The 1,039,299-nt window shown below is 43.2% G+C and overlaps 1 protein-coding gene, 1 long non-coding RNA gene and 1 pseudogene across 9 annotated transcripts; 1 reads left to right on the top strand and 2 right to left on the bottom strand.

Annotated features, from left to right (window-relative positions):
• Positions 1–34,558: 34,558 nt before the first annotated feature.
• Positions 34,559–34,722, bottom strand: LOC130344552 (U2 spliceosomal RNA; annotated as a pseudogene).
• A 30,557-nt stretch (positions 34,723–65,279) lies between these two features.
• DCC (DCC netrin 1 receptor) lies at positions 65,280–598,897 on the top strand. Of its 8 annotated transcripts, none has more exons than XM_056545057.1 (29): positions 65,280–65,756; positions 103,445–103,765; positions 195,993–196,277; positions 207,874–208,024; positions 218,998–219,134; positions 303,730–303,884; positions 308,756–308,876; positions 365,007–365,163; positions 385,043–385,197; positions 408,274–408,422; positions 414,264–414,402; positions 419,126–419,175; positions 451,693–451,834; positions 463,991–464,101; positions 470,610–470,804; positions 496,733–496,828; positions 502,348–502,586; positions 502,935–503,073; positions 504,901–505,008; positions 509,145–509,339; positions 521,150–521,182; positions 525,947–526,006; positions 540,638–540,797; positions 547,122–547,348; positions 551,208–551,324; positions 561,223–561,378; positions 568,585–568,794; positions 592,923–593,065; positions 593,495–598,897. In XM_056545057.1, the coding sequence occupies exons 1-29, from the start codon at positions 65,726–65,728 to the stop codon at positions 593,582–593,584; spliced, it is 4,272 nt and encodes a 1,423-aa protein (XP_056401032.1). In that variant the 5' UTR covers positions 65,280–65,725; the 3' UTR covers positions 593,585–598,897. The 8 variants fall into 8 exon arrangements, with proteins under 8 accessions (XP_056401032.1, XP_056401040.1, XP_056401063.1 ...); XM_056545065.1 differs by lacking the exon at positions 65,280–65,756 and adding an exon at positions 66,105–66,218; XM_056545088.1 differs by lacking the exon at positions 65,280–65,756 and adding an exon at positions 76,406–76,430.
• Positions 598,898–824,905: 226,008 nt separating this feature from the next.
• Positions 824,906–848,921, bottom strand: LOC130294895 (uncharacterized). The gene is made up of 3 exons (XR_008848646.1): positions 848,761–848,921; positions 826,085–826,155; positions 824,906–825,411 (listed from the first exon to the last, which is right to left on the bottom strand). It is a non-coding gene; the product is annotated as an uncharacterized LOC130294895 (long non-coding RNA).
• Between the last annotated feature and the right edge of the window lie 190,378 nt (positions 848,922–1,039,299).

Raw genomic sequence — 1,039,299 nt, 5'->3', positions numbered from 1 at the left:
GTTTCCTTCATTGTTGGAAAAAAACAAAACAAGCAAACAAACAAAAAAACTACAAAGTGAATAAACCAAAGCAATAATATTTCTCCTTGTAGAGAGACCCTTAAAAGTGAAGGATACGGAAGAAGGATAAGGCTTTCAAAGGGGTACTCCACTGCCCCAGCGTTCGGAACATTTTGTTCCGAACGTTGGGTGCGGGCTGCGGGGGTCGTTACGACCCCCGCAGCCCGCACCCAGCGTTCGGAACAAGATGTTCTGAACGCTGGGGCAGTGGAGCACCCCTTTAAAGGGGTATTCCAGAAAAAAAACTTCATTTTATATATCAACTGGCTCCAGAAAGTTAAACAGATTTGTATATAACTTCTATTAAATTTTGTTAATCCTTCCAATAATTATGAGCTGCTGAAGTTGAGTTGTTCTTTTCTGTCCGGCAACAGTGCTCTCTGCTGACATCTCTGTCTGTCTCGGGAACTGCACAGAAGAGAAGAGGTTTGCTATGGGGATTTGCTTCTACTCTGGACAGTTCCCGAGACACGTGTCATCAGAGAGAACTTAGACAGAAAAGAACAACCTTAACCTCAGCAGCTCATAAGTACTGAAAGGACTACGATTTTTTAATAGAAGTAATTTACAAATCTGTTTAACTTTCTGGAGCCAGTTGATATATAAAAAAAAGTTTTTTTTCCTGGATATACCCCCTTTCAGCTCCTGAGTTTTCTTAGGATACGTTCACACTTAGTAATGTGAACAGAATCTCCGCTCGCAGAATTCAGCGAGCGGAGATTCCATCAGGTGGCGCAAAGAATGACCATGTTATTTCTTTGCGCAGATCAATTTCAGCAGCAGAATTGTCCGCCGCTGAAATTCCGCAGTGTGAACAGGTCCCCGGAAGACTCATTCACACTAATGGTAATGTTCACAGCATGAATTTCCGACGCATAATTTCTGCTCAAATTACCCAGTGGGAAATTACTCTTAGGCTATGTTCACACTGTGGAATTTCTGGGTGGAATTTCTGCTGGAGATCAAGCTGACGGCACTAGGACCGCGTGGACTACATTGCCGTTCCCATAGATGGCAATGCATTTCTGAGAAGATCTCCCAAAAGATCCACCCAGAATGCATTGAAGTCTAGGGGGGCAGCAATGCAGTCTGCTCGGTCCTAGCGCCGCTGGCTCAATCTCCAGCAGAAATTCTGCCCAGAAATTCTGCAGTGTGAACCTAGCCTTAAAGGAAAACTGTCAGCCTGTTCACCCGCACTAAACCCAATACACTAGGTTATAGTGCGGGTGAACAGGAGTCCAACGAGGGGTCACTTACTTAAATATGTCCAGTAGGTCCTGAGATATGTCCCCCCAGAAGATCCTCTGCTATATTCAGTGAATTTTTAGAGGCGGGGCCCAACCGGCTCAATTTACATATTCATTGTCTGTGACTCCATGTCCTAGTGATGTGGAGTCGCTGGTTACGTGAGCGCTTAGTCGTAAAGAACAGAGCGCTCACGTGACCAGCGACTCCACATCACTACGACGTGGAGTCATAGACAATGAATATGTAAATTGAGCCGGTGGGGCCCCGCCTCTAGAGCAAAATTCACTGAATATCGCAGAGGATCTTCTGGGGTACATATCTCAGGACCTACTAGGTGTATTTTAGTAAGTGACCCCTCGTCGGACTCCTGTTTACCTACACTATAAATCTGTGTATTGGGTTTAGTGCGGGTGAACAGGCTGACAGTTTTCCTTTAAAGGGGTACTCCACTGCCCCAGCGTTCGGAACATTTTGCTCCAAACGCTTGGAGCGGGTGGTGGGGGTCGGCCACGCCCCCTCAATGCAAGTCTATGGGAGATGGCATGGGGGCCACCATGCTCCCTCTCATAGACTTGCATTGAGGGGGTGTGGTGTGATGTCACGAGGGGCGTGGCCGTGATGTCACGACCCCCACCACCCACACCCAGCGTTCTAAACGAACGCTGGGTGCTGCACAGAGATCATAGGGGTCCCAGCTGCCAGACCCCCCCGATCAGACATCTTATCCCCTATCCTTTGGATAGGGAATAATTGGTCTTGGGGCGGAGTACCCCTTTAAAGGAGTCAGACATTGACTTAAATGAAAAGCCATCTCCAAAATGTGATGTCAGGAAACTGGTTTGCGTCTTCCCAGAATTCCCAGTGCATTATAAATGCATTATAAGTCTTCACAAGCCTTTATGGTGCTCATTTCACAGAGAAACATTATGCCATTATGAGGCATACTGTATTAGCAGAGTTATCATAGGCCCCGACCTCTTGCAATGTGGGGGTGTCGACTGGAGGACTGTCAGGCTGCCACTTGTCAGATAACCGTCAAAAGGCCACAATCACTATTCATTGCAGCATTTAGGGGGTTAAATGACTGGCATCAGTGAAATCAACAGTCATGAACAGTGGATGTCAATCGGCACCAGCCGTGTATGAAGCACGTTCAGCCCCTGACCCCGCTCCATAGTTCCTCACCGACAACGTATATACACAGTGGGTAGTTTGGAGGGGGTTATAGGGGTTTATCTTCAAATGTCTGATTATGGGGGGGTCTGATTTCTGGGGCCCCCAAGATCTTGACAACAGGCCTTCCGAATAGGACTCCAAATGGACTGGCAGCATTTAGACTTGACCGCCAACTTATCCATGGTAAAGAAAGTCAGGCTCAACCACTAAGGCTCCATTCAGAGTCAAGTTCTCAAGATCATGTGGGCTCCCAGTGGTTGGACCCCCGCAATCAGACACTCATGGGGTTTAGATAAATTGGGTTCAAATCTGAAGGCAACATCTGCAAGGAGTATGGATGTTCTCCCACCTGCGTATGGCCCATTTGTGACCTTTGTTAGGAACTGGGACTAATGTATGGTGACCATCTCTGTGCTGCAGACTACTGTGGTGTATGGATGGATAAAATATATATACTGTGATATGAACACTTCACCTTACATCCTTGGGAGCTCATCTTCAATCACTTTTATTATATCTTATCTGATTCTAAGACAGTCTGACAGTGATGTGTAAAAGGAGAACTGATGACCCCCACATACAACATTAATTTCAACGGAGGTCAATAAATATTCCGCCATCTCTAGTGTCAGTGAGCGGAGGGAACATTGATAATTCTTATGGGGGTGAATCAGGTGTGAAATTAAGTGCAGCCAGGACAGTGCAGGTATCTAAAAAAGGGGAAAGAGCATTTAACACTATGACTATAAATCAGTCACCGTAAAGACAACAGAACTTTGTGAAGACTGCAAAGTGCAGAATACGTAGGTTATATATCAATGTGTATAAAGCTGCAAGAAGAATTAAAGGGGTTATCCAGGAAAAAAACTTTTTTTTTTATATACATCAACTGGCTCCAGAAAGTTAAACAGATTTGTAAATTACTTCTATTAAAAAATCTTAATCCTTTCAGTACTTATGAGCTGCTGAAGTTGAGTTGTTCTTTTCTGTCTAAGTAATCTCTGATGACACGTGTCTCGGGAACCGCCCAGTTTAGAAGCAAATCCCCATAGCAAACCTCTTCTACTCTGTGCAGTTCCCGAGACAAGCAGAGATGTCTTCAGAGAGCACTGTTGCCAGACAGAAAACAACTCAACTTCAGCAGCTCATAAGTACTGAAAGGATTAAAAATTTTTAATAGAAGTAATTTACAAATCTGTTTATCTTTCTGGAGCCAGTTCATATAAAAAAATAAATAAATAAAAAAAAATGTTTTTTTCCTGAATACCCCTTTAAGTGAACCCTTTGGAATTCCCTATTTCACTGAACTTATTAAAAAATTATTTTAAAAAATGTGGCCTGATTGTTCTCTAAGTCACAATAAAAGACAAACACAGTGTAACTAAACTAATAACACACAGATAGTTGTCATTGATCGCGTGTTTTATTGACCATATTGAGTAAACATCCACAGTGCAGGGAGGAAATGTCAGGGAACATTTGAATTTAATAATATGTAATATTGTAGATCCTCCTTTAGCAGGATTAATCTTTACCAAATATTTCCTGTAGCTTCAATTCTTCAACATTTCTGGGGCATCTTGTATGCAGGCCTCTCTTTAGTTAAAAGGGTACTCCGCCCCTAGACCTCTTATCCCCTGGGGACTCCCGCGATCTCCCTGCTGCACTCGTTTAGGGCGTCGGTTGCAGCGCCGGATACTTTTGACGTCAAGGCCACGACCCCTCAATGCAAGTCTATGGGAGGGGGCGTCACGCCCCCTCCCATAGACTTGCATTGAGGTGGCGTGGCCGTGACGGCACCAGCGGGGTGTGACTGTGACGTCAAGAGCCTCCGCCCCGCATCGCCAGTCATTCGGCACAGAGCGAAGTTCGCGCCGTGCACCGGATGTCTGGGGTGCCGCAGCCAAGATCGCGGGGGTCCCCAGTGGATAGGGGATAAGATGTCTAGGGGCGGAGTACCCCTTTAAGGCAACAGCATCTCAATAGCGTTAAGGCCGGAACTCAAATGTTATTTTTTAGCAAGTCTTTAGTTTGATTTAGTTGTGTGCTTTGGGTCATTGTCTTACCCAATATCTCTGAAGGTCATGAATGGCTGCCCTTACATTCTCCTATAAAATGCCTTTTTACACGTGTGAACTCTTTGTTCCCTAAATGATAAAAATAGTCCAGACACTGAGGCAGTAAAGGCCCCCCAAACCATGCTGCCCCCTCCATGCATTACAGAGGGGAAGATGTTTTGGTGATGTGTGTAGGGGGATTTTTCTATCTTACGTACTGTTGTACATTTGTTTCAAAACGTTCCACTTTTCCTTATCTGGGGTCATAGCCCTTTTTACCCACGAGCACTGTGGAACATCCAGGTGGTCTTGGGGAAACTTAAGAGAGACTGTAATGTCTTGAGCAGGGGGACCTTGTGGGCACTTCAGGATGTTAGTCCTCGGCGTAATGTGTTAGCAATTGTTTTCTTAGTGACTATGGTCCCAGCCAGGGGTTAAGTCCTGGGAAAAATGGTGTAGGAACTCACCCAAGATTTCCAGCTAATCCTGCTAATGGAAACAGTGTTCCAGCACTAATAAAAAGTGCAGAAACTCCGTTCCCATGCGTTCCTGCAGGATTTGAGCCCTGGTCCCAGCTGCGTTGAGATCAGTGACAAGATTCCCCCCACGTGTAGTTAAAGTAAATTCCACGAGGTGAGATCTTGTATGAAGCCCCCGATTGAGGGAAATATCGCACCAGTTGTGAACTTTTGGGTTTTGGGTTTTGTAGCCCATTCCAGCCTTGTGTTGGTCTACAGTCTTCTCCCTAACATCCCTGGTGGGGAGTTTGGAATCTGATTGATTCAATGGACAGGTGCCTTTTATACAGTCCAATAGCAAAAAAAAATAAAAATAAAATAAGGTTTATGTATTGCCCACCTCCCCTGTGCATGTGAATACAGTCCTTAGTAGTGTTGGGCACGAATATTCGCAATGCGAATATTTATCGCGAATATTGCATATGCAAATTTTATGGCGCATAGTCAAAAAAAAGGCAGCCAATATTGAGAATATGCAAATTTTGCAAATATATGACAAATGTTCGTCCATATATTCGCAAAATATCGCAAATTCGAATATGGCCTATGCCGCTCAACACTAGTCCTTAGCGGGCAGAATCCAAGAGCAGAAAGGGGAATTCACAGCATTGGCAGGTAAAAAATCACCTTTATTCCATCTTCTTATGAAATCATGATACAAAAACAAAGGGGGAGATTTATCAAAATCTGTCCAGAGGAAAAGTTGCTGAGTTGCCCGTAGCAACCAATCAGGCTGCTTCTTTAATTTTTCACAGGCCTTTTCAAAAATGAAAGAAGCGATCTGATTGGTTGCTATGGGAAACTCAGCAGCTTTTCCTCTAGACAGTGATTCACAGTTAGTCCACTAAGGGATATGTGACAGTACCAGAGAAAAAATAGAAGTCACAGGGGGGTACACACTTAAAATATAACTTTTAATCAGACACTTTCTAAAAGCATAGGCCCCACAACAAAATTAAGCCAGTGTGGTAATTGGACACCAGATCTGTGATATGCAATACACACCGTGTATGGATGAGGTATGTATTGTATAGGGGGATAGGGTCTGGAAGAGCAGGGTACACAATTAGTTGGTCACCCTAGAAATCCCTGTCGGGGAGATGTGGTGAGGTCTACCCCTGCTCCCACAGGGACCGTCGGAGCACTCGCCCTAGAAAGGGCGACCCCTGCCCCGATCTACCCCTTGGACTACACCCTAGAAATCCCTATTAGTAAATAACAGCCCTTGTTCTGGTGTACCCGACGCGTTTCAACCACATCGGTGGGTTCATCAGGGGTTAACCAGGCAAGATACAGTACAAGGATAAATATTATCAATAATTAAACTAATTACAAAAATAGAAAGATGTAAATAATAGGGACAAAGCGGAACCGTGAGCGCATATATAGCTGGAGCACCTATGCGGTTTATGCAGTAATGGTGCTAACAATTTTGCTTCTATTAACCTGGTGACAATGTTGCCCTCAGGTGGCTACTCACGGTTACCAACGCTGCCGCAGTGGCGGTATCCCTAGGTGCACTGCCACAGTGGTGGGCAGTGCCTTCAGCCAATCGGTGTCCTGGCTTGCCTGCCGCGGACACCCATGCTGTATTTATGTGTGTCTGAAGCGAAAATCGCGCGCGCACACTAGCCGCCGCGCGTCACTTCCGGTCATGACGTCTAACTTCCGGTGACGCGTCTCTGGGCGCTGAGCGTCGCTCGTTGCTAGGCAGCGCTCAGGATGAAAGCGCAGCGCTGTCAGCAACAGTAGAAACAAGGTATTAAACCGGGAATAGCGGACAATTGGACCTTATATACAAGGTGGAGTGACAGATAACTCATATTGCGAATAGAATCGTGAATGAGTAACTGAGTTAGAGGACCTCAGTACCTCCATATGTATGTGCAGAGTGTCAATGGGACAACCGCATCATTAGGAGGGGAAAGGATGGTTGATGCACATGATGATGTGGGGGGGGTTTGAAAAGAGCAGATAATTAGGAATGAGATATAATAAATCAGTACAAGTGGAGACATATTGGAGATGTGTAACTGAGGTATAGACCTCATATATTATTCCAAAAAGCAGGCATAACTCAAGGCCTCATTTAATCCACCAGGAGACTGTGTCTGTAGGGAGAAAATCCACCGGGTTTCCTTTTGGAGGATCAACCTATCCCAGTCTCCTCCTCTGGTGGGAGGTCTAACAAGTTCTATCCCCACAAATCTCAGGTTTTGGGCGTCCCCGCCATGTTGGCCATTGATGTGCCGAGCCAGTGGCTTGTCGGCCAAATTAATGATGTCTCTCAAGTGCTCGCCAACTCTTCTCCTAAACTCCCTGATTGTCTTGCCAACATATTCCATACCACAAGTACAGGTGGCTTTGTAAACAATCCCCTTACTCCGGCAGTTGATAAAGTCACGTATGGAATAAATCTGCCCAGTATTGGTGCTGGAGAATGTTTTAGTCACTTCAATGTGTTTGCAAGCAATGCATCCGCTACAGCGGAAGCACCCTTTGATCTGCCTATTCAACCAAGTGCCTTGTGCCTGAGGTGGCACATAGTGGCTATTCACAAGCCTGTCTCTCAGACTACGGCCCTTTCTGAAAGAAATCTGAGGATGAATTCCCAAAACGTCCTTCAGGTCAGGGTCCATCCTCAAAATCTCCCAGTGTTTGCTGAGAATGCATCTAACATCTTGTGCTCCCCCATCATAGGTAGCCACCAATCTAATGAGATTGTCTGAGTTCAAATCCCGGGGTTTGGGTACAAGCAGACTAGCTCTGTCTACCTTCCTTGTTTCTTGGTATGCTTTTCGTAGAACCCAATCCGGGTAACCTCTGGCCTGAAAGCGCTGCCTCAAATCAGCAGCTTGGCTCATGAACTCAGATTGGGATGAACAGTTCCTCTTCATCCTCAAATATTGCCCCTTAGGGATGCCTCGTTTTAATGGTACCGGGTGAAAACTACGCCATTCCAACAGAGAGTTGGTCGCAGTAGCCTTACGGTATACAGTAGTCTGTAAAGTACCCCTGGCGTCCTTCTTAATGAGGACATCAAGAAAGGGTAACTCGTTGTGTGCCAGTTCAAAGGTGAATTTGAGGCCCACTGCGTTGTTGTTAAGGGCATCTACAAAGAGTGTAAAGTCATCACGGGTACCATTCCATATGACGAAGATGTCGTCGATATACCGTGCCCATAGCCCAACCTGCTCCGTAAATTGCACCAGTTGTTCACCAAAAACTAGCACCTCCTCCCACCAGCCCAGATAGAGGTTCGCATAAGTGGGGGCACAGGGGCTCCCCATTGCGGTCCCTCTGAGCTGGTGTCCTCATTAAGAAGGACGCCAGGGGTACTTTACAGACTACTGTATACCGTAAGGCTACTGCGACCAACTCTCTGTTGGAATGGCGTAGTTTTCACCCGGTACCATTAAAACGAGGCATCCCTAAGGGGCAATATTTGAGGATGAAGAGGAACTGTTCATCCCAATCTGAGTTCATGAGCCAAGCTGCTGATTTGAGGCAGCGCTTTCAGGCCAGAGGTTACCCGGATTGGGTTCTACGAAAAGCATACCAAGAAACAAGGAAGGTAGACAGAGCTAGTCTGCTTGTACCCAAACCCCGGGATTTGAACTCAGACAATCTCATTAGATTGGTGGCTACCTATGATGGGGGAGCACAAGATGTTAGATGCATTCTCAGCAAACACTGGGAGATTTTGAGGATGGACCCTGACCTGAAGGACGTTTTGGGAATTCATCCTCAGATTTCTTTCAGAAAGGGCCGTAGTCTGAGAGACAGGCTTGTGAATAGCCACTATGTGCCACCTCAGGCACAAGGCATTTGGTTGAATAGGCAGATCAAAGGGTGCTTCCGCTATAGCGGATGCATTGCTTGCAAACACATTGAAGTGACTAAAACATTCTCCAGCACCAATACTGGGCAGATTTATTCCATACGTGACTTTATCAACTGCCGGAGTAAGGGGATTGTTTACAAAGCCACCTGTACTTGTGGTATGGAATATGTTGGCAAGACAATCAGGGAGTTTAGGAGAAGAGTTGGCGAGCACTTGAGAGACATCATTAATTTGGCCGACAAGCCACTAGCTCGGCACATCAATGGCCAACATGGCGGGGACGCCCAAAACCTGAGATTTGTGGGGATAGAACTTGTTAGACCTCCCACCAGAGGAGGAGACTGGGATAGGTTGATCCTCCAAAAGGAAACCCGGTGGATTTTCTCCCTACAGACACAGTCTCCTGGTGGATTAAATGAGGCCTTGAGTTATGCCTGCTTTTTGGAATAATATATGAGGTCTATACCTCAGTTACACATCTCCAATATGTCTCCACTTGTACTGATTTATTATATCTCATTCCTAATTATCTGCTCTTTTCAAACCCCCCCCACATCATCATATGCATCAACCATCCTTTCCCCTCCTAATGATGCGGTTGTCCCATTGACACTCTGCACATACATATGGAGGTACTGAGGTCCTCTAACTCAGTTACTCATTCACGATTCTATTCGCAATATGAGTTATCTGTCACTCCACCTTGTATATAAGGTCCAATTGTCCGCTATTCCCGGTTTAATACCTTGTTTCTACTGTTGCTGACAGCGCTGCGCTTTCATCCTGAGCGCTGCCTAGCAACGAGCGACGCTCAGCGCCCAGAGACGCGTCACCGGAAGTTAGACGTCATGACCGGAAGTGACGCGCGGCGGCTAGTGTGCGCGTGCAATTTTCGCTTCAGACACACATAAATACAGCATGGGTGTCCGCGGCAGGCAAGCCAGGACACCGATTGGCTGAAGGCACTGCCCACCACTGTGGCAGTGCACCTAGGGATACCGCCACTGCGGCAGCGTTGGTAACCGTGAGTAGCCACCTGAGGGCAACATTGTCACCAGGTTAATAGAAGCAAAATTGTTAGCACCATTACTGCATAAACCGCATAGGTGCTCCAGCTATATATGCGCTCACGGTTCCGCTTTGTCCCTATTATTTACATCTTTCTATTTTTGTAATTAGTTTAATTATTGATAATATTTATCCTTGTACTGTATCTTGCCTGGTTAACCCCTGATGAACCCACCGATGTGGTTGAAACGCGTCGGGTACACCAGAACAAGGGCTGTTATTTACTAATAGGGATTTCTAGGGTGTAGTCCAAGGGGTAGATCGGGGCAGGGGTCGCCCTTTCTAGGGCGAGTGCTCCGACGGTCCCTGTGGGAGCAGGGGTAGACCTCACCACATCTCACAGGGATTTCTAGGGTGACCAACTAATTGTGTACCCTGCTCTTCCAGACCCTATCCCCCTATACAATACACACCTCATCCATACACGGTGTGTATTGCATATCACAGATCTGGTGTCCAATTACCACACTGGCTTAATTTTCTTGTGGGGCCTATGCTTTTAGAAAGTGTCTGATTAAAAGTTATATTTTAAGTGTGTACCCCCCTGTGACTTCTCTTTTCCTCTAGACAGGTTTTGATAAATCTCTCCCATAGTGCGGTGCAGCAAACATAGGGCAAGACCATGGTGAGTTGTTCCCCCTACTGATCTGACATGGTGCTGCCATTAATTAAGTCTATGTAAAGCCAGGTAACAGTTCCCTAGGTATCTATGACTAAGGCCCCAGGTAGGGCAGAAACATGTCAGATCAGTAGGAGGAACAACTTACCTTGGTCTTGTCCTATGATTGCTGCACCGCACTTTGTTTTTGTATCATGATTTTATAAGAAGATGGGATGAAGGTGATTTTTTACCTGCCAGTGCTGTGAATTCCCCTTTCTGTCTTTTATACGGGTAACAAACTAAAATTGGGAGCACTCTCTGTACATGGTTATGGCCTTGTAGCCCATATCAGCCTTGAGTAGGTCTACAATCTTGTCCCTGATATCCTTGGACAGCTCTTTGATTTGGGCCTGGGTGGAGAATTTTGAATCTGATTGCTTATTTCTGTGGACAGTCGTCTTTTATATAGATAACAAGCTGAGATGAGGAGCACTCCCATTAAAGGGGTACTCCGCCCCTGGACATCCTATCCCCTATCTAAAGGATAGGGGATAGGATGTCTGATCGCAGGGGATCCCTACCATAGAATTGCATTGAGGGGGCATGGCCGTGATATCTCGAGCAGGGTACGACAGTTATCCAGAACGGAGCAAACTTTGGATGCACCGGATGCCTAGGGTGCCGCAGCCAAGATCGCGGGGGTCCCCAGCAGTGGGCCCCCTCGCAATCAGACATCTTATCCCCTATCCTTTGCATAGGGGATAAGATGTCTAGGGGCGGAGTACCCATTTAAGAGAGTGCTCCTAATCTCAACTTGTTATCTGTAATAAAGACACCTGTCAGCCAGAAATCTTGCTGATTGATCAAAAACGTATTTCACTCAGTAAAATGCAAATCAATTCATGTGAAATGTGTTTTTCTGGATTTTTTTGTTGTTGTTATTCTGTCCCTCACTGGTCAAATAAACCTCATTTTTTATCCTTCACTGCATGGTTCCTCCTGTGTTTCTGTATTGGTACATAAGCAGTAGGCCGGGTCATGAACACCAGTATGGCAACCGCAGAGGATCAGAACTTGGCGGCGTCCACGGCGTCTTTTTCTTTAAATTCCGGAGCAAAGTTCTTATTCATGCATTTATAGCTGGTCCTGGATCTGATCATGAAATGTGAGATGTCATCAGCAGCATGTTCCCTGTTTTATTACCGGGCTCCGTCTTCTAATTCTTCTCTATAAATGAATCATTTTCTCATTCCGGCCTTTTTATGCCAGTCAATATCAGCCCTGGAGCGGCCATTGATTCATTTAAGAATGTGCTTTGTAAGAGAGAGAGACAAGGATTAGTTGTCTGCATGTGGAGCCCGAGCTTGCATGGAACCGTCACACAGATACGGATGTAGCAGAACTGAGTTTGTCATGGTATAGGCGCATAGAGTAGTATGTAACGGATGGCTACTGTTAGGTATGACCAAATATGTGTATCACGGTATTTTTGTAACTTATGGCGGTTCCACGGTATATAACGGTATTTCTTTCACCCCCCCCCCCCCCAAATCATGTGACCCGCCAGCGCTGTTCTGCTCCCCCCCCCAAATAATTATCAGCCCAGAGGGGTACTACTCACATGTCACCCGCAAGCACTGCCCTCCTCCTGTTTGTTGGGGGCCGCCGGCGCTGGAACTCACTGTACGCCAGTGGTCTCCAACCTGCGGACCTCCAGATGTTGCAAAACGCTGGAGGTCCGCAGGTTTGAGACCACTGCTGTACGCTGTATCCCTATGCCCGGGCTGCAAAAGATAAAGAAAATTAACTGTAACTTTCCTACGTCGGCCACACGCTGGGGACGGGAACGTCGGACAGCCGTCAGCCTATCACCGGCCGCAGCCATGTCCCGCCCCCGGCCAGTGATAGGTTAAACCCACTGTCATGTAAGAAGCCGGCCAGAGCTCCTTACATGACAGTGGGCTCAGCCTATCACTGGCCTGGGGCGGTGTGTGGCCGACGTCCCCAGCGTGTGGCCGACGTAGGTAAGTTAAAGTTTATTTTCTTTATCTTTTGCAGCCCGGGCATAGGGATACAGCGTACAGCAGTGGTCTCAAACCTGCGCACCTCCAGCTGTTGCAAAACTACAACTCCCAGCATGCCCAGGCATGATGGGAGTTGTAGTTTTGCATGATCTGGAGGTCCGCAGGTTGGAGACCACTGACTTACAGTGAGTTCCAGCGCCGGCGGCCCGCAACAAAGAGCAGGAGGGCAGTGCTTGCGGGTGACACATATGAGTAGTACCCCGCTGGGCTGATCCTTAATTGGGGGAGGAGCAGAACAGCGGGTCACATGATATGGTCACATGATATGGGCGGAGCAGAACAGCGCTGGCGGGTCACATAGGATTAGTTCCCCGATGTGGGGACAGCGCTGCGCTGGGCTGATAATTCATTCCCAAGGGGGAGGGGCCCAACCCGTATTGCGGTATGGGGGAAAATTCATATCGTGCAGCCCAAAAATTCCGGTATTCGGTATGAACTGGTATACCGCCCAGCCCTAGGTACTGTACATACAAATGTGGAAAAACAGAGTTTATCAATTATAGTAGCACAAAGTTTTCCATTGTCACATGTGTATATTGTATACATAGAGATGTAGCAGGACTAAGTGTGTCAGGTATAGCAGAGTAGAGTTGGTCATATTCAACTGGTGTGGATGAACTGATGGTGTCCTATGCAATACTGCTGTTTTACGTCACAACAGGGTAACAGCAGTTTCTTACCTGTCCTTTTACATAGGGGTACAAGTAAAATACATGCAAAACAAGAGACAATGGTAGGAATCTATCAAAGAATTTACCAGCTTTTCTGGGTTGAAAACGTGGGTGAATTTGTCGCAGGATTTGCCTCAGTGTTAACTTTCCGTCTTTTCCTGTTTACACAAGAAATCAAATTGAATTGTTATACACAGATTTGTAGTAACTTTAAAGGGGTACTCCACTGGAAAACATTTTATTTTTTTTTTTAAATCAACTGATGCCAAAAAGTTACGCAGATTTGTAAATTATTTCAATTTAAAAATCTTAATCCTTCCAGTACTTTTCAGCTGCTGTATTCTCCACAAGAAGTTCTTTTCTTTTTGAATTTACTTTCTGCCTGTCCACAGTGCTCTCTGCTGACACCTCAGTCCATTTTAGGAACTGTCCAGAGTAGGAGCAAATCCCCATAGCAAACCTCTCCTGCTCTGGACAGTTCCTGACATGGACAGAGGTGTCAGCAGAGAGCACTGTGATCAGACAGAAAAGAAATTCAAAAAGAAAAGAATTTCCTGTGGAGAATATAGCAGCTGAAAAGTACTGGAAGGATTAAGATTTTTAAATAGAAATTATTTACAAATCTGTATAATTTTCTGGCACCAGTTGATTTAAAAACATTTTTTTTCCAGTGGAGTAACCCTTTAATGCAAGTGGGCATGAATTCATCATTAGCGTCTTGTCAGTTGTGCTCCGTCCTGTTCAGGGTCCATTCGCCGCAAAAAAACAGAGCTAAACAAACCCTGAATGGTTCTAAACTCAGTGTTGATGTGAACTTAGCCTTAGGCCGCGTTCACACAACAGAAATTCTGGTGCTGGTGGGAGGTGATTGACTTGTGGCGGGAAGGGGTGTGCCCCTACTGTGTGGTGGTGGGAGGTGACTGGTGTGTGGTGGGAGGGGGCGTATCCCTTCCTTGTGATGGTGGTGGGTGGTGATTGGTGTGTCTGCTCATGCAGCCTTGTCCACGAGTCATGGACAAGCCTGATGCTGCTGCAGGACTGGTTAGTGTCCCAGTAGGTATTGGGGACCTGTAGTAGTGGAATTTTCAGAAGCCGTTTGCAAAATTTTAAAGAGTAGCTCCCACCATCCTTTTATTTATTTATTTATTTATTTTTGTCCCTGCCTATTGCCCATCTATCCCTAACCCCTTTTTTGCCTTAAATATTTTTTTTTATAATCTTAGAAATGCCTTTTTGTCTGCCTGGTAGTGTGCTCACTTACCAGGCAGACTTTCCCAGCAGGCACAACATCACTGATGCCTGCTGGGGGGGGGGGGGGTGACTTCCGCCCTTAGTTCACCTATACAGGGTGCCTCCAGTTGTTTCACCACTACAACTCCCAGCTTGCCCTGGCATCTATTGGCTGTCAGGGCATGCTGGGAGTTGTACTGGTGAAACAACTGGAGGCACCCTGTGTTGAAGACAATATCTTTGTTACGGCCGCCCAACCCGCTCCCCTGAACCACGCAACCCTGAACCCCACAACCCGCTCACCGAACCCCGCAACCCATTTCCCCCCCACCCGAAAAAAAGACATATCCAAATTCAGGAGTGGAGGGCAGGACTTAGTCAGCAGCAGCACGTATATGCAGGGAGGCGGGACCGGCGTGCAAGCCAATGCGCGCATCCTCTGTTCTCAGCACTCGCTCACGCCTGTCTGATTGACAGGCAAGGAGCGAGCGCAGCCTGAATAAATTAGGACCGATTGCCCGGCCGTCATCGGTCCGAATTCAGGCGTGATGTCACGCCAGGCTGCAGCCAGCCACTAGGAGGGAGACCCCTAGTGGCCGGTTTTCACATGTAAAGTAAACTTTTTTAATTGAAAAAAAAAATTATGAAACTATATTGGAGATATGTTGTAGTACATAAGTACTACAACATATAAAAAAAAACTAAAAAGTTGGTGACAGTGCCCATTTAAACAACCATATTACAAAAGGTCTTTCATTTTTACCAGTAACAACATGTAAAACGTTTTGGGATCTGACAGTGCCCATTTAATATCTAGAATTTTATTGGTCCACAAACCAACCTTGTGTAATCTGATCCCTCAGTGACAAACCCTTGCATCAGTCCTATATGTTTACTAGGTTAGCTGGAAATATGAACCCCGGTTAGGACTGCAGGATCAGTCTGCTACCTGTCACCATAGAGACACATAGTTGTGCATAGGAGCTGTGTACATCAAACGGTTGCAAATAATGTGCACATTAACAATTTTTTTTATTTTTTGCAATAATAAAATAGCTGAAAAGCGGTCGTAGCCTTTTATAGATTTAGTATTTTTTTGTTTTTTTTCTATACACTTTTATTTTATGCAGATTGCAGGGCTGTTTCCTGGGAGCTCACCAGACACCCTGTAATAGCGTAGTTGCCAAATCTTGTTTGGATTCCGTCTTATCGGTATTTATCCAAAGTGTAATTGTTGTGGACGTAAGTGATGACATTTGTGTCGTGGCCTAAACGGAAATCCGAAATTGTAATTTAGGATTTGTAATTGTGTTTGTCCTCAATTGTAATTGACAGTAGAATGCGTGTGGTATGTGCGGCTGACGCCTCGGCCCTGCCAGATTTAAAAGCCCCTGATGCCACTTAGATGTTTATTTAATAGGCTTATCCTCTTCCCCGGCCAGGGATTTGGCTCGGTGACCACTCCGGCATGTACAGTACTCTGCCTAATCTGGTGCCAGCAGGACAAGTGGCAACGCTGCTGGAATGTTTATATAGTAGATGAATTTCTTTTTATTTATTTATTTTTATTTTATACATATTTTTTATTCTTGTTCAAAGTGAAATATGCTAACCATTTTCTGTGTAGAAAAACAATCATTTTTATTTCCTAAAATTTAAACAAACATTTAAAAATAAATAAATAAATAAAAAATGAAGAAAAAAGGAAGATTCTGTATCATAGTCAGGGGCTTGGCAATTACTAGACCAGTGTGTTCCAAAATAGTGCGTCTCCAGCTGTTGCAAAACTACAACTCCCAGCATGCCCGGACAGCCTTCGGCTGTCCGGGCATGCTGGGAGTTGTAGTTTTGCAACAGCTGGAGATGCACTATTTGGAACACACTGGTCTAGTAAATCGGTAGGCTCAAAAATAGCTGCCACTGTAGCGTGCCTTCTTAAAGGGGCTGTCCTATCAGGGAACAACTCTTTCAAATATGGAGCCCCCTGAGACCATATATTTCTTACTACAGATCCAGATCCTGCCATCCCCCAAAAATCTGATTTGTTACACATTTCCCGAGCTTTAAGTGATGTGTTTATCTCACAGAGCATTGTCTAGACTGGATACAATTGTCTCCATTTCTCAGCTGAGAGCAGGACTAGTTATGTGCAATGTATCAGTCTGGAATCCAGGATGTTTAGCTCACAGAGCATTGTCTAGACTGGATACAATTGTCTCCACTTCTCAGCTGAGAGCAGGACTAGCTATGTACAATGTATCAGTCTGGAGTCCAGGATGTTTAGCTCACAGAGCATTGTCTAGACTGGATACAATTGTATCCACTTCTCAGCTGAGAGCAGGACTAGCTATGTACAATGTATCAGTCTGGAGTCCAGGCTATTTAGCTCACAGAGCATTGTCTAGACTGGATACAATTGTCTCCACTTCTCAGCTGAGAGCAGGACTAGTTAAGTACAATGTATCAGTCTGGAGTCCAAGCTGTTTAGCTCACAGAGCATTGTCTAGACTGGATACAATAGTCTCCACTTCTCTGCTTAGAACAGGACTAGCTATGTACAATGTATCAGTCTGGAATCCAGGCTGTTTAGCTCACAGAGCATTGTCTAGGCTGGATACAATTGTCTCCACTTCTAAGATGAGAGCAGGACTAGTTATGTGCAATGTATCAGTCTGGAGTTCAGGATGTTTAGCTCACAGAGCATTGTCTAGACTGGATACAACTGTCTCCACTTCTCAGCTGAGAGCAGGACTAGCTATGTACAATGTATCAGTCTGGAGTCCAGGCTGTTTAGCTCACAGAGCATTGTCTAGACTGGATACAATTGTCTCCACTTCTCAGCTGAGAGCAGGACTAACTATGTACAATGTATCAGTCTGTGGTCCAGGCTGTTTAGCTCACAGAGCATTGTCTAGACTGGATACAACTGTCTCCACTTCTCAGCTGAGAGCAGGACTAGCTATGTACAATGTATCAGTCTGGAGTCCAGGCTGTTTAGCTCACAGAGCATTGTCTAGACTGGATACAATTGTCTCCACTTCTCAGCTGAGAGCAGGACTAACTATGTACAATGTATCAGTCTGTGGTCCAGGCTGTTTAGCTCACAGAGCATTGTCTAGACTGGATACAATTGTCTCCACTTCTCAGCTGAGAGCAGGACTAGCTATGTACAATGTATCAGTCTGGAGTCCAGGCTGTTTAGCTCACAGAGCATTGTCTAGACTGGATATAATTGTCTCCACTTCTCAGCTGAGAGCAGGACTAGCTATGTACAATGTATCAGTCTGGAGTCCAGACTGTTTAGCTCATAGAGCATTGTCTAGACTGGATATAATTGTCTCCACTTCTCAGCTGAGAGCAGGACTAGCTATGTACAATGTATCAGTCTGGGGTCCAGGATGTTTAGCTCACAGAGCATTGTCTAGACAGGATACAATTGTCTCCACTTCTCAGCTGAGAGCAGGACTAGCTATGTACAATGTATCAGTCTGGAGTCCAGGCTGTTTAGCTCACAGAGCATTGTCTAGACTGGATATAATTGTCTCCACTTCTCAGCTGAGAGCAGGACTAGCTATGTACAATGTATCAGTCTGGAGTCCAGACTGTTTAGCTCATAGAGCATTGTCTAGACTGGATATAATTGTCTCCACTTCTCAGCTGAGAGCAGGACTAGCTATGTACAATGTATCAGTCTGGGGTCCAGGATGTTTAGCTCACAGAGCATTGTCTAGACAGGATACAATTGTCTACACTTCTCAGCTGAGAGCAGGACTAGCTATGTACAATGTATCAGTCTGGAGTCCAGGCTGATTAGCTCACAGAGCATTGTCTAGACTGGATACAATTATCTCTACTACTCATATGAGATCATAATTAGCTATATACAGGTTTGCCGACACCTTATATAAAAAAAAAGAGTGTTTTTTATACACTGACAACACTTGTATTGCTTGAAACCCATGAGGAATTGTTACAACCAGTACTGTATATTAGAAAGCTGTAGAACTTGTTGTGTTTATACAGAGATCAAGTCTTATTTACATTAAACTATAAAAACCCCTTTTTAATAAATACGTTAAAATCATGCATGTACTTTGTGCCTGGTGCAATACCAGCAGGAACCTATGATAAAAAGGGGGCACTATTTCTGGAAAACAAGACAGACCCTTTAATTCAATTTGGAGAACGCACAGTCAGTCTTAGACCTTTCATTGTTGGGTTTCCATATATTGCCCCTGTAGCTGAGGTCTAGCAATCCGCTCTGGTTATTTTTCAATTAAAGAAGCCCAGAGTCATACAAATGGCAACATTTCTCATTTCGGACTCATTTTGACTACAAGTCTAATAAAGAATTTATTTTCCAGTGATGGCCTCATAAGTCAGTCTCTGCATTTTTCCATTTTGATATCTCGAAGCCTTTTCCATTTCTGTCTCAGAAACGCACCCGGCGTTGGGTTAAGGAAGATCTGATTATATTCTTGTCACGTGAGGAGAGGAGCCAAATGCAATTTCAGCTGCTCAAGTCAATTTGCTGCAAGGTTCCAAAAAAAGAGGCTACAAAATTGCCAGCAAATAAGGCTCCCCTTCACTTTTAACAACTTTGCTCTGCCAAACCTGTCACCACAAGCGCTGACCCTTCACTCGCTGCGCGGTTTATTGTTATCTCCAGCTGATACAATTGGCCGGGAGTCAAAAAGAGTTTATATTGGTTTATGAAGAATACTGTATCCGAAAATGTGTCACCCGCATGTGACACGCCATTAGTATTGTGTCATTCTCTCATCAGTAAGGCACCGTGGTGGTAGGGGTGTAGCTGAGTGGCGTATCCTTGTTTTGTTCCCATTAAATTAGACATTAAGGTGGAGCAACAAAAATTCAATGATCAAATGGGAATTGAATATAATAAAAATAATAAGAACTATAAAGAAGATGGTAATAAAATAATGATACAAATAATAAAATAAAAATACTATTATTATTGTTGCTGTTATTATTAATTATTAATAATATTGTTAATAATATATTATTAGTAGCATTTATAATGTGATTATAATAAAAGTTTTGTTAATCTATTATAGTTGCATTCATAAGAATAATTTTGATTGCTTTATTGATTGATTTAAAAAAAAAGAAAAAAAAAAAAGGAAAAAAAAAGGCCGTTATGTTTCTTCGGTTGTGGGACTTCTTGTACTTTGATTATAAAGCGCCCCTATAGGTTTGGTGTGTACCCCAATGTCTTATTCTCTCTACACTCCCCCCTCCCCTAGTATTTCTCCATCGCATGATGTAAGGATGTGTATGGAGGCAGCACAACCAAAGCAATGTGCAGTAAGGGGGTGCAGGCTGGTGGCAAACAATCCCAGTCGCAGACTGTGTAGATAGATAGATTTCCTGGATCTATCTATCCTCATATCTATCCATCTATCTATCTATCTCATATCTATCTATCTATCTATCTATCTCATATCTACCTATCTATCTATCTCATATCTATCTATAAATCTCAAATCTATCTCATATCTATCTATCATATATATATATATATATATATATATATATATATATATATATATATATATCCTATCTATCTATCTATCTATCTATCTCATATCTATCTATATCATATCTATCTCTCTCATATCTATCTATCTCATATCTATCTATCTCATATCTATCTATCTATTTATCTATCTACACAAATTGTAGTTGGCAGCACTACCCAAGGTTAAGAGATGAAAGGAGGGTGTCGGCAGAGCAGACTCGGTCACAGTCTACCCAGACAATGCATACACAGAGAACCCGCAGCACTCCAGGGATAGTTTAAAGGTGATTTATTATCCCATGTAACAAAAAGTGATACAATGTTTCACCGGTCATGAGAAAGCTGATGCATGAGAAAGCCGGTGAGAGACCGGTGAAACGTTATATCACTTTTTATTGCATAGGATAATAAATCACCTTTAAACTATCCCTGGAGTGCTGCGGATTCTCTGTGTATGCATTGTCTATCTATCTATCTCCTACGGTATTTATCTATCTATCTATCTATCTCATATCTATCTATCTATCTCCTATCTATTTATTTATCTATCTATCTCATATCTATCTATCTATCTATCTATCTATCTATCTATCTCATATCTATCTCATATCTATCTATCTCATACCTATCTATCTATCTCATATCTATCTATCTCATATCTATCTATCTATCTATCTATCTCATATCTATCTATCACATCTATCTATCTATCTCATATCTATCTATCTATCTCATATCTATCTATCACATCTATCTATCTCATATCTATCTATCTCATATCTATCTATCTATCTATCTATCTCATATCTATCTATTACATCTATCTATCTATCTCATATCTATCTATCTATCTCATATCTATCTATCTATCACATCTATCTATCTCATATCTATCTATCTCATATCTATCTATCTCATATCTATCTATCACATCTATCTATCTCATATCTATCTATCTCATATCTATCTATCTATCTATCTATCTATCTCATATTTATTTATCTATCTCATATCTATCTATCTATCTATCTATCTATCTATCTATCTATCACATCTATCTATCTATCTCATATCTATCTATCTATCTCATATCTATCTATCTATCTATCTCATATCTATCTCACATCTATCTATCTCTATTGTGACAGTGCTTTATTGACCCATGTCAGAAGGTGCAACGTTTTGGCGGTATCACTCCGCCGATATCATGTTTTTTTGTAACATCTCAGCTCAATTAGGAAACCTACAAACAATGAGTTCTGGCTTCGACAATAGTATTATTTTTATTATTGTTGTTGTTGTATTTTAATTTATTTTTCGCCACAAAGAAATAGTTTTATTGAAATGACCAACTCCATACAACATTTCATTTTATTCTCCTGAGGTTTGATTTGTAATTATTAATATTCGTAAATTAGGTAGAAAATGTTATTAAAAAACTGAGTATAAATGTTTTTATCATTTTGAAGAGCAAAAGCCGCTCAGCAAGTAAACCTGTAGTCTGTGTTGTTTACCCTGAGGATTGTTGGTTTGTCAACTTGTAATTGAATTGTTAATGTTTTCCTCCCTTTGTCGCAGTTGTGATGTTTTTTTTTCCTCATTATCAGTTTCGCTTTGTTTTCTCCTCATTATTGCCTTTAATTTATGAGCACGGCCTTTTTTGTTTGCTGTACTGATTAATATTATTGTTCTGTGTCATTCGGAGGATTCACAGGGAGACTGGGATGTTTTCATTTTGTTTTGCTACCTAGCAGGGGTGCTAAACGTCCTGAATTCAGTGGAGATAGAAATGAACATAAGCACTACAGTACTGTATGTCCACAAAATACAGAACACATCCGAACAGTTTCTAAATGTATATAGGGCTTTCACTTATTTTTATTATTTATTTCTCTTTTATGTTTCCTGTATTGGTTGACATGTAAAAGTTATGGAATCACAAGAATAGTGCAGTTTCTGCCACATGTTGGTGTGAACAATTTTAAAGGGTTACTGTGGTGGAAAACAATTGTTTTCTAATCCACTGGTTCCAAAAAGTCAAACAGAGTTGTAAATTACTTCTATTTAAAAATCTTAATCCTTCCAGTACTTTTCAGCTGCTGTATGCTCCAGAGGAAGATGTGTAGTTATTTCCAATCTGACCACAGTGCTCTCTGCTGCCACCTCTGTCCATGTTAGGAACTGTCCAGACCAGGAGCAAATCCCCATAGCAAACCTATACTGCTCTGGACAGTTCCTGACACAGATAGAGGTGTCAGCAGAGAGCACTGGGGTCAGACTGGAAAGAACTATACAACTTCCTCTGTAGTATACAGCAGCTGATAAGCTCTGGAAAGATTAAGATTTTAAAATTTGTAACTTTCTGGCAACAGTTGATTAGAAAAAATTGTTTTCCACCGGAGTACCCCTTTAAGTAGTGTCATGTGACGAATGTGGGATAAAATGTGAAACTTTTTGCCACCAAATGAGGAACATGCATACGCCCCTTTCACACTACAGGTATCATCCTGCTTTTTTACTGTCATTATTTTACAATAACGGAAGAAAAAAAACAAAACGGAAGCAATAACTGGTAATAACGGATGATAACAGATGACCATCATCCATTATTTTTAATGTTTTTTTTCTTAAAAAACCTGATGTTGTTCCTCCGTTATCCTCTGTTATTACCAGTTACATCCAAGGTTTTTTTGATCAGCTTTTAACCCTTTTTTCGTAAAGCTCTACTGAGCATGCTCAGTACAAAAAATGTATGTTAAAAAACCTGACAATAACTGATAACGGATTTTTTTTTGAACATAGGGTTCCCATAGACTTCGATGTTAAATTTTAACGACCTGTTTTTCACCGTTTTTTTTTTTTTGCCAGACCAAAAATTTGTGCATGCACCGTCTTTTGTGCCGGCAAAAATAACCGACACACCTGATGCAAGAGGATGTTCAAAAAATCCCATTGACATGAATACTGAAACAGCGCTCCGTAGTGTGATACCGTTGTTGCACAAAAATAGCTCAGGTGGATGTCACGCTTACCAAAATTGGTTACACTCCACCAAGTGCAACAATGGATCAAGGCGTAGAAATCAAGGAAATGAGGTGTCCGCAGCCACTCCTAAGGTGCAGGTCTTGTAAGGTGCAGATACAACAGGGGTAGAACTCCAAGGTGTAGACGGTATAAAGGGCGCTGGACAACCAGGTAACTAGACCAAACGTTTATTCACCCATAATGCAACTGTGGTGTCCCGGTACCGTATTACATACCGTACCTAGTGTAGAGGTCCCCAAAGTCAGAGTAACTACGCTCAGGTAGGGTCCCTCAGGTGGGACAACCCCTAGTTGCCTCCTCTTAAGTCTAATTATCTAATGTTAATATATGTATATATTTAATAACAGTATATATCTAGGATAATGTATAGTACTTACCTTGTTTAGCGTCGCAGGACCTTCAGTCATGTAACCATGTTAATCTTCTCTATGGTATGTTGGAGGACCTTAGGAGGTCCTTGGGTCACGTGTTACCCAAAAGTCTTTGTAATGGTGATTGACATCAGTAATGGACCAATTAGCACTAGTCAAGCCCCTGCCCATATAAGGGAGCTGTAGCCAATTATCGCTCCCTTGGATTGCTGCTCTCGTGGATGCCGGACTAGCAGGACGGATCTGCGCAACTTGCAAAAACACGCTAGGCCTTAAAACCTACTGGCCTCAGCAGAACTAAAACTGTGAGTTCTAAACTACCCCCGCTAAAGCTAGTGACTACTGGACCGCAACTAATCCCCTAAATCCAGTGGAACAGCGCATAATACTTAAAGACTCTAACTTGCTAAAGTCCCAACGTTTGTCAAACTCCAAAGAAAGCAGTTGTATGCATAAGAGACTGTTCCGTTATTGAAGCTTGCAGAAAACCTTCAGTAAAAGTTATAGTTGTTTCAGAAAACTCTCCGGTTGTGGACATTCTATTATTATCTACCTCCCTATCGCTCTTGGGAAGGGTGGCGGTAGGACAAGCATTACTGAGGAGCCCTCACCCTCGTGTCACGAATAGTAAGGGTTAACAAGCACCCTTTAATAACCGCACAGCTGCACTCCCAATACCCCACATTCCCCAGGCAATCACACAACGCATTTCACAGCACAGCTGCTTCATCAGCTGCTTCATGCCTGATGAAGCAGATGTGCTGTGAAACGTGTTGCATTATGGGTGAGTAAACGTTTGGTTTAGTTACATGGTTGTCCAGCGCCCTTTATACCGTCTACACCTTGGAGTTCTACCCCTGTTGTATTGACATGAATGGGATTTTTTGACGGTTGTTTTCAGGACTTTTTGCTGGGAGTAATAACAAAGGTTTTTTTTTTTTTTTTACAGGATGATACCTGTAGTGTGAAAGGGGCCATAGTTTCTAAAGAGGTGAAATACGGAGTTGCATTCTGTCTGTCTTTATAGTCCACCATAGGCTATCAGAGAATAATTATGCATTGTGCCTACTTTTTTAGATGATGTGGCATGGGTTTGCAGCCATACAGATTGCAATTGCATCACAGAAAATATTTCTTTATGCCACCTGCATTTTCTATAAATCCTTTAGCTTTGCAGAGAGAGTGTGTGGCGTTTTATCACTGCACCTGGTCTTCTAATTAGGCTGCTGTTGCTGCATATCAGCCAGATGAATTCATTAGACTTATAAGTGGGTTGAGATTAGTTCACATTATGTGCAATTTTAAGACATTTTTTAAAATATCGCCATGAGTTGAGAACGATTTGACCTATCATCTCAGTTAAAGTGTTTTCTAATGATTTTAACTCTTTAAGCTGTCATTGGTGGAGGTCAAACCCCTGGGACCCCCAGTAATCCCTAGAATGGAGATCAATTGTCCCCTGAGTCAGTGAAGCTGCAGCGCACAGGCTCAACCGCTTCTCCATCACTGTCTATGACACTTCTGGACATAGTTGAGTTCAGCACTCTGCAATAGACAATGAATGGAGTGGTGGCTAAGTCGGCATGCTGCAGCCCTCTTTGTGATAGCTTAAGGATGGCATGTGAATGTAGACTTATGGGTGATGTGACTAACGAGAGTCCATGACGCCAGGAGTGTTAACCCATCACACTCCAAGGATGAAGCGGTTGCCGGTGCGCATGTCCAGAGTGTCCTATCCTTCTGGGCCTGCGCGAGACTTGCAGGAGATCAGGGTGGGATTCTGTCACGCCTGGGCTGTTAATCACAGGTGTGATTAGGATGGGAAAGGTGTCATTACAACCTTGAACGCGGTGACTACTTAGACCGCCGTACCACCCAGAGGACTACTTATAAGAAATTAGCATTCGTGGGACGATTTATAAAGTTATTTTATGAAGATTATGGGCATTACTAATGGCACTAGAAGAATGACAAGCACACTTATTGAATGCTAAAGGAAGCATTGTTTATGGTTACAGGGGGTAAATTTTGATGATTGGTTCCCTTTAACTCTTTACACGAGAAAATTACAGGTGCATTAAACAATAGAAACCACATCAGGATAAATTATACAACACATGACATTTAGGCCTGGAGCTGTGGGCCAGAGCAGACACAATAAAGTAACATTCACCTGGCAGGACAGCTAGACAAGTATGTTCCGCATCAGAACACTACGCATTTACTTGGTGAAAAATGGACAAATGTTTTTGCAATTGATTAGGGTCTCCTCACCCCTGCAATGCCCTCATAGGGCAGTGACATGCCAAGTTCAGCTCATCTACATCTTTACCTTTTAGAACAAGGCTTATTTTTCCACTTAAGAGTCATATTCATTATCTACTGCAATGTTTCCCAACCCGGGTGCCGATGGCTTTCCGGGCATGCTGAGAGTTGTAGTTCTACAACAGCCAGAGGCACCCTGGTTGGGAAACACTGATCTACCATGTCATTACTGTGATTCTCAGTATGAATATGAGTGATCATAGCTGCACATTAAAGGCGATAATATTCTTTGCTTATGCAATCCTTACACAGAACATTGCTATGCTAATGGGCTAAATCCTGTTACACCCCATGGTATATGGGATTTTGGCCGGATCCATCCAATAATATGAGTTAATACAATCTTCATTTTTTTACAGACGTGAATCTAGCTTCTAGGTGGTTATGAGAACATAGCCTCCATGTGAGGAACGGGTTGAAATTAGGACAATGACCATCAGTTGACCTAGGTTGGTGACATCATTGAGTGGAATACATTTACTCATTTTTTAAATCAACTGTTGCCTGAAAGTTAAACAGATGTGTTAATTACTTCTATTAAAAAATATTGATCCTTCCAGTACTTATTCCCTGCTGAATACTACAGAGGAAATTATTATTTTTTGGAACACAGAGCTCTCTGCTGACATCACAAGCACAGTGCTCTCTGCTGACATCTCTGTCCATTTTAGGAACTGTCCAGAGCAGCTTATGTTTGCTCTGGGGATTTTCTCCTACTCTGGAAAGTTCTTAAAATGGACAGAGATGTCAGCAGAGAGCACTGTGCTTGGGATGTCAGCAGAGAGCTCTGTGTTTCAAAAAGAAAATAATTTCCTCTGTAGTATTCAGCAGCTAATAAGTACTGGAAGGATTAAGATTTTTTAACAGAAGTAATTTACAAATCTGTTTAACTTTCTGGCACCAGTTGATTTAAAAAAAAAAAAAACATTTTCCACCCGAGTACCTCTTTAACCATTGAGGCCTGGTTAGACATAATAGTCAAACTGTTCCTCCTTCATCCTCACCACATTGCAGTGACTCAATGGTTCTGGGTTTCAGATCCTTTCTTCCACACTGTCCCAAACAGACTGATGCCTTTGGATGACATCAGACCACACAGGCTCTCCGAACCAGAACTTTTCTAACAGACACTGAGGATTCAGTCATTACCTTTTCTTGCTCTGTAAGTTTGTTCTATATCTTATCTTGGTAACATTAATGAGAAGAATACATCTGTGTTCCTTGCCCCAACGATGAGCACCCAGCTGGTGGATATGGCCGAGACTGGGATCTTTGAATGGCATCACACCATTTGGGCTCTCCGAACTAGAACTTCTCTGACAGACGCTGAGGATTCAGTCATTACCTTTTCTTGCTCTGTAAGTTTGGTCCTCATCTTGTTTGAATTTACAGTATGGTCCATTCGCTTCTATGTACTCTGCTATGCAAAAGACAAAGCTTATAACCTAAGCATTAGTGGAACGAGTTGAAATTAGGCCAATGACCTTCAGTTGACCTAGGTTGGTATCTTAAGTGGAATACATTTGTGTTACTCTTCATTCCTCGCTCCACCGTTGAGCCCAGGCTAGAGATTATGGCCAGGTTGTATCTCCATCATCCACATTGCAGTGACAGGTGGTTCCGCAATTTATACTTTTCTTCCACACTATCCTTCCTGTTAAGTAGCCAAAAAGACTGACACCTTTGGATGACTTTTCAAACCAGAACTTCTCTGACAGAGGCAGTCATTACCTTTTCTTGCTCTGTATGTTTGTTTCTTATCTTATCTTGGTAACACCAATGAGTAGCAAACATTTGTATTACTCACCATTTCTCACTCCCCCGTCAAGCCCTGGCTAGAGATCATGGATAGGCTGTTTCTCCATCATCCCCACAACATTGCATTGCCTCTATGATTCCAGGTTTCAGACCCTTCTTCCACACTGTCCTCCCTGTCAAGTAGCCAAAAAGACTGGCGCCTTTGGATGGTGTCAGACCACATGGGCTCTCCGAACCAGAACTTCTCTGACAAAGGACAGTCATTACCTTTTCTTGCTCTGTAAGTTTGTTCCTTATCTTATCTTGGTAACATCAATGAGTAGAATTCATTTGTGTTACTCACCAATGCTCGCTCCACCGTTGAGCCCTGTCTTGAGATTATGACCAGGCTGTTTTTCTGTCATTCCCACAACATTGCAGACTCGATAGTTCCAGACCCTTCTTTCACACTGTCCTCCCTGTTGGGTTCTCTAAAAGATTGGCCCTTTTGGATGACTCTTCAAACCAGAACTTCTCTGACGGTGGCAGTCATTACCTTTTCTTGCTCTGTAAGTCGGCTGTTTATCTTATCTTGGTAACATCAATGATAAAGTACATTTGTGTTACTCATCATTCCTCGCTCCACCGTCAAGCCCCCGGCTGGTGACTATGGTGAATCTGTTTCTCCTTCAACCCCATGACATGTTCTTTATCTTGTTTGAATTATAGTTTGACCACATCTAAGATCTCCATCTAGTCTCTTATTTTTGCTACTCCCCTATTTGGATATCGGCCATGGCTTGTTTATGACTCTGTCTCTGGCTCTTCCTTTTCTGACCCATCCTGGTTATTGATCATGGCTAATCCCGACCCTGTTATTCAATTTCTGCACCTCTGACACCCATCTGAGTGCACAACCAGTCGCCAATTGCACATCTCCATTTGGAGGTTAAAGGGTAAATACCTCAGACTGGGCACCCTCGTCAATCCATCATCAATCGGATTGCGTCTTCAAGGGACCACCTATTACTTAGGACATTAACAGTTTGATTTAATTTGCTGAGAGGACAGAGACAAGTCAACAGTATTGAATGTTTAATGGATCTTTTAAGGCTGCCGTTCCCGGTCCTATAAATAATATATGGGCGCTAATGTAAACACACAGTGCAGGGCGAGGCTTGACAGCAACGGGGATTTGCGCGGCGTTCATTAGTGTTTTGTAGCAGTTGAACACTCGTAGCTGTTGATCACTGACACCTTGTTGCAGTCATTAGCCGGCATCTTGCCGCCGTATTAATAGACTCATTAAAAACATACATCCTCTTTAAAGGAAGTAGCACGGACCCCAGAGTCATGCCGCGCCTTATGCCGATCCCCCGGCTAATTATTTTGTAGCAATGGCAAGAGATGTTTGTTTCTTAACTAATTTAAGTCAAGTGCTTAACCCATGTTTATGTTAATGGATCGCACATCAGTGCAAGTTCTCTAATAGGCTCCGTGTTGTATTATTCACTTATATGTCTTAGAATCAAGGTTAAAAACATTTCTTTTAATCTAAATATTTTTGAGCCTTTAACATTTCCTTCTTTTTTTTTTCTTTTTTACTTATTAAAATCAATAGATAATAGATGTAAAGCATCCGATGTAGTCGCGATACTGTGTCTGTAGGAAGTAGGACAAGTTCTTTGGGTGACTTTAGAAGTTTCAAGCTTCCATTAACAGAATGTCCCGGTGTGTCCCCGGCTATTGCTAAAGTACAGTTCCCAGCATGCTCGGACAGCCTTTGGCTGTCCGAGCATGCTTGGAGTTGTAGTTTAGCAATAGCCGGGGACACACCGGGACATTCTGATAATGGAAGCTTGAAGCTTCTGTGTTCGTGGTCATAGACATGAATGAAGAGAGCGTGACGACGTCATCCCGCATGCAGTGATGGACATTATTGTAACTCTATGGAACTAGTTAGATTGTGCGACAAGCCGCACAGCCTCGCAATTCTTCCTGTATATCTTCAGATTGTGGAGGGTCTCAGCCATGAGACATATCAAAATAAAAATGTAAATGACCCTAACACTATAAAGTGCATCTGCCCATAAGCTGCCCACACATTGCTCTCAGGCTTTAATGCTGTGACCACACCCCATTCTTCCTAAATGTCGAAATATGTATATGCGTATATGACAAGGAGATAGTAACGTAGCTGTAGGGGATTGATTAGAGGTGATGACATCACTAAGGGGTGGAGGGGCTAGAGCTCAGAGATAAGATCTAGCCAAGCCTCTTGAGACTCGCAGATGATGATGTATTATCTTGGTAGAGAGGGAGGAGCCAGAGAGCTGCTAAGACAACACCATACGAACAATGAAAGGACTACACAACTTCCTATCAAGGGTAACTCAAGCTGAAACCAGTAGGATTTGACAGTACATTTCTTAGATTTGATAATGTCATTTAAAAACAAACATTGCCTATTTCCTGCACTTGTGCCTTAGAATCGGATTTCTTCATGAATGTCAGATATATCAGATATATCTATCACACCAGCCTGAAATATCTCTCAGAGGCTCTGCTTGAAGCGCTGCTGGTATGTAGTTTTATTTCGACACATGACTGAAATTTTTCAGTAATTGAAAGTAATTTCAGAAGAATTTTAGCATCTTCTACTATGGTGCATAGCATGAGGGAAGCTTTTTGGAAGCAGCAAACCTGGACAATCTCAAAGATCTCAAATCTATTAGCTACTATTGTGTTCTTCACAGAAATATCTATATATTTTGTTCCTGCATTTTTTTTTAAAGGGGTTATCCAGGAAAAACTTTATATATATATATATATATATATATATATATATATATATATATATATATATATCAACTGGCTCCAGAAAGTTAAACAGATTTGTAAATTTACTCCTCTTAATCTATTAAATCTTAATCCTTTCAGTAGTTATGAGCTTCTGAAGTTGAGTTGTTCTTTTCTGTATAAGTGCTCTCTGATGACACCTGTCTCGGAACTGTCCAGAGTAGAAGCAAATCCCCATAGCAAACCTATTCTGCTCTGTGCAGTTCCCGAGAAAGACAGAGATGTCAGCAGAGAGCACTGTTGTCAGACAGAAAAGAACAACTCAACTTCAGCAGGTGATAATTATGAGAAGGATTAAGATTTTTTACTGGAAGTCATTTACAAATCTGTTTAACTTTCTGGAGCTAGTTGATCTTTTTTTTTTCCTGGAATACCCCTTTAAGTTTACTAAAAATGTTATATTTTGTGTATAAAAAATATTCTACAATATGTGGTGTAAAATACTGTGGGTCAGATTTACTATTACAGGACTAAACCCCCAAAAAGCTTACCTGACTTGCACCATGTGTTTTAAGTGTTTAGACTTTATGGGTCTTGTTCGAGGAGGGGACATGACCTATGAGAAAAGGGGCATGGCTTGCTTCTGCACCCCAAACTGTGCCAAAATTTGGGGACTAAAGTAACTAATAGGTGGTTTAAAAAAAGACCAAACAGTCCATGTTCACGACAGAAATTCCGTAGCAGCAGAGTTCTATTTTTTTTTTTTATAGGAATCTGCTGCACTACGCACAAGACGGAATTTCCGCAGTAGATTCTACTCTCTGCCAAAAGAATGGTCATGTTCATTCTTTGGGCGGATTTTGCTCAGAAATGCATTGCCGTTCATAAAGATAGAGCAGTCCTTTAATATGCCAGCAAATATATCTTAGTGGCGAGCCATGCCAGCTCAGCACAACGGCCTGATGTGGTACATTATAAGAACAATCTGTATCACAGAAAGCACAATGCCAAAAATGTCTTGCACCCTCACCAAAATTTTAGTTTCAATCTTCACCTGTTTGCAGATGAAAATTTTTATTGAAAAATTTAATAAAAATGTTAAATATAGCTCGTCCATGACACAACGCCTTCTTCGCATCCATGACACCACATGCACTTTGTACTATGCTGATTCCTACTTGGTGCAAAGTGACAAAAAGTCCAAAACTTTGGAGCAATGCAAGTGTTTCTGCAAAAATTTGCCAACTTTTTGCCATTTACACTAGGCGATGATAAATTCCCTTCTTTCAAGTTACCTTTCAGGTACCATTATGTGGTTATTTGTAACCACAACATCCCGTTGTGCTTTCAGGGGCTTTTCTGTATTTGTATATTTAGTGTTTTTTTATGTTGTGTAAATATATTTTCAGTACAGTGCTGGAACAGATGAGTGATGAAGCTATCACAGTGGGGTGTCCCTTCCCTCGGTAAAAGACAAATTAGTCAACTTCACTTTGTGTGTTCTGTAGATAATTGTTTTGCAGATCAGAAATGTTATACAAGTTGAAAAAAGGAAAACGTAATAAGAATAGCAATAAACTAAATAAATTGTGACAACTAGAATGGAGGACATGGCTCCCACAATGGAAGGATTGACGTGACTTTCTCGGGTCCATGCCTATTGATAGAATATAAATAACTATAATGGCTTTGGTAAAACTAGGGACAAAGCTGTTTGGCTTTTTACTTTGTACTCAGTACTTTATTTCTCTAATGTACAATCCAGATGTAATTTTAAGTGAAAGTATATCTGTAGCAGGCAATTCAGTGGCCTCGGCCAGAAAAATTTCAATAGAAGCCGATAGCCTGTATGGACCGTGTACACGATGACACACCACAGGATTTCAGAAGTTCTTTGACATTATTTATAATGTCCTTATTTGTAGCAGCAGAAATTTTGTTAACACTGCTTATTTTCATACTTTTAGCAGAGCCGATTATGTGTTTTGATCAATTGATTTGTAGCGGTCTACTGTGCTCAAGGTAAACCCACTGTGTTAACTCCAGAAGCTACCCAAGGATACAAGAAGAAATAAGTCAAAGACAAAAAAATATTTACTCAAACTATTGATTTGGTATGTTACCAGCAAAGTTGGTATAGGGACAAAGGACATTTTCTGACCTGACCTTAAACCCCTTAAGGACCGTTTTTGCATTTTCGTTTTTTGCTCCTTGCCTTTAAAAAATCATAACTCTTTTAATTTTGCACCTAAAAATCCATATTATGGCTTATTTTTGCGCCACCAATTCTACTTTGTAATGACATCAGTCATTGTGCCCAAAAATCTACGGTGAAACGGAAAAAAAATCATTGTGAGACAAAATTGAAAAAAAAAAACGCCATTTTGTAAATTTTGGGGGCTTCCGTTTCTACGTAGTAAATTTTTCGGTAAAATGACACCTGATATTTATTCTGTAGGTCCATACGGTTAAAATGATACCCTACTTGTATAGGTTTGATTTTGTCGCACATCTGGAAAAAATCATAACTTCATGCAGGAAAATTTATATGTTTAAAATTGTCATTTCTGACCCCTATAACTTTTAAATTTTTCCGTGTATGGGGCGGTATGAGGGCTCATTTTTTGCGCCGTGATCTGAAGTTTTTAACGGTACCATTTTTGCATTGATAGGACTTATTGATCTTTTTGATCTTATTGATCTTATTGATTTTTTCATGATATAAAAAGTGACCAAAAATTCACTACATTGGAGTTTGGAATTTTTTTGCGCGCACGCCATTGACCGTGCGGTTTAATTAACGATATATTTTTATAATTCGGACATTTACGCAGGCGGCGATACCATATATGTTTATTTTTATTTTTATTTACACTGTGTTTTTTTTTTTATGGGAAAAGGGGGGTGATTCCACTTTTTTTTTTGCAGTGTTATAGGTCCGATAGGGACCTATAACACTGCACACACTGATCTTCATCATTGATCACTGGTTTCTCATAGGAAACCGGTGATCGATGATTCTGCCGCTTGACTGCTCATGCCTGGATCTCAGGCACTGAGCAGTCATTCGGCGATCGGACAGCAAGGAGGCAGGTAGGGACCCTCCTGCTGTCCTGTAAGCTGTTCGGGATGCCGCGATTTCGCCGCGGCTATCCCGAACAGCCCACTGAGCTAACCGGCATGGTTTCAGTTTCACTTTAGACGCAGCGTTCAACTTTGAACGCCACGTCTAATGGGTTAATAGCGCGCGGCACAGCGATCAATGCCACGCGCTATTAGCCACGGGTCCCGGCCATTGTTAGAGGCCGTGCCCAACCCGCGACGTGGCCCCGCGTTATAGATCGGGAGTGGACACATGACGTTCCAGTACGTCATGTGTCCTTAAGGGGTTAAGCTAGAACTTGATGATATCTTGGCCTAACCAATATATATAAGACCATGCCAATATATATATATATATATATATATATATATATATATATTTTATTTTTTATTTTTTTCATTTTTTTTTAAGAGCTGAGGAACATGCTCTCTATCACCCAAAGTGCAAGAAAAAGTGCAAATGTGTCACACAAAAAAAAAAAATGTGTACAGAGGATGCGGTCTATCGCTAAGCCCTTCTCCAACAAGAGAGAGGCCCCCCAAAAAACCTACCCTTCACATTCGGGCCAGAAGGTACCTGCAAGGATCCAGGTTCGATGCCTCTTTTCCCCTAAACTACTAAGGGGCCACAAATGCCCCTGGCTTCAACCTAGGCATTAACCAAGGTATCAGCCAAAGAGATGTATACTGCTGGCATCTCGGCCAAAGTCCAGATGCCCAGAGGTTGCAGGGATGTGAGGAACCTGATGGCCACACACACACCTCCCCTAGACCACCAGGAGGGACACCCAGAAGGTGTACTGCACCCTGGCAAATCCTGTGTACAAAAACAAACATGTAAAAGGGGCACAGTGAAAAACAAAAAAAGGAAATAAATAAGTGGATGAGTGCAAATATACTGCACAGAACTATAAAAATGTCCCTGATCCTAGCCAGAAGGCTTGGATACCAAGGGTGAGTGCCAAAGGTGAAGAGTATGGTGCAGTGCGTTCACTCAGTGGGCTTTAACACCCAGTGAGTTTCGGCACCTCAGGGTCACCACTCCCCGAGGCACAAAAGTACCTCAGCTCTAAACTTCCCAGCCTCATGGCAAGACCCGGAGGAAACAGGGCAGCCGTTGAGCTGGTTACGTGGCACCAGCCCCGGAACACCTGCTCCTCCATGTAGCTATCCATTCCTACCAGTGGACTACCTGATAAGAACAGATACTACACTTGTTCTTAGCCAAAAGACAGAGTAGCGATTTATCTTTCATCTGTTGTCTGATGTTACATGGGTTTTGAGAAACAAAGGGTTGGCATCTCACCACTGATGCCCACCTCACAATTTGAGAAGTACCAACCTAGATTATTGAGAACCAGATTAAAGGGGTATTCTGGAATTTTGGGTTCTTTAAATGTAAATCAGGGGCATCAAAGTAAGTCTAGTTACTAATAAACTTCACTTACCTGATCTAATTTATTTGTCTTTCTTTTCCCCAGAAGTTTATTTTTTGCGGCCTACAAAAAGAATGTTGTCTTGGACCTTTCCCAGATTGCTGTGTTGCCCGAGACAATACATCACACGTCAGGTGCTAAAAGAGGGCTTGGCTGCTTTGTTTGTGGTATGTGAAGCTAGCCCACAGCTTGTGTGTTAGGTTGTGCTGTGCTGTAATGGGTGGGGTGACTGATGTGTGATAGGGAAATAAGTCCCACCTGGGGATTGTAGTCTGAGGGAGGCAACAGAAACAGGAAGTAGCCAGTTCCTAAAAACAAGCCATCAGCGTGATGAGGGACACAGGACACGGTCATTTACTACCAACACAAGCACAGATCCTTGGTAAGCATATCCATTACTGTATGATGCTTCATCACTAAAGTCACCTTATGTTGGATAACCCCCTTTAAAGTCTACAATTCAGAAATTCTAAAATCCAGACATTCAGACCTACAAATAAGAAATTCTACAATACAGACCTTGTAGTTTTCTTAGTGCCTGTTTCATACACTGCTTTCTTCATAGTAGCACCCCATGGCGAGGCCATATAAGGTTACTGGTGTTTTTATACACCCTCCACACCCAGGGACACCAACAGAGCACACAAATTGTACTACAGTCAGTAAACCAGGGCAATGTGTAGCCCTCCCTTTTACCTTACAGTTGCCACCTAGTTGTCATCAAAAGGGATCTACACATTGACCCTTCTCCTGAATACATACAGATATTATTTTATAGATGAAATAAAACACACATGTTCTTCCATCATGGTGATTCTGAGATCCAACAATAGTGTTTTGACCTACCAAAGATAGCCAGCTTACTATTAAGAAGATTGGAGGAGTTTTGAGCTCTAGAAGTTTGCTACAACCAAGAATGGAGGACTTCCTTAGACCAGAGGTTTTAAACCAGGAGTACGCGTACCCCTAGGGGTACGCCAAGGATTATGCGGGGGTACAGCAATTCACTGACAAATACCGGCCATGTATTGGCCAGTATTTGTTTGCGCAGAGTGGGGATTGGATGCCGCAGTCGTCGCAGCAGCTTACTATATTGTACAATGGCCACTTTATGTGAGCTGCAGTGGCTGCTGGGCCTGATGTGGGACATCCCTGACATTCCACGGAGGTGCCGACACAGCACAGAAGGACATCACCCGTCAGTGCTGCCCCCCGACTCCGGATAAACACAGGCCTGGTAAGCATGTTAAACTAAGTGTAACACGCAGTATGGGAGGGTGTATCTCATATATTGGCCCAGGGCAATCGGAGGGGGGGGGGGGGGGGGGACAATGGCACAAGAGAATTAAGATGGAGTGGTGGGGGATGGATAATGGCAAAAGGGGATTAAGTATCATGATAGTATCGCATTAGAAAGATAAGCACATGCCATTATGAAATTAGGTACTTTTATGACTTATTTTGTCCGCGGGTCCCCCTCGTGCATAAGGGGTACCCGCAGACATACTTTCACCCTTTGGTGGTAAAGTCTTCTGGGTAACTTTGCTGTTGAGGCCATTTCACTACAAATAATATAGAAAATTCACTGGAATTACAGTCGTATGGCTTCTATTAGGCAATAATATAAGGGAATTAACTTTTTCCAAGTCTCTGCGGCGGTGAAGGTTGCTCTGTGAATTTGAACTGTCTGCAATTCGGGAATGTTCCCCCGGTATTAATAGCTCGCTCTACGTTGCAGCTCCGACATTAAAATGCATTGCTTAGCAACAAATATTGTATTTTGTTGATGTTTTTGACACAAGATAATAAATCATTCTTCACAACCTTTTCTTCTTTGTACGTTTGTGGGGAACTGAAGGTGTTTGCCAAAAAAAGAAATGTAAGTGCTGCCATAAGTTCTTTTGGAGACGTTCTGTGAAAAGTAGACAAACTATTAAAACTAATGTCGGGGAAGGAGGACAATGTCCTGGAACAGAAGGGCCTTTTCTAGTATCAGAGAAAATCAAAGAAATTGTGTCAAGTAGAAATTATCCAATTGTACTGTTGTCATGTAACATGAGAATTAGAAAATAAATATAAAAAGAGCCTGAGATGGGGAAAAAAAAGACTTTACCTACGAACGGAAACACTTAGGGCCTATTCACACGGCAGAATGTCCGACTTCCATAGAAGTCTATTGGGCTTTCACTTGAGGAGGAATTCCCCAAGTGGACATTCTGCCGTGTGAATAGGCCCTTAGGGGTTGTGTGTGAATTTGCAATTCTACAATCGCAATGAAAAAAGTAAGGTAAGTTCTAAGTCCATTTGGCTCTGCTTTTTTTCACTGAATGTACCAATATGGCTTAAAGCACAACTAACACCCCTGGATCCCAATGGATCCCATTGACTTAAATGGGGTCCATCGGGGAACAAGTATTTCACCGGAGTTGAGCGAAAAAAAGGACATGTATTTTTTTCCTCTGCTCAATTCCCGTCCTTCCGATGGAGCTCCCTTTACTGCAGCACAATGAACATGTCACCACAGACAGCCCAGCATCCCCCACTCAGCTGGGGAGCGCTGGACAGGATTTGTCAATCTGACATTAGGTGCAGTACTCCTCAGGGGGTGACGATGAGCAATGAACGTAACGCTCCTCCCACAGTAATATGTAAGCTATATCTTTGTTTCATCTTGAGGCATGATAGGATTGATCAGAGCAAAGGGGTAGCTTAAAGCTCCTGTAAGACCATATTCGCTTATGCGAATGGAAGGTTTGCCATCTTGTGTGGTTGCGCTGGATCCAAAAAAAGGTTTTTAAATGAAGCACAACTACTGTATGTTACTGGTTGGTCCATAGGTCTGGCACTGTGCTCCATTTTGTTTGTCTATGGGACACTGGATGAGATGTTGAGTGCAATGTGTCCAGTTTGTTGCCTCTGGTATGATTTTGATGGGCCAAAGGGAACTTTGGGCTTCTGCAGGCATCAAGGTCCAGATGAAGCCACAACTATTGCACTAGTATGCTTATACCCCTAGATGGGAGATATTGAGCAATGCATTTTTAGTAGTCACAATAGACCACTGTAATATAATGAATGATATTTCACACCTAGGGAAGAGAACCTCTATTGACATTTAAGATTATTTGAAAACACATCAACCTTCATATTGTGATAGGATGAAGTTCATTCTGTCAATCCAAGAAGCAAATATAAATGTTTAATTAGTCGCGGTTGATCTCAGGAATAACGGGGGCCAGAAGACAGTAGTACGCTTACATTTTGACTGTCAGAAGGGCAAATGGCACATAGAATTTTCTGGTACTTTTAGGCAAAATGAGAATTTTGCTGGAAATAATTGTGATACATTTAGAGAGGTTGCACAGGATTAGAAAAAGCTTAGCTTAAAGGGGTATTCCGGCTTTATACATCTTATCCCCTATCCAAAGGATAGGGGATAAGATGTACGTTCGCAGGAGTCCCGCCACTGGGGACCCCCACGATCTTGGTGCAGCCCCCAGAATTCTGTGCCAGACACTGCCTCTGAGACGGGGACATGATGTCACGGCCACGCTCCCTAGTGATGTCACGCCACACCCCCTCCATTCATGTATATGGGAGGGGGCGTGATGACGTTACGCCCCCTCCCATAGACATGAATGGAGGGGCGTCACGTCTCCGTCTGGCACAGAATGTCCCAGTAGCGAGACAAGATGTATAAGATAGGAGATAAGATGTGTAAAGCTGGAAGCCTTTGACATCAATGGAACAAGCTATATTTTAAATTACAACCTCGATTCTGTATTGTAATGGGCAGTAGGGGTGGACCCACTGTGCTACCAGACTGGTTTGTCTTTGGGCCAAGCCGGGGAGCAAAGTCTGAGTACATCTAATCCCTGATCCTGTATTCTGGACTTCTGCTGCTAGTGGGTACCATGTTACTCTACAAACGTAGTCTAGGTGTAGGTAGTGGCTGGCCCACTGAACCAGAAGCTACCAGTGTGTGTCACTAGTGGGTCAGGCAGGTAGGAGTGGTCAGCAATCCGAGTCCTACACAGGAGAGTCAGATAGATTCCCAGGGATGAGGCAGAGATGTAGTCAAATACAGGCAGGTGGTCAAGACAGGTGGCACAGGATCAGAATAACAATCCCTGTCAATAACACGAGAATCAGTACGGTTCAGGAGAGGTCAGACAGAATCGGAAAACAGGAAACGAGCATGGATCAGAAACCAACAACGCTGAACCAGAGAGTGTTGGGTGGATATCTCTTAAATTAAAGATGGCCAGCTAGGATAGTGTGTGCACTGGGGAGAGGTTCCCCTATAGGCAGAAGTAGAAAGTGTATGGGGAATATAGCAGCTGCGCGGGGTATGTAGCAGAGGCAGGAGGAGGGAGAGTGCCTGAGTGGACCAGATGCCAGGAACAGAGCGGGGGCCATAACAGGAGAGCAGAGATTGTATAAGAGTATAGGACAAGAACCTTGTATGCACATGAGAGTTTTCGTTATTTTGCCAACCCTCTAGTGAGAAGGTGCACGCCATGGAGGAGCCAATTTGTGTATTCAAGGACAGAGTGGAAAAGGAAAGAAAATGTTGTAAGACCACAATTTGGCTTTTGTCTCATAAGGACATTGGGATGTCATAGAGGGTCTTTCCTAAAATTACCCTCTGGAGGACCTGTCCTATCCAAACATTACACAGCCAGTTCTTTGAATACTCACCAGCTTCTCTGCTTGGTGACCGTGTCAGGTCTTAAGGGACTTGAAGGTATTGAAGGACCCTAACAAAGTGATGTCCAAACCAACCCCATTCCTTCCCACATTGGACTAGACTGCGGTCCTCTACTGCTGGTCAAGTCTACTTGTTAACCATAATCCAATGTGGTACCAAACAATGGCTTAGCTGTCCGCTATGTTATCTCTTTGTAATATGTTGTTATTTAATTTCTTGAAATGTATATTTTGGCTTAGTCTCATCTACAATAACACAGTTATGCAGCCAACTAATCATAAAATGTTGGGTGTCTTGTATCATAAAACTAATTTAAAGGAGATTTATGGATCTGTCCAAGGCGCAGATGAAATGAGGTCACGTCGCTTGTTGAATGCGTAAAATAATAACAGGGACTTACATGAACTGGAGCCATATGTAACTTTACCAGGTATCTGATGTTCAAAATCTGATCCCATGACTAAATCCAGGAGCTGAGGTCACATTATCAGATTGAGTTCATGGAACAAAATGACTAAGTTGGCTTCTCATTTCACAATCAACTCCAAGAGTCTTTCAATGAAACCCATAGGTCACCGCGGGGCAGCGCAAAAGAAAAAAATAAAATAGCTGCCTCTATTTAGTTCTCTACAATCTTCCTGGGTAGATAAATGGAAGACTTAAGACCCCAGAGCTGTTGCAGGCTTTGCCATATCAAGTGAGCAGAACAGATGTAATAAAATCTCATCTCTGTCTGTAGAGCTTAACTTCCATAGGTCACTGCTGATCATTCCTCGGAGATTCCCGGCTGCTATATAACTTTAATGCCTCTGGTGACTTTGATGAGAAGAAAATGCATCACCCTCTAGGAAAGACAGCAGTGTATAAAGAAGCGGCATGACTTTGATGCAGAAATAAAAGAGTATATTCTTCACCGAATGTACCTGGTGCGTCAAAAGGCATATTTAAGATGCTGGAACTCTACACAGACATACATGTCCCATATGTCTATGGAGAAGAATCAATTATCTATGCATCAGATGGAGCTTCCCAGAAATCAAGACAGTGTTGGGCCATAAAGGTCAGATTTGTCCTCAACATGACATTGAGAAAAGGAGAAGCAAGATTTTGTCATATCGTTAGGATAAGTGTTCTAGTGGGATTGGTGGGTCCCAATGTTCAGACCACCCTGTGATCTTCAAACTGGGGCCATGTGTTGTAGATGGCTCCATTTATTCATAGTGCCAAAGATATCTGAGTACAGAACTTGGGCATAGCTGGCAGGGGCTTCCTCCTTACTATAATCCATGGCTGGAATTTTAAGAAATCTTAATAGACTTGATCTATATTTAAAGAAAAACCAACCTGCTTTATTGTGAACTGTGTAAATTTCAGCAACTTTTCGCAAGGGTTCTCATGCTCTATCGCATGTTCTATCACAGTGTTTCCCAACCATTGTGCCTCCAGCTGTTGCAAAACTACAACTCCCACTATGGTATCTACTAAAGCCCCCACAATAACTATGGATTCCTCATCAGGGTGTCCACCAAAGCCCCCACAATGACTACTGATTCCTCACAATGGTATCCACTAAAGTCCCCACAATCAGGGCCGGATTATGAGCATCATGGGCCTGGTGCTGTGAAGTTTTCTTGGCCTTTTTATGAAATGTATCACTCCTATTCTTATATAGTGATCCAGACACTGATGGTGGTACGGTATAACTCCTATCCTTATATAGTAGCTCCCCACATTAGGTGCAGTATAGTTGCCCCACATTAGGTGCAGTATAGTTCCCCCACATTAGGTGCAGTATAGTTCCCCCACATTAGGTGCAGAATAGCTCCCCACATTAGGTGCAGTATTTCCCCACATTTGGTGCAGTATAATTCCCCCCCCATTAGGTGCAGCATAGTCCCCCACATTAGGTGCAGTATAGCTCCCCACATTAGGTGCAGCATAGTCCCCCACATTAGGTGCAGTATAGTTCCACATTATGTTCAGAATAGCTCCCCACATTAGGTGCAGTATAGTTCCACATTATGTTCAGTATAGCTCCCCACATTAGGTGCAGTATAGTTCCCCACATTAGGTGCAGTATAGCTCCCCACATTAGGTGCAGTATAGTTCTACACATTAGGTGCAGTATAGTTCCCCACATTAGGTGCAGTATAGCTCCCCACATTAGGTGCAGTATAGTTCCACACATTAGGGGCAGTATAGTTCCACCACATTATGTTCAGTATAGCTCCCCACATTAGGTGCAGTATAGCTCCCCACATTAGGTGAAGTATAGCTCCCCACATTAGGTGCAGTACAGTTCCCCCACAGAGATACTGCCTTCAGCCGTATACAGTGTATGGCTGGAGGCTTTATGCCTGTTTACTGCCCCACTTCAGTGTTCCAACCACCACTCCTCCGGACCGGAGGAGTGGTGGTCGGAACACTGAAGATGACGTACAACATACAGGTAACTTACCATGCGCATGTGCCCTCCTCCTCACTGCTCCGCTCTGCTGTTGCCATGAGCACACGCACGGGACGTCAACACGGGGCCGCAGAGAGGTAACCGCCGGGGCATCCTTGTGTCCCGAAAAGATCTTTCGGGACACAAGGATGTCCAGAATATGATGGGGGACCCCTGCGATGGTCAGGGCCAGAGCGAGGCCCCAACCAGAGCGAGGGTTGGTAGAGCCACCTCTGGCTCTGACTGCCGGCCGCCGCAGCCCGCGAGAGTGCAGATTTGCGAGAGTAGAGAGGATTTAAACTCTGTTTTCTTGCGGCCTTGCAGTGCGGGCAACGCTGCTCCTCGGTGGCCTTTTTGGCAGCCGGCTGGGCCTATTTTACTGTAGGGGCCTGGAGCTGCAGCTCCATCAGCCCCTACGTTAATCCGGCCCTGCCCACAATAACTACTGATTCCCCATTAAGGTGTCCACTAAAGTCCCCACAATGACTACTGATTCTTCATTAAGGTGTCCACTAAAGTCCCCAACATAACTACTGATTCCTCATGATGGTGTCCACTAAAGCCCCCACAATAATTACTGATTCCTCATGATGGCATTGGTGTCCACTAAAGTCCAACAAATAAATACTGATTCCCCACAATAGTATCCACTAAAGCCTCCAGCCTGATTCCTCATGGTGTCCTCAATAACTACTGATTCCTTACGATAGTGTCCACTAAAGGCCCCACAATAACTACTGATTCCTTACGATAGTGTCCACTAAAGCCCCAACAATAACTACTGATTCCTTACGATAGTGTCCACTAAAGCCCCAACAATAACTACTGATTCCTAAAGCCCCCACAATAACTACTGATTCTTTACGATAGTGTCCACTTAAGCCCCCACAATAACTACTGATTCTTTACGATAGTGTCCACTAAAGCCCCCACAATAACTACTGATTCTTTACGATAGTGTCCACTAAAGCCCCCACAATAACTACTGATTCTTCATGAAGTTGCTTATATCCAGAATATCCACTTACACATGTTCTATCATACAACGATGATTCTGTCTACCGGATCACTGCTATGTTTCTATGAAATAAATGCTTTAAAAGAAAAAGAAAATTGTCCCCAGAGCCCTGAGACCGTGGAGCAGAAATCCCTCTGACACTGTTTCATTTCTGTAATGGTTGATAAATGACAGTAACTCTCACTAAAGCTCCGGAGCAAATTTCAGGATGACATGGAGCCATTGGGGACAATAGATGACAGTTTCAGGATCCTCAAGTACTCCCAAATTAGATTTTATTTTATAAAGAGGCCAAAATGTCTCCAATAAGGAAGCGGCCAATTGTCCTCAACTGGTTCTTTTTTCCATCTAACAGGGTTGTTGATCCATAAGGCTTATTCAGATAGACTGTGTTATACTGTGTGTGTGGAGACATCATAGAGTGATGATGGGATCTCCGTGTGTCTATTGATCTTCGGGTAAGTGCCTTTTGCTTGCGGATTGAAGCCAAGCCTCCTGACCTTTAACCTTTCTGCAGAAAGGAGAGGAAAGTCATTAATATTCATCCTGAGATGTAGCCTTTTTCTTGACAGGGTCCCATGTTGCTAGGTCAGGATAATGAAGCGCTAGTGGCTTCTGGACTAAGCTGTTTCATCTGTTTCCAAGCATTGTTAACCCCAACGCCGCAATGCATCAATATTGCCACTTAATTGAAGGAAAGCAGATTATTGAACAATAAAAAATATATACATACATACAATATATGGCGGTAAAATAACTACGAAAGTAAATCAGTTCAAATGTATTTATTTATTTTTTATTATTATTATTATTATTATTAATTATATTTTTTACATTTATTTTACTTTCTTTTTATTATTATTTTAGTTTTATATTTATTATAAAGTGTGACCACTTTGTACTTTGTAGACACTTAAGTGACCACAAAATGTACGGCTAAACAAAAAAAAAAATACATATATATTTGTGGAGCGGAATAAGAAAAAAAAAAAAAACATGCAATTTTGCTACTTTTTTGGGGGCTTTGCATCTACGCAGTGCACTAGACCGGTCTTCCTACCTAAGCCTTGTGAGAAAGTAAAAGCAACAAAGATATATTAAAAAAAACACAATATTGAGGGATTACAGTTCGCCCTGCACTTTGTACTGTGATCCACCCAGCTTTCCCAGTATTTTTAAGAGAATACGTGTCTGGTAAAGCAGCCATATTGGAGCTGTTTGCGAAAGCTTATTGGCACTCATACTATGTGCCACCCAGCTTTCCCCTAAAGCCCTAGCAGTCATAGGCTGCTCATCCTCCCAGCACTTCTTACTTAAGCAGTGCTGCCATTCCCTCCCCCTGCCCCCACACTGCTGTCCTCTCTCCCCCTCTCACTCTTCTCTTAGCCTACAATAAACCTTGTTACCCCCGCCCACCTCATCCCCTTTCACTGCCTCTGCACTTACTATTCTCTGAGCCTGCAGGACAGTTAAATGATACTTTAACATGACACTAATTCGGCCACAGGATGTTTTAAACTCCTGGTCAATCTCTGCAGCCTGGGAGTAACACGATCCGAAGATGTGATGAATGTCCCATAGACTTGCCTGGGACTTTTGGTATATCTCATGACTGCTTTACTCTCAAGCTGCCTAGATTGCCCAGGAGTTTTAAACATCCTGTCACCAGATCATTTAACTATCTAAGCTCTGTTGTTTTACTGTCGTGCTGCTGGGATTGTTGGTATTGGGACATTTCAAAACTCAACTTTTTATTTATTTATTAATTTTATTAATTAACATGTGTACAAAGTTTAATTAAATATGTACAGTCATTTAGAAGCTATGCTAAAACATATACACACACATATGTACACTGAGTCTTATATATATATATATATATATATATATATATATATATTTTTTTTTTTTTTTTAAGTTAATTATATGTTCTTGAATAGATTGTTTTATTTGATCAGTTCACCCTCTCTATTGGGTTTTGCAGTAAGTGCAGTGTCTTCTGTCTGGACTGTGTAAATATTACGGATCATTAAGATGATTCTACCACAGTCCGCATGAATTGGAGCTGAGCCGTTCAGGGTAATATTGTCATGTCTGGGGAATAAACCATTTCAGGGTCATACAAATAAATAAAACTTTATATACAATAGGATTACTTCTCTATGCACATTAACCTTCCTGTCGAAAAGGATGCAGGCGCCCCGGAGCAAGAAAAAAAAAAAAAGAGAGAAAGAATGAATCTGGCTTCACTGATGATACAGTTGTCTATAGGATTTATTTCACTAGTGTGAATGAGAAGTTAGAGCTGAGACTGGGCGGGGAAACATTGTCTATAGAAAGGGATTGTGACAGTGACACCTAAAGGAAGATGACGGTACTGCACTCTAATCACCTCAATCACAATGATCCGTAGAAGTATTCATTTTTAACTCTGGATGTACAGATTATCATCCTATTTGAATTTGTTGTACAGAATTTATTTATTTAAGACAAAAATCAAAAAAATAAAAATATAAAAACATTTAGAAGTTTTAAATATTTAGATGTTTTTTGCATAATGACAGTAATATAATAAATAATAATAATAATAGATATTAGATAAATTAAAAGACAGAATAGATAGATAGATAAAAAAAAGGCTACACTGTATAGACTGTACCATCTGTCACTCAGTAAAGCTACCGTTGTCCATAACTTGGCGTCGGAGTCATTATTGCCCCCGTACTTAGCCCGGGATCCAGCAGTATACCTCGGGTGGTATTGAGGATAAACTATGCCCTGCCGTCACGAATAAAACGGGTTAATGCCATCTGCCCCTAGGGTAATTCCACCTGCCCTGCATCTCACACCCTCTACCACAGATAGATGTGAGGTAGATATATAGGGACACAGATAGAAATATAGATAGATGAGACTTAGATAGCTATATAGATGTAACATAGATAGATATGAGATAGATAGATAGATAGATAGATAGAAAGATACATAGATAGATAGATAGATAGATAGATAGATAGATAGATAGATAGATATGAGACAGATAGATATGAGATAGATAGATATGAGATAGATAGACATATAGATAGATATAAGATAAATGGATAGATAGATAGGAGATAGGAGATAGATACATATGAGATAGATAGATAAGAGATTAAGAGATAGATAGATAGATAGATAGATATGATATATATATATATATATATATATATATATATATATATATATATATATATATGAGATAGATCAATATGATATAGAAAGATAGATAGATATGAGATAGATAGATAGATATGAGATACATAGATAGATAGATAGATAGATATGAGATAGATAGATGTGAGATAGAAAGATAGATGAGATACACAAATAGATAGATAGATAGATAGATAGATATGAGATAGATAGATATGAGATAGATAGATAGATATGAGATAGATAGATAGAAAGATACATAGATAGATAGATATAGATAAGAGATAGATAGATATGAGATAGATAGATAGATAGATAGATAGATATGAGATAGATATGAGATAGATAGATAGATAGATAGAAAGATACATAGACAGATAGATAGATAGATATGAGATAGATAGATATGAGATAGATAGACATATAGATAGATATTAGATAAATGGATAGATAGATAGATAGATAGATTGATAGATAGATAGGAGATAGATAGATATGAGATAGATAGATATATATATATATATATATATATATATATATATATGAGATCGATATGATATAGAAAGATAGATAGATATGAGATAGATAGATAGATAGATATGAGATGGATAGATAGATAGATAGATATGAGATAGATAGATATGAGATAGAGAGATATGCGATAGATAGATAGATAGATAGATAGATATGAGATAGATAGATATGAGATAGATAGATATGAGATAGATAGATATGAGATAGATATAAGATAGATAGATATGAGATAGATAGATATGAGATAGATAGATATGAGATAGATAGATAGATAGATATGAGATAGATATGAGATAGATAGATATGAGATAGATAGATAGATATGAGATAGATAGATAGATAGATGGATAGATAGATAGATAGATAGATAGATATGAGATAGATAGATAGATAGATAGATATGAGATATACAAATAGATAGATATCAGATAGACAGATAGATATGATATATTTTACTTCTATTGTATACCGCCTGCTCATACATTTCCTCGGTGTCTGGGTAGGATCAGGCTCCATGCTGTTCCTCAGCTGTCCCCGCTCCATGACAGGTTCCCCGCTCTCTCTTTTCGCAGTCAGGCTGGGACTGTCAGGGCGGCTCAGTGACAGGAGAGAACATTTCCATGAGGCAGTGAGGAGTGTCAGCAGTCACAGCACCCACCGTCATCTGCCTGACAGCCCAGTCCATCTCCTCCTGTCAGCCATTGTACGGCCCACCATTAATATATGGAGAAATCCTTAAAGGGTAATTGGCCGACAGACACCAAAGCCGCCAACTGTTAGGGCAGCACCATGGAGGAGAACAGATTGTGGCCTTTATTGGGTGGGAATTAGGCGGAACATTTGGTTTTCGGAGTAATTTAGACATGGGCGTCAATTGGAAGCCGTTTGAGACAATGACAAAATGAGCAATGGACTATAGACAGTCCCAAGTTTCTAATGGTGATCCATAGAGAGCCCTATCTCTTTTTTTCTTTTTGTTAGGGCTACACAAGTGTTTCCCAACCAGAGTGCCCCCAGCTGTTGCAAAATTACAACTCTCAGCATGCTCGGACAGCCGGCCAACTGGCTCCAGAAAGTTAAACAAATTTCTAAATTACTTCTATTAAAAAAAATCTTAATCCTTCCAATATTTATCAGCTGCTGAAGTTGAGTTGTTCTTTTCTGTCTAAGTGCTCTCTGAATACACGTGTCTCGGGAGCTGTCCAGAGTAGAAGCAAATTCCCAAAGCAAACCTCTTCTACTCTGTGCAGTTCCTATGGGAATTTGCTTCTACTCTGGACAGCTCCCGAGACACAGAGAGCACTTAGACAGAAAAGAACAACTGAACTTCAGCAGCTCATAAGTACTGAAATTATTAAGATTTTTTAATAGAAGTAATTTACAAATCTGTTTAACTTTCTGGAGCCAGTTGATATATATATATATATATATATATATATATATATATATATATATTGACAACCGTATGCCAACCGTAGTATCATTTTGTGTAAGTTTGGCTTCATTTACGGTTGTATCCGGGTTTTTTTCCGCACACCAAACGTAGAAAACCGTATGCAACCGTACATCCGTTTTCAAACGGTATACGGTTTAAAACCGTACAGAGGTATGTACAGTTGTACATGGTTGTGTACGGTTGGGTCCGGTTTGGATACATACTGTTTTTGGAAAGAAACGTGATACGGAAACCGTGTTGAAAAAACGAGATGTGAATGCAGCCTTGGCCCATGCTGTATGGATCCATTACACCGCCATGTGCATGAGTCCTTACAGAGAGGAGTATGTGTAGATGTGTCGTCTATGGTGTTACTCAGCACTGCAGGTTATCCAACATCATTATCCTAACTCTAAGAGTTTACAAGAGCTGAACATACAAATTCAGCTCTGCTACAGCTGTATGTAAAATCCAATAGTTCTGCTTAGTGCTTTCAGGAGGTGCCGAATTCTCCCCCTACAAGCTTTGTTCTCCATAATATTTCTCATGGGTTGCCTACGACTAAGTAAGCCGGTGTTGTCGAGATCCATATGCATGAGTCCTTATGGAGAGGAGTATGTGAGCAGTGAGTCCTTACAGAGAGGAGTATGTGAGCAGTGAGTCCTTACAGAGAGGAGTATGTGAGCAGTGAGTACTTACAGAGAGGAGTATGTGATTAGTGAGTCCTTACAGAGAGGAGTATGTCCAGATGTGTTAGCAATGCAGGTTGTCCAACCTTATATTAACATATAAAAACCCAATAGTTGTGTATAGTACAGAGCTAATGGCACCCCATCTGCTGTCACATGGCGCAGTACTCTACAAGCATTGTAGGTTGACCAACATGGTTATCTTAACTCAAAAGGGTTTACAAGAACTCAAAGGACATATTCAGCTCCGCTACATCTGTATATAAAACCCAATAGTTATGTATGGTACAGAGCAAACGGCGCCCTATCTGCTGTCACATGGTGCTGTATTTTCCTCTACAAGCTTTGTTCTTCATCAGAATTCTTATGACTTACATATAACTAAGTAAGCCCATGTTGTCAGGACCAACAATACCACCATATGCATGAGTCCTTACAGAGAGGAGTATGTCCAGATGTGGTGTGTTGTGTTATTTAGCATTACAGGTTATCCAGTAGCATTATCTTAACTTAGAATAATTGAATGAACAAATTCTGCTCTGCTACATCTGTATATAAAAACCTAATAGTTATGTAGGGTACAGAGCTAACGGTACCCCATCTGTTGTCACACGGTGCCCCCATGAAGGGCCCATTCTCCTTTATAAGCTTTGTTCTCTATAATATTTCTCATGGGTTTCATACCACTAGTGAACCCATGTTTTAAGGATCCATATTACGTCCTTACAGAGAGGAGTATATCTAACTGTGTTGGCTAGAGATGAGCGAACTTACAGTAAATTCGATTCGTCACAAACTTCTCGGCTTGGCAGTTGATGACTTATCCTGCATAAATTAGTTCAGCTTTCAGGTGCTCCCGTGGGCTGGAAAAGGTGGATACAGTCCTAGGAGACTCTTTCCCAGGACTGTATCCATCTTTTCCAGCCCTCCGGAGCACCTGAAAGCTGAACTAATTTATGCAGGATAAGGCATCAACTGCCGAGCCGAGAAGTTCGTGACGAATCGAATTTACTGTAAGTTCGCTCATCTCTAGTGTTGGCCATAGTATTACTTTGCATTGCAGTCTTGTTTGTCCAGATGTTTTGTGTTGTGTTATTTAGCATTACAGGTTATCCAGTGGCATTATATTAACTTAGAAGAATTGAATGAACAAATTCTTCTCTGCTACATCTGTATATAAAACCCAATAGTTTTGTATGGTACAGAGCTAACAGTGCCCCATCTGCTGCCACTCGGTGCCTCCATAAGGAGCACATTCTCCTCTACAAGCTTTGACCTCCATAATATTTCTCATGGGTTGCATACAACTAAGCCCATGTCATGAAGATCCATATTACAGAGAGGAGTATGTAGAGATATATTAGCATTACAGGTTCTCCAACCTCATCATTTTACAGACATTGAATGTACAAATTCAACTCTGCAACATCTGTATATAAAGCCCAATAGTTCTGTACGGTACAGAGCTAACAGCGCCCCATGGTGGTGCCATATCCTCCTCTACAAGCTTTGTTCTTCATCATGTCTCTCAAAGATTGTGTATAACTTTGTAAGCCCATGTTGTCTGGATCCATAACACCGCCATATACACGAGTCCTTACAGAGAGGAGTATGTGCAGATGTGTTAGCATTACAAGCTCTCCAACCTCATCATCTTTAGTATTGAGCACGAATAGTCCTAATGCTAATTTTTATCGCAAATATCGTCACTTTGCGATTTTGCAAATATTTAGAATATACAGTGATCCCTCAACTTACAATGGCCTCAACATGCAATAGTTTCAACATACAATGGTCTTTTCTGGACCATTGTAAGTTGAAACCAGACTCAACATACAATGTACAGACAGTCCAGATCTGTGAAACGTGTCAATGACTGGAAGAACCGACCAATCAGAATGGACATTCACTGGTAAAACCCCTGTATTACTGAAGTGCATGCACTGACTGATATCTGGTAGCGCCCCCTACAGTACAGGGAGGTATTACATGTTCTGTACTCTTTACCTGTATTACTGAAGTGTATGCACTGACTGATATCTGGTAGGGCCCCCTACAGTACAGGGAGGTATTACATGTTCTGTACTACTCTTTATCTGTACCAGGGTTAGCTGCTCCTTTGGACACCAGGTGAGGACGTCTCCATATTACTTTTTAGGACATTGTGTGTACTGTATAGGACCCTGAAGAAGCTCCTGTCCTCTACATAGACCAGTATTTCCCAAGCAGGGAGCCTCCAGCTGTTGCAAAACTACAACTCCCAGTCTGCCCTGACAGCCTTTGGCTGTCCGGGCATGCTGGGGGTTGTAGTTTTTCAACAGCTGGAGGCTCCCTGCTTGGGAAACACTGACATAGACAGTGATTACAGCTCCCAGCAGATCTTTATTACTTTTATATATAAGGATTTGCTTTATCTATATTAGTTATCTACTTATTTTTCTTTCATTTTCACTTTTTCCTATTTTTGGATGACATTTTGGTGCCTTTAGAACCAATTACCAGGTTTCCATAGAGTTCTGGTCTCAACATACAATGGTTTCAACATACAATGGTCGTCCTGGAACCAATTAATATTGTAACTTGAGGGACCACTGTAGTGCTATATATCCGTAATGACGAATATTGTTTTTTTCTTTCTTTTTTCACATGAAAATTTTTACGCAAATTTTCCGAAGTTTTGCATAGAAAAAATATGAATTTCAGGGACATAAGACGAATAATCGTCAATATATATTTGCCAAATATTGGGAATTCGAAATATGGCCGCTGCTGCTCATCACTAGTCAAGATGTAAGATGCTGCATCTGTGTACAAAACCCGTAGACCCGTACGGTGCTATACGTCAAGCTCCGGATGAGGTAGCCGGCCCTATAGAAGGTTGACGAGAAAGTAGGCGTTCCGGAGGGCAGCCCTTGGTTTAATCCTTTCTTCTGTCTCCTGCGAGTGAGCGGAGTCTGCTGGGGCCCATTATGTGGCTGCTGCTGGAGGTAGAAGGGTGGAGGAGTTTAGGGACTCAGGCAGTAGACCAGGGGGGAGAAGATGTCAGATCTTCGTTCCTTGTGGTCTTCTGAATTACTGGGGTGAGAGATGATGCAAGACTGAACAATTGTGGAGGAACTTCATGAACTCCCTGGAGGAGGAGGAGGAGGCGCTGACCAGCACTGGAGCCTCCTGCAGATGATCTGATTCACAATCAATGGGGACAAGTGTGGTAGAAGCTGCTGTACATCACAGGTTGGATATGGACCAGATTCTGATGGCTTGACGCTGGATGAAATTTTCCCTAAATTGACCCTCTACATGGGATTATACCTCCTAGCGCCGACCCTTCACATGGGATTACACCTTTTTGCACTTCTCCTTTACATGGGATTATAATTTCTCGCCTTGGATTATCCTTCGTCTTTGCATTTTTTTTTTGGAGTGTGGACATGGAGCTACAGGTCCTGTATGGAGTTTTATTCTGGGTCCTGCTGCCTCCTTCTCTCTTAGCAGGTAATGCTCACTAGGTGTCAGGTAAAAGGGCGCTGACCTTTAAGGCTGTAGCTGTACAATCTGTTTGTTAAAGGATGTTCCTGATGTAGCAGAGCCGAGATTGTTGTTGAGGCAGAGATGAGCTTTCTGGTTCAGTCTATTGCGATATCCTTAGGTGGTGTCAATAGTGCGGTGGTCTCCAAATTTGGCACCTCCAGCAGTTGTGAACTACAACTCCCAGCATGCCCGGACAGCCAATGGCTGTTTGGGCATGCTGGGAGTTGTAGTTCGCAACAACCAATGGCTGTCGGGGCATGCTGGAAGTTGTAGTTCGCCACAGCCAACGGCTGTCCGGGCATGCTGGGAGTTGTAGTTCGCAACAACCAATGGCTGTCCGGGAGCCAATGGCTGATTGGGCATGCTGGGAGCTGTAGTTCGCAACAGCGAATGGCATGCTGTGAGTTGTAGTTTGCAACAGTCAACTGCTGTTCGGGCATGCTGGGAGTTGTAGGTTGCAACAGCCAACAGCTGTCCGGCATGCTGGGAGCTGTAGTTCGCAACAGCCAATGGCTGTCGGGGCATGCTGGAAGTTGCAGTTCGCCACAGCCAATGGCTGTCCGGGCATGCTGGGAGTTGTAGGTTGAAACAGCCAACAGCTATCTGGGCATGCTGGAAGTTGTAGTTTGCAACAGTCAACTACTGTTCGGGCATGCTGGGAGTTGTAGGTTGCAACAGCCAACGGCTGTCCGGGAGCCAACGTAGTCCGGGCATGCTGGGAATTGTAGGTTGAAACAGCCAACAGCTATCTGGGCATGCTGGAAGTTGTAGTTTGCAACAGTCAACTACTGTTCGGGCATGCTGGGAGTTGTAGGTTGAAACAGCCAACAGCTGTCCGGGCATGCTGGAAGTTGTAGTTTGCAACAGCCAATGACTGTCCGGGAGCCAACATAGTCCGGGCATGCTGGGAGTTGTAGTTCGTAACAGTCACAGACAGTCTAGGAGCCAATGGTTGTCAGGGCATACTGGGTAGTAGTTCACAACAGCCAACAACTGTCCGGGAACCAACGGCTGTCGGAGCATGCTGGGAGTGGTAGTTTTGCAACAGCTGGAGGTCTACATTTAGGAGGCCACTGCTATAGCGTTATCTTGGGGGTCATCCCTTTATGGTTTTACATAGGTCAACCTACTGCATTAGCCTAATTGGGTCCTCAATAAGTTACTTGCAGATTTACATAGGACTGCTGGTGATTAGTTTTATTCTGGGTCCTGCTGCCTCCTCTCTTAGCAGGTAATGCTCACTAGGTGTCAGGTCGGAGGGCGCTGACCTTTAAGGCTGTAGCTGTACAACCTGTTTGTTAAAGGATGTTCCTGATGTAGCAGAGCCGAGATTGTTGTTGTGGCAGTGATGAACTTTCTGTTGCAAACCATTGAGATATCATTAGGTGTTGTTAATAGTGCGGTGGCTACAAATTGGGCACCTCCAGCTGTTGCGAATTACAACATTAAAAAATTATAATTTTTTAAAATAATAATAATAGCAATAATAAAAATGTATAATAACAATTATTATTATTATTATTATTATTATTATTAATATTATAATATTATTATTATTATTATTATTATTAATAATATTATTATTATTTTATTATTATTTTATTATTATTATATAGTATCGTTTGGCCGTTTTATATCACATTCAACCTAAAGCGTGAATATGGATAAGGTTTGAAGCTAATTTTTGGTCATAGTTAAAAGGTTGGTTACAGAGACCATATCCAAATTTTGGTGACACCCAACTTTCCTTTCATTGAGGTACTGTAGTTGCTTTAAAGCAGCGTTTTCTAACCAGGGTGCCTCCAGCTGTTGCAAAACTACAACTCCCAGCATTCCCGGACAGCCATTGGCTGTCCGGGAATGCTGGGAGTTGTAGTTTTGCAACAGCTGGAGGTCTACAATTTGGAGGCCACTGCTATAGCGTTATCCCTTTATGGTTTTACCTACTGCATTAGCCTAACGGTGTCCTCAATTACAAATTTACATAGGACTGCTGGTGAATGAACTTATCAATGTATCATATCTGTTTCATGTATTGTTTCCTCCCTGTGGTCAGGAGACATTGTTGCTTTTGTTGTTACTGTAGGAATAGGTGACTTATTAGTTATGGGGGCATTTGTTACATGGTAGATCCATTGTTGGGAGTCTGTTCAGTAGGAGCTGTGAGCGGCAGACAACCCCCATTCCCATCCCCCACATATAGATATGTATATAGGAACCGGTAGTGTGGGGATCCAGCTGTGTCACCTGCTCCCTGGGGCCCCCTGGATGTAGCTTGGTTGTTCTTCTGTATTCTCCTATATACTCTCTATTACCCATAATACTGTGCTCACTTACCTGTGGCCACATGGACTTATCTATCTATTGACGGATTCAAAAGCCCCCCCCCCCCCCTCTCAATTCTCTGACTTTAGGGGGTAACATGATGTTCTGGGGTTCAGCACATCCAGATATTGGATTGTTACATTATTACAGTATTGGAGTCTTCAAATGATACTTATCTAGGTTATTCTAGGTCATCTCCCATCTATCCATGACTGCTAACCTGCAATGACGTCATCCAGCAGTATAAAGATGGATATGAAATAGATAGGAATAGATGGATAGATATGAGATAGATATGAGATAGATGGATAGATATGAGATAGATAGATAGATAGATAGATAGATAGATATGAGATAGATAGATAGATATGAGATAGATAGATATGAGATAGATAGATAGATAGATAGATATGAGATAGATAGGAATAGATGGATAGATAGATGTGAGGTAGATAGATATGAGATAGATAGATAGATAGATATGAGAGATAGATATGAGAGAGATAGATATGAGAGAGATAGATGTGAGATAGATAGATATGAGATAGATAGATAGATATGAGAAAGATAGATATGAGATAGATAGATAGATATGAGAAAGATAGATATGAGAGATAGATAGATAGATAGATATGAGAGAGATAGATATGATAGATAGATAGATACGAAAAAAATGCAGCAGCACTCCGTTGTAGATTAAAAAAAGTGGAGTTAGGCTTTAGTCATCAGGTGCAGTACACGACATTTCGACCGTCTCTCACGGTCTTTGTCAAAGACCGTGAGAGACGGTCGAAACGTCGTGTACTGCACCTCATGAATAAAGCCTAACTCCACTTTTTTTAATCTACAACGGAGTGCTGCTGCATTTTTTTCGTATATTTGGGGACCCTGCCTGGGTTGGACCAGCTTGCACCCGCAACTCATATGGGAGTGCGGTTCTCCTACAAGACTAGATAGATAGATAGATAGATAGATAGGAGATATATAGATAGATAGATAGATAGATAGATAGATAGATAGGAGATAGATAGATAGATTGATAGATAGATAGGAAATAGATAGATAGATAGATAGATAGATAGATATGAGAGAGGTAGATATGAGATAGATATGAGATAGATAGATAGATAGATATGAGATAGATATGAGATAGATAGATATTAGATAGATAGATATGAGATAGATAGATATGAGATAGATAGATATGAGATAGATAGATAGATATGAGATAGATAGATAGATATGAGATAGATAGATATGAGATAGATATGAGATAGATAGATATTAGATAGATAGATATGAGATAGATAGATATGAGATAGATAGATATGAGATAGATAGATAGATATGAGATAGATAGATAGATATGAGATAGATAGATATGAGATAGATAGAGATAGATATGAGAGAGATAGATATGAGATAGATAGATAGATATGAGAAAGATAGATAGGCTTTATTCATCAGCTGCAGTACACAACGTTTCGACCGTCTCTCACGGTCTTTGACAAAGACCGTGACAGACGGTCGAAATGTTGTGTACTGCACCTGATGAATAAAGCCTAACTCCACTATTTTTCATCTACAACGGAGTGCTGCTGCATTTTTTGGCTTAAATTTGGGGACCCTGCCCGGGTTGGACCAGCTTGCACCCGCAATTTATATGGGAGTGTGGTTCCCTTACAGGACTGTAGATAGATAGATAGATATGAGATAGATAGATACGAGATAGCTAGATAGATAGATAGATAGATAGATAGATAGATAGATAGATATGAGATAGATGTGAGATAGATAGATGTGAGATAGATAGATACATAGATAGATATAAGATAGACAGATAGATAGATATGAGATAGATATGATAGATATGAGAGAGATAGATAGATAGATAGATATGAGATAGATAGATAGATATGAGAGAGATAGATAGATAGATAGATAGATCTGAGATTGGTTGCTAACAGATATGAGGTAAATCTTCTATAGATTTGAGAAGACGGATGTGGAGTCTCAGTCTATCTGTATATATGTATACTGTACATGTTTCTCCCACCAGCTTTACATTCACTTACTGAGGATTTACCGACCACATCTGCTGGGAGTCTCTTCCAGGCACCGACTACCGACTACCGAGTGCTAATAATATTTTATTGCTTCTGATCTCCCCCCCCCCCCCCCCCCCCCAACTATCCTCAGGTTCTGTCCCATGATCCTTGTCTTCATGTCTGGAGATGATGCTGTAGATGTAGCAGAGCTGGGCCTTAATCTATACAGAGATAACTGGGTTTTCACCTACAATAAGACACAGCAGAATATTGTAAAGTCTATTGTGTCAGACCGATGATAATTCTTCTATAGCCATTCATGTAGCCATATGCGTCCAGTTCTTGCAGTGTTTCCCCATCAGGGTGCCTCCAGCTTTTGCAAAACTACAACTATCAGCATGCCCGGACAGCCGAAGGCTGTCCGGGCATGCTGGTAGTTGTAGTTTTGCAACACCTGGAGGCACCCTGGTTGGGAAACACTGCATTATTGAATGGTATAACGCCTCCTTTACTGTGCGTTCACACGGCCGTCTGTCCCCGTTTTTTTTTTTTATTATCCCTGTTTCGGTTCCGTTCTTGCAGGCTGTAAACGGACTCAAAACGTTTTTTTTTTTTAAATCCCATTTTTTTTTTTACAATCCGTTTGCACCCGTCTGCGCTAATTTCTGTTTTTGTTTTTTTACGGCACATGCAGTATTTTTTCTTCCGTCCAAAAAACGGAAGAAAAAAACAGATACAGTAAATTTAACATTGAAGTCTATGGAAAACGGATGAGCCTTTAATGTCATCTGTTTGCATCCGTTTTTTAAATCCGTTTTTTTGATCCGTTTTTACTTTTGAGCATGCTGGGAACAAAAAAAAATATATAATTTTTTTTTTATTTATTAACTGAACAAAATGGATACAAACGGATACAAACGGATAACATCCTTTTGCATCCGTTATTGTCCGTCTTTTTTTTTTTAAAGTCCGTTTTTTTATCTTTGACGTTAGAAGAACGGGACGGGTCTAGACCGCAGTGTGAACGCAGCCTAAGCCGTCTTCTCTATACAGGCGGGAAGTCATCTGCGTCTGTACACGGATCCGTTCAGGGTCAAGTCCTCCAAAGACAAGTTTAGAATTTTTCGCTCTTTCCCATGCGCGGTCCCAGCGACAGACGCTGTGTGTGCCTCCGCATAAAGCCATGTCTAATGACTGTTTATCTCCTTGCACTTCTTCCTAATTTGTAAATATTTGGGAATGTTTCCTGCACCAGGCAGAGCTGTTTGTCTGGGGGGCCAGGTGGTGTAGTGCGCCGCGCGCCAATTACCATATCCCAAATTAATCTGTAACGTGCGTAGGCCATACAGAAGGGATTCAGGATCCTGTTACTTACTTACTATGTGCGTGAGCAGCCAGACATTGTAATAATATTAACATTTCTAATAGACACCACATCAGTCTATCTGCCCAAAAAATGGGACCCATTCCCAATCCTATTTATTTGTATAAAAATGAGTTTAAAGGGGTACTCCACTGGAAAACCTTTTTTTTTTTTTTTTAAATCAACTGGTGCCAGAAAGTTAAACAGATTTGTAAATGACTTCTATTTAAAAATCGTACTTCCTCTGTAGTATACAGCAGCTGATAAGTACTGGAAGAGTTAAGATTATTAAATAGAAGTCATTTACAAATCTGTTAAACTTTCTGACACCAGTTGATAAAAAAAAAAAAAATATTCTAGTACTTATCAGCTGCTGCATACTACAGAGGAGGTTCTTTTCTTTTTGAATTTCCTTTCTGTCTGATCCCAGTGCTCTCTGCTGACACCTCTGTCCATGTCAGGAACTGTCCAATGCAGGAGCAAATCCCCATAGCAAACCTATCCTGCTCTGGACAGTTCCTGACAGGGACAGGGGTGTCAGCAGAGAGCACTGTGGTCAGACAGAAAGGACATTTAAAAAGAAAAGAACTTCCTCTGTAGTATAAAGCAGCTGATAAGTACTGGAGGGATTAAGATTTTTAAATAGTAAATCAATGGCTGACATCTTAAAAGGGTACTCCACTGGAAAAAAAAAAATTAATCAACTGGTGCTAGAAAGTTAAACAGATTTGTAAATGACTTCTATTTAATAATCTTAATCCTTCCAGTACTTCCAGGAAATGCTGTATTCTTTACAGGAAGTTATTTTCTTTTTGAATTTCCTTTGTCTTACCACAGTGCTCTCTGCTGACTCCTCTGTCCAATTTTAGTGACTGGACAGAGTACAAGCAAATCCCCATAGCAAACCTCTCCTGCTCTGGACAGTTCCTAAAATGGACAGAGGTGTCAGCAGAGAGCACTGTGGTCAGACAAGAAAGATATTCAAAAAGAAAAGAACTTCCTTTGAGGTATACAGCAGCTGATAAGTACTGGAAGAGTTAAGATTTTTAAATAGAAGTCATTTACAAATCTGTTAAGCTTTCTGGCACCAGTTGATAAAAAAATTAAAATAAATAAATAAAATGTTTTCCAGCAAAGTACCCCTTTAATGTTGGTCATGTGGACGTAAGCAGGAAGTATTTCTGAGGAAGCAGGAAGTATTTCTGAATGTAGGTGACCGGGTGACTAAAGATAGCTCTCCATAGTCTTTAAAGGGGGTACTCCACTGGAAAACTTTTTTTCTTATATAAACTGGTGCCAGAAAGTTAAACATATTTGTAAATGACTTCTATTTAAAAATCTTAACTCTTCCAGTACTTATCAGCTGCTGAATACTACAGAGGAAGTTCTTTTCTATTTGAATGTCCTTTCTGTCTGACCACAGTGCTCTCTGCTGACACCTTTGTCCATTTTAGGAACTGTCCAGAGCAGGAGAGGTTTGCTATGGGGATTTGCTTGTACTCTGGACAGTTACTAAAATGGACAGAGGAGTCAGCAGAGAGCACTGTGGCCAGACAGAAAGGAAATTCAAAAAGAAAAGAACTTCCTGTGAAGAATACAGCATTTCCTGGAAGTCCTGGAAGGATTAAGATTTTTAAATAGACGTCATTTACAAATCTGTTTAACTTTCTAGCACCAGTTGATTTAATTTTTTTTCTTCCAGTGGAGTACCCCTTTAAGATGTCTGCCATTGATTTACTACCCATTGTAATGGCTTATAGTAAGACTAATTAATAGGTAAACTGCTGCTCGGATGAGTATTATAGTGTGCAGGCCAGAAGTGTAGCTTGTAGCTTATGGCCCCCGATGCAAAATCTGCAACAGGGCCCCATATGCCAATTATAATACTGGTCTCTTATGGGGAAGATGTGCTATGGGCCCCCCTTAGGCACCAGGGCCCCGGTACGACTGCTACCACTGCTACCTCTATAGCTAAGCCCCTGGTGCAGGCTAAGAGAAAAGAAATGGAATTGTTTATAGGGCAATTTTCTGGCTGCTGAAAGAAAAAATATATTTTTTAGGAAATTAAAGGGGTATCCCAGATAAAACTTTAAAAAATATATATATTTTTTAATCATTCGGAGCCAGAAAGTTATACAGATTTGTAAAAAAAAAAAAAAAAAATCCTAATCCTTCCAGTACTTATCAGTTGCTGTATGCTCCACAGGAAGTTGTGTTGTTCTTTCCAGTCTGACCACAGTGCTCTCTGCTGACACCTCTGTCCGTGTGAGGAACTGTCCAAAGCAGGAGAGGTTTTCTATGGGGATTCTGCTCAAAAATTCTGCCGTGTGAACATAGTCTAAGGAGACATCATGCAGAAGGTAATCAGACGTCCTCAATAGAGTTCCCATTTGTTACAACACCTGAAACAAGACAATTATCATCTCTACCAAATGCCAGAAAACATATCTGCAGGATAGGGGATACATTTTAGATCATTGGGGGTTCAACCACCGGGACCCCCTGTGATCTCCTGTATGGGGCCCTGGCTCTACCCGGGTGCGGTGCGTCACAGACTCTGCACAAAGCGGGGGCCGCCACACCCCCTCCATATAGCTCTATGGGAGGACAGAAGATAGCCGAACGGCTCTCCCATACAGATATATGTAAGAGGCGTGGCGGCCCCCTCTTGGGGCGGGGGGTCATGACGCGCGGCTCCTGGGGAGAGCCGGGACCCCATACAGGAGAGCGCAGGGTGCCCCACCAGTCAGACGCCCCATGATCCAAAACTTATCCCCTATCCTGCAGATAGGGGATATGTTTTCCGACTTGAGACTATTTCTTTAAAGGAATTTTTTTTCGTTTAGCAAATTTTTGTTTCAATGTTCAGTGATTTCTGCTGCCACCTCTGTCCATGTCAGGAACCGTCCAGAGTAGGAGTAAATCCCTATAGCAAACCCATCCTGCTCTGACAGTTCCTGACATGGACAGAGGTGGCAGTGGAGAGCAGTGTGGTGAGACTGAAAAGAACTACACAACTTCCTCTGGAGCATACAGCAGCTGATAAGTACTGGAAGGATTAAGATTTTAAGTAATTTACAAATCTGTTTAACTTTCTGGCACCAATTGATTTGAAAAAAATTGTTTACCAGTGGAGTACCCCTTTAACAAAATAAAAAAAAATATTTGAAAAAAACCCACTCTGGACACTTTGGCGGTATCTGAACGTGCTGGTTGTGGCCTTGAAGTCAGCGCAGCTACACTATGTTTCCTCTTCGCCATTGTTCAGACTGACACGCTGCCAGATTCTGACAGATTGCGCTACATTCTTGTTTTCGCTACAATAATATTTCTTTTGTATTTTTTGAATAGCGATACTGAATACATGATATGAAGATTGTAAAAAATATTTTCAATAATAATGATAGGCTATGGCTCTAGGGCAGTGTTTCCTAACCAGATGGCCTCCAGCTGTGGCAAAACGACAACTCCCAGCATGCCCGGACTACGTCGGGTGCCGTATGGATGTAGCGGAGCTGATTTTGTTATGGGCTAATCTGTAATAATCTAGTACATTTGCATTACAGTCCAGCACTGGATTTGTTCCAGAAACAGCGCCCCCTCTGCCCACAGGTTGTGTCTAGTTTTGCAGCCTACCTCCGTTGAAGTGAATAGGGGCAGAGCGGAAACACCGCACACAATCCTAAGCGTCTGTCCATACTGAGAAAAATGGCGAGGAAAATCCTCTCTTTGCTCCATGGTAAAATGAAGCGGAAATCAAGCGGAATTGGCGCCGTTTTGGCAAGGAAAGTCAAAGTATTGGTGACTTCATGGTATTTTACCTGAAAATGTTGGTGGAAGAACAGTGATTTTTATTTTTCCGGTGGAATTCAGATCAATTTTCCACCTGAAAATGACTTGATGTAAACAGTGTTACGGATAAATAAGGTGAATCTGATTGGATCTGCACAAGATTTAACGCGGAATCCGTGTCAAATTGCAGATTCCGCCTGAATTTCCTTAGGCTGGGGAATTTCTGCTATCCCACTCTAGTTCTGCGTAGAAATGTAAACTGCAAAGTTTTCGCAGTTTTAAGACACTGGAGCCGAATTTGAGCGGAATTTGAGTCAAATTTCTGGGCTTTATTAACTTCAATGGAGCTCTAAACGGAATTCTGTAAAATTGGGAATTGTCTTAAAATTTCACGGAACTTCCCCTTCGTTTTGTCCGCTGTGTGAATAGGACAGTGGGATCCATAGTGTGTGATCAAATTTGCGGAATTTTAGATAATTTAGATAATTTTTCAGCGGCATTCCGTGCCATGTGAACATGGCCTAAGGCAGACAGTGGGCGCCGCTTTCTGCAGACACCGGAATACAAATTTCCGCGACAGATGTTTCCGGCGTGAACATTTTGCTTCATGCCCAGCGCAGCAAAATCCCATTGAGATCAACAGAACTCTGGAAATTCCTGCGTGTGAACCTAGCCTCACTGCGAACTAGCCCTATGGCTCCACAAAATTTATGTCCTGTTTTTATAACCCAAAAACTGATGATTTGCAAACCGTCTAACAGCATTTTCTATAGCGAAAAAGAAATAAAGCTTCAAAATAAATAAATAAATAAATTTAATAAATAAATAAATAACATTTAATACATTTATTAAATAAATAACTGTATGAATAAATACATTAATATATAAATTTATTAAATAAATGTAATTAATTAAATACATAAATAAAATAAATAAAAGACTATTTTAAGGCTATGACTGGACAAGTAAAAAAAAAGAAACTTTGCTGAATTGTGTTTTCTATAAACCTATTGAATGCCGGCACAGCAGAGATGTGTTTGTTATTGTTTTTAATTTGTTTTGTTTGTTTTGTTTTTTATGTGTCACTTTGTTTCTTCTTCATCTGTTTCCTATTGATTTATGTATAAGTTTTTTTATGCCTTTTTTTTTTTGGCTGCTGCCGGTTCCTGGCCCCGGTAGATGCTCTCTCATCTGTTCCCGCCTGAGGCGGTGGAGTTTGCTGTAGTCATTGTTCAGGCGGAGGACATGGATTTAAACTTGTGAAGGAAGCATGTTATTATGGCCGGCAGCCTGTGTGTCCCCCCTATAGACAGGCCTATGTTTTTAGCTGGCTCCATACTAATTTACAGCTTAACTCCTTGCACCACCTCTCTTAACCCATCTGCTGCAGGAAAGAGATTATAGTTGTTGCAGCACCTGAGTCGGGGCGCTCAGCTGAGCCCCCGCCATTGTTCTCCGGGATAATACGCTTCTTGGGTGCTGCGCTTTTCATTCAGGGCGACAGAATGGAGCCCCTCATTGTCTCATGTCCTGCTTGTGCCTTGGGTTATGAGCCCTGCTCCGGTGTCACATGCCCTTTGTCTCATTCACACTAGATTATTGCTGTTTATTTCCATTGAGCCAATGTTAATGTCCCATTCCGCAGGCCAGATGGATATCAAAGGACTCTGGGGGGGGGGGACAGGATCTCCATACGGGTTTGCTTAGGCGAGGAGGACTGCGCTGATTTTTTTTTACATTTATTTTTGCTTAAAAATGAAGAAATAAAGAAAAGAACTTCCTCTACAATATACAGCAGCTGATAAGTACTGGAAGGATTAAGATTTTCAAATAGAAGTAATTTACAAATCTGTGCAGCAGAGTCGAATTTGTCGATGATAGAAATATGTTTGATAGGTGTTGCATTTAAAGGGGTACTCCGGTGGAATTATTATTATTATTATTATTATTATTATTATTATATTTTTTATTTTTTATTTTTTTTAAATCAACTGGTGCCAGAAAAGTTAAACAGATTTGTAAATTACTTCTATTTAAAAATCTTGCTCCCAGTACTTATCAGCTGCTGTATACTACAGAGTAAGTTCTTATCTTTTTGAATTTCCTTTCTGTCTGACCACAGTGCTCTCTGCTGACACCTCTGTTCATGTCAGGAACTGTCCAGAGCAGGAGCAAATCCCCATAGCAAACCTCTTCTGGTCTGGACAGTTCCTGACACAGACAGAGGTGTCAGCAGAGAGCACTGTGGTCGGACAGAAAATAAATTCAAAAAGAAAAGAACTTCCTCTGTATTATACAGCAGCTAATAACTACTGGAAGTATTAAGATTTTTAAATAGAAGTCCTTTACAAATCTGTTTAACTTTCTGGCACCAGTTGATTTAAAAAAAAAAATAATAGATTTTTTTTACCGGCGTACCCCTTTAAACGCAACACCTATCAAACATATTTCTATCACCGACAAATTCAACTCTGCTGCACCGATTTGTAAATTACTTCTATTTGAAAATCTTAATCCTTCCAGTACTTATCAGCTGCTGTATACTGTAGAGGAAGTTCTTTTCTTTAATTCTTAATTTTTAAGCAAAAATAAATAAATAAATCAAAATCAGCGCAGTCCTCCTCCCATGAGCAAACCCGTATGGAGATCTTGCCCCTTTAATAGGTGTAGCGAAACTTTATGGGGGCAGGAGAGCTGAGTTTGTCAGATTGCTATCGCCTCTTTATGGTGTACACGGTCATACGGTGTATAAATAGCTGTGACGTGTCTTGTCATACGATAGAACTCAATTTAATAGCCTAAACACTTCAATATAGAAAATAAACCCGCTATACACCGCTACACCTATACCAGTGTTTCCCAACCAAGGTGCTTCCAGCTATTGCAAAACTAAAACTCCCAGCATGCTGGGAGTGGTAATTTTGCAACAGCTGGAGGCACTCTGGTCGGGAAACACTGCCCTATACAGTGCAAAAGGCAAATGCAGTTTGTCAGATATCATATCGTGTATGGGTGTATGGTCATACAGGGCATAAATAGCCATAAAGTGCCTTGTCATATTGTGGTGCCTTGGGGGGGGGGGGGGTGTATGGCAGTTGGTGTGTTGCTGTGAGGTATAACACGGTTATAATTAACTCTTGTCAGTCGTGACGCCAGGGTGAGGGTTAATACTGTGATGCTTGGCCTATCGCCATCCTTCCCAAAAGCGATAGGGAGATGTAGAATAAATGCAATGTCCACAACCAGAGCTTTGCTGAAAACTTTCGGAAACTTTACTGAAAATTTTCTGTAACATGGGATAACAGGAACAAAGTCTATGTACAGCTTAGCTAAGATTGACGTATGGTTGGGACTTTTGTAAGTTCTTTAGCTTAGTAAGATTTAGTATGTGCAGATCCGCTGGATTTAGGATTATGTTTAGGTCCAGGGTCCTTGCTAGAAGTAGCAGGGAAGTTTGTGAGAACTCGCTGTTTGATTCGAGCCGAGGCCGTCAGGCTTTGGCCCAGTATTTGTCGTTGAAAGTTACGCAGATCTTGACTCTCCAACAATCCGGAACCCAAGAGAGCGACTATTGGCCGTAGCTCCCTTATATGGGCAGGGGCTGGCCGTTTTAGGATTGGTCCAGACATCTGTCAATCAGCTTTACAAGGTATTGTAGCGGTATCACATGACCCAGAACCTCCAAAGGTCCTTTTATCTACCATAGAGACTAAACCACAGTCACATGACCCGCAGGCCCTGCGACGCTATGCAAGGTAAACTAAGTATACACTTTATATGTAGTATTTACATTTAATTTAGCAATATATTAACTATTTGAGGGGTGACTAGGGGATGAATAAAGAAGCGGAACCCCACAGTTATTAGGAACTCTGACTTTGGGGACACTGTCACCGCCATACATTGAAAAAGACAAATAAAAAAAGACAAATAAAGACAAATAAAGACAAATAAAAAAGACAAATAAAGCTGAGTTTGTCAAATGTTATATTGCGTATGGTCATAATGGGGGGGATTTATTATAACCTGTCCAGAGGAAAAGTTGCTGAGTTGCCCATAGTAGCTTAGATAAAGCTGTTATCCAATGTTACCACCATAAAGTGTCTTGTCATATGGTTTAGGATTCAGTGGGAAGGACTCCGCAGCATCTGTACAGCACAGATATCCAGGGATCTGCATTAACTAGATGACAGCACATCTGCAGGAGATTATCCCCAGTATGACAGCATTTACACAATTGTCAGGGCGTCTATAGATAGAAAGTCACATAATAATATTATCCTCCAGGATTATTTATAACGTATAAGGCTGGAGAGTAATACAGGGTGATGGGGGACGGGAAGCCTCAAGATCCTTTATATCTCATGGATGTTTAGTGAGAGGCCCCCTGGTGGCCATAGAAGGGAATAATGCCTGTCTATCTATCTATCTATCTATCTATCTATCTCATATCTATCTATCTATCTATCTCATATCTATCTATCTATCTATTTATCTATCTATCTCATATCTATCTATCTATCTATCTATCTATCTATCTCATATCTATCTATCTATCTCATATCTATCTATCTATCTATCTATCTATCTATCTCATATCTATCTATCTATCTCATATCTATCTATCTCTCTATCTATATCTATCTCATATCTATCTATCTCATATCTATTTATCTCATATCTATCAATCATCTCATATCTATCTATCTATCTATCTATCTATCTATCTATCTATCTATCTATTTAGAGAAAAGAAAAGCGGGCAGCACAACCGGGTTGACTGTGGTGCTAGCTGGTTGACTCGGTCCCAAAAGTATATGTAGAAAAAAAGCAGCACTCCAGGATATAAGTGAATAATGTGTGGCTTTATTCACCAAAACATCAGAGATTGCGACGTTTCAGCCTTCTCACAAGGCCTTTGTCAAGCCTGACAAAGGTCTTGTGAGAAGGCTGAAACGTCGCAATCTCTGATGTTTTGGTGAATAAAGCCACACATTATTCACTTATATCCTGGAGTGCTGCTTTTTTTCTACATATCTATCTATTTATCTATCTCTCTCATATCTATCTATCTATCTATCTATCTCATATCTATCTCATATCTATCTATCTATCTATCTATCTATCTTATATCTATCTATATAATATCTATCTATCTATCAATCTATCTATCTATCTATCTCATATCTATCTATCTATCTATCTATCTATCTATCTATCTATCTCATATCTATCTATTTATCTATCTATCTATCTCATATCTATCTATCTATCTATCTATCTCATATCTATCTATCTCATATCTATCTATCTATCTATCTATCTTATATCTATCTATCTTATATCTATCTATCTATCTATCTATCTCATATCTATCTATCTATCTATCTCATATCTATCTATTTATCTATCTCTCTCATATCTATCTATCTATCTATCTCATATCTATCTATCTCATATCTATCTATCTATCTATCTTATATCTATCTATATAATATCTATCTATCTATCTATCAATCTATCTATCTACCTATCTCATATCTATCTATCTATCTATCTATCTATCTATCTATCTATCTATCTCATATCTATCTATTTATCTATCTCTCTCATATCTATCTATCTATCTATCTATCTCATATCTATCTATCTCATATCTATCTATCTATCTATCTATCTCATATCTATCTATCTCATATCTATCTATCTCATATCTATCTATCTCATATGTATCTATCTATCTCATATCTATCACATATCTATCTATCTATCTCATATGTATCTCTCTATCTCATATCTATCTATCTTATATCTATCTCATATCTATCTATCTATTTATCTCATATATATCTATCTCATATCTATCTATCTATCTATCTAAAATGGGGTGCTCGCATAATTGGAGCCTGGGTCCACCGATTCCTAAATCCAAATAGGGGAAATAGAATGCAGCACACCACTGTTGCAGTCAAAACAAATAGATTTATTCCATAGCGTGCAGAGTCCTCTGCACGCTATGGAATAAATCTATTTGTTTTGACTGCAACAGTGGTGTGCTGCATTCTATTTCGCCTATCTATCTATCTATCTATCTATCTATCTATCTATCTATCTATCTATCTATCTATCTCATGTCTATCTATCTATCTATCTATCTATCTATCTATCTATCTATCTCATATCTATCTCACATCTATTATCCATCTATCTGTCTATCTAAAATGTAAAGATTCTGACCACCTGCGTCAACCACTAGGTGGAGCTCTCTGCACCTATGTTTACGTAGCTCCAGATATGCCAAAGGCTGTCCAGACATGCTGGAAGTTGTAGTTGTACACAGCTTGGAAACACTGCTCTATGGTATGGATCCCCTAATCCTAGACTATTGTCTGACCCTCTTTGCTGCTGTTGATGGATCTTTCCAGTAATACCCAGAACGCCCCCCGTCCCCGTCCCCATGTATACACGGCCCCTTTTTCCCTTCCCATTGGCTTTTCATTCAATTCATCGTCAGGAATAAAGTTTTCAATAAGAAGCAAAGCACCACAATACGCAGGATGATCGTTTAACGTGTGCCGCACTCCGCCATGTCTATCGTGTCCTTATATAATGCTCAGTGGCGTCGGGTTTGTCCCTTAGTGGATTTAATAAAACACATTACGGCAAGAAAATGAAAGACAATCATCGCCCGGTCCGACCGCCACACAATGCACCGCGCTAATGAAAATCCTTTTTACTAAATCCCGAAAAAAATTAAAATGAATTTGCATTTCATCCCTGTCTGGTTTCTAGTCAGTAAACAATTACATCACATCTAATAGGATTACTCTCCCTAATGCAGGCTTTTTTTTATTATAATTTTTTATTAATTAATTTATTTTTATTTCAACACCTTTAGCTAGTGAATTGTAATGTAGGTCAGTGATCTGCAAAGTGTTGCAAATCTACAACTCCCAGCATGTCCTGGCACCTTCAGGCATGCTGGGAGTTGTAGTTTTGCCCCAGGCATAGTGCCAGAAGTGGAAACTATTTATATAGATAGAGTCCAATAAGAAATGTCTATCTGACTACAACCACCAGTAAGGAGAACCATTTATGAAACTGCCAGGGCATGCTGGGAGTTGTAGTGATTTTATCTAATCGCAACCACTAGTAGAGAGAACTTACTGTCTATAAATTCATACAGCTGTCAGAGCATGCTGGGAGTTGTAGTAAATCTATCTGACTGCGACTACTAGTAGGGGTATTTCCTGTATATGCATTTATATAGCTGTCAGGGCATGTTGGGAGTTGTAGTGAATCTATCTGACTGCGACTATTAGTAGGGGTATTTCCTATATATGCATTTATATAGCTGTCAGGGCATGCTGGGAGTTGTAGTGAATCTATCTGACTGCGACTATTAGTAGGGGTATTTCCTATATATGCATTTATATAGCTGTCAGGGCATGCTGGGAGTTGTAGTGAATCTATCTAACTGCGACTACTAGTAGGGGTATTTCCTGTATATGCATTTTTATAGCTGTCAGGGTATGCTGGGAGTTGTAGTGAATCTATCTAACTAAAACCACTAGTAGGGGGGTGATCTGTAAATTATTTATACGGATGTCAGAGCATGCTGGGAGTTGTAGTTATACTATCTGACTGTAACAGGGCATATTGGGAGTTGTGTAAATCTATATAACTGCAACCACTAGTAGGGGGGGACTTACTGTATATAATGTATACAGCTGGGAGGGTATGCTGGGTGTTGTAGTGAATCTATCTGACTGCAACCACTAGTAGGGGAACTTACTGTACAGACGTGTATCACCTATCTTGTGGATAGGGGATAAGTTTAATTACCTGGAATACTCCTTTAAAACAGAATGGCACCACACCTGTCCATTGGATGTCTTTGGTATTATTTAGAGCTGAGCTGCAATGCCACGACTAACCTGTAGACACTTGTGGTGCTGTTTTTGGAAGAAAGCAGACATGTTTTTTTTTTCCCCAAACCTGTACGACTCCTTTATATATAATGGGCAAAAACGTATCCCCTCTCGGACCCCAGCGATCTCCTGTACAGGGCCCCGACTCTCCAAGGAGCGTCACGTCACGACTTTGGCACGAAGCGGCGGCCGACACGGTCCCTCCTTATACCTCTACGGGGGAGCCGTTCTGCTGTCTTCAGTTCTACCATAGAGATATATGGAGGGGGCATGTTGGCCATCACTTCGCGGTAAAGTCGTGATGTGCCGCTCTTAGGGAGAGCCGGGGCCCCATACAAGAAATCACAAAATCACAGCGGGGTCCCAGCGGTGGGACCCGCGCAAGGTAAAACTAAAAAAAAAACAACGCCACTCTTGTCCTCAGGTTGTGTGTGGTATTGCAGCTCAGTTCCATTAAAGTGAATACAGCTAGGTTGCAATACCACACACAACCTGATGACAGGAGAGGCGCTGTTTCCGAAAGAAACCAGCTCTGTTTTTCTATTCCTGGATAAACCCCTAATGGTGATGATAAGAAGAGGATCCAGATAATTTTCTGGTCTTTGTGTCGACGCCTCATTGTGCCTTTAAATGTCAGATCCCCGTACTTAATGATTAGATTACAATAAATTGCGCGTTGTTCCCCTGAGAAGTAATAGAAGACTAGTCTGGCGGGAATATTAGATATGTAAAGCGGAGCAGCCCGCTGGTTATACCATTATTTTGTATGATTAATGGATGGAAGTCATGATATCGTGTTTAGTGCAATAACTTCTGTTTGTGGCCGTGGCGGATTATGCGCTTTTCTGCTTAATAGCGCTTAAAAGTGCTATTTTTTTTTTTTCGTTTTATGCGATAAAATTAGGCAACCTGTGGGCCCCTAGCTGTTGCAAAACAGAACACCCATCATAACCCTAGACAGTCAAGGCATGCTGGGACTTGTAGTTTTGCACCAGCTGGTGAGCCACAGGTAGGGAAACACTTCTAAGGTCATTGTTTCTTAACCAGTGTGCCTCCAGCTGTCGCAAAACTACAACTCTAAGCATGCCCGGACAGCCGAAGGCTGTCCGGGCATGCTGGGAGTTGTAGTTTTGCAACAGCTGGAGGCACACTGGCTAGGAAACACCATGTTGGAGATTTCAAATCCCCACCCCGTTTCAAGGCGCAGTTTTAACAACGCTGTCTCCAAAAATAGTGTGTGTTAGCATAGGCGTTTTTTTTTCCCCTTCGTTTTTTCATGTGATTCTGTTATCATGTGACACAGGGATTTCTATTGAAGAATTGGGAGAGGGGGGGGGGGGGAAGAGATCAATATTAACCCTTTATTGACAACAGGTTTTACGTTAATGACACAGCGAATTTTCATTGTTGCGTTTTTTTTTTTCTTTTTCGATTTTAAAAATCCATAACTCCTTTAGTTAACTCTACAGTGGGGCCAAAAATAATGTAAAAAAAAAAAAATATATATATATATATATATATATATATATATATATATATTTCTGGGGTGAAGTTGAAATCAAAGATCAAACATCACAATACTCCGGCCCCAAAGTCGTGACCCGGCAGACTCTGAGGCAGCAGCGCTGCATGCAGCTCCCAGAGGTGGGGGCTGCATGCAAGATAGCTGGGTCCCCAGCAATGGGAACCCGTGATCAGACATCTAATCCCCTATCCTTTGGATAGGGCATAAGATGTCTTAGGGCTGGAGTACCCCTTTAATCTAATTTTTAATAATCTGGACATTTCCGCATACGGCGATACCACGTGTTAATGTTTACTTTTGTTTACATAATTTTATCTGAAAAATGGGAAATGGGGGGGGGGGGGGGGAGTGATTCCCATTCATCCCATTTTTTTATTATTATTATTTTTTCACTGTTTTTGGTTCCCATAGGTAACTATGACATGTAGTCTTTTTATTGCCTAATCTGTCCAATGCTATGTCATAAAATAGCATTGACCAGTGTTATCGCTTTATTTATACAGGCTGCTGTGGCGGCTTGTATACTTGGAGCGACATTCTGACAACACGGAGGGGTATAAGTGACCTTGCGCTGTCATTCCAGCTGATCGGGACCCCGTGATTTTTAGGCAGTGGTCCCCCCCCCCACCCCCAAACCCATCAGCACCACAAATTTTACATTTTAGATCTCAGGATCAAGTTTGATTGCGGGATCTAAAGGGTTAATGCCAGGCAATGGAATGATTGCCGCTGCCTGGCCATAGGCCATAGGCCAAGTCATTTCTCACCATCTCTGAAGCTCCTGCGCTTACTTCAAAGATGCTAACTTGAAATTACCTAAATGTACGTCATTTTACGTTACCATATTCCCCGCCCACGATGTATCTATATGTCACAGGAGGTGAATGGGTTAATACACATTGCATTATTTTTTTTAATTTTTTTTTTTTGGGGGGATGCCAAAACCTCATGAAAAAAGCCACAGCCACTCAGCCTAAAAATGCCACAAAAGGGTGTCATAACTTAACATACATATATACAAATATATATATATATATATATATATATATATATATATATATATATATATATAAATAATAATTATTATTTATTAATAATAATAATAATAATCTTAAGAAAAAAAAATGCCATGTGGGTATGACAATTCCTATTTCTCCATTGACTACCGTCTAACAACTGTCTGCAGTATATTTGGCCCCTTAAAAATTCATTTTGGACTTTTTAAATACAAAAACACGCAATTTAATCGCAGCCTAATGGTGGTCCTACAGGTCCCTCATTTCAGTCAATGTAGTACCAAAGCTTCCCTATTAGTGGATCCTGTCTATTAGCTCAATATACTCTAATAGACCATATAACAAGGAGCAGCGGACAGCAGCGATCCCCTCTAATGTGATGCGCCATTTTCTACAATAAGGCGTAATTACAGTAAATAAGAGGCGTTGAGCTCCTATCGCATCCGTCGCATGCTTTTCCCATAATTCCGTTTCATTACTTTGTATGAAGGTAATTCTACAATCACATGTAATCTGGGGCAGGATTTTGCAGGATTGCATTTCTTGACTTTGGAACCAATTTTCCCTGTTTTGACAACAAATTTGGCGCCAAGACTCATTGTGGTACCGGTAATTTAGTGGCTTATTCCAGGTTTTTTTTCTGCATACTTCCCAGAGATTTTGTTGCTATTTACTGTTATTGTGCAAATTGCGGTACAATGACGCCCATTCTGCTGCTTGGTCCCCAAAATCACGACAAAATCGATGTCATGCTTTGCTGCATGCTGCAAAACTACAATTCTCAGCATGCCCGGACAGCCGAAGGCTGTCCGGGCATGCTGGGAGTTGTAGTTTTGCAACAGCTGGAGGCACCCTGATTAAGAAACACCGAGTTGGACATCGCAGATTCCCCCTGTCTCAAGGCGCAGCTTTAGCGACGCTATCTCCAAAAATGGTATATATTAGTATAGACGTTTTTTTTTTTTTTTTTTTTTTTTTAACCCTTTGTTTTTTTTTCATGTTATTTATTTTTTTTTTTTTAAATAACAGAGGGTTTGTTACAACTGCATCCATTCTGCACAATCATCTATGTGCTGACTAGGTAAGGAGCACAAAATAGCAGCTGTCTTCCTTTAGTATTTTTGGTGCTGCAGTTTTCCAAAATCGGGGTAAAAATTTCACATTTCTACTGTCATTTGCACAACTGCGGTAAAATAGCACAATATTTGCAATGATGTTGGGGAAAATCACAGCAAAAAACACAATGTGTGAACACGGCCTCAGAAGAGGTGTATAACTACTATATATTATGATACTATAGAGGTGGCAGCAATATAAAGATAGAGCTGGAGGGGTATAACTACTATATATCCTGATAGCATAAGGATAGCAGCAGCAGTATACTGATAGAGCTGAAGGGGAGGTGTATAACTACTATATATCCTTATCCCGTAGAGCAATGTTTTTCATCCAGTGTGCCTCCAGCCATTGCAAAACTACAACTCCCAGCATGCCCGGACTGCCTTTGGCTGTCCGGGCATGCTGGGAGTTGCACTTTTGCAACAGCTGGGGGCACACCAGTTGGGAAACACTGCCATAGAGAATGCAGCAGCAGTATACAGATAGATCTGGGAGGGAAGGTGCATAACTACTATATATCCTGATCTCATAAATATAGCAGCAGTATATAGATAGAGCTGGAGGGAAGTTGTATAACTACTATATATCCTGATCTCATACAGATAGTAGCAGCAGTATACATATAGAGCTGGTAGGGGAGGGGTATAACTAATATATATCCTAATTCCATAGAAATTGCATCAGTATACGGATAGAGCTGGAGGGGAGTTGTATAATTAATATACAGTATATTGAATTCCATAGAAATAGTAGCAGTATACAGATAGAGCTTGGAGGGGAGGGGTCTGGAGGCTCGGAGGAAGGATCTGATAGGTGATGATGTCATCACGTAGTTCACAGAAAGTCAATGGTCCCAGGACTGACCACTTCCTGTGACACCATAAACACTGTCATTTTCTGTGGGTTAGACTGGTGGTCACATGACAAAGTTACAGTAATAAAATACATAGATGCAGCTGTGTTGGAATAAAAGAAATTGTGCTTTATGACTAGAGACTAGTGATGGTTAGTGTACATGATATGGGAAAAACGAAACAGAGTGCTTCTTTAAAGGGGTACTCCGGTGGAAAACTTTTTTTTTTTTTTTTAAATCAACTGGGGCCAGAAAGTTAAACAGATTTGTAAATTACTTCTACTAAAAAATCTTAATCCTTCCAGTACTCATTAGCTAATGAATACTACAAAGGAAATTCTTTTCTTTTTGGAACACAGAGCTCTCTGCTGACATCATGACCACAGAGCTCTCTGCTGAGGTCTCTGTCCATTTTAGGAACTGTCCAGAGTAGGAGAAAATCCCCATAGAAAACATATGCTGCTCTAGACAGTTACTAAAATGGACAGAGATGTCAGCAGAGAGCACTGTGTTTGTGATTCAGTAGAGTGCTCTGTGTTCCAAAAAGAAAAGAATTTCCTTTGTAGTATTCAACAGCTAATAAGTACTAGAAGGATTAAGATTTTTTTTAATAAAAGTGATTTACAAATCTGTTTAACTTTCTGGCACCAGTTGATTAAAAAAATAAAGTTTTCCACCGGAGTACCCCTTTAAATGAATAGCTGTATTCCTGGAGGTCTCACAACATCGATCCGTACCATTTCATAGCATTGAGTCAGCTCCAGCGTCTGTATGAGAGTCCTAGACATCACATCGCATTATTGATGTGCTCTGATTCTATGCTTTCTATTTTTACATTTTGTCTGTGTCCTATATACTGTACACAACATTGAGTCATTGTCTTACGTTAGAATTAGCCTCAATAGTCAGAAGTGAGATGGTAGGGCAGCGGACTGCCAGCCGCCTGTATATTGTCTGAAATAGAACACTCTACATAAAGTGGATAAGATGTTAGATTGCGGGGGTCCCGATCTCCGCTGTGGCACCCCTGTCATTCGGTGTACGGAGCAAACTCCGCTCCGTGCCAGATGCCAACCGTCACGATGGCGTGACGTCACGAATGTGGAAGCTGCAAGCTTCTGTGTTCCCGACACCGCCACAGCCAGCCAGGAGATCGCGGGGGTCCTGCTGCTGGGTATCCAACTTCTTATCCCCTATGCTTTGGATAGGGGATAAGATGTTTTCAGCGGAGTACCCCTTTAAAGGAAATCTGTCACCAGTATCACCTGCACTAACCAACGGTAATTACCTTGTCCCGTTCCGTGACGGGGATCTCTGGTAATCTTCTCTAAGTTTCAGCTCTGGGCCCAGCTTGGGGCACAGGCGGAGCTTAGTGACGTCACGGCTGCTGTTCTCTAGCAGCAGGACCCAGCAGAGAGCAGCAGCGGTAACGTCCCTAAGCTCTACCCATGCCTCAAGCCCCTGCTGCTCTCTGCTTGGTCCCGCAGCAGCGGTGATGTCACTAAGCTCCACCCATGCCTCAAGCCCCTGCTGCTCTCTGCTGGGTCCCACAGCAACGGTAATGTCACTAAGCTCCGCCCATGCCTCAAGCCCCTGCTGCTCTCTGCTGGGTCCCGCAGCAGCGGTAATGTCACTAAGCTCCGCCAATGCCTCAAGCCCCTGCTGCTCTCTGCTGGGTCCCCCAACAGCGGTGATATCACTAAGCTCCGCCCATACCTCAAGCCCTTGATGCTCTCTGCTGGGTCCCACAGCAGCGGTGATATCACTAAGCTCCGCCCGTGCCTCAAGCCCTTGATGCTCTCTGCTGGGTCCCGCAGCAGCGGTAATGTCCCTAAGCTCTACCCATGCCTCAAGCACCTGCTGCTCTCTGTTGGGTCCCGCAGCAGCGGTGATGTCACTAAGCTCAGCCCCTGCTCCAAGCCGAGCCCGGAGCTGAAGCTTAACGGAGAAGATTACCGGAGATCCCCGCCACGGAATGGGACAAGGTAATTACCGTTGTCATCAGTGTCACCTGCGCTATCTGTCGGTACCGATAGGTTAGTGCAGGTTACACTGGTGACAGATTTCCTATAAGAGCCCAATCAAACTACAGATTTTCAGAGTGGAATTCCGCTTGGAAAATACGGTACAGCAGCTTTCCTTTGCTCTCAATGGGATTCTGCTGCACCATTCACACTGCGGAATTTTAGTGACAAACTTACCGCCAAGGAAATTCCAGATCCCAGACTTTTGGCAGAAATGCATTGCTGTCTATTTAGCCTGCACAATTCTTAACGGTCCTAGTGCCGGTTTATTTTGCTGACTCCCGTTTTAGACGGAACCTCTACCCTTTGGCCTTTTAAGCCTCACAGCTATTCAGCACCAAGGGTATTTGCCATGGTAGCCCACCCAACAATGCCCCTGAGAAGGTTTATTCCAGGGTCTCTGGTGGTCAAGATAGTGAAGAACTGCCATAAGGAGTGCAAGAGCAACATAAGTTTGTAATGAGAGTGCCCATTTCAGTAGTGCCCTGCTCTATCATTACAATAAGAACTTAGGACGACTGTTTTGAAGCAGGTCAATAGCTTATAATCATGCATCTTATAGAGGACAGTGCAGACTATTGTACCTCAGTCTTCAGCAGACAACGCATCTAAGTTAAAGTCATGGATACATTTTGTCCTGCCAAAGCACCCCTATGCATCATGAAAGTAATAATATGTTGGTGATATGTAGAGGGCAGTACCAATACATACCACTCTGCTGTACAATAGGTGGCATGGAGCGACCTCCAGCACGAGCTATACTCATTGTTCGTGCTGCCTGGTGCTGGAAACTGCCCAAATCTATTCAAGTGCTCCCTAGAGAGCACAAAAACTACATCAACCACCACCATAGGAAGTTGTTTTTACTAGAGTCCTCCTATAAAGGAGTAGTCCAGTCCTAAAAAACATATCCCCTATCCTAAGGATAGGGGATAAGTTTCAGATAGCGGGGGGTCCGGCCGCAGGGACCCCCTGCAATCTCTCTTACGGGGCCCCGGCAGCCCGCGCGAAGGAGGCATGTTGACCACCGCACAAAGCGGCGGCTGACACGTCCCCTCAATACAACTCTATGGCAGAACCAGAGCGCTGCCTTCCGCAATCCCCGACTCTGCCACAGCGCTGTATTGAGGGGGCGGGTCGGCCGCTGCTTCGTGCGGTAGTCGACACACGCTATCGGGCTGGAGAGCCGGGGCCCCATACAAGAGATACGCTTTCTGACACTTATCCCCTTATCCTACAACTCCTTTAACTATTCACTGGCGGATTGGAGTTTGTCCAAGGTTGTCTGATAAGTCCTGAAGAGGCCCTTGACTTTACTGGATTACTTAAGTAACAAGTACTCCTAGTTGCTATTGTTTACCAGCAGATAAAAAAAAGCAATTTTAAAGAATTTTTATATTGTGTTTTTTATATCTTTAAAGGGAATTTTTTGTTTTTAAATCACCTGGTGCCAAAAAGTTAAACAGATTTGTGAATTACTTTTCAAAAAGAAAACAACTTCCTGTGGAGCATACAGCAGCTGATAAGTACTGGAAGGGTTACGATTTTTAAATAGAAGTAATTTACTAATCTGTTTAACTTTCTGGCACCAGTTGATTTAAAAATATATATATATATTGTTTTTCACCGGAGTAACCATTTAAGTTTTTATAGTAAGATAAACTCAAAGCTTGAAGAATAAGTAAGATAGTAATAGCTCTAGAGAAATCCTTGAATCTTTTATACTGATCACCTGTGTGTCCAGCGCCAGGCAAGAGGAATTCCATCTGAACTAAAGATGATCTCCATCAATAATGTTTCTCTGTATATTATTCCTCATACGTCTGGAACACAGGTCACCTAGTGAACAGTACAAATGGGTTTTAAAGGGGTAATCCGCCTCTAGACATCTCATCCCCTATCCAAAGGGGCATTCATTTAGAGTGTGGGGTGCAGCACTGGGGGCTTGTGACATTATGGCTGCACCCCGCTTGTGACATCACAGCCACGCCCCTTCAATTCAAGTCTATGGGAAGGGGGGGGGGGCACCCCCTCCCATAGATTTGCTTTGAGGGGGCATGGGTGTGACGTCACAAGCGGGGTGTGACCGTGATGTCACAAGCCTCCTCCCCGCATTGCCAGTCATCCGGCACGGAGCGAAGTTCGCTCCATGCACCCGATGTCTGGGGTGCTGCAGCCGAGATCTCAGGGTAAGCCGAGATCTCAGGATAAGAGAGCATTGTGGTCAGACTGAAAAGAACTACACAACTTCCTCTGGAGCATAAAGCAGCTGATAACTACTTGAAGGATTAAGATTTTTTAATAGAAGTACAAATCTGTTAAAATTTTTGGCACAGTTGATTTGAAACAAATTGTTTTCCACCGGAGAACACCTTTAAGGATGGGGGGGAGAGCAAACATGGAGGGCAGCTCACAAAGGTTATAGAGAGGAGAGCAGATACAAGGAGGGTAAAACCATAAAGGCTCTATACAAGAACAGAAACTAAGCATGGATTTTAATAAATACCGAATTGTTTTACACCATATTAAGTAGAAATTAAAGGGGTTCTCCACCATAAGGTGATTTTAGTACATACCTGGCAGACAGTAATGGACATGCTTAGGAAGGATCTGCTCTTGTCTTGGGGTTAAATGTTGTGAGATAACTATAACACTGTGGCTAGCTTTTTGTTAACTGGTATTTCCTGTTTGACTTTTCTTTTTTTGCCTATGAATCCCATAATTCCATTTTCCTCCCTCCCACACATCAGCCACCCCACCCATTGAAACATAAATGAGCTGCATCCATTCAAAAGACCTGTGGTTTTCAATCAGGGTGCCTACAGCTGTTGCATTAGTTGCAGATTGATCTCTCTAATCCCATTGAAGCAGACAGACTCCCTGTCATCAGCTGACTAGTGAGTCAGGTCTCGGCCGCATTGCAACCTGGGAAAAATCTGAGACAACAGTCATTTTGAATGCTGTTAAAAATAAATATTGGGGTGAAAAATTACATAAGAATTGTGAGAAAACCATCACACACAGGTAAAGACACTTTATTATGAACTACACTAACTTTACAGCCCCTGTAGCATAGTCAAATAAAAAAAAAAATCCTGGAATACCCCTTTAAGAATAAAAATTTGTTTTTTAAATGTGCCTACAGCCTTAAAGCATTTGCCACATATTCCTCAAGCTCGACCTGCGCTGTTGTTATTGCAATTTTTTGGGGCTTTTCTATGTGATAACATTGAGATTCCTCGACCTCACCCTGATGGCCCTTATTCATAGAACGAGGCTCGGAGATGAGTCCATAAATGTCATTTCATCAACAATCAAGGTAAATTTTTTAAATGAGATTTCCTGCTGAGAACGAATTATATGGAGCGCCATAGAAGTGAAGCCATTAATTGACTGTCAGGAAAATTCTCCTCTAAAATGCTCTTCTGTCTAATTGGCTTTCAATTTACTCCCTATTTTATGCGTCTGAAAACTGAGGGTGCTTCTGACTATCTTTTTTTTTCTAATTAAGTCTCATAATTGGAAGAAATAGGCCATTTGGGAGCTAATGTTTCTTTAGTGGTTAACAACAAATGACTAACTGGTGAGTGGTCGAAAAAAACTAAAGAAAAAAAAATTCTACAAAAATTTTACAAAAACTTTTCAAAAAAGTACAAATGGTACAAATGATCCATGTTGCTTCTTTAACTACCAATCCGATTTTTTTACGATTAGTGCACCAATATGTTCTGCCTAGGAAAAGGCGTGAATGGTTGGTATATGAAAGATATGAAAAGGAGCTTAAAGGGGAACTCCACCAATAGATATCTAATCCCCTATCCAAAGGTGATAAGATGTCTGATCACAGGGGGCCTGGTCACTGGGAACCAAACAAAACGCTATCTGCGGGACGGCACTGCAGCATTCTGAACATGGAAGCTTGTAGCTTCCGTGTTTGTGACATCACACCATTCTAGACATAAATTGAGAGGGCATGACGGCTGTGGTCGCCCATCATCCGAGTTCGCTCTGTGCACCTGAAGACTAGGGTGGCACGCTGGAGATCGCGTGATGTCCCAGTGGCTGATCCCTATGAACAGACATCTTAAACCCTATACTTTGGATAGAGAATAAGATGTATAGGAGCAGAGTACCCCTTTAAATGACCAATTGTTTAAAGAGTATGCTTAAAATGTAATATAAAAAACGGCCCCTAGGTGGCTTTGATCTTTTCCCTGCCACAATTAATACAGTGAGTTTGGTCTCCTCCCGGTCTGGCAGGAGTCCGAACTCAGGAAGTGCTTCTCTGTACTGAGCTTGATTGTCAGCGGCACAGAAAGTGAAAGCTCCACACATTCTCACAGAAAGCTGCACAGACTGACAGCTGAAGGAGAGCCTCACTGAAATCTGCACAGACTGAAAGATGCACAAAGCTTGAGGTCTTCTATTCATCACAGTGCTGCAACAATGTGAGGGCAGAAGTTGTCCCCCAGCAGGCTTCAGTGATGTCATGCCTGCTGGGAAACGCCCACTTTCTCCTGTTGGGAAATTGCACTATGTGAGCAAGAAGTAAGGTATGATACACAGCTTTTTAAAGCTCTAAGATTGTTTTTTAAGGGCAGGAGAGGTGTTAGGATTAATTAGGGAACATAGCCTGAGGTAGTTGAGAATAGTTTATTGGTGACAGATACTTTTGAAGTTTTTGTGTTAAACTTATTTTTTGGAGAATTTTTGGTGACTTTTTTTTTTTTTTGTAGTTTTTCCAGTTTACTATCTATATTGTAAAATCCTGAAATCTTGCAATTTTCATGTTCACCACTAGGCCTAAAACTAAGCTGCAACTTTGTGTTCTGTTTGTGATTATAAAGTGATGGAAAGTGATCTGTACAGCATTACAGCAAAAAGTGACACCAGTAAATAGAGAACACAATTGTGGAAAACAACTGTGGAATGACCTTTTCAAAGGTCACTGAGCATGCCCAGACTCCTTTTCTATTCATGTATCTGGGACCTCTTCTGTCTATTGTTGCCTTTGTGCCTTGCTGTAAAGTATAACTCTAAATGTTGTTAAAAACAGCTCAGGCAACATGGCTGCCCCTATAGTAATGTACAAAATCTAAATATATTAAAAAAAGAACATGTTTCAGTATCTGGCTCTTATCAGTAAATATAAATCTAGGCAATACATTCCCTTTAAGATGTTATTAGTTCCCAATAGGAATAATTCAGTCTTGGCAATAATTTATTAAGACTCAAATCCATCGTAATGCAGAATAAAACTTAATTGAAACAAACAGCTCGACATCCAGCCTAGGGCAGAATTTGGATTTGGAGGAATTGTATTGAAGTCATTGTTCATGTTTTCAAAATGGGGATTTTTGCAGAATACATATAAAGTCATATATCATATGAAGAAGACCCAAGTGCTTGTAGATTACATATGGTGACCCAGTGCAAGATATGCCAATCACACAGTGGCCATCATGGTCACACCCCCTTGGTGACATCACGCCAAGCCCCCTCCATTCATGTCTATGGGAGGATGACACGCCCCCTCACATAGACATGAATGGAGGGGGCGTGGCATGACATCACGAGGGGTGTGGCAGTGACATCACGATCAGGGCCTCCGGCTCCAAGCATTCTGAACAAAATGTTCAGAACACTGGTGCCCCGGAGTACCGCTTTAATAAGAATAATATATGCATACTTTTTAAGTATGTAAAGCACAGCAGGTCCACCCCCCACAATTAGACTGCTGAACCAAAATACATGTACGCACATGGGATTAACACATATTACTTTGTCCCAGTGGGGGGGAAAAAAAAGATAATTTAGGTTCTTACTGATCCAAAATGATCTTGAGGTGGGTGTAGATTTAGGTGTGAACATGCTATCCCCTAAAGGAAAAAGGTCCCAAACCCAATGACAGTCTAGGATTTCAATTATTCCTGTTGTAAGGAAAAGGAGTTACTGAAAAGACGAAGGATGTTGGGGGGGGGGGGGGGGTCTTGAGGACTTGGTTGGGGACCACAGCCATAAGGGATCCATTGATGTTAAAGAAGCTATTCTCCCCTAGAAGCAATGCTTTGGGGGAGTGTTACCTCTGCACATATGGAAGCTGGTGGGTGGTTCTATGAACTGAGTGATAGCTACCTCTGTATGCATGCTCATAAGTAAGTTACAAGCTATCCAGTTTCACTCCCAAACTGTATATCAGTCTGCTCAGCTCCTCCTGCTCTATAATATGATATATATATATATATATATATATATATATATATATATATATATATCAATCTGCTTAGCTCCACCTACTCTATGACATGATATGTGTCAATCTGTTCAGCTCCACCTGCTCTATAACATGATATGTATCAATCTGCTCTGCTCTTCCTGCTCTATAACATGATTCATTATCTGATCGTCTCCTCCTGCTCTAAAACATGATATATGTCAATCTGCTCAGCTCCTCCTGCTCTTTAACATGGTATATATCAATTTATTCACCTCCTCCTACTCTATATCATGATATATATCAATCTGCTCTGCTCCTCCTGCTCTATAACATAATATATATCAATTTGTTCAACTCCTCCCGCTCTATAACATGCTATATATCAATCTGCTCAGCTCCTCCTGCTCTATAATGTGATCTATATCAATCTGCTCAGCTATTCCTGCTCCAAAACATGATATATATCACTCTGCTCAGCTCCTCTTGCTCTATAACATGATACATATCAATCTGCTCAGCTCCTCCTGCTCTATACCATGATACATATCAATCTGCTCAGCTCCTCCTGCTCTATAACATGATATATATCAATCTGCTAAGCTCCTCCTGCTCTATTATATATATATATATATATATATATATATATATACACACACATATATATACATATATATATATATATATACATATATATATATATATATATATATATATATATATATATATATATGCTCCTTCTTCTCTGTTATGTGATATATATTATCTGCTCAACTCCTTCTGCTCTATAACATGATGCTGGCAGGTTGGTCGGCAGTTTTAATTTGACAGGTTCCGCTAAATATCAGTTGTTGAGCTTTTTTTTCCCTGACAAAAGTTCAAGTTCAGCAGTACTTAAAACAATCGTTGCAGAAATATTAACACCCCTGACTCATTTCACTGACCCCTGACTCCATCAATAAATCTCGGAAATTTTCCACTTTGTTTCCATGACATATTTAAGCTATGACACCTAATGATACTTTGTCCTCTGAGATGTTAATGTGACACATAATGCCAATCACTATATAATCACTGAAGAAGAACCCGGCACAGTCATCTATCTTACATTGACCCAAGTAACTGAAACCTGTCATTATTAATCTTTGATGTAGTTAAAAAGAAATGTTTTTTTTTTGTTGTTGTTTTTTGTTTTGTTTAGTATTTGTCTTTATATTAACCAAACTTTATTTATTGCAAAAAAAAAAAAAAAACATAAAAACATATTTGAATAAATGTGTTTTTTTTTTTTTTTTATTACAAAAATGTACAAGTTGTTTCTAGCTCTATAAGTCCTTATTTTATCAGACAGGATGTCATTAGTATTTTATCATGTTCTAGGGTAGACAAGTAAGGTATTGCAGGGCATATTTATTGTACTTTGGCATTCTTTACTACGCCATGAAGCTGGATTTGTTGCACGGTTATGTTTGTTTTTGTGTTTGCAGACTTTTGTATCAAATTTATCTGCAATTTCCATGCTGCTGAGTTGCTAAATGTGCTTTATTGAAGTGTTCTTCAAATCTTACCCTTAAAGTACAAGTTATTCAATTTATTCTTGCTTTGAATTTAATCAATAGAATGTGTTATAGTTCAAAAACTGTAATTGAACCTAAAGGAGTTTGTCTCTTAAAAAAAAAAAGAAAAATCATGTTTGTGCCTCTTTATCCTTTATCCTCCTGATGATGCTGGAATATGGCAAAATATGTGGAGGGGGTGGGGGGTCATTTTTATTGTTTTACTATCAGTACAAGCCTGTGTATTTGTAACTGCAGCCTCCAATAACTATAAATAAATATATATATATATATATATATATATATATATATATATATATATAACAGACACTTGGTCTCAAATGGCAGGAGGTGCTCAACCCCAAATGCAGTTGTGCATTTATACTGGGGGAGCAGATCCTGCCCTTGTAGTCCGTTGCTAGGGGCGATCCCCAGCATAAAAATGCATACAATGGGGGATGCCTGCAGCGGACTACAAGTGCCACAATAGGATCCTACACCAGATAGACGGTGTGGATGTGTAACAATTAGAATAATACAGGAATTTAGGTGGACTACTGTGGTAGATGTAAACAATTACATCAGCTAACCCTCAACACTGATGTAAAAAATTTAGACATTAGGACATAACGGAGCCCGCACACCAGCGCCAAGGTTTCCCAAGTGGCATGGGACCTAACACTAAACCTACCTGTGCGTGATAAGCAGAACCAGGGGCCAGTGGGCAATTACAGCAGCATGAGGCCTGACTTACAGCCTGCTCCCAGGTTACCTCCAGTCTGGCTGGGCACACATACATTGGGAGGAGGGAGGCAGAATATAAGACCCACCTACGTTGGCTGATATAGTTGCTGGCCTCACAGGTGAACCTCAATGCTGCCTAGAAAGTGTTCAAGGTGCATTAAATTTGATACTTGGAGGTGTGTAAATTCTATATTTAATGTGCCTTGAACACTTTCTAGGCAGCATTAAGGTTCACCTGTGAGGCCAGCAACTATATCAGCCAACTTAGGTGGGGCTTATATTCTGCCTCCCTCCTCCCATTGTATGTGTGCCCAGCCACACTGGAGGTAACTGGAAAAAGGCTGTAAGTCAGGCCTCATGCTGCTGTAATTGCCCACTGGCCCCTGGTTTTGCTTATCACGCACAGGTAGGTTTAGTGCTAGGTCCCATGCCCCTTGGGAAACCTTGGCGCTGGTGTGCGGGCTCCGGTATGTCCTTCATACAAGGATATACTGGGTAATGTCTCAATTTTAACATCAGTGTTGAGGGTTAGCCGATGTCATTGTTTACATCTACCACAGTAGTGCACCCATATTCCTGTATTATTGTGTATATATATATATATATATATATATATATATATATATATATATCTAGACAAGTTATATTAGGGTATTATCCTGTTAAAGACAGCTATTATACCTTTTCATACACCTCTTTTAAACTTCTTCTATCTCAATATCACAATATTTCCTCAACTACAAATTAAGCTTATTATAATAAAAGTTATGTTTCAAGGATGGGTGTAGTATTGTCAGGTAGGGCAAAAAATTGTGTATTTTTTAATATTTTAATATTATTGCCACCTAGTAAGTGGGGAGACCCTGTTACAAATCTTGTTTTTGGGGTGCAAAAGATTCAAGTTAGGCCTCTAGTTGCAGTTACTTATTTTTTGAGTAGCCCAATAAGAAAGAGCTGGTGTCCGCCCTCCACTTTGTTACCTTCCTTCCTCTTCTTGTTTGGTAAATCTGTTTAGAGTTTTAAACTCTCTTGTAGTAAATTCACTCAGCCACTAATGACTTAAGGGATTTTCGGCATTTATTATTTTTTTTCAATTCACCAAGCTTCTGCGGGGAAATTTACTGTTTCTATACACATAAATAAAATGTTAATAAGGTGCAGATCTACAGTAGTAACCGGCTGCTAATCTTTCCTCTTTGTTATGCCTCGAAGGACATATTTAACAGCTACAGCCGGCTGCCTACAACAAGTCTTTTTCTCTTCCATAGTGCAGAGATATATTATTCAGACAGCTCTGACCATTACATCGCCTGCAGGAATGATGGTGAAGCCTGAAACCGACCACATTAAAATACTGTGAGGCCAGCAGTTTTTTATTTGACGCCTGGCTTATTAAATCACATACAAGTTCGTTACTTGTTATTTTCCAACATTTAAATTTATGGACAAGTTGTGATTCAGTTTTATGCTCGGTTTTCAATAAATGATTGCATACTGGGGAGCCGCGCGCCTAAATACTGCATGATCCATCGCAGGGTGAAAGTCTGCGCTGATCATAGATTTGGCATCACTAGTTCATCTGGTTTGAATTTTTTATTTTTATATTTACGGGAAGAGACGGTAACTCTTCAGATTCTTATTGGAAGAAATTTAGTGTCTCGTTGTTCTTGCCTTAGGTGTTGTTCAAAGAATTAATTATTTACTTAAAGGGGTACTCTACTGCTTGACATCTAATCCCCTATACAAAGGATATGGGATAAGATGTCTGATCGCAAGGGTCCTGCTGCTGGGGCCCCACGATCTCCCACAGCACCCGGTGTCTTAAACAAAGGCCGGGTTCCTGCAGCAGTCATGACGTCACAGCGACACACCCTTATGATGCCACGCCCCCTCCATTCATGTCTATGGGAGGGGGTGTGTTTGCCAACACACCCTCTACCAGAAACATGAATGGAGGGGGGCGTGGTGTGACATCACGAGGGTTGTGGCTGTGACGTCACGATCATGGCCTCCGGGTCCGAGCGTTCTGAACAAAATGTTCAGAATGCTGGAGCACCGGAGTACCCCTTTAAAAGAGCTCAGGATGGGACAAAAAGCATGTACTCACCTGTCGGCAACCCCCTGATGCTGCAGATTTAACAATGCCAGGGCGCTTCCTGCTCTCCCCTCTAACACATAGAAAATGGGGTGCTCCATTCATTCTCGGGAAAATGATGTTCTCAATGTGGGTCCTACCTTCTATGGGGAGGCTTTTTGGTCAAACTTCAACTTGTAGTGACCTTACTCACAGTTGTGGAACCAAGCAGTTGTTCCAGCGCGACTTGGGTGAGATGCCACCGACCGGGGCAGTCCAGATTCTACTCACTTCTATTCTACCACGACCGCTGTCTATCCCATCCATGCCCCTATGTTTCTTCTAAGAATTGCAAGTGTGCAGAAGGGATTCCCACAACTATTGACAGAGGCAGTTAAAAGCTTGCATCACTTCAGCAATGTTCCCATTGCCGTTGTGCTCTGTCCTGCTCTGGGTCCGTTTGGCTCGCTCTTTTTTTTTCACTGAACGTCCTCAAAACGGGTTGGGTCACAACTGACTCCACCAGGTCACAACCAGGTCCCCACAGATCCCATTGATTTGAATGGGGTCTGTCGGAAATCTGTTAGTTTACCGGAGAAAAGAAATAAGCTAAACTCCCATCCTTATGACAGAATTGCCGATGGAGCTCTATAAAGCGGAGCCAAGTGGCAATGTTAAAGGAGTACTCTGCCCCTAGACATCTTATCCCCCATTGGCTGCGTCACCCGAGACATCCAGTGAGCGGAGCAAACTTTGCTCCGTGCCGAATGACTGGTGATGTGGGGGCGGAGGCTCGTGACGTCACATCAAGCCCTGCTCATGATGCCACGGTCATGCCCCCTCAATGCAAGTCTATTGGAGGGGGCAAGACGGCCGTCACGAACGCTGGGTGCAGCAGGGAGATTGGACATCTTATCCCCTATCCAAAGGATGTCTAAGGGTGGAGTACCTCTGTAAAGAGGCCTTATCCTCAGCTGTACACTGAAATCAGCTTTATTAGAAACGACCATAGAATTGGCTGAATGCAGTTTGCAGATAGTCAGGGGCTTGTCTTATATAAGTTACTCTTGTCATGCTACTTATCAGATTGGTAGTTCACATACATGTTTGGCACTGTTTGGCTTTTGGAGATCTGGGCACATTGCTATATACTTACAAATAGAGAGTATGCAGTTGTAAAGTTCAACTCTGCGCTGACATTTACTGACACAAAGCTCAAGTGTTGGGGTATTGCAGTTCTTAGTTGCAGTTGTTTTTTTTTTTCACGCCAATGTAAAAATAATTGTATTTGTTGCCTAATGCAAAAACCTGAACGCAGGAGTGAGCCTACCTGACATTATATAAACTATTCCTCTTTTCCTGTATCCCATCTGGAGGAAGGCAACCATGGTGACAACCATAGTGAGCTCCACAAAACAGCTCATGTAGTCTTCAGAAGTACAATGTTTTTAAACAAAGAGCAAATCAAGCAGTTTAAAGGGGCACTCCGCTGGAAAAAAAAATATTTCAAATCAACTGGTGTCAGAAATTTAAACAGATTTGAAAATGAATGTTACGGCTGTGGTAAATGGGAGCCACGGACCTGTGAGGATGATGGCATGGGCCGTACCAGGGAGCGGAGTCTAAGGTGCCGCTGGTTTTCACCAGAGCCTGCTGCAAAGCGGGATGGACTTGCTGAGGCAGGTGGCACCCAGGTCGCTACCCCTGGCACGACTCGTCCCCTCAGGCAGTCGAGGTATAACGTGGCACAGGAAGGTAAAGGCACAGACGTAGTCAGGACTGGCAGGAGGCCAGGGCTAGCGGCAATGAAGAAAGGTCAGGTCACGTAGCAAAGAGGTCAGAAGGCAGGCGGCACAGGAGCAAGGTCAGAATACGTAGCAAGGGATCAGATACATGGCAAGGCAAGACACAGGTAAACGCTTTCTCTTAGGCAAACTAGGCACAAAGATCCGGCAAGGGTTAGGGAAAGTGCGGGTTATATAGGGTTAAACTATACAAGCAGCAATTAATGGTGCGCTGGCCCTTCAAATTTTACAGAGGACACAGAGAGCAGAGGGGAGAGGAGGTGAGAGTGATGCGAGGGATGAGAGGGATGCGGCACAGCGATCAGCGAGTCTGACTGCAGCGCTAGCTGTAACAATGACTTCTATAAAAAAAATCTTAATCCTTCCATTACTTATCAACTGCTGTATACTATAGAGCAGGTTGAGATGTTCTTTTCAAGCTGACCTCAGTGCTCTCTGCTGACACCTCTGCCCATGTCAGGAACTGTTCAGAGCAGAAAAGGTTTTCTATGCGGATTTGTTCCTGCTCTGGACAGTTCCTGATACGGACAGAGAACACTGTGGTCAGACTGGAAAGAACAACTCAACTTCCTGTGGAGCATACATCAGCTTATAAGTACTGGAAGGATTAAGATTTTTTTTTATAGAAGTAATTTACAAATCTGTTTAACTTTCTGGCACCAGTTGATTTGAAAAAAATTGTTTTCCCAGGAGTACTGCTTTAAGCATGGGCCCTCTTTCCTCTGTAGCTCTTGAACAAGTCATATTGATGTATGTCTCTGTGCGCTTGCAGAACCGCAGACATAATGCATAAACTTGACACGTGGCAAAACATCTGGTGACTGGCAGCAGCAGCAGAATTATCGCCATATGCCTATTAATGAGATAATGATCGTTGTTTTAATTAACCTTGTGATTGTTGTGTACAGTAAATTGACGTCTTCATAAAAAGCGGTTTCTGATCATTATTTTTGTTGCGGAAGAGAATAGGTTACTCCATCCTTTTCCAATTGTCTCTTGGTGGCAGATATAAGGTCACATGATTACGAGACAGCAACCTTGGTAGAAAGTTGCTTAAATCTAACTTTTAGAGGGGAAAAGTAATTGTAAGAGGTCTACCTGTATGGTGCTGTGGGTCATCTAGACAGCTGAGGTGTAAGGAGGAACCACTCCGAGGAGCAGAGTTTAAAGGAGGATTCCAGGAATATTTTTATTTGACTATGCTACAGGGGCTGTAAAGTTAGTGTTGTTCATAATATAGTGTCTGTACCTGTGTTTCATGATGGTCTTGCAATTCTTTGTTTCGGTGATTTTCACCCCAATGTTTATTTTTAACAGCATACAAAATGACTGTTGTCTCGGGTTTTCACAGGTCGCAGTGTGACTGAGACATTTCCTCACTAGTCAGGTGATGACAGGGAGCATGTCCTGCTTCACTAGGTGGAGCGACTGCTGGGTTGGAGAGAGATCATTCTGCAACTAACTTTTATTTTTGAAACAGCTGTCGACACCCTGATTAGAAAACACTGGTCTATTGCATGGAATGCAACTCATTTGTGTTTCAATAGGTGGGGTGGCTGATGTGTGGGAGGGAGGAAAGTGAGCTCACACTTACAAACAAGCAACTATGTTATTTGTAGTTTGAGAGAACAAACTCCAACAGGAAATACTCAGTTCATAAAAAGATAGCCACAGTGTTATGGTAATCTCCCAACACAGGCATTTATGGTGGATAACCCGTTTAAGAAGTCCCTGGTCTTCACCTTAACACCCACTAAGGGTGTGGCCTTCCACAGCAGGGAACTCCCAGGTCACTACGTTAGCATGGTCACCGATGGCAGCTGCTGACATGGATATAGCAGGGTACTGAAGGATGAGGCAGAGACGTGGTTGTATAGACTGTAGGTTTATGGTTGGCTCATGTTCACAGGTGAAGACATAAGGGTGGTGAAATAGCAATCCAGATCATACACAGGACAAACAGATCCAAATTACAGTAAGTAATACTTTATTGCTCAGGCACTGAAGTATTAGATGAATCCCTTAAAAAATGTTTACCAAAGCAAGAATCAATGAAGGAATGCAGGGAGATTCATACACTGGTCATTTAAAGGGGTACTCCGGTGGAAAACATATTTTTTTTTAAATCAACTGGTACCAAAAAGTTGAACAGATTTGTCAATTACTACTTTTTAAATTTTAATCCTTCCAGTACTTATCAGCTGCTGTATACTACAGAGGAAATTGTATAGTTATTTTCTGCCTGAGCACAGTGCTCTCTGCTGACACCTTTGTCCATGTCAGGAACTGTCCAGAGCAGAAGAGGTTTGCTATGGAGATTTTTTTCCTGCTCTGGACAGTTCCTGACACGGACAAAGGTGGCAGCAAAGAGCAATGTGCTCAGGCAGAAAAGAACTATACAACTTCCTCCATAGTATACAGCAGCTGATAATTACTGAAAGGATTAAGATATTTAAATAGAAGTAATTTTAAATTTCTGTTTAACTTTTTTCCACCAGTTGATTTAAAAAATATTGTTTTCCACCGGAGTACCCCTTTAAATCTAAAGAAGCCAGCCCATGTATTCTCTGATCTACTGGCAGATTGGTGGCAATGAATAAACAAGAATATACAGTAACTACTAGTGTTGAGCGGCATAGGCCATATTCGAATTCGCGAATATTCGCGAATATATGGACGAATATTCGTCATATATTCGCGAATATTCGCATATTCGTAATATTCTCATTTTATTTTCGCAAATGCGAAATATTCGCGTATACGAAAATTTACATATGTGAAAATTCGCATATGTGAAAATTAGCATATGCAAATGTTCGCATATGCGAAAAGTCGCGCACCAGTCTCACACAGTAGTATTACAGCCTTCTTTACACCACACAAGCTGGAAGCAGAGAGGGATGATCACTGTGATGTGTACTGTGAAAAAAAAAACAAAAAAAAAAAAAACGAATATTCGTAATTACGAATATATAGAGCTATATTCGCGAAATTCGCGAATTCGCGAATATGCGATATTCGCGAATAATATTCGAATTGCGAATATTCGCGAGCAACACTAGTAACTACTATAATACTGCCGAATATGTACAAGAATACAACTACCATAATACTTCTCTCTATGTACAAGAATATAACTACTATATTATTGTCTCTATTGTCTCCTATGTACAAAAATACAACTATTTTAATACTGTCCATGTGCAAGAATATAACTACTTTAATACGGCCCTTTATACACAAGAATATAAGTCCTAAATACTGCCTCCTATGTACAAGAATATAACTACTTTAATGGGGTTGTGCACTGCCCTGCAGTTCGGAGCTCCGCTCACAGCGTCCGGAAGTTCATTATATTATATTATATATAATTATATATATATTATATTATATATAGTTATATTCTTGTATTTAGGAGCAGTATAATGGTAGTTATATTCTTGTATATAGGAGGCAGTATTATAGTAGTTATATTCTTATATTTAGGAGCAGTATAATGGTAGTTATGTTCTTGTACATAGGGTCAGTATTATAGCAGTTATATTCTTGTATATAGGAGCAGTATTATAGCAGTTATATTCTTGTACATAGGAGCAGTATTATAGTAGTTATATTCTTGTATATAGGAACAGTATTGTAGTAGTTATATTCTTAGGGGGCAGTATTAAAGGACTTATATTCTTGTACATAGGAGGCAGTATTAAAGGACTTATATTCTTGTACATATGAGACAGTATTATAGTAGTTATATTCTTGTACATAGGAGGCAGTATTATAGTAGTTATATTCTTGTATATAGAAGGCAGTATTATAGTAGTTATATTTTTGTACATATGAGGCAGTATTATAGTAGTTATATTCTTGTACATAGGAGGCAGTATTTAGGACTTATATTCTTGTGTATAAAGGGCCGTATTAAAGGGGTTGTGCGCTGCCCTGAAGTTCGGAGCTCCGCTCACAGCGTCTGGAAGTTCATTACTCAGAACGCTGTGTGCGGGCTTCCATGTTCGCAGCCACCGGGCGTGACGTCACGCCCGGCCCCTTCGTGATGTCTCGCCCGCCCCCTTGTGACGTAAAGCCCACCCCCTCTACCAAAGTCTATGGGAAGGGGGCGTTACAGCGGTTGCGCCCCCTTCCCATAGACTTTTGTTGAGGGAGCGGGCGAGACATTACGAGGGGGCCGGGCGTGACATCACGCCCGGCGGCTGCGAACACGGCGCTCGGAGTAATGAACTTCCGGACGCTGTGAGTGGAGCTCCAAACTGCAGGGCAGCGCACAACCCCTTTAATACGGCCCTTTATACACAAGAATATAAGTCCTAAATACTGCCTCCTATGTACAAGAATATAACTACTATAATACTGCCTCCTATGTACAAGAATATAACTACTATAATACTGCCTCATATGTACAAGAATATAACTACTATAATACTGCCTTCTATATACAAGAATATAACTACTATAATACTACCTCCTATATACAAGAATATAACTACTATATTACTGCCTCCTATACACAAGAATATAAGTCCTTTAATACTGCCCCCTAAGAATATAACTACTACAATACTGTTCCTATATACAAGACCATAACTACTATAATACTGCTCCTATGTACAAGAATGTAACTGCTATAATACTGCTCCTATGTACAAGAATATAACCACTATAATACTGCTCCTATGTACAAGAACATAACTACCATTATACTGCTCCTAAATACAAGAATATAACTACTATAATACTGCCTCCTATATACAAGAATATAACTACCATTATACTGCTCCTAAATACAAGAATATAACTACTATAAATCCAAAAAGCAAGTAAAGAAAGAAGTACCGCACTCACCCACTGTCAAAAGCCGGGAACGGGAGAGGTTTATTTCAGATCATAAGATCGGAATAACAGGTGCAGGACGTGGAGGAGGGGAAAAAAGCCACACACGACTAGTTTCACGCCGGACGGTGCTTTCTCTGGCTGACTTGGCAGCCAAGTCAGCCAGAGAAAGCGCCGTCCGGCGTGAAACTAGTCGTGTGTGGCTTTTTTCCCCTCCTCCACGTCCTGCACCTGTTATTCCGATCTTATGATCTGAAATAAACCTCTCCCGTTCCCGGCTTTTGACAGTGGGTGAGTGCGGTACTTCTTTCTTTACTTGCTTTTTGGATTCATATGAATACTATACCGTTACCTGCACCTCCAGGTCTAGCCTGGATTATCAGTCCACCTGCACAGCCTCGCTTTGTATGCTAAGAACTTTACCTGTTACTAAGGGAGACCACACAATAGTGCCACTCATCTTGTTGGACTGTTTGATATAACTACTATAATACTGCTCCTATATACAAGAATATAACTACTATAATACTGCTCCTGTGTACCAGAATATAACTACTATAATACTGCCTCCTATATACAAGACTGTAACTACTATAATACTGCCTCCTATGTACAAGAATATAACTACTATAATACTGCTCCTGTGTACAAGAATATAAATACTATAATACTGCTCTCTATATACAAGAATACAACTACTATAATACTGCTTTTGATATACAAGAATATAACTACTATAATACTGCTCCTATGTACAGGAATATAATTACTATATACTGCTCCTATATACAAGAATGTAACAACTATAATACTGCTCCTATATACAAGAATAGAACTACTATAATACTGCCTCCTATGTACAAGAATATAACTACTATAATACTGCTCCTATGTACAATAATATAACTACTATAATACTGCCTCCTATGTACAAGAATATAACTACTATAATACTGCCTCCTATGTACAAGAATATAACTACTATAATACTGTCTCCTATGTACAGTGTCACGATGCCGGCTGGCAGGTAGTGGACCCTCTGTGCCAGAGAGGGATTGGCGTGGACCGTGCTAGTGGACCGGTTCTAAGCCACTACTGGTTTTCACCAGAGCCCGCCGCAAAGCGGGATGGTCTTGCTGCGGCGGTAGTGACCAGGTCGTATCCACTAGCAACGGCTCACCTCTCTGGCTGCTGAAGATAGGCGCGGTACAAGGGAGTAGGCAGAAGCAAGGTCGGACGTAGCAGAAGGTCGGGGCAGGCAGCAAGGATCGTAGTCAGGGGCAACGGCAGAAGGTCTGGAAACACTGGCAAGGGACACACAAGGAACGCTTTCACTGGCACTAAGGCAACAAGATCCGGCAAGGGAGTGCAAGGGAAGTGAGGTAATAAAGGGAAGTGCACAGGTGATAACCCTAATTGGAACCACTGCGCCAATCAGCGGCGCAGTGGCCCTTTAAATCGCAGAGACCCGGCGCGCGCGCGCCCTAGGGAGCGGGGCCGCGCGCGCCGGGACAGAACAGACGGGGAGCGAGTCAGGTAGGGGAGCCGGGGTGCGCATCGCGAGCGGGCGCTACCCGCATCGCGAATCGCATCCCGGCTGACAGCAGAATCGCAGCGCCCCGGGTCAGAGGACGTGACCGGAGCGCTGCAGCGGAGGGGGAGAAGCGAGCGCTCCGGGGAGGAGCGGGAACCCGGAGCGCTCGGCGTAACAGTACCCCCCCCCTTGGGTCTCCCCCTCTTCTTGGAGCCTGAGAACCTGAGGAGCAGACTTTTGTCAAGGATGTTGTCCTCAGGTTCCCAGGATCTCTCTTCAGGACCACAACCCTCCCAGTCTACTAAAAAAAAATTTTTTCCTCTGACCTTTTTGGCAGCCAAAATCTCCTTGACCGAGAAGACGTCCGAGGAGCCGGAAACAGGAGTGGGAGGAACAGATTTGGGAGAAAAACGGTTGAGGATGAGTGGTTTGAGAAGAGAGACGTGAAAGGCATTAGGGATACGAAGAGAAGGAGGAAGAAGAAGTTTATAAGAGACAGGATTAATTTGAGACAAAATTTTGAAAGGACCAAGATAGCGTGGTCCCAACTTGTAGCTAGGGACACGGAAGCGGACATATTTAGCGGAGAGCCATACCTTGTCTCCAGGGGAAAAAACGGGGGGAGCTCTTCTTTTCTTATCCGCGAATCTCTTCATGCGTGAAGAAGCCTGTAAGAGAGAATTTTGGGTCTCTCTCCATATAATGGAAAGGTCACGAGAAATTTCATCCACAGCGGGCAGACCAGAGGGCAAGGGGGTAGGGAGGGGGGGAAGAGGGTGACGGCCGTACACCACGAAAAATGGGGATTTGGAGGAAGATTCAGAGACCCTGAAGTTATACGAGAATTCGGCCCATGGAAGGAGATCTGCCCAGTCATCCTGGCGGGAGGAAACAAAATGTCGCAAATAATCACCCAGGATCTGGTTAATTCTTTCTACTTGTCCATTGGACTGGGGATGATATGCAGAGGAAAAATTTAATTTAATCTTGAGTTGTTTACAGAGAGCTCTCCAGAATTTAGACACGAATTGGACCCCTCTATCCGAGACAATCTGCGTAGGCAACCCGTGAAGACGAAAAATGTGTACAAAAAATTGTTTAGCCAACTGAGGCGCAGAAGGAAGACCAGGAAGAGGGATGAAATGTGCCATTTTGGAGAATCGATCAACGACCACCCAAATAACGGTGTTGCCACGGGAAGGGGGTAAATCAGTAATAAAATCCATACCAATCAGAGACCAAGGCTGTTCGGGGACAGGCAGAGGATGAAGAAAACCAGCGGGCTTCTGGCGAGGAGTCTTATCCCGGGCACAGATAGTGCAGGCTCGCACAAAGTCCCCAACATCCGTCTCCAGAGTCGGCCACCAATAGAAGCGGGAGATGAGTTGCACAGATTTCTTGATGCCCGCATGACCTGCGAGATGGGAGGAGTGACCCCATTTGAGGATTCCGAGGCGTTGGCGTGGAGAAACAAAGGTCTTTCCTGGAGGAGTCTGCCTGATGGAGGCAGGAGAAGTGGAGATCAGGCAGTCAGGTGGAATGATGTGTTGCGGAGGGAGATCAACTTCTGAGGCATCCGAGGAACGAGAGAGAGCATCGGCCCTAATGTTCTTATCGGCAGGACGAAAGTGAATCTCAAAATTAAATCGGGCAAAGAACAGAGACCACCGGGCCTGGCGAGGATTCAGCCGTTGGGCCGACTGGAGGTAGGAGAGGTTCTTGTGGTCGGTGTAGATAATAACAGGAAATCTTGATCCCTCCAGCAGATGCCTCCATTCCTCAAGTGCTAATTTAATGGCTAGAAGCTCTCGATCCCCGATGGAGTAGTTCCTCTCCGCTGGAGAGAAGGTCCTAGAGAAAAAACCACAAGTGACAGCATGCCCGGAAGAATTTTTTTGTAGAAGAACAGCTCCAGCTCCTACTGAGGAGGCATCAACCTCCAATAGGAAGGGTTTGGAAGGGTCAGGTCTGGAGAGCACGGGAGCCGAAGAAAAGGCAGACTTGAGTCGCTTAAAGGAGTCCTCTGCTTGAGGAGACCAAGACTTGGGATCAGCATTTTTCTTGGTTAAAGCCACGATAGGAGCCACAATGGTAGAAAAATGTGGAATAAATTGCCTGTAATAATTGGCGAACCCCAAAAAGCGTTGGATAGCACGGAGTCCGGAGGGGCGTGGCCAATTTAAGACGGCAGAGAGTTTGTCTGGATCCATCTGTAGTCCCTGGCCAGAGACCAAATATCCTAGAAAAGGAAGAGATTGGCATTCAAACAGACATTTCTCAATCTTGGCATAGAGTTGGTTGTCACGAAGTCTCTGAAGAACCATACGGACATGCTGGCGGTGTTCTTCTAGATTGGCAGAAAAAATTAGGATATCGTCCAGATATACCACAACACAAGAGTATAACAGATCACGAAAAATTTCATTGACAAAGTCTTGGAAGACGGCAGGGGCATTGCACAGTCCAAAGGGCATGACCAGATACGCAAAGTGTCCATCTCTGGTGTTAAATGCCGTTTTCCACTCGTCCCCCTCTCTGATGCGGATGAGGTTATAGGCGCCTCTTAAGTCCAATTTAGTGAAGATGTGGGCACCTTGGAGGCGATCAAAGAGTTCAGAGATGAGGGGTAAGGGGTAGCGGTTCTTAACCGTGATTTTATTAAGACCGCGGTAGTCAATGCAAGGACGTAGGGAGCCATCTTTTTTGGACACAAAGAAAAATCCGGCTCCGGCAGGAGAGGAGGATTTACGGATAAAGCCCTTTTTTAGATTCTCCTGGACGTATTCGGACATGGCAAGAGTCTCTGGGGCAGAGAGAGGATAAATTCTGCCCCGGGGTGGAGTAGTACCCGGGAGGAGGTCGATAGGGCAATCATAAGGCCTGTGAGGAGGTAGAGTCTCAGCTTGTTTTTTGCAGAAAACATCCGCGAAGTCCATATAGGCCTTAGGGAGACCGGTTACTGGAGGAACCACAGAGTTACGGCAAGGGTTACTGGGAACCGGTTTTAGACAGTTCTTGGAACAAGAGGACCCCCAACTCTTGATCTCCCCAGTGGACCAATCCAGGGTTGGGGAATGAAGTTGAAGCCAGGGAAGTCCAAGGAGAATCTCCGAGGTGCAATTGGGGAGGACCAAAAGTTCAATCCTCTCATGATGAGATCCGATACTCATAAGAAGGGGCTCCGTGCGGAAACGTATGGCACAGTCCAATCTTTCATTATTTACACAATTGATGTAGAGGGGTCTGGCGAGACTGGTCACTGGGATGTTGAACCTGTTGACGAGAGAGGCCAAAATAAAATTTCCTGCAGATCCAGAGTCCAAGAAGGCCACTGTAGAGAAGGAGAAGGCAGAGGCAGACATCCGCACAGGCACAGTAAGACGTGGAGAAGCAGAGTAGACATCAAGGACTGTCTCACCTTTGTGCGGAGTCAGCGTACGTCTTTCCAGGCGGGGAGGACGGATAGGACAATCCCTCAGGAAGTGTTCGGTACTGGCACAGTACAGGCAGAGGTTCTCCATACGGCGTCGTGTCCTCTCTTGAGGTGTCAGGCGAGACCGGTCGACCTGCATAGCCTCCACGGCGGGAGACACAGGAACAGATTGCAGGGTACCAGAGGAGAGAGGAGCCGAGGAGACGAAACGCCTCGTGCGAACAGAGTCCATATCTTGACGGAGTTCCTGACGCCTTTCAGAAAAACGCATGTCAATGCGAGTGGCTAGGTGAATAAGTTCATGTAGGTTAGCAGGAATTTCTCGTGCGGCCAGAACATCTTTAATGTTGCTGGATAGGCCTTTTTTGAAGGTCGCGCAGAGGGCCTCATTATTCCAGGACAATTCTGAAGCAAGTGTACGGAATTGTACGGCATACTCGCCAACGGAAGAATTACCCTGGACCAGGTTCAACAGGGCAGTCTCAGCAGAAGAGGCTCGGGCAGGTTCCTCAAAGACACTTCGGATTTCCGAGAAGAAGGAGTGTACAGAGGCAGTGACGGGGTCATTGCGGTCCCAGAGCGGTGTGGCCCATGACAGGGCTTTTCCGGACAGAAGACTGACTACGAAAGCCACCTTAGACCTTTCAGTGGGAAACAGGTCCGACATCATCTCCAGATGCAGGGAACATTGGGAAAGGAAGCCACGGCAAAACTTAGAGTCCCCATCAAATTTATCCGGCAAGGATAAGCGTATCCCAGGAGCGGCCACTCGCTGCGGAGGAGGTGCAGGAGCTGGCGGAGGAGATGACTGCTGAAGCTGTGGTAGCAACTGTTGTAGCATAACGGTCAGTTGAGACAGCTGTTGGCCTTGTTGCGCAATCTGTTGTGACTGCTGGGCGACCACCGTGGTGAGGTCAGCGACGACTGGCAGAGGAACTTCAGCGGGATCCATGGCCGGATCTACTGTCACGATGCCGGCTGGCAGGTAGTGGACCCTCTGTGCCAGAGAGGGATTGGCGTGGACCGTGCTAGTGGACCGGTTCTAAGCCACTACTGGTTTTCACCAGAGCCCGCCGCAAAGCGGGATGGTCTTGCTGCGGCGGTAGTGACCAGGTCGTATCCACTAGCAACGGCTCACCTCTCTGGCTGCTGAAGATAGGCGCGGTACAAGGGAGTAGGCAGAAGCAAGGTCGGACGTAGCAGAAGGTCGGGGCAGGCAGCAAGGATCGTAGTCAGGGGCAACGGCAGAAGGTCTGGAAACACTGGCAAGGGACACACAAGGAACGCTTTCACTGGCACTAAGGCAACAAGATCCGGCAAGGGAGTGCAAGGGAAGTGAGGTAATAAAGGGAAGTGCACAGGTGATAACCCTAATTGGAACCACTGCGCCAATCAGCGGCGCAGTGGCCCTTTAAATCGCAGAGACCCGGCGCGCGCGCGCCCTAGGGAGCGGGGCCGCGCGCGCCGGGACAGAACAGACGGGGAGCGAGTCAGGTAGGGGAGCCGGGGTGCGCATCGCGAGCGGGCGCTACCCGCATCGCGAATCGCATCCCGGCTGACAGCAGAATCGCAGCGCCCCGGGTCAGAGGACGTGACCGGAGCGCTGCAGCGGAGGGGGAGAAGCGAGCGCTCCGGGGAGGAGCGGGAACCCGGAGCGCTCGGCGTAACATACAGGAATATAACTACTATAATACTGCCCCCCTATGTACAAGAATATAAATCCTATAATACTGCCCCCTAAGAATTTAACTACTGCAATACTGTACAATACAATTCAATAGGGAGATGTGCGGTATATACTGAAGCCAATCGGGACATTATTAGGCATTGTCTGGCGTGTTACAGAAAGTTCTCTATTCACGATACACAACGCGCCTCCTTTTGCCGTACAATCTGCCGTGTTGTGCCTGTGTCCCTACATGATAATTGATATTTACGTATTTTGTCTGTTTTCTAATTTGAGGCTTTCTACGCCTTGATAACAGGTTTACATCGCAAATGCCGAATGGCGGTGGACGTGTTTGTATCTATTAAGATCCCCCCCAATACGTTACAGGCAGTCGGGGTTCCTTTTTTTTTTTTTTGCCTTCCCACTGTGAATGATTAAGATTGATTGAAGTGCTCTCATTGTCCCCTGTTTAATTATTGTGCCATTATGCTAATACATGCAAATGTCTGAAAAAGTGTTTTTCTTAGGAGTGCCGGGAACAGAAAAAGATGAAAGTGTTAGTCTGAAAGTACAAATGAGTTTACTTCGTCGCTAAATAGCCTCCTAAAGGAGCAGGTGTCCTGTGTACGTGAAACAAACGGCCCTATTGTCGGACATAAAGTGTTCCGTTGTCATGTGCGTGGCACTTACAGGCGCTGGGAGAGGCAATTACATGTGTTTATGTACTCCTAATGGCTTCAATATGTAAAGGAGGAAGCGTCAATGTCATTAGATCAGAACCGCTATCCTATTAGTGACTATACATACGGCGTGTATAGCTAAGAAAGACTCTCCAAACTGTGGCTGGAGCAGTGTTTCCCAACCAGGGTGCCTCCAGCTGTTGCAAAACTACAACTCCCAGCATGCCCAGACAGCCTTTGGCTGTCTGGGAATGCTGGGAGTTGTGGTTTTGCAACAGCTGGAGGCACATGGATTAGGAAACATTGTATTGGAGTCCGCGGTTATAAATCAGTTGTGCCCATCTTTATGACCAATCTTCGATACATAGGTAATTTAAAAAAAAAAAAAAAGTTAAAATGTGTCTCCATGGTAACAGACTGCAAATAAACTTTGTGTTGTCAGGTTCCGCAGTGCTACTTTCTTCTATATGCCCCCTACTTACCTATTGCTAACCTATCTTTGGATTTTAAGCTTCTAGGCTTCTCTGAAGATCTATGTGTCTCTATGGTAACAGACTACAAATAATCCGCTTTGCGGTCAGGTCCAGCAGCCATAGTTTATTTTCCTCCATCTGTACGTATTATTACTAATAGAACAACTTATATATACTTTTTTATGTATACAACACACAGGCATTATTTATGTGTCTCCATGGTAACAGGCTGCAAACAAACCCTGGGTCTTGCAGTATTACTTCATGCCATCTGCCCCCTAACATATCTTTGGGTTTTATGCTTCTAGGCTTTTATGCTTCTATGAAGATCAATGGGTCTCCATGGTAACAGACTACAAACAACCCGCTTTGTGTTCAGGTCCAGCAGCCATAGTTTATTTCCATTCATGTATCTCTCTACTCCCTTATCTGCCCCATACTTATTGGTAACATATATTTAGTTTTTCTGTTTTTTTTTTTTTTTTTTCTGTATACAGCCTTCATAAAGATCCACGTGTATCCATGGTAACAGACTACAAGGAAACTCTTTGTGGTCATACCCATGTTTCCTATGGTCTACAGATTAGCAAAAGTGAGAGGGAAAAACTGTCAACAGGGTTTGGATTGGCTGATAGAAGGAAGTAACAGGACTGCTGGACCTGACAACAAAGAGTTTGTTTGTAGTCTGTTACCGTGGAGACACATAGATCTTAATAGAAGCTGTATACAGAAACCTAAAAATATGCTAACAATAACTAAGTAGGGGGCAGATGGAAGGATGTAACATTTTAAGACCAGACAACACTGCGAAGGTTTGCGTTCTATAATCATGAAATAGGGGGAGATTTATCAAAACCTGTGGACAGGCAAAGTTGCCCAGTTGCCCATAGCAACCAATCAGCTCACTTCTTTCATTTTTCACGGGCCTTGTTAAGAATGAAAGAAGTGATCTGATTGGTTGCTATGGGCAACTGGGCAACTTTGCCGGTCCACAGGTTTTAATATATCTCCCCCATAGTTCTGCAAAGGAGCTGTGTACACAGAAAGGAAATTAGGATTGAAGAACATCTTATCCCTATCCAAAGGATAGGGGATAAGATGTCTAATCGCGAGGGGACCCATGCAGCACCCCAGTCATCTGGTGCAAAGAACGAGCTCCGCACCATGCCCAATGACTGGCAACTACAGATGCCAAGCCCCCCCCCCCCCTATTCGTGTCTATGAGAGTAGACGTGATGGCTATGTACTTACCGTCACGCCCCCTCCCATAGACATGAAGGAAGGGGGCATGGTGTGATCTCACGAGCACGGAAGCTCCAAGCCAGCCCAGAGATCGTGGGGGTCCCCAGCAGCGGGACCCCGTGATCAGAAATCCTATCCTATCCTTTGGATAGGGGATAAGATGTTTTCCAGCGGAGTACCCCTTTAAAGGTTATAAAGATTGTAGAAATCCTATTGGTTATGGACTGCACAGTGTTGACAGTGAACTCTACTTCAGATTGACCATTCTCAGTTTGTAGACTGATATTTTTTAGAGGGAATTGGTGAAGGGACTCTGGGAATACAAATAAAACTTTGATGGGTCTCAATAGGCTTAAAGGGGTACTTCGCTGCTCAGCGTTTGGAACAAACTGTTCCGAATGCTGAAGCCGACACCGGGAGCTTGTGACGTCATAGCCCCGCCCCCGCATTACATCACACCCCACCCCTTCATTGGAAGTCTATGGGAGGGGGCGTGACGGACGTCACGCCCCCTCCCATAAACTTGCATTGAGGAGGTGGGGCATGATGTCATGGGGGCGGGGCTATGACATCACGAGCTCCAGGCGCCAGTTCCAGCGTTCGGAAGTGGAGTACCCCTTTAAGTATGGATCTCCCTTGAGCTGTCATGTGAATAAGCAATTTTGTAAGGGTTATGCATTTAAAAAAAAATTGTTTTGTTTTGTTTCAGGCTCACAAGTAAAGAGTTTTACATCACTGTGGTTCATCTCTGAGCCCATAGATGTAGTCACCATGAGAGGGAGTTACGTGGTCTTAAACTGCTCTGCTGGCTCAGATCGAGGGTCACCAATCATCAAGTGGAAAAAAGATGGAGTTTACCTAAATTTAGCAATAGATGACAGAAGACAACAACAGTCCAATGGATCCTTGATAATACAGACTGTGGTACACTCGCGGCATCACCGGCCCGATGAAGGCTCTTATCAGTGCGAAGCATCATTAGATGGCGTTGGTGCCATTATTAGTCGGACAGCTAAAGTACTGGTTGCCGGTAAGTCTCCTTCTGTGTATCTCCTTGATTTATGTATCAATATCAATAGCTTTAGTGTGTACTTAAAATCTGGCAGACTGTAAACTACAGTATGTCAGCAGGATGGATTTGTCAGAATACATTCGCTAAAGAAGCATTCTTAAAATTTCCTCTTACAGTGCTTTAGTTTCCTCATATAAGAATAGAAGGCTGAACTATATCTGCTAGTTTTCATTGTCTTTATTTGCTTGAAATATGGCTTCATAATAGGAAATTTGTCCACCTGCGTGCAAATAAGACACAATAACTGGCCAAGACACTACCACTACTACCACCACTACTACCACTACTACTACTACTACTACAACTACCACTACTACTACTACTACTACTACTACTACTACTACTGTTAAGGATGAGTTAATGTGCGGCCTTAATCTGTGAGTGACTACCGCTATTTTTGCCGAGTGTCGAAGTAAGAAAATTCACACCAGGCCAGGTTGGTATGAGTTCCCTCCTCGGTATCTCAGGGAGTTCTGCTTTATTACGGGAAGTAAATTTGGTTTTTACATTCGGAAGAAGGGAGGGTTAGTTATGACATCACAATTAGCATGTTACATTTTGATTGGTTGTTAAACTTTTGTGTCCGTATATATAAGCATATCTAGTGTCCATTAATTTCTTGGCAGAAGTTCTCTGTTCGTCAGATATTTTGTCTTTCTACTGCTGCATGGCGTCATGACAAGGTCTCAATCCGAAGTCACAAGCAGATAGCATTCTGATGTATATGGGTTAAAGGGGAGGGAACATATATATTTTTCCAGCAGCAATGTCATTTTAGTATTAGTATATTGATCAGTCATTAGAAACATAAGGGTCATCCCTATTACTGCTACTACTACTACAACAACTACCACTACTTCTACCACTACTACTACTACTACTACTACTACTACTCCTAGCCCTACACAGCCACACATCTCCTGCCTTGTCCATCATATTCCATACTGTACTTCTACTACTACTCCTACTACTCCTACTACTACTACTACTACTACTACTACTACTCCTACAACTACTAGCTCTACAATGCAACACATCTCCTGCCTTCTCCATAATGTTTCATACTGTAGGGCTGCTGTTTTATGCACACGATAAATATAAAGGAACCTGAAACCTCTAAGCACCAGACATGACTTTTGAGGGCACCCCCATATCAGACCTAGTTTTTTCATCTGGCATTAAATCTAATGATTGATTCTTACTTATTGAACCTAGAACACATTTCAGAAAATTCACTAGTTCCTTGTGGAAATCAGGTTGGGTTACCAGGTTGCTCTTCTATCATGTATCTATGACCTCAAATTTCCCGTAATGTTCAGACCTCCTGTGGTACTTCTGAGCCGAACATAGATCATCATAAAGTTGCAGCTGTATATAGCAGAATACATTGAGAAATCCACCTGTCTATTTATAGTGGAGCAGGAGCTTCAATGAGCGTCCCCAGTGTAACCACTTGTAAGAAAAAAATCCAGGTTGGCGCCTTGTGATTTAGTCTGCGTTGTAATTGAATCAGATATTATTACGGTGTAGTACTACAAAAACATTTCATTCCTGCAAATTTTCAATAATAAAAAGCACAAAGAATATAAAGTGATTTCAATACTTAATTACCCTGATGTACAACAATGCGGGGAACGTCTCCATATAGATCTGCGGGGACTGACACAAGCACAGCTGTGTTTCAGTAATTCCAAGCAAATATCTCTTCAGTAAGTAAGTCACATTCTCCTGAGTCTTCTCCTCAATCTGCGCCTCAAACTCAAGAAAATAGATAATTCTGAGAAGAACAGTCTGACGGCTCATACGAGAATTGGAACCATGTACGCCTGGAAAGGTTTAGAAGGAGAAGGAAAACTTAATTATTGTATATGGAGACAATTACTAGTGTTGCTCGCGAATATTCGCAATTCGAATATTATTCGTGAATATCGCATATTCGCGAATTCGCGAATTTCGCGAATATAGCGCTATATATTCGTAATTACGAATATTCGTAATTTTTTTTTTTTTTTCCCAGTACACATCACAGTGATCACCCCTCTCTGCTTCCAGCTTGTGTGGTGTAAAGAAGGCTCTAATACTGTGTGAGACTGGCGTGCGAATTTTCGCATATGCGAACATTTACATATGCTAATTTTCACATATGCGTATTTTTGTCTATGTTAATTTTTCGCATATGCTAATTTTCGCATACGCGAATTTTTCGCAGTTGCGAAAATAAAGCGAGCATATTACGCATATGCGAATATGCGTTAAATATGTGGTTAAATACATTGTTGTGCAAATCAGTATGATGAAACCATGACCAGGCTTTATTTCCTTGGATTCCTCAAATTGGAGGATATATGTTATCTTTAGGTGCTCATGAAAATAGAAGATTAGGAAAACAATGGGTTACATTGAAGATGTGTAGTCATAGATGATAACTTTTTATTTAAAAATCTGCTAGATAACATATGTTATCTAACATGTTTCTGGTAAATATACTGAATAAAGGGAATAAGACAGGGAGATTACACCCATGAGGAGCTCAGAATAGGATGCTCCACCTATGAAGAAAAGAGGGCAGGGAGGTCCCATCCTTGAGGAGAGCAGAGTAGGAAACGCCATCCATGAAGAGAACAAGGCAAAGAGGTTCCATCAATGAAGTGGTCAGGTTAGGGAGGCTCCACCCATGAAGTAAAGTAGGGAAGCTCCACCCATGAAGAGCTCAGAATAGGAAAGCTCCACCTATGAAGAAAAGAGGGTAGGGAGGTCCCATCCTTGAGGAGAGCAGAGTAGGAAACGCCATCCATGAAGAGAACAATAGCAAGAGGAGACTTCTGGAAATGGTGGGATTCAACGGCACTGACCAGGAGCAGACCTGGGTCTGCTCCTGGTCAGCGCCTTTGAATCCCACCATTTAAAGAAGTCTCATCTTGCTTTGTCTTTCTTGGATGGGAAGGCTGCAGACTGGACCTACTTCTCACTCACTCTGACCACTGTTGTGTGGGAGTTTACACAACCGCACTTGGTAAGGGCATTTTCCATTACACTTGTGGACCCTAAACCTGCGGTATTACACTATGGAGCGCTCTTTCTTTTCTTTCTAGCTCATGAAGAGAACAAGGCAAAGAGGTTCCATCAATGAAGTGGTCAGGTTAGGGTGGCTCCACCCATGAAGTAAAGTAGGGAGGTTCCATCCATGAAACTAGAAAAAAGAGGTAGCTCAGAGTTTTCGCAAACACTGACAGCAATCAGAGGTCTTTAAAATTATAAAAACTGGGGTCTATGTGTTTTTTGCCATGCAGGACAGAATAGTTTTATGACTCTTGTGTCAATTTCCCTCCCCCTTCTTTATTACCCATGTTGTTCCATAAGGGAGGGAAGTCCTGCACCAGTCCTTGCTACCTTATATGATAAGATAGTATCTATGACCTTGATAGAATGGCTTAAAGTTTTATATTTGGAAACATATTTTACAATCCCAGTTTTAGCTTTACTTCCTCGCAGAATTTTAAAATCTGTTCAAAATAAATTGTCTTCTTCATTTTCCTTTTTTTTCCCCATGGCATAACTTCAGCATGATATACGCCTCAGAAAGCTGACAGTACGAGAACGCCATGACATATCTGATAGTTAAACATCTCAATCCAAACTGGCGATGCCTCCCACTGAACTAATTAAACCCCTTTAAGTGTTTAGCTTTGGAAATTGCGAATGCTTTCGCGTGAAGGCGGAACGTTCATCTCTCTTATAAATCTGACAGTGGTTGTAGAATCGCGGGATAACGTCTTAAGTTGGCGCTTCATAAATAAGACTTAAATGGTGTGAAACAAGTAATGTGCATGTCCCCTTCAAATGGAAAGAAATAATTGTCGCCTTTTGATGCGCTTATTTCATAATAGGGAAATTATCACAGTCCTTAGTCAATGTGTGTACTGTACCTGCTGCCATGTTTTATTCTTCTATTAACTTCAAGTCAAATGACATTTCACAGTCAGAGAGATAGAGAAAGAAGAAAGGGAAGGAAGAGAAGATGCATATAGATATTAAATAGATAGATATATGATAGATAGATAGATAGATAGATAGATAGATATGAGATAGATAGACAGATAGATATGAGATAGATAGATAGATATAGCATAGATAGATAAATAGATAGATATGTTGTGAGGGTGTGATGAGGGCAGATGTTATTACCGTAGGGGCAGATGGCATTAACCCCTTGTATTTGTGACACCAGGGCAAGGTTAACCTCTGCACCACCCAAGGTATGGCCGCTGGATCCTGGGCTAGGCGCGGGCAAATATTGACTCTGATGCCAAGTTACGGAACAATGACAGACAGATTAAATAGTCTTTACAGCTCAGTTAGGCCCAATGAGATGACCAGGGACTTAGGAGACTTGCGGCTCTCTGGGACTTGTAGTGGACTTGGATAGAATGCTGAAGACCCACGCTGAATTTAGACAGATTTGACTGACTTGACTAGGACTGACTAGACTTCACCCCTTGTGTAGCTTACCAGGCTATGACGTCCACCTGTGGGGCACTTGGCGATGGAAGTGTGGCTGCATAACTAGGCCTTGGGACACCAGACACACTCATATCTTGACTGTTCTCAGCATGAACTCAAGAAGACTGGAACTCAAGCGAGCAAGCTAACTCCTTTCTAGGTTTATAAGCAAGCAATTTGGAGGGGTCCTATAGGTCGCCACACAAGTCACGTAGTCACTGAAACCTTCCCTGTTTACATGACTTGGTAACAACATTTAAAGGCATATAAACATTATAAAGACGTACTCATACATAACATAACGCACTTATTAACCATTTGAGACATATACAATAAGGGTGGACTCAGGGGACACTGAGATAGAGTCCATCACACAGGACAGAAAGGGTGCAAGAGTGCAACTCCATTACTGGGCCACCGTTGATACCGTGATACCGTTGAAACGTTGCACTGAACATGGGCTAATAAAGCTCTAAGAATTTCACAGAAATACTGCCTGGGTGTGCTGCTGCCTTTGTTCGTATTGTATATATGGACGTGGTCTGTGACTGGGACCCCGCATTTTTTGCCTGCACCCCTAAACCTTGAAGTAACGATTGGAGGTTGTGCTGCCTGCCCTTGGTTATAGATAGATAGATAGATATGAGATAGATAGATATGAGATAGATATATAGATAGATATGAGATACGTAGATAGATATGAGATAGATAGATAGATAGATAGATATGAGATAGATACTATATAGATATGAGATAGATAGATATGAAATAGATAGATAGATATGTGATAGATATGAGATACATATGAGATAGATAGATAGATAGATAGATAGATATGAGATAGATAGATATGAGATAGATAGATAGATAGATAGATATGAGATAGACAGATAGACCAATAGATAGATATTATAATAATAATAATAATAATTTTATTAATATAGCGCCTACAGATTCCGCAGCGCTTACAATTATGGGGTACAAACAAAGACAAGTATTATTGATTATTGACGTTTTTTTTCACCATACCTTTGTGTGCTGCTATTTTCTGGATTTCTAGATAGATAGATAGATAGATATACAGCAAAGTAAAGCGTCTCGCAGCACTCCAAAGTAGTAGGATGCAACGTTTCGACCGTCACCACGGTAATTTTCAAGCATGCTGACAGGCGAAACGTTGTATCCTACCATGAGAAAATAAACCTTGTTTGTATAAGATAGATAGATATTATATATTTCCACGGGAATAATAGAGGAACAACACAACACAGAGTTCTAAGAGAAAATATGAGTCCTGTGCATAGACCTGACCGGTCCTCTGTAAAGATCTAAGGTGCATTGTTACCTTTTATACACATTCAGTAATGGGACTGTCCTAGGCTCCCGGCTGCCCATTTCCACAGACCCCCATATACCTATTAGACTCTCACTATTTTGGTACATAGAGAAGTAATTTAGTCCATTTACCATCAGCCGGCTATTTACGCAGAATAATGATCTCACTTTCTCGCGCCGCCTGATTTTAGAAGCAATTTAGGCTGCACTGCTTATTCGACCTTTTCTATTAGAAATCCGTAGCAGTGACTGAGGTTATATTTAATAGGATGGTCAAGTTGTTTACAACACAAACTTGCTGACCTTTCAAAGCAACTCGGGGAATATAAAAAAAGATTTATCAGTAAAAAGTGCAGCATCAAGTTTGGCAAAAAAATTTCTTCAAAGAGCTGGTGTCGAACTTTGTGCTTTTTTGAGACTTTAATTAAAGGGCCACTCATGCCCATAACTCCACCGCTACCATAAGAAAGTGCACTCGGCCCTCGTAGAGCACAACCTGCACATCTCATTAGGCGGTACTTTTTCTTTTCTTTAACTTACGGCGGTAAAAAAAAATGGAAGATAATGACCTCTCGCTGACTCCATACTTGAGCTCATGTTTATGGAAGGCCCTTAGCTTTGCAGCCTTGGTCTTTACATTCACTGGCCGGTTCTCTCGCGAATAGTTTTATCTCCACTCTGACCTACAAACACTGACATTTTAAGGTTGGAATCTATACACTGAACAAAGTTGATATTTCTTTGTATTTGTGTGCAAAAGAAATATCCAGTTATTTAAAGGTTTTCTAGATGTGTCCCATGGAGGCATTCATTTTTGCTCTATCTTACATGAAACAGGTGGTTTCAGAAAAGGGAGTAGGGCTGAGGCCACTTTGCTGCTCTCTCAATAGTGGGGCTCATCTCAGAACACACATTTGGTAGTGTTATGGTGCTTATGTGACATCTTAGGCTTCTATCACACTGCCGTTAGCACATGGCAGTGTGATGGCCGTCGGGATAGCCCGCGGGAATAGAGGGAGAAAAATTACTGCTTGCACCGTTTTTTTTCTCACGCTATTTCCATCAAGAAACAATGGCCCCTGACAACCCTCATATTAGTAAATGGGAGCCATCAAGTCACACAAAAAAATAAAAGGGAGACTTGACGGAGAGCAACTGCAGTGTGAAAGGGGCCTTAGAGCTTATATGATGTGTCTCCCTAAAGAGCCCCCTTTGTCAATGAGCAGCACTGAGATTCCAATCTATTCAACCTTGAACAGCACCAAAGGGCGACCTAGAGAACCCTCAAAATCTCCAACATCTCTGCCCAACACGATCATGTAGTTTACAGATCACATTTGCTTCAAACTGTGGTTATTATTGATCAGAGCCCCTAATTCAGATCTACTATTGTTCTTTTTGTTTAATGGCCATGCCCATGAGCAGCACTTTGGATCTTAAATGGTTTGTTTTTCTCCATAAAGGGCATTTAGAAGTTATCTTCAGGATTCTTAAGTATATGATTATTAGGGGCCCCCATTGGAATCCCCAAAGAGTCCCTTATTCTTTCTCATCATAAACCATGGTCAGAAGAAGTCCCCCACTCATTCAAAATGTGTTGGACAGGCAGTCATTGCCGAGCTCAGTTCCATTTCAATTCATCAGCATGGTTCTTTGGTCAGAAGGAACATTGGGATTTGGGATCCCCCCTTCAATTCACTGACAGGTACACCAGGTATACCAGGTATGCCTTGAGACCCCAGGGATCATACATTTATCACTTATCCTGTGATTAGATGAAGATACCTTCAAAATATCCTTTAATGAAAAACAAACTCTTTAAAGAATGAACTCTTTTATTGGGTCAACAAGACTTTGGGGCTAATCTTTCTCATCTCCGTAACCCTTTAGGGTTACAGAGATGATAAAGATTAGCCCCAAAGTCTTGTTGACCCAATAGACCCAGTGGACACCCAGAAATAATTGTCATCATAACTTATACAGATAGGCCCTCCTATTTCAGATCTACTAGGGCTCCCTATGTTTAATGGTCATGCCCATGAGCAGCATTCTAGAGCTTAAAGGGGTGCTTCTTTTAAATCAACTGGTATCAGAAAGGTAAATAGATTTGTAAATTACTTCTATTAAAAATCTTAACCCTTCCAGTTCTTATCAGCTGTTGTATACTACAGAGGAAGTTCTTTTCTTTTTGCATTTCCTTTCTGTCTGACCACAGTGCTCTCGGCTGACACCTCTGTCCATGTCAGGAGCTGTCCAGAGCAGGATAGGTTTGCTATAGGGATTTGCTCCTACTCTGGACAGTTCCTAAAATGGACAGAGGTGTCAGCAGGGAGCACTGTGGTCAGACATAAAGGAAATTCAAAAATTAAAGAACTTCCTCTGTAGCATACAGCAGCTGATAGGCACTGGAAGGATTAAGATTTTTAAATAGAAGTAATTTACAAATCTGTTTAACTTTCTGGCACCAGTTCATTTAATCCCTTAATGACGCAGGACGTATATTTACGTCCTGCGCCGGCTCCCGCGATATGAAGCGGGATCGCGCCGCGATCCCGCATCATATCGCGTGGGTCCCGGCGCTAATCAACGGCCGGGACCCGCGGCTAATACCACACATCGCCGATCGCGGCGATGTGCGGTATTAACCCTTTAGAAGCGGCGGTCAAAGCTGACCGCCGCTTCTAAAGTGAAACTGAAAGTATCCCGGCTGCTCAGTCGGGCTGTTCGGGACCGCCGCGGTGAAATCGCGGCGTCCCGAACAGCTGATCGGACACCGGGAGGGCTCTTACCTGCCTCCTCGGTGTCCGATCGACGAATGACTGCTCCGTGCCTGAGATCCAGGCAGGAGCAGTCAAGCGCCGATAATGCTGATCACAGGCGTGTTAATACACGCCAGTGATCAGCATAGGAGATCAGTGTGTGCAGTGTTATAGGTCCCTATGGGACCTATAACACTGCAAAAAAAAAGTAAAAAAAAAGTGTTAATAAAGGTCATTTAACCCCTTCCCTAATAAAAGTTTGAATCACCCCCCTTTTCCCATAAAAAAAATAAAACAGTGTAAAAAAAAATAAAAATAAACATATGTGGTATTGCCGCGTGCGTAAATGTCCGAACTATAAAAATATATCATAAATTAAGCCGTACGGTCAATGGCGTACGCGCAAAAAAATTCCAAAGTCCAAAAAAGCGTATTTTGGTAACTTTTTATAACATTAAAAAATGAATAAAAAGTGATCAAAAAGTCAGATCAAAACAAAAATCATACCAATAAAAACTTCAGATCACGGCGCAAAAAATGAGTCCTCATACCGCCCCGTACAAGGAAAAATAAAAAAGTTATAGGGGTCAGAAGATGACATTTTTAAACGTATAAATTTTCCTGCATGTAGTTATGATTTTTTCCAGAAGTGCGACAAAATCAAACCTATATAAGTAGGGTATCATTTTAACCGTATGGACCTACAGAATAATTATAAGGTGTAATTTTTACCAAAATATGCACTGCGTAGAAACGGAAGCCCCCAAAAGTTACAAAATGGCGTTTTTTTTTTATTTTGTCGCACAATGATTTTTTTTTCCGTTTCGCCGTGCATTTTTGGGTAAAATGACTAATGTCACTGCAAAGTAGAATTGGCGACGCAAAAAATAAGCCATAATATGGATTTTTAGGTGGAAAATTGAAAGGGTTATGATTTTTAAAAGGTTAGGAGGAAAAAACGAAAGTGCAAAAACGGAAAAACCCTGAGTCCTTAAGGGGTTAAAAAAAAAAAAAATTCCACTCTTTAAAGGTTTCTTTTTCTTCCATAAAGGACATCTTTAGGGCAAGTGTATGGTCACTAGGGGCCTCTTATTGGGACCCCCAAAGAGTTCCTCTATCTTCCCGATCATATTAACATTGTCAGGAGGAATATCTCCTCATACAGCATCTTCAAACTCCCCAACATAGTTCTCTGGTGACCCCTAAGTCTTCTTGACCCTTCCAAGAGAAAGATAGGCACCAGGAAGAAGACCACACAGAAGGATGGGGAAGCCATACTGGTGGTATTGGTGTTGTGGTGAGGGGTAAGTCTAGGCGGCAGTTATACCTGGGACCTGAAGTCTTTGTGCCCTGAGGGTCCCTCTTTCCCATATGAGGCTACCAGTAGTGTAATAGAAATGTCATTCTTGGGGTTCCTTTTACATATTTTAAATTGGGGAAAAGGAGCTTCCTTTGTTCTCTCCTGATAATATGTTTCGGTCTCCAGCCTTTCGCATGGACCCTGAATTTTTCTTGGCCTTGTAGTGTCTACCAAGACTATATAAAGACAACATAACACTATTGTAGTAGTAGAAACAACTTATGAAAATTTCATTTACAATTTTTTTTTTTTTACAATTCTGAATGTATCTATTTTTTGCAACAACAGCAACTTTATTGAACTTTTATGGCTTAGACACGACTTCAGTCTGATACTGCCATTAAGCAAATAGGGGAAAAAAATACATTTTTGCTTTGATGCCCATAAACCATAAAACCCTCTAACAGCTCAATCATCTTGGGGATTAACATTATCATATCTTTTCATATACACAAGAGGAAATAAATCTTGGACCTGACAGTATACACACATTTTGCATCTGTTTAGCAAATCTGATTATTGCTGACAATGACAAGTTTCTCTAAATGTCGATGAATATTCTAGAGAAAAAAAAAAGAGACATAATCTGGAACCTCGGATGCCGATATTCAAATAACATAACTCATAGAAGTCCTGGACTGTGATCTCCATAACTTACATTTTTACGCTGTTTTTTTTTTTTTTTTTCTACAACAGAAACTCATTTAAAAGCTTTAAAAATAAAACATGAGACTTATTTTTTTCCCATGACAGATAGGTACACATGACTAGAACTTATTATACTGTCTTTCCTTGTCATTGACACTAGGCTGTGCTTTTGGGTCGCACATCTCATTGACTTCTGGGTTCGTGCCTTTAGCCACTGTTCCATTGTGCCTGTTTCCTGTACTCCAGTGTGCCAGACATTGCAAATGGAGATTATTTTAAGAGTAACACCCCAGGGATTCCCTTTGGGAAAGTCCACAACGCAACCCCTTGCATTGGTTAAGGGGAAAGAAGACACAACCCCTTTGACTTTGCTCCCTTGCGTAGCCAACGTCATCTCCATTAGTTACCTAGTGCCTCTATGTATCCACTTGACCACTTATACACATTAGTGTGTCGATGGTAGACACCACGTGTGTCCCAGGACCATCTGGTCCCACAGCAGCCGATGTCGCTGGTCAGTGCTAAGAAATGTATCCTCTATCCGCAGGATGAGAGATGAATGCATGATCACGGGGGTCCCAAGGATTGGACCCCCTACGATCAGACATTTATCCGCTATCTTATCAATGGACATCTTCTTTAAGTGGCCATTTTGAACTGGCCACCACTTTAAATCAGTGAGCAGCGAGAGCTGCTGGGACTGACAAGTGACGCCCGTGCAGATGGACGTTGCTCCTCAAAATGTCAAGCCTGAACCTGGGCCTGCCGGTGCCAGATTGGAGCCAGGTGAGAATTCAATAGCAAAGTAGCACAGGATGGGAAAGTGGAAACATGTGGGATCAAGGGGGAGAATGAAATGACAAAGGGGGGGGGGGCAAGAGGGGGAATGAAGGGGCACCGAGGGGGAATGAATTGGCACAGCTAAGGGTCAGGGGGAGAATGAAATAATAAGGGGGGGGGACAAGAGGGGGAATGAAGGGGCACCGAGGGGGAATGAATTGGCACAGCTAAGGGTCAGGGGGAGGAATGAAGTGACACAGTGGGTGATCAAGGGTGGGTAATGAAATGACACAGGGGGTGATGAAGGACATGATAAAATTGCACAGGGGGTGACCAAGGGGGTTGGGGTATGAAATGGGCCAGAGGTGATGAAGTAACACAGGGGGAGATAGAGGGGGGTGATCAAATGGCACAGGGGGTAGTAGCTACATTTGTAATACTGATACATGATACCGGTATCATGTCATGCATCACACGACACGTGACATTATATGTGCAATTGGCGGTAGAGCATGGGGTGTGCCACCAAACTATGTCTAGAATTCTATGCCATAATGCCACATTTAATTGTATATGTTAAACATCTCAATAACACATGTACAGCCCACTAGGGAATCCTTAAAGGGGTACTCCGCCCCCAGACATCTTCTCCCTTATCCAAAGGATAGGGTATAAGATGTCTGATCACAGGGGGTCTATGGAACGCCAGTTGGGGGCTTCCGTATTTGTGAAGTCACCACAGCCGCCACCCCCCTCTACCCATGTCTATGGGAGGAAGGGTGACAATTGTGGACCAGAAGGTCGCTCATCATTCGGCATAGAACGGAGTTTGCTCCATGCATCGGATGACTGGGGTGCAACTCCGGAGATCGCACGGTGTCCCAGTGGCCGGACCCCCCCGATCAGACATCTTATCCCTTATCCTTTGGATAGGGGATAAGATTTCTACGGGCGGAGTCCCCCTTTAAAGGGGTACTTCACTGGAAAACATTTTTTTTTAAATCAACTGTTAAAAAGATTTGTAAATTACTTCTGTTTAAAAATCTTAATCCTTCTATTTAAAAATCTTAATCCTTCCAGTACTTATCAGTTACTGTATACTACAGAGGAAGTTCTTTCCTTTTTGAATTTCCTTTCTGTCTGACCACAGTGCTCTCTGCTGACACATCTGTCCATTTTAGGAACTGTCCAGAGCAGGAACAAATCCCCATAGCAAATCTATCCTGCTCTGGACAGTTCCTAAAATGGACAGAAGTGTCAGCAGAGAGCACTGTGGTCAGACAGAAAGGAAATTCAAAAAGAAAAGAACTTCATGTGGAGCAAACAGCAGCTGATAAGTAGTGGAAGGATTGCAATTTTTTTTAAATAGAAGTCATTTACAAATCTGTTTAACTTTCTGGCACCAGTTGATTTAAAAAAAAAAAAAAAGTTTTCCAGGGGAGTACCCCTTTAAGGCATTTATGCTTTCCTAGAGCTCCCAACGACTTGTTTTGTTCCTTTAGCGAGAATTACGTAAATACGTACCTATGTTTATAACTATGTATCTGAGTCTGTAGACCATTTTCTGGGGTGTGATGGTGAATGCCTGACCCCCCAGTCTAAGGATAAATTCAAAATAATAGTATAAGGAATAGTAAAGCACACCCCCCCCCCACCCCCCCCACCCCCCCAAAGAGACATAGGACTGTCTGACCACCGGAATCGATAATAAACTTCCCGGTGAAATACACAGACTGCGCTAGATGGAGATCAAATTATGAATTTTGATCAATTTTGCCCCCGCAGGAAATGATGAAGCATATCTTACTTGTCTTTCTGCAGAACACTCTGACCTTCAGACTGCGGAGTTACTGTCTCTGCTGACATCCGCCAGCACTGGAGGTCAGACACATGGATCAATTTTAATTGTGGTATATGATCTATGAGAGTCACATGGATGACAATGTATAGCCAGACTCATCTTCCTCTCCAGCCGCTACACCGACGCCTCCACCCTGTGCCAGTCACTACACTGGTTACCAATTCAGTCCAGAATACAGTACAAAATCCTCAGTCTCACACACAAAGCTCTCCACAATGCTGCACCTCCCTACATCTCCTCTCTAATCTCCGTCTACCATCCTACACGTTCTCTCCGATCTGCTAATGACCTCACACTAACATCTTCTATAATCCGAACTTCTCACTCCCGTCTCCAAGACTTCACTCGTGCTGCCCCGGTTCTCTGGAATGCTATCCCTCAATCCCTCAGACTCAACAACAACATCCATAGTTTCAAATGTGGCCAAAAAACACACATCTCTTCAGACAGGCCTACAACAGTCTCTAATTGGCCTCAACATATCCCCAATATATCCCCAATATATCCCCAACATATCCCCAACATATCCCCAACATATCCCCAACATATCCCCAATATATCCCCAATATATCCCCAACATATCCCCAACATATCCCCAATATATCCCCAACATATCCCCAACATATCCTCAACATATCCCCAACATATCCCCAACATATCCCCAACATATCCCCAACATATCCTTAACATATCCTTAACATATCCTCAATATATCCCCAACATATCCTCAACTTATCCCCAACATATCCTCAACTTATCAACAACATATCCTCAATATATCCCCAACATATCCCCAACATATCCCCAACATATCCCCAACATATCCCCAACATATCCCCAACATATCCTCAATATATCCCCAACATATCCCCAACATATCCTCAACATATCCCCAACATATCCTCAATATATCCCCAACATATCCTCAATATATCCCCAACATATCCCCAACATATCCCCAACATATCCCCAACATATCCCCAACAAATCCCCAACATATCCCCAACATATCCCCAACATATCCCCAACATATCCCCAACATATCCCCAATATATCCCCAACATATCCCCAACATATCCTCAACATATCCCCAACATATCCCCAACATATCCCCAACATATCCCCAACATATCCTTAACATATCCTCAATATATCCCCAACATATCCTCAACTTATCCCCAACATATCCTCAACTTATCCCCAACATATCCTCAATATATCCCCAACATATCCCCAACATATCCCCAACATATCCCCAACATATCCCCAACATATTCTCAATATATCCCCAACATATCCCCAACATATCCTCAACATATCCCCAACATATCCTCAATATATCCCCAACATATCCCCAACATATCCTCAATATATCCCCAACATATCCTCAATATATCCCCACACCTCTTGTTTAAATAGTTATTGAGTAATATTATGTCTAATACTTGTCTTTGTTTGTACCCCATAACTGTAAGCGCTGCGGAATCTGTAGGCGCTATATACATAAATAAATAAATAAATATAGCAGACAGTACGCGTGGCTCAGACATGACACTGCAGCTCCAGACCGCAGACGTGATAGCGCAATTTTTTTTTACATGGAATATCTGAATTACAAATAAAGGACCTGACCTGCTCTTCCGACTGGTCCATGCCGGTGTTTCCCAACCAGGGTGCCTCCAGCCACTGCAAAACTACAACTCCCACCATGCCCGGACAGCCTTCGGCTGTTCGGGCATGGTGGGAGTTGTAGTTTTGCAACAGCTGGAGGCACACTGGTTGGGAAACACTGTTCCATGCTCTAAAAGAAAGAAAGAAAGCATTATAGGGGAGATTTATCAAAACCTGTGCAGAGGAAAAGTTAACCAGTTACCCATAGCAACCAATCAGATCGCTACTTTCATTTTCTAAAGGCATTATTTAAAAGGAAAGAAGCGATCTGATTGGTTGCTATGGGCAACTGGTAAACTTTTCTCTCCATGAGTGTTAATGAATCTCCTTATGTCTCTTAACAGGCCAGGAGGAAAAAAACGAAAATGCTAAAATAAAAAATGGGCTGTGTCCTTAAGGGGTTAAATGATACCCATCAAACAGAAGAAGGAATGGGGATAAACATTTATATATTAGCCCTGTGGAACATCCTTTAAGGCAGTGTTTTTTTAACCAGTGTACCTCCAGCTATTTCAAAACTACAACTCCCAGCATGCCGAGGCAGCCTTTGGCTGTCCGGGCATGCTGGGAGTTGTAGTTTTGCAACAGCTGGAGCCACACTGGTTGGGAAACATTGTTCCATGCTCTAAAATCTTTATTTTTAATTACATTAAATCCACCTTTGAAACAACTTTGCAAACAGTCTCCATTTAAAGGGGTACTCTGGTGGAAAACATATATATATTTTTTTTAAGTCAGCTGGTGCCAGAAAGTTAAGCAGATTTGTAAATGACTTCTATTAAAAAAATTTAATCTTTCCAGTACCTTTTAGCGGCTATATGCTACAGCAGAAATTCTTTCCTTTTTGAATGTCTTTTTTGTCTTGTCCACAGTGCTCTCTGCTGACACCTCTGTCCATGTCAGGAACTGTCCAGAGCAGCATAGGTTTGCTTTGGGGATTTTCTCCTGCTCTGGACAGTTCCTGATATGGGCATCAGGTGTCAGCAGAGAGCACTGTGGACAAGACAAAAAAGAAATTTAAAAAGAAAATAATTTCCTCTGTAGCATACAGCTGCTAAAAAGTAATGGAAGGGTAAAGATTTTTTTAATAGAAGTCATTTACAAATCTGTTTAACTTTCTGGCACCAGGTGATTAAAAAAAATAATGTTTTCCACCGGAGTACCCCTTTAAAACTTCCTTCTGCTTTGTGTAAACAGTCCCTGTGCAGATCTATGCGTTTCCATGGTATCAGACAACGAAAAATCTTTTGTAGTCTGATCCTTCAAGCATTACTTTTTTTCTTTTTTTTATATGCATTTGGTAGATAATAAGAAGTTCAGGGCAGGAGGAAGAAAGCAGGACTGCCAGATCAGAATTCACAGGGTTTGTTTGTTTGTTTGTCTGTTACCATGGAGACCCATAGAGAAAATAAATGGATAAAAAAAAATAATAATAATAATATGTATATATATATATATATATATATATATATATATATATATATATATATTATATATATATATCATAGTGTGTATATATGATATGATATATATATATATATATATATATATATATATATATATATATATATATATCAGAGTGGTAACCTTCTAAGGGTATGTTCACACATACGCAGATTTGATGCGCAGGATTTTCTGCTGCAGATTTCAATGTAAACTAAATGACTGAGCACAGATTCTAATCGGCACTTACAAATCCTGCGCATCAAATCTGCGCAGGAGCCTGTATGTGTGAACGCACCCTAAATGAGGCAAAGAGGTGGAACTTTTGGTCAAGTTTGGGACACTTCAGTATGTACACATAGCTTATTCTGGGGACCGGAACTGTCATCTATACACAGCACTTCAATAAACATCTCTTGCATATAGGAACTGAGCTATTAGGGGAATATTGGTTATAAAGTGAGTCAAGTGTTTTCAGTTACAACCAGCAGAATAGTGAGTACAGCTCCGGAGCATAATACAGGATATAACTCAGGATCAGTACAGGATAAGTAATGTAATGTATGTACACATGACCCCACCAGCAGAATAGTGAGTACAGCTCTGGAATATAATACAGGATACAACTCAGGATCAGTACAGGATAAGTAATGTAATGTATGTACACAGTGACCCCACCAGCAGAATAGTGAGTACAGCTCTGGAGTATAATACAGGATATAACTCAGGATCAGTACAGGATAAGTAATGTAATGTATGTACACAGAGACATCACCAGTAGAATAGTGAGTACAGCTCCGGAGCATAATACAGGATATAACTCAGGATCAGTACAGGATAAGTAATGTAATGTATGTATACAGAGACATCACCAGCAGAATAGTGAGTACAGCTCTGGAGTATAATACAGGATATAACTCAGGATCAGTACAGGATAAGTAATGTAATGTATATACACAGTGACCCCACCAGCAGAATAGTGAGTACAGCTCTGGAGTATAATACAGGATATAACTCAGGATCAGTACAGGATAAGTAATGTAATATATGTACACAGTGACCTCACCAGCAGAATAGTGAGTACAGCTCTGGAGTATAATACAGGATATAACTCACATTCAGTACAGAATAAGTAATATAATATAAGTCAACAGTATCTTTTTGAATTATGTCTTAATTAAATGTAGGAGGAGGATTAGGTGGCCATGGTACAATCAGAGGTTCATGGTGGTAGGTAACGATTTTAATCAGATAAATGTAGAGCCTTATACTGTATGATATATGACATATAAGGAGGCAGATACGGTATATTATAAATCATGTGGCACAATATATATCATAAACCATCTCCCTTTCCCCTTCACAAATCTTTTGATCTTTGTCCCTTCCATAAATATAGATAATGCATAGAACCCAGATCTGACTCTTCTCCGCCAGCTGCAGGGTACAGGTGCTCGGCTCGTAAACTAATGAGAGCGACGAGAACTTTCTGAAGTATATCTCCTAAAATTACACGATTTATGGAGGATCCGTGCGCTGCAATTTAATCTTGATTTCCTCATTTCAGAACAAATTGATTCTTTATATTTACTTCTTAGCTGGAGCTTGTAACTTCTACTTAGGGAAAAGAAGATCAAGTCAAGAAAATGTTAACTCAGTGGGGACAAGATGATTATACCTTGTTTTGTATACAGTAAGTAACTCAGCTCTGCTACATCAGATACATCCGACTCTTCTGGGCCTTTTTATCGCAGTTTTATAAAGATGCACACGATAATTCCTGCCTGAATTCCGCTTGCAGTTGCCTTATTTGATTTGAAAAAGGCTGCAGGCGAAGGGGGCGCTCTCTGGGGAACACGCTCCCAAATGCCTTAGAATGACAAAGCAGCATCCCATTGTGTCGGGCCCCTTATACCAAGAAGGAATTGATGAATCTGACACCAGCTCTTCTGCCTTCAAAGGGACAATGTTAATGTGAAGAGGTGACAAAATGGGCCTGTGAAGACTGACAATTGTCCTGCACAGTCAATTGTTAACCTCTTCATGGCCAGGGGATTTCTATTCCTTAAAGGGGTACTCTGGTGAAAACCTTTTTCTTTTAAATCAACTGGTGCCAGAAAGTTAAACATATTTGTAAATTACTTCTATTAAAAAATCTTAATCCTTCCAGTACTTATTAGCTGCTGAATGCTACAGAGGACATTCCTTTCTTTTTGGAACACTGATGACATCACGAGCACAGTGCTCTCTGCTGACATCTCTGTCCATTTTAGCAACCGTGCATAGCAGATGAATGCTAAGGGCAGCATGGTGGCTTAGTGGTAAGCACTGCTGCCTTGCAGTGCTGGGGACTTGGGTTCAAATCCCACTAAGGACAACAATGAATAAAGACTTATTATTATTATAATAATGTCAGCAGAGAGCACTGTGCTCGTGATTTCATCAGAAAACATTCCAAAAAGAAAATAATTTCCTCTGTAGTATTCAGCAGCGAATAAGTACAGGAAGGATTAAGATTTTTTAATAGAAGTAATTTACAAATCTGTTTAACTTTCTGGAGCCAGTGGATTTAAAAGAAAAAAGGTTTTCACCGGAGTACCCCTTTAAATGTGTCTAATGTAGCAGGGCTGAGCTCATTTAAAACTAATATCATTAAGTATTGCTTTACTGAGAGAGTAGTGGATGCATGGAATAGCCTTCCTGTAGAAGTGGTAGCTGCAAATACAGTGAAAGAGTTTAAGCATGCATGGGATAGGCATCAGGCTATCTTTCATTTAAGATAGGGATAGGTATAAGGCTATAATTCATATAAGATAGGGATAGGCATAAGGCTATCCTTCATATAAGATAGGGATAGGCATAAGGCTATCCTTCATATAAGATAGGGATAGGCATAAGGCTATCCTACATATAAGATAGGGATAGGCATAAGGCAATACTTCATATAAGATAGGGATAGGCATAAGGCTATCCTTCATATAAGATAGGGATAGGCATAAGGCTATCCTTCATATAAGATAGGGATAGGCATAAGGCTATCCTTCATATAAGATAGGGATAGGCATAAGGCTATCCTTCATATAAGATAGGGATAGGCATAAGGCTATCCTTCATATAAGATAGGGATAGGCATAAGGCTATCCTTCATATAAGATAAGTAAGCATAAGGCTATCCTTCATATAAGATAGAGATAGGCATAAGGCTATCCTTCATATAAGATAAGGATAGACATAAGGTTATCCTTCATATAAGATAGGGATAGGAATAAGATTATCCTTCATATAAGATAGGGATAGGCATTAGACTATCTTTCATATAAGATAGGGATAGGCATAAGGCTATCCTTCATATAACATAGGTTAGGCATATGGCCATCTTTCATATAAGCTAGGGATAGACATAAGGCCATCCTTCATATAAGATAAGAGAAAGGCATAAGGCTATCTTTCATATAAGATAGGGTCAGGGACTATTCATAGTATTCAGGATATCAGGCAGACTAGATGGGCCAAATGGTTCTTATCTGCTGGCATATTCTAGGTTTCTATGTTTAAAGAGAGGCGCCAGGTTTTTCTTTTTACTCATAAAATATATCATGCATATTTACCATCCCTGGTCCTATAGTGACATCTGTTTTATTCCAGCACAGCTGAATATACGTTCATAGGGATTCTACCAGCAGAATATTGATCATTACAGGATAAGTAATGTAATTGTTAGGTTACGTGCTCCGGCCGCACACACTGGCAGTGAGTGCATGGTCCCGTTACCTGCTGCTGCCGTCGGGGCTGGGACTCGCATCGCGGGACGCGCCCGCATGCGAGCCCTAGTCCGTCACTCACCTGGTGCTTCTCCTGCCCCAGCCTCTGCCTCACTGCTCCGGCACACGTGTCCCCGTCCCCTAGGGCGCGCGCGCGCCGGAGCTTTAAGATTTAAAGGGCCAGTGCGCTCATTAGTGTGATTCACCTGTGGCTCATTTATATATTCCTCCACCCTCCTCACTCCCTTGCCGGATCTTTGTTGCCTTGAGCCTGAGTGGAAGCATTCCTGTTTTCTGCCTTGCTGTGTATCTGATCCTTCTCTTTGTGACTCGACCTTGCTTCTCTGCCGCCTGCCTATTGACCTACTGCTACATCCTGACTACACAACCGGGCCACCTGCCCTGACCTTCTGCTGTCCAAAATACGAGCTGCCATATCCCTCCTGTGCCTCATATCTCCTCAGACGCATGTGTGGTCGAGCCGTGCCAGGGGTAGCGACCTGGATGCTGCCTGCCGCAGCAAATCCATCCCGCTTTGCGGCGGGTTCTGGTGAAAACCAGCGGCATTTTAGGGGTTCCTGTCTTCTGAAATGTGAGTGTTACAGTAATGTATGTACACAGTGACTCCACCAGCAGAATAGTTAGTACAGCTCTAGGGTATAATACAGGATATAACTCAGGATCAGTACAGGATAAGTAATATAATGTATGTACACAGGGACCCCACCAGCTGAATAGTGAGTACAGCTCTGGAGTATAATACAGGCTATAACTAAGGATCAGGACAGGATAAGTAATATAATGTATGAACACAGTGACCTCACCAGCAGAATAGTGAGTACAGCTCTGGAATATAATACAAGATATAACTCAGGATCAGTACAGGATAAGTAATGTAATGTATGTACACAGTGACCTCACCAGCAGAATAGTGAGTACAGCTCTGGAGTATAATATAGGATATAACACAGGATCAGTATAGGAAAAGTAATGTAATGTATGTACACAGTGACCTCACCAGCAGAATAGTGAGTGCAGCTCTGGAGTATAATTCAGGATATTACTCAGAATCAGTACAGAATAAGTAATGTAATGTATGTACACAGTGACCTCACCAGCAGAATAGTGAGTACAGCTCTGGAGTATAATATAGGATATAACTCAGGATCAGTACAGAATAAGTAATGTAATGTATGTACACAGTGACCTCACCAGCAGAATAGTGAGTACAGCTCTGGAGTATAATATAGGATATAACTCAGGATCAGTACAGGATAAGTGTCACGATGCCGGCTGGCAGGAGGTGGATCCTCTGTGCCAGAGAGGGATTGGCGTGGACCGTGCTAGTGGATCGGTTCTAAGTCACTACTGGTTTTCACCAGAGCCCGCCGCAAAGCGGGATGGTCTTGCTGCGGCGGTAGTGACCAGGTCGTATCCACTAGCAACGGCTCAACCTCTCTGACTGCTGAAGATAGGCGCGGTACAAGGGAGTAGACAGAAGCAAGGTCGGACGTAGCAGAAGGTCGGGGGCAGGCGGCAAGGTTCGTAGTCAGGGTGGATAGCAGAAGTTCTGGTACACAGCCTTTGGACACACAAAACGCTTTCACTGGCACAAGGCAACAAGATCCGGCAAGGGAGTGCAAGGGAGGAGATCAGATATAGCCAGGGAGCAGGTGGAAGCCAATTAAGCTAATTGGGCCAGGCACCAATCATTGGTGCACTGGCCCTTTAAGTCTCAGGGAGCTGGCGCGCGCGCGCCCTAGAGAGCGGAGCCGCGCGCGCCAACACATGACAGCAGGGGACGGGAACGGGTAAGTGACCTGGGATGCGATTCGCGAGCGGGCGCGTCCCGCTGTGCGAATCGCATTCCCGACGGCCATGACAGTGCAGCGCTCCCGGTCAGCGGGACCGACCGGGGCGCTGCGGAGAGAGAGACGCCGTACGCGCTCCGGGGAGGAGCGGGGACCCGGAGCGCTAGGCGTAACAGTACCCCCCCCCCTTAGGTCTCCCCTTCTCTTTGTCCGGTAACTGCCTCCCCTGGGATGAGGACACCGGGAAAGGATGGAGGGATTCCTCAACGGCAGGCAGTACAGCAGGAGTGGGAATGGGGAGGGAGGGCAGAGGGCGAGGCCTGGCACGGGGCAGTGTGACACCAGGACGAGGGCCATGAGGAGGCACCGAGGCTTGCCTGACTGGACTGGGAGGGGGGGAGAGGCACTTCTTAAGGCAGGCAGAGTCCATAACGACCTTAGGGAGACCGGATACAGGAGGAACCACAGGATCACGGCAGGGAGTACTGGGAACCGGTTTAAGGCAGTCCTTGAAGCAAGAGGTACCCCAGCTCTTGATCTCCCCTGTGGACCAATCCAGGGTTGGGGAATGGTGTTGAAGCCAGGGTAGTCCAAGGAGAATTTCGGAAGTGCAATTGGAGAGGACCAAAAACTCAATTTTTTCGTGATGAGTTCCGATGCACATTAGGAGGGGCTCCGTGCGGTAACGCACGGTGCAATCCAACCTGGCTCCGTTGACCGCGGAAATGTGGAGTGGCTTGACAAGACGGGTCACCGGGATGCGGAATTTATTCACCAAGGACTCCCGAATAAAATTCCCAGAGGCACCAGAGTCCAGGCAGGCCACGGCTGAGAGGGAAGAGCTGGCTGAAGGAGAAATCCGTACAGGCACCGTGAGACGTGGAGAAGCCGACTTAGCATCAAGAGACGCCACACCCACGAGAGCTGGGTGCGAGCGTGCGTTTCCCAGACGTGGAGGACGGATAGGGCAATCCACCAAAAAATGTTCGGTACTGGCACAGTACAGACAAAGATTCTCTTCCTTACGGCGATTCCTCTCTTCCAGGGTCAGGCGAGACCGATCCACTTGCATGGCCTCCTCGGCGGGAGGCCTAGGCGCAGATTGCAATGGAGACTGTGGGAGAGGTGTCCAGAGATCTAAGTCTTTTTCCTGGCGGAGCTCTTGATGCCTCTCAGAAAAACGCATGTCAATGCGAGTGGCTAGATGAATGAGTTCATGCAGGTTAGCAGGAGTTTCTCGTGCGGCCAGAACATCTTTAATGTTGCTGGATAGGCCTTTTTTAAAGGTCGCGCAGAGAGCCTCATTATTCCAGGATAGTTCAGAAGCAAGAGTACGGAATTGTATGGCGTACTCGCCAACGGAAGAATTACCCTGGACCAGGTTCAGCAGGGCAGTCTCAGCAGAAGAGGCTCGGGCAGGTTCCTCAAAGACACTTCGAATTTCCGAGAAGAAGGAGTGTACAGAGGCAGTGACGGGGTCATTGCGGTCCCAGAGCGGTGTGGCCCATGACAGGGCTTTTTCAGACAGAAGACTGACCACGAAAGCCACCTTAGACCTTTCAGTAGGAAACTGGTCCGACATCATCTCCAAGTGCAGGGAACATTGCGAAAGAAAGCCACGGCAAAACTTAGAGTTCCCATCAAATTTGTCCGGCAGGGACAAGCGGAGGCTGGGAGTTGCCACTCGCTGCGGAAGAGGTGCAGGAGATGGCGGAGGAGAAGGTTGTTGCTGCTGTAGCTGAGACTGAAATTGCTGTAGCTGAGACTGAAGCTGCTGTAGCTGCGACTGAAGTTGCTGAGTCATGGTGGTCAAGTACGACAGCTGGTGCTCTTGTTGGGCGATCTGTCGAGCTTGCTGGGCGACCAGCGTAGTGAGGTCAGAGGCAACTGGCAGGGGAACCTCAGCGGGATCCATGGCCGGATCTACTGTCACGATGCCGGCTGGCAGGAGGTGGATCCTCTGTGCCAGAGAGGGATTGGCGTGGACCGTGCTAGTGGATCGGTTCTAAGTCACTACTGGTTTTCACCAGAGCCCGCCGCAAAGCGGGATGGTCTTGCTGCGGCGGTAGTGACCAGGTCGTATCCACTAGCAACGGCTCAACCTCTCTGACTGCTGAAGATAGGCGCGGTACAAGGGAGTAGACAGAAGCAAGGTCGGACGTAGCAGAAGGTCGGGGGCAGGCGGCAAGGTTCGTAGTCAGGGTGGATAGCAGAAGTTCTGGTACACAGCCTTTGGACACACAAAACTCTTTCACTGGCACAAGGCAACAAGATCCGGCAAGGGAGTGCAAGGGAGGAGATCAGATATAGCCAGGGAGCAGGTGGAAGCCAATTAAGCTAATTGGGCCAGGCACCAATCATTGGTGCACTGGCCCTTTAAGTCTCAGGGAGCTGGCGCGCGCGCGCCCTAGAGAGCGGAGCCGCGCGCGCCAGCACATGACAGCAGGGGACGGGAATGGGTAAGTGACCTGGGATGCGATTCGCGAGCGGGCGCGTCCCGCTGTGCGAATCGCATCCCCGACGGCCATGACAGTGCAGCGCTCCCGGTCAGCGGGACCGACCGGGGCGCTGCGGAGAGAGAGACGCCGTACGCGCTCCGGGGAGGAGCGGGGACCCGGAGCGCTAGGCGTAACAATAAGTAATGTAATGTATGTACACAGTGACCTCACCAGCAGAATAGTGAGTACAGCTCTGGAGTATAATACAGGATATAACTCAGGATCAGTAGAGGATAAGTAATGTAATGTGTATACACAGTGACCTCACCAGCAGAATAGTGAGTACAGCACTGGAGTATAATGCAGGATATAACACAGGATCAGTACAGGAAAAGTAATGTAATATATGTACACAGTGACCTCACCAGCAGAATAGTGAGTGCAGCTCTGGAGAATAATAATGGATATAATTCAGGATCAGTACAGGATAAGTAATGTAATGTATGTACACAGTGACCCCACCAGCAGAATAGTCAGTACACCTCTGGAGAATAATAATGGATATAACTCAGGATCAGTACAGGATAAGTAATGTACTGTATGTACACAGTAACCCCACCAGCAGAATAGTCAGTACAGCTCTGGAGTATAATACAGGATATAACTCAGGATCAGTACAGGATAAGTAATGTATGTACACAGTGACCTCACCAGCAGAATAGTGAGTACAGCTCTGGAGAATAATAATGGATATAATTCAGGATCAGTACAGAATAAGTAATGTAATGTATGTACACAGTGACCTCACCAGCAGAATAGTGAGTACAGCTCTGGAGAATAATAATGGATATAATTCAGGATCAGTACAGAATAAGTAATGTAATGTATGTACACAGTGACCTCACCAGCAGAATAGTTAGTACACCTCTGGAGAATAATAATGGATATAACTCATGATCAGTACAGGATAAGTAATGTACTGTATGTACACAGAGACCTCACCAGCAGAATAGTTAGTACACCTCTGGAGAATAATAATGGATATAACTCAGAAGCTCAGGAGACATGACAGTAATAGGATGTGATTGGTAAGGACTCAGGGTGATAACACAAAGAAAATGTCCTGGTCACTGGAGGCTGTACAGTGGAGGAAATGGCTGGGATTTTTTTTGTCTGCTGAACTCTCATTTCCAACATCCCCCCTATCTATACAGACAAGGAACAAAGATATACAACATTCCACATGTATCTTTGGCAGTAAAAATAATGGAACACATGAGACAATTTAGCTTTGAATGGAGTTTCCCTTTAAGTCTACAGCTCTATAAGTACAAATATGACTGTTGTGAACAATAAGGCTTGAGAAGAGGATCAGCAGAGGAATGGCACTGCTTATAGGTTATCATTCTTCTCATAAGAAACGAGAAACCAGCATGATCTGCCAGATATTTCCAACCGGTCACAAAGCAAGGCCGGCGCCATAAATGACACATAGGGACGACTGACGGATAAGCCTTAACTCTAGGGAAGAAATCAAATAGAGAAATCCAGGTCTCAATTGAACAGACAGCCTAATCCGTAAGCCTATGATTTCCTGTTATCTCTCAGGCTTTTAGGGCAGCAGAAAAATGGCTCCAAATCTATTTAGACATTTAAAATGCCACAGAGGAAGAATGTGAAATGTTAACACAAGCAGCAGAAGAAAGAGCCGGAAATAATGTATTTTTACCCGAGGCTACGTAATGGCTGGGAAATATTTCTATTTTGTTTCCAAACAACTGACTTTTCATTAAAATCAGTCATACAGCGTTAGTTCCACCGTTGGTACTACCTGCTGCCTCTGGAGACCTCTGCCAAAAGGCATGGATATCCTGGCAAACCACTGGAAACTTCACTAAATCTATCTATCTCATATCTATCTATCTATCTCATTTCTATCTATCTATTTCATATCTATCTATCTCATATCTATCTCTCTATCTCATATCTCTATCTATCTATCTATCTATCTATCTATCTATCTATATCTACCTCATATCTATCTACCTATCTATCCCATATCTATCTATCTCTCTATCTCATATCTATCTATCTCTCTATCTCATATCTATCTTTCTATATCTATCTCATATCTATCTAACTATCTATCTCATATCTATCTATCTCTCTCTCTATCTATCTCATATCTATCTATCTATCTATCTATCTATCTATATCTATCTCATATCTATCTATCTATCTCATATCTATCTAACTATCTATCTCATATCTATGCCATATCTATCTATCTATCTATCTATCTATCTATATATATATATCTCATATCTATCTTTATATCTCATATCTGTCTATCTATCTATCTATCTATCTATCTATCTATCTCTATATCTTGTATCTATCTATCTATAAGACAAAATAGGATAAGTTGGCCAGCACATACTGATACCAAACTATTGCATGGACCTGGCATACAGGTGCACGCTGCTAGGCTAAATAAACACAAGCAGGAGAATACAGCAGCACACTGTTAGCACAAAGATACAGATAAAACATGAAATGCTATTTTGCTCCAATGAAAAATTGAGGTGCTTCACTCACCATTTGGCCAAATAGTTTAGACCATTCCATCACAATAAGGTGACCTCATTGGGACGGACCCTACACTATGACTGTGCTTCTGTGCAGTCAGTTACCAGGCTTGTAAGGTCTGAAACATCCAGCACCTTATAAGATGGGTGGGGTACAGGAACCAACATGGAGGTAGCCACTCTCCCCTCCATTTTGGTTCCTGCACCCCAACCCTCATATAAGGTGCTGGATGTCTCAGACCTTACAAGCCTGGTAACTGATTGCACAGAGGCACATTCACAGTGTAGGGTCCGTCCCAATGAGGTCCTCATTGATGGAATGGTCTAAACTATTTGGCCAAATGGTGAGCAAAGCACCTCAATTTTTCATTGGAGCAATATAGCATTTCATGTTTTATCTGTATCTTTGTGCTAGCAGTGTGCTGGTGTATTCCCCTGCTTGTATCTATCTGTCTGTCTATCTATCTATCTATCTATCTCCATCTCATATCTATCTATCTATCTATCTCATATATACCTATCTCATATATATCTATCTATCTCATATCTATCTATCTCATATATATCTATCTCATATCTATCTATCTATCTATCTATCTCATATCTATCTATCTTTCTATCTATCTATCTATCTATCATCTCATATCTATCTCATATCTATCTATCTATCTGATAGCTATCTATCTGATATCTATCTATCTATCTATCTATCTATATATCTCATATATTTCTATCTGATATCTATCTATCTGATATCTATCTATTTCATATCTATCTATCTATCTATCTATATATCTATCATCTCATATCTATCTCTCTGTATATCTCATTACTTATTTTCTAAATATTCTATAGCTTTGTATAATCTTTCCTCCCTCTTTGTACGTTTTTATGATAATTTGCCATCTCCCCAGAATTCCCCAGAATTCATTCTCCCCTTGGGCTGTCTATTTGCATAGGGTTATCTATTTTATCATCTTTCCCAGCAGTCCTGTGTAAAACTACAGACAATTCCTTGTGCGGTCACAATGAGTTTTGCCAAAGGATGGAGTCGTCTCTGCTCCATCTGTAGGATACTGATCCCCCTTCAGGAAGACCCCGGCGTCCCTTTCTGGTCTCCTAGACCCACGCCGTTCTTAAAAAGCATCTCTACCCAGTGAGAATATCCTTTCTGCAGACATTCAAGTACGCTCAGAGTTAATTTTCCTAGATTACATCGCTTTGCCGTTGCCATGGTCACTAATGCCACGCTATTAGCTGCGGAACCTTCTCTCACCCGGGATGCTGTTTTGCATGAGCGTATTCATAGGCATTGCTTACCATAGAAGTATTCTGGTACATGCAGGGCCCGATTGTAGACTTAGTGGGGCCCGGAGCATTTAGGGGGAGATTTATCAAAACTTGTGTAGAGGAAGAGTGGTGCAGTTGCCCATAGCAACCAATAAGATCATTTTTATTTTATTTTCGCAGGCCTCTTTAAAAATGAAAGAAGCAATCTGATTGGTTGTTATGGGCAACTGCACCACTCTTCTTCTACACAGGTTTTGATAGTTCTCCCCTAAGTGTGGCCCCCAAATGTGCCGCGCTCGTAGTGAACCGGAGTGATGGGAGTTGTAGTTATGGAACAGTTAGAGGTCAACAGTTTGGAGACCTAGGCTATAGGTCGCATAACTACAACTCCTAGCATGCCCGGATAGCCAAAGGCTAAAATGACAGGTGACATTACAAAGTACGATCAGTCACGCAAAAATAACCCCCTATATGGGTCTGTGGAAAGAAAGCATTATGGGGGAGATTTATCAAAACCTGTGCAGAGGAAAAGTTGACCAGTTACTCATAGCAACCAATCAGATCGCTTCTTTCATTTTCTAGAGGGCTTATTTAAAATGAAAGAAGCGATCTGATTGGTTGCTATGGGCAACTGGTAAACTTTTCTCTCCATGAGTGTTAATGAATCTCCTTATGTCTCTTAACAGGCCAGGAGGAAAAAACGAAAATGCTAAAATAAAAAATGGGCTGTGTCCTCATGGGGTTAAAAGATACCCATCAAACAGAAGTAGGAATGGGGATAAACATTTATATAGTAGCCCTGTGGGGCATCCTTTAACCCCTTAAGGACGCAGGGTTTTTCCATTTTTGCACTTTCGTTTTTTCCTCCTTACCTTTTAAAAATCATAACTCTTTAAATTTTCCACCTAAAAATCCATATTATGGCTTATTTTTTGCGTCACCAATTCTACTTTTCAGTGACATTAGTCATTTTACCCAAAAATTCATGGCAAAATGGAAAAAAATATCATTGTGCGACAAAATCAAAGAAAAAACGCCATTTTGTAAATTTTGGGGGCTTCCGTCTCTACGCAGTGCATATTTTGGTAAAAATTACACCTTATCATTATTCTGTAGGTCCATACGATTAAAATCATACCCTACTTATATAGGTTTGATTTTGTCGTACTTCTGGAAAAAATCATAACTACATGCAGGAAAATGTATACGTTTAAAAATGTCATCTTCTGACCCCTATAACTTTTTTATTTTTCCACGTACAGGGCGGGATGAGGACTCATTTTTTGCTTCCCCCACCATGATCACTGTAGGGATGGTATTGGGCAGGTGATGGGCAGTGCCTGGTTTCCTCCAGACATGATGCTGCCCCCACCATGATCACTGTAGGGATGGTATTGGGTAGGTGATGGGCAGTGCCTGGTTTCCCCCAGACATAATGCTGCCCCCACCATGATCACTGTAGGGATGGTATTGGGCAGGTGATGGGCAGTGCCTGGTTTCCTCCAGACATAATGCTACCCCCACCATGATCACTGTAGGGATGGTATTGGGCAGGTGATGGGTAGTGCCTGGTTTCCTCCAGACATGATGCTGCCCCCACCATGATCACTGTAGGGATGGTATTGGGCAGGTGATGGGCAGTGCCTGGTTTCCCCCAGACATAATGCTGCCCCCACCATGATCACTGTAGGGATGGTATTGGGCAGGTGATGGGCAGTGCCTGGTTTCCCCCAGACATAATGCTGCCCCCACCATACTTCACTGTAGGGATGGTATTGGGTAGGTGATGGGCAGTGCCTGGTTTCCTCCAGACATGATGCTGCCCCCACCATACTTCACTGTAGGGATGGTATTGGGCAGGTGATGGGCAGTGCCTGGTTTCCTCCAGACATGATGCTGCCCCCACCATGATCACTGTAGGGATGGTATTGGGCAGGTGATGGGCAGTGCCTGGTTTCCCCCAGACATAATGCTGCCCCCACCATGATCACTGTAGGGATGGTATTGGGCAGGTGATGGGCAGTGCCTGGTTTCCTCCAGACATAATGCTACCCCCACCATGATCACTGTAGGGATGGTATTGGGCAGGTGATGGGTAGTGCCTGGTTTCCTCCAGACATGATGCTGCCCCCACCATGATCACTGTAGGGATGGTATTGGGCAGGTGATGGGCAGTGCCTGGTTTCCCCCAGACATAATGCTGCCCCCACCATGATCACTGTAGGGATGGTATTGGGCAGGTGATGGGCAGTGCCTGGTTTCCCCCAGACATAATGCTGCCCCCACCATACTTCACTGTAGGGATGGTATTGGGTAGGTGATGGGCAGTGCCTGGTTTCCTCCAGACATGATGCTGCCCCCACCATACTTCACTGTAGGGATGGTATTGGGCAGGTGATGGGCAGTGCCTGGTTTCCTCCAGACATGATGCTGCCCCCCCCATGATCACTGTAGGGATGGTATTGGGCAGGTGATGGGCAGTGCCTGGTTTCCTCCAGACATGATGCTGCCCCCACCATGATCACTGTAGGGATGGTATTGGGCAGGTGATGGGCAGTGCCTGGTTTCCTCTAGACATGATGCTGCCCCCACCATGATCACTGTAGGGGGGGGTATTGGGCAGGTGATGGGCAGTGCCTGGTTTCCTCCAGACATGATGCTGCCCCCACCATGATCACTGTAGGGATGGTATTGGGCAGGGGATGGGCAGTGCCTGGTTTCCTCTAGACATCATACTTAGAATTATGAACAGAAAGTTCAATCCTAGTTTCCTCAGACCACATAATCTTGTTTCTCACAGTCTGAGAGTCCTTTATAGGCTTTATTTGTAAACTCTAGGCTTTTTATGTGTCTTACTGCGGAGGCTTCTTTCTGCCATAAAGCCCAAGTAGGTGGAGGCTGCAGTGATGTCGATTGACCTCATGGAAGTTTTTCCCATCTGCACACAGGATCTTTGGAGCTCAGCCAGAGTGATCATTGAGTTCTTGGCAATCTCTCTTACCAAGGCCCTCCAATTACTTAGTTTGGTGTGGTAGTCAGCTTTAGAAAGAGTCCTGGTTGTTCTAAACTTCTTCCATTTAAGAATGTTGGAGGCCATTGTGCTTTCCGGAACCTTCTTGGATTTTTGTTATCTTCTCCAGATCTGTGCCTTCACACAATTCTGCCTCTGAGCTGTACAGGCAGTTCTTTTCTCCTCATGGCTTGGATTTTGCTCTAATATACAATGTCAGCTGTGAGACCTTACACTGTGTTTTTCCAAATCCTGTTCAATCAGCTGAATTTACCCCAGGTGATTCCAGTCAAGGTGCAGAAATATCTCAGAGATGATGCAGCGAAATGGTAGACTATACATTGCAAGTGTCATGGCAAAGGGTCTGACTACTTATGTCCATACAAGATTTTTGTTTTTCCATTTTAAAGGAGGAAACTTTTTTTTTTTTTTTTTTTTAATCAACTGGTGCCAGAAAGTTAAACAGATTTGTAAATTACTTCTATTAAAAAATCTTAAGCCTTCCAGTACTTATTAGCTGCTGAATACTACAGAGGAAATTATTTTCTTTTTTGAACACAGAGCTCTCTGCTGACATCTCTGTCTATTTTAAGAACTGTCCAGAGTAGGAAAAAATCCCCATAGCAAACATATGCTGCTCTGGTCAGTTCCTGAAATGGACAGAGATGTCAGCAGAGAGCTCTGTGTTCCAAAAAGGAAAAAAAAATCCTCTGTAGTATTCAGCAACTAATAAGTACTGGACAGATTAATATTTTTTAATAGAAGTCATTTACAAATCTGTTTAACTTTCTGGCACTAGCTGATTTAAAAAAAAAAAAAAGTTTTACACAAACATTTCTAAAATTCTATTTCCACTTTCTCATTTTGGTGTATTGGATGCTGAATGATGGGGAAATCTGTTTTTGTTTTTTTAATGTAGCACAAGACCGCAACATAACCATATGTGAAAAAGTGAAAAGGTCTAAAGACTTTCAAAATTCTATCCATCATCTATCTATTTATCTATCTTTCTATCTATCTATCTCATATCTATCTATCTATTTATCTATCTCATATCTATCTATTTATCTATCTCATATCTATCTATCTATCTCATATCTATCTATCTATCTATCTATCTATCTATGTATTTATCTATCTATCTATCTATCTATCTATCTATCTTTCTCATATCTATCTATCTATCTGTTCCATATCTATCTATCTATCTATCTATCTATCTATCTGTCTGTCTGTCTGTCTGTCTGTCTGTCTGTCTGTTTATTTATTTATCTATCTATCTATCTATCTGTCTATTTATCTATCTATCTAGCTATCAATCTATCTATCTGTTCCATATCTATCTATCTATCTATCTACAATCCAAATAGAAGCAGCACATCTAGTAATATCAGAACAAGATATTGGGGTGCCCGCATATCTGAAACCTCAGTCCACCGGTCCCACAATCAAGATAAGCAAATAGATGCAGCACAGCACGTAGTAGAAATCAAAGTGGTAGATTTATTCCATAATGTGCAACAGACTACGTTTCACCAGTCTGACACTAGCTTTTTCAAGTGAAAAACCAGTGTGACTGGTGAAATGTAGTCTGTTTCACATCTATATATATATAAAACTCAACGTGTGTGTATGTATGTATGTATGTGTGTGTATGCATGTGTGTATGTATGTGTGTATGTGTGTATGTGTGTATGTGTGTATGTGTGTGTGTGTGTGTGTGTGTATGTATGTGTGTATGTATGTATGTGTGTGTGTGTGTATGTATGTATGATTGTGTGTATGTATGTGTGTATGTGTGTATGTGTGTGTGTGTGTATGTATGTGTGTGTATGTGTGTATGTGTGTGTATGTATGTGTGTATGTATGTGTGTGTGTATGTATGTGTGTATGTGTGTATGTATGTGTGTATGTGTGTGTGTATGTATGTGTGTGTGTTTATGTGTATGTATGTATGTATGTGTGTGTGTGTGTGTGTGTGTATGTATGTGTGTGTATGTGTGTATGTGTGTGTGTGTATGTATGTGTGTATGTTCCACAAAAACTTCCAAACGGCTAAAGATATTAACATGAAACTTGGCACACATGTTACTTATATGTCAACAGTAAACATAGGATAGGTAATTTAACCCTTACTCACCCCCATTTTCCAGGGGTGGGGTTTATGTTTAAAGTCCCATCCAAGTCAATGGAAAATATATGTTACTACATAACTTCCAAACGGCTGGAGATATTTCGATAATACTTGGTCACATGTTACTTATATGTCAACTTAAAATATAGGATAGTTAATTTAACCCTTTAATACCTCCATTTGTGAGTGTTGGGGTTTTTGTTTAAAGTCCCATGCAAATCAAATGTATGTTCCCACATAGCTTCCGTACGGCTGGAGATATTTCAATACCTGGTACACATATTATGGGTCAGGATAAGAGGACAGGATAGGAGGTCGGGATAGGAGGACGGGATAGGAGGACGGGATAGGAGGACGGTATAGGAGGTCAGGACAGGAGGTCAGGACAGGAGGTCGAGATAGGAGGTCGGGATAGGAGGTCGGGATAGGAGGACGGTATAGGAGGTCAGGACAGGAGGTCGAGATAGGAGGTCGGGATAGGAGGTCGGGATATGGGGTTGGGATATGACAACAATATATGAGGACGGTATATGAAGTCAAAAGCTTCCTCCTTTGTTTATTTTCCTCCCCAAAAAGGATTAGGAAGGTAGTCAGTTAGTTATGGAATAAATTCTACTACGTGGTGTGCTGCCTCTATTTGCTATCTATCTATCGATCGATCTATCTATCTATCTCATATCTATCTATCTATCTATCTATCTATCTATCGATCGATCTATCTATCCTTTTCAGTAAGAAGAATGTTAGTCTTTTATATAGTATCTGTTTAGTGCTGAAGAGATTATAATTTGGGGACCTAGATTTCTTATTTTATTGGAACATATGGTCCAGCGGGTGAGATGTGACCCCCGGGGGGATCTCTTAGTCGGTTGTCTCTGTATCTTCCATTGCCTCTTCTCATTTCCATCATAAGCTCCCAGTATATTACACATTCCTTATTTCCACCCCTTGAAGATGATCCAAGCACGTGAAGGCCGAAATGAGAAAGTGAATTATTTATGAAGCACAAAATAATGATTATTTCTTTGTTTACTATTGACCTTTATGGTCTATAAGAACTCAATAAGTTTTAAGTGATTTATACACGATTATATAGGGATTTACATGTCTTGTACAGAAATCTATCATTATCTGCCTCTTAAATAATTGGCCTGGAGAAGTGGTCCCGGGCCTGCAGTATGAAGACCACTGTGTAATACTCTCATGAGTCCTTTTCCCCGGATTAGAAGGACCCCAAAAAAGTATTTTTGGCCAGCACTACTAAGGGGAGTAGGATACATATCTATTGGCATTGCTCCCCTTGAATTCAACATCAAAGTCACCACAGGAGAAATGTGGTATTCATTGGGAAGGGACCACTGTCCTCTATTAAAAGGCTTATTTGCGTTCTTGAATTCCTTTTTTAGTTAAAAGGCTGCCAAAATGTTTTTGATCACTGGTTGTCCTGAAACTAAGACCCTCAGCGATGGCCTGTACTCAGTGAGAAATCTAAACAAGTGAGTACTTTCCCTGCAGCACCCCTCCAGGGCAAAAGGAGTATTACATAGTGTCCATTCAAATCAACGGACGGTCAGTATTAAACATAGATGTGTCAGTCGTCCATAGCAAAAGATACTATTTGTAACCATTCTTTACTGCTGCTCTTCCAGACCTCTCAACCACTCCCATTCTCACACTATTAAAAGGAGATTCTTTTTTTTTTTACATTATAAAAGCCCCTTGAAAAAAAAAAAAAAAAAAAAACAACTAGATGAACCTGTATTGTTTAATGGATATTACCCAATTATTAGTGACAATTTGAGAGTAAATTTATCAGCAAGTGTTTCATTTCCCTACAGCACACCCACAGGGGAAATGGAGTATTACACTGTACCAAAGTAAAATCCTTGGGTCGTCTTTCTGATGCATGGACATGCTAGATCCTCCAGGAAGAGAGAAAAAGAGACACTTTTTGTAGCCGCTCTTTTCTCAAACTATTTGATGAATTCCTAGAACAAGCAACCTATTATATTAACTATAACTTGTTAAAATCCTCAAATTGTCAGTGGCACAGGAACCTTTCATGAGATCATTACCCATTGCCAATAACACATGGCGCAATCTTTTTCCCCTGCCATTTTCGTATAATTATCCCCGTCCTCAGTTATATATCATCATCATTTCCTCTGCAATGATTTTAGTAGATGGAGAAACTTTTGTTGAGGTGTTGAGATATTGGAGTCACTGGACCAATAAATGGACTTTCTATGGGAACAGACTTAGAACATTACTCTGATACATGTGTCTCAATGTAGACATGTCGTGTTACTTCTCTTCGGTGAAGACGCTGGAGAAGGTATTTTAAGATTCCACTTTATATCAGCTAATGGTATTCATTTTTTAATACTCATGATAAATCAGTTTTACTTAATACCAGTCACACCGTCCTCTTTCCTTCTGATGAATCTGCAATATTCTAAATCTCATTAAGAGGTAATTGGATTCTTCTTGTAGTCGGATTGAGAAAACAAACACATTACCGAGTGAGATGAATTAAAAACAAAAAAAAACTTCACTCTTCAATTATAATCTCCATTTCCGTCTTCCCTCAGTCCATACTATGGCTGTTTTTATTTAAAGGGGTATTCCGGTTTTATACATCTTATCCCTTATCCAAAGGATAGGGGACAAGATATATGATCGCAGAGGTATCCAGTACACTAGATAAAACTTTAATATCATTTTTGATATTTGAGCTACCAATAAAGGACACTTTAATGTAGCAAATTAAAGGAACCACCAAAACTTTGTGGTTCAGGAATATGCTAATTTACAATTACACATGTAGGAGTTGCCCTCAAGAATCTACTTGTGGGGTTCCCCAAATCCCTACTTATTGATACTTTATGAGACTGCTGTAATGTGGCTGCATGTTAAAGTCTATACTACCTATGTAACACAGTGTTACTTACACCCACACTCTTGAGTTATTTTGAATTAAAAGGAGTTGTCTAGTTTAGAACTCACTGCCAGGGTCCTCATTTCATGGGCAGATTTGGTGAGCAGCTACAAAGAGTACCGCTCAGGTCCTAGAGGACTTGTCTTTTCTTAAAGGGGTACTCCGCCCCTGGACATCGTATCCCCTATCCAAAGGAGAGGGGATAAGATGTCTGATTGCGGGGGCCTGCTGCTGGGGACCCCCTCGATCTTGGCTGCGGCACCCCAGACATGCGGTGCACAGAGCAAACTTCGCTCCATGCTGGATGACTTGCGGGGAGGAGGCTCATGACGTGATGGTCACACCCCCTCAATGCAAATCTAGCTTTGCTTCTTCAGAAAGACATGAGTCAAGATCGGGTGTTAATTCCTTAGGATACAATATACCTCCATTAAGTTGATTCTCCACTATCCTCCCTCATTATTGTTCCTTCACATAGAATTATTGAGATTTTCATATCTTGCATGGAAATCCACCAGATCTAAAAGACCTTTTTTATGGTGATAAATTTTGGAATTTTCCATTCTAAATGTGTAATTTAGATGTTTGGTGGCTATATTCCCGTATGAATTCACAGTCAATTGAAAGAATCAATTCTATCTAACACGTCAATATGATAATACAAAAACGATGGGTCAAGTCTTGTTTTCCTGTAGAAGGCTTAATCTCTGTACAGAAGTAAATAAGAGTAGAACGGGGTTTTTCATATTAAGAAAATTATTCAGAAGATTTCATTTCTTGACATCTCATTAGACTTGTCATCTTTGGCTCTTAATGGAAAAATCCCTGTGGAGCCTTCACGTAGAGCAGTGGAAGGTTTTGCTCTTCAAGCCATTTTAAAATGTTGAAAATAACATGCTGTCCATTGTACATGTAGACGAGTGCCGTAAACTGTAATTCGAAGCTGTGCTGATGGTTTAGAAAACCAAAAGTTGGAAGCCCACTGAATGTATTTTTATATACAATTTGAGAGAAAATATGCATTTTCCTTCTCCGGTTGTGGTCATAAATTCCCAATAGACTTTTGTAGACCTCGGTAATTACTATTATCCAACAAAAGGTTCAAAAAGTAGAAAAAAAAAATTACATTTTTCTTCCAATTTGAAATTTGTGGGTATTTGTTATTATTGTTAGTGCAAAGAATTCCATGCCGAGTAGATGATTTAAGATTCTTTGAAGGATTTTAGTTGTATACAAATCAGCACATACTGACCCGGCTGTCTTTGAAAAAATATTCATACACAACAGTTAACTTGGCAGGAGAAAGTAATAAGTGCAAAATTTGTCAAAAGGCAAAACCATTAGAGGAAATAATTCTAGTCCGCAACTAAATGGGGACAAAATTGGCCCAACATGGGAAGGCAAAACCTTCTACTCCCAGCCTTGAATGTTGGGTTAGGTTTTTCTTTAGTCTTTTTGCCAAAAATAACTTCATTTATTACATTCACACAGGAGGGGTATCCCAAATTCCATCAAAATGCTGTAAATCAGAAAACATGGAGAGTTAAACAGAATGGCCCTCATTTACTATGATTAAAGCGACTAGTTTTTGTCAGGTTATTCCTAGTTATTTTGGCGCATAGTGCCTGCGACACGTCACTTCCAGTGTGCAAAATTATATTCAGAGAAGCCAAAAAGGGGCATGGTCTGTCACAAAGGGGATGTGGTCAGCCGGGAAAATGGGAGTGGTTTCACAACCCGACCTACTTATTATTCAATTCAAAGAAAATTCTGTAAAAAAATGGCAGAGTTTGTTAAGCTAAGTTTGCTCCGTGCGTGATGACTCACGATACAGGGGCTGGAGTATCTTGACATCATGCCCCACCACCTCAATGCAAGTCTATGGGAGGGGGCGTGTCTAGGGCAGAGTACCCCTTTAAAGGGGTTATCCAACATAAAATGACTTTAGTAATTACCTGCCAGACAGTAATAGACAGGCATAGCAAGAATTTGTTCTTGTGTTGGTGGTAAATGGCCATGTCCTGAGTTCCCAATAAAGATACTGACTTATTTGTGTGAGCTGGCTTTTTCTGTTTCTGTGACCTCCCTCCAACTACAGTCCCCAGGATACCTTGTTTCTAGGTGGAAGGTGACTTATCTCTCTCCCACACATCAACTACCCGACCCATTGCAGCATAGCTAGGCTCCCTTCCATCCGGACAGTGCTTGAAACTACAATTCCCTGCAGCCCTGTGTAGAATGATCTCCCTCCCACACACTCCACCTATTGAAGCACTGCCATGCTCCCTTTCAACACCTGACTTGTAATGTAATGCCACAGGTTGCACTGCAAGCTAGGAAAACCTGAGACAATTCTCATTTTGTATTCTGCTAAAAAATAAACTCTGGGGAAAAGATCACATAAAAATTGCGAGACCACCATAAAACACAGGTACAGACACCTTATTATGAACTACACTAACTTTACAGCCCCTGTAGCACAGTCTGCCTTGAATGTTGCACTTGGTTGCACAATTCAGGTGTTAATGGAAGGGATGTTTACTCTTCCGCCATAGGACTTACGTAACCTATGTAACATTTATGATACGAGAAAGCTCCTGCCTCCATAAGCGGCCAGTGTCATGGCGAATCAACGCTTTTCGGTTATACACGTTAAAAAAACAGAGCGCATTGTCAAATCACATTATTATCCCGTGACCCTGCTTATAAAAAAAGAGTATAAACATTCTAATAAAACCTTACAATAGCGTTTCCGACATTGCACACAAAACCTGGAGGTTTTGTTTTCCAATCATAGATGTTTGACAAAGGGGGACATGGCGCTGACGCCGGCTGTGTTATGCTCTTTCGGCACAGGCTGTTATGCAATGATTTGACATTTCCGCTGCTATTCATTGAAAACAGACAAGGTGCAGGACTCTTATTATTATTATTGCAATTTTTTTTAATCCCATTATAATCATTAATGGAGACTATAAATGTAGGATGTAAATGTCTTTTATACCCCCCCTCCCCCCTGCTTTTTTTAACTGTCAGTTTAATGCAATGATTTAAGGACCTTAAAATGAACAGGGACAACATAATTTACATATATATATATATATATATATATATATATATATATATTTTTTTTTTATAAATAAATAACTATAATTAACAGTTTTTTTTTAAAGTTTTTTTAATCTTATATCGTAATATCTTTCTTATATCGTAATTCAGAGGCAGGTGAATATCTAGTCAAAGACTAATTCCACCTAGAGGTGACCATGGTACCATGAAAATACTGTCCAAGCTACTGTCATCATATTATAGGGAGTGGTATCCAAACTGAGGCCCTAAACCTAGAATGAGCAGAGATCTGAATCAATGAAATACACGTTATGCTTAATCTTTTCCCACAATGGTTTATATTAATCTGCTCAGCTGATCCTATTCTTCATGTGTTTCCCAACCAGTACGCCTCCAGCTGTAGCAAAACTACGACTCCCAGCATGCTCGGACAGCCCAAGGCTGTTGTTTTAAAATGAAAACATAATTGTTCTTATTCACTGAGAGCAAACTAATATTTGGGTAATGATGAGGGAGTGAAACATGTTTGAATCGTGTGGTAGTCATTGCAAGCTTTGAACAAAAAAACACTTTAAAGAGGTACTCCGTGCAAAACAAATGTTTTCAAATCAACATGTGCCAGAAAGTTAAACAGATTTGTAGATTACTATGATTTAAAAAATCTTAATCCTTCCAGTACTTATCAGCTGCTGTATGCTCCAGAGGAAGTTGTGTAGTTCTTTTCTGTCTGACCACAATGTTCTCTGCTGACACCTCTGTCCGTGTCAGGAACTGTCCAAAGCAGGAGAGGTTTTCTATGGGGATTTGTTCCTGCTCTGGACAGTTCCTGACACGGACAGAGGTTTCAGCAGAGAGCACTGTGCTTAGACTGGAAAGAACTACACAACTTCCTGTGGCGCATACAGCAGCTGATAAGTACGGGAAGGATTAAGAATTTTTAATTGAAGTAATTTACTAATCTGTATAACTTTCTGGCACCTGTTGATTTGAAAACATTAGTTTTTTTTCACCAGAGTACCCCTTTATGAGTCCAGAACCTCTTATAGGGCTATAATGGCAGACATATTGTTTAATATATGACTTATTAGAAAAACAGCTGGACAGTAATGATCAACTTAAAGATTTTTTTCCATTGATTTTCTTCTTTACATTAGCTTGCGGGATGTGTGTGATATTATAGATGGTGTATTCTGATCTCTATAGCAGATGACTCTTTCATCAACTACACCCCAGGAGTCTTGTCTGAAGCTAATTGGATGCAATGGACGGGACGGGATGGTATCTATGGCTCAGATGCATATGACTGTACCTAATTCACAGGATGTATGCTTATTACAGGATTAGGCATGCACTTTAGGATATCATTTCTTTAATGAAAGTAGAGAAAGCAATTTTCTTATGTGTCTAAATGAGATTGAGCGCAGCCAATCAGCCATTGGAGCTGCTCACCTAACCTTCAATTCTGCATATGGAAAATCTTGGAAAGTCACCTAAATGTAAACAGGGATTGTTATCATAGGACACCGGGTGTGATGTGTGGTGTGTGGGCAATCATTGAATATATAGTACTTTGTTCTATTTGCAACTAAACTGCCCAACTGGGCAAAAAGGGTAAAGAGACATGGGGAAATACAGCCAGTCACCTTCCCGTAATAACAACAGAAAAAGTAAATAACAATCAAGAAAAAACTAAGTGGCACCGATACCTTCAGCCCACAGCTACTTGAGATGGACACGAAAACTCCAGGTAGGGTAACCAGTCGTTTCCAGTAGCGGTGGTGCTAGGACAATGTAGAAAAACCAAAGGGACGAACAGGCGTCCTGCACTCACCGCATAGAACCAGGTTAATCAGCTCCCATCTCGGGCTGCTCCTCCGGCAGGGACTTCAGAACAGAGTGGGGCGCTCAGAGGTGACTGCTGGTGGTTTCACGCATATGAATGCACTTCATCTGGCCTCGAGGCCGGATGAAGCGCATTCATATGCGTGAAACAGCCGGCAGTCGCCTCTGAGCGCACCACGCTGTTCAGAAGTCCCTGCCGGAGGAGCAGCCCGAGATGTGAGTTGATTAACCAGGTTCTATGCGGTGAGTGCAGGACGCCTGTTCGTCCCTTTGGTCTTTCTAACAACAGAAAAAGTTCTTAGATTGCTGTGTACTACAGTTAGATACAGACCTCTTTGGTAAATCTATATTACCGTAATTTTGATCTGCTGGGGTCTCAGTGATGAGACCCCTATCAACCTGTAGAAGGAGACGAGCACTACACTTCCTGTCTTGTAGTGATTTTTGACCAGGTTTACTAGACTCTCCATTATAAAGGAGACTATGGGTCTACGGGGCCATCATCTAGTGATGCTCAACATAGATCGCTTTGAGTTGGGGAGTATAGTGTGTAACACTGTTGTACTGATCATTGGGGCCTCCGCACTGAGACCCCAACTTATCAAAACTTTTGACTTGACTCTGTGACATGTCAAAAATGTTTTTTTTGATAGGGACACTTTAGTCTATATTTAAGGGGTACTCCGCTGAAAACATCTTATCCCCTATCCAAAGGATAGGGGATAATATGTTAGATCGTGGGGGTCCCGCTGTTTGGGACCTCTGCCATCTCTGGGCCGGCAGCAGCGGCATCCGGAACACGGAAGCTTATAGCTTCCACGTTCGTGGTGTCACGTCACGCCCCCTCTATTCATGTCTATGGAAGGGGGCGTGACGGCTAGTACATAGTTGTCACTCCTCCTCCAATAGACGTGAATGGAGGGGGCATGGCGGCTGGCATGGCCAGTCAATGGGCAGGGAGCGGAGTTCGCTTCGTGGACCGAATGACAGGGGTGCGCAGCGGAGATCACGGGAGTCCTGCCGTTGAATAGGGAATAAGATGTTTTCAGAAGAGTACCCCTTTAAGACAGACAAATAAATCTATGGATGCCATGAGCAGGTTTACATTTTTTGGGGTTTTTTTGCGCCTTTTTCTAAAATAATGGCAGAACCATTATTTGCCATCCACACTAAGTCCCAGTCACTGTGCTTGCCACATGTGGTAAAAAGAGTAAACAAAAAATCATAAAGACAGACAACTTTTTCCATGACAAATAATTGGTGCAAATGAGAAAATGAATTTCCACCCAAACATTGAGTGTGCCACTGGAAGGGAGTCAGGGACCTTGGGAATATGTGGCTTATATCACCTTTCCTAAACTTGTTATGTTCTGACTTCAATATATGGAAAGGAATGACAACCTGAAGCCCCAATACACAGTAACAAAATCATCATCAAAAATACCCAACAAGATATGGGCCAAAGGGTTCTCCTGACTTTCGTAGGCTCCTTGGACCTCTGCGTGCCCTTTAGTTAGCCCCTAGTTATGATACATACTGTATAAATACGATGAAAGGGGTACTCCGATGCTCCAGGAGGCCATGATTGTGATGCCATGGCCATGCCCCCTCGTGGCGTCATGCCATGCCCCCTGCATTCATGTCTATGGGAGGGGGCGTGAATGCAGGGGGCATGTGATGACATCACGAGGGTGTGTGGCCATGACGTCAAGACCACCACCGCACTTACCTGGCATTTCTTTAGAACGACGGCTGCTGCAGGGGCCCCGCGACATCTTATCCCCTATCATTTGGATAGGGGATAACATGTCTAGCAGCGGAGGACCTCTTTAAGGAGGAATTCCCAACTTGCAATGTTATCTTCTATCTACAGGGTAGGGGATAACAAGCTGACCGGTAGGGGTATGACCACTGGGACCCCCACAGTCACCAGAATGGAGCGATGTTTAGAAGAATCATATAGGAAGAATGGATTACTAGCCACTAATTCTTTTAGGAAGCAATTGTATTCCAGGCCGTTCTTTTGCTGCTCTTGCTTCCTTCTTGTGTTCCTTTTTTTCCCTAATTTATTGCTATCTCTTTTTCCTCCGTTTATTTTTGTGTTCGATTCTCGTTCGGTTGTATGCTCAGATGTAATGGCCCATAGATTAGCTTTTTGTGCATTCATTGCTTAATGATTATTTCACCGATTTAGTTTTTTTGGTTCACCTGTGATTTGCAGAACTATCTCCATTAATTACTGAGCCCAGAAGAAACGGTTGATTAGTAATCGAGGTGGAATGACTGCGCTTTAATCAGACGCCTCCTTGCAGGCAAATGCCTGACATATATGTTATATTTACATTGGCGATGATTGGCTCCGGAGAGACGGAGATAACAGAAAATCACTGCCAGTCACTGAGTGAATGACACTGTCACAGGGAGCATCTATGTAATGGAAATGAGGAATATTGCGGTGCTTGGAAGGTAATTCGTCTCCGTGTTGCTTTTAAATCAATCTTTAATTATCTTCAATCTTTCTGCGACCTAGACACAGAAATCTTCATGCCGAAGCCTCCGCTATTCTAATTACCGATATTTTACATATCGTATTAACCCTTTTTCCATAATTACACATTCACTATCATGAAAGTTGTTTGTGCAGAGCATGTGTGCACTAGGAATTTAATGCATTCTGAATTTACCCTAAATAATAATAATTATTTTTTAATGTACTGTAATATTTGGATTGTTAGGGAATTTTTTTCAAGCTAGTGGCCGCCATTTTGATGGCCTTCCCTCCTTGGTTGAACTTGATGGATATGTGTCTTTTGTCAACTGCACTAACTATTAAGGATCAGAAGACAGGATAGGGTTAGGTTGGGGTCCCTAGACCTAGCTCTACTTATTTAGGGTTAAGATTAGAGTTACACTTTCTTGCTGTTAGCAAGAGGTTGGATACAATTAGATACAGTCCTAGGACACCTCAGAGTGTCACAGGGGCAAAAGTTCAATCAGAGCAATATCTATTTGTCTGAATTAAAATACTACGGCCAATTTGATGGCATTGGACCTAAAACTTATTCCTGGAAATGTACTCAACTCTTGTGGGAACTTTGGATGGGGGGTTAGAGGGGCTGGAATAATTTAATTATTCTCAGGAAGATTATGAACTAAATAGAAAGGATGATACTTGCCACCCAGAAGATAAAAGGACGTACAGATACAAAATCTCAATGAATTTACATAATGGGAGGGATACAATTTCTACAGGTGCTGCTGCTACTAATACTACTACTAGCCCAACCCAGCCGCACATCTCTTTCCTTGTCCATCATGTACCATACTGTACTACTAATACTACTACACAGCCGCACATCTCTTTCCTTGTCCATCATGTACCATACTGTACTACAGATACTACTACACAGCCGCACATCTCTTTCCTTGTCCATCATGTACCATACTGTACTACTAATACTACTACACAGCCGCACATCTCTTTCCTTGTCCATCATGTACCATACTGTACTACAAATACTACTACCCAGCTGCACATCTCTTTCCTTGTCCATCATGTACCATACTGTACTACAGATACTACTACACAGCCGCACATCTCTTTCCTTGTCCATCATGTACCATACTGTACTACTAATACTACTACACAGCCGCACATCTCTTTCCTTGTCCATCATGTACCATACTGTACTACAAATACTACTACACAGCCGCACATCTCTTTCCTTGTCCATCATGTATCATACTGTACTACCAATACTACTACACAGCTGCACTTCTCTTTCCTTGTCCATCTTGTATCATACTGTACTACAAATACTACTACACAGCCGCACATCTCTTTCCTTGTCCATCATGTACCATACTGTACTACAAATACTACTACACAGCCGCACATCTCTTTCCTTGTCCATCATGTACCATACTGTACTACTAATACTACTGCACAGCCGCACATCTCTTTCCTTTTCCATCATGTACCATACTGTACTACAAATACTACTACACAGCCGCACATCTCTTTATTTTGTCCATCATGTACCATACTGTACTACAAATACTACTACACAGCCGCACATCTCTTTCCTTGTCCATCATGTACCATACTGTACTACAAATACTACTAAACAGCCGCACATCTCTTTCCTTGTCCATCATGTACCATACTGTACTACTAATACTACTACACAGCCGCACATCTCTTTCCTTGTCCATCATGTACCATACTGTACTACTAATACTACTACACAGCCGCACATCTCTTTCCTTGTCCATCATGTACCATACTGTACTACAAATACTACTACACAGCCGCACATCTCTTTCCTTGTCCATCATGTACCATACTGTACTACAAATACTACTACACAGCCGCACATCTCTTTCCTTGTCCATCATGTACCATACTGTACTACAAATACTACTACACAGCCGCACATCTCTTTCCTTGTCCATCATGTACCATACTGTACTACAAATACTAATACACAGCCGCACATCTCTTTCCTTGTCCATCACGTACCATACTGTACTAAAAATTCTACTACACAGCCGCACATCTCTTTCCTTGTCCATCATGTACCATACTGTACTACAAATACTACTACCCAGCTGCACATCTCTTTCCTTGTCCATCATGTACCATACTGTACTACAAATACTACTACACAGCCGCACATCTCTTTCCTTGTCCATCATGTACCATACTGTACTACAAATACTATTACACAGCCGCACATCTCTTTCCTTGTCCATCACGTACCATACTGTACTACAAATACTACTACACAGCCGCACATCTCTTTATTTTGTCCATCATGTACCATACTGTACTACAAATACTACTACACAGCCGCACATCTCTTTCCTTGTCCATCATGTACCATACTGTACTACAAATACTACTACACAGCCGCACATCTCTTTCCTTGTCCATCATGTACCATACTGTACTACTAATACTACTACACAGCCGCACATCTCTTTCCTTGTCCATCATGTACCATACTGTACTACAAATACTACTACACAGCCGCACATCTCTTTCCTTGTCCATCATGTACCATACTGTACTACAAATACTACTACACAGCCGCACATCTCTTTCCTTGTCCATCATGTACCATACTGTACTACAAATACTACTACACAGCCGCACATCTCTTTCCTTGTCCATCATGTACCATACTGTACTACAGATACTACTACAGAGCCGCACATCTCTTTCCTTGTCCATCATGTACCATACTGTACTACAAATACTACTATACAGCCGCACATCTCTTTCCTTGTCCACCATGTACCATAATGTACTACCAATACTACTACACAGCCGCACATCTCTTTCCTTGTCCATCATGTACCATACTGTACTACCAATACTACTACACAGCCGCACATCTCTTTCCTTGTCCATCATGTACCATACTGTACTACCAATACTACTATACAGCCGCACATCTCCTTCCTTGTCCATCACGTACCATACTGTACTACAAATTCTACTACACAGCCGCACATCTCTTTCCTTGTCCATCATGTACCATACTGTACTACAAATACTACTACCCAGCTGCACATCTCTTTCCTTGTCCATCATGTACCATACTGTACTACAAATACTACTACACAGCCGCACATCTCTTTCCTTGTCCATCATGTACCATACTGTACTACTAATACTACTACCCAGCTGCACATCTCTTTCCTTGTCCATCACGTACCATACTGTACTACCAATACTACTACACAGACGCACATCTCTTTCCTTGTCCATCATGTACCATACTGTACTACATATACTACTACCCAGCTGCACATCTCTTTCCTTGTCCATCATGCACCATACTGTACTACAAATACTACTACACAGCCGCACATCTTTCCTTGTACATCATGTACCATACTGTACTACAAATACTACTACCCAGCTGCACATCTCTTTCCTTGTCCATCATGTACCATACTGTATTACAAATACTACTACACAGCCGCACATCTCTTTCCTTGTCCATCATGTACCATACTGTACTACAAATACTACACACAGCCGCACATCTCTTTCCTTGTCCATCAAGTACCATACTGTACTACCAATACTACTACACAGCCGCACATCTCTTTCCTTGTCCATCATGTACCATACTGTACTACCAATACTACTACACAGCCGCAAATCTCTTTCCTTGTCCATCATGTACCATACTGTACTACCAATACTACTACACAGCCACACATCTCTTTCCTTGTCCATTATGTACCATACTGTACTACAAATACTACTACACAGCTGTACTTCTCCTGCCTTGTACATCATGTACCATACTGTACTACAAATAATATTACACAGCCGCACATCTCTTTCTTTGTCCATCATGCACCATACTGTACTACCAATACTACTACACAGCCGCACATCTCTTTCCTTGTCCATCATGTACCATACTGTACTACCAATACTACTACACAGCCGCACATCTCTTTCCTTGTCCATCATGTATCATACTGTACTACTAATACTACTACACAGCCGCACATCTCTTTCCTTGTCCATCATGTACCATACTGTACTACAAATACTACTACCCAGCTGCACATCTCTTTCCTTGTCCATCATGTACCATACTGTACTACAAATACTACTACACAGCCGCACATCTCTTTCCTTGTCCATCATGTACCATACTGTACTTCCAATACTAGTACACAGCCGCACATCTCTTTCCTTGTCCATCATGTACCATACTGTACTACCAATACTACTACACAGCCGCAAATCTCTTTCCTTGTCCATCATGTACCATACTGTACTACCAATACTACTACACAGTCGCACATCTCTTTCCTTGTCCATCATGTACCATACTGTACTACAAATACTACTACACAGCTGTACTTCTCCTGCCTTGTACATCATGTACCATACTGTACTACAAATAATATTACACAGCCGCACATCTCTTTCTTTGTCCATCATGCACCATACTGTACTATCAATACTACTACACAGCCGCACATCTCTTTCCTTGTCCATCATGTACCATACTGTACTACCAATACTACTACACAGCCGCACATCTCTTTCCTTGTCCATCATGTATCATACTGTACTACTAATACTACTACACAGCCGCACATCTCTTTCCTTGTCCATCATGTACCATACTGTACTACAAATACTACTACACAGCCGCACATCTCTTTCCTTGTCCATCATGTACCATACTGTACTACAAATACTACTACACAGCCGCACATCTCTTTCCTTGTCCATCATGTACCATACTGTACTACCAATACTACTACACAGCCGCACTTCTCTTTCCTTGTCCATCATGTACCATACTGTACTACAAATACTACTACACAGCCGCACTTCTCTTTCCTTGTCCATCATGTATCATACTGTACTACTAATACTACTACCCAGCTGCACATCTCTTTCCTTGTCCATCATGTACCATACTGTACTACAAATACTACTACACAGCCGCACATCTCTTTCCTTGTCCATCATGTACCATACTGTACTACCAATACTACTACACAGCCGCACATCTCTTTCCTTGTCCATCATGTACCATACTGTACTACAAATACTACTACACAGCTGCACTTCTCTTTCCTTGTCCATCATGTACCATACTGTACTACAAATACTACTACTCAGCCGCACATCTCTTTCCTTGTCCACCATGTACCATACTGTACTACAAATACTACTACACAGCTGCACTTCTCTTTCCTTGTCCATCATGTACCATACTGTACTACCAATACTACTACACAGCCGCTCATCTCTTTCCTTTTCCATCATGTACCATACTGTACTACAAATACTACTACACAGGCGCACATCTCTTTATTTTGTCCATCATGTACCATACTGTACTATCAATACTACTACACAGCCTCACATCTCTTTCCTTGTCCATCATGTACCATACTGTACTACAAATACTACTACCCAGCTGCACATCTCTTTCCTTGTCCATCATGTACCATACAGTACTACTAATACTACTACACAGCCGCACATCTCTTTCCTTGTCCATCATGTACCATACTGTATTACAAATACTACTACACAGCCGCACATCTCTTTCCTTGTCCATCAGGTACCATACTGTACTACAAATACTACTACACAGTCGCACATCTCTTTCCTTGTCCATCACGTACCATACTGTACTACAAATACTACTACACAGCCGCACATCTCTTTCCTTGTCCATCATGTATCATACTGTACTACTAATACTACTACACAGCCGCACATCTCTTTCCTTGTCCATCATGTACCATACTGTACTTCCAATACTAGTACACAGCCGCACATCTCTTTCCTTGTCCATCATGTACCATACTGTACTACCAATACTACTACACAGCCGCAAATCTCTTTCCTTGTCCATCATGTACCATACTGTACTACCAATACTACTACACAGTCGCACATCTCTTTCCTTGTCCATCATGTACCATACTGTACTACAAATACTACTACACAGCTGTACTTCTCCTGCCTTGTACATCATGTACCATACTGTACTACCAATACTACTACACAGCCGCTCATCTCTTTCCTTTTCCATCATGTACCATACTGTACTACAAATAATATTACACAGCCGCACATCTGTTTCTTTGTCCATCATGCACCATACTGTACTATCAATACTACTACACAGCCGCACATCTCTTTCCTTGTCCATCATGTACCATACTGTACTACCAATACTACTACACAGCCGCACATCTCTTTCCTTGTCCATCATGTATCATACTGTACTACTAATACTACTACACAGCCGCACATCTCTTTCCTTGTCCATCATGTACCATACTGTACTACCAATACTACTACACAGCCGCACATCTCTTTCCTTGTCCATCATGTACCATACTGTACTACTAATACTACTACACAGCCGCACATCTCTTTCCTTTTCCACCATGTACCATACTGTACTACAAATACTACTACACAGCTGCACTTCTCTTTCCTTGTCCATCATGTACCATACTGTACTACCAATACTACTACACAGCCGCACATCTCTTTCCTTGTCCATCATGTACCATACTGTACTACCAATACTACTACACAGCCGCACATCTCTTTCCTTGTCCATCATGTACCATACTGTATTACAAATACTACTACACAGCCGCACATCTCTTTCCTTGTCCATCATGTACCATACTGTACTACCAATACTACTACACAGCCGCTCATCTCTTTCCTTTTCCATCATGTACCATACTGTACTACAAATACTACTACACAGCCGCACATCTCTTTATTTTGTCCATCATGTACCATACTGTACTACCAATACTACTACACAGCCGCACATCTCTTTCCTTGTCCATCATGTACCATACTGTATTACAAATACTACTACACAGCCGCACATCTCTTTCCTTGTCCATCATGTACCATACTGTACTACCAATACTACTACACAGCCGCTCATCTCTTTCCTTTTCCATCATGTACCATACTGTACTACAAATACTACTACACAGCCGCACATCTCTTTATTTTGTCCATCATGTACCATACTGTACTATCAATACTACTACACAGCCGCACATCTCTTTCCTTGTCCATCATGTACCATACTGTACTACAAATACTACTACCCAGCTGCACATCTCTTTCCTTGTCCATCATGTACCATACTGTACTACTAATACTACTACACAGCCGCACATCTCTTTCCTTGTCCATCATGTACCATACTGTATTACAAATACTACTACACAGCCGCACATCTCTTTCCTTGTCCATCAGGTACCATACTGTACTACAAATACTACTACACAGTCGCACATCTCTTTCCTTGTCCATCACGTACCATACTGTACTACAAATACTACAACACAGCCGCACATCTCTTTCCTTGTCCATCATGTATCATACTGTACTACTAATACTACTACACAGCCGCACATCTCTTTCCTTGTCCATCATGTACCATACTGTACTTCCAATACTAGTACACAGCCGCACATCTCTTTCCTTGTCCATCATGTACCATACTGTACTACCAATACTACTACACAGCCGCAAATCTCTTTCCTTGTCCATCATGTACCATACTGTACTACCAATACTACTACACAGTCGCACATCTCTTTCCTTGTCCATCATGTACCATACTGTACTACCAATACTACTACACAGCCGCTCATCTCTTTCCTTTTCCATCATGTACCATACTGTACTACAAATAATATTACACAGCCGCACATCTCTTTCTTTGTCCATCATGCACCATACTGTACTATCAATACTACTACACAGCCGCACATCTCTTTCCTTGTCCATCATGTACCATACTGTACTACCAATACTACTACACAGCCGCACATCTCTTTCCTTGTCCATCATGTATCATACTGTACTACTAATACTACTACACAGCCGCACATCTCTTTCCTTGTCCATCATGTACCATACTGTACTACCAATACTACTACACAGCCGCACATCTCTTTCCTTGTCCATCATGTACCATACTGTACTACTAATACTACTACACAGCCGCACATCTCTTTCCTTGTCCATCATGTACCATACTGTACTACAAATACTACTACACAGCCGCACATCTCTTTCCTTGTCCATCATGTACCATACTGTACTACCAATACTACTACACAGCCGCACTTCTCTTTCCTTGTCCATCATGTACCATACTGTACTACAAATACTACTACACAGCCGCACTTCTCTTTCCTTGTCCATCATGTATCATACTGTACTACTAATACTACTACCCAGCTGCACATCTCTTTCCTTGTCCATCATGTACCATACTGTACTACAAATACTACTACACAGCCGCACATCTCTTTCCTTGTCCATCATGTACCATACTGTACTACCAATACTACTACACAGCCGCACATCTCTTTCCTTGTCCATCATGTACCATACTGTACTACAAATACTACTACACAGCTGCACTTCTCTTTCCTTGTCCATCATGTACCATACTGTACTACCAATACTACTACACAGCCGCACATCTCTTTCCTTGTCCATCATGTACCATACTGTACTACAAATACTACTACTCAGCCGCACATCTCTTTCCTTGTCCACCATGTACCATACTGTACTTCAAATACTACTACACAGCTGCACTTCTCTTTCCTTGTCCATCATGTACCATACTGTACTACCAATACTACTACACAACCGCACATCTCTTTCCTTGTCCATCATGTACCATACTGTACTACCAATACTACTACACAGCCGCACATCTCTTTCCTTGTCCATCATGTACCATACTGTATTACAAATACTACTACACAGCCGCACATCTCTTTCCTTGTCCATCATGTACCATACTGTACTACCAATACTACTACACAGCCGCTCATCTCTTTCCTTTTCCATCATGTACCATACTGTACTACAAATACTACTACACAGCCGCACATCTCTTTATTTTGTCCATCATGTACCATACTGTACTATCAATACTACTACACAGCCGCACATCTCTTTCCTTGTCCATCATGTACCATACTGTACTACAAATACTACTACCCAGCTGCACATCTCTTTCCTTGTCCATCATGTACCATACTGTACTACTAATACTACTACACAGCCGCACATCTCTTTCCTTGTCCATCATGTACCATACTGTATTACAAATACTACTACACAGCCGCACATCTCTTTCCTTGTCCATCAGGTACCATACTGTACTACAAATACTACTACACAGTCGCACATCTCTTTCCTTGTCCATCACGTACCATACTGTACTACAAATACTACTACACAGCCGCACATCTCTTTCCTTGTCCATCATGTATCATACTGTACTACTAATACTACTACACAGCCGCACATCTCTTTCCTTGTCCATCATGTACCATACTCTACTACAAATACTACTACACAGCCGCACTTCTCTTTCCTTGTCCATCATGTATCATACTGTACTACTAATACTACTACCCAGCTGCACATCTCTTTCCTTGTCCATCATGTACCATACTGTACTACAAATAATATTACACAGCCGCACATCTCTTTCTTTGTCCATCATGCACCATACTGTACTATCAATACTACTACACAGCCGCACATATCTTTCCTTGTCCATCATGTACCATACTGTACTACAAATACTACTACCCAGCTGCACATCTCTTTCCTTGTCCATCATGTACCATACTGTACTACAAATACTACTACACAGCCGCACATCTCTTTCCTTGTCCATCATGTACCATACTGTACTAATAATACTACTACACAGCCGCACATCTCTTTCCTTGTCCATCATGTACCATACTGTACTACAAATACTACTACACAGCCGCACATCTCTTTCCTTGTCCATCATGTACCATACTGTACTCCCAATACTACTACACAGCTGCACTTCTCTTTCCTTGTCCATCATGTACCATACTGTACTACAAATACTACTACACAGCCGCACTTCTCTTTCCTTGTCCATCATGTATCATACTGTACTACTAATACTACTACCCAGCTGCACATCTCTTCCCTTGTCCATCATGTACCATACTGTACTACAAATACTACTACACAGCCGCACATCTCTTTCCTTGTCCATCATGTACCATACTGTACTACAAATACTACTACACAGCCGCACATCTCTTTCCTTGTCCATCATGTACCATACTGTACTACCAATACTACTACACAGCTGCACTTCTCTTTCCTTGTCCATCATGTACCATACTGTACTACAAATACTACTACACAGCCGCACTTCTCTTTCCTTGTCCATCATGTATCATACTGTACTACTAATACTACTACCCTGCTGCACATCTCTTCCCTTGTCCATCATGTACCATACTGTACTACAAATACTACTACACAGCCGCACATCTCTTTCCTTGTCCATCATGTACCATACTGTACTACCAATACTACTACACAGCCGCACATCTCTTTCCTTGTCCATCATGTACCATACTGTACTACAAATACTACTACACAGCTGCACTTCTCTTTCCTTGTCCATCATGTACCATACTGTACTACAAATACTACTACTCAGCCGCACATCTCTTTCCTTGTCCACCATGTACCATACTGTACTACAAATACTACTACACAGCTGCACTTCTCTTTCCTTGTCCATCATGTACCATACTGTACTACCAATACTACTACACAGCCGCACATCTCTTTCCTTGTCCATCATGTACCATACTGTACTACCAATACTACTACACAGCCGCACATCTCTTTCCTTGTCCATCATGTACCATACTGTATTACAAATACTACTACACAGCCGCACATCTCTTTCCTTGTCCTTCATGTACCATACTGTACTACCAATACTACTACATAGCCGCACATCTCTTTCCTTGTCCATCATGTACCATACTGTACTACTAATACTACTACACAGCCGCACATCTCTTTCCTTGTCCATCATGTATCATACTGTACTACTAATACTACTACACAGCCGCACATCTCTTTCCTTGTCCATCATGTACCATACTGTACTACTAATACTACTACACAGCCGCACATCTCTTTCCTTGTCCATCATGTACCATACTGTACTACAAATACTACTACACAGCCGCACATCTCTTTCCTTGTCCATCATGTACCATACTGTACTACCAATACTACTACACAGCTGCACTTCTCTTTCCTTGTTCATCATGTACCATACTGTACTACAAATACTACTACACAGCCGCACTTCTCTTTCCTTGTCCATCATGTATCATACTGTACTACAAATACTACTACACAGCTGCACTTCTCTTTCCTTGTCCATCATGTACCATACTGTACTACCAATACTGCTACACAGCCGCACATCTCTTTCCTTGTCCATCATGTACCATACTGTACTACCAATACTACTATACAGCCGCACATCTCTTTCCTTGTCCACCATGTACCATAATGTACTACCAATACTACTACACAGCCGCACATCTCTTTCCTTGTCCATCATGTATCATACTGTACTACTAATACTACTACACAGCCGCTCATCTCTTTCCTTGTCCACCATGTACCATACTGTACTACAAATACTACTACACAGCTGCACTTCTCTTTCCTTGTCCATCATGTACCATACTGTACTACCAATACTACTACACAGCCGCACATCTCTTTCCTTGTCCATCATGTACCATACTGTACTACCAATACTACTACACAGCCGCACATCTCTTTCCTTGTCCATCATGTACCATACTGTACTACAAATACTACTAGACAGCCGCACATCTCTTTCCTTGTCCATCATGTACCATACTGTACTACCAATACTACTACACAGCTGCACTTCTCCTGCCTTGTACATCATTGACTCACTGATTGGCAAATAATCATTCTTAACCTCTAAAGGCTTTGATCATGCAGGATTTTTTAGTCCATGCCTAAACACAGATACATTTGGAAAATGACCAAAACAGGTTCAGGTCGTTGGTTTTAAATGGGGTCTGTGCCGAGGAAGGAAGCCTCTGCAGACAATTTTGAGCTTCTGTCGAACTATCCATGCCACGGAGGCATTAATCATGACCTAACTCCTTGTAACAAATAGTGTCAGGTGGCATCCACTATGTGGCAGTCCCTTAGATATTGAATGGAGTGGTATAATCAACATTGGATCAATTTAAATGCATACATAGTCGCCCATTTTTGGGATCGGTGGTAGTCACCGATCTGACACTCCTAGCTTTTCCTGTGGATAGATGATAAACCTTGTTGATGGGAAACTCTGTTTAGGGTGAATTGGCATGTACAGTATGTGCACATATTTGATGCTACAGATTTCAACAAAAACTAAATGACTGAACACAGCACCAAATCTGCAGCATTAACCCCTTAGGGACTCAGCCTTTTTTCACCTTAAAGGGGTATTCCAGGAAAATACTGGCTCACAAAGTTAAACAGATTTGTAAATTACTTCAATTAAAAAAATCTTAATCCTTTCAGTACATATGAGCTTCTGAAGTTAAGATTGTTCTTTTCTGTCTAAGTGCTCTCTGATGACACCTGTCTCGGGAAACACCCAGTTTAGAAGAGGTTTGCTATGGGGATTTGCTTCTAAACTGGGCGTTTCCCAAGACAGGTGTCATCAGAGAGGACTTAGACAGAAAAGAACAACCTTAACTTTAGAAGCTCATAAGTACTGAAAGGATTAAGATTTTTTAATAGAAGTAATTTACAAATCTGTTTAACTTTTTGGAGCCAGTTGATATATATAAAAAAGTTTTTTCCTGGAATACCCCTTTAAGGACTCAGCAAATTTCCATTTTTGCATTTTCGCTTTTTCCTCCTTCCCTTCCAAAAATCATAACGTCATCAATTTTTCACCTACAGACCCACATAAGGGCTTGTTTTTTGTGTCACCAATTGTACTTTGCAATGACATCACTTATTTTACAATATAACCTGTGGCAAAATAAATAAATAAATATTTGTGGGAGGAAATTTAAAAACAATGCCGTTTTGATGCGCCATCATCTGTAGTTTTTATGGGTAACATTTTTGTATTGATGGGACTTTTATTTTTATGGTATATGAAGTGACCAAAAGTGCACAATTTTGGACTTTGGTATTTTTTTATGTCGATCGAGCGGTTTAGCTAACCTAATATTTTAACATGGACATTTACGCACGTGGCGGTACCACATATGATGAGTTTTATTCTTTATTACATTATGTTATTTAAAAATTGGGAAAAGGGGGGTGATTAAAACTTTTTATAGGAAAGGGGATAATGAACTGTTATAATTTTTTTTTTTTTTTTTACCCTTTTTTTTCTTTAGCGCCCACAGGGGGCTAAAACATCCAATCTTCTGATTGCATACACTGATCAGTGCTATGCCATTGCAAAGCACTGATCTGTGTAACCGGCAATCTGTTGCTTTAGCATACTGCGCAGGCATGGAGCGGTAGATAGATGGTCGGACAACGGAGAGGCAGAGGAGGACCCTCTCGTTGTCTGGTAAGCTGATCAGGACATCACGATTTTGTTGCGATAGTCCCGATCAGCTCCGCTGAGCTGCCGGGATTCTTTTACTTTAATTTTAAACACCACAATCAACTTTGATCGCAGTGTCTAAAGGGTTAATGGCGGGCATCGGCTGTTAGCCGTGGGTCCTGGCTGCCCGTAGCAACTGGGACCCACCGAGTTTAACCCATTCTCTGCTGGTGAGAACGGTTTAAACCCGTTATACCGGACTAGGGCGTACAGGCATGCCCTGAGCCCTTAAAGGGGTACTTCGCCGCTAGCATCTTATCCCCTATCCAAAGGATGTCAGATCGACGGGGTACCGCTGCTGGGGACCCCCGGGATCTCCGCTGCGGCACCCCGCTATCATTACTGCCCAGAGCACACTCGCTCTGTGTGTAATGACGGGCAATACAGGGGCCGGAGCATCGTTACGTCACGGCTGCCGTGATGGCCGACACTCCCCCTCCCATAGACTTGTATTGAGGGGGCGGGCTGTGACATCCCCTTTGGAAGTAACTTTATTTATAAAACATTGACAACTCCTTGACTTGAGGAGAAGAAAAGACTTCGAATTTCTTAATCCTTTCTCATCTGGAAATATATTGAAGATGATTTTCTTTAAATGTTAATGTTCTTACTACCCTAATAATAAACAGCTTTTTTTTGTGCTTTTTCTTTCAGGTTGACATAATTGAAAATAAACATTAAAATTCAATTTGCTAAGTCGTCTAATTAAAAGCTTCATTGTGACTTATTGCTCTAATCCTCGCTTCTCTTAATGAACCCTTTTGCAGCGGTTAAAGTAGATGCTTGGGAACATCTCATTCTGCTGAAAATTTTATTTATCTAGTTTTTTTTTTTTATTTGACAGACAATTTAAATCAAAGAGAATTCGCCTATAAGACATGACATTGCAGTTCACCCTTTTGGGCGTACAAAATGGAAGTTTTAAAGATTCTGATCTTTCCGGTTTCCTACTTGCTTATTCCCCCAGATAAAGCGAGAAAATTGAGACTGGTATTATCTAGTGGCAGACTTATCCGACAGCAAAAGTGCATTACATGTATGGCTGGAAATGTAAAATCCTTGGTAAAAGAGAAAAATGCACACTGGAAAAAGTCCAGTCCAGATCAAAGCCATACGTTCCGCTCTCTATTATAAGGACATATGTTACACTGGATGGAGGTAGAGTGATAACAGAGTCTATTCTCTAGGAGCTAGTTTATATGTCTCTGTTTTATAAATTGTTGATCCTTCTGTTTAAAAGAATACATTGGTATAGTTAATTTATTCATGTTGTGCCGACAGATATTCCTCCACCCCCCATGTGTATCCTTGTATGACAGCCGTTTTTTTTTCCAGGATCAGACATTAAAAATCAAATTTATCTTCAAACATCTTATATTTCGAGGGAGAACCAAGAGGCCTCTATACATATAATATAGTTGGCACATGGCTGATTGAGGGGTTTGGCTGATTTTTCTCTCTCATGTGTATGAAGGCCTTAAAGGAGAACTCCGGAATAGGAAAATGATCGTCCATACTGCCGGCAGCTGCTCTCAGGGCCGAAACGTCACACTGCCACTCAGCCTATCGCCGGCCAAGTCGGGACTTCGCTGCGGCCGGTGATTGGCTGAGTGCAGTATGACTCGCCGACCACCGGACCGCAGCGGAGGCCTGAGTCGGTTACCGGAGGCACCGGGGGAGCGAAGGAAGGTATGTACCTCTTTATTTTTTTTTACTAAATTCTAAATATTTTATGTATTCAGGTATTCATGGACTAACCAAAGTATATGGGGCCACTCAAATCGCCTCTGACAGATGATGTCGGGGGGGAGAGGGGTTGGCTATGTTGGATTTCAACTCCCTGGCCCTCTAATTCTTAGAAATATAAACCTGGCAATGTGCTGCCACTCCATTTATTGTCTATGGAGCTCGGATACCTCCCGCAGATCTCTTAGAGAATTAATGTAGTGCCGGTGCTTATGCGCGATTTGCTGATTCGTTCATTCAGGGCTTTATGCTGAAGATGGAGGGGGGGGGGCAGCAGTCAGACCCCTCATGATCTGACGCTTATCACTTATTCCTTGTGGATGAGTAATGCTAACTTGGAATACCCCTTTAACTAAATACTTTTCAGTTATGATAAATCGCAATATTTACTTTTGTCAAAATGGAGGCTCTTTAAGGGGCATCACCCTCAATTTATGTGTCTTCTGATTGTGAACCGCCATGACCAGCCTCATCTCCATCGGTCTACCTTTTAAATCTTGAGTAGTTTCAAGAATACTTGATTTCATTATGCAGCAATGGAAAATTCTATACAGTAGATAGATCAAGATATGAGCATTTCTTAGGTTTACCAATACTCTTTATACCAACATGTGTCCAATCTGCCTATGCCTACTACAGACTCATTTACTTTATACTGCCTTGCCTTCATCTGCTTGCAGTTTCCCAAATAACTTCCCAAATTCCATTCACTCCTCTGTCCGCCCACAAAAAATCTTCTCTCCTCCACCTGCCCCCTCTCCAACTGTCTAGCTGGTAGTATTCTATGCATCTGCCTGCTAGACAGTTAAATCATATTTTACCATTACATTGGTCTGGTGGCAATATTTTTAAAACTTTCAGGCAATGTCTACAGCCCAAGAGTTATATGTACAAATACGGGCACCATCTGACACCATGAATACTCACTGGGTGCAAACAGTTGCTACAACATCATACAGTAAACTAAGGGGAAAGAAAAGCTAGCAACTATAATGATGCACTCCGAGAATAAGCATATGTATGCAAGCAAATATCTTTATTTATTACATTAAAAAACTGACAAAAAGGAGAGCATACAAACAATTAAAATCATTTAAAAACCACAATGATCTGGTGGAGAAGTGTATTCCCTTAACGCCCACCCCACACTAGGGAAAGAATTGACCCCTTAAAGAGAATGTTTGCAGTCCCAACAACAAAAACACAAAGCAGATTATTAATAATAGGTATGTAATCACACAAGGGCTAAACAGTTGCAAATCAACACAGACCTGTAACTAATGATGTCCACAATAGCAAAAGATGATCCTATCTATTGACATCTTGTATGCAGTGTCTGGGGGCACTGGGATCATCTTTTGCTATTGTGAACATCATTAGTTACAGGTCTGTGTTGATTTGCCACTGTTTAGCCCTTGCGTGATTACATACCTATTATTAATAATCTGCTTTGTGTTTTTGTGGTTGGGACGGCATCCATTCTCTTTAACCCCTTAAGGACCCAGCCCAAATATACCTTAAGGACCCGGACATTTTTTGAACATCTGACCACTGTCACTTTAAGCATTATTAACTCTGGGCTGCTTTTGCCTTTCATTCTGATTACGAGAATGTTTTTTCATGACATATTCTAGTTTATGTTAGTGGTAAAATTTTGTCGATACTTGCATCATTTCTTGGTGAAAAATTCCAAAATTTGATGAAAAAATTGAAAATTTTGCATTTTTTTAACTTTGAAGCTCTCTGCTTATAAGGAAAATGGATATTCCAAATAAATGTTATATTGATTCACATATACAATATGTCTACTTTATGATTGCATCATAAAGTTGACATGTTTTTACTTTTGGAAGACACCAGAGGGCTTCAAAGTATAGCAGCAATTTTCCAATTTTTCACAAAATTTTCAAAATCGGAATTTTTCAGGGACCACTTCAGTTTTGAAGTGGATTTGAAGGGCCTTCTTATCAAAAATACCCCATAAATGACCCCATTATAAAACTGCACCACTCAAAGTATTCAAAATGACATTCAGAAAGCTTGTTAACCCTTTAGGTGTTTCATAGGAATAGCAGCAAAGTGAATGAGAAAATTCAAAATCTTCATTTTTTTACACTTACATGTTATTGTAGACCAAGTTTTTAAATTTTTACAAGGGGTAATAGATGAAAAATCTATTTCTAAATCTATTTCTAAATCTATCTATTTGTAACCCAATTTCTCTCGAGTAAGGAAATACCTCATATGTGCATGTCAAGTGTTCGGCGGGTGCACTAGAGGGCTCAGAAGGGAAGGATCGACAATGGGATTTTGGAGAGGGAATTTTGCTGAAATGGTTTTTGGGGGGCATGTCACATTTAGGAAGCCCCTATGGTGCCAGAACAGCAGAAAACCCCCACATGGCATACCATTTTGGAAACTACACCCCTCAAGGCATGTAGCAAGGGGTCCAGTGAGCCTTAACACCCCACAGGTGTTTGACGACTTTTCGTTAAAGTCGGATGTGTAAATGAAAAAAAAAATTTCACTAAAGTGCAGTTTTTCCCCCAAATTTATCATTTTTACAAAGGGTAATGGGAGGAAATGCCCCCCAAAATTTGTAACCCCATCTCTTCTGAGTATATAAATACCCCATGTTATGACGTAAAATGCTCTACGAGAAAACTACAATGCTCAGAAGAGAAGGAGTCACATTTAGCTTTTGGAAAGCAAATTTAGCTGAAATGGTGTTTGGGGGGCATGTCGCATTTAGGAAGCACCTAGGGTGCCAGAACAGCAAAAAAAAAAAACACATGGCATACTATTTTGGAAACTACACCCCTTAAGGAACGTAACAAGTGGTACGGTGAGCCTTAACACCTCACAGATATTTCACGACTTTTTGTGAAAGTTGGATGTGTAAATGAAAAAAAATGCTGTGTTTTCCCCAAATTTTACAAATTTTACAAGGGGTAATAGGAGAAAATGACCACCAAAATTTGTAACCCCATTTCTTCTGAGTATGGAAATACCCCATTTGTGGACGTCAAGGGCTCTGCTGTCGCACTACAATGCTCAGAAGAGAAGGAGTGCCATTGTGCTTTATGAAAGAGAATTTGTTTGGAATGGAAGTCGGGGGCCATGTGCATTTACAAAGCCCCCCGTGGTGCCAGAACAGTCGACCCCCCCCCCCACATGTGACCCCATTTTGGAAACTACACCCCTCACAGAATTTAATAAGGGGTGCAGTGAGTATTTACACCCCACTGGTGTTTGACAGATCTTTGGAACAGTGGGCTGTGCAAATGAAAAATGTAATTTTAAATTTTCACCGATCACTGTTCCAAAAATCTGTCAAACACCTGTGGGGCGTAAATGCTCACTGTACCCCTTATTACATTACGTGAGGGGTGTATTTTCCAAAATGGAGTCACATGTGGGGGGGTCCATTGTTCTGGCACTGTGGTACTCTCTCACTCCAGGACCACTTCCTCCGCAACAACTTGTCCTATGCAGAAAGACAAGCTATAAAAGAGCTGGAAAATGACCATAGGCTCATTATAAAACCTTCGGATAAAGGAGGCAATATAGTGGTCCTGGAGAGGGAGCAATATAAGAAAATGTGCTATAGGATTCTTAATGACAGGGAGTCCTATGAGATACTTACACAGGATCCTACAGCAAGATACAAAGAGATACTGGCTGGCATACTCCTGGAGGCAAGAAATAACAAACTTATCAGTGACAAGGAGTATGAATTTTTATATCCCACTGCTCCCATTACCCCCACGTTTTATGCCCTTCCAAAAATTCACAAGGGCATGTTCCCCTTAAAAGGACGCCCAATAGTCTTGGGCATTGGAAGTATATCACAAAACGTGGGGGTATATGTTGATAAGGTTCTGAGACATTTTGTCACCTCCCTCCCCTCCTTTACAAGAGATACGATGGATCTCTTGTCTAAGTTGGATGGAATAGAGGTAGACACCAATACACTCTTAGGAGGGATTGATGTAGAAGCACTTTATTCATCAATCCCGCACCAGAAAGGCCTTATAGCAGTTAACTACTATCTTTCCACACGTCCCACCTATATGTTAAACCACAATAGGTTCATACTTATCCTGATGGAATTCATCCTCAGCCACAATTACTTTCTCTTCGACGGACGCTATTACCACCAACTAAAAGGGACTGCCATGGGCAGTCCCTGTGCGCCTACATACGCAAACTTGTATTTGGGCTGGTGGGAGGCCACAATAGCGTTCGTCGAGGAGAGGGAGTGGCTGAGTGATCTGGTACCTCTGTGGGTTAGATATATCGATGACGTCCTTGTCCTATGGACGGGATCGGAGATTCAATTCAAGGAGTTCATGGAATCCATCAACAGGAATGATATTGGGCTGACCTTCACATACACGGTAGACAACCGTACATTAGACTTTCTGGATGTAACTATCACTAAAAATGGAGAAGGAGGCCTTTACACCAATGTGTATAGAAAGGCCACATCCACGAACAGCCTCCTGAGGTGGGAGAGTTGCCACCCGGGCCCCCTGAAAAGGGGGATTCCAAAGGGGCAATATCTCCGCCTCAGGAGGAACTGTTCACAGGAGACGGACTTTGAGGCGCAGGCACGGGACTTGAGGGGGAGATTTCGCGATAGGGGATACCCCGACCATGTATTAACCTTGGCATATAAAACGGCAAAGGATACCCCTAGAGAACAGTTACTTATCCCCAAGCAACACACGGAAGAATCCAGGATATGCAGAATTATTGGCACATTCGACAATATGTCAGGCCCAATTAGAGAAATTATTCAGCGCCATTGGAGTGTTCTGCTTATGGATGAAGATCTACGTACCTTAATAGGAGAATATCCACAAATTACGTACCGTAAGGGCAAAAGTATAGCCGACATGGTGACTCACAGCCATCTTTCACCTATTCCACCTACCCCCACATGGCTCAACCGGACCACACTAACTGGCTCACATGCGTGTGGTCACTGTCGAGCCTGTACACACATGAGTAAAACTCTTCAGATATCACTACCAAGGCTCAACAGAATGTATAGAATTAAAACCTTTATCAACTGCAGTACCAAAGCAGTTATCTACATAGCCGAGTGCTCATGTGGTCTGAAATACGTGGGAAAGACTATTCGTGAGCTCCGTAGACGAGTCCTCGAACATGTTGGCGATGTGAGGAACAAGAGAGACACAGCTATTTCCAGACATATCCATGAAGTCCATGGGGGCGACATTAAACATCTGCGCTTCTATGGCATTGAGAATATGCGTCCATCTATACGCGGTGGAGATTTAGACCAACTATTATTACAACGCGAAACGCGTTGGATTTATACGCTTGACACCGTTACACCACACGGCATGAATGAAATGCTGTGTTTCACTAGTTTCATTGAGACACAGTGACGGGGAATAGGCAAGGGGATATTTTGGAGAGGTAGCTAGTGGGGGTTGTAGTCAACCCATGATGCAGTATATCCCCCCTTTTTTTATTTCAGGGATTACTAGGGTTTGATAGACTAGGTTCCTGTGCGGGACCGCCCTTTTTAGGGCGGCCACCCCGCCTAGGTTTAGGGAATAGTATAGACTGCATCTAGGCTTCACACTAGGTCCCCTAGGCCCCTGCTATACCCCCCCTTCCTCTATATCTTTTAGGAGGTGACCCTTCTCTTTTCCCATTTGTCACTGTGTCTTGATGACTCCTCTCGCCTGATCTCCCCATACGTGTCTCAATGCCTGTGCCCATCCGTCATAAAATACATAGTCCCTATATCATATGGATAATTATATAAGCCCCTCCAATTTTCTTCACACATGTCCCAAATAGTTTCTGATTTACTCTTCACTTTTGACCAACAGTAACACGTTGACAAGTAAGGCTACATTGTTGCAGTATTAGCTAGTCTAAAAACCTTTGGTTCTACTCATTTCTGTAAACCATGTCCTTTTGTCCGGGCACAGTGGAGTTAATCGGGTTGCCTAGTCACCGCTCTCTAACACAGAGCGGCTACGCATTTCCGGATCGGCGGCGTAAACCGGAAGCTGCGTCATCCGGGCCCCGCCTCCCTTCCACCCGGCGATCGGATATTACACAGAACGCCGCGGCGTCTCTCCATGTGCACTGTAGAAGCCGACAGGACTGTACGGCTCCCCGCAACCAAGCGGGTATGCACATGGAGACTATCGTTAGACGCCTAACTGTAAGTAACACGGCTGTTTTTTCTTTCAGGTTAATAATGATTATGCGACGTGACCTGACAGCAGCTTGTGTTTATATGTGCTTTTTTTCCAGGGATTGACCATATCCAAGGCGCTCCAGGGTCTGCCATTTGTCTATTTATGACTCTGGATTTTAAGTAATATCAAGAGGCGGTACTGTATCACTGCCTGCTTGTGATGAGTGTTTTGTTCCCTGCTATATGTAGACGTGGCTTAGGACTGTACCACTTATAAGCAGGGCTCATCTGGTATATTAAATAACACCCTACCTGTCCCTGAGGAGGTCATGGATGGTGACCGAAACGCGTCGGACATTAAGGGAAATAACTGATGATGCTAAAATTACAATACTAAACACTCGTGGTCATTTAACAGTGTGTAATTATTGCGTCTTTATGGTGGGGAGATATTATCAGATCTACCCCACACTGTACATTCACATATAATTATATATATTTTTTAAGATTACTTGATTAAAAGTTAAGTCTTAGTCACTCCTCTCCCCCCCCCCCTTTTTTGATTGCATAATTGACTGGGAGTATTGTCATTATTCGGTTGGGAGATACCCAAAATTCTCTATACTATTACTATGGGGGCTTTGTAAACACACGTGGCCTTCAATTCCGGACACATTTTCTCTTCAAAATCCCAATGGCGCTCCTTCTCTTCTGAGCATTGTAGTGCACCAGCAGAGCACTTTACATCCACATATGGGGTATGTTCTTACTCAGAAGAAATGGGGTTACAAATTTTGGGGGACTTTTTTCCTATTTTCCCTTGTGAAAATGAAAAATTTAGGGTAACACCAGCATTTTAGCAAAATGTTTTTTTTTTTTCTCATTTTCCCATCCAACTATTTTGTCAAACACCTGTGGGGTGTTAAGGCGCACTATTCCCCTTGTTACGTTCCGTGAGGGGTGTAGTTTCCAAAATGGGGTCACATGTGGGTATTTATTTTTTTGTGTTTATGGCAGAAGCGCTGTAAAATCAGCCACCCCTGTGCAAATCACCAATTTAGGCCTCAAATGTACATAGTGCACTCTCACTCCTGAACCTTGTTGTGCGCCCGCAGAACATTTTACGCCCACATATGGGGTATTTCCGTACTCAGGAGAAATTGCGTTACAAGGTTTGTGGGTCTTTTTTTGCTTTTACCGCTTGTGAAATTAAAACGTATAGGGCAACACCAGCATGTTAGTTTTAAAAATAAAATAAAAATTACACTAACAGGCTGGTGTAGAGCCCAACTTTTCCTTTTCATAAGGGGTAAAAGGAAAAAAAGCCCCCCAAATTTGTAGTGCAATTTCTCCCGAGTACGGATATACCCCATATGTGACCCTAAACTGTTTCCTTGAAATACGACAGGGCTCTGAAGTGATAGAGCGCCATGCGCATTTGAGGACTTCATAGGGATTGCATAGGGGTGGACATAGGGGTATTCTACGCCAGTGATTCCCAAACAGGGTGCCTCCAGCTGTTGCTAAACTCCCAGCATGCCAGTCAGTGGATGTCCAGAAATGCTGGGAGTTGGTGATTTACAACAGCTGGAGGCTCCGTTTTGGAAACACTGCCGTACGATAAGTTTTTCATTTTTATTGGGGGGGGGGGACAGTGTAAGGGGGTGTATATGTAGTGTTTTACCCTTTATTATGTGTTAGTGTAGTGTAGTGTTTTTACGTTCACACTGGCGGGCGTTTACAGTGAGTTTGTGCTGCGGCGACAAATTTGCCGCAGCCCAAACTTGAAGCAGAAAACTAACTGTAAACCTGCCTGTGTGAATGTACCCTGTACATTCACATGGGGGGACAAACCTCCAGCTGTTTCAAAACTACAACTCCCAGCATGTACTGACAGACCGTGCATGCTGGGAGTTGTACTTTTGCAACAGCTGGAGGCACACTGGTTGGAAAACCTTCAGTTACCTAACTCAGTATTTTCCAACCAGTGTGCCTCCAGCTTTTGCAAAACTACAACTCCCAGCATGTACTGATCGCCGAAGGGCATGCTGGGAGATGTAGTTATGCAACAACTGGAGGTACACAACTACAACTCCCAGCATGCCGAGACAGGTGTTTGCTGTTTCGGCATGCTGGGATTTGCAGTTTTGCAACATCTGGAGAGCTATAGTTTAGAGACCACTGCACAGTGATCTCCAAACTGTGGACCTCCAAAAGTTACAAAACTACAAATCCCAGCATGCTCAGACAGCAAACTGCTATGTGGGCATGCTGGGAGTTGTAGTTTTGCAACATCTGGAGGGCTACAGTTTAGAGACCACTCTATAGTGGTCTCAGACTGTAGCCCTCCAGATGTTGCTAAGCAACTCACCGGCTTCCGTAGGATCCACGGAGCTGCGTCGCCGTCCTCTTCTTCCGTCGATCATCGCCCGCTGCTGCCGTCGGTCGTCACCCGCTGCCGTCGCCGATGGGTGAGTGAACTTCGGCGCCGGTCCTGTGTCGTTTCCCCGTTCTGCCACCTCACTCCTATCGCTTCAGGGGGATCGTGGGTGTCTTGGACACCCGCGATCCCCCTTCTATTCCGGGTCATCGGGTCACCATAGACCCCAATCGGCGCAAATCGCAAGTGTGAATTCACTTGCGATTTGCACCAATCACCGACATGGGGGGGTCTGTTGACCCCCCAGGGCATTTGCGCGGGGTGCCTGCTGATCGATATCAGCAGGCACCCCGGTCCGGTCCCCGCCCGGCGCGCGGCGGGGACAGAAATTCCCACGGGCGTATGGATACGTCCTGGGTTCTTAAGTACCAGAAAGCCAGGGCGTATCCATACGCCCTAGTTCCTTAAGGGGTTAAGGGTTTTTTGTGGATATGCAACAAATTTGCCATTTGGTGCACGTTGTTAGTAATTTTGGCTCAAATATTGAAATTGCCTTTTACACAGAACTTACTGCCACAGAGGACAGTGTATTTTACCCTGTAGAGCAGCCAATTCGGAATCCCTCCTGCAGTATATCAGCAAGCGACATGAGTTATTTTCTTTTGTGGGGTTTATAGCCACCATGTGAAATGGATTTTATTTTTAACTTGATAGTTTTTTTTTCGGTTACTTTAGCGCTTACCTTTCCTGAACCTTTGTGGCCATGTCCAATGCTGGCTCAATGGAGGGTGAAGGTCCCTCAGAAACAACTATGTAGCAGGATAGTATTGTGCAGCCCCAGAGGTGCCGTTGCTTTCACAAAAATATGTTTTAATGTATTTTGACGCCTTTACATTTTCTGACATTGCTATGTGTGTTTTCCATGTACAAAATTTCTTGTCAGTGAATTGCGCCAAAAAAATCCCTTAAGGCGCAAAATTGCGCCAAAGATCGATTGGCGCAAATGATGAATTTCCTACCAAAGTAAAAATCACACACAGGACCATGTGATTTGGAGAAAGTTTAAAAAATGACAGTGGAGAGAATGCGCCAAACTTTGGTGCAAAAAGACACTGTGCCAAAGAATTGCGCCAAAGTTACGAAAAAAAACAAAACCCACATAAATCCTTTGATAAATACCCCGTCATGTATACGAAGTTAAATAGTTAAATGGAAATATCTCCAGCCATTTGGAAGTTATGCTGGAACATATATATATATATATATATATATATATATATATATATATGTATACACACACACATACCTTAAGTTTTATAAATATAAATATTTAGCTTAGTCATGGCAGACAGAAGCAAGACTTATCACCAGCAGTCCAACTGTGTTTATCATTTTATGGTTCTCTGTTTCCACCCAAGTGAATTCACTTATTTTTTCATTGTATGCCATAAGTCCCCTTTCCGAAAAAAAAGGATCATAAGATATCGGGAAGAGTCACGCAGCTAAATATTTAAAGATATTAAGATTATTGGAGCTGTACACAGTGTGAATCCTCCTAGCTCAACATTTCTTTGATATACAGGATAATTAAGTTCTATCATATCTTGCATAAGAGCCTGTGAAGATGAAACATTGAATGATTACTGAGCATTAGTTTCACATGCTTAAAGGGGTACTCCGGCCCTAATACATCTTATCCCCTATCCAAAGGACAGGGGATAAGATGTCTAGTCACAGGGGTCCCGCCACTGGGGCCCCCCGCAATCTGTCATTGCGCACCCACCTTTGTGAGCTCTCCACAGCGCTGGAGGCTCCAAATGTGTAACGTGATGACCACAAGGCCGGAGTATCGTGACTTCATGACTCCGCCCCGTGTGACGTCACAGTGGGGTGTGATGTCACACGGGGGCGGAGTCATGACGTCACGATACATGACGTCAAAGGTGGGTGTGCAATGACAGATTGCTGGGGTCCCCAGCGACGTGAACCCCCTCAATCAGAGATCTTATCCCCTATCCTTTGGATAAAGGATAAGATGTATTAGGGCTGGAGTACCCCTTTAATTACAGGCAATTTTTTTATTGCTATGCAGGCTAAAAATTTGCCTCACACTATGCCATAAAGGTCCATAGACTAATGTAGAACCTTCAAAGAACCATACTGAATAATTGATGCAACCTTACCATAATGATTCCTTAGAGATAAGTCTTCTAAATACTTTCAGCATTTATAGATTATCCAAAAGTATACAATGCTAAAATATTTGGAATAATTATCATTAAACTCTTCTAGGATTAAAATTGTGCAAACTTTTTGCACAACAAATGTGAGGGAGTTTGCACAACATTGGGAGTTTGCTGATTTCCTGATCCCATATTCTGTCCCCATATTCCATTCTCATATCCTGCCCTTATATCCCGACTTCATATCATATCCCAACCTTTTATCCCATCCTTATATCCCATCCTCACATCTCTTCCACTTATCTCGACCTCATATCCTGTCCTCATATCCTGACTTTTTTATCTTGTCCCCATATCCTGCCCTCATATCTCATCCTCATACCCTGACCCTATATCCTGTCCTCATATATCATCCTCAAATGCCCTCCTCCTATTCCATCCTCAAGTGAGGCTGAATTGAGATGAAGATATTATAAGCTGAAAATAGAAGGGATGTGACTTTATTGGAGTGGGCATGATTTGTCAGCCAGACTGATGCAAAAAAGGGTAGAAAGTAAAAGGGGTGCGGCTTAAAGGGTGGACGTGGCTTATTGGTATTGGGCATGGCATGTGGGGAGGGTGTGGCTTGCAAGCTGGACTGACGCAATCACCAGGAGATGCAGAGCGGAGCTTCTAGAGTAAGGTCCCAGAAGCCCCATATACTTGCATGGGACTTGAAACAAAAAACCCATCCTTCGTGTAAGGCGGCATGTTAGGGTTTATTTAGCTATCTTATATTTTATTTAACAAATAAGTAATATGCAATACAGCAATATGGGTGCACTACTGTGGTAGATGTAACAATGACATTGGCTATCCCTCAACACTGATGTTAAAATTGAGACATTCCCCAGTGTATCCTTATATGAAGGACATACCAGAGCCCGCACACCAATGCCAAGGTTTCTCAGATGGCACGGGACCTAACGCTAATCCTACCTTTGCGTGATAAGCAAAACAGGGGCCAGTGGGCAATTACAGCAGCATACGGTTGACTCACAGCCTCCTCCCACGTACCCTCCAGCGTGACTGAGCACACATGCAATGGGAGGAGGGAGGCAAGCTGCAAGCCCCATCTGAGTTGGCTAATATAGGTGCATGGCCTTACAGGTGCTACCATAATGCTGCCTTGAAGATATTCAAGGCGCATTAACTATGGAGTTTACACACCTCCAAGTATAAAATTTAAACAAACAGCAAAAAACGTGGTCTCAAATGGCTGGAGGTGCTCAACCCCAAATGCGGTTGTGCATATATACTGGGGGAGCAGATCCTGCCCTTGTAGTCCGTTGCTAGGGGCGATCCCCAGCATAAAAATGCATACAATGGAGGACGCCCCCATTCCATAGACTTTTATTGAGGGGGCGGGTGTGACGTCACGAGGGGCAGTTGTGAACACGGAAGCCCTCACACAGCGTTCAGAACAATAAACTTCCAGACGCTGGGGAGCGGAGCTCCGGAAGCAGGGCAGCGGAGTACCCCTTTAATTTGCTATGTAGAACACTGTCTATCTATACTGCTCAGACTTTTACTTCAAGAACACAATAAATTCTGAAGACTATGATGATTTAGATTGTTTACCAACTACTCAATTTCTTTTTTAGGGTGATCCCCATCTGAAACACATAGCTACATGTACTCATCACAGACAACCCCCTTATTTTAGAAAAACCGCCCCCATGGGAGAGGTTCTTTACTTTGCTGTTGCCACTTCTGGTAGAAATGTATTATTACCTGAAGGCCATAAAATTGCTTATGGCTAATAATAATGACTTATAAAATTGTACATACTCTGTGTTTTTTCATACCTGTGGTACTATTAACTAGTGTTGAGCGGCATAGGCTATATTCGAATTCGCGAATATTCGCGAATATATGGACGAATATTCGTCATATATTCGCGAATATTCGCATATTCGTTATATTCTCGTTTATCTTCACATATGCGAAAATTCGCGTATGCGAAAATTTACATATGCGAATATTAGCATATACAAAATTTTACATGCGCGAAAATTCGCATATGTGAAAATTCGCATATGCTAATTTTCGTATATGCGAATTTTCGCGCGCCAGTCTCACACAGTTGTATTAGAGCCTTCTTTACACCACACAAGCTGGAAGCAGAGAGGGGTGATCACTGTGATGTGTACTGTGAAGAAAAAAAAAAAAAAAAAACGAATTTTCGTAATTACGAATATATAGCGCTATATTCGCGAAATTCGCGAATTCGCGAATATGCGATATTCGCGAATAATATTCGAATTGCGAATATTCGCGAGCAACACTACTATTAACCAGGGATGTATGCTCTTCCAGTGAGGGCTTATAAAATTGTATATACCCTGTGTTTTTTTATTACATATTTTAAATAACCAGGTGTGTACGCTCTTTCACTGATATATTTTCTTTATGTGATTTGCTTAATAGGGATCAGTGTGTAGTTCTCCTATTATGGGAGGACTCCTGTAGGATCACTTACATTTCTTTAAGGCAGACTTATTGAACCCTGACAGAAATTTTTTTTTTTTTTTTTTTTGCTTTTTGGTGATTTTTGCACAGGTAGATTCATTATGTTTAGTTAGTGGATTTAATTAAGAATTGACTTAAAGAGAAGCTCCCACCATCCTTTTTTTATTTTTTTTTTCTGTCCCTGCCTATTGCCCATCTATCCCTAACTCCCTCCCTGCCTTTTATTTATTTTATTTTTTTACTATCTTAGAAATGCCTTTTTTATCTACCTGCTCACTTACCAGGCAGACTTCCCCATGCAGGCGCAACCTCACTGATGCCTGCAGGGTGCCGACTTCCGCCCTTAGCTCATCTACACAGTGTACCTCCAGCTTTTTGACCACTACAGCTCCCAGCTTGTCCTGACATCTATTGGCTGTCAGGGCATACTGGGAGCTGTAGTGGTGAAACAACTGGAGGCACCCTGTGTTGAAAACATTATCTTTGTTACGGCCATGGCCGTGGCCGCTGCGCAACCCTCTACCGCCCCTCCGCCCGCCCGAAAAAGACATACCCGATTGCAGGACATACCCAAGTGCAGGACAGCCCCCTCTGCCCGCAGAAAAAGACATGCAGCACAGTCCTGAGGCGGCAGCAGCGCAGCACTGAGATTATGCCGGGAGGCGGGGCCGGCGTGCAAGGCCAGGCAGCCAATGCATACATCCTCGGTGTTCAAAGCGCTCGCTCCCAATGCGCGCATCTTCGGTATTCAAAGCGCTCGCTCTTGCCTGTCTGATTGACAGGCAGGGAGCGAGCGCAGGCTGACTGAATTCGGACCAATGCCCGGCCAGGATCGGTCCGAATTCAGCTGTGATGTCAAAAACAAAATAAAATGTTTTAATGACCAAAAAAATTATTGAAGTATGTTAGAAATATGTTGTAGTACATAAGTAAGTTAATGTTGTAGTACAAAAAAGTTAATGACAGTGCCCATTTAAGTTTTTCAGAACCTTGCCTTAAGGGATGTCTTTTTTCTATACTTTAATCTGGAGGGTGACACTATCTAGGTATACATGGTACCCAACAACATACACATACATTTTAATACATGGAGTTCATTCAAATGAATGGTTGTCCATGTCATACATAGAAGACTCATGTCCATCAGAGGAAGAGCCAGTGCTTGGAAGAGACTTTTCCTTCTGCGTCACATAGGGAAGTTCTGAGCAGAACATTGGACTAATAGTGCCCACACTCAGGGGTTGTACAGCTCCTTCACTTAATTACCATGAAAACCCAAGGAGGTCTTCATGACCCATTGTTCATATCTGTTCATTTGACAGTCATGACCAGTCGACAATGTGGTAAATGCTTTTGAACTGTTCTTTCCATTGTGTCCAGCATTTTCTCTATAAGCAATTAATATAATGATACTTAAAAGTCTCGGAGATGTGACTATTGCATTAGCTTTCTGGAACTAAAATCGAATTTCTCAGTCCTGCATTTCCTACTTTGCATCTCATTGCCCTTTAGGGCAACCGGCAGCAAAACTGATTAGCTTTTGTTTCCACCGGTTATCTTAATCTCAGTACATTAAGAAGAGAAGTGCTTTATTTCTCTTTGTTAGGATGATAAATATGCCGATTCTGGTTTAAATCCTTATTTGCAATTTTTTTTTTTTTTTTTAAGTAGTCAGGCATTTTATTGATTTACTGTATTCCATTAATGTGAATAAACAATGATCTGCCAGCTGGAAAGGTTTAGTAGTGAAGTTCTTCAAAATATTCGAAAAACAAATGTATTAATATTGAATTTAATTACTAACATTTTATCATGATATTGCTACCACTTTTTTTATTTTTTTTATTCACTGTAGTAGAAGAATAATGTGAAGCTCCCTTACCCCCATGTAAACTCTGCAACACATCTTCTTACTTATCATTTGTTATTTATACTAGTTAGTTTATTTGTGGCAGATGGACCTTTGAGTCTCTCATGACCAACGAGTAATTGCTACCTCTGCCCCCTCTATTAATATACCCCTGTGACCAAAATAGCCATGCACTTACTGTACATTACTCCACATGCATGCGCATCAATCCCTCAATAATATCAACGTTAAACTTCCATGACAAAAACACTATTTTGGCAGGTACAATGTGACAGGAGACATAATTTCTTTCTTTTTTTCTGTATGCTGTCTCTTTCTGCACCAGATGATGTCTTTCTTTCTGCATCTGTCAATCATATTCCATCACTTCTTGTCTTAGAGACCAAAGAATGTGGTCTCAACTAACTGTTGTCATCACTAATCCAAACAGAGACCTGGGAGAAAACAAGGCAGGAGGCTCTGTCCAAGAAGAGAACAGCACAATGAAGTTCCACACAGAGAATAGTGCAGAGGAGCTCTACTTAGACTAAAACAGTGCAGAAAGGCTCCATTTATAAAGGGAACAGTGGATGAAGGCTCCACCCATGAGAATAGCGCAGGGAGGCTCCACCTATGATAATAGTGTAGGGAAGCTGTACCCATGAGGAGAATAGTGCTGTGAGGTTCCAACCATGATGAGAACAGTGCAGTGAGGCTCCACCCATGATGAGAACAATGCAGTGAGACTCCACCCATGAGGAGAACAGTGCAGGGAAAATCCACTCATAAAGGAACATGGCAAAAAGGCACAATCAATGCAGTTGAAAGTGGCTAAGGACAGGCACGTAGAGCTTGTTTAATTGGTTAAGTGTGTTTTTTTCCCCCTCTTTTAATGGAAAAGTTAGGTTTTAAGTTATATACCCTACAGTATATTTTTCAGATAGTGATCCCCTGCCATCGACAATTGTGGTCAAACTGAACCCATTGCATTAGTAAAATTCCAATTTAACCCAAATGCACCTACATCTCATAACATTTAGCAAAGTAATTCTTAGATGTCCATCTCAATGATTACTACTGATCCTTGGAAAAAATATGTATATAAAAAAAATAATTAAATAACTCTTTTCTACCTAGTACATATAAAAGTAAAAAAAATTTGAGGAAAAAAGGGGTAAAGGTAAATTTTAGAGCTTTGCCCCCCCCCCCCCCATCACTGCTCTAGAGTACAGTAAAGGAAAACCCAAGGAATGAACCAAACTGCCCTAAAATTAAATAAAATAAAAAATCCTTTGTGATCCTAATTAGAGATGGGGTTGGTTCCTAATGTATTAAAATTTAATATGTGCCCCTGTCACACTTAGCCCATCAAAACTAAGTTTGTTTTTGTTCGAGTATTCAATGTTAATATTTCTTATGGCAATATATTAAACTCCCTCACATCGAGTGGCTCCATGCTGGCAGGGTTTACAATATCATTACTTACACTTCAAATACATGGAGATGAGGTGGCCCTTGTAGGTCAAGAATTCCCTACTACACAGTTTCTTCTGCTTCACAAATTTTTACTACTAAGGTTCTACTTAATTCGGATAATGCAAAAGGAGTCAAGCTTGAAAGCTTCAGCGAGCCGAGATGATGGCTGACCTGACGTTCACATCTACAAAAGATGACTTCTACTATTGGAATACTTTTTCTGTCTGCAGAAATAGTACATCAACCCCCAAGGGGGGAAAAAAACAAGATTATATCAACAGTCATTTAAATTGAACAATGTGCAGAAACAAAGATAGCGGAAGGTAGGTAATAGGGTGGGAATATATTAAAAGAGATTGAAATTGAAGTAGATGAGAAAAATATATATTATGCAATGACCGAAAAAAAGAGAAATAAAAAATATTAAATTAGAAGATGAGAGTTGGGATAAAGCCCAAACAAAATTGACAAAAAAAAAAGAGAAAAAAACAAAAGGAAAAATAAAGAGCGTGATTTTGATGGAATAGGCTTTTAAAAAAAATGGCATGTAGTTTAAAAAGTTTTTAAAAGTTTGTATATAAATTTGTATATAAATTAAATAGTATATTTATAATATTTATAATATAAATATAATATGCAAAAATATAATACATGTACTGCATATAACTGTTCAAAGTAACTTGAATTCTTCCCATTTATTTATTAACTTTATTAAAGGGGTACTCCGGTGGAATTTTTTTTTTTTTTAAATCAACTGGTGCCAGAAAGTTAGACATATTTGTAAATTACTATTTAAAAATCTTAATCCTTCCAGTACTTATCAGCTGCTGTATAATACAGAGAAAGTTATTTTCTTTTTTACTTTATTTTCTGTCTGTCCACAGTGCTCTCTGCTGACACCTCTGTCCATGTCAGGAACTGTCTGGAGCAGGAACAATTCCCCTTAGCAAATCTCTCCTGCTCTGGACAGTTCCTGACTTGGACAAAGGTGTAAGCAGAGAGCCCTGTGGAAAGACAGAAAAGAAATTCAAAAAGAAAAGAACTTCCTCTGTATTATACAGCAGCTAATAAGTACTGGAAGGAGTAAGATTTTTAAATATAAGTAATTTACAAATCTGTTTAACTTTCTGGCACCAGTTGATTTAAAAAATAAATGTTTTCCACCAGAGTATCCCTTTAATTTTTATTTTATGTTACGTAATTAAAAGCTGTGCTGAATGCATTGAGAAATCTTTAGTTAAAAATCCACATTGATTGAAAGTCTATAAAGGTGCTTTTAATGCTTTTGAGGTATCAGATTCTTCTTCTTAAAAAATAAAATACAAAAAGTTTTAAAATTATTCTTCACTATAAGGGATTTAACAATACTAGGAATTCATAATTTGTTTTACTTTATTATACAGCAATTTGGACTAGTTTGTTAACTGTTATTTTCTATGATGTTTATTAGTTGTTTATTTTTTTTGTAAAGATTTAAAATAGTCACATTACTGATTATAGTCCTGGTTTAAATGTATGTCTTACAAATGTAGTCCAGGTAATGTTCACAGTAAAACTATATTATGAACCCTTTATGGCAATTACTTAGCAGTGACCAATGACAATTCATCCAAAGGTCAAACTGGATTATTTCTGCCAAAATGCAGAGCTATTTCTTTAATTCTAGACCTGATTTCGGCTTCTTTGTATGTCCTGATGACCTTAAACCAATATAATGAAGCAAGAAAAAAAAACATAAATTACTATACACATTTTGTGCTTTAGTAAAGATTCGGAAATTGTTAAAATATGCCCCTTGTGCATTAGATAAAAAAAAAAGTTCTCAATTTGTTCCATAAATCGACTTTTTCCTTTTCTATGAACCTCTTGACCCAAGTGCAGCTTTTTAGGCTTTTATTTCAATTTTGAATAAGAGCAGAATGAAAATCTTTATATACCTAAATCTAGTAGATGCATTTTTGGGAATGAAATAGATTATATTTTCTTTGGTTTAGTTCTTGGCTCGAGATAAATGGTGCAAGTTCACTATTTTATGATATTATGACCAGCTTATAATGGTTCTGCTATATGTGTCTGTATGTGGTCACCCATTGATTGTGATGTGAATTGCTGCCTGTAGAGGGTTTGGCTAGGTAGGGGTGAACAGTAAACACGTTTAGATTTTTGTTTAATTTTTATTCAACTGTTGCAGTACTGTTTAGCCTGTTGATAGCGTGAAGGTAAGGTAAAGCTGGCTAAACATTCCAGAGAGAGTCCAGCGGCCTCAATACACATTAGATGTGCGACTGTTCCCACCAAAATCAGGGAAGTTATTCTAGCACTTATATTTTATCTGCTATCTGTAAAATCCCAGATTATACACTATAATATATCTCTTTTCATTTGGGCACTTATCAGTTACGGTCAAAATTTTACAAGAATTTCTGCTTCTGTAAACATTTTCCACGATCAATTGCTAGGCAATAGATAGATTTCGCAATAGATTTGACCAAAAATGAATCTTAGGAGATTTAGCTTATTCTAAGGACCCACCCGCCATCTTTACAGAACATATACATACAACATGCACTGTAATGTTTGTTGATATCAATGTATACACAAACACACAGGAAATACCAACAATAAGATGTAATAAATTATTTGCCTTTTCCTTAACCTGTTAAGGACCCAGGGCGTACCTGTATGCCCTGAGTCCGCTCCCGATCTATAACGTGGGGCCACGGCGTCATAGCGGGTCGGGCCCCGCCTCTAACTACGGCCGGGACCTGTGGCTAATAGCGCGCGGCATTGATCGCGGTGCCGCGTGCTATTAACCCTTTAGACGCAGCGTTCAAAGTTGAACTCCGCGTCTAAAATTAAAGTGAAACCATGCCGGTTAGCTCAGGGAGCTGTTCGGGATGCCGCGTCTTCGCCGCGGCTATCCCAAACAGCTTACAGGAATGCCGGAGGGTCCCTACCTGCCTCCTAGCTGTCCGATCGCCGAATGACTCCTCAGTGCCTGAGATCCAGGCATGAGCAGTCAAGCGGCAGAATCATCGATCACTTGTTTCCTATGAGAAACCAGTGATCAATGTAAAAGATCAGTGTGTGCAGTGTTATAGGTCCCTATGGGAGCTATAACACTGCAAAAAAAAAAGTGAATAAAGATCATTTAACCCTTCCCCTAATAAAAGTTTGAATCACCCCCCCTTTTCCCATAAAAAAAAAAAACAGTGTAAATAAAAATAAAGATATACATATGTGGTATCGCCGCGTGCGGAAATGTCCGAATTATAAAAATATATTGTTAATTAAACTGCACAGTCAATGGTGTACGCGCAGAAAAATTCCAAAGTCCAAAATAGTGCATTTTTGGTCACTTTTTTTTTCTCATGATCAATAAGTCCCATCAATGCAAAAATGGTACCGCTAAAAACTTCAGATCACGGCGCAAAAAATTAGCCTTCATACTGCCCTATATGCGAAAAAATAAAAAAAAGTTATAGAGGTCAGAAGAGGACATTTTTAAACGTATACATTTTTCTGCATGTAGTTTAAATTTTTTTCCAGAAGTACGACAAAATCAAACCTACATAAGTAGGGTATCATTTTAACCGTATGGACCTACAGAATAAAGAGAAGGTGTCATTTTTACCGAAAAATTTACTGTGTAGAAACGGAAGCCCCCAAAAGTTACAAAATGGCGTTTTTTTTTCAATTTTGTCTCGCATTGATTTTTTTTTCCCGTTTTGCCGTAGATTTTTGACTGATGTCATTACAAATTAGAATTGCTGGCGCAAAAAATATCCCATCATATGGATTTTTAGGTGAAAAATTTAAAGAGTTATGATTTTTTAAAGGTAAGGAGGAAAAAAACAAAAATGCAAAAACGGAAAAAACCCCGGTCCTTAAGGGGTTAAGACTCTAGTGGGAAGTGATTGGAACTCAAGTCACCTTTACATGTGGTCATCTACTGCTAAAACTTTAAGACCCAGTGGAAGATTGCCGATACTTTGACAATATTCCATTGGGTTATATTGAACATATCTATGAACACATATGAAATATCAACAATAAGATCTAATAGTTATTTGTGATCATCCTTTAAGACCCATGTGGGAAGCGATTGGCACTCAAGTCACCTCCACATGGAGTCATCTACTGCTGGAACTTTAAGACTCAATGGATGAGTGCCACTGTTTTGGTGGGCCAGTCCAACCCTGTGAACAATCCCATTACAGTAAATAGGATTATGCTTTCTTGATCTGTATTTTGGCACAAAAGAAAATAATGTTTTATTGACCAACCATGCACTTTAGCATTTTAATGTTCTAGGAAATATTCACATGGATCATATAACAGGAACTGAAGGGTTCTGTCTTAATAATGACTCACCTCGCTTCACATCAGGCAAAACGTCTGAAGGCAGCTCTTCCCTTAGGATTGTTAGTGTGACTAAAAGCACTGAATATTTAATAGCTGTACATGTAAGAACCCCTAGGTCTGTCTTTTTAATGATAAGCATTTATATTAAGTGAACTTTAATTACTTAATAATTATACCTTCCGTTGGGGGAGACGGAAGTCCCGATTGGCTGTCATCTACGCCCCAGGTCAAATCAGACGTATGTGTGTTCACCATTTTCAGATTAGAATTGATTTCAAGGTATGGAATAATACATGGAGGCATTGGCTGGAAAACAAGTATCCCTCTGGGGGGCAAACAAATGAAAGTCAATTTAAAAAAAAAAAAATATTTCTGGAGAAATCTGGGTTATTACAAGGCCGTAAAATAAGGGCATTTGCTCCAGAGCAAAATCTGGAAATAGTTGACACGGATTAGACAGTTTTGTTCGTAACAATTTACAGAACTGAACCCGGAGATGGTGTGATAATAACAGAAGACAGGACTGACTGCCTAATTGTCTTCATGTGTTTCTCAGTTATTATCTAGCCAAAAGGAGGTGTTGGTATTAACAATGTAAGGAATGCAGTGTTACTCTGTCATCTCTGCGAACACCAGAACTTTAATGATCTATTGCGCCCAGTGCCAGGCGGCTGGCTAACAGGAGCTTTATTTCAAAGGAAAGATGGTTGGCACCTACTATGGTATAGGCACAACTAACTAAGTCATGATCCTGATTCTCTGTCAGAGTCAGGTCTCAGGACAGGAGCATGGGTCCAGTATGGTAATGTTAGATGGGGGGGGGGGGGGGTCTAATTATCCAACCATTATCTGTCATATTCATTTTATAGATTGTAAAAATGGACAATGTTGAAAAATTATTGCTGTAAAATAAGGAAATACCAATGATTAACCAAAGAGTTGTGACATTTTTTTTACATTGTGTGGCACTACATGGTGATCAAAGTGTACAGCATGTCCCTCTAATGTGCTGAGTGTTGGAGGACAGACATACTTAGTCACGCTCCTTACCGCTTACTCTCTTGACTATAGTTGCACCTGGCGCAATGAATGTTGTGTACATATTAAGTAAGAAGCAATGCATACAGTACTGTATGCATCACCACTCACAAAGTGTAGTATTCACCTAGCCTGATGTTAAACGAGTGGTGAGGCATACAGTGATGTATGCATTTCCACTTAATATGGCAATTTCTCCAGGATCAATACAATAGCATCCAGTCTAGAGAATGTAATGTACAGTACTGTATGCATCACTACTGTACAGAAGCACGTAGTCTGCCCTTCCACAGGAGTCCCTGCTTCTGTATGTACTGTACATTTAGCTAGGCCAGTAATGTAGTATGCCACAGAAATAAAATAAAGCCGGAATCATACTGCTTCTTCTGTACATGGCAGTATAGCTGAGGAAGCTCCTTATGCTGGGGAAGGAAGAAGAGGCTATATGATCAGCTGCCGAACCGGGAATGGGACTGATTCTGTCTAGAACGTACCTTCAGAAGCAAGGATTAGATGCAGAACCAAGGGGGAAATGTGGCAGAAAAATAGGATGACAAAGGTATACTTGATAAGAACACACCCCCGGGAGAAGGACATAGTTCCGAAACGGTCCTAGGGGTGGACGCCTCCAAGTTGCTGGTAGTCATTACATGGGTATTTCATGTAGTGCCATTGCTATGCATGATACTGCATCTGTACTGTTGTTTACATATTTGTAACTATGACCATGTAATCTGTAGGATACATTGACGCTTCATGCATACCATATTTGATGTATTTATATGGTACTCTTTGGGATCACCATTTACCGGGGTACTACTTACCACTTACAGTGGGGCAAAAAAGGAATTAGTCAGCCACCAATTGTGCAAGTTGTCTCACTTAAAAAGATGAGAGAGGCCTGTAATTTTCATCATAGATATACCGTATTTTTCACCGTATAAGACGCACTTTTTCTTCCCCAGAACTTGGGGGCAAAATTCGGTGCGTCTTATACGGCGAATACACCCCTATCGCGGCGGTCCCTGCGGCCATCAACGGCCGGGACCCGCGGCTAATACAGGACATCACCGATCAAAGCTGACCGCGGCGTCTGAAGGGAAAGTGACACTAACCCGGCTGTTCAGTCGGGCTGTTCTGCACCATCGCAATTTCACCGCGGTGGTCCCGAACAGCCCGACTGAATAGCCGGGTTAGTGCTTACAGGACACCGGGAGGGACCTTACCTGCCTCCTAGGTGTCTTCTCCATTCAGGGATCCCCTGTATGGCCGGCGCTCTCCTCACGTCGTCATCACGTCGTTGCGTACGTGTGTCGGCGTGCGTAACGACGTGATGGCGGCGACGGAGAGCGAGGATACCCGGCTTGCAGCAGAGACGTTCCGGAGCGACGGGGACACGGCGACAGCGATGGAGCGACATCCAGGGCAGTGGTGACGGGTCCTGAGCGGCGGGGACACGTGAGTATTACCTCCTATGCAGTGGTCTTCACCCTGCGGACCTCCAGATGTTGCAAAACTACAACTCCCAGCATGCGGGCATGCTGGGAGTTGTAGTTTTGCAACATCTGGAGGTCCGCAGGGTGAAGACCACTATTGGGTTCAAAATCTAAATTTTTTTAGATTTTGCACCTATAAATTGGGTGTGTCTTATACGCCGGTGCGTCCTATAGGGCGAAAAATACGGTACCTCAACTATGAGAGACATAATGAGAAAAAAATCCATAAAATCACATTGTCTGATTCTTAAAGAATTTATTTGCAAATTATGGTAGAAAATTTGTATTTGGTCACCTACAAACAAGCAAGATTTCTGGCTCTCACAGACCTGTAACTTCTTCTTTAAGAGTCTCCTCTGTCCTCCACTTGTTACCTGTATTAATAGCTCCTGTTTGAACTTGTTATCAGTATAAAAGAAACCTGTCCACAACCCCGTGGTGTCAAAATTATCAGAGGAACGGTGAGCAAAAATCCCAGAACCACACGGTGAAACCTAGTGAATGACCTGCAGAGAACACACTATGCCATAAGGGACTCAAATCATGCAGTGCCAGAAGTGTCCCCCTGCTTAAGCCAGTAGATGCCTGAAGTTTGCTAGAGTGCAATTGGATGATCCAGAAGAGTATTGGAAGAATTTCATATGGTCAGATGAAACCAAAGAAGTCGCCAGGCAAGAAAAAGCAAGAGCACATCGGGGCGCACACCAACAATTATACAATACATATTTTTATTAGGTCATATGAAAAAGACAAAGAAGGTGTAGATACACCTTCTTTGTCTTTTTCATATGACCTTATAAAAATATGTATTGTATAATTGTTGGTGTGCGCCCCTACGTGCTCTTGCTTTTTCTTGCCTGGCAATTGTTTGGTTTAGGATGCATTGGTAGCACCCAGGTTGTGATTTACTGAGGTTGAGCCCACATCTCTTTTTAAATAGATGAAACCAAAGGAGAACTTTTTGTTAAAAACTCAACTTGTCATGTTTGGAGGAGAAAGAATGCTGAGTTGCATCCAAAGAACACCATACCTACTGTGATGCATGGGGGTGGAAACATCAGGCTTTGGGGCTGTTTTTCTGCTAAGGGACCAGGACGACTGATCTGTGTAAAGAAAAGAATGAATAGGGCCAGGTATCATAAGATTTTGAGTGAAAAACTCCTTCCATCAGCAAGGGCATTGAAGAGGAGTGGCTGGATCTTTCAGCATGACAATAATCCCAAACAAACTGCCCAGGCAATGAAGGAGTAGCTTCGTAAGAAGCATTTCAAGGTCCTGGAGTGACCTAGCCAGTCTCCAGATCTGAACCCCATAGAAAACCTTTGGAGGGAGTTGAAAGTCTGTGTTGCCCAGGTACAGCCCCAAAACATCACTGCTCTAGAGGAGATCTGCATGGAAGAATAGGCCAAAATACCAGCAACAGTGTATGAAAAACCTTGTGAAGACTTACAGAAAACATTTGACCTTGCCAACAGAGGGTATATAACAAACTATTGAGATGAACTTATTGACCAAATACTTATTTTCCAACATAATTTGCTGATACATGTGAGATAATGTGATTTTACGGATTTTTTTTTCTCATTATGTCTCTCATAGTTGAGATATACCTATAATGAAAATTACAGGCCTCTCTCATCTTTTCAAGTGGGAGAACTTGCACAATTGGTGGATGACTAAATACTTTTTTTGCCATACTGTATGCAGCTTCTGGGGGCGTCCATTTTTAGTTGTCCTCTTCTCTGTTTTTAATGTTTTTAATCATTGTTGTCAGTTGCCATGTAACAATAAGGGCTTTGTATTTTCTTAATTTCTTGTCTGCCTCAGTATTTTTATTGTAGGTAATATTTATAATTACACAGAAAATAACTTTTATATGGAATTGAGAGATAATGTATGGTGCAATGACTCTCCAGGTTTCTCTCCAGAAACTTCTGGTAGCTTGCAGGTGACATTTCCGATGCAAAGTGTTAGAATCAATAAACAGAAACATAGCCCTTTTGATCAAAATTAGGCTTCTGTAGCGCTAGTCTTTGTCATAACCTATAAAAATCATGATGGCTTATGGCCGATCGGTATTTTTTATGAATTAGTTTGATGAGCAATGGCATGATCAACGTACCAGAATGAGCTAACCGATCATGGGCCAATATTTTAAACAGCTGTAGGAAATAAATGGTATTTACAGAAAACATTAGTTAGGCTTGTCTGGAAAGTTCTACTCTTTATGGATAATTGTTCATTGTATATCTCCTAAATAAAGTTTGATCGTTTAATCCCCCAGTGGGCCCAAGTCCAGCAGAAAACCTCTCCTTTAGGATGGGACTTTGGAGCCAACACATTGCCACTATGGATTAATAAATACTGTTATACTTTAGTGACAATGTTGCCAGTGTGTACAATGCAAATTATGGTGGACATGTTCTGTATAGGTGATATATTTTCTAATTTCCAGCCCCTCAAAGCATAACTCCAGCGGTCTCTCCCCACTGGCATACTGTCACCCCTGGTAATTTCTGCTACCTGATTCATGCCCCATTTTCTCTCCAAGACTGCCACCATGCTGCATCTCCTTCTGCTGTACTTCCTTGTTTTGCCCCAAGGGTGCATGTATATGCTCTACCTACGAAATAGCACGCTGAGACTTCTAATCTGCCCCTCACCTATCCCTGCTGAGCACTACCTAGCAATGGTTGCTCTACCTGCTCATCTGTGCCTAAGCAGTATTGTGGGGTTTCCCCTAGCATAGCTGATCTGCTATCCTGCATTTGACCCATGTCTGACCTCTCAATGGTTTCTTTCTGACCCTCCTGTACTATATTGACCACTGGACCACTGACCCTGAAGGTATGCCCCAACCCCTTTAAGAAACCGAAGGATTAATCGGCCCTGAGAGCTTTTGTTTATCTTTTTTGCTGGGACAAGCCTCTGTACTTCTGGGTGTGTTTCAGTTGCAGCCTATCAGAGTCAGGTGTATCAGGTGTAAGGAGGCCTTTGCCATTAATTCCCTGCTTGTGATAGTTTTAGAAACTGACCTAGCATTCTCTGTACTATATTGTTTGTTCTGGTTCTGTGACTCTTGGCTCGGCTTCTGACTATTCTTTGAGACTCTGTTACTGTACTTTGTTATCTCCTGGCTTAGACTCAGCTCTCTGTATACGAATTTGTGTGTGTGCGTTTTAAGTTTATTTTCTGTTCATTTTGTGTGCCTCCAGCTGTTTACCGACTTGTTGTCAGTTTTTTGTAGTTTATAGGTTTGACATCTGACTCCTATCACTTATATAGGAAGGGACCGGCAATCTGGTTGTGGACCCCCTGCCTAGGGCAGGTACGCAAGTAGGCAGGGACAGAAGGAGTGGGCGAGCTCAGGGCAGCACTCTATCCCTGCCCAACGTGACAACCATTACCCTTCTGTGTGCTTTTTACCGCCTACCCTCTCTTGCCACCTACCCATGATCTACACTTGGACACCAACTTACCTTTCCTGATGTCTTGGTGCCCGCAACAGATTCTTCTGTTTCACTTGGCCAGCCACTGCCCACACCAGAACCACTTTTGGGAAGCGACCTGGTCCCCCTAGCAGCTAAGTCCATCCTTCACATCCAGCAGTAGGAAAAAGCATGAAAACCTAGTGCATACTTAACACTCTCTCCAAAGGAAACAGCAACAATCGCCAGGTCCAGTATAGTAGCAAACTGATATTTATTGCATCAATAACAGCAACGTTTCGGCTAAAAGTGAGCCTTTCTCAAGCATACTTAAGTTTTAAAATTAAACCAATTTAGTAGGGCAGCAGGTTCACTGATGAAATCACTGATTTCTGATGACAAAGAGAGAAATTACAGGAGCACACTCCAGCGCTAAGATACTAAATTTATAATGTGCTATAGAGAAAAGATAGAGGTTCTTAGCTTACCTTTTGGCCCAAAAAAGTGTGTACCATTCCACCACGATAAGGACAGACCCTACACTATGGATTTTACCTGGCAAGCACTAAGCCAGCAATTTTTTCGGCATGAAGGATCTAAATATACTGTGCTTTAAACCACCTAGGTGGAAAAAGGGGGAGTGCAAAACTAACATGGAGGTAGTCAACCCTCCCACGTAAAATATGCGGTCGGATGGTACACACATTTTGGCCAAAAAGTAAGCTAAGAACCTTTATCTTTTCTCTTTAGTCCTATCACAGTTTAAAATGTTTCACATTATACATATTGTAGCTGAGCGCTAGCAGATTTGTATTTCATCCACATCAGCGTGCATCTGTTTACTTAAAGTTGGGTTTGGATATGTCAGCCAATCTTAGTTTTTTTTGTATTTTTTCTCTGATGACAAGTGGCTGCCCTAAACCCTGATCCACAGGGTTTTCTTTGTGGAGAAAGGGGGGGGGGGAAAGAATACCTTAGGAGAACCTGACCCTTTTCGCGCTACATAAAAATGTATTACTGAAAGATGAAGAACCGTCAATAACAATCAATGCAAAACCACTTGGGATACAGCCTTTTTGATTCAAAAACTCTGCTAAAACTTCCAAAACATAAGTTTTCCTAAAATTCATGTTTTCTATGATAAACAAAAAATGTTCAAAATAACTTGAACATATTTAATTAAAGGTATTCTGTAGCAGATGTGTTTATTTTTTATTTCTAAATTCAAGACCCTTTCTGTTGAAGCTATAACTAAGCCAAAAAAATTAACAAAACCTCAAATAAAAATTAATGTAAATTATCTGGTTATTTTTATACTAAACTGTTGTCATAAACATAGCGCCTGTAATGTCTCACAACTATTGCTAGGAATTAAACTAAAGAGATTATAGTGAACCCCCCACCCCTCACCCATTGCATTCCCAACAAAAATACAGAAAAAGCACCAAAAACTATGTTGTGTTTTTGTAACTAAATTTAGCTAAAATGTGATGAACTGAACCTTAAGTAATAGGTTTTTTGTGATGTATTTCTCAGCGCCAAAATTGTATCATTTATAATTATCTTAAATTTCCTTTCTATTGGCTAAAACATCCTTGCTCAATACATTATAATATAGTTATTTCCAATTTATCAAATTTCTCATTAGAAAAATTGTATTTTGGTGTTGACTGAAAGTCATAAGTCACTACGACCATTAGGACTAGTTCACACTGCAAAATTCCGCCCGTAACTTCCTAAGCAGAATCCACTTGCAGGAGATTCCCATTGCTGCCAATGGGATTCCACTGCACAGTTCACACTACGGACATCCTGCAAAATTGGATTCTACCAAAAGAATGAACATGTTAATTATTTTAGCGAAATTCTTCACTTTCCGCATTACTGCCAGTGGGGATGGAGCAGGTCTGCATGGTCATAGCACCGATTTATATCAGTGTCGTCCCTTGCACTCTACGGGGGAGATTCATCAAAACCTGTCCAGAGGTATATACAATATATATATATATATATATATATATATATATGCAGTGGTCCCTCAAAATACGATGGTAATCCGTTCCAAATGGACCATCGTTTGTTGAAACGATCGTATGTTGCGGGATCCGTGCAATGTAAAGTATAGGACAGTGGTCTACAACCTGCGGACCTCCAGATGTTGCAAAACTACAACACCCAGCATGCCCGGACAGCCGTTGTACTCACCTGTGCAAACCGCTCCGGATTGTCACCGCTCGTCACCGCTGCCCGGGATGTCGCCGTCCATCGCTGTCACCGCGTCCCCGGGGTGTCCCCGACGCTCCGGCAAGGCCTCTGCTTCCCCGGCAACCGCGCTCTCTCCGTCGCCGCCATCACGTCGCTACGCACGCCGCTCCTATTGGATGACGGGACGGCGTGCACGGCGACGTGATGACGACGATGGAGAGCGCCAACGATGCAAGGGATCCCCAAGAGGACACGCCGGAGCCCCGAGGACAGGTGAGTGACCATCATCGGAGCTCACGGGGCACCGCAAACGGCTATCCGGCGGCAGCTGAAGCAGTCAGCGCTGCCGGATAGCCGTTTATGCGATGGCCCCGACATACAAAAGCATCGTATGTTGAAATTATCGTATGTCGGGGCCATCGCAGGTCGAGGGGTCACTATATATATATATATATATATATATATATATATATATATATATATGTATATATACACACACTCAGTGTAAACTGAGCACACTATGTAAACTGTGCCAAATAACCTCGTTTTTGCCTACGGTCGGGAAATCGCATACGGCCGAAAACGCAGCCGACCGGAGGCTGCGGTTCACTCCGGTCGGCTCATAGACATACATTAAATACGGTTCCCGAATACGGCTGAGTGCGGGCACCACGATTAAGCCCCGCCCCCCTCCTCCCAGCCGTATTCGGGAACCGTAAGTACAGAACATGGTGTGAAAGCACCCTAAGGCACAATCTTAGACTGGCAAGTCTTAGTAAAACTAAGCAAGTTTTTAAACATTGTCTCATTGCCTTCTCATTTGTCATATAGTCGGATCCTGTGATGGAGTTCTTTTCTCCTCTTGTGATACATTTTTTAGTTCTTTGCTCTCTACGGATTTATTACAAAGCCAGCGTCCTAAATGTCTAGACATAACAGAATGATACAACGTTATCATTACTCTCCGAGTACTGCATCAGTGCATCTGTTTCTGCACCCAGTGCAGGATGAAAGCATTACCATCATACAAGAGAAAAATATCAAGCAAGTTGAGAATTACTGAGCCCGAGGGCAGAACACACATTTTGTTTGTTTTAGAGGAGTAATGGAGTGAAAATAAGTTGAATGACTTATTTGGTAATACGTAAATGGCAGCCTGACAGCGCAATTTACACTCCTGTGCTTTGGGGAAACAGGTTCTGCATTGTTTAAAGGGGTACTTCACTGGAAAACATTTGTTTTTAAATCAACTGGTGCCAGAAAGTTAAACTGATTTGTAAATTACTTCTATTTAAAAATCTTATTCCTTCCAGTACTTATCAGCTGCTGTATACTACAGAGAAAGTTCTTCTCTTTTTTAATTTATTTTCTGTCTGACCACAGTGCTCTCTGCTGACACCTCTGTCCATGTTGGAACTGTCCGGAGTAGGAGAAAATCCCCATAGCAAACCTCTCCTGCTCCAGACAGTTCCTAAAATGGACAGAGGTGTCAGCAGAGAGCACTGTGGTCAGACAGAAAAGAGAACCCCTTTAAGCTTTGAGGAATTGATAAAATATACAGGTTCTTTGGAATTATTAAGATTAGAATTAGTAGGATTATACATTATGGAAATTTAAAGATCTGGCCCATTCTGAGCAGATCTGCACTGCCCCCGAAATAAGTTCCGTCTCTCCACCCCGATCTATACAAAATGGGAGGGGGTTTGACAAGTTCTGGACTTACACTCAGGGGTCAAGTTTAGGGAAGTTTTCCACGCAAAAGCTGGTCCTGCAGGACTCCTGCTAATGGGAACAGTGGGGGAGATTTATCAAAACCTGTGCAGAGGAAAAGTTGCCCATAGCAACCAATCAGATCGCTTCTTTCATTTAGAGGCTTTATTAAAAATGAAAGAAGAAATCTGATTGGTTGCCATGGGCAACTAGGCGACTTTTCCTCTGCACAGGTTTTGATAAATCTCCCCCAGCGTTCCTGCTGTGGAAAAAGTGCAGTAACTCCGTTCCCCACACGTTCCTGCAGCACTTGAGCCCTGCTTTAGGATAGGGTCACACATAACGGATCCACAGTGTATTTTACGCTGCGGATCCGCCTGCTTACCCGACCCATATTGTGCCTCCTCCTGTTGCCGAACCCCCCGACTCCCTTGCCTGCTTGCAGCGGCAATCCACTGCTGCGAGCAGCCACACTGGGGGCCTGTGAGGTGCCGAGTGCACCCAGACATCCCGGAGCAGCCGCGATGTCTGTGTACACTGCACAGGCATTTCTGAGTGCATTCGGCGACTCGCAGGCCTCCAGTGTGGCTGCTCAGAGCAGCGGAGTGACCCTGCGAGCAGGCCAGGGGGCGGGGCGGGTGGTTTCGGCAACAGGAGGAGGCACAATAAAATACGCTGCATAAAATATACTGCGGATCCGTTACGTGTGACCCTACCCTAAGGGGGAGATTTATCAAAACCTGTGCAAAAGAAAAGTTGCCCAGTTGCCCATAGCAACCAATCCGATTGCTTCTTTCATTTTGCAGAAGCCTTAAAAATTAAAGAAGCGAGCAGATTGGTTGCTATGGGCAACAGGGCAACTTTTCCTCTGGACAGGTTTTAATAAATTTCCCCCTAAGTTTTAAAGGACATTGGGCGAACATGTACGCCCTAGTCCCATTCCTGTTGTAGGAGCTGAGCACGCTTCATACCCGGTGGGTCCCGGAACCCACAGCTAATGCCAGACATTGCTGATTGGGTCTGGCATTAACCCTAACAAAGTTGTTTGCAACATCTAAAACTGAGAAAATGAATTCTGGCTACCCCGGGGAGGGGGGGGGGTGTACAGACGGAGGTCTCTTACCTTTCTTTTGTCTGTATGATCAGTGCTCCTTTACTGTAGAAAGCCTCAGCAGCCTGTACTAATGGAGCACCGATTACACTGATCAATGTTGTTCTATGGCATAGCATTGTTCAGTGTATGCAATCAAAGATTACATGTGATAGTCTGCTATGGGCATTAAAAAATTGTAAATAAAATGTAACTAAATAAATGTGAATTAACCCATTCGCTAATAAAAGTTGGAATCACTCCCCCATTTTGTTTTATTTTTTTTTGTGAAATAATGTAATCAAATATAAAAATAAATATATTTGGTATCACCGCGTGTGTACATGCCCAAACTATTAAAATATAACATTAATGAAACCGCCTGTCAATAACGTTAATGTAAAAAAAAATCTAAAGTACTGAAATGCTGATTTTTGGTCACTTCATATACCAGGAAAAAATGAATAAAAAGTGATCAAAAAGTCGTATCAAAACAAACATGGTATCAATAAAAACTACAGACCTCATACAGGCCTGTTTACAGAAAAAGAAAGGAGTTATAAGCGTCAGAAGAGGACCCCTATGCTGTCCGGGCATGCTTTGCAGATGTGGAGTCCTATCTGAAGGTGACACTATCAGGCGATATTACTTAATATCACTTAAAATTTTGTCCAGTTTGAGGGTGTTTAAAGATTAGAAAATAGCGAATTGATTTGTTATTTATTTATTAGCAATGCCGAGTCCCCACAGATTCCCAATGGCAGGATTTCTGATTGTTAATTACGATATATTCCATTTTTTCCCCCGGAGTTGTAACCAGCAGAGTGTGATGTCCTTGCCTTGTGTCTGTTTTCTGGCTGAGGAATCAATTGTCTGCCTTACATTGCATGAGCCCCTGGTGGATATCATCTCTGCTCACAAATGTAATTATTGGGAAACCACAATGTTTTACATGATAAGTGGTTTATAATTGCAAACATGCCTCGGTATCCATCAATCTGACTCTCTCTAATAATAGCGTGTTTTTAGACAATACAAATGGCTCCTTCAGCAGCTGCTTCGGCAGTCGCGAGCGCGAATTAAATAATACTTAGCGGTATTATTGCAGCCTCTACAAAAGTGCTTCTGCTATTAACAACTGTATTTCCCACTCTGCTATTAGTTAAATAGGCTTTAGCATCGAAGACCTGTTATTTCTATTTTGTGACTTTAATTGGGTTTTATTTTGCATTTCCAGGTCCTCTGAGGTTCCTTTCCCAGACAGAATCGGTTACTTCGTTTATCGGAGATACGGCTCTACTGAAATGTGAGATTGTCGGGGAGCCCATGCCTACCGTCCACTGGCAGAAGAACCAAGAGGATCTGGTGTTGACTCCTGGAGACACACGGGTGCTGGTCTTACCGTCAGGGGCCTTGCAGATTAGTCGTCTACAAGCAGGGGATGCTGGACTGTATAGGTGTTTGGCTAAAAATCCTGGTAGCTCCAGGACAGGAAATGAAGCCGAGATCCGCATTCTATCCGGTGAGTGATTTTTTTTTTTTTTTTTTTTTAAAGAGTTTGAATAATTTATTTCAATTTAAGGGGATGTCAACTGCAGGTAATAGGTTCTCACTAGAATGGTCCCCACTGGAGAAAGGAAACATTACACAGTGACCAGTGATCAATTGATTGTCAATATAATGCACAGGCGTGCTGGGCCCTCCGGAGAGAGGAGAGAGGGGTTAGGTTAAAGCCAATGTCCACTACGTTTGATAGATTAGGGTCCTGAAGGTTCACCCTCCCCCTTCTGTTATTTCAGATTCATCCAAAAAGATGTTCAGAATGAAGTTGAAATAAATGTCCACCGTTGGACACATTTTAGTCTAAATAAGTTATAGGTGATGAAACATGTGAAAAATAGACAGATAGATGGATAACAAAGATATATATATATATATATATATATATATATATATATATATATATATATATATAAAATAAAAAGATATATAAATAGATAGATAGATAGATATGAAAAAGAAAAAAAATAGCACCAATGTAGAAAGTAACAGGAGGACACTTACCGCTACTATGTCTTCATTGTCTTCATTATCTTCATTCCATCTTCACCTGCCTCCCCACAAGTCTGAATACCAGAATGAAGATAATGAAAACATAGTAGCATTGAGTGCACTTCTGTTCCTTTCTACTTTCTAGCTTTGCAGTTTTCATGTTCATGTATTCTTTTTTATGGAATCGAGTACCCGCACTGTCACTTAGACTACTTGGATACCTCCGGTCGCTCCTCCACTTGTGGTGATACCCATTACTGATCATTGTGGCAGCCATATCTAGCTGTGCCCTCCTCCCTGCACCTTCTTTTTGTTTGTATATAGAAGGATAGATAGATATGAGATAGATAGATAGATAGATATGAGATAGATAGATAGATAGATAGATAGATAGATAGATAGATAGGAGATAGATAGATAGATATGAGATAGATAGATATGAGATAGATAGATAGATAGATATAGAGATAGATAGTAGATAGATATGAAATAGATAGATATGAGATAGATAGGTATGAGATAGATAGATAGATATCAGATAGATATGAGATAGATAGATATGAGATAGATAGATAGATAGGAGATAGATAGATAGATAGGAGATAGATAGATATGAGATAGATAGATAGATAGATAGATAGATAGATAGATAGATATAGAGATAGATAGTAGATAGATATGAAATAGATAGATATGAGATAGATAGGTATGAGATAGATAGATAGATATCAGATAGATAGATATCAGATAGATAGATATGAGATAGATATGAGATAGATAGATAGAAAATCCAGACTCCAACAGCACACAGGCGTGGTGAAAAAAAGTGGTTGTTTATTGCATCACCAAATGACAGAAGCAACGTTTCGGCGGCCTCTCGCCGCCATTTTTAAGCTCGAAAATGGCGGCGAGAGGCCGCGGAAACGTTGCTTCTGTCATTTGGTGATGCAATAAACAACCACTTTTTTTTCACCACGCCTGTGTGCTGTTGGAGTCTGGATTTTCTATTTTAAGTGAAGACCCCTCACCAAGGTCTTTCCCAGCGTGCACCACCTTCTTTATTGGAACATCATTAGTTGTGCTGCTCTTCTGGTTATTTTTTTTTTTTTAGATAGATAGATAGATAGATATGAGATAGATAGATATGAGATAGATAGATTTGAGATAGATAGATAGCAACAGGAGAATACAGCAGCACACTGCTAGAACAAAGATATAGATGAAACATGAGTATATAGATGAAACATGAGTATATAGATAGAGCATGAAAAGCTATACAGCTGTAGTGCAATAAATGAAAATATGAAACTATGAAATTATGAGGTACTTAGCTTGCAAATTTGGCGCCAAATAGCGTGGACCGTCCCACCATGGTAAGGTGACCTCATTCTGGGACGGACCCTACACTATGAATATGCCTCTGTGTGATCAGTACAGCAGGCATTGCAAGGTCTGAAACATCCAAGGCTCCAGCCCAGCCCAGCAGCTTGCACCTGTGAGCCAGGTCTTTACAATAGTTTGGAATCAATAGTGCTGGCCAACTTATTCTTTGGTTGTATTACACATTCGGGGGAGTGGCTACCTCCATGTTGGCTCTTGCACCCCACCCACCTCTATTAGGTGTATATAAGGTGCCTTGGATGTTTCAGACCTTGCAATGCCTGCTGTACTGTTCACACAGAGGCATATTCACAGTGTAGGATCTGTCCCAGAATGAGGTCACCTTGCCGTGGTGGGACGGTCCACGCTATTTGGCGCCAAATTTGCAAGCTAAGTACCTCATAATTTCATAGTTTCATATTTTCATTTATTGCACTACAGCTGTATAGCTTTTCATGCTCTATCTATATACTCATGTTTTATCTATATACTCATGTTTCATCTATATCTTTGTGCTAGCAGTGTGCTCCTGTATTCACCTGTTGCTGTATATTTAGCCCAGCAGCCTGCACCTGTAAGCCAGGTCTATACAATAGTTTGGAATCAATAGTGCTGGCTCACTTATTCTTTGGTTAGATAGATAGATATATATGAGATAGTAAAGTAGAAGCAGTGGCACTCCAGGCTGGTGAAATAAAGTGATGTCTTTATTTACTCCAAAGTGAGCTACGTTTCGGCAGCCTCCCGCTGCCTTTGTCAAGGCTTGACAAAGGCAGCGGGAGGCTGCCGAAACGTAGCTCACTTTGGAGTAAATAAAGACATCACTTTATGTCACCAGCTTGGAGTGCCACTGCTTCTACTTTACTTCATTATTTTGGATCTCTGACCCAGATCAACAACAGTCAGGCACCTTTATCGCAGTCATTCACCTTTATCGCAGGAGTGCTGCTTCCCTCCTCTACTAGATATGAGATAGATAGACAAATAGATAGATACCAAATGATCTACTTCGCTTAGCATAAATGATAAAATTCTGAATGTCCACCGCCACCTATAGGGGGAGCTTACTGCATACAATTCAAGCTCTGTATGTAATCCATATACAGCTCCACCTAGTTGTGGCTACTTTTAATGTTGCCTGTATAAGAGATTGGCTCCTCCATTGTATTACAGTCACTGACAAACAGGCTGAAACGCTTTTCCCATCTGCATCAAAGCCTCGTGTGTTTCTGCCGCATACAGGTGTAACCCAATAAAACTCTTGCCGACAGCTGTAATAAATATCCCTATTAAAGCATCGCACGCAACCACGGCCGTTTAGCAAACGCTAAAGACCCGTCGATGGCTTGACGTTAATATTCCACGGCAGACTCATATCTCGCAGCTCGCTAACAATGCCGCGCCTATAAAAACGCAAAAACATAAAAATGATAAAAAACAACAGTAATGTCATTACACCGGGGAAATTAGATGGAAAAGAATTACACAGTAACTTCCAATAACACTCACTCATTTTGAAGACGTGCCATTGAACGTGGGTAAAATGGTTCCCTCAGCGATTTGCGGCATGACATCTCGCCGACGCGCTGTGCTCAGCCCCACCGCTCACCTTACTGGGTGATTATGGCATCTCCTAGTAGGCATCCTTTTTGGCAAATTACTTGTTTGGTTTGAAAACAACATCAAGATCTATCGGCATCACTGCAAAGGAAAACGGTAGATTTCTCATATGAAAAAAATTCTCATTTGGTATAATTTATACAGGATTGGCGTTTTCCCAGGAGAACTGTTGTTTTTTTTTTTTACTTTTTTTTTATTATTATTTATGTTTATGCTCAGGAAATGCTTAATGTGTGATCCTGCCGCGCTGACATGACGTAAGGGCAACAGAAGTTTCAGCTGTGTCACAATAGAAGGAATGAATACATAATTATTATTTAATAATAGATATAGCACAGTAACATAAATAAATATAATAATAAACTAAATAAATAACATTAAATAAATAATAATAATGTAAATAAATAAAATATATTTTAAAGTGTCTACAACTGAGATGAGAATTCATGTGAACTCTCGAGAGCAGTGTTTCTCAACCAGGGTGCCTCTACCTGTTGCAAAACTACAACTCCCAGCATGCCCGGACAGCCTCAGGCATATATATATATATATATATATATATATATATATATATATATATATTCGAGTATAAGCCGAGTTTTTCAGCACGATTTTTCGTGCTGAAAACGCCCCCGTCGGCTTATACTCGAGTGAACGCTCCGCCTGTCAATCCCTTCTCAGTGGTCTTCAACCTGCGGACCTCCAGATGTTGCAAAACTACAGTTATAGTTTTGAAACATCTGGAGGTCCGCAGGTTGAAGACCACTGCGGCCTTCTTCATCATCCAGACCCCCCCTTTAGTTTTCTACTCACCTCCCCTCGGTGGGAAGGAAGGGTGAGCTGGTCCGAGTCATCTATGCTGCAGGGACCGTCCATTGGCGAGGGTTAGTCGTTCTGGGCTGTCCATCTTCACTGGGAGGCCCTCTTCTCTGCTCCGGGCCCGGCCTCGGATTAGTGACGTTGTCTTGACGACGACACACAGGGACATTCATGCGCAGGGACATCCCTGTGCATCGTTGTCAAGGCAACATCACTAGTCCGGGGCCGGGCCCGGAGCGGAGAAGAGGGCCTCCCGGTGAAGATGGACAGCCCAGAACGACTAACCCTCCCCACCGGACGGTCCCTGCTGCATAGATGGCCCGGACCAGCTCGCCCTTCCTTCCCACCGAGGGAAGGTGAGTAGAAAACTAAAGGGGAGGTCTGGATGATGACGAAGGCCGCAGTGGTCTTCAACCTGTGGACCTTCAGATGTTTCAAAACTACAACTCCCAGCATGCCCGGACAGCCGATGGCTGTCCGGGCATGCTAGGAGTTGTAGTCTTGCAATCATCTGGAGGTCCGCAGGTTGAAGACCACTGAAAGTGATTGACAGGCGGAGATGATGAAGGGGGGGGGGATGATGACGGGGGTGTTAATGACGGGGGTCTGGATGATGCCGGGGGGGGGTGATGTATTTCCCACCCTAGGCTTAAAGTCGAGTCAATAACTTTTCCTGGGTTTTTGGGGTGAAATTAGGGGCCTCGGCTTACATTCGGGTTGGCTTATACTCGAGTATATACGGTATATACATATATATATATATATATATATATATATAGCTGCAGGTCAGTGGGATCTGAAAGGCCAATTGTTTTAGTTATTTTCTGTTACAGTCATATGCAGAGCGCTTTAGCCTCTTCCGGGGTTCCCTGGTAGCCATTAAAGTGCTGCAGCATTGCCCTGAAGTGCCCTGGCACCGTGGCACCTCAAGTAGTGAAGTGATGTTTGTTGATCTGCAGAACAGCTATCTTGTTCTGAACTACTTGTCGGCCTTGTTCGATCTCCCTGTAGACGATGAACACCTCTTAAAAGTTGCCTTCACCAGTTTACACCAATTACTTCTGATGCATTTGACCTCCTTGACACTACTCTGTGTAAATGCACCGGTGCCGTTCATCTCCCAACACGCCACTTACTGTAGACAGTAACCCCTCCGAGGTCAGCCGCTAGGCCTCCATTAAAATGCCAATGTCTGCGGCTTGTAGATTCTTGTACGTAGCAAATAACTTTCTTGATGTGAGTCTGAGTGAATAATCTGCTGTAAGCAAAATCCATCATTAATGTTACAATGTGTGATGAGGGATGATCGTGTATCCCGGGAAAATAGAGAGAATGGATTGAACATTCCAATAGAGAATCCACACATAATCCCCATCGCACTGAAGTCAAATAATCAAGTAATAGAACAAACAATCTCTCTGAAAACATATAAAGGGCCACAACTATGAAAGGTCCTTTATAGAACTGGTCTTCTCATAAGAAGGGAAAAAAAGTCCTATTTGGTCCTCTTCAGGCCCCAGGGTCTGGGTGTGACTGTAACCTCTGCCCCCATTATAGTAAGGCTGTGTTTGCCAACATGTTGGACATATACATTATAATCCTGTTAAAAATAGGATGACAACATATACATGATCATATAGGCACGACCCCATTGCCTTTAAAGGGGTACTCCATTATTTTTTTTTTTAAATCAACTGGTGCCAGAAAGTTAAACATATTTGTAAATTACTTATTTTCAAAATCTTAATCCTTCCAGTACTTAGCTGCTGTATACTCCACAGGAAGTTCTTTTCTTTTAGAATTTCTTTTCTGTCAGACCACAGTGCTCTCGGCTGACACCTCTGTCCATTTTAGGAACTGTCCAGAGTAGGAACAAATCCCCATAGCAAACCTCTCCTGCTCCGGACAGTTCCTGACATGGACAGAGGTGTCAGCAGAGAGCACTGTGGACAGACAGAAAGGGAATTCAAAAAGATAAGAACTTCCTGTGGAGCATATAACAGCTGATAAGTACTGGAAGGATTAGGATTTTTAAATAGAAGTAATTTACAAATCTGTTTAGCTTTCTGCCACCAGTTGATTTGAAAAAAAAAAATAGTTTTCCTCCAAGGAAAATGAGCTGCAAATTACAGCCTTAGCTATATATAACCCATTGACGTCAACAAAACACAGCACATTACTATATTTATATATATATATATATATATATATATATATATATATATATATATGGACGGCCCATGTAAACCCTATAAGCACAAAGAAGTATCTAGAAAAGGATACTGTACTATTCTTGCTAGAAAAGGCAGAAAATAAACATCCTTAAATAAACGTACAATCAGTAAGAAGCAACACGGTTCCATCTAGCAACTGTTCACAATATGCTTCAGCAGGGAGCACACCGTGACGGGTTTTGGAGCATCTGTGTGGCAATGTGTTTGGAGACTTAATAGGCAGTTGTCAAGTAATTCTTCCTGCCTTGTATTATAGCAAGTGAAATTGGAGGCTCCCAGAACAAGACAGGAAGGTTATGTGGGGTGAGGGGGCCCGAAAATTGTCCTGTACCTAAGTATTTGCGCCATGACCAACATGGAAGTGTCAACCAGGATGCTGCCGTAACCTAAATTGTCCCAACATTGGTGATCGGTTCTTCCATTATCCTGTTGTACTGCAATTCCAGGCAAAAACATATAACACCAAAACAAGAGAAATGTTTTTAGTAAGAACGCCGCTTAAAGGGGTACTCCACCCCTAGACATCTTATCCCTATCCAAAGTATAGGGGATAAGATGTCAGATTGCGGGGGTCCTGCTGCTGGGGATCTCGGCTGCAGCACCCACCTGTATGGCTTCCGGCAATGCTGGAGGCTTCGGATCCCGTCCACAATGGCGGAAGAGCATGATGTCACGACTCCGCCCCCGTGTGATGTTACGCCCCGCCCCCTCAATGCAAGGCTATGGGAGGTCCATCACGCCCCCTCCCATAGACTTGCATTGAGGGGGCGGGGCGTGACGTCACATGGGGCAGAGTCGTGACGTCACGCTTTTCCGCCATTGTGGTCGGATCCGAAGCCTCCAGCGTTGCCGGAAGCCATACAGGTGGGTGCTGCAGACGAGATCCCGGGGGTCCCCAGCAGCGGGACCCCCGCAATCTGACATCTTATCCCCTATACTTTGGATAGGGATAAGAATTCTAGGGGCGGAGTACTCCTTTAAAAGCACTAAGGGTAAAAACACATGTGCTCTTACCCGCATGCAGTCAGAATACGGCAACCAGTCGGCACACAATATTTGCCCCCATGCAGCCTTGCGCCCGCTTGTTCTCACTTTGGAAAATCACCATTCTAATGGTAAATTCTAATTCTATATAAAACACAACTTATGGAAATAAAACAGAAAATGTCTTGTGTGTAATTGCAACTCCAAAATGTTGAGGCAAAAAAAAAAGCACAAAATGTCCTTAAAGGGGTACTCCGCCCCTAGACATCTTATCCCCTATCCAAAGGATAGGCGATAAAATGTCTGATCGCGGGGGTCCTGCGGCTGGGGACCCCCGATCTCCCTGCTGCATCCGCGTTCGTTAAGAGCATCGGATGCAGCGCCGGAGGCTCGTGACATCCCAGCCATGCTCCGTTCGTGACATCCCAGCAATGCCCCCTTAATGCAAGTCTATGGGAGGGGGCGTGATGTCAGTCATGCCCCCTCCCATAGACTTGCATTGAAGGGGCATGACCGTGACGTCACAAGCCTACGCACCACATCACCAGTCACAAGTTACTCCGTGCACGATATGTCTGGGGTGCTGCAGCCAAGATCGTGGAGGGCCCCAGTGGCGGGACCCTCGCGATCAGACATCTTATCCCCTATGCTTTGGATAGGGGATAAGATGTCTAGGGGCGGAGTACCCGTTTAATGTCAAAAACGAATTTGTACAGGATTAAACAAATTTTCAGGATTTTCTGCACTGTTTAGTTGGAATTGGGAAGTTTCACTACCTTACTGGATTTCGATTTTTTTATGCTTTTTTTTTAAATGTATTTATTTATTTTTTATTCAGTTTATTTATTAATTTTAGTTTATTTTCTATTTATTCATTTTTTCATGTTAGTATTTTTTTTCATGTTAATATATATATATATTAACAAGAAAAAAATAAAATATAACATGGAAAAATAAAATAAAATATAACATGGAAAAATAAATAAATAGAAAATAAACTAAAATAAATAAATATTTTTTATTTTTTATTTATTTTTTTATTTTTTTGTACCATCCCTGTTGTGCCATTATGGATATAGATGCCCAAAAGATGGCTGATCTTATAGGTGCAGTGACATCATCAGGAATCCAGTCTGTATATATATGACATAGTAGATTAGACCGAGACTCATCACACAGTACATAAACTAAAGACATTGCCTATGGCTTCTCATCTTTCTTTACATAAACTTCTTCCCACCTTCCCTATGCCGGCTATTATTCGGGATTATTTTCTCTTTTGTGCTGAAGGTCGCTGTTTTTGACCTAATGTTTACTGACTCTGAAAAGCATTTGGATCAGTGAGCAATGATGTGATGTTGCTGTAGACGACAGTAAAGGCATTTACAGGGTTAAACACTTTACATTAAGCCCCGAGCCCAGCAAAATGATGGGGGGGGGGGGGAAGAATAATACTAAAAAAATACTTCTAAAAGGATTATGTTCTACAGAGCTCTATGGAAGCAGCCATCTGAAACCATTTTCCCCATTTAGCGCAGACCCCATCCTCACTGAATAGAAAGGCTTCTGTGATAGCGTTTATTTAAAAAAGCAAAGAAAAAAAATGAAATTCTATTGACGTCCAGCTGCCTGTTATTTCATGTCCTAAGACCCGGGACCAGCAAGGAGAATGTTATCAAATGGGCAATTGGTTTTATTGACTTTTTCAATAAAATGTCAGCTTAGCCTGAGATGAACCTTACCCAAATGTAAGTGGTGGGGGCCATGGACATATTTAATCATTTATTTATTTATCCATTCACTCAATCTAAAGACAATAATTGCAATAAAAAAATATTAGCATTTGAATTGACTATTTATTGTAAATGAAATATCTATATTTCTATCTATCTATCTCATATCTATATATATCTCATATCTATCTATCTATCTCATATCTATCTATCTCATATCTATCTATCTCATATCTATCTATCTATCTCATATCTATCTCATATCTATCTATCTATCTCATATCTATCTATCTATCTATCTATCTCATATCTATCTATCTATCTCATATCTATCTATCCCTCTCATATCTATCTATCTATCTATCTATGTATCTTTCTCATTTCTATCTATTTCATATCTATTTATCTATCTATCTATCTCATATCTATCTATCTATCTATCTATCTATCTATCTCATATCTATCTATCTATCTATCTATCTCATATCTATCTATCTATCTATCTATCTCATATCTATCTATCTATCCCTCTCATATCTATCTATCTATCTATCTATCTATCTATCTATCTATCTATCTTTCTCATTTCTATCTATCTATCTCATATCTATTTATCTATCTATCTCATATCTATCTATCTATCTATCTATCTATCTCATATCTATCTATCTATCTCCTATCTATCTATCTATCTATCTCATATCTATTTATCTATCTCATATCTATCTATCTATCTCATATCTATCTATCTATCTATCTTTCTCATATCTATCTATCTATCTCATATCTATCTATCTCATATCTATCTATCTCATATCTATCTATCTCCTATCTATCTCATATCTATCTATCTATCTATCTCATATCTATCTATCTCATATCTATCTATCTCATATCTGTTTATCTATCTATCTATCTATCTCATATCTATCTATCTATCTATCTCATATCTATCTATCTATCTATCTATCTATCTCATATCTATCTATCTCATATCTATCTATCTCATATCTATCTATCTCATATCTATCTATCTATCTATCTCATATCTATCTATCTATCTATCTATCTATCTCATATCTATCTATCTCATATCTATCTATCTATCTGTCTCATATCTATCTAAATTGCAATAGAAACAGCACATCCCAAAAAATATGGCAAGAAGAGGAAAGGGGTGCATGCATGTTCCGAACCTCGCCCTCTGGTTCTCAAGTTGAGAAAGCCAGCGTGAGGCTGGAGAAACGTAGTCTCTATCACATCATGGAATAAACTCACTTTCCTTTGGATACAAGCTATGGTGTGCTGCCTGCATTTTTTCTATCTATCTATCTATCTATCTATCTATCTATCCATCTATCTATCTCATATCTATCTCATATCTATCTATCTATCTATCTATCTCATATCTATCTATCTATCTATCTATCTATCTCATATCTATCTATCTCATATCTATCACATATCTATCTATCTCATATCTATCTATCTCATATCTATCTATCTATCTATCTATCTATCTCATATCTATCTATCTATCTATCTCATATCTATCTCTCTCATATCTATCTATCTCATATCTATCTATCTCATATCTATCTATCTCATATCTATCTATCTATCTAACTCATATCTATCTATCTATCTATCTATCTATCTATCTCATATCTATCTATCTCATTGCTATCTATCTATCTATCTATCTCATATCTATTTATCTCATATATATCTATCTCATATCTATCTATCTATATCATATCTATCTATCTCATATCTATTTATCTCATATCTATCTATCTATCTATCTATCTCATATCTATCTATCTCATTGCTATCTATCTATCTATCTCATATCTATTTATCTCATATATATCTATCTCATATCTATCTATATCATATCTATCTATCTCATATCTATCTATTTATCTCATATCTATCTATCTCATATCTATTTATCTCATATCTATCTATCTCATACCTATCTATCTCATATCTATCTATCTATCTATCTATCTCATATCTATTTATCTCATATCTATCTATCTCATATCTATTTATCTATCTATCCATCATTCCTCACTGCTGACAGCTGTAATAAGTAGCAGATGAGAGAAGTTTGGAGATAAATGAGTAGAATTTTCCGCTCCCGTCTCATTACAGTGTAATGAGATGATGTTTCTCAGTGTTTTATAGTTTTGTATATACTCTGCTTTTCTCTTCAGCCCAAGAGTGTGAAAGGAAAAGTGGATTTTAATAAAACAAATTTACGGAACTAAATCTTCTCCTTTATTCGCAGAATCTGGGTTACATCGACAACAAATCTTCTTGCAGAGGCCCTCAAACCTCGCAGCCATTGAAGGACAAGATGTGGTTCTGGAATGTGCAGTATCAGGATACCCGACCCCGATCGTCTTCTGGATGCGAGGAGAAGAAGTCATCCCAACAAGGCATGTAGCTTCATAGAGCTGTCAGTCTGATGAAGAATGAATGTAGCGGATTTATTGTAACACCACTGGATTCTATCCCATCTCCTTTGTTTAGAATGATATGTTATTTCTGTTATTAGTCCTCCAGTCATAGCAATGCAAGTAGTTGTTCATTGTTTTTCATGGCTCTATCATCTATTATTATGTGGTCTTACTATATAGTCATTATGGAGAAGATTTACTTAGAACAAATCCTTTAAAGGGTACCTCTCATCAAATAAACTTTTGATATATTTTAGATTAATGAATGTTGAATAACTTTCCAATAGCATGTTAATGAAAAATATGCTTCTTTCTATTGTATTTTTCCCGATCAGTCCTGTCAGCAAGCATTTCTGACTCATGCTGGAGTCCTAAACACTCAGAGCTGCCAGCCTGCTTTGTTCACAGCCAAACAGGCTGTGAACAAAGCAGGCTGGCAGCTCTGAGTGTTCTCCTTTGTGAACAAAGCAGACTGGCAGCTCGTAGTGTTTAGGACTCCAGCATGAGTCTGAAATGCTTGCTGCCAGGACTGGTAGGGAGACCCCTAGTGGTCATTTCTTCAAAGTGGAAAATTAAGTAGAAAGAAGCATATTTTTTAATAACATGCAATTGTAAAGTTATTCTGCATACACTAATCTATAATATATCAAAAGTTTTTTTGATGAGCGGTACCCTTTAAAGGGGTACTCTGCTGCTCAGTGTTTGTAACAAAACTGTTCCGAACACTGAAGCCGGCGCCAGGAGTTTGTGATGTCATAGCCCCCTCATGATGTCACGCCTTGCCCCCTCAATGCAAGTCTATGGGAGGGGGCGTGATGGCTGCCACGCCCCCTCCCATAGACTTGCATTGAGGGGGTAGGGGCGTGATGTCATGAGGGGGTGGGACTATGACATCACGAGCTACTGCGCCGGCTTCAGCGTTCGGAACAGTTTGTTCCAAATGCTGAGCAGCGTAGTACCCCTTTAAAGTCGCACATTTTTGCACACAAGTGATGATGTTTTCTCAAAAAAATACATTTCTTCTCTCTAACTCTCATGTCCATTAAAGGGGTACTCCACTCCCCAGCGTTCGGAACATTTAGTTCCTAACATTGGGTGCAGGTTTCGGGGGTCGCATCAGGGGTCGTGAAGTGGCGACCCTCGAAGCCCACTCTGGCATTCGGAACGAAATGTTTGAAACACTGAGGAGTGGAGTACCCCTTTAAGTTCCCCATAGTGACTGCACCGGATTGGGGAAGTTGGAAGGATATGGATATACACTCATGTCTGGTGTATATTTCTATGCTGGGCGCAAAGGCAGCCACGGACCCGCTGGATTTACTGAGACGAGTTAAAGGATTGGGGAAAACTGTAAAGTTGGAAGAAGACTCTAGTACCCTTTTGGGCACCTCTAGTCTGGATACGTGATGAGATACAGTTGGGATACATGAAGGGATACAGGTTCCTTATGACATCCTGTAACACATATTTACAAAGGTGTTGCCGCTGGGCCTGTAGATCCTGCACACTTGTAGGCTGCCAAAGCTGGGACCATAAATGCTCAATTGGTGATAAAGCTGGTGACCGGTGGCCAAGGATGTGTAGCAATGTGGTGGAGACATTACCGGGAGACCCTTGTAGTGTGTTGGTAAACATTATCTTGCAGGAAGCCATGAGAGACAGATCATCACACCAGCAGGGAGGGCAGTATGTCGTTCCACAGGAAAAGTAGGACCTAAGTGCTTAACAGGAACATGCCCTTACGTACCCTTACAGCTTGGCCAATATGTCCAATGATGTGCCCCCTCCTAAAGTCTGTCAGCTCGACAAAATGTCTTGTCTTCGAGTGTGTCGAAGAGGCATGTCTGGCAGACACCAATCTCTGACCAAGAAATACACTACCCAAAAGTTGCCTCTAAGAGCCTTTTTGTAGGGCAGTAGCGGAAGCAGTTATCCTCCCTCTTGTGGCAAGATAGAGTGTCTGACCACACCTGTAATCATCTACATATCTGCCTGAAACATAACTGCATGACGTATATATATATATATTAGGGCTGTACAATATATCGCAATCGAATCACGATCTTTATGAATTGCGGTATAGTGATACGCCCACCCCCGGGAAAACTTGTAATTACCAATGGGAAGAGATGTGACTTGGGGGGAGATGTGACATGGGGGAGATGTGACATGGGAGAAGATGTGACATGGGAGGGATGTGACATGGGAGGGATGTGACATGGGAGGAAATGTGACATGGTGGGGAGATGTGACATGGGAGGAGATGTAAACATGGTAGGGATGTGACATGGGAGGAGATGTGACATGGGAGGGATGTGACATGGGAGGGATGTGACATGGGAGGGATGTGACATGGGAGGGATGTGACATGGGAGGAGATGTGACATGGGAGGAGATGTGACATGGGAGGGATGTGACATGGGAGGAGATGTGACATGGGAGGGATGTGACATGGGAGGGATGTGACATGGGAGGGATGTGACATGGGAGGGATGTGACATGGGAGGAAATGTGACATGGGGGGAGATGTGACATGGGAGGAGATGTGACATGGGAGGAGATGTAAACATGGTAGGGATGTGACATGGGAGATGTGACATGGGAGGGATGTGACATGGGAGTGATGTGACATGGGAGGAGATGTGACATGGGAGGAGATGTGACATGGGAGGGATGTGACATGGGAGGAGATGTGACATGGGAGGGATGTGACATGGGAGGAGATGTGACATGGGAGGGATGTGACATGGGAGGAGTTGTGACATGGAAGGAGATTTACCATGGGAGGAGATGTGACATGGGAGGGATGTGACATGGGAGGAGGTGTGACATGGGAGGGATGTGACATGGGGGAGATGTGACATGGGAGGGATGTGACATGGGAGGAGATGTGACATGGGAGGGATGTGACATGGGAGGAGATGTGACATGGGAGGAGATGTGACATGAGAGGGATGTGACATGGGGGGAGATGTGACATGGAAGGAGATGTGACATGGGAGGAGATGTGACATGGGAGGAGATGTGACATGGGAGGGATGTGACATGGGAGGGATGTGACATGGGAGGGATGTGACATGGGAGGAGGTGTGACATGGGAGGAGATGTGACATGGGAGGGATGTGACATGGGAGGAGATGTGACATGGGAGGGATGTGACATGGGAGGAGATGTGACATGGGAGGGATGTGACATGGGAGGGATGTGACATGGGAGGGATGTGACATGGGAGGGATGTGACATGGGAGGAAATGTGACATGGGGGGAGATGTGACATGGGAGGAGATGTGACATGGGAGGAGATGTAAACATGGTAGGGATGTGACATGGGAGGAGATGTAAACATGGTAGGGATGTGACATGGGAGATGTGACATGGGAGGGATGTGACATGGGAGTGATGTGACATGGGAGGAGATGTGACATGGGAGGAGATGTGACATGGGAGGGATGTGACATGGGAGGAGATGTGACATGGGAGGGATGTGACATGGGAGGAGATGTGACATGGGAGGGATGTGACATGGGAGGAGTTGTGACATGGAAGGAGATTTACCATGGGAGGAGATGTGACATGGGAGGGATGTGACATGGGAGGAGGTGTGACATGGGAGGGATGTGACATGGGGGAGATGTGACATGGGAGGGATGTGACATGGGAGGAGATGTGACATGGGAGGGATGTGACATGGGAGGAGATGTGACATGGGAGGAGATGTGACTTGGGAGGAGATGTGACATGGGAGGAGATGTGACATGAGAGGGATGTGACATGGGGGGAGATGTGACATGGAAGGAGATGTGACATGGGAGGAGATGTGACATGGGAGGAGATGTGACATGGGAGGGATGTGACATGGGAGGGATGTGACATGGGAGGGATGTGACATGGGAGGAGGTGTGACATGGGAGGAGATGTGACATGGGAGGAGATGTGAGATGGGAGGAGATATGACATGGGAGGAGATGTAAACATGGTAGGGATGTGACATGGGAGGAGATGTGACATGGGGGGAGATGTGACATGGGAGGGATGTGACATGGGGGGAGATGTGACATGGGAGGGATGTGACATGGGAGGAGATGTGACATGGGAGGGATGTGACATGGGAGGAGATGTGACATGGTGGGGAGATGCGACATGGGAGGGATGTGACGTGGGAGGAGATGTGACATGGGAGGGATGTGACATGGGAGGAGATGTGACATGGTGGGGAGATGTGACATGGGAGGAGATGTGACATGGGGGAGATGTGACATGGGGGAGATGTGACATGGGGGAGATGTGACATGGGAGGGATGTGACATGGGAGGGATGTGACATGGGAGGAGATGTGACATGGTGGGGAGATGTGACATGGGAGGAGATGTGACATGGGAGGGATGTGACATGGGAGGGTTGTGACATGGGAGGAGATGTGACATGGTGGGGAGATGTGACATGGGAGGAGATGTGACATGGGAGGGATGTGACATGGTGGGGAGATGTGACATGGGAGGAGATGTGACATGGGAGGGATGTGACATGGGAGGAAATGTGACATGGTGGGGAGATGTGACATGGGAGGAGATGTAAACATGGTAGGGATGTGACATGGGAGGAGATGTGACATGGGAGGGATGTGACATGGGAGGGATGTGACATGGGAGGGATGTGACATGGGAGGGATGTGACATGGGAGGAGATGTGACATGGGAGGAGATGTGACATGGGAGGGATGTGACATGGGAGGAGATGTGACATGGGAGGGATGTGACATGGGAGGAGATGTGACATGGGAGGGATGTGACATGGGAGGGATGTGACATGGGAGGGATGTGACATGGGAGGGATGTGACATGGGAGGAAATGTGACATGGGGGGAGATGTGACATGGGAGGAGATGTGACATGGGAGGAGATGTAAACATGGTAGGGATGTGACATGGGAGGAGATGTAAACATGGTAGGGATGTGACATGGGAGATGTGACATGGGAGGGATGTGACATGGGAGTGATGTGACATGGGAGGAGATGTGACATGGGAGGAGATGTGACATGGGAGGGATGTGACATGGGAGGAGATGTGACATGGGAGGGATGTGACATGGGAGGAGATGTGACATGGGAGGGATGTGACATGGGAGGAGTTGTGACATGGAAGGAGATTTACCATGGGAGGAGATGTGACATGGGAGGGATGTGACATGGGAGGAGGTGTGACATGGGAGGGATGTGACATGGGGGAGATGTGACATGGGAGGGATGTGACATGGGAGGAGATGTGACATGGGAGGGATGTGACATGGGAGGAGATGTGACATTGGAGGAGATGTGACATGAGAGGGATGTGACATGGGGGGAGATGTGACATGGAAGGAGATGTGACATGGGAGGAGATGTGACATGGGAGGAGATGTGACATGGGAGGGATGTGACATGGGAGGGATGTGACATGGGAGGGATGTGACATGGGAGGAGGTGTGACATGGGAGGAGATGTGACATGGGAGGGATGTGACATGGGAGGAGATGTGACATGGGAGGGATGTGACATGGGAGGAGATGTGACATGGGAGGGATGTGACATGGGAGGGATGTGACATGGGAGGGATGTGACATGGGAGGGATGTGACATGGGAGGAAATGTGACATGGGGGGAGATGTGACATGGGAGGAGATGTGACATGGGAGGAGATGTAAACATGGTAGGGATGTGACATGGGAGGAGATGTAAACATGGTAGGGATGTGACATGGGAGATGTGACATGGGAGGGATGTGACATGGGAGTGATGTGACATGGGAGGAGATGTGACATGGGAGGAGATGTGACATGGGAGGGATGTGACATGGGAGGAGATGTGACATGGGAGGGATGTGACATGGGAGGAGATGTGACATGGGAGGGATGTGACATGGGAGGAGTTGTGACATGGAAGGAGATTTACCATGGGAGGAGATGTGACATGGGAGGGATGTGACATGGGAGGAGGTGTGACATGGGAGGGATGTGACATGGGGGAGATGTGACATGGGAGGGATGTGACATGGGAGGAGATGTGACATGGGAGGGATGTGACATGGGAGGAGATGTGACATGGGAGGAGATGTGACTTGGGAGGAGATGTGACATGGGAGGAGATGTGACATGAGAGGGATGTGACATGGGGGGAGATGTGACATGGAAGGAGATGTGACATGGGAGGAGATGTGACATGGGAGGAGATGTGACATGGGAGGGATGTGACATGGGAGGGATGTGACATGGGAGGGATGTGACATGGGAGGAGGTGTGACATGGGAGGAGATGTGACATGGGAGGAGATGTGAGATGGGAGGAGATATGACATGGGAGGAGATGTAAACATGGTAGGGATGTGACATGGGAGGAGATGTGACATGGGGGGAGATGTGACATGGGAGGGATGTGACATGGGGGGAGATGTGACATGGGAGGGATGTGACATGGGAGGAGATGTGACATGGGAGGGATGTGACATGGGAGGAGATGTGACATGGTGGGGAGATGCGACATGGGAGGGATGTGACGTGGGAGGAGATGTGACATGGGAGGGATGTGACATGGGAGGAGATGTGACATGGTGGGGAGATGTGACATGGGAGGAGATGTGACATGGGGGAGATGTGACATGGGGGAGATGTGACATGGGGGAGATGTGACATGGGAGGGATGTGACATGGGAGGGATGTGACATGGGAGGAGATGTGACATGGTGGGGAGATGTGACATGGGAGGAGATGTGACATGGGAGGGATGTGACATGGGAGGGTTGTGACATGGGAGGAGATGTGACATGGTGGGGAGATGTGACATGGGAGGAGATGTGACATGGGAGGGATGTGACATGGTGGGGAGATGTGACATGGGAGGAGATGTGACATGGGAGGGATGTGACATGGGGGGAGATGTGACATGGGAGGGATGTGACATGGGAGGGATGTGACATGGGAGATGTGACATGGGAGGGATGTGACATGGGAGGAGATGTGACATGGGAGGGATGTGACATGGGAGGAGATGTGACATGGGAGGGATGTGACATGGGGGAGATGTGACATGGGAGGGATGTGACATGGGAGGAGATGTGACATGGGAGGGATGTGACATGGGGGAGATGTGACATGGGGGAGATGTGACATGGGAGGGATGTGGCATGGGAGGAGATGTGACATGGGAGGAGATGTGACATGGGAGGAGATGTGACATGGGAGGAGATGTGACATGGGAGGGATGTGACATGGGGGAGATGTGACATGGGAGGGATGTGACATGGGAGGAGATGTGACATGGGGGGAGATGTGACATGGGAGGGATGTGACATGGGGGAGATGTGACATGGGAGGGATGTGACATGGGAGGAGATGTGACATGGGAGGAGATGTGACATGGGAGGGATGTGACATGGGAGGAGATGTGACATGGGGGGAGATGTAAACATGGGAGGGATGTGACATGGGAGGAGATGTGACATGGGGGGAGATGTAAACATGGGAGGGATGTGACATGGGAGGAGATGTGACATGGGAGGAGATGTGACATGGGGGAGAAATGTGAGATTGGAGGAGATGTGACATGGAGAGGTTGTGACACATATATATCCTTTTTGTAAGATCACCTCCAGTTCATGGCTGTACTTCACAAATCTAAACCTTCACAGTGGCTGGGTTTTATGTCTCCTTTCTGTTTGTTTTTGGAAGCGTAGTATTAAACACATCACACTTTATTACACGGTATAATTCCGCTTTCTAACTTGTCTTTTATGAGGTCTTGGAATTGGCTGAATGTTATTTTTTCAATCATTACAAATTCGAAGGATATGCCATAGCTTTCAGAAGTAACGACAACATAGTGGAAGGCGGCAGAGATAACATGTAACACCTGCAAGCTGAGATATCATTAATTCTGATTGTGCTGGATTATTCCATTGGAAAAGACTATTGTATTCTTCAAGATGCATCATACACTTCACTGACTATAGAGTGGGAAATTACAGGACTGTGAGGCAAAAAGGGGCTTGAGAACACCGCCCAGAACAATGAAGTAAATGCAATCATACGGCATACGTGTGAGGCTTCTAAACACACAAATAACCGGGTATAATTTCGCCAACATTTTTTGTTTTTCGCTTTGGAATATCATTGACTTTTTTTTGCCATCATAGTGTACCTGCAGTTCAGCTGTTTTTCCCTACAGATCTAGCAATGTCTGTTCACTGGGGAAAAAATGTGTCAAAATTGATATTTCGTGAAGGTGCAGTATTGCGTCCGTATTAGTGTTTGTTTTCCTCCTTTCCTTATGTAATATCAACCATGTCCCTGTTGGTAGAAACGTAAACCTGTGGAGTGTAGAAATAAACCCGAAATATATCCGCACTCACCGCTAGATACGTGACTCGATGCTCCTCCAACCGGGGCTGACCGGGGATATGGGCTGCAGCCATGGACGGCGCTCAGAGGCTAACTACCGGTGTTTTCGCACAAAAATGCGCTTCATCCGGCCTAGGCCGGATGAAGCGCATTTTTGCGCGAAAACACCGGTAGTTAGCTTCTGAGCGCCGTCCATCGCTGCAGCCCGTATCCCCGGTAAGCCCCGGTTGGAGGAGCATCGAGTCACATATCTAGCGGTGAGTGCGGATATATTTCGGATTTATTTCTACACTCCACATGTTGATACCTACTTTATTCTATTGTATCCCAGCTCCTCCGCAGACTCAATTCTGGATAGATGACTGGCTAGAGCTACCATCACACCGCACCTGGTCACCCAGTATCAGCCGTATTGAGCAGTGCCGTCTGAACCTACATTTTGTATCTGAGAAATGTAAACCTGTTACCATGTCCCAGGGCTGGTGAGACATGTGGGGAAAATGTAATTGAGGAGGAAGGCCTCAGCAGGGCAGTACCTAGATACTTCTTATTACAATGTAATAAGAGACTAGGAGACAAGACTTGAATTGTAGTGAAGAAAAATAAACCTTTGTTGCGGGCGCTGTTCCTAATTTCGGAAGTATCAACCAGGATGCTGAAGTAGGTTAAAGTGCTATATAGCACTATGTTTATTAAAGTACATAAAACCAATGATGCGTTTCAGAGATTGCCATGCCAATCTGAGGAAGGAGGACTGTCCCTCTGAAACGCGTCATTGATTTTATGTACTTTAATAAACATAACCTACTTCAGCATCCTGGTTGATACTTCTGAAATTAGGAACAGCGCCCGCAACAAAGGTTTATTTTTCTTCACTACATTTCAAGTCCTATATAGGAGAAGTTTTCTTATTTTCCATTTATACCTTGGGCCTAGCAGTTCATCTCCAGAGGATCACCGATAACCCATTGGGGTGATATGCGCATTTATCTCTTGAATCAGGTGAGTGGCCATCTTGAAGAGTCGTTCTCATCTTGTCCCCTGTGGGACACCGATACCCTGGGTAATACACGAGGCGCTTCCCTCCCTTGCTGTTTTTGTTTCTCTTCTGAGGAGACAAGACGGCACTCACCATACAGTAGGATACTTTATTCTACAGTTGCAAACATACAACACAGGTCAGAGAGTCAGGCAGACAGCGGGAGACACAATCGGGTGACAGTTTCGTGCGTGATGACACACTTCCTCTAGCAGATGCGTTGGCATGAGGAAGTGCGTCATCACGCACAAAACGGTCGTCCCGATGCGTCTCCCAAGAACCAACTAGATTGACTGCGCATCTGCATTGGAACCATGTTTGGGAGCTCCATCACAAAGTCTGTTCTGGCGATACACAACGGACCTGGATGGTCTGTAGCACAACTGACACCGATATGTCCCGTCAGGTCAGACTGGCTTTGAATGGGGTCTGTTGGGTTACACATCTGGTGTTCACTCTATTTCAGGAGTTGAGAGGAGAAAAAAAAATCAAACGTATAGTATTTTTTTCTCTGCTGAACTCCTGTCATTTCGACGGACCCAGCAAATGGAGCTCAAAGCTAATGTAAACCAAGCCTAACCATACCGATCAATTTTTATGTGACTTTGAGCTTCTTAGGGCTAATGGCCGAGACTTAAAGGGGTACGCCGTCCCTAGATATCTTATCTCCTATCCTAAGGATAGGGGATCAGATGTCTGATTGTGAGGGTCACGCAGCTGGGACCCCCGCAATCTCTGTGCAACACCCAGCGTTTGTTTAGAACGTTGGATACTGGCGGCTTGGGTCGTGACCACACGACCATGCCCCCTTGTGACGTCACACCATGCCTCCTCAATGCAAGTCTATGGGATTGGGCGTGGCGGTCGGGTTGCGGTGTGATGTCACGAGGGGCGTGGGCATGATGTCACGACGACCTCCGCAGCCCGCTCCAAGCAATGGGGCAGCGAAGCACCCCTTTAACCCTCAGCAATGTGTCATATCCGATAAAGTCATGACTAAGCCATTGCCATGTACAGGAGGTAACCTTATGCTGCAATTTTTTTGTGATTCTATGACCCTGTCGAAGACTTATGGATGCCATATACATCATGTTTCGCTACAATGTTCTATGTTTGTTTTGGGCCCTTATGCTCTTATTGGGGGAGATTTATCAAAATCTGTCCAGAGGAAAAGTTGCTGAGTTGGCCATAGCAACCAATCAGATCGCTTCTTTCATTTTTTAAAAGGCCTGTGAAAAATGAAAGAAGTGATCTGATTGGTTTCTATGGGCAACTCAGCAACTTTTCCTCTGGACAGGTTTTGATAAATCTCCCCCATTGTGTTCCCATCTTTCTCTCGTCCTCCTTCTTCAAAACTTGGTCCTCCTAAGCCGCCATATCTTTGCCCGTTTTTTCCAGTCTTATCCAACCTACTACTTCTTCTTCACAATCTGTATATGTTAATTTCTCACCCCACCTCACAAATCTTCTATATCTTATGTCATGTACCGTTCACTGACCTCCACCCTTGTCAGCTCCTTATCTAATCTACTTAATATATTCCAGGACAAGAAAATATTCTCTTCTTGGAAGCAGCAATTTGCTGATTACCAACGTGACGGATGATGACACGGGCACGTATACCTGTCTGGTTACCTACAAGGGCGAGAACAGCAGTGCCTCGGCAGAGCTCAGCGTCATGGGTACGTGGCCCAGTTTGATATTAACATCCAAGAAGGAGCCTGGTGAAATGTGTCTTATAATTATTAAGCTCTTATTATTATAATTAGACTATTTCAGGCCATTTTATGTTTTCAGTTGGCACGAGGCTACTCCACAGGTATAATGGATATGAATCATTTAGCGTTTCATTCTTCACAATTATATACCCTGAGCGGCTCATACTTCTAGGCTGTGGGTGTTACGCCTTTGTTGGTGTTCATAGGGTTTATAATGTATGGATGTGTATTATGTGAGTTACTGTTTTACACAAGGGTTTATCTTCTTTCTGGTTGGCTCGAGAGGTGCTGTATCCAGTGAGACCCAGTTGGTGTATGGAGACTTATTTTCAGCCAATGCTTCATGGGAAAGAAAACTTAAAAATGACTCTTTTCTATAAGGCCCTGACTTGGCTAATATGAGAGTTTTTGTCTTTCGTGTGACGAGCTCATTTGCATATGTATTTTGGGTTATAATTTGTATACATATAACATATATGATGTATTGTAAATATAATTCTACTGCTTCTTTGGAGACAACACATTATCATGACTCGTGTCAGGCAATCAGTACTAAGAAAGATCATGTGACTCCAATTTTTTGGTATATTGGTAAAGGGATAGGGGACTGACTCCTACCTCAGAGCGTTTCGACCCTCAGCTTCCGAGACAAACTGCTCTCTGAAGTGACGGACCACTCCTCCCATCACCGGCTTAAGAGGGACATCGCTGTGATTGGTGTTTGGCCCGTTGGTCTCAGAAGGTGGGGGCTGGAGTGCTCTGAATTAGGAGATGGGCCCTGTTCTGGAGATCTGGAGTAGTTTGACCCCTGCGATCAGATACTTCCTCTGGAGAGTGGATATGTTAAATTCCACAGATAAATATTTTAATGCCCTTATTTGAATGGAGTAGTAGGGGATAATTTTTTTTTTAGGTCTATACCAAGGCGCGTGCTAAACATAAACAAAAATTTACCTTTTATCTTGTTTAAAAAAAATAAATAAATAAATAATAACTTACCTTCCTCCCTTCCCCGCCTCCAACATTCTCTTGGAGCTCCCAGTTCTGATGGGCAGCACTTCCGGCATCAAGATCAGCATGCCTCTGCCAATGTATGGCTTTACGGACATAACCCCGTGCCTGACCACAGTCTAGAAAGTGCCATACAGCAGAGAGCTCTGTGAAAATGCTGGTGGCAGAGGAGGGAGAGAGGTAAGTATTATTATTTTTTTTTTTTTTCAATCCGGAATACTCCTTTAAGACATAAAAACGGGGTATCAGGTCAAGTATTTGATCAGAATTTTTACCTAAAACCAGAAGTTGGTCCAATACACAGAAATAAAAGCTGCAAATCTTTCCAGTATAATTTTCCTTTTATTGGTTCCTCTCTTGTTTTGGCCACAAATACTGACCAAATATTGTCTAAATACTGATCAAGAAAATATACTAGGTGTAAACACAGCCTTAAAGGGGTATTCCAGGAAAAAAACTTTTTTTTTATATCCACTGGCTCCAGAAAGTTAAACAGATTTGTAAATCACTTCTATTAAATAATCTTAATCCATTCAGTACTTATGAGCTTCTGAAGTTAAGGTTGTTCTTTTCTGTCTAAGTGCTCTCTGATTACACGTGTCTCCGGATCCGCCCAGTTTAGAAGAGGTTTGCTATGGGGATTTGCTTCTAAACTGGGTGTTTCCCGAGACACGTGTCATCAGAGAGCACTTAGACAAAAAAGAAGAAGCTCATAAGTACTGAAAGGATTAAGATTTTTTAATAGAAGTAATTTACAAATCGGTTTATCTTTCTGGAGCTAGTTGATATATATAAAAAAAAAGTTTTTTCCTGGATAACCCCTTTAAGATTTCTCTCACTTTAAATGACAGAACTTTTGTGACCTTCCCCGCTGTAAACCTGCCTACTTCTATTCTTCTAGTAGACGTCGTGCTAAATTTCATACAATATAATAAAAACATCTCGATAATTTGACTCCAACAATTAAATAAGACGACTATTCCCGAAGTTATTGTCTGACGACTCTGTTCTTGCAAAGGGAAAAATAGACCGACGCGTGCTGGAGAAATTCTATTGTCAGCGAGACACAGCGATACGTGCAAATCACGAACAGACAAAAGACAATAAAATCAAAGGAACAAATTTCCCATCAACAAAAATATATAAAATGGTGTTTAAATAAAAGAGGAAAAATATATTTCTTCCCGTCTTTGGTTCTAGAATACAATTTGAAATCAGGAAATAATTAAATGCAATCTTACCCTGTAATTTAAAAGTAAATTATATAATTCTGTAACTTTTTATAACAGCTTACGAAAAGTTTACGCTTTTTGTAATTGTGGAGATAAAGTAGTAGTAGAAAACTTCATACTGGAGACTGCGGGTCTAGGTGACAAGTCTGAGGTTTAAAGGGGTACTCTGGTGGAAAACATTTTTTTGTTATCAACTGGTGGGGAAAGTTAAACAGATTTGTAAATGACTTTTATTTAAAATTCTTAATCCTTCCAGTACTTATCAGCTGCTGTATGTTACACAGGAAGTTGAGTTGTTCTTTCCAGTATGACCACAGTGCTCTCTGCTGACACCTCTGTCCATGTCAGGAACTGTCAAGAGCAGGAGAGGTTTTCTATGGTGATTTTCTTGTACTCTGGACAGTTCCTGACATGGACAGAGGTGGCAGCACAGCACTGTGGTCAGACTGACAAAAACTGCACAACTTCCTCTGTAGTATACAGCAGCAGATAAGTACTAGGAGGATTAAGATTAAGTAATTTACAAATCTGTTCAACTTTCTGGAAAAAGCTGATTTAAAAAAAAAAATTCAATTGGAGTACCCCTTTAACCTGAAGACTCTGGGTCAGTGAAGGAGAAGAGGCTCTGTAGTACATGACAGTGTAGCTGAGAAGACTACTTCTGGAAGAAAGTAACAATTGCCATGCCAGAGGGAGAAGTAGACTGATTCTGTTGTCCCTAGTGCCTGGCCACACAATAAGCATCAGAAAGAAAATATTATTTTTTTAAAATATTTTCTGAGTTTCTGCAGCCCTTTACTTCCTGCTCTTAAAGGGGTACTCCGGTGGAAAACATTTTATTTTTTAAATCAACTGGTGCCAGAAAGTTAAACAGATTTGTAAATGACTTCTATTAAAAAAATCTTTACACTTCCAGTACTTTTTAGCAGCTGTATACTACAGAGAAAACTATTTTCTTTTTTGATTTCTTTTTTGTCTTGTCCACAGTGCTCTCTGCTGACAACTCTGTCCGTGTCAGGAACCATCCAGAGCATACATAGGTTTTCAGTGGGGATTTTCTCCTGCTCTGGACAGTTCCTGATACGGGCATCAGGTGTCAGAAGAGAGCACTGTGGACATGACAAAAAAGAAATTCAAAAATAAAAGAATTTTCTCTGTAGCATACAGCTGCTAAAAAGTTCTGGAAGGGTAAAGATTTTTTTAATAAAAGCCATTTACAGATCTGCCTAACTTTCTGGCACCAGTTGATTTTAAAAAAACAAACAAAAAAAAAAAACAACAACAAAGTTACAGTGTTGCTGTATAACAGTGTTTTCCAACCAGTGCGCCTCCAGCTGTTGCAGAACTACAACTCCCAGCATGTCCGGACAGTCTTCGGCTGTCTGGTCATGCTAAAAGTTGTAGTTTTGCAACAGCTGGAGGCACACTGGTTGGAAAATCCTACTGTACATAGTCAATGGGAGAGTTTTATGAAAACCTGCCCAGGGGAAAAGTTGCCCAGTTGCCCATAGCAACCAATCAGATCACTTTTTTCACTTTTAACAAGGCCTCTGCAAAATGAAAGAAGTAATCTGATTGGTTGCTATGGGCAACTGGACAACTTTTCCTTTGCACTGGTTTTGATAAATCCCCCCACCACCATGTACACAGACTAGATGCTATTACACTGCCCCCTATGGAGAAGTAGAGGTACGTCTGACTAACATTGCTCCGTAATTATTATTATTATTTATTTTTTTTTGAATTTTTTTTTGTATTTTGTATGTACAGTGATCCCTCAACTTACAATGGCCTCAACATACAATAGTTTCAACATACAATGGTCTTTTCTGGACCATTGTAAGTTGAAACCAGACTCAACATACAATGTACAGACAGTCCAGATCTGTGAAATGCGTCAATGGCTGGAAGATCTGACCAATCAGAATGGGCAATTTACCGGTAAAACACTTGTATTACTGAAGTGTATGTACTGACTGGTGTCTGGTAGCGCCCCCTAATGTACAGGGAGGTATTACATGTTCTGTACACTTTACCTGTACCAGGGTTACCTGCTCCTTTGGACACCAGGTGAGGGCGACTCCATGTTACTTTTTTAGGACATTGCGTGTTCTGTACAGGACCCCGAAGAAGCTCCTGTCCTCTACATAGACCAGCGTTTTCCAAGCATGGTGCCCCCAGCTGTTGCAAAACTACAACTCCCAGCATGCTCGGACAGCCTTTGGCTGTCCGGGCATGCTGGGAGTTGTAGTTTTGCAACAGCTGGAGGCTCCCAGACAGTGATTTAAAGCTCCCAGCAGATCTTTCTTACTTTTATATGTAAGGATTTGCTTTATATATATTAGTTATCTACTTATTAGTTATATACGCATATGATCTTCTGTATGTCTCTGTATGTACAGTATATTTCTTATATAGAGAAACAGCCATACAAGCATATGATCTACTGTATGTCTCTGTATGTACAGTATATTCCTTATATAGAGAAACAGACATAGACGCATATGATCTACTATATGTCTCTGTGTATGGTATATTCCTTATAGAGAGAAACAGACATATACGCATATGATCTACTGTATGTCTCTGTATGTACAGTATATTCCTTATAGAGAAAAACAGACATATACGCATATGATCTACTGTATGTCTCTGTATGTACAGTATATTCCTTATATAGAGAAACAGCCATACAAGCATATGATCTACTGTATGTGTCCGTATGTACAGTATATTCCTTATATAGAGAAACAGATATAGACGCATATCATCTACTGTATGTCTCTGGATGTACAGTATATTCCTTATATAGAGAAACAGACAGACGCATATGATCTACTGTATGTCTCTGTATGTACAGTATATTCCTTATATAGAGAAACAGGCGCATATGATCTACTGTATGTCTCTGTATGTACAGTGTATTCCATATAGAGAGAAACAGACATATAAGCATATGATCTACTGTATGTCTCTGTATGTACAGTATATTCCTTATATAGAGAAACAGACAGACGCATATGATCTACTGTATGTCTCTGTATGTACAGTATATTCCTTATATAGAGAAACAGACATAGACGCATATGATCTACTATATGTCTCTGTGTATGGTATATTCCTTATAGAGAGAAACAGACATATACGCATATGATCTACTGTATGTCTCTGTATGTACAGTATATTCCTTATAGAGAAAAACAGACATATACGCATATGATCTACTGTATGTCTCTGTATGTACAGTATATTCCTTATATAGAGAAACAGCCATACAAGCATATGATCTACTGTATGTGTCCGTATGTACAGTATATTCCTTATATAGAGAAACAGATATAGACGCATATCATCTACTGTATGTCTCTGGATGTACAGTATATTCCTTATATAGAGAAACAGACAGACGCATATGATCTACTGTATGTCTCTGTATGTACAGTATATTCCTTATATAGAGAAACAGGCGCATATGATCTACTGTATGTCTCTGTATGTACAGTGTATTCCATATAGAGAGAAACAGACATATAAGCATATGATCTACTGTATGTCTCTGTATGTACAGTATATTCCTTATATAGAGAAACAGACAGACGCATATGATCTACTGTATGTCTCTGTATGTACAGTATATTGCTTATATAGAGAAACAGACATATACGCATATGATCTACTGTATGTCTCTGGATGTACAGTATATTCCTTATATAGAGAAACAGATATAGACGCATATCATCTACTGTATGTCTCTGGATGTACAGTATATTCCTTACATAGAGAAACAGACAGACGCATATGATTTACTGTATGTCTCTGTATGTACAGTATATTCCTTATAGAGAGAAACAGACATAGACGCATATGATCTACTGTATGTCTCTGTATGTACAGTATATTCCTTATATAGAGAAACAGACATAGACGCATATGATCTACTCTATGTCTCTGTGTATGGTATATTCCTTATAGAGAGAAACAGACATATACGCATATGATCTTCTGTATGTCTCTGTATGTACAGTATATTCCTTATATAGAGAAACAGACAGACGCATATGATTTACTGTATGTCTTTGTATGTACAGTATATTCCTTATATAGAGAAACAGCCATACAAGCATATGATCTACTGTATGTCTCTGTATGTACAGTATATTCCTTATATAGAGAAACAGATATGGACGCATATCATCTACTGTATGTCTCTGGATGTACAGTATATTCCTTATATAGAGAAACAGACAGACGCATATGATTTACTGTATGTCTATTTTATTTTTTTATTTTTATTTTTTTCACAGTACACATCACAGTGATCATCCCTCTCTGCTTCCAGCTTGTGTGGTGTAAAGAAGGCTGTAATACTACTGTGTGAGACTGGCGTACGAAAATTCGCATATGCGAAAAATATCATATGCTAATTTTGCGCATATGCGAATTTTCGTGTGTACAAATTTTGTATTTGCCAATCAATATTCACATAAGATAATTTTCGCATACGCGAATATTCGCATATGCGAAAATAAAACGAGAATATAACGAATATGCGAATATTCGCGAATATATGACGAATATTCGTCCATATATTCGCGACTATTTGCGAATTCGAATATGGCCTATGCCGCTCAACACTAATCCCAACCCCACATCCCGACCTCCTATACCGACCTCCTATCCCGTCCTCCTATCTCGACCTCCTGTCCCGACCTCCTATACCGTCCTCCTATCCCGTCCTGCTATCCCGACCTCCTATGCCGACCTCCTATCCCGATCTCCTATCTCGTCCTCCTATCCCGACCTCCTATACCGTCCTCCTATCCCGTCTTGCTATCCCGACATCCTATGCCGACCTCCTATCCCGATCTCCTATCCCGTCCTCCTATCCCGTCCTCCTATCCCGCCTTCCTTTCCCGACCTCCTATCTCAACCTCCTATCCCGTCCTCCTATTTCGACCTCCTATCCCATCCTCCTATCCCCTCCTCCTATCCATTCCTCCTATCGACACCTCCTATCCTGTCCTTCAATCTCGTGCTCCTATCCCGGCCTTCTATCCCGACCTCCTATCCCGTCCTACTTTCTCGACCTCCTATCTCAACCTCCTATCCCGACCTCCTATCCCGACCTCCTATCCCGACCTCCTATTCCATCCTCCTATCCCGTCCTCCTATCCCGTCCTCCTTTCCCATCCTCCTTTCCCGTCCTCATATCTTGACCTCCTATCCAGACCTCCTATCCCGACCTCCTACCTGACCTCCTATCCCGACCTCCTATCCCGACCTCCCATCCTGTCCTCATATCCTGACCCATACCTCTTATCCCGTACTCCTATCTCGACCTCCTGTCCCGACCTCCTATACCGTCCTCCTATCCCGTCCTCCTATCCTGACCTCCTGTGCCGACCTCCTATACCGTCCTCCTATCCCGTCCTCCTATCCTGACCTCCTATCCTGACCTCCTATCCCGATCTCCTATCTAATCCTTCTATCCCGTCCTCCTATCCTGTCCTCCTATCCTGTCCTCCTATCCAGTCCTCCTATCCCCAACCCCTATTCTGTCCTCCAATCTCGAGCTCCTATCCAGACCTCCTATCCCGACCTCCTATCCCGTCCTCCTTTCTCGACCTCCTATCTCAACCTCCTATCCTGACCTCCTAACTCGACCTCCTAACTCGACCTCCTATCCCGTCCTCCTATCCCGTCCTCCTTTCCCATCCTCCTTTCCCGTCCTCACATCTCGACCTACTATCCAGACCTCCTATCCTGTCCTCATATCCCGTCCTCCTATCCCGACCTCCTACCTGACCTCCTATCCCGACCTCCTATCCCGACCTCCCATCCCGTCCTCATATCCCAACCTGTAATATGTGTACCAGGTATTGAAGATCCCAGCAGATCTTTATTACTTTTATATGTAAGGATTTGCTTTATCTATATTAGTTATCTACTTATTTTTCTTTAATCCTCACTTTTTCCTATTTTTTGGATGACATTTTGGTGCCTTTAGAACCAATTACCAGGTTTCCATAGAGTTCTGGTCTCAACATACAATGGTTTCAACATACAATGGTCGTCCCGGAACAAATTAATATTGTAACTTGAGGGACCACTGTATTGACAAGAATTCGGATCTCACATTCACTATGTAATTTCTGCACATAACGCAAAAGGTACGCGCCGTAGTCAGCAAAAAAAAAAACAAAAAAAAAAACTGTCATTTTATTTGTCCCATTAAAAGAGCTTATGTTTGATGAAGGAAAGCAAGCCCGGGCTCCATCTTCTAAATTGGAAAGATGAGTGGTCCTATGGGGGGAATAAGACTCCCATTATATCAAACATGCCAGCGCCCATTAGCATGGCGTTGACTGTAATAATAGTGAATCACGGGAAAGGCTCCTATTACTACTTAAATGGTCGGTAATGATGCAGGTATTAGCGAGGCGCGCTCGGCGGTCCCGTTTCTCCCAGCTGTTTGGATAGGAAACGCATGAGCGAGCATCCACTTTGCGGCCGTGAGTTATGGAAATGTATCGGCATAGCGATGCAGAGCGAAAGCTGCGGGTCCGGGAGCTGGAGGTCAGATCAATGAGTGTCTGCTGATGCAGCAAGGTGAAGAGATACTCTGGGGAACAAGGACCAGAAATTGGGCAAGCTCTTGGAAATGTAATTTATGCCTGTAAAAAAAAATTCAATAAATAAATCTGGGAAAAAATACGTCTTTTGCTGTATAAAGAAAAATCGTACAAATAAATACTTATTTATGCATATATACATTTTATATATATATATATATATATATATATATATAAATATATATATATATACAAGTCATGCATTACATCAACACCCAAGCATATAGAGAAACGGACATATGATTTACTGTATGTCTCTATGTACAGTATATTCCTTATAGAGAGAAACAGACATATACGCATATGATCTACTGTATGTCTCTGTATGTACAGTATATTCCTTATATAGAGAAACAGACATAGACGCATATGATCTACTCTATGTCTCTGTATGTACAGTATATTCCTTATAGAGAGAAACAGACATATACGCATATGATCTTCTGTATGTCTCTGTATGTACAGTATATTCCTTATAGAGAGAAACAGACATATACGCATATGATCTTCTGTATGTCTCTGTATGTACAGTATATTCCTTATATAGAGAAACAGCCATACAAGCATATGATCTACTGTATGTCTCTGTATGTACAGTATATTCCTTATATAGAGAAACAGACATAGACGCATGTGATCTACTGTATGTGTCCGTATGTACAGTATATTCCTTATATAGAGAAACAGATATAGACGCATATCATCTACTGTATGTCTCTGGATGTACAGTATATTCCTTATATAGAGAAACAGACAGACGCATATGATTTACTGTATGTCTCTGTATGTACAGTATATTCCTTATAGAGAGAAACAGACATATAAGCATATGATCTACTGTATGTCTCTGGATGTACAGTATATTCCTTATATAGAGAAACAGACAGACGCATATGATCTACTGTATGTCTCTGTATGTACAGTATATTCCTTATATAGAGAAACAGATATAGACGCATATCATCTACTGTATGTCTCTGTATGTACAGTATATTCCTTACATAGAGAAACAGACAGACGCATATGATCTACTGTATGTCTCTGTATGTACAGTATATTCCTTATATAGAGAAACATACAGACGCATATGATCTACTGTATGTCTCTGTATGTACAGTATATTCCTTATATAGAGAAACAGACAGACGCATATGATCTACTGCATGTCTCTGTATGTACAGTATATTCCTTATATAGAGAAACAGACATATATGCATATGATCTACTGTATGTCTCTATGTACAGTATATTCCTTATATAGAGCAACAGACATATACGCATATGATCTACTGTATATCTCTGTATGTACAGTATATTCCTTATATAGAGAAATAGACAGACGCATATGATCTACTGTATGTCTCTGTATGTACAGTATATTCCTTATATAGAGAAACAGGCGCATATGATCTACTGTATGTCTCTGTATGTACAGTATATTCCTTATATAGAGAAACAGACATAGACGCATATGATGTACTGTATGTCTCTGTATGTACAGTATATTCCTTATATAGAGAAAGAGACAGACACATATGATCTACTGTATGTCTCTGGATGGTAATATTACATATACATACTATATTCATGAACACGTACACAGACACATACATATTGGGAACCTTACACATGTAAAGATACATATCTATACACACACACACACACACACACATTTACACACACATACATACGTAAATATGAAAATTCACTCACATACATATACTGTACACACACTTTCTAAAATACAGTACATATACACAAATGCAAAGACACACAAAAACACACGCACATACATAGACACACACATATATTCATACATATGCACATACATGCTTACATACTGTACATAGACACACATAAACAGACACTTACATATATATATATATATATATATATATATATATATATATATATATACATATGCACACACATTCACCTTAACTCTCTTACATACACGCTCACATGCATACATAGACATACATGCATACAGGGCTGGTTCTTTCTATAGGCAAAATATGCAGCCGCCTGTCACGATGCCGGCTGGCAGGAGGTGGATCCTCTGTGCCAGAGAGGGATTGGCGTGGACCGTGCTTGTGGACCGGTTCTAAGTCACTACTGGTATTCACCAGAGCCCGCCGCAAAGCGGGATGGTCTTGCTGCGGCGGTAGTGACCAGGTCGTATCCACTAGCAACGGCTCAACCTCTCTGACTGCTGAAGATAGGCGCGGTACAAGGGAGTAGACAGAAGCAAGGTCGGACGTAGCAGAAGGTCGGGGCAGGCAGCAAGGATCGTAGTCAGGGGCAACGGCAGGAGGTCTGGAACACAGGCTAGGAACACACAAGGGAACGCTTTCACTGGCACAATGGCAACAAGATCCGGCGAGGGAGTGCACAGGTGAACACACTGATTAGAACCACTGCGCCAATCAGCGGCGCAGTGGCCCTTTAAATCGCAGAGACCCGGCGCGCACGCGCCCTAGGGAGCGGGGCCGCGCGCGCCGGGACAGGACCGACGGAGAGCGAGTCAGGTACGGGGGCCGGGGTGCGCATCGCGAGCGGGCGCCACCCGCATCGCGAATCGCATCCCGGCTGGAGGCGGTATCGCAGCGCACCCGGTCAGTGGATCTGACCGGGGCGCTGCGGGAGCGAGAGTGTAGCGAGCGCTCCGGGGAGGAGCGGGGACCCGGAGCGCTCGGCGTAACAGTACCCCCCCCCTTGGGTCTCCCCCTCTTCTTGGAGCCTGAGAACCTGAGGACCAGATTTTTATCTAGGATATTATCCTCAGGTTCCCAGGATCTCTCTTCAGGACCACAGCCCTCCCAGTCAACCAAAAAGAAGGTTTTTCCTCTGACCTTTTTGGAGGCCAGTATCTCCTTTACAGGAAAGATGTCTGAAGAACCGGAGACAGGAGTGGGAGAGATAAGTTTAGGAGAGAAACGGTTGATGATGAGTGGTTTAAGAAGAGAAACGTGAAAGGCATTAGGAATACGAAGAGAAGGAGGGAGAAGAAGTTTATAAGAGACAGGATTAATCTGGCACAAAATTTTGAAAGGACCAAGATAGCGTGGTCCCAATTTGTAGCTGGGAACACGGAAGCGGACATATTTAGTGGAGAGCCATACCTTGTCTCCGGGAGAAAAAATGGGGGGAGCTCTTCTTTTCTTATCAGCAAACTTCTTCATGCGTGATGAAGCCTGTGAGAGAGAATTTTGGGTCTCTTTCCATATGGTGGAAAGATCACGAGTTATTTCATCCACAGCGGGTACACCAGAGGGCAAGGGAGTAGGGAGAGGGGGAAGAGGGTGACGGCCGTACACCACGAAAAATGGGGATTTGGAAGAAGATTCAGAAACTCTGAAGTTATACGAGAATTTGGCCCATGGTAGAAGATCTGCCCAGTCATCCTGGCGGGAGGAAACAAAATGCCGTAAATAATCACCCAGGACCTGGTTAATTCTTTCTACTTGCCCATTGGATTGAGGATGATAAGCAGAAGAAAAGTTTAATTTAATCTTGAGTTGTTTACAGAGAGCCCTCCAGAATTTAGACACGAATTGGACGCCTCTATCCGAGACGATCTGCGTGGGCAAACCGTGAAGACGAAAAATGTGTACAAAAAATTGTTTTGCCAACTGAGGCGCAGAAGGAAGACCAGGAAGAGGGATTAAATGTGCCATCTTGGAGAATCGGTCAACGACCACCCAAACAACAGTGTTGCCACGGGATGAGGGTAAGTCTGTAATAAAGTCCATACCAATCAGAGACCAAGGCTGTTCGGGAACAGGCAGAGGATGAAGAAGACCAGCGGGCTTCTGGCGAGGAGTCTTATCCCGGGCACAGACAGTGCAGGCCCGCACAAAATCAACAACATCCGTCTCCAGAGTCGGCCACCAATAGAAACGAGAGATGAGTTGCACGGATTTCTTGATGCCCGCATGACCTGCGAGATGGGAGGAGTGACCCCATTTGAGGATTCCGAGGCGTTGGCGTGGAGAGACGAAGGTCTTCCCTGGAGGAGTTTGCCTGATGGAGGCTGGAGAAGTGGAGATCAGGCAGTCAGGAGGAATGATGTGTTGCGGAGAGAGCTCTACTTCCGAGGCATCCGAGGAACGAGAGAGAGCATCGGCCCTAATGTTCTTATCGGCAGGCCGAAAGTGAATTTCAAAATTAAATCGGGCAAAGAACAGAGACCACCTGGCCTGGCGAGGATTCAGCCGTTGGGCAGACTGGAGATAGGAGAGGTTCTTGTGATCGGTGTAAATAATAACTGGAAATCTTGATCCCTCCAGCAGATGCCTCCATTCCTCAAGTGCTAATTTAATGGCTAGTAGCTCTCGATCCCCGATGGAGTAGTTCCTCTCTGCCGGAGAGAAGGTCCTAGAAAAAAAACCACAAGTAACAGCATGCCCGGAAGAATTTTTTTGTAGAAGGACCGCTCCAGCTCCTACTGAGGAGGCATCAACCTCCAATAGGAAGGGTTTAGATGGGTCAGGTCTGGAGAGCACGGGAGCTGAAGAAAAGGCAGACTTGAGCTGTTTAAAGGCGTCTTCCGCTTGAGGAGGCCATGACTTAGGATTGGCATTCTTTTTGGTTAAAGCCACGATAGGAGCCACAATGGTGGAAAAATGTGGAATAAATTGTCTGTAATAATTGGCGAACCCCAAAAAACGTTGGATAGCACGGAGTCCGGAGGGGCGTGGCCAATCTAAGACGGCAGAGAGTTTGTCTGGATCCATTTGTAGTCCCTGGCCAGAGACCAAGTATCCTAGGAAAGGAAGAGATTGACATTCAAACAGACATTTCTCCATTTTGGCATAAAGTTGATTGTCACGAAGTCTCTGAAGAACCATGCGGACATGCTGGCGGTGTTCTTCTAGGTTGGCAGAAAAAATCAGGATATCGTCCAGATACACAACAACACAGGAATATAAGAGATCACGAAAAATTTCATTAACAAAGTCTTGGAAGACGGCAGGGGCGTTGCACAGGCCAAAGGGCATGACCAGATACTCAAAGTGTCCATCTCTAGTGTTAAATGCCGTTTTCCATTCATCCCCCTCTCTGATGCGGATGAGATTATAAGCACCTCTTAAGTCCAGTTTGGTAAAGATGTGGGCACCTTGGAGGCGATCAAAGAGTTCAGAGATGAGAGGTAGAGGGTAGCGGTTCTTTACCGTGATTTTATTAAGACCGCGGTAGTCAATGCAAGGACATAGGGAGCCATCTTTTTTGGACACAAAGAAAAATCCGGCTCCGGCAGGAGAGGAGGATTTGCGGATAAAGCCCTTTTTTAAATTTTCCTGGATGTACTCAGACATAGCAAGAGTCTCTGGGGCAGAGAGAGGATAAATTCTGCCCCGGGGTGGAGTAGTGCCCGGGAGGAGGTCAATAGGACAGTCATAAGGCCTGTGAGGAGGTAGAGTCTCAGCTTGTTTTTTGCAAAAAACATCCGCAAAGTCCATATAGGCCTTAGGGAGACCGGTTACAGGGGGAACCACAGGGTCACGGCAAGGAGTACTGGTAACCGGTTTAAGGCAGTCCTTGAAACAAGAGGGACCCCAACTCTTGATCTCCCCTGTGGACCAATCCAGGGTTGGGGAATGGTGTTGAAGCCAGGGTAGTCCAAGGAGAATTTCGGAAGTGCAATTGGAGAGGACCAAAAACTCAATTTTTTCGTGGTGAGGTCCGATGCACATTAGGAGGGGTTCCGTGCGGTAACGCACGGCACAGTCCAATCTTTCATTGTTAACGCAACTGATGTAGAGAGGTCTGGCGAGACTGGTCACTGGGATGTTGAACCTGTTGATGAGAGAGGCCAAAATAAAGTTTCCTGCAGATCCGGAGTCCAAGAAGGCCTTAGTGGAGAAGGAGAAGGTAGAGGCAGATATCCGCACAGGCACAGTAAGACGTGGAGAAGCAGAGTTGACATCAAGGACTGTTTCACCTTTGTGCGGAGTCAGCGTACGTCTTTCCGGGCGGGGAGGACGGATAGGACAATCCTTCAGGAAGTGTTCGGTACCGGCACAGTACAGGCAGAGATTCTCCATGCGGCGTCGTGTCCTCTCTTGAAGTGTCAGGCGAGACCGGTCAACTTGCATAGCCTCCACGGCGGGAGGCACAGGAACGGATTGCAGAGGACCAGAGGAGAGAGGAGCCGGGGAGAAAAAACGCCTCGTGCGAACAAAGTCCATATCCTGGCGGAGCTCCTGACGCCTTTCGGAAAAACGCATGTCAATGCGAGTGGCTAGATGAATGAGTTCATGTAGGTTAGCAGGAATTTCTCGTGCGGCCAGAACATCTTTAATGTTGCTGGATAGGCCTTTTTTAAAGGTCGCGCAGAGGGCCTCATTATTCCAGGAAAGTTCTGAAGCAAGAGTACGGAATTGCACGGCGTACTCGCCAACGGAAGAATTACCCTGGACCAGGTTCAGCAGGGCAGTCTCAGCAGAAGAGGCTCGGGCAGGTTCCTCAAAGACACTTCGAATTTCCGAGAAGAAGGAGTGTACAGAGGCAGTGACGGGGTCATTGCGGTCCCAGAGCGGTGTGGCCCATGACAGAGCTTTTCCAGACAGAAGGCTGACTACGAAAGCCACCTTAGACCTTTCAGTAGGAAACTGGTCCGACATCATCTCCAAGTGCAGGGAACATTGTGAAAGAAAGCCACGGCAAAACTTAGAGTCCCCATCAAATTTATCCGGCAAGGATAGTCGTAGGCCTGAGGCGGCCACTCGCTGCGGAGGAGGTGCAGGAGCTGGCGGAGGAGATGATTGCTGAAGCTGTGGTAGTAGCTGCTGTAGCATCACGGTCAGTTGAGACAGCTGGTGGCCTTGTTGCGCTATCTGTTGTGACTGCTGGGCGACCACCGTGGTGAGGTCGGCGACAACTGGCAGAGGAACTTCAGCGGGATCCATGGCCGGATCTACTGTCACGATGCCGGCTGGCAGGAGGTGGATCCTCTGTGCCAGAGAGGGATTGGCGTGGACCGTGCTAGTGGACCGGTTCTAAGTCACTACTGGTATTCACCAGAGCCCGCCGCAAAGCGGGATGGTCTTGCTGCGGCGGTAGTGACCAGGTCGTATCCACTAGCAACGGCTCAACCTCTCTGACTGCTGAAGATAGGCGCGGTACAAGGGAGTAGACAGAAGCAAGGTCGGACGTAGCAGAAGGTCGGGGCAGGCAGCAAGGATCGTAGTCAGGGGCAACGGCAGGAGGTCTGGAACACAGGCTAGGAACACACAAGGGAACGCTTTCACTGGCACAATGGCAACAAGATCCGGCGAGGGAGTGCACAGGTGAACACACTGATTAGAACCACTGCGCCAATCAGCGGCGCAGTGGTCCTTTAAATCGCAGAGACCCGGTGCGCGCGCGCCCTAGGGAGCGGGGCCGCGCGCGCCGGGACAGGACCGACGGAGAGCGAGTCAGGTACGGGGGCCGGGGTGCGCATCGCGAGCGGGCGCCACCCGCATCGCGAATCGCATCCCGGCTGGAGGCGGTATCGCAGCGCACCCGGTCAGTGGATCTGACCGGGGCGCTGCGGGAGCGAGAGTGTAGCGAGCGCTCCGGGGAGGAGCGGGGACCCGGAGCGCTCGGCGTAACACCGCCTAAAGTGCCCTCTTGATGGGGGTGCCGCTCTGCCTGCTGCAAGAAAGTTAGCAACCAGCCAGCATCTGAAGCCCCACTGCTGTCACGCCCCCTCCCATAGACTTGCATTGATGGGGCGTGGCTTGACATCACAAAGATTTTGGCCTTGATGTCACGACCCCGCAGTCCGCACCCAGTTTTCGGAACTAAATGTTCCGAACTCTGGGGCAGTGGCGTACCCCTTTAACATCTAGCATAAGCTACCATGAAAATTTTTTGTTAAGTAATAAGCCGCCTGAGACACTATTAATAAACTTGACACACTGTGCTCACACACATTGTAGGGTTGCAAAAGGTCTCAATATTGTAGTTCCTGTTCTGGCCACCGGGTGCATAGTAATTTCCATTAGCTTTTTCCACACCAGGCATTCACTGTACAATACCTTATGTGTAAGCTGCTGTTATAGAGGACATATATATATTTGGATGTTGATGAATAGATACAAGTAACATGGGATAAAACCGATGTGATCACTGAAGCCGTCATTGTCTCGGTGCTATATTATTTTTATCTACAGCTCCCAAAAGTCTTGTATAAAAAGATCCCTCATTTCCATAATATTACGGAGATATAAGTGGACAGTAGCCTGTAAAGCTCAGAATAAAATAAGATTTCTACAACCGGGAGGCTGGCGGGCTCAGTGGATAGACCCTTAGGCATGATTTAATTATAAATTGAAATAAAATGCTTTGCGGAGAGCCCTCGCTGCGCCTACAAAGAACATAAAAGGGAATCAGGGACACAGACGTAATTGTATTGGCACTAGCTACATATTCCGAAGCGACACTATTAAGTGTCTTTAAGCGATATAGATATGTAAATGAACAAAGTCCTGATTGATGTTCTTTGCAATTTTTTGGAGGTAGCTAATACTGACACAATGGAAAGAAGGGATTTATACATTTATCTGGAGCAAAGAGACCGGCAGAGCAGGTTTATATCCCAGGCACATATGCCCATATTATTTCAAAGTTTATAGCTGAATGCCGCCATACAAGGTTACATCATACATCCATATAGTGCCCACTTAAAGGGTACCTTTCATCAAAAAAAATGTTGATATATTGTAGATTAATGTATGCAGAATAACTTTCTAATTGCATGTTATAAGAAAATATGCTTCTTTCTATTTAATTTTCCACTTTGAAAAAATTACCACTAGGGGTCTCCCTACCAGTCATGGCCTCAAGCCCTTTTTATAGATTTCAGACTCATGCTGGAGTCCTAAATCTCAGACTGCAGCCGGGACACAGACAAGCTCAGCTGGCAGCTCTGAATCTTCTCCTCTCTGTTTGCAACAAATGTGCAGAGAGAAGAAAGATCGAAAATTGAATGAGGGCATGCAGTAAGGCAGAGTCAGAAGTATGCCCTGCTGTGCTATGAGCACAGTGCTGACTCCTGCCTGTCTGATTGACAGGCAGGGAGCAGTGCTGAGCTTGTCTGTGTCCCTTCTGCATTCTGAGATTTAGGACTCCAGCATGAGTCTGAAATCTATTAAAAAAAAAAGGGCTTGCAGCCAGGACTGGTAGGGAGAACCCTAGTGGTATTTTTTTCAAAGTGGAAAAATAAATAGAAAGAAGCATATTTTTTAATGACATGCCATTGGAAAGTTATTTTGCATACATTAATCTATAATATATCAAAAGTTTTTTTGATGAAAGGTTCCCTTTAATACTACCCAAATAGCACTGCCATGCAATACCCAATAATACCTCCTATGGTACCAAAATATTGCAACCAAAACATTTATACTAACAATTGTTTTCGAAATAATACACCATACAGTGCATAATACCTATATACAGTATCCAAATAATACACCATACAGTGCATAACACCTACATTCAGTATCCAAATACTGTTACAATATTGTGTACCTGTAACAATGCCATTTATTTACTAAACAACAAGGCTGTTAGTTGTCTAAATATCACAGTAATACAATTTCACAATTAATACAGCCATACAGTATAAAAATATTGCTTCACAGAGTGCCCACATAAAACTGTTCTTTGATGGGGTTGTCTAGCAAAAGAAACCACCTATATAAGGTGTCAAAAAGTTTAATAATGCAACTTATGTAACTTATTAATGTACTGTTATTAGTCATAGAGCACAGATGGATCTTCCATTGTCAGCTGAGCTGTCTGGCTTGTAGATGTGATGTCCTTTCACACTCTCTAAAGCAAAGCTCCTGTCCCTCCCCCTTCCCCTCATGTCTGCTCAGGACGAGGCCAGTGATGTGAAAAGGGGAGCTCAGATTATTGCTCCTTAGATTTTAGGCAGCAGTTTTTGATGGTAACTGAAAAAGGCTTTTTTAATGAGCAGTAATATGAGCTCCCATCTTTACATACCTGGTCTAGTCCTGAGCAGACAGGAGGGGGAGTGGACCAAGGAGGTAACTGTGCTTCCAGAGAATGTGACGTGATTCCACAACTACAAGCCAGACAGCGCAGCTGATAATGGACAAACCTGTGCACTATGGTAATACACATTTTAACTAGTAAGTTGTTATATTGTATTTTTTACACCATGCACAGGTTGCTTCTTTTGCCGGACAGCCCCATTAATGTCCAAATAATACTGACATTCAGTGCGTAAGAAATACTTATATGGAATATCCAAATAATGCTACCATACTGAGCCAACATAACACTGCCATTAATTGTCTAAATATTAGTCATACAATGCCTATAATATAACTCAAAATATTGCTACCATATAGTTATGATTTCAATGCTATAACATTTGTTTTAAAAATAATACTGTCTTACAGTGCCTAAGTAATACCTACGTACAATATTCAATTATTGTGACCACCTGGTGCCCCATAACACTGCATATATTTACCACATACAAGTGTAATTTCCTTTTCCAAATAATACCCCCATACAGTGCCTAAATAAAACCTATGCAATATTAAACCTACTTGCAATATCAGAATAATTCTACCATACTGAGCCTGTATAACACTGCCATATATTCAACCCATAATACTGTCATTCATTGTATAAAATGCGCAGTCACCATACCCAAGAAAAAACCTCCATATATTATCACAATATTGCTAATATGAAGTGTTACAAAAAAAGCCATTTATTTCCCAAGTAATGCACCGTACAGTATCTAAATACTACCTATAGCCACAATGCAAATAATGTTGCCATATGGTGAATATCTAACAATGTCCTATATTTCTCACTCAACACAGCCATTTATTTTCCAAATTATACACCATATAGTGCCTAAGGGGTTAATGATAACGTTCTTAGTAGTCTATGCTAGTGAGTGGACATTATTGGATGGTTTTTATATTGCAATATTTGGGATGATACAACATGACCATTTGGTATTTATTGATTTTAATGGCAGGGATTGACCTTTGTCGTACGTAGAGCTTGGTATACTATATTATAGAAATAAATGGGCGCTTATTATTGTTCTTCACCATTAGCCAAGATGTGCAATGTTTAACCCTTAGGCCATAATTCAATGTCTTGCCATAACCCCCATCCCTACAGACTGCAGCTTTCCATGGCCCCTGGGCTGTATTTCATCCCAGGCGTATAGAATTAATAAAGTGTAATAATACGACCACCATATAGCTTAGTATTCACCTCAAGCAATTGCCTATAACTTTATTATTACAAACAATATGGCTTCCCGAAGATTTGGAAATTCTGGCAACTAGGTTGCTCTTTCATGTTTTCTAAACATCCGTTCTTGCAGAATTTGCCTCAGAAACCAGGTTGTCAAACTGTGTCAGAGCAGCAATAGTGATCATTTCAGTTGGGACCCAGGTTTCCTACAAAACACATGGCCATTACAGATGAGCAAATTTCCTGAGATTTGTTTTGTTGGTTTTGGATTCAGATGTCAAGGTGCAATTGGAAGTGCCCCGATTGCCCTGTAATTGCTCACACAACATTATACAGGAGCAGGGACTACTATAAAAGTAAGATGTCCCTGCTCCTGTACAATACACTGGCTACATCAAGCTCAGCAAATGTGGTGGGAACAAGTGTACAGGAGCACCTCAATGGCCCTGTGATTGCTTATGCCAAATACTTACAGGAACAGGGACTCCTTTCAACCAAGTAGTCCCTGCTCTTGCACAATACACTAAGCGGCTGCCCTTAGTACAGTGAATGTGATGAGAAAAAGCTGAAATGCATACACGAGTGTACAAGAATACCCCAGTGGTCTTGTGTTTGGAAATGCTTTAATGGCCCTGAGATTGCCCATGCAAAGAATGTACAGGAGAAGGGACTCCTGTCAAAAGGAGTCCCTGCTCCTGTACAAAACACTAAGCAATGGCACAAAACCCATTGAATGTGGTGAGAAGAAGCTGCAATGCCTACAGCTTGGCCATTTACCTCCAGACCACTCAGTGTACAGGAGCAGGGGGAAAACCAAATTAGAATTCTGGTCTAAGTTAGGCTGAATCTGATTCATTCCAAGTCAATTTGCTCATTGTAATGGCCATCATAGAATAAAAATATGGTTTTGAACAGAAGAGCCCCTCATAAAAATCTGCACTGACCCCCATAAAGATACATTCAGAAATGTGTTACATAGATATATGGATATGATGTTGATGGACGTATAATTTTTTATTCATCTCGGGTGATCTAATGTTAGGCCCATAGTTGCAGTAGTTCAGTAGTAACAGAGGGTTCGTGTTTTTAGTAATACATTAGAGTCTCGATAACAATGATCGGTGTGACTCTGATACAATGTCACAATAGATCAGCAGTGTTGGCTTTAAAACTCGGTGAGCAGGGTGAAGAAGAGGCCAGCAGTTAACATAGAGCCCGGCCAAATAACCATTACATGACAGATGAACCACATTCATTTGTTCGGATCTACCTTCTTAAATGAGGTGCCCTGGGGAAGAGATTTGGCATCTCGCCTGGTAACTTCAAAGAGTGTGTGACAGATAAGCCATCCAACATTTATGGGACAATCTTGGAGCGGCCATGCATGAACAGAGCTACTGGACTGAGGAATCCTTAACTGGGTTGTTAACCTGTGAGCTATTCTTATCCCTATACTTAAAGAAGCACTCCACTTAGTTTTTTTTTATTTTATTCCCCCCCCCCCCCCCCCGCAAGAATCAAGCCACCCCAGGTCAAGTAATAACAATAAGAAGAATGATCATCAGAACAAAAAGGTTCCAAACGATGAGGTAGTGGAGTTCCCCTTTAAGGTTGGAAGCCTACATCTCCCATGATATCCTACAGCCCTCATTCAATCATACCATTTTGGGGCATAGCAGCAGGGTTGGCATCCAAGAAAGTGCACAAAAGTGAATTGCTCTATGCACAGCTTTTTCACAATTGGTGTACCACAAAAAATTAGCACACTTACCTTGCAATGAAACAGATTTAGCTCTGACAGAATAGATGCAGAATGCTCTCAGCTGCTTTACTACAAATTATTATATACGTGTGGTCATCCTCCTATCTGTGTGGTTCACTGATCACTGTCCCTCACAGAGATCTTCACCTAAAACTTATTATCTCTAAAATGGCATAGGCTTTTATAGTGACTCTGACATCACCCCTTTACAGTTTCCTTCTTGGTAGGGAGAGCTTTTTTAAGGCATTTTGGGATTCCCTGGGGTCATGTTATTCTTACTCCTTTCTGCCATGTGGCTGATGCGATTTTAGCCGGTTTGGCTAAAAGGAACCACACAAGGGTAGAGTTCGCACAAACTGAACTTCTAGTAAAGTTTGATTAAGTCCATGTTTGACAAGTTTATTTCACCTATCTCTAGTCCTATTCCCTTTGGTTTTGAAGGTTTTTAAAAGGGTTTATCAAAGATTAGAAACACATAGTTGCTTCATTCCAAAAACAGCACCATACCTGTCCTCAGGTGGTGTGTGGTATTACAACTGAGCTCCATCTTCAATGGTCCAGAGCTGTAATACTTTTCACAAACTGTGGCTCTATTTTATGAAGAAAGCAGCTGTGTTTTAATAACCTTTTTAAGAGCTGAAGACTTCAATGGACTCCATTGTAAAAGCCTGCATGCAAACATAGCCGCCTCTCCATGGAACGAATTTGCAGCTGTCCCATTCTTCCTAAAAGGGATACTCCAGTTTTTTTAAATGTATCCCTTATACACAGGATAGGGAATAAGCGTCTGATCTCCTCCTGAGATGAACTGGTCTTAGAAGTGAGGGCCAGCTCCAATAATCACTGCAGTGATGTCCTGTCTCAGCCGATGATTTGAAAATTGGCCCCTCACTTCCAAGACCAGTTTGTCTTGGAAGGTGGTGGCCGGTGCAGTCGGACCCCCCCCCCCCCCCCCATGATCATACACTTATCCCCTATTTAGTGGAAAGGGGATACATTTTACATAACTAGACAACCCTTTTAAGATGAGAATACCCCTTTAAAATGGAAATTGGAGCAATATATTTAATTAAAATGAGATACCAGCCTTTCATGATCAGGTTGAGGAATCTAAGTTCAGTCTAAGACCACATCAGGTGCAGCATCTGTATTAAGTCCTTTACTTATCTCCATCATGGAGGACAATACAACACTCTCCCTTTGTTATGCAAGAGATTTATCACTGGAAATGCATAAAGCATGCAAAGCGATCCATCTCCCCCTCCTCCCCTCCTCCGGAGTCAGTATTGATTGTGTGGGGGTCACTCAATGCCTGTTGTTCTCTGAAGACCAATCTTCTCTCCATGTCATCATTACCATTCTGTATTGAGTGACTATGACATTTCATAAGACGGTGACAACAGGTTGTGTTTAGACTATTGATACAAACAATGCAATCTCCATGAGTTCTCTTCCCATTATCTCATCATATCGTTGTGCAGAAAGACAATGGAAGGTGCGAGGAGAAGGTCGGAGCTCCGCTATATGGATATTATGGCTAATGATGTTAAGTAGATAAGCGCGGATATAAAAGCATTTCCAACGGAGCCACGTTTTATGCTTTTGTACTGTAAATGCTAGAATTTACCTGATGGCTTGACATTAAATTGTTCTTTTCCTTTTTGTAGCCACGTTGTGCTTGGTAAATTGATGTACAATGGGAGCAGCCTGTTATGATACTGAGGCAGTATTTGTAGGCAATGCGGTCTCCCAATAAAAATGTCTGGCATTTGAACATTTTGCTAATTTTTCCTTTTTTTAACGATTTTCGCACCCCGATGGGCTTTTTTTTTAACCGCAGTTTTCACTTGCAATCCCGAACCTGACCACATGGAGTGCTATGAATCAATTTAATTGAAAAAAATATATATAAATATGTTGAATGGAGATATCTCATGAAAAATAAATGTATCCCCCATCTGCAGGATAGGGGATAAGTCTTAGAACATGGGGGGTCCGAGGAGTGCTGGGGCCCTCCACAATCCGATGTATGGGGCCCAAGCTCTCCCCTGGAGCGGCGCGTAACACCCCCTGCCCGAAGCGGGAGCCGCCACGCCCCCTCCATATATCTCTATGGGAGAGACAAAGATAGCCAAACAGCTCTGCCATAGAGACATATACTCCTTTAAGTACCATTTAAATGGAGAAAAATTGTCCTAGGGTGGCGTTTACTAACAACGTGCCCTCAGCTGGTGCAAAACTACAACTGACAGCATGCCCAGGCATGCTGAAAGTTGTAGTTTTGTAGCATCTGAAGGTCCAAGTTTGAAGAGCACTGTTCTAGACCAACTTGTCAACACACTCCTCATTTAACCAAAGCAATCCATCACATGCCATTGTACGTGAATCCCCGCTGGACTTATGTAAAGGCGCATGCTGATGGAAATTTTAATAGCAGTTTATGCTTGCTTGCAAGCGGCGGAAACCACACCTTATTCGGACAAAAACCATTACATAACACTAGATCCACCACCATCCACAGCAGAGATCAGGCTCCCTATAGAATGACCTCTGAAAAGGTCACAGAAAATGCCCAGTAGCATCACCAATTCATCTGAATGGGACTGATCTTGTCCATTGTTGTCCACGGTCCTTGGGTCCTGCTGTAAAGCATATCACTAAACGATGTTAAAAACAGTGCAGGCAAGATAGCAGCCCCTTACAATGCACAAAATAAATAAATAAATACAATTTCAATCAGAAAATGAAAACAGATTAAAAGAAAAGAACATGTTTCAGTATCCGGCTCTAATCAGTAAAAAAAAAATAAAAAAAATCCAGGTGATAAATTCTCTTTAAAGGGGTACCCCACCCCTAGACATCTTATCCACTATCTAAAGGATAAGATGTCTGATCGATGAGGGGATAAGATGTCTGATTACGGGGGTCCACAGCTGGGACCCCCACAATCTCTGTGCAGCACACAGTGTTTGTTTAGAATGCTGATTGTGGACAGCGGGGGTTGTGATGTCCTGGCCACGCCCCTCATTATGTCACACCATGCTCCCTCAATGCAAGTCTATGGGAGGGGACGTGGCAGCCGTCACGGCCCCTTCCATAGACTTGCATTGAGGGGGCATGGCGTGTCATCTAGAGGGGCGTGGCCGTGACGTCACAACCCCTGCTGCCCGCACCCAGCGTTCGGAACAAAATGCTCCGAATGCTGGGGCAGTGGAATGCCCCTTTAAATATCCTCCATCCAACCCTTTTCCTGTATTTTTCCTCTATTTTTCACTATAGAGATAACAGATTGTTGCCATGCAGCGAGGCTTATATCCTATACTTTAGGCTTTGTCATTCTATAGCTGCAGCCCAGACTTCAAAAAACACTGGTTCCTGCACCAAAGGCATCTGCCAGTAGTACAGGGGTTCGGCACAGCCCACACACTCATTACCTACCTATTCAAAGACAAGAGAATTATAGCTTGACACCATGCACTGAGTGTTCCTAATCCAGCCATTCATGCAGCAGCTAAGAATACATTCCTCGCGCAGAACTGTCTCTTCTTTAGTAGATATGTCTCCCAGTTAATGCGCGTACAGCAATTACCAACCCCGATCAAACGTGTAGAAATCTTGCTAATCATCGTTGTAATTTTTTCTTTTATTGTAAACACAAACCTTTTATAACAGGGATGGAGCGGGATTGTGCAGCACATCTGCTATCGCAGGTGATTACAGAGCTGTTTATGGCGGCGGCATCTTTATAGTCATGGCGAGTTAAGGCTTCATCGCTTGCTACCCGTGCTACATTCTGATCAGATGTCTCCAAAAAATGTCAGTCCCTGTTGTAATAAAAGGACTACGGTACGCTTCTGATGATCTGGTATATTCGTGTCCAATTGGAGTAGGACAGGTACGCAAGCGCTACTGTCCCACTGTTACCTAGAATTACTAGCATCACATTACGCTTATGCAAACTACATGTATTGTTGTGTACAGTATAGACAGAACTCAGTTACATAGTGTAGGCTACATTATTTATTGTCTATAGAGAGCAATAATGTTACCACACAGTATTACTTTATGGCCAAATAGAGGAATACTGTGTCTGTATAGTGCCAAACCATGCCCACATAAATAGTGCTTATATAGCATATAAGCCATTTCATTATGGGGAATGTTACTTTGTGTTATTTAGAATGCAAGATCTTTATACTAGGATTAAAAACATGTTCAAAGGGTCACTGTCTTTTCAAACATGTTTCCCCCATTTGATAGCCAATGTTACCTATAACTTTGGGACTCACTTCATTTACTAAAAAATGACTCATTACCCCAGAAAAAAAGCCCCAAAATATTGGCTGCTAGGTGCCTCATGTCTCTGTAATATGCTGTTCAACGCCTGTTGTTAGGAGAATTTAGTTTCTAGCAGCCTACACCTCGACAGAAAACAGGGGGTGGGGCTTAGCTATTGCTATGTGCAAGAGAGGAGGAAACGCCTGGGCTGTGTACATGCAAATTGTGAGCCTGTCTGCCTCCTCCAGAAGATTATTACTGTTCCTAGAAGGGAAATAAAGGATACCATCTCATCTCTGCAGTATTTCTGTTCTAAGTGTAACCCTTTCCTTGCTCACATATAACCTTACTATGTGAGTGCATCAGTAACCCCTTTTTCCCCACACTACATTTATGGAACAGTACTTTAAATTAACAGTGCTCTTCTATTCACTCCAGTGTGCTTTCTCCAGCACTATGTTGTGGTATAGCAGTAAGGAGAAGGTTTGCTTTGCTTTAATTGGCCATAGAAGTAAGGGAAAGTATGTTCATATATTTGTACTGCTGGCAAACTGCTCAGGTCAGAGGGGGCACTAAGGGGCTCAATAACAAAAGTGACAGCACTAAAATCACCTTCTTACCACTCTGAAGGGTTAATCTAACAAAACCAGCAATATTTGCTTTAAGTTTTCAATCTTAAAATTGCCAGAAACTATTTTCTTTAATATTTAATAATCCCCCCTCTTTGTGTGTTGTTAAAAAAAACAACCTTCTGTATAGAGGGAATAATGCCAGAAAATTCCAGAATAAAAGCGACACAGTTTTCTACCTCCCTATTAATTCCTTGCATTAAAAGTTCCCTCACGGATGCCCGACACTATCACAGTCTGAAATGAAGAAACCATTTCTAATAAGTGTCATGTACGGCCTGTGAAAAGAACATATATAATATCCGCACATATCACTTTTAGTAAGAAAAGATCAAGCCGGCGATTATGAAAAGGCTGAATCCGAGGCGATGTCTCCCACTCCAGCATCTTAATGCAATCCAGTTCCTATGGAAATGATCTTTGCCCCGGAGCATTAATACTAACAATATGTTCTTCTATCGGAGCGCTGCCTGATGTTTGCATTTAATCTGCCTTTGTCTTGTGTTTGTTTGCAGTTATAAGCGTAAATCTGACAGTAAACTGTGTGCCCTGTAATACACACATTGTCCTACTATACTATTTACATGTATTCATATCTATATGTCTATATGTATATGTCTATATATCGATCTATCTCATATCTATCTATCTATTTATCTATCTTATATCTATCTCATATCTAGCTATCTATCTATCTGTCTATCTATAGTGTCCATATGTGGAAGGAATTTTCCACTTTTGAGTCTCTCGTTGCACTGTATGAACTTGTACCCTAAGATCTATCAAACTTAGTTTAATTGATAGTACAAAGAGATGGCATACTTGGGACATGCATACATGGGGGCAAGTGTAGGATACAACACAACCTGCATAAGTCAATAACACCAGTTGGTTTTATGTAGGGGACGGCTAGTGAGCACTATCCCTAAACTACCTACACCGCCTTATCATATAATGCAACCCCAATCCCTAAACACACCTCACCCTAACTGTGTGGCATGTAGCTGGGGCACTCATCCTAATAGTTAGCTATACTACACAGTCCCTGTTACAGATGTACAGCCAGAGTATCCTGGTAAAGTGCAATGTGCATGGGATAAAGTGTAACAGAGAATAAATAGATGTGCAAAATTCCACTGCCACTTTGTCTTTTCAGATGTAACCACCTATGTATGGGTCTCCCTGAGGAGCTATGACGAAGCGAAACGCTGCGTAGGAGATCAGGTTCTATGGTTGCACTTTTCTGAATTTTGCACATCTATTCATTCACTATTGCACTTTATTTCATGCACATTGCACTTTACTAGGATCAAAATGATCACAAGAACAGTGAACAAAAATCCCAGAACCACACGGGGGACCTAGTGAATGACCTGCAGAGAGCTGGGACCAAAGTAACAAAGGCTACCATCAATAACACAATATGCCGCCAGTGACTCAAATCATGCAGTGCCAGACGTGTCCCCCTGCTTAAGCCAGTACATGTCTGGGCCCGTCTGAAGTTTGCTAGAGAGGAGGATCCTGAGGAGTATTGGGAGAATGTCATATGGTCAAATGAAACCAAAGTAGAAATTTTTGGTAAAAAGTCAACTCATCATGTTTGGAGGAGAAAGAATTCTGAGTAGCATCCAAAGAACACCATACCTACTGTGAAGCATGGGTGTGGAAACATTATGCTTTGGGGCTGTTTCTCTGCTAAGGGACCAGGAAGACTGATCCGTGTAAAGGAATGAATGGGGCCATGTATCGTGAGATTTTGAGTGAAAGCCTCCTTCCATCAGCAAGGGCATTGAAGATGAAACATGGCTGGGCCTTTCAGCATGACAATGATCCCAAACACACCGCCCTCCAACCAAGAAGTGACTTCGTAAGAAGCATTTCAAGGTCCTGGAGTGACCTAGCCAGTCTCCAGATCTCAACCCCATAGAAAACCTTTGGAGGGAGTTGAAAGTCCATGTTGCCCAGTGACAGCCCTAAAACATCACTGCTCTAGAGGAGATCTGCATGGAGGAACAGGCCAAAACACCAGCAACAGTGTGTGAAAACCTTGTGAAGACTTATAGAAAATGTTTGACCTCTGTCATTGCCAACAAAGGGTATATAACAAAGAATTAAGATGAACTTATTGACCAAATACTTATTTTCCAACATAATTTGCAAACAAATTCTTTAGAAATCAGACAATGTGATTTTACGGATTTTCTTTTCTCATTCTGTCTCTCATAGTTGAGGTATACCTATGATGAAAATTACAGGCCTCTCTCATCTTTTTAAGTGGAAGAACTTGCACAATTGGTGGCTGGCTAAATGCTTTTTTGCCCCACTGTATCTAATCCATCTATCTATCTATCTATCTATCTATGAGTCAACACAGTGAATACATTCTATTAGGAGCCACATTATATTGTTGGCCATTTTAATGGACGCACACACGGGAAGGTAGTGGGGATAAGGTGTGTATATGGAGATGGTTCCTTAGTGCAGTCATTTGTGTCTGGATGGAGGATCTGTCGAATGCTGAATTCCCACTAATAGATGGTGACAGCGTTTGTTTTTCTCAAGTCTGATAATATTTGTGCGATGAACTTAGCAGCCGAAATATCACATCCGCCTGTCACTATGTTTTATTTAACTTTATGGTGCGTCCAATTCACACAAGACACCTGCTTCACACATTTCATCATGAATAAATGTCACAGCTCAATTTGGATTTTTTTTTGGGTGCATTCATCAGACCCCCCCCCCCCCTTCCACCCCCAAGTCCCACCCCCGCTCTATATAAACAGCAATGTCATTACTCAAAATTTAGAGGATTTTACTGTAAAGGTCACCAGTCAGCATTCCATCCCGGTTAGATTGGATAAAATGAAATAAATAGCTTATGTCTTCAGATCTTTGTCTCCAGTAAAATATAACAAATGCTGAAAACAATGAAGATAAACCATCTTTCAAAGCTTCATAATTGTTTCCAAAATGAAACGGAATGAGAAGAGTAGTGTATGAATACTTCTTTCCCTATAGTGTTTATGATACAGTGTATGGATATCGGGGGTATAAGCAGTGCAGGCTAGGAAGCAGCACACAATAAATTAATATATCACCATAGATAGTGACAGTACGACATACGACACAGGTCTCCCGATGCATACATCGTGCCACATGCTACACTAACATTCCTGCATGCCTTATTGATCTATCTATTTATCTCATATCTATCTATTTATCTATTAATCTCATATCATCGTACCAATAAATTAGCTGCACACAATAAAATAATATAATCACCACAGATAACGACAGTACGACATATGCCATACAGCGTACCACATGCTACATAAAAAATTCCTGCATGCCTTATAAAACAGAATAAATTAATAAAGCATTGCAGACAGTGATAGGGCTCAGGAATGGAATAGAAGGGGTCAGAAGAGGATATCACAGGCCTGAAGCTTAATTGAGAAACAAATCATACAATGGCAAAATGGGGAAGGAAAAGAGTGTTAATCCTCTTCTTCCTCTACGTCCGTGCTATCCCTGATGGAACAGTTTTTGAACAGGCTGCAGACCATCTACTCTGAATTTATAATCAGGGGTTTCCAGGTATATTGGGTAATACAAATGGGCATATAAAAAAAATAAAAATAAAAAAAAACACCCTACTGCCAGGTAACTCCTTTAAAAGGAATATAGGGGCTTTGGAAAAGATAGAACTTCCTGCGTTATCTTCCTCTTTCTCTTACAGAAGACCTGGAAGAAACATATTGCTCCATTCTCCCTGTTTTAATTCAACAACTGTATATCTATTACCTGCATAACGATGCATGTATTACTGTATCTCTTATTCATTTTGATATTCCCATTGTATATTTAGTTCCATTTATTTCATTATATTGTGATAAATTACAGGTAAGGGCTATCCATCAGCCATGGTTCCCTAGAGGTTTCCTCCGCAGGGTGTTTTTCCTTTCCTGCTTGCTGGGGGATGACTCTTTGTGAGACATTGCTGTGTTTAGCACATTTTTTCTACTTCTAGTTTCAAGTTATACATTCCTGGCATTGACTCAAGTGTCCAAAAAATGTATAAATGAAAAATATTTTATTACATAAAATATTTTATACACTGTCGTAGCTTTAGTTTGGCGGTTCAGGAGTCAGAAGTTAAAGACAAGTTATTGCGGACTGATCTTAACTAAAAGAGGATGTTAAACCTCATGGTTTGGAAGTCATAATGGTATCATCATCTACGGGCGGGCACAGGGGTTAAGAACAGGAATGAGGATCTTTAGTATGGTCATTGGTACTCTTAAAGGCTTACCCTGGTGGGAAACAATTTTCTTCATATCAACTGGCTCCAAAAAGTTACACAGATTTGTAAATTACTTCTATTAAAAAAATATTAATCCTTCCAGTACTAATCAGCTGCTGTATGTTCCAGAGTTAATTGAGTTGTTCTTTTCTGTCTTACCACAGTGCTCTCTGCTGACACCTCTGTCCATGTCAGGAACGGTCCAGAGCCAGAACAAATCCACCTAGCAAACCTCTCCTGCTCTGGACAGTTCCTGACATGGACAGAGGTGTCAAAGAGCACTGTGGTCAGACAGAAAAGAACTACTCAACTTCCTCTGTAGCATACAGCCGCTGCTAAGTACTGAAAGGATTAAGATTTTTTAATAGAAGTAATTTACAAATCTGTTTAACTTTAACTTTTAACTAATAAAATTGTTTTATACCGGAGTACCCCTTTAATGTGTACTTATTCTAATAGAATAGCTAACCAGAGCAGGTTACCCTTTTTTGCTTTCTGGCCGGGTGTTGTATGTCGGACAGCTGGAGATATTAGAGTATTTGTAAATCCTGTGACTATTTTGTCACCCAAAGTTTTATTTCACAGTCTGTGTATATTGCAATTGGGAAAGCGGGGGTCCCATATGCAAAAAAAAGTCAAAAGTCAAGTAACACTATACAGTGACCCCTCGACCTACGATGGCCCCGACATACGATAATTTCAACATGCGATGGCCTCTCAGAGGCCATCCCATGTTGAAGGCAGCATCAACATACAATGCTTTTTTATGTCGGGGCCATCGCATAAACGGCTATCCGGCAGCGCAGACTGCTTCAGCTGCCACCGGATAGCCATTTACGGTGCCCCGTGAGCTCCGGTGATGTCTCTTACCTGTCCTCAGGGCTCCGGCGCGTCCTCTTCGGCGCGTCCTGCATCGTCGGTGCTCTCCATTGACGTCATCACGTCACTGCGCACGCCGTCCCATCATCCAATAGGAGCGGCGTGCGTAACAACGTGATGGCGGCGACAGAGAGCGAGGATGCCGGGGAAGCAGAGGCCTTGGTGGAGTGTCGGGGGCACATCGGGGACACGGCGACAGCGATGGACGGCGACATCCTGGGCAGCGGTGACAAGCGGTGACGGTCCGGAGCGGCGGGGACAGGTGAGTACAACTTCCTCTAACAGTGGTCTTCAACCTGCGGACCTCCAGATGTTACAAAACTACAACACCCAGCATGCTGGGTGTTGTAGTTTTGCAACTTCTGGAGGTCCGCAGGTTGTAGACCACTGTCCTATACTTTACATTGCACGGATCCCTCAACATACGATGGTTTGAACAAACGATGGTCCGTTTAGAACGGATTACCATCGTATGTTAAGGGACCACTGTATGCTTCTGCAGCATTTTTTTCACCTAATGTCCCCCTTTAAAGCAACCCCTTTAAAGCAACTGTACCCCTTTAAAGCAACTGTAATTTTTCTATAGATTTTCGGTATTGCAGAAGCCTGAAAGCGCCATACTTATGTAAATGCAATTTAGGAACAGCCACCCACACCGTTTCATGATTGGCATTGCCTACACACATAGACTGTCAGGCAGCAGGTGGTACTGGAGATCGAAGCCATAAAACAACATCAAGTTGAAGGCTACCCAGTCCAAAATGGCAAATTAATTAGCCCTAGTCGTCAAACCCAGTCATCTGGAATCGGTATGAATGTGGCGTCTACATACGGTATTCATAGTGAATTCACCCAAGAGCGAGCACAATTTTATTACAAGATGATGCCAAAAAAATTCCCGGGCAGCGTTGAGTCAATGAATAAGTATGTCTTCCTGGTAATTTGAGACCGAGAGACACTTTCACTTTATGCAAATCAGTCTAGATTTGTTATAAAATGTCTAAAAAAAAACACTACTAGCATAATCCAAATGCTCTACATTCCCCCATTTGTTGGGAATGGCGTGCTAATGTTATGCAAGATCTAAGCCAAATGGTTTGTCTAGCACAACATCGAAAAGTTTTGGCTGAAAGACTTGGAACAACTAGACTGTAACATAGCCAATAGACTGCAACATATCCAACCATGTAGATGATCTAAATTCTCGACGGCGCCTATAACATGATCATACATGGGACATGGGGGGGGGGGGGGGGGGGGGGGGCTCCTGATTACCATCAACACACTTTTTTCTTTATGTGCAGAACTATAGAAGTCTTCATATCTTAAAGTCCCGAATCCTAAAGTCAGATAAAATGTTATTTTTTTTTAGCATTTTTGACTGGAAATGTGTTGTTATTTTTCTTTATTTTTCTTTCTTTTTTTTTTTTTTTAAACCCTAGTGCCTGTCAGTTGTTGTAAAAAGATTCCCTGGGTGTGTAGGAGGAACGAGTGTAATTTCACAAAATACAGGATGATTCAAAAAAGATGCAGTACAGAATGATAGCTTTGTTATTTATAACAGAGAGAACATAACACAAATTTATTAACATGAAACGTCGCACTGTCTATATAAGTTTTATCTTTAACGTTCAGAGTGAATTCCATTTTTGACATGGCAGATGTTTAGTTAGTCGTCAAAGGTGTAACTAGTAGCACCTGGGCCCCGATGCAAAATCTACAGCACGGTCCCATGGGCCAATTATAATACTGGTCTCGTCCGTGTAGAGGTAGAATAGTTCGGCACTACTACGGGATGCTCCCAAGCAATCACACACAAAATCCTTTATATTTTGGGCATAGCTGCAATGTCAACGGAGGCTAATAAACCGGTTTCGTGATGGGGCTATCCACAGATAATGCACAAGCCGCGGTACAGTATTGTAGAGAGGAAGAGAGGGATGCACTCACCACTTCACTGCCGGTAAAAAAGACTTTATTCGGACATAACTTCAGAGCGTGGAGGACAGGGGGTGCAAAAAGCTGTTACCTGTTCGTGTCCGGCATCCTGCACCCCCTGTCCTCCACGCTCTGAAGTTATGTCCGAATAAAGTCTTTTTTACCGGCAGTGAAGTGGTGAGTGCATCCCTCTCTTCCTCTCTATAATACTGGTCTCTTATGGGGTAGATGTGATTTAGGGCCTCCTTTGGCACCAGGGCAGTAGGTGGTAGTCCAGTTCTGTCCAGACGCGGCCAGCATATCCTCGTATATGGACTCTCTGGTCGGTCAGAACCTGTAGCTGGGGAGGGGGAGGGGGGGAGACGTGGTATAAGCTGTTCCTATAACATGTCCAGGTAAGAGGGTCAGTGACAGGATACTTGGCAAAAAGGGACCATAGATTTTGCCCCTACTTGTTGTACAGAAAAACAAAATTACTTTGGGTTAGTAATCTGCTTAATAAGGTCACATGGATTTTCTGAGCCCCTAATTCTAACATTGTGGCAATTGACCAATCCATTCTTGAAAATTCCAACATGCAAAAATGTTTTTCTGCCAATCAATTTCCTATCCCAGGTCACACTAAGAAGCATGTTTAAAATTTGTCTCTTGAAAATGAAATTTATGCTGTGATCTGTTCCTATGGGCATCTAAGCCAGTTCTGCTTTTATCTTTAGTCACTGGTCAATTACCACTGATGTTAGATTAAAGGGCTTGTTAATTGTTAAAAGAAGTAATAATAATTAAAAAAATATATACATAGTGACATAGAAAGAAAACCTTATACTTACCTAACCCCCTCAGCTCCCGCTCGCCTCTGTCCGGTCCCCAATATGCTTTCTTCTGTCTGCTTCCATGATGCCTGTTCAATGCAGGACCTGTTTGTTCAGCCAATCACTGATCTGGCAGGTCCTGCAACAAGCATTTGTCTCAGAAGCAGGAAGAAGAGAGAAGATTGAGGGACCGGACAAAATGAAATGGGGATGTGGGGCAACAAAGGGGGATTTTTAAACATTCAAGTACTCATCGGGAGAATTTTTTTTTTTTAAGGGGGTAAGTGGAGGTAAGTATAAAAAAGAACCGTCACTCATCTTCCTCATTCCTGTGGCACCATTGGTATAATGGAGCTTCATTCCCCACTGTCCAGCTCTATTTACGTCCACTCAACCAATCAGCATCCACAGTGGTGTCCTTCCTCAGCCACCTATTGGATGTACGAGCATGTGACATCACGACCCCCAAACCCCAAAAGTTCCAGATAGCAGGGATCGGAGCTCCATTATACCGGAGGTGGCGCCAGAATGAGGAAGGTAATTGAAGGTTTTGTTTTTTTTGGTTTTTTTTAAACTACCCCCCTCCCCCAAAGATAAAAAAAAAAAAAGTTAACTTTTATCCGGACAACCCCTTTAAAATCAACAGGTTACATATACACCTATATAGACAAAAGGAGGGCTCAACCCTAAAAAGAGGTTAGGGTGCTACTCACAGGGTAAATAATGTACAACACATCAAAAAAGCAACCGGTGAATTAAAGTGCACACCATAAACATATGTAAGCATGAAAACATTCTTTATTACACACCAGTATAATACAAATAATAACTACAATCAAGAAAAGGGACAACAAAAATGCTCACTAAGAGCAATAGCATAACCATGGAGAAGGGCCATGAACCCCCTCCCCTAGGAATGTGACCCCGTCCTCTAAATACTGAAACACTTATGGATCCCACCAATATTGCACATAGCCTAGAGGTGCACCGAAATGGAAATTTCAGAACCAAAACGAAACCGAAATAAAAAAAAATGTCCGGCCGAAACCGATACCGATACCGAAAATGACTTTTCCCCGTCTTCTGGTAAAATGCAGCTCCCCTCCCCCCCACAATATTAGGCAGCTCCCCCCCCCACAATATTAGGCAGCTCCCCCCCCCCACAATATTAGGCAGCTCCCCCCCCACAATATTAGGCAGCTCCCCCCCCACAATATTAGGCAGCTCCCCCCCCCCACAATATTAGGCAGCTCCCCCCCCACACAATATTAGGCAGCTTCCCCCCCCCCACACAATATTAGGCAGCTTCCCCACCCCCCCACACACAATATTAGGCAGCTTCCCCACCCCCCACCCCACACACAATATTAGGCAGCTTCCCCCCCCCACACACACAATATTAGGCAGCCCCCCCCCCCCACACACAATATTAGGCAGCTCCCCCCCCCCCACACACAATATTAGGCAGCTCCCCCCCCCCACACAATATTAGGCAGCTCCCCCCCCCCACAAAATTAGGCAGCTCCCCCCCCCCCCAAACACAATATTAGGCAGCTCCCCCCAACAATATTAGGCAGCTCCCCCCACATTTGTAGGCACCTCCCCCCCACATTAGGTCAGCAGTTCCCCCACCCCACAGACATACAGCTTCCAGCCATATACAGTGTATGGCTGGAGGCTGTATGTCTGTACTGCTGCCCCCACAGTATTCTGATCACCGCTCCTCCGGCCCGGGGTCACATCTACTGCTATGGCCCATGGACCATAGTAGTAGGTGCCGGGACCGGAGGAGCAGTGACCGGAATACTGAAGAAGATGACGCGGTCACTTACCAGGCCCCGGCCAGCCTGCATTCTCCAGCGACGATCCTGCGGTCCTCCTACGTCTCTATGGTTGTACGCACGGGACGTCAGTGACGTCCCGTGCGTACGACCATAGAGGCAAAGAAGCGAAGGACCGAAGGAGGATCGCGGGAGGACGCCAGGGAATGGTGAGTGACCGCCGGACATCCTTATGTCCCGAAAAGATTTTTCGGGACACAGGGATGTCCGGGATAGGATTAGGAATACTTCTTTTTATGTGCCCGGGCCGGCTCCTGTGTGTGGCTGCAGGCGGGGGCCGACCAGAGCATATAAAAACTAATACTGTGTACTAAAAACCAGGGGGCATCCAGCTGTTGTGAAACTACAACTCCCAGCATGCCCGGACAGACTTTGCCGGTCCGGGCATGCTGGGAGTTGTAGTTTCACAACAGCTGGAGGCCCCCTGGTTTTTAGTACACAGTATTAGTTTTTATATGCTCTGGTCGGCCCCCGCCTGCAGCCACACACAGGAGCCGGCCCGGGCACATAAAAAGAAGTATTCCTAATCCTATCCCGGAGAGCGCAACCCCCCCCCCCCCAGATGTTGCGGCCGGCCCCCCCTGCACCCCCCCACGAGTGCCTCTGCCACTGGCAGTGTTTGTAACTTGTGCTGTGGGCGGGCAGGGGAGGTGGTCATTATCGGCACTTTTTTAGTTGTTTCGGCATTTTGCCGAAATAGCTATTTTCGGCCCATATGTATCGGCCGCCGATATATCGGTGCATCCCTACGTAATTTCTATATATTATATCATCAACTGACCCTATAATAGGGGGGGCAGGTTACATACACAGCTAGTATAGCGTGTCTACTTCACTAGCTAGGAATGGGTTTCGTTTTATCAGCTTCTACAGAGAGCACTGAAGGTTCTGGCCAGTAAACAGGATTATTCTACTATTTTTAGGGGCAGATCCTGTTTGACAAAGTGGCTTGGTGTTATCCGTCTGTGTCTATTCTGAAGCCAGTAACTGTTCTGTATTTAATGTATTAATGCTGCATGAGCCCACAGATGCCACCTTTCTCCCAGCGTCAGAACGTATTACCCTTTATTCTCTACTAGATTGGCATTTTATTTTCTGCTGCCTTTTATATGCCTGACTTCCCCACTGGCAGGCGGCGCACAGTCAGGGCTGATTGATCCACTTGACTGCCTGTAGCTGCAAAAACGGATGACAAGGAAGAGACCATCGGAAATACTATTTATGGTCCATCTGCATACAAACAGCACCATGAATAAGAAATACTGTTCTATTTCCCCCAGTATTGAGGGGCTGAAGGGGATTTTAATTTACCGACATCTGAAGGAAGATGAGAAATACCAGCTGCTGGGTCAGTTTGTCATCCAGATATCCAGAGTCTGCTGTAAATATGACAGTGCCATGTCTGCTCGCTCTACATGTAAATCCTGGGTTGTGATGACTGGTAAACTCTATGGGACATTCTGTATTAGGTATGCAGGAATAATTCTGGAACATTTTGAAAGATTTAAAGGGACCTTGGAAAGATGAACACATGTAAGATAGATAGGTAGGTAGATAGATAGACAGACACTACACTCACTAGGTCATTCCGACGCTTTACATGTCTTTTTATGTGTCTAGCTTCTGTATTTGGCTCACAAATCCCTCTGTCCTTGCTGTTCTCTAACCCCCTCCTCTCTGTTTTCAGACAGGAATCTGTCAGGACAGGAGTGAGTACAGAGAAATGCTAGTCCCGCCCTCACTTCCTGTACTTTGTCCCTGCCTGTGCTTCAGCTGAGACAAAGATGATGCTGCAGCCTGGCAGGATTATGTTATGGACAGTATGGGGACCCCTAGTGGTCTTTATTTTTATTAGCTATGATTTCTGTAAAAAAGAGATAACACATTTTATGCAGTATATTAGAATGGAGACTGTTAAATGGGTACTGACAGTACCCATTTAACAGTGTCTAGGTTGATGATTATTGGAGTGCCTGTCATGGTGAGGTGCCGTAATAAGACACACAGGTGTAAATAAAGTACAACTCAGTTTTTTAATTGGCACACAAATCATTCAGAACAATAGAGGCACTTTGTTGAAATACAATAATTAAACAAAATGGTGTAGCAAGAGATTGCCCTTATTTTAAGGGAGGTTGTTTATGGTGTTCCAGATACTGTCTATGCTTCACTCTAGCCTGGTAGGAAATACACTAGATGATTGATTCTTTTCTGAGAGATGTAGACTGGATGGCTCCAAGCAGATTCTAAAATAACAGTAGTACTCACCAAATTGTGCTGCAATTCCTACTGTAAGGTGCGGGTCCTTTGAAGGATCTGGAGTACGGCAACCACAAAACCTCTAGACGACCCTAAAACCCTGAAAGGTCCTAATGTAGCTACAGGGTTCCTGTACCATTTCTCACCACTACTCTTGTCTAATTCTATCTTGATTCCCCCAGAACAGACTAAGAAGGTGTTCACTATAGAATTCTTACAGTACCTTGCAAGAGTTGATGTGCCCTAAGCGATCTTGGGGATTTAAAGACTACCTCTTAAAGGAGGGAACATACAGGGGACTTTAATCATAAACCGGTTAGTACAAAATTGTACCCAACAGGGCAAACACTCACAAATAAGTTGATCTTTCGTTTCATTATTTTCTTATGAAAAGTCCTTTTAGATCACAATAGAGTATATTCAGACATGGCAAGCTGCAGCCTTTACCTGTTTCCGACTCTCCTAACCATAGACGTTCCCCCAAAACGCCGTTGCATCCATGGCTGGGAGAGTCAGTCAGGCACAAAAACTGCAGCTTGCCATGTCTGTATATATACTCTATTGTGATCTAAAAGGACTTTTCAAAAGAAAATAAAGAATGAAGCCGAATGATGATTAAATTCCTCCTGTATGTTGCTTTTAGGAGTGAGGTGGAACTCCAATAACAGGGACGGATGTCATCACTTTAAACAGCAGGATAGTTTTATATTTTGTGCTTTTGAACAGTCTCCTCACCCTTCCTTATTCTAAGCTAAACTCCACTGGTAAGCTATGGGGCAGTGCAATTGAATGGGCTGCCTCAATCATCACAGCCAATAGAAGGGTGCATAACAGTTTAAAGTAGCATAAAGAAGCACATGAACAGTATAGCATTATGCCTTACAGTGAAACATCATCAATATATGTCAGGATCACAGATATGTGCCCTACAACCAATTGACACATCCCACGGGGACCGGCAGTGGGACGCTGCAGATGCTTAGATTGATCGTTCCCAATTTTGGATGACCAGTTGGTGGTTGTTTTAACATGATCTGCACTGTTGATCAATTGTCCCTATTATTACCAAGTCATTCCCTCATGACTGTTTTTTAGACAAAAATCTTTTTTTAAAGTACATTACATAGCAACAGAAATCAGGCCACTCTCTACGTGAGCAAGCAGGAAAAAACCTTTTATAATAGATAACCATTATGTCCTTCTCAGGAATAGATGGTGCTGGCTCTACTTGCTTATGTGATATAAGGGGAGGGGGGGAATTGTGTTTCCACTAGAGTTCTTCTTTAAAGGGGTACTCCAGTGGGAAAAAAAAAAAATTTTTAATCAACTGGTGCCAGAAAGTTAAACAGATTTGTAAATTCTACATAAAAATCTTAATCCCTCCAGTACTCATCAGCTTCTGTATGCTCCAGAAAAAGTTTGTTTCCTTTTGAACTTCTTTTCTGTCTGACCACAGTGCTCTCTGCTGACACCTCTGTCCATGTCAGGAACTGTCCAGAGCAGGATAGGTTTGCTATGGGGAATTGTTCCTGCTCTGGACAGTTCCTGACATGGACAGAGGCGTCAGCAGAGAGCACTGTGGACAGACAGAAAATAAATTAAAAAATAAAAGAACTTCCTCTGTATTATACAGCAACTGATAAGTACTGGAAGGATTAAGATTTTTAAATAGAAGTAATTTACAAATCTGTTTTACTTTCTGGCACCAGTTGATTTAAAAAAAATAATTTATTTTCCACCCCTACCCCTTTAAGTTATCCTATGCAGCATTGAATTTACATCGTTTTGTTTCTTAAACCTACGCTTCCGTTTCCTACACAAAGTGAGACCAGGCGTCCACAAGAAACTTTCTAATACTCTGGCATACACGGCGGCTCATTTTTCAGCTGCACCTAATGCTATTAAGTAAATGAGGTTGGTAAACAGATCATAAAATAAGCTCATTATAACATGGCAGCTTCTGATGTTTCCTTTATTCCAAACACGAGTATCTGCCCTGCTCCATCATTACCATATAAATGAGTAATATTGTTTAATGCTAATCTTGATGATAGTTACATTTAGATTGTACTCTCTTGTAATGACTACTAATTGAAAGCCTTTCTGCAGTGTTTTAAGCTGTTTCCTATGGCTGGTGGAGTTTTAAGCTTTGGTAAAACATATTCATGTTATTTGTATTGTTGGTCTATTTATTTAGAGCCATTCTATCTTTGGGGCCCCTCTATCTTCAGCTCACACCTCTGGTTAGAGGTTAAAGCTCTCTAGTGCCACCAAAAATGATTGCCCCATAAGTCAAAGTTGGGCCTGTTGACTTGGACATTAAAGGTCACTCCTGTGGAAATGTTTATTTATTATTTTTTTTTTTTTATCAACTGGTGCCAGAAAGTTAAACAGATTTCTAAATCTTCATCCTTCCAGTACTTATCAGCTGCTGTATGCTCCAGAGGAAGTTATTTTCTTTTTGATTTTTTTTTCTGTCTGACCACAGTGCTCTCTGCTGACATCTCTGTCCAAGTCAGGAACTGTCCAGAGTAGGAGCAAATCCCCATAGGAAACCTCTTCTGCTCTGGACAGTTCCTGAAATGGACAGAAGTGTCAGGCGAGAGCACTGTGGTCAGACAGAAAAGAAATTCAAAAAGATAAGAAGTTCCTCTGGAGCATACAACAGCTGATAAGTACTGGAAGGATTAAGATATGTTTACTTTCTGGCACCAGTGGATTTAAAAAAAAATACATAATTCCACCGGAGTACCCTTTTAAAGAAGAAGTCCCATGTCTAGAGGTTCAGAAAAACTTAACCCCTACCCACAGGATAGGGGATAAGTTTTAGATTGCGGGGGGGGGGGGGGGGGGGGGTCTTACCACTGTGGCCCCCTGCAATCTCCTGTACAGAGCCCTGTCTCCACCTAAAGCGGTATGCCACAACTGCCGCCATATATGTCTGTGGGAGAGCTGAAGATAGCCGAACAGTTCTCTCATAGAGATATATGGAGGGGGCGTGTTGGCCCCCGCTTCGGGCGGGGTCATAATGTGCCGCTATGGTGGAGAGCCGTTGCTCCGTACAGGAGATCGCGGGGGGCCATGGCGGTCGGACCTCTTGCAATCTAAAACTTATCCCCTATCCTGTGGATAGGGTTACAATTTTTTTGTACTTCAAGGCATGGAACTTCTCCTTTAAGTTACAATTGGACATTGGTTATGGGTCAAGACTCTCTGTTGTAACCAAAAGGTAACACCCCTTGAGTAAAAGCCTGGCCTGTGGACTTGGACGTTGAGTTACAGGTGGACATCAGTTGTGGGTCAAGTCTTTCTAGTCCCACCAAAAAGTAATGCCCCGTAAGTCAAAATCGGGCCTGTTGACTTGGACATTGAGTTACAGTTTAACCACCAATAGGTGACACTAGAGAGGCCGTTTTCTTTCTACTGGAGGATAGCTAATTTGCATACTGTTTACCATTATTTTTCCATGTTTTTCCATTTGCTGTAAGACTTTCTCTACACTGGCTGGATCTCCGCAAGGAGAATAAGTTCTTCCTAGAGCTTTATTGAAAGTTTACATAGAGATTTATTGGTGTACACATTTTCAATATACAATATGCAAAAAGAATCTAACAATATTAGTGTTTCATGGTTCAAAGGTTATGCCAAGGACCGTAGGCATCATGGTTTATGGTCAAGTGTACTGCTGTATGAAATTTTTAAGCAGATTGAGGAACCAACCTAGGGCAATAGGTTGCCACACATTCCGCTACATGCATCCCCAATAGGTATGTACATCCTATCCCAGTGGGTGCTGTAGAGGAAATTTAGCATAACATTGTGGCCATAAGATGTCGTGAGTCCAACAGAATTGGAGCTGTTGGTGCAGATCAGCTTCAGATGTAGCAAAACTATGACTCCCAGAAGGCCCGGACAGCCGTTGGCTGTCCGGGCCTTCTGGGAGTCGTAGTTTTGCAACATCTTGAGGGCCACAAATTGGAGACTACTGTTCGGAATCATACAAGGGAGCTCCAAGTGAGGGATTTCCCTATATATCTATATACTCCATTAAGACAAAAAGACCGCCAATTATGGCTCATCGTACGACTATTAGGCCATGTTCAGATTTTTTTCCCGCCAAATTCTACTTGGAAATTCTGCGGTGTGAGCAAGGCCCTAAGGGTGCGTTCACACTATGGAATTCTCACGGAATTCCACGAGCGGAACTCCGCAAGCGGAAATCCACGGTGTGAACATAACATTAGTGTGAATGGGTCTCCCTGGACAACTCCGCCGCTGAAATTGTTCCGCACAAAGAAAGCATGTTCATTCTTTGCACGAATTCCGCAAGCACTGCATAGCCGTCAATGGTGATGGCTCAGTGCCCCGTGGCCCTAGCGCAAAGTAACATTGCGGCGGCCCAGTTGCCCATAGCAACCAATCAGATTGCTTCTTTCATTTTTTCAGAGGCCTTGTTAAAAATGAAAGAAGGAAGCTGATTGGTTGCTATGGGCAACTGGGCAACTTTGCCTCTGGACAGGTTTTGATAAGTCTCCCCCTCTGTGTCCCCTATTGTGTCCCCTATGTATCCACTTCTGTGTCCCCTATTGTTTCTCCAAATTCTTTCAATATAAGACAAGACAGAGGAATATTTAGCTTTTGGAAAAGAAAAATTGGGCATGCTTCACCTGAAGCCATAATACAGAGCTGATTTACCCTAGATGCGATAGTTAAAACATGGCGTTACATGGCGGAACACAGCAAGTCAGCATTCCAAAAAAATTGCCCTTAGATAGATTGCTGGTTTTTATCCATTGCTGTTTTTGGACCATTTAAGTCATTCTCTTTGAAGTCTGTTGTACGTCACTTGTTCTGATGATGAGAAAACAATGGCTTCAATCAGCGGCGAGGCGAAAGCTAAAAGCGATTGGCTTAGAGATGGTGAAATATCTGTATATTCTGCATTGATAAAACTATTCTATTCACTTTCTTAAAATACTCCAGTGTTATGAAGATAGGCGGCACAAAGGAAATTTACATTTTAATTACGATCAAAGACAAAAAAGTGACACAGCGTTATTCAGACTAAAAGGAGTTAGCGCAAAAGAGAGACATTTATCAGCCCAGAGAAAATTAAAGTACGTCGGGTATCTAGCAGCTATTCAGGAAACTTTGAACATTGAACTTTTTCGTAACCCAATGGTTTTCACCGTAAATACTGACCAAAATATTGACCGATTTCTGACCTTAATACTAAATGTGATTCTAACCTAAGGTTCCACCCACACATGGGCTTAATGGGGGAGATTTATCAAAACCTGCCAGAGGAAAAGTTGCCCAGTTGCCCAGAGCAACCAATCAGATCGCTTCTTTCATTTTGCAGAGGCCTTGTTAAAAATTAAAGAAGTGATATGATTGGTTGCTATGAGCAACTGGGCAACTTTTCCTTTTGACAGGTTTTGATGAATCTCCCCCATTTTCGCTGCATCTTGTGAATGGAGGGATGGCGAGAATGCCGCCCCACCACCCTCTTTAAACCAAAAGTGTGGCGTTCTGGAGATGGCAAGGCAGCCAAGCAGTTTTAACCACTTTGATCTAACACTTATCAGAGGGGGGGGGGGGGGAGCAATTGGTCTCACTGTTGGGTCGCTATTTATAATTCTTGTCAATATTTTGTTCACTGCGGAGGTCAGTGCTTTTGTCAAAATTTTGGTCAGTATTTGGTCAATATTTCGTCAGTATTTTGGTCAGTATGGAGGAGATTTATCCAAACCTGTCCAGAGGAGAAGTTGCCCAGTTGCCCATAGCAACCAATCAGATTGCTTCTTTCATTTTTAACATGGCCTCTGCAAAATAAAGAAGCAATCTGATTGGTTGCTATGGGCAACTGGGAAACGTATTTTGATAAATCTCCCCCTATATGGCCAATATTTTAGTCAATATTGGGTCAGTATTTAGTCAATGTTTTGGTCAATAATTTGGTCAAAATTTGATCAATATCTTGGTCAGTATTTTGTGCCCAAACCAAAAATGTAACCAACATTAAAAATATTTGCACCTTTTCTGGGGGGAGATTTATCAAAACCTGTGCAGAGGAAGAGTGGTGCAGTTGCCCATGACAACCAATTATTTTACTTTCATTTTTGAAGAAACCTATAAAAAATGAAAGAAGTAATCTAATTGGTTGCCATGGGCAACTGCACCACTCTTCCTCTACACATTTTGATAAATCTCCCCCCAGATGTGAACAAAGACAAAAATGGCTTTTTTCAGCCCGTGCTACAGCCAAAAGCACTTCACCTCTGTCTTTCCTAAACTATCATTTCATAATATTTTTGTCCAAAATACAATCACAAAAAAAAAAAAGAAAACCTTCCTGCCAATTCCTCATCAGAACAGATGTAATTGTCAAATGAAATTCACTTGTGCCTAAAGTGGTCTTCCATGGATGATCCCATAGGGAGTCTTCATTTCCATATCCAGTCATCCTCAACAACATCGACTCGGTTGTACCTTCCGGACGTCATATTTACATGAACATTCCCAATACCGCGTTCACATTTGTGGCCTTTTCAATTTAATATTCTATTTCCAGGGGGAAATTAAAACATGTGAATATTGATTTCTCAGGGATTATGTTGTGAGTCCCATCTTGTGTTCACCTCAGTTCACTCCTGGAGAATGACCTTTACTTCTTAGGAAATGACGGGAGGCGCCGAGTCACCCCCCCCCCCCCCCCCCCCCATCATCACACAAGCTCCTCTTCCGAAATACATGTCGTAATGACAAAGTGTATCCTAATATTTGACCTTTTTCTTCTATATTTTCTTCGGTAATCACTGAGTATATTGACCATGGGATTTTCAGGTCTGGATAATCCGAGATCAATTTGTGGATGGAATCTTTGAAGCCGGGAGCTATGGTTCCTGAGCAGGTGACACATCTAGAATCATTTTTTTCCGACGGTGACTACGATGAAGCTCCGCCGCTCCTCGCCATTATCATAACATAATGTCGGGTGTATATTAATATATTCAACACAAGCAACGTTTTCAATGTGTTTTCTCCGCTGATTCAATCCATTTTCCATTAAATTTGGCTTTAGCGTGATAGTGTTTAAATCCCCAGGCGTGACTTGTAAGACAAAGGAACCGGTGTGGAATGAATTGATATACTGTAATATTTTATACAATACATATACAAATGGAACCAAGGGGTTTTTCTGCCATAAATGTAATTAGGGGGATAACATTGTTATTATCGTTATCTGTAATATAGGAACAGGAAGGTAATACAGGAGTTATTTGCTATAGGCAGCTTATTTATAGACATTGATCAGCCATAACAATAAAACCACCTACCTCGAGATACTGAAATGACTTTTACCCTTCGAGGCCTGGGCTCCACCAGATCTGTGGAGTTGTCTTGTAGTGTCTGGCACCAAGACATCAGCAGCAGGTCCTGTAAGTTATCGGGTGCGTCCAACACGGATCGGATTTGTTTTTCTATTACACACCACAGATGCATTATAGTCGGGGGGGGGGGGGGGGCACTTATCCTGCTGAAAGAGGCCATGGCTATTAGGGGATGCATAGAATGCGGGTGCTGCATGGAGATCATGGGGGGTCCCAGTGGTGGCCCCCCGTGATCAGACATCTTATCCCCTATCCTTTGGATAGGGGATAAGATGTATTGGGCTGGAATACCCCTTTAAGTGGAGTGATTGCAATTTCTCAACTAAAGGCCAAGGTACTGTCAATGTGGTGTGTGAGGCTGCCACTGCTGCCAGTCCATGCTGCCAGAAGGTGATACATCACAGGGAGGGAAGAGACAATAGAGGGGACTAAAGGAGTCAGGGTACAAGGAAGGGGATAACTGTTCTACGTAAAACCCTATATAAAAGACAAGGGGCACTCTTTCCACTTAAAGGGATACTCCACTGTGAAACATTTTTTTTTTCCCCAAATCAACTGGTGCCAGAAAGTTAAACAGATTTGTAAATTCCTTCTATTTAAAGATCTTAATCCTTCCAGTACTTATCAGCTGCTGTATGTTCCAGAGGGAGTTCTTTTCTTTTTGAATTTCCTTTCTGTCTGACCATAGTGTTCTCTGCTGACACCTCTGTCCATTTTAAGGACTGTCCAGAGTAGGAGCAAATCCCCATAGCAAACCTATCCTGCTCTGGACAGTTCCTAAAATGAACAGAGATGTCAGCAGAGAGCACTGTGGTCAGAAAGAAAGGACATTTAAAAAGAAAAGAACTTCCTCTGGAACATACAGCAGCTGATAAGCACTGGGAGGATTAAGATTTTTAAATAGAAGTAATTTACAAATCTGTTTAACTTTCTGCCACCAGTTGATTAAAAAAATAAAAAATGTTTTCCAGGGGAGTACCCATATAAAGAATAAAAGCTGTATTCCTCTGGGGCAACAAGCCTTCTTTACAATAAGAACTGTGAATTTATGGAAATGTCTACCTCAGGAACTGGTACAGCAGGAACAGTTAAAAGCTACAAAACAGTGTTAGATACATTCTTAGAACAAAATAACATTATTGTGGATATAGAAATACAGAATCACATCCCCTCTTCTTCCTTCACACATAGCTCTTCCCTTCATCTTCTCTCTTCCTTGATTGAACTTGATGGTCTTTTTTTTTTAACCGTACTAACTTTATTCTGTTCTATGTAACTATGTTAGTGGCAGCTGCAGTGACACAGCCTGCACTGTGGTTGGGTACGAGTACCGCAGTACCATTGTATATCTTTATACAAGTCAGAGCTTCACATTTCAGTACAGGACCCCAAATCCTCTGCTTAAACTTAGCATTAAATTATACAGTTCTGGCTGCCAAAAGTACTCACTAGGGGGAGCTCACACAACTCAGTAACAAACCTGCATTCAGCAGCTGCACAGCATCCTCTAGTGGCAGCTCAAGGCAACCATCCCCTTTCACTTGAATACTGAAAAACAAGACACAGCCAATGGACTGGTTCTGGAAAAAGAAGATATTTTTTCTTATAAAGATAATAAGAAACCTTCATCTTTGTATATTCATTATTTAACAGCTCAGTCTCTGCAGATGAAGGGCTCCTACATGGCGTTCATTCATTACTATTTGCTATGTGGTGCGTCGTGTCTGATAACATAAACACCAATGTTACTTGTAACTTTTGTTACTTTAGCACAAGAAAGAAAAGTGTGAGATTAATGTCTATAGCAAGATGTCAAGGTGTCCGCGCTCCTCACAATTCATATACTCATGAAACAGGAAGCTTTACATGGAAGGGAGATAGATAAATAGATAGATGGATAGAAAGATATGTGATAGATTTATAGATAGATATGAGATAGATAGATAGATAGATATGAGATAGATAGATAGATAGATATGTAATAGATTTATAGATAGATATGAGATAGATAGATAGATAGATAGATATAAGATAGATAGATATGAGATATATAGATAGATAGATAGATATGAGATAGATAGATATGAGATAGATAGATATAGATAGATGGATGAATAGATAGATAGATAGATAGATAGATGTGAGATAGATAGATAGATATGAGATAGATAGATAGAGATAGATAGATATGAGATAGATAGATAGATAGATAGATATGAGATAAATAGATAGATAGATAGATATGAGATAGATATATAGATATGAGATGATAGATAGATAGATGATAGATAGATATGAGATAGATAGAGAAATAGATGGATATATAGGAGATAGATAGAAATTAGATAGATGAAAGATAGATATCAGATAGATAGATTTGTGATAGATAGATAGATAGATAGATAGATAGATAGATATTAGATAGATAGATAATAGATAGATAGATAGGAGATAGATAGATATTAGATAGATAGATATATAGATAGATAGATATATAGATAGATATTAGATAGATAGATATTAGATAGGAGATAGATAGATAGATAGATAGATAGATATGAGATAGCTAGATAGATAGATATGAGATAGATAGATATGAGATAGATATGAGATAGATAAATATATATTAGATAGGAGATATATAGATAGATATGAGATAGATAGATATGAGATAGATATGAGATAGATAAATATATATTAGATAGGAGATATATAGATAGATATGAGATAGATAGATATGAGATAGATAGATAGATATGAGATAGATAAATATATATTAGATAGGAAATATATAGATAGATATGAGATAGATAGATATGAGATAGATATGAGATAGATATGAGATAGATAAATATATATTAGATAGGAGATAGATAGATAGATAGATAGATAGTCCTAGAAAGGGGAAATCACTTAAAATTATAATTTTTATGATCTATTAGTGTAATCTTAGAAGACTATAATCTCTTTATGTTTTACTCAACAGTTTTTCCATAATTCCCTAAAAAGCCTGGAAAGTTATTTTTTATTTTAATTGAAATGTAAATGTGAACTTAGATATAGATATATGTAGATATATGTAGATATAAAGATAAAACAATCTGCTTCCATCATTGGTTCCTTCTTTCTATACTTCCTTTTTATTAGTCTCTCTTTTCTTTTCTAAATGTATCATTCGTACACTGACTCTTTTTATTTCATTTTCATTTGCACGTAAGCTACCTATAGGTCAAGGATAATCATAGATATTTCTACTGTTACCGCTGCAGTTTTCTGTGACAGGAAATCAGCCGGGTAATCTTAGAAGATTATCAGAGAAAATAGCGCTGTCCGAGTCCTTTAATAGAAAAAAGTCATCTATAAATCAGGCTAAAGAAAATGGTCATGTGAAGGTATTACAGAATTATATCTGAACACAATATTTATATCAAGGAAAAACATTACTATGTAGTATATCAACTCTGCTCAACTAAGAAGGAAACTGGTAAATAGATCTATCTATCTGTATCATATCTATCTATCTATCTATCTATCTATCTGTATCATATCTATCTATCTATCTGTATCATATCTATCTATCTATCTATCTGTATCATATCTATCTATCTATCTGTATCATATCTATCTATCTATCTGTATCATATCTATATATCTATCTATCTATCTATCTGTATCATATCTATCTATCTATCTCATATCTATTTATCTGTATCCTATCTATCTATCTCATATCTATCTATCTATCTGTATCATATCTATCTATCTATCTATCTATCTATCTGTTTCATATCTATCTATCTATCTATCTCATATTTATCTGTATCCTATCTATCTCATATCTATCTATCTATCTATCTATCTGTATCATATCTATCTGTATCCTATCTATCTATCTCATATCTATCTATCTATCTATCTATCTATATCATATCTATCTTTCTAACTATCTGTTTCATATCTATCTATCTGTATCATATCTATCTGTATCCTATCTATCTATCTATCTATCTGTATCCTATCTATCTATCTATCTCATATCTATCTATCTATCTCCTATCTATCTATCTATCTATCTATCTATCTCATATCTATCTATCTATCTATCTATCTATCTATCTATCTATCTATCTTATATCTATCTATCTATCTATCTATCTCATATCTATCTATCTCATATCTATCTATCTATCTCATATCTATCTATCTATCTCATATCTATCTATCTCATATCTATCTATCTTATATCTATCTATCTCATATCTATCTATCTATCTATCTATCTCATATCTATCTATCTATCTCATATCTATCTATCTATCTATCTCATATCAATCTATCTATCTTATAGACAATGTCTAAAGCTCTCTCGTTATTGTTCCTATTACCTTCGTCCCCTACAAATCGGAGTTCTCTATAATCAGACTTCCCATCATAATCTATGCATCAAAGTCCCCTTATCTGCCCGATTCCTGTTCTTATCTCTGTCACATGACATTCTGGAGAGTCAGCGGTTCTAGATGCACTTGCAGTTTTTGGACCTCAGGGGAATGCTTAGATGTAATCTAGATAATGAGAACACGAGAACATTCTCCAATCCGGCCTGGAAGAAAAGTAATTGGGAAAAAGTTTATAAACGACTTCATTAAACTGAGGTTCAACTCTGCACCTTTGTGTCACTGGAGGGGTCATTGGAATTGATGGGGTATAAAACTATCCGGGTTCATTTAACTTTTGGGAACGGCTGGTTTACTGGCAGGTTTGGAATTGCTGGTGTTAACGTAACATCTCCTCTTAGCGGGGTGGAATAGTGCAATGACAATGGGGCATTAAGGGGTCTTAGCTGATCATCCCAGAGGGTGCAGAAAGTAATATGCTTTAGGAAAAACTTCTGCTGTGGGTATCCTAATAGAACTCCAATTTATTGCAGTTACATAGAGTAGCTCTCCCTCTGTTGGACCCAGCAGGTCACTGTATTACATTAATAGCCTATGGATTTCAGTGGGAACTGTGTAATGCTCCATTTCACCTGTGGGTGTGCTGTAGAGCCATCATGTACTCATTGCCAAGATCACACACAGATTGCAGCTGATCACTTGGGAATCCATCTGTACTTCATATGAATCTATCTACTGTGTCTATCTCATATCTATCTGTCTATCTCATATCTATCTATCTCATATCTATCTATCTCATATCTATCTATCTATCTCATATCTATCTATCTATCTCATATCTATCTATCTATCTATCTATCTATCTATCTCATATCTATCTATCTATCTCATATCTATCACATATCTATCTATCTCATATCTATCTCATATCTATCTATATCATATCTATCTCTCTATCTATCTATCTATCTCATATCTATCTATCTAAATATCCCAGGAGAGCAGCACAACCAGATAGTACTTTAGGTAGCTGGTGCACGCTGTGTAGGAGCCTTGGTTCGGGATCCCAATAGATAAATCGAAAGAAGCAGCAGCACACAAGGTATACGGTGCAAAAAAAGTATGTGGTTTTATTGCATCAGTGCATACAGAAACGTTGCTCTGTATGCACTGATGCAATAAAACCACATACTTTTTTTGCACCGTATACCTTGTGTGCTGCTGCTTCTTTGGATTTATCTATCTATCTATCTATCTATCTCATATCTATCTCATATCTATCTATCTATCTATCTATCTATCTATTTCATATCTATCTATCTCATATCTATCTATCTATCTATCTCATATCTATCTATTTATCTATCTCATATTTATCTATCTCATATCTATCTATCTCATATCTATCTATCTATCTATCTATCTCATATCTATCTATCTATCTCATATCTATCTATCTCATATCTATATATCTATCTATCTATCTATCTCATATCTATCTATCTCATATCTATCTATCTATCTATCTCATATCTATCTATCTCATCTATCTATCTATCTATCTATCTCATATCTATCTATCTATCTATCTATCTATCTCAAATCTATCTATCTCAAATCTATCTATCTCATATCTATCTATCTCATATCTATCTATCTATCTAGCTATCTACCTATCTATCTATCTATCTCATATCTATCTATCTACGAAAAAATGCAGCAGCACTCCGTGAGAGACGGTCGAAACATTGTGTACTGCACCTGATGAATAAAGCCTAACTCCACTTTTTTTCATCTACAACGGAGTGCTGCTGCATTTTTTCGTATATTTGGGGACCCTGCCCGGGTTGGACCAGCTTGCACCCGCAACTTATATGGGAGTGCGGTTCCTCTACAGGGCTGTATCTATCTATCTATCTATCTATCTATCTATCTCATATCTATCTATCTTTCTATCTATCTATATCTATCTATCTATATCTATCTATATATATCTCATATATTTCTATCTATCTATCTCATATCCATCTATCTATCTATCTCTCTATCTCATATCTATCTATCTCATATCTATCTATCTATCTCATATCTATCTATCTATCTATCTCTCTATCTCATATCTATCTATCTCATATCTATCTATCTATCTATATATCTCATATCTATCTATCTCATATCTATCTATCTCATATCTATCTATCTATCTATCTATCTCATATCTATCTATCTATCTCATATCTATCTATCTATCTATCTATCTATCTATCTATCTCATATCTATCTATCTATCTCATATCTATCTATCTCATATCTATCTATCTCATATCTATCTATCTTATATCTATCTATCTATCTATCTATCTCATATCTATCTATTATTTCTCTCTCTAGATATTGACTAGTTTACAGTGTTATGGAGCCAACATCATTTGGACTTTGCCTTCCCGGAGTCAGACATTCGGGAGTTGCGATTGGCAGAACGCTCTGCTGTGTTTACTAAATGCGCACATTACAATAACCGGAGTTAAGCTAAATGACATTGTCTTTATGTAGAGAAAACGACAATTACACTATGCATTAGAGCTGTTTTTTCTTTCTGGTAAGTAACAATGACATGAATATACGCACTCCTTGCTTTGAAGAAGATAAAAGGTTCTTGGCAGCCTCCTAATGAAGATAATACCGGCAGACATTGAGACGGATTCTGCATTCAAAAATGTTGGGAAGATGTAAAATTGAGAAGAAAACGGTAAAGAGTTGAAGATGAAAAGAGTAGATGAGAACTCAGGTTTTTTTTTAATATCACCGACCTTCAGGTAGGTGGCCATAACCTTTCACAATGTCAAATTGAGCAGTCAACCTACCAGCAATGGCTGAGGGTCCTACAGGCTAGACCCATAGATCTACCACCCTTCTATAATAACCATGGTACTCTTTAAGCCATGTTTAACAACTTTTTAGATATTTATTGTGCATCTAAGCATGCCTAGTCCCTTCACTGCCAATTTGCCAAAATGGGTCACCTAATCCATCATTTGTAGAATTTTTTAGCAATTTTCTTTTAGCCAAAGAGGGTAGAGTGAACACTGTCAGATTTAAAAACTTTTTATGTGTTGTACATCCTGCCGAAACATTAACATTTATAATATATTTAATAAAAAATTGTATCTCATTTTATAAAAATCATGGCTTATAGAAAAGACTAGAGATGAGCGAATTTACAGTAAATTCGATTCGTCACAAACTTTTCGGCTCGGCAGTTGATGCCTTTTCCTGCATAAATAAGTTCAGCTTTCAGGTGCTCCCGTGGGCTGGAAAAGGTAGATACAGTCCTAGGAGACTCTTTCCTAGGAATGTATCCACCTTTTCCAGCCCACCGGAGCACCTGAAAGCTGAACTAATTTATGCAGGATAAGTCATCAACTGCCGAGCCGAGAAGTTTGTGACGAATCGAATTTACTGTAAATTCGCTCATCTCTAGAAAAGACCACTAGGGGTCCCCATACCATTTAGAACACAATCCTGTCCGGCGGCAGCAGCATCTTTGTCCCAGCTGAAGCACAGGCTACGAGAAGGTCCAGAAAGTGGTGAGTTTCCTTTTGCTTTTGAAATTTCGATATGAGCTTGTATACATTTTCTGAGCGACTACTGATTGGTCCCTCTATTTTGCTCCACTATAAATCTTGAGGGTATTTGAGTACTGGGAGCCATTGATAGTACTCAGAAAGGTGACTGCTCAAGGTGAAGCCTGGTATCGCACTCTACTTTTATCGGACAGTGACATCTAGGGTGAGTTGCCATTTGCATTAGACATTTTGATACAAGCTTGTATGAAGCTTGAGGGATTACTGATTGTTCCCTCTATTCTGTGTCGCCATAATTCTTGTGGGTATATGAGTACTGGGCACCATTGATAGGACTCAAAAAAAGTGACGGCTAAAGATCAAGCCTGATTCTGCAGTCTAGTCACCCATCAGTGTCATAACAGAATGGGGCTGAGCAACCATTACAGGGTATGGTGACCCCACTGAACACCCTCCAGCCTTCCAGCCCTACATACCCAATGACACAGTGGCCCTCATTTACAATTCTAAACCCGACTTGTTTTGTCTGTTTTTTTTGGCGCATCTTTGTCTGCGACATGTCGCAGACATCGTGCGCTAGTCTGCGACACGATGCAACATTTTTTCCCGATGGACCCGATGTGGATTCTCCCAAACCCGAAAAAGGGACGTAACCCGACATTTCTGAGCTTTCCCACGTATTTATAAAGGTTTCCAACCCGAATTTGTTGAATTGTTGTGGATTTTTTCCCGACAACTCAGAGGAGTTGGAAACCAAAACCTACAAAACCCACGTGCGACAAACAGGATGCGACATAATAATAAATATCAGGGGAAAAAAGCAATCGGGTAAGAAAGCAAGATAGACTTACAACCCGATTTTCTAAGTAAATGAGGGCCTGTGTCATTTCACATGGCAAAATTTCTGCTTGCGGAATTCCACCTCAAATTAAAGCCCATAGACCGCAAGCGGAAATTCAGAAGTGTGACTGGGAGTGCGGAATCCCATAGACGTCTATGGGCGTAACTTGAGGTGGAATTCGGCTTGCAGAATTCCGCAAGTGGAAATTCTGCCATGTGAATGGACCCTAAGGCTGGGTTCACACTGCGGAATCTCCGGGCAGAATTTCTGCTGGAGATCGAACTGGGGCACTTGGACCGTGCTGACTGCATTGCCGTCCCCATAGATGGCAATGCAATTCTGAGCAGATCTCCCAAAAGATCCAGGAATGCATTGCCATCTATGGGGGCAGGAATGCAGTCCGCTCGGTCCTAGCACCGTCTTTATTATTTCCTGCGGAAATTCCGCCCCGAAATTCTGGAGTGTGGACCCGGCCTAACAGGTGCAGAAAGAAATATACTAGCCAACAGATCTGGATTTTGATGGAAGAATCTTGAAAATATGGCTGCAAAGAGGGTTGGGTGCACTGAAACTCTACCCAAAGTGAGATGTTTTTGGGTTGTCTGTAGACACTTTAGAAGCATTCCCAGGAGATTGTCGGACAAGATTAAATTTCCCGATTTTGCCTTTTTAACTGCTGGTAACTGATAATATGATGCTTTTCTTAATGTGACATACTTACAATTTAAGGTGGGAGGGATATAAGGTTACTTACCCTATAGGCTGTGCAGATTTGTGGTTATTGCTCTGTCTCACCCGAGTTTACCTTTAAGTCTAAACCCTCTTTTAGAAAACTTTTGCCAGTGGACTGTGTAGCTAAAGTGATTTAACATTGTCAAAATGTATCATATTTTTTGCGCATTATTTATGCTATATTGGCGAGACGTGAGACAGCATATGTGGCGGTATTTACTGCCTCTTGGAATTGTTTTCAGCATCACTCAGTTCAGCGAATAAATCTCCCGATACAAAAAGCAGCGGCGCTGTGTTTGGGTTTATATACTCGACATTAGAAAGTGTGTTCCCTTATAAATCTTTCATCTGCAAAATAATTTATTTACCAAATCCTAATCACTCCGCAGAATCTGGGACAAAAGAGGCATAAAGCAGGTCTCCGTCTCTCACCGCCGTACCTGCCGCTCCCCGATAGATCTTGTAGGAGTTATTGAAGGATACATTGTGATCTCAGCTCTGCAGCTCTTAAATGTCACATCCTGGGTTTGTAGAATAATAGGTCATGGCAGCGATTCTTCTGTAACTCAGAAACATTACTGAATTGGAAGTCCACTTATATGGTCCTTATTGTGTACGTCCAGCCTGCCAGCTCCGATAAAAATTTCTAACCTGTAAAAGGTCACGGTGAATACCAGACGATAACCTTTGGATGGAGCATGAGGGGAGCACATTATTTCCTAATTACTTTATGACTCCGGCGGACGAACACCGCTGGTTACTGCACAATATTCTCTAAGTCTGGAATGAGGATTTTGCATCGAGAAATAGAAATTAAATTACATAACATCTGTATTCCAAATGTACAGAATTGTGGCTTTGTTATCACAAAATGAAATAAAAAATACAGGAAGTGTGAGAGGACAAGCAGGGCTCTGTACACTGAGGACAAGCAGGGCTCTGTACACTGAGGACAAGCAGGGCTCTGTACACTGAGGGCAAGCAGGGCTCTATACACCGAGGACAAGCAGGGCTCTGTATACTGAGGACAAGCAGGGCTCTGTACACTGAGGACAAGCAGGGCTCTGTACACTGAGGACAAGCAGGGCTCTGTACACTGAGGACAAGCAGGGCTCTGTGCACTGAGGACAAGCAGGGCTCTGTGCACTGAGGACAAGCAGGGCTCTGTGCACTGAGGACAAGCAGGGCTCTGTACACTGAGGACAAGCAGGGCTCTGTACATTGAGGACAAGCAGGGTTCTGTGCACTGAGGACAAGCAGGGCTCTGTGCACTGAGGACAAGCAGGGCTCTGTGCACTGAGGACAAGCAGGGCTCTGTGCAGTGAGGGCAAGCAGGGCTCTGTACACTGAGGACAAGCAGAGCTCTGTACACTGAGGACAAGCAGGGCTCTGTGCATTGAGGGAAAGCAGGGCTCTGTACACTGAGGACAAGCAGGGCTCTGTGTAGTGAGGACAAGCAGGGCTCTGTGTAGTGAGGACAAGCAGGGCTCTGTGCAGTGAGGGCAAGCAGGGCTTTATACACTGAGGACATGTAGGGCTCTGTGTGCTTAGCACAAACAGGGCTCTGTACACTGAGGACAAGCAGGGCTCTGTACACTGAGGACAAGCAGGACTGAGGACAAGCAGGACTCTGTGGGTTGAGGACAAGCAGGGCTCTGTGCACTGAGGACAAGCAGGGTTCTGTACACTGAGGACAAGCATTGCTCTGTACACTGAGGACAAGAAGGGCTCTGTGCAGTGAGGACAATCAGGGCTCTTTGCAGTGAGGACAATTTGAGCTCTGTACACTGAGAACAATGTGGGCTCTGTACACTGAGGACAAGCAGGACTCTACACTGAGGACAAGGAGGGCTCAGTACACTGAGGACAAGCAGGGCTCTGTACATTGAGGACAAGCAGGGCTCTGTACATTGAGGACAAGCAGGGCTCTGTACACTGAGGACAAGGAGGGCTCAGTACACTGAGAACAAGCAGGGCTCTGTACACTGAGGACAAGGGGGGCTCAGTACACCGAGGATAAGCGGGGCTCTGTACACTGAGGAAAAGGAGGGCTCTGTACACTGAGGACAAGCAGGGCTCTGTGCAGTGAGGACAAGCAGGGCTCTGTGCACCGAGGACAAGCAGGGCTCTGTTCACTGAGGACAAGGAGGGCTCTGTACACTGAGGACAAGCAGGGCTCTGTACACTGAGGACGAGCAGGGCTCTGTACACTGAAGACAAGCAGGGCTCTGTGCACTGAGGACAAGCAGGGCTCTGTGCACTGAGGACAAGCAGGGCTCTGTGCACTGAGGGCTGAGGAAAAGCGGGGCTCTGTACACTGAGGACAAGCGGGGCTCTGTACACTGAGGACAAGCGGGGCTCTGTACACTGAGGACAAGCAGGGCTCTGTACACTGAGGACAAGCAGGGCTCTGTACACTGAGGACAAGCAGGGCTCTGAGGTTCTGTGACGCTCTCCCGGCTCACACAGCAGGCTGATTGACAGGCCAGGAGCCTGCGCAAAACCCTGCTTTTCCACCCTTACTTCCTGTATTCTGTCTCTGCACACACAGGCAACAGCCGCAGGGACAGCTTCTTTTCACTTAATAATATACACATTTCTTAACTAATGTATACTACAAATATACATCTAATGGTACTTTCTACATTTTATCAAAACCTTTTTCCAAATGGCATGGCTCATATAAGGACAATGTTTTTTAAATCTTTTCCTGAACTTTGCTGACACCTTTTATCAGACGCATTCGGTGCACTGGCCCATGACATTGCATGTGGATGAGAGGCAAAGGTGGGTCTCTACTTCAATACAGAAATTGAGCACTTACAGCTTCCTTGTGCTACAGAAGGTATATTAATGGAAGATGACGCGGGGCTGACCCCCAGGTGCATTCACAGTGGCCTTCCCTTGTGGCTTTAATCATTGAGTCTACTCCTCTGTGCATGAAGGTTACCTGGTAACTATACATCACGCTCCGCCGACTCCATAATGACAGACGCTCACATTGCTTCTTGGAAACTGGGAAGAAAAACGAAAAATGTGAACAATGTCCACAATGAGTTGATGTACAGGAACGACCCCAACCTCAGTAAATCAATAGGACGCAATTATAACTACCGCCATGTATTCTCCATACACGTGACAATGTCATCAATGCTCCTCTTAACCTTAGGTTACCTTTGTGTTTCCCAGAGGAAGTTGCAAAACTACAACTCCCAGCATGCCCGGACAGCCAACGGCTGTCCGGGCAAGCTAGGAGTTGTAGTTTTGCACCAGCTGGAGGCACATTGGTTTAAAAACGCTGGGTTACCCACTATCAGGGAAGCTTCTGGAATTAATAGCCTTAGGTAGCGCCACCTGCTGGGGACAGTACAGTGGTGACACATGGCCAGCATCAGAGATCGCAGTTATTTAACTGTTTAAATGCTGCGATCATTAGTGATGCCAGCATTTAAACCATTTTGGCAGGCATCATCCCCGTTGTGTAGCAGTCCACCATCCGAGCCCTGTAATAGGCCTCATGCCTTCCGTGACTCAGCCTGAGGGAGGCTGTACCAATAGAGCAGTGATATAATGGATTAAAGGGGTACTCCATTGGAAAACAATTTATTTTAAATCAACTGGCTCCATAAAGTTAAACAGATTTGTAAATTACTTCTATTAAAAAAACGTAATCCTTTCAGTACTTATCAGCTACTGTACACTACAGAGAAAGTTGTTTTCATTTTGAATTTCCTTTCTACCTGACCACAGTGCTCTCTGCTGACACCTCTGTCCATGTCAGGAACTGTCCAGAGTAGGAGCAAATCCCCATAGCAAACCTCTCCTGCTCTGGACAGCAGAGAACACTGTTACAGCAGAGAGCACTGTGGTCAGAATGAAAGAAATTCAAAAAAGAAAATAACTTTCTCTGTAGTACATAGCAGCTAATAAGTACTGGAAGGATTAAGTTTTTTTTTTTTTTTTATAAAAGTAATATACAAATCTGTTTAACTTTCTGGCACCAGTTGATTTAAAATAACTAGTTTTTCACTGTAGTACTCCTTTAATAGTATGCATAGGCATTACATTGATCTATATAAGCAATAGAATGATTGCTTATAAAAGGCTCCTAATAGAAATTGAAATCTAACCCCCCCCCCCTTCCCATTTTCCGAATAAATAAATGAACATATTTGGTACCGCCAAAGAATGAACGCAATAACTCTTTCGGTGGAATAACGTGAGGACTGTATTGCCGTCAATGGTGAGTCCTAGCACTTGAGAATTTCGGCATTGGCTGTTTAGACAGAATTCCTGATCGCAATTCCACACGGAGATTCAGTAGTGTGACTATACCCTTATGGTAAAATCCCTGGCAAATCTGCATCATAATAACCTATTAAAGGGGTACTCCAGTGGAAGTTTTTATCAACTGGTGCCAGAAAGTTAAACATATTTGTAAATTACTTCTCTTTAAAAATCTTAATCCTTCCAGTACTTATCAGCTGCTATATGTTCCATAGGAAGTTCTTTTCTTTTTGAATTTCCTTTCTGTCTTAATCCTTCCAGTACTTATTAGCTGCTGAATACTACAGAGGAAATTATTTTCTTTTTGGAACACAGAGCTCTCTGCTGACATCACGAACACAGTGCTCTCTGCTGACATCTCTGTCCATTTTAGGAACTGTCCAGAGCAGCATATGTTTGCTATGGGGATTTTCTCCTACTCTGGACAGTTCTTAAAATGGACAAGAGATGTCAGCAGAGAGCACTGTGCTCATGATGTCAACAGAGAGCTCTGTGTTCCAAAAAGAAAATAATTTCCCCTGTAGTATTCAGCAGCTAATAAGTACTGGAAGGATTAAGAGTTTTTAATAGAAGTAATTTACAAAGCTGTTTAACTTTCTGGCACCAGTTTAAAAAAAGGGGTACTCCGCAGGGGTACTCCGCTGCTCAGCGTTTGGAACAAACTGTTTCAAACGCTGGCGTCGGGAGCTCGGGATGTCATAGCCCCGCCCTTTCATGATGTCACACCCTGCCCCCTCAATGCAAGTCTATGGGAGGTGGCGTGACAGCCGCCACGCCCCCTCCCATAGACTTGCATTGAGGGGGCGGGGCTAAGACATCACAAGCTCCTGGCACCGGCTCCAGCGTTTGGAACAGTTTGTACCCCTTTAACCCTATATGCAACTAGAGATACAGATGTGTGTTATGCACAGTGACAAACTCAGCTCTACTATATCCATGCTACTATTTTTACTAGTCGTGGACAAGGTATATCAGTGCTTCTCAACCAGCATGCCTCCAGCTGTTGCAAAACTACAACTCCCAGCATGCCCGGACAGCCGTTGGCTGTCTGGGCATGCTGGGAGTTGTAGTTTTGCAACAGCTAGCGGCACACCGGTTGCGAAACACTGTTGTATCTTACACCTGAAAGACTTCACATCCAGAATGTGCCCTTTGCCTCAATGAAGACAGATGGTCAGACGCACAGCCTTCCTCGGCTCGCTTGTTACCCCTCCCCATTTGGGCGCCCGCTGTGTTTTTAAGCAAGCCGTCGGTAACAATGACAAACTATTGGCCTTGTGGAAAAGTTGTAGCGCATTTATTCTCATGGTGAAATACTGTATGCCACGCGTCTGCTTTATTGACTGACCCGAAATATGCTAAATAATGGCCGCTTCCCTAAGACTTTGTACTCTAACCTTGAAATCGAATCCATTGTAATATAGCACATCGCCTCCGCATCGACTTAACTATTCATCTTGGCTCCTATTGATGTCCGGCATGTGCTGAGATATATGGTTTATAGGAAATTTTTATGAAGAAAAAAAAAAAAGAAAATTCTAGGATTAACGGAGATGTTGATAGAAGAAAAAATAAAGTGGCAAAGAAATGCTTTACGATTGCTGCAAAGTGATCACAACAAGATGGAGAAGCCCAGGAACTTACTCTACAGCAGTGGTCTCCAAACTGCAGACCGCCAGATGTCACAAAACTACAACTCCCAGTATCCCCAGACAGTCAACAGATTTTTATTTATTTTTATTTTTTTGGACGTTCTTGTGCTTACCTGTTTTGCTAATGTGGCAGGCGTAAGATTGCAATTCCATCGCTAAAATGATTTCCTAATTCTTGTGTATTTATGAGAGTACACGTTTTGGCTTTCCTAATGCTGCCTGCATTTCCCATGATGAGAGAGAGAGAGAGAGGGTGTGGAGTTTTATCACTGCACCTGGTCATCTCATTAGGCTGCTGGGGCTGGACTTCGTGCAATGTGTGAACATAGCCTTGAGGTAGGTGTGTTAATACGCTATATCCTGATCCCATAGAGATAGCAGCAGCATCAGTATACAGATAGAGCAGTAGGGAAGGTGTATAACTACTATATATCCTGATTCCATAGAAATAGCAGCAGCAGTATACAGATAGAGCTTGGGGGAAGGAGTATAATTAATATATATCCTGATCCTATAAAGATAGCAGCAGTATACAGATAGAGCTGAAAGGAAGGTGTATAACTACTATATCTCCTGATCCCATAAAGATAGCAGCAGTATACAAATAGAGCTGGAGGGGAGGTGTATAATTACTATTTAAACTGATACCATAAAGATAGCAGCAGTATCCAGATAGAGCTGGGAGGGAAGGTGCATAACTACTATATATCCTGATCTCCTAAAGATAGCAGTAGTAGTATACATATAGAGCTGGGAGGGATCTGGGAGCTAGCAAGAGAGATCCCATGGGTGACAATGTCATCCTGTAGTTCACAGAAAGTCAAATGATCCAGGACTGACCACTATCTCGTTTCGCACTATGATTTTCTGTGGGTCAGACGGTGATCACATGACCCACCTACAGTTATTAATTTAATAGATGCAGAAGTGTTGGAATAAAAGAGATGGGGCTGTATGACTAGTGATTAAAGGGGTAGTCCAGTGATGAAAAACTTAGCCCCTATCCTAAGGATAGGGGATAAGTTTCAGATCGCGGGGGGTCCGACCGCTTGGGCCCCCCCACGATCTCCTGTACGGGGCCCCGGCTCGCTGGCCAGATAGCGCGTGTTGACCACCTCATGAAGCGGCGACTGACACGCCCCCTCAATACAACTCTATGGCAGAGCCGGAGATTGCCGAAAGCAGCACTCCGGCTCTGCCATAGAGTTGTATTAAGGGGGCGTGTCAGCCGCCGCTTCGTGCGGTGGTCAACACGCCCCCTTCCCGTGGGCTGTCGGGGCCCTGTACAGGAGATTGCGGGGGGGGGGGGGGGCTTAGGATAGGGGATAATTTTTTCACCACTGGATATTTCCTTTAAGAAAAAAATAAATAAATTAAATATTTAAATATTTAAAAATAAAAAAATAAAATAAAAAAAGATTTGGCCTGGGATAGCAGTCATCATATATTCATTTTTCCTGCAGTGGCCACTAGAGGAGAAATGTAGTATTACATATGGTAAATGAAATGAATGGTTTGACAATGGTCTCCAAACGGTGAAACTCCAGCTGTTGCAAAAAAAAATAAAAAAAACAGTGTTTCCCAACCAGGGTGCCTCCAGCTGTTGCAAAACTACAACTCTCAGCCTGCCCGGACAGCCGTTGGCTGTCCGGGCATGCTGCGAGTTGTAGTTTTGCAACAGCTGGAGGCACACTGGTTGGGGGTGGGTATACTGTAAATGCTCATCAGCACCATCTTTAATCAAAAACTAGCAGAGCAGAAAAAATATTTTTAGACTATCATATATTTTTTTTTATTTTTTTATTTTTTTGCCTGCGCATTTTAGAATGTGGATTGAATTTGCCCCATCTGTCATGTATTTATGGATTTTATTTGTAAAACTCCAGTCACAGTCTTAATGCGATGTTTAAGTACCAGATGCTGCTTGAAAATTAAAAAGTAAATTGCACAAACAAACATGAAGATAATACAAGTCACAGATGCCGGTAATTATTGCGTGTTGTGTCAAATGGCAACAAAATAGCGTTTTGTACCTAACTGCAAGTCGAAAATTAGTCTGAACAAATATTCGTATAAATAACATCCCTTGTTCTATTTCATTCTTTATCGAGACACATTCGCTTTTTTTGTTCTCAATTATAAAAAAGGAAATAAAATAAAATAAAACTAATCCTGTTTATTCCTGGCAGATTAAAGGGGTACTCCGGAATAATAAAAAAAAGAAATGTTTTCAAATCGACAGGTGCCGGAAATTTATACAGATTTGTAAATGACTTTTATTTAAAAAAAAAAAAAATGTCATCCTTCCAGTACTTATCAGCTGTTTTATGCTCCAGAGGAAGTTGTGTAGTTCTTTCCAGTCTGACTACAGTGCTCTCTGCTGTCACCTCTGTCCATGTCAGGAACTGTCCAGAGCAGGAGAGGTTTGCTATGGGGATTTGTTCTTGCTCTGGACAGTTCCTGACGTGGACAGAGGTGTCAGCAGAGAGCACCGTGGTCAGACTGAAAAGAACTACGCAACTTCCTGTGGAGCATACAGCAGCTGATAAGTACTGAGAAGATAATGATTTTTAAATAGAAGTAATTGACAAATCTGTTTAACTTTCTGGCTCCTGTTGATTGGAAAATATTTATTTTTTCCTACGGAGTACCCCTTTAGCAATTGACAGTGAGAGCCGCTACTGGCACTGCCATCATGTTGCTCAAATTTGCAAGACACAACTGTGGCTGTCTGTAATAGGTTGAAGTTGCATTTTGCTGACACAGAGCTCCAAATCCCCTGCATAAACATACAGGCAAATGACCAGATTCTGGTTGTAGAGGAAGGTAACTGAACACATTATTCCTATTGAGTTCAATGCATAAACAGTATGCATTAAGCTCTTAAAGGGGTACTACCGTGGAAAACTTTTTTTTTTTTTTTTAAATCAACTGGTGCCAGAAAGTTAAAAAGATTTGTAAATCACTTCTATTAAAAAATCTTAAACCTTCCAGAACTTTTTAGGGGCTGTATACTAAAGAGAAATTCAAAAAAGAAATGCATTTCCTGTGATGTCCTGACCACAGTGCTCTCTGCTGACCTCTGCTGTCCATTTTAGGAACTGTCCAGAGCAGCATATGTTTGCTATGGGGGTTTTCTCCAGTTCCTAAAATGGACAGCAGTGGTCAGCAGAGAGCACTGTGGTCAGGACATCACAGGAAATGCATTTCTTTTTGGATTTCTTTTTAGTATACAGCCCCTAAAAAGTACTGGAAGGATTAAGATTTTTTAATAGAAGGGATTTACAAATCTGTTTAACTTTCTGGCACCAGTTGATTTAAAAAAAAAAAGTTTTTCACTGTAGTACCCCTTTAACCCCTTAAGGACGCAGGACGTAAATGTACGTCCTGGTGAGGTGGTACTTAACGCACCAGGACGTACATTTACGTCCTAAGCATAACCGCGGGCATCGGAGCGATGCGCGGCTGATCCCGGCTGCTGATCGCAGCCAGGGACCCGCCGGCAATGGCTGACGCCCGCGATCTCGCGGGCGTCCGCCATTAACCCCTCAGGTGCCGGGATCAATACAGATCCCGGCATCTGCGGCAGTTCGCGATTTAAATGAATGATCGGATCGCCCGCCGCGCTGCTGCGGGGATCCGATCATTCATAACGCCGCACGGAGGTCCCCTCTCCTTCCTCCGTCCGGCTCCCGGCGTCTCCTGCTCTGGTCTGTGATCGAGCAGACCAGAGCAGGAGATGACCGATAATACTGATCTGTTCTATGTCCTATACATAGAACAGATCAGTATTAGCAATCATGGTATTGCTATGAATAGTCCCCTATGGGGACTATTCAAGTGTAAAAAAAAATGTAAAAAAATGTAAAAGTAAAAGTAAAAAAAAAGTGAAAAATCCCCTCCCCCAATAAAAAAGTAAAACGTCCGTTTTTTCCTATTTTACCCCCAAAAAGCGTAAAAAAAATTTTTATAGACATATTTGGTATCGCCGCGTGCGTAAATGTCTGAACTATTAAAATAAAATGTTAATGATCCCGTATGGTGAACGGCGTGAACGAAAAAAAAAAAGTCCAAAATTCCTACTTTTTTAATACATTTTATTTAAAAAAAAATTATAAAAAATGTATTAAAAGTTTTTTATATGCAAATGTGGTATCAAAAAAAAGTACAGATCATGGCGCAAAAAATTAGCCCCCATACTGCCACTTATACGGAAAAATAAAAAAGTTAGAGGTCATCAAAATAAAGTGATTATAAACGTACTAATTTGGTTAAAAAGTTTGTGATTTTTTTTAAGCACAACATTAATATAAAAGTATGTAATAATGGGTATCATTTTAATCGTATTGACCCTCAGAATAAAGAACACACGTCATTTTTACCATAAATTGTACGGCGTGAAAACAAAACCTTCCAAAATTAGCAAAATTGCGTTTTTCGTTTTAATTTCCCCACAAAAATAGTGTTTTTTGGTTGCGCCATACATTTTATCATATAATGAGTGATGTCATTACAAAGGACAACTGGTCGCGCAAAAAACAAGCCCTCATACTAGTCTGTGGATGAAAATATAAAAGAGTTATGATTTTTAGAAGGCGAGGAGGAAAAAATGAAAACGTAAAAATTAAATTGTCTGAGTCCTTAAGGCCAAAATGGGCTGAGTCCTTAAGGGGTTAAGCTCCCCCTAATGATGGGCACAGTTTTTAAAACTCTATGTTCCAGGGGAGGGTCTCTTCTGGGGTAAAGGATTGGTCTGTTACCCCCGCCCTCCACTCCACAGCAGCCACTCCTGTTGACCATGCTCCCATGTTTCCAGATTACAGTTGTCCTCTTGGTCATCCACATTGGATGTCCGCAGGGGCTGGCGCTTCCAGATGATGTAATGATTGGTTGTCTATTTAAAGGGTGTCTATGCTTCTTGGTACAGATTGGTTGTTAAAGGGGTCGTACTCCCCTGGAAAACATTTTTTTTAATTAACAGGCGCCAGAAAGTTAAACAGATTTGTAAATTATTTCTATTCAAAAATCTTAATCCTTCCAGTACTTATAAGCTGCTGTATGTTACAGAGGAAGTTGTGTAGTTCCTTTCTGTCTGACCACAGTGCTCTCTGCTGACACCTCTGTCCTTGTCAGGAACTGTTCAGAGTAGGAGGAAATCCCCATAGCAAACCTCTCCTGCTCCGGACACTTCCTGACATGGACAGAGGTGTCAGCAGAGAGCACTGTGGTCAGATAGAAAATAACTACACAACTTCCTCTGGAGCATAAAGCAGCTGGTAAGTACTGTAAGGATTAAGATTTTTAAATAGAAATAATTTACAAATCTGTTGAACTTTCTGGCACCAGTTGATTAAAAAAAAAATGTTTTCCATTGGAATACCCCTTTAACCTCTTAAGGACGCAGGGCGTACCTGTAAGCCCTGCGCCCATTCCCGGTCTATAACGCGTGGTCACGCCATGCCCCCGAATCATAGAGGGTCAGCCATAGTCATGCAGCCATAGCCAATCATACCTCATCTCACATTGAACTGCTCTGGGTTGTGTGTAGCAGAGTGAGGGAGGAAGTTCTCCCCTGTATGGCTTCAGATGATGTCACAGCCTGCTGGGGAACGCCCCTTCCCAGTCTGTGAATCTGGCTGAGACTGAGCAGAAAATACAGAGCAATGTCAATGTAGAAAACAAAAAAAAATAATAAAAACAAAGGCAGGGGGTGGTTTATCATGATGGGGGTAGTGAACTGGGTGGATTATAAAATGTAACAAGATCATGAGATGTACTCTCTCTAATCTCCTTGCAGATAATGAGGGTAAATATCTGAAGTTCCAGGATAGATAAATGTAAGCTGCACCAAATAATTATGAATTTGAGGGTCCGGTATGTTACAGTAACATTTCTCTATGGCTGTTCAAGCTATTTTGGTGCTCTGTGTAAGAATAAAATATTTTCTGTACAGATATATAAGAAATTACCGTATTTTTCGCCGCATAAGACGCACTTTTTCTTCCCCAAAACTGGGGGGAAAAGTTGGTGCGTCTTATACGGCAAATACACATTAAAACCCTGTCCTATCGCGGCGGTCCCTGCGGCCATCAACGGCCGGGACCCGCGGCTAATACAGGACATCAACGATCGCGGTGATGCCCTGTATTAACCCTTCAGACGCGGCGATCAAAGCTGACTGCCGCGTCTGAAGCGAAAGTGACACTAACCCGGCTGTGAAATCGATGTGAATCGCGTTGAAATCGTGGCGTCCTGAACAGCTTACAGGACACCGGGAGGGACCTTACCTGCCTCCTCGGTGTCTGACCGGCGAATGACTGCTCCGTGCTGGGATCCCGTCATCCAGTAGGAGCGGCGTGCGTAGCGACGTGATGGTGGCGACAGAGATCGAGGATACCGGGCAGCAGAGACGTTCCGGAGCGACGGGGACACTCCGGGGACAGTGATGGAGGGTGACATCCGGGGCAGCGGTGACAGGTCCGGAGCGGCGGGGACACATGAGTATTACCTCCAATACCAGTGGTCTTCAACCTGCGGACCTCTAGATGTTGCAAAACTACAACTCCTGGCATGCCCGGACAGCCATCGGCTGTCCGGGCATGATGGGGGTTGTAGTTTTGTAACATCTGGAGGTCCGCAGGTTGAAGATCACTGTCCTATACTTTACATTGTATTTGGTTCTGAATCTTTTTTTTCTAGACTTTCCTCCTTTAAAATTGCGTGCGTCTTATATGCCGGAGCATCTTATATGCCGGAGCGTCTTATATGGCGAAAAATACAGTACTCAGATCTGTAAAATTGGTGATCAATGCCTGACATGTACTTTAGGGTGTAATTCCATTTTCCAGTGTGCCCACTACAGTGAATTATTTTATCGTCCTAGGCAGAGGGGCAGCCAGACAGATAAAGACTTGGACGTTTTTGTCAGCCATAATGGCACTTGTGGATCTGACTACAAAAAGATGTCTTAAAATTCCCATTATTGGCTAAATGTTGAAAGCAGAGAGTGTCAACAACTGGCATCCCATCGCTGGTTAGGTCCTCGGATGTTGGCAGCTCTTTCATAGTGAAATCTGGCTGTTCTAAAATACACATCAAGCTGAACAAATAACCTGCTAATCTTGAGCCGTATTCGCTGAAATGGATTTGCAAAATAAACAATTCATGTTAAATGGAAGGAGGCTCAGAAACGTGGAATTATCCTGCATTTTCAAGATAAAGTGTTTCTGAAAATTGAAATCAATTTTTGTGCAAGGGTGTAGGTGTACGGGATGGAGAGGATGTGGTTGGCACTTGGTACTCATCATGGGGTACATCAATACCAGAAATGGATTGTTTGATTTGGGGGGCGCTTAGACAGGGACAGTTCCAGGTCTGTGTGGGCCCTTGGGCATTAGAGTCTTGTTGGCAGTAGTCCTTTAAATTTAAATTGTGCTGTCCCCCCCCCCCATTGTTTCCCATCCTTGTATGTGTTCCAAGGACGTGCACACACAGACTCAAAAGGGGGCTTGAGCCCTGCCCTATGATGCTCTCACTGATTGGAACCTCTGTGGGGTGATGCTGGCCCAATTCTTCTGACAAGACTGCCGGAGGTCCCTTACCCGTTTTTTCTACTTGAGCCCCTGCCCCCCAAAATGTCTGTGCACATCCCTGACGTGTTCCCTCATATTTCTGTAATCCAGTGCTGTTTCTGTTTGTCTACTTATTTGCCCTTTCTTCTCCCCGCCATGTTGGTTGTCCCTCTGTTCTTCTGTTTGAGGTTTCTTGGTGTTGTCAGTACCAAGGAAGGGAAAGAGCATTTACCGGGGATGCTCCCGAGAGAAGGACTGAAGTCCAAAATGGTCGTAGAGGTGGACGTCTCCTGGCTGCACTCTCTGCTCACACATGTGGGTAATTTACTTTGTTGTTTGCTGCATTATTATTGGCCTGATTTTGGGCATAAGTATTTTTGGCACATGCACTTTACCTATAGAGCATAACATTACTTATGCTGCTATGGCAAGCACATGAACCCACACATATGGGATTTGTGTATGTACTAGTGCTATCTTGTGTCCAGGAGATCTCCATTGTTTTTCAGATGCCATATCTCTGCTTTTGCATTATCCATGTGTCTGCTACAGATTTTTTGTATAGGTGTTGTTGTATATACAATATTCAGCATATATATATATATGGCTTCCTACCAGGTTCTTCTGTATTCTTTTCCTAGTACCTTTAGTTAATGGGCAGTGCCCGAGCCTACAACCACCTCCATACATTTCTAGGGTGGGATCTTCTTCTTTTTGCATCTCCCGGGAGCATCCGGCCGGATCTAGTGCCCCCACTCTGGAGACAATATCGCAAGAATTACGGTATTTGGACCAAACACCTATTATCCTGGACATATCTAAAAGCTTTCTAACCCATCTATAAGATCCCTACGTCACCTCGTCTATCAGCAACTGTCCATAAATCCACTACTAAAGTGTGGACTACCTTCTATACTTATACCATCGGAATATTAATCTAGCTATACATGTGAAGGCACACTGACTAAGGTGCCTGGGTCTATGCACGACCCCCATCTAAGTATTCCTACATATCCCTGAGTAGCGAAATGCGTTGGATGTATATGGTGTCATAGGTATATGCATAAGGATATCCAATGTTAGGCACTCTTATAATCACATGTTTGTATATTTTAATGAATACTGAATATTACCCTGGGGTACTCCCACGGGTTCTGTATGTTTATAAAATTGCTATCCTATTCCATTTGCGGTTTGTGCTATCCTATGGGACTACCTTTTCATGCAGCTAGACTGTACCTGTATACTAGCCCTATTTTCTGTATCCCTGACCTAGCCTAGAGACAATAAGGAGGTTCCGGTGTAGGCCCAGGTCACAAGGACAGGGGACCTACAGAATATAGGCAGGCAACTCAGACCAGGGCAAGAGCAGGTCCGCATACCTATCCCTAATTTTGGCTGCTCTTTAACCTCTTAAAGATGCAGGGCGTATGAATACGCTCTGCATTCCGAGTCCTTAAGGACGCAGGGCGTATCCATACGCCCGTGGGAATTCCGGTCCCCACCGCTAGCCGGTTGGGGACCAGAGCCGGATACCTGCTGAAATCATTCAGCAGGCATCCCGGCATATCGCCCAGGGGGGTCATTATGCCCCCCCCCCCCATGTCAATTCAATTCAGTCCAGCGATCTGCGGCGATTCCGGGTCAATCGGGTCTCCAGTGACCCGGGATTACTGGCTGATCGGGGCCGTCACGGCCCCGAACAGCCAGAGCCTGCAGGGGTGAGGTGGCACTGGTGCCACCTCACGATCACCCTGATTTGTCGGCCGGATTACCGGTCACTCCCGCACCCGCTCCGCCCCTCTTCCGGAGGACGTGAGCGGGTGCGGGCAGAAGACCCCGGGTGCTGGGGACCCCGATCCCCGGCGTCCATGTTGGGATCGGGGCCCCAGGAGCGACGGCGGCGGCGAGGGACTGTCCTGCGACGGAGCAGCAGCAGGAGGTGAGTGACAGCCTCCTGCTGTTGCTTAGCAACAGCTCCCAGCATGCAAAAAGGGCATGCTGGGAGCTGTAGTTATGCAACAGCAGGAGGCAGACCACCACAACTCCCAGCATTCCCTTATGGACATGCTGGGACTTATGGTTTTGCAACAGCTGGAGGCCCATTTTTCCTATGGAAAAGTGTACCTTCAGCTGTTGTATAACTACAACTCCCGGCTTGCACAAACAGCTAAAGTGCATGCTGGGAGTTGTAGTGGTGCATCTGCTGGTTGCATAACTACAACTCCCAGCATGCCCATTGGCTGTCGGTGACTGCTGAGAGTTGTAGTTTTGCAACAGCTGAAGGCACACTGGTTGTGAAACTCAGTTTTTTTTTTTACCTAACTCAGTGTTTCACGGCCCGTGTGCCTCCAGCTGTTGCAAACTACAACTCCCAGCAGTCACCTTACACCATGCACCGTACATGCTGGGAGTTGTAGTTTTGCAACAGCTGGAGGCACACTGCTTTTGAAACACTGAGTAAGGTCACAAACTCAGTGATACATAACCAGTGTGCCTACAGCTGTTGCAAAATTAAAACTCTCAGCTTGTACAGTCTGTCAGCGCATGCTGGGAGTTGTAGTTTTGCAACAGCTGGATGTCCCCCCCCCCCCCCCCAATGTGAATGTACAGGGTACACTCACATGGACGGAGGTTTACAGTAAGTATCGGGCTGCAAGTTTGAGCTGCGGCAAATTTTCTGCAACAGCTCAAACTGCCAGCGACAAACTACTGTGAACCCCCGCCCGTGCGACTGTACCCTAAAAACACTACACTACACTAACAAAAAATAAAATAAAAAGTAAAAAACACTACATATACACATACCCCTACACAGCCCCCCTCACCTCCCAAATAAAAATGAAAAACGTCTGGTACGCCACGGTTTCCAAAACGGAGCCTCCAGCTGTTGCAAAACAACTACTCCCAGTATTGCCAGATAGCCACTGACTGTCCAGGCATGCTGGGAGTTTTACAACAGCTGGAGGCACCCTGTTTGGGAATCACTGGCGTAGAATTCCCCTATGTCCACCCCTATGCAATCCCTAATTTAGGCCTCAAATGCGCATGGTGCTCTCACTTTGGAGCCCTGTCGTATTTCAAGGCAACAGTTTAGGGTGACATATGGGGTATCGCCGTACTCAGGAGAAATTGTGTTACAAATTTTGGGGGGTATTTTCTACTTTTACCCTTTTTAAAAATGTAAAATTTTTGGGAAAACAAGCATTTTAGGTAAAAAATATATATATTTTTTTTTACATATGCAATAGTCGTGAAACGCCTGTGGGGTATTAAGGTTCACTTAACCCCTTGTTATGTTCCCCGAAGGGTCTATTTTCCAAAATGGTATGCCATGTGTTTTTTTTTTTGCTGTCCTGGCACCAAAGGGGCTTCCTAAATGCGTCATGCCCCCAGAGCAAAATTTCCTTCAAAAAAGCCAAATGTGACTCCTTCTCTTCTTAGACCTGTAGTGCGCCAGCAGAGCACTTTTCACCCCCATATGGGGCGTTTTCTGAATCGGGAGAAATTGGGCTTCAAATTTTGGGGGGTATTTTCTGCTATTACCCTTTTTAAAAATGTAAAACTTTTGGGAAACCAAGCATTTTAGGTAAATAACATATATATATTTTTTTACATATGCAAAAGTCGTGAATCACCTGTGGGGTATTAAGGTTTACTTTACCCTTTGTTATGTTCCCCGAGGGGTCTAGTTTCCAAAATGGTATGCCATGTGTTTTTTTTTTTTGCTGTTCTGGCACCATAGGGGCTTCCTAAAGGTGACATGCCCCCCAAAAACCATTTGACGCTCCTTCCCTTCTGAGCCCTCTACTGCGCCCGCCGAACAATTAACATAGACATATGAGGTATGTGCTTACTCAAGAGAAATTGGGTTTCAAATACAAGTAAAAATGTTCTCCTTTTTACCCCTTGCAAAAATTCAAAAATTGGGTCTACAAGAACATGCGAATGTAAAAAATGAAGATTGTGAATTTTCTCCTTCAATTTGCCTCTATTTCTGTGAAACCCCTAAAGGGTTAAAATGCTTACTGAATGTCATTTTGAATACTTTGGGGGGTGCAGTTTTTATAATGGGGTAATTTATGGGGTATTTCTAATATGAAGACCCTTCAAATCCACTTCAAACCTGAACTGGTCCCTGAAAAAAAGCGAGTTTCAAAATGTTGTGAAAAATTGGAAAATTGCTGCTGAACTTTGAAGCCCTCTGATGTCTTCCAAAAGTAAAAACTCATCAATTTTATGATGCCAACATAAAGTAGACATATTGTATATGTGAATAAAAAAAAATTATTTGGAATATCCATTTTCCTTACAAGCAGAGAGCTTCAAAGTTAGAAAAATGCAAAATTTTCAAATTTTTCATAAAATTTTGGGATTTTTCACCAAGAAAGGATGCAAGTTACCACAAAATTTTTACCACTATGTTAAAGTAGAATATGTCACGAAAAAACAATCTCGGAATCAGAATGATAACTAAAAGCATTCCAGAGTTATTAATGTTTAACGTGACAGTGGTCAGATTTGCAAAAAATCCTTAAATCCTTAAGGTGAAAAAGGGCTCAGTCCTTAAGGGGTTAAGTATATCTATGTACAATGTATATATTCACTTAATGTCTTGAACTTATACGATCTATGTTTCATGATTAATAAATATCTGAACGGAAAATGTTCTTCGTGATTTCTAGTTTTAGACCACACTTCAGCCTAGTCCTACTAGGAAACTATAGTGATAACCACAAATCCGTGCCGGATGACTGGCGATGCGGGGAGAAGGCTCGTGACATCACGCCCCGTTCATAACGTCACAGCCATGCCCCCTCAATGCAAGTCTGTGGGACTTGCATTGAGGGGATGGGGCCGTAACGTCACGAGCCTCCGACGCTGCACCAGACGCTCTAAACGAACACCAGGTGCAGCAGGGACCCCATGATCAGACATCTTATCCCCTATCCTTTGGATAGGGGATAAGATGTCTTGCAGCAGAGTACCCCTTTAAATTACATAACCCTGACAGCGGCTCGGTGCCCACAACCATGCTAAGCCTCAGGCATTACATTAGGTGTACAGATATGGACAATAAACAAAACGGCAAGAGATCAGTTCAGAGAAAATCACCGGACGGGAAAAGCCTGAGGCTAAAATCTGATCGTTCATCTCCTCTGCGGTGTAATAGGTAAATCGTCCTTGTGGGAATTCATCGCTTCTATTATGTGAACGGTTTGCATTTTGCCCTCACATTTTGGACAAACCTCCTGTGCTCCCCCACTGCATCTGTTATCACTACTCCTGATCTCCGCTGCACTCCACTTTCTGGTGTCAGGGGTAATACATCGGAGTTCCACAATCACCCCAGTCACATCCATACCACCTCTCTTGCTGCTGTGGTTCCTTGTATAGCACTTAGGGTGTACATGTGTGCTCTATCTGCAACTTAAAGGGCCAGTGTGGGCACCATAGCCCTGTCCTCCACCCATCCTTTTCCTGCACTACCAATTCAACACAGCCACCCCCACTCACCTGTTTCTGACTTTCTATAGCAAAAGTGTTTTGAGAAGCTTGCCTGATTCCTGTGTTTGACCCATGTCTGATCTCCTGATTCTGCCTGACCCCTGTGTACTATACATCTCTCCTGTGCTGGACCAGGACTGTTAACCTTAAACCTGAACTGCCTGCTATGACCCTTTTTTTTATCGCCAGCCCACAATCTAGACTGGTAACTATTGCCATTTCCTGGTCCTTCAGTGCCACAGACTGGTATCTTCTGATTCACTGGGTCAGCACAGTGGTCCTCATCCCAGTCCCTCAAGGCTCACCCACTTTCTGTGTATTTTTAAGTTAATCCATTGGAATAGAACAAGGAAAATATCAAACCCTGGACTGTTGGTGGCCTTAAAGGGGTACTCTACTGCTCCAGCGTTCTGAATTTTTTTTCAAAATGGTCGGAGCCAGAGGGTGTGATTGTGACTGACACGACCACTGCTGCAAAGACCCAGTGTTTCTTTAAAATGCCGAGTGCTGCGGTAGATCACGTGGGACCCCAACGTCGGGACCCCCACGATCAGACATCTTATCCCCTATCCTTTGGATAGAGGATAATATGTTTAGCAACGAAGTACCCCTTTAAGGACTGGGTTGGGGACCTCTGCTCTAACAGATATGTCCAGCCTTCACATCCTGGAGCAGGGTAAAGGGTAAACACATATGGGGGGCTTAGACTCCGCTCCTGAGTTTGGAACAAAGTCTAAAAGGTCTACACCTATTGTTTGCTACAGTCTCCTTTTAAAGGGTTACTCCGCTATCCAGCGTCCGGAACATTGAGTTCCGAACACTGTGTGCGGGCTTCCGTGTTCACGCCCGCCCCCTCGTGACATCACACCCCTTCATGTGACGTCACGTCCCGACCCCTCAATGCAAGTCTATGGGAGGGGGCGTGATGGCAGTCATGCCCCCTTCCCATAGACTTTCATTGAGGGGGCAGGAAGTGACGTCACAAGGGGGCGGGAGTGAACGCAGAAGCCCACACACAGCATTCAGAACTCAATGTTCCGGACACTGGGGAGCGGAGTAACCCTTTAATGTATACCGCCCCCTTTAAAAAAATAAATAAATGGAATATGGAAGAACAGAATTTTACTATCTGACCAAAGACGCTCAGTGAACTTGTTTCTTCCTTGCTCCCAAACTTCTGATAAATATTTATTATCTTTTTTACCACTTTTCTTGGATGTCAACTCAATTTGTTTTCTCTTAGCAATAACGAAAATGAAAAAAGAAAGAATGAGCAGAGACGGAGTGATGTGATGAGATGGTGCCCTTGAGATGAAGATCTCAGAGTACGCCAAGGCAACAAATCAACTAAATTCTACAAACTTCTCTACCTGATGGCTATGATTGAATAATACCTTCAGCCCGGTGCAGATTTTTTCTGTCCCTTGACGGAGGTGCCATCACTTAGCAGACAACCGCTCACGTTTCCGGCATGTGTATGTAGGCGAAGAACTACTGGTACATTGACAGAAAAAAATATCCTAAAAGTAGATGCCCTAATGACTATATGCCCTATTGGGGCATATGGATATTATATAGGGAGTCTACCTTGCACCCCAAAAATACTATGAAATAGACTCCAACCTTTTTGTACTGTATTGTGTAATGTCCAAAGGGGGGAAAATTACAGGGGATGTCCTAACTGGCAACCCCTGCCCATATGCCTTAGAGCACATAAGGGTTTTCTACTCAAGTACTTCCTAAGGTGCCACTATGTATAATTTGTCCAATCTTTCGAGTGCATGCTGTTTATTACTATATTTAATAGGCTTTTAGTGAGTGACCACCGTACTTAGAAGGGGCAGAGATTACATTCGTCTTAGTGCCTGTTGGAGCCCAATGGATCCTCTATTACATAAGATTATCCTAATATTTTATAAAAATTTTCGGGAACTCTAATCTAATTCTTACATGTTGACCCAAGAGTTTCATGTCTCCTGTGGCCAAAAAGCTGAACTGACCACAGGGTCCTGTGGGGGACTTTGTTGGGAGAATTCCTATACATTTTTGGTTCTTCTTTGTTCTTTTTATTTAAAAAAAAGCACTTTATGTTAAAGGTTTATTTATTTATTTATATTTTTTGTGGGGGGAGGGGGGTATTACAGTCCCCCCACTCTTTCCTTTACCCTTTCATAAATTTAATTAAGGACCCCAGTTTCTTATGATACAAAATCAACATGTGACTAGGTGATCGTATGGATCCGCTTGGCCCATTGCCACAACCTCCCCCCTCTCCCCCAGATTCCCATACATTATAAAACACAGACACTGGCTGTGATAAAAAAAGAAAAAGCCACAGCGGACCCATTTATTTAATTACAAACCATAGCAATAAAATATGGCAACATAAATAGCCATATAGCCCCCCCCATAACCTTTAACTGTGCGAATACAAAAAATACAAAGTTGACTTAAAGGGGTATTCCAGGATTTTTTTTTATTTGGCTATGCTACAGGGGCTGTAAAGTTAGTGTAGTTCATAACATAGTATCTGTACCTGTGTGTGACGGTTTTCTCACAATACTTCTGTGATTTTCACCCCAATGTTTATATTTAACAGCATACACAATTACAGTTGTCTCAGAATTTTCCCAGCTTACAATGCTGATGACAGGGATCCTGTCTGCTTCAATGGGTGGAGGTATCGCTTGGTGGGAGAGAGATCAGTCTGCAACTAATGCAGCAGCTGTTGGCACCCTGATTGAAAACCACAGGTCTTTTGAATGAATGCAGCTCATTTATGTTTCAATGGGTGGGGTGTCTGATGTGTGGGAGGGAGGAAAATGGAATTATGGGATTTTTTGTCAAAAAAAGAAAACTGAAACAGGAAATATCAGTTCACAAAAATCTAGCCCCGGTGTTATGGCAATCTCACAACATAGCCATTTATCCCCAAGACAAGCGCAGATCCTTCCTAAGCATGTCCATTACTGCCTGCCAGGTACGTACTAAAATCACCTTATGGTGGATAACCCCTTTAACCCTGAGATAATTGTTAGGAGGAGGAATTGAAGGCAGCTCCTTTTCTGTCCTGTCTCCTACTGTAGCCTTGGTTGCCCCTCCCCTGAACCAAGGGCACCACCTTCGGAGACTCCATTATCCCTTCTCCACCAGTATGCACCAGACCAGCTGGGTACTAGCCCAGCTCCCTCACATCCAATATAACCGTGTCGCTGCTCACCGTTCTCCTAGAGTGCCTCCAAGAACCCCTCCAATCCCTGCCGCTGTGACCACACAATTCCCCCCCCCCCCCCAGCACATAACAAAACTGGGCAGACGGGAACTTCTTCCAATGTGTGCTGGCCCCGACTAGTTCCTCCCCTTCCTGTATCCCCATTTATAGGCTCCCAAGACCACCCTTTCCCACCTATTAACCCCTAAGCTCCCTCCCACTTCTCATACCCCCTCCCCTCCCATAATGTGCACTTCGGGGGCTTCCTCTATTGCAACTTGCTAGCAAAAACCCTTGACAGACTGCAAGGACCATCACAACCACTGGGCGGCCTCATATAAATGCATATAGCATAGACAACTCTTGATAGAGTATATGTACATGGCGGTGCACCTTTATCCCTCTGTACCCCCAACAATAAAGTATTGAGCCCCATCCAGATAGACTGTAAGTGTTTAAGTCCCAGAAAACCATATTAAAATGTTTCTGTAAAGATCTGGCAGCTGCCTCTCGTGACAAAATTTGTGGTCTCCTTTACATAAAACAGGGTTTCCCAACCAGAAGATAGGTATCAACCAAGGTGCCTCAAGGTGTTGCAAAAGAAAATAAGTATTAAGGCTAGGTTCAGACTGCAGAATCTCCGGGCAGAAAATTTCCGCCCGAAGATTCCGAGTGCGGCCAGCGCTGACTGAATCAGTCGGCGCTAGGACCGCGCGGACACTGCAGTCTCCAATAGTCTGCAATGTGTTCCGCGCGGATTTCCGCCTGAAGAAAGAGCAACCCCTTTCTTCAGGCGGAAATTTCCAAGCGGATTTTCCGTTCACAAATTCCGCTTCACAAATTCCGAAGTGTGAATTTGTGAACGGAAACCCATTCACTACACTATGCATTTTAGCAAGCGGAATTTCCGCCTGCAATTTCAAAGAGGAATTGCAGTCGGAAATTCCGTAGTCTGAACCTAGCCTTACAAGGGTTTGTTGTTCCTAGCGTGTAAAAGGGCCTTCATCTATACCCAGTGCTTATGGCTATCACACCAAGGCTTCATTCAGACCTGCATCTTGCAGTAGGAGACTGCAGCTCAACCTGCATAAGTTTTACCTTTCTATGCATTTCTTCACCCATTGTTACAATTATTCAGCATTTTATTCCACTTAGTAAAGTATTTCAGGAATATTTCCCTACCAAAAGCCTAGATAAGTCAATGTGTGCATACTGTAGGTATACTGTATACTGTGAATACTGTAGGTATTGTAAATGAACTACTTTGCTGACACAAAGTTTCAGACTTTTGTCTTATTACTAAAGCAGTGTTTCCCAACCAGTGTGCCTCCAGCTGTTGCAAAACTACAACACTCAGCAAGCCCCGACAGCCAAAGGCTGTCCAGGCTTGCTGGGTGTTGTAGTTTTGAAACAGCTGGAGGCACCCTGGTTGGAAAACACGGACATAGAATAAGTAGAACTCAATGGAGTCTCCCTCCAATTTCCTGAGGCCGAGACCGATCTAGACTGTTATAAATAACCGTATATATATATTTCCCCAAAGAAGCGGCGAGAGCGTCCGCACTTGGCTCCGTGTCAGCTTGATGTGACAAAGTAAATTATAATGCTAATTCTTGTTGTCCTGTAGTGGTTTAATATATCGCTCCTGTTTTCCAGTGCATCCAGAAGAGAGTAAACCAATTATGTTCCATTATGATAATGTTACAGACTGGAACCTTGGAGTCACAGTCGTTTTGGGTATAAAAGTTATCTTGGTTAAGAATCAAGCTCCGCATAAAATGCAAACGTGTTCCGTAAAGTCCAGGTCCCCTTACTTAGGCTTAAATGAAATACTTAAATAAAAGTAAAAACATAAGAAATATCTCTGTATTGAGCACAACCCATCTACATGATATTTTTTTATTTTTTATTTTGGCATCACACCATACTACTCTTGTGGAGGGGGGGGGGGGGTAAGGCACTGTCCTTCTCTTCTTGTGGAGGGGGAGGTAAGGCGCTGTCACACTCTTATTGTGGAGGGGAGATAAGGCGCTGTCATACTCTTCTTGTGGAGGGGGAGGTAAGGCGCTGTCATACTACTCTTGTGGAGGGGGAGGTAAGGCGCTGTCATACTCTTCTTGTGGAGGGGGAGGTAAGGCGCTGTCATACTACTCTTGTGGAGGGGGAGGTAAGGCGCTGTCATACTCTTCTTGTGGAGGGAGAGGTAAGGCGCTGTCATACTACTCTTGTGGAGGGGGAGGTAAGGCGCTGTCATACTCTTCTTGTGGAGGGGAGGTAAGGCGCTGTCATACTCTTCTTGTGGAGGGGGAGGTAAGGCGCTGTCATACTCTTCTTGTGGAGGGGGAGGTAAGGTGCTGTCATACTCTTCTTGTGGAGGGGAGATAAGGTGCTGTCATACTCCTCTTGTGGAGGGGGAGGTAAGGCGCTGTCATACTCTTCTTGTGGAGGATGAGGTAAGGCGCTGTCATACTCTTCTTGTGGAGACGAGGTAAGGCGCTGTCATACTCTTCTTATGGAGGGGAAGGTAAGAAGGTAAGGTAATGTCATACTTCTCTTGTGGAGGGGGAGGTAAGACGCTGTCATACTCTTCTTATGGAGGGGAAGGTAAGGGGATGTCATACTCCTCTTTTGTAAGGGGAAGGTAAAGCGCTGTCATTCTCCTCTTGTGGAGGGGGAGGTAAGGTGCTATCATTCTCCTCTTGTGGCAGGGGGAGGTACGGTGCTGTCATACTCCTCTTGGGGAGGGGAGATAAGGCGCTGTCATACTCCTCTTGTGGAGGGGGAGTTAAGGCACTGTCATACTTCGCTTGTTGAGGGGGAAGTAAAGCTCTGTAATACTCCTCTTGTAGAGGGAGAGGTAAGGCGCTGTCATAATCACAGGTGCTGTACTCAGGTGCTGTACTCAGAGGTGTAACTTTTGGCTTCTAGGCCGCAATGCAAAATCTGTAACGGGGCCAATGTTTGCCATCTGCCATTCATACTACTAGTGTCTTCTTATGAGGCCTTTTGGCCCTCTTAGTCAAATGGCCCCGGAGCACCTTAGGGCCCACTCAGTCACAGGGCCCAGATGTGACCGCTACCTCTGCACCCTCAATAGTAACGACCCTGGCCTAGCCTGTCAGGCATCTGATCAGCACTTCTGCAACGCAATCCCGGGGTTGCCGATTGGTTACCTTGGCAAACCGAGGCTTTTAGAAGGCCTCTATGCTTGCCATGACAGTTCTGCTTCTACAGTCTGCCTCAGGCAGACTGACTTAGAAGATTGCTGATTTGACCGTTCACTGCCATACGGTAGTATAATGTACTGTATAAAGTAGTATAGCAGTGAACTGTAAGGGCCCGTCCACACTGCTGAATCTCCGCCTGGAGAAATTCTGGGTGGAGAGTCTGGCTGCAGCAGTAACCACAATAGGACCGCACAAAGGCAGTGGCTTCCTCTCCTGTTCCCATTTACAACACAAGCATGCTCAGCTGAGCCAAGTGTGCACATGTATGGGGGAATTAGATGAATAGTGGTTGGCTGAAGGGGTGTTTAGCCAACAGTTAAGGAAGGTGTATGGATTCAGTCTTTAAACTGTATTTTGGCCAATATTTTTATTTTAGTAAAAAATGTTGTAATCTTTTTATGTCACAATCTTAAAGTATGAAGGTCCTTCTGAGTTGCGACTTATTATTTGGTGCGTTCTGTTCTCCTGACAATGTGTGAATTGGAACACGAGCCAATCACATCAAGAATGTAATAGGTTTATTACTGGATGACAAGAATATTAACATTTTAATTTGTGTTTGTGTTTTGTCTGATCCCGCTCCTAATCTTTCACACTCTTGTCTTATGGAATCGTGCGCTCAATAATATTTCAGCAGCATTTGTACAATAAAAATACAATTAAGACATAATTTTTGGAGTAAGCACAGACGTTCTAGGGATTCCTGATATTCTGTAAAAAAAAAAAAAAAAAAAAGAAAAAAGAGGGCCACTCCGGTCTGTGACTGGTTTTCAAGCTCATCCTTATTTAAGAGGCTGAGATGCAATACCAGGCCCAGCCTTTGGACCACAGTGGTGCTGTTACTGGAAAAAAAAGAGACCCTATTGGATAGTGTGTACACAGTAGTAAGGTAATAGTGATTGATGTCAACAAGCTGCATATGGTAAACCTATTCCTGAGGGATTTCATGCATTAGAAATCAGGCAATAAAAGACTTCTTTCCAGCATTTCAAGGCTTCGTGTAGGAATTATACAGTCTTTTATTAATGTAGATACGCACCTCTGCTTAGAGGAGGGGAGGGGGTCTGGGTTTCCAGGCAGAGATAATGAGGGGCTTATCTGTACATAATTCAGAGGATGCACACAATGCATCACATCTATGGAGGGGAGAGAAGCTTTCATTTGTAGCTATTTTTTTTACAGTTTTTAGCCTTGACTTTTAGGGGATTTTTGGGACCTTTTACATTGGTTACATTATTTTGTTATACAGGTATATTTTCTATGTTCTGACTTTCTATTCTTACGTATTTCCTTCTCTTTGTTTCCACATTTCTATCTATTAAAATCCTCCTTCCTTTTCCTTCCCTTCTTCTATTTGATCTCTTCCTCCACTCATTTCCATCCCTGTTCTTCATCTTTCTTATTTCACTATATTCCTCTTCACTGACTTTTCCCTCCCTTACTTCTTGCTTCATTCTCTTCATTTACACTACTTTTCCCTTTGATTTCCTCTTCTCATTCCTTACCTTCCCATCCCTCCTCACACATCTCCATGCTCTCCTCCCCCACCCCATACTTGTACACCCTTTCCTACCCCAATCCCTTTCTCTTTCCCTGTCCTTCCCATCCCTCCTCACACGTCTCCATGCTCTCCTCTTCCATCTCCTCCATACTTGTACACCCTTTCCTACCCCAATCCCTTTCTCTTTCCCTGTTTTTCCCATCCCTCCTCACACATCTCCATGCTCTCCTCTTCCCCCTCCTCCATACTTGTACACCCTTTCCTACCCCAATCCCTTTCTCTTTCCCTGTTTTTCCCATCCCTCCTCACACATCCCCATGCTCTCCTCTTCCCCCTCCTCCATACTTGTACACCCTTTCCTACCCTAATCCCTTTCTCTTTCCCTGTTTTTCCCATCCCACCTCATACATCCCCATGCTCTCCTCTCCCCCCCATACTTGTACACCCTTTCCTACCCCCAATCCCTTTCTCTTTCCCTGTCCTTCACATCCCTCCTCATACATCTCCATGCTCTCCTCCCCCCCATACTTGTACACCCTTTCCTACCCACAATCCCTTTCTCTTTCCCCGTTTTTCCCATCCCTCCTCATACATCTCCATGCTCTCCTCTTCCAGCTCCTCCATACTTGTACACCCTTTCCTACCCACAATCCCTTTCTCTTTCCCCGTATTTCCCATCCCTCCTAATACATCCCCATGCTCTCCTCCCCCCCATACTTGTACACCCTTTCCTACCCCCAATCCCTTTCTCTTTCCCTGTCCTTCACATCCCTCCTCGCACATCTCCATGCTCTCCTCCCCCCCATACTTGTACACCCTTTCCTACTCCCAATCCCTTTCTCTTTCCCTGTCATTCCCATCCCTCCTCACACGTCTCCATGCTCTCCTCTTCCCTCTCCTCCATACACCCTTTCCTACCCTTGTTCCCTATCCCTGTTCTTCTCATCCCTCCTCATAGATCTCCATGCTCTTCCCTCTCCTCCATACACCCTTTCCTACCCTTGTTCCCTCTCCTTGTTCTTCTCATCCCTCCTCATATATCTCCATGCTTCCCTCCCTCCCTGCTTTATTTCCAATCAATACAGTAAAGATCTAATGATACCAAGTCTCCTTTCTCCCATTAATTCCATTTAACTATGAGCATTAAAATCTGAAAGGTCTTTATCCTAATGAGAATGATCACATGATCTATAACACATTCAGTACGAAGAGAGCGCTGGTTATGGTGCCCAGTGAAGTCTTCCTCCTCCTCCATGTTGTTATACAGGAGAATATTATTATTCTCAGATTGTGATGATAAGATTAACACTGACTCCTGGATATTAGTGAATAAAATGGCGAATAATGTACTGTAAGGCTATAGGGCTACACCACGACTACAGGCAACTTTAGAACAGCTTTCATGCAACTTTGACACTAAGATGATCCTCAGGGGAGGAGCCAGGCACAATAATAGAGCACAGAAAAGACAACTCTATTTGGAGGTGACTTGTGGGTCAATCTTTTGCTATAAGGCTTGATTCCTTATGGAATGTATGACAAATCTTATTGACAAAATGTCCTGTGTGTACAATGGTAACAAAGATACAATGCATAATTAGTGGATGTGTACAGATAGTCTGAAAAATGATCTCTTCTCTTGAGTGCAAGACATAATAGTCAGGCGCCAAATTCATCCTACAGTTATAAATAAGGAAGGTCAGTGATATCGATGTAATGGAGACATGTCATAAAACACAACTTCACATAGCCATGCATGGTTTTATATGATGTTTACATTTATTATAGTTTATAAAGACTTTTATAACTTTTTTGTTTCCCTTTTAATTTGCAGTGCCCCCACGGTTCTTCAATCACCCAGCCAATCTCTATGCCTATGAAAGTATGGACATTGAGTTTGAATGTGCTGTAACCGGGAAGCCTCCCCCTACAGTGAAATGGACCAAGAATGGAGAGGTGGTCATCCCTAGTGACTACTTTCAGATAGTGGTAAGTCATTCGTGTAAGAATTTTATAAAGGGGTTGTACAGTTTACAAATGCATGACTTCTTTTTAAATGGAACAGAACCCTACATGTTTTTTAAGCATATTTAAAAAAAAAATGTTGGTGATACTTTCTATACTTTTCCATTTTGCTATCTATATATAACATAATCCTCAAATCTTGCATTTAGCAGTTTCCATTCTGCCCACTAGGACTAAAACTTAAAGACTTTTGGTTCTGTACAGATCATTTCCCAGCAGTCGCCTTCTAATCAACACAGGCAGGATAACAGCGAAGGGTGACACAAGTGTATAGATAACAGATTTACACACAATAGCTGTTGCTCACAGATCAGCTTTCCCTTCCTCTAGAATCACCTTTGCAAAGGTCACAGAGCACGCTGAAATTTGTTTTCCATTCATATCAATGGGACAGCTTCTGTCATTTGTTTCCTATTACCATGCGGTTTGCCGTAAAGTGTATCTTGAAAACAGCTCAGACAAGATGGCAGCCCCCATCATAATGCAAAAGAAAATAAATAAATAAAAAATTAAATCAGAAAATAGAAAGCTTTAAAAAAAAAAAAAAAAAAAAACTAAACAAAAAAACATGTTTAATTATCTGTGATCGGAAAAAAAATCTAGGTGATACATTTCCTTTAAATCGTGCCTTGGCACCACTCAACAAAGTACTTAGAAATACCCTAAAAAACTGGTGCCAGAAAATTATGCAGAATTGTAAATTTAAAAAATCTTAATCCTTCCAGTACTTATCAGCTGCTGTATGCTCCAGAGGAAGTTTTGTAGTTCTTTCCAGTCTGAACACAGTGCTCTCTGCTGACACCTCTGTGCATGTCAAGAACTGTCCAGAGCAGGAGAGGTTTGCTATAGGGATTTTCTTGTACTTTGGACAGTTTCTGACATGGACAGAGGTGTCAACAGAGAGAACTGTAGTCAGATTGGAAAGAACTACACAATACTATCTCTGGAGCATACAGCAGCTGATAAGTACTGGAAGGGTTAAGATTTTAAATAGTAGTAATTTATAAATCTGTTTAACTTTCTGGCATCAGTTGATTTAAAAACCGATTTCCCCCCGGAGTACCACTTTAATGTAAGAAGCTCTTGAAGTATGGAAAAAAAGTCAATGTTAGTTTACCTGAAGGTCTATGGCATTATAAGAGTTAATTGCCCACAGACTAACAGGAACACAGACTAAATCCCTTCAACCCCTATAACCAAATGTTGATTTTCTTTTCATCGGCTCATCACAATTTTGGGCGTTTGATTTTGATGTGATGGTTTCTGGCCCCGATGCCGATACAGCGCGGCTGTCAGTAACTTCTCCTGTGTGGAATATGCTATATACTTACCCTGCTTGGCGAGGGTTCAGATGTGATCACATGCCATGCATTTGTATCTATCATTAAAGGGATCGCCCACCGGCAAAACAATCTCGTTTAAACTTTTTCCCCAGTGATGATTCCCACAGGTGCCGCGCACAAAGAGGACGAACGCTCCGGCAATGAGGAGCTGATAGGTTCATGCTGTACATCGCCCCCAGACACAACACTCATCCAAGATGCAACAGGGATGAAAGAAAAGCATTGTTAAAACGGCTACTTGGTGTCTGCAGCTCAGATCATTGCTCTTAAAGACCAGTCCTGCAGGGAAACCAATGTAGTATACATTACTGCTCCATTAAAGGGTGTGAATACTTTTTAATAAAGTAACTCCTTAAAGGGGTACTCCCCTGGAAAAAAAAAATTTTTTAATAATCTGGTGCCAGAAAGTTAAACAGATTTGTAAATTACTTCTATTTAAAAATCTTAATCCTTTAAGTACTTATCAGCTGCTGTATGTTCCATAGGAAGTTTTATTTTATTTTTTTTCCCTTTCTGTCTGACCACAGTGCTCTCTGCTGACACTTCTGTCCATTTTAGGAACTGTCCAAAGCAGGAGAAGTTTGCTGTGGGGATTTTCTCCTACACTGGACAGTTCCTAAAATGGACAGAGGTGTCAGCAGAGATCACCGTGGTCAGACAGAAAGGAAATTCAAACAGAAAAGACTTCCTGTGGAACATATAGCAGCTGATAAGTACTGGAAGGATTAAGATTTTTAAATAGAAGTAATTTTCAAATCTGTTTAACTTTCTGGCACCAGTTAAATTAAAAAAGAATGCTTTCCAGTGGAGTACCCCCTTAAAGGGGTACTCCGGTGGAAAACGTTATTTATTTATTTTTTAATCAACTGGTGCCAGAAAGTTAAACAGATTTGTAAATTACTTCTATTAAAAAATCTTAATCCTTCCAGTATTTATTAGCTGCTGAATACTACATAGGAATTTTTTTTTCTTTTTTGAACACAGAGCTCTCTGCTGACATCATGACCACAGTGCTCTCTGCTGACATCTCTATCCATTTTAAGAACTGTCCAGAGTAGGAGAAAATCCCCATGGCAAACATATGCTGCTCTGGACAGTTCCTAAAATGGACCAAAGTCCAGAATTGCGTATTTTTGTTCACTTTGCATGCCCAAAGAAATGTATAAGAAGCGATTAAATAGTCTCATCAAAACATAAATGGGATGGATGAATCTACAGATCGCAGCGCAAAAAAATAAGCCCTCGTACAGCCCCGTATATGGAAAAATTATGGGGGTCAGCAGAGGAGAATTTAAAAATGTTAATATTCATACAAGTTTTATTTTTTTTTAAAGAAGTAAAACAAAATAAAACCTATATAATTTGGGTATCGTTGTAACCGTATGGCCCAACCGAATAAAGATAAGGTGTCATTTTTACAGAAAACTGTACTGGGTAGATGCGGACGCCCCCAAAATTTACAAAATTATGTGTTTTTTTTATTTTTATTTTGACCCACAAATTATTTTGGGTCCGAGGAGAGAGGTTTATATACATTAGTATCAGGGAGTTGCCTTTCCGCTTCTTCCCGATAATAGTGTCTAGACATAACCACCGTACTATCTACTTTATCCACCCTCTGTATTATAAGATCATTTTGTAATCTTAGCCACTTAAGAGCTCTCAGCTCCATTTGAGTGAGTGTGTGTGAGGGGGGGGGGGGGGGAGTATGCGTCCGTAGAATTCATGGAACAAATAACATGAATATGCTTTTAACTTATACCTTTGGGGATACGAAACGTCCTGGATGCCCTTGCAACAGTGGAACAAGAAGATATTAATAGTTACTAGTTTTGTTATATTGTACATTACTGTTACCTATCCCATAGAGTAAAATTGTACACTGTCTCTACATTTCTTCATTGGCTCCTCTGCACCAGATACCAGGGTTCCTCCAGCTGTTGCAAAACTACAGCCCCCAGCATGCCCGGACAGCCGGAGGCTGTCCGGGCATGCTGGGAGTTGTAGTTTTGCAACAGTTAGAAACACCCTGGTTGGGACACTGCCCTAGTGAGTAGGTCAAAAACCTTTCATTCCTAAGGCCTATACACCAAGGAGCACCATCAACTTCCTAGGAGCATATGGCGTTAACTCACAGACTCCTGCAAAATAACTACTACCGGTGAACCTCCACTTCTACTCAAGGGATATATACTATTCTTTCTGTCTCCAAGATTGAGAGGATAAGTATTACAAGGGCCTATTTGTTTCTCCTGGAATGTTCTAGGGCCTTCTTCTTTGCTCAGTGCTTGTGGCTATCACATCACAGCTCCATTCACACCTGCATCCTACAGTAGGAGACTGCAGCTCAATCTGCAAAAATTCTACTTTATTATGCCTTTCTTCACCCACTGGGAGCAAACCAGTGAAGATCTGCTTAGTAAAGTATTCCAAGACTGTGTCCCTACCATAAGGCTAGATAAATGAATTACCTAATAGCCCCCACATACACCTACCTGCACTATGGCTAGAAAAGTAGAAAAGTGGTACCTCTTGTCATGTATCATTGTGTTAATGTGAACAAAGGATGAAACCTGTAATTTATTTCTATTACCGTGTTAATGTAAGTCAGAAAATATTCATCTTTTTTACTCAGCCTGTGTCTGCCTATATCATGTCATGTTGAAAACCACGGGCACCCCATTTGCCATCCACCAGATGTGCCCGGGGGGGGGGGGGGGGGCAGAGGCTTATCAGTGCATCCCCTCCCAACACTGCTGTAGCCATAAAGAAAGTGACACGGGCCTGATGTCCGACTTGCTGCTGCTGTGATACCATCCCAGGTGATCGCAAGTACTACAAGTCCCAGCGTCACCACTCGCACCTTTCCTATTTGTCACTGCTGAAGGAAAAAGTGGAATTAAAGGGGTTGTCCAGGAATCTAAAAACAGACCTTTTTTCTTTCAAAGACAGCGCCCTCCTTGTCTACAGTTTGGGTATGGTTCTGCAGCTCAGTTCCATTCAAGTGAAAGGAGCCAAGTTGTAATACCACACTCAAAGTGAAGACAAGGAGGGCGCTCTCTTTGAAAGAAAAAGCTCCTGTAGCCCCTGTGTGCGTCACATGACCAATGAAATGAAAACCAATGAAAGTTCCCATTGAGAGAATTGAAAAATATGATACAGAAAATATAATAGAAACTTTAAAACATTATATTATACAAAAAGTAACCTTTATCTGCGGCATCCGAAATACTAAAATACTCATCTCTGCTGTGTTGGTATCTTCTTCTATTATGCAAATGAATGATAATAACAGATTTAGCAGAGCTGAGTTTGTCATGACGGGATCGTGTCGTGGTTTTACAAAGACCTATAACCGCTATTATCACTGCGGGAAAACAACTAGCTGGATGACAATTACAGCTCTGCTACATTTCGCTCGCCAACATTTTTACTCTTTTGTTATGCACATATAAAATCCTTCTGACTAATCTAAAATTTTGTGTATTTTAGGGTGGCAGCAATCTAAGGATTTTAGGTCTGGTGAAGACAGATGAAGGTTATTATCAATGTATAGCGGAAAATGAAGCTGGAACAGCAGAGACGTATGCACAGCTCATCATTCCAGACCCTGGTAAGTACCCGCTAGAATAGACAAACACATCTGCGGTATAAATCTTTACTGATGTCTGCTCCATGCTGGGAGGTAAATCCTATGTATTGCAAAAGTGGCTTTTTCCCAATAGGAGATATTTTGGGTTGTCTTATAGAATCCCCAGTCTTGTTCTATGGCTTCTCAAAAGAATCAAACAGTGACTTAAAGGGGCTCTCCAGGTGGAAAACATTTTTTTTTCACATCAACTGGTGCCAGAAAGTAATACAGATTTGTACATTACTTCTATTAAAAATATCTTAATCCTTCCAGTACTTAGCTGCTGTATGCTCCACAGTTCTCTCTACTGAAACCTCTGTCCAGAGGTGGCAGCAAAGAGTACTGTGGTCAGACTGGAAAGAACTACACAACTTCCTCTGGAGCATACAGCAGCTGATAAGTACTAGAGGAATTAAGATCTTTTAATAGAAGTAATTTACAAATCTTTTCAACTTTCTGGAACCAGTTGATATGAAAAACATTGCCAGAAAACAAGCTATTTTCCTTTTGGAAGAAAGTTACTTTTTTTATTCTTTTTCCCAAAAATCCCAGTGGAGCTCAAATGACCTATAAGTCTCCACATTCCTTTTGATGCTCTCCTCAAGGTGAAACATTCCCTCTTTGTTTTTTCTGCAAAGCATCATAGTCGATGGTTATATGGGCAATTTTAGTTTTTTCATTACATTATTTGTAAGCAGCTTGTATATATTCTAAGGAGCAGGGGGTTCCCAATTGGGCTCTCTGTCTCTCTCCTTTACATTTAAAGAAACACTCCAGGTTGTTGTTTTTTTCCCCATATTATGCACACTTACCATCACTAGTCCTACAGCACCATCTGTTTGTTATACTCCAGTACAGCTGCATCCATGTGTTTAATTACTGTAACTGGGTCACATGATCATCAATCTGACCCCTAAAAATTCACAGTGTTTAATGTGTCAGAGGAAGTGGTCAGTCCTGGGTCAGCTGACCTGTGAACTGCAGGATGACATCATCCCCTATCAAAAAGATCCTGCTAGCTCCCAGACCCCTCCCAGCTCTATCTGTGTACTGCTGCTGCTGTGGTTGCTGTCTCTATGGGACGAGTTTATAAATTAGTTATATACCTCCCCAGAGGCTGTGTTCACATGTTTTTTTTTTTTTTTCTCCCAAAGTAAAGTTTATTGTTTTACAATGTACTATACAGGAAAACAAAAAATAAACAAATACAAAAAAACCTCTCCATTAGAATAGGGGTGAACCCCTTGGGGTCATATCATGAACAAACAGTCCCGGAAAATGAACAATGCAAAATGGAAACGTAAATAACAATTTAAGAATTCAATTGTTAGCATCATTCTAATAAGTAAAATAACAATCTAAAGGAAGTATGGGGGAGGGGTCCTTAGTACAGGACATCAGGAGTAGTCAGATGGGTCGGAGAGAGGGGGAAAGAGATTAATGAAGAGAGAAGAAAAAGGAATAGGTATAGAAAAGAGAGTTTAGTGCAGGAAAGAGGAGTGCACAGGGGCAGGCAGGTAATGAGAGCACATACCTCCCGGACTGAGCTAGTTCCAACCATCTCCAGACTCCGGTCGACACTGAGGAAAAATGAAAGACCAAAGAGGAAGGCCAAACTCTCAGTAGCTAAGTTTCCAGATGTAAGGTGTCAAGGTCTGCTGACGACATAAAAGAGAGCCAGGGGCCCCAAACAGCTTGAAATTTATCTAGCTGACATTTCAAGTCAGCCATCAGCTCTTCTATTCTGCAAATACGTGTAAGTTCCTGAGCAAGGACTAAAAGGTGGGAGGCTGGAAGACCGCCATAGTCTAGGGATCATGGTTCGGGACGCAATTAGAATAAAGTGTAACAATCGGGATGAAGATTTTGGTAATGAAGGAGGGAGGATGGACAGGAGAGTCAGTTCTGGAGTCTTTGTGAGTGTGCTGGAGACAAGGCGAGACATAAAATCAAGAGATCTAGTCCAGAACGAAGCAAGAACTGAACATGTGAGCCTAATATGTAACATAGGGCCCCCTACTGCCCCACATCTCCAGCACACGTCCATGAATTTAGGGCTGGTGGAAAGGCACTATTACCGAATAGTGGGACAAGTGGGCCATCCTGAGAAAAAAGGAGGAACGTCGCAGATAGGAGGAGCGGTCCCGAGATATGGAGTCAATGATTGGTGGGCGGTTATGAGGGGTAGGGGGGTTCTGGGGATTTGTAGGCATCCACAGTAGAGACCTGGGGTCCTTTCCAGCCAATTCACTTTCCAGTAGTACCCATTGCTTACTCCGGCCACCATGGAAACAATCTAACACTCTGGACAGAACCACAGCTAAATAATAGGAGAAAGGATCAGGAAGGGCTGAGATCCCCTCCACCCTACATCTAATGAGAATGGATCTAGCCAGCCTGGGATGTTTATGTGCCCATACAAAACCCATCTGAAGGGATAAGATCTCACAAAAAAAGGAATGCGGTAGATGAGTAGGGACGCCAGAAAAAAAGATAAAGGAAACGTGGGAGTATATTAATTTTGAATACATTAATCCTGCCTAACCACAATATGTTGCCCCGTTCCCATTTGGTCATGTCAGATTTCAAGATACGTAGAAGATGAGGGAAGTTCAAATGGTGCCCGTCTGCTAGGTTAGCTGGCACTTGAATACCCAGGTACTTCAATGATTTCAACTGCCCTTGAAAGGGGTATGACGCTTGGAGCATCAGAACAAAGTGTGTAGGGAGGGTCACATTTAGAGCTTCACTCTTAGAAGGGTTCAGCTTATAGTTACTGTATATGGAAAAGTTTCGGAGAGTGGCCATAAGGGATGGTAGAGAGGTGATAGGGGAAGAAAGAAAGAGTAGGAGATCGTCAGCATACGCCGAAGATTTGTAATGGCACGAGGACAAAGATAATCCCCATATATCCGGGTTTTGGCGGATGTTCACAAGGAGGTGCTCCATGTTCAATACATACAGGAGTGAAGAAAGGGGGCACCCCTGTCTTGTGCCGTTACAAATGTCAAAAGGGGTAGACATTTGACCATTGAGTCGATTCTGGGCTTGGGGGTGAGAATATATTGCCATAATGCGTGACTTCATAACAGAACCCAAGCCAATTTGGGAGAGCGTTGCCTCTAAGAATCCCCAGTCCACCCCATCAAAGGCCTTCTTGGCATTAGTGAGAGTAAGAACATAGGGATTTGTCATGTACGGGCACAGTGTATTACAGAAAAAGATTGAAGAGTATTATCTCTGGCTTCTCTGTCCCGAATGAATCCAACTTGATCTTGGTGGATGAGGGATTGCATATAATCAGACAGTCTGTTCGCTATAAGTTTGGCGGACAGTTTAGCATTACTATTTATCAGAGAAATAGGATGATAACTTGGGCAGAGCAAAGGGCCCTCCCCTCTTTAGGGATTACTGTTATGATGGCATACAAAAAGGAAGGAGGAGGTGGAGAGTCACTGGAGATAACATTAAAGTTAGTAGCGTGGGGGACAGGTCTGGGCCCAGTGTTTTATAAAATTTTGCTGTATAACCATCAGGTCACGGACTCTTACCAGTCGGTTAGGAAGAGATCGCCACTATGGCCTGAAGTAGAGGCGGAGCCAGTCCGACCTGTGACCTATTGGGGGATACATGGAAGGAGCACCAGAAAAAAAGAGATTTCCATGGCATGCGTAACAATGTAGAGAACGCAAATAAACAGCATGTACGGTGTGATGGTCAGGGCCATATTTAAACTAAAGGAGCCTTTAAACTGACGGGCTATAGAGTAACTAGGCGAGCAACAGTGTTCTATGAGAACTATCGGGCGGGAGGCAAAGTAATATGAAAGAGGGGCAGGGGATAGATCCCATTCCGTCAGGACAGAACAAATGACTATTAAAGAGAACTATTAAATCAGTGGCAGAATATCCACACAGACACATTGGGTTGTGTTACTGGAAACTTAGAACTTTGGTAACAGTTTAGCATAAACTACCGTATATACTCGAGGATAAGCCGAGTTTTTCAGCACGATTTTTCGTGTTGAAAACGCCCCCCTCGGCTTATACTCGAGTGAACTCTCCGCCTGTCAATCCTTTTCAGTAGTCTTCAACCTGCGGACCTCCGGGCATGCTGGGAGTTGTAGTTTTGGAACATCTGGAAGTCCACAGGTTGAAGACCACTGCGCAGGCCTTCGTCATCATCCAGACCCCCTTTAGTTTTCTACTCACCTCCCCTCCGTGGGAAGGAAGGGTGAGCTGGTCCGGGCTATCTATGCTGCAGGGAACGTCCGGTGGGGAGGGTTAGTCGTTCATGTGCAGGGACGTCCATGTGCGTCGTCGTCACTAGTCCGGGGCAGGCCCGTAGCGGAGAAGAGGGCCTCCCGGTGAAAATGGACAGGCCGAAAGGACTAACTCTCCCCACCGGACGGTCCCTGCAGCATAGATGGCCCGGACCAGCTCACCCTTCCTTCCCACCGAGGGGAGGTGAGTAGAAAACTAAAGGGGGGTCTGGATGATGATGAAGGCCCAGGCAGTGGTCTTCAACCTGCGGACCTCCAGATGTTTCAAAACTACAACTCCCAGCATGCCCGGACAGCCGATGACTGGGAGTTGCAGTTTTGCAACATCTGGAGGTCCGCAGGTTGAAGACCACTGAAGGGATTGGCAGGCGGTGATTATGAAGGGAGGGGGGATGATGACGGGGGGGGGAAGATGACGGGGGTGATGATGACGAGGGTTATGATGACAGGGTGATGATAATGGGGGTGTTAATGACGAGGGTCTGGATGATGAAAGGGGGGATGATGACATGGGGGATGATGTATTTCCCACCCTAGGCTTATAGTCGAGTCAATAACTTTTCCTGGGTTTTTGGGGTGAAATTAGGGGCCTCTGCTTATATTCTGGTCGGCTTAGGCTGGGTTCACACCACGTTTTCTTAAAAACGGTTCCCGTATACGGTTGGGAGGAGGGGGGCGGGGCTTAATCGCCGCGCCCGCTCTCAGCCGTATTCGGGAACCGTATTTAATGCAAGTCTATGAGCCGACCGGAGTGAACCGCAGCCTCCGGTCGGCTTCGTTTTCGGCCGTATGCGGTTTCTCGACCGCAGGCAAAAATGTGGTCGACCACGTTTTTGCCTGCGGTCGGGAAACCGCATACGGCCGAAAACGAAGCCGACCGGAGGCTGCAGTTCACTCCGGTCAGCTCATAGACTTGCATTAAATACGGTTCACGAATACGGCTGAGTGCGGGCGCCGCGATTAAGCCCCCCCCCCTCCTCCCAACCGTATACGGGAGCCGTATTTAAGAAAACGTGGTGTGAACCCAGCCTTATACTCGAGTATATACGGTATAATATGAGATTTTCAGTTTTTTGCTATAGTTTTCCCAAAAGCATAGCAAAGATTAGTGACATTTACCACAATCGCGCAAATGACAGTAAAAACTAAATTTTTATCGAGATTTTGGAAAATTGTAGCAAAGATTAGTGACATTTACCACAATCGCGCAAGTGACAGTAAAAACTAAATTTTTACAGCGATTTTGTGAATTTGCAGAAAATGAAGATTAGACTAGAGTAGACAGTCTAGAGATGTACCAGAATTATCAAACAGACTAGTGCACTGTGATGAATCTGGAACATTTGAAGATTTGCGGAAAAAAAAAAACAACCAGTATTAATAAATCCCCCCATGTATCAGTTTTGCGCAGTTTTCCTTTAAGTAACACTTCACTCCTGTTCTGAGGCATGAAATGAGGTGTAATAGGCATTAGTTTTATTGTTTGTTTATTTATTTACTTAGTTATTTTTTATTTTTTTTGTTTGTTGGATGTTGTTAAAGTTTTTTTTATTTTTTATACTATTGCTAATACCCTACAACAGTAACGTACACATGGTAATTGGCATATGTAGTCCGTTAACCCATCTCCTGCCGTTTACTTCTGCAAGATTGCGTTGCACTATGGGAGTGCGTCGCCCCCTGGTGAGCGCAGTGGAAACCACTCTTGCTTAAAGCGTACCCGTCAGATCCAACAAAAAACATATATTTTTTTTAAATATATCACTCAGTACCTAATCCTGACCATGTACATCTAATTTTTATGTGTCTAGCACCTTTATTTATTTTTTATTACACTTTTAATTTAGCTCACTCGTCTGAATTCCTCCCCAAGGCAGGGGGCGTGGCCTCACTGTGCAGGTCTTTGCCCCCTCCCTCAGTATGCTGTCTGCTCACATCTCCCCTAACATTACCAAAACTACAACTCCCAGCTTGTCCTCACTGACAGTAGTGGGACACAAGCTGACAGTGGGAGGATTTTTCCTCCAGCTATGAGCCCTGCGCTCACAGCTGTCAATCAAGGAAGTGTGTCCATGACATAGGTGATGACGCATGGACACAGCAGGACTAGTATGTGTCCAAGCAGGCAGGAGGGGCAGTTGTTTGATTGGCTTTTTCAGTATGAAATACTGAACATTTTCTAATGAAAGTAATTGCAAAACCTATTGGTTATACATGCTTTACAACATATCAAAAGTTTTTGTATCTGACAGTGCCCATTTAATTAATTTATTTGTTGTTTGAAGAGTGGATATTGTTTCATTTTTAATTCTATCCCTAATACACTACAACAGTAATGTTACAAGTACATGGTATTTGGCACATGCATTGTTGTTACGCCGAGCGCTCCGGGTCCCCGCTCCTCCCCGGAGCGCTCGCAGCATCCTCTCATTCGCAGCGCCCCGGTCAGACCTGCTGACCGGGTGCGCTGCAATATCACTCCCAGCCGGGATGCGATTCGCGACGCGGGAGGCATCTTGTCTTGTCCCGGCGCGCGCGGCCCCGCTCCTTAGGGCGTGCGCGCGCCGTGTCTCTGCAATTTAAAGGGCCACTGCGCCACTGATTGGCACAGCAGGCCTAATCAGTGTTATCACCTGTGCACTCCCTACTTATACCTCACTTCCCCTGCACTCCCTCGCCGGATCTTGTTGCCATTGTGCCAGTGAAAGCGTTCCCTTGTGTGTTCCTAGCCTGTGTTCCAGACCTCCTGCCGTTGCCCCTGACTACGATCCTTGCTGCCTGCCCTGACCTTCTGCTACGTCCGACCTTGCTTTTGTCTACTCCCTTGTACCGCGCCTATCTTCAGCAGTCAGAGAGGTTGAGCCGTTGCTGGTGGATGCGACCTGGTTGCTACCGCCGCTGCAAGACCATCCCGCTTTGCGGCGGGCTCTGGTGAATACCAGTAGCAACTAAGAACCGGTCCACCAACACGGTCCATGCCAATCCCTCTCTGGCACAGAGGATCCACCTCCAGCCAGCCGAATCGTGACTGTAGATCCGGCCATGGATCCCGCTGAAGTCCCGCTGCCAGTTGTCGCCGACCTCACCACGGTGGTCGCCCAGCAGTCGCAACCGATAGCACAACAAGGCCACCAGCTATCTCAACTGACCGTGATGCTACAGCAGCTATTACCACAGCTCCAGCAATCTTCTCCTCCGCCAGCTCCTGCACCTCCTCCGCAGCGAGTGGCCGCTTCCAGCCTTCGATTATCCTTGCCGGATAAATTTGATGGGGACTCTAAGTTTTGCCGTGGTTTCCTTTCGCAATGTTCCCTGCACTTGGAGATGATGTCGGACCAGTTTCCTACTGAAAGGTCTAAGGTGGCTTTCGTAGTCAGCCTTCTGTCTGGGAAAGCTCTGTCATGGGCCACACCGCTCTGGGACCGCAATGACCCTGTCACTGCCTCTGTACACTCCTTCTTCACGGAGATTCAAAGTGTCTTTGAGGAACCTGCCTGAGCCTCTTCTGCTGAGACTGCCCTGCTGAACCTGGTCCAGGGTAATTCTTCTGTTGGCGAGTACGCCATCCAATTCCGTACTCTTAGCTCCGAGTTATCCTGGAATAACGAGGCCCTCTGCGCGACCTTTAAAAAAGGCCTATCCAGTAACATTAAAGATGTGCTGGCCGCACGAGAAATTCCTGCTAACCTGCATAAACTTATTCATCTTGCCACCCGCATTGACATGCGTTTTTCCGAAAGGCGTCAGGAGCTCCGCCAGGATATGGACTTTGTTCGCACGAGGCGGTTTCTCTCCCCGGCTCCTCTCTCCTCTGGTCCTCTGCAATCCGTTCCTGTGCCTCCCGCCGTGGAGGCTATGCAAGTTGACCGGTCTCGCTTGACACCTCAAGAGAGGACACGACGTCGCATGGAGAATCTTTGCCTGTACTGTGTCGGTACCGAACATTTCTTGAAGGATTGTCCTATCCGTCCTCCCCACCAGGAAAGACGTACGCTGACTCCGCACAAAGGTGAGACAGCTCTTGATGTGAACTCTGCTTCTCCACGCCTTACTGTGCCTGTGCGGATATCTTCTTCTAATTTCTCCTTCTCTGCTATGGCCTTCTTGGATTCCGGATCTGCAGGAAATTTTATTTTGGCCTCTCTCATCAACAGGTTCAACATCCCGGTGACCAGTCTCGCCAGACCCCTCTACATCAATTCTGTTAACAATGAAAGATTGGACTGTACCGTGCGTTACCGCACGGAACCTCTCCTAATGTGCATCGGACCCCATCACGAAAAAATTGAATTTTTGGTCCTCTCTAACTGCACTTCAGAAATTCTTCTTGGATTACCGTGGCTTCAACGCCATTCCCCAACCCTTGATTGATCCACAGAAGAAATCAAGAACTGGGGTACTTCTTGTCACAAGGACTGTCTTAAACCGGTTCCCAGTACTCACAGTCGTGACCCTGTGGTTCCCCCGGTATCTGGTCTTCCTAAGGCCTATCTGGACTATGCTGATGTTTTTTGCAAAAAACAAGCAGAGACTTTGCCTCCTCACAGGCCTTATGACTCCACCCCGGGGCAGAATCTATCCTCTGTCTGCTCTAGAAACCCAAGCCATGTCGGAGTACATCCAGGAGAATTTAAAAAAGGGGTTTATCCGCAAGTCCTCCACTCCTGCCGGAGCTGGATTTTTTTTTGTGTCCAAAAAAGATGGCTCCATTCGCCCTTGCATTGATTACCGCGGACTTAATAAAATCACGGTAAAAAAACGTTACCTCTTATCTCGGAACTCTTTGATCGCCTACAAGGCGCCCACATCTTTACCAAGCTGGACTTAAGAGGTGCTTATAATCTCATCCGCATCAGGGAGGGGGACGAATGGAAGACTGCATTTAACACCAGAGATGGACACTTTGAGTATCTGGTCATGCCCTTTGGCCTGTGCAACGCCCCTGCCGTCTTCCAAGACTTTGTTAATGAAATTTTTCGTGATCTCCTATATACCTGTGTTGCGGTTTACCTGGACGATATTCTGATTTTTTCTGCCAACTTAGAAGAACACCGCCAGCATGTCCGCATGGTTCTTCAGAGACTTCGGGACAATCAACTTTATGCCAAAATGGAAAAATGTCTCTTTGAATGTCAATCTCTTCCTTTCCTAGGATACTTGGTCTCTGGCCAGGGACTACAAATGGACCCAGATAAACTATCTGCCGTGATAGATTGGCCACGCCCCTCCGGACTCCGTGCTATCCAACGTTTTTTGGGGTTCGCCAATTATTACAGACAATTCATTCCACACTTCTCCACTATTGTGGCCCCTATCGTGGCTCTAACCAAGAAAAATGCCAATCCTAAGTCCTGGTCTCCCCAAGCGGAAGACGCATTTAAACATCTCAAGTCTGCCTTTTCTTCTGCTCCCGTGCTCTCCAGACCTGACCCATCTAAACCCTTCCTATTGGAGGTAGATGCCTCTTCAGTGGGAGCTGGAGCAGTTCTTCTACAAAAAAATTCTTCCGGGCATGCTGTTACTTGTGGTTTTTTTTCTAGGACCTTCTCTCCGGCGGAGAAAAACTATTCCATTGGTGATCGAGAACTACTGGCCATTAAATTGGCGCTTGAGGAATGGAGGCACCTGCTGGAGGGATCAAAATATCCAGTGATTATATACACTGATCACAAGAATCTCTCCTATCTCCAGTCTGCCCAACGACTGAACCCTCGCCAGGCTAGGTGGTCGTTGTTCTTTGCCCGTTTTAACTTTGAAATCCATTTTCGCCCTGCTGACAAGAACATTAGGGCCGATGCCCTCTCTCGTTCTTCTGATGCCTCTGAAGAAGAGGCCTCTCCGCAACACATCATTCCTCCGGACTGTCTGATCTCCACTTCTCCAGCTTCCATCAGGCAAACTCCTCCAGGGAAGACCTTCGTTTCTCCACGCCAGCGTCTCGGGATTCTCAAGTGGGGACACTCCTCCCACCTCGCAGGCCATGCGGGCATCAAAAAATCCTTTCAACTCATCTCTCGATTTTATTGGTGGCCGACTCTGGAGACTGATGTTGTTGATTTCGTGCGGGCCTGTACTGTCTGTGCCCGGGATAAGACTCCTCGCCAGAAGCCTGCTGGTCTCCTTCATCCTCTGCCTGTTCCTGAACAGCCTTGGTCACAGATTGGTATGGACTTTATTACGGACTTGCCCTCATCCCGTGGCAACACAGTTGTTTGGGTGGTCGTTGATCGATTTTCCAAGATGGCACATTTTATTCCTCTTCCTGGCCTTCCTTCAGCGCCTCAGTTGGCAAAGCAATTTTTTATACACATTTTTCGCCTTCACGGTTTGCCCACGCATATCGTCTCGGATAGAGGCGTCCAATTCGTGTCTAAATTCTGGAGGGCCCTCTGTAAACAGCTCAAGATCAAATTAAACTTCTCTTCTTCTTATCATCCCCAATCCAATGGGCAAGTAGAAAGAATTAATCAGGTCCTGGGTGACTATTTACGGCATTTTGTTTCCTCCCGCCAGGATGACTGGGCAGATCTTCTACCATGGGCCGAATTCTCATACAACTTCAGAGTCTCCGAATCTTCTGCTAAATTCCCATTTTTCGTTTTGTACGGCCGTCACCCTCTTCCTCCCCTCCCTACTCCCTTGCCCTCTGGTTTGCCCGCTGTGGATGAAGTGACTCGTGATCTTTCCACCATATGGAAAGAGACCCAAAATTCTCTTTTACAGGCTTCATCCCGGATGAAAAAATTTGCTGATAAAAAAAGAACTCCCCCCATTTTTGCTCCCGGAGACAAGGTATGGCTCTCCGCTAAGTATGTCCGCTTTCGTGTCCCCAGTTACAATCTGGGACCACGCTATCTTGGTCCTTTCAAAATCTTGTGCCAGATTAACCCTGTCTCTTACAAACTCCTTCTTCCTCCTTCTCTCCATATTCCCAATGCCTTCCATGTCTCTCTCCTTAAACCACTCATCCTTAACCGCTTCTCTCCCAAAGTTGTTTCTCCTACTCCTGTTTCCGGTTCGTCTGACGTCTTCTCTGTGAAGGAGATTCTAGCCTCCAAGATTGTCAGAGGTAAAAAAAAAAATTGGGTGGATTGGGAGAACTGTGGCCCAGAGGAGAGATCTTGGGAACCTGAGGACAACATCCTAGACAAAAGTGTTATCCTCAGGTTCTCAGGCTCTAAGAAGAGGGGGAGACCCAAGGGGGGGGGTACTGTTATGCCGAGCGCTCCAGGTCCCCGCTCCTCCCCGGAGCGCTCGCAGCATCCTCTCATTCGCAGCGCCCCGGCGCGATGCGCGTCCCGGCTCCCGTACCTGACCCGTTCCCCGTCTGTCTTGTCCCGGCGCGCGCGGCCCCGCTCCTTAGGGCGCGCGCGCGCCGGGTCTATGCAATTTAAAGGGCCACTGCGCCACTGATTGGCGCAGCAGGCCTAATCAGTGTTGTCACCTGTGCACTCCCTACTTATACCTCACTTCCCCTGCACTCCCTCGCCGGATCTTGTTGCCATTGTGCCAGTGAAAGCGTTCCCTTGTGTGTTCCTAGCCTGTGTTCCAGACCTCCTGCCGTTGCCCCTGACTACGATCCTTGCTGCCTGCCCTGACCTTCTGCTACGTCTGACCTTGCTCTTGTCTACTCCCTTGTACCGCGCCTATCTTCAGCAGTCAGAGAGGTTGAGCCGTTGCTGGTGGATACGACCTGGTTGCTACCGCCGCTGCAAGACCATCCTGCTTTGCGGCGGGCTCTGGTAAATACCATTAGCAACTTAGAACCGGTCCACCAACACGGTCCACGCCAATCCCTCTCTGGCACAGAGGATCCACCTCCAGCCAGCCGAATCGTGACAATTGTATTAACCCATTTCCTACCATTTCCACTGCTGCCACATTGCGTTGCACTATGGGAGTGCGACGCCCCCTGGTGAGCGCAGTGGGAACCTCTGTGCCTTTATTAATTTATTAGTTGATTAAAGGGTGGATATTGTTCAATTTTTTTTATATTATGATAATACACTACAACAGTAACGTATACATGGTATTTGGCTCGTGCATTGTATTAACCCATCCCCTGCTGTTTTCACTGCTGCTACTATGTGAGTGAGCGCAATGGGAACCACAGTGTCTTAGCTATTTCCGTAAACCTATCCATACATTCCAGCTTTACAATGAAGATAAGGGGGGGTTGGGTTCTTTCTATCTGCTGTCCTGAACCACTTGTGTTGTCTGCGTCACCCTTTATAAATGGTGCATGATTTTTCTTGCCCATTTAATACGACAATCCTATTCCAATTTTGAGGTGTGTGTTGGGGGTGAGGCGGTTATTGCTGGAAAAGGGCAATTGTGTATAGGAGCTTGAAGCTTGAGCAGTGGGTATGATGTAGCAGAGATGAATTTGCCTGTGGTGCAGGTAAAACACCTATCACAACTCTGCTACATCTACATGCAGTGGTCAGCAACCTGTGAAGTTGCAAAACTACAACTCCCAGCATGCCCGGACAGCTGTTGGCTGTCCGGGCATGCTGGGAGTTGTGGTTTTGCAACAGACACAGTTTGAACATTACTGCGCTACAGAACTACAACTCCCAGCTAGAGAGCCGCAGGTTGCGAAACACCACACTGTATCACTGGTACAGCGTCCATTTTACGACATGGTCAGTCGTCAGCCGTAACTACATCCCGCGTCGGGCGAAACAGCGTCCCGCCTCCTCCCTCGGACCAATCTCCGTCAGTTGTCAGCCGCAACTCCCTCCTCCCTCATCCAAAACTCCCTCGTCCAAAACGCCGTCATGCCTCAGACGATTCTCCCTCAGACGCAACTTCCTGCCGCATAGCAGAGCCGACGCTGCACAGCACGTATAGCAGAGTGGAAACTGAAACTTGCACATGTACTTCAGACACTACATGTGCTACAGAGTCTGTATAGCAGAGCCGACATTGATTAATATGTACAGCAGAACCCGTATAGCAGAGAGCCGACACTGACTCGGCTCTGATACACAGCAGGAAAGTTTTTTCTTCTTAGGGATGACAGAGTTTTGGATGAGGGAGTTTAGGATGATGGAGGGGAGGAGGGAGTTGCGGCTGACACCTGATGGAGATTGGTCCGAGGGAGGAGGCGGGACTCTGTTTTGCCTGACGCGGGACAGAGTTACGGCTGACGACTGACGATGTCCTAAAATGCCGGAATACTGGAGAATTATCAAGGTGTGCAACTAACACAATCACAAGTTTGGCTCTGCTACATCAGCGCGTTTTTTTCCGATGGCATATTTATATATTTTTTACATACTATAAATACTTACCCTGGCTTTGTTACATCTGTATATGAACTATTCCGCTAAAGCCTATGAACGCCAGTGCTGCGCTGTGTTCTCTACGTCTTGGATTGATGTAAAACCCCGCAGATCAATTTCCCCGTGCAGGTTTAGCAAAGAAATGTCGGATTTTTTTTCTCCCACTCGAAAGGTCAATTCTTCACAGCCGCATTTATATTTTTAACTAGTTTTTCAAAATGCCTCAGAATTTTTCTTCAAGGATAGTACAGAATATATCCCCCCCCCCCCAAAAAAAAAAAAAAATTAAATAAAAAATAAATTCTGCATATCAAGCTAATATGGAGGAAGCATATATTTGTACATTCATTATTTAGCGGTTATGGTTCGGTGAAATCGGGAGAGATGAGGCCGCGGTGGAGACGGGGGTTGGGAGGCAGACAGTGACACATTGTAATCTTCTCCTCCTGTCTTGTTGGGCGTCTTCCACTCCATGTAATGAGAATATTATAGCCGAGGCTCAGGCCCGGACCCCGTTTCAATACAACCCCAATACAATCCTTGTATGGCGATTTTTCATTATTTATCTTGTTTCTTGCAGAAAGGAAGGTTAGTCGTGGATTTCTTAAGTTTATTCAGAGATTTATGTAAACAACAAAACAAAAAAAAGAGAAAAAAAAAATCTGCAAAGGTCACAGTGTAGGCAAAGAGGAAGGGAGAACAAACAAGAGAAAATCCTTGTAGTTAATAGGATTCAATGCTTATAAGAAAGAAACAAAGGTCTAATATATATATATATATATATATATATATATATATATATATATATTATCTGAAAATAAAGATTAACTTAGCTCAATAAGTTGTACAGCAATCATCCCCACCTTGTGGTCTGGTGGGGTATAACAGTAGCTGTATTTTTGTGTGGGGGAGGGAAGGGGGGGGGTTGTTGGGGAAGGTTGGACAAGGAAGAGGGGTAGTAGTCCTCTCTCTACATACATCGTAGGGTCTATTTCCTTTCAGACCCTCAAGCTTTTCTTTATGCACTTTCTAAGTGATTTCCCCAACCTCCTCAGTCCTCCATCCATCCTCAGGCTTCATGGTGCATAGTAAATTCTCAGCTCTACACTAATACATCACCATTACCCAATATACCCACTTTTGCAGTAAAACATTGTATCGCTGTGTCCTCAGGTACCCTGTATGATCGAATGATCAATCAAGTATCTATTGTTCCTGCTATCTACACCCTGTTCCAAATTATTATGCAAATTATATTTTTATAATTTACCTAAATAATTTATGTAAATAACAGTCAGCATAATTCTCATGTTATCAACTATTAAGAGAACAATTCAACTCTTATTGAACAAACCTCCTAATGATAACAATATTTTTTTTAAAACATAAAACTTACAATGCACTGTTCTAAATTATTACGCACAGTGAGTTTTGAAAACATTTTATAGGTTGTAAAGAACTGAAAATTGTCATTTGTTGTGTTTGCAGCATATTTACTGAAATCAAAAGCAATTTCAATCAAACTTTTAACAACATCTTATCTTTTTAAACATTTAACATAGGACCCCTTATTTGATAGCGGTTTCGCAAGTCTTGCATCCATTGAACTTGTGAGTTTTTGGACAGTTTTTGCTTGAATTTGTTTGCAAGATGTCAGAATAGCCTGCCTCCCACCCTCATAGATCTTTTGCTTGGGGTTCTCAATAGGTTCTCAATAGGATTAAGGTCAAGAGGGAGGATGGAGGCCACACCATGACTTTGTCTCCTTTTATCCCCATAGCAGCCATTGATGCAGAGATATTCTTTGCAGCATAAGATGGTGCATTGTCATACAGGAAGATGATTTTATTATGAAAAGCATAGTTATTCCTTCTATACCAGGGAAAAAAGTGGTCAGTCAGAAACTCCACATACTTTGCAGAGGTCATCGTTACACCTTCGGGACCCTAAAGGGGCCTACCAGCTCTCTTCCCCTGATTCCGGCTCAAAACATGACTCCACCACCACCTCGTTGATGTCGCAGCCTTGTTGAAACAGGGTGGCCGTCCACCAACCATCCACTACTCCATCCATCTGGAGCATTCAGGGTTGCACGGCACTCATCAGTGAACAGGACTGTTTGAAAATTCATGTATCAGCCCAATGCAACCATTTCTGCTTGTGAGCATTGGTTAGTGGTGGCCGAAGAGAAGGTTTATGCACAGTTGCAAGACTCTGGAGGACCCTACACCTTGATGTCCGTGGGACTCCAGAGGCACCAACAGCTTCAAATATCTGTTTGCTGCTATGTAATGGTATTTTAGCAGCTGCCTTCTTAATCTGATGCATGGATCTGGCAGAAACAGGCGAACCCGTCTGTGCTCTGAATCAGCCACAAATCTCTTAATAGTGCGATGATCATGCTTAAGTTTTCGTGAAATATCTAATGCCGTCACGCCCCCTTCCCATAAACTTGCATTGCGGGGGCGGGACGGGAGGTCATACGGGGGTGGAGTCATGACATCATGATACTCCGGCCCCATAGTCATGACCTGGCAGACTCGGAGGCTGCTTGAAGCTCCCACATGTGGGTGCTGAATGCAACATTGTGCGGGTCCCCAAGGGCAGGATCCCGTGATCAGACATCTTATTCCCTATCCTTTGTATAGGGGATAAGATGTCTTAGGGCCGGAGTACCCCTTTAATAATGTGGTACACCCACCTTTAGTAGTTTTCACCTGGCAACCTTATTATCACAGGTGTCCGAGATTGTTTTCAGTGATCAAAAGAGCCCTGAGACACAATGAGTTAAACTGAAAAGCAAAATATTTCATCTTTGTGACACTTAAATAGAATTTGCATAATCATTTGGAACAGGGAGTAGATGTTGTTAATAAACTGACTGAAGAATAATTATAAATAAATATATATATATATATATGTTTTAATATTTCAGTATGTAAAATCCGATAGCGTTTCATGTATGCCTAACCTAACTACCGCTTTGTTCCTTATTAGATATAAGTCAGAAATTTCCCCGTAGGTTGAGTCTTTGATATCATTCAGAATTGATGTATCATGTCGATACTGCCAAGTGCTGTACGGGTTCCATCCCCATGGAAATGACCTACACTCTCCGCATAGTAGTCACATATTAATTTTTTATTATAATACTGCTATGCGTATTCAGAGACAGCCTTTAAGCGTGGCACGTACCGTGTAGGTTGTTTACATACACTCCCGGGAGCCACTAAATGAGTCATCAAGAGCCAAGTGATCATTAGATGTGGAAGCATTTACATATAAAATGTATGTCAGGGAATTGGGGAGCGCTAGGAATGTCTATGGCCACGTGCACATAACACTGTGATGTTCTTGTGCCCTCTGGGGAAGTGGTCTTGTCATTTCCAAACACTGCTGGCCATGAGAATGGAGACCCTTGACTGCCACCTTGTCCACTACCGTTTTACAAATTTCATTAAGGGGTACTCCGGAGGACAAAAAATTTTTTCAAATAAACTGGTGCCAGAAAGTTAAACAGATTTGTAATTTACTTCTATTTAAAAATCTTAATCCTTCCAGTACTTATCAATTGTGTAGTCCTTACCATTCTGACCACAGTGCTCTCTGCTGCCACCTCTGTCTGTGTCAGGAACTGTCTAGAGTAGAAGAAAATCCCCATAGCAAACCTCTCTTGCTTCTGACAGTTCCTGATATGGACAGAGGTGTCAGCAGAGAGCACTGTGGTCAGACTGGAAAGAACTACACAACTTCCTCTGGAGCATACAGCAGCTGATAAGTACTGGAAATATTAAGATTTTTTACTAGAAATAATTTACAAATCTGTATGGCTTTCTGGCCCCAGTCAATTTGAAAACATTTTTGTCCTCCGGAGTACCCCTTTAAGGACTCAATTTCTCATTGTAGAAATGTAATACAATATAACGACATGGTAGCAAAACCCTCAAAAGGCAACAATTCACACCATAACCACACATAACACAAACAACACCTGACAGAGTATCGCAAAATCAGGCTTTCTTATTCCGGGCTGGTCATCTTGCGCCACCCATGACAAAATATATTGAACTAATACAAAAAGGTAGGGAAGGACAAATATATACAGCAAAACTTTATAGGATGTTCAAATAGGGTAGTGGGACATGAGAAACCGCAAAGGGAGTGCAAAAAAAAAGGCTGAAGATGCCCATACACTTTTTACTAAAGTCGGCTGAACTAGTTTCGGCCTACTGTCTTATTAGTATGGCGACAGATGGCCACCGACAGATGATTTTAGTAGAGAGAAGATTCAGGACATTTTTTTCTACCTTGTCACCCAACCTTATTGTTTTGGGATGGAGAAGCCGTCCTCAGTGGAGATGACTTTGGAAAAGGTCAAACCCAAATTAGAAAGGAACATCTGACAATTTATGATGAAAAAGAAGTAGATATGACACCAACCCAAGGAGCAAAAGACCATTTAAAAGTCTAGTAGTCTAATATTATTAAGAATTTTTCACTGTATTTCTAGTAGATGGTGATATACCGGGAATCTGCTGAATTTGGAATATTTTGTTAAAGAGGTACTCCACCCCTAAGGATAGGTGATAAGATGTCTGATCGCGGGGGTCCCACCGATGGGACCCTCTCAATCTCTGTGCAGCACCCGGAGTTCATTTAGAACACTGAGTGCGGGTGACGTGGTTGTGATGTCACTGCCACACCCATCATGAAGTTGCACCACGCCCCCTCAATGAAAGTTTATGGGAGGGGGTGTGGCATGGTGTAACATCATGATGGGCATGGCAGTGACGTCACAACCCCGCCGCCCGCTCCAAGCGTTTGGAACGCTGGGGTATCAGAGTAGCACTTTAAGTTCTTGAACTTGATTAAAAAATGAGCACCTAAAATGGTGCAAGGTCTGGGACTGGGGAAGATTGAAAGAACTAAATGTGAGGAAAGAGAACCAAGAGGACTTTAAAGGACAAGTCTCACGTTTAAAAACGTATCCCGTAAGTTTTAGATTGCGGGGGGTCCAAGCGCTGGGGTCCCCCGCGATCTCCTGTATGGAGCCCTGGTGCTGTAGCATAGGAGCAGGTCACAACCCCCGCCCGAAGCGGAGGCTGCCACGCCCCCTCCATATAGTTCTAAGGGTAGCCATTTGGCAATCTTCGGCTCTCCCATAGAGCTTTATGGAGGGGGCGTGGCAGCCTCTGCTTCAGGTGGGAGTCATAACGTGCTCCTGTGCTACAGCACCGGGGCTCCATACAGGAGATCGTGGGGGGCCCCAGCATTCGGACCCCCTGTGATCTAAAACTTATCACCTATTCTTCAGATAGGGGATAAGTTTTTCAACTGTGAGTTATATGTTGGATAAAAGATGGAGACTCTCCTAAGGTTGGGAGACAGTAAAAAAAAACTAAGGGGTAGGAGTAACATTAGAAAGTGTTTTTTTGCGAGGAATTAAAGGGGTACTCCAGTGGAAAACCCTTTTTTCCTAATCCCTGGTGGCAGAAAGTTAAACAGATTTGTATATTCTGTAAAAAAAATCTTTACCCTTCCAATACTTATCAGCTGCTGTAAGCTCCAGAGGAAGTTGTGTAGTTCTTTCCAGTCTGACCACAGTGCTCTCTGGCTCTGCTGACACCTCTGACCGTGTCAAGAACTGTCCAGAGCAGGAGAGGTTTGCTATGGGGATTTGCTCCTACTCTGGACAGGACCTTGTAGTCTTTTTTATGGTCCATCACTAATGGCAGGAGACAATAGATAGAAGAGTAACTTGTCCTGCAGAGGTTCTAAGATAGAACATGTGATGAAACAAGATGTGTTCCAGTGACTGATGACGTCTTTGGCTACTATAAGACATCCTATTTCCAAGATCATCTCCTGCATGATGATAGTCCAACCCAGGAGTCAAGTCCTGGGGAAAAAAAAGTGTGGGAACTCACCTAAGATTTCCACCAAAAGACTGGTCCTGCAGGATTCCTGCTAACTGGAACGGTGTTCCTGCTGTGGATAAGTTCAGTAACTCAGTTCCCAGGCGTTCCTGCAGGACTTGCGCTCCGGTCCAACTCTTTTTGAAAAGAGGATGAAGGGGCGATGACAAATTTTACCATGCACTTAAAGGGGTACTCTGCTGCCCCAGCATTTGGAACGTTTCTTTCCGAATGCTTGGTGCAGGCGTGAAGGGGTTGTGACGTCACGGCCACACCCCTCGCCACGGCCCCTCAATGTAAGTCTATGAGAGGGGGCGTGGTGGCCGCCACACCCCCTCCCATAGACTTGCATTGAGGAGCCGTGGTGTGGTGTGACGTCATGACCCCTTTCCGCCTGCACCCAGCTTTCAGAACAAAATGTTCTGAACGAACGCCGGGTGTTGGACAGGGATCATGAGAGTCCCCAGCGGCGGGATCTCCACAATCAGCCATCTTATCCCCTATCCTTTAAAGAAGATTATTGCCTCCCCCGACATTTCTGTTAGAGTAACTTGTATTGCCCATAAATTAATCCTACCAAATTAATTGACAACCATTCTCTTTGTCAGAAGGATTCATCCCTTAAAGGAGTACTCCGGGATATGAAAACTTATCCCGTCCTAAGGATAGGGGATAAGTTTCAGATCTCGGGGGGTCCAACTGCTGGGGCCCTCCACAATCTTCCATACAGGGCCCCCGGCTCTTTGCCAAAATAGTGGGTGTCGCCCCAGCGCTCAGACTCTCTGTGACCTGAAACATATGCGTATCCTTAGGACAAGGGATAAGTTTTCATATCCCGGGGAACTCCTTTTACAGTCGGCACCTGTCCTATTAGTGCCTTATGTTGGCATACCCCAATGACAAGGCAAGCACACTGTGTGTAAATTTACTCATACACGTCTAGGAGGTGTAACAGAGGGAAATCAAGAGTTTTATGAAGCAGGTGCCCACTTTATTGGAAGTTTTTTTTAAATTAAAGAAACATGTCAGTAGAGCTGCAGATCCTCTAAAAGGTATCCTAAGACGAAAGCAATGGTTTGAAAGACTAAGAGATTGTTTCTAGCCAGTGCCATCCACTCAGTAGAGTACGTGGAGGTCATAACATCATCTTCCTATGATAAATGGGATTGTCAGAGTTGTATACAGACTCTGTCTCCTTTGCTGTTCAGAGGCTGTAAGAGGCAGTCAATAGAGTCTATGATAAAGATGATAATAGTGGAATTGTCTATGTGAGTAGAGAGGATCAATACGTGTAGGAGACATTAAGGGATATTAGGATCTTAGAAGCAGAATAGTCGCATCTCTCACCGTGCACAATGGAGTCATCCTTTATGTAGACCTATATTTAGGCTTTTTTTTTTTTTTGTATCTGGCTGGACATGATCGCTTATTAGTTATTAGCTGGATGTAGACAGTGCGGACTACACAAGTCAGAGGGAAGCTGGGGAGGAATACAATGCTCCTGCCTCCATCTCATTACACATCCAGGGAGCGTCTTCAATCATTGATTGCATTGGGCTACTTTACATATGTCTCTACGATGATGAGACTTATCTATGGTGACAGTCTACCGCTGCTTCGGGGGCACAACATTAAATAAATGCATCGGCTGGTGACTAACTGTGAGGAGAGACAATATAACCAGCTTTCTCTTTGTCGAGTCGTAGAGACAGGTGATTATGGAGAGCAGCCGGTTTACAATATTATGGGGATTATAATGGCTCTGTCTGCGCCGCTGCCCCATGGGTATGAATTACAACCAATACAACATCTACATGGAGTTATATGTGTCATTCCTTGCTTAGGGACAGATAAAGATGGTCCTATTGAGTCTTTTGCATTGTTGTAGAGAGCCAACATACACTGAAGAGCAGTCCATGAACTGTACAGATGTTATGGATGTGTCCACCCCTTCGTTACAGCAAACTTAGTTAAAGGGGTACTCCGCCCCTAGACATCTTATTCCCTATCTCCCTGCTGCACCCAGCATTTGTTTAGAGCATCAGGTGCAGCGCTGGAGGCTCGTGAGGTCACAGCCATGCCCCCTCAATCGCCAGTCATCCGGAACCAAGCTAAGTTCGCTCCATGCAACGGATTTCTGGGGTGCTGCAGCCGAGATTGTGGGCTCCCGCCGATGGGGAGGATAAGATGTCTAGTGCCGGAGTACCCCTTTAACCCAAGGCTCAGGGTTATGTTCTGTAAATGCTTAGGTCTTCATGAGAGGAGCTTCCCTACCCTGTTCATAGGTGGAATTTAAGTGGCCTTTTGGGACCTTTATAGCATGTTGTCTTCATGGGTGGAACCTTCATGACCTGTTTTTGTCATAGGTAGAGCTTCCATACTCTGTTCTCTTCTAGGGCAGAACTATTATGACTTGTTCTCTAAATAGATGGATCCTCTATTGTCTGTTCTTTTCGTTGCTGTAGCCTCCCTGACCTATTCCTTTCCAGACTTCCATGTCAATTGCTGTATTGCTGTCTATCGATCTCCACCACTACAGTTTCTTCAAGATCTTAAACGGTATCTGTTGTCAGCATCACCCATACTAACCTATTGGTGTAGGCTTGTAATGCTGGAGACACTGATGACAAAAGGTACTTACCATCACAAATCCATGGTGTAATTTCACTAATATTCCTTGTTTTCCTAATATGCTAATGTAAAAGCAATGACATCTGGCATGAATCTTCATAGGTAATGTTTCCTCCCCTGTGTTGATCCTCTTATGCTGCAGAATTGAGCTCCACTCTGCATCTAACCCTTCTCAGCATGCGCATCTGGCAACAAGAAACATTAAAGAGGTACTCCGCCCCTAGACATCTTATCCCCGATCTCTGGGTCCCACTACTGGGAACCCTCAATCTCTCCTGCAGCACCCCCTGATGACAGGTGATAGAGGGGCTGTATCGCCCGTCATCAGTCACGGAGCAAAGTTCCCAGCGGCGGGATCCACGCAATCAGGCATCTTATCCCCTATCCTTTGGATGTCTTGGGCGGAGTACCCCTTTAAGAGAAATCACTATGCTCGCGGGAAGAGAGGTTAGATGCAGAGTGGTGCTCCATTCTGCAGCATAGGAGGATCAGCACAGGGAAGGAAACATTACCTATAACGATTGAAGCTGACATCACCATGTACCAAAATCGTTGAGAAAATGAGGAATTTCAGTGAAATGGAGGCACTGATCTGGAAATGGTATGTACCATTTCATCAGCATCATCTGCACTACAAGACTGTACCAATAGGAAAGTGTGGGTGATGCTGACGACTGATTCTCTTTAAGCTGGCCATACATATATCATAGCCAAAAGCTATCTCTCCCAAAACCCCACCAACACCACCACCCATAAACATACATGCTGGGCTTGGTTTAGCATGCATGTATTCAGAAAGCCCCCGGAATGGACAAAATGGGAGAGGAGGGGGCACATGACAGGGGGGGTAGGTAAGGAGCATAGGGTTAATTGGTTAGAGAAAGAGGGATGGTAAGAGGTTAAGGGGGAGGAGTTAGAGAGAGAGGAGCTTAGGGCAAGCAGGAAGTGGAAGAGGAGGGGCCATTCGGGAGAAAGAAGCCGAGTCCCGCCCCCCCGCCCTGGAAGCTGGTTGTTGGTGGGAGGGTGGAATTTTGGATTGAGGGTGGTATGTTTCATTCTGTCACGGCGGCGTTAGCTGGAGGGGGATTTGGAGGCAGGCTGGAAGGACGGTGGAGGCCCTGGTCATAATGGCCAGGGGGAGCTGGGTTGGGAGCCAGCTAATCATGGGTGTCCCTAGCGGAAGGGACAGTGTGGGTCTCCGAAGGTGGTGCCCTTGGGTCAGGTGATGGTCGACCAAGGGCAAAGTAGGAGACAGTGCTTGGGCGTAAAGGTCCCCTTCCAGAATGGGGTGGGTTAGTTATATTTGGAGGGGAGGTTATGTTAACCCTGTATCAGGTGTTTGGAATGTTATTTAACTTTGTTGTTATTTATTACAAAAAGAGTAATGATGCTATTTATTGTTATTGGTTTAATAAAACGGTTGGTCTGCTGGGCCTTTGCACCATACAAAGGAGTCTGTGGTTATTGGAGGGAAAAGGGGGGTGGTTGTGGTGCAAGGGTGGCGTGACTCTACTCTCCCCTAGTCATGAATAAAGAAAGAAGGCCACTGCCAGACAAAATTTCCTGCTCAATTGGTGTGCCCCCTTGCCCCCCCCCCCCCAAAAAAAAAAATTTGACATTTTTTGTAGAAAACAACTTGACATTTTTTGTAGAAAACAACTCCGGTTTGCAACAAAGTGCATGACTTTTTAAAATATACGCCTTTTGAGCAGCTTAGTATATCTCCCCCTATATGCTGCAAATTTCTAAAATATTTCCTACCGGCACTAAACTTCAAAATAACAGATTGTATTTTATTCCCATATCCTGTAAATCAGCGCTGATATCCATAATGCCATAGGACATGGGGCGATTCTTCAGCCTTATCAGCGCGGTCGGGTCACCGTCGGGTCATTGCCAATAATAAGACGCTTCCTCCCCTTCCATTTGTCACAGGTGAGGCTCAGACGGGGCGCCACTGATTACAGGACGTGTCACACACACCGGGAAATTAATAAAAAATGAAAGCCATTTAATAAGACACCGTGCAGCTGTGGCCACTGTCCAAGCCGAAGACGTATGCTGGCACCGGCTACGGCTTTTGAGGAATGACAATGCCATGTATAAACACCAGCCAAGATGGCACTGATCCAAAAAAAAAAAAAAAAACATAACACAAAAGAGAAAAAGAAAAAAGAAAACAACATCACTGGAAATGATGATTATGATGGACTGTTTTCCTTTAAAAAATAAAAAAATATAGAAATAAAAAAGTGCCAGCGTGTGGTACAGAGATAAGCAGCGACAAATCACTTCCCCGTGTGCCCTTTAAGAAGGTAATAAATATCCGGAGAGAGGAGAATCGGCCTGTGCATAAATACTGATATTTATTTAATTTTGTCTGTGTCCTGCAGTGGAGTGTGCCGCGACGCCGGCCCGCGTGTACATACATCACTCTGCCCAATAGAAACTGATTGGCATTCATGCCTGAGCGTCTTTTTATTTTCTCCTTGGCTGCTGGGTGCAGCCCGACTTCCTCAGAAACTAAAGAGCTTCATCTATTAGGCGTGACAGATTTGTATTCAGCGCTAAATGTCTGACCTTGCTTATACTCTTTCATCCATTCCCATCAACCCCTTCCCAGATGAAAGATTCTGTTTAACGCCTGCTTCCTGTCTGTTGCCTTGGAAACGTAGACTAAGCAAAGCGGCCTGAGAGGAGAATGGAAGGAAAGGAAGCGAGGAAAAACAAAATTTGTAAAAAAAATATATATTTAAAAAAAGACACTACCAAAATCTGATGTATACAAATGTTTAAGTTTATTTTCATATTTTACTTAGAAATATATATATATATATATATATATATATATATATATATACATACACACACACACTATATAAATATATACACACACATATAAAAACAAATGTAAAGCAGCACAATTAAGCCAATTCAAAGTAGGCGACAGTGTCCAGACCTTGTCACGGTCCACCCATAAAAAATGTACAATGGGGCAACAATCAAAAATTAAAAGATTTAAGTAATTTAATATTTAGTTTGTTGCATAAGTGAGTCCACCCCTCACATTATATATACTGTATCTCCCATAAGTGAGTCCACCCCTCACATTATATATACTGTATCTCCCATAAGTGACTCCACCCCTCACATTATATATACAGTATCTCCCATAAGTGATTCCACCCCTCACATTATATATACAGTATCTCCCATAAGTGATTCCACCCCTCATATTATATATACAGTATATCCCATAAGTGAGTCCACCCCTCACATTATATATACAGTATATCCCATAAGTGAGTCCACCCCTCACATTATATACAGTATCTCCCATAAGTGAGTCCACCCCTCACATTATATATACTGTATCTCCCATAAGTGAGTCCACCCCTCACATTATATATACTGTATCTCCCATAAGTGAGTCCACCCCTCACATTATATATACTGTATCTCCCATAGGTGAGTCCACCCCTCACATTATATATACAGTATCTCCCATAAGTGAGTCCACCCCTCACATTATATACAGTATCTCCCATAAGTGAGTCCACCCCTCACATTATATATACAGTATCTCCCCTAAGTGACTCCACCCCTCACATTATATATACAGTATCTCCCATAAGTGACTCCACCCCTCACATTATATATACATTATCTCCCATAAGTGAGTCCACTCCTCACATTATATATACAGTATCTCCCATAAGTGAGTCCACCTATCACATTCTATACACAGTATATCCCATAAGTGATTCCACCCCTCATATTATATATACTGTATCTCCCATAAGTGATTCCACCCCTCATATTATATATACAGTATCTCCCATAAGTGAGTCCACCCCTCACATTATATATACAGTATCTCCCATAAGTGACTCCACCCCTCACATTATATATACAGTATCTCCCATAAGTGAGTCCACCCCTCACATTATATATACAGTATCTCCCATAAGTGAGTCCACCCCTCACATTATATACAGTATCTCCCATAAGTGAGTCCACCCCTCACATTATATATACAGTATATCCCATAAGTGAGTACACCTCTCACATTATATATACAGTATCTCCCATAAGTGACTCCACCCCTCACATTATATATACAGTATCTCCCATAAGTGAGTCCACCCCTCACATTATATACAGTATCTCCCATAAGTGAGTCCACCCCTCACATTATATATACAGTATCTCCCATAAGTGAGTCCACCCCTCACATTATATACAGTATCTCCCATAAGTGAGTCCACCCCTCACATTATATATACAGTATCTCCCATAAGTGAGTCCACCCCTCACATTATATATACAGTATCTCCCATAAGTGAGTCCACCCCTCACATTATATATACAGTATCTCCCATAAGTGAGTCCACCCCTCACATTATATACAGTATCTCCCATAAGTGAGTCCACTCCTCACATTATATATACAGTATCTCCCATAAGTGAGTCCACCCCTCACATTATATATGCAGTATCTCCCATAAGTGATTCCACCCCTCATATTATATATACAGTATCTCCCATAAGTGAGTCCACCCCTCACATTATATATACAGTATCTCCCATAAGTGAGTCCACCCCTCACATTATATATAAAGTATCTCCCATAAGTGAGTCCACCCCTCACATTATATATACAGTATCTACCATAAGTGAGTCCACCCCTCACATTATATATACAGTATCTCCCATAAGTGAGTCCACCCCTCACATTATATATACAGTATCTCCCATAAGTGAGTCCACCCCCCACATTATATACAGTATCTCCCATAAGTGAGCCCACCCCTCACATTATATATACAGTATCTCCCATAAGTTAGTCCACCCCTCACATTATATATACAGTATCTCCCATAAGTGAGTCCACCCCTCACATTATATACAGTATCTCCCCTAAGTGAGTCCACCCCTCGCATTATATATACAGCATCTCCCATAAGTGAGTCCACCCCTCACATTATATATACAGTATCTCCCATAAGTGAGTCCACCCCTCACATTATATACAGTATCTCCCCTAAGTGAGTCCACCCCTCGCATTATATATACAGCATCTCCCATAAGTGAGTCCACCCCTCACATTATATACCGTATTTATCGGCGTATAACACGCACTTTTTAGGCTAAAATTTTTAGCCTAAAGTCTATGTGTGTGTTATACGCCGATACACCCCCAGGAAAGGCAGGGGGAGAGAGGCCATCGCTGCCCGCTTCTCTCCCCTGCCTTTCCTGGAGTCTAGAGCCCTGCTGTCGGCCCTTCTCTCCCCCTGGCTATCGGCCCCACTGTCCGTTCTTTCCCCCTGACTATCGGTGCCGGCGCCGATAGCCAGGGGGAGAGAAGCGGCACCGAGAGCCAGAGGGAGAGAAGGGGCAGCGGCACCCATTGCCGGCGCCGCTGCCCCTTTGCCTCCCCCATCCCCAGTGGCACAATTACCTGTTGCCGGGGTCGGGTCCGCGCTGCTGCAGGCCTCCGGCGTGCGTCCCCTGCGTCGTTGCTATGCACTGCACAGCACGGCGCATGACGTCAGTGCGCCGAGCCGTGCATAGCAACTACGCAGGGGACGCACGCCGGAGGCCTGCAGCAGCGCCGACCCGACCCCCGGCAACAGGAAATTATGCAACCGGGGATGGGGGGAGGCAACGGGGCAGCGGCGCCGGCAATGGGTGCCGCTGCCCTTCTCTCCCCCTGGCTATCGGCGCCGCTTCTCTCCCCCTGGCTATGGGCGCCGGCAATGGGGCGCCGGCACCGATAGTCAGGGGGACAGAACGGGCAGCGGCGCCGCTAGCCAGGGGGAGAGAAGGGCCGGCAGCAGGGCTCTAGACCCCAGGAAAGGCAGGGGGAGAGAAGCGGGCTGCGACGTCCTCTCTCCCCCTGCCTTTCCTGGGGGTGTATCGGGGTATACACGCGCACACACACACCCTCATTTTACCATGGATATTTGGGTAAAAAGCTTTTTTTACCCAAATATCCTTGGTAAAATGAGGGTGCGTGTTATAGGCCGGTGCGTGGTATACCTCGATAAATACGGTATACAGTATCTCCCATAAGTGATTCCACCCCTCCCATTATATATATACAGTATCTCCCATAAGTGAGTCCACCTATCACATTATATATACAGTATCTCCCATAAGTGAGTCCACCCCTCACATTATATACAGTATCTCCCATAAGTGAGTCCACCCCTCACATTATATATACAGTATCTCCCATAAGTGAGTCCACTCCTCACATTATATACAGTATCTCCCATAAGTGAGTCCACCCCTCACATTATATATACAGTATCTCCCATAAGTGACTCCACCCCTCACATTATATATACAGTATCTTCCATAGGTGAGTCCACCCCTCACATTATATACAGTATCTCCCATAAGTGAGTCCACCCCTCACATTATATATACAGTATCTCCCATAAGTGAGTCCACCCCTCACATTATATATACAGTATCTTCCATAGGTGAGTCCACCCCTCACATTATATACAGTGTCTTCAGCACAGGGCCGTGACGTTCCGGCTGGCATGCCTCCTCCATATATCTCTATGGGAGAGGCAGGAGGCAGTGTTCGTGCTTCCCCGCCTTTCCCATAGAACAGTATGGGGAGGGGGTATGGAGGGGGCATACTCCTCAGAGTGGTCGACGTTACGCGCATTAGCTGCTCACATTTAGCGGCAATTCGGGGCCCCGTTTGGGAGATCGCGGAGGTCCCAGTGGTCGGACCCCCCGCTATCAGACACGTATCCCCTACTGTATCCTGTTAATAGGTGATAAGTTGTCTTTTGCTGCAGATATTCTTTAAGGAGAAGCCTTCCAGACACCATTTTAACTATTTGGGACTGCTGCACTGCGGAGGTCCCAAACAGACCCCTGAAGCCACCTTCACATGTAATTTCAGCCTTTAGTAACATAGTAACATAGTTTGTAAGTTCAAAAAAAAAGACAAAAGTCCATCGAGTTAAACCTAAAACCCTACTGTGTTGATCCAGAGGAAGGCAAAAAAACAACTCATGAGGCTAATGCCAATTGCCCCATAGATGCCATTATCAGCATTGATTAAGGCATCTAATGGAATAAAGTGGAGATCAGCATGATCGCTGATGTCAGTTTCTAATGTCGGTGCCATTTGGAGCAAAGGGCTTAGGATCAACATAAAAATTGTCAGCAACCTCAGGACCCCCATATATAATTTCTATGTGTGCTTCTGAAAAGGAGAGGGGAACCTAAGTTTTTTTTTCTTAAAGTTGCTGCCCCCTTAGTAATACAGTGCTATATGGACACAGTTTATGATGGCACAGAACAGAACCGCAGGGACTCTATGTGAGAGAAATTTGATTTAAATTGCAAAATTTGTTTAAAAAAAAAATAAAAAATAAAATAAAAAAAGATAGATAAATAATAATGTACAATAATAAAAATCATGAAGATAATACTAATAATGCTACCGTATTTATCGGGGAATACCACGCACCGGCCTATAACACGCACCCACATTTTACCAAGGATATTTGGGTAAAAAAGTTTTTTACCCAAATATCCATGGTAAAATGAGGGTGCGTGTGTGCGCGTGTATACCCCGATACACCTCCAGGAAAGGCAGGGGGAGAGAGGCCGTCACTGCCCGCTTCTCTCCCCCTGCCTTTCCTGGGGTCTAGAGCCCTGCTGCCGGCTCTTCTCTCCCCCTGGCTATCGGCGCCGCTGCCCGTTATCTCCCCCTGACTATCGGTGCCGGCGCCCCATTGCCGGCGCCGATAGCCAGGGGGAGAGAAGCGGCGCCGGCAATGGGGCAGCTCGCCGACAGCCAGGGGGAGAGAAGGGGCAGCGGCACCCATTGCCGGCGCTGCTGCCCCGTTGCCTCCCCCCATCCCCGGTTGCATAATTACCTGTTGCCGGGGTCGGGTCCGCGCTGCTTCAGGCCTCCGGTGTGCGTCCCCTGCGTCGTTACTATGCGCTGCACGGCGCGGCGCATGACGTCAGTGCGCCGCGCCGTGCAGTGCATAGCAACGACGCAGGGGACGCACACCGGAGGCCTGAAGCAGCGCGGACCCGACCCCGGCAACAGGTAATTATGCAACCGGGGATGGGGGGAGGCAACGGGGCAGCGGCGCCGGCAATGGGTGCTGCTGCCCCTTTTCTCCCCCTGTCTGTCGGCGCCGCTTCTCTCCCCCTGGCTATCGGCGCCGGCAATTGGGCGCCGGCACCGATAGCAGGGTCAGGGGGAGAGAACGGGCAGCGGCGCCGATAGCCAGGGGGAGAAAAGGGCCGGCATCAGGGCTCTAGACCCCAGGGCAGGCAGGGGCAGAGAAGCCGGCAGCGCTGGCTGTCTCTGCACCTGCAAAGCCGCTGCAGTTCATTGATTTAAAGCGCCCGCTTTAAATCATTGAACTGCAGCGGCTTATCGGCGTATAACACGCACATAGACTTTAGGCTAAAAATTTTTGCCTAAAAAGTGCGTGTTATACGCCGATAAATACGGTAATTCTAATAATTCTAATAATAATAATAAATTACTATATGTACAGTGGAGAAATCACACATATCACTTACTGCGTATGTGAAAATCCCCCAAAAATTCTCTCCAAAAATGTACTTAATTATCCAAGGTATAATGGGAGTAAAAGAGTCTGTGACAAAGTGGTTAATAGTGACATTAAGAGCATTTAATCATGGCGCGAGGCGCAGCGCTGCTCGGAATTCCTGGGTCTGATTATCTCTGTCTGGAGTACAAGAGCCTTCAGTCATATTGTCAGGGAGCAGACAGCTGTCCGGACTGATATGGCCGACATCACTCGGTTTTTTTCTTTACAATAGTCTTTCGGAAAGTGGTTTCCTGATCTATAGCAGCAGCAGAATACTTAAATATCAAGGGAGAAATCATGACGGACAGTGTATAAGAGTTTCCTTTCAAGAGGGGTTTTGCTTAATGGATCTATTGAATGGGGCTTAGCTACTATAGTGCGCTATGGAGTGGTAGATATAATAACCATTATTATGTAATAGCTACAGATACAGACATAATATGCACACAGACAATGCATATCAAACAAATCTTGGTAATCTAGTTGGGCGTATCTTATATTCGTCAATCGTGTCAATTTATTTGCTTATAGTTATAATCATTCTGTCCTTGCAGATCTCCCTGTGTTGACCTCTTTAAAGGGGTACTCCGGTGAAAACCTTTTTTCTTTTAAATCAACTGGTGGCAGAAAGTTTAACATATTTGTAAATTACTTCTATTAAAAAATCGTAATCCTTCCAGTACTTTTTAGCTGCTGAATGCTACAGAGGAAATTCCTTTCTTTTTGGAACACTGATGACATCACGAGCACAGTGCTCTCTGCTGACATCTCTGTCCATTTTAGCAACCGTGCAGAGCAGATGTATGCTAAGGGCAGCATGGTGGCTCAGGGGTTAGCACTGCTGCCTTGCAGTGCTGGGGCCTTGGGTTCAAATCCCACTAAGGACAACAATAAATAAAGCGTTATTATTATTATTATAATAACGTCAGCAGAGAGAACTGTGCTCGTGATGTCATCAGAGAGCATTCCAAAAAGAAAAGAATTTCCTCTGTAGTATTCAGCAGCTAATAAGTACAGGAAGGATTAAGATTTTTTTAATAGAAGTAATTTACAAATATGTTTTACTTTCTGCCACCAGTTGATTTAAAAGAAAAAAGATTTTCACCGGAGTACCCCTTTAAGTAGAGTCAAAATCGGTCATGTACCAAAGCTTTTGACTTTAAAAAGAAAATGTGCAGGCGCGGATGGTCGGCATTTATCGAGAGGTGCCAGCATAAATTTATGCCCTACTTTTGAAAGCCATGAGACGCACAGATTTGCTTAGCAGGGCTTCCAAAAGGACGGGGCCGGCGAACCTTCATACATGTAACCTGTGCTTTGCGCTTGGCAGATGTACTGGAGGTAAGTAGTGATGCTGTGCATTACTACTTACCTATGCATGCTGTGCGGTATACATTATACAGCCATTTACGTCAGCAAATCTAGCTTGATACATGACCCCCAAACTCTTTTCATGAGATGAGAGGTGGATTTCAGGTCACCCCTGTCTATTTCAATTTAATATCCATAACCTGTAATGTTATCACTCTCAAGAAATGTACCCAGGCCCCTCCTGATCTATTTCATTGAGTTCCATAGTCTCACTGCTCTTACAGCAAAGAATCCCCTTCTGTTCTAGTGAAGAAGCCTTCTTTCCTCTAGATGTAGAGAATACCCCCTTGTTATAGATACATTGCTGAGTATAAATAGATCATGGGAGAGATTTGAGTGGAGTGAAGAGACTATATACTCATGAAAGGATCAGATTATAGCTCCATATAGACGTATATGGAAAATCGAAGGGAGTTAAGAAAAACCACACAGAGAAACTACTAAAAGCTTAAGAAAGTGTGTGTTCAAACCAGTCTAAGTGTTACTTACCCCAGTGCTAGACTAACAACGTAGGCTGCTTTCACACAATAAAAATACTTCCGTTATGAACGCCCATTATAAAAAGCCTGGAAATCGGCAGTTATATGGCCGGTACAAAATCTCTAACGGCCATTAGAAAATCCCATTAAAGTCTATGGGATTTTTCTAATAGCCGTTTTAACCCGTTATCACCCGTTATTTATAACGGCCGTTATTTTGTGACGGGCGAATGAACGGGAGAAATAGCGCATGCACTAATTCTCCCGTTACTATCGCCCATCACAAAATAATGGCCGTTATAAATAAGGGTACCTCTCATCAAATAAACTTTGATATATTTTAGATGAATGAATGTTGAATAACTTTCCAATAGCATGTTAATGAAAAATATGCTTCTTTCTATTGTATTTTTCCCGATCAGTCCTGTCAGCAAGCATTTCTGACTCATGGTGGAGTCCTAAACACTCAGAGCTGCCAGCCTGCTTTGTTCACAGCCAAACAGGCTGTGAACAAAGCAGGCTGGCAGCTCTGAGTGTTCTCCTTTGTGAACAAAGCAGACTGGCAGCTCGTAGTGTTTAGGACTCCAGCATGAGTCTGAAATGCTTGCTGCCAGGACTGGTAGGGAGACCCCTAGTGGTCATTTCTTCAAAGTGGAAAATTAAATAGAAAGAAGCATATTTTTTAATAACATGCAATTGTAAAGTTGTTCTGCATACATTAATCTATAATATATCAAACGTTTTTTTGATGAGAGGTACCCTTTAAAACGGCTATTAGAAAAAAAAACCTAGACTACAATGGGATTTTCTAACGGCTGTTAGTGATTTTGTACCGGCCGTATTACTGCCGATTTCCAGGCTTTTTTATAACGGTGTTCATAACGGAAGTATTTTTATAGTGTGAAAGCAGCCTTAGAGTGCTCAGTGCTGCTCCTTAATGTCCTTCATTCTGCTACTGCTTCTTAGGGTATACTATAGAGATATAGGGGGAGATTTATCAAAACCTGTGGAGAGGCAAAGTTGACCAGTTGCCCATAGCAACCAATCAGATTGCTTCTTTCATTTTCCACATGCCTTGTTAAGAATGAAAGAAGCGATCTGATTGGTTGCTATGGGCAACTGGGCAACTTTGCCTCTCCACAGGTTTTGATAAATCTCCCCCATAGTGTAGCGCGATTTGTCTCGTGTCTATGTTTGTATTGTATGGGGGACAAAATAGCAGCTCGTCTCCATTCACAAGCTAAGGGAGAGATAGACATTAGAGATGGAGCTGGCAGAGTAGAAAACTGGGGAACAATGCAAAATGCCACTAAAAAGTTATAAAATAGCCAGAAAAAATGCTGGTCCTTATGGGAACACATGACAGCTTATCCTGAAAAATATGGGTATTCTTTAAATCTGTATTGGACTAGTTACAGATTTTAAATATGATATTATCACGTAGATGGTTATTTGTTCAGCTATGTATACTGGCGAGGAGTTGGGGGGGAGGGGGGGGGTTGGGATTGTCATGGATGACAGAATATTTCTTTATCATTCTTTGACAACTTCCAGTCTGCAAACTTATGTTCCACCATCACAGCTGACTTCACGAATTATCCCAGTGTGACCTGCGTCTGAATGTTACATCTACAGCTGATTCTGAGCCGGAGGCAGCCTGTCTGCCAACTATCACAGCATTACCCAGATGACCCAGGAACCAAAGCAGAAACTGCTCAGCTGTTCTTACGCAGCTCACAATGTCACAGATTTATGCTGGACGTTTAATCCACGTATTATTATATTTGTTTGGGCTGCCTGTGGGGAATAGTCCAACATATCAGGAATGTATGGAATACCATGGATGAACAGGCAAGAGAAATTCTACCGCATGTTATTATCATCTACGTTCACATATAGGTCTACATTTAGAACTGCTTTCCTGATGACAATAACGCAGGCCAGATTTACGTGAGCATAAAACGTAATATGGTCCCGGCCTGACTATTATTGACAGCATTATGGATCATCAGGATGCTATGGGTTCAGGTCACTAGATCCGCAATTGGGCTGAGACTTATGACCATAATACGGGCAATAAAAGGCATCTGTACTATGCCTGTATGGAAGCAGCCTAAGGGTCTATTCACAAGGCAGGATTTCCGCATGCGTAATTCTGCCTCAAATGAAAGCCCAATAGACTTCTATGGGATTCCGCACTCCCATTCACACTTCTGAATTTCCGCTTGCGGAATTCCGCAAGCGGAAATTCAGAAGTGTGAACAGAAGTGCGGAAACCCATTGAAGTCTATTAATGGAAGTAAGGCAGGAAAAGACCCTTGAAGTAGGCGCTGCTGACTCTTCCTGTTACATCGGCTCTACCCACAATGGTCCAGGATGAACTAGTCTTTTCCTGTTACCCTTTGGCTCATCAGAGGCTCGGACATCTAGCACCCCAATTTTACTGTGGTTTACATGCGCAGTTACTACTACAATCAGGTGAGCAGCCATCTATAAGCTCTGCAGGGTTGCCCCCCCCCCACTCACCAATCTCTTACCCCGGGGTAATACACGAGGCGCCGTCCGTCGGTCTTCTTTTCCTTTTTTCCATTGAAGTCTATTGGACTTTTTATTCAAGGCGCACATTCTGTCGTGTGAATAGACCCTTAAGGCTAGGTTCACACGGTGGAATTTCTGGGCAGAATTGCATTGACATCTATGGGGACGGAGACTAGTGCTGCTGGCTCGATCTCCGGCAGAAATTCTGCCCAGAGATTCCCCAGTGTGAGTTGAGCTGTTTGGTTACATTTCTCACAGAGAGTGGGCTATACCACTGCATACCTGCTTAACTTTGGTACTGGATGTAAACAGAGGAATCAACAATAAATAATAAGAAAATAAAGGAGGTATAGATGCCTATTCCCATCCATGGGCCTATGTGACATAGTGGTAGACAATGCAGCTGCTATGAGCCCTTTGAGGATAAGGGTCCCCGCCCTAACTGTTCCTGTTCCTTCTTCCGAACTGTGGAGATCTCTTCTTTTTAGGGAACTACATTGTAAGCAAATTAACAGAGATAATTATTACCCAACTACCAGACCGGAGCCAAAACCGAGGCCATCATAGGAGACCCATATCGATATTTATTATGGGGTTCCTTTTCTTCTAAGTGCATTACAGATCCCATGAATTACTATGGCCCTCATTTACTATTGCAAACCCGACATGTTTTGTTGGGTTGTGTGCCAGATTCTGTCGCATTGCGCCAGAAATTCTTTCTGCGCCAGATTTGGCGCCAGAATTTGCGCTAGAATTTAAAAAAAAAAATGTCCGACTCTCCATTTTACTAAGAAAACCCGAAAAAGGGGCGTGGCTGTCAGGGAAACGGGGTGTGGTCTCAAAAAGGGGGCGTGTTCTCGACATTTTCACAAAAAAACTACATATTTACTAAGATTTCCACAGAAAATGTGGTGGATTTGAGCTGAGAAAACCCTACAGGTCAGAGCATGTGTATAAAAAGCAAAGTGTAGGGAAAGGGGAAAATATAGGGAAACCTTAGTAAATACCGTGGAAAATAAATTGTAGGGAATTAAAACCCACAAAGAAACCTACACAACACTTAGTAAATAAGGGCCTATATGTGTATTTCCTTTCCAAGTATATATAACTTATGTTAAAGAAAAACAAAGATGCAATTTCAAACCAGCCTATGTGTTATATCTCTTCCGATTGCTAGATTCACAGCTTAGAGTAGTGTTCCATAATGTCCTCCATTCTGCTGCTTCTTATTGCCGTATACTAAAGAGATACAAAGTGTAAACTTACCGTCAATGATGGCCATGTAGGTTGCATGACCACGACAGCCTACTTTTAATGTACCAGGCACCATGGGGGAGATCTATCAAATCCTGTCCAGAGGAAAAGTTGCTGATTTGCCCATAGCAACCAATCAGATCGCTTCTTTCATTTTTCACAGGCCTTTTCAAAAAGGAAAGAAGCGATCTGATTGGTTGCTAGGGGCAACTCAGCAACTTTTCCTCTGGACAGGTTTTGATAAATCTCCCTCATGAGGTGCACAATTCAGCTTCGTGCTCCACACTTTTTCCCTCCCCTCAAAGTGATGGCTCTTGTAGTCTTCTGAATGGACGTCAAAATGGCTGTGGAGGTGCTGACTGCTGACAGACTCCCTATAAGACAATTATTATTAAGAATCTATAGAGCAGATTTATTATTATTGTCTAAAACTAAGACAGGATAAAAAAAGACCAGGCGAGCAGAAGATGCACCAGATTTTGCTATATGTTACACACTTTTCACTTCTTTATGCTATCACCTAATTTAGACCAATAATTTCCTGCAATTTTGTATACATTTTGGTACAGTTTGGTGCATCTTAAAGGGGTACTGCTCTGGCCAGAGTTGGGAAGTAAATGTTCCCAATGCTGTTTCCGCGCTGTGTGGGTCGACCATGCCCCCTCGTGACATCACGGCCACACCCCTCAATGCAAGTCTATAGGAGTCCATAGACTTGCATTGAGGGGGCGTGGCCATGATGGCATGAGGGGGCGTGGCCGACCCCCGCGGCACGAAAAACAGCGTTGGTAACACTTCCTCCCGAACGCCAGCCAGTGGAGTACCCCTTTTAGGGGCACTCCGGAATCATGTTACCTTTCCAGTCAGACATGCTGCTCTCTGCTGCCACCTCTGTCCCTGTCAGGAACTGTCCCGAGCAGTAAAGGTTTGCTATGTGGATTAGCTCATGCTCTGGACCAGTGTTTCTCAACCAGTGTGCCTTCAGCTGTTGCAAAATTACAACTCCCAGCATGCCCGGACAGCCAACAGTGATGTGGCAGCAGAAAGCATGATGGCTGACTGGAAAGACTACATGACATCCTCCAGAGAAAACAGCAGCTGCTATGTGGATTGGCTACTGCTCTAGACTTTTCCTAACAAAGACAGGGATGTAAGCAGAGAGCACAATGGCTGACTGAAAAGAACTACACAACTTCTTCTGGAGTGTCCCCACCTGACCGACACCACACCCCATTCATTTGAATAAGCCAGACAGAGTCAGCTAGTGACTCTGATCGGCTCCTTTTTGGACTGTATCAGTTTTTGTTTATGGCCTGAAACCGGAGAAGACTGTGGTTTCCAGACCAGCAACATAAACTGATACAGTCCAGAAAGGAGCCGATCAGAGTGACCAGCTGACTCTGTCTGGCTCATTAAAATGAATGGGGTGCACCATTGATTTGATGGCCATATCCCCAAATCGGGATGCAAATGCAGCCTTATCTCTTTCCTGCTGTTTTAAGCCATTGGCCATTTTGTTAATCCTGGAATAAACACAGGGGATATACTATAAACAATACACTTACCAGGGGATTTATAGTCATAGATCTATCCCCCACCTATCAGACCCTTATGGTGTACCTTACAGCTAGGCCATGGGTTTCTCTGTTTGGAATATAAGCATACAAAACAAAAATGCATAAAAAAGACAAAAAGAAACAAACACGATTTGCAGACTGGAGAGGCTTCCGCTCCTGGACCCGGCGCTGACATTTACAGGATCTTTTGCTTGTTTTGGACTCAATTTGGTGGCAGCAGAAGCACAAATGAGATTTAAATGGTTGCTCTCTGCTTTACATACGATTGCTAACAATTCAGCGGAGCACAGGCAAGCCTGCCAAAGCCATAATAAATTCCCCGAGCCCCTGCGCTCGCTTGAAACCAACAAGCGAGTTCATGAAAAGCTTATTTTTCCTTGCATGTGTCTATAAGTCTTTATGTGATTTTTTTTAGGCAATGGCTTTTTTATGCTGATTGTGAAAAAGGAGACAATTAGGAAATGTTTTCAAGGGGAAAAAATGGACGTATTTGTTTACTTAACCATCGCAAACAGTAAATTCTTCTCAATGTACAAAACGTGCACAAAATGTCTGTGGAAAACAAAAAAAAAAGAGATGATTTCTATGAGCTGCACCTGGATATGGGTTATTTACCTGCTCTTCAGTCCTAGTTGAATGCGTCCAGGGCTATGGTGAGTTTGGATATACAGAAGGTGGGCCGTGTTGTGCTGTGGCATCACAACTAATGAAAGTGATTAGGATTGCGTTGCGACCCTCGAATTGCCTCATCCAGAAATCCATTCTGGAAGGATTTCTGGGGTCTGTCAGGTTGAGGAAACTCGCAGTTCTCAGAATGAACAATTCCGCTTCCATTGGCAGCAGGGCTTCGTGACCCAAAGATCTTTCACTGTGGGTCCTCACATAAACGTTGCATGGGCAAAGTTGCCACATTGCCCTAGCCTTAGGGTGGCCATAGATATACCAAAAAATTCCATCATTCTATAACAAACTACTTTTAACAATGACCAGTTTTATAGAGAGTGGGATTCTTTCCATGGCCTCCCGTCACACCCTACACAAATATACTGCTATACAGTCAAAATAATACTCCATATATGTCCAAATACAACTGATATTAGTATCCAAATACTGTGCTGTACCTTTTTAATCCTGTGTCCAGCATATCTGACATAGGACCTGGAAGCACCATAACAAAAATCACTACTGGCGAGTCCACGCTAGAAGGCAAATATGCTGGATTTTCCATAGATGGCTGGCATTCAAACTATGGGGCAACAGATGGGATGATGGGTGCAAAACATCTAGATTGGGGCATCCGGCATTACCATCCATTATTTTCCGGGATGGTTCCAGATTGGCAGACAACTATGATTATGCTAGTTATGTAAAATGTGCCAAAACACATACAATAATTAGTTGTACCACCAATTAGCCGCAACGTGTGAACACCGCCTTATCTCACCCTTACCTAAAAAGAATGAGGAAAAGCCACTGGGACCACCCTCATAACTCGTGATGATGGGTTACCTTTACAGTTATGATATAGTTTAACTTTTATTCTCTGCAAAAAGCTAAATAAATAAATAATAATGTCAATATAAATTATAATAAAATAATAACAATGCCAATATTAATGATATTAAAATAATAAATTATTAATCATTAATAAATTATAGTTATTATTTTTTTGTTATTATTAATAATAATAATAAGAAGAAGAAGAATACTGTAGCATATTATTTATAATATTCATTATATATATTATTATTAGCATATTATTAAAATATTTAGATTTTTACTATTCTATTAAAATGTTTATAATACTTTTATTATTACCGTATAAGTAGTAGTATTGCCATGTTTCATTATTTTTAATATCACTGCTACTTTAATGTTTTTTACAATTGTTCCCAGTTCCTATTATAATTTATATATGTTTCTCTGTTTTATTATATCGGGTGCTTTTCACTTTCCAACCTAACAGTAAATGGCAAGGCCAATATTTTACACAAGGCGATAGTTTCTTGGAGCAAGGTCGATCTTTCGTCTGAATCTTAAATCAAAGTTATTGATCTGTGAGCTCCACCGACCACCACAGGTCACAAGCGCAGCTCTTGGCTCTTCAGGATGTGTCCGCCACGTACATTTCCAGATTGTATCTTTCGGTTATCTCTTATTCTCTACACTGTGTCTCGGTTTTGAAGCCTTTGGGATATATGTAGGATTCTTTGTGGGACTTAAATGTTACGCTTCCTATTGTATGCATTATTAATGGAGATAGAAATCCTAGACAGTTGCTTCTTTTTATGGTTCTGGAGGTCGTTATATGGTCATGTCTTATTTATAAAGGTAAGGCTGGATAACCCCCAGAGGATAGCCCATGTATCATGTAGTGTGTTACATACATTCGGCCCTGTATGCCTGGAGAGGCATTTTGTTCTGAGCTGTGATATCATTAGTCATCTCTTCTTTAACCCTTTCGTAGATATATCACTTGTTTGCACATTTTATTTACAAGGATGTCTCCTCTAAACATAATTTCTACATAATTCAGTTACTTTGGGCATGTTGGCCCAGGTTTGCTTAGATTGTCGGGCAATCAAAATCTCTCCCGTATTAGGGTATTTTTTTTCTTTTATATGGTGTCAGATTTACTATGCCTATTTGTATTCGGTTGTTTTTTGATGTGCCCCAATTTGCAAATGTTGCATAAGCAATTATTTGGGATTTTCCATTAAGGTGGGAATTTGATAATTACTGTGAGTTAATATTTGGCTGTCCAGGCATGATGGTAATTGGAGTCGGGGTCAGAGTCGAGGAGTCTGAGTCGGACGAAATTTTGGGTACCTGGAGTCGGAGTCGGCAAACAATGCACCGACTTGGACTCCTACTAAATTTAGATTTGAATTAAAAATAAAGCAAGTTTAAATGTCCCAATTCACAATGACTTCTCTACTGTAAGAATAAAGACCAATGCATGCAGTGCCTCACGTAACAGCAAAACGAACACGTTAAGTGACCGTGAAGAAGCATGCTTTTCATGTGCTTCACTATATGGCACGCAACGCACAATTAGGAGCGGCAATACTTATACTTTCCATAGTGTTGTGTTCTGCTGGGAACCCATGGGTAACCTAGCCTCTCACTGATAAGGGATTAAGTAAATATGTTTTTTTTCAGGACTAGAGACACTTGTATAAGTGAAGGGAATGGAGGGTCAATAGTTCAAGACTGAAGCTGTAAACCATTGGAAAAACTGCTGACATTCAGCTAAGGCTATAAAAACTTTAAACTCCGATTGTTAGCTTAAACTTAAACATGACTATGGGATTCTACTAGGGAAATCATGTTTTATAATAAATGCCCCTTCCTGGATCCTCCCACTGCCCTATCTTCAGCAGCAAATCAGCACACAAAAAGGAGAAGGCAGCAGCTTCTGCCCAACTACCTCTCTCTGCTAGAAGAGCTTAGAAGAACTTGGTGGAACAGCTTCATGGATTCAACTGTAAGTGTTTATAAATACATTCGCATATTAATACATCGGAGTCGGAAGTACAAAAAAAAACGCGGAGTCGGAACATTTATCTACCGACTCCACAGCCCTGGTTGTTTAGCACTGAATTGTCAGACAGATTATAAGCACCATGAGAACAAACATGGCTGACGATGATCACTGTTAAACAGCTGCTTTCTGTCACAGAAAATAAGCTACTTCCTGTCACAAGAGAAAGGCTAATTCCTGTCACAAGAGAGAGGCTAATTCCTGTCACAAGAGAGAGGCTAATTCCTGTCACAAGAGAGAGGCTAATTCCTGTCACAAGAGAGAGGCTAATTCCTGTCACAAGAGAGAGACTAATTCCTGTCACAAGAGAGAGACTACTTCCTGTCACAAGAGAGAGACTACTTCCTGTCACAAGAGAGAGACTACTTCCTGTCACAAGAAAAAGGCTACTTCCTGTCACAAGAGAGAGGCTACTTCCTGTCATAGAAGAAAAAGGCATTTGGAGCACAAACTGCTTAGTTGACAAAAAAAAACTGCCTGTGGGAGTTGCAGTTTTGCACTAAATTGTTAGATAAATAATAAACCTCATAAACAGCCCCATAAGAAAAAACAGGCCTGACGATGATCGCTGTTAAACAGCAACTTCCTCTCACTAAAGATAAAGTTGTCTGGAGCATAAACTGCTGAGATGACAAAATAAATAGCCTGTGGGGGTTGTAGTTTTCCACTGAATTGTCAGACAAATTATAAACCCTCATATCTCAGGAACAGGATGGCGTATCAAGAAATTAAAAAGGCGTGTGATCACAACTCCCTAAGTATAAATCGATATTTTTTGGGTTGGCCACAGGTCCTTTTAACAAGTGGAGAAGCAGAAGGACTCAGGGACAAGTCCAGAGGTGGGGCTTAAATGTCCTGTTTACCTTTGACTTGACTTGTAGAAATGTGTCAAAAGTTTTGATCAGTTGGGGTCAGAGTGTTCAGACCCTGACTGATCACTAGAAGTAGCAGGAAGAGAAGTACAGGGATGCACACTTTTCTTGCCACTTTGTATCTGCGACCAAGATATCTTCATGTCTATCTTGGTCATGTGGCATAGAGGTTGGAGAGAACACGATTAGCGTGTGAACCTTACACAGTGCCCATTGCCATCAATGGATTTTCTGAGGACATTAGGAGGACAGGATGGGTCTCTCCACAGAGACACTTTTTTAACAATGTTAGAGAATAAAGTACATTTTCTAGTAAATCCTTTAAATGGAATATGGAATTCAGTGCGCACTATTATAAATTCCTCCATCGTTGTAAAGTTGGAAGGTTGTCTGCGGTGGGTTGCAATCTTCTCTGCCAATACACTTGGATTTAAACTGTACAATCCTTATAATGTATCTGAAAGGTCAAATCTTCCGCACATGCAGTATAAAAAATTATTTTCAGACTTTCTTTATCTTTGGTTGGATCCATACCACCTGGATGGCCTCCAAAATTTAGTGAAATGTGATTATGGTGGCAAAATCCAGGTCAAAGTATGAAAGAGACTGCTATATCAACCTGGTTAAAGCGATTGTGGTCGTCGTATTAGACTTTGTTCATTGCATCATGACTTTTGTTTCAAATGTATCCAATGACAGCTATTCTGGATATTTTCCAATAAATACAAGCCAATCCTGATTGATTTTAATGAAGTCCATTGGAATTCAATTAGTGTTTCATGCCTTGGATTGTGCTATTCTTGCCAAAAAAAAAAAAAAATACAACAAACAGAAAATTAGATAGAAACTCAGATGGACTCAAAATGAGAACTCCTAGGCTATACCCAAATGTCCAAATAAATGCTCTGGGTTGTATAACAGTTGCCTGATACCTTAAAAAAAACTTTCGATATCTGAGTGTTCAGCTCCATGACTGATCGATAGGACCAGCAGGGAAAGAAGCAGGAGGTGAAGTGCTGCCTCTCTGTGCACCTGACCAAGATGCTACATGACCAAAATGGGAGTCCATGTGGGAGAGAACACGCTGATAACTTTTCCAGATTCATTCTAGTGATTGGTCGGGGTCTGAACACCCAGACCCCAAAGCTTTTTACAGGTTATTATGACATGTAATACGTTTTTAAAAGAGACAGTCCCCATTTAACATTGGTAAGTAGGAGCTCAGTTCATGGTTCTGCTTCAGATTTAAATAACTTTATTCCAATACTTTAAGACTAGCAACCTAAATGTTTGTATTCTCAAACCATAAGGAGAACAAAATGCTTTCATATGGAGTAAAATTATGCAGGTGGCTTGAGGCTTCATAAGAAGTCTGGCCATGTCCTAAAAGAGTCCCCATTATGTTCAATTTGCTTTTTTCCCTCCCTTTTTTGGTTCAGTTCCAATACACACAAAGGGAATAAAAATGTGTATAACAACACATGTGTTACTGCAATCCTTTTCTGTGAGAAATACTTCATTTTCTAGAAAAATTTCAGGGGTGCCAAAATTTACGGCCATGACTGTATGTCAGTGTGTTCCCCGTGTCTGGCCCAGGAGAAGAGGTCTCCAACCTCGGACCGGTTATAGGTTAACGGTGCCCTGGCATCACAAAGTGATAAGGTATTCCTAAAACCCATGTATCTACCACAGACAGCCCATGTTTAGACATGATTGACATCCTGGATTCATATCCATGACATATCTGTAGTTGAAATTCTGTAGCATACGTTGAAATTCTGTAGCAAACCCATCGTACCTAACCATGGCTTTGGACTCTTCCTCCACTGATAATTCCTTTTCCTATTTCCATCTCCTGAAGACATAGCTCATGCTTGCAATTGCTTCAGACAAGATCCCAGTTTATTGTTTTTTTAGTACAGTAGCTAACACATCTCACCCATGGGAACCTTCATAAATTTGTTTGCTGGTGTAATCCGCAGCCTATTTCCTACTCTCCCTTGTTTTTCGAGATGACTAATGGATTATGACAGGTGTCACTTGTAATGGAGAAGTGATTGAAGCTTACATCACAGTTGTCACTACTTTCCAGATGGTAAAAACAATATTGATTTTCTAAAACAGGACCAACCAGTTATTTTTTCTATCGATTTCCCCGAACCTGGTGAGGCTAATTGCTTTGAGTTATCTGCTCAAATGAACACTTGTTTTTCTTTAGCTTGGAGTGAGAAACTACATGTAGTAGTCACTGTACAAATATATATTGCAAAAGAGATACATGGATGATTGTAAAAAGATAAAAAACTATGTATATGTTTTTATACATCAAGCATGTCTGGTCAGCTGTTCCATAACTTCTGTATCGGTCAATGGAGAGAGCCACACATATGCATGGCCACCTGTCTATTAGATGCGGTGACCTGACAGGCCTAGAGGCCTGGGTTTATGCATAGGTAAGGCTGGGTTCACATATGTCCGGCATAGGTGAATTCAGCCAAGATCTTTACGCAAATGAGGCCACAACTGATGACAAGTTGTCATCAATTGTATGGCATCCAGCATCCATTGTTTCTGCATTGTTTTGGTGGACAGCAAACTGTGTCCCCCTGTCTGGTGGCCTCCGGCATGTCCAACTATCCGGCGTCAAAATTCAGATGCTGGATGATTGTGACCTGTCCCATTGAAATGAATGGGATCAGTTCTAGCATCAGTTTCCCTCCGGTGCACACCAAAGGAAAACTATGCCGGATGCCTGATATATGTGAACCCAGCCTTAGTGTCCCAGAGATAGGACCTACATGTAGCCAGATAGGTCAATTTTGACTATGATGCCCTAATTTGGCCTTGTTGATAAATATCTGTTGCCTGATCCACACTCTTGCACATGATTTGATTGGGGGGGAAGGAGAAAACCACTTCAAAACGCCTTCCAAAAGAATGAAGCTGCGTATCACATGCATGATCGGCATTCCATTCATTCTCTATGGGGCATTTGACCATTGCCAAGCTCTGTAAGCACTGTAATGTTTCAAAAAACCATAGAAGATAAAAGCAGTAAATTAGTGGTGCACTCCTTTCATTCTTTCATTTCCTGTGTTCTCTAGACAAGTGGGGGTCTTGGCAGTCAGACCGCCACCGGTCTGCTAGTTATAACTTTATTTTAACTTTCTAAAATGATGATATTCCTTTGAAGGGGTACTCCGCTGCCCTAGCTTTCGAAACATTTAGTTCCAAATGCTGGGTGCGGTCTGCGGGGGTCGTGACATCACGGTCACTCCCCCTCAATGCAAGTCTATGGGAGGGGGTGTGGTGGCCGCCACGCCCCCTCCCATAGACTTGCATTGAGGGGACGTGAACAAGACTTCACGACCCCCGCAGCCCGCACCCAGCGTTTGGAACGAAATGTTCTGAAGGCTGAGGCAGTAGAGTACCCCTTTAAGTTCCTGGGTTCCCACCTACCATGTCCAGGCTATCCGGGTATGCTGGAAATTGTAGTTTACAACAGCTGGAGGCACAGTGTTTGGAAAACATTATCCTAGTAGCTAAGCAAGGTTACAAAGGAAGTTGTTGCTATCTGACCCTGATGCTTCTGAGGCCATACAAAAGACACCAGTATAATAAAAATGGAACATAGTAGGTGGGAATTGTTCGATAATAGGATCATGAGAGGTATTAGAATTTCTAGATATGACTAACATTGCTTATTCTGGTAGAATTTTAGAATTTTTTTTTTTATATGGAATTTGCAACAGAATGGACACAGATGCTTAATTTGTCCAATAAAAAAGGAGGATTATTTTTAGCAGAATGAAACAAACATGAATGTATTCCGAGCATTATTTCAGGGACGTGATTTCTTACACTCATTTGCATAAATTAGCATGCAAGCTATTGTTTTGTAATTGTTGTCATTTTGGACAAGCGGCTGTTTATTGTTGTTCCAGACTCCAGAAATCCTCAATGCATATCAGAGACAATTGTGAAATATTATACAGTGCTCGGTTCATAGGATAAACAAGAGGTTCTTACATGACTCGCCGTCATAAATAAATTCCGCAGTGAACGGATGCATTTTTTATTTATTTTTTTTAAAGCATGGAGACGAAAGAAGTTTTTTTTTTCTTCTTCTATTATAGACAGTGGCTATTCGGGATCGACCGATATCGTTTTTTTAGGGCCGATACCGATAATCGGTGGAGGTTAGGGCCGATAGCCAATAACTTATACCGATATTCCGATATAAGTTATCGGCTATTTTTCCCCCCGCGACACCGGGGTAACGCTGCATAGACGCCGCTGCGCAGCGACGCACCTGACGTCACGGCGTAGCGGTGTCTATGCAGCGTACTAGGCCGGAGCCTGCCCGGAGTGGAGAAGAGGACCCCCGGAGAAGGACAGCCCAGACCAGTTCACCCTCCACCCGGAATGCCGCCGGACACTACAGGAAGGATGGATGGCCCGGACCACCCCCATTACGGGTAAGTTAAATTTTTTTTATTGACTCGGAGGGTGGGGGAGGGGCCCGACTGGTATAGCGGTATGTGCAAAAATCCATACCGTGTCAGAAAAAAAAACGGGATCCGGTTAATACCGGTATACCGCCCAGCACTATGGTGGGGGGTGCGACGCGGTGCGGTGGGTCGGGGGGGGGGGGGGCTGCGGTCGCGGTGCGGTGGGTCGGGGGGGGGGCGGTCGCGGTACGGTAGGGGCGGTGCGGGGCATTATCGGCTTATCGGCAAGGTAACTGCAGATACCGATAATGCCCAAAATCGTGATTATCGGCCGATAATATCTGCCATACCGATAATCAGTCGATCCCTAGTGGCTATGGCCGGTCAAGATTGGTGCAGAGTTGTGGATAAAATATGCATATGGGTGCCCTCTGTATTTATGTGTAGGGTGGGGGAGACTGCCATATTAATTGCCAAATAGTGCTGCCTTGTGTCTAAAAAAGTGCCCAGTGGAAAGACATAAATGTTATTCTACTTTAGCCAAAGAAATACTAAGCTCTGCTACAACCCACTTTGCCACAATAATACCCAGATTGATTCATTATACCTACTGCATATTAGTGTGGGACTAGGTGGTGGGATTTTTTTTTTCTTTTTTTTTTAATGAGCTGATGCCAGAAAGTTAAACAGATTTGTAAATTACTTCTATTTAAAAATTGTAATCCTTTCAGTATTTATTAGCAGCTGTATGCTACAGAGGAAATTCTATTATTTTTTAATTTCTTTTTGTCCACAGTGCTCTCTGCTGACACCTCTGTCCATGTCCAGAACTGTCCAGAGCAGCATAGGTTTGCTATGGGGATTGTCAGCAGAGAGCACTGTGGACAAGACAGAATTTTCTCTGTAGCATACAGCTGCTAAAAAGTACTGGAAAGGTAAAGATTTTTTAACAGAAGTAACTTAGAAATCTGTTTAACTTTCTGGCACCAGTTGATTTAATTTTTTTTTCCCCACCGGAGTACCCCTTTAAAATTATCCCTGTACCTGCCTTACATTTCAGGTTCTAAAGTCATAGATTATCTGAGGACTTAGACTCTGCCTATCTATTAGGCTCCAGCTATGGTCCATGTTTGGCTTTACAATATTTGTCTGCTCTATATGTACCACTCCTTGAACTCTTACACTTGAGGTGTCCTCCTCCTCTTCTGCAGCCTTTTCTTTTCCTGGGGGTCCCTCTGTATTCTTCCCCTTTTTTCTCCGATGGTGTTTTCCTCTTCTGTAGCCTTTGCCTTCTCCATCCCTGGGTATCCTCCTCCTCTGCAGCCTTTCCCTTGTCCCTCCAAGGTAGTTGTCTTCTGCAGCCTTTCCCTTGTCCCTCCAAGGTAGTTGTCTTCTGCAGCCTTTCCCTTGTCCCTCCAAGGTAGTTCTCTTCTGCAGCCTTTCCCTTGTCCCTCCAAGGTAGTTCTCTTCTGCAGCCTTTCCCTTGTCCCTCCAAGGTAGTTCTCTTCTGCAGCCTTTCCCTTGTCCCTCCAAGGTAGTTCTCTTCTGCAGCCTTTCCCTTGTCCCTCCAAGGTAGTTCTCTTCTGCAGCCTTTCCCTTGTCCCTCCGAGGTAGTTCTCTTCTGCAGCCTTTCCCTTGTCCCTCCAAGGTAGTTCTCTTCTGCAGCCTTTCCCTTGTCCCTCCAAGGTAGTTCTCTTCTGCAGCCTTTCCCTTGTCCCTCCAAGGTAGTTCTCTTCTGCAGCCTTTCCCTTGTCCCTCCAAGGTAGTTCTCTTCTGCAGCCTTTCCCTTGTCCCTCCAAGGTAGTTCTCTTCTGCAGCCTTTCCCTTGTCCCTCCAAGGTAGTTCTCTTCTGCAGCCTTTCCCTTGTCCCTCCAAGGTAGTTCTCTTCTGCAGCCTTTCCCTTGTCCCTCCAAGGTAGTTCTCTTCTGCAGCCTTTCCCTTGTCCCTCCAAGGTAGTTCTCTTCTGCAGCCTTTCCCTTGTCCCTCCAAGGTAGTTCTCTTCTGCAGCCTTTCCCTTGTCCCTCCAAGGTAGTTCTCTTCTGCAGCCTTTCCCTTGTCCCTCCAAGGTAGTTCTCTTCTGCAGCCTTTCCCTGATCCCTGTATATAGGACTTACTTTCACTTGTCCTGCACTTGTCCTGCCTTTGTGCTCTTTTTAACAATTTTTTTCATCATTTCATTTGGGTTTTTAAGAGATGCATAAATAAAAGTTATATTTTAGGGGTGTGCCAATTGAGGTGTTTTTCACCCCGGGCTTTGGCCCAGGGTCTTGTTCAGTGTTAGTTTGGCCTCCTGCCACCCTTTTGGGTAATTTTTTTTGAAGCTTCTCTTGACTGGGTTTCTCCTGCTAAAAATGCCTTTTTCTTGTCTATCCCTGGGATTCCTCCTCTGCAGCCTTTCCCTTGTCCTTCCCCATAATTCCTCCTTCCCTACACCCTTTGCCTTGTCCCTTCCTGAGTTTTCTCCTCCTCTATGGCAATTTCCTTTTGTGTTCATGGGGTTTCCTCCTCCTCTGTTTCCTTCCCCTTGCACTCTGGCTGTTCTCCTCCCCTGTGGCCTTCTCCACATGATCCCCTCCCTAAATGTCCACATCTGCAGTCCCCCCATTATTTTGGTGTGATCTTATGTAAATCTGTCATATATATATATATATATATATATATATATATATATATATATATATACACACACACACTGCTCCTCAAGAAAATAAAAAAATAAAGAGAACACTTAAACAACACAATGTAACTCCAAGTCAATGACACTTCTGTGAAATACACTGTCCACTCAGGAAGCAACACTGATTCACAATCAATTTCACATGTTGTTGTGCAAATGGAACAGACAACATGTGGAAATTATAGGCAATTAGCAAGACACCCCCAATAAAGGAGTGGTTCTTCAGGTGGTGACCACAGACATCTTCTCAGTTCATATGCTTCCTGGCTGATGTTTTGGTCACTTTTGAATGCTGGCGGTGCTTTCACTCTAGTGGTAGCATGAGAAGAGTCTACAACCCACACAAGTGGCTCAGGTAGTGCAGCTCATCCAGGATGGCACATCAATGTGAACTGTGGCAAGAAGGTTTGTTATGTCTGTCATCGTAGTGTCCAGAGCATGGAGGCGCTACCAGGAGACAGGCCAGTACATCAGGAGACGTGGAGGAGGCCATAGTAGGGCAACAACAGAGCAGCAGGACCGCTACCTCTGCCTTTGTGCAAGGATGAGCAGGAGATGCACTGCCAGAGCCCTGAAAAATTACCTCCAGCAGGCCACAAATGTGCGTGTGTCCACTCAAACAGTCAGAAACAGACTCCATGAGGGCCCACCATGCACAGGTGGGGATTGTGCTTACAGCCCAACACCGTGCAGGACGTTTGGCATTTGCCAGAGAACACCAAGATTGGCAAATTTGCCTCTGGTGCCCTGTGCTCTTCACAGATGAAAGCAGGTTCACACTGAGCACATGTGACAGACGAGTCTGGAGATGCGGTGGAGAACGTTCTGTTGCCTGTAACATCCTCCAGCATGACCGGTTTGGCGGTGGGTCTGTAATGGTGTGAGGTGGCATTTCTTTGGGGGACAGCACAGCCCTCCATGTGCTTGCCAGAGGTAGCCTGACTGCCAATAGGTACCGAGATGAGATCCTCAGACCCCTTGTGAGACCCAATGCTGGTACGGTTGGCCCTGGGTTCCTACTAATGCAAGACATTGCTAGACCTCATGTGGCTGGAGTGTGTCAGTAGTTCCTGCAGGAGGAAGGCATTGATGCTATGGACTGGCCCGGCCATTCCCCAGACCTGAATCCGATTGAGCACATCTGGGATGTCATGTCTTGCTCCATGCTTGCTCCATGCTTGCACCACAGACTGTCCAGGAGTTGGCGGATGCTTTAGTCCAGGTCTGGGAGGACATCCCTCAGGAGACCATCCTCCACCTCATCAGGAGCATGCCCAGGTGTTTGTATGGAGGTCATACACACTACTGGAGGCCACACACACTACTGAGCCTCATTTTGACTTGTTTTAAGGACATTACATCAAAGTCGGATCAGCCTGTAGTGTGGTTTTCCACTTTGATTTTGAGTGTGACTCCATATCCAGACCTCCATGGGTTGATAAATTTGATTTCCATTATTTTTTTTTTGAGCAGTGTATAATCTACCATTTCTGGTATGTGGAGATTCAAAGTCCATTAGTACTCCACTGGGCATTCTGGGAATAGGAATATGCAAAGCAGCTCATCACACTACCTTCACAGGTAGCATTCCCTAAACATCAGCTTTTACCTCCAGTTACAGAGTCTCAGAAACTGATTGGGATTTAATGTTAAGCCAGAAGTCTAACCGGAAGCAAAAAGGACCCATCTGCAGGGTGTTGCCCCTCGTCTGTACAGAGCATATATATTTCAAACATTTGGGATTTTTATTTTAGAAAATGATCAACTACATGAAAAGAAAGATGCAAAAGAAGTACAAGTACATGAGCATTACACAGCCTTGTTCCTTTATAGCCTATATACAGTCTACAGGAAAAACTAATTCCATGTATATATTGTATCCAAAAACAGTATAGACGGTGACAATGTTAATCTGTACAGAATTTAACTCCGGCTTTGAAGTTGCTGTGCGCCTGAATAACTGCAGCCATACTGTATCCTAGACACGAAATGGCGAACCCTTCACATGATATAATAACCACACTTACAATCTCTTAGCATTGTTAGTTTATCTGCTGGATTTTCCATGACAACAGATAAGTGATCTCTGTGGCTATGGAAACATCTGAAGCCCGGGCCTCTCTAGGTAAGAGCTGATAATCGCTAATTGCTAGATTAGGCCGCAAATGAATCCGCCTCAGAGTGAGCGCTGGAGCCGGCGCACTCAATCTTCTAGGGTTTAAGAATACATTTCTAAAAGGAAAATTCCAGTTATCCTTTGATCCAGAATAATGTATAATAATTTAGTGTGTGCTATTTGGTGGTTGCTACATGTTTCTTGCTATACATTATCATGAGGGCGTTCTTAAAGGGGTATTCCGGCTTTATACATATTGGGGGAGATTCATCAAAACCTGTCTCAAGAGGAAAAGTTGACCAGTTGCCCATAGCAACCAATCAGATCACTATTTTCATTTTTGAAAAGGCTTCTGAAAAATTAAAGAAATGATCTGGTTGGTTGCTTTGGGCAACTGGTCAACTTTTCCTCTGCACAAGTTTTGATGAATTACCCTCCTTATCCCCTATCCAAAGGATGGGGATAAGATGTATGATCTCCGGGGTCCCGCCACTGGGGACCCCCACGATCTCGGTGCAGCCCCCAGCATTCTATCCTGGGCACTGCTTCCAAGATGAGGACATGACGTTGTGGCCAAGCCCCTCCATTGATGTCTATGGGAGGGGGCATGACAGCCGTCATGACGTGACATCACTGTGGGGGGGTGAACGCGACATCAAGTACCCGTCTCGGAGGCAACACCCCTTTAAAGGGAACCTGTCACTTTGAAAATGCACAGCAGTCTGTAGACAGCATGTTGTAGAGCAAATAGGCGATCCTACACAGAAATTGACAGCTAGGACCACCCACTTGTCTTCTTTAGCACAGATCAGTTAGAAGTTTACATGAATGTTATATATATATATATATATATATATATATATATATATATATATATACTGGATAAAGTCTTTTAGACAAGACTTCATTGATGTTCTCCTGTATTACCTTTAGTAAAGCCGTAGTTCTCACCATAGTCACCTCTCCCGGTGGTCTCCTGTTTCCTCATTAGTTCTTATGTGGCCTCCTATGTGGCTTCGTTTACTGTGGGGCCACATACCAGCCCCTATGCTTGCCATTCTAGTAGTTTGTTCATTGCTCATACTTGGAGCAATATGGATATTTCTTCTAAAATTCAACCTACATACGGTACCGTCTTTAGTGGCCCAAATATCAAGACTATGATGCTTTGTATCAAAGTGACCAAAAGCGAATGGGATCTTCTGAGGTTTATGCAAATGTACCCAAAGTGGGCATTCCTGTGCTTATCAAAGGGGAGCGGTCGTAATTGTCAAGCAAATAAGGGTTTTGTTTTTTTCCTTTGAATTGCATTACATTTAATGGTAAAATGCATTTGACATGTAGTTTACTCTTTCAGCCATAGTTATACCAGCTGTAAAAATAAGTGCGTAATACTTGTTTTGGGCTTTTTTACAGCAAAAAATATTTTTGTATGCTTAAAATGCTTCAAAACACATTATAATGTTAAAGCAAAGATCTGTCTTGCATAAAACACATGTACTGTATATGATTAAAAAAGGTTGTGCTTCAAAAAATATTTCAAATAAGATTAAAAAAAGTTGAGATAATTTTGCATGTAAAATATTTCATATCAGCTTTACTATCAGCTTGGCCCCACAGTAGCTGATATGCCAGCCTCCCTGGTAGTTCCACCCATAATATCACCCAATTGTCAGATATTCAGAACAGTGTTTATCTAATCTTTATAAAAGCCGCTATTTCATGGGTTCTTTTGACTTATTTTACAACATTTTATTAACTGTTGTCTCGATGAAAGCGCTCCTTGTTAAATATAAGCTGACACTGTAAAACAAAAAGGACAACATTTATGACCCGAATTCATGTCTCACGGGTGGCCCATGAATCAGGATTACGGACTCTCTGCTTAAACCAGTCAAGTCTCGCTCTTCACCCTACTATGGAAGTCACTAAAAATAAAGAGACTGTGATAGCTGTTATTAGACAACGTTTATTACTGCAATTTTCTTTAAGGGGAAACTATTATTAGGGATGATAAAGGCTCATTTACTAGTAAAATGGAAAGTGCCGGCTTTGTGGAATGGGACAGGTGCTCGGTGGTGTCGGAGGAGAACGTCTGCGGGAATCTTGGCTGGAGCTTTCCTGAATTAGTTCAGGACATGGAAATTTGAAATGGGGTTAGAAATTTTTCCTATCAGGCATAAGAAGGAACTGTGTTTCGCTGACGCGGCTGTAATAATCCAACTGTGCTTCTGTTATACTCACATTCTGAGTAATTGCCAGTGAAAGAGCCGGCGTTGCCAGGAAAAAAAATCTATCTTACACCATCTGACATATGTGTTAGATATATAAATTGAAAAAAAAAAAAAAAAAAAATATATATATATATATATATATATATATATATATATATATACAGCAATGCAGAGTAGACACAGCTCACCCCGGTGCCCTCGCCACAGCACGGACAGGACCGGACCCCAGTCCAGCAATTGCAGGAGAAATGAAGAGAAAGTCCAGCGTGGCAAGTCAAGCAATACTTGGTACTTTATTTATTTATTCATCTATTTCATTTTATTTTATTCCATTTATTTTCCACTGACAAAATTTATACATTTATATATATATATATATATATATATATATATATATATATATATATATATATTTGTATAATCTATTCTAATAATGATAAAAATGTTTTTTTTTTCTCTCTTTCTTCTTTTTATTCCCATTTTTTCTCTTTCTTGTGAGTAGCGCACATGGGCATACTACTCCTGGATTTTTCCCAACATGGACATTTGGAATATTTTCCTGATATTATTCAGTTTGAAGAAAAAGAAAGAAATCATATATAAAAAACAAGTAATAAAAAATTATTATTCTTTTTCTATATGCTCATGTGCGATATCGGAAAAGATAGAGAGAAAACGGAGGGAACGCTTAAACCTAATATCCAGATCGATCTCTCAAGCATTGAAGATAACATATTAAACTTTGTTGTTTGATATATAAACTTCTTTTTTTATATATATATATTTTATATTCAAGGTGTTTACATTCATGTTCACATTGCAAGATATTACTTTCTTGCGTTTTTATTGTTATCTTGGTTTGTTAGGGAGGGAGGGTGTTAAGCACCTGGGCCAAGCCCCGTGGTGATTTCATCCCCTTCCTCTATAAATAACATGCACCCATGTCTGTTAATTGTACGACTAAGGCTACGTATTGTGGCCGAAACGCGTCACCTGTTTTCCATGTTGGCTGATTGCTAAATAAAGTACCAAGTATTGCTTGACTTGCCACGCTGGACTTTTTCTTCATTTCTCCATATATATATATATATATATATATATATATATATATATATATATATACCGTAAATAAATTAGAGTAAAGGGGTTGTCCTGTCCTGACCATTTTACCATATGCCATCAGGGGCAGAAGGGGCAACAAAAGTAATGTCATCCAAAGCTGCAGACTTAGGTGGGACCAGCCAACCATCTAACTCTTGGCCTCCCGACTGTTCTCCAGTGACCGGCACAGTATACTGAAACGGTTGGATTTCATCATGCCAAGTTGTTTTGTTTCCAGGGGAGATTAGATGCCACCAGAGTTTTCTGGCAGCGGCTTACTCTCTGTCCCTAATTAAGAACACTTGCCACTTAGCTTGGCTGAGCTTGTATCAGAGGTTAGAAGAGACAACCTTTGGCCAAATGAGTATACGGCAGACAGTGATATGGACAGGCAGTTTGGATTTCAACTTGCCCAAGGTCGCCCCCCTCCCCATTCTCGAAACATGCACACTAGGTGGAATGGATACATGCATATGAGTAATGAGCCAAACTAACCCCACTTGAAAGGACTAGACTGGCAGAAATGGGACAAAATAGATTATTATGAACCTGATTTAGTCAACGCTCTAGTTTTTATTTCAGTTCTCTAACATTTTAAGTTTGTGAATATAAACAATCACAGTTTGCATTCAGAATGCTAAAAGTGCCCTTACAATGTATCAATCTAGCAAAACCCTTAATGCCTAAATGTCAACTTTTACTGATACATTGTAACCAACTGAAGCTGAGTGAACAGGACAAGGCCCACATGGAAATTTACTTTCTGAACAATGGGGGAGAATTATCAAAACCTGTCCAGAGGAAAAGTTGCTAAGTTGCCCATAGCAACCAATCAGATCACTACTTTCATTTTGCAGAGGCCTTGTTAAAAATGAAAGAAGCGATCTGATTGGTTGCTATGGGCAACTCAGGAACTTTTCCTCTGGACAGGTTTTGATAAATCTCCCCCAATGAATATTTTCATTCATTGAGAAATGGCAGAGATCAAAGTATGAATACAACTAATGTATCTGATTTGTTTATTGACGCTTGACATGAATTATTATGTGTATTAATCTAAATTTGTTCCTGATCCATGTTTGCCTGGCCCCATGTTTTATGAATATAGTAGTTTTTACCCCTACACATTTTCCTGCTGAACCCCTCACCTTTGTATCACCCCATTCCCCTACAGCTGTTCCCAGTTCCAGTGTCCTTCCCTCTGCTCCTCGAGATGTGGTCCCTGTTTTGGTTTCTAGTCGATTTGTACGTCTCAGCTGGAGGCCACCTGTAGACACACGAGGGAACATACAAGCCTACACCGTTTACTTCTCCAAAGATGGGGCTCACAGGTACGTCCTCTTTCACTTAAATTTACTTTTTAACTTGATATGTTATGTCTCTATTCTATCCTATGTGTTATTTCAATGGTTTACACTCAGCACTAGCACTTTTCTGGCACCAGTCATCGAAGCATGCTTCTGGTGGTCAGCTCAGTCTAGGAACTTTATTTTATTTAGATTACAAAATCTTCACTCACCAGCTATGGGGTAGAAGCCTACCTTGGTGACATTGGTGATATAGTGTTATTGGCTATACCATGGTGGGGAAGTTCTAGTAGTGAGAATACTTGGGTTCAGCCAGGTGCCTTATGGCCCAGTGGCCACAGCAGTGTCCCGTCATGGCCAGTGATTGGGCTGGTCCGGCACAATATTATTTCTTTTAGCAAACACTGGATAACCCTATTTAGAAAATATCCCAAAATTCTTTACAAGCACTTCCAATAAAAATAAGTTAGATTCTAGAGTTCCCCCTACTGTAGTATAACAGCTTGAGGTTCGGTTGTTGAAATTGAAATACAGACTGACCTTCAGGTCATTATACTACAGTAGTGAGAACTCTAGAATCTAAATTCTTTTTATTGGAAGTGCTTGTAAAGAATTTTGGGATATTTGCTAAATAGGGTTATCCAGTGTTTGCTAAAAGAAATAATATTGTGCCGGACCAGCCCAATCACTGGCCTTGACGGGACACTGCTGTGGCCACTGGGCAGGTCCTACGTGGAGCACTCGTCTTGGATTCAGAACCAAGACAGAAGCTCCAGAGGACCAGAGGGGAACCAGGGCTTGGTAGGTATAGTTTTTTTTCTTTTCCCCTATCCCCCACAATTTTTTTTTCTCAAAACACCGAATAACCTGTTCAAGCCATGCCAAAGTGTGCAAGCCAAAGTGTGCTTCATTTACCAAATCTTACAGCCTTTGGTTACTACATCCCAACATTATAACTTACCGTTAGTCTAAATTCATACATGGTGGAAATGCTCTGGACATTACCAGTGGATTAGTATGGTTAAAATCCACCACATTGGATCACTTAACCAGGCAAGTAGATGTTGGTGACAAAATATAAGTATGCTGTGAAGTCTCATTCTGTTGCAGTTTTGTCATGGATTTTTACCATTGATTTTTTATAACTCAATAAAACAGGGGTCAAATCTGAAACAAATTAATTTTCTCACCTCTAGCTCTTACCTATCTATAATGGGGGAAAAAAATCAAAATAAAATATCTTGATTTCACATATTGAACTGTATTACACACAACTTCTATACATGCCTATGTGTCTCCATGGTAACAGACTACAAAACCCTATGTAGTCTGATCTTGAAGTCATTTTACATCTGTTCTGAATGACTACTGAATGTACATGAGTAAGATATAGGGAACAGGTGGAGAAAAAGAAAAGTATGACTTCAGAATCAGACCACGCTGGGTTTGTTTGTAGTCTGTTGTCATGGAGACACATAGAACTGTGTAGGATCTGTAGACACAAAAAATAAAGAATCAAGCCTCTTGGCCAAGTTGCTTAGGTTTCTCCTTTAGAATAATAAAAAATGGTTTTAAAAGTTTACATACCCTCTTCTGACATGTATTATTTAGTTTTTATTAGTGTACAGTAATTTGTAGAGTCAATGACATGCAGTCACGTTCTTTCAGGATAATGTGTTATGGAAACAGTGGAGCTGTTCTATGCCGATAATGTTTCTTAGATTTAATGCTTTGAATCTTCAGTCATTGTAGTTGCCGGGAGAATTTTTTAATCTTGGCAAAAAAAAAATTAAAAAATGCTAATGAGTTTTTTTTTTTTTATATTATAGCCTCCAGCAATGAGTTTTTCTTGTTAAATATTTGAAGATTGAATGTTTAAAATGAGTGAGCTGCTTTTATATAGGACGCCCATAAATATGCAGTACAGCCACATGCTGGACAGGGGGCACCAATTTGTTCATTCATGTAGAGCCGAGTCATCCCTGAGTCCTGCAAATATATTCATATTCATTACTAGAATAACTAGTATTGTATTTCACAAGCACAACTGATCCAATGGTGGATACAAGGTCCTATTACATTTGCATTTAATTATTTTATCTTTCTGCATCGCTGATTTTCATTGCATATTACCATCACAATGGTCAGATCCTGTATCAATCAATATACTCAAATACTACAATATAACAGTACAGGAAATTTAATAAATCAGCCATGCATACTCTATAACTTATCCCACAGCGCCATCTTTTATTTATTCCAGCACAGCTGCATTCATACATGCCATCACTGTAACTGGGTCATGTGATTACCAGTCTAACGCACAGAAAATTACAGCACTTATAGAGGTTATCCAGGGAACTGAACTTATCCCCTATCCACAGGATGCCCAGAACTGGGCCTATCATCCTCGGCACATTCTGTACCCCACCTTCTGAGACGAGCGGGAGTGACAGCCCTCTCAGCCAATCACATGCTGAGACAGGGATCCCTTCTCATCCAGTGATTGGCTGAGCAGGTTATCACTCCTGCTCATCTCCAACTTTTGATATGTCTAGACAACACGTAAAAAGGTTTATGTTAAAGAGACACTCCAGAGAAAAAATTAAGATAAAGTTATACAAATTTGTAAATCACCTCTATTTAAAAATCTTAATTCTTCCAGTACTTATCAGCTGCTGTATGCTACAGAGGAAGTTCTGTAGTTCTTTTCAGTTTGACCACCAATGCTCTTTGCTGCCACCTCTGTCCATGTCAGGAACTGTCCAGAGCATAAGCACATTGCGATAGCAAGCTTTTCCTGCTCCAGACAGTTCCTGACATGGACATAGGTGTCAGCAGAGAGCACTGTGGTAAGACTGAAAAGGACTACACAACTTCCTGTGGAGCATACAGCAGCTGATAAGTACTGGAAGGATTAAGATTTTTATATAGAAAAATCTATTTCTGGCAGCAGTTAATAAAAAAAAAAAATCCCCTCTGGAGTACCCCTTTAATGACACTGCCACTTTAATAATTGCCATGATAAAACAATAGAGAGAAGCCTCAGAACCACGGGCAGATATATTGTTTCTCTTCAGTATTCCGCACTTGTCATTAGCTTCTTGGAGAAGGAACGTGTCGTGTAAGGTTAAAGCACCTTGGATTTAGAAAGTCTGAAAATCTTGTTTATTTTAAGTTGACACAAGTAAAGCTGACTATGAAATTAATGACTTAGGTTTTTGTATCAGACTTCCAGTTGTCTGCAAAATGGGTTGACATGACATTTCCAAGGTCATCGGTGTTCACGTAAACTTTATGTTCAAACAATTGTTTAATTTTTCTCATTTATATAATCTCTATTTATTTATTTTTTTATATATTCAAACTTACAGGAGACAACTTTTTCCAGTTTTATTACTATCATTATAAATAAATAAATAAAAAATGTCATGCCATACAGACATGTGAAACATTTCGATCAGTCAGGGTCTAAGTGTTCAGACCCCCACTGATCACTTGACAGAGTTTGGAGAAGCACTCAGCTGAGTGCTTCACTTTGTGGGTCGCTGCCCTACCCGTCTCATTGCAGGAGATGGGCTCTATAGTAAGTCTATGGAACCTAACTCTTACAATGAGACGGGTAAAGCAGCAAGTTTCTATGTAAAGCACATAGCCAAGCACTTCTCCAGCCCTATGTGGTGATTGGTGGGGGTATGAGTCTTCCGTCTCCACCAATCTCTTGATAGAGCCTGAGAAGTAAATTAAAATATTTGACAGGCTGGTATGACATGTTAATTTTTTTTTAAATGTTTTTATGTTTTACAATGATGTTTTTGCCTTTGGTTTTTCTATGATCAAACCTATTTTCAAACATATTGGGGAGGATTTATCAAAGCTGTCTATTTCCCGCATCAATATAGACCAACCTTCATGAGTGTAAGGCCAGTCTATTGTGCGCCTAATTTATCAAAGTCACACGGCTCTTGATAAATTCTGCGCACAGACTTCGGGATCTACGGTTTTGACCGAATTTAAACCTGCTACAGCATGGTCTGACATTTCAGTGTACTTTCACGTGATGTGACTTCTCACCGAAAGTGGATTGATAGATCCACTTTCTGTACAGTCTGTAATGGACTTCCTATTTTGCAGTTCGCTCTATCTGGAAATTTAGCCAGCTCTATGTTCCTCCCCTATAACCCCGCCCTCTTCACCCACATAATCCTTCTTCATAATGTAAACAAGATAAAGTTGGCTGAATTCCTGGCTAGAGTATACAGCAGAAACAGGAAGTCCATTACAAGATGTACACTAGACAGGAAGTAGAGCAATGAAGACAACTGAGACAATTTGCATCAGATGTAAAGCATTAAAGACCTCATAAATATAGTACAATAACTTTATCAATATATGTTATGCATTAGATCTTTGATCTTAAGAGAACCCCTTTAAAAGGTCCACATTTTTACCTGAAACAGTGCTACTCTTGTCCATGGCTATATTTAGTAGGACCACCAAGTACACCAAACCAAATCAGCAGCACATCCATGGGTTCAAGCAAAAAAAGGCATAGCCCAGCAGTAATCCATCAGAAAATACAGAAGTGGTATTACAATATAATGTAGTTATATTTACGTTTACATTGGAATATTAAATATCAACCATAGATAGGTGTGTTACAGGGTTTTATGGTGAGTTATTACTCTCATTAAGCCAGTATTTGTTCATTTGTGGTATTAGGGTAAATGAATGTTATAGAGTATGTCATTTAATATCTACTCCATAACCAAAGTTGGAGAGGGTGATTTTGGCTCCACAAAAAAATTCCACTCTTAGTATCAGTGATTGCCTCCACAAATACTACCAATATCGCTAAATGAGAAACTTTAGATGCAGCAGAGGTATCTTTGTCAGGGTTAGGCTGGGTTCACACCATGTTTTGTTAAATATAGCTCCCATATACGGTTGGGAGGAGGGGGGCGGGGCTTAATCGCGGCGCCCGCACTCAGCCGCATTCGGGAACCGTATTTAATGTATGTCTATGAGCCGACCGGAGTGAACCGCAGCCTCCGGTCGGCTTCGTTTTCGGCCGTATGCGGTTTCCCGACCGCAGGCAAAAACGTGGTCGACAAAATGTGGTGTGAACCCAGCCTTAGTGGGATTTTTTAAGGATAAAGTTATGATGTTACAGTAGTTTAATAGGTTAAATAACCATCTGTCTTCTGCTACATCTGTGCAGCCCATAGATTATTAGGTAGTGCCTAAAAATATTGGGGGAGATTTATCAAAACCTGTGCAGAGGAAGAGTGGTGCAGTTGCCCATAGCAACCAATCAGATTGCTTCTTTCATTTTCCACAGGCCTCTTTAGAGGCCTGTGGAAAATGAAAGAAGCGATCTGATTGGTTGCTATGGGCAACTGCACCACTCTTCCTCTGCACAGGTTTTGATAAATCTCCCCCATTGTCATACAATTTGTTGCAGATAATAAAGGGTAAATTTTCAACAAACTTTTTATTAATCAATAATACATGTAAATGTCAGTAGGACAATTGTAATATATCTTTATAATAGAAAAATTCCCATTGAACTCCTCATTATCACTGGAAAAAATTGCTGATGGAAAGGAGAGGAAAGAAGAGGAAGTAGCTCTAGTAAGATAGGTAGAGATAGACACAGATAATCTGCTGAAAACTCTAGTAAGTGTTATATCTCTCCTAGTGTTTGATGCACAGCTTACACTTCTTAGCACTGCTCTATAATCTCCTCCATCCTGCTGCTGTTTCTGAGAATGTGTTATAGAGATACAAAGGAGCAATATCCCCTCTTCTGTGTGTGGGCGCCATTATGGGAGCCATAATAGAGGCTAGGCTCCACTTACTAGATCAAAGTCAACGGAAAGTTAGAGATGCAGCCCGTAGAGGGAAATATTGGTAAAAATGCCATATACATGTTATAGAATAATACTACTCCTTGTGTTTACATACATGACAGCCTATCCTAAAAGTCCCACTATTGAAATGAACTGATAACACGTGTTCAATTTCCCTACAGTGCCACCACAGGGGAAATTAAAGGGGTACTCCGCCCCTAGACATCTTATCCCCTATCCAAAGGATAGGGGATAAGATGTCAGATCGCCAGGGTCCAGCTGCTGTGGACCCCTGGGATCTCGGCTGCGGCACCCCGCTATCATTACTGCACAGAGCAGACTCGCTCCGTGCGCAATGACCAGCGATACAGGGTCCGGAGCATCCTTACGTCATGGCTCTGCCCCCTCATGACGTAATGGCCCGCCCCCTCAATACAAGTCTATGGGAGGGGGCTTGGTGGCCATCACGCCCCCTCCCATAGACTTGTATTGACGGTGAGGGCCGTTACATCACGAGGGGACGGAGCTGTGATGTAACGATGCTCCGGCCCCTGTATTGCCCGTAATTACGCACAGAGCGAGTCTGCTCTGTGCAGTAATGATAGTGCGGTGCCGCAGCCAAGAATCCGGGGGTCCCAACAGCGGGACCCCGGCAATCTGATATCTTATCCCCTATCCTTTGGATAGGGGATAAGATAGGGGCGGAGTACCCCTTTAAGTATTAGCCATTGCCATTTAAATTGTATAGAATCTGTATAATGCATAGACATGCCCAATCCTCAAGAAAGAGAATTGTTATTTGAATACAACAATTCTTTTGGCAGAGCAGAGAATGCTCTAATAGAGTATTAAAAAATTATATTTCAAAGTCAAAGAACCACTTTAACCAAACAGAAGTTGAAGAGCAGTTACAATAAAATCCGCCGTACATAGAGAAAAGCATTAACATACAAAAGAAAAATCTGGGCGAACCCATTGTTAATCTCGGATTATAAATGGCCCCTGCTGAAAGTTGTTGTCGCCCGCTATCAGAATATTTTATATCGCCCCATTTAATTTTACCCTCCAATAAATACGTGTCAAGAAGTTTATATCCAGTACAGAACACGGAGACTCCGGTGCCATTTTTCTATTCCTTGCATTAAACCATTCATATAATCTGTTAATAGGGCTTTACTTGACATAAGCAGTTAAGCGGGCCAAAAATATTAATTATTCATCGTGCCGACAATGAAAAATATGGTAATGCTACAATGTATTATTGGGTGCATGCATTATTTTGGTTTGCACAGCTTAAACTGATGTCAGCGTGAAAAATTACGGGTCAACCCTTTTATGTCTAACACTAAATTAATCTAGGAAATATGCACGGATGCTAAAGAACAGCTATTATTTCTGTATGTTCATCTGAGGATGAAAGACATTAACCGCTACACAGATGATTTACAGTCCACTTCAGTCCAGTTATATAGTCATGTAGTTTGGAGAATTTTTATAAATATAAATATATATATATATATATATATATATATATATATATATATATGTATATATATCTTAATAATGCAAATCAATATGAATGTAAAGGAGAAAACTTTAGTGTATAATTAACATTAAATCTAAATACACTTTTTGACAATAATGGGTTACGTTCAGACCACCATGCGCCCAGCCAGTCATTCATATACTTAAAAATATATATAAAACATATAATAGATTACATTGACTAAGCCATACCAGCAGTGTATATCCTCCACAGCAGCAAATTTAGTGCAAAAAATGGTAACTTTTAGAGATATGCACTGCTCGTGCCATGGGGGAGGGAAGGTGGCATGGAGAGGGCTAAAAGGGGGTGTGGCTTTACATGGGAAGGGGCTTGCAGGTTGTGCGTCCTTCTCACATGTGACTTTAGGGCCAATTTGCGACAAAGAAAGTCTCGAAAATTTACACCAGCTCAGTGTGTTTTTCTGCATTTGGCGCAACAGCCGCCACAGAGCCGGTGGATGTATTTCGAGATATGCACCTCTTAGTATGTCCATATGTGAACTGAAAGTGGGTGGAGCTTTCTTTCTTTATTTATTAAAACACAACGCATAGCAGATCTCCCGTCTTGTGCCAAGTGATTTTTAATCTGGCCAATCACACCATACACACGTTTTAGAGAACAAAAAATGGCTGAACAATTATTTACTCAAAGGGTACCCCTGACTTTTATGGCTGAGCAATGATATCACCTTTGGAACTTTAACCTATATCGAGAACAGATGATCCCCTGACCTTCGACCTGGTACTGAATGGAGAAAAAGATGGGCAAATCTACTGAAGTTCTTTTCCGGAGGATTTGCTTCAATCCACTGTTGCATTTGGTAGTAGATTTGGATTCCTACAGGAGCAGGGATACATGAAAAGACAAGAGTCCCTGTAAATTAAGTGCATGACTCGCCTCTTAGTTAACATTTCCTGGGTCAGGTGCAGAGCTCTCATCCCAATGAATTTAGTTTGGGTGGCACGACACGTACACTGGGCAAGGCTCTCTATGAATGTTAACAGAGCAGTGAGACTTATAGTGTATGCCTTGACTCTTCATGTACAGGAGCACAAACCATTTGATACGAGTTCCTGCTCCTGTACATACTTTCTGTGGTGCTCTAGGCCAATAGCTCAGCCCAGTCCCAGTGAATGTTAATCAGTCAGTGAGAAATACAGTCTAGTAAATGTAAGCAGCGATGCATTTAGCATCACAGCTTACCACTGGGTGCCCACACAAATTCACAGGGCTGGGTCCAATGCACCTAGCCCAGCAAATATTGTCAGCATTGCTGAATGCTTACAGGGTGGCTGCCCACACTGGGCAGAGATGCTCACTGTACAGGAGCAGGGACTCGAAAACAGGAGTCCCTGCTCCTGTCAGGGATTCACCCTAAGAAAATCTTAAAAGGTTTGAGTTCAGAGAAATCCAAATTGGCAATGCATTTCTGTTCCCTGTTCAGTTGTTTCTGTGTTTCCTCGAATGTAGAGAGCCCACATGTTCATCTATCTCTCAATTCAATCCCTGTCCTTATGATATAAATGAAGGCCTCCTCAAAGATCTTGCGTCTATCAGAAATTAGAAATATATGACTTATTGTGTGAATCTTCTACAAATGTCCATGATGGGACTAACCCTTGAAATTGGCCATTTAAGGCTTTGTTTTTACTACCCTTGGAGGATTCTTTACCACATTTGATGCCATTTGATGTGGGGCACAGGATTGACTTCCGTTAAGAATGAGATCCAGAATACACATCTTATCCGAGCCTAAAGTATATAATAGTACTGTATATATATTGTTATGCTGCTTTTTCTCAGGTGGTGAACACATGTAAGCTCATTTTCATTGCCGATATTACAAATCACAAGGTAAAGGAGTTTTACATATTAATAGACCCCTTTAGGCAACAAAACTTCTACCATGTAATTCCAATATCAAGCAATTTGTTCTCCGTTTTTTACAAGTTTGCTGAGAGGGACATTATCAGGTCCCTGGCACCTTGCAGCAGCTAATGAGGCATTTGACACCTGGTACTATCATTAGTGGTTGTACAGGAGCTGTGTAATTACATTGTACACGTATGTGAGATGATCTGCAGTCACTTCGAACACCGTGTAATGAATAATCTGCATTTGGAGTCTTCCAGGGCCCAACCTTCACTCTGTCTCTACAGTGGTGTTAGTGTTCGGCAGGTTGTCCTCTCAATACATATCCACTGAATTATAGTTTAGGCAACAAAATGATAACATAGACTTAAGCTGCGGTAGGCAGATCCCATGCTGGTGCATTGTGCGTTCCACCTACGTCTTCACAGTGAGGTGTTAGTTCCTGTAACGCCTTCTATTCTTTCATGGCAGACCCAGACATGAAGTGAAGGCTTTAAACAGACATTGTTGAATAAAGAAAAAGATCTAAAAGTTTTAAGTTACAGTCAAGTCTAAATGTGTTTAAGTTTTCTTCTTTAAATAAATCCTAATAAAAGTTTTTTCACCTTTGCAAAAAACATGTCCACTATCGAAGAAATTAATGTCGTCGCCATTACAACAAACTAATATGTCCACCATTGTGGCCACAAATTGACCCACCTCAGCCAGTGATTGGCAGATCAGGCCGGTCCTGCAGGGTCAACATGATATCAGAAGTGGAGAGGACTAGGGACTGGGTGCCTCCCTGGAACAGCAGCAGTGAGGGTTCAGAGCAGGTTAGTACGGGCTTTTATAAAAAAAAAAATTGGCAGCACCAGGGGGATAAGATTAACAAAAATTGTCTAGCTTTTAGACAGACTTATCTTTAGAGCTGTTGACTCTAAGTCTTTAAACGGGTACTCCACTGGAAAGCATTTTCTTTTAAATCAACTGGTGCCAGAAAGTTAAACAGATTTGTAAATTACGTCTATTAAAAAATCTCATTCCTTCCAGTACTTATCAGCTGCTGTCTAATACACAGGAAGTTATTTTCTTTTTGGATTTCCTTTCTGCCCTACCACAGTGCTCTCTGCTGACACATCTGTCCATGTCAGGAACTGCCCAGAGCAAATCTTCATAGCAAACCTCTTTTGCTCTGGACAGTTCCTAACAAGGACAGAGGTGTCAGCAGAGAGCACTGTGGTCATACAGAAAGGAAAATCAAAAAGAAAAGAACTTCCTGTGCATTATACAGCAGCTGATATGTACTGGAAGGATTGGGATTTTTTAATAGAAGTAATTTGTTAATCTGTTTAACTTTCTGGCACCAGTTGATTTAAAATAAAATGTTTTTCAGTGGAGCACCCCTTTAACTACTGTTAAATTGGGCTACTTTACAGCAAAAATGTGCACCAAAAGTGGCACATTTTGATGCCTGTAACTCATTCCCCGTTACACAAGCCACACCCACTTTCCGCTAAATCCCACCCTTTCTTGAGCACGTTGCAAAACTTTTTTTTGTAGCTTGTTCTAAAAAACATTGTTTATCTATCTACTGTATCTATCTATCTACACAATGGATTGTAGTGAAAAAATATTGTGAGTTTTCCTCTCTGGAAAGTATCTGTTGCATATGGCTGTACCATAAAGCATAGACAAGCAGTAGAGTGTACATTTTTTTTTTTTTCTTTGTTTATTTTTTCTTTATTGTTTTTTTTTTTTTTTTTGTGGGTTGATTTTTGCCAACTCTTCAAAAAAAAAAAATTTAAAAAAAATTCAACAAACCATTGCGTATAGCTGCTCAGCCCTATTCTTCTGTTCACTCCTCTTGCTTTTCCTAAAGCTCTGAATTCTAAGAGGCAAATTAAGACCAATTTGGATAGTCAGAGAGAAGCAGCTTGGAAGGAGTTTGGCAGGGCCTTGAATTCAATTAAATTTCCAAATTAAAAAAAGAGCAGCCAACCTTAACTCGTCCTGGAACGCCACACTTCTCCTGTAGCTTTCCCCACCGATTACAACTGATGGCAGGGCAGGGGGGGGGGGGGTATCAGCTGCCAAATTCTCAGCCAACAGTGGCCCTGTGAGTCCTCCTTTAGGGGAATGGTTATCCAGATGGAACAACCCCCTTTTACTAATATGGAATATAAAAAAAAATGTAACTAATAATTACGTTGCATTTCCAAAATTTGGAACATACATTTATTTTATTTATTTTAAAGGGGTTATCCAGGAAAAAAATGTTTTTATATATCAACTGGCTCCAGAAAGTTCAACAGATTTGTAAATTGTTTCTATTAAAATCCTTAATCCTTTCAGTACTTATGAGCTGATGAAGTTGAGTTGTTCTTTTCTGTCTAAGTGCTCTCTGATGACACGTGTCTCGGGAACCGCCCAGTTTAGAAGCAAATCCCCATAGCAAACCTCTTCTACTCTGTGCAGTTCCCGGGACAAGCAGAGATGTCAGCAGAGAGCACTGTTGCCAGACAGAAAACAACAACTCAACTTCAGCAGCTGATAATTATTGAAAGGATTAAGATTTTTTAATAGAAGTAATTTGCAAATTGGTTTGACTTTCTGGAGCCAGTTTATATATATGTATGTATATATATATATATATATATATATATATATATATATATATATGTTTTTCCTGGAATACCCCTCTAATTTGCTTTTTTATTTAGACTTATTTTGGCACTGTAGAAACAGTACAACCCAGTTTCTTTGCCATTAAAAAAGTAAAATCTCGTAGACCTTGCAAAAAAAAAATTCTTTTCACATTAGCGGGATCGTGTTATGTCAGGGTTTCTCTAACAGGGATCACAAGCGGTGAATAGTAAAGTAGGATGTTGTATCTCTTATTAAGGCAGAGAAGCTTTCAAATTTGAGCTGACATATTAGTTTCACTCCGTTCCTGTCACTTTGTGATGGCAAATGTAAGACATCCGCCATCGACACGTGTTTAGAAAACAATCTTCTCAAATTTTAAGACATTTTAGTCTTCCCTCTAAAACGCAGAGTTTGTGCTCATTATTTATATATCTAATGATACGTAAGAAAGCCACATCCCCGCCACCGAAGGTTCTAAAAATACCACCGACTCCTTCCGAGTGTCCCATGTGCTTTTCGGATGCGCAAAACTCGTTTCTTCTCCGTTTTCATTAAATCGTTCAAGTAGATGTTGGCAAGAGGAACCCTTGAGAGAAGGGCTTCAATAAGTGAGCGCATATGTTTTACATTGTAAAAGGATGGTAAAAATAAATAGAAGGAAAGGAAATCTAAAATTAGGCGAAACGTAACTTAATATCTGCTGTGTCTGGATTACACCTGGGTAACAAAGTGTTCCGGCTGTCGTTGAAATATGTAGATGTACCGTCTATAATAAGGGGGGTGAAATACATGGACACAGACTCATTTTAAAGTGTCTGTCACGATGCCGGCTGGCAGGTAGTGGATCCTCTGTGCCAGAGAGGGATTGGCGTGGACCGTGCTAGTGGACCGGTTCTAAGCCACTACTGGTATTCACCAGAGCCCGCCGCAAAGCGGGATGGTCTTGCTGCGGCGGTAGTGACCAGGTCGTATCCACTAGCAACGGCTCACCTCTCTGGCTGCTGAAGATAGGCGCGGTACAAGGGAGTAGGCAGAAGCAAGGTCGGACGTAGCAGAAGGTCGGGGCAGGCAGCAAGGATCGTAGTCAGGGGCAACGGCAGAAGGTCTGGAAACACAGGCAAGGAACACACAAGGAACGCTTTCACTGGCACTAAGGCAACAAGATCCGGCAAGGGAGTGCAAGGGAAGTGAGGTAATATAGGGAAGTGCACAGGTGATTACCCTAATTGGAACCACTGCGCCAATCAGCGGCGCAGTGGCCCTTTAAATCGCAGAGACCCGGCGCGCGCGCGCCCTAGGGAGCGGGGCCGCGCGCGCCGGGACAGAACAGACGGGGAGCGAGTCAGGTAGGGGAGCCGGGGTGCGCATCGCGAGCGGGCGCTACCCGCATCGCGAATCGCATCCCGGCTGGCAGCGGGATCGCAGCGCCCCGGGTCAGAGGACGTGACCGGAGCGCTGCAGCGGAGAGAGTGAAGCGAGCGCTCCGGGGAGGAGCGGGGACCCGGAGCGCTCGGCGTAACAGTACCCCCCCCCCTTGGGTCTCCCCCTCTTCTTGGAGCCTGAGAACCTGAGGAGCAGACTTTTGTCAAGGATGTTGTCCTCAGGTTCCCAGGATCTCTCTTCAGGACCACAACCCTCCCAGTCTACTAAAAAAAAATTTTTCCCTCTGACCTTTTTGGCAGCCAAAATCTCCTTGACCGAGAAGACGTCCGAGGAGCCGGAAACAGGAGTGGGAGGAACAGATTTGGGAGAAAAACGGTTGAGGATGAGTGGTTTGAGAAGAGAGACGTGAAAGGCATTAGGGATACGAAGAGAAGGAGGAAGAAGAAGTTTATAAGAGACAGGATTAATTTGACACAAAATTTTGAAAGGACCAAGATAGCGTGGTCCCAACTTGTAGCTAGGGACACGGAAGCAGACATATTTAGCGGAGAGCCATACCTTGTCTCCAGGGGAAAAAACGGGGGGAGCTCTTCTTTTCTTATCCGCGAACCTCTTCATGCGTGATGAAGCCTGTAAGAGAGAATTTTGGGTCTCTCTCCATATAATGGAAAGGTCACGAGAAATTTCATCCACAGCGGGCAGACCAGAGGGCAAGGGGGTAGGGAGGGGGGGAAGAGGGTGACGGCCGTACACCACGAAAAATGGGGATTTGGAGGAAGATTCAGAGACCCTGAAGTTATACGAGAATTCGGCCCATGTAAGGAGATCTGCCCAGTCATCCTGGCGGGAGGAAACAAAATGTCGCAAATAATCACCCAAGATCTGGTTAATTCTTTCTACTTGTCCATTGGACTGGGGATGATATGCAGAGGAAAAATTTAATTTAATCTTGAGTTGTTTACAGAGAGCCCTCCAGAATTTAGACACGAATTGGACACCTCTATCCGAGACAATCTGCGTAGGCAACCCGTGAAGACGAAAAATGTGTACAAAAAATTGTTTCGCTAACTGAGGCGCAGAAGGAAGACCAGGAAGAGGGATGAAATGTGCCATTTTGGAGAATCGATCAACGACCACCCAAATAACAGTGTTGCCACGGGAAGGGGGTAAATCAGTAATAAAATCCATACCAATCAGAGACCAAGGCTGTTCGGGGACAGGCAGAGGATGAAGAAAACCAGCGGGCTTCTGGCGAGGAGTCTTATCCCGGGCACAGATAGTGCAGGCTCGCACAAAGTCCCCAACATCCGTCTCCAGAGTCGGCCACCAATAGAAGCGGGAGATGAGTTGCACAGATTTCTTGATGCCCGCATGACCTGCGAGATGGGAGGAGTGACCCCATTTGAGGATTCCGAGGCGTTGGCGTGGAGAAACAAAGGTCTTTCCTGGAGGAGTCTGCCTGATGGAGGCAGGAGAAGTGGAGATCAGGCAGTCAGGTGGAATGATGTGTTGCGGAGGGAGATCAACTTCTGAGGCATCCGAGGAACGAGAGAGAGCATCGGCCCTAATGTTCTTATCGGCAGGACGAAAGTGAATCTCAAAATTAAATCGGGCAAAGAACAGAGACCACCGGGCCTGGCGAGGATTCAGCCGTTGGGCAGACTGGAGGTAGGAGAGGTTCTTGTGGTCGGTGTAGATAATAACAGGAAATCTTGATCCCTCCAGCAGATGCCTCCATTCCTCAAGTGCTAATTTAATGGCTAGAAGCTCTCGATCCCCGATGGAGTAGTTCCTCTCCGCTGGAGAGAAGGTCCTAGAGAAAAAACCACAAGTGACAGCATGCCCGGGAGAATTTTTTTGTAGAAGAACAGCTCCAGCTCCCACTGAGGAGGCATCAACCTCCAATAGGAAGGGTTTGGAAGGGTCAGGTCTGGAGAGCACGGGAGCCGAAGAAAAGGCAGACTTGAGTCGTTTAAAGGCGTCTTCTGCTTGAGGAGGCCAGGACTTGGGATCAGCATTTTTTTTGGTTAAAGCCACGATAGGAGCCACAATGGTAGAAAAATGTGGAATAAATTGCCTGTAATAATTGGCGAACCCCAAAAAGCGTTGGATAGCACGGAGTCCAGAGGGGCGTGGCCAATCTAAGACGGCAGAGAGTTTGTCTGGATCCATCTGTAGTCCCTGGCCAGAGACCAAATATCCTAGAAAAGGAAGAGATTGGCATTCAAACAGACATTTCTCAATTTTGGCATAGAGTTGGTTGTCACGAAGTCTCTGAAGAACCATACGGACATGCTGGCGGTGTTCTTCTAGATTGGCAGAAAAAATTAGGATATCGTCCAGATATACAACAACACAGGAGTATAACAGATCACGAAAAATTTCATTGACAAAGTCTTGGAAGACGGCAGGGGCATTGCACAGTCCAAAGGGCATGACCAGATACTCAAAGTGTCCATCTCTGGTGTTAAATGCCGTTTTCCACTCGTCCCCCTCTCTGATGCGGATGAGGTTATAGGCGCCTCTTAAGTCCAATTTAGTGAAGATGTGGGCACCTTGGAGGCGATCAAAGAGTTCAGAGATGAGGGGTAAGGGGTAGCGGTTCTTAACCGTGATTTTATTAAGACCGCGGTAGTCAATGCAAGGACGTAGGGAGCCATCTTTTTTGGACACAAAGAAAAATCCGGCTCCGGCAGGAGAGGAGGATTTACGGATAAAGCCCTTTTTTAGATTCTCCTGGACGTATTCGGACATGGCAAGAGTCTCTGGGGCAGAGAGAGGATAAATTCTGCCCCGGGGTGGAGTAGTGCCCGGGAGGAGGTCGATAGGGCAATCATAAGGCCTGTGAGGAGGTAGAGTCTCAGCTTGTTTTTTGCAGAAAACATCCGCGAAGTCCATATAGGCCTTAGGGAGACCGGTTACTGGAGGAACCACAGAGTTACGGCAAGGGTTACTGGGAACCGGTTTTAGACAGTTCTTGGAACAAGAGGACCCCCAACTCTTGATCTCCCCAGTGGACCAATCCAGGGTTGGGGAATGAAGTTGAAGCCAGGGAAGTCCAAGGAGAATTTCTGAGGTGCAATTGGGGAGGACCAAAAGTTCAATCCTCTCATGATGAGATCCGATGCTCATAAGAAGGGGCTCCGTGCGGAAACGTATGGTACAGTCCAATCTTTCATTATTTACACAATTGATGTAGAGGGGTCTGGCGAGACTGGTCACCGGGATGTTGAACCTGTAGACGAGAGAGGCCAAAATAAAATTTCCTGCAGATCCAGAGTCCAAGAAGGCCACCGTAGAGAAGGAGAAGGCAGAGGCAGACATCCGCACAGGCACAGTAAGACGTGGAGAAGCAGAGTAGACATCAAGGACTGTCTCACCTTTGTGCGGAGTCAGCGTACGTCTTTCCAGGCGGGGAGGACGGATAGGACAATCCCTCAGGAAGTGTTCGGTACTAGCACAGTACAGGCAGAGGTTCTCCATACGGCGTCGTGTCCTCTCTTGAGGTGTCAGGCGAGACCGGTCGACCTGCATAGCCTCCACGGCGGGAGGCACAGGAACAGATTGCAGGGGACCAGAGGAGAGAGGAGCCGAGGAGACGAAACGCCTCGTGCGAACAGAGTCCATATCTTGGCGGAGTTCCTGACGCCTTTCAGAAAAACGCATGTCAATGCGAGTGGCTAGGTGAATAAGTTCATGTAGATTAGCAGGAATTTCTCGTGCGGCCAGAACATCTTTAATGTTGCTGGATAGGCCTTTTTTGAAGGTCGCGCAGAGGGCCTCATTATTCCAGGACAATTCTGAAGCAAGGGTACGGAACTGTACGGCATACTCGCCAACGGAAGAATTACCCTGGACCAGGTTCAACAGGGCAGTCTCAGCAGAAGAGGCTCGGGCAGGTTCCTCAAAGACACTTCGGATTTCCAAGAAGAAGGAGTGTACAGAGGCAGTGACGGGGTCATTGCGGTCCCAGAGCGGTGTGGCCCATGACAGGGCTTTTCCGGACAGAAGACTGACTACGAAAGCCACCTTAGACCTTTCAGTGGGAAACAGGTCCGACATCATCTCCAGATGCAGGGAACATTGGGAAAGAAAGCCACGGCAAAACTTAGAGTCCCCATCAAATTTATCCGGCAAGGATAAGCGTATCCCAGGAGCGGCCACTCGCTGCGGAGGAGGTGCAGGAGCTGGCGGAGGAGATGACTGCTGAAGCTGTGGTAGTAACTGTTGTAGCATAACGGTCAGTTGAGACAGCTGTTGGCCTTGTTGCGCTATCTGTTGTGACTGCTGGGCGACCACCGTGGTGAGGTCAGCGACAACTGGCAGAGGAACTTCAGCGGGATCCATGGCCGGATCTACTGTCACGATGCCGGCTGGCAGGTAGTGGATCCTCTGTGCCAGAGAGGGATTGGCGTGGACCGTGCTAGTGGACCGGTTCTAAGCCACTACTGGTATTCACCAGAGCCCGCCGCAAAGCGGGATGGTCTTGCTGCGGCGGTAGTGACCAGGTCGTATCCACTAGCAACGGCTCACCTCTCTGGCTGCTGAAGATAGGCGCGGTACAAGGGAGTAGGCAGAAGCAAGGTCGGACGTAGCAGAAGGTCGGGGCAGGCAGCAAGGATCGTAGTCAGGGGCAACGGCAGAAGGTCTGGAAACACAGGCAAGGAACACACAAGGAACGCTTTCACTGGCACTAAGGCAACAAGATCCGGCAAGGGAGTGCAAGGGAAGTGAGGTAATATAGGGAAGTGCACAGGTGATTACCCTAATTGGAACCACTGCGCCAATCAGCGGCGCAGTGGCCCTTTAAATCGCAGAGACCCGGCGCGCGCGCGCCCTAGGGAGCGGGGCCGCGCGCGCCGGGACAGAACAGACGGGGAGCGAGTCAGGTAGGGGAGCCGGGGTGCGCATCGCGAGCGGGCGCTACCCGCATCGCGAATCGCATCCCGGCTGGCAGCGGGATCGCAGCGCCCCGGGTCAGAGGACGTGACCGGAGCGCTGCAGCGGAGAGAGTGAAGCGAGCGCTCCGGGGAGGAGCGGGGACCCGGAGCGCTCGGCGTAACAGTGTCACAATATGAAGAGGAAATAAGACGGCGGTATTAATCGCTTGTGTGTGAAAATCTTTAATCTTGGGGTGCACAGTCTGGTAGCCCCAGTCAGACATTGCGAGGGGTGCCTCTGGGATGTCATCCGTTTTGCATAACTCAGCGAGCTTCTTCAAGCCAGCGCTCCTTGGAGCACTGGCTTGAAGAAGCGCACTAAGTAACGCAGAACAAATGCTGTCCCAGAGGCAATAGTCGAGTAACCTCAGTGAAACACTGCGGGGGGGCACCTCTGGGACGCCATCTGCTTTGCGTGACTCAGCTGGCTTCTTCAAGCACGCTAAAGTCACGCAAAACAGATGCCATCCCAGCGACAACAGTCGGGTCAGACATTGCAGGGGCGCCTCTGGGACAGCACCTGTTTCATGTGACTCAGCGGCAACAGTCAAGTAAAGTCAGTCAGACATTGGGGGGGCACCTCTGGGCATCCATTCCTTGGAGTGCTGGCTTGAAGAAGCGCGCTGAGTTGTGCAAAAAGGGATGCTGTCCTAGCGGCAACAGTCATGTCAGACATTGCAGGGATGCCTCTGGGATGATATCCGTTTCACGTGATTAAGTGCGCTTCTTCAACCCAGCGCTCCAAGGAACAGATACCATCCCAGAGGTGCCCCCGCAAGGTCTGATTTGACTGTTGCTGCTGGGACAGCATCCGTTTTGCATGACTCTTTTGGAGCACTGGCTTGAAGAAGCACACTGAGTCACGTGATGCGGAAAGCGTCCTAGAGGGGCCCCCGCAATGTCTGACTGAGGTTGCCCGACTGTTGCCACTGAGTAACGCGAAACAGATGCCATCCCAGAGGGGCCCATGCAATGTCTGATTTGACTGTTGCTGCTGGGACAGCATCCATTTTGCGCGACTCAGCACGCTTTGGAGCGCTGGCTTGAAGAAGCACACTGAGTCACATTAAGCGGATGGCGTCCCAGGGGTGCCCCCCCACAATGTCTGACTGAGGTTCCCCAACTGTTTCCTCTGGGACAGCATCTGTTTTGCGTGACTCTACGCGCTTCTTCAAGCCATTGCTGCAAGCAACGAATGGCATCCCAGAGGTGCCCCCAAAATGTTTGACCTGACTGTTGCTGCTGAGTCACACGAAATCAATGCTGTCCCAGAGGTGTCCCTGCAATGTTTGACCTGACTGTTGCTGCTGGGAGAGCATCCCTTTTGCATGACTCAGCACGCTTCTTCAAGCCAGCGCTCCTTGGAGCGCTGGCTTGAAGAAGCGCGCTGAGTCACGCAAAACGGATGCCGTCCCAGAGGCATGTCCCCCAATGTCCATAACCTAGGCATGAACACATACAGCAGGTATTCTCAAAAGACCAGGAGACTGGCCAAAACCCAAGATCTGAATGACCACCTAGACTAGGCAAAGGTCTCATAGATCACCCATCACAAGCCGTTATATCTCCGACATTGCTAGAACATATTTCCATTGTTTACTTAGATACTTATATTGCATCCTGTTTTTTGTTGTTGGCCTTTCTGTCTTTACTAGAACTTTGTTTCTGTCCTTTTCATTTAGGGAGCGGGCCTTAAACACGTCACAGTCTGTGGCCCTGCAGTTAACAGTGGGCAACCTGAAACCCGAGGAGACTTACTCTTTCCGTGTGGTAGCTTATAATGAGTTTGGGCCCGGCGAGAGCTCACAGCCAGTCAAGGTGGCTACACAACCTGAATGTAAGTAGAAAGTATCACTCATATATTCTACTCGCCAACATTTAAATTCTAGTTTTTACAAAGGTGCTTAGTAAGAATAGTTTTTTACTAGGAAAACCCAGTTTTTGTTGAAAACCGGTTTTAACTGTATATATATATATATATATATATATATATATATATATAAATCATAGAAATTGCAGCCCAAACAGCAGGGAATTCATTTAACTGACCTCAGACAGTTTTATTGTCAGGTTGAGGTATAGAACATAAAATATAACAAACAAAATCCTAATCCTGTCCGGCTCTAACTAAACAGCAGGAAACCTCACTGACCAAGTGCCGGCCCTATACCGGGCACTAAACAAAATAGCAAAGTCCATACCTTAAAGTGCTCTCACAGGCTCCATGCAGATAACCTGTTCCCAGGCTGAGAGAGAGCTGTGTCTGTATTCTAATAACAGCAAAAGTTGGCGGCTCACCTCAGCCTGACTTTCCCATCCGCTTCCGGACTTACCGGCTGTGCCACAGTCCAGTAGACAGAACTAAGAGAAGAAATGTCCAGCGCAGGATAAGGTCAAAACAGGAACTTTATTGGCGTTCACATGGAACACACAGAAACACCAACGCGTTTCAGGTCAAGCTGGACCCTTAATCATGGCATGATTAAGGGTCCAGCTTGACCCGAAACGCGTTGGTCTTTCTGTGTGTTCCATGTGATCGCCAATAAAGTTCCTGTTTGACCTTATCCTGCGCTGGACATTTCTTCTCTTGTGTCTGTATTCTCAGCCTTATATCAGGCTAGCACACCTGTGGAGTGATTACCTGACAGCCGAAAACCCGGACTGTCCCGATTGAGTGGGGGCCCATCTTTCTCTCCCAACTCCAGCAACACAGGCCCTAAAAACAGGTTTTATACAAACCGAATTGCAGAGATGTTTGCATAGACCTCTGCTGAACATTTCCTTGGTTGCTTTAAATGACAGAAGTGAGGAAACTTGGGCACACATATACCTTGTCCACTAGTGTTGAGCGGCATAGGCCATATTCGAATTCGCGAATATTCGCGAATATATGGACGAATATTCGTCATATATTCGCGAATATTCGCATATTCGTAACATTCTCGTTTTATTTTCGCATATGCGAAAATTCGCGTATGCGAAAATAACATATGCGAAAATTTGCATATACAAAATTAACATAAGCACAAGTTCGCATATGCGAAAATTCGCACACCAGTCTCACACAGTAGTATTAGAGCCTTCTTTACACCACACAAGCTGGAAGCAGAGAGGGATGATCACTGTGATGTGTACTGGGGAAAAAAAAAAAAAAAGCGAATATTCGTAATTACGAATATATAGCGCTATATTCGCAAATATTCGCGAATTCGCGAATATGCGATATTCGCAAATAAAATTCGTATTGCGAATATTCGCGAGCAACACTATTGTCCACTACTTCTCCAGATACTCTTTCACTATATATATATATATATATATATATATATATATATATATATATATTTGTGTATATGTGTTAATTTTTTATTTACTTTTTTCCAAAAACGTACAATTTGTACTAAAGCTTTTTTTTGCCCGAGCCGAAGATTAAGCCTTCTTAGCTGACTCTTTCCATCATGTATAATTTTGCCTAAGACCAATAAGTTGTGATTATAATCACTGTACACAGAAAATGCGGAATCTTTCTGTACCCCATACAGAGAGCTGGAGAATGTTTATTTCCCATTTTCTTCTTCTTCAAAATGTCAAAAGGTGAAAGTGATTAAAAATTATTCTTTTTTTTTTTTATTATTTCCTATGTAAATGTTAAATAGTTTATTCTTAGGATAAAAGTCTTACATTACAGTAATCTACAGTTGTTTTCTATCCATACACACAAGAGATTAATTGCGCGGCTCCACGTGGCATCCGCTGTGTTGTCACGTTCTTAATGTGTAATGATGGTGGTTATTAACAAGAAGAGTTTTCATCTGTATAAGCCCAGAGAACTTAATATCTGTTCTTGTATCAGCCTAATCCTCCTGATATTCAGAGAAACACGGATATATATTTGTGAACAGAGAGAGAAGCTAATAAATGGTCAGGTGTAAGGAGCTTCAGTATCCTCATAGACGAAATGTATATCTGTCCGGCTATGGAAACGGTCAAGAGCTTTGTTTACCATTATATGGAGAGAATGAGAAGTCCAGTGTTCAGGTAGGATGCAAGAAAATATGTACACCATTTTAGATATGTGGTAGCCCTTGGGGGGTGTATGGTAGTGGTGGTATGGTATAGATATACAAGGGGTTAATGTTAACCCTAGAGTTCGTGACGCCAGGCTGAGGGCTGGTATGCTGAATCAATGTTCCGGCCTATCGCCGCCCTTCCCAGTAACGATAGGTGCATAAAATAACTGAAGGTTCACAAAGAGATTTGAACTTGAACTTGAATAACTTTTTACTGAAGTGCTTGCAGTATCCACGGCACAGTAACAGTCTCATACAAACAGTCTTTAGGTTGCTTAGTGACTGGCAGTAGTTGCGGACCTTGAGCAAGACATAGTGTCTCTGAATTTAGGAAGAGATTTGCAGATTCGTCCGGATTTAGGGGAGTTATTAGGTCCGGTGATGCTGCAGAGTGTTTGGGTAGTGATACACTCTATAATTAGATTGTTCCGCCGTCGCCGCAAGGCTCAGGCCTAACTCACTGCGTTAGCTGCTGCGCAGATCCTTCTCTCATGACAGCCCACGAGGTAAGAGAGATCCTTACTGCTTGGTTGCGCAGGAACAAGAGAGAGAGAAGATGGCCGCCGCTCCCTTATATGGGCAGGGGGCGGGGCGAATCTGATTGGTCCGAACATCTGCCATTCACCATTACATGGTGTAATGGGATTGCTTACGTCACAGGGCCTCCAAAGGTCCTTAAGCCTAATACCATAGAGTTCACCTCGTCACATGACCTGCAGGTCCTGCAATGCTACTGGAAACAAGTAATTAACCGTTTATCTACACATATCATTCTATTTACATTAACCTATGAATAAATTACTGATTATAAACTAGAATAGAGGCGACTAGGGATTAAATAAGTGACAGGGATCCCTATGCCCTAGGGACTTTGGCTATGGGGACCCATACACAAATAGGTACTGTATATAATGCGGTACTGGGACACCACAGATAGATAGATAGATATGAGAGATAGATAGATAGATAGATAGATAGATAGATATGAGAGATAGATAGATAGATATGAGATAGATAGATATGAGATAGATAGGAGACAGATAGATAGATATGAGATAGATATGAGACAGATAGATAGATAGATAGATATGAGATAGATAGATATGAGATAGATATGAGATAGATAGATATGAGATAGATAGATAGATAGATAGATATGAGATTGATAGATAGATATGAGATAGATAGATAGATAGATAGATATGAGATAGATAGATATGAGATAGATATGAGATAGATATGAGATTGATGGATAGATAGATAGATAGATATGAGATAGATAGGTAGATAGATATCAAAGGAAGGCAGCGGCACTCACGGAATACAGGTGAATACTGTGTGGCTTTATTCACAAAGCATCAAAATAGCGACGTTTCAGCCTTCTCACAAGGCCTTTGTCAAGCAATGGTAAGTACACAGTGCTGGGTATATATACATATCAGGTGTGATACAATTAGTGACACAATCAATGATGTAGTATGTTTACAAAATAAACAGCAAGCCACATGTGCGGTATGATCATAGGCGTACAGGCACAAATACAAACACTACATATACATCAGGTATCCGGCGCCCATGAACTCAATCAGATGCAAAAGAAACGAAATTGCTGTACATAAAGAGTCCAAACAGTAAGTGCTTTTGAGCAAGGTTGGTGTACCTTCAGGTAAATAGATAGATATGAGATAGATATGAGATAGATAGATAGATAGATAGATAGATAGATAGATAGATAGATAGATATGAGATAGATAGATAGATAGATAGATAGATAGATAGATAGATATGAGATAAATAGATAGATAGATAGATAGATATGAGAGAGATAGATAGATAGATAGATAGATATGAGATAGATAGATAGATAGATAGATAGATAGATATGAAGTAGATAGATATGAGATAGATATGAGATAAATAGATAGATAGATGTGAGATAGATAGATATGAGATAGATAGATAGATATGAGATAGATATGAGATAGATAGATAGATAGTTATGAGATAGATAGATATGAGATAGATAGATAGATAGATAGATAGATATGAGATAGATATGAGATAAATAGATATGAGATAGATAGATAGATAGATAGATATGAGATCGATAGATAGATAGATTTAGGATTTATTCATAGAAAATCCTGTGAATAAATCCTAGAAATTTTCACCAAGAAAAAGCTGCCTTTGGCTGTCCGGGCATGCTGAAAGTTGTAGTTTTGCAACAGCTGGAGGCACCCTGGTTGGTACACACTGAGACAGTTATCACCACACTCCTACTCGCCTGTGACCGGAGATCTAGTACTGCCATTTATTTCCATAGATAGATCCGACCCCCATACACCCAGTTCCTGCTGACGCAGTGCTGAACTTTCCCATTGTTCGGAAGTTTCCGCCGCTTAAACTCGGAGAACAGAACTCCATCATTGTCATTTTCTTAAGTAACTTTGTGTAGCCGCCATTGTGTGATCTACACCCGACCATATTCATCTCTGGCATATCTTTTGTGGGTTTTTTCTTTGTGTTTTATTTATTTATTTTTTTGTTTCGTGACAAAAGGCTGATCAATGTCGCGATCAATAACATTACCTAAAGCTGCTCAGTCCATCATTGCTTGTAATACCGGGCAGTGTGATGAATATGCAGCAGTGCATTCTGGGCCTTTTTAGAAGAAAGGGATTGTTAATGTATCAGCTGGATAATCAGTCAATCTGAGGGGGACGCTGCTTCACCAAATAGGATTTGGAGGCCGCATGTAATTCCTCCCGTAACTAGTGGTTTCCAGCTGTTCCTTCTGATGCCTTCCCATTCAGCCGTTCGGTCGGTTCTACAGGGGGACGGTGAATGTTCATTTTGCTGCATATTTTTTGCCACAGATTTTCCACTGCTTATTTTACCATTGATTTACCAGCAGAAAATAAGGAGCAGAAAATACGCATCTGGAAATACATAAAAAAAAATTGCAGGAAAATACACATGTTTGAATAGAACCTAATGGTACGTTCACACGGGCAGATTACCTGCGGAATTTCCGCAGCGTATTTTCTGCAGAAAATTTTCCGTGGATTTTGCTACCATTGACTTCAATGGGTCTGAAGAACAATCTGCAAATCTGCCTCTATTGCGGATTTTCTGCTGACCCATTGAAGTCAATGGTAGAAGAACCCGCTGCGGAGATTCCACAGGTAATCCTCCCATGTGAACGAACCCTTAGGGTACGTTCACACGCGCAGATTTTTTAGCGGGTTTTCCGCTGCGTATTTGAAAGTGGACGGGCTCTTCTCGGCTGTCCGCAGCAGGTTTTCCGCGGCGGAATTTATGCTGCGGAAAATCTGCCACAGTCCCTACTGACTTCAATGCCGCTTGCGGCGGATTTTCCGCAGTGTACATTCCGCCGCGGAAAATCGGCTTCGGACTGCCCAGAAGAGCCAACCCACTTTCAAATACGCAGTGGAAAACCCGCTAAAAAATCTGTGCGTGTGAATGTACACTTAGGGTCCATTCAGACGTGCATATTTTGCTGCGTATTTTGTTGTGGATTTCCAGCTGCTTATTTTTGCAATCTAAAATTATCCCCTGTCCTGTGGCTGGGGGATACGTTTTCCACCATGAGACTTCTCTTTTAACAAGCTCTTAAGTTTATTTATTTATTTATTTATTTATGTATTTTTATTTGTACATTGTAAACCTATCCATAGCACAAAATGCCCTAGATAATGCATAAAAAGATCATATTGTATCCTGTTAAAATATATTATAGGTGCCTGCCCATCTAAAACAAATACTATAATAATGCACCTCTGATTTCTCTTTTAGTAAAAAAAAATAAAAAAAAATTTATAAAAAAAAAATGTTTTCTTTTATTTTTAAGATAAGCCAGAATTTGGGAAAAAATAAAGCAGGAGACAAACAAAAAAAAATAGAATTCGGAAATACAATTTTAAAATTGAAAATCAAAATTCTGAGATAAAACACCAAAAATTAGGAAATTTGGAGATAAAAAAAGTCCTCGGAACCATGGGAAATTGCCCAGTTTTCCACCCCCTAAAACTGTCCATGCCAGTCAGTTTTGCCAAAATGGCGTAGCCTTTTCTCAAACCCTGGTGACATAGGGGTCTAGCTTATGACAACCCAATACTATATTTTCAACAACCATAGATATTAGTGTAGCCATATTAGTTTACCTGCATATGATATCTAATGAACAGAAAATGAAGTTACCCAGAGGTATAATTTTAAGCCCCTGTCCCCCAAAATGCAGTCCTGGGGATTTTTTTTATGTAGAAGATGGACCTTTGGACCTCCTCAGACACTAAATCCATGCCTGCACCCCAGGGACATTTGGACCTCTTCAGGCACCAGGTCCGGGTCTGCGCCCCAGGGACATTTGGACCTCCTCAAGAATCAGATCCACATCTGCACCCTAGGGACATTTGGACCTCCTCAGACACCAGGCCCAGGTCTGCATCCCAGGGACAATTGGACCCCCACAAGCACCAGGCACAGGTCTGCATCCCAGGGACATTTGGACCCCCTCAAACACCAGGGCAAGGTCTGCACCCCAGGGACATTTGGACCTCCTCAAGAATAAGGTCCACATCTGCACCCTAGGGACATTTGGACCTCCTCAGGCACCAGGTCCAGGTCTGCATCCCAGGGACATTTGGACCCCCTCAAGCACCAGGTCTGGGTCTGCACCCCAGGGACATTTGGACCTTCTCAAGAATCAGGTCCGCATCTGCACCCTAGGGACATTTGGACCTCCTCAATAATCAGGTCCACATCTGCACCCTAGGGACATTTGGACCCCCCTCAGGCACCACATCCAGGTCTGCATCCCAGGGACATTTGGACCCCCTCAAGCACCAGGTCCGGGTCTGCACCCCAGGGATATTTGGACCTCCTCAAGAATCAGGTCGACATCTGCACCCTAGGGACATTTGGACCTCCTCAGGCACCAGGTCCAGGTCTGCACCCCAGGGACATTTGGACCTTCTCAAGAATCAGGTCCACATCTGCACCCTAGGGACATTTGGACCTCCTCAAGAATCAGGTCCAAATCTGCACCCTAGGGACATTTGGACCTCCTCAGGCATCAGGTCCAGGTCTGCATCCCAGGGACATTTGGACCCCCTCAAGCACCAGGTCCGGGTCTGCACCCCAGGGACATTTGGACCTCCTCAAGAATCAGGTCGACATCTATACCCTAGGGACATTTGGACCCCCTCATGCATCAGGTCCGGGTCTGTACCACCTATATCTTCACCCCAGTAGATACCTGTATATAAAATAACAGATATGGCGATCAGACTGTGTTGAACCTACATCTCAGACCAATAATGTCTCTTCAGTTTTCCACGTATCATTTTTGCATAGATTACAGGACGTGAATTGTTTCTGTAAGATAATTACAATAAATGACCATAGGCAGGTAGATAATGAGCGTTAGACTCCATTACATAACAGGAGGATGACAAGGGGCTACATCATGTCTAACTTCATTAGATCTCGATTTTTCTCTGTCACTCTCAATAAAATCTCTCAGTAATAAATGAGCTGGCATACACGTGGATATAGTCAGGTAGGTAGAGGACACGTGGGGGACTCTTGTTGTACCATATTACTGGTACACAAATAAAATATATTGTGACATGTGACACTTTAAAGAGTATTTTCGGGCTAATATGATTAGAAGCCCTGCCTCAGGATAGGTCATCAGTTGCTGACACCCGGCACTGTCAATCAGCTGGACAGCAACCTACACCATACAGAGTTCTGAAGCAGTTGGATCCATTCACTACCTAGTGGTCAGACCTGGTAACTGCAGATCAGCAATGTTTAGGCTAAACTGCAGTAACATAGAACCACCACTACACAGTGAATAGACCAAATGCTTCCAGCTGCTCAGTTCACTGCCTATTTTATTTTTTCGGGGGGGGGGGGGGGGGGGGAGAACATTCTTTTTTGTTATACTAGACAGCCCCTTAATTTGCATGTCTCTACCCACAATCCACACACAATTTTTCTATGTCAGTAAACATCTAAGGATTTATTTAGTTGGTAGTTGGCAGTAAATGGATCCAATGAGATTAGGAAGTTTCTGTGTATTTACTTGGCTGAGCTGTAGTACCGCAAACGGCCCATACACACAAGTGGCACTGTTTCTAGAAGAATACTCTATGAGTTGCAACTATTTTTTTTTTTATATATATTTTTATTAAATTTTACAACAAACATTACACTATACAATAAACAATACATTTTTAGATTAAAGAGTTGCAACTATTTTAAGAGATGTATTTCAATCTTCATAACTCTAGGTTTACACACAGGTTATTTTCTGGCATTTTTGGGAAAACTTGCACAGCACTTTTTGAGTCAAAGCCAGAAGTGTATTCAAAAGGAACGGAAAATATAAGGGAAGGACTTATTCTTCTCCTTCCTGATAGATCCACTTCTGACTTTGGCTCAAATACTGCTGTGGCAGTTTTCAAAGAAACGTCAGAATAAACCCTGAGTGGAAACCTAGCCTAAAACAGTTTTTTTTTTAAATTAAATTGGCCTTTAGTTTTATCACCTTAAAGGAGATGTCCTAGACTTTTTCTATTCCGTCCTGCCCGGGCTGCAAAAAAAAGACAAAACAAACTTTCACTTACCTACATATGTTGCCCCGGAGCTCCGCAACAGCTGATCGGTCAGCCGGGCTGTTTACTTCCTACTTCCTTTAGCCTGGTACATCACACAACGCTTCAGCCTATCACCGTCCAAGGTGGGACATCGCTGCGGCCGGTTATAGGCTGAAGCGCCGTGTGACGTACCGGGCTAGAGGAAGCAGACAGCCCGGCTGACCGATCAGCTGTTGAGGAGCTCCGGGCCAACATATGGAGGTAAGTGAAAGTTTGTTTTGTCTTTTTTTGCAGCCCGGGCAGGACGGAATTGAAAAGTCTGCGCCGGACATCTCCTTTAAAGCCATCACAGTATGGAAACTACTTGTCCACTTTGTACAAGTCCTTTTTATTAAGAAGGTCCCCTCGATTTTAGCTGATCATAGGTTGGCCCACTACGCCGTGATTAACTATAATCTTTGGGGAAAAATAGAAGTTTTCAATTCCACTGCAGCACCACCACAGGACAAATGAAGAATGACACAATGCCCAATTAAATTGGTGTAATGCCTAGACAGGCCAAGTCTTTTAGATACAGAGATGCTCATTGTAGAGACTATCTTCTCCAGCCAACACAAGAGGCTCCAAAATAATGAAATCTCTTCTATGAACTCAAATTCTTCTAATAGAGTTTAGAAAAAAAAAATTGAAACCAAACAACCACTCTAATGTCTATTAAGAGGCTCAAATGGTGATAAAATAAGTTCTCTCCAGGTTCAAACATCTTTTAGCAAAATGTCAGGGCTTTTAAGCTCTCGTAGATTGTAGGATTTCTTCATTGAGGTTCTGTAAAATAGCTTTAGAGATTCCAGTAGCCTATTATTATACTTACTTGTAGTAATGGCAAAAGGAAAATGAAACGGTCATATTTTATATATATATATATATACTGTACTTTCCGGCATATAAGATGACTGGGTGTATAAGACAACCCCAACTTTTATAGTTAAAATATAGAGTTTGGGATATACTCGCCGTATAAGACTACCCCTCTACCGTGATGTTCGGTACCTTACCATTGTTCCCCACACTAGGTAGGCAGTATAGTTCCCCCTACATTAGGTTGTCAGTATAGTTCCCCCACATTAGGTTGTCAGCATAGTTCTGCCACATTAGGTTGGCTGTATTGTTCCCCCCACATTAGGTAGGCAGTATAGTTCCCCCACATCAGGTTGGCAGTATTGTTCCCCCCACATTAGGTTGTCAGCATAGTTTCCTCACATTAGGTTGTCAGCATAGTTTCCCCACATTAGGTTGTCAGCATAGTTGCCCCACATTATGTTGGCAGTATAGTTCCCCCACATTAGGTTGTAGTTCCCCCACATTGTTTTTAGCATAGCTCCCCCACATTAAGTTTGCAGTATAGTTCCCCCACATTATGTTGTAGATCCCCCACATTAGGTTGTAGTTCCCCCACATTAAGTTGGCAGTATAGTTCCCCCACATTATGTTGTAGATCCCCCACATTAGGTTGTAGTTCCCCCACATTAAGTTGGCAGAATAGTTTCCCCAACATTATGTTGTCGATCCCCCACATTAGATAGTCAGTGACATCCCTGCGTGCGCTATCTCCCGCCGGCCCCTGCATTTTTAAAGTTAACACGTGGCCGCAGAAAGGTAACCGGGACATCTTTGTGTCCCGAAGACGACAACCGGCTTATAAAACGACCCCCGACTTTTGAGAACAGTTACCGGGTTTTAAAATCATCTTATATGCCGGAAAATATGGTATATATATATATATATATATATATATATATATATATATATATATATATAGTAGTTTTTTTCCTAATGTGATTTTTTAAGTCACCAATTTAAATATTGAAAACCAGAGATTGTCATGTGCCAAAAAGGAGTAAGGTCCAAAGTCCTCCAAACCAGAAGGTCTTGGTAGATCAGGAAGTAGAGGTCCTCCTGAGTGGCACTAGTTAAAGGAGTACTCCATTAGAAAACTTATTTATTTTTTTATTTTTTTAATCAACTGGTGCCAGAAAGTTAAACAAATTTGTTAATTATTTCTATTAAAAAATCTTAATCCTTCCAGTACTTATTAGCGGCTGTATACTACAGAGGAAATCCTTTTCTTTTTGAATTTCTTTTCTGTCATGACCACAGTGCTCTCTGCTGACACCTCTGTTCATTTTAGAAACTGTCCAAAGTAGCATATGTTTGCTATGGGGATTTTCTCCTACTCTGGACAGTTCTTGACATGGACAGAGGTGTCAGCAGAGAGCACTGTGCTCGTGACAGAAAATAAATCCAAAAAGAAAAGAATTTCCTCTGTAGTATAGAGCCTCTAATAAGTACTGGAAGGATTAAAAAATTTTAATAGAAGTAATTTACAAATCTGTTTAACTTTCTGGAATCAGTTAATAATAATAATAATAATAATAATAAAAAAAAGTTTCCACAGGAATGCCCCTTTAACTTCTGGGCACGAGAAAAAAGTTTTCCACAGGAGTACCCCTTTAACTCCTGGGGGTGGGGGGTATACATTATGTGGCTGGTTAATGTATACAGTAAATAGAGTGATACTTACCATCTCTGTGTGGGTCTGGGCTCCACCTTTAATGATGACCTCACTAAGGAGAGGAGCTATACAAGAAGAGGCCAAGACCATCAACGAGAGGGTAAATATCACTCTCTTCATTGTATACATTATACAGCCATAAAGACAGGGCTCAAGTCATTCAGGAACACGTGGGAACTGAGATCCTGCACTTTTTTTCACAGCAGGAACACCGTTCCCTATAGCAGTAGCAGCCCTTGAGTGGAAATCTTGGGTGAGTTCCCACACTTTTTTTTCCCAAGGACCTGACTCCTGGATATAGATGCCTGTATAATGTACACCCCCATCCGAGGAGTTAACAAACACTAATTAACTCCTTCCTTGCTAGGCTGAGCTGTCCCTGCAGCTGTCCGGGCCAAAGACTATCCAGGCATGCTCAGGTCTCAACAGTTTGGAGACAACTCCCTTAGAGTATTGATTTTTTTTTTTCCATAGAAGAGTTTACAGTCCAATGTTGGTGCCTTCAATAATGAATACGTAACACAAGGGCTCTTCTTATGAAGTCTAACTTTCAAGCGATCAGTGTATTTGTTTTGCTTGTTTTTTCTATTCTAAAATGATAATTAACCAATTCTGCCGTAAAATGCCCGGTTTATTTAGAGTCGGGGGTGATTATAATCAAATGGGATTTATCATTTAACATGAAGACAAAGATTTAATCTCCCGGAGCTTTCTAGCATTCTTAATTGAAGTCATTCTCAAACTTCTGCTCAATAATTTAATGTGGAAATCTATTTGTCTTTCCCTATTTATCTCCAGAGTAGATGGAATCTGCCAAGAAGTTAATGAACTTCTTATCTGTTAAATTCCGAAAATGAAAGAAACTTAATACAAACTGTGACTCAATCATTGGAGAAGTAGCGTCCTGATCCAGTAGGCAGATAGGGTACAGTAAATTGCTCTTTATCGGCCGCATTATAAATAATCTCCTGCCATGGGATTAGGGATTTTGAAGGAATATAGAAATAGCTTGATGGCACAAAAAAAAAAAAAAAATTATATATATATGTGTCCTGAAAATGCATTATTCCTATGAGGATACACTTAATATATACCGTAATATGCAGTAATATAACCAGACATGAAATAATATAACATAGTGAACAGTAATATATTAATATAATAAAAGAATAAGGTAAAATAATAAATACGGTAACATACAGTAATATATTATGCAGTAATATAACTAGACGTGGTATACTATAACATTGTGAACAGTAATATATTAATATAATAAAAAGAATAAAACAAAATAGTATATAACAAGCAGTAATATAATATGCAGTAATATAACTGGACATGGTATACTATAACATAGTGAAGAGTAATATATTAATAAAATAAAAAGAATAAAACAAATAAGTATATAAAATACAGTAAAATAATAGAGAACAATATGACTATATGTGATACAGCATAATATAATAGAAAAATCAGAAAATAATGAAACATAATAAACAGTAATACAATAATATTATATTACATAATTGAATTTAAAGGGGTACTCTAGTGGAAAACATTTATTTTTATTTTTTGATATGAACTGGCTCCAGAAACTTTAACGGATTTGTAAATTACTTCTATTAAAATATCTTAATCCTTCCAGTACTTATCAGCTGCTGCATGCTCCAGAAAAAGTTGTGTAGTTCTTTTCATTCTGTAGTACTGCTCAATGGGATCATTAAATCGGTACACGGGTGGAAAACATTTTTTTTTTTTATATCAACTGATACCAGAAAGTTAAACAGATTTGTAAATTACTTCTATTTAAAAATCTTAATCCTTCCAGTACTTATCAGCTGCTGTATTCTCCAGAGGAAGTTGTGAAGTACTTTTCAGTCTGACCACAGTGCTCTCTGCAGCCACCTCTGTCCATGTCAGGAACTGTCCAGAGCGCTAGAGGTTTGCTATGGGGATTGGCTCCTGCTCTGAACAGTTCCTGACATGGACAGAGGTGGCAGCAAAGAGCACTGTGGTCAGACTGGAAAGAATTAAACCACTTCCTCTGGAGCATACAGCAGCTGATAAGTACTGGAAGGATTGAGATTTTTAAATAGAAGTAATTTACAAATCTGTTCAACTTTCTGGTACAAGTTGATAAAAAAAAAATGTTTTGCACTGGAGTACCGATTTAATGATCCCATTGAGCAGTACTACAGTCATCGTCTTCCAGGCATGAAATGATTGGTCTCACCTATACAAATAATGGGGATTAGATACATTTTAGGTTTACTGTCACTTTAAGAAATCAAGGGTCATTAAAGGGGTGAATCTTAGCAGAAAGAATAGTGCAATCCAGCTTCCTAAAACTTCAATGCTTTATTAATCCATTAAAAATAGAACAAAAAAAAGTGAGGTGCAGGTTAAAAGCCAAATGAAACGCCGACGCGTTTTGGTTTAAAGAAAAACCTTATTCATAGCGATGTTTAAGGAGGACAGAGAAAATGCTCCTATTAATACCTTAACCTAGCTAGGTTAAGGTATTAATAGCAGCATTTTCTCTGTCCTCCTTAAACATCGCTATGAATAAGGTTTTTCTTTAAACTGAAACGCGTCGGCGTTTCATTTGGCTTTTAACCTGCACCTCACTTTTTTTTGTTCTATTTTAAATGGATTAATAAAACATTGACGTTTTAGGAAGCTGGATTGCACTATTCTTTCTGCTAAGATTCACTGCCTGGGACCCGGCCCATTCCTATCTCCGTGCTTCCTGGAAAACAGACTCCAAGACGAACTAATTGCAACACATGGTGAGCTGACTCCTTGCTTTTCTATATACCGTCATTAAAGGGGTAATTTTTTTTTTTTTTTTTAAATCAACTGGTGCCAGAAACTAGTTAAACAGATTTGTAAATTACTTATTAAAAAAATCTTTACCCTTCCAGTAGTTTTTAGCAGCTGTATGCTACAGAGGAAATTATTTTCTTTTTGAATTTCTTTTTTGTCTTGTCCACAATGCTCTCTGCTGACACCTCTGTCCGTGTCAGGAACTGTCCAGAGCAGCATAGGTTTGCAATGGGGATTGTCTCCAGCTCTGGACAGTTCCTGATATGGGCATCAGGTGTCAGCAGAGAGCACTGTGGACAAGACAAAAAAATAAATAAAAAAAATAAGAGAATTTCCTCTGTAGCATACAGCTGTTAAAAAGTACTGTAAGGGTACTTTTTTAATAGAAGTCATTTACGAATCGGTTTAACTTTCTGGCACCAGAAGATAAAAAATAAAAAAATGTATTCCACCGGAGTACCCCTTTAAACTCAGCCCCAAAAAAAAGATCTATCATCTTGAAGCTCATGGTCACCTGCCTGTAGACTCTTCTGCACACATTGTGCTGCTTGTGTCTTGTGGAAGGGGCCAAGCTGACACCCTTGGCAAAGCAAGTTATGTTTTTTGCAGCGTAACAATACGAAGGGAGACTTTATATACAAGTACTATTCTTATAGCACTGAGAAAAGCCATCAAAATTTTATTCTGTTTGACCATGTATATGTAGCAGAGCTGAATTTTTGATTTTCTGCATGATTTGTGCTTGAGGAGCAACATAATGCAGCAATTCGGTGTCAAACCCCAAATGTCGCATTGTTGTTTCACCACATGACAAACTCAGCTGTGCTACATCAGGGATGGCACAGAATCTACAGCAGTGTTTCAAGCAGGGTGCTTCCAACTGTTGCAAAACTACAACTCCCAGCATGCCCGGACAGCCTTTGGCTGTCCGGGCATGCTGGGAGTTGTAGTTTGGCAACAGCTAAAGGCACCCTGGTTGAGAAATTTTGATCTACAGGGTGGAAACCAGTGTAATTCTGCGTGCGACAAACCTCGTACTTTACGCCATTTCTGCATAAGCTCATATTGAAAAACATGCAATTGACTGTAAAGCTATTGCTTTTCGTTTTAGAGGCTGTGTAAATTGTGTTCGCATTTAAAACAGAGGACGCTTTCTGCGGAAATCAATAGGACAGAATTGTAAAGAGCGCGCTGCAAAGGTTATCAGCTCAGGAAGGGAAAATAGCAAAATACTCCTGGGAAAAAGTACTTGATGTATTAGAATACAGCTATTTAGGTTTCGGGGGTCAATGCAGTCGTGAACGTTACTGGTGAAAAAATGTGGTTTAATAAAATAGGAATTGTTACTTTATAAATACAGTAGGTAGAGGTATAATGGCCTTGGATCTGTAGTTATCGTCAAAAAAAAAGAAGAGGCTGTGTTATATTCATAATTGAATAGCTCTTGAGTTGAAAAACCCCATTCCCCAATCATACACCTCAGAGTATTAGCGGAGAATTATCAAGAATGTTTCTTTAGGGTTGTGGCTTGGTGTGTTCTCAACTGCATTACATGTCTATTATTATACTGTAAGTACAGTATATAAATATGGCCATCTGTGTACTACAATAAAACAACTATAATACTGTCCCTATGTACAAGAATATAACTACTATAATACTGCCCCCTATGTACAAGAATATAACAACTATAATACTTCATCCTATATACAAGAATATAACTACTATAATACTGCTATGTACAAGAATATAACTACTATAATACTGCTCCTATAACACTGGTCCTTTGTACAAGAATATATCTACTATAATACAGCCTCCTATATACAAAAATATAACTACTATAATACTGCCTCCTATATACAAGAATATAACTACTATAATACTGCCTCCTATATACAAGAATATGGCTACTATAATAATGCCTCCTATATGCAAGAATATAACTACTATAATACTGCCTCCTATATACAAGAATATAACTACTATAATACTGCCTCCTCTATACAAGAATATAACTGCTATAATACTGCTCCTATATACAAGGATATAACTACTAAAACACAGCTCCTATTTACAAGAATATAACTACTATAATACTGCTCCTATATACAAGAATATAACTACTATAATACTGCTCCTATATACAAGAATATAACTACTATAATACTGCTCTTATATACACGAATATAACTACTATAATACAACCTCCTATATGCAAGAATATAACTAATATAATACTGCCTCCTATGTGCAAGAATATATCTTCTATAATACTCCTCTTAGGTACAAGAAGAGAACTACTATAATACTGCACCTATATACAAGAATATAACTACTATAATACTGCCCCCTATATACAAGAAAATAACTGCTATAATACTGCTGCTATATACAAGAATATAACTACTATAATACTGTCCCCTATATACAAGAATATAACTACTATAATACTGCTCCCATATACAAGAATATAACTACTATAATACTGCTCCTATATACAAGAATATAACTACTATAATACTGCTCCTATATACAAGAATATAACTACTATAATGCTGCTTCTTTATACAAGAATATAATTAGTATAATAATGTCTCCTATGTACAAGATTATAAATAAAAATATAACTACTATAATACTATTCTGGTATATAAGAATATAAGCTTCTATAATTTCAGTAGACAAAGCTATAAATATATGTTAAGAATTCATCTGGACAATGTGCAGGTTCAGTAAATTAATGACTTCTGTATAATCTCCATTCATTTTAATCAGTAAATTAATTTGCAGGAATGTAGGATTCCGTTATAATCCATGAATCTTTAACAAAGGTCATCACCAGATCAGTTTCCTTCTATATTTTCTGAATTATTACAAGACAAGTGAAATCCTTCATGTTCTGAGCTATATGTCTAGCATGGTATTTTTTTTTTTCCAGATAATTTCTATACATTAATAGTTAAAAAGTCCTGGCTAGTAAATGTGTAGTCATTGATCACTAGCAACAAGAACAGTGTAAAGCATGACATTATTTATCAACCTTCTATGACTTCTAAAGAGATTTAGAAATAAAAATGTAAGTAAAATAATTGGAAATTAATTATAAAAATTATAAAATTATATTATTATAAAAAAATTATACTATTATAAAAAAAATCCAATTGAGAAAAGAAGAAGGTCGGCACTTCAGGTGAAGGATTAAAACCAGCTTTCCTTTATTCAAAACCTTGACACAATTCACATACAGAACAACATCTGACGCGTTTCGCCCATGTTGGGGCTTAATCATAGACTAGCAAACATTAAACAAACAGTGTTAAATTAGCAAATCAGCGGGTCACATGACCTCTTACACTTTGTGTTTTAATGATATGAGAGGTCATGTGACCCGCTGATTTTGTATTTTAACACTGTTTGTTAAATGTTTGCTACTCTACAATTAAGCCCCAACATGGGCGAAACACGTCAGACGTTGTTCTGTATGTGAATTGTGTCAAGGTTTTGAATAAAAAGAAAGCTGGTTTTAATCCTTCACCTGAAGTGTCGGACCTTCTTCTTTTCTCATATATATATATATATATATATATATATATATATATATATATATATATATCTAGCTGAGTACCCGGCGTTGCCCGGTTTTTACTTCCTAATACTTGTTGGAGAAGAAAATAAACAAAGGAGGAAGCTTTTGACTTCATATCCCGACCTCCTATCCCGTCCTCCTATCCTGTCCTCCTATCCCGTCCTCCTATCTTGACTTCCTATCCTGACCTCCTATCCCGTCCTCCTATGTCGACTTCCTATCCCTACCTCCTATCCTGACCTCCTATCCCTATCTCCTATCCCGTCCTCCTATCCCGTCCTCCTATTCCGTCCTCCTATCCCGTCCTCCTATCCCGACCTCCCATCCCAATCTCCCATCCCGACCTCCCATCCTGACCTCATATCCCAACCTGTAATATGTGTACCAGGTATTGAAATATCTCCAGCCGTACGAAAATTATATGGGAACATACATTTCCCATTGATTTGCATGGGACTTTAAACAAAAACCCCGACCCTCACAAATGGGGGTAGTTAAGGGTTAAATTAACTATCCTATATTTTAAGTGGACATATAAGTAACATGTGACCAAGTATTATTGAAATATCTCCAGCCGTTTGGAAGTTATGCAGTAACATATATTTCCCATAGACTTGCATGGGACTTTAAACATAAGCCCCGCCCCTGGCAAATGGGGGTGAGTAAGGGTTAAATCACCTATCCTATGTTTGTTGTTGACATATGAGTAACATGTCTGCCAAGTTCATGTTAATATCTTTAGCCGTTTTTGTGGAACATAAACTTAGGAGGAAGCTTTTGACTTCATATCCCGTCCTTATATATTGTTGTCATATCCCAACCCCACATCCCGACCTCCTATCCCGTCCTCCTATCTCGACCTCCTGTACCGACCTCCTATACCGTCCTCCTATCCCGTCCTGCTATCCCGACCTCCTATGCCGACCTCCTATCCCGATCTCCTATCCCGTCCTCCTATCCCGTCCTCATATCTCGACCTACTATCCAGACCTCGTATCCTGTCCTCATATCCCTTCCTCCTATCCCGACCTCCTATCCTGACCTCCTATCCCGACCTCCTATCCCGTCCTCATATCCCGACCTGTAATATGTGTACCAGGTATTGAAATATCTCCAGCCGTACGGAAATTATATGGAAACATACATTTCCCATATTGATTTGCATGGGACTTTAAACAAAAACTCCAACCCTCACAAATGGGGGTAGTTAGGGGTTAAATTAACTATCCTATTTTTTCAGTGGATATAAAAGTAACATGTGACCAAGTATTATCGAAATATCTCCAGCCGTATGGATGTTATGCAGTAACATATATTTCCCATTGACTTGCATGGGACTTTAAACATACATACATACATACATACACACACACACACACACACACACACACACACACACACACACACACACGTTGAGTTTTATATACATATATATAATGCTATGGACCTAACAAACCTATTATTTCTTTACCTATTGTTCTTTTTTTTTCTGTTACATTCATTTTCTGTTGCATTCATTATATAATTTATACTTACTATACTGTACACACATTAGGATATAAAAAAAATGAGTCTGTCACAATAGTGCCCTATTTTCCCGGTATCGTTCATCTGAATTATGCAAAAATGTACATACTTTTTCATGAACCCATAAAGTACTAATTTATAAATGTTGTGCAAATATCATGATTGAGAAAAATTAAGCAATATTGTAAAAAATAAAAATAAATTAATTAATAAAGTAATGTTATAAAAAGAAAATGTTCAAGAAATAATAACAAACAAGAAAACCAAACATAAAAAAAAAAAAAAAATAAATTACGGAATAAATAAATAAATAAAAATGTAACTTGAAGTTTCATTTTGTATTTGTATAATCTAACTGCTGCATCGTGCATGGGGCTCCTGTATTTTTACATTTTAGATAATACTATCCTTGCCACAATTTTAGTTGTATATGGAGGTTCTCCTGTTATTGTTGGGTTTACAGATGATAAATTTGGTTTCCTTTAACAATACTCATACAGATCTTAATGGCTACATAAATCATGGATAGTAGCACCCAGATTTTCCTTGGCCATGATAAATGGACCCCACAGTAGAGAGACACTCGCATATAGTGGCTACATGTAGAGAAAAAAAAAATGAATAATTTGTCTAACAATGGTTCTGATTTACATATCTCACCATTCTTTTACTTTAATTGTTTTTCCATAATTTGACAAAAATATTGTATTTAAAAAAAATAATAATTTAAAATATATAAAAAAATAATAATATATATATATATATATATATATATATATATATTCAAAAGTTAAAGTAATTGTGGTGTAGATATATGTTTGAGATAGGTAGATATATATGTAGATTATATTAGGGAGTAAATAAATATAATAAAGAAGTTTTTTTTATAGTGTACACTGGGCGGTAAAAGTGATGCTATATTTATTCTGTGGGTCAGTACGATTATGGCGATACCCATTTTATATAGCTTTCTATGTTCTTTTTTCTGTTCTGAGCAAATTATTTTTCTGCCATTCATTTTCCAACATCCGTAACTTTTTTATTTTTCGTCCGACGCCATTGAGTAAGGGCTTTTTTTTTGCGGGATAAGCTGTACTTTTTATTGGTATACTTTTTGTGCTACGTGCTACCTTTTGATCTTTTTCGTTTTGCTATTTGTACCAAAATTGGCGAATTTTGCGCTTTTTTTTTATGTTTTTTTTTTTATGGCGTTCACCGTGCAGGATAATTTACATTATCGTTTTATAGTACACGTTATTGCGGACGTGGCAATACCTATTATGTATATGATTTGTGTTTTTGATCTTTTTTTGGTGATAATACAGGGCTTTTATTGGGAAATGGGCATTTTTTTTTTACACTTCATACTTATATTGAAGAACTTTTTGTTTTATTATTTACACTTTTTACAGGTTATACTAAGCTGCAGCGGGACTCCGGCTGTGATTAACAGCCAGGTCCCGTCGCCGATCTCCTGCGCTGCCCGCTGCAGTGCAGGAGATCGCTATGACGTATGCATACGTCCAATTGCACGAATGTGTTGGATGATTGGATGTATGCATACGTCCTATAGCGGGAAGGGGTTAAAAGACATTTTAATTTTTCTGAAGCCTTCAGCGCGACCCTCGTGTCCCACAGTTAGAGAGCCGGCCACAGTGCTGCCTGTCACTCATGCTGGCAGCCGCAGTTATGCTCTTACTCCTTTTTTTTACCCATTTGATGAGGCCCAAAAACTATTGCAACCTCCCAGGCACGTGACCAACCTATGGGCTCCAGACAGTCAGTGAATCCGGGTATCATGGCTATCAACTGCAATGTTATACAGTATCATAGGTTGTCAATTAGTATGAAACATAATTGCAACAATGCTTATTAACTCATACTAGAAAAAAATGCTTCTTTCTTATGTTAACAAGCTTCTTTCCTTCCACATTCCATCTTCTACTGCTCAAATATTCTACTCTGAAAATCAGCTCAGAGCTTTGTCCCGTGTCTGCATGACAAGCAATTCAAGTCTATGAAGGGGGGAGGAGGGAGTTCCACCCACCATCTCTAGGAGAACTCCAAATTATAGATGAAACCTGCAGAGCAGAAACCTGCTAAAAAATTCCTATATACACATTACATAATGGCCCGAAACAGTGCTGCTTCTCACGTACACACATAGAACAGCTTATCCTAAAAAGTCCCCTGAAATGACAGAAGCACTGTAAAAACTAACTAAATATATGTATATATATATATATATATATATAGAGAGAGAGAGAGAGAGAGAGAGAGATAGATAGATAGATATATATATATATATATATTTTTTTTTAAACAGTTTTCCTTGTAATTACATTCAAATGAATTTGCTAAAAATGTGACTTTTTTTCCTTAGCAATGTTCTACTTGCTGATGTAATATTATCCAACTACTGTAGTAACAGAGATTCATCCATTTGTAAGAGTCTGACCCTACAGCAAATCTCTGCCTCATTAATAAACTATGATGCCTATAACTCTTAGGTTATATCAGGGTATAATGTACTGTGCATCTCACTCTCTATATTACGAAGAAGAATATTACGTTGAATGACTGTAATTCTATTCCCGGCCACATGTAGACTCAGATATAGGAGAAAAAAAACACAACAATAAAACAATTACCTACAGGTCTGTGGCCTAGGGAGAAGAAAAATCTTCATTTCATATTGAACCTGTTATAATGCTGGGAGGTTAATCCCATTTATAAGGCTCTTTTGCTGTACGGTAGTGAATACAACGCCCTCATACATGTAATTCTGTAAGAAAAATAAATTATACGGAGATCATTAATTCTACTTTTCTGCAGGTCCTGGCCTTACTATTGTTGTGTTGTTTTTCTTTTATGTGTCAAAAATCCAATTAACTGTAAAAATAATTTCTAATGCATTATCTTACAGGTTGTTCATCAAAACCTTGGAAAAAGAAATAGCTATACGCAAAGAATATTGTCTTATTTTACTTTGTTTTATAGAACAGAAAAATATAGGCAAGGAACAAGTTCTAAAAGGTTAAAAATACATTTGTGGGAAAATCTGGATGGAAGTGTTCAATTTTATTACGTTGCCCCCACAGGCCAAATGAAGTATTGCATAGTTCTCATTAAAAATCAATAGGTCGTCAATGTATTGTACAGATGTGCTGGGTCCTCCTGGACAAGGAAGCTTTTTGTAGACACCTAAAGTTGAGGGTCTTTATAGGAGTTATTTCTATTAAACAGGATAGGGGATAACTAGCTGATAGGTGTGGGTCTGACCCTTGGGGCAATAACGAGAATAGAGGTCAGTTGTACACTGAGTGAATAGAGAACTAGAGCACTTGCTCAGCCACTGATCCATTCAGTGTCTATTGGATTTCCAAACATTGAGTTCAGCTCTTGTTAATGTACAGAAGTACCTTAGAGAAATGCCACTCTTTTCACTCAGGTGACAATTGACTTCTATTCTCTCAGGGGTCCCAGTAATCAGACCCCCACCAATCAACTAGCTATCCCCAAACTGTAGATAACTTGTTGGGATAACCCCCTTCAAGATACAACCAAGGAACCTATAGCACAAATCGATAATTTTTTGCTATTTTTTTCTTTGCTTTTTCATGTAGATTTCCTATGGGGCATTGTTAATAAATAAATAAATACATTTCTAGAAACATAATACAATGTGTGTATTTTTTTCTAGTGCAAGTTCCAGGACCAGTAGAAAATCTTCAAACATTCTCGACTTCTCCTACCTCAATTTTAATTTCTTGGGAACCCCCTGCCTATGCAAATGGTCCTGTTCAAGGCTACAGATTACTCTGCACAGAGACTATTTCAGGGAGAGAACAGGTGAGTGGTCAGGAAATATTTGGGGAACACGACAGCTCAAGATATTCCAAAAAGTTATTCACAAAACTTTCAAAAAGTAAAAAAAAACAAGCAAAAAAAACCCCCCAAAAAACAAAACGATTTTAATATGTTTCCAAAGCCAGTTTTAAACAAGCACAATATGGTCTCATTTATGCATTTGTAATTGTCCTGGCCTGACTGCAGGTCCATTATGACAGCTGTCATCATGGACCAACAGATATTAAAGGGATTATCCAGGAAAAAACTTTTTTTTTTATATTAACTGACTCCAGAGAGTTAAACAGATTTGTATATTATTTCTATTACAAAATCTTAAAGTTTAGTTGTTCTTTTCTGTCTGCCAACATTGCTCTCTACTGACATTTCTGTCTGTCTCGGGAACTGTACAGAGTAGAAGAGGTTTGCTATGGTGATTTGCTTCTACTTTGGACACTTCCCGAGACAGGTGTCATCAGTGAGCACTTACACAGAAAAGAACAACTCAACTTCAGCAGCTCATAAGTACTGAAAGGATTAAGATTTTTTAATAGAAGTCATTTACAAATCTGTTTATTTTTCTGGAGCCAGTATATATATATATATATATATATATATATATATATATATATATATATAAAAAGTTTTTTTCCTGGAATACTCCTTTAAGACCCAGCAGGAATTGCTGCCAGAAAAAAAAAAAAAAAAAAAAAATATATATATATATATATATATATATATATATATATAAATAAAAATGCTCCAATATTATGCTAATTTAATTTAAATTATGCTGACATTTTAAAACAGTTTTGTGTTGTTTTGGTGTTCAGGAAATATTTTTTTTAATTTAATTTTTTGTTTGTTTGACATCTCTCCCTCTTTGAGGTCTGCTGGGAAGGTTTGAGGGAGGTTTTATTCAGATTAGATGTATGTATTAGAAAATTTATGATTTTATATGTATGTTTGCGTGTATTAAAAAAACATACACACTAACACACACACACACACACACACACATATATATATATATATATATATATATATATATATATATATATATGATTATATGTTTAGATTGTTATGTGCCACAATGTATTCTGCCTCCAATAACCTTGCGTAAAATACTGCATCCAGCATGAAAAGGAAAAAAAAAATATGGCTTGTGGTCCTAGACATGTTAAAGGGTGTAACCATGGGATAATACAATGACTTTTGGTCATCCGATCATCATATCTTGGAATCGGTCACCGTGTTGAGATTCTTGTGATTGAAGATCAAATTTTTAAATTGACTTGTCCTAAATTTTTAATTTAAATCTACCTTTCACCACCAATCCTTATATATCATCAGACTTTGGGCACTGTCGGATACAAAAACTTTTAATATGTTGTTACTCATTAAAAAATAAAGACCTTTTGTAATATGATTGTTTAAATTTTTTTTTGAATATTTAATAAAGGAAAATGTTCCTGAAAATCCTACCACTAGAGGTCTCCATACCTACTGGGGCACTAAACAGTCCTGCAGCAGCATCCGGCTTGTCCATGAGTCACTCATGGACTGCATGAACACACGCACCAATCACCTCCCACCACTACAAGGAAAGGACATGACCCCTTCCACCACACACCAATCACCTCCCACCACTACAAGGAAAGGACATGCCCCCTTCCACCACACACCAATCACCTCCTACCACTACAAGGGAGGGACACGCCCCCTCCCACCACACACCAATCACCTCCTACCACTACAAGGGAGGGACACACCCCCTTCCCCTGAGAGGATTTCTAACATTGTGAGCAAATGAAAAGATATATTTCTATAATAATTATAGGTGATAGAGGCCTAAAAATTACATGTACATGGTCAAGATTAGGTACTGAGTAACATATTCTTATTCTTATTAATATTTTTTGTGGGATCTGAGACATACGCTTTCATTTACATATTTCATTGGGTCATCCCAGTGCCATTTCTATCATCTAATTGTTATATCATACCCTCAATATTGATTAGAATACTCTGATGGCCACAATGAATGCTCTTCTATACAGCTGTTAGTGCAGGGTAGTTAGGTAATACCAGATATTAGACTCCACAACCATCAAGCTCGGAGCGATTACTGTAGGATTGAGGCTTCTTACACCATTAGTCAGACTGAATCTAAGGCAATTAAATGAAGATCTGGAGGTCACTTCTCTGGAAGGACATAAAAAAGTCATCAGAGAGAAATGAACTTACATCATGTTCCGTTTGCTTATAAAACATGTGTGAACATCATCAATGAAATGAGGTAGAACGGGAGATAATGTTCATGTTCTGTGATGATGATGGATAAGTCTCTGAAGATTATAATTTCTACACAGTTCTCAGTAAAAATAAAGTGTCCAATGCTACACTCGCTATGAACTTAAAGGGGTACTCCGCCCCTAGACATCTTATCCCCTATCCAAAGGATAGGGGATAAGATGTCAGATCGCGGGGGTCCTGCCACTGGGGACCCCCGGGATCTCGGGTGCAGCACCCACCTGTTGCGGCTTCGGGAAATGCTGGAGGCTTCGGCTCCCGACCACGGTGACGTGAGATCGTGACGTCACGACTCCGTCCCCGTGTGACGTCACCCCCCGCCCCTCAATGCAAGTCTATGGGAGGGGGCGTGGCAGCCGTCACGCCCCCTCCCATATACTTGCATTGAGGGGGCGGGGTGTGACGTCACACGGGGCGGAGTCGTGACGTCACGATCTCACGTCACCGTGGTTGTGAGGCATTAGGATGAGTGACTCCAGCCCTGCCAGAAGCCGCAACAGGTGGGTGCTGCAGCAGAGATCCCGGGGGTCCCCAGTGGCGGGACCCCCGCGATCTGACATCTTATCCCCTATCCTTTCAATTGGGGATAAGATGTCTAGGGGCAGAGTACCCCTTTTATACCTAGTCACCTGCAAAAAGACATTCATTTTCATGTTTAATCGGTTTCGGACCCCCAAGGTGTTGTTAGCAGAGGTGAGCGACTAAATTCAGCACAAATCAAAAGTGTTCCTAAATTGGTAATAATTTTACGAATTTACTATTTTTTCGATAAATCTCAAAATGGTGTCTGCCGCTTTTAGTCTTTAACAGCCACACATGTCCGGCATTGTTCATCGTTTTTCACACTGAACTGCTGCTTCTGGTGCTACTACCACTACAACTACTAACCCTACACAGCCGTACATCTCCTGCCATTTGGCAGCCAGTGTTGCTTCATGGGGACAATATTTTCCTCAAAGTATGAATTAAACCTCCCTCTCCCACCTTCATCCAGCAAAAAGTATATTTTAGTTGATTAGTCCAAAAACATCCAAAAATTGCACTTTTATGATTGATCTTCAAGCAAATTAGCTACAGAAATTAGTTTTTTTAATGGAATAGGAACAGATCCTAAACGGGTTATCCACTATAATGTGATTTTAGTATGTACCTGCCAGACAGTAATAGACATACTTAGGAAGGATCCGTGTTTTTGAGCTAAATGGCTGTGAGTCAACTTAATCACTGTGGCTATTTTTTTGTGAACGGGCTGTTTCCTGTTGAAGTTCCTTCCCTCAAAACTACAAGTCCCACAATTCCTTGTTTGTAAGTGTGAGGTCACTTTTCTCCTTCCCACACATCTGCCTTGAAACACATTTGTGCTCCCTTCAATGCAATAGACCAGTGTTTTCTAACCAGGGTGCCTCCAGCTGCTGCAAACCTACAATTCTCTACAGAATGATCTCCTTCCTACCCAGCGATTGCTCCACCCATTGAAGCACATACAGGCTCCTTTGAACACCTGAATAGTGATGTAACCGGGCAACATTGTAACCTGGGAAACCTGACACGTCATTTTGTATGTGTTAAAAATAAACCTTGGGGCAAAAATCACATAAGAATTTGTTATACCACCATGAAACACAGGTACGGACACTATATTGTGAACTACACTATCTTTACAGCCCCTGTAGCATAGTCAAATAAAAAAAAAATCCTGGAATACCCCCTAATGATCCCAGCAATGGCCTAAGCTTCTGAAGTTTCTTTCCCACCTCAGGTATCCCTTAAAGTCTGAATTGATCCTTCTCTCTGATCAAAAAGGACATTTAATGGAATCATTTTAATTAAAGCAAAAGACAAAAGCTATTAAATAAGAAGAGACTCACTAAAAGACAGCCTCATTTTATAGCCTCATCCATTTCCCTCCTCAGTAAGGTTAGTGCCCTGATCTTTGTATGCCATTTCAAGTTTTATGGGGCACATTAAAGGTTTGGAGACACAGGCTCCGGCTCTATTAAGAAAATCAGGGACAGAAGTGATTTCTAAATTTTAAAAAATATTTTTATTTCAGTCCAAACTATCCCTTTGATATTATGTAGAGTCGTCTCAACTATGGTAACTTTCATCCGCATAGTCATAAATCAAAGTCGCTTAATATCAAATCGGGAGTCAGGAGAGCGATGAAAATAGATGTGATGAAAATATTGGGCTCTGCTTTTGATGGAGATTTCACTAGTGGAAAAAGATAATTACTGTGGAGTGTAACAGAATGCAATAAAGCTAAAGGCACAAATGGTCTGTTATATCATTAAATACTGAGACGTGCTATATAGCGATCACTCAAGAGAGCCGCAGCCTTTTCCCAGGAACTTTCCATATCATTTCCGCTATTAAATTTGACAGGCTAAACCTCCAAGTGTCTATTTGTCATCCATCCATCACAGTATCAAGACCCATGTAAAACATGAACAGTTACAATGTTGCCAAAGGATGGGGGAGATTTCTTCAAACTAATTGAAATGTTTAACGTCCCTTCACCGGGTCTCAGTCAATTAGAGGTTTAAATGTTTGGTTAATGTGAAATGCAGGCACCAGATTGTCATTTAACACACCGTAACTCTCATATGACTGAGACTGTGCACAATGATTGGTCAAATACCTTTTTCAGAAACTGCAATACCATATCTGACCACTTGGTGTGCTGTTTAGTAAAAGCATGTTTATTAAGAAGTAGAAGCACTTTCTTTCTTCTCGTTTACTACATGATACTACTCTTAGTGCTTGAAATATTTAGTGTGATAAAAAAGGGTTGTCTCACACAGACTTTCGTTTTTTGAAAATAGAAGTTTACCTGACTCTTGGTCATGTTCTCTAACCCACTAAAATCAGCCGTCCTTGCTGATAGAAGCCACATCTAACTAAATATTCCCGCCCTGTATGGTATGGATATACTGCATCCAACAGTACAGGAGCCACATAGTGGCACTTTATTCTCTTTCATAGACCCTCTTGAGTTGGCAAGAAGCCATTTTTTAGGATATCAGTATGTCCTAATAGGTCATATAGACTGGTGTTGTCTTCATGGGACCCCTATCTTATTGACTACATAAGTCATTATGAAGTTTGACCTCTGTTTCCATCTAATACGGTCGGCCAGAATTTTATTTTTAAAAAAACATGGCTGCTTTATGCCAAAAATAGAGCCACTTCTTCATAGGTTGTAGAAATTGTTCCAGTTCAGCTTAATTAAGTACAATATTTTTAAAGCGTAGACCAAACCCAACCCATAGGCAGGTGTAGTGCTATTCCTGGAATAAAGCAGCCTCCTTTTTCTAGTCCCGGACAACCCTTTTAACTTTGTAGAGTTGATGCCATGCAACCACACTTTTGGGATCAGAATCCATTACTATTTTACAATGTCAAACTTTTCTAAAAAGAGTGCCAATGTCTAATGACAATCTTAAGAAATCAGTGTCAAGTTACTTATTATACGATAGTATTATAGAAAAATGTATAGGGTAGATTTAATTTTCTTTTCTTCTTTCCTAGAATATTGAAGTCGACGGGCTGTCGTACAGATTAGAAGGTCTTCGGAAGTTTACAGAATACAGCATAAGAGTCTTGGCATACAACCGCTATGGACCAGGAGTCTCTACTGAGGAACACACAATTACGACACTGTCTGATGGTAAGATAGGTGTCTCTACATGTGATTAAAAAAAATGAAAGCTGAAAAATCCTGTCGAGTTTATCAATGTATGACCGGACAGAGCTGAATTACTCTAGAATTTTGTAACCATTTACTTTCCTCGAACTATCATATGCAGACACCAGGTGGCGATACAAAGCTATCAAATATTTAGCTTTTTGGCTACCTGTATGTTACCTGTCCTTGTTGCCGCAGGTTGATGTGTCAGACTGCTGCTCAGCCAATCACTGGTGACAGGCATGTCCCATCCCAGACAGTGATAGGCTGAGCAGCAACATGATGTATTAATCCCCAACCCCGGTCTTCTTCCTGGTGCCAGGGCCCAATATGTAACACTGCTACTCAGCCTATCCCTGGCCAAGGCGGCTCATTTGCATATGCAGTAGTCCCTTAAGTTACAATATTAATCAGCTCCAGGATGACTATTGTATTTTGAAACCATTGTACCTTGAGTCCATAACTCTATGGAAACCTGGTAATTGGTTCTAAAAGCCCCAAAATGTTATCCAAAAATAGGAAAAACTAAGGATTAATGAGAAATAAGTAGATAACTAATACAGATTAAGCAAATCTTTACATATAAAAGTAAGAAAGATCCTCTGGGAGCAGTAAATCACTGTCTATGTAGAGGACAGAAGCTTCTTCAGGGTCCTGTACAGTACACACAGTCTCCCAAAAAGTAACATGCAGCTGCCCTCCCCTGGTGTCCAAAGGAGCAGCACAGGTAAAGAGGAGTACAGAACACGTAATACCTCCCTGCACTGTAGGGGGCACTACCAGACAGACAGCCAGTGCATGTACTTTAGTAATACAGGGGTTTTTACCAGTGAAATGCCCATTTTGACTGGTCAAGTCTAGCCATTGACCGATGGAAGATCTGGACTGTCTGTAGCATTGTGTGTTGTGTTTGATTTCAAGTTACAATGGTGCAGAAAAGACCATTGTATGTTGAAAAGATTGTCACCTAAGCCAAGTTGAGGGACCCTTGTAGTGGTAAAGAATAAAAATGTGGCTGTCCAAAGCCACCACTAGAGGGAGCACAGTGTAGATTGGGTTTAATAACTTAGTTTAAGCTGTAGAAATAAAATGAGCTCAACCTATGGTAGCTGTCGGCAAAAGCTATGACTGTGCAGGATAGTCATCACTAAGACCCCCACAACACCTATGTGGTCTGGCTTTTTGTTCAGCAAACTATTTTGTACACCAAAGTGGGAAAAGATAAATGAACCCCACCAGCTGACTGCTTAGAAACAGGGCTGCCCATTTGTAGTCATTGCTGTAGATAAGGATTGCAAGTAATTTAGCTACTCTAAACAGTGTTAAATGGCTTGATATGGGAAGGACCATAAAATAGGTTGCTTTTCAGACCCCTGACTGGTGATTTGTTCACTTGTACCATAAGGGGCTTGAGTCAAAAGAACCTTGTGATCTTTAAAGGGGTACTCCGCCCCTAAAATCTCATTCCCTATCCAAAGCATAAGGGTTAAGACCGCTTCATAAGGGATAAGACCACTTCAGGGACCCCCACCCCCGCGGTCCCTGAAGCGGATATACAGATATAGCATATTTTTACTTTAACTTAACCCCTGCCGCAACGTGGTACGCAACACGTTAAATGTCGCCTTTGCTATATCTGTGGATAAATAAAACAACATAGAGTTTTCCCCCGCTATGACTTGGAATGTGCCCGTGTATTCCAGAGCAGAAGGAATTAGTAATGAGAGATTTTGTAAAGTGTTTCTTTACGGTGTTGTCAGGCGGCGCCGCGTTGTTACTAACTGACATGTGTCACAGCAGAAAGAACTCATTGTGATTGCTTAGCGCCCTGGTACAAATAAGGATCAGCGCTGAAGTCGGCATTAATTGTGGGGCTGTCATATATTCCGCCAGCTCGGTACACGCCGGGGCTGTGTGACATAACGTTGGCTTTTATATGTTGTCACATGAAATGTAATGGCAAAAATAATCAAGCGGCACTTCAGAAACGCGCTATAAAGTCTTTATGTGGCTAGAAGCTCATACTGCAAGCAAGGTGAGCACTGATTTCTTTGACACTACATCATCTGGTGTGCACCTAATACTACCGCCATACAGAAGAGCAGCAGTCACAAAAAAAAAAAAAAATAATAATAATAATAATAATAATAATAATTTAAGTGAATATATTGAATTTAAAATTAAATAATAATTTTATATTTTATTATTTTTATTATTATTACTGGGGACTGGTGTCACAAAACAAAATTATTAAAAGTATTTAATTTTAAAGGACAAAGGACAACTGCAGCGGCATTACACTTATCCCCTATCCACAGGATAGGGGATAAGTGTTTGATCGTGAGGGGTCTGACCGCTGGGACCCCCCCGATCTCCCTAACGGGGCGCCGCCATAAGTGCTCATGGTGAGCGCTAAGGCGCGTAGCGTCGACTTAGATGTCGACGGTGACGCCCCGTCTCCTCCCCGTCCCCATACAGTTCTATGGGGGATGTGTGGAGGAGGCGTGCCTGCTGCAACGTCATGCTGCGGCTGGCACGCCCCCTGCATGGGAGAGCCGCGGCCCCGTACAGGAGATCGCCAGGGGCCCCAGCGTTCGGACCCCCCACGATCAAACACTTATCCCCTATCTTGAGGATAGGGGATAAGTGTTTGTAACACTGCAGATGTCCTTTAAACTATATGTAAATTAAATATTTATTATTATTGTCATTATTAAATAACAATAATAATATCATCATCATCATCATTATTGTTATTATTTTTTATTTATTCATTTATTTTTCAAAATTTCTGCCTCCAAATAACAAAGTGTTTCCCAACTAGAGTGCCTCCAGCTGCTGCAAAAGTACAACTCCCAGCATGCCCAGACAGCCAAAGGCTGTGATCTTTATGAGAACTTTTTTTTTAAAGACCCTATGGAGGCAATACAGATCTGTCCCTATTAGTGTTGTGCGGCATAGGCCATATTCGAATTTGCGATATTTTGCGAATATATGGACGAATATTCGTCATATATTCGCTAAATTCGCATATTCGTAATATTTGCGTTATATTTTCGCATATACGAAAATTAGCATAGGCTAAAATTAGCATACATGGAAATTAGCATATGCAAAAATTTGCATGTGCGAAAATTAGCATATGCGAAAATAAGCATATGCAAATTTTCCCATATGCGAAAATTCGTACGCCAGTCTCACACAGTAGTATTAGAGCCTTCTTTACACCACACAAGCTGGAAGCAGAGAGGGATGATCACTGTGATGTGTACTGTGGAAAAAACAAAAAAAAAACGAAATTCGTAAGTGCTATATTCGCGAATATTCACGAATTCGCGAATATGTGATATTTGCGAATAAAATTTGCATTGCGAATATTCACGAGCAACACTAGTCCCTATATGTAGAAATGGGTTCCAAAAATTAATGATCAGGACTTCATTCAATATCAATATTCTCCCCATAGATGTTAATGATCTAAAAGAAGTTCTCTGGAAATTATTCTTATGATTCTTCTTATTATTATTATTATTTTTTTTTTTTGCTTATACAGTTCAGCATAGGCTTTTATTAGAAAATAATGTATGAAGAGGGTATTGTGTATGCATTGTGCTTACCTGTTTTAGCTGATGTGGTATGCATGGGATAGACTTCATTTTTGGTTTGCAAATCCACAATGATTTAGTTCTGTAATGCAGCCCATATTTCCCATTAATGTAGCTGAGGGTCAGATGTTTGATTACTAATCATCTAATTAAAGGGGTACTCCGGCCTTAAGACATCTTATCCCCCTATCCAAAGGAGGCTGTCACGCCCTTCACATAGGCTTGCATTGATGGGGTAAAGCATGATGTAACACTGGGGCCGGGCTGTGACATCACGTTACTCTTGCCCCGTGATCGTGATTCATCAGACAGGAGTGAAGGCTTATGATAGCGGGGTGATGGAGGCTGATAATAGTGGGGTGCTGCATGGAAGATTGCAGGGGTCCCCAGCATCGGGACCGCCATGATTAGACATCTTATCCCCTATCTTTCGTCTTTGGGCCAGAGTATCCCTTTAAGCTGCTAGTCCACTGGATTACCCAGGTGACTCAATGTACTCATAAGTGAGTTGGAGTCAGTTCACATTATGTGCATATTTGATGCATTTTGTTATTCAAGGTGCAATTTTTAGAGAATTACAAACTGGTAACCACATGACCTAGTTACTGTAATGAAATGTATAGATGCAGCTGTGCTGAAATAAAATAAATGGGCAAAAATTTTTTACCTGAGTGCCTCTTTACCTAAAGTAACTTTGGGGCTCTATGATTTTTGTATAGGCCAGGACCTTTGTAAAGGTTTTCTTGGGCTTAATGTATTGATGACCTATCTGCAGGATTAATTTCAGATCGGTGGTTGCTAACACCTGGAATTCCCAGTGATTAGGCCAGAGCTGCAGTACCGGCATATACTATACAGTGACACAGAGCCAAAATCAGACAGCGCCATACATTGTGTAGTGGCCAATATTTTAACTAAATGGGAGCTGAGCTGCAGTACCCAGCATGGCCAGTACACAGCATATGGCGCTGTCTCCTTCTAGCTCTGTTCACTGTGTATGCGGGAGCTGTAGATCTGCTGAACTGCTGATCCTCGCTGATGCTAAAAAGAATACTGTATTATTCTATTATTTTCTTACACCTGCTTTTGTTTTCTTCTAGTACCAAGCGCCATGCCTCAAAATGTGTCATTAGAGGTGGTGAGCTCAAGGGTAAGTTTCTGTCGTCATTTCTATTAATATAATTTTTTTTTAATAAAAATATATAGTCTGTAAATAGTTTGCGAAATGTTAGCTGAATTCTTAAAGCTGCTTTTTAGATGGCAGAGGGAAAGATTTCTAATTTGACTGACTAATGTGTTTTTTATCACATCTGGCCAGGGTGTGCATGTTGCGCTTTGGTTAGTAAGGAGTTACAGGTCCGGGCCAATCAGCAGCTGAGAAGGGGTATTTGTATCCTCCACAGCCCTGTTTCTGATCACACCGGTTATTTTGTGTCTGCCATGGCTTAGTAGTTCCTACCCGTTTTATTAGTTTTTAGCTTAGTCCTGTTTGTTACTGTCTGTACTGTGGTCAGTTTAGTCATGCCTAGTTTGATCTCTGTATTAGTAACTTGTATTCCTCCATGGTTAGGTCCTGATCCATAGCTTTGCTTTGCCTCTAGCCTAGAGTTTGGTTTCACTGTGTAATCCAGTACCTGTGAACCCTGATCTGTATAGAATCTTGACCCGCATTCAGACCTGTTTGTCTTTGCTCTTATGCTTGGTGTGTTTCTGTGTTTAGTCTTGTATTATCCTGACCCAGTGTATCCTTATCTGTATAGTGTTCTGACTTCAGTTAACCTGTTCACTACCTTCATTCCTGGTTTATCTTGCCAGTATATTTCCTGGTATCCTGTTTTGTTCATGTTTTCACACCTGCCATTCATTGCTTTGGTTCTGATGCTGTTAGTCAGAATATATACAGTGATCCCTCAACATACGATGGTAATTCGTTCCAAATGAACCATGAACCAAAATGAATTTATCGTATGTTGAGGGATCCATGCAATAATAATAGACAAAGTTATACTCGCGTGTCCCTGCCGCTCCGGACCGCCACCATTGCCCTGGATCGTCACTCTTTATTGCCGTCATCACGTTGCCGCGCACGCCGTGCCTATTGGATGACGGGACGGCGTGCATGGTGACATGATGACGACAAAGGAGGGCGATGGCCATGCAGCGGAACATGAAGAGGATGGTCCGGAGTGGCAGGGACAGATGAGTAACACTCACAGGAGCCCACGGAGCACATTAAATGGCTATCCGGCTATCCAGCTTAAGCAGTCTGCGCTGCCGCATAGCCATTTATGCGATGGCCCAGACATACAAAAGCATTGTATGTTGATGCTGCATTCAACATGTGATGGCCTCTGAGAGGCCATCGTATGTGAAAATGATCGTATATCGGGGCCACCGTAATTCGGGGGGGTCACTGTACTGACATATATACATAGCTATGTACCTGCCACTGTATATTCCTGACATCTTTTTGTTTATTCTTTGCATTCCTGCTGTTGTACGTTATTCGGGTTCCCTGTCTGTTTGTTATATCTTGTTAAGATGCAGTATATGTTGGGACTGGCGCCCAGTTGTAGAACCACTGCTTAGGGCGGTTATGCAAGTAGGCAGGGAAAGGGGTTCTGGGTAAACTAAGGCACAATATTCCCTGTCCTACATGACACCGATATTTGGTTTTCTAGCCTGTTTCTACTTTATTACAATTTTAGTTTATTCAAATAAAGATTTCTTAAATCACATACATTATTATTTGGGCAGCCATCTTGCATGAGTTGGTGGTCTGCTTTGTTAGCAGTTCAGAAATTTGTTTTACACCAGTCACATAGACCATAAAGGGTAATTTTAAGTAATAACACCTATCCCTTATCCACAGAAAAGGGGATAAGTGTCATATTGTGGGGGTCCGACAACTGGGACCCCTTACAATCTCAAAAATGGCCATGTTTCATTCAGTGTTTAAAGAGCTGCCAAAGTTAGCCAAACAGTGTACTTGGCTATATCCAGCAGTCCCATAGACAAGTGTGGTGGTGCACATGCCATTCCATGCTCAACAAAGACTCAGGCCCCGTACTTGAAATTGCTGAGGGTCCCAGTGGTCGGACAAGGGTTGTATAAGTGTGGTAACTTGGAATATCCCTTTAACAACTTGTAGTCCAGCAATGACTCACTGTCTACTATAGGGAGTTTTGTAGGCATACTGAGAAGTCAATGTGCACGGAAGAGGACGAGGGGAAAGGTAAGAATCACCTATTGTAAATGGTGGTTCCCATCTTATCTATAAACTGCTGTCACCATTTATTGCATTTCTTCCTGTGATGAGACATTTTCTGTACAGAAGAGGAAGTACTTGCTTAATGATTAGAGTGAAAACTTCAACATTTCATAATATATATATATATATATATATATATATATATATATAGATATATAATGATGAGAGAAATAAGAAAAAAATTGTCAAAGAAAATATAATAAAAAATAATTTTCTGAGGTGATGCATGATACAAATGGTGAGGCAAAATACTGATACAGTAAAATCTCCCATAAGACTTAATGTATTTGCACCCTCCGAAAAGGGGACACTCTCAATAGCCGATGCGGACACACCCGAAAGGGAACAAAACACTCCTATTAGGGGGCAAAATACTCCCAATAGGGGACAACCAGGCTTATGTGCCGGCCCTACCTTGTACACAGGGCCATCATTAGGGGGTACAGGCAATACCCCAGTAAGGGGCCCAGGCTCCTGGGGGCCCAAGGCCCCCCAATGCACCCGCAGCACAGAAGCAGTGGTCTCCAGCTTCTGTACGTCCGCCGGCTACATCATTTACCCCCCTCTCCTTTCCTGATCCCCCGTGCCACTTTATTTCCCCTGTGCCCAATCATTCCCCCCTTTTTAACCCCCTGTGTCATATAATTTCTTCTTGATCCCACTTTTGCTATTTCAAACCCCCTTTATTGCCCTCTTTTCAAATTCATCACCCCCTCTTTACCACCCCTTGTGCCATCCCCCCCCATATCCCATTCCATTCCCCTTTATCCCCCTGTGCCATTTTATTCCCCCTTTATTCCCCTTTGCCACTTCATAAAGAGAGGGGATGATTAATTTACACAAAGGGTAATAAAGGGGGAATGAAATGGCACTGGGGGATCAAGGGGAAATTATGTGGCACAAGGGGTAAGGGGGATAATTTGGCACAAGGCATGGGGGAATGAGATGACACAGGGTATAAAGGGGGATGAAATGATACGGGGGGAGGGATGGGGGGAGATTAAACGTCACTGGTAGATTCTACTGTAATATTGTTTTTTTTAATCATATTTTTATAGGTAATTCCATTCTGGAGTGAGTACAGGACAGTATTCTGTCATTTAGAAAGATTTTTGAGCCTTTTTTCCCAATAGGGGACATCTCTCAATAGGGGACACTTTTGTATTCCCCGTGAGTGTCCGCTATTGGGAGATCTACGGTACATAGGATTGAAAGAACACCAAAGAGAGAATGACTGTATCATGCTCTGCCCCCACCAGCCTTGTGTTTAGAGTGTTCCGTTAAGCAATGTCCGGGCATATTGATGTAGGTTCAGTAAAATCTGAGCTTGGATACAGTAAAAAGGCACTTTAACCTTGAAGAATATAAAATAAGTCCTGTCCGGAGCCTGTGTACTCTAATCACTCAGATAAGAGCGGCCATTACTGCAGGCTCTACCGCTTGGCAAGGTATTTGAATGCTTACAAATATTGATCTGTAATAACCGTATTATATTTCTTCACTCTCACATCTAAGATCGCAGCAGAAAATCGTCACCCTGGCCGCACTTACTGTAATTGTTACTAGAATAAATATTTTGTAGCTCCCGTTACTTTTGCTTTGTCAGATATATTCTCTATTATAAAACTTTACAGTTCATTTTCCTATAATTATTGAAATAGAGGTCCGCTGTGCTTTCTATGGATTTTCTAGTTAGGATATTCTACTGAACACTGAGAAGAAAAGTGTGCTGCAAACCACAACTGACAGGATTACCCATTCACTTAGTGCTATGCGTTGTATGGAGTATCTTATACTACATGAGGAGTTCTTCTTCATTCATATTTAATACTGGATGCTGTGGGCTGAATAGGATCAGGAAGTTCTACAAAATTTAGATTATATATATACAAATCAACATGCAAATGTAACTCTCATATCGATGTATGTATTAGTCTATTTAAGATCTATCAATCAAATCTGATATCTATGTATGTATCATATCTCAATATAATCAATTTGTATCTTGTTTATAACTATCTTGAATCTACTCTCTCTGATGTGTATCATCTATTGCATCTGTATCATATCGATCTATCTATCTATCTATCTCATATATATCTATCACATATCTATCTATCTATCTATCTATCTCATATATATCTATCTCCTATCTATCTATCTATCTATCTATCTATCTCATATATATCTATCACATATCTATCTATCTATCTCATATCTATCTATCTATATATCTCATATCTATCTATCTATCTATCTCATATCTATCTATCTCTCTCATATCTATCTATCTCATATCTATCTCATATCTATCTATCTCATATCTATCTCATATCTATCTATCTATCTCATATCTATCTATCCCATATATATCTATCACATATCTATCCATCTATCTATCTATCTATCTATCTATCTATATATCTCATGTCTATCTATCTATCTATCTCATATCTATCTATCTCATATCTATCTATCGCATATCTATCTATCTATCACATATCTATCTATCTATCTATCTATCTCATATCTATCTATATATCTAATATCTATCTATATATCTCATATCTATTGCATATCTATCTATCACATATCTATCTATCTATCTATCTATCTCATATCTATCTATCTCATATCTATCTCATATCTATCTCATATCTATCTGTGGTAGCGGGGTGTGATGAGGGCAGATGTTGTTACCCTAGGGCAGATGGCATTAAACCCTTGTATTCGTGACGCCAGGGCGGGGTTTTGCCTATAAGCACCCAAAGGTTTACTGCTGGATCCTGGGTTAGGCATGGGGGGCAATAAAAACTCTGATGCCAAGTTACGGACAACGATAGCTTTACTGAGGGTAGACAGGGTAGGTAAAGGAGGTGACCAGTGACGCAGAGACCTTAAGAGCTTGCTGGGACTTGTAGTAGGACTGGACAATTGAATGCAGACCACACTGACTTGACAGATGACAGGGACTGACTTGACTTGACTCATAAAGCTGTGACTTTTGCATAGTGACTTGGTGGCTGCAGGACTTGACTTTGAGGTCTCCAACACTCTGGACACACACACTAGGCACGACTGACCTCAGCAAAGACTTATCTCCAAAGAGGAAAGAGCAAAAGAGAGAGAGAGCTAGCTCCACCCAGGGCTTATATGGGGGAGACTAACAGGGAGCCCATAGGTCACCCCTGGGGTCACCTGGTCACTGGTACCTCCTGGGTAACAATCACATGACATATCACATGGTACAACTCTTAAAGCAACATTACATTTTATATTACTTTACATGGTAAAACATATTTACAATGGGGAAACAAGTGCAGGGGGCCTTGGGGACACTGAAGGAGGCGGCCTGATAGGACAGCAGGAGCACAGGGTAACACCTCACGTACTGGGCCACCACATATCTATCTATCTATCTCATATCTATCTATCTATTTATCTAATATCTATCTATCTATCTATCTATCTCATATGTATCTATCTCATATCTATCTATCTATCTATCTATCTCATATCTATCTCATGTGTATCTATCTCATATCTATCTATCTATCTCATATCTATCTATCTATTTATCTCATATCTATCTATCTATCTATCTATCTATCTCATATGTATCTATCTCATATCTATCTATCTCATATCTATCTATCTATGTATCTCATATCTATCTATCTATCTATCTATCTATCGATCTCATATCTATCTATCTCATATCTATCTCATATCTATCTATCTATGTATCTCATATCTATCTATCTATCGATCTCATATCTATCTATCTCATATCTATCTATCTATCCATCTATCTATCTTATATCTATCTATCTCATATCTATCTATCCATCTGTCTGTCTAATATCTATCTATCTATTTCATGTTTGTGGTGAGGGTGTGATGAGGGCAGATGTTATTACCCTAGGGACAGATGGCATTAACCCCTTGTATTTGTGATGCCAGGTCATGGTTTAACCTCTTCACCACCCAAAGGTATACCGCTGGATCCTGGGCTAGGCATGGGGCAAATATTGACTTGGACGCCAGGCCCTTTTAAAAATGAAAGAAGCGATCAGATTGGTTGCTACTGGGCAACTTATCCTCCACAGCACCTGCACTGATGATTGTGTCTCCTTGGTAACAGACTACAAACATAACTTGTGTAGTCAGACTGTGCATTCGTGTGTTACTCCTTTCCATCTGCCTCCTGTTCTATTACTTGCAGGTTATCAAGAAGAGGCAGCATGGGTGTGGAGTAACACATGTCTGCAGCATCAGACTACACATGATATGTTTGTAGTCTGTTCCCTTGGAGACACATAGAACAGCACAAGAGCTGTAGACACAAAATGGTCTAATGTCAAAAGTTTCTGAAAGTGACAGTGCCTATTTAAACTCCCATAATTCTTTGCTAAACATCCCATATGTAGTTTATTCAGTGCTACTGCATGCATACTACCGTACACACACATACACGATATGGTGTATCATAACAATACTGGATGAGGTAGGTTGTATATCAAGTCAATTTGCCATTTATATTCTCCTGCGAACTGTACAAAAGCTACGTCATAAATAACAAAAATAAACCATAATGTCGGGCCCGTAAAACATCCTCCCGTAATAGGTTTTGCAGGAGACAATAGCTGCGCCGGACGCTCAGATAAAACACACATAAGTTTAGAGGATGGTTTATGTCATTTTATAGTAATAATAAAAATAACCAAAAATACTAATCAAAGGGCTTTATGGCTGTAATGCTGCCGTCAATCACCCCGGTCCACCGCGAGAACGGCCTTCTGCTGATGGAGGAGAGGCGCGTGGCGGAGGCACGGCTCCATCCTCTTGACATTTATCATAAATAGGAAGGCAGTCAGCCATAGCCGGATTAGAATAAGAGGTTGGAATGAAGTGAGTGACCCATTATTTTTCCACAAGTGACACTTATTGTGACCCTAATCAATCACTCACAATCACTCATCATTCTCAATCTAAGAGAGGATCGGGCTGGAAATTGGCTTTATAAAAGGGTATTTTTCTCTACATGGCTTTTGTAAGTGATGTGGCTGCTCTGTTTTGGTAGGAAAATAGCTTTTTTATAACACTTTTATGTACTGGTGTAGTGGAGTTGAGTTTGTCATATGGCTGAATGACAACGTTCGCCTCTGCTCAATGTTTTGGAGCATACATAGTGTATAAATCAGTGTTTCTCAACCTGTGTGCCTCCTGCTGTTGCAAAACTACAACTCCCAGCATGCCCGGAAAGCCATTGGATTTGTAGTTTTTCAACAGCTGGTGGCACACAGATTGGAAATCACTGGCATTGAGGTAGAAGTAAACTGTTATATAGAAAACTTGTAGTCGCCACTAGGGGGAGCTTAAGAGCTCACTGCATACTGTTTTTACATTGATCTCAATGATTACACAGTATGCAATAAGCCTACCCTAGTGGCAGCTGCAGCCAAAGACTGTCTGGGAATACTGTGAGTTACAGTTTTGCAACAGATGGAGGTGCACAGATTGGGAATCACAGTCATTGAGGTATATGTAAACTGTATAATGCTGAATACTTGTAGTCACCACTAGGGGGAGCTCAAGAGCTCACTGCATACTGCTTTTACATTGAACTCATTAATAACACAGTATGCTGTAAGCTCGCCCTAGCAGCTGCTGCCAAAAGGCTGTCCGGGCATGCTGGGACTTGTGGTTTTGCAACAGCTAGGGGCACACTGGTTTTAAAACACTGGTATCAATTCTGTAGGGCTGCATATGCCCTGTATACCTATAGCAATATGTGACAAACTCAACTCTGCTATATCCATGCTACTAGTTTTACTAGTTGTGGATAGAGCATATTAGTGCTTTTCAACCAAAGTGCCTCCAGCTGTTGCAAAACTACAACTCCCAGCATGCCCAGACAGCCGAAGGCCTAGGGGGCAGGAAGCATTATATGATGCCCCTGTTGTCCCCATAAAGCAGTGTTTTCCAACCAGGGTGCCTTCAGCTGTTGCAAAACTACAACTCCCAGCATGCTAGTTTGGAAACTGTATAACATTGACGTGCAGCTACTTCTCCTATCCAGATTACAGCTGAGTCAACTACAGATATTTTGTTGCAGATTTGGTACTATTTCGGCAGAGAAGAAAGTAACAGATGGTCCGTAATTGCGGAGGCAGAATGTGACGGAGCAGATTCTTAATCCTCTTGTCTTTTGCAGACAAAAAAAAAAAAGGCCAGATAATCTGCCAATGCTGGGAGAAAATGGAGGATAAAGCAGAATTGATCTGTTCTTATGTCCGGGAAGCACTTAGTAGCGTTCGCCTTTTTTTTTTTCAGGGGGCTTAGCACTTATTAGCCACTTAATGAGCTGTTGTTTGGCGGCTAAGAATAAGTAACCTGTGGCTTCTCCAGCACTGGAGACGCGACCAATGGGCAATGTGACACCAGCGTCCTTCCAAGAGCGTACGGACCTGGTATCACTACATAAATATGGAGATTCCGGTACAGCAGCCTCCTAATGTTTCCAATGGGATTCTGCTGCTCGGTGCACACCGCAGAATCTCCGACAATTCCGGACTTTGCCGAAATGATGAACATGTTCATTCTTTTTCAGCAGTATTGCATTGCTGCCAATGGGGAGGACACTGTCAAAGCCCTAAAAAAATTCACCCACCTTGAGGTAAAAAACTACAGCTGTGTCAGGGCATGATGGGGGTTGTAGTTTTGCAACAGTGAAAGAGCCACAAGTCGGGGAACACTTACTGTGCATAGAGTATACAAATAGAGAATTCATGGGTCTTCTTCAGCTGTCAGGGTATGATAGGAGTTGAAGTTTAGAAAACCCATTTTCATACACTGTTAGGGAGTTGCCCTCTGCTCAGGACCCTCATTTCTTGGACAGGGGTAAAGCAGGTATAAAAAGGGTCTCTCACTCTGGAAGACCTTTCCTGTCTTACATTAAGTAGGCAACCACTGATCTCAATGGGCACTCTGTAATGCTTCATTTCTCCATATGGGGGCACTGTAGGGAAATTGAAGAACATCTTATCCCCATCCCCAGGATAGGAGATAAGTGTCTGATACTGGTCTGGAGGGTCCAAGCGCTGGGACCCGCTGCAATCCCCTGCAAGCCTGGCACCCTGGCTCTCTCCGTGCACTAAATGATCTCCGCTCCATGCGCGAATTACTGTCCACCACTGCCAAAGCGTTGGCCGACATGCTCCTCCATTTAGCTCTATGGGAGATACAGATAGAGGATAAGATGTTCTGTAATGGAGTACCCCTTTAATTCTAAAATGGTCAGACTAACTTTGAGCATGCATATATTCTGTATCCATGGAAGAGAGACCCCTGGGATCATATTCCCTGGCGGACCCAAGAAATCAACTGGGCTTCTTGGCCATTGACTTCTTTGTAAGACCTCTGTGTGACCCTTGGGCCTGACTGATGACGCTCGATGATTCAGCTCCTTAGAGCATCAAGGTTACAGCCGTCTGATCTAATAAACTTTACATCTATAACAGGTACACTTAATTTCGGGGCCGTTTTGTGTTCTAACTACAGATATAATTGTTTTTCAGCCATAAAAAGAGAAAGATCTTCAAGGTTTAAATGATTCTCCAGTGAAGGATATTTCTGTAGGATTATTACCTCGGTGTTGCTCTGAGCGTTCACTGAATACATAATATTTGATTTCACGTAGAACATAGGCATCTAGGCTGAGTCTCCGTCAGGTCCCTAAGGTAAACTTACCCCGCCACAAGATTAATATTAACACTTTTCTATTGTTTTTTATTTTTTTGGTTTTTTTTCCCCTGCAAAGTTCTTATTTTTTAGGCTGTTTATTTAATGGGCCCGGGGCTGGAGGTTCTATGGTTCGTGGAAATCAGAGCAATCCAATTTGAACATCAAAGTTATAGGAAATCAAAATATAAAAGTTTTTCTCCCAGGATTTCTTCTCCTCTGACTGCCTAGGAGACCTGTATTCCATCACAAATAACGGGAAAGGCTTTCATCTTCAAATAAAAAGCACAAGTCAAGTAGTTTTTGTATTAAAGAAGCCGCCGCGCAGGTAACTTTGCCTGCAAAGCATTTACATTTTTATGGTCTTATGTATGTTCATTAATGCTGCGGGCTTTATTACTGTGGATGTCGGCACCAGGGTTAATAATGGCTTTTGCCAAACTGAAACAAGGGCACGAGGTGGAGGAAGAACTTTACAGGGGGAAATAAAAGAGAACTTTTGCTGCAGAGCTGAGTTGGTCAAGTACTTCAATGTCACATTTATGCTATTGGGGCACTGTCATTTGTTGTCTTATAAAGATAGTACATAGGGGACAAATGAATAAATCCCTGCCACATATTTCATGAAAACCACCAAGAAGTAAAATAAATAACATGGAGTATCTGGTGACAATGGCGACTGTCGGGGTGAGATATATCAGGCAGCAAGTGAACAGTCTGTACTTGAAGTTGATGTTGGAAGCAGAAAAATTGTCAAGCGTAAGGATCTGAAGGCTTTTACCAAGAGACAAACTGTGATGGCAACGACTGGGTAAGAGCATTTCCAATACAGACGGTCTTATGGGGTGTTCCTGGTAAGAAGTGGTTGGTACCCACCAAAAATGCTCCAAGGAAGAACAACTGGTAAACTGGTGACATGAATGATTGATGTATGTGAGTAGTGACTTGCCCATCTGTCCCGATCCCACAGAAGAGCTACTGTAGAGTAAATTGCTGAAAAAGTCCCTATTGGCTATGATACAAAGGTTTTAGGTCAACCAGGGCATGGTAATGTGTATGGGGCTACACAGACCAGTCAGAGTGCCCATGCTGATCACTGTCCACCACCGAAAGTGTCTACAATGGGCATGTGAACATCAAAACTGGACTATGAAAACATGGAACAAGAAAGCCTGGTCTGATGAATCATGTTTCCTTGTCCATGATATGGATAGCTGGATGCATTGGCATCACTTACGTGGTACCAGAGATGGCACCAGGTTGGACCATGAGTAGTAGACAAGCCGTCGGAGAGCAATGTGATGGCCAATGTTCTGCTGAAAACCTTGGGTCCTGGATTTATGTGGATGTTATTGTAGCCACCTAACTAAACATTGTACAGACTAAGTCATAGCAGTGGGATTCCCTATTGGCAATGGCCTCTTTCTACAGGATAATGCCCCTGCTACACTACAAAAAGTCACACTCTTGGAAATAAAGTGTCACGACTGCTATATAGCAAACAGGATAACTGAGCTCATGTACTTCTATCACTACGGGAGACCAAGGTCCTAAGTCCGCGGCTCCGGCGGTGCAATGCTTCTGCTAGACAACTCCACTTCAACTCCTTCTACGGGCCCAGATCCAGACTCGCTGTATGGCACTCAGAGGCAACTGCCGGCGGTTTTGCACTGTGTGCTCTTCTTCTGGTCCCGAGGCCGGAAGAAGATCACACAGCATGAAACAACCGGCAGTCGCCCATGCACCGAACCGGGCCTGTAGAAGGAGTTGAAGTGGAGTCATATGACAGAAGCATTGCGGTGAGTGTGGGTTACCATATCTTTCTATGCTAGAACACTACAAAAAGTTTTCAGGAATGACGATCATGACAAAGAGATCAAGATGTTGACTCCAAATCTGGAGTCGCTGGCAGTCGCCTCTGAGCGCCCATGCACCGAGTCTGGAACTGGGCCTGTAGAAGGAGTTGAAGATGAGTCATATGGCAGAAGCGTTGCGGTGAGTGTGGGTTACCGTGTCTTTCTATGCTAGAACACTACAAAAAGTATTCAGGAATAACGATCATGACAAAAGACTTCAAATCTAATCGATCATCTGTGGGATGTGCTGTAGAAACGAGTCTGATCCATGGAGTCCGCACCTTATCGGCATTTCTGGCTGCTTCATACTGTACTATTACTAATGTAGTATAAAATTTTATTGACAAGTTTAGTCAGCTGTTCTTTTCCTCTGTTTTACCACCATTTGAGTCATTTTCTTACGATCAATGGAACCATTGGAGAAGATGAATGTTTACATGCTAACATCTGCTATCTCTGAAGCCATCTTGATTTCGGCCTCTGTTCTCCACATTGTTTATGTATACAATGAAATTCCGTAGGGTCTAAGCAATAAAAGAGCGCCAAATCCCTCTACTGCTGTTCTCGCTATTTTATGTTCGGCTTAAAGCAGACGTCACATCTTACCAACAAATGGTATAAACTTCCGGCAGCTTATTGCATTCTTGGATGCCGACCCAGTGACAGGTTTTACCGCTGCTCATGTCGCATTGGTGAGATCTGCATTAGTGTTGTACGAGGGGAAAAAATATTTCAGACTTATTTCTAATCCTATTCTAATAAAACTCTTCAAGTAGCAGCCTGGCAGATCCAATCCATGTAATTAAGAGGATAATTAATATGGGGGGGGGGGGGGTTGGGTTATACAGGACGGGGCATGCTTGGATACATTTATGAAGCTCTGTCCCTGTTCCTGAGCAATTTAGCAATATTTCTATCTTTCATAGAATGTTCTTCACAGCTTTAAAGATGAAGAAATCATTCAAAAGGGTTGTCAGGTTTGGAAATCCCATAGTCAAATAACCTATTACACCGTTCTGACAAAGAGTGCCTCTATCTCTGGATGACCCGCCATCTCAATGTATTACTTGCACAGCCTATTAATTACAATGAGCAGCATGCAATGCTTCATTTCACCTATGGTGGAGCTGCAGGGAAATTCCAAACCTCCTGCAAGGTTTGTCCACAGCAGTGCTGGGGTCTTGGGTTCAAATCCCACCAAGTGCAATGTCTACAAGTTTGTATGTTCTCCCTGTATTTGTGTGGGTTTTCTTCAGGTACTTTGGTTACCTCCAACATTGTAAAACATACAAATAAGTTAGATTGGAATTTAGCTTGTGAACCCCCATTGGGGCCTGGGAGTGATAACAATCTCTGTACAGTGCTGCAGAATATGTTGGCTATATGAAGGCATTCATATTATTATTATTATTATTATTATTATTATTATCAGTGGTGATGCAGCCTGTGGTAAGTTTTTTGGGGGGAAGGGGTAGTTGTAAAAGCAAGATATTACCTAAAGCAGACAATGATTGAAATAAGTTTATTGTATTCCTCATCAACCTTAAAGGGGTAGTCTGCCCCTAACAATTAGGGGAGGAGGGTCACGCCTCGCTCATGATATCACGCCCATGCCCCCTCAATGCAAGTCTTTGGGAGAGGGTGTGACTACCGTCACGCTCCCTCCCATAGACTTGCATTGAGGGGGCATGACCATGACGTCACGAGTGGGGAGGGGCTGTGAGGTCTCGAGCCTTCGGCACTGCACCCGATTCTCTAAACAAATGCCAGGTTCAGCAGGGAGATCGTTGCGGGTCCCCAGCGGCGGGACCCCCGCAATCAGACATCTTATCCACTATCCTTTGGATAGGGGATAAGATGTCTTGGGGCAGAGTACCCCTTTAAGGTCCACACCATGATATCACTTCTGTCAGGGATGTGGCTGTGGAGGTTGGATCTAGTCCCTGGTATCTGAGGGGGTCCATAGGTGCCTCTGACACATAAAACACGAGTATCATAAATAGCAGGTCTTTTGGAGTGTTCACAGTATGTAGTGGTTAGTACCTACAAAAAGTGCTCCAACCAGGCCAACTGGTGAATTGCTAACAGTGTCAAGTATGATGGATGTATGTGGTAGAGAAGACTGGCTCATGTGGCCCGTTACCCCAATAGAGTTATTGATGAGCAAATTGCTGAAGAACTTCCTGCTGACTATGATAGAAAGGTGTTAGTTCAACCAGGGCATGGTAATGTGTATGGGGCTACATAGACGCAGACCGGTCAGAGTGCCCATGCTGATCTCTGCCCACCACCAAAAGTGTCTACAATTCGACTATGAAGCAATGAAAGAAGGCAGCCTGGTAAATATCTGAGGGGTCCATAGGTTCCTCTACATGAGGAAACACCAGTATCCTAAATAGAAGATGGTAGTTGAGTGACGCTGTTACAATTTTTGTAGCTTCAGGTAACTCTTTGTTGATTACTCATATTTCCTGGAATAAATCCAATAAAATCATTGTCTAGTCGTAGTAGTAAAGTGACCACTATGAGGGTCACATCTTACCCTAAGGTCTCACCCCATATGAAGACTAATAGTTATCGACAGGCACTTCTCCTCCTCCACTTTGAGGGAACCTCATAAAGCAGCCATAGTTGACATTTATTACCCTTCCGCCAGGTTTATGGCTCATCATCTATCATCAGGCTCAGGACATTTATTTTCCAACTGTTTATTAGCTGCATCTGTTCCTAAAATCTGCCAGAACCAAAACAAGATCAATCTAAGGTATCACTAGAGACTGTGACTGAGCGCAGTGCATACTGTCAGATCTCTTTAGAATGTTCTATCAGTAGACTGAGCCTCATTGATGGACACTCAGGTGACATTACAACAATCTCAACAATAACTGAGGGCAGTAACCAGGTGGGGTGTAAGGGGAGGAGGGCGCAGTGTGGGCACCATGTACAATGACTGCTCTCAACACAGAGGAAATATCTATATAAACATCTATTCTCCTCCTATATGAGAGAAATAGAGACAGTACACAGAGATGGGCAGTACACAGAGATGGGCAGTACACAGAGATGGGCAGTACACAGAGATGGGCAGTACACAGAGATGGGCAGTACACAGAGATGGGCAGCAAACAGAGATGGGCAGCACACAGAGATGGGCTGGAAAAGGATGTTACAATGATCCCACCTCATGATGTCATGCCACTCCTCCTCCATTCATGTCTATGGGAGGGACCTTGATAACCATCACGCCCCCTCCCATAGACATGAATGGAGGAGGTGTGGCATGACATCATGAGGGGGCGTGGCATGACGTCACATCTCTAATCCTGGAAACAAAGAGGTTTCCGAGACTGGAGACGCATTCCCGCATAGAATGTGGGTGCTGTACGGAGATCGCGGGGGGTCCCAGCGGCGGGCCCCCCGCAATAAGACATCTTATCCCCTATCCTTTGGATAGGGGATAAGATGTATTTGGCTGGAATACCCCTTAAAATAAGTGATGCCATTACAAAGTACAATTGGTGGCTAATAAAACAAGCCCTTATATGAAAGTTTTAAGATTTTAGGCTATGAAAAGCAAGGAAGAAAAAATAATTAAACATCAAAAATGAAAAAATCACTGCGTCCTTAAAGCGTACCTAAGATATCACAGAATAAAATAATGCTACTATAATTAACTCACTAGGGCATGCAGATGCTTTACATGTCTTTTCTATGTGTCTTGCTTTTGTATTTGGCTCACAAATCCCTCTGTTCTGCTGCTCACTCATTTTGACATTCACTGCTGAGGAAGGGGCGTGTCCAAGGCAAGCACTGAGCCCCCCTCACTCACCATACAGTCACTTCCTCCCTGAGTCTGCAGTGCTGTGCTGGGCTATTCCATTCAGTCACTGCAAGGTGCTCTTTAAGCCCCTTTTCTCTGTTTTCAAGCTGCAGTCTGATAGGACAGGAGTGAGCACAGGAGTGGTAGTCCTGCCCTCACTTCCTGGACTTTGTCCCTGTCTGTGCTTCAGCCAGGAAAAAGATGATGCTGCAGCCTGACAGGATTAGGTTCCCTATTGGGGACCCCTAGTGGTCTTTTTAATAAGTCATGATTTCTATCAAAAGGTGATAAATATTTTTTATGAAGTATATTAGAAAGGTTAATGTTTTGCCAGGATGTACAATATGTAAAAAAAAAAAAAATATTCCGACACCTTCTTGATCCATGGAATGTGATTGTTTCAGCAAAAAATAACAAAAAAACTGACAAAAAAATTTTAAAAAGTTCTATTGTTCTTACTTACCTAGCTCGATAACCAAAGCATGAAATTATTCATAAGACAAATGCGCCACACAGACGGCAGAGAGTTCATCTCACCAGCCGTCACGGCGTGGCACATTGCGCGTAGTGATGTCATCTGATTTGCAGCATGAATGGGTCACTTTCATAAAAAATGCAAAGTGTTTGTCATCTCCAGGAAAAAATTACATTAAATAAATAAATAAACATATTTGCATAAATCCGTCCATAGGGATTTAGCAGTCATTACACTTGTGTTACTCCGGTAGAATAAATAAAGTTTTTTTTTTTTTTTTTTCATTTTGTAAGCATGCATATTTAATTAACACAGAGTTGCATCCAGATTTGTGGCCGCTCTTCCATGCAGATGCAAATGCGTATTTAGAATTACCGTCCTACTGTGCGGAGGCAGATTATCTGTATTTGCGAGCAGTGTGAGGGTTCACCGCTAACAGGGCAGAGTGAATTAGCATTTTATGAAATGGAAATCTCCTAAATTATTAAAAGTACCCGCTTCAGATTGATTAGTACTATCCTCATTATCATTCCAAGGCCAGAGCCCCGCTTCACAATGCCTTCATCTGCCTCTCCCTAAGTATTTGTCTACTCTATGAAGTCCTCATTATTCATTCTTAACCCAAGTCTTATAGGGGCGTGAAGTGTCGCTAATAATGTTTTTGATGTTGCTCAAAAATGTTCTTTCATTTGGACAATATGCCCTCTGATACATAATGGTGCCCGATACCATTTAAAGGGGTAATCTGTCCCTAGACATCTCTGTGCAGCACCCAGTGTTCACGCTGTTTGCAGACAGCGGGGCCGTGATGTCACAGCCACGCCCCTCATGAAGTCATGTCACACCCCTCAATGCAAGTCTATGTTGGGGGCGTGGTGACCACCACGCCCCCTCCCATAGATGTGCATTGAGGGAGCTTGGTGTGACATCACCAAGGGGCATGGCTGTGATGTCACGACCCCCTTACACCCACTCCAACAAAATGTTCCGAACACTAGGGCAGCGGAGTACACCTTTAAGGCAGCTATGGAGGCAGGGGATGAGCACAGGGAAATGGGGGCGTCCTTTGCTAAGGCTAGCCCTCTAAAGTGATAAGACATTCCACCAATGCAGATGAAATCTTCAAAGTGATTCATTCCATCTCAAGGTATGACAAAGTAAAAACCGCATCAATGTGATGTGTTCCAGGTGTCTGCTCTTTTTCACATATACAGTGTCCCCACCACTAGGAGTACAAATCTGGAGTATAATACAGGATATAACTCAGGATCAGTACAGGATAAGTATTGTAATGTATGTACACAGTGACCCCACCAGCAGAATAGTGAGTACAGCTCTGGAGTATAATACAGGATATAACTCAGGATCAGTACAGGATAAGTAATGTAATGTATGTACACAGAGACCTCACCAACAGAATAGTGAGTACAGCTCTGGAGTATAATACAGGATATAACTCAGGTTCAGTACAGGATAAGTAATGTATGTATGTACACAGTGACCCCACCAGCAGAATAGTGAGTACAGCTCTGGAGTATAATACAGGATATAACTCAGGATCAGTACAGGATAAGTAATGTAATGTATGTACACAGTGACCCCACCAGCAGAATAGTGAGTACAGATCTGAAGTATAAAACAGGATACAACTCAGGATCAGTACAGGATAAGTAATGTAATGTATGTACACAGTGACCCCACCAGCAGAATAGTGAGTGCAGCTCTGGAGTATAATACCGGATATAACTCAGGATCAGTACAGGATAAGTAATGTAATGTAATGTGTGTACACAGTGACCCCACCAGCAGAATAGTGAGTACAGCTCTGGAGTATAATACAGGATATAACTCAGGATCAGTACAGGATAAGTAATGTATGTACACAGTGACTCTACCAGCAGCATAGTGAGTACAGCTCTGAAGTATAATACAGGATATAACTCAGGATCAATACAAAATAAGTAATGTAATGTATGTACACAGTGACCCCACCAGCAGAATAGTGAGTACAGCTCTGGAGTATAATACAGGATGTAACTCAGAATCAGTACAGGATAAGTACTGTAATGTATGTTCACAGTTACCCCACCAGCAGAATAGTGAGTACAGCTCTGGAGTATAATACAGGATATAACTCAGGATCAGTACAGGATAAGTAATGTAATGTATGTACACAGTGACCTCACCAGCAGAATAGTGAGTACAGCTCTGGAGTATAATACAGGATATAACTCAGGATCAGTACAGGATAAGTAATGTAATGTATGTACACAGTGACCCAAACAGCAGAATAGTGAGTAGAGCTCTGGAGTATAAAGCAGGATATAACTCAGGATCAGTACAGGATAAGTAATGTAATGTATGTACACAGTGACCCCACCAGCAGAATAGTGAGTACAGCTCTGGAATATAATACAGGAAATAACTCAGGATCAGTACAGGGAAGTAATGTAATGTATGTACACAGTGACCCCACCAGCAGAATAGTGAGTGCAGCTCTGGAATATAATATGCTACTTGTGTCTATTGCTGCCTTTCTAAATACATGTGTGATACAGAGGAACAGAGGCGTCTGATAGAGTTCTATTTGCCATTTTACTGTCCAGTTTGATATGAAGAATACTTCTTCTCTTTTTGCCATTTGATGCTAATTTAAGAAATTGGACATTTTTCAATGACTCACTTGACAAATTGTTGGCAACCCTGCAGTCGAGTCACCCAAAATCAGCGGCATGATATATTCGCTCATGTCTGACTCCTGGAAACGTTGCCAGCTTTTCTCATTTAGTTTCAAAGTTTTTCTCCAGAGGTGAAAGTCAAAGGACTTTATAGGAACAAGATGTCTATATATTAGCCCTGACTCAATACTATGTCACCTACAGGGGAAGAAATAGGTGGAACTTATACCAAAAATTAATTTTAACTAAGCACTATTTTGTTTTGGATATGTCCTTTATGATGTAAATGTAAAAATAACACAACAAATAGTGCAAATGATAAACTCAGCTCTGCTACATTCAGGATTTTTGGTGGGGTCATGTGACTATCATCACTTCCTCAGAGAAGAAAACATTTATGCAGAATTGTATAGATCTAGGACATCTGAGGTGAGGAAACGTTATAGAAGTTAGTGATGAGCAGATACGTGGTGGAGGCTGAGGTGACCTTAGTGCAGTCACGGTGTGAAGGATGGAACGACAAGATCTCCCGGTGCGAGGAGGCAATAAGTATCGCACATTAAGTCTCTTACAGTCATTGAAGTTATTCATTGTATTATATTAATTATTAAATCATATATTCATCTTTCATATCTGCACATTCTTTGCAGTTATATCTATTTATAAATAAAACATACTGAGGGGGAGTAATCAAAACCCGTCCAGAGGAAAAGTTTCTGAGTTGCCCATAGCAACCAATCAGATCGCTACTTTCATTTTTCAGGGGCTTTTTAAAAATGAATGAAGTGATCTGATTGGTTGCTATGGGCAACTAAGCAACTTAGGACAGATTTTGATAAATCTCCCTCACTGTGTCTATATGTGTCTATGTATGTTTGTATGTGTCTATGTATGTTTGTATGTGTCTATGTATGTTTGTATGTGTCTATGTATATCTGTATGTGTCTATGTATGTATGTGTCTATGTATGTTTGTATGTATGTGTCTATGTATATCTGTATGTGTCTATGTATGTTTGTATGTGTCTATGTATGTTTGTATGTGTCTATGTATATCTGTATGTGTCTATGTATATCTGTATGTGTCTATGTATGTTTGTATGTGTCTATGTACGTCTGTATATGTCTATGTATGTATGTGTCTATGTATGTTTGTATGTGTCTACGTAAGTCTGTATATGTCTATGTATATCTGTATGTGTCTATGTATTTTTGTATGTGTCTATGTATATCTGTATGTGTCTATGTATATCTGTATGTGTCTATGTATATCTGTATGTGTCTATGTATGTTTGTATGTATGTGTCTATGTATATCTGTATGTGTCTATGTATGTTTGTATGTGTCTATGTATGTTTGTATGTGTCTATGTATATCTGTATGTGTCTATGTATATCTGTATGTGTCTATGTATGTTTGTATGTGTCTATGTACGTCTGTATATGTCTATGTATGTATGTGTCTATGTATGTTTGTATGTGTCTACGTAAGTCTGTATATGTCTATGTATATCTGTATGTGTCTATGTATTTTTGTATGTGTCTATGTATATCTGTATGTGTCTATGTATGTTGGTATGTGTCTATGTACGTCTGTATATGTCTATGTATGTTTGTATGTGTCTATGTATGTTTGTATGTGCCTATGTACGTCTGTATATGTATATGTATGTATGTGTCTATGTATGTTTGTATGTGTCTATGTACGTCTGTATATGTCTATGTATGTATGTGTCTATGTATGTTTGTATGTGTCTATGTACGTCTGTATATGTCTATGTATGTATGTGTCTATGTATGTTTGTATGTGTCTATGTACGTCTGTATATGTCTATGTATATCTGTATGTGTCTATGTACGTCTGTATATGTCTATGTATATCTGTATGTGTCTATGTATGTTTGTATGTGTCTATGTACGTCTGTATATGTCTATGTATGTTTGTATGTGTCTATGTATGTTTGTATGTGTCTATGTACGTCTGTATATGTCTATGTGTGTATGTGTCTATGTTTGTTTGTATGTGTCTATGTACGTCTGTATATGTCTATGTATGTATGTGTCTATGTATGTTTGTATGTGTCTATGTACGTCTGTATATGTCTATGTATGTATGTGTCTATGTATGTTTGTATGTGTCTATGTACGTCTGTATATGTCTATGTATATCTGTATGTGTCTATGTACGTCTGTATATGTCTATGTATATCTGTATGTGTCTATGTATGTTTGTATGTGTCTATGTACGTCTGTATATGTCTATGTATGTTTGTATGTGTCTATGTATGTTTGTATGTGTCTATGTACGTCTGTATATGTCTATGTGTGTATGTGTCTATGTATGTTTGTATGTGTCTATGTACGTCTGTATATGTCTATGTATGTATGTGTCTATGTATGTTTGTATGTGTCTATGTACGTCTGTATATGTCTATGTATATCTGTATGTGTCTATGTACGTCTGTATATGTCTATGTACGTCTGTATGTGTCTATGTACGTCTGTATATGTCTATGCATATCTGTATGTGTCTATGTATGTTTGTATGTGTCTATGTACGTCTGTATATGTCTATGTATTTCTGTATATGTCTATGTATGTTTGTGTCTATGTACGTCTGTATATGTCTATGTATTTCTGTATTTCTATGTATGTTTGTATGTGTCTATGTACGTCTGTATATGTCTATGTATATCTGTATGTGTCTATGTATGTTTGTATGTGTCTATGTACGTCTGTATATGTCTATGTATATCTGTATGTGTCTATGTATGTTTGTATGTGTCTATGTACGTCTGTATATGTCTATGTATGTTTGTATGTGTCTATGTACGTCTGTATATGTCTATGTATATCTGTATGTGTCTATGTATGTTTGTATGTGTCTATGTACGTCTGTATATGTCTATGTATATCTGTATGTGTCTATGTACGTCTGTATATGTCTATGTATATCTGTATGTGTCTATGTATGTTTGTATGTGTCTATGTACGTCTGTATATGTCTATGTATGTTTGTATGTGTCTATGTATGTTTGTATGTGTCTATGTACGTCTGTATATGTCTATGTGTGTATGTGTCTATGTATGTTTGTATGTGTCTATGTACGTCTGTATATGTCTATGTATGTATGTGTCTATGTATGTTTGTATGTGTCTATGTACGTCTGTATATGTCTATGTATATCTGTATGTGTCTATGTACGTCTGTATATGTCTATGTACGTCTGTATGTGTCTATGTACGTCTGTATATGTCTATGCATATCTGTATGTGTCTATGTATGTTTGTATGTGTCTATGTACGTCTGTATATGTCTATGTATTTCTGTATATGTCTATGTATGTTTGTGTCTATGTACGTCTGTATATGTCTATGTATTTCTGTATTTCTATGTAAGTTTGTATGTGTCTATGTACGTCTGTATATGTCTATGTATATCTGTATGTGTCTATGTATGTTTGTATGTGTCTATGTACGTCTGTATATGTCTATGTATATCTGTATGTGTCTATGTATGTTTGTATGTGTCTATGTACGTCTGTATATGTCTATGTATGTTTGTATGTATGTGTCTATGTACGTCTGTATATGTCTATGTATATCTGTATGTGTCTATGTATGTTTGTATGTGTCTATGTACGTCTGTATATGTCTATGTATGTTTGTATGTGTCTATGTATGTTTGTATGTGTCTATGTATGTTTGTATGTGTCTATGTACGTCTGTATATGTCTATGTATGTATGTGTCTATGTACGTCTGTATATGTCTATGTATGTATGTGTCTATGTATGTTTGTATGTGTCTATGTAAGTCTGTATATGTCTATGTATATCTGTATGTGTCTATGTACGTCTGTATGTGTCTATGTACGTCTGTATATGTCTATGTATATCTGTATGTGTCTATGTATGTTTGTATGTGTCTATGTACGTCTGTATATGTCTATGTATTTCTGTATATGTCTATGTATGTTTGTGTCTATGTACGTCTGTATATGTCTATGTATTTCTGTATTTCTATGTATGTTTGTATGAGTCTATGTACGTCTGTATATGTCTATGTATATCTGTATGTGTCTATGTATGTTTGTATGTGTCTATGTACGTCTGTATATGTCTATGTATATCTGTATGTGTCTATGTATGTTTGTATGTGTCTATGTACGTGTTACGCCGAGCGCTCCGGGTCCCCGCTCCTCCCCGGAGCGCTCGCTACACTCTCCTCACCGCAGCGCCCCGGTCGGTTCCACGGACCCGGGGCGCTGCGATACTGCCTCCGGCCGGGGTGCGATTCGCGATGCGGGTAGCGCCCGCTCGCGATGCGCACCCCGGCTCCCGTACCTGACTCGCTCTCCGTCAGTTCTGTCCCGGCGCGCGCGGCCCCGCTCCCTAGGGCGCGCGCGCGCCGGGTCTTTGCGATTTAAAGGGCCACTGCGCCGCTGATTGGCGCAGTGGTTCCAATTAGTGTTTACACCTGTGCACTTCCCTATATCACCTCACTTCCCCTTCACTCCCTCGCCGGATCTTGTTGCCTTAGTGCCAGTGAAAGCGTTCCTTGTGTGTTCCTTGCCTGTGATTCCAGACCTTCTGCCGTTGCCCCTGACTACGATCCTTGCTGCCTGCCCCGACCTTCTGCTACGTCCGACCTTGCTTTTGCCTACTCCCTTGTACCGCGCCTATCTTCAGCAGCCAGAGAGGTGAGCCGTTGCTAGTGGATACGACCTGGTCACTACCGCCGCAGCAAGACCATCCCGCTTTGCGGCGGGCTCTGGTGAAAACCAGTAGTGGCTTAGAACCGGTCCACTAGCACGGTCCACGCCAATCCCTCTCTGGCACAGAGGATCCACCACCTGCCAGCCGGCATCGTGACAGTAGATCCGGCCATGGATCCCGCTGAAGTTCCTCTGCCAGTTGTCGCTGACCTCACCACGGTGGTCGCCCAGCAGTCACAACAGATAGCGCAACAAGGCCAACAGCTGTCTCAACTGACCGTTATGCTACAACAGTTACTACCACAGCTTCAGCAATCATCTCCTCCGCCAGCTCCTGCACCTCCTCCGCAGCGAGTGGCCGCTCCTGGGATACGCTTATCCTTACCGGATAAATTTGATGGGGACTCTAAGTTTTGCCGTGGCTTTCTTTCCCAATGTTCCCTGCATCTGGAGATGATGTCGGACCTGTTTCCCACTGAAAGGTCTAAGGTGGCTTTCGTAGTCAGCCTTCTGTCCGGAAAAGCCCTGTCATGGGCCACACCGCTCTGGGACCGCAATGACCCCGTCACTGCCTCTGTACACTCCTTCTTCTCGGAAATCCGAAGTGTCTTTGAGGAACCTGCCCGAGCCTCTTCTGCTGAGACTGCCCTGTTGAACCTGGTCCAGGGTAATTCTTCCGTTGGCGAGTATGCCGTACAATTCCGTACTCTTGCTTCAGAATTGTCCTGGAATAATGAGGCCCTCTGCGCGACCTTCAAAAAAGGCCTATCCAGCAACATTAAAGATGTTCTGGCCGCACGAGAAATTCCTGCTAATCTACATGAACTTATTCACCTAGCCACTCGCATTGACATGCGTTTTTCCGAAAGGCGTCAGGAACTCCGCCAAGATATGGACTCTGTTCGCACGAGGCGTTTCTCCTCCTCGGCTCCTCTCTCCTCTGGTCCCCTGCAATCTGTTCCTGTGCCTCCCGCCGTGGAGGCTATGCAGGTCGACCGGTCTCGCCTGACACCTCAAGAGAGGACACGACGCCGTATGGAGAACCTCTGCCTGTACTGTGCTAGTACCGAACACTTCCTGAGAGATTGTCCTATCCGTCCTCCCCGCCTGGAAAGACGTACGCTGACTCCGCACAAAGGTGAGACAGTCCTTGATGTCTACTCTTCTTCTCCACGTCTTACTGTGCCTGTGCGGATGTCTGCCTCTGCCTTCTCCTTCTCTACAGTGGCCTTCTTGGACTCTGGATCTGCAGGAAATTTTATTTTGGCCTCTCTCGTCAAAAGGTTCAACATCCCGGTGACCAGTCTCGCCAGACCCCTCTACATCAATTGTGTGAATAATGAAAGATTGGACTGTACCATACGTTTCCGCACGGAGCCCCTTCTTATGAGCATCGGATCTCATCATGAGAGGATTGAACTTTTGGTCCTCCCCAATTGCACCTCGGAAATTCTCCTTGGACTTCCCTGGCTTCAACTTCATTCCCCTACCCTGGATTGGTCCACTGGGGAGATCAAGAGTTGGGGGTCCTCTTGTTCCAAGAACTGTCTAAAACCGGTTCCCAGTAACCCTTGCCGTAACTCTGTGGTTCCTCCAGTAACCGGTCTCCCTAAGGCCTATATGGACTTCGCGGATGTTTTCTGCAAAAAACAAGCTGAGACTCTACCTCCTCACAGGCCTTATGATTGCCCTATCGACCTCCTCCCGGGCACTACTCCACCCCGGGGCAGAATTTATCCTCTCTCTGCCTCAGAGACTCTTGCCATGTCCGAATACGTCCAGGAGAATCTAAAAAAGGGCTTTATCCGTAAATCCTCCTCTCCTGCCGGAGCCGGATTTTTCTTTGTGTCCAAAAAAGATGGCTCCCTACGTCCTTGCATTGACTACCGCGGTCTTAATAAAATCACGGTTAAGAACCGCTACCCCTTACCCCTCATCTCTGAACTCTTTGATCGCCTCCAAGGTGCCCACATCTTCACTAAATTGGACTTAAGAGGCGCCTATAACCTCATCCGCATCAGAGAGGGGGACGAGTGGAAAACGGCATTTAACACCAGAGATGGACACTTTGAGTATCTGGTCATGCCCTTTGGACTGTGCAACGCCCCTGCCGTCTTCCAAGACTTTGTCAATGAAATTTTTCGTGATCTGTTATACTCCTGTGTTGTTGTATATCTGGACGATATCCTAATTTTTTCTGCCAATCTAGAAGAACACCGCCAGCATGTCCGTATGGTTCTTCAGAGACTTCGTGACAACCAACTCTATGCCAAAATTGAGAAATGTCTGTTTGAATGCCAATCTCTTCCTTTTCTAGGATATTTGGTCTCTGGCCAGGGACTACAGATGGATCCAGACAAACTCTCTGCCGTCTTAGATTGGCCACGCCCCTCCGGACTCCGTGCTATCCAACGCTTTTTGGGGTTCGCCAATTATTACAGGCAATTTATTCCACATTTTTCTACCATTGTGGCTCCTATCGTGGCTTTAACCAAAAAAAATGCTGATCCCAAGTCCTGGCCTCCTCAAGCAGAAGACGCCTTTAAACGACTCAAGTCTGCCTTTTCTTCGGCTCCCGTCCTCTCCAGACCTGACCCTTCCAAACCCTTCCTATTGGAGGTTGATGCCTCCTCAGTGGGAGCTGGAGCTGTTCTTCTACAAAAAAATTCTTCCGGGCATGCTGTCACTTGTGGTTTTTTTCTCTAGGACCTTCTCTCCAGCGGAGAGGAACTACTCCATCGGGGATCGAGAGCTTCTAGCCATTAAATTAGCACTTGAGGAATGGAGGCATCTGCTGGAGGGATCAAGTTCTCCTGTTATTATCTACACCGACCACAAGAACCTCTCCTACCTCCAGTCTGCCCAACGGCTGAATCCTCGCCAGGCCCGGTGGTCTCTGTTCTTTGCCCGATTTAATTTTGAGATTCACTTTCGTCCTGCCGATAAGAACATTAGGGCCGATGCTCTCTCTCGTTCCTCGGATGCCTCAGAAGTTGAACTCTCTCCGCAACACATCATTCCACCTGACTGCCTGATCTCCACTTCTCCTGCCTCCATCAGGCAGACTCCTCCAGGAAAGACCTTTGTTTCTCCTCGCCAACGCCTCGGAATCCTCAAATGGGGTCACTCCTCCCTTCTCGCAGGTCATGCGGGTATCAAGAAATCTGTGCAACTCATCTCCTGCTTCTATTGGTGGCCGACTCTGGAGACGGATGTTGTGGACTTTGTGCGAGCCTGCACTATCTGTGCCCGGGATAAGACTCCTCGCCAGAAGCCTGCTGGTTTTCTTCATCCTCTGCCTGTCCCCGAACAGCCTTGGTCTCTGATTGGTATGGATTTTATTACTGATTTACCCCCTTCCCGTGGCAACACTGTTATTTGGGTGGTCGTTGATCGATTCTCCAAAATGGCACATTTCATCCCTCTTCCTGGTCTTCCTTCTGCGCCTCAGTTGGCTAAACAATTTTTTGTACACATTTTTCGTCTTCACGGGTTGCCTACGCAGATTGTCTCGGATAGAGGCGTCCAATTCGTGTCTAAATTCTGGAGGGCTCTCTGTAAACAACTCAAGATTAAATTAAATTTTTCTTCCGCATATCATCCCCAGTCCAATGGACAAGTAGAAAGGATTAACCAGATCTTGGGTGATTATTTGCGACATTTTGTTTCCTCCCGCCAGGATGACTGGGCAGATCTCCTCCCATGGGCCGAATTCTCGTATAACTTCAGGGTCTCTGAGTCTTCCTCCAAATCCCCATTTTTCGTGGTGTACGGCCGTCACCCTCTTCCCCCCCTCCCTACTCCCTTGCCCTCTGGTCTGCCCGCTGTGGATGAAATTTCTCGTGACCTTTCCATCATATGGAGAGAGACCCAAAATTCTCTCTTACAGGCTTCATCACGCATGAAGAAGTTCGCGGATAAGAAAAGAAGAGCTCCCCCCGTTTTTTCCCCTGGAGACAAGGTATGGCTCTCCGCTAAATATGTCCGCTTCCGTGTCCCTAGCTACAAGTTGGGACCACGCTATCTTGGTCCTTTCAAAATTTTGTGTCAAATTAATCCTGTCTCTTATAAACTTCTTCTTCCTCCCTCTCTTCGTATCCCTAATGCCTTTCACGTCTCTCTTCTCAAACCACTCATCCTCAACCGTTTTTCTCCCAAATCTGTTCCTCCCACTCCTGTTTCCGGCTCCTCGGACATCTTCTCGGTCAAAGAAATTTTAGCTACCAAAAAGGTCAGAGGAAAAAACTTTTTTTTTAGTGGACTGGGAGGGTTGTGGTCCAGAAGAGAGGTCCTGGGAACCTGAGGACAATATCCTGGACAAAAGTCTGATCCTCAGGTTCTCAGGCCCCAAGAAGAGGGGGAGACCCAAGGGGGGGGGGTACTGTTACGCCGAGCGCTCCGGGTCCCCGCTCCTCCCCGGAGCGCTCGCTACACTCTCCTCACCGCAGCGCCCCGGTCGGTTCCACGGACCCGGGGCGCTGCGATACTGCCTCCGGCCGGGGTGCGATTCGCGATGCGGGTAGCGCCCGCTCGCGATGCGCACCCCGGCTCCCGTACCTGACTCGCTCTCCGTCAGTTCTGTCCCGGCGCGCGCGGCCCCGCTCCCTAGGGCGCGCGCGCGCCGGGTCTTTGCGATTTAAAGGGCCACTGCGCCGCTGATTGGCGCAGTGGTTCCAATTAGTGTTTACACCTGTGCACTTCCCTATATCACCTCACTTCCCCTTCACTCCCTCGCCGGATCTTGTTGCCTTAGTGCCAGTGAAAGCGTTCCTTGTGTGTTCCTTGCCTGTGATTCCAGACCTTCTGCCGTTGCCCCTGACTACGATCCTTGCTGCCTGCCCCGACCTTCTGCTACGTCCGACCTTGCTTTTGCCTACTCCCTTGTACCGCGCCTATCTTCAGCAGCCAGAGAGGTGAGCCGTTGCTAGTGGATACGACCTGGTCACTACCGCCGCAGCAAGACCATCCCGCTTTGCGGCGGGCTCTGGTGAAAACCAGTAGTGGCTTAGAACCGGTCCACTAGCACGGACCACGCCAATCCCTCTCTGGCACAGAGGATCCACCACCTGCCAGCCGGCATCGTGACAGTACGTCTGTATATGTCTATGTATGTTTGTATGTGTCTATGTGTGTTTGTATGTGTCTATGTATGTTTGTATGTGTCTATGTACGTCTGTATATGTCTATGTATGTATGTGTCTATGTACGTCTGTATATGTCTATGTATGTATGTGTCTATGTATGTTTGTATGTGTCTATGTACGTCTGTATATGTCTATGTATATCTGTATGTGTCTATGTACGTCTGTATATGTCTATGTACGTCTGTATGTGTCTATGTACGTCTGTATATGTCTATGTATATCTGTATGTGTCTATGTATGTTTGTATGTGTCTATGTACGTCTGTATATGTCTATGTATGTTTGTATGTGTCTATGCATATCTGTATGTGTCTATGTATGTTTGTATGTGTCTATGTACGTCTGTATATGTCTATGTATTTCTGTATATGTCTATGTATGTTTGTGTCTATGTACGTCTGTATATGTCTATGTATTTCTGTATTTCTATGTATGTTTGTATGTGTCTATGTACGTCTGTATATGTCTATGTATATCTGTATGTGTCTATGTATGTTTGTATGTGTCTATGTACGTCTGTATATGTCTATGTATATCTGTATGTGTCTATGTATGTTTGTATGTGTCTATGTACGTCTGTATATGTCAATGTATGTTTGTATGTGTCTATGTACGTCTGTATATGTCTATGTATATCTGTATGTGTCTATGTATGTTTGTATGTGTCTATGTACGTCTGTATATGTCTATGTATGTTTGTATGTGTCTATGTATGTTTGTATGTGTCTATGTATGTTTGTATGTGTCTATGTACGTCTGTATATGTCTATGTATGTATGTGTCTATGTACGTCTGTATATGTCTATGTATGTATGTGTCTATGTATGTTTGTATGTGTCTATGTAAGTCTGTATATGTCTATGTATATCTGTATGTGTCTATGTACGTCTGTATGTGTCTATGTACGTCTGTATATGTCTATGTATATCTGTATGTGTCTATGTATGTTTGTATGTGTCTATGTACGTCTGTATATGTCTATGTATTTCTGTATATGTCTATGTATGTTTGTGTCTATGTACGTCTGTATATGTCTATGTATTTCTGTATTTCTATGTATGTTTGTATGTGTCTATGTACGTCTGTATATGTCTATGTATATCTGTATGTGTCTATGTATGTTTGTATGTGTCTATGTACGTCTGTATATGTCTATGTATATCTGTATGTGTCTATGTATGTTTGTATGTGTCTATGTACGTCTGTATATGTCTATGTATGTTTGTATGTGTCTATGTGTGTTTGTATGTGTCTATGTATGTTTGTATGTGTCTATGTACGTCTGTATATGTCTATGTATGTATGTGTCTATGTACGTCTGTATATGTCTATGTATGTTTGTATGTGTCTATGTACGTCTGTATATGTCTATGTATATCTGTATGTGTCTATGTACGTCTGTATATGTCTATGTACGTCTGTATGTGTCTATGTACGTCTGTATATGTCTATGCATATCTGTATGTGTCTATGTATGTTTGTATGTGTCTATGTACGTCTGTATATGTCTATGTATTTCTGTATATGTCTATGTATGTTTGTGTCTATGTACGTCTGTATATGTCTATGTATTTCTGTATTTCTATGTATGTTTGTATGTGTCTATGTACGTCTGTATATGTCTATGTATATCTGTATGTGTCTATGTATGTTTGTATGTGTCTATGTACGTCTGTATATGTCTATGTATATCTGTATGTGTCTATGTATGTTTGTATGTGTCTATGTACGTCTGTATATGTCTATGTATGTTTGTATGTGTCTATGTATGTTTGTATGTGTCTATGTATGTTTGTATGTGTCTATGTATGTTTGTATGTGTCTATGTACGTCTGTATATGTCTATGTATGTATGTGTCTATGTACGTCTGTATATGTCTATGTATGTATGTGTCTATGTATGTTTGTATGTGTCTATGTAAGTCTGTATATGTCTATGTATATCTGTATGTGTCTATGTACGTCTGTATGTGTCTATGTACGTCTGTATATGTCTATGTATATCTGTATGTGTCTATGTATGTTTGTATGTGTCTATGTACGTCTGTATATGTCTATGTATTTCTGTATATGTCTATGTATGTTTGTGTCTATGTACGTCTGTATATGTCTATGTATTTCTGTATTTCTATGTATGTTTGTATGTGTCTATGTACGTCTGTATATGTCTATGTATATCTGTATGTGTCTATGTATGTTTGTATGTGTCTATGTACGTCTGTATATGTCTATGTATTTCTGTACGTGTCTATGTATGTTTGTATGTGTCTATGTACGTCTGTATATGTCTATGTATATCTGTATGTGTCTATGTATGTTTGTATGTGTCTATGTATGTCTGTATATGTCTATGTATTTCTGTATGTGTCTATGTATGTTTGTATGTGTCTATGTACGTCTGTATATGTCTATGTATGTATGTGTCTATGTACGTCTGTATGTGTCTATGTACGTCTGTATATGTCTATGTATATCTGTATGTGTCTATGTATGTTTGTATGTGTCTATGTACGTCTGTATATGTCTATATATTTCTGTATATGTCTATGTATGTTTGTGTCTATGTACGTCTGTATATGTCTATGTATTTCTGTATTTCTATGTATGTTTGTATGTGTCTATGTACGTCTGTATATGTCTATGTATATCTGTATGTGTCTATGTATGTTTGTATGTGTCTATGTACGTCTGTATATGTCTATGTATTTCTGTACGTGTCTATGTATGTTTGTATGTGTCTATGTACGTCTGTATATGTCTATGTATATCTGTATGTGTCTATGTATGTTTGTATGTGTCTATGTACGTCTGTATATGTCTATGTATTTCTGTATGTGTCTATGTATGTTTGTATGTGTCTATGTATTTCTGTATATGTCTATGTATTTCTGTATATGTCTATGTACGTCTGTATGTGTCTATGTATGTTTGTATGTGTCTATGTACGTCTGTATATGTCTATGTATTTCTGTATGTGTCTATGTATTTCTGTATATGTCTATGTACGTCTGTATGTGTCTATGTATGTTTGTATGTGTCTATGTACGTCTGTATATGTCTATGTATATCTGTATGTGTCTATGTATTTCTGTATATGTCTATGTATGTTTGTATGTGTCTCTGTACGTCTGTATATGTCTATTTATTTCTGTTTATGTCTATGTATGTTTGTATGTGTCTATGTATGTTTGTATGTGTCTATGTATGTTTGTATGTGTCTATGTACGTCTCTATATGTCTATGTACGTCTGTATATGTCTATGTATATCTGTATGTGTCTATGTCTGTATGTGGCTATGTATGTGTCGATGTATATTTGTATGTGTCTATGTCTGTATGTGTCTATGTATTTCTGTATATGTCTATGTACATCTGTATATGTCTATGTATATCTTTATGTGTCTATGTCTGTATATGGCTATGTATGTGTCTATGTATGTTACAGCAAAACTTCCAAATGGCTGGAGATATTTTAATGAAACTTGGTCACTTTTATGCCAACTAAAAATATGGTGGAGTTATGGTGGGATTTGAGGTCGGGAAATGGCAGGATATGAGATCAGAATATGGGATATGAGGATGACATATGCAGTCATGATACAAGGTCGGGATATGAGGACGAGATATGAGGATAAAATATGAGAATAGTATATGAGCTTGGGATGTCAGATCAGGAGATTAGATCAGGATATGAGGATGGGATATGAAGACAGGATGTGAGGATGAGATATTAAGACAAGAACGTATTTGCTGCTTTTCTGCTCCCACAAGGTTTAGGTAGGAAGAGACACTAAACCACAAAGGGTTTTACCAAAAAATTCAATGGCCCTGGAAACACTATTATATATAAACTAATTCTTACTTTTTTGCAAAATATTTTTGATCTTTTCAACTCACAATATCGTAAAACGTTGTAGAAATAAATGTCTTTCTAGATTATAATCTGCATCTACTATTTATTTTTCAGAGTATTAAGGTTAGCTGGCTGCCGCCCCCATCAGGAACCCAAAATGGTTTTATTACTGGCTACAAAATCCGTCACAGAAAGACCACCCGACGGGGAGAACTGGAGACTATAGAGCCGAATAATCTATGGTACTTGTTCACAGGTGAGTGATTGCAAGTTACGGAGACAACCCCATTATTCCTCTGTGTATAGGTCTTATACTTAGAGTCAAGGATGGGATCTGAATAAATCCGGAGAAATCATGAAAACCTAATCTCAAATCCCAGTTGAAATTGCAAGATGGCCGCAGTTGAGAGACTCTGATTGTTGATATACACAAGAGAGTTTTGTATCTCTAGATACATTGGAATTGATGGATTATAAATCAACCAATTCAACAACTGTTACTTGGATATATCCTGTGTTATCTAGTAATAGCAAAGGATATGGAAGACCCACATTGTGATTTATGTGCACTGACCCTGCACTGAACACTCCATGTGCCACTTCTTGGTATCAGTTTGGGTGAGCTCCTCTGTCAATATATGAGGTGCCCAACTAGCCTTAAAGGGGTACTCTGCCCCTAGAAATCTTATCCCCTATCCAAAGCGGCGGGACCCCCGCGATCTCGGCTGCGGCACCCCAGGCATATATTGCACAGATCGAACTTTGCTCCATTCCGGATAACTGGCGATGTGGAGCGGAGGCTCGTGATGTCGCAACCATGCTCGTGACGTCACGGCCAAGCCCCCTCAATGAAAGTCTATGGGAGGGGGCGGGGGCGCTGCACCCAATGCTCAAAACAAATGCCAGGTACAGCAGGTAGGGGGGAGGAGGTCCCCAGTGGCGGAACCCCAGCGATCAGACATCTTATCCCCTATCCTTTGGATAGGGGATAAGATGTCTAGGGGCGGAGAACCCCTTTAATGGCTATGACATCCAGAGCTCGCTGCCCAATCCAACATTTGATGCCCAAATCAAAAAAGGCAGCTGCTCAGAATACAGCAAAAATGTTGGTGACATTTTGTCACTGTATCTTTCTATCACTGTATTATTTCAGCACTATAAGGGGAGGGCGTGCACGTACAATGTCTTCCCCCAGTGGATTCTCATGTAGTCCTAAAAAAACACTAAATTTCTTCTTGTACCTAGAATTAGATGACATCTGTCCTTTAGTTTCCCTGCAATTTTCCTTGACAAGCTTCCTCTCCATTCATTCATAAGACAAGATTAATTGAAGATGAAATTAGCCAAGCGAAATGAGTGATCATCCCAGTGTGCGGGTCGTCCTCAGCCCTACGCCAGATATTTATCAGGATTGATCTCCATATTAAACCTCTATTATTGGAATTCAATGTAAGGGCCGATCTGTCTGTCAAAAAGAGATGTATCATTGAGGTCTGTAAATGAAAGGGAAGATTGAGGTAATTGAAAAGCTAGATGACTTGATAAAACCAGTACTCTTATCGCTTTTCTTTGCTGCTGACGTTATAACTCAAGTGGAGGAAATATAGCATCCAGAAGGCAAGGGCAGAGACGTGGCACACCAGCTATGAACCACAGACTAGTTCAGTCTTTGGCAAGGACCTGCTCTTCTTCTCTGAATAGGTGACAAATCATATAAGCTGCAGTGGAACTGTAAAAATTAGACATCCATGTAGTCTAAATAGGTGTCTAAGAGTACAAACTCATTGGAATATACACTGCTCAAAAAAATAAACCGAACACTAAGATAACAAATCCTAGATCTCGATGAATGAACTAATTGTTTGAAATACTTTCGTCTTTACATAGTTGAACGTGCTGACACACAAACATTGTCAATGGAAATCAAATTTATCAACCCATGGAGGTCTGGATATGGAGTCACACTCAAAATCAAAGTGGAAAATGCCACTACAGGCTGATCCAACTTTGATGTCATTTCCTTAAAAACAAGTCAAAATGGGGCTCAGTAGTGTGTGTGGCCTCCACGTGCCCGTATGACCTCCCTACAATGCCTGGGCATGCTCCTGATGAGGTGGCGGATGGTCTACTGAGGGATGTCCTCCCAGACCTGGACTAAAGCATCCACCAACTCCTGGACAGTCTGTGGTGCAACGTGGTTGGTGGATGGAGCGAGACATGATGTCCCAGATGTGCTCAATCGGATTCAGGTCTGAGGAATGGGCGTGCCAGTCCAGAGCATCAATGCCTTCCTCTTGCAGAAACTACTGACACACTCCAGCCACATGAGGTCTAGCATTGTCTTGCATTAGGAGGAACCCAGGGCCAACCGCACAAGCATATGGTCTCACAAGGGGTCTCAGGATCTCATCTCGGTACCTAATGGTAGTCAGGCTACCTCTGGCAAGCACATGGGGGGCTGTGCGGCCCCCCAAAGAAATGCCACCGCACACCATTACTGACCCACTGCCAAACCGGTCATGCTGGAGGATGTTGCAGGCAGCAGAACATTCTCCACAGCGTCTCCAGACTCTGTCACGTCTGTCACATGTTCTGTCACAGGGTGCCAGTGGCGAATTTGCCAATCTTGGTGTTTTCTGGCAAATGCCAAATATCCTACACGTTGTTAGGCTGTAAGCACAACCCCCACCTGATGAGGTCGGGCCCTCATGCCACCACAAGAACAACACCTGGACTCTGTTTCTGACCGTTTGAGTGGACACATGCAGATTTTTGGCCTGCTGGATGTCATTTTGAAAGGCTCTAGCAGTGCTCCTCCTTGCACAAAGGCAGAAGTAGCGGTCCTGCTGTTGGGTTGTTTCCGTCCTACAGCTTCCTCGACATCTCCTGATGTACTGGCCTGCCTCCTTGTAGCGCCTCCATGCTCTGGACACTAAGCTGACAGACACAGCAAATCTTCTTGCCACAGCTCGCATTGGTGTGCCATCCTAGAGGAGCTGCACTACCTGAGCCACTTATGTGGGTTGCAGACTTCGTATCATGCTACCAATAGAGTGAAAGCACTGCCAGCATTCAAAACATCAGCCAGGAAGCATAGGAACTGATAAGTGGTCTGTGGTCACTACTGCAGAACTACTCCTTTATTGGGTGTGTCTTGCTAATTGCCTATAATTTCCACCTGTTGTCTGTTCCATTTGCACAACAGCATGTGAAATTGATTGTCAATCAGTGTTGCTTCCTGAGTGGACAGTGTGATTTCACAGAAGTGTCATTGACTTGGAGTTATATTGTGTTGTTTAAGTGTTCCCTTCATTTTTTAAAGCAGTGTATATAAAATATTACCTGCGTTCTTCAAAAATAAATACATGGCCGTGTTCTTCCAAAAACAGCGCCACTATTGTCTATGCCCTAAATCTTGTATTGTGTCTTAAGGGCTGAAAAACAACAGTCCTGATTGTCTCTTCACTATTGGGTCATAAGAGATAGATATGAACAAAATGCTTTGGCACAAATCCTATGCAGTCCAAATTTCACCAAAAATTTGGATTTGTGGTATCAAGACTTTTTGTTAGTAATGTGAGATTTGCTTCTCCCCTGCTCCTGTACAATAAGCGGCCCAGAAGTAAGCCATGATTCTGCATGCATTGCAGCTTCTTCTTACTACATTAAGTAGGCCAGCCACTCGGCAACTGGCCCAGCTGCTCACTGTAGTGTTTAAGGAGCAGGGACTCTTGACTTTGATAGGAGTCCCTGCTTTACCTGTGCTATAACAAGACAGTTGAGAAACTTACAAATCAGAATCCAAAACAAATCAGACTTGCTAAATTTGACTTACTAATTAGATTTACTAATCTCTAGTAAGTACTTGTGTTAGGCCCTGTAAAAAAGAGGGTGAGGAATAGGACCAAGGAACATGTACAGATTTGTCCTACCATACCTTTCCTCTTGGCTTAACATGATGAGTTGAATTTGTATTGTTTAAAATTTAAAGGGGTACTCCAGTGGAATTTTTTTTTAAAAATCAACTGGAGCCAGAAAGTTAAACAGATTTGTAAATGACTCTTATTTAAAAATCTTGATCCTTCCAGTACTTATCAGCTACTATATAATACAGTTATTTTCCGTCTGTCCACGGTGCTCTCTGGTGACACCTCTGTCCATGTCAGGAACTGTCCAGAGCAGGAACAATTCCCCATAGCAAACGTCTCCTACTCTGGACAGTTCCTGGCATGGACAGAGGTGTCAGCAGAGAGCACTGTGGGCAGACAGAAAAATAAATTAAAAAAGAGAAGAACTTCCTCTGTATTATACAGCAGCTGATAAGTACTGGAATGATTTACAAATCTGTTTATCTTTCTGGCACCATTTGATTAAAAAAAAAAATGTTTTACACCGGAGTACCCCTTTAAGTGGTTATCAATATTTTCATTGTAATATGGTCATTTAAAATTTTTTGAACATAGAATTTGGGCCCCTAAAAAATCCCACCACTAAAGGTCCCCATACCTAGTGGAACAGTAACCAGTCCTACAGCAGCAACAGCTTGTCCATGAGTCATGGGAAAGAGATGACACATGGACAATGCTGCATGAGCAGACGCACCAATCACCTCCCACCACGCGGGACACGCCCACTCCCACCACATACCAATCACCTCCCACCACCAGAAGTGAGGGACACGCCCCCTCCCCTAAGAGGATTTCTATCTAACACTGTAAGCTAATGAACAGAGTTATTTTTTTATATTAGATATAGGTGATAGAGGCATAAAAATGACATGTACATGGTCAGGATTAGGTACTAAGTAAAATATTCATTATTTTTTGTTTTTATGAGATCTGACAGGTACGCTTTAAATCTTTGTTATGGAGACCCCAATCTTCTCTGTCACCTATGGTATATTGATATGGTAGAACAAAGTTTTAAGAAGAAGAACCATCATGTCTTTCTAAAACAATTTAACATTCTCTCATTTTCCAAAAAACGATACTAACGTAAGACCTAGCTTCAAAGTAGGGGTTGTCCAAAGCAAACACTTGTTCAACGGGAGTTTGGGATTGAACTGGAGTCTATGTCATTTTCACTGTCCTTGTTTAAGTCAATTAATAATATTTCAAATACCAAAAAAACGTTAATGGTTGTTGACATTTTAAAACATTTCGGATCCTTTTATTAATTTATGAAATTTTATTTAAATGGAAAAAATATAAAGGGCAATCTACTAGGATAAAACATGGCTGAATATGTTACTTCTAAAACGTTGTAAAATATCACCTTTTGTAGTTTTTATAAAAAAAAAAGTGACATGTCTTGATTGTTTAAGTGTCTCCGTTAAATGTTCCACTCGCTACAAGCGTATTTCTTGTCAAAGTAAACACATATTCTTCCCGAATAATGAGACATCTGCCATAACAAGGTAATTTAAGTTGCACTTACAGCTTTAAATATCCTGCATTAGTCTAATGGTAAAGTATCTTACATATAACTTTAAAGCACTCAGTTCAAAGGGAATATTTTCTTTTTGGCATTTAGGCAAAAAAAAATTGCAAATATGGTGTAACAATATTCTTAAAACCCCCAAGGACAAGCACTAAAAGTACAGTAGTTATCCAGCGTAAAACTGTTTTTAATGATCATCCCCAGGCTGTCGGCATATACTGTAAAACAAAAACCTGAATTTACCTGCCGTCTCTCCATCAGTGCCCCAGTATCACCGCCCCCATCCTCTGGTGTGGGTTCTTACTGGTTGCTGGTTGTCATACTGTCCCTCAGAGATTGGCTGAGTGGCAGTGTGACATATTAGGAAAGAAGACCAGTGCTGGGGCTCAATACCTCACTCTGTTGCTCAGCCTATTGCTGGCCAAGGCAACCAGGAAGAGGACCACAGCAGAGGACAGGAGCAGTGGCAAGTAAATCCAGGTTTTTGTTTTATATGCCGGCAGCCAGGGGATGATGTTTTAAAAAAGTTCTACACCGAAGTACCGGTTTAGGTTTTCTTTTTTTAAAAAAAAAAAGAAAAATAAATAATTTGGCTTCTAGTAGCCTAGTAAGATCTGTAGCCCTATAACTTTTCTTCTTCTCAAAACTGTTCAGCGCCAAAACACTTTTGTTTCCACCATTAGCTTACATGGTCCTTTGCTTATAATGTTGAGTAGAGATCAGCGAATCGAAGCTGACGAACCCGAATTTAATATGAATTTCATGAAATATTCGATTCACAACGAATGCGAATATCACTGTGATTCTATAGCGCAAATCGCTTCATTAAACTCCATTGCAGTCCAGGCTCCAGGGCATCTAAAATGGTGGAACGCTGGGAAGGCGGGAAGGGAAGTAGAAGGATGCAGCCTATCAGCAGCCAGTGACCCCTGTGATGTCACATCCCTATATATTCGGCAGCCATTTTGCGGCTCGTCATATCATTCATTACACTGCATAGTGATTAGTGTTGAGCGGCATAGGCCATATTCGAATTCGCGAATATTCGCGAATATATGGACGAATATTCGTCATATTCGCGAATATTCGCATATTCGTAATATTCTCGTTTTATTTTCGCATATGCGAATATTCGCGTATGCGAAAATTAACATATGCGAAAATTCGCATATAAAAACATTGTCATATGCGAGAATTCGCATATGCGAAAAGTAGCATATGCAAATTTTCGTATATGCGAAAATTCGCACACCGGTCTCACACAGTAGTATTAGAGCCTTCTTACACCACATAAGCTGGAAGCAGAGAGGTATGATCACTGTGATGTGTACTGTGAAAAAAATAAAAATAAAAAAAAATTAAAAAAAACGAATATTCGTAATTACGAATATATAGCGCTATATTCGCGAATATTCGCGAATTCGCGAATATGCGATATTCGCGAATAAAATTCGAATTGCGAATATTCGCGAGCAACACTAATAGTGATAAGATGGGCATCGCTGTGTGCGTGTTACACAGAAAAGCTCATTCCAGCAGTGTTTTACATCCTAGTCACATGAGTGAAAGGACAGCCAAAAGTAATCACCGGCTGGTGTTTTACTCCAATACAATTATTAACCGTACTGTAGCGCATTTTTCTGCCCTCATAAGTGCATACCACATACCTACATCAAAGTACTATACTATTTTGTACCTGTTAATCTGTCAAGGGCCTAGAAACTGTGAAAGTCTAGGTCAAAGTAATCACCAGCTGGTGTTTTACTAAAATACGTTTTTTAAGCGTACTGTACCGCGTACCACATACCTACATCTAAATAGTGTACTATTTTGTACTTGTTAATCTGTCAAGGGCCTAGATATTGTTAAAGGACAGCCAAAAGTGCACACCTGCTGCTGTTCTAGACAAATACTGTTTTAAGCGTATTGAAGCGTATTTTACTCCCCTCATATATGCAATAAGTATGTCAGGCAGAGTAGTGCCATGATGTGCACAGAGGAGTGTCAGAGGCCTAAATTCATCAGGCGCAGGCAGAGGTCACAGCAGAGTAGGGGTGTGTGGCAGATGGCATCGCAGCGAGAGGTCTGAGCTCCCAGTGTCTGTTAGCAGTCGTGTCGTGACCAGCAACCCAGCACCCGTGATTGATCGGTTCACTCGGTCATCCACTTCATCCCAAGTGAGGTTCACTCGGTCATCCACTTCATCCCAAGTGACATCCGACACCCCCAGTCAACAGTCGGTGGGTTCCTCAGACTCAACCCTCAGTTGGTATGGCCCTCATGCTGCTTCCACCTCCAGGCTCTGTCATTGTGCTGCTCTATGGTCTTCTCATGCTAATGCTACCATCTCCAGGCTATGTAATTGTGCTGATCAATGTCTTTGCATAATAATACCACTTCCAGGCTCTGTCATTGTGCCGTGCCGCCATATGGTCTCCTCATGCTGATGTTGCCACCTCCAGGATCTCTAATTGGGCTGCTCTATGGTCTCCTCATGCTGATGCTACCACCTCTAGGCTCTGGATACTGCAAAACATAATTAAGATGCTTATCCCCAGTTTCAGAAATTCCTTGCATTAGGGTCACTTTCAGGACTTCTGATGCCACCTCCAGGCTGTGGCATTCAGCCACTGTATGGTCTCCTCATGCTTCAGTCACCTCCAGGCTGTGCCATTCAGAAACTATAGGGTCTCCCTATGCTGCCACAAACTCCAGGCAGTCATTCAGCCACTATATGGTCTCCTCATACTGATGCAACCTCCAGGCTCTGTCATTGTGCCGCTCTGTGGCAGTAATTCTAAAAACAATGCCTGTAATCTGCATGTCATTCTGAATAACAGTATTATTTCACTACCCCAGCACACTCCATATGCAAGTTAGAACACAGCAAAGTGTTCTATACCCCTTATCAGCCGAATTAAATTTTTCAAAAGTTTGCTCATCTCTAATGTTGAGCCAATCTCTGCTCAGTATTGAATAGCTTGAGTGCTATAAGGATAGCGTTAAGGTGTGCATATACCTTTAACCTGTTAAGGACCCATGACATATAGGAACGTCATGAGTCCACTCTTGTTCTATAACGCGGGGCCACGGCCTCTAACAATGGCCAGGACCCGTGGCTAATAGCGCGCGGCACTGATCGTGATGCCGCGCGCTATTAACCCTTTAGACGCAGCGTTCAAAGTTGATCGCCGCGTCTAAAGTGAAACTAAAACATTGCCGGTTAGCTCAAGGAGTTGTTCGGGATCGCCGCGGCGAAATTGCGGCTTCCCGAACAGCTTACAGGACAGCCAGAGGGTCCCTACCTGCCTCCTTTCTGTCCGATCGCAAAAAAAAGTGAATAAAGATCATTTAACCCCTTCCCTAATAAAAGTTTGAATCACCTCCCTTTTCCCATTTAAATAAAAAAACTGTGTAAATAAAAATAAAAGTAATGTGGTATCGCCGTGTGCGGAATTGTCACTTTTTATATCATGAAAAAATGAATAAAAAGGGATCAAAAATTCAGATCAATACAAAAATTGTACCGCTAAAAACTTCAAATCATGTCGCAAAAAATGAGCCCACATACAGCCCCATACTCGGAAAAATAAAAAAGTTATAGGGCTCAGAAGATGACAATTTTAAACGTGTAAATTTTCCTGCATGTAGTTATGATTTTTTCCAGAAGTGCGACAAAATCAAACCTATATAAGGGTGGTTTCACACAACGTTTTGCACTTACGGTTCCCATATACGGCTGGGAGGATGGGGGTGGGGCTTAATTGCGGCGGCTTATAGGGGAACTGTATTTAATGCATGTCTATGAGCCGACCGGAGTGAACCGCAGCATCCGGTCGGCTGCGTTTTCGGCTGAATGCAGTTTCCCGACCGCAGGCAAAATCGTGGTCGACTGCGTTTTTGCCTACGGTCGGGACAGAATAAAGAGAAGGTATAATTTTTACCGAAAAATTTACTGTGTAGAAATGGAAGCCCCCAAAAGTTACAAAATGGCGTTTTGTTTTCAATTTTGTCTCACAATGATTTCTTTTTCTGTTTTGCCACAGATTTTTGGGTAAAACTACAGATGTCACTACAAAGTAGAATTAGTGGCGCAAAAAATAAGCCATCATATGGATTTTTAGGTGTTAGAGTTATGATTTTTTTTTTAAAGGTAAGGAGGAAAAAACAAAAATGCAAAAACGGAAAAACCCCGTCTCCTTAAGGGGTTAAAAGCTGTCATCCAGCCACTGATACCGCCAAGCATACTATACTTAAAGGGGTTGTCCACCATAAGGGGATTTTAGTATGCATCTGTCAGACAGTAATGGACATGCGTAGGAAGAATCTGTGCTTGTGAGATTACCATAATGCTGTGGCTATCTTTTTGTGAACTGGGTATTTCCTATTGAAGTTCAGTCTCATCCCATAGTTGCTTGTTTGTAAGTTTGAGGTCAATTTCCTCCCTCCCACACATCAGTCACCCCACCCATTGAAACACAAATGAGATGGATTTCATTCAAATGACCAGACCAGTGTTTTCTAATCAGGGTGCCTCCAGCTGTTTCACGATGATCTCTCTCCCACCCATTGGACAGTAAAGGGATTATCCAGGAAAAAACTTATATATATATATCAACTGGCTCCAGAAAGTCAAACAGATTTATAAATTACTTATATTAAAAAATCTTAATCCTTTCAGTACGTTTGAGCTTCTGAAGTTAAGGTTGTTCTTTTCTGTCTAAGTGCTCTCTGATGACACGTGTCTCGGGAACCGCCCAGTTTAGAAGCAAATCCCCATAGCAAACCTCTTCTAAATTGAGCGGTTCCCGAGACATGTGTCATCAGAGAGCACTTAGACAGAAAAGAACAACCTTAACTTCAGAAGCTCATAAGTACTGAAAGGATTAAAGGGGTATTCCAGGCAAAAACTTTTTTTTCATATATCAACTGGCTCCGGAAAGTTAAACAGATTTGTAAATTACTTCTATTAAAAAATCTTAATCCTTCCAATAGTTCTTAGCTTCTGAAGTTTTCTGTCTAACTGCTCAATGATGATGTCACGTCCCGGGAGCTGTGCATGATGGCAAAATATCCCCATAGGAACTGCACAGCTCCCGGAACGTGAGTCATCAGAAAGCAGTTAGACAGAAAACAGCAACTCAACTTCAGAAGCTAATAACTATTGGAAGGATTAAGATTTTTTAATAGAAGTAATTTACAAATCTGTTTAACTTTCCGGAGCCAGTTGATATATGAAAAAAAGTTTTTGCCTGGAATACCCCTTTAAGATTTTTTAACCCCTTAACGACCACGGACGTAAATTTACATCCTGGTTTGGCGGGACTTCCCGCACCAGGACGTACATTTACGTCCTGTGTATAACCGCGAGCACCCTTCCGATGCTAGCAGCAGCCGGGGACCCGCCGGTAATGGCCGACATCCGCGATCGCGCGGATGTCCGCCATTAACCCCTCCGATGCCGTGATCAATACAGATCACGGCATCTGCGGCATTGCGGCACTTTGATTGGATGATCGGATCGCCCGCAGCGCTGCCGCGGGGATCCGATCATCCAGCATGACAGCCGGAGGTCCCCTTACCTGGCTCCGGCCATCTCCCGGGGTCTTCTGCTCTGGTCTGCGATTGAGCAGAAGATCACCGATAATACTGAGCAGTGATCTGTCCTATGCATAGCCCTGCACAGTATTAGCAATCAAATGATTGCTATAGATAGTCCCCTATGGGGACATAAAAAGTGTTAAAAAAAAGTTGAAAAATGTAAAAATAAAAAGTAAAAAAAAAGTGAAAAATCCCCTCCCCCCAATAAAAATGAAAATTGTCAGTTTTTCCCATTTTACCCCCAAAAAGCATAATTTTTTTTTTAATAAACATATTTGGTATCGCCATGTGCGTAAATGTCCGAACTATCAAAATATAATGTTAATGATCCCGGATGGTGAATGGCGTAAACGTAAAAAATTAAAAAAGTCCACAAATGCTGCTTTTTTTTGTCACATTTTATAAAAAAAAAAATTAATAAAAAATGATCTAAAAGTTTTATGTATGCAAATGTGGTATCTAAAAAAAAGTACAGATGACGGCACAAAAAATGAGCCCTCATACCGCCCTATATACGGAAAAATGAAAAAGTTATAGGTGGTCAAAATAGGGCGATTTTAGATTACTGATTTTGTACAAAAAGTTTTAGATTTTTTTTAAGCGGTACAAAAATATAAAAGTATCTAGCCATGGGTATCATTTTAATCGTATTGACCCACAGAATAAAGAACACCTATCATTTTTTCCGTAAAGTGTACAGTGTGAAAACAAAACCCTCCAAAATGTGCAAAATTTTGGTTTTCATTAAAATTTCCTCCCTAAAATTTTTTTGGGGGGGGTTTGCCGTACATTTTATGGTAAAATGAGAGGTTTCATTACAAAGTACAATTGGTCACGCAAAAAATCAAGCCCTTATATGGTCTATAGTTGGAAATATAAAAGAGTTATGGATTTTAGAAGGAGAGGAGGAAAAAATGAAAACGCAAAAATAAAATTGGCCCAGTCCTTGAGGTGAAAATGGGCTTGGTCATTAAGGGGTTAATAGAAGTCATTAAAAAATTCTGGAGCCAGTTTATATATATAAAAAAAGATTTTTCCTGGATAACCCCTTTAATGCCATATCTTGGCAATATGACATCAATCTCTTATGAAACAATCCTGCTACGATACACTCGGGAACATTTATCAAAACGTGTGCAGAGGAGAAGTTGACCAGTTGCCCATAGCAACCAATCAGCTTCTTTAATTTTTCAGAGGCCTTTTCAAAAATGAAAGAATCGATCTGATTGGTTGTTATGGGCAACTAGCCAACTTTTCCTCTGCACAGGTTTTGATAAATCTCCCCCATTGTTCTCTTGCACATAAGAAATACTTTCTCTCATTTCTATATGGTTTGCCATTGAGAACACTGTATGCCTTTTGTGTGTTGCAGGACTTGAGAAGGGCAGCCAGTACAGCTTCCAAGTCTCTGCAATGACCGTGAATGGAACTGGACCCTCATCTGACTGGTATACAACCGAAACGCCGGAGAACGATCTTGACGGTACGTGATTTGTTGTCATTTTAGTTCACATTGTAGCTTTAGAATAGGGTTTTATAGGCTTCTACAGGATACTTTCATCACACATAAAAAATAGCTATAGAAAATTTTTATTTTAAAAGAAAGTTTTTTGTTGGACATTTTGCCAAACATTATATGCAAACCCAGCTTTAGTCATGTTCAAAGGAAGACATTAGGCTGTGTCATTTTTTCTGTCATAGGCTACAGGTCAAGCTTGTTGACCATGAATCCTTTTTGGACACCACTTTTTGGACAACTTAAAGGATAGGGGATAAGATGTCAGATTGCCGGGGTCTCGCTGCTGGGGACCCCTGGGATCGCCGCTGCGGCACCACACTATCATTACTGCACAGAGCGAGTTCGCTCTGTGCGTAATGACGGGCGATACAGGGGACGGAGCATTGTGACATCACAGCTCTGCCCCTCATGACGTCACGGCCTGCCCCCTCAATACAAGTCTATGGGAGGGGGCGTGGCGGTCGTCACGCCCTCATCATAGACTTGCATTAAGGGGGCGGGCCGTGATGTAATGAGGGGCGGAGCCATGACGTCACGCGGTTCCGTCCCCTGTATCGCCCGTCATTACACACAGAGCGAACTCGCTCTGTGCAGTAATGATAGTGCGGTGCTGCAGCGGCGATCCCAGTGGTCCCCAGCAGCGAGATCCCAGCGATCTGACATCTTATCCTATATCCTTTGGATAGGGGATAAGATGTCTAGGGGTGGAGTACCCCTTTAAGTAGATTTTCCATATTTTTGGATTTCTTAGACTGCAATTTTGTTCCAGCTCAAAAGCATCCAATGATATTTGGGGTCTGGAACAAGCTTGAACATGAAAACAAAGAAGGTCTCAACACTTTCCATTGACCCCTACCATGTGTAATATTAAAACACGCTTTTTTTTTTTTTTTTTTTGCGTGGGAGATGAAGTTTCATTTATGCTTTGATGAAACCAAAGAGAGCCAAACACCTATTAGATGCTGAGAGTCCTCGGTGTGCCAGCTTCATATAGACAGAACTGCCAGACAGATTGGTAACGACAGCTACTTTACAGCGTGTAGGATTCATGTTGCTCACCTCGCCTTGCCTGTATTTCTGTTTGAAATGAGCATCAGTGAGATAGACAGTATGTTGGAGAGTTGCCGCTGTTCCCCGCGGAGATCCCTTTTAATTAGAACATTTCACTAAAGTGATTGGGAAGCCACTAAAGAGTCAAGGTTCCCCATGATGCTCCCTTGTGGTTACTGACATCTGGGAAGTTCTCAAATATTTATTTTTAGACTTCAGATTCCTGTAGGGACCCGGAGAGAATTGCCTTTAAAAGGTTTTATTCAGTTTGCCTAAGTGAAAATGTTCCAAAAGAAGTAGCATGTCAACAGAAGAACAGAGCGAAACACCCAAAATGCACAGATTATGTTGGGCCTTAAAAGGGGGCTCATACCTTGTGATGACACTCGTACTAGTAGTGCAGGTAAAGGTCCTATATGGGGCCTAAATGGGGGCAGATGGCATTGCTTCTAAACAAAATTGAATGGGAATGGTGCTTTCCAAGCTTTGGCAGTAGACACCTAGGCGGAATTTTTTTTTTTTTGTATTAGGACAAGTCCATCTACAGTAAAGAGAACCCTTGGTCAGTCCAAAATTAAAGGACTTTTTTATACAATTTTATAGCCTCAGGTACCTTTATTCCTACACTGTTTTTGCTTTCTTGCTACACCCCCTTCTCCCGAGGTATAAGGCAGCAAATATGGGACGTGAATGCTAAGCTCAGAGGGTGTGATTTCCCCACAGACTCATATTCCCTCCCCCTAGCAGTCACGCCTCATTTTGCAGTAAAGTTTCCACCCATCTGACTATTCAATGAAAAGTGCAGATAGTCAACCAAATAGTAAAATCCCTATATTTCTGGAAAAGGTGAGGTGGGGTTGGGTGGGGGCATAGCCACATATTAAAAACGCCTTTGGAATCAGAGTATTCAGAGTTATACTGTAAATATGGCTGCTTATTCCTTGAGATAATTTCCATTAGGACTCTGATTTCTCACAAAACTTATTACTTAAACTTACAAATTAATTACATTATTGTGATATACCCTCAACAGGCTGCAGTTCTTATCATTACCACTATGTGACACATATAGACACAAATAGTATAAACAACTTTCAACAGAGTTTTTTGTTTCAATGCTGGTAATCTCATAACTATTATCTTGGGTTACACAATATCCAGAAAAGGGTCATCTTTTACCTGTGGCCCCCACCTTCTGAGAAAAACTGGTCTTGGCAGTAATTGCCCGCTCAGCCAATCACCGGCTGAGGAAGGACACCTATGCGCCAGTGATTTACTTGCAGCCTGTCATTAATGTGTCTCTGAAGGTGAGGGCTGGAGCGCTCAGTGGTAAGATATGGTCCTTGTTCTTGAGATGGCGGTGGAGGGGGTCAGAATCACCCCCCACCCAAAGCAATAAGACACTCATTCCCTTTCGTGGGGATAGGGAATAAGTTTTACATGACTGGAGTACCATTTTAACTTATCTTTTCACAACAACATGATTTTGTGATGCTCTGTCAGGAGATGTATTCACTGTGGATGTGTATGTGTGGACACCCAGGAAACCCAGGGATTACCATATAATGAAGCCTTTTGAGTGTTCTTATATCATCATGGATTGGTACTAGAGTTCACAACCAAAGAAACGGCATGCAATTTGCTTAAATGCAGTTTATTTTATTTTTACTTTTCTTTATCTGTCACCATATCTAGTCTTAGTCTATTACTGTGCACTATACTGCCTCCTATCTTAGCCTATTCATGACTATATCATTTTTATTAGCATTTTAATATTATTATTATTGATATTTTTATTTCTGTATTTATGTTATCTTATTTGGTTTTAACCTTTTTGGTGCCTTAATATTTTGTTCTTATATTTGCACTTTATATACTTTTTCCAGCTCTCTTGGCCCCTGTACGCTGTATGTGAGTGACCGGCTCTTGAGAGTTGTTGATAGTATGGTGGATAATAAGAGTCATTTATATGGAGTATGTTGCTTTTCCATTGAGAGTCTGAGACTCAGCACCTTGTCATCTGTCCCGGCATTAATCATTCAGAGTACAACTCCGGCTTTTAACTAACCCATACCTTGAGGTATATACTTATATATAAAATAAGTCAGCAGTAATAAACTGCAAAAATGAGAACACAAGTAGTATTATTTCAGGCTCAATACCGCTGGCATCTAGTTCTCTACCATTGACACCTGGACGTGTAGTGCTAAGGCTGCTTTCACACTATGAGAAGTACCGGTTATATAATGCTTGTTATAAAATAGCGGGTGATCGCGGGGTTAAACGGCCATTAGAAAATCCCAAACGGACGTTAGAAAATCCCATTATAGTCTATGGGATTTTTCTAATAGACATTTTAACCCGTTATTGCCCGTTATTAATAACGGACGTTATTTTGTGATGGAAGATAGTAACGGGAGAAATAGTGCATGCACTATTTCTTCCGTTCAATCGCCCGTCACAAAATAATGTTTGTTATTAATAACGGGCGAAACTTGATTGCCACGTCTAAAACAAAAGTAAACATTGCCGGTTAGCTCAGTGGTGCTGTTCGGGACAGCCGCGGTGTAATCGCGGTGTCCCGAACAGCTTGCAGGACACGAGGAGGATCCCTACCTGCCTGCCCGCTGTCCGATCGCCGAATGACTGCTCCTTGCCTGAGATCCAGGCAGGAGCAATCGAGCAGCAATAACACTGATCAATGCCATGATGAATGACAGGAAATCAGTGTGTGCAATGTTATAGTCCCCTATGAGGGCTATATCATTGCAAAAAAATAAAAATAAAGTGTTAATAAATGTGATTTAACCCCTTCCCTAATAAAAGTCTTAATCACCCCCCTTTTCCCATAAAAAAAAAACTATGTACATAAAAATAAATATAAACAAATGTGGTATCACCGCATGCGTAACTGTCCAAACTATTAAACCACACGGTCAATGACGTACACATAAAAAAAAATTCCAAAGTCCAAAATAGTGTATTTTTGGTCACTTTTTATACCATAAAAAAAATGAAAAAAAATTGATCAATAAGTCCAATCAAAGCATAAATGGTACCGATAAAAACTTCAGATCGCAGCACAAAAAAAGGAGCCCTCATACGGATAAATTTAAAAGTTAAAGGGGTCAGAAGAGGACATTTAAATTGGGCATCCTTGCAACCCTATGGACCTACAGAATAAATAAAGGTGCAATTTTTACCAAAAACTACACTAGTAGAAACAGAAGCCGCTAAAAATTAAAGTAGATTTTGTAGTGAAATTAAAGTAGACTTTGTAGGGAAATTATTAAAGGGGTATTCCAGGCCAAAACTTTTTTTTATATAACAACTGGCTCCGGAAAGTTAAACAGATTTGTAAATTACTTCTATTAAAAAATCTTAATCCTTCCAATAGTTATTAGCTTCTGAAGTTGAGTTGTTGTTTTCTGTCTAACTGCTTTCTGATGACTCACGTCCCGGGAGCTGTGCAGTTCCTATGGGGATATTCTCCCATCATACACAGCTCCCAGGACGTGACATCATCATTGAGCAGTTAGACAGAAAACTTCAGAAGCTAATAACTATTGGAAGGATTAAGATTTTTTAATAGAAGTAATTTACAAATCTGTTTAACTTTCCGGAGCCAGTTGATATATATATATATATATAAAAAAAAGGTTTTGCCTGGAATACCCCTTTAATGGTATTATAAAGGAAATTGTTGGTGCAAAGAACAAGCCCTCATTTGGATTTTTAGGTGGAAAATTGAAAGTGTTATGATTTAAGAAGGTGAGGAGGAAAAAACTAAAGTGCAAAAATGAAAAATCGCCAAAGAGGGAAGGGGTTAAGTAGCTAAAGGATATTACCCCAAAGGTGCCCTAGGGAACTACCTTCTTTACCTATCATCCCTCCACTGAACCATATACCAGTTCAGAATTACACATTTTTACCAGACATTATCACCCCCACTTGGTAATATGGGTAATGTAGAAAATGTACCATAATATTGTATATATCCAGTACTGGGTTCTATTTGCGAAAATTGGCTCCAGCATTGAAAACTGAACAATCTGTTTCACAGATGATCCCCTTGGTAAGTGTGCAAATCTTACTTTAACATGTCACAATATAAACAATATATGACATGAGAAGATACAGTACATGGTGCAATTTAAAAAAAAATGTCAAATATATTCCCAGACTAAAATTCTATCCCGACCTCTATTCGCAATTCAACAGGATTCTGAGCTAAGATCCTGCAGCACCCCTTGCTTGTTCAGTGTCCGTACAGAGTTTGCTCTATTGATTCGCATTCTGAGTGTGAGGCTATGAAGGGTGGAATATTACTTTAAAAAAATTAATTAAAAAACTTCCCCAGAATGCATTGTAGCAGAGACCATTGCATTACAAAAGCTCGGCTAAGCTGTTGGGACGTATCTGTCAAAAGTCAGTAGTAACCAAGAGAATTGTAATTTCAGCTCCGGAGTATAATGCAGGTTGTAATACCAGGATCAGAAATGTAATAAATATATGAAGTGACGTGACTTTTTAAGTATATCTTAGCAAAACTTACTTTGGACTTAAAGGGGTACTCCGGTGGAAACCTTGTTTTTTTTTTGTTTTTGTTTTTTAAATCAACTGGTTCCAGAAAGTTAAACAGATTTGTAAATTACTTCTATAAAAAAATCTTAATCCTTCCAATACTTATTAATTACTGAATACTAGAGAGGAAATTATTTTCTTTTTGGAACACAGAGCTCTCCGCTGACATCACGAGCACAGTGCTCTCTGCTGACATCTCTGTCCATTTTAGGAACTGTCCAGAGCAGCCTATGTTTGCTATGGGGATTTTCTCCTACTCTGGACAGTTCTTAAAATGGACAGAGAGCACTGTGCTCGTGATGTCAGCAGAGAGCACTGTGTTCCAAAAAGAAAAGACTTTCCTCTGTAGTATTTAGTAGCTAATAAGTACTGAAAGGATTAAGATTTTTTTTTTATAGAAGTAATTTACAAATCTGTTTAACTTCCTGGCACCAGTTGATTTAAAAAAAAAAAGTTTTTCACTTGAGTACCCCTTTAATGCAGAATATTTGTTTCTTATACTGTCAAGATGAGGCTTTGTAAATATCTCGGAGCTTCTCAAATAAAAATCGAATACGCGGTGAAACAAGCTAAGGGAGAAAAGCCTTTTCTGAACAGATATTGCAGTTGGTTACTAGTAAATATTGGATTGTTTTTGCATTAATCATACTAAAATGTCTATGAAATCTGTTCTTCTGGCTTTGTTGACTAGATAGAAGCCCCCGGTCTCCGAGCATGGATTATCTATTTATAACACAATATTTCACATTCACACTATGATCAGAATGCATCAGTAACGCTGTGGGCTTTAATGCCTCATTAGAATATTAATGCTGTTTCTTTTTATTTAACTTCGTAGAATCTCAGGTGCCCGACCAGCCCAGTTCTCTTCATGTCAGGCCTCTGACTACCAGTATCATTATGAGTTGGACTCCGCCGCTGAACCCTAACATTGTGGTGCGCGGGTACATAATTGGCTATGGTGTCGGAAGCCCCTATGCCGAGACGGTGAGAGTGGACAGCAAACAGCGCTATTATTCCATTGAGAATTTAGGTAAGTGTCCATGACTGAATACAAACACAGTATTGTATAAATGTGCTTGTGCTCTGCAAATAACTGTAATGATAAATTATAGCAACCTGACCCTAGTGTTTGTCTGTCCCAACACATTTTTCAGAGGATGTGATTTATTTATTTATTATGTTTCAACCCCTTAAAGGGGTACTCCACTGCTCAGCGTTTGGAAAAAAAACTGTTCCGAATGCTGGAGTCGGCACCGGGAGCTTGTGGCGTCATAGCCCCGCCCCTTCATGATGCCCCGCCCCCTCAATGCAAGTTTATAGGAGAGGGCGTGATGGCTGTCATGCCCCCTCCCATTGACTTGCATTGAGGGGGCAGGGTGTGATGTCATGAGGGGCAGGGCTATGACGTCACGAGCTTCCGGTGCTGAGTAGCGGAGTACCCTTTTAAGGACTCAGCCCATTTTCACCTTAAGGGTATGTTCACACTGAGGAATTGGAGAGGAATTTCTATGAGTAATTCTGCTCGCTTTTTCCTCTCCAATTCATTCAGCAGTGAAAATCCCCATAGAGTTGTGCAGAATTTCTGCCCCTCAGTTCACACTGAGGAATTTCCTCAAGCAGAATTCTGACGAGGAAGTCTGTTCCGCTTGAAGACAGAACATGTTCTTTCTTTCAGGCGAAATAGTCTTACTCCCATAGAGATCAAAGTAAAAAAAAATTTCAGTCAGAATCATTTCCACGCGGAATTGGCGTGAAAATGGCGTGCAATTTGTTTCGTAATTGGTGCGGAATTTCCGCATGAAAAAAAAAAGAGGATAATATATATATATATATATATATATATATATATATATATATATATTAAACTCTTCTCCTCCTCCGCTTGAAATTTTCCTTTCCACGTGTGGAATTCTGCTCAAATTCCGCGCCAATTCCGCACCAATTCCGCTCCAATTCCGTGTGAAATTCCGCGCGAAATCTCTGTGACTTCTTTCGGTAAAAAAAAAAAAAAACATTAGTTTTATTCTGTAGATCTATCTGGCTACAAGAATTTCAAATTTATATGGGTTTTATTTTATTTTAATACTTAAAAAAATTATAAACTACATGCACCAAAATTAGTATATTTAAAATTGTCATCTTCTGACCCCTATAACTTTTTTATTTTTCCATATATGGGGCTGTATGAGGGCAAATTTTTTGCGCTGTTGTCTCTAGTTTTTATCAGAACCATTTTTGTTTTGATGGGACTTTTTGATCGCTTTTTATCAATATTTTTATGGTATATGAAGTGACGATTCTTTTAGGTGTACGCCATTGACCGTGTGGTTTAGCTAACCTTATATTTTAAAAGTTCAGACATGTACGCATGCAGCGATACCACATATGATTATTTTTATTTTTTATTACATTATTTTATTTAAAAAATGGGAATTTTATTTTTATTTTTTTTGCCCCCATAGGGGTATAAAACATGCAATCTTCTGATTGCATATACGGATCAATGCTATGCCATAGCACAGCATTGATCAATGTTCTGGGCACTCGTCTGCTCCTGCCTGCTGGGCGGGGATTCCTCAGCGGTGGAACCCCTGCGATCATACATCTTATCCTCTATCCTTTGGATAGGGGATAAGATGTATAAAGCCAGAATACCCCCTTAACATGTCCAATCATGTCTATCATACAGAATCTCAGAATTAGTGGCTTATAGAATCCAGATTTTTTGTTATTCTAAGGAGAACTCATCCAATCTTTTCCACCACCACCAAGAATGTCCAATAATAAATTGAGTGACCTGCAGGACCTCTTTGCTTTAACAATGATTTATACTTGGAAAATGCAGGACTGTGCTGGGCAAAGTGTACATTTGCCTTAGAATTGAATAAATTATGTAAACCACTGCAGCATGTCAAGTGCACATCTTGGAATTCAATGTGTTTTGTCCGGCTGCTGAAGTTCTTAGAATACAGAGTCTTCAGTCACGGGATCCAATTATGTGATTTAGCTCAGCAAAGTGTTGAATGACAGCTCAAAGTCTCAAGGGGTTCCGCAGCGATGTTTAGTTCTGCTAATACTTGCCTTTTAGGTTAATATGAAGCTACCATATATTCCTCTATAGAAAAATATTCTGTGCTGAGCACTTCACATTTATTCTTAAAAGGTATAAAAGTATAATAATCCCCAATAAATCCCTATGGTTGATGATACTATAAGTGCCTGTCAACGGAGCCTGTAGTAGCTCAACTTGCAGTGGGGGAGAAGAAGAAAGAGTAAAGCTGTATGTTAGAGATATAGATACAAATACATTTCATAGCATATAATGGGTTTATACAGTGCTCATCACATACAATATAATGGTGTGGGAATTTACTGGAAGTAGAGATATGTCTACTAAAATTGTGCCCCCCAGTTAGTGCGGCCTGGAGACTGATAGGTTTCAGTTCTTCACTTCCTGCTCTGCTCCAATGCACACTCAGAGACAAGATGGAACGTGACATCATGTTCCAGCCTCCGGCATCCCTGAAGGGCGCTCATGGGAGCAAAGCAAGCAGTGAAGAGCCCTGATCTTCCCTTATGGCCTCTTTATTGTTTTGGTGTAAAGTAGGCAGTAGCGCCTGCTCCCCTTTAGGCAACAAGCCACTTCATGGGAGCCCTAAAGGCGGGCAGCAGGCTGGCTCTTGGGCCCCCGTGACAGATGGACAGGTTATTCTGTCCCTGTGTCCCGTCTAGTGTCACCAAGGGCATGTGCAATACCTGCCATACCTGCCATGTCCTAGGTACACTTCAAAAGTTCCCTGTGTGAGCGGGACAGTGGAGAAGACAACCCCATTTGAATCTGACTTTGGAGCCATCACTTTCCACTATGGTCTATTTCTTATGGAGAGATCAGTAATAACCTATTAAATCTAAGGATGAGTCTTGTCCTGTATGTACAATAATTTAAATAAAAAAGTTACAATGTAAATATAAATAGACATGTAAATGTTTTGTATACATGGAGTGGGGCCCCATCAGAGGAACCACAGTGAATGTATGGCTAATAGATGGCGTCCTTAAAGATCTTATGTTGTCAAGTGCCCAACTGGATTATGGAGATTTATCGGCAATGCTCTATGGGGAAAAAAAATGCAAATTTCTAGAAGAATGAAAACTCTCTCTCCACCTCAAAATAGGTCACCCATTACCTTCCAAACCAATATCTGACCCATAAAAAGCCTTGAAACCTGAATAGAGATGTCTTAGAGATCTAGCCAAAGTATTTTTTGAAAGAAAGTGACTTCCATTTGTAGACAGCTGTTTTGAGGTTTTTGCATCAAAGGCATAAGAATCATAAAGGGGTAAGAATTATAAACTAGGTGTCTAAAGATGAGTGTCTCTTCCTTTTGTAGGAGATACTGTGTTGGCTAAATAATCTTACAACAAAAAGACTTGGCACTCAAATACTGTGAATGTGAGATTTATTTCATGTGCAATCCAAAACAAGAGACCCACATAAATCATGGGACATCTCTTGTTTTTGATTGCATATGAAATAAATCTCACATTTGCAGTATTTGAGTGCCAAGTCTTTTTGTTCTATGATTCAAAGGAGTGGGATCCTACTTGAGCACCAACTACTAGATGGCTAAATAATCTTGTTTGAAGGCTCTTCTGTGAGTTAGATTTAGGCGTACAGAGTAGTTACCTATAAATTTCCTTCCAATGGGGAGCTAATTTGCATACTTTTTTTTTTTCACCTACAAAGCATTGCCTCTAAATCTCTTTACACCAACCGGTTCTCCTCAAGGGAATCTCCTTTAAAGACTACCACTCATGATCTAGTTAAATGTTCTAATCCTCCCAGTTCACTGCCCCCATCATGATAAACCACCCCCTGCCTTTATTTTTAAGTTTTCTACCTTGATATTGCTCTGTATTTTCTGCTCAGTCTCAGTCAGATTCACAGCCAGGGAAGGGGCATTCCCCTGTAACATCATCTGAAGCCATACAGGGGAGAACTTCCTCCCTCACTCTGCTACACATAGCCTAGAGCAGTTCTGTGTGTAAGATGAGCTATGATTGGCTAAAGCTGCACACAGCCACCCTGCAAGTCAGTGTTTACCAAACAGGGTGCCACTAGCGGTTGCAAAGCTACAATTCCCAGCATGCCCAGGCAGCCTTCGGCTGTCCGGGCATGCTGGAAATGGTAGCTTTGCAAACACTGGAGACACCCTGGTTGGGAAACACTGACTTACAGGGTGGCTATCTTGAGGATCTATAGGCTTCTTTTAGGTTACAATGGACTGGATTTCTATTGCTCATCATTTTGGAAATGTTCTTTTGGAGGATTTTAGCCCAAGTTCTCCTTTAATTCACCAAGTAGAGGTAATTTAAGATCTTTTGCCTCCCTCTCATAAGAGTATACGCAGCCCTATAGATCTTAAAGACAAAAGTTCAGGAAACTTTGCAAAATGTTCTCCTGATTTAAAAAAGGTTCTAAACAATATCACAGAAAAAAAAGTTATAAAGTAGAAAAAAAAGGTGCTCCATCATAAAGGCGATAAAAAACAAACAAAAATGCAACATTTATCATCTTGCGTTCCCTACATCGCTGGCTGGATTTCTCTGCAATATGGGTGTAATAAACCAAACCCGATAAACCATGCCTTATGGCCTGGACGAAGGGAACAGCGCAGAGGAGATGCTGAATGTAATGCTCCTTGCATCTGTAATGCCTTATTTCTGCTGTTGTTGGCGAGAGCCACGTTCAGAATCCCGCACATTAAAAGCGGTCATGGGGAGAAGATGACAACTGCCCAGTGCCGGGGATGAGGATCAATTTATTAGATGATCCTCGGCCGGCATTTGTCGGATGAGCAATAGATGTTCTACTAGCATTCTCTGGTTATTATCAATGTGATGAGTTTTTGAGGGACATAAAGGAAAGAGATGTTATCCTTCGTCTATCAGTCAATAGGCTTTAGTGTAGGATGTGTTGTAGTCAGTATCAGTTTAAAAGAGTACTATCTATCAATCCTACGAGACCTTGTGTTGTGTGGAAGTTTCCGTTCAAACTTTTCTTTCAGTTGTTTAAAATTCCATGTTTTTGTAACATTGCGGTATTGTGCCCCTGATGCAACTTTATGTCTTAAAGGAGTACTCTGGGATGTAAAAATTTTTTTAGCCTGCCAGCAGTTAAAAACAAAGGAGAGAAAAAGGGATACATACCTGCCGCCGCTCCCCTGGTTCCTCCGGTAACCCAGTACAGCCTCTGCCATGATCCTCTTCCTGGTTGCCGGTGGTCGGTGAGTCATACTGCACTCAGCCAATCACTGGCTGCAGCGAAGTTCCACCTCAGCCGGCCATAGGCAGTGTGACGTTTTCAGCCCCGGTACTGGTCTTCTTTCTGGTGCCGGGGCTGGAAACGTCACACTGCCGCTCAGCCTATTGCCTCCTGAGTCAGGACTTTGCTGCGGCTGGTAATTGGCAGTATGACTCACCGACCACAGGCAGCCAGGAAGAGAATAGCGGCGTAGGCCGGAGTGGCTTAATGGAGGCACCGGAGAAGTGGCAGCAGATATGTATCCCTTTTTTTTTTTTTTTTTTTACTGCTGGCAGTCTAAAACAACATTTTTACATCCTGAAGTACTACTTTAACTACATCTATGTTACCTGTGTAGGGCTGATCGACTCCTCTTTTGTCTTTTCATGGCCCACCTGTTTCAGCATTCTTCTGGACTCTGGATGACTGTTGGCTCGAGCCTTTCCCGGTATCCTGTTTGGCTCCAGACAACAGATGGTCACAGGGGGTTTGACTTCTTCTTGTCTTTCCTGACAAGTCAGTCCCCTGATCACATGTGCAGTCCAGCTGTACGTTCCACCGCATCAGTGTTCAATTTGTCCCCAGCTGTCAGGTGATCTCAGTAGTCTTCAGACAACGGGGGACTGATTGAACGTCGATGCAGTGGAACATACAGCTAGGTGGCACATGTCATCAGGGGGTGGCTTGTCAACTTGAAATTAGATGGTTCTTGGTTATAGGCTGTGCTTTAGTAAAAAAGTTAGGAGCCTAGAGTAAAGGGCCATTTAGCCGACATGATTGTGGATGGAAGTTGAACAACAGGAGGACCACTGACCCCCTAGCTCCAAGATGTTTCTTTTATATAAACAGTGTAGAGAGAGTAATGTCAAATTGGAACTGCCTGAACCTCCTTAACCAATGACAAATATACATTTTCTTTATTTGTTGGCAATAACATCTTATATAAATATCTTATATATAGAACCCCCAGGAATCTTAGACTACTGTCCAAAGGGTTAGTGAAATATTGTTTTTATTCCAAGCCAATTTGCTTGAATCCAAGTTCACTTCAGTGTTATCACTATGAAAATTAGAGCATACCATTGATGATAGTTTGTTAGCTCATACTGTAACCAAAACCATTGCCCAAAATGAACAGCTGGTAAAGCCTTGAGCCCTCAACTAAAGAAAAAAAAAATCGGACCTGTCATCACGTTGACTGAAACACAAGTCATCAGGGCGGTCACTAGGGGCCTCTTCTTGCTCCAAGAGTCTTGATTGACAGGTCTCTCCCAAGTTAGGTTTAGTGATAGACCTCTCGGTCATAGGTGTGGACTGCCTGGATGACTTGTTGTTCAGGCAGCATAGAAGTGATGACAGCCTTCAATTTAAATTGAATTTTACTTTGGCCATTTTAACAAAATGATAACCTGGGAATAAAATGTCAGCTTGTCCTCCTGCTAGAGATCAGCTGTAAAATTTTGGGCAGCACAGGAGAAATATTACACATTCTTCTTTACGGATGCTGATTTACAGATTTGCCTCATTTTTCTGCAAATGCTGTTAAGAACTCCAATTTCTTACAATTCAAATTCAATACATTATCTTGACATGCTACTCAAACCCTCAAAGGACTGCAATGCACATGATAACCACTGGGGCAACCACATAGAGATAGATATGGCATAAACAACTCCTGTTAGAGTAAAGGGAAATAATGAGTTTCTTGAGGTATGTCAAGCCAAGAGAAAATATAAGGAAGTACATATCTGTAGTTGCTCTTGACTCCGACCCACAGATGACATCCCTGAATCGGGGACACCCCTCCATTATCTAAGAATTCCTAACCAGGTATTTAAATTTGGTTTCTGGAGACCACCCAAGCCCTTTAAGAAAAAGAAAGCTTCTAGGGCTTGCATTCTCCTGTGCAGTTATACTAGAGGATTTTATTATTAGTGAGGTGTCTGCATGTTTATGGACAAATGTTACCAAGGAGAAGAAGAATGTTCTTGCTCGATCAGGATTTTGTTGAACTTTTTACATTTACAGACATCAAAGCCAGACAATTACCAACACGAAGACGCAGCCGTACTGTTTAATTTCATTCACCTTATTCCTCTTTCATTCTTTTATTCTCTATAATCAGTGCTCGGTAACACAAATCTTCACAAAAATTTTCCAAATTGCTAACAAGGCCAAGATTTCTGTGATTTTCCCCATTATACCCTGACCTTAAGCGATAATGAAATACTAAATGAAAGAATGGCAATCATCTCTCACTACATCTCCTCTCTGTGCCGGGATCCTCAGAGCTTTCTTTTCTTTGGTTAAAAATGAGACTGTCTTTTATTCATTGCCAGAGGTGAGGAATGGCGACCTCCCGCTATATTTTCTTAACAGTGTTGTGCCTTCTGAGCGTTTGTTTCGGAATTAAAAGAAATGTTTTAAAAAAATTGGATACTATCAATGTTTAAATTATTTAATGCAGGGAATTCGACAGTCAGCAACACAATAAAAGTGATTATTAAAGTAAGCTTTTTGAACTCAATAGTGAGCTGTGCTGTCAGTCACCTGTTCTGGGGAAAAACATATTCATGTGACCTCAGCTGTGCACATGTTGCATTCTGGGAAATGTGACATTCTGCATATATCCACATTATATGGATATGTCAGCAGACATTATCTGAGTTCTGTGAGCTTAGGCCTCCCATGTTTGGACAAAAATGACACCATTTTACTTGGAACTCACTAAGTGGAGAGAGAGGTGAACCATGTGAGTAGGCATAATAGCCAGTATTACAAATATTTATTATGTATTACATTATATTATTATTATTATTTATTATATTATTATTATATTTATTGGTTCAAAATTAAGTGAAAATCATAACCATCTAATAGACATTTGTTGCTATTTCAAGCCTAATATATATATATATATATATATATATATATATATATATATATATATATATATATATATTTATATATATTTATAATGCACTTAAATGGTATCACTGCACTTGTAACAATTTGTCTTACATACTAAATAACATAGAAAAAATAAATAAATAAGCAAAGTAAGTCATAAATAAATAAATAAAATTGTAAAGTGCCAGACTTGGCGTTTTTGGGTCACCTTGCAGTGATTTTAAGCCCCTTAATACTGCAGCCATAAGGGGTTGAGCATTCCCCTAAGAGTGTAAGACATGAATGTAGATAAAGAAGGAGTTCATGTTCATCTTACCCCAAGGATTCTTCTCCGTACATTGTTTCTGTGTTAACAATTTTAGAGAGTCTTAAAAAGAACGAAGAACTATTGAACACAAACTCATACTAGAAAGCAGGAGTAGCCAGAGGCTATAATCTTTCCTGTACGACCGAATGGGGAGTCAGATCAAATTCCTGAGAGGTGAAGGTCAACACGGTAATGGATAAGGGCCGAAGTGATATTTTTACAATCCCAACTCCCAAGTCAATTTTCCAGTCTGTATTAAAGCAAAATGTCTCCAGCGAATCGTGAAAACCTCATTGTGATGCTGTCTGCACCATGCTTAGGAATGGGTAGTGACACAGAATGAGCCCGACGCTGTCATAAGAAATAAAATCGCTCATGGTTTCTTCCTGCTAAATACAAAGTACTGAAATTTACTGAGGCCATGTTGTGTTTGTAGTCTTTTATGTCTCTGATCAGCGCTGTTTTTACAACTAAACAGTTACTTGTTGCTTATGATGTGGTCTAATGCATGTGGCCATATTACAGATCTGTTTGTTGGGGTGCTTTGTTTAGGAATGTTGAGAAATACCTACTTGACTAATGTGTTTCATAAGTGAAAGTGCCATTTTGTGGACTGAATATATGTACTTTATGCCTCTGTTTTGGTAGAAATGCATATAAAACTCATTGGGATGTAATTAGGAATTTTTGTGTTAGCTACATAATCATGGTTTATGATTTAGATAATAGTCATACAGTTACCAGATAATACCAGTATACAAGAGGCTAATTATACTACTACACAATAACCACTACCATTACCCTAACACAGTGACTGGATAATACCACCATACCGATAATGGGTAAAAACTACTATACACAGACTACAAAGACCAAAATTACTAATAATACCAGTATACACTGACCAATGTCTTCCCCGCCATTCAGTGACCTTATAGTGGTAAATAAGATCTGTACACAGGCTCTGCAGACCATATAAGTAATTATTACAGTTACATCTAGTGACTCACAAATGACATCTTCCCTAATCGGTGTTGTCCTCGTTGGTCATTTCCAACCAACTCAGACTGCCATGTTGACTTCATCCAGCTGTGACTTTTCATCTTCAGAATCTGCAAGACAATCATTTTAGGTTCCATATTCTCACAAAACTCCACATCTGTAGCTCCCTAAACTGTAATAATGCCCCACCTTGGTCTTACGCACAGTAGGTAGGTAAAAAGGGCCCCTATTAAAAAGGTATAATCCCCAAAGTAGACAGGTACTTTCACCATTAGGTATATATGTTCCCAAAAGTAGTTAGGTAGTTCTCCCATTAAGTAGGGATGTTCCACACTAGGCACATCATTCCTCCATTATGCAGGTTTTTCCCCCAGTAGGTACATATGTCCCCCACAATAGTCAGGTAGTTCAATAGGCAGGAATCTCCATAAGTGCTCTTTACCCAGATAGGCAGGAATACTCTTAGATAGTCCCCTTCCAGGTAGGCAGGTATTTTATCCTTTTGTAGTCCACCCAGGTAGACAGGTATGTGCTTTAGTAGTCCTTCCCATGTAGGTATGTCCTTAAGTAGCCCACACAGGTAGGCAGGCATGTTCTTAGGTGCCCCCTCCCCAGGTAGACAGCTATGTCAATAGGTAGTCCCTCCCCCAGGTGGGCAAGTATGTCCTTAGATCTAACCAGTGGGCAAGCAGTCATTCCACTGTAGTCCCCTGCCTCAATAGAAAAAAAAATACATACTTGACTCCTCTCCCATGCAGAGAAGCCAGGCCAACTATATCTAGTTTTTTGTCTCCTTGAGTGAATGGAGCACCAATGGCATGCTCACCACCACTCCATAATTTTCACATGATTGGTGATAATAATTTATAATCTTGAGATATCCCATTTAATAGGCTGTTGTACATGTAACACACTTTTTGGAATGTCTCTTTAACCCAAAACTTTTACCATGTAACTATCTTTCCTATGGAAACTTATCTGACATTAGTAGCGTAATTACGGAGTAATTCATTTTACATTTCTGCACTCACAGTCCTCTTTCCACAAAATTTAGATTTCATTTTGTGGGGAGATATGAAACATATTCTCTCCAGCCTCCTGCTAATAATAAATTAGAATCTTCGGAGGCGCGTTGCCCTTATCATGGCCAAATAATGATATTCTTTATTTCCACATTATTTAATGACCGGCTCAGAGGAAGGTGAACCTGCGCTTAGTTTATGCCCTTCATATCTTGTTCCTGTTGATTATTTGGCTTAATTAAAAAAGTGTAAGATTGTGTTTCCATTTGTGCTGCTCATTGAAGATAGGAAAAATGGAATTGAATATTTGTTTTTCATGCAGACAAGGATGTAATGAAATGAATGGTCACGGCATGGGGACTGTTTAAACTGGAGTAACCAAGATTTGATTAAGCTATAAATAATGGAGACAGAATATTTCTATAAGATTAAAATGGACCTAATGTACGGACCAAATGCACAGTGGAACTTGGCAATGTCTTATGCTTAACCAATGCATGCCAATGACTTACTAGAAACAAAAATTCTTCACAAAGCTTAAATCCCCTGTGACATACCTACTATTGGTGGACCATGCCAGCACAGGGGTAACCTGACTCTTCTGAGACCTAATGCAAAACTTACAACTGGGGCCCCCACCTATCATGTGTTACTTACATGTCTATTTATGTGTCAAGGAACCTTTAGGCACTAGGGCATGGAGGAGACAACAACCTCTGCTTCCCCTATAGCTATGCCTCTACATGTCATTTTTATAGATTGAAGGGTTATGGTGTTTCCACCTAGTGTCTATTTTTAATTGTAACCTGAAATGTGTGGGCTCTCCCGTTTCTCTTCCTATATAGCAAAAAGGACCCTTCAGAAAATGGCCCAGATGACATTGCTATTGCTACAATCCCTATATATATGCCTTTGTATGCCAGTATTAGAGTCTGTAAGATGTAGGAGCAGGGGCATAACTATAGGGGTTGCAGAAGTAGCAGTTGCACCAGGACCCTGCACACCTGCCCCATAAAAGACCAGTATTATAAATGGCACATGGGATCCTGTTGCAGATTTTGCTTTGGGGCTCATAAGCTACATGTTACACCTCTAGTTGGAGGATTTGGTGTTTCTGCCTAAAGTCTATCCAAATTGAATAAGTGACACTTGATAATTCTTTCCTATAATATTCTAAAAGATCGGCAGTGAAGTCATAGAAGAGGATGGTCGCGAAATGGATGATTGAAGCCCACCTCCTTAAAAAAGTGGACACAGTTTGGTTTTATGTATAAAAATATGGAGAGGCTCTTGACAAACTATTCACCAATAAAGACCCGAGCTACCCAACTGACACCTATACCCACGGTGTCTGAGAAATGGGTAAATGCAATGCAAAATATGGGGCTCAAGGTCACGGATATTTAACTAATATAGTATTTATTGTATAGGATAAATATTAACATACATATATTAACAAAATACACTGTGACCTGCGACTCACAGGGCCCTTGTGGGTCGTCAGGGTCACCACTTCAGCTATATGGATGCAGTAAAATGTAAAAAATGTATGCAATAATGCAATAAAAAATATAAATAATATAAAAATTTAACCCTGCACCTAATGAGACCAGTTCATCATAGCATTAATAATATGCGGAAAGTTCTGTTAATATCCTCTGGCAGAATAGTAACTAGTATGTATATGCTCGTGATACTAGTATTACTAAAGTTCCGTTTTATCCTTGGATGCAGTATTAACTGTAAGTAAATGAATGCAGTAACCTCAGTTTATCAAAGATGGAATATTCACCGATCTGGGAGTAAATGCCTTTACTAATGATAAGCCGTGTTACCTTTAATCAGATGCCGGTAAATAAAGTTTTATCTTCCTGTGTGCGCTGGTCTTTGCTCCCTGTGCAGGCTCTCTTGGCTGGAGAAAGCTTCTGGAGACTCGGCCATCTCGCATGATCGCAGCGCTGAGCTTCAACTCGGCGGACTGCAGCACTTCTCACGCATAAATGGCTGATGGTCCCGGCGGCATCCTTGTGTATCTGCAGCACACGCTGTCAGGTACTTTGACAGACTGATGTCTTTGATAAATAAAGTTCATAGATGGATTTAGGTCACAATATATAGGTGTTGGTGGTGGTCTCAAACTTTATAGAAAATAGGCTGGACACGTTTCAGGACCCCCATAGGTCCTTTTCTCAGCAGCTTAATATAGATATCTTTGGGGGTCAATTACTCAACATTATATATGGTAAGCCCCTTCTCTTAATTGCTGACATCGCAACCAGTAGGTATTGGCAAATTCACAACTATATATTAATAGGGAATAGATAGTGGTATGCTAACATTAATAAAAACTGTTGGTTGGAAATTCTATATATAATAATGACATAGACTAATGGAATATATGCATATAAAATATAAGTACATAGTCTAGAAATAAAATAATATACATTTTTTTATAGATTAGTATGTTCACCTTTAAAATTGCATACTTGCATATATAATCAAATTTTATACATATTTTATATACAGAAAAATAGAAATAGAAAAAAGAAGAAAAAAAGGAAAAAAGCACCCTAATAAACCTCTTATAATATAAGAAATAAAAAATAAAATGTATAAGAAATATAAAATATGTTATAAGGCTAATTAGTAATCACACTTCCTAGCTGAATATAAGTGGAAGATGGGGAGCGGGACCAATATAGGGCTCGTCGGAGTGCTGGGAACACAGCCAAATGCCGATGAGCGAACAGTGGGAGCTATTTGAATACCCAAATTTGGGGCTCTGGTATATACAATGGGTGGTTTGGCTGGAAGAATGTCACTTAACATTTTTTCTTGGCAAAGTAACGGCCAATATTTTCTAATAATAGTTTCTGTTTTGAAATTATGTGTATTAAAGGGAATAATTAATTTAGAATGTTCTATGATGCCCTGTCTAAATTGCGCACTTTGCCAAGGGATTGTTGTTGATTTACCAAGGGGTATTTCTTCTCAATAAATTGGTTGGTGAGGGAAATGGCTTCAGCCTCGAATTGGTTGTTATTGGTGCAATTTCGTTTGAGTCTGCAGAATTTACTGGTTGGGACATTGACCAACCATTGATGGAGGTGACAGCTTATATGAAGTATGAAGCCATTTTTGGCTACTGGCTTGTGATTTGTACCACATATGAGTTTGTCTGTATTAGTGGTGGTTAATAGGTCCAAAAACTCGACAGATGCTGCACTGATGTTAGGAGTGAATTTGAGATTTGAATATTTGGTGATGAAAGATGGAATAAAATTGTCAAGATCCGGCTGAGTTTCACACCAAATGAAAAATATATCATCTATGTAACGGTGCCATGAAACCAGATGGCCGCCCAGTTGTGGAGTGATGGTAGTACTCTCCCAATCTGCCATGAACAGATTGGCATAGCTGGGCGCGAATCTGGTGCCCATGGCAGTTCCGTTAACTTGCAGGTAATGATCAGATCCAAACGTAAAATAATTGTGTGTTAATATGAATTCAATACTGTCTGTTATGAAGTTGATTTGGTCCGGTGATAAATCTGCATGGCTTTCTAATGTTTTTCGGATGGCAGTTGAACCTTGTTGATGATTAATGATTGTATAAAGTGAACTTACGTCCAGTGTACCCAAAAACCAAGATGGATTCCATTCAATACCTACAATAATCTGAAAAATGTGTGTTATGTCACGTAAGTATGATTTGGTTGACTTGACACATGGTTGAAGATATTGATCAATGTTTTGGGATAAATTTGATGTTATGGATCTGATACCTGAAACTATAGGGCGGCCTGGGGGTTGATTGGGGTTTTATGGATCTTTGGTATGGTGTAAAAAAAACGGTATGTGTTTCTGAGTGCCTGTGATAAATTCATATTCCTGTTTAGATAGGATACCTTGCTCCTTGGCTTTTTTACATAATGTGTCTAATTCATCAGAATATTGTGTGGTGGGATCACCTTTCAATTTTGCATATGTGCTATTATCATTCAGTTAGGACAAACATTCAAATGTATAAGCTGATGTATCCATCACCACTATACCGCCTCCTTTGTAGGCTGGCCTAATGGTGATGGATAGGTCTTGTTGTAGTTTATTTATTGCTGTAGTTTCTCCCAGTGTTAAATTCCCCCATGCTTGTTTGGGTATTTTTATTTTTCTCAGATCATTTTCAACAACCTTTTATCTCTTGTCTTGGAAAAAAAGTGTGATTTATTTCTCAGGGTTGTGTGTTTATAGGTGGACAGGGTGATAGCCTGGGTTTCTATTGGATTCTTCATAAAATATTTCTTTAGACTAAGTTTGTGAATATATTTCTCTATCCCAATATACACATCAAATGTATCCAGTTGTTTGCAGGGTGCAAACTTAAGTCCTTTATTAAGTAAACTAAGTCGATTTGGATTCAGTGGAATGGAGCTCAGGTTAAATATGGTGCTCTCTGCTTCTGTTTGTTCTATGTCTTGCTTACTTTTATTCTGGGCTGTTCGACTTCCTCGATGACATCCTCTATGAACTCTCTTTTTCTGTTGGTATCCTGTGTGGTGGGAGTGGTCAGAGGAGCTGAGTGGATCTGTGCTATGGTTGGTTTCTACGGTTTAGATGGTTTTCCGGGGTGCCATTGTGTGTTTGGTGGATGTGTCTGTTGGGTGAATGGCTTGATGTGTAGGTGTCTGTGTGGTGGGTTACTTGGTGATTCTGTGTTTGATAGTACCATTTGTGTTGGGGTTTGTATGGAGTATATGGTCTGGGTGTTTTCCAATTGGAGTGGTAGTGGTGTGTGGGACGAGGACTGTTTGGATAGGGACCAGAGTTGTATCTGGGGTATGGCTGATATGTGTTGTAACCTTAGTGAGGTCTGTGTGTAAGAGGTTGAGGTGAATAATGAGAAGGTGGTGGGTGTCTCCATGGTGTGGTCCTCTCTAAAAAATTATTATCTTCTTATGCAGCATATCTGTTTGAAACAGGTACATTATAGGTATGTGTTTGGGAGTTATGTTCTGATGTCTGTTTTTTGTATTTTAAAGATTTTTTTTTGTATTTTAAAGGTGTTTTTTTTTTATTTATTTATTTTTTGTTATGATCTCATTTTCCACCAAATCCAATTTTATACATAAACAATCCTGATATTTCAAGAATTCTGATGTTTGTTCAAACAGTTTGGTTTTACTATAAGGTTTCTTCTTTGCAGTATAAAACTCGGACCATAGACACATTGGTATTTGGAGGTGATGTGGGAATTACAGTATTCTTAGTTAATATAGGGGTGTACCTTGTCCAAGTCCTCCATCTACAAGGCAAAGCAGATAGGAGCTACAAAATACACATCTCTTACCCGCTCTGGAGGTACATTCTTGCTTTATACAGACAACTAAGTGAATAAAATAGGAATCTTGTAATGCTTCAATTCTCCTGAGGGGGTGCTGCAGGGAAATGGAACAAAAACTATAATCTGATTATTTTTAGGGTTCAATTAACAGAAAAAAGGGTTGTCCAAATAGACAATACTGCTAAACTGTGTTTCATGAGACATATATATTGGGGTTCTCTGGAGATGTAAAAAAATGTGGTGATAAACATGATTACAACAATGTTTACTTCTCTTAATTGCTATGTAATGGTATTTTTATAGTTCTACAGATCTTTAATGCTAAAACAATTTTTTTTTCCAAAGCTAATTTATCAGGCTGTACTATTCATGATTGGGCTTTTACCGTCGGCTTAGGTTTCCCATTGTGAAAAATTATTTTTCATTCTAGTTAATGTATTCTGCGCCGGCTGTAGTGAAAACAAGTCATACATCTCTTACTACTTAACAAGACAAGAACAAAAACAATGTATTAGAGAGAAGAAACCCAAAGCGTTGTTTACGTATGAAGTTCTTTATTATCACAAGTTACACTGTAGTTAACAGACTGAAGGAAAATTGTGTTCCCGAACGCTCAAAGGATTTGAATTGTCAAAAGAATGGGAGAGGAATAGTTGTGCCCTTTTCCTTTGAATGTTTAAAGATATATTACTAGGGTAAAATCATTGCTTTTATATGAGAAATATCCACATTATACTTACTGTATATACAATTCTTTGTTTATTTCTTAGCTGCTGGTTTACCATAATGTTCTCTAATTTTTGTGCTTTTTTTCTTTTTTTTCCTCCAGTAACTCTTCTCCATAGGCTGTGTCAGGTCCTACAACTTATCCAAATTTAAGGGAAAACCAGATACAGCCCATGGACAGGACTTACACTGTTTTAGGGAAAAGGTAGACTCTTTTCCAGTCGCGGACAACTCCTTTGAAGGGTTGTCCCTATGTGTTCTGCATAGTTTCATTGAATTTCAGTAATGCCTTGGGTATGTGCTAATACTTCAGCCAACCTTGATTTATTGACCGCAGTATCACTGTCACACCTACAGGGGATATTGACTAACTTTTAACTACTGGATTTGGCATAGGGATAAATAAAGACTAAGGCTGGTCATAGTGGCTTATTTCACTGACAACAAAAGAAAGGGAGTAAAATCCAACATGTCCTATACTTCTCTCCTCCGACATCTGTCTTTGAAGGTAGGCTACCATACACATTAGATGGTTGGCTGTTCCCACCAACTTTGTCAGCCAAAACATATCTAATGTTACTGTATGTAGCCAGCTTTTGGAATTGCATTTCATCTTTAACACTCCCAATTGGGATGTGTCCACAGGCAATCCTCAGGTCACTACCACCGGAGTAGTATATGTTAGCAATGGCCACCATGTAGTTATGGAATGGAAATATGGGCACTGTATCAAGACAGCAGGCAGAGATCATAGTCCAACAGCATTCAAGTTGAGGCAGGTACTGTTTGGTCATCTCTAGTAGTGGTTAAGGTGGGCAGTAAATAGGCAGATGGCTTTATATTCATGTTGGATCATTAACTGGAGAATCATAAACAAAACACATTGGCAGATAAAAAAAATAACAAATTAAGCTTATGGGTGAGGCCCAGAGTGATTGGGAGGGTCCCTTACCCTTACATAATGATAACATTAAGGCACTATTGGCCTTTTCTTGCATTTGTCCTTTGGAATATTGATATGATGTAGGACATCGAGTGGCCAAGAGAAGATAGGACAACACTGTGTGAGAGTTAAAATGGTTAAACAGATGAGATGAGAATTTCCAAAACCTGGCCATTTCCGTGATTGCTAGGTGTCCATCACAGCTGAACCAATGTGGATGGTTGCATGGGCACAACCACTCTACCCACTCGATCATAGTGATGTAAATGTATGGCACTGAGTATTAACTACCAGTTCTCTTCATCATACATTTATAAATGGAGTAAATGAGGTCTATAATAACAGGTCCTCATATTGAGTTGAAGAAGAATGCGAGTAAGATGGGATCTGAGCAATGAGCGCTTTGATGGTCTTGTGAAAGGACAAGCACGTTCCACTTGAAAATGAACATGGATGAATGGTTTTGTTGCGTTGATTGCCTCGATCATTTAAGCAATTCATTATTCTATAGAAAAATTAAAACAGAAAGCAGTATGTTTTACAAAAGTAATTTCTGAAGGCCAATTGTATTATATCGAATTCAAAAGGAATGCAATAAATGAATATCATATCCAATGAGGATCGGGAAGTGCTTCCCATTTAGATCATATTGTTTATTCATTCATTTGGCCACGGTCCTAATGATATTCACAATGAGCTAATCAATTATTCAGTAATCTCTCAGGAAGTCCTTAACAATTAAACCCCTTCAGATCTGGATGGAGCGTCATCCGCAATGCATTATGGGTCCAGTGGGCACTGAAGGGATTAATAGTTATTAAGGTGCTCCTCATGGAGGCAGGATGAGCATCATAATCAGTGGGTTATGAACCAGAAAATCTGGATTCCCATATTATGTATGTGACCTTCATAAAATCAGTCATTGCCTTTTGTACCTTTTGTGGTTCAGGCAACATGGGAAAGTTTGCACATCTCCATACACACAGCCATTTACTGTGGCGTGACACACTTTAAGATTAATATTTGTCTCATGACTTTAATCCTCCATTAAAACTGTAACTCCGATCTAAAAGACTTCTGTGCTGCAGCTCTTCTGCAGAACTCACTGCCCTGAACCTCTGCTGCTGAAATTTCCAGTTGTAACTGTGTCTTAAAATTAATTGTTTTGAAGAAGTCCTATGTCACATCATCATGTCCAGTAAATGTCCATGTCCACCCTGTCACTCATCTAGCTCTGCTCTTTATATCTATATGTGGGATCAGATACTCTCTGGTGACAGGTCCATGCAGCTTTATTTACATATTTCCTTATTGCTAAAACACAATTCTGGTCAACTGGACAAATTTATCACCATCATCATCTAATGTGTCAGTCCCCCATTCATTTCACATGTAGACAGGGACTGTTCACCTGTAGATAGAAGCTCTAATGGGTAATGATCTCTCCCCTGTATAGTGTAATCTCTTATGTACAGGGCCCTCTCTCCTGTATAGTGTAATCTCTTATGTACAGGGTCCTCTCTCCTGTATAGTGTAATCTCTTATGTACAGGGTCCTCTCTCCTTATATAGTGTAATCTCTTATGTACAGGGTCCTCTCTCCTGTATAGTGTAATCTCTTATGTACAGGGTCCTCTCTCCTGTATAGTGTAATCTCTTATGTACAGGGTCCTCTCTCCTGTATAGTGTAATCTCTTATGTACAGGATCCTCTCTCCTGTATAGTGTAATCTCTTATGTACAGGATCCTCTCTCCTGTATAGTGTAATCTCTTATGTACAGGGTCCTCTCCCCTGTATAGTGTAATCTCTTATGTACAGGGCCCTCTCTCCTGTATAGTGTAATCTCTTATGTACAGGGTCCTCTCTCCTGTATAGTGTAATCTCTTATTTACAGGGTCCTCTCTCCTGTAGAGTGTAATCTCTTATGTACAGGGTCCTCTCTCCTGTATAGTGTAATCTCTTATGTACAGGGTCCTCTCTCCTGTATAGTGTAATCTCTTATGTACAGGGTCCTCTCTTCTGTAGAGTGTAATCTCTTATGTACAGGGTCCTCTCTCCTGTAGAGTGTAATCTCTTATGTACAGGGTCCTCTCTCCTGTATAGTGTAATCTCTTATGTACAGGGTCCTCTCTTCTGTAGAGTGTAATCTCTTATGTACAGGGTCCTCTCTCCTGTAGAGTGTAATCTCTTATGTACAGGGTCCTCTCTCCTGTATAGTGTAATCTCTTATGTACAGGGTCCTCTCTTCTGTAGAGTGTAATCTCTTATGTACAGGGACCTCTCTCCTGTATAGTGTAATCTCTTATGTACAGGATCATCTCTCCTGTAGGGTGTAATCTCTTATGTACAGGGTCCTCTCTCCTGTATAGTGTAATCTCTTATGTATAGGATCCTCTCTCCTGCAGAGTGTAATCTCTTATGTACAGGATCCTCTCCCCTGTATAGTGTAATCTCTTATGTACAGGGTCCTCTCTCCTGTATAGTGTAATCTCTTATGTACAGGGTCCTCTCTCCTGTATAGTGTAATCTCTTATGTACAGGGTCCTCTCTCCTGTATAGTGTAATCTCTTATGTACAGGGTCCTCTCTCCTGTAGAGTGTAATCTCTTATGTATAGGATCCTCTCTCCTGCAGAGTGTAATCTCTTATGTACAGGATCCTCTCCCCTGTATAGTGTAATCTCTTATGTACAGGGTCCTCTCTCCTGTATAGTGTAATCTCTTATGTACAGGGTCCTCTCTCCTGTATAGTGTAATCTCTTATGTACAGGGTCCTCTCTCCTGTATAGTGTAATCTCTTATGTACAGGGTCCTCTCTCCTGTATAGTGTAATCTCTTATGTACAGGGTCCTCTCTCCTGTATAGTGTAATCTCTTATGTACAGGGTCCTCTCTCCTGTATAGTGTAATCTCTTATGTACAGGGTCCTCTCTCCTGTATAGTGTAATCTCTTATGTACAGGGTCCTCTCTCCTGTATAGTGTAAGCTCTTATGTACAGGGTCCTCTCTCCTGTATAGTGTAATCCCTTATGTACAGGGTCCTCTCTTCTGTAGAGTGTAATCTCTTATGTACAGGGACCTCTCTCCTGTATAGTGTAATCTCTTATGTACAGGGTCCTCTCTCCTGTAGAGTGTAATCTCTTATTTACAGGATCCTCTCTCCTGTAGAGTGTAATCTCTTATGTACAGGGTCCTCTCTCCTGTATAGTGTAATCTCTTATGTACAGGGTCCTCTCTCCTGTAGAGTGTAAGCTCTTGTGTACAGGGTCCTCTCTCCTGTATAGTGTAATCCCTTATGTACAGGGTCCTCTCTCCTGTATAGTGTAATCTCTTATGTACAGGGTCCTCTCTCCTGTATAGTGTAATCTCTTATGTACAGGGTCCTCTCTCCTGTATAGTGTAATCTCTTATGTACAGGGTCCTCTCTCCTGTAGAGTGTAATCTCTTATGTACAGAGTCCTCTCTCCTTATATAGTGTAATCTCTTATGTACAGGGTCCTCTCTCCTGTATAGTGTAATCTCTTATGTACAGGGTCCTCTCTCCTGTATAGTGTAATCTCTTATGTACAGGGTCCTCTCTCCTGTATAGTGTAATCTCTTATGTACAGGATCCTCTCTCCTGTATAGTGTAATCTCTTATGTACAGGATCCTCTCTCCTGTATAGTGTAATCTCTTATGTACAGGGTCCTCTCCCCTGTATAGTGTAATCTCTTATGTACAGGGCCCTCTCTCCTGTGTAGTGTAATCTCTTATGTACAGGGTCCTCTCTCCTGTATAGTGTAATCTCTTATTTACAGGGTCCTCTCTCCTGTAGAGTGTAATCTCTTATGTACAGGGTCCTCTCTCCTGTATAGTGTAATCTCTTATGTACAGGGTCCTCTCTTCTGTAGAGTGTAATCTCTTATGTACAGGGACCTCTCTCCTGTATAGTGTAATCTCTTATGTACAGGATCATCTCTCCTGTAGGGTGTAATCTCTTATGTACAGGGTCCTCTCTCCTGTAGAGTGTAATCTCTTATGTATAGGATCCTCTCTCCTGCAGAGTGTAATCTCTTATGTACAGGATCCTCTCTCCTGTATAGTGTAATCTCTTATGTACAGGGTCCTCTCTCCTGTATAGTGTAATCTCTTATGTACAGGGTCCTCTCTCCTGTATAGTGTAAGCTCTTATGTACAGGGTCCTCTCTCCTGTATAGTGTAATCCCTTATGTACAGGGTCCTCTCTTCTGTAGAGTGTAATCTCTTATGTACAGGGACCTCTCTCCTGTATAGTGTAATCTCTTATGTACAGGGTCCTCTCTCCTGTATAGTGTAATCTCTTATGTACAGGGTCCTCTTTCCTGTATTGTGTAATCTCTTATGTACAGGGTCCTCTCTCCTGTAGAGTGTAATCTCTTATTTACAGGATCCTCTCTCCTGTAGAGTGTAATCTCTTATGTACAGGGTCCTCTCTCCTGTATAGTGTAATCTCTTATGTACAGGGTCCTCTCTCCTGTAGAGTGTAAGCTCTTGTGTACAGGGTCCTCTCTCCTGTATAGTGTAATCCCTTATGTACAGGGTCCTCTCTCCTGTATAGTGTAATCTCTTATGTACAGGGTCCTCTCTCCTGTATAGTGTAATCTCTTATGTACAGGGTCCTCTCTTCTGTAGAGTGTAATCTCTTATGTACAGGATCCTCTCTCCTGTATAGTGTAATCTCTTATGTACAGGGTCCTCTCTCCTGTATAGTGTAATCTCTTATGTACAGGGTCCTCTCTCCTGTATAGTGTAATCTCTTATGTACAGGGTCCTCTCTCCTGTATAGTGTAATCTCTTATGTACAGGGTCCTCTCTCCTGTATAGTGTAATCTCTTATGTACAGGGTCCTCTCTCCTGTATAGTGTAATCTCTTATGTACAGGGTCCACTCTCCTGTATAGTGTAATCTCTTATGTACAGGATCCTCTCTCCTGTAGGGTGTAATCTCTTATGTACAGGGTCCTCTCTCCTGTAGAGTGTAATCTCTTATGTACAGGGTCCTCTCTCCTGTAGAGTGTAATCTCTTATGTACAGGGTCCTCTCTCCTGTAGAGTGTAATCTCTTATGTACAGGGTCCTCTCTCCTGTATTGTGTAATCTCTTATGTACAGGGTCCTCTCTCCTGTAGAGTGTAAGCTCTTATGTACAGGGTCCTCTCTCCTGTAGAGTGTAATCTCTTATGTACAGGGTCCTCTCTCCTGTAGAGTGTAATCTCTTATGTACAGGGTCCTCTCTCCTGTAGAGTGTAATCTCTTATGTACAGGGTCCTCTCTCCTGTATTGTGTAATCTCTTATGTACAGGGTCCTCTCTCCTGTAGAGTGTAAGCTCTTATGTACAGGGTCCTCTCTCCTGTAGAGTGTAAGCTCTTATGTACAGGGTCCTCTCTCCTGTATAGTGGAAGCTTTTATGTACAGGGTCCTCTCTCCTGTATAGTGTAATCTCTTATGTACAGGGTCCTCTCTCCTGTATAGTGTAATCTCTTATGTACAGGGTCCTCTCTCCTGTAGAGTGTAAGCTCTTATGTACAGGGTCCTCTCTCCTGTAGAGTGTAAGCTCTTATGTACAGGGTCCTCTCTCCTGTATAATGTAATCTCTTATGTACAGGGTCCTCTCTCCTGTATAGTGTAATCTCTTATGTACAGGGTCCTCTCTCCTGTAAAGTGTAATCTCTTATGTACAGGGTCCTCTCTCCTGTATAGTGTAATCTCTTATGTACAGGGTCCTCTCTCCTTATAAAGTGTAATCTCTTATATACAGGGTCCTCTCTCCTGTATAGTGTAATCTCTTATGTACAGGGTCCTCTCTCCTGTATAGTGTAATCTCTTATGTACAGGGTCCTCTCTCCTGTATAGTGTAATCTCTTATGTACAGGGTCCTCTCTCCTGTATAGTGTAATATCTTATGTACAGGGTCCTCTCTCCTGTATAGTGTAAGCTCTTATGTACAGGGTCCTCTCTCCTGTATAGTGTAATCTCTTATGTTCAGGGTCCTCTCTCCTGTATAGTGTAATCTCTTATGTACAGGGTCCTCTCTCCTTATAAAGTGTAATCTCTTATATACAGGGTCCTCTCTCCTGTATAGTGTAATCTCTTATGTACAGGGTCCTCTCTCCTGTATAGTGTAATCTCTTATGTACAGGGTCCTCTCTCCTGTATAGTGTAATCTCTTATGTACAGGGTCCTCTCTCCTGTATAGTGTAATATCTTATGTACAGGGTCCTCTCTCCTGTATAGTGTAAGCTCTTATGTACAGGGTCCTCTCTCCTGTATAGTGTAATCTCTTATGTTCAGGGTCCTCTCTCCTGTATAGTGTAATCTCTTATGTACAGGATCCTCTCTCCTGTATAGTGTAATCTCTTATGTACAGGGTCCTCTCTTCTGTAGAATGTAATCTCTTATGTACGGGGTCCTCTCTCCTGTATAGTGTAATCTCTTATGTACAGGGTCCTCTCTCCTGTAGAGTGTAATCTCTTATGTACAGGACCCTCTCTCCTGTATAGTGTAATCTCTTATGTATAGGATCCTCTCTCCTGTATAGTGTAATCTCTTATGTACAGGGTCCTCTCTCCTGTATAGTGTAATCTCTTATGTACAGGGTCCTCTCTCCTGTATAGTGTAATCTCTTATATACAGGGTCCTGTCTCCTGTAGAATGTAATCTCTTATGTACAGGGTCCTCTCTCCTGTATAGTGTAATCTCTCATGTACAGGGTCTTCTCTCCTGTATAGTGTAATCTCTTATGTACAGGGTCCTCTCTCCTGTATAGTGTAATCTCTTATGTACAGGGTTCTCTCTCCTGTAGAGTGTAATCTCTTATATACAGGGTCCTCTCTCCTGTATAGTGTAAGCTCTTATGTACAGGGTCCTCTCTCCTGTATAGTGTAATCTCTTATGTACAGGGTCCTCTCTCCTGTATAGTGTAAGCTCTTATGTACAGGGTCCTCTCTCCTGTATAGTGTAATCTCTTATGTACAGGTCCTCTCTCCTGTATAGTGTAATCTCTTATGTACAGGGTCCTCTCTCCTGTAGAGTGCAATCTCTTATGTACAGGGTCCTCTCTCCTGTAGACTGTAAGCTCTTATGTACAGGATCCTCTCTCCTGTATAGTGTAATCTCTTATGTACAGGATCCTCTCTCCTGTAGAGTGTAATCACTGATGTACAGGGTCCTCTCTCCTGTATAGTGTAATCTCTTATGTACAGGGTCCTCTCTCCTGTAGAGTGTAATCTCTTATGTACAGGGTCCTCTCTCCTGTATAGTGTAATCTCTTATGTACAGGGTCCTCTCTCCTGTATAGTGTAATCTCTTATGTACAGTGTCCTCTCTCCTGTATAGTGTAATCTCTTATGTACAGGGACCTGTCTCCTGTATAGTGTAATCTCTTATGTACAGGATCCTCTCTCCTGTATAGTGTAATCTCTTATGTACAGGATCCTCTCTCCTGTAGAGTGTAATCTCTTATGTACAGGGTCCTCTCTTCTGTAGAGTGTAATCTCTTATGTACAGGGTCCTCTCTCCTGTAGAGTGTAATCGCTTATGTACAGGGTCATCTCTCCTGTATAGTGTGATCTCTTATGTACAGGGTCCTCTCTCCTGTATAGTGTAATCTCTTATGTACAGGGTCCTCTCTCCTGTATAGTGTAATCTCTTATGTACAGGGTCCTCTCTCCTGTAGAGTTTAAGATCTTATAAACAGATCTCTCTTTATATTTGTTTGTAACTTGCTTAATAGTAAAGCGTTTAAAGAATATGTTGGCCCTATATAAATAAAAATAATATTTATATTATTAATGAGGAGCATATAGCAATACATGGCAGCTGAATGTCTCCACCTATGAACTTGTGTGCTCCAGATTCTCATTATTTAATCTGCAGATTATTGACCTTTTTGGAATCTGCTTGTTCAGTTCCAGCTGCCTTGTAACACCAGCATTAAAATGTATATTTTTAAGATCATCTCCGTCTTAGCAAATAACATCCTAAGAATTCAGCGCGGGTTGACCTCGTCTTCCTCCTCTGAATCATTATTGCTTTTAAAAGAAACATCTACCCTTAATCCATCCTGCTTAAAAGGCTTGAATGATGACGTTCATATGTAAATGGCATTAGGAAAACTCAAGGAGTCGAGGACATGGAATTATGTGCACAATAAAATGTTTTATTCTTCTAGGTGGAAATTGTTGTAGCACTCAGTGTCAAGAAGCTGTGATAAAGACCATTAATAGAAGGGGGAAAAATATAAAGTCATTCATTTGAATATTTATTTATTTATATTATTTCTTTTCTTACTTCAAGTATGGAATAATGAATAAGACATTTCATTTTACTTCTCTTTGTCATCCCAGAACCATCTAGCTTTTATTTTTAATGTATTTTTGTTTTGTTTGCAGAACCAAGCTCCCATTATGTGATTTCCCTGAAAGCCTTTAATAACGTCGGAGAGGGGGTCCCTCTCTATGAAAGTGCCACAACTCGATCTCAAACTGGTAGGTTAAAAAAAAATTTAAATAAATAGAAGAAAAGGCTTTTATTTTTTTTAGATTTGTAATTTTCCGTATTTTCGACCGTATGTTTATTTTTTTCGAGTACTGTACAAAATGAACAGGTAAGTGAAGAGCAATCAGGGAACACGGCCTAATGCATTATAATTATTGCTCATCAGTCTGATGCACTTAACTAAGTAAAGACAATTTTTTTAAACAGGAAAATTTAATAATATCAACACAAAGGAATGTGTCCGGCAACATTTTTTCTGTGGATACACAGAAAAATTATTTCTTATTAGGTTTCTACATCAATGATCCATAAATTTTGGCTTGCTTATCAATAGAGATGAGCAAACTTCCAGTAATTCGATTTGTCACGAACTATTCGGCTCGGCGTTTGCTGACTTTGGCCTGCATAAATGAGTTCAGCTTTCAGGAGCTCCGGTGGGCTGGAAAAGGTGGATACAGTCCTAGGAGAGAGTCTTCTAGGACTGTATCCACCTTTTCCAGCCCACCGGAGCACCGGAAAGCTGAACTCGTTTACGCAGGCTAAAGTCAGCAAACGCCGAGCCGAGAAGTTTGTGACAAATCGAATTATTGAACGTTCCCTCATCTCTACTCATCAATACAAACATGCAACATTTTTCTCCCAAAATATAATTGATAATTGATAACTTTATTTAATTGTATTGTACAGTGTCCAGAGTACATTGACCAAAATTAGCTCAGCACAATTGTGAACCTCTCCTTATACGAAATTAGAATTTTCTTTTTGCTAATTTTGTTAAAAAAAAATTTCTCTCAAAATATAATTGATAGTAGAAAAAAAATTATTATTTTTTTTATATACAGTTCAGTTTTTTAGTACATTTTGACCAAAATTAGCTAAATTGTGGACAATTGTGAACATTTCCTTATACAAAATTTGAATTTTCTATTTGCTAATTTTGTAAACTGTCCTTTAAGCACCAAAGGGAACCTGTCACAATAAAAATGCTATTGATTCTACGAGGATCATCACAAAATGGAAGGAGCTGATCAGCTCAATATATAATTTTGTTGGAAAAGATTCAATATAGCTTTTGACTTGTTCATCGAAATCCCTGCTCATTCTAAGCCTAGGAGTCCAGTGGGAAGTCTCACTCCCCCAACCCTAAGTGTACATGTAAATATAGCTGTCAATTACTGATTAGGACCACCCACTGGGCTCCTCCTGAGCCTAAAAAGGGCAGGAAATTGAATCAATAGATTACAAGTCATACTAAATCCTTTCCAGCAAAACTATATATCAATCTGCTCAGCTTCTCCTGCTCTACAACCTGCTGCTGTTAGGTCAAATTGCACATACAATTTGACAAGTTTCCTTTAATTACTATGCTACTCTTTCTACTTATCTATGCTACTATATTTTGTTTTATATTTTAGTCATTCTGCGTTCACATCAATATCATATAATTTACAAAGCAACATACTGTATAATAAAATGATCACAATTTTATAAATTTTCATATAGAGAAGTTTAAAGGATAACTATAATTTTCGTTACACGTTCAAACTTCCGGCAACTCTTAAGTGAACACTCTAACAAAATTGCTGAAAGTCCCATAGACTCAGATGGCCATTCCATCGAACTTTTACATTAGTATCTACCTAGAGTTTGAGCAGCTAAATTATACTTACCCTTTAATGTAAGGTATACAAAAGGAAGTAGGCAGTAATTTTTTTTTTTATAATTTTATAAACTTTTTGATAAATTTGTAGACATTAGAATTAATTCAATGCATATATATATATATATATATATATATATATATATATATATATATACTCTACATGCCTTCACTTGATGGAATATTTATGCAGTGTTTCTTTCTAGTAAGAACCGTATATCATTGAGAGCACAGAAACCCTAAGACATACTATCCCAAAAGGGAACTCTGTAAAATATTCCAGTCAAATGCAATCTTGGAGATCACAGGAGAGAAACAATTTAATGATTTAGATTTTTTATTTTTTTTATGAAGTATTCCCAAAAGAAATAGTCCAGGAAGCTTGGCTTTTCATTTTTCCACTGTCCCATCGTCTTGACTGAATCAATATGTAATTTCAATTTCATTGTAAAATATTATAATATATATCACTTGTTTTCTGAAAACAATTTTGCTAAGAAATATTCCCGAGTTAAAATCAATACAGATAACATCACCAGCTCTGTGTGATAAACAAGACCAGACTGGCTAAGTAAAATTAAATATTTTATTTGGAACAGAAAATGTTTGACACATTGGATTTTTATTAATTTTTTCTTGCTCGTTTGATATTATTTTACTATTTTTACTCATGTATGCATACAGTACAGACCTTTGAATGAATACATAACTCCTTGGGTGGAAACACCTATTTGTTATTTGCAGTTGGCCATTTATTATAGCTAAGTTAAGATTGTTACTAAAGGGGTGTTAGGGTATAAAGGGTCATTGAAGGTCTCCTGAGCTTGGATTTTCATTGACTCTGATTTAATTGCATGTATTTGTGATATGTCATAAGATTTTAAGGTGACAATAACCCTTTGAGATTAATTCCCTTTAAAGCTATGTAGACTTATGATAATTCAGTTTTAAAAAGTAATTTGCAAATATTTCCATAGATGTAGTTCCTCTTTACCTTACTAAGTGCACATTTGCATCGGAGCTCTGATTGGGGAGCTCCATCGCAGACTTCGTTCAGCACCACAAAACAGACACCACTGGATCCTGAGATATCACATAGACTTTAGTTGGGTCCATTGGGTCTCCGGCTTGTATCTATTTTTATTTGCAGGATTTGGGCAGTCAAAAAAGTACTGCTTGCAGTATTTTTGTCCGGCCAGGTCCCTCATATTAAAGGGATCCTGCAACGGAGTTCCCTGACCCATATGTGAACAAAACCTAAACAGATTGTCCCTCATTTACTAATGCAAACCCGACATATTTTGTCGGGTTGTGCGCCAGAAATTCTGTCTGCGCCAGATTTTGCACCAGAATTGAAAAAACCTCACTAACTCTCCATTTTGCTAAGAAAACCTGGAAAAGGGACATGGGCACCATTGAAAGGTGGCGTGGTCTCAGAAAAGGGGCATGTTCCCGACATTTTCACAAAAACCCAACATATTTACTAAGGTTTCCACATAAAATGTGGTGGATTTGAGCTGAGGAAAACCAGACAGATCGGAGCATGTGTAAAAAAAGCAAAGTGTAGGGAAAGTGGAAAATGTAGGGAAACCTTAGTAAATACCGTGGAAAATAAATTGTAGGGAATTAAAACCCACAAAGAAACCTACACTCCACTCTTAGTATATAAGGGCCGTTGTCTCTTAAACAAATACTTTGTACATACAGATGCGTCGTACCTTACCTTTCATAAAGGACTCCTCTTTCTCATAATTTTAATTCAATAAATTATCATGACATGACAGTAAAACCCTTGAAAGTGCAATTTACATAACAGCCATTGAGTTATCACAAATAGACTTTTATAGGAAATATGATACAGTATAGAAGGTGAAAATTTATCACAGGACATGCATTTACATTTGAAAATTTAACATAAAAAACATTGCAATAGAATCTAAACGCATCTGTCACATAGGGCAAGGGTAAATGCAAACCTAGGCTACCCGCAACCCATTCCCTATCTACCTGATAATTAGATTAAAGCAACAGACCTCCAACTTGGCAATGGTCCCTTCCTTGCAGGGCACAGCAATGTTAAAAAAAAAAAAAAAAAAAAAACAGTGCAGAAGTCGGAGAACAGGTCAAGAAACAATGGGTTAAACAGACACAGACCAAGTAATCAAAAAACACAGGTAATGAACAAACTGATAGATTAAGAGAAGTTTGACAGGCCAAGTCAAAGCCAAGATGACAGTGGCATGACAGTAAAACCCTTGAAAGTGCAATTTACATAACAGCCATTGAGTTGTCACAAATAGACTTTTATAGGAAATATGTTACAGTATAGAAGGTGAAAATTTATCACAGGACATGCATTTACATTTGAAAATTTAACATTAAAAAACATTGCAATGGAATCTAAACGCATCTGTCACATAGGGCAAGGGTAAATGCAAACCTAGGCTACCCGCAACCCATTCCCTATCTACCTGATAATTAGGTTAAAGCAACAGACCCCAAACTTGGCAATGGTCCCTTCCTTGCAGGGCACAGCAATGTTAAAAAAAAAAAAACAGTGCAGAAATCGGGGAACAGGTCAAGAAACAATTGGTTAAACAGACACAAACCAAGTAATCAAAAAACACAGGTAATGAACAAACTGACAGATAAAGAGAAGTTCGACAGGCCAAGTCAAAGCCAAGATAGCGGTGAGGTAGAGAATCAGAAAGCAAGAGGGTATTGAGGTCACAAGCCAAGGTAAAAATGGAAAGGAATACAGCAGATAGATATTCAGTAACAAGAAAGAACCTCTATCACAGGCAATGTGCAGATGACAGATTGAGGTTTAAATAATTTACCTCAAAAGGGTGTGTACACTGAGGCTGGAAGTCATTGGCTTGTCCTCCATACACTCTGATTGACCCAGGCATGTATTGTTTATAAGCCTAAACCATTTCCTAAAAGAATATAGATGCTAATAAATAAACAAAACATAATCACCAAAACATAATTAATATAATAAAAAAATATAATAAAAGAATAATAGAGTAAAAAAATTATACTTCAACATAATAATAAATTATAAAAACTTTTTTTTTTTGTAATATCTGAAAGCAAAACTTATTTTTCTTGTTGCTCAAGGCTTCTGTAGGAAAGAATAAATACGCTTTGGGTGAATTACAAGTTAGTAGTTATACTGCTATAATGTTTATTGAATTATAATTGAATTTTCTAGGTGCTTGAAATTAATGCACTCTGCCTACATATCTTTTCATTACCATATAATTGATTTCTACCCCTATGGAAACATGTATAGAAATAATCTGTTACTGCAAAGAACTCAAGGACATTTCATAAGTCAATACAAAAGTGTGATTTTCCACTGTCAACAGTCTCCAGGGAGTAACGTTGACTATTAAGGGATTGATGTTTTCCCTTCTCAAACAGTATATATTAATACAGTATGTGGTGTTACAGAAAATATCAGAATTCAGCAAATTATGTACATTTCTATTTTTACTATATCTACTTTTTTCCAAAAGCTCTTTCTAGCGCCAAAGACATTTTTTTTACATAGATATTTCTTTATATATTTAATATATTTATTTTAAATCTTTTTAAATGGAAAATAATGTAAATTTATGTATTTGTTCGCATTTTAGAAAGCTTAAACAAAGCCCATATAATATAATTAATTGCGATTTTTTTCTCTATCTCTCTCACACCATTCTCACCCTTACCATTATTTTGTATTTAACCCATTGTGTTTTCCTTTGCTGTGTAAATATACTTTTATATTTTACTTATATTTTTTTTTTATTTGATTTTTTTTTTACTTCAATATATTATTTGATGCATGTTTATCAGACCCCTTGGATCCCTCAGAAATTGAGTTTTATCCTTTTATTGATGATTTTCCTACCTCAGTCCCAGAAATGTCCACCCCCATGCTCCCACCAGTAGGTGTTCAGGCCGTTGCTTTAACGCATGATGCCGTGAGAGTCAGCTGGGCAGACAATTCTGTCCAAAAGAACCAAAAGACCGCAGAAGTTCGTTTCTACACAATACGGTGGAGGACAAGCTACTCATCCAGCTCCAAATACAAGGTAAGTTGACTTGAGAATACATTTTTTCTACATAATGATATAATTGTTTGGTTCATTGTAAGACACTTTGATATAGGACATTATGAGTAAATAGAGGATGGTGCACCATTTGAAGACCCCCCCCCCCCATCTATTAGTTGACTACAAAGAAGGGGTCTCTTCTCTGGAGGACCCATTGTATTCATGTATTAAATTGATTTAATTGGGTACCATGTAATGCTTTATTTCTCCTGCGTTGGTGCTGTAGGGAATTTGAACACTTCCTGACACTCATTCAACTGTTTGCGGTTGTGTAAAAAGTGAACCCTTAATCTAACGTTGTATTTTTTCTGCTTGATTTTCTATAAGTCTGCTGATACAACATCTTTAAGCCATACAGTTACGGGTCTGAAACCGAACACCATGTATGAGTTTTCAGTGATGGTCACAAAAGGCAGAAGGTCTAGTACATGGAGTATGACAGCTCATGCTACTACTTATGAAACAGGTAAGGATAGAATAAAGGCCAATGTGATGTCTTTTATTTTTTTTTATTTTCCAGAAGGTGTTCTATGACCACTGTAATCCAGTATTGATCATTTTTACTAACTGGTCCAAATACAACATCCAGAATACTTTCATATGAAACGTGTTGGGGCCCTTCCTCACCCTTAGTTTCTAAGATAAGAGGGAATATTGTATGAATCCAAACAAATCCAAATCCCTCTAAAAAAAAAAAAGTTGACACTCAGACTCACCAAATTGTGCCCGCTTCTCTGCACCTGTCAATGCAGCCACTTGTTTTATGACATCTAACCTGCCTCCTATAACGTGACACCTCCTGGCTCCTGTCAGTGCTGCTGCACAGACCTCCATAAAAAGCTGAGCATAGGCGCTGAGTTTTAGCAGGTCTGGCAGAAGCAGTCAGCCATAGCATGATAGGTGTGGGTGTGGCGGGGCTCTGGGTCCTCCTTGGGTCCAATTACAGCTGCAACCCTTGAGACTCCGATAGCTAGGCCACCGATGATATCCACTAGCAAACAAGAACCACATCTGCTGACCAATATAGAGAAACAGGAAAGATAAGACAAAAACAAGTTAGTAGAAGACCAAGGGTAACAAACTAGGGGTTGCCTACACCATTTAAACAAGCCAGGAAATGTAGACACACTCAGTGGCAAAACCAGTATTACCATCACCTCCACAAAGGTAAATGGTTTCATCCTAAACTTGGGGAGGCACAAGTCATACCCAACCAGACAACTAAAACAGCTAAAATCCGTCATGGATACATTTGCAATAAAACATCTAGGTGGAACAGTGTAGGGTCATTTATCAATACAATTATATAGAGATTGGCTATTTTATAGGGCATTATAACTTTACATTACGGGGTTATGTTATTGGCATTTTAATGCCTTAACTGTGGAACCTTGGTGGCCCAGTTTTAGGATAAGTCTCCAGGGTTTCGGAACTAGTTACAATTCAGCTTTTAAGAAAAAGTAATCTGTCCATCCAACATAGGAGCCGCCGCACCTACAGCACTTCTCCTTACCACACATGGCTCCTTCAACCTGACAAACAGGTCTTTAGCACGTCAGGAGAAGCAGTCAAGTTTAGCAAGGTGAGGGGGGACCTCTGGGCCCCCCTATGTTAGGGGTCCAATCTCAGCTGTGACCTTTGCTGTGACCTTTGCCACTCCTATAGCTATGCCACCGATCATAACCAGTAAAGCATAGGTCTGACGGCACAGTGAAGGGGCTAGATGTGGCTTGCCATTGAGATTGGAACTCCACCATTTCTAAAGCTAGTCACTCAATGTTAACATCAAGGTGAACCCCTTTCATGAATGACACAAATCTCCTCCGTTCACTTCAAAAAAATCTTATGCAAGAGTGTCTATACTAAGAAATGATGTACCATCTACAATAACTATCAAGAATTCTCAAGGTCACCTTGAGTCCTGTGACTTGTATTAATGCACAGTCACTGGCTTTGTGGCTTCATATAATCTCAACTCCTAATTCAAATATTGTTTTACATAGGGGACACATTATTCTGTTTTTGTAACTTTTTTAGGAAGAAAGTACCATGGCAGATTTCCGTATCACCTCTTCTTTCCCTAAGTTTCATACTTTATATATGAGAACTAAACTCTGGGGCAGGAAAGCATCAGGATGTCATAATTAGATGTGTGAATCTCCTGATCATTGCGCCGCCCGCCTCTGCCGGGATAATGCTTCCTATCAGCACCTTGTATGTCGTACTGTTAATTTACACCTCCTTCACAGCCAAGTGTTTCTTTTTTTTCCCCTTTTTTTTTACACAATTTAAGCGCCAACATCTGCCCCGAAGGACTTAACAGTCATCACAAGGGAAAGGAAGCCTCGAGCTGTTACAGTCAGCTGGCAGCCGCCCATCGAAGCCAACGGCAAGATTACTGGTAATTTGCTTGTTCTGCATCTTTTTATTTTTTTCCCATACTGAATGTTTCACTGTTTGACTTTCTCTTCGTGTTAGCGGTATACCTTTTGATTGCATTTCTTAGACGGATAAAGAACATGAGGTTTGCATGCTAGAACTTGCTATTTTGACCAAAAATCTAGGATATGGTGAGAGGACTCCTAGGGACATGTCAAAAGTTTTTACTGTGAGTGTTCAGACTCTGACCAATGACAAGAATGAGGGAGAGGAGTGGGCATCCGCGTGTTGCCGCCACCCCACCCTCCCTGCCACTTTGTGTCTAGAAGACCTGGACGCCCCTATGGACTAACATTATGAGTTCCTACAGGTCACATCACACAAAGCTGGGAGAGAACATTGTAAGCATAAATTGTCATACAGCTTCTGTGCACAATAAATACCTCATTCACTTTTAAAGTGCCTCCATGTAGTGTCCTAGGACTTCTAGTGTCTCTGTGTACTGTTACATAGGTTCTGTACACTATAATACACCCTCCATATACTGTGACACCCTCCATGCACCTCCAATCATATCACATCCATGTACTGTCATACAACCTTCATGTACTGTTATGCACCCTCCATGTACTGTCATATACCTTCCATATGCTATGTTACACCCTTTCTGTACTGTCATACACCCTCCATGTACTGTCATACACCCTCCATGTACTGTCATACACCCTCCATGTACAGTCATACACCCCCCATGCACTGTCTTACATCCTCCATGTACTGTCATACAACCTTCATGTACTGTTATGCACCCTCCATGTACTGTCATATACCTTCCATATGCTGTTATACCCTTTATTTGCTGTCAAACACCCTCCATGTACTGTCTTACATCCTCCATGTACTGTCTTACATCCTCCATGTACTGTCTTACATCCTCCATGTACTGTCATACAACCTTCATGTACTGTTATGCACCCTCCATGTACTGTCATATACCTTCCATATGCTATGTTATACCCTTTCTGTGCTGTCATACACCCTCCATGTACAGTCATACACCCCCAATGTGCTGTCTTACATCCTCCATGTACTGTCTTACACCCTCCATGTACTGTCATACACCCTCCATGTACTTTCATACTCCCTCCATGTACTGTTGTGGTAACCACAAGTGAAACCCGCGACCGCCACTACGCTGGGATTAGCTACTTGGTTCTTGGGGGGGTTATGAACCCAGGGTCGGATGGTATTAACCCTTAATGTCACGTGACGCCACTGTAGTCTTGGTATCTCCCGGGGTACTACAGGTCCGGGGAACTCCGTCTCCCCACAGGCTAGCAAGGAAAGAATTGACTCCACACTAGGTTGCAGTTTAACGGAGGCTTTACTAACTTGAAGATAGGTGGTACAATCTCCATAGCGCTCAACCAAAGTCTCCCAAAGGTTTAACAGACAGTCTCTAGAGGACTACACAGCTTGCAGTGCCTGGACTTGATATTGCATATATGCTTGGCTCTTGCGGCCGGACTAGGAGTTTTAGGTCTGCGCTATATTAGGCTTGAGATTAAAGTCACTTACTGAAGTATCGGTAGATTTGTGGCTTTTTGCCGGAAGATTATGAATTGTCCTTTAGGAATTCTCTGATCAAGGCTGAAGTAAAGGCTTACTATTAGTTGGGGTTACTTCATGCTTTTCTTATCTCTCTCATCTTTGCTCTCACTCCTCTGCGGATTCTCTCTGCTACTCCGGAGCTTCACCTCCTCTGAACTTGCTCGGACCTCCACTCTGTACTCTGAACTCAACACCACTCTTCTCAATTCCTCTCCTCCCCTACTCTCCTACTCTCTTTCACACAGGAAATGCCACCCCTTATAAGAGCAGGCTAAACTAAAGCCCATTGGCCAAGCAGCTGTGGATCATAGAGTTGTCTGTATTCCCTTTAGGATTTACAATAAAGTTACATACAAGTAATAACATAATATAACACCTTACACAAAAGTTTAGTCTAGCTCTCAGTCCTCCACTCTCACATACCCTGACTAAGCAGGAGGTTGCTAGGTAACATACTTAAAGCTACAGACACCTAATAACGGATTGCTAAGTTATAACAGTGCAAATACACATTAGAAATGGTTGAGTCCCTGCAGGGGAGCCCCCAGGACACTGGAGGTCTCAATCTGACAGGGCCTAAAATACCTTGACACAATGTACCTGTACTGGGACACCACACTGTCATTCACCCTCCATATGCTATGTTACACCCTCTATGCACTGTTATTCACCCTCCATGTACTGTCATTCACCCTCCATGTACTGTCATACACCCTCCATGTACTGTCACAGTGTCATACACCCTCCATGTACTGTCACAGTGTCATACACCCTCCATGTACTGTCACAGTGTCATACACCCTCCATGTACTGTCACAGTGTCATACACCCTCCATGTACTGTCATTGACCTTCCATGTACTGTCATATATCCTCCATATGCTATGTTACACCCTTTCTGTGCTGTCATACACCCTCTATGTACTGTCATACACCCTCCATGTACTGTCACAGTGTCATACACCCTCCATGTACTGTCATACACTATTCATGTACTATAATATGTAGAGAGAGAACAGAGACACAGGCACTATCTAAGTGCCGTTAAACCAATATTATAGATGTTCTGTTCTGTGTCTGGATCACTATATAAGGATAGGAGTGATACATTTCATAGAAAGGCCCAGAAAAATTCTCAGCACCAGGCCCATGATGCTCTTAATCCGGCCCTGCCACTGCCCTCCTGATAGTGCCGAATTGCAGACAAAATACAGTGAGTAACCTTATCCTCACTCCTCTAACCCTTCATGTATTGTCATACACCCTCCATGTACTGTCATACACCCTCTATGTGCTGTCATACACCCTCCATGTGCTGTCATACATCCTCCATGTACTGTCATACACCCTCTATGTACTATCACAGTGTCATACACCCTCCATGTACAATGACAGTGTCATACACCCTCCATTTACTATAACAGTGTCATACACCCTCCATGTACTATCACAGTGTCATACACCCTCCATTTACTATCACAGTGTCATACACCCTCCATGTACTGTCATATACCTTCTATGTGCTGTTATATCACTTCCATGTTCTCATGCAGCACTGTCATACAAGCACAGGATTCCAGCCCAAAGACTAATCTTTATATTACAACAAATGAAGATAGATAAATAATGATAATATTATCCCATTTCCATCTTCTCATTATGGTCCTAACTAAGTTATTCCAAAGCTGGTCTATAGTTGTCTCCTTCAGCTACAAGAATGCTTTAAGCAAACACGATATAACCTCATAATGTATAATTATATGTTGGGAGAAAATTACAAAGCAGCAGCTTTCATCAAGTAAAAAAAAAATGATTATTGTTAGGATAAGAATATTGAGGAATATAATAATAGATTGGAGGAGGTGAGTGACGGCCCGAGATTTGCATATGGGCGCGTCCAGCGATGCGAATCTTGGGCCCACCGGAGGACAGAGGAAGAGAGCGCTAGCTGTAACAACAGGAAGTTGGACAATGAAGACAATGGAGCAGCCAGTTTGCAGCAGAAAGAAAACATAAATGTCCATAGAATGGAAGTAAAATAACTTTATTTAACAATATATGTTCATTTATTAGACAGATTAAAAAAAAGATTCATTTCGGACAACTCCTTTATGGTAAGTATATGCAGGAATAGGGACTCCTTTCAAAGACAAGAGTCCCCGCTTCTTTACAGTAAGCAGTAATGATTTATGCCCACCACAGAAAATCTGTATGGCTTTTTTTTGGGATGATACCTCCTGATGATAATGTACAGTCACCTGATTTGACTGTCAGAAGCTCAGCTGTGATTTAGACTTTAGTTTCTAGGGAAAAGCAAATGAAAAATCTAGAAAGATACAACAGTACAACAAGGTAGGAAACGTCATGGTTCATCATAATTAGAATTGACGGAAGCTGGCACTTGCTACATCGGAAGCATAATGTGTCATGATGTTGATACCGTAGCTACAAATACATAATGCAGGACCCGGACTCATTCATAATTCATTGCGGCTTAAAATGTTTCCCTAAAGCTGTCACAATCTATATTTTTTACTTGTGTTTTTAGCGTATATCCTGTTTTATACCTTGGATAAGAACCTCCAGATAGATGACTGGGTAATGGAGACGATTGGCGGCGACAGACTCACTCATGAGATCCTCGACCTCAACCTAGATACAGCTTATTATTTCAGGATACAGGCTCGTAATGCCAAAGGTTTGGGGCCCCTCTCTGACCCAATTCCTTTCAGAACGCCAAAAGGTGAGACTCCATTTTATTCAATATTTATTTGCCTTTTTAAATGTTTTTGACTATTTAAATGTGACACAGGAGAGTCACAGCGGGATGAAATGTTATGGTGGATCCACTCAGGAACTCTGCAAGACTCGGAAGGAAAAACTTTTCTGCTGTCTCCAGACTTCCTTGAAGCCTTCTTGGCATATGCAAAACACAAGCTAAATGGAGAACACTTAAATTTAAATTGAGTTATTTTTCCCAACTTTTACCTGGGCTTACATCATGTGTACTTCCCCAATTTTTTTTAAAAGGCACATGTCCTTCATAAATAGCTTCGAGCTAAGTAAGTGGTCTGGGCTGGATTGAGACAAAACATAGCAACAATTTTCAATTGACTTCATTCCTGAATTTTGCTGAATTGTAATCAATGCAAAGGAATAAGGTCATGTTGTGCTTCACAAATTGCTCAACCACAATGATACTTCCATCTTGAATTGTCGATTTGCTCATTCACTTACATTGGTTACGATGCTGCATGATTTCAGAGAGCGTGACATGGCGATCTTTTGCTATGCGGTCTTTGTCTTTCCCAACCATGTAGCCCTTGGCTTATCAACCAATGGAAACTGTCTGCTCTGTTGTCTATATTGTTACACATCCTGTCTAGTGTATGTCCTTTAAAGGTGTACAGTCTAGTTGGGAATTCAGCCAACTCTATCTCCCTCCCACTATGCCTTCTTGAATATAACCTTGCCTACGACAACCACAGGAGCCTCTGACATAGTAGGAAACAGGGAACATTGACTGAATTCCCAGCTAGAATGTACAGCAGGAAAAGGAAAGACTTTACAGGATTTACACTAGACAGGAAGTTGGCCTGGTAAACATAACAGAGTTGACTATGTGGATGTGGTGTTGGGAGATAGAGTGGGCAGAATTCACAGCTAGAGTGTTCAGCAGGAACAGTAAGTCCATTATAGGATGTAAACTAGATAAGAAGTTGGGCAATAAGGACAATATAGCAGTTTGCTTCGGAATGTATTTACTAATATATGTTCATTTATTAGACAGTTGAAGGTAGGTTAATCATTGCAAAACTCCTCAAGGGTGGGTTCACACCATGTTTTTGCAACACAGTTCCCTTATACGTTTTCAATTTGAAAACCGTATGGAACAGTATTGAAAACCGTATGCATTGACTCTCCATTGAAAACTGTATGCCAAACGATGCATCCGGTTGTGTCCATTTTGCATCTTGTACGGTTTTGTCAGTTTTTTCCCTACCCAAAACCGCAGCCTACCACGGTTTTTGGTAAAGATGAAAAAACCGAATGGAAACCGTATACAGTTTTTTTTTTTTTTTTTTAACATGGGAGTCAATGTGAACCGTACAGAATCGTAAGTGCGAACGGTTCCATCCGGTTTGCACCATACAGTTTTTGACTTTGCACATTTTTTGTCTTTAAATTTCAATCAAACAAGTGAAACTTTATTCATAATAGAGTGAAAAGTTAAAAACGTATACAATTTATTTTCTTAAAAAATGGATGCAACCGGACATCATTTTTCAACCTGTATATGGTTTTTAACAGTATACGGGTTAAAATTTGTACATACGTTTTGATACAGCTTAGTCCGGTTTTGAGGAATCCATTTTTCATCCAAAAACCTGATATGGGAACTGTATTTCAAAAACGTGGTGTGAACCTACCCTAAAGCAATTTTTAAAGAGACTGGAAAGGTCTCATGTATATTCCATTGAATTGCTTAAATAACAATTCATACAATCTTTCTGCAAACTGAAACTTCAGGTGTTAGACTAGACAGTAAGTTGGGCTAGTAAAGATAACAGAGCAGACTATGTGGGTGGCTCCTGTGGATGAAGTATTAGGACAATAGAGTTGGCTTAATTCCCAGCTGAGTGCATAGCTGAAACGGTAAGTCCATTACAGCATATACACTTAGGAAGCAGCAATGAGGACAATAGAGCAGACCGTTTGCATCCGAAGCAGAAGGAAAGCATGTAAGACCACTGAAAGGTTGTAAAATAACTATATTTGCTGATATTTTTTAGAGAGTTGTAAATAGTTCTCATCACAAAGCTCCTTTAAACATTATTTAAAGAGATTGAAAAGGTCTTGTTGGATATTCCATTGAATTGCTTAAATAACAATTTATAGAATCTTTTCTGTGGACTGAAGCTTCAGGTGCTCCAATTGGAGAAAATTTACTCATTGGTTACATTCAGATTGAGTTGAAAGAGGTACCCGGCTCCTGAACATCTTAGCCCCCATCCAAAGTATAGAGGATAAGATGTCTGATCGCAGGGGGTTGCCACTGGGACCCCCCCCCCCCCCGCCCCGCAATCTCCGGCATGGCACCCCAGTCATCCCAACTGTGCTCCATGCCGAATGACGGGCAACCACAGCCGTCACACCCACTCAATTCATGTCTATGGGAGGGGGCGTGATGGCTATGTACTAGCCGTCACGCCCCCCTCCCATAGACATGAATGGAGGGGGCGTGACATGACATCACGAACATGCTTCCGTATTTATTATGCTGCAGTGCCGGCCCAGAGATCGGGGTCGGTCCCAGTGGCCGGAGCCCCTGTGATCAGCCATCTTATCCCCTATTCTTTCGATGGGAGATAAAATGTTTAGGGTCGGAGTACCCCTTTAATTGTCTCTAAATTCTTAGGAAATAATTTAGCTTTTTAGCTGCAACAAAGACAAATAAAATCAAAATGTAAACCAAAAAACATTATAGTAAGTAAGGAAAAGGATAAGAAAAAAAATTAACATTTGAGGTCATTCCCAATGTAGTTATTTATTACAGTCCATCATTCTATAGCCGAGAGACCTGTCGACCCATCTAAGGGGCCAAGACCCCATGAGGTACTTGCCACGGCTAGAAATCTGCGCTAAAGCCGGAGCATTTTTGCGTTCGTCAGACGCTAAACTGGTCGGAGCCGCCTTTCATTGAAGTCGCCCCCCCTCTGAGCCTTGCATGAAAACAACTGCAAGCTATTCTATGCTCTTTCATATCGCCCGCAGGGACACGTAAATGAATAAGATTTCACTTTATCATGTAATTTATGAAACCGGCAAATGGGAACATTGTTTTTTTTTTTTAATAAGATGCAGTACCACCAATGTCCACTAGGCAGAACATATAAATCTAACTTTTAATTATATGGTGTTATGGTTTACATGTTATGTTTTTATAGCAGACATATGACATATATTAGGGATCCATACGACATAACACCATACAATATTGCATTTCAATAGGGCCATTCCTACCAGCGTATATTAAAATGCAACAGTATACAGAGATTTTCTATGAGGATTGTGGCATATGTCATCAGACCAAGTTTTCCCCCTAGGGTAGCTAATTTTAGGACATCGAGAGCAGTGTTTCACAACTGGTGTGCCTCCAGCTGTTGCAACACTACAACTCCCAGCATGCCCGGACAGCCGTTGGCTGTCCAGGCATGCTGGGAGTTGTAGTGTTGCAACAGCTGGAGGCACCCTGGTTGGAACACACTGCTCTAGAGGTAAACTTGCTAATATGGTGCAAATCTGGTTCAGTACTACGCACCATATTATAGCCGAACTACCCATGATTGTGTGCATTAAAGGGGTACTCCGGTGCTTAAACATCTTTTGGATAGGGGATAAGATGCCTGATCGCGGGAGTCCCGCAGCTGGGGACCCCCGGGATCATGCACGCGGCACCCCGTTTGTAATCAGACCTGGAGCGTGTTCGCTCCGGGTCTGATTATGGTCGACCGCAGGGCTGGCGGCGTGTGATGTCACGCCTCCGCCCCCGTGTGACGTCACGATCCCGGGGGTCCCCAGCTGCGGGACTCCCGCGATCAGGCATCTTTTCCCTATCCTTTGGATAGGGGATAAGATGTTTAAGCACCGGAGTACCCCTTTAAACTTAAGGCAAATTGTCATGTTTTTTAACAGTGACACTAATATCAGTACCTTTCCCTCCACTAAATAATACCTGTCCAATAAAGCCAAATGTCCACCATACATTGACTTCCATTAAAGGGGTTGTCCAGGAATAGAAAGCCAGAGCTAATTTCTTCCAAAAACAGTGCCACCCCTTTAGGTTGTGTGTGATGTTGCAACTTGTTTCCATTCACTTCATTAGAACTGAGCTGCAATAACACACACAACCTGAGAACAGGGGTGGTGCTGTTTTTTGAAGAAATTAGCTCTGTTTTTTTTTTTCTTTCTGGACAACCCCTCCTCCCCCAAGTTACAAATGGCTGAGATGCCAGAGATAACAAATTGCTGTAGCTTATACACTTTCCGGGGCTGGCTTTAGAGGTCATGAAACTTGGGGTAGAAAGATGTAATTTTTTTTATTCAACAAGAACCCCCAAGAGTAAACTGAGACTAACCAGTATCATTTAGCAGTATATAGCGGTGTTATTTGGGATTAGAATCACAGAATTATGTGAGCTTTTGTATTACAGGATTGTCAGCTGCTGCATGTTATTATTTTGGCATTATATGGCAGCATTTTGTAGTTTGATATTTATGCTAAAAAAATGGTATCTGAAGACGCGTTGGCAAAATGTCATACTGAGATATACTTGCATGGACAGACACGGCCCTTAAAGGGGTATTCCGCCCCTAGACATCTTATCCCCTATCCAAAGGATAGGGGATAAGATGTCAGATAGCCGCGGTCCCGCTGCTGGGGACCCCTGGGATCCCCGCTGCGGCACCCGCGAACTCGCTCTGTGCTGTAATGATAGCGCGGTGCCGCAGCGGGGATCCCGGGGGTCCCCAGCAGCGGGACCGCGGCGATCTGACATCTTATCCCCTATCCTTTGGATAGGGTATAAGATGTCTAGGGGCGGAATACCCCTTTAAAGGGGTTATTTAGGAATCGAAAAACAGAGATAATTTATTTCAAAGACCGCTCCCTGTCTGTCTCCAGGTTTGGTGTGGCTCTGTAGCACAGTTCCATTGAAGTGAATGTAGACGATTTATAATACCACACCCAACCTGGAGACAGACAGGGAGTGGTTTTTGAAAAAAATTAGTTCTGTTTTTCGATTCCTGGATAACCATTTTAATTTATTCCAATGGTCCAAATGGAGTCATCTAGTGACTAAGTCTGGGTTGCCTGCACAGTGTATATGTGTTTTGCTGGGTCCAAGACTAAAGTCATAAATAGTTGGAAAATACCTGAATGTAGTCACTAGTAGACCACATTCTGTCCATTGATGTCAATGAGGCCCATACCTTTCGAGGCATTGATACATCGGCATCCGATTTTGCCTCGGAAGGCACAAGCCTAATGTGATGCCAGTCTCACGCTCTGGTAGTATAGGCGGATCTGGCCTTAGATTTATTGATGCCTTGTGCTTATTAAAAATCCCCCTTCACAATGTATTCAAAAGAAGATAAACAATACAGTAATACCATGCATAAATAATACTGCCAGATAGTTTCCTATATAACCAACCATTACCCAAGGGAATGTGGCTGTGTTCTATGTGCACCTCCTTTAGTAGTAATGCATTCGTCCTTAAGGCCAGCCCTGAGGATGGGCTAAAACATTACAGTATACTGCAAAAAAACAACAACATTTTCATGCACAATACAGTGATCCCTCAACTTACAATGGTCTCAACCTACAATAGTTTCAACATACAATGGTCTTTTCTGGACCATCGTAAGTTGAAACCAGACTCAACATACAATGTACAGACAGTCCAGATCTGTGAAACGTGTCAATGGCTGGAAGAACCGACCAATCAGAATGGGCATTCACTGGTAAAATCTGTGTATTACTGAAGCGTATGCACTGACTGGTGTCTGGTAGTGCCCCCTACAGTACAGGGAGGTATTACATGTTCTGTACACTTTACCTGTATCAGGATTAGCTGCTCCTTTGGACACCAGGTGAGGGCGACTCCATTACTTTTTTAGGACATTGCATGTACTGTATAGGAACCTGAAGAAGCTCCTGTCCTCTACATAGACCAGTGTTTCCCAAGCAGGGTGGCCCCAGCTGTTGCAAAACTACAACTCCCAGCATGCCCGGACAGCCTTTGGCTGTCCGGGCATGCTGGGAGTTGTAGTTTTGCAACAGCTGGAGGCACCCTGCTTGGGAAACGCTGACATAGACAATGATTTACAGCTCCCAGCAGATCTTTCTTTCTTTTATATGTAAGGATTTGCTTTATCTATATTAGTTATCTACTTATTTTTCTTTAATTCTCACTTTTTCCTATTTTTGGATGACATTTTGGTGGCTTCAGAACCAATTAGCAGGTTTCCATAGAGTTCTGGTCTCAACATACAATGGTCGTCCTGGAACCGATTAATATTGTAACTTGAGGGACCACTGTATAGCAAGCAGGGACGTGCACAGGCATTTTTGGGGCAGGGGCTGAACTGAAGTAAAAGGGCACTTCCCATAATTATTTATATAAATGTTTACATTATGATGCCAGACTGCCCAGCACTGTCCAGGGCACTTTTAGGAGTAACATCAAAAGGGCAGGGGCTCAAAGCCCCCTTTCTAGTCAACCAGTGCACATCCCTGATAGCAAGGTACAAACGACGCCATCCAAAATAGCAGTAAAAGCATAATACCTAATAATAAGTAAAAATCCAGCGCCTGGTCCTGATATCTGCTCTTTTCAGGAATCTCCTCCAGCGGTTATTCGAGGGTTAAGCGAAATGCAAACAGACAAAAAAATAGACAATCAGGGACATGTTGATTGTAATAGACCTAAATGGGCTACTCCATAAAAATGAAGCCCCAGTTAAATTAAAACCTCAACTCTAACACCGCTTCATAGAGATGTGATTAATAGAAAGTAATCTCGCTGCATTTTAGATGCCTTTTACTTATCACAATGCAAAAATTGCAATTTGATGGCCTTAAAATACTAAACAAAACAGAGAAATATTTTCAATTGTTGAGCGCCACCTAATGCTCAGTATTGTAATTGCAACTGCAGGTTGATAGCGTTCTGAAGGGCTGGTTTGGTGGCACAGATCGTGTATAGAAACATGCTTATAGTAGTGTTTCCCAACCAGGGTGCCTCCAGCTGTTGCAAAACTACATCTCCCAGCATGCCCAGACCGCCTTCAGCGGTCTGGGCATGCTGGGAGTTGTAGTTTTGCAACAGCTGGAGGCACCCTGGTTGGGAAACACTGGCTTATGGGATCATAAGGTAGGATCATACCGGGATCATACATTTCTCATTGTTTAGCTGCGTTGTCTACTAAGTTGTGACCGAAATGTAGTTTACATGTAACAAGGGAGTGACAAATAATCAGCAAAACTTGAAAGCGTCTCTTGCATGGCATGAAGGAGTTGTTATTATTTAGTCTAACGATGAGACCCTATGGAAATTTGCATCAATTACAATTATCCATAGACATCAATGACTGCACCACCCTTGAGATGTTTAGCTGCTGAATTTGGCCCTCAGTTGCAGGGCCCCATAGAAGCTTCAATGCACGTGCAGTGTGATCATAAAGGAGCAGAGGTTGTGGTGGCACTGGGGCCTTGGTAGGGTGTAAAAGGTCCATCTGCCCCAATAAATTACATTTAAATGCGTACTGCAGTGTAGGAAAATAGGAAAATGTATCCTTTGGATAGGGGATAAGTGTATGATGGCCGGGGGTCCAACTGCTGGGACTTGTGATCTTCTGCATGGTGCTCTGGCTCTCCTCGTGCACAGAGCGGGGTTCGGCACCCACCCTCCATTCATCTCTATGGGAGAGCAGGAGATACACAAATACAGCATTAGGGTATTTCCAGCTGACCCCTAGAGCAGCAGCATCAGTCTTGTCCATGAGTTGTGGAAAATAGATGACTCATGGACAGGACTGTGTGAGCAGATGCACCAATCACCTCCCACCACCACAAGGAGGGACATGCCCCCTCTCACCACACACCAATCACCTCCCACCACCACAAGGAAGGGACACACCCCCTCCCACCACATACCAATCACCTCCCACCACCACAAGGAAGGGACTCTCCCCCTCCCACCACACACCAATCACCTCCCACCACCACAAGGAAGGGACTCACCCCCTCCCACCACACACCAATCACCTCCCACCACCACAAGGAGGGACTCGTCCCTTCCCACCACACACCAATCACCTCCCACCACCACAAGGAATGGACACGCCACCTCCCACCACACACCAATCAGGGACTCATCCCCTCCCACCACACACCAATCACCTCCCATGACCACAAGGAGGGACTCGTCCCCTCCCACCAAACACCAATCACCTCCATGACCAGAAGGAGAGACATGCCCCCTTCCCCTGAAAGGATTTCTAACACTGTGAGCTAATGAAAAGAGGGATTGTTATAATAAATATAGGTGATAGAAGCATAAAAATTACATGTACATGGTCAGGATTTGGTACTATTTCCTATTAACATATTATTTTTTATTTTTGTGTGGGTTCTGACAGGTACACTTTAAGATAGGCAGATGATTTCAGGAATTCATAGAATAACAGGGTATCTACCTATAGATGTCACTAGGGAGACCGTTTTTTCTTCCCAGGAATAATTGCCCTCCAAGTAGATCTCTACAAGGGGAAAAAGCAACCACACAGAGCTAGTTAGTAAGACAAAATCCAACCATCATATCCGGTTCTTCCTCAAAACTGAACAAAAAAAAAATGGCACCTTATGTGTTAATACCCACAATGCATTCCTACCTTATAGTTGAAGAATAAACCATCTACTTGGTATTACTAATCCTGAGAACCCTGTGTTCCCGGTGAAGATGAGGGATGTGAAGCTTTATGACTCTCATTATACAAGCTCTTCATCTCCATCACTCTTAGAAGTCATCTTCCTTGAACCTAAGAATTCTATATTACGGTGTAGACCCTGCACAAAGAGCTTGGAGGATAAAGGTCCTGTTATGTATGTGTTATCCTCCTTTGATCTTATGCACCATTATATACACTGCTAACATAATAATTCATGGGAAGTCATCAGACCCGTGCATAGACTATGTCCTTCATCTCATGTATTTGTCGAGTCTTAGGTAAAGAACATCTTTCACCATGAAAGTATATTTTTTTTTATAGTGGAGCATCTGGTTGAAGGCCCCTTCATCTCCTTTATGCCTAAAGTCACCATAGAACCTGATTTCTGCTGGTCCTTGTAATTGGCCGATAGGGATTGGGGAAGGATGGGTAGCCCTATGTCTTTGGTTTACATTGATTCCAGTTGGCACCATTGAAAGAATGAGGCTGGATTTTCACTTGGCTGTTTTTGGAACTAGAAGTGGATCCATAATGAAGAAGTCCCTCCTTAAAGGAGATATATCATGCAGGATAGGGGATAAGTTTTAGATCATGGGGTGGACTCGCCGCTATCTCCCGTACGAGGCCCCAGCCCTCTAGGAGTAGTTTGTGTCGACCCCCGCACGACTTATATATCTCTACAGTAGAGCTGTTCCAGCTATCTTCTCTCCTATAGAGATATATAGGGGCGCAGCTTTGTGTGAGGGTTGACATGCTCTATTCCTGGGGAGAGCTGGGGCCCCTTACAGGATATCATGGTGGGTCTCAGAGGTCAGATAGGGGTTAAGATTTGTTCATGATACTTCTCCTTTAATATTTCCCATTCCTCATGAATCCTCTGTTGACTTTGGCTCAAAAACTGCAAAGTGGAATCTCAGCCTCAAAATTTTTTCCCCCACTTTTTCATTGATGGTCTTCACAATAGGGCATTAATATTTGATCTATGGGGGTCTGACACCCAGCACCCCCACCGATCAGCTGTTTGCAAGAGCCATGGTATCTGCCTATACAGGAAACCGGAAGCAGACAGCTCTGTACATTGTATAGTGGCCATGCTTTGTTACTGAAGCTCAGCTCCTAGCTGAGCTGTAGTTATCCTGCATGGCCACTATACAATGAATGGCGCTGTTTGCTTCAGGCTTTTTCTACTATGGGAGTGTCTAGGCTCTGGCTAACAGCTGATTGTTTTAGGTCCTAGGTCTTAAAACTGTACACCCCCAGCTATTGCAAAACTACAACTCTTGCCATGTCCAGACAGCCATTGGCAAAACCATGCCCCTTACTAACAAAGTCACATCTCTTTGTCAAGCAAGTGTTTAGACCAGTGTTATCCATGCCTCCAGCTGATGCAAAACTACAACTCCTTACATGCCCGGACAGCCAACGGCTGTCCGGGCATGCTAGGAGTTGTAGTTTTGCAACAGCTGGAGGCCATCTGGTTGGGAAACACTAGAGAAAACACACAGTAAAAACACAGTAAAATAGTGCACAACATGTACACTGTACACCGGAATTTTAATGCATATGCAATAGTAAATCTGCGCCATTGTTGTTTGCTAGGTGGAAGATAATAATAATACATGAATAATTTTTTTTTTTTGCATCTTCCCTGTTTTCCGTCCTCCTTTATAACACGAACAGCTCTGGCTGCTCTCTCCGAGGGTCCTTGAAACATATACCAGCTTTGACAGTCAAATAGCACATAAGGCCAAACAGTCTTTATTTTGGAAGCCATTAGTCCAGACCTCTGATGAAGCTCTGCGGAGTGAAACATGTCAGGGGGGCTAATTGTCTGAGTTTTTAATAAGCCTGTGTCACCGGTCATATTTTAATTATACTTGTTAGGACTGCAGCCATCAACTGTATATATGATGTGATACTTCCAGTGTTTCATGATTGTGGGCGCATGCCCTCCAGTCATAGTGAAGAATACATTGGTGTTTTTAAACAACTTTTTTGGTTATAACTTTTAATAAATATACTTTTTAATCAACTAGCACATCTTAACATTTACCCTTTTCTGGATCATTGTGTTTGCTTTTATTTATATATATATATATATATATATATATATATATATATATATATATATATATATTTTTTTTTTCCTATTTATGTATTTATTGATATTTCCTATTTATGTATTTATTGATATTTCCTGTGATGGCTTTTTAAATAAAAAAAATAAATAAAAGCTACATTATATATATATATATATATTTATATATATATATATATATATATATATATATATATATATATATATATATAAATAATTTTATTAAACATTTCTTAGCTTTTATTTATTTATTTATTTACATAGTTTTCCTGTGATGACATTTTAATAAAAAAATAAAAAAATTATATATAAATAAATGCTGGATCCTAACCTTTACCATATATAGAGAGGTTAGGGTCAAACATTTATATATATATATATATATATATATATATATATATATATATATATAGCTAAAAGGGTATGTATTCTCCTTAGGGAGGAGCACCACTTCCGGTGTAGAACGGAGATTTAAGGGGTTAGTATTCTCCCTAGGCCTCTCACCACAGCCAAGCCAAAACACCCTGCTCTGTACTGATGAGGGGCAAGCACCTCGAAACAGCTGTCTGCAGATGGGTCTTCTTCCCTTCTGAAAAAAAAAAAAAAAAAAAAAAATATATATATATATATATATATATATATATATACGGCATATATATATATATATATATATATATATATATATAAATGTATTTTTTTTTTTTTTAGTTATTTTTCTTTTGAGGACATTTCAAATAGATAAATAAAAGCTACAAATGATTCAGGCACTCCGTGGGCAGCCCTTTCAGCATAAGTCTTGTAGCGTTTCAGCCTGTAGAATGCATATTAAGCTTGAAAAAAAAAAAAAAAAAGTCTGCCAACGAAATTGCTGATTTGATATGTCAAACATCTTATGAGAAGCTGTCATAATGTAATGATAATATCTCTCTTCTTCTTTGTAGTGGAACAGTCTGACAAAATGCCTAATGACCAAGGTACGGTGGCCTCATTCTGTCTACTCCCCCCCCCCTTCCCTTTCACCAAAAATCAATGGTTTGCTCTCGGAATGATGTCAGCACCGCACACACACAGAGCGGCGCGTTTCGCCTCTCACCTGGACCATACCACACCTGATGAGGCGCAGACAAACGACGAGCTAATTAATCTTGTTAATGAAGTTCTGCTAGGACAAGGACCGCCACCGCCGGCGCTTTGATGGGAGCGATGTAAATTTTCTTGAGAGGAAATTGTTTTGTCTCTTTTTTCTGAAGGACCAATTAAAATGTCAAGCTTCTTTGTATGAAATAAATTTTAGTCTCTCTCCCCGCGCTTCTGAATAATTCACATTAAGTATAATTAAGCTCGGCATAATTTCCAGGCGGCTCTCGCATCCCCTTTTCATTGGCTGTAGAATACATTTGCAGATTTTCATTTGAAATAATTGTAAATTATTCCCCCTCTCTCCAGACGTTATTGGGAAGAGGGGGGGTGGATGTAACGCAAACATAGGTTATACTTAACTTTTTTTTCAATCTTTTTTTTAGCATTGGAGGATGATTGTTATTTTTGGTTAAGTGTAGGATCCGTGTCTGCTTTTAACTAAAGAATCTAGACAGCGATGTTTTATTGTAAATTACCGCGACATCTTCAAATTAAACAAAACATCTAGAACTGTGTATTAGGAGACAATCGTCACGGCCTTGCCGGATGCATTTTCTGCCAAATTTTAATCTAATTTAGCATTGTAATTGGTTAAGATGTGGAATGGTTTGAAGGAGTTATCCAGGAATCGAAAAACATAGCTAATTTCTTTCAAAAAATGCTCCCTGTCTCCAGGCTGGGTGTGGTATTGCAACTTGGCTCCATTCACTTCAATGGAATTGAGCTGCAGAACCACACCCAACCTGGAGACAGACTGGGAGTGGTTTTTGAAAGAAATTAGCTAAGTTTTTCGATTCCCCCTTTTTGATACAGTTTTTCGATAACCTCTTTAAGCACAACTCAATTCTATCTGTAGACAGCAACGCATTGTGGTTTCCTTGGCTCACTAGAGGAAATTACTCTGGGACCCACCTCCTTTTTCGACAGAAGATCCTTTTTAACCCCTTTCGACCAATGAAAGTACCATCATGTCCTAATTACTCTGGGACCCACCTCCTATCTATACAGAAGATCCATTTTTAACCCCTTTCAACCAATGAAAGTACCATCGTGTCCTAATTAAGGAGTTCTAAACACAGTAGGGTGTAATGGTACATCCGAGGGACATCATGAGCTTAGGAGCTATGTCATGTCATTGACCTATTGCAACAGCCATGATTAGACTTATCTTAGTTCACAGCCATTTAACTCATATGAAGTGCAATGTCATTGTGGGGTGCCAATGGTCTTTCATGGCAGCTAAAGGTTTGACCAAGGCCTCAGGTCTGCCAGAGGAATCTAATATGGTTTGATTGTTAGTTTTACAATGGCAGTAATATTTTAGAATACTTTGTACTTCAAAATATAGTGTATCTTTTAAGTACAATCTAAAGTAATAAATTAATTAATAAGAGAGCTCCCATCCAAAATAAATAAATAAGCAAATAAATAAAAGAAATGTGTTTTCGATAAAATGAGCAAAAAAAAAACACAAAATAATTACAAAATTGCTACACCCCCCACCTTTATATATCTGCCATAAAATATCTTTGTCTAGAAGTGAGATCTGACTGGCTCTAAGAACTACTTTTCTTTTATGAGAGTTAAAGTTGGTTCCCCACCAACAACACTCATTGCTCATCTGCAGGATATGTAATGAGTGTCCGATCAGCGGGGGGAGGGGGGTTCATACCTTTGCAAACCCCACGTTAATAAGAATGGGGGGAGGGGTTGCTTTTTTTCCCCTAGTTGTATTAAGAGATGAACAGACATGCAGGCTGTAGCTCAATTTAACTCCATGAGCCTGATGAAGGTCTTGTTGTAGCCATTGTTATACCAAGACCACTGATTGTACATTTGGTCCAGGTGCAATAGAGGGAATTTGCACTGTTTTCATTGGGTCACCTTATTGAACTGAAACATTTCAGGTCAGTAACAAGAAGCCATTTCCCGTGGCATACTACACCAGGGATGAGGAAGGTTGGGTGGTTATCTCAGTTCAACTCCTTGTCTCTTGGACGTGAGCATATCTGTCACAACTCCAGGTAGACACTTTAAACGTTTTGGTGTGAGACGCCCCCAGAGCACGACTCTTAACAAACCAAGCTTCCTCTAAGATTCATATTCCCATCTATATTAGGACATGACAGCCGCCTTATTTTCTATGACAAGTAAATTTAGACTTAAGCGCACGGTGTAGATGAGATTGACTGTCACAATTTCACATAATAAAGGCAATTTTTCTATTGCCAAGGAAAAATGTCCATTGGAAGCCATCAAGTGGGTCGGGCAGATGAGATGTGATGGGAATCTGTATTACGTCTGTCATGTGTTACATGATCTCTATGGTCCATCAGAGATTGTCAAACAAGAGTCAGCGTTATGAATTATAACGGATGGGGGGGGGGTCGTTTTCTCTCTGTGACTCTGATTGTTAGGAACAAAAAATATTATTTTTGACTAAAGATTGGCAGCTTCCAAGAAGCCGGCGTTAGACACTCACGTGTCATATATTTATGTATGTATCCCGGGATGAGACAGCCGTCAAGACACGGTCTATTAAGCTGCATGTCGAAGCCTAGAACAAGGTGAAGTTGAGGGATGGCATTGAACATCACATGAGCTTAGGGTTTCGTTTAGGGTCCTACGGCTGGTGTCACATGGGTTGATGTTCGGTAGGAGACCGAGAGTATTTCGACTTTTCAATATATGGTATTTTTCCTGCCGCTACTTAGAAAGCTCAGCATTGGATCACAAGTCTCTAAAGAGCTGTTTAATTGATCTGAAGATGTAAGAGAAGCTACTTAGACTCCTATGAATAAAAAATTTTTCTTCAAAGCCTATCTTTCTATGTCATCTCCTGTAAGATATAATACTGATAGGCAGACGATCCGTCTGTACAAAGTCAGCCGAACCCTGGAATATTTTGGAGGAACCAGCCAATATAGTCAGCAGATAAGAACCATTTGGCCCATCTAGTCTGCCCAATATTCTGAATACTATGAATAGTCCCTGGCCCTATTTTATTTGCCTTATGCCTATCCCTATCTTATATGAAGCATAGCCTTATACTTATCCCTATCGTATATGAAGGATGGCCTTATGCCTATCCCTATCTCATCTGAAGTATAACCTTATACCTATCCCTATCTTATAAGAAGGATAATCTTATGTCTATTCCTATCTTATATAAAGGATAGCCTTATGCCTATCCCTATATTATATGAAGGATAGCCTTATGCCTACATCTATCTTATATGAAGGATAGACTTATGCTTATCCCTATCTTATGTGAAGGATGGCCTTATGCCTATCCATATCTTAAATGAAGGACAACCTTAAGCCTATCCCTATCTTATATGAAGGATAGCCTTATGCCTATCCCTATTTTATTTGACGGATAGCCTTATGCCTATTCCTATCTTATATGAAGGATAGCCTTATGCCTACATTTATCTTATATGAAGGATTGCCTTATGCCTACATCTATCTTATATGAAGGATAGTCTTATGCCTATCCCTATGTTATCCCTATCTTATATGAAGGATAGCCTTATACTTATCCCTATCTTACATGAAGGATATACTTATGCCTATACCTATCTTATATGAAGAATAGTCATATGTCTATCCCTATCTTATATGAAGCATAGCCTTATGCATATCCCTATCTTATATGAAGAATAGCTTTATGCCTATCTCTATCTTATATAAAGGATAGTCTTATACCTATCCCTATCTTATATGAAGCATAGCCTTATGCCTATCTCTATCTTATATGAAGGATAGTCTTATGCCTATCCCTATCTTATATGAAGAATAGCCTTATGCCTATCTCTATCTTATATGAAGAATAGCCTTATGCCTATCTCTATCTTATATAAAGGATAGCCTTATGCCTATTCCTATCTTATACTAAAGATAGCCTTATGTCTATCCCTATCTTATATAAAGGATAGCCTTATGTCTATCCCCATTTTATATGAAGCATAGCCTTATGCCTATCCCTATCTTACTTGAAGGATATTCTTATACCTATCCCTATCTTATATGAAGGATAGCCTTATGCCTATCTCTATCTTATATGAAGAATAGCCTTATGCCTATCCCTATCTTATATAAAGGATAGCCTTATGCAGATCCCTATCTTATATGAAGGATAGCCTTATGCCTCCCCATGCATGCTTAAACTCCTTAACTGTATTTGCAGCGACCACTTCTGCTGGAAGACTATTATATGGTCTCCTGACTCTCCCTGACAGATGATGTCAGGGCAAAGAAAGATCAGACATGTTGAGTCTCAATGCCCAGTCCTTTTTTTAGATAGCAAAAGATTACTTTCACCAGGCAGGGTTCACCCAACTGAGCGTGGATGTGTATGGGGAGGATTAGAAGAAGGCTTGTCATTTGGCCAACCTTTTTTCTCATGTATGTTTTCCCTTTTGTTTTGCATCTCTATTCCTAAAGCGGCACAATGTCCTGTTCTGTCTTCTAATGTTCCAAAGCAATCCTATGTACCATAGATAGAACCCTTCCCCATTTGAGTCCCCTATAATATGTATTATAAACCTAACTACCTGTGTGTGTATAAACTTTACATTTTTTTTCTCTTCTTATAGGTCAACACGGGATGTACTGGCCAGTGGATAACAATCTGATTGACAGGAGTAGCCTTAATGGTATGTACACTTTCTTACATTGCCTTTGTTAGCGGTATTTTTTATTATGCATAAGCCTTCGGCTGCCCAGGCACGATGGGGGTTGTAGTTTTGCAACAGCTGGAGCCACCCTGGTTGGGAAACACTTGCATGAGCAAATGGGCTTGTGCCAGGTCAATGTATACTCCACCCTAAGCATATAGCATATTTACCCAGGTCATTATGGGCCACTACAAGCCCAGTGGGTATGATTTCTGCTCATTCTAGCCTGGTGCTGATGCCAGCCCATGAAAAATGATGCCTTGAAAGTAAAAAAAAAAAAAAAAAAAAACAACTACAAAATAGTCTTAATGATATGTACGGAAGTATATATATATATATATATATATATATATATATATATATATATTTATTTATAACTTTTCTGGGCAATGGGATAGATTTATCAAAACCTGTGTAGAGGAAGAGTGGTGCAGTTGCCCATAGCAACCGATCAGATCGCTTCTTTCACTTTTAAAGAGTCCTGTGAAAAATGAAAGAAGCCATCTGATTGGTTGATATGGGCAACTGCACCATTTTATTTCTCTACACAAGTTTTGATAAATCTCCACAATATCTTTATATAAAAACGTGCAAGGATGAATCCAAGGATTAGTTAGGATTACATTTCCCAAAGTTTGTTCCATGTCCTATTTGGTAGGATCAGCCTGTCGGAAGAGATTTGGATCCAATAAATACAGTCAGAATGAAAAAGTCACCCGATCATCCTGAAAAGTTGTGTATTACATTCTTTGGTCTCCTAGAAATGTACACAATGGCCCTCATTTACTAAACTCCTTTCAGCAGGTTTTGTTGGTTTTTCGACGCACGCTGTTTGCGACATGCCTGTGCCAAGGCTGCACCATCATGCGCTGGCATGCGACATAATGGGACATATGAAGGCTTTTCCGAGTAGATTTTGTAGGGTTTTTTGTTTTCCACGTGTCGTTCCCCAGAATTTCCAACAAAAAGACCAAAAAAATCTACATACTCTCCACTTTACTCAAAAAACCCAACAAAGGGGTGTGGCCATCAGGGAAAAAGGGCATGTCTCCAAAAAACGTACATTTTTAAAATAAAAAACTACAAATTTACTAAGGTTTCTACATAAAATGTTGTGGATTTTAGCTTTGGAAAACCCAACAGCTCAGAGCATGTGTAAAAAAAAAAAAAAAAAGCAAAAACATAAGGAAAATACCCAAATACAACAAACAAAATACCCAAATACAACAAACAAAAGCCCACAAAGAAAACTACACACCCCTCTTAATAAATGAAGGCCAATGTCGGAAAAAAACACAAAACCAACCAAAATCAAATAAAACCCAACAAAAAAGAGCAGGGCAACTAATGTACACAAGAAACCTACATCTTTATGAAGGTTTCTGAGTAAAAAATTTGAATTCTGTGGGGAAATTTTCTATCTGAAATAAAAATTGTCTGAAAACCCCTACAAAACCACATTACTCAAGCCCTTCACTTCTAACCCTTGGGAATTTGGTTGTTTTTATTCTGAAGGATTTGGCTTGGCACTAGTGTGTGCAATTATTCATTTGAAAGGCAGTTTAGAATTACCAGAGGGCTTCAAAATTGCGCTAAAAACCCCCCACAAACATAAAGAATTATTAAATCTACGACAAATACAACCCTATACTCTTAGTAATGAAGGTCATTAGGGTCCCTCATTAGGGTTAGGGTTCCTAACCTTAACTGAACCTTTCTTCTGAGGGCTAAAACGGTGGCATCCATTTTGAGCTATTCACCCCAAATAAGTCTGCACCACTTTCACAATGGCTGAAATCTAATTTTTTGGGGAAGATTTGATTCAAATTTTATTAATATTGAATGGATTTTCTCATTTCTATCAGAGATATGTGGCCTTAATGTATAACCCATCAGGTTAACGATCATATAGCTTGTAAAGACACCATGAACCTTTCAAACCCAGCGTGTCAAAGTGCTAATGCCAGTCCCTAAATACATGTACAGACTAGCAAGGCCCAAGCCCATTGAACCCGTGTTTGCCCAATGCTAATACCAGAACTGGGTCCAAACAAATAGATTATCCATATTTTCCATGATCTTGTCGGTGACATTGAAAATAGTGCAAATCAATCACAAATCAATCACATTTATACCGACATTTGAAAAGCCAAAGTCTGGACATAAGTTGCATCCTCAGAATACCAGAGACATCCACCCCCCAAACATACACTTTTAGCATGTATAAACCCCCTCTCCCCCCATGGTAGCCTGGTTCCTTGGATTTTTATGCAAAAAAACTGTACTGTTGGCAAATATGGAACTCATTGTTGTTCTCCCAAGAGTTTTTCTATGGCAAATCGTACAATTTCCCTCTACCAAGACCCCTTCATAGATGAGTTTGACCTTCAAACCAAACCATTAGTCACAAAATGACCACTTTCCACGCTAAATGGACGGATGCCCTTTAAATAAGAATGTTAATAGTAATAAAGTGTGACTTTGCTGTGCAGAGTTGTTGGGGTATTGCGGGGACACATTAGCCAAGCTATATTTTATGGCCAATTACTGAGTGTATTGTAGATATTAGTGTGCGCGGCCGTGTGAAATAGGTTATATGAGGAAAGGAGAATGGCAAAAGATTAGGGCGAGAAATGTAGAAGTTAATTGCAGAAAATTAATTATTCCTTGGCAGTTTCATCTTTGTGTCATAAGGCACAGGATAAATTCTACAGCATAAAAGCACCAGTACAAAATTATTCATTAGAAGATAAGTTGACAATCAAAAAAGAGCGCCACCCCTGTGCACAGGGTGTGTGTGGTATTGCAGCACAAATTTACTGCTGTTACATAAAGAAAGTAGTCATGATTTTTATTTTTTTTGTCTTTTTTTTAACATAGAGTAATAAGACCCTACATGATCTGTTCTATAGATACAAGAAGAGGTAAAAACTACAGTAACCTCCACCCAAACAAAATCCCAAACATATTTGCCATTGAATGGTTTAGTTTGGCCAAAATTGTCTGATCAAAATGTTTCTTGGGAAAGATAGATACAGGCCTTTCATCCTGGACTTTTCTGGGCACCCTGAGTACTTTAAAAGCAGAACTAATTCAGCCAGACTAAACTAATCGATGGCCGATGCGTTCGATTCTGCTCTGGCCGAAGTTCTACATACAAGTTACAAGAAGTTTAATCTTTGGCTATAGATTATATAGTCTGTATGGTCTGCTAGGCATCAGTGATCTCCAGCCTAGGTCTACTGAAAAATGACAACTCCCAGCAAATATAGTAGTCCTGCAACGGTTGGAGAGTCATAGGTTGGGCACCACTGGACAGATACACTACACAGCTTATCTCAGCTCCCACAATGCACTGGGCAGGACTGTTTTCTATCGATATTACAACAGTCTTGTAGTCATGTTATATTATTAGCTACAATGCTCAACAAACTTCTAGGTATCGCCAGCAAGATATGTAGTCAGAGCTAAGAGTATGTCTGCAGAATTCAGAAGTGAAGCTCTAGATGGGAATTTTGACATAAAATTAAAGGAGGATTCCAACTAAAATTTCAATAGACTAATGAAAACATTTTCCTTTATTTGCTCTTACAGTAGGGTTTCTACATTAAAGAAATATGTGGCCATTAAGCTACTTCAAATGTGTTCAATTATAATTCAGTTGCTTCTTAGTAACATTGCTATGCCTGTGATAGAATACAAAGATTATTAAACCACACCCTCAAGTCTAGGCCCCACCTCCTCAGACATCACTAGTCAAAAACTGAAGACATCAGCAAGTTTTCTGCACAGTTTCTAGAACATTGTTTCAAAACCTGTAGGAAAATTCTTTAGACCAACAAAAACTGGGAGCAGATTTACCTCCTGTCAATTTATTTCTAGATGTTATGTTCCTTTAGAGAGGTAGTCCGCTCTTAGATATAAGATGTCTGATTGTGTGTGTGTGGGGGGGGGGGGGGGGGGAGATCTGGCTGCTGGAACCCCTCGTGATCTCTGGGCCAACACCGCGGCATTCTGAACATGGAAGGTTGAGGCTTCCATGTTCGTGATTTCACGCCTGGCCCCCTCTTTTCATGTCTATGGGAGGGGACCATAGAGGCGCCCTCTCCCATATACATGAATGGAGGGGGTGTGGCGTGACATTACGAACACAGAAGCCCCAAGCTTCCTTGTTTAGAACACCATGATCAGCGAATTGAAGGGGTGTGGCGTGACGTCAAAAACACGGAAGCCCCAAGCTTCTGGGTTGAGAACACTGCGGTGCCGGCCCGGAGATCGCGGGGGGTTCCAGTGGCCTGACCCGTTGGATAGGGAATAAGATGTCTAGGCGTGGAGTACCCCTTTAAGTATTTTGCACTGTAGTTCTGTTGCATTTACATTATGTGATATGAAAAATGCTTATTAATTTATTTTAACAATTAAGTTAAAGTGTAATTGTCTTCCCTCATTTCCTAGTATCAGCGTGTAACCTTTATAGTAGGGAAGCCAGAAAGTGATTTATCACCTTGTTGTATGGCTTCAGCTCAATAACTTACAGGAGGAGCACAATAATACAGAAGGTTTTCTTAATTAAATGCAAATTACAGGGAATTAACCTGGGACTGCGAGATCATCCCCAGTTTACCTCAGTTATTGCAGTGTATCTGGGGTCAGGAAGGGTTTATTCTGTAAGAGATGATAATAAAGTTACATATCAATCTTCTGGTAACTCGGCAGTGCAAGACCTTTATGCGTCCGACAAAGAATTGTCGATGGAAGGACATTGACTACACAGAGAGGACCATTTTGTTGCCCTGCGAGACATCATTATTAATAATAACTAAGCATAAATATTACATTATAAAATATTATCCCATACTAGACTTACGACCGGCCTTTGTGATCACACAGGACACATCAGGCTCATCTCTCTTTCATTTATTTATCTTAACTAGACAGATCATCCATAATATTAAAACCTAATACACTGTAGGTCCCCTTATGGTGCCCTGTTGGGGCCTGGACTCCACCTGTGATATCTCCTGTGGTATCTGCACCAAGACTTTAGCAGCAGATCCTGTAGCTCATGTAAATTGCGTGTTGCGCAAGATGATTGATCGGAAGGCCGTGTCAACATCTTAATCTCTTTGTCTTGTTCTTCATTGATGAACGATGTTTGCCGAGTGGCTAAAAGTCCTGCTAAAAGAGGCCATGAGGGGGACCCACTGCCATGGCGGTACTTGTCACAGTAACATCCAAATGAAGCCAGGACCCAAGGTTTCTAGCAGAACATTGCCCATCACATTGCTCCCTGCTGACTGGTCTTCTTCCCATAGTGCATCTATTCCCCAGTTAAAGGAGTAGTGTAGTGAAAAATTACTTATCGCCTATCCAAAGGATTGGGGATAAGTTATAGATCCCGGGGTCCGACCTCTGGGAATCCCCAAGATCTCATGAACGGGGCCCCAACAGTCTTCTGTAAGGGGGCGTGTCAACCTTCGCACGGAGTGGCAGACAACACGCACCTCCATGTATCCCATAGAGATACATGGAGGGGTCATGTCAGCCTCGGTTTTCTGCGGGGGTCAGAACAGCTGCTTCCAGAAGACTGCGAGGGTTTCCCAGCAATTGAACACACACGATTTATAAATTATACCCCATCCTGTGCACTACTCCTTTAAGTGACACATGCATCTGGTCGGCCACATTATGTAAAATTTGATCCATGCCGACCTTCTTCTATTGCTACATGGTCTAGTTTTGATGGTCATTGACAACAAAATCAAATATGTGGTGGAAATTGGGCAGCATGAGCATTCTGACCAGTCTGCAGCTACACAGCACCACACACTGTAAGCTGAAATGTCCTGTGTGACCTGACACCTTTTAACTTCAGTCAGCAGGAACTTTTATAGCAGTTTGCACTCCAGCAACTCTTCTGTGGAATCAGATGTGCTAGCCTTTACCTTCCATACACATTGATGAGCCTTAGCCCCCAATAACTCTGGTTGCTGGACCCTTGGTTGTCCTTCTTTGGAGTACTCTTTGTAGGTGCTGATCACAACATTTCAGAAACACCCCATAAGACCGGCCGTTATGGAAATGCTTTGACCCAGTTGTCTGCACATCACACAATTGGCATTTGTCATGGTCACTTAGATCCTTACACTTGTCCATTTTCCGGCTTCCAACATTAACTTTTAGAACTGACTGTTCACTTGCAGCACGTCCCACACCTTGACAGACCCAGGGGCGGATCCAGAGTCTACTCTCGGGAGGGGCACTATTAGAGTATTTTGTGTTGGCGGACAGAAAATAAGATGTTGCTCACGGAACTAACTTAGGACTCTTAGGACATGTTCACAGGTCAGAATAATAATCTAATATACCAATTGCCACAGAATGGGAAAGCGCTAAAGAGGTTTTTACCATTTAAAACTACAGTTCCCAGTATGACCTAAGCAGTGGTGAGAGGATGCTGGGAGTTGTTGTTTCACCCATCATTACTGCAGAACTCACAAGTGACTCCACCTCTGATAGGACACAGTAAGGAGAATACACAATGATGTCAGTGACTAAAGGTGACGTCTTCACTATAGTCTTTCCTTATCTAATTCAGATGCTACATACCGCCGGGACTTGTTCCAGCTAAATTTTCTCTCAGCAGAACTTGACGCCCAGATGGTTTCTATGTCAGCGGATTCTGATCCTCTATATGAAAACAATAATTATTATAATACTGCCAAACACTGTATTCTTCTAATACAATACCGCCACACACCCTCTGAATATAATTCTGAAACACTGTACCTCCTGAATATACAACACACTCTACCATCTGAATATAATACCGCCACACACCGTACCCTCTGTATATAATACTATCATACACTGCACCCTCTGAATATAATACTACCACACACTGTGCTCTCTAAATGTAATACTACCACACACTGCACTCTCTGAATATAACTTGCTGAGCAGTGCACCCTCTGAATAAAATACCCAAATGTTTTGTGGCCCATAAAAACGTACCACACAAGAAATTCCTCATAATATACACTATACTTCTAAAATACAAAACACTCAGTGCCTTCACATATAGTAATAATGCCCCATCTTGTGCCCCTACATATAATAATAATTATGACCCGTCCTGTTCCCCCCACTCCGGGCGCCGGTGCGATGATGTGATGTCATCGCGCCGGCCTCTAGTGGATCGCGTCCCCGCAGCTCACACGCTGTGTAATCACAGCGTGTGAAAGGTTAGTGAATGGTGGAGCTGGAGCTTACAGCTTCGGCTCCACCATGCAAGGTGGAGGGGGGAGGGGGGGCAACGGGGCAACTGGATCCACCACTGGACAGACCCCATTGTCATCAGATAATCAATCTTATGTATTTTACCATTTCACCTTTCAATGATCAGTGTAAATCTAAATAGCTGCACTTCCCGTTGACTTCCCATCCACTTGGCTGACTCGTTGGCTGCCGTAACAAATCAGAAACATTCCAAAAATTTAGATAAAAAGAATTTGACTATGACTGGCTTTTGGCTTCTTCTACTTCTTTATGTACGTGGAGATCATGACTGTGATAGATATCGACATCATCCTGTTTACACTGACTTCACCATGCAGCCTATTAAACATTAAATAGCACTCTGAAAGAAAGTAATGATAAAGACAAATGTATTTTATAATGAGTCGGAGATCTGAATACGGCCGACACAACAGCCTCTGCATGCTTAGCCAAGCTGAAAATTAATATGCGGCAGGATACTTAATTTTCTTCCAAATATCTGTGGGGAAATAAGATATTAATTAACTATAGGCTTGTTGTGTGAGATGTGGCAGCGGTCCATAGAGATGACAATAGATAAATGACGTGACTGCCATTGGTGGAAATCTGCTGCCTGCCAAATGCCGCTTATTTTCATGATCAAATGGAGCGCCAAAGATCAGCAAGCTGGCCATCCAAGAACGTGGCGTTATTCCTAAATGTGAGAAACCAAGTGATGGCAGGACTCCTTGATTAAATAAATTCATTACCAGCTCCCAGCAGAGGCTCCACGGGGAGCGGGAACCTCCGAGATTTCTGGATATTACTTGTAGAACAGCTCGGGCTAAGACACAATTATAAGAAAGTACAAGAGAATCCAAGTAATTTATCAGCCGTGAAGTGACTTTGTATTAATAGATCATTAGTTCGAAAGAAATGAAGGAAAATAAGAAAGAGGGGGAGATAAAGGAAATAGAGAACGTAAATATCATGGTGAGAAAAAGAGGATTTACATAAAATTCTGGTTATTTTATAAACAAAAAACATCATTTTAAGAGCTCTCAGTGTGGACCCCCAACTATTAACACAATGAAGGGGTGGCAGTACTCTTGGGGGCACCACCATCATTTTATCACTCAAGTCAGCGGTTTTATTGAGTCCAATGTCTAGAACCATGTCTAAACAATTTTTACAGTATGGCAAGGGTATTATCTGGCTGCCATAAAGTGAGAGACTTGGTGCGTACAATGTGTAGGTAGGCGGTTCTCCACCAGAACATTGTCCATCATATTGCGCCTGCTGGCTTGTCTTCTTCCTGGCATCCTGGTGCCATCCCTTCCGGAGGAAAGTGATGCACATGCACTCTGCCGCCCACATGATGTAATACATGATCCATTTGACCTGGTTGTATACTTGTATTGCTCTATGCTCCAGTTCGGATAATAATCAGAATTGGCACTCTATCTGGTCTGCAGCTACACAACCCCATATGAAGAAAGCTGTGATTCCCTGTGTTGGCATATCTCCCTATATCTTATCTTATTCAAAAATCTTAAACCTTCCAGTACTTATCAGCTGCTGTATGCTCCACAGGAAGTTATTTTCTTTATGAATTTCCTTTCTGACCACAGTGCTCTCTGCTGACATCTCTGTCCATTTTAAGAACTGTCCAGAGCAGGAGAGGTTTGCTATGGGGATTTGCCCTTACTCTGGACAGTTCCTGAGTAGGAGCAAATCCCCATAGCAAACCTCTCCTGCTCTGGACAGTTTCACAAAATGGACAGAGGTGTCAGCAGAGAAAACCGTGGACAGACAGAAAGGAAATTCAAAAAGAAAAGAACTTCCTGTGGAGCATGTAGCAGCTGATAAGTACTGGAAGGATTAAGATTTTTAAAAGAAATATTTTACAAATCTGTTTAACTTTCTGCCACCAGTTGATTTAAAAAAAAAATATATATATGTTTTCCAGCGGAGTACCCCTTTAATTTTTTTTTTTGTACCATAGCAAAAATAAAAAAGAAGTTAAATAAAAAAATTCTTAGCGTACAGATTACATATCTTTTACCAGGGGTTGTATATACATTGTAGATCTACAACAAATGACATGTTTCCGTGCTTACGGAGCCCAGAAGATGACATACATTACAGGAATCTCTTGACTGTACTACTTACTCATCCTTTTAATCACCAGCATAATAATTCTCCAGATCCTGACGTAGCCAAATGTCATTTTGGTAAAATGTTATTTTAATGGCTGATTCTGAAATGCGAGTAATGAGGCTGGGAGTATTGCGTGGAGCTGTCTGGGGTTTCAATGAGGCTTTAAACTTTCAGCATAGCAGAAGGATGTAGCGACGTTTGAAGAGATTCTCTTCTTCTTGATAAGATAAAGGGAGGATAGCATACGAAATCAGTTCTCTTTATTCTTCATCTCACTGTGTAAATGTATATTCGGCATAAAAGGAAAAAAAAAAAACCTGGAGATGAGACGCAGTGAGGAGCCTCCATACGAGCCGCATTAAATACTGCCCATCTTTTCTTTTATTGTTTTGCCGTTGACATCAACTATTTAGTCGGCTCTTTAGTAATGCAAAACAATGTGTTCTCTTTGTGAGCGGTGCCTTTAGGAAATGCTGTATATATGGCACAGTGGCAGCCAGCGTTTTACCCCCTGGTTTTTCACAGAATAGTGTGAGGTTTCCTTCAAAGCCTCGGGAAGGTGCCAATCGGTGGATAGAAATTCACCAATCACTTGTTTATATCTACTGAAAGTAATGAGTTGTGCAAGTGGGAAGTCAATAATTTCTCATATAGGAACCTCTTGTATATCTAGAAGAGTTTATGCAGGGCACCATGCCAAGGGTCCCTTAGGGCAAAGGTGTCACTTGAAGCCCCCGAGTCCCTATGCAAAATATGTACCAAGGTCCCCACTTAACATCTGCCAATACTGGCTTCTTGTTATGTGTAAGGCTTGGTCTGCATTTCATATGGCTATGTCCATGTTTAAGGGCAAATAGACTCATCACTTTTGGGATACTGGTCTTATGTAGAGAGGACACAAGTTTCTTGTAGTCTTTCCAAATACACAGCTGATCTCCTCAACCAGTCTTCTGCTGCAATAAATCCCTTCAAAAATGACCCCAGATATCAATTTTTAAGCACGTTTATGTAATCTCATCTTTTTGGTCCAGTTCATTGGATTGTCTCAGGACTGTTGGGAAGAATCAATAATGGATGGGATCTGTCAGGATCTGGAGGAAAAATGGGAGAATTGTTAGTTTGTGTACAATAACCCTATGTGACCTGTACCTACAGACTGCTAAGACTAAAGCTTAACTCTAAATCCCCAAGGAAACTTCATCCCCAAATAAAGACATTAGACAGATTTTAACTTTTAATGGGTATGGGTTGGCCATAGCTTTATTATAAAACTCTTATAAATACTTTTATAAACAAAGCACAAAAATTCAACAAATGAAGTCCAAGCAGTCTGCCCCACAGGCTCCAGTGTGAAAGTCACCCATCGGACCCACCATAAGTGCAAACACTTAAAGGGGTAATGCAGCCAGAATTAACTTATCCCCTATAAGCAGGATAGGGGCTAGGTAGCTGATCATAGGGGAGGGGGGCGTCCGATCGTTGGGGCCCCTCGTAATCTCCTGAATGGTGGCTCTAGAGCATGTGTCATCTATCTCTAGAGGGCACACACTCATTGAAATGAATGGAGCGCGTGCCATCTAGAGGTAGATGACATGCACTCTTGACTGAGTGGGACTGGGTTCAGTTCAAGAGATCGTGGGGGGCCCCAGCGGTCAGACCCCATTCTGGCTGCAGTACTCCTTTAAATCATTTCCCGCTCTGACTTAAAACAAAAGGACAGAAACAACAAAACACACAATAGAAATAGCACATATGAAACCCACATGTCTAAAATAGAGAGGGAGAAACCTGTGGGAACCAAATGGGGGAAGAGGCGGGCCAAACCGCACACCACAATATAAAAGGCATTGAAGGGGTAGGGGGTCAAAGGTGCAGGAAAACCCTGACCCCATCACTAATTGGCAGGCTTGCTCTAACTCCCGCTCAGGGGGACCGGATCGCACCATCCATACAAATGGACACTGCAGGGGACGGGAAGGAGGCTCTACCCTTCCAGAAAATCCCACCATGCCCTCCATGCCTATGTCATTGTTTAACACAAACAAGTAGAAGGAATTAGATTTGTGGGTTGGTTCCTCAACTTTCACTTTTCACGTAAGACAAGAGAGTAACCATTGGAGTTTTGAAGGTAGTAGTTGTGCCTAGTCCCTGTTACTCAAAGGGGCCCAAAGGTTCCTCTCTTACATAAGAAGGGGCTGTTAGAAACCATGTATTGTGCCCAGGAACTTCATATCACACTTATGGCCAACGAGATAAATATGTATCATGCCCTATCTTGGTTTAGAAACTGCTCCACACTAAACCATGGGTTGTTAAGTCTGTTTTTTCAGCTCAGCTTTAGTTACTTGTATGGGGATAAAATATGCAACAATAGACATCGGCCAAGCTGGTTCCCGTCTACATTTTTGTGTCTAGTTAAAGGGGTACTCTGGTGGAAAACTTCATTATTTTTTATTAATTTTTTTTATCAACTGGTGCCAGAAAGTTAAACAGATTTGTAAATGATCTTGATAGAAGAATGAATGAAAAAGTCGGCAACTCACCACGCTAGTTCTACGTGAGATCCTTCTTTATTGCGGCATACTCACAATAACATAACAGGGGAGAGACACACTGCGGGGGGTACAAGAGTCGGCAACAGAACCGTTTCACACAGTGAAGGTGCTTCTTCGGGCCTCAAGAGGCCCGAAGAAGCACATTCACTGTGTGAAACGGTTCCGTTGCCAACTTTTGTACCCCCCGCAGTGTGTCTCTTCCCTGTTAAGTTATTGTGAGTATGCCGCAATAAAGAAGGATCTCACATAGAACAAGCGTGGTGAGTTGCCGACTTTTTCATTCATTCTTCTATCAAGATATATTGAACTGTGTTTCATTGTCTGAGCACCGCCCGAGTTCACCCAGCTGTCTACTCCTGGTCCCACACCGAGCTAGTCCATCAGTACAACCGCAGCAGTGCCGAGTCTTCTCAGTTCTGTTCTGTTCATTTGTAAATTACTTCTATTAAAAATTCTTAATCCTTACAGTACTTCTTAGCAGCTGTATGCTGCAGAGGAAATTCTTTTCTTTTTTGATTTCTTTTGTGATGACCACAATGCTCTCTGCTGACACCTCTGTCCATTGTAGGAACTGGCCAGAGTAGCATATGTTTGCTATGGGGATTTGGTCCTGCTCTGGCACCAGTTGTTTTTTTATTTTTTTTTATTTATTTCTTATTTTTCCACCGAAGTACCCCTTTAAGTGCTTGTGGTCTTTCCATTTTCATGGTGAAGCCAAATGGAGCCAACCTTGAATGGTGCCCATAGTCACCGAGGCATCTTCTTTTACCATTCAGACCCTAATTCTAATGTTTTCTCTCCTTTCTTTTTCAATTCGCTTTAAGAAAAAAAAAATTCCCAATAAAATAAATTCCACCGTTTCCATGGATCTTTCACATCTAGAGTATGTACGCTAATTTTGCACAGGTCTGCGGTAAAGCATAAAATTTGGGAATTTGCTGTAAATTCTTCTCCCGCATGCTCATTTATGCAAAAGTCAACATTAAATGCGCGTATAAATTAACATGACAAGCAGCGAGCCGGGCTGCACGCACAGGGGCTGCGGCTAATATTTAAGAACATTCCCCATAACTCACATCTGCTCGGAGCACAGTTTTCCCATCAATATGAAATAAATGTACACAGAGCAGCATCGCTGTATACACCAAGGTCTTTAAATAAATCTTCCATACATAAAATATTTTGAGATGTCTCCAAGCCCCTCCGCAAGCTCCTCCGCCTCCGATGCATCGGGGCTTGTTTTGCTGAGTTTGCAGGTGGCTTTTTAACCTATGATACATGTCGTAATGGTTTAGTTTTAGTAATTTGTAATATATATATATATATATATATATATATATATATATATATAAATATATATCTTTCATTCTCGGCAATAAAATTTGTATATCCTTACAGCTGGGTGATCAGAAGCGCCAACTCTATTTTATTACTGATGTCCAAGGCAGTGTTTTTTCCCAACCAGGGTGCCTCCCGCTGTAGTTTTGCAGCAGCTGGAGGCACCCTGGTTGGGAAACACTTTTTTATTTGTAGGCAAAAATTATTTAAAAAATAACAAAATATCATAATAATAAATATTTAATTTACATATAGTTTAAATTAAATATATTCAATTATATGTGGTTATTATTATTATTATTATTATTATTATTATTAATAATATTAATGAAAATAATAATATTAATGATAAATATTTAATTTACATATAGTTTAAAATGAAATATATTTAATTACCGTATATTTTTACTTTGTTTTGTGACCCCTGTTTTTCTGTATGGCAGTAAGAGGCAAAAATTATTCAACAACTAAATAAACAATTCAAATATTAGTATTAATAATAATATTATTATTTATTATTATTAGTATTAGCAATACTATTATTATTTATTATTAGTAGTATTAATATTAATATTTATGATGGTGATGATGATTATTATTATTAATAATGACAATAATAATATTAAGAATAAATATTTCATTTACATTTTGTTTTGTGACCCCTGCTATTCTGTATGGCTGTTAGAGGCAAAAATTATTCAACAAATAAATAAACAATTAAATCATTAGTATTGATAATAATATTATTTGTTATTATTAGTATTAATAATAATATTATTATTTATTATTGTTAGTATTAATGATAATATTAGTAGTAGTAGTAGTAGTAGTAGTAGTAGTAGAAGTAGTAGTTGTTTTTGTTTTAGTATTGCAACAGCTGTGAACGCCCTGGTTGGGAGACACTGGTCCAATAGGTTGGACCACCAATTCAACCAACAACCACGGCCGTTTGGTCCCTGATCGCCATGCCCCATAGCAGTCACATTTCCTTGCCTTTATGGTAGGCTTCCAATCACCAAAGAGAACCAAAGCTTATGGAAAGATTTCTTTGCTCACTCACTCCATGTGAGGCCAAGAGCCGAACCAACCTCTTTTATCCTTCCTTCATGCCCCATTGGTGCGGGTGGCGTACCTGCCCTTTTTATTTTTTCACATAAATGGGCGATTTTGGTAAAAAATTTGTAACATTTGACATTAGCTACTGTCTTAATAAATACCCCCACTATCTTCCTTACCAATGTCATACATATGCCGATGTTCTATGTTGTCTCTAATTCTCCATTCTTTTTCTCCATTGTAGAACCTCCTATAGGACAGATGCACCCCCCTCATGGTGTAACACCCCAGAAGAACAGCAACCTCCTGGTGATCATTGTGGTCACTGTTGGAGCCATCACAATCCTGGTGGTGGTGATCGTGGCCGTGATCTGCACAAGGAGATCGTCCGCACAGCAGAGAAAGTATGTAACCTGTCATCGACAACGCCTCATTAGAGGTTTCAAGGGCATCAATAGATAATGAAATAACTCTCACCCCATCATTGGATTGCTCGACTAAACAACTGAGGTGACATTTCTTAAAGGAGAAGTCTCATAGTGAAAAAAGTATCTTCTTTCTGCAAAATAGGAGATAAGTTTTAGATAGTGGGGGTCCGACTGCTAGGAACCCCTGCAATCTCCCGTACAGGGCCTCTGTACGACCCTGTCCTAAAGCGGCGTTCACCACTGCCCCTCCATATATCTCCATGGGAGAGCTGAAGATAGCTTAAAGGGGTATTCCAGGCAAAAAATTTTTTTATATCAACTGGCTCCAGAAAGTTAAACAGATTTGTAAATTACTTCTATTAAAAAATCTTAATCCTTTCAATAATTATCAGCTGCTGAAGTTGAGTTGTTGTTTTCTTTCTGGCAACAGTGCTCTCTGCTGACATCTCTGCTTGTCTCGGGAACTGCACAGAGTAGAAGAGGTTTGTTATGGGGATTTGCTTCTAAACTGGGCGGTTCCCGAGACACGTGTCATCAGAGAGCACTTAGAAAAGAACAACTTAACTTCAGCAGCTCAGAAGTACTTTAATATAAGTAATTTACAAATCTGTGCAACTTTCTGGAGCCAGTTGATATATAAAATAAAGTTTTTTCCTAGATAACCCCTTTAATGGCTCTCCCATAAAGATATATGGAGGGGGCGTCGCGGCTTCGGGCAAGAGTCATGACGCACCACTCCCAGGGGGAGACTTGACCCCGTACAGGAGATTGCGATCTAAAACTGATCTCCTATCCTGCGGATTGGGGATACGTGTTAGGATTCGGCAGGCTGGATGTGGATCCTCTGTGTCAGCGAGGGATTGGCGTGGACCGTGTCGGTGGACCGGTTCTAGGTTGCTACTGGTATTCACCAGAGCCCGCCGCAAAGCGGGATGGTCTTGCAGTGGCGGTAGCAGCCAGGTCGTATCCACCGGCAACGGCTCAACCTCGCTGACTGCTGAGAAGGCGTGGGACAGAAGGACTAGACAGAGGCAAGGTCAGACGTAGCAGAAGGTCGGGGCAGGCGGCAAGGTTCGTAGTCAATGGCGATAGCAAGAGGTCAGGAACACTGGTAAGGCAAACACTATAAACGCTTTCTCTGGCACAAGGCAACAAGATCCGGCAAGGAAGTGAAGGGGAAGTGAGGTTATATGAGCAGGGAGCAGGTGGAGGCTAATTAGACTGATTGGGCCAGGCACCAATCATTGGTGCACTGGCCCTTTAAATCTTAGAGAGCTGGCACGCGCGCGCCAGGACGTGACAGCCGGAGACCGGGACAAGTGAGTGACTTGGGATGCGATTCGCGAGCGGGCGCGTCCCGCTATGCGAATCGCATCCCCGCCGGCAGTGTCAGTGCAGCGCTCCCGGTCAGCGGGTCTGACCGGGGCGCTGCAGAGAGAGGAACGCCGCGAGCGCTCCGGGGAGGAGCAGGGACCCGGAGCGCTCAGCGTAACAATACGTTTTTCCCTATGACATTTCTCCTTTAAAGAACCACTTCAAATTTTATTTTTTCCTTATATGGTGCAGCATAGACTATAACTAGAAAATAGTGCAGAGGTTTTTGTGTAAGTCTTGTGATTACCCGTTTTATCTGATATGGCAGGAATTAATTTTCAGCCATACTAATTCCTATTTCAGAACAGAAATGATTTTCTCATGCTGCCTATATTTCCCATGAATCTTCTGGCTTTTCAGAGAGATGGTGTGGAGTCTCATCACTGTAATTCACCTAATGAGACAAATTTAATCACCAGGCTTTAGCAACTAGAAGCTTAAACTGCTGACACTCATTAATGATTTGAGGTCAGTTCACATTATGTGCAGTTTTGATGCATTTTCTTGCGATAAATACTGACATGAGGGGAAAGTGATTTGACCCGACATCAAAATTAAAGTGATTTATGAAGATTTTAAACCTTAAAGAAAATGTCCAGTACTAAAAAATGTATCCCCTAAGTGTCTGATCTCACTTCCGGGGCCCCGACTCGGCCCTGGTTAAGCTGCTGCGTGTGTTTCGAACAGCAGGTCAGCTGGTTGAAACACGCCCCTCCATTCGTCTCTATGGGAAAAGTGGAGACACTGCATTTCTGGGTCTCCGCCTCTCCCATATAGATGAATGGAGGGCACGTGTTTTAACCAGACATTAAGGGGAAACATTTCTTCATACTGGAAATTTTCTTTAAGGATGTATTCACACGTTGCATTTTTGCTGTATTGCTTATACATTTTTATTACATTTTGCACCGCTGCAATTCCGGTAAATAGTTTTTACAGTGATTTAGGGAAAATCATTAGAAAAACAGGAAGAAACCTCAGTAGAGGTGTATAACTACTAAACATCCTCATCACATAGAAATAGCCTGCAGCAATATACAGATAAAGCTGGAGGGCAGTTGTATAAATATATATATATATATATATATATATATATATATATCAATGAAGAGAATCTGCAGCACTACTTATCCAATACAGCAGCGGGTGCCAACGCCCCAGACCCGATCAAAGTCCATGTGATATAAATGTAGAAAAAGCGCAGCACTCCTCAATAACGTGAAAAAAAGTGGTGATTTATTGGCTCACATAGCAGCAACGTTTCTCTCCTACCATAGGACCATTTTCAAGCTTGAAAATGGTCCTATGGTAGGACAGAAACGTTGCTGCTATGTGAGCCAATAAATCACCACTTTTTTTCACGTTATTGAGGAGTGCTGCGCTTTTTCTACATTTATATATATATATATATCTATCCTGAGTCTATAGAGATAGCAGCACTATACAGAACTGGGAGAGGAGGGGTCTTGGTGCTGCCAAGAGAGTCTTATAGGTGATGATGTCATCCTGTAGTTCACATGAAGTTAGCTGACCACAGGACAGATCACTTCCTCTGATAAAGTAAACCAGTGGTCTGCAAACTGTGGCCCTCGGGAATGCTGGGGACTGTAGTTTTGTAACATCTGGAGGGTTAGAGTTTGGAGACCACTGCATGAAACACTGTAATTTTCTGTGGGTCAGACTGGTGATTACGTGACTCAGTTACAGTAATGAAATGCATGGATACAGCTATGCTGAAATGAAACAGATGGCGCTGAAGGTGCATGATATGGACAAAAAAAAAAACTAATCTGGAATACTTCTTTTTAAAAATGAGACCTTATTTGAGTTAGACGTATAACATTAGATAGGGATCTAAAAACTGAAAAAAGCCCCTTATTAGGCATGATGGAAGTTGTAGTTTTGCAGCAGCTGGAGAGCCTCAGGATGGGGACATGACAACTCCATATATATATATATATATATATATATATATATATATATATATATATATATTGCCTAACATTTCCGCTGTGCTCTTATACTACCTCTTCCATTTGTTGCCCTCTAGCAATCGGTGCCTAAAACCATTCGCAAGGGAACAGTAGAGAGCGAGATCATGGCTGCGTTTAGTAGCCAGCAAGAGAAATGTTCCTGAATTTGTTAAGAATTATATGTGAAATGACGTCTATCTGAAAACTTTCCAAGACAAGTTCCCCAGCAGCTGGCAGGGTAACAAGAAGACAACAGATAAGAATTGAGACGCTGAATTTCAGTCTGCAGACAAGTTAGATGTTTGGTTAGGAAATGACATTTTTCTGACTTTTAGGTCTCCACTATATAGACGTTATAAAGCCTGTCATGTGAAGATCTTAGACACAGGGACATTTAGCAGAAAATATATATGTGTGTAGAGAGAGAGAGATAAATATATATATATATATATATATATATATATATATATATATATATATATATCTATAAATAACTAAATAAATATATATATATATATATATATATATATATATGTATATATATATATATATATATATTATGTATATGCATATATAAATGTATTTATTTATTTGTACTATTCTATAGATGTAGCAGAGCTAAGTGTGTCATTTAAAGTGTCAGATCCAACAAAATAGTTTTTTAAATATATCACTCAGCGCCTAATCCTGACCATGTACATCTAATTTTTATGTGTCTAGCACTTTTATTTATTTTTTTATTACACTTTTAATTTAGCTCACTAGTCTGAATTCCTCTCAAAGGGAGGGGGCGTGGCCTCATTGTGCAGGTCTCCGCCCCCTCCCTCAGTATGCTGTCTGCTCACATCTCCCCTAGCATTAGCAAAACTACAACTCCCAGCTTGTCCTCACTGACAGTAGCCGGACACAAGCTGACAGTGGGAGGATTTTTCCTCCAGCTGTGAGCCCTGCGCTCACAGCTGTCAATCAAGGAAGTGTGTCCATGACATAGATGATGACGCATGGACACAGCAGGACTAGTATGTGTCCAAGCAGGCACTCTATTGGTTATACATGCTTTACAACATATCGAAAGTTTTTGTACCGGACAGTGCCCATTTAATGTTTTATGAACACAAACTGCACTACTCAAGTCAGGACCCCCTTCCCCTCTATTATCCACAGTAGAAAGCTGTTCCCTTATTAGTGGACTTTGTCAGTGGATTACACGGTCAGCCATTTATTTCAGTTACCAGTATACCATTATACTACTAGAGACCAGCAAAATTCAAACAAATGAATTCTTTCTGAGTTTGGGGCTAATCGTGGTGGCCACCATTTTGGTGATCGGAGGAAGTGTTTTCCAACCAGGGTACCTCTGCTGTTGCAAAACTACAACTGTCTGGGCATGCTATGAGTTGTAGTTTTGCATCAGCTGGAGGCACCTTGGTTGGAAAATACTGGTTAATGACCCTAACTCTACTAACCACTACTAGCCACAGCAGTATACAGATAGAGTTGGAGGGGTTTGGGTGCTAACAGGAGTGATCTGGTAGGCGATGATGTCATGATGTAGTTCACAGGAAGTCAGCTGACCTTAAGAATGACCACTTCCTGACACATTAAAGGGGTACTCTGGTGGAAAACAAACATTTTAAATCTACTGGTTATACAGATTTGTAAATTCTTCTATTAAAAATGTATTAATCTTTCAAGTACTTATCAGCTGCTGTATGTTCCAAAGGAAGTGTGCAGTTCTTTCCAGTCTGACGAGAGTACTCTTTTCTGCCACCTCTGTCTGTGTCAGGAACTGTCCAGAGTAGAAGCAAATCCCCATAGCAAACCTTTCCTGCTCTGGACAGTTCCTGACATGGACAGAGGTGTCAGCAGAGAGCACTGTGGTCAGACTGGAGAGAATTACACAACTTCCTGTGGAGCATACAGCAGCTGATTAATACTGGAAGGATTAGGATTTTTTTTATAGAAGTAATTTACAAATCTGCATAACTTTATGGCAGCGGTTGATTTGAAAAGATTTTAAAGGGGTACTCTGGTGGAAAACATTTTTTTTTTTTTTATCAATTGGTGCCAGAAAGTTAAACAGATTTGTAAATTACTTTGATTAAAAAATCTGAGTTGCAGTACCACACATAACCTGAGGGCAGGGGTGGCACCTCCTTTAGGGCCTCAGTTTGGAGACCACTGATCTAGACTTCATCTTCTTGGGGAGGTCCACCCCTATAGAAGACAAAGTTTGGTTGGTAGTTTTGGAGAGGCTTCACTGTATATACATCTGGAGGGCCACAGTTTGGAGACCACTGGTCTAGATGATGGAGTGGTCTTTTAGATGTTTTATAGCATATACCAATACATTATGCTCCGACAACCTACTGTTGTGACTCTATAATACTGTAAGTACTAAATGTTAATAGAATCTAATAATATTCCCCTGACTTTATGCTTTTCTATGGTAAATAGTTACAGATATTTGGGGAGATTTATCAAAACCTAGGCAGAGGAAGAGTGGTGTAGTTGCCCATAGCAACCAATCAGATTGCTTCTTTCATTTTCCACAGGCCTCTTTAGAGGCCTGTGGAAAATGAAAGAAGCAATCTGATTGGTTGCTATGGGCAACTGCACCACTCTTCCTCTGCACAGGTTTTGATAAATCTCCCCCATTGTCCTCAATTCCCTGCTGAGACGAAAGCATTCTCTTTGTCTGTAAAGCATGAAATGAAGCGGTGCCCTGGTACGGCCCATCGTAGCATTTGGATCCTCAGTCCTGGCATTTCCAAGGTTCAGCTATGGATCAGTAAGCGGCTGGGGCTGAGGTGGCACCACACTGAGCGCGCACACTCCTCCGCTGTCTGTTATATTCGGTCGTTTTATGCTTTTGCTATATTCTAGGCCTGTTTATGCCTGTGAAATTTTATGCATTTTTCCTATTTTTATTTTTATTTTTTTTTATTATTAGAAAGCGAGCCACACACAGTATCAGTAAGAGGAAAGGGAGTCAGAAGGATCTGAGACCACCGGATCTGTGGATCCACCATGAGGAGATGGAAATGAAGAACATTGAGAAGCCGGTGGGATGTGACACTCAAGGAAGAGAATCGCCAAGACAGAGCTGTCAGGACATCACGCCTGTCAGTCATAGCCAGTCAGAGTCACAGCTAGGGAGCAAAAGTGCATCACATTCAGGTAATGGACAGAGATAGATAGATAGATAGATAGATAGATAGATAGATAGATAGATATGAGATAGATAGATAGATATGAGATAGATAGATAGATAGATAGATATGAGATAGATAGATAGATAGATAGATAGATAGATAGATAGATAGATAGATAGATAGATAGATATGAGATAGATAGATAGATAGATAGATAGATATGAGATAGATAGATAGATAGATAGATAGATATGAGATAGATAGATATGAGATAGATAGATATGAGATAGATAGATATGAGAGATAGATATGAGAGATAGATATGAGATAGATAGATAGATATGAGATAGATAGATATGAGATAGATATGAGATAGATAGATATGAGATAGATAGATATGAGATAGATAGATATGAGATAGATAGATATGAGATAGATAGATATGAGATAGATAGATATGAGATAGATAGATATGAGATAGATAGATATGAGATAGATAGATATGAGATAGATAGATATGAGATAGATAGATATGAGATAGATAGATATGAGATAGATAGATATGAGATAGATATGATATAGATAGATAGATATGAGATAGATAGATAGATAGATAGATATGAGATAGATAGATAGATATGAGATAGATAGATAGATAGATAGATAGATAGATATGAGATAGATAGATATGAGATAGATAGATAGACAGATAGATATGCGATAGATAGATAGATAGATAGATATGCGATAGATAGATAGATAGATAGATAGATAGATAGATAGATATGAGATAGACAGATATGAGATAGAGATAGATAGATAGATAGATAGATAGATAGATAGATATGAGATAGATAGATATGAGATAGAAATAGATAGATACGAGATAGATAGAGATAGATATGAGATAGATAGATATGAGATATATAGATAGATATGAGATAGACAGATAGATATGAGATAGAAATAGATAGATAGATATGAGATAGATAGATAGGTAGATATGAGATAGATAGATATGAGATAGATAGATATATATGAGATAGATATGAGATAGATAGATATGAGGTAGATAGATAGACAGATAGATATGCGATAGATAGATAGATAGATAGATATGAGATAGACAGATAGATATGAGATAGAGATAGATAGATATGAGATAGATAGATAGATATGAGATAGATAGATATGAGATAGATAGATATGAGATAGATAGATATGAGATCGATAGATATGAGATAGAAATAGATAGATACGAGATAGATAGATATGAGATATACACATAGATATGAGATAGATAGATAGACAGATAGATATGAGATAGAAATAGATAGATAGATATTAGATAGATAGATAGGTAGATATGAGATAGATAGATAGATAGATATACAGCAACAGAAGAATGCAGCAGCACACTGCCAGCACAAGGATATAGGTGCAACATGAATATGCAGTTAAAACATGGAGAGCTATACAGCTATGGTGTAATAGATGCAAATGTAAAACTATGAAATAGTGAGGCACTTAGCTCGCAAATTTGTCTCCGCCGGCGGTCAAATAGCTTGGACCGTCCCACCGCGATAAGGTAGCCTCCTGGGACGGACCCTACTCTGTGAATATGCCTCTGTGTGAACAGTTCAGTAAGCATGGCAGGATCTGGAACATCCAAGCCACCTTATATACACACCTGATAGAGGTGGGTGGGGTGCAAGGCCAACATGGAGGTAGCCACTCCCCCGTATGTGCAATACAGACAAAGAATAAGTCAGCCAGCACTTTAGTTGATACCAAACTATTATATGGACCTGGCCTACAGGTGCACGCTACTAGGCTAGATATACAGCAACAGAAGAATGCAGCAGCACACTGCCAGCACAAGGATATAGGTGCAACATGAATATGCAGTTAAAACATGAAGAGCTATACAGCTATGGTGTAATAGATGCAAATGTAAAACTATGAAATAGTGAGGCACTTAGCTCGCAAATTTGTCTCCGCCGGCGGTCAAATAGCTTGGACCGTCCCACCGCGATAAGGTAGCCTCCTGGGACGGACCCTACTCTGTGAATATGCCTCTGTGTGAACAGTTCAGTAAGCATGGCAGGATCTGGAACATCCAAGCCACCTTATATACACACCTGATAGAGGTGGGTGGGGTGCAAGGCTTGGATGTTCCAGATCCTGCCATGCTTACTGAACTGTTCACACAGAGGCATATTCACAGAGTAGGGTCCGTCCCAGGAGGCTACCTTATCGCGGTGGGACGGTCCAAGCTATTTGACCGCCGGCGGAGACAAATTTGCGAGCTAAGTGCCTCACTATTTCATAGTTTTACATTTGCATCTATTACACCATAGCTGTATAGCTCTCCATGTTTTAACTGCATATTCATGTTGCACCTATATCCTTGTGCTGGCAGTGTGCTGCTGCATTCTTCTGTTGCTGTATATCTAGCCTAGTAGCGTGCACCTGTAGGCCAGGTCCATATAATAGTTTGGTATCAACTAAAGTGCTGGCTGACTTATTCTTTGTCTAGATAGATAGATAGATATGAGATAGATAGATATGAGATAGATAGATATGAGATAGATAGATAGATAGATAGATATGAGATAGATAGATATGAGTTAGATAGATAGATAGATAGATAGATATGAGATAGATAGATAGATAGATATGAGATAGATAGATAGATATGAGATAGATAGATATGAGATAGAGATAGATAGATATGAGATAGATAGATATGAGATAGAAATAGATAGATACGAGATAGATAGAGATAGATAGATATGAGATAGATAGATATGAGATATATAGATAGATATGAGATAGACAGATAGATATGAGATAGAAATAGATAGATAGATATGAGATAGATAGATAGATAGATAGATAGGTAGATATGAGATAGATAGATATGAGATAGATAGATATATATGAGATAGATATGAGATAAATAGATAGATATGAAATAGATAGATAGACAGATAGATATGCGATAGATAGATAGATATGAGATAGACAGATAGATATGAGATAGAGATAGATAGATATGAGATAGATAGATATGAGATAGATAGATATGAGATAGATAGATATGAGATAGAAATAGATAGATACGAGATAAATAGATATGAGATATGCAGATAGATATGAGATAGACAGATAGATAGACAGATAGATATGAGATAGAAATAGATAGATAGATATTAGATAGATAGATAGGTAGATATGAGATAGATAGATAGATTGATAGATATGAGATAGATAGATAGATAGATAGATAGATAGATAGATAGATAGATAGATAGAAAGATTCCACTAGGTGTGGCTCTGGGTATTTATTTACAGAACTTGATGCTTTGTATCAGAACAAACAGAGCACTACAAAGGGATTACGCTGCACAGAATTTGGGGCCTAAAACATCATGGTATTAAGAAGTGGGAATTCCTTTAAAGAGGTACTCCGCCCCTAGACATCTTTTCCCCTATCCAAAGGATAGGGGATAAGATGTCTGATCGTGAGAGTCTTGTGCTGGCACCCCGGCATTCTGAACATTATGTTCTGAACGCTGGGTTCGGGCAGCCGTGGCATTCATGTCTAAGGGAGGGGGAATGACGGCCGTCAAGCCCCCTCCCATAGACATGAATGGAGAGGTTATGACATAACAAACACGGCCGCCCAAACCCAGCGTTCAGAACATAATGGCACAGATAGCGCGGGGTCTCAGCGGCTGGACCCCTGTGATCACACATCTTATGTCTAGGGGCGGAGTACCCGTTTAATCCTTTCTCCCATCATTGAGAAATACAGAGGATTAGTATTTAGTAATATTTTGTTGAGTATTTCATTAGTAAGTTGTGTCTGTTCTGTACAGGGCCGGACACTGATGAGGCTGGAAGTAACATCTCCACCCTGGAGCGATCTTTAGCTGCACGGAGAGCCACAAGAGCCAAACTCATGATCCCAATGGACTCACAGTCCAACAACCCCCGTAAGTGTCCAGTATGTGCCCTGTGCGGCAATAAAATATCTACTAATTTCATATTGTTGCTTTAATTCAGACACAGCACCACTCCTGTCCAATGGTGGTGCCTGGTTTTACAGCTCAGCTCCATTAAAGTGAAAGAGGCTGATCTGCAATATTCTACACTGTTTGCAAACATGTGTGAAGCTTTTTCCAGACCGATAGACTCTACATAGTTAGTCCTACTCTTATCTGAACAGTGGAGACAATTGTATCCAGTCTAGACAATGCTCTGTGAGCTAAACAGCCTGGACTCCAGACTGATACATTGTACATAGCTAGTCCTGCTCTCAGCTGAGGAGTGGAGACAATTGTATCCAGTCTAGACAATGCTCTGTGAGCTAAACAGCCTGGACTCCAGACTGATACATTGTACATAGCTAGTCCTGCTCTCAGCTGAGGAGTGGAGACAATTGTATCCAGTCTAGACAATGCTCTGTGAGCTAAACATCCTGGACTCCAGACTGATACATTGTACATAGCTAGTCCTGCTCTCAGCTGAGAAGTGGAGACAATTGTATCCAGTCTAGACAATGCTCTGTGAGCTAAACAGCCTGGACTCCAGACTGATACATTGTACATAGCTAGTCCTGCTCTCAGCTGAGAAGTGGAGACAATTGTATCCAGTCTAGACAATGCTCTGTGAGCTAAACAGCCTGGACTCCAGACTGATACATTGTACATAGCTAGTCCTGCTCTCAGCTGAGAAGTGGAGACAATTGTATCCAGTCTAGACAATGCTCTGTGAGCTAAACATCCTGGACTCCAGACTGATACATTGTACATAGCTAGTCCTGCTCTCAGCTGAGAAGTAGAGATAATTTTATCCAGTCTAGAAAATACTCTGTGAGCTAAACAGCCTGGACTCCAGACTGATACATTATACATAGCTAGTCCTACTCTTATCTGAACAGTGGAGACAATTCTATCCAGTCTAGACAATGCTCTGTGAGCTAAACAGCCTGGACTCCAGACTGATACATTGTACATAACTAGTCCTGCTCTCAGCTGAGGAGTGGAGACAATTGTATCCAGTCTAGACAATGCTCTGTGAGCTAAACAGCCTGGACTCCAGACTGATGCATTGTACATAGCTAGTCCTGCTCTCAGCTGAGAAGTGGAGACAATTGTATCCAGTCTAGACAATGCTCTGTGAGCTAAACAGCCTGGACTCCAGACTGATACATTGTACATAGCTAGTCCTGCTCTCAGCTGAGAAGTGGAGACAATTGTATCCAGTCTAGACAATGCTCTGTGAGCTAAACATCCTGGACTCCAGACTGATACATTGTACATAGCTAGTCCTGCTCTCAGCTGAGAAGTGGAGACGATTGTATCCAGTCTAGAAAATACTCTGTGAGCTAAACAGCTTGGACTCCAGACTGATACATTGTACATAGCTAGTCCTGCTCTCAGCTGAGAAGTAGAGATAATTGTATCCAGTCTAGAAAATACTCTGTGAGCTAAACAGCCTGGACTCCAGACTGATACATTGTACATAGCTAGTCCTGCTCTCAGGAGAGGAGTATATACAATTGTATCCAGTCTAGACAATGCTCTGTGAGCTAAACAGCCTGGACTCCAGACTGATACATTGTACATAGCTAGTCCTGCTCTCAGCTGAGAAGTAGAGATAATTGTATCCAGTCTAGACAATGTTTAGCTCACAGAGCATTGTCTAAACTGGACACAATCGTCTCCACTTCTCAGCTGAGAGCAGGACTAGCTATGTACAATGTATCAGTCTGGAGTCCAGGATGTTTAGCTCACAGAGCATTGTCTAGACTGGATACAATTGTCTCCACTTCTCAGCTGAGAGCAGGAATAGCTATGTACAATGTATCGGTCTGGAGTCCAGGATGTTTAGCTCACAGAGCATTGTCTAGACTGGATACAATTGTCTCCACTTCTCAGCTGAGAGCAGGACTAGTTATGTACAATGTATCAGTCTGGAGTCCAGGCTGTTTAGCTCACAGAGCATTCTCTAGACTGGATACAATTGTCTCCACTTCTCAGCTGAGAGCAGGACTAACTATGTACAATATATCAGTCTGGAGTCCAGGATGTTTAGCTCACAGAGCATTGTCTAGACTGGATACAAGTGTCTCCTCTTCTCAGCTGAGAGCAGGACTAGCTATGTACAATGTATCAGTCTGGAGTCCAGGCTGTTTAGCTCACAGAGCATTGTCTAGACTGGATACAATTGTCTCCACTTCTCAGCTGAGAGCAGGACTAGCTATGTACAATGTATCAGTCTGGAGTCCAGGATGTTTAGCTCACAGAGCATTGTCTAGACTGGATACAATTATATATACTCTTCTCAGCTGAGAGCAGGACTAGCTATGTACAATGTATCAGTCTGGATTCCAGGCTGTTTAGCTCACAGAGCATTGTCTAGACTGGATACAAGTGTCTCCTCTTCTCAGCTGAGAGCAGGACTAGCTATGTACAATGTATCAGTCTGGAGTCCAGGCTGTTTAGCTCACAGAGCATTGTCTAGACTGGATACAATTGTCTCCACTTCTCAGCTGAGAGCAGGACTAACTATGTACAATGTATCAGTCTGGAGTCCAGGATGTTTAGCTCACAGAGCATTGTCTAGACTGGATACAATTGTATATACTCCTCTCCTGAGAGCAGGACTAACTATGTACAATATATCAGTCTGGAGTCCAGGATGTTTAGCTCACAGAGCATTGTCTAGACTGGATACAAGTGTCTCCTCTTCTCAGCTGAGAGCAGGACTAGCTATGTACAATGTATCAGTCTGGAGTCCAGGCTGTTTAGCTCACAGAGCATTGTCTAGACTGGATACAATTGTCTCCACTTCTCAGCTGAGAGCAGGACTAACTATGTACAATGTATCAGTCTGGAGTCCAGGCTGTTTAGCTCACAGAGCATTGTCTAGACTGGATACAATTGTCTCCACTTCTCAGCTGAGAGCAGGACTAGCTATGTACAATGTATCAGTCTGGAGTCCAGGATGTTTAGCTCACAGAGCATTGTCTAGACTGGATACAATTATATATACTCTTCTCAGCTGAGAGCAGGACTAGCTATGTACAATGTATCAGTCTGGATTCCAGGCTGTTTAGCTCACAGAGCATTGTCTAGACTGGATACAATTGTCTCCACTTCTCAGCTGAGAGCAGGAATAGCTATGTACAATGTATCGGTCTGGAGTCCAGGATGTTTAGCTCACAGAGCATTCTCTAGACTGGATACAATTGTCTCCACTTCTCAGCTGAGAGCAGGACTAACTATGTACAATATATCAGTCTGGAGTCCAGGATGTTTAGCTCACAGAGCATTGTCTAGACTGGATACAAGTGTCTCCTCTTCTCAGCTGAGAGCAGGACTAGCTATGTACAATGTATCAGTCTGGAGTCCAGGCTGTTTAGCTCACAGAGCATTGTCTAGACTGGATACAATTGTCTCCACTTCTCAGCTGAGAGCAGGACTAACTATGTACAATATATCAGTCTGGAGTCCAGGATGTTTAGCTCACAGAGCATTGTCTAGACTGGATACAAGTGTCTCCTCTTCTCAGCTGAGAGCAGGACTAGCTATGTACAATGTATCAGTCTGGAGTCCAGGCTGTTTAGCTCACAGAGCATTGTCTAGACTGGATACAATTGTCTCCACTTCTCAGCTGAGAGCAGGACTAACTATGTACAATGTATCAGTCTGGAGTCCAGGCTGTTTAGCTCACAGAGCATTGTCTAGACTGGATACAATTGTCTCCACTTCTCAGCTGAGAGCAGGACTAGCTATGTACAATGTATGAGTCTGGAGTCCAGGATGTTTAGCTCACAGAGCATTGTCTAGACTGGATACAATTGTCTCCACTTCTCAGCTGAGAGCAGGACTAGCTATGTACAATATATCAGTCTGGAGTCCAGGCTGTTTAGCTCACAGAGCATTGTCTAGACTGGATACAATTATATATACTCTTCTCAGCTGAGAGCAGGACTAGCTATGTACAATGTATCAGTCTGGATTCCAGGCTGTTTAGCTCACAGAGCATTGTCTAGACTGGATACAATTGTCTTCCCTTCTCAGTAATGGAGCTTTATTTACTGTGCATAAACCGGTAAATCCATGAAATATTTTTGCCCCCTAAATACAGTATGTTGAATTGTTTACAACCTTCAACTTTATTTTCATTGTATAAAACCCTTGTTTGACAACTTTTTGGCATTGTAAATTGCCATAACATTTCTCGCCAAGAACTCTACCGCGCACTTTGCTATGACGTAATGGTAAAAAGCCAACTAATGGGGTCAAGTCAAGCAGGATATGGATTCCGTAGCCACGAGTGAGTGAGGAAATCAATTTTTTATGAGTTCACGCCAAGGACAATAGAGACAAATCTTTCTATTCTCCCGCGAAATGAATAGCAATTATTCTGATTTGAGAAAGCATGAAGACTGGATAATGTTCAATCGTTTTGGAAGTATTAGGATAAAAAATAAGAAAATGTAGAAATGAAGACACAAAATATTATAAAATATTTTATAGAAAAAAATTGGCTTTTTTTTTTTTTTTTAAATGACAATTTAATAGGTCATCACTCATCTAATGTGTCCTTTGGCCAACACTCATCTGTGATGCTCTTGGAATCCATGAGCAGTGTTTCCTAACCAGGGTGCCTCCAGCTGTTGCAAAAGGCTGTCTGGGCATGCTGGGAGTTGTAGTTCTGCAACAGCTGGAGGCACCCTGGTTGGGAAACACTGCTATAGGCCATGTTCACACGCAGAGGCGTAGCTTGTAGCTTCAGGGCCCCGATGTAAAATCTGCAACAGGGCCCCATATGCTAATTATTGTACTGCTCTCTTATGGGGAAGATGTATTTTGGGGCCCTTTTAGGCACCAGGGCCCCGGTGCAACTGCTACCACTGCTACCTCTATAGCTATGCCCCTGTTCACACGGTAGAATTTCCCTGCAGAATTCTGCAAAATAATTCCACTCAGAAATTCTGCAGCAGCAGAGTGTGCACATTTTACGCTTGTGTGAACATAGCCATAGGGTACGTTCACACTATGGAATTCCCACGGAATTGCACCGGCAGAATCCCACGGGCGGAATTCCGCGGTGTGAACCTAACATTAGTGTGAATGGGTCTCCGAGTGACCCGTTCACACTGCGGAATTTCAGCGGCAGACGATTCCGTCTCTGAAACTGTTCCGCGCAAAGAAAGAACATGTTCATTCTTTGCGTGGATTCCGCGAGCACTGCATAGCCGTCAGTGGTGACGGCTCAGTGCCCCGTGGCCCTAGCGCCCAAGTATTTTCGGCGGCGGTCGCCAGACGGAAACTCCGCTCGCTGAATTCAGTCCGCTGAAGAAGATTCTCTGCTCGCTGAATATTCCACAGTGTGAACGCACCCTTAGAAAGACAACCTGGCTTGGTTAAAATCCCTTTTTTTTGGGGCCAAACACTGACTTCACCTTAACTATTAATAGGTGGCATAAGGCTTTGTTCGCACACCAAAATTTTCGAGCTGAATTCCGCAGGTATCAATGGATTTAGCTACGCTGTGCAGATGACAGAATTTCCCAAAATACTGATTCTGGCTTCCGCAGAAAGAATAACCTTGCCTTTTTTTCCTGCGGATTCCGCTCGGAAATGCTTTGCCGTCTATGAGACGGAGCATTTCCTAGCGGTCCTAGTGCCCACTGAATTCTGAATGTGCTGAACGTCTCTCGGTATTTTCCGGCGGACATTCCGCAAATTTTTCGTCACCTGAACATGGTCTTAAAGAGACAGTTTTCTTCTTGAGGACATCTAATTTGCATATTATCTCCCAGGAAACATTGCTTGTAAGATTCCCAATGCCAGCTAGTGGTCCCCACAAAAAGAAACAGCACCCTCCCCCACCCCACCCCTTGAAAAAGTAATTTAAAGCCTTTATGTGTAATGAGCAAAAGCTCAGCATTGAATAGTATATGCAATCACAAGATTGCATGGTATAGACCCCTATGGGGACAAAAAAAAGAAAAATGTGTAAAAATCGCCAGGTGTGTAAATGTCCGAACTATTAACATATAAGGTTAGTTAAACCGCACGGTTGATGGCGTACACGTAAAAAAATACCAAATTTTAAATTGCGCATTTTTGGTCATGAAAAATTCCATAAAAAATATATAACAAAAAACAAAAATGGTACCAATAAAAATGACAGACCATGGCGCAAACAATGAGCCCTTATACATCCCTGTATATGAAAAATAAAACATACTAAACATACAAATTTTGGTGCATGTAGTTAGGATTTTTTTAAAGTACCGTATATACTCGAGTATAAGCCGAGTTTTTCAGCACGATTTTTCGTGCTGAAAACACCCCCCCTCGGCTTATACTCGAGTGAACTCTCCGCCCTCAGTGGTCTTCAACCTGCAGAACTCCAGATGTTTCAAAACTACAACTCCCAGCATGCCCGGACAGCCGATGGCTGTCCGGGCATGCTGGGAGTTATAGTTTTGAAACATCTGGAGGTCCGCAGGTTGAAGACCACTGTTAAATCAGACATTAACAAGCGGTGATGATGAAGGGGGTGGTGTGGGATGATGACAGGGTGATGATGACAGGGTGATGATGAAGGAGGGGATGATGACAGCGTGATGATGACAGGGGACTGGATGATTACATGGGGGGACATGATGTATTTCCCACCCTAGGCTTATAGTCGAGTCAATAACTTTTCCTGGGTTTTTGGGGTGAAATTAGGGGCCTCGGCTTATATTCGGGTCGGCTTATACTCGAGTATATACGGTAGTAAAATAAAATAAAACCTACATACATTGGGTATCCTTGTAATCGTATGGATGTACTGAATAATGATAAGGTGTCATTTTTTTACCAAAAAGTGCACTGCGTAGAAACAGAAGAAACACAAATTTTACAAAATTGCATTTTTTATTTATTTCACCCTACTAGTAAGTTTTTGTTTTGCCACAGATTTTGTTATAAAATAAGTGATGTCATTACAAAGTACAATTGGTGACGCAAACAACAAGCCCTCATATAGGTTATGATTTGTAGAAGGGGAGAAAAAAAAAAAAAAAGTGCAAAAACGAAATCTCCTGATCCTTAAGGCCAAAATGGGCTGTGTTCTTAAGGGGTTAAAAATCTTAATCTTTCCAGTACTTATCAGCTACTGTATGCTCCAGAGGAAGTTGTGTGCTTCTTTCCAGCCTGACCACAGTGCTCTCTGCTGCCACTCCTGTCCGTGTCAGAAACTGTCCAGAGCAGCAACAAATGACTTCCATTAAAAAAATCTTAATCCTTCCAGTACTTATTAGCTGCTGAATACTACAGAGGAAATTATTTTCTTTTGGAACACAGAGCTCTCTGCTGACATCACGAGCACAGTGCTCTCTGCTGACATCTCTGTCCATTTTAAGAACTGTCCAGAGTAGAAGAAAATCCCCATAGAAAACATATGCTGCTCTGGACAGTTCCTAAAATAGACAGAGGTGTCAGCAGAGAGCACTGTGCTCGTGATGTCAGCAGAGAGCTCTGTGTTCCAAAAAGAAAATAATTTCCTCTGTAGTATTCAGCAGCTAATAAGCACTGGAATGATTAAGATTTTTTTAATAGAAGTAATTTACAAATCTGTTTAACTTTCTGGCACCAGTTGATTTAAGAACATTTTTTTTCCACCGGAGTACCCCCTTAACCACTGGGATCTTCTGTGGGTCAGACTGGTGATCACAGGGCCAGTGTGCATGATATGGGTAAAAAAACAACACCCTAGAGTCCTTCTTTAAGCCCTAGCCTGACGCTGGGTGTATCATAAGTGATGTGATTATATAATGTGTCATGAAATACACATAAAAAACAAACAAATAATATTTCAAAACCTTGTCATTCAAAAGACTAATAATAACGGGTGTGAATAGAAAATAGTTTTCATGTTGACACGCCGGCGACAATAACTTAGGATAATGCAATTTTCTCCCCTTCTCCTCCGGTAATACATTTCAGCAAGTGCATTGTAGGAGACAATGCGAACAATATCACATGGAAATATAGTGGCAGGCGGAGGCCAAATCTGTTTTGTTTATCTCTTTTTCCCAATGTTAAGGCATTCGTTCTCTGCATATAAAACCTGACAGCGCACAGTAAATTGCTTCTGTGATATAGGACTGCGGAGTTGTAAAAACTCAACATGATTTGTTTTAACATTCAAGACTTCCAAACTCTTAACATTAGTGTCACATTCAGATTCAATTGCCGACAACCTGCGGAATTTTCGCTGCAGATTTTCAATTAGATCCGGTTGTGGAATAATGGCCTAGAAAAAAAAAAAAAAAAAGAGGTAATATAATATTGATTGACAATATATATATGTATATATATATATATATATATATATATATATATATATATATATACAGTGATCCCTCAACTTACAATGGCCTCAACATACAATAGTTTCAACATACAATGGTCTATTCTGGACCATTGTAAGTTGAAACCAGACTCAACATACAATGTACGGACAGTCCAGATCTGTGAAACGTGTCAATGGCTGAAAGAACCGACCAATCAGAATGGGCATTCACTGGTAAAACCTCTGTATTACTGAAGTGCATGCACTGACTGGCTGTCTGGTAGTGCCCCCTACAGTACAGGAAGGTATCACATGTTCTGTACTCTTTACCTGTTCCAGGGTAAGCTGCTCCTTTGGACACCAGGTGAGGGCGGCTCCATTTTAAATTTTTAGGACACTGCGTGCACTGTACAGGGCCCTGAAGAAGCTCCTGTCCTCTACCTAGACCAGCATTTCCCAACCAGGGTGCCTCCAGCTGTTGCAAAACTACAACTCCCAGCATGCCCGGACAGCCTTTGGCTGTCCGGGCATGCTGGGAGTTGTAGTTTTGCAACAGCTGGAGGCACCCTGGTTGGGAAACGCTGACATAGACAGTGATTACAGCTCCCAGCAGATCTTTATTACTGTATGTAAGGATTTGCTTTATATATATTAGTTATCTACTTATTTTTCTTTAATCCTCACTTTTTCCTATTTTTGGATGACATTTTGGGGCTTCAGAACCAATTACCAGGTTTCCATAGAGTGATTGTCTCAACATACAATGGTTTCAACATACAATGGTTGTCCTGGAACCAATTAATATTGTAACTTGAGGGACCACTGTATATGTGCCTGTAGGATTCTGCACTTTATTTACATCATATTTACATTGTGAGGATTCACTGCATTAGCTTTAAAGGGGTACTCCGGTGGAAAACTTTTTTTTTAATCAACTGGTGCCAGAAAGTTAAACAGATTTGTAAATGACTTCTATTAAAAAATCTTAATCCTTCCAGTACTTATTAGCTGCTGAATACTACAGAGGAAATTCTTTTATTTTTGGAACACAGAGCTCTCTGCTGACATCATGACCACAGTGCTCTCCGCTGACACCTCTGTCCATTTTAAGAACTGTCCATAGTAGTAGAAAATCCCCATAGAAAACATATGCTGCTATGGACAGTTCCAAAAATGGACAGAGGTGTTACCAGAGAGCACTGTGCTCGTGATGTCAGCAGAGAGCTCTGTGTTCCAAAAAGAAAATAATTTCCTCTGTAGTATTCAGCAGCTAATAAGTACTGAAAGGATTAAGATTTTTTTATAGAAGTAATTTACAAATCTGTTTAACTTTCTGGCACCAGTTGATAAAAAAAAAAAAAAGAAATAAAGTTTTCCACCAGAGTTCCCCTTTAAAGGTTCCATTGACACTAATATTTCTTGGTGGCTTAGATACTATAATACTATACATGAATGTCGTTTATGTGACTTAAAGCTTGTATTACGTGCTGTGTTGTGCTACAAGATGGTTTCTTCTTCCTATTACAGCTGTTGTCAGTGCCATACCAGTGCCCACGTTAGAAAGCGCCCAGTACCCGGGAATACTTCCATCACCGACCTGTGTATATCCTCATCCGCAGTTTACGCTGCGTCCTGTTCCTTTCCCTACTCTTTCAGTGGATCGGGGATTCGGACCAAGTAGAGGTAAGACAAAAAAAAAAAAAAATTGAAAACTTTGCGGTATGAAATGTGAGGTTATGTTTAATGAGTACTCAGGACCCGACATTGCCCCCTCCATACAGCTCTTTGGGAGAGACAGGGATACACAAACGCTGCATCTCTGCCTCTCCCATAGAGATACATGGAGGGGGCGTGTTGGCCGTGGCGTCATGCTGCAGCATTACGCCTCTTGCACGGGAGAGCCGCGGCAGAGCTGGGGCCGCATACAGGAGATCGCGGAGGGGTCCCAGCATTTGGACCTCCGCGGTCAGACACTTATCCCTATTTTGTCTTGCCGATAGGGGATAAGTGTCTAGGGCTACAGATCTCCTTTAAGGCATACCTCCAATTTTTCTTCAAAGGGGTATTGGTACTCCTGAGGAAAAGCATTTTAGAGGTGTATGGAGATTTTAAAGCCTTTTAGTATTTCACTAGAAATTCTGGGGAAAAGAATATGTAAAGTAGCTAATTTTTATGCCACCTGGTCAGGTGACACCAGGTGGCATATAAACAAGCTGCTTTACATATTATTTTTCCAATTTTTTGGGGGGGGTTTTGGTGAAGGAGGGGGATGCTTATGGTTCCTTGCTGAAATTATTGCTTGAATATTTTTTCGTTTACATATTAACACAAAAATAATCTTGGTGTAGAGATTTTGTAAGGTCCAAATGGCATCAAATCATAAAAGAAATATGAGATTGGATCAAATATGAAGTTCAGGATTAGAGGAGCAAAGAATCATGGAGGATTTGAGAGAAAAGAATGGTGGGAAACCAAAACGGAAGTTCTTGGTTCTTGTGCATGATATGTACCAGGGCATCCACTTCCCACATACCGATGAGTATCACGGTCTTCTTGGGCCCTCCTTAAGACATCATGGTCAAGGTGTGAGTGCACCCTCTATGGCTACTAGACTAGTTTTGGAATTTATTTCTGTGCTTTTCTAAAGTTTTTGCAGTTCAAAGATAATTTCTTGGGTTGGTCTGATGAAAAGATGTGAATAAACTATTGGATGTGAATGAAGTAAATCGATTTCCCCATAAGGGGCTAGATGGGCAGCTGTGAACACTTTAATACCTGTCCAACCCAATGGCCCATTACCTTAATTTTTAAAGTTTTTGTGCAGGAGAAGGACAAGATGACTCCTAGGGCAGCTACAAACCATTTGTATTTGCCCACATTTCAAGACCCAGATAGAGAAGTGGTAGTTCATTTGTGGCATTGGACCTTCCTTCTCTGTAGGCCCCATGACAGCTACAGGCTACTCTTTTGATCCCTTTTTTTTTTATTAAGTTCTCATACGAGAAATGTGGAATCTCGAATAGCACAATCTGTTTCATTTCAAGTAGACTGACATACAGAGCCCTAAGGCTCCTCTAGTTTTGTCCACTAGTACCCACAAGGAGGTGTGCAGTAAGAGTCCCATATTGCAGTATTAGCTTAGTCAGCATTGTAGCCAACAAAAAAAAGAGCAGTCAGAATGTCTAAGTCCAGGGAATTAGACTAGAGTATAGTCAGGACTGTAGCACAACAAGGATAGGGCAGATAAAACAGTGTTTCTCAAGCACGGTCCTCAAGACCCCCAACAGGTCATGTTTTCAGGATTTCCTTAGTATTTCACAGGTGATATGACTGTGGTGATGCCTGATGTACGGGCCATAATTATATCACCTGTGAAAGATTAAGGAAATCCTGAACACATGACCTGTTGGGGGGACTTGAGGACCGCGCTTGAGAAACAAAGATCTAAAAGGTAAGGCAGCATCGGGAATCTGGAACATCAGTAGTCAATATCACTTTACAGGAACAGGAACCAGATAAGGTAAGTATTTTAATAAGCAGACGATGCATTGTGGGACAAGACCCCTTTGAATAGGCCACCAGGTCTGACATCATCTTCTGGTGCCATAGCCTTGGCAACTAGACACTTCTATGCAGCATGGACAGGAGTGTTGCAAATCGAACCAGCAAGGCCTCAGCAAGAGCCAAGAGAAGGAGAGGAAGCATTTGGTAGGTAAACTTTTTTTTTCTATCGTTGGATTTCGGCACAGGAACCGGGTAAAGTTAGTAGCTACAATATCCTTTATGCACGTTATTGGATGTTCCTATTAATTTGCATTAACCATTCATTTTGCTGGTTGGGTTGGCTGACATAGGAAACAAGCTAGATCAGACTTTTTAATAGACTGTGAAAAGTTCCCGGTTCTGCGTTCGCATCAAAGGCATGAAGAGTCAGGAGATGATACGAGCGTTGCCTTCTACGGCTGCTCTTATGACACATTACACCTTCAAAAGAAGAATACTTCAAAGTTGTATGGTAAAATACTCAGCCGGCCTTGGAAGCAAACAGCTCTGCAAACTATATAACATTTTTACAGCAAGCAAATTGCTTTTCAAAAGGCTGATCCGCCTTTGTTTTGATAGTAGTGATTGTTACCGCAAACACCTTAAAGACTACAAAGCTCAACAAGAGAAAATATTGTAAGACAGGAACAAAAAAATTGGGTTCTGCCGGGTTTTGTGGCGCTGTCACAAATTACTTTTGTTATTTTGTCAGAGAGGAGCGCTGGCTTCTTTCAAGTGCTTTTGAAAGACTCTCAAGGTGTTGTTAATAGACAGGCCGCCAAGAACTGCACAGAAGATGGGAGATAATTTAACTTTAAAGTGAAAATCAACATGTACCGCACATACGCCACTACGAAATCTAGAGGCAAACCCTACATATGGCAGACTGAAAGACATTCATTTCAAAATCTTGTTACGGATATTACAAAGGATTTTACAAATACAGAGTACTCCGGCCAGGCCGCATTATAATTTTTTTTAGTTTATATCCAAAAAAAGAAACAGAGCTCCCCTGTCTAGTACAATGATAAGGATAGGTAGTAAAGATCCCCCCCAGGGGACGCACTGACCCACTAACCTTATTCTGTTGTGTGCTTAACCACCAAGTAGACATAATAAGGATGGTGCAGCCTTTCGGGTGTTGGGTGTTCTGCCTTGGTATATGTAATTAAATCTGTTTGTGATTCATTAAAGGGGTACTCCGCACCTAAACACCTTAGATGTCTGATCTCGGTGGGGTCTGGCCTCTGGGACCCCCCCCCTCCACAATCTTCGGCGTGGCACCCCAATCATCTGGCACATGGAGCGAACTCCGCTCCGTGCTGCATGGCAGGTGATCACAGCCATCACGCCCCTTTCATTCATGTCTATGGTAGGAGCCGTGACAGCTATGTACCGTCACGCCTCCTCCCATAGACATGAACAGAGGGGGCGTGGCTTGACTTCTTGAACATGGAAGCTCCAAGCTTCCTTGTACGGAACTCTGCGGTGCCTGCCATGAAATCGCAGGGGGTATGGCATCAGACATTGTATCCCCCATCTTATGGATAGGGATAAGATGTCTATGGGCGGGGTACCCCTTTAAATCACTGGTGGATTGTGTCATGAACTTGGGATTTTTCTCCTCTTTAGACTCTCTTAGACTTTTTAGTGGTCCAGACATAGGTGGCATTCGAGGGCTAGCATTTCACAAGGAACATGGCCTATAAGACATCCTAAGCAGACACCCTTGGCAGCCTCCATAAGAAAAAACAATACTCTAAAGCATACAAAATAGAAATACAAATAAAATATATATATATATATATATATATATATATATGTATATATATATATACATATATATATATATATATATATATATATATATATATATATATATTATTATTATTATTAAACCCTCTCAAAATAAGGGAGTGCACAAATGTTCTGCATTACCATAATCTAAACTACCTGGTCCGCTTTGAATGCATCTTGTAATGTAGTGAACAATGGAAACATGAGTGTGTTGCTCTACGGCAGTGTTTCCCATCCAGGGTGACTCCAGCTGTTGCAAAACTACATCTTCCAGCCTTTGGCTGTCCGGGTATGCTGGGAGTTGTAGTTTTGCAACAGCTGGAGGCACCCTGTTGGGAAAAACTGCTTTACGGACAAGGAAGATGTTTCCCCATTGTTAAAGGGTACCTCTCATCAAAAAAACTTTTGATATATTATAGATTAATGTATGCAGAATAACTTCACAATTGCATGTTATTAAAAAATCTGCTTCTTTCTATGTAATTTTCCACTTTGAAGAAATGACCACTAGGGGTCTCCCTACCAGTACTGGCAGCAAGCATTTCAGACTCATGCTGGAGTCCTAAACACTACGAGCTGCCAGTCTGCTTTGTTCACAAAGGAGAACACTCAGAGCTGCCAGCCTGCTTTGTTCACAGCCTGTTTGGCTGTGAACAAAGCAGGCTGGCAGCTCTAAGTGTTTAGGACTCGAGCATGAGTCAGAAATGCTTGCTGACAGGACTGATCGGGAAAAATACAATAGAAAGAAGCATATTTTTCATTAACATGCTATTGGAAAGTTATTCAACATTCATTAATCTAAAATATATCAAAAGTTTATTTGATGAGAGGTACCCTTTAATGCAAATAATTCATATTTACTGTACTGTACATTATGTTCTTTGGTTATGTAGGCATTTCAATATTCTCTGTACCCTACCCACAATTTAACTCTATAGTCAATAACATTAATCTTTCTTTTTGCATATCTGAAGGATATTTTACAGTTTTTGAAGCACTCCAAAATAAGAATTCTATTATGCTTGTTTTGCCCATGACTTCTTACCTGTCTTCTATTATACATTTGGAAATAAAATAACAATATTTGAAAAAAAAGAAAAGAAATATATGCTATCTTAACTTACCTACTCTGCCATATAGAGGCAGAACGTGAAGCTTTTTGGCCCCAATGCAACATGAGGACATGGCTCCATTAGCCATTGGTAATACTGGTTTCTTCTTATGGCACAGAAGGGCTCCCCCAGGTATCAGTGCCCAGAAGCAAATTTAACATCTGGTAATACTATTATAGCTAAAAAACTAAACAAAAATGTATATCTTTGAATAATTCATAAAATGAATGACGATCTTCCATACATTATATTTCAGAGAGAGTATAAGTTTACAACTAAACACATGGTTAATTGTTGAAGAATTGAGCTGATACCAGCTTCATTTAGTCCCTTGGGCAGCAGAGTGTACAGTTGACCCCGACCTACTTCATCTTTTTACCCTTGGCTTGATATAACTTGGGTATATTTTCTTAGGTCAACACGATGTACCAAGCCCACTGTAATGGTCTGGAGTCATGATCAGAGTTCAGTAGCAGTAACAACACTGGATACAGGGAGCATAGTAGAAATAAGTTGTACTCAGCATTCAGCAGTGGTTGTTACACAGGTATCAACAATATGGTGGAGACATAAGTGATCAGTAGACAGGTATCAGCAATATGGTGGAGACACGTGTGGTCAGAGGTTGGTAGACAGGTATCAGCAATTTGGTGGAGACATGTGTGGTCAGGGGTAACCAAGAGGTCTGGAGAAGACACTTGTGGTCAGTAGTCAGCCAGAGGAAGTGGAATGGCCAGGCTTATAAAGGAAGTCCAGAGGAGGAGCCAAGCAAGAAGGCATAACTTAAATCCCAAAAGACAATATGACCTAGATAATGTGCTCAGCACAGTAGCTATCTAGCACAATTAATAGCTTAGAGGAAAGAGTTAGTGCCTGCAGAGATTTTGTATGACTAAGGCTCATTCCTTGAGCCGAAACGCGTCCATGTTTCCTAGGTTTTAACCAATAAAGCTATAAGTTGGACCTATTCTGCGCTGGACATTCTTCTTCTATTTTGTACATGCTTGGCGCTGCCCACGCCAGTCCGTGCGCATGGTGCTTGAGGAAGGGAGCTGGACCTATATCCACATACCTGCTGCAGAGATTTTGGGTTCAAAACCTAGTGTTGGCTTCCACATCAGTCTATATGTCCACCTGTACTGTAAATGGTCTATCCGCAGTACACCAGACTACCATGCAGTCTTGTTTTTTTATTCCGTAAATTTAGAGAATGAAAAGATATTATGGATCTTCAAACTATAACTAGGTATAAAACAGGACGAGTGGCTTTACATGCTGTACTCACACTCTGTATAAAGGGAAATTATCAGGCTTAGCTGCATTACTGCTTCATATTACCCATAGAACCAGAACCATGATAAAGAGACTTATAATTAGCCATAAAAGCTCCTTCAATACTTAAAAGAAATCTTCCCAAAAGTTAACAAAAAAAAAAAGTTAAAAAATAGCTTGTTTAACAGGCAGCGGTTTTATTATTAAGTAACAGCGCATATATATTACTACGATAAAACAGAATCAATTGTCATTGGGACGATGAAATTCTTTATGGTGAGGGCTGCAAAACAATATCCAGGATGATGTATTATCTCCAGGGCCGTGAAGCATCATTTTATGTATTTTCCTTCTCATTCCGCAGTGAAGTCACTGCCCTGTTATGAGTCATTCGAGCAGCACCCTCACATTTCCGCTCAGAAATTGCTTTGTCTATCATTTTACACCAATTACTTTAATGTGTTTTAATAATTACTGGGAAACCAGCGGGGTCGATTCAAGTTAAACAACTTGGGGGGCCAACCGGGAAAACTTATTTTTTTCTAATGGTTCATATAATGTTTTACACATGCGGAAGACACAAAGTCAACTAGAGGCATAATCGAAAGTTCAAGACCCAAGTACTAAATCTGTAACAGGGCCCTCATCTACCATGAACCCTTTGTAATACCAGGTGGTATTGTCTATTGTGAAAGATAATTTCTACCACTAAGTAAGGCTAAAAGTTTTGATATTCATTGAGAAGAAGCTGATCACTGAAATGTGAACTTGCATGTTGTCCTTGGTAGGATTTGAACCTAGGATTCCAACATGCTACCTTCCTTCATGTAAAACTTGCACTTAATAAAAACGAATAAAAAATATGTATATACTGTATATTAACCCAAATTAACACTAACATTATCCCTAAGAAACTTTAAATAATGTAACAAAAAAATTATAAAGCTATACCAAGAAAAAGTAAAAGAGAAAAGAAAAAAATGCTCCGATTTTGAAGATAGTGAAAGAAAATTAATGAAAGCGCTCATAATTTATAGCTACTCTATGTTATTATTATTATTGCTAGTAGTAGTATTATAATATTATTATTATTTCTATTATTGTAACATTTTTGGATGGTAGGCTAAAAGTCACTGAAATATGTTCATCTGATTGTTTTTGGCAGTGAATGAGACCCAACAGCCCCAGCAGGCGACCATGATATCCCACACGCAGCCAGAACACCCCAGCAATGAGGATGCTCCCAGCCGGACGATCCCTACTGCCTGCGTCCGGCCGACACATCCCCTGCGAAGCTTTGCCAACCCCTTGTTACCTCCTCCAATGTCTGCACTGGAACCAAAAGTTCCTTATACGTCACTTTTATCTCAAGCAGGTAATGTTGCATTGGTTTTTCCTCTTATTAGTGTTCAACTATTTTTGTTTGGTTGGGTAAAAGGGGTTAATCCCAAGATTAAATGTTGCCAAAGTTCCACTCACTGTCTATGGGATTTCCAGACCTTGCTAAGAAGTTCCTTAGAGAGTCAACAGAGCTTTGGTCGAGCACTTGGGGTACAGTGGATCTCTGTTCTCGTGGTCATTTTGGGTCCTAAGTTTGGATGCCCACAAATCAGTTAGTTATCCCCTATCCTGTTGATGGGACCAAGGACCAAGGGCATACAGGTACACCTGACGTCCTGGTACTTAAGGACCCAGGGCATACTTGTATGCCCGTAGGAATTCCGGTCCCTGCCGCTCGCCGAGCGGGGACCGGACCGGGATGCCTGCTGAATTCATTCAGCAGGCACCCCGTGCAACCCCCCCATGTCAATTCACGATCTTCCTGATTCGGCGGCCATTACATGTTAGTGTAAAAAATGAAGATTTTAAATTTTCTCCTTTACTTTGCTGCTATTCCTGTGAAACACCTAAAGGGTTAACAAACTTTCTGAATGTCATTTTGTATACTTTGAGGGGTGTAGTTTTTATAATGGGGTCATTTGTTGGGTATTTCTAATATGAAGGCCCTTCAAATCCACTTCAAAACTGAACTGGTCCCTGAAAAATTCCCATTCCCATTTCATCAAGAAATTATGTAAGTATCGACGAAAATGTACCACTATGTTAAAGTACAATATGTCACGAAAAAACATTCTCGGAATCAAATTTATAAGTAAAAGCATTCCAGAGTTATTAATGCTTAAAGTGACAGTGGTCAGATGTGCAAATGGGCTTGGTCCTTGAGGGGTTATCTCAAGATAAGTCCAATTTCCTAAACAAATACCATACAATCTCACTGAAGTTTATGAATGAAGCTTTCTAAGGTAGTCTGCATGGGACTGAGATTAGAGACTGAGACCTCCTCTGTAAGTTTTCAGGTACCTATAGGATCAAAGTTGTCTGCTGCCACTAGTTTTATTGGAAATGGGTGCTGATCTTTTGTTTATGGATGTGAGTTGAATCTCCTTGAAAGATGATTTCAGCAGAAGGATTTGGCATGTTGAATTTCGGTGACCAATCCTTTTTTTAATCTCGAGGCTGATAAAAAGTGTCTGAAAAAGGTCAACAGGGAACTCCGATACTTAAAGGACATCTGTAGTGCAATATATCTTATCCTCTATCTGAAGGATAGGGGATAAGTTATAGATTGTGGGGGTCCAAGTGCTGGGGCCCCCCGGGATCTCCTGTACGGGGCCAAGGCTGTATGCTGGAAAGGGGGCGTTCCGTTCCCACATGACGCGGTTGCCAACACGCCCCCTCCATGTACCCCATAGAGATACATGGAGACGGCGTGTCTGCTGAAGCTTTCTGCTGGGGACAAAACTTCACTTCCTGCAGACTGTCGCGGCCCTGTACAGGAGATCCCGGGGGGCCCCAGTGCTCAGACCCCCCGCGATCTATAACTTATCCCCTATTCTTTGGATAGGGGATAAGTTATTTTGCACTGGACTACTCCTTTAATATACTATCCCCTATCCACAGGATAGGAGAAAGGTGTCTAATCCTAGGGGTTCCGACCGATGAGACCCCCCTGCAATCTCCTGTCCGGTGCCCCAGCTCTCCTCATGCACGAACATCCCCTTCCATGCATCTCTATGGGAGAGCTGGAGATACACGAGTACGGCTCTTCCATAGACAGTGCATGAAGGGAGTGTGTCAACCACGCTGCTTAGTGCATGAGAAAGCCAGTGTTCTGAACAAAAATCTTCAGAGCACCAGGGCACCGGGCAGGTGATCTCAGGGGTCCCAGCACTTGGACTCCTTGCGATCAAACGCTTATCCCCTATCCACAGGTGTTAAGAGTACATGACTTTCCTCGTAACTTCCCTTTTCTCATTGAAAACACATGCAAACACAGATTACCCAAGCACACATGTGTATGTGGAGAACGGAATAGCTGTTTTGCTGTATGAGTGTTGGGCCACCATCTGTTGAAGGTGTTTGTTGCCTTAACTCTACTGCCTTCTATTACCTACATAATTTTAAGTATGCTTTCCCAATCTATATTTATTATTCTTTTACAATATTCTACTTGACTTTCACTCTCTGGATAAAAAAAATTTCACCCCACGTAACCAATGTTGGGTTCACATATGGTGATCCAGAGCTGTTCAGGATGGGAAAACCACCATCCCATCCAATACCCTATAGGTTTAAATGGGGCACAACACTGAATGCATGGACAGTCCGCCATGGTTCCCTTTCACCATGTTTGATTGAGATTAGAAAATGCTAAATGCGATGATCTGCTGCCACCATGCCGAATGGCAACTCTACCATATTGCTGAATATGATACGGGGGGGTCTGGCTTAAGCTCAACAATAACGTGCTTTACCATGATACACAGTTTTGTTCTAGATCCGTACCTTTACAACATACAGTCATTGAATGAGTTTAATAAAAACCATAAGTGTGTAGAATATAAAACATGCAAGGCAAGGAGGAAATGGATGTGCACATGTTTTCACTGGTGGGAAAGAAAAATCTCCTGGGTTCATAGTGTCAGACCATACATCTGCTATCAGGCCCTTGGAGAGAGTGGGCCCTATCTTGGTTTGTCCCATTACTTTTTCTTTTGGTATTACACTGGAATACCAAATTATACACCAGACCTTTTTGTCCTGGGGGCAAAATCAGGTGAAGTAATAGTAGGACAATTTCAGTATATGCTATGGGGCACCCTATCTTCTATGTATGCCACTGCCAATCTCCAACATGGCGCTTTATGCCGTTCTACCCACATTCTCACCCAGATGACAACCTTTTTAATTTCCCACAATGTCACCCACAACAGGCGCCCCTTTTATTTACCCCCAGGACAATCAACAATCACCTTGCCCCATCTTGCCAGCTGTACGAAAAGCTTCTAGGATGTTTTTTTTTGTTCTCCACATTAACACGTCAAAGTCATTGAGGTGTAACTTTTTCTTACGTTGTATTATATTCACTGGAAATCATTTGGTTCCCTTTGGTTTCATAAATATTTTATGGCCTCCAGTCAGGGTTTCTGCATGTAAAAACAGCATGTTCTCCTTCTGCCTAATCCTAAGATAAGATGCTAGATTCCTTCGGTGCGTCCTGTCATCCCTCTATAATAATCATAAACACGGCTATATAAGTGATTTGGTTTAGTCCGCTTTCAAGTAAATTGAAAATGTTTGATGGAGTGTTAAGCTGACTGCATTATAGATCTGACATAAATTCCATACTTTTCCTTCACAAGTGAAAATTCCCTTAAGCTACTAAAATAATCATCTGCATTTCAAGCAAACCAGGTTTAAGAGAAGTTTATAAGCCTATGGAAGAATTTGATCTGGCTCCGATTGCGTATTATTTTACATTAACATTTCCAGAGCGGTTTCTTTTAATGTTTTTTTTTTCTGTGGAGTTATTACTGGGAAGCGAATTCCTCAAATGACTGGAAGGCGAGGGAAGGGAAATTAAAGTGAAATTGTCCCTCGGGTTTGATCTTAATACAGATGTGATCTATGCGAAACCGAAAAAAAAGGGGCTGATGTAGATGAGCCACGTTTGTCATTTGGCGCACCTTATTTCCATCTTTGTATAGCAAGGTTTTGTATAGAAATGCAGGTAAAGCTACTGCATTAGCTTACTGTAGTTGCACGCACATTTCAACTCTGCTACATATTTCATAGTTAAAAGGAGAGCCCTTTGTCTATGGAGTCAGTGGCGATACTCTACCGACGGATGCAATATTACTCCCTTACTTCTATTCCTAAAGTTCTCCCGGATTAGGAAAACCATAGCTGTTTTCTTCCAGAAACAAAGTTACCCTTGTTCTCAGGTTGTTTGTGGTATTGCAGCTCAGTTCCCTAAGGGTTGGGTCACACTTACCGTATTTTGCTGTGTATTTGCTGCTGCGTATTTTCCTACTCAAAGCAGCTGCCTATTTTGTTATCCCTTGACTTCAATGGGTAGGAGAATATGCAGCAGCCAATGTGCAACACATGTGACCCTACCCCTAAAGGGGTACTCCTCCCCTAGACATCTTATCCCCTATCCAAAGGATAGGGGATAAGATGTCAGATCACAGGGGTCCTGCCACTGGGGACTCCCCGCGATCTCCGCTGCGGCACACCAGTCATTTGGTGCATGGAGCGAACTTCATTCCGTGCCGGATGATTGATGATGCGGTGCTGAAGGCTTGTGACGTCACGGCCACACTCCCTCTGGGACATCACACCCCCCCTCTTAATGCAAGTCTATGGGACCTCTCATAGACTTGCATTGAGGGGGCGGGATGTGACATCACAAGGGGCATCTCCTGTGAGTTGAAGTTTTGCAACATGAAGGGCCACAGTCTAAGACCACTGATCTACACCCATAACTATCAGAGATCAAGCTAAGCGAGATGTAGATGCTGTTGAATCAGTGCTACACGGTTTCTGTGACTACACTGCACCTGACAATCAGAAGTCATCAGAATCTCTCAGTAGTACAGCCTCAGGCTTTAGGCCCGTAGCTACGATCAGTGAAATCTCAGCATAAATATCTAAGAACAACAGTTGTTACACATGTATTATTCTTTTTTTTGTCTGCCTGGTCTCCTTTAAGTCAACTCTGTGGGGGCAGCCATTTTTTATTTTCAAGAAAGCTGATGGATTTCTTATGTTCTAAATGACGCAGAAAAAATACATTTATGGAATTTTAAGCAATTGTGCATGGCCTGGAATTGTTTCTATTGAATCATCTCCAGGCTATTTGTGTCCATTTATCACTAGGATGAAGCCTCTAGCCTGAAAAGAACATGAAAAAGAAATTAAATGCATGTGGGTTATTCTTACTGGTGACCTTTGGGAGATGACTTTGATGTATATATTGTGTGTAATGTGGAAGGCTCCGCTGTGGGGTTTACTTATTGTTTATGGTATGCAAAAGCTGTATGAAAAAATTATGGGCTGAGCGCACCAGGGTGTAAATCTACTGGGCCGGGGGGCGGAATAAAGTCATCATAACCTTTCTTGGCTGTCGTAGAAACAGGGGTTTAGATAAAGCGGTGGCACGCAAGGTTACGTTCTCTACTCATAAAGGGGGACAGTAAGGTGGTTATGAAATCTTCAATTCGTATTCACGAACTGGAAGGATCATTGTCAAATAAATAGCTTAAAATCTCACCTATGGTCCGGGTTGGGACAAGCTCTCTTGTTTTCCGATTGCCTCCTCCCCAACTGTCAGATGGACAATTATTATTGGAATTGACCCATGTAGCCTTCACTTTCAGTAGCAACCATGGCACGTAAGAAGATGGACAGAGGGGAGAGGAAGCTCCATCTTTCTCCCCATTGGAACCTTGTGACATGATCCTGGGGTACCGATAGGTTTCTTTAGTACTAGGGAACCTAAAGGAGGCCTTCAAATCTGCCATTTATGTATTCATGACTATTTGCTCCCTACATGAGTTTTACACTAACAGAGCATAAATAGAAGTATTGCAGTGTTTAGTAGAATAGATTAAAAAAAATTGCATTGTCAAGTCCCACAGTGGAACTCAAAAAGATAAATAACATAATAATAATAATGCTAATAATAATAATTATTATTATTATCTTAGAGTTTTTAAAAGTATAAAAGAAAATTCTAAAGGAAAATAAACCTTTCACTCTAGGAAAATGCTTTATAAAAATATTGAAAAACAACCAATAGTTAGTCTTGCCACAACAGTACCCATGGGTAATTCATCCCATACATTTAACACCATAAAATCAAAATTCCAATGTGGTTATTTTTTGCTCAACTCTCTTCTTAAAATAAGTAGAGTGAAGAAATAAGTCCTGTCTACTCCTAAGGGATTCCAATGAAAATGACAACCCATCTTAAGTGCTTATGAAGCTCCATTGAAAGTATAAAAACAAAAGCTTTGGTGACACAAAACAAACAGTTTGCTTGTACAGGAGAAACAGCGTTCGGCACAGCTTTTACTTCATAATAAAGTGAATGTGGGAGCCAGGTGTAGATGTTCATACCACACACGGGGGTGCTCAGCCTGGACGTAACAATATTCAACGTGCAAGAAATGTAGAAATTGAAGGCGGCACTCACCAGGTTCAGGGAAACAAATCTTCTTTATTTAATGCAAAGACGGTGCAGTGTCATACATAAAATACAGAAAGACAGGGACGCCGGGTGACCAGCGCAGTCACAGTTGTATGGTGCCTCTATGCACTTCATCAGACCATCACGTCCACTGGAGGGTCACATGGTAAATGCCTGAGAAGCTCCACCAGTGGGTGGTTGTTCCTGTAACTCAGTGCTCATGCGTGAATACATTTAAAAACATGTTAAAAGAATAAAAGAAACAAACTGGGTACAAAACACTGTGGTAAGTTAAAGGGGTATTCCAGGAATTTATATATATATATATATATATATATATATATATATATATATATATATATATAAAGTTTTTTCCTGGATAACCCCTTTAAATTAATCATATAAAGATACTCAAGTCTAGTTTGTCATTTAAACCGAGGTTCCCTTGCGCGTTAGTGCGCATTATCCAGCGAGCTTACGTTTTTTGCAGTGCTCACAGTGCTGCACAGCAGACCGTACACCACAAACATCGTTTTGCAGCAACATAAATCATTACATTTACAGAATGTATGGATCATACATCCTGTGTGGAAAAATTATCAAAATAGGAGGGATAGACATTAAATGTAACTGTCACGATTTGGCTTACAGGTAGTGGATCCTCTGTGTCAGCGAGGGATTGGCGTGGACCGTGCTGGTGGACCGGTTCTAGGAGGCTACTGGTGTTCACCAGAGCCCGCCGCAAAGCGGCAGTAGCAACCAAGTCGTATCCACTAGCAACGGCTCAACCTCGCTGACTGCTGAGAAGGCGTGGGACAGAAGGACTAGGCAGAGGCAAGGTCAGACGTAGCAGAAGGTCGGGGCAGGCGGCAAGGTTCGTAGTCAAGATGGATAGCAGGAGTTCAGGTAACACAGGCTTTGGACAACACTAAACGCTTTCATTGGCACAAGGCAACAAGATCCGGCAAGGGAGTGCAGGGGCAGTGAGCAGATATAGCCAGGGAGCAGGTGGAAGCCAATTAAGCTAATTGGGCCAGGCACCAATCATTGGTGCACTGGCCCTTTAAGTCTCAGAGAGCCGGCGCGCGCGCGCCCTAGAGAGCGGAGCCGCGCGCGCCAGCACATGACAGCAGGGGTCCGGGACGGGCAAGTGACTTGGGATGCGATTCGCGAGCGGGTACGTCCCGCTGTGCGAATCGCATCCCCGACGGCCATGTCAGTGCAGCGCTCCCGGTCAGCGGGACCGACCGGGACGCTGCAGGGAGAGAGACGCCGTGAGCGCTCCGGGGAGGAGCAGGGACCCGGAGCGCTCGGCGTAACGGCGTCACCAGGTCGGGGACCATGAGGAGGCACTGAGGCTTGCCTGACGGGACTGGGAGGGGGGGAGAGGCACTTCCTATGGCAAGCAGAGTCCCAGTTCTTGATCTCCCCGGTGGTCCAGTCAAGGGTGGGAGAATGAAGCCGGAGCCATGGCAGACCGAGGAGGACCTCAGAGGTACAGTTGGGAAGGACGAAGAACTCAATCACTTCGTGATGGGGTCCAATACACATCAAGAGGGGTTTTGTGCGGTAACGCACGGTGCAATCCAATCTGACTCCGTTGACCGCGGAAATGTAGAGCGGCTTGACGAGACGGGTCACCGGGATGCAGAATTTATTCACCAAAGACTCCAAAATAAAATTCCCAGAGGCACCAGAGTCCAAGCAGGCCACAGCTGAGAGGGAGGAGTTGGCTGAAGGAGAAATCCGCACGGGCACCGTGAGACGTGGAGAAGCAGATTTTGAACCAAGAGACGCCACACCCACGTGAGCTGGGTGCGTGCGTGCGTTTCCCAGACGTGGAGGACGAATAGGGCAATCCACCAAGAAATGCTCGGTACTGGCACAGTACAGACAAAGATTTTCTTCCCTACGGCGATTCCTCTCTTCCTGGGTCAGACGAGACCAATCCACTTGCATGGCCTCCTCGGCGGGAGGCCCAGGCGTAGATTGCAAAGGATGCTGTGGGAGAGGTGCCCAGAGATCTAAGTCTTTTTCCTGGCGGAGCTCCTGATGTCTCTCAGAAAAACGCATGTCAATGCGGGTGGCCAAATGGATAAGTTCTTGCAGGTTGGCAGGAATCTCTCGTGCGGCCAGCACATCCTTGATGCTACTGGATAGGCCTTTTTTAAAGGTCGCGCAGAGAGCCTCGTTATTCCATGATAATTCGGAAGCAAGAGTACGAAATTGGATGGCGTACTCGCCCACTGAAGAATTACCCTGGACCAGGTTCAGCAGGGCAGTCTCGGCAGAAGAAGCTCGGGCTGGTTCCTCGAAGACACTCCGGACTTCAGCGAAGAAGGACTGGACTGTGGCTGTGGCAGGATCATTGCGGTCCCAGAGCGGTGTGGCCCAAGACAAGGCCTTTCCTGAAAGAAGGCTCACTACGAACGCCACCTTAGACCGTTCTGTAGGAAACAAGTCCGACAACATCTCCATATGCAGGGAACATTGAGACAAAAATCCACGGCAGAGTCTAGAGTCCCCATCAAATTTGTCCGGCAGGGACAAGCGGAGGCTAGGAGCGGCCACTCGCTGCGGAGGAGGTGCAGGAGCTGGCGGAGGAGATGGTTGCTGCTGTAGCAGAGGCAGAAGTTGCTGTAACATGGCGGTCAACTGCGACAGCTGCTGTCCTTGTTGGGCAATCTGCTGCGATTGCTGAGCGACCACCGTGGGAAGGTCAGCGAGACTTGGCAGCGGCACCTCAGCGGGATCCATGGCCGGATCTACTGTCACGATTCGGCTTACAGGTAGTGGATCCTCTGTGTCAGCGAGGGATTGGCGTGGACCGTGCTGGTGGACCGGTTCTAGGAGGCTACTGGTGTTCACAGGAGCCCGCCGCAAAGCGGGATGGTCTTGCTGCGGCAGTAGCAACCAGGTCGTATCCACTAGCAATGGCTCAACCTCGCTGACTGCTGAGAAGGCGTGGGACAGAAGGACTAGGCAGAGGCAAGGTCAGACGTAGCAGAAGGTCGGGGCAGGCGGCAAGGTTCGTAGTCAAGATGGATAGCAGGAGTTCAGGTAACACAGGCTTTGGACAACACTAAACGCTTTCACTGGCACAAGGCAACAAGATCCGGCAAGGGAGTGCAGGGGCAGTGAGCAGATATAGCCAGGGAGCAGGTGGAAGCCAATTAAGCTAATTGGGCCAGGCACCAATCATTGGTGCACTGGCCCTTTAAGTCTCAGAGAGCCGGCGCGCGCGCGCCCTAGTGAGCGGAGCCGCGCGCGCCAGCACATGACAGCAGTGGACCGGGACGGGCAAGTGACTTGGGATGCGATTCGCGAGCGGGTACGTCCCGCTGTGCGAATCGCATCCCCGACGGCCATGTCAGTGCAGCGCTCCCGGTCAGCGGGACCGACCGGGACGCTGCAGGAAGAGAGACGCCGTGAGCGCTCCGGGGAGGAGCAGGGACCCGGAGCGCTCGGCGTAACAGTAACAATTTTTGTTGTTGCAGAATGAAGTTTGTGGTGTACGGTCTGTTGTGCGCATGTGGTCGATTTTACATCGGTATCACTACAAGACCGTTACACTACAGATTTTGTGAACGCATTTATTCCCTAAAGTCTAAGAAAGGATCCCCCCGAGTATTAGATCATATTACCAAAGATCATGCAGGAGACCCTCGTTCATTAAAATTCTTGGGCATTGAAAGGGTGTATCCGAGGGACGGTTCAGATAGACGCAGAGCACTGTTACAAACCGAGGCTTGCTAAATAATGCGTCCTAATGCGCAAAGGAACCTCGGTTTAAATGACAAACTAGACTTGAGTATCTTTATATGATTCATTTAACTTACCACAGTGTTTTGTACCCAGTTTGTTTCTTTTATTCTTTTAACATGTTTTTTTAAATGTATTCACACATGAGCTGTTACAGGAACAACCACCCCCTGGTGGAGATTCTCAGATCACCCCCCAGTGGATGTGACGGTCTGATGACGTGCAGAGGCATGATACAGCTGTGACCGTGCTGGGTCACCCGGCGTCCCTGTCTTCCTGCACCGTCTTTGCATTAAAGAAGATTCATTTCCCTGAACCTGGTGAGTGCCGCCTTCAATTTCTACATTTCTTGAACGTTAAACAAACAATTAGTTTTTAAGTATTTTTATTATCCAAAAGTAGTAAAATATAAAAAAATATATTCTTGAGGGATTTCCCAAATAATCACAGAATAAAACAAATGTATTTTATTCCACAAGGTCAGCTTCCATTTCACCTCTCCAAAAAAAAAAAAAAAAAATTGAATGCCTGGAAAAAATAAAAAAATTAGCTGTGTCCTTATGGTCCAGAATAGCTGCATAAAGGGGAAAAATTATCTATAAAAAAAAAAAAAAATTATGTGTTATGTGTCTAGTCACTATCAGGGACATTTATCATCGTTGCTTTGGTAAGCAAGTTCTGTAGGCATTTTTTTTCTTGCTTTTGGTTTTGCTTATGTATGACACATTTATTATACTATCACAGAGGGGTTGATAAATTTGGCTTACAAAAACTATAAATCACTCTTGAATACCATTTTTTTAGCTCACATAAGCGAAAACCAATAAATGACTTCAGAACACCAATTTACAGCTTTGAAAAAATGTGCAATATATATATGTTTATTACATTTTTTTTAACCACTTTTTTTCCACTAAATATACTACGGTAACTCATTTCTTATTTTATTTTTTTTTTTTAACTTCTCATTTCAGATCCATGTATCCTGTGGATTACTTTAGATTTGAAGGAGTACTGTGACCAGCTTTTTTTTGTTTAATGTTAATAAAATGGTTAACGAGGGCTTTTGGGGGATTTTTTTGGAATACATTTTTTTTTAAACATTTGTTTTTTTAAATTTACTTATAGACCTGAATCCATTACTAAGCCGGGCTTAGCGTTAGCCACAAAAACAGCAAGCGCTAACCCCCAATTATTACCCCGGTACCCACCGCCACAGGGGTGCTGGAAGGAGCGAGTACCAACAGGCCCGGAGCATCAAAAATGGCACTCCTAGGCCTAGGTGGTAACAGGCTGGCATTTCTTATCCTGGGGAGGACCAGTAACAATGGTCCTCGCCCACCCGGGTAACGTCAGGCTGTTGCTGCTTGGTATTTGGCTGAGAATAAAAATAGGGGGAACCCTATGCTTTTTTTTTTTTTTTGCATAAATAATTAAATATAAAAAAAAAATTCATAGGGTTCCCTGTATTTTTATTTTAGCCAAAAACCAACCAAGCAGCAACAGCCTGACGTTACCAGTGTGTGCGAAGACCATTGTTACTGGCCCTCCCCAGCCTAAATAACCCCAGCCTGTTACCGCCTAGGCCCAAGAGCGCCATTTTTGACGCTCTGGGCCTGTTGTTACCGGCTCTTCCCTGCACCCCTGTGGCAGTGGGTACCGGGGTAATAACTGGGGGGTAGTGCTAGCTGTTTTTGGTGCTAACGCTAAGCCTCGGCTTAGTAATGGATTCAGTCTATAAGACAGCTTCCACTAATAAGCCTGTCAAGTAAATAAAAAAACCACAACACATTTAAAAAAGATATTCCAAAAAAACACTCCCTCACAAGCCCGCGTTAACCATTATATTAAAGGGGTAGTCCAGTGGTGAAAAACTTATCCCCTATCCTAAGGATAGGGGATAAGTTTGAGATCGCGGGGGGTCCGACCGCTGGGGCCCCCTGCGATCTCTCTGTACGGGGCCCCGGCTCTCCGCTGAGATAGCGGGTGTCGACCCCCGCACGAAGCGGCGGCTGACACGCCCCCTCAATACATCTCTATGGCAGAGCCGGAGATTGCCGAAGGCAGCGCTTCGGCTCTGCCTTAGAGTTGTAATGGGGGTGGCGTGTCGGCCGCCGCCTCGTGCGGCGGTCGACACGCCCCCTTCCCGCCGGCTGTCGGGGCTCCATACAGTCGGACCCCCCGCGATCTGCAACTTATCCCCTATCCTTAGGATAGGGGATAAGTTGCTCACCACTGAATCACCACTGGACTACTCCTTTAACATAAAACAGAAAAAATGCTGGTCATTGAAGTAGTCTACCGAATCCAAAGTAGTCCACAGGATACACGGATCTGAAATGAGAAAAAAATAAGAAGAAAAATAGCCCGTGCATATCCCGTGCCGCACAACTACAACTCCCAGCATGCCCTTACAGTAAGGACATGCTAGGAGTTGTAGTCATGTGGTGCAGGAGATGTGCAGGCAAATGGCAAGGTTGTCACCTACCCCCTGCAGCACGACTACAACTCCCAGCATTCCCTTACAGTAAGGAAATGCTGGGGTTGTAGTCATGTGCTGCAGGAGATGTGCGGCATCACTCTGCAGCCTTCCGGTCTCCATCTAATGCTATCCCCCTACTCTATCAAACTAAATGAGGGGACTGGGACACTGATTTAAATCCCCCCTTGTCTCCCACCCATCCGCGCAGCACATCTCCAGCTCACTACAAGACTACAACTCCCAGCATGCCCTTACAGGAGATGTGCATTGCGGGCGGGTGGGAGACAGGGGGGGGGGGGATGTAAAGCACTGTAAGGGATGCTGAGAGTTGTAGTTTTGCAACAGTTAGCAGACAGATGGGAGATGTGCAGTATGGGAGACAAGTGGGGGGATATAAATCAGTGTCCCCGTCATTAAGTTAGGGTAGCGGGTTAGAATCAGATGGAGCCATGGTGCCAACAGAGTGATGCTAGCCTGGGCTCCTGTGTACAGGTGTTATATCATATTTCCCACTGGAGCTGCAATCACGGCTGCCAGCGGGAAATATAAAAATTTGCAAGCCAGGTCCGAGCTGTAAGCATTTACAGAGTTTTTGAGGTGTTGCGACTTTTTGTGCGACTTTAGCACTTGATAAATCCCTGACCACTGAAAAATGAAATTCACTTTGGTAAGCCCTTTTGTAGCTTTTTGCTTACAGCCAAAAGTCGCACAAAAATTTGCTTAGGTGCACGTGACTTTTTGTGCGACTTTTGTAAGCAAAGAAAGAGCTCTAAATCCCTTAATAAATCTCCCCCTATATCTCTCTCACAAATACCTTCTATCTGTTGATCACTTGGTTTGTCATTCTGTGCACTGGAGGGGGCGTGTCCTCTTGGCTCCACTTCCTCCCTGAGTGCTGGGTCTCTTCATCCAATCACTGCAGGCTGCTCTATAACCCCCTCCTGCCTGCTGCAGTCTGATAGGACAGGAGTGAACACAGAGGAGTCCTAGTCCCACCCTCAATTACTGGACTTTATCCATGCCTGTGGACAAAGATGATGCTGCAGCCAGACAGAATTGTGTTCTGCATGCTATGGGGTGATTTTTATAAGACATAATTTCTATAAAAAGGAAATAAAATGTTCTCATGAAAATGTTTGCCAAGATGTACAACGTATAACAAGCTTTTGAATCTGACAGTGCCCATTTATGGTTAAAAGATCTATCATACGTGAACAGAACCATATCCTTGAAGTTATGTAATGTTTTTCATTTCTTTGACTTCCTTACCACATATTGATAGACTCTGATTTCCTATTTACTGGAAGGGCTACATACTCACACTTATTCCAAGGAGACTCCTCTAATGTTGTTGACTGTTCTGTAAGGATAAGATATGACTCAATATTTGTAACTTCCTTTCATTTGCATCTTCAAGAAGTGAAATCCACTGGGAACTGGTTGAAGAAACTCAAGAAGAAGGATCTTCATTAGTTTTGAAAAGTTTAGACGAAAAAAGAATACTTATGTATCTTCTGATACGGGGGTAACGTCAAAAGTGCTCAGTAGGCGTTGAAGCATTGAAACGAGAAGAAGTTAATGAGATCCATTTAGACTTTGAGATATCATTTGGAAATAAATAAAAATAGTCTGGTTTTCTATCCATTTCCTGAACTGCCAGCTGAACGTAATCTAACTGCAGAACCTGAAAGGAGACGATACATATTTTGTCAGCTCAAATATAAGTTTCATCTTCCGCAAATGTCATTTTCTCTCAGACTTAACTTATTCACGGCCTGGAAATCAATTTGTAATATCAATATTAAACAGGCTGAATAATCATCAAAGCTGATAACGTCTCGTCAGGAAAAAAAAAAAAAAAGAAATAGCGGAGAAGCTCAGGTCTGTCTGAGACGTTTCAGAAGGTTACCCAAACCGGCTTGTCAAAGAAAATAATTGTACTGTATGGTTAGTTCCCAATTTAAAGGGATTGTTCATTAAATGGATTTACATCCGAAATGACATTTATCTACTTCCCACAGACAATAGAAAAAGTCAGAAGAAAGATTGTTTTTCTATAATCTAGAAATGAATTGTTTCTGGAATACTCTGGTTGTTAAAGGTGGCATTGCCCAACCACAGAGCAATTCTAACCAGTATAGGGTTAATGCTTTACACAGCTGGTAGAATAGGACCTTATTATGGTTCATTGTAGGATTTTCTACTGATTATGTCTTCATTGCAGCTTATTTTAAAGCCCCCCCCCCCCCCCCCCCCCTCTAAAAATATTCTGAAGACTGTGGTAATTCATAAAGCTGTTAATGCTACATGGGTGACTAGACTAGTAAATTGTCATTTAACAGGGAACTTCAGTGGAAAACATTTTCTTTTCTTTTTTTTATTTTTCTTTTTTAAATGAACTGGCTCCAGGAAGTTAAACAGATTTGAAAATTACTTATATTTAAAAATATTAATCCTTCCAGTACTTATCAGCTGTTTTAAGCTCCAGAGGAGGCTGTGTAGAACAACCAACTTCCTCTATAGCATACAGCAGCTTATAAGGTCACAGGCCAGATGTTATGTTCTCTATTATGTGTGCATTATCCCCGTACTGTGACATTATCCCATTGGCAAACATGATTACTTGTTGCATCAATTGATATACAAGATATGTCCTCCCCAAACTAAACAACCTTATTTTAGGCCTTTGGACACTCAAAAACACCAAGGCCCAGATGTAACTTATACCTTTACCCTCCCCACACTTATTTTTTGAAAGATAGTCATTGCTATTATGAGCTCCATTGCATGGAGGCTGTAAAAGGGTTCAAGTCAAAATAACATATGAGAATGCCTATTAAGCTCAAATTTCAGGAACCACACAAATATCTATGTTTTACCATTTTCTAACTAAGCTAAGCATGGCTGCTTTCAAGATGGCGGTGATTGCAATGATGAGATCAGCCTAAAATTGAGGAGAAAGGGGACAATTATACTATGAACTGAGGCATAACTATAGGGAGACCAAAGCCAGTAGTCACACCAAGGCCTTGGAGCTTGATGGTACTCAAAGACCCCAAAATGGCCATGGTAGGAGCAGCCCTGTTCTAGACTTTGTATTGGGACTTAGGAGCCTCTGATATAGCAAGATACAAAGGGTCTCAGGTCTTCGCCATTCTGTACACCAGGTACTATGTGAATAATGTAAGGTAAATTTTATCTTTTATAATCCGTTTGTTTCCAGTGAGACTTCTACATGGTCATTGTAACAATGAGAAAAATGTGTGCATTTCTTATTGTTTGGCTCTATTCATATATTAACATCAGCAAAGATTAATATAGCAGGCAATAAGCAATTTCAGGACAATAAAGATCTGCGCATGGCCCAAACGTACACGTTCCAGAAATAATCTGTATTGTTTAAATCTGCTTATCATGCACCATGCAGCTCTGAAGGATAGAGAACATTTTGTTAATGAGACAACGAGGGACACTGTTATTGCGATGCGTAGAGGGGTTATTCACAAGTCATTGAGGGGGTCATTGATCAAAGTCTCTTCATGGTAGGCCGTGGGCAATACAGGTGCAGCCTACGTCACTCCATAATGTTTCTAACTTCGATCAGAATCTGGGTAGGCAAGATATAGAATAATAAAACCAACCTCTTGCTTTTCAGTGCAACATCTGAAAGCTTAAATTGTCCAAAAAAGATTGAAATTATCCAGGATTCTAGAGGTTACAGGCAGCACTGAATGTATTGTCAAATTAGTGATTCGTGGTCAGAATTATAACTTGATGACTCACCACCTAGATTGGGCCATTTACTGTATAATGTTACAGAACTTTGGGCGCCCTCAGGTACCAGGGCCTGAGTACTACTGTTACCACTGCAATCTTATAGGTATTACCCTTTGTGTCCAAAATTTTGGCAAATTTCCAGTCCTTGTAATCCTATATACGCATATATATCCGATGAGGATAGAATGTTGGCACATTATGCAACCCATGAGGCACATCATGTGAGCCACATGGCATAACTTCTCCCCAATATAATGTGTTCATCAACAGCCATGTATATGAAGTCATTGTATGTTTAAAAGTGAACTCTGTTACTTTACTTCTTTTCCCCTATCCACATATATAGGGGTAGGGAATAGGGGATAAATGTCTGATTGTGGGGGTCCGCCTGCTGAACCACCCCCCCCCCAATCTCCTGTCAGACGCCCGGCTCTCCTCATGCACGGAATGACCACCGTGGACTGATGTCAATCACCTCACGTTCATGTATCTCCAGCTCTTCCATAGAGATGCATGGAGGGGGTTTGTCTACCACTGCTCGGTGCGATGGTTGACACCGATCCATGCATGGAGCTGTGGTCATTCCATGCATTAGGAGAGCCTGGGTGCCACCCGGGGGGTGGGGGGAGGGCTTATCTAAGCCAAACATTCATGGGTCCCCAGTCTAAAGGGTAGGAGGTGCTGCCAGACTTTCTGGCGGTGGCTTTTCTTTCTGTGAACAATTGGGTTGGGCATTTGAAATCCAAGAGAGTTAGGGGGCCCCATACACAATAGTCAGTTGGCAGGTTTGACCAACATTTTACTAATGTGTATGGGCACTTTAAGGCCTTCCTCACCAATCAACAGGTCATTTAGACATGTCACCCAAATTACATCATCATTTGTTAACTAACAGATGTGTCATTTACAGTAAAGTGTGAACAGAAAGGACCATACTTGGCCTAACATTTCTATAAAAATGTGATGAGACAATATGCCGTTAAAGATAATTACACTCAGAAGAGCTAAAAATAACAGAGAAAACAAACAACCAGCTATAAGATGGATGATCGAAATCACAAACTCATGTACTAGATATAGCCTGGTATTTTGCTCTTGGTATAACCTTGCCATGTGTATCTGGTATAGTTTTCTCATATGCATTTGGTATAATCTGGTCATTTGCTTTAGCCTAGTCATTCTACATAGCATAGCCTGGTAATTTACACTTTGCATTGTCTGGTGTATTGTACCTGTTATAGCCTAGTCTTTTGTACTTGATATAGCCTGGTCTTTTGCTCTTGGTATAGCCTGATCCCTTGTCCTTAGTATAACCGGGTCATTTCACGTGATAAAGCTCTGTCATTAGTACTTGCCATAGCCTGGTGATATGTACACTGCTCATAAAATAAAAAGAACACTAAGAATACACATCCTAGATCTGAATGAATGAACTTATCGTATGAAATACTTTCATCTTTACATAGTTGAATGTGCTGACAACAAAATCGCTCAAAAATTATCAATGGAAATTAAATTTATCAACCCAAAGTGGAAACCACACTACAGGCTGATCCAACTTTGACGTAATGTCCTTAAAACAAGTCAAAATGAGGCTCAGTAGTGTGTGTGGCCTCCATGTGCCCGTATGACCGCCTACAACTCCTGGACATGCTCTTGATTAGGTGGAGGTTGGTCACTGAGGGATGTCCTTACAGACCTGGACTAAAACATCCGCCCACTCCTGGACAGTCTGTGGTGCAACGTGGTGTTGCTGGATGGAGCGAGACATAATGTCCCAGATGTGCTCAATCGGATTCAGGTCTGGGGACCGGGCGGGCCAGTCCATATAGCATCAATGCCTTCCTCTTGCAGAAACTGCTGACACACTCCAGCAACATGAGGTCTAGTATTGTCTTGCATTAGGAGGAACCCAGGGCCAACCGCACCAACATATGATCTCACAAGGGGTCTAAGGATCTCATCTTGGTACCTAATGGCAGTCAGGCTACCTCTGGCAAGTACATGGAAGGCTGTGCGGCCCCCCAAAGAAATGTCACCCCACACCATTACTGACCCACAGCCAAACCAGTCATGCAGGAGGATGTTGCAGGCAGCAGAACATTCTCCATGGCATCTCCAGACTCTGTCACGTCTGTCACATGTGCTCAGTGTTAATCTGCTTTCATCTGTGAAGAGCACAGGGTGCCAGTGGTGAATTTGCCAATCTTGGTGTTCTCTAGCAAATGCCAAACATCCTGCACGGTGTTGGGCTGTAAGCACAACCCCCACCTGTGGATGTCGGGCCCTCATGCCACCCTCATGGAGTCTCTTTCTGACCATTTGAGGGGACACATGCACATTTGTGGCCAGCTGGAGGTCATTTTGCATGGCTCTGACAGTGCTCCTCCTGCTCCTCCTTACACAAAGGCAGAGGTAGTGATCCTGCTGCTGGGTTGTTGCCCTCCTACGGCCTCCTCCTCGTCTCCTGATGTACTGACTTGTCTGCTGGTAGCCCCTCCATGCTCTGGACACTACGCTGACAGACATAGCAAACTTTCTTGCCACAGCTCGCATTGATGTGCCATCCTGGATGATCTGTACTACCTGAGCCACTTGTGTGGGTTGTAGACTCTGTCTCATGCTACCACTAGAGTGAAAGCACCACCAGCTGTGCACAAAACATGAGCCAGGAAGCATAGGAACTGAGAAGTAGTCTGCAGAACCACTCCTTTATTGGGGGTGTCTTGCAAATTGCCTATAATTTCCACATGTTGTCTGTTCCATTTGCACAACACCGTGTGAAATTGATTGTCAATCAGAGTTGCTTCCTGAGTGGACAGTGTGATTTCACAGAAGTGTCATTGACTTGGAGTTACATTGTGTTGTTTAAAGGGGTACTCAGCTGCCCTGTGTCGGAAGCTCCGCTCCCTAGCGTCCGGAAGTTTATTGTTCCGGACGCTGTGTGTGGGCTTCCGTGTTCAGGGCTGCCCCTCGTGACGTCACGCCCGCCCCCTTAGTGACATCACGCCCGCCCCCTCAACGAAAGTCTATGGGAAGGGGGCATGACGGCAATCGCGCCCCCTTCGCATAGACTTTTGCTGAGGGGGCGGGCGTGATGTCATGAAGGGGGCAGGCGTGACGTCACGAGGGGCGGCCCAGAACACGGAAGACCGCACACAGCGTTCAGAACCATAAACTTCCGGACGCTGGGGAGCGGAGCTTCCGACACAGGGCATTGGAGTACCCCTTTAAGTGTTCTCTTTAGTTTTTTGAGCAGTGCACTTGATATAGCCTGCTAATACTATGCAAACTTGATATTGAAAAAGTTTCAAATCAGCTGACCCCTCTTCATGTTGTCCAGAACTTCCATGTATGGATTCCTGTGCACGGATAAACTGTCCAACCATTACACAAATGGTCCTTGGTAGAAGAAAAAGTATGATATTCAGAATACAGAATAGATAAATTTCAGACTTTATTGCAAAAAAAAAATAATAATAATCTTAAAACGCACGGAGTACATGATATGAAAATAAAAGACACCGCCACCAATGCATTCAGGCCCATTTCGACTTTTTTCCTTAGTCTTGTCAATGGTAGTTAGTACAGTAAGGGGGAGATTTATCAAAACCTGTCCAGAGGAAAAGTTGCTGAGTTGCCCATAGCAACCAATCAGAGCGCTTCTTTCAGAAGCGATCTGATTGGTTGCTATGGGCAACTCAGCAACTTTTCCTCTGGACTGGTTTTGATAAATCTCCCCCTAAATTTTGACAACTGATTTGCTGTCTCCATTTGTCAATTGATTGGCTGTCTCCATTTGTCAATTGATTGGCTGTCTCCATTTCTCAATGGATTGGCTGTCTCCATTTGACCCTTTATGGTAGAATTTGCTTCATTGGTGGTAATCTTTCCGAGCCGTGTTTGTTTTCACAATAGTTGGCAGCTGGTCGATTTCCTTAAGAATTGGATGTTGTATATTGGCAGCCTACTGTCTTCAGACCAAATGGCAACACAATCTCATTATGTATTTATTCTCCATTTCACCTCCCGCTGCTCACTATCCTGCTCCTAGTAATTAGTTGGGATGACAAGCAAGCGTTCTTGGCACCCGCGCACCGGCACAAGTCGAATTAATTCCCTTTACTTGCAGAGTCTTTTTACATGGTGACATTTTACTTTTGCCAACGGAATGGAGATGATAAAGCGCTGTGACTCCAATAAGATATTACAGAAACACAAATCCTCGGGATCTTCCGCTGCCGAGATACAATACACCTTTTCTAAATGTTACCATTTATTGTGTAATTTAGGCCTCCAAGCGCTGTGCACTTTGCACAATTACTTAAGTCATTTGTTGATCCAGTTTTGCTGACATAAGCATCGGAAACTGAACGGGACCGGATAATAAGTCATGAAAAATCATCCCCGTGATTATAATAAAAAGGGTATTAGCATCATTAGGGTGAAGGCTGCCAGCGAAAATGCTAAATGCTTCTATTTACATATTTTAACGGAGAATTATGTCCTCAGTGTTCCCAGATACGATTACCATCCATGATATTTTTATATACAAAAAGGAGTAGTTATCATAGGATTAAATGCACTAAAGAAGCTTTATTAAAGGACAACTCTACCAGAAATTTCCATAGACTTATGCTGGGTTTTATTAAAGTATTTTTATTCAAATAACCTGAAATGCATTTAGTTTTCTATACTCATTGCATGGAGACTTTCACCTTTCATTTTAGTCCCTGTCCTCTATAGGACTGACAATCTAATATTCGTGTAAAAAATGACAATTTTATTGCAAGCAAATTAACTTATTTTTAAATTGCGAAAGGAAAATAAAAAGCCGGAGGAAACCCATCAAGCATGGGGAGAAGATATATATGTGGTGTTCTAGGTTGGCTTCAAACCCCAGTGCTGCAAGGGACAAATGATGATTTGTCTTCCCTATTGATGGCTTGTCAACTGAGCCACAGTGGTATTACCAACTATAGAAGCCATATGATGGGATATCACCGGGGTCTCAAACTGAAGGCCCTCCAGATGTTGCAAAACTTCAACTCCCAGCATTTCTTACAGCTGTTAGCTGCAGCAAATGGCTGTCTGGACATGTCCAGGCATGCTGGGAGTTGAAGTTTTGCAACATCTGGAGGGCCACCAGTTTGAGACCCCTGCCTTAGATGAAGTACCATCACACTAAAGATGGCTACACACAAGATTAAAGGGGTATTCCAGGGAGGGAAAAAAAACTTTTTTTTTATATATCAACTGGCTCCAGAAAGTTAAAAAGATTTGTAAATTACTTATATTAAAAAAAAATATTAATCCTTCCATTAGTTATCAGCTGCTGAAGTTGAGTTGTTCTTTTCTGTCTGACAAAAGTGCTCTCTACTGACACGTCTGCTTGTCTCAGGAACTGTCCAGAGTAGGAGCAAATGCCCAAAGCAAACCTCTAATGCTTCGGACAGTTCCTGAGACAAGCAGAGGTGTCAGCAGAGAGCACTGTTGTCAGAAAGAAAAGATCATCTCAACTTCTGCAGCTGATAACTACTGGAAGGATTAGATTTTTTAATAGAAGTAATTTACAAATCTGTTTAACTTTCTAGAGCCAGTTAATATATATATATATTAAAACATTTTTTTCTTGGAATATCCCTTTAAACTCTTGGGGATGCAGAGCGTACCTGTACGCCCTGTCCCCCTCCCGCGATATATCGCAAGGTCACGCGGTGACCCCGCGTCATATCGGGTTGGTCCCAGCGGCTAATGGTAGCCGGGACATCACTGATCACGCTGATGTCTGGTATTAACCCCTTAGACATTGTGATCAAAGTTGATTGCCGTGTCTAAAATGTAAAAAAACACATCATGGCAGCTCAGTCGGGCTGATGGGGACCACCGCGGTGAAACTGCGGTGTCCCGATCAGCTGAGGACACAAGAGGGTCCTTTGCCTTACCCCTCAGCGTCCGATCGGCGATTGAATGCTCCAAGACTGAGATACAGGCTTGAGCAATCGACTATCGATAACACTGATCAATGCAATGCAATGGCATAGCATTGATCAGTGCTGGCAATCAGTGTATTACATGTTATAGTCCCCTAAAAGGCTATAACATTGGGGAAAAAAGTGAAAAAAAAGTTAATAAAGAGGATTTAACCCATTCCCTAATAAAAGTTGAATCCCCCAACCTTTTCCCATTTAAAAAAATAAACTGTGTATATAAAAATAAATCTAAACATATGTGGTATCTCCACGCGTGTAAATGTCCAAACTATAAAAATATATTGTTAATTAAACCACACGTTCAATGGCGTACACAAAAAAATTACAAAGTCTAAAATAGCGTATTTTGGTCACTTTTTATACCATTAAAATTTTTTATAAAAAGCGATCAAAAAGTCTGATCAAAACATAAATGGTACCGATAAAAAAAACTTCAGATCATGGTACAAAAAATGAGCCCTCAAACATCCCTGTATGCGGAAAAATAAAAAAAAATAATAGGGGTCAGAATAGAACATTTTTAAACTATTAATTTTCCTGCATGGAGTTATGATATTTTCCAGAAGTACGACAAAATCAAACCTATATAAGTAGGGCATCATTTTAATCGTATGGACCTACAGAATAAAGATAAGGGGGGATATTTATCAAAGTTGTCTATGTCCCGCATCAATATAGATGAAAACTACAGAGAGTTTGGCTGGTCTATTGTGCGCCTAATTTATCAAATGGCGCACAGCTCTTGATAAATTCTGTGCACAGACTGCATGATCTATGCTTTAGTCTATATTTAAACCTTCTCCAGCATGGTCTGACATTTCGGCGTACTTTCAGCCTATGCGACTTGTCACTGAAAAGTCGCTTTTGATAAATTCAGCACCAATGCATTTTTCAATGCATTTCAGTCTAAAATAGACTAGCATGCCTCATGTTCTAAAAATCCTCTAGAGCAAAAGTTGCTGAAAAGTTGCACATATTTAGACTGCGACTTTCTGTGTGACAAATTTAGACAAGAAAAACCAGTCTAAATCCTTTGATAAATCTCCCCCAAGGTGTCATTTTTACCAAAAAATTTACTGCGTAGAAATGAAGACTTTCAAAAGTAACAAAATGCCGTATTTTTTCTATTTTGACGCACAACGATTTTTTTGTTTGTTTTGTTTTTGTAAATTTTTGGGTAAAATGACGGATGTCATTACAAAGTAGAATTGGTGGTGCAAAAAAAAAGCCCTCATATGAGTCTGTAGGTGCACTATTGAAAGGGTTATGATTTTTAAAAGGTGAGGAGGAAAAAACGAAAGTGCAAAAACGGAAAAACCCTGAGTCCCCAAGGGGTTAAAGTTGGCCAAAACAACCAAGTTTGACAGGAATTGATGACCATCTTATGTGTTTTGTGGTCTCCCGTTTCTAGCCCAACAACAGATGAGGGGAAAAGAAGGTTCTGGCAGATGGGTCTCACCATGGCCTGTCCTTTTGTTCTTGGGGGATGTGGGTCTTCCCATTTGGAAACAGTCATGTTAGGTCAAACCTAGTGTCCATGTGTATAAAGGAGTAGTTGGGAGATAAGGCAGCAGAAGTTTATGGCCAATTTACATTGTAGGGGAAGGGGATTGAGTAAAAATATAATTCAAACAGAATATTTAAAACCTGTTTAAATATCATTTCAAAAACATTATACTACAAGGGAATGAGGGTGAACTAGCTATAACCTTTTGACTCCCCGAGGCCGAAGATTTGGATACAAAAACTCCCTACATAATCAAAGTTTTGATTATGTAAGGGGTTTCTGTACCCCAGGCTTCAACATTGGCGTAGTGAGTAGTTTTGGCATATTGGGACGCCGACCCACCTTTGACAATGTTGTCTGTCCTTCTAAGCTACCAACTTTAGTAGAGATTGTAATCTTGATGTATAACTTGTTAACTTATTATTATTATTTTTATTGGGTGTTTTAGGGTCCAGTTTACCTAAGCCACAAGTGAAGACAGCATCATTGGGCCTGGCAGGAAAAGCAAGATCTCCGCTTCTCCCTGTGTCAGTACCGACTGCTCCAGAAGTGTCAGAGGAGAGTCATAAACACACAGACGACCCTGCCAGTGTAAGAGCTACCTCTAAAATACTCATTTATTAAAAGAATTTGGGAGTCTCATGGAAAATATGATAAAATCTAGCTTCAACATACTATAACTACAGGAGGCAGAATTAGCAGGAACATAGAATGTATCCTTTGTTCCTCCTGGGTGGAGCTTTATCCATGACTCATTGTTGTCTCCATCTTAGTAATCTATTCCAGAGTGTATGTGCAGTGCAGTGGTTGTGGTCACGCCAGTTACCGGTTCAGTAGAGGTCCAATGGACTCCATGTCACATAAGAAGACATAACACATTATAGTTGGGGGTCCTGTTACAAAGTTTGCATGTTTGTGCCCATGGGCTATAGCAATCACTATAATTTTGACTGTAAAATATATTTATACTTAACTTAAAAATAAAAAAAATTGTAATTACATTTTTTTTTGCATTTTCAGGTGTACGAGCAAGATGACCTGAGTGAACAAATGGCAAGCTTAGAAGGTTTGATGAAGCAGCTCAACGCTATCACAGGCTCTGCTTTCTAAGACCATCTGAAAGGAAATTAACTCTTTCTGCTGCCGATGGGCCTGGAAAGCATTGCAGAGCAATGCCCTTTAGCTCCCTCTGAATGGTAGCCAAGGAGTTAATTGGACACCCACAAATGTTGCAGCATACCAGTGTTTTACAATGAAAAGCAATGGACGGACCCACAGGCCTTTCCCCATCCATGAATTGAATACTTGCAAGAATTCACGTACCCATCGACTCATCTCTTCAGAACCATTTTATCTGTTTTCTTAGTTCACGGAAATCAATGTAAGGATTTTGTGTCAAAGACTCTTTCGCTGGAAAGATTGAGTGACACTTCAGAACCTGAAATGCCGATACGCCAAGCCCGGTCTATAATTCCAGCCTGGTGATATATTTATTGATGAAATCGGACGTGTTCTCATTCCATGTTCATTGTTTGGGGGTTTAGTAAGGGTGTAATATTTAAAGGTTAATCTTTATTTTTTTCCATTTTTTAGGAAAAGCTTTTATTTTGAAATCGACATAAGGAAAAGAACACGTTGTAGTATGTGACACATAAAAAAATACAACAAAAACAGAAAACTCTCATAAAGAGGTGTTGAGGAAAAGGAGTGAACCTACAAGTCTATGACGTACAGATGGAGTAGAACGTGTTTCATTCGATAGTTCTCCTTTATAGCAAGTCTTTTTTTGTTTTCAATTTTAAGGGGTTTTCCAAGAAAAATCATATCGGTCAACATGTTTAATTCCCCATGCTTGTCACAAGACCAAGAATATAACTTATTACCTTTCCACAGTACCACTACAGAGCACAAAGACGAGGATCCCTTGTCTCTGAATGAGGGAAGAGGCAGTCAGACACGTTCCCTATTCAGTTACTATGTGACTGCCGGAGATAGTCCTCTACAGCAGCGGTCCCCGACCCAGTCCTGAAGTTACTCCATTGGAATAGAACGGAAAATAATTAAAATCCTGAACTGTCAGTGACTTTAAGGACTGGGTTCGGGACCTCTGGTCCACAGCACTAAGCTATATTTGGAGCAGTTGCACCCCTGCTGATCAGACATTAAATATGTGATAAGTTATAATGTTGTGATAGCCCCTTTATCTATGAGCCAAAGGAATCATTCACACAGCAGAATTCTTGGAGCTGAGCCTATAGGGCTTTTTCTTATATGTAGAGAAGCAGGCAAAAAACTGGATAATGTCCTAAGAAAAGATAGTTGTAGTTAAAAATACTTCCATACATACATACAGAGCAAGGAACTATTTTTTGGACTTCCGTATAAAATCGGAGACCAATATAAAAGTCCTATTCTATCTCCGTAAAAAAAAAAAGTAGCCATAATACATTGCATGTAAAAGCTCTTATTCCTTTACAATTCTAAAGCTCATGGCTTTTTCCAAAATAGCTCAATTTAAGAGATGGAAACATTAAAAGATTTGAACATTTTGTTGGCGGTGTTCCCAGAGTAATGTGGTAGAATGCCCTTTAGGGATCATACACATGGTCGTCTTACAGCTCCATACAAGCTTTAGGTTTTACATAGACGTCTGTAGAGCCATACTGTACATCTGCATGCCTCTGATTTTACATTAATTTCCATTAATATAAACATCAGGGTATATTAGATTGAATACTATATTACTGAGGTTTACTAGCAGGGAAGACTACTTCCGTAATATGTAACATATGGAGGCATTGTATGGTGGCCCCATATGGTTTACATACAGATGGCTCTGCCGAGTGCAGAAGGCCTAAAACCCATTCAAAATGTTACGTAACTGACTAATTTTATTTACACATTTCATATCCACCTAATAACAGTATTGTTGTATTCCTGTGATCACCCGCGTACGCAGAAGTTGACCAAGACGAAGGAAAACAATTCTTTGACCTCAGACGTCTCTCCAGTTATGATTTATGTCTCCTGCTCTGCAGTAGTGATAAAGCACAGATGAGTGGGTATATGGCACTGTCAGTTACCTTCTTTATAAAATTGATACAATACATCATACCGTGACGACTGGCACAAAGTATCAAAGGGTTTGCGGCTTTCCCGATCTTTTCATCTGGTTACATCCTGTTGTGTCAAAAGTCAGATGCTTCATTTTGCCAGATTGATTGAAAAGTTATAGAGACTGGTTCCATCAGTGACTACTTCGGTTGGAGGGCATGGAGATTATACACTTATTATTAGACGGTTTGGGGGTAGTGGAAAACATAAATTTCCTATTTTGTCCCTTGGGATAGTTGGGTTTCTGCCATCAAGTCTGTCATGCACCTGCTGCTTGCCAACCACTAACTCAGTTGAAGCAGTCTGGAAGTTGGGGGGAAGTGAGGCCAGCACCCTCTCTGGCTACTGTGGGGAGGTGGAGGATACAATTTTAGTCTTTCACCTGTCTATGCTACAGGGGTGCTATGCTGCCAACTAGTAGACAGTTCCAAGAGGGATACATGACCATGTGAGAGACTGCAAACCCCAGCTTTCACCTTACTTGGTCCTCATGTTTTTGTCTTTTTCTGCCCTGCCATAATGGCAGGGCAGAAAAGGATTGGAACATGCGGATCAAGTAAGGTGAAAGCTGGGGTTTATAATCTGTTACAGCTGACCCTCAGTTTATTTTTTCGGCTATTCCCTTTTCTCCCTCTCTCTTGCTTTATCCTCTTTATTTCAGTTCTTTTCCATTCTCCTTCTATATATTGCCATATATTCCAAATAGGCTGGTTTACGACAGCTGCATTGTGTCCCATATCTGCTATGCATCTTTGCTAACTACTGTCTCTATGGCAAGGGTGAGTCCTTCCCCCATGCCATAGGAGTTGCCTTTAGTTGACTATGATGGTACTGCAAGGAAATTGAACACTTACTGCTAGTTTTCCCCAGAAATTACAGATGATCACTGGGAGGGTTCCAGTAGAAGGTCACCTTGGGATCACTTTTTTGTAAAGAGATCCTTCCAAGAATTAGGGATTGTCCAAAGTGGAGAGCCCCGTTAACCTGCAGATACATAGGTTCCATCAATATAACCCTATGATATGAAAACATACCTTACATATTCTTTAAGGGGTACTTTGCCCCTTGACATCTTATACCCTATCCAAAGGATAGGTGATAAGATGTCTAATCGTGGGGGTCCGGCTGCTGGGCCGGCTCACGATCTCCAGGATGGCACCGTGGCGCTTTGAACATGGAAGCTTCAAGCATCTGTTTTCTTGACATCACACCATGCCCCCTCCATTAATGTCTATGGGAGGGGCCATGATGGCTAGTACACAGCCCTCACACCTCCATCAATAGACATGAATGGAGGGGGTGTGACGGCTGTGGTCGTCCGTCATCTGGCATGGAGTGGAGTTTTCTCTGTGCACCAGATGACTGGGGTGCCATGCCAGATAATGCAGGGGTCCAGCTGCTGGGATAGGGGTTAAGATGTTAAGGGGCGAAGTAGCCCTTTGAGTCAAACATTTTTAGTATTATTTATATTAGCGCAATTTAAATATTTATATATTGTCAAAGAAACTCCCGTCATCCATGGAGATCGAAGGTTTCATATAGTAACTAAGTATAAATGGTATTACCTGCCTCGATGCTTCACTCTTCCCTTGAGACTTTCCGTTACACATTGGGAAGATTTATCAAAACCTGTGTACAGCAAGAGTGGTGCAGTTGCCCATATCAATCAATCAGGTCGCTTCTTTCATTATTAAAGAGGCCTGTGAAAAATTAAAGAAGCGATCTGATTGGTGACTAAGGACAACTGCACCACTCTTCCTCTACAAAGGTTTTGATAAATCTCCCCCCATTGTTTTTAAAGAATAGTTCTACCTGGAGAAGTAAACTGGAGAAGTAAAATGTTCCAATGTTCAGGTTGTTATTTGCAGTTATTAAATACAAAGCCAGGGACAGATCGTACATGGAGGACAGATATAGAGTCCAATGCCAGAACTTTCCTTTGGATACAATACAATACACAGACGTGACCGAACAGTATTTCATGTAACTTGGCTAATGTTAAACATTTTAACCACAATCCTTATGAAAAAAACAAAACAGATCATAATGGAATCCAGTCAATGCAAAATTGGCAACCTTAAACGGGTACTCCAGTTCTGGAAAAATGATCCCCTATCCAAAGGATAAGGAATAAGTGTCAGTTCCTGGGGGTCCAACCACTGGGACCCCCCCCCACCATCTCCTGCACGGCACTTCTGCTCTCCTCATGCACAGAGCTGGGTTCAGCACTCACCCTTCAATACATCTCTATGGAAGAGCTAAAGCATTGTACTTGTGTATCTCCAGCTCTCCCATACAGATGCATGGAGGGGGCCTGTCGACCACTGCTTCTTGCACGGGGAGAGTCGGGTAGCCAGGCAGGGGATCGCAGGGGGTCAAAGCAGTCGGACCCCCATGAATTGACCCCCTGTCATTTCGTTTTTTCCTAAACTGGACTACTCCCAGACTATACCGAAAAATAAATTATTTTGTAATTCCTTATCATGCCGACTCCTTGATTAAACTTCAGCTATGTGCAAAATTGTCTCTCCCCCATGGTGACTGATGCAATATTTTTTTGTCATTTTTATAAAGCAGCATAGCGTATAATAGCGGATGTAGATCGGTTGCTATGTGGTACCTCACAGTTGTGCACATGGCATTGAACTATGAAACAATACACATTTTTTTCTCAATTATCTTTCTCACCCTTCTATCATAATTCTTTGTGAAGAATGTTGTAAACTTGTTCAAACCCGTTAACAAATCTCCCAAATTTTTGTCCTCCTGCTTGTTGTATTGAAAGGATGTTCATGCTCTGATCATTACTATACTATTGTGAGGGTCATACATCACAGTATGCTGCACGTTTTTCAGTGCAAGGAGAGCAACGTGGTAGAAGAAAATCTAAAAAAAAAAAACACAAAAAATAAAAAATAAAAAAAATAAAAACACAAAACTTTTTTTATAACTGTAAAATAATTCTGCCAGCTCCTGACTTTGTGAACTGGTTTGGGGGAGGGGGTGGGGGTGTGCTTTTTTATAAGTATTATTTAATTTATTCTTTAGATTTGTTCCTTTTAGGTAAATTATGATACAATTTGTATCCACTACGAAATAGCTGAACTTGGCTTTGAGACGGATGTACAATTGGGATTGTATTTGTATGAATGTTTTCCAGAGCTGGAATTTCTGTTTTTTTTTTCCCTCTGATTTTTATTTATTATTGTTATTATTTAATTAATATAATTATTTATTTTATTTAATTTATTTTTTGTTTTGCCAGAACAATTCACTAAAGATTATCCATTAGTTGTTACTCTCTCTCTCTCTCTCTCTCTCTCTCTCTCTCTCTCTCTCTCTCTCTCTCTCTCTCTCTCTCTCTCTCTCTCTCTCTCTCTCTCTCTCTCTCTCTCTCTCTCTCTCTCTCTATATATATATATATATATATATATATATATATATATATATAGTATATACTCGAGTATAAGCCGACCCGAGTATAAGCCGAGACCCCTAATTTCAACCCAAAATCCCAGGAAAAGTTATTGACTCGAGTATAAGCCTAGGGTGGGAAATACCTCATCCCCCCCTGTCATCATCCAGACCCGTCATTAACATCCTCATCATCATCCCCTTGTCATCATCCCACACATCCCCCCTTCATCATCCCCTTATCATCCCACACATCCCCCCCTTCATCATCCCCTTGTCATCATCCCACACATCCCCCCTTCATCATCCCCTTATCATCCCACACATCCCCCCTTCATCATCCCCTTGTAATCATCCCACACCCCCCCTTCATCATCCCCTTGTCATCATCCCCACCCCCCTTCATCATCCCCACCCCCCCCTTCATCATCCTCTTCTCATCATTCGCCCTCAGTGGTCTTCAACCTGCGGACCTCCAGAGGTTTCAAAACTACAACTCCCAGCAAGCCCGGGCAGCCATCGGCTGTCCGGACTTGCTGGGAGTTGTAGTTTTGAAACCTCCGGAGGTCCGCAGGTTGAAGACCACTGCGGCCTTCAACATCATCCAGCCCCCTCTCACCCCCTTTAGTTCTGAGTACTCACCTCCGCTCGGCGCTGGTCCGGTCCTGCAGGGCTGTCCGGTGAGGAGGTGGTCCGGTGGGATAGTGGTTCCGGGCTGCTATCTTCACCGGGGGCGCCTCTTCTCCGCGCTTCCGGCCCGGAATAGAGCCGTTGCCTTGACAACGACGCATCTGCGTCGTTGTCAAGGCAACGTGACTATTCTGAGGCCGGGCCCGAAGCGCTTAGAAGAGGCCTCCCCGGTGAAGATAGCAGCCCGGAACCACTATCCCACCGGACGACCTCCTCACCGGACAGCCCTGCAGGACCGGACCAGCGCCGAGCGGAGGTGAGTACTCAGAACTAAAGGGGGTGAGAGGGGGCTGGATGATGTTGAAGGCCGCAGTGGTCTTCAACCTGCGGACCTCCGGAGGTTTCAAAACTACAACTCCCAGCAAGCCCGGACAGCCGATGGCTGCCCTGGCTTGCTGGGAGTTGTAGTTTTGAAACCTCTGGAAGTCCGCAGGTTGAAGACCACTGCGGGTGGGGGAGTTCACTCGAGTATAAGCCGAGGGGGGTGTTTTCAGCACGAAAAATCGTGCTGAAAAACTCGGCTTATACTCGAGTATATACGGTACATATGTTGTATTTTTTTTATTTATTTCTTTATTTTCAACACCTTATACCCTTGAGTTTTGCAAACCTCTCAAAAAGTTGGTAAAAAAATAAAAAATAACATTGTAAATACACTGTATGTATGACGCAAGGCATTCACAAAACTTTATGCCAGTCCTGCTAACAAAAATATGTGCGTGTTATACCAGTTGTACATCTCTATTGAAGAGCCAAGTCGGTTATTTCGGATACAAACCATCTCCAAATGGAAAGAAGAAGCAGTAGGATTTCTTGAATTGTTAACCAAATTAGATTAGTCATTGCAATATTTAAATGTCAATTCTGTTCTCTGGAAAGGAAACTTAATAACTTCTAGGTTAAAAAAAAGACTGACTGTTTCTACACACAATCTTGTATACTACTTCAAGGAGAAAAGGGTTTTTTAATGCACTGTAGAACAGTTCCATCTTCATTTTTTTATAGAAATGTTACCCGATGTTGCATTCTTTTGTTTATTGAATAAACTTTTGATACAAAACAGTTTTATTGCCTTCGTGTTGTTTTACTGGACACAACACTATGTATTTATTTCAAATGGTACTGATCGGTGTGTGGCCAAGGGCAGGGAATAGTAAAATAATACACCAGGCTGGGGGCAAAGTAAGAAAAGCAATGGATCAGGAACCATACCATGGTGGATCACAAAACACAAACAGTTCAAAATACAAGTCAAAATACAGGTTCAGGTAACATATACAAATATGTACAGACAGATCACAAGACAGACAGGAAAATGTCTAATCAATGGGTCAAAACTACAAATGGGGCAAAACTACAAAGCCATTGCTAAACCAATCAGAATTGAAACATACAGGACTTCATTCATGACAAAGCTAAATGTTAAGAGCACAGCCATAAGACCGAGGAGGAATCAAATACCCAGCCTTGGTTGCTGATTGGCCTGGGACTGTAACTCGTAACTGACCAGTGCACAACGTGCTAATGGAGATAGACAACTATGCACATGCACAGAAGAGGCAGCCCTTTATTGCTGTCTCACACCCTCAGCAGCAGCAGCAGCATGGAGGGTATAAAAGAGCAGTGTTGAACTGTGAATCCAGCACTGGGGTTAGATCTATTACTCACAGAAAGCAATTGAAGTCCCTCTTTAGTGTATCTGTTTGCTTCTGTATCTTCCCAGCCATTCCCCACTATTCTCCCCTCCCCTTTCCATAGACTTCAGTTGGCAGTATGTAAACTGATACCTCATTTAATGGATATTGGATAGTCTTGTATTTCAAGATGAACTTTAGCTATTTAGCTAAGTTTAGGCAGGGGGGGGGGTAGTAAGGAAGTCTGATAAGTGGAGTAAGAAGATTTTTTTTCTCTGATAAGATATCTTACAGTAGATGAGTAGAAGAAAGAGGGACCCCTGGCAAAATTTTGAAATGGGAATCCTAATATAGCATGTAATAATCCCCAAGCAAGGGGGATTGTGGGAAAGTGTGAGCACTGTTACCTGGCAACAGTAGGGTCACAGTTCAGAGAGGAAACCAGGAAGTGATCAGATATCGGATCTATTGGGAGAAGAACAGTAGAGGGATGTAAGTTACTTTACTTAATGACAGCACATTTGTCCTCCATTACATATATGTATGTGTTACACATCTGATTTTACCAGCTCTCCTTCTTGGGACAACCCCTTTAATTATCACACGGGAGAGGGGGCAATTTATCATTGTTGGTGCTGGTCAGTGTTTCCCAACCAGGGTGCCTCCGGCTGTTGCAAAACTACAACTCCCAGCATGCCTGGACAGCCGAAGTTGTTGTTTGGCAACAGCTGGAGTCATCCCGATTAGGAAGCACTGTTGTAAGTGAACAATTTCTGTCAATTTTATTTTGTGTGGTTCTAATATGTACATGTGCCAAATGTATTAAATGGTTGCACAACATTTGCTATTTAAAATGTTCCTTACTTTGTCGTTTATTGCCCTTTTAACATCAATTGTCAACCATGCAGGATTTAGTTTTAATTGTTTAAACTTTATTGCCGAGGTTTTCACACACAGTTATATTCTCTCCGTTGTTAGAAATGACCAGATCCAATAGAGCATCACGTCTTGTTGGATTCTCCACATACTGGCCCATAAAATGATCCTGCAATACATTTTGAAAATGTTCTCTCCTTTGCAGTTTTAGATGAACCCTGACGCCAATCAATATCTATCTGGCAAGGTCAACCCTTTCACCATTAGCCCTGGACACATCAGCCCTGGCACTGTCAGCATCAGCCCTGGCACCATTAGCCCTGGCAATTTCAGCCCTGGGACCATCGGCCCTGGAAACATCAACCCTGAGACCGTCAGCCCTGGCACTGTCAGCATCAGCCCTGGCACCATTAGCCCTGGTACCATCAGCTCTTGCATTGTCAGTTCTGGAGAAAACATTTACCTCCCACCCTCCCTGTTTTAATCTTTATTCTGCAGCTGATTATTTATTATCTGGATAATGATGCATGATTTATTGTACCTAGTACAATTTTATAGTAATGACATTAGTTACAGATTAGTCCTTCTACCCCCTAAGCCCAAGGGAAGGGCTATCCTTCAGCCATGGTTCCCTAAAAGAAGAGGAGTTTTTGTGTTTAGCACAATTTTCACATTTTTGTGCCTGGACATGTAGTTTAAAGTTATATGTTCCTGGCATTGATTTATGTGTGGTATGTAAGCTAGATATCTCACAGTATTTGTAAATCCTAATGGCCTAGCATTTCACCTGACTTCTGTTCTTATTTAAAGGGGTACTCCTGGATTTTTTTTTATGTAACTATGCTACAGGGGCTGTAAAGTTAATGTATTTCATGATATAGTGTCTGTACCTAAGTGTGACGGTGGTCTCGTCATTTTTGCCACAGTATTTATTTTTAAGAGCATACAAAATTACTCAGTTCTCGGGTTTTCCCAGGTTGCAGTGCGTTGAGACATTACATCACTAGTCTGGTGATGACAGGGAGCCTGTCTGCTTCAATGGTTCGAGCGATCGCTGGGTGGGAGAGAGATCATTTTGCAACAGCTGTAGGCACTCTAGTTAGAAAACACTGGTCTTTTGAATGGAATGCAACTCCATTTGTGTTTCAATTGGTGGGGTGGCTGATGTGTGGGAGGGAGGAAAGTGACCTCAAACTTACAAGCATGGAACTATGGGATGTGTAGTTTGAGAACCAACAGGAAATAGCTATTTCACAAAAAGATAGCCACAGCATTATGGTAATCTCACAACATAGCTATTTAGCCCCAAGACAAGCACAGATCCTAAGCATTTCCATTACTGACTAGCAGGTAAGTACAGTACTAAAGCCATGGTGGATAACCCCTTTAAGTCCGGTCATTTAAACAAAGCTGTGGACATTTTTGACACCTAAAGAATATTTTGTGCATTTAATGGTTTGTGTTTATTGTAGCTTTAAAGGAAATTGAGGGTCCTACCTATATCAAGAAAGCCATTCTGTTATTAATTTAAAAAAAAAATCACTATATTTCTGGCAGTGCAGAATATTCTGGATAATCATTTTGAGAAATATTTGAGAACTTACAGCACCACCATGACGGGTAGCTGGCAATACGTTTGAAAAAGAATACACAAGGGTTAAAATGTATTATTTCATCTGGTTATATTTTTCATGTTTCTGTAATTTGGGTCTACAAGTCTTGTTCATACAATGTTTCTTGATGAGTTTCTTTAGCCAAAATCCTGAGTGGAAATAAAACATAAATAAAAGGTGCAGAATGTTCCATTATTGTTAGATATAAAAGGCAGTGGATGAAGCTACCTTGGCAGATACCAGAGAGCAATAACATCAAGGTGGAACAGACGGACATTAGACTGCAGGACACTGGTGTTGAGCTGTGACTGGGCCATTTATATTTAATAGAACAATGGAATACACAATGTACTAAAACATGGTGGCCTGGGTATATCATAGACAGTAGCCATAGAGCACATTTGAATTATGAACAGGTAGACTAAAAGCGACTGTTATACAGAGTTATCTACACTCAAAAAAAAACAACCTCTGTATACAAGTATATATGTTAGGATGTTAATGTATAATCCATCCAGTGGTGATTGTAAATTTAAGGGACATTTAGCTTTATGTATACTATTGACAAACTGCATCAAGTTGTAGATAACTTATTTTTAAAGATGCTATTTCTCAATGGCGCCTGCCGTGGTGAGGCCAGGACTGGCCATCAGGCCATCCGACTGTCCCCACCGTCAAGTAGTTTTTTTTTTTTTTTAATAAACATCTGCTGCCCTGGCCACTCTGCCAGCCTGTGTGGTTGATCAACTTAGCTCCGGGGTGATTGCGCTGGAAGAGGCCTCGCTCCGGGCTGGTCCTCCATCCCCAAGTACAGTCAACCGGGGAAGGGACACTCTGCCACTTTAAAAGCAGCAGTGGCTACTGGTAGCTGATGTGCCCCTATTGTCATAAACATGTTCCTGCCTAGGCTGCTCCACTCTGAGCAGGAGAACCATCTGGATCCTCACTTGCCGCCACACCACACAATCTGCCCACTATGCCCAATGTGCAGCACAATGCCTCCTTAAAGAGGTACTCCGCTGCTCAGCGTTTGGAACAAACTGTTCCGAAAGCTGGAGCCGGCGCCGGGAGCTTGTGACGTCATAGCCCCGCTCCTTCATGATGTCAACGCCCCGTACCCTCAATACAAGTCTGTGGGAGGGGGCGTGACAACTGCCACGCCTCCTCCCATAGACTTGCATTGAGGGGGATGGCCTGACATAATGAGGGGGCAGGGCTATAACGTCACGAGCTCCAGACATCGGCTCCAGCATTCTGAACAGGTTGTTCCAAACGCTGAGCAGTTATGTACCCTTTAACAAGGTGCCATGCTCCTAAAATGAGGGGCTCATGGACAGAAAAGGACAAAGGGGTCTGTGGGGGGTAGGGGAGTCTGGAGGAGAGGGTGATAGAGGGGTCTAAAGGCATAGAGGTAAAGAGGGAACAGAGTGGTCTGGAGGAGGACAGTACATGGTGAGATGATATCTTCTCTGATCAGAGTTTTCTTTGCTTTTGCCTCTCTATCTGGTCCAGAATGCCCTGAAGACTTCCCACAGCCAAGTACTCTCATTCATGAACTCTGGTTACGGCACAATACCCGGAGGGACATGCATGGGGAACATTCGATGACGTGAAGGCCACCCAGCAACAACTCCAACCGTAGGTCATTGAAGAGATTAGTGTATGTAGAGGGACCCTTGTTAAGCTGGTTATTCTGCTTTAAGATAAACAAACGCTTCCTTGGAGCTGAAGACTTGAAGCACTTTATCTTCTCAGAGTGGAACAGGAACAGGACAGTAACTTGCAGAACAGGATCCCACCTATAAATAACATTTTGGCCTAGGTGTAGGTATGTCTAACAGGAGCAGAGGCTAGGAGATGTTGTTTTGGCAAAAGGCAGGCCTATACTGACTAACAGGGAGTAGGTCTACCTCTTCTCCTGGGAGAGAAGGATGGAGTAGGGACTTCTTCCACAGCCATAGATTTAGAGAGTATCACGTGACCAAGGCATCATACATTTAATACAATCAATATATTGATTTTAACCCTAACTCTGCTGGAATACCTCAGTGTTAATGTGGTGCAATGCACAAAACAATATTGAAAGTAAACTAACATAACCTCACAGTACCCTATATACATTTATGTTGTTTTCAGAACGCTTTTCTCACAGCCACACAACAGCTTCTCATACATAACTGGTGAAACACTGTTACTGGGACACTATACACATCCTATAGTTTATAAGGTTGAAAAAAGACAAGAGTCCATCAAGTTCAACCTAAAGCCCTACTGTGTTGATCCAGAGGAAGGAAGAATAAAAAAAACATGAGTCTGATGCTAAGTGCCCCATTTGAATAAAAAAAATTCCTTCCTGACTTGTCCCATTACAAATGCCTCTCCCAGTCAACCTTTATTGTATGGTAGGGCTGGACAGGAGTGATGCATGGTATATGTGCAAAGAGCATTGCCATCTGTATTATCAGGCAGTTATTTAGGTATTATCTCTATCTATTTTACAAAAATAACTGTAGCCACATGCCACATGCCTGCTGCCACTCCCTCCATGTCACATACCTGCTGCCACTCCCTCCATGCCACATGCCTGCTACCACTCCTTCTATGCCACATGCCTGCTGCCACTCCCTCCATGCCATATGCCTGCTGCCACTTCCTCCATGCTACATGCCTGCTGCCACTCCCTCCATGCCACATGCCTGCTGCCACTCCCTCCATGCCACATGCCTGCTGCCACTCCCTCCATGCAACATGCCTGCTGCCACTTCCTCCATGCTACATGCCTGCTGCCACTCCCTCCATGCCACATGCCTGCTGCCACTCCTTCTATGCCACATACCTGCTGCTATTTCAGTCATGCTACATACCTTCTGCCACTCCTTTCATGCCACAAGCCTTCTGCCACTCTTTACAATGCAGACAGCAGAATGGTTGTAGGTCACTGTGTTATTTGTGTGTCCTTCTTTGCAGAACAGAAATCTCATTAGATAAAACACGTCAACAAAGTCTTCAGATCTCCAGTGTGCAATGAGGGAATAAAGACGTTCAGTTCTCCTTTCACTTAAGGGAGAAGAAATAGAAACAAGGCAGATGGCTATGAGGAGCGATGCATCTGTATCTGACAGAAAGCAATTTATAGAAATACTGCACACACCTAGCCAGAGGGCAATGGAAATCTGATGTCAGGCGTGCAGGATAGATAGATAGATAGATATGAGATAGATAGATAGATAGATAGATAGATATGAGATAGATAGATAGATAGATATGAGATAGATAGATAGATATGAGATAGATAGATATGAGATAGATAGATAGATATGAGATAGATAGATATGAGATAGATAGATAGATAGAACAAAATCCAAGATGGGCAGTACATTAATAATAGTAGGTAGGTGGTGCAGGCAGCGGTGAGGCTCAGGTCTGGAGGAAAAAGAGGTCAACAAGAAAACAAGTCTGATGCAGTGAAAAAGTAAGTAGCTTTATCTCAATCCAAAAAATGTGCAACGTTTCAGCTGCCCATGCAGCCTTTTTCAAGCACAAGAGCAAAGTGACCATAGTGGTAGTATATATACAGTATGTATTTATATTTATCAGAAGAGCAGCACACCGTAGTAGTAAAGTGCAGATGGTGGGTGCAAGCAGTCGCAGGGGCCCCGATCCTGGGTCCAACAAAGTAAATACAAGAAGGTTGACTGCAGCACACCAGCGTATTCAATAAAGGATGTAGCTTTATTTCATAAATACAATGACTACGTTTCTGTGGTCTCACGCCACCATTGTCAAGTGGTGGTGTGAGACCACAGAAACGTAGTTGCTGTATTAACACACTGTTACGCCGAGCGCTCCGGGTCCCCGCTCCTCCCCGGAGCGCTCGCTTCACTCTCCCCGCTGCAGCGCCCCGGTCACGTCCTCTGACCCGGGGCGCTGCGATTCCGCTGCCAGCCGGGATGCGATTCGCGATGCGGGTAGCGCCCGCTCGCGATGCGCACCCCGGCTCCCCTACCTGACTCGCTCTCCGTCTGTTCTGTCCCGGCGCGCGCGGCCCCGCTCCCTAGGGCGCGCGCGCGCCGGGTCTCTGCGATTTAAAGGGCCACTGCGCCACTGATTGGCGCAGTGGTTCCAATTAGTGTGTTCACCTGTGCACTTCCCTATATCACCTCACTTCCCCTGCACTCCCTTGCCGGATCTTGTTGCCATTGTGCCAGTGAAAGCGTTCCTTGTGTGTTCCTAGCCTGTGTTCCAGACCTTCTGCCGTTGCCCCTGACTACGATCCTTGCTGCCTGCCCCGACCTTCTGCTACGTCCGACCTTGCTTCTGCCTACTCCCTTGTACCGCGCCTATCTTCAGCAGCCAGAGAAGTGAGCCGTTGCTAGTGGATACGACCTGGTCACTACCGCCGCAGCAAGACCATCCCGCTTTGCGGCGGGCTCTGGTGAAAACCAGTAGTGGCTTAGAACCGGTCCACTAGCACGGTCCACGCCAATCCCTCTCTGGCACAGAGGATCCACTACCTGCCAGCCGGCATCGTGACAGTAGATCCGGCCATGGATCCCGCTGAAGTTCCTCTGCCAGTTGTCGCTGACCTCACCACGGTGGTCGCCCAGCAGTCACAACAGATAGCGCAACAAGGCCAACAGCTGTCTCAACTGACCGTTATGCTACAACAGTTACTACCACAGCTTCAGCAGTCATCTCCTCCGCCAGCTCCTGCACCTCCTCCGCAGCGAGTGGCCGCTCCTGGGATACGCTTATCCTTGCCGGATAAATTTGATGGGGACTCTAAGTTTTGCCGTGGCTTTCTTTCCCAATGTTCCCTGCATCTGGAGATGATGTCGGACCTGTTTCCCACTGAAAGGTCTAAGGTGGCTTTCGTAGTCAGCCTTCTGTCCGGAAAAGCCCTGTCATGGGCCACACCGCTCTGGGACCGCAATGACCCCGTCACTGCCTCTGTACACTCCTTCTTCTCGGAAATCCGAAGTGTCTTTGAGGAACCTGCCCGAGCCTCTTCTGCTGAGACTGCCCTGTTGAACCTGGTCCAGGGTAATTCTTCCGTTGGCGAGTATGCCGTACAATTCCGTACTCTTGCTTCAGAATTGTCCTGGAATAATGAGGCCCTCTGCGCGACCTTCAAAAAAGGCCTATCCAGCAACATTAAAGATGTTCTGGCCGCACGAGAAATTCCTGCTAATCTACATGAACTTATTCACCTAGCCACTCGCATTGACATGCGTTTTTCCGAAAGGCGTCAGGAACTCCGCCAAGATATGGACTCTGTTCGCACGAGGCGTTTCTTCTCCTCGGCTCCTCTCTCCTCTGGTCCCCTGCAATCTGTTCCTGTGCCTCCCGCCGTGGAGGCTATGCAGGTCGACCGGTCTCGCCTGACACCTCAAGAGAGGACACGACGCCGTATGGAGAACCTCTGCCTGTACTGTGCTAGTACCGAACACTTCCTGAGGGATTGTCCTATCCGTCCTCCCCGCCTGGAAAGACGTACGCTGACTCCGCACAAAGGTGAGACAGTCCTTGATGTCTACTCTGCTTCTCCACGTCTTACTGTGCCTGTGCGGATGTCTGCCTCTGCCTTCTCCTTCTCTACAGTGGCCTTCTTGGACTCTGGATCTGCAGGAAATTTTATTTTGGCCTCTCTCGTCAACAGGTTCAACATTCCCGTGACCAGTCTCGCCAGACCCCTCTACATCAATTGTGTAAATAATGAAAGATTGGACTGTACCATACGTTTCCGCACGGAGCCCCTTCTTATGAGCATCGGATCTCATCATGAGAGGATTGAACTTTTGGTCCTCCCCAATTGCACCTCGGAAATTCTCCTTGGACTTCCCTGGCTTCAACTTCATTCCCCAACCCTGGATTGGTCCACTGGGGAGATCAAGAGTTGGGGGTCCTCTTGTTCCAAGAACTGTCTAAAACCGGTTCCCAGTAACCCTTGCCGTAACTCTGTGGTTCCTCCAGTAACCGGTCTCCCTAAGGCCTATATGGACTTCGCGGATGTTTTCTGCAAAAAACAAGCTGAGACTCTACCTCCTCACAGGCCTTATGATTGCCCTATCGACCTCCTCCCGGGTACTACTCCACCCCGGGGCAGAATTTATCCTCTCTCTGCCCCAGAGACTCTTGCCATGTCCGAATACGTCCAGGAGAATCTAAAAAAGGGCTTTATCCGTAAATCCTCCTCTCCTGCCGGAGCCGGATTTTTTTTTGTGTCCAAAAAAGATGGCTCCCTACGTCCTTGCATTGACTACCGCGGTCTTAATAAAATCACGGTTAAGAACCGCTACCCCTTACCCCTCATCTCTGAACTCTTTGATCGCCTCCAAGGTGCCCACATCTTTACTAAATTGGACTTAAGAGGCGCCTATAACCTCATCCGCATCAGAGAGGGGGACGAGTGGAAAACGGCATTTAACACCAGAGATGGACACTTTGAGTATCTGGTCATGCCCTTTGGCCTGTGCAACGCCCCTGCCGTCTTCCAAGACTTTGTCAATGAAATTTTTCGTGATCTGTTATACTCTTGTGTTGTTGTATATCTGGACGATATCCTAATTTTTTCTGCCAATCTAGAAGAACACCGCCAGCATGTCCGTATGGTTCTTCAGAGACTTCGTGACAACCAACTCTATGCCAAAATTGAGAAATGTCTGTTTGAATGCCAATCTCTTCCTTTTCTAGGATATTTGGTCTCTGGCCAGGGACTACAGATGGATCCAGACAAACTCTCTGCCGTCTTAGATTGGCCACGCCCCTCCGGACTCCGTGCTATCCAACGCTTTTTGGGGTTCGCCAATTATTACAGGCAATTTATTCCACATTTTTCTACCATTGTGGCTCCTATCGTGGCTTTAACCAAAAAAAATGCTGATCCCAAGTCCTGGCCTCCTCAAGCAGAAGACGCCTTTAAACGACTCAAGTCTGCCTTTTCTTCGGCTCCCGTCCTCTCCAGACCTGACCCTTCCAAACCCTTCCTATTGGAGGTTGATGCCTCCTCAGTGGGCGCTGGAGCTGTTCTTCTACAAAAAAATTCTTCCGGGCATGCTGTCACTTGTGGTTTTTTCTCTAGGACCTTCTCTCCAGCGGAGAGGAACTACTCCATCGGGGATCGAGAGCTTCTAGCCATTAAATTAGCACTTGAGGAATGGAGGCATCTGCTGGAGGGATCAAGTTCTCCTGTTATTATCTACACCGACCACAAGAACCTCTCCTACCTCCAGTCTGCCCAACGGCTGAATCCTCGCCAGGCCCGGTGGTCTCTGTTCTTTGCCCGATTTAATTTTGAGATTCACTTTCGTCCTGCCGATAAGAACATTAGGGCCGATGCTCTCTCTCGTTCCTCGGATGCCTCAGAAGTTGAACTCTCTCCGCAACACATCATTCCACCTGACTGCCTGATCTCCACTTCTCCTGCCTCCATCAGGCAGACTCCTCCAGGAAAGACCTTTGTTTCTCCTCGCCAACGCCTCGGAATCCTCAAATGGGGTCACTCCTCCCATCTCGCAGGTCATGCGGGTATCAAGAAATCTGTGCAACTCATCTCCCGCTTCTATTGGTGGCCGACTCTGGAGACGGATGTTGTGGACTTTGTGCGAGCCTGCACTATCTGTGCCCGGGATAAGACTCCTCGCCAGAAGCCCGCTGGTTTTCTTCATCCTCTGCCTGTCCCCGAACAGCCTTGGTCTCTGATTGGTATGGATTTTATTACTGATTTACCCCCTTCCCGTGGCAACACTGTTATTTGGGTGGTCGTTGATCGATTCTCCAAAATGGCACATTTCATCCCTCTTCCTGGTCTTCCTTCTGCGCCTCAGTTGGCTAAACAATTTTTTGTACACATTTTTCGTCTTCACGGGTTGCCTACGCAGATTGTCTCGGATAGAGGCGTCCAATTCGTGTCTAAATTCTGGAGGGCTCTCTGTAAACAACTCAAGATTAAATTAAATTTTTCTTCTGCATATCATCCCCAGTCCAATGGACAAGTAGAAAGAATTAATCAGATCTTGGGTGATTATTTGCGACATTTTGTTTCCTCCCGCCAGGATGACTGGGCAGATCTCCTCCCATGGGCTGAATTCTCGTATAACTTCAGGGTCTCTGAGTCTTCCTCCAAATCCCCATTTTTCGTGGTGTACGGCCGTCACCCTCTTCCTCCCCTCCCTACTCCCTTGCCCTCTGGTCTGCCCGCTGTGGATGAAATTTCTCGTGACCTTTCCATCATATGGAGAGAGACCCAAAATTCTCTCTTACAGGCTTCATCACGCATGAAGAAGTTCGCGGATAAGAAAAGAAGAGCTCCTCCCGTTTTTTCCCCTGGAGACAAGGTATGGCTCTCCGCTAAATATGTCCGCTTCCGTGTCCCTAGCTACAAGTTGGGACCACGCTATCTTGGTCCTTTCAAAATTTTGTCTCAAATTAATCCTGTCTCTTATAAACTTCTTCTTCCTCCTTCTCTTCGTATCCCTAATGCCTTTCACGTCTCTCTTCTCAAACCACTCATCCTCAACCGTTTTTCTCCCAAATCTGTTCCTCCCACTCCTGTTTCCGGCTCCTCGGACATCTTCTCGGTCAAAGAAATCTTAGCTGCCAAAAAGGTCAGAGGGAAAATTTTTTTTTTAGTGGACTGGGAGGGTTGTGGTCCTGAAGAGAGATCCTGGGAACCTGAGGACAACATCCTAGACAAAAGTCTGCTCCTCAGGTTCTCAGGCTCTAAGAAGAGGGGGAGACCCAAGGGGGGGGGTACTGTTACGCCGAGCGCTCCGGGTCCCCGCTCCTCCCCGGAGCGCTCGCTTCACTCTCCCCGCTGCAGCGCCCCGGTCACGTCCTCTGACCCGGGGCGCTGCGATTCCGCTGCCAGCCGGGATGCGATTCGCGATGCGGGTAGCGCCCGCTCGCGATGCGCACCCCGGCTCCCCTACCTGACTCGCTCTCCGTCTGTTCTGTCCCGGCGCGCGCGGCCCCGCTCCCTAGGGCGCGCGCGCGCCGGGTCTCTGCGATTTAAAGGGCCACTGCGCCACTGATTGGCGCAGTGGTTCCAATTAGTGTGTTCACCTGTGCACTTCCCTATATCACCTCACTTCCCCTGCACTCCCTTGCCGGATCTTGTTGCCATTGTGCCAGTGAAAGCGTTCCTTGTGTGTTCCTAGCCTGTGTTCCAGACCTTCTGCCGTTGCCCCTGACTACGATCCTTGCTGCCTGCCCCGACCTTCTGCTACGTCCGACCTTGCTTCTGCCTACTCCCTTGTACCGCGCCTATCTTCAGCAGCCAGAGAGGTGAGCCGTTGCTAGTGGATACGACCTGGTCACTACCGCCGCAGCAAGACCATCCCGCTTTGCGGCGGGCTCTGGTGAAAACCAGTAGTGGCTTAGAACCGGTCCACTAGCACGGTCCACGCCAATCCCTCTCTGGCACAGAGGATCCACTACCTGCCAGCCGGCATCGTGACACACACATCTTTATTATACCAATTACAGCAATTGATATGAAAAATAAAGTGCATAGTGTAAACAGTAAACATAATACATAGTAAGGAATTTATTAATGCACCATTTACATGTGTATTCTAGTGTCCACATACATAAAAAAATGTCCATGTGTCATTTTTTGGATACATGTTGTCAACTTGTACAAAAAGACAAATACGTAGTACACATGACCAATTTAAACATCTCTGTAAAAATCAAATCTTTACCCTGAATGACCTGATCCATGACCACAACTTGGTGGTGAAACCCGCAGACAAGTGTGGAGCCATCATGGTCATGGATTGGAGTGACTATATTTAGGAAGCCAATAGACTACTTGATGATACACACACCTATCGTGTCTTCAAAGGAGAGCTTACCAAAGAAATTTTTACACAAAGACTGTCCTTGATGATGCTGTGCATACAGGGTTAATTGACAAACAACTCTATGATTAAACTCTCAATAGAGGCTTGGACGGTCTCAGCACTGCTTATTGTGTCAGAACAAGACACCTTAAATGATACAGCCTGTTTGTGTTACTCTTAGTTTGCAGTCCCAATATAAGGCTAATAGCCAGTGCTGCTATGTATGAATATACAATATATCCAGCACATTATAAAACAGAACACGGAGCACTGACCGGTAAGTCTTGAAGCAGTGTTTTCTTTAATTCAAGTACAGGTACATCATGAACCATGGAGAGGACATACAGGTAACTTCAGGCAATGGACCATATCGCCCCTGAGGGCCGGAAGAAGCACAGTAACACGATATGGTCCATTGCCCGAAGTTACTTGTATGTCCGATCCCCCATTCATGATGTACCCGTACTTGGAATAAAGAAACCCCTGCTTCAACACTTACCGGTCAGTGCTCCGTGTTCTGTTTTTCTAATGTGCTGGATTTCTAATGTGATGACTACCTACTTATCCCATTTCTGGTGACACCACTACTTTATCTGTTTCTAGAGATGATCGAACTTAAGAAAAATTCGATTCAGCTGATTTGCTGAATTTTCTGAAAAAATTTGGTTCGGTCCAAATTTATTGTGGTGAATCTGTATTAAAAATAGCTATTTCTGGCCTACAGAGAGCCTCAACAGGGGTGTTATTCAGTATGACATGCAGATTACAGACATCGCTATTTGAATCACTGTGGCAGAGCGCCTGAATGTGGCGGCAGGGAGACCATATGGCGACACAGCAATCTGCCCCTTTCTGTAATACTGTGCCGAAGAAAGTAACTGGGAGGTTTATGGTGGCAGTAAAAATCCTTTTCAGTGGAAAAAACACTGTTCTCTGTCCACCAGAACGCTGATGTGACTGGGATGTGAAACGCTGCTGGAAGGAGCTTTTCTGTGTAACACACACACACACACACAGTGATGTCCGTCCTATCTCTCTGCAGTGAATGAATGAAGTGACTGGCCATAATATGGCTGCCTATTATATAGGGCTGTGACATCAAAGGGCATGTGATTCAGGGTCATCCCGCCAACCCGCCTTCCCGCCTTGCCTTCCCACCTTCCCAAAGTTCCTTGCCCCATGTCCTCACATGTGAATCCACCACTTTAGATGCCCTGGAGCCTGGAGTTTAATGAAGCGATTTGCGCGATAGAATCGCGCCGACATTCACATTCGTTGCGAATTGAATTTTTCAACAAATTCGTAATGAATTTGGATTCGTCAGCTACGATTCACTCATCTCTACCTGTTACCAAAAATTCATAAATCTTTGGAGAACCCCCCTGGATGACTGATTGTCTCCAGGAGGGATTCTATTTCTAGTCATTTGTCTATCTTTGTTGATCAGATATTATGTCCCTTTGTCACTGGTCTTGTCATGGTCTTACTTACTTGATACATCAGAATTTGCAAACAATTGCTGACATTACTATTCCAGACAGTACAATTATGGCATCGTTGGACGTGACTAGCCTGTACACCTTCATCCCTCATGATGGGGGTGTGCAGACAGTCAGGTCCATAATTAAAGGTAAATTTTCTATTAACAAAATCAATGTCATCCTTACACTTTTAGAAATGGTATTACGCAACAACAATTTTTTTATTCTATGACACATACTACTTACAGAATGAGGGCACGGTCATGGGCACAAATGTGGCACCCACTAACGCCAATGTGTTTATGGCCACACTCGAGGAGCAAGATGTCTATGTGTCCCACCACTTCAGCCATGTCCTGGGGGGGGGGTGGAGATACATCAACGATGTGTTCCTGGTATGGACTATTGTCAGGATCCGGATACTGTGAGGATACTGGTGGTGGATCCTCTGTATCAGTGGGGTGATGACGTGGGCCGTACCAGGGGAACGGAGTCTAAGGGGTTACTGATTTTCACCAGAGCCCGCCGCAAAGCGGGATGGACTTGCAGCGGCAGGTAACCCCCAGGTCGTTCCACCCGATAGCGACTCAACCCCAACTGACGGCTGAGACAGGCGTGGTACAAGGGATTAGGCAAGAGCAAGGTCGGACGTAGCAGAAGGTCAGGGCAGGCAGCAAGGATCGTAGTCAGGGGCAACGGCAGAGGGTCTGGAACACTGGTTTGGGACATACACAGGAACGCTTTCACTGGCACTGAGGCAACAAGATCCGGCAATGCTGAGAAGGGGAAGTGAGGTTTTATAGAGAGGGCACAGGTGTGAGCACTAATTGAGCCAGGCGCCAATCAGTGGCGAACTGGCCCTTTAAATCGCAGAGAGCCGGCGCGCGCGCGCCCTAGGGAGCGGGGCCGCGCCGAGACTGAGTCGTCGGGGAACAGGACGGGTGAGGTGACCGGGATGCGAGCCGCGAGTGGGCGCATCCAGCTACGCGGGTCGCATCCCCGCCGGTAACATTAATGCAGCGCTCCCGGTCAGTGGGTCTGACCGGGGCGCTGCAAGAAGGTGAACGCCGCGAGCGCTCCCGGGAGGAGCAGGGACCCGGAGCGCTTGGCGTAACAACTATATTAGAGACTGAACCAATTCCATACTTAAATTAACTTCATCAGCTGCCCCATTCAAATTACGTTGACATTCTCACAGTCCTGCATTCAATTTTTGAACACAGTAGTTTCTATTGACAATGGGAGACTTACAACAGGTTCATACGTTAAACCTACGGATTGAAACAGTGTTATATTATGATAACTGCCATATGTGTCTGATGCGTCCATATGCGTCCCATTTAGTCAAATGTTGCGGGTGAGCTGCATCATCGCCTCCGATGACCAGCTGAAGCCTGCTCTTGACAGAATGGTTAGAAATTTTGTCAATAGAGGTTATCCAAAAACTATTTACTACATTAAAAATTAAAATAAATTTAAAAAAGCCATGCAGCTGGACAGACACCAACTTAATTATGAATCTAAAAAAATCTTCCAAACAGACAATTACTTTTGTCTCTACATACAGTATTTACAAAGGTTTCCCTACATTTTGCACTTTTCTCTACATTTTGCTTTTTTATACACATGCTCTGATCTGTAGGGTTTTCCTCAGCTCAAATCCACCACATTTTCTGTGAAAATCTTAGTAAATATGTTGGGATTTTTCAAAAATGTCAGGGACACTCATCTCTCTCGGTGATCACGCCCCCTTTTCCCGGCTGTCACACCCCTTTTTCAGGTTTTCTAAGTAAAATGGAGAGTTGGACGTATTTTGGATTTTGTTGGCCTACTTTCTGGTGCAAATTCTGGAGCAGACACAAAGTCTGGCGTACAACCTGACAAAACAGGCCGGGTTTACAATAGTAAATCAGGGCCATTATCTGACATGTAGTTCAGACTATGTAATCTACGTCTTGCTTTGCCCATGTCGCCTCCTATATGTAGGTGACACATCCTGGGGCTTAGGTTTAATCACCAACAGTATAAATGCACATCGACATTTTGGGTTGAGCACATCCTGCCATCTTTGACCATGTCTTCGTAGTTGTAAATTTTGATATGTTTTACTAATGGGCCTCCTTATCATTTGAGGTAGCATCTAGGTTCACCTGTGAGGCCGGCCACATATCAGCCAACTTAGGTGGGGCTTATAGTCTGCCTCCCATTGTATGTGTGCCCAGCCACACTGGAGGTAACCTGGGAGGAGGCTGTAAGTTGGACCTAATGCTGTTGTAATTGCCCACTGGCCCCTGGTTGTTCTTATCTTGCACAGGTAGGTTTAGTGTTAGGTCCCGTGCCACTTGAGAAACCTTGGCGCTGGTGTGGGGGCTCCGGTATGTCCTTCATATAAGGATATTGTCACGATTCGGCTGGCAGGAGGTGGATCCTCTGTGCCAGAGAGGGATTGGCGTGGACCGTGCTAGTGGACCGGTTCTAAGCTGCTACTGGTTTTCACCAGAGCCCGCCGCAAAGCGGGATGGTCTTGCAGTGGCGGTAGCAACCAGGTCGTATCCACTAGCAACGGCTCAACCTCTCTGACTGCTGAAGATAGGCGCGGTACAAGGGAGTAGACAAGAGTAAGGTCGGACGTAGCAGAAGGTCGGGGCAGGCAGCAAGGATCGTAGTCAGGGGCAACGGCAGGAGGTCTGGAACACAGGCTAGGAACACACTGGGAAACGCTTTCACTGGCACGATGGCAACAAGATCCGGCAAGGAAGGGAAGGGGAAGTGAGGTTATATAGGGAAGTGCACAGGTGAATACACTAATTAAACCAACTGCGCCAATCAGCGGCGCAGTGGGCCTTTAAATCGTAGAGACCCGGCGCGCGCGCGCCCTAAGGAGCGGGGCCGCGCGCGCCGGGACAGGACCGACGGAGAGCGAGTCAGGTACGGGAGCCGGGGTGCGCATCGCGAGCGGACGCCACCCGCATCGCGAATCGCATCCCGGCTGGAAGAGGTATCGCAGCGCACCCGGTCAGCAGGTCTGACCGGGGCGCTGCGATTGCGAGGATGTTGCGAGCGCTCCGGGGAGGAGCGGGGACCCGGAGCGCTCGGCGTAACAGTACCCCCCCCCCTTGGGTCTCCCCCTCTTCTTGGAGCCTGAGAACCTGAGGACCGGACTTTTGTCTAGGATATTGTCCTCAGGTTCCCAGGATCTCTCTTCAGGACCACAGCCCTCCCAATCTACCAAAAAAAATCTTTTTCCTCTGACCGTCTTGGAGGTCAGTATCTCCTTTACAGAGAAGATGTCAGAAGAACCGGAAACAGGAGTGGGAGAAACAAGTTTGGGAGAGAAACGGTTGATGATGAGTGGTTTAAGGAGAGAGACATGGAAGGCATTGGGAATACGAAGAGAAGGAGGAAGAAGGAGTTTGTAAGAGACAGGATTAATCTGGCACAAGACTTTGAAAGGACCAAGATAGCGTGGTCCCAGTTTGTAACTGGGGACACGAAAGCGGACATATTTAGCGGAGAGCCATACCTTGTCTCCGGGAGCAAAAATGGGGGGGGTTCTTCTTTTCTTATCGGCAAACCTTTTCATGCGGGATGAAGCCTGTAAAAGAGAATTTTGGGTCTCTTTCCATATGGTGGAAAGATCACGAGTTACTTCATCCACAGCGGGCAAACCAGAGGGCAAGGGAGTAGGGAGGGGGGGAAGAGGGTGACGGCCGTACACCACGAAAAATGGGGACTTAGCAGAAGATTCAGAGACTCTGAAGTTGTATGAGAATTCGGCCCATGGTAGAAGATCTGCCCAGTCATCCTGGCGGGAGGAAACAAAATGCCGTAAATAGTCACTCAGGACCTGGTTAATTCTTTCTACTTGCCCATTGGATTGGGGATGATAAGAAGAAGAGAAGTTTAATTTAATCTTGAGCTGTTTACAGAGGGCCCTCCAGAATTTAGACACGAATTGGACGCCTCTATCCGAGACGATCTGCGTGGGCAAACCGTGAAGACGAAAAATGTGTACAAAAAATTGTTTTGCCAACTGAGGCGCTGAAGGAAGACCAGGAAGAGGAATAAAATGTGCCATCTTGGAAAATCGATCAACGACCACCCAAACAACAGTGTTGCCACGGGATGGGGGTAGGTCAGTAATAAAGTCCATACCAATCAGTGACCAAGGCTGTTCGGGGACAGGCAGAGGATGAAGGAGACCAGCAGGCTTCTGGCGAGGAGTCTTATCTCGGGCACAGACAGTACAGGCCCGCACAAAATCAACAACATCCGTCTCCAGAGTCGGCCACCAATAGAAACGAGAGATGAGTTGCAGGGACTTTTTGATGCCCCCATGGCCTGCGAGGTGGGAGGAGTGACCCCATCTGAGAATCCCGAGACGTTGGCGTGGAGAAACGAAGGTCTTCCCTGGAGGAGTTTGCCTGATGGAGGCTGGGGAAGTGGAGATCAGACAGTCAGGAGGAATGATGTGTTGCGGAGAGACCTCTGCTTCCGAGGCATCCGAGGAACGAGAGAGGGCATCGGCCCTAATGTTCTTGTCGGCAGGGCGAAAATGAATTTCAAAGTTAAAACGGGCAAAGAACAACGACCACCTGGCCTGGCGAGGGTTCAGCCGTTGGGCAGACTGGAGATAGGAGAGATTCTTGTGATCGGTGTAAATGATAACTGGAAATTTTGATCCCTCCAGCAGATGTCTCCATTCCTCAAGTGCCAATTTAATGGCCAGTAGTTCTCGATCCCCGATGGAGTAGTTTCTCTCCGCCGGAGAGAAGGTCCTAGAAAAAAACCCACAAGTAACAGCATGCCCGGAAGAATTTTTTTGTAGAAGGACCGCTCCAGCTCCCACTGAGGAGGCATCTACCTCCAATAGGAAGGGTTTAGATGGGTCAGGTCTGGAGAGCACGGGAGCAGAAGAAAAGGCAGACTTGAGCCGTTTAAATGCGTCTTCCGCTTGGGGAGACCAGGACTTGGGATTGGCATTTTTCTTGGTTAAAGCCACGATAGGAGCTACAATGGTGGAAAAGTGTGGAATAAATTGTCTGTAATAATTGGCGAACCCCAAAAAACGTTGGATAGCACGGAGTCCGGAGGGGCGTGGCCAATCCAAGACGGCAGAGAGTTTATCCGGGTCCATTTGTAATCCCTGGCCAGAGACCAAGTATCCTAGGAAAGGAAGAGATTGACATTCAAACAGACATTTCTCCATTTTGGCATAAAGTTGATTGACACGAAGTCTCTGAAGAACCATGCGGACATGCTGGCGGTGTTCTTCTAAGTTGGCAGAAAAAATCTGAATATCGTCCAGATACACAACAACACAGGAATATAAGAGATCACGAAAAATTTCAATAACAAAGTCTTGGAAGACGGCAGGGGCGTTGCACAGGCCAAAGGGCATGACCAGATACTCAAAGTGTCCATCTCTGGTGTTAAATGCAGTCTTCCATTCGTCCCCCTCCCTGATGCGGATGAGATTATAAGCACCTCTTAAGTCCAGTTTGGTAAAGATGTGGGCACCTTGAAGGCGATCAAAGAGTTCTGAGATAAGAGGTAGAGGGTAGCGGTTCTTTACCGTGATTTTATTAAGTCCGCGGTAATCAATGCAAGGACGCAGGGAGCCATCTTTTTTGGACACAAAAAAAAATCCAGCTCTGGCAGGAGAGGAGGATTTGCGGATAAACCCCTTTTTTAAATTTTCCTGGATGTATTCAGACATACCAAGAGTCTCTGGAGCGGACAGAGGATAAATTCTGCCCCGGGGTGGAGTAGTGCCCGGGAGGAGGTCAATAGGACAGTCATAAGGCCTGTGAGGAGGTAAAGTCTCAGCTTGCTTTTTGCAAAATACGTCAGCATAGTCCATATAAGCCTTAGGGAGACCGGTTACAGGGGGAACCACAGGGTCACGGCAGTGAGTACTGGGAACCGGTTTAAGACAGTCCTTGAAACAAGAAGTACCCCAGCTCTTGATTTCTCCTGTGGACCAATCAAGGGTTGGGGAATGGCGTTGAAGCCACAGTAATCCAAGGAGAATTTCGGAAGTGCAATTGGAGAGGACCAAAAACTCAATTTTTTCGTGATGAGGTCCGATGCACATTAGGAGGGGTTCCGTGCGGTAACGCACGGTACAGTCCAATCTTTGATTGTTAACACAATTGATGTAGAGGGGTCTGGCGAGACTGGTCACCGGGATGTTGAACCTGTTGATGAGAGAGGCCAAAATAAAATTTCCTGCAGATCCGGAGTCCAAGAAGGCCATAGTAGAGAAGGAGAAGATGGAGGAAGATATCCGCACAGGCACAGTAAGGCGTGGAGAAGCAGAGTAGACATCAAGAACTGTCTCCCCTTTGTGCGGAGTCAGCGTACGTCTTTCCAGGCGGGGAGGACGGATAGGACAATCCTTCAGGAAGTGTTCGGTACCGGCACAGTACAGGCACAGATTCTCCATGCGGCGTCGTGTCCTCTCTTGAGGTGTCAAGCGAGACCGGTCAACTTGCATAGCCTCCACGGCGGGAGGCACAGGAACGGATTGCAGAGGACCAGAGGAGAGAGGAGCCGGGGAGAAAAAACGCCTCGTACGAACAAAGTCCATATCCTGGCGGAGCTCCTGACGCCTTTCGGAAAAACGCATGTCAATGCGAGTGGCTAGATGAATAAGTTCATGCAGGTTAGCAGGAATTTCTCGTGCGGCCAGAACATCTTTAATGTTGCTGGATAGGCCTTTTTTAAAGGTCGCGCAGAGGGCCTCATTATTCCAAGATAATTCGGAAGCAAGAGTACGGAATTGGATGGCGTACTCGCCAACGGAAGAATTACCCTGGACCAGGTTCAGCAGGGCAGTCTCAGCAGAAGAGGCTCGGGCAGGTTTCTCAAAGACACTTCGAATCTCCGTGAAGAAGTAGTGTACAGAGGCAGTGATGGGGTCATTGCGGTCCCAGAGCGGTGTGGCCCATGACAGAGCTTTTCCGGACAGAAGGCTGACTACGAAAGCCACCTTAGACCTTTCAGTAGGAAACTGGTCCGACATCATCTCCAAGTGCAGGGAACATTGTGAAAGAAAGCCACGGCAAAACTTAGAGTCCCCATCAAATTTATCCGGCAAGGATAGTCGTAGGCCAGAAGCGGCCACTCGCTGCGGAGGAGGTGCAGGAGCTGGCGGAGGAGATGATTGCTGGAGCTGTGGTAGTAGCTGCTGTAGCATCACGGTCAGTTGAGACAGCTGGTGGCCTTGTTGCGCTATCTGTTGCGACTGCTGGGCGACCACCGTGGTGAGGTCGGCGACAACTGGCAGTGGAACTTCAGCGGGATCCATGGCCGGATCTACTGTCACGATTCGGCTGGCAGGAGGTGGATCCTCTGTGCCAGAGAGGGATTGGCGTGGACCGTGCTAGTGGACCGGTTCTAAGCTGCTACTGGTTTTCACCAGAGCCCGCCGCAAAGCGGGATGGTCTTGCAGCGGCGGTAGCAACCAGGTCGTATCCACTAGCAACGGCTCAACCTCTCTGACTGCTGAAGATAGGCGCGGTACAAGGGAGTAGACAAGAGCAAGGTCGGACGTAGCGGAAGGTCGGGGCAGGCAGCAAGGATCGTAGTCAGGGGCAACGGCAGGAGGTCTGGAACACAGGCTAGGAACACACTGGGAAACGCTTTCACTGGCACGATGGCAACAAGATCCGGCAAGGAAGGGAAGGGGAAGTGAGGTTATATAGGGAAGTGCACAGGTGAATACACTAATTAAACCAACTGCGCCAATCAGCGGCGCAGTGGCCCTTTAAATTGTAGAGACCCGGCGCGCGCGCGCCCTAAGGAGCGGGGCCGCGCGCGCCGGGACAGGACCGACGGAGAGCGAGTCAGGTACGGGAGCCGGGGTGCGCATCGCGAGCGGACGCCACCCGCATCGCGAATCGCATCCCGGCTGGAAGAGGTATCGCAGCGCACCCGGTCAGCAGGTCTGACCGGGGCGCTGCGATTGCGAGGATGTTGCGAGCGCTCCGGGGAGGAGCGGGGACCCGGAGCGCTCGGCGTAACAGATATACTGGGTTATGTCTAAATTTTACATCAGATTTGATGGTTAGTCAATGTTATTATTTACATCTACCACAGTAGTGCACCTATTTTTGTACTTTGTGTTTTTTTTTGTTTTTTTTTTTTAAATCACCATCAGGAAACAACGACTCGACTTGCCTGTATATAAACATTTTGTAGAAGCTAAACACCAGGAACGGGGCTTAAAATTTGTACTGATCTATCGTATTCCACCATTAAAGAGCACCGTGAACTACAATGGATTCATAAGCTACAAAGGTCTCATGTTGAGTTCACAGTGACACCTGAGATCTATTACTCTAGATAAACTTCCTCTGGAGCATACAGCAGATGATTAGTACTGGAAGGATTAAGATTTTTTAATAGAAGTAATTTACAAATCTGTTTAACTTTCTGGCACAAGTTCATTTAAAAAAAAATGTTTTCCAGGGGAGAACCCCTTTAAGTCAGTTACACATATTCTCCTCGAGTCCAAGGATTATCCTTTGTTTTGGACCAACCTGCTATATGGCACAGTTTCAAATGCAATGGAAAAAAGTTCTCAACAGAGTCGTAACTGGAAAAGGATGGGCCCCATAATAAGCTTTTCCAAGGGTTCCCCCCAACACCAAACAATACATAACTATAAACTCTGTTTTTCTAATCCTTAGACTTTAAGCTGATAATGGACACTGCTAAGCTATAGATCAGTGATTCCCAACCAAGGTGTCTCCAGCTGTTGCACAACTACAACTCCCAGCTTGCCCGGACAGCCAACGGCTGTCCGGGCAGGCTGAGAGTTGTAGTTTTGCAACAGCTGGATGCACCCTGGTTGGGAAACACTGTTTTAGATAGATCTCAAGGACCTTTGATAACATCATTAAAGGTCCTTAGCTTAGAGATACCAATGAGATCTGTGTTGTTTTGCCACAATTTGCCACAAAAAAAATATGCAATTTTGCTTTTATTTTGTGCAAATCATGGGAAAAATACAAAATGAACTTGTGGTCCTTCTGTTCTTGTCCAAGTCTGGCTGGAGATGTTATGCCCGGCCTGCACCAAAAGCAACCACTATAGCATCTATGGCAGTAGTTCCGCTAATGTGAATGATGTTTTACCTCACGTGGAAGGCCTGGTGGATGTGCGTGACCTAACATAGAAGAAGACACGCCATTGGAGGCAATGTGATGCTCAGGACAATGTTCTGCTGGAAGCCTTGGTTCCAGGCATCATATGGATGTAACAGTGACAAGTGTCATCCACCTAAACGTTGTACAAAACAAGTCCCCCTTATGGCAGCAGGATACCCAAATGGCAGTGGCCTCTATATGCAGGATTATTCCCCAACCACACCTCAGACATTGTTCAGGAATGAGGAACATGACAAACAGATGAAGATGATGAGGAATCGGCCTCCAGATTCTCCAGATCTCAATCTGATTGATCATCTGTGGAATGTGCCGGAGAAACAAGTCCGATCCATGGAGGCCGCACCTAACGATTAATAGGATTTGGCTGTGTATATCTTGGTGCCAGAAACCAGATACCACATCATCACAGGTCCTGTGATTTCCCAGTACGGAATCTAGTCCCATACAGTACTTAGGCCCTGTCAGGTTGAGTCCCTCTGTGCTCTAGGGGCTCTCCTGCAGCATCTCCCCCATAGTGTTATATGTATTATGTATAAAGGACCTTTGAGTTAGTCACATGATAATGTTGTCACATGTTCAATTCACATGTTTGTTACCCAGAAAGCACCAGCTAACCAGGTGACCTGCAGCTTGACCTATGGGCTCCTTGCTCAGCTCCCCTTTATAATCTCTTGTGATTCATCTCTCTCTTGTGATTCTGTGGTGTCCCGGTACTGGACTCGGTCCTTGACCTTTGGTTGTAAGTCCCCATAGTCAGAGTTCCTCATGCTGATAGGGCTCTCCTGGTCGGATAGTCCCTAATCGACTCCTGGTATTCTTAAAATTGTATATATTTAATATGGTATAATGTAGTGTAAGTAATGTACTTTTGTCCATAGGTGCGGGTCCTCTATCCCATTGTATGAGTGCACAATTGCACTTGGGGTTGAGCACCTGTTATCACCTTGAGACTACGTTGTTTTGTTTTTCTGTTTAAAGTTAGTCATGTTGTTTGCATCCATATACACGTTTATCAGGTGTCAGGATGTGATTGTGGTACTTGTGACCGTCTGCAGGCATTCTCCATTGTATGCAATTTTTGCTGGGGACATCGCCCTTAGCAACAGTTGACAAGTGCAGGGCCTCCACCCCAGCGAAGGTGCACAATTGCACTTGGGGTTGAGTTTCCTGCTATAGCCATGTCCATGCAAATATAAGCCGGTAAGCGTCTTTTAAGGCTTATACCAATGCACCCTTTTATCTTATTGGGTAGCGTTGGAGGTTTCACCTGTGAGGCCTGCTATATCTAGACCAGCAAGGGTGGGGCTTGTAACCTGTCTCCCCCCTCCCATTGTATGTGTGCTGAGTTCACACTGGAGGCGACTGGGGAGCAGTCTGCAAGTTGGACCTTAGGCTGCTGTATATCTGGTTCCTGGTTCTATGCATCTGGCCAGGCAAAAAAGGTTAGTGGTTAGGTCCCGCATCACATGAGAAACCTTGGCGTTGGTGTGCGGGCTCAGGTGTGTCCTTCATATAAGGATATACTGGCTAATGTCTAATTTTTACATCAGTTTTGAGGATTAGCTAATATCATTGTATATATTTACCACAGGATTGAAACCCCACTTTTGTCCATAGGTGCGGGTCCTCTATCCCATTGTATGAGTGCACATTTGCACTTGGGGTTGAGCACCTGTTATCACCTTGAGACTACGTTGTTTTGTTTTTCTAAGTAATGTACAGGACCTTAGGTCACGTGATCAATTATATTTGTGTTATATTTGAGGTTAAGGACCTTTGGGTCATGTGACTAGGTCACGTGTTATATCCACAATCCTTTGTACTAGGACTGACAGGTTTGGGGAACCAATATGCTTTGAGCCTGCCCCTTCAGATATAAGGGCTGTCACGATTCGGCTTCCAGGTAGTGGATCCTCTGTGTCAGCGAGGGATTGGCGTGGACCGTGCTAGTGGACCGGTTCTAAGCGGCTACTGGTTTTCACCAGAGCCCGCCGCAAAGCGGGATGGTCTTGCTGCGGCAGTAGCAACCAGGTCGTATCCACTAGCAACGGCTCTACCTCGCTGACTGCTGAGAAGGCGTGGGACAGAAGGACTAGGCAGAGGCAAGGTCAGACGTAGCAGAAGGTCGGGGGCAGGCGGCAAGGTTCGTAGTCAGGATGGGTAGCAGAAGTTCAGGTACACAGGCTTTGGACACACTAAACGCTTTCACTGGCACAAGGCAACAAGATCCGGCAAGGGAGTGCATGGGAGGAGGTCAGATAAAGGCAGGGAGCAGATGGGTGCCAATTAAGCTAATTGGGCCAGGCACCAATCATTGGTGCGCTGGCCCTTTAAGTCGCAGAGAGCTGGCGCGTGCGCGCCCTAGAGAGCGGAGCCGCGCGCGCCAGCAGATGACAGCAGGGGACCGGGACGGGTAAGTGACCTGGGATGCGACTCGCGAGCGGGCGCGTCCCGCTGTGCGAATCGCATCCCCGACGGCCATGACAGTGCAGCGCTCCCGGTCAGCGGGACTGACCGGGGCGCTGCGGGGAGAGAGACGCCGTGAGCGCTCCGGGGAGGAGCGGGGACCCGGAGCGCTAGGCGTAACAGTACCCCCCCCCTTAGGTCTCCCCTTTTCTTTGACCGGCAACTGCCTCCCCTGGGATGAGGACACCGGGAAAGAATGGAGGGTTTCCTCAACGGCAGGCAGTACAGCAGGAGTGGGAATGGGGAGGGAGGGCAGAGGGCGAAGCCTGGCACGGGGCAGTGTGACACCAGGACGGGGGCCATGAGGAGGCACAGAGGTTTGCCTGACAGGACTGGGAGGGGGGGAGAGACACTTCCTATGGCAGGCAGAGTCCCAGTTCTTTATCTCCCCGGTGGTCCAATCAAGGGTGGGGGAATGAAGCCGGAGCCATGGCAGACCGAGGAGGACCTCAGAGGTACAACTGGGGAGAATGAAGAACTCAATCCTTTCGTGGTGGGGTCTGATAGACATCAGTAGGGGTTCTGTGCGGTAACGCACGGTGCAGTCCAATCTGGCTCCGTTGACCGCGGAAATGTAGAGCGGTTTGGCGAGACGGGTCACCGGGATGCTGAATTTATTAACAAAGGACTCCAAAATAAAATTCCCGGAGGCACCAGAGTCCAAGCAGGCCACGGCTGAGAGGGAGGAGTTGGCTGTAGGAGAAATCCGCACGGGCACCGTGAGACGTGGAGAAGAAGACTTAGAACCAAGAGATGCCACACCCACGTGAGCTGGGTGCGTGCGTGCGTTTCCCAGGCGTGGAGGACGGATAGGGCAATCCACCAAGAAATGCTCGGTACTGGCACAGTACAGACAGAGATTTTCTTCTCTACGGCGATTCCTCTCTTCCTGGGTCAGGCGAGACCGATCCACTTGCATGGCCTCCTCGGCGGGAGGCCCAGGCATAGACTGCAAAGGATGCTGTGGGAGAGGTGCCCAGAGATCTAAGTCTTTTTCCTGGCGGAGCTCTTGGTGTCGCTCAGAAAAACGCATGTCAATGCGGGTAGCCAAATGGATGAGTTCTTGGAGGTTGGCAGGAATCTCTCGTGCGGCCAGCACATCCTTGATGCGACTGGATAGGCCTTTTTTAAAGGTCGCGCAGAGAGCCTCATTATTCCAGGATAGTTCAGAAGCAAAAGTACGGAATTGTATGGCGTACTCGCCAACGGAAGAATTACCCTGGACCAGGTTCAGCAGGGCAGTCTCAGCAGAAGAGGCTCGGGCAGGTTCCTCAAAGACACTTCGGACTTCAGCAAAGAAGGACTGGACTGTGGCTGTGGCAGGATCATTGCGGTCCCAGAGCGGTGTGGCCCAAGACAAGGCCTTTCCTGAAAGAAGGCTTACTACGAACGCCACCTTAGACCGTTCTGTAGGAAACAAGTCTGACAACATCTCCATATGCAGGGAACACTGAGACAAAAATCCACGGCAGAGTCTGGAGTCCCCATCAAATTTGTCCGGCAGGGACAAGCGGAGGTTAGGAGCGGCCACTCGCTGCGGAGGAGGTGCAGGAGCTGGCGGAGGAGATGGTTGCTGCTGTAGCAGAGGCAGAATTTGCTGTAACATGGCGGTCAACTGCGACAGCTGCTGTCCTTGTTGGGCAATCTGCTGCGATTGCTGAGCGACCACCGTGGGAAGATCAGCGAGACTTGGCAGCGGCACCTCAGCGGGATCCATGGCCGGATCTACTGTCACGATTCGGCTTCCAGGTAGTGGATCCTCTGTGTCAGCGAGGGATTGGCGTGGACCGTGCTAGTGGACCGGTTCTAAGCGGCTACTGGTTTTCACCAGAGCCCGCCGCAAAGCGGGATGGTCTTGCTGCGGCAGTAGCAACCAGGTCGTATCCACTAGCAACGGCTCTACCTCGCTGACTGCTGAGAAGGCGTGGGACAGAAGGACTAGGCAGAGGCAAGGTCAGACGTAGCAGAAGGTCGGGGGCAGGCGGCAAGGTTCGTAGTCAGGATGGGTAGCAGAAGTTCAGGTACACAGGCTTTGGACACACTAAACGCTTTCACTGGCACAAGGCAACAAGATCCGGCAAGGGAGTGCATGGGAGGAGGTCAGATAAAGGCAGGGAGCAGATGGGTGCCAATTAAGCTAATTGGGCCAGGCACCAATCATTGGTGCGCTGGCCCTTTAAGTCGCAGAGAGCTGGCGCGCGCGCGCGCGCCCTAGAGAGCGGAGCCGCGCGCGCCAGCAGATGACAGCAGGGGACCGGGACGGGTAAGTGACCTGGGATGCGACTCGCGAGCGGGCGCGTCCCGCTGTGCGAATCGCATCCCCGACGGCCATGACAGTGCAGCGCTCCCGGTCAGCGGGACTGACCGGGGCGCTGCGGGGAGAGAGACGCCGTGAGCGCTCCGGGGAGGAGCGGGGACCCGGAGCGCTAGGCGTAACAAGGGCGCTATATCCAATGATCGCTCTCTTTCCTCCAGGATATGACAGCGAGCGGAGCTCTGTGTAATTCTACAAGCAAATTTGGCCTGAAGCCCATCAATTTCAGCTGCATACTGAACCGTGAGTTTCTCCATTTCCATCTTAAAATCCTACGTGACTACTGAACCTAAAATATACCCCTAAATTCAGCGTAAAGCAAGGATTCAAATCTTATTCCCTACAAGGTCCCAGCAATCCTGAGAGGAGCCTAAATTCCGGTCCTCTTGTAAAGACATTTGTTAATTGCATCCTGCATAAAAGCTGCAGTAAAGTTATTTCAAGTTCAATACAATTCCGGCTGTGGACAATCCTTTATTCCTCCCTAACGTTCCTGGGACGGGTGGCGGTAGGATATATATATACATTGAGGAAACCCGCACCCTGGCGTCACGACAATTAAGGGTTAATCCTACCCAGCAACACTACCCTGCAACACCCCTGTTCACCCCTCATCCCAAGTCACCACAATTCATTCTCTGCTGAGGTCAAGTTCAGTCCAGATGTCTCAGAGCCAGTGTCCAGCATATCTGGAGGCCTCAAGTCTAACCTACAGCCACATGTCAGTAAGGGAAGTCATCTATGTCTGCTGCCACTACCCTCAGTCAAGTCAAGTCTATTATATTCAGCATGGCTGTCCTAAAGTCTGTCAAGTCACTGCAAGTCCAGCAAACTCCATGTTACTGGTCATCTCTCTGGGATCCTGGCCTAGCTGTAAAGACTGTTACCATCTGTGTACCTCAGTAAAGCTACCGTTAACCCTGACCTGGCCTTGGACTCTGATTTGCCCTGCCTAACTAGGACTAGCGGTACTCCCGTATGGGTGGTTATTCGGAAAACCCCGCCCTGGCATCACAAACATTTAGGGGTTAATACCATCTGCCCCTGGGCTTTAATATCTGCCCCATACACCTCACCTTAACACCCCATGGCTCACCACAGTCTTGTGGCCCATGACACCACAGTTAACAGCAGTTTTGGTGGCACTCGGGGGTCCTGACCAGCAGGGCTGGTGCATAGATTTTTGCCGCCCTAGGCAAAACCCAAATCCCCCCCAAACACTTGGGGGTCTCGCCCTTGATCTAAAAAAAACATATCTTTTTGTCTGATCTGCGACCATGCCCTATGGCTGTGTTCCTCCATTTGTTTGCGAACAACACCCCATACAATGACTGAATAACACCGCTATACCAGAACAGAACAATACCCCCATATAATGACTGAATAACACTGCCATACCAGAACAGAACAATATCCCCATACAATGATTGAATATTACCGCCATACCAGAACAGAACAATACACCCATACAATGACTGAATATTACCGCCATACCAGAACAGAACAATACCCCCCATACAATGACTGAATAACACTGCCATACCAGAACAGAACAATACCCCCATATAATGACTGAATAACACTGCCATACCAGAACAGAACAATACCCCCATACAATGACTGAATATCACCGCCATACCAGAACAGAACAATACCCCCATATAATGACTGAATATCACCGCCATACCAGAACAGAACAATACCCCCATACAATGACTGAATATCACCGCCATACCAGAACAGAACAATACCCCCATACAATGACTGAACATCACCGCCATACCAGAACAGAACAATACCCCCATACAATGACTGAATATCACGGCCATACCAGAACAGAGCAATACCCCCATACAATGACTGAATAACACCGCCATACCAGAACAGAACAATACCCCCATACAATGACTGAATATCACCGCCATACCAGAACAGAGCAATAACCCCATACAATGACTGAATATCACTGCCATACCAGAACAGAACAATATCCCCATACCATGACTGAATATCACCGCCATACCAGAACAGAACAATACCCCCATACAATGACTGAATATCACCGCCGTACCAGAACAGAACAATACCCCCATAAAATGACTGAATAACACTGTCATACCAGAACAGAACAATACCCCCATACAATGACTGAATATCACCGCCATACCAGAACAGAACAATCTCCCCATATAATGACTGAATATCACCGCCATACCAGAACAGAACAATACCCCCATACAATGACTGAATATCACTGTCATACCAGAACAGAACAATACCCCCATACAATGACTGAATATCACCGCCATACCAGAACAGAACAATACCCCCATATAATGACTGAATATCACCGCCATACCAGAACAGAACAATACCCCCATATAATGACTGAATAACACCCCCATACCAGAACAGAACAGTACCCCCATATAATGACTGAATAACACTGCCATACCAGAACAGAACAATATCCCCATATAATGACTGAATATCACCGCCATACCAGAACAGAACAATACCCCCATATAATGACTGAATAACACCCCCATACCAGAACAGAACAGTACCCCCATAGATTGACTGAATAACACTGCCATACCAGAACAGAACAATACCCCCATATAATGACTGAATAACACCACCATACAAGAACAGAACAATACCCCCATACAATGACTGAATAACACCGCCATACCAGAACATATAATACATCAAAAATACAAATCTGATGGGTCAGCTATAACATTTAAACAGTACAAGGAGCTTAATAAAATCTGTAAAAATGTAATAAAAACAGCAAAAATTCAAAATGAGAGACAGGTGGCCAAAGAAAGCAAAACTAATCCTAAATATTTTTTTAGACATATAAATGCAAAAAAACCAAGGACAGAGCATGTAGGACCCCTTAATAATGATAATGGGGAGGTTGTCACAGGCGATCAAGAGAAGGCGGAGCTACTGAATGGGTTCTTTAGTTCTGTATACACTATGGAAAAAGGAGCTGACATTGGCCAGGTCGGTGCTGGTAACACATCATGTAATGTACTGAACTGGCTTAATGTAGAGATGGTACAAGGTAAGTTAAGTGATATAAATGTAAGCAAATCCCCAGGACCGGATGGACTACACCCAAGAGTTCTTAGAGAGGTAAGTTCAGTAATATCTGTACCCCTGTTCATGATATTTAGAGATTCTCTGGTGTCTGGTATTGTGCCAAGGGACTGGCGCAAGGCGAATGTGGTGCCAATCTTCAAAAAGGGCTCTAGGTCTTCCCCAGGAAACTATAGACCGGTAAGTTTAACGTGCATTGTGGGTAAATTGTTTGAAGGACTTATAAGGGATTACATACAGGAATACATAGGGGATAATTGTATTATAAGTGATAGCCAGCATGGGTTTACTAAGGATAGAAGTTGTCAAACCAATCTAATTTGCTTTTATGAAGAGGTGAGTAGAAGCCTTGACAGAGGAATGGCTGTGGATATAGTGTTTCTGGATTTTGCTAAAGCATTTGATACTGTCCCTCATAGACGTCTGACAGGTAAGTTAAGGTCTTTGGGTTTGGAAATTTTAGTTTGTAACTGGATTGAACACTGGCTCATGGATCGTACCCAGAGAGTGGTGGTCAATGATTCGTACTCTGATTGGTCCCCGGTTATTAGTGGTGTACCCCAAGGTTCTGTACTGGGCCCGCTGTTGTTTAATTTATTTATTAATGATATAGAGGATGGTATTAACAGCTCTGTTTCTATCTTTGCAGATGACACCAAGCTTTGTAGCACGGTACAGTCTATAGAGGATGTGCATAAGTTACAAGATGACTTGGATAGACTAAGTGTCTGGGCATCCACTTGGCAAATGAGGTTCAATGTGGATAAATGTAAAGTTATGCATCTGGGTACTAATAACCTGCATGCATCGTATGTCTTAGGGGGGATTAAACTGTCAGAGTCACTGGTAGAGAAGGATCTGGGTGTACTTGTAGATCACAGACTACAGAATAGCATGCAATGTCAGGCTGCTGCTTCCAAAGCCGGCAGGATATTGTCATGTATCAAAAGAGGCATGGACTCAAGGGACAGGGACATAATACTCCCCCTTTATAAATCATTGGTACGGCCTTACCTGGAATATGCTGTTCAGTTTTGGGCACCTGTCCATAAAAGGGACACTGCAGAGTTGGAAAGGGTGCAGAGACGCGCGACTAAACTAATATGGGGAATGGAACATCTTAGCTATGAGGAGCGATTAAAGGAGTTACAATTGTTTAGTCTTGAGAAGAGACGTTTAAGGGGGGATATGATAAACGTATATAAGTATATTAATGGCCCATACAAAAAATATGGAGAAAAACTGTTCCAGGTTAAACCCCCCCAAAGGACGAGGGGGCACTCCCTCCGTCTGGAGAAGAAAAAGTTTAGTCTCAAGGGGCGACACGCCTTCTTTACCATGAGAACTGTGAACTTATGGAACAGTCTACCTCAGGAACTGGTCACAGCAGGAACAATTAACAGCTTTAAAACAGGATTAGATACATTCCTGGAACAAAATAAGATTAATGCTTATGAAGAAATATAAAATCTCATCCCTTCCCCAATATCGCGCCACACCCCTACCCCTTAATTCCCTGGTTGAACTTGATGGACATATGTCTTTTTTCGACCGTACTAACTATGTAACTATGTAACTATGTAACAGAACAATACCCCCATACAATGACTGAATATCACCGCCATACCAGAACAGAACAATACCCCCATACCATGACTGAATATCACTGCCATACCAGAACAGAACAATACCCCCATACAATGACTGAATATCACTGTCATACCAGAACAGAACAATACCCCCATACATTGACTGAATAACACTGTCATACCGGAATAGAACAATACCCCCATACCATGACTGAATATCACCGCCATACCAGAACAGAACAATACCCCCATACATTGACTGAATAACACTGTCATACCAGAATAGAACAATACCCCCATACCATGACTGAATATCACCGCCATACCAGAACAGAACAATACCCCCATACAATGACTGAATATTACCGCCATACCAGAACAGAACAATACCCCCATACAATGACTGAATAACACTGTCATACCAGAACAGAACAATACCCCCATATAATGACTGAATATCACCGCCATACCAGAACAGAGCAATACCCCCATACCATGACTGAATATCACTGCCATACCAGAACAGAACAATACCCCCATACAATGACTGAATATCACTGCCACACCAGAACAGAACAATACCGCTTTAACGTGACTCACATAACAACACAATGCCAGAACAGAATAATACCCTCATACTGTGACTAAATAACAGTTTTCCACAGTTTTCCCCTTGCTGTAATATTGTAATTAGATATATTAGATTATATACATTCAGGTCCATAAATATTGGGACATCAACACAATTCTAACATTTTTGGCTCTATAAACCACCACAATGGATTTGAAATGAAACGAACAAGATGTGCTTTAACTACAGACTGTCAGCTTTAATTTAAGGGTATTTACATCCAAATCAGGTGAACGGTGTAGGAATTACAACAGTTTGCATATGTGCCTCCCACTTGTTAAGGGACCAAAAGTAATGGGAAAGAATAATAATCATAAATCCAACTTTCACTTTTTAATACTTGGTTGCAAATCATTTGCAGTCAATTGCAGCCTGAAGTCTGGAACGTATAGACATCACCAGACATTGCTGGGCTCATCCCTGGTGATGCTCTGCTGCCTCTACTGCAACTGTCTTCAGTTCCTGATTGTTCTTGGGGCGTTTTCCCTTCAGTTTTGTCTTCAGCAATAGTGTTGCTCGCGAATATTCGCAGTGCGAATTTGCGAATATTCGCGAATATAGCACTATATATTCGCAATTACGATTATTCATTTTTTTTTTTCCGGAGTACACATCACAGTGATTATCCCTCTCTGCTTCCAGCCTGTGTGGTCTAAAGAAGGCTCTAATACTACGGTGTGAGACTGGCATGTGAATTTTCGTATATGTGGAAATTTGCATTTGCAAATTTTCTTATATGCGAAAATTTGCATATGCAAATTTTCGCATATGCGACTTTTTGTATATGCTGACTTTTTGTATATGCTGATTTTCGCATACGCAAATTTTCGCATATGCAAATTTTTGCATATGCGAAAATAAAATGCGAATATTACGGATATGTGAATATATGATGAATATTCGTCCATATATTCACGAAATATCGTGAATTCGAATATGAGTGGCATGCTCAACACTATTCAGCAAGTGAAATGCTCAATCGGATTCAGGTCAGGTGACTGACTTGGCCATTGCATAACATTCCACTTCTTTCCCTTAATAAACTCTCTGGTTGTTTTTGCAGTTTACTTTGGGTCATTGTCCATCTGCACTGTGAAGCGCCGTCCAATGAGTTCTGAAGCATTTTGAATTAATCCTGCTGGTTTTGTCACATCATCAATAAATACAAGAGAAGCAGTTCCATTGGCACCATACATGCCCACTATGCCATGACACTACCACCACCATGTTCACTGATGAGGTGTATGCTTAGGATCATGTTCCTTTCCTTCTCCATACACTTCTCTTCCCATCACTCCGGTACAAGTTGATCTTGGTCTCATCTGTCTATAAGATGTTGTCCCTGAACTGTGAAGGCTTTTTTAGATGTCGTTTGGCAAACTCTAATCTGGCCTTCCTGTTTTTGAGGCTCCCCAATGGTTTCCATCTTGTGGTGAACCCTCTGTATTCACTCTGGTGAAGTCTTCTCTTGATGACCCTGACACACATGCACCTACCTCTTGGAGAATATTCTTGGCCAACTGTTGTGAAGGGGGTTTTCTTCACCAGGGAAAGAATTCTTCACTCATCCTCCACTGTTGTTTTCCTTGGTCTTCCGGGTCTTTTGGTGTTGCTGAGCTCACCGATGCGTTCCTTCTTTTTAAGAATGTTCCAAACAGTTGTTTTTGGCCACGCCTAATGTTTTGGCTATCTCTCTGATGTTTTTTTTTTTTTGTTTTTCAGCCTTATGATGGCTTGCTTCACTGAAGTGACAGCTCTTTTGAGCATATCTAGAGAGTTGACAGCAACATATTCAAAATGCAAATAGCACACTTGAAATGAACTCTGGACCTTTTATCTGCTCATTGTAATAGGGATAATGAGTGAATAACACACACCTGGCCATGGAACAGCTGAGAAGCCAATTGTCCCATTACTTTTGGTCCCCTAACAAGTGGGAGGCACAAATGCAAACTGTTGTAATTCCTACAGCGTTCACCTGATTTGGATGTAAATACCATCAAATTAAAGCTGACAATCTGCAGTTAAAGCAAATCTTGTTCGTTTCATTTCAAATCCATTGTGGTGGTGTATAGAGCCAAAAATGTTAGAATTGTGTTGATGTCCCAATATTTAGACACACACACACACACACACACTAACACACACGCATATATATATATATATATATATATATATATATATATACACACACACACACACACACACACGCTCATAGGGTATACCAGAACAGAACAACATCACCATACCATGACTTAATGACAATGCCATATACCAGAACAAGACCACCATACCGGAACAGAACAATACCACCATACCATGACTGAATATCAACATTATAACAGAACGATACCGCCATGCCGTGATTAAATAACACCACCATACCAGAACAGAACAATATCACTATACCAGAACAGAACTATACCACTATACCACAGATGAAAGCAGGTTTACACTGACCACATGTGACAGACGTGACAGAGTCTGGAGATGCTGTGGAGAACATTCTGCTGCCTGAAACATCCTTCAGCATGACCGGTTTGGCGGTGGGTCCGCAATGGTGTGGGGTGGCATTTCTTTGGGTGGCTGCACAGCCCTCCATGTGCTTGCCAGAGGTAGCCTGACTGCAATTAGGTACCAAGATGAGATCCTCAGACCCCTTGTGAGACCATATGCTGGTGCGGTATGCCCTGGGTTCCTCCTAATGCAAGATAATGCTAGACCTCATGTGGCTGGAGTGTCAGCAGTTCCGGCAAGTGGAAGGCATTGATGCTATGGACTGGCCCGCCCGTTCCCCAGACCTTTCAGCACTGGGTTCCTGTATAGGGTAAAGGCTGCACAGTCACTAACAGTGGTGGGGGGTTATCAGGAAGCAGGACCCGAGTGAGGAGCGCTCTCATACCAGCCAGGTTGAATGGATGTCTTCAGGAAGAAGAGGAGCAGGACCTGAGTGAGATAGCGCTGTGCTCTTCCTTCAGCCCGGTAACTTTTTTGCAGCAGACAGAGTGGCACCCCCATCAAGACGGTGCTATAGGCAGGTGCCTACCTTGCCTATAGGTGCCGCCGGCCCTGCTGACCAGTCTAAATATGAATGGGATCTTTCCTTTTCTTTTTTTATCCTATCAATATCCATGCTTTCTATTCATCTATCCAATAAAATAGTTATAACAGAACGGTGCTTTCTGAAGGTGGACATTTATTTTCACAAAAACTCAGGCTTCCTGGTCAATAGTTACTGAACTCCTGAAATAATAATACAGTTGTCCCTCAAGTTACAAAATGATTTGGTTCCAAGAAGACCATTGTAAGTTGAAACCATTGTATGGTGAGACCACAACTTTATAGAAACCTGGTATTTGGTTCTGAAGCCCCAAAATGTCACCAAAAATAGGAAAAAAGTGAGGATTAAAGAAAAATAAATAGAAAACTAATACAGATAAAGCAAATCCTTACATATAAAAGTAAGAAAGATCTGATGGGAGCTGTAATCACTGTTATATGTACAGGACAGGAGCTTCTTTAGGGTCCTATTCAGTACACACATTGTCCCAAAAAAGTAATGGAGCCGCCATCACCTGATGTCCAAAGGAGCAGCTAACCCTGGCACAGGCATAGAGTAGTACAGAACATGTAATACCTCCCTGTACTGTAGGGAGGCGCTACAAAAGCAGTGAATGGCCATTCTAATTGGTCAGTTCTTCCAGCCATTGACAAGTTTCGCAGATCTGGACAGTCCGTAGCATTACATGTTGAGTCTGGTTTCAAGCTACAATGGTCCAGAAAAGACCATTGTATGTTGAAACAATTGTATGTTGAGGCCATTGTAAGTTGAGGGATCACTGTATAACATCAGCCACCTACCTCTGTCCTCTGGTGGGCCCGGGATTTGCATCGCGGGACTCGCCCGCATGCAAATCTCGGGCTGTCACTCACCTCCCCCTTCTTCTGTCTCCTCCGTGTTCTCACACCTCCGGCACGTGCATCCCCGCCTCCTAGGGCGCGCACGTGCCGGAGCTCTGAGATTTAAACGGCCAGTGTGCCCTTAATTAGTGTTTGCACCTGTCCCTTCTCTATAAGTATGTGCACCTCCCTCTACCTCTTTCCGGATCTTTGTGTGCTCTAGTGAAAGCGTTTATTGTGTCTTGCCTTATAGTGTTCCTGACCTACCTGCTCCGTGACTTGCCTTTGCTCCTGTGCCGTCTGCCTACTGACCTCTTGCTACATCCCTGTTCTCGCTACCGTGCTGCCAGCCCTGACCTTCTGCTATCCTAACTATGAGTTGCCATATCCCTCCTGTACCACATTTTCTCTTCAGCAGCCTGTGTGGACGATTCGTGTCAGGGGTAGCGACCTGGGTGCCGCCTGCTGCACCTAGTCCATCCTGCTTTGCAGGTGGCACCTTAGACTCCGCTCCCTGACATGGCCCAAGCCATTATTCACACAGGCTCAGCGGATCTACTACCTCCTTGTCGTTTACACCAATCCTGTTCAATTCTCCAGGTATAAAGTGTTTTTAAGGAAACCCATAAAAAAATAAAAAACACTCTCAATAAAGGGACTCTCTAATCGGAGAAACCCCTGTTCAGGTTACAGATACGTAACCATTTGGTTATGATGGTTGCTGTTGAAGGGGAGGATCGACCAATTCAATGTTTCATAAGGCTTTTTCTTCCTGCACTGTGGATCTTTACTCACTATGTTCAATAAAAGACATAAACAGTACAATCGAATGAAAGAAGACTAAGTAAAAAAAAGTATGGGGGAGATTTATCAAAACCTGTCCAGAGGAAAAGTTGCCCAGTTGCCCATAGCAACCAATGAGCTCGCTTATTTCATTATTAACAAGGCCTCTGCAAAATGAAAGACACCATCTGATTGGTTGCTAAGGGCAACTGGACAACTTTTCCTTTGCGCAGGTTTTGATAAATCTCCCCTTATTTGTTTCTTCAAGACCAAATTTGCCGGGTCTGTAAAGGGTTAAAGACAACTCATTAAAAAGCAATTTAAGAATTCCACCGAAAGCCTGAGGCATTGGGTCTATTTTTATTTGCCTTGGCCGGTATCTGGTCCTGCTGATCTGGCATACCAAGATATATTTGTTTGTAAGCTATACTTTGTATAGAGCTGCATAAATGAGAGCAGTTGAGATATATATATTTACATATATAGAATGGTAAGCAAATTCTGCTTACTTTGTTTTTTAAGATTCCTCTACTAAATATTAAGTAAAAATTTTGCTGATGTTTTGCCATTTGTTAAGCCGGTGACAAATGATTATGTACGTGAACCCGTTTCAAGGACAGAACATTGAGCGTAAGATCTCATATATCTACTTGTGTAGCGAAGAGGCCTGAATTATTAATGAAAATCTGTTCCCCTTAAAACAATCAGTAAAACATCACTTGATTATGTTAAAAAAAAAAGCCTAAAAAGAAGCAGAAACAACTCACATCAGGATAAATGGATGGGGCTGGACACACATGTCAGAGTTGTTTAACAAGCACAGTGCAATGCAAACTGCATACCGTAATTGCGTCTTGGAGACGTGCCTTGTCAGGAAAGGACAATAATGTTTTTACATAGTGCCAACATATTCTGCAGTGCTGTACAAATAAAGATATTAGAGAGTAATAAGTAATCGACAATTGGAACAAGAGAAACAAAGTCTATGAAGAAATAGGAGTGACTACTTCAACTTATGGAGGTGCTAGCAAAATTGTCAAGCAGCACATGCATGGAACAGGGGGCTGCCTGGACAACGCATTTTCTGTTCATGTGCACTAGATAACTATGGAGCAAGCTCAGAAGCTAGTGGGTGTAAAGTAGATATTACAGATGTTTGCTTTATTGCCATGGTCAAGAGCAACAGTGGCTTCCCCTTGTTTTATGAATCGCATGCGTCCCCTTGTCCCCAAGTGACACAGTCACATGGGATGACATAGTACTGTAATTCCAACATGAGGCCCACTATCACAGAACTGCTTTACCCTTTGGCATAATGGAAATCAGTTATCCCGATAGAGAAAGTGAAATAGAGCACTCACCGCGTCTGGAGTAGAAATGATTTATTGCATTCAAGGTATATTACAAATTACAAAGAAATAAAAGCTGGAGTAGAAAACAAAGCTGATACAATGGTCCAGCCATGTTTTATAAATACTGTACGTAAAATCATGTCAAAAAGGTGGGTGAAACTGTCAACAACCTTCCTTGAGTGTCTAAAGTGCATAAAGCGTAGGAGGCACCACTGAGTGAACTTTAGTGGAATTAGGGGATGTGTGTGATGTCCCAGCAATAAATGCTGTCCTGTGGCTTCGGACTACCTGCGGCACAGATGTTGGTCCCACTGAGTGACTTATTATTCTGTCTATTATGTCCCAGCACTTTGCCAAAAGTTAATATATTTTTGTAATTATCATGTTATGTTATTTCTATAAGTGTTATTTATATGTGTTATTGTACATTTAAGAGTGAGAGGCGATGAAGGCCCATGTAACCCTGCCTGCCCGTGGGAACCCCTAAATTCCTAGCTATGTAGTGTAGTGGGGGGAGGAGTTCCTTAGTACATCTCCAGTTGTTCCTTAGCTCAAGTGTGGTAAAGGTGTGAGGTTTGTGGAGAAGCTCTAAGGAAGGCTCAGATCAAATCTATCTTATCCGGTCATTCTGCAATGATCAACTGGTGGAAGTTCATGCCCTGGCGGAGAAAGCTACAGGACCTTGACAGGACCCGAGCTATCAGGATCAATCTTCAATCCTCTCAAGTCAGTATCAATTTATTGGGTCAAATCGCCACAAGTCCCAGCAAGGCAACAGGGCTCATACTGCATCCTCTCACTCTGCATCAGACTGTCAGTGTAATTCCATCTGCATCCAGCTCAGTAAAGATAGTTATCCTTAAACTGACGTCAGTATGTTTCTTAACTCCCCTTGTCTGGCCCAGGAGAAGCTGTCTCCAACCTCAGACCATGTATAGGCTAACGGTGCCCTGGCATCACAAAGTGATAAGGTATATCCTAGCACCCCTGTGAAAAACTGTGGATGTTGGATATAAGTTTGAGGGTTTGGGGTATCGCATTCCTAATAACTAGTGCAGCACGAGTACCATGTCATGGAGACGGGAGTGAGAGGTTTGGATTATAGAGAATGTTAGTTTTAGGTAATTCACAGAGCGTAGAGAACGTGTAGGATGGTAGACAGAGGTGATGGAGGAGATGTACGGAGGTTTGTGCAGCTTTGTGAGACTGAGGATTTTATACTGTATTCTGGACTGAGTAGGTAAACAGTGAAGTGACTGAAACAGGGGAAGGCATCGGTGTAACGTCTGGAGAGGAAGAGGAGTCTGGCTGTGGCATTTAGGATGGACTGGACAGGGGAGAGATTAGAGAAGTGAAGGCTAATCAGTAAAGAGTTGCACTAGTCAACCCGGGAGTAAATCAGAGCAACAACAAAAGTTTTACAAAAGATCAATCAATCGCATAGTCAAGTTTAAAAAACTGTTCTAAAATAAATATTCAAATAATCCCCTTTTCCATGTTTTAAAGGCTACTGCCTCAGAGTTACAGTAGCAATATACACTAAGATGAGAACATCAGGGTTGGGGTAGAGCGGTAGACGGAGGGAAGACAAGAAGCCCTGTTTATACGCTCGGCAAATGGATGTAATGTGTTTAGTAATTCCTTAACAGGCTTATAAAAGGTGGACTAGTCAATTAATAAAGCAGCTTGCCTTTAAAATGTTAGATGGCTTCAATAAAACCGCATCTGAGCCGCCGCGGTACAAACCGTCAGCTCTACAAATGAGACTGTGTTGTAAAACCAAATGGAATGGTTTGTTACTCGCTATACGTTTAATTAGTGATTAGCGTCGGGCGCTGCTCACTATGATTTACTGACACACTTGTGTTGCTTGCATTTCCTCAGCTGCGATGATCAGAACAAGCCGGCAATGTCGATGGATGGAAAGAAAAAAATTTACACTGAGAGAGCAAGAGCATCCTTAACCCCTTAAGGACCAGGCCAATTTTCACTGTAGGACCAGAGCGTTTTTTGCACATCTGACCACTGTCACTTTAAGAATTAATATCTCTAAAACACTTTTACCGAATATTCTGATTCTGAGATTGTTTTTTCGTGACATATTCTAATTTATTTTGGTGGTAAATTTTCGGCGTTACTTGCATCCTTTTTTGGTGAAAAATCCCAAAATTTCATGAAAATTTTGAACACAGCATTTTTCTAACTTTGAAGCTCTCTACTTGTAAGGAAAATCGATATTCCAAATAAATTTTATTTTTATTCACAAATACAATATGTCCACTTTATGTTGGCATCATAAAATGAACATATTTTTACTTTTTGAAAAACTTTTAGGGCTTCAAAGTAGAGCAGCAATTTTCAAAAATTTCATGAAAATTGCAAAATCTGAAGGGACAGATGTTACAGAACTACAACTCCCAGCATGCCTGGGCAGTCTAGGCATGCTGAGAGTTGTAGTTTGGCAACATCTGGAGGGCTATAGTTTGGGCACCACTGTAACAGTGGTCCCCAAACTGTGACCCTCCAGATGTTTCAAAACTACAACTCCCAGCATGCCCAGACAGCCTTTGGCTGGGAGTTACAGTTTGGCCTTCCTAGTGGTTGCCACAGTAAAGATCACTTTACTTACACTTTCCGTTCCCCCCCACCCCCACGTCGCTTCCCTACCTGAGCCTGGATCCAGCAGTCTGCAGCCGCGATCAGCTGTTCCCAGGCACCTTCTCCTGCAGGTACTGACCTCCATCTTCTGTCCATGTTCCCCATGACATCCAGGGGTGGGCAGAACGGGGGGTTGCCATGGCAACCCACTGTCCTTCTCTGCCATTGGTCAGAATCAGTTCTGACCAATGGCAGGGGATAGGAGGAGATCGCAGCATTGCGACCTCACTCCTACCCTGCAAGATGATCTGGGCTGTCACTGACAGGTCAGATCATCACTATTTTCCGGGCTGATCGGGTCACCAGAGACCCGGTTTCGCAACCCGCCCGTTGCGCGGCGGGATGCAAAATTCCCACGGACGTATGAGTACGTGCCTGGTCCTTAAGACCCAGGGCGCAGGGACCTACTCATACGTGCCTGGTCCTTAAGGGGTTAAAGGGGTACTCTGCCCCAAGACATCTTATCCTTCGGATAAGGGATAAGATGTCTGATCACGGGGGTCCCGCTGCTTGGGACCCTCGCAATCTCGGCTGGGCACCCCAGACATCCGGTGCATGGAGCGAACTTTGCTCTGTGCAGGATGACTGGCGAGGCGGAGGCTCGTGACATCACGGTCATGCCCCACTCGTGACCTCACAACCACGCCCCCTCAATGCAAGTCTATGGGAGGGGGCGTGACGTCTGGAGCAGATGCAGGAGCAGATGGCCTGCCCAGTTAGGGTCTATTCACATGGCAGAATTACCCCACATTCACACCAATTCCGCTTCCGCATTCATTTGGGTGGTTTCTGGCTTGTGTGGATGTTGTGCGGAATGGTGTGGAATTGAACGGAATCTGCATGTGGCAATTCAGAAGTAAGTGTGAATGAGAGTGTGGAATCCCATAGAAGTCTATTGGGCTTTAATTTGAGGAGGAATCCGCATGCGGAAGTTCTGCTGTGTGAATAGACCCTTATACTTGTCCCGGCATTCCATTCACACACATTGGGGGGCATTTATCATTGTCTTCAGAGCTGTTTTTGTTTATATATTTGGCACATATTTGGCGCAGCGCTGCACCTCAGGCTATTTTTTTTGCAACTTTTTGGTTTACACTTTTTTTTTAAGTGTGTACATACCAGCTGTTAAAGGGGTACTCCAGTGGTCAATGTGTTTTTGTCATCTTAATCTTACCCTTGTTGTTGTTTGTCCTTTGTTTCCTTTGTGTCTTTGTTGCTATTTTTCGGTTCTCTGGTGATTTTTTGTCTGCAAGTTGATGTTTTTTAGCTTTTGTTGTTTCCTTTTTGTTGCTGGGCTCCAAACTACAAATCCCAGCAGGCCACATGCCCTGTTTTTTTCGTTTGGGGCGCGTACGTTGCTTTCGTTTGGGTTCCACCCCGTTTACTGTTTGTTCGCCCCAGTACTTCCCCTTTGTTTTTTGGTGACGCCTAGTTCCCACCCTTCTTTTTAGCATTCTATCTCTCATGTGGCTAGGTGTTTGGTTGCTATGTTGCCCTGTCAGTGTTTGCTTATGTTTCTGGGGTATTGGCCAATCAGTAGTGTCTGTTGCACGTGACACAAACACACACGCACCTACACATCAGTTTTTCATCCGTTAGTATCAGCCATCTGCAGATTCCTGCAGCTTGAACTACTACTACTCCAATCATAGGACACACAACTTTCCATGATGGGAGTAGTAGTTCCCTGGCAGTGGGAGTCTGCAGGTGGCTGGGAGGCTAGATTAGTGTTTGTACTACTAGGTTCTGTTCCATGGTGGGGGTAGTACAGGGGGATAAGAGATTGATCGAACCAGGTCTCACTTCTGAGACCCAATGCGATCAGCAGTCATATAGCAGGGGAGCAGGCGGCATGCTGCACTCCCCTGCGATGTCTGTACAGTATATACTTTCATTTTTAAATGCCCAGGCTCCCAGTGGGGTTTTTAAACTACTACTGTATTAACCCCAAATTTATGCACCCCCCCCCCCCGTGCATATTTATAATAAATTACTGTAAAAAATTTGATTTGTTCGATTCGCCGAATTTTTGGAAAAAATTTTGGTTAGATCCGAATATATTTGCGGCGAATCTATATGAAAAATGGCTATTTCTGACCTACAGAGAGCCTCAATAGGGGTGTATAACACTTTGCTATGTTCTAACACAGTGTGCTGGGGTAGTGAAATAATACTATTATTCAGAATAACATGCAGATTACAGGCATCGCTTTTAGAATCACTGCCGCAGAGCAGCACAATGAAAGAGCCTGGAGGTGGCATCAGTATGAGGAGACCATGTAGTGGCTGAATGACAAAGGGTGGAGGTTGGCAGCATGAGGAGACCATAAAGTGGCAGAATGACACAGCTTGGAGGTGTTGGTAGCATGAGGAGACCATATAGTGGCTGAACGACACAGTGTGGAAGTGTTGGCAGCATGAGGAGACCATATAGTGGCTGAATGACACAGCTTGGAGGTGTTGGTAGCATGAGGAGACCATATAGTGGCTGAATGATATAGCGTGGAGGTGTTGGCAGCATGAGGACACCATATAGTGTCTAAATGACACAGTGTGGAGGTGTTGGCAGCATGAGGAGACCATATAGTGGCTGAATGATATAGCGTGGAGGTGTTGGCAGCATGAGGACACCATATAGTGTCTAAATGACACAGCGTGGAGGTTTTGGTAGCATGAGGACACCATATAGTGGCTGAATGACACAGCTTGGAGGTGTTGGTAGCATGAAGAGACCATATAGTGGCTTAATGACACAGCTTGGATGAGGCTGAAGCATGAGGAGAACATATAGTGGCTGAATGATACAGCGTGGATGTGTTGGCAGCATGAGGAGACCATACAGTGGCTGAATGACACATCCTGGAGCTGGCAGCAGCATGAGTGGACACTAGGGCTTCACAATCTCTAAGATTAAAAGATGAATTGTGAAATTTAAATTGAAGATTTCTGGTAGCTAGTGCTACCATAAAAATTTTTTAGGCCCAGACCCAGGCCCAGCAGCATCAGTAAACCATATATTGCCTGAATGACACAGCCTGGAGCTGGCTGAAGCATGAGGAGAGACCATATAGTGTCTGAATAGCACAGTCGGAAGTTGGCAGAAACATGAGGAGACCATTGAAATGTAAGAATTTTAAATAGAAATTTAGATTTTTAAATTGAAATTGAGGGTTTTGAAATTGAACTTTTAGCTCCCAAGTTTTAGTGTCCCGGGCCCCGGCATGTGGGTACAAAGGACCAAATCTAACAAGGAGTCACATGTCACATGGCAGCACAATGACAGAGCCTGGAGGTGGCATCAGTAGGAAGAGACCATTTTGTGGCTGAATGGCACAGCCTGGAGTTGGCTGAAGCATGAGAAGAGACCGTACAGTGGCTGAATGAGACAGCCTGAAGGTGGCATATGTATGAGGAGACCATATAGTGGCTGAATGACTGCCTGGAGTTTGTGGTAGCATGGGGAGACCATATAGTGTCTTAATGGCACAGCCTGGAGTTGGCGGCAGATGAGGAGATAATAGGGCCTCACAATCTCTAAGAATAAAAGATGAATTTAGAAATTTCCATTGTAGATGTATGGTACCTAGTGCTACCATAAACATATATAGGTAATGTCCAAGGCCCAGCAGCATCACTAAACCATGTAGTTGCTGAATGACACAGACTGGAGTTGGCTGAAGCATGAGAAGAGACCATACAGGGGCTGAATGAGACAGCTTGGAGGTGGCAGCAGCATCAGCAGTCCTGAAAGGGACCCGGTGACAGAGTGGTGCGGTGGGTGGCAATACCAGTACCTGGTGACGAAGGTGGGTGAAAAAAGGTCTGATGCGGAGGAATGTTTGTAACTGGGGAGCATTAAATCTGTTTGGCACTATCCATATTTGTGAAGTGTTGGTGTGGCACCGTGGTCAATCTACTCTCATGCATCAGGCATTGGTGGTTGGAAATCCTGGCTGATCCATGCCTGATTCATCTTCACAAAGGTCAGTCTCTCCACATTTTTCGTGGACAGACAAGTTCTCCTTGGGGTGACTATGGCCTCCACCACACTAATCCCCTGCTCTGATGGCACACTACTGGTCGGGCAGGACAATTTTTCCAGGGAAAACTCTGCTAGTTGCGGCCACGAATCTAGTTTGGCTGCCCAGAAGTCAAGCGGATCTTCAAGGTGTGTTGGCATGGGCATGTCAAGGTATGCCACGACCTGCTGGTTCAGGTCCTGCTCCAGGTGTACCTGCTGATGATGAGTTGCTTCACTATGGGGGTGAAGAAAGCTATTAATCAGCGACTGTAGACTCAGGCTGCTGCTGATGGAGCTGGTACTGCCCCTGCCACCCCACCCCTCCCCTCCCCAGCAGCCATGGCAGTGGAAGGTGAGCGCAGGCGGCCCCCCGATTCAGACCTGTGAGAGGATGGACGATGGTGCCAATAGACATCGGCCAAATAACTACATAGGATGCCTCTGTAGTAGGTAATTTTGTCCTGCCTCTCAGTGGGTGTAAAAAAGGCCCCTATTTTGTGGCGGTGGCGAGGGTCCATTAAGATGGAGATCCAGAAGTCATCCCGCTGTCGAATGGTGACAATTCGGCTGTCACTGTGCAAGCATGTGAGCATGCATCGTGCCATTTGTGCAAGTGACTCGGAGGGACTCCCTGCCTCCATCGCCACTGCATACTGCCACAGTGTGTCTGGCCTCTGTCTCGCCTTCCTCATAACCCTCTAGCTCCTCTGGCTGCTCCTGCTCCTCCTCTCCTGTCAGATTACTAGAAAAAATGCCCATGTGGCAAAACCTAAACAGTCCTCCAATGTGCCCCTCCCCCGCCTCCTCCTCCACCTCCAGGTTCAGCCCCCACAGAGCTCATGTGGCCGTGAGATGTCGGCGCCACGTCTCCAGTGCCTTGACCAGCCATCGTTTCCAACATGTGTTGTAAGAAATGAAGCCATTGAATGACGTCGTTTATACCGTAATTCTGGCAACTTACTAATAATGTGGCTTCCTCAAAGAGCCTGAGGAAACGGCAGGTGTCACGTATGAGATGCCACTGGTTCACATTGAAGTTACACAGGGGAGTACCCCTATCCTCTTGGATCATCAAGAAATCGGTGATGGCTTTTCTCTGTTTGTACAGACAGTCCAATATATGGAGGGTGGAATTCCAACGTGTGGCAATGTCACAAACCAGACATTGTGGGATACCGTTCTGACGCTGCAGCTCAAGGAAAGGTGTGCTTTGCGGTGTACGAGTGACTGAAGTGCATGCAAAGTTTCCTTCCCATTGTTAGGATGTCTTGCAAATGGGGGGAACACTTCAGGAACTGCTTGACAACCAGATTGAACACGTGTGCCATGGCTCAGCCTTCCCAGTCGCAGTGCATGCAAGATGTTCTTCCTGTTGTCAGTCACCATGGTTCCCATTTCCAGGTTTTGTGGAGTAAGCCATGCTCTGATTTCTTTCTGAATGACTTTTAGCAGTTCCTCCCCTGTGTGACTCTTTTCGCCAAGGCAAACCATGTGAAGAACAGCGTGACACACCGTGCCCTGCACATATGGTATGCTGAAGGGGCACTGAGACTTGTCTGGGCAGTGGAGGCTGAGGACACGGTGGAGGATGAGTAGGCAGAGTCGCATACTGTCACAGGACCAACGGGCTGACAGCGTGGAGGAGGAAGCGGTGTGACCTGTCCAAGTTGGGGTTGTGGCTGCCCTGCCATGCAGTTTGCTACACACCAACAGGCTCAGGGCTGGTACTGCCTTTTTCACAAAGAAATTACCACCTCGGCTCGGCACAAGCCATCAGTTCTCTGAAAGGTGCAGAGTCCACCACTTGAAAAGGGAGGGACTGCAGCACCAGCAACTTAGACAGAAGCACATTTTTGGCGGAATGGCTGACTAATAGTAGGAGAAGCAGGAGCATCTGGAGCGACAGAAGAAGGGTATGACACACAGCTCCCTTGGGCTGGCTGAAAGAGGGAGTGGCGTGCCACTAGGTGATGCACAGGGGCGGATCCAGAGTCGAGTCTCGGGAGGGGCACTATTAGAGTATTTTGTGTTGGCGGACAGAAAACAAGATGTTGCTTACGGAACTTACAATATTATTAAATGTATCATACAGTCCTAACCTTGTTTAAGACTCTTAGGCCATGTTCACATGTCAGAATAATTATCAAATATACCAATTGCCACAGAATGGGAAAGTGCTAAAGAAGTTTTTACCATTTAAAACTACAGCTTCCAGTATGACCTAAGTAGTGGTAAGGGGATGCTGGGAGTTGTTGTTTCACCCATCATTACTGCAGAACTTCTTCAGTGACTACAGCTCTGATGGGACACACACAGGAGGATACAGAATGACATCAGTGACTACAGGTGACGTCTTCTCTATAGTCTTCCCTTATCTAATTCAGATGGTACATACCACCGGGACTTGTTTCAGCTAAATGTTCTCCCTGCAGAACTTGATGCCCAGACGTCTCCTCACTATGTCAGCGGATTCTGATCCTCTATATGAAAACAATAATTATTATAATACTGCCAAACACTGTATTCTTTGAATATAATACTGGCACATACCTTCTGAATATAATTCTGACACACTGTACCTCCTGAATATGCAACACACTGTACCCTCTGAATATAATACCGCCACACACCGTACCCTCTGAATATAATACTATCACACACCGTACCCTCTGAATACAATACTACCACACACTGCGCCATCTAAATATAATACTACCACACACTGTGCCCTCTGAATATAACACTACCACACACTGTGCCCTCTTAATATAATACTAACAAACACTGCACTCTCTGAATATACTACTACCACACACTGCACTCTCTGAATATAATACTACCACACTGTGCCCTCTAAATTTAATACTACCACACACTGCACTCTCTGAATAGAATACTACCACACACTGCACTCTCTGAATATAATACTACCACACACTGTGCCCTCTAAATTTAATACTACCACACACTGCACTCTCTGAATATAATACTACCACACACTGTACCCTCTGTATATAATACTACCAAACACTGCACTCTCTGAATATAATACTACCACACACTGCACTCTCTGAATATACTACCACACACTGTGCCCTCTAAATTTAATACTACCACACACTGCACTCTCTGAATAGAATACTACCACACACTGTACCCTCTGTATATAATACTACCACACACTGCACTCTCTGAATATAATACTACCACACACTGTACCCTCTAAATTTAATACTACCACACACTGCACTCTCTGAATATAACTTGCTGTGCAGTGTACCCTCTGAAATACCCAAATGTATTGTGGCCCATAAAAAAATGTACCACCCCAGAAATTCCTCATAATCTACAATATACTTCTGAAATGCAGAACACTCTGTGCCTTCACATATAGTAATAATGCCCCATCTTGTGTCCCTAGATATAATAATTATGACCCGTCCTGTTCCCCCCACATAATAATGCCCTGTGCCCCTAACATATATTGCCCCCTGTGCTGTGCCCTTCACATATAATTCCCCGTTCTTGGCCCCTCACATATAATGCCCCCATCATGCGTCCCTCACATATAATGCCCCCTGTGCTGTGCCCCTCACATATAATGCCCCCCGTGCTGTGCCCCTCACATATAATGTCCCCTGTGCTGTTCCCCTCACATATAATGCCCCCTGTGCTGTGCCCCTCACATATAATGCCCCCCTGTGCTGTGCCTCTCACATATAATGTCCCCTGTGCTGTTCCCCTCACATATAATTCCCCCTGTGAGGGGCACAGCATGGGGGCATTATATGTGAGGGGCACAGGATGGGGGCATTATATATGAGGGGCGCATGATTGGGGCATTATTTGTGAGGGGCACAGTACAGGGGGCATTATATGTGTGGGGCACAGCACAGGGGGCATTAAATGTGATAGGCACAGAGCAAGGGGCATTATATGTGTGGGGCACAGCACGGGCATTATATGTGAGGGGAACAGCACAGGGGACATTATGTGTGGGACACAGCACAGGGGGCATTATATGTGTGGGGCACAGCACAGGGGGCATTATATGTGTGGGGCACAGCACAGGGGGCATTATGTGTGGGGCACAGCACAGGGGGCATTATATGATATAATGCCCCCTGTGCTGTGCCCCACACATAATGCCCCCTGTGCTGTGCCCCACACATATAATGCCCCCTGTACTGTGCCCCTCACATATAATGCCCCCTGTGCTGTGCCCACACATATAAATTATATGTGTGGGGGGCACAGCACAGGGGGCATTATATGTGTGGGACACAGCACAGGGGGTATTATATGTGTGGGGCACAGCACAGGGGGTATTATATGTGTGGGGCACAGCACAGGGGGCATTATATGTGTGGGGCACAGCACAGGGGGCATTATATGTGTGGGGCACAGCACAGGGGGTATTATATGTGTGGGGCACAGCACAGGGGGCAATATATCATAAAATGCCCCCTGTGCTGTGCCCCACACATATAATACCCCCTGTGCTGTGCCCCACACATATAATGCCCCCTGTTCTGTGCCCCCCACACATATAATTTATATGTGTGGGTACAGCACAGGGGGCATTATATGTGAGGGGCACAGCACAGGGCCCCCCCCCTGTCATGTGCTCTTAACATATAGTGCCCCCAGTGCTTTGCCCTGCAGCACCTCACATTAAAAATTCCCCTTTCTCTCCCCCCCCCTCACCTAAGTTTTTAAATCCCCCTCCCCTTCCGATACAGTGCCCTTAACAGTGGCACATATTCCAAATCCCAAATCCCCTGGGCCCTGAGCATACTCTTCTTACTTACTGTATGCTGGCCGCGGGGACGGGATTTCCGGGCGCCGGCGCGATGATGTGACGTCATGGTGCCGGCCTGCGGAGGATCGCATCCCCGCAGCTCACACGTTGTGTACTCACAGCGTGTGAGACTGCCTAGGTTAGTGAATGGTGGAGCGGAAGCTTACAGCTTCGGCTCCACTATTCTAGGGGGCGGGGGGCAGAAATCTCGGGGGGGGGGGGGGGGGTAATTGCCCCATTGCCCCCCCCCCCTGGATCCGCCACTGGTGATGCAGGAGGGTGGACCACTTCATCGGAGCCACGGTTCTCCAGGGCCGCTTTATGGTGGCGAAGCATATGTTGACGCAGGGCCGTGGTGCCAATATTCACCTTCTGCCGACTAATCTTGCCTGTGGCTATGTGAACCTCCTCTGGATGCTTGATGAAAAACTGCCACACCGCCGAGTAGCTGATTTTCCCACTAACAGTCCGCACTAATTGACTGCTACTGCCGCCGTCTCCAGGAACCCCTGTTCCACTACCTCCCATTAAGGTAGGCTGCCGCAAAGCAGGTGGTCTCCCCCAGGCACGTTTGGCTCCAGAATTTCCACTTCTGCCACCACGCTGACTGCCAACCATGCTACCGCCTTGCTGGTTCAGCCGCTGCCTCAGGGGCAACCTGCAACCCTCATCATCATCAACAAGTTTCTGCACTAGAGATGAGCAAATTGAAGCAGACAAACCCGAATTCGTTACGAATTTCAGGAAATATTCGATTCACAACTAATGCGAATATCGCCGCGATTCTATCGCGCAAATCGCTTCATTAAACTCCATTTTACAGCGTTCCAGGCTCTGGGATACCTAAAATGGCGGATCCACATGTCAGTACATGGGGCAGGGGATGCTGGGAAGGTGGGAAGGCAAGGCGAGAAGGGAAGTAGGTAAGATGACCCTGAATCACATGCAGGATGCAGCCTATCGGCATTCAGTCACCCCTGTGATGTCACAGCCCTATATAATTGGCAGCCATTTTGTGGCTGCTCATTTCATGCCATACACTGCAGAGGGATAGGACGGACTGCGTGTCTCTGCGTGTTACACAGACACGCTGAATCGATCATAGCGCAGCATTCCACTGCCAACTTCTAGTCAAATCAGCGTTGTGGACAGAGAGCAGTGCAGTGCTTAGCTTTTTCTCACTGAGAAGGATTTTAACGCTAGCCATTAACCTCCCAGTCACTTTATTCAGCATTTTATCAGAGAGGGGCAGAAAGCTTTTTGTTGCCTCATACATTTCAACAAGTGGCCTCAACTTAGCAGAGGAGGCATGAAAAATATGTTTTTTCAGCAGATACCGTATATGTAAATCTAAGTAGTGTACTATTTTGTACCTGTTAATCTGTCAAGGGCCTAGATACTGTGAAAGTCCAGGCAAAAGTAATCACCGGCTGGTGTTTTAGCCCAGCGCTTTTTTAAGCATACTGTAGAGCATTTTTCTGCCCTAATACGTGCATGCCACATACATACATCTAAGTAGTGTATTATTTTGTACCTGTTAATCTGTCAAGGGCCTAGATACGACCGCCACGCCCCCTCCCATAGACTCGTATTAAGGGGGGCGGGCCGTGATGTAACGATGCTCCGGCCCCTGTACTGCCCGTCATTACGTGCAGAGCGAACTCGCTCTGTGCAGTAATGACAGCGGGGTGGCACAGCGGCAATCCCGGGGGTCCCCAGCAGTGGGACCGTGGCGATCTGACATCTTATCCCCTATCCTTTGGAAAGGGGATAAGATGTCTAATGGCGGAGCACCCCTTTAACTGTCCATTCATATATTTGTACATTGTAATCAGATCACAGCTAAGACGTCTTTTCTTCAAACTGAATAACCCCCAAGCTTGATAACCTGTCTTGGTCCTGTAATCCTCCAATACCTTTATTATCTTTGTCGCCCTCCTCTGCCCCCTCTCCAGTTAAGCCATGTCCTTCTTATATACAGGTGCCCAGAATTGGACACAATACTCCATATGTGGTCTGACTAGTAATTTTTTTTTTAAATAAAGTATTTATTGGATTTCACAAAGAAATAGTTAAACAAATAAGCAAACATTCAGAATTGCTAAGGTAATGGTGCAATGTCATACAGGTACAAGTAACATGGCAAGTGTCACAATAGAAATGTCTCGCAAGGGGGCTAAGGGCAAGGGGTGGGAGAATGTCAAACTACGGCAATGTAGCATCGGTGAGATTATAAAAAATCTAAAGACTTCCATGGTGCTCGGGTAGAAACCCAGGCGAGGAAGGTACCAGAATCGACGAGCAACATGAGTGTGACAAGATAATAGGGTATGGCAAGTGATAGAGAGGAGGTAAGAGAAGATAGAGAAAGAAGTGAGTTGAACAGGAGAGGAGAAAGAAATGGAGGGAGGAGGGAGGGGGATCCATGATAGGAAAGGGAATAACAGAAAATTAAGGGTATGGGATCAAGAGTATGTGGTGTCCCGGTACCGCTTTGCATACCGTACCTAATGTAGAGGTCCCCAAAGTGTTACCCATAAATCTCTGTAATGGTGATTGACATCAGTATGGACCAATATGCATTAGTCCAGCCCCTGCCCATATAAGGGAGCTGCGTCCAATTATCGCTCTCTTGGGTTGCTGCTCTCGTGGATGCCGGACTAACAGGACAGTGCTACGCAACTTTCATAGACACGCTAGGCCTCAAAACCTCCGGCCTCAGCGGAACCAAAACCGTGAGTTTAAATCTAAATCCCCGCTAATTCTAGCGTGACTACTGGACTGCAATTAACCCCTAAATCCAGTGGAGCAACGCAATATACTAAAAAGACTCTTAATGCCCCAACCTTTGTCACTCTCCAAGGAAAGCTGTTGTTATGCTCAGAGATTGTTGTATTATTGAAGCTTGCAGAAAACCTTCAGTAAAAGTTAATGCTGTTTCAGAAACTCTCCGGTTGTGAACAATCTATTCTTCTTATCTACCTCCCTATCACTCTTGGGAAGGATGGCGGTAGGAAAAGCGTTATTGAGGAACCCCCACCCTGGCGTCACGAATAGCAAGGGTTAAAAAGCACCCTTTAATTACTGCACAGTTACACTCCCCTTACCCTAAACCCCGTACATAAACATGTGGTTACATTGTGGGATGGGTGAGCTCCAGGCCTCCACGATGCCCAGGATACATCAGATGGATCATAACATGTCGGGGAGAACACGTGAGAAATGGCAGATGGGTAGTCTTTAACCAAGAGGAATGTGATAAGGGAGAAGTCAGGTCATGAGGTGTGAAAGTGTGGGGAAGTCAAGAAAGCATTCCAACAGGACCATGTTAGAGTTTATTTCGTCAGTTGGTTACGGGTATCAGCCGTCTGACTAGTAATTTATAGAGAGGCAAAACTATGTTTCTGTCACTAGTCTCTATACCTCTCTTGATACATCCCATGACTTTATTAGCGTTGACAGCCATAGCCACGTCAATAAAGTACAGTTTACTGTGCACCAGTCCCCCAAGTCCTTTTCGGTAGATGTTTTACCTAATATATTATTATTTAGCACATAATTGTACACATTGGTCCCTATTTACTAAGAGTGTTGTGTAGGTTTCTTTGTGGGTTTAAATTCCCTACAATTTATTTTCCATGGTATTTAAAAAGGTTTCCCTACATTTTCCCCTTTCCCTACACTTTGCTTTTTTTACACATGCTCTGATCTGTCTGGTTTTCCTCAGCCCAAATCCACCACATTTTATGTGGAAACCTTAGTAAATATGTTGGGTTTTTGTGAAAATGTTGGGGACACGCCCCTTTTTGGAGACCACACCCCCTTTTCCAGGCAGCCATGCCCCTTTTTCGGGTTTTCTTAGCAAAATGGAGAGTTAGTCAGGGTTTTTTTCAATTCTGGTGCAAATTCTGGCGCAGACAGAATTTCTGGCGCAATGCGACAGGATATGGCACAATGGGACAGAATCTGGCGCACAACCCGACAAAACATGTCGGGTTTGCAATAGTAAATGAGGGCCATTGTTTTCTTTTTTTACAAATAATGGCTGTGGTACGTATTTTTTTTACCAGTTTTTTTCATGGGTGGCTTTTTAACTCACTGTACCAAATTTACAAAAAGGCGCAAGTCGAGCTATAAATTTGGTGCAATTTCAAAAATTACTGTCATATGTGTGAATTTATCCACCTTTCAGGTGAGTATTACAGGAAGCTTTTTCACTTTTTCAGAGGTGATTCCTTGGGGGCTAAACTTAATTGTACCAAATATCCAGACTTATAAACATGTCCATCCAAACCATATTGAGAAATGTTTCCAAATTTTTTTAAATTTTTTTTTAAAGGTTTTTTTTTAATTACTATTTTTTATAGGAAATATATATATATATATATATATATATATATATATATATATATAGTAATTTCAACAATTTTTTGTAATATTTGTTTTCCATGCCACTTTTTTATGGAGGTGATTTGCCCTTTTTTAAAAGGTTTGCGCCAAATTTTGCGCCTTTTTCTTAAATTACTGACAACTGCTAAATCTGAGCGAAAACACACATACTGCCGCCAAGGAAAGGAAATTCTGCACCAAATAAACCCCAGAAATCAAGAGTAAAGTGCTTCATAAATACCCCCCATTGTTTTTACGGCCCAAGTGCATAACCTTACATTTATTCACATTAAACTTCATTTGCCATGTCTGTGCAAAAGCCTCCAGCTTCCCTAGATCCCTCTGTAATATTACATTATCCTCCTCTGTGGTGATCAACTTAGTTTAGTGTCATCTGCAAATATAAAGATTCTACTCAGTAATCCTTCTACAAGGTCATATGGAAAAGAAGTGGACCCAGTACTGCCCCCTGTGGTCCCCACTAGTAACTGTCACCCAATCAGAGTAAGTTCCATTGATCCCCACCCTCTGATTCCTGTCACTGAGCCAGTTACTCATCCATTTACATACGTCCTCCCCCAGTCCCAGCATCCTCATTTTATGTACTAACCTTTTGTGCGGCACAGTATCAAATACTTTAGAAAGGTCCAGATACAGTGGTTCCTCAACATACGATGGTAATTCGTTCCAAACGACCCATCGTTTGTCGAATCCATCGTATGTTGAGGGATCCGTGCAATGTAAAGTATAGGAAGCTGTACTTACCTGTCCCCGCCGCTCCGCACCAGGTCCTCACCGCTCCCGCTGCTGTTCCAGGGGCTCCCGATGCTGTCCTGCTGCTCCGGTGTCTTCTTTGCGATCCTCCGGTGTCTTGCACATCTTCTGCAGGGTCCGGGCCTCGCTTTCTGGTGAGGTTATTACGCTGCTGTGCCGGCGCGGGAAAGCAAGGCCCGGACCCTGGAGAAGATGCGCAAGACACCGGAGGATCACGAAGTGGACCCGGAGCATCGGGAATAGGTAAGTGAACCTGCTGGGGCACATTACACTGCTATCCGACAGCAGCTTAAGCATTTTGCGCTGTTGGATAGCAGTTAATGCGATGGCCCCGACATATAAAAGCATTGTATGTCGATGCTGACATCGACAAGCGATGACCTCTGAGAGGCCATCGTATGTCGATTTTATCATATGTCGGGGCCATCGTAGGTCGGGGGGTTACTGTATACAACATCCATAGCTTCACCTCGATCGATCCCACATAAACCCATGTTGGTGCTGTGTTAGAAGGTTATTTTCATTAAGATACTCCAGAATAAGAGAAAAAATATATTTTAGAAAACCCTACAAAATCTTACCCACAACAGATGTTAAATTTACAGGCCTATAGTTCCCAGCATCCATTTTGGAATATCGAAACAACATTAGCTAAGCCCAAGTCCTGTGAAACAATCCCTGTCATTATAAAATCTTTAAATACAAATGCATATATTTACAAGGACTCAATGCCACTCAGCCAATCACTGGCCACAGCAGTGTCCCACCTCAGCCAGTGATTGGCCACAGTATTGACCCCCAGCACCAAGAAGTAGATACTCCAGGGACCAAGTTAGAGGTAAGTATTTTTTATTTTTTTTGGCAGTTGAAGGGGTTACTGTATTGTATGTATCCATCTCACAGTGTCTTTATCCTGTCAGCATTTAATGTTATCTCTTTGCTAGGAATGTAGCCGCGAAGGTTAATTAACCATATTAGGACTTCCTATTCTTACATGTGTTATGGCTTTCTCGATCATCTGTCTCTCCCATGAATTCTCTCAGAAACCTCTGTATACCTAATATTATAGGCTAGAGATTATACCAAATATTTGAGTGACAGAAGGAGGGGTGCAACCCCCCCCCCCCCCCTATATTACGTGCTTACGGACTACTGAATAAACTAGAGTGAATTTGACCAGACAAACTGTTGTTACGTGTTATTTCTGGTAGATTCATTCTCCTGGATCCAGATAAAGACTTAAATCAAGCTAACCACCGAAGTTCTGTACCAGGGGTACCTAGATATGATCAGATCTCCTTACAATCTGGGGGCTCGTCCGGGATCGAGAAAGTCATCCCCGGATCCGTATGAGAGATATCTGTTTTATCCTCTGTCTGATTCGAGGGCACTGACAGCGTCTCGATCCAAGTAAGTAGAACCATTTACTTAGAAACTTCGGGGGGGTTGCTGTGTCTGGGACACAGAGTGTCAGGGACACAATAGACAAAGGCTCAGGGAGTCATAGGTGATTATAAGAGGTGCTCCGGGAGCCCCATATCACCTTAGTCAGAGATAAGTGCACTTAAAACTAAAAGAAGCTGTTCGGGGAACAGAAGGTTACAAGCTTGATTTAACTCTTATATATATATGTAGTTTGTAATATCCTCTGTCTGATTCGAGGGCACTGACAGCGTCTCGATCCAAGTAAGTAGAACCATTTACTTAGAAACTTCGGGGGGGTTGCTGTGTCTGGGACACAGAGTGTCAGGGTCACAATAGACAAAGGCTCAGGGAGTCATAGGTGATTATAAGAGGTGCTCCGGGAGCCCCATATCACCTTAGTCAGAGATAAGTGCACTTAAAACTAAAAGAAGCTGTTCGGGGAACAGAAGGTTACAAGCTTGATTTAACTCTTATATATATATGTAGTTTGTAATAATAAGAAATTTTTGAAGTGATAAGATCATTTGTTTGTGTGAGACATTGACCGGGTGGTAAGTGTACGGTCAAATCTCACTGTGATTTTTTTGTACTAACATCATTGACTGTGTAAAATTGCATGCGTTGTGGAGAGCTGCAAGACGCCCCACCCCTCTGGCTAGGAGAGAATCTGTTGACCCAGAGACCGGTGAACGCAAGTGGCGGCTCATAACGGCACTAGTCGATAGGGGTTTTGGGAGAGTAAGCAAACATTAAGACACGAGTCCGCTGATCAGTTGACAGGAATTGTCGGAGCCTTTGCGGTTCAATACAGCCAGTCCTGACAGTGATTGTATGATCGCACTCCAAAACCAAACATACTAACATGGGAGCAAAAGGCTCTAAAACTAAGTACCCTAAACCAGAGCCAGGGGAAACTTGCAAATGTTATGTAACCCGTGTTAGTCCAAATAAACTATTACCTGATCAATCCATGGGTAGACGATTTAGCAGGCTGGACTGAGGTAATGGATGCTGCAGATCCATTCCCCAGAGACGGTGACAATAGTGTGTTTCATATGGATATGGTCAAAGGACTATGTCTGGGTGATAAGGCAGCCTGGCCGCATTTCGATGCGGACCCTTCCTGGGACATGGATTATATGTCCAAGGGAGGGAAACAGTGGCTAGAAATAGCCCCCCATTGGTATGATGCAGGTAATAAGAAAAGGAATAAGAACCACAGCTGTCCCAAAGATGATAGGTCCCTTCATAAGATAGAACGGGAAATAAGTTTGAAAGGGAGAGACCAGAAATTTCCACCACCACCCCCTTCACCGTATAACAGACCCCCTCCAGTAGTGCTTCAGTACCCAGTGTTGACTCCAGATGAAGAAGATGCAGTCACAGCAGTCGTAGCTAGGAGAGATCCCAGCCACAACCTTTAGCAGAATTAGCAGGAGGGGGGGGAGCTGCAGGAAGAGATAAGGACGCTGGTGCTCAAGGAGTTACTAGTGGGGGGGTCCAGACCCGCAGTATGTCTGATAAACAAGAAGTAAGTGAAGAAGTTAAAATGTTTGCCCCTTTTCTAACAGCAGGACAGCATCTTATAAAAAGCCCATAGATCTAGAGACCATTGACAGGGAATACATTACAGATCACACTTTCAGCATTATACCTGAGTGCCCCGTGAGTCTTCTTGGGAGAGATCTGTTTGTAAAGCTGGGATTGCAGCTCACAGTTGAAAACAACGGTATCAGTATATACTCTGATGCTTTGCCCATTGTAACTCCACTGATTTTTACAAACATACAGGAACACCCAGAGCTAGGGGACATAGACCCATCACTGTGGGCAAATGGGGACTATGACACAGGGCTCATTGATTGCACACCATACAAAGCTACCCTAAGGGAAGGCAGTACACCTGTATATCAGAAACAATACTCCCTTTCTAGAGAATAACTTGATGGACTTAGGTCAATGATAGAAGAATTCCTTAAAAAAGGAATCCTGGAAGAGGTAATTTCACCCTACAGCACGCCCGTCAATCCAGTGACAAAGGCAGATGGTACTACCCGCTTTGTACAGGATTTGAGGGCAATAAACAACATCATTGTGCCTATTGCTCCTATTGTCCCAGATGTCAATTCACTTCTTTCTGCCATTCCTGCAGACGCTGTCTATTTCAGTGCGATAGATCTGAAGAATGCTTTCTTTTCTATCCCAGTTGATAAGGTGACCAGACCACTTTTTGCTTTTTCCTTTGACGGACGTCAACTGACCGGGTGCAGAATGCCCCAGGGATATGCTGATTCACCTGTTGTGTACAGCATAGTCCTCCAAGCCACATTAAAACCATGGTACCCCCCCCCCCCAAGGTTCTGTGCTGCTGCAATATGTCGATCATTTGTTGTTATGTAGCATGTCAGCGGAGGCCAGCATTCAGGATGGTTTATCACTGTTACAATGGTTTTCAGGATGTGGTCACAAAGTGGCGCTTAAGAAAATGCAATGGTGTAAAACGCAGGTGAAATATTTAGGGTTTGTCCTCATGAAGGGAGAAAGGAGAATCAGCACAGAAAGGGTCAAGTCTATTGCGGGCCTGGTCACCCCGCACACCAAGAAAGAAATGCTTTCCTTCCTTGGTATGATAAACTACTGTAGACAATGGATCCCTGATTGCTCCTACTATGACAATGTTCTGAGGCAAGCCACTCTGAAACAGAGTCCAGATTTGGTAAAATGGTCTTCTGGAATGTATGATGCATTTGATTATTTGAAATGTTCGCTCATGTCGAGCCCGGGGCTTGGCCTCCCTGACTATAAAATGCCTTTTCACATGTTTGCACACCAAAATTGTAAAACCATGGCGGGGTTACTGACACAAGAACATGGAGGCAAGTTACGTCCTTGTGCATTTTTCTCAAAGGTGATGTCCACCTCTGTACAGGGGATGCCGGCATGTCTGCGTTCCCTTGCAGCCTGTGCAATGATGGTAGAACTGACAACTCCTATTACCCTGGGACACTTGACCTTCCTGCACACCACACATGATGTTGTAGGCTTACTTAAAGGTGTACATACACAGAACATGTCAGCACAAAGATTGGTGCTATCCAATTTTGCAGAAAAATCCAAAAACATGATTGATCTGCAAAGAGGGGAAGCCGTGCCTACCAAAACACAACGCATCTGTCTTCATTGCACATTTTTATACAGTTTCAGCTCTGCTAATCCTACATTCCTCACGCTGCTTCACATGCTTTTCCCTTCACAACCTTGAGTCTCTCTACTGATGTTTCCACATCACTGATGCCAAGCAGTTAGTCACAGACTACATACACAGATGCATCACATGTTTGAGAAACAATCCTAACAACCCATTGATGATTCCTCACCAACACCTTGACTACCCCACTACACCATTCACTCACTTGCAGGTGGATTACACGCATATACCTAAAACAAAAGGGAAACAGGAATATGCATTAGTGATAGTGGACATGTTCTCCAGATGGCCAGAAGTCTTTCCTACAAAGTCTGAGGATGCTAAAACTACAGCCAAAATCCTGACCCAATAGATAGTCCCAAGGTGGGGCCGTCCTCTGGTCATTGAATCAGACTGTGGGCCGGCCTTTACCTCAAAGCTCAACAAGAACATAGTAAGACTGTTACAGGTGGAGTGGAAATTCCATATTCCATAGCACCCAGAGAGTTCAGGGGTCGTGGAACGGATGAACAGAACAGTGAAAGACAACATTTGAAAAATGGAAACAAATCCTGCCCATAATACTTGCAGAGATCAGAATGACACCTAATAAGAAGCTAGGGTTGTCACCATTTGAAATGCTAATGGGTAGGCCCTTCCCTACACCCTGGGCACAGCGCCCCCTAGTGATACAGGAAGGGGATTTGGACCTGATCAGAGATGAGTATGTTATTAATCTGATCAAGGTCCTCAGTAAAACTGAAGAAAAAGTTGCTTGTAAATCTCCCTCTCTTCCACAGGAACCAACTCACCCATTCCGGGTAGGAGACCAGGTGATTGTCAAGGCCCTCCAGAAGGGAAAGAAGCCGGGGAGCTTCATCTACGGACAACCCACCGAGGTAGTCACCATCACCAGAACAGCGGTCCTCACAGAGCAGTCACCCACCTGGATCCACGCCACAAGGATCAAGCTGTTAAAGAAAAGAGAGGTACTAACGGAGGCAGACAGCCTTGACCTCGAAAAAGGCGGAAAAGGGGTACAAACGGGGGCAGACAGCCCTGACCCCCAACTAGGCGAAGAAGGGGTACAAACGGGGGCAGACAGCCCTGACCCCCAACTAAGCGAAAGTCTCCATGGGTTCTGGCAGTTAATTTCTAATAATGACACTGATTGCGGAACCTGGAAAATGAAATACCCTTTGCTAACAGAGACCCCACACTCAGGGGCAGGTATACACATATACCCAGGGAATTACACATGCTATAGGGGAGAAAAGGAAGATATCAATAGAAAGAACTTTACAAAGAGATATTGTGCTAGTTATAGCTCTGTAGAAGTGTCACTCACTCAGAACCAAGTTTTTTCAATAGGTGACATTTACTGGATCTGTGGCGATGGTAAAATAAGGTTCAAGCTAGAGAGCAAGGGGAAAGGAGAGTGTGCTCTAGCTAAAGCCATTATGAACATTCACATATTCGCAGAAGGGGGAGAACGCGTAAACTCTGCCACAAAAAGGATAAAGAGGTCAACACCTGCAGGTAGCTTCCATCCACATGAATACATAGACACAATAGGGGTCCCAAGAGGGGTCCCTGATGAGTTCAAAGCCAGGAATCAAGTAGCTGCGGGCTTTGAATCTATCCTTTCTATAATCACTGTGAACAAAAATGTAGACTGGATTAATTACATTTACTATAATCAACACAGGTTTGTAAACTACACAAGGGATGCGTTACGAGGTGTTGCAGAGCAGCTCCAAGCTGATTCCATTATGACATTACAAAACAGAATGGTCTTAGATATGATTCTGGCAGAAAAAGGTGGGGTGTGCAAAGTGCTTGTGGATCCTACATCATGCTGCACCTTCATACCTAACAACACTGGTCCCAATGGGAAAGTAACTATTGCAATACAAAAGTTAGAGGACCTGTCTGCCGAACTAAAAAAGAACTCAGGTATTACAGATCCCTGGGATCAATATTTTGGATGGTTTACTAACTGGAAACATAATTAACACAATTAGCCATTATAATTTTTGTAATCATTATAGTTATTGCTGCATTTTCTCTATGTGTGATACCATGTATTAGGAGGTTGCTAGAAAAGGGAGTCGCCAATGCCACGGCCACATTTTACCAGGCCACGCCCTCATTGGCTAATGAAGACACTACACCCAGTGGATACATGCAATACCTAAAACTCTACAGAGAAAGGAAGTTAAAAAAAAGGGAGAACCGTATAGTATAAAATAATATAAGGTTCTAAGAGGGGATTGAAGGGGTTACTGTATTGTATGTATCCATCACAAAGTGTCTTTATCCTGTCAGCATTTAATGTTATCTCTTTGCTAGGAATGTAGCCGCGAAGGTTAATTAACCATATTAGGACTTCCTATTCTTACATGTGTTATGGCTTTCTCGATCATCTGTCTCTCCCATGAATTCTCTCAGAAACCTCCGTATACCTAATATTATAAGCTAGAGATTATACCAAATATTTGAGTGACGGAAGGAGGGGTGCAACCCCCCCCCCCTATATTACGTGCTTACGGACTACTGAATAAACTAGAGTGAATTTGACCAGACAAACTGTTGTTACTTCTGGTAGATTCATTCTCCTGGATCCAGATAAAGACTTAAATCAAGCTAACCACCGAAGTTCTGTACCAGGGGTACCTAGATATGATCAGATCTCCTTACAGCAGTCTGGGTATGTTTGTAAAAAAATACATTTTCACCAGACAAACTTTTTGAGGTCATTCACATTTGGACATACATTGTATTGATTGGCTTAGTCTGCAATTCACCAAGTCATAATTTTGATATTTTTCATCATTATTATTTTTTATGAACATAATCCATAATTCATAATTGAGTTATTACCACACAACAGTATAACCATTGGGCACAACAGACAAAAAAAAATGACAATACTGCGCCATAATCTTATTTAAAAAATCAAAAAGTTTTCTACATCTTGATCTGTCTTTGTGACACCGGATGTGTCCTTGCTGGTTCTTTCATAATATTATTAATGAAAAAAATCTATGTTTCTGTCAATTCTGCAACTCATATTAAAATAATATTTAAGTAGAAAATAACTTACTAGTTTTTTTTATTGTATTTCAATAAAAGTTGAAATGATGTATTAGTAAAAAATCATTTACTAACTCTTAACTTTTCTATCACAAATAAGTGATTGTTTAGCCTTTTTGTTTCTTAAACATAAAAAAACAACATTCTATAAATTCTGTTAATTTTTATCAAATTTGAAATAAATGATTTTTTTTCGATTTTTCCCCCCGATTGATTTAAAGGGGTACTCCCGTGGAAAACTTTTTTTTTTTTTTTTAGATCAACTGGTGCCAGAAAGTTAAACAGATTTGTAAATTACTTCTATTAAAAATCTTAATCCTTCCAGTGCTTTTTAGGGGCTGTATACTACAGAGAAAATGTTTTTCTTTTTGGACTTCTTTTATGTCACGACCATGGTGCTCTCTGCTGACCTCTGCTGTCCATTTTAGGAACTGTCCAGAGCAGGAGAAAATCCCCATAGCAAGCATATGCTGCTCTGGACAGTTGGTAAAATGGACAGCAGAGGTCTGCAGAGAGCACTGTGATCATGACATCAGAGAAATCCAAAAAGAAAAACATTTCCTCTGTAGTATACAGCCCCTAAAAGGTACTGGAAGGATTAAGGATTTTTAAATAGAAGTAATTTACAAATCTGTTTAACTTTCTGGCACCAGTTGATAAAAAAAAAAAAAAAGTTTTCCACGGGAGTTCCCCTTTAAGGAAAGAAAGAAAACAAAATGTCAATTTTACTCAAATCTAACTTTATATATTAAAAAAATTCTTTACTTTGTTTCTTTCAACCACAAATTTTCGCAAAGTCACTTTTGTAGAACAAACCTTTACATCTCCGAATGAAATATTCCTAAACCTGCGCTCAGCAAACATCAATGTTCTCTCAGCAAAATCAGAACTTAATTATTCATTTCCACTTGAGTGCTTTGATTCACCTATTTTTCGTCTGTATTTAGGCCAAGCCACAAACCACTCAGAACTCCATCCACATTCAATTAACTTCTCCGTACATTCAAACCCATTGATCTACATGTATTCTTGCAGGTGAAATTACTAAAACTTCACTTCCAGCACAAATTCATTTGAGATCTTCTAGCCTGAACCTCTCTACTTCTTGACTTCACCATTTCCTAAAGTGGTGCTTATATAAGCAGTTGTGACAGTCTCTACCTTCAAAATCTCAATTTTATGTCACCTAGATTTAGGAAAGGAACATTAAAGTCATTAGTAGAGATGAAAAATTTGATTCTTCTGATTCGTTGAATTCTACAAAAAAATTTGGTTCAGTCCGAATTTATTTGTGGCAAATCTGTATTAAAAACGGCTATTTCTGACATACATAGAGCCTCAATAGGGGCGTAGAACACTTTGCCTTGCTGTATCACGCATAGGGTGTGTGCTGGGTTAGTGAAATAATACTGTTATTCAGTATGACATGCAGATTAGAGGCATCGCTATTAGAATCGCAGAGCAGCACAATGACAGAGCCTGGAGGTGACATCAGTATGAGGAGACCATATAGTAGCTGAATGGCACAGTGTGGAGGTGGCGGCAGCATGAGAAGACCATATAGTGCCTGAATAACACAGCGTGGAGGTAGCGGCAGCATGAGGAGACAATATAGTGGCTGAATGACACAGCCTTGAGGTGGCGGAAGCATGAGGAGACCATATAGTGGCTGAATTACACCGCCTGTAGTTGGCGGCAGCATGAGAAGACCATATCGTGGCTGAATTACACCGCCTGTAGTTGGCGGCAGCATAAGAAGACCATATCGTGGCTGAATGACACAGCCTGGAGTTGGCCGCAGCAAGAGCAGACCATATGGTGGCTGAATGACACAGCCTGGAGTTGGCGACAGCATCAGGAGACCCTATAGTGGCTGAATGACACAGTGTGGTGGTGGCGGCAGCATGAGGAGACCATTTTGTGGCTGAATGACACAGTGTGGTGGTAGCGGCAGCATGAGGAGACCATATAGTGGCTGGATGACCCAGCATGGAGGTGGCAACAGCCTGACGAGACCATAGGGCCTCACAATTGAAAAGATTAAAGATATTTTTTAACATTTAAATTGAAGATTTCAATTAGATGAACCTAAAAAGTTTTATTTAATGTGCCAGCAGGATGAAGAGTCCACATAGCGGTACAGCGACACAGCCTAGAGGAGGCAGAAGCATGAGGAGACCATATAGTTGCTGAATTACACAGCCTGTAGTTGGCGGCAGCATGAGGAGACCACATAGTGGCTGAATGACACAGCCTGGAGTTGGCAGGAGCAAGAGCAGACCACATAGTGGCTGAATGACACAGCCTGTAGTTGGCAGCAGCATGAGGATACCATATAGTGGCTAAATGGCACAGCCTGGAGTTGGCGGAAGCAAGTGCACACCATATAGTGGCTGAATGACACAGCCTGGAGTTGGCGGCAGCATGAGGAGATCATACAGTGGCTGAATGACACAGCCTGGAGTTGGCAACAGCATGAGGTTACCATTTAGTGGCTGAATGACACAGCCTGGAGGTGGCGGAAGCATGAGGAGACCATATAGTTGCAGATGAGACAGCCTGGAGGTAACTGGAGACTTTAGCAGTGACAAAATGGTACACCCCCTGCATCTCTCATGACCCCCAAAACACCGCCCTGCATCTCTCATGACCCCCATAACACCCCCCTGCATCTCTCATCACCCCCATAACACCCCCCCTGCATCTCTCATCACCCCCATAACACCCCTGCATCTCTCATCACCCCCATAACACCCCCCTGCATCTCTCATGACCCCCATAACACCCCCCATGCATCTCTCATGACCCCCATAACACCCCCCTACCTCTCTCATGACCCCCATAACACCCCCCTGCATCTCTCATGACCCCCATAACACCCCCCCTGCATCTCTCATGACCCCCATAACACCCCCTGCATCTCTCATGACCCGCATAACACCCCCCTGCATCTCTCATGACCCCCATAAAACCCCCCTGCATCTCTCATGACCCCCATAACACCCCTGCATCTCTCATGACCCCCATAACACCCCCCTGCATCTCTCATGACCCCCATAACATCCCCCTGCATCTCTCATGACCCCCATAACACCCCCCTGCATCTCTCATGACCCCCATAACACCCCCCTGCATCTCTCATGGCCCCTATAACACCCCCCCTGCATCTCTCATGACCCCCATAACACCCCCCTGCATCTCTCATGACCCCTATAACACCCCCCCTGCATCTCTCATGACCCCCATAACACCCCCCCTGCATCTCTCATGACCCCCCATAACACACCACACACACACACGCACACACATCTCTTATCACCATTGCAGTCCCCTAACCACCATACAATCCTCCCCCCGGGCCCCCCGTGCCAGTTTACTTACCCTGCCGCAGATCGTTGCAGAGGCATGAGTCTGCTGCTGCTCCTGTCACTGCATGGAGGTTGCTGGAGGTTCGCATGGGGACGTAGGCAGGGACAGGTCAGGTGATTGGCGTAGACGTGAGTGCCTGTGCGGGGCACGTGACGTCTCTACTCCCATCAGCCCCTGACCTGTCCGGTGCTGGTTTGTTTCTTAAGGGGCCCGCGCCCTACAAAGGTAATTTAATTGAAATGCGCGGGCCTCCCGAAGTGCCCCGTCGGTACAGGACGGGCAAGCACCGGCTCTGCTCGGGGCCCCCCAGCCAGCTCGGGGCCCCAAGCAATTGCTTGGTTTGCAGGTGCGGTAGTGACGGGCCTGGGTACCATCACATATATGCAGCCATCCATCTCAGCTAACTGGCCCCAACTGATAAGGCAACTGATGCCAGATAGAGGAGAGCAGCATGATGTGTTCCCCTATCTGGCATGATCGGTGGGTGATCTGCTGACCCGCTTGAGCCCCTGGCCTGAATGAATATGAACTGTCCTATTGAAATGAATGGCATCAGTTCAATCATCAGCTTCTCTACAGTGCTGAAGGGGAACTGAGCTGGATCACCGCATGTATGTTAGTGTCCTTAAAAAGTTTGTATGTTACAGTGTCCTTAAATGCAACAAATCATAATGTAAAAAAAAAAAAAAAAAAAAAAAGTAAAAATATGTTAAATAAATAAACATAAAGAAAGTTATAACCCCTATTAGGGCATTCTGAATCAAAGTGTCTCTATTGTTTAGAAAAACTTTTGAGATGTCAGAGAGACATGAAAAAGGTTTGATCACTTAGGGTCTGTGTGTTCAGACCCTGACCGATTCCTAGATAGTGGGAGAGACTAGTGGGAGCTTGTCCAGTGGTGCTGGATGTATCGCAGCCAGCTGGGGAGTAAAGAAAGCTAATCCATGCTTCCCCCGGCCATGTCTATAGCTCGGTCAGGGTCTAAGACACTTGTCTGACATGTCGCATGTTTTTCTAAATGACAGGGACACTATCATTTCCAGGTTAGGGAGCAATGCAGACCTGCATCTTGCACCAACCACTGTCCCTACCTACTTGGATGAACCACCTTAAATGACAGCCCTTAAGTGGGGAATAGTCCCTAGGATGGACTTAGTGCAGGGGCATCAGGGAAATCAGTCAGGCTGGGTACATTTACCCAGTAACAAGCTTAATGTCAGAAACCAAGAGAGTGCAGTATATGAGAACAAAAATGTCAGGACAAGCAAGGGTCATATCAGGATAGTAGCGAAGTACAAGTTTAGTAGACAAAGGAATGGTCAGGTCACAAGCTGAGGTCAGGATACATAGGTGAAGTCATAGTAGATACAGAGAATAGGAACGCTGGTGTAGGGTAAAAACAACTGAGATGGGCAAGGACTGAAGACACTACTGCAATTTTAATAATCCTCCTCTGGAAGACATGAGCACAGCTGACTGGCCTGACACTCACGCCTTGTGATAGGCCAGGCTTCCTATGTCACAAAATGACGGGACGTTACACCATTGCCCACAACAAGACAAGACCGAAGTCTGTGTTGGTACAGGACGAGGTACGTATAACCATCACTTCAATATAATGGAAAACAATGCAGTGGTAGTCTCTGAAAATACAGGACACAGCATGCCGATGTAGACAGTCCATTTATTCACATAAGCTCATTAAGTGAGTGCTGTGTAATACTTAATTTCCCCTGTAGTGGTGCTGCAGAGAAATTGACCACTCAATGCCAATTCCCTTACAGATTTCAGCTGAACATTTACTTTTAAAGGGCTCTTCTAACATGTAATGATTCTACAAAGATGAGAACCCTTTTAACTAAGCTAAAGTGTTTATGATGAAATTTAGTTTTTTTAGTTTTTTATATTCCACATAAAACCCATTTTTTTGTGCCTGAGTTTAGTATTTGTTTCAGAGGCAAGAATAGTTAAAATAATTTTTTATTAACCCCTAAGTTACATAGGATATAAATGTACGTGCTGGTGCTCTGGTACTTAACGCACCAGGATGTACATTTTATACAGGATGTAGCATTGCGGGCATTTGAATGGATGATTGGATAGGCTGGTGTAATCCGGTCATCCAACATGGCGGCCGGAAGTCCCTTTACCTGCTCCGGAAGTCATCCAGGATCTTCTCTCTGGTCAAGAAGATTGCAGATAATACTGATCAATGTTATGCCTATGCAGAGCACTGATCAGTAACTACTTAATGATTGCTATAAATAGTCCCCTATGAGGACATAAAAAGTGTAAAAAAAAATATATTTAAAAATGTTTTAAAAAGAAATGTGAAAAAGCCCTCCCCAATAAAAATTGAAATGGCCCCTTCTTCCCATCTTATCCCAAAAAGCGTACAAAAAAAAAATAATAAACATATTTGGTATGGCAGCATGCATAAATGTCCGAACTATCAAAATATAATGTTAATTATCCCATACGCTTAACAGCGTAAACTTAAAAAAAAAAGTCAAAAATTGCTGCTTTTTGCCACATCACATTCCAATTTTTTTTTCATAATAAGCCAATAAAAAGTTACATATAAACAAAAGTGGTACTGATAAAAAGTACAGATCACGGCACAAAAAAATATCCCTCACACAGCCCCGTATACAGAACAATGAGAACGATATAGGTGGTCAAAATAGAGTGATTTTTAACATACTATTTTGTTTAAAAAGTTTGAGATTTTTTTTAAGCAGTATAATAATAGAAAAGTAAGTAATCATGGTATAATTTTAATTGTATTGACCCACAGAATAATAAAAACATATAATTTTTTAAGTGTAAAGTATACAGCATGAAAATGAAACCTTCAACATTTTTTAAATTGCGGTTTTCTTTTCAATTTCCCCGCACAAATAATATTTTTTGATTGTGCCATACATTTTATTGTAAAATGAGTGATTGTGATTACAAAGTGCAACTGGTTGCACAAAAAACAGGACCTTATATGGGTCCTTGGATGGAAAAATAAAAAAGTTATGCCTCTTAGAAGGCGAGGAGGAATGATCGAAAATGAAAAAATGAAACTGTCTGTGTCCTTAAGGGGCTAAAGGGGTAGTACAGTGAAAAACCAACAGGATAGGGTATTAGTGATGTCGCGAACATAAAATTTTCCGCAAAAGTTTGCGAACCGGCGAACCGCCATTGACTTCAATGGGCAGGCGAATTATAAAACCCACAGGGACTATTTCTGGCCACAATAGTGATTTAAAAGTTGTTTCAAGGGGACTAACTCCTGGACTGTGGTGTGCCGGAGTGGGATCCATGGCAAAACTCCCATGGAAAATTACATAGTTGATGCAGAGTCTGGTTTTAATCCATAAAGAGCATAAATCACCTAACATTCCTAAATGGTTTGGAATAACGTGCTTAAGCCCCCTTTAGGCAGCACATAAAGCCCCCCTTTAGGCATCACATAGTTAGATCCCCCCTTTAGACAGCACATAGTTAGAGCCTCTCTTTAGGCAGCATATATAGCCCCCTTTAGGCAGCACATAGTTAGATCCCCCTTTAGGCATCACATAGTTAAATCCCCCCTTTAGGCAGCACATAGATTCCCCCATGTTAGGCAGCACATAGTTAGAGCCTCCCTTTAGGCAGCACATATTTAGATCCCCCTTTAGGCAGCATATAGATTCCCCCATATTAGGCAGAACATAGTTAGAGCCCCCCTTTAGGCAGCACATAGTTAGAGCCCCCTTGCCGGTGATGTGGAGCAAGACGCAGCAGTGGAAGAGGACTCGGCCCAGGAGGTTATGGAAGAGGATGCAGTAGGAGGAGTAGAGGAGGTGGCAGCAGGCCTGCCTACAAGTCATGGTGGTGTCACCAACTCCTCTGCAGAGCCACGCATTCCATGCTTGGCAGCCATCACGAGGTTTACCCAATGCGCAGTGTAGGTGATATACCTGCCCTGACCATGCTTTGCAGACCAGGTATCAGTGGTCAGATGGACCCTTGCCCCTACACTGTGTGCCAGACATGCCATCATTTCCTTTTGCTTTGAGACATTGTCTTCTTGCGCTCAAACATCTCCTTGACAGACACCTGACTGTGGGCAGATGAGCAGGAACTGCTCAAGGCGAGAGACGGAGAGGCGGATGGTTGAGAGGGGGAAAGGAGGGCAGCAGTGGTTGACCTGCCTGAAGATGCTGGACCAGGAGGAGGATGGCGGCTTTGACTTTGTGTGCTGCTTGTACTGACGTGTTGATCCCATAGGCGTTTGTGATGTGACATCATGTGCCTTCGCGAAGCAGTTGTGCCTAGGTGGGTGTTGGACTTCCCATGACTCAGTTTCTTCTGGCACAGGTTGCAAATGGCCTCGCTGTGCTCAGAGGCAGACACACAAAAAAAATGCCACAGTGCTGAGCTCTGCGATGACGGCATTCTGGTGGTGGCAACAGCATGCGTTGATTGGCGTCCCGTCTGGCTGACCCCGGGTGCCGATGCATGCTGTCTGACTTTGCCACTAGCTCCTTGCGACCACCTCCCCCTGCTTCCAACTCGTCTCCTCCTCCTCTCTGTCTCCCCATCTGAACTTTCCCCCTCTTCTTCCCTTCTCGGGCACCCACGTGGCATCCATGGACACATCGTCATCATCAACACCTTCACCGCTATCTGACACCTCAAGAAAGGAAGCAGCAGCAGGTACAACATCATCATCACACCGTACGTCCATGTGTGTAATGCTGCCTGACTGAGACATATCCCTGTTAACTACATCCTCTGGCAATAATGGTTGTGCATCACTCATGTCTTCAAACTGATGTGTAAATAACTCCTCTGACGGATCAAGTAAAGCTGCTGCGGTGCTAGTGTTGGTGGTGGCGGCAGGCGGGCAAGTGGTAGCATGAGAGGTGCCCGAAGCTAAGCTAGAGGAGAAGGATGGTGCGTCAATGTTCCGAGCGGAAGCTTTAGTAGTAGATTGGGTGTCTTGTGATAGCCAGTCAACTAAGTCCTCAGAACTTTGGGGGTTCAGGGTACGTGGCCTCTGAACACTGACCATTCCAGGGCCAAAGGGAATCCCAGCACCACGACGGCCCCTGCGGGGTGGCCTTCCTCTGCCTGTAATTTTTTTGGTTAAATTTGAACAACTGTCACACCTAATGTGATTTGCACTAGGGTGACACAATTTGCCCTGCAGGCAAAAAAACTGGCAACAGTGACTTGAACTGACAGTGACGACTGGTTTTATTTAACAGCCAAATAAGGTATTTTTTTATTTTTATTTGCACAACTGTCACACCTAATGTGATTTGCACTAGGGTGACACAATTTGCCCTGCAGGCAAAACAAAATGGCAACTGTGACGTGAACTGACAGTGAAAACTGATTTTATTTAACAGCCCAAAAAGTTTTTTTTATTTTTTTTTATTTGCACAACTGTCACACCTAATGTGATTTGCACTAGGGTGACACAATTTGCCCTGTGGGCAAAAAACTGGCAACTGTGACGTGAACTGACAGTGACGACTGATTTTATTTAACAGCCAAAAAATGTATCTTTTTTTTATTTGCACAACTGTCACACCTAATGTGATTTGCACTAGTGTGACAATGAGCAAAAAAGCTTGCCAGCGGAGTTCCCCTTTTAAGCAGTGGTCCCCAACCAGGGTGCCTCCAGCTGTTGCAAAACACACGGACTGATATATTTCAGCCCTTTGAATACTGTAGTAGTTAGTTGCTTTAAAGAAAAAAAGCTTGCCAGCGGAGTTCCCCTTTTATGCAGTGGTCCCCAACCAGGGTGCCTCCAGCTGTTTCAAAACTCATGGACTGATATATTTCATGGACTGATATATTGAATACTGTAGTAGTTAGTTGCTTGAAGGAACTTAAGTTTTATACTGGAGTACCCCTTTTAACCAGCGGTTACCTCCCAACCAGGGTGCCTCCAGCTGTTGTAAGACTAACGGACTTATATCTTTCAGCCCTTTGAATACTGTAGTAGTTAGTTGCTTGAAGGAACTTAAGTTTGATTCTGGAGTACCCCTTTTAACCAGCGGTTCCCTCCCAACACGGACTGATATCTTTCAGCCCTAAAAAGGGCTTTTTTGGGTGCTGTCCTTAAAGCAGATGTTACACTAGTGCTTTAGAAGTAAACTGGACCCTGAATACAGCACCTAGCAGCAACCTAGCTATCGCTTTCCCTATACAGCAGGAGCAGCTTCTCTGATCCTCCACTTTCTAAGCCTGCAGCATGCCGAATGAGGCTAAAATGGCGTCCGTGCAAGAGGTAGGAGAGTCTGGAAGGGAGGGACTGCTGATTGGCTGTAATGTGTCTGCTGATTCTGACTCACAGGGTCAAAGTTTACTGCAATGTTAAAGTATAGGGGGCGGATCGAACTTCACATATGTTCGCCCGGCGATGCGAACGCGAACATGCCAAATTCGCCAGAAACTGTTCGCTGGCGAACAATTTGCGACATCTCTATAGGGTATTAGTGGTGGTGGTGGTGGGGGGGGGGGGGGGTCCTGACTGGGACTCGGCTCTCTGAGAGGAGCCCATGCCGAGTGCTGTATTCAGCTTTTTTTCTGTGCTCTCATAGAAATTAATGGAGCACATGGAATCTGCAGAGAGCCGGGTCCCATTCAGGAGATCACAGAGAGACCCAGCAGTTGGAGTCCCCCTCCCCCCAAATCAGACTCTTAACCCCTATCCTGTGAGTAGGGGATAAGTTGTTTTTCACGACTGTTGAGACCCAATTAGCTCCTAGCATGATATAACTACCCCTCCCCCTTACTACAATAAATACTTAAATAACAACTGACACAACAACAATTTAACTTTTCCGTGGATGGGGATCGGCCACAGCTTTATTTATAAAATTACTTACGGTATATAAATAACAATTTAACTGTAACAAAGACACCGATTGGCTTCTTGCCAACCCGAGAGGTGCTGCCACACTGTCCTGTGTGGAGGTCTACCCCGGGTTGACCCCACTTTCACCGTCTTCTTATCGCCAAGCTGTGACTTACAATAAACAGAGATACAAAAAAGGGAGGGAGGGAGGGAGGGCAAAACTCTGGGTCCTGGGCAGATTGAGGGGGGAAGGGAGGCACCACAGCTATAAATACCCAGGGGAGGGCCTCTGAAAGCCCGGGAAACTATTAAACCCCTGATTGGTGCACTCCTTCCCACCCACCCATGGGACATACCACTGTAGCCACTGGCAAATTTTACAGGCGGGGGAGGGGGCTAAAAACCTTGCCTGTATATTTCTTAACCTCTTACTGCTCACCAGTCAGGGGGCAAGCTAGTTATGCACAGCTTGCCCCTCCAAGAGCACTCCTTTAACTCAGTGTGACTTGTGCTTCCTGCCTGTGATATTGGTTTCCCACTGGTGCTTCTGGTGTTATGTCCATGATCTCCTGTTTATCTGCTTTGACTTCTTTGGCTAAGTCATCCAGCTATTCTCTGCTTATCAGTTCTGTACTTATTGCTATCTTGGTTTAGACTTGGATTGCTAGACCAGAGGTCACAGTAGCTGGTGCTCACAGTTCAGCCTCCCCTCCCTGTAGAATCACCTTTGCAAAAGCCACTGAGCACGCCCAGACACCTTTCCTATTTATATCAATGGTACTTCTCCTGTCTATTGCTGCCAATGTCCATGGGGCTTAAAGTTAAGCATATCTCTAAAACTAAGGAAAGGTGCCCCATAATAATGTACAAAAAAAAATTTAAAAAAATTTGTAATAATAAAAAAGTTACAATCAAAAAAAGTAAACATATTTGGAAACAGAACATGCTTCAGTATCTATCTCTAATTAGTAAAAACGTATCTAGTCGATACCTTTCCTTTGAAGGGTTAAAAGTAGTATGATATAGGTGACCTGTACAGTATATGATAACAGGTGACATCGGTATCAAGGGTTTAAAGGGGTATTCCACTGTCTCAGCGTTTGGAACATTTTGTTCCAAACGCTGAGTGCAAGCGTAGGAGCTTGTGACGTCATGGACACACCTCCTCATGATGTCACGCCCCCTCAATGCATGTCTATGGGAGGGGGCGTGACAGCCACCACGCCCCCTCCCATAGACTTGGATTGAGGAGCTTGGGGTGAAGTTACGAGGGGGCGGGGCTGTGATGTCACGAGCCCTGACACCTGCACTCAGTGTTTGGAACAAAATGTTCCAAACACTGAGGCAGTGGAGCACCCCTTTAATGATTTAATGTGGAGCTCTGAGTTTTTTGAGACCTATTTATGTGAAATATTTTCTTTTCAGGAGCTGAAATGATTTTTTTTTTTTTTTCTTCATATCCTTCAGCAATGAATTTATTTGACATTTCTTACAATCTGTCGAGTAATTTTGCTTCATCCCTTCATCTCATCTTTCTCCTCATTAGATGTCTCAGAGGGAGACCTTTTTAAGGTGACGAGGATGGAAGCTGTCAGCTTGAAAAATGTTCTCATGTTCAGGGATTGTGGAGCGGATATCGGCGCGCCACGACGATTACAAAAATTGTTTAATGTTACGTACAGGAGTTGGGTGTTTTTATGATTTTTACTTTGTTATATATTGTAAGGGTCTATTATACTATTGGGGATATGTTGCAAACCTACCGGGTACTGTTCCTCAAGCTAATGGGCTGTATGTGTGCGACAATCTCATGAAAATGAGCAGCACGTTCACTCGGGCTCTGCGCAACCATTGTGGATTTCAGAAGAATGTTGAAATATACTTGAAAGTCACGACTATTAACAGATGTAGCAGGTAAATTGTCATTTAGCACTTCAAGATTGTATCATTTTATGGGGCTCATGATGGAACTGGTAAAATAATGTTACAGTTTCACATAAGCTCTGATAACTTTTAATGTCAATACCATTGCAAGACATAATAACATTCAACAAAAAACATAAATTATAAAGTACTTTAATTAATGTTATCAGAAATTAAAGTGAAAAGCTGTTTACTGAAGGTAAAGTGTGTAGAACTTCCCTCCACTTACTTCTTATTCATGACGTCATAGCCATGCCCTTTCAATGTAAGTCTATGGGAGGGGGCGTGAACAATGGGTGCTGCAGAGCAATAGGTGCTCCTTTGACAAAAGTCAGAATTTAAATGGACTCTGTCAGATTAAAAAACTTTTTATATGTTCTACATCTTTGCAAAACGTTAACCTTTCTAATATGCTTTATATCATTTATTTTATATCCTTTTAAAATAAATCATGGCTTACAAAAGAAGACCTCTAGGGGTCCCCATACCATGCAGAAATAATCCTGCTGCAGCATCATCTTAGTCCCAGCTGAAGCACAGGCTAGAACAGAGTCCAGGAAGTGAGGACAGGCCTAACACTCCTCTGTGCTCACTCCTGTCTGAAAACAGGGATGAGGGGGTTACAGAGAAACCTGCACTGATTGGATGAAGAAACCCAGCACAGCAGACTCAGGGGGGAAGTGAATGCATTTTGAGTGAGGGCGGGCGGAGAGCCTGCCTCAGACACGCCTCTTCCTGAGCAGTGGATTTCAGAATGAGTAAGCAGCAGAACAGAGGTATTTGTGAGCCAAATACAGAAACTAGACACCTAAAAAGGTCGTGTTAAGAACCTGCATGACATAGTAATGTGACAGAGTAATGTATAGAAGAATAGATTTTTCAATAAGGGTGTAGTATAGTAGGGACATTTCCCAAGCATTTGTTGGACAGGATCTTGGACATGCGACTAATTCTTTTCTGTTCACAATTTCTGCAAGTGCAATGCAAGTTATCTGTATAAAACTTTGATTATCTGCTCAACGTATACATGTTTTATCAGAGAAATACAAGAATATCCATATGTAATGTAGAAACAAAGTTATATAGGCCTCCAGCACTTTAGACACTTTAACTGTCCAGCAGACCTTATTACAGCCAGGTCACCCAAATTAATTTGGCATAGCAGCTGGTAAACCTGTGATGAGCCACCACATTTACATGTGTCACTATGTCACCTCCTGGTACTTTACTATGGTAGTTCATTGCTGTTATAGTGGCAGGAGACTTCATAGGAACCAATTGTCAGAGTATCATTTAGATTTGGAAATTGCATATTGCAGTCACAAATTGTATTTACTACAAGAATAGGCAAATTAAGGAATGTGTTTGTCCTATAAAGGTTCCTTCTCCTTCAGATCCCATTAATATACCATGTCCTTCCTAGCCTCTTTTAAGGCACCTTCTTTTCTTCTCAGCCCCCATAAAGCCTATTTCCGTCCTAATCCTTAGAATAACCACTCTTCTCTGTCTTCAAGTTTATGCCTCTCCTCCTTTTCAGTCCAAATGACGGTCCATCTTTTTTTTTTTACCTATGAGGGCCTGATCTCCTTAAAATATCTCCCTCTCTTTCCTTCCAATGATGGCCCATTCTATTTCTCAGTCTCAATGATGGCCCCCTTTGCTGCACATGGCTCCCTCTTATTTTCTGTCCAACTGATAGTCCCTTCTCCTGCTCCCCTACTCTTCTTAGTCCCCATGACAGTTCTCTCTCCTTTCAAGACTCTATGATGGCCTCCACCTCCTTCTCAGTCCTCATGATGATCTCCATAATGGCCCACTCTCTTTCTCAGTCTTAATAATGGCCCCTATCCTGTTTAGTCTCCATGATGGTTCCCTCTTATTCTCGGTCTGAATCTTAGTCTTTTCTCATGTTCCCCTACTCTTATCAGTCCCCATAATATTTCTCTCTACATTCAAGATTCCATGATGGCCTTACTCTCCTTCTCAATCTCCATATAAGTCCTGTGTCCTTCTGAGTTTCCATGATGGCCCTCCTGTTCTTTCCATTCCTTCTTTAGGCCCCAAAGATAACACCTCTCTCCTTCTCACTCTACAGAATAGCAGTCATAAAGACTGACAAATAGCAGGCAGATACTAACAATGGTCTTTCAATCCTTTCCCTAAAATACATGCAGCACACATATGTCTCAGTGACTTCTACCTCCCCTCCTCTGAAAGCTGGTGGGTGACACAATGCAAAAGCATTGTCTCATTTTTCACTGTGTGAGTAAATGGTGACTTTCAGTCTTGAAAAGGGAAAGTCTTATTAAAGAGGGACAACATACATGTGTTATAATGTTAATATGCCTAGTAAAATAGTAACATAGTTCATAAGGTTGAAAAAATACCAGAATCCATCAAGTTCAAGCTATAACCCTAATGAGTCCCTACTGAGTTGATCCAGAGGAAGGCAAAAAACCCTCAAACCAGAGGTAAAAATTCCTTCCTGACTCCAAATATTGCATCAGAATAAATCCCTGGATCAACCTTCTGTCCCTATAAATCTAGTATACATAACCAGCGATGTTATTACTCTCCAAAAATGCATCCAGACCCCTTTTGAACTCTTTTACAGAGTTCACCATGACCACCTCCTCAGGCAGAGAATTCCACAGTCTCACTGCTCTTACAGTAAAGAACCCCCATCTGTGCTGGTGTAGAAACCTTCTTTCCTCTAAACGGAGAGGATGCCCCCTTGTTATAGATACAGTCCTGGGTATAATTAGATCATGCGAGCGATCTCTGTACTGCCCCCTGATAAATTTATACATAGTTATTATGTCTCCCCTAAGCCTTCTTTTTTCTAAACTAAAGAACCACAATTCTGATAATCTTTCTGGGTACTGTAGTCCTCTCATTCCCCGTATTACCCTGGTTGCCCATCTTTGAACCCTCTCCAGCTCCCCTATATCTTTCTTGTACACTGGTGCCCAGTACTGTACACAGTATTCTATGTGTGGTCTGACTAGTGATTTGTACAGCGGTAGAATTATTTCCTTGTCGGGGGCATCTATGCCCCTATTGATGCACCCCATGATTTTAATAGCCTTGGCAGCAGCTGCCTGACACTGGTCACTACAGCTAAATTTACTGTTAACTAAGACTCCCAAGTCCTTTTCCATGTCAGTCGTCCCAAGTGTTCTCCCATTTCATACATAATCCTAGCCCGGATTTTTCCTCCCCATGTGCATTAACTTACATTTATCAGTGTTGAACCTCATTTGCCACTTCCCAGCCCAAACCTCTAACCTATCCAGATCCAGTTGTAACAGTGCACTGTCCTCTATTGTGTTTACCGCTTTACAGAGTTTAGTATCATCTGCAAAGATTGCTGCTTACAAGGTCATCAATGAATATATTAAATAGAACAGGACCCAAGACTGACCACTGTGGTACCCCACTAGTAACAGTCACCCACTCAGAATAAGTACCATTAATAACCACCCTCTGTTTCTTATCATTGAGCCAGTTACTTACCCACTCACACACATTCTCCCCCAGCCACATCCTTCTCATTTTATGCACCAATCTTTTATGTGGCACCGTATCAAATGCTTTGGAAAAATCCAAATATACGACATCCAGGGATTGCCCCTGGTCCAGTCTGGAGCTCACCTCCTCATAAAAGCTGATCAGGATAGTTTGAGAGGACCAATCCCTCATAAAGCCATGCTGATATGGGGTCATACATTTATTTGTATCAAGATATTCCAACATAGCATTTCTTAGAAAACCTTCAAACAATTTACATACAACATAGGTTAAACTAACAGGTCTTTAATTCACGGGGTCACCTTTTGACCACTTTTTAAATATTGGCACCACATTTGTCATGTGCCAGTCCTGGGGAACAGTCACTGTTACTATAGAGTCCTTGAATATAAAAAATAGGGCTCTGTCTATTACATTACTTAATTCCTTTACAACACGGGGGGTGAATGCCATCTGGACTTGGTGATTTGTCTATTTAGATTTTTTGTAGGCGGCACTGTACTTCTTTCTGGGTTAGACAGGTGACCTGTACTTCTTCCTGGGTTAGAGAGGTGACCAGACTGTATTTCACCGGGCATTTCAATTGCCTCAGTGAATACAGTGGAGAAAAATTTGTTTAATATATTTGCTTTTTCTTGATCCCCGTCTATAATTTCTTCCTCATAATTTTTTAAAGGGCCAACACTTTCATTTTTAACCTTTTTGCTATTTATATAGTTAAAGAACATTTTGGGGTTAGTTTTACTCTCTTTGGCAATGAGTCTTTCTGTCTCTATTTTTGCGGCTTTTATCTGTTTTTTTTTACACAATTTACATTTTTCTCTATAGCTTTTTAATGCTTCTTCACTGCCGTCCTTTATTAGTAGTTTAAATGCTTTATTTTTGTCATTTATTGCTCCCATCACATTTTTATTCATCCACATTGGTTTTCTTTTATTCCTGACCCTTTTATTCCCAAAAGGTATATACCTCTTACAGTGAGAATTTTAAGTATTCCTAAAAGTCTCCCATTTAGTGTCATTATTCTTGTTTTTGAGGACATTATTCCATTTTATATTGTTAAGGGCTTCTCTGAGTTGATCGAAGTTTGCCTTCCTAAATTTCATTGTTTTTGTGGCCCCTCGAGGGATTCCCTTATTGAAGAACAAGTTATAATGTATTATTATGATCGCTATTTCCTAGGTGTCCTTCTACCTGCACATTAGTTACTCTGTCAGGTCTGTTGGTTAATATTAAGTCTAGTAGGGCGCCCCCTCTTGTCGGGCCCAGAACCATTTGGGACAGATAATTGTCTTTAGCTATAGTAAGAGACCTGTTTCCTTTATGAGGAAATAATCATGTAGTCATGGTGTTATAATGTCTCCAGGTTAATTATAAAGATTACAATCACATATGTCATAGTTTCTGGGAGAAAGCAGCCATGTTTATCTAATCCTATACAACTCATTTAATGCACTTGTCCACATAACCGTTCTTGTTCATCTGATAATTATTATATAAGGATCCCTAATATAGCACACATATTTAGGCATCTCTTTATGCCTAAACGTTCATACAAAGGCATATAGTAAGGAGATTTTTTTTTTTTAGGGTATAGTCATAAGAATAAATAGATGACAGCACTCACCATTCGAAGTCTTTATAGCAAGTAACGATGCATTATTAGAGATTCAGTGGGCACGGACATTAAAAGCAGGGGTATCGGGACAGTACTGTTTTGCGAAGCTTGCGCTCTCCCACAAGCCGATGTATCGGTTTGTGGAAGCACGCGAGCTGCGTGAAACAGTACTGTCCCGATACCCCTGCTTTTAATGTCCGTGCCCGCTGAAGCTCTAATAATGCACCATTACTTGCAATAAAGACTTCGAATGGTGAGTGCTGTCATCTATTACTTCTTCTTCTTATATTCTATTTGTGGACTTGAATTGTGACCCACCGCCATCGGAACAGGTGCAGGAAGCGTAGCAGCCCCAGATTGCAACTTGACTACTAGTAGTGTATGTGCCGGTGTAATGTCATATTTTGTGTTTTGCCAATACCTCTAATTGGACTGCTGTTTTTTTTAGGGTGCTACCTGAAATGCCATAGTGTATATCAATACTCCATGTATGGGGAAACCCTGGACAATTCTCCCATAAAAAAAAATGCCTGTTTAAAAATGGTGCTGGTGTCCTGACTTCTTTTACCCTTAATAAGTCAAGTTTAGAATGCTGGATATATTTCAAAACATCACTTTCTTTATACTGAAATAAGAAAGAAAGAAAGCATGGACAGAGAACATGGTTTGCGCCAGTTGTTGCTGGGCACACAGCAAAGGGCATGAAGCATGTTGTCTTTAATAACTTTTGTACATGAGGTGTAGCACTATTTCTGGTCAGTATACAACTTTTGTATGACCATTTTTCTCATCTGTTGGCTCCATCTATACTTAGTGAACTAGGGCATCTTTAATGTCTCCCATACACTGCACACACAGAAGAGGGCATTCTGTTTCCCTTTATATCTAAAGCACACACACACAGAACCAGTGTGGAGGACATTATAGAGCAGTATCAAGCAATGTAAGCTGTGAATGTAGTCTCTCTGCAGTCTCTTTGTTTGCTTCTGGCTATCTACAGCTACTGCCTCCTCCACTCCTTCCCCCACCCCGTTTCATATCCATTTGTGAAAATGACAGTGCTTTTTAAGACAGTATTATAAAAAAAAAAAAAAACACTAAACCCCTTTGGTTGTCTAGGAGTTAAAAAGAATATTACTTAAAAAAAATTGTCACAGGCTTCAACAAAACTATTCCACCGAAATAGCATCTATTGACTTAAGGTTTTAATTTTACACTAAAATAATCATGCATAATTAATCACATAATTCATTATAAAAAAGATTCCCTCCTGAATCCACAGCACAGCGTTCCAGGCATGTGACAGCAACATTCACAGGTGTCTCTTGCCTGTGCCAACAACCGGAGACGCTGAATAACTCTCAATAAAAATCAGAGGGAGCTAAAAATGAGCTACAAGACGCAGGGTTGAAAAGAATCTCACCATCTGCAAGGTCCCTATGAAACCCTTCATACCTCTGGAGATCACACCAGGCTATCTCTATAAATATTACATTCCTCTGCGCGCATAGGAAGAAGTTTCTGAAAAAAGATTCCTAACAACAGAGTCTTGGCTGATTCTGGAACCTGAAATATTATAACTAGAATGTCAGCGTGTGTAAAAGGCTAACGTCATATCTGCAGAATGAAGTTTGTTGTGGTATTTTTCCGCTTATGCGCACTTTTCTCTTGGCTGGAGTACATTCTGCTACTATTAGGTTAAGGGTATGCTAACTTTTACTATTATTTTTTTATTTATCTGCTGCATTTAATAAAAAAAAATTTAAGGGGTATTCCAGCCATAGACATCTTATACCCTATCCAAAGGATAGGGGATAAGATGTCTGATCATGGGGGGGCCATTATATGCCGGGCTGCTGCTCCAGTCTAGGAAACCTCTGAGTTTCCGGGACTGGAGAAGTCACACCACGCCCCCTGGTGACATCATGCCATGCCCCCTCCCATAGACATGAATGGAGGGGGGCGTGGGGTGATATCACAAGGGGGTGTAGCATGATGTCACGTCTCCAGTCCCAGAAACACGGTGGCGGGCCACCAGTGATCAGACATCCTATCCTTTGCATAGGGGATAAGATGTCTATGACTGAAATATAGTTTTGCAGTCACTTCCAAGCAATGGAAGAGTAAGGTGGTTTGTGTGTGGTAAATATAAAAGCAAGTACACTAAGTGATTGTTGAGCTAGCGATTTTGTGTCTGTATACAAGAGTGTGAAGTATACAAGTGAGTGTAAGTATAAAAGTGAGAGGGACTTAAAATTAAGGGACTTTAAATTCAGGGAGTTTAATTGAAATATTTGATTGTTTTTTTTACTGTTAATTTTTGCAATCCCCAAATCTAGTATGGCCTCCATGTTGGGAAAGGCAGCCCGGTGTGCATCTTGCACAATGTATGCAATCCTTGAACAGCAGTTTGAGGGTGCATATTGTTGTGCGAGGTGTGTACGAGTTGTTCATTTGGAAGCCCAGATCCTGGATCTAGAGGAGCAACTGGCAACACTGAGATGCATTGACAACTTGGATAGGAGTCTCTTGCTCACTGAGCAAGTACTCTCTGGGGTAAAGGTGGGGGAGGATAGTGGGACAGAGGTGCAAAACAGTCAGGCAGCTAGCTGGGTTACAGTTAGAAAACGGGGTAGAGGGAAAAGTATCAGGGAGGCTAGTCCTGAACTGGCACACCCCAAAATGTTTGCCTGGCTGGCAGATGAGGGGGATGCCATTTCAGAGCTAGCAGTACTGCAGCAAGACTCTGCCTCGGATCGCCAGGGGGGTGTCTGCTCCAGTATGGAGGGAGGGAGGAGTGCAGGGCAGGCCAGACAGGTACTGGTAGTGGGGGACTCAATTATTAGGGGGACAGACAGGACGATCTGTCACAAAGACCAGTGTGTTGTCTTCCTGACGCTCGAGTTCGGCACATCGCGGATCGGGTTGACAGCTTGCTGGGTGGGGCTGGAGAGGACCCAGCAGTCATGGTACATATTGGCACCAATGACAAAGTAAGAGGTAGGTGGAGTGTCCTAAAAAATATTATTGGGACTTAGGCCGCAAGCTTAAGGCAAGGACCTCCAAGGTAATATTTTCTGAAATATTACCTGTACCACGAGTCACACCAGAGAGGCAGCGGAAGATTAGGGAGGTAAACAAGTGGCTCAGAAGCTGGTGTAGGAAGAAGGGGTTTGGATTCATGGAGAACTGGGCCGACTTCGCTGTCGGATACTGGCTCTACCGTATGGACGGGTTGCACCTCAATGGGGAGGGTGTGCTTGGGGAGAAGATGGCTAGAAGGGTGGAGTGTTTAAACTTGGGACTGGGGGGGAGGGAACCTACAACATAGAGGGGGAAGATAGTGTAGATAGAGAGGGGGGACTTATTAATTACCTGGGGGTGGAGCAGAGGGAAAATAAGTGAATGCTTACAATAAAGCATGCACCATATTGCAAGAAAACTACACAGTGAACTATGCCAGAACATATAGTCACATAGGAGAGCGAATTCACCAATAGGAAGCTGGAAATCCATAGAATGTGTCTATTCTTGAACTATCAGATAGCAGAGGAAAGAAATATGGCAGGGTTCTCTTTAACAAAGGTGTCCAAAATTGTTCTGGCATTACCATTGCTTTCAGCTCCAGATACATTTGAAGTGTTTCCATATTTTTGTTACAGTTTTATCGCTCATACTTGATCATCTGATTCACCAGTCTCCTTGGTTTAACAAAAAGGAAGAATGATATAATATTTATCAGACATCTGAATTAAACATTGGGTTTGTAATAGTCCAATACATCCTGGATGCCACAAGCAGTGCTCCGGTTTTATTGAAGATCCTAAAAGTTCTGCTGGTTTGGGTGATAGCAGATAATACTCAGAAGATAGATGTCTGCAATTTTTCTTCCAGAAAAAGCCTATACATGGAACCTTTTTTCATTTGTGGTTCTTAGAAAAGTCTGGCACTAGTAAGTCTTCATCATCACACAGAGAACAATATATAAATATATAAAAACATAAAACAATATATAGTCTTTCAACTGCCTAATACACACACCTATGCAGGGCCCGGCCTATAGGGTGTGCAGAGCTGGGCCCTGAAGCTTTTGGGAGCCAAAATACCCTTTTCCATTTAAGACTCTAGCATTGTACATGGGGCCTAGTAGGTAGGTGGAAGCCCTGATGAGGTAGGTTCACATGCAGAAGGCTTCATGGTTGTCTTGGTGACAAGCACATGGATTTCTTCATGTGAAATGATTATGTATATAGATCCAGAGCCAGTCTTTGCTGCAGCAGGTGCTAAGGGGTTCCAGAGATAGCCTGCCACCCAAAGCTTGGGGCTGGTTCATTACAGCTCCCCATCTAGTAGCACGTTGGACCTCTTTTGGCCTTCATTGCAGTATTTCGTCATGGCATACATTTTATTAGTTGGCCCATGCCGATAAGATAACTTCTTGAAGTTGCTGCTGATGGAGGTGCTGACATCCTCTGGACAGCCAATCCTACCAATACATATAGCCAAACAAGAGGAAATCTCAGCAACACGGTCACGGAATAAGAACGCTGCTTTATTAGATATTCATCGACAGGAACATGAAACACAGCATGCACGAACCACGGAGTGATGCATTTCGATGGATGTAGCCGCCTTAGTCGTACGAAATGCGTCACTCCGTGGTTCGTGCATGGTGTGTTTCATGTTCCTGTCGATGAATATCTAATAAAGCAGCATTCTTATTCTGTGACCGTGGTGCTGGAATTTCCTCGTTTGGCTATCCTATGCTTGCTGTCCTTACGCTTCCGTGCACCTGAGACTGAACGGGTGTGAGCTGGACTTTTTACAGTGTGTTTCTCTACCAATGCACTGTGAATGCACTACATATAGAACTGTGAAGGCCGGAGAGGCAAAGAAAACTCTTTTTTCTGGAGCCAATCCATGTCTATAAGACCCTTGTGGATGGTGCATTGTTCTTTTGACATAGGGACAACAGCTGCCATGAAGTGATAAACCTAGCCACAATGCTCAGATAGACTCTTCTGCCCAAATATTCATTCACAGGCATCAGAGGAGCCAGGGTGCGCCAAGAAAACAATCCCTACATCATAATGCCTCCTCCACCAGTCTTAACTGTTCACACCCGACAAGAAGAGGTCATCAATTCCTGCTGCTTGTGCCCAATTCTGCCTCTTCCATCAGCATGGTGCCACAGAGATCTGGATTTGACTAGGCCATGTTTCTCCACTGCTCAATGATATTTTGCTATTTTGTCCACTGGTGTTTTTCTTTTTCCCTTAGACACAATGGCAGGCAAGCAGGATGCCTGTTGTTATAGCCCCGCCATGCTAGCGAATGATGAATCATGTTAGTTGGATACCAGCATGTATTTGGCCACAGTGTCCTGATAGTGTTCCAGCCCTCCCTTTCTCTGTATGTTTTTCCTTGATCACACCATTAAATGAAAATACCCCACAAGGTTGAATCCTGGCCCCAACTAGTCTAGCACCGGTGATCGGACCTCATTGATCAGATCATTGGATTTTCCCATGTTATGTAGATTCTCACTAAGACTGATCCAATGATCACTGTCAATCACTTGACAGAAAGTTAAACAGATTTATAAATTACTTCTATTAAAAAATCTTAATCCTTCCAGTATGTATTAGCTGCTGAATACTACAGAGGAAATTCTTTTCTTTTTGGAACACAGAGCTCTCTGCTGACATCATGAGCGCAGTGCTCTCTGCTGACATCTCTATCCATTTTACGAACTCTCCAGAGTAGGAGAAAATCCCCATAGCAAACATATGCTGCTCTGGACAGTTCCTAAAATGGACAGAGATGTCAGCAGAGAGCACTGTGTTCGTGATGTCAGCAGAGAGCTCTGTGTTCCAAAAAGAAAATAATTTCCTCTGTGGTATTCTGCAGCTAATAAGTGCTGGAAGGATTTAGATTTTTTTAATAGAAGTAATTTACAAATCTGTTTAACTGTCTGGCACCAGTTGATTTAAAAAAAAAAAAAAAAAAAAAAAAAAAAAAAAGTGTTCCACCGGAGTACCCCTTTAAGTTTGTATTGGTATTTTAGCACTGTATGGAGGTATTTACTTATAAACACTGCTACTTAGACACTTGTACTGTTCCTTTTTACACATCAGAGTATTGATATTTAGTCTACTCTACAAAAGTGCTATGTGACCAAATTATAGCATCATAGTGTATTGTGCTTTATTAGGTATTTATAATTATCACTAGATACTAGTCTAGTATGGATATTTGTAGACTAAATGACTGTATATAGGAAAATAGCTAAGGAAGGCTGGTGGCGCCTATGCCATTGGACCTGGGTGCAATGGGATCACCAACAGGCCACTGTGCCCTGGTCAGATTATTAATATACTAATAGTTATACGATAAGAAAGGCTACAGTTTTCAAGTCAAATCTAGGGGTTGGGTTCAACGTAGAAAAATGAGATAGTTGCAAGGCATAATGGTACAGTCAATATGCAGAAGTGTCAGCTGTAAATATAGAGAAGAAGTTTAAGCGGGCATGAGATAGGTATACGGCCATCCTTCATATAAGTTAGGGATAGGCATAAGGTTATCCTTCATATAAGATATGGATAGGCATAAGGCTATACTTCATATAAGATAGGGATAGGCATAAGGTTATCCTTCATATAAGATATGGATAGGCATAAGGCTATACTTCATATAAGATATGGATAGGCATAAGGCTATTCTTCATATAAGATAGGGATAGGTATAAGGTTATCCTTCATATAAGATAGGGATAGGCATAAGGCTATCCTACATATAAGATAGGTATACGCATAAGGCTATCCTTCATATAAGATAGGGATAGGTATAAGGCTATTCTTCATATAAGATAGGGATAGGCATAAGGCTAGCCTACATATAAGATAGGGATAGGCATAAGGCTATTCTTCATATAAGATGGGGATAGGTATTATGCTATCCTTCATATAAGATATGGATAGGCATAAGGCTATTCTTCATATAAGATAGGGATAGGTATAAGGCTATCCTTCATATAAGATAGGGATAGGTATAAGGCTATTCTTCATATAAGATAGAGATAGGCATAAGGCTATCCTACATATAAGATAGGGATACGCATAAGGCTATTCTTCATATAAGATGGGGATAGGCATTAGGCTATCCTTCATATAAGATAGGGACAGGCATAAGGCTATCCTTCATATAAGATAGGGATAGGCATAAGGCTATTCTTCGTATAAGATAGGGATAGGCATAAGGCTATTCTTCATATAAGATAGGGATAGGCATAAGACTATCCTTCATATAAGATAGAGATAGGCATAAGACTATCCTTCATATAAGATAGAGATAGGCATAAGGCTATCCTTCATATAAGATAGGGATAGGTATAAGGCGATCCTTCATATAAGATAGGGATAGACATAAGGCTATCCTTCATATAAGATAGGGTTAGGCATAAGGCTATCCTTCATATAAGATAGAGATAGGCATAAGGCTATCCTTCATATAAGATAGGGATAGACATAAGGCTATCCTTCATATAAGATAGAGATAGGCATAAGGCTATCCTTCATATAAGATAGGGATAGACATAAGGCTATCCTTCATAAAAGATAGGGATAGGCATAAGGACTAGATGAGCCAAATGGTTCTTATTTGCCGACACATTCTATTTCTGTCTTTCTATGCCAAGTATTTTGTACATAAATAAATAACTTTTATGGACAGCTGTCGGGAACCAATAGTTCCTGTAAATAGAAGGTAGTACATATAGTAGGTTACCATTCATGTACAACTGGACAATGTCCATAAACTTGGCATACTGACTGTATCATAAAGCCTTGTGACTGTATCAAACTCTCTTTTAATATAAGTTTTGGGGGCAGATGCCAGCTTGCAATATCTAAAAGTGGAATAAACCCAGTATTTTAAAGATTATGTTTTAGAGGTTTTACTCTATCTACTAACCACAAGGGTCAAGTGGCGGAGACACTGTAAACTAATTTTCTAAATAAACGTACTCATGCTTTTTTAACATAATATTTCTTTTTAATACCCAACAAAAATATTGCATATGGCTGTTACCATACCAGAGGATACAGCTGTTGGCAGGAATGCCCCAGACAATAGTAGAGAATTATTTTACTCTAGTAGCTCCAACAACTACTGGTGCCATCTCTACTGGCATGGGCTGCAACTAAGATGGGCTACAATTAACTTGGGCTACAACTAGCATGGGCTGCAACTAACATGGGCTGCAACTAACATGGGCTGCAACTAAGATGGGCTACAATTAACATGGGCTGCAGCTAACATGGACTGCAACTAAGATGGGATACAATTAACATGGGCTGCAACTAACATGGGCTTCAACTAAGATGGGCTACAATTAACATGGGCTGCAGCTAACATGGGCTGCAACTAAGATGGGCTACAATTAACATGGGCGGCAACTAACATGGGCTGCAACTAACATGTGCTGCAACTAACATGTGCTATAATTAACATGGGCTATAATTAACATGGGCTGCAACTAACATGGGCTGCAACCAAGATGGGCTGCAACTAAGATGGGCTACAACTAAAATGGGCTGCAACTAACATGAGCTATAATTAACATGGGCTGCAACTAACATGGGCTGCAACTAAGATGGGCTACAACTAACATGGGCTGCAACTAACATGGGCTATAATTAACATGGGCTGCAACTAACATGGGCTGCAATTTATATTGCACGATTGTACCCTGTACAGAGCTGTATCTAAGTTCACCCTTAGTGGGGCAAAGATTTAGTTGGCTGCCTTAGCCCTGTGTCTAAATGCTATGTTTAGGGCCCAATGCCAGGTCGCCACCCCTGTTGGCACCCAGGATCGCCACACGGACCACCATCCAGAATCTAATTCAGCACAATATGTCTGGTTAAACAATCCATCGAGTTTTGCATTTTTCAGTTTTCTTCCACAGCCGCAGAATGATTTATTTGCTTAGCACATTCTAAGGTGCCTTTTCCCATTGTACAAATGTTTTACAGCCCATATGTCATCCTTTCACACATTAGAATAAAGTTGCATAATTTTCAGCTGGATTCCTCTAAGCATTATCCCTTCCAAAATATATTATTATGTTTACATGAAATATTTTAAAGAGACCGATTTGTTTTTCTGTTAAATGGTCTGCATAATAATGCTACTTTCTGGAGCGCCCCCCACAGTAAATGATTGTTCCTTTTTGTGGTATATCTTTTGCACATATGTTTTTATTTCTGTAATATCACCATGAATACACATTGACAGGAGATTTTCAAGGTGATTTACCAGGGGGCTGTGCAACAGAAACTTCTTAGATTGTCTTGCTTTGACACCTTAAATGGGTACTCCGCCCCTAGACATCTTATCCCCTATCCAAAGGATAGGGAATAGGATGTCTGATTGCAGGGGGGGCGGCCGCTGGGGACCCCCGCCATCTCATCTGCGGCACCCCAGGCATCCTGTGCACGGAGTGAACTTTGCTCTGTGCCGGATGACTGGCGATGTGGGGTGGAGGCTCGTGACATCACGGTCACGCCCTGCTCGTGACGTCATGGCCATGCCCCCAACTTCAAATTAAACGATCGTATTCACCCTTCCAGCTGTATATCAGAAGGTACATGTATTCCTGAACATATGGCGGAGCGGGTAGCACAGAGTGACGGGGCATACATATGATACCTACCGTTATGTACTATGAATAGTACTTCATCTGGCTACACCTATGTGTTAAGGACCACGCTCCGGCCACACACGCCAACCGCGAGCGCTTTTTCTCTGCTGTTGGCAGGGCTGTGATTCACATCGTGGGACGTGCCCGCATGCGAGTCCCAGCCCGTCACTTACCAGGCTTCTCTGACTCCTCCGCTGCCTCTGTCTCACAGCTCCGGTCACGCATGTCCCCATCTCCTAGGGCGCGCATACGCCGGAGCTCTGAAATGTAAAGGGCCTGTGCACCCATAATAAGTGTTTGAAGGTGACACCACAATATAAGTCCCTGCACCTCCCACACTCCCCTGCTGGATTTTCAGTGCCCCTAGCTTGAGATTAAGCCTTTTAGCCTTACCCATGTATCCAGACCTTCTGCTACGTTATTAGACTCCGCACCTTTGCCGCCTGCCTTGACCTTCTGCTACATTTGACTACACTACTGCCTTAGCCTTCTGTACCTCGCCTTGCCCAGCTACCTGTGTGGTCGAGCCGTGTCTGGGTAGCAACCTGGGTGTCGCCTGCCACAGCAAGCCCATCCTGCCTTGCGGCGGGCTCTGTTGAAGACCAGCGGCACCTTAGACTCCGCTCCCCGATACGGTCCGAGTCATCAGCCACACAGGTTAGAGGATCCACATCCAGCTCAGTTATGTAATCAGATTGGGTGGGCTAAATACCCCTCTAGTTGCTATGGAGACTGCTGTATAAAAAAAAAAAAAAAAAGATGTGTGAAAAACAACAAAACATTAAATACAAATAAAAATACTAAACTAATTGTGGTGGCCCAGTACAGAAGTAACCCTTCTGTACACTGTTTGGTCCTTTCAGGTGGACGCAGTCCCAGTCCCCTGGCCTTATACTCCTCAAGACTCTCATCACACTATGGTTCATATAAAGGGTTAGTTGTTGTATTTAAGTTAATATGTCTTTAAGTCATGTTGTTAAGTCATGTAACCAGGGAAGGTGTCAGTGACGAGGTGACTTTTGGGTGACCTATGGGAGTCTTCCAAATTGCTCCCTTATATAGCAGGGAGGAGCTAGCCTAGTCAAATAATTCTATGTCTAAACCGACGAGCAGTACAGTCAAGACCTGAGAGTGTTTGGTGTCCTGAGGTAGACCAAGGCCTAACCACGCAGACATGCTTCCATCAACCGTGTACCAATTTAGGTAAAAGTCAAAACCTGGTCAGCATTTTTCTTCCCTCATCAGTGCATACCGCATACTTAAATCTAATTATTTTACCATTTTGTACCTGTTAATCTGTCAAGGGCCTACATACTGTGAAAGTCCAAGCAATAGAACTCACCGGCTCATGTTTTACAAAAATTCAGAGTTCTTAGGCGTTTTGTAGCGCATTTTTCTTCCCTCATTAGTGCATACCGCATACCTACCCCTTCAGGTGAAAGTCAAAACCTGGTAAGCATTTTTCTTCCCTCATCAGTGCATGCCGCATACTTACATCTAATTAGTGTACCAATTTGTACCTGATAATCTGTCAAGGGCCTACATACTGTGAAAGTCCAAGCAGTCATACTCACCGGCTGGTGTTTTACAAAAATACAGAGTTTTTTTGGTGTATTGTAGCCCATTTTTCTTCCCTCATCAGTGCATGCCGCATACTTACATCTAATTAGTGTACCATTTTTGTACCTGTTAATCTGTCAAGGGCCTACATACTGTGAAAGTCCAAGCAATAGTACTCACCGGCTGGTGTTTTACAAAAATTACAGAGTTTTTAGGCTCATTGTAGCACTTTTTGTGCATACCGCAAACGTATATCAAAGCATTCTACTATTTTGTATCTGTAAATCTGTAACAAGTCTAGATACTGGGAAAGTCCAGGTAAAAGTAATCACCGGCTGGTGTTTTACGAAAATACATTTTCCAAGTGTACTGTAGTGAATTTTTTTGCCCTCATACATGCATACCACATGCCTTCATCTAAATAGTGCACTTTTTGTACCTGTTAATCTGTAACAAGCGTACATACAGTGAAACGCCAGGGAAAACTAATCACTGGTTGTTGTTTTATGAAAATACGTTTTCCAAGTGTAATGTAGAGCATTTCTTTGCCCTCATACGTGAAAGTCCAAGCAAAAGTACTCACCGGCTGGTGTTTTAAAAAAAATACAGAGTTTTTAGGCGAATTGTAGCGCATTTTTCTGCCCTCATCAGTGCATACCGCATATGTACATCTAAGTAGTGTACTATTTTGTACTTGTTAATCTTTCAAGGGCCTAGATACTGTGAAAGGACAGCCAATAATACACACCTGCTGCTGTTCTAGACAAATACTGTTTTAAGTGTAGTGAAGCGTATTGTACTATGCTTCACTACGCTTCGCATATGCGAATATTCGCACATGTGAATATTTGCATATCTGCGTATTCGAGGAAGAAAACAGTGAGGGGGTGGGCAACTTTACTATTGGTTGGTAGGGATGTTGTTGATAACCTCTGACAAGTGTATTTGCATCATTCTAATTGGCCCACAAGTGAAAAGAAGGAATATGCGAATATTCACATATGCGAATCTGCACATATGCGGAAAAATGAATATACGCAATTTCGAATATATAGCGAATATATTTGCAATATTCACAAATTTGCGATAAAACATTGAAATGCGAATATTCGCGCCTAACACTAGTTATGAAATCCTCTTGTGTACTGCTGATGCCTTTTCCTTACTGTGTCTTTCAGGAACTACTTGGCTTACAGATGCTTCAGGGCTTGGACCTTACATTTTTGCATGGTAGCACTACCTAACATGCATCTTCAATAGAGATTTCAACATTCACCTTTTAATTTTAGGGGTTGTGAACCCCTCTTGTGTCATTCATGCAATATATGGTTTACTGATACCGCTGCTGGGAATAAAAATTTTGTTATAGTAGGTAGCACTAGCTATCCAAAATCTTCGGTTTGAGTTTCTGAATTCATCTTTTAATCTTAGGGATTGTGAAGGCCTAGTGTCTACTCATGTTGTTGCCAACTCCTGGCTGTGCCATTCAGCCACTATATGGTTTCCTCATGCTGCCAACACCTCCACGCTGTGTCATTTAGCCACTATACGGTCTCCTCATGCTTCAGCCACCTTCAGGCTGTACCATTCAGACACTATATGGGCTCCTTATGCTTTCTCCATCTTTAGGCTGTCTCATTCAGCCAATATATCATTTTCTGATGCTGCTGAGACTGGGATATTAACTCAATATATTTTATGGTAGCACTAGCTAACATAAATGCTGAATTGAGATTTCAACATTGATCTCTCAATGTAAGGGGTTATGGAACCCTCGGGTGTACAGCTGATGTCTGTGCCTGACTGCTCCTGTGTCTTTCAGGAACTACTTGACTTACGGATGCTCCTGAGCTTGGCCCTTACATTTTTGGATGGTAGAACTAGCTAACATGCATCTTCAATAGAGATTTAAACATTCACCTTTTAATGTTAGGGGGTTGTGAACCCCTTTTGTGTACTCATGCTGCTTCCTGCTCCACTCTGTGTGTTTCAGGAACTACTTTGCTTACTATTGCTGCTGGGCCTGGGCCAAAAAATGTTTTGATCGTAGCACTAGCTAACATACATCTTCAATAGATATTTCAACATTCATCTTTTAATCTTAGGGGTTGTGATTTTTTCAAGACTGAGGCCCTTTGGCCCTCGACGTCATATGATCTGTGGAATTATCACAAGAATCCAATGAAACATGTTGGAGCAATAGCAATGAACCATCACTGATTAAATGAAACATTCATACTTTCATAATCAGGGGGCACTGAGAGGCAGGGGTTGGAACAGGTGGTTTCTCGCCTGACGGAGGACCGCCAGCTCGATGCTCGCCAGAATGGGTAATGTAAAAATTTTATTTTCACATCAAATGACATTAAATATGACATAAAAGATCTCTTTATGCTCTTCAATTTTGACACCTTATGGTCTCCCTTCTGCCACATAGAAGCTCTGCAGCGGTGACTCTAATGGCAATGCCTGCAATCTGCATATCATAATGAATAACAGTATGATTTTACTAACTTAGCACACTCCCAATGCGTGTTACAGCAAGGCAAATTGTTCTACACACCTATTGGGGCTCTCTGTAGGCCAGAAATAGCCATTTTTAATACAGTTTCACCATAAATGTATTCGACCTGAAACTAACTTTTTGGCGAATTGGCCGAACCAAATTTTTGAAAAGTTTGCTCATCTCTACTTATCTGTTTTGCCTTGTTGCTCTTGGTTATGACCATCTTAGGGCATTGACTGAGATAGTCACATACTGTATGCTCAGTTCAACTGCGTATTGCTTGTCAGGACTCTTTCCCACAGTGAAAGCCGGTGGAAAAATTCAGCTGTTGCAGCAGAGTCCCATCATTTTTAATAGGATTCTGCAGCACCGTGCACCGAGCAGAATGTCAGGCATGCTGGGAATTGCAGTTCTGCAACAGCTGGAGGCACCTTGGTTGGAAAACACTGCTCTATTTAAATGCTTGAACACAAGAAGAATATTGTATGAGCAATGAAAGGAATTTACAAACTACTTGTACTATACGCAGTACGTTTTTTGGCTTTGCAATCTCTCCTTAAAATCTCGTGAAATGTTACTTTACACTGGCCCATAAAATTAACTCATCCCTTCAAATTGACTGAAGGGGATATTATCCTGACAAATCCTGTTGAAGCCGGCCGTGATATAAATACATATATACCTTCCTGATTGATATTAGCAGTAAAGCGGCGAAGGGGAATAATCTGCACTTCTAAAAATACAAACGCACGGATCTTCATTGCAGATAAACTCTTTATAATGCATGCTTTTTAATATTTCTGCCAGATATACAGGTTCTGTGATTTTGTTACTTTGCTTTACTTGAAATGATAACATTTTACAGGAGGGTAAAAAAAAATGCAAGTATTTTTGTAAAGATATTTATTTTGAAAATTCTTTACTGCCCAGTTTTCAAAGTCAAAGGGAAAATAATACTGTATATTGCATAGACAAAATAAAAATTCCTTTTAATATGCGAACCACTAAGGCAATTAGCCTGGCTCGGGAGACATTAGCTGCTCATTTTTCCTGCAGTGGCCACTATAGGAGAAATGTAGTATTACAAGCATTAATGTGTACCTGTCAGATTACACACACACACATACAAAAGAATTAATCTGTTACTCAGTGCCTAATCCTGAATGTGTACATGTAATTTTTATGCCTCTATCATCAATATTTATTACAAAAATTGCTCTTTTCATTAGCTCAGAGTGTTAGAAATCCTATCAGGGGAAGGGGGAGGGTCCTTTCCTTGTGATTGTGGGAGGTGATTGGTGTGTGGCGGAGGGGACATGTCCCTCCTTATGTTGTTGGGAGGTTATTGGTGTATAGTGGTTGGGGGCATGTCCCTTCCTTGTGGTTGTGGGAGGTGATTGGTGTGTGGTGGGAGGGGGCGTGACCATCTCTTGTGGTGGTGGGAGGTGATTGGTGTGTGGTAGAAGGGGGCATGTCCCTCCCTTGTGGTGGTGGGAGGTGATTGGTGTGTCTGCTCATGCAGCCTTGTCCATGTGCCATCTATTGTCCATGACTTTTGGACAAGCCTGAGGCTGCTGCAGGACTGGTTAGTGTCCCAGTAGGTATGGGGACCCCTAGTGGTGGAATTTTCAGGAGCCATTATTATATTTTTTTAAATAAAATATTCAAAATATTTTTAAACAACCATATTTCAAAAGGTGTTTAATTTTCATCACTAACAACTTATAATTTTTTTTTGCATCTGACAGTGTTTATTTGATATTTAATACATGGGTAGATCTTCCTCCTCACCTTTAAGAGCCATAACACTTTTACGTTTCCATCTACAGACCCTAATGAGGGCTTGTTTTTTTTGCGTAACCAATTGTACTTTGTAATGAAACCTTTTTATTTTACCATAAAATGTATGGCACAACCAAAAACTGTTATGTTGGGAAGGGGGGGGGGGGAGTTAAAAAGACTGTCCTATTTTGATTTTAGGCGCCGTTATCTGTATTTTTTTATTGGTTCCATTTTTATTTTGATGGGTCTTTTTGATCGTTTTTTATATAAAAAAAATTATGTTGTGTGATGAGACTAATAATCAGCAATTCTGGCCTTTCATTTTTATTTTTATTTTTTTTATGTTTTTGCCATTCACCGTTCGAGATCACAAGGATTGTATTTTAATAGTTCAGACATTTCTACACATGACGATACCAAATATGTTTTTATTTAACCCACCAGCATCTGTGATTTCTCTATAGATGCAGTGATCGGCATTGATCACACCATCTAAAGAGTTTATAGTGGACATCACCAGATCTACTGACAGCAGCTGACACTCACTCGCTATGCAGCTGAGCTCACTTCATAGCTGTGCTGTAAATGTATGGCACTGTGCGCAGGGCATGTAATTTTTATCAGGCAGAGAGGTGCCCTGCGTGCCTGAGACTTAGACGGCCCCATAGACCACAGTTTTAGGTCCGGTTGTAAAAGCGCATACGGCGCAAAAATGAGCCGACCGGACCGAACGTTTCACTCCGGTCGGCTCATTGAAATGAATGACATACGGGAGCGCATACGGTCACATAAGGGAGCGCGAGCTTTTAGCTCCCCCCTGCCGTATGCGCTCCCGTATGGGACAAAACGTAGTGTGGACCCAGCCTAACACAGAACTGGGGAAGAACAAGCATGCAAGTGTGCACTTTTCAAGGCTCATTCTTTTAATTGGTCGGGGTCTGGACACTCACACTCCAAACAATGAAAACTTTTGATATGTGTCTATGACACAACAAATAGGTTTATAAAAGGGGTACTCCGGTGGAATACAATTTTTTTTTTTTTCAAATCAACTGGTGCCAGAAATTTAAACAGATTTGTAAATTACTTCCATATAAAAATATTAGCCCTTCTAATACTTATCAGCTGCTGTATGCTCCAGAGGAGGTTGTAGGGTTGTTTACAGTCTGGCCACAGTGCTCTCTGCTGACACCTCTGTCCATGTCAGGAACTGTCCAGAGTAGGAGCAAATCCCCACAGAATACCTCTCCTGCTCTGGACAGTTTCTGACATAGGTGGCAGCAGAGAGCACTGTGGCCAGACTGGAAAAAACTTCCTCTGGAATGTACAGCAGCTGATAAGTACTGGAAGGATTAAGATTTTTACATAGAAGTAACTTAACTTTCTGCAACCAGTTAATTTGAAAAAATATTTTTTTTTCCACCGAAGTACCCCTTTAATGACAAAGCCTATTTAAGCAGGGGACACTTCTCTACCGCTTAAAGGGGTTATCCAACAGCATCCTAACATCTTCCTGATCTCATGGAGCTCTCGGTATACTTCCTGGTTTAGTCTAAAAAACAATGTCCCATCATTAGCCTTATTTTTGTTCTCCTAAGCAAAGCACATGCAATGGGCTAGGCCTACTTTGTACAATGACCAAGCCAGTCACTTGTCTGAAGGCATTTATGCCCTTGCCTCCCCCTTTGAAGGTCTTGGGATGTGAACAATCACATGACAGCAAAGGGGCTGGAAATCGTATTAGTATTATGTTCAAGCCCATTGTGCTCACATGATCGCGCCGAGCCCTCATTTGGCTCTGTGTCAATATGTCACAGCACAAGGACAGACCGAGGCTTTGTGCTGCCTGGGTCCGAAAATAAAAATCTTCAGCCACCCCCACCCCCCAAAAAAAAAAAAATTACACAAAGTTTAAAGGAGGATCAGCCCTTCTTCCCAAGTAGATGTATATCAGTGCTTCATACCTTGCAAAAAAATCATTGCTAAACACTTTTTGCCTGTCAGATAACCCCTTTAGTGATCCATGTTTTAAAATTGTGACTTGTAGGATGTCTTATTCCTTTGCCCCAGGCTATAAGCTGTAATTCACATAGCTACAAAAAGAGCCTGATATGCAACACTTCACAGCACCATAAGGAGGTACATGGATTGCCTACGGCTCAGCAGCGTTGTATTAGGGGTTCCGCGTGCCTCTGCATGAGGCTGACTTTTGTATGCCAGTATGCTGTAAACCAGTACCATATCCGCTTACTACTGAAGTAAGATTGTTGTCATGTGGTGACCATGAGGAGCATGGGTGGAGTAGTCCAGGGCACCTGAGCAGGGACGTGCACACATGGACTCAAAAGGGGGCTTGAGCCCCTGCCCTTTTAATGGATCTGCTCTATGATGCCCTTACTGATTGGGACCTCCGTGGAGTTATGAGGGTCCCATTCAGCTGACATTACTGCTGGAGGTCCATTACCTCAGGAATTGTTTTGTGTTAACATATGTAAGATTTTTACAAACTTTTTTTTTTTCTTTTATAATGAAAAATGCCCTTTTTACAACTTGAGCCCCTGAGCCCCCCCCCCCCCCCACCAAAAAAAAATGTCTGTGCACGTCCCTGCAGCTGAAGGTGGTAGTCCCTCAGGGAAAGTCTATAGTGAACTCACAGATGGCTTGGTGGTGGTTTTCTTACCTTACCTTGTTGGTCCACCTGTGAGCCCGAGCAACTTTGGAACTTTGGTAAAAGTTGGGGGAGGGGGGGGGGTTACAAAAGTTTGAAAGTCTTTGACCACTTGGTGAGATGTCTGTGGGGTGTACCTGCGTGTGCAACAAGAATACTTTGCACATGGGTCTAGAGGACCACTGGGTGGGAGATTATTTTGCAAGAATTTGCAACAGCTGGAGGCAACCTGGTCAGAAAACACTGGTCTATTGAATTGAAGGCAGCACAGGTGTGTTTCAGTGGGTGGTGTAGCTGATGTGTGGAAGAAAAATTACCTCACACTTAACAACAAGGAGCTATGGGATTTGTAGTTTGAGAGAACAAACTCCAACAGGAAATAGCCAGTTTACGAAAAAATTGCCAAAGGATAGGGGATAAGATGTTAGATCGCAGGGGTCCCGCCGCTAGCAACCCTCCTGTGATCTCCGTGCCGGAAGTGGCGGCATCTGGAACACAGAAGCTTGCAGCTTCCACGTTTGTCACGCCACAACCCCTCCATTCATGTCTATGGGAGAGGGCGTGATGGCAAGTACATAGCCATCACGCCTCCTCCCATAGATGTCAATGGAGCGGGCATGGCGGTTGGCATCACCAGTCATCATGCACAGAGCGGAGTTCGCTCAGTGCACATAGGAACATTTCAGAGAATATAAAAAAAAACACAAAGAAAAATTAAATAAAGAACTAGTAATCATAGTAACATAGTAACATAGTTCTTAAGGTCGAAAAAAGACCAGAATCCATCAAGTTCAACCTATAACTCAAATGAGTCCCTACTGAGTTGATCCAGAGGAAGGCAAAAAACCCTCACACTAGAGGTAAAAATCAGGCAGGAGCAGTCAAGCGCCGATAACACTGATCAATGGCATGTTAATACATGCCAGTAATCAGTGTAAAAGATCAATGTGTGCAGTGTTATAGCCTCCTATGGGGACTATAACACTGCAAAAAAAAAGTGTTAATAAATGTGGCCAGTGGGCCAGTTGAAGCATATTTTGCGAAACGGCACCGTAGCCCCGAACGAACGTCCCCCTGTGTTCTGTCCACCCGTGTCTTGCACTGTTTATACCCTTCATGGATTAATAAAGTAGCTTGAAGTTTACGTACTTGGTGAGTTGCCCTGGTTTTCTTTTCTCTTCTCAATTGTATATTGTTAATTAAACCGCTCGGTCAATGGTGTACACGTAAAAAAATTCCAAAGTCCAAAATAGCGTGTTTTTGGTCACTTTTTATACCATTACAAAATTTATAAAAAGCGATCAAAAAGTTCGATCAAAACAAAAATGGTACCGATAAAAACTTCAGATCACGGCGCAAAAAAATGAGCACTAAAACCGCCTCATACATTGAAAAATTTTAAAGTTATAGGGGTCAGAAGATGACATTTTTTAACATATAAATTTTCCTGCATGTAGTTGTGATTTTTTCCAGAAGTACGACAAAATCAAACTTATACAAGTAGGGTATCATTTTAATCATATGGACCTACAGAATTAAGATAAGGTGTAATTTTTACCGAAAAATGCACTGCCTAGAAACAGAAGCCCCCAAAAGTTCCAAAATTGCATTTTCTCTTCAATTTTGTCACACAATGATTTTTTTTTTTTCTGTTTCGCCGTTGATTTTTGGGTAAAATGACTAATGTAATTGCAAAGTAGAATTGGTGGTGCAAACAATAAGCCATAATATGGATTTTTAGGTGGAAAATTTAAAGGGGTATTCCAGGCCAAAACTTTTTTTTTTATATATCAACTGGCTCCGGAAAGTTAAACAGATTTGTAAATTACTTCTATTAAAAAATCTTAATCCTTCCAATAGTTATTAGCTTCTGAAGTTGAGTTGTTGTTTTCTGTCTAACTCCTCTCTGATGACTCACGTCCCGGGAGCTGTGCAGTTCCTATGGGGATATTCTCCCATCATGCACAGCTTCTGGGACGTGACATCATCATTGAACATTTAGACAGAAAACTTCAGAAGCTAATAACTATTGGAAGGATTAAGATTTTTTAATAGAAGTAATTTACAAATCTGTTTAACTTTCCGGAGCCAGTTGATATATATATAAAAAAAGGTTTTGCCTGGAATACCCTTTTAAAGGGTTATGATTTTTAACCCCTTAAGGACCGGAGGTTTTTCCGTTTTTGCATTTTCGTTTTTTGCTCCTTGCCTTTAAAAAATCATAACTCTTTCAAATTTACACCTAAAAATCCATATGATGGCTTATTTTTTGCGCCACCAATTCTAATTTGTAATGACGTCAGTAATTTTGCCCAAAAATCTATGGTGAAGCGGGAAAAAAAATCATTGTGCGACAAAATTGAAAAAAAAAACGCTGTTTTGTAACTTTTGGGGGCTTCCGTTTCTACGTAGTACATTTTTTGGTAAAAATGACACCTGATATGTATTCTGTAGGTCCATACGATTAAAATGATACCCTACTTATATAGGTTTGATTTTGTCGGACTTCTGGAAAAAATCATAACTACATGCAGGAAAATTAATACGTTTAAAATTGTCATATTCTGACCCCTATAACTTTTTTATTTTTCCGTGTATTGGGGCGGTATGAGCGCTCATTTTTTGCGCCGTGATCTGAAGTTTTTAACGGTACCATTTTTGCATTGATAGGACTTATTGATCACTTTTTATTCATTTTTAAATTATATAAAAAGTGACCAAAAATGCACTATTTTGGACTTTGGAATTTTTTTGCGCGCACGCCATTGACCGAGCGGTTTAATTAATGATATATTTTTATAATTCGGACATTCCCGCACGCGGTGATACCACATATGTTTATTTTTATTTTTATTTACACTGTGTTTTTTTTTTTTATTGGAAAAGGGGGGTGATTCAAACTTTTAATAGGGGAGGAGTTAAATGATCTTTATTCACTTTTTTTTTTCACTTTTTTTTTGCAGTGTTATAGGTCCCATAGGGACCTATAACACTGCACACACTGATCTTCTATGTTGATCACTGGTTTCTCATAAGAAACCAGTGATCAACGATTCTGCCGGATGACTGCTCATGCCTGGATCTCAGGCACTGAGCAGTCATTCGGCGATCGGACAGCGAGGAGGCAGGAAGGGGCCCTCCCGCTGTCCTGTCAGCTGTTCGGGATGCCGCGATTAGCCGCGGCTATCCCGAACAGCCCGACTGAGCTAGCCGGGAACTTTCACTTTCACTTTTAGCCGCGCGGCTCAGCTTTGAGCGCGCGGCTAAAGGGTTAATAGCGCGCGGCGCCGCGATCGGTGCTGCGCGCTATTAGAGGCGGGTCCCGGCTTCACTATGACGCCGGGCCCGCCATGATATGACGCGGGGTTACTGTGTAACCCCGCGTTATATCAGAAGAGCAGGACCAAGGACGTACCGGTACGTCCTTGGTCCTTAAGGGGTTAAAAGGTAAGGAGAAAAAAAAACAAAATGCAAAAACTGAAAAACTCTGAGTCCTTAAGGGGTTAAAGTAAAGAACCCCTGTCTGTGCTGGTGTAGAAACCTTCTTTCCTCTAGACGTAGAGGATGTCCCCTTGTTATAAATACAGTCCTGGGTATAAATAGATCATGGGAGAGATCTCTGTTGTTACGCCGAGCGCTCCGGGTCCCCGCTCCTCCCCGGAGCGCTCGCTACACTCTCCTCACTGCAGCGCTCCGGTCAGATCCACTGACCCGGGGCGCTGCGATACCGCCTCCAGCCGGGATGCGATTCGCAATGCGGGTAGCGCCCGCTCGCGATGCGCACCCCGGCTCCCGTACCTGACTCGCTCTCCGTCGGTCCTGTCCCGGCGCGCGCGGCCCCGCTCCCTAGGGCGCGCGCGCTCCGGGTCTTTGCAATTTAAAGGGCCACTGCGCCGTTGATTGGCGCAGTGGTTCCAATTAGTGTGTTCACCTGTGCACTTCCCTATATCACCTCACTTCCCCTGCACTTCCTTGCCGGATCTTGTTGCCATCGTGCCAGTGAAAGCGTTTCCTTATGTGTTCCTAGCCTGTGTTCCAGACCTCCTGCCGTTGCCCCTGACTACGATCCTTGCTGCCTGCCCCGACCTTCTGCTACGTCCGACCTTGCTTCTGTCTACTCCCTTGTACCGCGCCTATCTTCAGCAGCCAGAGAGGTTGAGCCGTTGCTAGTGGATACGACCTGGTCACTACCGCCGCAGCAAGACCATCCCGCTTTGCGGCGGGCTCTGGTGAATACCAGTAGTGACTTAGAACCGATCCACTAGCACGGTCCACGCCAATCCCTCTCTGGCACAGAGGATCCACTACCTGCCAGCCGGCATCGTGACAGTAGATCCGGCCATGGATCCCGCTGAAGTTCCTCTGCCAGTTGTCGCTGACCTCACCACGGTGGTCGCCCAGCAGTCACAACAGATAGCGCAACAAGGCCAACAGCTGTCTCAACTGACCGTGATGCTACAGCAGCTACTACCACAGCTTCAGCAATCATCTCCTCCGCCAGCTCCTGCACCTCCTCCGCAGCGAGTGGCCGCTTCTGGTCTACGACTATCCTTGCCGGATAAATTTGATGGGGACTCTAAGTTTTGCCGTGGCTTTCTTTCCCAATGTTCCCTGCACTTGGAGATGATGTCGGACCAGTTTCCCACTGAAAGGTCTAAGGTGGCTTTCGTAGTCAGCCTTCTGTCTGGAAAAGCCCTGTCTTGGGCCACACCGCTCTGGGACCGCAATGACCCCGTCACTGCCTCTGTACACTCCTTCTTCTCGGAAATTCGAAGTGTCTTTGAGGAACCTGCCCGAGCCTCTTCTGCTGAGACTGCCCTGTTGAACCTGGTCCAGGGTAATTCTTCCGTTGGCGAGTATGCCGTACAATTCCGTACTCTTGCTTCAGAATTATCCTGGAATAATGAGGCCCTCTGCGCGACCTTTAAAAAAGGCCTATCCAGCAACATTAAAGATGTTCTGGCCGCACGAGAAATCCCTGCTAACCTACATGAACTCATTCACCTAGCCACTCGCATTGACATGCGTTTTTCCGAAAGGCGTCAGGAGCTCCGCCAGGATATGGACTCTGTTCGCACGAGGCGTTTCTTCTCCCCGGCTCCTCTCTCCTCTGGTCCCCTGCAATCTGTTCCTGTGCCTCCCGCCGTGGAGGCTATGCAGGTCGACCGGTCTCGCCTGACACCTCAAGAGAGGACACGACGCCGCATGGAGAATCTCTGCCTGTACTGTGCTAGTACCGAACACTTCCTGAAGGATTGTCCTATCCGTCCTCCCCGCCTGGAAAGACGTACGCTGACTCCGCACAAAGGTGAGACAGTCCTTGATGTCTACTCTGCTTCTCCACGTCTTACTGTGCCTGTGCGGATATCTGCCTCTGCCTTCTCCTTCTCTACTATGGCCTTCTTGGACTCCGGATCTGCAGGAAATTTTATTTTGGCCTCTCTCGTCAACAGGTTCAACATCCCGGTGACCAGTCTCGCCAGACCCCTCTACATCAATTGTGTAAACAATGAAAGATTGGACTGTACCATACGTTTCCGCACGGAGCCCCTTCTAATGTGCATCGGACCTCATCACGAGAAGATTGAACTTTTGGTCCTCCCCAATTGCACTTCTGAAATTCTCCTTGGACTTCCCTGGCTTCAACTTCATTCCCCAACCCTGGATTGGTCCACTGGGGAGATCAAGAGTTGGGGGCCCTCTTGTTCCAAGGACTGCCTAAAACCGGTTCCCAGTAACCCTTGCCGTGACTCTGTGGTTCCTCCGGTAACCGGTCTCCCTAAGGCCTATATGGACTTTGCGGATGTTTTTTGCAAAAAACAAGCTGAGACTCTACCTCCTCACAGGCCTTATGATTGTCCTATCGACCTCCTCCCGGGCACTACTCCACCCCGGGGCAGAATTTATCCTCTGTCCGCCCCAGAGACTCTTGCCATGTCTGAATACGTCCAGGAAAATTTAAAAAAGGGCTTTATCCGTAAATCCTCCTCTCCTGCCGGAGCCGGATTTTTCTTTGTGTCCAAAAAAGATGGCTCTCTACGTCCTTGCATTGACTACCGCGGTCTTAATAAAATCACGGTTAAGAACCGCTACCCCCTACCCCTCATCTCTGAACTCTTTGATCGCCTCCAAGGTGCCCACATCTTTACCAAACTGGACTTAAGAGGTGCTTATAATCTCATCCGCATCAGAGAGGGGGATGAATGGAAAACGGCATTTAACACCAGAGATGGACACTTTGAGTATCTGGTCATGCCCTTTGGCCTGTGCAACGCCCCTGCCGTCTTCCAAGACTTTGTTAATGAAATTTTTCGTGATCTCTTATACTCCTGTGTTGTTGTATATCTGGACGATATCCTGATTTTTTCTGCCAATCTAGAAGAACACCGCCAGCATGTCCGTATGGTTCTTCAGAGACTTTGTGACAATCAACTCTATGCCAAAATAGAGAAATGTCTGTTTGAATGCCAATCTCTTCCTTTCCTAGGATACTTGGTCTCTGGCCAGGGACTACAAATGGATCCAGACAAACTCTCTGCCGTCTTAGATTGGCCACGCCCCTCCGGACTCCGTGCTATCCAACGTTTTTTGGGGTTCGCCAATTATTATAGGCAATTTATTCCACATTTTTCTACCGTTGTGGCTCCTATCGTGGCTTTAACCAAAAAAAATGCCGATCCCAAGTCTTGGCCTCCTCAAGCGGAAGACGCCTTTAAACGGCTCAAGTCTGCCTTTTCTTCGGCTCCTGTGCTCTCCAGACCTGACCCATCTAAACCCTTCCTATTGGAGGTTGATGCCTCCTCAGTGGGAGCTGGAGCTGTCCTTCTACAAAAAAATTCTTCCGGGCATGCTGTTACTTGTGGTTTTTTTTCCAGGACCTTCTCTCCGGCGGAGAGGAACTACTCCATCGGGGATCGAGAGCTTCTAGCCATTAAATTAGCACTTGAGGAATGGAGGCATCTGCTGGAGGGATCAAGATTTCCAGTTATTATTTACACCGATCACAAGAACCTCTCCTACCTCCAGTCTGCCCAACGGCTGAATCCTCGCCAGGCCAGGTGGTCTCTGTTCTTTGCCCGATTTAATTTTGAAATTCACTTTCGGCCTGCCGATAAGAACATTAGGGCCGATGCTCTCTCTCGTTCCTCGGATGCTTCTGAAGTTGAACTCTCTCCGCAACACATCATTCCTCCTGACTGCCTGATTTCCACTTCTCCAGCCTCCATCAGGCAAACTCCTCCAGGAAAGACCTTCGTTTCTCCACGCCAACGCCTCGGAATCCTCAAATGGGGTCACTCCTCCCATCTCGCAGGTCATGCGGGCATCAAGAAATCTGTGCAACTCATCTCTCGCTTCTATTGGTGGCCGACTCTGGAGACAGATGTTGTGGACTTTGTGCGAGCCTGCACTATCTGTGCCCGGGATAAGACTCCTCGCCAGAAGCCCGCTGGTTTTCTTCATCCTCTGCCTATCCCCGAACAGCCTTGGTCTCTGATTGGTATGGATTTTATTACTGACTTACCCCCTTCCCGTGGCAACACTGTTATTTGGGTGGTCGTTGATCGATTCTCCAAAATGGCACATTTCATCCCTCTTCCTGGTCTTCCTTCAGCGCCTCAGTTGGCTAAACAATTTTTTGTACACATTTTTCGTCTTCACGGGTTGCCCACGCAGATCGTCTCGGATAGAGGCGTCCAATTCGTGTCAAAATTCTGGAGGGCCCTCTGTAAACAACTCAAGATTAAATTAAATTTTTCTTCTGCATATCATCCTCAATCCAATGGACAAGTAGAAAGAATTAACCAGGTCTTGGGTGATTATTTACGACATTTTGTTTCCTCCCGCCAGGATGACTGGGCAGATCTTCTACCATGGGCCGAATTCTCGTATAACTTCAGAGTCTCTGAATCTTCCTCCAAATCCCCATTTTTCGTGGTGTACGGCCGTCACCCTCTTCCCCCCCTCCCTACCCCCTTGCCCTCTGATCTGCCCGCTGTGGATGAAATTTCTCGTGATCTTTCCATCATATGGAGAGAGACCCAAAATTCTCTCTTACAGGCTTCATCACGCATGAAGAAGTTCGCGGATAAGAAAAGAAGAGCTCCTCCCATTTTTTCCCCTGGAGACAAGGTATGGCTCTCCGCTAAATATGTCCGCTTCCGTGTCCCTAGCTACAAGTTGGGACCACGCTATCTTGGTCCTTTCAAAATTTTGTGCCAGATTAATCCTGTCTCTTACAAACTTCTTCTTCCTCCTTCTCTTCGTATTCCTAATGCCTTTCACGTTTCTCTTCTTAAACCACTTATCATCAACCATTTCTCTCCCAAATCTGTTCCCTCCACTCCTGTTTCCGGCTCCTCGGACATCTTCTCCGTCAAAGAGATTCTGGCATCTAAAAAGGTCAGAGGGAAAACCTTTTTTTTAGTGGATTGGGAGGGTTGTGGTCCAGAAGAGAGATCCTGGGAACCTGAGGACAATATCCTAGACAAAAGTCTGCTCCTCAGGTTCTCAGGCTCTAAAAAGAGGGGGAGACCCAAGGGGGGGGGTACTGTTACGCCGAGCGCTCCGGGTCCCCGCTCCTCCCCGGAGCGCTCGCTACACTCTCCTCACTGCAGCGCTCCGGTCAGATCCACTGACCCGGGGCGCTGCGATACCGCCTCCAGCCGGGATGCGATTCGCAATGCGGGTAGCGCCCGCTCGCGATGCGCACCCCGGCTCCCGTACCTGACTCGCTCTCCGTCGGTCCTGTCCCGGCGCGCGCGGCCCCGCTCCCTAGGGCGCGCGCGCGCCGGGTCTTTGCGATTTAAAGGGCCACTGCGCCGTTGATTGGCGCAGTGGTTCCAATTAGTGTGTTCACCTGTGCACTTCCCTATATCACCTCACTTCCCCTGCACTTCCTTGCCGGATCTTGTTGCCATCGTGCCAGTGAAAGCGTTTCCTTGTGTGTTCCTAGCCTGTGTTCCAGACCTCCTGCCGTTGCCCCTGACTATGATCCTTGCTGCCTGCCCCGACCTTCTGCTACGTCCGACCTTGCTTCTGTCTACTCCCTTGTACCGCGCCTATCTTCAGCAGCCAGAGAGGTTGAGCCGTTGCTAGTGGATACGACCTGGTCACTACCGCCGCAGCAAGACCATCCCGCTTTGCGGCGGGCTCTGGTGAATACCAGTAGTGACTTAGAACCGATCCACTAGCACGGTCCACGCCAATCCCTCTCTGGCACAGAGGATTCACTACCTGCCAGCCGGCATCGTGACATCTGTTTTGTCCCCTGATATATTTATACATAGTTATTAGGTCTCCCCTAAGCCTTCTTTTTTCTAAACTAAATAACCCTAATTCTGATAATCTTTCTGGGTACTGTAGTCCTCTCATTCCCCGTATTACCCTGGTTGCCCGTCTTTGAACCCTCTCCAGCTCCACTATATCTTTCTTGTACACTGGTGCCCAGTACTGTACACAGTATTCTATGTGTGGTCTGACTAGTGATTTGTACAGTGGTAGAATTATTTCCTTGTCGTGGGCATCTATGCCCCTATTGATGAACCCCATGATTTTATTTTCCTTGGCAGCAGCTGCCCGACACTGGTCACTACAGCTAAATTTACTATTCACTGAGACACCCAAGTCCTTTTCCACGTCAGTCGTCCCAAGTGTTCTCCCATATAATACATAATCCCAGCCCGGATTTTTCTTCCCCACGTGCATTACCTTACATTTTTCAATGTTGAACCTCATCTACCACTTCTCAGCCCAAACCTCCAACCTATCCAGATCCATTTGTAACAGTGCACTGTCCTCTATAGTGTTTACTGCTTTACAGAGTTTAGTATCATCTGCAAAGATTGCTACTTTACTATTCAACCCCTCTACAAGGTCATTAATAAATATATTAAATAGAACAGGACCCAAGACTGACCCCTGTACCCCACTAGTAACAGTCAAGCAATCAGAATAAGTACCATTAATAACCACCCTCTGTTTCCTATCACTGAGCCAGTTACTTACCCACTTGCACACATTTTCCCCCCAGTCCAAGCATTCTCATTTTATGCACCAACCAACGTCATACATAATGATGCTCCAGAAACAAGAAAGTCAAAGAGAGCTGATTATTATCTAGATCAGATCGTAAACACCTGGTCCCACAAGTAGACACAGTTTCAATGACGTTACTCATACAAAGCGTCTAATTAGGGATGGAGTAAGTGGAGGTCTTCCAGGGTGACCAAATCTTAGTGAAATTGGACAACGCCCTATTCAATTTACCAGATAACTCTTTGAACCTACAGAGTTGGCGTACTTTTGTTACCCATTCAGTTATGGAAGAGGGAAACTATTGCAACCACTTCAGGGGTATCAAGGTTTTTGCGGCTGCAATCAGGCGAGTAACAAGTGAATGTCTATAAGGAGTGTACGAGGAGGAGTGGCAACCCTGTAAGGCCGACTCGAGAGTAAGGGTAAGAGCAGTGCCATTTATAGAAGAAATGGTCAATTCTATCTCCCTCCAATATGGCTGGATGAGAAGACAAGTCCACTAAATATGCAAGTGGGAGCCTACATGTGTTTTACATCGCCAGCATTTATTTAAGTCCAACAGTTTGTGGGTAAACAAAGAAACTGGGGTTTTATTCCACCTAGAAACTATCTTATATTGGGATTCCTGTAATCTCACACATCTGGAATAACCATGACAGGATTTCAAGATAGAATAACCAAAGAAATAACACTGAGACAAAAGGTAAAGTACAAAAGGTGTATGAGCTTTATTATTAGTGATGATAATAAAATCCAGTAAAATGACAACAGCAGACAGACTACTACAGCATCTGAACAAGGGCCAAGTAAAAAGTGGGACTACAATACATAAGAGCATGGGTTTACCAAAGTAACCTCAGCTCTCTTGTATGCATACTAGAAGGAGTATAGCTGTATAAAAACATACTAGCAAATTATGCCTATACATGTAAACGTATACACACAGAGGATATTCGGACTATTAGTCAAAGTATTGCACACTGTCCAGAAATATATACCCGCACAATGGAAGATCGTGTATGCAGTTATGATAGTGGGAACGATGGGAGGAACGGGACAAAGGCCCCAGGAGCCGGGATCAAAGTGCTGAGACAATGCACAGCGTACACCTCAGTCCTTTAAAAATGGCTCAAAAATCCAAGCCCCCATCACCCATCATAAGTACATACTGCGGACATCTTACCCTCATCCAGAATGCCACCCCAACAACATTGTTTCGCAACAAGCTTCCTCTGGGAATATATGGTTGGACTGATAAAGACGATATTTATATACATATGCAGCCAATAGAAAAGGAAATAAAACATGTATAGCACCTGGAATGGAGTTTTCCACTGTACCGGCGTCCGGACGCCATTACAACAGCTCCTGCGCATGCCCGGTGTGACGATAGTGCAGTGCGTCCACTGCGTCATCACGCCGAGACTCATCAGCGCAATTCCTGTGTGGAGTAAAGCTGGAGGGTCTCGCGCGACCTAACGGGAGATCACACGCATGCGCATCTTACCCAGATGGCTCGCGGCGGCCATCTTGGAAGCTGGAAACCCAGTACTTATTCATATAATGTGCAAAAGGTAAGTGAGGTGAGGCAAAATAATGGGAAATAGTGCTAAGTGCCATACCATGCAGGTGAACGTGTGCAAAACAGGGTGCCATGCAAAAATATATATTTGCCACAGAAGAAAAGTGAGTAGTAAAAAATATATATAAATGTAGGATGGGAAATATTAATAGTAATGAATAAAAATTATTAATTATGGGACAGTAAGACAATAGTGATACAAATGTGTCAGTAATGATAATATCATGATTACATAAATGATATGTGTGGCGTCAAACCATAAAAAAATTTATGGACATATGTGAAAACTAGGGGACTGGGGAGCAAGAAAAGTGTAGGTAAAGTGCAATTATTCTTGATATGGACAGTCATTATTTTACTGCTGTCCACCTGGTCTCCACAAGTGTTATTATTCTTCTTCCATCTTGGCGGATCTAGATGCCCTGAAAAATAAAATTAAAAAAAGAGAAGAAAGAGAGGAAAAAAGAAAAAGAAAAGAAAGAGAGGAAAAAGAGAAGGTAAAAAGGAAGAGGAAGAAAGGGGGGGGGAGAGAGTAGAGGGGGAAAAGAGAAGGAAGAACAACAACAAAAGACTACATTAGTAATAGATAAAAACAATTAAAAACATAATAAGTAGAAAATAGAGACCAATGAGCAATAAGTGGAAGTGGGCAAGTAAATCAAGTGCGCAAAAAGGGCGCAAAACTATTGTGTTCATTTAGCCCATAGGGGGTCACAGTTTTCAGGCTTAAAATCCACCTAGATTCCTTCTGGGCAAGTGTTTGGCACCAGTTACCCCCCCCTGGGTCCAATCAGTACTCTGTCAATTCCTCTTACCTTGAGAAGTCTGCTGTCACATTCATGATATTCGCGAAAGTGACAAGGTATTGTTTTTAGGGTGGATGGATCTTCAACATCTTTCGCGGCCTCTATTCCAAGAGCATGTTCACGCACCCTCCTTCTTAATCCCCTGGAAGTGAGACCGACATAAATTAGGCGACAGGGGCAAGTGGCGTAATAAATTACACCAGATGTGCAACAGTTGATGGTGTGTGTTATGGTAAACTTTTTGTCCCCAGCAGAATTAGTAAAATCCTCAGCATTCTCTACATTTGGATGCTACGCACCCACCACACGATCTGCAGCCCCATCTGGGACCCTTTGAGCCAAATAAACCAATATTCTGTTTGCTTTTATGGTGGCTATGCACCATTAGATCTCTGAAGTTCTTGGCTCGACAATATGTGATGGATGGTTGTTTAGGCAAATATGATGTTAACACCGGATCCATTGTCAACACCGACCAGTGTTTTTTTAAGTGCCCACTGCATCTGTCTCCATCTAGTGTTATACAAAGATATATATTTCACCTGGATATCTGAGTTGTCTTTCTTCTTCTGGGTGAGAAGTGTAGATCTTGTTGTTGTTTTAGCTTTTGTATATCCCTCCTCGATATCCACTTTCCTGTATCCACGCTCCTGAAATCGGTCTTTAAGATCTTTAGCTTGTTCTTCAAAGAAATTTTCATTTGAGCAGATTCTCCTCATTCTAAGGAACTGACCTGTGGGGATGTTAGAAATCAGTGACTTCGGATAGGAAGAAGAAGGACATCATCAATAAAGCGTCCCCACAGGGATATCTTCTCAATCATGGGTACCGGATCAATCTTGAAGATCCTCCTCTCCCACAACCCCAAGAATAAATTTGCATATGAGGGCGCACATGCCACCCCCATTGCTGTACCTTGGAGTTGCAGGTAGAGGAGGTCCTTAAACAAAAATATACAAAAGCTAAAACAACACCAAGATCTACACTTCTCACCCAGAAGAAGAAAGACAACTCAGATACCCAGGTGAGATATATATCTTTGTATAACACTAGGTGGAGACAGATGCAGTGGGCACTTAAAAAAACACTGGTCGGTGTTGACAATGGATCCGGTGTTAACATCATATTTGTCTAAACAACCATCCATCACATATTGTCGAGCCAAGAACTTGAGAGATCTACTGTTGCATAGCCACCATAAAAGCAAACAGAATATTGGTTTATTTAGCTCTAAGGGTCCCAGATGGGGCTGCAGATCGTGTGGTGGGTGCGTAGCATGCTCCAATGTAGAGAATGCTGAGGATTTTACTAATTCTGCTGGGGACAAAAAGTTTACCACACACCATCAACACACACCATCAACTGTTGCACATCTGGTGTAATTTATTACGCCACTTGCCCCTGTTGCCTAATTTGTGTTGGTCTCATTTCCAGGGAATTAAGAAGGAGGGTGCGTAAACATGCTCTTGGAATAGAGGCCGCGAAAGATGTTGCAGATCCATCCACCCTGAAAACAATACCTTGTCACTTTCGCGAATATCATGAATGTGACAGCAGACTTCTCAAGGTAAGAGGAATTTACAGAGTACTGATTGGACCCGGGGGGGGGGGGGGGGGAGGGTAACTGGTACCAAACACTTGCCCAGAAGGAATCTAGGTGGATTTTCAGCCTGAAAACTGTGACCCCCTATGGGCTAAATGAACACAATAGTTTTGCGCCCTTTTTGCGCACTTGATTTACTTGCCCACTTCCACTTATTGCTCATTGGTCTGCTTTATTTTCTACTTATTATGGTTTTAATTGTTTTTATCTATTACTAATGTAGTCTTTTGTTGTTGTTGTTGTTCTTCCTTCTCTTTTTCCTATCTCTTTTCCCCCCCTCCTCTCCCCCCCCCCTTTTCTCTTCCTCTTCCTTTTTACCTTCTCTTTTTCCTCTCTTTCTTTTCTTTTTCTTTTTTCCTCTCTTTCTTCTCTTTTTTAAATTTTATTTTTCAGGGCACCTGGATCCTCCAAGATGGAAGAAGAATAATAACACTTGTGGAGACCAGGTGGACAGCAGTAAAAGAATGACTGTCCATATCAAGAATAATTGCACTTTACCTACACTTTTCTTGCTCCCCAGTCCCCTAGTTTTCACACATGTCCATAAACTTTTTATGGTTTGACGCCACACATATCTTTTATGTAATCATGAAATTATCATTACTGACACATTTGTATCACTATTGTCTTACTGGCCCATAATTAATCATTTTTATTCATTACTATTAATATTTTCCATCCTACATTTATATATATATTTTTACCACTCACTTTTCTTCTGTGGCAAATATATATTTTTGCATGGCACCCTGTTTTGCACACGTTCACCTGCATGGTATGGCACTTTGCACTATTTCCCACGTTTTTGCCTCACCTCACTTACCTTTTGCACATTATATGAATAAGTACTGGGTTTCCAGCTTCCAAGTTGGCAGCTGCGAGCCATCTGGGTAAGATGTGCATGCGCGCAATCTCCCGTTAGGTCACACGAGATTCTCCAGCTTTCCTCCACACAGGAACTGTGCTGATGAGTCCCGGCGTGATGACCCAGTGGACGCACTGCACTATCGTCACGTCGGGCATGCGCAGGAGCTGTTGTAATGGCGTCCGGACGCCGGAACAGTGGAAAACTCCATTCCAGGTGCTATACATGTTTTATTTCCTTTTCCATTGGCTGCATATGTATATAAATATCGTCTTTATCAATCCAACCATATATTCCGTGAGGAAGCTTGTTGCGAAACAACGTTGTTGGGGTGGCATTCTGGACGAGGGTAAGATGTCCGCAGTATGTACCTATGATGGGTGATGGGGGCTTGGATTTTTGAGCCGTTTTTAACCCCTTAACGACGCAGGACGTATATTTACGTCCTGCGCCGGCTCCCGCGATATGAAGCGGGATCGCGCCGCGATCCCGCATCATATCGCGTCGGTCCCGGCGCTAACCAACGGCCGGGACCCGCGGCTAATACCACACATCGCCGATCGCGGCGATGTGCGGTATTAACCCTTTAGAAGCGGCGGTCAAAGCTGACCGCCGCTTCTAAAGTGAAAGTGAAAGTGACCCGGCTGCTCAGTCGGGCTGTTCGGGACCGCCGCGGTGAAATCGCGGCGTCCCGAACAGCTGATCGGACACCGGGAGGGCTCTTACCTGCCTCCTCGGTGTCCGATCGACGAATGACTGCTCCGTGCCTGAGATCCAGGCAGGAGCAGTCAAGCGCCGATAATGCTGATCACAGGCGTGTTAATGCACGCCAGTGATCAGCATTAGAGATCAGTGTGTGCAGTGTTATAGGTCCCTATGGGACCTATAACACTGCAAAAAAAATTTAAAAAAAAATGTTAATAAAGGTCATTTAACCCCTTCCCTAATAAAAGTTTGAATCACCCCCCTTTTCCCATAAAAAAAATAAAACAGTGTAAAAAAAATAAAAAATAAACATATGTGGTATCGCCGCGTGCGTAAATGTCCGAACTATAAAAATATATCATTAATTAAGCCGTACGGTCAATGGCGTACGCGCAAAAAAATTCCAAAGTCCAAAAAAGCGTATTTTGGTCACTTTTTATATCATTAAAAAATGAATAAAAAGTGATCAAAAAGTCCGATCAAAACAAAAATCATATCGATAAAAACTTCAGATCACGGCGCAAAAAATGAGTCCTCATACCGCCCCGTACGTGGAAAAATAAAAAAGTTATAGGGGTCAGAAGATGACATTTTTAAACGTATAAATTTTCCTGCATGTAGTTATGATTTTTTCCAGAAGTGCGACAAAATCAAACCTATATAAGTAGGGGATCATTTTAACCGTATGGACCTACAGAATAATGATAAGGTGTAATTTTTACCGAAATATGCACTGCATAGAAACGGAAGCCCCCAAAAGTTACAAAATGGCGGTTTTTTTTCGATTTTGTCACACAATGATTTTTTTTTCCGTTTCGCCGTGCATTTTTGGGTAAAATGACTAATGTCACTGCAAAGTAGAATTGGCGACGCAAAAAATAAGCCATAATATGGATTTTTAGGTGGAAAATTGAAAGGGTTATGATTTTTAAAAGGTAAGGAGGAAAAAACGAAAGTGCAAAAACGGAAAAACCCTGAGTCCTTAAGGGGTTAAAGGACTGAGGTGTACGCTGTGCATTGTCTCAGCACTTTGATCCCAGCTCCTGGGGCCTTTGTCCCGTTCCTCCCATCGTACCCACTATCATAACTGCATACACGATCTTCCAATGTGCGGGTATATCTTTCTGGGCAGTGTGCAATATTTTGACTAAAAGTCCGAATATCCTCTGTGTGTATACGTTTACATGTATAGGCATAATTTACTAGTATGTTTTCATACAGCTGTACTTCTTCTAGTATGTATACAACAGACCTGAGGTTACTTTGGTAAACTCACGCTCTTATGTATTGCAGTCCCACGTTTTACTTGGCCCTTGTTCAGATGCTGTAGTAGTCTATCTACTGTTGTTCCATTTTACTTGATTTTATTATCATCACTAATAATAAAGCTCATACACCTTTTGTACTTTACCGTTTGTCTCAGTGTTATTTCTTTGGTTATTCTATTAGTGTTAGTATATGACACTAGAGACTGTTTTTACAAACAGCTTATACTATAGTGCCCTTACTTTTGGCTTATTATAGGATTTCAAGATAGTCAAGGTTTCATCAGGCGTAAAGGATCGCCCCAGCTCCTTTTCCCAAGAAGTCATGAAACCCGGTGGGCTTCATCCGTTAGAAGGTGAGCACACCCTCAGAGGCACTCAGAGCTTCCTCAGCTTAGGTGAAGAGGAGAGGAGAGGGTTCTCAAAGTCAGTCAGGGGTCTCAGAGTGTAGTGATTTTTTATAAACTTAGATCAACAATCTTTAAAATTAGCTATGTGTAAGAAAGACAGAGTGCACATCGGAAAAAGTGCACAAATGGCATCCTCCTCTAGCGTCCTTCCGTCCAGGAGTAGTTGCGAGATGGGGACTTTTAAAAGGTGTGATCACATGATGGTACATGGGAGATGAGCATCCCACGACCTCAGATAAAAGACTCAGAGGAAGAAGGGTTGAGACAGAGGGGGAAAGAGTTTTAGAAAGCGAGTTCTATACTGAGAAAGTAGCCTGGAAGAGGAGATTAGTACACTGTGTGTGACACCTTTTTGAAGATCCTCAAAGGTGGGTAAAGGAAATATTAAATCCATCCACGTCCGCATCTGAACTGCTATTTACACTGTTTTCGCATCCGGTAAGCCAATACCCCCACTACCATATGGTAGTCTCCAAATTTAACTGGACCAGATTGACCACATGGGGAAAATGTCTTTGATTAAAAAAAGTTCAGACCAAGAAATTAGGTAATTGAGAAATGTTGGCTTTGGTTCAAATGTTCCCAGTGATGTAATTATGAAATAAATTATAAATAATGAGTATTGATTATCTGGACATTTTATAATATAGGACACAATGTGATGCTGTGAGAAGCTTATACAAGCTAGAACACAGTGCTAGTCCTAGACAAGGACCTATTAGATTCCGAACTGATTGGATCATAGATGTGACATTAACCTGACATGAGTACATGCGAAAGCAATACTCTAATGTTTGGCATGGGAAACTGAATAGTGTGTCATAGACAGAGATATAATTATATAAAACATGCATTATCCTGAGCTATATACATGTAATACATGGAACCTTTATATTAATTCAATTGCAAAGGGCTTAATATACAGCAGTGCTGCATGCTCGGAGCATATGTTTTGGTACATAGAGTACCTATGGCTTTATACCAATTCTAAGTACATTGCAAATCTGGCAAAAAGGTATTCTGACATATACCATGGTGTACTTACCGCATGCCCAGTGACTTAAAGGGGTACTCTGCCACTAGATATCTTATCCCCTTTCCAAAGGATCTCCCTGCTGCACCCTGCATTTGTTTAGAGCGTTGTGTGCAGCGCCGGAGGCTTGTGACATCACAGCCGCGCCCCACTTGTGATGTCATGGCCACACCCCCTCAATGCAAGCCTATGGAAAGGGGTGTGGCGTCCATCATGCCCCCTCCCATAGACTTGCATTGAGGAGGCATGGCCGTGATCTAGCAATGAGCGCTGTTCTGATGTCTGGGGTGACGCAGCTGAGATTGCGGGGGTCCCCAGCGGCAGGACCCATATGATCAGACATCTTATCCCCTATCCTTTGGATAGGGGATAAGATGTCTATGGGCGGTGTACCCCTTTAAATGGACCAACCAGAGTCTACTGACGCTGACAATGTTGTTTGTTTGTTTTTTGATTTACTATTTAAGTTGTTCAAAAAAGGAGACCATTTTAACCATGCCCCAAATGGTAGTGATACTTTACACAACAATAGTGCACAATTTAGGCCCCACAACACAATAAAGCTCCCTTTAGGTCCCCAACAGTAATATCCATCTTTTGTTCGCCTTCACTAAAGTTAGATCCTTTTTCCCCCTGTGTTCCCACAAGGCCCCTTTTTGTGCTCCCATATGGTAGTCAAGCTGTTTTTTGACCCCATATAGAGGTAGGCCCCCCATTGTGCCCCTACACCATATTCAGACCACTTTGAGCCCTCACACTTTAGTAAGTACCTGCAGCTTTGGCAGCTCATGGTTCCTTGTAGGCCACTATCATAAAGCTATCTGTAGTTCACAAGCGAAAGTGACAATGGCAGAAACAAATGGCTCTCTGCTTCATCATATATGTCAACTGCGTCCTGGTCTCAAGACGCTGATACAGCCGAAAGTAGCTCTGGCGCAGCAGAGCTGAAAGGTCATGGTTGCCAGGAGGTGGCCATTGGTCAGTGAATGGAGTCATTAGGGAACCCTCTAGTCCTGGGGGGGGGGGGGGGCAGTCAGACATTGTTTGGGAGAAACATACCAGTAAGTGTTCATTTTCTCTGCAGAACCACCACGGGGCAAATTAAGTACTACACAATGTCTATTCATATCAGTGAATTGCCGGTGAAATGCAGGATAGGACAGGTCCTCCAAAGCAACAAATTTCTCTCTGCAAATCTCTGTAAAGAGGACCCCCCCTCTATTAACCTGTAGTACCCTAGCACTACTGTGCTCTATATAATGGATACTTTGCTACACTAGTGTCATAGGAGAATGGACTTGCAATAATATAATACATGCTTAAAAACTCAAAAGTTTTTGATTTTTACGTTTACATTTACCACTACTTATCCTTTTTTTCACTTGTTTTGGGCATCAGTAAAAAAAGCAAAACTACAGTCCTGACTTTTGATGTAACAAATGTGCCCCCAATAGGACATAAATATGACCCTTATGTTTCTCTGCATCACTAAGCTGAACAACAACTAAGATGACAATAGCTCTATATCAGTCACAAAGCATAAACCCTATTCAGAGTTGAAAGTCCTCCGCATTGTATCTACTGCCATCTTTAATTGGATTTCTAAGAAATATCATTTCCCCCACAATTTAACAAAGATGAATAGGCTCTCGAGATTCTCACAGTCCACTCACATATAATTAGTATTGATCGCCTTGATTCTAAATGAAATTAGATTTTTTGAAGAGGCAAATATGACTGATATGTAATAGAAAGAGACAGGGAAAGGAAGGTCCAGCACATGTCTAACTTCTTAAAACTTCAATAAACATTATTATCCACTTACTAGTATAGCAAATAAAATGACCAATCTCACATCTAGAAGCCCCAAGTATCAACCCGATACATTTCAAGCCATTGACATATTGGCTCTTACTTATGGAAGTATGACTAAGAACCAATATGTCAATGGCTTAAAAGGCATTGGATTGATACTTGTGGCATCTGGGTGTGGTTTCAATCTTTGTATTTGCTATTTTAGTCTGTTGTTATGGTGGATAATGTCATGACATCGGAGCTTATGCCTTTTAGGAGCAATGAGTAAATCTATTTACTTTTTTTTTTTTTTTTTTTTGAGACCCAGAGATTCCCAATACAGAACAGATCAAATAATGCCTTCCATTAGAAGCTAAAAGTGAATGATTTTTTTTTCTGTGACAGACATGGCACACATTAGAGTAGGCAAACTTGCCAAGTGCCCGGGCCTGCAACCTCAAGAGGGCACCTTGGGTATCTAGTGGACAAGACCAGGCATTACCAACTACCAAGCCAGGGAACATAACTGCTAGTGGTTGTTAGCACAGGGAAATCCAGGGAACTTGCCCCCGATCCCTGGGCAAGTGAGGGCCACTTTCAACTGTATACATGTTATTAGGATGTGCATGCAGTTGAAAGCTGTGACAGTGCAATGAGCAATAAGCTCCCTGCCCATCACTCTGGTAGGACACAGACAGTATTAGGCCTTCCGTATCCAAGAGGCTGAGAGCTGATCAGGACTTCTGTGACTTTGCGGAGGTGGAATCACTCATCAGGCTGCCTACACCAGAGCGGAGAACGTCTTGCTGTTCTGTGTGAGAACTGGGAGAAGATAAGTCTGTTTGTTTTTATTATGTTGGCTTAAATGGGGGCATTAATAATGTGGAAAGGGACCTATATACCTATAGGGGTTACCAACCTACCTACCTACCTACCTACTAGGGGGGCCTTGACCAGGCCTGCTTATCTATTGGATGGATCTTCTTACTGTGGGACATACCTAACTAATAACTAAACAGATTTTGCCTTTGGGCTCAACAGCTTTTTTTCTAAACCTTCATATATGTTAAGCATATTCTCTACAATAAAGCCAACAGATAATTTATTTTCCTAATGCAATATCTGAAATGTGTCAGATACATCAACCCTGCTTACCAATCAGGAGGTGGAGGTGCCATTCCAATCACTTACTGGGAGCAAGATATTTAAACTGGGTAGCTGCTGCAGTCAGACGCCCAGGATAGTGGTTTACATCCTACACTAGTATTTCCTGATATCCCTATTGCTATTTAGTCCTCCTGTACTTCACCTATGGTTTGTTTATTGACTCTGCTCCCGTCTTGTGATTTTTGTACTGCGCTGCCCTATAGGTTTGACCAATTGCTCCCCTGACTGTGCTCTGTATGTGTGTTTGTGTATTTTGCTTTTCTTCTCGTTCTGACCCTCTGGCTTGTCTCTGGTTAACCCCTTGTTTGCTGTATTTGTACTATTTTGCCCATTTGTTCTTGCCCCAGACTGAATGACAATTCTAAAGCACTGCCCTCAAGCACAGGGACCATCATCCAGTTGGGTGCTGCCATCTAGGGTGGATAGTCCAAGAAAGCAGGTTCAGTGGTTGGGATGAGTTCTAGGTCTGCACTAATCCTTTCCCCGGGCGTGACAGATTCCCATACAATCCTTGGCAAGGCTTTGGCAAAGGCGTGTTCATTTTTTAAATCCCTACATTCCAAGAGCCCAATTTTTTTTAAATTGACATATCTATATAAGGACTTATATTTTAAATGTAACAAACAATGTTTTGGGAAACATTGATATAAAATTTTCATAGTTTTACATATTCTGAAACTTTTACATTTTCCTATCAATGGACATTTGTGAGGGCTTGCCTTCAGAATACCCCCAGTTACCATCCCAACTATTTGGCACTCAGCTGGAAGGGGAGAAGTTGGCAAAGACGTCCTCCCCATCTAACCAGACATCTAGGGGTTAATTGGCCATAAACAAAGTAATCAGCTAAAGTTTGAGTGTTTTTTCGGGGTAAAACTATTGATGACCTATCCATCCCCACGATCAGCTGATCTGCCACAGCAGAAGTAAACAATGTATAGGAGCTGGTGGCCTCGACTCTGTACATTGTGATAATGATGGCGCCAAGTCACTGCAGCACAGCTTCCATTAAAGTTAACAGGAGCTGAGCCGCAGTAACCTGGTGCCACCACTACACATTGTGTGGCCCAGAGGTCTCCAGCTCAACCACTGTTCCATTCAAACTTCTCACAGCAGTCACAAAGAAAAAAATAACAGGAAGTTCCTGACCCTAATTGTAATGATCTATGGGGCCCAGGGGAAAGGACCCCAGTAGGTACACATTTATCACCTATGTTGTGGATGATAACTGTCAACTGTGGGAAAACCCCTGTAAACTTTTCTTTAAATACTATGACTGTGAGCCAATAAGGGGTTGCTGACAAGATTTAGGAGATTAGCAATTCTATGGAAAGCAATTAGAAGTAAATGAGATGAAAAGAGAAGACTGCATCGTACACAATATAATTTGCATATAAAGAAACATTTTCTGTTGTCTCCTCTAAGTAGCAATCACTGGACCATTATAGAGCTCTGCACTAATTTCACTAAGTAATTAATATGGATCTCCAAACCCAACAAAATACTATTTCAGGCGATGGCAGAAGAATTATAAATAGTTTCATACTTCATACTAATTTATCTATTTATCCATCTATCCATCTATCTATCTGTCTGTCTGTCTGTCTATCTATCTATGTCAAAGAAGAAAGCAGCACTCCAAATATTGTGAGCAGGCAGCTCCAGCTAGTGTTGCTCGCGAATATTCGCAATGCGAATTTTATTTGCGAATATCGCATATTCGCGAATTCGCGAATATTCACGAATATAGCACTATATATTCGTAATTACGAATATTCATTTTTTTTTTCCACAGTAAACATCACAGTGATCATCCCTCTCTGCTTCCAGCTTGTGTGGTGTAAAGAAGGCTCTAATGCTACTGTGTGAGACTGGCGTACGAATTTACGCTTATGCTAAATTTGGTTTATGTAAATTTTCGTATATGCAAATTTTCGCATACGCGAATTTTCACACATGCGAAAATAAAACACGAATATTACGAATATGCGAATTTAGCGAATATATGACGAATATTCGTCCCTATATTCGCGAAATATCGCGAATTCGAATATGGCCTATGCCGCTCAACACTACCTCCAGCTAGGGTCCCGGTCCAGGATCCAGCATACGTATTCCAAGGAAGTTGCAGTGGCACTCAAGTGGTGAAAAAAATGAAACTATTTATTCATCCCAAAGATGTGAAAAGCTACGTTTCGATGGTCTCACACCATCATTATCAAGCTTGATAATGATGGTGTGAGACAATCGAAACGTCACTTTTCACACGTTTGGGATGAATAAATAGTTTCATTTTTTTCACCACTTAAGTGCCACTGCATCTTCCTTGGAATATCTATCTATCTATCTATCTATATATCTATCAAAGTGAGGTAAAAAAGTATTTAGTCAGCCATCAATTGTGCAAGTTCTCCCACTTAAAAATAGGAGGCCCGTAATTTTCATCATAGGTATACCTCAACTATGAGAGACATAATGAGAGAAAAAAATCCATAAGATCACATTGTCTGATTCTTAAAGGGTACCTCTCATCAAAAAAACTTTTGATATATTATAGATTAATGTATGCAGAATAACTTCACAATTGCATGTTATTAAAAAAATATGCTTCTTTCTACTTAATTTTCCACTTTGAAGAAATGACCACTAGGGGTCTCCCTACCAGTCCTGGCAGCAAGCATTTCAGACTCATGCTGGAGTCCTAAACACTACGAGCTGCCAGTCTGCTTTGTTCACAAAGGAGAACACTCAGAGCTGCCAGCCTGCTTTGTTCACAGCCTGTTTGGCTGTTAACAAAGCAGGCTGCCAGCTCTGAGTGTTTAGGACTCCAGCATGAGTCAGAAATGCTTGCTGACAGGACTGACCGGGAAAAATACAATAGAAAGAAGCATATTTTTCATTAACATGCTATTGGAAAGTTATTCAACATTCATTAATCTAAAATATATCAAAAGTTTATTTGATGAGAGGTACCCTTTAAAGAATTTATTTACAAATTATGGTGGAAAATAAGTATTTGGCATAACAAGCAAGATTTCTGGCTCTCTTAGACATGTAACTTCTTTTTTAAGAGTCTCCTCTGTCCTCCACTCATTACCTGTATTGAAGGCACCTGTTTGAACTTATTATCCGTACAAAAGACACCTGTCCACAACCTCAAACAGTCAGACTCCAAACTCCACTATGGCCAACACCAAAGGGCTGTCGAAGGACACCAGAAACAGAATTGTAGACCTGCTGGGAAGACTGAATCTGCATTCGGCAAGCAACTTGGTGTGAAGAAATCAACTGTTGGAGCAATTGTTAGAAAATGGAAGACATAGGAGACCACTAATAATCTCCCTCGATCTGGGGCTCCACACAAGATCTCACACCGTGGTGTCAAAATTATCACAAGAAAGGTGAGTAAAAATCCCAGAACCACATGAGGAGACCTAGTGAATGACCTGCAGAGACTTGGGACCAAAGTAACAAAGGCTACCATCAGTAACACACTAAGCCGCCAGGGAAACAAATCATGCAGTGCCAGATGTGTCCCCCTGCTTAAGCCAGTACATGTCCGGGCCTGTCTGAAGTTTGCTAGAGATCATTTCGATGATCCAGAAGAGGATTCGGAGAGTGCCATATGGTCAGATGAAACCAAAGTAAAACTTTTTTGTAAGAGGAGAATGAATGCTGAGTTGCATCCAAAGAACACCATACCTACTGTGAAGCATGGGGGTGGAAACATCATGCTTTGGGGCTGTTTTTCTACTAAGGGATCAGGACGACTAATCCATGTAAAGGAAAGAATGAATGGGGCCATGTATCGTGAGATTTTGATTGAAAACCTCCTTCCAATAGAATAAGAAGACTTTGCACTCAAATATGTGAAGTATGAAGAATTAATTTCAAGCAATCATATGTACAGCAATACAAAGACCTTCCTCAGAGTTTGATTGCTGCGGAGGTCTGGAGTATTAGAAACTGCTAGCTGCCGGGAGTGTGGTGCAAGGTAGCGCGATCTATGATTGCTAAAGTGCGTGCCACACACTTCACATGCTTCAGGGATCATAGATTGTGCTACCTTGCACCACACTCCTGGCAGCTAGCAGTTTCTTATGCCCCAGACTTCTGCAGCAATCAAACTCTGAAGAAGGTCCTAGTATCGGACCGAAATGTCAGTAACTGTACATATGATTGCTTGAAATACTATAAATTCTTCATACTTCACGTATTTAAGTGCCAAGTCTTCTTCTTCTGTTGGTAAAGACAGGTTGGGAACCTACTTGCCCACCAAAGAATTGAGGAGTGTGCCATATCAGCAAGGGCATTGAAGATAAAACATGGTTGGGTCTTTCAGCATGACAATGATCCCAAACAGAACACCCGGGCAACAAAGGAGTAGCTTCGTAAGATGCATTTCAAGGTCCTGGAGTGGCCAAGTCAGTCTCCAGATTTCATCCCCATAGAAAACTTTTGGAGGGAGTTGAAAGTCCGTGTTACACAGCGGAAGCCCCAAAACATCACTGCTCTGGAGGAGATCTGCATGGAGGAATCAGCCAAAATACCAGCAACAGTGTGTGAAAACCTTGTGAAGACTTAGAGAAAACATTTGACCTCTGTCATTGCCAATAAAGGGTATATAACAAAGTATTGAGATGAACTTTTGTTATTGGCCAAATACTAATTTTCCACCATAATTTGCAAATATTTTTTTAAAAAATCAGACAATGTGATTTTATGGATTTTCTTTCTCATTATGTGTCTCATAGTTGAGGTATACCTATGATGAAGATTACAGCCTCTCATCTTTTTAAGTGGGAGAACTTGCACAATTGGTGGCTGACTAAATACTTTTTGCCCCATTGTCTATCAATCTATCTATCTCATATTCATCTATCTATCTATCTATCATCTATCTATCTATCTATCCATCACCTATCTATCTATCTATCTATCTATCTATCTATCCATCTATCTCATATCTATCTGTGGTAAGCTTGTGGGATGTAGGGTGAACAGGGGTGTTGCAGAGTAGTGTTGCAGGTTAGGGTATAGCATTAACCAGGGACGTGCACAAACATTTTGGAGGGCAGTTGCTCAAATAAAAAAGGCACTATAAAAAATGGGATATTTTTTATAATATAATTTTTTTTTATAAAAAGCGGTCAAAACAAAAATGATACAGATAAAAACTTCAGATCACGGTGCAAAAAATGAGTCCTCATACTGCCCTATATGCCAAAAAATAAAAAAATTATAGGGGTCAGAAGATGACAATTTTAAACACAAATTTTGGTGCATGTAGATATAATTTTTTTAAAAGTAAAAATAAAATAAAACCTATATAAATTAGGTATCCTTGTAACCGTATGGACCTACAGAATAAAGATAGTGTCATTTTTACCGAAAAGTGCACTGTGTAGAATCAGAAGCCCCCAAAAGTTACAAAATTGCTGTTTTGTTTTTACTTTTGCCACACAAATATTTTTCTGGTTTTGCCATAGAGTTTGTGGTGAAATGATTGAAGTCATTACAAAGTACGATTTCTGATGCAAAAAACAAGCCCTTATATGGGTATATAGCTGGAAAATGGAAAACGTTATGATTTTTAGAATGAGAGGAGGAAAACACGAACGTGAAAAAAAATTACTTCTGTAGTTCTATTCTTCTTTTATTTTGTTCCGGGAATGTTTGATTCAGAGTTTCCCAACCAGGGTGTCTTCAGCTGTTGCAAAACTTGTCTGGGCATGCTGGGAGTTGTAGTTTTGCAACAGCTGGAGACACCCTGGTTGGGAAACACTGGTTTGGTTATAGGCCATTATATGCTTGATCTCCTCAAAATCCTACCCCCCCCGCCTCCACCCAAACATAGCTCAACTACAACCACCAGTATGTAAAGGAACATAGCTCTACTACAACCACCAGTATGTAAAGGAACATAGTACTACTACAACCACCAGTATGTAAAGGAACATAGTACTACTACAACCACCAGTATGTAAAGGAACATAGCTCTACTATGTCGGGTGATAGGAGTCCCACATCCCATAATATAAATATGTGTGTGTGTTTCCCAACCAGAGTGCTTTCAGCAGTTGCAACAGCTGGAGGCACTCTGGTTGTGAGACATTGATAAATACACACACATGCATAAATCAGTGTTTGACTACCAGGGTGACTCTAGCTGTTGCAAAACTACAACTCCCAGCATGGCCAGACAGTCAATACAGCTAGCCGCACCCTGGTTGGGAAACACTGATTACAGACAAATATAAAAACTTATATACACAAACATAAGTGTACTTCAGGGGCGCCATGCGATTTGTGACCACCACTGCAATAAGTGCTGCATCAATCCTGGGCCTTGTTGGCCTAGTGACAGATACAACACTGCATATAACATACATAAAATACTATACAGTGGTCCCTCAAGTTACAATATTAATTGGTTCCAGGACGACCATTGTAAGTTGAAACCATTGTATGTTGAGACCATAACTCTATGGAAACCTGGTAATTGGTTCTGAAGCCACCAAAATGTCATCCAAAAAATAGGAAAAGGTGAGGATTAAAGAAAAATAAGTAGATAACTAATATAGATAAATCAAGTTCTTCCATATAAAATTAAGAAAGAACTACTGGAAGCTGTAAATCACTGTCTATGTCAGTGTTTCCCAACCAGGGTGCCTCCAGCTGTTGCAAAACTACAACTCCCAGCATGCCCGGACAGCCGCTGGCTGTCCGGGCATGCTGGGAGTTGTAGTTTTGCAACAGCTGGAGGCACCCTGGTTGGGAAACAATGGTTTATGTAGAGGACAGGAACTTCTTCAGGGTCCTATACAGTACACACAGTGTCCCAAATGAAGCCGCCCTTACTTGGTGTCCAAAGGAGCAGCTAACCCTGGCACAGGTAAGGAGTAGTACAGAACTTGTAGTTCCTCCCTGTACTGTAGGGGGCGCAACCAGACAGCCAGTCAGTGCTTGTACTTCAGTAATATAGGTAATTTACCAGTAAAATGTCCATTCTGATTGGCCAGTTCTTCCAGTTGTGACACGTTTCACAGATCTGGACTGTCTGTACATTGTATGTTGAGTCTGATTTCAACTTACCATGGTCCAGAAAAGACCATTGTATGTTGAAACTATTGTATGTTGAGGCCATTGTAAGTTGAGGGATCACTGTACATATACACACTTACATACACATACTCACACATATACTATACATGTGTTTATACATGCAGTACATACACACCACACACAAAGGCTTCACAGACATGTTCACACAATATATCTGCACACTATATATGAATACACTTACTTTTATAGGAAGCTGGCTGGGTGCAGGGAATACTTCAGTAACTGGATGTTCGGCAGGACTCTGTGCTTCCTGGTCCCTGCAGACTCAGCCGACAGGAAGTTACACTGTGCGAGATCGTTCAGCAACAGACTGTATGGACAAACCTTCTAAACAGATCTTAAATCTAAATTCTCCCACTCTGAAATAAAACACTGACACTCATGAACCTTTTAAGTGGGCTGGGTGGTGGTCACAGCTCATTTATTTAAATATATCTAACTCTGTTAAATAAATATAACACTGCATAGCAGTAACCATGAAATACACAACTTTTATTGCCGAAGTACTGCTTCAGCCGAAGCAGTATGCCCCACTGTCTCCACAGCGTGCATGTACTGCCTTCGGCACCTTAACACTCCCAAAATGATCTTTCTTCATGCCACAGAAGGAGCCCGTGTACTCCTACACGGAGCTCCGACCCCCACTCAACACAAAAAGGGCCTGTTCAACGCCATCTTGAAGACCAGAAAGGAAGATGTCCAGCCCAATATCGTTGAGGTGGACACCATCGCTGATCATAAACCTCCTATTATCCCCTTCAAGCTCCCTGTGCCTAACCACCACTCCGCCCTTAGACCGAACAAACCTCGCCATCCTGGAGTTAACTAAACGGCGGGACCGCTCAATAGCCTCTGCATCCCTGGCCCCCTGCCATTTAACTCGCGGAACAATTTCCGACCACACCAGAACCATCTCGGAGAAAAAAAACCCGAGCCGCTCCACATCTGCTTTCATAATGGTTATCAACTCGGGGACCCTAGTGAAACATAGGTCATTGCCACCCGCGTGGACAACCAAAACAACTCCCGATCTCAGCCTACCGGACAGATCCACCGTCTCCGAAAGCACTTGAGGCCATCTCATTCCCGGAATTCCCCTCCATTGGGCATCGACCTGATGGAAACCCAACGATCTCCCTCCAGGACGGCAGGCCGCTCGCTGTGCCGCCCGATGACCATAGGAGTGGCACAAGAACACAACCGTAGCAACCGGAGGATCTAAAAGGAAAAAACAGGTTAAAGCAGCAATTCTGGGCGCACATAACCAGCATAGCAATCCGAGCGCCAACGCCCAATACGCTGAATATCAGATACGGACAATCCTGCCCTGGACGCTTCAGTAGCCGCCCCAATCCGAAAGGAATGCATTCCGAATTCAGAAGGGGGGCCCCCGCATATTGCAGACACCGCTTGAACAACGACTGAAATTGAAAACGGGATAAAGCCAAACCATCGGCATGAGAGAAAAAATGTCTGCCAGAAACACGAAGCAACAAATAGGCGGAGACAGCTCCGCACCGGGCAAGCCGGGCCATCAACCGACTGAAGGCGAATCCAGGCCCCTATTCCCGCTTGATCGGTCTTAGACCGTTGAATACGCAGCTGCAAAACACCGTTTGAGCAGACCATGTCCTAAAAAGCAACCCACCAGAACCCTGCTTAGAGGAAGGAACCAACTCCCCAACCCGCAGAGCACCAAAAAACGCAACACAAAAAGCAGCGGAGTATAAGGTAGATTCAAAAGGAGAAAAACAGCAACTGACCGAGGCCTGTACTAGCGAGACAAGCAAAGGATAAGAAACCGGGAGCCGCTGTTCCCTGCGGACATGAGTACGCTGCCATCCCTTCAGGGATTGCTGAATCAAAAAACGTTTGGTAACATCTTCCCATCCCAGCAAGCGAAAATAAAAACTAACCCCCGCCAGACTGTGCCGCGCCACTAAAGCAGAAAAATTTGCAGCGCGCAATGACAATAAGTAGTCCACAGTTACCTCCAATCTCGAATCAGAACACCCAGACACATTTCGCCCAGACACTAAAAGACACCACTCCTTCCACGCCTTACCATGTCCGGACCACGTAGAGGCCGCCATCGATGATTTCAGCAGCGGCATCAATCTCCTGTCACTAGGCCCCAGACCAAAGGCGGGCACGGTCGACCCTCCAGCTCTGCCGTCGGGCACAACCTCCTGAAGTCCTGGAACTAAAAGCGAGACAAAGAATCAGCAATAACATTATCAACACCCGGGACATGCCGAGCCCGGAACCAAATATTGAATTCCAAACAATGAAGAACCAAGCGACGTAAAAGTGACAAAACAGGAAGAGAAGAGGAAGACAAGCCATTAATGCAATGCACAAATGAAACAAACCCTTTGGTTACTGAAACGACCACCCCACAGCTCAACAGCCACAATGATAGGAAAAAGTTCCAATAACGCCAAGTTCCGGCACCAACCCCTCTCTTCCCAATCCGGTGGCCACGCCTCCGCGCACCACCAGCAAAAAAGGCTCCAAAACCAACCGACCCTGCTGAAGTTCACCGCTGCAGACCTCCTCTGCCTGCCAACAAGTATGGCCATTGTAACACCGCAGGAACTCTCGCCACACCAACAAATCAGACCTCAGACACCGAGCGATACGGATCCGGTGACCAGGGAGGGCAACTCCCCTGGTCGCCAAAGACAAGCGTCTGGAAAAAACTCTGCCCATCGACATTATCCGACAGGCAAAAACCAAGTGCCCCAAAAGCACCTGCATCTGCCGAAGAGTAACCTTCTTCGCCTCACAGAAACATTCAACCCATTGCAACATAATCTCCAACTTGGCAGAAGGCAAATGAAAAACCATAGCCACAGAATCAATCTCTATACCCAAAAAAGACATGACCGTGGCCGGACCTTCCGTCTTTTCCGCAGACAGCGGAACACCAAAACGCTGCATCAAAAAACGAAAAGTGCTTAACAGGAAACCACATCTGGGAGAACCCGCAGGGGCAACAAACAAAAAGTCATCCAAATAGTGAATCACCGATGAACAGCCCGTCTCAAAACGTACTACCCATTTCAAAAATGTGCTAAACATTTCGAAATAGTGACATTAGATAGAACAACCCACGGGCAAACAAACATCATAATAGAAATCACCATCCATACGACAACCCAACAAATGAAAACACTCCGGATGTACAGGGAGTAAGCGAAAAGCCGATTCAATATCGGACTTCACCATTAAGGCCGCAGGCCCCGCTCCACGCACTAAGGCCACCGCCCGGTCATAAGACACATATGAAACCGAGGAATCCTCCTTCGGAATCCCATCATTTACAGATGTACCCTTAGGGTAGGACAAATGATGGATAAGTCGGAATTTTCCGGCCTCCTTCTTAGGTACCACACCCAACGGGGAAACTCTGAACATAGCCAGCGGAGGGTGGCGGTACGGGCCCATAAAGCGCCCCAGGGCCACCTCCTTTCCAATTTTTTCCCTCAATACATCCGGGCGCTCCCTGGCCGATTTCAAATTATCGGGGTACTCCCCAACATCAGAACCCAAAACAAAGGGGATAAAAAAAAACCTCAGAAAAACCATCCCTCAAAACTTGAGCGCACTCCCTATTGGGGTACTGCTCTAACCACCGGGACATCGCGGACACGTTCACCGGCGTCCTTTGCCTCACCAGCAGCTGCGGGACGCCCCGGGTGCTTCGGGGCCCGTGGGCAACGCGTTGCAGCGTGGCCACCTCCGCAAGCGGAGCATTCGTGCTTGTATTTGCACAGGTTGAGGAACTTGCAGTGTCCTTCATTAAATAGCCAGCATGCGCCGGGACGCCGCACGGCCACTGCCCCTGATGTCCCCGATGGGCCAGAAGCCCCAGACTGAAAGGGGGATCCCTTTTGGGCCATCATCAAACCAAACCAAACATCAGTTGCCTTCACACCCCAACCAACCTCAGGCGTCAAAGCCAGGCGACGACGAAATTCTTCGTCATAACGCCACCAGGCCGAGCCCCCATCAGACTTGTAAGCATTATATACCGAGTCCATATAAATAAAAAGCTCCGAACACCGTTCATGAGGCATTTCGCCCATTATACAACCCAAAACAGCAAAAGCCTGCACCCAATTTCCCATAGTCTTAGCTACTTTAGGCTTAGCTGGAAAAGACTTTTCGGGCTGAGGCCTACGCTCCTTATCTATGGTGTGCTGATCCACCGACACCAACGACCAAACCTCAACATACTGGTTCCCCCAAATCTTCTCTTTCACAGCCAAATCAACATGGGATCCTAGGGGACTGACACCACAAAAGAATGACTCCTTATGTACCCCAGCCCGTACCGGGGAAACCTTCCTAATCACGGGAGCCGGACTAGCCTGTGAACCTTCCAACCTGGCCAAAACCGCTTTAAGAGTAGGCAAAAGATCAGAACCCGCATCACCCCAAACCCCAGCAAAGTTGAACTCACCCGTCTGCGCAGGAACAACAGTCGGAGTAGATGAAGGTCCACTCTGAGGAACCGGAGCAGGGTCCACACGCTCCACCGATGCAGGTGCATCCACAGCACCAGGTCGATCAGCTCCATGAGAAGACCTCCGAGCAGGCTTGGACTTGTGTTGCCTGCCCGAACGCCTATGATACCTTCTGTCCGGGCTAACGGAACTCCAAGAACTCTCCCCCGAGGAGGAGAGCGAACGCCAGTGGGATGAACGGGACCTGCGGGACCTGTCCCTGTTCCTGGACTCCCGGCAAGGAACTGGGGGCACTAGATAGCTGCAGTGCAGGGGTTAAAAACGTAGACTGAGAGACAGGAGGCAGCAACCCCTGCCCCTCCCCCACCACCTCTACAGCATCTTCAAATAAAGGCTCACTACCCACATCCATAGACTCCAGTGCAGCAGGCAGCAAGGGGGCATTTGCAGGGAGACTAGTGGAGCTGCTGCCTGCTATTGGTATCACACTGGGACCCGGGAAAACAGGGGGGGGGGGGGTACCAGGCACCTCATCAGCTGATGAGGATGCCTGTGAGTTATGGGAGGCCTGTGTACCCATTACCTGGCGTACAACTGAAGAGCGAGACTCAGCACTGGCTAACGCTGAGAAAGCGCGCCGGGAAGTGATGGAAGACGAAACCGGAAGGGGCGGAGCTACCGCCCGACACCTCGCCGGACCAACGCTGCCAGCGGAGGCCCGGGATCCAGGTGCCGTGCGCGCGGCCTCCCTACCCCGTCGTGCGCCTCCAGGAAGGTGAGGGGGACTGGGACTAAGTCGGGAGGGGGGGCGCCTCTGTCTGGAAGTACGTCGGCCCCGCGGGGCCGCCGCCGGAGCCGACAATGCAGTGACAGGGACTGCCAGATGGGAGCTAACAGGAGCCGGGGCACGCACCGCAGCAGCGTCCCCGAGCTTCGCTAAAATGCGAGGGATAAGGGAAGCATCAGCCAGCACCCGCTCCCGGAACCCACACCAAAACTGCTCGTCAGCCATCACAGGGGATGCTCTCACCTTGGATGCTGGAACACAAGAGGGAGAGCTGCCTGCAGGACACCCAGTAAATACCCCTGGGCGTACACCCCTTGGAAACCCCTCCCCAAGGTGCTGGAGTGGGAGGGTTACTGTCTGCTTCCTGCTTCTTAACCCTTTCGTCCCCACAGTCAGGGCCACCTATGCCTATCCGGCTAGGTAACCTGCAGAACAGGAGGGGGGGGGGCTTGTTAAAGGAGCCGAGCATCTCCCTGCCAGTGCCAGCGCTATACATGTGACCCCTGCAGAGAGGTAACACCTCTATAGAGTGAGCAGACTCACTTTGTCTACCAGTTTTGCAAAAATAAAAAAAGGGCATTAAAGAAGCAAGGGCGAAAAAGGGCAGGGGCTGAAGCCCCCTTTGAACCCTATGTGTGCACGTCCCTGGCATTAACCCTTGATTTTCGTGACGCGAGGGTGCGGGCTTCCTCTAGATATATAAATGTCCTACCGCCACCCGTCCCAGGAACGATAGGGAGGAATAAGGATTGTCCACAGCAGAAATAGTAGTAAACTGGAAATAACTTTACTGCAGATTTTATGCAGATGATGATAACAAACAGTCTTGTACAAGAGGACTGGGATTTAGGCTCCTCAGAGGTTGGCTGGGACTTTGTAGTAAAATAAGCTTTGATTTTTCTGTACGCTGTTCCACTGAATTTAGGGGTATGTTTAGGTTCAGTAGTCACGTAGGATTGGTAAAATTTGAGTTGGATTAACTCACGGTTTAGAATGCGGCTGAAGTGGAAGGCTTCAGGCCTAGCTTGTCTTGTAGCTGTGATAACAAATCTGCTCAGTTTGGTAGTCCGGAACTAAGAGAGAGCTATTGGATAAAGCACTCTTATATACAGAAGGGGCAGGATCAAAGCTTGTCAGGCTGGTCCCCAAACCTGTCGGTCCTAAACCAAGGCATTATGGTTACATCACATGACCTAGTCACATGACCCAAAGGTCCTTAAACCTAGCATAACACAATTCACTAGAAATCACGTGACCAAAGGTCCTGTACATCAATTACATTATCATAAAATATTTTAAATATACACATGTCTAAATGGCCTTATGAGGCGAGTAGGGGTTAACCCACCAGGAAAGCCCTACCAGCCTGGAGGAACTCTGACTGTGGGGACTTACGACTATATTTGGTGTCCAGTACCGGGACACCAAATATCTATCTATCTCATATCTATCTATCTCATATCTATCTATCTATCTCATATCTATCTATCTATATATCTATTTCACATCTATCTATCTTGTATCTATCTATCTATCTCATATCTATCTATCTCATATCTATCTATCTAACTATCTCATATCTATCTATCTATATTTAAGCGCTGCGGAATCTGTAGGCGCTATATAAATAAATAAAATAAAATGAAATAAATAAATAAATAAATATCTATCTCATATCTATCTATCTATCTATCTATGTCATATATATCTATATATCTATTTCATATCTATCTTTCTCATATCTATCTATCTCACATCTATCTATCTCATATCTATCTATCTATCTATCTATCTCATATCTATCTATCTATCTATATTTAAGCGCTGCGGAATCTGTAGGCGCTATATAAATAAAATAAAATAAATAAATATCTATCTATCTCATATATATCTATCTCACATCTATCTATCTATCTATCTGCAGGATTTATGGTAGGTCAGAGTTGTATTTTTTAACAAATCTTTAAATGGGTAGTTACAGTCAAAAGTATTTATTCTCAAGGTACGAGTATCAGATCACAGGGGGATCAATGGTTGGGACCCTCCACAACCTCAAGAATGGGGTCCCAGCTTCTTAATTTTGAATAGAATGATGACTCACACATTCATTGTCTATGGAGCTGATGAAGATAGCCAAGTGCTGTACTCTGCTATCTCCAGCAACTCCATAGACAATGAGTGGTAGTGTGCATGCACAATTCAACAGTCGATAACAAAGGAGTTGGGGCCTTTTTCTGGGACCCCCATGAACTGACACTCATCCCCTATCCCGATGATAAGGGATAAGTACTTTTAACTTGAAATACCCCCTCAACCTTACCTCCCAAAATAAAATAAAAAATGCAAATTCAACTCAAAATGTACTCCCTCCAAAAACTACACCTTTTCCATTTAAAAGTATTAGGTGCAGGGATTGGCTAATCGCTGTGGATCCCCAACCCCTGGTTCAGGTTTTGAGAGAAGCTGCCGGATCATGTATCCATGAAATTCACAGATGCACAAGGTCAACCAGTGCCACAAAAGGGAGAAGTTCCGATGAGCAAACCTTCAATGAATTAATAAACCCTGATAGGACATATTTACAGGTAATTTTTGTTATCAGATAATTTTTTGAAAGCATTAGGTTGGTAGACATTGTAGTAATCAGGGCCGCCATCAGGCACTAGGTTGGTAGACATTGTAGTAATCAGGGCCGCCATCAGGCATTAGGTTGGTAGACATTGTAGTAATCAGTGTCACGATTCGGCTGGCTGGAGGTGGATCCTCTGTGCCAGAGAGGGATTGGCGTGGACCGTGTTGGTGGACCGGTTCTATGTTGCTACTGGTATTCACCAGAGCCCGCCGCAAAGCGGGATGGTCTTGCAGCGGCGGTAGCAACCAGGTCGTATCCACCAGCAACGGCTCAACCTCTCTGACTGCTGAAGATAGGCGCGGTACAAGGGAGTAGACAAGAGCAAGGTCGGACGTAGCAGAAGGTCAGGGCAGGCAGCAAGGATCGTAGTCAGGGGCAACGGCAGGAGGTCTGGAACACAGGTTAGGAACACACAAGGAAACGCTTTCACTGGCACAATGGCAACAAGATCCGGCGAGGGAGTGCAGGGGAAGTGAGGTATAAGTAGGGAGTGCACAGGTGAACACACTGATTAAGCCTGCTGCACCAATCAGTGGCGCAGTGGCCCTTTAAATTGCAGCGGGGCCGAGCGCGCCGGGACAAGACAGACGGGGAACGAGTCAGGTACGGGAGCTGGGATGCGCATCGCGAGCGGGCGCCTCCTGCATCGCGAATCGCATCCCGCCTGAGAGAAATATTGCAGCGCACCCGGTCAGCAGGTCTGACCGGGGCGCTACGAATGCGAGGATGCTGCGAGCGCTCCGGGGAGGAGCGGGGACCCGGAGCGCTCGGAGTAACAGTACCCCCCCCTTGGGTCTCCCCCTCTTCTTGGAGCCTGAGAACCTGAGGATAAGACTCTTGTCTAGGATGTTGTCCTCAGGTTCCCATGATCTCTCTTCTGGGCCACAGCCTTCCCAATCCACCCAAAAAAATGTTTTTCCTCTGACAGTCTTGGAGGCCAGAATCTCCTTCACGGAGAAGACGTCAGAAGAACCGAAAACAGGAGTGGGAGAAACAAGTTTGGGAGAGAAGCAGTTAATGATGAGTGGTTTAAGGAGAGAGACATGGAAGGCATTGGGAATACGAAGAGAAGGAGGAAGAAGGAGTTTGTAAGAGACAGGGTTAATCTGGCACAATACTTTGAAAGGGCCAAGATAGCGTGGTCCCAGTTTGTAACTGGGGACACGAAAGCGGACATATTTAGCGGAGAGCCATACCTTGTCTCCGGGAGCAAAAATGGGGGGAGTTCTTCTTTTCTTATCGGCAAATCTTTTCATCCGGGATGAAGCCTGTAAAAGAGAATTTTGGGTCTCTTTCCATATGGTGGAAAGATCACGAGTCACTTCATCCACAGCAGGCAAACCAGAGGGCAAGGGAGTAGGGAGGGGGGGAAGAGGGTGACGGCCGTACACCACGAAAAATGGGGACTTAGCAGAAGATTCGGAGACTCTGAAGTTGTATGAGAATTCGGCCCATGGTAGAAGATCTGCCCAGTCATCCTGGCGGGAGGAAACAAAATGCCGTAAATAGTCTCCCAGGACCTGATTAATTCTTTCTACTTGCCCATTGGATTGGGGGTGATAAGTAGTGTTGCTCGCGAATATTCGCAATTCGAATATTATTCGCGAATATCGCATATTCGCGAATTCGCGAATTTCGCGAATATAGCGCTATATATTCGTAATTACGAATATTCGTTTTTTTTTTTTTTTTTTTTTTCTCCACAGTACACATCACAGTGATCATCCCTCTCTGCTTCCAGCTTGTGTGGTGGAAAGAAGGCTCTAATACTACTGTGTGAGACTGACGTGCGAAAATTCGCATATACGGAAATTCGTATATGCGAAAATTAGCATATGCTAATTTTCGCATATGCAAATTTACGCGCGTGTTAATTTTGTATATGCCAATATTCACATATGTCAATTTTCGCATACGCGAATATTCGCATATGCGAAAATAAAACGAGAATATAACGAATATGCGAATATTCGCGAATATATGACGAATATTCGTCCATATATTCGCGAATATTCGCGAATTCGAATATGGCCTATGCTGCTCAACACTAGTGATAAGAAGAAGAGAAGTTTAATTTGATCTTGAGCTGTTTACAGAGGCCCTCCAGAATTTAGACACGAATTGGACGCCTCTATCCGAGACGATATGCATGGGCAAACCGTGAAGGCGAAAAATGTGTACAAAAAATTGCTTTGCCAACTGAGGCGCTGAAGGAAGACCAGGAAGAGGAATAAAATGTGCCATCTTGGAAAATCGATCAACGACCACCCAAACAACTGTGTTGCCACGGGATGAGGGCAAGTCCGTAATAAAGTCCATACCAATCTGTGACCAAGGCTGTTCGGGGACAGGCAGAGGATGAAGGAGGCCAGCAGGCTTCTGGCGAGGAGTCTTATCCCGGGCACAGACAGTACAGGCCCGCACAAAATCAACAACATCAGTCTCCAGAGTCGGCCACCAATAAAAACGAGAGATGAGTTGCAAGGATTTTTTGATGCCCGCATGGCCTGCGAGATGGGAGGAGTGTCCCCATTTGAGAATCCCGAGACGCTGGCGTGGAGAAACGAAGGTCTTCCCTGGAGGAGTTTGCCTGATGGAGGCTGGAGAAGTGGAGATCAGACAGTCAGGAGGAATGATGTGTTGCGGAGAGACCTCTACTTCAGAGGCATCAGAAGAACGAGAGAGGGCATCGGCCCTAATGTTCTTGTCAGCAGGGCGAAAATGGATTTCAAAGTTAAAACGGGCAAAGAACAACGACCACCTAGCCTGGCGAGGGTTCAGTCGTTGGGCAGACTGGAGATAGGAGAGATTCTTGTGATCAGTGTATATAATAACTGGATATTTGGATCCCTCCAGCAGGTGCCTCCATTCCTCAAGCGCCAATTTAATGGCCAGTAGTTCTCGATCACCAATGGAGTAGTTTTTCTCCGCCGGAGAGAAGGTCCTAGAAAAAAACCCACAAGTAACAGCATGCCCGGAAGAATTTTTTTGTAGAAGAACTGCTCCAGCTCGCACTGAGGAGGCATCTACCTCCAATAGGAAGGGTTTAGATGGGTCAGGTCTGGAGAGCACGGGAGCAGAAGAAAAGGCAGACTTGAGATGTTTAAATGCGTCTTCCGCTTGAGGAGACCAGGACTTAGGATTGGCATTTTTCTTGGTTAGAGCCACGATAGGGGCCACAATAGTGGAGAAGTGTGGAATGAATTGTCTGTAATAATTGGCGAACCCCAAAAAACGTTGAATAGCACGGAGTCCGGAGGGGCATGGCCAATCTAACACGGCAGATAGTTTATCTGGGTCCATTTGTAGTCCCTGGCAAGAGACCAAGTATCCTAGAAAAGGAAGAGACTGACATTCAAAGAGACATTTTTCCATTTTGGCATAAAGTTGATTGTCCCGAAGTCTCTGAAGAACCATGCGGACATGCTGGCGGTGTTCTTCTAAGTTGGCAGAAAAAATCAGAATATCGTCCAGGTAAACCACAACACAGGTATATAGGAGATCCCGAAAAATTTCATTAACAAAGTCTTGGAAGACGGCAGGGGCGTTGCACAGGCCAAAGGGCATGACCAGATACTCAAAGTGTCCATTTCTGGTGTAAATTCAGTCTTCCATTCGTCCACCTCCCTGATGCGGATGAGATTATAAGCACCTCTTAAGTCCAGTTTGGTAAAGATGTGGGCACCTTGTAAGCGATCAAAGAGTTCCGAGATAAGAGGTAAGGGGTAGCGGTTTTTTATCGTGATTTTATTTAGTCCGCGGTAATGAATGCAAGGGCGAAGGGAGCCATCTTTTTTGGACACAAAAAAAAATCCAGCTCCGGCAGGAGAGGAGGACTTGCGGATAAACCCCTTTTTTAAATTCTCCTGGATGTACTCCGACATGGCAAGAGTCTCTGGAGCAGATAGAGGATAGATTCTGCCCCAGGGTGGAGTAGTACCCGGGAGGAGGTCAATAGGACAGTCATAAGGCCTGTGAGGAGGTAAAGTCTCAGCTTGCTTTTTGCAAAAAACGTCAGCATAGTCCATATAAGCCTTAGGAAGACCGGACACAGGGGGAACCACAGGGTCACGGCAGGGAGTACTGGGAACCGGTTTAAGACAGTCCTTGTGACAAGAAGTACCCCAGTTCTTGATTTCTCCTGTGGACCAATCAAGGGTTGGGGAATGGCGTTGAAGCCACGGTAATCCAAGAAGAATTTCAGAAGTGCAGTTGGAGAGGACCAAAAATTCAATTTTTTCGTGATGAGGTCCGATGCACATTAGGAGAGGTTCCATGCGGTAACGCACGGTACAGTCCAATCTTTCATTTTTAACAGAATTGATGTAGAGGGGTCTGGCGAGACTGGTCACCGGGATGTTGAACCTGTTGATGAGAGAGGCCAAAATAAAATTTCCTGCAGATCCGGAATCCAAGAAGGCCATAGCAGAGAAGGAGAAGGTAGAGGAAGATATCCGCACAGGCACAGTAAGGCGTGGAGAAGCAGAGTTGACATCAAGAACTGTCTCCTCTTTGTGCGGAGTCAGCGTATGTCTTTCCAGGCGGGGAGGACGGATAGGACAATTCTTCAAGAAGTGTTCGGTACCGGCACAGTACAGGCACAGATTCTCCATGCGGCGTTGTGTCCTCTCTTGAGGTGTCAAGCGAGACCGGTCAACTTGCATAGCCTCCACGGCGGGAGGCACAGGAACGGATTGCAGAGGACCAGAGGAGAGAGGAGCCGGGGAGAGAAACCGACTCGTGCGAACAAAGTCCATATCCTGGCAGAGCTCCTGACGCCTTTCGGAAAAACGCATGTCAATGCGGGTGGCAAGATGAATAAGTTCATGCAGGTTAGCAGGAATTTCTCGTGCGGCCAGCACATCTTTAATGTTGCTGGATAGGCCTTTTTTAAAGGTCGCGCAGAGGGCCTCATTATTCCAGGATAATTCGGAGGCAAGAGTACGGAATTGGATGGCGTACTCGCCAACAGAAGAATTACCCTGGACCAGGTTCAGCAGGGCAGTCTCAGCAGAAGAGGCTCGGGCAGGTTCCTCAAAGACACTTCGAATCTCCGTGAAGAAGGAGTGTACAGAGGCAGTGACAGGGTCATTGCGGTCCCAGAGCGGTGTGGCCCATGACAGAGCTTTCCTAGACAGAAGGCTGACTACGAAAGCCACCTTAGACCTTTCAGTAGGAAACTGGTCCGACATCATCTCCAAGTGCAGGGAACATTGCGAAAGAAAGCCACGGCAAAACTTAGAGTCCCCATCAAATTTATCCGGCAAGAATAATCGTAGGCCGGAAGCGGCCACTCGCTGCGGAGGAGGTGCAGGAGCTGGCGGAGGAGATTGTTGCTGGAGCTGTGGTAATAGCTGCTGTAGCATCACGGTCAGTTGAGACAGCTGGTGGCCTTGTTGCGCTATCTGTTGCGACTGCTGGGCGACCACCGTGGTGAGGTCGGCGACAACTGGCAGTGGGACTTCAGCGGGATCCATGGCCGGATCTACTGTCACGATTCGGCTGGCTGGAGGTGGATCCTCTGTGCCAGAGAGGGATTGGCGTGGACCGTGTTGGTGGACCGGTTCTAAGTTGCTACTGGTATTCACCAGAGCCCGCCGCAAAGCGGGATGGTCTTGCAGCGGCGGTAGCAACCAGGTCGTATCCACCAGCAATGGCTCAACCTCTCTGACTGCTGAAGATAGGCGCGGTACAAGGGAGTAGACAAGAGCAAGGTCGGACGTAGCAGAAGGTCAGGGCAGGCAGCAAGGATCGTAGTCAGGGGCAACGGCAGGAGGTCTGGAACACAGGCTAGGAACACACAAGGAAACGCTTTCACTGGCACAATGGCAACAAGATCCGGCGAGGGAGTTCAGGGGAAGTGAGGTATAAGTAGGGAGTGCACAGGTGAACACACTGATTAAGCCTGCTGCGCCAATCAGTGGCGCAGTGGCCCTTTAAATTGCAGAGACCCGGCGTATCCTGCCTAAAAAGTAAGTGTGCTTTTGTGTATGTGTGTATATGTCCTGTGCCTGATTGTGTATATGTTCTGTACCTGATTGTGTATATGTCCTGTGCCTGATTGTGTATATGTCCTGTGCCTGATTGTGTATATGTTCTGTGCCTGATTGTGTACATGTCCTGTGCCTGATTGTGTATATGTCCTGTGCCTGATTGTGTATATGTCCTGTGCCTAATTGTGTATATGTCCTGTGCCTGATTGTGTATATGTCCTGTGCCTGATTGTGTACATGTCCTGTGGCTGAATGTGTATATGTCCTGTGCCTGATTGTGTATATGTCCTGTGCCTGATTGTGTATATGTGTATATGTCCTGTGCCTGATTGTGTATATGTCCTGTGCCTGATTGTGTATATGTCCTGTGCCTGATTGTGCATATGTCCTGTGGCTGAATGTGTATATGTCCTGTGCCTGATTGTGTATATTTCCTGTGCCTGATTGTGTATATGTCATGTGCCTGATTGTGTATATGTCCTGTGCCTGATTGTGTATATGTCCTGTGCCTGATTGTGTATATGTCCTGTGCCTGATTGTGTATATGTCCTGTGGCTGATTGTGTATATGTCCTGTGCCTGATTGTGTATTTGTCCTGTGCCTGAAGGTGTATATGTGCTGTGCCTTATTGTGTATATGTCTGTTAATATTATTAATGTATATATGCAATGTGCAGGTGTTTTGTATCTGTGCAATGTGTATGTATCCACAGTGTGGGGCACTATATGGGTATTTGGGGGCTGTGTTCAGTAGACTGGGAAAGCTGGGTGACAGGTAGTGCACGGTGCTGGGCTCACACTACTTCCTCAACTTTATGTACTGTTTGTCACCCAGCTTTCCCAGTCTCCTAAAGGGAATATCAGTCTTGTGAAGCAGCCACATTGGAGAGGAGGAGACATGGAGTGAAGTAACAATGTCCCACTAGTACTTCCCCAGCTTTATGAGACTCCTGAATGGCAGAATACATACAAGTATGACATCTGGTACTTCATGTTTCCAATATGGCTGCTTCACCAGACATAAACATGGCCATTTACATGCTAAAATCTGGCCATATTTTGACTTGCAATGCAGCACATATTTTGGTAGAGATTGATCAAGACTTGTACAGAGGAAAAGTTGCTGAGTTGCCCATAGCAACCAATCAGATCACTTTCATTTTTGAAAAGGCCTGTGAAAGATAAAAGAAGCGATCTGATTGGTTGCTATGGGCAACTCAGCAACTTTTCCTCAGCACAAGTCTTGATGAATCTCCCCCCTTGTGCTGTAAACGGCCAAAGATATGGCCCAAATTCAAAGTTTTTTTTGTACTATTGCTTTTGGTAAGGGTGGTGGGGTGGCCAGACACTATGGGGGAGATTTATCAAAACCTGTGCAGAGGAAAAGTTGCTGTGTTGCCCATAGCAACCAATCAGATCGCTTCTTTCATTTTTCACAAGGCCTCTGCAAAATGAAAGTAACAATCTGATTGGTTGCTATGGGCAACTGGGCAACTTTTCCTCTGCACAGCTTTTGATAAATCACCCCCTATGGCTGTATGGGGCCCTGAAATTCATGATGGCAGCCCTGGTAGTAATGACTGATGTATTATAACTCATTGTGGCTCTGCACACAAATTAATATTTCATAGCAAAATAAGCAGCAAAAAAAAATGTTAAAGTTTAGTTAACTTAAATACGGTAGCCTTGGAATGAATATCTCAGCCTCGAGTGCTTTAATAAAAAAAAAATACAGCAGACAACACAAGGGAATAAAAAAAAATAGTTGGCTTGTTGTTCATCCTCTGGGCACATGAAAAATACATATAACAAGTCTGATTTTTAATACACGGATGATGTTCTCTACACAGCATGATTGAGAAAAATGTGATCAAAGTTTGTTGTCTCGTTGTGTAAGGGATGTTGTGTACACATAGGACTATCCCTAAAGTCAAAGATATCCCCGAGGAGCCCAGAATATTCTACTATCGATGTATCATTATTTTTTCTGTATAATAATGTTTGTCTTGCTTAGTAAAAATAGAAGATTGTCAAAAAAATATAAATAAAAAAAATAAAATCAATAGGGTCTGTTTGTTCAATGTTATTGGGGTGGGGGGTAACGTTCTGATCTACTAGACCTAATAGTTTATAATTTATGCAAAGCCTTTTAAGACCGAGTCACATTTTCCACTGTTCTACCTTGGAGGCAACAGTATCAGACATGTTAGTTGTCGTCATGATCTCCGTAGTATAGGATATGAGGCATACATAACAGGTATCTGTAAGGTTACAGTAAGTATCAGGATCAATTTCTATAAGGCTGGTTTTACACTTGAACTTCCCACGGTAAGACTGGTTTCACACTACGGAATCTCTGGCCGCATAAAATCCGTCGGGAGATTAAGAGTGCGGGCAGCGCCGACCACTGCTAGCACCGTGCAGACATTGCCATTCCCATAGACAGCAATGACTGCAAAGCTGAGATGGCTGTAACAGGGGATTTACCGGGCAGAAAGTCCACCTCGAAAACTCTGCAGTGTGCACTGTGCAGCAGAATTGGTAAGGTCTCCAGAACTTACCTTAGTATTCTAGATGTGATTTCACTACAGTTCTATACAGTAGATGTCAGGATCCGGACTGGTATGCAGCGAGGACACTGGTGGTGGATCCTCTGTGTCAGTGGGGTGATGACGTGGGCCGTACCAGGGGAATGGAGTCTAAGGGGTTACTGGTTTTCACCAGAGCCCGCCGCAAAGCGGGATGGACTTGCAGCGGCAGGTAACCCCCAGGTCGTTCCACCCGATAGCGACTCAACCCCAGCTGACAGCTGAGACAGGCGCGGTACACAGGGACAAGGCAAGAGCAAGGTCGGACATAGCAGAAGGTCAGAGCAGGCAGCAAGAGTCGTAGTCAGGGGCAACAGCAGAAGGTCTGGGTACACAGGCTTGGGAACACACTAAACGCTTTCACAGAGCACAAGGCAACAAGATCCGGCAAGGACAGGAAGGGGAAGTGGGTTTTTATACAAAAGGCGCAGGTGCAGGTACTGATTGGCCCTTTAAGTCTCAGAGAGCCGGCGCGCGCGCGCGCCCTAGAGAGCGGGGCCGCGCGTGCCGGGACTGAACAGCCAGAGGACGGGGCAGGTGAGGAGATTGGGATGCGACCCGCGGGCGCGTCCCACTACGCAGATCGCTTCCCCGCCGGTGACACCAGTGCAGCGCTCCCGGTCAGCGGGTCTGACCGGGGCGCTGCACAGAGACGAACGCCGCGAGCGATCCGGGGAGGAGCAGGGACCGGCAGCAATGTAAGTAAGCAGCAATGCTGTATACTTCGCAGCCTCCACTCAGTACATGTGCTGGGCCGAGCTGCTCAGTGTTCTATACAGGAGCAGGGACTCTTACCTTTGACAGGAGTCCCTGCTCCTCTTCCTACTTTGGATAGGCAATCATAAGGCAATAGGGGAAGTTCTGAATCCTAACTGAGATACGAATCCCAGATTTTCCAAAATCAGACCCAAGAGGAATCTCATTCTCTAAGCAGGTGTCTACAGAGCAACTCAGAAAATCAAAGCGTTTTTGGGACTGGTACATATGACCATTATTGCATAACAGTATGTTAGTACAGATCGACTTATTAGACTTGTTAGTCCTCATTAGTGTTGAGCACGAATATTCATACTGAAAATTTTTATCGTGAATATTTTGAATATAGTGCTATATATTCGTAATGGCAAATATTTTTTTTTTTATTTTACATGCAAATTTTTATGCAAATTTGTATGACATTTTTTTGCACATTTTTCATGCAAATTTTCGCATGGAAAACAAAGTGAAAGAACATAGCGATTATGCGAATTTCGCAAACATACGACGACTAATCGTCAATATATTTGAAAAATATCACAAATTCGAATATGGCCCCTGCCGCTCATCACTAGTCCTCATCAGCTCTGAATGTAGCAGGATACTTTCTGTAAATACTCCTGTGTGCAGAGTGCTGGGCCCATGTGCCATACATCAATCCTGAATTCAAGTGTGGACAAATAGTATAACAAACCCAACAATAAACACTAATGAACATAATGAAAAATCACTGTACAGCCACCTGTAGGTATAATGTAGAACATTTTTATTAAATTGCCATGTATGCTGATAAAAAACTAAATCTTCTAGTTTTTCATCCGAATATACCACATAATTCTTCTCCTGCTTTTTTCCACTATGAAAGCTTTGAATTTTTATTTCCTGATTATATAAAATATTAAAGAGAATTGAATGTTACCACAAAAAAAGCCCAACATGGGTCCATTCACAGGCTTGACATGAATCAATATGGACATTTCCACCTAGAAGATGTCACATGTAATACACATGTCAGTCATTTCCTGCGGTTCGCCGTGACTTCTGTATACAGAACTCAGAGAAAGGGGGTAATAAGCAGTCGGCTCTGGAGGAGATTTCCATTTTTATGATGCATTGTCCTCTCCTGAGCTTTATTATAGATGTGCCTTCTAATCCCAAATAATCTATAGCATGTGGACTCAAAATGTAATAGTAATGGCAGCATCACACATTGTTAATGTAAAGCCAGAATCAGAAAAATTACTTTTTATTCTATTCACCCATTTAACCCTTTAAGGACCAAGCCCTTTTTTTCAAATCTGACCGCTGTTACCTTATGTATTAAAGGGGTACTCCGCCCCTAGACATCTTATCCCCTATCCAAAGGATAGGGGATAAGATGTCAGATCACTAGGGCCCTGCTGATGGGGACCGCCGGGATCTCCGCTGTGGCACCCCGCTATCATTACTGCACAGAGCGCACTCGCTCTGTGCGTAATGAGCGGCGATACAGGGGCCAGAGCATTGTGATGTCACGGCTCTGCCCCCTCGTGATGTCACGGCCTGCCCCCCTTAATGCAAGTCTATGGGAGGGGGCGTGATGGCCGCCATGCCCCCTCCCATAGACTTGTATGGAGGGGACGGGCCGTGACGTCACGAGGGGGCGGAGCCGTGACATAACGATGCTCCGACCCCTGTATTGCCCGTCATTACGCACAGAGCGAGTTTGCTCTGTGCAGTAATGATAGTGGGGTGCCACAGTGGAGATCCCGGGGTTCCCAGCAGCGGGACCCTGGGGATAAGATGCTAGGTACGGATTACCTCTTAAATAACTCTGGGATGCTTTTACTTTTCCTTCTGATTCCGAGATTGTTTTTTCATGACATATTCTACTTTAACATAGTGGTAAATTTTCGTCGTTACTGGCATCCTTTCTTGGTGGAAAATCACAAAATTTCATGATTTAGCATTTTTCTAACTTTGAAACTCTGCTTGTAAGGAAAACGGACATCTCAAATAAATTATATATTGATTCACATATAAAATATGTTTACTTTATGTTTGCATCATAAAGTTGACATGTTTTTACTTTTTGATGACGTTAGAGGGCTTCAAAGTAGAGCAGCAATTTTCTGAATTTTCACAAAAGATTCAAAATCTCAATTTTCAGGGACCAGTTAAGTTTGAACTGGATTTGAGGGGCCTTTCTGTGAGAAATACCCCATAATTGACCCCATTATAGAAACTACACCCCTCAAAGTATTCAAAATGACATTCAGAAAGTTTGTTAACCCTTTAGGTGTTTTACATGAACAGCAGCAAAGTGGAGGAGAAAAATCTAAATCTCCATTTATTACACTAACATGTTCATGTAGCCCCCTTTTTTCATTTTTACAAGGGGTAAAAGAAATAAAAGCGCCCCCAAACTTGTAATCCAATTTCTCTCAATTATGGCAATCCCTCATATGTTGACATTAAGTGCTCTGCGGGCTCGCAACATTGCTCAAGAGGGAAAGAGCAACTGTGGTATTTTGGAGGGTAAATTTTGCTGTCATGGTTTTTGAGGGGCATATTGCATTTAGGAAGCCCCTATGGTGCCAGAACAGCAAAAAAACCTCCACATGGCACACTAATTGAGAAACTACACCCCTCACGGAACATAACAAGGGGTATAGTGAGCCTTAACACCTCACAGGTGTTTGACAGGTTTGCGTTGAAGTTGGCCGTGAAAATGAAAAATGCGATTTGTAACACTAAAAAAATGGTGTTACTCAAAATTTTTCATTTTCATTTGGGGTAATACGAAAAAAAGGACCCCAAAATTTCTCAGAAGAGAAGGAGCACCATTGGGCTTTTGGTGAGAGAATTCGGTTGGAATAGAAGGCCATGTGCGTTTACAAAGCACCCCTGGTGCCAGAACAGTGGACCCCCCCCTCACATGTGACCCTATTTCGGAAACTACACCCCTCACAGAATGTAGTGAGGAAATCGACTATCTCAGGCGCACTGTTAGCGAATGCATGGAGCACGTGCCAACCATGTCCTCCATGTAGCAGAAATAGAAATTTGGTACCCTGTCCTGGAGATCATGGGGGGGGGGGTTCAGGTGTCATACATCCTGTGGTCAGAAATTATCCCCATACTGTTTAAAAGGTATTTATTAACTATTCACATTGGAATGTGGTGTCCTGGTGCAAAATATGCTTATGCACCTCCACTGTCAGGTGGATGTCATTTTACTATCAGGTGGATGTCACTTTACTGTGTCTGCTCAGGTTTACATAATGTAACCAAAGATATGTGACCAAAGTTGCTTTTCAACTCGAAAAGTAAATTGCGTTTGGTGCCAAACACTTTAGTACACCTCCTATCAAATAAATGCACCAGACGTGAAAATATAAATAAAATAACAAGCTTTATTAAACATATATATTAATTAAATAAAAAAACATAAAATAATGAGAATCAGCAATAGCCAGAAAAATGTGCTATGATCTAATGAAGACTATTTTCTTAAAGGTTTGCCGTTACCAGTTAAACACATACTGCAGAAAAGCACTGCGACATTGAGCACACATAGAAAAGGCAAACAAAAAATGAATGATAATAAGAGAAGAGAGACAACGTATACAGGTGATCTATTGGTGCACTGTGGGAGCCTGAGAAACCTAGAGACAAAAGTGTGTTGGTATGAGACCTGAAAAAATTAACAAGTACATCCACAGCAACATCACTGGACTAGAAAAATACACCAGCCCACGGAAGGGAAGAGAGGATAAACACGCTGCCACAGTGCATCCGGAGTCACCACGTTATACTCACATAAGAGATCACACACAACCCCTACGCCGTTTCGCTACCCGCTTCGTCAGGGAGTATATGGGTAATAGCTGGGTAAACTATTTATACAACAGAGGACCAATCAGATATTTGAAGTGAGAATTACCTGGATAGAAGCAGCTGTGTTCCATACCGCCAGAGCTCATAGCTGCCGGCGCCATCTTGGGCTCTCGGGCGCACGCGCACAGTGGAGAGGCGACGTCAGTGCACCAACGTCACCACGCGCTGAGTCGGCGCGTGCGCACAAGAGTCCACATAGTAGATGGTATGTAGAAGTATTTGGCGCATGCGCAGACAAACTAGAGTCCACTATGACACGGAGCCAGGTCTGGGCATGCGCATGAACTTAGACATGGGACAAAGAGACGAATGCACTAACATTGGTGTACATAATGAAACCCTAGGGCATAGATATAAAGAGTTTAATATAGAGAGAAAGTTTTATAATGAAAAGCAGAAAAAACGTGGGGTGCAGGTGCAAAAGATAAGAACAAACGTGAACACACGTGAAGCATGCAGAGAGATTTTATTTATGTATATTATATACAAAACATATGAATGATTAAGAAAAAAATATAAATAGAAATAGTATACCCCTATATTAGTCATAGTGTGCTATTAAGCAAACTCATGAACAACATGTGAGTGTGACAATATGTATATATATATATATATATATATATATATATGTGCGCGTGTAGAATGAACTGTCAGGTATAAAAAATTGACACTCAAGTAAAAAATATATGGAAACATTTTTTGATAGATGTGTAAAAAAACAATGTTCATAACAAAGTGTAAAAAAATAAATAAAATTGATAAATATAACTATCAATCGTTGTTACTTGTAATCATACAGTGTACTGAGATAAAGTGCTATATAGATAAGCTATTATCAAAAGAAGTGCATTAGAATAAAGTGCAATATATAGAAGCAACTATAATAAATATCAATACATATACTGATCTAGCTATAAAATTGTTATCATGAAAATTATTATAATAAAATTTTTATATAAGGCATGCCCCACCCATCATACCCCTAGGGGTATCATACTAAATATTAAAATGGGACAATAAGGGCCATATCATGACACAATTAGTAAGTCATTAAGTAAGCTCTTTCCATGTTGGGGCATGCTACACACCCACCACAAGGTTTACTGCCCCATTTGGGGCCTTTTATACCAAACATATTTTGTGTCTTTTTGTCCCTGTGGTGGCTGTGAACCAAGATGTCTCTCAAATTTTTGGAGCGTCGATAAGTTATTGCGGCTTTTTCAGGTAAGTATTTTGATAGCACCGGGTCCATCCAAAAGATAGCCCAGTGTTTTTGTAAGGCCCTCTGTATTTGACGCCATCTGGTGTTATATGTGCTGATGAACCTCACCTGATCATCAGCAGGTTTCTTCATTGTGTGGGCCAGTAGGTTGGTTCTAGATGTTTCTTTGGCTCTGAGATATCCTCTCTGGATGTCCTTCTTGTTGTATCCTCTCTCCTTGAAGCGATTTTTTAAGTCTGCAGCTTGCTCTTCAAAGAAGGAAGGTGATGAACAGATCCGCTTCCGGGCATTCTGGGAGTTGTAGTTTTGAAACATCTTGAGGTCCACAGGTTGAAGACCACTGCTGCCTTCATCATCATCCAGACCCCCCTTTAGTACTCCCCTCGGTGGGAAGGAAGGAAGGACGTCCCTGTGCGTCGTCATCAAGGCAACATCACTAGTCCAGGGCAGGCCCGGAGTGGAGAAGAGGGCCTCCCGGTGAAGATGGACAGCCCGGAATGACTGACCCTCCCCACCGGACGGTCCCTGCAGCATAGATGCCCCGGACCAGCTCACCCTTCCTTCCCACCGAGGGGAGGTGAGTAGAAAACTAAAGGGGGGTCTGGATTAGGGATCGACCGATTATCGGTATGGCCGATATTATCGGCCGATAATCACGATTTTGGGCATTATCGGTATCGGCAATTACCTTGCCAATAAGCCGATAATGCCCCACCCCCCGCACCGCGACCGCCCCCCCGACCCGCCGCACCGCACCGCGACCGCCCCCCAACCCACCGCGTCGCACCCCCCACCGTAGTGCTGGGCGGTATACCGGTATGGATTTTTGCCCATGCCGCTATACCGGTCGGGCCCCTCCCCCACCCTCCGAGTCAATAAAAAAAAAAAATATATAAACTTACCCGTAATGGGGGTGGTACTGGCCATCCATCCTTCCTTCCTGTAGTGTCCGGCGCCATTCCGGGTGGAGGGTGCACCGGTCCGGGCTGTCCTTCTCCGGGGGTCATCTTCTCCACTCCGGGCAGGCTCCGGCCTAGTACGCTGCATAGACGCCGCTACGCCGCGGCGTCAGGGGCGTCACTGCGCAGCGGCGTCTATGCAGCGTACTAGGCCGGAGCCTGCCCGGAATGAAGAAGAGGACCCCCGGAGAAGAAGAACAGCCCGGACCGGTGCACCCTCCACCCAGAATGCCGCCGGACACTACAGGAAGGAAGGATGGATGGCCCGGACCACCCTGACAGGTAGGGGGAGAGAAGCGGGTGGTGGCGGCGGCGGCCTATGGCACCGCAAAAGCCACTGCAGTGCATTGATTTTAAGCGCCGCTTTAAATCAATGACCTGGAGCGGTGTCGAGGGGGGATAAATAGCCGATAACTTATACCGGAATATCCGATAGCCGATGGCTGTCCGGGCATGCTGGGAGTTGTATTTTTGCAACATCTGGAGGTCCACAGGTTGGAGACCACTGAGAAGGGATTGACAGGCGGAGAGTTCACTCGAGTATAAGCCGAGGGGGGGTGGGGTGGGCGTTTTCAGCAAAATCGTGCTGAAAAACTCGTCTTATACTCTAGAATATACGGTATGTAAATCCTGCCCGTCTGCAACCTAGTTTGTGAATTTTATTGGAAAAATCTGGACTGTTGGCAGATATGTGAGATGTTTGCTCAATCTAACTACACCTAGCACAGCCCCTTGTCCATATTGTAGTTGTAAGTGTCCATTTGGCATTTGTACCATGAATACTCTAGGTGTATACATCAAACATGAGGCTCGTCACCCGACAGATTCCCACAGGATGTCCTTTGGCTTTGCTAAATTGTTACCTATTGCCTTCCCTTTTTATAACTGTATAGAAATGGTTGGATGAATATGCAACAATATGCAGAGGCATCCCACACATAAGGAATAATATATTTTATTTTGCCTATGGGAGTCTAAGGACAACTAATGTTACCTTATGCCTATTAGTGTTGAGCAGCATAGGCCATATTCGAATTCGCGATATTTCGTGAATATATGGACGAATATTCGTCATATATACGCTAAATTTGCATATTCGTAATATTCACGTTATATTTTCGCATATGCGAAATTTAGCGTAAACGAAAATTTGCATGTGCGAAAATTACCATATGCGAAAAATTTGCATAAACGAAAATTTGCATATGCAAATTTTCCCATGTGCGAAAATTCGTACGCCAGTCTCACACAGTAGTATTAGAGCCTTCTTTATACCACCCAAGCTGGAAGCAGAGAGGGATGATCGCTGTGATGTGTACTGTGAAAAAAAAAAATAACAATATTCGTAATTTCGAATATATAGTGCTATATTGGCGAATATCCGCGAATTTGCAAATATGCGATATTCGCGAATAATATTCGCATTGCGAATATTTGTGAGCAACACTAGTGTTGACCACCAGACGAAGGGGCAGCCGACACGCCCCCTAAAAAAAAGCGCTATGGCAGAGCCAGAGATTCCCAAAGGCAGCGTTGCATCAGTCCCCCCAAAAATTTGAGTTCCTGGATATAAATATCTATATTCAGGATAGCAGCTATCTCGACTTTAACAGTTGCCATCTTAAATAATGGAAGAAGAACATTCCATTCGGTCAAATGAAAAGAATCCGGAGGAATTGTTCTTCCACACAAAAATGCCAGCAACAACTAGATAACCTGGAGGATCGTGTTAAACAAAAAGTGTATCCCAAACCCCTTATACAAGGAGCACGCAAGAAAGTGGACGAATTAGAACAAAGTGCTTGCTTGAAAAATAATAAACAGGGTAATGCAGAGGGTGGTTATAATGATGAATTTGATTCTGTTTTTCTAACTAGGTATTACACTTCACACACCAATATTTTTTTTAAATATTTTTTTTTTATTTTTTTGTATAGGTAATATCACCAGCTCATATTATTGTGCCATGATTACTGGCACCATATGTAGTCCCCCAGTTATTCTTCCTTAGATGTTTTTCCGTGTCCTGTGCAGTGTCTCTCCCAGAAGTCCACTTGATGGCCTACGTGGTGGTCTACACCCCGAAGTCATCAATTCTTACTCTAAGCGAGAGTGTGCAGCTGTTTCTGGAGACGGTTAACATTGACCTCTGCATGGTGGAATAATAGGTCACGATGTTTATCAGGATCAGTAGAAGCATCACCCACTCGATGATTATGGTGGTGATTTCACGGATCTCGTCCCAGTCTTCATCATCATAGAATAATTCCTTTAATGTTTCATATCCAAAATAGAAAATTACACAGACAAAAGTCAGGCCACAGCAGGTGCATCTACTATGGCGGATGACTTTTTTTGCTCCTGGTAATTTATACATCTGGATGGACTGCCCAAGGTAGTATAAGGCTTTACATGTAATGGAAATTACCATGCTGACAAAGTGTATCCTGGGATATTCTTCGGGGGACAATACATGCATGACAGCTGTGGCAAAACAGGAGGCCCACAAAATGGCGAGCAGGATCCTCTGGATCAGGACCTGATCACCCCTGAACTTTTCAGTATGCATAACCATATACTTATAAATAAGAAAGGTTAGTACCAAAGTGCCAATGGATGTCCCTATGAATCCAATTCTGAATAATATGCTTTCGGGAAAGAAATTTCCCACGTCACTGTGAAGGAAAATGTTATTATGGATATTTCCTCACTCCCAACCCATGAAATAAGAATCATGTGCTTGTTTATCTTACCTGATGCTCATCAGTGGCGAGGCGGCATGGCCGAGGACGACCGTCACGATATAGCTGGTGGCAAGCCAGGCCGCACACCAAAACGCCAACAGGAGGGGGATGAACCCCAAACCTTTTAGCTCCATTTCAGACAAGTAGAAGAAGAAGACGCTAATCTCACTAATCTCACTGGAACAATCTACAGACTGAAGGCTCGGGCGGCTGTCAGTGGAATGTCAGGACTCCAGCTGTCTATGACATCACATGTGACATGTCAGAATGACTGCTTGTTTCTTGGAGCTGCCATGATTTAGTATCTGCTATAGACAGAACCTGATGTTTCTACTATGGACCTTACAGACCCCAGAACCCAAGTAATTAGTGCAGGTGCTCCATTTTGATCATCTCATATTTCACATTATTTGAGTTCCAGGGCTCAGATACATTTGCAGTGGTCTTCAAGCTGTGAACCCCCAACCGCTGCAGAACCACAACTCCCAGCATGCCCAGACAGCAACTTCACATAAGGAAATAGTCTAATTAAACTTTTCTTATATATAGAATCCCTGAACTCTCCAATCTCTCCTTTTATTGGTTTATGATCTGCGTTACTTATTTGTAAAAAACAATGTTTCTGATTGTCTGCCATCCCATACTTATGGACTATCTCTTCAAACAACTTTATTTGACCTAAAGCGTATAATTGATTTACATAAATAAGCCCCTTTTCATCAAAAAGAGTGAATCTTAAATTTTAAGGAATTCTTTAAGTGCTTTATTCGACCATAATGGAGGAAAGTCAAAACTCAATGTGATTTAAAAAAATTTTTAAGTTCCTCCCATACTTTATTATATAGATATGCATGGGTGTAGTGAGTATCCCAGCTTCCAAAATCTCAAAAATATCCTTATAACGACCCATTAGGGTATGTTCACACTACAGTGTGTGAATGGAATCTCCGCTCGCTGAATTCAGTGAGCGGAGATTCAGACTGGCAGACGGCGGCGGCGGTAGAACCGGGCGGCACTGAGCCGTCACCATTGACAGCTATGCAGTCCTAGCGGACTTCCGTGCAAAGAATGAACATGTTCTTTCTTTGCGCGGAACAATTTCAGTGGCGCTGAAATTCCGCAGTGTGCACGGGTCTCGCGGAAACCCATTCACACTAATGTTAAGTTCACACCGCGGAATTCGGCTCATGGAATTCCGCCCGTGGAATTCCGCGGGATTTCCGTAGTTTGAACATACCCTTAGAGAGAAAAAATAGGACCACATTTTCCCTCCTTCTCATAATAGTCTGCAATTTTAGTGCTAAAAAGTACCTAAAAAAATGTGCCCAACCCCCATCGTGCTCAGCTAACGTTAAAGAAACATATTTCATTCTTGTGCTTTCCTGCCCCAAAGTAGTGAATTTAATAAAGAAATAAGATCTTGGAACCATTTTTCTGATATCCATACAGTATAGAAACATAGAATGTGTCGGCAGATAAGAACCAATTGGCCCATCTAGTTTGCCCAATAATCTGAATCCCAATAATAGTCCCTGGCCCTATCTTATATGAAGGATAGCCTTATGCCTATCCCATGCATGTTTAAACTCCTTCACTGTATTTGCAGCGACTAGTGTTGTTCACCAATATTCGCAATTCGAATTTTATTCGCGAATATAGCATATTCGCGAATTCGCAAATATTGCAAATATAGCACTATATATTCATAATTACGAATATTCGCTTTTTTTTGTGCATATGTGAAAATTTGTGCGCATATGCGCAAATTTGCGAATATTGAGCCCTCCCTTCATTAATGGTATAGAGAACTGTGACTAGTGCATTAACTCTGTGATTTTTTTGCCCATCAAAACCAATAGGCTAATTGTGGCCTATGGGGACCTCACTGCATGTAAGATAAGCAGGACCGTCTTGGCAGTACAGTGGGATGGGAGACCGTCACTGGTTCGAGTCCCAGGGTGGACAGAGTGTTACAGTGTTGTGGTTAAACTTTAATTTCCTGGAAAAGCTGTTGAGTTGCCCATAGCAACCAATCAAATTGCTTCCTTCATTTTTCAGAGGCTTTTTCAAAAATGAAAGAAGCGATCTGATTGGTTGCTATGGGCAACTCAGAAACTTTTCCTCTCGACAGGTTTTGATAAATCTCCCTCTATGGGGGAGATTCATCAAGATCAGTGTAGAGGAAGAGTTGTGCAGTTGCCCATAGCAACCAATCAGATTGCTTCTTTCATTTTTCACAATGCCTCTGCAAAATGAAAGAAGCGATCTGATTGGTTGCTATGGGCAACTCAGCAGATTTTCCTGGAAAAGTTTCTGAGTTGCCCATAGCAACCAATCAGATTGCTTCCTTCATTTTTCAGAGGCCTTTTCAAAAATGAAAGAAGCAATCTGATTGGTTGCTATGGGCAACTGCACAACTCTTCCTCTACACTGGTTTTGATGAATCTCCCCCATAGAGGGAGATTTATCAAAACCTGTCCAGAGGAAAAGTTTCTGAGTTGCCCATAGCAACCAATCAGATTACTTCCTTCATTTTTCAGAGGCTTTTTCAAAAATGAAAGAAGCGATCTGATTGGTTGCTATGGGCAACTCAGCAGCTTTTCCCCATAGACCACAATGGGCCTACTGGTTTTAATGGGCAAAAAATCACAGAGTTAATGCTCTAGACACAGTTCTTTATACCATTAACCCCTTCCCGCTATTGGACGTATGCATACGTCCAGGCGAATTACACGTTCGCGCAAATGGACGTATGCATACGTCCAAGCGATATCCTGCTCTGCCGCGGGCAGCGCAGGAGATCGCGGGTGGGACTCAGCTGTCAATCACAGCCGGAGTCCCACCGCAGCTGCCGGGGCCGCGATTGCGCTGGTCCTGGCAGCATTAACCCCATAGATGCCGTGATCAGTTCTGATCACGGCATCTACGGTGTTTGCAGGGGGAGCGCTCTCCCCCTGCCCATCAACGGCGGCGCCGCGATAAAATAAGGGGGATCGAGGGTGTCCAAGACACCCTCGATCCCCCTTGAAGAGATAGGAGTGAGGTGGCAGGGTTGCCACCCCTCCTATCCCTGCTATTGATCGGCGGAGCGGCCGACCAATAGCAGACTGGGGGCGGGGGGGTTAAAGTTCGGTTCCCCCCGCTATGCCCACCCATCGTGTCCGGGCACAGCGGGGGGAACCGTGTAATAGCGGCGGCGGCGATCACTTACCCGGCGGCGGCGGCGGCTGTGATTACGGCGGCGGTGGAGGTAAGTATGACGCCGCGTGTCCAGAGTCTGTTGCCTAGCAACATCTGCAGGGCGACAGTTTAGAGAGTGGTCTCTAAACTGTCGCCCTCCAGATGTTGCAAAACTACAACTCCCACCATGCCTTGACAGCTGTTTGCTGTGTTGGCATGCTGGGAGTTGTAGTTTTGCAAGATTTAGAGGGGTTCAGGCTGGAGATCACTGACAGTGGTCTCTAAACTGTAGCCCTCCAGATATTACAAAACTACAACTCCCAGCATGCCCAGACAGCAGTTTGCTGTCTTAGCATGCTGAGATTTGTAGTTTTGCAACATCTGGAGGGCTACAGTTTAGAGACCACTGTCAGTGATCTCCAGCCTGAACCCCTCTAAATCTTGCAAAACTACAACTCCCAGCATTCAGGAACAGCAAATGGCTGTCTGGGCATGCTGGGAGTTGTACTTGCGTGCCTCCAGCTGTTGCATAACTACATCTCCCAGCATTCCCTTTGGCAATCTGTACATGCTGAGAGTTGTAGTTCTGCAACAGCTGGAGGCACACTGGTTGGGAAATACCGAGTTAGGTAATAGGTTATATTACCTAACTCAGTATTTTCCAACCAGTGTGCCTCCAGCTGTTGCAAAACTACAACTCCCAGCATGCACGTTCTGTCAGTGCATGCTGGGAGTTGTAGTTCCCCCCCCCCCCTCCCATGTGAATGTACAGGTTACATTCACACTGGCGACGGATTACAGTGAGTTCCCTGCTTCAAGTTTGAGCAGCAGCCGCAGCTCAAACTCCTAGCGGGAGACTCAGTGTAATCCGCCGTCAGTGTGAATGTAACCTAAAAACACTACACTAACATAAAATAAAGAGTAAAACACTACATATACACACGTACACTGCCCCCCCACTACCCTTTCCCCCCCAATAAAAATGAAAAATGTATCCTACAGCAGTGTTTCCAAAACGGAGCCTCCAGCTGTTGCAAAACAAAAACTCCCAGCATTTCCGGACAGCCATTGACTGTCCAAGCATGCTGGGAGTTTAGCAACAGCTGGAGGCACCCTGTTTGAGAATCACTGGTGTAGAATACCCCTATGTCCACCCCTATGCAAATCCCTAATTTAGGCCTCAAATGCACATGGCGCTCTCTCACTTCGAAGCCCTGGCGTATTTCAAGGCAACAGTTTAGGGCCACATATGGGGTATCGCCGTACTCGGGAGAAATTGCCTAACAAATTTTGGGGGGCTTTTTCTCCTTTTACCCCTTATGAAAAGGTAAAGTTGGGGTCTACACCAGCATGTTAGTGTAAAAAAAAAACATTTTTGTACACTAACATATTGGTGTTGCCCCATACTTTAAAATTTCACAAGCGGTAAAAGAAAAAAAGCCTCCAAAATTTGTAACGCAATTTCTCCTGAGGACGGAGATACCCCATATGTGGGCGCAAAGTGTTCTGGGGGCGCACAACAAGGCTCAGAAGGGAGAGTGCACCATGTAAATTTGAGGTCTAAATTGGTGATTTGCACAGGGGTGGCTGATTTTACAGCGGTTCTGACATAAGTGCAAAACAATAAATACCCACATGTGACCCCATTTTGGAAACTACACCCCTCACAGAATGTAACAAGGGGTACAGTGAGCATTTACACCCCACAGGTGTCTGACAGATCTTTGAAACAGGGGTCTGTGAAAATGAAAAATAAAATGTTTAATTTGCACAGCCCACTGTTCCAAAGATTCGTCAAATGCCAGTGGGGTGTAAATTCTCCCTGCACCCCTTATTACCTTCCGTGAGGGGTGTAGTTTTAAAAATGGGGTCACATGTGGGGGGTCCACTGTTCTGGCACCACGGGGGGGCTTTGGAAATGCACATGGCCAAATTCTCTCTCCAAAAGCTCAATGATGCTCCTTCTCTTCTGAGCATTGTAGTTCGCCCCCAGTGCACTTCACGTCCACTTATTGGGTATTTCCATACTCAGAAGCGATGGGGTTACAAATTTTGGGGGGTATTTTCTGCTATTATCCCTTGTAAAAATGTAAAATTTGGGGGAAAACAAGCATTTTAGTGTAAAAAAATTTTTTTTTTTTTACATATGCAAAAGTCGTGAAACACCTGTGGGGTATTAAGGTTCACTTTACCCCTTGTTACGTTCCCCAAGGGGTCTAGTTTCCAAAATGGTATGCCATGTGGTTTTTTTTTTCTGTCCCGGCACCATAGGTGCTTCCTAAATGCGGCATGCCCCCAGAGCAAAATTTGCTTCCAAAAAGCCAAATGTGACTCCTTCTCTTCTGAGACCTGTAGTGCGCCAGCAGAGCACTTTTCATCCCCATATTGGGTGTTTTCTGAATCGGGAGAAATTGGGCTTCAAATTTTGGGGGGTATTTTCTGCTATTACCTTTTTTAAAAATGTAAAATTTTTGCTAAACCAAGCATTTTTGGTAAAAAAAAAATTTTTTTTTTACATATGCAAAAGTCGTGAAACACCTGTGGGGTATTAAGGTTCACTTTATCCCTTGTTACGTTCCTCAAGGAGTCTAGTTTCCAAAATGGTATGCCATGTCGTTTTTTTTTGCTGTCCTGGCACCATAGGGGCTTCCTAAATGCGACATGCCCCCCGAGCAAAATTTGCTCTCAAAAAGCCAAATATGACTCCTTCTCTTCTGAGCATTGTAGTTCGCCCGTAATGCACTTCAGGTCAACTTATGGGGTACCTCCATACTCAGAAGAGATGGGGTTACAAATTTTGGGGGGTATTTTCTGCTATTAACCCTTGCAAAAATGTGAAATTTGGGGGGAAACACACATTTTAGTGAAAATTTTTTTATTTTTTTTTACATATGCAAAAGTCATGAAACACCTGTGGGGTATTAAGGCTCACTTAATTCCTTGTTACGTTCCTCAAGGGGTCTAGTTTCCAAAATGGTATGCCATGTTTTTTTTTTTTTTGCTGTTTTGGCACCATAGGGGCTTCCTAAATGCAACATGCCCCCAAAAAACCATTTCAGAAAAACGTACTCTCCAAAATCCCCTTGTCGCTCCTTCGCTTCTGAGCCCTCTACTGCGCCCGCCGAACAATTTACATAGACATATGAGGTATGTCCTTACTCGAGAGAAATTGGGCTACAAATTCAAGTATAAATTTTATCCTTTTACCCCTTGTAAAAATTCAAAAATTGGGTCTACAAGAACATGCAAGTGTAAAAAATTAAGATTTTGAATTTTCTCCTTCACTTTGCTGCTTTTCCTGTGAAACACCTAAAGGGTTAAAACTCTTACTGAATATCATTTTGAATACTTTGGGGGGTGTAGTTTTTATAATGGGGTCTTTTATGGGGTATTTCTAATATGAAGACCCTTCAAATCCACTTCAAACCTGAACTGGTCCATGAAAAATAGCGAGTTTGAAAATTTTGTGAAAAATTGTAAAATTGCTGCTGAACTTTGAAGCCCTCTGGTGTCTTCCAAAAGTAAAAACTCATAAATTTTATGATGAAAATATTAAGTAGACATATTGTATATGTGAATCCAAAAAAAAAAAATATTTGGAATATCCATTTTCCTTACAAACAGAGAGCTTCAAAGTTAGAAAAATGCAAAATTTTCAATTTTTTCATCAAATTTGGGGATTTTTCACCAAGAAAGGATGCAAGTTACCACAAAATTTTACCACTATGTTAAAGTAGAATATGTCACGAAAAAACAATCTCGGAATCAGATTGATAAGTAAAAGCATTCCAGAGTTATTAATGTTTAAAGTGACAGTGGTCAGATGTGCAAAAAAGGGCTGCGTCCTAGAGGTGAAAATGGGCTGTGTCCTTAAGGGGTTAAAGGGGTACTCCGGTGAAAACCTTTTTTCTTTTAAATCAACTGGCTCCGGAAAGTTAAACAGATTTGTAAATTACAGTGTGAATTCGGGTAGAAAAAACAGACATGGTGCACATCTACAATCTTGTATAATGATCTGACTGCTTTTCAGCATAATATCAAAAACAAACAGGTTGTTAGTATACATTTTTGATCAAAAAGTACAAGCCCACTCGCCACGTCAAGGCCACCTATCCAGAGTGGGTCCCTAACGTCCCTAGCATAAAATGGCGCAGCACCGGGCGGCGACCACCACCGCCGCGACACCAATGCCCACAGGGGGAAAGACCGACCGGCAGAGCAGCCCCAATGCCACTCAAACCAGTCTATGGGCCGCACCCCCCCCCCCGCAGACACGGCGCCACGGCAGCAACGGACACCGCACAGCACCACACCAGTGTGAACAAGGTCCAATAGCTCACTTACCATGCTCTCCCAGTCAGACTGGGAGGCTGCTAGGAAAGAAATGACCCATGTGTAGCTATCTACTACTTATATAGGGTTGGGCTGAGGGGGTGGGGAAGAGTGCAGCACATGTTAAAACAAAAAAAAAGGAGGGGATAGAAATCACAGTGTGAATTCGGGTAGAAAAACAGACATGGTGCACATCTACAATCTTGTATAATGATCTGACTGCTTCTCAGCATAATATCAAAAACTAACAGGTTGTTAGTATACATTTTGTTAGTATAGATTTGTAAATCGTAATCCTTCCTGTACTTATTAGCTGCTGAATACTATAGAGGAAATTATTTTGTTTTTGGAATGCTCTCTGATGACATCACGAGCACAGTGCTCTCTGCTGACGTTATTATAATAATAATAATAAGTCTTTATTTATTTATTGTTGTCCTTAGTGGGATTTGAACCCTCTCCAGCTCCACTATATCTTTCTTGTACACTGGTGCCCAGTACTGTACACAGTATTTTATGTGAGGTCTGACTAGTGATTTTTACAGCGGTAGAATTATTTCCTTGTCGTCGGCATCTATGCCCCTATTGATGTACCCCATGATTTTATTAGCCTTGGCAGTAGCTGACCGACACTGGTCACTACAGCTAAGTTTACTGTTACCTAAGACTCCTAAGTCCTTTTCCATGTCAGTCGTCCCAAGTGTTCTCCCATTTAATACATAATCCCAGCTCGGATTTTTCTTCCCCATGTGCATTACCTTACATTTATCAGTGTTGAACCTCATCTGCCACTTCCCAGCCGTAACCTCCAACCTATCCAGATCCATTTGTAACAGTGCACTGTCCTCTATAATGTTTACCGCTTTACAGAGTTTGGTGTCATCTGCAAAGATTGCTACTTTACTATTCAACCCCTCTGCAAGGTCATTCATGAATATATTAAATAGGACTGTCACGATGCCGGCTGGCTGGTAGTGGATCCTCTGTGCCAGAGAGGGATTGGCGTGGACCGTGCTAGTGGATCGGTTCTAAGTCACTACTGGTTTTCACCAGAGCCCGCCGCAAAGCGGGATGGTCTTGCTGCGGCGGTAGTGACCAGGTCGTATCCACTAGCAACGGCTCAACCTCTCTGACTGCTGAAGATAGGCGCGGTACAAGGGAGTAGACAGAAGCAAGGTCGGACGTAGCAGAAGGTCGGGGCAGGCAGCAAGGATCGTAGTCAGGGGCAACGGCAGGAGGTCTGGAACACAGGCTAGGAACACACAAGGAAACGCTTTCACTGGCACAATGGCAACAAGATCCGGCGAGGGAGTGCAGGGGGAGTGAGGTATAAATAAGGAGTGCACAGGTGAACACACTAATTGGAACCACTGCGCCAATCAGCGGCGCAGTGGCCCTTTAAATCGCAAAGACCCGGCGCGCGCGCGCCCTAGGGAGCGGGGCCGCGCGCGCCGGGACAGGACCGACGGAGAGCGAGTCAGGTACGGGAGCCGGGGTGCGCATCGCGAGCGGGCGCCACCCGCATCGCGAATCGCATCCCGGCTGGAGGCGGTATCGCAGCGCCCCGGGTCAGTGGATCTGACCGGAGCGCTGCAGTGAGGAGAGTGTAGCGAGCGCTCCGGGGAGGAGCGGGGACCCGGAGCGCTCGGCGTAACAGTACCCCCCCCCCTTGGGTCTCCCCCTCTTCTTAGAGCCTGAGAACCTGAGGACCAGACTTTTGTCTAGAATATTGTCCTCAGGTTCCCAGGATCTCTCTTCTGGACCACAACCCTCCCAATCAACTAAAAAAAAAGTTTTCCCTCTGACCTTCTTGGATGCCAGAATCTCTTTGACGGAGAAGATGTCCGAGGAGCCGGAAACAGGAGTGGGGGAAACAAGTTTGGGAGAGAAACGGTTGATGATAAGTGGTTTAAGAAGAGAAACGTGAAAGGCATTAGGAATACGAAGAGAAGGAGGAAGAAGAAGTTTGTAAGAGACAGGATTAATCTGGCACAAAATTTTGAAAGGACCAAGATAGCGTGGTCCCAACTTGTAGCTAGGGACATGGAAGCGGACATATTTAGCGGAGAGCCATACCTTTTCTCCAGAAGAAAAAATGGGAGGAGCTCTTCTTATCTTATCCGCAAACTTCTTAATGCGTGATGAAGCCTGTAAGAGAGAATTTTGGGTCTCTCTCCATATGGTGGAAAGATCACGAGAAATTTCATCCACAGCGGGCAGACCAGAGGGCAAGGGGGTAGGGAGGGGGGGAAGAGGGTGACGGCCGTACACCACGAAAAATGGGGATTTGGAGGAAGATTCAGAGACTCTGAAGTTATACGAGAATTCGGCCCATGGTAGAAGATCTGCCCAATCATCCTGGCGGGAGGAAACAAAATGTCGTAAATAATCACCCAAGACCTGGTTAATTCTTTCTACTTGTCCATTGGATTGAGGATGATATGCAGAAGAAAAGTTTAATTTAATCTTGAGTTGTTTACAGAGAGCCCTCCAGAATTTTGACACGAATTGGACGCCTCTATCCGAGACGATCTGTGTGGGCAACCCGTGAAGACGAAAAATGTGTACAAAAAATTGTTTAGCCAACTGAGGCGCTGAAGGAAGACCAGGAAGAGGGATGAAATGTGCCATTTTGGAGAATCGATCAACGACCACCCAAACAACAGTGTTGCCACGGGATGGGGGTAAGTCAGTAATAAAATCCATACCAATCAGAGACCAAGGCTGTTCGGGGACAGGCAGAGGATGAAGAAAACCAGCGGGCTTCTGGCGAGGAGTCTTATCCCGGGCACAGACAGTGCAGGCTCGCACAAAGTCCACGACATCCGTCTCCAGAGTCGGCCACCAATAGAAGCGAGAGATGAGTTGCACAGATTTCTTGATGCCTGCATGACCTGCGAGATGGGAGGAGTGACCCCATTTGAGGATTCCGAGGCGTTGGCGTGGAGAGACGAAGGTCTTTCCTGGAGGAGTTTGCCTGATGGAGGCTGGAGAAGTGGAAATCAGGCAGTCAGGAGGAATGATGTGTTGCGGAGAGAGTTCAACTTCCGAAGCATCCGAGGAACGAGAGAGAGCATCGGCCCTAATGTTCTTATCGGCAGGCCGAAAGTGAATTTCAAAATTAAATCGGGCAAAGAACAGAGACCACCTGGCCTGGCGAGGATTCAGCCGTTGGGCAGACTGGAGATAGGAGAGGTTCTTGTGATCGGTGTAAATAATAACTGGAAATCTTGATCCCTCCAGCAGATGCCTCCATTCCTCAAGTGCTAATTTAATGGCTAGAAGCTCTCGATCCCCGATGGAGTAGTTCCTCTCCGCCGGAGAGAAGGTCCTAGAAAAAAAACCACAAGTAACAGCATGCCCGGAAGAATTTTTTTGTAGAAGGACCGCTCCAGCTCCTACAGAGGAGGCATCAACCTCCAATAGGAAGGGTTTAGATGGGTCAGGTCTGGAGAGCACGGGAGCCGAAGAAAAGGCAGACTTGAGCCGTTTAAAGGCGTCTTCCGCTTGAGGAGGCCAAGACTTGGGATCGGCATTTTTTTTGGTTAAAGCCACGATAGGAGCCACAACGGTAGAAAAATGTGGAATAAATTGCCTGTAATAATTGGCGAACCCCAAAAAACGTTGGATAGCACGGAGTCCGGAGGGGCGTGGCCAATCTAAGACGGCAGAGAGTTTGTCTGGATCCATTTGTAGTCCCTGGCCAGAGACCAAGTATCCTAGGAAAGGAAGAGATTGGCATTCAAACAGACATTTCTCTATCTTGGCATAAAGTTGATTGTCACGAAGTCTCTGAAGAACCATACGGACATGCTGGCGGTGTTCTTCTAGATTGGCAGAAAAAATCAGGATATCGTCCAGATATACAACAACACAGGAGTATAAGAGATCACAAAAAATTTCATTAACAAAGTCTTGGAAGACGGCAGGGGCGTTGCACAGGCCAAAGGGCATGACCAGATACTCAAAGTGTCCATCTCTAGTGTTAAATGCCGTTTTCCATTCATCCCCCTCTCTGATGCGGATGAGATTATAAGCACCTCTTAAGTCCAGTTTGGTAAAGATGTGGGCACCTTGGAGGCGATCAAAGAGTTCAGAGATGAGGGGTAGGGGGTAGCGGTTCTTAACCGTGATTTTATTAAGACCGCGGTAGTCAATGCAAGGACGTAGAGAGCCATCTTTTTTGGACACAAAGAAAAATCCGGCTCCGGCAGGAGAGGAGGATTTACGGATAAAGCCCTTTTTTAAATTTTCCTGGATGTATTCAGACATAGCAAGAGTCTCTGGGGCGGACAGAGGATAAATTCTGCCCCGGGGTGGAGTAGTGCCCGGGAGGAGGTCAATAGGACAATCATAAGGCCTGTGAGGAGGTAGAGTCTCAGCTTGTTTTTTGCAAAAAACATCCGCAAAGTCCATATAGGCCTTAGGGAGACCGGTTACAGGGGGAACCACAGAGTCACGGCAAGGGGTACTGGGAACCGGTTTTAGGCAGTCCTTGAAACAAGAGGGCCCCCAACTCTTGATCTCCCCAGTGGACCAATCCAGGGTTGGGGAATGGAGTTGAAGCCAGGGTAGTCCAAGGAGAATTTCGGAAGTGCAATTGGGGAGGACCAAAAATTCAATCTTCTCGTGATGAGGTCCGATGCACATTAGAAGGGGCTCCGTGCGGAAACGTATGGTACAGTCCAATCTTTCATTGTTTACACAATTGATGTAGAGGGGTCTGGCGAGACTGGTCACCGGGATGTTGAACCTGTTGACGAGAGAGGCCAAAATAAAATTTCCTGCAGATCCGGAATCCAAGAAGGCCATAGTAGAGAAGGAGAAGGCAAAGGCAGATATCCGCACAGGCACAGTAAGACGTGGAGAAGCAGAGTAGACATCAAGGACTGTCTCACCTTTGTGCGGAGTCAGCGTACATCTTTCCAGGCGGGGAGGACGGATAGGACAATCCTTCAGGAAGTGTTCGGTACTGGCACAGTACAGGCAGAGATTCTCCATGCGGCGTCGTGTCCTCTCTTGAGGTGTCAGGCGAGACCGGTCGACCTGCATAGCCTCCACGGCGGAAGGCACAGGAACGGATTGCAGGGGACCAGAGGAGAGAGGAGCCGGGGAGAAAAAACGTCTCGTGCGAACAAAGTCCATATCCTGGCGGAGCTCCTGACGCCTTTCGGAAAAACGCATGTCAATGCGAGTGGCTAGATGAATGAGTTCATGTAGGTTAGCAGGGATTTCTCGTGCGGCCAGAACATCTTTAATGTTGCTGGATAGGCCTTTTTTAAAGGTCGCGCAGAGGGCCTCATTATTCCAGGATAATTCTGAAGCAAGAGTACGGAATTGTACGGCGTACTCGCCAACGGAAGAATTACCCTGGACCAGGTTCAACAGGGCAGTCTCAGCAGAAGAGGCTCGGGCAGGTTCCTCAAAGACACTTCGAATTTCCGAGAAGAAGGAGTGTATAGAGGCAGTGACGGGGTCATTGCGGTCCCAGAGCGGTGTGGCCCATGACAGAGCTTTTCCAGACAGAAGGCTGACTACGAAAGCCACCTTAGACCTTTCAGTAGGAAACTGGTCCGACATCATCTCCAAGTGCAGGGAACATTGCGAAAGAAAGCCACGGCAGAATTTAGAGTCCCCATCAAATTTATCCGGCAAGGATAGTCGTAGACCAGAAGCGGCCACTCGCTGCGGAGGAGGTGCAGGAGCTGGCGGAGGAGATGATTGCTGAAGCTGTGGTAGTAGCTGCTGTAGCATCACGGTCAGTTGAGACAGCTGTTGGCCTTGTTGCGCTATCTGTTGTGACTGCTGGGCGACCACCGTGGTGAGGTCAGCGACAACTGGCAGAGGAACTTCAGCGGGATCCATGGCCGGATCTACTGTCACGATGCCGGCTGGCTGGTAGTGGATCCTCTGTGCCAGAGAGGGATTGGCGTGGACCGTGCTAGTGGATCGGTTCTAAGTCACTACTGGTTTTCACCAGAGCCCGCCGCAAAGCGGGATGGTCTTGCTGCGGCGGTAGTGACCAGGTCGTATCCACTAGCAACGGCTCAACCTCTCTGACTGCTGAAGATAGGCGCGGTACAAGGGAGTAGACAGAAGCAAGGTCGGACGTAGCAGAAGGTCGGGGCAGGCAGCAAGGATCGTAGTCAGGGGCAACGGCAGGAGGTCTGGAACACAGGCTAGGAACACACAAGGAAACGCTTTCACTGGCACAATGGCAACAAGATCCGGCGAGGGAGTGCAGGGGGAGTGAGGTATAAATAAGGAGTGCACAGGTGAACACACTAATTGGAACCACTGCGCCAATCAGCGGCGCAGTGGCCCTTTAAATCGCAAAGACCCGGCGCGCGCGCGCCCTAGGGAGCGGGGCCGCGCGCGCCGGGACAGGACCGACGGAGAGCGAGTCAGGTACGGGAGCCGGGGTGCGCATCGCGAGCGGGCGCCACCCGCATCGCGAATCGCATCCCGGCTGGAGGCGGTATCGCAGCGCCCCGGGTCAGTGGATCTGACCGGAGCGCTGCAGTGAGGAGAGTGTAGCGAGCGCTCCGGGGAGGAGCGGGGACCCGGAGCGCTCGGCGTAACAAGGACATTAGTTATACTCTCTTTGGCAATGAGTCTTTCTGTCTCTATTTTTGTGCCTTTTATCTGTTTTTTACATATTTCACATTTTTCTCTATAGCTTTTTAATGTTTCTTCACTGCTGTCCTGTTTTAGAAATTGAAATGCATTATTTTTGTCATTTATTGCCCCCTTAACATTTTTATTCATCCATGTTGGTTTTCTTTTATTTCTGACCCTTTTATTCCCATAAAGTATATACATCTTACAGTGAAAATTTAAGATATTTTTAAAAGTCTCCCATTTAGTGTCAGTATTGTTCTTTTTGAGGACATTATCCCATTTTATATTGTTAAGGGCTTCTCTGAGTTCTCTGAGTTGATTGTCTTTAGCTATTTTAGCTGTTTAGCTGTTTCCTTTAAAGTCGAAGTCGGCCCAGTTCTCCATGAACCCAATCCCCTCCTTCCTACACTAGTGTCAGCATCCGGGTTGGCGGAGGGTGAGGACACTGGGAGTGGATCCTCTGTACCAGAGAGGTGATGGCGTGGGCCGTACCAGGGGAACGGAGTCTAAGGGGTTACTGGTATTCACCAGAGCCCGCCGCAAAGCGAGATGGACTTGCTGCGGCAGGTAATCCCCAGGTCGTTCCACCCGGTAGCGACTCAACCTCTCTGGCGGCTGAGATGGTGCGGTACAAAAGGACAAGGCAAGGCAAGGTCAGACATGGCAGAAAGGTCAGGGCTGGCGGCAAGGTTCGTAGTCAGGGGCAACAGCAGAGATTCTGGAAACACAGGCAAGGACACACAGGAACGCTTTCACTAGGTACTAGGCAACAAGATCCGGCAGGGACAGGAAGGGGAAGTGATGTTTTATAGGGAAATCAGTAATTGGGCTAGATTGGGCCAGGCACCAATTAGTGGTGCACTGGCCCATTTAAATTTCAGAGAGCCAGCGAGCGGGGCCGCGCGCGCCGGGCTGGGACAGAGGAAGGACGGAGCAGGTGAGAAGAGACATGGGATGCGATCCGTGAGCGGGCACGTCCCGTCCCCCGGATTGCATCCCCTCCTGTGACAGGGTAGCAGCGCTCTCGGTCAGCAGCGATGACCGGAGCGCTGCAGGCAGAGTAACGCTGCGAGCGCTCCGGGGAAGCAGCTGGACCCGGAGCGCTCGGCGTTACAACTAGCTTCTGAGCCACTTGTTTACCTCCCTAATCTCCCGCTGCCTCTCTGGTGTGGCTCGTAATACAGGTAATATTTCAGAAAATACTACCTTGGAGGTCCTTGCCTTAAGCTTGCAGCCTAAGTCCCTGAAATCCATCTTAAGGACACTCCATCTACCTCTTACTTTGTCATTGGTGCCAATATGTACCATGACTGCTGGGTCTTCTCCAGCCCCACCCAGCAACCTGTCAACCCGATCCGCGATGTGCCGAACTCGAGCGCCAGGAAGACAACACACTGTTCGGCGATCCCGGTCTTTGTGACAGATCGCCCTGTCTGTCCCTCTGATAATTGAGTCCCCCACTACCAGCACCTGTCTGGCCTGCCCTGCTCTCCTCCCTCCCTTCTTACTGGAGCAGACACCCCCCTGGTGGTCAGAGGCAGAGTCCTGCTGCAGTACCGCTAGCTCTGAAATGGCATCCCCCTCATCTGCCAACAGAGCAAACTTGTTGGGGTGTGCCAATTCAGGACTAGCCTCCCTGACACTTTTCCCTCTACCCCGTTTTCTAACTGTAACCCAGCTAACTGCCTGACTGTCCTGCACCTCCGTCCCACTATCCTCCCTCACCTCTACCCCAGAGAATACCTGCTCAGTGAGCAGGAGACTCCTCTTCGGGTTGTCAATGCATCTCAGTGTTGCCAGTTGCTCCTCTAGATCCAGGATCTGGGCTTCCAAATGACCAACTCGCACACATCTCGCACAACAATATGCACCCTTAAACTGTTGTTCAAGGATTGCATACATTGTGCAAGATGCACACTGGACTGCCTTTTCCAACATGGAGGTCATACTAGATTTGAGGATTGCAAAAATTAACAGAAAAGAAAAAAAATCTAATATTTCAATTTAAACTTCCTGAATTTAAAGTCCCTTAATTTTAAGTCCCCTCACTTTTATACTCACTCACTTGTATGCTTCACACTCTTGTATACAGACAAACAATCGCTAGCTCAACATAGTGTATTTGCTTTATATTTATCACAACCACAACCACCTCTCTTCCACTGCCTGGAAGTGAATTCACTTTAGTGAAACTTTTTTTTTTTTCATTTACACATCCGAATTTAACGAAAAGTCGTCAAAGACCTGTGGGGTGTTAAGGCTCACTGGACCCCTTGGTACGTGCCTTGAGGGGTGTAGTTTCCAAAATGGTATGCCATGTGGGGGTTTTCTGCTGTTCTGGTACCATAGGGGCTTCCAAAATGTGACATGCCCCCCAAAAACCATTTCAGCAAAAATTCACTCTCCAAAATCCCATTGTTGCTCCTTCCCTTCTGAACTCTACTGCACCAGCCGAACACTTGACATTCACATATGAGGTATTTCCTTACTCTAGAGAAATTGGATTACAAATTTTGGGGGGCTTTTTCTCCTATTACCCCTTGTAAAAATTCAAAAACTGGGTCTACAAGAACATGCGAGTGTAAAAATGGAGATTTTGAATTTCCTCCTTCACTTTGCTGCTATTCCTGTGAAACACCTAAAGGGTTAACACACTTACCCAAATGTCATTTTGGATACTTTGAGGGTGCAGTTTTTATAATGGGGCCATTTGTGGGGTATTTCTAATATGAAGGCCCTTCAAATCAAATCAAAACTGAACTGGTCCCTGAAAAATTCCAATTTAGAAAATTTTGTGAAAAATTGGAAAAGTGCTGCTGAACTTTGAAGCCCTCTGATGTCTTCCAAAAGTAAAAACCTGTCAACTTTATGATGAAAATATAAAGTAGACATATTGTATCTGTGAATCAATATATAATTTATTTGGAATGTCTGTTTTTGTTACAAGCAGAGAGCTTCAAAGTTAGAAAAATGCTAAATTTAAAATTTTTTACATCAAATTTTGGAATTTTTCACCAAGAAATGATGCAAGTATCGACAAAAATTTACCACTAACATGAAGTAGAATATGTCACGAAAAAACTATCTCAGAATCAGAATGAAAAGTAAAAGCATCCCAGAGTTATTAATGCTTAAAGTGACAGTGGTCAGATGTGTAAAAAATGGCTGGGTCCTTAAGGTGAAAATGGGCTGGTTCCTTAAGGGGTTAAACCCCACTGGCATTTGACAGATTTTTGGAACAGTGGGCTGTGCAAATAAAAAATTTTCATTTTTCATTTTGACAGACCACTGCTCAAAAAAATCTATCAGACACCTGTGAGGTGTAAATGCTCACTGCACTTCTTATTATGGGTGTAGTTTCCAAAATGGGGTCACATGTAGGGGGGGGGGTCACTGATCCGGCACCATGGAGGCCTAAACGAACATGGCCTTCAATTTCAGCCAGATTCTCTCTCCAAAAGCCCAATGGTGCTCCTTCTCTTCTGAGCCCTGTAGTTCACCCGCAGAGCACTTTACATCCACATGTGGGGTATTTTCTGACTCAGAAGAAATGGGGTTACAAATTTTGCAGGGCTTTTTCTCCTGTTACCCCTTGTGAAAATGATAAAATTGGGGTAACAACAGCATTTTAGGGGGAAAAAATATACATTTTTTTATTTTCACCCCCGACTTTAACTAAAATTTGTCAAACACCTGTGGGATGTTAAGGCTCACTATACCCCTTGTTACTTTACGTGAGGGGTGTAGTTTTCAAAATGGGGGTCACATATGGGTGTTTTTTATGTTTATGTCAGAACTGCTGTAACTACCAGCCACCCCTGTGCAAATCACCAATTTAGACCTCAAATGTATATGGTACACTCTGTTTACACTAACATGCTGGTGTAGACCCCAAATTTACCTTTTCTTAAGGGGTAAAAGAAGAGAAAAAAAAATTGTAACCCAAAACTGTTGCCTTGAAATATGAGAGGGCTCCAAAGTGAAAGAGCACCATGTGCATTTGAGGCCTAAATTAGGGATTTGCATCCACCACCAAATTACCCTACGGCAGTGCTTCCCAAATAGGGTGTCTCCAGCTGTAGCAAAACTCCCAGCGTGCCAGGACAGTCAATGGCTATGCCGATGTCCTGGCCCCTGTATCACCCGTCATGACGCACAGAGCAAGTTTGCTGACATCAGGGTGCTGCAACCAAGATCACGGGGGTCCTTTGGAGAGGGGATAAGATGTCTAGGTGCGTAGTACCCCTTTAAGAGGGAAAAACATTATATATATTTAACCCCAACCCAAATGTACCTTATTTTTATTTTCTACCTAAGGTACATAAAGACCGGAAAAAAATCCCCTTGTTGTCCGATAGTTGCCTGATGTTTATCTGAATATATAGACCATCAGTTACAGAAATGTGTGGTCTCTTTACCAGCACACCTCAGAGATAAAGGGCATTTATTAACCCTATTGAGAGATATCATACGGGAAGAGGACTATATGTGGGCAACACCAGATGTTGCTTCATTATATAGCAATATACCACATGACAGAGGAGTGGAAGCTGTGTGATCTTTTTTAGTGGAAGATCCCTTGAGGCCCATACATCAGAGGAACTTCATTTTGGAGGCAATTAAAGGAGTAGTCCAGTGTTGAAAAACATCCCCTATCCCAAGGATAGGGGATAAGTTTTAGATTGCGGGGGGTCCGACTGCTGGGGGCCCCCGCGATCTCCTGTACGGGGCCCTGGCTCGCTGGCCAGATAGCGCGTGTTGACTAGTGTTTAGCGGCATAGGCCATATTCGAATTCGCGATATTTCACGTATATATGAACGAATATTCGTCATATATTCGCTAAATTCGCATATTCGTATATGCAAAAATTCATACGCCAGTCTCACACAGTAGTATTAGAGCCTTCTTTAGACCACACAAGCTGGGAGCAGAGAGGGATGATCACTGTGATGTGTACTGTGAAAAAAAAAAAAATTAATATTCGTAATTACGAATATATAGTGCTATATTCTCGAATATTCGCGAATTCGCAAATATGCGATATTCGCGAATAAAATTAGCATTGCGAATATTCGTGAGCAACACTAATGCCTATATGTTAGCAATGTTGAAGCACTCAGCCCAACCTCGCTCACCATGCATTCACTTCTTCCCTGAGTCTACTGTGCTGCGATTCTTCATCCAATCACTGCAGGCTGCTCTGTAACCCCCTCCTCTCATGCTGTTGTCTGATAGGACAGGAGTGAGCACAGAGGAGGGCTAGTCCTGCCCTCACTTTCTGGACTTTGTCCTGGCCTGTGCTTCGGCTAGGACAAAGATGATGCTGTAACTGAACAGGACTATGTTTTGAATGGCATGGAGACCCCTAGTGGTTATTTTCATAGGCCATGATTTCTATAAAAAAAGGAGATATACATTTTTTATGAAATATTAGAAAGGTAAATGTTTTGCCAAGATGTACGTATAAAATATAAAAACTTTTGAATTCTGACAGCGCCCATTGAAACCAAAGAGTGCAAAATTGGCTAATTTGTGTCTGGGCCTAAAGGATCAAAAAATACCTGGACTTAGGATTTTTATATTTAGGTAGCCAAGCAATGAAGTTTCACTGGACACCTATTGATTTTACTCAGATTATTATTATTATTAGGTGGCCAAGCAACAAAGTTGCATAGGACACCTATTGTTATTGTTCAGATTATTATTATTTTTATTATTATTCCACTTTGAATTTCAAATGCTTATATCTGCTGCACTGTTACTCCAAAACTAATGAGACTTTGCATAGAGGTAGATCCATGAGCTGTGCATAAACTTATGTAATATAAAGGTCATAGGTCACATGGTAAGGCCGCCATCTTGTTTTTTTTGGCAATTTTTTACAATATTCAAAAATCTTCTCTAGACCCATTAAAGCTACAGGTATATTGTTCGCTGTATGTGTGAGTCAGATTTGTTCATTACAAGTCTATTAATCACATGGTGTGGCCGCCATATTGGATTGCACAATATTTTACAAACATCTTCTCTGAAACCGTTTGTTAGAATAACGTATAAATTGGCACACATCTTCTTGGTCACCTCCTGTACCAAGGTTGTTAAAGTTGGTTCATTTGCATAATCAATATGGCCACCGCTTGCCAATAACATTTAGATAGCATTAATATTATTGCACAATTTTTTTTTAAAATGTGTGTAACATGTATACTGTTAATCAAAAACTTATGTTTCTTTGCATAATGGTAGAGTGGTTTATTGCGCTTAATATTTTGTAATAAAAACATCATAGGTCACATGTCTTGGCAGCCATCTTGTTCTAGGTGACTATATTCATATGCAAAGACATGTCTTTCTGAAACCATAAAAAGATACAGATATACAAATAGCCATGTATGGTTACACTGTGACCTAAACTCATACATATTACTTTGACGTCATTCTACCGTAGGGTTCAACGGCCACATGAATAATGTAAATATCAACAATTATTCCTATTATTCCTATTGTGCTTTTTGTAATATGTCTGTAATTGTTACGCCGAGCGCTCCGGGTCCCCGCTCCTCCCCGGAGCGCTCGCTTCACTCCCTCCGCTGCAGCGCTCCGGTCACGTCCTCTGACCCGGGGCGCTGCGATCCCGCTGCCAGCCGGGATGCGATTCGCGATGCGGGTAGCGCCCGCTCGCGATGCGCACCCCGGCTCCCCTACCTGACTCGCTCCCCGTCTGTTCTGTCCCGGCGCGCGCGGCCCCGCTCCCTAGGGCGCGCGCGCGCCGGGTCTCTGCGATTTAAAGGGCCACTGCGCCGCTGATTGGCGCAGTGGTTCCAATTAGGGTTTTCACCTGTGCACTTCCCTATATTACCTCACTTCCCTTGCACTCCCTTGCCGGATCTTGTTGCCTTAGTGCCAGTGAAAGCGTTCCTTGTGTGTTCCTTGCCTGTGTTTCCAGACCTTCTGCCGTTGCCCCTGACTACGATCCTTGCTGCCTGCCCCGACCTTCTGCTACGTCCGACCTTGCTTCTGCCTACTCCCTTGTACCGCGCCTATCTTCAGCAGCCAGAGAGGTGAGCCGTTGCTAGTGGATACGACCTGGTCACTACCGCCGCAGCAAGACCATCCCGCTTTGCGGCGGGCTCTGGTGAAAACCAGTAGTGGCTTAGAACCGGTCCACTAGCACGGTCCACGCCAATCCCTCTCTGGCACAGAGGGTCCACTACCTGCCAGCCGGCATCGTGACAGTAGATCCGGCCATGGATCCCGCTGAAGTTCCTCTGCCAGTTGTCGCTGACCTCACCACGGTGGTCGCCCAGCAGTCACAACAGATAGCGCAACAAGGCCAACAGCTGTCTCAACTGACCGTTATGCTACAACAGTTGCTACCACAGCTTCAGCAGTCATCTCCTCCGCCAGCTCCTGCACCTCCTCCGCAGCGAGTGGCCGCTCCTGGGATACGCTTATCCTTGCCGGATAAATTTGATGGGGACTCTAAGTTTTGCCGTGGCTTTCTTTCCCAATGTTCCCTGCATCTGGAGATGATGTCGGACCTGTTTCCCACTGAAAGGTCTAAGGTGGCTTTCGTAGTCAGTCTTCTGTCCGGAAAAGCCCTGTCATGGGCCACACCGCTCTGGGACCGCAATGACCCCGTCACTGCCTCTGTACACTCCTTCTTCTCGGAAATCCGAAGTGTCTTTGAGGAACCTGCCCGAGCCTCTTCTGCTGAGACTGCCCTGTTGAACCTGGTCCAGGGTAATTCTTCCGTTGGCGAGTATGCCGTACAATTCCGTACACTTGCTTCAGAATTGTCCTGGAATAATGAGGCCCTCTGCGCGACCTTCAAAAAAGGCCTATCCAGCAACATTAAAGATGTTCTGGCCGCACGAGAAATTCCTGCTAATCTACATGAACTTATTCACCTAGCCACTCGCATTGACATGCGTTTTTCTGAAAGGCGTCAGGAACTCCGCCAAGATATGGACTCTGTTCGCACGAGGCGTTTCGTCTCCTCGGCTCCTCTCTCCTCTGGTCCCCTGCAATCTGTTCCTGTGCCTCCCGCCGTGGAGGCTATGCAGGTCGACCGGTCTCGCCTGACACCTCAAGAGAGGACACGACGCCGTATGGAGAACCTCTGCCTGTACTGTGCTAGTACCGAACACTTCCTGAGGGATTGTCCTATCCGTCCTCCCCGCCTGGAAAGACGTACGCTGACTCCGCACAAAGGTGAGACAGTCCTTGATGTCTACTCTGCTTCTCCACGTCTTACTGTGCCAGTGCGGATGTCTGCCTCTGCCTTCTCCTTCTCTACAGTGGCCTTCTTGGACTCTGGATCTGCAGGAAATTTTATTTTGGCCTCTCTCGTCAACAGGTTCAACATCCCGGTGACCAGTCTCGCCAGACCCCTCTACATCAATTGTGTAAATAATGAAAGATTGGACTGTACCATACGTTTCCGCACGGAGCCCCTTCTTATGAGCATCGGATCTCATCATGAGAGGATTGAACTTTTGGTCCTCCCCAATTGCACCTCGGAGATTCTCCTTGGACTTCCCTGGCTTCAACTTCATTCCCCAACCCTGGATTGGTCCACTGGGGAGATCAAGAGTTGGGGGTCCTCTTGTTCCAAGAACTGTCTAAAACCGGTTCCCAGTAACCCTTGCCGTAACTCTGTGGTTCCTCCAGTAACCGGTCTCCCTAAGGCCTATATGGACTTCGCGGATGTTTTCTGCAAAAAACAAGCTGAGACTCTACCTCCTCACAGGCCTTATGATTGCCCTATCGACCTCCTCCCGGGTACTACTCCACCCCGGGGCAGAATTTATCCTCTCTCTGCCCCAGAGACTCTTGCCATGTCCGAATACGTCCAGGAGAATCTAAAAAAGGGCTTTATCCGTAAATCCTCCTCTCCTGCCGGAGCTGGATTTTTCTTTGTGTCCAAAAAAGATGGCTCCCTACGTCCTTGCATTGACTACCGCGGTCTTAATAAAATCACGGTTAAGAACCGCTACCCCTTACCCCTCATCTCTGAACTCTTTGATCGCCTCCAAGGTGCCCACATCTTCACTAAATTGGACTTAAGAGGCGCCTATAACCTCATCCGCATCAGAGAAGGGGACGAGTGGAAAACGGCATTTAACACCAGAGATGGACACTTTGAGTATCTGGTCATGCCCTTTGGACTGTGCAATGCCCCTGCCGTCTTCCAAGACTTTGTCAATGAAATTTTTCGTGATCTGTTATACTCCTGTGTTGTTGTATATCTGGACGATATCCTAATTTTTTCTGCCAATCTAGAAGAACACCGCCAGCATGTCCGTATGGTTCTTCAGAGACTTCGTGACAACCAACTCTATGCCAAAATTGAGAAATGTCTGTTTGAATGCCAATCTCTTCCTTTTCTAGGATATTTGGTCTCTGGCCAGGGACTACAGATGGATCCAGACAAACTCTCTGCCGTCTTAGATTGGCCACGCCCCTCCGGACTCCGTGCTATCCAACGCTTTTTGGGGTTCGCCAATTATTACAGGCAATTTATTCCACATTTTTCTACCATTGTGGCTCCTATCGTGGCTTTAACCAAAAAAAATGCTGATCCCAAGTCCTGGCCTCCTCAAGCAGAAGACTCCTTTAAACGACTCAAGTCTGCCTTTTCTTCGGCTCCCGTGCTCTCCAGACCTGACCCTTCCAAACCCTTCCTATTGGAGGTTGATGCCTCCTCAGTGGGAGCTGGAGCTGTTCTTCTACAAAAAAATTCTTCCGGGCATGCTGTCACTTGTGGTTTTTTCTCTAGGACCTTCTCTCCAGCGGAGAGGAACTACTCCATCGGGGATCGAGAGCTTCTAGCCATTAAATTAGCACTTGAGGAATGGAGGCATCTGCTGGAGGGATCAAGATTTCCTGTTATTATCTACACCGACCACAAGAACCTCTCCTACCTCCAGTCTGCCCAACGGCTGAATCCTCGCCAGGCCCGGTGGTCTCTGTTCTTTGCCCGATTTAATTTTGAGATTCACTTTCGTCCTGCCGATAAGAACATTAGGGCCGATGCTCTCTCTCGTTCCTCGGATGCCTCAGAAGTTGATCTCCCTCCGCAACACATCATTCCACCTGACTGCCTGATCTCCACTTCTCCTGCCTCCATCAGGCAGACTCCTCCAGGAAAGACCTTTGTTTCTCCACGCCAACGCCTCGGAATCCTCAAATGGGGTCACTCCTCCCATCTCGCAGGTCATGCGGGCATCAAGAAATCTGTGCAACTCATCTCCCGCTTCTATTGGTGGCCGACTCTGGAGACGGATGTTGGGGACTTTGTGCGAGCCTGCACTATCTGTGCCCGGGATAAGACTCCTCGCCAGAAGCCCGCTGGTTTTCTTCATCCTCTGCCTGTCCCCGAACAGCCTTGGTCTCTGATTGGTATGGATTTTATTACTGATTTACCCCCTTCCCGTGGCAACACCGTTATTTGGGTGGTCGTTGATCGATTCTCCAAAATGGCACATTTCATCCCTCTTCCTGGTCTTCCTTCTGCGCCTCAGTTGGCTAAACAATTTTTTGTACACATTTTTCGTCTTCACGGGTTGCCTACGCAGATTGTCTCGGATAGAGGGGTCCAATTCGTGTCTAAATTCTGGAGGGCTCTCTGTAAACAACTCAAGATTAAATTAAATTTTTCCTCTGCATATCATCCCCAGTCCAATGGACAAGTAGAAAGAATTAACCAGATCCTGGGTGATTATTTGCGACATTTTGTTTCCTCCCGCCAGGATGACTGGGCAGATCTCCTTCCATGGGCCGAATTCTCGTATAACTTCAGGGTCTCTGAATCTTCCTCCAAATCCCCATTTTTCGTGGTGTACGGCCGTCACCCTCTTCCCCCCCTCCCTACCCCCTTGCCCTCTGGTCTGCCCGCTGTGGATGAAATTTCTCGTGACCTTTCCATTATATGGAGAGAGACCCAAAATTCTCTCTTACAGGCTTCTTCACGCATGAAGAGGTTCGCGGATAAGAAAAGAAGAGCTCCCCCCGTTTTTTCCCCTGGAGACAAGGTATGGCTCTCCGCTAAATATGTCCGCTTCCGTGTCCCTAGCTACAAGTTGGGACCACGCTATCTTGGTCCTTTCAAAATTTTGTGTCAAATTAATCCTGTCTCTTATAAACTTCTTCTTCCTCCTTCTCTTCGTATCCCTAATGCCTTTCACGTCTCTCTTCTCAAACCACTCATCCTCAACCGTTTTTCTCCCAAATCTGTTCCTCCCACTCCTGTTTCCGGCTCCTCGGACGTCTTCTCGGTCAAGGAAATTTTGGCTGCCAAAAAGGTCAGAGGGAAAAATTTTTTTTTAGTAGACTGGGAGGGTTGTGGTCCTGAAGAGAGATCCTGGGAACCTGAGGACAACATCCTTGACAAAAGTCTGCTCCTCAGGTTCTCAGGCTCCAAGAAGAGGGGGAGACCCAAGGGGGGGGGGTACTGTTACGCCGAGCGCTCCGGGTCCCCGCTCCTCCCCGGAGCGCTCGCTTCACTCCCTCCGCTGCAGCGCTCCGGTCACGTCCTCTGACCCGGGGCGCTGCGATCCCGCTGCCAGCCGGGATGCGATTCGCGATGCGGGTAGCGCCCGCTCGCGATGCGCACCCCGGCTCCCCTACCTGACTCGCTCCCCGTCTGTTCTGTCCCGGCGCGCGCGGCCCCGCTCCCTAGGGCGCGCGCGCGCCGGGTCTCTGCGATTTAAAGGGCCACTGCGCCGCTGATTGGCGCAGTGGTTCCAATTAGGGTTTTCACCTGTGCACTTCCCTATATTACCTCACTTCCCTTGCACTCCCTTGCCGGATCTTGTTGCCTTAGTGCCAGTGAAAGCGTTCCTTGTGTGTTCCTTGCCTGTGTTTCCAGACCTTCTGCCGTTGCCCCTGACTACGATCCTTGCTGCCTGCCCCGACCTTCTGCTACGTCCGACCTTGCTTCTGCCTACTCCCTTGTACCGCGCCTATCTTCAGCAGCCAGAGAGGTGAGCCGTTGCTAGTGGATACGACCTGGTCACTACCGCCGCAGCAAGACCATCCCGCTTTGCGGCGGGCTCTGGTGAAAACCAGTAGTGGCTTAGAACCGGTCCACTAGCACGGTCCACGCCAATCCCTCTCTGGCACAGAGGGTCCACTACCTGCCAGCCGGCATCGTGACAGTAATTGCCTCAATGTTACTCCAAAACTCATGACATTTTACCCAAAGGTAGAGCCCAGTACCATGCATAATCTGTTGTAGTATAAAAGTCATAGGTCACATGGTCAGGCAGCCATATTGGTTTGTGTGGCACAATTTTGCACAATATTAAAACCTCTGCATTTCCGCAATCACTAAAGATACAGATTCAAAAATTGTTAGATTTGGTTACACTACAGCCTTTCCCTCAATATAAATATAATTTACTCCCCTTTTCTTTCAAAATTAAAGAAATTGACAGAAAAGAAAAAAACAGTATATACAGTATATCACCATGTGTAAATACTGCCTGCCTGCATAAATCCTTAGATGTTGTAGGGTGTCACATAACCTTGGGATAGCTTAACAGATCACACATTATAGGATCTATCAATCTATTTCATATGTATCAATATTTTTGGATACCTGTCTGTCTACCCACCTATGTCTTACAACAAGGGGCTCTTCATAACAAGGAATGTTTTATGTTATAAACTATAAAGCACTTTGTGTAGGTTTTTACTCAAACTCTATTTACCATTAACCCCTTAGCGCATATGGATGTTTATGAACGTCCATATGCGCGTCCCCATATATAATGCGTGCTCACGAGGAGAGCGCGCATCATACCCGGTGGGTCCCGGTTGCTATAAGCAACCGGGAACCATGCTAATGCCGGGCATCGCCGATCGGGCTGGTGTCTGGCAATAACTCTTTAGACGCAGCGATCAAAGTTGATCGCCACGTCTAAAAGTGAAAGTAAAAGCATCCCGGCTGCCCGATCAGCTAGGACACAGCAGGAGGTCCCCTCACCTGTCTCCTGCTCGTCCGAATGGCGATTGATTGCTCCAAGCCTGAAATCCAAGCTTGAGCAATCAACCGCCGATAACTCTGATCCCTGCCATTGAATGCAATGGCAGTGATCAGTGTATTGAATTAATGTACTGCATGTTATAGTCCCCTATGGGAGCTATAACACTGCAAAAAAAAAAGTAAAAAAAATAAGTTAATAAAGTTCATTTAACCCTTTCCCTAATAAAAGTGTGATTCACCTCCCTTTTCCTAATAAAAAAAAACCTGTGTAAATAAAAAAAAAACATGTGGTATCACCGCATGCGTAAATGTCCGAACTATGAAAATATATCATTAATTAAACCACATGGTCAATTGCGTACGCGGAAAAAAAATTCCAAAGTCCAAAATAGCGTATTTTTGGTCTCTTTTTATGGCATAAAAAAATGAATAAAAAGCAATCAAAAATTCCTATCAAAACAAAAATAGTACCACTAAAAACTCCAGGTCACAGTGCAAAAAATGAGCCCTCATACCGCCCCCATACGTGGAAAAAAAAGTTATAGGGGTCAGAACATGACAATTTTGAAAGGTATACATTTTCCTGCATGTAGTTTTGATTTTTTTCAGAAGTACGACAAAGTCAAACCTATATAAGTAGGGTATCATTTTAATCGTATGGACCTACAGAATAATGATGAGGTGTCATTTTTACCGAAAAATGTACTGCATAGAAACGGAAGCCCCCAAAAGTTACAAAATGGGTTTTTTTTCTTCCATTTTGTCGCACAATGATTTTTTTTTCTGTTTCACTGTAAAAATTACTGATGTCATTACAAAGTAGAATTGGTGGCGCAAACAATAAGCCATCATTTGGATTTTTAGGTGCAAAATTGAAAGAATATAGAAGAGTTGGAGAGGCTCTTGTCTGACTACCCACCAAATAAACCCGGGCTACCTAATTAGACACTTATACCCAAGGTGTCAGATTGTAGTTTGTCTGTAGAAATATATATATTAGGGCTCAGGGTTTGAGACAACTGGACAGGTTGTGTTTAAAGTAATATTTCAATTTATTGATTGTATATAATGTGACAATTGAATATTAGATAAAATGTAAATAGCAGCAACTGCGTCTCACAGGGCCCTTGTGTAGGCGCAGCACCAACTATTAAGAACTATAGCATATGTATAGTACAGTATATAAAATATAAAAATATACTTGTAAAAAATTATAAAAGATATAAAATAAGAATATAGAGACCACCATAAACATATATATAGAGAGGGATCTGGATGGGAGAGTCTTAGTCCATCCTCTATGGTAAATAATCTCCTCTCATAAAAAAGTCCTGCTCATATAGACCGATTCTGGTATTGTGGTAACCAATGGCAACCATAAGGTTAGTAACCCGTAGCAACCGTTCTGATGAGTCCGGCTATTTAAGCACTTCAACGTTTAAGTAGAAGATAAACTTGATATTTGTAGACAATATTCAACATGAACAGCTAGTGTGCAGTCACTGTTAATATGCATGCATATTTGTATGATACTTTGTATCTCACCGCTCCCGGACACTGATGCGCTGGACTTCACGGGGATGCTGCGATCTCCTCCTGATGCGCTGTGTAATCCTGCAGTGTATTACCACTGAGTAGCTGTCTTGGTAAGCGGCAGCATCACCGGAGACTCGGCAGTCTCCCACAGTGGTGATGTTGGTAGATGGTGGGTTGCGGGTGGTGTTGTCGCAGCGGTTCTGCGGATGCGCACGTACATGTGCCGGTGGCGTCCTCGTGGCAGCGAGGCGCGGATGTCTCCTTCACCGGGTGTCGGGTGATTGACAGTTTATTGTCCGGTATCGGACTGCTATTGACTTAAGCGGGGCAAATATACTGGTGGTCTCAATAGGTATTGAGGGGACGCTGGACGCGTTTCAGGACTCTCTCAGTCCTTTCTTCAGCAGCAAAGGATAAGTGAAATGGGGGGTCACTGTGTCGTATTTTATACATATAACTCCTCCTCTATCAATTAGTGACATCAGATCCAGAGTAAACAAAGTCAACAAAACAAAATAGTGGTGTTAGATTTATGAATGAAAGTAGTAGAGCTCAGTACTAAATGAATAGGACTGTCTTGAATTACATATAGTCTGCTGTGTAATGCATTGAAAATAAAATAAAAAGACCTGTATTAAATAATATACGTGAGTGAATTACAAAGTGATGTCTTTTTGTGTGAATGGAATGTTTGAGATATATAAAGTAAATTCATTGTGTGCCAATTGTTGACCATAAGTATAAAATCATAGTATCTGTGTACAATTGTATAAAAGTATGAATACTATGTGAAAGTCTAAATATTGATGATAATGCAAATATTTAAAATATTGGTGTAGTGTGAAATGGGATATATATTTTGCTTGTGAGTATAATTGTGATGGTGAAACCTAATATGCAAATGTGGTGATTGTGGATTACTAGAGACCAGGTGTCTGAAGAAAAGTATCTATACTCTAAGTGTCCTACAGTCAGTATATCTGTTGCAGTATTGAAGAAGGGACTAGATAGTGTACATAAGGCATATGTGTTACGCCGAGCGCTCCGGGTCCCCGCTCCTCCCCGGAGCGCTCGCTACACTCTCCTCACTGCAGCGCTCCGGTCAGATCCACTGACCCGGGGCGCTGCGATACCGCCTCCAGCCGGGATGCGATTCGCGATGCGGGTAGCGCCCGCTCGCGATGCGCACCCCGGCTCCCGTACCTGACTCGCTCCCCGTCAGTCCTGTCCCGGCGCGCGCGGCCCCGCTCCCTAGGGCGCGCGCGCGCCGGGTCTTTGCGATTTAAAGGGCCACTGCGCCGCTGATTGGCGCAGTGGTTCCAATTAGTGTTATCACCTGTGCACTTCCCTATATCACATCACTTCCCCTGCACTTCCTTGCCGGATCTTGTTGCCATCGTGCCAGTGAAAGCGTTTCCTTGTGTGTTCCTAGCCTGTGTTCCAGACCTCCTGCCGTTGCCCCTGACTACGATCCTTGCTGCCTGCCCCGACCTTCTGCTACGTCCGACCTTGCTTCTGTCTACTCCCTTGTACCGCGCCTATCTTCAGCAGCCAGAGAGGTTGAGCCGTTGCTAGTGGATACGACCTGGTCACTACCGCCGCAGCAAGACCATCCCGCTTTGCGGCGGGCTCTGGTGAAAACCAGTAGTGACTTAGAACCGATCCACTAGCACGGTCCACGCCAATCCCTCTCTGGCACAGAGGATCCACTACCTGCCAGCCGGCATCGTGACAGTAGATCCGGCCATGGATCCCGCTGAAGTTCCTCTGCCAGTTGTCGCTGACCTCACCACGGTGGTCGCCCAGCAGTCACAACAGATAGCACAACAAGGCCACCAGCTGTCTCAACTGACCGTTATGCTACAACAGTTACTACCACAGCTTCAGCAATCATCTCCTCCGCCAGCTCCTGCACCTCCTCCGCAGCGAGTGGCCGCTTCTGGACTACGACTATCCTTGCCGGATAAATTTGATGGGGACTCTAAGTTTTGCCGTGGCTTTCTTTCCCAATGTTCACTGCACTTGGAGATGATGTCGGACCAGTTTCCCACTGAAAGGTCTAAGGTGGCTTTCGTAGTCAGCCTTCTGTCTGGAAAAGCCCTGTCTTGGGCCACACCGCTCTGGGACCGCAATGACCCCGTCACTGCCTCTGTACACTCCTTCTTCTCGGAAATTCGAAGTGTCTTTGAGGAACCTGCCCGAGCCTCTTCTGCTGAGACTGCCCTGTTGAACCTGGTCCAGGGTAATTCTTCCGTTGGCGAGTATGCCGTACAATTCCGTACTCTTGCTTCAGAATTATCCTGGAATAATGAGGCCCTCTGCGCGACCTTTAAAAAAGGCCTATCCAGCAACATTAAAGATGTTCTGGCCGCACGAGAAATCCCTGCTAATCTACATGAACTCATTCACCTAGCCACTCGCATTGACATGCGTTTTTCCGAAAGGCGTCAGGAGCTCCGCCAGGATATGGACTCTGTTCGCACGAGGCGTTTCTTCTCCCCGGCTCCTCTCTCCTCTGGTCCCCTGCAATCTGTTCCTGTGCCTCCCGCCGTGGAGGCTATGCAGGTCGACCGGTCTCGCCTGACACCTCAAGAGAGGACACGACGCCGCATGGAGAATCTGTGCCTGTACTGTGCTAGTACCGAACACTTCCTGAAGGATTGTCCTATCCGTCCTCCCCGCCTGGAAAGACGTACGCTGACTCCGCACAAAGGTGAGACAGTCCTTGATGTCTACTCTGCTTCTCCACGTCTTACTGTGCCTGTGCGGATATCTTCCTCTACCTTCTCCTTCTCTACTATGGCCTTCTTGGACTCCGGATCTGCAGGAAATTTTATTTTGGCCTCTCTCGTCAACAGGTTCAACATCCCGGTGACCAGTCTCGCCAGACCCCTCTACATCAATTGTGTAAACAATGAAAGATTGGACTGTACCATACGTTTCCGCACGGAGCCCCTTCTAATGTGCATCGGATCTCATCACGAGAGGATTGAACTTTTGGTCCTCCCCAATTGCACTTCTGAAATTCTCCTTGGACTTCCCTGGCTTCAACTTCATTCCCCAACCCTGGATTGGTCCACTGGGGAGATCAAGAGTTGGGGGCCCTCTTGTTCCAAGGACTGCCTAAAACCGGTTCCCAGTAAACCTTGCCGTGACTCTGTGGTTCCTCCTGTAACCGGTCTCCCTAAGGCCTATATGGACTTTGCGGATGTTTTTTGCAAAAAACAAGCTGAGACTCTACCTCCTCACAGGCCTTATGATTGTCCTATCGACCTCCTCCCGGGCACTACTCCACCCCGGGGCAGAATTTATCCTCTCTCCGCTCCAGAGACTCTTGCCATGTCTGAATACGTCCAGGAAAATTTAAAAAAGGGCTTTATCCGTAAATCCTCCTCTCCTGCCGGAGCCGGATTTTTCTTTGTGTCCAAAAAAGATGGCTCTCTACGTCCTTGCATTGACTACCGCGGTCTTAATAAAATCACGGTTAAGAACCGCTACCCCCTACCCCTCATCTCTGAACTCTTTGATCGCCTCCAAGGTGCCCACATCTTTACCAAACTGGACTTAAGAGGTGCTTATAATCTCATCCGCATCAGAGAGGGGGATGAATGGAAAACGGCATTTAACACCAGAGATGGACACTTTGAGTATCTGGTCATGCCCTTTGGCCTGTGCAACGCCCCTGCCGTCTTCCAAGACTTTGTTAATGAAATTTTTCGTGATCTCTTATACTTCTGTGTTGTTGTATATCTGGACGATATCCTGATTTTTTCTGCCAATCTAGAAGAACACCGCCAGCATGTCCGTATGGTTCTTCAGAGACTTCGTGACAATCAACTCTATGCCAAAATAGAGAAATGTCTGTTTGAATGCCAATCTCTTCCCTTCCTAGGATACTTGGTCTCTGGCCAGGGACTACAAATGGATCCAGACAAACTCTCTGCCGTCTTAGATTGGCCACGCCCCTCCGGACTCCGTGCTATCCAACGTTTTTTGGGGTTCGCCAATTATTACAGGCAATTTATTCCACATTTTTCTACCGTTGTGGCTCCTATCGTGGCTTTAACCAAAAAAAATGCCGATCCCAAATCTTGGCCTCCTCAAGCGGAAGACGCCTTTAAACGGCTCAAGTCTGCCTTTTCTTCGGCTCCCGTGCTCTCCAGACCTGACCCATCTAAACCCTTCCTATTGGAGGTTGATGCCTCCTCAGTGGGAGCTGGAGCTGTCCTTCTACAAAAAAATTCTTCCGGGCATGCTGTTACTTGTGGTTTTTTTTCTAGGACCTTCTCTCCGGCGGAGAGGAACTACTCCATCGGGGATCGAGTGCTTCTAGCCATTAAATTAGCACTTGAGGAATGGAGGCATCTGCTGGAGGGTTCAAGATTTCCAGTTTTTATTTACACCGATCACAAGAACCTCTCCTACCTCCAGTCTGCCCAACGGCTGAATCCTCGCCAGGCCAGGTGGTCTCTGTTCTTTGCCCGATTTAATTTTGAAATTCACTTTCGGCCTGCCGATAAGAACATTAGGGCCGATGCTCTCTCTCGTTCCTCAGATGCTTCTGAAGTTGAACTCTCTCCGCAACACATCATTCCTCCTGACTGCCTGATTTCCACTTCTCCAGCCTCCATCAGGCAAACTCCTCCAGGAAAGACCTTTGTTTCTCCACGCCAACGCCTCGGAATCCTCAAATGGGGTCACTCCTCCCATCTCGCAGGTCATGCGGGCATCAAGAAATCTGTGCAACTCATCTCTCGCTTCTATTGGTGGCCGACTCTAGAGACGGATGTGGTGGACTTTGTGCGAGCCTGCACTATCTGTGCCCGGGATAAGACTCCTCGCCAGAAGCCCGCTGGTTTTCTTCATCCTCTGCCTGTCCCCGAACAGCCTTGGTCTCTGATTGGTATGGATTTTATTACTGACTTACCCCCTTCCCGTGGCAACACTGTTATTTGGGTGGTCGTTGATCGATTCTCCAAAATGGCACATTTCATCCCTCTTCCTGGTCTTCCTTCAGCGCCTCAGTTGGCTAAACAATTTTTTGTACACATTTTTCGTCTTCACGGGTTGCCTACGCAGATCGTCTCGGATAGAGGCGTCCAATTCGTGTCTAAATTCTGGAGGGCTCTCTGTAAACAACTCAAGATTAAATTAAATTTTTCTTCTGCATATCATCCTCAATCCAATGGACAAGTAGAAAGAATTAACCAGGTCTTGGGTGATTATTTACGACATTTTGTTTCCTCCCGCCAGGATGACTGGGCAGATCTTCTACCTTGGGCCGAATTCTCGTATAATTTCAGAGTCTCTGAATCTTCCTCCAAATCCCCATTTTTCGTGGTGTACGGCCGTCACCCTCTTCCCCCCCTCCCTACCCCCTTGCCCTCTGGTCTGCCCGCTGTGGATGAAATTTCTCGTGATCTTTCCATCATATGGAGAGAGACCCAAAATTCTCTCTTACAGGCTTCATCACGCATGAAGAAGTTCGCGGATAAGAAAAGAAGAGCTCCTCCCATTTTTTCCCCTGGAGACAAGGTATGGCTCTCCGCTAAATATGTCCGCTTCCGTGTCCCTAGCTATAAGTTGGGACCACGCTATCTTGGTCCTTTCAAAATTTTGTGCCAGATTAATCCTGTCTCTTACAAACTTCTTCTTCCTCCTTCTCTTCGTATTCCTAATGCCTTTCACGTTTCTCTTCTTAAACCACTTATCATTAACCGTTTCTCTCCCAAATCTGTTCCTCCCACTCCTGTTTCCGGCTCCTCGGACATCTTCTCCGTCAAAGAGATTTTGGCATCCAAAAAGGTCAGAGGGAAAACTTTTTTTTTAGTGGATTGGGAGGGTTGTGGTCCAGAAGAGAGATCCTGGGAACCTGAGGACAATATCCTAGACAAAAGTCTGCTCCTCAGGTTCTCAGGCTCTAAGAAGAGGGGGAGACCCAAGGGGGGGGGTACTGTTACGCCGAGCGCTCCGGGTCCCCGCTCCTCCCCGGAGCGCTCGCTACACTCTCCTCACTGCAGCGCTCCGGTCAGATCCACTGACCCGGGGCGCTGCGATACCGCCTCCAGCCGGGATGTGATTCGCGATGCGGGTAGCGCCCGCTCGCGATGCGCACCCCGGCTCCCGTACCTGACTCGCTCCCCGTCAGTCCTGTCCCGGCGCGCGCGGCCCCGCTCCCTAGGGCGCGCGCGCGCCGGGTATTTGCGATTTAAAGGGCCACTGCGCCGCTGATTGGCGCAGTGGTTCCAATTAGTGTTATCACCTGTGCACTTCCCTATATCACATCACTTCCCCTGCACTTCCTTGCCGGATCTTGTTGCCATCGTGCCAGTGAAAGCGTTTCCTTGTGTGTTCCTAGCCTGTGTTCCAGACCTCCTGCCGTTGCCCCTGACTACGATCCTTGCTGCCTGCCCCGACCTTCTGCTACGTCCGACCTTGCTTCTGTCTACTCCCTTGTACCGCGCCTATCTTCAGCAGCCAGAGAGGTTGAGCCGTTGCTAGTGGATACGACCTGGTCACTACCGCCGCAGCAAGACCATCCCGCTTTGCGGCGGGCTCTGGTGAAAACCAGTAGTGACTTAGAACCGATCCACTAGCACGGTCCACGCCAATCCCTCTCTGGCACAGAGGATCCACTACCTGCCAGCCGGCATCGTGACAATATGGATATGGTTGAATACAAAAGTTGTAGACAATGGAGACTCGGGTATTTATATCTCCATTGTCTATAACTTTTGTATGTCTTATGTACACTATCTAGTCCCTTCTTCTATACTGCAACAGATATACTGACTGTAGGACACTTAGAGTATAGATACTTTTCTTCAGACACCTGGTCTCTAGTAATCCACAATCACCACATTTGCATATTAGGTTTCACCATCACAATTATACTCACAAGCAAAATATATATCCCATTTCACACTACACCAATATTTTAAATATTTGCATTATCATCAATATTTAGACTTTCACATAGTATTCATACTTTTATACAATTGTACACAGATACTATGATTTTATACTCATGGTCAACAATTGGCACACAATGAATTTACTTTATATATCTCAAACATTCCATTCACACAAAAATACATCACTTTGTAATTCACTCACGTATATTATTTAATACAGGTCTTTTTATTTTATTTTCAATGCATTACACAGCAGACTATATGTAATTCAAGACAGTCCTATTCATTTAGTACTGAGCTCTACTACTTTCATTCATAAATCTAACACCACTATTTTGTTTTGTTGACTTTGTTTACTCTGGATCTGATGTCACTAATTGATAGAGGAGGAGTTATATGTATAAAATACGACACAGTGACCCCCCATTTCACTTATTCTTTGCTGCTGAAGAAAGGACTGAGAGAGTCCTGAAACGCGTCCAGCGTCCCCTCAATACCTATTGAGACCACCAGTATATTTGCCCTGCTTAAGTCAATAGCAGTCCGATACCGGACAATAAACTGTCAATCACCCGACACCCGGTGAAGGAGACATCCGCGCCTCGCTGCCACGAGGACGCCACCGGCACATGTACGTGCGCATCCGCAGAACCGCTGCGACAACACCACCCGCAACCCACCATCTACCAACATCACCACTGTGGGAGACTGCCGAGTCTCCGGTGATGCTGCCGCTTACCAAGACAGCTACTCAGTGGTAATACACTGCAGGATTACACAGCTCATCAGGAGGAGATCGCAGCATCCCCGTGAAGTTCAGCGCATCAGTGTTCGGGAGCGGTGAGATACAAAGTATCATACAAATATGCATGCATATTAACAGTGACTGCACACTAGCTGTTCATGTTGAATATTGTCTACAAATATCAAGTTTATCTTCTACTTAAACGTTGAAGTGCTTAAATAGCCGGACTCATCAGAACGGTTGCTACGGGTTACTAACCTTATGGTTGCCATTGGTTACCACAATACCAGAATCGGTCTATATGAGCAGGACTTTTTTATGAGAGGAGATTATTTACCATAGAGGATGGACTAAGACTCTCCCATCCAGATCCCTCTCTATATATATGTTTATGGTGGTCTCTATATTCTTATTTTATATCTTTTATAATTTTTTACAAGTATATTTTTATATTTTATATACTCTACTATACATATGCTATAGTTCTTAATAGTTGGTGCTGCGCCTACACAAGGGCCCTGTGAGACGCAGTTGCTGCTATTTACATTTTATCTAATATTCAATTGTCACATTATATACAATCAATAAATTGAAATATTACTTTAAACACAACCTGTCCAGTTGTCTCAAACCCTGAGCCCTAATATATATATTTCTACAGACAAACTACAATCTGACACCTTGGGTATAAGTGTCTAATTAGGTAGCCCGGGTTTATTTGGTGGGTAGTCAGACAAGAGCCTCTCCAACTCTTCTATATTATTACCTTGAATATACCCAGGAGGTTAGAGCTCTGCCTTCCTACTACCATGGACATCTGGACACATTTAGCTAAAAAACAATCTAATGTTGAAACTTTCCAATTCTCCGACTCTACAGACAATGTACAAAATTCTAGTGATGCTACACAACCACAGAAAATAGTATCAGACACATTCAGGGAACTAGAATATTATCTAATTAAAAATTTAAAACAAAAATGGGAAATAAAAACATTAACCCATATGATTAATACAGAAAATATTCCCAAAGGCCTAACAGTTTTTAAAACACCAGCGGGAGACCTACATAGTGACACATTTGATGTCAAATGGAACACATTTTTCAAACAGGTCTCCATAGAGACAACTAAATTAGTGGTGGAAAGACGGGAACAAATTCTCTCAGATATTGACACTAAAATTGCCACATTACGTACAACAATTGACTCATTTGAACAAACAACTGAATTCTTGAAATATCAAGAATGCTTAATTAAAAAATTAGATGCAATTGAAAACGAAATTATCACTAAAAAAACTAAAAAAATTATGGAATGCCAATAAACAAATATCAGATCAAACTAAATTATCAAATAATCCACAAACACAAACTTATAGTGTACCCACATCCAACAAATACACAGCATTAGCTACAGATAATGCTTTTTTAGGGGTAACTCCCCAACAGCCAAATGCACCATTTTCCCCATATGCCACGAGACACAAACCAAAATATGGACACACAGCACATCAAACATATCACCGTTCCAATTCCCAGACATATCCTCAGAGCCCTCGGTCTCCGTATTTCCCACACCCCAATTGGAGACAACCCAGACCATATGCTTCACACAAACCACGTCACCCAAAATTCAATTACACACATCACTACCCAACACCCCAACACACCCCCTCACACCAATACCCAGCTCCCCAACAGTATTCCAACAGACAACTTCCAGAACTGATGTCAGTCCCAAACCCCGCACAAGTCCCAGAACCACGCAGGATTATCAAAACAGTGGAAACAGTAGCTCAAATTCACACGACACCATCAAACAGCATGGGAGTACCAACCCCCAACAGAAAAAGAGAATACGCAGAGGACACCATAGAAGAAACCGAAATACCAAAATCCAAAATGAGCAAACCATAAGTGACACAGATAGTGCTATTTTTAATCTTAGTTCCAAATCTCTCAATCCAGATCAACTCAAATTACTTGATAAAGGTCTAAAATATGCGCCAAGCCAACCGTTAGACAAATTTGGTACATACATTGGTCTAGAAAAATATATTCGCAAGTTATGTTTAAAAAAATATTTTATAAAAAACCCCATTCCGACTCCCACAAACACATCCATTTATAGCCATTCTATTTTAAAAAAGAAATCTTGTTTCTTCCCCTACCAAGAAGTTAGCACAGATATGTTATCATTCAAAAAAGCTATAGAGAATGAATTGAGAAAAATCAAAAAACCTAATAAAACATGGAACAATTTATCTCAGGGTGAAATAAAAGCCATCAAACTATTCCAAGAAGAGTTGTCCATCACTGTTAGGCCGGCCGACAAAGGAGGCGGTATAATAGTGATGGACACTCCCACATACATGGCTGAATGTATATCACAATTGAATGACACAAACACCTATAGTAAACTCAAAGGGGACCCCACTATAGAATATTTTGAGGAATTGAATACTTTGTGCACTACAGCTAAAGAACAGGGAATCCTCACCAAACAGGAATATGAGTTTATTACTAACACTCCAAAAAGACTTCCAGTTTTTTACACAATCCCCAAGATCCATAAGAATCCCACCAAGCCCCCGGGCCGCCCGATAGTATCGGGTATAGGATCTATCACAGCAAATTTTTCTCAGTACATAGACCAATTCTTGCAACCCTATGTAAAAGAAACAAAATCCTATATACGGGATACCACACAAGTAGTACAAATAGTCGAGGCGATAAGGTGGGATCCATCCTGGATCTTGGGGACACTAGACGTCAGTTCCCTATATACAGTAATTAATCACCAACAAGGAATTGCTGCCATCCAATCCACCCTCACAAAGAAATCCGACTTACATCCAGACCAAATACAGTTTATTATTGATGGTATTCAATTTATACTATCACATAACTATTTCTCATTTGCATCTGACTATTATTTACAGACCAACGGTACGGCCATGGGCACCAGATTCGCCCCCAGCTATGCCAATCTGTTCATGGCAGATTGGGAAGACACCAACATCTATCAACAGCTGGGGACGGATCTGGTGTCCTGGCACCGTTATATAGACGACATTTTTTTCATTTGGCGCGGCTCTGCCACAAACTTAGACCTATTCATTAATTCACTCAACAACAATAATTTAAATCTTAAATTCACCCCCAATACCAGCTCTGTTTCAGTAGAATTCTTGGACCTATTAATCACCACTAGCACTGACAGACTCATCTGTAGCACTTTCCACAAACCAGTAGCCAAAAACGGATTTATTCTTCACACCAGTTGCCACTTACCACAGTGGTTGACCAATGTACCAACAAGTCAGTACCGTAGACTAAAACGTAACTGCACACAGAATGAACAATTCGAACTGGAAGCCGCAACTCTCACACAACAATTCCTAGACAAATTATATCCATCAGAAAATTTGACGCAATCATTAGAAAAGGTTAGAAACCTAGACCGAACAACCTTCTTTCTCCAAAAAAGCCCAGAAGCTCAAAATACCACCAATATAGACAACTCCAAACTAATCATCCCATATAATACTCAACACCGCAAAATAGCAAACATTATTAAAAAATATTGGCCATTACTCCAACAAGATAAAACAATTGGGAGCCTCATCCCCGAGAAACCTCCCATTATATACACAAAGGCTCCCAATCTCGGCATCAAGATAGCCCCCACTATACGTCCCAATCAAAAACGTACCAAACCAGACTCTACTCTGGTTGACTTAAAAGGTTTTTTTAGATGTGGACAATGTCCGAATTGTAAATCCACGAGATTCGACAAGAGAACCGTGACGGTAAAATCTACAGTAAATGATTACACCTTTACTATTAAAGAATTTTTAAACTGTGCCAGTAAGGGGGTTATTTATCTAATTGAATGTCCATGTCACAAACAATACATAGGACGCACGTCACGTGCACTTAAAACACGCATTCTGGAGCATCGATACAACATCAAAAAACAAAATGATAAACACCCCTTATCGGCACATTTTAAATCTGTCCACCAAGGTAACCCTAACCTTTTAAGATATACGGCACTACAACTGATACACAAAGATTGGAGGGGAGGGAATTTTATTGGGAAAATGTCTAGGGCAGAATCTTGCAAGATATTCAAATTTGGGTCACTAGCCCCCAAGGGCTTGAATAATGACCTGGAACTGTTCGGCTTTTTGGAATAAAGATGGGTGAGGTCCCTTTGGACGGCCCGTCGGGGTCTGGCTGTACTATCAGCACCCTGACGGACCCTTTATCGGGCCCTTGCCTTTATCCACACAACTCGGGTATTTATATCTCCATTGTCTATAACTTTTGTATGTCTTATGTAAACTATCTAGTCCCTTCTTCTATACTGCAACAGATATACTGACTGTAGGACACTTAGAGTATAGATACTTTTCTTCAGACACCTGGTCTCTAGTAATCCACAATCACCACATTTGCATATTAGGTTTCACCATCACAATTATACTCACAAGCAAAATATATATCCCATTTCACACTACACCAATATTTTAAATATTTGCATTATCATCAATATTTAGACTTTCACATAGTATTCATACTTTTATACAATTGTACACAGATACTATGATTTTATACTTATGGTCAACAATTGGCACACAATGAATTTACTTTATATATCTCAAACATTCCATTCACACAAAAAGACATCACTTTGTAATTCACTCACGTATATTATTTAATACAGGTCTTTTTATTTTATTTTCAATGCATTACACAGCAGACTATATGTAATTCAAGACAGTCCTATTCATTTAGTACTGAGCTCTACTACTTTCATTCATAAATCTAACACCACTATTTTGTTTTGTTGACTTTGTTTACTCTGGATCTGATGTCACTAATTGATAGAGGAGGAGTTATATGTATAAAATACGACACAGTGACCCCCCATTTCACTTATTCTTTGCTGCTGAAGAAAGGACTGAGAGAGTCCTGAAACGCGTCCAGCGTCCCCTCAATACCTATTGAGACCACCAGTATATTTGCCCCGCTTAAGTCAATAGCAGTCCGATATCGGACAATAAACTGTCAATCACCCGACACCCGGTGAAGGAGACATCCGCGCCTCGCTGCCACGAGGACGCCACCGGCACATGTACGTGCGCATCCGCAGAACCGCTGCGACAACACCACCCGCAACCCACCATCTACCAACATCACCACTGTGGGAGACTGCCGAGTCTCCGGTGATGCTGCCGCTTACCAAGACAGCTACTCAGTGGTAATACACTGCAGGATTACACAGCGCATCAGGAGGAGATCGCAGCATCCCCGTGAAGTCCAGCGCATCAGTGTCCGGGAGCGGTGAGATACAAAGTATCATACAAATATGCATGCATATTAACAGTGACTGCACACTAGCTGTTCATGTTGAATATTGTCTACAAATATCAAGTTTATCTTCTACTTAAACGTTGAAGTGCTTAAATAGCCGGACTCATCAGAACGGTTGCTACGGGTTACTAACCTTATGGTTGCCATTGGTTACCACAATACCAGAGTCGGTCTATATGAGCAGGACTTTTTTATGAGAGGAGATTATTTACCATAGAGGATGGACTAAGACTCTCCCATCCAGATCCCTCTCTATATATATGTTTATGGTGGTCTCTATATTCTTATTTTATATCTTTTATAATTTTTAGTATATTTTTAAGTATATTTTTATATTTTATATACTGTACTATACATATGCTATAGTTCTTAATAGTTGGTGCTGCGCCTACACAAGGGCCCTGTGAGACGCAGTTGCTGCTATTTACATTTTATCTAATATTCAATTGTCACATTATATACAATCAATAAATTGAAATATTACTTTAAACACAACCTGTCCAGTTGTCTCAAACCCTGAGCCCTAATATATATATTTCTACAGGCAAAATTGAAAGAGTTATGATTTTTAAAAGGTAAGGAAGAAAAAATAAAAGTGCAAAAACAAAAAAACGCTCCGTCCTTAAAGGGGTATTCCAGACAAAAACATTTTATCCCCTATCTAAAGGATAGGGGATACGATGACTGATAGCATGGGGTCCGCTGCTGAGACCCCCCGCGATCTCACTGCAGCACCCACATTCAATGCAGGTGCTGAATCTCCAGTTTCTGAAACCTCCATGTTTCCGGACTGGGGACGTGACGTCACGCCCCCTCCATTCATGTCTATGTCTCATGAGAGTTTTGTTAGTTTTGAAATTATGCTGAGAAGCAACTAGATCAAATTACAAATGGTGGATGTGCGGCTGTGTTTCTCTATTTGTGTTGTACATTTGTAGTCTCTTCCATAGCCAGCACTCCACTCCACCCATTTGGCCCAGGTGGTTTTAATCAGCAGGAGACTTCATAAGGGTTTCCTCCTACCATTCTCCCAGCCCTATGGCAGGAAGCACATGGTAGGGTTCATACTGGTGTGGTGCTCTGTGGCGGCCATTGTTTCTGTGATGCTTTGTCTGTAGGGTGGTGTGACCCGGAGCCAGGGGCTTGGTCAGGCAGCAGTGGGGCTGCCTGGCCACTGGGTCATTCCCCCGGTGGGCTTGGTGTCTTGAAGGCAGTGATTGCCGCCCGGCGCTACACCAGTGTCAGGTTAGGGACCCACTCTAAAGAGGTGGCCTTGACGTGGTGAGTGGGCCTGGACTTTTTGATCAAAATGTATACTAACAACCTGTTTTTGAAATTATGCTGAGAAGCAAGAAGATCAAAATACAAATTGTGGATGTGCGGCTGTGTTTTTTCTATTTTTGTTGTACATTTGCATAGTTGTAGACCCACGAGCTGTGCATAATCTTATGTAATGTAAAGGTCATAGGTCATATGGTAAGGCCGCCATCTTGATTTTTGTGTCAATTTAGAACAATATTTTCAAAAATCTTCTTCTCGACAACCACTAAAGCTACAGATATTTACATCTTGGTATGTGGTAGCACTGTTGAGTCAGATTTGTTCATTTTAACAATTTTGGTCACATGTTGTAGCCGCCATATTGAATTGCACAGTATTCTGCAAACATCCTCTCTGAAAGCATTTGTTAGAATAACGTATAGTTTGGCAGACATTTTCAAGGTAACCTCCTGTACCAAGGTTGTTAAAGCTGGTTCATTTGCATATTCAATATGGCCACCGCTCGCCAATAACATTTAGATAGCATTAATAATAATATGTAACTTTTTAAATGTGTGTAATACGTAGACTGTTAATCTAAAAGTTATATTTCTTTGCACAATGGTAAAGTACTCACTTTCTGTACCACAATTGGTTACTGTATTTGGCGGCCATATTGGATTGCGCTATATTCTGCAAAACATAGTTTTCTATAAAATAACTTGGCAGAACAGTGTAAAAATTTGCACACGTTTGTGATCACTTTCTGTGCCACAATTGATCACCAGATTTGGTGGCCATATTGAATTGCGTAAAAATTCTGCAAACATAGTTTTCTCTAAAATAACTAGTAAGAACAATGTAAAAATAAGCACAAATGTCCATGATTACCTTCTCCACCATTAGGGGTCACAGCAATTGTGCGCTAGAACACGGCTCTGCAGCTTGGCCACCTGTATTGCTGCTTGCAGTTATATTTATTATGTTTGTTATTATTCCGTCGCGGACTTAAAATGCTTATATCTTCTGCACTGTTACTTCAGAACACATGATACTTGGCATAGTGGTAGACCCGTGAGTTGTACATAATCTTATGTAATTTAAAGGTCACTGCTAACATGGTAAGTCCGCCATCTTGGTTTTTGTGGCAATTTTGCACAACATTATAAAATCTTCTCTACAACCGCTAAAGCTACAGATACATATATCGCTGTATGTGGTTACACTGTTGTGCAGAGTCAGATTTGCTCATTATAAGACTTTTGGTCACATGGTGTAGCCACCATATTGAATTGCACAATATTCTACAAACATCTTCTCGGAAACCGTTTGTTAGAATAACATATCATTTGGCAGACATGTTCATGGTCACCTCCTGTACCAAAGTTGTTAAAGATGGTTCATTTACATATTCAATATGGCCACCACATGCCAATAACATTTAGATACCATTAAAGGGGTACTCTGGTGGAAAACTTTTTTTTTTTTTTTTTTTTTTTAACTGGCGCCAGAAAGTTAAACAGATTTGTAAATTACTTCTATTAAAAAATCTTAATACTTCCAGTACTTATTAGCTGCTGAATACTACGGAGGAAATTGTTTTCTTTTTGGAACACAGAGCTCTCTGCTGACATCACAAGCACAGTGCTCTCTGCTGACATCTCTGTCCATTTGAAGAACTGTCCAGAGTAGGAGAAAATCCCCATAGCAAACATATGCTGCTTTGGACAGTTCCTAAAATGGAGAGAGATATCAGCAGAGAGCACTGTGTTCCAAACAGAAAATAATTTCCCATGTAGTATTCAGCAGCTAATAAGTACTGGAAGGATTAAGATTTTTTAATAGAAGTAATTTACAAATCTGTTTTAAATTTCTGGTACCAGTTGATTTAAAAAAAAAAAAAGTTTTCCACCGGAGTACCCCTTTAACCCCTTAAGGACGCAGGATTTTTCCGTTTTTGCATTTTCATTTTTTCCTCATCACCTTCTAAAAATCATAACACTTTCAATTTTGCACATATAATTCCATATGATGGCTTATTTTTTGCACCACCAATTCTACTTTGCAGAAACATTAGTCATTTTACCCAAAATCCACGGCAAAATGGAAAAAAAATTGAGTGACAAAATTGAAGAAAATTTTTTGTAATTTTGGGGGCTTCCGTTTCTATACAGTGTGTTTTTTGGTAAAAATAACACCTTATCTTTATTCTGTAGGTCCATACGGTTAAAATGATACCCTACTTATATCGAGTGTTATAGGGGGTGCCGGAGACCCCGCCCCCATCCTCATCTGTTTAGATGCAGCAGGCTTGTTGGATCTCTCCGAAATCACGGGCTCAGGGACATCTTCTGGCATGGGCGCAGGTTGCCCCGCCCCCTTTTTGACACCGCCGCCATCGACCTGGGTGGGAGCTGCCCCTCTGAGCGCACTCCCGCCCCACCTCCTACTCCCAAGCCGGGGACACCCGCGACACCAGATCCGTCCTGGGAACTGGTAGGGATGGGCAGGTCATACTCGGGGTCTTTACACGTTCCCAAACTGGCTTAGGGGGCGGTCCCCTGAGTGGCTCTGGTGCTATGCGGCATCCCCCTGTGAGGGGGGGGGGTGTCCTGGCGCCGGGGTCTGTGAGTGAAATCACCATTTCAGGGGGCGGTCCCCTGGGTGAAAAGGTTGGTGCTGGTCATGGTGCTGTGGGGCATCCCCCTGTGAGGGGGGGGGGGGTGTCCGGGCGTCAGACCTTGTCGGCTCAGGGAGTGGTTCCCAGGACGGATCTGGTGTCGCGGGTGTCCCCGGCTTGGGAGTAGGAGGTGGGGCGGGATTGCGCTCAGAGGGGCAGCTCCCACCCAGGTCGATGGTGGCGGTGTCAAAAAGGGGGCGGGGCAACCTGCGCCCATGCCAGAAGATGTCCCTGAGCCCGTGATTTCGAAGAGATACAACAAGCCTGCTGCATCTAAACAGATGAGGACAGAGGCCGGCCCAGCTAACAAAGGTGAAAGTGTAAATAAGAGCAGTGAATCTAATAAAGGGAAAATGGCCGCTGGGAGTAGGAGTGATTGCAGTTTGCAAGTGATGGGTGCCAGCAGTATGGATAAGAGGAGTGCTAGTGGATCAAATGAGAGGGGTGCTAGTGGATCAAAGGGGTGCTAAGTGATAAGAGGGGTGCAAGTGGCGTGAATGAGAGGGGTGCAAGGGGTGTGAAAGAGAGGGGTGCTAGTGGAGTGAATGAGAGGGGTATTTGTGATGCCAACGACAAGAAAATGGTTAGCGAGGCTTTTGATGCATTTGCAGGTTTGAGGTCTGGTCCGACTGCCCCCCCCGGTGGCGGCTGCTTCTCCAAGAAGCTATGCCAGCGTCACTGCCGGGGAATCTGGGGGGTCCCCGTCTTCATCTGGCTCTGGGAACGGTCAGTTGCAACAGGTTGGATATTGTTGTACTTCGGAAAAAAATCATAACTACATGCAGGAAAATTTATATGTAAAAAATTCTCATCTTCTAACCCCTATAACTTATTTTATTTTTCCGCGTATGGGGAGGTATGAGGACTAATTTTTTGCGCCGTGTTCTTAAGTTTTTATCGGTACCATTTTTGTATTGATCGGACTTTTGATCGCTTTTTATTCATTTTTTTCATTATCTAAAAAGTGACCAAAAATACGCTATTTTGGACTTTGGAATTTTTTTGCGAGTACGCCATTGACCCTGCGGTTTAATTAATGATATATTTTTATATTTTGGACATTTCCGCACGTGGCAATAGCACATATGTTTGTTTTTATTTACTTTTTTATTTTTTTTTTTTTTATGGGAAAAGGGGGGTGATTCAAACTTTTATTAGGGAAGGGGTTAGATGATCTTTTATTAACTTTTTTTTTTTTCACTTTTTTTTTTTGCAGTGTTATAGCTCCCATAGGGGGCTATAACACTGCACACACTGATCTTTTACCCTGATCCCTGCAAAGCCATAGCTTTGCATGGATCAGAAAGATAGGGGCTCGATTGCTCAAGCCTGTAGCTGAGGCTTGGAGCAATCAAACCCCGATCGGACGCCGTGGAGACAGGTAAGGGAACCTCCGCTTGCTTCCTAGCTGATCGGGACATCACGATTTTATTGCGATGTCCCAATCAGCCCGACTGAGCTGCCGGGAAGCGTTTACTTTCACTTTCAGACACGGTGGTCAACTTTGATCACCGCATCTGAAGGGTTAATAGCGTGCGGCACAACGATCGATGCCGCGCGCTGTTAGCCCAGGGTCCCGGCTATGAATAGCAGCCGGGACCGACCCGTTGTGATTCGGGGTCACGGTGTGACCCCGTTTTAAACACCGGGACCGGGCGTACAGGTACGCCCTACGTCCCTAAGAGGTTAATATTGATATGCAATTTTGTGAAATGTGTATAATATGTAGACTGTTAATCTAAAAGTTATGTTTATTTGCACAATAGTAGATTACTCACTTTCTGCACCACTATTGATCCCAAGATTTGGTGGCCATATTGGATTGCGCAATATTCTGTATACATAGTTTTCTCTGAAATTACTAATCAGAACAATGTGAAAATTAGCACCCATGTTCGTGATTACGTTCTGTACCACAGTTGATCACCAGATTTGGCGGCCATATTGGATTGCACAATATTCTGCATACATAGTTTTCTCAAATCACTTGTCTGAACCGTGCAAAAATTAAAGCACATGTCCCTCATCATTTTTTTGTACCACAATTGATCACCAGACTTGGCGGCCATATTGGATTGTGCAATATTCTTCAAACATTGTTTTCTCTAAAATGAGTGGTCAGAACAGTGTGAAAATGTTCATATTTGTTCGTGATCATTTTCTGTACCACAATTAATCACCATATTTGTGCAATGTTCTGCAGACATAGTTTTCTCTGAAATAACTGGACAGAATATTGCAACTTTCTGTACCACAATTGATCACCAGATTTGGTGGCCATATTGGATTGCGCAATATTGTGCAAACACATGCTGCACTGTTTCTCCAAAACTCATGAAACTTGAATGGTGGTAAAGTCATGAGCTTTGCATTATCTTATGTAGCATAAAGGTCATAGGTCACATGACCTGGTACCCATGTTGGTTTTTGTGCCAATTTTTGCACAATATTAAAAAATCTTCTTCTCTGGAACCACTAAAGCTACATATATATTAATAGCTGTTTGCGGTGACACTGTTTTCCCGAGTTAGCTTTGATTATTACAGGTGTATTGATCACATGGTTTAGCCGCCATATTGGATTGCACAATATTCTACAAACATCTTCTTCTCTGAAAACGTTTGTCAGAATAACTTGTAATTTAGCAGACATTTTTATGGTTACCTCCTGTACCATGTTTGTTAAAGCTGGTTAATTTGCATATTCAATATGGCCGCTGCTCGCCAATTACATTTAGATAGCATTAATAATAACATGCAACTTTTTTAAAATGTGTGTGATATGTACACAGTTAGTCTAAAAGTTATGTTTCTTTGCACAATGGTAAAGTACTCACTTTCTGTACCACAATTGGTTACTATATTTGGCGGCCATATTGTATTGCGCAATATTCTGCAAACATAGTTTTCTCTAAAATAACTGGTCAGAAAAATGTGAAAATTAGCATACATGTTCATGATAACTTTATGTACCACATGTGATCCCAAGATTTGGCGGCCATATTGGATTGTGTAATATTTTGCAAATATAGTTTTCTCTAAAATTGCTGTTCAGAATAATGAGAAAATGAGCACACATGTTCGTGATCACTTTCTGTACCACATGTAATCACAAGATTTGGCGGCCATATTTAATTGCACAATATTCTGCATACATAGTTTTCTCTTAAACTACTGGTAATAACAATGTGAAAATTAGCACACATGTCCATGGTCACCTTCTCCACCATAAGGGGTCACAGCAATCGTGTGCTATAATCCAGCTGTCCAGCTTGGACAACTGTATTGCTGCTTGCAGCTATCTTTGTTTTTGTGGTTTTCTTTCTGTAGATGACACACTACACACTTAAAAAAAATGAAAACCTTTAGGAAATATAAAGCAAAAAAAAAAAGCAAAATAAAAAAAGGCCTGAGATAAGCACATTGTTCAGAATCAATAAGGAGCATAAAACTCTCCAAGGACTTAGTTATCATTTTCCTAGAAGTTAGAAGCAGAGAGGAGAGGATAGGTCAATCTATAAAAGAGAAATATTGGATGCACGGCACATATAAACCTTCCATCTTAAAACAAACACCGGCATTGATGTGAAAGAATATTGGTTTGGTTCCATCACTTCCAGCATTCACCCTGCTCTACATCTCTTCTCGGGAAACTTTTCTATGTCCGACCTAAAGAACTTAAAGGAGTACTCTGGTGCAGCCTATTCCTGCTCCGTCCTGCCCGGGCTGCAAAATAAATGAAAATAAACCATCACTCACCTCCCTGGGTTTCCGCAGAGCCCCACTACAGCTGATCGGTCCTCCGGTCCATCCTCTTCATACTTCCGTGTGTAACGAAGCGTCACATGGTGCTCAGCCTATTATAGGCCGAGGCAGAACATCACGGTAGCCGGCGATAGCTTCGTTCACACGGAAGTATGAAGAGTATGGACCGGAGGACCGATCAGCTGTAGTGGCGCTCCGCGGGAACCCAGGGAGGTGAGTGATGGTTTATTTTCATTTATTTTGCAGCCCGGGCAGGACGGAGCAGGAATACTCTGCACCAGGGGTACTCAGCCCCGAGACATGTTATCCCCTATCCAAAGGATATGGTGGAGTGCCGGAGGCTCGAGACATCATGGCCACGCCTGCTTGTGACGCCACGGCCACACACCCTCAATGCAAGTCCCATAGAATTTCATTGAGGGGGCATGGCTGTGATGTCATGAGCCTCCGCCCCAAAGATCGCACCATGCACCGGATGTCTGGGGTGCCACAGCTGAGATCAGACATCTTATCCCCTATGTTTTGGATAGGGGATAAGGTGTCTAGAGGCGGAGTACCCCTTTAAAGGAAAACTGCCACCAATGGCACCCGCACTAACTACTGGCTGGTGGTGCGGTTGACACTGATTAAACTACTGCTTACCACAAGCTACTCCGTGGCTCCGTCGATCCATTCTTTTTTATTATTATTATGCTAATTAGCAGCTTTGGCGTGGGTGGGGTTGCAATTTCTTCTTCAGGCATAGTGACCTCAACACTGTTCTTTCAGCGCTCATCCCAGCTCATAAATATTCATATCATCCCTCTGCCTCCCCGCTCTGTTTCACACCCAAGGTCTAAGATGACCATGGCTGTGAAGTGCACATGTGCACTAGGGCATAAAACAGGGCGGGGAGGCAGAGGGACAATATGAATATTTATGAGCAGGGCCGAGGGCTGCTAATTAGCTGCATCTATGTTTGTGTGATCACCAGTCTATCTGTATACTACTGCTGCTATCTCTATGGGATCGGGATATATAGTTGTTATACACCTTGCGTTTCTTGCTTCTGTTGTTGTCACTTTTTTTCCCAAAATGGCAGCAAAAGGTGCTATTTTACTTTAATTGCACAAATCACAGTAAAAAAATAAATTATTTTACAGCAATTTTGAAGAATCAATGTAGAACTAGCCAAAACGCAGTTAAAAAGTGGGAAAATTCTGTACAAAATTCAACATCGAACACAGCCTAAAGACTTCAAATCTGCATAAAACAGCTTAATTGTGGTTCTAGGTTTAAATCACTTTTGTCTCATGGCAAAACTTCTCTAAAAAAATTTTTTTTTTTTTATTCATCAAAACTGTACATATGTGAACTGACATCTGTACAAATGTGAACTGACATCAACCCAGTTATGAGTCTAATGAGTTCACCTGGGTGATCTCTACCACAGGCAGTCTGATGAGATGACCAGGTGGAGCGATCAAACGCCCCAGCCAAAACCAGAGGATTCATGGGAATATATATGCTACATAACAAAGTAATTTCAGTGATTGAAAATGCGTGCCTGCCACATCAGCTAAAACAGGTAAGCAGAAGGCATATACAAAAACCTATACATGCCTCCTTCAGATTTATAAATGTCCTCATCAACCAATGAGCACTCCCATCAGTCGGAGAGACAAGTGTGACCTGAAAGGTAAAGATCAGCAGTCGGATCTGTATTTTTTTTTTTTTTGGTACAATAGAATTTTTGAAAAAATTATTATTATAAGCTGGGACAACAGAGTGAACATGAATGGGGTAGTTCAGACCACCCACCAATGATTGAGAGATTTCTATTTATGCACAGCCTTGGGCGGAAGTTACAAGCAGGTACCACAGCTGGAGGCACACTGTTGGGTCCGTCATCAGCGGATCTGCAGCATAAAATACTGTGCGGATCCGTTCCACATAACCATACCCTAAATCCAGCATAAGGTGACTTTAGTAATGAAGTATCATACAGTAATGGAGATGCTTACCTGGATCTATGTTTGTGTTGGTGGTAAATGGCCTTGTCTTGTGTCCCTCATCTTGCTGATGTCTTGTTTTAAGGAACTGCTACTTCCTGTTTATGTGGCATCCCTCAGACTACAATCCCCAGGATCCTTTGTTTCAAGGTGGGAGGTGAATTATGGTGAATCAGTCGCTCCACCCATTGCAGCACAGGACACAAGCTGTGGATCTGTGTGAAGATGAATGCACACACATGTGCGCCGGTTGCATCATCAGGGGGCTGGTTTCACGTACAACAGACAAAGCAGCCAAGACGCTTTTTGGCACCTGAGTTGTGATGTCTTGTCTCGGGCCGCACGGCAAGCTGAGGAAGGTCCGAGACAACACTCATTCTGTAGGCTGCAAAAATTGAACTTCCTGGGATAAGAAAGACAAACAAATTTGATACCAGCCACCAAACACAGGTAAGTGAAGCATATTAGTAACTAAACTAACTTTGCTGCCCCTGTCTCAAATTCCTGGAATACCCCTTTAAAATGCTGCATCAAAGTGGTTTACAGGGAGAAGGGGCCAATTTTTGACAAACATGCCACTCTGTGTCACATGCAGAGGTGTTACTGCAAATTTGTCTTGAGTATAATTCAAGATTGAGTTCCCAGTGATGACACGGTCTTAAGAGTACCTATATAAAACCACTATTAATTACTATATGACAGTATTATTGGTTATATTTGTGTTTGTATGGTGATAGCATACACCTGTACCTGCCTAAGGCACTGAAATACCTTATTTCGGCCTTGGTTAGATCTGCACTTTCTTTACTTTAGTAGGTGTTGAAAACTTAAGGGGCTAAGATTTGTGAAAGCATTAAATATGACGTGTGAACGTAAACTAATTGAACACAAATTTCTGTTATTTTGATGTAAATTAGATATTGTGTGAAAATTACACAGCGAAAGTAGCAATCTTCCTTCCCTTTTGTTGTTCGTTTTACAGGCTGCATTCTCCTCCATAGTGGAAAATACGCATATCAATTGTTCTGAAACCCTTTCATACTTTAAAATAGACTGAGGACAGCTTGACGCTTAGATTTTGGAAGTGGTTCCAGTTCCTTTCGTGCTACTTAAAGGGGTACTCCACTGCTCAGCGTTTGGAACAAAATGTTCCAAATGCTTAGAGCCGGCGCCGGGAGCTTGTGACGCCATAGCCACGCCCCCTCATGACTTTACTCCCCCCCCCCCCCCCTTCAATGCAAGTCTATGGGAGGGGACTTGCATTGAGGGGGAGGGGCGTGACATCATGATTTGCGGGGCTATTGCGTCACGAGCTCCCAACGCTGGCTCTAAATGTTCGGAACATTTTGTTCCAAACACTGAGCAGCGGAGTACCCCTTTAAAAGCTGCCCTATACTTACTAGCAATGCCGTACAGTTTTTGGTCACTAAGGAAACTGTAATCCATCAATCAAGAAACACAAAACCCAATGCATTATAATAGTTTGTGGTGGTCTCATTCATAAGTGGGTACAACAACATCTGATTAAAAATTCTGATGTACCAATAGGAAAACATACAGTTAAGAAGTGAGGGGCATTCATGTGGTAACCAAATGACCTCAGGATGTTGCCAATGTTGCCTCCATTGGCCATTGCAGGCAGACATGGTTTTGTCCCCATGCACCAATCACAATATTTTACCTGTCCTGGCAACAAAGCACACCCCTGCAAGTGAAGTGGGGAGAAACAGTATTGGGCTGCATGTCGGCGTGTGTTCAAAAAGTAAACCTTTGGGGTTAAGGAACGTACAATTTTTGTTTTAGTTGCTGGGACACCCTTTAAGTCAGGTGATCTCTTTCATGCCAGAAGTTTTTCCATATGGACATGATGACATCACACAGTTCCTCCATATGGACATGAGGACATCACACAGTTGCTGCACATTTGTCGGCCACCCATTCACGATGAGAATCTCTGGTTTCACCACATCCAAGCGGTCATCTCTTGGATGAGATCTGGTGACTGTGTAGGCCATTGGAGTCCAGTGACCTGATTGTCCTGTATGAGATGATGTCATGTGACATGGGGCATTATGATGCTGGAAGTATCATCAGAAGATGGGTCCACTGGGGTCATAAAGGGATGGACATGGTCAGTAACATTAGTCAGGTAGGCTGTCGTGTTTATACCAGGCTCAATTGGTTCTAATGGGCCCAAAGTGTGCCAAGATAATGTCCCCCACATCATCACTCCACCAGCAGCCTGAACCTAATACAAGATAGGATGGAACTATGTTTTCATGTTGTCTACACCAAATTCTGACCCTGACATCTGAATGTCACAGCTGAAATTGAGGTTCATCAGGCCAGACAACCTTCTTCCAGTTCTCCATTGTCCAATTATGTTGAGCCTGTGTAAATTGTAGCCTGAGTTTTCCTGTTAGTAACTGAGAGGAGTGGCCCTGATGTGGTCTTCTGCTGCTTTAGCCCATTTGCTTCAAGGTTGGACATGTTGTGCAGACCTTGGTAGTAACAAATGTTTGAGTTACTGTTATCTGTTATCCTGAACCAATTTGCCCATTCTTCTCTAACCTTTGACATCAGCAAGGTATTTTCAATTACACATCTGCAGCTCACTGGATATTTTCTCTTTTTCAGACCTTTCTTTGTAAACCCTAGAGAGGGCCCGTCTGGCACCAACAAACATATCATGTTCACAGTCACTTGAAATTACATTTTGATGCTCAGTTTGACCCTCAGCAAGTTGTTTTGACTGTGTCTACATACCTAAAAGCATTGAGTTGCTGAATAGCTGTTTGGATTAATAAGCAATTAAACAGGGGGCACCTACTAGCCAGTGAGACTATGTTCTCCCCATTTTTCTGCCCCCCAAGCGTATTGCAACATAGGATTTATGGTATGTGCATAGAAAGATCAATTCTGCTGTCAAATAGACAACACAGGCCTCAATACACATTTACCCAAACCCTGCATGCACTGATCGGTGTCTCTTATATCGTATAGCTTGAAGATCAAGACTAGAGTGATCAGTTTGTGTATGTCTCGTACTGCTATTAAAGGGGTACTCCGCCCCTAGACATCTTATCCCTTATCCAAAGGACTACCTCGATCTTGGCTGCGGCGCCCCAGACATCCAGTGCATGGAGGAAACTTCGTGCTGGATGACTGGCGATGCGGAGCAGAGGCTCGTGATGTCATGGTCACACCCCACTCATGACGTCTTGGCCATGCCCCCTCAATGCAAGTCTATAGGAGGGGAAGTGAAGACCGTCACGCCCCGTCCCAAAGACTTGCATTGAGGCGGCGTGACCGTGACATCACGAGCGGGGCACGGCCGTGATGTCACGAGCCTCCAGAGTTGCACCCGATGCTCAAAATGAATGCCAGGTGCAGCAGGGAGATCCTTTGGATAGGGGTTAAGATGTCTAGGGGCAGAGTACCCTTTAAAAGACCAACTTTACATCAGAAAACAAACCCATATGGAGGGGACTTTGGAGCAATCTCTCACCACTAGAGTTTTTTCTTTCTGGGATGATGAGTAAAAATACTAGGAGTAGAGTCTGTTAACTTGTGCAATGCAGACGCTTCCAGGAAGTGCAGCACATTTGAGGTGAGCGGTGATGCATGCAGAACTGTATGCATTGCTGCGCACCTTACTGTGCATTACATTTGCCAAACAAGGTGCTCCCTGGCCAAAGTCAATTACCAGGATAGCCTTATATCTGTGTCACAAGAAGCAATATACTGTAAATACAGCAACCAAGTACATGCACCTCCCAGATCCTCCTTTGCAGCTGCTGCTAGTGTTGGTGGCCACTATGTCAGTATTAGATCTTCTTGATAATACGTCCGATACATGCGATGATAACAACAAAGATTATGGTGCAATTATTTGTTCTGTATTTTCTTCTGGGCAACCTCTGTGTGTGCAATAGCTCTTCTGCAGCAATGTGTTTTAATGGTGATGCTGGTCATAAGTCCCTAATGGCCGTCATAAAAGCAAGTATAGGCAGTCATTAGGAGGACATAGTTAGAAGGCTGGGTCTAAGAATAATTTCCTTGGCTGGCCCAAATAACCTCATTTATACAAGTCTAGGCCCTAAACGATCAGGGCTGTGACACACATTAGAGCGGTGTTCCCCTTTGGCTCCTCTTTTGGCTGAACTCTTTACCATATTCTGAATAGGAACAAGGGTGTAGCTACTTGGCACCAGGGCTAATGCAGGTAGGTGGCAGGAGGTATAACAGTCTAAGTAAACTGGGAGGCCCTGTATATCATGCAACGCAGGCTGTGCAGCATTGTCTCGAATATAGAGAGACCAAAAATACAGTACAGAGAAAAGATGAAGGACATAGCACTCACCCCTTTCGAGATGCAAACAGCAAAGATCCTTTATTTCAAATACATCGGTGCAGGTTACAGGCAGGGACTGGGAGATAAAACAACGACTGCTCCTTTTCGCGGCAATCCCACTTGGTGACGCCTTGACGCCTGTCCCTGCCTGTAACCTGCACTGATGTGTGGTGGCCCAGTATGGGAGATGTTACCCCGTACCCTTGCTGCCCTGTCCTGCGGCCTCCCTTCAGTGTACCCCTAACTCCCTTGTACTTGTTTCCCCCCTGTACATATGTTTTGCATTGTAATGTATTATAAAATGTCTTTTTGCTTTAAGAGTTGTACCATTTCATATGTCATGTGATTGTTACAGGAGGTACCAGTGACCAGGTGATCCCAAGGGTGATCTATGGGCTCCCTGCTACTCTCCCCCATATAATCCCTGGGTGGAGCTAGCCCTCTCTCTTTTGCTCTTTCCTCTTTGGAGATAAGTCTTTGCTGAGGTCAGTCGTGCCTAGTGTGTGTGTCCAGAGTGTTGGAGACCTCAAAGTCAAGTCCTGCAGCCACCATCAATTCAAGTAAGCTAAAGCCACAGCTTTATGAGTCAAGTCAGTCCCTGTCATCTGTCAAGTCAACGTGGTCTGCGTTTAATTGTCCAGTCCTACTACAAGTCCCAGCAAGCCCTTAAGGTCTCTTAGTCACTGTTCCCCCCCTTGGGCCCTGGCTGAACTGTATAGACTTTACCAACTCTCTAACCTCACTAAAGCTACCGTTGTCCATAACTTGGCATCAGAGTAATTATTGCCCCCCCCGTGCCTAGCCCAGGATCTAGTGGTTGTATCTTTGGGTGGTATCGAGGATAAACCACACCCTGGTGTGACAAATACAAGGGGTTAATGCCATCTGCCCCTAGGGTAACAATATCTGCCCTCATCACACCCTGTTACCACAGATGTATTTGAAATAAAGGATCTTCGCTATTTGCATCTCCAAAGGGGTGAGTGCCACATCCTTCATCTTTTCTCTGTACTGTATTCCTTACCTTTTTCTGACATCTCTTAGCACGTGTCATGAAGTCCACCGATCGTGTGGGTAGTCTGATGGGTTGACAACACTGAGAAGACAATAGAATCCCAGTTGTACGTTTTTATCACGTTTTGTCCCGAAATGCGTTATTGCGCCATATACCAACAAGTCCTTCCTGATGGGTTTAAATTTTAATGTAATGTATATTTGTATTTAATATGAATTAAATTAAGGTTATTATTTATTATGTCTGGTTGGTAGTATAATTGCTATGATAAATTAAAGACTATGGCGCACTTCCTACATCTTTTCATTACCTTGTGAGTAAGTATTTCCTCCCGGGACATGCTATGACAGTTTAATGACAGTTCTAGAGCACTATGTTGCCAGCCTTTAACTACATATCATTAAACATGAGCCAAAAGCTTGCTTTTTACTTTCTGATGTTTTATCTGCCACAGATTATGTTTAATTTGTTCTAAGAGACAACACTGGCATATGGGATGGCAAACAAACAGAAGTCAACATTCGCACTTCAATTTAATGTCACAATTTAATATGTACATGGTGAAATATGTATTACAATGAGCTCGGAGAGAAATGATTTCACTGAAACACAATGCATCATCACAATGACAGGCTGCCAACCAACAAGTTCCAGTTGAAGCATTTGTTTATTATGTTATAGTTCTATGTGACTGTAGGGACGTATCTGGGGCAGCTGGAAGGGCATTTGCTCCAAGTGATTATTAGTGTTGCTTGCGAATATTCGCAATGCAAATTTTATTCGCGAATGTAGCTCTAAATATTCGTAATTAGGAATAAATATAATTATATATATATATATATATATATATATATATATATATATATATATATATATTTTTTTTTTTTTTTTTTTCAGAGTACACATCACAGTGATCATCCCTCTCTGCTTCCAGCTTGTGTGGTGTAAAGAAGGCTCTAATACTACTGTGTGAGACTGGCGTACGAATTTTCGCATATAGAAAAATTTGCATATGCTAATTTTCGCACATGCAAATTTTGTTTATGCTAATTTTAACATATGCAAATTTTCGTATGTGAAAATATAACGCGAATATTAGGAATATGCGAATTTAGCGAATATATGACGAATATTGGTACATATATTCGCGAAATAACGCAAATTCGAATATGGCCTATGCTTATGGGCCACCACTGCCCATCGTACATTGGCAAGGGTATTACCAGGGCAAGGCATGGATGAAGAAAAGGCTAAATATGGCTAATACACACATACTAGCTTCCATTATTTTTTACAGGGAATATGTCATTAGAGAATGGCCTATTGCTTTGACCAAGGTTTTATGTTGAAAATATTTTTTAAGAATTTACATTTTTTTTTTTAGCATTTTTTTCAAATTGGTGTATCCTTAAAGGGGTACTCCACTGGAAAAAAAATGTTTTAATCAACTGGTGCCAGAAAGTTATACAGTAAATTACTTCTATTCAAAAATCTTAATCCTTCCAGTACTGTCAGCTGCTGTATATTACAGAGGAAGTTCTTCACCTTTTGAATTTCCTTTCTGTCTGACCACAGTACTCTCTGCTGACACCGCTGTCCATGTCAGGAACTGTCCAGGTTTGCTATGGGGATTTTCTCCTGCTCTGGACAGTTCCTAAAATGAACAGAGGTGTCAGCAGAGAGCACTGTGGTCAGACAGAAAGGAAAAAAAAACTTCCTCTATAGTATACAGCAGCTAAGTACTGTAAGGATTAAGATTTGATTGATAGAAGTCATTTACAAATTTGTTTAACTTTCTGCCATCAGTTGATAAAAAAAAAAAAAAAGTTTTCCCCTTTAAATCTTGCATTTTTAGTCAGGCCACTAGGCCTAAAACTCTGCTGAGGCTTCCTGTTCTGTACAGATGGCTTACCAGAAGTAATTTCCTTATCATCACACATAGGAGTACAGTGACAGGTGACACCGGTATTAACACTCCTCAACCATGAAATGCCAGAGAGTAAAAGTTGTGGCTGATCGCCGAATTTTCCCCCAAAATTCCAAAATTAGTTTCGGTCCATATTTATTCTCAGCAAATCGCTATTAATAACTGCTATTTCTGGCCTACAGAGAGCCTCAATAGGGGTGTAGAACACTTTGCCTTGCTGTAACATGCATATGGAGTGTGCTGGGTTAGTGAAATAATTATGTTATTCAGTATGACATGCAGATCAGAGGCATTGCTATTAGAATCATTGTTGCAGAGTGGCACAATGAGAGAGCCTATGGTGACAGAATGGTACACAGAGGGTGAGGGCCATGAACTTTTTCTACTGTCTACTAAGATCTCAACAATACCTGCTACATTCTCAATTTGCATAACCTTTACACCTTTTTGGTGTTTCAATTTCAATGTTGAATGTAGAGGAGTGAAGATAAGACATGCAAAATAGTCGTTGATTAGAGCTCTTGCCTTTTCCCCCCTCCTGTAGAGTGACCTCGGCACAGGTCACAGAACGTGCCTAGAAAATTCTTACATTCATGTCATTCGGTCAGCTCTAAATTATTGTTGGCTATGTCCATAAAGCTGCTGTAAAACATATCTCTAAATTCTGTTCTTCCACACAGTGGTTCCGGGTTTGGGAACACAGCCTTTAGCTGTGCCGGCATGCTGAGAGTTGTATTTGTGCAACATCTGGGGTGCTACAGTTTGGAGACCACTTTATTAGTCATCCCTATCCATCCCTATCTCACTTTGGAGGACCCAGCCATTTTTTCTTGGGCGGCCGATCCATCGTTCTAGTAGAGCTTTTTTCAGGTATCAACAAACATCCAAATGGAAATGTGGAGGTCACCATCCTGCGGATAGACTACATTTGGCAGATCTTCCTCTATTTGTTGCATAAATCGTTCCTATAACATGTCCAGGTAGGAGTGATCAGAGACAGGATCCTTGGGCGAAAAGAAGGGACGGTAAATTTTGTGCCTGCTCACTGCATAGAAAAATTTACTTTGGGTGAGTCCCTGATGGGGTCAATAAGAGCCCATAGGGGGAGATTTATCAAAACTTGTGTAGAGGAAGGGTGGTGCAGTTGCCCATAACAACCAATCTGATTCTTTCATTTTTAAAGAGGCCTGTGAAATATGAAAGAAGCGATCTGATTGGTTGCTATGGGCAACTGCACAGGTTTTGATAAATCTCCCCCTATGTTGTTTTTCTGAGCTCCAAATTGTAACTTCAGGATGATTGACTTTCCCACTGAGGTGAAAGGTCACCTCATCACTGAACACCAGCCTGGCAGTTGAATTAATTCTATTGTAATTAAATGAAAGTCAATGCAAAAGTTTGTGTTTCGATTTGTAACCTGGTTTCAGCTCTTGAAGAAGATGTAAACCACTATGGCTTACAACACAGATCTTTTTGTAATATACACTATACTGTGGTTTATGGCCCTGGTGGGATACAAGTCAGTCTGGTCGACTTTTTAGGATTGTGGCTCGAACCCTCTTTACTGTCTCTTTCGACAATTGTGGATGGGACGGATTATATTCCAATACACAAACACAAAGTGGTTTCGAGCTGCTTCCCCCAACCCGCAATGCAGTTTCTAGGCCGGGCACATTTACCCAAATGATGCTTTGATTTTCTGTCATTGTCCATAAAACTAGATTTTGTTTTTCCATTGTCCAATAAAAAATTAAAAAAAAATAAAATACATGATAGTGATAGTTTTAAGCCAGAGGATCTTGTGCAGCTCATGGTGATTGTAATTCTCATTATATTACAGTTCGCAGTGAATACTGCCAGTGCGTTCATATCAGTCTTCTGGCCCTTGGAGATATATCACGTGTAATCTATATGATTTATTATGATTTCCAAATTGCCTGAAAAAAAAAAAAAGCTGTCCATGAATTTGTGATACATTGTCCAAGAAACAAAAATGAGCTTGGCAACCCTGCTTGTTAGAGATCAGGCATTGAGGTCCAGTAGAATTTGACACTTTAAGCCATACACAAGGGCCAAGGGCAAGCAAAGCGGATTAATACAAGCAACCATTAGAGAGCAGACAGCGGACAGCTTTACCCTGGTCTTAGTATTGCAATTTTCAGGGTTAACAAATTGACATACACAACTTGGGGCACAAATAAGGCCCTAAGGGTTGTCCTATGATATAGCCTGTTAGGACATAGACTTACCACTAGTAGTTTCTTCCATATTTGGTCTCTATGGTTAGCCAAACCCAGGAGTGCAATTGAGAGCAAGTGAGTGGCCCATCACTTTTGTTCATCTAGGACTGTGGGCCTGGAAGACGGGTATGTAGCCAGGCTTAGTACAGGAGATCACAGGGGTCCCAGCTGTCAGAACCCCCCGATCACTTATCTCCTATCCTGTATCATACCATTATGCCTCATGTTGCTTTACAGCATTATACATTATACTTAAATTCTTTAACAAAAATTAGGGGCTAAATTTAGAAGAATTAACCTAGGTCCACCAAAATCTTTTTCCCTCAGATATTCAAATGAATCTCCTCCATCCAAGTGCTTAAAAAACATATCAGTTATATCACAGAAAGAAATAATACTTTTAATGCTTATGTTACTCACTAGGTCATGCAGATGTTTACATGTCATTTTTTTGTGTCTAGCTTCTGTATTGGCTCACAAATCCCTCTGATCTGCTGCTCACTAATTCTGACATCTACTGCTCGGGAAGGGCCATGTCTGAGGCAAGCACTGAGCTTTCCCTCGCTCACCATGCATTCACTTCCTCCTGAGTCTGCTGTGCTGTGTCTCTTCATCTAATCACTGCAGGCTGTTCTGTAACCCCCTCCTCCCTGTTTTCAATGTCTGATAGACAGTACAGGAGTGAGCACCGGAGTGCTAGTCTTGCCCTCACTTCCTGGACTTTGTCGAGGTCTGTATTTTACCTGGGACCCTAGACCATCCAGATTATGTTCTGGATGGTATGGGGAACCCTAGTGGCCTTTTTTCTAAGCCGTGATTTCTATAAAAGGATACTTTTTTTTTTTTATAAAGTATATTAGAAAGGTAAATTGCCAAGATGTACAACATATAAGGATAGAGTCATGCACAGCGTATATGCAGAGTATTTTACACTGTGCAGCGGGAAATACACTGTGTATTCTTCTGTTTGCTGACACACAGGGCTACCCAATAGCATTTCTTTGTGTTCAGTGAGGTTTGGAGATAGGGCCACGTGCCAAAGTAACTGTGATGTGCGTTACTGCCTCCAAACCTCACTGAACACACAGGATGCAGCTGGGTAGCCCTGTTTGTTAGCTAACAGAAGATTACGCAGCGGATTTCCCAATGTGCAGCGGATTTTGAGCAATTAATATATTGTGTGCGACCCTAGCCTAAAAGGTTTTTGTTTCTGACAGTGCCCATTTAAGATCACCTAAGGGGCCCTCAATGTCTTTATTAAAAGGAGGGAAGCACAGTTTGTTTAAGTTGATGTCAAAGTCCGATATACATGTGGTAGCCCTTGGGGGGTGTATGGTAGTGGTGGTATGGTATCGGTATATGAGGGGTTAATGTTAACCCTATAGTTCGTGACGCCAGGCTGAGGGGTGGTATGCTGAGTCAATGCTCTGGCCTATCGCCGTCCTTCCCAGCAACGATAGGTGCATGAAATGACTGAAGGTCCACAAGGAGATTGAACTTGAACAACTTTACTTAAGTGCTTGCGATGCATCCAAGGCACAGTATCAGTCTCGTACAAACAGTCCTTATGTTTCTTAGTGATTGACAGTTGTTGCGGACCTTGCTATTTAAACAGTCTCTAAATTTAGGGTAGATATTTGCCGATCCCTCCGGATTTAGGGGTATTATTAGGTCCGGTGATGCTGCAGAGTGTCTGGGAATTGATACACTCTATATTTGGAATGATTCAGCCGTTGCCGCAAGGCTCGGGCCTAACTCACTGCGTTAGTTGCTGTACAGGTCCTTCTCATTTGACAGCCCAGGAACAAGAGAGAGAAAAGATGGACGCCGCTCCCTTATATGGGCAGGGGGCGGGGCGAATCCGATTGGTCCGAACATCTGTCATTCACCATTACAGAGAGTAATGGGATTGCTTACGTCACAGGGCCTCCAAAGGTCCTTAAGCAGAATACCATAGAGTTTACCTAGTCATGTGACCCGCAGGTCCTGCAACGCTATGGAACAGGTAATTAACTATTTATTTACATCTACAAAACCATATTTACATTAACCTTGAATAAATTATTGGTCTATTAGTTGGAATAGAGGCGACAAGGGGTAAACTACATTACAGGGATCCCTACGTCCTAGGGACTCTGGCTATGGGGACCCACACATACATAGGTACTGTATACGATGCGGTACCGGGACACCACATACAGTAATTCTAAATCTCTCAATGCTGTTAATTATAACAGCTACTGTCTAATGTGATTTATTTATGAAAAGTAAGATATCATTCACATAGCTAAGAATCTTATTTATAATCCCCTCCAACCCAAATCCCTTGAATGTAACATGTTCTCTAACACATATATATGTGGTGAGCTTGTGGGGAAGTAGGGTAGGAAGGGTATAGCTGTGCAGTGATGAAAGGGTGTTGGATTAACCCTTAACTGTCGTGACGCCAGGGTGCGGGTTCTTCCTCTGTATATATATATATATATCCTACTGCCACCCGTCCCAGGAATGATGGGGAGGAATAAAGGATTGTCCACAACTGGAGGTTTAGTAAACTGGAAATAACTTTACTGCAACGTGTATGCAGGTTAACAGTAGTAACAGCCTTCACAGAGGACCAGACTTTAAGTTCCTCACAGTTGGTTGGGACCTTGTAGGGAATAAGCTCTGAGGCTTGCTTTACGCTGTTCCACTGAATTTAGGGTTTGGTTTTAGGTTAAGTAGTCACGTAGATTTAGGATTGAGTTTAGTTGAACTTAGGATTTGGTATTCGGCTGAAGTGAGCAGGCTTCTGGCCTAAGTTCTCTTGCAAAACTGTACAGAGCTCCGCTCACTGTCATATCCCAAGGGAAAGAGAGAGATGATTGGGTAACAGCGCCCTTATATGGAAAGGGGCAGACTCATAGCTTATTGGTTCCCACCAATTGTCAGTCCTTTCACAAAGCATTGTGGCACATCATGTGGCCTACTCACGTGACCTGGAAGGTCCTTAAGCTTAACCTAACAGTAGGCTTAGTAGTCATGTGACCTAAGGTCCTGGAAGTACTATATATATATATATATATATATATATATATATATATATATATATATAAATATATAAATGATATACAAATTATATACACCAAACACATAAAATTAAAGAAGAAAAAAAAAAAAAAAAAGAAATGATCGCTGTAATCTGACTGGTTGCTATGGACAGTTTTGGTCAGCTTGTCTCTATACAATCCTATCTTGTGGCAGCAGTCCTTACCTTTTCATTTCTTCCTCTTTGGCGCTGAGACGTACAAGTCGACTGGTATAGGTTTGGGATTGGAGATTTTCTGGCTGCACGGTCAAGAAATAGACATAATCTGAGGTACTGAATGTGCAAATATAGTTGATAGGATAGGTGTCCAGAAACTACGGGACTACTGTCAGTGAGTGAAAGTTACCTGAAAACCCATCTTGAGATGCAAGGAGCCGCCTAATTGACATAGACGTTGTACCGTAATTCTTTGTTAAGTTAGAATTCACAGAAGATGCAACATAGAAGTAGACATTTCTTATATGTTGTACCACTGTAATCATAGTGCCTAGTGGGCTGGCAATACAATCGCTGCATGATAAAGCAGCATTATCCTCCTGTGGGGACAGGCAGGTAGAATCGGTGTTCCCAGTGTCATCAAACTCATGTAAGAAACAAAGTCCATGTAAAGAGGAGCCACAGGTGTACAGAATATTATCCTCTGGATCCACCACCAAGACTTTTCTGTCCGTGTCCTCTCTTTGCCCTGGGTTAGCATTACCTATCATGCATTTAGAGCACAACCTACAATCAGGGTGATCGGTGGGACCAGTGATAAGATCTTGCAAGAGGTGAAAGTCATTGTATCTGACCACATGCAGGTGGTTGGTGGTGGTAAGAAACACTTTGGTCATCCGTGGCAGCTATATTCTGAATAGGTTCTAGTGTGGTGAAGGTTGGCAGCACATAGCGGACGTCAGGGTCCAAAGACTGGATGGAGCTTGTTGGACACTGCCATGTAGAGGCAAAGGATGTCCAGAATATAAGAAAAAGAATCTGACAATACATCCACATTTTAAAGGTTGGGAGGGGACAATTCACAGCAGGGTTCTCGCTCACCCAAGAGGAGGGCAAAGGAATGAGTACAATGCAGCCATTGTATGGAACCTGTGTAAAAAGCAAAATAATTGGTCAGGATCAGCCCAGTGGCAATATACATCTATACAACTGAAATATAACTGTAAAAATAAGACGATGTAAGGTGGGAGGGTTGTTAATGGGAAATGTCCGTACTGTGTTTGCATATTTGTTATGAAAATGAAAAATACAAATAAAAAAGGTTATGTGATAAAAAAAAAAAAAAAAGAGGTGACTAAGGGTTATACCACTAGGAGGATCCTACCGGTATGCAGAAACTCTGACTTTGGGGACTTACCACACAAGGTACAGTACCGGGACACCACAAACTCCTTTACTTGAGATAAGTCAACCTCAACGACCATCCCCTAAGGCAGAGTGACGAAGTACTGAAAGTTCTGAAACAGTCCTGGGCATAATTTCAAAATGTCCTTTTGTCAGGCTGTATTAACACACAATAAGAGTCTTTGTGCACAAAAAATGTCCTTGCAAGCTCTGAATAAACTTATTATATTTTTTTTTCATTTTTATACCAACAAGATTACTTAAACTTTAATGTACAGACATAAGTACTGGTAAACTCACGAAGAAGAATGTATTGTCCATGAATTTAGGAACAGGATGACATTATTATGCTAGAAATACATCCAAGTATCTATTTACTTTATTTTTTCTTTCTTTCTTTCTCTTGTTTTTTCTTTTTCTGACTGACTAGAACTGTTTTATAAGTATGTATGACAGACTGAGAGTTACTACATACTGAGACATTAGAAATCTCACATTACATTGTTATTTACAATAACAATGAGCATCAAACGCAGTTCCTCGATCTGTGAGGACTGACTCCAGACACCCCAAAGGCTGGACCCAATGGTTGTAAAACATTTGAGCAGCAGTCCTTGCAGTGAGGTCCTTGACAGGGACGACTACTACCCATTTAGAGTAATGGTCCACCATGGTCAGGGCATATGTATAGCCAGATCGAGTGGAGGACGGCTTCGCATGGTCCAAGGCAACCATCTGGTTAGGTCTTTCAGTGTGGATGGGATGTAGAGGTGCTCTCGCATCCTTACGAAGGTTCTTGGTAACATTGCAGACAGTGCATTCGGCACATCACTTTTCAATATCTCCACGCATTCCCACCCAATAGAACCTTCATCTGATGGTGGCTTCAGTCTTGTGAACTCCAAAGTGTCCTGACTGGTCGTGGTACGCATTAAGGACCATGGCTGCGACCCTTAGGGGAACTAGAATCTGATGCAGACGCTCTCCTGAAACTGGATCTAAGGAGTTTCTATAGAGCAGTCCTTTGTTGATGAACAGGCGATTTTGTTGTCGCCACAATCGTTTCAGTTCGAAGTCTCCCTGTGACATGTGTAGGCGGGTTGGCACCTTCTTCTGGAGTAGGTAGTCCAGGAGATCCCCCGTGATTCGGCTCTCATGTAGAGTCTTCCAAGTTTACAGACCCTCAGGAACTTTGGGAGGCCCAGGCTCTTCGCCCTCCTGAGTAGCCAGAGTATTCTGGCTCACAAACCTCTGATAGAAGGGCGGCATCTCCACCTCCTCCCACATGTCTTCTACAGGCAGTTCTTCGCCAGGAGCCATACGGGAGAGTACATCAGCGTTGACATTGGTTTTACCACTCCTATACTTGATATTGAAGTCATAGTTGGCCAGTCTGGAGGCCCAAAGCTGTTCAATGGCTCCCAATTTTGCACTATTCAGGTGCACCAACGGATTGTTGTGTGTGTAGACCGTAAAGGGAGTGGCAGCCAGGTAATCCTTGAACTTCTCAATGACCGCCCAGACCAAGGCAAGGAGCTTTAACTTGAAAGAACTGTAGTTGGCATCATTCCTCTTGGCTCCTCGCAGATGTCTGCTTGCATAGGCTATCACTCTCTTTTTACCTTCCTGTACTTGGGATAGGATAGGTCCCAGGTCTTTAAAGCTGGCATCGGTGTGCAGCCTGAATGGCTGACCATAGTCAGGATATGCCAAGATGGGAGGTTCAGTGAGAAGACACTTCAGAGTCCGGAACGCTGTCTCTTGGTCTTTAGCCCACTGTATTGGGAGTCTTCCATTAAAATTCTTCTTCGCAGTACCCCGCAGAAGAGCCGTAAGGGGTCCAGCAATCTGGGCGAAGAGAGGGATGAAACGCCTGTAGTAGCCAGCGAACCCCAGGAAACTTCTGATGTCCCACACCATGCGGGGTGTGGGCCAATCTTTCACAACACTCACTTTTGCAGGGTCAGGTTGGACACCCTCGGCACTGACAACATGTCCAACATAGTGAACTTGTGGCTTCAAGAGATGAAACTTGGAGCGCTTGACCTTAAGTCCATGTTGTATGAGAACTTGGAAGACTTCCTTCAAATGGTCCAGATGCTCATGGTAAGTCCTTGAATAGACAATAACATCATCTAGATACAGGAGTACACTCTGGAAGTTGAGGTGTCCAAGGCATCGTTCCATCAGGCGTTGGAAGGTGGAAGGTGCATTGCACAGTCCAAAGGGCATGCTCTTGAATTTAAAGAGCCCCATCGGGGTCACAAACGCCGTCTTCTTACGATCCTCCTCCGCCATCGGTACTTGCCAGTATCCACTGGTGAGGTCTAGTGTGGAAAAGTAAGCAGCTGATCCCAAAGCAGTCAGCGATTCTTCTATCCTGGGGAGAGGGTAGGCATCTTTGTGATTGACATCATTTAATTTCTTTTAATCCGCACAGAAGCTGATGGTCCCATCTTTCTTCTTGACAAGGACCAAGTGGGCAGCCCAGGGACTCTGGCTCTCCCGAATGACGTCAGCCTCCTTCATCTCCAGTAAAAAAAATTTTTTACTGTCTGATACATTTCAGGTGCCAATGGGCGATGTCTTTCTTTGATTGGGGGACTATCGCCAGTTAGAATCCAATGCTGGATCATCGGGGTCCAGCCAAAATCAGTGGGGGGTTGACTAAAGGCTTCGTGGTATTGCTTTGCCACTTGGATGACCCCACCAACCTGATCTCTGGGAATGTCTTTGTCCACAATGTGTAGTGTACTATTTTGTACCTGTTAATCTGTCAAGGGCCTAGATACTGTGAAAGGACAGCCAATAGTACACACCTGCTGCTGTTCTAGACAAATACTGTTTTAAGCGTAGTGAAGGGTATCGTACTCCCCTCATATACACAATAAGTATGTCAGGCACAGAGGAGCGGCAGAGGCCTAAATTCATCAGGCTCAGGCAGAGGTCGCAGCAGAGTAGGGGTGTGTGGCAGCCAGAGTCGCAGCGAGAGGTCTGAGCTCCCGGTATCAGCTAGTGCACCTAAATTCCTGTATTGTATCATTCTAATTGTTACACATCCAAACCGTTTATCTGGTGTAGGATGCCATTGTGGCACTTGTTGTCTGTTGCAGGCATCCCCCATTGTATGCATTTTTATGCTGGGGATCACCCTTAGCAACAGACCACAAGGGCAGGATCTGCTCCCCAGTATATATGCACAACTGAATTTGGGGTTGAGTACCTCCTGCCTGCCAGTTGCTCTTTTTTTGACTATATGGTATCTTCATGCTTTTGCCACCTCCAGGCTGTGTCATTCAGTCATTATATGGTCTCCTCATGATTCAGTCAACTCCAGGCTGTGCCATTCAGCCACTATAGGGTATCCTCATCATTCAGCACCTCCAGGCTGTGTCATTCAGCCAATATATGGTTTACTGATGCTGCTGGGCCTGGGCCTTAAACATTTTATGGTAGCACTAGCTACCATAAATCTTCAATTTAAATCTCAAAATTAATCTTTTAATGTTAGGGATTGTGAAGTCCTAGTGTCTACTTATGCTGCTGCCAGCTCCAGGCTGTGTCATTCAGCAACTATATGGTTTAGTGATGTTGCTGGGCATGGGACATTACCTTAAACGGTTTATGGTAGCACTAGCTACCATACATCTTCAATTTAAATGTCAAAAATTATCATTTAATCTTAGGGATTGTGAGGCCCTATTGTCTCCTCATGCTGCCAACACCTCCAGGCTGTGTCATTTAGCCACTATATGGTCTCCTTGTTATGATTCGGCTAGCTGGATGTGGATCCTCTGTGTCAGCGAGGGATTGGAGTGGACCGTGTCGGTGGACCGGTTCTAGGGTTGCTACTGGTATTCACCAGAGCCCGCCACAAAGCGGGATGGTCTTGCTGCGGCGGTAGCAACCAGGTCGTATCCACTGGCAACTGCTCAACCTCGCTGACTGCTGAGAAGGGGTGGGACAGAAGGACTAGGCAGAGGCAAGGTCAGACGTAGCAGAAGGTCGGGGCAGGCGGCAAGGTTCGTAGTCAATAGCAACAGCAAGAGGTCAAGTACACTGGTAAGGCAAACACAGTAACGCTTTCTCTGGCACAAAGGCAACAAGATCCGGCAAAAAAGTGAAGGGGAAGTGAGGTAATATACACAGGGAGCAGGTGGAAGCTAATTAGACTGATTGGGCCAGGCACCAATCATTGGTGCACTGGCCCTCTAAATCTTAGAGAGCTGGCGCGCGCACGCCCTAAGTAGCGGAGCCGCGCGCGCCAGGACGTGACAGCCGGGGACCGGGACAGGTGAGTGACTTGGGATGCGATTCGCGAGCGGGCGCGTCCCGCTATGCGAATCGCATCCCCGCCGGCAGAGTCAGTGCAACGCTCCCGGCCAGTGGGTCTGACCGGGGCGCTGCAGAGAGAGGAACGCCGCGAGCGCTTGGGGAGGAGCAGGGACCCGGAGCGCTCGGCGTAACACTCCTCATGCTGCCAACACCTCCACTTTGTGTCATTCAGCCACTATATGGTCTCCTCATGCTTCAGCCACATCCAAGCTGTGTAATTCAGCCACTATTTGGTCTCCTCATGATGCCAACACCTCCACGCTGTGTCATTTAGCCACTATATGGTCTCCTCATACTGCCAACTCCTCCACGCTGTGTCATTTAGCCACTATATGGTCTCCTCATGCTTTCAACACCTCCACGCTGTGTTATTCAGCCACTATATGGTCTCCTCATGCTGCCAACACCTCCACTCTGTGTCATTCAGCCACTATGTGGTCTCCTCATGCTGCCAACACCTCTGCGCTGTGTCATTCAGCCACTTTGTGGTCTCCTCATGCTGCCAACACCTCCACGCTGTGTCATTCAGCCACTATATGGTCTCCTCATACTGATGCCACCTCCAGACTCTGTCAGTGTGCCACTCTGCTGCAGTGATTCTAATAGCGATGCCTGTAATCTGCATGTCATACTGAATAACAATAATATTTCACTACCCCAGCACACTCCAAATGCGTGTTAGAAGAAAGCAAAGTATTCTACACCCTTATTGAGGCTCTCTGTAGGCCGGAAGTAGCCATTTTTAATATAGATTCGCCGTGAATAAATTGAACCCGAAACAAATTTGTTTGGAAAATTCGGCGATCGGCCGAATTGAATATTTCAAAAGTTCACTCATCTCTTGTGATTACAGTACAGTTAAAACTACTGACTGACAGAAGGCATCTTCTTGGAGTCATTCTCTTTCCTTTACTTCTCTGCCTTGCTCAGACTGCCATGAAGTCTTCTTCCAACCATGACTTGTCTCTTCATAATCTGCCAGACAACAAAAATCTTAGGTTTTACTCTTTTAGCATATTCCCCACCTGTCCACTCCCCTTAGTGCTCCAAATAATGCCCCTCTTGGTGTCCTTTATAGTATGAGGGAGTAAGTAAGTATGTTGGGGGGAATGGGTAAGGGTATTGGGAGGTGGTGGGTAGGTAAATGCCCTAGATTAGGTAGGAGCCCTTAGTAGGTAGGTGGGATATTCCCCCTATAAGGTAGAAGCCCCTAGTAGGTAATTGATGCCCACAGTAGGTATGTAGGTAATGTCCCCATTAATGCTCCATGGTAGGTAATGCCCCCAGTAATGCTCCCAGGTAGCTAATGCCCCCAGTAGGATGGTAGTATGTAATGTCCCCAGTAGGAAGGTAGTGAATAATGCCCCGACTAGGTAGTAGGTAATGCCCCCAGTAGGAAGGTAGTGAGTAATGCCCCCAGTAGGTAGTAGGTAATGCCCCCAGTAGGAAGGTAGTGAGTAATGCCCCTGGTAGGTAGTAGGTAACGCCCCCAGTAGGTATATAGTAGGTAATGTCTGCAGGTAGGTAATGTCTCCAGGTAGTCATTCCCCCAGGTAGGTAGTGCCCCCTGGTAGGTAATGCCCCCAACTGGGAAGGGCCCCCAGATAGATTCTCTATAAAAAAAACAAAAAAAAAAAACCTCACTCACCTTTCCGCTGATGCTGTACTGAGGCCTGGCTCCCTGCATCCTCTGGAGCAGCACAAGACTTCTCTGGCAGGCTGCATGATAAAAAGAATACTCCTTTAATATCTGATGTATATACACTCCACCTAATTCAGTGTCCCTAACAAATGAGACAAGGAGAAAAAGACCATAAAGCAGAAAATGTGTGCAATGTTTACAGTAAATGAACTTGAACTTGTAACAGAGCCTGAGATAACATTACGGATGGCTGATATATGGGAGACAACAAGCTGAAGCCTAGACCACGGTGTGACAAGGGCACTTGTGTGACAGATACATGGATGGCCATTATAAATCATGGTAACTAAACATCTCAGAGAGTATCCATCTCTGCAAAAAATAATGCAAAGTACAACGCTAGAGACTGTCAAAGGGCTCATCAACAAACAACATCAAACCTAACAACATCAAACCACGGCTCAGGTAAAATATGGAGACATCAGGAACAGTCTATGCAGGTAAGAAAATAAAGGAGAACTGTATAAGGGTGCATTCACATCACGATTTTGCTTTACGGTTCCTGTATACAGTTTTGTATAGGAAAACAGTATACAACAATATAGAAAACCATATACATAGACATCCCATGCAAAAACGTAGGCAACAAGAAGCATCCGGTTGTGTACGTTTTTGATCATGTACGGTTTTGTGCATTTTTTTTACCATACACAAAACTGCAGTCTACTACAGTTTTGTGTCCTGTTTAAAAAATGCACATAAACCGTGTATGTTTTTGTTGACATTGAAGTCAATAAAAAATGGATGGGTCTAAAGCGGCATACAATTTTTGGGATACATTTTTGTTTGCACATGGCGAACCACACCTACTTTCCTTGGAATTTCGATAAAACAATCTGAACTTTGCTGCAAGAAAGTGTTAATCAAAAAAAGTATACTTTTTTTATTCTTTTTTTTTTTTTTTGCAAAAACTGATGCAACCGGACATCTAAATTTAAAACGCATATGGTTTAAAACTGTATGCAGTTTAAATATATAGAACACGTTTGCATACAGTTTTGTCAGTTTTTAAGGCATATGGCAAAAAAAAAAAATTATGCAAAACAGTATGGCTATTACATTATGTGCTCCGGCCGCACAAGCACACCGCACCCACATGCGAGCCCCAGTCCGTCACTCATCTGGTGCTTCTCCTGCCCCCGCCTCTGCCTCTCTGCTCCGGCGCGTGTGTCCCCTTCCCCTAGAGCACACACGCCGAAGCTTTAAGATTTAAAGGGCCAGTGTGCTCATTATTTTATTTCACCTGTGGCTCATTGAAAAATTCCTCCACCCTCCTCACTTCCCTTCCGGATCTTTGTTGCCTTGTGCCTGAGAGAAAGCATTCCTGAGAGTTGCCTTGCCGTGTATAAGTTCCTTTGCTCTGTGACTTGACCTTGCTCCTCTGCCACCTGCCTATTGACCTCCTGCTACGTCCTGACTACGCTACTGTGCCGCCTGCTCTGACCTTCTGCTATCCTGACTACGAGCTGCCTTATCCCTCCTGTGCCTCGCATCTCCTCAGCCACCTGTGTGGTCAAGCAGTGCCAGGGGTAGCGACCTGGGTGCAGCCTGCCGCAGCAAGTCCATCCCGCTTTGCAGCGGGCTCTGGTGAGGACCAGCGGCACCTTTAGACTCTGCTCCCTTGTACGGTCTGAGTCATCTGCCACACAGGTCCAGCAGATCCACATCTGCCGGAGTTCTTGTCTTCTGAAACGTGAGTGTAACAATGGCAGAATTATGGTGGGAATGTAGCCTAAGTGTTTAATGAGACTGGGAAAACATTTGCTTTATCTTCTTTGAAAGGCAATGGAAAATCTGAGAAATTGATAATAAAAAGTAAAAAAAAAGATTTTTTTTTTTTTTTTTTTAATATTTAAAGGGTAGCTCCCACCATCATGTTTTTTTTTTCTGTCCCTGCCTATTGCCCTTCTATCCCTAACACCCTCCCTGCCTTTATTTTCTTTTTTACTATTTTTAAAATGGCATTTAGTCTGCCTGGCAGTGTGCTCACTACCAGGCAGACTTCCCCAGCAGGCACCACGTCACTGATGCCTGCTGGGGCCGACACTTCCGCCCTTAGTTCTCCTAACAGGGTGCCTCCAGCTGTTTCACCACTACAACTCCCAGCATGCCCTGACATCTATTGGCTGTCAGGGCATGCTGGGAGTTGTAGTGGTAAAACAACTGGAGGCACCCAGGACAGGAGCTTCATGGGGGAAGGAGTGAGCTAGGAGCCGATGCGGGAGGGACGGGTGCGGGGGAGCCTCTTCCTGCCACTCGGTGAGTAACACCCAAACACCCCTCCGTGCCCCCCGTACCTTGCAGCAGCCCCCCCCCCCCCCGCACCTTGCAGCAGCGCCCCCCGCGCCCCCCGTACCTTGCAGGAACAGCACCCCCGCACTTTGCAGCAGGGCCGTCGGCGAGTGCGGGAAGCCGATGCGCAGCCCTGACTGTTACTGCGCCTGCGCAAAATTTCGACTGGTGCCCTGCCGAAATCAGTCGGAATTTTGCAGTGACGTCACTCCGCACTGCATTCGGCCACTAGGAGGGCGCCCCCTAGTGGCCGAATTTCAAATTGCTTTTAAAATGTTTTAAAAGCATTTTTTTAAATAAAAGTATATTAGAGATATGTTGTAGTACTTAAGTACTACAACATATCAAAAAAAAAATTTCATGACAGTGCCCATTTAAGGTTATTTAATTCACACTCCATGAGCCTTACTCTCACCCCCACAGCCTAATACATGCCCTCTTAGCCTTATATTCCCCCCCCCCCCAACCTGATTCTTACCTCTCTGGCTTCTGTTCACACACCCTGGGTACTGTAGTCCTCCCATTCCCCGTATTACACTGGTTGCCCGTCTTTGAACCCTCTCCAGCTCCACTATATCTTTCTTGTACACTGGTGCCCAGTACTGTACACAGTATTCTATGTGTGGTCTGACTAGTGATTTGTACAGTGGTAGAATTATTTCCTTGTCGTGGGCATCTATGCCTCTATTGATGAACCCCATGATTTTATTCGCCTTGGCAGCAGCTGCCCAATAATGGTCACTACAGCTAAATTTACTGTTAACTAAGACTACCAAGTCCTTTTCCACATCAGTCGTCCCAAGTGTTCTCCCATTTAATACATAATCCCAGCCCGGATTTTTCTTACCCGTGTGCATTTCCTTACATTTATCAGTGTTGAACCTCATCTGCCACTTCTCGGCCCAAACCTCCAACCTATCCAGCCCCATTTTTAACAGTGCACTGTCCTCTATAGTGTTTACCGCTTTACAGAGTTTAGTATCGGCTGCAAAGATTGCTACTTTACTATTCAACCCCTCTACAAGGTCATTAATGAATATATTAAATAAGACAGGACCCAAGACTGACCCCTGTGGTACCCCACCAGTAACAGTCACCCAATCAGAATAAGTATCATTAATAACCACCCTCTGTTTCCTATCACTGAGCAAGTTACTTACCCACTTACACACATTTTCCTCCAGCCCAATTCTTCTCATTTTATGCACCAAACGTTTATGTGGTACCGTATCAAATGCTTTGGAAAAATCCAGATATACGACATCCAGCGATTTCCCCTGGTCCAGTCTGGAGCTCACCTCCTCATAAAAGCTGATCAGGTTAGTTTGACAGGACCGATCCCTCATAAAGTCATGCTGATATGGAGTCATACATTTATTTTGATCAAGATACTCCAACAGAGCATCTCTTAGAAAACCCTCAAACAATTTACATACTGTACGACAGAAGTTAAACTAACAGGTCTATAATTCCCTGGGTCACCTTTTGTCCCCTTTTTAAATATTGGCACTACATTTGCCATGTGTCAGTCCAGGGGAACAGTCCCTGTTACTATAGAGTCCCTGAATATAAAAATACGGGTCTGTCTATTACATTACTTAATTCCTTTAGAACACGGGGGTGAATGCCATCTGGACCTGACAATTTGTCTACTTTGATTTTTTGTAGGCGGCACTGTACTTCTTCCTGGGTTAGACAGGTGACCTGTACTTGGGAGTTTACCTTATTTCGCTGTATTTCACCTGGCATTTCATTCTCCTCGGTGAACACACTGGAGAAGAATTTGTTAAATATAATTGCTTTTTCCTGATCCCCGCGTCATATCACGGCGGGCCCGGCGTCATAGTGAAGCCGGGACCCGCCTCTAATAGCGCACAGCGCCGATCGCGGCGCCGCGCGCTATTAACCCTTTAGCCGCGCGCTCAGAACTGAGTCGCGTGGCTAAAAGTGAAAGTGAAAGTGGCCGGCTAGCTCAGTCGGGCTGTTCGGGATAGCCGCGGCATCCCGAACAGCTGACAGGACAGCGGGAGGGCCCCTACCTGCCTCCTCGCTGTCCGATCGCCGAATGACTGCTCAGTGCCTGAGATCCAGGCATGAGCAGTCATTCGGCAGAATCGTTGGTCACTGGTTTCTTATGAGAAACCAGTGATCAATGATGAATATCAGTGTGTGCAGTGTTATAGGTCCCTATGGGACCTATAACACTGCAAAAAAAGTGGGAAAAAAAAGTGAATAAAGATCATTTAACTCCCCCCTATTAAAAGTTTGAATCACCCCCCTTTTCCAATAAAAAAAAAACACAGTGTAAATAAAAATAAAAATAAACATATATGGTATCGCCACGTGCGGAAATGTCCGAATTATAAAAATATATCATTAATTTAACTGCTCGGTCAATGGCGTGCGCGCAAAAAAATTCCAAAGTCCAAAATTGTGCATTTTTGGTCACTTTTTATATAATTTAAAAATGAATAAAAAGCGATCAATAAGTCCTATCAATGCAAAAATGGTACCATTAAAAACTTCAGATCACGGCGCAAAAAATGAGCCCTCATACCGCCCCAGACACGGAAAAATAAAAAAGTTATAGGGGTCAGAAGATGACAATTTAAAACGTATTAATTTTCCTGCATGTAGTTATGATTTTTTCCAGAAGTCCGACAAAATCAAACCTATATAAGTAGGGTATCACTGAAAAATGTACTACGTAGAAACGGAAGCCCCCAAAAGTTACAAAACAGCGTTTTTTTTTTTCAATTTTGTCGCACAATGATTTTTTTTCCGTTTTACCGTAGATTTTTGGGAAAAATGACTGATGTCATTACAAAGTAGAATTGGTGGCGCAAAAAATAAGCCATCATATGGATTTTTAGGTGCAAAATTGAAAGAGTTATGATTTTTTAAAGGCAAGGAGCAAAAAACGAAAATGCAAAAACGGAAAAACCCCCGGTCCTTAAGGGGTTAAAGAACATTTTGGGGTTAGTTTTACTCTCTTTGGCAATGAGTCTTTCTGTCTCTATTTTTGCGGCATTTATCTGTTTTTTTTTTACATATTTAACATTTTTCTCTATAGCTTTTTAATGCTTCCTCACTGCCGTCCTCTTTTAGTAGTTTAAATGCTTTATTTTTTTCATTTATTGCCCCCTTAATATTTTTTTTCATCCATATTGGTTATCTTTTATTTCTGACCCTTTTATTCCCATAAGGTATATACATCTTACAGTAAGAGTTTAAGATATTTTTAAAAGTCTACCATTTAGTGTCAGTATTCTTGTTTTTGAGGACATTATCCCATTTTAGGTCACACCACACGATCTCCTGATCGCATTGCACCGGATTCCTATTTTCCTGGCTATAGGCCATACTGCACCCGCCTCCGCAGCAATCTATAGATATCTGATGAAGATCCACTGTTTGGATCGAAATGTCATATATATTCTGTTAGATTGCGATATTGCGAAATAAAATCGCAAATTCTGAATAAATAAGAGTGCCGAATTTATTTCTATATGTTATACCCACTGTGGCATAATTCTCCTCAGACATCAACCCCTCCAGTTCATCTGTTTTATTGGTCAGACTTCTGGCATCAGTCAACATGCAATTCAATGGTGTATGTATTTTCTTCCTTTGAAGCCTATCCCTATTAACTATTCTAACCCCTCCCTCCGCTCCACCCCCAGGTACATTAATTAGTCCCTCCTCTCTATCTACTCCATCTTCTCCCTCTATGTTGTAGTTTAAACACTCCTCCACCCTTCTAGCCATCTTCTCCCCAAGCACAGCTGCACCCTCCCCATTGAGGTGCAGCCCGTCCCAATGGTAGAGCCCGTAACCGACAGCGAATTCGGCCCAGTTCTCAATGAACCCAAACCCCTCATTCCTACACCAGCTTCTGAGCCACTTGTTTACCTCCCTGATCTCCCGCTGCCTCTCTTGTGTGGCTCGTGGTAAAAGTAATATTGCAGAAAATACTACCTTGGAAGTCCTTGCCTTAAGCTTGCGGCCTAAGTCCCTGAAATCATTTTTAAGGACACTTCACCTACCTCTCACTTTGTCATTGGTGCCAATATGTACCATGACTGCTGGGTCCTCTCCAGCCCCACCCAGCAACCTTTCAACCCGATCTGCGATGTGCCGAACTCGAGCGCCAGGAAGACAACACACTGTTCGGCGATCCCGGTCTTTGTGACAGATCGCCCTTTCTGTCCCCCTAATAATTGAGTCCCCCCACTACCAGTACCTGTCTGGCCTGCCCTGCACTCCTCCCTCCCTCCTTACTGGATCACTCCCCTGGCATCCCCCTCATCTGCCACCCGGGCAAACTTGTTGGGATGTGCCAGTTCAGGACTAGCCTCCCTGACACTTTTCCCTCTACCCCGTTTTCTAACTGTAACCCAGCTAGCTGCCTGACTGTCCTGCACCTGCGTCCCACTATCGTCCTCTACCCCAGAGAGTACTTGCTCAGTGAGCAGGAGACTCCTTTCCAAGTTGTCAATGCATCTCCGTGTTGCCTGTTGCTCCTCTAGATCCAGGATCTGGGCTTACATATGAACAACTCTCACACATCCTGAACAACAATATGCACCCTCAAACTGCTGTTCAAGGATTGCATACATTGAACAGGATGTACCCTGGACTGCATGTTCCAACATGGAGGCCATCAAGTTATGGGGATTTCACAGATTAACCGCCAACAACAGACAGTAAATATTACAAATTAATTCTCTGTAGACCTTGTGAGTTGCAGTCTCTACAGTGTAAGTAAAGTGACACACAGCGATCTCAAACTCCTGCTTTCAAACTCTGTTTTCTAACTCTCTTGCAATGCCTCTCTTACCAAAGCCCTCTCAGACTGAGACTTGACTGATGACTGACAATACTGAGACTGTGGCTTACGTGTAGCTGCTTGTGGCTGCAGACTGGACTTGAGGCCTCCTATGACTCCGGACACTCTAGGACTCGACCGGACCTCAGCAAAGACTTGTAAGGGAAGAGAGAGAGCTAGATTCACCTTATATGGGAAGACCAGCAGGGAGCCCATAGGTCACCCCTGGGATCACCTGGTCACTGGTACCTCTTGGGTAACAATCACATGACAAGTCACATGGAAAACGGTCTTAAAGTGACAACGCTTCCTGAACACATTACATGGTATAAAACACTAGAAACATATTTACATGGGGGGACATATGAAAGGGGGCCCAGGGGACACTGTAAGGAGGTTGCCTGACAGGGCAACAAGGGTACGGAGTAACATCTCCCATACTGGGCCACCACAACTCCCCTCAGCCTGTTTCACAACCCCTCAGCCTCATATTCACACCCCTGAGCCTGATACACACCACCTCAGCCATATACTCACACTCCTCCCAGTCTGATACAAACCACCTCAGCCCCATATTTACCCCCTGAGCCTGATTCATGACCCTTCAGCCTTATACTATCATCTCTCTGAGTCTGATTTACAACCATTCAGCCTCAAATTTACCCCCCTTATATTAACACCCCACTGAGCTAGGAAAAAATACAGATTGTCATATAGTAAAATACCTATATCTCAGGAGCATTGGAATTAGGGCACCTGATGGTATATGTTTATGTATTTTACACCAAATGATTAAAAGTTAAGTTTTATTGACGTACGTGTATGCCCCAGTTTACTTGGGGAATTATACATGGTGGGTGGATACCTCTCCTGGAAATCAATAGCTGTATTTTCTTACTGTCTAATGGATCTTTTCATTTCCCTGTCATTATATAGTGGGGGCCCATCTCATTTGTTCTAAGGGGCCCTTTGAATTCTAGCAACTCCCTCGTCCATGATTTCTATAAGCTCTAAAAAGTCCCATTAACCCCTTTGACATGCTCTGTTATTATTCCCTTCCCATTATAAAGGATCACCCTGTTTATCCATTATCATATTCTCAGGGAGTTTTAAGGCTAAATTAATTTTTAAGTCGCCATATTATGAATTAATCTTCTTTTATCAGGTCGCAATTAAAGAATGGGATCAGTAAAGCTGCAGGATTTATATAAACCATTCAGAATGCTACTAGCGCCTCCACCTTTATCGCAATACCGCATTTTTGCCTACAGAAAATTAACATTCGCCTTTTGGGAGCGTAATTCGTAATTCGTAGTTTTGATAAATATTATTCACAGTGTTTTATCCCCCTTGTTATTAAAATCTTCCAGTTTTATGAAATTTAATTATTTCCATTCACAGGATTTTCACATAGTAATTCTAACCCCTTTCATGAATACTAATAACACATTCCTGGTCCCCGATATTATAGTGGAAAATACATATATAAAATATTCAGCTATTGTTTTATTTGCTTGTTCCAAGGAGACACTGAAAGAGGTTTTTGTCATTCAAATTTCAATCTCTAGATAGCAGCTGCCATTTTATCCATTAGCTTCTATATATTGTCATGCTTATCTCTTCCAAGGCTCCGAATCTCTGGCCAGATCCATTCTGCTGAGCCAATTGTTCATTAAAAACCTACCCAGAATGCTCTGGCCGCAGACACATTTCCATTCTCTTTCTGTCGGTCACGTCTCTTAGTAACTACAGTAAAAAAGGATGTGAATTCTTCTGATAGAAAAGGATTTAAGGTGTTAAAAGCCGACGGGGAAAAATTCAATACGGAATGGGATAATTCAGATTTTACATACAGTGAGAAGTTTTTCAAAAGCGAGTCCTGTCACAAGTAATATTAAAGGGGTACTCCAGCTTTAAAAAAAAAAATTATCCCCTATATGTGGCGACCAAGGCTGGTCTGCTGCGACAAGGATGTCACTGGTGGTCAGGGGCGTAGCTATAGGCGGTGCAGAGGTAGCAGTCACCCCATGGTCCTAGTGTCTAAGGGGGCTTCAAATCACATCACATCTGCCCCATAAGAAACCAGTATTTTAATTGGTACACGGATCCCTGTTGTGGATTTTGCATCGGGGCCCAGCAGCTACAAATTGTACCTGGTTATGTAAATGGTGCTTCGAGTAGTGTTGCAGTGCCATGTACCTCTCCCAGGTGCCCAGAACTTTTGTCAATGGAGGGCCTTCAGATGATAGTAGTGATGAGGGATCCTCGGGGGCGTGTTCCAGCTTACAATGTGCTGTTGATGGGAGTCGGGAGGCTCTTGGTGTTTTTGGGTGCAGGATGTCAAGACATGGAGACGAGAAGATGGTAAAATTTTGATTGTAGAAACTTAAGATGGTACAGTACACTATGACAGTCCATATAACCATACCCAGCCTGTTGGCTCTGCAAAGTTTACTAGAGCATTCAGAGGAGAGCTTGCTGCTTCAGTGTGTCAGGATATGAAATTTGGCTTGGAGAGCTTTGGATCAGTCCAAGGACTTCTTCTGGTCCCTATGTAGAGTATAGCCTGGCTTGTTCTTTTTCTCTGTGGGATCATGTTTCCCAACGAGGGTGCCTCCAGCTGTTGCAAAACTACAACTCCCAGCATGCCCAGACAGCCTTTGGTAGCTACAATGTACAAGAATATAACTACTATAAGGCTGCATTCACACCACATTTTTGCAATACAGTTCCCGTATCAGGTTTTTGATGAAAAACGGGTTCCTCAAAACCATACTTAATTGTATCAAAATGTGTATACAAATTTAAACCCGTATACAGTTTAAAAAAATGATGTCCGGTTGCATCAATTTAAAAAAAAAAAAAAAAAAAAAAACTCATACGTTTTTAACTTTTGAATAATGTTTTACTTGTTTGATTGAAATTCCAAGAAAGAAAATTTTCGGCATGCACTGCACATGAGCAAAGTCAAAAACCGTATGGTGCAAACCAGATGGAACTGTACGCACATAAGGTTCTCTAGGGTTACCATTGACTCCCATGTTAAAAAAACATATACAGTTTCAATAGAGTTTTTCACCCTGACGTTTTTTCACGGTTTTGGGTACGGGAAAAAAACGGACAAAACCATACAAGACGCAAAACGGATGTAACCAGATGCATTGTTTGGCATATGGTTTTCAATGGAGAGTCAATGCATATGGTTTTCAATACGGTTCCATATGGTTTTCAAATTGAAAACTTATACGGGAAATGTATTGCAAAAATGTGGTGTGAAAGTAGTGTTGCTCGCGAATATTCGCAATTCGAATATTATTCGCGAATATCGTATATTCGCGAATTCGCGAATTTCGCGAATATAGCGCTATATATTCGTAATTACGAATATTCGTTTTTTTTTTTTTTTCTTTTCTTCACAGTACACATCACAGTGATCACCCCTCTCTGCTTCCAGCTTGTGTGGTGTAAAGAAGGCTCTAATACTACTGTGTGAGACTGGCGTGCGAAAATTCGCATATGCGAAAATTAGCATATGCGTATTTTCGCATATGCGAATTTACGCGCGTGTTAATTTTGTATATGCCAATATTCACTTATGTTAATTTTCGCATACGCGAACTTTCGTATATGCGAAAATAAAACGAGAATATAACGAATATGCGAATATTCGCGAATATATGACGAATATTCGTCCATATATTCGCGAATATTCGCGAATTCGAATATGGCCTATGCCGCTCAACACTATGTGAAAGCACCCTAATACTGCTCCCAGCATGGAGGTGTTGGCAGCATGAGGAGACCATATAGTGGCTGAATGACAAAGCCTGGAGGTGTTGGCAGCATTAAGAGACAATAGGGCCTCACAATCCCTAAGATTAAAAGATGTATTTTGAAAATAGCTAGTGCTACCATAATTTTTTTTAGGTCCAGGCCCAGGCCCAGCAGCATCAGTAATCCATATATTGGCTGAATGACACAGCCTTAAGGTGGCTGAATCATGAGGAGACATATAGCGGCTAAATGGCACAGCCTGAAGTTGGCTGAAGCATGAGTAGAACATATAGTGGCTGAATGAGACAGCCTGGAGGTGGCATCAGGAGTCCTGAAAGGGACCCTAATGCAAGGAATTTTTGAAACTGTGGACCAGCACCTCAATTATGTTTTGCAGTATCCATGGCAGCACAATGAGAGTGCCTGGAGGTGGTAGCATCAGCAAGAGGAGACCATAGAGCAGGATAATGAGAGAGCCTGGAGATGGTAGCATCAGCACGAGAAGACCATAGAGCAGCACAATTAGAGAGCCTGGAGGTGGTAGCATCAGCATGAGGAGACCATATGGCAGCACAATGACAGAACGTCGAGGTGGTAGCATTAATATGAGGAAATCATAGAGCAGCAGAATGAGGGAGCCTGGAGGTGGCAGCATCAGCATGAGGAGACCATAGAGCAGCACAATGACAGAGCCTGGAGGTGGCAGCAGCAGAATGAGGGCCATGCCAACTGAGGGTGAATCTGAGGAACCCACTGACTGTTGACTGGGGGTGTCGGATGTCACTTGGGATGAAGTGGATGACCGAGTGAACCGATCAATCACGGCTGCTGGGTTGCTGGTCGCCATATGACTGCTAGATGACACCGGGAGCTCAGACCTGTCGCTACGACTCCAGCTGCAAAACACCCCTACTCTGCTGGGACCTCTGCCTGCGTCTGATGAATTTAGGCCTCTGCCACTCCTCTGTGCACGTCCTGACACTACTCTTCCATACATACTTATTGCGTATGAGGAAAGAACAACACGCTTCACTACGCTTAAAACAGTATTTGTCTAGAACAACAGCAGGTGTGTACTATTGGCTGTCCTTTCACAGTATCTAGGTCCTTGACCGATTAAACAGGTACAAAATAGTACACCACTTAGATTTAGTTATGTGGTATGCATTAATGAGGGCAGAAAAATGAGCTACAGTACACTTACAAAAGTATATGACTAAAAACACCAGCCAGTGAGTACTTTTGCTTTGACTTTAGCAGTATCTAGGCCCTTGACAAATTAACAGGTACAAAATAGTACACTACTTAGATGTAGGTATGTGGTATGCACTTATGAGGGCGGAAAAATGTGCTACAGTACACTTAAAAAAGAATGTAAAAACACCAGCCAGTAAGTACTTTTGCCTGGACTTTCACACTATATAGGCCCTTGACAGATTAATAGGTACAAAATAGTATACTACTTAGATGTAGGTATGTGGCTTACACTTATGAGAGCAGAAAAATACACTACAGTACGCATAAATAACGTATTGGAGGAAAACACCAGCCGGTGATTACTTTCGCCTGGACTTTCACAGTATGTAGGCCCTTGACAGATTAACAGGTACAAAATAGTACACCACTTAGATGTAGGTATGTGGTATGCACTTATGAGGGCAGAAAATCGCGCTACTGTATACTTCAAAAATTATTTGAGTGAAACACCAGCCGGTGATTACTTTTGACTGTCCTGTCACAGTATGTAGGCCCTTCACAGATTAACAGGTACAAAATAGTACACTACTTAGATGTAGGTACGTGGTATGCACTTATGATGGCATAAAAATGCACTATAGTATGCTAAACACCAGCAGTACACAACAATGCTGCAGCTCATAGTCACTGTGTACTAAACCCAAAATTGCAAAAAAAAAACTCTCTCAAATACTATTAGGAATGGACTGCTGGGTATGGATTATACCATCTACAGCCTAGTATAACCAGCAGACTAGTTGTTGTGGAACAAAGACACAGATTTGCCCTAAAAAAAAATGTTCTCCCTCCTCTGAAAACGTTTCTGCAGCTGAGGCAACACACAACTCTCTGCCCCTCTGTAATAAAATGCTGGTCACAGTGACTGAGGGGTTAATCGCTGCAGTAAGAATTAATTTCAGCAAAAAACGCTGTGCTCTGTGTCCTCCAGAAGGCTGATGTGACTTAGAAGTGAAACACTGCAGCAACCAGCTTTTCTGTGTAACACAGACACAGCAATGTCCATCCTATCTCTATGCAGTGTAATGAATGAAATGATGAGCCGGAAAATGGCTGCCAAATATATAGGGTTGTGACATCACAAGGGTGACTGGCTGCTGATAGGCTGATCTGGTTTGTGCACCTCTCATCTGAGTGCTACAAACAACAATATTGCATCACATGCATTATATTTCTTAATAACTACTATTAAAAGCTAAGTTTTATATGCACCTCCCCCCACCCCCTCTTTACTATATTAATTTGGGAGATCACATATACGGGTTAGTAGATACCCCCTACAAATCTATTACTAATCTAGGCTGCATCCTGCATGTGATTCAGAGTCATTCCGCCTTCCCAGCATTCTTTGCCCCATATCCCCACATGTGGATCCGCCATTTTAGATGCCCTGAAGCCTGGACCGCAGTAAATGGAGTTTAACCCTTTAAGGACGCAGGACGTAAATGTACGTCCTGGTGCGGTCGTACATTTACGTCCTAAGCATAACCGCGGGCATCGGAGCGATGCCCATGTCATGCGCGGCTGATCCCGGCTGCTGATCGCAGCCAGGGACCCGCCGGCAATGGCCGACGCCCGCGATCTCGCGGGCGTCCGCCATTAACCCCTCAGGTGCCGGGATCAATACATATCCCGGCATCTGCGGCAGTGCGCGATTTGAATGAATGATCGGATCGCCCGCATCGCTGCCCTCTCCTTCCTCCGTCCAGCTCCCAGCGTCTCCTGCTCTGGTCTGTGATCGAGCAGACCAGAGCAGAAGATGACCGAAAACACTGATCTGTTCTATGTCCTATACATAGAACAGATCAGTATTAGCAATCATGGTATTGCTATGAATAGTTCCCTATGGGGACTATTCAAGTGTAAAAAAAAATGTAAAAAAATGTAAAAGTTAAAGTAAAAAAAAAAGTGAAAAATCCCCTCCCCCAATAAAAAAGTAAAACGTCCGTTTTTTCCTATTTTACCCCCAAAAAGCGTAAAAATGCGGGCGCTGCAGGGAGACGGCGGGGGGTCTCAGCAGTGGGCCCCCCGCGATCAGACATCTTACCCCCTATCCTTTGGATAGGGGATAAAATATTTTTGCCCAGAATACCCCTTTAAAGCTCAGACAGAGCAGTGTCTTTACGTCCTGGGGGTCACTTACATTGTATATGTAGATACTGATTATTTTAATTACAGATTTATTTTTGGTCCTCAAAACTCTTGAAATGTAGTAAAATCTGCTCCAGTGTAAATGATCCCCTAATAGCCTAAAAACCGCTCGCGTAATCAAAATTATTTATATTTGTGCCTTCTGTCATCCGACTACCCTTGAACGTGCGCTATAGTGCATGGCGTTCTAAACCTCAGGCATTAACAGTGACATCTGGGATACACGCAACCTCAGGGAAGGAAAGAGAACTAAGTAGAGTGAGTGGCGGTATAACATCTTTAAAGCCATATATCCCCTTTTATATCTGCCTATAGGATACGTACAATCCAGGGGGAACAGAAGTATCCGAGGAGGAGTTGAAACTTACCTACTGTATTAGCATTTTTTAAAATGTAAAATTAAGTTTAGCTACTCCAAAAATGATAAGCACTTCATCTAGGCATAATCTGCTCCATCTGTTGTGGGATTTTAAGGACTAAGAAAACAGCATTTCATGTGAGGAAGCAAATGCTCTTTGACTCTCAGGAGGAAGCTTAAAAATAAATATATGAACTGCAAACATATTGTATCAGCATTAAGATTCCTGTAAGAGCCGGAAGGAGATGAGGTTTTTACTGCTATTTCTCCAGCAATATGCGGCTGTTACGAGGTCATTATGTTGTATTATCTTATCTTAGAGGGTTATGTTTCTTCAACACCTTCTTGTTAACCTCCTGGCGGATGGGATCTAGACAAACTACAGACAGTACCACCAGATGGTGCTGCACATAGTGTACTATGGCTGTGCTAGTAAAGACGGTAGCTAGTTTGATGTCAATACTTAACCGTAAAGACGGTAGCTAGTTTGATGTCAATACTTGACCCCTTAAGGACCGGGGGTTTTTCCGTTTTTGCATTTTCGTTTTTTGCTCCTGGCCTTTAAAAAATCATAACTCTTTCAATTTTGCACCTAAAAATCCATATGATTGCTTGTTTTTTGCGCCACTAATTCTACTTTGTAATGACGTCAGTCATTTTGCCCAAAAATCTACGGTGAAACAAAAAAAAATCATTGTGCGACAAAATTGAAAAAACGCCATTTTGTAATTTTGGGGGCTTCCGTTTCTACGTAGTACATTTTTCGGTAAAAATGACACCTGTTATTCTGTAGGTCCATACAATTAAAATGATGCCCTACTTATATAGGTTTGATTTTGTCGTACTTCTGGAAAAAATCATAACTACATGCAGGAAAATTAATACGTTTAAAATTGTCATTTCTGACTCCTATAACTTTTTTATTTTTCCGTGAATGGGGCGGTATGAGGGCTCATTTTTTGCGCCGTGATCTGAAGTTTTTAACGGTACCATTTTTGCATTGATAGGACTTATTGATCACTTTTTATTCATTTTTAAATGATATAAAAAGTGACCAAAAATGCACAATTTTGGACTTTGGAATTTTTTTGCGCGCACGCCATTGACCGAGCAGTTTAATTAATGATATATTTTTATAATTCGGACATTTCCGCACGCGGTGATACCATATGTGTTTATTTTTATTTTTATTTACACTGTGTTTTTTTTTTTATTGGAAAAGGGGGGTGATTCAAACTTTTAATAGGGGAGGAGTTAAATGATCTTTATTAACTTTTTTTTTCACTTTTTTTTTGCAGTGTTATAGGTCCCATAGGGACCTATAACACTGCACACACTGATCTTCTATGTTGATCACTGGTTTCTCATAAGAAACCAGTGATCAACGATTCTGCCGCATGACTGCTCTTGCCTGGATCTCAGGCACTGAGCAGTCATTCGGCGATCGGACAGCGAGGAGGCAGGAAGGGGCCCTCCCACTGTCCTGTCAGCTGTTCGGGATGCCGCGATTAGCCGCGGCTATCCCGAACAGCCCGACTGAGCTAGCCGGGAACTTTCACTTTCACTTTTAGCCGTGCGGCTCAGCTCTGAGCGCGCGGCTAAAGGGTTAATAGCACGCGGCGCTGCGATCGGCGCTGCGCGCTATTAGAGGCGTGTCCCGGCTTCACTATGACGCCGGGCCCGCCATGATATGACTCGGGGTTACTGTGTAACCCCGCGTTATATCAGAAGAGCAGGACCAAGGACGTACCGGTACGTCCTTGGTCCTTAAGGGGTTAATATAATAGGATTATAGTCAGTATGTCAATGTATAGTCAGTATGAAGGACCTTTGGAGGACTCCAGTAAATGTCTAAAGGACCTGTGAGATGTCACATGTTATGTTTATGTTGTCACATGCTACCCAGAGGGCACAAGCTTAACACATGACCCGCAGCTGGACCAATGGTCTTTGGCTCAGCCCCCCTCTATATAATGGGCCGGCCATTACAATTCTCTCTCTTGTACCATCATCACTTTACTGAGACCAGCAAACACCAGAGATCTCAGTCTTAGTGTCCAGTACCTGGAAGACCTCAAATCTACAGTCATTCCAGTAAGTGAAGTCTATGTCTGCTGTCACTACTACCTATAGTCAAGTCCAGCCTAAAATCAAGACTCTAAAGTCTATCACAAGTTTAATTGGTCCCAGCAAGCTGCGAGGTCCTTCTGTGTTTCTGGTAGACATGTGCACAACCAAAATAGTTGTTTTGTTTCATTTTGGTTTTTTTTCGGCTTAAACATTTTTCGGTTCTGTTAAACCTTCCGGATACGGTAATTTGTTTTATTCTGTTTTCGGATGCATTCGCATATATTTTTTTCAGTTCTATTCGGAAACTGTTCAGCTTTCAGATGAATTTGTTATTTCGGATCTATTCTTTATACAAACGTAAGTTTTCGGCCGATTTTGTTATTCGTTTTTATGGTTATTGGAGATGGAGATTCCTTTTTTAATAAAATGTTATTTAAAAAACTAAAATAAAAAAGATTCAATAGTGAAGAAAAAAATTGTACCTAACGAAATGTATCTTTTTTATAACACATTTTTTTTATACATTTTTAAACAGGACTCAATTTATATGGGCAGGCAGGGCACTTAAAAATGTAGCCGACAATAATAAAAATGTAGTGTGTGTTTCAAATTTTTTCTTTATTTTTTATATTTTTTCACTGTTCCATGATGGGAGTAGTAGTACATATACTAATTGACAGATCGCCGGGGTTCGTTGCGATCCTCCTGTATAATGTATAGATGCGGCTGGCTGCTCTTCTATGGTCCCCTATACTGCCGTATATATATACACCGATTCATATTTCCCACAGAGAGCTGTGATTGGCCAGATGGTTCCAGCCAATCACAACTCTCTGTGGGATATATGAATATGTATATATATATGGCAGTGTAGGGGACCATAGAAGAGCGCCGGCTGCATCTATACATTATACAGGAGGATCACAGCGGGTGTCATGAGTGACATCCGCTGTGATATTTCCTTAACTGCAGGTACTACTACTCCCAACATGGGGCACACTCTGCTCCATGCTGGGAGCTGTAGTACCTGCATTAATAGACAGATCACAACAGGTGTCAGAAGCTACACTCGCTGCGATCTGTCTATTAATGCAGGTACTACAGCTCCCAGCATGGAAAAGAGTGTGCTCCATGTTGGGAGTAGTAGTACCTGCAGGTAAGAACAGATCACAGCAGGTATCACTACTGAGACCCAATGTGATCGTCCTATCTATTGCAGAGATGCAGAGCGCAGGAGACAGCCGCTCCATCTCTTCAATAGATAGGACTATACTCCGGCCAGCCACTTTTTCATTCATATTTCCCTCCGAGCTGTGATTTGCTGCAACCATCCGGCCAATCCCCACTATGGAGTATAGTGCAGAGATGCGAGCGCTGTATAGAGCCGCTCCACATCTCTGCTAAATTATGGACGATCACATCGGGTGTCAGACTGAGACCCGGGGCAATATGTCTATTAGTACAGGTACTACTACTCCCAGGATGGAACAGTCTGTTCCATGCTGGGAGTAGAAGTACTACCAAAAAAAATTAAAAAATAGAGGAAAAAAAAGTGAAACACACACACTTTATTAAATGGTCCCTTGCTTCTAAGCAAAAACAAATTTTGTTTTAACGAAAATGAAATATTTTTTTCACAATTTCGTAGGCACGTACAATTTTGTTTTGTTATGAATTCGGATTCATTCAAATGCAAATATTTCGTACATTCGGATCAATCCGAATGTATGAAATATGAACAATTCGAACAAAAACTAATTACGTCCTAAACGAATTGCACAAGCCTAGTTCCTGGCTACCTTGCTGGGATTCTGTCTTAACTCAGTAAAGCCTCTGTTAAACCATAACTTGGTTGTGGACTCTCCTTTCACTGACTAGCCATTGGAATTGCGGATATACCGTTCGTGTGGTTCCGGTACCCAAAAACCACTCTGGCATCACGAACATTAGGGGTTAACTATACCTTGCCCCTGGGGTTAATACCATCTTGCCCCTCCACCTACACCGCTACACCCCATGGGTCACCACACCCATCACCATGGGTCACCACAATCTTGGCATCTCAAGCAGGCTACGGGTGTGTGCCTTAACTACTTAACCACCCAATCAAGTCAGGCTACCGATTAACAAGATACAGGTGTGTGCTATAAGCAAAATACAGCAAGTCCTTCCCCCCCAGTCTGAATTGTCTCCAAGTGAAAAATCGCATGCAGTTGAGAAAGAGTTTGTGCCACAAAAGTGTACCGGATTTGTTAATCCAATAATTTGTTGTTATACTGGCATTAAAAGTAGGGGGGAAGGTGAAGAGTTGGACTAACTATGTGCAAGATTAGAACAAAGGCCATGTTGCGCGCCAAAATGTCTGCTGTACTTGCAAGGGTTAACTTGATGCAAAGGTTCCCGCCAGAGCCAGGTGCCCAGCCCCAGGCTTGGAAATCATGTCTTGGTGTCCATCCCAAAATGGAACTTGAAAGATCCGCCCCTTGTTGCCAGGGAGGCGGATGAAGAAGATGCATCGCTGAGACGGTCCCAGGCCCCGCTGATGACATCCTTCCGGTCGGCGACCATTTTGTTGGAGACCAATATAAAAGGGCGAAGCGGAGCCCGACCTCTTCAGTCTACAGGAAGTGCTGGCAGTGAGCAGTAAGATGGCGGAGTCACAGCGATCCATGTGCACCAGGAGTCCCAAGATAGAGCCGGAGGATCGACTAATTGCCGTGGCGAAGATGTTCCATGAGTTGTCAGAGCGTCTACATCGCTTGTCTATCGGGGCCGAAGACGCCTGCCTGAAGGTGCCTCTACCTGAGGACGACGGAGAGTGGGCCGCAACCCCAGCAGAAAGTACACAGGAAGCTTTCAGAGATTTTCGCCTCATCACCGCAGCTGGGGTTCCTGGACCGAGATCCCCGACCAATTTCTCTACTCATTCCTCCACCTCCAGCCCTGAGCCAGCACCCAAGGCCCAACAGCCCCCAGCACGTCCCCAGTCACCACTGCTTCCTAAGGGGCTGTTCGGCAATGAGCCGTGTCTAATCCGATAATTGCGGGAGCATTTACTTCTCTTGCCCAGGAAGTCCCTTTCCCAAGTTCCTTGCCAAGTCCAAAAGGACTAAGAGAGACGCAGAAGTGGCCACCATCATGGAGGAGCTGAGGGCCCAGAGATATGGGCCTAAGCCGCTGCCATCTGAAGAAAGGCAACAGTAACAGGACACTAAGCAATTAGAAGCCCTGTACATCCGCAGATTAGAGCACGCTCGAGAGGGTGAGCCATCCCTGAAGCACCGACGCACCACCGTAGGGAAATACGGCCTCCAGTACTGCGCACAATACTCCAAGTGAGGCCTCACTAGTGGTTTGTACAGCGGAATGAGCACTTCTCTCTTTCTACTGCTTATACCTCTCCCTATACATACAAGCATTCTGGTAGCGTTTCCTGCTGCTCTATTACAATGTCTTCCTACCTGTAAGTCTTCTGAAATAATTACTCCTAAATTCCTTTCCTCAGATGCTGAGATCAGGACTGTGCCAAATATTCTATGTTCTGCCCGAGAGTTTTTACGCCCCAGGGCATTATCTTGCACTTATCCACATTAAATTTCAGTTGTGACCATTATTCTAGTTTGCCTAAATCCCTTTCCATTTGGCGTATCCCTCCAGGAACATCAAACCTGTTACATATCTTTGTGTCATCAGCAAAAAGACCATTACCTTACCATCGAGACCTTTTGCAATATCACTAATGAAGATATTAAACAAAATTGGTCCCAGTACAGATCCCTGAGGTACTCCACCGGTAACAAGACCTTGTTCGGAATATATTCCATTAACTACAGCCCTCTGTTGTCTGTCACTCAGCCACTGCCTAATCCACTCAACAATATGGGAGTCCAAGCTCAATGACTGTGGTTTATTGATAAGTCTTCTATGTGGGACAGTGTCAAAAAACTTACTAAAATCTAGATATGCAATGTCTACTGCCCCTCCGCCATCTATTATTTTAGTCACCCAGTCAAAAAAATCGATAAGATTTGTTTGACATGATCTTCCTGAAGTAAACCCAGGAAGTATTACTTTACTGAGGCGGCATGACGTGATGACATTAGGGGCATGATCGTTACATTACGAGGGGACATGGTGTGATGTCATGAGGGGAGTGGCCATGACGTCAAGATCCCCACAGCCTGCACCCAGCATTTGTAACAAAATGTTACAAATGCTGGGGCAGTGGAGTACCCCTTTAAACAGAACACTCTTCAAAAAATGTTAGGGAGTCATATACTGACTTAGTTTTCCGTAAATCAAATTGACTTTTATTTTAAATTAGACTTTGGAATACCTTTTCAAGCACCCGTTCTTCCAGCTCCTTGCTGCATATCACTATGCATGCGGAGGCGCAGCTTCCAGGTTTGTAGAATCACATTACGCTGGGTCTTGTGCTGGAGATTGGTGCTATGTAGCTTTTTGTCTATCTCCTAATGCTAAGGTGCATACATAGGAGAGAACGGGTGCTCATTAAGGTATTTCAGTGCTAAATTTAAAATGAAAGTCATTTTGGAAAATGACTATTGTGCACAGTGCTGCATTATAGTTATTATTTATAAAAGGGCCTAAAACTGTAGAGAAGAGCTTTCCACATTTCTCATGTTGGTGACAAACTATTTAGACATGCATAGTTTGGTGACACCCCTCGCCATACCGCCAATTGCACAAATAACGGTGTGCATCCTACAACACATGATGTGATACCAATATCCAGTATCAGTATTACAAGTGTGGCTCCTACCGCCCTTTGATTAGTGTTGAGCGGCATAGGCCATATTCGAATTTGAGAATATTCGCGAATAGATGGACGAATATTCGTCATATAGTCGCTAAATTTGCATATTCGTAATATTCGCGTTTTATTTTCGCATATGCGAAAATTTGCGTGTGCGAAAATGAGCAAAAGCAAAAATTAGCATAAGCGAAAATTCGCACGCCAGACTCACACAGTAGTATTAGAGCCTTATTTACACCACAAAAGCTGTAAGCAGAGAGGGATGATCACTGTGATGTGTACTGTGATAAAAAAAACGAATATTCGTAATTACGAATATATAGTGCTATATTCGCGAATATTCGCGAATTCGCGAATATGCGATATTCGCGAATATTCGCGAGCAACACTACCTTTGATCCTCCCCTATGCTTTTCATTTCCCCCTTCATCACCCTCTGTGTCACGTCATTCCCCCTTTCATCCCCTGTTCCATTTAATTCCCCCCTTCATCATCCCTTGTGTCATTTCCTTCCCCCTTTATCACCCCCTTTGACATTTTATCCCCTTCCCCCTTTATCACCCCATGTGCTACATCATTCCTCCTTGATCCTCCCCTGTGCCATTTCATCCTCCTCTCTTGACCACCCCCCTGTGCCACATCATTACCCCCCTCCCCCAGTGACACGGCACCCACTTTGGAAAGCCCTGCTGTAAAGGTACACTTTCCGATTCTGTTCAGTTTCACCATGTGTTCTGTTTTGGCACTGTCAATCATTGATGTCCAACATTCAAAAAGAAAAAAAAAGCATCACACAATTGCCTCATTAGGTTTTTGCGCTTTAAAAACACAATTATATGCAATAACATAAATACATGTCACATTCTTTCATCTACCGTGAGATCCCGACCCCCTCGGTGAGCAGGCCCTGTCGTCTGTGACTGTTTTCTATCCTTGCCCCTAAAGTAACAATTTAAAGTTTGCAAAGCGGCAAACATTCCCATCTGTCCTAAATCACAAAAATAAGCATTTTTTTTGCCATCGCTGAAATTATGCAAGGATAGAAAGTGGCGCTAAACAATCGCTGCAAATTGTGCAAAAAAAGATTAAAAAGAAAATAAAGTGTTAGAGATAAATACCTTGTTTTCTGGCTGACATTTTAGCGTAGCTGCTTTATAAGTAATTTCGTTGCACAGCATGAAAAAATCTTTGTCCGGGATTGGAGCATTCTTCTTGGTGGCAAATGGTCTACGGGGGGAACCACTTCAGTATAAAGTGAGTATTCACATATTCATGAACCCCCCCTCCATCCCTGCATTACACAGCCACCGATAACAAGTTCTCTCAATCACAGAATAGACTTCAATGAAAACCTCTCTTTATTAATTTCCTTCCATGCTGAGGATACGGTGACTAACGTCGGATTTCCACGAAATAGAAAAGCATAATTTTGTCTCATTATTTTGCCAGAATTGTATTTAATTATGCTTTTGTATTTCACTTGTATAATCCATTTTCTGGCAAAGCTTTCCTTTTTCCATATTCAGAGGATTCTGAGAGGATAACAACAATTTTTTTGCCATTATTAATGAGATTAAGATGAGGATGCATTTTTGCTGGAGACAGTGTGTGTGCAGTATGTGTGCATTGGGGGGGGGGGGGGGGTAATACTTTACTCAGTCAGCATTCATGTGTTTAAACTTAGGTGCCTGAAGGGGTTCTACATCAAAAAATTTTAAGAGTTTACTTTTTATTTCATATCCCTCAAATCAAACAGAACGCGCTTCAGCTCCTTATTCCTGAACATACTTGGTGAGTGCTGGGACTTTATTTACACTGTTTGTGGACCTGATCAACCACGTGGACCACCCACAACAGAAGTGCCGGCCAACTGTTATTTACACTGTTTCTGGACCTGATCCACAACGTGCACCACCGGTAGCCGAAACGCGTCCTGTTTGATTTGAAGGCTATGCAATAAAGCTCCTTATTCCTGCATATACTAGGCGAGTGCTGGGACTTTATTTACACTGTTTCTTGACCTGTTCCACCTTGTGCACAATTCCCAATGGATAGAGATGAGCAAAGTTTAGAAAAATTCGATTCGGCTGAGTCGCCAAATTTTTCCAAAAATTAAACACTTTGCTTTACTCTAACACGCATATGGAGTGTGCTGGGGTAGTGAAATAATATTTTTATTCAGAATAACATGCAGATTACAGACATCGCTTTTAGAATCACTGCCGCAGAGCGGCACAATGACAGAGCATGGAGGTGGCATCAGTATGAGGAGGCCATATTGTGGCTGAATGACACAGCATGGAGGTGGCTGAAGCATGAGGAGCTCCTATCCCGTTGTCCTTTCCCGTCCTCCTATTTCAACCTCCTATCTCCACCTCCTATCCCGACTTCCTATCCCGACCTCCTATCCCGCCATCCTTTCCCGTCCCCCTATTTTGACCACCTATCTTGACCTCCTATCTCGACCTCCTATCCCAACCTCATATCCCGTCCTCATATCCCGACCCGTAATATGTGTACCAGGTATTGAAATATCTCCAGCCATATGGAAGTTATGGGGGAACATACATTTCCATTGATTTGCATGGAATTTTAACTCCTTGGGGACGGAGGGCGTATATATGTCCTCAGCCCACTCTCTTTCTATAAAGCAGGTCCACGCTGTGGTCCTGTGTCATAGCGGGTCGGGCCCTGCCTCTAACAACGGCCATGGCCCATGGTTAATAGCGCGGAACTGATCGTGGTGCCGCGCGATATTAACCCTTTAGACGTGGCATTCAAAGTTGAACGCTGCGTCTAAAGTGAAAGTAAAGCACTGACGGCTGTTCAGGATCGTCGTGGCAAAATCGTGGCATCCCAAACAGCTTACAGGACAGCAGGAGGGTCCCTACCTTCCTCCATGCTGTCTGATCGCCAAATGACTGCTCAGTGCCAGAGATCCAGGCATGAGCAGTCAAGCGGCAGAATCATTGATCAGTGGTTTCTTATAAGAAACCATTAATAAATGTAAAAGTTCAGTGTGTGCAATGTTATAGCCCCCTATGGGAGCTATAACACTGCAAAAAAAAGTGAAAAAAAAGTGAATAAAGATCATTTAACCTCTTCCCTAATAAAAGTTTGAATTACCCCACTTTTCCCAATTAAAAAAAAAACTGTGTAAATAAAAATAAACATATGTGATATCGCTGTGTGTGGAAATGTACGAATTATAAAAATATATCATTAATTAAACTGCACGGTCAATGGCGTACGCACAACAAAATTCCAAAGTCCAAAATAGCGCATTTTTGGTCACTTTTTATATCATGAAAAAATGAATAAAAAGTGATCAAAAAGTCCGATCAATACATAAATGGTACCACTAAAAACTGTAGATCACGGTGCCAAAAATTAGCCCTCATACGTAGAAAAATAAAAAAGTTATAGGGGTCAGAACTTCACAATTTTAAACGTATACATTTTCCTGCATGTAGGGTATCATTTTAATTGTATGGACCTACAGAATAAAGATAAGGTGTAATTTTTACCGAAAAATGTACTGCGTAGAAACAGAAGCCCCCAGAAGTTACAAAATGGCGTTTTTTTCTTCAATTTTGTCACACAATGATTTTTTTCCGTTTCGCCATAGATGTTTGGGTAAAATGACTGATGTCATTACAAAGTAGAATTGGTGGCGCAAAAAATAAGCCCTCATATGGATTTTTACCTGCAAAATTGAAAGGGTAATGATTTTTAAAAGGTGAGGAGGAAAAAACGAAAGTGCAAAAACTGGAAAACCCTCCATCCCCAAGGGGTTAAACAAAAACACTGACCTTCACAAATGGGGTAGTTAAGGGTTAAATTAACTATCCTATATTTTAAGGACAAAATGAAACGTCACTCCTCTTGATGTATGGTTGAATAAAGCCACACACTTTTTTTTCACGGATTCTTTGAGTGCTGCTGTTTTGCTTTTTGAATGTATTTGGACCTGTGACCGGGTTATCCAGCCTGCACTGAGAACTTTATATTGTGCTGCCCATTCTTTCTAAAACTATATTTTAAGTGGCATATAAGTAACATGTGACCAAGTATTATCGAAATATCTCCAGCCGTTTGGAAGTTATGCAGTAACACATATTTCCCATAGACTTGTATTGGACTTGAAACAAAAACCCCGACCCTGGCAAATGGGGGTGAGTAAGGGTTAAATTACCTATCCTTTATTTGTTGTTGACATATAAGTAACATGTGTGCCAAGTTTCATGTTAATATCTTTTGCCGTATGGACATGATGCTTGAACATGTACACATACACACATACATACACACACACATTGAGTGTTATATATATATGGATAAATAAAAGTTCTTGTGTACCTTTGGCATCTTCGCATAAATACATGATCACAGTAGCGCTCGGAGGTCAGAACCCCCGCATTTTCTGCACTTCCTTTCCAATTACGATTAAAAGACGAATTTTGAAAATTAAATTGAAGATTTAGGGTAGCTAGTGCTACCATAAAACATTTTTATGCCCTGACCCAGGCCCAGCAGCATCAGTAAACCATATATTGGCTGAATGACACAGCCTGGAGTTGGCTGAAGCATGAGGAGACACCAGGGCTTCACAATCCCTAAGAATAAAAGTTGAATTTTGAAATTAAAATTTAGGATTTAGGGTAGCTAGTGCTACCCTAAAAAATTTTTCGGCCCAGACCCGGGCCCAGCAGCATCAGTAAACCATATATTGCCTGAATGACACAGCCTGGAGTTGGCTGAAGCATGAGGAGACCATATAGTTGCTGAATGGCACAGCCTGGAGTTAGTGGCAGATGAGGAGACAAAAGGGCCTCACAATCTCAAAGAATAAAAGATGTATTTTGAAATTTCCATTGAAGATGTATGGTACCTAGTGCTACTATAAACATATATAGGTAATAGGCCCAGCAGCATCACTAAACCATGTGGTTGCTGAATGACACAGACTGGAGCTGGCTGAAGCATCAGTAAACCATATATTGGATGAATGGCACAGCCTGGAGGTGGCTGAATCATCAGTAAAACATATATTGGATGAATGGCACAGCCTGGAGGTGGCTGAAGCATGAGGATACCATATAGTGGCTGAATGAGACAGCCTGGAGGTGGCATCAGGAGTCCTGAAAGTGACCATAATGCAAGGAATTTCTGAAACTGGGGACCAGCACCTTAATTATGTTTTGCAGTATCCATGGCAGCACAATGAGAGAGCCTGGGGGTGGTAGCATCAGCATGAGGAGACAATAGAGCAGCACAATTAGAGAGCCTGGAGGTGGTAGCATCAGCATGAGGAGACCATAGAGCAGCAAAATTAGAGAGCCTGGAGGTGGCAGCATCAACATGAGAAGACCATATGGCGGCACAATGACAGTGCCTGGAGGTGGTAGCATCAGCATGAGAAGACCATATGGTGGCACAATGACAGAGCGTGGAGGCGGTAGCATCAGCATGAGGAGACCATAGAGCAGCAGAATGAGAGAGCCTGGAGATGGCAGCATCAGCATGAGGAGACCATAGAGCAGCAAAATACATATATTGGGCCTCATTTACTAAGAGTTTCGGGTTTTCACTAGTGGGAAAAGTTGTTTCAGACTTGCAGGATTCCTCTCTATGTACTATTGGGAAAAGTCGGGAAAATTTTCTGACCAGCTTTTTCTAGGTCGATATTTCCAGCCATTTACCCACAGGATTTTCTGTGAATTCAATAGTAAATTGGTCGGCTTGTGAAATCACGCCCCTTTTGCGACAGACCACTCCCCTTTTTCGGGTTTGTCAGATTTTTAAGACACTGTTGCACACTGGCGCAGACTGGCGCAGACATGTCTCAGACAAAATAACCAGTCAAAAACTGGTCGGTTTCAGCTTAGTAAATGAGGCCCATTATGTATGCTATGATTGAGCTCTGTTTCTTTGTACACCAAATTCAGTGTGAACGGGCACCTATACACATTTTACATTCAGTAGCGGCTTTGTCCGCAGGTGATCTCATTCACACTGTGCATTTTGGTTCTACTGGTCGTACCACACCTTTTGATCACATGTTCTTAATTTACTGATTTTTATCACACCTGTGTTTGTCTTTTCCCATGCAATTGTTGTTGTCTATAAAAGCAGACCTTGTGCATTTCTATGTTAGCTGGAACAAAGAGCGGATTGCCGTTCGAAACGCGTCCAGTATTCTCTTCACCATCTATCATGATGTATTGATTTTACTTGAATAAAACTGGAGTTTGCATTACTCTGCTGGTTCATTTTTATCTTGTTTGCCGGTAATTACTTTTGCCTGGACTTTCACAGTATCTAGGCCGTTGACAGATTAACAGGTACAAAATAGTACACTACTTAGATGTAGGTATGTGGTATGCACTTATGAGGGAAGAAAAATGTGTTACTATACGCTTAATAAACGTATTGGAGTAAAACACCAGCCGGTGATTACTTTTGGCTGTCCTTTCACAGTATGTAGGCCCTTGACAGATTAACAGGCACAAAATAGTACATCACTTAGATGTAGGTATGTGGTATGCACTTATGAGGGCAGAAAAATGCACTACTGTATGCTTAATAAACGTATTGGGTTAAAACACCAGCTGGCGATGACTTTTGGCTGTCCTTTCACAGTATGTAGGCCCTTGACAGATTAACTGGCACAAAATAGTACACCACATAGATGTAGGTATGTGGTATGCACTTGTGAGGGCACAAAAATGCAGTATAGTACACTTAAAAAAACGTATTTTTAGTAAAACACCAGCTGGCCATTACTTTTGCCTGGACTCTCACAGTATCTAGGCCCTTGACAGATTAACAGATACAAAATAGTATAGTACTTAGATGTAGGTATGTGGTAAGCACTTATAAGGGCAGAAAAATGCGCTAATGTACGCTTAAAAAAAGGTATTTTAGTAAAACACCAGCTGGTAATTACTTTGTCCTGTACTTCAACAGTATCTAGGCCCTTGACAGATTAACAGGTACAAAATAGTACACTACTTAGATGTAGGTATGTAGTATGCACTTATGAGGGCAGAAAAATGCACTACTGTATGCTTAAACATAAGTATTTTTGCACAACACCAGCAGAACACAACAGTGCTGCAGCACAAAAAAGCTGTGTACTAAACCCAAAATTTCACTCTGTCAAAGACTATTAGGAATGGACTGCTGGCTATTATACCGTTTACAGACTAGTATAACCAGCAGATGATTTGTTGTGGAACAAGGACACTGAATTGTGCTGAAAAATTATTCCTGCCTCCTCTGCTAAGGTTTATGAAGTTGAGGCAGCTTGTTGAAATGTATGAGGCAACACACAGCTATCTGCCCCTCTCTGTAATACAATGCTAAAGAAAGTAACTGGGAGGTTAATGGCTGCAGTAAAAATCCTTTTCAGTGAAAAAAACTGCTCTCTGTCCACCAGAACGCTGATGTGACTAGGATGTGAAACGCTGCTTGAATGAGCTTTTCTGTGTAACACATACAGCGAAGTCCATCCTATCTGTATGCAGTGTAATGAATTATATGACGAGCCACAAAATGTCCATTTTGTATTCACGAATATTGTCACTAAAGAATATTAGGAGATAGATAGATAGATAGATGGATAGACAACATGGATAGATAATATAGATACATGGATAGTTATCCGCATGCGCACACGTGCATGTGCATATGCGCATGCGTGCATGTGATAATAACCGCGCATATATTGAATATGCAAATTTCACAAATATAGGATGAATATTCGTCCATATATTCGCGAAATATCGCAAATTCGAATATGGCATATGCTGCTCATCACTAGTAAAGACTTTATGCAAGGCACTGTAATTCTGGTTGTATTTAGTCACCACTAAGGGGAGCTCATTGCACAAAAGTCTGTATAGCTGGTAGAAATGACTATTGGAATGAGGACAGGGCTCGAGGGCCCACAAATCTTAAGTCAGAAAAATGCTTCTCAGTATAGGGGATAAATAGCTTATTGTGGAGAGTCCTACCATTGGGGACAGGATGGGACAATGAGGAGCGTGTGTCATCTACTGGTAAATGAATGGAGAGCGTGCTGCTCTCCATTCATTTCTATGGGAGCACTGATGATGCCCGAGAGCTGAAATCTGGTCTTTTCGATGCTCTCATAGAAATGAATGGAGCATGTGGCGTTATAGTGAAGAAAACTGTGCCCTGTAGCGGAATGTGACCCTCCATACAGTGATACAGTATTCTGCTTTACAGACGCTCCCTCTCATTCCATTCCCACTACCCTCTCTCAGGTGGACGGGGACACAGTTTCTACACTGCTTATACAGACTGTGGAGCGCAGACAGAGGAGCAATCCACATCCTTTCTCCCACTTGCCCTTGGCGCATATCTACCATCCGCCCACTATCTGTTGCAAGACTTAAACTCTCACAGCATGCCGTGCAGTGAAAACATGCTGGAGATTATAGTCTTAAAACAACTAACAGACGGATGGTGGATGTGTGTGGCACAGGCGGGTGGGAGAAAGGCTGGAAGATGTGCGGATAAAATTTGTCCCCGTTCCCCTGAGAGAGGAAGCGGGGATGGAGTGAGAGGACGCAGGCAGTAAAGCAGAAAACTGTGTCTCTGTGCGGAGGGTCACATTTCACTACAGGGACACAGTATTCTTCATTACCCCATTGCCAGAGATTTCCTGTAAAGGGGTGCTCCGTTACCTTGCTGTCGGAGCTCCGCTTTCCAGCGTCTGGAAGTTATTGTTCCGAACGATGTGTGTGCGGTCTTCCGTGTTCAGGGCCGCCCCTCGTGACGTCCCTCCTGCCCCCTCAACGAAAGTCTATGGGAAGGGGGTCTGCCAAAGTCTGTAATGGTGTCTCATGAGGGGTCCATGATTAATATTATTGCCCAGAAGAGCAGATTACTCTAAATACTCCTAAGTAGTGTTGCTCAGTTATTGTTCGGTTTAGTGCAAGTCCTATAGCATACGTATACCCTCTCATAATAATGATCTCTAGTGAGTTAGCTCCCTCATGGATTATACTACTCTATGACTGTGCATATTGAAGCCAGGGCAATTTTGGCACTTCTTATCAGCTGGGGAGAGGCAAGATCTAAAAAAAGAAGGGGGTAACTGAGGGTAAAGGTGCAGCAGCAGGGGCAAAATAATAACAAAATTCTATTAAGTATCCATCCCCACATGTATATTTAGATTACCACAAACTTTTTCACAAACACGGCTATTTCCCTTTTGCGGAGTTGTCGCTGAGTGATGTATATAATAATCTGCACATAAGCAGTAACAAATGTTGATCTAAGCACAATGACAACACATCAGTCTACAAGTTCTGCTCTCCAAAACACAAATCAGCAATTTTACTTAACAACAATAAAAAACCTATAATAAATCAGCCTATGAACTGCTGCATTTATTTGTCACTTTGTGTCTCTCAATAAAGTTTGAAAGCTCTAAAAACATGGATGGACGCCAATTAAAACTGCTGAGAAGATTACAGAGGTATTTACTTACATTTACCTTACTTGTTTACTTTCTTGGAAAATAAAAAGAGGATTTTCATCAAGCGCAGGATTATTAAGTTGTTGTGGGAGATTTATCAAAGCCTGTCCAGAGGAAAAGTTGCTGAGTTGCCTAAATCTTCCCCAATAGGGAGAGTTGTGTCAAGATTTAGGCTGAGTTCACCTTTGCCGGTTGCCGGACATATGTGAACCCAGCCTAATATAGGCAATGTATGATGAAAAGACTAAGGTTACATAGGCCACCTCAGGAGGGTGTGAATGCCAAGGACAGATGTCATTGGCTCGTCATCCATGCCTCCTGATTAGCCCGGGTGTTGTCACAGCAATACATGATGCATCAGCCAAACACAGAAGGAATTAACCCTTCAGCCAGAACACCCATTACAGATGGCTTATCTCTCCAAGAACAATAGGGTAGAGTAAAAAAAAAAAATCTAACACATCTGACATTTGTTATTGTCATTTGTCAAAAGGTTTATAGGCACCCTTGTTTTGACTTTGGGTTTTTAGTGTCTCTGTTCTTTGAAAAAAAAAACTTTAAACATGTCGCAGAGACCCCCATCGATCATTAGAATGAGCGGGGAGAAGCGTGTGGTAGTGTGCTTCATCGCCTAACTCAAAGCAATATCCTTCCTGCTTCACAGGATGGCCCTTTTATAAGTCTTATGATGGGTCATTCTAATGATTGGTGGGGGTCAGCACTGAGACATGACAAGGACAAGTAGGGGGAATTTTGCAAACAATGTACAAAAAATATGCTAATTGTTTCTCTGTGTTGTATTGACAGAATGTACTATGTTTTAGCTAGTAAGTTTAGAGTTTTTGCTCTGTTCGCCAAAGTGAAGACTATTAGCCTCTAGGCACTGTGGTTTCTCATTTGCATGTGTATATGAGCTATTTAATATTTACACATTTTTAATTTTGCCAAATTTTACTAAAACCTATTTGTACTTCTCACCAAGCACAGATTATACACACTCAACCCAACAGTGAAGGGATGATTTTCTTCAAAATGTATGGAGAAGCTTGCAAATTTTTATGAATTTTGCACAAAAGCTGCATGTGAAATAACAGTGGGAAAAAGTCTGAAAACAACAACAAACGCAAATGATACATCTTCCCTGCTTTAAATATCTACTCAGATGTTATCTTCAGTGTCCAACTTAAAGGGCACCTGTCATTTGCTAAAAGCTTTTATATAATGTAGATAATAGGATTATATGTTTTTTTTATTATATTTTTGGGAGAAAAAATGCTGTCCCTGCAGCTAATGCCTGTGTGTCTCTGGGAGGAGACCAAATGCTAAAAGTGTGGGCGGGACAAGCAAGGCTCTGTGCAGTATCCTGGCTTGTCAATCATCCTGACATGTCCGCCCGCAGCGCTTACTGCACAACGCCCGGCTTGTCATCAGTGTACAGAGCCCTGCTTGTCCTCAGTGTACAGAACTCCTCTTGTCCTCACTGCACAGAGCCCTGCTTGTCCTCAGTGTACAGAACCCCACTTGTCCTCAGTGTAAAGAGCCCTCCTTGTCATCAGTGTACAGAGCCCTGCTTGTCCTCAGTGTACAGAGCCCTGCTTTTCCTCAGTGTATAGAGCGCTGCTTGTCTTCAGTGTACAGAGCCCTGCTTGTCCTAAGTGCACGGAGCCCTGATTGTCCTCAGTGTACAGAGCCTTGCTTATCCTTAGTGTACAGAACTCTGCTTGTCCTCAGTGTACAGAGCCCTGCTTGTCATCAGTGTACAGAGCCCTGCTTGTCCTCAGTGTACAGAGCCCTGCTTTTCCTCAATGTATAGAGCCCTGCTTGTCCTCAGTGCACAGAGCTCTGCTTGTCTTCAGTGTAGAGAGCCCTGCTTGTCCTCAGTGTACAGAGCCCTGCTTATCCTAAGTGTACAGAACTCTGCTTGTCCTCACTGCACAGAGCCCTGCTTGTCCCCAGTGTACAGAGCCCTGCTCGTCCTCAGTGTACAGAGCCCTGCTTGTCATCAGTGTACAGAGCCCTGCTTGTCATCAGTGTATAGAGCCCTGCTTGTCCTCAGTGTAAAGAGCCCTGCTTATCCTTAGTGTACAGTACAGAGCCCTGCTTGTCCTCAGTGTACAGATCCCTGCTTGTCCTCAGTGTACAGATCCCTGCTTGTCCTCAGTGTACAGAGCCCTGCTTGTCCTCAGTGTACAGAGCCCTGCTTATCCTTAGTGTACAGAACTCTGCTTGTCCTCAGTGTACAGAGCCCTGCTTGTCCTCAGTGTACAGAGCCCTGCTTGTCCTCAGTGTACAGAGCCCTGCTTGTCCTCAGTGTACAGAGCCCTGCTTGTCCTCAGTGTACAGAGCCCTGCTTGTCCTCAGTGCACAGAGCCCTGCTTGTCCTCAGTGTACAGAGCCCTGCTTATCCTTAGTGTACAGAGCTCTGCTTGTCCTCACTGCACAGAGCCCTGCTTGTCCTCAGTGTACAGATCCCTGCTTGTCCTCAGTGTACAGAGCCCTGCTTGTCCACAGTGTACAGAGCCCTGCTTGTCATCAGTGTACAGAGCCCTGCTTGTCCTCAGTGTACAGAGCCCTGCTTATCCTTAGTGTACAGAGCTCTGCTTGTCCTCACTGCACAGAGCCCTGCTTGTCCTCAGTGTACAGATCCCTGCTTGTCCTCAGTGTACAGAGCCCTGCTTGTCCTCAGTGTACAGAGCCCTGCTTGTCCTCAGTGCATAGATCCCTGCTTGTTCTCAGTGCACAGATCCCTGCTTGCCCTGAGTGTACAGAGCCCCACTTGTCCTCAGTGTGAAGAGCCCTCCTTGTTCTCAGTGTACAGAGCCCTGCTTGTCCTCAGTGCACAGAGCCCTGTTTGTCCTCAATGTACAGAGCCCTGCTTGTCCTCAGTGTACTGCACCCTTCTTGTCCTCGGTGCACAGAAGCCTGCTTGTCATCAGTGTACAGAGTCCTGCCTATCCTCAGTGTACAGAGCCCTGCTTGTCCTCAGTGTACAGAGCCCTGCTTTTCTTCAGTGTTCTGTTGATCTGTTGTCAAGTCAGAGTGGCCTGCACTAAAATTGTCCAAATCTTTTGCAAATCCCAGCAAGCCCTTAAGATCTCTGAAGTCACTGGTCACCTCCGTGGGCCTGGTTGAACTGTATAGACTGTACAATCTGTCACTCAGTAAAGCAACTGTTGTCTGTAACTTGGCGTCAGAGTCATTATTGCCCCCGTGCCTAGCCCAGGATCCAGCGGTATGCCTTCAGTTGGTATTGAGGATAAACCACGCCCTGGCGTCACAAATACAAGGGGTTAATACCATCTGTCCCTAGGGTAATTCCATCTGCCCTGCATCTCACACCCAATACCACAACTCCCTTTGGTCCCCCTCTGAAAGCATCATTGTGAATTTATATCATTGGGATTGTAAGGCACAATAGGTACAGAACATTTTTCTCATTTATGTTAAAGTGCTTTCAAAACTTTCCTCAAGGTGCAGCCAGTGAGCAGGGTAAAAACACTCAAAAAAATATCTATATTTCCAGCTCTCTTCTGACAATCTTTTTATCTGTGCCCATTTTTCATCCTCTCCTGGTGAAATGTTAAAATGCTTTGCAAAACTGCAGCTTCAGTACTTCGCAAACCAGCGTTTTGGGTGATTCCAGTCACATCTCAATATCCTCCCAGAACCTTTTTAATCTCTGTCTCTTATTTGTGCTCCTCTGTTCCACTATTCCAAAACATATCTATAAAGTAAAGAGACAGCTGAACCCCTGGGTTAGTTTTTCTATGATTTATATCAAGCTTTTAGAGTAAAATTTTTCAAAAATATAACATGTCCATATAGGCCTGTATTCAGCAAAAACAACAGGAACATAACAATACTCTCGACATTCCACCCCTAGACATATTATCACCTAACGAAAGGATAGGGGATAAGATGTCTGATTACGGGGGTCCCGCCGCTAGGGACCCACGCAATCTCAGCTGCGGCACCCCAGACATCCGCTGCACAGAGCGAACTTCACTCTGTGCCGGATGACTGGTGATACGGGGCGGAGGCTCGTGACATCACGGCCACACTCTGCTTGTGCCGTCACGGCCATGCCCCCTCAATGCAAGTCTATGGGAGGGGGGATGACGTCTGCCATGCTCCCTCCCATAGACTTGCATTGATGGGGCATCGCTGTGACATTGCGAGCAGGGCATGGCCATGATGTCACGAGCCCCTGGCACCAGACCCGATGCTCTAAACGAATGCCAGGTGCAGCAGGGAGATCACGAGGGTCCCCAGCGGCAGGACCCCCACGATCAGACATCTCATCCCGATCAGACATCTTACTCCCTATTCTTTGGATAGATGATAAGATGCGTAGGGGAGGAGTACTGTGTTAACTCACATGTTAGAGTGGTGTAGCTAACCTAGTGTTTCCTGTTAACCAACAACAACTTTTTTGGTTAATCAATCTGATCCCACTATGCAGGAATGAGACCTCTGAACCCACAAGTTCCATGAAACAACTTCTAAAACTTAATTTAAACTTCTGGAGAGATTCCAATAAAATGCAGTTGCTTTGCAATAGTCTGGAAAGTAACCACTTTTTAGACAGAAGAATAGGTATTTGTGCACTGTCTCTTATTAGCGTTTTTGCAGCAACTTTACTGTGTAACGCCCCAATCGGTTCGGACCTGCTGTACCACTTACTTGTTTGGCTTTGGGCCAAACTTGGGAGCAGAATCTATGTGTTCCCCTGGTTTTTACCTTTTATCTTGCTTCAGGTTACCGAAGCTGGTCTTAGCTGCAGAGAAACACCAGGTCACTACTACAAGAGTGGTCTCAAGCTGGCCAGAACGCCCTGGTGCTAAGCATCAGGGATACAGTACAGGCAGGTGTGGCAAGCTGACACTAGATAAAAAATAAAGCACAGCAGCAGAGTCAGTAGAGCCATAACTCGCTTGGTGTTTTCATAGAGCTGGTGCAGTGGAACAGCAGAGCCTTTGTAGCACAATTGCAGCTAGGTATTTAGAGCTTGCTAAAAGGCATGGTCAGGGATCCTTTATCCAAGAGAGGCAGACAAGTACAGAGGGATGAGGCTAGAGATGGCATCAGGAAACAAGCTATGGTCTGGACACACAGGAATACAGCAGATATAAAAAGCAGCACAACCTTTGCTATGGTAAACCACAGTGTTGCTCAGGCAAGGAAAGTAGAGTGTAGTGTCTTTAAATAGGTGATGCCAGTCATGAATAGGAGGAGGAGCAGAATCAGAGGCACACACGGAGCCTTAAAGGGTTACTCCACCCCTAAACATCTTATCCTTTATCCAAAGGACAGGGAATAAGATGTCTGATCTTGGGAGTCCGCCCTCTGGCCCTCCCCCCCCCCCCCCCATGATCTCTGTGCAGGCACCCGGCATGGCCGCCCAAGCGTTCTGAACATAATGTACAGAATGCAGAGTGCCTGCACAGAGATCGCAGGGTCCCAAAGGCTGGACCTTCGCGATCACACATCTTTTCCCCTATCCTTTGGATAGGAGGTAAGATGTTTAGGGGTGGAGTACCCCTTTAAAAAGGCAGACCTCATGGAGCCCTTTATAGATGCACCAGACACTGTCGCCACCTGAGTGCAGAGGGAACAATCCGGAGCCTGCAGTGAGTAAGAGGAGCCATTAGTGCAGTTCAGCTGACATAGGTAGCGGAATGTAGTACACGTTGGTGGCTGCCAACCACCAGCATTACATACTGCATTTAGCAATCCTAAGGTGATTCTTAGCACATGTGCACTAGTAGATACTACAAGTACATGTAGGTGGTTCTCAAGACACACTGAAAGGTGCACCCTGGAAAGCCTTCTTGACATGGCAGCTAGGCAACACCAACTCCAATCGAATGCCGACTAAGATATTTGTGTAATTCAGAGAGGCCCTTGTTCAGTTTTCTTCCCTTTAACAAAGACAAAGTTTTCCCTCTTGGAGACAGAAATCTTTCAGAATGATATGCTTACAACGTGGCCAGAAACAGGAGCAGGAACAGTAACTTAATCATAGGTAGATTTGCGTAGTATTAGCAAAATTTGTGGAGAGGAAGAGTGGTCCAACTGCCCATAGCAACCAATCAGATTGCTTCTTTCATTTGTAAATGGGCCTTTGAAAACTGAAGAAGCGATCTGATTGGTTGCTATGGGCAACTGCTACACTTTTCCTCTGCACAGGTTTTGATAAATCTCCCCAATTGTACCTAGGTCAGTGGTTCTCAACCTTTTTTGTGACTGTACCCCCAAAGTGTAAAAATATGTCTGCGGGTACCCCTCATGCGTAAGTTCGCGTGAGGGGTAACCACGGACAAAATAAGTCATAAAAGTACTCAATTTCATAATGGCATGTGCCTACCTTTCTAATGTGATATTTAATCCCCTTGTGCCATTATCCCCCCCCCCCTTCTCCCTCTGATCCCATTTTGCCATAATCGGATAATGGCAAAAGGGAAGCAGAGGGAGGGGAGAATAATGGCACAACACCCTCCGGGTGTTTCTCCTGCCTCCGCCTCTGCCTCTCTGCTCCGGCGCGCGTGTCCTCATCCCCCAGGATGCGCGCGCCGTAGCTTCAAGATTTAAAGGGCCAGTAACGCTCATTAGTGTAATTCACCCGTGGCTCATTTATAAATTCCTCCACCCCCCTCACTCCCCTGCCGGATCTTTGTTGCCTTGTGCCTTAGAGAATGCGTTCCTCACTATTGCCTTGCCGTATATTTGATTTCTTACTTTGTGACTTTGACCTTGCTCCTCTGCCGCTTGCCTATTGAACTCCTGCTACGTCTTGACTACTCTACTGTGCTGCCTGCCCTGATCTTCTGCTACCCAGACTACGAGATGCCTTATCCCTCCTATGCCTCGCATCTCCTCAGCCGCCTGTGGGGTCGAGCCGTACCAGGGGTAGCAACCTGGGTGCCGCCTGCCGCAGCAAGTCCATCCCGCTTTTCAGCAGGCTCTGGTGAAAACCAGCGGCACCTTAGACTCCGCTCCCTGGTACGGTCCGAGTCATCTGCCACACAGGTCCAGTGGATCCACATCCACCAGTGTTCCTGTCTTCTGAAACGTGAGTTTTACAGTAAGATCCGGCCATGGATCCTGCTGCGGTACCCCTGCCTGAAGTTGTGGATTTTCCCTCCTTTGTGGTACGTCAGTCACAGCAGTTGGCCCGACTGGTGCAGCAATTTTCTCAACTTTCAGCCATGATGCAACAGCTTTTGGCCTTGCAACAGCACAATCTGGCCCACTCCTACTTCCAGATCCTGCAGTGTCTTTTGGCTCCCAGCTGCACCTGCCTTTACCTCCCAAGTATGATGGGGATTCCAAGTCATGCAGAGGCTTTGTTACACAGTGCTCCATGCACTTGGAGCTCATGTCTGAACTGTTTCCGACGAAACATACAAAGGTGGACTTTGCCATGAGTCTACTGTCCGGTAAAGTCCTGGATTGGGCTACACCCCTTTGGGACCAATTTTTCGGCCTTCTTGGCAGAATTTCGCAGTGTCTTTGAGGAACCCGCACGGGCCTCTTCAGCTGAGATGACGTTGCTGAACCTCTGTCAAGGGAATTCTACCGTTGGTGACTACGTGGTTCAGTTCCGCATTCCGCATTCTATCTAGCCTCTGAACTTGCCTGGAATGATCAGGCCTTGTGTGCCACATTCAAAAAAGGACTGTCAAGCATAATTAAAGATGCCCTTGCAGAATGTGATCCTCCATATTCTTTGACAGAACTTATCCACTTGGCCACGGTGGAGAGACAACAGGAACTGCACTTAGAGAGGGAACCTGCCCGCCTGACACCCATGTTTCAACATCCACCTCTTTAGTTTCCTGGGTCTCTTGCAGAAGAGGCTATAAAAGGAGATCATTCACGTCTTAAGCAACAGGGGAGATCACGACGACGCAATGAGAATTTGTGCTTGTATTGTGCTAACCCGGAGCACTTTCTCAAGGACTGTACAGTTCGCCCGCACCTAGGGTACATGGGAGAGGCGTCCCTGGCTGTGTAAAGTACCTCTCCACGCTTAACAATCCCTGTACAAGTCTTCGCTTCAGCCAAGTTTTCCTTCAGCGCTACAGCATTTTTGGATTCTGGATCAGCAGGTGACTTTATTGCTGCGGCTTTAGTCCACAAGTATCATCTTCCCCTTACTCGGCTTGCCAAGCCCTTGTTAATCTCCTCTGTTAATGGACAAAATCTGGACTGTAAGGTTCACTTCCGTACTGAATCTCTCGTCATGCAAGTGGGAGTATTACATAAAGAAAATATTGAATTCTATGTTCTGCCACACTGTACTTCTGAGATTCTTCTTGGCCTTCCTTGGTTGCAACGCCATTCCCCGCAACTGGATTGGAGAACTGTAGAAATAATTTGCTGGGGACAATCCTGTCAAAATTGTTGCCTCCAACCAGTTCTGCACAAAGTTGTTTCTTGTCTTCCTCCTTTACCTGGCCTGCCGCCACCTTACCAAGATTTCTCTGACATTTTCTGCAAGAAACAGGCTGAGTCTCTGCCTCCACATCGTCCTTACGACTGCCCTATTGATCTTCTGCCTGGTACCACTCCTCTTCGTGGGAGGATATACCCTCTATCAGTTCCTGAGACCGAAGCCATTGCTGAGTATATCCAGGAGACTCTCCAAAAGGATTTATCCGAAGTCCTCTTCTCCTTTGTAGGGAAGAAGGATGGCTCACTCTGTCCATGTATTGACTACAGGGGACTTAACAAAATCACGGTCATGAACCGTTACCCTCTACCTCCTATCTCAGAACTTTTTGACTTTTTGGTGCCAAGGACTTCTCCAAGTTAGACTTACGCGGTGCGAATAATCTCATTTTGATCCACAAGGGAGATGGAAAACGGCCTTCAATACTCGTGACGGACATTTTGAGTATCTTGTAATGCCTTTTGGTCTCTGCAATGCTCCGGCCGTTTTTCAAGAGTTTGTTAATGATATCTTCCGTGATCTTCTTTACACCTGTGTTGTCGTATACCTAGACTGCATCCTGATCTTCTCTTCCAACCTAGAGGAGCATCGTACTCATGTTCGTCTGGTTCCTCAGTGACTTCGGAAGAATCATCTCTACGCCAAACTGGAGAAATGCCTGTTCGAGAAATCTAGTCTACCGTTTCTTGGCTACATTGTCTCTCATCAGGGCCTGCAGATGGATCCAGATAAGTTGTCAGCAGTATTGGATTGGCCTCGTCCTTCGGGCCTACGTGCTATTCAACGCTTTCTGGGATTCGCTAAGTATTATCGCCAGTTTATCCCACATTTTTCCTCCTTGGTTGTTCTCATTGTGGCTCTTACTAAGAAGGCATCTAATCCTAAATTCTTGCGACAAAATCTGTGAGAGGTAAAAAAAAATTTTGGTTGACTGAGAGGGTTATGGTCCTGAGGAGAGATCTTGGGAGCCTGAGGAGAATATCCTGGACCATGAGCCTTCTCAGGAGTTTCCTCTCTCGTAAAAGGAGGGGGAGACGAAAGGGGGGGGGGGGTACTTTTACATTATGCGCTCTGGCCGCACACGCTGGTCGTGAGCGCATGGTCCCCTTACCTGCTGCTGCTGACGGGGCTGGGACTCACATCAAGGGACGCGCTCGCATGCGAGCCCCAGTCCTTCACTCCCCGGTTGTTTCTCCTGCCTCTGCCTCTCTCCTCCCCAAGGGCGTTCACGCCGGAGCTTTAAGATTTAAAGGGCCAGTAACGCTCATTAGTGTAATTCACCTGTGGCTCATTTATAAATTCCTCCACCCTCCTCACTCCCCTGCCGGATCGTTGTTGCCTTGTGCCTTAGAGAATGCGTTCCTCACTATTGCCTTGCCGTATATTTGATCCCTTACTTTGTGACTTTGACCTTGCTCCTCTGCCGCTTGCCTACTGAACTCCTGCTACGTCTTGACTACTCTACTGTGCTGCCTGCCCTCATCTTCTGCTACCCAGGCTACGAGATGCCTTATCCCTCCTGTGCCTCGCATCTCCTCAGCCGCCTGTGTGGTCGAGCCGTGCCAGGGGTAGCAACCTGGGTGCCGCCGGCCGCAGCAAGTCCATCCCACTTTTCAGCAGGCTCATATGTTGTTGTCATATGTGGAAATGTGCCAAATAAAAAAAATATACTGTAAATAAACTGCACAGTCAATGTCCAGAATGCTGATTTTTGTTCACTTCATTTATCAGATATGAATACATTAAAAGTGATCAGGAAGTCCTATCAAAACAAAAATGGTACAAAAAAAAAAAACTAAAAAAAAATGATAGGGGTCAGTAGAGAATGATTTTCAGAATTATTATTTTCGTGCAAAAAAAGTAAAAATATCTTAGTAGTAAGTAGTTTTACAGTAAATAGCACTGTATAGAAACGGGAGCCCACAAATATAGAAAATGGCGTTTTGATTTTTACATTTGGTCCCAGAAATATTTTTCCTTCAGTTTTGTTATTACAAAGTACAATTGGGGGCATAAAATCAAGCCCTCATATGGGTCTAAAGCCACACATTGCTCATTTGCTTTCTAAGTGCAGGGTGACACGGGGCACATCACTGTGTAACTGCACAGCAAGGTCCCAGATACGGCTGGGTAGCTCTGTGTGTCCGCTTATAGTGGCAGATTTCCTACTTTAGAAATCCACCGCTACAAGAGGAGACACAGAGCTACCCAGCCGTATCTGTGACCTCTCTTTGCAGTTACACAGTGACTGCCGGTAGCAGGCGCATATGCAGCGTGAAATACATTGCAGATGCGCCCTGTGTGACCCTGCGCTTAAAATTTTACAGTGGCCTTTACAGTTTTACCAGACATCATACAAATGATCTGATCCTCATATGGGGAAGGGGACCAAAAAGACCCTACAGAAGAATTGTGTCACAGTAATTCACCTCAGACCAGTTTGCTGTGGTGCCCTTCTTGTTCTTTTATTCTGCTTAGTCACTGCTTAGTCGGCTCAGCCTGCCTCCACTCAGTTCTCACAACAGCCAACGTAAGTTGCGGGGATAAAGACACATGCCTGCGTGGCACCTGTATACACAGCCGCCCAGCACAAGCAGAGCAGCGTGAGTCACTGAACTTAAAGAGGCACCAACTCCCACTGTTCTGTGCTTGCGCCCGGACGGCCTGTGCGGCACGCCAGCACACAAAGAGTTCCCCTATCTGTCATACTGTTAGTACTTTCGGCCGCCAGCCTCAAAGCAGCGGCAGCGACCGGCTACTTCTGCCGCAGAGTGCAGATTCTCAGGGCAGTCGGACGACCCGGCCCACCAGGCAATTGCCTGATCTGCCCGATGGCCAGTTCGGCCCTGGTACTATCACTTGTCACAAATACCAGCAGCACTCTTCACAGACTTAAAGAGGCTGCGGCATCAGCTGGCAGTATAAGATTAGGCAGCATGAGCCATGGCCACTTTAAGAACAATAACTAGAAGCTGCAGTAGCACAAAATAACACAGAAATGTAGATTTTTTTAGTTTTTGTTGGAAAAAAAAGGGACAAATATATTTTGATAAAAGATGGGCAGCCTCCAAAAAAAAAAAAAAAACTTTTTCCAATCTAAAATGGGATGTATGGTCAGCCTGCACATAAACTATCAGCATTCTGATAAATTGGTATTCAAGGATTTTTTTTATTTGACTATGCTACAGGGGCTGTAAAGTTAGTGTAGTTCATAATATAGTGTCTGTACCTGTGTGTGACGGTTTTCTCATAATTCTTCTGTGATTTTCACCCCGATATTTATTTTTTTAGATTTTTCCCAGGTTGCAATGCGGCCGAGACCTGATTCACTAGTCAGCTGATGACAGGGAGCCTGTCTGCTTCAATGGGTGAAGGGATCAATCTGCAACTAATGCAACAGCTGTAGGCACCCTGATTGAAAACCACAGGTCTTATGAATGGATGCAGCTCATTTATGTTCCTGGTGGGCCGGGTCGTCCGACTGCCCTGAGAATCCACTTGGCAAATGAGGTTCAATGTGGATAAATGTAAAGTTATGCATCTGGGTACTAATAACCTGCATGCATCGTATGTCTTAGGGGGGATTAAACTGGCAGAGTCACTGGTAGAGAAGGATCTGGGTGTACTTGTAGATCACAGACTACAGAATAGCATGCAATGTCAGGCTGCTGCTTCCAAAGCCGGCAGGATATTGTCATGTATCAAAAGAGGCATGGACTCAAGGGACAGGGACATAATACTCCCCCTTTATAAAGCATTGGTACGGCCTCACCTGGAATATGCTGTTCAGTTTTGGTCACCTGTCCATAAAAGGGACACTGCGGAGTTGGAAAGGGTGCAGAGACGCGCGACTAAACTAATATGGGGCATGGAACATCTTAGCTATGAGGAGCGATTAAAGGAGTTACAATTGTTTAGTCTTGAGAAGAGACGTTTAAGGGGGGATATGATAAACGTATATAAGTATATTAATGGCCCATACAAAAAATATGGAGAAAAATTGTTCCAGGTTAAACCCCCCCAAAGGACGAGGGGGCACTCCCTCCGTCTGGAGAAAAAAAAGTTTAGTCTCAAGGGGCGACACGCCTTCTTTACCGTGAGGACTGTGAATTTATGGAACGGTCTACCTCAGGAACTGGTCACAGCAGGAACAATTAACAGCTTTAAAACAGGATTAGATACATTCCTGGAACAAAATAAGATTAATGCTTATGAAGAAATATAAAATCTCATCCCTTCCCCAATATCGCGCCACACCCCTACCCCTTAATTCCCTGGTTGAACTTGATGGACATATGTCTTTTTTCGACCGTACTAACTATGTAACTATGTAACTATGTGTGGGAGGGAGGAAAATGGAATTGTGGGATTTGTAGTAAAAAAAAAAAGGAAAAGTCAAACAGGAAATACCAGTTCACAAAAAGCTAGCCACAGTGTTATGGTAATCTCACACCATAGCCATCTAGGCCCAAGACAAGCGCAGATCCTTCCTAAGCATGTCCATTACTGCCTGCCAGGTACGTACTAAAATCACCTTATGGTGGAGAACCCCTTTAAGAAAGCTGGCAGCAAACTGTACATCAGGGCATTAGAATGATCTTGGGTCTAGGTTATACATTGCTCTTATTTATAACAGGTTACACAATGCACTATACTGCCAATGGTCCTGTTTTCTGGACGGTGATATACTGTTATGAACTGCCTGTGTATCAGGAACTAATTTATAGTTTTTTGCCCTTGCACTTTGCTATTCATTTTTGGATCATCAATTTCTGATGCACATGTATTTATGCTTGTTGGCAGTGTGAATTGTATATGGCTTTGGGCATTGTTCGCCTTGGACTTGGAAACAACAGTATCATCTTCATTTTGCATTACGGTATAAACTCCTCTGCTTTTGTTACTTGTATTTTAAGATGAATGGTTTCTTTGTATGTTTTTGGAGAACGTGCAAGTGTTTTATTCTATTCAGGTAAAGAATATGTTATATTCCTAAAAGGGAATATCCACAGAATAGGGTATAAGTGTCAGATTGTGGACCCTACCCTACTTCATGACATCTTGCAAAGCACACTGGGCTACTCCGAAAAAGAGAGTGGGAGCATGGATGACAAATGTGACCACAGTATTATCAAAGAATGAGTTGCATGCTGAAAGGTAGGTAAGGGTAAGTAAGTACTGAAATAAAGGCAAAATAGTGACCAATAATTTTTAAGGGAAAAGACAAAAAAAAAAAAAAGGGTGTCCCCTTTACATCTGAGCAAGCAACAACACAGTACAATAGAATATAGTGCAACACATGAAAAAAAATGTTATTACCAAGTGGAACAGGTACATATGGCGTGCTCCCACCACCCACCCAACGTTTCACTCAGGGCTTCTTCAGGGATGTGTCTCCGTTAAACTCTCCAATTTAAACTAGTGGGTGTAGACTAGCTACAATGATGTCTCCTACACACTACACACACTGAATGGGGAGGGGGAGCCCCCCCCCCCCACCCACCATACTTCCATAGCACACCCTCAGAAGCTGCCGCAGCATGGAGAACGTTATAGAGCAGTAATGAGTCTTGTAAGCTCTGAAGCTCGCACTTGTGTGAGAAAAAAATGCTTACTAGAGCTTTTATTAGCTTCTCTGTGTGTCTCTCTTTGTCTTTGTCTCAATTGCTTCTCCGTTTCCTCTATCTGTACAATAACTATCTTAGAATATTTTTCAAATGACTGATGATGAGATAAGGGGGGGGGGGTGCTTCAAATAAGATAAGATGCCACTTTTTTTGCCACAGGTATAACTACCCTTTTGAATTGTTTCTTACTCAGTTTGTTGTGCTGACCTTTGAATACCTTGTTCAGACTTGTAGTTTTACTCCAGATTGTTGTACCCAACTTTTCCTTTCTGCCCATCTATATCGCAACCACCAACTGGCAACTATTCTGATTGAGGACCACAACCTGGAGAATCTTTGTAGGGCGCAGACCAAGGAGTATCTTAGGCCCTGCACCCTTTTAACTAGAATCTAAGTCAACTGCTGTCTCTAGTCTCCACATATCAGGTGTCCATCATATGTTTTATTATATGCTTACACCAACATGTTTTTTGACCATTATAAAGAACCTGCAAACAGGGAAATGGAAAAGGCAGATGAGGTACAGAAGATACTATGTTGCTATGTTTTACCTAACAATGTTGGTTGCAGAGGACAATCAGGGTATTTTATTTAGTGGTTAAATGAGATCTAAAATGTCTGTTTTCTACCTAATCTCTCTAAAACATTAGGCAGACAGATAACCCATTTACAGGAAACAAGCATTTGGCAGGACAGTAAGCTGATCACCTTGTAACAAATACCATTATTCCGCCAAGCAGAAAAGCAAAGTAAGATCATTTTCCATTTAGTTGCTTGGGTTTTTCTAGTATAATGTTTGTCCTTCTTTATGGTGCATTTTTCTTCTGCCAGCAAATACTGAAAACTTGTGCCCATCAATGTGAGAAACTCAGATGTGAGCTATGGCTTCACATGAAGACACAGAAGGGAAAACTGCAGCTGCATCCCCTCCTCTCCCTCCTTCCTATTATTTATGTAAAATCAAAGATAGAGCTTTGGGGGCTACAGAGAGTCCGGAGGCAATGAAGTAGGCTGATGGAGGGTGAGGAAGACTTTAAACAGACTACTGACATGAGTCAGTAGGGAGAAATTTGGGTTAGAAGAGGAATGGCAAGATAATGGGGGTATAAGGGGTTAATTTACCGCTGCTCCTTTAAGGGACGGCAGCAGGTGGCCTGAAAGTTGGGTGAAAGGGAGGTCATCTTGAGGGGAGGGAGGAAGTGTATATAGGGGGGTGGTCTGGGGGGTGGTACTCACCAGTCAGCATATGGAAGAAAGAAGAAGGTGCCATGTCGTCCCTGCACGATCTCTTCACCCACCTCCGGGCTGCTGCAGCCTCGCATGAGAATGACTGGGTGCAGGAGCAGGTGCGGAGGGTGCTAGGAAGTTGGAGCGGTGTGCAGACAGACCCCTTCCCTGGCTTGCAGCACGGGTCCCACTGGTCGAGGGCTCCGGAGTGCCTGAGTCCTGAGCCCACTCCCCGCACCAGGTGGTGGTGCCAGAGCCCAGTGCGGTCCTCTTGGGAGCCGGTGGCTGCCGTGAGTGGGAGTGCTTCTGGGTCGGCTTCCAAGAGAATTGTGGCAGGGCGTACGGCAGTTTCTGCGGGAGCGGGGGTGGCTGCTGGCCCCTCCGCTCCTTCCCTTCAGTGGAGCCCAGGTGGTGGTGTGGGAAGAGGAGAAGTGCCAGAGGACATCGCGGCATGGGGCCAGAAGGGAATGGGGGGACGGCCGGAGCTTGGAGCGTTGCCGGCCCCCTGGCTAGGACTGCCTGGCCTGGATCCCAGCTGGAGGAAGTGGCGGGGCCTTCCGGTGTTGCGGCCCATCAGGTTGGAGTGGCAGAGGCTGGGCCGGCCCGGTCCGGTCCCAGGTCGGGCTCCCGACAGCAATCTGGGGCCAGTGCAGTGGAGAGTGCAGCAGAGGAATGGCCGACTCCCCTTCTCCTGGTGGAGTGCGGCCCTCCAGAAAAGTTCTGTGGATGCGGGGGCGGCCAAATCTGATCTGGTGTGCAGCAGTGTCGTCGTTGTAAGAGGACGCCTTTTTAAGGAGGTCCAGTCATTGCTGGGGAAATTCAATTTTGCCAGTAGGATTTTACCAATGGGCAGGGTCTTTTGTAGGCGTTTGTCCTTGGCCACTGCGGGGGGTGTCGGTCCCGCGTCACTACGTTCGCCTGTCTGAGAAGGTGTGGGCGAACTTGGAGGTGTGGGATTCCTTTTTGTCTGTTTACAATGGCAGGTCCATGTGGAAGGCGGAGGTGGTTGATGATGCTGAGTTAGAGTTGTTTTCCAACGCATTCGGTTCGGTAGGTTATGGGGCATTTTTTCAAGGGAAGTGGAGTTCAGCAGAGTGGCCGGAATCTTGGCAGGTGGGGGGTTTGGTGGCTAATTTAGTTGTGTTGGAGCTGTTCCTTATTGTGGTGGCGACGGACATTTGGGGGGGATCGGTTGAGGGATAAGAGGGTCCGTTTTCATTGTTGTAATATGGGAGTGGTCCACACGATCAATCATCAAACCTCTAGACCCCGCCCGTGTTGCACTTGCTTCGTCATCTGGTTTTGTTGGGCTTGCTGTTGAATGCACAGTTTGTGGCGGTGCATGTATGGGGTATTGTCAACTCTCTCACTGATTCTCTTTCTCGTTCACAGTGGTACAGGTTTCGCTGGCACCGGAGGCGGAGCGGTGCAGGATTCCTTGCCCCGATCAGCTGTGCAGTTAATCAGGAGGTCGTTGAGTGCTCGCACTTGGTCTGCGAATTTGAAGGTTTGGTGTGAATGGGAAGCGTTGCTGCAGAGGGTGGATGGGAGTGTTGGTCTGGAAGATTGGATGACTGTGGTGCTGTACTTTGTGGGTATGCTGTTTGAGTTGGGGTGTCTGTTTCAGGCGTGTCACGCCGCATGTCAGCACTGGCATTTTGGTTTTTGTTACAGGGCCTTTAGAGCTATTGGAGGGGTGGGACTCGGCCTGATAGGCGTCGCCCAATTTCTTGTGATTTTTTTTTTTTTTGGCGGAGCTGGTGGAGTGTGAATGCACTGACGGTTATGAGGTACTGTTGTTTTGGTTGGCGTTTGTTTTGGCCTCTTTTGGGGCCTTCCGGATTTCAGAACTGGTGGCTCAGAGTCGGTTGGTCGGGGTAAGAGCATGGTGCATAAGTCTGGTTGGGGGAGGGGAGTGACCTCCAGTGAACTTTGGTTATGTTTATATGTATAAGATATTCAACTGTTATTTATTTGGTTGTTAAATAAATTGGCCACACGGCCCAATTTTTCCCACAATATGTATCAGTGTCCTTTTTTGTGAAAAAGGGGTGATATTCGGTTGGGAGTGGGTTTAGAGCGGGAAGGGATGTATCTAAAATCCCATCCAGTCATGACTGATTGCTGGAATGATGGAGGGGAAGCAGTCAGCTGAGCACTGTGTCTAGGATCAAGGCCACCTATCGGCGAGGTAGTTGCTGGCCTAGAGCATCCAGTGGATGAAGGCACCACTCGGGATCTAGAACACACCTCCTAGACCAACAAGGGAGCACAGCTTTAACTGTGTGTGCACACCTTTAAGATACACACAGAGTTCAAAGTATGCTGTGGCTGGTGGCTCCGTTCTGTCACTTCAGGCAGTACTTTCTGTGCATAGAGCATCTCTGTGTAATGCTGCCTGCAAAGAAAGAAAAAACAGCCATGGGGAGCAGAGCGCCTAGAGCTTTATTTAGTTTATTTATTTATAAATTTTTGTTGTTTTCATGGGGCCTGCTATATGAGGAGCATTGTGAAGAGGCCTACTATATGGGGGCAATATGATGGGGACTACTACTATATGGGGGCAATATGAGGGGGCTACTACTATATGGGGACAGTGTGAAGGGCCTGCTCCTATATGGGGGGCACAAAGTGGGCTCTATTACTATGTGAAGTAATACACATAGGGAGGTTGTTTGGAGGTTAGGAATGTGCTGGAACGAGGAGTATAAAGTGTGTGTCTGGCAGATTCTGAAGAGGTGAGGCATGGCTGGAGAAGTCTTCATGATACCTAGGAGCAATGGCAAAGAAAAAGAAAAGTGAATGACTCCAATCAGAGAAGACGTCACCTGAAAGTCACTAGATGTAACTTTAAGCCAGACCTGTGTACACTAGTATCTACCACTATAGGGTCACTGTATGTAGGAACATTGGTCTCTGTATAGTAGATTTTATTCTGTAACAGTATTGGGGTATTAGTCAGAGGTAATGGTGGTGGTCATGGTGTGTCAGTATTAGTAAGGTCGGCGGTGCAAAAAAAGTGGTGCAGCCAAGGGCAACTGCCCAGCTGCCTTGAGATCATTGACAAGATCCTCCTGTGTAGTTCTGGGCTGATTCTTCATTGTTCTCAAGATCATTAAAAACTCCATGAGATGAGATCTTGTTGCTTGGCGATGGACTTGTAGCCCATTCCAGCATTGTGTAGGTCTACAATCTTGACCATGACATCCTTGGACAGCTCTTTGGTCTTGGCCATGGTGGAGAGTTTGGAATCTTATCAATGGCCTCTGTGCGGGTGTCTTTTCTACAGGCAACAAGTTGAAATTAGGGGTACTCACTTTAACTGCTTAACCTAATAATATTAACACTTTACATTTTTCACCTACAGACCAATTTGAGGCTTGCTCTTTGTGGCACCAACTATAATTTGCAATGACATCCCTCAACTCACCACAAAATCTTAGGCAAAACCCCCAAAAAATTGTGTGGGGCAAAAAAATTTTTAAAGGCCATCTTGTAACTTTTGGGGACTTCCATTTTTCGGTAAAAATGACACATTGGCCCAGATTTATCAAACTGTTCATTATTCATTATTCATCCCTTCAGAAGTGCAACGTTTCTATCCCATAATGGGATCCCATTGGGTGGGAATGGGTGTATAAAAGGAAGCCTCATTTTGAATTGACCTTTGGAGTCTTGTTTCCTAAGGCTAGGTTCACATTGACATTGTCGTCCGTGTGGCTGTTTCTTTTTTTTCCCTTCAGCTGATCCAAAGGATAATGGACCCCCATGATCTCGGTGCAGCCCCCGGCATTCTGCGCCGGGCACTACCACCGAGACGGGAATGTGACGTCACGCACATGCCCCTCACGAGGGGCATGGCTGTGACGTCATGTCTCGGTCTCAGAGGCAGCGCCCGGCACAGAATGCCGGGGGCTGCACCGAGATCGTGGGGGGTCCCAGTGGCATGACCTTCCCGCGATCAGGCATCTTATCTCCTATCCAATGGAAAAGATGTCTGATCGCGGGGGGTAATGCCGGGTCATGCAGGGGATAAGATGTTTTTCGCAGGTATACTCCTTTAAAGATACATTTCTTGATCTGTTGCTAATGGTGAGTCTACTGTAGGGGTCCCATTCCACGCTTTCCTCTGGGGTCCCATGGTTACTTGTTATGACCGTACAGTTTGAGCACTTTACAAAAGATCTACGTGTCTGTTTTTCACCTAATTTCAGTCAAATTTGATGGCCTTACAGATAACTCTTTCACAGGAGGATGAGCATTTGGCAGAACAGTAACGCTGGTCACCTTGTAACAAATATCACTGTTCTGCCCAGAAAAAAAAAGCTAACAAACTCATTGAAATAATTATGACATGGTCCTGCAGAAAACTCAGTCACCTGCATAGTCCTCCATCATCCCCTTCCATCATGTAGCTGGAAATACACTAAATCTAATTACTCACAAGACTTTGGCACAGATCGGACCATTACCAAGTGCAGCATTTAGTAAATAGATTTTTTTCCTCCATATAACTGCATTTTCATATTGCCCATACAGCATAAAGTGGAGCCGTTTGAGAGACAGTTATAAAATAGCGCTTTTCCTGTTGTTCATTCATTCTCCCCGGCTCCTGTCAAAGTTAGTGGAATGGTTTATTTTGTGAAATATGTTGATCCATTCTTTAAATTTAAAGTGCATCTTGTAAAGTCTTTGAAACTTTGCTGTATCCATGCCAAGACTGTACTGCTATATTAATAGCTTTAAAAAAAACATGGATAGATGGATAGATGTTCAATCTTGATTTAAAGGCCCCTAGACATCTTATCCTCTATCCAAAGGATAGGGTATAAGATGTCTGATCGTGGGGATCCCGCCGCTGGGGACCACCGCAATTTCCCTGCTTCACCTGGCGTTCTTTTAGACCACGCCCCCTCAATGCAAGTTTATGGGAGGGGGCTTGGCGGTCATAACGCCCCCTCTCTTAGACTTGCATTGAGGGGGCGTGGCTGTGACATCACCAGCCTCCGACCCAATCAAACATCTTATCCCCTATCTTTTGGCTTGGGGATAATATGTGTGGTATGGCAGGGTGTGAGGTGCAGGGCAGATGTAATTATCCTAGGGGCAGATGGCATTAACTTCTTGTGTTCATGACACCAGGGTGTGGTTTATCCTTAACCACCCGGAGGTATGCTGCTGGATCCTGGGCTAGGCACAGGGGCAATAAAAACACCAACACCAAGTTACAGACAAAGGTAGCTTTAATGAGGGTAGACAGTTGTTACCGTCTATGCAGTACAGCCAGGGCCCTGGAAACTTGGACAGGAAGAAATGTTAGCCATATAGACCTATAGACTTGTGGACTGGGACTACAAATAATGTAAGTCCTAACTGATATATTTACAGGTATGCGGTCTACTTTTACCATATGACTGTACTAGGTATGGTGCATAACTTTTTCAGGTTTTAATGTGAGTTAATCTTTGTACCTTGCTGGGAGATGTCCTTGGGTTGACCGTCGGGACCTACGCAACATGACTTCTGAAGAGACTGGAACACCGGTGTCTTCTGGAGCTCTTGGTGCATCTGAAACTGTGGCTGGGTCTTTCTCAGTAAATTCGAGAGTGGGTACAAGGTCAGGACTGGCAGGATTCAGAGTCGTTGATTGTGCTGCTGGAGAGACTGGTGGCAGAGTTGGTGCTCTGGAAACTGGTGTATAAACAGGAGCCAATAGTGACAGGACTGGAGCTGGAGTAGAAATTAATGTTGGTGGAACAGACCCTGAGGCTGGCAAGACACAGAAGACTGCAGGCTGACTTGGGGAGAACATAGGGAAGTCCATAGTGGGATGAATCCCCTCGCCTGGGACATACTCTCTTACAGGTCTGACAGCTGGACGAGATGGTGTTGGGAGCACTGGCAGATCTTCTTTTAGACACAGTCTGATTTGGTTGCGATTAACAACTTGTGGCTCATGCCCAGGCTTTTCTACTTTGTACATGTCAGAGTCTGGATCGGGTATGGCCGTCATCGTGTATGATTCCTTCACCCAGATAGAGTCTAATTTCTGAGTTCTTGGAAATTTTTTCAGCCACACTTTAGCATCCACACTTTTGACGTGGTTAGGCGGAGGCATTATGGTTGTTGTCCTATTGCTGTCTTTATTGAGCCTTGCCCATATTTTTGCGGACAATTTCTTTTGCTTCCTGGATTCTCCTCTGGTGGTCAGAGACCCACTCCAGGGAGGTTTGCAGAGAGTTGTTGAACGAGGCTTGGAGCCCAAATGCTGGGTCATTAGGCAGCTACCCATGTCGCCTCATCATCAGGTAGAAAGGGGTGTATCCGGTAGAACAATGGACTGTATTATTAAAAATCTCCAACAGTTCGGGTAGCAGACAGGGGCAGTCTTCTTGTCTTGACACAGAGGCTGCTCGCCACATGTGGATTAAGACTTGATTGATGAGCTCACAGAGCCCGTTCCCCTAGGGGTGGTAAGCAGTTGTCCGGAGTTTCTTACAGGCATGAAATTGACACAGCTCTTGGAAGAGTTGAGCCTTGAAGGCTGTTCCACTGTCCGTCAGGACCGACTCCAGACATCCAAGGGTTCGAGCCCAATTGGAGTAGAAAATCTGGGCCGCTGTCTTGGTTGTGAGGTCTTTAATGGGTATAACAACAACCCACTTGGAGTAGTGATCCACCATGGTGAGAGAATAAGTGTACCCGGACCGGGTAGGAGACAACTTGACATGGTCTAGCGTGACCAACTAGTTAGGCCTTTCACTCGGGATGGAATGGAGATGTGCTCTGATGTCCTTGCCCACATTCTTGGTGATGTTACAGACTGCACATTCACTGCACCAATTCTCAATGTCGCTCCGCATTCCGATCCAATAGAATCTGCTCCTGACAGTAGCTTCGGTTTTGTGGCCTCCAAAGGGTCCCGACTGATCATGGTATGCGTTTAGGACCATCCTCGCTTCTCTTCGGGGAACCAGAATCTGATTAAGTCGATCACCAGAGATCGGATCCAAAGAATTTTGGTACAACAGTCCCTTGTGCACAAACAGTCGCTTCCTCTGTCGCCACAGATGTTTCAACTGGTAGTCGCACTGGGCTCGACGTAGACGGCTTGGTACTTTTTGTGCCAGAAGGTAATCCAACAGATCCCCCATGACTCCACTGTTGTCCTGAAGAGTCTTCCAGGTGGATAGGTCTTCTTGAACCTTTTCAGACCTGGGTTCGCCGTTCCTGAGGGTGGTCACAACATTTTGGTTTACGAACGTTGATAAAATGGGGGCATCTCCACATCTTCCCACACGTTCTCGACAGGGGGTTCGTCGCCGATGGTCATCCAATACAGTACATCGGTATTGACATTCGACTTGCCGCTTCTGTACTTGATTGTGAAACTATAATTGGCTAATCTTGAATTTCAACGTTGTTTGATGGCACCCAACTTGGCGGTGTTCAGGTGGGCCAACGGGTTACTTGTGTAGACAGTAAATGGCCTGGCAGTCAAGTAGTCTTTGCACTTTTCGGTCACAGCCCATACCAAAGCGAGAAGTTCTAATTTGAATTGAGTTGTAGTTTGCATCACACTTCTTGGCTCCTCGCAGGTTATGACTGTAATAGGCAACTACCCGCTCCTGTCCTTCCTGGACTTGGGACAGGAGGGCTCCCAGATCCTCGAAACTGGCATCACTATATAGCCAGAACAGCTGACTGTTGTCTGGATACGGCAGGATGGGTGGATCTATCTGCAGACGTTTAAGAGCTCGAGCACTGTTTCTTGCTCTTCGGCCCATTCAACAGGTAATCTTCCATTGTAGTTCTCCTTTGCCGTACCCCAAAAGAGAGCTGTGAGGGGTTCTGCAATCTGGGCAAAGTGGGGAATGAAGCGGTGGTAGTAGCTGGCAAATCCCAGGAAGCTCCTGACATCTTTCACCGCCAGTTCTTGACAACTTTCATCTTTTCAGGATTGGGCTGGACTCCCTCGGGGCTGAGAATATGACCCAGGTAGTGTACCTGAGGTTTAAGCAAGTGACACTTTGACAGCTTGATCTTCAGCCCATGCTTGATCAGTGTTAGGATTCGGCAGGCTGGATGTGGATCCTCTGTGTCAGGGAGGGATTGGCGTGGACCGTACCGGTGGACCGGTTCTAAGTTGCTACTGGTATTCACCAGTGCCCGCCGCAAAGCGGGATGGTCTTGCTGCGGCGGTAGCAACCAGGTCGTATCCACCGGTAACTGCTCAACCTCGCTGACTGCTGAGAAGGCGTGGGACAGAAGGACTAGACAGAGGCGAGGTCAGACATAGCAGAAGGTCAGGGCAGACGGCAAGGTTCGTAGTCAATGGTAACGGCAGAAGGTCTGGAAACACTGGTAAGGCAATCAAAGGAAACGCTTTCACTAGGCACAAGGGCAACAAGATCCGGCAAGGACAGGAAGGGGAAGTGGGTTTAAATACACATGGAGCAGGAAGCTAATAGCACTGATTGGGCCAGGCACCAATTAGTGGTGCACTGGCCCTTTAAACCTTAGAGAGCTGGCGCGCGTGCCCTAGAGATCGGAGCCGCGTGCGCCAGGACGTAACAGCCGGGGATCGGGACAGATAAGTGTATTGGGATGCGATCCGCGAGCGGGCGCGTCCCGCTATGCGAATCGCATCCCCGTCGGCAGTGTCAGTGGAGCGCTCCCGGTCAGCGGGTCTGACCGGGGCACTGCAGAGAGGAGAATGCAGCGAGCGCTCCGGGGAGGAGCAGGGACCCGGAGCACTCGGCGTAACAGTACCCCCCCCTTAGGTCTCCCCCTCTTTTTGTCTGCTTGTCCCTTCATACGAGACAAGGCCATTGGGAGCGATTCTTGAGTTTCCTTCCGGATGACAGAGAAGTCCTGGGTAACTTCATCAATGGCAGGCAATCCAGAAGAAGTGGGAATGGGGAGGGGGTGCAGAGGGTGAAGCTTGCCATGGGGCAGAGTGTTACCAGGAAGGGGGCTATGAGGAGGCAAAATCTCGGCTTGCTTTTTGCCGAAAATATCCTGGTAAGCCTTGGGAGGAGCCGGTATGGGTGGAACCTCAGGAGTTAGACAAGTGGGAGCAGATGTGAGGCATCGTTTGTGACAAGAAGGACCCCAATTCTTGATCTCCCCGGAGGTCCAGTCAAGGGTAGGAGAATGACGTTGGAGCCATGGCAGACCGAGGAGGACTTCAGAGGTGCAGTTGGGCAGAACAAAAAATTCAATTTTTTCGTGATGCAGTCCAATGCTCGTAAGCAGGGGTTCTGTGCGGTAACGCACAGTGCAGTCCAATTCTACTCCGTTGACAGAAGAAATGTAGAGCGGCTTGACGAGACGGGTCACTGGGATGCTGAACCTATTAACAAAAGAGGCCAAAATAAATCAGAGTCCAAGAAGGCCACAGCTGAGAAGGAGGAGTTGGCAGAAGGAGAAATCCGCACGGGCACAGTGAGACGTGGAGAAGCAGACTTCACACCAAGAGACGCCACTCCCACGTGAGCTGGGTGCGTTCGTGCGTTTCCCAGACGCGGAGGACGAATAGGGCAATCCACTAGGAAATGTTCGGTACTAGCGCAGTAGAGGCATAAATTTTTATCTCTGCGACGAGACCTCTCTTCATGGGTCAGACGAGACCGATCCACTTGCATAGCCTCCTCGGCGGGAGGCACAGGGGTAGACTGCAAAGGATTCCGGGAGAGAGGTGCCCAGAGATCAAGGTCCTTTTCCTGGCGGAGCTCCTGGTGTCTTTCAGAAAAACGCATGTCAATGCGGGTGGCCAAATGGATAAGTTCATGCAGGTTGGCAGGAATTTCTCGTGCGGCCAGCACATCCTTGATGTTACTGGATAGGCCTTTTTTGAAGGTCGCGCAGAGGGCCTCAATGTTCCAAGATAACTCAGAGGCGAGGGTACGAAATTGGATGGCGTATTCGCCCACAGAAGAATTTCCTTGGACAAGGTTCAACAAGGCAGTTTCAGCAGAAGAGGCTCAGGCTGGTTCCTCGAAGACACTACGAACCTCAGCGAAGAAGGACTGAACAGTGGCAGTGACAGTCATTGCGGTCCCAGAGCGGTGTGGCCCATGACAAGGCCTTCCCAGACAGGAGACTAACCACGAAAGCCACCTTTGACCGTTCTGTGGGAAATTGGTCCGACAACATCTCCAAGTGTAGGGAGCATTGGGACAGGAAACCACGGCAGAGTTTAGAGTCCCCATCAAATTTGTCTGGCAGAGACAAGCGGAGGCTAGGAGCGGCCACTCGCTGCGGAGGAGGTGCAGGAGCTGGCAGAGGAGATGGTTGCTGCTGAAGAGGCAGAAGCTGCTGTAGCATGGTGGACAACTGTGACAGCTGCTGTCCTTGTTGGGCGACCACGGTGGCGAGGTCAGCGAGGCTTGGCAGTGGCACCTCAGCGGGATCCATGGCCGGATCTACTGTTAGGATTCGGCAGGCTGGATGTGGATCCTCTGTGTCAGTGAGGGATTGGCGTGGACCGTACCGGTGGACCGGTTCTAAGTTGCTACTGGTATTCACCAGAGCCCGCCGCAAAGCGGGATGATCTTGCTGCGGCGGTAGCAATCAGGTCGTATCCACCAGTAACGGCTCAACCTCGCTGACTGCTGAGAAGGCGTGGGACAGAAGGACTAGACAGAGGCGAGGTCAGACGTAGCAGAAGGTCAGGGCAGGCGGCAAGGTTCGTAGTCAATGGTAACGGCAGAAGGTCTGGAAACACTGGTAAGGCAATCACAGGAAACGCTTTCACTAGGCACAAGGGCAACAAGATCCGGCAAGGACAGGAAGGGGAAGTGGGTTTAAATACACATGGAGCAGGAAGCTAATAGCACTGATTGGGCCAGGCACCAATTAGTGGTGCACTGGCCCTTTAAATCTTAGAGAGCTGGCACATGCGAGCCCTAGAGAGCGGAGCCACGTGCGCCAGGGACAGCCGGGGACTGGGACAAGGTAAGGGGATTGGGATGCGATCCGCGAGCGGGCGCGTCCCGTTATGCGAATCGCATCCCCGTCGACTGTGTCAGTGCAGCGCTCCCGGTCAGCGGGTCTGACCGGGGCGCTGCAGAGAGGAGAACGCCGCGAGCGCTACGGGGAGGAGCAGGGACCCGGAGCGCTCGGCATAACAATCAAGACTTCGAAGATGTCTGACAGATGACTGCGGTGCTCCTGGTAGGACTTGGAATACACAATGACATCATCCAGGTACAATGGGACACTTTGAAAATTCAGATGGCCCAGGCATCTTTCCATCAAAAGCTGGAATATGGCAGGGGCATTACATAGCCCAAACGGCATACTTTTAAATTCAAACAGTCCCATGGATGTCACAAAAGCAGTCTTCTCCCGGTCTTCCATGGCCATGGGCACTTGCCAATATCCGCTGGTTAAGTCCAGGGTGGAGAAGTAAGCAGCAGACCCAAGAGCGGTGAGCGACTCCTCGATCCTCGGCAGAGGATAAGCGTCCTTATGTGTGACATTGTTCATCTTTCTGCAGTCGACACAGAAGCGGATGGTTCCGTCTTTTTTTTTTGACCAGGACAAGTGGTGCCGCCCAGGAACTTTCTTGGATGACATTTGCCTCTTCTCATCTTGGCCAGCATCTTCTTGACAGTCTGATACATGCCTGGCATGACCGGACGGTGTCTTTCCTTGATGGTGAGCTGTCGCCTGTGAGGATTCGGTGTTGGATTATGTACGCATGCCCGAAATCTGTGGGTATTTGCTAAAAGCTTCATGGTATCTTTTGGCGACATTGATGACTCCCTTGACTTGGTCTCTTGGGGTAGTGTCGTCTCCAACTTGGAATTGTGCCCACCAGGACTCGGGAGGACTCGGACTGGATCTTTCGGCCACTTGGGCTGCACGTTGTCATGCCACCATTCATTCTGTTAAGAAGTCCTTTGACTCTACGAGATACTACTGGGCTACTGGGGTGTATTTGGGCAACATAGTAGTAGCATCGGACAGGTTGACTACTTAGTCAGTTGTTCAATGTCCTGACTAACAGTCTGTAAATCTGAGGCTGCAGTGAGTGGCAAAGCAGGAGACACCGGGGCAGGGGCTGGTGACGGTGGTGGTATAGGTCTGGCTACCACCTGAACCTGAGGTGGACAAGCTCCCTCTAACTCAGTCCCGGACTCCATCATTTGGATAGCCAGTCTCTTGAAAGCAGGGAATGACATGTTGGGGTTTTTGACTGCTAACGTTCTCAGCTGGGCTTATTCCCACTTATTAGGGGCCCCATCAACATATCTGTCCAGTAACAACTTTTTGCCCTGCTCGGAAGTTACACTATCTAGTTTTTGGACAGTCTCTAGGGCATTCTGTAGGGCTACGGCATATGCTCTCAAGGTCTCACCTGGCTTCTGTCGGCTTTCATACAGCCAGAGACGTACCTCTGATGGAGAATGTGACTCAAATACCTGGTACAGTCTTTCAAAGATCTGCTCTTCAGTTGCCTTCTCTGAGGCTGGCCAGGTGCAGACTTCCTCTAACGCTGGTCCTTGTAGTTGTCCTGTGAGCAATTGCACTTGTTGATTAGGTGGGAAAGAGGAAAAGACAAACAAACTCTGGATCCTTTCTTTGAAATCCCTCAGGGTGAAGGTGTCTCTTTTGTAGGTAGGGAGGACAGGGTTCCCCATGAATACCGGTGCAGATGCAGGAACGCCAGGGTTGTTGATGTGGACAGCAGGAAATCTGGCAACATTCCAGGCGCTGGGGCAGGTGATGATCCCGCTGCTGGAGATCTGGAGAGCTGGGTTCTGACATCTGGTTGGATTTTGAGTGTGCTGTTGCTTTAAGAAGAATAAGGTGCTTTCCCCTTTTAAAAAGTTGTTGAAGTGCTGCAGTGGCTTGGACTTGGCTAGTGGGGGTAATATAATGGATGCCCCCCTCTATTTTGCAAGTACCCAGTAGTAATTTGTCTTGTGGATGATAGTGGGTTAATGCTGATAGCTACCGGCACCGTAGACTTGATACTGGTGATTGTTGGTGTTTGCAGAGTCTGCGCAGCAGCGGGTGCTTGATAGAAGACAGTGGAGCCGGGCGCAGCTGCCAGAACCTCCAATATGGCTGCACCCAGGGAACTTCCTGTTTTGGTTCATTTGGCAAAGTCTTCCCCTGTGCAACACAGGGTGGCTCTTTGGTTCCTCCTCAATGTGCTGAAGAGGCGTCACCGCTGGGGACTGACGGGACGGAGCTGCGGCCACTCGCCCGCGTGGGAAACACCGGACCAAATTAACCCTTTCAGGTACCGACTCTTTATATCCACAATGGCAAACAACAGTCTTTCCTTCACCTCCCCCTCTATTTCCCAAGCGCCATGAGTAAAACACTTTTCATAGACAAAGTCTTGTTCCCCTTCTGGAGCAAACTTTATTGGCATCGGCATGCAATTCTTGCAGACAATAATGGACACAGTTCAGACTAGGGGGGAGGACTTGTGGCATAAGGCACACACCCATATCCTGTTCATGATGCCAAAGGTTGTGGTATGATGGGGTGTAAGGTACAGGGCAGAGGTTACCATAGAGGCAGATGGCATTAACCCCTTGTGTTTGTGATGCCAGGGCGGGGTTTATCCTTAACCACCCGAATGTATACCGCTGGAACCTGGGCTATGCACTTGGGCAATGAAGACAACGACGCCAAGTTATGGACAACGGTAGCTTTACTGATGGTAGACAGTTGTTACAGTCTATGCAGTACAGCCAGGCATAAGGAACTGACCAGTGACACAGAGACCTCGCAGGTTTGCTGGGACTTGGAGTTGGACTGGAGAATTTAGTGTAGGCCACGCTGGGTAGACAGATGACTTGACTTGACTGACTTGCACTTGACTTGTGGCTGCAGGACTTGACGCCTCCACTACTCTGGACACACACTCTAGGCACAACTTGACTGGACCTTTGCAGGAAGCAAGAGAGAGAAGCTAGCTCCACCCAGGGCTTATATGGGGGAGACTAGCAGGGACCCCATAGGTCACTCTTGGGGGTCAGCTGGTCACATGGTACATTACGACGAAGGCGAGAGAGTTCGCCGAAACGCGTCACCTTGTGATCCACGTTATGTGTTCGTGTGTTCTTATGCAATAAACAACTTCCTTGCATTGGACCTGCAGTTCTGGATTCTTCTTCTTGCTCGAGTCTGCATCTACACATGTAGTCCACACGTTTCCGTGCACTGGAACCAGGAGTGGTGAGCTGGACATCGGTGGAGTGTGTGTTACATTTTATTAAAGGTATAACATATTTTAATATCCAACATATATACAAATGGGGAAACAACAACAGGGGGCCCTAGGGACACTGCCTGACAGGGCCGGAAAGGTACGGGGCAACACCATCCCGTACTGGGCCACCACAGATGTCTAGGGGCGGAGTACCCCTTTAAGTTCATGTATTTGAATAGCCCAGGGGCCAAGGTGTCCAACCTTCAGCCCTCCTATTGTTGCCAAACTACAACAGCAGGACCTGCTTTTCTCTTTGGTTCCACAATTGCAAATCTGCCTGTTATGGATCTATAGAATTCATGATGCAGAAACCATGCTGCACTAGGTCCTCCCTGGAGCCCTGAAAGGTCCTAGTATACTTCGATTAGGCCTTTGTACACATTCTCCACAACGACTCTGATTGTATTCTCTCTTCCTTTTCCAGACTTGAACTAGGGTAAAGCACTAGGACAGCTCAAGTTCTCCTCAAAAGCAGTTTAGACATAGGATATTCTGTGTGTTGGCCTGTCTAGGCCTACTCACCCCCAAGGTGAACAAACAGCACAGTATTCTAACACATCCTGGGGGAGATGTATCAAATCCAGAGGAAAAGTTGCTGAGTTGCCCATAGCAACCAATCAGATCGCTTATTTCATTTTTGAAAAGGCCTCTGAAAAATGAAAGAAGTGATCTGATTGGTTGCTATGGGCAACTCAGCAACTTTTTCTCTGGACAGGTTTGATAAATCTCCACCCCTTTCCCTAGAAGAGGTACTCTAGAGTTCATTAAAGGAGATGCCCGGTATGGACTATTCCTATTCCATCCTGCCCAGGCTGCAAAAAAAGAGAACACAAACTTTCACTTACCTTCCCATGTTCCCCTGGAGCTCCGCAACAGCTGATCGGTTGGCCGCGCTGTCTACTTCCTACTTCCCTTAGCCCGAAACGTCACACGGAGCTTCAGTCTATCATCGGCCGCAGCGATGTCCCGCCTCAGATGGTGATAGGCTAAAGCGCCGTGTGTCGTCCCGGGCTAAGGGAAGTAGGAAGGTAGACAGCCCAGCCGGCCGATCAGCTGTTGCGGAGCTCCGGGGAAAATAGGAAGTAACTTTTCCTTTACACAGGTCTTGATGAATCTCCCTGACACGTTGACCCGTATGTTCTTTTCTGTATGGGTATATCATCATTTACCCTTACGTGTCCTGTAACCAGTATTTATTTGACTATATATTAAATCTGTCTGCTGTACAGTAGTTCTTGGACATTTCGGTACAGTATATACCCTGTATTTATATTTACCACTGAGCAACCAGCCTCAGGGAAAAATATTAGAGCCGACTCTTATTCGTATAAGCGCACTGCATTATACAGATACAAAGAAACTGCACATTAAATGGACATGATGTATGTGCACTTATGTTATGTTACGTTCATTTCATGTGCAGTTTCTTTGTATCTGTATAATGCAGTGCGCTAATATGAATAAGAGCTGGTAAAGTGAGAAAAAAAAATGTGACTAGTAGCCGAATGTGACCTAAGCTCCTGAGCACAGCGCTCTCAGTCCTTCTCAGCACTAATCGCAGTTAGGGGTGGGGATTAGGGTTAAGATTAGGGGTTAGGATTAGGGTTAGGATTAGGGGTTAGGATTAGGGTTAGGATTAGGGGTTAGGATTAGGAATCCAGCCGGCTGTAAAGCAGAAAAGTGTGTCCATGTGCAAAGGGTCACATTCCGCTACAGGGACACAGTATTCTTCATTACTTTTCCCTGAGATTCGTCAGCTGCATCCGAAGTACATCACACCAGGGAGATTCAACGTTATGTGGTAAGCTTTTGAGGGTGTATGGTATATGGGGTGCAGCTGTGCAGTGACTAAAGGGTATTTGGTTAACCCTTAACACTCGTGATGCCAGGGTGGGGGCTCCTGTGTATATACTTGTCCTATCGCCACCCGTCCCAAGAGCGATAGGAAGGGATAATTAAAGATTGTCCACAACCGGAGGTTTCAGAAAACTGTCAGAACTTTTACTGCAGGTTTCATGCAAAATTAAACAGGAACAGTCTTTGTACAAGAAGAGTCTATTAGGATCCTGGCAGTTGGTTGGGACCTTGTGAGTTTTAAGCTCAGGAGATTTATATGCGCTGTTCCGCTGAGTTTAGGTCCAGCAGTCACGCAGACTTTAGCGGGGAGTTGTATTGTAACTCACGATTTGGTAAGTTGCGGTATTATCAGGCTTCGGCCTGGTCTTGTTTTTGAAAGTTGCACGGATCTCTCCTCTCTGCTAGTCCAGAACCCAAGAGAGCGAGAATTGGCTGGCAGCTCCCTTATATGGGCAGGGGCTGGCCTTGAGCTCATTGGTTCATACCATCTGTCAGTCACTTTACACAAGTAATTATGGTCTAGACATGTGACCACACACGTGACCTTTAACATACCCTAAGAGAATTAACATTAGTCACTTGACCGAAGGTCCTGCAACACTATATACACAATTAAATATACACACACAAACATCACAAAATTAAAGAAGGAAGAGGGGACTAGGGGCTATCCCACCATGAGGACCCTACCGGAACGGAGTAACTCTGGCTTTGGGGACCACCATACAAATTACGGTATACTATACGGTACCGGGACACCACAATGACAAGTATTCGAGATCCAAGACATAAGGACATGATGCCGAAGCACCACTCGCAAATCCGAGTATTCAAGTGCCGGACAAGCAAGGAAGCCATTACTTTAGGTTTTCACTTTAGCTGGTTGCTCAGCAACAACTACGCATCATTGTGAATGGTCCCAATGCAACTGGTAGTGTTTGTGTTCCAGGCATCGCCCCTACTAGGTTATCAGTGCTCACAGTGGTGCACTGCTGATGATGTCATCCACCCTCTATGGCGGTATTATACCACACCATTATATGACATGTGAGCAATTCAGCATGCAACAGTGTGTTGCTATAGACATCATCCGCCTCTCAAGGAGGCAGCCGTGCCCCCCCCCCGAAGGCATGCTCACAACATCACATGATCAATTCAATTCAGCTTATAATGTGAGTAAAGTTTAGTTTGTTAGTGGAGGAACCATGTGTCAATCTTTTTTTTTATGTGGATCATGATTTGACCTGATACTATTCTTATACCTATTAGATCCTAGGTTCACCCATGCCCCTTGATGAAGCCTGAATGCGAAACGTAAGTTGGCGTACATAGGTGGCACAGATCGCATACATGGCAGGTATTCTTTTGTTTTCTGTCAACAGTGTGCTAGAGCTGTTTCTCTTCATGTGGTGCATTTTATGTATACATTATATGTATTTAAATTATATGTAACCATGATATGTGCCCTGTGATCACCACCTCTTCCTCTGTGACTGTAGTCTCTGTGCTGCTATCCTTTGCTTATGCTTTTTTTTAAATGTTTTTATGTACATTGATCAATAAAGTTTTGTACCATTTGGTTATAAGTCTTAGTGACTGCTGTTCTTTGTTTTAGGGTTAATTTATATAATGTCCCAATCTCGGCAATTCTTTGCCGATTTATTTGGTGTAACTAACCAACAAGTTGTCAACTTACACAGTGGGACATTGCACTATGACTGGGAAGATGTTCAGATGTTAGTTATTAGTTAGTTATTAGGTACAGTGTACATGTCCTCTGTAGTTTGGATAACATCTCCAGTTGTAAATTTCAGCTCTGCTACATCTGCTACATTATAGGCCCAATATTTTTAATTTGTATTAAAAGCAGAAAACAGTTAAAGAGGTATTCCAGGAAAAAAAAACTTTATATATATATCAACTGGCTCCAGAATGTTAAACAGATTTTGTAAATTACTTCTATTAAAAAATCTTAATCCTTCCAGTAGTTATCAGCAGCTGAAGTTGAGTTGTTCTTTTCTGACTGACAACAGTGCTCTCTGCTGACACCTCTGCTTTTCTCAGGAACTGCCCAGAGTAGGAGCAAAGCACCATAGCAAACCTGCTTCGGACAGTTTCTGAGACAAGCAGACATGTCAGCAGAGAGCACTGTTGTCAGACAGAAAAGAACAACTCAACTTCAGCAGCTGATAATTACTGGAAGCATTAAGATTTTTTTAATAGACGTAATTTACAAATCTGTTTAACTTTCTGAAGCCAGTTGATATATATATATAAAAAAAGGTTTCTTCCTGGATGACCCCTTTAATGGTTATAGATATAAATTGGACCTACCTGGTTCATCACGTCTTGGCAGAGAGATTCATTTTGAGAATACTTACAACTTTAGGTTTTAAAGGGGTACTCCACTCCCCAGTGTTCGTAACATTTAGTTTCGAGCGCTGGTGCGGGCTTCGGGGGTCGCCACATCCCACTTATGACGTCACGCGGGGGCGTGGCAACCCCTGAAGCCCTCACCAGCAAAATGTTCCGAACGCCAGGGAGTGGAGTACCCCTTTAATGAATTCTGCGAGAAATATTAAGCAAAACAAAGTCTGCGGTGCAAGTGACAGCGGATATTTCCCCTTGTAGCTGAAATTAATTTATAGTCTGTTAACTTGTAGCTCAGAGGCGTCAAACTTCATTAGAGAGTCACACAGGAACGCAACGTTAATGGAATTATGATTTACTAATAGGACATCATGGGATAGCGTGACTGCATCTGTTCTCTCCTCCACTTCATGTTATTTTCAACCAGACAATAACAAAACATCAAAAGAGGGAAAAAAATGTTCTGAAATCAGCGGTGATAGATCCAGAGCTCAGCAATCACTGGATACTTGTCAAGTCATAACAATGTTATATCACCGTCCTATTGATGATGGCTCTGATTCAGGAAAATCTGTCCAAATCTACAAGACTCAATCAGATTTTGACCAGGGCTGAACTTAGGGTTTTGTGACCTATTCACATCATCTAAGGTCAGAACCTATGGAAGAAGGCACTCTGGGCTGCCGGACTAATGCAAGGATTTCTGCAACCCTAGGCAAAAGCTAATTTTACCGCCCCCTTGACTCCTCCCATTAACAAAGCTCACCTTATTACTGGGGTGACACACTGTAACAAACCTCCTCCTCATGTAATCTTACTTTAGGGGTGACACACTATAACAAACCCCCCCCTCATGTAGTTTCCTTACTACTGGGGTGACACACTGTAACAAACCTCCTCCTCGTGTAATCTCCTTACTACACACTGGATAACCCCTTTAATGGTTATAGATATAAATTGGACCTACCTGGTTCATCACGTCTTGGCAGAGAGATTCATTTTGAGAATACTTACAACTTTAGGTTTTAAAGGGGTACTCCACTCCCCAGTGTTCGTAACATTTAGTTTCGAGCGCTGGTGCGGGCTTCGGGGGTCGCCTGTACATTGTAACAAACCTTCTCCTCATGTAATTTCCTTACTTTTGGGGTGACACACTGTAACAAACATTCTCCTTATGTAATTACCTCACTACTGGGATGACACACTGTAACAAACCTCCTCCTCCTGTAATCTCCTTACTACTGGGGTGACACACTGTAACAAACCTTCTCCTCAAGTAATTTCCTTATTTTTGGGGTGACACACTGTAGTAACAAACCCCATCCTCATGTAATCTAATACTACTGGGCTGACACACTGTATCAAACCTCCTCCTCATGTTATCACCTTACTATTTGGGTGACACACTCTATCAAACCTCTTCCTCATGTTATCACCTTGCTACTGGGATGACACACTGAAACAAACCTCCTCCTCATTTAATTTCCGTACTTTTGGGGTGACACACTGTTACAAACATTCTCCTTATGTAATTACCTTACTACTGGGGTGAAACACTGTAACAAACCTCCTCCTCGTGTAATCTCCTTACTACTGGGGTGAAACACTGTAACAAACCTCCTCCTCATGTAATCTCCTTACTACTGGGGTGACACACTGTAACAAACCCCCTCCCCATGTAATCACATTACTACTGGGGTGACAGCTTAGTGGCTGTCAGGATCTGGAGAAATAACTCTCTTGCTGAGGGCAGAACGGCGCCCCCATGAAAAGGGTTCTCTAGGTGGCTGCCTGTTTTGCCAATAGGTGCCTATAGGTCGAGCCGGCCCTGTTGGGCTGGGCGCTCAGAGCTTGCATCTTCAACCCCATCTGGAATACCATGAGAGATAAGGAGCCCCTAGAGCGTCCTGCACATTTTTCCCACCACCTTAGGCCACCCCTACATAACCCACGCTACATAATGCCCTCTCCTTCCCAACCCATCTGCAACAATGCTTACATGTCTCCTGTTGTTAACAGTTTTACTGCTATTGGTGCCACAGAAGCACTACTGCTGGCAGAAATGTGTCCAATGCTGCTAAGAGGGTGAGGAGGGGAGATAGACATATGAAATAGTCTATTATCTGTTATGTCATGTTGCAGATAGGTGCACAATAGGATTCTGTGAAACAACTTTAACACTTTACTGAAGCTGCAGCTTTTAGCTGAGAAAAATGAGGATTTGGTCACTGTCCCTTTAAAGATTGCTTTTGCAGTAGAATTACTGGATGGAAAGTCTCTATGGTGCTCTAAGCATGTGTAAGTGTATGTAGACAGAATACAGATGTTACACAGTCTAAGTAGCTGGTTCTCTTTTGATGAGGATCTACTGTGGCTTACTGTGTCGCAAATAATTTTACTCACAAACTCTGATTTATGACACAATATTCAGAGGGATGCATGCAGGAAACATTTTGATGGTGTGAATGCCACTAACCCCAACCTTAGGTCACTGAAGAGATGAGTGTATGTAGAGGAAGCCTTGTTCAGCTTTGTTATTCATCTCTGACTAAAACAGAAACTCATTCTTGGAGCTGAAGATTTGAATCACTTTATCCTCATAGCATGGGCCGGAACAGAACAGGATTCCACCTTGAAATAACAGTTTGACCTAGGGGTACATATGCCTGGAAAGAGCAGAGGCTAGTAGCTTTCACTTCTGAATGTACCTAAGTTGTCCTTCTACTGTGCAGTGTTTGCAGGTTGTCTCTTATCAGCATCACCCTGCAGACTACATATTAGCTAGAGACTCCACTGTGTTTTTTTTTTTTCTTCTCATTAACTTTCATCTCTTCCAAATCTGTTCACATTCCCAAAAATCCGTTTCCTTTACCCAAATGAATCAGCATTGTTCTGTTTATTCACCGCAGAAATCTAACAGCCTCGGGGGCCTTGAGAAGTATGTGGATTGGAACAAGTGCAGAAATTGTAAAAGTTAAAAAGTATTACATTTATCTCCATACAACTTAAAGAAATTTCCTACAACATTGGCCCAGATTTATCAAACCGTGTGAGAGAAAAAGTGGAGGGATTTTCCCACAGCAACCAATCACAGCTCAGCTTTCACTTTACCTCAACTTGTTAGCTGAGCTGTGATTGGTTGCTGTGGAAAAATCCCTCCACTTTTTCTCTCACACAGTTTGATAAATCTGGCCCATTATGTTTAATTGTTTCCATAACTTTCTGTTTTTGTTGCGCTTTTTTATACTGGTATACCTGGATATTTATTTTCTGAACTGTCAGGTGGAAGAATAGTGTCTTCTTAAAGCAGTGGTTCTTAACCTTGTTGGAGGTACTGAACCCCACCAGTTTCATATCCGTATTCACCAAACCCCTCTTAATTGGAAAAATAAAATATGATTTTTTCAAATTCAAAACATAGGAGGTATATATTTAAATGGGCACTGTCATGAAATCTAAGTACTACAACATATCTCTAATATACTTTAATTAAAAAAAGTGATTTTAAACAAGTTTAAAATCACTTTTAAATTCGGCCACTAGGGGTCGCCCTCCTAGTGGCCGAATGCATTCTGCAGTGACGTCACTACTGGATTTCGACTCATTTCAGCCTGGCAAATGAGTCGAAATCCAGTCACTGCGGTGCTCGCTCGCGCCTGTCAATCAGACAGGCGAGAGCGAGCACGCTGATAGCTGGGGCTGCGCGCATTGGCCAGCTCCACTGGCCTCGCGCGCGGCCCCGCCCCCCCCCCCCCTTACCCTGTCCGGAGGCCGTTACCCTGTCCGGAGGCAGCTCATTGATCCTCTGGTAAGTCTTCCTCACTGGAGGAAAGGGGTGGGGGAAGCGGGGTTCGGGGGAGTGCCGCCGCTCAGCACTAGAGGTATGGGGGTGGGGAGCGGGGTTCGGGAGAGCGCCGCCGCCGCCGCTGCTGCTGCTGCTCCCGAAGTAGCACTGCTGCGCTAATAAAGTTATTGTTTTCACCACAGGGTGCCTCCAGCTTTTTCACCACTACAACTCCCAGAATGCCCTGACAGCCAGTAGATGTTAGGGCAAGCTGGGAGTTGTAGTGGTGAAACAGCTGGAGGCACCCTGTATAGTGAGCTAAGGGCGGAAGTGCCGGCTCCAGCAGGCATCAGTGACGTGGTGCCTGCTGGGGAAGTCTGCCTGGTAGTGAGCACACTACCAGGCAGACAAAAAGGGATTTTAATATAGTAAAAAAAAAATGTAAAGGGAGGGAGGGGGTTAGGGAGAGATGGGCAATAGGCAGGGACAGAAAGAAAGAAAAAATGGATGGTGGAAGCTACACTTTAAGTATATATTTATACATAGGTGCACAAAATGAACAAAACCATTAAAGAACAAAACCATTAAGACACATTAGGTGCAGGCAGTGTTCCCCCACACATTACATGCAGGCAGTGTTCCCCCACATTAGGCAGGCAGTGTTCACCCACACATTAGGCGCAGGCAGTGTTCCCCCAAATTATGTAGGCCAGTGGGCTTCAACCTGCGGACCTCCAGATGTTGCAAAACTACAACTCCCAGCATGCCCGGACAGCCGTTGGCTGTCCGGGCATGCTGGGAGTTGTAGTTTTGCAACACCTGGAGGTCCACAGGTTCAAGACCACTAATGTAGGCAGTGTTCCCCCACAGACATACAACCTCCAGCCATATACAGTGTATGGCTGGGGGCTGTATGCCTGTGTACTGCCCACTTCAGTGCTCCGACCACTGCTCCGGCTATAGCAGTAGGTCTCGGGACCGGTGGTCGGAGCACCGAAGATGACGTGCGGCTGGTCACTTACCAAAGAATGAACACTTACAGGGGTTTTCCTGGCTTCTAGTCCTGGTGGTCTATGCAAGAATCTTTCATTTAGTTTCTGTCATACCCTGTACTCCAGCAAGGCATCAATTAACCTGACCTGTCTGAGCTCTCATGATTTCATATGGCAATTCCTTATTATTATTCAACAAAAAATCCTATATTGCTTGGACTGTACAAAAAAGGAAAAAAGCAATACTTACCAACCCCCGGTTCCATGCAGGTCCAGCTCGATTACTTCTGCCGCTACTCATCTCTTCTGCCTGATTCTCGGACAAAAGGTTTGAGCAGGAGAAGAAGTAGTCTTAAAGACTGTTAGTCACTCCAGGTCTGGTTTTTGTCAGAGCAATATCTTCTATATTTTCTCTAATCCCATTCAAGCTTAGACAGTGCCCTATATGTTTTTCTTTATAAATGTATGGCCGGTGCCACCTTTAGGCGAGGTAGACTAGAGCGTCCATTAGATGGGGGGGCCATATATGATGCTGTGCGCCTGTGAACAGCAGCAGGCTGGGCCGGTCACACAGTAGCTCCTAGGGGCCATCACTGTGCGCAGGAAGAAGAGAAGAGGCCATACTGGGGACAGTGTGGGAGCCATCAAAGGAAGGCTCTTTTTCAATCTTGGCAAGAAGGCTTTTACCTGCAAGTAGGGACTACTAACTACAAGGAACTGCTAACTAGAGGGGGATCCTAACTTCAAGGGGTACTCCGCTGCAACAGCATTCAGAACATTTTGTTCCGAACGCTTGGAGCACGCAGCAGGGATCGTGACGTCCTGGCCCCTCCCATAGACTTGCATTGAGGGTGTGTGGCCATGACATCATGAGAGGGCGTGGTCATAACATCACAACCCGCACCAAGCGTTCTAAATAAACCCCTGGCACTGTACAGAGATCGGGGGGCTCATGATCAGACATCTTATCCCCTATTCTTTGGATAGGGAGTAAGATGTCTAGGGGTGGAGTACCCCTTTAAAACTTCAAAAGGCTGCTAACTGCAGAGCTGCTAACTACAAGGGTTGCTAAATAACATATAACTACAGGGGACAACTATCTACTATTTCAAGGGGGCAACAATCTACAAGGGGACCTACTCACAGGTGGCACCTATCTACTTTAGGCACCTGTCTAACTGGAGCACCCCATCAAATCGAATCTAATCTATTTTCAGATAATTTTTTAACCCAATAAAACACATCTGGAAAACTACACATAAAAAATGTGTGCATCTTGGAAAAGTGTCTGTGTTTTGTGTTTAAGATAAATGATAGTGATTTTCATTGTTCGGAAACAAGTATTTTCCAAAAATACCCTCATTGGTAAAGGTTTGGAGGAACAGGTTACGTAATTTCTCATTGGAGTCCTTCTCTTTCCTTTTCCTTTCCCTCTGGTGCAGACCACTATGATGACTTATTCCAGCCACAACTCGTCTCTGCAGCATTGCCAGAAAAAACTTCTTAGGCTCCTCACTTTACCAGGACCTCTATATAAACTTCCCAACAATGGGGTCCCAATAATGCCCCATAATTATGGTAAGAATGCCCCTCTTTATGCCCCCCACATAAATAGTATCTACTTTTGTGTTCGCTAAATTGAAGTAATGTTGGCTTTGTGCCCATATACATTAGGTAGGTAAATCCCCTAATAGTAGGTAGAATCCCATAAGACAGCCAGGTAGGTAAAGTCCCCATTATTGCCCCCTTTGCCCTAATAGTTTTCTCTCCTCATTAATAGTGTTTTAGTGCCTTAGGTAGACAGTCCCCTGTCCCCACTCTAATTTCACCTCCTTTTCTAAAAAATCTTACCCCCTTATTAATTGGATAAGGAGACCCACCTCCCAATTAGCTAGACTGTTATACCAACCGCTCATTGGGTAGATATGTAGTGTCCCAGCACTTTACTACTACTATTACTAGCAACTATACTACATTATAATTTGTAAAATTGCACTGTTTTTGTTCATTTTTAACTGTAGTTTTGCACCATGTGCTTAGCAGGTGGTGAAGAGTTAAACATTGACATCACATACACACAGTATTTGGTATTAGGTGCTCTACACCGCCATCTCCTGGTAGGGATAGGTAAGGAGTTCCAGAAAGGGAAAGTTAACATGTTAACATAATTATTTGTCTATATATAAGTGTGTGTGTGTGTGTGTGTGTGTGTGTTGGGGGGGGGGGTGTTATCAACCACATATGCCAGTGTTCTGGCATTAAAAACCTGCAAATTATTTGGGGGGCGGAGCCTAGCCGTGGACTGAAATGGACGTGTGAGCCTGCAGCCCTCCCATCTGCCTTGTGATTCCTCACCTCACATTCCTCTTTTTCTCCCGTACGATGGTCAAGATTAGTGATGAGTGGCATTGCCCATATTCAAATTCGCGATATTTCGTCGGGCAGTAAGGACTCGCCGTTCACCGTTATTTTAACCACTGGGTGTGCACTGACACTGTCACTATGTAATCTGCTGCTATTAGATTGAGTGAGTTCTTACTTTTTGTTGCAGCATCATTCTGGCTTAGTCTCTTGATTCCTGCTATCAGGAATTTATGTTTGTTGTGTCTTTTAAGTCATTTTAAACTTGTTCTTTAATAAAGTTTATAATTTTGATAATCTCATAAACGCTTTTGTCTTGTTGCTCAATCACTTATGGTTAGCGTGAGGTTTTGTTATTCTCATAGGGAATATCTTGTGTTTCTGATATTTCGTGAATGTATAGATGAATATTCGTCCTATATTTGTGAATTTCATGTATTTGTTATATTCGCATTTGTGCACATGTGGATAAAAGTGAATATTCAGAATTTCGAATATATAGCGAATATATTCGCAATATTTGCTAATTTGCAATATTTGCAATAAAAATTTGAAATGCGAATATTTGCGCCCAACACTAGCCAAGCTTGGTCGCGGAATACCTGGTGATCCTGGAGAATCCCCCAGACCAGGTAAAAACCAGGTGGACATGTCTAAATTCTTCAAGAAGAAGGGCGTTGTCTCCTCGGTGCGTCTACCCAAAATGGCGCCGGACACTTACTCCCAGCAAGACTCTCACGACGGGGACGAACCGGGCAGCGACACAGAAGGCTGCTCTCTGGCCATAATCACTCAACACTTCCTGAAATTGTTTATGAAGAAGGCTTTGGCACAAGCGGTTAAGCCGATCCTGCAGGAGTTGGCTGAAATCAAGGCGGAGGTGCAAGCTATCGGTACCAGAACGGAGGCCTTAGAGATGATCTGTGCTGCCCTGGCCTCTCACTCAGCGGCGTTTGTGGACCGCACTAGTCTTATGGAGGCGCACCTCAATACTACTTATTCTTTCCTCGAAGACCAGGAGAACAGGAGCCGAAGGAAAAATGTGCGACTGAAATGCTTTCCTGAACTGTGGGTGACTGATGCTCTTCCGAAGGTCGCCAGAGATATCTTCTCGTGCCTGCTGGGCCTGGACCGGGCCAAATCATTGGTGATAGAGAGGATACACAGGGCACTGAGACCAAAACCGCATCCCTCTGACCCGTCAAGAGACGTTATTTGCGGTCTGTTGTCCTTTGTCGATACTAAAGCGATACTGCAAGCTGCCAGAGAGAAAAGAACTATCTGATACAGGGAAGCTGAGGTTGCCCTCTATCAGGATATAGCACCATCTACTCTTGCTAAGCGCAGGATCCTGCGACCGCTGCTGGAACAGCTGAGAGGTATGGGCCTTTAGTATGCCTGGCTCTTCCCTTTTGGCCTCTCTATCTCCCATAACAACAAACGGATCACGGTCAGGACACCAGCTGATCTCGAGCAATTCTGGTCGGCGCTGGACATACCCCCTGTGGAGATTCCCACCTGGCTGCCAGTTGCTGATCTCAAGCCGCTCCCTCCATTGCTGAAGCAAGAAGAATGGAAAGTCGTTTTCAGAACCAAATCATCCAAAAAGAAGAACATGCCACTTAAGGAAAGACCCCCGCCATGCTGAATCTCCTTCATTGAGCCGGGAGGCTCCTGCCTTTGCCAGCTGTCAGGGTGCTATCCTACACGTTACCTTTTTGCCGCTGAGTTTGCCCTCCTCTTGAGGGAGGCACCAGGTTTGACGTTATGGGTTTTCGGACCCTTAGTTTTCTTTTGCCCCGATTTGAGTGACGCATGACTGGTTACCTAGTCTTTCTTCCCATCAGCCCACGGTGAGCCTTGACCTCCCTTGGATGCCACATAGTGGTGTCCCCTCCCCCCCCCCCCCCTCACTGTTCGTCCTGGCCGCTAAGAGACCCTGGACTTCAGACTTTGGACTCTGAGTACTTCCTCTCTCCCCCCCCCATTCCATACATACCCCTTCCCCCACATCTGCGGACTGCTTCTTCCTTGGAGATTACAGCGGGACTCTGCTGGATAGGAAGATGAGGGACTACTACTGATTTTATTTGCTTTTTCCTTTTTTATTTTATTATTTCTTGTGTATTTTTGCAGATGCAACTGGTCTCCTTGTCTATTGTCTATTGACTAGGCTGTGAATTGCTGAATTGCTGTATTGTATTCTCATTCATGTCAGTAACACTTCTTACCTTGCATAGTTCTTTCTCTCTCCCTCTCTTCACACTTGTTTTCGTTGTGCTGGTCATGGCCCTCTCTATCTCTCTTTTCTTCCTTTTTACTTGCTCACCCTCTCCCCATCTCTCCTCTCTTCACTCCCCCCTCCCACCTGTTCCTGCCCTTTTGACCTCCCTCCCCTTACACCTCTCCCTCTTTCTCTCCTCTAACTTTCCCCCTATTTGACCTGCTCCTTGCATTCCCTCCCTCTATCTCTCTCCCACTGACCCCTCTTATGCTGTTTGGGCTCCCTGTGTTACTCTACATGAGGTGTTTATTGTCATTTTTGTACTGTATGCTTTGACCATCATACCTCCAGAGCTGTGGATCATGAGTGATCACAGACTAGGTAGTGTTGGTTGACCTAAAAGCCCCCTCTTCCGCTTGACCTCTTTGTGGTTAAGTGTAGTTGCTTTTCCTCTCTTACTTGTCCCCTTGCTTATTACTCTCCCTTCCCACTTTTGCTTCCATATATCCTCCTTTACTTTTTATCCCTCTTGACAATCCTACCTTCATCCCCTTTCCCTCTCTGTCTGTCCTTACTCCTAGCGCTCTCCTTCTTGGTTCATCTTACCCCTACACCTTCTCTTCCCTTTTTGTGCTCTCTCCCCCCACCCCCCCTGCCCTTTGCTACTCCCTCCCCCCCCCTGAAAGATGTCACATTTTTCGGTTGTGCGAGGTATGAACACTCCTGAAAAAAGACACCATATAATGACCCTCTTAAGGAGACGTGGGGCCTCTATTGTGTTCTTACAGGAAACACATTTAAAAAAAGATAAAGTACCTAAGCTTCCCACCAAATATTACTCTCATTGGTTCCACTCATGCCATGGCTCCCCGGCGTCGAAAGGGTTTTCTATAGCAATCCACCGCTCTCTCCTTGTCAAAATACTCCAGCAATTCTCTGATTCTGAGGGAAGAGCCTTGTTTCTCTGTATACAACTTCATCAAGTAACCTACACCTTAGCTAATATCTATTCTCCGAATCATGCCCAGGTGGCATGGCTTTTAAAATTGTCTGATTTAAAATTGTTTGCAGAAGGGCAGATCATTCTAGGTTCTGACTTAAATGTCCCTCTGAACCCTTGTTTGGACTCCTCCTCTACTGCCCCTAATGTCTCTCAGTGTTCTTTGTCTAGATTGCATACTAAACTTGCTGATTTATCTCTTCATAGATTCTTGGTGCACTCTGAACCCCTCCATCTGGGACTACACACATTACTCCTCCATCCATGGCTCCTACCAACGTCTGGACTACCTCCTGATACATTCCTCTCTCCTGCCTGCTCTCATCTCTACAGGTATAGACGCAATCACGATCTCGGATCATGCCCCTATCTTTCTCACTCTTTCCCTCCTGAATCCCTCCCCCTTCACCTCCACTTGGCAACTGAATGAAAGACTTTTAGAGAACTCCCGAGCACTGACTGACTTGAAAGCCCATTTAGAGATGTACTTTGGGGTGAACTGTGGCTCTGGCCCTTCCCCTCCCATTGTCGGAGGCCCACAAGGCCTACCTACATGGAGTTTTCATATCGTGGGGATCAAGGCTTAAAAAAGAATATAGAAAACAGGTTGATGAACTACTTCAGGAGATTTCGACACTTGAGAGGGCTCATAAACGTACCAGACTTGAGGCGACTTTAGATAAGATGCAGTCCCTGCGGGAACAACTATTCTCCCGCCTGAAGACACAGTCTTCAAACGCTTATTTGCATCATAGACACTGCATCTATGCACATGGGGACAAGGGTGGTAGACTGATGTCATCCTTTCTCAAGAAAGCTAGAGCAAAGCAACACATACACGAAATTAAGAATTAGTCGGGATCTCTACTCACCTCCACCACAGACATTGCCCGACAATTCCAACGCTTTTACTCAGACCTATACAATCTTCAACCTAATGCCCAACATGATGGGCACCCCCTGTTGTGGACGCTGCTGAGCAGTTCCTAGCTGAGCTCCATTTGCCCTCTTTAGACCCCTCTATGTCCCAAACCCTGCTCTATCACTCCTAATGAGGTTAGGAGAGTTGTGATGTCCTTCCCACCGGGCAGAAGCCCGGGCCCAGATGGCCTTCCACTTATATAGTACAAACATTTTCTGGATGTTCTTCTCCCACACCTGACAGAATCCTGTTCGTCCCTCTTGGGGGGGGGGGGCTCTCCCTAGACAGGCTCAAGAGGCCCATATCACCATCATTGCAAAGGAGGGTAAACACCCGGCAGAGTGTAGCAGCTATAGGCCTATTTCTTTATTGAACCTGGACCTGAGGATATGGGCGAAGCTCCTGTCCAATAGAATCAAGGGACTTCTTCCTCATCTGGTTGCCCCAGAACAATCAGGCTTTGTGCTGGGAAGGGAGGGCAGGGCCAATACGTTTAAACTCCTTGCCTCCATTCACCATGTCCGCTTGAAGCGCTCTCCATTTGTCCTTCTCGGTGTTGATGCCGAGAAGGCCTTCGATAGAGTGAATTGGTCTTTTATGAAGGCTGTCCTGCAAAGTTTTACTTTCCTGGCACCCTTCATTGCTGCTATATTCTCCCTTTATGCTCAACCATATGCATCCCTCCTGATCAACAACACATTATCTCCTCCGTTCCTCATTACCAATGGCACCAGGCAGGGTTGCCCACTTTCCCCAACTCTTTTTGTCCTTGTCATGGAGTCCCTCCTTCAGAAAGTGCAACAACATCCTTCAATATGTGGGGTTCATACCCCCTCCGGTGAATTGAAGGCACTGGCATTTGCAGATGACCTGCTGTTCCTTCTTACCAAACCCGAGTCTGGCTTGCCCTTCCTGGTGTCTTTGTTTGAGGAGTTTGGTCAGCTCTCCAACTTTTAAGTTAATGTAACCAAGTTGGAGCTGCTCAAAATTACTCTCTCCAATGAACGCGTCTCTAGACTGAAACACCTATCCCCATTTCCGTGGGCGCAGACGTCACTGAAATACCTAGGGGTTAACATTACTAGCTCAATACAGACACTTTATAGAGCAAACTTTCACCCCCTCCTTGGTGAAATTCAGACTCTTCTCACTGACTACGACAACCCCCTCATCTCGTGGCTTGGTCGACGTAATGTGTTACAGTCTTATGTGGTCCCCAAATTTTGTACAAACTTCAGATGCTCCCTATCGCACTCCCCCCATCCTTTTTCTCTTCTGTCAGGAAGCTTGACCCATATACCTATTCGCCAACTGCTTCTGGATGGAGGGGTCCCGACGGCTGATATGCTGCGTACGCTCCTCCCTGATGTTCAGTTGTCCTTTTTCCACATCAGTCATGTATAACATTGCTGCTCCCTGTTTCTGGCACATTTGGGCAAGCTGGGGGACCTAAGCTGGAGTCACCTCCTAGTAACTCTCACAAGTTGTCCTTTATTAAGAACCTGTGGGCTGAGCCGGCACACTCTTCCCGGCCGGGCTATATTGCCTCCCGGGAACAGGAGCTGGGGCAACAATTTTCTGACTCAGAGGTCCACTACATTCTACGTCACTCTAAGGGATATTCACGATTTGTCCGTCTTCGTGAATCTCACTGCAAGCTGTTGTCTCGTTCTTACAGGACTCCTGAGTTTCTCTATGCTCACGGTTTATCCCCCAGCAACTCCTGTTGGTGCTGTAAGACTCAGGTGGGAGGGCATCTGCACATCTGGCGGACATGCCCGGTTATCCAAAAGTTCTGGAAGGAAGTGGAGTCACTCATCAACTCCATTGGTCCTGCTCCGATCTCTTTAACCCCTGACCTGGCCCTTCTAGGCAGATCCTCCTTTAACTTCTGTCCTCATAAGGATACTTTGACTGCACGCTTCTTGGCTGCTGCCAAGTTCTTGATTCCGTTAAAGTGGCTCAGTCCCTTGCCGCCCTCCATAGAGGAGTGGATGGGTAAGGTCTGCCAGCTGTGCAGGATCAAGGAGATGTCCAGCAGATCTGAGCATAACCACGAAAACTTCTTGAGAATTTGGGGACCATGGTTGGATTATGTAGATCGTTTTGATCGTGATGCTATCATTTAATGCCTTCGGTACCAATGATTTTGATTTTGATGCTGCATGTTAATCTGACATCCTGACCCCCCCCCCCCCCCCCCCATCCAGCACTCCCCATTCTCCAATATATTTTTTATGTTCATGTGAACTATTTTGTCTCGCTGACAATGTCTAGACAATTGTATGTCTCTAACTTGCTGTATGTTGCAGCATTGACTGTTTGTTATTTCTGTTTATTCTTGAAAACCAATAAAATCTTAATTGAGAAAACCCATTGACTTATGCAAAAATGAGCAATTTTTTATAACTTTACACTGCACTCTCCAAGTGGGTGGAGCTTAGCAAACACCCTCCCCCACTTTGTCGTTTAAGTTGAGTCTTTACAGGAAACAGAGCAAGTAACATCCAGAGCAGGACCGGAGCAAAAAGCTTTGTCTACACAGGCGAAGGTGCATTTTGGTGCCCCCCCCCCCATGACTGACATAGCATGGGCTGGAAGCACCAGGGCAATGCAGAATAATATGCACCCCCCCAGCCTGTAAATAGTGATGCATATAGTGTATGTTAGCTTGAAATTGGACCCCACACCCATAACCTAGATAATCCGTTGGGTTGAGGCACTGCCGCAGATATGCACCCCAGCTCCCAGGTAGCGGAGGTGCCGGATCGGCCTGCTTAATGCAGAGGTGTAACAAGGGTACAGGATCACAAGGATATAGATAAACACCCCCCAAAACCCTGTTACATGCATATTTTGCATTGTGTGTATGTATGTCAATGCACATACTGTATGTTTGTAATTATATCTGCATTTACGTGATCATAATTTTTCCTTCTCTCATTTGTTATAGGATGTTCTGTTTTTTTTTTTTTAACCAAATCGCCATTTGGCTTCCAATGAATCGACATGAATAGTGACAGATTGCAATCAATCAGCCAGAAATGATTGAGGAGAGAAAAAAATAGTCTCAATGTGCATCTGGTAAGAGAAGTAATCACACGTCGTAACTATCTACCAGAATATGTGTCTCTAAATCCACTCCATCATGACTCTTCTATCCCATCCCTGTCATTGCCGAAGCTATCTCCAACATACCTGGGCCTCCTCGGGGGACAGCACGTTTTGCGCCTTTTAATTACCAGACTGCATAGATAGACCGTATTACTGTATGTTCGTCGCACTTGTTTATTGGTAGATATCTCTCTATTCATATAGAGCACAAATAAATAAAAAAATTAGGCGTAATGAAGCTTGGAGCCGGGGACGACAGCTGCACAACAGAACAACAGCGTAAATGGAGTTGTAATAAACTAAAAGTGAAATATATCACAGCCCGGCAATAAACGCTTCAAGGTTCATTTTGCAGAATTGTCTTTTTTATCCAGATCATAAAGTGCGTTCGCCATTGTTTATCCGATCTTGTATTAAGTGAGATGAAATGAAACATAGTGAATGTCCGAGAATCGGATGATAATTGGGGATCGGCATTATATGGCGGCGTAAAAAGACACAAATGACTGCTCCATTACCAAGCCGCGTCACATTAGAGGAGGTAAACAATGCTAAAATCGAGGTTGTTTGGACATAAAATTACATTTGTAGCATTTGTAGAGATAGCTGGAAGTTAGTTGTGCTTTAGTTGTTGCTATAGTGTAGTGGTGTCCAAACTGTGGCCTGTCAGAAGTTGCAAAACGACAACTCCCAGCATGCCCGGACAGCCAATGGCATGCTGGGAGTGGTTGTTTTGCAACATCCGACAGGCCACAGTTTGGACACCACTGCTATAGGGTCTCACCCTTTTTTTGGATGAAAGTGCTGCCCCTTATCACACACCAGTGACAGCTCGCATTAAATGAGTTTCTCAGGGATATGAAAAATTATCCCCTATCCTAAGATCGCGGGGGTCCAACCGATGGGGCCCCCTGCGATCTCCTGTATAAGGGCCAGGCAGTCAATGGCAAGGGGGCGTGTCCGACCACCGCATGACCGACACACCCTCTCAATACATTTCTGCCATAGAGAATTGTATTGAAGGAGCATGCCGGGCGCCGCGTCATGCGGTAGTCGAAACACGCAACTTTGGCAAAGAGTCGGGGGCCCCAGTGTTCGGACCCCAGTGATTGGAAACTTATCCCCTTTCCTTAGGATAGAGGATACGTTTTCATATCCCAGAGTACTCCTTTAACATATCATCAATGCACCCCCCCACACTACTGACTCCCTGCTTCTGCTGGATGCAAGAGGTGAGCCAAAATATAGATGACCTCCTCCTAGTGTGGAGGGGGTCAAAGGAGGAGGCAATTTCTTTTGTGCAATATCTCAATTCCAATTACCACAACTTGAGTTTACTTACCAATTGGACAAGAACACCGCCAACTTCCTTAATGTCACTCTGACAGGGGACCCTGTCAGCCATAAAATACATACGCAACTCTTCCGTAAACCTACTGCCGGAAACAACATTTTACATGCAAAAAGTAACCATTCACTTCACACAATTCGCAATCTCCCTATAGGAGAATTTAAACGTGCCAAGAGCCAATCATCTGCATCAGCTGTATACCAAGAGGCATGCAAGGCCATTGACAATCGTTTGAGAAAACATGGTTATACTAATTCTATGCTTACCAGGAAAGGTTAAAGAACCTTGACATGTATAGGTTTGAAGAAAGAAGAGACAGAGGGGATATTATAGAGACTTTTAAATAAATAAAGAGAAACAACACGGTAAAGGAGGAGAGGAGATTTAAAAGAAGAAAAACTACCACAAGAGGACATAGTTTTAAATTAGAGGGGCAAAGGTTTAAAAGTAATATGAGGAAGTATTACTTTACTGAGAGAGTAGTGGATGCGTGGAATAGCCTTCCTGCATAAGTGGTCGCTGCAAATACAGTGAAGGAATTTAAACATGCATGGGATAAGCATAAGGCTATCCTTCATATAAGATAGGGATAGGCATAAGGATATCCTTCATATAAGATAGGGCCAGGGACTATTAATAGTATTCAGATTATTAGGCAGACTAGATGGGCCAAATGATTCTTATCTGCCAACACATTCTATGTTTTTATGCTATGATTCTAAGGATCGACAAGCCTTTTTTGAAAGAGCCCACATCTACCTGAAGTGAAAAGTCACCATGCATCCCCACTTTTACCACACCATATAGTGTTGATTTCAATAATATCTGCTCAATCATGTGCAAACATTTACCCATTTTACATCAGGATTCTAACTTGGCAGATTTATTACACAAAGGCGCTAGATTTGTAGAGAAAAAAGGGAAATCTCTGAGAGACTATTTGTCTCTCAGCAATTTTATGACTGCTAATTCCAATGCCAGTTGGTTCTCTACTAGAGGGTGCAACTGCTGTGGTGCTACCAGATGTATCTGTTGCACCAAAGCCCGTCGCTAAAGGACAGGCAAACCAAGCAATTGCTTGGGCCCCCGAGCTGGCCCGGGACCTCGAGCAGAGCCGGTGCTTGTTGTGCCGGGCCATCCTTCTCCCCCTATCTCGGCTGGGCAGCTCCCCCTGTCGGTCGACTGGGCTAGCAGTGCGAAAGCCTGGAGCGGGAGGCAAAGACTAAAGCCGTTCAGCCTCCAGCTCCTATTTTTGTGCCCAGCTCACCTGTAGTTGCTGGGAACTCAGGATGTAGCTACGCGCGTTGGCCTCCTATTGAAGTTTGCTCACGTCATGCTCCCAGAATTCAAGGGCCGGTGTCACTACGTCCTGACGCCAGCCGTAGGTATTCTGAGAGTGTGACATGCGCGAACATCATTACCGCGCGTTACGCGTAGCTGTGGAAGCCCTTATCTGGGGACTGGGGAAGGTTCTGCCCTGAATTCCCGGCAACTGCAGCAGCAGAGGTACCAGCCAAGGGGTACTACTAATCTTGGGGTACTACCTGCCTACTGGGGGGAGGGGGTTAATCTGGGGGTACTACCTTCCTACTGGGGGGAGGGGGTTAATCTGGGGGTACTACCTGCCTATTGGGGGGGAGGGGGTTAATCTGGGGGTACTACCTGATTACTGGGGGAGGGGATTTATCTGGGGGTACTACCTGCCTACTGGGGGAAGGAGTTATTCTGTGGGTACTACTTGCCTACCATGGGAAGGAGTTATTCTGGGGGTACTACCTGCCTACTGGGGGTACTACCTGCCTACTGGGGGGAGGGGGTTAATCTGGGGGTACTACCTGCTTACTGGGGGAGGGGATTTATCTGGGGGTACTACCTGCCTACTGGGGGAAGGAGTTATTCTGTGGGTACTACTTGCCTACTGGGGGGAAGGAGTTATTCTGGGGGTACTACCTGCCTACTGGGGGTACTACCTGCCTACTGGGGGGAAGGGGGTAATCTGGGGGTACTACCTGCCTACAGGGGTTTAATCTGGGGGTACTACCTGCCTACTGGGGGGAGGGGGTCAATCTGGGGGTAGTACCGGTCTACGGGGGGGGGAGGCGTTAATCTGGGGGTACTACCTGTCTACTGGGAGTGGGGGGGGGTTGACATGGTGGGGGGGGAATGTGACATGGGGGAGAATGTGACATCGGGAAGATGAGACAGGGAGTAGGGATGGGAAGGGGAGAATGTGACAGTGGGGGGATGTGACATGGGGGGAGAATGTGACTGGGGGGATAGAAATGAAATGGGGAGAATGTGACTGCGAAAATAAAACGAGTCTATTACGAATATGCGAATATTCGCGAATATATGACGAATATTTGTCCATATATTCGCGAATATTCGCGAATTCGAATATGGCCTATGCCGCTCAACACTAGTACCTGATGCCTATATTCCTGACTACGATTCAGACCAGGTTTTCCTTACATTCAGTAATGTGTGTTCATTTGTTTCCTTGTGGACTTACCTGGTTTGAACCGTTCCACAGTTTGTGGCTTTATGTTGATAGTATGAAGCTTGTACACATTCATTCTCACGTTGTTTCTGTTCCGCTCCTGTGACTGGCAGGTTCATTTAGGGTTGACACTATATAAGGGGCATATGCCCGTAAAATGTTGCCACGACTAAGAGCCATATCTGGCTTGAAACGTGTCGGCGTTTTCTTTATTTTAACATTCACGTTGGATATACTATTGCTTTTAATATGCATGGAATAAAGGTGAAGTTTTAATCGCATTATTGTTTTGAAGTAGCTGGGGGCCCCTGCTTTTTGCCCTCTTCTCACTACCCTAAAGTGTTCGGGTCGCAGTCCTATAGACAAAAGTTTTGATCGGTTGGGGTCTGAGTGCTCATACCCTGACCAATTGTTAGGACGAGCCGGGTGAAAAGTGTGGTTGCCCTAGTCAATCCAATACATGGTAAGTTTGTTACGCTTAGCTCGCGCTTTTTCCGGCTAGTTTTTCAACTATCGTTCGGGGATTGAACACTCAAACTCACACCGGTCAAAACTTTTGATGGGTCTCTACAATATGTCGGAAAAAATTTAAAAGGACAGTGCCCAATTAGGAATTCAACAAATGGATGCAGCAGAGCTGAATTTGGTTATGTAGTGTGGTCCCTGGCTTGCACACCTCTGCAAAACAATGTGATCCAAATGTTACCAATTGCACTGCTTACAACCCTGCTTATTAAGGACTGAGCGTTTTTCAGTTTTTGTATTTTCGTTTTTACCTCCTTACCTTTTAAAAATCATAACCCTTTCAATTTCCCCCCTAAAAATCCATATGATGGCTTATTTTTTGCACTGCCAATTCTATTTTGTAATGACATCAGTCATTTTACCCAAAAATCTACGGCAAAACCCCAAAAAAATCATTGTGCAACAAATTAAAAAAAGCCCATTTTGTAACTTTTGGGGGCTTCCGTTTCTATGCAGTGCATTTTTCGGTAAAAATGACACCTTATCTTTATTCTGTAGGTCCTTACGATTAAAATAATACCCTACTTATATAGGTTTGATTTTGTCGTACTTTTGAAAAAAATCATAACTACATTCACAAAAATAATACGTTTAAAAATGTCCTCTTCTGACCCCTATTACTTTTTTATTCTTCCGCATATGGGGATGTATGAGGGCTAATTTTTTGTGCTGTGAACTGAAGTTTGTACCTTTTTTTTTTTGACTGGACCTCTTGATTGCGTTCTTTCCATTTTTTATGGTATAAAAAGTGACCAAAAATACGATATTTTGGACTTTTGGAATTTTTTTACATGTACGCCATTGACCCTGCAGTATAATTTATGATAGATTTTTATAGTTCGGACATTTACGCACGCGGCTATTAAAGTTTTTCAGAAACACACATACAAATAAAGCAGTATGCAAGTATGAAAATTCAATATCAATAATGTATAAACAGCAGTGAACTGCTAAAGTTAAACAGGAACAGCGGAAGGATATCTGTCGTAGTCTATTAATCGGGTGAGCAAGGCATATTCCTTTACAGTATACATCAAAGAGCTCCAAGAAACAAAAAGTATTTACAGCCTATGTGTAAGAGGTATGTATTCAACTAAGGTTGCTGATATAAGTGATGCTGAAATGTTCCTAGGGACCCAGATTGAGATCCCATAGTGCAAATACGATGAGTAGGGGAAAGGAGAAGTTGGAAGTAAGAAAAAGGGAAGAGAGGAGAAAGAGGGGGATGATAAGGGATGAGAGGAGGGGAGTAGAGAGGAAGGGAGGAGGGGACAGGATGCAGGTAGTATTTAAGTACAGGGTGAGGGGACATACCTCACAGACCGGACCAACCTCGCTGAACGTTGAGTCAGTTTCGGCAGCTGATATTACTTGTCGGATTTGATCAGTTATGCGTTAATTACATTGTTGTGGATGAAGTCGGGTTCAGACATGTATGTCAACCAGGGGGACCAAATAGTTTGATGTCTATCAATTTGGTTTTTGGAATCCGCTAGGAGTTCCTCCATGCGGCATATGTGGGAGACTTCCGAAAGCCAGTGAGAGAACGTTGGAGGGGTCACAGACTTCCAGTGACGAGGGATCACCGTTCTCGCTGCAATCAGCAAGAAGTGGGTCAGTCGTGTGGACCAGCGGGGGGCCGGGTGGGGCAATATTGATAGCAGGACGGTTGCCGGAGATCTGTCAAGTGGCAGGGAGGTTAGCTGTTCGATAGTAGAGAGGACTGCTGACCAGAATGCATCCAACTTTGGGCACGTCAGCCATATATGTGACAGAGTTCCTCCCTGCCCACCACATCTCCAGCAAGCATCCGAAAGAGTGGGGTACATGCGAGCCAGGAGCGTGGGGACCCTATACCATCTGGTGAGAATTTTATAGTTTGTTTCTTGAGCCTTTGAGGAGATGGACGATTTATGACAACCGGAAAGAGCACAGGACCATTCCGCGTCTGTTATTACAATATCCAACTCTCTTTCCCAGGCTATGCGGAACTGGAGCGGAGATGATAAAGCAGTATCCAGAAGGAGGAGTAGAGCACACTAGTCGCATGGTTGACTTTTTGGAGGTGGAAGAGCAGAGGGTCTCGAATTTGGAAAGAGGGCGGTGTAGCTGTAGGGGATGTCTGCAGGAGCTATAGAAGTGGAGAAGTTGTGAGTATTGAAAGGAGTACCTGAGGGACATCTCGGAGTTACCCAGGATGTCTGCGAGGGGTTTCAGACCTGTGGAAGTCAGCAGGGAGTGAAACGTTAATCCGTAAGTACGTTTAAAGGTGAGGAAGGAGGGCGCGTGCTGGGCCGGGGGGAAAGATTCGTTGTCGAACAAAGGGGTTAGTGGGTCATTCGGTGTGAACACATCTAGGTGTCGTAGGTATGAGGTATAGGTCTTAACTATCGAGGATAAGATAGGGGGTAGTGAGTCTATGAAATGCGATGGGCGATTTAGATTAACCGTCCAGAGTAGTGACCTTGGGTCAATACCACAGGCATGACTTTCAAAGAGGACCCATTGCTTGTTAAGTCTGTGATGAAAGCAGTCGAGTATACGTGTCAGGATTGTCACAGCATAGTAGAGGAGGCAGTTAGGCAGAGCCATACCTCCCTCCTCCTTGCGTCTATGTAAGATATGTTTAGCCAGTCGAGGGTTGTTGTTCCCCCAGACAAAGCGAGTTTGGAGTGTCGAGAGTTCTTTAAAAAAGGAGCTGGGGATGTGTATGGGCACGCATGAGAAGAGGTATAGTAGGTGAGGGAGCACATTCATTTTAAATACATTAACACGCCCCAAGCACGAGAAATCTCTCTTCTCCCATTTAGTAAGATCCAATTTTAATAGTTGGAGAATAGGGAGGAAGTTAAGGCGAAAGGAAGCTGTGAGATCCGATGGGACTTGTACTCCCAAGTAGGTTAGTGAGGACGGTTGCCACTTAAAAGGATAGGACATTTTGAGCATTGACACCAGGTGGGGGGGGGAGGGTGACGTTAATCTGAGAATCTAGGTAGAGTTGACAGTAATGAGGGTAAGGTGGTTACCGGAGAGGACAGAAAGAGGAGTACATCATCCGCGAAAGCTGAGCATTTATAATGGCACCGGGGCGAGAACAGTCCTCTTATATCAGGATTGTTTCGGATGTCAATCAGGAGGTGCTCCATGCATAGGACATAGAGGAGAGGAGACAAGGGACACCCCTGCCTGGTGCCATTATGAATTTCAAATGGGGCGGACAGCTGTCCATTTACACGTATTTGGGCTAGGGGATAGAGATGAGCGAATTTACAGTAAATTCGATTCGTCACAAACTTCTCGGCTCGGCAGTTGATGACTTATCCTGCATAAATTAGTTCAGCTTTCAGGTGCTCCAGTGGGCTGGAAAAGGTGGATACAGTCCTAGGAAAGTCTCCTAGGTCTGCATCCACCTTTTCCAGCCCACGGGAGCACCTGAAAGCTGAACTAATTTATGCAGGATAAGTCATCAACTGCCGAGCCAAGAAGTTCGTGACGAATCGAATTTACTGTAAATTCGCTCATCTCTACTAGGGGATGATTGTAAAGCGCCATAATGCATTGAAGCATTCGGGGGCCAATTCTGATCAGCTGTAGAGTTGCAGACAAGAACTCCCAGTCCACCCGATCAAATGCCTTTTCGGCATCTAATGAGAGTAGGAAGAGTGGGACGTTGTGGTTACGGGCGTAGTGTATGGTAGAGAAGGCGCGGAGTGTGCTATCTCTGGCTTCTCTGCCTCGCACAAATCCCACTTGATCTGGGTGGATGAGGGAGTCCATGTGCTGTGCAAGCCGGTTAGCTATAAGTTTTGCAAAGATTTTTGCGTCAGTGTTAATTAGGGATATTGGGCGGTAATTGGGGCAGAGTAGGAGGTCTTTTCGGTTTTTGGGTATAACTGTTATAAATGCACGCAAGAAGGAGGATGAGAAAGGGGAGGAGTCAGAAACTTCATTGAATGCCTGTAATAGAGGAATGCTCAGCTTTCCCCGCAGGGTCTTATAGAATTTAGCCGAGTAGCCGTCAGGCCCTGGGCTTTTGCCCGATGGCAGGTTGGCCATAGTATGTTCCAATTCCTCCAGGGAGAACGGGGCCTCCAAGGAGGAAGTGGTTTCAGGGGTCAGTCCGGGGAGGGCGGTGTCAGCTATGTATTGGGAAAGGGAAGGCATGGAGGCATTTTCCGGTGCGAGGGTGGAGGGTTTCGGTAAGCTATATAGGTCCGTTTAATAATTACGAAATGCTTCAAGGATATCCGGTGTCAGGTGAATGATGGGTTTGTGTGGTGAATGGATCGGTGGAATGTAGAGAGAAGACCTCTTCTCTCTCAGCGCGTTAGAAAGGAGGCGGCCAGATTTGTTCCCCCACTCATAAAACAGTTTTCCGGTAACCTGTCGATAATAACGGTGCTTCTTATTTAATTGATCAAGCAGCTCATGGCGCACTTTGATAAGTTCCCGGAAAACTGAATCCTGTTGGGATTGTTTATGTTGGGTCTCGAGAGTATGTAGTTACGAGAAAAGGGACCTCAATCTGACCGATGCTTCCCTCTTGAGCCTCGCCCCATGCCTTATTAGAACCCCTTGGAGTACGCATTTTAACGCCTCCCATTTCACTATTGGTGAGGATGGGTCAGATAAATGATCAATCTGAAAATGGGAGACCGACGTCTTAAGGTCGTTGAGGTATAGGTTATCCAAGAGTAAGGACTCGTTGAGCTTCCACGAGGCATGGGGTTTGGCAAAAGAGGGCAGGTTGAACACGCTATTAAGCGGGGCATGGTCTGAGAGTGTGGTCACTCCTATGTCAGATGAGGAGAAGGAGGGAAGTAAATGATGGGAACAGAAAATATAGTCGATACAGCTGTAAGAGTTTCTAGGGTGGGAGTAGAACGTGTAGTTACACTCCTCTGGGTTTAACGCTCGCCAGACATCTACAAGTTGAAGCTTGTGCAGTTTCTGTCTCAGGGCTCTGAGCTTGCTATGGGATAAGCAGGATTGGCCCGATGATGTGTCTGCCGTGGGAATCAGGGGGAGGTTAAAGTACCCGCAGAGCAGTATTGGGCCCGATGCAAAGGTCGCAAAAATCTCCAGAGTCCTGATCCGAAAGGCCACTTGATCGCTATTTGGGGCATATATGGAGGCCACGGTGATCTGTTGATCTGGGATGGTACAATTAGCAAATACGTATCGACCGTTCAGGTCAGCTAGAGAGGAGTTTACGGTGTGCGGGAGGTTTCTGTGGAACGCCAGGGATACCCCTTTCGTCCTAGATTCCGGGTCAACACTATGAAGCCAGGTGAAATAATATTTGGTTGACAAGTGGCCTTCCTTGAAATGGGTTTCCTGTAAGGCCACTATGTGTGCTTTATGTTTGTGCATGGTGTAAATTATTTGGGCCCATTTTTCTGGTGTATTGAGGCCCTTAACATTGAGTGTGGAAATATGAATATCAGCTGCCATAGTTAAGAATAGGGATGACACTATACTTATCGTAGGAGCGGGAGGTCAGAGGGTGGTCCAGTCTGTGGCCTGCCCGCCTCGGGGGAGAAGATGTTGAAGACCTCCAGGAGAAGAAAAAAGCACAGAAATGTAAGAGGACAAGCATGTGAGAGGACAGCGTCCACATAGGCACATACGCAAGGGGACTAAGAGAGAGGGCCTTAAGGGCCATAGACCTAGTCAGGGCCCGCCTGACGTCTAGACTAGTGGGGGATACGCAGGAAGCGCACCAAAGAGACGAAAGCAGGCAGGTCAGTATCACCAATCTAACTAAAAACATTGTAGTAACAGTGAACTCGGGCCATACATGGGACCGTTGAACAACCTAGGTAGCTATCCTGCATGTGTGTGCAGGAGTAGCGCATATATGAAACAGGGTAATAGTGTATTAGACGGGCTAGTAGCCCTGTGACATCAGATGGACAGGGAGGCAGATTAGAAAAAGAATGCGTATGAAGCAATTATAAGGGTTAGTATACAGTCAAGAATACTAATGTAGGAAAAGCAACTCAGCAGATACAGTGTGGGGGAAGCAACTAAACTGTAGTGCAGGGGTCTGGTAGCATCTATACGACTTAAGAAACATGTGGGTTAAACAAAGGCATTAAATTCAACTAGTATAGATACTTATTCAATGTTATGAGGGACAGTCGTATGCCAGAAAAGGTTGAACACTTCCACCGGACAGGTAGATTGTAACGAACTTGAGTCAAGTTCAGGGTGGACAAACTTCCAGTCATTCAAGACTTTCTTTTTTTCGCTGGGGGAGCGGGTCTCGCGACGGTTCAGCGTCCCGTCTGCAGGAAGTAGAGTGAGGAGTGCGCTGTCTCAGGGGTGGTGGTTGAGAGAGCAAGAACATCTGTGACCATTCCGGGAGGGCGACCAATGGCAGTTTGAATGTGTTGAGGAAGGAAGGAAGATCTTCAGGGTGGCATAGGACAGCCACCGTTGTGCCATGTTTAGCTGTCAGCGAAAACGGGTATCCCCATTTATAGATAATTTGGGCATTTTGAAGCACTGACAGGAGTGGTTTCAGGCTAGATCTTAGGCGCAGAGTACATAGAGACAGGTCTGGGTATAAAGCGATTTGAGCACCGTTATAGGTGAGATTCTTAAGTGAGCGTGCGTTTCTCATTATCTCGTCCTTCTGAAGAAAGTGATGGACTCTGCATATTACATCTCGGGGTTTAGCCGGGTCGGGATTTTAGCTTTAAGGGCCCTATGAGCGCGGTCAAGCTCAATACGATTATCAGCTGGTTTCTTCAAAATCTCGTTAAAGAGGCGCTGCAGGGTGTCTGGGAGTTGATGTGGTTGTACTGTCTCAGGAAGGCCCTTAATGCGGATATTATTCCTTCGGTTCCTATTGTCCATATCATCCGTATGGTCCACCATGTGGGCTTGTTGAATGGTAAGGTTTGTAGTAGTTTCTTGCAGCTGACGAAGCTGGGAGGCAGTTTCCTCACAAAAGTTTTCCAGGGTGTGGACACAGCCAGACAGTTGAGCGACCGCAGTTTTCACTGGTTTGAGGTCTTTCTGCCTGGATGCTTTCAAGTCGGTAGCCAAGGATTGCATGTCCGCTTTAGTCGGCAGGAGTGCCAGTAGAGCTTGCAACTCAGGATGATTTTTCAGCGTGTTGACCGCCATTTCAGGCGAAGGTAAGGAGCTTGGCACAGTCAGAGGAGGAGGAGTCCCCTTAACAGAAGTATCAGTCAATTTCCTTGGGGTAGATGGCTGCGATGGTAAGTCCTCAGTAGGTGTATGAGAGTCATCTGATGAAGAGCGGCTGGCCTCACGATATTTATAGTGGCGGTGTATCAATGGCGTTTTGAAAAGTTTCTTTTTCACCGGAGGGCTTTCCCCCCCAGTAGTCAGGGGTGTCACTGTCAGTTGATGTATCATGTGAGCTCTTCTCTGAATGTGAGGCATCAGAGTCCATTTCAGCGAATAAGGGGGATAAGGCCGGTCAGAACGAACAACTGGGGACACGTTGTGCTTTGTCGCCACTTCAGCTCGAGAGCGTCGCTTAACTAATTGCCAGTCCACTATCTGGGCGGATGCCAGGGGAGGATCAGATTGTATAGGGGAAGTGTCTGCAGAAGCCCCAGTTACAGCTAGGTGTTGTGAGTTGCTAGTAGTAACCATCTCCGGCATGCAGATAGTGGCAGATTGTGAGGGGGGAGCCCTCTGTGGGTTATGGGGAGGAGAGATAGCAGGAGCAGGAATAGCAAGTGAGGAGCCTTCCCCAGTGGCATGCAGGCCAGTTCCAGACATTTTGACTAGTTTCAGTGCAGGGGCAGGTAGTGAGCTGCAGGGGGAGAAGCCACTAAGGTAATTGTGGCAGGCTTAGGGCTCTCCCCTGAGGCCAGAGTTCTTTATATTAACTATTCCCTGTGCAGGGGCAGCCAGTTGAGTGTGGGGATGAGAAACAGCCTGGGCGACTGCAGGATTTGGGGAGCTGACCTCCGTGACAAGCGGAGCAGCGGTGGACAGCATAGTTTGTCCCCGTGTAGAAGCAGCCATGTGGAGCTGGTGCGCGTCAGAGCGCTGTGCGCACGGCACTGAGGAGTCCTGTGTGAGCTGGGCGGCTGTGTTGCCCGGACGAGACTCTCACTGCGGGAGCGAACAGGAGGGCGATGCTGGAGGTTGCCCGGTAAGTAGCTTGATCTCAGGGGGGAGTCTAGGGTGGTGTGAGGCAGCCGCGTTAAGGCTCGGTGTGAGCGCAGGTAGTGTGGTCACAGCGGGGTCGGGGGTAGAGGAGGACACATGCGCAGGAGTTATGGCGCCTGGTGCAGGGGTCTGCCTCATGCAGGGGTCAGCGGGAGCCGGGTTTAGCGGGCGGAGGAAGCGGGATTTCGGGCCCAAGGGGTTCACAGCTTCCAGAGGTACCTTTTGCTTCTTTTTTCTGCAGGATCTGCCTCTCATTACCAGTCCAAAAGCCTGTTTATTCACCGGTCCGGCAGGAGCTCTCACTCAGTGCGTCCTCTCGCCAGCGTGCTAGGCCATGCCCCCGTTTATATTTATTTTTATTTATTTTATTTTATTTTACTAATTCTCCACTTTTCTCATACAACCCTACAAAGGGGCGTGGTCATCAGGGAAAAGGGGTGTTTCTGATTTTAAAAAAAACTAAATTTTCGAAAGAAACCTATTCATTTACTAATGTTTCCAGATAATATGTAGTGGATTTGAACTCTGGAAAATCAGAGCATGTGTAAAAAGAGCAAAATGTAGGGAAAATCGCCAAATACAAGAAACAATAGTAAATACCATGGAAAAATTTCTGTTGAAAACAAAAGCCCAAAAGAGAAAATTACAAGAAAATGAGGCCCAATATATCATGAGCCACATGGTCTCCAGGGGGCGTGGCTATGCTGCAGTGGATGGGAGAATTACAGGGTTGAATGGATTTACTGAAGTAATGCTATCCACCCACCCACTACAGCATACCAAGCCCCCTGGAGACGATGTGACTTATGACATATTGAGCCTGGAGTGTAGTTTCTTTGTTTTTTTGTTTTTTGTTTCTGTATTTTTCCATGATATTTACTATTGTTTCTTGTATTTTGCACATTTTCCAAAGTTTTGCTCTTTTTTTTACACTTGCTCTGAGCTGTCGGATTTTCCAGAGCTTAAATCTACCACATTTTAAGTGAACACATTAGTAAATTTCCCACCTTCTCCACTGTGTCTCAGCTCCGGCGCGCATGTCCCCGTCTCCTAGGGCGTGCACGCACCGGAGATCTGAAATTGAAAGGGTCAGTATACACCCATAATTAGTTGTACACCTGACACTACTTTATAAAGTCCCTACACCTCCCACACTTCCCTGCCTGATCTTCAGTGCCCCTAGCCTGAGATAAAGCATTCCATATTGCCTGTTTTCTTTACCCTTGTATCCAGACCTTACCGCTACGTTATATGACTTCGCACCTTTGCCACCTGCCTTGACCTTCTGCTACATTTGACTACACTACTGCCTTATCCTCCTGTACCTCGCCTTGCCCAGCTACCTGTGTGGTCGAGCCATGTCGAGGGTAGCGACCTGGGAGTCACCTGCTGCAGCAAATCCATCCTGCTGTGGCGGGCTCTGGTGAAGACCAGCGGCACCTTAGACTCCGCTCCCCAATACGGTCCGTGTCATCAGCCACACAGGTTAGAGAATCCACATCCAGCTCCGTAACAGTTTCTTTTGAAAATGTAGGGTTTTTTGGAGACATGCCCCTTTGCCCCTTTGTATAGTTTTCTGAGTAAAATGGAGAGTTAGTAGGGTTTATTTTTTTTTTCTCGGAAATTCTGGCGCACAACACATGAGACACAAAAAACCCTATAAAATCTATTCGAAAAAGCCTTAGTAAATGAGGCCAGGGGCCTATAGGTGGCAGAGGTAGCAGTCAGGGGGCCCCAAAGCACATCTGCCCCATAAGAAAGCAGTACAATAATTGTTATATGGGGCCCAGTTGCAGATTTGGCATCAGGGCCCAGAAGCTACAAGCTAAGCTTCTGAATGAGGCTCATTGTCTATAACCATATGGAATGCTGGGATAGGTCATAGACAACAGTAAAATAAAAAGACGTGCACTACAGCACTTCCAGGTGAGGGCCTGTGCATTTAAATGGGGATTGAGGTAATAGCAGCATATTACACAGTATTATACCTTGCCATCATGGGCTCAGAGGCTAAGGGAAAAACATTCTGGAATACCCCTTTTAGGCCATTCCGATGCACAATGCATTCCATCATCTCTCCAGATGTCATTTAGTACAGGTATTTGTCTTTCATGTGTTGGAATCAAAGTGTGAATGTTAATGGTTATGCTGATTTTACATTTTCCCCATCCAGTCCTGGAGCTCACTGGAGTGTATGAGCAGCCGGTTTAAGCTTCCAATGCTCCAAGTCTATACAGAAAGCCAGTGGCAAAGTAAGCATAATGAAACTGCATATCATTAGCGGGGAAAAGCTGTGTCTGCCAGGCTTCTTTGTCAAGCTGGAGTGTCAAGAAGAGAGAACAGGAGGATAGCTTTTTCTTTGTTTTATTTGTTTTTGCTTTATTCAAAATGTTTCTTCAATATAATAACATTTGTGACAATGGAAATGCCAAAATACATAACTACACAGAATACCTGAAACATTGAATGATAAAACATTAAAGGGGTTATACGCCATAAGGTAATTTTTGTATTTACCTGCCGGACAGAAATGGACATGCTTAGGAAGGATCCATGCTTGCAAGTCAACCATAACGCTGTGGCTATCTTTTTGTGAACTGGCTATTTCCTGTTGGAGTTCTCTCCCTTGAACTACATGTCTCATAATCCCTTGTTTGTAAGCGTGAGGTCACTTTCTTCCTCCCACACATCAGCCACCCCAACCATTGAAACGCATCTGTGCTCCCCTCCATGCACAAGACCAGTGTTTTCTGACCAGGGTTCCTCCAGCTGTTGCAAAACTACAATTTTTGCATAATGATCCCCCTCTCACCCAGCAGTCACTCCACCCATTGAAGCCAAGACAGGCTCCCTCTGATCACCTGACTAGTGATGTAGTATCTCGGGCCACACTGCAACCTGGGAAAACACTCATTTTGTATGCTGCTAAAAATAAACATTGGGCCCAAAATCACAGAAGAATTGCAAGGCCACCATGAAACACAGGTACAAACACTATATTATGAATTGCACTAACTTAACAGCGCCTTTATCATAGTCTCACCACAGGTGTAGTGGAGGCCCCTGCAGCCTCTGCTGTGTGGAGGGGCCCATGTAAAAAGGGGTCCCCTGTTCCTTGCTTTTTTATTCCCCTCTCAACATCCCCCTCCCTGACACATACCGCCGGGTCAGGGGTGCCAGGGTGCACCTGTCACTTTAAGCCTACCTACTAGCTATCTACATGCCAAACTACCTACCTACCAGCAAACTGCCTACCAGCCAATCTTCTTTCTTACCTACCAACCAAACTACTTTTCACCCAAACTTTACTTCCTACCTACCAACCAAACTACTTACCTACCTACCAAACTTACTACCTACTAGTGATGAGCAGCAGGGGCCATATTCGAATTTGCGAAATTTCGCGAATATATTGATGATTATTCGTCCTATGTTTGCGAAATTCACATATGCGCTATGTTCATTCACTTTTTTTTTCCGAATTACGAATATTCGTGTTCAACACTACTACCTACCTACATACTTACAAAACTACCTATCAAACGAAATACCTATTAACCAAACTTCCTACCTACCAAACGTACTGTGACGGTTCCTAGAGTCACCCTACCCCTTCGCTATTGTTCCTTGGACCCCAGAGTGACTATGGAAGAGTGACTGAGCGGAACTCGGACTAGCTTAGGGGCGAGCCCGAGAAAGATCGGGACTTTGATGGACTTTAGGACATCGCTATTTCCACAGTTTGTGCCCCTCAGTTAATGTCCAGTGACATAAAGCTCCTTCTTGGATATCCTATTTACATACCTTTATTTGCTGTTTTCATGACTAATTCTGCACACAGTCCACCTTTTGCACACTGTACACCTTCTGCACACAGTCCACATTCTGCACACGGTCTACCTTCTGCACACGGTTAACCTTCTGCACACGGTCCACCTTCTGAACATGGCCAACCTTCTGCACACTGTTTACCTTCTGAACACGGTCCACATTCTGCACACGGTCTACCTTCTGAACACGGTCCACCTTCTGCACACGGTCTACCTTCTGCACGTGGTCCACCTTTTGCACACGGCCAACCTTCTACACGCGGTCCACATTCTGCACATGGCCAACCTTCTGCACACTGTTCACCTTCTGAACACGGTTCACCTTCTGCACACGGTCTACCTTCTGCACGCGGTCCACCTTCTACGCGCGGTCCACATTCTGCACACGGCCCACCTTCTGTACACGGTCCACATTCTGCACAAGGCACTGTATAGTGAAAGCTCATTACCTTTATTGGATTATCTCCCAGACTTACTGTCACCTGTATTGTCTTTACTGCACCTCCCCCTGTGATGTCCTTCCTATAAAAGGAGACACTTGTTCCTCAATAAAGAGAGATTGATTTTTATACCTGGAGACTGGTGTTGCCTGGTTCTTTGGGTACGAGGATGTGATAATCTCTAGTTCTGCCTAGGGATATTGCCTGTGTTATGCTGGGGCTTGTCATCTGGAAGGAGAAGTCGGTCTTGGCGGAGGGGAACACTGAGAGGTCCCTGGTCAGTCTGTGACACGTACTACTTAACAACCTTACTACATACCTACCAAACTTACTATGTAGCTACCAAACTTCCTACCTACCCACCTATCTGCTAAACATCCTACCAACCAAACTACCCACCAATCTTACTACTTACCACACTTACTAACTACGAAACAAGCTACCTACCTACCTACCAACCAAACTACCTACCAAACTTACTGCCTACAAACCAAACTACCGACCTAACTAACTTACTACCTACTTACCTACCAAACTTACTATCTAGCTACCAAATGTCCCACCCACAAAACAAACTTACTACCTACCTATGACAAACTTTTTACAAGAGGTCCTGCCTACTTACATAACTATCTAGGAAAATCTTCCTACAAGGGGGGTTCCACCTATATGGGACAAGGGATTCCTACATACTTACCTGGGACAATATTCCTACAAGAAGTCCTTCCTACCGGTTACAAACTTCCTACAAGGGAGTCCTACCAACTTACTTAGAGCATGTAGAAATATCTCTAAATCTTGGGTTAATGACTAAACAACTGGGCACCAGGAATTCATTCCCTGCACTTGATCTCCAGATTCCATATTTACATGATATGTATATTCCATAAACTGGATTTTGTAAACAAGCATGATGGCCATTTATTCATGCAGAATAGACCAAAATGGTTAAAGCATCATACCTCTAATGCCCTGCTGATAATGGGAAGTGCCCTTTAAAATAATTAGTTAAAAATCTTGCATAGCTTTATTTTTATTCTAGTCTCCTATTTACTTTCAATGAAAAAACACTAAATAAAATAATCTCATTTCGGCTGGCAACATGAGGCAATATATTATGTTTGATACATACAGCAAGATTTGATTCTTTTATCAGTTTCTGCTGATCATAAATGTCATATTATTTATCAGCATTAATACATTAACGCCTTTATTTACACTCCTGCAGAGGATCTTGTCAGATACACATGGATAAGATACATAAAGCTCCGACAACTGTCAATTAATAGATGAAACATTTGTCATCCACACCATGAGGAAATACAAGATATATATATACATTTTTGGTACATTTATTGTTTTTTATTATTACTGGAGTACCTTACTGATATAAAGTTTAAAAAGTTTGTAAACTCTATTGTAGGTACCGAGATGGTGTCTTTGGTTGGTAGCTGACAATGAGGCCAGGAAAAAGCTGACAACACATAACTAGGGTGGAGGAATTTTTGTTTTTAGGGAAGTTTTAGGGAAGGATTTATTAAGCTTTTTGGATCTTTTCGGCAAAAGGTTCCCTTATCTGCAAATAACATTGTCATATATTGTCCAAAAAAAAGTGCTATACAGTGCCCAAATAATACTGCTTACAGTGCTCAAATATTACCATTTTAAAGTGCACAAATATAGCATTATACAGTATCCAACTATAAAGTGCCCAAATAATACTGCTATCCAGTGCTCAAATGCACCATTCTACTGTGTCCATAAAATACTGCTGTATAGTACTCAAGTAAGACTGCAACATGGTGCATAAGTAATACTGTACAGTGCTAAAATACAACATTACATATTGTCCAAATAATATTGCTAAATGCTTCCCAAGTAACAGTGCTATGAAGTACACAAATAATAACAATAATACATTGGCCCCATATTGGTGCTGTACAGTTCCAAAATCATACTACAGTACAGCGGCCAAGTGTAAGCACTATATAGTGCCCAAATAATATCAATATACAATGTTAAAGTATACTGTTGTATAGTATTTAATTAGTACTGCTATACAGTGCACAAATAATACCACTATAGAGTGCCAGACAATACTTTTATACTTAAAGCCTACCTGTCAGATCTTACAAAAAAAACATTAAAGGGGCACTCCGGTGGAAAACTTTTTTTTTTTTTTTTTAAATCAACCAGTGGCAGAAACTTAAACAGATTTGTAAATTACTTCTATTAAAAAACTTAATCATTCCAGTACTTATTAGCGTCTGTATATTACAAAGAAAATAATTTTCTATCATGACCTCAGTGCTCTCTGCTGACACCTCTGTCCATTTTAGGAACTGTCCAGAGCAGCATATGTTTGCTATGGGGATTTTCTCCTGCTCTGGACAGTTCCTGATATGGACAGAGGTGTCAGCAGAGAACACTTTTGTTGTGACAGAAAAGAAATATAAAAAGAACTTCCTGTGGAGCATACAGCAGCTGATAAGTATTTTTATGCCTTTATCCCCTATATTTATTATGAAAATCCATATTTTCATTAGCTCGCAGTGTTAGAAATCCTGTCAGGGGAAGGGGGCGTGTCCCTCCCTTGTGGTGGGGGGGAGGTGATTGGTGTGAGGTGGGAGGGAGCGTGTCCCTCCCTTGGGATGGTGGAAGGTAATTGGTGTGTGGTGGGAGGTGGCGTGTCCCTCCCTTGTGGCGGTGGAAGGTAATTGGTGTGTGGTGAGAGGGGGGTGCACCTCCCTTGTGGTGGTGGAAGGTGATTGGTGTGTGGTGGGAGTGGGTATGTCCCTCCCATGTGGTGGTGGGAGGTGATTGGTGTGTGGTGGGAGAGGGCATGTCCCTCCCTTGTAGTGGTGGAAGGTGATTGGTGTGTGATGGGAGTGGCTATGTCCCTCCCATGTGGTGGTGGGAGGTGATTGGTGTGTGGTGGGAGGGGGCATGTCCCATTTTGTGGTGGTGGGAGGTGATTGGTGCAGCCTCATCCATCAGTTATCTCTTGTCCACGACTCATAGACAAGTCTGATGCTTCTGCAGGACTAGTTCGTGCCCCAGTAGGTATGGGGACCTGCAGCGTTTTCTTTATGAAATAATAAAAATGTTTTATATAACCATTTTACAAAAGGTCTTTAATTTTTATCAGTAACAACATATAAAATGTTTTTGGATCTGACAGTGCCCATTTAAGAAAGAAAGTGTTTTGTAATTATGGATCTCGCCGTTTCCTGTTTTGCTCTTCTTATCAAAATAAAGGTACGAAATGATTCACAGTGTTTTGTCGAATCTCACAAAAAAAGAGTTTACCATCAGCAAACTTCTGTCTTCTCTTATATAGAGATCATTCGGAAGACACTCTGAAGCTTATCTTCTAAAGGTTATTCGGTAAACATGACTTTCGATTACGTACTTTAACCATTCGAGAAGATGGAGAGGTGCTGTTAGAGGACAAGTGATGTATGATGCCTCCACTAACTTCTGACAGGCCAATACTGGTGGAAGCAAGAAGTCATTGGCCATAACTGCTGAATTATTATTTGTCTTTATATCCATGAACCGCCATCAGTAAAAGAACAACTCGGAGCGACCTTACGTTCCCCTTGTAGTATCTTCTTGAATTATGTTGGATTCTTCAGTTTTCTATAAAACTTTGTTCATCATCCCATTGCTTTTCTTTTGGGCATTGTATAACATTCCTTCATGGAAATTTCTTGATTTATTCTTAACCCCTTAAGGACGCAACCCTTTTTCACCTTAACCCCTTAAGGACCCAGCCATTTTACACCTTAGGACCCGGCCATTTTTTGCACATCTGACCACTGTCACTTTAAACATTAATAACTCTGGGATGCTTCTACTTATCAATCTGATTCCAAAATAGTTTTTTCGTGCCATATTCTACTTTAACATAGTGGTAAAATTTTGTGGTAACTTGCATCCTTTCTTGGTGAAAAATGCCCAAATTTGATGAAAAATTTGAAAATTTAGCATTTTTCTAACTTTGAAGCTCTCTGCTTGTAAGGAAAATGGATATTCCAAATATTTATTTTATTTTTTTCACATTTACAATATGTCTACTTTATGTTTGCATCATAAAATTGACGAGTTTTTACTTTTGGAAGACACCAGAGGGCTTCAAAGTTTAGCAGCAATTTTCCAATTTTTCACAAAATTTTCAAACTCACTATTTTTCAGGGACCAGTTCAGGTTTGAAGTGGATTTGAAGGGTCTTCATATTAGAAATACAACACAAATGACCCCATTATAAAAAACCGCACCCCCCCAAAGTATTCAAAATGACATTCAGTCAGCATTTTAACCCTTTAGGTGTTTCACAGGAATAGCAGCAAAGTGAAGGAGGAAATTCACAATCTTAATTTTTTACACTTGCATTTTCTTGTAGACCCAATTTTTGAATTTTTACCAGGGGTAAAAGGAGAAAATTTATACTTGTATTTGTAGCCCAATTTCTCTCGAGTAAGCACATACCTCATATGTCTATGTAAAGTGTTCGGCGGGCACAGTAGAGGGCTCAGAAGCGAAGGAGCGACAAGGGGATTTTGGAGAGTACGTTTTTCAGAAATGGTTTTTGGGGGGGCATGTTGCATTTAGGAAGCCCCTATGGTGCCAGAACAGCAAAAAAAAAACACATGCCATACCATTTTGGAAACTAGACCCCATGAGGAACGTAACAAGGAATTAAGTGAGCCTTAATACCCCACAGGTGTTTCACGACTTTTGCATATGTAAAAAAAAAAAAAAAATTCTAATTTTTGCAAGGGTTAATAGCAGAAAATACCCCCCCCAAAATTTGTAACCCCATCTCTTCTGAGTATGGAAGTACCCCATAAGTGGACCTGAAGTGCACTACGGGCGAACTACAATGCTCAGAAGAGAAGGAGTCATATTTGGCTTTCTGAGAGCAAATTTTGCTCGGGGGCATGTCGCATTTAGGAAGCCCCTATGGTGCCAGGACAGCAAAATAACCCCCCCATGGAATACCATTTTGGAAACTAGACCCCTTGAGGAACTTAACAAGGGGTACAGCGAGCATTTACCCCCCACTGGTGTCTGTCAGATCTTTGGAACAGTGGGCTGTACAAAAATTTTTATTTGCACAGCCCATTGTTCCAAAGATCCGTCAGACACATGTGGGGTGTAAATTCTCACTGCACCCCTCATTACATTCTGTGAGGGGTGTAGTTTCCGAAATGGGGTCACATGTGTTTTTTTTTTCTTTTTTGCGTTTGTCAAAACCGCTGTAACAATCAGCCACCCCTGTGCAAATCACCTCAAATGTACATGGTGCACTCTCCCTTCTGGGCCTTGTGCGCCCCCAGAACACTTTACGCCCGCATATGTGGTATCTCCGTAGTCAGGAGAAACTGCATTACACATTTTGGGGGGCTTTTTTCCCCTTTACCTCTTGTTAAAATGAAAAATATAGGGCAACACCAGCATGTTAGTGTAAAAATTTTTTTTTTTTACACCAACATGCTGGTGTAGACCCCAACTTCCCCTTTTCATAAGGGGTGAAAGGAGAAAAAGCCCCCCAAAATTTGTTAGGCAATTTCTGCCGAGCACGGCGATACCCCATATGTGACCCTAAACTGTTTCCTTGAAATACGACAGGGCTCCGAAGTGAGAGCGCCATGCGCATTTGAGGCCTGAATTAGGGATTTGCATAGGGGTGGACATAGGGGTATTCTACGCCAGTGATTCCCAAACAGGGTGCCTCCAGCGGTTGCAAAACTCCCAGCATGCTTGGACAGTCAACGGCTGTCCGGCAATACTGGGAGTTGTTGTTTTGCAACAGCTGGAGGCTCCATTTTGGAAACAGTGGCGTACCAGACATTTTCATTTTTATTGGGGAGGGGGGCTGTGAAGGGGTATGTGTATATGTAGTGTTTTTTACTTTTTATTTTATTTTGTGTTAGTGTAGCGTAGTGTAGTGTTTTTAGGGTACAGTCACACGGGCGGGGGGGGATTACAGAGAGTTTCCCGCTGCGAGTTTCAGCTGCCGCGCAAAATTTGCTGCATCGCAAACTTGCAGCCTGATACTCACTGTAAGCCACTGTACATTCACGGAACCTCTAGCTGGTGCAAAACTACAACTCCCAGCATGCACAGTCTATCAGTGCATGCTGGCAGTTATAGTTTTGCAACAGCTGGAGGCACACGAGTTGGGAAACACTGAGTTAGGAAACAGACAATGTTTCCCAACCAGTGTGCCTCCAGTTGTTGCAAAACCACAACTCCCAGCATGCCCAGGCAGCCGAAGGGCATATTGGGAGTAGTGGTTACGTAACAGCTGGAGGAGAACAGTTTGGGGACCACGTGTAGTGGTGTCCAAGCTGCAGCCCTCCAGATGTTGCAAAACTACAACTCCCAGTATGCCAAAACTGTCCAGGCATGCTGGGAGTTGTAGTTCTGCAACATCTGAAGGGCCAGATGTTACAGACCTACAACTCCCAGCATGCCTGGACAGTAAGGGCATGCTGAGGATGTGTAGTTTTGCAACATCTGGAAGGGCACAGTGGTCTCCAAACTGTGGACCTCCAGATGTTGCAAAACTGCAACTCCCAGCATGCCCAGACGCCAAGGGCTGTCTGGGCATGCTGGGAGTTGTAGTTTACAGGGTCCCATTACAGCAATGCATGTCACTTTACGGCGACGTGCATTGCTGTAAAGGGCCCGACCGCGGCTGAAGATCAACTCACCTGTCGCCACCGCCGCCATCTTCATCGCCGGGATCCGGGTCTTCAGGGACGAGGTAAGTACCGGGGCTGGGCCCCAGCACTCCCCCGTCCCCCGCCGCGTCCTCCGGTCTTCCTCCCGTCCTCTCCGGACTTCAAGGGGCCGGGCAGGACGGGAGGAAGTAACCGCCCCCCCCTCCTGCGATTGGTCGGTTAACTAACCGACAGATCGCAGGGTATAGGAGGAGGTGGCAGGCTTGCCACCTCGCTCCTAGTCTTCAGCATGGTCCTGGCTGTCTGTGACAGCCGGGATCATGCGAAATTACCTGGTGGTCGGGTCCCAGAGACCCGATCAGCCCGGTATCGCCGCAGATCGCAAGGGCGATTTCCCTTGCGATTTGCGGCGATCGCCGACATGGGGGGCCTGCATGGCCCCCCTCGGCGTTTGCCCTGGATGCCTGCTGAAGCATTTCAGCAGGCATCCGCTTCCGATCTCTGCCCGGGGCACGGCAGAGACCGGAGAAACACCAGGACGTACTAGTACGTCCTGGGTCCTTAAAGCCCAGGGTGCCAGGACGTTCTAGTACGTCCTGGGTCCTTAAGGGGTTAAGGACTGAGCCCTTTTTCGCAATTCTGACCACCATCGCTTTACGAATTAATAACGCGAAAACGCTTTTACCGAATATTCTGATTCTGAGATAGTTTTTTCGTGACATATTCTACTTTATTTTGGTGGTACATTTTCAGCATTACTTTCATCCTTTTTTGGTGAAAAATCCCCAAATTTCATGAAAATTATGAAAATTTGAACTTTGAACCTCTCTACTTGTAAGGAAAATGAATATTCACATTAAATTTTATTTTTATTCACAAATACAATATGTCCACTTTATGTTGGCATCATAAAATGGACATATTTTTGCTTTTTGAAAAAACTTAGAGGGCTTCAAAAAATTCATGAAAATTGCTAAATCTGAAGGGACAGATGTTACAGAACTACAATTCCCAGCATGCCTGGGCAGTCCAGGCATGCTGAGACTTGTAGTTTGGCAACATCTGGAGGGCTACCATTTGGGCACCACTGTAACAGTGGTCTCCAAACTGTGACCCTCCAGAGGTTGCAAAACTACAACTCCCAGCATGCCCAGACAGCCTTTGTCTGCCTGGGCTTGCTGGGAGTTGCAGTTTGGCCTTCCTAGTGGTTGCCACAATAAAGATCACTTTACTTTCACTTTCAATCCCCCCCACTGTAGTTTCCCTACCTGAGCCAGGATCCAGCAGTCACCAACGACGATCCGGGGATCTCCAGGCATCTTCTCCTGCAGGTACCAGCCTCCATCTTCTTCCCATGATCCCCTCGACATCCAGGGGTGGGCAGAATGGAGGGTTGCCATGGCAACCCACTGTCCTGATCTGCCGTTGGTCAGAATCAGTTCTGACCAATGGCAGGGGATAGGAGGAGATCGCAGCTCTGCGACCTCACTTCTAGCCCTCAAGATGATCGGGGCTGTCCCTGACAACTCCGATCATCGCTATTTTCCCGGTGATCGGTTCACCAGAGACCCGATCAGCCCGGAATAGCAGAAAATCGCATGTCTGAATTGACATGCGATTTTCTGCGATCGCCGACATGGGGGGGGTTAGCGGCAGGGACCGGAATTCCCACGGGCGTATGCATACGCCCCACGTCCTTAAGGACTCGGGATGCAGGGCGTATGCATACACCCGGCGTCCTGAAGAGGTTAATATACAATTTTATATAGATAGTTTCTTACATCTCTAGGTCACTGCCATCTCATGTACAATGTGATCATATGAAGTGTGATTGTAAGGCCATGTTCACAAGATGGAATTTATGTGCAGAATTCTGCGTTGCAATTCCGAACTGAGATTCCACAGCAGCAGAGTCCCATTGATTTCAATGAGGTTCTGCTACGTTGTTCACATAGCATAATTTCATCTGGCATGGAAATTCAAAATCCGGTGTCCGCAGAAATCCACAGCACCCTCCTCCCCTCCCCCCCCCCCCCCCCCCCCCAAATGGAAATTTTTTCTAGCAGTTTCCATAAACCCTGTCCCATCGAAAAAGGACTAGCATGTGATTGGCAGAAACAAGCCGTGTATATCTAACATAGATATCTATATATATATATATATATATATATATATATATATATATATATATATATATATATATATATATATACAACTTAATGGGGGAGATTTATCATTGCCTTTAGAGCATTTTTTTGGTTTTTTGTTTTGGCGCAGTTCAGGCGCAAGCAGCATATTTAGCGACTTTTATGCGACTTTTGATAAAGACAGTTTCACTCTTTTTGCCTACCCGTAAAACTTTTTCATTTTGACCATGCAGTGGTCACGTATTTATCATTTGCGACTTTTGTCAAAAGTCGCTATTTTGTGCACAAAGGTACTTTTTTAGGCGCAAAGCTACACCACCTACCAGTAGGCGTGAGAATCACTTCTACCTTCCACAATTCAACCTTTAACCTCTTGTGGACGACAGCGTCCCACACCCCTTCTATGACATGCGCTCAGTGTGTCATAGCTGGGTGGTCCTAGCTGGGTGGTCCTGGCGACTATCTATCTATGGCCAGATATCACCGATCATGATGATGCCCGGCTTTAACCCCTTAGACACCGCAATCAAATTGATTGTAGCATCTTAACCCCTTAAGGACTCAGCCCATTTTGGCCTTAAGGACTCAGACAATTTAATTTTTACGTTTTCATTTTTTCCTCCTCGCCTTCTAAAAATCATAACTCTTTTATATTTTCATCCACAGACTAGTATGAGGGCTTGTTTTTTGCGTGACCAGTTGTCCTTTGTAATGACATCACTCATTATATCATAAAATGTATGGCGCAACCAAAAAACACTATTTTTGTGGGGAAATTAAAACGAAAAACGCAATTTTGCTAATTTTGGAAGGTTTCGTTTTCACGCCGTACAATTTATGGTAAAAATGACGTGTGTTCTTTATTCTGAGGGTCAATACGATTAAAATGATACCTATTATTACATACTTTTCTATTATTGTTGCGCTTAAAAAAAATCACAAACTTTTTAACCAAATTAGTACGTTTATAATCCCTTTATTTTGATGACCTCTAACTTTTTTATTTTTCCGTATAAGCGGCGGTATGGGGCTCATTTTTTGCACCATGATCTGTACTTTTTTTTGATACCACATTTGCATATAAAAAGCTTTTAATTAATTTTTTATAATTTTTTTTTAAATAAAATGTATAAAAAAAATTTTGGACTTTTTTTTTTTTCGTTCACACCGTTCACCGTACGGAATCATTATCATTTTATTTTAATAGTTCGGACATTTATGCACACGGCGATACCAAATATGTCTATAAAAAAAATGTTTACGCTTTTTGGGGGTAAAATAGGAAAAACGGACGTTTTACTTTTTTATTGGGGGAGGGGATTTTTCACTTTTTACTTTTACTTTTACATTTTTCTACATTTTTTTTTACACTTGAATAGTCCCCATAGGGGACTATTCATAGCAATACCATGATTGCTAATACTGATCTGTTCTATGTATAGGACATAGAACAGATCAGTGTTTTCGGTCATCTTCTGCTCTGGTCTGCTTGATCACAGACCAGAGCAGGAGACATGGGAGCCGGACGGAGGAAGGAGAGGGGACCTCCGTGCGGCGTTATGAATGATCGGATCCCCGCAGCAGCGCTGCGGGCGATCCGATCATTCATTCAAATCGCGCACTGCCGCAGATGCCGGGATCTGTATTGATCCCGGCACCTGAGGGGTTAATGGCGGATGCCCGCGAGATCGCGGGCGTCGGCCATTGCCGGCAGGTCCCTGGCTGCGATCAGCAGCCGGGATCAGCCGCGCATGACACGGGCATCGCTCCGATGCCCGCGGTTATGCACAGGACGTAAATGTACGTCCTGGTGCGTTAAGTACCACCTCACCAGGACGTACATTTACGTCCTGCGTCCTTAAGGGGTTAAATGCAAGTAAAAATGTCCCGGCAGCTCTGTGAAAGTAAATAAAAACACCTAACCTGCCAAATTCAGGACCCGGGAAACTGTCTACTTCCCACCCTCACAAGCATCTAGAAAAAGTGGTAGAGCTTTTCCCACCACAGAAGAGCTGCGGAAAATTCATCATCCTGCTGCACCTTCTTGATAAATAAGATGCACACTAGTCAAACCCACCACCCAAATAAATGTGGAAAAAGAAGTCTACCGTAGGCATTCTTTGATAAATCTGGGCCAATGTGTGTATGTATGTGTGTGTATATTCCAGCATCATGTCCAAACGGCTAAAGATATTAACATGAAACTTGGCCACATGTTACTTATATGTCAACAACAAACATAGGATAGGTGATTTAACCCTTACTCACCCCCATTTGCTAGGGTCTGGGTTTTTGTTTAAAGCCCCATACAAGTCTATGGGAAGTATATGTTATTGCATAACTTCCAAACAGCTGGAGAAATTTTGATAATACTTGGTCACATGTTACTTAAAATATATAATAGTTAATTTAACCCTTAACTACCCCCATTTGTGATGGTCGAGGGTTTTGTTTAAAGTCCCATGCAAATCAATGGGAAATGTCTGTTCCCACATAACTTCCATACGGCTGTAGATATTTCAATACCTGGTACACGTATTATGGGTAAGGATAAAAGGTTGGGATAGGAGGTCGGGATATGAGGACGGGATAGGAGGTCGGATAGGAGGTCGAGATAGGAGGATAGGATAGGAGGACAGGATAGGAGGTCGGGATAGGAGGTCGGGATAGGAGGACAGGAAAGGAGGTCGGGATAGGAGGTTGGGATAGGAGGTCGGGATAGGAGGTCTGGATAGGAGGTCGGGATAGGAGGACGGGAAAGGAGGACGGGATAGGAGGACGGGATAGGAGGATGGGATAGCCGGACGGGATAGGAGGACGGGATAGGAGGATGGGAAAGGAGGACGGGATAGGAAGACGGGATAGGAGGTCGGGATAGTAGGATGGGATAAGAGGACAGGATAGGAGGACGGGATAGGAGGACGGGATAGCAGGTCGCGATAGGAGATCGGGATAGGAGGTCGAAATACGAGGACGGGAAAGGAGGACGGGGTAGGAGGTCGGGGTAGGAGGTCGGGATAGGAGGTCGAGATAGGAGGTCGAGATAGGAGGTCGAGGTAGAAGGACGGGATAGGAGGACGGGATCGGAGGTCGAGATAGGAGGTCGAGATAGAAGGACGGGATAGGAGGTTGGGATAGGAGGTCGAGATAGGAGGTCGAGATAGAGGACGGGATATGAGGATGGGATATGAGGACGGGATAGGAGGACCGGATAGGAGCTTGGGATATGACAGCATTATATGAGGACGGGAAATGAAATATGAAGTCCAAAGCTTTCTCCTTTGTTTATTTTCCTCCCCAACAAGGATTAGGAAGGGAAAAATGGGCAACGCCGGGTACTCAGCTAGTATATATATATATATATATATATATATATATATATATATATATTGACACTCAAGCAGGGTTGCAGGTAATGAAAGTGTGTTTTCCCAGTCCCTTAGGGTCTATTCACATGCCAGAATTTCAGCAAGTGGAAATTCAGAAGTGCGAATGGTAGTGCGAAATACAATAGAAGTCTATGGGCTTTCATTTGAGGCGGAATTCCGCAAGTGGAAATACTGCTGTGTGAATAGACCCTTATGCTAGGTGAGCCAGCAGCAGAGCCCACACCTCGCTCATTAGTCAGAGGGCGGATATTTAGAGGCCTGAAGCCAGATCTCTGGGTTTCCAGTGGGAGACAGGCTTCCTAGCAGGGGTTCTCTGGCTGAGCACAGATAAGTGGTGTAAGTGTGAGGAAGTACACAGCAAGGACACTTGGGGAGATTTATCAATGCCTGTGTAGAGAAAAAACCCAACCAGTTGCCCATAGCAACCAATCAGATTGCTTCTTTTATTTTTCACAGGCCTTTTTAAAAATGAAAGAAACAATGTGATTGGCTGCTATGGGCAACTGGTCAGCTTTTTCTCTGCACTGGTTTTGCAAAATTTTCCCAACTGTGTGAAAAACCAAGTGTGAACTTTGAGTAAAAGGTTGGCCTGTGATTAGAGCTGGCGGAGATTAGCTCACCAGTGTATAGAGAGGGAAGGGACTATATTATCAGTGGATAGACGGCCTAGGATTTTGTTTGTTCCAGTGTAAATTGTGTTTTATTTTGTCCTGTAACCTTTCCCAATAAATCTGATCGAGGGTTAGATAACATTAAGAAGTGGTGTGGACCTGCTTAATGAGGTGAAAATGTGTCCTGTGCCGGTGTCAAGGACGATCCCTAGAGCTAATCCCCGAGCTAAATCTCACAACATATAAATGATATAAAATGACGAAATACATCAACCCACATAGTAATGCTAGAGAGCAGGAACCAACCAACTTTGTATTCCCTACAAAAAAGTAGGAGAACTGGAGGCGCAATACTAGGACACTGAGGGAGCGGCGGGAGTCCCGTTTGTTATTTTATATTTTTGCAATCCGGGTATAATGGCCACATATATAATGGCCGCAGGGTAAGTTTGCTATGGGGAATTGCTCCTGCTCTTGAGAGTTTCTGAGACAGCCAGAGGTGTCAGCAGAGAGCACTGTGGTCAGACTGGAAAGAAATTTAAAAAGAAGCATACATACTTCCTCTGGAGCATATAGCAGCTGATAAGTACTGACAGGATTAATATTTTTTATTAGAAGTAATTTACAAATCTGTTTAACTTTCTGGCCCCAGTTGATATAAAAAATCAGGGGTACTCGCCTGGAAAACATTTTTATTTATTTATTTTTTAAATCAACTGGTGCCAGAAAGTTAACCCCTTAAAGGAGAGCTACAGGATAGAAAAATGTATCCCCTATCCTAAGGATAGGGGATAAGTTTCAGATTGCGAAGGGCCGACCGCTGGTGCCCCCCGCGATCTCCCGTACGGGGCTCTGGCTCTCTGGTTAGAGAGGGCGTGTTGACCACCGCACGAAGCAGCAGCCGACACGGCCCCTCCATACACTGCTATGGGAGAGCCGGAAATTGCCGAAGGCAGCGTTTCGGCTCTCCCATAGCAGTAAATGGAGGGAGCGTGTCAGCCGCCGTCTCGTGCGGTGGTCGACACGCGCTCTCTATGCAGAGAGCCGCAGCCTCGTACGGGAGATTGTGGGGGGCCCCAGCGGTCGGACCCCCCTTGATCTGAAACTTATCCCTTATCCTTAGGATAGGAGGTAAAATTTTCAATCCCGTAGTTCTCCTTTAAGGACCCGGGGTTTTTCCGTTTTTGCATATTCGTTTTTTCCTCCTTACCTTTAAAAAATAATAACTCTTTCAATCTTTCACCTAAAAATCCATATGATGGCTTAATTTTTGCGCCACCAATTCTAATTTGTAATGACGTCAGTCATTTTACCCAAAAATCTACGGCGAAACGGAAACAAAAACCAATGTGAGACAAAATTGAGAAAAAAAAACGCCATTTTGTAAATTTTGGGGGCTTCCGTTTCTGCACAGTACATTTTTCGGTAAAAATGACACCTTCATTTTATTCTGTAGGTCCATATGGTTAAAATGATACCCTACTTATATAGGTTTGATTTTGTCGGACTTCTGAAAAAAATCAAAACTACATGCAGGAAAATTTATTCGTTTAAAATTGTCATCTTCTGACCCCTTTAACTTTTTTATTTTTCCATGTATGGGGCGGTATGAGGGCTATTTTTGGGGCTGTGATCTGAAGTTTTTAGCGGTACCATTTTTGTATTGATAGGACTTATTGATTGCTTTTTATTCATTTTTTCATGATATAAAAAGTGAGGAAAAATCCACTATTTTGGACTTTGGAATTTTCTGGCGCGCACGCCATTGACCCTGCGGTTTAATTAATTATATATTTTTATAATTCGGACATTTCCGAACGTGGCGATACCACATATGTTTATTTTTGTTTTTATTTACACTGTTTTTTTTTATGGGAAAAGGGGGGTGATTCAAACTTTTAATAGGGGAGGGGTTAAATGATTTTTATTCACTTTTTTTTCACTTTTTTTTGCAGTGTTATAGGTCCCATAGGGACCTATAACACTGCACACACTGATCTTTATCATTGATCACTGGTTTCTCATAAGAAACCAGTGATCGATGATTCTGCCGCATGACTGCTCAGGCCTGGATCTCAGGCATTGAGCAGTCATTCGGCGATCGGACAGCGAGGAGGCAGGTAGGGACCCTCCAGCTGTCCTGTAAGCTGTTTGGGATGCCGCGACTATCCCGATCAGCTCACTAAGCTAACCGGCATGGTTTCACCTTCATTTTAGATGCGGCGTTCAACTTTGAACGCCGCGTCTAAAGGGTTAATAGCGTGCGGCAGCGCGATCAATGCCGAGCGCTATTAGCCACGGGTCCTGGCCGTGGCCCCGCGTTATAGATCAGGAGCGGACTCATTTATAAATGACTTCTATTTAAAAATCTTAATTCTTCCAGTACTTATCAGCTGCCGTATGTTCCAGAGGAAGTTCTTTTCTTTTTGAATTTCCTTTGTGTCTGACCACAGTGCTCTCTGCTGACACTTCTGTCCATGTCAGGAACTGTATGGAGCAGGATAAGTTTCCTTTGGGGATGTGCTCCTTCACTGGACAGTTCCTGACATGGACAGAGATGTCAGCAGAGGGCACTGGGGTCAAACAGAAAGGAAATTTAAAAATAAAAGAACTTCCTGTGTAGTATAAAACAGCTGATAAGTACTGGAAGGATTAAGATTTTTAAATAAAAGAAATTTACAAATCTGTTTAACTTTCTGGCCCCAGTTGATTTAAGATTTTTTTTTTCCCAGTGGATTACCCCTTTTAGCTCTGCTGCAATATATTTGGTCTGGAAGAAAAGCTGTGTGTGTGAGCTCCTGAAGAAACCTCCAGAGATCAGGCCATCACAGTTCTGAATGTTATGGTGTATAATAGCAATCTAGTAATCATAGTATTCAATGATGGAAATACCCCCTGGAAACTCTCTAAACATTGGGCTGCAATTTGTGACGAAAATAGAATAACACCTTACTGCATAGAGCTATGGTCTGCAATGCACTCACTGCAGTGCGCGAGGATCTGAGGGTTGACTCTCCAAGAAAATGCAGTATATGTATGAGGTTTATAAAAGCTGCGGGTATATAAGCTGTGTATTTACAGTGTCCATATCTCCTCACACAAAGTCAACATTGCCTGTAGGAGACAATCTTCTATATACACAACAAACAGTAGGATACAGGCAGGTACCACTAAGATCTCTGCAGACGTCTGTAAAGGGTTGATAACTACTGATAGATCTGTAGACTTTTATTTTCAAGCCGTGCCCCCCAGATGAGAACTATGAAAAGACATCTATACCTGCTGTAGTGTTTACTCACTGTGAACAGATGTGGCGGGATCATTTCTCTGCTGCAGTGACACCTGTCTCCTCATTCAGGATTACGGGCAAATGTGAGAGAGCTGAGCATGGAAACATAAAATCTAGAACATACTGTACTGTAACACTTTATGGCACTCATTTATATTGTCAATGAGGTGTCATGGCCGTCTTGCCTTGTGTTTGACTCCACCCTGACTGCATGGGTAATTATCAAGTGTGAAAAGGGGGGGGGGGGGGGGGACAATTTGGTTGCTAATAAAAAAAAATTGCACCTGATAATTAGTATTTCAGCTCTCCTGTGTGGTGTAGTATAGAGGATCTCTCCTGTGTGGTGTAGTATAGAGGATGTGTCCTGTGTTGTGTAGTATAGAGGATCTGTCCTGTGTGGTATAGTATAGAGGATATCTCCTGTGTGGTGTAGTATAGAGGATGTGTCCTGTGTGGTGTAGTATAGAGGATGTGTCCTGTGTGGTGTAGTATAGAGGTTCTCTCCTGTGTGGTGTAGTATAGAGGATGTGTCCTGTCTGGTGTAGTATAGAGTATCTGTCCTGTGTAATGTAGTACAGAGGATCTGTCCTGTGTGGTGTAGTATAGAGGATCTCTCCTGTGTGGTGTAGTATAGAGGATCTGTCCTGTGTGGTGTAGTATAGAGGATCTCTCCTGTGTGGTGTAGTGTAGAGGATGTGTCCTGTGTGGTGTAGTATAGAGGATCTGTCCTGTGTGGTGTAGTATAGAGGATGTGTCCTGTGTGGAGTAGTATAGAGGATCTCTCCTGTGTGGTGTAGTATAGAGGATGTGTCCTGTGTGGTGTAGTATAGAGGATCTGTCCTGTGTGGTGTAGTATAGAGGATGTGTCCTGTGTGGTGTAGTATAGAGGATCTCTCCTGTGTGGTGTAGTATAGAGGATGTTTCCTGTGTGATGTAGTATAGAGGATCTCTCCTGTGTGGTGAAGTATAGAGGATCTGTCCTGTGTGGTGTAGTATAGAGGATCTGTCCTGTGTGGTGTAGTATAGAGGATCTGTCCTGTGTGGTGTAGTATAGAGGATCTGTCCTGTGTGGTGTAGTATAGAGGATCTCTCCTGTGTGGTGTAGTATAGCGGATCTGTCCTGTGTGATGTAGTATAGAGGATGTGTCCTGTGTGGTGTAGTATAGAGGATCTCTCCTGTGTGGTGTAGTATAGAGGATCTGTCCTGTGTGGTGTAGTATAGAGGATCTGTCCTGTGTGGTGTAGTATAGAGGATCTGTCCTGTGTGGTGTAGTATAGAGGATCTCTCCTGTGTGGTGTAGTATAGCGGATCTGTCCTGTGTGATGTAGTATAGAGGATGTGTCCTGTGTGGTGTAGTATAGAGGATCTGTCCTGTGTGGTGTAGTATAGAGGATGTGTCCTGTGTGGTGTAGTATAGAGGATGTTTCCTGTGTGGTGTAGTATAGAGGATGTTTCCTGTGTGGTGTAGTATATAGGATCTCTCCTGTGTGGTGAAGTATAGAGGATCTGTCCTGTGTGGTGTAGTATAGAGGATCTGTCCTGTGTGGTGTAGTATAGAGGATCTGTCCTGTATGGTGTAGTATAGAGGATCTGTCCTGTGTGGTGTAGTATAGAGGATCTCTCCTGTGTGGTGTAGTATAGCGGATGTGTCCTGTGAGGTGTAGTATAGAGGATGTGTCCTGTGTGGTGTAGTATAAAGGATCTCTCCTGTGTGGGGTAGTATAGAGGATCTGTCCTGTGTGGTGCAGTATTGAGGATATGTCCTGTGTGGTGTAGTATAGAGGATCTGTCCTGTGTGGTGTAGTATAGAGGATCTCTCCTGTGTGGAGTAGTATAGAGGATCTCTCCTGTGTGGTGTAGTATAGAGGATATGTCCTGTGTGGTGTAGTATAGAGGATATGTCCTGTGTGGTGTAGTATAGAGGATATGTCCTGTGTGGTGTAGTATAGAGGATGTGTCCTGTGTGGTGTAGTATAGAGGATGTTTCCTGTGTGGTGTAGTATAGAGGATCTCTCCTGTGTGGAGTAGTATAGAGGATGTTTCCTGTGTGGTGTAGTATAGAGGATCTCTCCTGTGTGGTGTAGTATAGAGGATCTGTCCTGTGTGGTGTAGTATAGAGGATCTCTCCTGTGTGGTGTAGTATAGAGGATCTCTCCTGTGTGGTGTAGTATAGAGGATCTGTCCTGTGTGGTGTAGTATAGTGGATCTGTCCTGTGTGGTGTAGTATAGAGGATCTCTCCTGTGTGGTGTAGTATAGAGGATGTGTCCCGTGTGTTGTAGTACAGAGGATCTCTCCTGTGTGGGGTAGTATAGAGGATCTGTCCTGTGTGGTGCAGTATTGAGGATATGTCCTGTGTGGTGTAGTATAGAGGATCTGTCCTGTGTGGTGTAGTATAGAGAATCTCTCCTGTGTGGTGTAGTTTAGAGGATCTGTTCTGTGTGGTGTAGTATAGAGGATCTCTCCTGTGTGGTGTAGTATAGAGGATCTGTCCTGTGTGGTGTAGTATAGTGGATCTGTCCTGTGTGGTGTAGTGTAGAGGATCTGTCCTGTGTGGTGTAGTATAGAGGATGTGTCCTGTGTGGTGTAGTATAGAGGATCTGTTCTGTGTGGTGTAGTGTAGAGGATGTCTCCTGTGTGGTGTAGTATAGAGGATCTCTCCTGTGTGGTGTAGTATAGAGGATCTCTCCTGTGTGGTGTAGTATAGAGGATCTCTCCTGTGTGGTGTGGTATAGAGGATCTCTCCTGTGTGGTGTAGTATAGAGGATCTCTCCTGTGTGGTGTAGTATAGAGGATCTGTCCTGTGGGGTGTAGTATAGAGGATCTCTCCTGTGTGGTGTAGTATAGAGGATCTCTCCTGTATGGTGTAGTATAGAGGATATGTCCTGTGTGGTGTAGTATAGAGGATGTGTCCTGTATGGTGTAGTATAGAGGATCTCTCCTGTGTGGTGTAGTATAGAGGATCTGTCCTGTGTGGTGTAGTATAGTGGATCTGTCCTGTGTGGTGTAGTATAGAGGATCTCTCCTGTGTGGTGTAGTATAGAGGATGTGTCCTGTGTGGTGTAGTATAGAGGATCTCTCCTGTGTGGTGTAGTATAGAGGATCTCTCCTGTGTGGTGTAGTATAGAGGATCTCTCCTGTGTGGTGTAGTATAGAGGATCTCTCCTGTGTGGTGTAGTATAGAGGATCTGTCCTGTGTGGTGTAGTATAGAAGATCTCTCCTGTGTGGTGTAGTATAGAGGATCTCTCCTGTGTGGTGTAGTATAGTGGATCTGTCCTGTGTGGTGTAGTGTAGAGGATCTGTCCTGTGTGGTGTAGTATAGAGGATGTGTCCTGTGTGGTGTAGTATAGAGGATCTGTTCTGTGTGGTGTAGTGTAGAGGATGTCTCCTGTGTGGTGTAGTGTAGAGGATGTCTCCTGTGTGGTGTAGTATAGAGGATCTCTCCTGTGTGGTGTAGTATAGAGGATCTGTCCTGTGTGGTGTAGTATAGAGGATCTCTCCTGTGTGGTGTAGTATAGAGGATCTCTCCTGTGTGGTGTAGTATAGAGGATCTCTCCTGTGTGGTGTAGTATAGAGGATCTCTCCTGTGTGGTGTAGTATAGAGGATCTCTCCTGTGTGGTGTAGTATAGAGGATGTATCCTGTGTGGTGTAGTATAGAGGATCTCTCCTGTGTGGTGTAGTATAGATGATCTGTCCTGTGTGGTGTAGTATAGAGGATCTCTCCTGTGTGGTGTAGTATAGAGGATGTGTCCTGTGTGGTGTAGTATAGAGGATCTGTCCTGTGTGGTGTAGTATAGAGGATCTGTCCAGTGTGGTGTAGTATAGAGGATCTTTCCTGTGTGGTGTAGTATAGAGGATCTGTCCTGTGTGGTGTAGTATAGAGGATCTCTCCTGTGTGGTGTAGTATAGAGGATCTCTCCTGTGTGGTGTAGTATAGAGGATCTCTCCTGTGTGGTGTAGTATAGAGGATGTATCCTGTGTGGTGTAGTATAGAGGATCTCTCCTGTGTGGTGTAGTATAGAGGATGTGTCCTGTGTGGTGTAGTATAGAGGATGTGTCCTCTGTGGTATAGTATAGATGATCTCTCCTGTGTGGTGTAGTATAGAAGATCTGTCCTGTGTGGTGTAGTATAGAGGATCTGTCCTGTGTGGTGTAGTATAGAGGATCTCTCCTGTGTGGTGTAGTATAGAAGATCTGTCCTGTGTGGTGTAGTATGGAGGATCTGTTCTGTGTGGTGTAGTATAGAGGATATCTCCTTTGTGGTGTAGTATGGAGGATCTATCCTGTGTGGTGTAGTATAGAGGATGTCTCCTGTGTGGTGTAGTATAGAGGATCTCTCCTTTGTGGTGTAGTATAGAGGATCTGTCCAGTGTGGTGTAATATAGAGGATCTGCCCTGTGCGGTGTAGTTATTCCAGTTTTCATCAATATCTGCTGTGGACATTCCTTTATTTTTCCCTACAGTTTATGGGACGGTTGGCGGTAAGACCATTACCCTAAGGAAACCCCACCCTGGCGTCACGACAACAAAGGGTTAATACCAACATACCATACACAATCACCAACACCCCCCCCCCCCCCCCCCCCCCAGGAAAGGCAGGGGGAGAGAGGCTGTCGCTGCCCGCTTCTCTCCCCCTGCCTTTCCCTATGGTCTAGAGCCCTGCTGTCGGCCCTTCTCACCCCCTGGCTATCGGCGCCGCTGCCCGTTCTCCGTTCTGTCCCCCTGACTATCAGTGCCAGCGCCGATAGCCAGGGGGAGAGAAGCGATGCCGACAGCCAGGGGGAGAGAAGGGGCAGCGGCACCCATTGCCGGCGCCGCTGCCCCGTTGCCTCCCCCCATCCCCAGTGGCATAATTACCTGAGTCGGGTCCGTGCTGCTGCAGGCCTCCGGCGCGCGTCCCCGGCGTCGTTGCTATGCGCTGAACGGGGCAGCGCATGACGTCAGTGCACCGCGCCGTGCATAGCTCTAGACCCCAGGAAAGGCAGGGGGAGAGAAGCGGGCAGCGACGGCCTCTCTCCCCCTGCCTTTCCTGGGGGTATATCGGGGTATACACGCGCACACACGCACCCTCATTTTACCATGGATATTTGGGTAAAAAACTTTTTTTACCCAAATATCCTTGGTAAAATGAGGGTGCGTGTTATAGGCCGGTGCGTGGTATACCCCGATAAATACGGTACTTCTAGTCGTATATTACTCTATTTGTCAGTCAGTCAGTCAAGAAAGAAAAAAATAAATAATAAAATATCAGTCAAATGTTATCCGGTATTAAATTTCATGCATAGTCAATAGGTGCATAATAAAGTAAAGTAAAATGATGATACCAAAAGGATCTTTAGATAAATCTATACTATCTTGCTTGTGATCAAATCCCCAACAATCCTATTTATATAAATTTTAGAGCTTGTATGGACATTCTATTATGCACAAGGACTCTTTGTTGTTATTCATCTACAACCTGAATACGGACATTCTTAATTATGCCCAGGACTGTGTTGGACTGTATCATTCCGTCCCTCTGTCTTTGGGGACCTTCGTCGAGGACAACTTATTTTAACCCCTTAACGACCACGGACGTAAATGTATGTCCTGGTTTGTCGGGACTTCCCGCACCAGGACGTACATTTACGTCCTGTGTATGACCGCGATCATCGCAACTGTGCTTGCGTCATACATGGCAGGTTCCAGCTGCTAGTAGCAGCCGGGGACCCGCCGTGATTAACCCCTCAGATGCCGTGATCAATACAGATCACGGCATCTGCGGCAGTGCGGTACTTTGAATGGATGATCGGATCGCCCGCAGCGCTGCCGCGGCGATCTGATCATCCAGCATGGCGGCCGGAGGTCCCCTCACCTGGCTCCAGCAATCTCCCGGGGTCTTCTGCTCTGGTCTGAGACCAAGCTGGTCTGCCGATAACACTGATCAGTGCTGTGTCCTATACATAGCAGTGGACAGCAGTATTAGCAATCAAAGGATTGCTATAGATAGTCCCCTATGGGGACGTAAAAAGTGTAAAATAAAAGTTGAAAAATGTAAAAAAAAAAAAAAAGCAAAAAAAGTGAAAAATCCCCTCCCCCAATAAAAATGAAAATTGTCAGTTTTTTCCATTTTACCCCCAAAAAGCGTAATTTTTTTAATAAACATATTTGGTATTGCTGCATGCGTAAACGTCATTACTATAAAAGTATAATGTTAATTGTTCCGTACAGTGAATGGCGTAAATGTAAAAAATTTAAAAAGTCAAAAAATGCATCTTTTTTGTCACATTTTATTTTAAAAAATTAATAAAAATGATCTAAAAGTTTTATATATGCAAATGTAGTATCGATAAAAAATACAGATGACGGCACAAAAAATTAGCCCTCATTCCGCCCTATATATGGAAAAATGAAAAAGTTATAGGTGGTCAAAATAGGGCATTTTAGATTACTGATTTTGTACAAAAAGTTTTAGATTTTTTTAAGCGGTACAAAGATAAAAAAGTATCTAGCCATGGGAATCATTTTAATTGTATTGACCCACAGAAAAAAGAACATATGTCATTTTTACCTTAAAGTGTATAGTGTGAAAACAAAACCCTCCAAAATGCGCAAAATAGTGGTTTTAATTTAAATTTCCTCCCTAAAAATTTTTTGGGGGATTCGCCGTACATTTTATGGTAAAATTAGAGGTTTCATTACAAAGTACAATTGATCATGCAAAAAACAAGCATTTATATGGGTCTGTAGATGGAAATATAAAGGAGTTATGGATTTTAGAAGGCGAGGAGGAAAAAATAAAAACGCTAAAATAAAATTGGCCTGGTCCTTAAAGTGAAAATGGGCTTGGTCCTTAAGGGGTTAAGTAAGGGTGTTTGTCTGGAGTCCCTCCATGCTAATGGGCTCTCCTGAAGGGCTAACCCCTAGTCGTCTCTTAATATGGTAATATTTAATGTATAAATAATGTATAAATATTTATATATATATATTTTTATATATTTAATTAATCTAGGATACCTCTTGTCGTGCTAATAAGCCCCAAATATGAATCAGTATTTCTAATATAACATGGCAATATGATCCACCATTTTGTGCGAATTTTCAATAGGCCTAAAATGGAGTACCATTGATTGAAAATGCACAGACATTTCCTGAATGTCTATAAATGGAGACATTTACATAAGCCAGACAAATAAGCCAAACAATGGTTTATTGGATGGTTCCTTATCAAACAATGGTAGAGTCTTAAAAAGTAAATGTTCAAGGTATTCACATTTTAGCCGTGTTAGCTGAGATTTCAGTACAATGGCTCTCATATTTATTGAGCCAAGTGATACTGGGGAGTTATATGATCCAATTGTCCACGAAGAGAAGTCAGTCTACATGACTAGTTTCAGCCAGGTAAACTAAAAAGGCTAAAATATAATGTCTTCTTATAAAGCATTCTCATGGTATAATCCTTATAGCATGAATCTTGCCCTATCATACAATATTGATATATTTAACTATATATATATATATATATATATATATATATATATATATATATATATAGTAAATTTGATTAGCCGTATTAGTCCAGTGATGCAGATGCAAATCAAAAAATGTTGCAGTATCTTGTAATACCTTTTTTATTGGACTAACAGCATTTTGTAGAGACAAGCTTTCGGGATTCCTCCCTTTATCAAGTCCAAAGCTTAGAGCTTAGATTTGCTTTGGACTTGATAAAGGGAGGAATCCCGAAAGCTTGTCTCTACAAAATGCTGTTAGTCCAATAAAAAAGGTATTACAAGATACTGCACCATTTTTTGATTTGTATATATATATATATATATATATATATATATATATATATATATATATCTGATAGATAGGGGCATTATAACTTTTAGTATGATTGTGTATACAGCTATATAGCTAAATGCTGTATTCATATGTCTAATCATATAATTGGTGTTATATTACCTACAAGCCTAGCGGCTAATCCAAAACTCAATAAATACCTACAAAAATTAGCCTCTTGAGAAAGGGATTGCCTGAAACACGTGTCGAGGTGGTAGGAGCGTGGGGACGTGTTCAGCATGCTACCGACAGGTACAGTACTTGATCCAATTATTATATGATGGCATGCTGATAGGGATACTGTACATTTCTATTGTATCCATATATTGGGTTCCCCACATCCTGCCTTTGTGTGTGTGTGTGTGGGGGGGGGGGCATTTTTAAGGGTGGGTATTTTTTATGGGTTTTTTCTACCTATTTTTATTGATTGTGATTAATAAAGAGATGTTGGTTACATAAAATAATTTTTTCTGGGCTAATTTTTGTAGGTATATATATAATTGGTGTTGCCTGATGGATTAATTCATGATTATTAATCTCAGGAATAATATAACGTACTATAGTAGCCATGATATAGATAAATATATATATATATATATATATATATATATATATACATATATATATATATATATATATATATATATATATATATATCACTTATGGTGAATTTTAATCATACTGGCTATAATTAATGTTTAGCTGTGATGTCATGAGCCTAGAAATGTGACTTGCCCTGATCTCCATACACACACCCTCCAGACATCATTGGATAATATGATATTTGTGGGGGAGGATCTTTTAGATAGGGGACAAGTTAAAAAGCAGGTGTGGGACAGACCCAGGAGAGAGATCCAGACATCCAGATCCACACACAGATGGACAGACAGAGGGACCCCATCCTTATCACAAAGGCTACCTGAAGGGGCGGTGCCATGAAGAGTCAGGGAGAAATACTTTAGTCCATAAGCCCATTTCTTCCCTACTCACCGGTTATGACTAAAGGCGTTCCCATGGGATCCAGGCAGCCATCTTTCTTTTATCCAGAAGTGCTCTTGGTAAGATACACTGGTTTCTTATTTGACTGTTACCTCATTTTAATGTGGACAGTTATGTCATGTTTATGAGCAGACCGGCTAATTACATTTATATAGATATATATGTCACAGCGTGCACTCCGGTCCCTTCCCCCGGACCGGAGCGCCCGCTCCCTCGGCCTCCCTCCTCGGGATCCCGGTGCTTCCCGGTCAGACGCGCTGACCGGGAGCACGGGTTCCCTTGTGTCAGGGACGCGGCTGCCATGGCGGCTGGTCCCCGCTCACGCGTCGCGTCCCTATTTGTCCTACCTGGCTCCCTGCTCCCTGCGCCGCCAGTCTCTGCCTCCCGGCGTGCGCGGCCCCGCTAACTAGGGCGCGCATGCCGCCTTCTGTAAATTTAAAGGGCCAGCGTGCCTTTTATTGGTGCGCTGGTCCCTGACCTCTGGCCACTTCCCCATAAATGTAACCTGCCCCTTCCTGCCCTTGACGGATCTTTGTGCCCTTGTGCCTTTGAGAAAGCTTTCCCTATCATGTTATATTGCCTTGCCTGTTACCGAAACCGTTGCTACCGACTACTCGCCCTTGAACCTTTGCCGCCTGCCCTGACCTCTGCTATGTCCGACTACGCTCCTGCCTACTCCTTGTGTGCCACGCCATATCAGCTGCCAGAGAGGTCGAGTTGTTACTGGGGGATAAGACCTGGTAGTTACCGCCGCAGCAAATCCATCCCACTTTGCGGCGGGCTCTGGTGAAGACCAGTAACTACTTAGAACCGGTCCTCCAGTACAACACGCGCCATCGCCTCTCTGGTCTAGAGGATCCACTACTACTCCTGCCGGTATGTGACAATATATTCTCAATTGTGAGATGGTAACAGTAGTTTATAAGCCACCCCCTTCTACTGCAGATGAACGTCTTATGGGGATTAATGTGATGATCATATTGCATATATAGCATAGTCTGTTGGGATCCCACTCTACTTATATACATGACATAATAATAATAATTACCACGAGAAAACTTATTTTAAGTTTTCCTAATAAATAATATTTTAAATACTGTATCTTACCAAGGAAAAGCTATGGTTGGGGCTGGGCAGGGTTTATTCCCTTTTTATATATCTAGAGATAGGATATCTTATAATGTGATGATCTCTACACATAGTAATCTATAGTGTTGCTCGCGAATATTCGCAATGCGAGTGAATATAGCACTATATATTCGCAATTACGAATATTCACTTTTTTTTTTTTTTTTTTTTCAGTGATCATCCCTCTCTGCTTCCAGCTTGTGAGGTGTAAAGAAGGCTCTAATACTACTATGTGAGACTGGCGTAAGAATTTTCGCATATGTGAAAATTTGCATATGCGGATTTTCGCTTATGCTAATTTTCACATATGCAAATTTTCGTTTATGATAATGTTTTGCATATGCTAATTTTCGCATACGCGAATTTTCGCATATGCGAAAATAAGACGCGAATATTACGAATATACGAATTTAGCGAATATGTGACGAATATTCGTCCATATATTCGCGAAATATCGCAAATTCGAATATGGCCTATGCCGCTCAACACTAGTAATCTACTGATATCTGAACCAACCCACTTCTGTGATTAGGTTTAATCTTTTAATAACTAAATAATATATCATTGTTTTATATCTGACATTATGTCATTGATATTTTCTTTATATAATTTAATTGATATTATGGTCTGTTTTTATTGCTCTCCTTAATGTTAATCAACTGTAACAAATAAATGTATAGATCATTTTTTTATAATAACTGCGTTATTTTTTTTTTTATTATATTGCAAAAGTTACTTTACCACTACTATAGAACTCATATCTGGGAAAATAGTCGGGCCCAGATATGGTGAATTGCATTGTTTGAATATTTTTGGCAATTCATAATGGTCATAATATTTTTCATATTTTTGTTGACCATAACTTATAATTCATAATTCATAAATGAGTTATTAACCCCCGACATTAATGGAGGCACTGCTGAGATAGTAGTTTGCGCTAGAGTACTTTTGTAATATTAATAACTTGTGACTATATTGTATAATTCACACTGTGTAATTCCAGTGCTAGACATTGTATTGTTAGTTTGGTAGAGTGTGGCCATAGTCATTGCAGTTGGTTATAGTAAAATGTTTTAAGGAGTATGCCACCTAGTGGTGGGAAACCTTGCTATGTAAATAAATGTTATATACATATTTACTATCATTGAAAACAAGAGTCAGACCAAAGATTCTATTGGAATCTTAAAAAGCCCCATATGGGTGTGGTCCATACAGTCAAAGTCACTGTCTGGTAGTGTAGAGGTAAAACCCTCCAGAACCATAGGGGAAAGTTGCAGACGTGTTAATACACAATTGCAACCAGTGCATGATCGGCAAAAATTAATTGTAAATTGTCCCAAGATAGGGATGTAGGTTTCATTAGCCTAGGCGACTGGGTCTTTGATTCTGGTCTATAGTCTGACCATGAATCTTCCTATTTCTTCCTAGCCAATTAGCTCCATTAGTGGAGAGAGTACCCTTATGTATAAAGGATTCAAATAGTTGATTAAAATTGAAGTCTCAGGGAACAGGGCGTGGCAGGACAAATAGAGGAACTTTATAAATAAAGTCTGACCCCATGTTTTGATAAAGAATCTATAAATGAACAATAATTAAACAGGTTAGTAATGTTAATGCAACCTTGTTTTCTACTTTTGAGTGTTCCTGATTCTTAATTTGCATAAATGCAAGACATATAAACCGGCTGCAGGAGGCCGTATTGTCTATGAAACGTAATTGTTTAACTCACCTAAAATTGATATAGTTGTCCCAAAATTTTAAAAATAACGTAGGGAACCAACACAGGTTTTACAAGCCTTGGTGACAAACGGGTCTATGGTTCTAGTCTAAATGTTGACTTAGAATGTTCCTATAATTTATGCCCAATACCTCCTATAGTATAGAGTTGATGCCATAAATGTAATGGACTCCAGTCACTAATTTGACTGCAAATGAAGTCCCAGATTACAGGGGAATGTGAGTAGTATAAATCAGGGCATGATAGGATAATTGAGAAACTTTGTAAGTAAAGTTTGACCCGAAGGGTAGAATTTGAAAGTGCAAGTGAATTTAAACATGTTTATTGCTATGTACGCTAACCATGTTTTCTCAATAACAATTTCTTGCAGGATTCTACATATACAATCTGCACTTGTCGCAGATATGTTTTACCCCCAAGGGGGGGATTGTGTTTTTCATAACTATGATTAATCTTTTCAGATTTTAAATATCTATTCAATTGTTATGAATTTCTTCCAAGTGTATACCTGGACAGCAGAACGCTGCAAGCTAAGTTGTTCTGTACAGTAAGTGATGAATTAATGTCTTAAAACTTACCAGCCCCTATAATTTAGAAGATGTTGATAAAATAAATATATAAATGCAAAAATATATTTAAATATGCAGGTTGTAATGCTGTTGACCCCAAGCTGATAGATCAGGAGTAGGAGTTCTCTAAAGAGAGTAACTGCATTTAAATAATTTGGTTGTGTCTTTGCTGATAGATATTTTTTGGGCATAGTAAATTATTTTGTTTGGACCACGGCATACTTTGTTAAGGTGTAAGATAACTGTTATGTGTCTTAATCCCATTGTTTGTTGGAATACTGGTCTAGCTTTCACTTAAATACCCACCTAGTTGTGGATGTAAATTATAGTTTTGTCACTGTAACTTTCTTAATAGATGAATGCAGATCTATTAAAGGAGCCAGGATGATATTTTGATGAAGGGTTTCATTTTGAGGTTTGATGCACTATAGGTAAATTGGAAAGCTAGTAAATTGTTGTAGGATTCCACATTGGGTTTGTATTATCAAAGTATTGTTAGATTGGTCATGGTCTTTTCACTCAAGGCGCATATCCGGTAGCCATGGTATGCAAGGTAGATATGTGTTATACCTGTGTTCATATATATCCCAGCCAGTTAGATTGCCATCTAGTATTGTTTTATGTTACTCGGTTGCCGTAGTGAGAGTGTAGGTAATGCTGCCATATTAAGTTAAATTTTGGTATGGATTGCTCTTTATTGTTGCATTTTTTTTGTCCACAACAGTTTGGCTTAGATATATTCTATAGTCATTTGTATTATAATTGTCAGCGATAAGATATGTGCATCATTTTATGGGTTGTTTGCTTAGGCCAAGTAAAGAGTGTTTTTGTTGTGTAGACATAGGCAAATAAAGATCAGACATCTTTTACAAGATATGACCGACGATTGTTTATGCAGCATTGAAAGGTTGATACCTTTTCATAGGAATTGCCCATATAGCAGAGGACCTGAGTAGTGTTGCTCACAAATATTCGCAATTCTAATTTTATTAGCGAATATTGCATATTCGCGAATTCGTGAATATTGCGAATGTAGCACTATATATTCGTAATTACGAATATTCATTTTTTTTGCATATGCGAAAATATATGCGCATATTCGTGAATATTGAGTCCTCCCTTATTTAATGGTATAGGGAACTGTGACTAGTGCATTAACTCTGTGACTTTTTGCCAATTGAAACCAATAGGCCCTTTGTGGTCTATGGGGATCTCATGGCATGTATAACAATAAGCTAAGCAAAACAATCTTGGCAGCACAGTGGATGGGAGACCACCATGGGTTGGAGTCCCGGGGTGGGACAGAGTTTTACAGTGTTGTGGTTTAACTTTATTTTCCTGGAAAAGCTGCTGAGTTGCCCATAGCAACCAGATTGCTTCCTCCATTTTTCAGAGGCCTTTTCAAACATGAAGGAAGCAATCTGGTTGGTTGCTATGGGCAACTCCCCCATAGAGGCAGCTTAATCAAAACCTGTCCAGAGGAAAATTTTCTGAGTTGCCCATAGCAACCAATCAGATTGCTTCTTTCATTTTTGAAAAGGCCTCTGCAAAATGAAAGAAGCGATCTGATTGGTTGCTATGGGCAACTCAGCAGCTTTTCCTGGAAGTTTCTGAGTTGCCCATAGCAACCAGATCGCTTCCTTCATTTTTCAGAGGCCTTTTCAAAAATTAAAGAAGTGATCTGATTGGTTGCTATGGGCAACTTTTCCAGGAAAGTAAATTTAAACCACAACACTGTAAAGCTCTGTCCCACCCTGGGACTTGAACCCATGGTGGTCTCCCATCCACTGTGCTGCCAAGACAGTCTTGCTAAGCTTACTGTTTTACATGCCTTGAGATCCCCATAGACCACAAGAGACCTATTGGTTTCAATGGGTGAAAAATCACAGAGATAATGCACTAGTCACAGTTCCCTATACCATTAAAGAAGGGAGGGCTCAATATTCGCAAATATGCGCATATGCGGAAAACCAGTGTAGAGGAAGAGTTGTGCAGTTGCCCATAGCAACCAATCAGATTGCTTACTTCATTTTTGAAAAGGCCTCTAAAAATGAAAGAAGCGATCTGATTGGTTGCTATGGGCAACTCAGAAACTTTTCCTCTGGACAGGTTTTGATAAATCTCCCTCTATGGAGGAGATTCATCAAAACCAGTGTAGAGGAAGAGTTGTGCAGTTGCCCATAGCAACCAACCAGATTGCTTCCTTTATTTTTGAAAAGGCCTCTGAAAAATGAAGGAAGCAATCTGGTTGCTATGGGCAACTTATAAACTTTTCCAGGAAAAGTTCCTAAGTTGCCCATAGCAACCAATCAGATCGCTTCTTTCATTTTGCAGAGGCCTTGTGAAAAATGAAAGAAACAATCTGGTTGGTTGCTATGGGCAACTCAGCAGCGTTTCCAGGAAAGTAAAGTTAAACCACAACACTGTAGAACTCCGTCCCACCCTGGGACTCAAACCCATGGTGGTCTTCCATCCACTGTGCTGCCGAGACAATCCTGCTTATCTTACTGTCTTACATGCTGTGAGATCCCCATAGACCACAATGGTCCTATAGGTTTCAAGGGGCGAAAAATCACAGAGTTAATACACTAGTCACAGTTCCCTATACCATTAAAGAAGGGAGGGCTCAATATTCGCGAATATGCGAATATATTTTCGCATATGCGAGAAAAAAAACGAATATAACGAATATGCGAATTTCGCGAATATATGGCGAATATTCGTCCATATATTCACGAAATATCGCGAATTCGAATATGGCCTATGCCGCTCATCACTAGACCTGAGATTTATTAATTTGTTTTGTAGTGAAAAGTGCAAAACTGTAATCTTTATGTTACCTAACCTTAGTGCTACAAAAGTCTCCTAAAATAGGGGAGGGGCGAGAGAAGATTGCAGGAATAATAATCTGTGTTTTATTTGTTTTAATTTGCAAAGACTGCAAGCCTCATAACTTTGCCCACCTTAGATGGGAGGGGGAGATTCTCTGCACTCCATTGTTTGGAAGTTCCTTAATTCATGAGTTGAATTAAAGGGGAAAGTAAAAGTTGTTTTATATTTAGCTGAGACAGGAGTGTCCAGTGAAGCAAATTGCTTAATTGATGCTTGATAATTGAAGCAAGTAAATAATAACAATAATAAGTTTATTGATTATTGTTACTAACTAAATTTTTCCAGAGGATAATTATATGATGTTTGTGTAAGTTTTGTTTATTTTAGGGTAAAGACAGTGAAGCAAAGTAACTGTGCCCTGTGCATTGGATAATGCAGATGTTTCCAAAAGATGCCAAGAGCTGGAACAGAATCACAACATCCAAAATTGGAAGATGGAGACACGTAATATATCCCATAATGGGTGGTGATATCGTATAACTAGAAAAACTGAGCAGTTATATTAATCCATATGTGTCTAACACGTGGTCTATTGTGTGTCTCATGCGTGACTAACTTTTGTCACTGTGTTCAATGAACGATATACGACTCTGTTTAGAGGTCGTCTCAAATTTTGGATTATTATCCCATATTGACGAAAATCCTAGGGCAGTATTATCCTAGCAGAAGATGAATAGTAACATCTATTCCTGATAACCATGTAGCTTATTTTTCTTTGATAATAACATAAAAGTATCCTCAGTTTAGTTGCTAGCTAAAGTATGGCATAAATCAAAGGCCTAAAAGTAGGCAGGTGCATGTGTGCTATAGTCCATGTTGCATTTTATTCATACTGTGTTATTTTTTCTTAAGCCTAAGGTGATTGCCCAAGATGGAATCACGTGATTGATGGAAGGATGGCGGGATCCTAAAAGTCTTTTTATCCGGAACCAAGAGAGCCTGGGAACAGAGCTAACCGAGACGCAAGAGATGTCCAGTCGGGGCCAACCCAGATGAATCCAAGATGTATCCAGGAGGGACAAGAGATTTGACAGCTGCATCCGAAGTACATCACACCTGGGAAATTTGATATGAAAAGTTCGCAGACAAAAGGACATCATGCCAAAGCACCGCTCTCAAATTCGAGGAGCCAAATGCTGGACAAACAGGAAGCCATTACTTTGAGTTTTAATGGCAGCAGCAACGTTATTAGGAGGAGGACCAAAGACATTTTTTTTTTACTAGAGACACGTTTCCAGAAAGTCTATGATGGAACGATATTTCTCTCTACAGTGGTGATCAAAATAGTTTTAATAACAATATGCGTTCTATGAACTGGCACGTTCTTTACTAACACAAAGGAAAGTGACACATTTAAAACGAAGTACAATAACCATAGAGGTTATGCACTAGACACGTGTTGTAAAAGTACACACTTAGTAGTGGTTCATTTCTTCCAAGGTAAAACTTGGGTTTTCCAATCTACAATGATTTGGAGCATTTACCCTTTAATTGCATTTCAGAGTAATCAACCGTCTATAAAGAAATTGCTTCTCTGAAAGGGGGGGGATTTGTTGCGCTAATAAGCCCCAAATATAAATCTGTATTTCTAATATAACATGGCAATATGATCCAGCATTTTGTGTGAATTTTCAATAGGCCTAAAATGGAGTACCATTGATTGAAAATGCACAGACATTTCCTGAATGTCTGTAAATGGGTATCTTTTCAAAGAGACATGTACATAAGCCAGACAAATAAGCCAAACAATGGTTTATTGGATGGTTCCTTATCAAACAATGGTAGAGTCTTAAAAAGTAAGTGTTCAAGGTATTCACATTTTAACCATGTTAGCTGAGATTTCAGTACAATGGCTCTCATATGTATTGAGCCAAGTGATACTGGGGAATTATATGATCCAATTGTCCACGAAGAGAAGTCAGTCAACATGACTAGTTTCAGCCAGGTGAACTTAAAAGGCTAAAATATACTGTCTTCTTATAAAGCATTCTCATGGTTTAATCCTTATAGCATGAATCTTGCCCTATCATACAATATTGATCTATTTAACAATATATATATATATATATAACTGGTAGATAGGGGAATTATAACTTTTAGTATGATTGTGTATAGAGCGATATAGCTAAATGTTGTATTCAGATGTCTAATCATATAATTGGTTTTGCCTGATGGATTAATTCATGATTATTAATCTCAGGAATAATATAGCGTACTATGAAAATATAGTAGCCATGATATATATGCCTGGTTGTGCTGCTTATCCATTATCTCTTCCATCCATATATATATTGGATAATAGGATATTTGTGGGGGAGGATCTTTTAGATAGGGGACGAGTTAAAAAGCGGGTGTGGGACAGACCCAGGAGAGAGATGCAGGCATCCAGATCCACACACAGACTGACAGACAGAGGGAGCCCATCCTTATCACAAAGGCTACCTGAAGGGGCGGTGCCATGAAGAGTCAGGGAGAAATACTTTAGTCCATAAGCCCATTTTTTCCCTACTCACCGGTTATGAATAAAGGCGTTCCCATGGGATTCAGGCAGCCATCTTTCTTTTATTCAGAAGTGCTCCTGGTAAGATACACTGGTTTCTTATTTGACTAAGTTGCCTCATTTTAATGTGGACAGTTATGTCCTGTTTATGAGCAGATCGGCTAATTACATTTATATAGATATATATTCTCAATTGTGAGATGGTAACAGTAGTTTATAAGCCACCCCATTCTACTGCAGATGAACGGGGCGTCTTATGGGGATTAATGCGATGATCATATTGCATATATAACATAGTCTGTTGGGATCCCACTCTACTTATATACATGACATAATAATAATAATTACCACAAGAAAACTTATTTTAAGTTTTCCTAATAAATAATATTTTAAATACTGTATCTTACCAAGGAAAAGCTATGGTTAGGACTGGGCAGGGTTTATTCCCTTTTTATATATCTAGAGATAGTATGCCCATAGGATATCTTATAATGTGATGATCTCTACACATAGTAATCTACTGATATCTGAACCAACCCACTTCTGTGATTAGGTTTAATCTTTTAATAACTTAATAATATATCATTGTTTTATATCTGACATTATGTCATTGATATTTTCTTTATATCATTTCATTGATATTATGGTCGGTTTTTATTGCTCTCCTTAATGTTAATCAACTGTAACAAATAAATGTATATATTTTTTATAATAACTGCGTTATTATTTTATTATATTGCAAAAGTTACTTTACCACTACTATAGAACTCATATCTGGGAAAATAGTCGGGCCCAGATATGGTGAATTGCATTGTTTGTACATTTTTGGCAATTCATAACGGTCATAATATTTTTCATATTTTTGTTGACCATAATTCATAATTCATAAATTAGTTATTAACCCCCGACACTCTGTATAGGACCTTAGAGGTCACGTGCCTTTGATTTATATTATGCTATGGTTTAAGGACCATTGGGTCATGTTATATACCCAGAGTTCCAGGGGTCAGGACTGACAGGTTTGTCTATCCAATGAGCTTTGGTCCACCCCCTTAATATATAAGGGACTGCTGCCACTAAATTCTGTCTCTTCCTGCCGGATTATCAGAGAAAGCACATCTCATAGCTCATCATCAATTCAAGCTAGGCCTGAAGCCTTATCTTCCGCAGCCACTAAACCGTGAGTCATCAAGCTCAAAACTACTAAAATCCTGTGTGACTACTGCAACTCCATTATCTTAAATTCAGTAGCACAGTGGCTAGCAAATCAAAGCTCAATGCACTCAGAAGTCCCAGCAAACCTGTGAGGAACCTGAACAACGATCCTCTATACAAAGACTGTTCTGTTACCTACAGTTGCATAAAATATGCAGTAAAGTTTATTCCGGTTTTCATCAATATCTGCTGTGGACATTCCTTTATTTTTACCTACCGTTTATGGGACGGTTGGCGGTAGGACCATTACCCTAAGGAAACCGCACCCTGGCGTCATGACAACAAAGTATTAATACCAACATATCCTACACTATCACCAGCACCACCCCGTCACCACAGATCTGTCCTGTGTGGTGTAGTATAGAGGATCTCTCCTGTGTGGTGTAGTATAGAGGATCTCTCCTGTGTGGTGTAGTATAGAGGATCTCTCCTGTATGGTGTAGTATAGGGGATATCTCCTGTGTGGTGTAGTATAGAGGATCTCTCCTGTGTGGTGTAGTATAGAGGGTCTGTCCTGTGTGGTGTAGTATAGAGGATCTCTCCTGTGTGGTGTAGTATAGAGGATCTCTCCTGTGTGGTGTAGTATAGAGGATCTCTCCTGTGTGGTGTAGTATAAAGGATGTGTCCTGTGTGGTGTAGTATAGAGGATGTGTCCTGTGTGGTGTAGTATAGAGGATCTGTCCTGTGTGGTGTAGTATAGTTGATCTCTCCTGTGTGGTGTAGTATAGAGGATCTGTCCTGTGTGGTGTAGTATAGAGGATCTGTCCTGTGTGGTGTGGTATAGAGGATCTCTCCAGTTTGATGTAGTATAGAGGATCTCTCCTGTGTGGTGTAGTATAGAGGATGTGTCCTGTGTGTTGTAGTATAGAGGATCTCTCCTGTGTGGTGTAGTATAGACGATCTGTCCTATGTGGTGTAGTATAGAGGATCTCTCCTGTGTGGTGTAGTATAGAGGATCTCTCCTGTGTGGTGTAGTATAGAGGATCTCTCCTGTGTGGTGTAGTATAGAGGATCTCTCCTGTGTGGTGTAGTATAGAGGATCTGTCCTGTGTGGTGTAGTATAGAGGATCTGTCCTGTGTGGTGTAGTATAGAGGATCTCTCCTGTGTGGTGTAGTATAGAGGATCTGTCCTGTGTGGTGTAGTATAGAGGATCTCTCCTGTGTGGTGTAGTATAGAGGATCTGTCCTGTGTGGTGTAGTATAGAGGATCTCTCCTGTGTGGTGTAGTATAGAGGATATGTCCTGTGTGGTGTAGTATAGGGGATCTGTCCTGTGTGGTGTAGTATAGAGGATCTGTCCTGTGTGGTGTAGTATAGAGGATGTCTCCTGTGTGGTGTAGTATAGAGGATGTGTCATGTGTGGTGTAGTATAGAGGATCTCTCCTGTGTGGTGTAGTATAGAGGATCTGTCCTGTGTGGTGTAGTATAGAGGATCTCTCCTGTGTGGTGTAGTATAGAGGATGTGTCCTGTGTGGTGTAGTATAGAGGATCTCTCCTGTGTGGTGTAGTATAGAGGATCTGTCCTGTGTGGTGTAGTATAGAGGATCTCTCCTGTGTGGTGTAGTATAGAGAATCTGTCCTGTGTGGTGTAGTATAGAGGATCTCTTTTGTGTGGTGTAGTATAGAGGATCTGTCCTGTGTGGTGTAGTATAGAGTATGTGTCCTGTGTGATGTAGTATAGAGGATCTCTCCTGTGTAGTGTAGTATAGAGGATGTGTCCTGTGTGGTGTAGTACAGAGGATCTCTCCTGTGTGGTGTAGTATAGAGGATCTCTTCTGTGTGGTGTAGTATAGAGGATCTGTCCTGTGTAGTGTAGTATAGAGGATGTGTCCTGTGTGGTGTAGTATAGAGGATCTCTCCTGTGTGGTGTAGTATAGAGGATCTCTCCTGTGTGGTGTAGTATAGAGGATCTGTCCTGTGTGGTGTAGTATAGAGGATCTGTCCTGTGTGGTGTAGTATAGAGGATGTGTCCTGTGAGGTGTAGTATAGAGGATCTCTCCTGTGTGGTGTAGTATAGAGGATCTGTCCTGTGTGGTGTAGTATAGAGGATCTCTCCTGTTTGGTGTAGTATAGAGGATCTGTCCTGTGTGGTGTAGTATAGAGGATCTCTCCTGTGTGGTGTAGTATAGAGGATGTGTCCTGTGTGGTGTAGTATAAAGGGTCTCTCCTGTGTGGTGTAGTATAGAGGATCAGGGGCGGACATATCGCCTGTGCAGCAGGTTCAGCTGCACAGGGGCCCAGCGTGTGAGGGGGCCCGCCCTCACACGCTGGGCCGGTCCTACCATCGGACCCAGTGCACAGGGCCACCATCAGGGGGTAAACCCATACACTTGTATGGGGCCCGGAGCTTCAGGGAGGCCCGGACGTCCCTGTACTTTTTTTTTTCCCGGATAGTCAGTGAGTGACTGCGACTGTCACTCACTGACTCCTGGCTGGGTACCTGTCAGAACTATGACTGGGCCTCATAGTCTGGGGGGCCCGCAGGACTATGAGGCCCGCTCTTTCTAGGGCGCAGGCCCCTTAAGAAGTACGGCAGGGCCGGACAGGCCAGGGGCTGATGGTAGTCGACGTGCCCCGTGCAGGCACGCACGTCTACTCCAGTCACCAGACCTGTCCCGGCGCGATCTCCAGTCCAGCAGCCTCCCGACGGATCCTCCCCGTGCAGTGGAACACTGTGACAGGAGCAGCAGCTGCACCGAACCCCGGCAGGGTAAGTGAACAGGGGGGGGGGGGGTTGGATGGGGGCTATGTTGTTTGCAGACTACAATGGTGATGAGAGGTGCAGGGGAACAGGTGCTTGGGGTGTTATAGGGGTGTTGAGAGGGGGGTTATGGGGGATAATGAGAGGTGCAGGGGGGTGTTATAGGGGTGATGAGAGGGGGGTTATGGGGGTGATGAGAGCTGCAGGGGGGTGTTATGGGGTGATGAGAGGGGGGGTTATGGGGGTGATGAGAGATGCAGGGGGTTATGGGGGTGATGAGAGATGCAGGGGGGTTATGGGGGTGATGAGAGATGCAGGGGGGTTATGGGGGTGATGAGAGATGCCGGGGGGTTTATGGGGGTGATGAGAGATGCAGGGGGGGTTATGGGGGTGATGAGAGATGCAGGGGGGTTATGGGGGTGATGAGAGATGCAGGGGGGTTATGGGGGTGATGAGAGATGCAGGGGGGGTTATGAGGGTGATGAGAGATGCAGGGGGGGTTATGGGGGTGATGAGAGATGCAGGGGGGTTATGGGGGTGATGAGAGATGCAGGGGGGTTATGGGGGTGATGAGAGATGCAGGGGGGGTTATGGGGGTGATGAGAGATGCAGGGGGGGTTATAAGGGTGATGAGAGATGCAGGGGGGTTATGGGGGTGATGAGAGATGCAGGGGGGGTTATGGGGGTGATGAGAGATGCAGGGGGGGTGATGAGAGATGCAGGGGGGTTATGGGGGTGATGAGAGATGCAGGGGGGGTTATGGGAGTGATGAGAGATGCAGGGGGGTTATGGGGGTGATGAGAGATGCAGGGGGGTTATGGGAGTGATGAGAGGTGCAGGGGGTGTTATGGGGGTGATGAGAGGTGCAGGGGGTGTTATGGGGGTGATGAGAGGGGGGGTGTTATGGGGTGATGAGAGGTGCAGGGGGGGTTATGGGGGTGATAAGAGGTGCAGGAGGGTGTTATGGGGGTGAAGAGAGGTGCAGGGGGGTGTTATGGGGGTGGTGAGAGATGCAGGGGGGGTTATAGTAGTGATGAGGAGAGGTGCAGGGGGATTATAGTAGTGATGAGGAGAGGTGTGGGGGGGGGTTATAGTAGTGATGAGGAGAGGTGTGGGGGGTTATAGTAGTGATGAGGAGAGGTGCGGGGGGTTATAGTAGTGATAAGGAGAGGTGCGGGGGGTTATAATAGTGATGAGGAGATGTGCGGGGGGGTTATAGTAGTGATGAGGAGAGGTGTGGGGGGGTTATAGTAGTGATGAGAGGTGCCTGGGGGGGTTATAGCAGTGATGAGGAGAGGTGCGGGGGGGGTTATAGTAGTGATGAGGAGAGGTGTGGGGGGTTATAGTAGTGATGAGGAGAGGTGCAGGGGGTTATAGTAGCGATGATGAGAGGTGCGGGGGTGGTTATAGTAGTGTTGAGGAGAGGTTTGGCAGGGGTTATGGGGGTGATGAGGAATGATGAGGACACAGAGGATAAGAGGTATTATATTTAGTGGGTATAGTGTGTGGCAGGATTATATTTAGTGGGTACAGTGTATAGCAGTATTATATTCAGGGTACAGTGTGTGGCAGGATTATATTTAGTGAGTACAGTGTATAGCAGTATTATATTCAGGGTACAGTGTATAGCAGTATTATATTCAGAGTACGGTGTGTGGCAGGATTATATTTAGTGGGCACAGTGTATAGCAGTATTATATTCAGGGTACAGTGTATAGCAGTATTATAATCAGGGTACGGTGTGTGGCAGGATTATATTTAGTGGGCACAGTGTATAGCAGTATTATATTCAGGGTACAGTGTATAGCATTATTATATTCAGGGTACAGTGTATAGCAGTATTATATTCAGGGTACAGTGTGTGGCAGTATTATATTCAGGTTACAGTGTGTGGCAGGATTATATTTAGTGGATACAGTGTATAGCAGTATTATATTTAGTGGGTACAGTGTACAGCAGTATTATATTCAGGTTACAGTGTCTGGCAGTATTATATTTAGGGTACAGTGTGGGGCAGTATTATATTTAGTAGGTACAGTGAATAGCAGTATTATATTTAGTGGGTACAGTGTATGGCAGTATTCTATTCATGGTACAGTGTGTGGCAGTATTATATTCATGGTACAGTGTGTGGCAGTATTATATTCAGGGTACAGTGTGTGGCAGTATTATATTCAGGGTACAGTGTGTGGCAGGATTATATTCAGGGTACAGTGTGTGGCAGGATTATATTCAGGGTACAGTAAGGGGCAGTATTTTATTTAGGTTACACTTTCTGGCAAGGTTATAATGATTATTGTCTTCATGCAGAGGATGAGGATCTGCTGACAAAGTGAGGAGCCAATGATGTCCGGATGTCAGACTCTGCAGAGAAGATGGAGCTGGAGGAAGACCTGGTCTCTGGACGAGATGAAGAAGAAAAGATTACAGAGAAGATATCACTTAAGTCATAAGACGTCACTCAGGTCACTGACATCATTGTGTGTTCTTATGACTGTCCCATCAGAGCTGTAGTCACTTGTAAGTTCTGCAGTGATGATGGGTAAAACTGTGTCCAATCTGTGTCTCTTCAGCTGTTACAAAACTACAACTCCCATTGCCAGAGGCTCTTCAGACATGATGGGAGTTTTAGCTTTCCAACAGCTGGAGAACCACTTCAACCAAGGTGATCGGTGGGGGTCTCAGGCCTTGAGTTGTGTAAGGGGCCCCGAAATTTCTGATGGCAGCCCTGCCAGTGCACATATGACAGGGAAACCAGTCTTGCCCAGTCACTAAACTGCTACTTACATCTGCCCATGGGGACTTCCTGGCTGAGGTGCGTGCGGTGAGTGACGTCATCGCAGGCACCTGGACGCTGACGTCCAGCGCAGAGCGTTCCATAACGTCACTTATAGCGTGCACCTCTGCCAGGAAGTCCTCTCAGGCAGATGTAAGTAGTGCAGGCAAGGTAAGAGTGTGTGGGTGAGTGAGAGTGTGTGTGTGTGTTTGTTTGTTGGGGTTATCCTACACTACCTTATGTGGGGAATCTATGCTACCTAATGTGGGGAATATATGCTACGCTACCTAATGTGGGGAAATTATGCAATGCTACCTAATGTGGGGAATATATGCTACATAATGTGAGGAAACTATGCTACCTAATGTGGGGGAACTGCTGCCTACCTAATGCAGATTAATGTGAGTTGCAGTGCAATTTTATGGCATATTACTTTTTTTTTTGGGGGGGGGGGGGGCAGGCACATTCTTTGCACAGGGGCCCTCTGTTGTCTGTGTCCGCCCCTGTAGAGGATCTGTCCTATGTGGTATAGTATAGAGGATCTCTCCTGTGTGGTGTAGTATAGAGGATGTGTCCTGTGTGGTGTAGTATAGATGATCTCTCCTGTGTGGTGTAGTATAGAGGATCTCTCCTGTGTGGTGTAGTATAGAGGATCTCTCCTGTGTGGTGTAGTATAGAGGATCTCTCCTGTGTGGTGTAGTATAGAGGATCTCTCCTGTGTGGTGTAGTATAGAGGATCTGTCCTGTGTGGTGTAGTATAGAGGATGTGTCCTGTGTGGTGTAGTATAGAGGATCTGTCCTGTGTGGTGTAGTATAGAGGATCTCTCCTGTGTGGTGTAGTATAGAGGATCTGTCCTGTGTGGTGTAGTATAGAGGATGTGTCCTGTGTGGTGTAGTATAGAGGATCTGTCCTGTGGGGTGTAGTATAGAGGATGTGTCCTGTGTGGTGTAGTATAGAGGATCTCTCCTGTGTGGTGTAGTATAGAGGATCTCTCCTGTGTGGTGTAGTATAGAGGATGTGTCCTGTGTGGTGTAGTATAGAGGATCTCTCCTGTGTGGTGTAGTATAGAGGATCTCTCCTGTGTGGTGTAGTATAGAGGATCTGTCCTGTGTGGTGTAGTATAGAGGATCTGTCCTGTGTGGTGTAGTATAGAGGATGTGTCCTGTGTGGTGTAGTATAGAGGATCTGTCCTGTGGGGTGTAGTATAGAGGATGTGTCCTGTGTGGTGTAATATAGAGGATCTCTCCTGTGTGGTGTAGTATAGAGGATCTCTCCTGTGTGGTGTAGTATAGAGGATGTGTCCTGTGTGGTGTAGTATAGAGGATGTGTCCTGTGTGGTGTAGTATAGAGGATCTCTCCTGTGTGGTGTAGTATAGAGGATCTCTCCTGTGTGGTGTAGTATAGAGGATCTCTCCTGTGTGGTGTAGTATAGAGGATGTGTCCTGTGTGGTGTAGTATAGAGGATGTGTCCTGTGTGGTGTAGTATAGAGGATCTGTCCTGTGTGGTGTAGTATAGAGGATCTCTACTGTGTGGTGTAGTATAGAGGATCTGTCCTGTGTGGTTTAGTATAGAGGATCTGTCCTGTGTGGTGTAGTATAGAGGATGTGTCCTGTGTGGTGTAGTATAGAGGATGTGTCCTGTGGGGTGTAGTATAGAGGATCTGTCCTGTGTGGTGTAGTATAGAGGGTCTCTCCTGTGTGGTGTAGTATAGAAGATCTGTCCTGTGTGGTGTAGTATAGAGGATCTCTCCTGTGTGGTGTAGTATAGAGGATCTCTCCTGTGTGGTGTAGTATAGAGGATGTGTCCTGTGTGGTGTAGTATAGCGGATCTCTCCTGTGTGGTGTAGTATAGAGGATCTGTCCTGTGTGGTGTAGTATAGAGGATCTGTCCTGTGTGATGTAGTATAGAGGATCTCTCCTGTGTGGTGTAGTATAGAGGATCTCTCCTGTGTGGTGTAGTATAGAGGATCTGTCCTGTGTGATGTAGTATAGAGGATGTGTCCTGTGTGGTGTAGTATAGAGGATCTCTCCTGTGTGGTGTAGTATAGAGGATCTGTCCTGTGTGATGTAGTATAGAGGATCTCTCCTGTGTGGTGTAGTATAGAGGATGTGTCCTGTGTGGTGTAGTATAGCGGATCTCTCCTGTGTGGTGTAGTATAGAGGATCTGTCCTGTGTGGTGTAGTATAGAGGATCTGTCCTGTGTGATGTAGTATAGAGGATCTCTCCTGTGTGGTGTAGTATAGAGGATCTCTCCTGTGTGGTGTAGTATAGAGGATCTGTCCTTTGTGGTGTAGAATAGAGGATCTGTCATCTCTTGTTCTTGCTCTGTATTACCTCTGGCATATGGCTTTATGTTCTATTTTATTTTGTATAAGAAATATTTTCATTCCTCTTTAGCATTTTTCTTTAGCGTATTCTCTTTTGTATTATTGTTCGCATTTTGCCAGCAATGTCCTTTTTCATAATAACGCTAAATAATTGTTTGTCCCTATGTTCTGTGCCTCATTTTTCTTGGAACGTATTAATATGAAGTTGGCGAGATGAGTCGCTTATTCCCAAAACAGTAAAAGATAATGAAACTTTATAAAGGAATCAATAGGTGCTCAGAGCTATTAATATAGAGAACATTCTGTGACTAAATGGGATTTTATTGTCTCTGGAATCACAATACTACAGAAAAAGGAGAGAATCTCTGACTCTAGCAACACATTGGCAATATATCTATCTATCTATCTATCTATATATATGTTTATATATATATATATATATATATATATATATATATATATATATATACTTCCTCCACTAGGAAACAGCACCCAACACGAGGTCCAGCTTAAAGTGCAAGCTACAAGTTCTTTATTGCATCATGATATACAATGCGACGTTTCGGCTGGCAAACCTTTTTCAAGCATGCATGCCCCCTCAGGCCAATGGGCTGCGCAGCACCACTTAAAGGTTCTCCAAGTGAAGCAGAAGTTTGCCAGTCAATAAGGAGAAGTTTGCAAAGTCAGGATTCAAGACATCAGGTCTGTGACCCTACAACCTAATACAGAGACTGTCCGGTGGTGCCGTGCACATCCGGGAGTGAGAAATAAGGACTATCGAGCCCAATTAAAGCCTATGCCGTTAGAAGATCATCCATTAGTTTGAGCCACAAGGAGCCTGGTCACAGTTGTCAATGGGAGAATTCCAGTTTGTCTATATCAATCTGTCCAGTGTGGCTGCAGTTTTGCCAAAGTACACGCCAGTAGCCCAGTTGCCCAGTTGTATCAAGTGACATTTTATCTGCACGCAAAGTGGCTCAACAACGAGCAGCTCAAGTGGCTCCAGATTCTGCAGAAAGTTCCCCTGAACCCTGGTGGGAGCAACTTCAGGTGGGAGACGAAAACACCCCAAAAGACCAAGTCAACGGGGTTCTCAATGTCGTAAAAAGGTACCAAGAAGCGTTCAGTAAACATCATACAGACTTTGGTCGTACGTCCATGATCCAGCATCGGATTTTAACAGGTGAAAAGCCACCTATCAAAGAGAGGCATTGTCCAGTCGCACCAGGCATGTATCAAACTGTCAAGAAGATGTTAGTCGACATGAAGGACGATGACGTCATTCAGCAAAGTCAGAGTCCCTGGGCAGCGACCTTGGTCCTAGTCAAAAAGAAGGATGGATCTCTGTGTCGACTGTAGGAAACTGAACGATATCAACCATAAGGACGCTGGTCTTCTCCCAAGAATCGAGAAATCACTCACCGCTCTTGGGCCGGCCGCTTATTTCTCCACCTTGGACTTAACCAGTGGGCATTGGCAAGTGCCTATGGCTGTGGAAGACAGGGAGAAGACAGCCTTTGTTACCCCCATGGGATTGTTCGAGTTCAAGAGTATGCCATTCGGGCTCTGCAATGCCCCTGCGACTTTCCAACAGCTGAAGGAGCGATGTTTGGGTTATTTGAATTCTCAGAGTGTTCTGCTGTACCTTGATGATGTCATCATATACTCTAGGTCCTACCCGGACTACCTTGGTCATCTGTCGGACGTCTTCCAAGTATTGATCAAACATGGATTAAAAGTCAAGCCATCCAAGTACCATCTGCTCAAACCTCAGGTACAATACCTAGGTCAAGTACAGAAGTGGCAAGTCGAATATCAACGCCAATGTACTGTCTCGCATGACCCCTGGAAAAGAACCACCTGTCGAGGACGAGTGGGAAAACATAGAGATGCCACCATTCTACCAGAGATTTGTGAGTCAGAATGTTGCGACCACCCTCGAAGAGGGCAAATCTAGGTTTAAGACGAAGAGGGCGAATCTAGGTCCAAGAAGGTCCAGGAAGACTGGTACACCTGGAAGACTCTGCAAGACGAAAGTCGAGTCATAGGGGATCTGTTTCCATTCCATTCAGAATGAAAGGCCTAACCAGTTGGTCGCGCTAGACCAAGTCAAGTTGTCTCGTACACGGTCCGGGTATTCCTATGCTCTCACCATGGTGGATCATTACTCCAAGTGGGTTGTGGTCGTGCAAGTCAAAGATCTCACAGCTAAAACCACAGCCAAGATGTTCTACTCCCATTGGGTACAAATCCTGGGATGTCCAGAGTCTGTCCTCACCGACCGAGGAACGGCCTTTGAGGCCCAACTCTTCCAAGAGTTATGTCAATTTCATGCCTACAAGAAACTCATGACAACTGCTTATCACCCTCAAGGGAACGGGCTATGTGAGAGAATCAACCAAGTCTTCATCCACATGCTGCAAGCAGCATCTGTGTCCAGACATGAAGAGTGGCCCCGATTGTTACCAGAACTATTAGAGATTTATAACAATACTGTGCACTGTTCCACTGGATACACTCCATTCTATTTGATGATGGGACGACATGGCCAGCTACCAAAAGATAGGACGTTTGGACTCCAAGCTCCCTTCAATAATTCTCCACAAGCTTCCAGAGAGCTTAGATAATATCTAGCAGCAAGGTTACAATTGTTATGCCTCCGCCAAATCTCTCCAGATAGGTGACAAGGTCTTGCTGTGGAAATTTCTGAGAACTCACAAACTGGACTCCATCTGGGAAAAGGAGCCCTATACGGTGACCGCAGTACCCTACCCCGCCTCAGATGTGTATGCAATCCAGAAGTCAAGGTACGAACCGCAATTAGTTCATCGCAATCACATCAAGTTGTGTCACAAGGAGGATTTGCCTGTGCTCCCAATACCTCCCTCACCACCAATCACAGTCAAACCTGCAAGGGAGTATGTGCCCGGAGAAGAAATTCACCCGTCCATGGATGTTCCCTCCTGGCCGAGCTGCAAAATTTGGGTTCATCCCAGCCTGTGGGCCCGTGCAACCAACTATAGTTACTACGCCGGCTCAAGTTCTGTCACCGTTGGCGCAGAAATATACTCCAGTCTCCAGTCCATCTGCCTCACCCATGTCAGAACCCCCAATTCCAAGTTCCCATCCTGTCAGTCAAGAGTCACAATCTACTTCGGCTGCTGAAAGGGGAGAACCAGTCACAAGTCCAGCTGAGTCAAGAGCTCCTGAAGAGGTTGCTGTTCCTGAGTCTCAAGAAATGGTGCTGCATAGGTCCCAACGGTCCATGCAAGGGCAGATACCTGCTAGATACAAAGACTAGAACACAACAAATGTACACAGTCATGTACACATAAGTCAAGTATCACTCACATTACACAGTCTACTATCAGTCGTATTTCAAGTATATCTAATGTCATATATCATGTGCTAAGTGCTCAGGACACTTTCCTAGCCAGAATGTACTCCTGAAACTAAACTAAAGCATGTATTCAATACAAAGTAACGTGAATGTCAAAGTGTTATCTATATTCATTGTCTAGTATAAATATGTCTAGAATAAACTAAAAATAGTGTTCTGGGGAGATGGGTTTTAACTTCTTAAGGACGTCATACTGGGTCGGTCCCGGAGGCTAATGAAAGCCGGGACCCTGGGCAAATAGCATACACAATTGCAATGTATATATAGGTCTCACCTGCACACCTGCTGCCCAACCTAATCTTCACACTAGTGGCCCTTGGGTACCTTCAGTTGGTGCACATTGAATAGATGGGCCCATACAAAGTCCTTCTCCACAGTTCTACTCAGTCTTGAAGTTGGCTGAAATTCTGAAAATATCCGCAAACAGATCTCAAGGTAGGGAATCAGAAGAAAAGACTTGGTGACTCATCATTCTGCAGAAATTTCTTTATTCCATTAGGAAATCACAGATGCAAATCATGCAGGGGAGGGCAGGGTACGAGGCAGGGGGTGCGGGTAAGACAGCGCAGTTTAGTGCCGATCTGGCACTTCCTCAAGCTACATGCACACACAGATCTCAAGGTATGTGAGTTCTGGGTGCTCTGTCGTGAGACTGGGAAGAAGGGTTTCAGGCTTACCCTTAGAGTATGTTCACACTGAGCAATTTGTGCACAAATTCCGCTAACAGAATTTCACAAGTGAAGATTCAATCTGGCGGATGTCTGCAAAATCTTTCGGCATTAGGACCGCGCGGCCCTGCGTCATCACCATTCACAGCAATGCAGTGCTCACAGAATTCCGGATCAACCTCAGCTTTGGAATTGTCCGTGCTGAAAAGCCGCAGTGTGCATGGGTCCATGGAAGACCCATTCACAGCAATGTTAGGGGTTCACACCGAAAAACGCAGAATTCTACGCCAATTTCTCAGTGTAAGCGTTTTTTAATACAGACTGCAAATCAGGTCAGTGCTGCTTTAACTGGTTGCCGTCTAAGGAAGAGCCAGCTCGTCCTGAGATGTCAAGCGGCATATGGCGTGGGCTTCCGTCTTGAGCCCTTGCCATACCAGCCGGCCCCCAGCTGATTCTTGTAGCTGGAGGCCACCGGTAATAGCCGACATGCAGAGATCACTGCGGCCGGCTATTAACCCTTTAGATCGCCACTGTCAAAGTTGATAGCGGCATCTAAAAGGACATTTAAACCATCCCTGGTGGTCCACTGGGGTGGATAGCCCCCCTGCAGCACAATCGCGGGGGGCGATCTACTGTGGAGATAGCCGAAGGGCTTACCTCAATGCCCATGCTGGTTCTGGCTCTCGGATTGATAGAGCCTGGCTGAACCAGGCTTTGTCAATCAGGCGCAGAGCACACAGATCAATGTGATTCTATGGAACCACCTTGATCTTTATGAGGAATCTACTGTTTCCTCCTAAAAGTCCCCTAAGGGGACTAAAAGTGTAAAAAAAAAAAAAAAAGTTGAATAAAAAGTACAGAAAAACACATATTAACCTCTTCTATATTAAAAGTTTGAATCACCCTCCTTTTCCCAAATTCCATATAAAAAATATGTAAACATTATAAAAATAAACATATGTGGTATCGCCGCGTGCATAAATGTCCGAACTATAAAAATACAATGTTAATTAAACTGCACGGTCAATGGCGTACATGTAAAAAAAATCCAAAGTCTATAATTGTGCATTTTTGGTCACTTTGTATTCCCTAAAAAAAATTATAAAACGCGATCAAAAAGTCCCATCAAAACAAAAATGGTACCGATGAAAACTTCAGATCATGGCACAAAAAATGAGCTTTCATACATTTCATAGATACATGGAAAAAAAAAAAAGTTATAGGGGTCAGAAAATGAAAATTTTACACATACTAATTTTGGTGCATCTAGTTATAATTTCTATTAAGTAGTAAAAGAAAATAAAACCTATATAAATGTTGTATCCTTGTAACCGTATGGACCTACAGAATAAAGATATGGTATCATTTTACCAAATAGTGCACTGCATAGAATCGGAAGCCCCCAAAAGTTACAAAATGGCATTTTTTCCAATTTTGCTCCACAAATATTTATTTTCTGGTTTCGCCGTACATTTTTGGGTGAAATGATTCATGTCATTATAATTGTCAGTACAATTGGTGGCACAAAAAAAAGCCCTCATATTGTTCTGTATGTGCAAAATTGAAAGCGTTATCATTTTTAGAAGGTGATGAGAGAAAAACGAAAATGCAAAAACAGAAAAACCCAGCGTCCTTATGGTGTTAAACCCTCTTCACTTCTCACAGAGGTTTTCCTGATAACTTTTTCAACCTGCAAGCAGTTTCTTACTTAGCTGCTGTCGTCACTCTATAAATTAAGACAGGCTGTTTCTGTTTCATAGCATAGCATTGATCAGTGTTATCTGTGCTCGATTGTTCCAGCCTACAGAGCCTGGCTGGAGCATCGATGCACGGATCGGACAGCAAGGAGGCAGGTTAGGGGCCTCCCACTGTCCTCTCAGCTGTTCGGGATGCAATTTTACAAAAATAAATACTGGAATACCCCTTTAATGTTTTCTTCATAGCTACTCCCAAGTCTCTTTCCCAACCTACACCTACTTCCTGCTACAAATTTTGCGCCTGGATAAGAGTCCTAGCTGGTAGGTGTGGCGTTCTCTTCCACCTGCTCACAATATAGTTTCCCGCTCTGTATCTAAGGGACATACCGGAGGGGGAAGATGCAGCAGCCCAGAGGGAGTGCAAACACAATAGTGGAGTAGTCAAAAGGAAATTGTGAGGCTTGTAGTACTCAATTTGTCTCATGTTCCCAGTGGTTATGGTGCCTGGAGTACTTCTACAAGAGTACTTTAACTACTTCCTTTCTCACTCCCTTGGTTGGCTTTGTGAAGACAGAGTTGCATTGCTAGGATTTGGTGGTAGTACTATCTTGGCTCCCTCCCTATGTGTAAGATCCCAGACAATGATGTTTTAAGTGTCCATTATGTGCAACAAACCCAGAGACACAAGGGTAGTGATGTCGCGAACATAATGGGCAGGCGAATTTTAAAACCCACAGGGACTCTTTCTGGCCACAATAGTGATTTAAAAGTTGTTTCAAGGGAACTATTACCTGTACTGTGGCGTGCCGGAGTGGGATCCATGGCTAAACTCCCATGGAAAATTACATAGTTGATGCAGAGTCTGGTTTTAATCCATAAAGGGCATAAATCACCTATTATTCCTAAATGGTTTGGAATAACGTGCTTTAGCCAGCACATAGAGCATCATATAGTTAGATTCCCCCATATTAGGCAGCAAATAGTTAGAGCCTCCCTTTAGGCAGCACATAGAGCCCCCTTTAGCGATCACATAGTTAGATCCCCCCTTTAGGCAGCACATAGATTACCCCATGTTAGGCAGCACATAGTTAGAGCTCCCCTTTAGGCAGCACATAAGATTCCACCATATTAGGCAGCACATAGTTAGAGCCCCCCTTGAGGCAGCACATAGTGGGATTTGAACCCAAGGCCCCAGCGCTGCAAGGCAGCAGTGCTAACCTCTGAGCCACCATGCTACCCTTAGCATACATCTAATATCCACGGTTGCTAAAATGGACAGAGATGTCAGCAGAGAGTACCAGAAAAATTAGGCATGTACACATGCCTGAAAAATTTGGTATTGTTGCAGTCGCTTCTGTAGCAGCGGCCAGAAAAATTGCAGCACCATAACAAGTGCAGCAGCAGAGGCCAGAAAAATTAGGCATGTACACATGGATGAAAAATTGGGTATTGCCGCAGCCACATCTGTAGCAGCAGCCAGAAAAATTGCAGTACCAGAAAAAGTGCAGCAGCAGAGGCCAGAAAAATTAGGCATGTACACCTGGCTGGAAAATTTGGTATTGTCGCAGCTGTAGCAGCGGCCATAAAAATTGCAGCACCATAACAAGTGCAGCAGCAGAGTCCCGAAAAATTAGGCATGTACACCTGGCTGGAAAATTTGGTATTGTCGCAGCCGCTGTTTGTTTCACCAGGCGGAAAGTGCCCTAAAAAATTGCGGCTTGAACCCTAGTTGGTGGCGGATAAGTCACGCAAGTCATCCGGCATTCAGAGTTCAAATACAGCAACGTGTGGACCATTTTTAGTCCAAGGCAGCTCCTCTGATCAGGCCTTGTTCAGTCAAATGTATCGCCCAGTGACAGTCCCTTCGGGATCCATCCCTCATTCATCTTAAGAAAGGTGAGGTAATCCAGACTTTTTTGACCAAAGCGACTCCTCTTCTCAGTGACAATACCTCCTGCTGCACTGAAGGTCCTTTCTGACAGGACACTTGAAGCGGGACAGGCCAGAAGTTCGAGAGCAAATTAGGATAGCTCAGGCCACAGGTCAAGCCGGCACACCCAGTAGTCAAGAGGTTCATCGCTCATCAGAGTGTCGATATCTGCGGTTAAGGCCAGGTAGTCTGCTACCTGTCGGTCAAGTCGTTCTCTGATGGTGGACCCCGAAGGGCTGTGTCGATGCGTAGGACTTAAAAAGCTCCGCATGTCCTCCATCAACAGCATGTCTGTACAGCAGCCTATCCTTGCCGGTGTGTTCGTGGGAGGAGGAGGAGGATTACTTTCACCTATTCCCCTTAGATCCCTGTTGTCCTGTGACATAACCCTTATACGCTGTGTACAGCATACTTCTTAATTTATTTTGGACCTGCTGAATCCTTTCCGCCTTGCTGTAATGCGGTAACATGTCAGGCACTTTATGTTTATACCGGGGGTCTAGTAGCATGGACACACAGTACAGGTCGTTCTCCTTCATCGTTTTTATACGAGGGTCCCTCAACAGGCACGACAGCGTGAAAGACCCCATTTGCACAAGGACGGATGCCGAGCTACTCATGTCCCGTTCCTCGTCCTCAGTGATGTCAGGGAAGGTATAATCTTCTTCCCCCCAGCCACATACAACACCACGGGAACCAGATAGGTGACAAGGAGCACCCTGGGATGCCTGCTGTGGTTGGTCTTCCTCCTCCTCTTCAAAGCCACATTCCTCCTCTGACTCCTCTTCCTCACAATCCTCTTCCAGCGTTGCCGCAGGTCCAGCAAGCGATGCTGATAAGGCTGTTTCTGGTGGTGATGGTGTCCACAACTCTTCCTCTTCACGCTCATCTACTGCCTGATCCAGCACTCTTCGCAGGGCACGCACCAGGAAGAAAACAAACGGTATGATGTCGCTGATGGTGCCTTCGGTGCGACTGACCAGGTTTGTCACCTCAAAAGGACGCATGAGCCTACAGGCATTGTGCATGAGCCTCCAGTAACGTGGCAAAAAAATTCCCAGCTCCGCAGATGATGTCCTAGCACCGCTGTCATACAAATAGTCGTTGACGGCTTTTTCTTGTTGGAGCAGGTGGTCGAACATTAGGAGTGTTGAATTCCAACGTGTCAGGCTGTCGCAAATCAAGCACCTCACTGGCATGTTGTTTCGCCGCTGGATATCTGACAAGTGTGCCATGGCCGTGTAGGTAGGAACGCCTGAAATGGCCACACACCTTCCTGGACTGCTTCAGGACATCCTGTAAGCCTGGGTACTTGAGCACAAAGCGTTGTACAATCAGATTACACACATGTGCCATGCACGGCACATGTGTCAACTTGCCCAACCTCAATGCCGCCAACAAATTTGTTACATTGTCACAAACCACCTTGCCGATCTCCAGTTGGGACGGAGTCAGCCTCTGGTCCACCTGTGCGTTCAGGGCCAACAGGAGCGCTGGTGCGGTGTGACTCTCCGCTTTGAGGCAAGTCAACCCCAAGATGGCGTGACACTGCCGTATCCGGGATGTGGAATAGCACCTGGGGAGCTGGGGGGGGGGTGCCGGTGATGTGGAGCAAGACGCAGCAGTGGGAGAGGACTCGGTCGAGGAGGTTATGGAAGAGGATGTAGGAGGAGTAGAGGAGGTGGCAGCAGGCCTGCCTGCAAGTCGTGGCGGTGTCACCAACTCCTCTGCAGAGCCATGCATTCCATGCTTGGCAGCCGTCGCCAGGTTTACCCAATGCGCAGTGTAGGTGATATACCTGCCCTGACCATGCTTTGCAGACCAGGTATCAGTGGTCAGATGGACCCTTGCCCCTACACTGTGTGCCAGACATGCCATAATTTCCTTTTGCACAATGGAGTAAAGGTTGGGGATTGCCTTTTGTGCAAAAGAATTTCGGCCGGGTACCTTCCACTGCGGTGTCCCAATGGCTACAAATTTTTTAAAGGCCTTAGACTCCACCAGCTTGTATGGTAAAAGCTGGCGGGCTAGCAGTTCCGACAAGCCAGCTGTCAGACGCCGGGCTAGGGGGTGACTTTGAGACATTGTCTTCTTGCGCTCAAACATCTCCTTGACAGACACCTGACTGGGGGCAGATGAGCAGGAACTGCTCAAGGCGAGAGACGAAGAGGCAGACGGTTGAGAGGGGGCAAGGAGGGCAGCAGTGGTTTGCCTGGCTGAAGATGCTGGACCAGGAGGAGGATGGCGGCTTTGACTTTGTGTGCTGCTTGTACTGACGTGTTGATCCCATAGGCGTTTGTGATGTGACATCATGTGCCTTCGCAAAGCAGTTGTGCCTAGGTGGGTGTTGGACTTCCCACGACTCAGTTTCTTCTGGCACAGGTTGCAAATGGCCTCGCTGTTGTCAGAGGCAGACACACAAAAAAATGCCACACTGCTGAGCTCTGCGATGACGGCATTCTGGTGGTGGCAACAGCATGCGTTGATTGGCGTCATGTGACAATGAGCAAAAAAGCTTGCCAGCCGAGTTCCCCTTTTAAGCAGTGGTCCCCAACCAGGGTGCCTCCAGCTGTTGTAAAACACACGGACTGATATATTTCAGCCCTTTGAATACTGTAGTAGTTAGTTTCTTTAAAGAAAAAAAGCTTGCCAGCGGAGTTCCCCTTTTATGCTGTGGTCCCAAACCAGGGTGCCTCCAGCTGTTGCAAGACACACAGACTGATATCTTTCAGCCCTTTGAATACTGTAGTAGTTAGTTGTTTGAAGGAACTTAAGTTTGATTCTGGAGTACCACTTTTAACCAGCGGTTCCCTCCCAACCAGGGTGCCTCCAGCTGTTGCAAGACACACGGACTGATATCTTTAAGCCCTTTGAATACTGTAGTAGTTAGTTGTTTGAAGGAACTTAAGTTTGATTCTGGAGTACCACTTTTAACCAGCGGTTCCCTCCCAACCAGGGTGCCTCCAGCTGTTGCAAGACACACGGACTGATATCTTTAAGCCCTTTGAATACTGTAGTAGTTAGTTGCTTGAAGGAACTTAAGTTTGATTCTGGAGTACCCCTTTTTACCAGCGGTTCCCTCCCAACCAGGATTGATATCTTTCAGCCCTAAAAAGGGCTTTTTTGGGTGCTGTCCTTAAAGCAAATGTTACACTAGTGCTTTAGAAGTAAACTGGACCCTGAATACAGCACTTAGCAGCAACCTAGCTATCGCTTTCCCTATACAGCAGGAGCAGCTTCTCTGACCCTCCACTTCCTAAGCCTGCAGCATGCCGAATGAGGCTAAAATGGCGTCCGTGCAGGAGGTAGGAGGGTCTGGAAGGGAGGGACTGCTGATTGGCTGTAATGTGTCTGCTGACTCTGACTCACAGGGTCAAAGTTTCCTGCAATGTTAAAGTATAGGGGGCGGATCGAACTTCACATATGTTCGCCCGGCGATGTGAACGCGAACATGCTAAATTCGCCGGGAACTGTTCTCCGGCGAACAATTTGCGACATCTCTACACAAGGGTAGCTCTCTCACGGGAAGGTTATACTTGGTTCACAGTATTCTGAATTCCTCAATATGAATTCTTCTAGAAAAGAAGTTGCACTCATTCATAATATCCACCGCCTTATTGAAGTAATCTGATACAACTCAGCAAGAATTTGTAAAATTATAGTCCCATAGATAGTCTCATCCGTTTCAGACCATATGGTCCTTAAAATAAAATAATGGGAAAAGGCATTACATATTAAAAACATAATAGTAAAATAAAAAAGAAAGTGAACCACAAAGACAAACGCATTTTTTGCGTGCGCAGCAGGAACATTATAATACTGTATAGGAATATCTTACATTAAACGAAAAGTCATAGTGCATAGTATGAGATATATGGTACTTGTCAAAATATAATTCCATGGGTATAATATTGTATGTCTTTGTTCATTTTTTAAAAATATAATTTATTACCAGAATGTGTTTTTTGTTATGTATTCATTTATTTTTATGTACCCATGGGGTTGTATTGTTTTATATTGACAAGTACCATATATTCCATGCTATGTGCTTTTCGTTTCATGTGGGACATTCTTATACAGCAGTATAATATTCCTTCGGCACATGATATAAATATTTATTTTAACTCCTTAAAGGGGTTTTCCAGGTAAAAAACTTTTTTTTATATCAACTGGCTCCAGAAAGTTAAACAGATTTATAAATTGCTTCTATAAATAAAATGTTAATCCTTCAAATAATTATCAGCTGCTGAAGTCGAGTTGTTCTTTTCTGTCTGGCAACAGCGCTCTCTGCTGACATCTCTGCTTGTCTCAGGAACTGCACAGAGTAGAAGGTTTGCTATGGGGATTTACTTCTATTCTGGACAGTTCCTGAGACATGTGTCATCAGAGAGCACTTAGACAGAAAAGAACAACTCAACTTCAGCAACTCATAAGTACTGAAAGGATTAAGATTTTTTAATACAAGTAATTTACAAATCTGTTCAACTTTCTGGACCCAATTGATATATAGAAAAGTTGTTTCCTCGATAACCCCTTTAACCCCTTCCCGACCTATGACATACCTGTACGTCATGGGTGGCAAGGTGTTCCCGACCCATGACATACAGGTACGTCATGAACATTACTGCCGCTACTCGCGGCATCCCGCAGCGCCCGGTAAGATGGTGGCTATCACTGATAGCCAGCCATCTTACCGTGCGACCACGGGGGGTTTCATCCCCCACCCCCCCCCAGCGATCGCTGCTATCAGCTGGTCAAATCTGACTAGCTGATAGCAGCGTTTCCCTATGAAAATACTTAGCAGCACGGTGTGTGAGTCCCGATCACGGGGATCGGGACACACACCGCTCTGCTAAGTGTCCCTGACCCGTCCCCCGGCGTCACTTACCCGTCCGAGCGGTGTCCCGAGCGGTCCCGGCGGTCCCGGCGTCCTCCATGCGGTCCTGGCTGCGCTGCGTCCCGGAGGTGAGTTTCCGGCAGCAGTGCGGCATCTTCATTGGCAGCAGTGAGATCGCCGTAAAGCGATCTCACTGCTGCCTCTGGGAGTTTCAAAACTGCAACTTCCAGCATGCCCAGACAGCCTTTGGCTTTCTGTGCATGCTGGGAGTTGTAGTTTTGTAACATCTGGAGGTCCTCAGTTTGGAGACCACTGTATAATGGTCTCCAATCTGTGCTCTTCCAGATGTTGCAAAACTACAACTCCCAGCATGCTCAGTCTGTCCAGGCATGCTGGGAGTTGTAGTTCTCTAACATCTGGAAGAGCACAGATTGGAGACCATTATACAGTGGTCTCCAAACTGTGGACCTCCAGATGTTGCAAAACTACAACTCCCAGCATGCCCAGACTGCCCAAGCATGCTGGAAGTTGTAGTTCGGCAACATCTGATCCTTCAGATATTGCCGAACTACAACTTCCAGCATGCCTGGGCAGTCTGGGCATGCTGGGAGTTGTAGTTTTGCAACAACTGGAGACACACTAGTTGGGAAACATTGTCCGTTTCCTAACTCAGTGCCTCCAGCTGTTGCAATTGTTGCAAAACTATAACTCCCAGCATGCACTGACAGACCATGCATGCTGGGAGTTGTAGTTTTGCAACAGCTGGAGGCACACTGGTTTGGAAACACTAAGTTTGGTTGCAAAACACTTGAAAGTTTATTACTTAACTTAGTGTTTCCAAACCAGTGTGCCTCCAGCTGTTGCAAAACTACAACTCCCAGCATGCACGGACCGCCAAAGGGCATACTCGGAGTTTGCAACAGCTGGATGTTTGTACCCTCCCCCCAATGTGAATGTACAGGGTACACTCACATGGGCGGAGGTTTACAGTGAGTGCTGCAAGTTTGAGATGGCGCAAATTTTGCGCTGCAGCTCAAACTCCCAGCGGCAAACTTGCTGTGAACCTCTGCCCATGTGACTGTACCCTAAAAACACTACACTACACTGACACTAACCTAAAATAAAAAGTAAAAAACACTACATATACACATACCCCTATACAGCCCCCCTCCCCCAAAAAAAATTTAAAACGTCTGGTACGCTACTGTTTCCAAAACGGAGCCTCCAGCTGTTGCAAAATAATAACTCCCAGTATTGCCGGACAGCCATTGACTGTCCAGGCATGCTGGGAGTTTTGCAACAGCTGGAGGCACCCTGTTTGGGAATCACTGGCGTAGAATACCCCTATGTCCACCCCTATGCAAATCCCTAATTCAGGCCTCAAATGCGCATGGCGCTCTCTCACTTTGGAGCCCTGTCGTATTTCAGGGCAACAGTTTTGGGACACATATGGGGTATCGCCGTACTCGGGAGAAATTGCCTTACAAATTTTGGGGGGCTTTTTCTTCTTTAACCCCTTATGAAAAGGTGAAGTTGGGGTCTACACCAGCATGTTAGTGTAAAAAAATAATTTTTTTACACTGACATGCTGGTGTTGCCCTATACTTTTCATTTTCACAAGAGGTAAAAGGGAAAAAAGACCCTCTAAATTTGTAATGCAATTTCTCCTGAGTACGGAGATACCCCATATGTGGGTGCAAAGTGCTCTGAGGGCGCACAAAAAGGCCCAGAAGGGAGAGTGCACCATGTACATTTGAGGCGATTTGCACAGGGGTGGCTGATTGTTACAGCAGTTCTGACAAACGCAAAACAATAAATATCCATATGTGACCCCATTTTGGAAACTAAACCCCTCACGGAATGTAATAAGGGGTGCAGTGAGCATTTACACCCCACTGGTGTATGACAGATTTTTGGAACAGTGGTCTGTGAAAATGAAAAATAAAATTTTTGATTTGCACAATCCACCGTTTCAAATATCTGTCAAACGCCAGTGGGGTGTAAATGCTCACTGCACCCCTTATTAAATTCCATGAGGGGTATAGTTTCCAAAATGGGGTCACATGTGGGGGGGTCCACTGTTCTGGCACCATAGGGGCTTCCTAAATGGGACATGCCCCCCAAAAACCCTTTCAGAAAAACTCACTCTCCAAAATCCCATTGTCACTCCTTCCCTTCTGAGCCCTCTACTGTGCCCGCCGAACATTTTACATACGCATATGAGGTATTTCCTTACTTAAGAGAAATTGGGTTACAAATTTTAGGGTGATTTCTCTCCTTTTACCCCTTGTAAAAATTAAAAAAATTGGGTCTACAAGAAAATGCGAGTGTAAAAAATGAAGATTTAGAATTTTCTCCTTCCCTTTGCTGCTATTCCTGTGAAACACCTAAAGGGTTAAAACACTTACTGAATGTCATTTTGAATACTTTGGGGGGTGCAGTTTTTATAATGGGGTCTTTTATGGGGTATTTCTAATATGAAGACCCTTAAAATCCACTTCCAACCTGAACTGGTCCCTGAAAAATTACGATTTTGAAAATCTTGAGAAAAATTGGAAAATTGCTGCGGAACTTTGAAGCCCTCTGGTGTCCTCCAAAAGTAAAAACTTGTCAATTTTTTTAGGCAAACACAAAGTAGACATATTGTATATGTGAATCAATATGTAATTTATTTGGAATATCCATTTTCCTTTCAAGAAGAGACTTTCAAAGTTAGAAAAATGCTAAATTTTCAAAATTTTCATGAAATTTTTAGATTTTTTACCAAGAAAGGATGCAAATATCAGTGAAATTTTACCAATAACATAAAGTAGAATATGTCACGAAAAAACAATCTCGGAATCAGAATGATTAGTAAAAGCATTCCAGAGTTATTAATGTTTAAAGTGACAGTGGTCAGATTTTCAAAAATGCCCAGGTCCTGAAGGTGAAAATGGTCTGGGTCATGAAGGGGTTAAGGCAAGTATTTTCCAAACAGTGTTCCACCAGCTGTTGCAAAACTACAACTCCTAGCATGCCTGGACAGCCAAAGGCTAGGAATTGTAGTTTTGCCACGGCTGCAGGCACACTGTTTGGAAAACACAGCTTTAAAAGGGGTACTCCATCCCTGGACATCTTATCCCCTATAGAAAGGTTAGGGAAGAAGAAGTCTGATCGCAAGGGGGTTTGGAGTTTGTTCCGTTAAACTACATGTCCCATCATTCCTTGTTTGCCAGTGTGAGGTCACTTTTTCTCCCTCCCACACATCAGCAACCCCACCCATTGAAACACACCTGTGATCCCTTCAATGCAATAGACCAGTGTTTTCTGACCAGGGTGCCTCCAGATGTTGCAAAACTACAATTCTTGCAGATTGATCTCCCTCCCACCCAGCAGTCTCTCCACCCATTGAAGCAGAAAGGCTCCCTCTGATCACCTGACTAGTGATGTAATGTCTCAAGCTGCACTGCAACCTGGAAAAAACAGAGATAACACTCATTTTGTATGCTGTTAAGAATAAACACCGGGGCAAAGATCACAGAAGAATTGCGAGACCAGACATCAAACACAGGTACAGACACTATATTATGAACTACGCTAACTTTACAGCCCCTGTAGCATAGTCAAATAAATAAAAAATCGTGAGGTATAGTAAACCCTTTGTGCTGCACTGTCCGAACTTATAAAATAAAACGTTATTTATCCTGCATGGTGAATGGTGTAAATGAAAAATGGTGTCAATAAAAACTACAGATTATGGCGCAACAGACCCTTTTCGAGACAAAAAAGTTGAAAAAGGTTAAAAAATGGCAACTTAAATATTGTTTGTTTTGTTTCTCTAAAAATCCCTGCAGAATTCCACACAGGAGGTGGGCCCACCAGGTGAATTTGAATATTCATTGGCGCTGGTCATGTGAGTCGCTCAGCAGGCGCCAGCACTCACATGACCAGCGCCAATGGATATTCAAATTGAGAAAAAACTACAAGAAATGTGCAGCTCACAGCTATACTGTCCGAGGTTTACATGGATGTTCACCAATACCCTCTGGTGCAAAAGTAAACCATAAATAAACAAAAATAAGTCCAGACCTCAACGTAACCAGAACTTAAAGGACTAGTACATGATGGCTAGTAAATTTAGTAGAATAAAAATGACTTGCAAAGAGACCGTGCTTCAAGTACAAATGGATTTTATTAAAAACATAAAATATGATATGTATGTGGACCGCTACCCTATCACAGGACCCTTGTGAAAAGTATAGTAACTGACATATAAAAGAACAATGTTAAATGAATATAAAACTGCTAGCTACAGAGGATAAGATTATCTGGTTCAAATATTATATGAATGACCTGTAACTGATAGACAAATCACTCCAAAAAATATTACAACATGTCAGGATATTAAAATCTTGTACTTGAAGCACGGTCTCTTCACAAGTCCTTTTTATTCTACTAAATTTACTAGCCATCATGTACCAGTCCTTTAAGTTCTGGTCACGTCCTTGAGGTCAGGACTTACTTTTGTTTATGTATGGAATATTCAAATTCCCCCGCCGGGCCTGCCTCCTGTGCGCAATTCGGCGGGGATAGAAGAGGATGTTTGGAGGGACATAGCTCTGAACTACAGATACGTATTTAACTTATTGACCCCTCATTGGTCTCCTGTTCATCTGCACTGTAACCCAGTGTATTGGGTAAAGTGGGGGTAAACAGCATGACCGTTTTCCTTTTAAAAGTTTTTTAAAATAGAAAAACATGATTAAAACTGTACAACTTGAGTAATGTTGCAACTGTAATGACCAGAAAAATAAAGGTAACTTGTCAGTTTGAAACCACCCAAACAAACCCCCCCCCCCCTTTTACACAAACACACAAACAAACACACACGCTCAATTTGCAAAATTGCTTTTTTTTTTTCAATTTCCCCTCACAAATATATATATATATATATATATATATATATATATATATATATATATAATAGAGAGGAAAGGTAGCTCTAACCGCAAAAACCAGTTGATAAAGCTTAGTTATGCTGGATGAGTACTGATGTGTAAGGTCGCGTATCCTATGAGACCTGAAAATATTATTAAATGTAAGAGGAGAAACACTTTCCTCAAATCTGGTCTTTTGTATGCTCTGAAAAAATGGTGAGAGAGCGTATATAAAGAACTGTATGTGTACGCAGTTGGTACTGAAGTAGAAATAGTATATTGTATTAAAACAAATATATGTTTATTGATGTAATTGTCTATGGCAACTGCCTGCAGGGCCCTTGCAGTAGTGTCAATAGGTACAAACAAATATAAAATGAATAATATAGAATATAAAAAATAAAGATGATTAAAAGTGATTATGCAGAGAAGTAAAAAAGGTCCATATTATGCAATCAAAAGGATAGGCAGCGATTTCGAATGCAATATTGCATATTTGTAATCCAGTGGAGAAAGTTCTGTATAGCTTAGACTTCAACAATCTTATGTAATGATATTGAACAAAGTTTGGAATTGCAGGACAGTGTTGGCTTACCTGTCCTGGTGGGATCCCACGGCGCTCTCACTACTTACCCACAGCAGCTTCCAAATCGGACGCCTAGTGGCTCCTTGGAATGGCGAGTCGTCAGCGCCGGTGAGCCAGAAGAGGGAGGTCTGCTTGTCGGCGTGGTGATGGGAAGTTCTATGCGCTATGCGCATCAGGATGTCTAGTTGCCGGTGTGGTGCTATGTAGCTTCATGCGCTATGCGCACCAGGAGATCTGTTTGCCAGTGTAGTGATCTGAAGTTTTGTGCGCTGTGCGCACCAGGAAGGTTGGCTTGTCTATGTAGTATAGTTTGTGCGCTGTGCGCATCGGGAGGTTATAGGATGCTGCGAATACCTATAGATTGCTATGGGTATAAAGGCTAGACGCGTTTCGAGACCGGCTGGGTCTATTGAAAAAGATACTCAATTGAAACAGATCTCCTGGTGAGCATAGTGCATGAAGCTACATAACACCACGCCGGCAAGTAGACATCCTGATGCGCATAGCGCATAGAACTTCACATCACCACGCCGACAAGCAGACCTCTCCCTCCCTTGGCTCACCGGCGCTGACGACTTGCCATTCCAAGGAGCGACTAGGCGTCTGATTTGGAAGCTGCTGTGGGTAAGTAGTGAGAGCGCCGTGGGATCCCACCAGGACAGGTAAGCCAACACTGTCCTGCAATTCCAAACTTTGTTCAATATCATTACATAAGATAGTTGAAGTCTCTCTAAGCTATACGGAACTGTATCCACTGGATTACAAATTGTGCAATATTGCATTCAAAATCGCTGCCTATCCTTTTGATTGCATAATATGGACCTTTTTAACTTATCTGCATAATCATTTTTAATAATCTTTATTTTTAAAATTCTACATTATTCATTTTATATTTGTTTGTATCTATTGACACTACTGCAAGGGCCCTGCAGGCAGTTGCCATAGACAATTACATCAATAAACATATATTTGTTTTAATACAATATAATATACAGTATATTGTTTTTACTTCAGTACCAACAGTGTACACACACAGTTCTTTATATACGCTCACTCACCATTTTTCCAGAGCATACAAAAGACCAGATTTGAGGAAAGTGTTTCTCCTCTTAATTTCATATATATATATATATATATATATATATATATATATATATATATATATACACATAGGCCTGAGAGCAGCTTAAGGGGTTGAATATTTACCTCAGGGCGAGGCCACCACTCCTGGTGTAACGGAGCTTCAGAAGGCCATTAAGCACTCCACGGGCATTCTGGGTAGGGAAATATGCAAAGCAGCTTATTACATCACCTTTTCAGGTAATGTTCCCCGGTATCAGCTTAGCTCCTGTTAAGGAATATAAAAAGCTGATCGGGATTGTATGCCAAGCCAGACTACTCCCCAAAAGGGAAGTTTCTACCCATCTGCAGACAGCTGTTTCGTGGTTTTTGCCAATCGTCAGTACAGAGCAGGGTGATCTGGCTTGGCTGGGGTAAGAGGCCCAAGAGCAGCTAAAGGGGTTGAGTATTTACCTCAGGGCGAGGCCACCACTCCTGGTGTAACGGAGCTTCAGAAGGCCATTAAGCACGCCGCGGGCATTCTGGGCAGGGGAATATGCAAAGCAGCTCATTACATCACCTTTTCAGGTAATGTTCCCTGGTATCTGCTTAGCTCCTGTTAAGGAATAGCCAAGCCAGATCACCCTGCTCTGTACTGACGAGTGGCAAAAACCACGAAACAGCTGTCAGCAGATGGGTAGAAACTTCCCTTTTGGGGAGTAGTCTGGCTTGGCATAAAATCCCGATCAGCTTTTTATATTCCTTAACAGGAGCTAAGCTGATACCGGGGAACAATACCTGAAAAGGTGATGTAATGAGCATATATATATATATATATATATATATATATATATATATATATATATATATATAAATGTATGTATGTTCCCTATGGACTTCTAAGCTGCTCAACCAATTTTGATAAAATTTTCAGGAAAACTGTAGTATAGTCTGAGGATTGTTTCTGTGAATTTTGAGGGGGCATGACACCGGTGATATAAGAGAACAACTACTAAACCGATTTTGATGACATTTTGAGGCATACGTGCTGTGCGAGTGAGACAGGCAGTGTTTGAGTGAAGTCACAATATACTCAACAATGCCACTGAAAAAAGCATAAATTGGATGAATCTCAGCTTAAACAAAACCGCGACTGAGTATCAACGCCAAGAGCCGCTGAAATGGAGGAATAACGTGAATCTCGGCTTAAACAAAACCGTGGCAGAGCATCAAAGCAGAAGGGCAATCATTCACTATTGCTGGATTGAATTTGGAAAATTCATGTTTTTCACACGAACAGTTGTATGTTGTTCGCGAGTTGGCACACCAAAAATATGTATACATTTATACACCAAATAAAACCACCAAAAATATTGTGTATCAGTTAGCATTACATTAAAATAAAGAAAATGTAAATCACAGTTGATGTTAAATATGTGTGTTTTTTTTTTCTTGGGCGCAGAAACGCGCCGGGTACCGCTAGTTTTATATAAAAATTGAAGGATGTCATTACAAAGTAAAATGTGTCATGAGACAAAAGACCTATTGTTTGAATCAAGTTTTACGTTTAACATATTTTTAAAGATTTTTTTCAATTTTATTATTTTCAATATTTTAAAATAATCCTGAAATCTTGCAGTTTTCAATCTGAACACAAGGCCTATAACTAAGCTAAGAATTTCTGTTCAGTCTGTGAGAATAAGGAGGAGGCTGCTGAAAAGCAATCTGTACAACAATACAGTGATAGGTGACAACAGTATATAAAGAAGACAATAGATGAAGCTCACAGCTCAGTCTTCCCCTCCTTGTGGATTGACCTCTGCAATCATCACAGAGTATACCCAGTAACGTTTCCTATTCACATAAATGGGGAAGCTCCTATCTACTGTTGCTTCTATCCATGGTAATTGCTGTAAACAATATGTCTAAATGCTGTTATAAAAACAGCTAATAAAAGATGGTTTCCCCCATATTAATGTCAAAACAAATGAAATAAAAATATTGCAATCAGAAAATAAAAAAAACAATTAGAAGAAAATAACTTGTTTCAGTATCTGGGTATAATCAGTTAAAAAAAAAAAAAGCAAAGAGAAAAATCAAGCCGATATATTCCCTCTAAATCTTTGATGGCCTAGAGCAGGCATAGGCAACCTTTGGCACTGCAGATGTTTTGGACTACATCTCCCATTATGCTCTTACAGACAAAATGCTGCAAAATCATCATGGGAAATGTAGTCCAAAACATCAGCAGTGCCGAAGGTTGCCTATGCCTGGCCTCGAGTAGTGAGGAGGTCAAAAGTAACATCCCTGGTGGTTAAGAAGGATACTCTGCCCCTTAACATCTTATCCCCTATGAAAAGGCTAGGAGATAAGATTTCTGATCACGGGGGTCCGGCCACTTGGCCCCTTAGCAATCTCTTCCATGTTCACGACATCACGCCAAGCCCCTTTTATTCATTTATTCATGTCAGTGGGAGGGGGCATGATGGCTAGTAAACGGCTGTCACGCTCTATCTCATAGACATGAATAGAGGGGTGTGACAGCGGTGGTTGCCCGTCATTCGGCACTGAGCGGATTTTGCTCAATGTATCAGATAATGGGGTGCCGCACTGGAAATTTTGTGGGGGTTCAAGCAGCCAGACCCCCCCACGATCAGACATCTTATCCGCTATCCTTTGGATAGGGGATAAGATGTTTAGGGCCGGAGTCAACCTTTAAGTTTTATATTGTATAATATTTTAGGGGGAAAACTGAAAATTCTTCACTTACATTATGATAAATATGATTAAAAAAGCCAAATGCCTTACTATATTAACAAACTATATTATTACGTTGATTGTCAATTATAACCTGTATATATAATATAAGATGTAAGTCCCGACTGCTTAGATTTCCGGGTCCTGTGCTGCATCAATATATTGTCCATTTTCCCGCTCAGCTCCAGCCGTGCAGTACATTTGTTACAACATTTTTAAGTATGGATTAATCTGTCATGTGTGCTAAATTGGTATTCAGTTTGATCGATGCACAAATAAAAAGCAGTCGACAGGTTGTGGCTTGGCACTGTATCAAACCTGTGAACATAGACTGGATGCCGGTCACAGTGGACATCGGAGAATTTCTAAGTTGCATCCTTTGTGACAGGCGAAACGGATGAAGGTAATATCGAAGCCAATGCAAAATCATAACCAGTCTTCACGAAAAGCATCTGTGAATTCAGCCCATGATAAATATGTCACTGATTGATGTCAGTCTAGAAATACGGGTATTGGGAAAACTAGTAAAGTCTGTGAAGGATTAAAGGGGTACTCTGCCCCTAGACATCTTATCCCCTATCCCAGCGATCTTGGCTGCGGCACCCCAGACATCCCTCTCAATGCAAGTCTATGGGAGGGGGCGTGACGGGCATCACACCCCCTCCCATAGACTTGCATTGAGGGGGCATTGCAGTGACGGCACGAGCAGGGTGGGACAGTGACATCACAAGCCTCCGGTGCTGCACCTGACGCTCTAGACGAACACCGGGTGCAGCAGGAAGATTGTGGGGGTTCCCAGCGGCAGGATCTCCACGATCAGACATCGTATCCCCTATTCTTTGGATAGGGGATAAGATGTCTAGGGGTGGAGTACCCCTTCAACAACCTGTAAGTACTAAAAGTTTGGTTCAGAACTTGTCTCTCTGATCACAAATCATAACAGATCATTCAATCTATATCTTCTTTTCCCAGGGAGGAGATTTCTCACATCATCATTGTCCCCCCCTATACTGTACTTTATGTGAACGGCTAAGAGTTTTATAATTTTAGTTTTTTCACTGTTTAAGACTATACACCAATTGCCTTGGCAACTTGTTGAATATTTATATTCTGCCAACACATCCTAATAGCAAATCCTTATTCAATGTGGACAAATACTTGTATCCAGACAAAATTTTGTATTTACTAATTTTCTCTCTCTCTCTCTCTCTCTCTCTCTCTCTCTCTCCATTGCTTTTAGAACCACTGCCGCAGAGCGACCAAATGACAAAGCCTGGAGGTGGCATCAGTATGAGGAGACCATATAGTGGCTGAATTACACACCGTGGAGGTGTTGGCAGAATGAAGAGACAATATAGTGGCTGAATGGCACAGCGTGGAGGCGTTGGCAGCATGAGGACACCACATAGTGGCTGAATGGCACAGTGTGGAGGTGTTGGCAGCATGAGGAGACCATATAGTGGCAGATTGACACAGTGCGGAGGTGTTGGCAGCAGCATGAGTAGACATTAGGGCTTTTCAATCTTTAATATTAAAAGCTGAATTCTGAAATTTAAACTGATGATTTAGGGTAGCTATTGCTACCATAAACATTTTTTAGGCCCAGACCCAGCAGCATCAGTAAACCATATATTGGCTGAATGACACAGCCTGGAGTTGGCTGAAACATAAGGAGACCATATTGTGTCTGAATGGATCAGCCAGGAGTAGGCAGCAGCATGAGTAGACACTAGGGCTTCACAATCCCAAAGATTAAAAGATGAAATTTAAACTGAAGATTTTGGGTAGCTAGTTCTACCATAACAAAATTTTTATTCCCAGACCCAGGTCCAGCAGCATCAGAAAACCATATATTACCTGAATGACACAGCCTGGAGTTGGCTGAAGCATGAAGAGACCATATAGTGGCTGAATGACACAGCCTGGAGTTGGCTTAAGCATGAGAAGAGACCATATAGTCGCTGAATGAGACAGCCTGGAGGTGGCAGCAGCAGCATCAGGAGCCCAAAAGGTCTGATGCGGAGGAATGTTTGTAACTGGTGAGCAGCGCCTTAAATCTGTTTGGCACTATCCATATTTGTGAAGTGTTGGTGTAGCAACATGGTCAATTTACTCTTGTGGTGTCCCGGTACCGTATTGTATACGTTACCTGTATGAAGGTCCCCATAGGACCTAGGACATTGGGGAGTTTTCCCCTTGTCACCTCACACTTAGTTAATGACTATATTGCAGTTCAATTAAATATAAATATAAGTATAGGAATATAGATGTATATATTTTGTTATCTACCTGTTCGGAGCGTAGCAGGACCTTCGGGTCACGTGATCAGGTTGAAACTCTATGATTTTGCTACAGGAAATTTGGAGGTTCCCGTGACGTATGCACCCATAATGCACTGTAACGGTGAGCGACAGTCGTTACGGACCAATCCAAAACGGCCGGCCCCTGCCTATATAAGGGACCTGCGCCATCTTGATCCCTCTCTTGGGTTCATGACTCTGGAAGAGGTAGGACCTCCGCAGCTTACAAGACGATTTACTAGGCCAAAGCCTTGCGGCCTAGGCCCAAAGCACAGCGGACATACTAAACAATTCCCTGCTACTCAGCGCAAGATCACTGGACCTAATTATTCCCCTAAATCCAGCAGATCTCTACAATCCCTCAGAAGCTAGATTGGGCTTATCTGATCCCAACCGACTGTCAATCGCAGCCAAGCTATATGTAAAGAGATTCTGTTATCTGGACTGTTACTATTATTACACGCACAGAAACTCCTCAGTAAAAGTTCCTGCAAGTTTTCAGTTAACAGCGGTTGTGGACAATCCTTTATTTCTGCATCACCTATTGCTCTTGGGAAGGGTGGCAATAGGCCTATCGAGAAACATAGCATTTAACCCTCACCCTAGCATCACAAGAGACAAGGGTTAATAGTGCCCTTAACAATCCTGAACAGCAACACCCTAACCACCCTACACTACCACAAGACAGTGTTCTCTCACCCGCCACCACACTCTCATGCATCAGGCATTGGTGGTTGGAAATCCTGGCTGATCCATGCCTGATTCATCTTCACAAAGGTCAGTCTCTCTACATTTTTTCATGAACAGACGAGTTCTCCTTGGGGTGACTATGGCCCCCGCCGCAATAAACACCCGCTCTGATGGCACACTACTGGCAGGGCAGGACAGCTTTTCCAGGGCAAACTTTGTTGGTTGCAACCACAAATCAAGTTTGGCTGCCCCGAAGTCCAGCGGATTTTCAAGGTGTGTTGGCATGGGCATGTCAAGATATACCACCACCTGCTGGCTCAGGTCCTGCTCCAGGTTTACCTGCTGCTAATGAGTTGCTTCACTATGTGGGTGAAGAAAGCTACTCATCAGCGACTGTAGACTCAGGCTGCTGCTGATGAAGCTGGTACTGCTCCTTCCACCCCACTCCTCCCCAGTAGCCATGGCAGTGGAAGGTGAGCGCAGGGGGCCCCCTGATTCAGACCTGCGAGAGGACGGAAGATGGCGCCGATAGTCATCGGCCAACTGACTATATAGGATGCCTCTGTAGTAGGTCATTTTGTCCTCCCTCTCAGTGGGTGTAAAAAGGCCCCTATTTTGTGGCGGTAGCGAGGGTCCAATAAGGTGGAGATACAGAAGTCATCCTGCTGCCAAATGGTGACAATTCGGTGGTCACTACGCAAGCAAGTGAGCATGCATCGTGCCATTTGTGCAAGTGACTCGGAGGGACTCCCTGCCTCCATTTCCACTGCATACTGCCTTGGTGTGTCTGGGTCCTCTGTCTCGCCTTCCTCATAACCCTCTGGCTGCTCCTCGTCTCCTGTCAGATTACTAGAAAAAATGCCCAATTGGCAAAACCTAAGCTGTGCTCCACTGTGCCCCTCCGCCCTCCTCTTCCTTTTCCTCCAGTTCAGTCCCCACAGAACTCATATGGCTGTGAGATATAGGTACCACGTCTCCAGTGCCCTGACCAGCCATTGTTTCCAACACGTGTTGTAAGAAATGAAGCAGTGGAATGATGTCTTTCATCCCGTAATCCTGGTGAATTACTATAATGTGGCTTCCTCAAAGGGCCTGAGATAACAGCAGGTGTCATGTATGAGCTGCCACTGGTTCACATTGAAGTTACACGGGGGAGTACCCTATCAACTTGGATCATCAAGAAATCATTGATGGCTTTTCTCTGTTCGTACAGTCCGCCCAACATATGGAGGGTGGAATTCCAACGTGTGGCAACGTCACAAATCAGACTACATTGGGGGATACCGTTCTGATGCTGCAGCTCAAGGAGGGTGTGCTTTGTGGAGTACGAGTGGCTGAAGTGCATGCAAAGTTTCCTTCCCATTGTTAGGATGTTTTGCAAATGGGGGAAAACTTCAGGAACTGCTTCACAACCCGATTCAACACATGTGCCATGAAGGGCGCATGGCTCAGCCTTCCCAGTCGCAGGGCATGCAAGATGTTCTTCCTGTTGTCAGTCACCATGGTTCCCATTTCCAGTTTTCATGGAGTAAGCCATGCTTCAATTTCTTCACAAATGACTTTTAGCAGTTACTCCCCTATGTGACCCTTTTCACAAAGGCAAACCATGTGAAGAACAGCGTGTCACTGCCGTGCCCTGCACACATGGTATGCTGAAGGGCCACTGAGACTTGTCTGGGCAGTGGAGGCTGAGGACACAGTGGAGGACTGGACCAACGGGCTGAGAGCGTAAAGGAGGAAGTGGCGTGACCTGTCCAAGTTGGGGTTGTGGCTGTGCAGGAACCAAATTCAGCCAGTGAGCTGAAAAGGACATGTATTGTCCCTGACCGTAGTTACAGCTCCAGACGTCAGCGCTGCCGTGCACTTTGGTACACACCGACAGGCTCAATGACTGGTCCACCTTCTCTTTCACAAAATTGTGCAGGGCTTCGTCGCAAAGAAATGACGGCTTGGCATTCTCCACCTCGGCTCGGCACAAGCCATCAGTTCTCTGAAAGGTGCAGAGTCCACCACTTGAAAAGGGAGGGACTGCAGCACCAACAACTTAGACAGGAGCACATTCAGCTTCTGCGCCGTTGGATGAGTGGGCGCAAACTGTTGTCTCTTGGACATGGCTTTGCCTATGGATTATTGGCGGAATGGCTGACTAAAAGTAGAAGGAGCAGGAGCATCTGGAGCGACAGAAGGAGGGTATGACACACAGCTCCCTTTGGCTGAAGTGGTGGAGCCTTGGCTGGCTGAAAGAGGGAGCGGCGTGCCACTGGGTGATGCAGCAGGCTGGACCACTACATCGGAGCCACAGTTCTCACAGCATATGTTGACGCAGGGCCGTGGTGCCAACACTTGGACCCTGGCCACGCTTCACCTTCTGCCAACATATCTTGCATGTAGCTATGGGAACCTCCTCAGGATGCTTGATGAAAAACTGCCACACCACTGAGTAGCTGATTTTCCCACCAACAGTCCGCACTAATTGACCACTAATGCCGCCGTCTCCAGGAACCCTTGTTCCACTACCTCCCAGGAAGGTAGGTTGTGCGAAGCATGTTGTCTCCCCCGTGCACATTTAGCTCCAGAATTTCCTTTTCTGCCACCATGCTGACTGCCAACCATGCTACCACCTTTCTGGCCCAGCTGCTGCCTCATGGGCAACCCGCAACTCTCTTCTCCTAATGATGATGAAGCCCCTTCTGCACCCATCTCCCAATTGCGGCTTCATCATCATCAATGAGTATCTGCATGTCACTGATGTCCTCCTCAGGTTCCTCAACAGTGTCTGCTTCAGGACCCTGAAACCTGGCAACACCGCCTCCCACGTCCCTCTTCTCATCACTACTTGCCCACCTAGAGGGGGAAGCGGCAGATATCTCCTCCACTTCTTGGCTGGGCAGTAGCTGCTGACTGTCCTTTATTAGATCGTCCTCACTGAATAGTGGAGCTGAACCCACAGCATAAGATACTTCTTTAGGGGAGGGAACAGCATAGGACAGAGGTAATGAGAGGACAGAGACTGCTCTTGGGCCATGGAGGGATAAGGCAATAAGGCACAGGAGGGATAAGGCAACTCGTAGTCTGGATAGCAGAAGGTCAGGGCAGGTGGCACAGTAGCATAGTCAAAGCAAAGTAAGAGTTCAGTAGGCAGGCGGCAGAGGAGCAAGGTCAAGTCACAAGAGCAAGAGATCTGATACACGGCAAGGCCAAACAGAGGAAAGCTTTCTCAAAGGCACAAGGCAACAAAGATCCGGCAAGGAACCGAGCAGGGTGGAGGAATTAATAACTGAGCCACAGGTGGATTACACTAATGAGCGTACTGGCCCTTTTAAATCTTAAAGCTCCGGCGCGCGTGCCCTAGGGGATGGGGACACGGGCGCCGGAGCAGAGAGGCAGAGGCAGGAAAAACACCTGGAGAGTGACAGACTGGGGCTCGCATGCTGGCGCGTCCCGCGATGAGAGTCCCAGCCCTTCAGCAGCAGTATATATGTGTATATATATGTATATATATATATATATATATATATATATATATAAAACAGTATATATATGAGTACAATACCAACCGGTGAGTACTTTTGCCTGGACTTTCACAGTATGTAGGCCCTTGACAGATTAACAGGTAAAAAATAGTACACTACTTAGATGTACGTATGCGGTATGCACTTTTGAGGGGAGAAAAATGTGCTACAGTACGCCTTAAAACTCTGTATTTTTGTAAAACACCAGCCGGTGATTACTTTTCTGTCCTTTCACATTATGTAGGCCCTTGACAGATTAACGAATACAAAATAGTAAACTATTTAGATGTACGTTTGCAGTATGCACTTATGAGGGCAGTGTACAAAGAAGATAGGGGAATCTGTTTTAGAGAAATCTGGTCTAGATGGGGGGGGGGGGGGTTGGGATCTTCTCAAAGGGGTGGTTTTATGGAGAAGTATTGTGTATATCTTTTTTTTCTTCCACCAGAAAAAAATGTCTAAAGTCTTCAACACTTGGTGACTCACTTGCCCGCAAATCGCTGTCCACTAAGTGTTGTTAGGGGAATTCCATTTCTAGCAGCAGAGAGACCAAGATAGAACATAGTAAGTGAGGGTGGGGCTTAGATAATGTTATGCATGGGAGAAAGCCTGGGCTGTGCATGTATTCTAAGTCTATTTGACTCCTCTAGAAAGACCATGCTGTGCCCTTTTATGCCTAACCACCCACACAGTTCTGGGCAGCTGTCACTTGTGTAAGTACTTGTGTTCTTACTATGTACATAGTGCTACCCATGGAATCTAATCTTCTATCCCCTGCCTTTATGGTGAGGAATTAGAATCCTTGAAACATATGGGTGGACACATCTGTATATTCATATTTAAGTATATACAGAGAGAGAGAGCGAGCTCCAAGTATATCTACTGCATCTTCTTTCTTTCCTTTCTTTCTCTTTAAGGGTTAGTTGACTTTCTTTAGAATTTTTATTTTTTTATTTTTTTATAGTAATGGCCAATCAGTACTGACACTTACTAAATAATTAGGCTGGTTTCATGGAAGCTTCAAATAGCAAGAAATTTTACGTTATCATTAACATTTAGCAAACCTTTTTAGGTAAGCCAAACTAAATGACTTACCTAAAGTGTTTGTAACCTTAAACATTTAATATGCTTAATTATTTCCAAAGCATCAAAAAGTAGGTGTCATATCTGCGCCTTTAATGAGCATACTAATGACGGAGGTTGTATCCGTACTGGTGGTGGCACCACATTCTGCCCCATTTATGTCCCCTGTCTGTAGCCCACAGATAAGATCAATTGGCATGACTTTTTTTTGATATTACAATGTATTGTCTTTGTTTTTACATAGGGCTTTGTGTAAGGTTATTGCATTAACTTACCTCTAAAAAGAATCTGGAAGCCTTAGAGAAGCAACACCCAAAAGCACACAATAATTTTTCGGTAATTTTAGGATAAGCTGTCGTGTGTGTGTACATGAGGACCAGCATTACTTGCATAACTTGTATATGGTACGGTATTTTCACCTGTTTTCAATGTTGTGGGCTTCAGCTCTACTTTTCGTCTGTCTGAGCTAGTGGGTAGAATCGAGCCTATAATGATGAATCCCATACACTACACATACACAAAAGAGGATAATGTTATGCTGTTTTTTTTTAATAAAAAGCAGCAGCAGCATGGAGAACATCATAGGGCAGTAGTGAAGAGTCTAAGTTTTCCACCGGAGTACCCCTTTAAGTTAAATATTTTAATAAGTTCAAAAAATTTTACATTAATCATTGCTTATTTTCATAAAACAATATGTTTTAATAAGTTTGTCATGTGTGCAGATCATTCTATGCACGTGTGTGTGTATATATATATATATATATATATATATATATATATATTGTCTATGTATGTATAGATATATATATATATATTTATTTATTTTTATTTTTATTTTTTTTTAAGAGAAAGAATGAAAAAACAGCACTCACTATCTGTGATGAACTTCTTTAAAGGGGTACTCTGCCGGAAAACTTATCCCATATCCGGAAAACTTATCCCATATCCGAAAGATAAGGAATAAGATGTATGATCACGACGATCCCACTGCTGGGGCCCCCTGCGATCTCCGGGCTGGCAGCGACTGCGTCCAGAATACTTATGCTTGGAGCTTTCGTGTTTGTGACGTCACGCCACGCCCCCTCCATTCATCTCTATGGGAGGGGGCATGGCGGCTGTAGTCACCAGTCATCCAACACGGAGTGGAGTTCATTCTGGGCACTGGATGACTGGGGTGCCGCAGCGGAGATCATGGTGGTCCACTGCGGCGGGACCTCTGCAATTAGACATCTTATCCCCTCCTTTGGATAGGGGATAAGATGTTTTGGGGCGGAGTACCCCTTTAGGCTAAGTTTCCACTTATTCTGGCAGTTTTTGGATATCTGCCACTGCAGTTTTTGAGCCAAAGCCAGAAGTGTATTCAAAAGGAATAGGACATATAAAGGAAGGACATACACTTCTCCTCCATTATGGATCCACTTCTGACTTTGGCTCAAAAACTGCAGTGGTAGATATCCATGTGGTGAGGAACTGTGTGGAAAAGCCTTGTGGGGTGTAGGTTAGTTGGGGTGTTGCTGTTCTAGATACTGAAAGGGCGCTGTTAACCCTTGTCACTTGTGACGCCAGAGTGAGGGTTAAATTCTGTAATGTTGCTGGGCCTATCGCCACCCTTCCCAAAAGCGATAGGTGCGTGCGTAATAATTAGATTGTACACAACCACTGTTGAACTTAAAACTTGCAGGAACTTTTACTGAAGAATTTCTGAAGCAGGCAATATCAATAACAGTCCATTTATAACTGGGCAGCGATTGACAGTTGGTTGGGATCAGATAAGCTTAAAGGGTACCTCTCATCAAAAAAACTTTTGATATATTATAGATTAATGTATGCAGAATAACTTAACAATTGCATGTTATTAAAAAATATGCTTCTTTCTAGTAAATTTTCCACTTTGAAGAAATGACCACTAGGGGTCTCCCTACCAGTCCTGGCAGCAAGCATTTCAGACTCATGCTGGAGTCCTAAACACTACGAGCTGCCAGTCTGCTTTGTTCACAAAGGAGAACACTCAGAGCTGCCAGCCTGCTTTGTTCACAGCCTGTTTGGCTGTGAACAAAGCAGGCTGGCAGCTCTGAGTGTTTAGGACTCCAGCATGAGTCAGAAATGCTTGCTGACAGGACTGATCGGAAAAAATACATTAGAGAGAAGCATATTTTTCATTAACATGCTATTGGAAAGTTATTCAACATTCATTAATCTAAAATATCGTATTTATCGGGGTATACCACGCACCCTCATTTTAACAAGGATATTTGGGTAAAAAAAAGTTTTTTTACCCAAATACCCATGGTAAAATGAGGGTGCGTGTGTGCGCGTGTATACCCCGATACACCCCCAGGAAAGGCAGGGGGAGAGAGGACGTCGCTGCCCGCTTCTCTCCCCCTGCCTTTCCTGGGGTCTAGAGCCCTGCTGCTGGCCCTTCTCTCCCCCTCGCCGATAGCCAGGGGGAGAGAAGGGGCAGCGGCACCTGCGCCGCGTCGTTGCTATGCGCTGCACGTCATGCGCCGCGCCGTGCAGCACATAGCAACGACGCAGGGGACGCACGCCGGAGGCCTGCAGCAGCGCGGACCCGACCCTGGCAACAGGTAATTATGCTACCGGGGATGGGGGGAGGCAACGGGGCAGCGGCGCCGGCAATGGGTGCCGCTGCCCCTTCTCTCCCCCTGGCTATCAGCGCCGGCAATGGGGCGCCGGCACCAATAGTCAGGGGGACAGAACGTGCAGCGGCGCCGATAGCCAGGGGGAGAGAAGGACCGGCAGCAGGGCTCTAGACCCCAGGAAAGGCAGGGGGAGAGAAGCGGGCAGCGACGGCCTCTCTCCCCTGCCTTTCCTGGGGGTGTATCGGCGTATAACACGCACATAGACTTTAGGCTAAAAAATTTTGCCTAAAAAGTGCGTGTTATACGCCGATAAATACGGTATATCAAAAGTTTATTTGATGAGAAGTACCCTTTAATGTAGCTTCTCATAGATTCTGTAGGATAGATCAGCTGGATTTAGGGGTGTGTTTCGGTCCAGTGATCTTGCAGGTATAACGGGGAATTGTAAAATCTAATAGTCTCTACCATAGGCCGCGGCCGCAACGCTTTGGGCCTAGTTCACGTCTTTGTAAGTTGCAGAGGTCCTACCTCATCCAGAGTCAGCAACCCAAGAGAGAGAATAAAGGCGGCCGCTCCCTTATATGGGCAGGGGTTGGCCGTTTTGGATTGGTCCATAACAACTATCACTCACCGTTACATTGCATTGTGGGTGAACACGTGACATGAGAACCACCAAAGGTCCTTCAGCAAACCATAGAGTTCTGAACTAAGTCACATGACCCGCAGGTCCTGCGACGCGAACAAGGTAGGAATCTTTAATAGCCATATTTACATGTTTATTTAAATACATATTAACTAACTAAGGGGTGACGAGGGGCTCGCTAAGGTAGAGGACCCCCACTGTTCCTAGGGACTCTGTCTTTGGGGACCTCACCACAAGGTAACGTATGAAATACGGAACCGGGACACCACATCCAAAAACTGCCAGAAAAAAGACAAGTGGAAACTTAATTCCATTTTGTGCATCAGACAAACATGCAGCAGAGAACTGTCAAGGACAGACGGGGAAGTATAGATTATATATACATATATATATATATATATATATATATATATATATACGCGTGTGTTTTTGCTTTTGGGTCCAAACTCTAATGCAACAGCCTGCACATTCCTATGGTCTCCAAGCTGCTGTTCTTTAGCGGCTAGGAGACTACAACCCCCAGCATGCCCCAGCAGCCAGAATACTGTGAGAGAAGACTGTCACAATACTAATGATACTTACTAGAAACAGTCAGTAAACGTCTCATCATATACACTACAGCTTATCTGGGCTCCTATGGGTACAGTATAAAGTGACATATCTCCTCTGGAGAAGCCCTCGCAGCTGCTCCGTGTCTCCTGTCAGGTTGACAGCTCAGCCTTCTGGGAAACCCATAATAAGGTTCCAAGGAGCCACCTGGAGCCCTGGATCGGAAAACAGGTATTTATATACTTAATATACAGAAGTAATGCATTGTATGGTGTAGGTATACCTCTGTATGTGTGTCTGCACTAGAGAGTCTTTCCTCCCCCCCCCCTGTGCAAGCCACCGCGCCAAACTAAACTGTGATATCCGTTTTCGCGCACACTATGAAATAAATGAGATGGGTTTCAGTCGGAATCTTCCTGCCATTCCACTTGCAGTCATTTGATTTGTATACGCCGTACCCCGCATACATAAACATGCATTTCCTTTCCAAAGTCGCATAAAAGATTTATAGCTCCACCTGTTGGGAGAAAAGATTATTGCAGTGTTCCCGGATAAGATGCTTGTGCATATATACAGGACGACCATTGTATGTTGAAACCATTGTATGTTGAGACCAGAACTCTATGGAAACCTGGTAATCAGTTCTAAAGGCACCAAAATGTCATCCAAAAATAGGAAAATGTGAGAATTAAAGAAAAATAAGTAGATAACTAATATAGATAAAGCAAGTCCTTACATATAAAAGTAATAAAGATCTGCTGGGAGCTGTAAATCATGGTCTATGTCAGTGTTTCCCAAGCAGAGAACCTCCAGCTGTTGCAAAACTACAACTCCCAGTATGCCCGGACAGTACGCAGTGTCCTAAAAAAGTAACATGGAGACGTCCTCACCTGGTGTCCAAAGGAGCAGGTAACCCTGATACAGGTAAAGTGTACAGAACATGTAATACCTCCCTGTACTGTAGGGGGCGCTACCAGACACCAGTCAGTGCATACGCTTCAATAATACAGGGGTTTTACCAGTAAATTGCCCATTCTGATTGGTCGGTTCTTCCGGCCAGTGACACTTTTCACAGATCTGGACTCTCTGTAGCATTGTATGTTGAGTCTGGTTTCAACTTACAATGGTCCAGAAAAGACCATTGTATGTTGAAACTATTGTATGTTGAGGCCATTGTAAGTTGAGGGATCACTGTATATATATAGGGGGAGATTTATCAAAACCTGTCTAGTGGAAAAATTGCTGAGTTGCCCATAGCAACCAATCAGCTTACTACTTTCATTTCTGAAAAGGCCTGTGAAAAATGAAAGAAGCGATCTGATTGGTTGCTATGGGCAACTCAGTAACTTTCCTCTGCACAGGTTTTGATAACTCTCCCCCATAGTGTGTATATATAGTAATTGTGACTGATTTGATCATATAGTTCCCATATAGAATGGATTGATATCAAAGCAGTCGCCGTGTAAATTACATGACATAACTTGTCCTGTAGAGCAGTGGTCTCCAAACTGTAGACCAGTGGTCTTCAACCTGCGGACCTCCAGATGTTGCAAAACTACAACTCCCAGCATGCCCGGACAGCCATCGGCTGTCCGGGCATGCTGGGAGTTGTAGTTTTGAAACATGTGGAGGTCCACAGGTTGAAGACCACTGCTGTAGACTGTTGCAAAAAAACAACTCCCAGCATGCCCAGACAGCGGTTGGCTCTCCGGGCATGCTGGGAATTGTAGTTTTGCAACAGCTGGAGGTCAGCAGTTTGGACACCACTGCCGTAGAGTGATCCAACAATATTTCCAACATACAATGGAGTTATGTATTGTCTGTTATGTATGTGTAGAGCCACTAGGTGGCTCTGTAGCTGAGAGGCTCTGAAATGGTATAACAATGTCAGTTATTTTATCTTGTTTGTCATCTAAATTATTGTTGATAATTAATATGATGCCACAACATTGGGTATATGTCAAAACGGAGACTGCGCAAGTAACCAAAGAGATTTTTACGTAGATGACAAACAAGAATAGTGAGTTTGTCATATATTTTTACATATGTGAAAAAGATAAAATTACTGACATTGTTATACTATTTTAGAACCTCTCAGCTACAGGGGCCACCTAGTGGCACTAGACATACATGACAGACAATACATAACAGACAATTAGAGATGAGCAAATTTACAGTAAATTTGATTCGCCACGAACTTCTCGGCTCGGCAGTTGATGACTTATCCTGCATAAATTAGTTCAGCTTTCAGGCGCTCCCGTTGGCTTGAAAAGGTGGATACAGTCCTAGGAGACTCTTTCCTAGGACTGTATCCACCTTTTCCAGCCCACCGGAGCACCTGAAATCTGAACTAATTTATGCAGGATAAGCCATGAACTGCCGAGCCGAGAAGTTCGTGACGAATCGAATTTACTGTAAATTCGCTCATCTCTACAGACAATACATAGCAAATGGTCTTTCCTGGAGCATTGTAACTTGCAACCAAGCACAGCATACAATGCTACAGTCTGGATCAGTGGCTTATGTGATTAGCTGGAAGATCTGACCATTCAGAGTGGGCATTTCACTGATAAAACCTCAGTTTTATTAAAGGGCATGCACTGATTTGCTGTGTAATAGCGCCCCTGCAGTTTAGTGCCTCACCTGTGTATGGACTAACTGCTCCTCACCTAGTGAGGGTGGATCCCTATTACAGGAGCTAAGTTAAAGGGTTACTCTGGTGGAAAAAGATGTTTTCAAATCAACTGGCGCATACAGCAGCTGATAAGTACTGAAAGGATTAAGATTTTTTTCTAAAAGTAATTTACATATCTGTTTAACTTTCTGGCATCAGTTGATAAGAATACATTTTTTTTCCCACCGTAGTACCCCCTAAAGTTTTAGATTCTTTGATTACAAGCCCGCTGACTGTTTATAAATAATAACCAATAGATTTTGACTGCATCTCTGGACTGATACTGTAACTCAGGATCAGTAATGTACACAGTGACCCCACCAGCAGAATAGTGAGTAAAGCTATGGAGTATAATACAGGATATAACTCAGGATCAGTACAGGATAAGTAATGTAATGTATGTACACAGTGACCTCACCAGAAGAATAGTGAGTGCAGCTCTGGAGTATAATACAGGATATAACTCAGGATCACTACAGGATAAGTAATGTAATGTATGTACACAGTGACCTCACCAGAAGAATAGTGAGTACAGCTCTGGAGTATAATACAGGATATAACTCAGGATCACTACAGGATAAGTAATGTAATGTATGTACACAGTGACCTCACCAGAAGAATAGTGAGTGCAGGTCTGGCGTAGAATACAAGATGTTACTCAGGGTCAGAACAGGATAAGTAATGTAATGTATGTACACAGTGGCTCCACCAGCAGAATAATGAGTGCAGCCCTGGAGTCTGACCACTAGCGGGAGCAGACTGTAGCAGTGTCTTGTGAGACATATTGGCTTTATGCTCTGAGCTTAGAGGAAAACCATCTACCACCCAGGTGCCGCTCTTCTCTCCCCAGGTATGTCCTGTATGAGTGAGAGGACTAGCTGCAGAGGAACTGAATGCAAAGGAGTGCCTCAATGGGTAAGAGGAGTTAAAGGGAGTGAAAGTATTGATGGACACTGCATTCAAAAACCAAAAGCTTGAGCTCAGCGAAGAATAAGCAACTTAAAACTGACATCAAGAAGCTAGAAAGACAACTTTTTATTTTGGCTCCGTCACGAGGGGGCGTGATGTCACGAGGGGGGCGTAGCGTGATGTCACGACCACGGCCTCCCAAACCCAGCAGCTGGCTCCAGAAAGTTAAACAGATTTGTAAATTACTTCTAGACAGAGACAGAAAGAGGTGTCAGCAGAGAGCACTGTTGTCAGACAGAAAAGAACAACTCAACTTCAGCATCTGATAAGTACTGGAAGGATTAAGGACTAAGATTTTTTTAATAGAAGTAATTTACAAATCTATTAAATTTCTGGAGCCAGTTGATATATTTGTGTATATAAAAATTCCTGGTATACCACTTTAACTTTCTTAAGCTCTGGCTTGGTTTGAATGCTGGCTACACCCTAGCTATCTGGGCTGGTCAGCTGACCATGCTGAGATCACATCTGTGTAGCTGGCTATTTAAACCTGCAGTGTGCTTCTAGTCCTTGCCAGTGAAAGTCTCTGTTTAGTAACCAGCAATCTTATAGTGTTTTTGATCTTTGGCTTGGCTTTTGATCTGTGTGTTAGAGTATCTCTGTTAGTTTGTGTGCCTCCAGCTATTTCCTGACTCCTACTGTTTTTGTATTTTATTATTTTGACAATGCTGCCCTAGCACTTAGCAGGGAGGGTTTGTCATTGTGGTTGTCAGTCCGTCACTTAGGGCGGATAGGCAATAGGCAGGGACAGTGGCTGTGGGGGAGTTAGGGCATCAGTGTTCCCTGCTTATACATGACACCTATTTCATGCATATTTCTGCCTAAGTTTTCTTAGATGGCAGTACATCCTTTTTATATATAATTCCACTGGGCACAATTTGCTTACATTTTACATTTGCCTTAAACCAGTGCGATCTTGGATTGCAATCTCGTATGACCTGCTCATCTTATATGGAACTGTTTTCATCTCTAGCTGTGATATCATCATTGTAGGGAACAGTGTGTGTGAAGCCTATCACAATGAATGGAAGGAGACAGCTGTGCACTTATAAAGATGTAGCTCAAGTTATTCCTTGTGTGATTCCCCTTGTTACACTCCTCGGGGATGTATCTAGATTTATGAAGAGCCTCCTGGTAAGTTTCATCTCCAGGCTAAACGTATGTATGTATATTTTTGCTCAGGGGGCTCTGTTTCTCATTGACGAGACCCAGTTGGTGTGGGGAGATTTAAATTTAAGGTGTGATTTTTTTAACACTCGAATTGGTAAAACTTGAAAAGACAAGTTATAAAAATACAAACTTCTGCATCTGGGTTCTGGGTTTATAAAGGGGCCTGGGGTCTGTAATTATTGTGGACTCTTGTCTGGGGTCTAAATTGTTTTTTGAGTCTGCTCGGGGGAATGCATTTTGGGACTCTGGTCTGCAGTCTATATTTTAGAGGGTCTGGTTGAGGGTCTATGCCTATTTAGGTATCTAAGGACCAAAGGCTTGGTTTAGGGGCATTTATAAATTGTTATATGGGTCTAGATATATCAGAGAAAAAAAGAGAAATGTGCAACTCACCCAGAGAGAGAAAAGAAAAATGAATTAGGTCAAATAGATTTCTCAGTTCTCAGCACAGTTCTCATTACAAAATAGATGTATGATGGACTATTGGCTCACTCCAGAAAAAATTGAAACCTTCCAGACCAATAGCTTAAATATTGTAATTTATTCTAAAATATTAAACAATATCAAGATAGGATAAAAATAATGCAAACAAGCACTAACCACAGGGCCCTATGGTTGTGCATAAATTAAAGGGGTACTCCGCTGCCCCAGAGTTGCTTAAAGTGGGTGGCAGGGGTCGTGACATCATGACCACGCCCCTTGTGATATCATGCCACACCCCCTCAATGCAAGTCTATCGGAGGGGCCACGCCCCCTCCCATAGACTTGCATTGAGGGGTCGTGGCGTGACATCACAAGGGGAGTGGGTGTGACGTCACAACCCCCTGCCGCTTGCACCCAGGGTTCTAAACGAACGCCGTGTGCTGCACAGAGATTGCGGGGGTCCCAGCTGTGAGACCCTGCGATCAGACATCTTATCCCCTATCCTATGGCTAAGGGATAAGATATCTAGGCATTGAGTACCCCATTAAAATACAATTTGTACTAAATACCCTAATTTTAAGAGAAAAAAATATATAACCAAGTGACGCTGATCTTAGATTATAGAACTATAATTCTTTGGGGAGGAGATGGATAACTGTATACACCCTTTTGTAGGAAAATGATTATGCAATGCGAGTTGCCACAATTTCAAGCGGTGGTTAGACTAATAACGGCATTATGCCATCAGTCCTACAATTAGATTATGTACATATGTGTGTGGTCACCATCTCATGCAATATGTGTACTTGTGCTCCAGCAGTCCTGCAAAGTATAACAAAGTTCTGCTGGACATATGTAGTGAAATTCAATTGTGAGCACAAGTCCTGCAATGTGAAAACAGTGGGATCCAGTTGGATGTGACAGTGCGTCTCTGATATATGCCAACAGATATTCCTTCGGACAGAAGATATAGGCACAGCATGCCACTCACCCCTCCAGGTGGTGGAGACGCACTATGTGCGACCGCTCACTTCAGGGAGCTCTCGGTGACGTGTGACATGAAGAGAATCCCAGAAGATTTTTTTTTTTGGGGGGGAGGGGGCCAGGTATTAGGAGAGGATTTTTCTCGGGATCACCTGATCCCCTGATCTTTTGTCCTATTGGGTCCAATAATTTACACCCCTATAATAAAAGGTCCACACCAAACCCGTGCAAAGGAAAAGCGGAGCAGTTACCCATAGCAACCAATCACATTTCTGCTTTCATTTTTCAGGGGCCTTTTTAAAAATGAAAGGAGTGATCTGATTGGTTGCTATGGGCAACTGGTCACCTTTTTTTCTGCACAGGTTTTGATAAATCTCCACCACTTGGAGTACAGGTTCTCCAATAGTAATAAGGTTCAGAGTAATTTTCTGTGAATTGCCGAAACATATGCCTAAATATAGAGCATCCCAATGTAGTTTGACAATCTTCTAAGGAACTTGCAGGTTTTCTAAATGTTAACAACTAAACATAACCAATGAGTATTTAAAAGCTCTAATAAGCAATGAACTTTACTTTTTGACTATTGCCTGAACTCAATATTAGGAAATGGAAAAGGGGAATGGAAATCAATCTAGACATACTATAGTTGGTGACACAGGCAGGCCATATATAGCATCTAAAATATTGTCCTACTATTGGCCGTTGAGTTCTAGTCTCCAGTTATAGTGGGGAACTGGCCACTGTGCCAATTGGTGCCGCAACATCTTTCTTATTTGTCCCCCTACTGCTGGGCTCTCCATTGTGGCAGCCATGATCCTCAATTTGTATGAATATTGGTGCAGGACCTGACTGCTCAGACAATCACTGACTGAGATGGGACATCGCTCAATGGGATCAAGTGATCATCTACCTATATGAAGAATCAGACATGTTGGTTTTCAACTGCTTGCAGGGCCGTTTTTAATTATGATTGGTCCCTGGGCAAGTACTTTTGTGCCCCCCCCCCATCCCAATCTAATACATATTCATATTCATCACAAAAACTCCTGGCCACGGCTCGTCCCAGCAGAATCTGTCAAGCACACATTTAAGGCTCCTTGCTCCAGCACCTTCCTCATCTCTACACAAACTCTGTATAACACAGCCCCATAGAATAGTTAGGCCTCCCTACAGTAGTTTGGCTCTTTACACTGCTCCCATAGAATAGTTGGGGACTTTACTAGTGATAAGCAGCAGGGGCCATATTCAAATTCATGATGGACAAATATTCGTCCTATGTTCGTGAAATTTGCACATTCGCTATATTCGTTTCCTTTTTTTCACTTGATGGGGGCCAGCTGCAAGAAAGTTAGTAGCCAGCCAGCATCCAAAGCACCCTTCGCTATTCTGAAGCACCCGCTCAGCCAGCACTACTGTTGCAACTCCCCCCCCCCCCCGGGACCATATTAATCTGCATTCTTCAGCCTTCTGGAGGAGCGCAGTGCCACCTCTGAGGCCAGACAGGCAGGTCCTGACATTGCGCGCGCCTCCATACATCCGCCCCATGAGAGCCAATGGGTGGGGTCAAGGGGAAGCAAAATTATCTTTCGCCTGAGGTGGCTAAAATCCTTGCACCAGCCCTGCTTGTGAGATAAGCTGCATGCTCGACAGAGCCGAGAGTCTTTATTTGAAGGGGAGTGGGGACAATGAGCTGTTTGCAGGACCGCTATCTTATGTGTATGCCCAACCTTAGATGCAACCTGCCAAAGAAGAGCTCCATTGTGTTTTATTATTTAGCATGTAAAACTGTTGCTAAATCAGTGCAAGGGCTTATAATAGGACCAATAAGACACATACTCTTGTATTATTATAATACCAACAGCAGAATGACTGTATAATATAATATAAATCACCTGTCTCTATATTCTCTTTCATCTCTCTGGCTCTTTCAATATCTTTACTTCTGAAATGCCGACATTTGAATCTTTCAAAGCCCATTAGCACCAAAACGTTCCCGGTGCCTGTCGGGTTACGGTGACATCCACTCAGAGCTCTTGTTGAGCAGCCGAGAGCATTTGGCATAGCTTCATCTTGTGTCTCACAGACTCGCGCTCCTCCATTACAGGGAGAAAGAATTAGATTGTCAATCTCCCCCCTCAGCGGCAGAAACTAGAGCTGTGTGGGTGTCCAACAAACCTGCCATGAAATGAAAACCTTCCTATGGAAGACGCATTTATACTCAAGTTATAGCTACTGTACGGAGTATAGTAATAGATATTTGACAGTCGTACTTTCTATTATTGCAATTGCCCAATTCATATGAGAAATTCAATTATATAGACCATTTCTTATAAAGTGGGAAATTGGGGTGTGGAACGTCTGGCCTGCAAAATCATTTGGTCTGGCCCTGTGAAGGCAACTACAGATGGGACTCGGATTCAGTAAGGAGCTAGGAGCTTTATACATTTTTATTAAAGGGGAACTCCAGGACTAAACTTGTTTTAAGCATCCTTCCCAGTATGGTAGCATAAATGTTTTTTTTTAAATAAGCTGGACTTACCTCCTGCCGCTTCCTCCCCCATGCCCTCATGTATCTTGCTTCTTGTAGTCTCCATCTGTCAGTGTTATGAATGGAGCCCCGGGGCCCAATATATCACACCAACGCTTAGGCAATCACTAGTCAAGGCTGGACTCACTATGTCCGGCAATTAGCTGAGCTGCCGTATGACATAGCGGCCACAAGAACCAGGAAGAGGATGGCAGCAGAAGCCAGGGGCAGGATACAGGAGTCAAGTCTAGGTTTTCTTGTTTTTTCTTTTTTTTTATTTCAGCATTCTTGACAGGGTGTTAAAAAAAAAAGTTAAATCCCGGACAACCTTATTAAATCATAATAATAATGTTAATTTTGAGTGACAAGCAAGGAGCATCCATTACGAGATAAGCAAGACACATAGGAGTACAAGATGGGAGAAACATGTCTGCTTTTCATTGGCTCCCTGTGGTTCGTCTGCCTGTATTGCATTGACCTAGAGGACAGTCCATACCAGGCAGGCGGGGAGCGTACACATTGCAAAAGAGTCAAATGTGCTCCAGGCTGACCAACGCAAACCAGGAAAAGCAGTTGCGAGTATCAACATCATCAATTCCATCTAACATCACACGGCTCACTAAAGAGAAGCTGTTCCAGCCATTACAATAAGGGCAATAGTTATGTATGGACAGTGAATGTTCACATAAATATACAAATGGCCCTTGGCAGAAAAAAGGTTCCCCACCCCTGTACTAGAAAAATATTTCTAAATATTATTAGAAAAATAGGTTGCACTAAGATGATGATGCTGTTAGTAGTCTCACAGGGCACTCTCTGTATATTTATATGCCTCCTTTTTTTCAGTTGTCATTTCAGTAATGCAATTCCCAGCTGCGGGGTGCACATTTTTGTACTGCAGTTCCCACCCACCAGGTGCGCATTAAAAGGAATGTGTCATTAGAAAATGACCTATTGTTTAAATAAAGTTTTATGTTAAATATAGTTTTTTAATAATCTTTGGTAATGTTTTTACAGATTTTCCATTTCATATCTATATTTTAAAATAATCCTGAAATCTTGAAGTTTTCCTTCTTACCACTAAGCCTAAAAGTAAGCTGAGACTTCTTGTTCTGTCTGTGATGATAAGAAGAAGGCTGCTGGAAAGTGATCTGCACAGCATTTCAGTGAAAGTTGACGCCAGTAAATAGAGAAGAAAATAGATGAAGCTCACAATTCAGTCTACTCTTTCCTGTGGAATGACTTCATTGTCCATTGGGGCTCACTGTAAAGCATTCCTCCGCTGTTAAAACAAGCCTTCATCAAGGCTTGTTAGCAGGGGTCAAGTACTGGGAAAAAAAGTGTGGGAACTCACCCAATATTTCCACTCAAGAGCTGGTTCTGCGGGACTCCTGCTAATGGAAACAGTGATCCTGCTGTGGAAAAAGTGCAGGAACTCTGTTCCCATGCGTTCCTGCAGGACTTGAGCCCTGCATGTTAGCCTTTCAGAGAGTGGGGATTTTGGGACAATTAGGCATGGCATCAGTGTTTATATACACCTAATGGTGCCAGATCTAAAGGGGCAGCTGCCGACCACAGCCACCTGTGATTGGAGTTTTTGCAATCACCAGTATTCTGTCTGCTTTGCTGTTTCTACCTGGATTCCTGACCTCTTCCAGTTTCTTGACTTCTGCCCTTTGACTTAATAAGACCTCCTGTTCTGATCTGGCTTGCTTTGTGGTACTGTTTTGGATTTTGACTTGGTCCTGATGCTGACCTCTGGTTTTGACCCAACTACCCAATCCCCCCCCCCACCATAGGATAATATGAAAGAATCAAATATCCAAATGGAAACAGCTCACCTCGAGACTATTAGCACCCGTGCTCGGATAGGCCGGTTCCGCCCCGGCCACACAACGAAGGAACAGAGAAGAAATATCCAGCATCCAGGTGAGTTCCAAGGGTATACTTTATTGGAGGTTAGCAAATAGACGCATAAACTCTGACGCGTTTCGCTAACGTGCGAAAAGCGTCAGAGTTTATACGTGTATTTGCTAACCTCCAATAAAGTATACCCTTGGAACTCACCTGGATGCTGGATATTTCTTCTCAATATGAAAGAATACTCCAATATACTGGTATCATAAACCGACCTATAAGGGAAAAGCAGCTGAAGACAGTTGGCAGTTGACTAGCTGTTAAAATTAAGACCGGATGGAATGGAGCAGCTTGCAGTGCATTAAACTATATTCACTCTGCAAGTAAAAAATAATTAAAACCAAATAAAGAAATATTTTATTCCACATAATACATGGAGTACACTAAAAATATACAACTTTATCATTTAAATAAAACCTACCTTAATGGTGATCACTGGTTACTCCTCCTACCTTCACCCTGACCTATTGTATTTAGGAAGAGTAAGGGGCATTTGTTGAAGAATGAAGGGCCAAAAAAATGTAATAAAATGGTATTTTCAGGTATTATTCCACTTTTTTATAATTACCATTGATAAAACTATTGATGATAATGTATCGGATTTTCTATGTGATTCCTTTTAAAATCCAGTTTTTCAGTTACTAATGGAAAAATACTTCAGCGTAATTGCAGCCTGGAGTTATTACAAGCATTTCCATTGCATAGAACTTTACGAGAGCTCTGCTCATTTACATGACATTAATATGTTGCTGGAAAGATAATGACAAATACACTACATTTCCATTTTTATATTGCACATTAATATACGTCCTGTTCTAAGAAAAATAAATTGAGCCAAATCCTAAGAAATAATTGAGAGAGAAAGCTGAGCATCATAGTCAGATGGAAGGATTGTCCCTTGGTAACGCAGCATAGATAACGTACTGAACAGGGGCTCAGTATGGTCGAAAAATTGACCTTGTGATCTCTTAGATTTCATCTGCAAAACTACAAAAATTTGAGCTTGCCAATAATTTATGACCAACATGTTGGCTCCAGGGGCGGATCCAGAGTCGAGTCTCGGGAGGGGCACTATTAGAGTATTTTGTGTTGGCGGACAGAAAAAAAGATTACAGAACTTACAATATTATTAAATGTATCATACAGTCCTAACCTTGTTTAAGACTTTTTGGCCATGCTCATATGTCAGAATAATAATCAAATATACCAATTGCCACAGAATGGGAAAGTGCTAAAGAAATTTTTACCATTTAAAACTACAGCTCCCAGTATGACCTAAGCAGTGGTAAGGTTATGCTGGGAGTTGTTGTTTCACCCATCATAACTGCAGAACTTACAAGTAACTCCAGCTCTGATGGGACATAGTGAGGAGAACACACAATGATACCAGTGATTACAGATGACCTCTTCTCTATAGTGAGGAGAATACACAATGATATCAGTGATTACAGATGACCTCTTCTCTATAGTGAGGAGAATACACAATGATATCAGTGACTACAGGTGACGTCTTCTCTATAGTGAGGAGAATACACAGTGATATCAGTGACTACAGGTGACGTCTTATCATTGTGTATTCTCCTCACTATAGAGAAGACGTCACCTGTAATCACTGATATCATTATGTATTCTCACTATAGAGAAGACGTCACCTGTAGTCACTGATATCATTGTGTATTCTCCTCACTATAGAAAAGACGTCACCTGTAGTCACTGATATCATTGTGTATTCTCACTATAGAGAAGACGTCACCTGTAATCACTGATATCATTGTGTATTCTCCTCACTATAGAGAAGACGTCACCTGTAATCACTGATATCATTGTGTATTCTCACTATAGAGAAGACGTCACCTGCAATCACATATCATTGTGTATTCTCCTCACTATAGAGATCAGTGATTACAGGTGACGTCTTCTCTATAGTGAGGAGAATACACAATGATATCAGTGATTACAGGTGACGTCTTCTCTATAGTCTTTCCTTATCTAATTCAGCTGGTACATACCGCCAGGATTTGTTCCAGCTAAATCTTCTCTCTGCAGAACTTGATGCCCAGACGTCTCCTCACTATGTCAGCACATTCTGATCCTCTATATGAAAACAATAATTATTATAATACTGCCAAACACTGTATTCTTTGAATATAATACTGGCACACACCCTCTGAATATAATTCTGACACACTGTACCCCCTGAATATACAACACACTGTACCCTCTGAATATAATACCGCCATACACTGTACCCTCTGAATATAATACTATCACACACTGCACCCTCTGAATATAATACTATCACACACTGTGCCCTCTAAATATACTACCACACACTGCACTCTCTGAATATAATACTACCACACACTGCACCCTCTGAATATAATACTACCACACACTGTGCCCTCTAAATTTAATACTACCAAACACTGCACCCTCTGAATATAATACTATCACACACTGCACCCTCTAAATATAATACTATCACACACTGCACCCTCTAAATATAATACTATCACACACTGCACCCTCTAAATATAATACTATCACACACTGCACCCTCTAAATATAATACTATCACACACTGTACCCACTGAATATAATACTAACACATACTGTGCCCTCTAAATCTAATACTACCACACACTGCACTCTCTGAATATAACTTGCTGTGCAGTGCACCCTCTGAGTAAAATACCGTAATGTATTGTGGCCCCTAAAAAATGTACCACCCCAGAAATTCCTCATAATATACACTATACTTCTGAAAGGCAAAACACTCTGTGCCTTCACATATAGTAATAATGCCCCATCTTGTACCCCTACATATAATAATTATGACCCGTCCTGTTCCCCCCACATAATAATGCCCTCTGTGCTGTGCCCCTCACATATAATGCTCCTGTCATGTGCCCCACACATTTAATGCCCCCTGTGCCCTTCACATATAATGCCCCCATTCTTTGCCCCTCACATATAATGCCTCCATCATGTGCCCCTCATATATAAACCCCCCATCATGCGTCCCGCACATATAATGCCCCCATCATGCGTCCCGCACATATAATGCCCCCTGTGCTGTGCCCCTCACATATAATGCCCCCATCATGCGCCCCTCACATATAATGCCCCCTGTGCTGTGCCCTTCACATATAAAGCCCCATGTCCTGTCCCCTCAGGGGGCATTATATGTGAGGGGCACAGCACAGGGGGCATTATATGTTTGGAGCACATGACAGGAACATTATATGTGAGGGGCACAGCACAGGGGGCATTATATGTGAGGGGCGCATGATGGGGGCATTATATGTGAAGGGCACAGCACAGGGGGCATTCTATATGAGGGGCGCATGATGCGGGCATTATATGTGAGGGGCAAAGAATGGGGGCATTATATATGAGGGGCGCATGATGGGGAATTATATGTGAGGGGCACAGCACAGGGGGCATTATATGTGTGGGACTCAGCACAGGGGGCAATATATGTGAGGGGAACAGCACAGGGGGCAATATATAAGAGGGGCACAGCACAGGGGGCATTATAAGTGTGGGGCACAGAACAGGGGGCATTATATGATATAATGCCCCCTGTCCTGTGCCCCACACATATAATGCCCCCTGTGCTGTGCCCCATACATATAATGCCCCCTGTGCTGTGCCCCACACATATAATATATATGTGTGGCACAGCACAGGGGGCATTATATGTGAGGGGCACAGCACAGGGGGCATTAGATGTGAGGGGCACAGGACAGGGGGGCATTATATCATATAATGCCCCCCTGTGCTGTGCCCCACACATATAATGACCCCTGTGCTGTGTGCCCCACACATATAATTTATATGTGTGGCACAGCACAGGGGGCATTGTGTGAGGGGCACAGCACAGGGGACATTATATGGAAGGGCACAGGACAGGGGTGCATTATAAGTGTGGGGCACAGCACAGGGGGCATTATATGATATAATGCCCCCCTGTCCTGTGCCCCACACATATAATGCCCCCTGTGCTGTGCCCCACACATATAATGCCCCCTGTGCTGTGCCCCACACATATAATATATATGTGTGGCACAGCACAGGGGGCATTATATGTGAGGGGAACAGCACAGGGGGCATTATATGTGAGGGGCACAGGACAAGGGGGCATTATATCATATAATGCCCCCCTGTGCTGTGCCCCACACATATAATGCCCCCTGTGCTGTGTGCCCCACACATATAATTTATATGTGTGGCACAGCACAGGGGGCATTATGTGAGGGGCACAGCACAGGGGACATTATATGTGAAGGGCACAGGACAGGGGGCCCCCCTGTCATGTGCTCTTCACATATAATGCCCCCTATGCTTTGCCGTGCAGACCCTCATGAAATATTCCCTTTTCTCTGACCCCCCCTCCTAACAATGGCGCATATCCCTAATCCCTGAGCATACCTTTACTTCCAGTATGCAGGCCGCGGGGACGGGTCCTCCAGGCGCCGGCGCGATGACGTCATCGCATGTGACGTCATTGCGCCGGCCTTTAGTGGATCCCGTCCCCGCAGCTCACACGCTGTGTACGCACAGCGTGTGTGTAAGGTCAGTGAATGGTGGAGCCGGAGCTTACAGCTTCGGCTCCACCATGCTAGGGAGCGGGGGGGGGGGGGGGCAGCAATCTCGGGGGGGGGGGGGGCCATTGCCCCCCCCCTGGATCCGCCACTGGTTGGCTCAGAGGTTAGCGGTATCTCAGTGGTTAGCCAATCAAATTGTTTTCCTCTTTCCTTCCAAAATCAAAATTATATTTCAAAGCAATAAAAATACTAATGAAAGGTTTGTACTAGAATAACATATCATATTCATTACATACAGTCATGGCCATAAATGTTGGTACCCCTAAAATTTTTTAAGAAAATGTCACTTGCCCCAGGTGAGTTTAAAGTAGCATCACATGCTTGAAACAATCTTATTTTTCCACAATTTTGAAAGAGTGCCAATAATTTTGTCTATGGACAAATTAGAAATCTTTATACTATAATAGAGGGGACTAGGGGCTGACTGACTAACAGAGATTACTAAGTCCTAGGGACTCTGGCTACGGGGACCCATAGATAAATAAGTACTGTATGAAATGCGGTACTGGGACACCACACCATTGTTACTAAGGCAGTTGTCCAAATGGGACCAGACCTGGATGAGCAAGATCCAGCTATAAAAACCCTTGGTAATAAGCTATTAGATCCATAGGCAACCAACCATTCAATACATGAATGTGCTAAGTCTGCTGGAGCAAGGTAAGCTTCTTGTAGTAGCCTTCTGCTCTAAGGTCAGTGTTTTGGTATTTGCAGTGTGGTTGCCCGGTATGGGATGGTGTTTACCCCTACCCTTCTCCTGCCCTGTCAGATCCTTTTATGTCCCTAGGGCCCCCTGCAGTGTTATCCCCTATGTATATATGTTATATGTTAAAAGTGTAATGTTTCTTTAATTACTGTTACCATGTGCTTGTTACCCAGGAGGCACTAGTTACCAGGTGGCCCCTCAAGTGACCTATGGGCTCTTTGCTATACACCCCTATAAAACCGGGGGTGGAGCTACAATGCCTCTCTTCTAGCATTCTTGCTGCTGGTGAGGTCCAGTGCAGTCGTCTCAGTGTTTGTGTCCAGAGCATTGGAGGCCTAAAGTCTGCAGCCACAAGTCAGCTCAAGTCAGCTCAATGTTATCTTCATGTCAAATGTCAAGTCAGTCAAGTCAAGTCTTCTATATAGTCACCGTGGCCTGCTCTAAAGTGTCTCTACATACTGCAAGTCCCAGCAAGCCTGCGAGGTCCCCCTGTGTCACTGGTCACCTCCTTGGGATATTGGCTATACTGCATAGACTGTATCACCTGTCTACTCTCAGTAAAGCTACCGTTGTCCGTAACTTGGCGTCGGAGTCTTCATTGCCCGGTGACTAGGCCAGGACAAGCGGTATTACCTTCGGGTGGTTAAGGCTAATTCATGCCCTGGCATCACAACAAGAAGGGGTTAATAACATCTGCCCCCAGGGTTACAACATCTGCCCAACATTGCATCCCCGCACACCACAGTAGCCAAAACCAGGATTGGGTCCGAAACACACAAAGGGGTTCAGAGCTTTCCATCATAGTTGTTTTTGCATCTAGGAGTATCAGTTCCACTCCTGGTTTCAGATAAAAATACTGACCAAAATATCATGTGGGAACCCAATCTAAGTGGAAAATTCCAAGATAGGAACTCAATTCTAAAGTCCATAGGCTCAAACTGGGAATATATCCTGGTTTAGTCAAATCATTAAAATACAGTGACACCACTTAAAAAGACCATCATTTTGAAAAGACCACTGCAGTCTTATCAGAAGTATAAGAACCCCTGATCTCATTGGCCCCCGTCCCATCCATCATCAATAAATCTAGGAAAATGTCCACTTTGTTTCCATGACATATTTAAGCTATGACACATAATGATACTGTGTCCTCTGAGATGTTAATGTGACACATAATGCCAATCACTATATAATCACTGAAGAAGAACCCGTCATCTATCTTACATTGACCCACATCATGGAGACCTGTCATTATTAATCTTGAGACATGTTTTAATTTTATATTTACTAGATTTTATTTCTTGTGGTTTATACGTAACATTAAATAACATATATCTATATGTAGGAGCAGACGCTCCCGGACATACACATGGGCAGTGAATCACAGATTTTTCGCATTTCGAGCCATTATAGCCAGAACATTTTTCCATCTGTGATTCACTGTCCATGTGTATGTCCTGCAGCGTGTTTCTACTTATAGATATATGTTATTTTAGTGTTTTAAATAAACTGAAAGAATATTTTAACTGGATCTGGTGCTTAGTTGTTGTAGAATCATATGGATAGAGGTGTGCTGATCATGCTTGTTTAAATATTATCATCTGTTCCCCTTAAAGGGGCACTGTCAAAATCAAAAATGTTTTTATATGTTGTACATCTTGGCAACACATTATCCTTTCTAATAAATGTATCTAATTTTTATAGGAATCATGACTTACAAAAGACAACTAGGGGTCCACATACCATCCATAACATAGTCCTGTCTGGCTGCAGCATCATCTTTGTCCCAGCTGAAGCACAGGAAGTGAGGGCAAGACTAGTACTCCTCGGTGCTCACTCCTGTCCTGTTTATCAGACTGCAGCATAAAAACAGAGAGGACGGGGTTACAGAGCAGCCTGCAGTGATTGGATGAAGAGACCCAGCACAGCACAGCAGACTCAGGAAGAAAGTGAATGCATGGTGAGTGACGGAGGGCTCAGTGCTTGCCTCGGACATGCCCCTTCCTGGACAGTGGATGTCAGAATGGGTGAGCAGCAGAACAGAGGAATTTGTGAGTGAAATAGAAAAAAAAATTTCTGTGACATGACAGCTACGCTTTAATCCAGCGTTTTAGTGCAGCTCCTAACATCCAACATAGCGTCATTATATAGCCAAAAATGTGCACACCTGACCATCAGATTTCTATTAGTGATGAGTGGCAGGGGCAATATTCAAATTAGCGATATTTTGCAAATATATGGACAAATATTCGTCCTATGTTCGCGAAATTTGCATATTTGCTATGTTCGTTCCCTTTTTTTCCATATGAAAATTCGTAATAAAATTAGCATAGTGCGCATGCGTGATTATATCTTTCACCTAAATGAAAGGAGGGATCAGTGTCCTCTGGAAGTGTCGATATTCGCAAACATATACGAAATATTCACGCTCCACACCGACTCACACAGTAAATAATATTGGAGCCTTCTTTGGACCAAAGGCTGGAAGCAGGGAGGGATGATCACTTTTTTTTTTACACAGTACATATCATTGTTGTGATGTGTACTGTGAAGAAAAAGATATATATGAATATCCGTCATTACGAATATATCGCTACATTCTAAATATTTGCGAAATTGCGAAGTGCGGATATTCACGCTAAAAATTTGCATTTCGAATATTTGCGCTCAAGACAAATCTCTATGGCCTAATTGGATATCCCATTCCAGAACCATATAGAGTCAGTCTCGATTTTGCATCTATCACAGCCTTCACTTTTCTGAGAAGACTTTCTGTAAAATTTAAGAAAGTTCTTGTAGAAATTTGTGCCTATTCAACCAAACTTTGTGATGTTAGGAGGAGAAGTTGTGAGTTATGATCAGCCTCCCACTTTACCCTAAGGGGTAGGTTGGAAGGGGGTAAAGATCAGGTCTCTGGGAGTTGTAGTTCTGCAGCAGCTGGAGGCACACTGGTTTGAACACACTGTAGTAAGTGATAGAACAGAGGACATGTATTTTTTTTATCCCCAATGCTTCTGAACTTTGTAACACCTACTCTATAAGTTTCCATGGTCTTCCATTGATGGCCGTTGTTACTCCTATTCACACTGATAGCACTGAAAAATTACTGGTCAAAGATTTCTCACTCTGGCAAAGGTAGCATGCAAGTGCCACAGCTGAGCTCTACGAAATAGTCAATACAACCCATACTGTTACCCATATTTGTCTATGGAGGAATCAATAATTAAGAGGGGGTGCACAGGGGGTCAAGAAATGTGAGAACTCAAGATTTCTATTCAAGGGCGGGTCCTGCAGGACACCTACTAATGGGAACGTTGTTACTGCTGTGGAAAAAGTGCAAGAACTCAGTCCCCATGCGTTTCTGCAGGAATAAAGGAGTAGACGGCATGCTCTCCATTCATTTCTATGAGAGCACTGATGATACCCAAGTAATGCAATTGGGTCTGTTCGGCGCTCTCATAGAAATGAAAGGAGCGTGTGCCGCCTGCAACACATGCTCCTCACTGAGCGCCGGGTCCTGTCCCGTGATCGCAGGGGGGCCCGGCGCTCAGACCCCCCACAATCCCCTATATTGTTATATAAACTATAAATTGAATTTATTTTTGCAGAATTTTTTTCTTTAACCCATAGCCTATCCTTTCCCAAAACCTATTTAATTGTTTGCATTTTTCATTTTTTCCTCCTCTTCTCTTCTTGTGATCAAGTAAATGGAATCAATCCATGGATTAAACACGTGCCAGACTAGACTCAATGATGTTCATAGGGTATTGTCTTGCCAGTATCCTCTTTTTAAGATCTTGTGCTTGGATGTCAAAAATCGGGTCTGTACTGTTAATCCTACGCAAATGGAGGAACTGGGAGTAAGGAATGCTCTGTTTGATGTGTTGGGGGTGAGAACTGTGAAAGTGGAGCAATGCGTTTTGGGCAGTAGATTTGCCGAACCCTTCCGTCGTGAGAGTATTATCCACAATCTTAAACTTAATGTCCAAAAAATCCAATTTGTCACCCCCAAACATGGCAGTAAAAAGCATGTTCTCTGTGTTAACCTGATTGAGATGGGTGACAAACTCAAAGAATTCTTTTTCAGATGAATACCAGTCTACCAATATGTTGTCGACATACCCGAGGAACATTTTTATGTGCTTGGAGAAGGGATTAGTATTAGAGAAAACATGTCTACCTTCAAGTTCCCTGGTTTCCCTTCAATTCCCTGGTTTCCCTTCAATTCCCTGGTTTCCCTTCAATTCCCTGGTTCCCTTCAAATCCCTGGTTCCCTTCAATTCCCTGGTTTCCCTTCAATTCCCTGGTTCCCTTCAATTCTCTGGTTGGACTTGATGGACGTATGTCTTTTTTCAACCATACTAACTATGTAACTATGTAAAGATGGCGAGAAAAAGATTGGCATACGTGCAGGAGACCGGCGGGCCCATGGCCGTTATGGTCTCCTGCCGAAACCAATCCTCACCATCCCTGAATTCCTTATGGGTAAGGATGAAACGGAGGGCATCACAGATGAAAGACACAAAGTCTTCAGTTTTATCAGTCTCAGACAGAAACTCACGGACAGCCTGTACACCCACATCATGGGGGATGCGGGTGTACAGGCTATTGACGTCCACTGACGCAAGCCTATAAGACTCCTGCCAGTGGAAGTCTTTGAGTGCTGTCAAAAGGGCCCCTGTATTCTTGATGTAAGACAGAGTGGAGGACAACAGAGGTTACAAGAGCCACTCAGCATACTGCGAAAGGTACTCAGTCGCAGAGTCGATCCTAGCCACAATAGGGCAACTGGGGGGTCGGCTCTGCGACTTATGCACCTTGGACAAGTAGTACCACTTAGGGTAGCGTGGAGCAATGGGGAGGACTTTTTCAGCAGTTTTTTTTAGATATCACACCCCTTTCACAGTAGACTCTGAGGTTGTGCTAAAGTTCTGGCAGTCGGATTAAATGAGAGGGGTCTATAAGTGGTGGCATCACCCAGCAGGCATTGCTTTTCAACATCATATGCTTCAGTGGTCATCATGACTGTGCTGCCGCCTTTGTCGGCCTTGATAATTCCGGTCCGGCCTGGATGCCAACCATTTAAGAGCCCTCTCTCTACTCTCAGTGAGATTGCCCTTAAACTGGGGGTAAAACAAGGCCTTTACATCCTTAGTCACTGCACGGACGAAAAAGTCAATAGGACTTCCCATTGGAATCGGAGAGGAAAACCTAGAGGGGTTACCTCCTTTAAAAGGCAAAACTTCAATCAAAGTGGCATCAGGGGGAATTGATGTGGCTTCACTTTCTCCTGCCAATTCGCAAAGTGTTCCCAAGGTATCTCTATCTGCAGGAGTAAGATGCAAGATAGGGGAAAAAACCAAAAGGGCCTATTACTGCCGGGACTTCTCCCTCTCTGAGATTCTCTGATACATAAGTTGCAACATTTTTATTAAACATCTTATGCAACCCCATTTGTCTTGGGGTCTTATATAAGTCAACCTCAAATTGGATATAATCGAACGGTTGGCACAAGCCAAAATTAAGGCCCTTGGAAAGGAGTGACAAGCACTCATCTGTGAGGGGAACATCTGTCAAATTCATGACGTTATCAACTGCGGAAACAGTCTCTATTTCTTGCAAATTCCAACATGAGTCAGAGTGGTTAGTGCTATACGCCGCCACTGGTACATGTTGCAATCTGACTCTGACCTGCATGAAGTGGACCAATACCTTCCTCTCATTACTTTTAGGAAGAATATCACCATAGGTGAAAGATTGAAGAGGCTACACAATATGACCAATTATCAGTCACCGGGAACGAGTTGATTAACCAAACACTCCTTAAAGGGTAATTATCCCTGTAGATCCTGTTCTCTCTGTACACACATGTACACAGGGAACACTGTACAGTTGGGAGGTTGGCATCACCAAATCATTGAGTTAGTCACTTGCAGATCCTCTTTTGTGGTATATGCCTTGATCTGCCCTTGTGGCAGATTCTATGTAGGCAAGACCATCAGGCAGCTCCAGGTTCAGTTTCGGGAACATGCTGTTTCTATCCGAACCGGTACTGGAGCTCCTAGAGTTATTGCCCACATGAATCAAGTGCACGATGGAAATCTAAGTGAATTAAAATTCCTGGGCTTAGAAAGGGTTCCACCCCTCCAAAATGGAGGAGAACGTGGCAGGGTCTTGCTCCAAAAGGAATCCCGATGGATTGCGCGGTTAAACGCCACCGGCAACATCGGTTTGAATGACTGTACAGCTCCTTTCTATTACTGACTTGTGTTTAGGATTAGTTGTTTTCTGCCTCTTATTGCTGTATCTTTGTTTGTTTATGTTTGTTTATGTTTGTCACATGATCACTTGTAAAGTTACATGATGCTAATGCTTGCCAGGTTGCTTAGTGACTGCAGGCGCTGTTCCAGCTAGAGGAAGTGCACGACCCGCATGAAACAACTTGTTCCAGCTAGCCCCATCCTCCACCGCAGCAACCCGTCTTCTGCCTTAATAAAATGCATCTGCCTGGTGAGTGCCGCCTCCTTGTGTGTCTTTGCTTTGCTGGACCTACATGTTCTGTACTCTTTACCTGTGCCACTGCAAGCTGCTCCTTTAGACACCAGGTGAAGGCGGCTTCATGTTACTTTTTTAGGACACTGTGTACTGTACAGGACCCTGAAGAAGCTCCTGTCCTCTACATAGACAGTGATTTCCAGCTTCTAGCAGATCTTTATTACTTTTATATGTAAGGACTTGCTTTATCTATATTAGTTATCTACTTATTTTTTTTTATCCTCAATTTTTTCCATTTTTGGATGACATTTTGGTGGCTTTAGAACCAATTACCAGGTTTCCATAGAGTTATGCTCTCAACATACAATGGTTTCAACATACAATGGTCATCCTGGAACCAATTAATATTGTAACTTATGGGACCACTGTATACATATTTCCCTGGAGTACCTCTTTAAGCCCTAAAGGTACACATACCTTTGTCCCTATAATGTATGTAGAAATGTGGTCCACAATACTGAAACAGGTCTCACCACGAACTGGTGTCAAGTTAATACCGTGTAATCCCCTGGAGGACAAAACTCTTAGCGTTCTAGTCCTACCAGCTTGCTCCATCACAAAAAACAACGTTCGGTCCCTCCTACCACTCCTGTACACATCGGTTATTATTACTAAAAATACCATTTAATTTACACCTATCTGTTGATATTGCACCTGAAATTGGTGCATAAAAAATTTCACTGACTTGATGCTCTTTCATGACTATAAAAAGTATTATAACGCTGTCAATAAATACTAATGCACAGCTTTATAGTCCAGCTGCAGCCCAGTTTATTCCCGGTTCTACTTAGTGCATTAATGGTTACTCTTGCAATTAAAGAAAGAATGAGGAGTTTATGAGGTTATGGTCTGCTCATTTATCTCCCTGACACTTTTTTTCTGAAGTGCTTTATTGTCCGGCTACCAGAATGAATAAAAAAAAAATCTGGTTTCACAGAAGAAAAAATTATGGCCTGATGTAGAAAGTGCAAAATATATTTTTCTCCTATAAGAATCAGTAAGTAAGCAAATAATTTATGGAAGGGTTATGGGCGACTGTGCAACTGGAAATGGGATTCCATAATCACACAGAGAGTTAAACAGATTTGTAAATTATTTCTGTAAAAAAAAATCTTAATCCTACCAGTACTTAACAGCTGCTGTTATGATCCACAGGAACTTCTTTCCTTTTTGAATTTCCTTTCTGCCCGATCACAGTGTTCATTGCTGCCACCTCTGTCCATTTTAGAAACTGTCCAGAGCAGGAGCAAATCCCCATAGAAAACCTATCCTGCTCTGGACAGTTTCTAAAATGGACAGAGGTGGCAGCAATGAACACTGTGATCGGGCAGAAAGGAAATTCAAAAAGGAAAGAAGTTCCTGTGGATCATAACAGCAGCTGTTAAGTACTGGTAGGATTAAGATTTTTTTTACAGAAATAATTTACAAATCTGTTTAACTCTCTGGCACCAGTTGATAAAAAATATATATATTCTACGACTAAGCACCTGAGCGTGCGAAACGCGTCAGATTTTGTCCTGCCTACAGCGTTTGAATAAAGCCATCTACAAGTTTTACCTGCAACTCTCTGAGTGCCGGACGTCTTCTTTTGTGGTTTCTACTGAGCCGGGAGCGGTACCGGTGTCCGTAGCACGAGGACGTGCAGTAGACGTAGGGGTGGTGAGTGGCTCTACCTTGTTTATATTTATATATATGGACAGTTCTTTAAATGGACAGAGGTGTCAGCAGAGAGCACTGTGGAAATCCAAAAAGAAAAGAACTTCCTGTGGATCATAAGAGCAGCTGATAAGTAATTCCACTCCAGTATAATTTTATTTTTTCTGGTATTGCAGCTCAGCTAAATTGAAGTGAATGGAGTTGAACCACAATACTACAAAATAAACTGTAGACATTTGGTGGGGCTGTTTTAGGAAGAAAGGAGCCATGTTTTTGAGGGATTTTAAGAAGAACCTTTATTGATTGTCTATCCTGTCAGGGGTTCAACCTCTGGGATTTTTTTTCTCAATCAGCTGAAGAAAGGAGCTTCGTGTATAGATACTTATCCACATTCATGTATGTGGGTATGCCTGGTAGCGCAACACAGTCCATTACAAGCATTGGGAATTGGACTCCCACCAGTCCCACATTAATGGTCTATACTAAAGATGTCCATTTACTTCAGGTTAATGTTTGTTCCTCTTAACACCCCCATCTACATTCACGCTCAGCTCAGAAAGGGTCAGTGCCAAATTTCTCTTCCAATGGCTTATTTTACAAGGGAACAAAGGACTTTTTTGATTAATCTCCAACATGCCCAATCCCCCCAATTTCTTATTAAACAGTTGGCCAGGCCCTCCAAAATAAGCAGATTTGGCTGACCATTTTCCATGGGCACCTTAAGAATAGGCAAACAACATGCATTCGTCATCTATTTGTCTGGTCAAGCCTATGATAGTTATATGTGCTTGGAGAAAAACATGCAATTCACTAATTGACTCGATGAGAAAAATATCTAAACATTTCACTGAGAAAACTAGAGATGTTAATAAGTCGCGGCTCACACCATCATCTCTGTTGGAGAAACATAATGACCTATTAGTGAAGGACCTCTCCGCCACCTCAGGATCTGATGGCTTATAATGAAAAATATGCTGGTGAACAAACAGCTCTGACAAACATAAAAGCGCATTGACCTCAAGTCAGAGGTGATCACAAGAGCACATTTCGCAAACTCTTATTTACGGACCCCGGTGAGCAATGCCCAGCTGCGTCAAATGAATTAGATCTCCCCGTTGTAAACAGAGTCACCGGAGAGCAGAGCTTTTATGGAGCTGCTCAGGGCTGAGCAATAAAGCAGAGCAGCATATGTGGGTTCTGATTCTTTCCCTCCTTAATATTTTCGGGAACGAGGTCCCTAATATAAAACGGAGCACCGCGCCGCGCACAGCTGCACTTAACATCTGGCATTCCTGATGCTCTGAGATAAAGTAAAAGTCAGCTAATCTTCACTGTAGGTTAACATTATTCCTTATTACAGAGCAGTAAGACTGAGAGTACATCATTCTCAGCTCTAGGGGACCTTGGGTTGTAAAGAAAGAAAATTAAAATGTATTCATGTGGAATAACTGTTCCCCCTCTTCACTTCTCTTTGTCTCCTTTACCACTGTTCCCTCCTTATTCAGCCTTCTGAGATTTCATGCTCGCTGCGTACAATATGCTCAAACCACAGGCCATTTTGCTTAGAAATGCCAATGTCAGAAATGGATTCTGAAATATATATGTTTATAAACTATAAACATGAAAGATGAAATGTAATGTTTGTGGAGAATGTTTTTTTTAGGAGAAATGGGAAAAATAGAGGCTAAAGGCGAAGTAAAGAGAAGCGAAGTAAATTGCTGGTGCTAGCGGGTGGTATAAACTCTGCCATGTGAGCCATCAACGTTGGACGGTCTGGATGATAAATGGAGATGCCATAAAATAAAAGGGGTACTCTGCCCTTAGATATCTTATCCCCAATCCAAAGGATAGGGGATAAGATGTCTGATTGCGGGGATCCCACCGCTGGGTACCCCCGCAATCTCCCTGCTGCACCCGGTGTTCGTTTAGAGCATCAGGTGCAGCGCACGGAGGCTCGTGACGTCAAGGCCGTGCCCCGCTGGTGATGTCACGGCCATGCCCCCTCAATGCAAGTCTATGGGAGGTGGCGTGATGCCCCCTCCTGTAGACTTGCATTAAGGGGGCATGGCCAGGATGTCAAGAGCGGGGCATGACTGTGACATCACGAGCCTCTGCCCCGCATCACCAGTCATCTGGCTTGGAGCGAAGTTCACTCCATGCACCGGATGTCTGGGGTGCCGAGATCGAAGCGGTCCCCAGCGGCGGGACACCCACAATCAGACATCTCAATCTTATCCCCTATCCTTTGTTTAGAGCATCGAGGGCAGCTACGGAGGCTCGTGATGTCAGGGTCATGCCCCTCTTGTGGTGCCATGGCCACACCTCCTCAATTAATGTCTATGGGAGGGGGACGTGACGGCCATCACGTCCCCTCCCATAGACTTGCATTGAGGGGGCGTGGTCGTGATGTCACGAGCGGGGTATGACCGTGATGTTTCGAGCCTCCTCTCGGCATCGCCAGTCACCTGGCACATGCAAGTTCACTCCATGCACCAGATGTCTAATGTGCCACAGCCGAGATTGCGAGGGTCCCCAGCGGCGGTACCCCCGCGATCAGACATCTTATCCCCTATCCTTTGGATAGAGGATAAGATGTCTAGGGGAGGAGTACCCCTTTAAAGTTCTATAATAAATCGGGGTGAAAATATGCAACAATATGAGATATCTGGAATACTTTATACACTTTTTTCCATCCCCTTTTTTCTATAAACTTGAATAAATCTTTAATGTAATGGAGACCATTTCTGATCTGTAATAGCCGTAGTATCAAACTCCTTCTACCACCGCAATCAATGTAATTTACTGACATAATTAGACATAATTGGCTTTCTCCAGTGGTTAATCTGATGACACAACATTTATATAGAGATGACCGCCGACAACTTTGATCTGTTCTTTATCAAGTGTGTAACCGGTGACAATTAAAGCATGTTTAGCGCCTTGATCATATTGTGAAGGAGGAAATTATTCCAAATTTATTTCCTATGATGACAAAGGATCCTTTCGAGCATACATCTTGGTTTGTTTCCCAGATATAGCGACAAAAACTACATGTCTCTATTATCTCCTATAAATAACTTCCATTAAAACGCCTCAGTGTCAGATGAGTTTCAGAATATAAGTCTGAAGTGTGTGGAGTAGTACTCCGAGATGAAATTATTCTGTGATAAAGTGTGAAAGCTCAACAGTCTACAACGGTTCCCTCCCCCCAAAAAACTACTATTACTATTGCAGTCTTGACATGGGATGGGATGTAGTTTTGCAACAGCCGTGTCACGATGCCGGCTGGCAGGTAGTGGACCCTCTGTGCCAGAGAGGGATTGGCGTGGACCGTGCTAGTGGACCGGTTCTAAGCCACTACTGGTTTTCACCAGAGCCCGCCGCAAAGCGGGATGGTCTTGCTGCGGCGGTAGTGACCAGGTCGTATCCACTAGCAACGGCTCACCTCTCTGGCTGCTGAAGATAGGCGCGGTACAAGGGAGTAGGCAGAAGCAAGGTCGGACGTAGCAGAAGGTCGGGGCAGGCAGCAAGGATCGTAGTCAGGGGCAACGGCAGAAGGTCTGGAAACACAGGCAAGGAACACACAAGGAACGCTTTCACTGGCACTAAGGCAACAAGATCCGGCAAGGGAGTGCAAGGGAAGTGAGGTAATATAGGGAAGTGCACAGGTGAAAACCCTAATTGGAACCACTGCGCCAATCAGCGGCGCAGTGGCCCTTTAAATCGCAGAGACCCGGCGCGCGCGCGCCCTAGGGAGCGGGGCCGCGCGCGCCGGGACAGAACAGACGGGGAGCGAGTCAGGTAGGGGAGCCGGGGTGCGCATCGCGAGCGGGCGCTACCCGCATCGCGAATCGCATCCCGGCTGGCAGCAGGATCGCAGCGCCCCGGGTCAGAGGACGTGACCGGAGCGCTGCAGCGGAGGGAGTGAAGCGAGCGCTCCGGGGAGGAGCGGGGACCCGGAGCGCTCGGCGTAACAGTACCCCCCCCCTTGGGTCTCCCCCTCTTCTTGGAGCCTGAGAACCTGAGGAGCAGACTTTTGTCAAGGATGTTGTCCTCAGGTTCCCAGGATCTCTCTTCAGGACCACAACCCTCCCAGTCTACTAAAAAAAAATTTTTCTCTGAACCCTCACCTCCTGTCAAACAACCACAATCCCTGTGCGTGTGTGTATGTGCACAGAATGTTGATTATGTATCAGGCCTTTCTTCTAGAAAATCTGTGAAATTCTCATTGTATGGCGACATGCATAACCGTAACTTTTATAATCTTGTAGACAAACTGGGAATGTAATAATTCCTTACAAATGCGTTATATTTGCTTGCTTACTGTAATCAATTGGTAACTTTATACTTAAAACGGATGCTGTGACTCTCTGTTGCAGCGCTATTGACCTTAAAATTTGTTAAGATTTTGTAAATACATTTTCCATTTATGCTTTAACATTTTAAGGTGAACATGTTACAAATTTCTAAAACAAAATTGTTTTCCATGAATATTGAATACCCCTTTCTGACAGAAGTGTCCCTTTCAGAAGACAAGCACGCAGTTAAAGGGGTACTCCGGTGAAAAACTTTTTTTTTTTTTAAATCAACTGATGCCAGAAAGTTAAACAGATTTGTAAATTACTTCTATTAAAAAAAATCTTAAGCCTTCCAGTACTTATTAGTGGCTGTATACTACAGAGGAAATTCTTTTCTTTTTGGATTTCTTTTCTGTCACAACCACAGTGCTCTCTGTTAATACCTTTGGGGTGTGCGAGCTGTGTGGCCGCACAGGGCGCCATAGCAACAGGGGCGCCGGGCGGCCTACACAGCTCGCAGCCCCCGTCACATTCTGGACATCCCTGTGTCCTGAAAAATCTTTTCACAACACAAGGATGTTGTCACGAAGTCTCTGAAGAACCATACGGACATGCTGGCGGTGTTCTTCTAGATTGGCAGAAAAAATTAGGATATCGTCCAGATATACCACAACACAGGAGTATAACAGATCACGAAAAATTTCATTGACAAAGTCTTGGAAGACGGCAGGGGCATTGCACAGTCCAAAGGGCATGACCAGATACTCAAAGTGTCCATCTCTGGTGTTAAATGCCGTTTTCCACTCGTCCCCCTCTCTGATGCGGATGAGGTTATAGGCGCCTCTTAAGTCCAATTTAGTGAAGATGTGGGCACCTTGGAGGCGATCAAAGAGTTCAGAGATGAGGGGTAAGGGGTAGCGGTTCTTAACCGTGATTTTATTAAGACCGCGGTAGTCAATGCAAGGACGTAGGGAGCCATCTTTTTTGGACACAAAGAAAAATCCGGCTCCGGCAGGAGAGGAGGATTTACGGATAAAGCCCTTTTTTAGATTCTCCTGGACGTATTCGGACATGGCAAGAGTCTCTGGGGCAGAGAGAGGATAAATTCTGCCCCGGGGTGGAGTAGTACCCGGGAGGAGGTCGATAGGGCAATCATAAGGCCTGTGAGGAGGTAGAGTCTCAGCTTGTTTTTTGCAGAAAACATCCGCGAAGTCCATATAGGCCTTAGGGAGACCGGTTACTGGAGGAACCACAGAGTTACGGCAAGGGTTACTGGGAACCGGTTTTAGACAGTTCTTGGAACAAGAGGACCCCCAACTCTTGATCTCCCCAGTGGACCAATCCAGGGTTGGGGAATGAAGTTGAAGCCAGGGAAGTCCAAGGAGAATCTCCGAGGTGCAATTGGGGAGGACCAAAAGTTCAATCCTCTCATGATGAGATCCGATGCTCATAAGAAGGGGCTCCGTGCGGAAACGTATGGTACAGTCCAATCTTTCATTATTTACACAATTGATGTAGAGGGGTCTGGCGAGACTGGTCACTGGGATGTTGAACCTGTTGACGAGAGAGGCCAAAATAAAATTTCCTGCAGATCCAGAGTCCAAGAAGGCCACTGTAGAGAAGGAGAAGGCAGAGGCAGACATCCGCACAGGCACAGTAAGACGTGGAGAAGCAGAGTAGACATCAAGGACTGTCTCACCTTTGTGCGGAGTCAGCGTACGTCTTTCCAGGCGGGGAGGACGGATAGGACAATCCCTCAGGAAGTGTTCGGTACTAGCACAGTACAGGCAGAGGTTCTCCATACGGCGTCGTGTCCTCTCTTGAGGTGTCAGGCGAGACCGGTCGACCTGCATAGCCTCCACGGCGGGAGGCACAGGAACAGATTGCAGGGGACCAGAGGAGAGAGGAGCCGAGGAGACGAAACGCCTCGTGCGAACAGAGTCCATATCTAGGCGGAGTTCCTGACGCCTTTCAGAAAAACGCATGTCAATGCGAGTGGCTAGGTGAATAAGTTCATGTAGATTAGCAGGAATTTCTCGTGCGGCCAGAACATCTTTAATGTTGCTGGATAGGCCTTTTTTGAAGGTCGCGCAGAGGGCCTCATTATTCCAGGACAATTCTGAAGCAAGTGTACGGAATTGTACGGCATACTCGCCAACGGAAGAATTACCCTGGACCAGGTTCAACAGGGCAGTCTCAGCAGAAGAGGCTCGGGCAGGTTCCTCAAAGACACTTCGGATTTCCGAGAAGAAGGAGTGTACAGAGGCAGTGACGGGGTCATTGCGGTCCCAGAGCGGTGTGGCCCATGACAGGGCTTTTCCGGACAGAAGACTGACTACGAAAGCCACCTTAGACCTTTCAGTGGGAAACAGGTCCGACATCATCTCCAGATGCAGGGAACATTGGGAAAGAAAGCCACGGCAAAACTTAGAGTCCCCATCAAATTTATCCGGCAAGGATAAGCGTATCCCAGGAGCGGCCACTCGCTGCGGAGGAGGTGCAGGAGCTGGCGGAGGAGATGACTGCTGAAGCTGTGGTAGCAACTGTTGTAGCATAACGGTCAGTTGAGACAGCTGTTGGCCTTGTTGCGCTATCTGTTGTGACTGCTGGGCGACCACCGTGGTGAGGTCAGCGACAACTGGCAGAGGAACTTCAGCGGGATCCATGGCCGGATCTACTGTCACGATGCCGGCTGGCAGGTAGTGGACCCTCTGTGCCAGAGAGGGATTGGCGTGGACCGTGCTAGTGGACCGGTTCTAAGCCACTACTGGTTTTCACCAGAGCCCGCCGCAAAGCGGGATGGTCTTGCTGCGGCGGTAGTGACCAGGTCGTATCCACTAGCAACGGCTCACCTCTCTGGCTGCTGAAGATAGGCGCGGTACAAGGGAGTAGGCAGAAGCAAGGTCGGACGTAGCAGAAGGTCGGGGCAGGCAGCAAGGATCGTAGTCAGGGGCAACGGCAGAAGGTCTGGAAACACAGGCAAGGAACACACAAGGAACGCTTTCACTGGCACTAAGGCAACAAGATCCGGCAAGGGAGTGCAAGGGAAGTGAGGTAATATAGGGAAGTGCACAGGTGAAAACCCTAATTGGAACCACTGCGCCAATCAGCGGCGCAGTGGCCCTTTAAATCGCAGAGACCCGGCGCGCGCGCGCCCTAGGGAGCGGGGCCGCGCGCGCCGGGACAGAACAGACGGGGAGCGAGTCAGGTAGGGGAGCCGGGGTGCGCATCGCGAGCGGGCGCTACCCGCATCGCGAATCGCATCCCGGCTGGCAGCAGGATCGCAGCGCCCCGGGTCAGAGGACGTGACCGGAGCGCTGCAGCGGAGGGAGTGAAGCGAGCGCTCCGGGGAGGAGCGGGGACCCGGAGCGCTCGGCGTAACAAGCCGCAGGTTTGGAGGACACTGGTCCAACCTTTGGTCAAGTGTCCAGACCTTGGAAAAGTTTTCTTGTATTGTTACACTGTTGACTCACAGGTCCTTCATTTGCTAGTGCTTCTAAGTTGTTTTGGATGGATTGTGTGCCTCAATTTTGAAGCACTGATCTCAACTTCTTCACCCCACTTTTAAGAAATTCTGGGGTGTGTTTATAGGAAAGTAGGTGAGGCTAAACAAAATCTCTAAATTACAATCTATTCACTAAAGACTGATTCTCCAATCAAGAAAAGAAAAAAAAAAGAAAGCACTCACCGGTTGCAGGATTCAGTACTTGTGTATTCCATATTCACAAACACATATCCAGGGATTGCTGTACACAGAAGTAAAATGCGTGCAGGGGGCCTTCTTTGTCCGACAGCTGTTTTGGCCCATACTCTTCTGGCCGCATGCAGAGTTGGTTCATGTTGATTGACTATATCGTGTAGCACCATCGGGCGACATTGCGGAGGATTGCTAGAGTTTGCCATGAAGCATATACTTTATGTTTGGCATAAAAACAGAAACAGCCAGCACAACATTCAATACACAGACACATGTCACTGTGGCAAATACAAAAACATCAAAAGAAGACTGCAGCAGCACTCTAGATAAAAAAATGGAGGCTTTTAGCATACTTTTTGATCAAAACATGTCCGCCATCCACCCCGCGGAGGTAGCATAGATGGGTCCATTGCCTTATACTGACAGGCTGAATACAATGCACTAGTATGCAGTGCAGTGTATTATACCAGCGATCCAGTGATTGTTTTCAGTCTTCTGTAATAAAGGGTAAGAAAATAATTCAGGTAAGAAAATGAAAAATATATACTTATCATGCCACGTCTATTATGACCCAAACTGTAAATAATTTTATTATTTATCTCACAAGTTGAACACTGATTGCAATAATTTGTTAATTTGTCTCCCAAAAAAAACTAAAAGTCATATGTATTCCAAAATGAAAACGTAATGTTTTCTCATAAAGAAATTAGCCCTAACTAAATAAAAAAATGTATTTACATTTTTTTTTTTTACTTGGTAAAAAAATTATAGGTATTGTAATGTGGTGACAGTACATATTATTTTAAAAAATTACATTTTGCAATGCAGTAAAAAAATAAAAACGTAAGGCCCCTTTCCTGTCACTGTATTGTGACGGCCATTGGGGCTGCCGGGGAGAATAACGGGAGAAAAAATGCTGCTTGTGCCGGTTTTTTTTTTCTACCGTTACTCCCACTGTTGTTCGTTGCACCCCATCAAACTGACAGCAATGACATGGTGGCATTACAATGTACAACTTGTCCCACAGTAACAAAACCCTCAAATGGCTTTGTTGATGGAAAAATATAAAACTTACGGCACTTAAAAGGCAACAATGGAAAAAACTGCTAGGGCATCCAAAGGCATACCAGGCAAAAGGGTTAATAATGGCCTTTTGTGCCCAAAAAAAGCAAACTATCTGGAATTCTTCTTTAACAAAGCGATAAGCTTTTTATGCTTTTATTCGTTAGTAAAGTAATTTCATATTCTTATTATTAAAGTTATTTTGCAGGGTAAGCCCAATCGTCAGGATCCGGACTGGTTTGCAGCGAGGACACTGGTGGTGGATCCTCTGTGTCAGTGGGGTGATGGCGTGGGCCGTACCAGGGGAACGGAGTCTAAGGGGTTACTGGTTTTCACCAGAGCCCGCCGCAAAGCGGGATGGACGTGCAGCGGCAGGTAACCCCAGCTGACAGCTGAGACAGGCGCGGTACACAGGGACAAGGCAAGAGCAAGGTCGGACGTAGCAGAAGGTCAGGGCAGGCAGCAAGAGTCATAGTCAGAGGCAACAGCAGAAGGTCTGGGTACACAGGCTTGGGAACACTCTAAACGCTTTCACAGGGCACAAGGCAACAAGATCCAGCAAGGACAGGAAGGGGAAGGGGGTTATTATATACATGGCACAGGTGCAGGTACTGATTGGGCCAGGCACCAATTAATGGTGCACTGGCCCTTTAAATTTCAGAGAGCCGGCGCGCGCGCGCCCTAGAGAGCGGGGCCGCGCGCGCCGGGACTGAACAGCAAGAGGACGGGGCAGGTGAGGAGATTGGGATGCGACACCAGTGCAGCGCTCCCGGTCAGCGGGTCTGACCGGGGCGCTGCACAGAGAAGAACGCCACAAGTGCTCCAGGGAGGAGCAGGGACCCGGAGCGCTCGGCGTAACAACAATGTCTGTCCTCTCTTTGTTGTGCGCACATAGTGCACAGGCCGATCGGTTCTCGGCCAAAACTAACGTGACATTTTTGAAGAGTAAAAGATAAATGACTTCACCGCAGTCACTATGCACAGAGAATGTTCCTACATAAATACCATAATGCTTTTAATTGAGATTTTGTCACATCTTCTCTTCTCTCTAAGCTGTTTTACATGCTTTTTAGTTGGTCTTTTCGAATGAGCTTCTACACAATATTTCAAAGCTATTTTTTGTGTGCAGTTATTTTCCAAGGATGAAACAGGAACAAGAAAATAGGAGTGTGACAGATTAACACCTACCCTCCACATGAAAGGTGCCAATTCCTGCGTCTGCTTTCTTGGTTACTGGCAAACACCGCACGCAGCTTAACTATGTTAACTACCATGTCCCGGGCAGACCCCTGACAGGTCACTGCGCAAGAGTATCTCTCTGGTAAATACAGATCAAGTACTTACAGCAGTGATCTTCATCTTCAAATCTGCTGTCAAGGATGGGTGTTACATCTGGAGAACACAGGTTTGAAAGAAGATTTTCTGGTTTGACGTAAATCAGGTAAAATTACTACATAAATTAAAGTTCTACAACTTGACAATGTAATTTGTTTCCATCTCTTATCCTTAACCCCTTAAGGACCAAGGGCGTACAGGTACGCCCTTGGACCTGCTCTCCTGATATAACGCGGGGTTACACAGTAACCCCGCGTCATATCACGGCGGGCCCGGCGTCATAGTGAAGCCGGGACCCGCCTCTAATAGCTCGCAGTGCCGATCGCGGCACCGCGCGCTATTAACCCTTTAGCCGCGCGCTCAGAGCTGAGCCGCGCGGCTAAAAGTGAAACCGAAAGTGGCCGGCTAGCTCAGTCGGGCTGTTCGGGATAGCCGCGGCTAATTGCGGCATCCCTAACAGCTGACAGGACAGTGGGAGGGCCCCTACCTGCCTCCTCGCTGTCCGATCGCCGAATGACTGCTCAGTGCCTGAGATCCAGGCATGAGCAGTCATGCGGCAGAATCGTTGATCACTGGTTTCTTATGAGAAACCAGTGATCAATAATGAAGATCAGTGTGTGCAGTGTTATAGGTCCCTATGGGACCTATAACATTGCAAAAAAAAAAGTGAAAAAAAAAAGTGAATAAAGATCATTTAACTCCTCCCCTATTAAAAGTTTGAATCACCCCCCTTTTCCAATAAAAAAAAAAACACAGTGTAAATAAAAAGAAAAATGAACATGTATGGTATCACCGCGTGCAGAAATGTCCGAATTATAAAAATATATCATTAATTAAACCGCTCGGTCAATGGCGTGCGCGCAAAAAAATTCCAAAGTCCAAAATAGTGCATTTTTGGTCACTTTTTATATCATTTAAAAATGAATAAAAAGCGATCAATAAGTCCTGTCAATGCAAAAATTGTACCGTTAAAAACTTCAGATCACGGCGCAAAAAATGAGCCCTCATACCGCCCCATACACGGAAAAATAAAAATTTTATAGGGGTCAGAAGATGACAATTTTAAACTTATTAATTTTCCTGCATGTAGTTATGATTTTTTCCAGAAGTCCGAAAAAATCTAATCTATATAAGTAGGGTATCATTTTAATCGTATGGACCTACAGAATAAAGATAAGGTGTCATTTTTAACGAAAAATGTACTACGTAGAAACGGAAGCCCCCAAAAGTTACAAAACTGCGTTTTTTTTTCAATTTTGTCGCACAATGATTTTTTTTCCGTTTCACCGTACATTTTTTGGCAAAATGACTGACGTCATTACAAATTAGAATTGGTGGCGCAAAAAATAAGCCATCATATGGATTTTTAGGTGCAAAATTGAAAGAGTTATGATTTTTTAAAGGCAAGGAGCAAAAAACGAAAATGCAAAAACGGAAAAAACCCCGGTCCTTAAGGGGTTAAATAAGGCATGTTTGCTGTCGGTGAATGAAAAAACTCTTGTTTACATTCAAAGGAAGTAAAAAATTTCATAGCTAGTCCTGTTCTCAGCTGAGAAGTGGATACAATTGTATCCAGTCTAGACAATGCTCTGTGAGCTAAACAGCCTGGACTCCAGACTGATACATTGTACATAGCTAGTCCTGCTCTCAGCTGAGCAGTGGATATAATTGTATCCAGTTTAGACAATGCTCTGGGAGCTAAACATCCTGAACTCCAGACTGATACATTGTACATAGCTAGTCCTGCTCTCAGCTGAGAAGTGGATATAATTGTATCCAGTTTAGACAATGCTCTGTGAGCTAAACATCCTGGACTCCAGACTGATACATTGTACATAGCTAGTCCTGCTCTCAGCTGAGAAGTGGAAACAATTGTATCCAGTCTAGACAATGCTCTGTGAGCTAAACATCCTGGACTCCAGACTGATACATTGTACACAGCTAGTCCTGTTCTCAGCTGAGAGGTGGAGACAATTGTATCCAGTCTAGACAATGCTCTGTGAGCTAAACATCCTGGACTTCAGACTGATACATTGTACTTAACTAGTCCTGCTCTCAGCTGAGAAGAATTGTATCCAGTCTAGACAATGCTCTGTGAGCTAAATATCCTGAACATTAGACTTCTACATTGTACATAGCTAGTCCTGCTCTCAGCTGAGAGGTGGAGACAATTGTATCCAGTCTAGATAATGCTCTGTGAGCTAAACAGCCTGAACATTAGACTGATACATTGTACATAGCTAGTCGTGTTCTTTTATGGTACAATGTGTCAGTCTGAAGTCTAAGCTGTTTGGCACTGTATTGAGACAGAACTACCTCCCCATGGCTCCATATTAAATCAGAGGGACACAGAGCTAGGATACAGATATGCATTGCACACATGTGTTTTGCCCCTACATTTCCCTTAGTTTAGTTAAGGATTCCAATTTCTCAGAACACTCCTTTTGAACTTCTTCTTACACTCCTGCCATCACTGGCAATGCCTATTTTCTTTCTCAGTTACATAGCTTATATCAATGTTGAAATTCGCATTGCGCCTCTAATTAGTAATAGCACCTGTCCCTTCCTTATCAGTTTTTGCACCTCCCTCTACCTCTTGCCGGATCTTTGTTTGCCCTAGTATCATTGTGAAAGCGTTTTCCGTTTTGCCTACCTGTGTTCTGACCTACTGTTCCGTGACCTGACCTTGCTCCTGTGCTGCCTGCCTATTCACCTCCTGCTACATTCCTGACCACATACCTGTGCCCCCTGCCCTGACCATCTGCTTTCCTGACTACGAGTTGCCAGATCCCTCCTGTGCCACGTACCCCCCCAGCAGGCTGTGTGGACGAGTCGTGTCAGGGGTAGCGACCAGGGTGCCGCCTGCCACAGCAAGTCCATCCCGCTTTGCAACGGGCTCTGGTGAGAACCAGCGGCACCTTAGACTCCGCTCCCTGACATGGCCCAAGCCATTATCCACACAGATACAGTGGATCTACAACCTCCATGATTGTTATAGAAAGATCCGGCCATGGATCCCGCTGGGGTGCCTCTGCCTGATGTCTCGGATCCTTCTACCGTCATGGCTCAACAGTCGCAGCAGTTAGCTCATCAGGTGCACTGAATTCTGCAGTGTATTTGAAGAACCCGCACAAGCCTCCTTAGCCGAACCTCAGCCAAGGAATCTCCTCCGTTGGCGACTACGCGGTTCAATTCCGCACTCTTGCCTCTGAACTGGCTTGGAATGATTAGGCCTTATGTGCTACATTTAAAAAAGGATTGTCCAGTCGAATGAAGGATGCTCTCGCTGCACGAGATCCTCCGTCAACCCTGAGTCAACTTATCCTTTTAGCCATTCAAATTGATGTGCGTTTTGCCGAGAGGCAGAAAGAACTTTGTCTGGAAAAAGAACCTACCCAAACACAGTGATTTCCTCGTCTGGCCCCCGTGTTCCAACGTCCACCACTACAGTCTTCTTTGCCTCCTGCCGAAGAGGCAATGCAAGTGGATCGCTTTTGCCAAACGCAGCTGGAAAGATCCCGTTGACGCAATTAGAATTTGTGCCTATATTTTGCCAGTCCGGAGCACTTTCTCTACCCCTGTACTATATGTCCGACACGTGGGAGAGGCATCCCTAGGTGTGAATACTACCTTTCCTCATTTGACCATGCCGTTTATAGTTTATACTCCTGCCAAGACATCTTTCTCCGCTTCTGCCTTTTTTGGACTCTGGTTCTGCTGGAGATTTTATTGATGCCTTCTTGGTCCATAAACATCGTCTCTCTGTGTCTCAGCTTCCTAAGCCTTTGTACATTTCTTCTGTCAATAGAGAAAACCTGAACTGTATGGTGCTATTTTGCACTGAACCTCTCATTATGCAAGTGGGCATATTACATAAGAAAAAGATGGAGTTCTATGTGCTACCTCATTGTACTTCAGAGCTTTTTCTCGATCTTCTCGGCTTCAACGTCACACTTCACTTCTCGATTGGAAATCTGGTGAGGTCACCCACTGGGGACCTTATTGCCAAAATCTTGAGTCTACCATGCTTAAGTTTGTCTCCCCGCCTTTTTCTATGCCAGGCATGCCTCTTCCATATCAAGATTATTCTGGTGTATTCTGTGAAAAGCAGGCCGAGATTCTTCCACCACATCGTCACTAAGACTGTCCCATTAACTTACAGCCTGGGACCATGCCTCCTCGTGGAAGAATCTATCCTTTATCAGTTCCTGATACACAAACCATGGCAAAATATATTCAAGAGAACCTCCAGAAGGGCTTTATGCGTAAGTCCTCATCTCCTGCCGGAGCTGGATTCTTCTTTGTAGGGAAGAAGGATGGTTCTCTCCCTCCTTGTATTGACTACAGGGGACTAAAATTGCTATCCTCTTCCTTAAATTTCTGAGCATTTTGACCATCTATGAGGTGGAAAAGTCTTCTCCAAGTTGGATTTTCGGGGAGCATATCTTATTTGTATCCGCGATGGAGATGAATAGAAGATGGCCTTTAATACCCAAGATGGACACTATGAGTATCTTGTGACGCCTTTCGGACTCTGTAATACTCCAGCTGTCTTCCAAGAATGTGTCAATAATATCTTCCGAGATCTTCTCTACACATGTGTGGTTGTATGCCTCAATGACATTTTGATCTTCTCACCCAATTTGGAGAAGCATCGCTCACATGTTCGTCTGGTCCTACAACGCCTCTGGGAGAATCATATTTACACCAAACTTGAAAAATGCCTATTTGAGAGATCAAGTCTGCCATTCTTGGGTTACATTGTTTCCCATCAAGGTCTTCAGATGGATCCTGACAAACTAACTGCTGTGTTGAATTGGCCTCCCCATACTGGTCTACGGGTTATACAATGTTTTCTTGGGTTTGCCAATTATTATGGTCAGTTCATCCCGCATATTTGTTTCTAGGTAGCTCTGATTGTGTCTCTCACTAAGAAAAACTGTAACCCCAAGACTTGGGATCCTGAGGCCGAAGAGGCCTTCACTCGCTTAAAGCCTGCATTTGCCTCTGCCCTTTGAAGACCAGATCCAGAAAAACCCTTTGCTTTGGAAGTGGATGCATCATCCATAGGAGCAGGTGCCATTTTAACTCAGAGAAACTCCAAGGGTAAGATTGTAACCTATGGTTTCTTCTCTAAGACTTTCTCGCCTGCAGAAAGGAACTACTCTATTGGAGATCGAGAACTCCTTGCAATTAAACTTGCCTTGGGAGAGTGGCAACATTTTTTAGCAGGTTCTTCTCGCCCTGTCAGCATCTATTCAGACCATAAGAATCTTCTACAGTGGGGATCAAAAGTTTGGGCACCCCAGGAAAAAATTTGTATTACCGTATTTATCAACGTATAACACTTTAAGTGGTAAATTTAAGTAAAAAAAATTAAATGTAAAATGCCACAACATCCCCCCAACTTCGTTTTCTTCTGCACCTCAGTTTGGTCCCGTCCCCTCCAGTGCCACATCATTCCTTCCCTTTTATCAGTCCCTGTGCCACATTTACTCCTCTCATCGCCACCCCCATGTCTCATCATACCCCCATATCTCATTTCCCCCTGTGATAGACCACCACTCACCATACAGACATTAAGCATTTAGTGCCTCCCCCCAACATCATTTCCCTCTGTTTCATCATCCCCCACCCTGTCTCATCATGTCCCCCATCATTCCCCCCTCATCATTTCCCCCTGTCTCATCATCCCCTACCCTGTCTCATCATGTCCCCCCTCATCATTTCCCCGTCTCATCATCCCCCACCCTGTCTCATCATGTCCCCTATCATTCCCCCCTAATCATGTTCCCCTGTCTCATCATCTCCCACCCTGTCTCATCATGTCCCCATCATTCCCCCCTCATCACCCCCCCACCCTGTCTCATCATGTCCCCCATCATTCCCCGCTCATCATCCCCCCACCCTGTCTTATCATCCCCCCCAACCTGTCTCATCATGCCCCCCATCATTTCCCCCTGTCTCATCATCCCCCACCCTGTCTCATCATGTCCCCCATCATTCCCCCCTCATCATGTTCCCCTGTCTCATCATCCCCCACCCTGTCTCATCATGTCCCCCATCATTCCCCCCTCATCATCCCCCCACCCTGTCTCATCATGTCCCCCATCATTTCCCCCTCATCATCCCCCCACCCTGTCTCATCATGTCCCCCATCATTCCTCCCTCATCATCCCCCCACCCTGTCTCATCATGTCCCCCATCATTCCCCCCTCATCATCCCCCACCCTGTCTCATCATGTCCCCATCATTCCCCGCTCATCATCCCCCCACCCTGTCTTATCATCTCCCCCAACCTGTCTCATCATGCCCCCATCATTTCCCCCTGTCTCATCATCCCCCCCATCATGTTCCTCCTATTTTTCCCCTCCCTCATCATTCCCCCCTTTCCCTGCTTTTCATAGTTTTTTTTTGGCTGCGCTTCAGCTGTCTTGCGGGCTGCGGTCAGTGAAGCAGATGAGTGACGTCCTCTCCCAGCTTCTCTGCGCAGCATCAGTGACATCACTTTTCATTTCCTGTAACTGCTGCTAGTCAGAGTTCGGAGTGCGGTGACTACAGG

The sequence above is a fragment of the Hyla sarda genome, chromosome 1, assembly GCF_029499605.1.
Source record: "Hyla sarda isolate aHylSar1 chromosome 1, aHylSar1.hap1, whole genome shotgun sequence".
NCBI classification, from domain to species: domain Eukaryota; kingdom Metazoa; phylum Chordata; class Amphibia; order Anura; family Hylidae; genus Hyla; species Hyla sarda.
The sequence above is the reverse complement of the archived record's forward strand: the minus strand, read 5'-3'. Positions and strand labels throughout refer to the sequence as shown.

Bases quoted from the DNA above. Each gene is read 5' to 3' on its own strand.
- DCC (XM_056545047.1), top strand. From the start codon at position 101,555: ATGTGTCTCTATGGTAACAGACTACAAATAATCCGCTTTGCGGTCAGG. The intron at 503,074-504,900 runs GTAAGGATAGAA...ACACAATTTAAG, and splicing joins TGCTACTACTTATGAAACAG to CGCCAACATCTGCCCCGAAG. The intron at 509,340-521,149 runs GTGAGACTCCAT...TCTTCTTTGTAG, and splicing joins TCCTTTCAGAACGCCAAAAG to TGGAACAGTCTGACAAAATG.